Source organism: Mesoplodon bidens (genome assembly GCF_964165515.1).
Source record: "Mesoplodon bidens genome assembly, chromosome: 6".
Lineage (NCBI taxonomy): Eukaryota > Metazoa > Chordata > Mammalia > Artiodactyla > Ziphiidae > Mesoplodon > Mesoplodon bidens.
In genome coordinates, this window is record NC_138162.1 from 16,977,548 (window position 1) to 17,962,522 (window position 984,975).

General features: G+C 44.2%; 3 protein-coding genes across 10 annotated transcripts; 2 read left to right on the forward strand and 1 right to left on the reverse strand.

Moving 5' to 3' along the window:
* Positions 1–14,492: 14,492 nt before the first annotated feature.
* ASTN2 (astrotactin 2) lies at positions 14,493–952,551 on the forward strand (the record flags this gene model as incomplete). Of its 3 annotated transcripts, none has more annotated exons than XM_081237083.1 (23): positions 14,493–14,937; positions 166,144–166,331; positions 238,587–238,971; positions 295,871–296,023; positions 339,685–339,792; positions 390,051–390,197; positions 434,160–434,327; positions 462,493–462,577; positions 463,090–463,164; positions 463,915–464,052; positions 579,285–579,435; positions 612,545–612,711; positions 628,142–628,330; positions 695,884–696,008; positions 699,204–699,308; positions 702,521–702,700; positions 754,036–754,301; positions 785,451–785,584; positions 787,133–787,281; positions 897,253–897,394; positions 935,940–936,040; positions 937,999–938,182; positions 951,829–952,551. In XM_081237083.1, the coding sequence occupies 23 exons, from the start codon at positions 14,508–14,510 to the stop codon at positions 952,064–952,066; spliced, it is 4,008 nt and encodes a 1,335-aa protein (XP_081093209.1). In that variant the 3' UTR covers positions 952,067–952,551. The 3 variants fall into 3 exon arrangements, with proteins under 3 accessions (XP_081093209.1, XP_081093207.1, XP_081093208.1); XM_081237081.1 differs by having other exon boundaries at positions 14,508–14,937; positions 463,927–464,052; XM_081237082.1 differs by lacking the exon at positions 295,871–296,023 and having other exon boundaries at positions 14,508–14,937.
* On the forward strand, positions 551,306–551,766 carry LOC308619021 (small ribosomal subunit protein eS12-like; the record flags this gene model as incomplete). Its single annotated transcript, XM_081237486.1, has 1 exon — positions 551,306–551,766. The coding sequence occupies exon 1, from the start codon at positions 551,401–551,403 to the stop codon at positions 551,764–551,766; it is 366 nt and encodes a 121-aa protein (XP_081093612.1). The 5' UTR covers positions 551,306–551,400.
* On the reverse strand, positions 721,604–732,999 carry TRIM32 (tripartite motif containing 32). 6 transcript variants are annotated; one of them, XM_081237330.1, is made up of 2 exons: positions 732,934–732,999; positions 721,604–724,683 (listed from the first exon to the last, which is right to left on the reverse strand). In XM_081237330.1, the coding sequence occupies exon 2, from the start codon at positions 724,602–724,604 to the stop codon at positions 722,643–722,645; it is 1,962 nt and encodes a 653-aa protein (XP_081093456.1). In that variant the 5' UTR covers positions 724,605–724,683; positions 732,934–732,999; the 3' UTR covers positions 721,604–722,642. The 6 variants fall into 6 exon arrangements, with proteins under 6 accessions (XP_081093456.1, XP_081093457.1, XP_081093459.1 ...); XM_081237331.1 differs by having other exon boundaries at positions 721,604–724,686; positions 732,934–732,993; XM_081237333.1 differs by lacking the exon at positions 732,934–732,999 and adding an exon at positions 732,638–732,724 and having other exon boundaries at positions 721,604–724,686.
* Positions 952,552–984,975: the final 32,424 nt, after the last annotated feature.

The following is a 984,975-nucleotide window of genomic DNA, read 5'->3' on the forward strand; positions in this document are numbered from 1 at the left end:
GGAGCGCTAGAGTAAGATTCCTGAGATCCAATCCTGGCCTCATCACTTATTAGATGTGTGACTCTGGACAAGGAATTTCATATTTCTTAGCTTTAGTTTCTTCATATGACAGATGGCGATCCTTACAGTTCCTAACTCTTAGAATTGTTGAAATGGTTAGCTGCGATGAGACCTTCACAGCATTTAGCACGCTGCCTGGTATACTATAGGGACTCAATCAATGATACTATTATTATTTTTGTTGTTGCTGTCATACGCTAAATAGTGTACTAAATGTCGTAGTGCATTATCATATTTAAATTGCACAGTGATTAGAAAGTAGATCTCTGTTGATATTTGTCTACTTGACCAAAACATTTATTTTCTTATGGCTGCTGTCCCCATTAGGGTCTGCTGGCATATCAAAGTGGCATTTACTGAAGGTAGTAAAAAATTCCAACTTTTTCTTTCAGGCTAAGAGATGCTAGTTTGGGAAATAGCCACGCATTTCTTTTGGCGTGTCATTCTCCAAGCCATGCAAAAGTTGCCTTTTCTCTCACAGTCCATCTGTACTAGCCACCTGCTCTGTCAAAAACATAGACACACACAAAAAGCCTTAGGTGATATTAAAGCACATGCTGGATGAATTTTGCTCCCCAGTGGCTGGCGCCCAAGGCAAGGAAGCTGGACTTAACGCTTGGTTCTGTTGATGCCTTCCATGATTCAGGAATTTTGACACTCTAATCCTCATTCCTAGACTTCCTTGTGTTGCAAAATCGAAGTCATCAGCAATAAGCTACTTTAGCCACACCTTTGGGGTGAGTAGGTGGGGTAGGCAGGAAAGTGTGACAGAAATGCTTAATAATCAGGAAAAGCTCTCAGAAAAGGGCACTGAGGTCACACTGTCAAATCTAGACGTCACGGATCCAGGTTTTTGATTTACAGATGATAACGGCATTTAGGCTCAGCATGCCAAAAGCCTCTCCATAATAGGGGAAAGAGATAGAGGTGTCATTCAGCAATCAGAACATGACCCACCAGTACCGTCCCTATAGATTTCAATTTTACCCTTGGGTCAGCTTCTACGACTCATTTTCTCAAATGGATGCGAATTCCTCCCATCTGTCTGGGGATTTGCTCTTAACCTGAGATAATGGGAATCAGCCGTGAGAGAGGGATCTTCTGCTCTTCTCTATCCATTATCACTTCTCTGATTATTTTGCTGCCCTCGCATACAATTCAAGGATAATCAGAGTTTGCACGTTGACTGCATTATGAATTCCTGATTCTCGAGCCTTCCCAAGCCACCAAGGAGCATCAAGACTCCAAGTCTGGCTTTTTTAGCACTGAATACTGCTCCTCTAGTACAATGCCTGACACAAAATAAGTATTCAGTTAATTCTTGTTGAACTAATGAATACATTAGTGTTACTGATTCTTGAATCTTGAATTTCTCTCTAGAGTCCTTTAATCATTCATTTATTAATCCATTCATTTGTTCAAAAAATATGTATTAGGATTGTGTTTTGGAATTTTGCATGAGTGAAAAAAGATGAATCAAACTGTCCCTAGCTTCAAGCAATTCAGAGTATAGGAAAGGAGTTAAAACTTTGTATCAGTCAGTGATTGGCACAATAATGCTGCGTGATAAAATATTCTAAAACTCAGTGGCTTAAAATGACAATCATTTATTTTCACTCAGATATCCGAAGGTTGGCTGGGAGAGTCTGCTGATTTGGGTTGGCTTGGCTAGGCTTGTCTCCAAACTATGGGTTACGTACAAATCTTCTATCATATCTGTCACCCTACAGGGCCCAGTGAGCTAGACAGGGCATATTACTCTCATGACAATGGCAGAAGCACAAAGAGACGGCATCACTACAAAAGCCTTGGCTCATATCATGACTGCCAGTACCTCCCTAGCCAATGCAAGTCACATGGCCAAGGTCAACATCAACAAGTTCTGGGGAAGACTCTCTACTCACAGAGGAAGAAGGGAATGAATATTTATTGGACAATAATCTAAAGCATCACAGCCTTAAATGCAAATAGGATATGTGATAGAAAATATTAAATGTTATAAATAAGTTATACAAGGAATAAGGACATACAAAGGCAAAAACTATTACACATAAAGGATATGATGAGACTCAGAAATGGCCCTGAAGGATGGATGCTATCTGTGCATGCAGAGTACTAGTTAGGGAAAAATAATCTAGACAGAGGTAACAGGGAATTTGGAGTGTGTGCAGGGAATAGTAAGGACATCTATTTTGATGAGGGCAGAGATTACAGGAAGAAAAAATAGCAAGACAGTAGATCAGAAAGGTTGTTTAAGAACTTGAATATCATGCTAATGGGTTACGTAAGACTTAGAGCAGCAAAAATTAATTAGAGAATAACAGGTGAGAATTAAAGCTAACAACAAAAAAGTGCATGACTCATTGTCAAGGTAGGTGTTAGACAATATATTAGTTCCTAAGAATCTCCATAGATGTCAGGGAGAATGAGCTACCAATAGATCGAGGTGATAAATACTAGACATTACACTTTTTCAAGTATTATTTTTTCCCAGTGAATCTTAGTGGGCATCTCAAACCCCAGGCTTAATGCCACGACTGCAGTATATTTCTCCCCTGTGCAGCTTCCTCTGCTTTCCCGTCCTGTCACCTTGAAGAGAAACCCCTCCTGCTTTCCAAGAAGAGGGTGAGAACCAGCTATTGGCCAGCTGTTCAGACAGAAGCCATGCTACTGAGAGTCCAGAAGACCCAGTGCAGGGCCAAAGGGAGTCCTATCTCTGTGCAGCCTTCCTCGTCCCCCAACCCAACTTCGTTTAAAATGCCACTAACTTTCACAGGAACGTAAAAAGTATAGATTGACCTAGCCATTGTTTTTAAGTTACAAAATAAATTCCATAATTAATAAATGCATGCATTTGTTAATTTTCCATCAAATACTTATTGAGCACCTCCTGTGTGTCAGCCTGTCTCCTAAGGGCTGGATACACAGCAGTGGATGAGAAAGGCAAAATCCCTTTCCTAGTAAAGCTTATATTTGAGTGATGGAGGCAATCCGTCAATCAATCCATGAATCAGCTGTAGTGGAGAAAATATCGACATAGAAGTGATGGTGAATGGGTGGTACTTGTGGAGTAGGGATCGTGAAAGTCCTCTCTCTGGGGATGACATCTCCACTGAGACCTCAACAAGCAGGAGGAAGCAGTAAGTACCCGATCTGTGCCAGCCGTGCAAACTGGGATGCATAATTCAAACCCCCTCTTGCCTCAGTTCCCTGATACACAGAGAATGATAGTACACCTTCCTAGGTTTATGGAAAGATTAAATACATTGTTATTTGTAAAGTGCTTAGAACAGTACCTGGTACATCAAACAGCTCCAGGTTAAAGGTAGAGACAGAGGAGCAGATACTTTTTTTTTTTTTTTTTTGTGGCACGCGGGCCTCTCACTGTTGTGGCCTCTCCCGTTGCGGAGCACAGGCTCCAGACGCGCAGGCTCAGCGGCCATAGCTCACGGGCCTAGCCGCTCCGTGGCATGTGGGGTCTTCCCGGACCGGGGCACGAACCCGTGTCCCCTGCATCGGCAGGCGGACTCTCAACCACTGCGCCACCAGGGAAGACCTGGAGCAGATACTTCTAATGCAGCATATTCTCTTCTCTGCTCCAGGTTGATGCAAGGTGATAGGAGCAAAGAAAGGAGGGTGTCTAACTCAGCCTGTGGCATCAGGGAAGCCTTCCTTGGGGGAATGATGTTAAATCAAAGCAAAGATGAGGGAAATTAACATTTATTGAGTACATAGTTCTTGATGCTAGGTGATCTCTCTTATTAGTTGCAGAATTTACTTTTCACAACAATTTTGTAAGCCAGGTATGCTTATGTCCACTTTATAGATGAAGAACCAGCTCACTGATTATATACCTTATCCATGACACGATGGCAGAGTCAATATTCTAAACCCAGATACCTTATATTAAACCCAAAGCAACTTTTATTTTACCACTATTGCTTTAGACCAAGAAGGTCTAAGATACTATAATAACTAACATCTATTGATTTGGTTTATTGATTATTAATATAGGCTAGACACTCTTTCATTGTTTCATGCTTTTAATCTATTAGCTCATTTAATGTCATCCAACTCCATGAGGTCGTTACTTTTGTTGCTCTCAGATAAAGAAACCAAAGTTCAGAGAGGCTAAATAAATTTTCCAAGGTCACACAGCAAGTATCAGAGTCAGGATTCGAACACAGACAATCAATCTGATACCAGAACAATTGAGCTTATTCTACATCTATGCTGCCTCTCACTCTAGGGTGAAAAGAAGCTTGCACTTGGAGTTGAGGACCTTGATTCAGGACCCAATTCTTCCACTTATTTGTCCAAACTTGGTAAGTCACATCTTTGAATTTTATTCTCACCACTTATAAATTGAGGCTAAAAACTCTTGTCTTGCTGCCTCACAAGGTTATGGAAGTCAAACTTATGGTGATGAATATGGAAGCATTCACTGTAAATGGAAGTTATTGTTAATTTTTGTTGTTTTTATGTTCATACCCATACAGAGAATAGTGGAGGTAGCTGACAGGGACAGTCATTTCTTGAAAGAGAGAAGGAGGTAGATGCCTTCAAATACTTGGAGAATTTTTACTAAACTTGCCCCACATAGCTTCTCAAATGTATACAATTTGAATTCATAGTGGTCGATTAAACAAGGAAAATATGAATCGGTACATTCTATTGGTCAGAACCAACCAAAGATAGAACCAGTTTTCAATGGAGATAATGAGTACCCACTATCAGTGTGTGAAAGCTATAGGACCTCATGGTGGGGGGATATTGGAATGGAAAAGTCTGTGTCCTAGAGAGGTTTCCACCTGGGCAGCTGTGATGGACTCCATGCCAGACTCCTGCTGTTCTCTCTTGTACTATTCAAATCCATGTCTACCTAAAGCCAAAGAAGCATTTTAAAAAATGTATATCTGACTATGCCATCCTCTTACGTAAAATTGCCCATGGCTTTCCATTTAACTTAGAATTAAACCCAAACTCCTTGCCATGGCCTACATAGACCTGAATAGTTAAAGCCACACGAACTTTCTGAGACTCATCTTATCCTTTTCTCGTCTTCCCTCTCAACTGCCTAGCCACGCTGACTTCAAATGTTTGGCTCCTAGAATTTGCCAAGTTCTCTCTCATAGCATTTGGGCCCTGCTGCTCCCTCTGCCTGGCTTTCTCCCCTCACTTCCCTTCCCATAACAATGCTATTCATTCCTCCTTGTTTCTAATTAACTGCCATGTTTTCAGAGATGCATCACCTGGTCCTCAAATATAAAGCAATACATCTCTCATCATTCCACTTCATAGAACTATGTTCTTTTCTCTCACAGAACATTTAAAATCATATATTCTATTTTTTATTGTAACAAGAGTTAACATGAGATCTACCTCCTTCATAATTGTTTATGAATACAGTATCGTATCGTTAACTATACAATATAGTATTGCACAGTGTTATACAGCAGATCACTAGAACTTGACCATCTTGCAAAACTGAAACTATACCAATTTGTTGAATAACATCTCCCCATTTTCTCCTCCCATATATTCATTTTTGATTATTTGTTTTTGTCTGTCTCTTGACTAGACTGTATGCTCTGTAGGGGAGGAAAACCTTTCCCTTCTTCCTTTCTAGTTTGTTTGTCTGGTCTAATAATTAAGTTGACATAAGACCAAAAAAAGGAAAAACTAATTTAATTTCGTATGTATGGAAGCTCATAAAAGTCTGAGACTCCAAGAAGTGACCAAAGCAGGCAGCTTCTATATCTTTTAGACAAAGAAACAATAGATTTCTAAAGAATTGACAAAACAAAGGAGTTTGGGCTTGGGGCAGCTAATTAGTGAAGAAGTAATAAGTTTGTTTATACAGCCTTCTCTGCCCTGAATTCTCTGTCTCTGGTGATAAGGATGTCTCTCTACCTCCCGGTACAGAGAGGGTACTTTTCACATGGAAGATGTATTTCCTATTTTCAGGGTACAAAGCAGGATCAGAGTTCCTGCACCGGCTGTTTCTTAAGTAACTTTAATTCAAAGCAATCAGTATGCCAAGGTGGCATATTTTGGAGTGGCATATTTTGCTTCCCTTTAGCTCTGTGAATGCAGGGACCATTTTAGTTTTGATCATCACTGTATCCACATTCCTGGAGCACAGTATTCCATAGTCCTCCATGAATGAGAGATAAGAGGAAGAAAGGGAGGGAGGAGGGAAAAAGGGAGGGAGGGAGGAAGGAAGAAAGGGCTCTTTTGAGTTTAAATATTTTTTTTCTTTTTCCCTCCATAGACCAGAGTCTCAGTAAAAAAAAAAAATTACATGTATATTATATATAGTACCTATAGCTGAGATGAGGGACTTTCAATAAATTTCGCTGAAAGCCTCTCTAAATGAGATGGAATGCACCTGGACTTTCAGGAGACTTAGGGAGCCTGCAGAGCCCCAGCCTTGCTGAGTCTGCAGATTCTCATACAATAGTCATCAGATATAGCTTGGTAAGTGGGTCAGGAGTCGGGGATGTCCTCCGTATCCCTGAGATACCTCTAAGCAGAGGCCCTTGGAGTTATGTTTACATAAAGCTCCTTAAGATAGTGGGAGAAATAGTGAAAGGAGGCCATGGAGTTGGGAATTCAGGGCAGTGAGATCCCTGGTGTGATAAAATGTGCAGGGGACTTGAAGACAGGCAGTCTTGGGGTTTCACCCCAGATCATCAACCAAACTAGCACTTGTCCTTGAGTATAATAGAGAGACTGCATTATTCTCATTTAATAGATGAAGAAGTGATGCTTGAAGAGATAATTAACTTGCCCAAGGCATCAAAACTGGCAACTGGGAGAGCTGGGATTTGAGCCCTGGTTTGCCTGACTCTAAGGGTTGCTAAATAAGATTACTTAAAAATTTAAAAAACTGTATGCATACAACAGCATGTGTCAACAAACTTAAAGATACAGACTGAAAGATGTCTGCTCTCTCCCTACTGTGTTAAGGTCACATGGGTATTAAATGGCAGAGCTGAAATTCAAAACCAGTGTCATCTTATGCAAGAGATTGTTCTTTTAACATTCATTCATTCATTCATTCATTCATTTAACAAATTATCATTGATGACCTAACACATGCCAGGCAGCAGAGAACAAAACTGACAGGATTTCTGGCCTCGTGGTAACTATAATTTAACAGGGAAGACAAATGTCAAATAACACTCTTGCAAAGTGGTTGTTACCATCCCTGTTACAAAAGTATGGAAACTCTTAACCCTTACACTGTACTGTCTTGTTGGAGGATGTCACGGAGAGGATGTGACTGCCAGTTGACCTGGGAGCTGGACCTGGGTTCCTTACCCCCTCCCGGGTCTTCGAAATGTACATTCCATCCATTGTTCCTGGAACCATGTCAAGAATGCAGCCTTGAGAGAGCAATGTGTTGTTGAGACCATCTGGACGGTGTATGTGACTGAACCCCGTTAAGGCCTCCATACAGAATTTCAAGATTCTGGCAGACAGGTGCAAAGATCTACCTGTCTTGCAGCATCCAAGACAAGCCTTGCATGTAAATTGCTTTCATCTTATTAGCACTGCCACCTGCCAATCTGGAGGGGTCTGTCTCTTTCTTTGGTCTCTCCTTGCCCTCCCCCTACAGGGCTTACTTTTGGAATTTCAACCCAAAGAAGTTAGAAGGACTTCATTAGATGTAAATTGCCTAGTATATTGCAGGCAGCACATTTTCTGTGTTCCCAATTATCTCTATGTAAAGCTGAGATTAACAATTGCAACCTCACAGGTGGTTGTGATAATTGAATAAGAAAATATGTTTTGTGCCTAACTCATAGTAGATACCCAGAAAATGTTGTAGAAATAGTCACTCTATGCTGCCATCACCTTCACCAGTTCAAAACCAGTTCAAAATGTAATAGTACAAATAATGTGCTGCAGAAAGGAAAACGACCTTGTACTCGCTAGCAGAGAATAAAGCTTACACTTTTCATTAGTAAAATACATTCTAATGTACCAGGTTAGAAGTTCAGCTTGAATAAATATAGAGCGGATACTGCAAGGCATTTTTTTTTGTTTGTTTGTTTTGTTTTTTTTAAACTAAAGCAGGGTTCCAGAGAGAAAATATTCCAGACAGGAAGAGCCAATGGAACCCAGACAGAGGGTCCTGAAAAATACACCAGTAGTAAGATTTGGAAGGAAAAAAGATCCAGAGGAATATCACCTATTGCTATGTGCTAAGGATGAAAGATGACAGGAGTAACAAAGGAAGAAGGAAACACGAATAGGTGAAATGATTAAGGAGGCAAAGAGGTACAGAGATTTGGGCACAACCAAATGAATGATGGGGATGAATTAAAGATGAGCGAACTTGAAAAAGAAAATGCAACAGGATGAATGAGGAAAGAGTCTTTCAAGGAGTTTTGCGAGGGTTTTGACTAGATGGTGTAAGAAGGATTTGAAATGACTGCGTAAATCATGGAACAAGAAGGGGTTGATTTAGAGGACCAGGGACAGGGAATGTGGGAGGTAATGAAAGGTATGAGCTGGAGAAAAAAGATAATAAATTTGAAAACTGTTAAGGGAAAAGAGTCAGAGAAGTCCTGGGTTGAAGCAGAAATCAGCTAAACAGATGCAAGTAGAAATGAAGAAAGACAACGGTGATTAAAATATCCTTTCATTTTTCATGAAGGAGAAGTTAGAGACAATGGGAAAAGTTTGCTCTAAATGAGATATAGTGGAAATGTTCTGGAAAGGGAGATGAGAAATGGAGGGAGGAAAGCAAAGAGACAGAAAGGTCACAGAAGGACCAAATAAATAGACATTTGGGGTTGGAAACAAGCTAGTGTTACTGAGGACCTACTATGTGCCAGAGAGTGCTCAGTGCTTCCACTTATACCTGCTGGCTCATCCAACTTTCCCATCACCCAACTTACAAGAAAGATAATTAAGGCTCAGGGAGGTAGTGAATCACTAAAATTAGCCAACTAGTAAGTGATCGAGCAATGAATTTGAGCTTACGTCAAAGAGAGGTCTGAGTCAAAGAAACAGCAGTAATAGAAATACTTACAGTGATCTAATTTGGAGACATCAACAGTAAAAGGAAAAGCTTCAAGATTGACCTTCATCTTGTAATTGCTCCTGTACCAACGGATGGAGTTGGGCTCTGCATGGTTTAAGATGCTGAGGTTGGCAGACCTAAAACGAGAGAGTGTCTGGGGGGGAGGTGGCTGAAGGGAAGAAAAGGAAACAATATGCTGGGTGATAAATGGATTCAACGTGCTGCAGGGAGCGAGGCAGGATTAAAAGAACCAGGTGAATTACAGAGAGGGCCATGATTGAAGCAAGAGAAAACAAACGGTGGACATGTGTGGGTATAAAGAGGACTGATGGAGGACTGAGCTTAGATAGAGATGGAGCAAGAGATAACAGGCTCTTCTCCTGAAGTGGAGTTTGTGTTCTAGACATCATTTTGAAGCTTAAAGAAGAAAGACTGTTAAAAAAAAAATCACTTGAATCATGGAAATCTGGGAAGGGAGAAAAGAAGGAAGGAGGGAAAGAAGGAAAGGAGGAAGGAATAAACGGAGGGAAGGAGGGACAGACAGACAGGGGGAGGATATTGTACTCATTGTGGAAAACCAAAAGGATGGGTCTCTTTTCTTCACTATGGCTAGTGCCTAGTACAATATCTGTCTTAGACTTAAAAGTCAAGAAAGGCGTGATTATTCATTAACAAAATACCGATTTTGTGTCTCTACCCTATGTCAGACACAGAGCTAGCTTGTACGAACAGGGTGGTGAGCAGGACATACATGGCCTTTGATCTCTTTGAGTTCCCAGTCTAGAGGGGAAGACGCATCAAGGAAATACACTAATAAATGGACAATTATTAAAATATGTAATGAGTGCAATTAAAATATATATGAGGAGATATGAAAGGAAATAACAGGGAAGTCAGAGAGGAGCTAGCTTAAACTGGGGGCTTAGTCATCTTAGAGAAAGTGCTTTATGCACTAAGACGTACATGTAAATGAAAGGTAGCAAGGTGAAGTCTGGAGGGAGATCCCTCCAGGCAGAAGGAAGAGGCTTTGGGGAGACACTGGGGACACAAGAGCTTGAAACATTCCAGGAACAAAAAAGAGGTGTATCTGGCCAGAACAGAGTGATGGTGCTGAAGATCTTGTCAAATGGGGCTGGAGAGGAAAACAGGGAGTGAGATACCAGAAGATGTTTGGATTTACTTATAATGTTAATAGAACCCATTATGGGCCAGGCATTTTCACATATGTGATCTCATTAAATTCCCATAATGATCCTGAGAAATGGCTATTACTTTCCTCCTTTCACAAATAAGAAAATGAGGTCTAATAGGGGCATTATTGAGTGATTTGACCCAATAGGTAAATAGCAGAGATGATATCTCAGCCAAGCCTGTCTCTCCCCAATCCTTGCTTCTCCAAATCCACTAGGCTGTCTCAGTCACGTGGTCTGAATAGATGGAATTTTTACAAAACAGAATAGAGTCAGGTGGGGGAAGAAGGAAAGGAGAAAAACGTTACAAAACTACCTAGAAAGGCAAATGTGAAATATTCAAGATGAAGCAAGAGGAAGCATTTGCTGGGGAGCGGGGGAGCTGGAAGGGGTTAGAAAGAATGAAAAGGAATTTCAGATCAGTGGAGTCAGAGATGGGGGGGTATGTGGGGACCCTCTAGGAGAATAAATTACGTCAGTCATGAACTGTAACTAATTAAATCAATAATGAACTGTGACTTAGGAGGAGAGGGGAAGGGTGAGAAGAGTGGTACCACTGGCCACAAGACAGGGTATCAGAGTGTGAATAGGGAAGTCCTAGCATCCTGAGGGTAGGTGGGAAGGGTTGGGGCAGAAAGGTGGCGTGCTGTGGCAGAGGGAGCAAGGACTTAGGGGTCAGGCAGATGTGTGTTCCAGCACTTGGTAACTGCATGATCAAAGTCAAGTTTCTTAGCTTCCCTGAGCCTCAAACTCCACATCTATCAAATGGGGATAACAAGCCTCCCTCCAGATGTTGCCGGAATTAGACATCAAAACAGCAGTTGTAATTTATTGAGCACCTATTGTGTTAAGCACTTTGCATAATGGTTTCTGAAGCCTCACTACCACCAGGAGGCAGGAATTGTTATCATCATTCATTGATGTTCTGCATAAAGTTTTGAAGCTGCAGAGTATGTGTTCAGAAATATGAGTTCTTTTCCTGTGGTTGTTCCCGATTCGACACTGTCTACTAGATAAAGTAGGTCCTCCTTCAAAATGAACAGCAAATTCCTTGCCTGCCTTTTTTTGTCTTGTCTTCAATCTCTCCTCTCCCTCTCAATGAACTTCCTTCATTTCCCTTCATGAGCTTTGCCCTCGCTGCCTTCCATTTGTTTCCACTTTCTGTTCTTGGTCAGGTGTGTTAGTTACAAGCAACAGAGACCAATTCTGCTAATTTAAGCAGTAACAGAATTCAGTAGTGATATTACTCAGAATATCCAGGAGGGCACGGTATCTGGGCTGAAAGTCTGTGAAGTTGAGAGCACCGCTCCAAATCACATCACAGAACTTGGCTGATGGAGCTATTGTTGTAGCTGCAGCCAGGCACCAGGAAGGCATTTCACACTTTTGACACCAATGACACTGGGCTCTGAGCAGCAGTGTTAGAACCATTTCTACTAATGATGAAATCTGGATGTAATTGCCCCACCTGTTACCACTTTGGTCCCCAAGTGGATTCTGCCTAATTCCAGCTTCCTTCCCAGAATCTGGGGTGGGTGAATCTGATTGGTGAATTCTGAGTCATGTGCTCAAGTCCTAGATGCAGTGGAGGCTGAAAGTATCTGGAAATTTTAGCCTCTTCATGGGAGGTGGGCTGTGGCTTAGAGAGTAAAGCCCCCTTTAAGGGATTCATTCAGATGCTGAGCAGTTGGCCAGGAATGCCAAATGGCAGATTTAACCCCATGCTACTAGTCCTACAATGCCACCTCCTCTGGGAAGCTTTCTTTGATTTCTCCAAGCATATGTTTCAGAGCACCTCATAAAAGAAACACGTCTGTCTGTCTGCCTGCCTGCCTGCCTGGTATCTGAGATATTTCTGTGTTCTCTCATCCCCACACCTCCCTCCCCATTGTTATAAACTCTCCAAGGGCAGGAGCTGTGTTTATGCATCTCTGCATCCCCTTATAGTGCCTGGTAGGAGCCCTAGACATTCGGTGGTGAATGAATGAATGAAAGTGTTGGTCTCATTCGACAGGCCTTTGTACCAGGGGTCCATGAAGGACTTGCACAGACTCTGCCTTACATAAGGGAGCCCTTTTTTCCTGGTGTGCACTTCTATAAATGGACTATGTCAGCATATTTGAAGAAAGGGGCATAGAAAATCAGAAAGCCCCATTGCAGAGGATAGTGGCGGATTGTAAGGGTACAAAGGAGAGACTGAGGGAGCCAGGGCGACATATTTTGGAGGAGTAAATGAACTGGAGCAGGCATCGGAGAGGCAGGAGACAATTTAGAATCAGAGGACTTGAAAAGCCAGATTTCCACACCCCCGCCCCCTCCTTGGGTTCACAGATTAGTAAACTGAGACAGGAGAAGCATACCTTACAAACCTCAGAGCTGAAAAAGACCCAAATGCACTCATGCAGATGTGCCTTTCACAACATCTTTGATAGGTGGGCTTTTACAAGGTCACTGAGGACAGTGTGTTTCAGTGGAAACAGCCAAGGCTTTGGAGCTTGGAGTTCAGATCTTAGCTCTTGTGCTCATTAGCTGAGTGACCCTGGGAAGTCCCTTTACCTCCCTGACCTCCTGACCTCAGTTTCCTCATCTGGAAAATGGGAATCATAATACCCATCTCATTGGAGTATGCTTATGTATAAAAGTTAACATAGGTACATGTCTAGCACTTGGAGAGTGCTTAATAAACAGTATAATTAAGTCCAAGTTCACAAAACAGGTTTTGATTTTTCCTTCTTTTAAGTCCTCTTCCTTTATCCAAAGTCATGAAAAAGTAAATAAAATGTGCTGGGAGAGGGAAAAAGGCCTTTCCTATGAAGGGTTAAATATGGAAAGGAGAAAAGAGGCAGAAGAGGGAAGAGCTAAGATGAGAGAAGTTAATGCACGGAGGAGACCACAGCAAAGGTGCAGATGGGCAAGAAATACCGGGAGATGGGAAATGGCTCACAAATAATAGGTAGGAAGCATTTATAAGATTAAAGTCAAGACAAGGTTAAGAATGAAATGAGTGGAGAGATGAAAGAGAGAACAGAGAGAGGAAAGATGAAGAAAAGGAGGGGAGTAGAGAAGGCGGGCCACTCAGGGTCCAGATTCCTGCAGGGTGATGGCTCGCTGGGGGATACCGGCTATGTGGGTCAGAGAGAACCTGCCCAGGGCCAAAAGGCTGCCCTGTGTCCGAGGACCTAGGTTTAGAGCTCAGCTTGAATCCAGGAGAAAAACGACCGGGCTTGGGGGTGGGGTGGGGCGGGGTTGAAGAGTCGGTGAACAGACCTCTCCTCCGGAAGTGGGGGCAGAGGATGTGGGAGCCCGTGGGAGCCAGAAGCAGACAGAGCAGTAGGTCTCTACCTCGCACCCTTTTCAGGAATTTTACACGCAGAGCAGCCAAGTAGTGCTGTCCAGGTTGGGAACAGGATCCAGAAAAAAGCGCTGGCTTGCAGGGCGCCAGCTGGGGGCCAGAGCATCCTCCTGGAGTCAGTGCAGGAGGGTGGGGGCCTTAGAGGGTGGAGTTCGACAACCCTTTGTCCATTAGCTGTTGGTGCAACCTCGGAGGCCTGGGTACATGGGAGAGGTGGGAGAAGGAATGCCTGAGTTGTGGCCAAGTGGGTGGGCAGGGGTCTCTAAGGTCACGAGGAATTATTTCAGGGACTAGGAAAGGGTACAGGACTTGTTATTGGGCTTGAGGGGAGACAAAGTTGTCTTGACCATCCTCAGGCGCCCCTACCCCCCAGAAGGCGGGGTCTGGAGCAAGGCTGGGCTAAGGCGCGCCCCCAGGTGCAGCCTCTGGGTTGGGCCAGGGGTGGGGCAAAGCTGGGCGAGCTGGGTTGAGCCCAGGGGAATAAGGGGAAGCACCTGGAGTCCCTAAGCCTTAGGAATTTGCAGAGGGGTGCTGTGGCTAAAGAATATTGTGAGGGCGGATTGGGGGATCCTGGGAAAGGAGAGGGGGCGACTGGGATTCGCACGAGGCTGGGCGGAGCCTCCGAGAAGCTCGGGGTCTGAGTGGGGAGCCAGAGAAGGGGCGGGCGGCGGGGCCCGGGGAGGCGGCGCGGGGGGGTGGGGCGGGCCAGGGCCGATTGGGAGGCGGAGCCCGGAGCCGGGAGCTGCTAGCGAGCGGCTCCCACGACTCCTTAGCTCCGGCGTCCTGGTTCGCTTCGGCGTCCGCCGCCGCCGCTGTCTCTTCCTCCTCCTTCGCCACCGCCGCTCGCAGCACCGCAGCCCCTCCCGCCATGGCCGCCGCCGGCGCTCGGCGCAGCCCCGGCCCCAGCTCGGTGCTCCGGGGGCAGCTGAGGCTCGGCTTCCATCCGGTGCCGCCGCCGCTGCTGCTGTTCCTGCTCCTGCTGCCGCCGCCGCCGCTTCTGGCCGGCGCCACCGCCGCCGCCTCGCGGGAGCCCGACAGCCCATGCCGGCTCAAGACAGTCACGGTGTCCACGCTGCCTGCCCTGCGGGAGAGCGATATCGGCTGGAGCGGCACCCGCGCCGGGGCCGGGAGTGGGACCGGGGCAGGAGCCGCCGCCGCCGCCGCGTCCTCGGGCTCCGCTGGCTCCGCGGGCACCGCCGCCGAGTCGCGCCTCCTGCTCTTTGTGCGTAACGAGCTGCCGGGGCGCATCGCGGTGCAGGACGACCTGGACAACACAGAGCTGCCCTTCTTCACTCTGGGTAAGGCTGGGCGCCGGCACACGCGGGGTCCCAGGGAACCGGGAGCCCCCAAGTGAAGCCAGACGGGTGGGGGCGCCCTGGGGATTCCCGCCCCGGGCTGCCCCGAACGGGGTTGAGTGAGGGCAGCTGAGGGGCCCGGAGGGCGTACAGGTGGTTGGAATGAGTCCGGGGCAGTATCTGGGCGAGCGCGTGGCGGGAGACCGGGGGCGTGCCAACCTTCCCGCGGTGGGGACCTGTCCGTCCGTCTCTCAGTGCAGACGTTGAGCTCTGCCGCGATCCGTCGCTGACGCCGAAACCCCAACTGCCTGAGTGTGCTTGAGCTGGGGGCCGTGGTAGTTCCCCGCTCGGGAGCCAGGTCTGGGTCCAGCCGTCCACTGCTCCTGGGGCACACGGCCACTGGCCGCCCGCGGTCACCGCCCCCTCGCTCTCGCCTCGGAGTCGTCGGCTCTGCTCTTCCGGTTCGATTTTCTCGAGAATCGGAGCGGAGTCGCTCCATGTAGAATCTCTCAGTCCGCATAAATTCGGCCTCCCGATGGGTTAGGTGACCTTGGCCAAGTCGCTTCCCCTCTCTGGGCCTCAGTTTTAGCCATCTGTGAAATGGGGCTGGGGAGGATTGAGTGATTTCCGAGCACTGGCGTTTGGAACCCAAGGGCTCCCTCCACTTTCAGATTCTCCCTCCATCCCCGTGGTCGCATTCGCCTTCCTACCCCCCTCCCGGCGGAGAGCAGGTTTGACCTCGCAGCTCACTCACTGGGCTAATAATAATAACTTAAAGGCATGAAAAAGGAAGGGGAGAGGAAAAGGATGGGGGTGGGGGCTCAAACGTAAAAGTTAATCAGAAAGTTCGCCCGCAGCTTGCTGCCTGCTGGTTCCCAGCGCGAATCCCGGAGGAGTCGGCCCATCCAGGTAGCTGTGGGAGGCGCAGCTGATTTCCCACCCGGGTAATTGATCGCTTAATTATCTCGGAGAGCGTTTACAAAAATGTTGTTCCCCCTTAGCTCTCCCGCGCTCGCCGGTCTCTCTCCCCCCTCCCCTCTTGGGGGAGCGGGGTGCGATTGGTTGTCGGAGTCTGGCCAACAGCAGCTCCAGCAAGGCGCCGGCGGCTCTTCCCAGAGTCCAGACCTCGGGATCCGGCTCAGGTCCGGCACCGCGGGGGTGATGGGCCTTCGATGTCCGCGCCTTCGGGGCCCCGGCTTGAACCTCTGAGGTTAACTCCTTGCTCGCCCGAGAAGCCCCAGAGAGTAATCAATGGACTAGACTCCTCTCTCCTGGGAGCCATAATATTTTTGATGTATTTTTGTGACGCCGCCCGCCCGCCCCTTCCCTTTCGTGCTGGCCGCCTTCGGAGATTTGAGCGAGTGCCAGGCCCTTTCCTGGTCTGAGCATGTGCCTCGGGTTTCTGGCCCCTGGGCTCTCCCCAGCTGGCTGTAACTTGAGCGTGCTGAGCTTTGTGGGATGCTAGGCGGGAGAGCGCCTTGCAGGTTCCCAGGGGACTTTCCGCGGCGGCACGTCTGGCGTGCCACACACACGTTCAAGCATACACACGCGTGCGGGGGCACACACATACACACACACACCAAGAGCCATTCCCACGTGCACTTGTGAGCTGCCCATTTCCAAGTAAGGGGATGGGGGTGAAGATGGGGTTCCTTAGGGCAAAGAGCTAAGCTTGGGCTCATGGCCAACTCCTGTGACTCCGCCGCAGGGAAGAGTCCTTCCAGAGAAACGGAGGGTGTCCGTCACCACTTCCAATCCCAACCTTCTCCCTCCACCCTCGAGATCTCTCTACTCCGCATGTCCGGAGAGGGAGGGAGTGGGGATCCTTCTAAATGGCTGTTCAAATGAAGGAGAAAGGGTGGGGGGGGGCATCCTTGGGTATGGCATGACTTGGAAGCGAGGACCCCAGAGCGTGCCAGTTTCCCTAGGATGTGGAGGACCTGGTCCAGCCAGCTACAGGAGTCGCTCCAGAATTCCTGGAGCTGGCAATCTCTGTGTTTTTAAACTTTGGCTTTCAAGAGGAAATGGGTACCTGGGAGCCCAGGGCAGGCTGAGTGAGGACCTGAGTGAGGAGCTGGAAGTGTCAAATCCCCCAGGCCTGTGCTTCAGCATCGGAGTCTCCTGGTGCTCTCCACTTGGAGGCTTCTGCCTTCTCTGACGCAGGCGGCTGAGCCTCTGCGGCTGGGGACTGCCTGCTGTGGAGTGGCAGGTGCAGCCCTCCTTGGAAGCCCTGAGCCCTTTGGGGAATCAGGTTCCTCCTCCTCCTTCCCCGGCGCCCTGGACTGGCAGCCCAAGGCACTCCTACCAGGGATTTGGCTAGCGAGGTAGTCGCCAGATGGCCGAGTATAGCAGGATCTGTGTAGGGAGACGTGGGCTTTTTATTTGTGTTGTTCTTCCACTGTTTGTGTGTAAACACAGAGTGCACAGTGAGCTCTGGGAGGGCCAGGCTGGCTGAAAATGAGGGCGGGGGGGTACTATGAGTCATTTATGACCGTATCTCCCCCAGGGTCCTCAAGGAGCCCCATCCCATCATCCCATCTTCAGACCTTCTAAACCTCCTTCCCTAGTGTTTGTCTCTGGCGAGTTGGGTGAGTCTTTCACTACTAGGTCACCAGTTCAAGGGATTTGGAGACGGCATGCGCCACAGATGCACATGCAAAGATGGTAAATGCTGAATCCTGCCAAGAGCAGGGTGTGTGGAGCCACCACTAGGGGGTGATAGTGTCTACCAAAGCCCTCAGGCTATGCTTTGGGTTGTGGGTCTAGAGTTGGTGGTGGTAAAATGTCCCTGGTGTTAAGGGGCGGTGAACAAACAAATAAAAGGTAGAGTTCCCATTCTACTCCAAGTCCAGTTGGGGAAGCTCACAATTATTTTGCACACACTGTCTACCGTCCCTATTCACCAAAGTCACCGACATACCTGGCCTTCCCTCCCTCCATTCTGCCTGCCTCTCTTGTTTGAATTATTGGCTCTATCGTTGGTAATGCCCAGACTTAAAAGACTTTTCTTCAGGTCTTTTCCTCTTCATGTTTCTAATCTTCCCTTCATGTTCCAGCCTGCTTTATGTAGGTGGAAGTTTCCCTCAGAGGTGAAATACCCCCCAAGTTTCTATGTCTGGGCCTCTTCTTTAGAATCTAAGTCAGTGGTCCTGATAAAGTGAATTTCCTTGAAATTGATCAAGGAATAGCAAATAGTTGTGGAATCCTTACTGTGGTGCTCAGAGCTTTCCTCTTGCCTTTTATTATTTACTCACATAAAATATATGAAGTGGGCACTGTTGTAATTTATTCCCATTTTACAGGTAAGGAAACATTCTTCAGAGAGGTCAGGTGCCTAGTCTAATGTCTCACTTTGAGTAAATGCAGACCTGGGACTGGAATCTCAGCCCATCAGACACCTACATTCTTGGTAATTGCTAAACAGCCACCTTGAGCCAAATATGGACTGAGGGGCTGGTTACATTTATGTAGGGCATGGTGCAGGGTCCTGGAGAGGAAACACAACAATCATCAGCACGGCAAGAACCTTTCTCAGGGGAACTTTAGCTACATTGGTGCTGAAGTATGAGAGTGCGAGAGTGAGGCATGAATTAAATGACCTCCGATGACCCTGCCAACTCAAAGTTCCATGACTCATGGGATGTCAAAGGGCATTCTATGTAGTGGTGCCAGGGAGTGATGAATATGACACATTCTGTAACATCAGGGAGGGAGATATCTCTTTAGACTTAGAGAAAGCTGGGGACGTTTCCTGGACAGGAAGAAAACCCAAAAAAACAAAAACTGAGTGAGGTCATGGAGGATGGGCTGGAGGAGAAGTTGAATGCTCCAGTACAGCTGGGGGACTTGATGTTGCTTAGGACCTGGAGCTCTCAGCCGTGGCCCGCTCTGACCTTGAACACGTCATTTCCCCCGGATCTTCAGTTCTTTGTGCTATAATATGAGTGGGTAGCTGAGCCCTAAAATAATCCTTCGGTGCAGAGATTCTATGAACTTGAAGTGTCCTGACCCACTCTGTAACACTGACTAGCTGCTCTTTCTTCTCACTGGCTCCTTTCCTTTGCTGGTGACATGGGGGTGTTGGGGAGGACTGATGGAAAAGAAAGAATTTGAACGGGAGCAACTGTCCATGCAGGGCTTCTGAGGTGAACCCGCACATCACCCAGTGCTCATCTGCCCCCAGGCAGCTCCAGAGTCTGCTTGTGGATTTAGCTTTCATGCCCACCGCTAGGGAAATGGCATCCTTCTTCCTGTGCTTGATAGTGGCCAGGCTGGACTGTTTACCATGAGCCTTGATTCAGCAAAAGGGGGAAAGGAGATAAAACTGAGTAACCACTCATTGTCAACATCCATTACTAATTTACCTCGTCATATAAATCACACAGGTGAGGAATGTGCTCTCTATTTGGGGGAGGGTGTGTGGAGAAAGAAAAACCATCCAGTAGTATGTTTTTAAATGCATCTGCATGAGCAGATCTGGCAGTGTCCTCAGGATCTGTCCTGAAAGGATGCTGTTTGCAGGAAGCTGATTGGCTTGGGTGGAAGACAGAGATGCTCTGAAATGCCCACTTGGTCAGGTCTGCAAAGATTCCTTAAAATACAGGCAAAAATGGACACCAAAAGAGAGAAGCCCCCAGAAGGAGTGAGGGACCAGGCACAAGGTCAGAAAGGTTGCTAGAAGCAGGGAGTTTAGCCTAAGGACAGTCCACAAGGGCTGGAGAAGCTTTCTTCGAACGTCAACAGGGAGTGAGGCACGTGCTTTTTTTTCCTGTCTGGTTCTAAAGAATGTCCTAAAGGTGCAAATACTAAGGGGATGGAGCACAACATGACAGGAGGATGTGTCCCTGGGAGCTGCCCAACAACCAAGCCTTCTCACCTCTAATGATGACAGGGTCCACATGGGAGGAAGTCTTCAAGCAGGGACCACACAGCTATTTGGCAGGCATTTGGAGAAAGGACCAGAGGCATTGAGGCTATCTGCCCCTTTTGGTTTCTGCCTTGATTCTGAAGGTTGATGACAGTTATTAAGTGGGAGAAAAAAAAAAAACAGATACAAATAGTATAAGCTGGGTTTTCTGTAGGGATTTCTGACCACAGAATATTCATTAAAATCAATCCCAGTGTTTTTTCCAGAATGGGTAAGAGGGAGAGATTCCGGGGTGGGTGAGAGGGCGAATTTGATGTCTTCAGACAAAGCTTAAAAAATGTTATTTCCTCATTTGGGCTCCAGGTTCCTTATCACTAAAGCATTTCAGTAGCATTCAGACTCCAAGGTCCCGTCCTGCTCTGATGGTCCAGGTTTCTGAGATATTGTAAACAAGGTGGGGGGGGGCGGTTCAGTGGTCTCTGATCTGAGTTTTTCCCCCTTTTCACTCACTTCCCTTACTCCACCCCCACCCCTTTGCCAGTTCAGATCTGATGAACTCTATTTAATAATTAGGGCAGAGACAGATATATCATCTGCCCTCAGAAAGTACAATTAGCCCTCCGTAGCCGTGGGTTCTACATCCCCAGATTCAATCAGCCGTGGGCCGACTGCACTGTGCCATTTTATATAAGGGACTGGTACATCCTTGGGTCTTGGAAAGGGGTGGGGTCCTGGAATCAATCTCCTGCAGATACCAAGGGACCATTATACTATGTTACCGAGAGGGTGATGGGGCAGGGTGAGAGGAGGATTCGTTTTAGCTGTTAGAGAGGCCCAGGTTGGGTCAAGGCCATCCAGATTTGCTGTTTCTGGGGGTCAGGAACACTAGCCATCAAGATAGCCCAGCTCTGCGAGCTTTTGTGACCCAGAGCTTGATCCTTATCCTGAATGGGGCCCTCAGGCTGCAAGATCATTCAATAATACTAATTTACAGCAGGTCCAACAGTAGGTTTGCCTAGGCCCCCGGCAGGCAAAGCTGCCTGCTTCTTACCTCCTTGCTTGGCTGTAAGCTAGGCGTTGGCTGCCATAGGATGGTGTGGACACGTGGGCTGGGGAGAGAGAAGGACGGAGAGTGACAGTGACTTCTTCGGGTAAAGCCATGAAAGCTGTGACCATGACCATCAACTCTGATGGCCTTACAGCATCACAGACTCTCAGAGCACATTGAATCTACCCCCTTCACTTAAATGGTAACACTGGGTCCCAGACAAGGGAGGTAATCTACCTAAGGACCAGCTGTTCACACTTAAACCCAGTGCTCTTGAATTCCCCTCCACGCTTCTTTTCATCACACTGACTACCAACACGTGGCTCTGGGTTAAATAAGTCTCAGGTGTGCAACTTGGTTGACCATCATAAGGTGCACCAAGTCTCTCCTCCTCTCCCTGCAAAACAAACAAACAAAGAAACAAAAATCTAAGGAGAAAGATATCCCTGGGGAAGTTGAATTTGTTCTCCTGCCCAGGGTATCCTGGAGCTGGTTGGCTCCAGTCTCTGCTGAGAGCCTGAGCCAATGGGTTTTGTGCTGGGGAGGAGGGAGCCTCATTGCTTTTCACTCTAGCTGCCTTGAGGGTGAGCAGAAGCCTGCTCTTTTCCAGAAAAAGAAAGAAAGAGTCAGATTTAACCTTGAGGTGCAGCAGCATTACGGGGATGCTTTCTTTGCAGGGCTGATACTTCCCCAAGTTCTCATACTGACCAGCTAGTGGCAACAGAAGATTAACTATAGCGAGAGAGAGCTGGCTTTTCTTTCCTCCCGGCAGGGCTTGCAGCCTCTCGGCCCCTGAGAAGGCAGGCAGCGGTGCTTGGCAGGACTCACTCTGCTCTCCTCTCACTGGCTCTTCACTGCCGTCTGCAGTTCTTCAGGACAGCAGCCCCCAGGAAGACTTTTCTTTGATTTGGAAGGGGGTGGGGTGGTGACTACCCAATGTAAGCTTCAGGACTGGAAGATTTCTAGCTTCCTTACTGGCATACTGGAGCGTGCAGGCAGCCCCTCTGTGAGTCGAAAATTGACAAGGATGTTGTATGTCATCAACCATTAGGGTTTTCACCTGAGAAGGAACCCTTTCTCCATGCCCGTTGTCACGGCCCCCGGCAGGGTCAGACGTCAACACTTCTCTCGACTACGATTTCAGCTGTCAACCCACTGGTCTATCTTCCTCTGGTCTTAACCTCTCTAGTCCATCGTCTGTACTTGCAGACAGAGGGAGTTCATTAAAAACCCAAATCGGATCCTGGCCATCCTCTCCTAAAGCACTTCACTGACTCCCCATAATTCTTAGTATGAAGTTCAAGCTGCTTATTGAGCTACAAGATCCATGATCAGACTCTGCCCAGACTGTCCTGTGCTAAGAACCCTTCTTTCTTGTTCTGTAACTCTGCCCCAAAGGCCCTGGGAAAATTCCTTCTTACCTTTCAAGGCTGAATTCAACTATGAACTTTACCTTTGAAGCCTTTCCTGACCTCTTGGCACTAAAGTTGGACACTCTGGGCCTTGGTGCCCACTAGCAATATAAAGACTGGTGTAACAGTGGCTGGTCCCTTAGAACTACTGAGCGCCTACAACATGCTAGGCACTGCTCCAGCCACTTAAGATATATGGAGAACAAAAGACATAAATTTCTGTGTTCAGAGAGCTCATATCCAGGAGTACGTGTATATATGCATGTGTGTGTGTGCATGTGTATGTGTGTTGGGGAGAAGATGATAAACATAATAGATAAGAAAATTATGTGGTATGTGAGAAGGTGATAGATTCTATAAAAAAGAAGGGCAAAAAGAAAATGAACGTTATTGAGGTGAGGAAATCAATTTTAATATTAAATAGGGCCAAAGGATTGCTTATTGAGATTATAGGATTGGACCAAGACCTGAAGGCCATGAAGGCGTCACCAAGCAGATATGTGAAAGAGTATTCCGGGCAGAGAACGGCTTCAGCAAAGACCTGACTCCAGAGCACACCTGGATCGTTCAGGGGCCAGCAAGAAGGCCAGTATGGCCGGAGTGGAGTGAGTGGGGGGTGGACAGGACAGGATTTAGGCTTTTACTGTGAGTGCCATGGAGAGCCAGGCAGGACGTTAAGCAGAAGAGTATCCGTAACTGACTTCTGTCTCAAGGGAATTACTCAGGCTGCTCTGCAGAGGAGCAAGGATGGGAGAGGAAGGTCTGCAGGAGTGTGTTCAGGTGAGAGAGGATGGTGACTCGGGGCAGAGTGAGAGCAGAACTTAATGTGTTTCTCTGTCTGTCTTGTGCTACTTGCCTAAGAGCTCCACAGGCAGAGAACATCCCTCCCTCATCTCTGGGGCTGCAGTGATTCACCCTGTGCTTGGCACATCCTAGGTGTTCAGGGCATCTTAGATGACTAGAAACTTAGGTTTGCCAAGTCTCAGCTCAGAATCCATACTGTGCCGAGCTGGAGAGGTGTTGCAATTCCACTCCTCTGTAAAGGCTGAGCTGGAATGCCACCTCTTCAATGAAACCTTCCCTCTTCTGAGCTTCCACAGCTACTGCCTCTACCTTCTCCTGCCTCCTTATTATTCTGGGGTGTTTGTAGGAAGAGGAATGAGACCAGTTTGATTAGAGGAAAAAGAGTTGGGTTTAGGGAAGACCTTTTCTTGAGAATCATGGAAGCCAGATAAGGGATTAGCACCTTTGTATTGTGCCAGACAGAGGGGCACTGAATGTTTGGGGGGAGGTGATCCATCCATGGTGTTGGGATCATCACCTGCTGTAAATGGTAAGAATTTAGGACATTTTCTAAACGAAACCCTTTTATATAAAGATGGAGAAGTCAAGGTCACCATAGCATGTCAGTGGTGGAGCAGGAACCAGATCCAATCTTTTGATTCCTGGTCTGGTGTGCCTTCCTCCCACCTTAGTCCAGGCCACTGGGGGTGGGAGGAGCTGGTATGCTGGACTTCACCCTTCTGGCATGGGGTAGGCTATGAAAAAAGCAACCATTCATTGAACGTTTACTGTGCCCTGGATGCAGGGCTGGCACATCTGTTACTGCATTTCCTTCTTTCCATACTGCTGAAAGACAGCTAGGATTCATCCCATGTTATAGGTGAGCACGGAAGCTCAGGGGAGTTAAGAAACATACCCAAGATCACACAGCTGCCATACAGCTGAGCTGCGTCCTGTCCCAGGTGTGCCTGGTTCCAAACTCCATGCTCTCTCTGCCTTCCACACTGCCCAGAACTAGGAGTGCTCTAGAGTGTTCACCTCTTTAACAACCTCTTGTACTTTTTATCTCTTCCTCCTCTCATTACCAAGCAGTTGCAGACGTTTCTTATAGAGGAACTTCAGGTGTGACAGCCTCACAGGCCTGAGGGACTCAACACCTCACTTCTGGGCTGCCAGGAGCTGACTCAGCATCTCCCCAGGCCCTGTCGCTCCTTGCTCGGCTGCCAGGAGAGCACCGGGCCTTGTCTCATCTTCTCTAGACGTCACGCGTTAGCCCTGGACTCCTTGACAAGCAGATTCCCATGCTGCCGTGCCTTCTTGATGTTCCTCCTTCCCTCCTTCCTCGCTTCCTCCTTCCCCTCTCTCCTTCCTCCTTCCCCTCTCTCCTTCCTCCTTCCCCTTTCTTCTTCCCTTTCCACTTCCTTCTTCTGCCAGTGCTTAGGGAATTCCCACCTTCTGCTGGTCATATACTGTTATACTAGGGAACCTGTTCCCTAGACCTTCCAGGAACTTAGAGAAGCTCTGCATTCCTTTTCTAGAAATTGTCGAGCATCTGTTGTCTGAGATGCAGCCCCTGTTTGACTAGGTCAACGTCCCTGTCACTCCTCCCCTTCCTCCCAAGTTGACTTTTGTCGCCTAGTGCTCCTTAGCAGCATTGTGCAGTTTTTATGCTCCTACCTTGAAAATGGAATTTATATTACATTATCTATACATACGGGATATAGGTAATAATATATAATATATATATATTATAATGCTATAAAAGTCCTAATAAATAGTGTATAGTTCTCCTGGAGTGTTAGAACTGGGTAAAAGAATGCCTTTGAGATCCAGCCCAGCTCCCTCATTTACCTAGCAAAAAGAAGTACATTTGCAAGGTCCCACAGCTAAGCCGTGGCAAAATCCAGTCTGTAGCCCAGCTCCTCTGACTGGGTGTGCCAGCTCGAAAGGCCCAAAGCCCTGGGATAGAATCCCGGCTGCACTACTTCCTAACTGCAGACCTCTGTATGCCCGTGAAGAAAGCGAAGGTAACACAGCAGTCCCTTCTCTGGGTCGCTGCGATCCTTACTTTTGGAGAGGCCTCCATCTTCAGTTGTAGTCAGTGTCCAACACTGTGCTCAGTTTTTACTTACACTAAGCCATATGATCCTTACGGAGATAGTGTGTGCAAAGCACCTAGCACAGTTTGTGCTCCGTGCCTCTTAGCCACCTGGATCCTTGTTGTGGAAGGAGGTGGAGGTATGAATAACTAATGAATGCAATTCCCTCTCCCTCCCCCCTCTTTCCACTCCAGCATGAGGGCTTTGGCCTCTGCCCTCCCTCCCTCTCTCCCCACTAGGAGGAGAAAAAGGATGAAATTGACCATTGATCTCTGCTCCCTCTCCAAGAGCAGGGGGAAGCGGTGGGGAGGGAGGGGGCTCCCGGGGGGCTCCCGGGTTGTCTGAGGACAGTTTGGCCAGAGAAGCTCGGAGAGCCTGAGTCTAAGGCAGGCGGGTCTTGGGGGAGGCAATCAGGGCAGAACCCTCTCCCTTCTGGTGGCTGCTGGCTGACAAAGCCTTGCTCTCAGGCACCGGGGGAAGTCACGAGTGGCTTTGCAGGCAGCCGCAAAGGGAAGGAACATTTCCATTAGCAGAATCAGCAGTAAAGAGATTTCCAGTCACAGTCATAGCTGCATTGGGGGGAATCATTTCGGTGGTGGCTGTGGGCTGAGGAGGGAAGGAGGCAGGGCGGCAAGGAGAGCCATGGGGACGTCTGTCTCCTTGCAGGAGCTGAGGGCTCCAATGAGAACCGGGTACCAGAGGCCTAGGGACTCTTGGGGAGCTGGGTGGGTCCGTGGACAAACATTCTGGACCACCTACTTCCATCCAAATGGACAGAACCCCCTTCTCAGGAGTCCCCTTGGGAGGCTGCGGGCTTGTTCTCTGCTGCCTTTGCTCTGATTTACCTGGGTTACTCTTTTCAAGACTTCACAGCCGGCAGCAACTTCCTAGGCTCCTGGGATTTGTCACTGGGAAAGGTCCCAGATTATTTAGCCCAGTTTTCCCCAAAGTTAGTGACTCCTCAGAATCATCTTAGAGTCCGGGTTTTCCCTTCCAGATCAGTGGAAGCACCTGGGAGGGGCCTGGGAATCTGTACTTTAAGAAGTGTACCGAATCCTTGGTGTGTCCCTGGACACCCTGGGGGCAGTGGTCCCTGGGTATCTCTTCGGCCTCACCTCCTGACATTCCCCATGGCACTTGGGGCACTAGCTTCACTGATGACCGACAGGTTTCTGTGGGGGGTGGGGGGAACCAGGCATATTCCCCCTACCTGAGTCCTGAATAGAAATGCTGTTTTCTCTGCTTATAATGCTTTTCTGGTCTCATTCACCTGGCCATCTCCTAGCCTTAGCTCAGTTATTACCTCTTCTGAGGAACCTTCCTTTCTCCTCCAAGGCTATCCCCCTAGTAGGATTGGCATATTTTGTGAACAAAAAATAAATGCAAAAAATAAAATGCCGGATGCCCAGTCGAATTTCAGACAATGAATACTTGCTTAGTATAACTACGTCCCATATGTCCCATGCAATATTTGGGATGTAGTTATGCTAAAAATGACTCTCTGATGATCAGAAATGCAAATTTAGCTGGACAGCCAGTATTTTATCTGGCAACCTGCAGGGACCCTGTTTCTCTCTCTGCTGTCAGGAATCATATTACCAATGTGTGATTTGTCCCCCCAAACCTGCTCTCCCCACATCCCTTCCGTCTCAGGAAACCAGGCGACCATTCACCCAGTTATTCAAGCAAAGGAATCATCTTTGATATCTCCCTTCCTTTGCCTCTCTCATTCTTTCAGTCAACCAACCTTGTTGGTTTGACTTCTAAAATGACTGTCAAACTTCTTCACTTCTCGTGATGTCCTCCTGCCACCACCTTTGTCCAAGCTCACTTGGGCTATTACCTCAGTCTCCTAACTGGTCGTCTTGCTGCCTCTCCATCCTCCTTATCCTTTCTTGATATTTTTTGATATATAGCACATTGCCAAATCCAGCTTGCTGCCTGCTTTTGTGTGGCCTGTAAGTCTATTTACTTGTTTAAATACTTGAAAAAATCAAAAGAAGAATCATATTTCGTGATATGCGACAATTATATGAAATTCAAATATCAGTGTCCATTAATAAAAAAAGATGTATTGGAACACAGTCACACTCATACCCTTGTGTATGTATTGTCTGTGGTTGCTTTTGCTTTACAACAGCGGAGTTGAATAGTAGCAACAATGAGTATCCGGCCTACCAAACTTAATATATTTCCTAATTGTTCCTGTACAGAACAAGTTTGCCATCCCTGCTGTATACAGTAACCAGAGTGATCTTTTTCAAAAAGCAAATTGGATCTTGCCACTCTCTTGTTTAAAGCCTGTAAATGTTTCTCATTGCTCTTAAGATAAAATCTTAATTCCTTTTCACAGTCTAGAAACTTTAAAAATTTTTGCCTTCTTCTCTGGGTTCATATTTCCTTTTCTCATAGAACTCAAGTCACCTCCTCCAAGAAGTCTTCCCTGACCAAAGCCTTCCCTGGTACACCGTCCCCCTCATAGCTTTCTATCCTGTTTATTTAAAAAAAAAAACAAAAAACAAAACCCAAAAAGCTTTATCTGGCAGCTCCTTGATGGTAGGGAATGTGTCTTGTTCATTTTTTGGCTCCTCTCAACTATATAATGCATTACACAGCACATAGTAGGTGCTGAGTAGATGTTTCCTGAGCAAATGAATGTCACATGGACAGCGGTAGGGGTGGTAGTTTGTGAACACCATCTTACAAGGTAGCCGCCTCATTGGGTTGTTCTGTTGCTTATCAGGAGATTGCTATCAGGATTCCAAGAGCTAAAGTTTGCAGAGCATGTAGACCATTGCCCACCACTCAGCAAATGCCATCTAGGTGTCTGTTAAATAAACAAAGATAAACAGACCTATACTTTAATCCCTAGGACACATCCCCTCCCCACTTTATTTGCAGTTGGAGCATGTTTAGGGCAATTCACAGGAAGTCCTGTGAGTAAAGACCTCATGGAGCCAGGGGGCAGGGTCATCTGGTGCTGGAATTAGGAGCCAGGGTTCCTGGGGTTTGGTCCCAGTTCTGCTGGTGTCTGTGGTCAAGTCCCTTCCACTTTCTGGGCTTCCTACCATTTCTCATGTGATGAGATTAAGATAAGTGATATTTGAGGTTCTTCTCAGCCCCCTCAGCTCAGCAGGAGCCCAGGAGGGAAAGAAAGGTTCCCTTTAGGAGCTTCTGAGGCTGGAAGCTCTGCTGCAGCAGGATAAAGCCGACTCCCTCCCTTCCTTCCTCCATCTCTGTATCCTTTCTCGGGCGTCTGAAGATCAAACCCTCAGCTCTGAACCCAGGTGCAACTCAGATTTTTAAGCCCAGTCTCACACTAATTTGTTCAGGCACCTTCTTCAATTACTTTCTCTCTAGCCTTCCCCAGGGAGGGAGACTGGAAGAAGCTGACCACCCAAAGTAACCAATTACCTGTCTGCCAATAGCAGGACTCCTACCATCCCTCCCTCCCTCCCTTCTTTTCTTTCTCCACTTTATTCTCCTGGCCTGTAAACCATCTCCAAACTGCAGAACCCTCCAGGGAATGGCCCCAGTTCACCTGCTCCCAGCTGGGGAAGAGAAGGCAACCCCTCCCCCGAGAGAGACAACAGGTGGGAAGGCTGGTGGCTGAGAAGGGGCAGCTGCGGATCTTGGAAAGCCAAGCAGGTTTTGCAAGCCTGCTAAATACCAAACTGTGCTAGATTGAGAGGCAAATGCTTTGGGCCCTAGTCCTGTTTCTGCCATCTACTTGCTGTGGCCTCAAATAAATGACAGTTCCTCTTTGGGCCTCAGATAAGATTAAGTGAATATTGTCAGAGCCATGTCTCCTTCAGGTAGGTGGGGAAGATTGGACTGCGTAAGATACTCCATGAGAGAGGAGGAACCTTCCAGTCCTGTCCACTACTGGAATCGCAGGTGTCTAGAGCTGTGCTTGTCACATAGTAGGCACTCAGTAACTATTAGTTGAATGAAGGAATGAATAAATGGAAAATGTGTGTGATTAGACATTGCTAATCAACTTAATCACAGCTTCAGATGCCTCATCAGTCACTAGGATCAACTGGGGTTTGCATGGATGATGAATTCTGTTCACGTTCCCTAGACTCAACCAGTTCACCCAAAACCTGTGGTTCACCTTAAGTTCCCCTTGCTTGGAGCTAAGCCCCTTCCGTCATTATTCAGTCGTTCTTCCATCCCAGACATTGTGCTGAGTCCCTTGGGGGCACAGAAATGCAGGGAGTTCAAACTATTGGGATAATAACACTTGAACTTTTTGATTAAAAAAAAAATCCCTTTCATGGGTATTTTTAGCATCTCCGTATTACGGATGAAGATGTGGCCATTCAAAGAGATCAAGTCAATTGCACAGGGTCACGTAGTAAATGGGATTAGCTGTATTTATTTTTTAAAAGGAATCTTTGTATCACTCTCACAAATGGAACACCAGAATAACTTGCTATAAATGGAAGGTAGCCTGTAAAAGTTAGCGTAGTGTCCACGTGCCGTCTAAACTAATCTCTCATACCACACTTTGGGAAACGTGGATTTAACCCAACTGCTGAGATAAAGATATTCATTTAAAATTAAAATTTTGCCCACTTAATTGTGAGATTTCCTTTAACGTATACATTTAAATAATATCTTTCCTGCCTCATAACTCCTACCCGTGTTTTAAGATCCAGCTTGAATGTGCCTTTGCTGCTTCCAAGATGACTTTCCTGGCTCCCCCGAGAACAGTTATCTCGCAAGCACTTTGTATATTCACTGCAGTCCGTGTTTTCATGAAAATATTGTGATTGTTTAATTGTCTGTCTCTCTTGCTAGTCTTGTAAGCTTCCTGAGTTGAACATCATGTCTCTTTAATATCTGTAACTCCAGCAGTGGGTGCATGCATACTTAGTAAATTTTTAACCTTAATTTTAGGTTTCAACAAAAGGAATGCAAGCTTGTTGTAGTAACAAATTCAGACAATTCAGGAATATTATGTGGGAAAAAGTGAAAGTCTCTCCCCCGCCCAATCTCATTCCCCAGAAGTGATCATGATGAAGAGCTTGCTGGGATCCTAGTGAAATGTAGAGTAAGTATGTGCCTGACCAACCACCTTTGGTGATGCAACAGAGAGGAAGTGACTTGTCCAGGGTCATCCGGAACCATCTTTTGTTAGGGCATTGGTTTTTCAAACTGGGTTGCATGATAGATCTGGGGAGGATGAGTCGCTCTGGGCTTCAGCTAAAGAGACACTCCAATATTAAGCCAGCTCTGGGTCCCAGAATCTACTTGCATACTTGCAGATTCCTTCCAGACCACAGGCAGGGAGTCCTCTTCTTGACTGACCCTATGTGAATGTGTATATACACACATACACATACACACACACACAATGTGTGTTTATATATGTATATATACAAATGTGTGTATGTATACACACACACACATATATACACATATGTGGGTACATACATATAGATACATATGAGAGGCAGAGAATAGGATAATGATTCTTCTCTCTGCAGAACTAAAAGAAGAAACTGAAGCCAGCAGGGGAGGAGCCAGAAAGGAAACAATTATCATGAGTCTGGGGTGGGTGTCTCTTTCTTTCTGGCACAGTATTTGACATGATGGGTAAAGCAGTTCTTCTTTTCTTCCTTAAATTATTTTCTCACTTGAGTGGGGAGACAGACTATTCAGGAGAGGGTTACCTGGGCTTAGGTTGAGTTGCTTCCTTTAGAAGCCCTCGTTTATGAAGCCATGTAGATTGGCAGCTGGTCAGTTAATAGAAAAAGTCTATTAAAGCAAGGAATCATAAAAAAATAATAATGCACATTAAACGTTTCCTTTTTAACTTAAAATTCGTAAATGTATATACATTTGCCAGTGATTTGAGGTAGGCCCAGGGCCTCTTCTTCGAGTCTGGGTCAACTGATTGGAGCTCCATGTCATCTTTCTTGTATAAGCCATGCTCATAATATTCCGAATATGATCTCCAATGTTGGTCTCATTAAAGGGGACTGAGAACTTAAAGATCTTTGCCAAGTAATTCTTCTAGAGTTTTATGATTCCTTTCTAAATTTTTATAGTTGTCACACCTGACCTAACTCAATAGCAATATTTAAGTGATTTTTATCGTAAGATCAGCTCAGTCCTCCTAGAAGCCACTTTCTTTTGATGCTCATAAATTTTTAATCTGCACATTTCATTAAATTTTAGAGTTATGAGAAACACAACAGGCATAAACAGGTTTGGGAAACTGGCTCTGTAAAAATGCAGCTGGCGGTCAGTGCAGAGAAGGCTAGCTGAAAGCTTTTTTAAAAAAAATTAATTAATTTTTGGCTGCGTTGGGTCTTTGTTGCTGTGTGTGGGCTTTCTCTAGTTGCGGCAAGCGGGGGCTACTCTTCATTGCGGTGCGCAGGCTTCTCATTGTGGTGGCTTCTCTTGTTGCAGAGCACGGGCCCTAGGCATGCGGGCTTCAGTAGTTGAGGCTCACGGGCTCTAGAGTGCAGGCTCGGTAGTTGTGGTGCACGGGCTTAGTTGCCCTGTGGCATGTAGGATCTTCCCGGACCAGCACTCAAACCTGTGTCCCTTGCACTGGCAGGTGGATTCTTAACCGCTGTGCCACCAGGGAAGCCCACTGAAAGCTTTTGAAATTTATACGTTTCAGGTTGACAGAGGCATTAATGTCACAGAAATTTTAGTGGTTGAGCCATTAGGTAGCATTTTGCCCAAAACGCTTATTTAAAGAAGAAGAAAAGGGGACCCACTTGCACTTTTGGGGGGAATGTAAATCTTTGCAGCCACTATGGAAAACGGCATGGAAGTTCCTCAGAAAATTAAAAATAGAACTACTATATGATCCAGCAGTTTCACTTTTGGCTATTTATCTGAAGAAAATGAAAAACAGTAATTCGAAAAGGTGTATGCACTCCTATGTTGATTGCAGCATTATTTACAATAGCTGAGATACGAAAGCAACCTAAGTGTTCATCTCAGGATGAATGGATAAAGAAGATGTGGTTTATACATACAATAGAATATTTTTCAGCCATAAGAAAGAACGAAATCATTCCATTTGCAACTATGTTGGATGGACCTCCAGGGCATTATGCTAAGTGAAATAAGTCAGACAGAAAAAGACAGATAGTGTATGATATCACTGATATGTGGAATCTAAAAACGCCAAACTCATAGAAACAGAGACTAGCATGGTGGTTACTGGGGGGTGGGGGAAATGGGGAGATGTTGATCGAAGAGTACGGATTTCCAGTTATAAGATGAATACATTCTGGGGATCTAATGTACAGCTTGGTGGCCACAGTTCACAATACTGTATTATGTTCTTGAAAGTTCCTAAGAGAGTAGCTCTTAAATGTTCTCACCACAAAAACAAAATGGTAATTATGTGACGAGATGAAGGTGTTAGCAAGTGCTCTGGTGGTAATCATTCTGCAATATATAGTTGTATCAAATCAACACATTGTATAGCTTAAACTTACACAGGGTTATGTGTCAGTTGTATCTCAGTAAAACTAGAACCTTTTTTTTTTTTTTTTAAAGATGGGAAAACTGAATCCCAGACCTGTGTCAGGAACTCAGGTCAATTAGACTCTTGGAGTTCATGGCCCCACCTGGGACTCCCCAGCAATTGTCATGATGCCCCCTTCCTTTTGGGTGGCCTCTTAAGGGAGGCACCCCAACACTTCCCATTTTACAGATGAGGAAACTGTGGTTCAAATACTGAAGTGACCTAGCATGGGATGCACAGCGAGCTGGAGCTGCTGTTCAATTCCCAGATCAGGCCAACTTCCTGCATGCCATGCCAAATATCCCTTTGCTCAAGAGTAGTTTTTCAATACCTTTTAAAATAATTAGGTCTTATCAACTATTTTTTTCCACCTATGACCACACCTTATCTTTCCTTCGCTTCAGGAGGGAATGAGGACAGGGATTCCACTTCAAGTCCTCTTTGTCCTCACCCCAGATCTTTCTATAAAGGCACAGCTTTACAGGGGATCTTTGTCCATCCCTGAGCCAACATTGCAGGCCATCCAGATTTAGAACTCTCAGGGCCCTCAGGCCTATCCAGACCAGCCCTCTCATTGCACAGAGGGAGACCCAGGGCCAGAGGAGGCCAGTACCTTACTAACGTCAAGGGGCTGGGGCTGCTTCTGAGTGCAGATCCCAGTCCCTTCACCTCCACTGGGCTGCCTGCATGGCCCTGGGCCTCCCAGCATGCCTACCTGCTGGGGAGGGTTGGTCAGGTAACGAGAGGGCAGTGTGTGTGCGTGCAGGCTGCCAGGAGTTTCCATGCTTTATGAGGTGCACAGTATAATTCAGTATAAAAACCCATTTTGGGGGTGTCTTGCCCCATAAAATCTCCTCCAGCAGGAATAGCTGGAAATTTGTTTTGACTTCCCTAGCACATGTTTTTAAAAATACCTTCTCCATCTCATTTTGCTCTTTGCTTCCTTTTTTCCACCCAATTCTCTTTGGATGATATGCCCGTAGTGGCTTATGAGGGGACATGGTGGGGATGACACTGGGGGAAGGGATCTTTCAGTATAGGTTAATGGGCTGGCAAATCGTTGTGAAAAAGCTCACCTTTCTTGGATGATTCTTCCTCTGCAAAGACTTTGGCTCAGGGCATGACTTCAGGGAACTGCCTTCAAGAATTATAATCAGACTTTTAGATGTCATTCTTTTTTTTTTTTTAATTATTTATTTTAAAAAATTTTGGCTGCGTTGGGTCTTTGTTGCTGCGCACGGGCTTTTCTCTAGTTGTGGCGAGCGGGGGCTACTCTTCGTTGCAGTGCACGGGCTTCTCATTGGGTAGCTTCTCGTTGAGGGGCACTGGTTCTTGGTGCGCAGGCTTCAGAGTTGTGGCACGTGGGCTTCAGTAGTTGTGGCTCACAGGCTCTAGAATGCAGGATCAGTAGTTGTGGCGCACGGGTTTAGTTGCTCCGCGGCATATGGGATCTTCCCGGAGCAGGGCTCGAACCTGTGTCCCCTGCACTGGCAGGCGGATTCTTAACCACTGCGCCACCAGGGAAGCCCCTAGATGTCATTCTTATTTGGGGCAACATAAGGCTTCCGTACAACCCTCTCTCTTGTAATCCAATAGCAGCTACTCCTCCCTCATTTCCCACCTTCTTCATGTCACATCATCTCTTTCCCAGTTTCTTGCAATACTGCTTCAGTTTCTTCCTTTGAGTAGATACTTCATGTGCTGCCTGAAGGCTCATTCCCAAGGTCATTTCTCCCTCACTTAGAATCTTCAGTGGCCCCCTACTGCTTACAGGATTACCAGCAAACTCCTTGGCATCTGAGCTCTCCACCTAAGGACCAAACCCACCTTAATTAGCCTTCTCTCTCACCATTCCTCTGCCTACACTTCAGATAAACTGGGTTTTTTTTTTTTATTGCTCTCAGAAAACAGGCTCTACTAAAGTCGCATTTCAATGACTTGACTCAGGCTGGTCCTCCACCATGGATGCCCTGCTTCTCCTCCATTTCTGTTGGTGGAACCCTATCTACCCTTCTTAAAGTGCTTTCTTTATGGAAACGTCCATCCTTATTCTTTCCTCCTCTTTCCTCTCTCCCCTAATTCAGATTGAATAACTTTATTCAGAAACGTTTTTTTTTTTGGATCTCTTAGGCCACCCACTTCACTTATAATAAAATGTTTATGTCCATGTCTTATCCTCTGCCTGTATAGTACAGTACAGAGTCACTAGCTGCATGTGGCTATTGAGCACTTGAAATGTGGCTGAAGGACTCAATTTTAAATTTTACTTAATGGCAGTTAGTTTGCATTTAAGTATTGATAATAGCCACATGTGGGTAGTGGCTGCCCTATTGAATAGCACCGTATAAAACATGCCCACCATTGCAGAAAATTCTGTTGGACGGAACTGCTTATGAGATCTTTGAGGACAGGCATGGAGCCTTGTCTTTTCTGTACCCTGTTCCTAGTACAGGGCCTGTTATTGAATGAGTGTCAGTAAATGTTGGTAGAACTGACATTCAGGCAAGACTGTGTAAGCACCAACCCCAAAGAGATTCCGTTTTTAAAAATAATTAATTAATTGGCTGTGTTGGGTCCTCATTGCTGCGCACGGGCTTTCTCTAGTTGTGGTGAGCAGGGACTACTGTTTGTTGTGGTGCATGGGCTTCTCATTGCGGTGGCTTCTCTTGCTGTGGAGCATGGGCTCTAGTCACGCAGGCTTCAGTAGTTGTGGCTCGCAGCCTCAGTAGTTGTGGTTCGCGGGCTCTAGAGTGCAGGTTCAGCAGTTGTGGTGCATGGGCTTAGTTGCTCCACGGCATGTGGGATCTTCCTGGATCAGGGCTCGAACCCATGTCCCCTGCATTGGCAGGATTCTTAACCACTGCGCCACCAGGGAAGTCCCGAGGTTCAGTTTTAAAGAAAGAAATTCACAGAAATTTACTTAAGACACACCAAGCTTTGTTAATAAAAATATTGCTTCGTAGGCTTTCCTTTGCAAAGCCTGATACATCTTATAGTCTGGGATGTCTTAGGTTAATCCATTAATGACACTTACTGGTAGGAATTCCAGGTCCTTGATGGGTCATTTCTCAGCCATGCCTTTTCTTCCCATCTTAATCCCCTCCCTCCCTTCCCAGAGCAGGTCCATCCCATAGCTGGGACTTAGAAAGAGCAGTCCAGGAGTTCTCATTTCCTGGGAGACAGGTGTGGACAGACCTGTCTGACACGAATGCACAGGTTTGTGCTTCTATTGTTGCTTCATGGAAGATTTATGAGTGTTTCTTGGAGAGAGACTTCCTGAAAACTCTGCCCTGTGACTGATGGGATGAGAATGGGATACAAGGGTCTCTCCTCTTTTTTCTCCTGCCCCATCCGTTTTCCTTCTTCTCTTTTCCTCCTAAATTTCTCTTCATGTCCACTTTCTCTTTTCTCTCTTTAACCTCTTCTCTTCTCTCTTCTTTGTCTTTCTCTCCTTTTTTCTCTTTACTACTCTTAATGTCTCTTTCCTTCTTTCTCCCTACCTTGCTGTGTGTGTGTGTGTCTTCCTCCTTCTATCTCCATGCCTCTCTTAACCTTTCTGTCTGCTCCCCACAGCCTTGAGTTCTCTTAAGAATTCCTGAGCACAGGTCACTCCTGTCTGCCTACCTTGATCAAGCCCCTTGTTGACCAACATGGAGCCATGCACAGCTCAGAACTGGCTACCTCTGGTCTTTACCTCTGGCCCAGAATGGTATTTGGAGTGAAGGAGACCAGAGGTGCGGGGGGTATTGCAGGGTGCAGGTCTACCTTGCTTCTAGTGTCAGGGCCTCCCTCTTCCTCATAGGGCTGCCTCCTTGTCTGGCCCTGCTGTCAAATGTGATTCCAAATGTCCTGAATGAGTTTAGAGGCCTCGATGACCATTTGGTCCATATTGGACACATTTGACTGTGACCTTGATTTTCAGTGTGAGGTGGGTTTTTGAGAGCAGCTGGTACAAAGCATCTGAGTGTCTTAAAATTTCTGTTTTGCTAAATATTCAAAGCTCTTTTTCTGCAACTCTGGTGGGCTCCTTTTTCTCAACCCCCTCTGCTGCTCTAGCACTATTCATCAGCTCTCTTTTCCCTCAAGGCATTAGAAACATCTGCTGGAGAGTTTCAGAAGAAAAGTTGCAAGAATGATAAACCTTCTTCTTTTTTTTTTTTTTTTTTTTTCCGGTACACGGGCCTCTCACTGTTGTGGCCTCTCCCGTTGCGGAGCACAGGCTCCGGACGCGCAGGCTCAGCGGCCATGGCTCACGGGCCCAGCCACTCCGCGGCATGTGGGATCTTCCCGGACTGGGGCACGAACCCATGTCCCCTGCATCGGCAGGCGGACTCTCAACCACTGCACCACCAGGGAAGCCCATGATAAACCTTCTTAAGAGATCATTTCTTCTGAAATTTCAACTCTTGGCTGTAACTGCCAACAAAAGGCAAAAGAGCCAAGTTACCTTATCCCCCAAATATTATGTGCCCTTTTGAGATTGACCTTAAGGGCATATGCTCAATTATGAAACTTGCAAGAGTTTCTTAACTTTAAAATAGCAGTTGGTCCTGAGTCAACAGGATTTCTTGTTCCAAAAATACAAAACAAACGAAAGAACAAAATAAAGAAAATGGTGAAGGAGAAGGACAGGAAGAGGAAGAAGAAGTGGAGGGAAAGAGAGAAGACAGAAAATAAAGTAGTCTGGTCATCTTATGTGTCTATCCATAGGGTAGACTTAAATTTGCTTCTGGAGCAGGAGTGGAAGTATCTTTTTACAATCCTCGCATTTCTCTTTGTTTCCTCCCAATTCAATATTTAACCTGTAACCATAGCTTATTAGGTTTCCCCCCAACATTCGTTTTGAATGCATCCATTTCTTTCTGCCGTTATCCTGGTACAAGTTCCTTTCATCTCTGACCCGTAATTCAGTGGACTCCTAACCTGTCTCTCAGATTCATTCCTGCTCTTACTCCCCTCCCAGCCCTTCCCAATCCATTCTCAGATGCCACCAGAAGGACTGCGTAAACTTGTGCACCAGATCACACCTCTTCTCTGCTTAAATTCATAATGACTTCCCATTGTGCTTATAATGAAATACATAGTCACCAACCAAGGCCTACCTGATCTTCAACCATAGCTGCACATTAGAATACATGGGAAGCTTTTAAAAATGCCAGGGTCTGGAATCTACCCTAGACTAATTAAAGCAGTATAACTGGGAGTTAGACAGTTCAGGAGTTTCTTACAAAACTAAACATGCTTTTACATATGATCCAGCAATTGCATTCCTTGGTATTTACTCAGATGAGTTGAAAACTTACATCCATGTAAAACCCTGACTGCGAATGTCTATAGCAGCTTTATTCAAAACTGCTAGAACTTAGAAGCAACCAAGATGTCCATCAATAGATGATAGATAAATAAACTATGGTATATCCAGACAGTGGAATATTATTTTGTTTGCTATCTTCCCAGGTGACTTAGGGATTCTAATACACAGCTGGGGTTGACGGCCACGACCCAGGGGGGCCCTGCCAACCTCTGCCTCCACCCATGCTGCTTCTCTTACTTGCCGAACCCCACAGAATCCCTCCCTGCCCACCCGATCTAAACTGTGCTTGGCTATCTGTCCATGTTTATTGTCTGTTGGTTTCTCTAGACTGCAGACGTTTTGAGGACAGGGACTGTGTTTAGTACTGTGCTTCTCAAAACATGTGTTTCATAGTTAGTCCTTAGTAAATGTTACTGAGCAGATGAACAGATGAATGGCTAGGTCTGAAAGTTTAATAGATCCCTCCTTCTTGCCCCCATCATGGCAAGCAGAGGAGACTGTCGGGGAAAGCAGTGATATCTGGAGCTGGGTAAGACGAAATGTACACATACCCTCCTTCCACTCCTGAAGGGACCTACAGAACACGGAATAATTTCTTTCACCACCCATGGGCATTCCCCTCTGCTCTTTCTGCCCTCCAGCTGATGGCCTGGGTCTCCCACGTTTAAGTTAGGGAATGGATGAGTTAAACTTGTCTCTGTCATTTGCGTTTTCTTTCTTTGCAATAAAGTTAGTGATTGCTTGGTCAAACTGCAGTATAATGCAGTTAGGCTCGTGTGTTCCCATCTCCTTCAGGTGCCTTGGGAGTGACTTCTGCTACTGTAGGAAACAGCTCTGTAGTCAGTGAGCAAGCTGAAAGAAGAAAACCTAAAAGCCCTACCCTTGGCCTTCCAATGCCAGCCCCCCTTGCTGCTTCTTTCATATAAGGAAATTAAATTGCCTTTAGATTGTGAGCAAAGGGAAGAGTCATGTAGAAACAGGATATTCACAGGTGCTTTCTGAAGCAGGGATAATTGCAAAGGATTCCTTTAATCCTTGCTTAGTTGGGAGAGAGACACACATACCATTGGAGAAGCAGAGTCAGGAAGCAGTTAAGAACGTTTCTTGTTTCTGTTTGGCTTGAGTTCTAGCTCCCAGCATAATATCTGTACTTGTTTCTCTGCACATTCAGCAAATTATCTTCTAGCCGATGAGGAGTGACTGATGTCAGATTTATGGTGAGGGACCCCGAGGGCAGGATAGCCTGTGAGCTCTGTTGAAGGATATAGAGAGGAAGGTAGGCAACTATATTTTTTATCCTCATGAGACTTAGGAAAAGAGGCTGGGAAGACAAGGCAGAATACTAGGAATTAAGGACCCAGTTAAAGTGGAGCTACAAATAGTTACCAGCCCAGGGAGCCCCAGGCTGTAGTTGAAGAGCTCTGATTTCTAATCTCGGGTAAACTTCTAACTCTTTGAGTGCCCTGAGCAAGTCATCCATACAACCTCCAACTGTATTGGGGGGTGGCAAGCAACGGAAACCAGCTCTGTTTACTTAAGCATAGAGACTTTATGGGATGACTCAGAAGGATGGAAGAGCTGAAGACACAGGCTCAGAAGGGACAGCTCTGGGGATCTTGAGAGCAGTAACCTATCCACAGTCTCATCCGAGCATCCCCATCAGGACAGAGGGGGCTCCAAGCGTTTGTCCATCCTTTCCTCTCTCACTTTGGCATCCATTGCCTCAAAGTGGCCTTGTATGTACCCCTCATCTAGGGAAGAAGAGGACACCTGGATTGATATTCCCTCCAGGCTGCACATGTTGGAGAGAGAGAGCTATATTTTGCAAGTGAGTCTAGGGGCTGATACCAGTATGGTTTCTGGGTAGCAAAAACAGCGCATGTCCTCATCAGGGACCTCGGTATTCTCATCTATAAGATGATTGTGGTTTTTCCAAATCCTCTTTTAGCATCTGAAGCTTTCCTTCAGATAGGATCTTGGGCAACCCACTGTAAACACCAGAGGAAAGCAGTATTGCTCGGTTGAAGTAGGGGTGAGAAGGCCCACAGCCCTACCCTTTAGGCTTTCTCTTCCTCCTCCCCTGAAGTGGTCCTTGAAATATCTATTTAGAACCTAGAGATCCATGAAGTGCAGTTAGGTACCAGTGGACTATGTGATCTCCAGGACCGTTTTCAGCCCTGGCCTTTGCAGCAAAACAGAGCATCTAAGTCAAGGGCTCTATAAAGACTTGTGTAGAGGAGAGGGGGATTCAAGGAAGTAGTAACAGGGCTGAGCAGCCTCTGATTTGCCTGGCATAGATGATGACCTTCGTGTGATGTGCTGCCCTCATGCCCCAGAGCATGCCCAGAAGAGGCAGGACTTAGCATCTCCCTCTAGAGAGAAAGGCTTTGCCTTAGGGAAATGATGCTAGATAGGAGGTGTGTGCACCTTCTGGTTCGAGCCCTGTTTACATCTTGCCAGTCTCCCTGTGTTCTCTGTTTCTCCATCTCTGCTGGGCTTCTTTCAATTCCTCTAATGTAACAATCCCCCTTCTGCCTCTGGGCCTTTGCACAGGCTGTTTCCTTTTCTTCTTTTGTCTGTCTGACTCCTACCAATTTTTCAGATCCTCAATTAATATCACTCCTTCAGAGAAGCCCTTCTGACTTCTCAGGTTAGAGCTGGGCTCCCTGTTTTATATATAAGCTCCTGTTATTGGTAGCACTTAGTCACAGATTTTAATTATACATTTATTTCTTTTTGATGTTTATCTTTCCTACTAAGCTATAAGCTCAGTAAAGGCAGGAATCAAACCTTATTAGATACCAAAAGATGTATGGGGAATGAAGAAATAAATATAGAGCATCATACGATTTTCAGAGTGTTGATTCAGTTCAGTATTTACTGAACTGAACACCTTCTGTATACCAGGTCCTCTCCTAGGTGCTGGAATGGATCTCTAAATAAAGACATAGGGGCTTCCCTGGTGGCGCAGTGGTTGAGAGTCCGCCTGCCGATGCAGGGAACACGGGTTCGTGCCCCGGTACGGGAAGGTCCCACATGCCGCGGAGCGGCTGGGCCCGTGAGCCACGGCCGCTGAGCCTGCGCATCCGGCGCGTCCGGAGCCTGTGCTCTGGCAACGGGAGAGGCCACGACAGTGAGAGGCCCGCGTACCACAAAAAAAAAAAATAAAGACATAGATCCAACCCCTGAGTTGCTCACTTTCTTGGTCAGGAAAATTTTGCTGTTTCTCATGTAATCCCCAGCCTACCCCCAGGAGGTCAAGAGGTATAGACTGTAAGGCCCAGAGAGGTCAAGTGACCTAACCAGTATCACACAGTGAGTTGGTGGCTATGCCAAGATGGAAGCCTGAACTTCCTGACTCCTGGTCTGGTGCTTCTCTGTTTCTCCCATTCTTATGGGGAATAATGTAATTAGTGGAAATGGACTTTTTAAAATTTAATTTTTATTTTATATTGAAATATAGTTGATTTACAATGCTGTGTTTCAGGTGAACAGCTAAGTGATTCAGTTATACAAATACATATATCCATTCTTTTTCAGGTTCTTTTCCCATGTAGATTATTACAGAATGTTGAGTAGAGTTCCCTGTGCTGTACAGTAGGTCCTTGTTTTTTTTGTATTTTTGTTTTTTTTCTTTTTTAAAAAAATTTTATTGGAGTATAGTTGATTCACAGTGTTGTGTCAGTTTCAGGTGTACAGCAAACTGAGTCAGTTTTACATATACATAGATCCACTCTTTAGGAGGTCCTTGTTGATTATCTATTTTATATATAGTAGTGTGTATGTTAATCCCAAATGCCTAATTTATCCCTCCCCGCCATATTTCCCCTTTGGTAACTGTAGTTTGTTTTCAAAGTCTGTGAGTCTGTTTCTGTTTTGTAAATAAGTTCATTTGTATCATTTTTTTTTAGATTCCACACATAAGTGATGTCATACGATATTTGTCTTTGTCTGACTTACTTCACTTAGTATGATAATCTCTAGGCCCATCCATGTTGCTGAAAATGGCATTAATTCATTCTTTTTTATGGCTGAGTGATATTCCATTGTATATATGTACCACATCTTCTTTATCCATACCTCTGTCAGTGCACATCTAGGTTGCTTCCATGTCTTGGCTATTGTAAATAGCACTTCAGTGAACATTGGGGTGCATGTATCTTTTTGAATTATGGTCATCAAAAAGTCTCCAAACAATAAATGCTGGAGAGAGTGTGGAGAAAATGGAACCTTCCTACACTGTTGGTGGGAACGAAAGTTGGTACAACCACGGTGAAGAGCAGTATAGAAGTTCCTTAAAAAACTAAAAATAGAATTACCATATGATCCAGCAATCCCACTCCTGGTCATACATCTGGAGAAAACCATAATTCGGAAATGGACCTCTTAGCACACAACCGAAAGTGCTTTCCCCCAGGGAGAAAGTAGTCTTGGCTAGACAAGGATGAGGTGTGTGGGTGCAGAAAGAGGAAATAAGGGCAGGGGCTTAGCAAAGGAGGGCGCAGCAGCACACGTGGGCTTCTGCAGTCCAGATGCTCCCCGTGGTACCCAAGGCAGCTGAGGAATTGAGCTGGCATCTTAGAGTGCCGTGCCCTCTGCTGTCAGAAAGAGAGAGACGTTCATTCTGTGACCTCAGGGAGCTTGCCTTCTCCTTCGCATCCCAGATCCCTACCTGCTCCGCCTCGCTTCCCATCTCTTTCTCAGCTCTCTCCTCCAGAAATGTACTCTGAAAGCAGCTCATGCGCCATCATGGCCCCAGTAGTGTTGTCCCCCAAAACAGTGGGTCCTGATGTGGTACAAAGGCTGCATCAGTTCATTTTAGCCCTGCTGGTTAAAAAGAGCGCCATGTTTCTGGGTCATTGAGACTCACCAGATCACGGCAGCAAAATGGGTACAAATCCCCCTTCTTCTCGCCTCGCCTCTCTTACACCCCATTTAACCTTGCTGGAGGCTGTCAGCAGCTCCCTATTATTTGGAAATAGCTGCTCATTCTCAGCTCTCTCTAAGCTGGTGACAGAGAGTGGTCCTGGTGAAGGCAGAGTCTTCTTTGACTGCAGGCAGAGTTTCTATGATTGTGGAGCTAGTTGTATTATTTTCTTCTTGTCTAAGTGTATGAAATGTCTGCTTTCATTTCTTCCCCCCTTCCCTCTTGATCTTTGTCAAAGAGTGACAGCTTCTCTAATTAGGCGCTTGAGAAGGTAACCTTAGCAACTCAGAGCTGGCAGTGGAGAAGGAGACAGGGTTCCAGGTGCCTCCCTTGCCCAAGCACTGGGCGCTCTGGGCGAGGCACGATTGCTCCCCTCAGGCATTAGCGAACTCCAGACCTTCCCCACCAGAGCTGGCTCCAAAGCTGCCTGGCCATTCTCTGCTGCCTCTCTGCTGCTGCAGGAAATTCAGCCTCATCCTCATCCTTTTTCAATCGAGGATTAAAACTCCTGGATGCAGGGAATTCCCTATGTTTCCTAGGGCAGGCAGAACACTAGAGATTTATGCACTCTCAGTTGGCACTTCCCTTGCTGAGCTCCTCCCAACACTCCAGGACACTCCTGCCCCCATGGTCTTGATCAAGCAGTTGTCAATATCCCCATCCTCTCACCCTTGCATCTCCCCAGTCTGCTCTGTGCTCATCCCCTGCACAACTGCTTTCCATCTTCCAGAGCTCTTTCCTGGGAAATCTAGTTACCTGCACTCCCCATTCACACACATTTCTCTCTGCCTAAAACTCCTTATTTAATGCTTATCGTCTGAACCACATAATCTAGAAACAGTTTGTTTTCAAAAATTAATTCTTTTATTCTTTGCACGACGTGGTTTTCTGGATCTGAGTTATGCTTTCCCATAGGTGAAGGGCTCACATATTCCCTTATATTCTTTTCACAGTTAGCATATTAATAGGCACCATGTGTGCTTATAATTCATGTGCTTACTGTGGAACAAAAGGAATGTTATGGTCTGTTTCCTGAAGAGGGGGCTTCAGAAAGCTTTGGAAATTACGAGAATTTATATAATGGGATTTATCACAGTGGGTAGGTACTCCGTGTACTGGGACTGAGCTATGGTAGTAAAGGAGGTGCTGAGATATTGTCTGTGGATGTCTATATTCCCATTTCTCTGTTCTCCAATATTCCCCAATTGTCCATCATCCATCTATCCATCTTGTCATCATACCACTGATGAATCCATCGGCCATCTACCCATCCACCCTTCTGCCATCCATCCATACATTCTCTGTGCTAGGAATTATGGGATTAGTATCCTTAGGGAGCTTTCAGGGCAGGAGAGGTTGGGGTGGGAGGGATGACGTATGCTCAACTGTAATCCAAGGTGCAATCTAATGGGAGCAATGAGATAAATGCCCTGAGTCTTCTGAGCAGGCAAGAGCAGAAGACTCCAAATATGGGAGGGTCTTTAGAAATTTGTCACCTCCAGCCCTCTCAGGGTATAATGTGGTTCAGAGGAGGTGACTTGCTCAGCATCACCTGTCAAGTTGGAGAACCAAGGTTGGATGGAAGGAACTGTAGAGCTGAAATAATTGCTGACTTTGCTCTTCCCTTCGCACAGATGGGGAAAACAAGGCTCGGAGGTGGGAAGGGACTGGTACCATATTACTAGTACCATTCATCTGGCAGCAAAACTGACATTGGAGCAGAAATCTCTTATCGTGGTTAGGCTCAGTTGTGTGTTATGCCGAGAAAGGACCAGTGATTTGCTTAGGTGGAGGTTATATTGGGATTCACTTTTGTGCTTTAATCACCAGTCCACTTCAGTACTTTCTCCAATGAACCACACCACTCTATCCCCAGATCTCCCAAGACACCTTGAGTTCTAGGTAAAACTAGACACCGCAATCCATCCCTTTTCATGCAACCCAGCCTTGCCCTGTGTGACCACGCTGTCTGCTCACCTTGCAAGGACCACCATTTTTACCCAGTCCAGCCCTGCCTGGTGGCCCAATTTTACTACCCAGATGTGGACTCCTCTCCAGATATTCCCAGGCTTCCCTGAAGCTGGCAGCTGAAGCCAGGTCCCAGGCGCCGAGGAGACAAGGTTCTTGGCTGTCAACGGGCGGTAAGTGGAGACGTAAAAGGTGATTTTCTGGCCTGTGAGCCCCTGTTTGTGGATTTCATCTTTGAATGGAAGTGCAGTAAATAAAAGCCGTTTTCACAATATGCCAAGCAACAGGTCAGAAACATCTGAGCTGCTGGAATTGATAGAAGGGAGCTGAGCGTAACAAATCTCCCCAAATTGCACCTGGCTCCACTTGTATCAGCTTCCAGACTGCATCCCCCAATTATTGTGCAAGGCAATTATTTCTGAGCTGGAGCTTAAGGCATGTGGATGGGGGTGTACTCTCATTGCTTCTCGCCAAATAGAATTTTTCACCCCATTTTTTGGTTAGTGTTTGAGCCCTGATTGAATCTTATCCCTACTCCCCTTCAACATTTTCTTCCCCACCTTGTAAGCTGAATTCATTCTTCAAGCCTCATTCAAATGGCACCTCTTCCATGCAGCCACTTCCTACCTGCCCCACCCACCCCCCACCCACCCCTGCCCCAGTGTTTCAGTTCAAAGCAATAGTGTTAAATTGAAGCTAAATTTACATACAGTGAAATGCTGAGCTCTCTGTGTACATTTCAATGAGTTTTGACAAAGGTCTACATCCATGTAACTAAGAACATTTCCCTTGGGATTGACATACATATGCTACTATGTATAAAATAGATAACTAATGAGAACATACTGTATAGCACAGGGAACTCTACTCAATGCTTTGTGGTGACCTAAATGGGGAGGAAATGCAAAAAAGAGGGGACATATATATATGTACAGCTTATTCACTTTGTGGTACAGCAGACACTAACACAACATTGTAAAGCAATGATATTCCAATAAAATTTTTTAAAAAATAAAAATAAAGAACATTTCCATCACTCTAGAAAGTTCCCTTGTGATCCCCTCCAGTCAGCCTTCATCCACCCATAGGCAGCTACTGGGCTAATACGTATCATTATTAGTTAATTTTGTCTGTTCTTGATCTCTTATAAATGGATACATATAATACAGGGAACAGAACACTATGGCCTATGGGCCAAATATAGGCCATCACTTATTATTTTATTTTATTTTTTTTGCAGTACACGGGCCTCTCACTGTTGTGGCCTCTCCCGTTGCGGAGCACAGGCTCCGGACGCACAGGCTCAGCAGCCATGGCTCACGGGCCTAGCTGCTCCGCGGCATGTGGGATCTTCCCGGACCGGGGCAAACCTGTGTCCCCTGCATCGGCAGGCGGACTGTCAACCACGGCGCCACCAGGGAAGCCCGATCACTTCCTTTTGTATGACTTATGAGTGATTTTTTTTTTTTTTTTTAGGGAATATAATAAACGCTATCTTTTTTTTTTTTGGCCCACAGCACAATATAATTTATGTAAATTAAAGTTAGTCATAGTAAGCAATTTGTGTTTTGCAAGAGCACAAATAAACGGAAGGAGCTACACTGTGATAGTTTCCTAGGGATGCTAGGAAATATCACAAACTAGGTGATTTAAAACAACAGAAATGTATTCTCTCACAGTTCTGGAGTCCAGAAGTTAAAATCAAAGAGTCAGCAGGGCTGATTTCTTCTGGAGGCTCTGAAGAAGAATCTGTTTCGTGACTCTCCTAGCTTCTGGTGGTTGCTGGCAATCCTTGGTGTTCCTTGGCTTGTAGACACATCACTCCAGACTCTGCCTCTGTCTTCCTTCTCTGTGTATCTGTGTCCAAATTTATTTCTTCTTTTTTTAAAATCCTTTTTAAAATTTATTTTTTATTGAAGTATAGTTGAATTACACTGTTGTGTTAATTACTGTAGTACAGCAAAGTGACTCTGTTATATATATCACTACATTCTTTTTCATATTCTTCTCCATTATGGTTTATCACAGGATATTAAATCTAGTTTCTTGCAAGAATGGTTTTTACATTTTTAAATAGTTGGCAAGAAAATCAAAAGAAGAATGATATTTAATGATACATAAAAAATATATACACAATTCCAATTTCAGTGTTCATATATAGTTTTACTAGCACCAGCCATGCCCGTTGGTTTGTGTATCGTCCATATCTGCTTTCAGGCTGCAAGGCAGCGTTGAGTGGTGGTGACAGATTATCTGGCCAAGGCCTAACCTGTTGATTATCTGACCCTTCACTCAAAAAGTGTCTCCTTGATCTATTATACACTCTTCTTTCTGACACCTTTGCTCAAGTTACTGTTTTTGAGATTCATCTACTGTTGTGTATAAGGGTACTTTACCAGTGGCTATTTCTGATTCTTTTAGCTAGAACGTTGTGTCTTATTCTTTGAACTCCCAGAGTGGTAATGGCAGATATGGTGTGCTTTCGCCTCTTTCTGTGTCCATGGCTTCGATTCCTGATCAGTCATGATCTGTTTTCCTGCTGGCCTGAATTTGGGATCAGAATTCATCTCAAGCCAGTGCTACAGGCAGTCACTGCGAAAAGATCAGAGTTGAGTGTGTGTTGAAGGTCATTTGCCATCCTGCTCTAGGAGCATTATAGTGTTGAGCAAAGATGCAAAGAACTTTGGCATCAGACAAAACTGAATTTGAATTCCTGTGCCGCCACTTACCACTTCTTTGTATTTGGGCAACTTACTTAGCCTCTCTGAGCCTCACCTTTCCTCCCTAAACAGTGGGAGAATAATAAAACCCATCTCATTGGTTTCTTGCAAACATTAAAAGAAGTACAGATATAAAATGCCTTGTTCAGTTCTGACACGTAGTAGATGCTAAGTAAATGTCTCTGTAGAACAGACTTGTTCTACTTGCCCAAACCTGCTACTCCTCCTGGTTGGTGAACTCAGAATCCTCCCTGTCCTCCACTCGCAAAACATCAGACTCATAGCCTGTCCCCTCCATGTACACACGCCCACCCCCATCACCCTCTCTTGACCTGACACCTTCTCTTGCTTTGACCTGTGCAACTGGTCACCCTTTACACCCTCCCTGCGACTCCCTCCAATTTATGCTTCCTCATTCAGGCAAAGTGAATGTGTGACGCACATACAGCTCCCCACCAATAGCCCCTTGTTCTAAGGATAAAGACTAAGCTATTTAAAGTGGCCTAAAAGTACCCATGGTCAACCCCTGCCTACATTTCTAGTCTTAGGTACCATCACTCTCCCTTGCTGCCAACAGCCAGCCACATTGACCTTGACCTCAGTTCTCCTATGAACCACAGGACCACATCTCCCCTCCCACGGTGATCAATATATTTTCTCCCCTCTCTTGGGAATGATAATCACTCCCATCATTTGGGGTGATGAAATGTTCTAAAAGTTCAAAACAGCTGCACCATTTTACAATCCTACCAGCAGTCATGAGGGTTCTGAGTTCTCCACAGTCTTAACAAAACTTTTAAAATATTAATTAATTAATTAATTAATTAATTAATTTATTTTTGGCTGAGTTGCGTCTTTGTTGCTGCGCACGGGCTTTCTCTAGTTGCGGCGAGTGGGGGGCTATTCTTCGTTACAGTGTGTGGGCTTCTCACTGCGGTGGCTTCTCTTGTTGCGGAGCATGGGCTCTAGGCATGCGGGCTTCAGGAGTTGCGGCTCGCCGGCTCTGGAGTGTAGGCTCAGTAGTTGGGGTGCACAGGCTTAGTTGCTCTGCGGCATGTGGGATTTTCCCGGACCAGGGCTCAAACCCGTGTCTGCTACATTGGCAGGCGGATTCTTAACCACTGTGCCACCAGGGAAGCCCCCAAAGCTTCTTATTATTTGTCTTTTTGATTATAGCCATCCTAGTGGGATGAAGGTGGTATTTTATTCACCTAGTTTTTTCTTCCTTATCCTTTAGATCCAAATAAAATAACCCCTTAAGGAAGACTTCCCCCAGTGGCATCACCCCTAACTAGAACAGGTCTTACTGTTCTTTCATAGCTTCCTGTGACCTTTTTCTCCAGAATCCTTATCATGCTTTTTGAATTGTATATGTATTTTTATGATGTTGGATTATTCTGTGACTCCCACAGTCCACGCTGAGCTCAAGGAGGGTAGAACTCATCTGTTGTATTTTGAGGGTCCCGCACACTGCCTTGCATGTAGTAAGTGCCCTACCCCCAAAAAGATCTGTTGGAAAAAAACATGATTCCTTCATCTTCTACTGTATATCTTGTTTTCTAAAATCTTTCACATTAACTTCTCATCTTTTTTTCGGCCCCTAGCCTTGCCATTTTTACCCATCATCCACAGAGCTGTCAGATTGATCTTCATAAAATAGTTTAAAAAATCATGCCACTCGGAAAATATCCATGGCTACCTATTATATTTCAAATAAAGTACAAAATGTTGAGCCATTTTGATGAAAGCCCCCCAAGGTGATATGTACTATAGTTGAGCTCTTGATGAAATATACAGAAGAAAGGGCAGTTATGGAACTTTCTTTTTTACCTTATTTTTGAGTTTTCTCCCTTGTTTTAAGTTTGGTTGGCACACATCTTACTGCTCTAATGAGCTATAAGCTCCTGGAAGACAGGAAGGTATCCTATTCATCTTTGGATGTCCCACTATGCCTCACAAGTGCCTGGTTTAAAGGAACTGTCAGTAAATGCTTGTTCACTTGGATTAAATTTTATTATTCCTCCCAAGAGAAACATTTACATGCTAACAAAGGCCTTGGAAGATTTAACTGGAAGGATTAATGATGGAATTCCAGGCATCTAATGCAGGCTGGTTGGGGAGATATTTTTGGTTGGGGAGATATTTTTGGAGCCAGCCAATCACCACCACCTCATGTTGTCAAGGCCACCTCTTTACATGAACTTGAAGCTAGTTCTCCCTGAGTCAGGTTAGTGACTCTCCTTCTTGCAAGCTGCAGAACCCTGGCTGCCTTTTTTTCCTCCAAAGGGCGTCTAGCCTCACATGCCACATCCTGTGCAGACCCTCTGGCTCCAGACCCCAGAGATGGAGAAGCACATTTGTTCCTGATGACAGCATTCTGACCCGAAGACGTATTTATTTTTTCCTCCTGATAAGTAGGAAGGATCCAAAGGCATTCAGAGAATTGTAGGGTAGAGGGTGGAGATAGGGGTGCACACTAACATATAGAGAATGTTTTAATGCTGGAGAAAAGGGAACCCTCTTACACTGTTGGTGGGAATGTAAATTGATACAGCCACTATGGAGAACAGTATGGAGTTCCTTAAAAAACTAAAAATAGAACTACCATACGACCCAGCAATCCCAATACAAAAAGAGTCATGTACCACAATGTTCATTGCAGCTCTATTTACAATAGCCAGGACATGGAAGCAACCTAAGTGTCCATTGACAGATGAATGGATAAAGAAAATGGCACATATATACAATGGACTATTACTCAGCCATAAAAAGAAACAAAATTGAGTTATTTGTAGTGAGGTAGATGGACCTAGAGTCTGTCATACAGAGTGAAGTAAGTCAGAGAAAAACAAAAACTGTATGCTAACACATATATATGGAATAAAAAAAAAAAAACAATGGTTCTGAAGAACCTAGGGGCAGGACAGGAGTAAACATGCAGGTGTAGAGAATGGACTTGAAGACATGGGGAGGGGGAAGGGTAAGCTGAGACGAAGTGAGAGTGGCGTGGACATATATACACGACCAAGTGTAAAACAGATAGCTAGTGGGAAGCAGCCGCATAGCACAGGGAGATCAGCTCGGTGCTTTGTGACCACCTAGAGGGGTGGGATAGGGAGGGTGGGAGGGAGACGCAAGGGGGAGGAGATATGGGGATATATGTATATGTATAGCTGATTCACTTTGTTATAAAGCAGAAACTAACATACCTTTGTAAAGCAATTATACTCCAATAAAGATGTTTAAAAAAAAAAAAAGAAGGAGAATGTTTTAGGCTTTCTCAGATGCTACCAGATGGGTCTAGCGTGGAGCAGAAATTCAAACCTTGAGTTTTGAGACGGACTCAACCTAATCGTCCCTGACCTTTTCCAGGAGAGAGAGCTCTCTGATAAAAGAAGGGGAGGGGATGAGTGAAACTGCGCACCTTAGATTGGGACTCCAACCCAGCTTAAACCTAGATTGGGACTTGAACCCACAGTCTTTTAATTAGAATCACTCGTCTGGTGTCTGGACTTACTGAGGCTCAGGTACTTTTTGTCTCAGAGCAGAAGGAATTCAGCGAGAGGCAAAGTGATAGGCAAGAAGTAGATTTATTAATATAGGGCACTTGTGAGAGAGGTAAGTGGGCAGGCGAGTAGGCTCTGCCCCGAGGATTAAGTGGGCTACAATTTTGTAATCAAAGGAAAGTGGGGGAGGGGAAAAGACCGCCTTCTTCCAGTAGACGTCAGGCTTACGTCACCAGCTCCTCCTTTGTACCAGGCAGGAGAGTGTCTGATCCTATGAGGTCAAACTGGGACTGTCATAGTGCTTATTCAAATCAGTAGAAGGGTGGTAACATTTTTTTCACCTAATTCTTTCACCTAATGAAGTGGGGCATATGTCGTGCTTTTATTTATGGCCTTATAGTTAAGCAAGGCTGCTTCGTTCCATGATGTTCCAATAGCTTTTTTTTTTTTTCCAGTACGCGGGCCTCTCACTGTTGTGGCCTTTCACTGTTTTGGCCTCTCCCGTTGCAGAGCACAGGCTCTGGACGCGCAGGCTCATGGGCCCAGCCGCTTCGCGGCATGTGGGATCTTCCCGGAGCGGGGCACGAACCCGTGTCCCCTGCATCGGCAGGTGGACTCTCAACCACTGCGCCACCAGGGAAGCCCCATTTTTTAGATTTACACTTTTCTACATTACATAAATAATATATAAAGCCATTCTTTTTGTAAAAATATAAACAAAGTAAAACCCAACGGAGTAAAAAGTAACAGTCTGCCCTTGGCATCCCCCATCTCCCTTCCTACCTAGAGATAATCACCGTTTGTTTGGTATATATCCATCCCAATTACTTTTCTCTTTATTTACATCCACATGTGTGTGTAAGTTCAAGTATATATCTGTGCTTTTACCCATATGCAGGATTATGGCTCTTTTTTTCTGAGACTTGCCTGTGTGTGTTCTTCACTTAGAGATAATAGGAAATTTTTCAATATCAGAACATTTGGATCTACCTCATTATTTCTAATGACCTCATTTGGTCGTATGGATATACTATAATTTATCTAATGCATTTTCCTATTGATGGACATTTATGTTGTTTTTATCTTTCACTATCAAAAGCATGCTACAGTGAACTCTTTGTATAGAAAGGTTTCTACTGTATGTGAGTATTTCTGTAGGTTAGATGCCTAGGACTAGTATTGCTAGGTCAAAGAATATGAGCATTTTCAATTTGAATAGATACTGCTGAATTGTCCTCCAAAATAGCTGTACCAGTTCACACTCAAATTGTCGAAGTGGAATTTTAAGGGCATCTTTGTGGGTCTTTGTGGGTCCAGGATGCTGTCCATCACCTTTCAAAACACCCTCTGCAAGCTATTAGTGATTCCGTTTACAGGTCAGGCGGGTCCTGCCCCGAGTGCCTTCTGCGTCTGGTTTCCTGCAATTCAGCGCTTGCATGGCTTCCAAACAGGGTTTTAGAAAAGGCTTTCCAGAATGGGGAGGTGGCTTGATTAAGCTCCTGCCCAGCTCAGAGCCCTGCGTTTCCTGAGAAGGTCCCAGTGGATCGCCAAGGGCTGGCAAACAGCTGACTAATAGGGGCTGCAGCATCTGGCCTAGTCAGAGATCGGCCAAGTCCAGAGGAGTTCAAAGGACCTCTCCAGCTCCCTCGCCCCTTCCTGACAAAGGCCCACCACCCAACGCCCTGAATCATGCATTGTGTTCATCCTCTCTTGGTCAGATGGATGGCTGCATTCTTCCCTCCACCTGCCTGCTTTTCCTCCTTTGTCTGCCTTGTGTCTCTTAAGCCTTCATCCATGCCTGGAGCTCAGGCAAGAGGAAGGAGTGGCTGTTTTTTTTTAAAGATTACTTGCACAGCTAGCGGTCTTTCTTCAAACAAAGCCTACGTGTCTTTGTTTCTTACTCTGAAGCCTGAGGACAGAGAAAGAGAGAAAATTAAAATGCCCAAGTTTATTCAACTCCTACTCTGTGTTGGATATAACACTGGGGAGGCACATCATCAGCTCTTCCCAAGAAGACCTTGTTGTCCCTATTTTCAAACGAGGAAACTTGAGCCCAGAGCCATGACATAACCTACTTATAGCTAGAGTCAGGAGCTGGGACTTGAATCTACAGCTGTCTGACTGCCTAGCCCAGGTTTTTTTCCCCCACTGTGCGTGACTGCTGAGAAGGAGGACTTTAAAAAAATATATTTATTTTAGTTTGTTTTATTTTATTTATTTTGTTACCTTTAGCTACATGCATCAGCATTCAACTAACCCCCAAACATGTATTTCTTGGTATTTCCAAAGATGCAAAGCATCAGATCCTCCACAGCCATTTCCTGCCAACCCAGAGAATCACTAAGTCTGTCTTGAAACCTTCCCTGATGATTATTCATTTGGATTTGGCTGCTTATCTGTTTGACTGTGCCAAATGGTTTATCTAGCTTTGACATTTTCCTGGAGGCTGTGTCATGGGAAGGGGGAAAAATGGACTTTGAAGTTAGACCGATTTGGGTTCAGACTTCCTTTACCTTTGCCACTTGCGCACACGTCCCAAAAGCCTCGCTTTACCTCTGTGAACTTCGGTGTCTTCTTTAGGACAATGGACTTACTATTTATAATTTCTACAATAGTTATGTGTGCGTCTGCTGTCCTGTGGTGTGCTGAATAACTCCCCCTCCCAAGATGTCTACATCTGAATCTCCTGACCTATGAGTGTGGTATGGCGTATGGCAAAAGGGACTTTATATTAGATTGATTAACTCAAGAACCTTGGGATGGGAAGATTATCCTGGATTATCTAAGTGGGCCCAATAGAATCCTTTTAAGAGTGAAGCACTAGGCTGAGAGTCTGAGAAGGAGACGTGGTGAGAGAGTCAGAGAGAGACTTTTACAGGGGAGGAAGGGGCCAGGAGCCAAGGAGTGCAGCTGTAGGAGCTGGAAAAGGCAAGCAAGTGGCATTTTTCCTAGAGCCTCCAGAAAGGAAGGTACCCCTGCCAACACCTTGATTTTGGCCCAGTGAAACCTATTTTGGACTTCTGACCTCCAGAACTGTAAAATCATAAATTTGTGTTGTTTTATATCACTAAGTTGTATCACTAAGTGGTAATTTGTTACAGCAGTGATAGGAAACTGATACCTATCCTCACTAAATGGTGGGCTTCTTACAGTCTATAAGGCAGACAAGACAAAATGGAGCTTGAATCTCTCACTTCTGCACTTACAAGCCATGGGTGACTTTATGCATCTCGGAGCCTCCCTTTCCTCATGTGCAGCATGAGGTTAGTGATGACTCTTCAGTAGGATTTGTGAAATTTGCATAAGACCACGTGCTAAGCAAGATGCCTGGCACAAAACAGATGCTCAGTCATGAAAATTATTAATTTCCTTGACCTGTAGCCATGAACTGGTGGTACAGATATCGGTGGTGGATGATTGTGGTGAGCTGTGTAGTAGAGTGGAAAATACTTGGGCTTCTGTGCCAAAGAGATTTGAATGCCAGCTCTAGTATTTGCCAACTCTGTGATCTTGGACAATATGCCTAAACCTCTACGAAGGACAATGAATCTTCAGAACATAAATTCAAGCAAGGTTAAATGAATACACTGTGCAAACCCTAGCTCAAACATCCTCGTCCAGCTTGAGCTTCTGGAAGGTGAGGCAAAGACTCCTGCCTTGTCCATCTCTCTATCTTTATGATCTAATGCAGTGTGTGTCACATCATTGTTCATGGAGGTTCTTGTTGTATAAACTGAACTGTGATGGGAGGCAGTTTGGTTTAGTATGATGAGAGTAAATCCCACATCTTACGGATGAGTCTAGGTAAGGACTAGAGCTCAGGGAGATCCGTCAGCAGGAAGAATTGGTTCTAAAGATCAGCCTGCTGGTCAACTGGAAAGGGCAGGGTGGGGACCACACAGTGGTTAGGCAGGACCTGACATAACGGGCCTCCAATTCTGGGTTGATGGTATTTGGTACATCCAGATATTCAGGCTTCTGTCCCGTCTAGTTCCTCCTTTATGCCAGGCCCACAGCTCCTCTTTTGTAGGTGCTCATGGTGAGAAAGGAGACATCCTTATCTGGACCTTACTTCTTCTGTTAACCCCAGGCCTCAGATGAGGCTTCGTTCAACAGGGTTCCTTCACCCAGGCCTGCTGTGCATTACTAACCAGACAGGAGGATTCATAAAATGACATTGTGGGGGGCTCTGAGCTCCCCTGACTTAGTGCCTTCCTTGTATTTGAACTACTTCCACCATTATCCTTTGTTTACTGCCTTTGAGCTAGTTTTTGAGTCTTGCCATTATACAGCCTCTCCCAGTCCATTTGAATTAAATTTGTGAGAAATGTTTTTGAGTTATTGTGGTCCAGATTAAGTCATTTTGTGATCTTTTCATCCACTGTCTTCATAATTCTGTTGAAAAGCTATCAAGTTTATGGGCTGTGATCAGTGCTTTTTTATTTTATTTTTTTATAACCCCGGCCTTATGCAGTCTCATAATTCCTTTGGTTCCCTGGGCTGTGTCCAATTTGTTAATCCTTGGTGTAGAAGGGCAATAAAAATGGTAAGACATGGGCCCTGCCAGAGCAAGGCAGACTGGGGTTGAATTCCAGCTCAGGCAGGGACGAGCGGCTGTCCTTGGGCAATTTGCTTTCGCCTTTTGAGGTCTGGTTTCCTGGTCTGGAAGATAGGAAGACCCCAAGCCTGGCTTGCAAGTGGATGATTGAATGAGATGCTCTGTCTGACAGTGCCTGTCACATACCAGCTGGCGGTATCTCCCTCTTCTCTTAGTTCTTAAAGCTCCTACTTCATGTATTTTTCCCTTCTGTCTAAAAGATCAACATGATATTTGATGTTTTAAAAAACTTAAGTGTATGTTCTGTTGCTCTTCTACAGTGACTTTTCAGAAATAATTGTTAAGTGCTTCACTAACTAACTATATTAGCTCTTCTCTGGAACACCTTAGGATACATGCTGTCCAACCTGCTGATTTGTGTTTTCCCCCAAATCGCTAAGTATCCCCTTAACTGCTTTCTGTCATAGCTGTTTCTGTGAGAACTTAATTACTTCCTAATTGTCCACATTTCTTCTCTTTCCTTTTTTTTTTTTTCTTTCTTTTTCTGGCAAAACACAGATTATCAAAGATGGGTTCAGGATCTTTGCCACCTTAGAGTCATCGTTAATTTCCTTTCTTCCTCATTATGAAGGCAGGAATATGTTCCAGTCCGCTCTCTGATTTCCCACCTGGATTCCTTCTAAGAACTCTTGATAATCTCAGCCTCTCTGAAATCACACTTCCCCTTCAAAAGAGACCTTTCTGAGCAGATGCTTCTCACACTGTAGCAGCACATTTCACTGGTCTGCATCCCATCCTTTGACCTGATGGTTTTTCACTGCAGTGGACAATAATTTACTCATGTCTGTTAAATGCAAGGCACCATGGGAGATACCAGGGAGGCAGAAGTGAAGATAGCTCTGTCCTTGGTTTGAGCACCTCGTGTAGATAAACGCATGCTCAAATAACAAGCAGTAAAATGTTAAAGATCGCATTAGCAGCTAAGGGAATGCAAGCCAGACTGACAGTTTGAGCAAGTGGACATCAGAGAAGACTACAGAAGTGAGATTTTAACCAGGTATTTTATAAGATGTAAATTTCTGCATCTATAAAATGGAATGATTAACACTAACTGTTCAGTTTGCACATAAAACCGGGTGAATTTTTAAATGCATGACTTATGCTTAGCATTCGATAATTATGAATATGCTCCTTCACTAATAATAATAACAATAACAATAACAATAATAACAATACTAGTGACAGCAACAAAAATGTGTATATCACCTTCTCCCACACTCATTTTATGGTGGCAGATCAGGAAATGCCATCATCCCCAGTAGAGAGATGAGGAAACTGAGTCTCAGAGAAGTTCAGTGACTTACCAGACATACTGCTACAACTTAGAAGTGTTAGAACCATGGGAACTGAGTGGAAATCTGTCTCCACATTCAAATTTTCACTTTATGCTTCTACCTTCCAATGTGCTTGCAGACAGGAACCTGCCGGATGAATTTGCAAAGTATTCCTCCAGGCAGCCAACATCAGCCAGGAGATAGCAGGGAAGGGGTGGTGAGCTGCAAAACCTTGGGATTTCGAGCATACATTAGCCAGAATGTATTTTTAAAAAACTATTTTTAATAATAGATAAAACTTATTCAGTACCTACTATATGTCAGGCATTGTGCTGTGTGTTTTGCATTTATCATCTCATGTAATTCTTGCAGTGTTTTGAAGTAGGTACTACTGTTCTTCCCAGTTTTCAGATGGAAAGACTGAGGCTTAGTGAGATAAAGTTAGTTGCCTACATTTCATGGCTAACAAGTGGCAGCACTAAGGATTTGCGCCCTCCAAATCCAGGATCCTAGCTTGCGACTGTGGAAACACCCCTCAACTCTCAAATGTCCATATGAACGGGGTTCGTGTTACAGCCATTGCACTGGAAGCCTTGGTGAGGGTTGCTAACTAGTACCAGTGTTTGATCAGCCACTCAGAAGCTCTCCCCTCCCCTCCTCACCCCCTAGGGGGACAGAGTCAATGAGCCATGGAATGACTATGGGGCATCTGAAAGAGAGAGGAAAAGCCAGGCACATGGCTAATCCACCAAGGAGATAATTAGCCTTCGAGCCATTGCATTGGCTGGAAGTTAATGTGCCCACACTGGCCCTGGGGACTGCAGTCTGGCCTCGCGCAGCTCTTGGATCGAGGGTGTTCAACAAGACGTTGGAAATATCAGTAGCTGCTTTGCCAAGCAGCATTAAGGATTCCCTGAAAACTCTACTTGGCCAAGGCCAGCCCACCACTTCTCAAAAGCAAGAGAGGGAAGCTCTTTGCAGGCGAGCAGTCCTGTGAGAATAGGAGACTGAGAAAAGTGTGCATTTGCAGCAAAAGACCCCCATCTGGGCACAGGAAGCCATCACTGGTTCTCTGAGTGTTCTGGTGCCGAGGTGGGAGGAGGGGCTTCCTCTCTCCAAACCTCAGTTTTCTCCTCTGCAGAATAAGAAAATTAGACTAGATGACTCTGCAAGGGCCTCCCCGACTTTGCATCCTATGATCCATCAGCGCTTTGACATGTAGCAATGATAATAACAAAATTTTATGAAATCCTTTCCATCTTCCAGACACTGTCTAAGTGCTTCAGGTATTATCTCATTAATCCTTACAACTCTGTGGGGTGAGGTGCACTGTGATGCTGGCTTTCCGGATCAAGAAACTGGGGCACAAGGAGGTCATAGGTCTTGCTCAATGTCATACAGCTAGCTATTCAGGGTGAACTGGGATTCGAATTCACATCATCTGGCTACTGAGTTTGCATTTTTAACCACTGTGCCTTGCTGCCTTTCAGTCAGTCCTCCTTGGAAACATGGCTCCCCACCTCCCTGTCTGCAGGTGACAGGACACTTCTACGGGAATGGTACTAAGGGAATTTAAAGCATTGCCATTTTTGTTCAAGTTTTGCTTGGATGGGGCAGGCAAGGCAGGGAGTGACATTACCATATTAAAATATACATAGGCCCTTTTAGCTCCTCTGCTGGGATGAGCTTGCATTGGAATAAATAGAATACCCCCAGCTGGGCATGTGGCACTTCCAGCTGGATTTAGTCTTGGCTCTCCCTCCCATTTGCTAATGTGGAGTTTAAGAGTTTGGCCTACGGGGTTCAAGGGACCTGGGTTCATATCCCAACCACTTGGTAGTTGTTTGATATTGAGCACATGACTTAATTATTCCCATTCCATTTCTTATTTATAAAGTAGGAATTCTAGTAGCACCTACTTCCAAAGGTGTTTGTGAGAATCAAATGACCAAGTGTAGTTAAAGTGGCTTCTAAACTGTAGAGGTACCTTCGGATGATTGAACATGGCCCGGACTGCACTTAACCTTTTGTGGGTCTGTTTCCCATCCTGTTCCTCCTCTCCCCCGCGGCTGCCACCCTGAGGACTGGCCTGCAGCTCAGGGGCCCTGGGCCTTTGGTGTTCACCGAGGCATTGCTGGGGCCCGGGAGAAAGAGTGTGATTGATTTGCTTTGCATTGTATTTGTTGTTGTTGTTTTCTTCCTTCTCCTTTCTTCTTTAGTCCTGGGAATTCTATTTTTCTTAGAGTGTTTTTAATGGAAAGCACTGAACCAAATTCCCTCAAATTGAATTTGGCTGCCTGAAGTGTCAGCTCTCCATCTACTACCCTCCACACCCTCATCCACCCCCAAGCAGGAGCCTCCATGTTCATACCCACAGTCACTCGGGCTTTCAGTCTGGCCTGAGAGAGAGATGGGGGTGTGGAGGGAGGTGGGCAGTATACCTGGGCTTACGGCTGGCCTGAAGCTCCTGCCACTGCTTGTCAACCAATGTGTCATGACACACAGCAAATAGACATGTTTTTGGTGCTATCAGGTGGCAGCCTGGCCCTGCGGATGGCCAGTGACCCCAAGAGTCAGAGGGTTGAGGGTGGGGTCCTGGCACCAAGCACTTAACAGCTCTGTGCCCTTGGGGAAGTCGCTTCACCTCTTAAGAGTTTCAACATCCCTGTTTATTAACAGAGAACATATCAAGTAATCTCCTTGCCTCAGAAGAGATGTAAGAATTCACTCATTTGCTCATGTGTTCATTCATTCTTTTAGCAAATATTCGTCAAGTGCCTACAGTGTTCCAAGCTTTGTGCTAGGTAATGACGTTAGGACTCTGAATAAGATACGTTTCCTGCCTTCCAAGAGTGTTCAGTCTAAAAGGATGACAGATAATAGATAGTTAACAAGTAACTTGAAGGTCATATGAAATGCCATATTTAGAGTGAAAATGGCCTGGATCTTGGGGTCAGGCGGGCAGGAGTTTTAGTCCCATCTCAGCCACTTAGGTATGAGCTGTGTCATCTTAGGCTGGTTATTTGACCTCTAAGGGCCTTGGTTTCCTCCCATGTAGAACTAGTGTTACAACCTCCTTGTAGGGTTATTGTAAAGACTAGAGATATTGTGTTTACTGTTCACTGAACAGTGCCTGGACCCTAAGAAACTCACAATAAATGGTAGCTATTATTAGTAGTAATGATAATACTAATAATGGATGGGAAAGTGCTTTCCAAGCTGCAAAACTGTACACAAATATAATGAATCATTATAATCACGTTACATAGAGACTCATTTCCCAAGAGATTCCAAGAGCAGTCAGGATCACTGGTGCCTAGAAAAATAAAATAATATTATTAACAAGAAGAAGAATGCTTTACGTTTGAATAGCACTCTTCCAGTTTTAACAAATAGCCGTGGCAGGGAAGAACACTTAGAGAATTCATTAATCCCAGCTGGCCTCTACTTTTGTTGGCAAGTATTATCCTGTGTGTGTTGTAAGATGTTCTGTCTTCATGAGCAGCACTTTAGTTTCCCCTAAGTAAACGATGGTTTATATAGATTTGCCCCATTTTACTTGACCTAAATTCAGCCAGGACTATTCCGTGCCGACACCTGCCATCAAGGTTTGGGGCATTTCTTAAGCCTACAACTGATTATGCTTCCTCCTGTGCTAAATGCACAGTAATCCTTGGAGACTTGGCTGACTGTGGCTTTGTGATAATGGGATTTTATATTTATAAACCAACATGTTAAAAATATGCGTTATTTTTATGTACAATTTTTTCAGATCAGAACTCTTAAACAGCACATGACTATCAGATTTATGGTCCCTGGGGAACCAAACAGTTCTATGGATTAGTGTAGACAAAAGAGAGCTGTTTACTTTCCTTTTCAGTAGAGGGTTAGGATACTATCTCCCACCCACTTGTGCCCTTAACCCAGTGATCATTTGAAAACCTTATCAGTTACATACATTGGGAAGATTAATAAGGGAGATGGAAGGTGTAATCATATACTTTCCCTTCCAAAATACGTGGGATTAGTTTAGTCTAAACCCTCGCTCCATAATGGAAACCATGTATGAGAATCTCCTTTGGCAGTTCTCACCACCAGGTGAAAAGAGGTCATTATTTAGTATATTGGCTACTTTTAGCAGGTTTAAAAAAAGACTCCTATGACTTGTTTTGTTTTTGTTTCAATGGATGCCTTCTTTAGTTTGTATTGGGTGTGATATTCATAACTGTGAATGCGTGTGTTTGTGTGTGCATATGCTCATGGTATATTTCCCCAAACCCCTAAGAAGAATTCTAAATCTCTCAGATTTATTCTTGTCAATTCTTGTACTTTTCCAAAGTCAATGAAGAGTTACTACATAAATATTACACTACTTTTGTGAATTTCTGATTCTTAGTTTCTGCTTAAGCCATGTCCATTCCCAGATTGTTAGCTACAGGAAAGCCATTTTTGATTCATTTTTCTTATGGTCAGGTTGCTATCTGTTTTACAAGTGAGAAACTGAAGAACTACAAGTGGAGGTTGTTTGTTAAAAGAGCACATACTGCACGCTGTGTAGAGGGATACTGTACAGAGCTCATGGTATGGAAATAAGACAGGGCATTGCAGAGATGACTTTTGCAAGTGGATGGGGCTGGCTTAGACTCCTTTCTTCCTCAAGGTTTCTGTGATTCTAACTGAACCTAAAAATAACGTTAGGTGGAAGCTAGCCAAGTTCTACGTGTCTGAGAAGCAAGAGTATCGGTGACTTGATAGATAAATATCTATGTGCACTCAATCAAGTCCCATAATAATTTCAAGAGTTGATAAGCAGTGACCATAACCCAGGCACTGTGTTAGATTCTGGGGAATCGGCTGTGAACAAGCAGAGAAGACTTCAGCCTTTAGGAACTTCCCATCTAGAGGGAAGGCAGACGTGAGGAAAGGGTTCATGCACTCATTGTTTATCGTGAGCCGGGCCTCTGCAGGAGCTTCATATGCATCCTCTCATTTATCTTTACAGCAACCCGAAGAGGATGGGGGAAATGCCCCTCCTTTTGCAGAGAAGGAATTTGAGACTTAGAGGTGTCAGTGAGGAGCTGAAGGTCACAGGGCTCGTAAGTGGCAGAGCCAGATCTAGAACCAGATCGAGCTGGCTCGTAGGCCTCAGGCTCACAAATCGTCACCAGACCGCCTTTCCCACTGCTTAATCGCTACAGACCTCACGCTCTTCATCGATGAAATGGGTGGCCCTGCTTCATCGAAAGCACTCTTCCAGGAGATGGGCCAGAGAAGCCTGTACAGCAGTATGACTTGCTTTTATTGTAGGTGGTTTGTGTTTATCATTGTTGCTCTGAAACACACAAAATGGAGAGGTAGTGAAGTCTGTGTAAGCCCGAGCCTCCATTATGCTCTCATAATGCCCCCACTAATTACAGAACTCACGGAAGAAGATGTAGTTGATGTTATTTGTAGTTCAGAGCAGGTGTTCCCAGAGAGCGGGAGTTGCTGGAGCAGGAAGGCAGAGCGGGTGGCTGTGGTGGGGACAGGGAGTTCACACACCAAGATCAAGGCCAAGGTCATAAGCATGGCTCAGGTGTCTATAATCTGCTTGATGCAGGGAAAGACAGTCCACATATTATAGTAACGGCTTATTCCCTTGTTATGGGAGGAGTTAGGGAGAGGAGAAAAATTCTTACGGAAAGACCATGGGCAAAAAGTGCCCCGCTCTAGCTAAACTAGCTAGATGACCTTGGGGAAAGTCCCATTCCCTCTTGGGAACCTCAGTTTCCTCATCTTTAAGATGCTGATGACAGTTTCTGCTCTGCTTTCCGCACAGGGTTAATGAAAACGTCAAAAGAGAGAATAAAGGTGAAAAGGATCTGTAAATTGGAAAGAGCTTCAAACATGTTATTTTCTTCTTAATGTTTATCAATATTATTAGCTGATCACTGACATCGTCAGTGTTATCATTGTATGCATTCATTGGGACATCCACAGAGTTGGCTGGGCTGAGTCCTGGAAGTCATTGTTTTTTGGAAATTTTAATCTGTTCGTTTATTAAACAAACATGTGGTGAGCGCCTCCAGTAGGTAAAGAAGTATGCTAGGTTTTGCAAGATGAGTCAGACAAGGCCTCTGCCCTTGAGGAGTTTACAGGGGAAATGAGCAGAGGCCTGGGATAACTGCAGAACAGGGCTGAGTTATGTAACGCATCAGGAGCACAGAGCAAACAGAATGCTCTGTTAACTTGTCACATCCCGCCCAGGTGACTCTGTGCTGGGAGAGCGCTAAGAAGGAGCTCAGAGAGCATCACACACGCGCAGCAGGGAGCGGATACCCACCGACTCCCAGGCTGGTGCCTTCCGCCACGGATTCAAGCTGCCTTCTCCCTTTGCTAGAAAGCTCAGAGGCTTGCTCACCCTCCCATATCATCAGCACACGGCAGGCTTCCTGGGAGGTTCTGTTGGCCAGACTCTGAGTACTGTCTTGTCAAGTCTTTCTGATGCTTCTCCTTTCTGAGTTCATGCTAGGCTTGCCTGTCCTCCTGGCTGACTATTCTTTGCAAGTCTCTAATAACTACATTGTGAGTAGAAGTGATCGGTGCCACTTAACGGGCCAGAGCATTTTACCTGCCAGGGGAAGGCCCTCCAGAGCTCACTTTCCTTCTCATGTGGAGATTGGCAACGTTTGACCTGATGCCTGCCCCCTCCACCTGGGTCATTGAGAGACTAGTGAGTGGAGGTCCCCTGTTGACATGGGATGGACGTATAGTATAGCATGAGTAGAACATCCACCATGATCCTTTAAGCCCCTGAGGTTTGGGAGTTGTTCCTGAAACAGGCTGTAGCTAATGTTAACTGGTATAGGAGCAATGTCATGACAGAGGTGGGGAGAGTCCAGTGATGCCGGTTTTCTTACTATCGAGCCTCTTCACAGGGTCCTTGATGCTGCGGTGTGGGGACTCAGAGTTCCTGATGCACCTTGTAATCCAAGTTTGAGCCCGGCTCAAACTTTCTGTTAGTCTAGGGTGATTTTCTTGCGCTTCCTCAACTAGCATTTTTTTTTTTTTTTTTTTTTTTTTTTTTTTTTTTTGCGGTATGTGGGCCTCTCACTGTTGTGGCCTCTCCCGTTGCGAAGCACAGGCTCCGGACGCGCAGGCCCAGCAGCCACGGCTCACGGGCCGAGCCGCTCCGCGGCACGTGGGATCCCCCCAGACCGGGGCACGAACCCGCGTCCCCTGCATCGGCAGGCGGACTCCCAACCACTGCGCCACCAGGGAAGCCCCAAACTAGCATTTTTTTTTTTTCTTCTTCGAAGCTGCCAGAACTTCATTCCCTGAGGCTTCACTGCCTCCTGTTCTGCAACCATATTTTACACCCCATTCCCTGGCTGTTTATCTTCTGTAGTCTTTTAGGAGGTACCTCATCAACAGCGTTTGAAAAAACTAAGTAAATCATCCTGCCTTTTATTCCGCACTTGATTAAACTTGTCGGAGAATTCAAACAAGTTTATAAGGCTCGTGTTTTTCTCTGCTCACAGAAAGAAAGACCCACCTGATCTGTTTCTTGGTTTAACCTCCCATGTGTGATAGCAGATAGGAGTCAGCAAACTGTGCCCTGTGGCCTGCAACACAGGCCCTGGGGGATGAATTTTTGGTGGTGGTTGTGATATATTTTTTATTGATTAATTTATTTTTAAATTATATATATATATATATATATTATTGAATGAAAGAGTCTTTAAATTCTGTAGTGCTTTACAATTTTCAAAAGTTTCACACACGTGATTTCATATAATCCTGTAATAACCCTTTTTCTCCCTTATTTTTCTCCCTTATCCCTGTATTGCACCTCCTCCCTTCCCTCTCCTCACTGGTAAACTCTAGTTTGTTCTCTATATATGGAAGTTGGCTCCTTTTTTGTTTTATTCATTAGTTTGTTGTATTCTTTTAGATTCCACATGTAAGTGATATCATACAGTATTTGTCTTTGTGTGACTTATTTCACTTAGCATACTGCCCTCCAAGTCCATTCGTGTTGCTGCAAATGGCAAAATTTGATTCTTTTTTATGACTGAGTAGTATTCCATTGTGTGTGTGTGTGTATATCTATATATGTCTACCTATATCTATATCTATACCACCTCCTCTTTATCCATTCATCTGTTGTTGGTCATTTAGGCAATTATAAATAATGCTGCAGTGAACACTGGGGTGCATGTTTTTTTTTAAAATGAGTGCTTTTGTTTTTTTTGGATATATACCCAGGAGTGGAATCGCTGGTCCACTTCTGGACCAATATATATGGTAACTCAAGTTTTAGTTTTTCGAGAAATCTCCATACTGTTTTCCACAGTGGCTGCTGTAAGGCCATCTGCCCCTCAGACCCAGTGTAATTTGTACAAGTAGGTGATGAACAGATGCTTGATGAATGAACGTGCTCCTGGACCTTCAGTGTTATTTATTTATTTTATTTATTTTTGCTGCATCAGGTCTTAGTTGCGGCATGCAGGATCTTCGTTGAGGCATGCGGGATCTTTCCTTGTGGCACGCGGGCTTCTCTCTAGTTGTGACGTGCAGGCTCCAGAGTGCCTGGGCTCTGTAGTTTGCGTGCAAGCTCAGTAGTTGTGGCAAGTGGGCTTAGTTGCCCTGCAGCATGTGGGATCTTAGTTTCCCGACCAGGGATCGAACCCGTGTCCCCTGCGTTGGAAGGCGGATTCTTTACCACTGGACCACCAGGGAAGTCCCTGGACCTTCAGTGTTCTATCAGTCAGGGCCCAGGAAGGAAACAGACAGCTCCCTTCTGAACACACTCAGAAGAGGGTAGAGAGTTTAATGGAGGGTGTGGCACGGGTAAGGGGACTGACCCAGGGTCATGAGGCATTCTAGATTAGCATCTGGGGTGCCTCGGTCTCCTGGCAAAAGCAGGAGGGATTCCCACCCAAATCTGGTTTAGGTGTTGAGTCCGATGATCTCTCTCTCTCTCTCTCTCTCTCTCTCTCTCTCTCTCTCTCTCTCTCTCTCTCTCTCTCTCTCTCTCTCTCTCTCTCACACACACACACACACACACACACACACACACACTATGAAAGGGTTGATTATTCACATAACTGAAGTCCTTGTGGTGAGCTGGGTAGGCCTCTCAACAGGTCCAAATGGCTTGAGAGCCAGCAAAAGGGACTGGCCTCAGTTTTGACTGTGGTTCAAGGGTGGGGCTGGAGTGAGAGATCCCATGCATGGGCAGAGGCTTGCAGAGTTTGAATCTCCAGCCAGTGCCAAAAGGAGGGAGCATTCAGGCGTTCTTATGAGCTTGTTCAGATATAAAGCACAGAGGCGAGACGGAAAGGTGAGGCTTAAAAACTGTCTGTGGTCAAACATCAAAAATAGGAGCCATACTGCTCATTTCAAGGGGAAACATCCTGCCACCCCAAAGGAGCCAGGAGAGGAAACAGTGATGCCAGGAAGAGGGACCCCGCTTACAGGGACTGGCCATTTGGGATCCGCACTCACTGTGTTGAGAACACAGTTCAACAGGGAGGGAGTGAGGATGATCGGTACTCTGACCTGCTGCTCGCCGATCTCCTGCCCGTGTGTCTCCTGAGCAGAACGCACCTGGAAGCAGAAGGCAAGAGAACCTGGGTGATATGGTCTGGAGAGGTCAGTCAGCATCCTGGGGTTAAGGGCATCACAGAAAATGGATTGGGGTTGGGGCGGAGCACATGGAGGATACCCAGCACATAGGGATCAAATAGAAACCCGTGAGATTCTGAATCTTTGCTAGCCACCATTTACTACGCACACTTCATGTGCCAGGTGTCATACTTGATATGCAGGATCTTTTTGAATCCTCACGACAACCTTAAGTAGGTACTGCTTTTCACAGATGGGGAATCTGAGGCTCAGAGGGGTTAGAGTCTTAAAGATGGGTGGAGCTAAAATTTACACCCAACACTGTGTAATTCCATTGCCAGTGTGCTTTACACTGGACTGTGTTGTCCCTTCTCTTCTTGGGCGCTGGAGAAGTCCCCACGTGAGGTGTCTGGCACCAGAGAGCTGGGAGCCACAGACGCTTCCTGCCAGCTTTCCACAGAGCCCCACCTTGCTTTAGCTTCAGCTACTCTTCATTATGCAGCTTGCTTTTACCCTTACAGTGATTCCTTGAGGAAATGATAGTGGCTTCCCTTTCCAGCAGGGGAAACAAAGTCTCAGAGCAAATGAAATCACACAGATTTGAATGGGGTAGGGCTCCAAGTCAGCTCTGTGTGGCCCCAGGTTTTGGGAATTCCTGCTCTGCCTGGCTTTGCTGGCTCCTTCCTTTTGAGAATGAGAAACAAAGATCCAAAATTCAGTTCCCTCAATATTCTGGGGGTCTTTGAGATGTATCCAGAGGGAAGCTGTTTCTTTTGTCTGTTTACAAATGCCCTACTTTATGTGTCTTTCTTTCTTTTTTTTTTTTTTTTTTTTTTTTGGTTAAGTGTCCTGTTTCCCTCCAGCCTGACTTGGTACAACATTTTCCTCGGGTCCGTGGAGGAGCCAGATCCCTGATGGAGGTCACAGGAGTGGCAGCCCCCGTTTATCTCCATGCCCCTGGGATTGAGAATTTATTTATGATGGCAGGCCTGGGCAAGATTTAGAATAATTCAGGGATTTAAGTCCTGAGGATATGAGAAATAAATAATGTCACCCATTCCACATAAAGGGGCCTAATGTAGAAGAAGAAGAAGAAAAAAAACCAACAACAACTATGATTCTATGAGAAGAACAAATCCTAAAAATCGCTAAGTCATTCTGGTGCATAGAATTTTCAGTGTAGAAAGTTATAGATGATGGTCTGGAATAGTCTCCTCTTTTACAGATGGGGTGAGTGTGGCCAGAGAGGGGAGTCCCTTGTTCATGGTCACACAAAGGCTACTAATAAAGCCAAGCCTTGAAATCAGGTTGGCTGCTTGGTCTCAGTGTCCACTGCATTATACCCTGCCCACCGTGGATGCAGAGTCATGAAGTGGGAAGGAACTTCGTGTGATTCTGGTTGTTTGTACAGCTCAGGCTACACTCTATTCACTAGACTGGCAGTGCCATGAGGGCAGGAATCACATCTTACTTAACTGTGTGTCTCCAGCACGCTTGCTATTTCCTTTCTCTGGTATAGTTTCCACTCTTCTTTAACTTGACTACCTTTTTTTTTTTTGTGTGTGGTATGCGGGCCTCTCACTGTTGTGGCCTCTCCCGTTGCGGAGCACAGGCTCTGGACGCGCAGGCTCAGCGGCCATGGCTCACGGGCCCCACCGCTCCGCGGCATGTGGGATCTTCCCGGAGCTGGGCACGAACCTGTGTCCCCTGCATCGGCAGGCGGACTCTCAACCACTGCGCCACCAGGGAAGCCCTAACTGACTACCTTTGATTCAACCTTCAATTCTAACTTGCACAGTGTTTCCAATGGGAAATGCTCTCTGACTCCTGGCCTGGTTAGATGCCTCCTGTTGTATATTCCCAGGAAATATTTCCTGATTTCTACATTATGCCTCATTTTCATTACCTGTTTAATTCTCTTACCCACTAGACCAGAAGCTTTGTGAGAGCAGGGATTATTTACTCATATTTATTTCAGTAAGTATGCTTAGCACAGGGCCAGACATACTCCATAGATGTTTGACAGATACATGAAGGATGAAATTAAGAGGGTCCTAACCTCAGAGTGTAATCCAAGCATCTCCAAGTGCTGGACAACTACCCACATGTCCTGAGACTCAATGAGTCATAAAGACACTCATCAATTTCTACTACTCCATGTTTAGCAATCAGTAGGAGCCAGTGGGTTTACATCTACTTTCTCTTTTTCCCTGGTTTATCCCTGCTGAGAAAAGCTGCTGTCCACCCTTATTTGACTTCCTAACTCCTGCTTCTATATTTTGTTCTTCATCAAGTAGTCCTTGGTTTATATAGTCATTGCATCCTTCCCTCCTGACTTTCAGGGAAACTGAGGCTCAGAGAAATAAAGTTACTTATACAGGCTCATATCAAGACAGAGAGGCCAGGTCAGAATTGAGTCTGTAATCCCTGAGTTCACTCCTCTCTCCTGCCTCTGATAGTTCTGGTCTAAGTTCCTATCTTTCTTTTCCAACTTATATTGCTCTCATCAGAGAACCTGGCCCAAATCTGTACTGCAGTACTGAAGTTTCTGTTAAATATTCATGCAGTAATTTCACAAATACTGACTACATACTGACACTGTGCTGGCTATTAACCAAAAGTCTCCCACTCTCCAGACAGGGACCCATAGCTTTTAAGAACCATATGATTCAACAGTGTTAAGGCATATAGGCCAATTCTTTGTATGGCGTTTTGATGGCATTCTAACTCTGGAACCTCGATGGGTGTATAGGTATTTAATGGTTATCTTTTAACTCATAGTTGAATGACTAAACCCTTATCTCAGCATATAATAGGTACAACTCGAAGACAGCGTTTGCCTTTCTTGAGTCACAGAAAAGGGAGGAATATCGGCTTTGTTACTTTCTTTAACACACCGGTTGTTCCTTTTGGAGTGGTAGTAATACTCATTCCTGGCATTTATATTGCATTATCATTGCCTGCAATCATATTTTGCTTTCTTTTCAAAACAACCCATCACGGTTTAAGCACTTTCTTCCCATTTTACAGATGGGGAATCTGAGGCTCAGTAGCAGGAAGGGGCTTGACCAAGGGCACAGCATTAGGAAGGGGCAGAACCAGAACAATAACCAAGGGGCCCATAATATAAGATTGATCCTCTTACAGTAGCCAGTGTTTATCATTGAATCTGCGCCTTGCGTTACGTGGCAAAAAGGGCTCTGAATGACATCAGGGACCAGCCAGGGTTTACTCATAGAGAAACTGTATTGGGGTTGAACTCAAACCATGCTTAACTCCCCACTCCCCTCCCAGTTCACAGGTAGTGGAAATGGACTTGTCAGGAGCGGAGGAGTGGGAGGTGAGTTGGAGTAGGCAGGTGCTTGGAGAAAAGTGGGATTTATGAGGGGACGTTCTGAAGGATGGGTAAAACTTCAACAGCAGGTATAGAGAGAGGCATGACAGGATGAGGGAAGCAGAGGAAAGAGATCTGTTTGAGGAATTTGGGGGGAGGCTGTTGAAGTGTTGGATGCAACTGGAGGAGGTTAGGTTTCTCCAGCAGCCCTGAGAGCTTTCTTCATTCCCCAGCTCTTGGGACTACTAGAGAGCAGATGCTGAAAAGTCACTTTCAGGCACTTCCTGTTGTAAATTACATGATAATTTCCACACTCCATGTCAGTGCCACAGGAGGCGGGTGGTCCGCAAGTTTGTGATTAGAGGTGGTGCCCAGGGCGATGTAAAGACAATTGCCCCCAGTTTAATGTTGGCCCCTTTCTCATTCACATGATGGGAAAGGAAGTGAAATTTCTCATTCAGCTGTCATGCCCAGAAGGAGAGTTTTCAACTCCGGGTTGGAAGTATTTGTAATATGACAACTCAAGCAGGGGATATAGCTATGCCCTCACCCCTCTACTGTCCCCAGGTCTTGAACCTTGCATTGCCCCTGATTTACTCTGTGTGTGTGTGTGTGTGTGTGTACATGTGTGTATGTATTTGAGTGTGTGTATGTGTATTACCTAACCTGCCTGACCTTTACTGTCTCTCCGCAAATTCTTAGAAATGATACTGTCTGTGCAGAAACTAACAGGCATATCCTGACTTTTGGACAAGCTAGATAGAAGAAGTCTTCTTAAACACCAAACATGATAGATCCTCACTATAACACTGATTTTACTATAAGTGGATCTGTGATAGGATCATCCATAATATCCTAAATGTTCAATATTAAAAGGTCTTTCAAATTTATGTATGCCTGTAACTCTCCTTTTTCTGATAGGGGAAACCAAGGCCCAGCAGGGGAAGTGACTTGCCCAGGTCACACACACATTTACGACGGAATTGTTACTACTGTCTGTGTCTTTTCACTGCCATTCAAGTGTTCTGCCATCAAGAGGTTATGTACTCAAACTTCCAGAAAGACGTTACTAGAAGGAAATCCTTGCAACAATGCCAGGAAAGCAACACTTGCAGATTTTCACTCTTAAAAAGCAAAATTAAGGACTGTAGCTAGAATAGGCAGGGTTTGGGTTAGGCATCAGAGCAGAGGCCTGCTTAGCCATTGACTGGGTATTGATTTCAATCTCCAGAATCCCATTAGGTTCCAAGGACCCATAATAAGTGTGATTGTTGAAATGGAGAAAATGATAAAGCTAAAGGTAACTTTAATTTAGCCTTCTCTGCTTGGCATAGCCAAAGGGGAAGTGCCAACATGAACCCAGGAGCCTAATTCCAATTCTCTTGATAATGCTAGAACCTCAGCTCTGCCCATGATAATTCCATGCAAGCGTCCATCAGAACATAGCTGAAAACACTCTTCCCCAATCCCCTTAATCCTCATCAGCTCAGTCTGGCTCCACATTCAATGGCCAAGGTTATATAGTAACAAAGTCAGCATACAGGCAGCTTTATGACGTTTGAGGAACTAGGCACTTTTGCCTTTGGGGGCTGTTCCTCTATAACATTTTTAAAAATTATCTTATTATTATCATTTACTTTAAAAATTGTACAATTGTGTTTATATAAAGATGAGGATATTAATATCATAAATGGAAACATTTTCTTTGAACTAAACATCATTTTTGCTTCTGGTTTCAAGAAAAGTTAAAACATTTTTGTTGGTTCCTAAAAGGTCTCTGGGCTCCAGACACAGTGCCTGATGGATAATCCAGCCCTGCCAGGACATGCTTCATATTCAGTTCTTTACCTTTGCTGAGATGATATGAAGAGAGATTTTTTTACCTTCTTTCATCTTTTCTCTAAATGCCCCTTTCCTAACCACTCTTGACATACTTCAACTTTGTTTTATTTTTTAAGCAACCATACTTACATGAAGCCCATAAAAATGGGAAATCAGATTGAACAGACATGGTACCGCCATTTCAATGTACTGTAGAGCCAGTCCCGGCATATTTCTTGAGAAAAGGCAAAGGAGCTGGCTTCCTGCATTGCTGTTGCTTCTCATATTCTCAGAGTGAAATCTAAAGACCTTGGCGTGTTTTAACTGCTGGCCCCGCCTCTTGCAGTAAATGGCTTTGCCTCTGAGAACCTCATCAGTTTCATCATATCAAATATGAAATAATAGTCTCATCCGCACGGGTTGTAAGTGATGGCCCATATGGAGTGCCTGCTGGCACATAGTAGGTATACAAGAGGAATCAGATCCATGATCATCTTCCTGGGAAAATCTAACCCCTCTCAGTATTTAAAAATTTTGACTGTACGTTGGAGACTCTTGCTTTGGATTGATTACAGGGTACTTGGAGACAGACTAGGGCAGACTTGTAACTCTTGTCTCAGCCTTACCTTCATACCCTGTAACTTTGAGCATGACATTTCCCCTCTACCAGCCTAGGTGTGTGCATCTATAAAATGGACATTATAACACTGATTTCAGTAGGGTTTGGGGGACGATCTAACGACACTAGAAGTTATAACACTTCGGAACCTATTGCATGCTCTGCCGTTGTAAGGGGTTGTTTCCATTACTCCTCTGTCTCCTGACCCCCAGGACAAGCTGCTCCCCTTCTCTGGGTTCTTGGGGGAAACATTTTTTATTAGCAAGGCTGTGAATGGGTAAATCTGTCATCCATCACTTTAGCTGTAGCCTGAAACTGAGGTGCTCCTGTGTCCCCCAGCCTGTCCCCCAGCAGCAGGCCAGCCTCTGCCTCCAAATTTCCAATTCCAGCTGCTCAGAGGTAGCCAGAGGGTGTTTGATTGCCCACAGACTCTGGCATTACAGCACAATCCAATCAACTCTCTTTCAGAGAAGAATCCCCCTCAGATTGTAATCAGGGTCCATTTTATCTCTCTCCATCTGGCTCTGGTCCCCAGGAATCAAGAGGGCTCATTTGCTTCTCTATCCTGACAGCTTCTCAGCCTCTGTTCTCACCCTGGGAGCCAGCAGCTGGCATCTGGTTGGCGCCTCACTCACTACATTATACATGGCAGGTCAGGTTCTCTCTGTGAACTCCATTACCCATTTCTAGATGTGGGTTTCTATCACCCAACACCAACATTACTGAAAGAATAAGGTGAGAGAGCATGCTTGAAAAATATTTGGTAAATGAAAAGAACTGTTGTCATCATACTCAGGGCATTATTTTTGCATACACTTGCAGTGGCGTCTTCAGTCAGAAATGCTGAATAGTTTCTACCATGAAGGAATGGAATAATTCATATATGCAAGGATTTCTGAACTTCTCATTCATTCATTCATTGCAACAAATACTGAATTTGGTGACCACTCATTCTGTGTCAGAGACTGTCCTAGACCCTGGAGATAAAAGAAATACAGTCATTTTACAAATAGTTATCACCCACCTGGACCCTAGAGGGGTCTCTGGAGGATAGAGAAATTAATCCATTTATTCACATATATACTGGTAATGTCTGATATGGCAGGAACCATGGGTACAACTGTGGGGGGAAGAAAAAAAAGGACAACGGGGTAAGAAGCTTAAAGCTTGAAGAAGGAGATAAGAATTAAACAAGTATTTTTATAAGTAATTATTGAGACATTTTTAGTAAATGCCTTGAAGGAGAAAGCATTGAATATTTTGAGAATGTATAACTGGGTTATTTATTTTAGGCTGGGAAATCAGGGAAGGCTTCCCCAAGAGGTGGAGTCTGAGGTCAGTTTGCTGAGGTTTAGCTGGGGAGTGGGTTCCAGCAGAGGGAAGAGAGCCAGCAGCCAGAGGAGTTCTGGTATGTTGTTCTAGGACGGTGAGAAAGCCAGTGCTTGGCTGGAGGGAGGGAGGCGTGATGGCGCCTTAAGAGATTGCCTGGGGCCAGGTCATGCAAGATCTGGTGGGGAGGAATAAGACCTACCCTGGAGCAACTGAGAGGTTGTTAAAAGAGAATATCAGTAACAAAACAAGGATAAAAACTGTGATATTTATTCAGTGCATGACGGCAAAGGAAGGGGGTGTTAACTCAGTTTTCATGGCTCAACAAAGTATTCAAAGAGGGGGATTCTGGTTTTTAAAAGATATGAGGGAGTCTACCAAGCAGCTCTAGTAGAGAGATGAGGAGCATTCAACTCTGAGGGAATAGCAGGTGCGAACATGGTCTGTGGGAGAAGCCGCTGGTGAGTTTAGGGAACTGGCACATGGCGTGCATCTCCAGAGCAATGAGAAAGGGACTGAAGGAGAGGCAGGAGCCAGATGATGAGTGAATTTCAACGGTATTTTACCTTTTAGTGGTTTTTTTCTTAATCGACTTTACTTTTTAGAGTAGTTTTAGGTTCATAGCAAAACTGAGCAGAAAGTACAGAGTTCCATTGACGCCCTGCCCCCACTCCCAGGATCTCCCACTAGCAAATTCCCCCACGAGAGCAGTACATTTGCAACTGAGGAAGCTACACTGACACACCATTATCACCCAATGTCCATAGTGTACATTAAGATTCACTCTTGGTCTTGTAAGTTCTGTGGGTTTTGACAAAACATGTATCCACCATTATTATTCATACAGAGTAATTTTACTGCCCTAAAAATCCTCTGTGTTCTATGTATTCATCCCTCCCTCCTTCCCTGAACCCCTGGCAACCACTGATCTTTTTACTGTCTCCATGGTTTTGCCTTTTCCAGAATGTCATGTAGTTGGAATCCTACAGTATATAGTCTTTTCAGATTGGCTTCTTTCACTTAGTATATGTGTTGAAGGTTCCTATTTAGTGGAGATTTTAGAAAGCAGATGACATGATCAGGTCTGCTATTATTAAGGCTGCTTTTCCTGATGGATTGGCGGTAGAGGTGAACCAAAATCAAGGAGACAGGTTGGAGGCTGTGCTGGTTATCTTTGGAGCTTAAGTGGCTATTATTTAAAGTAATTCAATTAAATTAAGTTTTCAGTTGCTCAGGCATATTAGCCACATTCCAAGTACTCAGCAACCATATGTGGTTAGTGAGTACCATATTAGATAGTGCAGATGTAGAACATTTCATTGTGGAAGAAAGTGCTGGATTAAGTGGATTAAAACAACAATGGATTAAATCTTTGAGGACCTCTTTATGGTTTTCTGGAAAGATTACAGACTTCAGAGTCATAGATAGGTTTTGAGTTGTTGTCAAAACATTTAGTAGTGATGCAGTTTTTTAAATCAGGGTATGTATATGTACATATATAACATAAAATTTGCCATTTTAACCATTTTTCAGTGTACAGTTAATTAAGTGGCATTAATTGCATTCACATTGTTATGCAACCATCACCACTATCTGTTTCCAAAATATTTTCATCACCCCAGACACTCTGCAACCATTAAGCAGTAACTCCCCATCTCTCTCTCTCTCTCAACCACCACCCCACCCTGCCAAACCCCTGCGATTCTCAATCCACTTTCTGTCTCTATGAATTTGCCTATTCTGGATAGTTAATATAAGTAGAACCATTCAATATCTGACCTTTCATGTCTGGTTTCTTTAATGTAGCATAATGTCTTTAAACTTCATTCAAGTTGTAGCATGTATGAGAACTTAATACATTTATGGCTGAATGGTGTTCCATTTTATGGATATACCATGTTTTGTTTACCCACTCATCTACTGATGGACATTTGGATTGTTTCCACCTTTTGGTTCAGTGATGCAATTTTGAATAATTACTTAATTTCTGAGCTTCATTTCAATAAAATGGGTACATTAATACTTAAATTCTAGGATTATGCTGAGGATTAGAAGACTCGCCAAAGATAAAGCACTTGGGATAAGGTTTCCTGTTCGGCAGTGTTAATTTTCTTGCCCCTTTTCCTTCATCTCTGTCAACCACCGTCTCAGTGCCCGGATACTTGTGCATTAGAAGCTCAGCAACTGTTTGCCAGTTGTTGATTCTCTCTGGGCCCATTAGCTCAGCTCTGTCTGATTCTTGGACTGTGGAATGTGAGCAGAATATTTTATTTGACCTCTGCCTGTTTAATGTGTGGGAGGTTCCAGGTCGGTGGAGATAATGCCTCTCAAGTGTCGCAACTCCTAGGATGCAGATGACGGCCTGTGTTCCTCATTAAACTAATAATTCCTCTCGGGAAGTGTGGCGAAAATCAGCACTTGACATTTAAAAGTAGATGAAGTCATAAAGAGATTATGACTTGGCCTTGGATAGCATATCTTGGGCCAGATTAGAAATTCACATGAGGAGTAATTGTTTTCTGGGGTCATACTCGGTGTTCCCTCCTTCCAGGGCTGGAGGCATAGATTCAGAGTCGCAAGGGACTGTTTCTCTCTGAAGGAGGTACATTGAAAAGTCCGGGTTTTCCTCTTAAAGGGAATCAAATGATAGGGAATTCTCACATTCAGTTCAATTAAAAAGATATTAGTCAGTGTCTTACTTAGGATACTTTTACCTGTATCCCAGAGGCTTAAACAGTGAAGACATTTAATCATCTCATGTGACAAAAAGTTTGTAGATTGGTGACTTTGCAGCTGAAGACTGCAGTACCCAGGGTTGGAATCTCTCTGGTTGTCGTAGCCTTCTCCTTGGGGTTCCCAGTTCCACGGTGGCTTTAGAGCCCCAAGATTCATGAACTAACATATAATCTAAAGCAGGGATGAAGGCAGGGCAGGCAGAAAGCATCTTTCCTTATGAGCTTTTTCCTTTATTAGAAGAAAAGCCTTTTCCAGAAGTGCCTTCAAAGGTTTCACCTTATGGTTCATTAGCCAAAAGTGAGTCACATGGCCACCTCTATTTGCAGTGAAGTCTGGGAAAGTGAGCTTTTTCATTCTTTATAGAGAGAAGACGTGGCTAGGAATTGAGCACTGGGTAGCCAACCAACACTATTTACCTAAACACCTGTGTGCAAGGTGCAATGGAAATATAGATACTGATAAGGTATGGACATGCATGCTCCCAGCAAACCAAAATCATAGTAAATGGAATACATCCTAAAACAGATACATAAGAAAGCTGGGATGTAGAAAATTGAAGGGAGGAACAGTTTATACTGTCTGTGTGGTCAGGGAAGCCTTCATGGACGCAAGTGACATGTGCATGAAGTATTAGGATCAGGGCTCAAGTCAAGGCAGCTCAGGCTGAGAGAGCAACTTACACAAAGGTACAAGAATTGGAAATTCAAGTTTTTATTTTTATAGGATGTAGAGTTGAAATATCTGTAGTAAAGCAACAAGGAAGAAAGTGAGATATAAAGGTAGTTTATTGCAAATATAATAGGTGTTGAATGCCAGGCTTAGGTGTTTGGACTTTACTCTGGAGACATTAGGTAGCTATTAAGGTTTATTGAGTTGGGTTTGCCATGATCCGTTTCCCCAAAGCCTACTACTTCTTCATTATCTAGTGATAGATTTGCCATCATGACTTTATCTTAATGTTTGTGACTCCATTTCTCAGTTGTATCCAGTTACCCATATCCTTACCCCAATTCTCTGAGTAGCAGTGTAGACACGGGTGTTGCAAGCAGAACAGACAGGCTTCCACGTTCGTGGTCTTTATGCTTTCAAGTCCAAAGCATGAAAAAATTTCACTTTCTCCCATCTACCACTCAACATAGAAGTCACATCAGAGCAGGGCCCACATAGGATGGCTTCATTGTGACTTTATTATACTTGCTGTTTTCCCCATTTTGCTGCTTCCATATTTAAACAGGGCTTGCTGGTTGTCTTTGCCAACTCTTCTGACTTCGAGACTCTTTGTTCCTATTTGACAGGCTTTCTCTGCTCTAAAACATTCATCGACTCACTAACATCCTTCACCTAAATTAGTAGATTCTTTGTGCTGTTGTCTCTGATACTCAGTCTCTTTCCCTCTGCCCAGCAAGCCCTCCTGCCATAGCAGGTACACAAAGTGCTCTGAACACATCATCATGCTGTACACATGTTTCCCTCTGATGGCAGTGTCTTCCTATGTTTTTTATTTCTCCCTCCCCCAGACTGCTTTACAGGAGTAATCTCTCAAAACCCTTCTTAAGCACCGTATCTTTTTATCTTCTTAGATTTTTTTCTTTTTAAATTTTGGAATAGTTTTCTAAATATATAGAAAATGGGCACAGACAGCACAGAGATGTTCCATATACCCTTTACCCAGCTTCCCCTAAAGTTGACATCTTACATTTGTACATGTACAAATGTAAGATGTCAATCTTTGGTATATTTGTCAAAATAAGAAATGAAGACTCCCTCTTGCAAGAGCACCGGAATCGCAACTAACTGCTGAACAGTCATCGACAGGAAGATACTGGAACTCACCAAAAAAGATAGCCCACATCCAAAGACAAAGGAGAAGCCTCCTACCAGTGAGATGGTGGTAGGGGCACAATCACAATAAAATGACGTTGCATAACCACTGGGTGGGTGACTCACAAACTGGAGAACAATTATATCACAGAAGTCCACCCACTGGAGTGGAGGTTCTGAGCTCCATGTCAGGCTTCCCAACCTGGGGGTCCGGCAATGGGAGGAGGAATTCCCAGAGAATCAGACTTTGAAGGCTAGTGAGATTTGATTGCAGGACTTCGACAGGAATGGGGGAAACAGAGACTCCACTCTTGGAGGGCACACACAAAGTAGTGTGTGCACTATGACCCAGGGGAAGGAGCAGTGACCCCATAGGAGACTGAACCAGAGCTACCTGCTAGTGTTGGAGGGTCTCCTGCAGAGGCAGGGGTGTGACTGTGGTTTACTGCAGGGACGAGGACACTGACAGCAGAAGTTCTGGGAAGCACTTCCTGGCGTGAGCCCTCCAGGAGTCTGCCATTAGCCCCACCAAAGAGCCTGTAGGCTCCAGTGCTGGGTTGCCTCAGGCCAAACAACCAAAGAGAGGGAACTCAGCCCCACCCATCAGCAGACAAGTGACTAAAGTTTTAGTGAGCTCTGCCCACCAGAGCAACAGCCACCTCTACCCACCACCAGTTCCTCCCATCAGGAAACTTGCACAAGCTTCTTAGATAGCCTCATCCACCAGAGGACAGACAGAAGAAGCAAAAAGAGCTACAGTCCTGCAGCCTGTGGAATGAAAACCACATTCACAGAAAGATAGACAAAATGAAAAGGCAGAGGACTATGTACCAGATGAAGGAACAAGATGAAACAGCAGAAAAACAACTAGGTGAAGTGGAGACAGGAGACCTTCCAGAAATAGAATTCAGAATAATGATACTGAAAATGATCCAGGACCTTGGAAAAAGAATGGAGGCAAAGATCGAGAAGATGCAAGAAATGTTTAACAAAGACCTAGAAGAATTAAAGAAAAAAAACAGAGATGAACAGTACAATAACTGAAATGAAAAATACACTAGAAAGAATCAATCGCAGAATAACTGAGGAAGAAGAACAGATAAGTGACCTGGAAGACAGAATGGTGGAAATCACTGCCAGGGAACAGAATAAAGAAAAAAAGAATGAAAAGAAATGAAGACAGCCTAAGAGACCTCTGGGACAATGTTAAATGCACCAACCTTCACATTATAGGGGTCCCAGAAGAAGAAGAGAAAAAGAAAGGGTCTGAGAAAATATTTGAAGAGATTATAGTCAAAAACTTCCTTAGGGCTTCCCTGGTGGCGCAGTGGTTGAGAGTCCGCCTGCCAATGCAGGGGACACGGGTTCGTGCCCCAGTCCGGGAAGATCCCACATGCCGCGGAGTGGCTAGGCCCGTGAGCCACGGCTGCTGAGCCTGCGCATCTGGAGCCTGTGCTCCGCAACGGGAGAGGCCACAACAGTGAGAGGCCCACGTACAGAAAAAAACCAAACCAAAACAAAACAAAACAAAAAACCTTCCTTAATATGGGAATGGAAATAGTCAAGGAAGTCCAGGAAGTGCAGAGAATCCCAGGCAGGATAAACCCAAGGAGAAACACGCCAAGACACATAGTAATCAAAGTAACAAAAATTAAAGACAAAGAAAAATTATTAAAAGCAACAAGGGAAAAACGACAAATAACATACAAGAGAACTCCCATAAGGTTAACAGCTGATTTCTCAGCAGAAACTCTACAAGCCAGAAGGGAATGGCATGATATATTTAAAGTGATGAAAGGGAAGAACCTGCAACTAAGATTACTCTACCTGGCAAGGATCTCATTCAGATTTGACGTAGAAATCAAAAGCTTTACAGACAAGCAAAAGCTAAGAGAATTCAGCACCACCAAACCAGCTCTACAACAAATGCTAAAGGAACTTCTCTAAGTGGGAAACACAAAAGAAGAAAACGACCTACAAAAACAAACCCAAGACAATTAAGAAAATGGTGATAGTAATATACATATCGATAATTACCTTAAATGTGAATGGATTAAATGCTCCAAACAATAACACACAGGCTCGCTGAATGGATACAAAAACAAGACCCATATGTATGCTGTCTACAGGAGACCCACTTCAGACCTAGGGACACATTCAGACTGAAAGTGAGGGGATGGAAAAAGATAGGTCATGGGAAAGGAAATCAAAAGAAAGCTGGAGTTTCTTTTAATACTCATATAAGATAAAATAGACTTTAAAATAAAAAATGTTGCAAGAGACAAGGAAGGACACTACATAATGATCAAGGGATCAATCCGAGAAGAAGATACAACCGTTATGTATGTTCAACCAACATAGGAGCACCTCAGTACATAAGGCAAATGCTAACAGCTATGAAAGAGGAAATCGACAATAACACAGTAATAGTGTGGAACTTTAACACCTCACTTACGCCAATGGACAGATCATCCAGACAGAATATTAATAAAGAAACACAAGCTTTAAATGACACAATAGACCAGATAGATTTAATTGATATTTATAGGACATTCCATCTGAAAACAGCAGATTACACTATCTTCTCAAGTGCACACAGAATATTCTCCAGAATAGATCACATCTTGGGTCACAAATCAAGCCTTGGTAAACTTAAAATTAAAATCATATCAAACATCTTTCTAACTACAGTGCTATGATATTAGAAATCAGTTACAGGGAAAAAAAGGTAAAAACACACAAACACGTGGAGGCTAAACAATACATTACTAAATAACCAAGAGATCACTGAAGAAGTCAAAGGGGAAATCAAAAAATACCTAGAGATAAATGACAATGAAAACACGATGATCCAAAACCTATGGGATGCAGCAAAAGCAGTTCTAAAAGGGAAGTTAATAGCAATACAATCCTACCTCAAGAAACAAGAAAAATCTTAAATAAACAATCTAACCTTACACCTAAAGGAATTAGAGAAAGAAGAACAAACAACCCAAAGTTAGTAGAAGGAAAGAAATTGTAAAGATAGAGCAGAAATAAATGAAATAGAAACAAAGAAAACAATAGCAAGATCAATAAAACTAAAAGGTGGTTCTTTAAGAAGATAAACAAAATTGACAAACCTTTAGCTAGACTAATCAAGAAAATGAGGGAGATGACTCAAATCAATAAAATTAGAAATGAAAAAGAAGTTACAGCAGACATCAGAGAAATACAAAGCATCGTAAGAGACTACTGCAAGCAACTCTATGCCAATAAAATGGACAACCTGGAAGAAATGGACACATTCTTAGAAAGGTATAACCTTCCAAGACTGAGCCAGGAAGAAATAGAAAATATGAACAGACCAATCACAAGTAATGAAATTGAAACTGTGATTAAAAATCTTCCAACAAACAAAAGTCCAGGACCAGATGGCTTCACAGGTGAATTCTATCAAACACTTAGAGAAGCGCTAACACCCATCCTTCTCAAACTCTTCCAAAAAATTGCAGAGGAAGGAACACTCCCAAACTCATTCTATGAGGCCACTATCACCCTGATACCAAAACCAGACGAAGATACTACAAAAAAAGAAAATGACACACCAATATCACTGATGAATATAGATGAAAAAATCCTCCACAAAATACTAGCAAACAAAATCCAACAACACATTAAAAGGATCATACACCATGATCAAGTGGGATTTATTCCAGGCATGCAAGGCTTCTTCAGTATAGCAAATCAATCAATGTGATACGCCATATTAACATATTGAAGAATAAAAACCATATTATCATCTCAATAGATGGAGAAAAAGCTTTTGACAAAATTCAACACCACTTTATGATAAAAACTCACCAGAAAGTGGGCATAGAGGAAATGTACCTCAATATAGTAAAAACCATATACGAGAAACCCACAGCAAACATCATTCCCAATGATGAAAAACTGAAAACATTTCCTCTAAGATGAGGAACAAGACAAGCATGTCCACTCTTGCCACTATTATTCAACATAGTTTTGGAAGTCCTAGCCATGGCAATCAGAGAAGAAAAAGAAATAAAAGAAGTACAAAATGGAAAAGAAGAAGCAAAACTGTCCTTGTTTGCAGACGACATGATACTGTACATATATAATCATAAAGATGCCACTAGAAAACTACTAGAACTAATCAATGAATTTGGGAAATTTGCAGGATACAGAATTAATGCACAGAAATATCTTGCATTCCTATACACTAACAATGAAAGATGAGAAAGAGAAATTAAGGAAACAATCCCATTCATCATTGAAACAAAAAGAATAAAATACCTAAGAATAAATCTACCTCAGGAGGTAAAAAAACCTGTATTCAGAAAACTATAAGATGAAAGAAATCAAAGGTGACACAAAGAGTTGGAGAGATATACCATGTTCTCGGATTGGAAGAATCAATATTGTGAAAATGACTATACTACCCAAAGCGATCTACAGATTCAGTGCAATCCCTATCAAGTTACCAATGGCATTTTTTATAGAACTAGAACAAAAAATCTTAAAATTTGTATGAAGCCACAAAAGTCCCTGAATAGCCCAAGCAATCTTGAGAAAGAAAAACGGAGCTGGAGGAATCAGACTCTCTGACTTCAGACTATACTACAAAGCTACAGTAATCAAGACAATGTGGTACTGGCACAAAAACAGAAATATAGATCAGTGGAACAGTATAGAAAGCCCAGAGATAAACCCATGCACCTATGGTCAACTGATCTATGACAAAGGAGCCAAGGACATACAACGGATAAAAGACCAGTCTCTTCAGTAAGTGGTGCTGGGAAAACTGGACAGCTACATGTAAAGGATGAAATTAGAACATTCTCTAACACCATACACAAAAATAAACTCAAAATGGATTGAACCCTAAATGTAAGACCAGACACTGTAAAACTCTTAGAGGAAAACAGAGGAAGAATACTGTTTGACACAAATTGCAGCAAGATCTTTTTTGATCCACCTCCTAGAGTAATGGAAATAAAACCAAAAATAAACAAATGGGACCTAATGAAACTTAAAAGCTTTTGCACAGCAGAGGAAGCTATAGTAAGACGAAAAGGCAGCCCTCAGAATGGGAGAAAATATTTGCAAACGAATCAACGGACAAAGGATTAAAATCCAAAATATATAAATAGCTCATGCAGCTCAATATTAAGAAAATAAACAACCCAATCCAAAAATGAACAGAACGCCTAAATAGACATTTCTCCAAAGAAGACATACAGATGGCAAGAGGCACATGAAAACCTGCTCAACATCACTAATTATTAGAGAAATGCAAATCAAAAGTACAATGAGGTATCACCTCACACCGGTTAGAATGGGCATCATCAGAAAATCTACAAAGTACAACTGTCTGAGAGGGTGTGGAGAAAAGGGGACACTCTTGCACTGTTGGTGGGAATGTAAATTGATGCAGCCACTGTGGGGAACAGTATGGAGGTTCCTTAAAAAGCTAAAAATAGAATTACCATATGACCCAGCAATCCCACTACTGGGCATATACCCAGAGAAAACCATAAGTCAAAGAGACACGTGCACCCCAATGTTCATTGCAACACTATGTACAATAGCCAGGTCATGGAAGCAACCTAAATGCCCATCAACAGACAAGTGGATAAAGAAGTTGTGGTACATATATACAATGGAATACTACTCAGTCATAAAAAAGAACGAAATTGTGTCATTTGTAGAGATGTGGGTGGACCTAGGGACTGTCATACAGAGTGAAGTAAGTCAGAAAGAGAAAAACGAATATCGTATATTAACGCATATATGTGGAACCTAGAAAAATGGTACAGATGAACCAGTTTGCAGGGCAGAAATAGAGACACAGATGTAGAGAACAAACGTATGGACACCAAGGGGGGAGACGGGTTGGGGGGTGGTGGTGGGATGAATTGAGAGATTGGGATCGACATGTATACACTAATATGTATATAATAGATAACTAATAAAAAAATACGTCTCAAAAGAGAAAAAAAACTAAGAAATCAACCCTTGTACATTACGATTAACTAAACTTACAGACATTATTCAGATTTCAGGTGATTTCCACTAATGTCCTTTTTTCACTCCCATGACCCAGTTCATGTTTCTGTGTTGCTTTTAGTCATTGTGTCTCCTTGGTTTCCTCTGATATGTGATAGTTTCTGAGTTTTCCCTCCCTTCCTTCCTTCCTCCCTTCCTCCCTCCCTCCCTCCCTCCCTCTCTTCCTTCCTTTCTTCCTTCTTTCCATTCTTTCATTGTTTCTTCTTCTTCTGTTTTTTTAATTATCTTAACGGTTGTTAAAGAAACTGGTCAAGTATTTTATAGAATGTCCCGCATTTTGGTTTTGGTATGTTTTTTCATGATCAGACAGAGGTCATATGGGTATGGAGAAGCACACTGCAGAGGTCATCGTATCATACCAGAGAGTATATGATCTCAACCTGATGTTACCCTGATCACCTGGTTAAGGTGGTATCCACCAGGTTTCTCCACTGCAAAGTTACTATTTTTCATATTCTTTATTCTGTTGCTTAGAAGCAAGTCATTACGTGCAGTCTACATTGAGGGAGAGGGGAATGAAGCTCTACCTCCTGTAGGGGGGCATAGCCATCTCCTTTTTTGAGCCTTCCTAGCCCCTTAAGAACCAGGGAGCTATTTCCTTTCAGTACTTCTCCTGATCCATTGGCATTCACTTGTCTGCCATCCTTCCCCCCACCCCCTATTAAGCAGTGGAGTGCTGAAGCCAGGGGTCATGTCTCATTTGTGTGTCTCCTCAGAATTTAGTCCATGATAGATGCTCAGCAATAAATATGACCCCAACTTAACTTCTCCCAAATTGGGTGCTTTTACTCTGCTGTGACCTTGGAGACCTCTTCATGGGAGGGGCTAGCGAGGGGGGGACCGAGTCTCTGCCAGTGCCCTTAGCCCCTGTCTGCTGCATCTGTGTTTGAGCTTGCCATTTAGATTTGAGGACAGAAGATAAAATCCTTTTTGACCCATGTACCTGATGATCAATGGACTTCCCGACATGCTTCACCGCCCCCGCCTAGCTCTCTGTGGCACCAGTTGTCACTCGATAAATCCATAAAGAGACAACTCAATTGTTTTGACTTTCGTCCACCTTTTCCACTGATTCTTCTTTTCCAAGTTAATGGGGCAGAGGGAGGGGAGGCAAACGATTAGAAGCTACACACACTTTCCTTTTTGGCAGAGACAAATGCCTCTGTATGCTGACAGGATCATAAAAGATGAATTAAGAAATCAGTTATTAATGAAATACTCCAACCTAATATCATAGCAATGAAGCCCTTGGCTTTACACAAAGTGTCTGGCACTTGTAATGTAAAAGCTTAGAGTTCTTTCCTTGCCTCTCTTTTTTTCCACAGTAGAATACAGCTGGAACAATCGAAACCAGAATTTTCGAGCTCTGGTCTAGAATAAGTGTGGACAAATGGCTCTCTACACCCAAACACACACATATACAGACACATTAGAGATTCATAGTACAAATCAGTGTATCAAGGAAGTCCGCTCTGAGCAGCTTTACAGGAAATAGATGCATTTCTCTTTGCTTGTCTCAGTATTTCCTAAGTTTATTCAACCATAGAAGACTCTATTTCCTATTAATGTCTAAAAAATGTAGGGTTCCACAGAACATATTTTGAGAAACAAGAATGTAACTGACATTGCCCAGCACCTCCTGGATCACATGGACGCAGAAGAGTGGTGAATTGAAGTAATGTGTAGAGTTAAAAGGGAGATACAGCAAATCACCAATATTTTTTGTGCTCAGTTGTGTTGCTTCTTCAGTCAGAGTGAGAAATTTTAGATTGAAGTGGCTGGAAAATTGCCTTGAATCCCTGCTTCATTTTTCCTTTGGCCAAATTGCTTAATCTTCCCCATCCTGGGAGCAGGGTTGACCTGAACTCTTAGGCCCAGCCTGAGCAGGCCCCCCCCAATTACCTACCTACTTATAAATAGATTGTGCTCCTTTCTGATTTTCAGCTCGGTGCAGTGTTGGTTAGAAACATTAAAAATAATGAGAATGTAGGTTAAGTGTAATCTTCTGATCTGGTAATAGACTCTCTGATTAGCATTTTTTCATTTCCTCTAGATTCCAGCTAAGCAGCACACACAGGGCTTTGGAATCTAAATGACTATGACAGCTTAGTTTTCAGAAAGCTGGACATGTAGCACTCAGGTCCCTGGTCCTTCTCTGCCCTTGTCATCTGGTGCTGAGTGCTTTGCCCAAGAGGTGTGAGGTCAGATGCACCTTTTTGTTCCCTTTTAACAATTCACACCTTCTCTGCCCTTGAGAGCCTGCTTCTGTCTTTGTGTGGTTATAGCCATCATCTTCTCACTTTTTGTTTATTACCTTTTTTTTTTTATTTCCAGAAAGACATATGTATATATAAAGGACAGGACATTGAGTGTAGTGGAAAAAGGGAATTGCACTACACAAAGCAGAAGACCTCACTAAATAGCTGTGTGATTCTGAGCAAATTGTTAACCTCTCTGAACCATGGTTTTCTCATTGATACAATCTTGGATAACAGGGACAGCCTCCCAGGGTGGTGGTGAGAGCAAATGAGATACTGAACTAGGAAGTGCCTCTCTGATTACTGAGAGCCATTTACAAGTGAGCTCTCAGTATAATGTGTTCAGGTAGTAATTTCTAAAGTGTCACACTCAAAAAATTTACCTCTCCCTGAAGTCTGTTAGTCATTATAGAGAGTGCTTCCTAACTGGGAACCCCTTAATGATTTTGGAGCCATGTCGCATGTGCCTTTTCTCCTTGACTGCACCTCCATTAAATATTCCACAATTTCCACTCCAAAATCTGCTCCTTGGATGTCCATGGGTACCAGATATACCAGGTCACCCTGCCTCAGGTAACACACACAACTGAAGCAGCAGAATACCCTTCAGGTTGTAGGTTGGTGGTAGACTAGTAAGTGCCGACCAGTTTGATGATACTTACCTGCATCTCTGACTCTGGTCAGTTACCTTGCATTTCATTTTCCCCAAATGTTAAAGGGAATGCATCTGTATTGAGCATGGATTATTTGTCACCATCATGTCCAGTTTTTCTCATGACTCCGTATTTAATCCTCATCCCAACCTTAAATATGTAGGTGTGAGTGTCCCCATTTTACAGACAATGAAAGTTAAGCTCAGAGAAATGAAGTAAATTGGTCAGAGTTGGCAGTGATAGAGCTTGAACCCAGATCTGTGTGATTTCAATACTGATGTAGTATGTACATCCCCTTGAGAATACAGAGATGGCTTTGGGCAGATTCATTCACATCACTGGCAAGAGAAAGAGATGGAGGAGAAAATCTAAGGCACTTATATTCCTCCTTAACATATGAGGGCAATTTAATTGTTTATTTCTGCTTAATGATTTATCAGTAAACTTAGCTTCTATTCTTGGCTTGGTTTCAGTTTCTGTGTCTGCAAAATGAGAGACTTGGGCAACGCTTCCTGCACTAAGATAATAGGATTCTAGAGGGTGAGTGCAGGTGAACGTGTTAGTTTGGTTGATTGGTGGACAAATGCTGTGTAAATAGGCGGTCAAGTTCAGAGCTTGGTAGGATGAGCAGTTTTGGGTTCTACCTGAGAAACTAATAAATGCTATATTGGTCATACTCAGTTTCCTAGTTTTCTGTGCTTTGCCTTGATTTGATATCTGCAAATGCTTTTGAAAAGTAACCAGAACACTGGTGGAATAGCGTTACTGCACTGGACAGAGAATCAGTGCACACAAGTTTAGTCTTGACTAAACTTGACTAAACCCACAGGCCACGTGGCTTTGGGCAAATGTCATAACGCCCCTGAGTCTCCACAGGGGATTAGACAAGATAAAATCTAGAAGAAGCCTGGTGTCATCATGCCCTCTCCTCCTTTCCTTTCTCTGCCCATCAGTTTGCCTAACTGTGAAGTGAAGATTAAAATATAGGCCAGAGTGGGAGCCACAAGAAGACCTGCACAGTGGGTGCAGGGAACTAATTAATGGGACTAGGAAGACGTTGGAGGGGAGAGAGAAAACTACAGAATGGAGAATGTTAGTAATGGAGGAGCCAGGGTACAGGGATAGGGTAGAAGAGAGACAGAAGAAGAGAGAAAAGAGAATGGGCTAAGGAAGGGTGCGTGTTTTCTTGAAATCAGCTGTTCTCCTGCTTTCCTCGTGGCCAGTTTCTTCTCATCTGTCACCTCCTTCGGTTTCAGTGTCACCTCCTCTGAGAAGCCCTCCCTGACTGTCCTGTCTAAAAAAGTCTCTGCCTCAGTTATTCTCTGTTGCTGCAGGCTGTTCATTTCCTCTGGCACTTAACACCGATTGTAACCATGCACTTAAAAAAGTTATTTCTAATGTTTAAATTTTTATTGAAGTATAGTTGATTTACAATATTTCATGTGTACAGCAAAGGGATTCAGTTATACGTATATATGTATATACTTTTTCAGGTTGTTTTTCATTATAGGTTTTGACAAGATATTGAATACAGTTCCAGGTGTTGTACAGTAGGTCCTTGTTTTGTTTTGTTGTGGTTTTTGGATAAAGGCCAGACTGCTTGGGTTTGAAAACCCAGCTCTGCCACGTCCCAGCTGTGTGACCTTAGGCAAGTTCATAGTCTGTGAGTCACAGTTTCCTCATCTCCCATCCAGGGATTTTGTAAGGATGAAATGATTTATGACGTCTTAAGCACTTAGAATTGTGCAAGGTACGTGGAGAGCTCTCACAAAGCAGCTGTGGCTGTGATTCACACTTGGTTATGTTCTACATACATCCATAAGGGCAAGGATGTTGTCTGTTTCTTCTCCACTGAACACCCAGAACCTAGTCTATGTCTGACACATATTAGGTACTCAACATATACTGGTTGCATGACTAAAATGAATGTAAAATATAATAATAACTAAAAAAAAAAAGATAAAAGAGTGAGCATTAAGGGCAAGCCTTGCAGGCTGGAGGATTCACCAGACACAGGCGTGGCTCCAGGCACTCCCTGCCTGGGCTCCTTTGTGCCGCGGCAAACACAGTTCCAAGGCAGAACATTGGGGTGGCTTCTTTTATTCTGATGGACCCTCCCACCTGTCACCCTGGCTCCCTGAGGATCCTGGGTCTCTTCATTCAGCACAACCTGTCGTGCCCTGGGAGGGGAGGTGATGGGGGATGTCCTCCACTCTTGTGCAGGCTGCATGTGTCAGCATTGCTTTCCACATTCTGGAGAAAAATAAGTAAAACTAATTTATGTTTGGATGAAAAATGCATTGGGGCCCCTAGGAGCAGTGAGCGCTGCGAGGGCAGCGCTGGCATTAGTATTGCTCACAACACTTCCGCCGGCTGTTCCCCTCCCCGCCTCTCTTGCCTCGCGCTTTTCATTACTCTTAGGTCTAGAGTTGAAACCCAAGTTCATTCTTCCCTCTTCCCTTAGCTTCAGGCTGGGGGGATGAAGAAATGAAAACAAAATCAATCATCAAGAAATAGGGGGAACTGCAAGAAGGAAACAGGGCTTCAAAGCAGGGAGAGGTGTTACCTGTGTGTCTGTGTCACTCTGCGGGGTGTGTGAGCCTGGGGTGTGTGTACACACAAATTAATATGGCCACCCCTGGGCACTGCTGTCCTCCAGAATCCAGATAGCTTCCCCAGATGTCTGTGGTACTCAGTGTTAACATGGCCCTTTTCCTTTTGGGACTCCCGGGGTCCTGGGGGTGAACGAAGCTGGGGAGGGACAGGGTCTCTGGGGTTCGGGGCTCATTAAGGCTTCGACATCTCCACTCTACCTCTGCTTTCATCACCCTCAGCACAAGGCGTCCTAGCTTCCAGCCCGCCTGAAGGATTCATTTCCGTATGCAGGGGGCTTTGAAGTCTTATTAGCTGTGCCATGGTGTAGGGTTTAATTTTCTCTTGTTAATGTTGCTTTTGGGGATGGGTTTTCCCCTCCCCGTGTTTGTGTAGACGGTTGTGTAGTTTCTCTGGCTTCTTTTCTCAGTCGTGCCTATGCTGGAGCTCTATCTCCTCTCTCTTTCTCTCTCTCTCCCCCTCCTTCTCTTCCTCCCTTTCCCCCTCTTTCTGTATGTCTCTCTGCTAGAACTAATGGTGGGGCCACCTTGGGAATTTGCTTCTCCTGCTTCAGGAATTTTTGGAGTAACATCTAAGTGGCAGGCTCTCCGGGTGGTACTTTCTGAGTAGTTCTAGCCCTTCACCCCTCCTCCTTCCCTTTTCTCTTCTCCTGTTTTCTACTTTCTCCTATTCTCCGTACCTTCCTTTATCTCTTCTTCCTTAATTTTCTCTTTTTATTTATTTTCCTCTTATTCATTTATTCATGGCACCAAGGATTAGGTCCATGGCAGGAGGGGAACAAATCTGCAGAAAGTGCTAGCTCAGCCTTTAAGAAAGGCACATTTTAGGAGGAAAGAGAAAGTTGATAGAGAACTAATTAATGTGGGGTAGAATGGGCTTGAGAGGTGGGCAGTGAGCAGGGAGTAGACAGTATAGGTTGTGTTGAGAGCTGGGATCCTGGAACCATACACAGGGGTGGGGCTGGCATCTCTTTCCACCCCTGGCTGGTTAATCCATCTTGGGCAAGTTAAGTTACTTAACCTCTCCAAGTCTCAGTATTCCCGTCTCTGTAAATGGGGATGGAAATAAGAAGATCTACCTCACAGGGTATTTGTGAGGATGCAATGATGTTATTCATTGAAGCATCAGCCCTATGCCTGAGTTTTAGTGCTACACAGACATCATCTGTCGATACCACTTTTCAATGACATCATGACAGTTCAGCGAATGTTTTCTGTGAGTCTCTCCCAGGAAAAGTGAGTTCAGGCACCGGGGTGATCTGAGACATCGTCTTGGATGAGTTATTTTCATATCAGTTCTTAAGGGTGAGTAGACTCTGTACAAGTGTATTTGTATTTGGTGTGAGAGCTGAGTGTAGTTCTCACACAAGGAACAGATGAGCAAAGTGACAAAGGGGCCCTGGAGGTTTTCTCTTCGCAGGGTTTAAAAAGCTTCCAAGGTGAGTTATCGGGTGTACTCGTTTGCATTCTTAAAGTTTTCATTGTGACTATGAATAAAGAACAACAATATGGTGGGCTGAATAATGCCCTACCACCAAAAAAAAGAAAACCACATCCTAATCCCTGGAACCTGTGAATGTGACCTTATAAGGAAGAAAGGTCTTTGCAGATGTGATTAAGTTGGTGCTCTTGAGATGGAGAGATTATACTGTATTATCCAAGTGGGACCTAAAAGTGATCACAAACATCCTGATAAGAGGGAGGCAGGAGGAGATTTGACTTTAGACAGAAGTGGAAAAGGCAGAGATTGGAGTGACGTGGCCATAAGCCAAGGAATGCCGGCAGCCACCAGAAGCTGGAAGACACGAGGAACAGATTCTCCCCTAGAGCCTCCAGAGGGTGCACAGCCCTCCTGACACCTTGCTTTTTGGCCCAAGTTAAACTGATGTTGGATTTTTTGGCCTCCGGAAATGTGAGAGAAGAAATTCCTGTTGGCTTAAGCCATCAAATTTGTGGTAATGTGTTACAGCAGTCAGAGGAAACAAATACAAACAATAATGATATTTGCGTGTGTTTCCAGCCCAGCACAGGGATGGCCTCTTAGTAGATATGCTGTCCCTGTGTGGGAATGAAATGGCAGTGGACAGGATTCCTTTTGGCTGCCTCTTCTTTCCTAAAGCTTTGCTTGTCTTATCAGCTCTCCCTGTCTTGTTTTTTGTTTGTTTGTTTTGGTGATGAGGGTGAAGGAGCAAGCATGACCAGTAGCCATCTGATCAGAAGCCAGCTTGGAAGCTGAAGTCAGGAAAGAGCTGTCCAGCAAACCAAGCTCCTGAAATTCCCACAGCACCTCTCCTCTGTGGTCTCACAGAATGTCCTTAGGAGCGCAGAGTCACTGAGACACTGTTTTTTCTCATTGTATTCCACAGTGGCCTGGGGTTCTCCAGAGGAGATGCTACTGAAGGCAGTCAGGGGCAGGGGTATAAGTGGGGCTTGTGGCCCCCATGCCCACGAAAATATCCACTCTCATTTGCTAGGCATGTTCTACTTGTACTTCCGTATAAAGCTGTGTTTGAAGAAATGATTCTGTTCTAAAAACGCAGTTTGAAAATTTCTAAATTACATGTCAAGTCCACCCCTCTCACTTTATATGTGAAGAAACAGGGACTCAACCAGGGGAGACAAATGACCAAATGTTCCTGTTGAATCAGTGACAGCGCAAGGAGTTAAACAGGAGGTCCCTGAGCTCCTCTTCCTGGCACTGAAAATCCAACTCTAAGTCCACATAGTGGAGGGGGATCCAGAGATAGCACTCAGTTTGGGAAGCTCCAGTTCACTGCAAACTAGCCTTTCCCAAACTCTCTATGCTTCCCACAGACTTTCTGCCGTCCTTGCCACGTTAAGTCGAGTTATCTCGCCAAGCACGTATCTTTTTGTTTTAGTTTTCACCTGATAATAGTTTCAGCAGGACTAAGTGACTTGCCAGCCTTCATGCAGCTAGAAGTGGCAGGATAGGGGAGTCAAACTCCTGACCATCTGGCACTTTAGCTTATGCATTCTTGCAGCTCTGAACCTGATTGTGCCATTCACGGAATGGAGATGCCTTGGTGGTTGTGGACCCTTTCAGGGATCTGTGTTTGGTTAACGACAGTTAATGAATAGCTCTGTGCTGCTTTGTAATAGATGCCATGAAATGGAGATGTTAAAGATTACCTCTTCAGCCAGGGGGAGAGGTGATGTTTGACCAGGTGTCCACCTAGCCAACCATACCAGAAAATAGCCATGGCTATCACTGCAAACTCGGGTCCAAACTTCCACTTGAGTCAAACAGCTCATGTATTCTTGTTTCCCTAAATGAAAGATGCACTCAAGCAGTTGAAAACAACTTCTGGGACAATCTTGTTCCATTATGTCTAATGGAATTGAGTGTCTGTGGCGCACAGTGTGTGCTGATACTTTGCAGAGACAAGGCGGGATTTTCCCATTACTCTCAGGATGGATGAGACGTGAAATGAACTCCTCAGAGACCTCTCACTTTGTCACAATAGAGCTAGTGAGTCACATTAGGAGATTTGGGGAACAAAATGCATTTTTGGGTTCCTGCTTTGTATCCTCCCCTACATTCTGTGCCTTCTTTCCCATGCATTTCTCTTTCTGCTAATAAATTGGGTGGCAAGAGACCCATATGAAAAAGGCCTATATAAAAGGATTTATCTTGCTGTTTAAAGAAATGTCACTGCTGTTTGGAATACAGAGACCCTGCTCTGAACATGGCATTGTCTATTTCAATGATTGTTTGCTGCTTTACATTTTTTTTCTTTCCTTTTCTTCCTCATTTTGTTTTCTTTATTTCCAGCTCACGAAGATGAAGAAAGTTACTGCCTCTAGCTTGGAGGCTGTGTCTGCCTCTGTCTCTCACCATCTGTCTGTGTATCTCTGTCTCTTGTGTGTAAAAATGTTTTGGCAGATCATTCCTATCTCAGTGAATAAAGTGCCTGTAACAGAGCAAAAGGCAGCGACCAGAAAAGAAACTATTTGATTCATGAACATATACTCTCTCTGGGGTCCATTTCTACCTGGACTATTTCCTTGTTTCTTTCTGTCCTCAATTTTATTAAGTTGTTTTCTCCTCAGAGCATGACATGAGATTTCCTTGCCCAAGGACTTTAAGAGACACAAAATGTCCCATCTCACGAAACGTGAGAGCAACAGTAGTTCTGAAAGACCGTCCGATCCTCCCCCACTCCCTCCCCCCTCCCCCTCCCCCCTCTTCCTCTCTCTCTCTCTCTCTCTCTCTCTCTCTCTCTCTCTCTCTCTCCACCTCTCCACTCCAACCTTAACCAAGGGTAGTCTTGGGTCTGTAGAGAAGCCAGCACCATGGCCAGCCTCCTCCTGAAGTCTCCTCTGGGTTGTCGTAGGCACGAGGCTGTGCAAAGGTCCTGAGGGGTTATCTAGCAGTGGTCCAGGCTGGCTGTGTTGCTGATGGCCAAGCTGAGGCCCAGAGGGATGAAGGTCACATGTGATAGCTGCTCAAGGTCACACGTACTAGCTGGCAGAGCTGGGACTGCTGGCCTGGCTCCCTTTGCTTTTACTTTCCAACTCATCATATAGACATAAAGGGATGGGGATCTCTTCCAAAAACAACATTGTCATGCCTTTTGTGGTACTTTACAGTTTATATTAAGGGTTCCCTGTCGGTAACCTCATTTGACCATGGAGGCAGCGATTCTATGAGATAGGCTAAGACTGCCATTAGCATCTCCTTTTTACAGAGGCAGGAAGTGAGGAGAGCTGTCCAAGGTAGCAGTCAAGAAAGGGGCAGAACCAGACTCTTCCGCTCTATGGCTTGGGACCACACATTTCTGCTGCTGTTTTGGCTTCACTCCCCCAAAGGGCTTAGCATGGAAGAGACTGGTAACCATGAGGCAACTGACTGATTCTTTGGGTGCGGGTATTTAGCAGGGCACACAGGCATTTTTCTTTTACAGCCTCTCTTCCTGCCAGGCTAATATCTCTCGCCACATGGTCACACCTTCCCTCTTTTCCATGTATCCTTCTGTTGGCCTGGAGGGGTATGGGTGAGGGAGGGGGTATGCTGTCTTAGGAGAAGAGACATCTGTCCTTCCCACGCAGGGAATAGAGGTTTCTCTTTGGGCCCTACCTTTTCCTCAACAAGCCTCAGTTCCCATCTCAACAGTGCTTCAGCATCAAGATGCGTCTTCTTTGTCTTTCTTCAAAAAAACTACTTTTTGGTAAGAGTAAACGTTTCCAGACTTAACAGATCAGTGCATTAAAATCCATAAATATTTGATCAGCATGTGGTCTTCAGAGAGGCTCTTGTCAGAATAGCTGAGTGGGTATGTGTGCCTCTCTCTCCCTTTCTCTTTCTTCCTTCACCTTCTTCCTCCCCTCACCTCAAACATTTGGGTAATCTATTTACTAATGAACTCAATATTAATGTATCCATTTTTCTCCATTAGTGTCAGATTTCATTAGGAAACATGGGAGGTCTGACATTAATTGTATGAAAAATGGGTCTCAGGGAAGCTGTTGGGTTCTTGCTTCTTAACAGAGAAAAAAGTTTCTCCAGGAGAAAACATGGTGTTTCTCTGCTGGTCTGATGACATTGGAGATGTGGCGACAACAGCTTATGTGCATGTGTGTGTGTGTGAGGGAGATGTATCTCAGTGGACCTTTGGGATTGGGAGTCTGTTACCATGCCTCCTCTTGCCTCTGCAATATACAAGGATCATCTGCACCTTTCAAATCTCAGCTCCAGTGTGGTAGAAATATCAGTCATTGTGGAGTTAGACTCCTTTACATTCCTATCCTGACCCTATGCCTTGAAAGTTCTGTGACCTGAAACACTCGGAGCCCTGGTTTCCTCATTGGCAAAATGGGAAGTACTAATACCAGTTGCTAAGAGCAAAATGAGGGGATTGGCAGTGTTGTAGCCAGGAACCCAGCAATGTCTGGATCCTGCCATGCCTGTCACCTCTCCTTCTCCTGAGGGATCCAAGATCACCTGGAGGGATACTTTGCAATGCTTGAGGGAAGGCTGGGATGAAACCAGCAGCTTAACAGCAGCCCCAAATGGGGTCTACACGTCCTCCATCATCACCTCTCAGCCAGTCTAGACTGGGAGGTCTAAATATCTCTGGATAGCTGCATGAACTCTCATGGTTGATGAGAGAGAGCCATCAAGGCTGGGTGATTGAATTTATCCATGAATTTATCCACCTGTCTGTGGGGTCAGGAGAGGTAGAAAAGGGAGGGATGTGCTGTTTGATTTCAGTGACCCAGCCTGAAAGTGAAGGTGACCCAAAATTTTTCATAGGTCTCACCAATCCATTTAAGAGCGAAAGCTTGGGAGATTAGTGGTTGTGATGGGGGTGGGGGAGAGAAGACACTCCTCCCTTTATATTTATCTTATATAATTGATTTATCTTATTGTTAAAAGAAAATAAGACGATAAATGAAATGTGCCTAGTGCGATGCCTGACACATACTGGGTGCATAGTAAGTAGAGCGCCCCTCTGCGGTGAGGTCTGTCCTCTCCCCCTCTCCTTTGCCTGCATTTGCACAGAGACAGATCTTCGTCTTTCTTACCCTAGTGCATTTATCACTTTCTTCTATGTCTCAGAGTATGTTACAAATATCATCTATATTTACAATTAGCTGCTAAGCCCTTTAGGGCAAGGACCCTGTCTTATGAGTGCCCTTCACAAGGTACTCCATCTGAAAAAGTTTTCGGACAGATTTTCAGATGCCTGGTTGGATGGATGGATGAACAGATAAATGGAGAAGAGCTTGGGCTTGAGTGCTAGTCTGCTTAAAGAAGGGAGTCTTTAGGTGTAGATCTAGAAGGAATAAGTAGGCATGTTTTATTTGGGGAACTAAAAGATTGGGGGGGAGACACGTCTGTTAAGATTATGTTCAATGTGACTCTCAGGATGTTAGATGTCCTAAAGGCTAACGTGAGTAGAAGATAATAATTTAAAGGGAAAGTCAGCTATTACACAGAGTACTGGTAGCTTCACTTTCTTATTTGCAAAATGGGAATCTTTCCTAACCCTCCTGTGCTCTCCAGGTAGTCTGTGAAGATGAAAGGATGATTAGAAAGTATTACACATTGTAAAATTATAGATAGATAAATGATAGATAGTCAGCGGTTCCGTATTTTTTTTTTCATATGAATAAGAACAGAACTAGATTCAGATTGGTATTTGGCAACACTTGAGCTGCATGAGGGAAAATGAGCTGACTTACTATTTCCACTAGATCGGCTTCCCCAAGGTCATGGGCACTGGTCAGCCCATTGCCCTTGGTCCTCCTTGGATATTAGGTTAGTTGTGTGTGCTTCTGCTTCTCCCCTTGATTCTGAGCTTACTCAGCGTGCCCTACACAGCGTTTTCACTTAAAACAGAGTCTCTACTTGTTGGTTATTTGCGGAGAATTCTCCACTTTTACCCCTGTTGTGATGCCTCATTACCTGAGATCTGCTTCTTTAAGAGGGACTCTCAACAGTGAAAACTACAAGGGTTGGAGTTAGACATATGTACTGACTAGCTTTAAAAGCTGTTCTGTCTCCAGAAAGTCACTTTCTCTCTCTCAATATCCTCAATATCCTCATCTGAAAAATGGGTGTACTGTACTACTTTTACTTCATGGTGTTTTTAAGATAATGGAATGAACTATAGTAATGCTTGCAAACCACTCTGTCTAGTGCCAGGCATGATTGTTCACATGGTCTTGTGCAACATATGGTGCATAATAAACACATGAAAATGACTTATCTTTTCATTGCTCTTTGTTATAACTTCTCTAGGATTGTTAGCTTGAACAAATGTGCAAGGATTTTGATCTCTGGAACCCGGAAGTCACAGATCATTGCCCTGCAGCTAAACAATTTTAATTCCTTGAAGAAGCCATTTAACTTCTGGCTGCCTTTCTCCCATTGTGCCCTGTGGACCCATCTATACAATAGGAACTCATGTAGGAATTCACGGTAATTTGTTGCACGGGGCAGAGGTGCAGGAAGGATGTGTATGATTGCTTGGATGCCTCACATTAAGTGTGATTTGCATATGGTATTTTTAAGATCCATCTTCATTCATTCAATGTTAGCACTCTTTCTTCTTATGTATGTATTTATCTATAATATATTGCTCCTCTTTCCAAAAATAATGTTACATGGCTTATTTATTCATACAAATAGGGGCAACAAACAGATACAGAGGTAAGGGGGAAAATGGAAGGTCTACACTTTTGAGTATGGACCTAGTGTTGTTTTGCATTTCTTTCTTTTTCTTTTAACATCTTTATTGGAGTATAATTGCTTTACAATGGTGTGTTAGTTTCTACTTTATAACAAAGTGAATCAGTTAAACGAATACATACGGCCCCATATTTCTTCCCTCTTGTGTCTCCCTCCCTCCCACCCTCCTTATACCACCCTCCCTATCCCACCCCTCTAGGTGGTCACAAAGCACCGAGCTGATCACCCTGTGCTATGCAGCTGCTTCCCACTAGCTATCTGTTTTACATTTGGTAGTGTATATATGTCCATGCCACTCTCTCACTTTGCCCCAGCTTACCCTTCCCCCTCCCCATATCCTCAAGTCCATTCTCTAGTAGGTCTGCGTCTTTATTCCCATCTTGCCGCCAGGTTCTTCATGACTTTTTTTTTTCTTAGATTCCATATATATGTGTTAGCATACGGTATTTGTTTTTCTCTTTCTGACTTACTTCACTCTGTATGACAGACTCTAGGTTCATCCACCTCAGTACAAATAACTCAATTTCGTTTCTTTTTATGGCTGAGTAATATTCCATTGTATATATGCGCCACATCTTCTTTATCCATTCATCTGTCGATGGACACTTAGGTTGCTTCCATGTCCTGGCTATTGTAAATAGAGCTGCAATGCACATTGTGGTACATGACTCTTTTTGAATTATGGTTTTCTCAGGGTATATGCCCAGTAGTGGGATTGCTGGGTCGTATGGTAGTTCTATTTTTGTTTTTTTAAGGAACCTCCATACTGTTCTCCATAGTGGCTGTATCAGTTTACATTCCCACCAATAGTGCAAGAGGGTTCCATTTTCTCCACACCCTCTCCAGCATTTATTGTTTGTAGATTTTTTGATGATGGCCATTCTGACCGGTGTGAGATGATATCTCATTGTAGTTTTGATTTGCATTTCTCTAATGATTAATGATGTTGAGCATTCTTTCATGTGTTTGTTGGCAATATGTATATCTTCTTTGGAGAAATGTCTGTTTAGGTCTTCTGCCCATTTTTGGATTGGGTTGTTTGTTCTTTTGATGTTGAGCTGCATGAGCTGCTTGTAAATTTTGGAGATTAATCCTCTGTCAGTTTCTTCATTTGCAAATATTTTCTCCCATTCTGAGGGTTGTCTTTTGGTGTTGTTTATGGTTTCCTTTGCTGTGCAAAAGCTTTTAAGTTTCATTAGGTCCCATTTGTTTGTTTTTATTTCCATTTCTCTAGGAGGTGGGTCAAAAAGGATCTTGCTGTGATTTATATCATGGACTGTTCTGCCTATGTTTCCCTCTAAGAGTTTGATAGTGTCTGGCCTTACATTTAGGTCTTTAATCCATTTTGAGTTTATTTTTGTGTATGGTGTTAGGGAGTGTTCTAATTTCATTCTTTTACATGTACCTGTCCAGTTTTCCCAGCACCGCTTAGTGAAGAGGCTGTCTTTTCTCCATTGTATATTCTTGCCTCCTTTATCAAAGATAAGGTGACCATATGTGCATGGGTTTATCTCTGGGCTTTCTATCCTGTTCCACTGATCTATATTTCTGTTTTTCTGCTAGTACCATACTCTCTTGATTACTGTAGCTTTGTAGTATAGTCTGAAGTCAGGGAGCCTGATTCCTCCAGCTCCATTCTTCTCTCTCAAGATTGCTTTGGCTATTCGGGGTCTTTTGTGTTTCCATACAAATTGTGAGATTTTTTTGTTCTAGTTCTGTGAAAAATGCCAGTGGTAGTTTGATAGGGATTGCATTGGATCTGTAGATTGCTTTGGGTAATATAGTCATTTTCACAATGTTGATTTTTCCAATCCAAGAACATGGTATATCTCTCCATCTGTTTGTATCATCTTTAATTTCTTTCATCAGTGTCTTATATTTTTCTGCATACAGGTCTTTTGTCTCCTTAGGTAGGTTTATTCCTAGATATTTTATTCTTTTTGTTGCAGTGGTAAATGGGAGTGTTTTCTTAATTTCACTTTCAGGTTTTTCATCATTAGTGTATAAGAATGCAATAGATTTCTGTGCATTAATTTTGTATCCTGCTACTTTACCAAATTCATTGATTAGCTCTAGTAGTTTTCTGGTAGCATCTTTAGAATTCTCTGTGTATAGTATCATGTCATCTGCAAACAGTGACAGCTTTACTTCTTCTTTTCCCTTTTGAATTCCTTTTATTTCTTTTTCTTCTCTGATTGCTGTGGCTAAAACGTCCAAAACTATGTTGAAGAATAGTGGTGAGAGTGGACAACCTTGTCTTTTTCCTGATCTTAGTGGAAATGGTTTCAGTTTTTCACCATTGAGGATGACGTTGGCTGTGGGTTTGTCATATATGGCCTTTATTATGTTGAGGTAGGTTTCCTCTCTGCCCACTTTTTGGGGAGTTTTCATCATAAATGGGTGTTGAATTCTGTTGAAAGCTTTTTCTGCATCTATTGAGATGATCATATGATTTCTATCCTTCAGTTTGTTAATATGGTATATCACATTGATTGCTTTGCATATATTGAAGAATCCTTGCATTCCTGGGATAAACCCCACTTGATCATGGTGTATGATCCTTTTCATGTGCTGTTGGATTCTGTTTGCTAGTATTTTGTTGAGGATTTTTGCATCTATGTTCATCAGTGATGTTGGTCCCTAGTTTTCTTTTTTTGGGACATCTTTGTCTGGTTTTGGTATCAGGGTGATGGTGGCCTTGCAGAATGAGTTTGGGAGTGTTCTTCCCTCTGCTATATTTTGGAAGAGTTTGAGAAGGATAGGTGTTAGCTCTTCTCTAAATGTTTGATAGAATTCGCCTGTGAAGCCATCTGGTCCTGGACTTTTGTTTGGTGGAAGATTTTTAATCAGTTTTTCAGTGCCTGTATTGGTCTGCTCATATTCTCTGTTTGTTCCTGGTTCAGTCATGGAAGGTTGTGCTTTTCTAAGAATTTGTCCGTTTCTTCCAGATTGTCCATTTTGTTGGCATATAGTTGCTTGTAGTAATCTCTCATGATCTTTTGTATTTCTGCAGTGTCAGTTGTTACTTCTCCTTTTTCATTTCTAATTTTATTAATTTGAGTCTTCTCCCTTTTTTTCTTGATGAGTCTGGCTAATGGTTTATCAATTTTGTTAATCTTCTCAAAGAACCAGGTTTTAGTTTTATTGATCTTTGCTATCATTTCCTTCATTTCTTTTTCATTTATTTCTCATCTGATCTTTATGATTTCTTTCCTTCTGCTGACTTTTGGGATTTTTTGTTCTTCTTTCTCTAATTGCTTTAGGTGTAAGGTTTGGTTGTTTATTTGAGATGTTTCTTATTTCTTAAGGTAGGATTGTATTGCTATAAACTTCCCTCTTAGAACTCCCTTTGCTGCATCCCATAGGTTTTTGGTCTTCGTGCTTTCATTGTCATTTGTTTCTAGGTATTTTTTGATTTCCTCTTTGATTTCTTCAGTGATCTCTTGGTTATTAAGTAGTGTATTGTTTAGCTTCCATGTGTTTTTAGTTTTTACAGATTTTTTTTCCTGTAATTGATATCTAGTCTCATAGCGTTGTGGTTGAAAAGATACTTGATATGATTTCAATTTTCTTAATTTAACCAAGGCTTGATTTGTGACCCAAGATATGATCTGTCCTGGAGAATGTTCCATGAGCACCTGTGAAGAAAGTGTATTCTGTTGTTTTCGGATGGAATGTCCTAAAATATCAATTAAGTCCACCTTGTTTAATGTATCATTTAAAGCTTGTGTTTCCTTATTTATTTTCATTTTGGATGATCTGTCCATTTGTGAAATTGGGGTGTTAAAGTCCCATACTATGATTGTGTTACTGTCAATTTCCCCTTTTATGGCTGTTAGTGTTTGCCTTATGTATTGTGGGGCTCCTGTGTTGGGTGCATAAATATTTACAATTGTTATTTCTTCTTCTTGGAATGATCCCTTGATCCTTATGTAGTGACTTTGTCTCTTGTAATAGTCTTTGTTTTAAAGTGTGTTTTGTCTGATAAGAGAATTGCTACTCCAGCTTTCTTTTGATTTCCATTTGCATGGAATATCTTTTTCCATCCCCTCGCTTTCAGTCTGTATGTGTCCCTAGGTCTGAAGTGGGTCTCTTGTACCCAGCATATATACGGGTCTTGTTCTTCTATCCATTCATCCAGTCTGTGTCTTTTGGTTGGAGCATTTAATCCATTTACATTTAAGGTAATTATCAACATGTATGTTCCTATTCCCTTAATTGTTTTGGGTTTGTTATTGTAGGTCTTTTCTTTCTCTTGTGTTTCCTACCTAGAGAAGTTCCTTTAGCATTTCTTGTAAAGCTGGTTTGGTGGTCCTGAATTCTCTTAGCTTTTGCTTGTCTGTAAAAGTTTTAATTTCTCTATCAAATCTGAATGAAATCCTTACTGGGCAGAGTAATCTTGGTTGTAGGTTTTTCCCTTTCATCACTTTAAATATGTCCTGCCACTCCCTTCTGTCCTGCAGAGTTTCTGCTGAAAGATAAGCTATTAATCTTATGTGGATTCTCTTGTCTGTTGTTTGCTGTTTTTCCCTTGCTGCTTTTAATATTTTTTTTCTTTGTATTTAGTTTTTGATAGTTTGATTACTATGTGTCTTGGTGGTTTCCCCTTGGATTTATCCTATATGGGACTCTCTGTTCTTCCTGGACTTGATTAACTGTTTCCTTTCCCATATTAGGGAAGTTTTCAACTATAATCTCTTCAAATATTTTCTCAGTCCCTTTCTTTTTCTGTTCTTCTTCTGAGACCCCTATAGTTTGAATGTTGGTGCATTTAATGTTGTCCCAGAGGTCTCTGAGACTGTCCTCAATTCTTTTCATTTGTTTTTCTTTATTCTGCTCTGCAGTATTTATTTCCACTATTATATCTTCCAGGTCACTTATCCGTTCTTCTGCCTCATTTATTCTGCTACTGGTCCCTTCTAGAGAATTTTAAATTTCATTTATTGTGTTGTTCATCACTGTTTGCTCTTTAGTTCTTCTAGGTCCTTTTTAAACGTTTCTTGTATTTTCTCCATTCTATTTCCAAGATTTTGGATCATCTTTCGTATCATTACTCTGAATTCTTTTTCAAGTAGACTGCCTATTTCCTCTTCATTTGTTAGGTCTGGTGGGTTTTTACCTTGCTCCTTCATCTGTTGCATATTTCTCTGTCTTCTCATTTTGCTTCACTTACTGTGTTTGGGGTCTCCTTTTTGCAGGCTGCATGTTCACAGTTCCCGTTGTTTTTGGTGTCTGCCCCCAGAAGCTTAGGTTGGTTCAGTGGGTTTTGTAGGCTTCCTAGTGGAGAGGACTAGTGCCTGTGTTCTGGTGGATGAGGCTGGCTCTTGTCTTTCTGGTGGGCAGGTCCACGTCTGGTGGTGTGTATTGGAGTGTCTGTGGCCTTATTATGATTTTAGGAAGCCTCTCTGCTAATGAGTGGTGTTGTGTTCCTGTCTTGCTTGTTGTTTGGCATAGGGTGTCCAGCACTGTAGCTTGCTGGTTGTTGAGTGGAGCTGGGTCTTGGCGTTGAGATGGAGATCTCTGGGAGATTTTAGCCATTTGATATTATGTGGAGCTGTAAGGGCTTTTGTGGACCAGTGTCCTGAAGTTGGCTCTCCCACTTGAGAGGCACAGCACTGATTCCTGGCTGGAGCACCAAGAGCCTGTCATCCACACGGCTCAGAATAAAAGCGAGAAAAAAACAGAAAGAAAGAAAGAAAGAAAGAAAGAAGGTAAAATAAAATAGAATAAAATACAATAAAGTACAATAAAATTAAAAATAAAAATAATTATTAAAAAATTTAAAAAGTAATTAAAAAAAGGAAAGAAGAGATCAAGCAAACCAAGAAAGAAATCCACCAGTGATAACAAGCGCTAAAAGCTATACTAAAAAACCAAACAAACAAATGGACAGACAGAACCGTAGGACACATGGTAAAAGTGAAGCTCTATAGACAAAATCTCACACAGAAGCATACACATACACACTCACAAAAACAGAAAAATGGAAAAAATGTATATATCATTGCTCGCAACATCCACCTCCTCAATTTTGGGATGGTTCATTGTGTATTCATGTATTCCACAGATGCAGGGTACATCACGTTGATTGTGGAGATTTAATCCGCTGCTCCTGAGGCTGCTGGGAGAGATTTCCCTTTCTCTTGTTTGTTCGGACAGCTCCTGGCGTTCAGCTTTGGATTTGGCCCTGCCTCTGCGTGTAGGTCGCCTGAGGGCGTCTGTTCTTCCCTCAGACAGGACGGGGTTAAAGGAGCCGCTGATTCTGGCTCACTCAGGCTGGGGGGAGGGAGGGGCACGGACGCGGGGCGAGCCTGCGGCGGCAGAGGCCGGTGTGACGTTGCACCAGCCTGAGGTGCGCCGTGCATTCTCCCGGGGAAGTAGTCCCTGGATCATGGGACCCTGGCAGTGGTGGGCTGCACAGGCTCCCGGGAGGGGAGGTGTGGAGAGTGACCTGTGCTCGTTCACAGGCTTCTTGGTGGCGGCAGCAGCAGCCTTAGCGTCTCATGCCCGTCTCTGGGGTCCGCGCTGATAGCCACGGCTCGCGCCCGTCTCTGGAGCTCGTTTAGGCGGTGCTCTGAACCCCCTCTCCTTGCACACCCCGAAACAATGGTCTCTTGCCTCTTAGGCAGGTCCAGACTTTTTCCCGGACTCCCTCCCGGCTAGCTGTGGCGCACTAGCCCCTTGAGGCTGTGTTCATGCCACCAACCCCAGTCCTCTCCCTGCGCTCCAACCGAAGCCCAAGCCTCAGCTCCCAGCCCCGCCCGCCCCGGTGGGTGAGCAGACAAGCCTCTCAGGCTGGTGAGTGCCGGTCGGCACCGATCCTCTGTGCGGGAATCTCTCCGCTTTGCCCTCCGCACCCCTGTTGCTGTGCTCTCCTCCGCGGCTCCGCAGCTTCCCCCCTCCACCACCCGCAGTCTCCGCCCGCGAAGTGGCTTCCGAGTGTGTGGAAACCTTTCCTCCTTCACAGCTCCCTCCCACTGGTGCGGGTCCCGTCCCTATTCTTTTGTCTCTGTTTTTTCTTTTGCCTTACCCAGGTACGTGGGGACTTTCTTGCCGTTTGGCAGGTCTGAGGTCTTCTGCCAGTGTTCAGTAGGTGTTCTGTAGGAGTTGTTCCACATGTAGGTGTATTTCTGATGTATTTGTGGGGAGGAAGGTGATCTCCACCTCTTACTCTTCCGCCATTCTGAAGCTCTGTATTTCTTTTTTTTTTTTTTTTTTTTTTTTTGCGGTACGCGGGCCTCTCACTGTTGTGGCCTCTCCCGTTGCGGAGCACAGGCTCCGGACGCGCAGGCTCAGAGGCCATGGCTCACGGGCCCAGCCGCTCCGCGGCATGTGGGATCTTCCCGGACTGGGGCACGAACCCGTGTCCCCTGCATCGGCAGGTTCGCTCTCAACCACTGCGCCACCAGGGGAGCCCTGCATTTCTTTTTAAATTCACCCTTTATAGCAGAACTTGTCACAGCAGCTCAGGCTTCCAGTTGGGGAAAATTGACATGATATGGCCCAGTGAAGGCACAGACACACGGGGGCCTGGAACTTCTGAGTACAGAACAAAGGAATGAGAAACCATTTGGGAAGTGGGAGGAGTGAGGGGGATGGTCCTTTACTACAGGAAGCCACTTGGCTGGAGGGTGAATGATCAGACATCCTCAGTGAGGTCGGGGACACTGTAGAAGACTGAGCTGGCTGGAAGGTGATAGCAGTCAGCTGGTGGGAGTTGGTAAGGTGCTTGCAAATCAGTCAACACACACGAGGCACAGAGTAGATATGAGATAGTGTTATGACTCACCGGGATCTGGAGACAGGATGGAGCAAATAAGGAGGAAGGCAAGCTCCGTCCTTGTCCCCGTGGGGAAGCAGGGCGGCAGGTGCTAATTGCCCGGGCTTCTAGGGCCCCGAAGCCCTGACTTCCCCTTTTCACCTCTTGAAGAACTTTCTTTAATTCTCCTCTGATCTCCCCAGCTGAATGTCAAGGAAACAAAGAGCAAATTAATCCCGGCATGAGGGGAGTGGAGGTTAATTTGTATAACAGATGAGTGACATCTTACGAATGGATTATTACCCATGCAGTCTCTTGGGAGCTCTGTGAGCATGCGTGTGCGCGCGCACGCGCGCACACACACACACACACACACACACACAGGTCATGTATGCAACTCTTTCAAACTCTCACCATACCCCCGTGTCTCTGGTTTCAGTCCTTGTTTTATAGACAGACTTAGAAAAGATCAGAATGGGAAGATTTCCGTGTGCCTTCTGGTCTTTTTTTCTTTTTTTCTTTTTTTCCCCCAGACCTCTTGCCTCCTTAAGCTGCGTACACTGGCTGCCAATTTGTTCAACAAAGCTGTCGTGTATTGTTAATATTGTCAGGAATCATGAGCATTGCTAAATGTGTGCCTGGAATAATTTATTTTCCTTTTCTTTCTTTTCTGTTTCTCTCCAAAGAGCAGCATGGAGGGTGGAACTCTGGGTACAGACAGACATGGGTTCTAGTCTTAATTCTGCCACTGACATGCTGTGTGATCTTGGGCGAGTCCATTTTTCTCTCTTGCCCTGAGTTCTCCGTCTGTATTATCAGATGGGGTGATATTTAAAGGACCTTATGGCACTACAGTTTTATGACTTGACTGATTTAAGTGGTTCCTCATTCAGTGAAGAGGGAGACTATGAGAAAGTCCATTCTCCTTTCTGAGCCTCAGTTTCTCTCTCAGCAAAATGTAAGTAGGGAGGGAGTTCAGGGATGCTTGAAGGTCTAATTTAACATGGAGATTAATGAAATGGCCTTTCTGCAATCTGGGTGCAATGCCAGCTCTTGGCAATTAATGTCATTAGAGACCCAGCTCATTCCATACAGCATATCTGAGTTCCAAGTAAGTCTGTACCTAACTGAGGGGTATATCATTAGATTGACCTTCCTAACATGGAGGTGTTTATATTATATTCAAGCCCAGTTCTCCCCAAACACAGGAGCTTAAGGTGGAGAAGTCAATTCAGAAAATTGTAGCAGTGTGGGGGGAATCATTATTCCTTTTTTTTTCTTTCAACAAATATTTACTGAGTGCCTACTATGTTCCAGCCACCATTTTGATTCTAGGAAACCAGAAGGATCCAGTAAGATCTTTATGGAGCATAGAGAGAAACAGACAATAAACAAGTAAATAAATACATAAGTGTTGGCATTTAAGGTAGCGGGAAGGGCTATGAAGAAAATAAAGCGGGGTGATATGATAAGAGTGCCTGGAGGTACAGGGTAAAATAGGGGTTGTTGATTTAGACAGTGTTATCAGGAAAACTCTGCCAGGAAGTAGCAATTGAGCAGAAATTAGGAAAATGAGAAGAATGAGCTGTAGGAAGGTCTGGGGGAAGGCATTCCAGGGAGAGGCACCTGTGAGCGTAAAGCAGCAGAGTGTGTAAAGGAACTTAGCAAGGTAGGCGCTGTGGCTGGTGCTGGGTGAGTACAGGGAGACAGTCGGGTAGAAGCAGAACCATGAGAGATGAAGGCGGAAAGTGGGGCTGGCTTTGCTGATCATCATTATTCTCCGCACTGTTAAAGGAAGCCCTGACTTAACCGCTTCCGTGTAATCCTTGCAATATCCCCTAGGGCGAACACTGTTGTCGCCATGTTGCAAGTAAAAGAAAGGGCTCAAAGAGGTGGCTGACTTAGTCTCGTCTCAGAGGTAAGGGGCTGGATGTCTGGACTCGAAAATCTGCCTGACTTCAGGTACAGGGCTTTCCACCCAACCACACTGCCACCTGAGGCAGTTCTAACAAAGGCATTAAGGAGGGGCCACTTCCCTCATCATATGCTGCCCCTTTTATCCCTGGGGAGAGACATGAGTGACAGTGAGGGCTCTGTTCAGGGCTGGAGTCAGCAAACGGTGCCCTCCTCCCCATCTGTTTTATTGAAACACAGCCACACCCCTTTTTATGTATTGTCTGTGGCTGCTTTCCTACTACAATGGCCAAGTGAATTGCTAAAGAGACCATGGCAGGCAAAGCCAAAAATATTTACCATCTGGCCCTTTACAGAAAGCTTTGCTGACTTCTGGTTTGGAACATGAGTTGGTGAATAGAACCAAGTTCTCCAACCTCGTCTTCTTGCTCCAGGCCATTATTCTGGGCTAAGAGGAACCTGTGATTTGGAGGGGGAGGAAAACTAGCCCTCTGCCCAGCGCTAATATTAACTCACCACGTGACTCAAAAGAGACCTTTTTTCTCTCCCGTGTAAATTATCTTATGTTTAAAATGAGCAAATTGGACAAGATCCATGGCTTCCAAACTATCTTATCCGTATTTTCCATAAAAATCTTATATGGAAGCCCAGCATGTAAAACAGAATTTGAAAACTGCTCTGTTGAGCCTCCCAGTCCCCCTGCAATCCCCCTGAAGACCTTCATGGGCATCTTTAGGGGATGACACTTTGGGGGCATATGAAAATCACTGGATTAGATCATTTTAGGATCTGTTCTGGCTCTCAGATTCTCTGTTTATAATGAACACCCTATCTCCAATAGGGTACCTCCTATATGGAGATGTTGAGAAAATCAGTTTTCTTTTCTGTAAATTAAAATTGCCTTTGGAAAGAGAACACATTATTTTTCCACTCTGGCTCTCAATTTCCTCATTTATGGAATGAGAACAGTCATCCACACCTCACAGAACCACCCTGAGAATTCAGTGAGGTGGCACATGCCAAGGGCCAGGTGATGAGGTGGAATAGACAGGAATTGGAAACCTTCCAGACATGGTTTCAGGCATCAGCTTAAAAAAAAAAGAAAAGAAAAGAAAAAAAAGGCTTCCCTGGTGGCGCAGTGGTTGAGGGTCCGCCTGCCGATGTGGGGGACGCGGGTTCGTGCCCCGGTCCGGGAGGATCCCACGTGCCGCGGAGCAGCTGAGCCTGCGCGTCCGGAGCCTGTGCTCCGCAACGGGAGAGGCCACAACAGTGAGAGGCCCACGTACCGCAAAAAAAAAAAAAAAAAGGTTTATTGAGCTATGCCACATGCTATAAATCACCCATTTAGCATATACAGTTCAATGGATTTTAGTATATTCACCAGTGCAGCCATCACTAGTCAGTCTTAGAACATTGCATCACTTCAAAAAGAAACCACATGCCCTTTAGTGAATACCTCCCTAAGGAATCACGAATCTACTCCCTGGACACTTCGTATATATGGAATCATATAATGTGTGGTATAATATGTGGTATTTTACGACTGGCTTCTTGCACTTAGCATGATGCTTTCAAGGCTCATCCATGTTGTAACGTGTCAGTAAATTCCTTTTTAAGACCATCTAATATTCCATTGTATGGATATAGCATATTTAGTTGATCATTCATCAGTTGATGGGCATTTGGGTAGCCTTTTGGCCATTGTGAATAATGCGGTTGTAAATATTCCTACACCATTCTGTGTGTGGGCAGGCATCAGCTCTTGCCTTGGGTGAGCAGCTTAAGCTCCCTGAACCTCCATTTTCTCCATTTTTTCATCCATTAAATAGGCTGAGCCTGCATATGTGTGGGCTTGTTGTGAGGGTTATAAGAGAAGCCGTGGTAAGACATCCAGCATAGAGCCTGCCATAGCATAGATGTCTGATAAGTAGTTGTTTACTCTTATTATGAGACAAAGCAAGTTCTCAAAAAACAAAAAGGAGTTTGTCTCTTCGTCTCTTTACTTTTTGTGTTAAGTCTACAGGCTCCTTGGTGGCAGGGAGCTGACCCACTCTCCCATAGTGGGCCTTATATTTTCTAGATTTTGGGGTTCTGTCCCTTTCAGGCAGAAGCCGAGGAGCCTGCCTGGTGAAGTCTGAAAGAAAATTAGCATCTTAGAATATCTGTGAAAATTAAATGGAGCATAAATGGAGCAATTGTTGAGGAGAAATGTTCTTGGAAGGTTGTAGAGAGAGGAAGGTAATTATCCTTCAGCTTTCCAACTTTAAAAGGGCAAAGAGACCCTTCCTAAGTGTTTTTGCAGCAAAACTCAGACATTTAACTCACAGACCAAGCCTTTTTTTTTCCCCGTGTTTGATAGTCTTTTGGTTTACCTTCAAAAGATCCGATGGGGAAGGTATATTAGTACTGTGTTGGTGATTAACAGTGTTCTGAGTGCATCCACGATGGGCCACATGCTTGATGCACCCTGCCCATTTATTCATCAGTTCTTTATCCAGCATTCACTATGTACCAATAACATTTTGCTAGCATTGCTGGATAGATATGCCAGTGATCAAGACAGACACAGCCCTTCCTCCATCGGGGTATAGCTTATCTCATTTAACCCTCAGAGCCCCATTTAATGGATGAGAACATTAAGGCTTGGTAAGTTAAGCTGTCTAATAAGTGGTAGAAACCTATTGGAATTCTAGTCTGTCTCCCAAGACTGTTTTTTCTATTAACCTGCACTGTTTGGGGATAAACACATGACATAGGAAATGTGACTCCTGCAATCAAGACATTCGTAGTCTTCACCATCTAATCCCTTCTCTCTGTGTAAGTATTGATTAAGCTACAAGTAACAGGACATCCAACACTCCAGTGGCTTACACAAGAGAAATGTTTGCCTCTCTCATAGGTGTTTCTGATGTAGGACACTGTGTTCGGTCCTTTTACCTTGTTGCTTTGTTGCACGTGGCCTGCATTCTCAAATTCACCTCCTAGACCAACACTGTTGTCCCAGCAGCATCCACTGTGTCCAAATTTTAGCCATGTGAAGGACAAGAGTCTGGGAGAAGGGCATGTCCTCTTCACTTCATTTCGGGGTTAGGGTTAAACTAATTAGGTCAAGTTCAACTAATTTCCATTTACATCCCTGTAGCCAGGACTCAGATGTATGGTCACAATCAGCTCCAAGGGAAGGTGGAAATTGCCCAGCTAAACTTGGGGGATTCTCTTCCTGCTGAGAGGGGAAGATTGTGTTTTCGGTGTGTGGGGTGGAGCATGAACCGTCTCTGCTGTGTTCTCCGTCCCTACTTGTATTCTTGGAGGCCGACACAGAGGAGGGGCGTGGTGAGGAGGGGGCAGAGACGAGGTTATTTGGGTGGAGGCAGGATCTTGCACCAAAGGTCAAGCTGAAGTGCTGAAGTCCAGACGGGGGGCTGTGAGCTATTGGCTCATTCCTGGAGTCCAAGGTGTGACGCCTTCCTCTCTTCCCTTCTATTCTCTGCATTGGCATCGGTCCCCAAGGAGTCCTCCAGGAACCAACCTAGAGGGGCTTTGGAGAGGGGCTCAGGGTGAAAAGCTCTGCTCTGTGTTTCCATCCGTCCCCAACATCTGGCTAAGCTTTCTTACTCTGTGTCTCAGATGGACTCATTCTTAACCATGTCAGCTGGGTTTCCTGCAGGCTTAGGCAGAGGCTGTAAAAAAAAAAAAAAAAGGTGAAGGAGTTCTTTACCACCTTAGGAGTTCTTTACCACCTTTATTCCCTCTTGGAAACTGGCTGGAGTGACCTAGCGGGAGGGTGTGATGGGGGCAGCCAGGCTCACTTGGGGATCTCTCCTTCAGGGTCTCTGGCCTCATCAGCTTATTTCCCTGGTAACGGAGAAGCTGTAGGTGCAGACAAGTAAGTGCTCAAATGGGTGCATAGAGCTTAGCAGCAGGGGCTGTGGGGTTGCGACGTCCTGGGCTGGAGTCCCTGCTCTGCCAGTCACTGGTGACCTTAGGGAAACTACATAACCCCTCTGAGTCCTAGTTTCTTTGCTTAGATTTAACAGTGATAACAGTTCATACTTCACAGGGCAGATGAAGGATTAAAAGAGCTAGTGTACAAGAAGGGCCAAGTACAGGCGCCCAGGACAGTGTGTGCTTAAAAACGGTCATCATGTCCATTATTATTTAAGTGTCCAGCTCCATTCCTGGAACACAGTAAACAATAAGTGGAAGCTATTATCATTACAGTCTCCTGGCTTTTCTGGGCCCTGCATTTATGACCTCAGCGGCAACCGAGCACAGCCCACTTTACATGGAGTCCTGAGAGCTTGCACCTCTTGCCATGTGATCTTGGAGAAGTAAGTGCACGTGGCCCCTCTTTTCACCTTCACTCCGTGCTCCCCTCCTTCGTCATTTAGTTGATTAAAAACAGCAGGGTTTTCTTTTTCTCTCCCTTTCTGGGTGGTTCTCCTCCCCTCTGTTCCCGTAAAACCCTATCCTAGTTCATCCTCACCCATCAGTGACAGGGACCCTGAATGCATGTTAAAAAATGAGAGACTTGGGAGCAGCGAGTTGGACAAATTAACTGCCTATCCTGAAGAAGGCGGTGCAGCTGCGGCTTGCTCAGAGCTATGACACTAGCTTCCCATGTCTGCTCTTTTTTCTTTTTTTTTTTTGACCTGTAGTTCTTTAAGGGCAATCAACTCAAATACCTCCTCTTTCTGTAAGTCTTCCCTGCCCTCCTATAGAAGGTTACCCATCCCTGGTCCTCCCAACTAGAGGTGAACCTGCTATGATCCTCTTACCAGAGGTTACCTTTCTCTGGGGAGACATCTCCTATAGGCCCAGACTCCTTGGGATGGTACCCAAGCCTTCAGTTTCCCTTTCAGTCTCCAAAGAGCATCCACTCTTCTTTTTCTCTCCAGGAGACTCCGATTCATCACCCACTCTGTGAAGGGTTCGCCATTGCTTTCTTCTTGCAGGGACTCGTTGCTTATTCACTCAATCACTTTGTGCCTCTCTGGCTGCATTAACCCTGGGGCTGGTGATGAATGGCTGTAGAAAAACCCCAGGTTCCAGTCTCGACTCAGCCTCAGCCTGACTGAGTGACCCTTCAGCCCCTTTCTGTGCCCATTTCCCTGGGATGAAAAATGAGGCTGCTCAGCAGTCTCTACCATGCCCAGGGGTGGTGAGGGATTAATTAACAGTCATCAGGAAAGTGCTTTTCTTCAGTGTATAGAATACCTAGAGAAAGACCAATGAACTCAGTAATTACAATAATGCAAGTGATGGGAAACAGCATTGGCCATTCAACCTGAGGTCTTTACAGGAGCAGGTCATGGTAGAGAGGTGATTCTGGAAGTTGGCAGATATCCAGCTCCACAGCTCTGAGTAGCCCCAAAGGCTCCCGAATCTGGCTTTCCTCCCCTTCCTCTTCGTGGCACTCTATTTTCCAGACTCAGAGATTTCGCACATATTATACTCTCTTCCTCCGTCTCAATCTACCCCATTTTACCATGATTTCAATTTCACATATGACTTTTGGGACATAGAAGCTTGGAACTTCCCCAAGCTCCTCACTTTTGTAGATGTGGAAACTGACCCCCCAGGCTGGGAAAGGAATCGTTTAGGGTTGTATAACAATTACAGAGACCCAGGAGAAATCCAGAATCCTGATCTCAGAATCAGAGATCTTTTCTCCCACCATGCATCTTCTCTCTCAACCATGCCTTTGAGCTCTGCTGGAATTACTCAAACTTGGTCCTTCGATTTATCCTTTGGACCTGTCCACTTAGATGGAGCAAATCATCACTGAGCACTTACTCTGTGTCAAGCTCTGTGCTTGGCTGTCAAGTGAATGAGATTGAAACCCTATTCTCAAAGGGTGCTTTGTATATGCTGGGTGTGCAAGACATGTATTGAATGGTTGCTTTCTTCATCACTGGATCACCAGCTCTTAGCATAGTGCCTGGAACATGAGAGTTGTTCAACAAAGAGTCATTGAACGAGGACTTTTGAGTTCTTAGCAACCTTTCAAGAGGCTTCTGCATCAGGTTTTTACCCTCCAGTTCACTCTCTACATGACTCTTCCCCAGACACGAGGCCTATAGTGTCATCACCTCTGGTCTTTGTTCACAAACCTTCAGCAGCTGTCCACTTCCTGCCTAACATATACATACTTCTTTGCTTGGCACACTCGGCCTTGTCAGATGTGGGCTTGACTTCCCTCTTCAGCCCTGCCACTCAAGGCTATCATCTTGAACAAATACTGTAGCTAAAATGACCTCTGCTTCTCAGCTACATATACTCCCCCTGCATTTACATCTCAGGACCATGCTTATATGCTCCCATTCCCTGAAATCCATGCTCTCCACTCAGTTTCAAATGTCCCAATCCTTGAGGGTTAACCTATAAGTCATTGCTCCTATCCGTGGTAAACTCATTATCCTTCAAACTCCATCTTAAGTGTCATTTTATTTTTGAGAATCTTCTTGTCATCATCACTTCCACATAGATTTAGACGCCCCTTTTTTTGGCCCTGTTTCTTTGAAGATTCTTTCTTGGCACTTGCAACGCTTTATCACCCCTATCAATTTATGGGTCTGCTTTCCCCCGCTCCAGTCTACCAGCTGCTTAAAGGGTTGGGATTGTGCCCATGTCCCCAGTCTCAACCCCCTAATACAGAAGTGGGTGCTCCGAGATTCTCATATGGAAGCAATACATGGTTCAGTCTCTTGCTATGAAGCCTTTTGTCTACCCTTCCTCCTTCCTCCACAGCCACCTCCACTGGAAGTGATTTCTTCATTTCCCGCTGTAGAATTTTCTTTGTGCAGTTGGATATCTCTGCTCGCACTCATTAGTAGTATTTACATGCCTGTTTGATGCCTGTGATCTGTGATCAGCCTCCAGTGTTTAGTATTGTGAAAAGCGGGAGGGTGGGACATCAAGAAAGCTTGTTTGAGTCTTGGCCCACCGTAAACTTGCTCCGTGACCATGGGCAAGGCCCTCTTTGACTCTGAATGCCTGTGTAGTCTCCACGTCTGTAAAGAAGTTGTTGGATTAAAATAGCCATCTCAGACTGGCTATCCGCAGGCCACATCTTGCATGCAGATATCATTTTGCTTGGCTCGTAAAATATTTTACTTTAAAAAAAGTGGATAGGTTTCTAGAATGAAAAAAAAATACATGAGAAATTTCACACAACAGCTGGATTTCTAGCTTCTCTGGAAAAATTAGAAGAGCTGCCAAAACTGGGCCCCCTTCCTGCACGGCAATGCGCTGCTGGTGCTCCGTTGTGTTGATTCTTCTGAAAGGGATATGAAGTTCCCTTCCCCCCGCCCCCCCCCACTCTGTAACCCCCTGAGGCCAAGTGTCAGTTGTCATTTATCATCATGTCTGTGCTGCTGATTTTCCCCCATCCATTCTGCACCCCCTCATTTAACTACCAGCCTGGTGTCTGAAAGGCTTTGACGTTGGGACTCCTGAATTGGATGAGAGTTCAGGGCTCCTTTCGTGCATTTCCACCCCCTTCTTCCATTCCATTTCCCTGACTCCCCTTCCAGCTTCTCCATCTCTAAAAATACCCCAATCCTGCTCAGTCATTTGTCAGGGAAGGGGGTGGTGGGAAAGTGGCCTTATCTTGACAGTAGAATATTTTGCCTTCCTGTAATCCCTGCATGTCCATCCTAATTACTTCCTTATCAGTCTCCATGAGGATATACAGCAGGTAATTAGGAGGGGAATTGATAAGCCACTCTTCATCATTAAAGAGTCTGGTAGGAAAGGGAGAAGGGAAAAGGAGCCTCTGAATCCAGGAAGGACAGGGGAGTTCCAGCCCCGAGTGCCCAGCTCTTGGTCATATGATCAGTCTAGGTCAGCCTAGCTCAGACTCGGCACTGGCCGGGCTGGCTGCTCTCACAGACATCAGAGAGGGTGCCTGGAGAGCCCACGGCGACAGAGGAGATGGGAGGAGGGCTGTGCTGTCTGTGTCTGTGTTGTAGGGCCAGGAGGTGAGAGGTGAGCCCCTGCACTCTGACCCAGACCCCTCCTGTGGACAATCTGGAACAGTCTAGTGCCTTCTGGAAGGGCAGGCCAGTCTGTGCTGGACCTGCAAGAGTCTGGCCTGTCATCGGCCTCTCCCTCAGGGACCAGGGCCAAGAATCTCCACTTCAGATGGCGTCTCTTGTCTGCCTGCTTTATTATCAAATAAGTTACATGGGTGATGCCACAGTCTCTTGCCAACCAACTGCTCTAGCAACATCTCACTCCCGCCCTCTCAAGTTTATTGCTCCTGAAACACAACATGCAGTGTGCTCGACCCCTTATTTCCCCTTATGCCCAAGCCACCCTTGCTTCTCCAGCTGTAGGTAACCCAGGACAGGTCCTGCTGCAGTGAGTTTCCCTCAACACCACTCTTTTTTTTTTTTTTTAATTAGTTTCTGCTTTATAACAAAGTGAATCAGTCATACATATACATCTGTTCCCACATCCCTTCCCTCATGCATCTCCCTCCCTCCCACCCTCCCCATCCCACCCCTCCAGGCGGTCACAAAGCACCGAGCTGATCTCCCTGTGCTCTGCGGCTGCTTCCCACTATCTATCTACCTTACGTTTGGTAGTGTATATATGTCCATGCCTCTCTTTCGCTTTGTCACAGCTTACCCTTCCCCCTCCCCATATCCTCAAGTCCATTCTCAAGTAGGTCTGTGTCTTTATTCCCGTTTTACCCCTAGGTTCTTCATGACATTTTTTTTTAAATTCCGTATATATGTGTTAGCATACGGTATTTGTCTTTCTCTTTCTGACTTACTTCACTCTGTATGACAGACTCTAGGTCTATCCACCTCATTACAAATAGCTCAGTTTCGTTTCTTTTTATGGCTGAGTAATATTCCATTGTATATATGTGCCACATCTTCTTTATCCATTCATCCGATGATGGACACTTAGGTTGTTTCCAGCTCCGGGCTATTGTGAATAGAGCTGCAATGAACATTTTGGTACATGTCTCTTTTTGAATTATGGTTTTCTCAGGGTATATGCCTAGTAGTGGGATTGCTGGGTCATATGGTAGTTCTATTTTTAGTTTTTTAAGGAACCTCCATACTGTTCTCCATAGTGGCTGTACCAATTCACATTCCCACCAGCAGTGCAAGAGTGTTCCCTTTTCTCCACACCCTCTCCAGCATTTATTGTTTCTAGATTTCCTGATGATGGCCATTCTGACCGGTGTGAGATGATATCTCATTGTAGTTTTGATTTGCATTTCTCTAATGATTAATGATGTTGAGCATTCTTTCATGTGTTTGTTGGCAGTCTGTATATCTTCTTTGGAGAAATGCCTATTTAAGTCTTCTGCCCATTTTTGGATTGGGTTGTTTGTTTTTTTGCTATTGAGCTGCAAGAGCTGTTTATAAATTTTGGAGATTAATCCTTTGTCAGTTGTTTCATTTGCAAATATTTTCTCCCATTCTGAGGGTTGTCTTTTGGTCTTGTTTATGATTTCCTTTGCTGTGCAAAAGCTTTGAAGTTTCATTAGGTCCCATTTGTTTATCTTTGTTTTTATTTCCATTTCTCTAGGAGGTGGGTCCAAAAGGATCTTGCTGTGATTTATGTCATAGAGTGTTCTACCTATGTTTTCCTCTAAGAGTTTGATAGTTTCTGGCCTTACATTTAAGTCCTTAATCCATTTTGAGCTTATTTTTGTGTATGGTGTTAGGGAATGATCTAATCTCAAACTTTTACATGTCCCTGTCCAGTTTTCCCAGCACCACTTATTGAAGAGGCTGTCCTTTCTCCACTGTACATTCCTGCCTCCTTTATCAAAGATAAGTTGGCCATATGTGCGTGGGTTTATCTCTGGGCTTTCTATCCTGATCCACTGATCTATCTTTCTGTTTTTATGCCAGTACCACACTGTCTTGATTACTGTAGCTTTGTAGTATAGTCTGAAGTCAGGGAGCCTGATTCCTCCAGCTCCGTTTTTCGTTCTCAAGATTGCTTTGGCTATTCGGGGTCTTTTGTTTTTCCAAACAAATTGTGAAATTTTTTGTTCTAGTTCTGTGAAAAATGCCAGTGGTAGTTTGATAGGGATTGCACTGAATCTGTAGATTGCTTTGGGTAGTAGAGTCATTTTCACAATATTGATTCTTCCAATCCAGGAGCATGGTATATCTCTCCATCTATTTGTATCATCTTTAATTTCTTTCATCAGTGTCTTATAATTTTCTGCATACAGGTCTTTTGTCTCCTTAGGTAGGTTTATTCCTAGATATTTTATTCTTTTTGTTGCAGTGGTAAATGGGAGTGTTTTCTTGATTTCATTTTCAGATTTTTCATCATTAGTGTACAGGAATGCCAGAGATTTCTGTACATTAATTTTGTATCCTGCTACTTTACCAAATTCATTGATTAGCTCTAGTAGTTTTTCGGTAGCATCTTTAGGATTCTCTATGTATAGTATCATGCCATCTGCAAACAGTGACAGCTTTACTTCTTCTTTTCCAATTTGGATTCCTTTTATTTCCTTTTCTTCTCTGATTGCTGTGGCTAAAACTTCCAAAACTATGTTGAATAAGAGTGGTGAGAGTGGGCAGCCTTGTCTTGTTCCTGATCTTAGTGGAAATGGTTTCAGTTTTTCACCACTGAGGACAATGTTGGCTGTGGGTTTGTCATATATGGCCTTTATGATGTTGAGGAAAGTTCCCTCTATGCCTACTTTCTGCAGGGTTTTTATCATAAATGGGTGTTGAATTTTGTCGAAAGCTTTCTCTGCATCTATTGAGATGATCATATGGTTTTTCTCCTTCAACTTGTTAATATGGTGTATCACATTGATTGATTTGCGTATATTGAAGAATCCTTGCATTCCTGGAATAAACCCCACTTGATCATGGTGTATGATCCTTTTAATGTGCTGTTGGATTCTGTTTGCTAGTATTTTGTTGAGGATTTTTGCATCTATGTTCATCAGTGATATTGGCCTGTAGTTTTCTTTCTTTGTGACATCCTTGCCTGGTTTTGGTATCAAGGTGATGGTGGCCTTGCAGAATGAGTTTGGGAGTGTTCCTTCCTCTGATATTGTTTGGAAGAGTTTGAGAAGGATGGGTGTTAGCTCTTCTCTAAATGCTTGATAGAATTCGCCTGTGAAGCCATCTGGTCCTGGGCTTTTGTTTGATGGAAGATTTTAAATCACAGTTTCAATTTCAGTGCTTGTGATTGGTCTGTTCATATTTTCTATTTCTTCCTGAGTCAGTCTTGGCAGGTTGTGCATTTCTAAGAATTTGTCCATTTCTTCCAGGTTGTCCATTTTATTGGCATAGAGTTGCTTATAGTAATCTCTCATGATCTTTTGTATTTCTGCAGTGTCAGTTGTTACTTCTCCTTTTTCATTTCTAATTCTGTTGATTTGAGTCTTCTCCCTTCTTTTCTTAATGAGTCTGGCTAATGGTTTGTCAATTTTGTTTATCTTCTCAAAGAACCAGCTTTTAGTTTGGTTGATCTTTGCTATCGTTTCCTTCATTTCTTTTTCATTTATTTCTGATCTGATCTTTATGATTTCTTTCCTTCTGCTAACTTTGGGGTTTTTTTGTTCTTCTTTCTCTAATTGCTTTAGGTGCAGGGTCAGGTTGTTTACTCGAAATGTTTCCTGTTTCTTAAGGTAGGATTGTATTGCTATAAACTTCCCCCTTAGAACTGCTTTTGCTGCGTCCCATAGGTTTTGGGTCCTAGTGTCTCCATTGTCATTTGTTTCTAGGTATTTTTTAATTTCCTCTTTGATTTCTTCAGTGATCACTTCGTTATTGAGTAGTGTATTGTTTAGCCTCCATGTGTTTGTATTTTTTACAGATCTTTTCCTGTAATTGATGTCTAGTCTCATAGCATTGTGGTCGGAAAAGATACTTGATACAATTTCAATTTTCTTAAATTTACCAAGGCTTGATTTGTGACCCAAGATATGATCTATCCTGGAGAATGTTCCATGAGCACTTGAGAAAAATGTATTCTGTTGTTTTTGGATGGAATGTCCTATAACTATCAACTAAGTCCATCTTGTTTAATGTATCATTTAAAGCCTGTGTTTCCTTATTTATTTTCATTTTGGATGATCTGTCCATTGGTGAAAGTGGGGTGTTAAAGTCCCCTACTATGAGTGTGTTACTGTCGATTTCCCCTTTTATGGCTCTTAGTATTTGCCTTATGTACTGAGGTGCTCCTATGTTGGGTGCATAAATATTTACAATTGTTATATCTTCTTCTTGGATCGATCCCTTTATCGTTATGTAGTGTCCTTCTTTGTCTCTTCTAATAGTCTTTATTGTATAGTCTATTTTGTCTGATATAAGAATTGCTACTCCAGCTTTCTTTTGCTTTCTATTTGCATGGAATATCTTTTTCCATCCCCTTACTTTCAATCTGTATGTGTCTCTAGGTCTGAAGTGGGTCTCTTGTAGACAGCATATATATGGGTCTTGTTTTTGTATCCATTCAGCCACTCTGTGTCTTTTGGTGGGAGCATTTAGTCCATTTACATTGAAGGTAATTATTGATATGTATGTTCCTATTCCCATTTCCTTAATTGCTTTGGGTTCGTTATTGTAGGTATATTCCTTCTGTTGTGTTTCTTGCCTAGAGAAGTTCCTTTAGCATTTGTTGTAAAGCTGGTTTGGTGGTGCTGAACTCTCTCAGCTTTTGCTTGTCTGTAAAGGTTTTAATTTCTCCATCAAATCTGAATGAGATCCTTGCTGGGTAGAGTAATCTTGGTTGCAGGTTTCTCTCCTTCATCACTTTAATTATGTCCTGCCACTCCCTTCTGGCTTGTAGAGTTTCTGCTGAGAGATCAGCTGTCCCTCAACACCACTCTTAACCCCTCCAACTGCCTTCAGATCTGATCTCTTCCTTTTGCGGTAGAGTAGTAGGAGGAGGAGGGCCAGCCTACCAGTCTCATCTCTTTTTAAGGTGCTTAAATCTCTGTAGAGGCTCCTTTTGGATATCAGGGGAAATTCCACATCCTGAGCATGGCCTGCAAGGCCTGGCATGATCCAGCCTGCAGTCCATCTCTCCAGCCTCATTACCTACCATGGCCTCGTTCCTGCTTCCTCAAATCTAGATATCAGCTAGGCTGCATTTTTTTTTTCCAGTTTTTTGAAGGATCCATATTCACCATTTTTTTCCTGTATATTCACATGTGCTTCCTCTGGATGGAATGCTTCTGTTCACCTTGTTCTCCTTGAAAGCTCAACTGACCCTATAGCTCTCAATGGAGATGTTACCTCCTCCCATGAGCCTATAAGACCGTGCGAGGGTTGGGTCTCCTCCTTCAACTCCCATAGCCCCGCTGAGCTCAACTCACTGAGTACTTTCCACATGGCTGTGTGCACCATATGGCTAATTGGCACATATTTCTTCCCAGCTAGGAGGGCACATGGCCATGTCTATCTTGTTTCTCTTTGTGTCCCCTGAGTCTAGAATGGTATCCAGCTGATAGTTAGGCAGTTAGTAAATATTGGTTGATTGATTACATGAATTGAGTTAAATGCAAGTAGATTCAACTCAGTTTTACTTTGAGCCTTTATTTCCTCATCTACAAAGTGTGTTATGTCATATATCTACCTTCCTACAATGAAGATGAAAAGCAAAAATGTACAGGAAGAAAGAAAAACAATTAGAATGTCTGCTACATGATTCCATACGAGGGACATAAATAATATTGGGATGAGAGTCAATCCTGGACATAGTTCATGCTAAAAGGATGTTGACTTCTCTCTTTTTTTAAAATTTAATTTATTTTTGGCTGCATTGGGTATTCATTGCCGCACGTGGCCTTTCTCTCGTTGAGGTGAGCAGGGGCTACTCTTCGTTGGGGTGCGCGGGCTTCTCATTGTGGTGGTTTCTCTTGTTGCAGAGCACGGACTGTAGGCGAGTGGGCTTCAGTAGTTGTGGCGCGTGGGCTCAGTAGTTGTGGCTTGTGGGCTCTAGACCGCAGGCTCAGTAGTTGTGGTGAACAGACTTACTTGCTCTGCGGCATGTGGGATCTTCCTGGATCAGGGATTGAACCCATGTCCCCTGCATTGGCAGGTGGATTCTCAACCACTGCGCCACCAGGCAAGTCCCAAAAGCATGTTGACTTCCAATACTGAAGGTTTCTTTGTGGTCATGGAATCTTACCCCACCCCTCCCAACTTCTTTTCATGAATACAGTGTTGGTGATTCAGGATGAAGCAGGGGGTGGGATGGTATTCTGCAGAGTGGGGGCCTGAGTGGGGCCTTTCACCAGGACTTTGGAAGGTCTTTAGTTGGCAAAGCCATAAAGCTTTTCAGAAGATAATGTTCATGTTCCCCAAAGAGACTCTATCTGGGAAGTCCCAGAACCAAGAAGTCAATTACAGACACTGAGTGAAAGCAGGTAGGATCAAATGTGTGGTGCTTGGCCAGAGCGAACGTCTTTTTTTTTTTTTTTTTAGAACCTACAGCTTTTGACATACATACATTTATTTATTTATTTATTTACATCTTTATTGGAGTATAATTGCTTTACAATGCTGTGTTAGCTTCTGCTTTATAACAAAGTGAATCAGAACAAAGGTCTTAATTGATTGCCTGGAATGTCAGTTTACATTTGAGAATGTGCCTTCAGGAATAAGAGATGGGGCAGACAGACTGTGCCCAGATCAGTTTATTGCAGATGATTTTTTGTTTTTGTAAAAGAAGTTGTTCTTTTCAAGCTGTGTGTGTGTGTGTGTGTGTGTGCACGTGCATGCATAAAAATGGCTCACTCTATGTCTGCACCAGACCCGTTATGGGAATGGATAAACTTCAGCCCTCAGGACTGTCAATCTCACATCATGACTAAAACTAAATTAAAAAAACAAGAAACAGGGCTTCCCTGGTGGCGCAGTGGTTGAGAGTCTGCCTGCCAGTGCCGGGGATACGGGTTCGAGCCCTGGTCTGGGAAGATCCCACATGCCGCGGAGCAACTAGGCCCGTGAGCCACAACTACTGAGCCTGCGCGTCTGGAGCCTGTGCTCCGCAACGGGAGAGGCCGCGACAGTGAGAGGCCCGCGCACCGCGATGAAGAGTGGCACCCGCTCGCCGCAGCTAGAGAAAGCCCTCGCACGGAAACGAGGACCCAACACAGCCAAAAATAAATAAATAAATTTATTAAAAAAAAAAAAAAACAAGAAACAAAAATCAGAGAGAGGAGGAATTGGAATACCTTAGTATTTTTATTTATTTATTTATTTTCCCTTTATTAAATTCTGGTCTTGACTCTAGGAGAGGGGGAAAAAATCATTGTTTCTATTCTAGCCCCCGAAGGTTCCCATTACTGTGTAGGTTGAAGGAGTGTAATAACACCACCAGAGACAGGAGAGTGTGTTGAGAATGCCCACATCTTCTGCTCAGGAAGCAGAGCTGGGGAGGAGCCTGACTGCTGAGTTGGATCCCACCTGTGCCTGCGCTGTGCTGGGGGCAGGACCCACCATCGACACCACCCACACTGCCCTGCTTGCTGCTCCACTGCCCAGAGCCAGCAGGGTCAGGAGCCCTGGCGAGAGGAAGCAGTGGGGTGTCCTTGGAGCCCCAGGGCCCTAAGGCAGAGGGCTCTGCCATCCAGCTATGGTAGGAAGCAAGGCAGGTGAGCCCATGAGTGGAAAACCAGGAGGGCAGGCTGGCAGAGCGGGAGCCCACAGACTTAAGTGCACACGACCCATTGTGCCATTTGCTGCCTGTGTGACACTGGTGAGTCCTCCCTGCTCTCTGGGAGTCTATTACTCACTAGAAACATGTGGCGATAACAGCCCATGATGCTCATGGACAGCAGCATGATGACATGCGGACATAAGATGCCTGGTGGGCCTGCCGTGTCCCAGGCAATCATTAAGGGTTAGTGTTCCATTCCTGCATTTATTTACTCAATCCTAGGCCACAGTAGCCACAGTATTAGGAGCTTGGGATTTAAACATGAATAAGGCAGGGACCCTGCCCTCCAAGAATGCAAGGTTTCCTTCAAGGGTGCAGAGAAATAACCACAGTGTGACCAAGCGAGCATAACTTGCTTGTAGACGTGGAAAGCATCTCTCTGCTGTCCCAGTTTCAGGAGGCCCTGGAAGGCTTGGCAGAGGAAATGACCCAGGAGTTGGGGAGCAGTAGAGGCTTGCCAGGTGGTGAGGTGGGGACGGGCAGGGAGAGAAGTTTCTAGACGGAGGGAACAGAATGTGCGGGTGGTAAGAGATACCATGGTGTATTCAAGACCCTGGGATTGATTAGTTCTGTATTACTGGGTTAGTACATCTTTATTATTTTTACTCTAGACCAGTGGTTCTCACCAGGAGGCTCTGTGACCCTGGGCAAGTTACTTAACCTCTCTGGGCCTGTTTCTTAATCGGTTGACTCTAAGAAGTAAATGCTGTCCTATATGCAAAGGTCTTTCCATCTTCTCCTCTGAAAGGCACACAGAACAGTCTTGTTTGATGATTCTTAAACTTAGGCACAAAGTCATCCCAGGCAGAAGCTGATGAAAATGCATATGCCTTGGCTCCTGCCACATTCCTGTATGAGTCCAGTGAATGTGGGCCCTGGGAATATGCATTTCAAGGAGCATCCCAGTCATCCTTATTGGGGATAAATAAGCAGGGGAAACAAACCTTTGTGATCTCTTAAATCAATGCATCTCTCCCCTGCCGGCAAAACAAGCTCACTTGGTGGCTTTATTTGGTTCTCCCTGCTGCCTGGTAAAGTAGATATTTTCACTGTCTTCATTTTGTGGATGAGATAAGAGGACCAAAAGGCTTATTTAAAACAGTTCCTACATTTACATCAGCTTTCAATGTGTCAGTTCCAATGTTATGAACTCAAACCCAGGGCATAGTAGAGAAATTGTGGGGCTGGGAATTGGGCAGCCTGCCTCTCCCACTAAGTGTCTTGTGGGTCTTGGGCATTTTTAGCTCCATGTCCAGATCTCTTGCCCTCAGTTACCTAATATGTGAAATTGGGACCACTGACAGGGCGTGAACTCAGACTCCTCACTTACTCTTTTTTTTTAACCTCTTTATTGGAGTATAATTGCTTTACAATGGTGTGTTACTTTCTGCATTATAACAAAGTGAATCAGCTATACATATACATATATCCCCATATCTCCTCCCTCTTGCGTCTCCCTCCCACCCTCCCTATCCCACCCCTCTAGGTGGTCACAAAGCACGGAGCTGATCTCCCTGTGCTATGCGGCTGCTTCCCACTAGCTATCTATTTTACATTTGGTAGTGTATATATGTCCATGCCACTCTCTCACTTGGTCCCAGCTTACCCTTCCCCCTCCCCGTGTCCTCAAGTCCATTTTGGGATGAATTTCTTATTCCCATTTTACAGGACAGTAAAGCACTTGTCTGAGGTTTTACAGTTACAAAGTGAGAGAATCCAGGTTTTATTTTTTTCCTGCTGGGCTGGAGGCCTCACTGTGCTGCCGGGAGAAAGCACTGGATTAAAATAGAGGTGGAATCGCCTTGAGTATTAGTCTGTCACATGAAGGTGCAACTATAGATCTGCATGAAGCAACTCATTATGGGACCTCACTATATACGTAATAAAAAAGCATGTTCAGAGAGGAGCACGACCCTTAATGATTACTTTGATCTTATCAGAATAAATGGTTCCTTTAGGGCAAAAGGCTCACTCCTTGGAAGAGAAGGGATTATTCCCAGGAGCCTTTGGGAGAAACAGTTTTCTAAGTGGTGCCCTGTACAAAACACATGTGCCTTAATTTGCCTCTCACAGTGACTAGTTGAGTCCCCTCCCGTCAGAGCAGGAGAACCAGCATCGGGTTTTGTCCTTCTTGAGTACTGTATGTTCACAAAGTGCTTTATAACAGTTAGGTCTGGTAACCTGTGTAACCCCAGGCCTTTCTCAGGGCAGCCCTGCTTGGGAAAGGTGGCAGCCAGTGGCTGAGACGCAGGTTATCAGGTGCCCAGCTTGGGCACCTCCTGGGTGACCATGGGCACACCTTTTCCACTGGAGGCCCCGGGTTTCCATCACAAAATGAGGGCATTGCATGCGTGCATTCTGAACCCCCTCCAGAGCCGTGCTCCACGTTTGAGTTAGCTCTCCTATACTTGGAGCCCCAAGCTGGGCCAACAGGAAAGGGCTGACACATCCCTCAGAGAGCACAACACCACAAAATCAGCCCTGACCTTGGATTCCTGGCCTCCCTTATACCAGAGGCTCTTCAATGTCTGCTGATTCTACCAAGTGTCTTCTTCCTTCAGCCAGGAAGAAAGAAAGTCTAAGATGGACCAAGCCTGGAGCAGGGGCCTGGGGAGTTTGGAGTAACCTACACTGTGAGATGGCTGTGTCGCGTTATATTCAGATGCACGATGATAATAATAATAGCTAGCACGTATAAAATGTAGATTCTCCTGCCAAAGTTGTAAGCGTGTTACACATTATAACATATCTAATCCTCACAAAATTCAGGGATAGAGGCATTATTATGTCCCCATTTTATAGATGGGAACACTGAGGCCTAGAGAACATGAGCAACTACTGAAAGGCCCACAGACCAGCGAGTGGCAGAGGAGGGATTTGGACTCAGTCAGGCTGACCCCCAAGACCATGCCCTTACCCTGGACCACACAGCCTCACTACTGAGCATCTTGTAACTTGGCAGGACAGTTCCATTCTGCCTGCACTCCACTGTGGCTCCAACAGGGATCCAAAAGAAAGCAGAGACATTCTGGGCCACCTTGGATCTGGTACCTTGCTGAGCCGCCGGCATCTCTGACCAGGGGTTCAACTACCCTCCGCACACCCAGTCCTGCTGGCTCTCTGCCCTGGCTCCCGGCCCCTCTCTGGAGCGGGCAGCTAGGGGCTGGCACTTGGCCTGCCTTCACCGAGTGTCGGAGCCCTGCCAGTAGCCGGGAGGGCTGCTCCTGTATCCAGGACCCAGCTCTCTGGGGACTCTTCCCTTCAGTTCTCCCAAGGCTGGGGGGTGGTCTCTGCAGTGGTGTTAATAGCTGGCAATGGATGGAATCACAGGGGTACCTTCAGTGCCTGAAATTAAAGGCCTGGGTTTGACAATCCCAGTAGTGCGGGGGTTGGGGGGCTAAGAAATGAGATGTGAGGCAAAAGCTTGGTTCTGCTATTAACTCACAGTGTGATCCTGGGAAGGAGACTCAGCTGTCTTGGAACCTTGGTTTCCCCACCTGTAAAACTGGGGTCAAGAACTTACATTTCATTACTTTATTCATTCAACACATCTGTATTGAGTGCCTGCTATTTCCCAGGCATGTTTTAGGCTCTCCTGACTCAGCAGTGGATAACAGCCGAGTAAAGCCAGCCCCAAGTTCCTTTTCAGTCCTGGCATCCGATGGGCCCGTGAGCTTACGGCGGGTGGGTGTGGAGGCGTATATGAGGCAGAGATGCGGAGGTGCTTCCGGAGGCTCTGAAACCTCATCTAGGGGTGCAAGGCTCCAAAGCTGTTTCATTTCTGCATCCTGAGGGAGAAGAGATTGTGTGTTTGTGAGTGTGTGTGAATGAGAGAGAGAGAGGAGGGGAGGAGAGAGAGAAGAGACAGTGTGGTGACGGATAGAGGAGAGACAATAGACGGAAAAGGAGAAAGCGGAAGGGACGGCGAATAAAGGAGGAGGAGGCAACAAAGGGAAGAGGTGAGAAGAGGGATGAATAAACAGAGCCAGAGGGTTCTCTGTTTATGCTCCTGGAGCCCAGATAGACCCACAGAGTGTACCCTCCTGAGCTCTACTCCGCTTCCCTCTGTCTTTCATGGATTCTGGCATAGCTTCTCATCTCCCTTGGCCTCAGAGGCAAAAGGATCCCGAGACTCTCGAGTCTGCATTACACTAGGATCCCACCAGCTGTCTGTGTGTCTGTCAGGAAGCTGCTGGCCGCACACTGGTCTGTGGTGTGTTCTCCTCCCCACAATGCCCACTCGGAAACCTGAAAGTGGAAGGCCCAGCAGTATTCAGATTTTAGGGAGTCCGAGTCCAGCTATTCTTGGAGGCAGGGATGCAAATCTTGGGGGTGATGCCCTCAGCCAGAGGGCATGTGAAGAGGGAGAGCATCATCCTGTATGTACCCCTCCAGGCAGGGCCCCAGGCTCCTTCCTGACCACTTAGAGTACCATGGCCCAGGGATCAACAGCTTTGTCCCTTTCAGTGCCTCTCCTCCCTCCAGCCCCTCAAGAGGCTCTTGTAAGGGAGAGAGTAAAGATGCTGCCATAGAGAGAAAGTCTACCATACCTCCTTCCTTCCTTTCTTTTTTTCTCTCTCCCTCCCTCCCTCCCTCCCTTCCTTCCCTCCTTCCTTCCCTCCTTCCATCCTCCCTCCCTCCCTCCCTTCCTTCCCTCCTTCCTTCCCTCCTTCCATCCTCCCTCCCTCCCTCCTTCCTTCCTTCCTTCCCTCCTTCCTTCCCTCCTTCCATCCTCCCTCCCTCCCTCACTCACCCTTCCTTCCTTCCTTCCTTCTCCTTCCCCCACCCCCCTTCATTGAATTATCAGTACTGTTTGGCAAGTTATGTTTACTTTTTAATTACCCCTAGTTTATGGATGAGATCCCCAAGCACAGAGAGAGGAACTGGCTTACCCGGAGGTACTCAGGTAATCCGTTTTGGACCCTACACACTTCACAATGCTGCCTGATTCCAAAGCCCACAGTCAGGGAAGCCACCACAGAGGAGTGGTTAATTGCATGAGCTGGATTGCCAGAGAGTGTGTGTTTTGCAATCAGTGATCAAATCTTTCAGCACTTCATGTTTGTCGTTTGTTTTTTCCATCTGCATGATAGGATTGGTATGAATATCTACCTCCTAGTATTGTTGTGAAGGGGACATGAAATAGTTCATTTAGATCACTTAAAGTCCTGGGCACACAGCAAGCCCTCAACTGATATTACGTGTTATTACCATCTGACCACAATGAGTGGGAGATTCAAATTAAGATCCTCCAGCAAAGATGTATCTTAAGAGGTCAGAGTTAGGGAAAGCTGGCTCACTCCATCCTGGACTGAATTTAGGGAACTGAAACTTAACACAATGAAAAGTGCTGCTCAAGTGTTCAAACAAACAACTGCAAAGTTTTGAAGAAAGAAACGAGGGAACAAATATTTGCAGAGAACTTCTGTTTGCCAGATGTTGGATGGATCACAGAAGCCCTGGTGAGGAAGGTGCTATGATCCTATTTTTTTTAGATAAGGAATCTGAGTTTTAGAGAATTAGAAGGATTTGTCTAAGCTCACATGTCTGGTAAGAAGTCCAGGTGGGATTGTAATCCAGGCTGGCTTCAGAGACACATGCTTGTCAGTCTCCCAACTGTGGGCCAAGGTTGGCAATTGCGGGAAAGCTGGTGAAGCAATTGACCTTCAGTGTCTTAGCAACTCAGCTGAGTACATAGACAGTGTCTCTGGATTGTTATTCTTAAAGAAAACTGGAAAACGGGCTCGACCCTTTCACTGCTGAGGATTCTGTAAGGACTTCTTAAATATTGCTGTGCTTATTCTTTGAAATACAAAAAAGGGGAGAAAACTACCCTGTGTAATATTTAAAGTTCATAAAACATTGTGAAGTACCTAGGTCATTTAGGAAGGTGTCATCACTTATGGTTCTAGCAAGGCTAGAGGTTCTAAATTCAGGAGATTTTGATGGAAAACATCAGAGTATATTGGAGTAAATATTTGTTATTCGTGTCATGGATTTGTTTTGAAGGAACCAGTCCAAAGGTACCCTGCTGAGCAGTTCTCTTGTGGTCCTGCTGTAGTATCTCAATTTCAGATCATTCTCGGTTCCTTCTATGTGGAAACACTTCCCAAGGGTTTTCTTTACTGACATAGGTGGCCTTAGGGAACAATCTCGGGTATACTATGAAACACAAGAATCTGAGCATTCACCTATAAAAATATCAAAGGATAGGACACAGCAAGGGCAGATTTTGGTGACCAGTAAAGATCTGAAAGAATTGGTCCTTAAATAATCATACTCAGGTCAGAGCTGGGTAGGGGATGATCCAGAAAACCCTGGAAGCTAAGAGGACAACTGTAGGGCCACAGGGCCTTGTCTTGGAGTTGGTAAAGTGGGGAGCAATATTTAAATCTTGGCAAAAGAGATCTGAATGGTGTTTTGGGAGATGGAAGTGAGCTTCAGGTTTGGCCACTGACGCCTGTTCTCTGAACCCTGTATCTTCATTGCTAGCACAGACCCTGGTTGTCCTGGGATGCTCTTTGTTCAAAATGAAATTAGGCTTCCATCTATATGTCACTTCACTTAAACATTCAGGATGGGGGTAGGCAGACTCACTCTGTGTGTGTCTGCCTGTGAGTGAAACAGACACGTTCTTAGCAGTGTTTTATGAAAACAATAAAATCCAAAGCCCCAATAACTACAGATTCTCTCTCCTTTTCAGCCAGGTGTCCTTTGGGGATTCAAGCCTTAAGGCGTTGTCTTGCAGTGCATTAGAAACCTGTTAAAAGCCTCTGCCTGTTAGTTAGGGAAGTGATACATAGTGTTTTTGCTTTGTTCCTGAGAAGAAAGGGATTTGCAGGAAGAGAGGGGCGGAAGGAACGCTTAGGAAGCAGCGACATCAGTGTCAAAGCACAAAGGAAGAAAAGAAAGTTCCAGAGAACACTTAGAAGGTTGAGACAGGTCTCGTCTGGTGTGGCTTTCAAAGCCTCTATACCCTTTTCCAAATTGCCACGAGACACGGAGGTCCTGGTCTTCAGCGCGCATCCATGACTGTATCCTGAGCCATCCGATCACAGATGGACCACATGTCTCACGTGTGAGATCATCCCCAGTGTCTGACACCTGTCGGGACTGGCTGGTGCTGGAGACCCATGTCTCAGAGAGTTTTGGTGACTTTGCAAGGTCACCCAGCAGGCAGTGGCCCCAAGGTCGTGAGTCAGGGACACCCAAGGCCTTGTTTATCTTCAGCACGGGGTTTTACACTTTCTTGCACAGAAAGCTTTTAGAAAGCTTTTCCCATCTTCACCTGACAAACATTTGACCACTCCTCATGGCTGCACTGGGACACCGTCTGTCCAGGAAACTTTCCATGGTTGCCCCTTAAGGTGAAGTTAATCATTGTCTCCTGTGCATTAGTTCTCTGTCGTGTGCATGTTTCCGGAGCTGCATTTCTCACTCTGGTGCGTTGATGAGCTGAATGCTCATCCCACCAACGTGAAGCCTCACTGAAGCAGGAGGAGACCTGGTCTGATTCCCCCCGTCTCTTGGCAATCTCACGCTCACAGGCTCCTTGGAGCTGGAGCTCAGTAAATATGAAATAATCCAAACAGAAGAGCCAGGTCAGAACCAAAGCCCTGGGTTGCAGTGTCCTAAGGGTCTGCCATAACCACACATGTGTCCTCCCAAAGACCCTTTCCATCAAAGCCCCACACAGAGGACCTCAGTGCAGACAGTGAGGAGCAAAAGAGATAAAGTAGCACCCAGTGCTGTGTGTCAACAAAGGGAGGCTGCAATGAGTCAGGTTTCTAAACAAGGAGTCTTTTTTTTTTTTTTTGCGGTACGCCGGCCTCTCACTGTTGTGGCCTCTCCTGTTGCGGAGCACAGGCTCCGGACGCGCAGGCTCAGCGGCCATGGCTCACAGGCCCAGCCGCTCCGCGGCATGTGGGATCCTCCCGGACCGGGGCACGAACCCGTGTCCCCTGCATCGGTAGGCGGACTCTCAACCACTGCGCCACCAGGGAAGCCCCGACAAGGGGTCTTAATGCTGGCTTTATTGACTTTATCAGGAGTTGGGCAGGGAGGGGGGAAACAACATAAAAAGTGAAACCACGTTAGTAAAGAAAGGGATGCCACCGTCTCTGGAGTCTGTAAACTTTCATCGGGGAGTGAGACATCATGAAGATAGGCGCGGTGGCCACATGGCTTTGATGCATTTTCCACGGGTTTGTTCCAGTTTTTATTGCAATCCTGAAAGGATTTAACACATTTCAAAAATGTTCAGAAGATTTGGACTTCTGAGCCGTTCATTTTAGGGATGGGAGGATGGAGGCTCCAGGAGGGGAATGGGTCTGTTCAAAGTCATAGCACATAAGTGAATGGCAGGGTTGGGTCTGGAGCCCTGGACCCCATGTGCCTGTTCTAGGGAGACTTATGAGCCAAGTCTAGACCGGAACTCCCAAACCTTCATCATTTCAGGGATATCATCATCATTTTGGCCATATCTGCATTTTCTTTTTTACTTCATTTTTCCTTAAAGTAATATATGTGTTATAAATGGAAACTTTAATATCATGATGATAAATGGAAAACTAGCATCACTTACGAAAATTAGAAGGCCACTATAAAAATGAGTACAATGAAAGCAAAGCAGTGCTATGACATTCTAGCCCCTGGTGCTAGCACCCTGGGGGATTTGAGCCTGAGAGCCGCTCCCTCTGGCTTGTTAGGGACCTTGTAGCCCCTCACCGATACTTTCTCCTTGAGGTTAGCGGAAGGGCCATAAGACGCTGGAGAGGATATAGCTTTCTCACATTGTTATTCTCTCTTCATTAATTTGATGAAAATGGACTGCATGCAGTCATCCTCTGCACCAGCATCTGTGCATCTCCCTGCACTTTGGAAAATTTCCCCTAATATATTAGCAGCAAGAGAGAAGCCTTAGGGGCAAGAGGGCTTTTCTTGTTACCTTCATGATAGCTAATCTGTACTAAGTGCTTACTCTGGGGTTCATGTTTTACCTACTCTACTTCCTTTGATAGATACAGTCAACTGCCCTATTTAAAGATGGGGAGACTGAGGGTCAGTAACGTGCCCAAGGTCTCACAGGGGCTAACTCACAGTGGACCCAGGGGTCACCTTGGCCGTCTGGCTCCAGGTCCCTATTTTACCATGCTATTCTGATCATAATGGGGGGACAGCTCAGAGGCCCTTTGGAATTGTTTCTGCCAAGGAAGGCCAGAAAGAGCTTCAGCAGGGATATACTATGGGTACCATTAGAAGAGCATTTGCTCAGTTAATACATACTAATGAGCACTTAATATGTGTCAGGCACTGCACTAGGCTCCTGGGGACACAGCAGTGAACAACACAGGCAAAAATCCTTGCAGCTGTGGAGCTTACTTTCTAGTATGTATGTGTATATGTATAAGGCAATTAAAAAGATAATAAATCATAAATTATGATGTTTATTAGGCAGGCCACCTGATTTCTTCTTTTGAACTTGCCCTTTATGCATTAGTTTGGCATATTTGGGCATATTTCTGTCTGTCAGTTTCTGAATCTGTACAACAAAGGGTAGACAAGATGTTCAGTTTCTAGGCTCTTGAGATTCTGGGTGGGTTTGTGCTTCCCTTTTGTTGCTGAGTCCAGGAAGTGAGTGGATGGTGATTCCTTGAGCTTTCACTTGGGGTTGGGTCCTAGGAGCCAAAATGACTGGCATCTGCCTCTGGTGGGAAGTGGGGCCCTGAAAATCAGTCCTGACTGGCCATGAGCAGGGTCTGCGGACATGATTTCACTAGGAGGATAAATTTAGAAATCAATTATAAACGTTCTGTAGTCTTCCTCATGTCTTCTCATAAAGCAGCTTTTCTTTGGTGGGGGGAGGGTAAGCCTACCATTTAGTGAGAGCTCATGTCTATGCCTGATGCTTTATTAAGCACTTTACATGCATTATCTTAATGAAGCTCGCAGCAGCTCTGTCTTAAATTAGGTTCCTCTAGAAGCAGACCCTGGAACAAGGAGATGAGTGCAAGTAATGTATTTGGCAGTTGGTCCCAATAAGCCCCAATAGGGCAAATGAGGCAGGCCCAGGCAGGGAGCCCGTGAAGGGTGTATAGCTGAGCAGGGGGCTCCTGTGGGCATCAGGGACTCAGTCCCACTGAGGAACTCTGGGCGACAGTCTAGAACATGCCAAGGACCATCCCAAGCTGGGGCATTTATTCCCCACCTCCCATCTGTCATTGGCTAAGGGCTATGACATTGAGGGATGGGGGGAAACAGGCGGAGGACATTAAAACTCCTTGGCATTTCTGGCCTCTTCACGAGGGTTAGGAAGGGCCTGGGTGGAGTGCAGGTACCTACAGGAGAAATCACTATCGCCTGTACAGGGAAGGTGTGTCCCAGGGAGGATGCGGGTAAGGCACAGATGGTGTTGGCTACACACCCTGCCAAGTTAGCACCATCACTAACTCATTCAGAGTTGAGGACACTGAGGCTCAGAAAGGGGAAGCGTCAAAGACAGGACCAGGGATGGAATTGCAGCGCCCATCCAAGAGGAGAACGTGGGGCACCTTGTTCACAAATTATTAACACTTTCAAGATGGTGACAGAAAAGCCTTAACTAAGCTTAACTAAGCCCTGTGTGACCTCACGAGTCATACACCAGGAGCTGTCTCTGGTCAAGGATCTCAGAGGTATAAGTGACACCTCTGAAGCCACTGGTGTGCCTGTCACCACCCGTTGTCTTTTTAACGTCAACACTCAATGGCTTCCAGTGCTGGTCAGAGTAGATTCTATGGGAAAGGAGCCTGGATTTTGTTGGAGAAGCCTGCTCCATTTTTTTTCTCAGGCAAATCCCTTCCTCTCCATGGGCCTCAGTTGGCTCATTTGTTTAAAAAAAAATGGTAATCCTCTTGCTTCTGGGATGGAGGGATTACTTCCCCTGCAGCTCTTTCACCCTCATCTAGGAGAGGAGAGCTCTCTCATATCTGTTCCTGCTTTTGGGTCAGTGACCTCAGGGTCAGGATTTCTCATCTTGAAAATGCATTGACTGCCACAGAGCACATTCAGAAAAGAGCATTGATCTGGGGGTCAGAAGGGCAGGCCCTAGTCCCCGTCCAGACATTTATTGTACAGTGACCTTGGCCAAGACACTTCACCTCTTCCAACCTCAGTGTTGCTAACTCTGTATTACCTCCCAGGGATCATCCAGTGGTGCTTTCCTCTGCTAAATAGCCAATATTATCGAGATTAGCCAGCCACCTCAGGTAGTAGATGCAGCTGCAGGAGGGCCAGTAAGAGGAATGAATACTGTAGGGTGAGGACCATGGACTTAGGTTGTGTGGATCTGAATGCTACCTCTGCTGTTGAAATCCCCTGTGATCTTTGCTTAGCGTCATTTCTCTGACCCAAATGTGTATGTATGTATGTGTGTGTGTATATACAGATATATGCATCCATATGCACACACATACTCAAATATCTATGAATATATAATGGGTTGTAATAACTGTCTTGAAAGGTGGTTGTGAGGATTATGTGGGAAAGTGTGTGTGAAAGCGTTGGTGGGTAGTTAATGCTTCTCATTGTGGCAAGGGGCAGAGGGGTATATTAAGGTCATTTTGCATCTCTCTTTCCTTGCTGCTTTGGAAAGTAGTTGTGCAAATATTTTAAAAACATCTAGTCCAGATCCCAGGGAGAAGACTGGGGTTGGCTGCGTGAACACAGCCTAAAGGGGCTAGAGCTACACAGCTAGCTGGGAAGGAGTCCGGGAAAAAGTCTGGACCTGCCTAAGAGGCAAGAGACCATTGTTTCGGGGTGCGCAATGAGAGGGGATTCAGAGTGCCGCCTAAACAAGCTCCAGAGATAGGCACGAGCCGCGGCTATCAGCGCGGACCCCAGAGACGGGCATGAGATGCTAAAGCTGCTGCTGCAGCCACCAAGAAGCCTGTGTGCAAGCACAGGTCACTCTCCACACCTCCCCTCCCGGGAGCCTGTGCAACCCACCACTGCCAGGGGTCCCGTGATCCAGGGACAATTTCCCCTGGAGAACACATGGCACGCCTCGGGCTGGTGCAATGGCACGCCGGCCTCTGCCGCTGCAGGCTCGCCCCGCACTCTGTACCCCTCCCTCCCTCCGGCCTGAGTGAGCCAGAGCCCCCGAATCAGCTGCTCCTTTAACCCCGTCCTGTCTGAGCGAAGAACAGATGCCCTTAGGCAACCTACATGCAGATGCAGGGCCAAATCCAAAGCTGAACCCTGGGAGCTGTGCGAACAGAAGAGAAAGGGAAATCTCTCCCAGCAGTCTCAGGAGCAGCAGATTAAATCTCCACAATCAACTTGATGTATCCTGCATCTCTGGAATACCTGAATAGGCAACAAATCATCCCAAAATTGACAGGGTGGACTTTGGAAGCAACTGTACACTTGGGGTTTGCTTTCTGCATCTAATTTGTTTCTGGTTTTATGTTTATCTTAGTTTAGTTTTTAGAGCTTATTATCATTGGTAGATTTGTTTAGTGATTTGGTTGCTCTCTTCCTTTTATATATATATATATATATATATTGTTTTCCTCCTTTTTGTGAGTGTATATGTGTATGCTTCTTTGTGTGATATTCTCTGTATAGCTTTGCTTTTACCATTTATCCTAGGGTTCTGTCTGTCCTTTTTCTTTGTTTTTTGTTTTTTGTACAGTTTTTAGTGCTTGTTATCATTGGTGGATTTTTTTGGTTTAGTTGCTCTCTTCATTCTTTCTCTTTTTTTTAAATTACTTTTTATTTTTAATAATATATATATTTATTTTAATAACTTTATTTTATTTATTTTTTCGTTCTTTCTTTTTTTCCCTCCCTTTTCTTCTGAGCTGTGTGGCTGACAGTGTCTTGGTGCTCCATCCGGGTGCCAGGCCTGAGCCTCTGAGGTGGGAGAGCTGAGTTCAGGACATTGGTCCACCAGAGACCTCCTGGCTCTATGTAATAAGAGATGGAAATCTCCCAGAGATTTCCATCTCAATGCTAAGACCCAGATCCACTCAACGACCAGCAAACTACAGTGCTGGACAGCCTATGCCAAACTAGCAAGACAGGAACACAACCCCACCCATTAGCAGAAAGGCTCCTTAAACTCATACTATGATCACAGACACCCCAAAACACACCACCAGACGTGGTCCTGCCCACCAGAAAGACAAGACTCAGCCTCATACACCAGAATACAGGCACCAGTGGCCTTCACCAGGAAGCCTACATGACCCACTGAACCAACCTTACCCACTGGACCTTACCCACTGGCAGCAGACACCAAAAACAATGGGAACTACGAACCTACAGCCTGTGAAAAGGTGACCCCAAACACAGTAAGTGAAGCAAAATGAGAAGACAGAGAAACACACAGCAGATGAAGGAGCAAGCTAGAAACCAAACAGACCAAATAAATGAAGGGGAAATAGGTAGTCTACCTGAAAAAGAATTCAGAGTAATGATAGTAAAGATGATCCAGAATCTTGGAAATACAATGGAGAAAATACAAGAAATGTTTAACAAGGACCTAGAAGAACTAAAGAGTAAACAAACAATGATGAATGACACAATAAATGAAATTTAAAATACTCTAGAAGGAATCAATAGCAGAATAACTGAGGCAGAAGAACGGTTAGTCACCTCGAAGATAAAATAGTGGAAATAACTACTGCAGAGCAGAATAAAGAAAAAAGAATGAAAAGAATTGAAGACAGTCTCAGAGACCTCTGGGACATTAAACACACCAACATTCGAATTATAGGGGTTGCAGAAGAAGAAGAGAAAAAAAAAAGGGACTGAGAAAATATTTGAAGAGATTGTAGTTGAAAACTTCCCTAATATGGGAAAGGAAATAGTTAATCAAGTCCAGGAAGCACAGAGAGTCCCATATACGATAAATCCAAGGAGAAACATACCAAGACACATATTAATCAAACTATAAAAAATTAAATACAAAGAAAAAATATTGAAAGCAGCAAGGGAAAAGCAACAATTAGCATAAAAGGGAATCCCCATAAAGTTAACAGCTGATCTTTCAGCCGAAACTCTGCAAGCCAGAATGGAGTGGCAGGACATATTTAAAGTGATGAAAGGGAAAGACCTACAACCAAGATTACTCTACCCAGCAAGGATCTCATTCAGATTCAACACAGACATTAAAACCTTTACAGACAAGGAAAAGCTAAGAGAATTCAGCACCACGAAACCAGCTTTACAACAAATTCTAAAGGAAGTTCTCTAGGCAGGAAACACGAGAAGGAAAAGACCTACAGTAACAAACCCCAAACAATTAAGAAAATGGTAATAAGAACATAGATATCGATAACTACCTTAAATGTAAATGGATTAATTGCTTCAACCAAAAGACATAGACTGGCTGAATGGATACAGAAACAAGACCCATCTATATGTTGTCTACAAGAGACCCACTTCAGACCTAGGGACACATACAGACTGAAAGTGAGGGGATGGAAAAAGATATTCCATGCAAATGGAAATCAAAAGAAAGCTGAAGTAGCAGTTCTCATAACAGACAAAATAGCCTTTAAAATAAAGACTATTACAAGCGACAAAGAAGGACACTACATAATGATCAAGGGATCAATCCAAGAAGAAGACATAACAATTGTAAATATTTATACACCCAACATAGGAGCACCTCAATACATAAGGCAAATGCTAACAGCCATAAAAGGGGAAGTCGACAGTAATACAATAATAGTAGGGGACTTTAACACCCCACTTTCACCAATGGACAGATCATCCAAAATGAAAATAAGTAAGGAAACACAAGCTTTAAGTGACATATTAAATAAGATGGACCTAATTGATATTTATAGGACATTCCATCCAAAAACAACCGAATACACTTTCTTCTCAAGTGTTCACGGAACATTCTCCAGGATAGATCATATCTTGGGTCACAAATCAAGCCTCGGTAAACTTGAGAACATTGAAGTCGTATCAAGTATCGTTTCCGACCACAATGCTATGAGACTAGACATCAATTACAGGAAAAAAACTGTAAAGAATACAAACACATGTAGGCTAAACCATATACTACTTAATAACCAAGAGATCACTGAAGAAATCAAAGAGGAAATCAAAAATACCTAGAAACAAATGACAATGAAAACACGATGACCCTAAACTTATGGGATGCAGCAAAAGCAGTTCTAGGAAGTAAGTTTATAGCAATACAATCCTACCTGAAGAAACAGGAAACATCTCAAATATACAATCTAACCTTACACCTAAACCAATTAGAGAAAGAACAAAGAAACCCCAAAGTTAGCATAAGGAAAGAAATCATAAAGATTAGATCAGAAATAAATGAAAAAGAAATGAAGGAAACAGTAGCAAAGATCAATAAAACTAAAAGCTGGTTCTTTGAGAAGATAAACAAAATTGATAAACCATTAGCCAGACTCATCAAGAAAAAAAGGGAGAAGACTCAAATTAATAAAATTAGAAATGAAAAAGGAGAAGTAACAGGTGACCCTGCAGAAATACAAAGCATCGTGAGAGATTACTGCAAGCAACTGTATGCCAATAAAATGGACAACCTGGAAGAAATGGACAAATTCTTAGTAAAGCACAACGTTCCAAAACTGAACCAGGAAGAAACAGAAAATATAAACTGAGCAATCACAAGCACTGAAATTGAAACTGATTAAAAATCTTCCAACAAAGAAAAGCCCAGGACCAGATGGATTCACAGGCAAATTCTATCAAACATTTAGAGAAGAGCTAACACCTATCCTTCTCAAACTCTTCCAAAATATAGCAGAGGGAGGAAAACTGTCAATCTCATTCTACGAGGCCACCATCACCCTAATACCAAAACCAGAGGGAAAAACAAACAAACAAACTACAGGCCAGTATCACTGATGAACATAGATGCAAAAATCCTCAACAAAATACTAGGAAACTGAATCCAACAGCACATTAAAAGGATCATACACCATGATCAAGTGGGATTTATCCCATCAATGCAAGGATTTTTCAGTATATGCAAATCAATGTGATAAACCATGTTAACAAATTGAAGGAGAAAAATTATATGATCATCGCAATAGATGCAGAAAAAGCTTTTGACAAAATTCACCAGCCATTTATGGTAAAAACTCTCCAGAAAGTAGGCATAGGGGGAACTTACCTCAACATAATAAAGGGCATATATGACACAGCCACAGCCCACATCGTTCTCAATGGTGAAAACCCGAAACCATTTTCACTAAGATCAGGAACAAGGCAAGGTTGCTCAATCTCCCCACTATTATTGGGGAGATTATTCAACATAGTTTTGGAAGTTTTAGCCACAGCAATGAGAGCAGAAAAAGAAATAAAATGATTACAAATTGGAAAAGAAGAAGTAAAACTGTCACTGTTTGCAGATGACATGATGCTGTACATACAGAATCCTAAAGATGCAACCAGAAAACTACTAGAGCTAATCAATGAATTTGGTAAAGTAGAATGATACAAAATTAATGCACAGAAATCTCTTGCATTCCTATACATTAATGATGAAAAATCTGAAGGAGAAATTAAGGAAACACCCCCATTTACCACTGAAAAAAAAGAAGAAAATACCTAGGAATAAACTTACCTAGGGAGACTAAAGACCTGTATGCAGAAAACTATAAGACACTGATGAAAGAAATTAAAGATGATACAAACAGATGGAGAGATATACCATGTTCGTGGATTGGAATAATCAACATTGTGAAAATGACTATAGTACCCAAAGCAATCTACAGATTCAATGTAATCCCTATCAAATTCCCAATGGCATTTTTCACAGAACTAGAAAAAAAATTTCACTAGTTGTGTGGAAACACAAAAGACCCCAAATAGCCAAAGCAATCTTGAGAAAGAAGAATGGAGCTGGAGGAATCAGGTTCCCTGACTTCAGACTATACTACAAAGCTACAGTAATCAAGACAGTATGGTACTGGCACAACAAGAGCAATATAGATCAGTGGAACAGGATAGAAAGCCCAGAGGTAAACCCACACACATATGGTCACCTTATCTTTCACAAAGGAGGCAAAAATATACAGTGGAGAAAAGACAGCCTCTTCAATAAGTGGTGCTGGGAAAACTGGACAGCTTCTTATAAAAGAATGAAATTAGAACACTCCCTAATACCTCACACAAAAATAAACTCAAAATGGATTAAAGACCTAAATGTAATGCCAGATACTGTAAAACTCATAGAGAAAAATATAGGCAGAACACTCGATGACATAAATCACAGCAAGATCCTTTTTGACCCACCTCCTAGAGAAATGGAAATAAAAACAAAATGAACAAATGGGACCTAATGAAACTTAAAAGCTTTTGCACAGCAAAGGAGACCATAAACGTGACAAAAAGCCAACCCTCAGAATGGGAGAAAATATTTGCAAATGAAGCAACTGACAAAGTATTAATCTCCAAAATATACAAGCAGCTCATGCAGCTCAATATTGTAAAAACAAACAACCCAATCCAAAAATGTTCAGAAGGCCTAAGTAGACATTTGTTCAAAGAAGATAATCCACATTGCCAACAGAAACATGAAAGGATGCTTAACATCACTAATCATTAGAGAAATGCAAATCAAAACTACAATGGGGCTTCCCTGGTGGTGCAGTGGTTGAGAGTCCGCCTGCCGATGCAGGGGACATGGGTTTGTGCCCCGGTCTGGGAAGATCCCACATTCTGCGGAGCAGCTAGGCCTGTGAGCCATAGCTGCTGAGCCTGCGCATCCGGAGCCTGTGCTCCGCAATGGGAGAGGACGCAACAGGGAGAGGCCCACGTACCGCAAAAAAAAAAAAAAAAAAAAAAAACAACCAAAAACTACAATGAAATATTACCTAACACCAGTCAGAATGGCCGTCATCAAAAAATCTACAAACAGTATATGCTGGAGAGGGTGTGGAGAAAAGGGAACCCTCATGAAGTACTGGGGGGAATGTAAATTGATACAGCCACTATGGAGAACAGTATGGAGGTTCCTTAAAAAACTACAAATATGACCCAGCAATCCCACTACTGGCTATATACTCTGAGAAAACCATAATTCAAAAAGTATCATGTACCACAATGTTCATTGCAGCTCTATTTACAATAGCCAGGACATGGAAGCAACCTAAGTGTCCATCGACAGATGAATGGATAAAGAAGATGTGGCACATATATACAATGGAATATTACTCAGCCATTAAAAGAAATGAAACTGAGTTATTTTTAGTGAGGTGGATGGACCTAGAGACTGTCATACAGAGTGAAGTAAGTCAGAAAGAGAAAAACAAAAACCGTATGCTAACACATGTATATGGAATTGAAGAAAAAAGAAAATGGTCATGAAGAACCTAGGGGCAAGATGGGAATAAAGATGCAGATCTACTTGAGAGTAGACTTGTGGACCCGGGGAGGGGGAAGGGTAAGCTGGGACGAAGTGAGAGAGTGACATGGACATATATACACTACCAAACGTAAAATAGATAGCTAGTGGGAAGCAGCCGCATAGCACAGGGAGATCAGCTCGGTGCTTTGTGACCACCTAGACGGGTGGGATAGGGAGGGTGGCAGGGAGACACAAGAGGGAGGGGGTATGGGAATATATGCGTACTTATAGCTGATTCACTTTGTTATACGGTAGCAACTACCAGAAATTGTAAAGCAATTATACTACAATAAAGATTTTTTAAAAATCTGGTCTAGCTTTAAGATGAAACAGACCGTGGCCCCTCTAGTCTGGGAGTTCCGCAGTGGAAAATCCCACCAGCACCTCTGGCGGGACTCAACAGCAAGAAGGGGCTCAGCGCACATTATTCGATGAAAGATGGACTCTACCACCTCTTCAGCTGTTTCCCTTCGTCCCCATCTGCACTTCCTCCCTCTCTTCCCAACACTGTCCTGTTCTCCTTCCTGACTCCTTCCCTTCCTTTATCCCCCCCAAACGTATTCTCCTTGCTCATCTTCTTATTCAGTTCCCTGTTGACTGGGAAAGCACCTCTGCAGTGCACCAAATGCTCTTCTCTGGAAGGAAACACCTGAAGTCGGGAAGATTCTAGAGGCCAGGCAGTAAGCCAGGGCTGGCCAGCATGCTTCCAGATCCCCCTGAGTCCAGAAAGTGCTCTGGGGCAAGAGCAGCCACGTTCCCATTCCCATTCCTCCTCATTAGCTGCCGTAGCACCTTAGCAAGTGCCTTCAGTCTCCTCCCTGTAAAATGGGCTTGCTTATAGCTCCCTGGAGAATGTTCTGAGGATCAACTGAATTCACTGTGTGACGATGCTCAGCATCGTGTGTGGCCATCAGAAGAGCGTGCGGAGGATTAGGAGCGTGTTATTTCTGCTCCGGACTCTCCAGCCCCTGCATCCAGGGCACTGCTCTGGCTTTCCAGCCAAGCTGCCTGCACAGTATATGGAGTCAGAGCCTCAGAGGAATGTCACCAGGGCCGCCGGGGGCCCGGCGTCAGTGGGTCTGTTTCTGCCTCATGTGAGTCTTTCTCTAAGGACATCAGCCTGTGGGCTGAAGTAGGAATTTTTTTTCCCCCATAACAGAATCAGAAGGCATTGAGTGGATGGACAGGCAGGGAACAGAGACTGTTCTGTTCTTCTTTGCTCCACGATAGCCTGTCAGTCATGCTAGGAAAGAGGAAACAGCTTTCAGAGACTGTGGGGGAGCGGATTTGGTCTTCCTCCTTGAGTACAAAACCAGGCCTCTTGGAGGACAGATCCGGAGATATTCCCAGGGCAGAGAGGGGCTTTTCCTGATGTCGGTTATATGAGGACATAAATGAGTGCTTGGGTATATCCTTAGGCTGGATGTAGTCCTAGCTGTAGGTGTGTGCATGCCTGAGCACATCTGTGAATTTCTACCCATGAATGCAGCCATCTGCACCTATGTGTAAAGATACCAGCGCACATACATGTGAGTTTGGATATGCAGGATAGAGCATGCACGGCAGTGTGCAAATGGGGTGAACACATGGTGAGAGTGTGCATGTGTGAGGATCCTGCATACGCCTGTGGTTGCTGTGTTGTCAGTGTCCACATATGTACGTGGATATGTACATGGAGATGCCTGTTTACGTGTGTCGGGGGATGCATGGATGTGCGTGCACGCACAGCTACTCACGATGCTAGTGTGAGGAAGGGAGCAGTTCTGAAAGATGTACGTGTGAGTCTACATGCAACCACACATATTCTGTAGCATTGGTGTCTGTATCATACATAAATGCTTCGATCTGTGTATTCATGCATGTGCATGAGAAAATGACTGCGTGTGAACACGTGTATTTGTGTGTGCAAGGAGATGTGGATGCCTTCCAGGAAGTAATGCAGACATTCGTGAGGAAGTGCACGTGTCTGTGAGCAGACTCATGCTTTGGGAGCACAGACAGGTGAATGTGTATGCTCACCTGCTGGGCGTCTCTGCAGGCACTTTGAGGTTGTGCAGACTTGACTTCCTGCTTACCTGTAACTCCCGTGGGCTAATTCCCTTATATATTCTCTAGAGATGATTTCTCTAACTTTGTCCTCACCTCCAGTGCCAGCACACTGCCTGGTTGCCCCTGTGATGGGCACACCTGCCAATCACAAGAGCATTCTGGTAACATGTTTTTTCCTAGTGTATTCCACATCACTCTGTGGACGAGATCCTGGGTGGTGATGATGGTGGTAGGAGTTAAACCACCAAGTGGTCATTAAAGAGCAAAATTCAGAAAAGATAAAAAGCCTGTCAGGAAGGTGTATGGGGTGAGTGCATGAGACACCATGTTGGGGGGCCCTCTGCTCCCCGTTTCCATTTGTAACTATCATGCGATAGAACTGACGCCTGTGGATGTGAGACCGTGAAGTGGGAGACATGGTCCTCTATGTCCTCCGGTAGCAGTAAGATACAGAATAGGGTCCCAATGTCATTTCCCACTAATGACATTCTCTAGTAAATCCTCTGAACAGCCTCTGAAGATGGCATGGCTGTTCCCATTTTACAGGTGAGAAAAGTGAGGTTCGGAAAGGGAAGCAGGTCATTGGTGGAGCCAGGAGGCCACTTAGAATCTGGCAGATGGAATATAAGAGTCTGTCCTTGAGGTCAAGAGGCTGGATTCTTGCCGACCCAATCCCTGATTTACTAGGTAATCTGGGACCACCCCCTGTCCTCTCTGAGTTTCAGTTTTCTTGACTCTAAATGAGAAGTGGAGATTCAGGAAAATGATGCCTAAAAACTCCAGCACAGGGCCTGGCATGGCAAAGGCTGAGTGGGCTGCATTGGCTCAGTCTAAGTGTAGTTTCTGTGGTTCCGGAAGCGGAGCCTGCAGGTGGTGTGAGGGTGGGGGAGGTGTGACACTTCAGAGATCACGGTTCCTAATCCCATGCCCCGGGGATATTCCAGGTGGTAACCACAGTGTCCTGAAGGGGTAATTGGACAGATGTGATTCTTATTCTCCAGAAATTTACAATCAAAGACAAGCCCCGGAGCCTCAGAGCACACAATCCCCAAACTCCACATTAACTGGCATAAAAACAGTGAATCTGTGTAGCCCAGAAGAGGTGGTGGGAGAAGCACGCTCTGTTACAGACCTCATTGAGCAAGTGCTTGTGCCAGGTCTTGTGCTGACACATGATCTCAGCGCTGCACACATGTGGATTTATTATGATTTGTAAGCCACAGCGATGTTGGGAGGATGACATGAGATGAAACATGCAAACAGCTAGGAACAGAGCTTTAGCACATCGTAAGCACTTAATAAGTGTCAGTCATTCCATTCTTTCAGGGTAAGTGGCTACGTTATAGCAGGTGCTGTTCTAGGCACTGGGACGCAGGGATGAAGAAGACAGTAGAGTCTGTGCCTTCCTGCAACTCACACTCCAGTGATTATTATGACATTATTCCCCCCAGTTTATGAGGAAAATGAGACCTTGGGAAGTTAGGTGACTTCTGCAAGGTTACTCAACAAATCAAGAGAGTGGCAGGGGTGAGAACCCAGGTGGCTGGTTTCAGAGACCAAGCCCTGCCCCTGTGCTGTATTAGGGAAGCTGATAAATAGGGAGCGGTCAGAGCCAGGGAGCTGGGGTATTAACACAGGGGAAGGAATTGTGGCCTTTCTCATTGAGCCTCTGGGTTTCAGTTTTCCAGACATCTTCCATCAGGTTGAATAGTATTAACCATAACTATGAATTTGGCACAGGCAACATTTTAGTCAAAGTATCTTCTCATGAATTTCTCCCTTTACTTATTCCAGTCTTCTCGTGAAGGTGTCGGGGGGAGGGATCAGTCCTCCCATTTGACAGATGAGGAGGCTGAGGTCTCACCTAGGGTCACAGAGGCAAGATGAGAGTGGAATTCGTCTTTCCCGACTGCTAGCCTGGCAATATGGGAACCACATTCTGTCCACTTACCGGGGAGCCTGGAACTTAAATCAAATAAAAAGGTGTCCAGCAACGGTCACAGGAGTCCTTGGGCCTGAGCCTGTCAGAAAAGTCCATGATTTGCCATCATTAAGGCCTCACTGGCCTGGTCCAGAAGGATACTGGACATCCTGAGCCTTTTTCTCCTTCTGCTCTGATGTAGTCAGAAAATCAAGAGGGTCCTTTCACCTGCCCCAGCCCCAGCCTAGCATCCTCTTATCCTCCCTTTCCTGCCACAGGGCACCATCTGTAGCAGGTTTAAATTGGACTGAATGGTGTGGAATTGCAAGTCAAAAGGATCCTGTGATCATTCTGCGGAGGGCCCGGGGCTCTGTGCTCTGCCGCGTTATAAATAAGAGTAATGGCGTAAAGGCTGAATTACAATCAAGGCTGCTATGAACACACCGAACAGGCACAGGGCTTATTTAAGGAATATAGAGGCAGATTATGCTCCCGAAGCTATGCAGTCAGAGCCAGTCAATACCTACTCACTCTTTCAAATCAGGGCCATGGAGATTTTGATTAGGAGGAAGAGAGGCTGGGGGGATACAGTAGGATCCCAAACTCTGGGAAGTTTTCAGAATCCATTTGTTCCGTTCTACACATGCCCACTGAGCACCTATTCTGAGCTAGGTTTTAGGGAGAGAGAAGGCAGTAAGGGAGTCTAAGCCTTCTTAAAGAAGCTGGGAGACTTGGGGAGCAGAGGGTAGGTGAACTGTGAAATAACTAAATTAATAATTACAATACAATGTGATAAGCACAGCAGTGAAAGGAAGCAGAGAGCAGGGGCCCCAACGCAGCTCTGGAGGGAGAGAGGCTTCATGAAGGAGGAGACGTCTGAGTTGTTCTTCCGGTTAGCTATTGCTGTGCAACAATCACCCCCGAAACTTAGTGCTTAGAGCAGTTTTTAAGCACATAATTTTGTGGACTGGTAGTTTAGGCTGAGCTGAGGTGGGCACTTCTTCTGCTGGTATTGGAAGATATCCTCCGGGCTCTCTCATGTTCTTGGGGTCAGCTGGCAGTTCTGCTGGGAGCTGGATGATCCAGGATGGATTCTCTTGCGTGTCTGGTGGTTAGCAGCAGGCTTCGTCTGGGGTGCTATGAGCAAATGGGCCATGTTTCTCATCCTTCAGCAGGCTAGCCTGGGCTTCTTGCCATGGAAGTTTCAGAGTTTTCAAGAGCAGCAGGAGAAAGCAAGACCCTGGTTCACAAACACTTTTCAAGCTTGTGTCATTTTTGGCGTTGCCCCTTTGGCCAAAGAAAGTCACGTAGCCGACTCTGATTCAAAGGGAGAAGAAATAGACTCGTCTCTTGATGGGAGGAGTGGAGATGTGCACTGTCACATTTCACTGGTGTGGAGGTAAGGAGGAGAAGAATTGTTGGTGGTTTAGTTTACTTACAGCTGAATTCTGAAGATTAGGCAAAGCAAAAAACAGTGAGAAGAACAGCCTAGGGAGAGAGAACAGTGTGAACAAGAGCATGGAGGTATGCTTCTAAAGGAATGGAGACAGGGAGGGAGTGACACAACTGGAGACACAGACAAGGCACAGGAGGGTCACTTGTCATGATTTGACCTTCAAATGCCATAGGATCCAGGTTGGTCCTGTTTTGATAGATGCTGCAGAGGCTATAGAGTGTGATGGGGCGAGGGTGGGGGACAGGTGGACCCATATGCTCTTAGGCTAAGAGACTTCACCTGGTTCCTTCTACTTCTGGGTCTCCATCTCTCTAAGTACCTTTGGCACCCACTGTGCCTTAACGTTACCATCTGTAAATTGGACCAGGGAGTCTCACCCTCTTGGACCTCTATTTTAATCTTGTATCAGCCTGTATTTATCAAGCAGCTGTTATTGAAAAAAATGCTGAGCTACCATGAGGGAGTCAGAGAAGATAACAGGGATTCTTGGCTCAAAAGGATCTCATGATCTAGCAAAGGAAATGAGAATCATGGACAGGTGAGGTTGGTGAATCATGAGAGGGAGTAGAAACCTGGCAGAGGAGTTCAGAGCTCAGAGGAGGGAGAGGGCATTTTGGGGAGGGCTCTTCAGAGGGGTCAGTTCAGCTGGGCTTTGCAGGGTAGGTAATGTCTGTGTGCAGAAGAAGAGATTAGAGCGTCCCAGGAAAGAGGCAGCATGAACCAAGATTGGGAGGTAGGGCTGTGCTTGGGGCCTGTGGGCTGTGGCTTGGAGCACAGAGGCAATGGGCTTAGTCCAGAGTATGGCCCTGGAATGAATCCATCATGTGAAGGTATTCCTTCTGGTCCAGCCCCTCACCCCTTGCTACAAATAGCTGGTAGTCAGTGGCACATGTGTTCACTCTCTTCATCTGCTCATTGCTGGGTTTTAAGGTGTCATTTTTCCTGTCTCAGCACCCACAGCACTGCACGGTGCCATGCTGTCCTGACTCACCACATTTTGTGACCTGTCAGGTCGCAATCCAAGCATGTGACGCTCACACGTGGAACTCTGTGGGCTGAGGTGAAGGTGCTGGAGGTTGACAAGTCAGACTCAGCAACAGACATAAGGGGCCTTCCTGGTAGCGTCTTCAGGAGGGGCTGAGGGAGACTTGGAGTTATGAGGGAATTCTATACACTCCCCCATTGCTGCAAAATCCCTTTTAGGCATCAGAGAGGTTCCACATCTCACCTCTGTCCTGGTCCCTGTACATCCGTGTCTCCTCCCCCTCACCCCACCCCTGTGGTAAATCCTTGTTTCTGGCACCCCTGTAATCCGTGAATGGCACTGGATTATGAAGCTGTGTGTCTTTGGGCAAATTGCTATCTCTCTCTGGTCCTCATGTTCCCAGTCAGTACAGTGGCAGATTAGATCATTGATCACCATACCTTTGCACTCTTTTCCTGTTGTGATTTTCCATGATTCCAGGTCAGAGCCAATACGAGTGACTTAAAAAGGGTGGAGGGCACTGGGAACCAGACAGAAGGGTCTTGAAGACTTTCCAAGTGAAATGGGAAGTTTTATCTCTGTGACCTCTGCCTCCTTTTTCTCTATATTTGATACTGTGTCATCCTCCACTGCTCTCAAAACAACCTGATTGTTCTTGTCTTGCCAGTGGCGAGTTAGAAAAAGAGTGAAGAGAAGGCAGACAACTGACAGGGAATGTGCATACGCTAAATGCTGTGCTGGCTCCTCCAAACACTTTATCTCCCTTAATTCTCACAAGATCACAAGGCATTGCTTTCATGATTCCCATTTCCCATGTGAGGCAAGTGAAGCTTAGAGAGATGAACTTAATTTGTGAAAGGTCACCCAGTGAAATATAGGAAGGAGCAAAGTGGTCCTAAAACTTCACTCACTGTAAGACAGAATGCTTCCTATTCTTCTCTCCCAGGGGAGATTTGCATCTTTAAAAAAAAAAAAGGGCACACCACTTAACCCTGGCAAATAACTTTATAAGAAGGGATGTATAGACAGAGCATCTGACTCACGCAGGTGGATGCCTGCCTGGGTACTTTTATCACACCTGCAGTGTGGACTTGAACCCTCAGTCTATTTACTCCTTTTCTCAGCCCTAATCCAGAAAACATTGGATTTGGAATCAGGAAACCAGAGCTTGAATTCATGCTCTGCCACTTACTTAGATGGAAGATCTTGGGAAAGTCCAGTCACCCTTTGGGGCCTCAGATATCTCAGGTGAAAAATGGGCATTCTTCTACCTACTGTATCCATGTGGGTTTCTCATGAGGGCTACCAAGGCAGTGAATGAAAGCTCCGAGCATAGTGCCTGGCACACAAGTAGGCACTGGTGAAAGACCGTGTCTTCCTTCTGCATCAGTTTGTGGAATGGTGGAGAGGGGCGGGGAGAAAAACTCATTGACTGTTTGCATGTAATTTTTTTTTAAAAAAGAAAAGAAAAGAAACAGCAAACCCACAAAGAAACCAAGGGTGCATAACGAAAGCTAAATGACAAAGAAAAACAGGCAAAAAAATGCAACAAGGAGGGAGGAAAACGGTTCAGGAGAGAATAGCTAGGGGTAATGAGAAGCAATTCCATCAACCCTCCATCTGTTTCAAATCTAATCTGAAATGATATGTTCTTCTCTCTAGCCAATATCTTTTTTAAAATTTAATTTCATTTTTTTATACAGCAGGTCCTTCTTAGTCATCAATTTTATACACATCACTGTGTACGTGTCAATCCCAATCGCCCAATTCATCACACCACCCCCCCGCCGCTTTCCACCCTTGGTGTCCATACGTTTTTTCTCTACTTCTGTGTCTCAATTTCTGCTCTGCAAAAAAGTTCATCTGTACCATTTTCTAGGTTCCACATATATGCGTTAATATACAATATTTGTTTTTCTCTTTCTGACTTACTTCACTCTGTATGACAGTCTCTAGATGCATCCACGTCTCTGCAAATGACCCAATTTCGTTCCTTTTTATGGCTGAGTAATATTCCATTGTATATATGTACCACATCTTCTTTTTTTTTTTTTTTTTTTTTTTTTTTGCGGTATGCGGGCCTCTCACTGTTGTGGCCTCTCCCATTGTGGAGCACAGGCTCCGGACGCCCAGGCTCAGCGGCCATGGCTCACGGGCCCAGTCGCTCCACGGCATGTGGGATCCTCCCGGACCGGGGCACGAACCCGTGTCCCCTGCATCGGCAGGCGGACTCTCAACCACTGCGCCACCAGGGAAGCCCCCACATCTTCTTTATCCATTCATCTGTCAATGAGTATTTAGGTTGCTTCCATCTCCTGGCTATTGTAAATAGTGCTGGAATGAACATTGGGGTGCATGTGTCTTTTTAAATTATGGTTTTCTCTGGATATATGCCCAGTAATGGGATTGCTGCGTCATATGGTAATTCTTTTTTTAGTTTTTTAAGGAACCTCCATACTGTTCTCCATAGTGGCTGTATCAATGTACATTCCCACCAACAGTGAAAGAGGGTTCCCTTTTCTCCACACCCTCTGCAGCATTTGTTGTTTGTAGATTTTCTGATGATGTCCATTCTAACTGGTGTGAGGTGATACCTCATTTTAGTTTTGATTTGCATTTCCCTAACAATTAGTGATGTTGAGCAGCTTTTCATATGTCTCTTGGCCATCTGTATGTCTTCTTTGGAGAAATGTCTATTTAGGTCTTCTGCCCATTTTTGGATTGGGTTGTTTGTTTTTTAAATATTGAGCTGCATGAGCCATTTATATATTTTGGAGATTAATCCTTTATCCGTTGATTCATTTGCAAATATTTTCTCGCATTCTGAGGGTTGTCTTTTCATCTTGTTTATGGATTCCTTTGCTGTGCAACAGCTTTTAAGTTTCATGAGGTCCCATTTGTTTATTTTTGTTTTCAGTTCCATTACTCTAGGAGGTGGATCAAAAAAGATCTTGCTGTGATTTATGTCAAAGAGTGTTCTTCCTATGTTTTCCTCAAGAGTGTTATAGTGCCCGGTCTTACATTTAGGTCTCTAATCCATTTTGAGTTTATTTTTGTGTATGGTGTTAGGGAGTGTTCCAATTTTGTTCCTTTACATGTAGCTGTCCAGTTTTCCCAGCACCACTTATTGAAGAGACTGTCTTTTCTTCATTGTATTTCCTTGCCTCCTTTATCATAGATTAGTTGACCATGGGTGCGTGGGTTTATCTCTCGGCTTTCTATCCTGCTCCATTGATCTATATTTCTGTTTTTGTGCCAGTACCATATTGTCTTGACTACTGTAGTTTTGTAGTATAGTCTGAAGTCAGAGAGTCTGATTCCTCCAGCTCCGATTTTTTCCCTCAAGACTGCTTTGGCTATTTGGGGTCTTTTGTGTCTCCATACAAATTTTAAGATTTTTTGTTCTAGTTCTGTAAAAAATACCATTGGTAATTTGATAGAGATTGCATTGAATCTGGAGATTGCTTTGGGTAGTATAGTCATTTTCACAGTATTCATTCTTCCAATCCGAGAACATGGTATATCTCTCCGTCTGTTGGTATCATCTTTAATTTCTTTCATCAGTGTCTAATAGTTTTCTGCATACAGGTCTTTTGTCTCTCTAGGTAGGTTTATTCCTAGGTATTTTATTCTTCTTCTTGCAATGGTAAATGGGCTGTCCATAATTTCTCTTTCAGATTTTTCATCATTAGTGTATAGGAATGCGAGAGATTTCTATGCATTAATTTTGTATCCTGCAACTTTACCAAATTTATTGATTAGCTCTAGTAGTTTTCTGCTGGCGTCTTTACGATTCTCCAAGTATAGCAGCATGTAATCTGCAAACAGTCACAGTTTTACTTCTTCTTTTCCAATCTGTATTCCTTTTATTTCTTTTTCTTCTCTGATCGTCGTGGCTAGGACTCCCAAAACTATGTTGAATAATAGTGGTGAGAGAGGACATCCTTGTCTTCTTCCTGATCTTAGAGGAAATGCTTTCAGTTTTTCACCATTGAGAATGATGTTTGTTGTGGGTTTGTCATATATGGCCTTTATTATGTTGAAGTAGGTTCCCTCTATGCCCACTTTCTTGAGAGTTTTTTTATCATAAATGGGTGTTGAATTTTGTCAAAAGCTTTTTCTGCATCTATTGAGGTGATCATATGTTTTTTATTCTTCAATTTGTTAATATGGTGTATCACATTGGTTTGCATATATTGAAGAATCCTTGCATCCCTGGGATAAATACCACTTGATCATGGTGTATGATCCTTTTAATGTGTTGTTGGATTCTGTTCACTAGTATTTTGTTGAGGATTTTTGCATGTATATTCATCAGTGATATTGGTGTGTAATTTTCATTTTTTGTAGTATCTTTGTCTGGTTTTGGTATCAGGGTGATGGTGGCCTCAAGAATGAGTTTGGGAGTGTTCCTTCCTCTGCAATTTTTTGGAAGAGTTTGAGAAGGATGGGTTTTAGCTCTTTTCTAAATGTTTGATAGAATTCGCCTGTGAAGCCATCTGGTCCTGGACTTTTGTTTGTTGGAAGATTTTAAATCACATTTTCAATTTCATTACTTGTGATTGGTCTGTTCATATTTTCTATTTCTTCCTGGTTCAGTCTTGGAAGGTTATACCTTTCTAAGAATTTGTCCATTTCTTCCAGGTTGTCCATTTTATTGGCATAGAGTTGCTTTTAGTAGTCTCTTAGAATGCTTTGTATTTCTGCAGCGTCTGTTGTAACTTCTCCTTTTTTCTTTCTAATTTTAATGACTTGAGTCCTCTCCCTCGTTTCCTTGATCATTCTGGCTAAGCTTTATCAATTTTGTTTATCTTCTCAAAGAACCACCTTTTAGTTTTATTGATCTTTGTTATTGTTTTCTTTATTTCTATTTCATTTACTTCTGCTCTGACATTGATGATTCCTTTCCTTCTGCTAACTTTGGGTTTTGTTTGTTCTTCTTTCTCTAGTTCCTTTAGCTGTAACGTTAGATTGTTTATTTGAGATTTTTCCTGTTTCTTGAGGTAAGCTTGTATAGTAAACTTCCCTCTTAGAACTGCTTTTGCTTCATCCCATAGGTTTTGGATCGTCGTGTTTTCATCGTCATTTGTCTCTAGGTATTTTTTGATTTCCTCTTTGATTTCTTCAGTGATTTCTTGGTTATTTGGTAACGTGTTATTTAGCCTCCATGTGTTTGTGTTTTTTACATTTTTTTCCCTGTAATTAATTTCTAATCTCATAATGTTGTGGTCAGAAAAGATGCTTGATATGATATCAGTTTTCTTAAGCTTACTGAGGTTTATTTTGTTACCCATGATATGATCTATCCTGGAGACTGTTCCATGCGTACTTGAGAAGAAAGTATAATCTGCTCTTTTGGGATGGAATGCCCTATAAATATCAATTAAATCTATCTGGTCTATTGTGTCTTTTAAAGCTTCTGTTTCCTTATTAATTTTCTGTTTGGATGATCTGTCCATTGGTGTAAGTGAGGTATTAAAGTCCTCCCCTATTATTGTGTTACTGTCAATTTCCTCTTTTATAGCTGTTAGCAGTTGCCTTATGTATTGAGGTGCTCCTGTGTTGGTTGCGTATATATTTATAATTATTATATCTTCTTCTTGGATTGATCCCTTGACCATTATGTAGTGTCCTTCCTTGTCTCTTGTAACATTCTTTATTTTAAAGTCTATTGTATCTGATGTGAGTTTTGCTATTCCAGCTTTCTTTTGATTTCCATTTGCATGGAATATCTTTTTCCATTTTGTCACTTTCAGTCTGTTTGTGTCCCTAGGTATGAAGTGGGTCTCTTGTAGACAGCATATATATGGGTCTTGTTTTTGTATCCATTCAGCAAGCCTGTGTCTTTTGGTTGGAGCATTTAATCCATTCACGTTTTAGGTAATTATCGATATGTATGTTCCTATGACCATTTTCTTAATTGTCTTGGGTTTGTTTTTGTAGGTCCTTTTCTTCTCTTGTGTTTCCCACTTAGAGAAGTTCCTTTAGCATTTGTTGTAGAGCTGGTTTGGTGGTGCTGAATTCTCTTAGCTTTTGCTTGTCTGTAAAACTTTTGATTTCTCCACCGAATCTGAATGAGATCCTTGCTGGGTAGAGTAATCTTGGTTGTAGGTTCTTCCCTTTCATCACTTTAAGTATCTCATGCCACTCCCTTCTGGCTTGTAGAGTTTCTGCTGAGAAATCAGCTGTTAAGCTTATGGGAGTTCCCTTGTATATTATTTGTCTTTTTTCCCTTGCTGCTTTCAATAATTTTCTTTGTCTTTAATTTTTGCTATATTGATTGCTATGTGTCTCATCATGTTTCTCCTTGGGTTTATCCTCTATGGGACTCTCTGCGATTCCTGGACTTCTGTGGCTATTTCCTTTCCCATCTTAGGGAATTTTTCAAGTGTAATCTGTTCGAATATTTTCTCGGGTCATTTCTCTGTCTCTTCTCCTTCTGGGACCCCTATAACACGAATGCTGTTGGGTTTAATGTTGTCCCAGAGGTCTCTTAGGCTGTCTTCATTTCTTTTCATTCTTTTTTCTTTATTCTGTTCCGCAGCAGTGAATTCCACCATTCTGTCTTCCAGGTCACTTATCCATTCTTTTGCCTCAGTTATTCTGCTATTAATTCCTTCTAGTGTAGTTTTCATTTCAGTTATTGTATTGTTCATCTCTGTTTGTTCTTTAATTCTTCTAGATCTTTGTTAAACATTTCTTGTATCTACTTAATCTTTGCCTCCATTGTTTTTCCAAAGTCCTGGATCATCTTCACTATCATTTTTCTCAATTCTCTTTCTGGAAGATTGCCTATCTCCGTTTCATTTAGTCATTTTTCTGGGGTTTTATCTTGTTTCTTCATCTGGTACATAGCCCTCTGCCTTTTCATCTTGTCTGTCTTTCTGTGAATGTGGTTTTTGTTCCACAGGCTGCAGGATTGTAGTTCTTCTTGCTTCTGCTGTCTGCCCTCTTGCCAATATCTCTTAATTCTTCTCCTCCCCTCCCTTATTTAACCAGGCATAACTATATTATTTATCTCCACCATGTGGCTAAGGAAAACAGTTTTGTGTAAAAGATGCATTTCCTAAAGGAGGTGGGAATGGGCAGATTGGAGGCAAAGGCAGAGGTGAACGCTGATAGATGGGGGCTGGGAAGGAGGGGGTCTGAGGTTCTCCTGGGACTTTCTCTTCCCATTGCTGCTGCAGGGCCTGGCTGTGTCACTGTACCTGCCATCTCTCCACCTTCTGTCCCTGACCTCCCCAGGGGGCCTCCTAAACCTAGCACCACCGTGATGCCATCATGCAGGCATTTAACCTCACCAGACATCAAGATCTCGACCTATAAAATGTCCAGCTTATAAACTCTGCCTGCTGGCCTCATCCAAACCTTTGATGAATGAGGAGCATTAACTCAACTCTCTTGCATGTTCTTGTGACATCCTGTGCATACTCTCTTATGGCACCAGATGATGGTCTCTGTTGATTTCCCTTTTCTGCTCTCCTAGATTATGATTTACTTGAGGACAGGAAACTTATAAAATGTGCATCAAGTGATATGTTTATTCAACAAGTATTTATTGAACACCTGCTGTATGCTAAGCACTGAGGATAGCAATTACCTAGACAGACACAGTTCTCTGCCATGAATGAATGAATGAATAAGTGGATGAATGAATGAATGAATGAATGGAAGCAAGAGGAAATGGTGCTGCTGTTGCTTAGTGGGAACCGAGGAAAATTCAGACTAGAATGGAAGGTCTGTGAAGGCAGCAATGAAATGCATCTTTTTCTCCAATATATTCACAAAACCTCACACTGTGCCTGGAACATTTTAGACAGTCAATAAATATTTATGGTAAGGTACATTGTTGAATGACGGTAATCATGATTGTATTTGCTTTCAGGACTAGCCATGGGACTTTGCAGATTTCTAAGCACATTGCTAGGTATGACCTTATTTTCTCTCAGTTCTACATTAGATGTGATGTAAGTAGGACAGATCTTGACCACCCCCCCCCACCGCCGGCCACACACACATTACAAAGAAAGAAAGAAAATCATAGAAGCTTTGTGATTTGTCCTCAGATAAACTGTCCAGTTGGTGCAGTGGTATCACACAAACCTAGGCTTCCAACTCCAAATTCAGTGTTTCTTTCACTAACCCAGGCTGTGTGATTATTGATGAAGTCAGAAACATATGAATATATCCATCCATCCATCCATCCATCCATCCATCCATCCATCCATCCATCTGTCTGTCCATCCATCCATCCATCCATCCACCCACCCATCCATCCACCCACCCATCCATCCACACATCCATATATCCAACCATACATCCATCTGTCCATTCATCTATCCATCTTTGTCTATCCATTCATCTATCCGTCCGTCCATCCATCCATCCATCCATCCACCCACCCATCCATCCACACATCCATATATCCAACCATACATCCATCTGTCCATTCATCTATCCATCTTTGTCTATCCATTCATCTATCCGTCCGTCCATCCATCCATCCATCCATCCTTTCCTTTTCGTTTATAGCATTTGAAGAGATTCATTAACCTCTGAACTAGGACTTGCTCTGATTGCATGAGGGAGTCCCAAGTTGGACCTAACACTTTTTATTCTGCTAGCAGATTGTCCATAGGTATAGCATGGTAACCCCCTTTTTACTTTCCTCTCTACAAAATGCTGTATCAGTCTCTCTGTGCTCCATCTGCAATGATGAGCTTCCGTATTTTCTTCTGGCATCCTCCCACTTCACTCCTCTGCACACGTGCAACCTTCCTGCCTTCTTGTCTTTGTGCCACTCCTCCATCCAAAATATCCTTTACTACATGGGTACCTGTTGAAATTTTGTCCATCCTTTAAGACTCCTCTCTGAATACTTTCTAGATTCAGCCAGATGTTCTCTCCTCTGCTCTAAACTTCCTGTTTTGATTTATAGCTACTTATAGCATGACTTTTTTCCGTTCCTTGGCCTGAGCTCCTGAGGATAGAGTTTCTTTATGCCAGATCTCAGAAAAGGTTGGTTGACTAAGTGAATTTTAAGGTGAGCACATATTTGCATCTGCTACAGAGGTAATATATATTCAGTGTAGAAAATGTAGAGAAAAATGAATCATAACATGATTAAAATCACCTCTGATCCCCCCATTCTTGATGTTCCAGTGTTTTTCTTCCCAGCTGTATATGCATATCCTTATCTCTAAACAGAATCATAGGACCGTGTATTTTCTATATAAACTTCCTTTGCTGCTCCATGAGAATGCAACCTGCTTAAAAGTTAAAGTTCTGTCTTTCTCTTCATTTGCGTTCTTCAGGGTACTTAAACTTGAGCCAGTTGTTGAATAAATTTCTGTAGAGTAGTTATATGGGCATCAAGCCATCATTAGCATCCTGAGTTGCCATCTCCTTTCTCTGTCTTCTGGGGATGCCCATCTGAATTCATATACGAGGACAGCTCAGTTCAACTCACTAAAGATTTATGGAACCTTCTTCTCTGTATTCGGTTACCATGTCAGGCATGAGGGCACACGGATGGCTCTGATGTATCCCTGCACTAGAGCCCAGTGAGAGAGGTCAGCTGTATAAACAGACCATTTTAACATAGATAAATACCATTTTACAATAAGATGCTATCACCTGTGTATATGAAGTAATATGTAACAAATGGAACTGTGGAATGCTCACTGAGGATCAAGATTAATGTTAAAAGCTAATTTGTTTGTATTATCTCATTTAATTCTCACAACAACCCTACTAAGCAGGTGCTGTTAATATTATTCTCATTTGATAGATGGGGAGACTGAAGCATGAAGAAGCCAAAAAGCTTTTCCAAAGGCATACAACTTGAACACAAGGGAACTGGGGTTCAAAATCCAGCAGTTGGTCTCCAGTCTATAATGTTATGCAGCAGGCGGTATTTCCTCTTACTGGAAGCATAAAGAGGGGGTCATATGGGGACAAGGAAGTCTTCCAGAGTGAGGGGTGGGGTTTGGTAGGAAAAGTGTTTCTTCAAAGATGTTGCAGTAAGAAACAGGACAGTGTGTATGGAAGATTACATAAGTATTTGATCAGATTTAACATATAAGTGCAAAGAAAGGAGTGAAATAAGGTAAGGCAGGGGAGAAATGCAGGTGCCGGCTTGGTGAAATTAGGTTTTATCCTAAGGGGAATCAAGAGCCATTGAAAGGTTTTCAGCAAAGGAGTGACATGAGCATATTTATAAGTTAGACATGTAATCGTGGTAGCCCTTTGAAGGATGGCTGGAAGGAAGGAAGCCTTGGGGCAAGGATAAGAGTTGGGGCTACTCGGTAGTCTCCATTTGCCCCTTGAGATCCACTCTCCATGCTTTTCCCCCCTGCTGTGTGCCTTGGGAGGCTGACCCATATGATTTGCTTCACTGGAGCACCCTTGGGTGTTTGGATGGGATTTGCCCATGTTAGGCACCTGCAAGAGATTAGCAGGTCCAAGGAGGGTGAGGTTGAAGCATTTATTACCCCATCACCTCCATGCTTGGTCATGCCTTGTCAGAGTTAGGTTATTCTGCTGGATTATACTGAGGTAGGAGATAGGTGGGCCCCAGGCTGAGCAGCTGCAACCAGTCTCCTGCTGACACTTTGAGATAAGATACTAGCAGGTGCATTGGGCCCTGATTGGGTGGGTTCAAAGAGACCACAGTTTCTTCATTCTTGTGGTCAAGGGGTATTTCCCAGCCTGACACATGTGCAGAGAGTGTCCTCAGTCTAGGGGGGAGCCCAAGGAGCGAGGTGACACCAGCCCTTAATATGTCCTGCCAACCTCCCAGAAACCTTTGCGTTGGAATCCATCTTGGCTGGGAGATGTGCACACCCCCCAGGAAGGACCCTGAGTCAGGCCAAATATGGGCACAAACAAGATGATTGGCCAGAGACCACCTGGAAGACTGCCTCCCCTGTAAGCGACCTTAGTTGCTCCTCTTGGGGGCAACTCACTCTGAGTTCACCTGTGTGCTCTTCCACATGCCCACTGCTTCTAATAAATGCTTTATGTGTTTCACAGTCTTGATCTCTTTGCTAAGTTCTTCAAAGGAGACAAGGACTGAGGTCCTTCTTCCAGCCGCCTCACCCCTGAATTCAATACTACCTGAAAGCCACAGCAGCTGACTAGCAGCCCTTTCCTACAGCTATGGCACTTTCAGGGTGATAGAACCCTCCCTTCCTTTGCCCCTTCAGGCCTAGGATGGTGACAGCTCCTTGCTGTTGCCAGCTTTGAGGTGCTTCATCATTGGTTGGCCTTAACCCTGCCTGTGATGATCAATTTCATATGTCAACTTGACTGGGCTAAGGGATTTCCAGAGAGCTGGCAAAACATTACTTCTGAGCTTGTCTGTGAGGGTGTTTCTGGAAGAGATTAGCATTTGAATGGGTAGACTAAGTAAAGGATAAAGGCCTTTGTCAGTGCAGGTGGACACCATCCAATCCCTCTAGGCCCTGAATAGAACTGAAAGGTGGAGGAAAGGGAGATTTGCTCTCTGCCTGAGCCAGGACATCCATCTGTTCCTGCCCCCTGCCATTAGTCCTCTTGGTTCTCAGGCCTTTGGCTCAGACTGGGACTTACACCATTGGCTCCCCTGGTTCTCAGCCCTTTGGGTTTGGACTGGAACCACACCACTGGCTCTCCTGGGCCTGCAGCTTGAAGATGGCAGACTGTGGGACTTATTAGCCTCCATAATCATGAGAGCGAACCCCTCATAATAAGTCTCTTTCTATATATCTATATATATTCTATCACTTCTGTGTCTCTGAGAACCCTAAGACACTTCCAAAGCCTTTGTAAATGGTCCCATTATTAAGCACTTCTCAGTCACCTTACTGAGTGTCTTCTCTTTTCTCATGAGACACTGACTGGCACAGAGCCATTTGAAAGCAGTCCACAAGAGAGATGATAAAGGTTTGCAGTAAGGTAACCACTTACAGATAACAATGTAGATATTGATATTGTAGAGATGATAAGGAAGGGTGTGTATTTGAGATCGATTTCCCAAGCCCACTCCTCATGACTTACTGCATAGAGGTGACCGCCCATGGAGGCTGGAACAGCTAATGTCAGGGGTACGTGAAGTGAATGTCACTACCTTTCCCAGCTCCTTCTACCTAGGCAGTGAGTTCGTCTCTCAGAACGTCTGCTTTCCCCCTCATGGCAAGGCAAAGACCATTTGCAAACTCATCAGAAGCGCTCTCTGGCCTAAACGTGAATAATCTGCAGGAGGGTCAGCTGGTGCTGTGGAATCTGAAGACGAGTTAGTTAGCCACTTGGGAGACGTTACCAAGATGGCTGGTGATCAGAAGAGCTGCTTATTTTCATAATGACCTTCAGGAATTAAATAAAAATACAATGAGTGCCATAGATTAGGGAGAACAAGCCAATTAAAACCACAACACGCCTTTGGGATTTTTTATTTCTTTTCCAGGAGGCTGAAAGGCATCCGTGGCTGCTGAGGCAGGGTGGAGGTCTTCCTAGAATCACTGATGAAGGCTGATCCTCTTGCTTGGCTTTAGCGGGTGGTGGAGGGGATTTGAGCCTATTGAATATTTCACGAGTTGCAGCCCACGTGGGGAGAACAGTGAAAGGTGAAGAGGCAATCCCTGGGTTTCTTTACGATTCCAATATAAAACTAAGCTCTTCGGGGTGGGAGGGAGGCAGGCATTGGAGTCAGTCTACCGCCGGAAGGCATGGTGCACCAATTCTCCCACTTTAATATCTGCTGTTTCATTTTATATTCATTCATGTCAGCATAATCTGCCTTTATGGGAATCATCTTTGTTGCCAACCAGATGCGTTTAGTCCCCCTTTTGCTTTAAGTTTGATTGTAATATGACTTGAAGACTTCAATGAAATGTTTATATGCAGGGGCTAGGGGAAGAGGAGAGGGAAAATGCAATTGGAAAATCAATCACCAGGGAATTTCAAGAACCTAGCCTTGGTTATGCTACTGTTTCTTTGACCTGTTTTTAGTGGACCCAGGACAGGCTCTCAGAGCAAGTCTACCCGCTGATTCCCTACTGCATGCTGAAAAAAGTATACTCTGTTGCCAGACATCCAAAGCTCTTAACTCTGTGTCTGGACCGTATTCCCCCCCGCCCCGACATTCTACTGCCCTCCTTCTTGTGCATGTGGCTTCACTGCCCTGACATACCCAGCCACCCAGCCCATCTCTCTGCCTCCTTCTCTCCTCCGAGGGCTAACAAGATGCCCATCCTCTGCAACACTCATGTTACCACGTTTTGCGAGTGGTTCTTGGTCTCAAAGCTAGGAAAGTCCTGTCCCACCCTCGAGTTCCCAATGGACCTTTACTTTTTCTTTATTTCCCTAATGAAACTCAACACTGCTTTCATCATCTTATTATGGATATGTATAAACACATGTGTGTATGAGTGTATATGTGTGTGTGTGTGTGTTCATCATTCAGCAATTCAGTATTTTTTTTTTAATTGATCACTTATATGTGCCAAAGTACTTGAAATGTGGCAGGAATAAGACACACGGGGTCCCTGCCATCCTGGAGAGACAGGTATTAAATGCATGTTCAGGAAAGTACATGAAGTAAAATTCTAATAGTGATAAGTTCCATAAAAAGTGTTTGTAAAGGCGGTACAATAGAGAGTGCATGTATATGGAGAGAAGTACTTTATTATTTTTAATCTTTTTTTAAATTGAAGTATAGTTGATTTACAATGTCATGTTCATTTCACATCTGCAGCACAGTGATTCAGTTTTATATATATTTTTCAGATTCTTTTCCCTTATAGGTTATTACAAAACATTGAGTATATTTCCCTGTGCTATACAGTAAGTCCTTGTTGTGTATCTGTTTTATATACAGTCGTGTGTATATGTTAATCCTGAACTCCTAATTTATCCCTCCCCCTCTTCCCCTTTGGTAACCACAGTTTGTTTTCTATATCTATGGATCTATTTCTGTTTTGTAAGTTAATTTGTATCTTTTAAAAATTTTAGATTCCATATATAAGCAATGCTGTATGATATTCGTCTTTGGCTTACTTCACTTAGTATAATAATCGCTATGTCCATCCATGTTGCTGCAAATGGCATTATTTCCTTCTTTTGATGGCTGAGTAATATTCCTTTGTGGATATGTACCACATCTTCTTTATCCATTCATCTATCAATGGGCATTTAGATTTCTTCTATGTCTTGGCTATTGTAAAGAGTGCTGCTATGAACATAGGGGTGCACGGATCTTTTCGAATTATAGTTTTGGAGAGGAGTACTTTACATAAGAGTGGCGTGGCCTCTCTGAGTAGGTGTCAGTTGGACTGAGAGACAAAGGCTGAGAAGAAGCCAGCTTGCAAGCTTTGAGTGGAGAGTTCCAGAGACACTGGAGAGAAAGTGTGTATGTGCTGAGACAAGAGGAAGCCTGGCCTGTGTGAGGAGTAGTTGTAATTCCTGTAGAGCTGGGGCATGCGATGAGCACATGATGTGAGAGGTGGATCAGGATACTGCACGGTGTCCTAAATGGAAAGTGTGCACGTGTGTGGACAGTGACACGGGGCAGGGGTAGAATTTCTGCTGTTAAAGGACTGTGAGCTTCCCGAAGGCAAAGCTATGTCTCATTTCACTCCAGATTCCAAGTTACTAAGCCACCTGCTATGGAGTAAGTCCTCAGGAAGGTGTGTTGAGTGTCTAAACAAAGAAACACAGGAATAAATGAATGAATGAGAGAACAAATGACCAAGACCTTCTGCTTCCTCTGAGGCAGTTTTTCCCTCTGAGTTTTCATGCCCCTTCTCCCCTCCCAGCAATAGTTTTTGTTTTGTTTTTCCTCTTTGTACTAGAGTAAGGCCAGAGCTGTTCTTATGATTCAATATTTACTGTGTTTCACACACTGTTATTATCGTTTAACGTTTACTGTCTGCTGACTGTGCACTCATCGCCGTAGCAAACAAAGAGTGGTTCATGGGCTAATTTAGTCAAGGAAAAGATGTTATAAGAGCAACTGGCATAGTAGAAATTACATAGACTGGAAATCCACTGGGTCCAGCTGGGTACCAGTTCACCAGTGACCTTAAGCAAGTGACTAACCCTGCGTGACCCTCTGTTTTCTAATCTGAACACGGGGATGGTGGCAAGCTCCTCTAACGTGGTGGGGTTGCAGGCACAGGTGGGGAGAATTCCAGAAGTAAGGGGTGCAGATTTCAGGAAGGATTCCTCCGCTTCCTCTGCCTGCTTCTGTACCAGGCTGTGTCAACCAGATGTGGCCTGCCTTGGGGCTCTCTGCCGGTGCCATTTTCAGGGACTCTTTGCACAGTAAGTGCCTGCCTAGCTGACAGCACACAGATCCTCCTTCTTGAGCTGCTTAATGAGACAACAATTTCCAGAGGCAAATCCCAGCGCTCGGTTCCCTGGACATCTGGTTCTGGCTTTGATGCACAGAGAGAGAAATGAGCAAGGCACTGAGCAAGGCCATTCACCATAATGTCTTCACGTTGCCTTGGCCCAGCTGGCCGGCTGCCAGAGAAGCTTCTGCCACATCCTCCGATGCTGAGGCTGGGAGGTTGGGGAGAGAAGGTGCCTGGGAGAGACGTGTTTCATAGACCAGGCTCCCAGCCAGTCTCCTCCCCGGGGCCACACAGTGTGCTCTGGGGGCCCTTTGGGGCCTGAGTTCTAGGAGCCGATGTACTCCTGAGGTGGTCTCCAGCCCTGCTCCACTCTTGTTGCAGCAAGGGAAGCCCAAGCAGGTGTTCACTTGGACTAATAACTTACTATATTCCAGCCACTTTGTCTTTGCCTTGGGATGAGGTGGGAGGCTGTTGGTTTAGAGCAGAGTGGTGACGTGAGCTGACTTATTCTGTGGCCGGATTCTTCTGGCTTCTGGTTGAGCATAGACAGAAGAGGCAAGGGTGGAAGAAAAGAGTCAAGTTAAGGAGCCCTTGCAGGAAGCCAGGCAAGAGAGGAGGGTGTCTTGGCCCAGGTGGCTTGCAGTAGAGGAGCTGAGAAGGGTTGCATTTCGGCTGCCTTTCGAAGGATTTCCTGATGGACTGGATGAAGAGTGGGAGAGAAAGCAGGCAGTCAAGGATGTCTCAAGAGCGTCTGAAGGGTGAATTACATCCTGACCCTATTAATAATAATGATAATAAATGTTAATAGCTAACTTTTTATAGCACTTATTAAGTGCCAGATGCTCTTCCCCTAAGGACTTTTTTTTTTAAAGAACATGAGTAACTTTTTAAAAAAATTAATTAATTAATTAATTAATTAATTATTTTTGGCTGCGTTGGGTCTTCGTTGCTGCACTCAGGCTTTCTCTAGTTGCAGCAAGTGGGGGCCACTCTTCATCGCGGTATGCGGGCCTCTCACTGTTGTGGCCTCTCCTGTTGTGGAGCACAGGCTCCAGACGCGCAGGTTCAGTAGTTGTGGCTCACGGGCCCAGTTGCTCCACGGCATGTGGGATCCTCCCAGACCAGGGCTCAAACCCATGTCCCCTGCATTGGTAGGTGGATTCTCAACCACTGCGCCACCAGGGAAGCCTCCCTAAGGACTTTTGATTGTGAAATTGAAGGAGTTAGAGTCTACTGGGAATGGACCATATAAGAATAATTCAGTAGAATTTGATGAGCAAATATCATCATCTCATCTCAAGGTGACTCTTTTCTTCAGTGTCACCAGGTGTGATGGGGGCTGCCGTGGGCATGGGGTGAGCTGACTAGATAAGAAGTTCTAACTCGTCTTCCTCATCAGTCCTCCTCAAGCTCATGTCTGTGTGCATGTACATGAGGTCTTTGGGGACTGTAGAAATACTGTCTCTAGGTGAGCTCTATAGCTTCATCCAGAGGTCCAAGCGTCAGACACTTTAAGGCTACTTGTCTATTGATGGATTGATTGCCTCTGTTTCTTACAGTAACTCTCACTTGAGGAAAGATTTGATAATTCACCAACCCCATCACCCTTCCCCTTTATTCACAGGACACACTGATAGGCCTTGTCCTTCAAAATATTTTCAGGGACACATCCCTTTAGCAGACAGCACTAGGAAAAGATTGTATGGTCCCACTGCAATGATGCTTTTTGTACTGTATGCTCTCACCCTTCTTAATAAGAAGCTATATTGGTACAATTACATTGACTGGAAGTAGTATTAAAGTGATACTTATTATTTTTAAAGTATTTTCAGAGGGAAAAACAGCATAGAGGCAAGAGCTAGGAAGTTCAAGTCAGGTGACCTTACCATTGACTAGAAAGTTCTAACTTCCCATTGGTTATATGAGAACATTGAAGTAGGAAAGAAGGTTTTCAAGTATTTTTAAGCCATGGAAACCTTTGTGCCAGAACTTCCTTGCTTGAGAGTACAGTATGTACAATATGAGGGAAAAACTGGAGTGGCTCTGACTGAAGCAGGAGAAATGGCTCAGAACAACCCACTTACCAAGCTCCTTTCCCTTAAAGGATGATCCTGAGGCACCTCAGCCGGGCCAGATGTTCTTTTGGGCCTTCCCGGCTCTGAGGTTCTGCATTTCTGCCATGAGCATTTCCAACTCAGCTTCTGAAGAGTTCACACTCTGAACTCCCACTCTTCAGAGATGTCCTTCCTTCACCTTCTTATAGTTCTGTGGCCTCAGAAGAACGTAAGCACATTCACCTCTTGCTTAGTTCGCCTCCACTGTTGGAGTAGAATGAATTACCTTATCATGCATGCTGGTATCAAAAGGGCACCAGGCAGACCTGGGTTCAAATCCTGCCTCTGCCACTCTGTTGCTTGGGGATAACCTTGGCTACAGTTGACTCATCTGTAAATGGGAGTGATGATCTCTGGCTCAGAGATTCCATGTGGGGAGAGGCATCCTGGTACAGGTAGGTGCCTTCAGAGCTCCTGAATACATGTGGCCCCTCTCCTCCCCGGCGCGCCGAGGCCAGGCCTGCCGCTCACCCGGCACCTTGGGTCTTGTCTTGCAGAGATGTCAGGCACAGCAGCGGACATCTCGCTGGTGCACTGGAGACAGCAGTGGCTGGAGAACGGCACCTTGTACTTCCACGTCTCCATGAGCAGCTCCGGGCAGCTGGCCCGGGCCACCGCCCCCACCCTCCAGGAGCCCTCAGAGATTGTAGAGGAACAGATGCACATCCTCCACATTTCTGTGATGGTGAGTGAGTGGGCATTCAGTGGGGGCTTTGGGGGGTGGGTAAAGGGAAGGGCGAGTGGAGAGACCGTGGCAGGAGGCAGGGGATGGCCAGCAGGTGGAGGGAAGGAGCTGGCCAAGTGCGAGAGGTTAGAATGATAAACAGAAGGTCGGATGGATCCCATGGTGTCACTTGGACTGACGCATACTCATCCATCATCTGTCAGCTGTGACAAACTAATTGTGCTTCAGAGGAGAAAATAAAGGGTCTCCAACTCCTTGGCCTTTTGGTCAACCTCTCTGGGAATAGCTGTTTAACATCTGTCATGTGCTTGACCTGCTTTGCCGAGGGCTCAGGTTCAGCGCTCCACAGCCGGCCGTTCCAAGAATGACTGAACAAACAGAATTGGAATGGGGTTGCCCTTCCCCAAGTACCCTTGATGTGCCAGGTGCTTTAACTCTCACAACACCCCCTGCAGTGTAGACCGTGCATGGTGGCCCCTGGAGCTGGACTGGGCATAGCCGGGGCTGTCACACACCAAAGCCCCCTCCATTACCCTCACTTCATAGCTGTGAATACTGAGTCAGAGGGGTAGAGAACCTTACCCAAGGTCACATCGCTAGGAAGAGGTGGAGCTGCTCTTGGGCGTTTGAACCGGTGTGTATCTGGCTACAAACACTGGACTATGTCCTCTACACTCTGCTCTCAATGCAAGAATTTTTTGACTCTCCACCGTGTGTGAAGCACTGCACCAGGCACATTCGTGGACATGATTTCATTGCATTCTCACCAAGAAGTCAGGCACATCACTTCCATGTTAGAGGTGAAGTTATGGACACAGAGAGATCTGTTGTCTGTTGGCCCCAGAACCTGGAACACTCTGAGGCTGTTGCCTTCTCAGAAAAGGATGCTAGGACAGAAATCGCCTGAATGGTAGTCCAAAGTGTATGTAGATTCACATTAATGATGTATTAGAAAAGCTGTAATGAATGGCTTTGCACAGTAGATAGAAAAAAATGCAGTGTGCAGAATGTGCAGGGTCTAACTGGCTCAAGAAGAGATCAGATAATAGCTACGGCTGACATCCCCCTAGTGCTTTTCACTCCTGAAGCCGTTCTTACGTTATTTCCCCCTTTTTACCTTTAGCACAGCTCTGCCAGATGCAAGAGGGTAGGAAAAGTTATTCCCAACCTATGTGTGAGGAAGCTAGGGCTCAGAGAGGTAGAGTGATTGACCTAAGGTCACTCAGCAAAATAGGGCCGTAACCCAGCCCTTCATTTTTTCCTTCCATTCAATAGTCAGCTGTACTTACCAAGAGCCTCCAGTGGAGCAGATCTTGCCTTTTGGTCTCTGTTCTGGTCCCTCTTCAACCTGCACTGTGCATTAGACATTCTCATTAGGGCTGAGCAAGTGCTTGGAAATGTTCTCTTTTTGGAAAAACACACACATACCGCAGCCAGACAGCCACGTTAAATTTGGACCTAACGCATGCTCATCACGTGGAGGAACAAATCAAGGCCTTTGTGTTATTCACGGAATGAGTGTGATAGACTTTTCCCATTTTTATATTTAGCGAGTGATGCAGCCGCACGCCAAGCCAAGTGGATGCCTGCATGCTAAGTTTGGGTTGCAAGTTTGTAAGCACCCTCTCAGGGTACTTGCTGAGTTCCTCAAGGGGCCCAGGGCACCAGCTGATGGGCATGACGGCTCTTCTTTTAATGTCTGAGTGAGACTCGGTTTGCACTAATATTTATTAAGCATTTTCTGTTCGGCATGGCGTTGACTCACCTACGTCCTTCCCATAACCCAGTGACCTAGACAGTATTATCTCAGTGATCAGTGAGTCCTGCATCGGCTTTCTCTGCTTCCATGCCCAGTGTTAGTTAAATCAGACCTCTCCCCAAAGACTAAAGGTGTTTCTCACTTTTTTTCTGCTCAGTGAATTTAGCTTGGAAAGAAGAACTCACTGAGACCCAGATGTCGCTCCAATTCCCTGTAATTCAGGGTGTGGCTGGTGGAGTAGGTGGTGTGGAGGTTGCCAGTCTCTAGACCCTCCCTGCCCACAAGCTGGAGTGGCCCAAGGCTACCACCTTGTGGTCCCACCCATTCTTCCCCCTTCAGTGCTCCCAAGTCTTGATCTTTCCTGTCCTCACCTTACCCTCAGCAGACAGTCCTGTCCAGGAAACACTGGTCCCCTTTTGCATCCGTTGATGGCAGCCCAGCCTCTCAGAGGCGGGACATGCCTCAGAGAACCCTGCCCTCTACATAGAGGTAAGATGACGTGGTTATAAGCATAGACACCTGAGCCCGAGTGCCTGGGTGTAAAGTTTCACTCTGCCACTTAGCACTCTGGGTGATGTTGGGCAAAGTATTTAACCCATCTATGCCATGTTTTGTCATCTATAAAAATGAGGATTATACTAATACTTACTGTGTATGAGAGCACTTGTATCAGAGGGGCTTGGCATACAAGGGCATTAGCTTTTATTATTAGGCACAGTTTTATTATGGAGATGTGCTGATGTATTATACCCATTCATTTCACGGATGGATAAACTGAGGTCCAAATACAGACTAGGACTTGTCCAGAACCCCCAGCCAGACAGTGGGTCTTGGCCTGGAGGACAGACCTCTCCGTGGCTCAGACTCTGTCCTTGCCATTCTGGCCACAGATAATTCAGCAAGAACAAAAAGAGTGTTTGGTTCTCCCCACTTCTGCCTTACCAATCTTTTTAATTTTTCAAACAAATCTTGAATCTTAGATTTTTAAATCCCAAACATTTAAAATGGCATTCATGGTGGCTGGGACCTGCCTTCCCATTTCACAGATGAAATATCTGAGATTCAGTGAGTTTAACTGACTTGCCTAAGGCTGCGTGGCTAACAAGAAAGCACTTCTGGTCCCAGGCTTTTCCAAGATTCCAAACTCATGTCACGGGGCTACTCAGGACACCGTGACTCTCCCTCTGTCAAACTTTGCATTGTTATCATCTTTGGTGAAGATCTGAGATGGTTTTGTGAGAAGACCAAATCATCCAGTCAAATCTCAAAGAAACCTGGAGGTCAGAGTCCATGTTTTCCATCCACTTTCCTCAGCATAAATATCCTGCCCACCCATGCAGGGCAACCAGTTCCAGCTCAGTCACTGGAACCTGCTACAATCCATGCCTACTGGCGTGGAACCAGCATGCCCTTTTGAGCTTGTTAAGCCCTGAGTTGAGCATCTACTTTATCCCAGAAGGTTGCATCATCTGACTATTAATATCCCAAGAGTCAGGCAACAAAGAGGTACTCGGTGAAACCCTGGGTAGAGGAAGAAAGTAGAGGGTCATTCATCTAGTCTGCAGTCCCAACTTCAGCTACTCAGAGCAGTCCCATGCCTGCCTCAGCCATGCAGGGGGCACAGTGGATGCAGAGAACAGAGCAGAGGTTCGGAAGGCATAGTCTTTCTTGCTTCCTGCTTCCTGATGGTTTTACTCTTGGGAGTTCCATCACCTCTTTGAGTCTCAGTTTATCTATGAAACAACTGATCATACCAGTCTCACAGGGTTATTGAGAAGAGTGGAAGAAATATATAAATCGTACCTAATGTCTAGTCTGGCACACTGTGGGTATACGATAAAGGTGGCTATTATTACTACCGGTGCAGCAATTTTAAAGGACTCTGATGTAGGAGTAAGGAGACATTGGATTGAGTCTTCTTTTTGCTGCTATCTTGCTCTCTGATCTAGACAAATATTCACAATAGCTGACATTTACTGAGTATTCACTACATTCCAGCTAGTGTTCCAAATTTTGTTTTACATGCATTATTAAATTTAATCCTTACAACAGATCTTAAGGTAGATACTCTTGTTATGTTTATTTCATAGATGTGGAACCTGAGATGTTAATAATATCAATAGCTATTGGTGTGAGTTGGTCAAGGTTAAATGGTAAAACCAATATTTAGTTCTATAGAGGCAGACTCCAGATCCTCTGCCCTTAATCTGTAAAGCAGACCATCATTTCTCTTCTCCCTGAATTAGTTGCTGACTTAAATTATAAGATGTTATGGACAAATTAATACAAAGACTCTCGCCTTATGTGGAATCTATGGGTGTGTTAAGGGGGGTTATGACTTGGGAGTCAACTCCAAGGTTAAACAGTATCTCTGTTGCTGGCTTTATGACCTTGGCCAAGTCAACCTCATCATCCGTAAAACAGGAATAATGTTTCCTAATTCCCAGATTTTTTTATAAGTACTGAATGAGGTCACACACGCATAATAAAAACAATGGCTACCCTCACTGAGGACTTTCTGTATGCCAGGCACAGTCTAGGTGTGGTACATGCAGCATTCCATTTAATTGTTCTGGTTCCTCTATAAGATAGATACTGCTCCTGTCCCTCATTTACAGATGAGGAACCTGGGAGTTAGTGAGATTTTATAACCTGCTGAAGTTCACATCTCCAGTGAGTACCAAAGCTGGGATTCCAACTCCAGTCTGCACAAATTAACAAGAATCTTTGATCTTGGGCATGATTCTGCATGATGCAGTGCCTGAAATTCAGTAAGTGCTCACAAAGTGGTAGCTGTCATTAAAATGTTAGCTGTAGTGACAACAGTGACGAATATTGTTGCCACAATGTTTTGAGCAAAGGGATGAAAAGAAATGTTTGATTTGATGTGGGAGAAGAGAAGACCTTTGAGGACGTGTTTCTTTCAAAGGGACCATCCCACAGAAAATGCCACAGATTTGTACTGGTGGGCCCCAGTGAGGAGGGCTTACAAAGGACCAAGCTTCCAAAGTGTTTGAGCTCTCCAGAAATGGAGGGGACTGAGTCAGAGGGTAGTGAGGTCCTTGTCTTTGGGGGTATGCAAGCAAAGGCTAGAAACCATATTTGTCAGGATTTTGAGAGGAATAATAGTTAAATTAGATGACTGTTGTAGTTCCTTCAAACTTGAAGATCTATGATTCTGTGGCATAATATATAGAAAAACACTTTGAGGATTATAAACTGCCCCATAAATCTAAGAAATTATTATTACCATTCTCAATCAGTAGCTTTGTTTAAAGGATCTGTATGATATGGGGATAGTACATTTTAAAGCTTTCTGTGAAAAATGGCTTTACATCATTTCCCCAGTCATTGCATTTATTCATTCACAGCATATCATGCATTCCTTAGTTGATTGATTTAATCACTCAATCATGCAATGCTTTACTTGCCCACTAAACCCAACAATGAAAATCCTATCTGGTAGAAAAAAGAAAAAAATAAAAGGCTCTAAAAAATCAACCACAGGCTCAGAACAAGCCAACTCTGTGGGATTTCACCATTAAAAGGGGTCCTACGTTTTAAGTTGTATTCATGAAAAACCAGTTTTCTGAGCAACTAGTTTTTGAAGGTTCTAGGTGAGACTTGAAATATTGTGTTTACTTTTGGGGATCATATGTTAAGGTAAACAATAACTGAGTAGAAAAATGTATGAGAAAATAATCAAGACAGCAAAGAGTCTTAAAATAATAATGCTAACAAGCACTGTTACAATGCTGAGTTAGTGTTATAGTCACTGACAGATTGTTAACTCATTTAATCCTTATGATAATCCTAAATCAATAGATGTCATTATTACTCCTGTTCTACTTTTGAGAACGTGTAGGCGTAGAGAATGTAACTACTGTGCAAGAACTGTGGACCTGGTATCCCAAGGTTTGTAACTGACTTACCGGCCATGTGACTTGGGCATGTTCCTCCCCTCTGCTTCTTCCATTTCCTCATCTACAATGGAGTGAGGGTGGAAATATCTGCCAAAGAATGCTGTTGTGAGGATCACCTAAGATGATACACATAAAGCACATATGCTAGAGCCTGACACAGAGTCAGGTCGTCCTAAGTGCTAAGACTCTGCTATTTACAAGTGTATGTTTCCTAGGGCTGCCATCACAATGTACCATAAACCGAGTGACTTAAACAACAGAAATGTACTGCTTCACCGTCCTGTAGGCTAGAAATCTGAGATCAAGCTGTGGGCAGGCCAAGATGTGGATCTGTTCCAGACCTCTCCCCTAGCTTCTTATAGCACCTGGGCTTGTGGCATGATAACTCTGTTCTTCCTGGCATTCTCCCTGTGTGGGTGTCTATCTCTGTGTCCAAATTTTCTCCTTTTTATAGGACACTGGTTACATTGGATTGAGGCCCACCATAATGAGACCATCATAACTTGATTACCTCTATATGTAAAGATCCAGTCTCCATGTAAGGTCACATTCTGACGTACTGGGGATTTGGAGTCCAACATATCTTTTTTTGGGGGGGCACAATTCAAGAAATAACAATAAGTGCTATTGCTGTGTTATTTATAAGTGATATTAATGAAGAATGCTCAGGGCAACCAAGGTGGGAGAACCCAAAGCCTTTCAGAGTGAAGGCAGAGTAGAAGGGGAAACATCTGGACTAAGAGGAATATTTTTAAAAAGGTGGCAGCAAAAATCCAGTGGTAGGAAAATCATGTGATACACATAGCACAAAGAACTCTGGCCTGGGACTCAGCTGTCCCAGCCCTGCCCCTCATGTGCTCTATGACCTTGAGCAGGTCACATTCCCTTCTTAGCCTTAGTATCCCCATCTGTAAGTTGAGATCCTCAAGCTTATATCTGTTGCCAAGACATGATGAAGTTTGGACGTACAAATATCCCAAGTACATTTTTATATGTGTGCCATACCTCGTGAATCCCATTTACTTTTTTTTTCCCCCAGAAAGTGAAAATTTTTTTTGAAATTTTAAAAATCACAAATGCATTTTTTTTAGTTTTTAAAAATGTAAATCATATGTACCTTGAAGCTTGGCCATGGCTTGCCTCAACAACAAGGATTAACTAAAATCCCACAGGGTCTCTAGCTAGGCTAATGGGAAGATTAGGAGAATAAGCCATGGCTTCTGTCCTAAAGGAAATATGGCTTATCTCCCACAACATTTAGGGATGCAGCTTAGGGAAGTATTGATGGAATGAGGCCGAGGCACTGTCAGGAGGCCTGGTTTCAAGTTAAAGACTGTACCTTGTACCAGCTGCAGAGATTTGGACAAAGCTTTACTTCTCTGAGCTTCTTGATTGGTCATCTTCCAAATGGAAATAAAATTAGAATCATAACATTGAACAGAGATAATGCACATGAAAGCATTTGGCTAGGTTTCCCCCCAAAGCAGTAGAACTATACAGTTTGGTTGGAACATTGGAGCCGAAAACACCTTAGACCTTGCAGAATCCAATTCTTGAGATGTCAGCTTTTGCTTGCTTCTTCTGTGAACAGATCACTCTGAACCTCAGTGACTGACCAAACAATGCTTTATTTCTCATGCACGTTACGTGTCAGCAGCTGCAGTCACGGTGGCCCAGATCTGCCTGTCTTCTCGTGCTGGGACTGTGGCTGAAGGGGGGCCCCAGTCTGAGACATTTGGTTTTCATGGCAGTGAGCAAGACAGCAGGCAGAAATCTAGGATGGCTCTTAAAGCAAATGCTTAGACATGGGTTCTCTCACATTCTGTGGGCCAGGGCATATCGTGTGGCCAAGCCAGTGGCAGGGGTGTACGGTCCTATATGGAGAATGGGCATGTGAACAACTGCAGATAGCAGTTAGATGAGACCACGCCTCATTTTACAAATGGAGAAAAATGAGGCCAGAAAATGGACCTTCTCCATCCCTACTCCATTCTTCTGGGCCAACAATCAAGCCCAGCTGGAGAAGGCTGACAAAGGCATCCTGGATATCCATCTCAGGAAGGGGGCCTGGAGGCAGTTCCTTTGAGCCTTCTGGTCAAAAAGAAATGCAAGATGGGAATGTATGTAAGAAAAAAATCTGCATAATGGGGGGGAGCAAAGAGATAGACAGGAAAAACAGACATCCACCAGTATTTATTGAGCAACTGTTGTATACTAGATGTGTAGAAACTACCAGCGGCAGAGAGAAGTAAAAGGAAACAGAAAAAGGGAGCCAAGGACAATGAGAGAGATGTGGAAAAATAAAGGGAAATTGGCAGGAACAGACAGAAAAGGACTTAGCAATAGAAGCAGAGGTGGGCAAAGAGGAAACAGAGAATAAAAGACATGGAGGAAACCACACAGAGACAAGTAAACAGGGAAAGAGAAACAGCAGAGTGAGAGGGACCAGATAGATTGGGATCCCCAGAAAGAGCCTTGGAGGGTGGACTGACGGGGTGAAGGGTGGGGTGCTAGGAGTGAGGAGGAGGCTGAGGAGGAAGTCCGGAAGATGGGGCAACATCCAGCAGAGACGAGGAGGGTCTGAGGTGGGGCTTCGGGACCAGCGGATCTGAGAAGAGGCAGCGGAGGTTGAGGTGGGTGAGGCTACAGTGTCGAGTCCTGGAGGGTGGGGGGGATCCAGAGACTGCAGAGGGGCAACACGGCGAGGGGCCAGATGGGTTGGCAGAAAAGTCAAGGGGAATGTCCTCTCCATGGCCACACCCCACCTGCTTTCCTCCAGCCTCTTGTCCACATTTCATCTTCCTTCAAGAACCCAGGGCTTTCGTATGGTGTTCTAACAACAGGGAGTGAATGAATGGGGTGTGTGTACAAGTGGGGTGCCATGTTCCCACCGTTTACTCCCCTTCCTGCATGTTCTGAGTCTATCCGCAGTGAAGATCGAGGTGGGCTTCCTTTGGGTTCATTAGTGGGCTTCCACTTCCTGCTTCACTTAACTCCCCTTTGTCCCCTCTCCCCATCTTCAGGAGGCAGCTTGGTTTGGTGGAAGTAGTGTGTGTTTGGAGACAGACAGGTGTGCATTCAAATCGTACTCTTTCCCATATTGCTGTTTGACCTTAGATATATTCCTGAACTTCTCTGATTCTTACTTTCTCCTGAATTTCCAGTGAGGCTGTGAATCTCTCATTCATGGGGCTTAGGGGAGAAATAAATGATAAAAGACACATGAAGTGTCTTAGAACAGTGCTCAGAGAAGATCCCTTTCTTTTCCTTTTTTTTTTTTTTTTTTTTTTTTTTTTTGCTGTACGTGGGCCTCTCACTGTTGTGGCCTCTCCCGTTGCGGAGCACAGGCTCCCGCTGCGCAGGCTCAGCGGCCATGGCTCACGGGGCCAGCCGCTCCGCGGCATGTGGGATCTTCCCAGACCGGGGCACGAACCCGTGTCCCCTGCATCGGCAGGCGGACTCCCAACCACTGCGCCACCAGGGAAGCCCTCTTTTCCTTTTGCCTCCTAAAAACTCCTTTCTAATTCACTGTTGGGCTTGGCCTTGGAAGACATCCTTAGAGCTAAGTTGGGCAGGAGTTATTAAGAATATTGACTCTAAAATACTGATATAAATAATTGACTAATAAATAAATGGGATAGAAGAGAGAGCTCTTCCTTACAGTGGAATTCCAATTAATAAATGTAGAGGAAAGAGGGAACTAGAAAGTCACCATTAGACGGTCACCACTGTAATAATTACTACCAACAAGATCCATCCATGTATACTAAAATTAATGGGTGAAACTTCAAGAAGCATCAGGATATTTGCAGTCTCAAAGAATTACACCACCACCCACCCCCTCGGATATATATTACTTACAAAAAGAAAATGGTGACTTTACAGTGGAACAATCTGGCAGATACCACTTGCATTAACTTCCTAGGGCTGCTATAACAAATTACCAAACACTGAGGGGCTTCAAACAACAGAAATTGATGTTGATGCTTTTACAGTTTTGGAGACCAGAAGTCCAAAATCAAGGTGTCAGCAGGGCTGCATGCTCTCCGGGGCTCTAGGGGATAATCCATTCCTTGCCTCTTCTAGTTTATGGTGGCTCCATGCTTCCTTGGCTTGTGGCTACTTGACTCCAATTTCTGCTTTCATCTGCATCTCACCTTCTCCTCTGTGTCCTTTCTTCTATGTCTCTCGTAAGGACATGTGTCAGTGGATCGAGGATCCACCTGGATAATTCAAGATGATCTCCCCCTTGCAAGATCCCTAGCTTACTTACATCTGCAAAATAAGGTCATATTCACAGGTTCTGGGCACTGGGATATGGATATATCTTTTTGGGGGTCCACCGTTCAACCCACTACATCACCTTAACCAAGTGATCCAAGTTAGCAACACCAGGAACAAGACATATGGACAGCCTGAATCTCCTGATAGGATGCAGTGAGAAGAGCACAATGCCATTTCTCTGGTTTTCTTGCCAAAAAATGGTGTAACTTGATTCTAACCATGAGAAAACATTAGAGATAAACTCAAAGTGAGGGACATGCTACAGAATAGCTGACCAGCGTTCTTCAAAGGTGTTAAGATCATGAAAGACAGGGAAGACTGAGAAATTGTCACAAATAAGAGAAGACAAGGGAGACTTGAAAATTAAATGCCACATAGGATCCTGGGTTAGACCCGGCCCCCACCTCCCCCCCCCAAAAAAAAAAAACCCTAGTGGGAAACCTAGTGAAATCCAAATAGGTCTGTAGTTTAGCTGATGGGATTGTATTGTTAACTTCCAGGTTTTGATTATTCTACGGTTGTCCCTCAGTATCCATGGCAGATTGGTTATAGGACCCCCACAGAGACAAAAATTCATAGATGCTCAAGTTCTTTAGATAAAATAATGTAGTGCAGTTGGTCCTCCATATCCATGCGTTCTGCATATGTGGATTCAACTAACAGAGGATCGGTTGAACCCATGGATACAGAACCTGCAGTATTTTGTTATGAGAAATGTTACCTTTAGGGGGAAGTGAGTGAAGACTATGCAAGAACTCTCTGTAGTAACGTTGCAACCTCTGGTGAGTCTATAATTATTTCAATATAAAAGAGTTAAAAACAGAAAGAGTATTGCGTCTGCAGCAGGACAGTTTGGGTTAGATCCTGGACTCATGGCTGACCTCTCAGTGTGACATGGTTAAGTTACTCCCTCGTGCCTCAGTTTCCTCCACTGTAAAATGTGATAATAATAGTTTCTACCTCCTGGAATTAAAATGAAGTCACACACGTAAACTCTACACAAATGTTGTATCATCAATTTCATTAATATTGCTACTGTCATTGTTCCTCTTTCACCAGTGATAAAACCAAGGCCTCGACAGTTAAAACTACTCTTTTCTAAGATCACACAGCCAGTGCCTGAGCCCAGAATTAAAGTTAAGTTTCTGATTCCAAGTGATCTCTCTCCTCTATAGTATTTCTTCGCTTGCAGGGGCAAGGATGGGTAAAGACCTTTTAGGGACCCATCTTCATAATCATCTAGTTAATACTTGACTCTGTGTGTTGTTAGTGCAGGTCTGCCCTTGGACTGTGGAAGGAGGTAGCGTATCCTCTTTAGAAGTGATGAGAGCAGACATTTCTGACTTAGATTCCCCCCAAAAAACAAAAACAGCTACTTTGAAACTCCTCTAGTCCAACTCCTTCATTTTAGAGTGAAAACAAATACAGAAACTAAGCCTGTTGTTCTCAAAGAGTGACGTGGTCAGTGTCATGTGGCAGGTCAATGACAGAGCTGGCCTTCCCATCTAGATCTCATGACTCTGTGTGTGTGTGTGTGTGTGGCCCCCACTGCACCACACTTTCTAAACCTCCCCCAGCTGTGATCTGCACTCAGTAGATGGCCCCTCACTCTGTGCTGTGGGAGCCGTAAACATACAGGTTCAGCACAACATTTCACTTCATTGTGGTAATCATGCTGTCTGCACATCTACCAACACAGTCAAACAATCACCCAATTCAAACTTCTGCTGCTAATGTTCCCCAGCTCAAGGGTGTCTTTAATAGCAAAATAATACTTGTTTTTTCTTCCTTCCCTCTCTGTTTTTTTCCTAATCTCTCCTGGATGAGACATAACATTAATTACAGCAGTTAACAGAAATTCTGTCTCCATTACTGCCTGCCACCTTCTGCATCTTGACTTCTGCCTCCAAAATTTCTCTCCTGAATGAAGGGAGGGGGGCTTATGCAGATGTGTGATTGTCTGTATTTACCTTTTCTCTGCTACCTCCTTGGTGCTGAATTTTAAGACAAGCAGGATCAATATTTTCACTGGGGGTGGTGGTGCGTGAATGTGAATGTGTATGCATTGTTTGTGTGTGCCTGCTTTGTAATCTAGCTGTCATTTTGAGCTAATTGTGTTGTTTCCTCTTGTGTGGAAGGAAATCTTATCTGTTTTGGATTAAAATTCAATGAAGGTCATAGCGGCTGGAAAACTTAGCAGACTGCTGCAATTAATGTTCATTTGGCTTTGATAAATTGGTACGTTCCCCTCAATAGGACTGGAGTGGATTTCAGAGGCAATAATTCTTCCATTAACTCAATGATTCTGCCTGTGATGGAGGACCTTGTCCTGCTTTTGTTTGTCATCTGTCACTTGGAGGAGCTGGGCATATGTCGGAGATGATTTATCATGATTGCAGTGCCTGCTTGTATCAAAGCATTTAAAACCACAGATTATTTTTGCCCCCCCGTAAATTGCTTGATTAAACAAACGTGAGGTTGGAATTAAGGTAGAAAGAAATTTGTGTGCCTCTGTTCCCACCCCTGGTTTTCCACAGTTATGTGGTTATCGCAAGTTCCTTTCAAGCTCAAGGTGAAAATGTGTTTGTAGAGGAATAATACTGAGCGCTTACTGTATGCCAGGGATTGTGCTGGGAGCTTTATGTGCATTATTTTACTTAATTCTTAAAATAATTCTGTAGGGTAGCTTGTCTTTATTACCTGGGAAGAGGTTGAAATCCATAGATGATAAGCATTTCATCCAATATAAGCAACATAAGATTGGAAACCAAGTGTCTTGATTCTAAAGCCCTTGCATTACCACTCTGTGCATTAGGATTTTTTTTAAATTGCCTAATATTATTAAGTTCTACTGTTTACTCCTGGTATTTCACTAGATGTGGAGCCAGATCTCTTTTCTATACATAAGAATTACCTCAGGTGTTTGTTTCAAAGGCAATTTCCTGGGCCGTGCCCCAGGTCTACCAGAGCTGAACACCTGGTGTGGGGTTCTGGGGAATCTGCATCATGGCAGGCTCTGCCCCTAATGTTTGCTGATAGCAAAGGTGGAGAATCACTCACCTGCAGCTCATTGAGACCAGCAGTGGGAAAACCACAGCCTCAGCCCACTAATTTTTTAAATTATTATTTAGTTCTCACGAAACCCTGCCATGCAGGCATTGGTATCACCATCTTACAGATTGAAATGTTGAAGTACATCAAGTTAAGTGGGTTTGTTCAAGGTCACACAGCTAGGGAGAGGCCAAGCTGGGGTCTAGACCCTGCATTTGCCTCACTGGCTGTAAAGGTCTTAAACAGCATCCCCATCTCACCCTCTCCTGCCCTTGACCCTCTATGTCCCCAGCCCTCCCTCCCTTCTCTCAATTCTGCAGGGGCACCAGCAAGAGTGGCTCTCTGTGCTTTCCCCATGGACACTCTCTTCAGCTCCTGTTTTATTGAAGTCCTTATGTGTCCTGATGTTCCCCTAATGAAGCGTCTAGAGGCTGGCCCTGTCTCCGCCTCCCTTAACAGGGAGTGAAATATGTTGGTGCCTGTGCCAGGGGCTTTGTTGAGATGGTTCAAGAGCCCCCAGGAGGAGATGTGGGGGGAGACGAGACCCCCTCCCCCTCATTGCAGATGATCTCAGGTAAAGGAAACTCATGTAGGGCAGGTCTGTGCCATTACAGTAATTATAGAAGCATGGCTGAGAGGGGAGGCTGATCGGCTGGACCTGGATCTGACAACCTTTTGCTGACTTTGTGATCTTGGGCTAGCTGCTTGCCCTTTCTGAACCTTGATTTCCTCCAATGGAAAATAGGCGTAACAATAGTACCTCCTCTAATAAAAACACTGCCAGATATGGAAGCATCCATGGTAAGTGCAAGCTTGGTATATGATACACAGACATTTCTCAGTCCTTTGTAGCGGTTCTTAAAGCTCTAACACTGTTGACCCATTAATGTTAATAGAACATGCTGTCATTTAACATCTCCTGAAAGCTTGACAATCTATTAAGTAGGTGTCCATTTTAACACCCTTTTATAGCAGGTCAGGCCAAGCCTCAGAGAAGGGGCTTGCTTAGGGTCACACAGTTGGTCAGAACCAGAACGAGAAGTCTCTGGATCCCTGACAGAAGTGGGTAGGTGGGGCCGTTGGTGGATGGTTGCCTGAAGTCCTGTAGCAGGTAATTTAAGGTCCACTGTAAAATCTGGGCTGGATACTCTACCTGCACTTCATTTCTGAGATTGAGTGGCAGGTGTTATGAACTGAATCGCGTCCTCCTCCCCCCCAAAAATCATATGCTGAAGTCCTAACCTCCAATGTGACTGTATTTGGAGATAGGGCCCTTAAGAGGCTAATTAAGGTTAAATGAAGTCATAAGAGTGAGGCCCTAACTTAATAGAACTGGTGTCCTTATAAGGAGAGGATGCCGGAACATAGTGGAAAGACCATGTGAGGACACAGTGAGAAGGTGGCCGTCTACAAGGAACCCTTAGCAGAAACCACCCCTGTCAGTCAGCACCTTATCTCCGATCTCCAGCCTCAGAGCTGTAGGACAATACACTTCTGTTGTTCAGTCCACCCTGTCTGTGGAATGCTGCTATGGCAGCTTGAGCAAACTAATACAGAAGAGAATTGTGGTTAGTGCCTCCCTAGCCGACAATGGCTGAGGGATGACAGGAGCTGGAATACATATTTTCCTTTTCCTCGGCTCTTATTCCTGGGACAAAGGGAAAAAGAAAGAGGGGAGGAAATGATCACAAAGCAGAAAGGGGACAGGATGGAAAGGGGAGAGGAGAGGGGAAAGAGGTTTTTAGAGTGTCTGGCATATACTAGCAGGCTCAGTAAACTGTTAAATGAATGGATTGGGAGATAGATGATTGGATCCTGTCATGTGTTACAGTTGTTAGCTTTTTGCAACATTGTAATACTGGGTGCAGATTCCCAGGTTGCAGGGAGAGGGGCTGATGGTGACAGCTTCCACTTAGTTATTGCAACACTTATTTGAGAGTGCCTTTTATATGCTTGCATGGTCTTCCTCACACACTGCTTCATTAACATTTACAAAACTGCCTGTTAGTGATTATTCATAGGTGAGATGTGTAAGACTATGCCCATTTGATGGATGAGGAAACTGAGATTGCCCAAGGTCACACGCAGCCAGAGACCTGGACTCTTAGTCTCAAGCCCATGCTCTCCCTGTTGGCACGTTGAGGCCAGTGAAACTGGAAGAACAGTTCACTCAGAGGAGAGACCCACACATTGTTAGGTTTCTCTTTACCCAGTTACTACCTGTGTGACCTAGAAAAAGTCGTCTAACCTGACAGAGATCCTCACAGTGCTGGAGCCTCGGAGGCTTCAACGAGGGAGCACAGTGAAGTGCTCGGTGCCTTGTCGGTAGGAAGTGCTCTGTGACGGGCAGCTCTGAAGTTGTGCAAACCTTCCTTCTTATCTCCAATATCCTGTTTCCTGGACCTTAAATCAAGAACAGCAACTCATACCTTAAAAGACTGTGTTGAATGAAATGAGATAACCCAGGTAGAATTCCAGGATAGTGCCTGGCACGTAAAAGATGCTCAGTTCAGGCTTCCCTGGTGGCGCAGTGGTTGAGAGTCCACCTGCCGATGCAGGGGATGCGGGTTCGTGCCCTGGTCCGGGAAGATCCCACGTGCCGCGGAACGGCTGGGCCCGTGAGCCACGGCTGCTGAGCCTGCACCTCCGGAGCCTGTGCCCCGCAGCGAGAGAGGCCACAACAGTGAGAGGCCCGCGTACTGCAAAAAAAAAAAAAAAAAGATGCTCAGTTCATGGTGACTGTGATTATGATTACCTGTAGTCTCCCAGACCGCATGCAGATTAGGGAGTCCTCACCTTGGGAATCTCCTAGATAAAGCAAAGACAAAGATGATGTTTTTCTGGCCTGTTCCACCCCAGGTTGCTAGTGGGAGGCCCCTGAATGGAGGAAGGCCAGCAGCCATGGGAGGTGACAGCTGGGGTCTCGGACCCACCCTGGGGACCACCTCCTGCTCCTTGGGAGGTGGAGACGTGGCTGGCCTGCCCAAGTGGCGTAGAGTGACAAATGAGGTTGTGAAGCAGCAACAACATCTGTGTCATCATTTCTGCACCAGGAGGTCAACTGGCTCCATAAACCGTGTTGTTGCTGGAGCAGTCTTTGTTTAGGAATTAATTAGGAGAAGCGAAGAACTGCTGCCCATGCAGATTTTGGTCTCTGGAAGTCATAAAAAGCAGATGGATTTTAAGCAAATCCGGTTTTCACCCTTTAACATCAGGTGAAAGGGTACATATTAGAGTAGGGGCACCCAGGAAACAGGCATTGAAGAGAACACCTGAGCCTTCTTCCTAATCCACTTCTGTGTGCCCATGCGCATGGCCCCGTTCTTTTGGCTACTGCAGTTTGTGCATTGATACCACTTTGGTGTTAATAATAGCAGAGTCTGCTGAGTCTTTTGTTGTTGTTGTTGTTGCTTTGCGGTACGCGGGCCTCTCACTGTCGTGGCCTCTCCCGTTGCGGAGCACAGGCTCCGGACGTGCAGGCCCAGCGGCCGTGGCTCACGGGCCCAGCCGCTCTGCGGCATGTGGGATCTTCCCGGACCGGGGCACGAACCCGTGTCCCCTGCATCGGCAGGCAGACTCTCAACCACTGCGCCGCCAGGGAAGCCCTGATGAGTCTTTTTATGTGCCAGGAACACTGCTAGATGCTTTCCACACTCTTTTCTAATCTCCATGAGAGTCCAGTGAGGAGGCTTTTGGTTGCTGCCTTTTACATGTGAGAAATCCGAGGCTAAGAGCAGCACATTCTTTTCTTAGAAGTGATGGAGCTCAGGCTTGTACCCAGGCTTGTAGAAGTCCAAGGTCGATGCCTTTAGCTGCTGCGCTATAGTAGAAGCTCCTCACCTTCTCCATGAAATGCTCTGAGTATCTGTTTGTAACAGATATCCTAGTATCTGTTAAAAGCTGAGTGAGGAATTTTGAAGAACAGATCTCGTAAAACACAGGGATTCTCATGTGAGGGCCAGTGAGGACCATGTACACTTTCATGCATCAACTCTATTTGGATTTGGAAGTTAATTATCCTCAAAGAATGCATTTTGGGCTTCCCTGGTGGCACAGTGGTTGGGGGTCCGCCTGCCAATGCAGGGGACACGGGTTCGAGCCCTGGACTGGGAAGATCCCACATGCCGCAGAGCAACTAGGCCCATGAGCCACAACTACTGAGCCTGCACGTCTGGAGCCTGTGCTCCGCAACAAGAGAGGCCGCGACAGTGAGAGGCCCGCGCACGGCGATGAAGAGTGGCCCCCACTTGCCACAACTAGAGAAAGCCCTCACACAGAAACGAAGACCCAACACAGCCAAAAATAAATAAATTAATTAATTAATAAAAAATTTAAAAAAAAAAAAAAAAAAAAAAAAAAAGAATGCATTTTACCCTAGCAATAATAATACTGTTCATGCTAACTGATATTTTGTACAGTGCTTTTGGCAGTTTCAAGGCAATGTTCACAGCATCTACTATTGCATTTTATCTTCAAAAACCATCCTTGGGTATTTAGACATTGATATTGTAGCTATTATTATTATTATTATTAGCTCTGCTTGAAGCTTAGAAGCGTTCATCATGTCGAACATCACACAGTGGCTCCATGGTAAAGACAAATCTCCTTTTACCAAATATCTCAGCATCCCCTGGGGATAATTGGAAGGTTAGGGTTGCCCTGGAGAGGCAAATAGGGAAGAACTCGTGTTGGAGAAGCACATACAATTATGACATATTAGAGGCCCAAGGAACCTTTAAATCTCTGCTTATAAGCATTTCATTTTTAAAAGGAAGTAAACCAATGGCCAGTGAAAGAAATTCACTTCTTCAAACTCACACAGTAAGTTAGTGTGACATCGAGGATAAAAGATGGACACATCTGAGTTTAAACCCCAAACTTTCTATCCCCTCTACTTATGACTTTGGACAAGTTAATTTATTTGAGCCTTAGTTTTCTCTTCTGTAAAACGGAGAAAAAATACTAGCAAAGAGGATAAGGATTCAGTGAGATGATGTATGTGAAATGGGTGGTACGATGCATGTCCACAGAGCATATACCCACTGAGTGAAAGTCTCTGGGATGGTCGATGAGGAAGAAAACACATGGGCTGGGGACCAGTTAGGGCTGAGTGCAACTCTAAGATCCTCCATCATCAGCTCTGTGACCTTGGAATCACTCCAATCCTCTAAACCTCAGTTTTCTTCTAGAAAAATTAGAATGGTGGCTATACCTACACCATTTTGTTTGCTGTGTGTGTTAAAACTAATTTATGACAAAGATCAGCCCAGGGCTTTGCCCACAGTGAACTTGAACTCTCCTGGGTCCCAGTGTGTTCTGCTCTTCCCATCCCACGATTTTCTTTCTCAGCTCCATGCTCCTCAGGTAAACAAAGAAAGCCCATGGCTCCTTCCCTGAAGCACCACTGTCGATATTCTTCCTTTGGACACTGGAGCTGGGAAGCAGTTTTGGATTCCAGCCATTTCTATAAAAATCTTCCCAAATTTGTGGAGTGATGTGTCCCCTCCATGCACAGAGCTAGAGGAAAAAGATAGCATTAAGTGTAATTAAATATGCACTCTTGCATTTGGGGAATGCATTGGGGGGATTTGTCTTCAAAGTGTCATTCTTTTTGCAAAGGCACCTGTTATGCTAATGGTGCTGCGCTCGTCTCTCAACTGGGGGCCTGGATGCTTTCTTAGCAGAGCTACTGTGCATACATTACACCCCATGCTGCGCTCCATGGTCTAGCATGTTTTGCTTTTTCTCAAATGTAAGCACCTTGGATTCCTAATTTGGCCTCCATAACGAAGCACATGGCTGGGAGAAGTGCTTAAGTGAGTCCCTCGCATTGGAGAGAATGCCTGATGGGAAAAGACTAGAGGAGAAACAAACATTTATTGCGCAATTGCCATGCACCAGGCGTTGTGCTGAATGTATGACCATTCTCTGCTATTTAATCCCACCACAGAGATTCCAGGTAGGTATTTGTATCGTTACTTTACAGATAAAGAAACAGAAAGTCAAAGAGGCTACAATTTAGTATGTATACAACTAATATTTCTTGAACAACCACCCACTGGATGTCAAGTACTGTGTCAGACCCCTGGGCTTGTGTGATCTGGTCTGTAGGGTTTAGGACACGGGGAGGGGGAAGGGTAAGCTGGGAAAAAGTGAGAGAGTGGCATGGACATGTATCCACTACCAAACGTAAAATAGATAGCTAGTGGGAAGCAGCCGCATAGCACAGGGAGATCAGCTGGGTGCTTTGTGACCACTTAGAGGGGTGGGAGGGAGGGAGATGCAAGAGGGAAGAGATATGGGGATATATGTATATGTATAGCTCATTCAGTTTGTTGTAAAGCAGAAACTAACACACCATTGTAAACATCCAATAAAGATGTTAAAAAATAAATTAAATAAATATTTATATATTTACATATATATATATATATATATATATATATATATGGCATTTATTAACAGCACTAACCAGAGGCTGACTTGAGATTGAGGCCCCCAAGGACATTAAGCGACTTTTCTAAGGTCACAGTCTAGGAATTGGCAGAGCTGGAATTCAAACCTAGGTCTCCTGGAGTCTTGTTTAGATTCCTGTGAACCAGGAGGCCTGGACCTTGTTCCTTCACTTCTTCAACTTTCATGAAGCATCTCATATGCACAAGGCACTGTGTTAAGCATGGCACTGGGTTCTGAGATGAAGGTTTCATATCTTTGGGAAGGGGTGTTGAGTCAAGTATTCAAGGAAGACAGGGTTGTACCATGTCAGGGGCTAGATCAAAGACAGTGGGAAAACAGAGGAGGAAGAGGTAACTTCTAGCTGAAGGGATCAAGGGAAACTTCCTGGGGAAAGGGAAAATTCATCCAGGTCTTAAACTGTGGCATGGATTTGGACATCAGTCAGTAATTGACAACTTCTGCCTCTTTGTCAAGATCTCTTTGCAGTAGCTGATAATAGCAAGACTTTGGGATCAGGCATGTGTTCCACACTCATTCTCTTTCCCAGAGGTTATTAGATTCTTAGCTTCCTATTCAGCACAGATTCACATGGTATTGACTAGTCTGTCCCAAGACAAGGGCAGGGGACTGATCAAACTAGGTAAACAGACATGGCTTCTCCTATGAAAAACTCACAGACTAGAGAAGGAAGGGGGTGTTTAAGTCCTTTTTAGTTAATTCAGAGAAGTCTTGGCAGGGGAAGGGGAACGTAAGTTTAGAAAAGAACCGTATCAGTGATCGATTCCAGTACTTTTCAACATTTTACACGAGAAACCTTCCATCTAAATGAAATGTTATGTAGATACCTAATATGTAACAGACAAAAATGGATCTATTTTGGCTGGAAATTTGGAAGAGTTAGTGGTAGGTGAGGGTGGACAGGACTTGTGTGGCAGAGCCACACACCACTAAGGCTGTGCCCTGTGAACATGACTTGAGCATGACTAAAGCACCCTCCACTCCCCATCATGTAATAGACGGAGGAGCTGCCCTGAGAGGGGAACTTACTCGAGGCTGGAGTCAGTGAGCAAGCCAGCACCAGGTGCAAACTCTCTAGTGTCCTACCCCAAGGCTTTCTACAACACCATTGAGAGAAGGGATGCTTTTGGTTTTTGGGGTTTTTTTTGGGGGGGTGTTTTTTCACTTCTTATTTTGAAATAACTTTAGATTTACAGAAGAGTTGCAAAGAAAGCACAGATAATTCCCATATACCTTTAAGCCAGCTTCCCCTGATGTCAACATCTTTCATGACCATAGTATATTTGTCAAAACTGAGAAGTTAACATTGATGCCACATTGTTAACTAAAGACTTTATTTCCCCCGTTTTTCCACTGATGTCCTTGTTCTGTTCCAGGACCCAATCCCAGGTACCATCTTACATTTAGTTGTTCTGTCTCCTGAGTCTCCTTCTCCTCAGTCTTTCTTGCTTATAACCTTGACCTTTTTGAAGAGTATTGGGTCAGGTATTTTGCAGGATGTCCCTGCATTTGGGTCTGTCTGACGCTTTCTCATAATTAGACTGGGATTATAGACTTGGAGGAAGAACGCCAGAAAGACCAAGTGGCCTTCTCATCACATCATATCAGCAGGTACATGACATCAACAGGATTTATTACTGATGATGTTACCTTGAACATTTATGTCAGGGGGTGTCTACCAGGTTCCTCCACTGTAAAGTTTATATCTTTCTCTTTCCATACTCAATTATTTGAAGCAAGTTTACAAAGTCCAGCACACACAAGGAGAGGGAGATTAAGGGCCACCTCCTGGAGATAGAGGTGTCAAAGAATGTGTGGGTATTTGTTAAAACCACCGCCGTAATTAATAAATATTTGGGATAGATACCTTGAGACTCTACAAATATCCTGTTTCTCCATAAGGTTTTTTCCCACTAATGTTAGCGTTCATCAGTGGATCTTGCCTGCAGTGATTTATTACTGCAGTGGAAGAAAGGAATTTTAAAGCAAAATAAAAACAAAAATGTAAGGGGAAAAAAAGGAGACAAGAAAGGAAGAAGAAAAAGCGTGCACACTTACTAACGCCAGCCTGTTTCCTAGGTGGTAGACCTGGGTCAGGGCAGGTGTCATGGAGAAAGGAGCTGCGGTGTCCTCACCGGCTTTGCCGACCTCTTCTCAACAAGGAGTGTTCTAATTGGCATCACCATGGCACTGTCAGTAACCATCACACTCTGAGGCTGAGGGAGGCTCTTTTAACTCTGTTAGGAAAAGGCCAGCGTGGAGCAATATAATAGCACCTAACTTGCCTATTTCTTTCTCCAGATTTCATTTTAAAATACACCTGGTTGGGGCCTCCCTGGTGGCGCAGTGGTTGAGAGTCCACCTGCCGATGCAGGGGACACGGGTTCGTGCCCTGGTCTGGGAAGATCCCACATGCCGCGGAGCGGCTGGGCCTGTGAGCCATGGCTGCTGAGCCTGCGTGTCCGGAGCCTGTGCTCCGCAACGGGAGAGGCCACAACAGTGAGAGGCCCACGTACCACACACACAAAAAAATACACCTGGTTGAGGAAGCAGGAACCTGGCGGACACCCCCTCCCATGAGTGTTCAAGGTTAACATCATAAGTAATAAATCCTGTTGATGTCACGTACCTGCTGATATGATATGATGAGATGCCCACTTGGTCTTTCTGGTGTTCTTCCTCCAAGTCTATAATCCCAGTCTAATTATGAGAAAGCATCAGACAGTTTCTATGCTTTTAGCGTGTATGTGTGTGTTGTATGTGTGCTTCTTGTTTTCTCTGTACGTGTGTTTACTACTGGGTTCCCTGGAATTTAGAGAGGAAGGGAACAACAGATCCTTCCTTTGCCCGTATCTTAGCTTTGAGCAGTCACTTAGAGCAGCTTGAATCCTTGGCGAGGTTCCATAAGATCTAGATGATAAAATACAGCTGACTGGAAGCCCAAGGATGGGGAAGCACAGGAATGTATATAAACTGCCCATGCCTGGCACATCTTGGGTGTATCTGGTGCAGGTCACTGAGTTAAGTATGTCAGATCATCTTGTTTAGCCCTTGGAGCAAATCTAATGGAAGAGGTGACCTTTGAGATGGTCCTTGAAGGGATGAGGGTGGCAGGAATTATTCCAAACAGAAAATAGCACACAAGAGCTTAAGGATCTTAGGGAATTCCCTACCCATGAAAATACTGGGGGACTTCCTACTCATTTTGCCTGGAATTATCTCTGATTCTGAGGAACTGTTGTGTAGGGGTGTGGCTACTCACATCAGTAGAGTGATCAACACTTGAATGTTCTCTCTCTAACATCTTGCAGTAGTAACACAGTATTAATGATTGTTTCTTAATTGATTAGTGGGTTGGTCGGCCTGCTGGTTGGTAGCTTTAGGCTCATTCAGAGACTCTGCCTCATTTCCATTTGAACTTTGGAGCAGACACTATTGGTGTCCAGCTCAGATCCCCTCAGCACTAACCCTTTCCATGCACGCTGGCTTGACTTCCAGTTGCCAGCACATGTGCCTCTGGCTAGAGGCTCTCTGGCAGCTCGGTATCCCTCTGCCCAGGTTTGAGGCAGGCTGGAGTGCCAGGGAGCCATCAGCTCTTCTGTGGCAGCCCTTAACTGATGATTGCTGGAGGGTGGTTAATACATACCCCCCTGCCCCTGTCACCCCAGCAGGATAGACCTCCTGTGGTCCACTATGGATCTGGCTTAATAAACCATCCTTTACTGGACTCCTTCCCTTCCCCGCCTCATTTCCCCACTACTCTATGAGCGTTTCCTGGAATCACTTTCCAAATAACCACATGCACTCAGATCCTTTTCTGAATTTCTTCTGGAGGCAGACAGACTTCAGTGGGCTTCCTTTGTGGCCTCTTTGACCAGGATGTTTGGGCCCAGAAGAGAAAAAAAAAAAAAGATGACCTTGACTTCCAGTGACTCTGAAACTGATTTGCTCGTTGAAATAGAGCCAAACACTGTCATTCTCCGAGGCTACATTCCTTACTTGTAAGGGGAGACATTGGCTCAGGTGTTGCCAAAGCCCTTCCTGAAGTTTTTGTTCTGAGGTTTCAACTTCCAGACACTTTCATTTCCCCCTATGTGTGTAATTTCCAGGAATTTATTTGATTTGCTTTAAGGAAATTTGTATGCTTCCTGCCTACCAAGTCCCATTTTCAAAACAAACTCGTTAACACTTTCAGGGACAGGGAAGTTTGGCTATCCTGTCTTCTAGGAGTACTTGTCTTGACTTTGGATGTAAACCCAGAATGTGGGGAAGGATAGTTGTATTTCCTCTTCCCCTCCTCCTCTTTCTCCGTCCCTCTACCTGCACTAACTTCCATTTGCACACATGGAAGAAGACAATCCTGAGCTTGAAAGCTCTGACCTTTTTTTTTTTTTTTTCCTGATTGAATATAATAGTAGGTACCGTTTTTTAAGAGCTTAGTACATGCCAGGCACTATGCCAAGCACTTTCCATACATTATCTTGTTTATTTCTACAATGGCCCTATAAGGAAGGTACTATTATTATTTTATCATTAGGAAGCTAAGTTTGGGAGAGATTATGCAGTTGTTCACGGTCATATAACTGTTAGTGGTAAAGCCAGGGTTTGAATCCAGGCTCATCTTAATTGAAATCCTGTATTTTACCTATTCCCTGCTTCTCTACATGATGCAATTCGATAGGTATAACTCTAAAGACCTCTGTGTACTTCAGAACGTTAATCATAAGAACTGGGTAAATGTAGAGGGAGGAGCAGAGAAATGACCCAGCAGCACCTTGGAAAAACATAGGTAGGTTTTTTTGGACAATAAGCTGAGTGAAATAATAGTGTTCAACAACAAATTTTTTTTTCTTTTTTGTTTTTTGGCGGTACGCGGGCCTCTCACTGTTGTGGCCACTCCCGTTGCGGAGCACAGGCTCCGGACGCGCAGGCTCAGTGGCCATGGCTCACGGGCCCAGCCACTCCGCGGCATGTGGGATCTTCCCAGACCGGGGCACAAACCCATGTCCCCTGCATCGGCAGGCAGACTGCCAACCACTGCTCCACCAGAGAAGCCCCCAAATATTTTTTTTCAATTTAGATTTCATCAGTATAAGTTCTTACCTAGAACAGGGATGTTCTGATCTGCTTAGTCATTTCTTGGAATATTGTGCATAGTTGCGGTATTATCTTTAAGAAAAAAAAAAAGCATAATCAGAATCGAGTGTGTCTGAGGAAGATTAACCACAGGGTAGTGAAAGCATTCAAAACCATATTACCAAAGTTCTGAAGATGCCTGGGAGGATTTAGCCTGGAGAAGAGAAGACTAGGGGATCTTGGTGGGGATTACTATTTTAAATCCTAAATATCTCTCAAGGGGAGGTGGGAGTTAAATTTGTCCTGTGTGGCCTTCAGACATAAGAAGCAGTGGGGGGAAGCCACACGGCAGCCGATTCCAGATCTATTTTAAAAAGAAACAGTAACAAAAGTATCCAAAATTGGAATAGGATATTTCAAGAGGTGGTATTCACTCCACCATGCCTGTGTTAGGATTTTTTTTTTTCTGCAAGTGATATAAATCCAACTCAAACTGACGAAAGGATAAATAAGGTCTTTGCTTCCTCAAGGAACTGAAGTATCTAAGGCTAGCTTTAGTTCAGGGATTGTTAGATCAAAATGTCCATATAGAGTCTTTAGGAATATGTCTCTGTTCCTTCACTCTGGTTTCCTTTGGGTAGGTTTCATTCTTGGGCCAACTCTCCTCAGGTCATGATATAAGATTACTTTATACTTAGCACCAGCAGGAAGGAAAGAAAGTGCTTCTTATTTTTAAGTTAAGTGTCTGGACAAACTATCATTTGCTCATGTGTGTCTCCCTGTGTTAGTTTTCTATTGATGCTGTAACAAATTACCATACATTTAGTGGCTTTAAAACAATACACCTTTAGAGAACAAATGTATGGATACCAAGGGGGAAAGGGGTGGGGTGGGAGGAATTGGGAGACTGGGATTGACACAAATACATTATTGATACTATGTGTAAAATAGACAACTGATGGAAACATACTGTATGTACAGCACAAGGAACTCTACCTAATGCACTGTGGTAACCTGAATGGGAGGGAAGGCCAAAAGGGAGGGGATATAGGTATGTGTATGGCTGATTCATTTTGTTGTACAGTGGAGGCTAACACAACATTGTAAAGCAACCATACTCCAATAAAAATTAATTTAAAAAATACACCTTTGGGCTTCCCTGGTGGCGCAGTGTTTGGGAGTCCGCCTGCCGATGCAGGGGACACGGGTTCGTGCCCCGGTCCGGGAAGATCCCACATGCCGCGGAGTGGCTGGGCCCATGAGCCATGGCCGCTGAGCCTGTGCGTCCGGAGCCTGCGCTCCGCAACGGGAGAGGCCACAGCAGTGAGAGGCCCGCAAACCGCTAAAAAAAATAAAAAAAAATAAAAAATAAAAAATACACCTTTATTACCTTATAGTTCTGCAGTTCATAAATTTGAAATGGTCCTCGCTGAGTTACTTTCATGCTGTTGTTGGCAGGACTGTGTTCCTTCTGAAGGCTCTAGGGGAGAATCTGTTTCCTTCGCCTTCCAGCTTGTAGAGGCTGCACACAGTCTTTGACTTGCACCCCAATTCTTCTGTCTACAAAGCTAACAAAATTGAGTCGAGTTCTTCTCACACCACATCACTCTGACCTCCTCTTTTGCTTCCCTCTTCCATTTATTAGGACCCTTGTGATCATATTGGGCCTGTTTGTATCATCAAGGACACTCTACCCTTCAAAAAGCCAGCTGATTGGCAGCCTTAATTCCATCTGCAACCTTAATTCTCCCTTGCCGTGTAACCTAACATATTCACAGGTTACAGGGATAAAGACGTAGGCCGATTGGGGACATTATTCTGACTACCACAAACCCTAAATAAGTTCCTGTGATGCTCTACTGATCAACTCTGGGTCAGGTGGCCACCCCTAGACTTAGATTCCAGTAAGCCAGAGCCAGACCATGTCGACTGAGAGTTTTGAAGGGGTATCATGTAGTCTCTCAAGGAAAAACTAGGTCCTTGTTACAAAAGAAGAGGAAAGAGATGCTAAGGGGGTTACAAAAATGAACCACAGTGTGGGGTGGGATATTCAGTATTAGGTAGGGGATGAAATTAGTGATTTCAAAGATTTTTTTTTTCATATTCTGATGTTTGAATACCATATCTGATGGCTGTGCTTAACCACAGAGAAAGGGAAATAGCTTATTTCTTTCAATGGATGAGAATTCTATTCTCTATTCCTAGATAAGGCCCTGGGGATTCCTAAGCCCAGACTTACTCTCTTGTTTATATGGTTTCCTGGTTCCTAGATGAGAGAAACAACTAGTGAGAGTCATGGGAGACATTTTAGGAGAAATGGAGTGGTATTAATTAATTTTTTTCATATTTTAGAGTCCCAAATGGTCAAGCAGGATTCTTGACCACTGGAATAATGCTAATCAAAAACGTTTTGGTATCATACATTTCTTGCTCGCCCGAGAAGGATATTTTTAAGGACATATTCTAAAAGATTCGATGCAGGTTTTCAGCAAAATAATTCCAAAGGGACAACAACAACAACAAAAACCTTTCTTTCCAAACTTTGCCTTAAGAAAAGCAAAAAGTATGGCTCTGCCCATAACTGAGCATTTTCCCCTCCATGCCTGATGCTGGCTGAAGTAGGATGGGACCATGAAGTCCTAACCAGTTTCACTCTACCGCAGGTGCCTGAGTGATACATTTCCAGTCATATGCACACTTTAGGGCTACAGATGGTGGGAAATATAGAAAGCAGAGGTAAGAATGAGAAGAGAGTCATCAGAGGTGTTTTAGGAGAAGTGATGTGCTATTAAATTTTTTTCTGACTTTCAAATCTGCAGTGTTTAAGCAGGAAGCTTGGCTGGGGCACTTATTGGGGGAAACCTTTAGTGATATAGACAACTCAGGCATAGCTATGGAAGTGGAATCAGGTCCTGCATACAAAACACATGCACTTTGAGGATCTGTAAGGTCTTCTAAGCCAAAATCAGATTGAACAGATCAGCTGCCCCAGCAATGCCCAAGGCATAGCTACTAGACAGGATGCTGTCCTGGGTGCTGAATAAGCACATGTCCAAACTACTGCTTGGTCTGATTTCTGCTGGACACAGCCTCAACTTGTCTTGGCTTCTATTTGTGACCAAAACCCCACCTCTAATTATACCTCCATAACTGGGTGAAAAAGCCCAGGGCTCCTCCTTTTCCCCCACAGATGTGACATCTTCATCCCTAGAATGTAAGCTTTATGAAAGCAGAGAATGATTATATTCACTGTTCTGTCTGCAGGGTCTCAAATAACTTGATTATGTTCACTGTTCTGTCTGCAGTGTCTCAAATCTCATTCATACAAAACACTTGCTAAGTCTGGGTCAGAGGGATTTACTAATCATGTTGTCCTCACTTTCCACTCACTCACTGGAATAATGCATACCTACATATGTACATGCATACACACACACACAATCAAAAGAGCTACAGTCTTCCTGTAGCACACCTTATAATGTATGGAATTCATCATGTATGGAATACTTCCAAATTCAGTCTTCCTAATCAATTTAAGCTCTATGTTATTTGCCTCTGTATCTGTGTCTAGCTCCATGTCTGGAAGGCACATGGTAGGTATGCAGTATTTTTGTTGAACTGAACTAGGTTAATTTTACAGACTAAAAAACTAAAGTTCAGGGCTTCCCTGGTGGTGCAGTGGTTGAGAGTCCGCCTGCCAATGCAGGGGACATGGGTTCGTGCCCTGGTCTGGGAGGATCCCACATGCCACGGAGTGGCTGGGCCCATGAGCCATGGCCGCTGAGCCTGCGTGTCCGGAGCCTGTGCTCCACAACGGGAGAGGCCACAACAGTGAGAGGCCCACACACCGCAAAAAAAAAAAAACTAAAGTTCAGAGAGAAATGAATGTCCCAAGGTCATACAGTAAATGGAGAACAGTGACATTTCCCTTACCTCCTCCTACACAGTGTCACTCTCCAGACCTTTCAGTTCCCCCACTTTAGTGACTAAATTTAAAGACCACCTTTAAATTTAAATCACCACCTTTAAATCATGATTCCTGACCTTTTAATTCTCTCAAAAATATTCATGTTTTCCTAACACCAGGTATGGTGTGGATCCCTGTCATTTATACACACACACACTTTTATGCATATATATGTGCATATATATATATACACACACACACACACACACATATATATATATAAATATACAGCAGGTTTGGGGGGGAATTTATGTGTAAAAGTTATGAAGTGTGTTACCAAGATGTAAGTTTTGGAACTGAAATCACATTGCTTCAGATCTTCCCTCAATGTTGGCACTTGTTTACTAGGAAGTAGACTGGAATGATGAGGTTTGCATCTAAAGATGGGTCCTCAGTAGAATAGCAGGAATTCTCCATTCCTTTAATTAATAATAACCCTCTCAGCCTCTGTTCACATGGTAGCTTGCTCAGTGGAGCTCACAGCGCAGAGCAGGGGGCAGAACCACTGCCATCTCACTGCTCTGCCTTCATGTGTCCCGCTGAAGTGGTAGAGAGCTTTGAAGTTGTATCACGGTCCTCAGGGATAAAGCTGGGCTGCGCCTAACCCCTTCACCCAAGGCCACGAGAATCCCAAAATCATACTTCGGGGAAAAAGGAAGGTGTGAGGGGCTAGTAAGAGAAGAAGTGAAGGAAGGCAGGAAGAGAGGGAAGGGTAAAAGTAGAAGAGGATATGAGACCATGAGCTAGAAAGCTTTTATTGAGCTTCCACTCTGTACCTCATCCTACGAAAGTCACTTTAGCATTCATCATGTCGATGATTTGCCTCTGACCTACATACTGAAAGCAGGGGTGAATGAATGAATGTGTTTAACCTCCCCAGCCCTCTGGAATTTAGTGCATACACTTCACCTATGAAGAAACTGAGTTGCAGAGAAGTGAAGCGCAGGGCAGCTAAGAGGAGGGTTTTGGAGAACAAGAATCTACGCTGATACTTTCACCCAAGGACAGCTCTGAAAGGCACTGGGAAGGTGGGAGGGCTGAAAAGGCAAGCATCCTTACGAGCAGTCACACTAATATCTGCGAAGGATGTCGTTTTATTTATATCTGAGAAAACAAGAGGACTGGAAACTTGCAATGTCTTGTCCAAAGTTACACTCTCATTCATTCACAGATTCTACTTGTTTTGAGCCACCTACTCTGGACAAAGGGTGAAATAGACAGTCCCTGCCCCTCAAGGCTCTGTTAGTTTGGTGTGTGGCTTTTTCTGTGGCCAGGGTCCTCTGGATTAAAGGAAGGTAGATGGAGGTGAGGTGGCGAATGCAGAGGAGAAAATAAAGGCATTCCATGCAGAGGGCATAGCACATGCAGACACACAGAGGCTTCGGGATGTGACTTTTTCGGGAGCGGAAGTGATTTGTTGGGACTGAGGCACAGCTTGCTGGGGGAAGCATGGTGGGTGGTAAGGCTAGCGCAGTCTGATGGTAGACACTTGAGTTTTGTCCTGCAGGCTGTGGAGAAACAGCAGGTCTTCATAAGCGAGCACAGCATAGACTTCCGAAATGAGAGTACAGAGTGGTGGAGCGGGGGTGTCGGCTTGGGGCTTGGCATGGCCCTGTGTGAATTCCTGCCACTGCAGTCTAGCCACCTCCCCTGCTGCAAGCCGTAGGGTAGACCATGACCAGGCAGGTGCTTCCAAAGGAGCAGGGAAAGGGAACAAATGAGTAACCCAGTTTGAGTCTGAGTTGAGCTGTTGAGAGCCTGAGCTGCGTGGTAACGATTTGCATCATTAAATTGAAATTGGGTCTGATTGGCTGGAAAGCACTTGGCCTACATTAATGCCCGGGGAGACTCTCTGGGTCTGATTAAGCTGCAGATTTGGCTGGGCCCTCTCCTGATGATTCATCATTATTCATGTCAGCACCAGGCCTGTCAGCCTCCCTCCACCACCAGAATTAATGAATTGAACTCCATGACCCACACGTTTGATGGGATGAGACTCTCCAAGTCAGCACAAGGCCGTGGGGATGGACCACAATTGTTCGTTACTTCTTTCCTCCAAAGGAGAGGCTAAGCTACACCCTACTCTTCCCTTCACCTTCTTTAGCTGCTGAGCTGGCCTCATGAGTGGTGACAGGGAACCCAGGAAGAAGGCAACAGGAATACCTAGAACCTGAGGCCAGAAATAGTCCTTGGAGATGTAGTTCAACTGGGTCCCCACTGCGTAGCTGGGAAGGATGAGGCTGTGTCCCACAATGAGAAAAGAACAGAAGAGGGACTAAAACAAATCTCTCCTGTTCTTTGATTTCCTGTAGTCTTTTATACCTTGACTTGCCCCCTAGACTGCTATTTTATTCCTCATTCCCCCTATTTTCTGAGAATGGAGAGAGGTGTGTTAACATTTCCCATTTTGCCAGTGGAACCAAAATTCAGCATCTCTGTTTTTGCTCTGTGTCCTCTCTGACATCAAAGCCAACTTTTCTGTGGTGGCTGCTGCCATAGGGAGAAAAATGAGAAAAACAGACACTAAATTGTATTTTTAGCCTAGAAAGAAACTTGGGGGTCCCCTTCCTTTCTATCTACAGCATCCCTGCCAAGTGATCTTCAAGCTTCATCTTGTATGGCTCTAGTGCCAGGGAGCTCACTACTTCCCAAGGTGATCCTTCTTTTCCAGACAGTGTTACCTATTTAGAAAGACGTCTTTATGTTGACCTAAAATTTGTGTTCATTTTCCACTCTTTGGTCGTAGTTCTGCCATCTCTAGCAGTGAAGCGTGAATCTATTTTTTCTTCCATGTGGGAGTCCTTTGGATCCTTTGAGCTGGTTCATGCTTTCATGCTCTGAAAGTCCGTGGTTCATTCTCAGACACCTGTGTTTGACTCATTAGTAAGCTTTTCAGTCCATTTAATGAGTCAGGACCATCACTGTCTGCAACAAAATAGAATGGAATAGAATAGAACACAATGGAGAATATCAGGATTGATTGTAGAAAGTAAGGACCAGTCTTGTTTCTGAAATTCTGTTGTTTGCATGTGTGTGTGTGTACGTGTGAATATGTTGAGTGGGTCCCCTTGAAAAATGTCTTCTTCCATGTCTTGGCTATTGTGAATAATGCTGCAATGAATATGGGAGTGCAGATACTTCTTCAGCTTAGTGATCTCATTTCCTTCAGATGTATACTTAGAAGGGGGATTGATGGATCATATGGTAGTTATGTTTGTAATTTTTTTGAGAAATTTCCATACTGCTTTCCATAATGGCTGTACCAATTTTCATTCCCACCAACAGGGTATAAGGGTTCTTAAGTTTATACAATATTGCTTCTCAATTATATCTCACTAAAGCTGGAGAAAAATTTTTTTCTTACCATGAGTAGTGCTATAAAAACATTGCAAGGAATATTGCTCAGTCTTCCCTTTTTTAGGCTAAACTTTTTTGAGTTGGGTATCATTCCAGCTTTGTAACTGACTATCTTTCAACAATTATTTAACCTTTCTGAACCCCAGTCTCACCATCTCTTAGATGCAGAGAAAGTGGCGTGCATCTTTCCTCTCATCATTTTTGTGAGGATCAAATATGGAGTTGAACGTGAAACTAACTTAGAAAGTGAGAGGGTCTGAGTTATAATAGTAGTGGTGGCATGGTAGTACTCATGGGAGAAAGAGTAGTGATAATTTCTCTGATTCCTTCTTTTTTTCCCCCTCCTCCTCTTCCTTTTATGCTTTCTCCTCTTTAATGCTAGCTTAGCACAGTCTAGAGTTTCCATTATTGTTTCTTTTTTTCTTTTTTTTTTTTTTTTTGAAGTACGCGGACCTCTCACTGTTGTGGCCTCTTCCGTTGCGGAGCACAGGCTCCGGACGCGCAGGCTCAGCGGCCATGGCTCACGGGCCCAGCCGCTCCGCAGCATGTAGGATCCTCCCGGACCGGGGCACGAACCCATGTCCCCTGAATCGGCAGGCAGACTCTCAACCACTGCGCCACCAGGGAAGCCCCCATTATTGTTTCTTTAATCAAGAGACATCATGATATGGTGAGATGAACTTAGGCTTTGTGAACACACAGACCCAAGCTCCAGCCCAGCCTTTTGCATGGTTGTATGATCTTGACAAGTCTTCTAACCTCTCTAAGCCTCAGTTGCTTTACCTTCAAGGAGGGAATCCCAGCCTGTAAAAACGATAAGGTTTTATGATGGAACAAGTTATCCAATGTGCACGACACATCATAGAACTCAACAAATAATAGGCTCCTTTCTCCTGTCCCACCCACTCCCAAATCCCCACCCTCAGAAAGACTCATATTCTCATAGGTTGAAGTCAGTCTCTTCACCCAGGATTGGGGTGAGCCCAGATCCACTCACAGGGAAGGGAGACGTGTATGAATCTCTCCAAGAGGTTTCTTGGCGATGAAGTTGCTCTCTAATAACCTTCTGGAAATAGTGGCGTTTCTGAGGCTTGTGCCAGAAGCAGATGCCTCAGGATTCCCGGAATCAGTGTTTGTGCTTCCTCACTTTGGTAGCAGCCTCTGCAAAAGGAAAGGAGATGGGGTTCCCTGGAAAGCATGGGAAGAGGAAGCATAGAGCTATAACAGGAGTCCTAGGTGAGGCTACACCAGGCCCTGAGTCTTGACACCTGAGTCTCCATTTCCCCATCATCACGCAGAGAAAATGATCATCTCTGCCTACCGACCTCACAGGCTGGGTGTAAGCATCAAATGAAATTGAAAACGAGGCAGTGGTTTTTAGTGATCCAAATGGGAGAATTTTATTTTTGTCTACATAATTTTAATTCAGACCAAGTCTGTTTTTTCCCCTGGAGAGGTGGCCAGCTCTGGACATGTGCTTCTAAAGAATTAATTTGTTCCTGCCATGAGCTGTGCCCTTCCCACATCAGGGCTGAAGCTTAACCTCTGCCAGAGGCCTGTCAACCCTGCCCTTCAGCCTGGGACTTGCCCTGGAGGGCCCCCAACAGACAGCCCAGCCACCTTGCTTTTCCCCTCCCCCCCCCACTCTGTGTAGCTTCCAAGCACCACTGAAATCCTCTCTCTCTCTCATGCAATCTGTACCGCAGCCAAATTTGGCTTCTCCATGTTCTCCCAACATGCTTTGTAGCTCCAGCCTTCTTCCTGTATTTTGCTCACACTATTCTTTTTTTTTTTTTTTTGAGAGGCAGAGGAAAGGCTTTCCTGTGCCTCTAAAGATAGAGTCATCTCAGAAAGCACCTCCTCTGAGACCCTTTCTTAGATTGCTCTAGCTAGAACTAAAGAATCTGAGATTTAAACAACCTGGGTTTAAATCCCAGCTCTACTATGTATCACTGTATGACCATGGGCTACTTCTGAGCCTGTTTCTTCATCTGTAAAATGGGTACAATGCCAATAGTCTCTCAAGGGAACAGTGGGGGTTTAATGTGAGGCTGTGTGTAAAGTACTTTAGTACTTGGTGGGTATTTGATAAATCCTCATAAGGGTAAGAATCATCTTATTCAAGCCCAGCTCTAGCACTTGGCATGGTACACATAAGCATCTGATAAGTATATACAAATGAACTGAATTAATCAACAATTTAAGTCATCTCCCTCCCATCCTTTCTCTGACAGCCTAGGAGGGGGCTCTTTATAATCAATGTCAGCCCTAAGTCATCCTCACCAATTATTAGGGGTCTAGAAAGTGGAAGTGGCCAGTTAATTCTGGGCCCTCACCCTTTCAGCCAGAGTAACTCCAATTATTTGTTTAATAATTATTAAGATATTCGTATTAGCTAGGATTTAATTTCAAGAGAGTATCTCAGATATAAATAACTGGGACAAACAGCTTCTTTATATTAGTGATTTTTGAAGGATAGGTCAGAACCATTTAATGGGTCATAAAATTTTGAGTGGCTTGCAACAAACATTTTTAAGAGATATCAAAGAGAATATAAAAGCATAGAATGGAACAAAATAGAAAATAATAGAACAGAATGCAATGGAAAGGAATTATACAGATCAGAATAGAATGAAATAGAACAGAAAAGGATAGAAAATGACAGACCAGAATATAAAAGGATAGAGTGGAATGGAATAGAACAGAATGGAATACAATAGAGTAGAATGGAATAGAATAGAACAGGACAGACATTTTGGCATTCATCCATTATACTAAAGGCGAGTAGTTTTTAGTGTGTGAAACTTTTTTTAGGTCAGTTACATACATACATACACATATGTAAAACTATGTATGTCTTATTGCAAGCTTTAATGGAAAATAAGTTAAATTCACTACTTTATGGTTTGGTAGTCAGCTATGCCCTTGTTTTACTGCTTAATTTAAGTTAATGATAAGCTCCCTAACCAGGAACTGTAACTAATCCCCATCTCGGTCTCCCCGTCCTCTAAACCTGGGCCTGGCCATTTATAGCAGCTCAAGATCTATTGGTCAAATTAAATGGCCAAGAAAACATTGAGCTTTGTGGCAGTCATCCCTCCAAAAACATGGAAGCTGAAGTGTATAGTGGGTTTAAGGAAATATATCAATAATAACGATAAGTTCTACTTTGGGATATCAGTCCCTGCTCACATGTTTAGAACAGGGTCTGGCACATAGTAAATGCTCAATGAATGAGCATTATCTTCAGTGTCACCCCTCCTCCTCAACTACCACCATTTATCTCATGCTTACTAGGTGCTTCGATGCCTCTTGTCCTATATTCCTCACACCATCCTTTGGAGGTAGCTATTAATGTCCCCATTTGACAGACGAAAACATTTGAGGCTCGAAGAGACAGAGCAATTTGCCAAAGGAGGTAAATCCCAGTAGAAGCAGAGCTGGCATGAGAACCCCTACCCCACCCTCTCTGTCAGGTTCAAGAGTTCTGTGCTCTCTAAGCACTTGAGAGGCCGCTCAAGGTAGGTGAAGTAGACAGGCCACAACAGTTCAGACTTGGCAAGGCTTCCTGAAGCTGGCCACCCATGCAGATAAAAAACCTCTGGGTATGTGGCTGGCGAGACTGCCAAACAGAAGGCACAGGAGGGGACCAGGCAACTGGGTTTTCCAGGCCAGTTGTCCCCGAGGTGAGTTCAGCCTTATTCTAGAACAGGAGGCTGGCAGGGGGGAGTCGGGAGCATTACAGACCCACTCGCTCCCCCACTGTGCCCTGAATCCCCCTTCCTGGCTCTGAGTCTGCTATTGATAACCACCCAGTGGGCCAGGCAGCAAAGGGGACACAGTATACACCACCTCTTTAAATGTTTGTAATTCTCATTAAACTCTGTGATGCATTAGTGTTCCCATTTCACAGAGGAGGACGCTGTGACTCAGAGGTGAAGTAACTTGCCTATTAGTAATAATAACATCGACATCAGATACCCTCATATAGCACTCACCGAGAGGCAGGTGCTGTTCTAAGCACCTCCAGGGCTGTCTGACTTCAGAGCCCGACTTCTGCAAAGGCATGAGGCTGCCCAGGACCGTGGAAGGGCTTTGGCCAAAAACCTGACATGGGTTTAAATCTGTGCTCCCACATCCCAGGCTGCCTGCTCTCTGGCACATTCCTAAACCTCTCTGAGCTTCCGCTTCCTTGTTTGACAGATGAGAGTGATGCTAGTGGCCTTACAGAGTTGCTGATTAAGTGGTACAAGACATGTCTAGGCCCTGACAAATATAAAACACTCTAACGAGGTAGCGATGATTTGATTTTTGTAATGGCCTTGTGCAAAGAATGTAGTCAGGAAACACTGGGCTATTCACACCAAGTGGACACAGACTAGCTCTGTCCTGCTGCTTGTTTTGTTCTCCATGGCAGTGCTGTGTCTTTGAGGGTATCAGAAGCGTTCGTTGATCATTGACTAAATGAATGAATGAACAAGTAAATGAATGCAGTTGACTTAGATATGTACAGCATCTTCTTGATTTCTTCCCAGGTTTTGTTGGAATGAAAACCATCACCTTTTAGTTCTGCCTCTCCATTCTTGGCTGCAGATGGCCAGGTGTATGCAGAGAGTAGGGAGGCTAGAAGTGCTGTCCAGGGGGTCAGCCTGCTACCCTTCAGGTATCAGGCTCTGCCTTAGGTATCTACCTCACTGACTATTAGGTGAGCCTGGCCTTGACTTCCACACTATTTAGACATTCATCCCCATCATCATTAGGCAGAACAAAAAAATTATTTTTTGCCTTTTCCAAAGACACCTCTCCTCCAACCCATAGACAGTGTAATTTTATCAGAGGCTGTTCTGGAAATATTTAATTTGCGAGACTGTTCTTGCCACTTTTATGTTTAATCTCCAGAAATGGGAATAGCTCTGCCTTCCTAGAGATGTGACCTTCCTTCTCTGGCCTGATCTTTTATTAGTGGGCGGCAAGTCTTGGGCTGACGGTCTGCCTGAGGCTTCAGGTCCTTTGCGGGGGTGGTCTTTCCTCTTCATCCCTCTTACTACTCCCTGGTCTAGACCATCATCTTCCCTGGCAAACAGTAGTGCACTGCCTCTTCTCTGTTCTCCTGGCCCCCAAGTGTGTCTTTGTCGAATTCATCCTCTACATTGCTACCAGCATGGACTTTCTAAAGCCACATCCTGTCATGTTGTTTTCCTGCCAATAGTAACTAAAAGGTCACAGGCTCCCTATCAGTCATGGGAGTGTAATATAGCATTGAGTATCAGAGCAAGGATTTTAAATTGAATGAATGACTGAGTGAATTTCATGCATTCAACATTTATTGCATTCCTTCTGTGTGCTGGGTACTGTTATGACTACCAGGTATATAGCATGAATAGAAACAAGTCCTTATCCTCATGGAGCTTACATTTTTGTGAGGAGAAGGTAATGCACAAACACATACATTTATATTATAATATCAGACTGTAATAAGTGTCATGAGGAAAGATGAAGCGGGGTCATGGCTAGACAATGACAAGTGGTTCTGTTTTACGTAAGGTGACCAGGAGGCCGTTCTCTGAGAAGATTTCATTCGCTTGGTTCTGTGAATGAGGCAAGAGAGTAAACAAGCCACTCAGGCATCTGCGGGAGTCGAGTTTCAGGCAGAGGGACAGACCTGGGTTGACAGTCTACCTCCAGTTGCTTCCTGTTTGCGACCTTGGACAGATCATTTCATCTCTGTTGTTCTCACTTTCTTCTCTAAGATAACTTATCTGGGATAGTTCTGACTTCTTAGTTTTACTTATAGCACCATTCAGGCTTTGACCTGTGCCTATTCCTGACCCAGCCTCATCCCTTACGCCTCCCTGCCTGGTGCAGCCACACTGAACGCCTAGAGCCTCCTTCCACCTGCTCTTCTCTCCATCTGGGTGGTCCTTTGCTTCCCTCTCTCATCTTCATCCCATTCCCTTTTCCTGGATTACTGCAAGTCCACCTTCAGATATCAGCTTAGACATCACTTCTTCCTGGATGCCTTTGGTGACTCTTCCACCCCAAGGCTGGGGTGTGTGCCCCGAAGTGCTTCCATCACTCTGTTTCCTCCATTCCACCACTGCCCACAGGATCACTAGTGTCGGTGCCCCTCATGAGACTGTGAGCTTTGTAAGGCCGACAGAGCCAGTGTTTGCTACATAGCAGGTGCTCCTGAGTGTTTGTTGAATTAATGAATTAATTAATTAATGAACTGTTTGGGTAGAAGTCTGGATTAGAAAGGTCTTGATTAGAAATAATCAAATTAGAAAGGTCTTTTTAAAAAAGAGTTTTTAAAAACTCTTAAATAATGATTAGAAAGGTCTTTTTAAAAAAGAGTCCATTCAAAGGATTAATCTCCAAAATTTACAAGCAGCTCGTGCAGCTCAATATCAAAAAAATAAAAAAACCCAATCCAAAAACAGGCAGAAAACCTAAATAGACATTTCTCCAAAGAAGATATCCAGATTGCCAACAAACACATGAAAGGATGCTCAACAACACTAATCATTAGAGAGATGCAGATCAAAACTACAGTGAGGTATCACCTCACACCAGTCAGAATGGTCATCATCAAAATATCTACAAACAATAAATGCTGGACAGGATGTGGAGAAAAGAGCACCCTCTTGCACTTTTGGTGGGAATGTAAATTGATACAGCCACTATGGAGAACAGTATGGAGGCTCCCTAAAAAACTAAAAATAGAGCTCCCATATGACCCAGCAATCCCACTACTGGGCATATACCCTGAGAAAACCATAATTCAAAAACAGTCATGTACCACAATGTTCATTGCAGCACTATTTACAATAGCCAGGACATGGAAGCAACCTAAGTGTCCATCGGCAGATGAATGGATAAAGAAGATGTGGCACATATATACAATGGAATATTACTCAGCCATAAAAAGAAATGAAATTGAGGTATTTGTAGTGAGGTGGATTTACCTAGAGTCTGTCATACAGAGTGAAGTAAGTCAGAAAGAGAAAAACAAATACTGTATGCTAACACATATATATGGAATCTAAAAAAAAATTTTTTTTTTGAAGAACCTAGGGGCAGGACAGGAATAAAGACACAGACGTAGAGAATGGACTTGAGGACACGGGGAGGGGGAAGGGTAGGCTGTGACGAAGTGAGAGAGTGGCATGGACATATATACACTACCAAATGTAAAATAGATAGCTAGTGGGAAGCAGCCGCATAGCACAGGGAGATCAGCTCGGTGCTCTGTGGCCACCTAGAGGGGTGGGATAGGGAGGGTTGGAGGGTGACGCAAGAGGGAGAGGATATGGGGATATATGTATATGTATAGCTGATTCACTTTGTTATACAGCAGCAACTAACACAACAGGTAAAGCAATTATACTCCAACAAAGATGTTAAAAAAATAGCAAATAACATATATGGTACTTACAAAAAACAAAAAAAGGACTGAAGTAATGCCATTTGCAGCAACATGGATGGACATATAGATTATCATGCTAAGTGAAGTAAGCCAGACAGAGAAAGACAAATACCATATGATATCAGTTATGTGTGGAATCTAAAATATGATACAAATGAACTAATTTACAAACCAGAAACAGACTCACAGATATAGAAAACAAACTTACGGTAATGAAAGGAGAAAGGGGCTAGGGAAGGGATAAATTATGAGTTTGGGATTAGCAAAAACAAACTACTCTATATAAAATAAACAAGGTCCTACTGTATCGCACAGGGAATTATATTCAATATCCTGTAATAAACCATAATGGGAAAAGAATATGTAAAAAATATATATGTATGTATATATATATATTATATATATATATCTGAATCACTTTGCTATACATCAGAAACTAACACAACATTGTAAATCAACTATATTTCAATAAAAAAATAAAGAATATTTTCTCAGAAAGTAAAACTCATTACATACCTGGGGTAGATGCAACCATAGCGAGCTTCTGGTTCCATTGCTCATTGTACAGATGGGAAATGGAGACCTGAGGAGGGAAGAACCTTGCCCAAAGTCACAGCATCAGCAGTGAGGCAGCCGATAGTCTAGCTATAAGGGGTGCAGTCACTGATGGAGGGACACAACACACAGAGTTGTTCAAAGGCACTGTGGGAGTTGCTGAGCTTGAATTTATTTATTTATTTATTTATTTATTTAAATTTTATTTTTTGGCTGCGTTGGGTCTTCTTTGCTGCGCACGGGCTTTCTCCAGTTGCGGCGAGCAGGGGCTACTCTTCGTTGAGGTGCGCAGGCTTCTCCTTGTGGTGTCTTCTCTTGTTGCGGAGCATGGGCTCTCGGGCTTGTGGTCCTCAGTAGTTGTGGCGCGTGGGCCCAGTAGCTGTGGCTCGCAGGCTCTAGAGCACAGGCTCAGTAGTTGTGGCACACAGGCTTAGCTGCTCCGCGGCATGTGGGATCTTCCCAGATCAGGGATCGAACCCTTGTCCCCTGCATTGGCAGGCGGATTCTTAACCATTGTGCCACCAGGGAAGTCCCTGACCTTGAATTTAAATGCAGATTATTGACATTATATCTTTGGGGTCGGTTTGGGGTCTGTACTACATGCTACCTTTCTGCTTTTTGATCAAATACACGATTGTGTAATAATGAAGGAACTACACGTACTCTGCTCCCGTCTCTAGAAAGGTACAGACAACATAGATCTTATTTTGTTGATGTTCAAGGTCGTGGGACAAGGGCCGAGGGCCCAACCCTGTCACTGGACACACATCTTCTCCCCTGCTTGCGATGTTCCCTTGCTCTCATTCCCTTCAGAATTAAGTCCTAGCTCCCTGGCCTTGTATCTAAGGCAACTAGGGCATCCTCTGCCACTCCCAACCTCACATTTATGTCTGGACTAGACATTGTGAAGTTCTTATAGCATCTAAAACGCTCCATGATGTTTTAACCAGAAGGCCTTTGCTCCTACGATTCCCTCCACCTGGAATACTGACTCCTCTTTTTATTTCATTCTACTTAAGTCAGAGTCAATATTCCTCGTTTATAAGTCAGTTCAAGTCTCAGCTTCTCCACGAGACCAGCCTGGCTTTCATCCTCACTCTCTGAAGTGTTTAACTGTCCTAAGTGTGGGCAGATCATCTTAAGCTCACTTCGACCATAACACTTTATTGAATATGGTCAAGGGCCCCTCCTCCTGTCTGAAGTCCTGCAGGACAGGGGACACTGTGAGATCAGAGCCTCCATCCAATTCTCCGGTTAAATGTTAGGTAAATGTGTCTGTTTACCTGAATACACCTGAGCCCCTTTGAATTTAACTTTCTTTGTCTGAGGGATTCAGAGAGTAAGGCTATTGGACAGTGGTCTGTGAGAGGAAAAAATAGACTGTGTGTGTGTATACATATATATATATATATATATATATATATATATATAAAGGGCTTCATAAGCCATGCCTCATATGGATAAGCGAGTTGTCGCTTTAACAGTCACACACGTGGATTGTGTCTCAGGATCTCCTTCTGCACCCAGAGCCTTGTGCCAGGCCCCTGAGAGATCTAGGAAAAGAGGATGCCACAGCCTTCTACCTCTCCTCGTCCTTCAGAAATGAGGCTTTCTTTCTAGAAGGGCAGCTCAGCTAGGTCTTGAGGCCAGTCCTTTAGAGGTGTGGGCAGCTGCTGGCCTGTAACTGCAGCCCTGCCTCCGCTGTGAGGATGGAGCTGCTGCCCTGGGTACGCGCACTGACTTCCTTGCTCTGCATACATCAGAAACCCAGACTAGCTCCAGTACCGTGACAGGACAAACTGTTCCATACCCGAGACCCTCACACATTGCTTTTCTTGCCTTGAAACTTGTCTATTTACCTTTTCATCCAAACAGGCTTTAAAAAAAGGAAAGCATTGTAAATCAACTATACTTCAATGAAAAATAAAATTAAATTGAAAAAGGAAATAAGAATTCAGGGAGTTTAAGGGAGAAGAAGCTAGCTCACCATTTCACCTACACTCAAAACTCCCCAAGGAAGGAGAACATGCACTACAGAGAGGGAAAGTTATTTCATTAGAGACATCCTCTCACTCTTTGGCCAGTATACTTTCATAAATGAAAACAAAACAAAACAAAAGCCTGAGGGACAGAGTATAAGGGTTTTTCCCAAAATCATGCATGAATGTAGGATCAGAGGAAGGACCAGTGCCTGGGACCCTCCAGCCCAGGGTGCATTTCCCTGAGCCACAAGGGTTTTACTGCTTGGCCGCTTATTCACTGTTACCCCCGGACCAGTGCCTCTTCCCATCCCTTTACCTCATGTTCCCTTTCTACAAACTATGGAGTCTATTTACCTTCTCTCTGAGATTCTTTCCAGCCGGGAGGTGTGTGTCTGTATATAGTCGTCCCTTGGTATCCACAGGGGACTGGCTACAGGACCACTGTGAATACCAAAATCCCCAGATGCTTGAGTTCTTTATATAAAATGGTATAATATAGTTGGTCCTCTGTATCTGTAGATGTGGAACCTGCAGTTATGAAGGGATGACTCCACACACATATACTGTATACACTTCATTTCATGATATAATAGTGTTTTGAAGTTAAAATATGTCCCTTTTCATTCATCCATCCATCCATCCATTAATCTATCCATACTTAATTCAGTTCATTCATTCATATCTTATTGATTATCTACTAAATATTAGGCACCTTATTCAAGTTGGAGTCTCTGCTGTCATGAGGCTTAAGCTCTGGCAGACTCCAGCAGGCATTTTAGATCCAAAGAAAATTAAGATGCTCTTAAAAACCTTGACAGTCAAGAGAACAACATTTATTTTATTTTAATTGAAGTATAGTTGATTTACAATGTTGTATTAATTTTTGCTGTACAGCAAAGTGACTCAGTTATACACATATATGCATTCTTTTATTCTTTTTCATTACTGTTTATCCCAGAATATTGGATATAGTTCCCTGTGCTATATAGTAGGACCTTGTTGTTTATTCATTCTGTATGTAATAGTTGGCATCTACTGACCCTGAGCTCCCAGTCCATTCCCTCCCCCACCCCCTTCTCCCCCTTAGCAACCACAAGTCTGTTTAAGAGAACAAAATTTTTTTGTGTTTCTGGTTAAAAGTAGTCTTGCCAAAAGTATCATGTTTGTACACGATGCTTTCACGTATATTCTCATATATGATTTTAATAGTGGCCCCTTGTGAATTCAGCAGGATTAGGGAGGATTTTCCCACTTTGCACATGAGGAAACCAAGGTCTAAAAGGATGAAGTCATTTTCCTTAGGTTCCCACAGACGATTCTTTGCAAAAGAGGCGTAAACATAAATTGCCAGGGTTTTGGTCCAGGTGTAGATGACAGGGCAAGAGAGAGAAACCTTGTAGTGGGCCACCAGGCTTTGGGAAAAGGACTACACAGTAGGACTCTGCTTACATCTGCTCGCACTGGGAAGAGGCTCTTCTGAGACACAGGATCCACCTCTGATCACTGTGCGAGGACCTAGCCGTAACTGGGGTAAAAGAGGTTTGGGTTCGTTCAAAGATCCAAGCTCTGGGCAGGGGTGGTCTCTTCCCTTCGTTTGGCTTCAGGTCCTATGTCTGCACAGTAAGGATGATGCTTACCTATCTACTTCACAGCAATTCTGAGTGCCCAGTGAGACATGGTACATTTCCTTGAGCAAGACCCCAGGCAAGGCATCGTCTTCCTCCATGCCTGGTACATAGTGGGCGCTCAGTGTTGTTTGGTGATCGTGGGTCTGGAGTGAGGCAAAGGTTGGATGAAGGGGAAGGACATGAAGGCACTCCTTTGTTCTAGGAACTATATTGGGTGTCTTTCATGTATCCTTTCCTTTGACCCTCTCATCACTCTGTGATGTAGGTGCTGCAGATGAAGGGACTGCAGATCAGAGAGGTTAAGTAACTTCCCTACCTCACTCAATGCAGGTGGACCAGAACTGGGATCAGAATCCGTGCCTCTGTTTTCCCTCTGTTTCTTGCATCTCCTTCAGTGATAGAGAGTCCATTTGGGTAGGTTTCTGTCCTATAGCCAGGAGTGCAGCCTGAGTGATGAACAGCGTAGGTAGTGGATGGCCTCGGAAAGCCTTAAGATAAGGAGGCAAGCCATTAATCCTTGCTTTTTATGTCTTTGTCTTTACAAGTTTCTTATTAGACATTCTCTCCTCACATTTTCAATTAACATTCCTTTCTGATTCTCTCTTATTTTTCTCTCCCGTTCTGCTACAGTTTTTCTTTCTCCATTTTTCTCTCCGAAGTTCTGAGAAGACTCCTGTCATGGTTTCCTTTATTGGTGCTTTTGCCTCTTTGCCTGTTTCCAGAATGTTCTTTCGACTGCTAAATCTGACCTGGTCATTTTCATGTTCAAAATCCCTCACAGGATAGAATCCAGGCACCTTCACCTATTCCAGAAGTTCCTTCAGGATCAGGTCCGAACAGTTGTGTCAATGTCAATGCCTACCATCCCTCTGTTCCTGCAGCTCACAGCTCTGCAGAGACACGTGCCATATAGTAACCATTTCTTCACCCACCTGTGCACCTCACCCCCACCCACCAGGGTGGAAGGTCCTTGAGGGAAGGGCATGCTTTGCTCACCTCTTATACCCCAGTCTCTAGAATAGCACTTTGCTCAGCACATAGTAGATGCTCAGTGAACTTGGTAAAGAAATGCATCAGACGCCCCACACTCTCCTTTACCTCTGTCCTCTTCCCCAGGATTTAGAGATCAGAAAACCAAATTCCAATATCCACTGTCTGTTTGCTAGAGACACCAGCAGGAAGCTATTAAAGTGACACTTCCATAGCATTTTGCAGACTACAAGCCATTGTATACAGATTAACTGTTTGATTTTCACGACAACCCATGAGCTGGAGGGTGGAGATTTTCATTCCGTCGTGCAGGAGAAGACAGCAAGACCCAAAGCGGCTGCAGGACTTGTCCAGGGCCATGCAGTCGTTGTGCCACGTGCCAGGATTTGCACCCTGCATGATCGCTTGCTGCTGTGGACCTTGGTTTCTCCACTAACAAAGACACTCTGTCTTAATTACAACGAGTGAGGGAAGGAAAAGCCAGGGTAATTATTGGTGACACATTGAGCAAGTGTGAAGCTCTTAAAGAATTGAAATGCTTTCTTTCTGTACCTTCAAGGACTTTTTCATTACTCCTAATTCCTTAACATTTGTATATCAACTTGGAGGTTTGCAAAGTGTTTTTTTTTTCTTTTTTCCCTCAATCCTACATTCCATTTGCTTGCCTCTTACTCTATTCAGCGACATGGGCAGAACAGAGCTTTAACACACACATTTTTGTCTTATCTATGTGCCATGCACTGTGCCAGGCACCAAGGACATAACTGCGGGCCATCAGACGTTGCCTCCTGCCCTCAGGGAGCTCGTAAACACGCAGTTGTGAGGATGCCAGGAACACAGGATGCTATGTAGTATAGAGAGCCCTAGGTAAGTGGTGGCTGGAGAAGGTTTTCCAGAAGGAAGCAGCGATCTAAAGGATAGGAAGAAGCTAACTAGGCAGACAGTGGTGGGAAAGGATGTACCAGGCAGGGAGAGCATGTGCAGATTCCAGAAGGCAAAGTAAGTCTGGTTCAAGATTATTGCAGCCCTGTTCATCATCATGATAGCCGAGATGTAAAAACAACCTAAATTTCCACTGGCAGATGAATGGATTAAAAATATGTGATATATAGATATAGAATGGAATATACATGTGTGTGTGTGTGTGTGTGTGTGTGTAATGGAATATTATTCAGCCTTGAAAAAGAAGGAAATCCTACCATAGGCAACAACATGGATGACCCTTGAGAACCTTATGCTATAAGTGAAATAAGCCAGACACCGAAGGACAAATATTGCATGATTCCACTTACATGCAGTCTCTAAAATTGTCCAACACATAGACGCAGAGAGTAGAATGGTGGTTACCAGTGGCTGGCGGGGAGGGGAAGTGAGGCATTACTATTCAACAGGTATATATTTTTAGTCATGCAAGATGAATAAGTTCTAGAAATCAGCTGCACGGATCTCATTAACAGTACCGCATTGTACACTTAAAAGTTTAAGAGGGTAGATGTCAGGTTAAGTGTTCTTACCTTGATTTCAAAACATGATTGTGAGTCATTCAAATGAGTAAATTGAAAGCCATAGAGAGGAAGGGACTTGCTTGAGTTGCCCAGTGGATTCAGGGAGGATCGGAAGCCATGGCAGAGACCGCCTGCCTCCCGGCCTGTGTCCAGACTCCTTGGACGCCTTTGCCGGCCTCTGCTTTTCAGGAGGCAGAAGGGCAGTGAGGGGGAGAGCCTGGGCCACGTGGATTCAAACACAGATGCCGAGGACTAGCCGGAGCCGGCGCCAGCTGCTGAGACCTTGGTGCCCTGAGCCCCAGCCCTCTGCTGCCCTGCAGACTGGGCCTCCCGCCACTCAAAGATTAGTCACAGACGCTGCAAACACATCCACAACGTTGTGTCAGAAAAAGGCGTGAGGCAGCATTCATACAGCAGGCTCGTTAGCCTGTTAGTATCCATTCACCCAAACATTCCCACTAATCAGTCTTCAGATGGGCAGGATTAATTGGTTACAATCCTAGCACTGGGCACATCTAATTGAAATGGATGCATTTGCCTTTCAGAATGGACAGCTTATCCATTGCCATTACACAGAGCACGCCCTAGCCCACGGGTTTCGCTATGAGGGCCATGACAGCAGAGCCCATGGGGGATGAATGGAGCCCTTTTCTCACCTTTTTTTGGGGCTGGAGCCCCCTTCTTGTATCATGGTGATCAGTTTGCTGCATATCCATCTTCCCTACAGGACTGGGAGCTACTTGAGGGCAGATCTGTATCAATTAACATCAGGCCTGACTACATATAACAAGAAAGCCATAATAATAGTGCCTTAAACTAGGTGAAATTTATTTTTTTTCTCATACAGAACAAGTCTGATGAGAGGATAGTCAGGGCTGACAGAGCAGCTCTGTGATGTCTTCAAGGACTTAGCCCTCCCTCCCTTCCTCCCTCCCTCCCTCCCTCCCTCCCTCCCTCCCTCCCTTCCTCCCTCCCTCCCTTCCTCCCTCCCTTCCTCCCTCCCTCCCTTCCTTCCTCCCTCCCTTCCTTCCTTCCTTCCTCCTTCCCTCCCTCCCTCCCTCCCCTTTCTTCCTTCATCCTTCCCTCTTTCCTTCCTTATTTTCCCATCATCCTAAGGTGTAGCTACATCCTCATGGTCCAAGATGGCTGCAGGAAAGTCAGCCATCATATTTGAGCCTCAAGCAGCAGGAAGGGGAAAAAGGAAAGGGAAAATGAGGCTTCCTAGCTGAAGCAGCTCCCTTTAAGGAGCTTTTGGAAATCCCTCACGACACTTATATTTAATATCTCATTGACCAGAACTTATTCACCTGACAGATGCAGTTGTTAGCTGGAAGTGTACCCATTTAAATAAAATCAGGGTCTGTCACTAAGGGAGAAAGGGAGAATACATATTGGACAGGCACCTTGAAGTCTTTGACAAAGTGTCTGTGTCTGATGAAGAACTCAGGTCAGAAAAACCTTGGTATCAGTGCTGGCTCTGCTCTTTACTAGCTGTGTAGCTTAGGCAAGCATTGTTTACTTTTCTGAGCCCAGTTTCTTTATTATGGTAATAGTCACACTGACTTTATAGGGTGGTCATGAGGATTAAATGAGTCTATTCTATTCAAGTGCTTAGTAGGGCTTCTGGGACACAGTGAAGCATCAATGATTGATAGCTTCCAGGGTTATGAATGATTGTCATTACCACCGTATAGGTGGGGATTATATCCTGTTTTAAAGAATTCTGGGCTTGGAGGGAGAAGACCTATGTTTCAGACCCGCACAATGGCTGTGTGGCTCTGGCAAGTCATTTAACTTGTCTGAGACGCATTCTCATTTCTGGAAAATGAATATAATTCGATCCACTCCCAGTTATGAGAATCAAAGATTTTCATTCCAACGCACTATAAAATGTTATACTATTAACAAAGGTAGTGTTTTGCAATAAGAAAACCACAATTTTAGCAGGGTGGGGGGTCAGACAACTTAGTTTCACAGCCCAGCTCTGTCACTTACTTCATAGATATGTGACTTTGGCATATCACATGACCTGGCTGGCCCTTGGTTTCCTTCCTAGTAAAATGGAATAGCAATACTTTCCTTGCAGATTTCTTATAGAATTGAAGAGAATGATCTATGCAGATGCAAAGTGCCTGAAAAATAGAAGACTCTAAATAGATGACATTGATGTTTCTGGTGATCATGGTGACAGTGATGGTGATGAATCACTCAATATTTATGGAATGAATGAATAAGTGAAAGAATGAATGAGTCAGCAGGCAAACTAGAAGCTTGGAGTTGGTGTCCTCCATCTGCAGGGCCACACAGAGGGGACACACAGAAATCCCTGTGGCATTCTGGCACCAGGTTTTGTTCTGGGCAGCCTCGGCCTTGCATGGCGGGTTCCGCACGCCGACAGGGCCCACATGACATGTGTTGAGGAACCCCACTAGGGACATCTTCTTATCATGTTCCTGGGAGAGCAGGTTTCCCAGCCAAACTTCACCTCCAGTCATCCTTGGGCCCACCTGCCCCCTACTGAGAATCAACTCCTGGCAGCGGCCGAGCCCTCATCCATGTCTCCAGGCCACCTGTATATATGTAGCTGGGCAGGGTAGCATAAAGCCTTGGTTTTGCAGAGAGTGAAATGATAACATTACTTATGCTTTTGTCTTCTAACAAGAGGCGATAAAACCTTTGTGATACCTGCAGCCCACATATCCCTGTTACACTTCCACGTTATTCCTGCTTTTTCAGACTCCTCCTGACTTTCCTCCATTAAGTACGTCAAGTACTAAGAACACGGAGCTCATTTGGTACAGAGAGAAACTCAATTATATCCACCAGCAGAGTGTAAAAGGAATGGAGGTTTAAGATATATTTATAGGTTATAGCCTCTAGGTGGAAACTTGCCAGTTTTCAGTCCAGCCGTCTATAGGAATGCTCAGGAGGATGTCAGCTGAGTCCAGGGAAACCATTCCAGGTAGGAAGCACTCTCTAAGAGGATCTATAGTAACGCGAATGTCAAAGTTAGCTCCAAGTTCAGTGAAACTAATTGGACCCTGTAGAACAGTTTGTAAACTGGGAGCCCAAGACCATCTCTAAGCCACAGATGAGTCTCATTTTGTTCACAGTTAAAAAAAAAAAAATTGGTTGCCCAAATTTGAAAATCAGATTTCAAACGAAAGTATAGATTATGTGTGTGTGCGCGTGCAAAACTGCATGCTCCATGTACAGTGGATCCACATTCTTGGATGGCAACGATTGGCTGGATTTCAGTAGCAGATACCCCTGTGGAAAGATCACATGGGCTGTCGTTTGCCATTGTCCCCACCACTCCCTGTTTGTTGTCTCTTTTATTGTATCCTCTTCCCTTCGCTATGCACGTTCTCTGTAGGTATTTGTGTTTAGGCCCCTTCCTCACAAGATACTCACTGCTTGAAGTGATACAAAAGTCAAAATGACCTCTAGCGTGAACGAAACCAGATGGATCCTTTAGAAGGTACTCCTGGCTTGTAGGAGTGCAGCTGTCAAAGATTCTTCTAGCTGAAAATGTACCCAAACGAATCCATTAGAGAGAACTCGTGAGTCATGCAGGCTCAGAGGAGCTGCAGTGTCAACTCTGAAAAGCATCTTAAGGACAAATTTAACCAGGACTCAGGTAGTCAGGGAGTGGATGTGAGCCTTGTGCTACAGCCTCATGATATGCAGAAAATGAGGCTGAGAGTATGGTGTCGAGGGCTGGAGAGTGTCTACCAGGGAAGCAGAAAGCCTGGGTTCCACCCTGAGTTACATCCCTGTTGTGCTGAGTGAGTGTGTACAAAACCCTTCCATCTCTGGACTTTGGACCCCCATTTGCAAAACTGGGATTGGACTAGATAAGTTCTAGAAACCCTTTCAAAGATTGTTATCCTGGAGAAAGACCTGACACACGTTACAGAAGGGCAAGTCTGTAAGAAGGACCATCTGAGGGCAGCTCGAGCGTCTGCTCTGAATTTACGACGGCTGCCCTCGATTGTTGTCACTGCCTGGTCTCTTGGTCCTCTGCCCTCTGGCTTCATGGTGTGTCCCCACCTCATCTCCTCCTCTCCCCCTCCTCACTCTGCTCCAGCTATAGCAACCTCGCGTTCTGGGAGCATGCCAAGCACAAGCCGTGGAGGACATTGCTTCAGCCTGTAACACCCTTTTCTTTATTCTGGCAGAATCCTGCTGTTCAAGACTCAGTCCCTCCTCCTTGAAACCTTCCCACTCCCCTTCCACTATCACACACACAGTCACGCCCAAAGTCTACCGGCTTTGGGATTCAAAGTCCGGCTCTGCCTCTTGCCAAGAGTGTCACCCAGTTTGCAAGGATGGCAGGGCCGGGAACCCAGCGTCCCCAGTTCTCCCCACCAAGTCCCTGGGCCTTCTACTTGACCAGTGACTCATCTTAGTCGCCACCGTGACCACACGTAGGTTACTTGACCTCACTGTGTCTCAACTTCTGCATCCAAAAAGGAAGGATAAAAATAACATTTATCTCGGGCTTCCCTGGTGGCGCAGTGGTTGAGAGTCCGCCTGCCGACGCAGGGGACACGGGTTCGTGCCCCGGTCTGGGAAGATCCCACATGCCGCAGAGCGGCTGGGCCTGTGAGCCATGGCCTCTGAGCCTGCGCGTCCGGAGCCTGTGCTCTGCAACGGGAGAGGCCACAACAGTGAGAGGCCCGCGTACTGCAAAAAAAAAAAAATAATAATAATAACATTTATCTCATAATGTTGAGAGAATTAACGCGTAAGCATACTAACCACGTGATCCTGTGCCTGGTACACACTCACTTTCTTTAAATATAGAGAGAGGGCTGCATACATTTTTATGCTCACTTGCAGCCCATGCCTGAGCCTAGCACAGAGAAGGAGCACTATTCTAGGAGTCATGGGACCTTATGTTTGGGCCCCAGCTGCCTTATTAGCTCTGTGATTTGGGGCAGGAAGCTTAACTTCTGTGAGCCTCGGTTTTGCCTTCTAAGCAGTGGAAATGGCCCTGTCTGGCTTTCAGACAGCTGCTGTCTGCAGCACTCACCGGGGCTAATGAACGGGAGCAAGAAGGATTGGGGATGTCTCTTGAAACCAGAGAGAACACTCTGCAAACGTGAGCTCTTGATTATCATTCCTCACACCGACGGCGTCTTTTCTCCAATGGGAGCTGAGAGCTACTTGCTGCCTGACAACAGTGGCCCAGATGTTGTCAACATCTGTCTGCTTTGCTGGGCCTTTTACGGAGAGAGGAGGAAAAAAGGAGTGAGGGAGGATCATATTCTGGAAACTGTGGACAGGTTTCCCTAACTCCTCTGCTGTCCCTCCCGCACTTGTAGCCCCTTGGGAGGAGGGGCCACTTCTCATTCCTCTCTGGGCTCCAAGTGTCCTGCCCAGTGTCTGGCTTAGGTAACACCGGCTGACATGATTGTGGGGACTCAGTGCTGCCTTTTGTCTCTGAGGGGATGCTGTTAGCCAAGGATGACAGGGCCTGTTGGTTACCCCAGTAGAGTATATGATGACTTTGGGATTCAGGAATCTTGAGTCTGCTGCTGCCTTGCTGTGTGACCTTGGGCAGGGCAGATACACCCTCTGGGCCTCAGTTTTCACACTGATAAAGTGATGCACCTCAGGTTCTATGAAGAAGCATTCCCTGCCTGATGGATCCTTGAGTATTGTGGACTGTCTTCCAGCAGGGAAAGACTGGAACTTTAGTATCTGCATGTGAATAGACCATTTTTTCCCCCTTTTGTTTGTTTCTACTTGGGAGAGTGGCAGCTTGGCAACTTGGAGAATAATAGCCAGTGCTACTGGGTACCAGGAACTTCACTCACATTAGCTCATTTAATCCTTACAGCGATCCTTCCAGGTGGGCACCAGCATCCTTGTTTCTCTACTGATTAAACTGAGACTCAGAGAAGAGAACTCATTCTCTTATATCACACAGCTCGTCAGAGAAAGAGACATTCAAAATTTCTTCTAGGGTGCTATGCTTTCCAAGAAGTAATGAGTCTCGGTCTTCCCTGGTGGCACAGTGGTTGAGGGTCCACCTGCCGATGCAGGGGACACGGGTTCGTGCCCCGGTCCGGGAAGATCCCACATGCCGCGGAGCATCTGGGCTTGTGAGCCATGGCCGCTGAGCCTGCGCGTCTGGAGCCTGTGCTCCGCAGTGGGAGAGGCCACAGCAGTGAGAGGCCCGCGTACCACAAAAAAAAAAAAAAAAAGAAGTAATGAGTCTCTCATCACTGAAGGGTGTTGTGGAAGAGATTCAGTCACGGGCTGGGCCAGAGCCAGAGATGCTGGTTGTGGCCTCTTCAATTCATACACTCATAAGAAGTTCCGTGCTGGGAGGACCCTTGCAGACCACGTGGTACAATCTCTTTTCATAAGTGAGCCTCTGAGAGGAGCAAGGACTTGACCAGCATCGCTCACCAGCCTCCCAGAGTCAGGCCAGTCTGGGTTTGAACTCTGCCAGCTACATCCCTGACATCCCACTGTCCCTCAGTGAGAGCCTACAAAGGGAGCCCAGCCTCTGTTCCCCGGCCATGGATACACAAGGCTGGGCCAAGGGCCCTGAGGGAATACCTGCAAACCAGTGGGTCCTCTTGCCCAGAGCCTCTGGGGATGCACCTCTTCCCTTCCTTCCTGCACTGGATGGGGGTGGGAGTGTCTTTTATTAAACACCTCTTTCCTCCCTCCAGGGAGTGGGGTGGTAATTGCAGCTCTGTAAGACGGTGGGGTTTCACTTTGCCACCTTCCCAAAACCATGGCCAGTGGCAGCCCTCACCCTGGGCTCCTTGGGAAACATGACTGCATGTCTCCAAGGAGACTGGCTAGCCTGTATCCACCAAGTGTTGGAGGCAGGAGGCCTCGCACCAGCATCTCCTCTCTGACTCCCTGCTTGCAGATGGGTGCACAGAGAGGAAGAGTGAGGTGTGCCAGAGTGTGGCACAGCGGCCATTGGAACTTGACCTTCAGAGCTACTTGGCCTCATTGACCAGCCCTTCTAACAACCTTGAACAAACTACCTCCTCTCTCTCAGGCTCAATCTGGGAAAAGGGGATACCAATAGAACCTACTTCACAAACTTGTAAGGATTAAGTAAAATAATGTTGGTAAAGTGGGGAAGGCAGGGACTGGTGGGTAGAAGGTGCCAGGCAGTGGTTGTCTCCCTCCCTCCATGGTTCAGGCCTTGCTCTGCATTCTCTCATCTGAGGCCAGCAGTGGAGGCTGAACCAGTGTCAGACACAAAAAGAAAATATCAGCTACCTCTATTCTGTTTGCTTTTGGGGGCTAACTTTTCTTATTATTCTTTTTTTTTTTTTTTTTTTTTTTTTTTTGCGGTACGCGGGCCTCTCACTGTTGTGGCCTCTCCCGTTGCGGAGCGCAGGCTCCGGACACGCAGGCTCAGCAGCCATGGCTCACGGGCCCAGCCGCTCCGTGGCATGTGGGACCTTGCCAGACCGGGGCACGAACCCGGGTCCCCTGCATCGGCAGGCGGACTCTCAACCACTGCTCCACCAGGGAAGCCCTCTTATTATCCTTTTGCCTAATTTATGTAGCACTTATGAGGTGCCAGACACTGCACCTAGAGCTTGACCTATATTAACTCACCTTTCTCTTCCAACATACCCATGAGGTACATTGTATTTATTTTGCAGGTGAGGACACTGAGGCAGAGAGAGGCTGCCCCTTACGTGGGGGCAGTGGAAGAACTCAGTGTCTAGGGCTCATTGTACCCAACTGAATCTCAAAGACTGAGATTCGTCCATTATCTTGTCTATTATCAAGCCCCTGCTATGTGTTAGGCATTGTTTCAGGCACCCAAGATACCAAGCATTGAACAGGTAACACCCCTGCTCTCACAGAGCTTACAGCGCAATACAGAGCGAGACTCAAATGTCAGAGCCAGCCCCCGGGATCCCACATCCTGCCCTGAGTACCCTCTCCTTTGCTCATGACATTCTTTGGACAAGTCTCCAACCAACCAACAGGCTGGTGTTTCTTCCACTGCTTGCCCACTGCCCCATTGTCTCCAGCTCACTACCTACAGCCCAGGGCAGCCTCCTTGGCACTTCCCCAGAATGGTAGGAAGCCCAGAGCCCAGTTACCACTGCTTCAGGATGGTGGCCATCTGCGGGCTCTCTCAGAGCCTCCACGTTTCTGCATCTTATTCAGAATAATCCTCATGTTTTGGTAATGATGGAAGGCTGTGTGGACTGCGGGATCCTATCAGAACTGAGTTTATTACTGAGCTCTGCCACACCGTAACCCTGGGATCTTGCACAACTCATTCGGCTACTGTGTGCCTTGGTTTCGGGGTATGTGTAATGGGACTCAGCACTACCCTAGCCCCATCACACCGACATCACCGGATTCCCAGGGCTGAGAGGCCCACAGCTGGCCGAAGAGGAGCTTAAGGCCTGGAGTCAGAAGGACCTGCCTTTAGTTCCCTGGAAATGTTATTTAATCACCTCCCTTAGAGTAAAATAGTACAATAATACATTTCCTCCCCATTTCAGAGATCTTCAGACTGAAGGGCTGGGACTAGAGTAGGGGAATGAATGCTTCACTCATCTTGGGCACGGAATTGAAAGAGTTGTCAAAACACTCAGGAATGCATTCATTTTGATTTTTTAAAGTAGTGTATTAACATATTATTTATCTTGATTACTAAGTTTTTGGCATCCTTTTACGTTTTGCATGCAAGATGAGCACCTCCCTCGCCTCGCCCTGGTCCCAGCCGTGTAATGCAAAGCTAGCTGCTCAAATGAGGGAGTACTGCAGGGAAAAGCTTTTAAACCTAAGTGCTGCGCAAATGATGCTGTTTTGTTGCAGTGGTGGTTGTTTATATTGTTTGCTTGTAGTTACAGTAATACACTTTTAGATGGGAGGAGATTTTTCCCGGAGGGGAGAAGAAACCCTTCCAGATTTTCTACTGATCTTACAGGTCTGGGTTCTGATCATGGGTCTGATACAGACTCATTTTGGGACCTGGAGCAAATGACATAACTTCTTTGAGTTTTCTTACCTGCAAAATGGGTATATTAGCACCAACCTCAGATTCCCTGTGAAGATTGATTCAGTTAGCGCAATTAATTTGTCAGTGCGATGAAGGTCTTGATATTCCCCTTGGCAAAATGAAAGAGTACTTTTTTCTAGTTCTGTTCCATGGAACCCTAGAAATTTCAGGCTCCCAATCTTCACTTGAACTGGAAATTTTTTATGTTTTTTTTTTCCAGAAATGGGTACCCAATTAAGATTTTTTAAAAAGGAAAACGTTCACAAACTAATAATCATAACAGTGTTGGCTAACCTGAAGAACTCTGAGTTCCTTTCTCTTCTGACAGTTGGAAAGGTAGATTTTAGTTTAGAAAGATGAGTGTGTCTGTCTGCTCCTACCAGGTTTCTCTCCAGCCCCTGCCTAGCATGGCATGAGCATGGTATGAGACACGTGGACTGATCAGGAGAGCTTAGCTGGCACTGGAGGGCCGGGAAGAGAAAGAGGAAGCGGGGTCAGGGGGCAGTGGTCTGGATGCCAGGCACGTCTGTATGGCCTCTGCTGAGTTTAACTCGTCTCACTCTGCATCCCAGACACCATCTATCCCTGCCCACAGCTTCCTTTGCAGGCTGGTTGCGGGCAGCTGGGTACCACTGCTGCCTTCTCTGATCTGGGGAGAGAGTGTTGGCTCTGCCTCTAGCCCTCTGCCAGTTACTTCTCCTGTAACTCCCTTCCTGCTGCCCAGCCCTCGTACACAGCATTGCAAAGATGCCCTTCTGTTACAGCGAGAGTCCATCAACATTTTACTGGGGAGTCATTGGTCCAAATGGAATCTTACGGGGGGGGAATCTCCAGTCCATAAGACAGATACAAGAAGCATTTTATAACAGTGGAGTCCTATCATATGCACATTTAATTTGCATGAATTAACCTATATATGTCTTATGACAAGAGATACAGAGACAGAAATTTAAGAAGTTGGGTCATTTTCTCACTGCTACACTCAGTGAGCATTTATAATCCAGAGGGAAGATGGGATGGGAAACATGAAACTACTGTCTTCCTTGGTCAGTCTGAATGTCCACTACTCACAGTTGGTGCTGCTGTGCCCTGTGTGCAGTTCTCTTGTTTAAATATATCCTTTTCTCTCTTGCTTTTTTTTAAAAGTGTGGTTCTAAATTCAAGCCAATTATTTCAGGTGCTGAGTCAAATAAATAGTAACAGGGACATTTCAACTGGATCTTGAAGGGTGAGCAGAAATGTAGGTTTCAGTATTTATAATGCAGTAAGAGTTTTGAGAGTATATTTTAATTTCATGCATGTGTATTGCTTACATACATACACGTGTATGTAAATAGCACTTAGTGATTTTCAAAGCCTCTTCACCTGCATCCTCTCATTTGCTTCTCCCAACCACCCTGGGAATCAGGGAAGGTAAATCATCATTGCCACTTGACTGGTGAGGAAAGAAGCTTGAGTGACTTGCCCAAAAATCTCATTAAGAGAATTAAGTTCTGAACTCCTGACTTCCACTGAGCCTGATACTGATTTAGGTCCAGCAATTTTCCATGATATCCTCCTTTTGAGTGAGGACCGATTGCTTGAGGGAAACTGGAGACAGGGCATCCTTCCAGAATCCGGCCCCTCCCTGATTTCCTCAGGAGTTCCACTGCCAGCCTGCTCTCTGCCTCCTGGAAGGGCATGCGGCCCTGCATCCAGGGAGGCTTCATGAACCGGAGACCCTGGCTAAGCCCCTAGAAAACTCGCTTGTTGACAGCAAAGCGGGAGGAGCCCCAGAAACCAGGCACAGACAATGGGAGGGAGGGAATCATGTCAACATTCCTCCCTGTGCAGAAAAAAGAAACAAGTATTCAAATTGAAAGTGTCCACTGAGAACAAAAAGGGGAGGAAATCCCACACCTAGTTGCATTGTGGTGCAATTTCAGAACAGTATGGATAAAAGGCAGGGGGATGTAAAAGCTTTCAGAAAGAGAGAAAGAGAGAGAGAAATGCAAAAAAAAAAAAAAAAGTTCCCTATAAAGGGAAGAGAGACAATGCAGTTGTGCGTGAATATGATAATAGTAACAGAAAAATTTGCTGAGAACATCTATGGACCAAGTAGTGGGTATTGAGCCACCCAGTTTGTGGTGACTTTTATGGCAGCCTTGGAAATGAATATCCCCAGCTTCCTTGGGGGCTCAGGATTAAGATGAGGATATGGGGAGGGGGAGGGGTAAGCTGGGGCAAAGTGAGAGAGTGGCATGGACTTATATATACACTACCAAACGTAAACTAGATAGCTAGTAGCTAGTGGGAAGCAGCTGCATAGCACAGGGAGATCAGCTTGGTGCTTTGGGACCACCTAGAGGGGTGGGATAGGGAGGGTGGGAGGGAGGGAGACGCAAGAGGGAGGGGATATAGGAACATATGTATATGTATAACTGATTCACTTTGTTATAAAGCAGAAACTAACACACCATTGTAAAGCAATTATACTCCAATAAAGATGTAAAAAAAAAAAAAGGTGAGATTCAGAAACAGGGACTTTCTCTGGGGCAGTCCTATCCCACCTCCACCTGTTCCTCCAGGGTGTTCTGGTTGGCTCAAAATCCACAGGGCTCTGGAGGGGCCAGGAACCCAAGCTAGTTGTTCTGGATTGAGCTCAAACCCGTCACCAACATGGGAAGGAGGTGACTCCATGACATGGTCATTTAGTTGAGCCGCATCTAATTTCTCTTTAATTGACACAGTTCCTGGGCTGTCCCACACCTCATCCTTCCAGCCTCAGGCTCTAGTGGCCCCTGAATGATATGTCTTCTTGGGTGGCTGGTTTGGGGGAGCTATCACTGACCCCTTTAGGCTATGAAGTGCTGAGGTTTGGGGTTCCTGTACTTCACCCTGGACTTGAGCTAAGGACAATGTACAGTCTTGGAAGCCCAGCTGGGGCTGGATCTGAGGGAGGTCCTTGGAAGGATATAGATGCAGAATCTTAGGGATGGAATGGGGAAGCAGAACTCGGAGAGCTGCCTTGGAGCAGCCCAGCTGGTGACAGCAAGGCCTCAGGGGACACGGTCTGAGGTGCTTAGCACTCATGGCGGGGATAGGGGCTTAACCGTGTTTCAGTTGGGATGTTCCCTGAACAAGGAAGGAAAGCATCACCTACCAGCGCCCCCTGCAGCCTGTGCCCTGGGTTGCCAGAGGTGTTCCCCAGGGTGGAGGGTATCACCGAGGTAAGAAGAGTTACTAAGAGTAAGGCAGTAGGTGGCTGGCAGTTCTCTCCGCTAACTTGGGGTACTCAGGAAATGCTGAATTCTGTGTTTTTGAAAACTCAGGAGACAAGGAGCAGGAAGGTAAAGAGGAAAGGCTGAATCGTACCAGGTCAGCCCTGATGGTTGCAAGGAGGGCACTGAGCGATTTTTGCTTCCCGCCTCTGTCATTGCTCACATCTGCCTCCCCTTGAGTCCCCTCTCTTCTCCGTTCTCATTGGTTGTCGTCTTGTGCTTGACCCTCTCTGCCCTTAGTAACTACCTTTCCTGGGGTTTTCCTGATCAGGCTCAGTAGGGGAAACCCTCCAGGCTGTCACAACACGCCTTCCGGACAATTGACAGACAGCTCCATCACCAGTGCTGGGAAATGGCAGCAAAACAGTGCCTCCAAAAGACCCCTAGTGTGTGATTTGTGATACGTTTTGAAGAAACTTGATGGGTAGATTATGAAGGCATTGGAAATATTGGAAAGCCTCTGGGTTTGCAGCTTTGCTTTCTGTGACTTCAGTGACACTCTGCCCGAGTTACTACTGGTATTGTGTTTCTTCTTTCTTTTTCAACACTTATTTTAACTAAACATTGCTCTGCGTAAATCACTTTGCAACAGAGAAAATTCTCTTATAAACATGAGTCTCAAGATGGGTCCTTACATAAAGAGGAGAAGGTACCTGTTATCATGGTCTTTTTAAAGATGGGGAAACTGAGGCTCAGAAAGTTGAAGTGGCTGGCCCAGGGCTGTACGGCTGATCAGTGACAGCCAGGACTTGATGCTACATCATGGATGTAAAGTCCTATTATTTCCATCCAGGCGTAGGACTAGGAATAGCAAATAGATATAGCTATCAGTTTGCTTTCTGTGGAAGGTGATTGTGCATGAATAATTGGGTTGGACATCACCTCACCTCTTTGCTTTCTGGTTCATTGTCTCCTGAGCATTTACAAGTAAGCAAATGATTAAACAGGCTTGGAATGCAGACCAACTTCTCCTCTTTGCCCCCAAAGCAAGGAGAAGTAGCCTGACTGTTGTCCTGTTTGCCTTTGAATTACCCACAGTGCCCCTTCCCTGGCCCTAGGAGGGAATGCACAGCAGTGTGTGTGTGTGTGTGTGTGTGTGGTGTGTGTGTGTGTGTGTATGAATTCACTAAGTATCTTCCAGTCTTCTAGCCCTAGGACAGGACTCAAGGATGCTTCAGACTCAGCCCTTTCCCTTTTGGGACTTCCAGGCCATTTGTAGAGACATCTATCTACCCACTCATTTATCCACTTATCCATCCATCCATCCATCCATCCATCCATCCATCCATCCATCCATCCATCCATCCAAAAGATATTTAGTAAGCACCAACAAAGCACTGAGTGCTACTTTCAGCACTGACAATAAAGTAATGAACAAAATGGAGGTCCTATCTTATGGAAGTTCTATTCAACCATAAACAAAGTTAACACATGAATGTATAATATAACAGCAGGGAGAGGTAAGTCCCCTTTGAAAACAGTTAAATCAAGGAAAAGAGATAGACATGCCGTGATGAACACACGAGTGAGGGGCACCATTCACCAGTGATGCAAACGGAGGTCTTCACTGACGAGGCTGTGTGTTGTTTGCAGACCTGCACCTCCACCAAACCTCCTTTCCCCATCCAAGATTTCTCAAGAAGCCAGCTCACGTGCAAAGCTCCCTGCCTGTATGAAAGTTATTTTGAGTGTATTAAGTGTTGACCAGCTTCTCCGTAGCCTCCGGCTTCCTTGAGAGTCTGAGCTCTCTTTTCTGTCTCAGAAGGCTGGGTTGTTGGCACAGTGGTGTAAGGTTGGCACCGTACTAGGGATCTCTCCATGGACCGTGTGTGTCTGCAACACATTCCCTGAGAATGATGCCCTGAGCAAAGGCCACAGGGTCCAGATACCACCGACTCTAGGGACAAACGAGAGCTTCAGGATTATCACAGACTTTGGATTCTGGAACCAAATGTGTGCCCTGCCTCTAACTGACTCTGCAACCTTGGGCAAAGTCACTTCTAGGAGGCTGTCTTTCCTTGTCTGGTAAATGAAGAACACTTCACTTACAGGGCTGCTACGGCCACCTCGTTAAAAAATTACACATGAGGACCAGTGAACTTTCTGCAAACTTCTTCAGTTTATAAGGGGGTAGGGCCAGGGCTAGGACATAAGTGTTCTGGTTTCTTTCTCAAGGCAGTTTTCCTCTGTCAGAATTTTTTAAACCGCCATTTACTGACCACTGGCTTTGTTCTAAACCTCATCTTGAATGCTTTGTGCATTTACTTGTTTAATTCTCACAATAACCCCATTCTGTGAAGACTGCTCTCCTCAACGTCCCGATGAGAAAACTGAGGCTTAGAGAAGGGCAATGACCCACCCAGAGCACAGCTGGTACGCGATAGCTCAGGTACCGGAACTCGGGGCCATCACCTCCTGCATGGTTAGCCAGGCTGCTTAGTTGGTTATCCAGCCTTTCTGTCACATTTTGGGTATGAGTATACTTGGTAAGTTGGGCCAGCCTACTCCGCTACCTTTGAACTTAACTGTAATTGGAATGACAGGGAAGTCCTTTTTATTCCCACTTCTTCTATGTTTTGCACTTAGAAGCTATCAGAACCTTTGCTTCTTACTGTGTTTCCTTCTGGCATAGAGCTTATCAAACTGGGCAGTACAGTCATCATCTGCTTACTTATCTATTTCCCCAGACTGACTGCAAGTTCTTGAGGCTTTATCTGGGTTTTCCTAAATCTGGGCAGAAGGTTTGGCACAGGGGCGGGGCATGACAGTAATAGCAGTAACAGTCAAGCCAGTAACGGCCATGTAGTGAATGTTTTTTTGTAGGTCAAGGGCTGTAGGACATATTTTACATACATCATCTTATCTAATCCTCACAACAGCCCATTTTGGTGAATGGTTTTATTCCATGTCGGGACTGCAAAAACTGGGCTTCACAGAGAGAAGGCCACACCCCTGGCAAGTGGTAGAGCAAGAACTTGAACTTGGGCCTGCCTGGTTCCAGGCATGCCCTTAATCTGGTGAATGAGTGAATCAGTGAATGAGTGCAAGTCTCCTCCACAGTCACTTGGGTTCATCTGTTTATCTTCATGACTCAAAGAATAGGAAGAAAATCAGTCCTCTCAGAGATGCTCCCCCCCGTCCATCTTCAGAGTGGGATTCCTGACAGAACTTGAGAGGCCACCTGAGGATGTGGAGAAGGATGCTGATTAGTGCTAAGCGCCTCCTGTGAATTGTTTTCAGGTCCCTCTCCCACACACACGGAGAACGGCCAAACAGGTGTAGGTGTACATCAGTCACCCACCCTCAAGGAGGCACTTATAATGGATTCATTCGTTAATTCTTCCAAGAAGTAATTGAGGATCTACTATGTGCCATTCAAATTTATTCAGAAATAAATGAAACCCTGCCCTTCCCTTCACTGCCTCTCACTGTGGAAATACAATCAGTGCCTAGTGAGATCTACTCATTATTGCACCCTGGGCTTGGTCTTGGGTACGTGGAGTTGATTAAGGATGTCCTCCAGGGGCACTCAGGGTGATGAGAGGGTAGTTGGAAGACAGAAGCATGAGTCACTGGGGGTCCTAACAGGTGAGTACTTAACCAGCCAGAGACAGCAGGTTTCACAAAGGCTTGCTGAGAACTCATGACCCAAGAGCTGAGGTTTAAAGGACTAGACAAAGAAGTGGGGGAAGCACATTTCAGGCAGAGCGGGTGGCATGCGCGAAAACACAGCTGTGTGAGACGGTGCGAGGGATACAGGATGTTTCACTGGGGTTGTGAGTTCATGCTTATACAACTGAAATGCGAGGCGGGTGTCATGAAAATATATATATTTCATCTGTTCAAAAATGCTTTCACGTTTGCCTTTGCTTTTCTGATCTGGAATATTGGAGCTGGAAGGACTGTTAGAAACCAGCCAATTTTATCTACTTGCCCTGAAGAGGGGAAGGGCCATGGTCAAGGTCACACAGCTTGGAGAGCAGGAGTAGGAGGAGAGCAGGGTGATCAGGGGAATGTTTTGGGAGACTGTACAGAGAATATCTCATACTTTAATAGAGGCAGTTTGGTGGCTCCACCATTACCTTGTATCTAACTTTTCAGGAAACAAGGCCTTGCATCAATAACAAGGATGCTAACATTTCCTGAGATCTACTACTTGCAAGCCATTACGCTCAGTGTTCTATAATGCAATCTCATTGAATCCTCCCCAGACCCTCTCAGTTAGGTGTTAGTGACCCAGTTTATAAAGGAGAAAACTAAAGAAGCACAAGTGATATACCAGTGACACCCAAAGGAAGGATAGTACAGCCATGACTCAAATCCACGTCTGCCTGACTCAGTGTTCATTAGCTTTCCTCTTGATGAACTGCTATAGCATTCAGAATGATCACCCAGGATTTGGCCCCCATTCTGATCTGATCTAAAGATGGTTAAGAAAGTTTGAGCTGGATGGGGAGTGAGTATGTCTCAACAAATTTCTGCATTTTTACTTTATTCCCTTGACATCATCTTGGGAAATAAAATAGGGTCGCTAAAAGATACATTATAAGTAGATGATTACTTTAAAAGAAAAAAAGTTTCATTTTCTATAATGGGACCTCCTTAAATAGGTCACCCTACATCTGTCTAGTGACAAAGAGATAACTATAGATAAATATAGCCAGCCATATATATCTATATCTGTATCTATATATAAAGATAGTTGAGAATATATTTTTATACACATGAATACATACATACATGTATATAATATATATATTATATACATGCACATCTTTGTTGTTGTGCATTTATCCGCTCCTAATTGTTCATACGTGTAAACTTATCTCTTCATTTGATTCTGTGCTGGGATCTTTCATAACCTTCTGGGAGCTTACCTAGGAAAAAAATTACCACATAGACAGATTCATCTCTAACCCAGTGACAGAATCCACACCTCACTGTCACGTTGGCACTTTCTTTCTGTCCCCCTCCTGCCAATCAAACACCAATTCTTTCCACCCTGTGGTGTGTCTTATTTCTACCCCATTAGCTAACTACTCACTTCAACTGCCCTAATCTCAGATCTCATCTTCTCTCTCTTAGACCAGGGCTTCCTCAACCTCTGCACTATTGAAAGAAATAATTCTTTGTTGTTCCTGGCTATCCTGTGCATGTAGGATGCTTACAGATTTCCTGGCCTCTACCCATTAAATGCCAGTAACACCTTTTCCCTAGTTGTGACGACCAAAAATGTCTCCATTATCAAATGTCTCCTGCGGGGCAAAATTGCCCCCAGTCGAGAAGTGCTGTCCTAGATGACTGTGAATAGCTATCTCACTGGTCTCCCAGTTTCCAGTCTCCTCACCACATACATCCAATGTGATCTCACCACTCTTCTGCTTAAAAAAAAAAAAGTCTTGGATCCTTAATGCCTAAAGAATAGTCATGCCATTTGCACTATGGCTCTGACCTATGTTATCATCTTATTTTCCTGCAGCTCCAGTGGCCATTCCCAGTCTGTGAGAGAGTGGGCCTGCAGTTTTACTGGAAATAGCCCCAGGTGGGAGGTCTTATCCCATATATCTGCCACTGTGTTGTGTATTCTCAAGCAAGTTTATCTTCCGAGCCTCCACTTTTTCATCTGAGCAGTGGGTATAATCATCTAACCAATTGGGGAGCTTGAGCATCAGTAACTCTAATACAAGGTAGAAAATGCTAAAGCTCCTGAAGTAAGGGTTGAGATGAAGTATTCTGGGAATTCAGAGGGTAAAACGATTCCTTCTGGCTGAGGCTGCAGACGGGGAGATCCCAGAGGAGTTCACCAAGGAGATGGCAGTGAAGGTAGCCATGAAGTCTGCCTGATGTTTCAGCTTACAGATGTGGGGTTGAGGAATAACAAGGAGGGCAGTGTTGCAGGCAGAGGAAATCTCAGAACATTAAGTAGGAACAGTGAGTTCCCATGTGGTTGAATACTTGGCATGGTGCCCTATCGTAGGTGCACAGTAGGGTTGGTGGCATGGATGGGGGAAGCATACATTTTGAGAAGATTATCTCAGAGGCATACATTTTGAGATATAAGTTAAGCAATTGATGAACATGAACTGTCAAGCTGCGGGACTTTCCAGCTTACTCAGTGGGGAGGGGCTTTGTTTCCCGCTGTGCATTATTTATGATAGAAGATGGGCTGAGTACAGTGAAGGAGATGGAATAAAGCCTGGGAGATGGTTCAGAGTGTATTCAACTTATCATGGTGAAAGGTAGTTGTGACTGGGACATAGGATGGAGAGAAAGAAAGGTTGGGGAAAGAAACTATTTTGTAGATCCAACTGTCAGGATTCATGATTTCTCAGCAACTTTGGGGAGTGTTGGCTACATAGTCTGCCTCCAAAACCATTTCAGGATGTTCTGTGATCTTGGTCAAGTCACTTCTACTCTCTGTGCCTGTTTCCTTACCTGTAGCACCATGGGTTTGGCCTATTTTCTAATAATCCCTCCAGCTTACACGTAGTCTGAGGCCTGAAAGAAGATGTCCCAGAGAACTTGGAGACCCAGCCCCTTTCCCTGCTAGCTGTCACTCAGCAAACGGCCAGGAGAACACCCAGTGGGTCATCAGGCCTCAGCTGTCCTGGGGCTGGCTGTCGGGACCAGACTCAAGTGACGAGAAGGGAAGGACATTACTTGGGAGAATATGCATGTTCACAGCTCTGAGGATTAAAGGCCCATGTTCTTATCACTGCCTAACAGAGTATTATAAATCCATTCTTAGAATACCAAATCCTTTTGTGGCTTGGCTGTTGTGAGGGAATATTAAAAAGGCCAAAGACAGAAATAATCAGTTTCCGAATGACACGTTGTCACATAAAGCATTTCTCACATTATCCCTTTCTTTCCTTTCTCTGGCTCCTTCTCCTGTGCCTGGATATTTTAACCGGAAAAATAGATTAAAATGGGGCCAGGCTGAATGGAGTTCTAACCTTGACTTTTCAGAAGGCTCTCTCGGTGTGGTGGTTTTGGAGGTGCTTTCTATTTTTCACCTCTGTGTGGTTTTCAGCGTTTGATACTGGGTGTTTAAGCAAACCAGCTGGAGGCACGAGCATTGCGATAAAGGCAGAGCAGCAAAGAGGGGCCATACAGGGTCTGATCAGGTGCCCTCTGGATGCTAGGGTCAGACTTACATTCCTCTGGCAAAGTCTGGGCAAGATTTTAGGCTTCTGGATGTTTACTAAGCACCTTCCTGGGCCAAGCACTATGTTTTAGGCTGGATAAATGAAAGCTCAGAAACTAGAGTGGGAAAATGGTCAACCAGATGGTGAGGTGGTAGCAGTGTAGCCAGATAACCAACAACCATGGGGTTTGTGAGGGAAGAGAGCACAGCCTCATCCCAACATGCAGAGGCAAAGGTGCTCCCTGAGGAAGCGACGTCCAAGCTGAGATGCCTGGGTGAGTTGAGGTGAGCACATGAAGAGGAGTATATTAGCTTCCTACGGCTGCCATAGCAAATTGTCACAAACTGGGCGGGCTTAAAACAGCAGGAGTTTATTCTCTGACAGTTCAGGAGGCCAGAAGCCCCAGATCAAGATGTCAGCGGGGTTTGCTCATTTGGAGGCTCTGAGGGAGAATCTGTCCCATGCCTCCCAATAGCTTTTGATGGTTGCCGGCAATCCTTGGTTTTCCTTAGCTTGTAAATGCATCAGTCTAGTCTCTGTCTTCACGTGATTGTGTGTGTGTGCGCGTGTGTGTCCTCTATTCCTTTTCTTTAAAGTTTTTGTTTTGTTTTGTTTTGTTTTTAGTATCTTTTCTTGCTGTGGGACATGTGGAATCTTAGTTCCCCGACCAGGGATAGAACCCGCGCCCCTTGCGTTGGAAGCGCAGAGTCTTAACCACTGGACCACCAGGGAAGTCCCCTCTATTCTTTTAAGGACACCAGTCCTTGGATTTTGGGCCCACCCAATCCAGTATGACCTCGTCTTAATCAATTACAACTGCAAAGACCCTATTTCCAAGTAAGATCACCTTCTGAGGTTCTGGTTGGACATGATTTGGGGGGTGGGTTTTATTCGAACCACTACGGGAAGGGAATGATTGAGTGCTCTGGGCTGAGGAGGAAGCCACTGGGGAAGTGCTCAGAGCATCACACTTTGGGAAGATGCTAATCACACAGTGCGACTCCAGGACAAGGTATGAGGTAGGACTTGTAGGGAAGGGAGGCATGAGAAGGAAGCAGAGACCTAGGCATGAAGGGGCTTAGGTGCCAGGCTAGAGATCTGGGCATTATTCTGAGGGTGGGGGAAGGGTATGAAAGGATTTGATTTGAGGTAGAGGAATAGAGAGGCTGAAGGACTGAGGCTGGTGGTGTTGACATTTGTGGAGCCAGACTTTTATCTAGATCTTTCATTGTCTTGTTTAATCCTTAGCTTAACCCTTCACATTGGGACCAATCAGCACATTTTATAGGTGAGTCTGTTGTAGCACAAGGAGGTAGAATGTTGCAGCCAACTTGTCATGGCCAACAGCAAGCAGGGACAGGGGCTCCCACGCTGGCCTGTGTGCCCCCAGGATACCTGCTTTACCCCATCACATCACTCTGCCCTTGACATCGCCCACGCTCACCCTTGCCTGGCTCCACGGAGGGATCTGAGACCAGTAATAGAAGGAGTGAGCTTCTATTATTAGAGAGGCTTCTAGTAGGGAAGTTTCCAGGACGGATGGGAACACGTATTCCTTCTCCTGTCTCTTTCCCACTTCCTGCCTGACAGCTCGGTGAAATCCTCAGACCCTTAAGAAGGTAAAACTAATCACCCGAGGCTTGTGCTGCCTGTAGTCTCACAGAAACCTACCCCTAACCAACAGACTGAGGTTTTTATTTCTGCAACTCATGGCCACATCTCCAACCTTGTTTGTCTTGGGCTGCCTAGAGGAAACACAGTCCACATCAGATTTGGCTTTGGGTTGTCCCTGAGGCCAGCAGGACCTCAGCTTGCCACTCCTTGAGCCTTGGCCTCTTCTTAACTTGCTTTCTAAACATTCACAGCCTTCTCCTTACATCCTCTTTTCTCTCCTGGGCTCCCTGCGTGCCCTGCAGCATTTTCTCCTCCGCTGGGGTCTGTGGTTTCCCCTGGCGGGTAGCCTCAGCGGCTGGACACTGCCCTGCTCACCTTTCCAGAGACAGACCTGCTTTTCTGTTTGCTTGCCCTGGTGAAGGAAGGCTGCAGAGAAGGGGGGGCTCAGCTCTGCAGGAGTGGAGCAGCACAGCAGCCTGGACCGACCCAGGTGGACGCAGATCATAGTTTCTTCTTGATTTTGAGTGACTCGTCTGCTTTCTTTGGGTGAAATGTTCCGCTAGGACAGAGGTGGCTATGTGGTTCTCTTGAGCTCCTTTGCTTGTGCACAGCACCCTTCAGTTTGCAAGGACCGTCACATCGGTGTTTAGATTTCATTTGCACAACAACCTTGCGGATACCATGAATGAGTATCATGAGCATCGCGGGTTTACCACGTGCCAGGCACTGAGCACAGCACTCCGTGTCCAGGAACTCACATCTAACCTCCCTCTATAAGGACGCTTTTTACACGGTTTCGTGAATGAAAAAATTGTGATTCAGAGCGGTTCAGCCCTTTGTCCGTGATTGCCCCATTTTTATGTGATAGCATGAGATTTTAAAGACGTCTTTCTGACCCCCAGCCTTTACCCCTAACTATGTGCTATACTATTCCAAGTATTACCAAGTTGATTTTACAGATGAGTGAACTGAGGGTCTCTAGGGCCTCTGGGAAATTCGAGATCACATAGTGAGTCAACTTGAATTCAGAACCTTTTCCTGCATGCTCTGAGCCTACCTCTGAAGATAGGGCTGGTCAGTGGTGCTTGAAACATCACCCGAGCTGCTACTGTGTCTTGGGTGAGGCCCCCTGAGCCCTTTAGGAGCCCAGCCTGGGGACGTCTGTTTCCGTTGGTCAGTGGCACAGTGAGACCTTGATTACTGGAATTCTCTTTTGGCCCAGTTTTCACAATGAAACCCTGATCTGTAATGGAAGCTGTGTGGTCATTGGCTTAGCTGAGCTGGTGGGAGCAGAGGTCAGGGCAGGCTGGGGAGTGAGGGAAGGGAGCATGTGCCCCAGTAGGAGGGCTGGAGCCACTGGCCTGGGGTCCTGTCAAATGAATCAGCAGATCATTGAGCTAAAGGGACTCCCAGGCTCAGCTTCCATCAAAGTGGGGTGAGGGAGGTGGGTGGTCTTCCTCTGCCGCCTCCTTCTGGAAGCTCCCTAGGCTGGGAAATCTGTGCCTGAAGTTGCCGAGGTAATTTGAGGAGGCAGAGGTGAGGCTGGGCAGGGGCTGATTACACCTGGGGTGCGCCTGTCCCTTCCCACCACAAGCAAAACTGTGAAGCCAGGATGCAGTGAGTCTGAATCTCAGCAGCACTACCTGGGTAAACAGCCTCCTGTCTCTGGGCCTCCTTCCTCACGTAACATAGGTTAACGATGCCTTATGTGCACAGGTGTAAAGGTAAATGACAGAGCATATGTAAGTGTTTGGTCCAGACTGAGAAGGATTTAGGGACCCAAGACAAGAATGAACATTCAGGGGCGGAAGGTCAATCATTCATTCATTCATTATTTATTCATTCAACATTAAATATACACTTGTTGAATGCCCTTGGCAACAGCAATAGCGAACAGTCTGTGAGCAGTTACATGTGTCCCACGTGGCACTAAATATTCTGCAGGCATCTCACTTAGCCTCACAATGATCCACTGAGGTGACCCTGAACACTACCCTTATTTAACCAATGAAGAAACCAAGGCTCTGAAAAGTAGTGACCTAGTCAAGGTCACACAGCCTCTTAAGCAGTAGAACCTGGACTAAAACTGTGTCAGTCTGAGGTCAGCTCTTAGCCTCTATGCCAAATATAGCTAGAGGGCTCTGGAAGCAAAGGAGGGGGCTTTCTGCCTTCCAGGAGCTCCCTGGGGGTGCTTTATGAGCTGATCCAGGACTGCATGGGAATCCAGGGAGGCTTGTCGGGATACAGTGGTGGGGAGGGAGGAGTGGTGGTGGTTACCTGTGGACAGATAGGTTAAGCCTCATCTTTCCCAGGTCAGTTTTGGTCCTGGGTCTGACCACAGGGTCAAACACCCATAATCAGGGTGAGCAGAAGGGGCCGGGGATGAAGGACTCTGGAACCAGGCAAGGTCTGCCCCTCACAGCGAGTGAAACAACCAAAGGGGAGAAGATAGAGGGCTGAGTCAGGCAAGGCAATTTCCCAAAGGGTATCCATGGACCCAAATTAAAAGCTTCTCTGAAGAGTTTGCCTCGAGATGTGCCCCCTGAATCCTGGATTTGAAAACAATGTTTTCCTTTTCCTTCTCGGGATTCCCTTTTACTTTGTACGCTCTCACCATCTTTCCCACTTTTCCTTTCCCTTCTTTTGCTCTGTAGAATCACTACGCTGTCAAATAGCCACTGGCTATGCAGTGAAGAACTGGGTTCAAATCCCTGCCTTACCACATCCTGGCCTTTTATTCCCAGTTGGACCTAGGATCAAAACCTGTGTGACTTTAAGCAAGTTACTTAACCTCTCTGAACCACCTTCCCCTCATTTCCTTTATGGAACAGAAACTATTACAGAGGATTGCCTTAAAGATTAAATAAAATAACATTAAGTAAAAGTAGTAAGGACAGGGCCTGCTGCTGTTTTATTGAGTGACAGTGTTCTTCCTGCCTCCTTTTTCTCTTCACTTATCTTTCTTATTATCTCTTCTGTCCACACTCCCCCTTCTGTCTCTTTCCTTTCTTATCTCTGGTGTAAAAAACTGACAAATAATACCACATCACACATGATTTCTAGACGTAGAGCAATCTCTATTGTACGTTCTGTGGAGGGAAAAAAGGGTTTGTTCTTGTTTTTCTAGGGCTCCAGAGGTACTAAACTATGCACACACACACACACACATTTTTTTTTAATTTTAGAATTTTATTTATTTTTCTGTGCAGCAGGTTATTAGTTATCCATTTTATACATATTAGTGTATACATGTCAAGCCCAATCACACACACACATTTTACATACACTTGACAGATCGTACACACACACACACACATATACATAAATATGCATACTTATAGCTTTATTTATTTATTTATTTATTTATTTTAGTATATTTATTTTTGAGTTCTGACATCCAGAGAAACCTTCCTGGGGATCCCACAGTAACTCACCACCAGAGTCAAGACGGGGCTGTCAGCCATACCTGCAACCCTGGTCACCTCTTAGCCCACTTACCACCCACTGCCCATCCCCCGTGGAGGTGATGCATTCTAGCTTAGTGAGTTGAAGGACTTGAAAAAGAAAATCATCCTTTTTTAATGTAGTCAGCAGGACAGCTGAATCATTTTAGTAAATAATGTTCTTCTTGGCCTAAGCAGGTATCCTTTACAGCAGTCACACCCCCACCCAAGATAAGCTATTCAGGGTTAGTTAACATCTGTCACCTTTGCTAGATGTTATACAAGTAGTTTTCAGAAATTGTCCTCGCCTTCAATGCGATCATAATTAAGGAAGAACAATCAGCCACATGGGTGTGGTTGAAAGACTACAGGCTTTAGAGCTAAAACACCAAACCAAACACACACACACACACGCAGTGAGGCTCAGCGCTTGCTCTGCTGTGCACCATCCGAGTTCTAGAGTCTCTTGGTTTATTTGCCTCTCTCCCCCTAAACCACAAGCGTGATCCTCCCCAAGTGCAGGGATTACACATCAGGGACTCAACAAAGTGGCCCCGAATCTCCCAGGCAGAAAGCACAAAGTATAATGAAGTGAAGCAAGATAACTGAAGGGGCTACCCCTGTTCCTTGGAGATGCTTCTGGCACAGGGGAAAGAAGGGAGGCGAGGAGAATATAAACCTTCCACCTCCAGCCCTTGACAGGTTCTGTGGGGAACACAGATGTGCTTTGGAAATACCCCTGCCCTTGAGGAGTTCACAGAGCAGGATATTTCATGAGTCTCATGAATCATGCAAGATCCATTGGTAAACACTTTAGCCTGTTTCAATTTAATGTATGGTGTGCAGACTCAACCAAATATATATATATATATATTTTTTTTTTTGCGGTACGCGGGCCTCTCACTGTTGTGGCCTCTCCCGTTGCGGAGCACAGGCTCCGGACGCGCAGGCTCAGCGGCCACGGCTCACGGGCCCAGCCGCTCCACGGCATGTGGGATCTTCCCGGACCGGGGCACGAACCCGTGTCCCCGGCATCGGCAGGCGGACTCTCAACCACTGCGCCACCAGGGAAGCCCCTCAACCAAATATTTACTGGTTGGATGTGTTAAAGAAAAATAAACTTCAGTATGCCTTAAATTTCTGATTAAGGGAGCCCTAGAACAGTGCATTTGTTCATTCATTCATTCAACAAATACTTATGAAGCGCCTAGTTTGTCCCAGGCCCCCTGTTGGGAATCAGTGTTTTTGATAATAAAAATATACATTATGCAGAAATTGTTTGCCTTGACAACACTATTGTATATTCCCAGCAGGATGGAACAAAGGCTGCTGTCTCTTGAGCCCTCAGTGGACTCATTCTAGACGTGAGGAAGCCAGGCTGACAGGGTGTGAGCAAATGTCCTGGGGTCACTCAGCTGGTGGAAGGCGGATTCAGGACTCAGACGCTCTGTGTGTGAAGCCACAGCCCTGACTCATCCCAGTGTTTAGCAGTCTGCATCACTCTGGCGTGACCGTTATCCATCTCATTTGCTCCTCATGGCGACCTTCTGAAGAAGGAAGGGCAGGGGTTCTTACTCACCCTTATACAAGTGAAAAACAGGGTTCAGAGAGGTGAAGCAGTTTGTCCAAGGTCACACAGCTTGTTGGTGAGAAAACCAGGTTTGGAAACGGTGTCGCTCTGAGGCTCTGAGAGCCAAAGCCAGGGATCTGGGCTGAGTGTGGTGGACGGAAGACCCCCTCTGGCACTCCGGCCCAAAGAACGGTGGCCCATTTGCTTGTCCTTCTTCCCTCCCGCTCCAGGGTGGCCTCATTGCACTGCTGCTGCTGCTGCTGGTGTTCAGTGTGGCACTGTATGCCCAGCGGCGCTGGCAGAAGCGTCGCCGCATCCCCCAGAAGAGCGCCAGCACGGAAGCCACTCACGAGATCCACTACATCCCCTCCGTGCTGCTGGGTCCCCAGGCCCGGGAAAGCTTCCGCTCCTCCCGGCTGCAGGCCCACAATTCTGTCATCGGCGTGCCCATCCGGGAGACCCCCATCCTGGATGACTATGACTACGAGGAGGATGAGGACCCACCCCGGCGGCCCAACCACGACTCCCGTGAGGATGAGTTTGGCAGTCAGGTGACCCACACCCTGGACAGCCTGGGCCGACCAGGGGAAGAGAAAGGGGACTTTGAGAAGAAAGGTGAGTCTTCCTTCTTGCATTTCACCTTCCAGGGGGCATTTTGGGGAGCTGGGAAGAGGTGCAGGAGCTGGGCGGTTGGGGACACAGGAACTGTCTTCTGTACTAAGCCATTTTTGATTTATGGCCAACTTCCAATGGGTTTTCAGAGTTTGTTTTCTCTGATTCTTCAGTGTTGATGGGAGGAAAAAAAGAGTGTCAATGTGCTTGGAACTGGAGTTTTGAGGAGCATCAGAAGTTATGTAGTCCAACATCTCTCCAGTGTCTCTTGATTACCTCCCTTGATGGCCTTCTCACTACTCAGGAAAGCTCTCATATCATTTCCAGACACTACTATTGGAAGGTTTTTCCTTATACTGAGTTTCAGTCTGTTTCCCTGGCCCTCTATGTCAGAAAGTGAATCTGAATTTTTCTTCTCCAAGGCAGCTCTTGGGAAATGTAACAAAAGGAAAAGAAAAAAATAAAAGGCATCCTGTAACTTTTAGAAATCAACCTCAATAAACAATCCCAGTTTCTTCAGCTACTCTGATGTGGCATATTTTGAGACATTTCACCCTTTTGATCACTGTCCTCTAGATGAAGATTGTAATTTGTCATGTTCTGGAGTGTAACACCAGAACTGACAGACGCTCCTCCTCCTCAAGGTGGGAATGCTCCTGTGCTGAGAAAAAAGCAATTTTCACCTCCCTCTTGCTACCTGTTATGCTTCTGTTGATGCAGTTTGAAGATCACATTTGTTTTTTGTTTTTTGTTTTTTTTGCAGTTATTACTGGCCCATAGTTGGCTTTTTGATGACTAAAACCTCTCATTCTTTTTCATGTATGTTGTTGCAAAGACCCATTCCTTTTGTTCTGTTGGAGGGCAATTGATTATTTGGACATAAGTGCAGGTTGTGTTTATATTTGTCTTTATTAAGTGTTATGGCTCCAGCTGGTTTATAGATGGAATTTGGCTATTTTTTCCTTTAGATAAATACTACAAAAGTACTCTTCTGCTTTTTTCCCATATTGTCTTTGTGATGCTGGTGGTGGGTTAAAGGTTTGGCCTTGAGGCCCCAGTGTTAGAACTACTCTTCTTTGTGAGCCATGAGGAGCCATCATCACTGCTTGGCCCAGTCCTGAAGCTGTGAACTCGACATTCTTTCTTCTGCATCTAAGATCTTTCCTCTCAGATCCATGTTTCCGTGATACTCAGTGGGCAAATAGGAACACTGGGGGCTTCTTAAAAAGGAGGCATTTTTGTTAAATTTAGAAACCCAGGGAGGGAAAAGAGTGGTAAACAAGTGAGAGAACAGGTTTTGGAGTTGTCTGGACCTGGGTTCGAATCTCGTCTCCTTTGTTTGCTGGGTGACCTTGGAAAAATGACAATTCAATCCTCCAAGTCTCAGCTTCCTCACTGAAGGATTTTTGGAAGGATTAAATATAAAAATAAAACGTGTGTAAAGTACCTAATGCAGGGCCTAGTATCTAGTATGTGTTGAATCCCTGAAAGCTGTATTTGTAGACCTCAGGCCCTTGGTCTTTCCTGGGCCTCTCAGACGCTCCCTAATCCAGCTCCCTATTCTTCGCCAGTCTCCCTCTAAGTGCCAGCCACCACGGTCTGCTCAGTGCTCTGGAATGTCTGCATCATTTCCCTTCTCCGCCATGATCTCCTCTGCCTTTGAACTGTTGGTTTACTGACAGTCTCCTCAATCTTTGCTTTCTCAAGCATTATTTATCTTTTTTCACGTGACTTCTCATCTTGGCACAGAACAGTCTGCATTTATTTCTTATCTTCACATTTTGTAGTACCTGCCTGGCACAGTGCCTCCCGTGTAAAGAATGTCCAGTGAGTGTTGGACAAGAAAGATGACCATAGAGAGTGAGGTTGTTTGGGAGCAATGCTGTCAGGCCAGAGCATCGTGCCTCTCCTGTCTAATGTGGAAAGTCGCTTGGGTAAGACACAAAGTATCTTCCCTTTTGCTTAGATTTGGACTTCTGCAGCCTAATTGACTGAGCCTCCCTGTGTTTATGTGGGAAATGGGTGAATTAGCAGCCAGTCCGCCCATCTTAGAGCTTTGCTGTGGGGATCAAATGATATACGCACGGCAAGCGCTGAAGAACGTTTCCCAGAAAACTTCTAGGAAAGTTGTGGCATTTGTTTTCCACACCAGAATCTTCCCCAGCCTAGCCAAGAGGAGTGCTCTGTGTCTCCTTCAGTTCCTGGAGCAGGTTGTGATTACTTTGAGCTTCTTACTTATCACTGTTCAATAATAATCTGTTTCTCTTTCTGTTTTCTACACTAACTAGACTTGGAGATATTTATTTATTTTATTGAGATATAATTAACATAGAACGTTGTACTAGTTTCAGGTATACAGTGTAATGATTCAATATTTGTGTATATTGAGAAATGATCACTGCAATGTCTAGTTAACATCCGTGGCTTTACATCATGACGATTTTTTTCTTGTGATGAGAACTTTATGCTCTTAGCAACTTCCAGATACACAATAGGGTATTATTAACTCTAGTCACCATGATGTACATTCCATCCCCATGATTTACTTATAAGACTTGGAGATTTTTTTTTTTTTTTTTTTTTTTTGTGGGGTACGCGTGCCTCTCACTGTTGTGGCCTCTCCCGTCGCGGAGCACAGGCTCCGGACGTGCAGGCTCAACGGCCATGGCTCACGGGCCCAGCTGCTCCGCGGTATGTGGGATCTTCCCGGACCAGGGCACGAACCCGTGTCCCCTGCATCGGCAGGCGGACTCTCAACCACTGCGCCACCAGGGAAGCCCAAGACGTGGAGATTTTTGAGAGCAAGGGCAGTGTTCCTTATCTTTGTTTCACTAGCGTCCAGCGCAGTGGCTAACACTTAATAGATGCTCTGAAAATACTTGTTGACTGGATGATTAACACAACCCCTCAATCATTTGGTCGATCGGATAAATCCAGGCATTGGTTAGACTCCAAAATTCTCAGTTCCAGACCTCGAATTACCTCATTGACCTCACATCTGGGGACCCTGGAAACCAAAGTGTTGGCAGAGGCCATCAGTAGTGATGACCAGAACCCAGAAGAGAGTAGCCACTGGTTGGGGGTGAAAACCCAGGAAGAGTCACTGATGACAGGTGAGCAACCCCCAAGGAGCAGAGCCAAGAAGCCGCCAACAGAGGCAAATTCTTTCCCCCCTGCCCCCATCCCCACGCCCGCTGCCTCCACTGAGCTCCATGTATGGAGAACGGAAAGCATCTTCAAAATGGGGAAGCAGGTCACTGCCCATAATCCTGTCTGACTTGTTTTCCTTCCTCTCTTTCTTCTCTCCCCCCTCCCTCCGCCCTCCCCTCCCTCTCCCTCCTTTCCCCCACAAGCTGGAAGGTGATACAGTGTGGAGATAAACACTCTGCCCTCAGGAGGCGGAACAGTACAGAAATTAAGTTTACCACCCAGCTTACTAGCTCTGTGACCTTGGATAAGTCACCTCCTCCTCTCCCGTCAAAGGGGCACTATACTAGTATTCTACCTCCAGGGTGATTGGGAGACGTACATGAGGTAACACAGGTAGAGGGTCTGGTACAGTAAACATTCAGTACACATTTCTGTCATTGTTATTCATACCATCAGTCCTCAGAGTTGGCCCACTGTGCCAGAGGCCGTGATAGACTCTGGAATAGAGGTGAGGAAAGCAGAACCTTTGCCCTTAAAGAGCATGGCAGTAAACCTCCTTGGAAACCGAAGCTGAAGCTCCAATAGTCCTGGGTCTCTCTGTGCCACACAGCAAGGGGGTGGCAGAGTCGAGGTAAGAGCTCCAGCCTCCTGGCCAGAGAGCACCCTTGCTGTGGATAGCTGCCGTGCTCAGAATGGCCTACAAGGCATCATGATGACGGCCCATTTCATTGGGGTTGGGGCTTGCCAGGTCTTGTGTTCCTTAAAGAGAACCCTCAGGCTTGCCATTCTAGCTGCTGGACATTCCAGTTATTCACGCGCACAAAGCGTAGACCTGAGTCTTGAATGACAGAGACAGCACAGGGGACAGAATGGCGCTGGATCCAGAGGATACAGAGGACTAGCTCCTGAGACGGGGGGAGGGGCTCTGGCCTCCTCTCCCCACAGGATCCTCTAGAGTCTGTGCACTCTCAGGCTTACCACTGCGCCGTGGCTTAAAGATGCCCCCGTCCCTTGCGTTTTCTTTCAAGCAGAACTCTATCTAAACAATAACAAAAGCAGACTCTTATTTTCTGAAATCTCAACTTTAGATGAGAAGCATACAAGAGAAATCTAAAGAGGATGAGTATGAATGCATGAGAAACAAGACCCAGTCCTTGCAAGGCAGCCTGCTGGAGTGGGGGTGAACAGATGGGCTTGGCACCCCGCTCTTGAGTGCACTGGCCGCGTGGCCCTGGCGAACCTCTTAGCCATGCCTTTGTCTCACCTGTTTACACCTGACCACGTTATTTTTTTCCACATTCCTCTGAGCTGGTTTTAAAACGAAGTACGATTTGGAATAAAACCAAGCACTTCATTTAATTCTGTATCCCAGCTGCCCTTAGATCCAATAAGGGTAGGAAAGGAAGAAACCTGGGTGAGAAGAAAGTAGAAGACACACTTTTCCTGAGTCCAGACAGGATACTGGACACCCTAACCATGGGGAGGTGGTAGCTGGGGGCTGTGCTTGCAGCATTGTGGCCCCTGAGCTCCTGTTCCCCCTTTCCTGGACAGAAGAGGGCTGATTCTGCCAGCAGATTGTGGAAGATATAACAGCAGCAGCTCAGACCACATGTGCTTTCTGTTGCCTCAGGTGGCTCCTGGAGAGAACCATGAGACTCTTTCTTTCATGGGGGGACCTGGGGACAGCTATGCATTTTGTCCAGAGTGGGCAGGTGTCAGAGGCTAGGCGACCCCTATAAAAGTAATACCAAAGGCCTTTGAAATTACATTGCCAAGGGCTAGTCCCACCTGCCCCTCTCACACTTAGAATTTGCCCATAGGTTCAAACTGCTTCATCATACTTGAGCACCGTCAGCCTTCTTTGCAGCTTGGACCTGCAAATAATAGAGGGACCATCTGGAGGCAGAGGGAGAAAGTTTCAGTACCAAGAGACAACAGCTTGGGTTCCCAGACCCCAAGGGCACTGTACTGATGGGGCTGACTTGCAGCTGATACACACTCATGTGGACATACATCCCCTTTGTTCAACACTGCAGTTCTTCTGTGCCAGGCAATAAGAAGCGTGCTGCCCTGCGTGCCCCTCCCCATGCCCTCCTGCTGCCTAGCCATCCCACCCCCTCCCAGGGACCCTCCTGAAGCCCCCACTGTCCAGAACAGGGTGGCTTTAGACTGCTTCCCCAGGATTATGGCTGGCATCCCGTCTTGGTGGTTACTGCCTGTGCCTTAGACATTCTCAGGTATTGCGAGCATCACCCTTGATATCACCTTAGCCAGTTGCTAGGAATTTAATCATGTCAGTATGTGACTGCTCAGCACTGCGTTGGGTCCATGACAGAAACTTGATGCATTTTAATTCCAATTCTCCTTATCCATCCTCAAATTTATGTTTCCCTTTCCTGAATATTATGCATGGAAGCTCAAGGAAATTAAAATAACAAATTTATCACTTTATCAAGGGAGAGGGTAGGGGATGGCTGAATGGATATTGGGTTTTCTTAATTTTGTTTTATTATCGTGAAAGAAATACATACTATTTGTAATGGAAGGGTGTGAGAGAGGGTGGGACAGGAGAGAGAGAGGGGAAGGGAGAGAGAAGGAGAGAAAAAGAGAAGGAAAGAAAAGGAAGAAAGAAGACAGGGAGGGAGCAAGGAAGGAATACGTCTGAGCTGTATAGAGCAAGAACTAAAAGCCCTGCCATTGTCTCTCCGTCCCATGCCACTAATGGGACCCAAAGGCTAGTCTTTGATAATAGTTTGATTTATATTCTTCTAGAATATTTTTCCAGTATACACATATATATATATATGGAATGTATGTGTATGTGTTATATATGTATGGTATAGATATAAATATGTGCATTTTGCACCCAGATATACACTAATAGGGCCATCTCAGCCACATTCATCATGCTGCAGCAATTTCACAGTTTACCAAACAATGTATGAAAAGCATCTTTCCGTGTCAGCCCTACACACCTATCTTCTTTTTGAAAGCTCTATAGGATCCCATCATGGGAACACACCAAACACTCCAACATTTGCTTTTCTCCCCCGTTTTGTGGATCATTACCTCAATTTGCTGCACTTACAATGAGTCAGTAAACATCCATGCACACACACACACATGCACACACACACACGTATATATTTTTGACAAGTTTGACTGTTTCTGTAAAACAGATGCCTAAAGGCAGAATCTCTGCCTTAAAGGGTGCACATTACACACTTGTAATTACAAATTACACATTTACAATTTGGGGAAGTACTGCCATATTTATTCACTTTAAAAGTTGTTTTGTACTCTCTTGGGAGCCAGTATATCCTCTCACACACAGATCTGCACAAACCACCCACTACCCCATCACATTGACTATTCATATATTAGCATGGACCCTTCTGGTCTTTATTTATATAGTTGCCATCATTTTAAATGTGCAATTTTCTCTTTTGATTTTTTTTTTTTCCTGATTAACTTTGGTCCAAATTCTTTTTTTTTTTTTTTTTTTTTTTGTCAGAAGTCCGTCCTCATGGTTACCCTGAGCAATGATTCTTTGGTGAAATGATGCCAAATAAAGGCTTTTCTTTGCTGTCCCACTTCAGTTCAGGACTTAGGGTGGAAAAAGGAAAGAGAAATGGCATCGAATACCAGCAGCGGCCCACAGTGATAGATGCGGACGGGTCACTGTCTCTCTGACATGGACCAGTAGGCTAAACCTTACTGTTACTCAAGATGGCAGGCCAGAAAGTTTCAGGGTGAATGGGACCTTTGTTGAGAGGATGGGGAGGGCAGGACTTTACTGAATCCCTATAGGAGCCCAGCTGCTGTCCTATACATTATCTCAGTGAGCCATTTGTAATTAACCCTGAGGGGAAGGCAGATGGAAGAGTTGGCTGGGAAACCAGTACTGCTGCTACTGGTGATAAAGACGACAGCTAACCTGCACTTAGTGATAATCAGTGTCTGGGAACTTTCCAGAAATTATGTCATTTACACCTCACATCAACCCTATGAGTTACTTACTAATATTGCCCCACCTTACAAAGCAGGAGACTGAAGCTAAGAAGGGTTGAATAATATGTCCAAAGTCACACAGGAGAAAGTGGCTGAGCCAGGTTAAAACTTTGGCATGAGAGCTACCGTGCTAAAGGGCCGAGCTGGAATGTGAACACGTGACACCACACTGAATTACATGATCCTTGGGAAGGCACTGAGCTCCTTCAGTCCCAGGGATACAACTGAAGCATAGCGCCCATGCGCTTGCATCACTCACAAATATGGCAAGAAAAATAGGTAACTAACATCTGTTCTCCAAGGCAGGATGCTGCTACAGAGTAATTCTGAGCTACTAAGTCGGCAGAAGGGACTTTGCAACAGGAAGATCCCAGTTTTTTAGAGTGTTTTGAGTGGTCCCCAAGGGTGCAGGGAACTCATGTTTGGTGTCAATAAAGCACTCTAGGGTGACAGAGAACTGAGGAGCTGTTTATTAACTCACCCTTCTGACATCCCTTGCGAATGTCATGTAAATGTCACCCTTGTGCAGCGCTTTCTAAAATTTCAGAGCTCTTTCATAGTCAACACCTGATTCAGTGCCTTATCTTGGTGTTCAGACTTCTTTACACAGAGACTCTAGCCTGTTTCCAGCTCCCTCATCTTCACCTCTACTCATCCATCCCCTCTTCAAGCCACATCAGTCTTCCTGATGTCTCCAAAACACCTCATTCTCACATACCTTCCTGCCTGCATGCCTACCCTCCCCTTCCATTCTCTACACAGCTTTCACTCTGTTGTGACCACAGTTCCATGCTTAAAGTTTTGCAGAGTCCTCACTGTTCTTGATCCTCATCCTCTGTGCTGTAGCCACAGTGACCTCCTTTCTGTTCTTCAAACTTGCTAAGCTTCTTCCACCACAGGCTATTTGCATTTGCCATGATTATCATTGTCTGCAAAAATCCCTCTCTTTCCTTCCCCAATCTGTCGTGGCTGATTCCTTCTCCTCATTCTGGTCTCAGCTTAAATCCTACTTCATCAGACAAAGCTCTTTTCCCTATGAGTTCTCCCCTTTTGTCTTCTGTAACGGCACTTTTAAAAATTATTTTGATTAATTTATTAAATATTTTACTTCTTACTAGACTCAGGGTTCCATGAGATCATGTCCCAGGTCTATTTGCATTGTTCTGTGACTATCAGAGTGACTGGTACGTAATAGATGTTAAAGTATGTGTTGGGTCAATAGATGGAGGAATGGGTATGTGAATGAATGGATAGGGAGATATCTTAGTGTCTTTCCACAAGCTGGTAACCTCTGCATGGACTCTTTATCCTTTTTCTGAACTGTATGAACTGTGTTTAGTATTTTCAAATCAATGATTTGCTGAATCTTTCCATCCATCTCACAAGGGAGAAATTATTCTCATCAAAATTTAGAGATCATCCCAAAGTTATACAGTTAAAAGTAATGGAATTATAATTTGAACCCAGCTTTGTCTAATTCCCAAACCCAACCATGTTCTGAAGATTGCACAGCATAATCCTGTCCATTTATTTGATCAGGAGAGATAAAACATGGGCTTAGATGCTAGCAAGCTAAGTCTCTCAGAGTTGTGTTTCTCAAGTGTTGAATACCAACCACAATGAGAAATATATTTTGCTGTGGCCACACACACATTCTTTTTTAACTTATAGTTGATTTACAATGTTTCAAGTATAGAGCAAAGTGATTCAGTTATATTTACCTATATATGTCTATTCTTTTTTACATTCTTTTCCATTATAGGTTATTACAAGTTATTGAATATAATTCCCTGTGCTATATAGTAGGTGCTTGTTTTTTGTCTCTTTTATATATAGTAGTGTGTATCTGTTAATCCCAAATTCCTAGTTTATCCTCCCCCGCCATCCTTCCCCTTTGGTAACCATAAGTTTGTTTTCTGTGTCTTTGAGTTTTGTAAGTAGGTTCATTTCTATCATTTGTTTTTAGATTCCACCTATAAGTGATATTATTTGATATCTGTCTTTCTCTCACTTACTTCACTTAATATGATAATCTCTAAGTCCATCCATGTTGCTGCAAGTGGGCATTATTTCATTCTTTTTTTATGGCTGAGTAATATTCCATTATATATGTGTGTGTACTCCACATCTTCTTTATCCATTCATCTGTCGATGGACACTTTGGTTGCTTCCATGTCTTGTAAATATTGCTGCTATTGTAAATAGTGCTGCTATGAACATTGGGATGCACGTATCTTTTCAAATTAGAGTTTTCATCTTTTCCAGATATATGCCCAGGAGTGGGATTGCTGGATCATAGGGTAACTCTACTTTTAGTTTTTTAAGGAACCTGCATATTGTTCTCTATAGTGGCTGTACCAATTTACATTCCCACCAACAGTGCAAGAGGGTTCCCTTTTCTCCACACCCCCTCCAGCATTTATTATTCGTAGACTTTTTGATGATGGCCATTCTAACCAGTGGGAGGTGATTCCTTATTGTAGTTTTGATTTGCATTTCTCTAATAATTAGTGATATTGAGCATCTTTTCATGTGCCTGTTGGCCATCTGTAGATGGCCTTCTTGGAGACATGTTCTTGTGAATGTGTGTCTTCTTTGGAGACACGTGTTCTTGTGACTGTGTGTTTGTGTGTCTCTAAAATAAGTTTGGCAAAAGCATCCTTCCCCTGTTACCTGTGGCATGATCTGACATTTTCTACTCTTTTTTGTCATCTTTTTGATGCTGGTGTGAACCACTGAATTGATTTCACAGTTTATGAGGAGGTCACAACCTAAAGTTCAAAGACCTTTCAGCCTCAGAGAGGCTGCATTGTGCTGGGATATCCACAGGGGGACAGATCCCTGATCACTCGGTCTGTGATAGCTTCCTGGAGGTGTTCCTTACCTGGAGAGCTGAAGGATGAAGATAATTAGACTCAGGGTAAGGGGTTGGTAGAGGAACTAGGAATGGTGCCTGAGACAGGCAAGGCCTGCATGATGGCTTTATGTCTTACACCACTGTCCCTGTGGCCAACCCATTGGGGTTTTTCACCCAACCCTCTGGCCCGCTGGTCCCATCATCTCCATACTTTCTCTTGAAACTGCTCAACCTGCCCTCCCAAAGGATCCTTTGTGTCACCTTTATCTTGTTTCCTTGTATATTTTCTCTTCTACCGTCACCCCCCACCCCCGAAGTTCTCCCCTTCTGCTCTCTGCTTAGAAAACTCCACCCATCCATTAAGGTGCAGCTCAACAGCTCCCTCTTCCCAGTTGTCCTGGAGCCCAGAAGGAGCTTCTCAAAGAGCTTGGGGAAACTCCTTCCTAACGGCAACTCCCATTTTGACAGTGCCTTCAGGGTGCTGCCTGGGCTACCTGGGGACAAGAGAAAAGCAGAATGGGCAGCATCGTTTTAAACTGGTTTACACACTGGGATTCCACTTAAGATTATTTTTGAAAGATGGGCAATCCAGCATAAAAAGAAGAAGGGTTTGGATATGACTTTCTTCCACCAAACTCCCCTGACGTCCTTATACCAAACTGCCTTTCCCCTCTCATTATTCAAAACACCTTTTGAAGTCTGCATTGGAAACCGTTCCAGGGGCTGTTTCGTGTGCCTTCTGTTTCCTGTGCACCTTCATCAGCCACCTGAAGAAAGCTGACAATTTAGTCCCTGCATCTTCTCTTTGGGTACACCTCCCCCTCACTACTCAGTCATTCATTTATTTAACAGATCTTTACTGAGCACCTACTATGTGCAAGGCACTGTGTTTAATGCAGAAGATACAAAGCAAAAATGGAAAATAGTTTTCTCCTAGAAGCTCACAGTTTAGAGGGGTATAAAAAAGTAATAGCTGCTTTATTTTATATAGTCCTTTAACATTTATAGAATGGCTTCATAAACATTATATGATAAACCCTGTGTGTTACCAAATCCTTTTGAGAGACAGAGGACCTTACTCGGGCTCAGAGAAATTAAATCACATCCCACAATACTTAAACCTACATCTCTTAATTTCAGGTTCACTACTGTCTTCATTTTGCCACACTGTATTTATCCCTGCAGTATCCTGAATATCAAGTTGCTTAACCTGTTACATCCACATTGCCTTCCCACTCTTAATTTTAAAGATCATAAACTCCTAGTCTTTGGAAGTATTCACACAGGATGGGGTAGCCATTTGTCAAGGATGTTGTAGCAGGGTTGGAGATTTAGACGCAATTTAAGTAATCCCTCTAATTCTCAGGTTGTAAAAGGGGGCTGAGATGTGTTTGAAAATATAGGTTCCTTAAAACTAGTTAGCCTGGAAAGTGTTCAGAATTGAGTCATTTTATTTTCTTTCTCTTCGAACTGCAACTGATCACTTGTAGAATGGTAGAAAGTTCATTTTTGCTCCAGTTAATCATACCACATAGTGGAGTTAACAAGGCTACGGAAGACAGACCCTGACTCTACGACAGAGCTTTTTGACTTGATTTCTAAGCCCCTCCCCCTCCTGGACCTTGGCCCTGGTGCCTAAAAGCCTAGGCTGGCAAAGCGGGAGGGAGCAGTGTCTCCAAAAGACAGGAGCTCAGCATCCCCAGACAGCCATCCTCTGAGCTGTCTCCACACTCTCTAAAAGAAGATATAGACAGAGATTTGTCATGGAATCACAAACAGGAATGTCACCAAAGCTGTCACCAGAGTCCCTTAAAATGTCACTTCCCGGCATTAATTGCCACAATAGCAAAACAAACGGGTGTGCTCTGAACATTTGCTCTCCCCCTCCTACCCCGTGATCCTCTCCCTACCTCCCTGTCTCCCCTCTCTCCAGACTCCCTCAGACCCCGCCCCCTCCTCTTTGTCTCTGGGGACCCTCGGGGCATTCTGACTTGATTAGACTGTGCCCAGGGAGGCAGGGCAGCCCCACCACACACTGACAGATGAGGGTGAAGGAGGTTTGATAAATGTCAGGGGCTGAAGAGACTGTTCCCTGATTGATCAGAGCTGGAGCAATTTCCCAGTAGTCAGGGGACTCTCTGCCTCCCATCCTGGCCTCCCTTGAAATGGCTGGAAATCACCCAGTGGGGGCCTGACTGTCACACAGGGAGTCCAGGCAGCTCAGCTGCAAGTCCCCACGGGGACTCAGCCTGCCTCTGGCTTCCGTATCCTCGTCCACCTTGGGGATGCAATAAAATGCCATCCTTGTCCACAATTACGATTCGTCCTTATTTTTCCTAATACTTCCTGGTTATAAAAGTTATATATGCTTAATTTAGAAAACATAAAGTATAGATTATCACTTTTCAGAATACCTCAGTAAATTGCCACAGTAACTTCTTACCATTTTTTCCTTTTTTCATCTTCTCTTCTTTTACGTATTGAAAGCAAAAACCTATATTATTTTACATGTTATACTTTTATTAAATATCATATTTCAATATGTTTATCATTCCATTGTAAAACTATCTCACAGTTGATTTTTTTTTTTTGCGGTACACGGGCCTCTCACTGTTGTGGCCTCTCCCGTTGCGGAGCACAGGCTCCGGACGCACAGGCTCAGCGGCCGTGGCTCACGGGCCCAGCCGCTCCGCGGCATGTGGGACCTTCCCGGACCGGGGCACGAACCCGTGTCCCCTGCATCGGCAGGTGGACTCTCAACCACTGCGCCACCAGGGAGGCACTCACAGTTGATTTATTGATGAACATTTCAGTTGCTTTTTTTTTCCCCTTGCTATTTTGTCTTCATCAGCAACAAACATTTTTGTACTTAAATTTGTTTTTCACCATTCTTGTTTATTTCCTCAGGGTATATTTCCAGGAATAGAATTACTGGGTAAAATGGTCTGAATGTTTTAAAGTTCTTGATATATCTTTAGCTCAACACCCCTGGTGTTGGGAAGTCTCAGTAAACATTTCTGAAATAGGGAAACATTTGTTCATCTACATTTTCATTCATTCATTCAACAAGCTTTAATGAAGTACCTACTATATGTCAGGCACTAATTAGGGTGAGGATAAAGCAGTGAATAAAATATATACAAACCTATTTCTATTGAGCTTTTTATTGCGTGTGGAAAGACCATAAACAGATGAACAAGAAAAAAAATATAGAATATATAAATAAAAATATAAATATTTTATAAATGTATATTTTGTAAGCATAAATAATATGTAAGTATATAAAATATATATTACATATATAATATCAAATCATGACAGTTACGGTGGGGAAGAAACAAAAGTAGGAAGGAAATTACGACCCTCAGGAAAGGTCTCACTGATGAGGCGATATTTGAGAACTAATCTGTAGTAGATGAAGACGTAAGCACTTTGGATATTTGTGGAAAGAGCTTTTCAGGCAGAGGGAGTAACAAGTGCAAAGACCCTGTGCTAGGAGCACAGCATGCTGGGAGCATTCAGGAATAGGAAGGAGCAGTATGAGGAAGACAGTGGTAGAATACATTGGCTCACAGAGACATTGAAAAGCAGGGCAGAATCTAACCTTATCTGTTCACACTAATTTTGATATCTTGGACCAGTCGCTTCATTTTGCTAACCCAGTGGTTCTCAACCAGGGGTGATTTTTGTCACCTTCCCCCCCCAACCCTTACTGGGGACATTTGACAATGTCTGGAGACATTTTGGTTTGTCATGACTGGGAAAGGGTGGAGAATGCTACCGGCATCTAGTCCTGGACCCCAGGGATGCTGGGAAACACCCTGCCATGCACAGGAAAGCGTCTCACAGTAAAGAGTTGTGCGGCTCAAAACGTCAGGAGTGCCAAAATTGAGAAACCCTGCTCCAAGCTGTAGTTGTCACATTGGTAAAATGGAGAAGCCAGTTTCACAAGAATGTTGGAGAAACAAGCAATTGTAAAGGTGAATCCTTTTTGTAAACTAACACACTACACACACATAGTGCAGTGGTAATGTTGTTGCATTGTTATTTTTTTTTATCATCTTCTATAAGGTTTTGTTTTGAGGGAGCTACCTCAGGGCCTTTGCATCGCTGAACAGTTCTGCCCCCAGGTATCTGCATGGTTTATTCTGCAGGTACCTCCAGGCAAATCTTTCCTTATATCTCACCTTGTCATTGAGGCCATCTCTGGCCACCCTGTGTGAAACAGCACAATATACACAATCACATGTACACATGCCATACTCTCTATTCTCCTGTACTTCCTCTTCATAGCCTTTGTCACCCTTTGATCCATCATAATATTTGTGTGTTTGTTGTCTGCCTCCCCCAGGTATTTTGTCTGTTTTGTTCAATGCTGTTCACTTGTTTAGAACATGGCCTGGCACAGAGCAGACAACAAATAAATAACTTCTCGAATGAATGGATAAATTGAATGAGTAAATGAGTCAATGCATGGCTGACATTGAGCGTTTTCTTCAGCTTGCTTAGGATTCAAAGAATGGACTGTTTGGTTTAGCTAATGCAGGTTTATGTTTAGTTGCAATAGGAGTAATATTAGCTAGCCTGTACAGACCAAGCTCTGTGATCAGCACTCAATAAATATTTATACATTTCATCCTCAAAAAATTTGGTGTGGTCAGTACCTCTAATTGCCCCCTTTTTCAGATGAGCCAGCTGGGATTGGGAAAGCTCAGGTAATTTGCCCCAGATCATGTCCCAGGATTTGTACCTAGGTCTGCGTGACCTTGAAATGCTCATTTCTCACCAGTACTCTGCTGCCTTTACTACTGGGGAGCACAGGGTCCAGGGATAATATAAAACCGTCTCGGGCTTCATGGAGAGGGAGACATTGTTAGGCTATAATAAAAATTGGCACATTGTTTCTGCCATTGTTGAGCTCTGCTAAATTCATGAATGGGTGTCTCTCTCTGTGACCCATTTGCCTCCATCTGGTAATGACCTCTCTCTATCTCCTAGGCTGTGCATGCCCACTGCTTGCTTTTGCTGCCTCACAGCTTCTGCTCCTGGCTCCTCTGTGTTCCTTGTGAGATATACACTGTTTGTCTCTATCTTCTTGGGTTTCCTATTCAAATAGCCCGTGAAAGAATCTGTCACATTCGATATTGAAAGTCCTAATAGGCAAATCCTCACACCAGGCCACACCACCACCCACCTGTGAATCTGGGGCTGTCTGCCTCTGCTCAGATGTGGAGCTCTGGTGCCATCAGCTTTGCCAAGATGGTGGAGTCTCGGAGTCCCCAGCAGGGCACCCTCTGGGTGATGAAGCACCTACATCTACTTTTCACTAAAGCAGGCATCTGTGAGTATGATGCCTCAAAGCATCATATCCTGTGCAGAACAGTGGGGAGTACATCTGCTTAGAGCTGGGCTGGTGTGTTTGCTTCAAAAGAACCTGGTTTGTGAGTAACTCAGCTTAGTGAAGAGATAAATCAGAGAGTGACAGATTATTTCCCTAAATGGTTCTTTATTTTACAAAAACAGTCACCATAGGATCCCTTTCAGTACATAGCACCCCACCAGTGCATGGAAAAGAAGGTGGGATTTAACCAACTTTTTTTTAAAAATTATTTATTTATTTATTTATTTTTGGCTGTGTTGGGTCTTCGTTGCTGCGCGCGGGCTTTCTCTAGTTGCAGTGAGAGGGGGCGACTCTTTGTTGCAGTGCACAGGCTTCTCATTGTGGTGGCTTCTCTTGTTGTGGAGCATGGGCTCAGGCGCGCGGGCTTCAGTAGTTGCGGCACGTGGGCTCAGTAGTTGTGGCTCGTGGGCTCTAGAGCACAGGCTTAGTCGTTGTGGCGCACGGGCTTAGTTGCTCCGCAGCTTGTGGGATCTTCCCGGACCAGGCATCGAACCAGTGTCCCCTGCATTGGCAGGCGGATTCTTAACCACTGCGCCACCAGGGAAGTCCCTTAACCTACTTTTAGCCTACCAAAATGTTGAAATGTTTAAACCAAAGCAAAACCATAACGACATGGCTGTCTAAGAAATAGCAGCAGGGTGATGGGTTTGGAATGGGGCAGATGTGGGTGTGAATCATGTCCCCACATAACACCTCGATCTTGGACAAGTTAACTAACCTCTTTAAGTCTCAGATTCCTCCTCTGTGAAACTGACTTAATCATTGTGTCAGATTCCTAGGGTTGTTTCGAGAATGAAATTCAATAATATATGAATAGCTCTGTGCAGAGGCCACCTGCCGTAAATGTTCATGGTCTTGGAAAAATCTTATTTCCTTCCTGAACCTCAGTCTTGCCATCTGTATAATGAGCAGCTTGGACCTTTGCTGTTCAGTTTGTACCCCTTTTGATACTGACCAGGATTCTTGGTCTTCCCCAGTCAATAGGAATTGATAAGAGGCAAGACAAGAAATTCAGGCCAGGCTTTATTGGGGGGGGCAAAAACAAGTGACACATTCCCTTGCTCACTCCCCGCGAGGGGGCAAGCTGGTTCCTTATATGGGTTGAGGGTAGGGGCGGGTCCAGGGGTCGGGCGGGGGGGGGCTTAGGTGATCTGCCCACCCCCTTGGTGGTGGTGTGTGAAGGGGGCATGCGCAGTACCCTGCTTTTGCTCCCGACCCCCTGTTTTTGCTCCCAGCTCTTCAGAAGTGGCAGTTGGTTTTCAGTCTTTTTGTATCTTGTTGTCCATAATTTGCCCCAACTGTGCATGCATGCAGTTATCTTTAGTCCCTTATAGTTTCTTTGTATTCTGTTGCTGGAGGAGACATTTGTCCAGGTGCAAGCACTGCGGCAAACTGTCCCAGGTCCCAGCCTGTCTCACTTTCACCAGAATTCTGGGGCTGTGGATGCATGGGACCAGTGGAAACTGAGCTAGAACTCAGTGCCACATGCCTCGTTGGCACGACTAATGGTGTGTGAATAGGGGGGAGAGGGTATTAGAAAAACCAGGAGGTCTCTAACAGGAGGAGACGAAGACTTTCCCTCACGCAAACCCTTATCTCCTCATACTTCCTTGGACAGAAATGATGCAGAAAGAAAAGGGGCGCCAGTCACTTGCATTCTCACTGGGCTAATGGGTGGCAGAGGCCAGTCTCAAGCTTCTTTTTATAGCCTCCTGGCTCCAGGACTCTTCCCTAAGTGTCCCAAGGAGGTCGGCAGAGAGAGATATCACTTCCTCATCATTTCCCTTCTGAATGAAGCCTTCCGAGACCAGATGCATCCACTTCATTATAATTATGTTAAGTGCCGCCTGATTGGCGCAGTTCATACCCCTCTGGAAAGCAGCCTCGCCAGTGGACAAAAAGGCAGCCTGCTTGGGCTCAGCACAGCTCCCTCTCATTCAGCTGTGTCCTTGGCAATGACTGCTTGTGGTACCCAAGGATCTCCTCTGGAGAAGAGGAAACAGTGGGGCACAGAGGGGAGGGCACTGACTTTAGCAGGGCGTGTGGCCTGAGTTGAGTCCTCCTCCTCCCTGGGCCGCAGCCTGATGATCATATACACCATGAGACCTCCACACCCCCATCCAGCTCTTAACCTGTCGGTATCTCAGGAGGCAGGGGACCTTGATATCCTTACAGGGGATGCTCCTGGGTACTATAGGTTAATTTGGTCCTGGGGGGTCTGAATGTGTGGGACCCTGTGTCCTCACCTTGTAAGACAATGAGGTCTGCCTCATCCTTCAGAAGGGCCAGAGCATGGTAGAAACTATTCTGATACCAGGGGCTCCATCTTGTAACCTCAGTTTTCTATGCATGGGTTTGTGGAAGGGGGATGTGAGTTTCCAGAATTAAGAGAGTGTGGCTGGCAAGCCAGCAAAGACTCCATGGGAGTATTTAAGGCTGAGAAAGATCCAAGAGGGAAGGTGTAGGGATGGAGCTGAGATCTCCCTACAGCCTGGTGGTTAGGCCTGTGGCTCTGGAGCTAGGCTGCCCCAGTTGACTCCTGATACTTTCTGAGATTTACTAGGTGTGCATAACCTTGACATAGGAGTAAACGTCCCCGTCTCTCACTGTCCTCATCTTTAAAATCGGGGAAGTCAGAGCTGCATCCGTGAGTTTTCAGACTAAATGAGTTAAAACATGTCACAGGGCTTAGAAGAGTACTTTTTACAAAGAGAAGCCTCCACTCATGTTAGTTATTATCGTGTTGAGAATCTTCTGCAAATAGATTAGGCATTTTGTAAAGCTGCTTCATTTAGTTCTCACAACTGCTCAGCAATTCATTTGTTCATTCGTTTACCAAAGACTCATTAGGACCTAGCAGCAAAAGTGACCGGCATGGCCCTGCCCTGAGAGACATTGTCCTTTAATGGGAACCCAGGCTTGAGACCTGAACTGAATTATCGCGGTTACTAATTTCACCAACACGAAGCCGCCAGGAAAAACATGTGCTGAGCGTGCTTGGGGAGGGGAGGGGGTACTTGGCCTCAGTTTGGCTGCTCAGGAAGGCCTCTCTGAGAAAGGAAGAATTAAGGTGAAGTCAGAAGGATGTACAGTGTTTGGCCAGAAGAAGGACTGAAGAACAGCGGAAGAACTTTTGCAAAGAAAAAGCCTGGCCTGTTCCGTGACCTGGTAGGCCAGTGTGACTGGAACACAGTGAGGGACTGGGCCAGACTGCTCTATTACACATAGATGGGGAAACTGAGGCACAGCAAGTTAAGTGTCTTTCCAGAGGTGACCTACCTGGCATGGAAGGGTTGGGCTGTGCCTGAGATGGAAGTTTTCCTTCCTGCTTCATTAGGGAGGACAGCGGGGAGGCTGGTTCTGGCTTGCTTGTACAGGGAATGGAGAGCAGCTGTGTCTGAGCTGAGGGATATTGTGGACAGAGGGCAGTGACTTAGAGGGTGGTGGGGTGGGCCTTGAGTTTCCCAGCTGAGTTTGGACCTTATCTGTTCTAATTCCCTTAGGGTTACAGGCTAGAACTGGATTAATTTCTGAATAACCTTATCCATGCTCCAGGGTTTAATATCTCCTGTGTCCCCCTGGGTCATCCTTGGCATGAGAATCCCCTGCTCCGATCAGTTGTATAAAGTGTTTTCAGTTTTTCATAGTTGTGTGTGTGTGTGTGTGTGTGTGTGTGTGTGTGTGTGTGTGGTTTTCTGCCCCAGAGCTTGCTGACTTCACTGAGGGAAATGCATGGGACGTGGGTGAAATCTGATTTATTTTTTGGGGAAGGCATGCAGTACAAAATCATTTCTCTCCCTGCATAAATATGCCTGAGGCGGGCCTGCACTCTCCTCCTCAGGAAGCATGGGTTGTGTCGGGGCAGAGGGAGAGCCCCATGTGACGGGTGTCTCGGCCCTGCCCATGGCTGCTGGCACCCCATTAATCAGGGGGGAACAGCAGCCTCATGGACTGTGAAATTAGCAGCCCCCTGACAGCTCTGGGGCCAGTGGAGCAGGGACTCTATTTCACAGCTGGAAGGTGGCAGTGTGGAGTGGGCAAGGAGGGTGCCGGGCTTAGTGGGCCAGAGCAGCCATGCTCCCCTCCTGGCCTTCCCAGACCCCAAATGAGCCTTGCTGTTGATTAAGAGGAGACACGGGGAGAAAGAGAGAGAGAGGAGCAGGCAAGTGAAGGAACACCCTGAATGATAATGGCCATCATAACACATGCTTATTGAGTACCTACTGTCTACGGAGGTCCAGGCACTCACTATGCTATGCACTTTTCTTTTTTTTTTCTTTTTGCGGTACTCAATACATATTGGTTAAATGAATAAAATAAATGAGTGAATGGAGTCAGTGTAGACTGTAAAGGGTTGTGCACATGTGAATTAATCTGTTACTCCTCTTACCGGGGAGTCTCCATGTTGTCTACCATGTTGACAAATAGTCAAAGGAGGAGAAGGCTGGAAGGGCTGTGAGAGCACAGGGGGCAGCTCCGCCTGCATCCTCAGCCGTCAGCCTCCCGTCCGGCCAGCCCTGTCTGTGGGTGGCGGCCCAGGAGCAGCCCGGCCGCGGTGGTGTGGATCTAACAACTTAATTAGAGCTGGTGCCACTGGCGCAGCCCAGCTGGGCCCAGCCCCCTCCCCCTGCAGATGACATCTTGTCAGTGTTCAGTGCTCTGATTCCTGTGGGCTCCTTCTCTGGGGCCTTGTTAATTAGATCTAAGGGCAAGGGGTCTGGTGCCAGGCTGGGTGGACCTTGAGGATCCCATTCTTGGGACCCAAGAACCTTACCCTTTCAGAACATAAGTGACGTCACTTTTCTGCTTGCCCCGAGCAGATAGTTATGGGCGTTGGGGAAATTCTGACACTTTTTCTCTGTGATGTCCCCTGGCATTGCACACGCATTTTTTTTTCTTGTCCTTAGGAGCCCAGAGTGAAGCCAGTCTACCCTATGATGCGGTCAAGGTTGGGCACACGGACATGTCTAAAACAGTGTCCAGGAGTCGCAATCATAAATCCCAACTAAGTTCTCTCCCTCCCCTCCTTTTCTTCTGTTCACCAGCACTCACTGAGCGCCTCCTGTATGCCAGGCACGTTTCCGGTGGTGGGGACAGAGCAGTCCTCAAAGTAGACACAAGTCTTTGTGCTCAGGAGCTAACGTTCTAATGGGGCGGTGGGGGGAAAGACAGACATTCATCACAGGAATCCACCTGTAGAAACTTCAATGCAGGGCCGTGGGAAGTGAATGATGGGTGGGGGCATAAAGAGTGAGAAGAGGTGGGGCTCGGCTATTACAGAGAAGACGGCCAATCTGAGAACATAACTCCCAAGGCTACGAGATGGGTTCCAACAGTGGGAGACACAGTGGGGGATGGAGCAGAATGAGAAAGGGGGAGAATGATAGGCTATGAGATTGGAAACTTCACGAGGGGCCAGATCACCCCAGGCCTTAGGGGTGATGACGAAGAGCTGGGATTTTCTAGGTGTGATTTGCAGGCACTGGGGTTGTAGAACAAAGCAGCGGCAAGTTCAAATTCCTGTTGTTGACTCGAGTATAGAGACTGTAGGGCACCAGGAGCGTGGAAGCTGGGAGAACAGTTAGGAGATTGCTGCATATAACAGTAACAGTAGTCACTGCTGTGCACACAACTGGTACTTATTGTGTGCTCTGTGTTCATTGCATTAACAGTCCTCCCAAATTAAGAATACTCAGTGCTGAGAATGTATATCCATGGTTCACTGAATGAGAATATACAGTTTGTTCACTCCTTTCCAAAGTAGGGGGATTTTAATGTTTGAGTTGTTTCCTGTTTGAGTTTTCCCCTAAAATTATTTGCAAAATGGGGGCTATCTTCAATTTTGTGACAAAAAGGATCCACAGCTTTGTCACTCGATGAAAAAGCTCCCAGACATAAGCATGAGTCAGGAGCACTCATTTCAGTTGCTGGAAAAGTCAGACCTTCAGGCAGCTGCACACCCAGACCACTTTGAGATCGTAAAACAACTTTTATGTAACTGGCTTTGCTATAATGACATTAATACAGGGTAATGGAGAGCCAGACTGTCTAAGTTCTCTTCCAGGCTTTTCCACTTCATAGCTATGGGATTGAGGTAAACTGTTTACCTCTTTTCCCCTCAATTTCCTTATACATGAAATGGCGATCATAAAATAAGGCTAGTTTTAAGTATTAAATAAGCTATAAAGCATGAACTGTTTAGAACCGTGGCTTGGCCTACACAGGGACTGCTTTTGTCATTAGCCCTTGCTGCAGTTCACTCTGAGAAGGTCTAGTTGAGGATATTGTTTAATAACTTACACAGGGCAGCAAATAATGAACTTTGATCTCAGGAATCAGAACCCAGATCCCCGTGTTCCCTGGCCAGGTGATTATTTTAATGTTATGGACATTTGAGTCTTGTAACCAGTTTCCCCTCTCTGTGCTGTCCACTGGGATGCTCAGAGTATCATGTGAAACTGAAACTCTAGGAAGTTGTTAATTTTTATGTGTTAATTTTGAGTGCTGCTCTTTCCCTTGGGTTCATCTTTATATCCTTATATCTATTGTTTTTTTTCATGGATTACATCTTTTTTTAAAATCCTCCTAAAATATATTTTATTTTAGAACATGAACTACTTTAACCATGCAGTAAAGTAAGTGTATAATATACAATGCATGTACATACATAATATATATAAATATATATATTATATATACAGTATATATACAGTATACATATTCTTACCACTGAATTAGAATATAAATATTTTGTAGTATACATCAGATATATTTTTATAAATAAAATACTAAATTACACAGCTAAATCATTTTCTCCACTGATTGCATGCCTCACTACCCCAGAGTTCATGTTTCCTTCTATTTGAATGTTTATACTTTGACTTCATGATCATATCTGGGCTGGTCTCCCATGCTTTTAAATTTTCTATTTTATCACACTCCCACCAGCAGTGTATAAAATCTACTGTTTTCCCAAATTCTTAACAACACTTACTATCAGACAGTTTATACTTTGCCTGTCTGTAAGATATGAAATTACGGTTTCAGTGGTGATTTAATTTTCATGTCAGAGATTCCTAGAGTTTAAAGTGTATTTTCTTATATTAAGTTTTATTTTTCTGTCAATTTACTCATTTATATCTACTGTGCATTTTTCTAGTGGGTTGTTTTTTTTTCTTATTGATAATAATAAAATTAACAAAAATAAATAGCCCTTTGTCATTTGAAAATATCTTCTTCCAATTTATGCCTTACATATTGATTTTGTTAGGAGAATCATTTCCTCATTTTGACAATTTTCATTATAATGCTATAAAATTATTAATTTTATTTCTAGTTTATAGTTCTTGTGAATGATGGAAAAATATCTTTCACTCTCTTAATGTCTTAATGGTGTTCCTGTATTTCCTTCTAAATTATTAAGATTTGGCTTGCTACATATGGGTCTTTAGACATGGGTATGTTTGTATATGGTATAATTTAGAGGCCTAATGGCTTTAATTTTCACATGGATAGCTAGTTTTTCCGCCCACTCCCCTAAGAGTCCATCTTTACATCTTTACTCCACTGGTTCATAATATTGCTGTCATGTAATAACAAGTTCATATATGTGGAGGACAGTTTCTGAGCTCTCTCTTCTTTTTCACTGGCTTAGTTACTGATCCGTGCTCTAGTAACATGCTGCTTTTAATTATTAGAGTTCTGTAATGTCTTGGTATCAGATAGGGCAGTGCCCCCTCACTGTTCTCACTTAAGTATCTTGGCTGTTCTTTTCTCTTGACTCTTCTGTGTGAATTTTAAGATAAATTTCTTCTATTTTAGGAAATGTCTTGCTGTGATTAGTATAGTGATTGCATTGAATTTACAGATCGATTTGCAAAATTCATAAAACTCAGACTTCCTATCCATGAAATAATAGGTCTCTTTCTTTAGGTCTTCTTTTATGTCTTTGAATAGAGTTTTAGAAACTTATCTATACACCTATCATACCCTTTTTTATTATATTTAATTTCTAGGAGCATCCCCACTTTCTATTATTATTGCAAATAGTATCTTTTCATTTTTATTACATTTCTTTTTTTTTTTTTTTTTGGCGGTACGTGGGCCTCTCACTGCCGTGGCCTCTCCCGCTGCGGAGCACAGGCTCTGGACGCACAGGCCCAGCGGCCATGGCCCACGGGCCCAGCCGCTCCGCGGCACGTGGGATCTTCCTGGACCGGGGCACGAACCCGTGTCCCCTGCATCGGCAGGCAGACTCCCAACCACTGCGCCACCAGGGAAGCCCTACTTTTTTTTTTTTTTTTTTTTAGTTTCTGCTTTATAACAAAGTGAATCAGTTATACATATACGTATGTTCCCATATCTCTTCCCTCCTGCGTCTCCCTCCCTCCCACCCTCCCTATCCCACCCCTCCAGGTGGTCACAAAGCACCGAGCCCTACATTTCTTAATTGTTGCTTTCTTGTGTATAGATATACTAGGTTTTCATTGATCTTGAATCTGGAAAATATGATTAATTATTTTATTACTTTTTGCCTATAGATTTTTCTGTGTAAAAAAATCGTATAATATACCATTAACAGTCATTTTGCAGATCTGTATGTCTTGTATTTGTTTTCTCTTGTCTTACTGCACTTACAGTCATTTTTGTTCCTGACTTTAAAGGGAAGAATCCTAAAACTCTTCCATTACATATTATGTGTCTGTAGGTTTTCCATAGATAATCAAATAGTAAAAGCTAGTAAGCTTTTAATAATAAGGAAATTTCTCTTCTATTCCTAGTATATTAAGAATTTTAAAAATCATGATTGAAGGTTACATGTTACTAAACAGTCTTTCTGCATCAAGTGAGATGATCATATTTTCTCTTTTAACCTGATTGGGTAGTGTCTGTATATACATACACATTCTACATATATACATATATATTCTATTAGTAAACCATCCTTATATTTTCTAACATCTTTGACAAGTTTCAATATCAACATTATTCTAGCTTCATAAAATATGAGATTAAGCAGCCTTCCCTTTTATTCTATCATGCTGTTATATATAACTATTCAAATGTATAACTACTGTATGAAATGAGGGCTATCTCATTCTAACATTTGTTAGAATTAATGCTTAATTCTATCTGGGCCTGACATTTCTCCGTCTGTATGTTAGATGGTAAATTCTGTCTACTGATTCAAATATTTTTATGGCTATTTCAATTGTCTGTTTCTTCTTAAGTCAGTTTTGATTTTGTATACTATTCCTTAGAGTCATTGGTTTTTGTCTACATTGTCCCATTTATGGACATAATGTTTTGTGGTTTTAGTCTTATGTTAAATATTTAGCAAATAGTATTATGTATGTATATGTGTGTGTGTGTGTGTGTGTGTGTGTGATAAGTATGAGTGCGTATGCATATCTCCCAAATATTTACCATACCTATAATTATATCCTCATTTTAATTCCAGACGTGGGTTTATTTGGGCCTCTTCTCTCAATCTTTTTGGTGTTATATCTATTTTATTAATATTTTTTAAATTAGGCCACAGTTTGTTGAAACTCTATGCTATTTCTTTTCTGTATTATTAATTTCTGCTATCTTAATTATTTTCTTTATATCCTTTATTATTACTCCATTATTCTTTTGTAAACTATTGAATTAAAAGCCTAGGTCAATAATTTTCAAACTTTCACTCACTAATATTTGCATTAGATATTTAACTTTATGTATTGTTTTAATCTCTAGAGGTCAGGTTTTGCTATATAATGTGCCTGCTGTTATCTAGTCCTAAATATTTTTAAAATTTCTTTTTCTTTGAACAATTAATTATATCAAATGTTTTTTGTTTAAATCTCTAAATATACATTTTAAAAGCTTTTTTTGTTATTGACACTAATTTTATTATACTTTGTCAGAAAATATGACCTGGATACTATCCTTGCTTATTTGTTGAGACTTGCTTTGTACCCTGGGACATGGCTACTTTTTATAAATGATTCCTATGTATTTGAGAAACATCATGTATTTTCTAATTATCAGACAAAATATTCATGTATAACCATTAGATCCTGTCTCTTAATTTTATTGACCAAAATGTCCATGTCCAAATTTTTGTCTGCTTTATATATATATATATATATATATACATATATATATATATATATTTATTTATTTATTTCTGAGACAGATGTGCTAAAACCTCCCAATCAAAATCTAGGCTGGTAGGCTGGTTAATTTCACTTATTTCTGACAATTTGTGTTCTTTTATGTTTTAGGACTACATTGATAAGTGAATAAAGTTTGGGATTGCTAATGTTTTGTAGGGAGTTGATCTTTTATCATTAAATCATTAATATCTTTATTGCTGATGGTGCTTATTGATTTTCTTTTAGTTAGTATTTCTCTAGGATATATTCTTTCATCCCTTGTCTTATAAATGAAAGAGCTAGGACTTGGAAAACAAGTAAGTTAGTCAGCTCATAAGAGAATCGGGAATAAAATGTAGGATTATCTGGCAGGAAATAGATAACTGGTAGATGTTTAGCTGAGTCTGATTTTACACGATTTGGTCCGTGGTCAGATCACTTCAGGTCAGAGACTCTGTAATGGTGGCCAGAGTGAGGTGAGCAAGGATTTCTAATGTCAGTTCCAGGAAAGCCAGGACTTATCCCTGCTTTGTCCAAATATGTATTGAGTGAATGAATTGTTGAATGGAATCATCTCAGCAGGTCATTTTGTGATGCCTTTTTCCCATTTGTGAAAGGCTTGGATGGGCTTGCCCCCTACCCTGCCATTTACAAGCTATAGGACCCCTCACAAATCATGACCACCTTTCTGAGCATCAGTGTAGCCACTGCAGAAATGGACACCATAGGGATTGTCCTCCCTACGTTGCTTCAAGCTGCTTGTGAGGACCATATGATGTAATGCAAGTAATAAATTAATAGTCCTAGCTAATGTTTGAAGGATAAAGCAGGTAAAGTCTGTAAACTGCACAAATCTTAAGTATATCCTTGTTACTTTTTTTTTAACATATGCATATATTCATGTTACCACCATCCAGGTTAAGATTTAGATTGTACCTGCCAAAACATGGGCCACTAGCCACATGTAGCCATTTAAATTTAAGGTAGTTAAAACTGACTGAACTCAAGCAACCAGTTCCTTGGTCACACAGACCACATTTCAGATACTGAGCAGTCACCAGTACCTTTGGTTTTATATGGTGCCTACTGCCTTGCACAGCACAGAATGTGAACAACATTATTATCACAGAAAGTTCTAGTGGTCAGCTGTATGACAGGCTCTCAAAAGTAACCAATATTCTGACTTTTACCATCAGTTGGTTTTTCCTATTCTATATGTATATGGGATCCTACACTGTGCGCTCTTTTGTGTCCAGCTTTTTTTTAGTCAACATATCATGTGCAAGATTCATGCAGAGATACTCGTCTCCCTTGTCTTGTAGTTTGGTGTTTACCTCTCTCCTCCCTCCTTTGCTGGGAGCTCCCTCCCTTCCCTGGGAGGTGCATTAGAAACTGCCTAATTCATCTTTGACATCTTTGTCCCCCACTAGGGCTGGCACAGCCCCCATGGGACACATAGCAGGTGTCCTCAGATTATTTGTTAAAATGTGCTTTGCCAAGGGTTGGCTCTATGAGAAAGCATGTGCTGGCAATGCTAAGCCCATCTTTCTGGTGGCTCCCTTCTGCTGCATCATCCTGTCAATGTTTGGGGGAGCAGCCTGGTTGTTTTTTTCTTGTCTGTGTTTTAATAATTAATACCTTCTGCTTGGAAGTGAAGTTCATCCAAGAACAATCACAAGCAAATGAAAGCTAAGCTATGAAATCATGGCGGAGAGGGAAAACAGGGAGTCACTATAAATAACCCCCAAGCCCACATGCCTTTTTTTTTCTTTTTTGACTCTCACACACAACTATAAATGTTTGATGAAGCATTTTACTTATTTATAAATCCTGTCACAGCAAACAGAGGCATTTGGACCAAGGTCCCCTCCCCACAGCAAATAGCTACATTTGGAAGACAGAAAGACCCCCTGGGTAGAAAATGAATGAGATTTTTTTTCTTCTTCTTTTTCCTTTTTCTTCCCCCTGAGACAAAAGGGATTTAGCTATGCTCTAATACTCCCATTAGCAGCCTCTATTTATAATCAGTACCGTTTATTGAACACCTATCCTGTGCCAGGAAGTCTATGTAGTGATTTCCCAGGGTATTACCTTAATTCTCCCAGCTCTTAAAGTAGGCATTATTATCCCCATTTCACAGTTGAGGGAATTGAGGCTCCAAGAGGATGTGTATTGTCCGAGATCACATCAGGAATTAACTGACAGAGGCGAAACTCAGAAGCATGTTTGCCATTCTTTAAACAGTTTTCTAAACTGCAATTAGGTTCAATTTATTGAGTCGTGGTCAGCATTTAAAAATATGGAAAAACAAAACTGCAATGAAATAAGAGAACAGTAGAGTAAGAGAGAATTAAAAAACAGTATAGTATATCATATTAGTATTGCTTCATGCAGCTTTTGTTCAGTTGGGTCACAATTTAAAATGCATGTTTTACTATGGGTTCCAGTCTGACAAGTTAGAAAGGAGCTGCTGCGATGACTGAATGCTTCCTCTGCCCTGAAGGTACTAGCCTGATGTCTAAGGATGGACTTCAGGGCATATGTACCCAGAAACCAGTGCGGTTATAGACCAATGTCTTCCACCGAGTGTTTTTCTAAGGAAAGGACTCTAACTTACACTAGATTCCCCAGGATGTTGCGTTCTCACCTCCAAGTATAAGTTAAGAATCCCCACATGAGCGACTGTGCCCACAGGCTGTCACACTACGCTTTTTCTTGTGGAAATGAAGATATTGATAAAGCAACTTTTATTTCCATTAATTTAACATGCACAAGTTGTGAAGCATTTGCACACTCACCTCTTCTTAGCTTCCCCATCATCCTCAGAGCTCCTCCCACTATCATTTTAGCCCCTCCCTCCCTCTTCTTAGCCCCTCCCACTATCCTCTTAACTCTTCCCTGCAAATCTGAATGTGAGGCAGAAGAAGGTTTGAACCAAGGACCTACTGCATAAAACAGGGAACTGTACTCAGTCTTTTGTTATAACCTATAAGAGAAAATAATCTGAAAAACTATATATATAGTTGGACCCTGAAAAATCCATATATGTGTCCAGCTATATATATAGTTTTTCAGATTATTTTCCTTTATAGGTTATATGTATATATATAGCTGAATCACTTTGCTGTACACCTGAAACTAACACAACATTGTAAATCAACTATACTTCAATAAAATAAAATTTAAAAAAATCTTCCAGTTATAAGATAAATAAGTTCTGGGGATGTAAAGTATAGCATGGTGACTATAGTTAACAATACTGTGTTGTATATTTGATAGTTGCTAGATCTTAAAAGTTCTCATCACAAGGAAAAAAATGTAACTATGTGAGGTGATGGATGTTAATTAGACTGATTGTGATGATCATTTTGTAATACACACATATATCAGAGCATTATGTTGTACACTTTAAACTTATATAGTATATCAGTATCTCAATAAAACTGGAAAAAATATATGAAATAAAAGAAAAATATTCCTAAAAAAAGAAAAAAAGGTTTGTAACCCCCATTTTATTTTTTAAACATCTTTATTGGAGTATAGTTGCTTTACAGTGTTGTGTTTCTGCTGTAAAACAAAGTGAATCAGCTATATGCATACGTATATCCCCATATCCCCTCCCTCTTGTGTCTCCCTCCCACCCTCCTTATCCCACCCCTCTAGGTGGTCAGAAAGCACCGAGCTGATCTCCCTGTGCCATGCAGCTGCTTCCCACTAGCTATCTATTTTACATTTGGTAGTGTATATATGTCCATGCCACTCTCTCACTTGGTCCCAGCTTACCCTTCCCTTACACTACCTTACCCCATGTCCTCAAGTCCATTCTCTACATCTGTGTCTTTATTCCTGTCCTACCGCTAGGTTCATCAGAACCATTTTTTTTTTAGATTCCATATATATGTGTTAGCATACGGTATTTGTTTTTCTCTTTCTGACTTACTTCACTCTGTATGACAGTCTCTAGGTCCATCCACCTCACTACAAATAACTCAATTCCGTTTCTTTTTATAGCTGAGTAATATTCCATTGTATATATGCGCCACATCTTCTTTCTCCATTCATCTGTCGATGGACACTTAGGTTGCTTCTGTGTCCTGGCTATTGTAAATAGTGCTGCAGTGAACATTGTGGTACATGACTCTTTTTGAATTATGGTTTTCTCAGGGTATATGCCCAGTAGTGGGATTGCTGTGTAACCCCCATTTTAGAGGTAAGGAAATTGAGTCTCAAAGAAGCTGACTTGGTTAATGGTCCCTATTAATGTTCTTCCCCCTGCAATACTGCCCACTGCCCTGTGGTCCTTTCTCCTCAAAGCTACTTAGCTAATATTTCTAAAATGTAGATAAGTCCTTATTACTCTCATGACTAAAATCCACTGCTTTTAGGATAAAGGCCAAGTCAGGCACCAGCTAAAATATTCTTTCCTCAGGAGAAAGTTTGCTGACCACCCAGATCACATCAGATTTCCCTGTTGCATGCCCAGACAGCCTCCTATGCAGGACCTGCCACTCATGAAATTACTTGAGTTGACGTCTAGCTCCCTTACCAGAATATAAGTCCCGTCAGAATAGGGTCCATGTCTTCTTTGTTCAGAGCCTAGTATATAATAGGTGCTTAATATTTACTGAATGGATGATTTTGTTTTGCTTTTCTGACTCACAGTCTGTTTTGTCCACTACATACAGGTTCAAGAGAGACAGTAATTTAATATTTCTGCTAAATTTTCAAACTCTCAGAAAGTCTTTCCTTGATATTACGTTCAGCATGTACTGTAAATTGATTTGGGCCATTGTTCCTTTCCTTAGTGTCACGTCGTATTTGGGGGAAAATGGTTAAAATAAAGGGAGGAAAACAGTGGTTTTAAGGAATTTATTTAAGTCACTCCAAAATTTCCAAGACACTAAAATATGTAATTGCTCAATAGTATTTTAATGATTTAATTGCAGATGACTCAGAACTATACGGATTTCATTTCTCTTTAAACTCACAAGAATTTAGCAATTAAGGAAAGGTGTTTTCAGGAAAAAAGCATGTGATCAAAACATAGATAGATAGATAGACAGACAGATATAGAGAAAGATGTAGATAGTATATTGCACTTGTCATGAAATTTGGGGATTTTGCAGGGTCCAGCTGGTAGTACTTTCCTCTATTTGTCAATCCTACCTCTCCAAATCCCTTGTTATATTTTGATTTAGTTTGGTTTTACCTTTTTAGCTTATCTTCCTTTTTTAAAAAACATATTTTGTTTATGGTTTCATTTAATTTTATATAATTTTAAAGGTTACTTTCCACTTACAGTTATTAACAAATATTGGCTATATTCCTCGTGTTGTACAGCACATCCTTGAGCCCATCTTATACCCAGTAGTTTGAGTCCTCACTCTCCCACCCCTGTAATGCCCCCCCCCACACACACACATACTGGCAACTTCTAGTTTGTTCTCTGTATCTGTGAGCCTGCTTCTTTTTTTGCTATATTCACTAGTTTGTTGTATTTTTTAGATCCACATGTAGGTGATATCATACAGTACTTGTCTTTCTCTGACTTCTTTCACTTAACATAATACCCTCCAAGTATGTCCATGTTGCTGCATATGGCATTATTTCATTCTTTGTTTATGGCTGAGTAATAGTCCTGTGTGTGTGTGTGTGTGTGTGTACACACACACACACACACACACACCCCACATCTTCTTTACCTGTTCTTCTGTTGTTGGACACTTAGGTTGCTTCCATATCTTGGCAACTGTAAATAATGCTGCTGTGAACGTTGGGGTGCGTGTATCTTTTTGATAGGTTATCCTTCTAAATTAAAAAGAAAATAAAAGAAGTATCTACTATGTGGACAGTGACTGGAAGTTTTAACAGGACTCTCTCATATGTGACCTTTTATCTTCTCACCAATCCACTGTAGCAGAAAGAATGGATGTTTTCAACATCATTTGGCCTTTGAGGAAAATGAGGCCCAGAGGGGAGGAGTCAAACATCAGACTATGTGCCTGGTACTGGGTTGGGCTTTTAGACTTGGGCTGTCTTCTTTGGTTCTTGGGAAGTTTGCAGTTTGTGGAAAAGATCTTGAACCATAAGCATATACTATGAGAGGAGAATTAGGTGGCGCTCTGCTGTTTAACAGGGGGACCCACCTGGTTCAGAGGGTCAGCAAAGATTTTTCTAAATAGCAGAGAGCTTCCTGAAGAGCTGAAGGACCAGTAGTACTTAGCTAGGGGAAAACAGGGCATGGGAAGATGCTGCAGGAACTTTGGTTTGGCTGGGTGTGGATCACAGAGGAACACATAACAGCGAATGGAGAGGAGGCTGCTGTGGATGAGGTTATAAAGGGCTCTCCCTGCAAACCATGTATGAGCACTTGACTTTGTTCTCAGGTCTTTGGGGGAGCCATGCAAGGTCTTTAAACTGGTGAATCAAAAGATCCCATTTGCATTTTGCAGATCAGATGGACTACAGTGGGGAGGGTGGGTTGGAGAGGGTGTGACTAGGGAGGGAGAGACAGTGGAAGCAGCCAGAGGATTCGCAGGGCAAGAGGAACAGCCCCATAAGCCCTGGGCTCCTCCTCGTGACTTGACCCTTCAGACTCCATATCTGCATCTTTGTCTCCCTGTTTCCAGTCCACTGTTTCTAAATGAACACACTCTAAAGCCGTAGAGTGTTATGCATTTGATATTATCATCAGCACCATTTTTTATTTTATTGATAAGACCCATTGCCTGTGCATTGGGGAACCAGTTACCTGAGTAAGTTAAGAACTATTCGTTATAAGTGCTAAAAAGATGATTTTTAGCCCATGATTATGTTCCCGAGGTTTAGAAACCTCAGATAATCAGTGCTTCCAGTGCAGGTGTTCCTATAATAATAGCTTTTTCTTAAAACAAAAACAAAAACAAAAACTGGATCTTATTTTGTGTTAGGCATCATACTGATGCTTTTACATCTAGTTTCTTATTTCGTCTTCCAACCAATTTTATGGGGAGGTGGTATTATCCCATTTTGATAGACATGGAGAGTAGCGTTCAAGAAGTGTGAAGTGACTTGTTCAGCAAATCACAGCTGAATGTGTGAAGAAAAGGGACAGTGTCTTGCCACTGGAATTTCAAGTATCTGTGGTGAGCAGGGTTTTGGGCAAAGGGTTTGTGGGGAATATAGATTGAACATGCATGGCCCTTGCTCTTGGGAACCCGCAGCCTCATGGCACAAATGGTTCATTCCTGGGAGTAAGTGTGGAACATCCATGCTGTATAAGGCTGTGTTCCATGAGAGAGGTGCAGGCAAGTGCCAGCTGAGAGGTGAGAGAATCTCTTCTTTGAGTTGGGACAGCCAGGCAGAGCTATACTGGGGCACTTGGAAAGGAGCCTAGGCCTCCCACTCAGAATCATAGCCTTGCCTCTTGCTGGCACGGCTGTTATTCCACCTCCCTGAGCCTCTGTTGGCTCATCTGTGAGACAGGGGTAACAATACCTACTTTGCGGAGGTTGAAATAAAGTGTTGAGTGTAATGTACCCAAATCATGTAAGACATGTGGTAGGTGTTCAGCAAATCACACATGCCCTCTGTGTGAGTACAAATGCATATGGCAGGACAGATGTGGAACAGCAGTGCAGCAGAGGGGAGGCACTTGGAGGAGGCGGCCATGACCTCCCCAGGCTATTGCACGGGCACCGTGTAGGCAGTGGGAGTTATGAAGCTTAGTGGTCTTCCTCTGCCCTACGCTGGCCCTGTGACCTTCGGAGACTTAGTGAAACCTTCCTGAATCTCAGTTTCTTCATCTGTAAAATGGCTATAATAAGAAGTTATTTAACTCATAGGATTATCATGGGAAGTAAAAGACAATCCATATATGTGCTGAGTTCAGTGCCAATGTAGGGGAGGCAATGAGTCGACCTTGGCCATCACCATTTGTCCTCCTGAGAATAAGATGCCCAGTGGGGCAAGGGAGAGGATCCCAGCAGAGTTCACCCAAGAGACGTGAGGACAGTTCTACCAAAGCCTGACACCCGATGGCAAAGTCTCATCCCTGTGTCTTGCTCTTGAAGGAACCTCCCCTGCTTGGGCTCAGACCCATGCCTCATAAAGACGTTTCGTTCAAACCCAGCATGAGTAGCACATTTCAGGGCCCACTCTGGCTGCCTAGAAGAGATGGGGGCGGAGGTCTAGGGAGACCTGGAGGCTGAAGATCTGTTTTGACTTGATGGCTATTGATCTTTCCCCACATTTCATGCAGCATTAGCCTGGGATTTTGCGACACGTTCATTAATGCCAGAATGGAAGCTTCCTCCAGGCTTCTGTTCACTTTTCATTTACACCCAGTGACAGTCTCACCGGGTGATGCCATGAAGTGTGAATCCATAAAAACAATCAGCTTCAAAGGGCCAGAAGGTTCTTCAGCCAGCTCGGTGCAGCAGAAAGAGCCCTGGACGAAGAGGTGAACACCTACCTGCCTTCCCATCCTGACCCTGCCTCAGGTGTCATCCCCAATCTCTGGGACCTTCTTCTGCCATCTGTAAATGATATTTTGAAGATCTTATGCACTTCCAAATGGTGATACTTCTAAAACTGATTTTAAAACCTGATCAAGTGATATATTAGTTGGGGAGGTATTTTAAGACAGAACTATATATATTAAACCCATTGTTTTGAAGCCAGTGCTTTGAAACTCAGAATAAAAGTGGTGAGTCCCTGTTAGTTAATCCATTCATTCATTCACTTACCTGACATACACCAAATACCTACTCTGTGATGCACTGTGCACTGGAGAAACACTGGACAAACAGTAGTAAATTATACCAACGTGGTTTTGCCAATGTGGAGCTCATTTCCAACTGGGAGAGATAACAAGCATACATCATTGCAAATATGAGAAGTGTTACAAGAGCTAGGGCTCTATGAAAAGATGGGAAAATATAGAAAAAGTACCTAATCCAATGGAAGAAAGACTTAATGGTTAACCCAATTTGAGCTAAGGAAAAAAGTGCATCATTTAGAACCATAAATTGTATATATCGATTGTCTCCTGGTATGGAGAATGATTCATGAATTGGGAGATACAGTCTCAAGTCAAATTTTCCCACTTCCCTGCTAAGTAATTTTTATCTGGATATGTTTTGATGATTTTATTAAATTAAAAACAAAAAGGAAGTCCTAGTTAGAGTGGAAAAGCTGTATTAAAATAATAAACTAGGGGCTTCCCTGCTGGAGCAGTGGTTGAGAGTCCGCCTGCTGATGCAGGGGACACGGGTTCGTGCCCCGGTCCGGGAGGATCCCACATGCCGCGGAGCGGCTGGGCCCGTGAGCCATGGCCGCTGAGCCTGCGCGTCCGGAGCCTGTGCTCCGCAACGGGAGAGGCCACAGCAGTGAGAGGCCCGCGTACCAACCAACCAACCAACCAACAAATAAATAAATAAATAAATAAAAATAAAATAAAATAAAATAAAATAATGAACTAGTGTGTAACAAAAATAGTACAGTAAGTCCCCTACATATGAACGAGTTCCATTCCGAGAGTGTGTTCGTAAGTCCAGTTTGTTCATAAGTCCAATGAAGTTAACCTAAGTACCCAACTAACACAATCGGCTATACAGTACTGTACTGTAATAGGTTTATAATACTTTTCACACAAATGGTACATAAAAAACAAACAAACAAAAAATAAAGAAAACATTTTTAATCTTACAGTATAGTACCTTGAAAAGTATAGCAGTGCTAGCTACATCACTGCTGCTTTTATGCTTGCTTCCGGACATCCTGGGCTTGAAATAAAGATTCTGTACTACTGTACTCTATACAGTACTATACAGTAAAGTATCAATACATAAAAGCACAACCACTTGTAGAGGATGCACACACATGACAATGTACGCCAGACATGTGAATTAACTTACGTGCTCGGACGTGCAAACGCATATTCGCATCTTTGAAATTTCGCAGCTTGAATGTTCATATGTAGGGGACTACTGTATTAGAGAGTTGTAACCTAGTGTGTTGCCTGGCTATGTCCCATAGAACACAGTCACAAAGCATCTTAGTTTTGTCTTCTATCACTCCTTTGTACTTGTTGGGTAGTATTATGGTATTAGTTTCTTCTCTGCCCCTGAAATAAAAGCACAGTGACTTTTCTGAGGAGCATTAGGTGATAAAAGGCTGACATTTAGTTAACGTAGCAAAACACAGTCTCAATTCAGGGCTGTCCAGTGTCTTGGAATAACCAACCCTTCAGTCTCCACTGAAAGGAAAGTCTCTGCTGCTCCCCCAATTAGGGCCAAAGTTATCTTGGCAGCTGAAGAAGGTCGATGGAACTTGCTTGCTTTCTCTTTCTCACTTACCTCCTCCCCTACTTTTTAGCTGTTGTTTCCAACAACAGTGGGGCTGGGGTGTGGCTGAGGAGGGAGGAAACATAGGAAAGCCGGGGAAGGCATTGTCATAACATGACTTCAACATAACATGACTTCAACTTCAGTGATCCGGGTAGAGTTAGAGCTGGCTCTCTGTCTGAAGGCATTTTCATGATCTGCTCACAGACCAGCCCCCATTCCTAATGATCCCTCCTCTGAGGTCCCTTAATGTGGTTGGATGCATCCCTGTTTCCATGTGTTGGTTCACTCATTCTGTCACTCTCATAATTTCTCCAGCTTCCCTCTGGTGAGATCTGTTCACCCTTCCAGGCAGCCTTGTTCCTCAGAATTTAAGATAATTTCGGTAGCTAACACTTGTATGGCACTTACAATGTGCAAAATATTTTACCTATGTTTACAGTATGTATTATTACGTGATTATCATCCCTATTTTACAGATAAACTGAGCCTTAGAAAGCTTAAGGAATGTGCCTAAGATCTCACAGCTGGAATGTGGAAGGGCCAGGATTTGAGCTCACGTAGTCTATCTTAGAGTCCTTCTTTGAACAGCTATTTTGTACTTCAGCCCCATGCTAGTTTTTCTCTGGCTCATAATCCTGGGCCATGGAGAAACTTTAATTTGAAAAGATACCCACACCCCATTGTTCATAGCAGCACTGTTTACAATAGCTAAGATATGGAAACAACCCAAGTGTCCATAAGAGACGAATGGATTAAGAAGACATGGTATAGATATATCATGGAATACTACTCATTAAAAAGGAATGAAATAATGCCATTTGTAGCAACAAGGATGGACCTAGAGATTATCATACTAAGTGAAGTAAATCAGAAAGAGGAAGACAAATACTATATGATATCACTTATATGTGGAATCTAAAAAAATGATACAAATGAATTTATTCACAAAACATAAATAGACGCACAGACATAAGAAACGAATTTATGGTTACCAAAGGGGAAAGTGGGAGAGGGAATGATAAATTAGGAGTTTGGGATTAACAGACACACATTACTGTATATAAAATAGATAATCAACAAGGACCTACTGTATAGCACAGGGAACTATATTCAATATCTTGTAATAACCTATAACAAAATAATCTGAAAAGAATATATATAAACGTATATACATATATTTATATAGATAAATATAACTTATGTTTTATATATATATATATATATATATATATATATATATATAACTAAATCACTTTGCTGTACACCCGAAACTAACACAACATTGTAAATAAACTATACTTCAATAAGAAACAAAAAACCTTAAAAAAAAGTAATTTGTCATTCCCGTGATGGAAGTGAGGGGTTAAGTAGTTCACTCACTGGTTCCTAGCTACCCAGTTTTCACATGAGTTACTGGGGTGATCTATCTGTAACTCATTTTGATGTCTGATATGTGTCACTTTGGGGTCTCAGCTAAACTTGCCATTTCTCATCCAGCTGCCAAGTTAAATGATGCACTCTCTTTGAGCCTCTGTTTCTTCATCTATAACATAGTGATGATAACTCTTCTGTATATCGTACATGGTTACTATAGAGATCACGTTATATAATAAATCTGGAATTGCTTAGGTAAACCTAAAATTTCTAAAAGAAGTGTGAAAGTTGATTGGACAGTTGTAACTGTTACCTCTGCCCTTTTCTCCCTCTGGACATTTTCTTGTTTTGTTTTCCTTTTCTGGGATTTTGCTCTCCCATCTCTCCATATATGAATGAAATGTGGTCTTTAAGAGTCAGTTCAGGAGCCTCTTGCTCCCTGAAGATTTCTTCAACTTGTAATCCCCATCCCTTTGCTATACCTGTTATGGAGTTTGATTCTACTGGCTTTTTCTACAGTTAGTTTTATATACCTTTTCCAGGAAAAACTACAAGTTAAGAGAATGCTCATCATCATGATGATCACCATCCTCATCTTCATCCTGTTAGCTACCTGGTTTATACCAGACACTTTACTAGATTATCTCAGAGACTTGAGATATTCTGGCAAAGTCTATATATGTAAAACAGTTACATAGATGAGATCACTGTGAATTGCTGATGTTAGGAGGCCTTCCAAAGCAGCACAGCTGGAAAGATATGAAACTGAGTCATCAGTCTTTTTTTTTATTCCAAGCCTAGTGATATTTTAAATATGTATTATTTTAATTTCTGTTATATTTAGTACCAGTATCAAACCACAACCACCACTGTCATCATCATTACCATTCTACTGTACCCCTCAAAAAAACCTTGTCCCCCTTCAGAGCTCAAGATAGTACCTAGACTGGCACAGGTTGAGTTTGTTGTGTCGCGTGCAAAGAGTATTTATAAAGTTGTGTTTATAACACTGTATTTCATTTACCAAAAAAAAAAAAAAATATTGAGTGTGTACTACATTTTAGTCAGTACCTTAGGTGCTGGTGATATGATAGTTAACGAAATAGACAATATCTTTTCATTTATTTAACTTACATTTGGAATGGTTAAGGGGGGAAAATAATAAAATAAATATATAACACAATGTCAGCAGTGGTACGTTTGATGAAGGAAAATAAAGCAGAGCAGTGCAGCAGAACATGAACATATGAAGAAGCATCCTGTTTTTAAAACTCTGTATCTCAGTCACCTTCCAACAGCCTTCTTAGGAAGACTGGCCAATATTACTGCCTTTTTTTTTTTTTTTTTTTTTTTCCATTTTTTTTTTAAGTTTATTTATTTAAAGGATAGTGGGTTTTTTTTTTTTGTTTTTTTTTTTTGTGGTACGCGGGCCTCTCACTGTTGTGGTTTCTCCCGTTGCGGAGCACAGGCTCCGGACGCGCAGGCTCAGCGGCCATGGCTCACGGGCCCAGCCGCTCCGCGGCATGCGGGATCTTCCCGGACCGGGGCACGAACCCGTGTCCCCTGCATTGGCAGGCGGACTCTAAACCACTGCGCCACCAGGGAAGCCCTTTTACTGCCTTTTATACAGATGAGAAAAGCTCCAGGTCATGTACTCACTACCACTTCTGTGTCGCCATGGCCACCTCCCTTTGACATGAGCCCCTACAGTCCAGAAACTTAGACCCTCAGTGGTATGGTTTTCTTGGTGTTATGGAAACTTGACAGATTTTGGGGTGTGCTAGCTTAGATGATTGTTTAGCACATATTCACTTTCCATCTGCCACTATGAGTCGGACATATTTTCTTTTCCTGTTGACATTGAGCTTGGCCATCTGGCCTACTTGACCAGTGAGATGTTAGTAGGTGTAACACAAGCAGAAGCTTGATATGTGCTCTCACAGAGGAGTTTCCTTCTTGTGCTTTCTGAAATGTCCATGGGAATATGTCCCATACAGCCTGCTGGTCCAAAGAGGATGACAGGCAGGTGAAGCAGACCTGAACTCAGCCTGCAGTTTGCAGCCAAGCTAATCCCAGCCTGAATAATCTCATCCTCATGTGGCCCATAGGCACATGAATGAATACTATCTTGAATGAAAAAAAAAAAATTAGAGTGGTTCTTAATGGCAGTAACTGGCTGATACTAGAGTCGAGGGTTAAATCTCACCTCACCCATTCTAGCTCTTCACTTGAGCTAACTTCCCTAACTTATAGACTCTGTTCCTTTGTCTGTAAAATGGTAATAAAAAACAAACTTCGTGGAGTTGACGTGATGAGTAAATCAGATGATATATGTGAAGCACCCAACATAGTAGATGCTTGATATGATTTTTCTCAATGTTCAAAAGTGTTGAGCATGCTTCCTGGTTGCCTTCTAGAAATATCCAAGCAAGCTCAGCTCCCCCAATGTGGACTCTGGCCAGGTTTTCTGGACGACTCTGGCTTGTGCCTACTGACTTCACCAGTCTTCATTCTTCTCACTCCACAGTGACTCCAACCCTTTTTCCATTTTGCTTGAGAAATTTCAATAAGCACGTAGCACCAGCTGGATAGTCCATGCTGGCATTTGAGCTTCCAGTATGTGTTTATAACTATGCTGCATTATCTTAATTACAGTGATACAAGGAAGGGAGTAGCGGGGGAGGATTTGAAAAGAAAATTGTTCAGAAAAACGCTTCAAGAAAAATAACCCACAGTTAGTGGACAACAGGCCCGCGATTGTGGTTGTAACTGAAAATGGCACTATTAATGCAATACTTATTCATTCTGTATCATAAAAAAAGGAAGCTCTTTTCACAGTTACCCAGTGCCAGAAGAAATTAACATCCTGTGGCATTTCCCATAAACGGTGGTTTTGTACACATCGATGGAAACAATTAGGTTGGAAGTGAATGAGAGCTGTGACTGGAGGATAAGGTAGGGAGGGTCAGGTACATCCAGAAGGACAAGGGTGAGAAAGGGAATTCAGACTTTGCTGAGGATGGGAAAACAGTGACGCTCAGAGCAGGCAGTATACTTGGTATCCAGGAGGAACAGTGAGACTTTAAGAATCGGACTTATCTTATGGGTCAGAGCCACAGAGACATTCATGGTAAGTTTGTTGAACAGGTGGGTGTAAGTATTTGCATGAGTTGTGTTTACTTAAGTTTCAAGTTCAGTCATCCACAAACCCTCCTGCTCATGAAACCAGTGCCATCCTTGGCTGTCTGCCTGAACCCTTAGTCCTGCCCAAATTCCAGAGTCCGGTCATGGTCTTGCCCAACGATCTCTGCCCTTCTGCCATCCCTCATTGAGGATGATGGTGAGATGAAGAAATTTTTTCATGCCATGACTTTGTTTTTTTCCTTTTCTGTAATGAATGTTTTAATTTAGTTCTGTAGGCAAGCTGATCATGGTAAGGAAAGCATCAATGACAAGTCATCCTTTTATAATTGAAAAGGGGAACATTCAGGCAACCTTTGGCTGTATTGGGATATAGTTAACCCTGAAACCATATAATTATATATCATTGCCAAGGGGAATACTAGGATGCGTCTCAACTTCTCTTATATGCTCCAATTTAGATCTAAGTCCTATCATTCCTGTCCATTCTAACCCCTAAATATATATGCTTTCAAATATAAACCTTGTTTTCTATTTCCTTTGACATTGTTATAGTCAAGATTTGTATCTTCTTTTGTCTGGACTTATAGAGACTTCTTGAATAAGTGCACAGTCACTAGAATTGGACCTGGGTTAGTATCTTGACTCCATCAACGTTAAGTATTGGGATCTTGAACACCATTTGAGCTCTAAGCTTATTTTTTTTCTTCTACAGAAAGCAGTTTATTGAAGTGCTTACCCCGTGTGATTGTTGTGAGTATTAAATTGGAAAATTCAGGTAAAATGCTTAGCACAGTTACTGGCACATGCTGAATGGCTGAATACATTTCAGCTCTTTTTATCATTATTATCATTATGTGTTATTTTCCCTAGGAACCCTCTTCCTCACTGACATCACATTGATCTTTCTTAAGTACTTCTCTGACGGTGCCACTCTTCTGATCAAAATCCATATATATATATATATATATATATATCTTATAATACATGCCCATATAATCTTCCCTACTGTACAGACTAAAGTTCAGATGCTTAGCTTGGCATTCAAGTCCCTTCCTGACATGGTCACAAGCTCTTTCTCACCTCATCTGTAGCAGCATCCCTCCAGAGACACTGAACTCTAGCCATACTAAGTGGCTCATCAGTTTTTGAACTGAAGATGTCTTTGGACTTGAGCTCTTTCTATATGCCACCCGGGAAAACCCTCTCATCCTTCTTTGATATACCACACCCAGCATCAAAGTGTTGCTTCAGTCCCTGTGCTTTGCAAGGGAGCGCTAAAGTCATCAGACAGGTAGCCATCTCTCCCTACTTGGCCTCTGGATATGAACTCCACATCCTCCTCTTGTCATTTTTTTTTTAAGTGCTTGAGTCGCCAGTTAATTGAACAATTCTTTTTGATGTCCAGTCCAACTTAGTCCAGCTTTAATTTAACTTCATCTTGGTGTAATGTATTGCATCGTCAAGCTCTATGGTAATGGTCTCTAAAATGTCACCTAGATGATTGGCTTCCAGCAGGTTTGCTCCTGACTTAGATCCATGCACCTTTGCTCATACCAGTCTCTAATTGATAGAGATGTGCACGTCTTTCCTCCACTTTCCTCTGTGTTCAAGCACAGCTCAGGAGGTAGATGTCTTGGCCATGAAGAGAGGCAGGTGGGAGGCTGTGGGCTTCCCTCTTGTCAATGTCTTCCTTTCTCAGGCACCATTAATTTATTACACACCAGTGGAGACTTGCCAATTTGCCGCACAGCTGATGACTTGCTATATTGTATCTCAGTTTCTTCTGCTTAGAACCAGATAATGGACCAATTGTTTCTGAGCCCAGATGCATGGGCAAGAGGGTTTGTATCTGTGTGTGTGCTGGAGGGATGAAGAAAGGGAGTTAGGAATGGTATCTTCCCAGTCTCTTAAGTATAAGAGCAAGGCAAATTTCTTTGGGTTTCTACTAAGGATAAGACAATTCAAATTATGATTTGTTTCTTCCTCTGTAATTATTGAAAGGCACTTAAAATTAAAGTGTCAAGTTGTAAATTCACAGAATAATGGATATTTAGGGTTATCATTGATCTGAGCTGTCTTTTAGTCCATCTTTTCTATTTAATACTTGAATCTCCTCTATGTTATTTTTGGAATGTGACACCTTTGCCTACTTACTTACAGTTTCAGAGGACTTAACTAGTCCCATTGGCTCTTCTTTCCATAGTTAGAAAGCTCTGTCATGTACTGTGCTCATAAGTAATCAGTATTACTATCACAATTGTTATTGATATTATTATTCTTTTTTTTTTTTTTGCGGTACGCGGGCCTCTCACTGTTGTGGCCTCTCCCGTTGCGGAGCACAGGCTCCGGACGCACAGGCTCAGTGGCCACGGCTCACGGGACCAGCCGCTCCGTGGCATGTGGGATCTTCCCAGACCGGGGCACGAACCTGTGTCCCCTGCATCGGCAGGCGGACTCTCAACCACTGTGCTACCAGGGAAGCCCCAGTATTATTATTCTTAAGATCATGGTTCTTTGTACCAGACAGATCTGAGTTTGAATCCCAGTCGTCCCACTTACCATCTAGGTTACCTTACTCTAGAGGTTCCCAACCGAGGTGATGTGGCCCCTCAAGGGGTATTGGGAAATATCTGGAGATACTTTTGGTTATCACATCTCAAGGAGGAGGCTAATAGCATCTAATTGGCAGAGGCCAGGGATGCTGCTAAATATCCTACAACACACAGGACCATTCCCACAACAGAGAATTATCCAGGCCCAAATGTCAGTAATGCTAAGATTGAGAAATCTTGCCTTAGTCAAGAACCTGAACTGTCTCAGGGTCAGTTTTCCCATCTGTAACAGAGAGATGAGTAGAGTTTGCTTCACAGCATCATTGAGAATTACATGAACTTATATCTGCAAAGCACTTCAGCAGGTACCTGGCCCAGTATAAGCACTGAAAAAAATAGCTCTTGTAATTATAACATATATAATGCATGTATCATGGTGCGTGGGACATAGTTACAGTAATAAGGATATTAAACATTGGTATTATAAGTATAATAATACTACAGCCCTTCAAATAGTCGAAGGCAGGTGAGTTTACTTTTTATAGTGTCTTTTTTGTTTCTTATGATTCCATTACAAGCTTTCATATTAGTCTATCTTCTCATCTCTGGATCTGCTCTATTTTGCTAATAATATTCTTAATGTGGCACTCAGATCTCAACACAGTTCTCTAGGTATGGTCTGAACAATGCGCAGTAGAGATGTCCCGTTCTTCATTCCAAGACTTTATGCTTCTTTTAATGTAGCCCCAAAATATGTTACCTTCTCAGTGGTCACCTTACTGTTAACTTACATTGAGATCTCTAATGCCTAAATTATTGAATGGAAATGATGGGTAAGGAGAGAGAGGAATGACGCCCAGCTGAACATGTGTTTATAAAATTTATGTTATTGATGAGGACTCCAAACAAACCTACTTGGACACCCACATCTAATCCAGGCATGCAAGGTCCAAATTCTAGACATTTAAATCAGGAAATGAGTGATGAGAGATAAAAGGTGAAGAAGGAGAGGCAGACTCAGAAGAGAAATAGCATGTGTTGTTTATAATCCTGGAATACCCGTTAATCAGAACAGTAGCTGGAGCGTGAGCCCCCTTCCAGGACCATCAGAATCTCCAGTGTTGCTACTGGCTGAGCTGAGTTTGGAGGTTCTATCACAGCCTCTGTGCCTCTCTCTCTGTCTCTCTCTCTCTTTTTTTTTTTTATCACATTTCTCTACTTCATTGTGCACATCTAGCAAAATGAGAGCATTCCTCAAGACCCATCCACCCGTGCACGCAGGCTCCCTGAACAAATGGCTCCCTAGGATGGATCTCTATTATTTCACCAAAAAACATCAGAGGAGGAATTTGTTCTGCTCCACTAAAGACATGATTTCCAGTCCTCTCTCCTGCCTTAGCTCAGTTTTTTTTGGCTGCTCCCTGGGAAAAGGATAGAGAGAAAAAGAGGTATCCATAATACTTAGCTGGGCCAGTTTAACCAGGCTAAATAAGGAAAAAGAAGATAATTCAGGATTATCTAGCTTTGGAATAAAAGTAATTCCTAAGATGCATATGTGAGCCCGGACAGCCCCGCCATTCCCCAGGCTGATCCCTTCTCTGCTTCTCCCACATCCTTCTTTTCTTTCTCCCCCTATTTGCATCATATCAGCAGTGGTTAAGATCAGAGGGTCAGGCCAACTTGGGCTCCAGGTCAGGCTCTGCTCCCATATGGGGATACTAATGTCACCCACTTTCCAGGCTGGTGGTGAGTGGCATATGAAGCAGCAGTGCCTGGCATAGAGTAGATACTCAACAGGTCAACAAACAGGAGTTTATAGTGTAACTGGGGTGCTTTTTTTTTTTTTTTTTTTTTGCGGTACGCGGGCCTCTCACTGTTGTGGCCTCTCCCATTGCGGAGCACAGGCTCTGGATGCACAGGCCCAGCGGCCATGGCTCGCGGGCCCAGCCGCTCCGCGGCATGTGGGATCCTCCCGGACCGGGGCGTGAACCCGTGTCCCCTGCATCGGCAGGTGGACTCTCAACCACTGCGCCACCAGGGAAGCCCCTGGTGTGCTTATTTAAATCTTTCTTATAGATACCCTCATCTCCATTTAGTAAATGAACAGAATAACCAAGGTTCAGAGAGGCACTGATGTTGTACCTTGCCATCTTCAAGGGTGAGCAGATGCTAAGAGGCAGATCCAGGATTTGAACCTCAGTGCAACAATAATATCATTTTGCATCGAGTTTTCACCGTGTAGTTTTGTCTTACCTCTTGGTATGCATGCTGTCTCACATGAATCTCACAGGCATTTTTATTTTCTGTGGCTCAGAGCGGCCTAGTGAGGGGTTCAAAGTCACACAGCAGCTGAGCTGAGACTGAAGATCTGGTCTTCTTTCTCCACATCTGCTGAGTTTTCAGTTCAGGATTCCCTGCTGTCCCCTCCCCCCACTGTTGCTCTCTAGCCTTCTGCTTGCATTTTTGTGTCGTGGTGGCATGTAGTCGCACATGATAAAGCAAGGCTGCTCTGTCATGTGGAAATGGGAAATTGAAATTGTAAGTCATTAAATGGAAAATCCCAAGCCTTATAGTAATGCCAACTCAGCCTCAATCCATTATTGTCTATATATTTAGCCAGTCTATTTTTAAGAGTTTAATATTGAGAAATAGGACATTTTTATAATGCAGCTGCATTCATTTCACTCTAAAATCCCTGCCATTTGCTATAGTTGACTTACATGTGTTTAAATTTATAACCACTTTCTTGTGCTGGGAAGATTTGCCCTTAGTTTAAAGGAACATGGGTGGAAAATCTGCCAGTTGAAGAGGTGAGAACTTTCCAGGTTCCATGTTCTTCTCCCCAACATCAGCATGGGTCAGTAATGCACCTATGTCACCATGTATATTTTTCACACCTCTCCTTTGGTGCCCAGTCATATACAATGTGAAACATTTTTTTTTCATTCATTCAGCAGGCACAGCCCAACCCTGAAAGCTCTGAATAGTTGTGCTTAGCAGTCTTAATGCCACTGAAGAGAGACATCTCGGTTTCAGATGGATGTTATTTCTGGGATTATTCTTATAATTATCATTCATATGGTCTAAAGGGAAGCTGGCTAAGAGGGGTTCCTTCCATCCACTCCAGTGTGGAAGTCAATTCATTAAACCGTGTTTATCGGTCCCATTCCAAAACAAGCCATGGTGAGGTATATGAAGCTATTTGTCTAGCTCTGCTATTTATAGGCTGTATGACCCTTGAAAAATTAATCTTGTTGTGCCTCCCTTACCCAATTGTAAGACGGAAATTTATCAGTCAGTCATTGCCACAATAATGCTACGTAATAAAAAACTATGAAATCTCAGTGGCATCCAGTAATAAACATTGACTTTCCAAGTGTCTGCGGATTAGATGGAGTGTTGTGCTCATCTCAGATGGATTGCTTATCATCTACAGATTGGCTGGTGTCAGTGACCTAGGCTGTAGGATTAGGCTGACTCCGCTCCATGCTGAAGAGCTGAGAGTTCACTATATGTCCATCATCCCCCTTGGACCGGTAGGCTCCTCGTGGTGGCAGGTATAAATGTGTGAGCAGACATATGTGTTGCCTCTTGAAGCCTATGTTCATAACTGGCACACACTGACCTCTACCCACATACCACTGGACAAAACAAGTCACATAGCCAAGAACAAATCAAGGGGCAATGAAGTACACTCCATCCACAGTGAAGTTATAGCAAGAGGTAGGTGCAGGGAGTGGTGAAGAGGCTGAAAGTTCCATGTACTGTAGTCATTATGAGAATTACATTCAACCGTGGCTTGTTTACTTTAAAATACTACCTGTTACATTATAAACACTCCATAAATGGTAAATATTATCATTCTTGTGATTATGTGACTAATGAGGTGTTCTTGGCAAATTGGAATGCTACATTTAGGTGAACCTCAGTAACAGGTCAACCAGAAACATCTAAGCTAACTCTCTGGGGGAAGAAGTGAAACCAGGAGGAGGTGAAATTGCTGGGAAGGAAGAGAGTAGGGATTAGAGAGTAGGATTCTCCCTTCCCTGCCAACCAGATGCCAGAGAAGCAACGTCCTCTGGCTCAGAATGATGGAGCTAGATCTTCATAAGCAACAGATCTCTCTCTCTCTCTCTCTGTCTCTGTCTCTGTCTCTCTCTCTCTCTATATATATATATGTATATATACACGCACATATATATAATCCCACATGTTTGCCACAGTGTGCAGAGGTCACAGCACAAACTTGATGAGAACGAAAGAGGAAGATATGAGAGTGGACGGGGGGCCATGAGCAGAAGATCAATTTCCAGGCTTAGTGTAACAGCCATACCCAGGTCCCAGGTTAGGCTAGATCCAAGGTGTAACCATGGGGCTTGGCTGACGTAGAGTGCAAGCCCTGTGTGTCCCTGCGGTCAGGGAAGATAAGATGTATACATGAGAGCACAACAGGGAGTTAGAGTACTTAGTCAAAGGCACTGAGTTACCCAAAAGGGAAGTGGAGGACCTAGTCTGTATTAAGCTTTGACTCAGTGCAAGGCCTTCTGCAAGCTTATGTCACTTAAACTTACTAACAGGAATGATAATAAAGGCTATTACTTTGTTGAGTGCTTAGCCCATTTTACATACTGTGCTAAGCACTTTGCATATATTACTGCTTTGAATCTTAACCAAACCAAGTAAACAAACAAACAGAACCCCACAATTCTTGAGAGAGATTTATGCTCAAGGTTTTACATGGAGAACTGAGGCTTAGAGAACTTAAGTCCCATAATGAATAAGTGATAGAATGAAGGTTAAACCCAGGTCTGTCAGATTCCTAAACCACATGCCCTTGCTAAACCCAGGGTATCTGAGATAAATATAAAAGGCACAGGAAAAGGTAGTGAGGCTGGATAGCAGGGCTCTCAAAAGAGGTGAACCTTTTGCACTGTGGTCTGGGAAAGGAGGTAGGGGTCCGCAGAAAGAGCCAGACCAGTCTTCATAGCTCAAAAGATGGATTTTCTTTATAATAAAATCATCTCTCATGTCAAGCTCTTGAAAAACCAAACTGTGTGGGATTTTCTCTACAATTCTTGCCCCTTTTCCCTGCTGATGCTACTCTTTATGTCATCCTCTTTACCTGGTTCTGCATTCTTTAAGGGTCGGGCAAGTTCACATCTCCTCTGGGGATTTTCTATCGCTTTTCCACATGCAAAAGGAATTAGAGGATACACTTTCAGCCGTCTCATCACCGGGCATTTAGCACACTGTGTTTTTCTTATCTTTATCTGTCTCTTCCGCTAAGCAGTGTTGTGTTTTAAAGAAGGCTCGATGTTCAGTTCATTGCTGTGTCCCCAGTGCCCATCTCTAGATACAGCACCCAGTAATGGTGTGGGGTGAAGAATTCCAGTTGTAGAATATGGGTGGCCCTCTAGTCACAGGGAGTGCTGAGCCATGTACATAGCCTTCCTGTGCAGTTATAGAAAGGATGAATCTAGGAAAAGAATCTGACTAGTGACTGCGAGTTCCATCAGATTCTGGGCACGCACATGCCACCCGGGGTTGGGTAGAAGACCTGTATTTGCTATGTCTGACGGTTTAATCTCTTTCTGGCAGTAACAGTATTAACTCTCATCTTTAAAATGCTTACTGTGTATCAGCATTTGTGATAAGCATTTTAACATCTCATTTAATCCAAAAACAGCTTTATGAATTTGGAATTGCAAGCCCCATTTTAACACTTGGGGAAGCAGAGGCTCTGAGTGGTTAAGTGATTTGCCCATGTTTTGCAGCTGGTAAGACACATAGCTCACATTCCAAACTATGGCCGATTCCAAAGCCTTTCCATAGCCATGCCTTGCCACCAAGGTGGTAATAAAGTGACCAAGGAGTCTTTGGCCCAGCCTATCTAGTTGCTTGACCCTTTCTTTCTCCCTTGAATAGCACTTGCTGATTTGTGGTATCAACTCCAGCCCACCCTTTGGAAATCTCCTTTGCTTCTGTGGTCTCTATAAAATGGGAGGTGGTATAGACAGCATTAGCTGAGAGAGGTGAAAGTGCTTTGCAGACTGAAGCAAGCGGTGCCTGTGGTTATTGCATTCATCTTGTTGAAAGCACATTTCATTTACATTTATAACTACAAGGCCATGGAGCTGGAAGGAATCTTCAAGACCATCTGTGTCCTGGCTAGGAACTGTGGAACCGGCTCCACAGAACCTGGATAGTATTGTGTTTCTAACAGAGCAGAGGAAAATATCACTACATTTAATTCAGTCATTCAAACTCAATGCAGTTCTCCAGCAGAAATTATGATCAGTCTACAAGTCTGCAGTATTAACTGACAGACCCAAGATAGTGTATATAAGAAAAGGCTAGTCCCAAGTTTTCCAATTTATATTTGTTGCTGTTTGTTCATTTGTCTTCTCTGCTGGCACTTGTTTGAAGATAAGCTGTGCCAGGCACCAAAAGTTTAAGAAAATATATGGAAGAAAAAGCTAAAAAGTAAGAAAATTCTATCCATCAATTTTATCCCTGAGAATTGGGAAGAGCTGGCCATTTTAAAAAAATGCCTACATGGGTTTTAAATTTATTCTAGTCATGGAGCATTCTCATCTGGCTAGGGAACACTGGCTGGCTGTTTTCTTTGCTACTTTTTTCTTCTTTCATGAAAAGATGACTCCTATATGAAATGGAATGTTGGGTTCTGGAACTGGATCCTCACAACTTCCAAATTTGATGGTTCTTTGCATTTATACCAGGTCTTCCTAGATGAGGTGTTCTTTAGGGCTGGGATGTCTTCTCTTATTACCTATCCCCCCACAAACCTGACATTTGAGTGTGCCCAGCCCAAAGCCTGGATATGAAAACTGAGGTCTATATTAGGGTTCTCCAGAGAAACAGTCAATAGGAGATGTAAATATAGACACGTGTAGATACATCATCTTTTGGTTTTATACATCCCATCTGTCTTTCTATCTGTCTATCTATTGATATCTAGAGAGATTTAAAGAATCATCTCATGTGACTGTGGAAACTGACAAGTCCAAAATTTTCAAGGTAGGCTAGGAGGCTAGAAATCCAGGGAAGAGTTGTTGCAGCTCAAGTCTGAAGGTAGCCTGCTAGCAGAGTTCCTTTCTCCTTGGGGGAGGTCAGTCTTTTCTCTGTTAAGGCCTTCATTTGGATGAAGCCCACCCAGATTATGGAGGGTTGTCTTATTCAAAAGCTACTAATTTAAATATTAATGTCATCTAAAAAATACTTTCACAGAAACATCTAGGAAGATGTTTGACTAAACATCTGGGTACCACAGCTTTGCGAAGTTGACACGTAAAATTAATCATCATAAGATCTGAGGTTTAAATGATCCTAGGATTTGGGGAAATGGGGTGGAGAAGTAGAAATAGGAGACTTGAGTGCTGGACCTTGGTCCGCTGCTGACTTTTATCATGACTTTGTCTCATGGTGCCTCTGGTTTCACATCTGTGTAAAAGGGAAAATGTATATTCTCTAAAATAATTTTGAAAGTGAATATCTTAAAATGCAGATGCCTTTCACAATGAATGAATGAATGAATGAATGAATGGATTGAGCAATCATAAAGCTGAAGAGTGAGAGAAAGTTGGGTTGTGACCACTGTTGATCACTTACTGTGTTCCAGAAGCTCTGTTAGACAATTATGTACATAATTATGTTTAATCCTCCCAACAACCCTGCAGACATTCAGGGAAACAGAGAGTTGTAAAAGAGAAGGGAGTGGCTCTAGGTCACACAATGGCAGAGCTGACATTGGAACTCGGGTGGGCTTTCTCACACTTTGCACTAGGCAGTATGGCCAAGTAATACCCACCTGTTGCTTGGTTCTCTGAACATAGTTCTGTAGTGAGACAAAACTGACAACGCGGGGCATGAGCTGAGCCTAGGACCTCCAGGCTGGACAGTCTTGACCATCGACACTGAACAAGGTTCCTTGGCAGAGCAGGTCAGACTCCGTCCAGTCAAGTTGAGCCCCTGGCTCCAGCCAGGACCAGATTGCCAGGGGCTCCTTGCCCAGATGATTTAAGAGGGGCTGAGCTTTTAGAGTCACTTTCCAGGCTCAGAGAAGTCACATCCAAACTCAAAGACTGGGATATCCATGTCCATCCACCAGGAAGGACAGAAAGAGTATGTGTAGGTGGTGCAGTGAATGGAGCCCGGTCATCAGAGTTATCATAACCTGAATCTAAATCCCAGCTCTGCCATTTTTAAGGGTGTGACCCTCGGAGCTTATTTAACTTCTCTGAGCCTCAATTTCCTCATTTTTAAACAGCTAATGACACTTACCTTTCAAAGTTGTTAGGAGGAATAAATGAGAAAACATAAAGAAATGCCAGCTTCCTTGCCTGGCAGAGAATTGGTGAAGTTTTCAAGAATTGTTAATTTTCTTCTTAGGTAGGCTGGGTGAGTCTAGAAAAATTAAAGAGGGTAATGATAAAGGTGTTACAGGAACTTGAACCCAAACCCATACAAGTTACAGTGATAGAACATCCCAGGCTGTGCCGGGGAGAGAACAGCGCGTGAGTGTTTGAATGTGGATTAGGTGAATGCCAGTGTAGACAGGGCATGTACTGCCTGTTCTTCAGGGTCGAGTATCAGGCTGAAGCTTGCCTGGTGGCTGGAAACAAACACAACCCTTATGCCTTTGCAGTGGCACTCGGGGTCTGCCTTCTCCTTTCCCTTCTCCGCTGTCTCTGTCTCCTTTCCTGTCCTTCCTACCCTTCCCTTTCTGTTCCCTCTTTATTATTTTCCAGATCTCTCCACTCTTCTTTGCTCCCCTTTTCACCCTCTGCCCTTGATTACTGAGCCCAGTTTTCCTTCCCATTCTTGTTTTCTCTCCCTCCTCCTCTTTTCTCTCCTCTCTTCTCTCTCTGTCTTGGCTTGGGGGCCGGGGCTTCTCTCCTCAGCCCCCAGTGGTTCATTCCCATTAAGCTTGACAGTCTCTCATATGTCAATTAGAAAGGGCTGCTTCCCCCTCTTCACCCGCCCTTTCCTGGGCCTGCTGTGCTGCTCAGATCAAGCACCATCTGTTGCATTCATCCAGGCGACGGGTGAGCATTTTGCTGCTCTGGGGAGGCACAGCTCAGCGGGTCCCAGGAGGTAACGTGGCTTGTTTGGACAACTTGATGTATTGATATTGATAGAGCTGCCGAATGGGATCGAGAGGGATGGGGGCAGGAGAGAGTGGTACAGAGGCTGAGATAGGCCGCGGAGGGGTTTGCATGAGCACCTCCCCCTCTAAGCTTGTCTGGGTTCTTGGCACTGTCGCCAAGGCGAGAGCAGCCAAACAGATGGAAGGGATTTGCCACAGTCGGGATCAGAAACCCTTGCAGCTCCCTGGCAGCTCAGGGGAGCAAACCTTGCCTCTCGGAGTGTCTTCCTCTCCTCCCAGCTGGTCAAATCTGCATCAGCTTAGGAGAAAGTAAAGCAGAAATAACAGGATGGGAAGAGGCTGACCTTTAGGAATTGCTGAATGTCAGAGCCTCGATGAAAAGGCATGATGTATCAGTCAAGGTTCCAGCTGGGCAAAGAAGGCACCCTCCAGTGGGATTTTTAGGCGAAGTTCAACGAAGCTACTATTTATAGAGGTGTAGACAGAGTGAAGAGAATCAATGGGGAGGGGGTATTGAGGCACCAGGAAAAATAACTATCAGGAAGCCACCACTAATTCCTAGAACTGAAGGTGCAGGGAGAGGACATGGTTTTACTGGAGTCTGGGAAAAATGGATCTGTGGAAAAGGGGCCCTAGCAGAAGCTGTGATTGTTGAGTGTCCCTGTCTCCATCAGAAATACGATGCAGAAACAGGAAAGGAGTAAGGGAAGACATTCCCTCAAATTCCCTCCTCCCATATCCTGCCAGAGCATCTCCCTGGGCAAACTCACCTAGCAGCCAGGTAAGAAGGATCTGTGAAATAGCCCATTGAGGGTCTGCCTCCAGGCCACAGAGTGGGGCAGGATGAACCTGTGGGTGGAAGATGGATCTGGGGGTGCAAAGGGGGATCAGGCAGTGCAGATCAGGAATGGTTACATGTTCCACAGCCTCCACTGTGCCAGAAGCTAACATGCTTCGCCACTACACACACTCCCTCTCTGCCTGTTCCAAAGAACGCATGTGTAGAGCCTCCACGGGTCCAGTTCTCTCTTGTGAGTGCGAGACCCACATAACTTGCTGTCTGCTCAACACCTCTCCATGTAGATATCTGGGAGGCACCAAATGCCCTCACCTAAAACCAGCTCAGTTCACTCCTCTTTCAGAGTCCCTCCTGTCACTGAGAGGTACTGTCGTTCTGCCTCTGTGGATGCCAGAAGGCCAGGCGTCATCCTCTCTCCCTCGCTCTCCCTTATCTCCCTTTTCCAATAAATCACCACATTCTCAGGGAGGGGTACCTACAAAATAACTCGCAAATGTGCTCCCTGCTCTATCTCCACTGCTCTAACATCTCTGCCGCTACTCTCTCTCCTGCTCTATCCCTATCTCCACCTCTACTACCTAGCATCTCCTACACGGACTTCTGTAACACGGTACCGCCTTCCTAGTTGGTCTTCTCACTTCCATTTCTGTCCTTCTCCAATGCATCCTTTCTACTGCCAGAGCGATCTTCTCTAAGTGAAGATCCGATCAAGTCACTTTCCTGTCTAAAACCTTCAGTATGTTCTATTCTTAACAAGGCCCAGAAGAGTTAGGGTCAGGGTGGGGGTTAGGGTGAGGGTCAAGGTTAGCGTTAGTGTTAGGATTTCCTGCCTCTCTAGCATTATCTCACACCGCTTGCTTTCAGCACTTCAGCCGCAGTGGTGATTGCACCCCTTGCATATTCCCTCTTCCCGAGGGGTCTTGGTTTAGACGCTTTCCTCTGACTCCTTTGCTTCCGTCACCTCCCCCCTCCCCCACAGCTTCCTTGTCACCTGATTCTCTCATACTCTTTCCAGATCTTAGTCACACTGCCCACTTCCTTGAAGCAAGTGTCCATGGTTTTCCTAGACAAGGTCATATTCCTCTACTAGAGCCTCTTGTATCATCTTTCACCTCTCCTTGACAGTATACATCAGTTGTAAATTTCACATTTCTCTGTCATCTATTTCATTACTATTTGTTTTCCTGTCTGCATGGTGAGCATCAGGAAGGGGTTTTGTTTGTTGTTGTTTTCACCATCTTACCCTGCTATGGACTGAAAGTAAGCCTTATTAACCCGCAATGTGACTGTGACCGCCTACTAGACCCGCCAGAGCAAAATGCCACAGACTGTGTGGCTTAAACAGCAGACATTTACTTTCTCACAGTTCTGGAGGCTAGAAGACCGAGATCAGGGTGTCAGCATGGTTGGGCTCTAGTGAGGGCTCTCTTTTTGCCTTGTAGATGACTACCTTCTCTTGGTGTCCTCACGGGGAGATCTTTCTGTTCTTCTAAGGCCACAGTGCCTTAAGATTAGGGCCCCGGTCTTATGATCTCATTTAATCTTAATTACCTCCTAAAGATCCCGTCTCCAAATATAGTCTGCTATAGACTGAATTGTGTACTCCAAAGTTCACATGTTGAAACCCTGACCTCCAATGTGACTGTATTTGGAGATGGAGTTTTTGATAGGTAATTAAAATTAAGTGAGAACATACGGGCGGGATCCTAATTTGATAGGATTGGTGTCCTTATAAGAAGAGAAAGACTTCTCTCTCCCTCCCTCCCCCTCTCTCCCTCTCTTTCCCTCTCTCTCCCTCCCTCCCTCCCCCTCTCTCTCCCTCTCTCCCTCTCCTCCCCCAACATGGATGCACCAAGGAAAGGCCACGTGAGCAGACAGTAAGAAGGCAGCCATCTTCAAACCAGAATCTGACCTCTTTATGTTACCGAGTCTATGATTTTTGTTATGCAAGTCCAAGCAGACTAAGACATATTTTCTGAAAATACTGTAGAGTGAATGAATGAGTGAGGAGACAAATGAATGAGTGAATTTTCACAGATGTGTGTGGGTCTCTCCCTTGGAGGATTCCAGACGGTGGCTTGCTCTGGACTTTTGACCACAGTTTAGCCCAGCTCTTAAAATTTTGTGCAAATCGCTCTCCTCTCTGGGTTTAAAGCATCTGGATTGGGCATGACAGTGCTTCTCAGAATTAGACTGTAGCCTCTTGCTGGAGGGTTCTGTATCATAGGCTTGGAGTAGGGGGCCCATGTTTGGGACTTTCTTCTTGGCTCACCTTTAAGTAGACCTAACTGAGATACATGGGGAGACAGCAAGAGAGGCAGGTATGTTACACTACTACAGAGTCATTTGTATTGTCAATTATCTTTTCCTTAGCCAACACAGATGCCCCTCTGTGTCCCTAGAGATGAGGCTTCTGACAGAGCCCAATACCCAAACCAGCCCTCTGGGTATGACCTACCTTGCAGACACATGTGTGTCTAAGCTGATAAACTTGCCTGGGAGAACAGGATCTCCTTAAAATTGGTGTTGGGATGTTCAGAAGCCTTGTTTGTCCACTCTGGGAAAAGCTCATCAGAGAAACAGGAATCTTTAACACATCCCATTCCCTGTCATCAGACAGCCAGTAGCTTAAACTGAAGAACTTTCCCAGCCTCTTGAGACATAGGTGGAGGGAGGGTTGAGTCTGAAGATTTCCAAGTCAGGGCTCTCTTTGGGGATTTCTCAGAACAAAGACACTGAGATCATTCAGCCAATCTTCTTTTCTTCTTTCTCATTTCCTCTCCTTTTATGTTGGCTCTCTCCTTCGTTCTCGAGTTTGTCTGGTTTTTTTTCTTTTTGCTTTTATCTTCTACCTTCCTTCCCTCTGGTCTTCTGCCGTCACGCTCTCCATTCTCTATAACTTTCTACCAGTCTCAATTTTGAAATTTCTGAAAATGTGGCTACCAGCAACTCCTTGGAGGAGACTGAAACAAAAGGAATGTTGGAGTAGGATTCAGAAGGCTTGACTCTACCGCTTGCTAGCTTGGAGCTAGTTGTATGCCTTGTTTGGGGTGGGGGTGTCTTCAGTTTCCCCTAGTACAATGGGGCTCTTGTACCAAGTGATCTGCGTATCACTGCACTGCAGTTTTGTCTCCTGAAATATTGTTTGGCCCGTGTACTGCCGTCTACATTTATTGCCACTGTTCTGGTTCAGGCATTATTGCCTCCGGCTGGCTCCTGCAAAAGCCTCTGTGTACAGGCCTGTGTCCTTGCTTCTGTGTGTGTTCTCCATACTCTGGTTAGTAATTGTTATCACAGGGGCTTAATTGGAACATGCCAGTTTCCGGTTTAAAACCTTTCAGTGATCATCTTTTGCCTTTGGGATAAAATCCGAGCTCCTCAAGGTGGCTTACAAGGTGTTCTGCCCTCTGCAGCCTCATCTGCTCGTCCCAGGCTCCACTGCAGCCACACTGAACTCCTTTCAGTTACTCAAGCACCATGTTCTTTCTGGCTTCAGATCTTTGCACATGCCTCTCCTTCCACCCAGGGCACTCTCTTATCCCAAATCTTTTCAACAACTCCACCCTGATTCTATCTTCTTTGCTAATTCCTACTCCCGTTTAAGGTCTCAGTGGAGGTATTGCCTCCTCCTCCAGGAAGCCTGCCTTGACTCCCAGGATGGGTGAGCTGACCCTTCTTGGTGCTCCGCTGGTACTCTGTACTCCACTGTCACGGAAGTATTGCACAGTGTTGGAAATGCCTGGATATGTGTGCTACCAAGCTATGGATTCCTTGAATCATGGATTGTGTCAAACTTTCACCATCATCTCTCAAGGGCTTGGGGCAGTACCCTTGAGAACACAGTCGGTGTTGAAGAAATAAATGTGTAAGCCAGCAGATTCATCTCTACTGGCCCCTATGGCTTCTGCATCACCCCTGGGTCCGGGAGGGAGCTCCAGACACTCCGGGGGGCCAGGCCCAGTCCTCCAGGGGCTGAGGGTGGGCCGAGCCCTAACCTCAGCCCTGTTGCCCACCCCGTAGCGGCAGCTGAAGCGACGCAGGAGCCAGTGGAGTCCCTGATGCAGAAGTTCAAGGAGAGTTTCCGTGCGAACACACCCATCGAGATCGGTCAGCTGCAGCCAGCACCGCGCAGTGCCTCGGCAGGGAGGCGGAAGAGGAGAAGCAGGTCCCGAGGTAGGTCCTCCCAGAGCCTCTGGCCAGGATGTCCGCCCGCTGTGCCCAGGTTCTTAAGGTGCCAGGAAGAGCTATGCCCTCTTCCCCCTGCTTCCCTGTGCTCACAGAACCCACGCCAATATCCCCCTGATAAGTCATCTCAGCTGAGACCTTGGAGCGAGAGGACCTGTGTCCCTGGGTGTAAAGCTAACCTCTCTGAGCCCCAGCCGCCTCATCTGAGAATGGGAATGAATTGCCCATCTTCCAGAGAGGTTGAGAAGGTAAGCAACGATCTATGGAAAGTGCCCAGCACAGGACCAGGGTACAGCAGATGCTCTTCAAGTTGTAGCTGGTGTCACTTTGGAGAGTGTGAGAAAGCCAGGATGTTCTCGTGAAAACATCCTCAGACTGGGATCACAGCACAGGGTTTGGACCCACTCTTTAATAGCCTGAGTAATCTAGTGGTCAAAGCAGGAGTGCTGTGTATTAGACAGAACTGGATTCAAATGTTGGTTTTGCTGTCACCTAACCCCGTCGCCTTGGGCAGTGCCTCCACTTCCCCAAGTCACTCCTCTCTGCCCAGCTTCCTGTAACATCTCAGCACAGTGCCCAGCCAGCATGCGATCAAAAGTAGATTTTTCCCTCTTCCTCCTTTTCATCGTCCTTCTCCCTGTCTCTCCTCCCCAGCGTTATCATCATCATCATCATCATCATCATCATCATCATCGTCTCCTTTCTCTGACCTTCTCATGACCTTGTGTATGGGATGAACCCCCTCACCATTGCCTGATTTCCCAGTGTCGTCTTTATCCTTCCATACACTCAGTGGTCCCCAGCCAGTCACTCTTCCTCTTGACTTTTACTTCTCTAGTTCCTGTAACTTGATTTTGAGTATGTCATTTCCCTTCTCCTGGAACTTCAGTGGTTGTCCAGGGTCTTCAGAAGTGTTCGTGCTTATGAAAATGGCATTTGAGGCCCCCAAAGGGCTCCAGTCTCTCTGCTGACTCTTCTAAATCCATGTGTCCCCACTTCCACGTTTCTTCCCAGGCCAGTTTCTCTGCGTGAAAACCCCTAGCTAGCCCCTACGAATAGTCATTGGCATTTATTGACACATACTCCAGCCAGCAGGCTAAATGCTGTGCATATCTTATCTCATTTGATCCTCAGCAACCCTATGAAACAGGTACAGTGATGACGCCCATTTTACAGATGGTATCACTAAGGCACAGAAAGCTGCAGCCATCTGCCTGAAGGAACATCCTAGCAATTATCAGAGCCAGAAAGAACTAAGCAGTCTGAGTCCCAGACTTTTTAAATCAACCATTAGGTTCTATCCTGGTGAAGCCCTACCTTTCTTTCCAAGCTTAACGTGTGTGACGTATATTGGCAAACACATCGCTGACTGTCACCATCACAGTTCACCCTGTGTTCTCCCATGTGTGAATTCTCCCATATCTTTATCTATGTGTTAAGCACTGATTTCACTTTTGTGTAATATCATTTGCTTTTGTCTGTCTCTCTCCTTAGCTAGACAGTGTTCTTTGAAGGCAGTAAATATCTTATTTGAATCATCTTTGAATTTCTGGGTCTAAATCAATGTCTGCACACATAGTACACACTTGTTATTTGCTGAGATAATGTCTAGGTCTTAATCCTGTGAATTCCTGTATCTGGTGAAAAACCGAGATCTACACATTTAGGTGAGATCATAAATCGAGGCAGAATTTGATGATGGAGTTCCTTTTTGGAACTCGTGGTAAACCCCAGGTTGAACCATTGTATAATGGTAAAGAATAGTTGTTTTGAGGTCAGCAATGTCTGAGTGCTAATCCAGCCCTGTCAATTTCAACTTGCTTAGCTTTGGAAGAGTCACTGGATGTCTCTGAGCCTCAGTTTCCTCTTCTGTAGAATAGGGATGCCAATCCCTACATCAGAGGATTGCTGTAAGGATCTGATGAAATGATGGATATAGACTACCTTGGAGTGCTGAGCTAATGTGTATTAGGAACTGAATAAATGCTATCTTATATTTGTCATGGCTTGGGCATTCAGGATCACTTGTAATTTCACTCAGCTTTAACTAGCCATCTTTATTGCTCCAATATTCACCAAGAATCTCCTTCCCATATCCTCTCTACAAATACAGCCCCCATAAATACACTTGACTCCAAGTCCATAACCTCCCTCCTCTTCACTATCAATCTGAATTTCTTTCCTTAGAGTCATATCCTAAACTTTTTTTTTTTTTTTTTGCGGTACACGGGGCTCTCACTGTTGTGGCCTCTCCCGTTGCGGAGCACAGGCTCTGGACGCGCAGGCTCAGCGGCCGTGGCTCACAGGCCCAGCCGCTCCGCGGCATGGGGGATCTTCCCGGACCGGGGCACGAACCCGTGTCCCCTGCATCGGCAGGTGGACTCTCAACCACTGCACCACCAGGGAAGCCCCATATCCTAAACATTTTTATGTCAATGAATTCTTCCAAAAACAATCTCTTTTATGTACCATAACTGTCTTAACGAGGCCACTACAGAAAGGCATTTGGGCTGTTTCTAATTATTTGCCCATTATAAACAATGTCATGTAGAACCTTTTTTTTTTTTTTTTTGCAAAAAACTTGACCTTCACCTTGGAGTCTGTCTGTTTTCCCCTCTTGAATTGCAGAATTAGATTATTCATGAAATCTATTGTTTGACAGACTCTAATTGAATATCAAGTTATTTTAATTTATAAGTTAGGTGGGAACTAAGAGAACTGATACAGGAAGAAATTCATTTTGTCCTCCCTTTCTTTGTCACCATTATGACCACTGCCACCTCTTATCTCCTGCTTCTGACTATACCCTCCTTGAGATTCTCCCCAAAGCAAGCCAGAGTAACCTTTTTAGAAACATAAACAAGATAAGGTCACTGTTCAGCTTAAAATTTTTCAGTGGTTTCCTGTTATCTTTAGCACACAGTCCAAAGTCTTTGCCATGGCCTGTAGCTTCTGTTCCATCTGAATCGGTTCCTGCCTTCTTTGCTCACTTGGCATTTCCTTGTGCTCCAGGCACAGTGACTTTCCTCATGTCCCAGGAACACAGCGAATGGAGCCCCAGTGTAGGGTCTGAGAACTTGCTGTACTTCTCCTTGTCATGTCGCTTTTTGTCCCCCAGGTTCTCTCCTGGCTGGCCCCTTCTCACCCTTCAGCTCTTAACTCAAATGTCAGCTCCTCAGAACCATTGTCCACGACTACAGAAACCTGGGTGCCCAAACTTTTACTCCTTTCCATCCCCGACCTGCTACTCTCTGTTACATAACCGTTTTTCGCTCCTTCCCTAATATTAGGGTCTAAAATCACTTTTATTTGTTTGCTTGTTTACTGTTTTCCTCTGTAAAATGTAAGCTTCATATTCATAAACCTAATACATAGAAAGCGCTTAATAAATATTTGTAGAATAAAGGAGTGCATTACCCTCAAAGATTGTGGAAAAGTGGCTTAGTTTTATAACTTTCAAATTGATGGTAGAAGAAGGATCCAGGATAAAATAAAACCTCCCAGTACAGATCTCCAGGGAATCCTGTTTCCCCTAGAGATAGACTCATTGATGGATATTAGCACATGAAATGTGCTCACGTGGATGCTGTAAAAGCAGTTTTCAAAATGGCCTAATAACATTGTTCTCACGGTTTTGCTGCCACTATTGGGTAAGGTTTTTGCAAGAGAAAGGCTAGTACGTGCCAGTCCTAAACTTCCCAACTCACACACTTTCCACCACATGTCCTCAAGATTTTCCTGGACAGAAGAAATCCATGGTCAATAACTGTTTTGGAAATTCCGCACACTCCCTCTTTCTCTTGGAAATTCCCAAATGCATCTTAATCTGTGAAAGACCCTGGGAGATCCTGCAGTTCAGAGAGCTGGGCAGATTTGTTTAGTTCATCATCTGTAAAACCATCTTGACCACAGACTCTGTTTTTCCCCTTGGAACACGTATGAACATCCTGCAGCACAGAAGCATCCATAGAAACACAATTTTGGAAGTGCTCCATGGGCTTCCACTGACCATCAAAAACCCCAGATATCATGGTCAAAATCCCCAGTCTTTCACTGTCTCTTCCCCCTGCCGCTGAAGTGGCCGTGGGCCTTCTGGCCCAGAGTGGGAACACCTGGCCTCTCTCTGCTTCATTAGGCTCTGTGCCCGGCCCATGGTGCTCAGCGGGTCCCAGCAGATGGAATGGTAGCAGAGAACCGGTGTCATGAAACTGAGCACATGCTTGAAATCAGCTCCAATGTGGTTTTGTAGTTAGGGCTTCCTCCTGAAAGACCTGGCAGGTGCTGACGTGAATTGTCCTCAGGCAGACAGAGGAAAGTGGTGGAGGTCCCAATGCTGTCCTCTTGTCTGTGACAGCGTTTTATGAGGCAGCTGTTGGGTAGTCAGGTCCACAGGTAGTGAAGAGGAGGTGTTGGCTCTCAAATAAAGCAGAGGAAGATTTCTGTGGATGTGAGGAAAGGCTGCTGAGTTTCATGCAGTCTAGGTAGTGGTCTTTGAAAAGTGGGACTTTATGTTTGAAATTGAATTCCACCACTGGCTAACTGATTGATCTTAAATAAGCAAAGAAGCTGTTTTTAGCCTCAGTTTTCTTATCTGTAAAATAGTGCTAATAACGCTGAAATCACATGTAGGGTGTGAGATGATACCTGCAAAATGCTTAGTATAGTGTCTGGCTCATGGTTGACCCTTAATAAAGAGTAGCTAAGTTTATCATTGTCATCAGAGTCCCACTAATCTGGCCTCCAGGGGCTCACAAATCCATCCCCTCCTCCCCGGGCTGTTGCCTCTGACTTGGTTAAGGTTTCAGCATCCCTCATCCAGATTCCTGTGACAGCCTCTTCATCCCCCAATCCATCTTCCACCCTGGTGGGTGAAGTGATCTTTTGAAAACACACTAAATCAGACCATGTAACGCTCCTGCCTAGAACATTTTCCTGATATTCTGTCACTTGCACTGGGGGCTTTTGAAGCTTTTGCAGTGAAGTCTTCCTGGAGGCAGACGAAAATCAACACACCCCCAAACAGTCTGCAGCTGTGCTCACAAAACATCAACATAAGCCCCCAATTCCAGATTCTGTCTAAAAAAAAATCCATGCCATTCTATTTTGTAATATGTGCATATTTATTTTAGTTTAGATTATATTACTTGTCAGTTAAATTATTTAACATTTTCTCAAGTCTTTAGGTAATGTCGATGTCCCGAGAAGAAGAATCATAGGTTCGCTGATTATACTAGGATAGTAAGGGACCATCTCTAGGATAGTAAGGTACCATCTTCAATAGGTTTCCATAGGATCCAGTGAGATAATGCCTGTAAAGCACTGAGCACAGAGACAGGCAAGAGGTGCACACTGAACATGTGTTCTATTATTTTATTATTTACCACTCTTATGGCTACTGTTTTATTATTACTTTTACATTTGTCAGTATCACTATCATGACAGTGATAATGTCAACGTCATTATATTTTTCAATGTCCCATTAAGGATACACTTACCCAGTTTTAGAAGGAAGAGTCTGTAGGATTTAGGGCACACTGTTTAATAGGATTAGAAAGTTGCCAGAGCTGGCTACACAGGCTCCTTCCTAGCCTGGACTCCAGCCTACCTCTGAATCCCCCCCAAGCCACTGTATTCTGCAGCCTCCAGCACACTGTCCATTTTCCTCTTCCCCCAAAATGACTTGGTTTCCAAATCCGTGTAATGATCATCCTTTACCTGAAAGCCCCTTCCTCTCTTCTCTAGGCAGCAAATTGCTACTCATGTTTCAAATTCTGGTCTCAAGGTTTTCTCTATGAAGACCCCACCCCCCAGCCCACCCTCAGCCCTAATCCAGGCTGAGTGAGCTGCTCCTTTGGGCACTTGTAGCCCCCGTGCTGCTTTCTATCACAGCCCTCATTACAGGACACATCTGCTTCCCTCATCATCTCTGACAGTCCCATGATGGAAAGGACAGTGATTTATGTCTCTCTGCAGACCAAATGCCTAACATAGAACTGGCATAGAATAGCAATTGGCTGAATGGGAGAATATACGAATAGGTGGATAGATGCATGAATGCATGGATGAATAAAAGAAGATAGTTGCGAGCTTCATGGAATACAAAGGGTTAAGAAGATGTGGTGCAACTAGCACTTACTGAGGATTTAGTGTGTTCTAAATACTATACTCATCATATATTATCTCATTTAAAAGCGCCCCACATCCCATAAGGTAAGGACTATAATTATCCCCATTCTACAAAACAGGAAATTCAAGCTTAGGTAGGTTATGTGACTTGCCCAAGTGTACCCAGCTAATAGACCGTGGAATTGTGAATTCAAAGCCTAGACAGAGCCCGTATTTCAGTTCCCAGATGACTATAGTTTTTGTCTTAGCTAGCCTGGCTAAGATCTTTGAGCTGTGAAATTGTATCAGCCTAGTCTAGATACTGGAAGGAAGAGGTTGTAGTTCTCTTGCATTTGTAGGTGTTTCTGTATCATCAGAGCTTCTGTGAGGGTGATCAGGAGCTACAAGGTACTGGAAAGTGAGGGCTCTCTCTTTCTTAGAGTCAGGACTGCCCCCTACAATCTCCCTCTGGCCCCAGAGAGCCAGTTCTATGACCTGAGGGGCAGCAAACCCAGTGGTTATGCCATTGTCCAGTGTTCTCTGCATTTGAAAGTCACTCACCCACCTTTTTTCGCTAAGTCGTACAAATGTAGGATGTGCCGCCCAGATCCCTGCCAACCAGCACTTCATCATTTAGTGAATGAAGCAGGTGATTAGACATTTGCATCACAAGGAATGCATAGGAAGGTGAGCTGGCCTGGGGTGTTTACAAAACTGGGAGAATAATTAAAGAAGAAGGCTTCACTGTGGAAGTACCCCTTGAAGAATGCATTGGTATCAACTGAGGAGAGAGATTGGGAAGGTATTGCTAGTAGAAGAAAGAAATATGCAGAGGTACATGTGAGTGACACTGTGCAGGGCATTATGGGAATATCTGGGGAAAACTGTGAACAAAGCGAGTGCTGGTGAAGTGGGCAGAAATCAGAATCTCCATCAGAGCCAGGCTCTGGATATCACTCCCACAATCCCCAGCTGCGTCCCCACGCTGGGAAGAGAGGCACATTCTGGCTTCCTTATCCTCCCTGATAGATGAGCCCTGATGTGCTCTTTTATTGGGGGACACTGTCCTTTAGAATGCAGGTTTATGTGATGTGTGTGTGTGTACTCTTTACTAGTAAGTAGCTATGGATTATTCACTTAGTTGGAGAAAAATATTCATAAATATTAAGAGCTTTAAATTATTTGCCTTATTGGATTGTTGCTGTGCTTAAACATTAAAACGACAGCCAACCAGATACGTCTTTATTTCTTTGGTTTCCATCTTTGTTCCCCAGCCCCTGTGCCCCTTAATAGCATCCCCTTCCTACCAGGGAGTTTTGGGTGGAGCTCACTTCCCCTTTTGCCAAAAGTAGGTTTTTTTTTTTTTTTTTTTTTGCGGTACCCGGGCCTCTCATTGTTGTGGCCTCTCCCGCTGCGGAGCACAGGCTCCGGATGCGCAGGCTCAGCGGCCGTGGCTCACGGGCCCAGCCGCTCCGCGGCATGTGGGATCTTCCCGGACCGGGGCACGAACCCATGTCCCCTGCATCGGCAGGCGGACTCTCAACCACTGCGCCACCAGGGAAGCCAAAGGTAGTTTTGAAACTGCGTAATCAAAATGGCATTCAACTTGAAACCATGAGATAGTTACAGGGATAGAACGAAGACTGGATAGAACCCCCAGCTACCTAGAGTCTAGCGCTAAATCTATGATGAAATAACCCCTTGTGTCTCTACCTCTGTGACATTTCTCCTACTTGATTTTCCTCCCCGTCTCCATCGCTGCATGTCCCAAACCCTGCTCTTCCTTCCAAAGAAAACCTTAAAGCTACTTTCTTCGGGAAGTCTTTCAAAATTTTTCCCACGTGAAAGTCATGCACACTTCCTCCAAACTTCGATAACTTCTTCTCTATCTTTCTTATGATATTTGTCACTTATTACCTTTTATGAGAGTAACTTAAGGCCACTTCTCTTCTCCCTTAATTAATCTCCTGAAGCACAGTGACTATGTACAGGTCATGCCTGTGTTTCCAGTGACTAGACTGGTCCTGACAAATAGCAGACCCTCAGTTAATGCCTGATGAATTATTAGACTAGGTTAATCACATGGGCTGTGTGATCTTGGACCCGACTTTCCACTCTCCAGGCATCATTGTCCCCATCTAAGAAGCTGTGTGGCTCTGGAAACGAGCTCAGGTTCTGGAATCAGATAGATGAGGATCGACAGTGCAGTTCTGCCTCTGAGTCCCTCAACTTTTGGAAATAACTTGTGCTAAATTGTCATTACCTAATTTGTAAATCATACACTCGGCCACCTCATAGGAAGGCTGGGAGGATTAGACTTAATGTATGTAAAGTGCTCAGCAGGCCACACTAAACCTAATAAGTACGTAATAAATCTATGTTGTTGTTAATTTGGAAAGCAAAGGTGATGGGCTAGATAGTTTCCACAGGTCTTCTCCACCTCAAATGGTCTTTGACTATAAATCTGATTGGCAGGCATTGTTGTCGAGTGAAAAGTCCAGTATTTGGAGTCAGAAAACCCTGATTTGAACCCCAGCTCTTAAGTGCAGTGGGTCCTCAGAGGAATTAATTAATTTTCTCGGGATTCCATCCACAGCACCTGGAGATGTGGTAATATCTGCTATTCTTGTTCCTTAAGACTGTTGTGAGACTGTGCTAGAATACTTACTGAAATCCTTTTTTAAAACACTATAGATTAGCAGCATCCTGGAATCATAGCCTTGGCACCTTCAAAGACAGGGAATAACATGCAGATTTGAACAGGGAGCCTTTCCTCTGGGGCTCTGGCTTTCCTTTTTGGACCACATGCCCCTTCCAGGAGGTGCTGCCAGGGCCAGTACTACCACAGCCCAGTGATCCCAGGTCAGGTTGGACTGAGGCCCGGGAGAGCTGATTTATAGTCAGAGCACATAGCTGCCTCCATAAATCTTCCCTGATGTGTCTTTCAGAGAAGTTTGCATTCCTAAAAGTGCATGTCTCCTCCAGGCGGTTTTCCTTGTCTGTCTGAAATATGTCACGGGGCCCTCAGTCAATTCTGTCTGGTCTGGCTGGGTGGAGAGGCAAACTGCAGGCAGCCTTAAGAGAAGGCTCTGAACCAGGTCTTGGCGGGGCCTGGGGATATAACTCTAGGATATTTCTTTCATCATCAGAATGGTACAATACCATGTCAGAGTTGTAGTGTAATAAACACCCTGAAACTTGGTGACTTAAAACAGAAGCCACTTATTTGGCTCTTAATTCAAGTCAAGCATTTGGCCCTGGACTCAGCTGGGCAGTTCTTCTGGTCTGGATCGGGCAGGCTCAGCTGACCTCAGTCAGGTACCTGTGGTCAGCCAGCTCTCCAAGGCTGGCTCACATGGGTTCCAAAAGCAGAAAGGACAAGAGCTGCAAGGCCTTTTGAGGCGTAAGCTCAGAAGACACACTTCATCCTTTCCACTTCGTTCACTTGCTCAAAACCAAGTTGTGAGGCCATCTTAGACACAGAGGGTAAAGAAACAGAGTTCATCTCTTGGAGAAGGGTCAAAATATTAGGATGACTTTTGTAACCTACAAGTACTCATATTTTATGAAGCCTCTATTTTATGCTAAAGCCTGAGCTGATCCTCACAACCTCAGCATAATTACTTCTAATTTGCTGATGGAAAAGTTGAGACTCACATATATGAAGGAAACTTTAGGATGTGGCACAGCTGGTCATGGGAGAACCAGATCCCTGATTCTAATCCTTGTAATAGCTGATCTAAAGACTATACTTTTTTTTTTTTTTAACCTCTGCTACTTTGTCCCTCTTTAACAGTGCTAAAGACTTCATATCAAGCCATTGTTATTTCATTTCTTTTTTTTTTCTTTTTTTTTTTTTTTTTTAAAATATGGAACGCTTCACGAATTTGCGTGTCATCCTTGCGCAGGGGCCATGCTAATCTTCTCTGTATCGTTCCAATTTTTAGTATATGTGCTGCCGAAGCGAGCACAAGCCATTGTTAGATACAGCCTGGCTTGTGGTGTATCAAAGGGCAGTAAATTTGCATCCTGGCTCCATCCTTGCAAGGGCTTATGGTCTATTGCAAGGTCAGTAAAATGCTTTAGTAAAGGGCCAGATAGAAAATATTTTAGGCCTTTCTGACCAAGAGGCAAACTTCAAGATAGTATGTAGACACCTATATGATGAGAAAAATTTTTCCACAGATTTTTATTGATGGAATTTAAAATATAATAATAATCAAGTACCATTTTTTGTAACAAAGTTCTAATGAGAAGAATGGAACTTATTTGACACTAAAATGTGAATTTCATATCATTTTCACATCTTAATATATTCTTCTTTTGATTTGTTTTTACCACTTAAAGATGTAAAAGCTATTCTTAACTCCTGGGCCATACAAAAACAGGCAGTGGGCCACATTTGGCCCACAATCCCTGGCATAAGGGAGCATCTCACATTTGGACTCAGAGAATCCTAGGTCCAGCCCCCCCATGACTATCTAATTGCTCTGTGATTTGTGATGTGAGGCGAATCCTTAATGTCCCAGAGCTGCTGTTGCCCCAGGCTCCTAGGCACACAACAGAGGGGAAACAATTCCTTATGTTCTCTTAGTCCACCAAAGATGGAAGTGAATCTCAAGTTCATCTGATCCAGCTTCCTTGTAGATGTGGAAAATGGTGGAGCGGAAGACCTGTCTCTCTGCCGTAGACAGAAACTAGCAGACCCAGAGATGGAATGCCACAAAATTGTCCTTGTTTCATGCCATTTGAACATGTAAAATTATGTAGGCCATATTACATACATAAGGATTGACTACTGGGGAATTTGGATAAAACACATAGTGAGAAGCTGGCAGATTGTTCTCTTTTCTAATTCAACTGCAATCAAATGAGTAAATCATTTAGAAGATTACAAAGAGAAGGCTTTGTGTTTTCCTGTGTTTGAGAAAGACATGGTGAACCACAGTGAGGATATGGGGTAGAGTTCACAAGCCATTAGCAGGAGTTTTTGGGGTTTTTTGTTTTTGTTTTTTATTTAATTTATTTTATTTTTGGCTGCGTTGGGTCTTCGTTGCTGCGTGCAGGCTTTCTCTAGTTGTGGCGAGCGGGGGCTACTCTTTGTTGCGGTGCATAGGCTTCTCATTGTGGTGGCTTCTCTTGTTGCGGAGCATGGGCTCTAGGCACGCGTGTTTCAGTTGTTGTGGCTTGGAGGTTCTAGAGTGCAGGCTCAGTAGTTGTGGCGCACGGGCTTAGTTGCTCCGTGGCATGTGGGATCTTCCCGGCCCAGGGCTTGAACCCGTGTCCCTTGCATTGGCAGGCGGATTCTTAACCACTGCACCACCAGGGAAGCCCAGCAGGAGTTTTTAAGCTGTGCTCCAAATAGGTGCTCAGGGGACGAGCAGGCATAGGGGGATATTGCTGTGCATGCAGGGCTCTTTCATCAATCTCCTATTCTAGATTTATGTATCAGGCTTCAACATTTTTGGAGAAAAGCCCCAATTCTACCATATACGCTTTTAAAAACAAAAGTGTTTTTATGACAGAGGCTCCCATTCCTATATGGAAAGAAAGCCAGCAAGGGCCTTCTTCCTGTTACATACACACACACAGACACACACACACACACACACACACACAGACACACGCACAGGTTGGGTAAAATATAACATTTTTTTTAAACACAAATTTATCTCAAAAATGAAGAAAGGCAACTCCTCAGTTGTAAGGAATGAGGAGGAAATGCAAAACCCTAAGCTTTGAGTTTAGAAGCTGATGTCTTGGTGACTCCAGGTGGGCAGTGGGATGGGATGGGATAAAAATAAAAAGAAAACAGGAGCAAGGAAGAAATGAAAGATAACTTGGTAGAAAAAAGCCCTAAAGCATGAGTAATCATAATAACTATAATTTGCATATTAAAATTCAGAGCTAGATTATACTACACAAAACCTATTTATGTGCTGTTTACCAAAGAACTTCTTAAAACATAAAGACACAAAAAGTTTGACAGTGGAGGAAAAGAAAAATACATACTAGGCAAATACTAATCAAATGAAAGCTTTGGGAGAAGTATAAGTATATGACAAAATAAAATTTACAACAAGAAGAAACAAGAAATCCTTAGGAATAAAGAGTGTCATTAATTAATCATAAAAGGAATGGTTCACCAGGAGACAAATAAAATCTGTACTTACATATGCGAGCAACACAACTTCAAAACATATAGAGAAGAAATTGAAGTAGAACAACAAGTAGATGGATACCTAATCAAAGTGGGAGATTTTTTTATAGAAATCTTCCTATTAGATCAAGTAAGCAGAATGCTACAAATAATATGGACAAATTGAACTGTACTATTAAAAATACAATAAAATGGGCATATATAAAATCCTGTCCCTAAGAATTAGAGTTTAAAGATTTTTCTCAAGAAGTGAGAAATTCTCTTAATGGTCTTGGCATCTTATGACCCGAATGTTCTGGCTTTGGCCCAATTTCCTGAAATTTCATTTTATTTTCAGTGATAACTCTTTGCAACATTTATGACTAAATGTGGATTCATTTTTATGCCTCTGAAAGACATATCTCTCAATCAGGGGTGCGAGCAGGGAGTAGCAATCTATGTGTACTGATTTTGTTTTGGTTTTGCTTTTTGAGGGGGAATAGGGTATAGGGGAGGCTGTGGTTGAAGGAGAACCCTTCCAGAAAAAATAGTCGCTGTCAAAACAAAGCACTATTATTTTGTTTCAATCCATATTCCTCATATTTTTCCTCAGGCCAGAGAAATAGTCCATTTTGTCAGGATAGCTTCTGGAACCAGAAGGGCTTTCTCTAGATTACCTGTATATGATCTAGTTGTGAAGGTTTGCAGGAAATAACTGTAGTGTCTGACCTCCTGTATCTGTGTCAGTCTGGTTACCTTGCACAAGGAGTTTCCTGAGAAGGGTCAGTGTGATCCCCTTCATGGAATCATGTGACATTAGCAGTAACCTTTATAGATTCCAAGATGGTAAAAGGTCTTGATGTCATTTCCCTTTTAAGCAGGACTGCATGGCAGTAACTCTGCAAGATCTTGAGAACTTAAGACTAGATAATTACACTGGTAATTAATATTATAAATAATATCTTATTTATTTTATACGTAATAGTTTGTACCTCATATTTCCCTACCCCTATCTTGCCCCTCCCCCCATCCCTGTCCCCACTGGTAACGACTAGTTTGTTCTCTGTATCTGTGAGTCTGTTTCTTTTTCATTATAGTCACTGGTGTGTTGTCTTTTTTTTAGGTTTCACATATAAGTGATATCATACAGTACTTGTCTTTCTCTGCCTGACTGTCTCTGGCCACATTCTGATGTAGATCGGCTTCTTTGGTCCCAACACAGCCAGAGAAGTCAGATCATCACTATGGCATCATCATTCCTGCCATAGGATGAGACCCTTCCTATTTGCTCCCTAGAGATGCTGCTGCTGATTCCCATTGCTTGGATTCTAGGCCCTCCTGCTATTATCCTGCCCAGGGCCTCCAACCTTACTGTCATCATTCTTTCAACTGAGTGCCTACCAAGTATGAGACACCATGCAGAGTCCTGAGACTTCAGCAGAAAACTGGGTATACGAGGTCCCTACCCCTGTGGGGGTCAAGGTATGTAGGAGGAAACAGACAGGTTATCCATCAAGCAAGAAAGCATACAAGTACAACGATTACAGACTGTTGTAAGTGCACTGGAGGAAATGACCTTGGTGTTGGCCATCACAGTTGTCCACCAAGCCTAAGGTAAAACCAGCCAGGCTTCTTCTTCCTTGCCTTGGCTAGAAACCATCATCCCTGCCTGTGACTTCCCCAGCCAAGCCCAGAGGAGCAGATCCTGAGGCTGTAGTTCGCTTTTATTCTCTTTCCTACTTTAGGACGTATATCTGGTAGGAAACAGTAGCAATAATTGGCCACCTGCCTTGTGCCAGCCACTGTTCCAGGTGCTTTCAAATGTATTCTTGTAACAACCTTTCTTTAACCCTTATTTTGCAAAAGAAGTCGATATTCAGAGACGTGAAGTATGTTGCCCGAGCTCATGTGGTCAAGTCGGTGATGGAGCCTGGCTGTCAACTTAGATCTGTCTGCTTCCAGCACTGATGTCCTTTCACCCACATGGTAGCTCTCGCTCTTTTCAGCGCTGCCTCCAAACCTGCTTTCGCATCACCTGTGTGGGGTCTCTGCACATACACAGGCCTCAGAGGTTGGACTGAAATTTGGCAGAAATAAAGTCAGCCACAAAAACAGACCCTTTTGGGCTTCCCTGGTGGCACAGTGGTTGAGGGTCCGCCTGCCGATGCAGGGGACGCGGGTTCGTGCCCCGGTCCGGGAGGATCCCACATGCCGCAGAGCAGTTGGGCCTGTGAGCCATGGCTGCTGAGCCTGCGCGTCCGGAGCCGGTGCTCCTCAACGGGACAGGCCACAGCAGTGAGAGGCCCGCGTACCGCAAAAAAAAAAAAAAAACAGACCCTTTTGAATCCCCTAATCACCCTAGTGGGATTTGCATTCATTTTCTTGCCTGATTATTATTAAGAATATGCCATCTGTGTCAATTACATTTCATGATTTTGTTGTAAACTTTTGTACAGTGTAACTTAAAAAATCTAGCCTTTTATCTCATTTCAGGATGGAAAATGTTGGTTTGATGTACAAGGTCTAATTGTCCTCACCACGTGTTAGAAATCCAAGTGCAGCTAAACATTAAGGTTAAATGATGATATCACAACTTACTCAGTTTGCATTTTACATCCAATTGAAAACACAAACCCCTTGCCTCATTAATCCTTTGCAATCCAATTCCCCCGCCCCCAAATGAAATGATCCTTTTGGGACACATTTATATCCTTTTAACAGCTGCCTGACAGTTCTGCTGATGGAGTTTGTATCCAACTTTGTTACTGGGTAGTGACAACTTACCCTGATGGCTATGTGTACATAATTATTCTCTCACAGTTAGATTTAATTAATGCTTACCCTCATCATGATCTTGCAGCTAGCAAACTTGCTTTGCTTAATGGCAAAAGGATTTCCTTTTTAGCCAAGAGAGACTCCAAAGGGCTTTGTAAAACTCTTTTTTTTTTAAGAAGAAAAAAAAAATTGCACCTGAGCCTGTTTCATTTCTTCCCGCCCTCACATTAATGCCACATTGTGAATGGATGTGATGCTACATGTGGGGATGGGTTATGAAACTTAATGTTAGACTAAGTATCGCTAATATGAACAGCTCTGACAGACCTACAAAGAAGATGTATAATTTTCAATATCTTAGTTTAGAACTGAAGTGTCCTGGCTTCATTTTGTTTGTCTCTCTACAAAATATGTATATGTGTATTTTTCTAACCACCCCCCCAAATGGGACCCAGAGTTCAGTAATAAATAACTATGAAAGTAAGGAGACATTAAGAAGAAATGATGGGAGAGACAAAGGGAGTTTGAAGATAAGATTTGGAAAGAGATTATTAGAAAGTTCGTAATAAGGAGAGGGTGTGTGTACTTATAAAACCCCATAAGATGGGAATACTTTACAAATAATCTGTCCCAGTCCACGCCTGTGAAATATTCATGTGCTATTTGCTTTTTGTTCCCATAATGGCAATGCCTTGTGTTTGCAGAGAGCTTAACAGTTTACAACAAATTTTCACATCCATTATCTTAGGTGATCTTTTACAACAGCCATGTGATGTGAGCAGAGAAGCATTCATAGATGAGGAGACAAAGGCTCAGGGAGGTTGAGGCATTGGCCCATAGTCACATACCTGCTCAAATAGCAGTCCCTCTTTGCCTTCATTTGTCCTGCTAAAGCATCAGCAGACTCTTAGCTAAAAGATAACATCTGGAGGCAGCAGAAGCAAGAAGAACTACAATCCTACAGCCTGTGGAACAAAAACCACATTCACAGAAAGGTAGACAAGATGGAAAGGCAGAGAGCTATGTACCAGACAAAGGAACAAGATAAAACCCCAGAAAAACAACGAAATGAAGTGGAGATAGGAAACCTTCCAGAAAAAGAATTCAGAATAATGACAGTGAAGATGATCCAAGACCTCAGAAAAAGAATGGAGGCAAAGATCGAGAAGATGCAAGAAATGTTTAACAAAGATCTAGAAGAATTAAAAAACAAACAAACAGATGAACAACACAATAACTGGAAAGAAAAATACACTAGAAGGAACCAATAGCAGAATAACTGAGGCAGAAGAATGGATAAGTGACCTGGAAGACAGAATGGTGGAATTCACTGCTGAGGAACAGAATAAAGAAAAAAGAATGAAAAGAAATGAAGACAGCCTAAGAGACCTCTGGGACAATATTAAATGCAACAGCATTCACATTATAGGGGTCCCAGAAGGAGAAGAGACAGAGAAAGTACCTGAGAAAATATTTGAAGAGATTATAGTCGAAAACTTCCCTAAGATGGGAAAGGAAATAACCACCCAAGTCCAGGAAGTGCAGAGAGTCCCATACAGGATAAACTCAAGGAGAAACACGCCAAGACACATAGTAATCAAATTGGCAAAAATTAAAGACAAAGAAAAATTATTGAAAGCAACAAGGGAAAAACGGCAAATAACATACAAGGGAACTCCCATAAGGTTAACAGCTGATTTCTCAACAGAAACTCTACAAGCCAGAAGGGAGTGGCATGAGATACTTAAAGTGATGAAAGGGAAGAACCTACAACCAAGATTACTCTACCCAGCAAGGATCTCATTCAGATTCGGTGGAGAAATCAAAAGTTTTACAGACAAGCAAAAGCTAAGAGAATTCAGCACCACCAAACCAGCTCTACAACAAATGCTAAAGGAACTTCTCTAAGTGGGAAACACAAGAGAAGTAAAGGACCTACAAAAGCAAACCCAAGACAATTAAGAAAATGGTCATAGGAACATACATATCAATAATTACCTTAAACATGAATGGATTAAATGCTCCAACCAAAAGAAACAGGCTTGCTGAATGGATACAAAAACAAGACCCATCTATATGCTGTCTACAAGAGACCCACTTCAGACCTAGGGACACATACAGACTGAAAGGGGATGGAAAAAGATATTCCATGCAAATGGAAATCAAAAGAAAGCTGGAGTAGCAATACTCATATCAGATAAAATAGACTTTAAAATAAAGAATGTTACAAGAGACAAGGAAGGACACTACATAATGATCAAGGGATAAATCCAAGAAGAAGATATAACAATTATAAATATATATGCACCCAACGTGGGAGCACCTCAATCCATAAGGCAACTGCTAACAGCTCTAAAAGAGGAAATTGACAGTGACACAGTAGTAGTGGGGGACTTTAACACCTTACTTACACCAATGGACAGATCACCCAAACAGAAAATTAATAAGGAAACACAAGCTTTAAATGACACAACATACCAGATAGATTTAATTGATATTTATAGGACACTCCATCCAAAGACAGCAGATTACACTTTCTTCTCAAGTGCGCACAGAACATTCTCCAGGATAGATCACATCTTGGGTCACAAATCAAGCCTCAGTAAATTTAAGAAAATTGAAATCATATCAAGCATCTTTTCTGACCCCAATGCTATGAGATTAGAAATGAATTACTGAGGAAAAAAATGTAAAAAACACAAACACATGGAGGCTAAACAGTACGTTACTAAATAAACGAGATCACTGAAGAAATCAAAGAGGAAATCAAAAAATACCTAGAGACAAATGACAATGAAAACACGACTATCCAAAACCTATGAGATGCAGCAAAAGCTGTTCTAAGAGGGAAGTTTATAGCTATACAAGCCTACCTCAAGAAACAAGAAAAATCTCAAATAACAGCCAATCAAGTCATACATCCACTTGAACCTCACCTTTGTCCCCACAAAGTGGATGGCCAAGTGCACCCCTTGAAGTCTGTCCTTTGTGCAGAAGTGACTTATTTTTGACTTGTATCCATATGTATGAAGCTAATATCTCTCCGTGAAATCAGCTTGGCCTTCCACCCCCATGCCTCCCCCCAACCCCCACCATTTACATAAGCATAAGGAAGGGTGCCAGTGGTGGACGGCATGGGATCTGGGCCATCCACGTGTGTAGTTTTGTTGCAGGAAGGGGGACTCCTTCCAGGGCCCGAGAGTGGGCTCTTGTCTAACACTTGGAAACGAATTGTCCGAGAAGACACACGTGCTGACAAAGCAAGAGACTTTATTGGAAAGGGGCACACGGGTAGAGAGCAGCAGGGTAAGGGAACCCAGGAGAACTGCTCCGCCATGTGGCTTGCAGTCTCGCGTTTTATGGTAATGGCGTTAGCTTCTGGGTTGTCTCTGGCCAGTCACCTTGCTTGGCCCATGGTCTGACATAGGGTCCTTCCCTGCGGTGCGTGCATCTCTCAGGCAGGATGGATTCCAGCAGGAAGGACTCTGGGAGATTGGTTGTGTCCTCCCTCTTTTGGCCCCTCCCAAATTCTCCAGGTTAGTTTTTGGCAGCAGTACCATGTTCCTTATTGGGACCTCCTGTTGTGAGACAGCTCGGGCAAGTGGGCCTGGCCAGGGCGGGTGGTTTCCATCAGCAGTTCCCTAACAGTTTACCTGTGCCCTCTGAACTTGCTTGGGCCTGATTCTGGATGCGCCACTTTCATCTTATGGCATCTCTCCCACATGGCTTGGTGGATCTGACAGAATCCAGCTCATGATAGGCAGCTCTGGCTTCCTAGGCTCTTGATAGGACCTTGTAGCACACCAGGTATAGGCCCCACCAACCTCCTGCAAATGCATAGCTCTGTGCGGCATATGGTATGGCTTTATTCCAGAAGCTTGGGGGGGTTTACATTGTGAGTCTCCTAATTGGCACCTGCTATAAACTCCACAGAGTATTTATTTCCACCAGTGACTCTCATACTATAGGGTCCATTGGATCACATAATGCACATAGCAGGGTTGTTTGTAGCACAGCCTGCCCCACTGCAGATCCTTTTCCTGCTCTGTGATCTACGTAGAGCTGGCAGCCTTCCATGCCACTGGGAAAATGGGTCAGGGTAATATCCCCACGTGTTTCATATGCTGCTTTCAGAACCCAAAGAGGCCTACCCAGCATTCTGCTTCCTTCCTGGAGTTGTGAAGTGTAAGATGCAGGAATTTCTTCTTTATTTTGGAACAGATATATAGCATACCGCAGACCACAGAAACCAGCAATCTTCACTGATGTGGCAAGCCCCCTGTTTCTTCATAGGATTTATCTTGTGCTTTCTCGAGTACATGTATCTCACCAGGCTCTTGAATGTACTTTCCCTCTTTTGTTCTTCTGGTCCAGTTAGCAGGATACATCAACATAGTGGGCCAGTGTGATATTCTACAAAAAGTCCAGGTAGTCCATGTCCCTTCAGCCTGTTATGACAGAGGGTTGGATAGTTAATACAGCCCCGGGGAAGGACTGTAAATGTGTAGTGGTGCCCACCCCATGTGAATGGAAACTGCTTCTGTTCCTTCTTCGAGAGGGATGGGAAAAAACTTATTTTCCAGATAGATGGCTGCAGACTAAATGCCCGAGGCTGTGTTAATTGGCTGTAGCATAGACACCACATCTGGCAGCTGCAATTAAGCCTACAGTTTGTTTGAGTGTGTGATACCTCACTGCCATCCCCCTGGACCCATCTGAGTTGTTAAAGGACAGGGCTGGTGGATTACATGGCGATGTGATGGAGACCACCATCCCTGCATCCTCAGGGTCTTTCAGAGTATCCCTTACCACACCTACTTACCCTCAGGATGTGGTCCTGGTTTTGCTTTCCTCTGTGGGCTGGAGATGGAGATGATTGCACTTGCCTTCCCCACTGTGATGGTTTACAGTAGAGACCAAGGAAACAATGAGACAAGGATTCTCCCATCTACTCCATATGTCCATCTAAATTACCCACTTGGGGACCGGGGACATGATCATCTCATGGTGAAATAGACCTAGGTGAGGACTCCATTTGTTACCTGGCAGTCCATATTTCCCCCACTCTAACTATACCTTGGGTCCCTGGGTATCAATGTCAACTTGTATTCAACTCTCTTTGAATAGTCTGGATATTCCTCTTACCTGGGTATCTGATTACCTAAATAAATGGCCGTCAATCCCCTGGGGAAGACCTGGAGGAACCGTGGCTACGTACACTTGCTGTGCTGTTGGAGCCTTCCTCGTGGGTACCCAGGCTCTTCTTTGGTCAGTGAGTTCAGGTCTGAGAACTGGTTTAGATCCAGAAACAGGAATATAGTAGAAGCTCAGCAAATACTTGCTGTCATAACATGATGACTCACTTTGCCGGAAGTGCTCAGAATGTGCGTGGGAAGGTAGAGTCTTCAGTCCTTCAAAACAGAAATGATAAAATTTTCCTATGAACCACCACCTTCTTCTATTTCAGGGTTTTTCACCTCTCCCCCATACCCAATAGGAGCCAAAATATTGTATAGTCATTCAGCGTTTTACCGTTACATAATCTTTGAATACAAATAATTTCCTTTAATGTGAAATAAGAGTTGGGCTATGTTAAGAAATTACCTTTTCATGTTCCAGTGCTATTTACCTCTTCACCTCCACTCAGCAACATCTACCCATGGAAAAGATTCTAAAGTCAGGCTCCATCACCTTCTGGGAAAATTCGGGGTAACGGACATGTCACAATGGGATCCCCTCATGTGTGTCACTCACAAGGACCTTACCTCAAACAAGAGCTAGTGAGGCAGGAATAAGTGTCCCTGTTTTTCACATTACACGTTTTTAAAAATGCAGAAAAGAGTCAAAGAGGTTAAGTAATTTTCTCAAAACTCACTCAGCAAGGAAGAGGCTGAGCTCACATCATGTGTTCTTTCTAGCACTTCGAAGGGTAGGCTTTGTCATTAACTGTGGAGTGAAAAATTCTGGAACCAGTGGATGAGGGAGTGTGGTGAGGGAGGTGTTGGGAGGGGCGGGGACACTGGAGGCCACTCTGTGCTCTCTCCCCATCCCCTGCCCCCAACACAAGCCCATCTGGTCCTCAGTAGGGGCCTTCCTGTCCCGCTGCACCTCGCCTTGGCACTCTCATCCCCTCAGCCTGAAGGCGTTTCCTGTGAAATCCAGCACAATCTGGGAAATAACACACCATGCCTAGCAAAACAAAATGCGTTTTTCATTTCCCTCATTTCCCCAGACAGTTCCTCACATAACCAAGCAGGCGAGTTGTTCCTGAAACGTCTACATGTTGAAACGTATATGTGTTTACAAGAGATTTCCAAACCTACATATAAGTCTTTTTCTGTTTGGAGTGGGCAGGGACAGCTATAATGTATAATTTTCCCTTCAGCTGTGCAGCTTTGAACTTTTCCACATGTTTTTACATGCATTAGCTATTCATTGGTTCCACAAATATTTTATCGAGTGTCTGCTCTATGCCAGCACTGGACTAGGTGCCGAGTACGGTGATAGAAAAAACAGAGATCCTAATCTCCTGACAGTTCTATTCTGATGGAAGAGAGAGGCAGCAAACAAAGACATGGCATCATTTCAGATATTAATTAATGTTATGAAGAAAAATAAAGCAGGAAAAATAAAGTAGAGCATGTGGGAGTAAAAGAAAACTAGTATCTCAGATAGGGTAGTCAGGGAAGACTTCTCCAAGGAGGTGACATTTGAGGAGAGCCCTACATGAAGTAGAAAAGGAACATTCCAGACGAGGAAAGAGCAGTGTCATGACCCTGGGGCAAGAACAAGGTTAATGTGTTGGATGAAAAAGGCCAGGGCGAATGATTCCCTGTGAGTGACAAGGCGGACAGAAAGAAATGAGGTTGGATTGTCTTTTCTCTAGGAGAGAAAGAAAGGGCCCAGTGATGGCTGCCATGTTTTGGCCTGAGTAAGTAAGTGCATGACTAGAGATCATTTTTTTATTTAAGATGGGGAGCCTGGGAGAGTAGCAGGTTGGGGAAGACCCATCAAGAATTCTGACTTGGCCATTTAAGAGTTTCTCATCTGAACTGAATAGTAACTTTGCAAAATCTATGGGGAAGGAAACCATTATTTTTCTCTTATAAGAAAATAGGGAAGTTAAATGAGTGACCAGAAGCCACATGGCATCTTTGATAGAACCGGGGTGAGGACCCAGGAATCCTAGGTCTTAGTTAATGAGTCTGTGTAACTTGCCAGTGAATCCCTTTTGGAATGACAGTGAAATTCCCTGGTGCTTGTAGCCTTGTAGGAAGTGGAGAGAGGTTGGAAATCATGTGTGTTGTTGTTGGTTTTTTTTTTTTTTTTTTTTTTTGCATAACAGTGCTTTTAAAAAGGGATTTCACCTGCCTTCTGCCCAGCTGTTGTAAGATGCAGGAACCTTTGGGTGGAATCTTACACCCAGAGGGATGCAAAGTGTGCCCGTAGATGGCCATGTCTGAAGAAAGACTCAGTTGTGGTGTCTGCTTTGAAACGATGCTGTCTTCTTCTGGGATGGAAGTGTGGGAGGGCTGAGGGGGGAATGGTAGCAGAGGGAACTGAAAACGCAGACTCTCAGGGCATGGTGGAGTATTTCTGTTTGCGATTGAAAGGCTAATAACTCAGCAAACAGGATTAATCCGGAGAATGTCTCTTCAAAGCATCTGTAGCATCGCACCTTGGGGGTGCTGGTGAGAACAGTTCCTCCTGCTTCATTCTTTCTGGCCAGCCCTTGCTAGCACCTGCTGTGTGCCTGGTTCCACACCAAGAACTAAAGGAGGGGAAAAGCCCCTGCCTACATTTTGAGACATTATGGGAGAACTCTTCCTGCCCCCCAAGAAAGCCCCCAACTCTTTCCTAATAGAGCTGTATTGGCACCCCTCTGGGTATTACAGCTGCTTGGTCTTTCTTTTTCTTCCTCTTTTTCTAACTTTACTTCCCCGCCCACCCAAGCTGTCTAAAAACTGTAAACTTCTGCAAGGGAGGAAAGAAGGAGGGCAAATAGCAAATTGCACTGAGTTCATTTCGCATGGATCTGAGCTCAGTAAATTAGGCATCTGTCCAGAGCCCTTCATGTCTCTGCGGCAGAGAGTACTGGACCTTTCCCAGTGAAGGGGAGACTGAGGTCCCTCGTTCCACACAGGTCCCCTTCTCTCTCCTCTTCACCTGCCTGAGGCCTTGAGTACCCTGAGAAACTCACTGTAGTCACCACACATCACCATTCTGAAGTGCTAAGTTATCATATTGTCCACAAGAGGTATAGGGGAAGAGCCCTGGGTGCAGACACCCAAGAGCTGGTTGTGAATCACTTGTTCTTCTGTCATTTTCTAGACACCTGCCTTACACATTGGTAATCACCATTCTGCTTATTCTGCTTACGTCGTGGAGTTGTTAAATGGACCTACTTAAATGACGAATGGGAAGGTGATGTGTTTTTTTATTTTTGTTTTTGTTTTTTTGCTGATGCTTAGATTCTCCTTGATCCCCCCCTCCCCTACCCGCCCCCCACACTTTCTGAGTATGATCATGGTCATCTGACAATCAAGGAATAACTCTACTTGCTATGGCACAGCCATTAGGCCTAAGGCAGGCCTATCCCTGTGTAACTCTGACTTGGAAACAGGGGTTTTGCAAAGATTTTGGAGCCAGGCTTCCATGGTGGCCTCCTAGTCTTACCATTCTCCATCCTTGCATTGAGCAGAATGAGAAGTTTCTCGTGAAATCTTGTACCCTTAACCTTACCTCCTGCTTTGCTTGTCCAAAGTGACAAAGATTATTTAAGGGTAGCAATTGTGTGAGTCTGTTGTTCTTGATTATTTGTTTGCCTATTTATTGTTTTATTCTTGTGTGCCTAGACAGATGCACGGAAGGCACTACTCTGTCATGCCACATTGTGAAGTCTTCTTTCACCAAGATTTACACAGGTCACAAGAAACCCCCTTCCTCTGTACAACAGTCCACTTTCCTTTTTTAGTTTCAACTCACTGACGATTGAGCTAAGCCGGATGCTCTGCTACTCTTATGCAGTGGTGTCTCCTCCACTCTCATGCCTCCCCGCGCTTCCACACTTCTAATCAGAATCCTGACCATTCTCTGTGCTGCCCCCAGGATGGTAGGAACGAGCCCCTACAATGTGTTCCACAGTTCCTGCACTGACCCACGTGGTGGCCTTTCCACACTTCAGTCCATCTCCTGGTTTCCTGACCACTTCCTCCATCCAGATCTGAGTTATCTGACTGGAGGGACTGTATCCTGTTCATGGTGATACCCTAGCCTACCACACAGGCTTGACATACAGTAAGCATTCAATAAGTGTATTAAGTAAACATATACATAACTAAATAAAATAAAACCACAAGTATTAGCTCAGAACTCCAAGGTTCACAAGATCCTTTTCATCCTTGCAACAGTTCTAACATGATATTCGGTTAGAGATGTAACACTTCAGAGTTTAAAGATGTCAGGTGACTCACCCATGATCACTGTGTGAGTACAGGTATTATTGCTGCATAATAAATTGCCCCACATGTTGTAGCTAAAAGCAACCACCATTTTATTTTACCCAAAATTTTGTGGGTCAGAAATTTGGGAAGGACTTGGCTGGGCAACTCTGGCTTGGAATCTTTCATGTGGTTACAGTCAGACACCAGCTTGGGCTGCAGTCGTCTGAAGAGTCAGCTGGTCAGGACATCCAAAATGGCCCACTTGCATGGCTGGCAGCTAATGCTAGTTGTTGGCGAGGAGCTCAGCTGGGGCTGTTGACTAGTGCTTCTACAGGTGGCCCCTCCAACATGGTAGTCTCTGGAGAGTCAGACTTCTTAGGTGGTGACTGGCTTCTCTCAATGCAACCCTCCCAAGAGAACCAGGAGAAACTTCATGGCCTTTTCTTTCTTTTTCCTTTTTTAAAATTTTTATTGGAGTATAGTTCATTTACAATGTTGTGTTAGTTTCAGGTGTACAGCAAAGTGAATCAGTCATACATATACATATATCCACTCTTTCTTTTCCCATATAGGCCATTACAAAGTATTGAGTAGAGTTCCCTGTGCTATACAGTAGATCCTTATTAGTTATCCATTTTATATATTGTGGGTTGTGTATGTCAATCCCAATCTCCCAATGTATCCCTCCCACCCCTTTCCCCCCGATAACCATAAGTTTGTTTCCTATTGTTACATCTGTGACTCTATTTCTGTTTTGTAAATAGGTTCATTTGTACCACTTTTTTAGATGCCACATATAAGCAATATCATATGATATCTGTCTTTCTCTGTCTGACTTATTGCACTCAGTATGACAATCTCTAGGTCCATCCATGTCGCTGCAAATGGCATTATTTAGTTCTTTTTTATAGCTGAGTAATATTCCATTGTATATATGTACCACATCTTCTTTATCCATTCCTTCATGGCCTTTTCTGACTGAGCCTTGGAAGACATACAGCCTCACCTCTGCCATTCTCTGTTAGTCAGAGCAGGAACAAGCCCCCACAGATTCAAAGGTAGGAGATTGCACTTCTCAATGAGAGGTGTGTTAAACAATCTGGGGGCTGTGTTTAAAACCACCACAGTAAAACAGAATTAATGAACCAAGACTCAAACTCAGGTATCCTGACTCCAAAGCCAAGTGTTTTTGGACCTTCCATGGTGGATGGAGATGTGTGTGTGTGTGTGTGTGTGTGTGTGTGTGTGTATGTGTATAATGAATTTTGAATGCATAATACAGTTCAGAGCTAATGCAGTGTATCAATGAAGGCCTCAATTCTTCAGATAGGTACAGGAAGACTTATTCTGCTAACAACATTATTTATGATAAATTATTGAATTGTCTGTGTTCCAGTTTCATGCCTGAAATGTAGATGAGGAGAACACTTATCCCTCTGGGATTACCTCTTTGCCCTTGATTCTGACCAACAAAAAGAGTATTATTTGGAAATAATATGTCTTAGACAAAAATGCATATCTTAATCATACATGTAACCAGGAACAGGAGGCTGCTCTTAATCTAATCCATGTCATAAACTTGTTTATTTTTTAAAGTTAAACTGATTTGTGTTCATTAAAGCAAGTCTCTAAAATTCCTAAAAGTGCCACCAGAAAAATAAAAACTTCCTGTAACCCCATTATCTAAATATTACCAACATTTAAATTTTGCTGTAGTTAATTTTCAAGCTTGATTTATATTTTTCTATATGCAATTTAAAAATCAACTAAATTAAGGTATATTTTATGTACAATAAACTGCATCCATTTAGAGTACACAATTTATAATACATCACCTTTTATAATACATCCTTTTATATTCATCCTTCTTTCTATCCACAACATCAGGCAACCACAGATCCTCTTTTTGTCACTGTAGATTGAATTTGCCTCATCTAGAATTTCATTTAAATGGAATGAGACAGTATGTATTCTTTGTGTGTGGTATCTTTCATTCTACCTAGTTACCTTGAGATTGATCTGTTTTGCATGTATTGGGAGTTCCTTTTAAAATACTGGCTATTATTCCATTTATATGGATATGCTTTATTTTATGTATTCACCTGTTGATGGACTTTGGGGTTGACTGCACTTTTGTGCTACTGTGAATAAAGCTGCTACAGACATTCATGCACAAGTCTTTGTGTGGCCATATGATTTCATTTCTCTTTAGTAAATAGCTAGGAATGGAATATCTGGGTCATATGGTTGTTGTGGGTTTAACTTTTCGAGAATTTTTTTTTTTCAAAGTAAGTACCTGATGCACATTCTCATCAGCAGTGTATGAGAATTTCGCATGCTTCAAAACTTTGTCAAAATTGGTAAGGCTGATCTTTTTTAAAAAATTAACCATTCTAATGGTTGTGTAGTAGTATCTCATTGTGGTTTAATTTTCATTTTCCTGATGAATAAAGAGTTTAAGCATCTTTTTATGTGCTTGTTGCCATTCTGAGATTTGTTTTTTTGTTGAAGTATTTCTTCAAATAACTTGCCAATTTTTCAACTGAGCTTTTGTTTCCTTTTTATAGAATTATAAGGAGTCTTTATATTTTCTGGATACAAGTCCTTCATCAGATATATGTATTACAGACAATTTCTCCCATTCTATGGCTTGTCTTGTCTTCGTGATCTCTTTAGAAGATTTATTTTCATTTTTATAAAATTCTATTTATATATATATTTTTATTTTATGGTTCATGCATTTGGTTCCCCATCTAAGATCTTTGCCTACCCCAATGTCACAAAGACATTTTTCCTGTTTTCTACTAGAAGGCTAATAGTTTTAGTATTTACTTTTAGTTCTAGGATACATTTTGAGTTAATATATGTATACAGCATGAACTAAGGGTCTGTGCTCATTTCCTCTAGCATATGGCTCTCCAGTTGTTCCAGCAACATTTGTTGAGAAGGTTTTCCTTTGACAACTTTATGAAAAATCCGTTGTGTATATTTCTGAACTCTCTATGCTGTTGCATTAATCTATATGCCTATCCTTTAGCCAAAAATGCACTATAGCAAGCCTTGAAAACAGGCAGTGTTAAGTCCTCCAGTTTAGTCCTGTTTTAAAATTGCTTGGCTATTGGAGGTTATTTGCACTTCCATATAAATTTTAGAATCATCTTGTTGATTTCTACCAAAAAAAAAAAAAAGCTGCTGGGATTATAAGTAGTGTTTCATTTAATCTATAGATACGTCTGGGGGTAAATGGCATCTTAACAATATTGAGTCTTGCAACCCACAAATGTGGTATATTTCTCCATTTTTTAAGGTTTTCTTTCATTTCTCTTAGCAGTTTTATGTTGTTTTCATTGAAGAGATCTTGCATGCCTGTTGTTAAACTTATTATTGTGTAGTTTAGACTTTCTTGTACTGTTGTGTGGAATTGTTTTTTAAATTTTATTTTCCAGTTGTTTGCTGCCTATATATAAAGATACAATTAACTTTCTTATATGAAACTTTCATCTTGCAAGCTAAAGTCACTTATTCTAATAGTTCTGTAGATTTCTTATGATTCTTTTTCTAAACAGTCATGTCATCTGCAAAAAATATGGTTTCATTTCCTTTATACTCTGTGTTTTTTATTTCTTTTTCTTGCCATAGTGAAATGGCTACAGCAAAACTGTTTCTGTATGTTTGATTTTCAGCTGTTTGACTATAAGGATAGGCTTTTTTCCCCCCTCATATTTATTCTGTTCCCTGAGCTTTACAAATTTGCTAGTTTATATCTTACGCTAAATTTGGTGCATTTCAACCATTATTACTTTAATTTTTAAAGTTATTATTCTGTTTTCTCTCTTTGCCTTCTGCAACTCTTTTTATCCATATTTAGAACTTTTGGTATTGTCCTGTAGATCCCTTAAACACTGTTTAATTTTTTTTCAATCTTTCGTTTCTCTCTTCTTCAGATTAGAGAATTTCTATTAATCTGTTTTCAAGGCAATGATTATTTTCTCTGTTATCTCCATTCTATTAAGCCCATACAGTGGTTAAAAAAAAATCACATATATGTTTAATTTTTTTTGCTTTTAAAACTTCATTTGCTGTACGTATGTTTGTGTATAATTTTCCTGCTCATAATTCTTATATTTTTAATTCATTATAATTATCTTCTTCCTTACCCCCATTGAGCACAATTATAGTAGTTGTGTTAAGGTCCTCGTCCATCTGCATCATCTTAGGTTGACCTTTGCTGATTGTCTTTTCCCTTGGGAATGGATGAAACTTTCCTGGTTCACCATATGTTGAATAATTTTGGATTGAATTCTAGAAGTTGTGAATTTATTGTATGAAGATTCTTGGATTCTTTTTCTCCAAAGAATGTTGAATGTTGTTTTGCAGGCAGTGAACTTGGTTAGACTCCAGCTGTCTTGCCTGTGGTGAGCAACATCTTAAATCTCAGTTATTATTATTACTTTTCTCCTCCAGCTGAGCTGGTTGGAGTCTGCCTTAAACATATATAGTTCAGAGGTCAACCAGAGATGTGGACAGAGACTACAGACAGACTACAAAACCCTTCTCTAGGTCTCTCCATTTTTTGGGTCTCTCCCTCACTCCCTGGGAGCATTCGGTTGATCTGGGATCCGTCCACTGGGTCCTCAGTCCAGAAAAAAAATTGGTCTTTGTCCTGTTGTTTCTGTTGCCCTGAGCCATACAGAAACTGTGACCTACCCTCAGGACCAACCCTGAAACATAGGAAATTCACCCAATGCTGCCTGCTTTCTCCAAGTTTCAACTCCTTTCCAAAACATACCTGCTTTTATTTACTTTCCAGAGCCCTCAGGTAGCATTTTTTTTCCTTTTTTTGTCCGAAATTTATTGTTGTTATCTGCAAGAGGGTTGGCCTGCTAATATTTTATTCCTTTATGCCATAAGCAGAATCTCTACTATATTCAATGATTATTATTTTATAATATAGAGTTTATGTTTTTTACCCTCCTTTCTCAAAATGGATATTGGGCAGGCACAAATAATTTCTATAACATCTCATCCTCATCAAGACCCTTTTAATATTCAGCATAATTAATTATTCCCCTCAAGTTGGATATTTCCATTTTTCTATATTATAAATAACATGGCAATGAGTGTAAAGCTGCATAGGCAATGAGTGTAAAGCTGCATAAAGCCTTTCCTATATTTAGGATGGTTTCCTTAGGGTGAATTCCCAGAAGTGGGTCAAAAGGGATGGAGATTTTTTAAGGCTCTTTTTTATATTGCCAAATTGCTTCCCAAAAGGGCTGTGCAAATTTGCACTGCTTGCAGCAATTTAGGAAAGTGATCATTTCATAAAACCCTTGCCAGCGCTGGATATTATTAAACCAAGAAATAACATTTTTCTATTTGAAGAGATGAAAAATTATAACCAAGAATTTATGAACACATATACACATAATATTTTAATGCCAGAAGATAGATTTTTCTGGTTCTATGACCGGAGACTCGAAAATGAAATAAAGGTATTACAGAGAGGAAGACTCTGAAAAATGAAATTCTGAACAAATAATCACAGAGAATTACAATGAAGGAGGAATTTGGGAAGCATAGAGGGGGAAGCTATATTTGCACAGGAAACTAATACATGGAAAAAAGGCCAAAATGTGGAACAGTTTAGCCTAAACTTATGAAAATACTCCCAGAAAGGCTGAGACTTCAAATTTGTCAGTGCCTGGTGGGCAAATTGGAAAGAAGACAAATAAAACAAGCTTTTAAAATTGCTTTTGGAACAGTAAGAACAAGAAGATGATTGTCCCATTGCATGAAACAACTGAAACCTTACAACCAGATGAAAGTATAAAACTAAATTCATTCTAAGTCTGTCAGATCTGTCACTTATATCAAGAAAACAATCTGAAAACTAGTAAAGGGAGAATAAAGATGTTTCGTAAGGAATGGAGTTCTAACACACAGAGGAGGTACTAAGTATTTACTTCGAAGTGTCTTCCTCAAGTTCAGTCTCTCGACCCAAGCAAATTACTTTTCCAGGGCTAAAATAATATGAAGATATGTTTTCAGAACCACAAAGTTACTTACACTCTTGAAGCTAAAAATCCAAAAATCTGAAATGCACAAATCTTATCCTGATTTCAAGTAAGTGGTGAAGCACTTTTGAAACATGATTTTGATCCTCAAGCACCATAAGATGAGTTGGCCAAATTTACATAGTGAGTGTGTGGGATCAGAAGTTGGGAGCGTTAGAAGCCATCTTGGGTTCACTGCAAATAAATCATGCCAGGTGAATTGCAGTTCTACTTTGGATATACTTGTTGCACAGGTAGATCAGGGAGATACCATGAAACAGGATATCTAAGTGTCAGCAAGGTATTTGACAAAGCTTCTCATTAGGTGTATTGCTTTTTACATGTGTTTATCTGAATATTCCATCTTCCCAATTAAGTGCCAATTCTGTGATGGCAGGGAATATTTCTGTTTACTGTCTACTGCATATCCGTTACCTGGTGTATTATAGGCTCTCAACAGATATTTATTGAATGAACAACATTTTTTTGTTGGTTTTCAAAGGAGGAAATTGTAGAGTGCTTGATAGTATAGTCAATTTTATTCAATTATATGTTTCCAAAGAGTTTTCATTAAGGGACTGATGTCAATTTGAAGAGAGTTCTATAGCCATGAGCTATCAAGTTCTATTCTCCATCTAGTTCTCTTCAGCACTGATGTCCTTGCCTTAGGTAAGGGAAGGCCTGGCATGGAACTCTGGGAATAGCAAGGACCACAGTTAGACATCCCAATGCATTCCTTCTCTGTACTGGCTGTGTGGCCTTGCCAAAGACAAATAATCTCTGCACACATCAGTTTCTTAATATTTGAAACAAAGATGCCAGCATCAACTTCATTATACTCTTAAACGTACTATGTGATTTTAAGTTACATAAACATCTAATCTATGACTTGACATGTTGTAGACACTCAGTAACCTTTCATTCCTTTTCGTACCTCCTGTTCCTTTTCATATTTATCCAATTCACAGGGGACATATAGTCAGGGAATAATGAAAACATGAGATCACAAGATTAGGACCAAAAATATCCTGAGATACTAGAAGAAAGGGCTGAAATAGATACAACTTGGTAGTATAAAATGTTTTTTACTTTGGTTTTAGAAAAATCAATTTTATAAATACCTGATGGGAAAGACCAGATTTATTTGCAGTGCATGTGAACAAAGAACTGAGGGCATATTGAACACAAGTCAGCTGCCGGTAAAGCGGAAGCAGTCCTGGATTGCATTATTATAAGTTTTGTGTTCAGAGAAAGGGGGGTGACAGTCCGTTTCTGCTCGGTGTAGGTCAGAGCACACCTGGATTATCATGCCTAGTTCTGGACATCAAAACTCAAAAAGGAGTTGAGCCAATTGGACTATGTTGAAAAGAATCTGACAAAATGAATTTGAAATATGGGATGCACATCAAAATCACAAAGATTGGAAAGCAGTGATGCAATACCCAGTGTTACAGAGGAAATAGTGAAATAATCACTCCTATATACAACTGATCAGGATGAAATTGGTATAACCTTTCTGGAGGACATCTTGACAATATGGATCAAAAGCTTTAACTATGTCAATACCCTTTGACACAGCGATTCATCTTTTTACTCTCAAGAAAATTCTACACATGGATGCATAGGGATGTGCCGAAAGATTTATCTTTAGGAAGAAGAAGGTGTGATGCAATATTACAGTGAAAATTGGAAACAATATAAAATGTAAACAATAGAGAATTGATTTAAAATATACATCGATAGAGTGGAATATATTGCAGGCATTAAATGATATTGGAGTCAGTACTTAATGATATGGGATAATGTGTGTGACATAGTTTATTTAGCTTTGTCTTAATTCCACAAGCCATCTCAATTCATTAAGAAAAAAAAACAAAAACAGGAAGGTGAACAAGAAGAAGAAAATCTCAGTATTCAGAGAAAATCACTATTAACACTTTGGTGGTTTTAGGTATCTAAATATGTATAGATGATTATATTGATATACATATAAATCTAGATATAGATCTAAATGTGTGCATATGCACACACATTTGATATATGTAATTTATGTAATAGCAAAAGTGTGAAGAGTATAGTTGGATCCCAATATGTATTTCTGACATAAGTGAATAAATCAATATATGCTTAGATATTTTTAACAAAACTCACAAGATGTACTCATGTAAAAAGACCATAAAATCTAGTTGTAAAAACGGGCATATAAAAGGTAAAAACCTAGAAGTAAGAAAGGTCAATTGGTAGTGATAGTATTTGACTTGGTTATTATTTTCTTCTTTGTGCTTTCTTATTTTTTTTCTAATTTTCTACAATAAATAGGCATTGACTCTGTAATCCAAAAAATCATAATTTTTGTAAAATGTGTGATATAAGGAATGGCTGAAGGTATTAGTAGGGATATTTTTCTTGGATGGAAAGATTATAAATGGGCACATGAGCAGTCTTCAGACAGCTGAAAGGCCATTGTATGGGGTCATGGGACAGCCTGAGCCCATGATTCTAAAAGGTGGGACAGAATCTAGAGGAGAAATTATTTATTACACAATCTAGAGGGGAAATTATTTATTACAGAATCTAGAGGGGAACTTCATTCTTGGCCAGCCTCACGGACCCGAATCTGCTCTCTTATTCTCTTGTATATACCTTCTGGGCCTGACACTGTATTCTAGTCTTTGCCATTTATGAGCTTTGTGACCTGGAGTAAGTCATTTGTAGTGTCTTTCATTCAGTCTCCTTATCTTTCAAATGAGGATAACAATAGCTCATGCAATTACTGTGAGAGTCAAATGAATTACTATCTTTGGGAAGAAAGTAAAGCATTGTTATGTAATACTGGGTTGGCCAAAAAGTTCATTTGGGTTTTTCCATAACATCAACCTTTTTAGGCCAACCCGGTATTTATTAGATGTTAATGCTTTTTTTTTCAGTCATACAGTATGTTATTAACAGGACAGACTTAGGATGTGGGTCTCTGGACACCCAGTTCATCTTCCCATTGCTCAGGGCTGCCATATGGGGACAGGTTGGAAGGAGTGTGGATGTTTTTGTAGGACTAGACAAAGGGGAGTGTTGTGGTTGCTACTACTTCATAGTATACCACCCCAAACTCAGTGCCTTAAAACAACAGTCTTATTATGCTCATGGATTCTAGAGTCAGGAATTCATAAACAAGAAAGGGAAGATAGACTGTGTCAGCTTTACAATGACTGAGACTCAGCTGGAAATACTCAAACACCTGTGAGTGACTCAGATGTCTGGAGGCTAGCATCAACTAGAAGCTTCTTCTCTCACATTTTTGCCACCTGGACTGAGATATCTTTTTTTTTTTTAACCATCTTTATTGGAGTATAATTGCTTTACAATGTTGTGTTAGTTGCTGCTGTATAACAAAGTGAATCAGCTATATGCACACATATATCCCCATATCCCCTCCCTCTTGCATCTCCCTCCCACTCTCCCTATCCCACCCCTCTAGGTGGTCACAAAGCACCGAGGTGATCTCCCTGTGCTATGCGGCTGCTTCCCACTAGCTATCTATTTTACATTTGGTAATGTATATATGTCCATGCCACTCTCTCACTTCGTCCCAGCTTACCCTTCCACCTCCCCACTGGACTGAGATATCTTGAAAGCTGGGCTCAGCTGTGACTGTTGACTGGACCACTTACACTTGGCCTCTCCTTGTGGTTAAGACTTCTCACAGTGAGGGGCAGGTTTCCAAAAATGGAGTAAGTGTCTAGAGAATCAGCATGTCAAGAGAGCCAAGCAGATGCTGCATCGCCTTTTATGACCCAGCCCAAAGGTTATGCAGAGTCATGCCTCTTTATTAAAAACGCATGCCTAAGGCAGCCCAGATTCAAGGTGAGAGAAATTAGCCTTCACCTTTGACAGGGGAGTGGCAAAAGTCACATTGCAGAAGAGAATGTGGGATGGGAGATTTTGTTATGGCTATCTTTGGAAAATCCAGCCTCCCACAGGAAGCAATGGGATATTCCAGAAGATAAAGCTTTACTGTCATGAGATACTGAGTTAAGCTTGATCGGAGGGCTTCCCCTCCACAGGCAAGCAGTTCTTTGAGCCAAAATCTGGGGATAAATTGAGATTTGTCCTTTCTTGGATAGTGGAATGATTACCTCTGGGATGGCCATATTACACTAAAGGTCAAGTGAGGAATAGCTTAAGCTGGAGCAATAAAGACAATCCATTTTAAAAAAATAAACATAACTTTTATTAAATATGTTTTTTATAGTAACCAAGCATTAGATATTCATTGGAGGAAAATTATAAAATGCAGATGAAGAACAATAAGAAAAAATTTTTTAATACTCCAAATTTTACTACCCATGGGAATAACCACTAGAGCATCTTCATATATTTCTTTCACTATCTTTTTGTGCATGTGCGTGTGTGTATATAAGTATATATATATATATATATATATATATATATATATATATATATATATATATATATGCATACATTTACATACTTTATGTGTGTGTGTATTTTTAAAACAATAGGATCGTTTTGCACTTACCGTTTTGCAATATGCTTTTTTAAGCTTGGTTCATAACCCTAGATCATGAATATCTCAGAATGACTTCTACTTTCCTCTTCTTTATTTTTTAAATTAAAATATATTTAATTTTATTACACGTACTCAGTGGAATTCACACCAAATATCAGCAAATATGTATAAATTTACACAAGTGAAATCCCTCTTTGTATTCTTCTCTGTTTACTTTTCCATTCAACAGTATATCATGGGGAGGTTTGCATGTCAATAAATAGAGATTTATGTCACTGTATTTAATGATATCATAAAAGTCTGTATTAGAGATATGCTACCATTTTTTTAAGCAGTCCCCTATAAATGGGCCTCTAGGTCATATTTTTTTCCCTGAAATTATAAACAATCATGTTTAATTATATTTTACCATAAAGATATTTTTTAACCATAAAGATCAATTTTTAAAAATTCAACATAAATCCCAAGAATGCTGCAGAATCTTCTTCTCTGGCGATCAGATAAACCTGGGTTTGAATCCAGGTCCTACCACTTCCTGGCTTTGTGACTATGGACAAGGAGGGCCATGTCTCCCAGACTCTGTTTCCATGTTGGAGGAATAGGAATATGTGTAGTCACCTCTGGGTGAAGTGCCTGGCCCTGTGCCTGGCCTATAGTGGTACCTGATGACAGGTAGCAGTTGTGGTCAGAGCATCTCCAAATGGTGGATGTGTGTGAACATCTGTGGTTTAGCCCTAGAGCTCAGAGCAGTTGCGAGCTGTGTGGTTTAGGGTGTGGGAAGTTTAGCCACTTTTGTCCTCTTCCCTTGACTGGTACCATTTGTATTCCCTGGACAGTTGGGGGTCAGATGAGTTTTGCATTCCCAAGCTACATATTTCTCTATCTGGCACAGTTCTGGGCAATCTAAAAATGCAGTATTGCTGTCACCAGCTCGAGGAAGACACGGAGTCTGAATAACTTAACATGTCACCACCATCCATCATGATACCAAGAGCACGAGAGATGGAGTGTGGAGGAGTGGGTCAGCTGGGGGCTGCAGAGCAGGTCTGTGGACAGGGCAGCCCAGTAAGAGAAAGTACATTGGCAGTGAGTTAATTCTCAGGCCCAGGATAGACTATACATCCTAACAATTGCTCCAGCTTTTTCCATAATATGGCTTTCAAGTTGTTCGGATGCCCTGATTTGCCTCAGAGCAAACCTGGGGTCAGGTCTCTCCTTGCCACAAAATATCTGTGTCATCTTGGGGGAGTCTCTATAAACTTCTGAATGTCTCCGTTTACTTATCAGCAAAATTGAGATAATTCCCATGTAGAGGGCTCAGCATCATGCCTGGAATATTTTAACTGCTTCCTCACCAGGAAGGAAACTCCAGAACAAACATCAGGAAGTTTTGTCTGTTTTATTCACTGCTTTATCTTCCCTCAGTGCCCAGAAACAATGTTTTGATACAGAGTGGACACTTGGTCAATAATCGTTGAATGAATGAATGAAAAAATGAGTGTTGTGGTTATTTGAGGTGACTACTGGGTCCGGGACAGACTGACTGGTCACCCTCTGTGACCTCAAACACTGGGTCAGGATACCTTGAGCCTGGACGCTTTCAACAGGGCTCTGTGATGTCTCCACTTTGCTCTCACAGTTCCCCATTATACAGTTTTATCATGAGTCTTGCGATGCTGCAAAGCAAACAGAGAGTTTCTCTCTCTTTTTTTAAAACATTTTATTTATTGAGGCAAAATTCGCATAGCATAAAATTAACAATTATCTATTTAAAAGTGTGTAAATTCATTGCCATTTAATACATTCACAAGGTGTGCAATCATCACCTCTGTTTAGTTCCCAGACATTTCCAGTACATCGAGAGGAAACCCCATAACTCATTAGCAATCACTCCCTATTCTTCTCTTCCCTCTGCACAGCCCTGGCAATCACTATTTCTTACTTATTTCAGATGTTTTCTATAAATAGAACCATATAACATATGACTTTTTATGTCTGGCTTCTTTCACTTAGCAAAATGTTTTGCTCAGATCCAAAGTGCTGTTTGCAAGGTCCATCCGTGTTGTAACATGTGTCCAGCATTCGTTTTTATGGCCGGATAATATTCCATTGTATGAATAGACCCCATTTTGTTTATCTGTTCATCAGCTGATGGACATGTGGGTTTCCGCTTTTGGCTATTGTAAGTAGTGCTGCTATGAATATTCATGTACCAGTATTTATTTGAATACCCTCTCCAATTCTTTGGGATATGCCTAGGGGCAGAATTCCTGGGTCATGTGTAATTTTATGTTTAACTTCTTGAGGAACCAACTGTCAAATTGTTTTCCACACTTTCTGCACCATTTTGCATTCCCACCAGCAATGTGTGAGTGTTCCAGTTTCTCTATATCCTTTCCAACACCTGTTATTTTCTTATTACTTTGATTGTGGCCAACCTAGTGCCTAAGAAGTGGTATCTATCTCATTGTGGCTTTGATTTGCATTGCCCTAATGACTAAGGGGTTTGTTTGTTTTTTTTTCTTTTTTGCGGTACGCGGGCCTCTCACTGTTGTGGCCTCTCCCGTCGCGGAGCACAGGCTCCGGACGCGCAGGCTCAGCGGCCATGGCTCACGGGCCCAGCTGCTCCGCGGCATGTGGGATCTTCCCGGACCGGGGCACGAACCCGCGTCCCCTGCGTCGGCAGGCTGACTCTCAACCACTGCGCCACCAGGGAAGCCCTAAGGGGGGGTTTGAATCAGACAAAATCCAGGTTCAAACTGGGGGGCTCCGCGCCTTCTAATTTGTGTGATCTTAGATAAGCAGTACTGAGGTTCCGCAGGTTGGTTTGCCCCTCAGTAAAACTGGGATGATTCTTACCTCTCAGACCCCATGTGAAGTGTGGATGGGATATTGTGTATAAGGTGTCCAGAGCGGTGCTTATCCCACTATGGTATGTGCTTTGCCCGTCTTCTTCGTGCTCCATCCCAGACCACTCAGGACCAGAAGGAACAGAGGCCTATGGAACAAGGGCCAAGGAGCTGCTGCTTCCTCTCCTTCCCTCTTGCCAGCCTCTGCCATTCTCACTTTCTCTCGGCCCCTAAATAGAAATACTTGAGCGGCCCTGTATAATTAATGGCTGTACTTTAGTTCACTGTATCACCAATTTCATATTAAAATGCTAGTAGAGGGGGCCCTTTTCCATTTGTCTGAATCATCTCCAAGTCAGTCTGTGATTGGCCTGTGGCCCCTGCAGATTCTATGGACACTCAGGGGCTGTTCGCCTTGGGTGGCTGTCACCTCCCTACAGTGTCACAGAAGGCAGGGAGTCGCCACTCCCACTCAGTGGCATTTCCATTTCTTCTCCTAAACTCAGACAAGCACTGAATGAACGAGGAGTGTGCCCTCACTCTCACTTCTCTGATCTTTGTGCTGTTTACATACACCGTATCGTTTTCCTCATAGTGACCGTGTGAGCTGAGAGTTACTGTCCTCTTTTCAAAGGTGAATTCAGACAGTTTGGGGGCCTTGCCCAAGCCCACACACCTAATAAGTGGGACCATGGTTAGAACGCATATCTGACTCCAGTACCCTAATTTCTTGTACAGAAGTGCATGACCTTTCATGACTCATGGATTAGACCAATCTAAAAACCTACTAGCCTTTAAGTGCCTGAGGGCAGAGACAATGGCTATTGTCTTTTTTTTTTTTTTTGCGGTACGCGGGCCTCACTGCCGTGGCCTCTCCCGTTGCGGAGCACAGGCTCCCGATGCGCAGGCTCAGCGGCCATGGCTCACGGACCCAGCCGCTCCGCGGCACGTGGGATCCTCCCGGACCGGGGCACGAACCCGTGTCCCCTGCATCGGCAGGCAGACTCTCAACCACTGCTCCACCAGGGAAGCCCGGCTATTGTCTTTTAATGGAATCTGAACGACACCATTTTTCATCCAAGTCACATTTAAAAAATTTAGCACCTTAGTGAGGCCCATGGCTTATACATCTCTCCAGATTCTGGTCCTTAATTATACTCAGGAAATGTGTCATATAAGTGCCTTCAGAACTGTGCTCTCTGGTATGATAGGCAATTGAAATGTGCCTAGTCTGTGCTGAGATGTGCTGTGAGCATAAAATATACACTGGATTTTGAAAACTTGTGAAAAATATATTAAATATTTCAGTAAAAATAATTTTATGTTAATTACAAGTTAAGAGGATAATAGTTTGAATATATTGGTTGAATCCAATATATTCTCAAAATTAATTTTATCTGTTTACTTTTTACCTTTTTAATGTGGCTAGTAACATTTAAAATTGCATCTGTGGCTTGCATTATATTTTGGGTTGATGTAGAGGCAGCCTCTCTGAGCCTCAGTTTCAACTCTGAACATGGTACCTTGGGACTTACAGGAGGGACGTGAGGGCCAGAGTTGTGGGAATGGAGGGGGGACCTGGAGAAGCCAGGGGCTTGGTCTTGGGGTATGGGAACATGTGGGATGCTGGAGGCATCACTAGGATCTAGCTGAGTGTGATGAGAGTTTCCTATCTATAGTAGAATTGCTGAGGTTCCAGGGAGGAGCGGTGAAGAGTGGAAAAGGTGCCCTGGTGCTGGGGACAAGTGACAGACCTGCTGATCCTCAGAGGTCAAGATCATCAAGCTTTTGCTACCGCTGTACCTCTGCTCGCTCTATCTCTCTCTCTGTCTCTCTCTCGCTCTCTCTCTCTCTCTCACACACACACACACACACACACACACACACACACGCAGGCACACACACTTTCCCAGGTTTTCGTAGCCATGAGGCAGGCTTTGCAGGCAGACCTGATTTCAATCCCAGCTCCCTCAGCACGTCTCTTCACCTCTCTCTGAGGCTCGGCTTATTCATCTGTAAAGCAAGGTTCACAATGCCTTCCTTACAAGGATGGCTGTTCCAGGGAGAAGCGGTGAAAAGTGGAAAATGTGCCCTGGTTCTGGGGGCAAGTCACGGACCTGCTGATCCTCAGAAGTCAAGATCATCAAGCTTTTGCTACCGCTCTACCTCCGCTCTCTCTCTCTCTCTCTCTCTCACACACACACACACGTACGCACGCACGCACGCACGCACACACACTTTCCCAGGTTTTCGTAGCCATGAGGCAGGTTTTGCAGGCAGACCTGATTTCAATCCCAGCTCCCTCACTCAGCACCTCTCATCACCTCTCTCTGAGGCACAGCTTATTCATCTGTGAAACAAGGTTCACAATGCCTTCCTTACAAGGACGGCTGTGGGCATTAAATGAAGTCTTTACTCATATTTTATTGTACATCAGCCTCGGGACTAAGGGAATCGAGTGCAGCCACTGTCTGAATTTGAACTGGGTTTATAGCTTATGAGCTGTGTGACCCCGGGCAGGTTACTGACTTTCCTTGTGCCTTCATTTCCTCATCCGTTCAAAGGGGAAGGAAAGTATTAACCTGCTTCTTAGGGTTACTGTGAGGATTAAACAAGGCAATGCAAGTAAAGGGTTTAGAATCATGCCTGGCAGAGGGACAGTGCTATGGAAGGCTTAGCTTTTCTTATTATATCCGAATTGCCTGGTGACTTTTCCATCCCCCACTCCCCCTCACCCGCTGCCACAGCTAGACTGTCCCAGTAGGGAAAGACTCCTGTCTGAATTCTGTCTTCCACGTTCACCATAATAGGCCATTTGTTTGGGAAAGGAAGGAAGATGAGAAAGAGGAGGAGAGGGAGGAAGGAAGGGAGGGTTTAGCTGGAATGTTTAAAAGTACTGCAGTAGCAGTAAAGGGCGTGGAGTAGACTCCTGACAGGCAGATCCCTGCCTTTTCCTCTGCTGCCCAAACACAGCAGGAAGTATGACAGATGCTTCCTGTACCTAAGGCAGCTATTTCATCACATGCCTTCATTTTCCCCTTGGCCAAAAATTATGTGTAGGTGAACGAAAGTCCCTCCCTCGCTCCCTCCCTTCCTTCCTTCCTTCCTTCCTTCTTTCTTCTGTAACAGTAAAATATTTTAATGGAAATGTTAAAAGCCTACTGGTCTCTAAGACCTCTGCTCTTCCACTGCTTCCAGAATCTCCACGGGGCGTCTGCCAACTCCATTTCAAAGGAGAGCCTTTAAATGGGGAATTGCATCCGGTAGAATCTGGAGTCTCCTGCTGTCTCCAGGTCCTGCTTTTAGTTGCTGGGGATTGGGGAGATGAGCACTAAGGGACAGGGACAGGTAGTGGCTGAAGACACATTTGGGGACAGTGATCAGGTATTGTTGTCCCTTGTCCTCTCCCATTCATTACAACATACTGTCTCCAGGAAGGAGGAGGCCAAGTATTCATTTTTTTTCCATTTTACAGAGCATTAAACTGAGAAACAGTGTCATAACGGTTAAAAATTTGAGCTTGGCCGTCGGACACCTTTGGGTACCAAGTCTGACTTCACTCATTGTTCACAAATCACCTTCCTTTCTGAACATTGGTTGCTTCCTCTGTAAAGTTGGCATCATGATACCTCCCTCCCATGAGGACTATGAGTTTGGAATGAGATGATGTATGCAAAGCTCATAACACAGCACTTGACACCTTGATGCTTAAAGGGCAATCTTCTTTCCCCGAGGTTCCCTCTTGAGTTGTTTGCAGGGAAAGCAGTTTACATACTGGAGAGCCCAGATCTGGAGCTGGACAGTGTAGCCCTGAGTCATAACTCTCCTACTCATCAGTTGTGTGACTTTTGGCAAGTAACTTTGCCTATGTGTGTCTTTATATTATTGTCTTGTATGTTAATTATGCTTTCCTTACGAGTATGTCACAATCAGGATTGTATGTAATAATGTATAGACATCTTCTAGATACATAGTAGCTTGCTACATGTGTTGCTGGAATGAATGAATGTGTAATAACTGTTACAGAAAGCATGTCTAAGAGTGGGATTTTTGTGGACTGAACGTCATTTCAAATGCCCACCAGAGGAAGTGACAAAGTAAATCCTTTCACAAATCGAACAACATTTTCCTCTATATTTTTCTTTTCTTCAGGTGGAATTTTTGGAATAGGTAATAGGTTTGCACAGTGCCTGATCCAAAAGATACAAAACATTTACAGGGAGTAGTCTTCCTCCAGCGCCATCCTTCAGCCACTTATGTCTCCACCCAGGACAACCATCTTTACCAGGTCCTTGAGCCTCCTCCCAGATGTAGTCTGTTGATGTAGGTGTCTGAAGCTCCATTCACTAAACAGTCTCCTAAACCAAACTCCCTCTTGTTTCCCACCCCAACATGCTCTGAGGCTCTCCCATCACCATTTCCTCTCTAGGATAAAGAGTTCAGCAGTCCTTTAAGCCCTCTCTTTCCACATCCTGGACTAAAAAGAAATAAATAAATAGAGCACAGAGAAAATAAAAATTACCCATATTTCTCCCTGAAGAATTAACCGTTATTAGCAATTTGGTATATTTCTTCCTAGCCTTTTTTCCTCTATCGGTTTTGTAATCAACCATTCCTAGCGTATGAATGCATCGCCTTTTTCCCCCTCCACGTTCCTCTGAGTTTCTCTCTGAAGCATCCCTTGCACTCATCTCTTCTTCTCCATCCTCACCAGCCCTGGCCTCACCTAGACCCCCATCTCCTCTTACCTGGTGATCCCTGAGACTCCTGGCTGTGCTCCCTCCCTGGCACCCATTCTGAGGTCTGTGAGCCACCATCCTGTCCCTCCTGGCATGCACAGCTGCTGAACTGATTCTCTTGCTTCAGAACCTGCCGTGACATCCAAAATTAAGCCCCCAGTCCTCATTGTGGCACTCGGGGACTTCCCCTGGGTGGCTCCAACAGATCCTTCCCAGTTAGCACTCTGCTCTGGTGCCTCTTCCTGCACGCACTCCCCCTCCCCAGGGATGCTCCAGCTCTTACCTCTCCTCCCAACTCCATTTTCTACCACTGAAGCCCCCCATCCATCCTTCCAGCCCTGACCTAAAATCTACCTTCCTCCATAAAGCCTACCCGGGTCCTCCGTGTTGGGATGGATTGCTCTCTCCCATATTCCCCATGTCTCACTGTGTGGGAAACATGGCCATGATTAAAGGTTCCTTAGGATCCCATTTGTCCTCATGACTAGCTTATGATCCCCTGGCTGTCAAGGACCGGGTGGTATCTATCTTTGCTTGTCCTGTGTCTGGCTCTGGGCCTGGCATAGAGGAAGCACTTGACTGAAACGTGTGTGTGAAATTAAGTCACCTGGAATGTTTTCTCAGAGATAGGTTCATCATTCTAAGCAACAATATACCTAACAATGATCTGGTACCCACCCTGGACCAGGTATTTAAGTATCATATCTCCTTTAATCTTCAGAGCAACCCCACAAGGTTAACAGCTTTTCCCCTATTTTAGAAAGAAAGAACCCAGGACTCAGAAAGGTGAGGCATCTCCTCAAGGTCACACAGCCCCAAGGCTGCCAAGCCATGGTTAGAACCCAGGTCCGAGCCATGGCAGAGCCTGAACGCCTTCTATAAATCATGCCGACTCCTGGGTCACTTGGGATTTACAGAAAGGAGTCTGGGGATGGGGTTGCTGATCTTCGGGTTGGATGAGAGATTTAACAAGCTTCTGGAGGCCTGTGATGACTGATGGATTGTGATTTTTGCACAGGGGGAATCAGCTTTGGGAGAACCAAGGGGACGTCGGGTTCAGAGGCAGACGATGAAACGCAGTTGACATTCTACACGGAGCAGTACCGAAGCCGTCGCCGCAGCAAAGGTAACAGAGTCCTTGAGAAGGTTCCAGAACCAGGGTTTGGAGGAAAATCTGGGAAGCAGCTTTTGTGCTTCGCGACAAACCCTAAATCTTCTTCAGCCTGGTCCCTATCTAGTTAACACTGAACTTGGCGTCTGATACCCTGAATACCCAGTCTCTCTTTGCTTTCCGTCTTACCCCATTCCTCAGCGAATTTAAGTTTATGCAGTTTTTTAGAAATCCATCACAATAGAGAATCGGATTGAAAGGAAAACCGGAGGAAGGAAAATAATTCAAATTCAGCTTAGATGTATTCACGGTAATGCGTGCCATGCTGTGTTGTGTAGTTCTTAGAAGGAGCTGACAGGTTAACTCAGAGATTCTTAGCAACCAAAGTGCAAACGGAAACACACAGCAGTAAAAGGCACAGGGTCTGCAGGATAAAACTAGCGTTTGCTCAGGGAATTCTATTTACCTGACACAGAGACCAGACAGAGAGTTCTCCAGTTGGTTCCAATAAACAGCACTCTGGGAGGGCTTCCTGGAAGTCGAAGCTAGACAATGACCTGGGCCCAGACTTGGCTCTGTCACTGTTCATCCACAGAACAGAAGCAGTAATCCTAACATTCCCATGTTTAAGATGGGGTAACAATACCTCCCTCTCAGGGTAACGGTGGGGACTGATGGAAACGTGAGCATCTCCTGTTTTTTTTTGTTTGTTTGTTTATTAGGTTTTTTTAATTAGTTTATTTTAAAAAAATTTGTATTGGGGTATAATTGATTTACAGTGTTGTGTTAGTTTCACGTGTACAGCAAAGTGAATCTGTTATACAAATACATATGTCCACTCTTGTTTAGATTTTTTCCCATATACACCATTACAGAGTATTGAGTAGAGTTCCCTGTGCTCTACAATAGATAACTAATAAGGGCCTACTGTAGAGCATCTCCCGTTTAACTACAACTCCCGGCAACAACTTTTCCCTTTCTCCACGGCCACCATCCTAATGCCTGTCCTCTGCATCCATTGCTTAAAAACTGTTACAGTCACCTTCTCAATATTCTCACCTACTGTTTCCAACCCATTTTCAACCCTGCAGCCAGAGTGATCATTTTAATAATGGAGATAGGGATCGTGTTGCTTCTTCTCTGCTTAGAAGCTTTAATCCGTCCTTTTGCATTTGGGAGAGAATGTGAAGTTCTTGCCACACCTAGGATCCCCTGAGTGGTCTGGCCCTGCACATCTCTCCAGGGCTCCGTCTGCGCTGCTCCCCAGCTCTCTTCTCCAGCACTTCTCCATCTGTCCCACCAGAAACTTCACAAACATTCTCTCCCAGAACACTTCCCCCGCCCTCTCCTCCTCACTCCTCCCCACTCTGACATCTCCATTTAAATGGCATGTCTTAGCTGAGCCATCCTACATCTGATTTCCTTGTTTCATTCTACACCGGCTCCTGTGCCGTTCCCTCTGCAGACTTCACCCCTGGAATTTTACATTTACCGATATGTTCTCTGGGCAATGTTTGTACCCTCCACTGAACTGGAAGTTCACGAGAATAGGTACATCCATTGTCCCTTGTATCCAGCTTTCCATCCCTGCCCCAAACACAGGGATGGGTCCATATTTTTGGTTCAACTATAGGTTCATATATTGGAACAAATGAAGGATTAACGAATGAATGAAATCAATTCCTAGCCCAGTGTCTGGATTATTACGAGCGCTCAGGGCGAATGGTGGTTTCCATCTGGCCTCTCTTGTTTTCTCTCACTCCATTCCCAGTTACTGGAAAAAGAAAAAAAAAAAAGATCTCCTCTCTTTTCCCCTTCTCTTTTCCGCTCCTGGTGAGTAGAACTAAGGCCTCAGGCCTGCCTGTTCTTCCACCTCAAGCCACCAGGGAAGGATGTGCCTGGTAGTTGGAGGAGGGCCTGAGTACTGATGTCGAAAGCCAGTTCTGCCTGGGTTCTTCAAGCATGGTTGGAGCAAGTGCAACCTGAAGGGATGTAACAAGTCTGGGAGGTTCTCTGGCAGAGGAGGATGCACCCAAGCCTGATGGTAGAGAGAAGACATGAAGTGGGAGGAGAAAAGAGACACCTCCCAGGTGTTTCCTCCCTAGGTCTCTCTCTTTAGCCTGTCCCATGAGAGAAATAGAAGCGGCATTGGATTCAGCCAGTCCTGGCTGTGAATTCTGACTTCGCCTCATCTGCTTTGTGTGGCCATGGATGGGCTTTTCACCTCTGGGTACTTCTCTCTGTATAAAGTCGAGCTATTGATAACTACCTCGCAGAGCTAGCAAGTCTAGAGATGGAAGGTTATGGGACTCCCCCAGAGGTGCTCAGAAAGTTTTGTTCTTTGCCCCTGAAACTCCCCTTCCCTTGAAAACAGTCTGCACCCCACAGTAAATCAGCTAAAATCCCAATTTTGGCAATAGGGTCTACTGGAAAAGAGATTTATGATGTAGTCTGAAAATCAACCCTTTCTCCCCTGAGCCTCAGGTTCTTTGTCAGGGAAATGGGACTGTTATTCCAAGGTGTCTGCTATGGCCAGGTAGAACCCCATCCCAAAGCAAAGAACTGTAGTCATCAATACGGTGAGTGGGTGGAGAGGAAGAAAGACAAAGAGACTGAGAAACAGAGACTGAGAGACATGTGCATCTGGTGGGATTTCCCTAATCAGAAATCAGCAAACTTTCTCTGTAAATGGTTAATTAGTAAACATTTTCAGCTTTGCAGACCTTACAGTCACGATTGGAACTACTCAACTCTGCCATCTTACCTTGAAAGCTGACACAGACAACACATAAAGGAATGAACATAATGCGTCCTCATCAAACTTTATTTCCAAAAGCAGATGCTGGTCCAGATTGCACCGGTGGCTCACAGTTTGATGACCCCTACCCTAAACCATCCATATCATACAGGTCACCTGTAGGACGGATCCAGGAAGCAGGAGTGAAATCTCACAATGCTTTGTGAAATGAATCTGATCTCAGGGCACACATGGTCTTGCTGCTGAAAGGAGTTTTTTGTGAAGCAAAGAGTTTTATGTTTGGTCAAGTGAATACCCGTCTACTCCGTCATTTGTTTGGGGTGTGCCAATTCTGATGGTATTTGACAGAACTAAGTGTTGAGGTAGCTGGATGTGGTAGGTTCCCACTTGGCAGAATTCCACCTTTATCAACTAGAGATGACACCACACACAGCAGAAGACTCTGGACTCATAGTCCGGAGATGTGGAGTGAAGTCTGTAGTCCCAGCACCGACACACTCAGAGACCCTTGGCTAGCGTGTGCCCTCTTGGGGCCTCAGTTTTCCTATCTGTGAAGCAAGAATATTTACATGTCATGTCATCAAGTCTGAAGCTCATTTTAATCTAACCTACATTTAGGGAATGATGCTGGGCAGAGTGGGACGCAGGGCCCGGGCCCCCCAGCCTCAAATCAAGGTGGTTATAACCTCCTTGCAGGGGGAATGCGGCTCACACAGAGAAGCAGTGCTCATCAGGATAAGCTCATGTATAACTGAAGGTCCAGATGAGAACTGCAGATGGCGTGTCCAGCCACAGGCACAGGGCTGAGCAGGAGACAGAGCAGTACAGCTGCTGCTGATTCCAGCAGTGCAAGCACCCAGCATCAACCTCCCAGCCCAGCTCTGCCCGGGTGGCTGTGTGGCCTTGGGCAAGTCTCTCTCGCTCTCTGGACCTCTGTTGGTTGCTCAGCCAGCTCTAGAAACTCAGGTTATCTGATTCCCAATCCCATGCACTTTCCTCTAATCTTTGCTGATGAGTTCCCCAGCAAAGAGAACCAGGGCATGAACGCCCCCTGCTTTTGCTTATTTTTTTTGTTTTAGTTTCTGGTTTTAATGTCATAGTTCTTAAGCTGAGATTTTCTGTAGTAATAAGAACTCTTGAATGTAAGCAAAACTTTGTATGAATGTGTGATTTTTTTTTCTTTTGATTCTCCCCCGCCAACACACACGCGCGCGCGTGCACGCGCGCGCACACGCACAGTTTAATCATGTTTTAGAGGCAGTGGACAGGTGAGGGAAAGTTCAAGCCATATCTGCAGAAAAGGAGGCCTTTTGGGATTGAGGGAAGGAGACTGTTCTGAAATTTAATCCGAGAATGCCTGGATGGAGCAGACGCTCCAGGAAATGGGGATGGAGTGGGGCGAAAGCTGAACGTCAACGGAACAGTACCAGCCATGTATGAGGGCAGAGGTACAAGGTGTTCTGAGGGTGGGGATGGGAGAGATCCCAGAAGATAGGTAGAGTCCAAGGCTGTAGCTTCGGGAATAATGGCAGATGGGCTGGGGAAATAAGCAGGAGCCATGCCTTGACCATTGGGGCACCCATCCCATTCTTTTTTTTTTTTTTAAGGAAGAATTCTTTTTTTTAAATTAATTAATTTATTTATTTTTGGCTGTGTTGGGTCTTCATTTCTGTGCGAGGGCTTTCTCTAGTTGCGGTGAGCGGGGGCCACTCTTCATTGCGGTGCGTGGGCCTCTCACTATCGTGGCCTCTCTTGTTGCGGAGCACGGGCTCCAGACGCGCAGGCTCAGTAGTTGTGGCTCACGGGCCCAGTTGCTCTGCGGCATGTGGGATCTTCCCAGACCAGGGCTTGAACCCATGTCCCCTGCGTTGGCAGGCAGATTCTCAACCACTGCACCACCAGGGAAGCCCCCTATCCCATTCTTTATCCAACATTTCTCATCAAGCCACAGCATTTCTTTCAGCCCTAAAGATAATCCATCCAGTTGTCCATTTTATGCACACACAAAAAAACAAGGCTCAGAGAAGGGAAGCATTTTTCCCAAGGTTAAAGTGTCATCTCTTCAAATGACAAAGCAAATGGGGCAAAAGGTTAACAATAGGTGAATCTGGGCAAAGGATGCATGGCTCTTCTCTGTACTCTTCTTATCCTTACAGCTTTTCCATAAATTTGAGATTATTTCCAGACTAAAACAGTAGGTAAACAGTAGTCCTTCTAGGTTGATTACAGGTTTCGAAATCAGCACCCAGGGGTCCAAATCCTTGCTCTGCTGTTTCCTAGCTGCATGACTTAGGGCAAGGCACTTTCCTTCTCTGAGCCTCAGTTTCCCCTGGGTAAAGAAAGATAAGCCTAGTGTTAGTCCTTGTACTCTTCCTTAGGCTTGTTGCAGGGATTAAAGGGGGGAATGTATGCAAAGGACATGCTTAGTGGAGCGCGCCTGCCATGTGATCAATGTTCACTAAATGGTAACCAGTTAAGTACAGCAAATCAGTGTCTGGGCCAGGCATGACTCCATGGCCTTTTTCCAATGTACTGGTCTGCAAATTGGTCTTGCTTCTAGGGGGAAAGAAATGGCATTTTAGGTAAGAACGTAAACTTGGTGGGCCCGTCCTCTTGGGGACATTGTGATATGGTTTTCATCTTTGCCATCTTGTCCCTTGCTGAGGTCAGCCTCTTTCACAGGAATTCTTATAGAATTCCAAATAATACCATAGGAAGGGATTATTTTACCTCTGTTTTACAACTAAGGAAACTGGGACTTAGGTCACTTACCTGAGACTACCATGAGGTAAGGGGAGCTGAGATTTGGACTTAAGCTCTTTGGTTTCAAAATCTGGTCAGACCATTATATGACTGAGATAATATATGTGCAGTGCATACCACAGTACCTGCATAAGATATATACTAAAGAGACAGGAGGGAGGTACCCGTGTCTTGCTGGTACAAAAGCCTGATCAGATCCCCGAGAATATCCTGGTGCAAACTCTGTAACCCTTCAGAGAGCATCAGCCCTGGAGGAGCTAGAACTGGGAACAGGGATGGTCAGAACTAGCTCAGACACTGAGAAGTTAGTTCAGTGTAGAGGGAAAAAGGCAGCATCCATATGGACCAACCCTCCCAGGGTCCTGGTATTTGGTCAGGGAGGAAAACATATGACAAAGAGATCTTCCAGTGCTGTGCTGGTGCCAACTCATACCAGTTGTGAGAGCCAGTTTTGTTCATCGTTTCCAACTCCGCTGTGAGTGATGTCACAACAGTAGCTTATAAGCAACCACGCTAGAAGTATTTACACCGTGCAAATTGGCAAACAATGCAATGGAAGCTTCCCTTTCCTCCTCAGAGCCCGTTGTTAAATATTTACTAGCACACCACTGAGAAGAACAGTCAGGAAGAAGTAAGAATTAAGCTACAACCCAGAGTGCAAGGGCTTTTTTCTAGAAATAGAACAATCCAGAATCTTTCCCAGAGGACAATGCGCTGGGCCTGGGACAAAGCAAACTACTAAGTCTAAGGCTTTGGACAGAGGATCTCTTTTCAGAAACAGGAGACAAGGTCAGCTGGGGAGGCTGGATATTTAGGGCCTGCGTAGGAGGTTGGAAACTCTGGTGTTACCCGCTTGAAGGAGCGATGAGTCATAGAATCTGGGTCAGGTCAGAGCCAGCAGTGGCTCAGGTGTCCTCAGCTGTGTGGTAAGAGGGGCTGTCAGAGGCTAGCCAGTTCTATGACCTCACCGAACCTCAGAATCACTTGGAAAACTTAAAACAAACAAACAAACAAACAAAAAACCAACCCAATTCCAAATACTTATCTCAGACCCATTATATGGCAGTGTCTGGCCAAGGGGTCTGGTATAAAATTCTTCGCAGGTTCTAATTTTCAACCAGAGTTGAGAAAAACCACTCTACAGTTCCCTTTACATATTAGCTAACAGTGCATCCCTGTTCTTATTCTGGCATTGGCTCCCACTGCGTGTATCCCCCTTTCCCAAGCCAGGAACTCGACTCCCAGTTCTAAGAGGGATAACGACTTAGAGCAACCATTTATTGCCACTTTTGTGCCACATCTATTGCATATTCACCAGTCATCCTGTGTGATCTATTACTGTCCTTGTCTCTGTATGCAAAAGAATGAAACAAAAACACGGCAGGGTCACTTCTCCAAGGTCATAGAATCAGTAAATTGCAAGATTGAGTCTTGAACCCCATTCCAGTTGTTTCCAAAATCTATTGTCACCATACCCCAGCATCAGCCCCTTAGGAGAATCTTACAGGTTTTAACTTCTTCCCTCTTATCATAACTCTTGCCCTGGTCATTAGCTATTTGTTTTAGGTAGATACCTTCCTCCAGAATGTTCCAGCAGCCCCTGCAGGCTTTATAGAGAGATGCTAGTTTCTCTCATGAAGAAATGAGACTGGGAGTTTGGATTTCTCTTACTGAAGGAACAGTAAAATACAGAAACCTAGCTTTGATCTATGCCTGCATTTGGCCCCATTTAACGAGATGTTAGTGAAGAGAAAATTACGTATTCAGAAGTTGTTATAGACTCAAAAACTCCTGTCTGATGTCTCGCTTCTCTCTCCTCCCTCAAACCTCAGAGGAAATAGACATTGTTTTTCTCTCTTAAAGGTCCCTCCCAGACTACCTGTCCCCAGCCTACAAACGTCAAGCAGTCTTGGCAGACAAGGGTTCCCTGAATTCAGTGAGAGAGTCAAACAACTTCAAAAGCTCCCTCCCCAAGCTCGTGATGGTCCCTGAAATATTGCTTAAATTGTTCTTTCTCCTCCTCCTTAGCGATGCCAACCAGCTCAGCACCTGACAGCCCGGCATCCAAGGGAGGGAGAGGGCTGTCAGGAATCAAATGGGAGACCAAAGGCAATAAAGCAAACATGTCGTTTTTAGTTGCTTACACTAGCGAGAAGGAATAATCAGTCTCTCTCACTTCCTTGTTTTTCAACTAGGCTCAGCAGGATTCCTTCACCCCCACCCCTTTTCTTTACACTGAGGGATTGTGACTCTCTGCTTCCCACCCAAGCATTAGCACTCTGTCATCCCTTTTCTTCACAATCCTGTGGGGTGACCAGGATTCTCCTACCCTGCAAAACTCTTTCCCAGGTAAAGAGGTGAAACTACCTGGCATGATTGCCAACTGTGTGCCAAGTGCCCTGTGCGATGCTTGCATGCATGACCTTTTGTAGCCCTGACTCTTAGTTGCTTTCCAGGCTTCAGTTTCCGTTTCTAAAAAATGGAGGTGAGAATCCCAATTTATAGGATTTATGCCACGATCCAGCAGAGTCTTGTGTCACTAGAATACAAGGTATATGAAGGAAGATAATCCAAACAAAGCTGGGAAGGGTGAATTGACCCAGATCGGGAAAGAATTTGATTGTCAAGTTCATTCACCTGTTCATTCATTGAAACAACTAATGTTGCCTAAATATCTAATTCTGTTGAGACTATATGCTAAGGCTCAGGTCTAGAGTGGCAAACAGACCAATCATGGGACTGACCTCATGAATCTTATGGTCTTGTCAGGGAGAAATGGGGAGGGAGAGAGGGTCTCACAAACAAACGTGTAAAGAAATATATCATTTCCGACTGTGAGAAGTGCTGCTAAGGAAGATACAGGGGGAAACTCATATCATGGGGAGAGTCATGAAAGACATCATTCTTTTTTTCTTTAAACAACTTTTTGAGATATCATTTGCATACCGTACAATTCAATGGTTTTTGCTATATTCACAGGGTTGTGCAACCATCACCACAATCTAATTTTAGAACATTTTTGTCTCCCCTAAAAGAAACCCTGTACCAATAGCAGTGCGTCCCGAGTTCCCCTTCCCTCCACCCCCTGGAAACCACTAATCTCCTTTCTGGTTGTACAGCTTGGCTTATTCTATACCTTTCATATAAATAGAATCATACAGTGCTATCTTTAGGGACTGGCTTTCACTTAGCATCATATTTTCAAGGTTCATCCATGTTGGAGCATCTACCTGTGCCACGTCATTCATTTTCTTTGCCAACTATTATTCCTTTGTATGGATATGTCACATTTTGTTTATTGACTCATCAGCTGTTGGACATTTGAGCTGTTTCCACCTTTGAGCTATTATGAGTAATGCTGCTGTGAACGTTGGCACGCTCAACCAAGTAACATCTAAAATTGCAGTTGCACTGATTATCCCACAACTTCAAACCCTGCATATCTTTCTTCTAACCTAACAGTGTATGAAAACACACTATGCTTTTTCCATCTTATCTTTTCCTAAAAAAAAGGCAGTTTTGTGTGAAGGGATTGTGGCAGCCTGTGAGTTGGAATAGTGGAATTTGTGAAGAGACAACACCTGAATGATTTGGAAAAACAAACTTGCTTAGCTAGGCAATGCTTCTTATGTGACAGCTTTGTGATGTGCGTGAATTCGCACATCTGTACGCTTATGAGACAGGCCATATGCAAAAGGTGCAAACCTGGGGCCCAGAGGCCAAATTCATCCCCACAGGCATGCTGTGTTGGATAAAATTATTGTATCCAACATTTTAAAAATAAGATAAAAATCTTGATTTCTGCTTTCTCTTGAAAATGTAGGAGCTCTAGCCTCACAAGTACTTGCCCTTTCAGATGGGGTCACCTTATCGCAGTTGCCAAGACCCCATGGTTCCCCATGAAAGACATCTTTGACGAACCAGCAGTAATGCTGAAATCTGAAGGATGAATGGGGGGTGGCCGGGTACTAAGAACACATCTCCACATGAGCAGGAGAGAGCTTGAACTTGAACCTATGTGAAATGGGGAGTGCGGTTTTTGAAGAAGAGAGTTGCATCACCCTGTGCTTTTTTAAGAAGATCACTCTCTCCAGAGTAGAGGAAGAGCTGGAGGGGGACAGACCGGTTAGGAGGCTGTTGAGGTAGTAGGGGGGCCCTCTGGGAGAGTGTGGGACAGGATGGCTGCTAGGGATATGTTCAAATACAGTTAGAGCTGATGATTGATTGGCTGTGAGGAGGGGAACCCATGAGCATTGCTGAAGATGAGTGTTGGATTCTGGTGGGGGAGCTGGAGAGAAGCACAGAGCCAGGGAAGGGAGTAGCCGCAGGCCTTCAGGAGGGGGAGGGATGAGCCCAGCTGTAGAGCTGCTGCCTTTGGGGTGTCTGTAGGCCATCCAGATGGACACACTGCCAACCAGCTCTGAGCCCAGGAGAGGTCTGACTGGGGAATGGGAGTAAGAGTCAGCACTCCGTGGCCGTGCATTCACTTTTTGTTTCTGCTTAACAAATGGCCACAAACTTAGCAGCTCCAAACAACGTACATTTATTATCTCACAGTATGTCTGTCATTAAAAAGTCCAGTTATGTCATTGCCAAGCTCTCTGTTCAGGGTCTCAAATCAAGGAGTCGGCTGGGGCTTTGATCTCAGCTGAGGCTCAGGGCCTTCTTCCAAGCACTTGTGGTTGCTGGCAGAATTCATTTCCTTGTAGCTGCATGACTGACATGCCTGCTCTGTGGCTGCTGTCAGCCAGGACCACCCCCCAGTTCTTATAGGTTACTCCCTGGCCCTTCTCACAGCCCCCTCCGTGGCAGTTCACAGCATGGCTTCCTCAAGGGCAGCTGGCGAGCACCTCTTACACTTTGACTGTCTTTCTTCAAGGCCCCAGTCTCTCTTAAGACTCATTTGATTTGGCCAGACCTATCCAGGGTAAACTCCTATATGATTAACTCAAAATCAACTGCTTCTGGACCTTAATTTTATCTGAAAAAAAAATCCCTTCACCTTTCTCAGATAACATCATTTAATCACAGAGTGATACCCCATCATATTCACAGACCCAGCCACGTTCAAGAAGAGGGGATGTACAGAGGATATATAGGGTGTGGGAATCTTGGGGGCCGTTTTAGAATTCAGACCCCCCCCCCCACTGGATGGTAAAGAAGGCACAAGAGGAACCGACTCTCCTAGGAGAGAGTGTAGACTGGAAACTGAAGAGTTCCAGGTTGTTCGGCTCAGTCATGGATTCTGGGTTGAAAATGTCCTTCTCTCAGCATCCCAGGTACCGTCAAACCACCTGGTGCACCGTGGGGAGGAAGCAGATGCCACAGCCCAGAGGCATTGGTCATGAGAACAGCTTAGGGGCTGTGGGACATAGGGATTCAGGGGAGATCTGTAACTAAAGTTCACTAGTCAAACCTATTCTGTGTCGGACTGGAGAAGGACTCTTCCTTCATGGCTCCTGTTGAGCAAATTCACTAACCATCTGCCTCTTTTAATTAGAGTAGATTTTGGAAGAAGTGGGGTCAACTCTGGTTCTTTTTTTTTTTTTTTTTTTTTTTTTTTGCGGTACGCGGGCCTCTCACTGTTGTGGCCTCTCCCGTTGCGGAACACAGGCTCCGGATGCGCAGGCTCAGCGGCCATGGCTCACGGGCCCAGCCGCTCTGGGGCATGTGGGATCTTCCTGGACCGGGACACGAACCCGTGTCCCCTGCATCGGCAGGTGGACTCTCAACCACTGTGCCACCAGGGAAGCCCTCAACTCTGGTTCTTGCACTCAAGTGCTGGGGAACATTGGGAAAGTCTCTTTGGCTCTCCATCCATTCAGTTGGGGTGTGGTGTTTGAATAAATTACATCTGAGGCCTCTTCTAGCTCTGAAAGTCTATGCTTTTATTCATTGGACATACATTGTACATTCCAGGAACAGTATGACTTTTTTGGGAATCGGGGGTTAATAAAACATGGTTCCAGGGAATTTCTTGACAGTCCAGTGGTTAAGACTCTGCACTTTCACTGCCGAGGGCATGGGTCAATCCCTGGTTGGGGAACTAAGATCCTGCAGGCCATGCAGCATGGCCAGAAATAAACAATAAGATGTGGTTCCAGCCTTTAAGAAGCTTCTCTTCTGGCTGCTGCCTGTGGAAAAAGTCAAGACCACTGACTATCCCAAGCTCATCTCTCTATGGTGAGAACACTCAGGGAACTGAGATATTTCAACAACATTGGGGATGGCATACTTATTGTTTCTGTCATTTTTCACCAGTCTAAAATCATGTAATTGTACTACTAGAGGAAAATAGAAACAAACAAGAACCTTCTAGACCAAAGAGCTTATTTCATTTTTCCTCGTCCTCATTGACATATATATTTTTCTCATCATTGTAACTGTAATCAACACACACATTTCACTTACTTGTTTTTTTTTTACTAAACATTATATTATGACCATATTTTTTCCATGACACTCTAAACCTGAAGATACTCATTGTAGCATAATCTGTAATAGTGAAAAATTAGAATGAGCCTGAATAGGGAAATGGCTAAGTGAATTACAGTGCGTCAACTTGATGGAACATTATGTAGCCAGATAATTGTTGAGAATGATTTTTTAAGAAGGGCGGAATTCACAAACCACAGTGCTTACTTCCAAGGACAGACAGAACAATTCATTTAAAAAATATACTTGGGTGAATCACAATATGTTATATATGTATGTATTTATTTATCCTTTATCAGTTATACTCTGCTGGTTCTCAAAAGGGATTTCAGGTGAGTGGATTTGCTGCAGGTAATTGCACCAGTGTGCAATGCTTGATTCATGGTCTTTGGAGGTAAACAGGTGGTTGAAGGGACTTTGCTGGTGGTCCAGGGGCTAAGGCTCTGAGCTCCCAATGCAGAGTGCCTGGGTTCGATCCCTGGTCAGGGAACTAGATCCCATATGCTGCAACCAAAAGATCCCACGTGCCGCATCGAAGATCACACGTGCTGCAACTGAGACCCAGTGCAGCCAAATAAATAAATACAGTAAGTCCCCTATATATGAACCTTCAAGTTGAAAACTTTCAAAGATTCAAACATGCATTCCATCAGCGTCAGGCGTGAGTAAAACTGCAGCTTGCCCTCCGTCTCCTGTAGCTGACGATCTCTCAGCTCTACCATCTCCCACCTCCTCTCCCTCCTCCAGTCAGTAACTCTTCTTGCCTGTTCACTCGATGCCAGCCCCTGGATGCCAGCTGTTGGACTGTACTACTGTACTTTTCAAGGCACTGTACTGTAAAATTAAACGTTTTATTTTTTGTTTGCTTGTTTTTTATGTATTATTTGTAAAGTATCATAAACCTATTACAGTACAGTACTATATAGCCGACTGTGTTAGATGGCTACCTGGGCTAACTTTGTTGGACCTAACGAGCAAATTGGACTTACGAACGTGCTCTCGGAATTGACCTTGTACGCATATGTAGGGGACTTACTGTAAATAAATAAATAATAAAACAAAACAAAACAAAACAAAACAAAGGTGGTTGTGAGTCCTAACAGAGTGATCTTGGGAAGACCACTTTAACCCACTGGCTCCTGCTTTCCTCAGCTCTGTAGTACATACTTGTAGTTCCTTCTTCTAAAAGTGGTTTTGAGGTTGAAATGGAATAATACAAGTAAAGCAGTCAGCACAGTTCCTGGCAGATGGTAGGTGATGGATAAATCTGCCCACTTCCCTTTCTACCCTAGGGTACTGTGTCTCAGTAGCTAGGTCAGATGATCTCAAAGGTCTATTCTATCTTTAAATTGATCTGGAATCTTGAAAAACGTTGCCTTTCCCTCTTTCATTATTCATTCAAATCCTTGTGTGTCTGGTCTTGGGATCCCTGGAGACATGAATGCATTTCATCTTTACCTAATGGAAAAAAATATAAAAGAAAGAAGATGAAGAAGAATCAAAACTAAGTGTCCAGGTGGAAAGGGTCCTGAACCACAAGAATGATCTCCTTGTACTCTGTCTTTGAATGATGTTTTGAGTAAAGTTACTTTCCCCTTTAACATGGTTCCCAGCCCTATGTGTATAGGAAGCATGTTCGGGTTTAAAAAACAGATACCTACCTTTGGACTTCAACCCAGAGTTTTATTTAATAAGTTTGGGGTGGGGCCTGAGCATTTCTGAGTTTTTATAAAAAGCTTTCCAGGTGCAGCCGTTGTTGAGAATCACTGCCTTGGGGGAACCACACCAAAGAAGAGTAAGAGTGGTGGTCCATGTGCTCCAGGCATGTTCAGCCTGGTAGAGCGATACAAGATCCATCAAATTCAGTGGCTTCCATTTCTCTCTATTATCTCTCTATAATCAAATAGCTTATAATTCTAGGATGTCCTCTTGGCTCTGCAATTCTGTGATTCTAATTGAAGGGTACCTTTTGTTTTGTTTTTAGCAAATGTAAGAAAATGTAGTATTAGCCACGTGCTGATAGGTGAGGCGGTTTAGAGTGATGCGTTGGGATACATAGGGTCCAAAAATAAAGGATGGCTCTTCAGAAAAGGAAAATCTTGAAACACACATCTAATGAAATAATTTTCTTTCTGTTGGAGAAACTAGAAACAAGGAGAAGAGAGACTCCTCCTATTCCAGAAGAGATCTCCAGCAGGCATTCCACCATTTAAGTCCAAGGTAATTTCAGTTCACAAGACTCGTACTGGAAGCCTGCTGTGTAGGCCCTGGGAATACAGAGACAAGTGAGGCACAGTCTTTGCCCTGTGGGTCACACAGTCTGGTAGGGGCAAGAATCAAATGGGCAATTACAATAGAGTGTGAAAAGGGCTGTGATAGAGGCTGGTGGTGATTTCTGTGCTGGCACAAAAGAAGAGCACCTGACCAGCTTGGTGGGATCCGAGTAGGGATGCTGGCATGGGAAGTATCTAGGCTGAGTTCTGTAGAGCAGGGTGGTGGTGTTGAAGGGAAGAAGGTCAGAGAAGACTATTGCATACAGAGGAGACTGTGAATAGAGTGAGATTGAGCAAAATGCCTGGCATACTATAGGGCCTCAAAATAATTCCTGTTGAAAAAGAAGGAAGAAGAAAAAGGATGGGAAGGAAGGATATGTCTACTTCGTTTCACTGAAATGTAAACTTTGAAGAGCAGAGAGCTAGAGGTGACATTGGCTGAGCGATTTGGACTTTATCATGATGACAATGAGAAGCCATCAAAGGATTTCAACAAAGAAGTGATGTTTTCTGACTTGTGTGGTAGAAAGGTCACTCTGGCTTTTGTAGAAGCTGGGATAGAAGGGGACAAGCATGGGGTGAGAGAGAGCAGGTAGGAGGCTGTTGCAATAATTCAGGTGAAAAATGATACCATCTGGCCTAAGACAGAGATGGTGGGGATGGAGAGCATCTCCTTTATTACAGGATGTAGTCACAAGCCCCACCCACTACCTGCCTCATGTGGTCCAGCCCCATCACCATGGCAACATCCTCTTTAAAATCCCTGACCAGAGAGAGCGGTAACAACTCTTACATCTGTTCCTGGAGGTCCTGCCTCTAAGTTTTTTTCTTTCTTTTTCTTCTTTTTTTCCCCTTTGATTGTATCTGATCCAGCCTCACTGGGTAATTGAGTGTTTGAGAGTGAAAAATTATCTCAGCCGCTTGGCCCTTATCTTGACAGCGAAGCAGTACTTTTAATTTAATTTTGTTCGGAAACGCATGGGTAACAAATTTCACTAATCGCCCGGCTGTCGCCTTCTGCATGGTAACGAGCCGTTTGTTACCAGGCAGCCCAGTGTAAATACATATGGGGGAGCAGTCGGGGGACAGAACAGGGGCTGGGGAAGAAGGAAGGGACAGCTGCATTCAATATTAGCCAGGGGCTTCCCTGGTGGCACCGTGGTTGAGAGTCTGCCTGCCGATGCAAGGGACACGGGTTCGTGCCCCGGTCCGGGAAGATCCCACATGATGCGGAGCGGCTGAGCCCGTGAGCCATGGCCGCTGAGCCTGCGCGTCCGGAGCCTGTGCTCCGCAACGGGAGAGGCCACAGCAGTGAGAGAGGCCCGCGTACCAAAAAAAAAAAAAAAAAAAAAAAATTAGCCAGGCTGGGGCTGGCACCAGGTGTAGAATCAGAGATGGGAATCCGGCCGTGTAACAAAAAGAGGGGCTTGGGAGTTAGGTTCACAGAGCTCCTGGCCTTGCTCTGCGTCCTTCTGTCTGGCTGCACCTTGAGCAAGTGACTTCACTCTCTGCATCTTGAGTTTCCTATCTGAAGGTGGGGGTGGATACTCCCTACCCCACTGGGTTATGAGAGTTAAATGAGAAACAGTACAATCAGTTACTACACCGCTAAGCATTATGCCATGATATTTTCAGTGCTGGTGAGGACCTTAAAGGAAATACTCTGCGCCCCCCCCCCACCATCCAATGTTGAAATTCCTTTCAGAACATCAGCTCGAGACTGTTGGCCAGCTTTTGCCTGCATTCTCCAGAGATGGGGAGCTCACTCACTATTGAGGCCGCCCATAGTTGTGACTCTCAGAATTGTCTTGATACACTGGTGTGAAACATGCATCTTTCAAGATGTCCACCCTACCTCAGCCCCTGCCCTGCCCCTGGACCCCTGCAAGGAGTCAATTTGCAACCTCCTCCCTAAGTAAGCTCCCTCCCGCCCAGATTTGGTTAACTCTTCTTGTATCCAGATAAAAATGCCCAGAGGAAATCAGTGCTAGAAAAGCCCTTATAAGTCATGTGGCACAACTTTGCATTTTACAGATGGGGAAACTAAGGCCAAGAGGGAGGGAAATAAATTTAAAAATAGCTGTTATTTATTGAGCATCTATTACGGGCCAAGCACTTTACCTGTGTTCTCATTTAATCCTTTCAGTACAGGGTCTTCTCCTGATTTTGTAGATGGGGAAACTGAGGCACAGGGAGAAAAAGCAATTTGCTCAAGTCACATTTTAAGTAAGGATCACAGAATAGAGATTTAAGCTCATGTCTAACTCCAAAACCTGCAAGCTTTTGTATTGTGATTTTGGTCTCAAACTGCACAGCAACTCAGGAACTAGAAATGAGGTTCCCTGGCTTCTGGTCATACAGCCACGCTAGAAAAAGGTGCATCCCAGGGATTCCTGTGTAAAAGGTGACACAGATTCCCATCTTCTCTGTAGTGTCTGAACCAGAAAGCAAGGGAGACTTTGAAAAAGCTCAAGAGGTAGCCAGCCAGTCTGTGCCTCCCCCTCCTCCCTGCCCCCTGCCAGACTGCAGCCGATGGATCCTTGGTTCTGGATTTATGAGCCTTCTTGGTGTCTCTCTTTCTTTCCATCCTAGAGGGCTTGACTCTTCCCTCTCTCAGCTAATTAAAAACCCCAGCCTGGGCTGCCAGCCTTGGATCACAGGCTGCTGGGCAGAGGTGCTGATGCTGCTGATAAATCACTCCCTGGGGCCGTGGGAGGCTGGAGCGTTTGTCAGAGGGGCTGAGCTCATCCAGGGCCCCTCTGGGACACTTGGGGACTGCTACAAATGGACCATGTCCACCCCTACTTACCCCAGAAGGGACTTCATTAGGAGTAAGAAAGTAGGAACCACCCAAAGCTGATGGCGTATGTGTGACACCAGAGTCATCTTCTGAAAGCATTTGTTAGATCGTGTCATTCCCTCATACACTTCTAACAGCTCCCTCTTGGCCTTCGTCATAAATTCTCCACTTTTTAGCCTGACGTTGGGTGAGGTGTAGCAGAGCATTGGAAAGCATTGTCTTTGGAGATGGGCAGTCCTGAGTGTAGATCCTGGCTTCGCTGTTTCCTTACTTTGGATGTGTTACTTAACCCCTCTGTGTTTCATGATCTTCACTTATGAAATGGAAATAAAAAACTACATATTGACAGATAGATATACTTATGCATATGTGTGTGTATACATATGTAGGACTCAGTGAGGCATCGTGTACACAGCCCTTAACGTCATCCTCAGCATTCTGCTCCATGATTCTGTCCCTGTGGCTGCAGCCATTCCCACTCGCCATTGCTACTTCCACTGTTCTGACTGCTATTACCTGTGGTTAATTTTAGCCAAACCTGCCTGTCTAGCCTGAAATTCCATTCCCAAACACCCACCAACACACCCTGTACGTCTTCACCTGCTAGTGTTTGCTGGTGTGGTTCCATCAGCCTAGAGTGCATTGTCAAGCCCACTCTAATAAAGCCCGACTGTCCTTCTGGGTCTGGCTGGAATAAATGTCACCACCTTTCTGAAGCTCGCCCTGATGCCTCCAGACAAAATGTCCCCGTGGCATGTCACCTATATCTCTCTTATCATCGAGTCCTTGTCTCTTCTTCAAAATCATGGTTAGTCCTGTATATCTCTACTCCCCTCCTGAGTGGAGACCAGGGGCGGTGACTTTGCGCACCCCTGTATTGCTAGTGTCTGAAATCATGTTTGAGGTGGTAGGTATGCAATAAATGTTCCCAGTTAGAATAAGAATCCCAGATACGCTCATCCCCTATATTAAGGTCTTTTCTTCCTGATCAGGATGCTTTATTGCTCATTCATCCTGTTCTTTCTGGCAGGTGGGGGCTGGTGATAATAGCGGCCTCGCCTGGGCTTGGTGTAAATGGAGTGAGCTGTTGCCCTTCCAGGATGAGTGATTCCCCAAGCCGCAAAGCTAACCAGTTCCACAGACTAGAGTCCCGTGCTTCTGACTTTCATTTTAGTCTTTAATCCACCAGGGCAGGCTCTGTTCCATTCTCAGCCTCACCTGGTGAAGTCTGAAAGGATTCCTCCAGTTTTGAATTACTCTTCTTTTCCTTCTCTGTTTCGCAGAGATGTTTGGTAGCAAGAAATTCTACTCTTGTCTCCTCGCCCAGGGTCCATTGCTGGAGTTACCCAAGAGCGCCTCCCAGTGGTTTTAGAAATAATTTTTCACTCTGAGAGCAGGAGCCCTTTGTGCGATCGTGCATTCATCAGTCAGGCATTCACCAGTCCTGCGTTCTGCGTAATTCATGCTTTACCCTGCGGTAGGTGCTGGAGATATAGGATGGATCGAACCTAGTTCCTGGCCCTGGGAAATTTAGCCTACTGGAGGAAGCAGGGTAACATGAAAACAGAGATGTAAAGTCCATTGTGATAAATAGCACGATGGAGGCTTATGGGGTGTTAACAGGAGAACAGAGAAGAGCCTTCCAGCCCTGTCTGGAATGGAAGGTAGTTAACAGGAAGCGGGGGAGGAGAATTTCCTGAAGGAAAGAAGAGCTTAAAGATTAGGTGAAATGAACCTAGCAATATCTAGGAATGGAATGGAGGAGAAGGCCAATCAAGGCGGAAGGCAGTCCTGGAGGCAGAAAGCTGGGCTGGGGGTTAGGGGTGGGTGGGAGAGGTCAGCCAAACTCAATCACAGAAGGCTGGGGACCTTGGTAAGGAGCAAGGACTTGGTGGATGCAAGCACGGGGAAGTGTTAGAGCATCTTCATCAGACAGTGATGAAACAGTTATCTTACCCCTTATTTTTATTTCTGCCATCTCCCTGTGTTTGAATTTTTCCTGCAGTATATTGTCTTTGGCTTTCGCTGTTTTCTCACGCTTTCTCTGCCCCCGTCCTCACGTTCCTCATCTCTCGTCTTCTCCTCCTGTGTAGATGTCTTCTTGCCTTACTTCCATCTCTCTAATCCTTCTTCCTCTCTTTTCTCCTCAAAAGTCTTAAGGCTGTTTTGTCTTCCCTGCAAAATTCCCTTGGTCTGTACCTCCAGTTTTTGTTTGTTTGTTTGTTTGTTTGTTTGTTTTTTTGGATATCTAACTTCCTGTCTACTACAGAACAGCAGTTAGAAGTCAGAGATCCTGGTTCTACTTTTACCTTGCTGACTAGTTGGAGAAGCCACTTAACTTCTCTCTATCTTGGTTTCATCCACTGTCTAAAAAAATAATGAGTTGCACTGTGTCTCTGCCACCATATTCTACAACTCCAGCAGCCACCTTCAGTTCCTGCGTTCCAGCCCGTAGATTCAGGGGAACTGGGCCCCTGGAACTGTGCTACAAGGGCCTTGAACAAGATGAGCTCTAAGCATCTGTTCAAATTGATGATTGCATTGTATTTTTCCTTCCCCTCAGTGTCCCCCCATCTCCTTCTCTCCCCATGTCCGTTCTCTTTATTTCTTCCCAGTCCTAACTAGCACCAGACTGCAAGATGCCTGTATCCAAAGGGAAGCACTTCCAAATGGGGAGAGTGATCTGTAATTGAAAGATGATGGTTTGGGCCGAAGGCATTTGTTTTCATACTCCCTGCATTACGATTCACAGTGTCTCAAACCAGCTGAGACTCGGAAGACTGCATTAGATACGAATTTAGAGGCCTCCCAAGGAGCCTCAAGACTGAACGAGATAAATTCAAGGATATGTGCTATTTGGGGGAAGCTTCATTCTGGGAAACAATAGAATATTCTTTGTCATGCAGCACATGGATTAGGGGGTCTTGTTGGGGTGGTAGAGAGCCTGGGATTCTGTATAATATGTTGTTCAAGAGCATGGACTTGAATGCTAGTCTGAAGTTCAAGTCATGCAATGTCACTTACTGACTGTGCCACCCTGAACAATTCACTTCTCTTGGATTCAAAGTCTTAATCTGTAAAATGGGGGTGATGATGTTATTGTCTGAGAGGAGTTATTGTCCAGATTAATTGCATTAACCCATTTAATCTTCTACTTACATTTCAGAGATGAGGGCTCTGAAGTCCAGAGAGGTTAAGTTACTTACTAAAGAGTGATAGCCTCAGGGTGTACACCAGGTTGACCCCAAAGCTGGTGCTTGTATTTTGACATTATACTGTCTCATGCCTGGTCCTGAAATTCTCTAAGTTTGTTTGTTTGTTTGTTTATTTGCGGTACGCAGGCCTCTCACTGATATGGCCTCTCCTGTTGTGGAGCACAGGCTCCGGACGTGCAGGCTCAGCAGCCATGGCTCACAGGCCCAGCCTCTCCATGGCATGTGGGATCTTCCCAGACCGGGGCACGAACCCACGTCCCCTGCATCGGCAGGCGGACTCTCAACCACTGCGCCACCAGGGAAGCCCTCTAAGTTTATTTTTAATAGACTTCAGGTAGGGGAGGAGGAAAGGTTAGTAGATGGGCCTGGAGATGCAATAGGTATGGGTTTCTGTAATTGGAAAAGAAGGGAGAGAACACAGATTAAGTCATTCATTTGTGCTCACCTTAATTCTATAGGAATTTCCTAAGTACTTGTTTGAGTATAATTAGTTCTGGGGCCCAAAACTGAATCAGATGTAGCCCATCCTCTCTATGCCCCAGAATTTGGTAGGAGGGAAGGACAAATTACTAAAATGACAAGTTAAAGATGCTGAGATGAACTTTATGGGTATATACACTTAGGGACACCAAGGAAGTTGGGATCTATTCTAATTGGAGGTGCAGTCAGGAAGGCTTACATGTAGGCTGGCAGCAACATTCAAACTTAATCTTAAAAGTAGGTCCTCACTGCATGGAAGAGGTGAGGAAGGACATTCCAGGAGGAGGCCAATATTAGTTTCCTGTGGCTGCCATAACAAATCACCTCAAACTGGGTGGCTTAAAACAACAAAAAAGCATTCTTTTACAGTTCTCAAGGCCAGAAGTCCAAGATCAAGATGTTGTCCGAATGAACTTCTGGAAGCTCTGAGAGAGAATTCATTCCTTGCCTCTCTCCTAGCTTCTGGTGGCTAATGACAATCCTTGACATTTCTTATCTTGTGGCTGCATCATTCCAATCTCTGCCTCCATCTTCACATGGCCTTCTCCTCTGAATGTCTCAAATCCCCCTTTGTCTTTGTCTTAAAAGGACCCTAGTCATTGTATGTAGGGCCCATCCTACATCTAGGATGATGTCATCTTAAGATCCTCAACTTAAATACATCTGCAAACACTTCTTTTTTTTTCTAAATAAGATCACATTCTGAGGTTCCAGATGGACATATCTTTTGGGAGCTACAGTTCAGCCACTACAAGTGGAAATCAGAGAAAAGGTTCATAGGTGTTGGAAAGCAGCCAGATGGGACCCTATGCCAACAAGAGGGGGTTCTTGGGAACATCTCAAAGAGCTTCGATTCTTGATGCTGGCTGAAGCTGGGTCACCCCTTCTCTCTAGACCCCAGTTTCCCCATCTTTAACAACAAGGCTCAGCTGAGATGATCTTTTAACATCTTTCCAGTGTTGATATTCTGGGACCTTGGGACTCAGGCAAAGACTGTTTTGCCCAGTAGACCCCAAAAGAGCAATCTGGACAAGAGCTGGACCACAGCAGGTTGGAGGAAACACCGGCCGTCCCAGCGGCCCTGGCTGGACCGTGATAACAGCTCTCCAATACTGCTGTTAATCTTTAATTGGTATTTGATTTGATTTAACATGATCTTCTGCTTGTAAAACACCCTGAGATGTTTCTGCGTTGCGAGCGTGTCCTGGAAACGCGGGTTTATTGTATTAACAAGTCTCGGCCTGAACATAAAGGGAGATAATTAGAAACAGCAAAGTCCCTTGGCACGCTCAGGGCAGGCAAAAAGCTCTCGGGAAAACAACCCTTTCAGCTGCTTTCATGTATCCGAATGAGAAATCTGCTGGAGCAGCCCCAGTGGATAGGAGAGCTTGTTAGGGTCACTCAGCACACTACTTCTAGCTCTCAGCCTGTGCCGCCTTTATACAGCCCTTGTGGTGCACCCCTCGTAAGTTTTTGCTACAACCCCTAGGAGCTCAACCTAGGAGCCCTCTGGGTGGCCAGCAATTTGTCTGTAAGATCTTTTGGCATGCAGAGTGTGCTTTCTCATATAAAACAAATATATCAACAGTGGCAAAGTTTCCAGGCTAGCCCACAAAAGTTGACTAACCTCCTAGTGGATCAAAAACATTACCATAGGGCTTCCCTGGTGGCGCAATGGTTGAGGGTCTGCCTGCCGATGCAGGAGACACGGGTTCATGCCCCGGTCCGGGAAGATCCCACATGCCGCAGAGCGGCTGGGCCCGTGAGCCATGGCTGCTGAGTCTGCGCATCCGGAGCCTGTGCTCCGCAACGGGAGAGGCCACAACAGTGAGAGGCCCGCGTACCCCCCAAAAAAAAAAAAAATTACCGTATTTTACATTTGGTAGTGTATATATGTCCATGCCTCTCTCTCGCCTTGTCACAGCTCACCCCTCCCTCTCCCCATATCCTCAAGTCCATTCTCTAGATAGCTAGTGGGAAGAAGCAGCCGCATAGCACAGGGAGATCAGCTCCGTGCTTTGTGACCACCTAGAGGGGTGGGATGGGGAGGGTGGGAGGGAGGGAGACGTGAGAGGGAAGAGATATGGGAACATATGTATATGTATAACTGATTCACTTTGTTATAAAGCAGAAGCTAACACACCATTGTAAAGCAGTTATACTCCAATAAAGATGTAAAAACAAAACAAAACAAAAAAAACATTACCGTACTATTGAGATGCCTACCAGGTGCCCAGATGATCCCTAAATGGTTCTTTAACCTGAAAAAAATGTACCTTAAGGGTGGCGAGGTTATAAAGTGTGGTTATATCTAAGAATAGCCCTACTTGGCACTCTACCATGCGATATATTTGAATTAGACTTATGCCTGACATAGCAAGTATATAATAAAAGCCTGTGCAAACTAAGGTGGTTGGGTTCCAAGGCAATTTCATAAAAAGAGTACTTATGTAGAATGCACTTGAAGTAAGAGAGTACACCAGGGTTGGTTAGCTTCTAAGGCTGCACACAGCATTCTGTCTAACCTCTACCCTGGTGTGCCTGAGCTATGGCAATAGTAAAAGTGGCAGTTTGGAGCCAAGGTTGGCCCCTCAAAAGGTTGCATAGTCTTCCTGCAAATTGATAAGATTCTGAATATGGATTAAGTTTCCAGTCTTGTCTCCAAACCTAATTAATCTGTTATGTATGAGAAATATGAATAGTATCACATTCACTACATATAAATATCCTTTATGAAGTTAATTTTAAAGAAATACGTCTTCTGTGTTTCTATACAGTGTGCTGGAAGAGGATTTGTGGGCGTGGGAGCACGCATGCACACACACAGTCAGACACACACCATCACCATTGCTCTGAAGGTATCAGCATCCATGGGCACCCAAGGGCATGGCTTGGGGCTTGGGTGTAGATTCCACTGAATGTACAGCTCATCTCTATATGTTTTGGTTTTTTCTTTTTTTCTTTTTCTTTTTTTTCCTCTGAATATGTGAATTTTAATTTTTAAAAATTTTTTTGCCATAAAAAGGAACAAAATTGGGTCATTTGTAGAGATGTGGGTGGACCTAGAGACTGTCATACAAAGTGAAGTAAGTCAGAAAGAGAAAAATGAATATCGTATAGCAACACATATATGTGGAATCTGAAAAAATTGGTATAGATGATCTTATTTACAAAGAAGAAACAGAAATATAGACATAGAGAACAAACGTATGGAGACCGAAGGGGGAAGGGGGGGTTGGGATGTTTTGGGAGCTTGGAATTGACATATATACACAACTGATACTATGTATAAAATAGATAACTAATGAGAATCTCTATGGGTTTTTTATAGGAATATTTTAAAATTAAGTTTTAGTGGAGTATAGTTGATTTAATAGTACCTTTCTTTGATTTTCCATCTGCAGGAATAATGGTGAACAATTCTAGGAGGAAAAAAAAAAGTTTAAATATCAGATTTCTGGACCTCACCCCAGAGAGTCTTGTTCAGTAGGTCTTATCATGGGGCCAGAGCACTGTATCTACAACAAGCCCTGTAGGGGATTCTGAGCTAGGGAGCAAGCAAAGCTGGATCTGCTCAATAAGGTGAAGATATGATTGAAAGAGAGCTGCTTTCTAGGGTCTAGGTATTGGTTAGTGGTTTAAGAGTGGCTGTGTAGTGGTAGTGGTGGCCCTGTGCTCCTGAAAGGTGAGAAGATGCTCTAATGGTGACTGGATCAGGCAGGTAGGCAGGGGTGGATGACACCTTAAGTCCATGAGAATGGCGTTGGGGGCAGGCTGGGCCACTCAGCAGCCTCACTGTGGGGCCAGTCCTGATGGACTTGGCCCCAAATAGGGTCATGCTCCCTGCTGTGCAGAGTTCAATGTACTGCACAGGGAGGGCTTATCCTTTGAACTTCAACCTGGTGTAAAGTCCCAGCTCCACCCCACTTAGCACCTTCAAGGCTTCGGGCAAGTAACACAGCTTCCTTGATCTGTAGAAGTACTGACAGTGTTGTAATGAGATTGAAGCATAATAATGTGGGTAAAGAAACTATTAGACTAGATGGCTCCTTTCCCAGGGGCAAGAAAGGCTCGTGAGGACTGAATTGAGGACCTTCTCCCCCTTTTCATTCTCCCACTGAAAGTTCAAGGATGACAGTATTTATTTTCATGTTCAGAGAATGTAAACAAGCCGCAGCCTGGACTGGCATCAATAATTTATACAACAAATCACATAATGTACATAATACACAATTTTTAAAAAATTTATTTTATTGATTTACTTTTTCTTGGCTGTGTTGGGTGTTCGTTGCTGTGTGCGGGCTTTCTCTAGTTGCGGCGAGCAGGAGCTACTCTTTGTTACAGTGTGCGGGCTTCTCATTGTGGTGGCTTCTCTTGTTGCAGAGCACAGGCTCTAGGCACGCAGGCTTCGGTAGCTGTGGCACGTGGGCTCAGTAGTTGCGCCTCGCGGGCCCTAGAGCACAGGCTCAGTAGTTGTGGCGCACGGGCTTAGTTGCTCCGCGGCATGTGGGATCTTCCCTGACCAGGGATTGAACCCATTTCCCCTGCATTGGCAGGCGGATTCTTAACCACCATGAGGCATGTTTAGCTTATATTTATCAGATACTTTTGTAAACATGGAAGACATGTTGATTAAGTTGATCTTTGACAAATACCTATAGAGTACGAATATACAAATGAGGATATTAAAGCAAAGAGAGGTTACATAATTTGCCTGAAATCACACAGCTAGTAAATATCAAGCTGGAATTTAAACCCAGGCCTTCTAGTCCCAGAGCCAGTGGTCTCCTTTTACAAGTTCATCAGCAGAGTAGACACAATTTATATTGCACTGTTGGTTGTTTTGGTCTATAGCCTTGGTGCAACTTGAATAATTTAAATGTGGATGTAGCAAATATTTTCATAACACATTATTAGATAAATGAATACTATTGGTAGAAATTACACTGTCTTCTGGTTACAAAATTATCTTTCTTATACTCAGAGCTGACTAGAGATGTAATGGGTTGCAGTGAGAGTTGTGTGATTCCTGCTCCAGGGAGTGTATAAGTTAAGGCTGGATGCTACTAAGGATATCAGGAGTGAAATGGGTTGGGAGAAAAGGCTAGAAAATAATAGGGGGAAAAAAAGAACAATAATAATAATGCATAGCATTCATTGAGTGCTTACTAAATACCAGGCACTATGCAAAGCACAAGCATATAGTATGTATACATTGTCCCCAATTTAAAGGCAGGGGAATGAAAGTCAAAATAGTAAAGTAGACTGCCTGATCTGGATCTTCAGTAAGTGCTCACAGCAGGATACACACCCAGGTCTGTCTGACTCTAGTCTATGATCTGGCCCTGAAATGCTTAGAGTTCTTAAAAAAGATTGGTGTGTACTCTGTACCCGTGACCTAGGCTTCTGCACATATTTCTGAATTCTCTGAACTTGGAAGATGAACCCACAGACTGCCAGCCCCATTGAGGCAACTTGTTCTAACCCAGTGGTATGCTGGCAGGCTGGCTCTCTGAGAAAATGTAAAAAGGCTTATTTACAGCATTTGCTTATTTCTATGGTGTACATTCTCCTACCATGTCATTTCAAGTCATAGATTTAACAAGTACCAAGCAGCATCCCTGAATATTTAACAATTAGCTCTCTTGAGTCAGCTGGAGCCAGTTCCAGTATGCCATTGCTCCAGTCCCACTGACCAACCCGGGATGTATCTCCTAGGAATTGCTATCTTGTCTTTCCCTGCATCTCACATAGTCTGGCCCATAGAGGAAATACAGAAACTCGGTACATATTTGTTGATCAAAGAATAAATAAACAATTGAATGATTCATGAATAATCAAAACTAGAGAGGAGGATGGGAAATACTGTCTTCAGCCCTGAAATAAGAAGAACACAACATCCTCTTACTAGGAGATTCTGTGTGCTTATCTGTACTTCTCTATGACAATGAGATGACCTGTTGAAGAAATTCTGCCTGAAAGTACAGTTTGGGTGGAGATGTCAAAACCCTACTTATCCCTGCTTTCCCTTTCTGACCCATCACAAGCCAGCAACTCTGCCTTCAGACATGCTTTGCATTTGATGACGTTTCTCCAGCCCCAATGTTGCCACCACAGTCAAGTCATGCCACCTCTTTCTCCTCACCACCACTCTGGTCATGACACCACTGTCCCCCAGCAGCCAGACTGAGCAGCATAACCCATAACTTCGTCACGCCCCCTCCTTCTCAGCACCTTTTAGTTGTTCTCCTGTTCCTTAGGGTTAAGAGCAAACCTCTTAACCTGGCCTGCAGAGCTTTGCATGTTCCTGCCCACCTATCCATCCTCATCTCATGTCACACATCACTGTTGCCACTGCATTCCACCCTGGAACATCCATCCTGCTGCTTGGAACACCCCTCCTCCCCCTATCAGGACTGGGCTTAACTGCCCCTTGCTAAAAGAGGTCCCTCATCCCACCCTGTTCTTCTGCGCTCTAGCATGAAGCAGAGTGCACATGATATATTCACATCTGTCAATGCCCACCCTCACCAGATGGAGAAATTCATGAGAGTGGGGGCCACATCTGTTTCTGTGTTGGCTCCATCTGCCCCGCAGTGCTGGAGAGGTAGCTACGTAGGCTTGGGAGGTCTCCTCTCATGGGTCAGAAGGCTGTCACCTGGGAGGCAATGTGACAGAGAGTTTGGGGGGCTTCACTGTGGGGTCAGCCATCTTCAGTTTTAAGTTTTATTAGCTCTGTGATCTCAGGTAGGCAGTTGCATTCATAGGGCTTCCTTTTTTTGCCTCTCTAAAATGGGTGTCTTAACAGTAACTCCATCACAGAGTGTTCTAAAGATTAAATGAAATAACTCCATGTAAAGCCCTTAGTCCAGGACTCAGCACAGAGTTAAGTGCTTAACCATGGTAGCTATTATTATTTTATTGGGAGACAAAGTGATATTTCATGTGAAACTCATGCTTACTTCATTCTCTTCATCAAGGGGGAGGTAATGCCTGGATTTTATTTTTCCTCCTTGGAAAGTACCCGTGAAAGCTGCTCCTTCTCTTTAAAATAAGTCATTGGTTGGAAACTTTTCTGTTCATTGGTTCATCCATTTGTTCATTAACCAAATATTAATTTAGCTGCTACTCAGTACCAGGTCCAGTGGTGGAGAGTATAAGGCAGGGTACATGCCTTTGAGCAAGGTGGAGTCTCATGGGGGGAATGGCAGGTTTATATTCTTCTCTCCCTAGTTATAGGATTTTGCTAAATAACTTTGCAAATAGCCAATTGGATGATTAGTCTATAAAAAACAATGAACTTTCGCTATATCCTATCCTTTGTAGGTTGAAATACGAAGGCAGGGAGAGAAGGAAGGAGGGAGGATCTACTTCCCACACTAAACTTTGAATAGGACCAACCAAGACATTCTTATGCCCATTTTATCATTTGAGGAACCAGACACTACAAAAAAAGAAATGAGCATCCCGAGGTCATGTAGCCAGAAACTGGTGAATCTGGGAATTTGAACTCTGCTGACTTTTGCAATGGTATTTTCTATTCTTTGAGCTGGTGACTACTAGAAAACCAAGAAGAAAGCAGCCTTGCTAATGGTGGCCCTGGTGGATGATTGAAGGAGAAGAAGAAAGTCATACTTACGATTCCCAGGGCTGCTGTTATTTCTCTTCTAAGCATACATACATCCTAACCTCAATTCCTATACACTTGCACATATATTCACATCCTCACATATATTCATAGATTTCTCTGAAATTGAGTAGGGCTTCTATTTTAGCTCTTTAGGATGTTCAGATGTGGACATTGTATAAATAAATATGCGCTAATGTTGTTACTATTATTGCTGTCCCATGAGTTTAGCGGTACATGCAGGAAGCTCCAGGTGTGTGTAGCACCTGAATTACGGTTACTTAGGGAACCACTGCTACTGTGTCCCTGCCATCTCTATCTGAGTGATGCCTCTGCACAGCTCCTGCTGCAGAAGTAATTTGTGTCCTACCATCCCAGCACAAGGAACTAAGTGCCCCTGGGGGTGGGCTAGGGAGCATTTTTATAAATACACAAGGATGGGGCTTCCCTGGTGGCACAGTGTTTGAGAGCCCGCCTGCCGATGCAGCGGGCACGGGTTCGTGCCCCGGTCCGGGAAGATCCCACATACCGCAGAGCGGCTAGGCCCGTGAGCCGTGGACGCTGAGCCTGCGCGTCCGGAGCCTGTGCTCCGCAACGGGAGAGGCCACAACAGTAAGAGGCCTGCGTACCACAAAAAAAAAAATACACAAGGATGTGTGACTTGAATGCACCATTGCTGGCCAGCCCTTAGTCTAGGAGGAAGCCTGACAAGCCATTGGGTCCAAGGCCTCCGCTGGTAACATTAACAGGTAGAGCAGCTAAGAACACGCAGTATGTACCATACAAGGTGCTGAGAACTTTGCAAGCATAAAGACACATAAAAAGTTAAGTAACTTTCCCAGCATTACTCGCTATCATTGCACCTTTCTTATTATCAGCCACTGTGCTGAAAACTTTTTGTTTTCACTCAAGTAATCTTGTGAAGTAGGCATTTTAATTATTCCTATTTTAGAAATGGGGACACTGAAACATAGAAAGATCATATTGAACCAGCAACTTCAAGTAGTAATGGGCGGTGCCAGTGCTTGATCCCAGCTCGGTGTGAAGTTAAGGGCTATGATCTTAATCCTTCTTTTTTATTGACTTCCTAAGTTCACATTGTTGAGAAATTATTGAGTTGGGTTTCAAGCTTAATTGGTCTGACTGCAAAGCTCATAAGCCTTCCATTTCACCAACTTCACTTCTGGGATCAGTGTGTGAACACAGGATCTTGCAGAGAGAAAGAGAGAGAGAGATGCCTTTATACAGATAAAAGGGGCTTCCTCCCCTGTGAAGCCAGCCCTGATTTTGTCAAGCACGCTTCAGCAGCCCCTCCCTCTCAGCTCTTACTAGGGTGTGAAGTGTTTAATAAAACAACCTAGCAGTTATCCAGGTACAGTGCAATTATGTCATCTCCTAACCTTCTCGCGTACCTGACTGTGCCCCTGCAGGTTTGGGCCGTGCCCGGCTCCCTGGCGAGTCCTGAGACTTGCCCAGGGCATAGCACACACAAGTGCTCAGGCACCCTTTGTGCAATGACTGGAGGTCTCTTCTGAACCTCAAGGACCCCGAGTTTCCTGCTAGGGATGCCGACTCTGCAGCCTCTCTCAGTCATTCATTCAAGTAGGCCCCAGGATTAGTTGTCTGTTTCTATGTAACAAATTATCCCAACATTAGCAAGTTAAAACAGCAGATGGGTATCCTCTCATTTCTTATCTCAACCAGCATTTATCTATTAACATTTATTACCTCAACCAACATTTATTCTCTGAGTCAGGGGTCCAGGCACCACGTAACTGGTCCTCCAGCTCAGAGTTTCTCTTGAGGTTACAGTGATGTTGTCAACCAGGGCTGTGGTCTCCTCTCCAGGCTTCGCTGGGGAACGACCTGCTTCCCAGCTTCCTCATGAGGTTGTCGCAGGATCTGTTCCATGAGCCACCCTCAGCTCCTTGTCTTGTGGGCCTCTCTAGGGGGCAGCTCACAACATAACATCTGGCTTCAGCAGAGCAAGAAAGTGAGAAAAGCCAGAGAGTGTAAGAAAAAAGGAAGGCGCAATCTTTTGTACCCACCCTACTGTTGGAAGTGACATACCATAATTTTGCTATAGACCTCCTGAGGGAAGCAAGTCTGTAGGGGAGGGGATTACACCCGGGTGTGAATACCAGGAGGTGGGAACCACTGGGGCCCGGTTTTGTTTTGGTTTTTCTTAATTAATTAATTTATTTTTCGCTGCATTGGGTCTTCGTTGCTATGCGCAGGCTTTCTCTAGTTGCGGCGAGCAGGGGCTTCTCGTTGCGTGCGGGCTTCAGCAGTTGTGGCGCATGGGCTTAGTTGCTCCGCAGCATGTGGGATCTTCCCAGACCAGGGCTCAAACCCGTGTCCTCTGCACTGGCAGGCAGATTCCTAACCACTGCGCCACCAGAGAAGCCCCTGGGAGCCGTTTTAGAAGCTGCCTCCCTTTGTCCACTTGCCCTCTTTCCTTTTCTCCAAACCAGGTCTTTCTTTGATTTCAGGCGACTCATGCTAATTTGCATCCATACACTTGAAGAACGATTTATCACCAAGCTTCAGGTTCTCAAATTCTATCCAGGATGTTCTTCAGCCTCCTCTGGTGTAAACGTCCTCTGGTGTGTTATGGAGTGTCTTTGCAGGATAAGTTTTGTGCCTCTAACCCAGTGCCTCTCCGTCTCCTCCGCTCCAGAGGTACAGTTGTAGATCTCATCCTTTGTCACAAGGTCTTTGGGTCCCACCCCTTGAGATCATGAAGTTCCTGCAGCATCCCCAGCACCCAACACAATGTTTGGCACTTACTAGATACCTAGAACATCTTTGTGGACAAAGTGAATAAATGAGGGCATGCTTTAGCTTTGCACAGTGCCGGGGAGAGCTGGCCTGAAAGGACTGACTACATCGTCTCGATAAAGCCCACTCTCCTGGCAGTGGACCGTGACTTTCTTTGTGTGCCCCTTACTACCTCTCTTGCTTCTTCTGCCTGCATTTTACTACAGGTACCCCCTGCCATTCCAGTTTATGTGCAATGCCCTGTTCACCTTTGCTGTTCCATTCTCCTGGACCACAGGCTCTGTTTTCCTACTTGGCTAAGTCTCACGTTACAAGCCTCGACTCTGAGGAATGATTCTCTGACCTCCAAACCTGCACTGACCTCTGCCACCATGGTGATCCCCTTGCATTACTTTCTCTGTTTGGAGACCTGCTATCCCACTGAACATTGAGGCCCTTGATGACTCTGATCTCTGGATCCCCTACTCACAGAGCTCAGTGAAGAATGGACTCTCAGTAAATATTCATTGAATGGATGGATTTCTCCTGTTACAGGCGGGGAGACGGAAGTCCAGAGAAGGGAGGGATTTTTCCGAAGGTTTCATAGTGAATGGTGGCAGAGTGGTGTTCAAGTTTGGTCTCTAGACTTCCAGAACAGAGCTCTTTGCACAGCACCCTCAGGCCTGCCCTTGTCACTGAAGGATGAGACCGAATGTGGGTCTAGCATGGCCCTTGGGCAAAGACCACTATTGTTCTGTTGGAGGTGGCGTCTTTCAACCAGCAGGTTTGAAAGGTTTAGGCCCAGAATGTCAGCCTGAAATGGGTAGAGGCCTCTGTATGGAAATGTATTTGGGCAGAAACGCTTCACGGGAACACTTTTTCCTCTTTTCTTCTTTTATTCTCTTTTATATTCCCTCCTCAAAGGTCTAAAGGCAAAGGTGTTTATCTCCAGTTGGCTCTTTAAACACAGTGCCGTGTGCTTTTTCTGAAATTTAGTGGTCTGAAGAGGAGACGGCGGAATTGAAAACCAAGGAGGAAAGTGCCCCTCTATGTAAAGAGCTGGAGACGAGTGCGTTTTTCCCAACCAAGTTCCCAGGTGATGAGCAGCCCAACTCCGGCACCCAGGAAAGGGCAGAGTCCTCTAGTCCCCTCATGGGACCCCAATTCCTTCCTTTATAAGAGTGAGGCTTTGGGTGCGGAGCAAGACCCTTGGTTTGAGAATCTGCTTCCTCGGGCCAAAGCTCCTTCTAGTTTCTTAGATTTGCAAGAGTCTTATGGTAAACAAGCCCTGGTATGAAGAATAAGGGTATTTCTTGGGTCAGGTGGACCTAGGTTGAATCCCAACTCTGCCTCTGATTGTTTGTGCAGCTTGGAACAAGGGTCTGATCACTCTGAGCTTCATTTTCCTCATTTATAAATTAGAGATCATGGTACTTAACTCAGAGGGCTGTTTTTGAACAATACAAGTCAAGCTCCGAGCCTTGGTTCACAATGGTTGCTCATGTGGAATATCTTTTTCCTTTCCCTTTTGCTACATTTGTGTGTCTTCCGCAACATCCTCGTTAAGAGGCCCCTCTGCCTGAATCTTCCTTGTTTCCAGGCTAAATATCCTGTATCCTTCCTCTGGTGTCCTCTCCTGACATAATCTCCAGTCTAACCCTGGTTACTGTCTTCAGACCATGGACCACTTGTCTGTGTCTTGCTTAGAGCATCACACAGACCTGAGTTACATTACCAGCTCTGCAGCTTACTAGGCCTGTGACCCTGAGCAAACCATTTCTCCTCCCTAAGCTCCATTTCCCTGCTCCATAAAATGGGGACTCAAGGGTTGTTGTGAAGAGCAAACTGAAGAGTGGATGCAAAGGGCCCAGGAGAGGCTTAGCATGTAGTAGTTACTCTGTATGTGTTTGAACCTTCTCTTAGTAGAAACTCACTGCCCTTTTGACCACATGATCCTTTTCCCACTTCTGACCCATCCTGAATTTATACAGATAGTTTCCTGGATTCAAAGGTCAGTCTCTACATTTATTGGTCTTATATTTAATGATGATGATGATAAAAGTTACTATGTATTGAGCACCTACTATACAATGTATATTTTCCTACCTAATCTTTCTAATGACCCTGTGGAGTAGATGCCATTCACATTTTATGGATTAGGCTAATGAGACTTTTTGAAGGTCAGCCGGAAAATAATGCAGCGAGTTTCTCTAACCTTGAATGTCCCCATTTTTACTTTACTCTTCTGTGCTTTAGACTTTGCCCTTTGGGATCTAGATGTGGATTTGAATTCTTTGGGGCTCAATAACCTTCTAGACTTGGGCTAAACTCAATTTTCTTATTTGTAAAATGAGGAGCTGACAAAACTTTATGATCGATTGACTCAAGTGATATCTGTAAAATATTTTGCACCACATGTCATACATAGTGAGTGCTTTAAAAGAAAAGATTATCATCAGCAGCAGCAATTAAGTGGGTTTTCTTCTGAGCTAATCAGCTCCCCGTTTAGGTGATACTCAAACACAGGTTGGATGACCATGGCGGGGAGCATTGTAGGAAACTACCTGTATTATTGTGTTATATGTTAGGGTCAAAGCCCTTTTAGTCCCCTGTGATCGTGAGTTTCTGTGATTCAGATTAAAACAGATGATACATGTGGCAGGAGTTAAGGGGAATTTGGCGTTCCTGTGAGTTGTGATGCTTAGGGCAGACTTCCAGGAGATGGGAGTTCTCTGGTCTTGACAAGTTGGTCTCCCTTTGACATGTTAAGAAAAGTAGGCAGGACAACACATAGGTGTAGGGAATGCATGCAGCTTGATACAAGGAAAGGGACAGGCAGATTGAACTGTGACAGGGGGTTTATGGAACATCAGGCAGAGCCTTATTTCCCGTTACTTCTCAGGTACAATCCGAGAATCAGGAGAAAGAGGTGGGGAGGAAGGCACACGGAGGTTTGAGGAAGCCCCCTTCCTTTGGAGGCAGTGCGATGCAATGGAGGAAACATTGAGTTTGCGGGTCAGTAGGTCTTGGTTGCTATTCCATCTCTGCCCCTTGCTAGTTCTGAGCCGTTGGGCAAGTCAGTTAAACTCTGAGTTTCCATTTCCACCAGTGTCAAATAACAGCCTCATTGACAGTAGACATGGGAAATAAAAGGGTTTCTGGTGGTAAAAGCCACCACCGCAGACCTCGTAAATATGAAATGCACAATAAACAGCATTCCTCTCCTCCTGCTTTCACAAACCTTGAACCAAAGTTCAGTGACATCTTCTAAGAGAATGGAACAGTGACTTCTTTGGCAAGCTCTGAGAAAAAGCAGCTAGAAATGTGTCTTTCAAGAAGATGGGAGGTGATTGGCCCTGATCTTCCTTGGTAGCCATGGAAACCCGTGGCTGCTTTTTGCTCTGTCCGTTTGCACCCACTGCTTGGTCCCTACTCTTCCTTGCCACTCCCCTTTGCATCAGTGATGTGGGCTGAAGGTGGTGGATGCAGTGAAACAGTCTACAGTCTAAGAGGGTGAACCCAGGGATCAAACACAGGTATCTTAACTTTTTTTTTTCTTTTGGAAGTCAGTACCAGCTGATGATCACCTGTGAATCTGAAACTCATGTGTGACCTTTTCTTCCTCCTTCTTTCCCATTTATTTCTGAGCCTTTCTAGAACTTTATCTCTTTTGAATCATCTCACGGTTTCTCATTCACACACTGCTATTTCACCTAGGGAGTATAGCATCTTTTTCTTTCCCCTAATGCATTCCATCAGCCTGTTAAATTGTTGAATAGTATTTAACTTTCTACACTGGCCTCTTGTACCTGCCTCTTTTCCTTTCTTGCACATATTTTCTTGTGACTCTGAAGTCCATTTTCCTTAAAAAAATTTTTCTAGCTTTGCTGACATATAATTGATGTACATCACAGTATAAGTTTAAGGTGTGCAACAAAATGATTTGACCTACATATTTTATAAAGTGATTACTGCAATAAGTTTACTTAGCATCCATCATCTCAGATACAATAAAAAGAAAAAGCAAAAAAGAAGGGAAAAATATGTTTTCCTTGTGACAAGCACTTTTAGAATTTACCCTCTTCACACTTTCATATGTATTATACCTCAGGGTTAACTGCATGTCATCATGTTGATGTCATCAACCCTAGTACTTATTTATCTTATAACTGGAATTTGTACCTTTTGTTCACCGGTCTTCCAATTCCCCTTCTTCCCACCCACCAGCCATGGTAACCAGAAATCTGATCTCTTTTTGCATAGTTTTGTTTTTTTTTAGATTCCATAGATAAGTGAGATCATACAGTATTTATTTTTCTCTGGCTGACTTATTTCACTTAGCATTATGCCCTCAGGGTCCATCCATGTTTTTGCACACGGCAGGATTTCCTCATTTTTTTATGGCTAACTAATATTCTGGGGTGTGTGTATGTGTATATCTCATAATTTCTTTAGCTGTGGATGGACAGTTAGGTTGTTTCCATGTCTTGGCTATTGTAAATAATGCTACTGTGAACATGGGGGTGCAGGTATCTTTTCATGTTAGTGTAAAACTATACCTAGGAACCAGATGGGTACAGAACTTGTAGTCAGGCAAGACTGACTATGAAACTGTCCTCCATCACTTGCCAGTGGTTAAGGCTTGGTTTTCCCTCTTTTAGACAGAGACAGTCATCTCCGCCTTGCAAGACTGTTGAAAAGTTTAAGTAGGCAAATGTAAGTAAAATCTTTAACCCAGTGTCTGGCATAGCAGCCACAGTTAATTAGTGGGAACTGCTGATATTCCTAACAGTCACCTTTGTATGAACTATTAAAGTAGCTCATTATTCTCCCTACTTTGTTCCATAGAACAATGGTTCTGCAGTATAGCAATACTTTGGGGAAACACTGGGTTAAATTCTGCTAAAGAGAATTTAATGTAGACCTTTTCAGAGAGTTTAATATCAGATATATACTCTTGCACCTTAAGAGTTGATTATAGAATAGAGCATATCCCAGAAATTTTTGAAAACTGATGTCTTTTTTCTTTTAAGATACATTTTGTTTTGTGGGCAATACTGCACTGGCTCTGTGGGACATTTGGATACACTTGTGTGGTCAGTGGTTCTGGAGGTAGGGCTCACAGATTCTAATCCTACCTTCACATTTCACCAATGAGACCTGGGTCAAGTGTCATGGAAAGAGCAGTAGGCTGCAGGTCAGGAGATGTGGCTCTCAGGCCCAGTTATTCCCTTGGTGCCTAAATGTGAGTTCACCATTAAGTCTTGTTCCTCATTTGTATCCTGGAGATAATAGCAACACCCACTGCACTGGGTTTTGGTGCAAAGTGAATGAAATATTTGTGAATAATTTGTAAACTAACAAGAATTGGAAAAATATGGCATGCCATCCTCATCACCAACACCATTGTCACCACACCACTGTCATCGTCTTGAAGTTACCTTCACACTTCCAGGAACAGGTGTCTGCAACTGCCACAGAGAAATCCAAAGAGCCAGCTGTGTGTAGCCCCATTCAGTGTCTGCTGTCAGTGCCTTTCTTGGGTGATCCAAGCCTGCACTACAGACACGCTCCTCATCCACGGGGCAGAGCCAGCCCAAGGGGCTCCCCAGGGGCCTCATGGATAGTGACTGGCCCCAGACAGCTCAACTGAACTATTTTCTCGGGCTCAGAGAGGAAAAGAAACAGCCATCTAGCTTGCCCCTCCCACCATCTGCCCTCCTTGTAAGCCTCTCTCTGGTGATGCAGAGGTCTCCTTAAAGACCTGTGGTCAGTATGAGGTAGGACAGTGAAGCCACCATGCATCCACCCATAGTCACCATAGGTCCACAGGGCAAGCTGAGGTCTGTCAGCAGATTGACACTTAGGGTTGACTCTGCTTGGCTCAGGCCACATATAGCATACTGATGGAGAAATTGTGGAGCATAATGGTTAAGAACTTGGGTTCTGAAGTCAGTTTTTCTTTTGAAATTTCAGCCCTATTACCTTTGAGCTGTACGGCCTTTAGCAAGCAGTGGCCTCAGTTTCCTCTTGCTTCAAATGTGGGGGAGAGTAGACAGCATTTTAGAGGTTTCTGTGAAGATACGTGAGATATTACGTGAAAAATGTTTAATTATATTTTCTGGTACAAAAGTGTTTTTTATAAATGTTAGTTATGATGATGATGATGATATTCTTTGCTAGGAAAGCCACTGTAGAAAAAGCAAATCTATGCAAAGTATAATAAGGAGACTCAAAATACGACTTCAGAGAAATAAAGTAAAACTAGCAATATTTGGTTTGGAGGAAAGAAAGCCCAAGGCAACTGCATGGCCACCTTTAACTAACTAAATAGCCTGAAGGAGGAGGTCTTGGGTACCTCCTATTTGACTTGGACAGCAGAAGTTGGCTCACAGAGTGAGATTCTAGGACTGTTCAGTACAACTGTCTGAATATAGAATTGCTGCTTCGCAGGGGGTGAGTTTGCAGTCTCTGGAAGAATGCAAAGGCTGGATGAGCACTTGCACAGATCTTATAAAGGAAAATCCTAGGGAAGATGGGAGATTGTAAAGGATACTATGGACTTGAGAGCGCCAGGTTCAAAGTGCCAGAGAACACAAGAAACTAGTTCATGGCAGAAATAGAGGGGCAGGGGGTGAGGAGAGACTTGGCCCCTGATGAGCAAGACAGCAAAAAGGATGCCTCAAAAAGGATGCCCCATACTGACACATCACACTGAAGAAGTGTGTGCAGAATGTAGACACGAGGCAGGCTGAGGAAAGGCGGCTGCCTTCCCCAGAGTTCTGAGAAAGCCCCAATTTCAAATATTCTTTCCTTCTGCCTCCAGCGTGACACTTGCACTTGTCCGAGGATATGTCCCAATTTTAGTTTCCAGAAATACACAGAGAAGCACAGAGGCGCTGGAGCTCAGGTGTGGCAGGAATCCCATGAGGTCTTCAGTGAGGTTAATGGGGCACCCCACCAATCTGTGGTGGTCACCCTGATATGCAGGAGGCTGGGTGGCCTCTCAAGGGCTTTTTGTATGATTTCTGGCTGGCCGGGGACCAATCTTTGCTAAAGAAAGTGAATGAATACATTTGACTAGAAAAGTACCAATAGCAATATTCCAATACTGACACCTCTTGGTAGAATGGGGAATAACATTTAAGCATTTATTCATTCACTCATTCTTTCAATAGATGTTTATTGAGCACCTAGTATATGCTTATACTCCAGACATGCTTATAGACACTGGAGCTAATAGGAGGACATAAAAAATGAGGTCTGACACATAGTAGATACACATTAAATAATTACCTATTGAATAAATTAATTCCCAGATAAGGACTGAGACTTAGAGAAGTAAGGTGACTTGTCCATGGGGGCCAGCAGCTAAGGTTAAAAGCCAGAATTCCAGGGCTTCCCTGGTGGCGCAGTGGTTGAGAGTCCGCCTGCCAATGCAGGGGACACGGGTTCATGCCCCGGTTTGGGAAGATCCCACATGACACGGAGCGGCTAGGCCCGTGAGCCATGGCCGCTGAGGCTGCGCGTCCGGAGCCTGTGCTCCGCAGCAGGAGAGGCCACGACAGTGAGAGGCCCGCGTACCGCAGAAAAAAAAAAAAAAAGCCAGAATTCCAGCTTCAACCGGAGTATTACCGGCCTCTTGATATCCATGTAGATGCCAAGTGTTGGGCAGTGGGGTTTTAAGGAATTGAGATAAAAGGAATGACACCAAGAGTGTATATGGATCCCTAAGTATGTGTGCTTGGTGTTATAACTGTGATCTCTCATTTAATCCACACAGTTTGCCTACCAGTTAGGGATTATCACTGTCATTTTATAGATTAGAATACCGAGGCTCTGAGAGTGTAGGTGACTTGCCAAAAGTTAGAAGCTACTAACAGGAGGAGTTTGGATTTAAATCTCTATGTCCAGAACCTGAAGCGAACCTTTCTTTTGTTCTAAGTGGCATGTCTACCGTTTGGTCTCCTTTACCCTAAGGTCCGGGTTCCTAGAATCTCTGTCCCTCACCCCAATTCCATATGCCATTTAAAGAAAGAAATGAATTCTCAGCCTAGGACCCAGCCTCTCATGCCCCGTGATATCAGGAGGAAGCAATCAGTGGGAGTACAGCAGCTTTTAAGTTTTCCACACACAGGGGTCTGATGGGGTTAGATCTGTTTTCTTCATTGTAAAATGTGATTGATTCAATTCCAAATTTAACTTAAATTTGCTTTTCCTCTCTCAACCTGGCATTTCCAAACTGAGAATTAATCAAACCCCAAATTATAGGCAGCATGTGGATCAGCAATGCCGAGTTATTTCCCGTTGAATTTCTCAAGCAGTGAATTTGATGCCGTTCTCTGCTGCCATGAGAGCGGTTGAGGGGTAAGAGGGAGGGGAAATGAAAGGGAAATTAGATTATTAACTTTCTCCAGTTCCAGCAATCAATACGCCCCGGTGAGATTCTATTCCCACAGCACAGCTTGCCCCCTTGCAAGTGATGGGGAGGGAACTGTAAACTGGGATGTCAACCAGGGATAACCATGACCCTAGCCATCCAAGGATGCTCCTGTTATGATACGGAGCTATGATTTATTGTTGTTTTGTTTTGTCTTTTTTACCAATTATGTGCATCATCTCATTTTGTCCTCAAATCAGCCCTGAAAGAAGACCATTGTTCCCATTTATTCAGATGGAGACATTGTGTCTTCTCAGGGTTAGGTCAATGGGCAAGTGTCACATGAGATTTTGTGGTGAGGCAGAATTTGAACAAAGGCATACCTGTCTCCAAAGGCCATGCTCCTTCAGCAACTACATGATACCATCCTGGGACACTTATTCTGTGGGGAAGTGGGAGGTAGTATGACATGGGGGAGAGGATGGAAAGAACTGGTTCTAATCCTGACTCTGCTACGTATGGATTGAGTGACCTTAGAAAAGTCATCTTATCGCTCTGCCCGTCTGTTGCTGTGCAAAACAGAGACGGTAGTAACAGTTTGCTGTAAGAATTAAATGAGATACTTTCCCTCCACTAAAATGTAAGCTTCAAGGACTTTGGCTGTTTTGTTAACTGTCCTTTCCCCTGTGCCTAGAACAGTGTGAGGGAAAAGTTGATGTTCGATAAAAATTTGTTGGATGGATGGCGGGAGGGATGGATGGATATAAGTGTTAGGCATAGTTCCTGGATCGAAGTAAGCAGCCAACAAATGGAGGTTCTCTTCCCTGTCTCTGCTTACTGTGATGCAGTGCAGAGCCTGGGTGAGGAGGGGTTGGGTATCATGGGATAGATAGTTTCTACCTTGCCGCTGTCTACAGCCCCTACTCAGAGCTAAGTGCTGATGATCAGTTCCCTAGGCCAGGAACTCTTAAAAAGTCACCTCTGTTTGAGTCCCACTGTGAAGTTTCTGCCAGGCCTAGTTGCCATGGAAACCCCCAAGCCCTAGTGGCTGCTCCACGGGCATCTGGCCTGAGTGCAGACTTGACCTGCGTGCGTTCTTCTTCCTGGACTTCAGAGACAGCTGTGGTGTTTGAGGCATTCTCTGAGTAAATGGCTACCTCAGGATGCTGTTACTCTGCATTCTCTCTTCCACTCCCTTTGCTTCTTAAAACTCTCCCTGCACTCTCCACTCTGTGTATCTTTAGTTTCTGTAAAGAATAATTCAGTCCCTAGGACGTTCTGATAATGGGTTGGACAAAGAGATAAATAAGTCCTGGTTTCTGCCATCAGCTAGGAGATGAATACCAATGTCTGGCTTGGAAAGATCATTTACCAAGGGCCTATCTATGTGCCAGAAACTGTGCTGGTCATTTGACATTTTCTGTCTCATTTAGGTCTTACAACACTCTTGAAGGAAATGTCATTTTATTCCTATTCTCCAGATAAGAAAACGAAGGGCCAAAAAGCTAATGTGACTTTACTCCCCACCGTATTGACTCTTAAAGACCTTGGATTACCATGGAGATTTAAATATAGGGGATGCAATTAGCCCAGCATGAGCCCAGGGAGCTAGTACAAGCAATCCTACTCCTACCCGTCAACCCTCTTCCCCCAAATAGAAATCAGCCCCATGGAGCCTGGGTGGTATGTCTGGTAGTTGGTTAATTAGTGAAAGGAATGTCTTGGTCACATCTGTTTCTGCTGCTGCATAGGCCAGTCTGAGAGATGCCTTCTTGGACACTCACAGGGCACAATTGTCCTTCCAGGGAGTCCACTCCCCGAGGCCAGGCGCCTCTAACCACCTTTCACTTCTCACGCTCTGGACCTGGTTCACCTTCCCAAGAGTTGGTTCCTGCTGGACTCATGTTTACATGTTCTTTCTCTCAGAACAGCCTCCTTAGAGTCTAGACTGGAAACTCAGTGCTGCTGCTAACTGTTATCTGGGGATGGGGGTCGGGGGGTGGGGTGGGATGTTAAATATCTAGACTAGGAGTCATATGTTGACTTTTTAAGGAAAGACCTATGCGAGGCAACAACGCCTAGTCCATACCCTTTCTGGTAGAAAACATCAACGTTAGCTTGCTTCTGCTACTTAGTTATGAAACTGTTGATATTATCAGAGTTTGAAACAGCTTCTGGTGGCTCCCAGATGAGAGAGAAAATGTGTTCCTTTTTTTATGTGGTCCTTTTAAGTTAAGAGATTTTCTGTCTCCTGACACCACAACCATCTTTTTATCTTAACTGCTCTTCTAGTTAACTAATATTCACCAACTATAGCAACCACAAATATATGAATCGTCCCTACCATAGGCTATGCCTTATTCTAAGACTGGCAATAAAGCCAAAGCCCCGGGCTTCCCTGGTGGCGCAGTGGTTGAGAGTCCGCCTGCCGATGCAGGGGACATGGGTTCGTGCCCCGGTCCGGGAGGATCCCATGTGCCGCGGAGCGGCTGGGCCTGTGAGCCATGACCACTGGGCCTGAGCGTCCGGAGCCTGTGCTCCGCAGCAGGAGAGGCCACAACAGTGAGAGGCCCGCATACTGCAAAAAAAAAAAAAAAAAAAAAAGTAAATAAAGCCAAAGCCCCTATTCTTTTATTTATATATGTATGTATTTAACATCTTTTTGGTTTTTTTACATCTTTATGTAAAAAGATGTATACGCCCATGTCATGCTCTCACTTTGTCCCAGCTTACCCTTGCCGCTCCCCATGACCTCAAGTCCATTTTCTACGTCTGCATCTTTATTCCTTTCCTGCCCCTAGGTTCTTCAGAACCTTTTTTTGTTTTGTTTTTTAGATTCCATATATAGATGTTGGCATATAGTATTTGTTTTTCTCTTTCTGACTTACTTCACTCTGTATGGCAGTCTCTAGGTCCATCCACCTCACTACAAAAAACTCAATATCGTTTCTTTTTATGGCTGAGTAATATTCCATTGTATGTATGTGCCACATCTTCTTTATCCATTCATCTGTTGATGGACACTTAGGTTGCTTCCATGTCCCGGCTATTGTAAATACAGCTGCAGTGAACATTGTGGTACATGACTCTTTTTGAATTATGGTTTTCTCAGGGTATATGCCCAGTAGTGAGATTGCTGGGTTGGATGGTAGTTCCATTTTTAGTTTTTTAAGGAACCTCCATACTGTTCTCCATAGTGGCTGTATCTATTTACATTGCACCAACAGTGCAAGAGGGTTCCCTTTCCTCCACACCCTCTCCAGCATTTATTGTTTGTAGACTTTTGATGACGGCCATTCTGACCGGTGTGACGTGATACCTCATTGTAGTTTTGATTTGCATTTCTCTAATGATTAGTGATATTGAGCATCCTTTCATGTGTTTATTGGCAATCTGGATATCTTCTTTGGAGAAATGTCTATTTAGGTCTTCTGCCCATTTTTGGATTGGGTTGTTTGTTTTTTTTGATATTGAGCTGCATGAACTGATTGTAAATTTTGGAGATTAATCCTTTGTCTGTTGCTTCATTTGCAAAATTTTCTCCCATTCTGGGGCTTGTCTTTTCTTCTTGTTTATGTTTTCCTTTGCTGTGCAAAAGCTTTGAAGTTTCATTAGGTCCCATTTGTTTATTTTTGTTTTTATTTCCATTTCTCTGGGAGGTGGGTCAGAAAGGATCTTGCTGTGATTTATGTCATAGAGTGTTCTGCCTATATTTTCCTCTAAGTTTTATAATGTCTGGCCTTACATTTAGGTCTTTAATTCATTTTGAGTTTATTTTTGTGTATGGTGTGAGGGAGTGTTCTTATCTCATTCTTTTACATGTAGCTGTCCAGTTTCCCAAACACCACTTATTGAAGAGGCTGTCTTTTCTCCACTGTATATCCTTGCCTCCTTTATCAAAGATAAGGTGACCATATATGCGTGGGTTAATCTCTGGGCTTTCTATCCTGTTCCGTTGATCTATATTTCTGTTTTTGTGCCAGTACCATACTGTCTTGATTACTGTAGCTTTGAAATATAGTCTGAAGTCAGGGAGCCTGATTCTTCCAGCTCCGTTTTTCTTTCTCAAGACTGCTTTAGCTATTCGGGGTCTTTTATGTTTCCATACAAATTGTGAAATTTTTGTTCCAGTTCTGTGAAAAATGCCATTGGTAGTTTGATAGGGATTGCACTGAATCTGTAGATTGCTTTGGGTAGTATAGTCCTTTTCACAATGTTGATTCTTCCAATCCAAGAACATGGTCTATCTCTCCATCTGTTTGTATCATCTTTAATTTCTTTTATCAGTGTCTTATAGTTTTCTGCATACAGGTCTTGTGTCTCTGTAGGTAGGTTTATTCCTAGGTATTTTATTCTTTTTGTTGCAGTGGTAAATGGGATTGTTTCCTTAATTTCTCTTTCAGATTTTTCATCATTAGTGTATAGGAATGCCAGAGATTTCTGTGCATTAATTGTGTATCCTGCTACTTTACCAAATTCATTGATTAGCTCTAGCAGTTTTCTGGTAGCATCCTTAGGATTCTATGTATAATATGATGTCATCTGCAAACACTGACAGTTTTACTTCTTCTTTTCCGATTTAGATTCCTTTTATTTCTTTTTCTTCTCTGATTGCTATGGCTAAAACTTCCAAAACTATGTAGAATAATAGTGGTGAGAGTGGGCAACCTTGTCTTGTTCCTGATCGTAGTGGAAATGGTTTCACTTTTTCACCATAGAGAACAATGTTGGCTGTTGGTTTGTCATATATGGCCTTTATTATGTTGAGGTAGGTTCTCTCTATGCCTACTTTCTGGAGGTTTTTTATCATAAATGGGTGTTGAATTTTGTCAAAAGCTTTTTCTGCATCTACTGAGATTATCATATGGTTTTCATCCTTCAGTTTGTTAATATGGTGTATCACATTGATTGATTTGCGTATATTGAAGAATCCTTGCATTCCTGGGATAAACCCCACTTGATCATGGTGTGTGATCCTTTTAATGTGCCGTTGGATTCTGTTTGCTAGTATTTTGTTGAGGATTTTTGCATCTATGTGTATCAGTGATAGTGGCCTGTAGTTTTCTTTTTTTGTGTGACATCTTTGTCAGGTTTTGGTATCAGGGTGATGGTGGCCTCATAGAATGAGTTTGGGAGTGTTCCTCCCTCTGTTATATTTGGAAGAGTTTGAGAAGGATATGGGTTAGCTCTTCTCTAAATGTTTGATAGGATTTACCTGCAAAGTCATGTGGTCCTGGGCTTTTGTTTGTTGGAAGATTTTTAATCGCAGTCTCAATTTCAGTGCTTCTGATTGGTCTGTTTATATTTTCTGTTTCTTCCTGGTTCAGTCTTAGAAGGTTGTGCTTTTCTAAGAATTTGTCCATTTCTTCCAGGTTGTCCATTTTATTGGCATATAGTTGCTTGTAGTAATCTCTCATGATCCTTTGTATTTCTGCAGTGTCAGTTGTTACTTCTCCATTTTCATTTCTAATTCTATTGAATTGACTCTTCTCCCTTTTTATTCTTGATGATTCTGGCTAATGGTTTATCAGTTTTGTTTATCTTCAAAGCACAAGCTTTTAGTTTTATTGATCTTTGCTATCGTTTCCTTCATTTCTTTTTCAGTTATTTCTTATCTGATCTTTATGATTTCTTTCCTTCTGCTAAGTTTGGGGTTCTTTTGTTCTTCTTTCTCTAATTGCTTTAGGTGTAACATTAGGTTGTTTATTTGAGATGTTTCTTGTTTCTTGAGGTAGGATTGTATTGCTATAAACTTCCCTCTTAGAATTGCTTTTGCTGCATCCCATAGGTTTTGGGTTTTGGTGTTTTCATTGTCATTTGTTTCTAGGTATTTTTTGAGTTCCTCTTTGGTTTCTTCAGTGATCTCTTGGTTATTTAGTGGTGTATTGTTTAGCCTCTGTTTGTTTGTATTTTTTACAGACTTTTTCCTGTAATTGATATCTAGTCTCATAGTGTTGTGGTCAGAAAGCATACCTGATACAATTTCAACATTCTTAAATTTACCAAGGCTTGATTTGTGACCCAAGATATGATCTATCCTGGAGAATGTTCCTTGAGCACTTGAGAAGAAAGTGTATTCTGTTGTTTTTGGATGGAATTTCCTATAAGTATCAATTAAATCCATCTTGTTTAATATATCATTTAAAGCTTGTGTTTACTGTTTATTCTCATTTTGGATGATCTGTCCATTGGTGAAAGTGGGGTGTTAAAGTCCCCTACTATGAATGTGTTACTGTCAATTTCCCCTTGTATGGCTGTTAGCATTTGCCTTATGTATTGAGGTGTTCCTATGTTGGGTGCATAAATATTTACAATTGTTATATCTTCTTCTTGGATTGATCCCTTCATCATCATGTAGTGTTCTCCTTGTCTCTTGTAACACTGTCTCTTGTATTTTAAAGTCTATTTTATCTGATATGAGTATTGCTACTCCCAGCTTTCTTTTGATTTCCATCTGCATGGAATATCTTTTTCCATCCCCTCACTTTCAGTATGTATGAGTCCCTAGGTCTGAAGTGGGTCTCTTGTAGACAGCATATATATGCATCTTGTTTTTGTATCCATTCAGCAAGCCTGTGTCTTTTGGTTGGAACATTTAATCCATTCATGTTTAAGGTAATTATTTATATGTATGTTCCTATGACCATTTTCTTAATTGTTTTGCGTTTGTTTTTGTAGTTCCTTTTCTTCTCTTGTGTTTCCCACTTAGAGAAGTTCCTTTAGCATTTGTTGTAGAGCTGGTTTGGTGGTGCTGAATTCTCTTAGCTTTTGCTTGTCTGTAAAGATTTTAATTTCTCCATCAAATCTGAATGAGATCCTTGCTGAGTAGAGTAATCTTGGTTGTAAGTTCTTCCCTTTCATCACTTTAAGTATCTCATGCCACTCCCTTCTGGCTTGTAGAGTTTCTGCTGAGAAATCAGCTGTTAACCTTATGGGAGTTCCCTTGTATGTTATTTGTCGTTTCTCCCTTGCTGCTTTCAATAATTTTTCTTTGTCTTTAATTTTTGCCAATTTGATTACTATGTGTCTTGGTGTGTTTCTCCTTGGGTTTATCCTGTATGGGACTCTCTGCGCTTCCTGGATTTGGGTGGCTATTTCCTTTCCCATGTTAGGGAAGTTTTCACCGATAATATCTTCAAATATTTTATCTGGTCCTTTCTCTCTCTCTTCTCCTTCTGGGACCCCTATAATGTGAATGTTGTTTTGTTTAATGTTGTCCCAGAGGTCTCTTAGGCTGTCTTCTTTTTTTTCATTCTTTTTTCTTTATTCTCTTCTGCAGCAGTGAATTCCACCATTCTGGCTTCCAGGTCACTTATCCGTTCTTCTGCCTCAGTTATTCTGCTATTGATTCCTACCAGAGAATTTTTAATTTCATTTATTGTCTTGTTTATCATTGTTTGTTTGCTCTTTAGTTCTTCTAGTTCCTTGTTAAACATTTCTTATATTTTCTCCATTTTATTTCCAAGATTTTGGATCATCTTTGCTATCATTACTCTGAATTCTTTTGTAGTTAGACTGCCTATTTCCTCTTCATTTGTTTGGTCTGGTGGGTTTTTGCCTTGCTCCTTCATCTGCTGTGTATTTCTCTGTTTTCTCATTTTTCTTAACTTACTGTGCCTGGGGTCTCCTTTTTGAAACCTGCAGGTTCATAGTTCCCGTTGTTTTTGGTTTCTGCCCCCGGTGGCTAAGGTTGGTTCAGTGGGTTGTGTAGGCTTCCTGGTGGAGGGGACTGGAGCCTGTGTCTTGGTGGATGAGGCTGGATCTTGTCTTTCTGGTGGGCAGGTCCACGTCTGGTGGTGTGTTTTGGGGTGTCTGTAGCCTTATTATGATTTTAGGCAGCCCCTCTGCTAATGGATGGGGTTGTGTCCTGTCTTGCTAGTTGTTTGGCATAGGGTGTGCAGCACTGTAGCTTGCTGGTCGTTGAGTGGAGCTGAGTCTTAGCGTTGAGATGGAGATCTCTGGGAAAACTTTCGCCATTTGATATTACATGGGGCTGGGAGGTCTCTGGTTGACGAGTGTCCTCAATTCGGCTCTCCCACCTCAGAAACTCAGGCCTGACACCTGGCTGGAGCACCAAGACCGTGTCAGCCACACGGCCAGACAACGTTCAACCAAAGTTGTGATACTTATTTCCCTTGTAGGAGTCCACATGATTTTAAGAAGCACTGTGGGAGGAGTATGTTAATAGCTACCATGTCTTGGGTCTTGCGATTACCTTTCCCCTTAACGACATCACCTCCCGGCAGGTCCTGAGGAGACCAGGCTCCTGTGAGAGAGAACTGGACCCCCCAGTTTCCCAAAGCTGAAACCCCAATGGGTCCTGAGGAGACCCAGCTTCCGTTAGTGTGGACTCAACCCCACGTTGTCCTGAAGCCCGGGCCGTCAGCATGGACTCAGCCCTGCGTGTTCCAGAAGCCAGAGACCCAGCGGGTCCTGAGGAGATGGGCCTCCTGGCAGCTGTCCAGAAAGCCCTTTTCTTAAATTAAGCAATTTCAACGTTCTGAGCAATGAACCTGGCAGGAGAGACATAAAGATGGTAAAGATGGGATCCCTTCCCTCAAGCAGCTCACTGATTATTAAGAAAAATAGATACCCATACAAAAATCTGAAAGTGGACTGTCAGGGGCTCCTGTTCCATTAGGGTCCATTTATCTGGGAGTGTTGGTTGTCTATAGTTGGTATGATGTTTTTTTGTTTGTTTGTTTGTTTTTTGTGGTACACGGGCCTCTCATTGTTGTGGCCTCTCCCGTTGCGGAGCACAGGCTCCGGACGCGCAGGCTCAGTGGCCATGGCTCATGGGCCCAGCCGCTCCGTGGCATGTGGGATCTTCCCAGACCGGGACATGAACCCGCGTCCCCTGCATCAGCAGGCGGACCCTCAACCACTGCGCCACCAGGGAGGCCTGTTTGGCATGATTTTTGATAGTTCAGTGCCTGTGTCTGGTTGCTAATATAGTTATTATCACTTCTGGAAGATATGATGCATTTACTGAGATGCTACCACATTCCAGACACTGTGGTAGGCATTGCGATACAGTGGTGAGCCGAAGACGCAGTGCCTGCCCTGAAGGAATTTACCATCAAGTTACTAGATTCTAGTGTTTGAATAAGATATTTTAGGAAGCATAACAAATGTAGGCAGTCTTTCTCCCTAGAGGGAGAGGGATTTACACTTATGATTAATCTCAGTGAGTGACGGGAAACAAGGAAACAAGTGGATTTCTATGCAAAAGAAATAGCTCCTATGCTAATATTAACGTGATGAAGAGCACCCACTTTGGCATCACTGCAGGGATGCAGCCCTGCCAGCTCCTGGGCTGGGTAGGAGAGAGCAGCAAGCAGGTATGAATGTAGGGACCCACTGTGAAGGCCTCAGATGCCAGGCTAGTGTGAACCACATTCTGTGGCCAGTTGCTCTATAACAGCTCAAGGGGGTTCCACCAGGGAGTGAGATGGGAAGATGTGCCTACACCTCCCTCATCTCACAAGCAGACAACAGAAGAGATGAGGGGTAAGAGGTGAAAATGCTAAGGACATAGAGTACATAGGACTGCATGCTGTTTAGTTGCTGTAAAGGAGGAAGACAGAAGACTGAAAGTTGACATCTAGGTTTCTGGCCAGTTTAAATGGCAGTGCTTTCAATACTTAGGGGAGCCCAGGAGAAGGAGGAAGAAGATGCTTTAAGGAGACGATAATGCATCCAGTTTTGAACATGTTGTTTTGTCATACTCGTGGGATATTCAGAGAGAGATGTTCGGGAGGTTTAGGCATAAAGGTTTGCTCCAAATAAGAGCAGAGTGGGTAATAGAAATTAGGGAAGCATTGTTCATCAAAGCCTTGAAATTAGATGTGAATAATAAAGCCAAATAACGAGACCCGTTGGGGGCTCAAGATGTAGTCCTTAGAATTTCTTTGCTGGCCCAGCACTCTCCTTGCCAGGCAGATCCAATCTACTCATTGTACTGTGACCGTGAAATTGTCTTTAATTTTCCCAGGCAAAACTCCCCTCCTCATCTTGTGCCCTCTGTACTAGCTCTTAGCACAACTTGCCTTGCATTCTAATTAGCCATGGATAAGCCCGCCTTTGCCCCCTAGCCTGTAAGCTCCTGCAGAGCAAGAACTATTCTTATTCTGCTCTATGTGTGTCTCACCAATAGGTCATCAGTAGATGCTTGGGAAATGAACTTGAACTGATCGGCCTCTAAGTCTGTGAAACCCTTCTAGATGACAGACATTGTATATACACTATGCCACATGATCATCACAACCACCTGTGAGCTGTCTATTATTATCCTCATCATTCACATAAGAAAACTGAGGTTCAGAAATTGAAACAGGTCACACAGCCAGTGAGGGCTGAAGCCCAAATTTGAACCCAAGATGGTCAAACTCCAAAGCCCATGCTCCTTTCCCTAGGCCCTATGAATTCAACAACACAGTATCTTCTCGGTTGCTTCTAAAGTGAGTAGAAAGTTTAGTATCATCTAAATATTATCAAAAATGACCAACCTAATTGAGAAGGGAAGAGTAAGAATTGCCACAATTTTGAGGAAGTTTGTTTCTTTTCATCTATACCAAAAGGGATAATAAGCCTATTTTGCAGAGAGTTAAACAAAGACCCAACAGGGGACAACCGAGCTGTCACTACAAGCACAGAGGTTGGAAAATGTGGTTTCTTTTTCCAGCTTCTCATTTGGAAAACAACAGAATTCCCAAATTCCATGCTATTCCTGTTTCCTCACCTCATGGACCTATGTATCTCTGTGTGTGTTTATGTCACTAGGTTTGCTGAAAAGCCCAGTGAACAAGACGGCCCTGATGCTGATCGCTGTGAGCTCCTGCATCCTGGCCATGGTGTGTGGCAGTCAGATGTCCTGTCCACTCACTGTGAAGGTGACTCTGCATGTGCCCGAGCACTTCATTGCAGACGGTAAGAGCTGAGTGTCGGAGATGCCCCACATCTACTCGGCACCTTGCACCCCTGTGTGCTCCAATGTTCCCCATGCGTGGCCCAACCTCAGAATTATATTACTAAAAAAGAGAGAGAGCATTCAAAGAACTTAAAAGAGGTCCTTATCTTTGAAAATCCTGGATTATTTGAATGGAACTAAAGACTGCTTTTATTCCATGGGCAAGGGTAAGGTTTGTTAATAAAGAAAGAATTCAAATGTGCGTGCAGAAAGATTGAGCTACTTCAGAGAACCTACTGTTTTCTTATCATGCGTGTGCATCCTATGCCTAACTAAAAATACCGCCCTGCCCCCCAAAATAGTTTTCCTATTTAAAAAATACAACAAAGAAGACTGTATGAGCTTTGTTGGAACTTCCTAAGTGTCCTGGATTATACTCCTATCTCATTTGCTGTAAATGTCCTTTACAAGCATGTTATATCCTACCATTTACTCCTCACCCAATTAGTTTGAATTAATGAGACACTATAGTTGCTGTACTCATTCGCAAAGCATGGTCCAAGAAGTTGATTAAGGTGCTTGATATCTATTGCTAAAGTGCCCTCCAGAAAATTGTTCCAGTTTATATACTCCAGCAGAATGCGATGTATTTCCCCAAATTCTTGGCATTATTATTTATTTATTTATTTTTACAATTTACATATATTATAACTTTTCCTTTACATACATTACAAAAAATCATGTTTCTCTATAACAGAAATGTATCCATTTGGGGGAAGAATTTTTTTTTATTGAAGTGTAGTTGATTTACAATGTTGTGCTAATTTCTGCTGTGCAGCAAAGTGATTCGGTTATACATATATATACATTTTTGTATTCTTTTCCATTACGGTTTATCTTAGGATATTGAATTTAGTTTCCTGTGATATATGGTAGGACCTGGTTGTTTATCCATTCTGTGTATAATAGCTTACAACTGCTAACCCCAACCTCCCATTCCATCCCTCCCCTCCCCCCTCTCCCTTGGCAACCACCAGTCTGTTCTCTATGTCCATCAGTCTGTTTATGTTTTGTAGATAGGTTCATTTGTGCCATATTTCAGATTCCACATATAAGTGATAGCATTATGATGTTTGTATTTTTCTTTCTGACTTACTTCACTTAGTGTGATCATCTCTAGTTGCATTCATATTGCTACAAATGGCATTATTTCCTTCTTTTTTATGGCTGGGTAGTATTCCATTGTATATATGTACCGCATCTTCTTTTTTTTTTTTTTTTTTTTTTTTTGGTACGCGGGCCTGTCACTGCTATGGCCTCTCCCTTTGCAGAGCACAGGCTCCGGATGCGCATGCTCAGTGGCCATGGCTCACGGGCCCAGCCGCTCCGCGGCATGTGGGATCTTCCCAGACCGGGGCACGAACCCGTGTCCCCTGCATTGGCAGGCGGACTCTCAACCACTGCGCCACCAGGGAAGCCCCGCATCTTCTTTTTTATTATTAGTTTTTATTGGAGTACAGTTGATTTACAAAGCTGTGTTAGTTTCAGGTGTACAACAAAGTGATACATATATACATTATATATATATACGCACATGCTCATTCTTTTTTCAGATTCTTTTCACATATAGGTTATTACAGAATATTGAGTAGAATTCCCTGTGTTATACAGTAAGTCCTTATTAGTATTATTATTTTTAAATGTATTGAAAGTTATCATAAATATAATAAAGAAGAAATATTAAGTATGCAGCTTAATGAATTTTCACATGAGTTCACCCAGATCAAACATAAAACATTTCCAGCACCTTCAGCTTCCTTATGCCCCCTCCCAGTGAATCCCTTCCCAGGGATAACCACTCTTCTAGCACCATATTAGTACCATTGTTATTTTTTAAAATCTTTTTCCCATTGGATATGTATCAGATGTTTTTCTTTCCTTTTTTTTTTTTTTTTTTGCCGTATGTGAGCCTCTCACTGTTGTGGCCTCTCCTGTTGCGGAGCACAGGCTCCGGACGGGCAGGCTCAGTGGCCACGGCTCACGGGCCCAGCCGCTCCGTGGCATGTAGGATCTTCCCGGACCGGGGCACGGTTCCCCTGCATTGGCAGGCAGACTCTCAACCACTGTGCCACCAGGGAAGCCCTGTATCAGATGTTTTTGAGATCCTTTATATTTGTCAGCCATATTTTATTTTATTTTATTTTATTTTTTTTAGGATGTGTTTTAAATGCTAGGACCAAAATCTAAGTTTTCATGGATTTTAAAGTCTTTTTCAAAAGAAAATTAGATCATAATGGGAAAGTTGGTGATTCTTCATGAACAAGTGATTTGGAAGGCTCCATGCTGTTTCTAAGAATTCAAGATGGTCACAACTTTCTGTGAGAAAATAGATACTGCAGATAGGCGAACCACTGTTGGTGCTTTTGGTTACTGACTTCCAGACTTTGTGTATGGTCCTGCGCCCACATTAAAAAAAAAAAAAATCACAGAAAATATATATGTCAGGTCATGCTCTTAAAAATTCTTTATTCTTAAGCATCTCTAAGAAAAGAAAAAAAAACACCGATACTTCTTAATCCATAAATCCTCTCATTTGTTTTTTTTAATTGGTTTTGTCAGCCATATTTTAATGCAACTCAATTTTATCTCTAATTTTTTAAGTTACAATGTTCACAACTTAGCACCAATCCCTTCAGTATGTTCTGTGCAGAGTGGCACTTCCACCTCCTTTCTCTCCTAGACTTATACTAAAGCATCCTGTGTTTACTCCTACACCATAGTGAACTAGCCCCTACTTTAATTTTTTTTAATTATATTTTTATTGAGGTATAGTTGATGTGCCATATTATGTAAGTTTCAGGTGTACAATATATTTTGCACAAGTTTTAAAGACTATATTCCATTTATAGTTATTATAAAATACTGGCTATATTTCCTGTGTCATACTATATATCCTTGTAGCTTATTTATTTTATATGTAGTAGTTTGTACCTCTTAATCCCCTACCCCAGTGTTGCCCCTCCCACCTTCCCTTTCCCCTCTGGTAAACACAAGTTTGTTCTCTATATCTGTGAGTCTATTTCTTTCCTGTTATAATCACTAGCTAATTTTATATTCTAATTTTTATTTCTATTTTTCAATTGAACTGCAAGTAAGTTTAGTATTTCTCATCTTATATGCACTCAGTTGATTTTTTGACCGAAGCAGAAGACTTTTGGTTCATCCCTATCAAATCGTATGTGCACATAAGACAGGAAAATATGGGAATATGAAATGGCAGAAGCATAGCAGAAGTAGAAGGAACAAAATTTACTGAAGTAGCTAGGCACATAGGCTCATGGAGCTTGGGACTGGAAAAATTGCCAGAACCTGGGTGTGGCTGGAACATGGGATGGGAGAGTAAGAGTGATGAAAACCAATAGGGCAAATTTTGACCATTGTTGGAGGCATGTGAACTTACTTTTTATCACCACCAGTCACTATTCATTAATTGTAGAATGTTAGGTCTTAGAGACATCCACATTTTGAACACTTATTTTCACGCATGTAGAAATGGAGCTCCTAAGAGGCTAAGTAACTTGGTCAGGGTCATGATAAACAGTTTAATGGCTGAGATCAGAGACTATAGAATAATACAAACAAAATTCAAATACTTGCCCTATTACCTGCCACTTCTGTAGCCAAGTGAATTATTTACCTCTCTGAGTCTCAATCTCTGCGTCTATAAAATGGGAATGATAATAATACCTATCTCCTAGGATTATTGTGAAGCCTACAATTCCGTATTTATCAGATTTTTAGATAACATGTAGGTGGGAAATAACAAAATCAAAGGATTACCCAAGAAAACTGTAAAACTACTGTGGTGGCTTCAAAGGATAGACAAAAATGTGGTAAATTAAAAGGTGCCCTTTCCCGATAATTCTTATTCTGATCTCTGTCATAAACTTAAAGCTTTATAACTACATGTAGACTTGTCTGCTTCTGCCTTTAGACTGGAATGTCTGTGAGGCAAGAATATCCCTGGTGACAAACATACTGCATGGCCTGTGATGGATGCTCAATAAATATGTGTTGAATGAATGAATAGGGCCTAAATTAAAGCAGAATTATGAAAAGTTCTGTGGGATTCTTCTACCAGATGTCTAAGCAGAAAGGGGAGACTGAGTGAAGGAAAACTAAGGCAGAGGATTCATAGAAGTAAAAAAAATTGGAAATAACCATGGAATATACAAGATTAGAGACACAATTTAGCAAATATGGTACACATAGTTAGGAGGACCTAACCCAAAGTGTGTCAGTCTCAAGGCATAATGGAACCCTCTTTCCCTACATGCTATAATATCTTTGTAAGGAATGTACCCTCTGAAATGGGACATGTTTGTGTAAGTCTCATTTTTCTCATCTGTAAAATGGGGATTATTTTGAAAAGATTGAATGACATAATATGTATAAAATACTAACAGAATCTAAAACACTGGGATTGCTTAATAAATAACAGCTTTTATTACTCTTATTCCTAAAATGACCCATAAAGGAAGAGACATCAGAAGCTAGACTATGGTCAAACAAGAAAGTATAAGAAATTATATAGATGTGAGTAGCTATTCTCAGGAAAATGGAACAGGGAGTCCATTATATGCCCCCCAACCCCTGGCCCATGGAAGTCTTGTAATGTCTTCCCAATGGAAGACATTAACACTTGAAGGTCCTCCATCTTCTGGGGATCTTCAGGAATCCAGAACGCAACCAACACTTGAAGTCAGGTGGACAGCTCTCTAATAGTTCTAGGCAAGCAGACCTTCCACAGCACAATCCCAGTGCCTCTCGTGGGTGGATAATTTCTGTGCATTGCTCATTCCATTCTCCCAACAGGTCTCCAAAGTGATCTTTATTATCCCTATTTGACAGATAAGGAAACCAGGACTTGAAAAGCAGTAGAGTCTTGCTTTCCATGGGGGTGGAACATGATGTGACAAAGAAAAAATCATATGGGTTGGACTTAGTGGGGTCTCTAGCTCTGATTTCTGGAGATATGAGAGTGCTATGCAGGGAGGCAAGAGGGGAAATGATGACGATGGTGCCTATTTTCTTGAACCCTTATCATCACTTGGCGTTAATATTTATAAATGCATTGAGATATAGAATAAATAAAGAATGCAGATTGCATGTGTGCAATTAATTTTTTTTTTACATATATTATACAGCCAGATCAAAATATAGGCCCCCACCTAAGGCCACTGGCTGAGTTATAAACAGCAGTACCGTCATAATGGGGCTTATCAGGATGAGAGAAACCCCTGTCAAATGGGAGAGAGTCGATTGAGACAAGGCCACCCAAGGACCATGGCCAAGGCAGCTCTCACCTTTCTTACCTTCCCCCATGAAGCTTAAGCTGCTAAGCTGCTAGCCCTTTCTTAGCAGACAGAGCTCTCAGCCAGCCTTGTGCATTGGGCTGTCTGTGGTGCTGAAGTATTGGAGATGGCTGAGTAATGGGTTCGGTCTTCAGGAAGAAAATGAATTTTGCACTTGTGTTACAGCATAGTTGTACTTGATGTGTGCTGCCCATTACAAGAAAAAGGTCAGCATGATATAGTACTTGTCCAGAGCTCAGCTGGTAAGAACAATAAATACTAACAGGGTCACCATCCAAGCCCTTGGCAAATATCATCTCTTCTTTGTCTGTGCCTTCTCAAGGCCACTGGTGGCTTTTTGCTCTGCTAAGCACATAGTGAAGAGATAGACTAGGTTTGTGTCCAAATTTACTGAAGTTGGCACTTGTTTTTCATCTGAGGCCTATAAGTGACCTTCATTTGGGTTATCTGGGCTCATGATCCCCAGAACTAGTGAATCACATTTTCTAGGAGTAGAGCCCAAGTATTAATATTCTCAACAAGAACTTGAGGTGATCCCTTAACAGAAGTTTGAGAGCTGCATCAGTATCTCTTTAAGTGTTACTTTGCTTTCATCTAACACATTATCAACTCCTTGCGATCTCTTGGAGCCCTGATAAGGGGCTTTCGTTTCTTCCATCTTAGACTTGATCAATGCCATATTAATGGAGCTGCCTTATGGTACAATTCCAGTGATGGCCCATAGCACTGAATACCATGTGAATGGTCCAATGTGAGTTTTATAACAAGGCAGCTCTCATCACATGGATTTGGGCTTCACCCAAATTGCCCTATAGGTAGCATTATTGATGAATGGTTATTGGTTAACATCAAAAGCTCATATGAGTTGAGATGTTAGTTTCTTCGTCCCTCGAGGCTCCCATTGTATAATATGTCAGGACATATTCACCAAATATCCTGGCCCTAAAGTAAGCCAGTAGAAGAGACAACATTTAAAGGAATAAGCTGTCTAGATGAAATGGGTGATATGGTTCCACTCCAGTGTAGATAGACAACACTATACCTAGAGTTCTCTGTTCCATTTTGTTCTGGTAGTTGTGCTTTAAGAAGCACAGAAGGTCAGTGATATATTGGAAGGCATCCAAAATAAAGGAATTGCAGCCAAGGGATTGGAAAAACATTGTCAATACCTAATAATCCCTTAAGGAAAGGGTGGAGGAAAATCATTCTATAAGAAGAGTTGAAGGAACTTAGACAAAAAGTGAGCTTAGAATTATTGAGCATATCTGTTATGAATATGGCAGTGTTCAAAACACTTTACATGGAGTTACTAATGTAATTCTCATATCAGAACTCTGAGGCAGGATTTAGCATCCTCTTTTTGCATAAATAGAAGGTAGTTTTTGGAAATGTTAAGTGATTTGGCCAGATTAACACACAGAAGTGAAGCAAGGTATGAAAACCCAAGACTACCTGAACCTCTCATCCAAGTTTTTTCCGTGTCCCATGCTTCCACAAAATTGACCATGATAATTATCATTTGCCTTGAAAAGGGAGCAGGCTTGTTCTGGAAGTCCCCAGGAAGCAAAATTAGAGCTATATGGGTGAGGAGGGTGGTCAGAGATGGGAGAAGATTGAGTCTTAACCTGAAAATGTCTTCACTTTATAAGCTTTAGTCTCATCTATAAAGTGGGGGATTATAGCAGTACGTATCTCCTACAGCTGTTGTGAAGAATAAATGAAATAATGCTCATAAGGCTTTCAGCTCAGTACCTGAGACCTAGTAATGGCTCAATAAATCATATACATGTTAGTAGTTGTGATACTACTTTTTTAATATTGGAAGGGGGTCCTTGCAAGGTAATGAGTTCCCCATCATAGGGAATTTCCTGAAAATAGATGACCACATTTATTTCTGTGAAGCCATAGAAGAAAAGTGAAGGAATGTGTTTGGCTAGGGTACAAAATATTTTGAATCAGAGCCATTTTATCAGACTATAAATTTTTAAAACACTTAAATTTTTAGGACCTTTAGAGTATGTTTGTTTATTCTTTACTTCCTCATCCCTGAGTATCACCCATTCTTTGCCTAGGCTCAGAAATGGAGTGAGACCCAGGAATGGGTTATGGCCAGTGATGTCTCTTGACTAAATACACCCCCCTACCCAATCACAGACTGTGTTCTTTTATGTTGATATGCTCATTGCATAAATATCTATGCCAAAATATCTGTTTGTTACGGTCAAGTTAATGTGTTAGCCTTGACTTTTGGGTTGGACTAAGGTGTATTCAAGTCTTCTCTATTCCCTATGACTGAGGAATTGGGGATTATGGATTCCTTACCAGCCTATGAAATCCTCAAGTGGAAATGTTCATCATTAGGATGGCCTGATTCATTAATATGCCACATGTGTAGCTGCTTTTGAACACAAAATTATATACAATGAATCTTGTTCTACATCTATTTGCTTGCACCCCTACTTTATGTCTTTCAACCCAAGAGAGTGAGCTAGTGTGTGGCTGTGCTGTTAATAAGGAATGAGGTTCATAAGTGACTTCAGAGCAAGTCTGCAGTGATTTGAATACATGGGAGGAGTATTTTCAATTCTTAGAAGTGAAAGTTACACCACACTGAAGGTGACCGCTTAGTCACAAACCACCAGGCAACTTGCCTAAAGCGAGTAGTTTCTTGGACATCTTGCTATCTGGAATCATCCGGAGCTTTGTTTTAAAGTGTTCAGTTTTTATTTCAGACTTCTGAGCACCGTGGAACATGTTCGGGTATAGAAGTGCTCCACAGTATGACCTCTCCCTTTTCCATTCTTAACTCCTTTGCATGCACTTAATACTATTTAGACAGATAGACTGCCTGGCTTTGGATTACCTCATTTCTATGTATTGCAATCCTACCCATGTCTAAGACCTCACTTAATTTTCTCCTTTCTCCAGAAAACCTTCTTCACCAAAAACCCCAAAACTTCTTCAAAGGAAACGCCCAACAGAAATAATCTCTCCTTCCTTGAAAATTACATAGAACTGTATTTGTATCTTTCTAATAACCCCACAGTCTAATTTCCATCACTGTTATTGTTATGTATGTGTCACTGGAACAACTGACATAGTCCGAATAACTGGCCTCCTGCATTAAATCAAGCGCCTCTCCAGGCTTTCCTTGACATTGCAAACAGAGCAATCTTTTAAAATGAAAAATTTCACCATGTTGCATCCTCCCATAAAACTGTTCAAATACTTCTTATTGTACTTATTATAAAGATTGAACTCTTTAACATGGCCTTTAAGTCCCAGCAAGATCAGGCCCCTGCCTGCCTCTCTAACCTCACCTTATACCAGTTTCTCTACATTGTTTTCTTAAATATCCTTGGCTGTCTCCTGCCTCAGGGCCTCTGCACATGTCTTTCTTACTCTCGGAAAATTTCTCCCCATTTCCTCAGTTTCTTCGGTACAAATTCCATTTACCCTACAGTGGCTGACCTCCCTTTTCATTTCCCAATCTCTCTTGGGCCCATAACTATTCTTTCTCCTTGAGCCCTGCTCTATTCCTTGATTGCACTCATTCCTATTTGTAATTATAGTCTTATCTAGTTAATGTGAGCTCTCCCACTAGGTTGCGAGCTCCTTAAGGATAGGCATCATATTTGTTTGTTTGGAACATTATATTCAGCACCTGGGACAGCACCCAAAACCAGAGTGCCCCCAAAGCTTTGGTTGAATGAAAATAAATAAATAAATAAATAAAGCGATTTTAATTGCTAGTCTGAAATTTCCTCAAGAGCAAAGCCACAGTTTATTCATGCCCTAAACAATTGTGAAGCCTAGCGAAGGTTCTGACTCAGTAGACATATAATAAATTATGACTGTGAAATGAATGAAGGGAGAAAGGGCAGGCAGGTGGGTGCAGATGCCCTAAGAAGATACCTTCTGGGGAATGACGGTGCGAGAAATCTGAGGCTGCCTCCTCTTCTTATGACTGACTTCACTTCCCAAGGTTTTTGTTCCCATCCCCAAAGATAATCAAACTCACATCTCTCCCCCTCCAACACCAAAATGAAACAAGCCTTATCCCAGAGCCCAGGAAGAGGGGAAAATATAAATTGAGCTGAGATTCAGTACACCCAGGGGGGAGGTGGCAGTGAAATACCAATAAACCATATTAATATGCTGAAATCAGGAAGAATAGGTTGAACTCCAGCCCAGATTTAATAACTATACGTGAGAGAGTGCAGGAGAAGGCAAGCCTAGGTTTCAGTCAGAATTAAAATGAGATCTGTGATGAAACTGGTAATATAATTATAAACTGTGAAAAGTTTTTCCCTTCTCCCTCTTCTTGTACTTAATGGGCAGCTTGCTAAGCAATGACCTGGAGCTGGTGCTGGGAGCTGTGGAGAGCCCCTAGAGTGGATTCTGTTGTTGTTGTTGTTGTTTTCCCCTCAAATCTCTTCATTAGAAAAGTCTAAGTCCACAAAACCATGGAAGGAAAAAATGCTTCAAGCTTCCTTAGATAGTAACTGATCCCCAGGTTAAAAGTGACAAGGGGCTTGAGGGGAGAACAAACCCTGGAAAACCATTCTAAGCACCTGAACATGTTCAAGCTTTTAAAGATATCACAACAGCCATTTCAGTCGCGATTTTTAATGGCACTTTGTGCTACGATGTTAACTTGGCTTCCTCCCAGGATGAATTGTTACTAATTCCCCTTCTTAACAAAAGGTATAACTGAGTTTGACATCCAAATTTGGAGACTAATTTCTGTGTTTTGATAGCAGATCAAGTCCAAAAATATTTTAGTAGGAACTAGAGGCAGAGGATGGTTGCAGGGGGTAGGGGAGTTTAATTTATTCTTGTTAATAATTCTGCTGTTGTGAGGAGAAGCCCACTTTGACTTTTTGACTAGGAGGAGAGAATGGCAGGTGGGAGCTTTGATGGGATGGAGCTCAGGACTATGGAGTTAGATGTTCCATCATTTGTTGGCTTGTTGTTTGCAGAGTGGTGTAGGGTTGCGGCAGTGGTGCAGTGCTGGGATAGAGAAGGTCACGTGGTACAGAGGTTAGGTGCACTGCTCTGTGACCCAGCGGATGTGAGTTCTACTCCCAGTTCTTCTGATTTCTAGTTTTCTGACCTTGGTAATATTAATTCACCCCCCATTTATCACTTTTCTTTCCAAAAGCAGTGTTGATACTCCTTGCCTCAAGTGAGTGTGAGTGGGGCTGATGAGTGTGCATGCACTCGGCCAGCTGTGAGAATAGCTCTGATGATGAGAACATTGTGCTTTTCCCTTTCTGTTTGTTCAGTGTTTTATTATTTTTGAAGACAAAGAGGTTGAGAAGAGGTCTTAGTGGGTATGGCCAGGTAAGAAGAAGGTACAATTTTAGAGAGGCTTAGCTTGGCCCCAAGGAAGAAATTAAATAGTTAAAAATTCATTAATAATATCACCAGGTTTTTTTGTTTGTTTGTTTGTTTGTTTGCGGTACGTGGGCCTCTCACTGTTGTGGCCTCTCCTGCTGCGGAGCACAGGCTCCGGACGCACAGGCTCAGCGGCCATGGCTCACGGGCCCAGCCGCTCCGCGGCATATGGGATCTTCCCAGACCGGGGCACGAACCCGTGTCCGCTGCATCGGCAGGCGGACTCTCAACCACTGCGCCACCAGGGAAGCCCATCACCACTTCTTGATTCATATATAGTGCCTGTTACTTCCCTTCCTTCCTCCCTCCTTCCTGTGGTCAGCAAAGATAGCACATCGCCTTCTCTGTGGCATGCTTCGTTGCTCAGGGATGCAGAGATGGATAAAACAGTATCTCTGGCCTCCCCCAGTTTGGTGGTAGTAAGACACTACCAAGCAGATGAAATAGGAAACACAGTGTGGTAAGAGTCTTAATGGGGTTTGCAGTGCGTGCTATGGGAAAATAGGGGAGGAGCAGCCAAGTACCCCAAGCTGGAGATGGGGGTGGTGCTAAGGAGAGGATGTCTTAAGGAGGTGCTACCTGAGTTGGGTCTTAGAGCCACTGGTGCTTCCCTGGAGGTGGGTGAGGATGACACAGGCTTTCCAGAGGGGTCATGGACACTTTTCACCACATCCCTATAGACCCTGCTGCTCAAGCCTCCTGGTAATTGTGATAATAACAACGCTGTGAATTGGTAACATTTACAGAATTGGTAACATTTACAGAACATTGCTACGTGCCAGGCCCCGTGCTGAGTGCTTTGCAAAGCATTACCTCATTTAATTCCACATCTATTTGCTTGCACCCCTACTTTATGTCTTTCAACCCAAGAGAGTGAGCTAGTGTGTGGCTGTGCTGTTAATAAGGAATGAGGTTCATAAGTGACTTCAGAGCAAGTCTGCAGTGATTTGAATACATGGGAGGAGTATTTTCAATTCTTAGAAGTGAAAGTTACACCACACTGAAGGTGACCGCTTAGTCACAAACCATATAGACTAAATGTTACTAAATGTAACAGCCCCCTAATAAATTGCTTGCCTTCTGCCTTGGGCCCTCAGACTCACCTTCTACACTGTGGTCAGTCTGTCCACAGATCTGTATTGAACGCTGACTGTGTACTGGAGACTCCACAAGAACAAGACAGCTACAATCTTAGCTCTTAGGGGTTTAAAGTAGCATTATCAGGGGTATTGTTTCCCAAGTCTCAACTATGTGCCGAGTCCTTGTCAAGTGCTTCATATACAATCATTTGACTGCCCTTTGTGGTGGTTTACTGTTATCATCCCCCTTTCAAAGATGAGTAAACAAGGGCTTAGAAATTAAATAACTAGCTCAATGCTTCATGACTAGGAAATATCAGAGCCAGGTATTGAACCCAGGGAGTGTGAATCTACAGCTCAGACTCTTAACCAAATTAGACATCAAATAAGCAATTGTGAATGTGCTAAGTGCAAAAAAGAAAAGTTCAGGATTGTTTAAGAGGGAGACTAACTTAGACTAGGAGAGAGTGATGAAGATGATGATGTCAATAAAAACAAGTATTACCCAGTGTTTAGTGCTTGCCAAACATTCTACTAAATACTAGAGAGATATTATCTCATTTAAATTTCCTAAGAGGGAGCTATTAATATTATGTCCAGGGCTTCCCTTGTGGCGCAGTGGTTGAGAGTCCACCTGCCGATGCAGGGGACACGGGTTTGAGCCCCGGTCCGGGAAGACCCCACATGCCGCGGAGCGGCTGGGCCCGTGAGCCATGGCCACTGAGCCTGCGCGTCCGGAGCCTGTGCTCCGCAACGGGAGAGGCCACAACAGTGAGAGGCCCGCGTACCGCAAAAAACAGAACAAAACAAAACAAAACAGGGCTTCCCTGGTGGCACAGTGGTTGAGAGTCCACCTGCCGATGCAGTGGACATGGGTTCGTGCCATTTATTCAGTCATTCCATTAGCATCCTCAGTCCTCTGCTTTCTGACTCTTGTTTGGGACAGTCTGTGGCTAGGCAGCCCCTGAGCGAGGATCTTGGGAGCAGAGGCAGCTGAGCAAACCTTTCACAGCCCACAAGTTGCCATTTGAAGAATGCTTAGAAGGATCACAGCCAAGCTTGTGCAGGGACCGCAGGCTCCCGGGGCTGCTGGGATGAAACAGAAAGTGGTGGGGAGCTGGGCCATGGTGGGAAAGATGCCTCTCAGTCTTTAACCCCCAGCTTCAGCTGCTGAGGGACCTTGAACATCTCAGATGCCAGCAAGGGCCTGGGAGGGGGAGGATGCATCATATTCAGAAGGAAATGATGAGATGGGAGGAATAATTAAAACCTGTGTATCCCTCCTGCTTCTCTACCTCCCCCTGCTCATTCCTGCCCCCTTCCCCCTCCCCACTCCCGGCCTGTGGTGCCCAGCAGAGCCTTGCTGTTTGGCTTTCCTCCCTAGCCACGCCTCTGAGTTATCTAACCCAAATATATCTGCAGCTGCACATCCTTGTTTTTTTTGTTTTTGGCTGCTGTTGGCAACTTCCTGGAGCTCTGCTAAAGTCCCTGGGCATCTCACCCTTACTTGGAATTATTCCCAGAGCCTGGACCACCCCTGAACTTTCCATGTCGTCCCTCCCCTGCTTTCACCCTGATTCTCATTTGGACTTTATCAGTGAATCCATCCATCAAGACCGTCAGCTGACACTGCTGAGTGTCTGCTCAGTGCCAGGACTCATGCTCTAGGACTCACTCAGATACTTACCTGCACTAAGGGAGTGTGAGGTAGGGGAAAGAACAGGAGATTTAGAAGCAGAAAAACTCCAGTACGAATCTGCACTCCTCCACTTACTAACTATGGATCTTGGATGAGTCACCTCACTTCTCTGAACCATCAATTTCACCATCTATAAAAGTACAGCTCTTTGCCTCTATTTCACAGGGCGTTGATGAGGTTGAAATAGAAAGCGGTATGAAAATAGCCTATAACAGGTGCTCAGTAAATGCTAAGCATGCCCTCAAAGGGATTGCACTTGTTATTTAAAGTGATTGGATAGCTATAAAGCAAAAGACAACACTAGAAGGCAGATCATAATCTGGACCAGGAGGGGCATATAGTTAAGAGTCAGCAAAGGCAGAAATAGAGACACAGTTGTAGATGACAAACGTATGGACACCAAGGGGGGAAAGCCGTGGGGGGTGGGCGGTGGTGGTGGGATGAATTGTGCGATTGGGATTGACGTGTATACACTGATGTGTATAAAATGGATGACTAATAAGAACCCGCTGTATAAAAAATAAATAAAATTCAAAAAAAAAGAAAAAAAGAGTCAGCAAGATTGCCAGGGAAGCCTGGTATTTTCCACTGGACAGATCTGGGTAAAGCTTCAAGGAGCTAGAGGCTTTAATTTGCCTTGGATTTGTCCCATCGGAGGAAGCTGGATGGACAGGGATTGGAAGTGAGACTCTATGCTTTGTTGGAGATGATGAGAGAGAGTGAAGGCAAGAAGGATGACCTTCCAGGCAGAAGGGACACTAAGAGCAAAGGTGTGGCAGGAGCAGATAGCATCCAGAGCGTCTACAGCTCTGGGGGGCTTGAAGGGGACTAAAAGCAGGAGCAGACGAGAAGAGCAAGGGTCTCTGTGTTGGGCTTTTACCGTGGAGGTGGTCGGGGGTCACAGAGCCGCTAAAGGTTTTTTTTTTTTTAAAGAAGATGTTGGGGGTAGGAGTTTATTAATTAATTAATTTATTTTTGCTGTGTTGGGTCTTCGTTTCTGTGTGAGGGCTTTCTCTAGTTGCGGCAAGCGGGGATCACTCTTCATCGTGGGGCGCAGGCCTCTCACTATCGCGGCCTCTCTTGTTGCGGAGCACAGGCTCCAGACGCGCAGGCTCAGTAGTTGTGGCTCACAGGCCTAGTTGCTCCGCAGCATGTGGGATCCTCCCAGACCAGGGCTCGAATCCATGTCCCCTGCATTAGCAGGCAGACTCTCAACCACTGCGCCACCAGGGAAGCCCCCGCTAAAGGGTTTTAAGCAAGGGAGTATAAGTAAGGTAGCTGCTTAAAAGACAATGCAGTATGGCAACTCAGAGTTTGGGCTGTAGAGTCCGATGTATCTGGGCTCAACTGCTGGTTCCATGACTTACTAATAGTAATTTGATATTACAAATGTTACTTAACCCTCCGGTGGAGTGGACATAATTTTTTTTTCTGTTTTTTTGCGGTACGTGGGCCTCTCACTGTTGTGGCCTCTCCCGTTGCGGAGCACAGGCTCCGGACGCGCAGGCCCAGTGGCCATGGCTCACGGGCCCAGCCGCTCCGCGGCATGTGGGGTCTTCCCGGACCGGGGCTCAAACCCGTGTCCCCTGCATCGGCAGGTGGACTCTCAACCACTGCGCCACAAGGGAAGCCCTGGACATAATATTAATAGCTCCCTCTTAGGAAATTTAAATGAGATAATATCTCTCTAGTATTTAGTAGAATGTTTGGCAAGCACTAAACACTGGGTAATACTTGTTTTTATTGACATCATCATCTTCATCACTCTCTCCTAGTCTAAGTTAGTCTCCCTCTTAAACAATCCTGAACTTTTCTTTTTTGCACTTAGCACATTCACAATTGCTTATTTGATGTCTAATTTGGTTAAGAGTCTGAGCTGTAGATTCACACTCCCTGGGTTCAATACCTGGCTCTGATATTTCCTAGTCATGAAGCATTGAGCTAGTTATTTAATTTCTAAGCCCTTGTTTACTCATCTTTGAAAGGGGGATGATAACAGTAAACCACCACAAAGGGCAGTCAAATGATTGTATATGAAGCACTTGACAAGGACTCGGCACATAGTTGAGACTTGGGAAACAATACCCCTGATAATGCTACTTTAAACCCCTAAGAACTAAGATTGTAGCTGTCTTGTTCTTGTGGAGTCTCCAGTACACAGTCAGCGTTCAATACAGATCTGTGGACAGACTGACCACAGTGTAGAAGGTGAGTCTGAGGGCCCAAGGCAGAAGGCAAGCAATTTATTAGGGGGCTGTTACATTTAGTCTATATGGTTATGTCTGAACAAGGGCATTAGAAGTGAGAGTGAAGATAAGGGAGTCCTATGGAACGAGAGCAAGGAAACTTAACAGCTCATTGCAAGGAGAAGCCAAAGAGGGAAAGGAGTCAAAGACTACTTGACATCTGCCTCCTGGGATCCCTAGAGGCTGGTGACCCAGACATCAAAATAAGAGTACTTTTTGCCCAGCTGTGAAGTGCATGAACACCAACAGCAGAGTGCATGGGTTCAAGTCCTAACTCCACCTTCCCTAGGATGCTACTTTGTCTTCGGAAAAACAGGGATGCTAATGCACCGGGAATCAGACTGGGATCCTTGGGATTAAGTGGTTGTTAAATGCAAGAGCCTGGCCGTGGTAAACACGCCCAAAAGCTAGCTATTATTACTATTCTGCTCACGCACCAGCTTTCCTACGTGAGATCAAGAATCAGGTGCCCACCTCATGGTTATGTTTGTAGAAAAAAAGGAAAGAAAAATGCAAGGAACTTTGAAGAACACACGGTCTTAGGACCTTTACAAATCCTACCTGGATGGAAATTATTAGTAAGAGATGTCACTGTGCTCTCTGAGCAAAATTAATTTGCCAGATCTCTGAAGGCTGCGCTCTTGAAGGTTTGAATCATTTGAGTAATATTTCAGGTGAAGTCTCACCACAGTCTTCGGGCCAGGATGGAGAAAGGAGAGAGTGACCAGTCCTGGCCCTCACACAGGTGCTGACATGACCGGTGAGTGTGAAGGCTCCGGGGGTGGCCGTTTCGTGAAGAGACTCCAATGCAACATTAACGTGCCGGGCATGCAGCCTGCCATGGAAGCAGAGGCTGGAAGGGAGGCCCAGGGGCCCAGTGATTAGAGCTGGTGTCACATTTGAAATATGGAAACAATTAACAGTGGCAGTTTCCGCCTCAAGAGAGAATGTAGGTGCAGGGGTGAGGGCACACAGTGGCCATGTGGCACATGGCAAAGCAGCCAGCTTGGCAATTTTCTAAATTGTAGAATGTGAGAGCCAAAAAATATTTTCAGCCTTATCTTTACTCGTTTCCTTTCTCATTAGCACTCCAGCCAAATGAAATGGCTGTTTCCTGAAGGCCCAGTTTCTCTTTTTTTTTCCTTTACAGCCATTCCTTTCCTGTCATCTAAATCCTCTTTTCCCTCCACTCCACCTAGCTGCTGCTTCCTAGTACTTAAATGTTCAGCTCAGATGTGGCCACCTTGACTTTGCAGGGGAGACAAGGGCCCCAGCTCTGTGCCTCCAAAGCTCCCTGTTTCATCTTCATCACAACCTTGATGATGGTCTGTAGTAACTGTCTAGTTATCCTGCAACACTACTTTTAGGCAGGGTCTCTCTCCTCCACCTTGATAGCCTCCAAGTGTTGTCACAGTATCCAACAAGGAGTGGGAACTCTGTAGTTTTATTTTTTTCTTTATTTCTCTGTTTTTAAAAAATTTATTGGAGTATAATTGCATTACTGTGTAGTGTTAGTTTCTGCTGTAGAACAAAGTGAATCAACTATATGTATATATCCCCTCCCTCTTGAGCCTCCCTCCCAACCCACACCTATCTCACCTCTCTAGATCATCACAGAGCACTCAGGTGAGCTCCCTGTGCTATACAGCAGCTTCCCACTAGCTATCTATTTTACACGTGGCAGTGTATATATGTCAGTGCTACTCTCTCAATACATCCCACCCCCCCCTTCCCTCCCTGTGTCCACAAGTTCTCTACATCTGCATCTCTTTTCCTGCCCTGCAAATAGGTTCATCAGTACATTTTTTCTAGATTCCATATATATGCATTAATATACAATATTTATTTTTCTCTTTCTCATTTACTTCACTCTGTATGACAGACTCTCGGTTCATCCATATCACTACAAATGACCCAATTTCTTTCCTTTTTATGGCCGAGTAATATTCCATTATGTATATATATATATTATATCTTCTTTATCCATTCATCTTTCGATGGACATTTAGGTTGCTTCCATGCCCTGGCTATTGTTCTAGTGCTGCAATGAACATTGGAGTACATGAATCTTTTTGAATTATGTTTTTCTCAGGGCATATGCCCAATAGTGGGATTGCTGGGTCATATGGTAGTTCTGTTTTTAGTTTTTTAAGGGACCTCCATACTGTTCTCCAAAGTGGCTGTATCAATTTACATTCCCACCAACAGTGCAAGAGTGTTCCATTTTCTCCACACCCTCTCCAGCATTTCTTGTTTCTAAATTTTTTGATGATGGCCATTCTCACCAGTGTGAGGTGATACCTCATTGTGGTTTTGATTTGCATTTCTCTAATAATTAGTGATGTTGAGCATCTTTTTATGTGTTTCTTGGCCATCTGTATGTCTTCTTTGGAGAAATGTCTATTTAGGTCTTCTGCCCATTTTTTGATTGGGTTTTTTTTTTTGATATTGAGCTGCATGAGCTGCTTGCATATTTTGGAGATTAGTATATATGACAAACCCACAGCAAACATTATTCTCAGTGGTGAAAAACTGAAAGCATTTCCTCTTGATCAGGAACAAGACAAGGGTTCCCACTCTCACCACTATTATTCAACATAGTTTTGGAAGTCCTAGCCATGGCACTCAGAGAAGAAAAAGAAATAAAAGGAATCCAAACTGGAAAAGAATAAGTAAAACCGTCACTGTCTGCAGATGACATGATACTATACATAGAAAGTCCCAAAGATGCCACCAGAAAACTACTAGAGCGAATCAATGAATTTAGTAAAGTTGCAGGATACAAAGTTAATACACAGTAATCTCTTGCATTCCTATACACTAACAACAAAAAATCAGAAAGAGAAATTAAGGAAACAATCCCATTTACCATTGCAACAAAAAGAGTAAAATACCTAGGAATAAAACTACCTAAGTATGCAAAAGACCTATATGCAGAAAACTATAAGACACTGATGAAAGAAATTAAAGACAACACAAACAGATGGAGAGATATACCACATTCTTGGATTGGAAGAATCAACATTGTGAAAATGACTATACTACCCAAAGCAATCTGCAGATTCAGTGCAATCCCTATCAAATTGCCAATGGCATTTTTCACAGAACTAGAACAAAAAATTTTACAATTTGTATGGAAACACAAAAGATCCCAAATAGCCGAAGCAATCTTAAAAAAGAAAAATGGAGCTAGAGGAATCAGGTTCCCTGACTTCAGACTATACTACAAAGCTACAGAAATCAAGACAGTATGGTACTGGCACAAAAACAGAAATACAGATCAATGGAACAGGATAGAAAGCCCAGAGATAAACCCACACACATATGGTCACCTTATCTTTGACAAAGTAAGCAAAAATATACAATGGAGAAAAGGCAGCCTCTTCAATAAGTGGTGCTGGGAAAACTGGACAGCTACATGTAAAAGAATGAAACACTTCCTAACACCATACAAAAAATAAACTCAAAATGGATTAAAGACCTAAATGTAAGGAACTCTGTATTTTTAGATCTATTTCCCATTCAAGACATCAAAACAAAACAAAACAAAACAAACAAAATAAAAACAGGGCTTCCCGGGCTTGCCTGGTGGTGCAGTGGTTGAGAGTCTGCCTGCCGATGCAGGGGACACAGGTTCGTGCCCCGGTCTAGGAGGATCCCACATGCCACGGAGCGGCTGGGCCTGTGAGCCATGGCCGCTGAGCCTGCACGTCCGGAGCCTGTGCTCCGCAACGGGAGGGGCCACAGCAGTGAGAGGCCCGCGTACCGCAAAAAACAAAACAAAACAAATCAAAACAAAACAGGGCTTCCCTGGTGGCACAGTGGTTGAGAGTCCACCTGCCGATGCAGTGGACATGGGTTCGTGCCCTGGTCCAGGAGGATCCCACATGCCGCGGAGCGGCTGGGCCCGTGAGCTATGGCCACTGAGCTTGCGCGTCCAGAGCCTGTGCTCCACAACAGGAGAGGCCACAACAGTGAGAGGCCTGCATACCGCAAAAAAAACCCCAAAAAACAAAAAACAACAACAACAAATCTCAAAAGGCAGTCTGAGACATTTACTATGTTATTTTGATGATGATCCCTATTGCAGTTTTATTTTGAATTCCAGAATTAGATCACATGATCTGACAATGGGATGGCCTCTTTAACACCAACCTCAAACCCAGGAAACATAAGCTGAATGGTTTCCAAAGCTACACCAGAAATAGAATGGGGGCTGGAGAAGAGAATTCTCACTGAGGTTGATCTCAAAGGATTCTTAGAGAAGGGAGGGGTTGAGTTGAACATTAAGGGTAGGTTGGGCTTGGACACATTCATCAACGCCCTCAAAGAATTTGTTTGAGGAGAGGATGAAACTGGTTTATGCAAAAGGAAATTGAGCTCAGCTTTTCCCCCTCCCTTATCAAGCTGCTGAGTCAGCCCTCAGCAGCTCCCAGTCTCACATCTTCCTCATCCTCACACCCTCCCCATCCTCACGCTGCCAGTAAGATCCATCTATACGACAAGCACATACTTATGGCATATCGGGTATTTCAAATATGGTGTGAGACAGCAAATTGGCCTTTGGAGCCCTCCAGTCACCTTTTGAATCTCCATGCTTCTGCCCTCCCAGCATCAAGCTCACTATTAGAATCCAAATTAACGTAATATTGGTTAATTATAAAAATAATCAACTAAAAGTCATCAATGTGCCCCTGATGTGGCAGGCAGTGAACCAGGTGTTTTACCTACTATGTCTTAATCTTTCCAGAACCTATTCACTCGTGGAACAAATATTTATTTCATGTTCCTTATGTGTCCTGGAGCATTAGAGATGCTGTCTTGGAAAACAACAACAACAACACACACACATATTATAAAGAACCTGCCTTCATAATGCTTTCATTCTCAGCAGGAGACACACACCAAAGCAAATTGGCAAAATAATGGAATATGTCGAGGCGATGAAATAAGTGAGAGCTGCTGTGAAAATAATTAAAATGGTGTAAAATAATTAAAACAAAGAGGAGAGTTGGGATGTCATCTCAGATAGGGTGGTCAGAGAGACCTCTCTTAGGAGGCGGCTGTTTTTTTTTTTTTTTTAACAGCTTTATTGGAGTATAATTGCTTTACAATGGTGTGTTAGTTTCTGCTTTATAACAAAGTGAATCAGTTATGCATATACATATGTTCCCATATCTCTTCCCTCTTGCGTCTCCCTCCCCCCCTTCCTATCCCACCCCTCTAGGTGGTCACAGAGCACCAAGCTGATCTCCCTGTGCTATGCGGCTGCTTCCCACTATCTATCTACCTTACGTTTGGTAGTGTATATATGTCCATGCCACTCTCTCGCTTTGTCACAGCTTACCCTTCCTCCTCCCCATATCCTCAAGTCCATTCTCTAGTAGGTCTGTGTCTTTATTCCTATCTTACCCCTAGGTTCTTCATGACATTTTTTTTCTTAAATTCCATATATATGTGTTAGCATATGGTATTTGTCTTTCCCTTTCTGACTTACTTCTGCATGTCTGCATGACAGACTCTAGGCGTTTAAACTGAGATGTGAAGTGAAAAAGGAAGAAAGGGTACTTCAGGTAGAGGGAACAGCAAACCCAAAGCCAGTGACAGAGAAGCTGGGACAGGGTGGGCATGGCTGGGTGGATGGGGTGAGGTAGGGTTGCATAGGTGAGCAGGAACCGGGTCTTCTGTGGCACAGGCATTCTTTTGCCTTTCCATCTGATGCTCAGCAAAGTAGGGCTCTCATGAGCATTCCTTTGTTCAGAGGCACTTCCTGTCTGCCCCAACTTTGTATGTTTAAATTAAGCTGGGCCACCCCATTCCTGGCCTGTCACCATCCATGAAAAGTTTCAGCATCCCTGCTCTGGTCACTTCTCCCCATGACGTATCGTTTCTTCCCTCATCTATTGCCCTCAGTTCAGTTCTGTGTCTGCCTGCCTCCTGACATAGTTTTTGCTTCTTTTCCTCTGCCTGTCTCCATGCTGCCCTGAGAACCAGGGGCGGATTGACCTCTCTTTGGGACATGCCTCCCAGGTCTATCCCAGACACAGCCCCACTGCCCACTCTGACTCCATGCACGATGGCACCCAGAAACCAGCTCATCTGACCATCCTGACACCCAGTTCCCAGTTCCCAGTTGGGAACTTGGAACATCATTACTTGTCACATCATTATTTGAGGTCCATAATTTGAGAGGGATTAGAATTTGACTGAGCAACCTGAGTATTTGAAATTTCAAAGGATAAATGAATTGGTAAGATGGAATTTCAGGCAGTGAATGACGATTATTATTATTTTTTTTTAAAGAATTTGCCCCCATCTCCCACTCATTTAAGTCTGTTTTTCAAAACCCTTCTCCGTTGCCATAGAAGATGCTACTTGGGGAATCTCAGGGCACTTTCCCATAATGGAAATCAGAAAGTAGAAAAGAAACACACCAGCAAATAATGTTCCTTTTTGCCCTGGGATACTGTTTGTGATTATTTCTCAGAAGTGATCTTTAATTGTTTCATCTAAAGAATATGTGTCTTCTTTAATCTGACTCACTTCCTAGAGGCTTGTGAATTAGATCCAGCTATTAGTAGCACTTACTAATTTCCTCTGAGTCTTGCTGGCTGAAGCGCTGGGCTTGAAACAACTTTTAATTTTGTTTTTAATTAAATTTCAGTTGTTTCAAATCACTCACTTTTAATGTCCTTTCTTTGCAGCCCTCAGAAGCAACAGGAGCTGTGTGTTCTTGTTGATACACACACACAGTGTGATGTGCATGTATCCATGGCCTGGCTAATGACTGACTCCTGGCTGAGGTCCAGAGCAAGAGCAGGCAATTAAGAAAATAGAAATGAGTCACAGAATGAGCCTTTGTTTACCCTGTTATATTCAAAGCTTAAGGAGTCTCTGTTATTGTGGGGGTTTTTGCCAAACTGTATTTGAACAAGGCAACATTCCCTTGTATTTCACAATAGGGTTATCAAATATGTGTAAGTAAAATTAGTATAAGAATAGCTAACACTTATTAAGCATTTATTATGTGCTAGGTACTGCTTTAAGGACTTTATGTTGATGACCTCATTTACATTAAAAGTGAGTAATTTAAAACAACGGGAAATTAATTTACATATATTACCTCCCACATTCCTATGAGATTCTTATCCACAGTTTTATAGCTGAGGAACCAAGGCCCATATAACTGGATCATTATCTCTGGGTTAGTTCATGGCTGGGCTGGAACATGAAAACTGGCCGCCTGACTCCATGGTCCTGCTCTTAAACACTGCACTGGACTCTCCATCTATAAAAAAACAGGAAGGGCCTCATCATCTAAATGAACTTAACAACAAAAAATAGAGGAAATTGACTAGTTCTTTGCAAAAGTCAAATTATGTTAATCTCTATTTGGTCTTTTATGTGGCCTCTGGTAAAGCCCCATCCTATTGTGTAAATTGTAAACTGAACTGTGGGGTTGAGTTCATATTCACAGAATCCTAGTTTGGGTATTTAACTGCTCTTTCAGATACTTAGCACTGCAGAAAGGACAATTGAGTTTGAAAGCAAAAAGCATAAATACACGCCAAATCTTACACATCCCCTAGTTTAGCTAACATCATTTGCTTTACTGCTGGTTCCAACCAAAAATATTTAGAACCCAATGATTTTCCATCTTAGAACTTCACGTACTTTATTATTATTATTATTATTTTTTGCAAGAAACATTATTTAACTGATATCACCACTTTCCCTTCTCCTCCCCCAATACACACACACACACACACACACACACACACAGCCTGCTGGGTACTCACAGCAGCTCCTTGCTTTCTCCACAGCACTCCTTATTTGTAGTCCTGTACGTGTTGGTGCATTTGCTTGTTTAATGCTCATTTCCTTGTACATTCGCTACAGCCAAGTGCTGTAGTGCTGTGTCTTTTGTGTTCCCTGCTGAATACCCAGTTCTTCCAACCAGGCCTGGCATATGTATGGCGCTCAGTAAACATTTGTCAACTATGTGAATAAATATGTTCAGACTTAAACTCAGTAACCAGACTGCTGAGAAGTAGTGACAGTTAGATGAAGCGCAGGAATGAGGAAATGAGGAAACCGAGTCCCAAAGAAGGTAATAGGTTTGCCCAAGCTTCCACAGCTGCTGAGCAAGATCTGTCTGACTCCAGGAGCTCTCATATCTCTTGCTGTGAGGATTAAATGAGCTATTGCATGTAAAGGTGTTAGACAGTATCTTAGATGCTGAACAAACACTGCCTGTTACTAAGGCTCATTAGTGAGTCTCGGTGAAATTTGAAGCACTATTGGAGAAGGTAGGGGGGAAACTGTGTGGTCGCCTTCTTTTGTTGCATTTGATAACATCTAAGGTGGTGTTCTCAAGAGAGCTGCAAGCACCATTTGTCACTTCAGCCATCCGAGCAGCCACCCATCCATCCATCCAGAATGTTTACTGATCACCTGCGGAGTGCCAGACACTGTGCTAAGGAACCGTAATTTGAAGGTGAGTTAGATATGGATTGTCCTTCCAAAGCTCAGTCTCTTCCAAGGTAGATAAGACATCAACGTGCCCAAACCTTGCCACGTGGGGGATCCTCGGTAAGTTTGTGCTGAGCTCAAATCCCTTACTAGTGACCATCGTGTAAGGAGAGAGGTTCATATGCAAGGCCACTTCCAGGTGAGAGAACCAGGGAGGACAAGTTGCCTTTGACAGGGACTGGGAGGACAGGTATGGTTAGGAGGATGCTCCAGGATATGGGAACAACCTGAGCAAAGACGAAAGGACGGGTGGGCTAGAAAGGACATGCATGAGAGGGGGGAGCAGAACCATTTAGTCAGTTGCTGCCTTTTTTATCCAGTGCCTCTCCTAGTCCAAGGGAGAGAGAACAATATTCCTTAGTTGCCAGGGACAAAAAAAATAAATAGCAAGCACATTTTGGTCACCAACTATGTGTTTGACTCAATACTATAAATATATGTGTGTGTGTGTGTGTGTGTGTGTGTGTATTCTTTATTCCTCCCCAAACCTTCTGAAGTTGTTGGTATACTAGCAGTAGCAGTAGTAGCAGTAGCAGTAGCAGCAGCAGCAGCAGCAGTAGTAGTAGTAGTAGTAGTGGTGGTAGTAGTAGTAGTAGTAGTAGTGGTGGTAGTAGTAGTAGTAGTAGTCATCGTAGTAATAGTAGTGGTAGCAGTAGTAGTAGTAGTAATAGTGGTGGTGGTAGTAGTAGTAGTAATAATAGTAGTGGTGGTGGTGGTGGTAGTAGTAGTAGTAGTAGTAATAGTAGTGGTAGTGGTGGTGGTAGTAGTAGTAATAGTAATAGTAGTAGTGGTAGTGGTGGTGGTGGTGGTAGTAGTAGTAATAGTAATAGTAGTGGTAGTAGTAGTAGTAGTAGTAGTAGTGGTGGTAGTAGTAGTAGTAGTAATAGTAGCAGCAGCAGCAGCACTCTTATTATTAAAGTAATACAGGAGTGATTGTAGTAAATATTAAATATGCCCTCATTCATATTCCTTGTCCTAGTCTGTTGGGTTGATGACTCTCTCAGTGTATATTCTTCCAGAATTTTTGCTACTCCTACACTGGCACAAATACATACATACACACATGCATGAACACACACACACACACACACACACACCCTGAATTGTTGCTTGTTTGTTTGTTTCAAACCTGAGATAAGATCCTACATATTCTTAGGCAACTTGCTTTCCTTATCAACCATGGACATCTTAGTGTGGTATGTGGAGTATGTGATAGGTGTTATTGTCTCCATTTTATAGAAGAGGAACTAGGAATTTCCTGGTGGCGCAGTGGTTAAGAATCCGCCTGCCAGTGCAGGGGACACGGGTTCGATCCCTGGTCCAGGAAGATCCCACATGCTGAGGCACAACTAAGCCCGAGAGCCACAACTACTGAGCCCACGTGCCACAACTACTGAAGCCTGTGCGCCTAGAGCCTGTGCTCTGCAACAAAGCGAAGCCACCACAGTGAGAAGCCCGTGCACCAAAATGAAGAGTAGCCCCTGCTCACTGCAACTAGAGAAAGCCCATGCACAGCAATGAAAACCCAACGCAGCCTTAAATAAAGAAAGGAGGGAAGGAAGGAAGAAAGAGAAAGAAGGAAGGAAGGAAGGGAGAAAGAAAGAAAAGCCCTCAAAGTCAGATAATGGGCATAAAGTTCATCAGCTGGTAAGTGGCAGGGTTGAGGCACCAACCAGTCCTTTCTGATTTCAGAGCCTGGCTCCCTTAAGCTACAGCCCCTGAGAACAGAATGAAAGAACTCATCCTTCACATGCCATGTACCAGAAATGTGGATCTCAGTCATCCTAAATCCTGCTTGAGCCTCAAGACTTTCATTTGGTCCTCAAATAAAAATCTTACCCTTTCTCTCCTCACCTTTCCCAGAATTCATAGTAGGCTCAGCTGGTGCAGGGCTGGTGGCTGTGGACGCTGCAGTGAGCCTAAGCTGAGCCTCCTTTGTTATGTTGCTCCAGGTACCAGTATTCTGTATTTAAGCAGCTGTTCTCATCTGTGCCAGACGGTGAAATCTGTTTCATCAACATGACTGTTGAAACCTCTGATTTTTGGAAGCCTTGCCCCATGTACTCCTTTGTAGCATCATAAAACAATTAAATTTAGGCTTAGCATTCATTTGAATTATTGTCCGGTTTCCAGAAAATATCTTTTGGAAATGTCAAGAGGAGGTATTACATGTCTTTGGAGATATTAAGTATTGAATTACAGTATTATGTCACTTTCCCCCTGCCATTTCTCTCTCTCGTTCACACACACTCTCAGCATGGTCTGATTTATGTTTCAGGCACCACCGTGAGAAACTCAGTACTTAGGGAAATAACCAGAGATGAATATTGACAGAGGCCAAACACACACACACACACACACACACACACGCACACGCACACACACACACACACATGTTAGTAGTGTGGATTGGTTTTCCTCAAAGTAAGAAGAATGGGAGGCAGCCTGGTGTTAAAGACAGACCTCTAGACTCAGAGACGGGTGGACTGAGCTCTGATTTGGAATCATTAGCTCCTTAGCTGTGCAGTTTAAAACATGTACCTTTGACATCCTTCAGCTTCAATTTCCTTGTCTGTAAAATGGGGGTAAAAATAACATTTGCCCTCCAGAGTTATTTCTAGGATCAATTAGATTAATAGCAGCAGCAGTAATAAAAACTTCCATTTGATAAGTAAGGTACACAGAGTCACATATGATATTCCTTCAAATGCTCCAAGGTAAATATTATTCATCCTCTTTCAGATGAGGAACCTGAGGAAAGGAATATTAAGCAGATCCCAAGGTCATTCAAATACAAAATGGTAAGGACACCTTTTGAATCCAGGTTTGCCAATTCCAAGGTCTGTGCTTTTCCCACTGAATTCAAAAGAGAAGAGAATAGAAGGTAAGAGATCTAGAGAGAAAGGAATGCACACACATGTACATACATGCACTCATGCACGCACGCACGCAGTGACAGACACAAAAAAGCAGGCGGGTGCCTGGACCTAATTTGGTGGGTTGGCATTGAACCCACGGTGTGGCAATGAAACAGATCCGGGAGGAATTGCTAATATGGTTATTCTTAGTGCTCACAGTTGTGAGTTGTCCGTGCCAAACAGGCCCTGGCGTTTGTGCAGATTGCTTAGGAAAGGCAAAAAGAAGCATATTTCATAGAAAAGGGTGGACCAGAAGAAGGGGATGGGGCAAGGAACGTAGTTAAGCTGCTGGACCTGGAAAATCACAGGGCACATTCATGCATTTGTTAACTCAGCCAGCCAGTCATGTCCTAGCCACAAATTTTGTATTTTCATTACAAATTTATTGAACCTAATAGGTGCCAAGCATTTCTCCAGAGCCTCTACAATGTTACCTCACTCCTGTGACATATATTTTTTTAAATTTTTATTGGAGTATAGTTGATTTACAATGTTGTGTTAGTTTCTGCTCAACAAAGTGAATCAGTTATATATATATATATATATATATATATATATATATATATATATATATATATATATACACACACACACTCTTTTTAAGATTCTTCTCCCATATAGGTCATTACAGAGTACTGAGTAGAGTTCCTGCAACATATCTTAAAATAGTATCCCTTGTTCCTGCCCTAGCCAGCTTGCCCCGGGAAATTGCTAAAATCAGAGATGCTGCTGAGATAAGCCATGAATCCACACAGGGAAAATGACCATTCTTGGGTAGACAGGGCAAAGGTTTTCTTCTTTTAAATGAAGCTATTGTCTGACTGTTTCCCAGGCAGGGCCACCATGTTGCACAGCTCCAGGAGCAACATCTAAATAGGGTACAGTTATTCACAGAATTATCTGTTTGTGTATGTACACATACACAAGCATATATACATAGGCACACTCAATTGTCCAATTATATTGTATATATGAAATATACAATAATATATATACCATATATGGTATATATGGATAGACATATGATTATGCATAGCATGATTTTTTTTTTTTTTGCTATGTAAATTTTGTCCCCTGGAATAGTACAACTCAGAGGCCCTAGCCAGGCACAGTCCTGTTCGTAGGCAATTCGAGTGTTTTTCATTTAATGGTCATAGAACCTCTGTGAAATAGCTATTCCCTTTGTACGGATGTGGAAACTGAGGAGAGTTGCCAAGATTAAGTGATTTGTTCCAGGGTCACACAGTTACTCATTGGCTGGGCTAGGATTTAATCCATGCTTGTTTGACTCCAAAATCTAGACCTCTAGCTCCCATTCAAGTTCATGTCTTATGTGAGCAACTGACAGAGAGGGAAGTTTTTCAGTATTAGTCAGACCTAAAGGATCTTTGAGTTTTGGGAGCAACTGTCCGCCACGTTCATTCAAGAAGCACTGATCATATTGGATCAAAAAGAAATCCAACATTGAGATTGGGTTTGATGCATAAATTCCAAATGATTTAATGAAGAAATTTTTTTAAAAGAAAGGAAGAAAAGATAAACAAATTATTAAATTAAAAGTAAATAGCTGCCTTTAATCTTTAACCACAATTCTTCTTTAAAATTTTAAGTAACAAAGAAAAATGGGAAGCGTTTTATGACTTTGTTCTTTTCCCCTGCTGCCTAGCTTGATACCAAATTGTTACATCTCTGGGGAGAAAAATAATTTTTTGAAATTTCAACACTTTAAACCTCTTTTGTTCAGACTGAAACACCCCTAACTCAGCCTTGAAGCAAGAGCAAGGATACATAAAGGCTTGTGGAATTCTGTGGCAATCTGTTTTAGCTAGACTTTGATCACAATTTGAGGTGGGGAAGATAGAAAGCATAGAAACACAATTGCTTGGAGCAAATATGGGTCTGGCACTACAGGGAAACTTCTATGTGGGGAGAGGGAGCAAGGCTTTGAAACAGCTTTATTTGGAAATAACTCTTTTGCTAACCTAGAACACCAGTGGCCTGTCTATAGCCATGCTTCCTTTTCTGGGACATCTAGTGATGGATTCTTCAATGTTTCTTCTATGACATGGACCTCACAAGGGTATTAGCATTTCATCTTTCCTTTGAAGGATCTCTAGCCTCATGACAACTTACTTTCATGGAATCTATTCTTTTTTTATTTTTATTTTTTATTGAAGTGTAGTTAATTTACAATGTTGTGTTAGTTTTAAGTGTACAGCAAAGTGATTCAGATACATATGTAGATCAGAATATATATATATATATATATATATATATATATATATATATTCTTTTACAGATTCTTTTCCATTAAAAGTTATTACAAGATACTGAGTATGTATGGTTCCCTGTGCTATACAGTAGACCCTTGTTTTTGCCTATTTTATATGTAGTAGTGTGTATATGTTAATCCTAAAATGCTAATTTATCTCTCTTCCCCCCCCCCCACTATCCCCTTTGGTAACCATAAGTTTGTTTTCTATGTCTGTTGAATCTATTTCTGTTTTGTAAATAAGCTCATTTGAATCATTTTGTTTTAAATCCCACATATAAGTGATATCATATGATATTTCTCTGTCTGACTTACTTCACTTAGTATGATAATCTCTAGGTCCATCCATGTTGCTGCAAATGGCATTATTTCATTCTTTTTTTATAGACGTTCCTTAAAAAACTAAAAATAGGGTTACCATATGACTCTGCAATCTCATTCCTGCACATATATCCAGAGAAAACTCTAATTCAAAAAGGCACATGCACCCCAATGTTCATAGCAGCACTATTTACAATAGCCAAGACATGGAAGGAACTTAAATGTCCATGGACAGGTGAATGGATAAAGAAGATGTGGTGTATATATACAATATACTACTCAGCAGTGGAATTTATTCTTCATCGTCAGCATGAAATCCTAGAACAAACACTGAGCTAGAAGTCACAGCACTCGGGTTCTGGTCCAGCCTCAACACTTTCCAGCTCTGTTGCCTTGGGAAATTCAGTTCACCTCTTTGACCTTCACCTCCCTCACGGTGCTAAGAGGCTGGGAGTCGTAAAATCTAGGTTTTAGTTATAGACATTTCACTAATCCCAGTGGGATCTGGGGCACATCTCTCTCCTTCCTTAGCCCTCAGTTTCTTTACTTCTAAAAGAAGAGGGTCTCCCTGGAGCATCCATTCTCAGTGAGGACAGTAATACTTCCAAAGGGATGAAATTGATTCTTGGGAAGTACGGGGAGGGGGGCACAAAAAATCTTACTCCTCTTATGTACAACAAAAGCACAGTACATAAACAGATATACAGTATATCTGTGGTATTAAAAGTTTATGGGTGGGGGAGTGATTAGGGGAAAAAAGGTCTAAAAAGGTTGTTTCGTGTGTGATAATAAAAAAAAATTAAAAGTTGAGAGGGACTTCCCTGGCGGTCCAGTGGTTAAGACTCCGTGCTCCCAATGCAGTGGATACAGGTTCGGGTTTGATCCCCGGTCGGGGAACTAAGATCCCACAAGCCGCATGGCATGGCCATACACAGAACAAAAACAAAAACAAAAACAAAAACAAAATTGAGAAACTCTGGAGTAGAGGAACTGAGAGTTTTCTAACACTTTCGAATTAAACCTGTAACTTAGCATCAGACAGTTCTGATCTATTGTATGATTGTTCCAAGAAAATTCTGATCTTAACCAAGTTTCTATCTCCCTTAGACCTTAAAAAACAGTATTTTCGTGTACAATAAACAAAAGGAAAGAGGTAACCCTCTTTCAGTTAGCCACTGGACTATCGTAGTGTTTTCTTAGTGTCTTTCTTCTCCTTGTCATGTGTATCTCATTCACATACTTCAGCAAGATTACGTATTCATTGCAGCCAAGCCGCCATTCCCTCTGCCCATCCAGTGGTGTTGGGAGTACTTGGAACCAGGTCAGGCAGCAGACTGGGCACCGGTGGAATGAATGAAAATAACTTAGTTCGACGAGGGTTTTTATCCTGGACTCTACTAACCCCCAAGGGGTCCATGGATAGAACTCTATTTCAGTTACTGGTTTCCTTTGTAATACTATGCATTATGTTTTATACATTTCAAAACTTTATTCTGAGAAGTGATCCACAGGGACCAATGACACAAAATAGAAGTTAATAAATGGAGCAAATGCCAGGCTTAAGAGATAGTTGCTGTCAAAAAAGAGGTAATATATCAGTTTGCTAGGGCTGCCATAACAAAGTACTGCAGACAATGCGGCTTAAACAACAGACATTTGTTTCCTCACAGTTCTGGAGGCTGGAAGTCTGAGATCAAGGTGTTGGCAGGGTTTCTTTTGAGGACCCCTCTCCTTGGCTTGTCGATAGCTATCTTATGGCCATCTTCTCCTTGGTCTTCACACGGTCTTCCCTCTGTGTGTGCTTGTATCCTAATCCCTTCTTCGTGGAAGGACACCAGCCATATTGGACCCACCCTGATGACTTCATTTAACCGTAATTACCTCTTGAAAGGTCCTTTCAACAAGTACAGTCATATTCTGAGGTACTGAGCATTAGGATTTCAACAAATGAATTTTGGGGTGGACACAAGTCAGCCCATAAGAGATAGAGAGAGTACAGAGAAATAGGTTGAAGTTGATCCAAGGAAAAGAGAAAGAAATGGCAGAAGGGAAAAGAGCTGGAAGGAGAAAGTCAGGTTAAGGCATCGAGGTAAGTGGCAGATTCCTCTCTCAGAGATGTCTGTAAGAGAATCACCCCTCGACCCTGCAACCCTAGAGAGCTGTTGCTCTCTCCCAGAGGCTGAGCACCTCCAGCTACCCACACTGGCTCTGCTCACTCTCCCAAACCCTCAAACTGTTGTTTTTAACCTCATTTTTGCAGAGTTTGATCACTCCTTAAACAGTGTTTAGTCAATGGCTGGTGGTACAATGTATTCATTCTACATTCTTTGGGGCTCTGTGGATTTGGGGGTTGGGGGAAGAGGTAGGAGTGGATGCGTTCTTCAGGGGTCTATGGGGCTGAAGGTAGATGTGCTCCTTATGTCTGCTTCATCACACTTTGTTTTTCCTCCTGTGTCCCGGAAAGACGTTTCTCCCAGGTCCAAGTCAGATGGGATCCTCATGGGGAAACAGGATGTAACAGAAAGAAGGAAGCCTGTAATTATTTTGCACCCAAAGAAAGAGGGAACAGGAAAGAGAGCAGAATACGTTGGGCTAAAACACTTCCCTGAGCTTCCTATGTGAAGACCATCTTTCAGCCATACAATCCTTCCCTCCTGTTCTCCCCATTCACCACTGTGACCAGAGCCTTCTTTTGAAATTTTCTATCCATGGTTTTCAGAGGTCTGCGTCATGATGTGAGGTGTAATGAAAGAGATTTGCACGGCTGTCTGGCTCTCCAGGCGGTTTTGTCTGATGCTACCTTCTTCCGTGGTATTTTTAGTTCTCATCTGTAGCTCTCTGTGTCTTTGGGGGCTGATGTGCCTCTGGCTTTTCCGACTCCACTACGGAGTGTCCTGAGCTCCCCAGCTCACCCCGATCTATGGCACACAGTTAAAGAAACAGGTTTATAATCAATGTAATTGAAGATCAGACTTAATGAGTACCTCCGTGGCCAGGTGGTCCCCTGAGCAACGCCGCACTTCAGATGCAAAATAAGGAAACGATTGGGCTGAACTGAAAATCCATTTGGCTAATTAGATGATGTATATTCCCACAGCCAGTGAGAGAAAAATATGTATATATATTTAAAATAAGGAAACATGACATTTTGAAGTTGAGATTTTGGCAAAGATTCATTTCGGAGTCACTGCACTCTGAGGAAATTGACTTGAGCACAAAAGAAGACTCTCAGAGCACCCAGAAAAGGGGAATGCATTTGATCCAAAGTCAAGAAAATAAAACAGGGGTCCGCTGGAAAACTAGAGATATATGAGACACATGGAATAAGGCATTTTTATTCCTTTCCTGTGTAAATATTTATTCTCGAAGTACTGGTAGAATTTACCCAGGGAGAACTGCTTGCTACTCTTTGGCTTATAACACTTTCTCTCTCCCCTCCCCCACCCTCATTCAACACACACATACACACATACACAACACACACACACATCTTCTGAACCTCCCCTATACTCTGAGCACGTGGTGAAAGCACAGTTACATAAGGCACGGTCTTTGCCTTCAAGAAATAGACAATCTAGATGGGAGAGTAAGAAAAAGGGAATTGAAAACACTCATGCTTTGCCTTAGATTTGCCACTTTGAACTTCCTTCCTTCCTCCCTTCCTGGACTACAAGTTTTCAGTGGACAGACACCATATTTTGCTCATCCAGAGCATAGGAACAGGGCATGGCACATAGTAGGTGCTTTATTTGTTAAATGAATGGATGAATCTATAACAGGGCACATATAGCTGTTACTTAAGTGGAATACCTTGTACGTATTAGAGAGATTAAGAGGCATATCAGTCAGGTCTGAAGCTGAGGCTTAAGGGGCACATTCCGCCTCAGCTTTTGCCTAGTTTGTTGTTCTTTTTTGCATTCTTCAAGGTCTAGCTTAAAGACCGACTCTTTAATGATTCCTCTCCGATCCCCCTTTTTCCTTCCGCTTATATCCAGTTAATGCCCATCTCTTTCAGGCAGTTCTTACAACACTCTACGATGTATGATATCTACCTGTGCATACGTTTGATCTCCCTCGTTATTCTACAGATTTCTTGATGGAGTCAATCTGTTTTTCAATCTTTATGTCTATTTCTTACTCAAGGAGCAGTTCAATAACTGTTGGCTAAATAAACACATAGATTATTAGCCCTTGATTAGATTTTGCAGTTACTTCCTTTCACTCTCTGATGTGGCAACTCCCTGCCACACACCTTTGCCCCTTCACACTGAGTCCCTCTGGCATCTCTAATCATCCACATCACAAGCCCATGGGGTGAACAAGAGCTCAGGAGCCACGATAGCAAAGTTCAAGTTTTGCTTTGGAACTAGGGAGACACTGAAGAGCTAGTCTTGTGTTCTGGCTCCCACAGGCTGAAAAAAACTAAACTTTGGGATCAATGAGGAAGCATTTCTACTTCCCAATTCCATGATAAAGTAAGCTGAACTTTCCTCTAATCAAGCATGGATTTTTTTTTAACATCTTTATTGGAGTATAATTGCTTTACAATGGTGCATTAGTTTCTGCTTTATGACAAAGTGAATAGGTTATACATATACATACGTTCCCATATCTCTTCCCTCTTGCATCTCCCTCTCTCCCACCCTCACCATCCCACCCCTCTAGGTGGTCACAAAGCACTGAGCTGATCTCCCTGTGCCATGCGGCTGCTTCCCACTAGCTATCTATTTTACGTTTGGTAGTGTATATATGTCCATGCCACTCTCTCACTTTGTCACAGCTTACCCTTCCCACTCCCCCATATCCTCAAGTCCATTCTCTAGTAGGTCTGTGTCTTTATTCCCGTCTTACCCCTAGGCTCTTCATAACCCTTTTTTTCCCCCTTAGATTCCATATATATGTCTTAGCATACGGTATTTGTTTTCCTCTTTCTGACTTACTTCACTCTGCATGACAGACTCTAGGTCCATCCACCTCACTACAAATAACTCAATTTCGTTTCTTTTTATGGCTGAGTAATATTCCATTGTATATATGTGCCACATCTTCTTTATCCATTCATCCGATGATGGACGCTTAGGTTGCTTCCATCTCCTGGCTATTAAAAATAGAGCTGCAATGAACATTTTGGTACATGACTCTTTTTGAATTACAGTTTTCTCAGGGTATATGCCCAGTAGTGGGATTGCTGGGTCGTATGGTTGTTCTATTTTTAGTTTTTTAAGGAACCTCCATACTGTTTTCCATAGTGGCTGTATCAATTTACATTCCCACCAGCAGTTCAAGAGGGTTCCCTTATCCCCACACCCTCTCCAGCATTTATTGTTTCTAGATTTTTTGATGATGGCCATTCTGACCGGTGTGAGATGATATCTCATTGTAGTTTTGATTTGCATTTCTCCAATGATTAATGATGTTGAGCATTCTTTCATGTGTTTGTTGGCAATCTGTATATCTTCTTTGGAAAAATGTCTATTTAGGTCTTCTGCCCATTTTCGGATTGGGTTGTTTGTTTTTTTGTTATTGAGCTGCATGAGCTGCTTGTAAATTTTGGAGATGAATCCTTTGTCAGTTGCTTCATTTGCAAATATTTTCTCCCATTCTGAGGGCTGTCTTTTGGTCTTGTTTATGGTTTCCTTTGCTGTGCAAAAGCTTTGAAGTTTCATTAGGTCCCATTTGTTTAGTTTTGTTTTTATTTCCATTTCTTTAGGAGGTGGGTCAAAAAGGATCTTGCTGTGATTTATGTCATAGAGTGTTCTGCCTATGTTTTCCTCTAAGAGTTTGATAGTTTCTAGCCTTACATTTAGATATTTAATCCATTTTGAGCTTATTTTTGTGTATGGTGTTAGGGAGTGTTCTAATCTCATACTTTTACATGTACCTGTCCAGTTTTCCCAGCACCACTTATTGAAGAGGCTGTCTTTTCTCCACTGTATATTCTTGCCTCCTTTATCAAAGGTAAGGTGACCATATGTGCGTGGGTTTATCTCTGGGCTTTCTATTCTGTTCCATTGATTTATATTTCTGTTTTTGTGCCAGTACCATACTGTCTTGATTACTGTAGCTTTAGTATAGTCTGAAGTCAGGGAGCCTGATTCTTCCAGCTCCATTTTTCGTTCTCCAGGTTGCATTGGCTATTTGGGATCTTTTGTGTTTCCATACAAATTTTGAAATTTTTTGTTCTAGTTCTGTGAAAAATGCCAGTGGTAGTTTGATAGGGATTGCATTGAATCTGCAGATTGCTTTGGGTAGTAGAGTCATTTTCACAATGTTGATTCTTCCAATCTAAGATTTGGTATATCTCTCCATCTATTTGTATCATCTTTAATTTCTTTCATCAGTGTCTTATAATTTTCTGCATACAGGTCTTTTGTCTCCTTAGGTATGTTTATTCCTAGATATCTTATTCTTTTTGTTGCAATGGAAATGGGAATGTTTTCTTAATTTCATTTTCAGATTTTTCATCATTAGTGCATTGGAATGCCAGAGATTTCTGTGCATTAATTTTGTATCCTGCTACTTTACCAAATTCATTGATTAGCTCTAATAGTTTTCTGGTAGCATCTTTGGGATTCTCTATGTATAGTATCATATCATCTGCAAACAGTGACAGCTTTACTTCTTCTTTTCCGATTTGGATTCCTTTTATTTCTTTTTCTTCTCTGATTGCTGTGGCTAGAACTCCCAAAACTATGTTGAGTAATAGTGGTGATAGTGGGCAACCTTGTCTTGTTCTTGATCTTAGTGGAAATGGTTTCAGTTTTTCACCATTGAGGACGATGTTGGCTGTGGGTTTGTCATATATGGCCTTTATTATGTTGAGGATAGTTCCCTCTATGCCTACATTCTGGAGGGTTTTTATCAGAAATGGGTGTTGAATTTTGTTGAAGGCTTTCTATGCATCTATTGAGATGATCATATGGTTTTTCTCCTTCAGTTTGCTAATATGGTGTATCACGTTGATTGATTTCGTATACTGAAGTATCCTTCCATTCCTGGAATAAACCCCACTTGCTCATGGTGTATGATCCTTTTAATGTGCTGTTGGATTCTGTTTGCTAGTATTTTGTTGAGGATTTTTGTGTCTGTGTTCATCAGTGATATTGGCCTGTAGTTTTCTTTCTTTGTGACATCCTTGTCTGTTTTGGTATCAGGGTGATGGTGGCCTCATAGAATGAGCTTGGGAGTGTTCCTCCCTCTGCTATATTTTGGAAGAGTTTGAGAAGGATGGGTGTTAGCTCTTCTCTAAATGTTTGATAGAATTCACCTGTGAAGCCATCTGTTCCTGGACTTTTGTTTGTTGGAAGATTTTTAATCACAGACTCAATTTCAGTGCTTGTGATTGGTCTGTTCATATTTTCTATTTCTTCCTGGTTCAGTCTCGGCAGGTTGTGCATTTCTAAGAATTTGTCCATTTCTTCCAGGTTGTCCATTTTATTGGCGTAGAATTGCTTGTAGTAATCTCTCATGATCTTTTGTATTTCTGCAGTGTCAGTTGTTACTTCTTTTTCATTTCTAATTCTATTGATTTGAGTCTTCTCCCTTTTTTTCTTGATGAGTCTGGCTAATGGTTTATCAATTTTGTTTATCTTCTCAAAGAACCAGCTTTTAGTTTTATTGATCATTGCTATTGTTTCCTTCATTTCTTTTTCATTTATTTCGGATCTGATTTTTATGATTTCTTTCCTTCTGCTAACTTTGGGGTTTTTTTTGTTCTTCTTTCTCTAATTGCTTTAGGTGCAAGGTTAGGTTGTTTATTTGAGACATTTCCTGTTTCTTAAGGTAGGATTCTATTGCTATAAACTTCCCTCTTAGAATTGCTTTTGCTGCATCCCATAGGTTTTGGGTCGTCGTGTCTCCATTGTGATTTGTTTCTAGGTGTTTTTTGATTTCCTTTTTGATTTTTCAGTGATCACTTCTTTATTAAGTAGTGTATCGTTTAGCCTCCATGTGTTTGTATTTTTCACAGGGTTTTTCCTGTAATTGATATCTAGTCTCATAGCATTGTTGTCGGAAAAGATACTTGATACAATTTCAACTTTCTTAAATTTACGAAGGCTTGATTTGTGACCCAAGATATGATCTATCTTGGAGAATGTTCCATGAGCACTTGAGAAAAATGTGTACTCTGTTGTTTTTGGATAGAATGTCCTATAAATATCAATTAAGTCCACCTTCTTTAATGTATCATTTAAAGCTTGTGTTTCCTTATTTATTTTCATTTTGGATGATCTGTCCATTGGTGAAAGTGGGGTGTTAAAGTCCCCTACTATGAATGTGTTACTGTCAATTTCCCCTTTTATGGCTGTTGATATTTGCCTTTTGTATTGAGGTGCTCCTATGTTGGGTGCATAAATATTTACAATTGTTATATCTTCTTCTTGGATCGATCCCTTGATCATTATGTAGTGTCCTTCTTTGTCTCTTGTAATAGTTTTTATTTTAAAGTCTATTTTGTCTGATATGAGAATCGCTACTCCAGCTTTCTTTTGATTTCCATTTGCATGGAATATCATTTTCCATCCCCTCACTTTCAGTCTGTATGTGTCCCCAGGTCTGAAGTGGGTCTCTTGTAGACAGCATATATATGGGTCTTGTTTTTGTATCCATTCAGCCAGTCTGTGTCTTTTTGTGGGAGCATTTAATCCATTTACATTTAAGGTAATTATCGATATGTATGTTCCTATTCCCATTTTCTTAATTGTTTTGTGTTTGTTATTGTAGGTCTTTTCCTTCTGTTGTGTTTCTTGCCTAGAGAAGTTCCTTTAGCATTTGTTGTAAAGCTGGTTTGGTGGTGCTGAACTCTCTCAGCTTTTGCTTGTCTGTAAAGGTTTTAATTTCTCCATGAAATCTGAATGAGATCCTTGCTGGGTAGAGTAATCTTGGTTGTAGGTTTTTCTCCTTCATCACTTTAAATATGTCCTGCCACTCCCTTCTGGCTTGCAGAGTTTCTGCTGAAAGATCACCTGTTAACCTTATGGGGATTCCCTTGTGTGTTATTTGTTGTTTTTCCCTTGCTGCTTTTAATATGTTTTCTTTGTAGTTAATTTTTGACAGTTTGATTAATATGTGATTGGCATGTTTCTGCTTGGATTTATCCCGTATGGGACTCTCTGTGCTTCCTGGACTTGATTAACTCTTTCCTTTCCCATATTAGGGAAGTTTTCAACTATAATCTCTTCAAATATTTTCTCAGTCCCTTTCTTTTTCTCTTCTTCTTCTGGGACCCCTATAATTCTAATGTCGGTGTGTTTAATGTTGTCCCAGAGGTCTCTGCAACTGTCCTCAGTTCTTTTCATTGTTTTTTCTTTATTCTGCTCTGTAGTAGTTATTTCTACTGTTTTATCTTCCAGGTCACTTTTCCATTCTTCTGCCTCAGTTATTCTGCTATTGATCCATTCTAGAGTATTTTTAATTTCATTTATCGTGTTGTTCATCGTTGCTTGCTTCCTCTTTAGTTCTTCTAGGTCCTTGTTAACTGTTTCTTGCATTTTGTCTATTCTATTTCCAAGATTTTGGATAATCTTTACTATCATTATTCTGAATTATTTTTCAGGTAGACTGCCTATTTCCTCTTCATTTGTTAGGTCTGGTGTGTTTTTATCTTGCTCCTTCATCTGCTGTGTGTTTTTCTGTCTTCTCATTTTGCTTTTCTTACTGTTTTTGGGGTCTCCTTTTTGCAGGCTGCAGGTTCATAGTTTCCGTTGTTTTTGGTGTCTGTCCCCAGTGGCTAAAGTTGGTTCAGTGGGTTGTGTAGGCTTCCTGGTGGAGGGGACTAGTGCCTGTGTTCTGGTGGATGAGCCTGGACCTTGTCTTTCTGGTGGGCAGGTCCACATCTAGTGGTGTGTTTTGGGGTGTCTGTGGCCTTATTATGATTTTAGGCAGCCTCTCTGCTAATGGGTGGGGTTGTGTTCCTGTCTTGCTAGTTATTTGGCATAGGGTGTCCAGCACTGTAGCTTGCTGGTCATTGAGTGAAGCTGGGTGCTGGTGTTGAGATGGAGATCTCTGGGAGATTTTCGCCGCTTGATATTATGTGGAGCTGGGAGGTCTCTTGTGGACCAGTGTCCTGAACTTGGCTCTCCAACGTCAGAGGCACAGCACTGACTCCTGGCTGCAGCACCAAGAGCCTTTCATCCACACGGCATGTCTGTTGTGAAGCAGTTGTACCTTTATTCTGACGACAATGCAAAAGACTTACTAATGAGTTCCTGCCCTTTGACACTTATAATAACATCACCTCTGGGAGTTGATCCCTACTGTATGGAGCTTGTTGGCTCTCAAATGTCGATTTGTTGCTCCAACTGTCAAGCTCTGGGGAAGCCGGTTCTACTTTGGGGAGTTTTGAAGGGAAAGATCCTCAGGACAAGCTGTCCCGGCAGCTGCTAGGGCCTTACCGCAAAATTCCCCAACCAGGGCTGGCTGGCCACAAGTAGCAAGGCTCCTGGCTGGCTGCCCCAGAATTGTTAAGAGTCCAAGCTCGTGCTGCTCACTACACTACAGGCCAGTAAATCAAGAAATGAGTTGCTGAGATGAGGAATAGTGACTTTATTCAGAAATCCAGCAGACCAAGAAGATGGTGGCCTCACGTCCCAAAGAACCATCTTGCCTGAGTTAAAATTCAGGCTCCTTTTATCAAGCATGGAATTTTGATTTCATTATTTCATTCAGCAGATAGTCACCAAGCTCCTAATATGTGCAAAGCCTTTTTACTGAGAGCTGGATTGAAACAGAGTAATGAACGAATCATGACTTCTTCCCTGCAGGAGATCACAACCTATTAGAGAAAGCAAAAGCCCTTCAACACTCTAGGAACACCCTGAAGGGGGATGCACAGACTCCCAGAGGAGGAGCAGAAAGACCAAGGAAGGCACCTCTGCCTGATACCCAACCAAAGCTCCAATTCTCAAGACAGTCTGGAATAATGGGCAGGTCCCAGCTTTGAATGCTGAAAAACCTGGGTTCAGTTTCCCCTTTGGCCACTTACTAGTTGGGCTAGTTTGACTAAGTCAACATCTCTCTGAACTTCATGTTGTCCTTCTGTAAAAGCGGGGACATGCCTATGCTGCAAGGCTCTTGTAAGGATTAAGTGGAGCATTCATCCCAGGATCTGGACCAGAGGGTGCGTTCAAAGGATAGTAACTTCCTTGTGTCATTAAACCGACAGTATACCTAGGCGTAGTATCTTTTTAAAGAAGCTGAGGATAACCTGCTCTTGAGTGAGTCACTTCCAGTGAGAATCATATTTCTCATGTTTGAAAAGATCTGTTAACCAGTATTGCATTCAGAGCTTCCAAGCTCATAAACAATCCAAATAGTAATCAAAATAGCTCCAGCAAGTTGAGATTCCCCCATGTGCCAGGGACTTCACGTACTATAGTGGATGTTGTAATGCTGCTTCCAAATCTCTCATTAGAACGGGGCACTCATTCCCCCAGCCACCTGGAATGTTGACGGTTGACCACTCTCTCTCAGTCTTCCTTGGACAAATGCCCTCCATTAAAAGGAACCACTTCATCCAAGTTTATGTCCCTTCCCCAGGGATGTCTTACAGCCTATGACTGGCTGTGTGGGGATGTGAAGACCTGACACCCATATCTTGACTTGGAACAACTCAGAAGGACCATCTCAGTTCCAGGGCTTCCCGTGGGATCAGCTGAGGGCTTTGCTGCAATGGCATGGCGAGCTACCTTCTCCCTCTGCCCAACCCTACTTTGCTCATGCCCTCCCAAGAGAACACCCCCCAAAACCTCCTGCATGCCAGTCTCTGCCATTGAGTCTGATTTCTGGTGAACCTGACCTAAGACAAATGCATTGTCTCATTAAATCTTTATCTTTTTTTAACCCTGTGAAGGGGAAATCGGTATTCACAGCTTTCATAGGATATAACTGAGGATTTGTTTTCTTGTCCAAGTTTACAGGACTGGTGGGTAACGGAGTGAAGATCTGAATACATATCTTGCTGACTCTATTCTCTTTATCCCTGTGCTGTGTAGCTTTCCTAAAGTAGTGGGATTAGCCAAACTCAGCCCTGGGACATAATTCAATATCCATCCCTCAGTCTTTCGTGAGAATAAATACAAGAATTATCCACTTAAACAGCATGACTGTGCTTTTTAAAAGAAAAATCTGTAGTTGATACTGACGTTCAGTGCCTTGCACAAGGACCCATGTGACATGTTTCTGCTCAGGCTTAGTTCCAGAGGGGGAAATATGGCTTTGGAGATCGATTTGCATATCTCCCCTTGCCAGAAATGTAAACTATGGAATCCAACAGACTTCTTCTTTTTTTGCTTTAGCTGCCAAGGATTTTAAGGCCAACTTCAAATGTGGTCATTTCCTTTCCTCCCAGCCAGATGCTATCTACTCCCAGTGCTTTTCACATTGAGTCCTCTTTCATCCGCACCAAAACCATATTGTCCACTGTGCTTTTATTTAGGAACTCATTCTATATGATGATATGAATCATAACATGTGTATGACTTAGAGAAGATAACATTGCCTGCCATGCCCATATCCTTTCCAGGGAATCGTCGATCCTCAGGGCAGCCAGGTAGGGTTTGATGTGGCCCTGCCTCTCTGACCATTGCCCATTGGACCACAGCTGGGTACCAGAGGCAAGACGAACCCATCCATTGGTTAGCCAGCAGGGTCTGATGGGACCTGACAAAGAGGTTGCTGCCAAACACACAGGATGTCTATTAATTGAGTCCCTCTTTGGAAAATTTAAATTGCATACATGGAAAGATTTTGTTGCTTGATAGTGAGGTAGAGAGAAGCAGATGTAGGGAGAGAAGCCAAGTCATGCTAATTTTGAAACAATTTAAGATCTCCTTCTGCTGAGGTCTCTAGATCTGCCATAAATCTAGAACCACTCTCCAAGTCCAGCTTTGTGAAACCTGGTCCTATGTGAACTCTTTTTTCCCCCATTTCCCTCTGTGAAATTCTACCTTCACTCTATTGCTACATATATGCCCTCACCATTTACACCTAATATGCAGCCACCCTGAATGGGCTTCTGCTCCTTGACCCCAAAGAATATATGTAATATATGTATGTGTATATATGTATGTAACCCATATATGGCTGTGTAAGTGTGTATGTGTGTGTGTGGGGGGGTCTTTTGTTTGGCCTTCACACGCTTTCAAGAACAAATTTAAACCATCATTTCCAAATTGGTTGATTACAATAAAAATCTCAATTTTCAGCCTCTCCTGATGAAAACCTGAAGTCCTTGCACCACTTACCTTTAGACCCATTTGGCAAGAGCTGGCTAGAGCTGAGTTGCAGCTGCTTCATTTTGATAGAGCCTGTAGTACCCAGTTCACCCCCAAACTCCATCTTTCCTTATTATATCCCAACATTAAAGCATCTTCCATTGCATGAGTGCTGCTTTTCTTTTAGAGGTGCTACAGATTTCTTTGAATCCATCTCTCTCTCTCTCTCTCTTTCTCTCTCTCTTTCTTTCTCACCCTCTCTTTCTCTATCTCTCATACAATAAAACAAAACAAAACACAACCTAGGCCAGGGGGCCAGGATGCTACTTCCCTTATAGTCAGCCAGTGCTTCCGAGGGATATAATCTGCCTTCCCCCTGTGGGGTATTAGTGACCCCTGTTCCAAGGGGGATGCCTGGGTGACAGAAACAAAAGCTTTTTTTATATTTTAAATTTGAATATTTAATCATTCTTTACTAGGACAAATGAGGCACTGGCTAAGCACTTTATCTACATTAATTTATTTCATTTTCACAACAATGAGGTGGGTTCCATTACTATTCTTATTTACAGATGAGGTAGCCAAGGCCCAGAGGCATTGAGTGACTTGTCCAAAGTCCATGGCTGGTAAAGGTGGATCCAGGATTTGAACCCAAGTCTCTCTCAGTCCTAAAGGCCTGACTCTTAAGCACTAGGCTGAATTGCCTCTCATGTCTGACTTGCCTGTCTCCATCGGCTGCTGACACCATGACTGGCACATTGTAAATGCTCTGTGAATGTGTGTAGCTAAGCGAGAACAGAGGACCTGGGGTCGCGGGGCGGGTGGCTTGTATGCACCTGTCTCTGTTCCTGCCCTGCAGCATCAGTGGCAAGACACCTGTACCCTAAAATCATGGAGAAAGTAGCTCTCTCTCTGTTTCCCCACAGGGAGCAGCTTTGTGGTGAGTGAAGGGAGCTACCTGGACATCTCCGACTGGTTAAACCCAGCCAAGCTGTCCCTGTATTACCAGATCAACGCCACCTCCCCATGGGTGAGGGACCTCTGCGGACAGAGGACCACGGATGCCTGTGAGCAGCTCTGCGACCCTGAAACCGGTGAGCCATGAGCAGGGCTGGGGATAGAGGGAGAGAGGGTGTCGGCTGGAAGATGGTCTGCACTCCTTCTGCCTGAAGAATCATGGCTTCCGAGTGATTGACAAGGGGCTTTATGTAAAGGTCCATCAGTCCCACTGGTGGTTAAACTATCTACTGCCATTGCCTGACAACAGAGCAAATTCTTATAAAACCATAGCATCTCAGAAAGGACCACAGAGAACATCTAGTCCAATTTTAGCAAAGCAAAGTGTCTGAATGTCACCAGACATCCCTGAGCTTAGATCCTATCTATCAATACCTTTTACTAGCTGGGTATTCTTTATCATTGTTTCTTCATCTTTATTGAAATATAATTGACATATAACATTGTATAAGTTTAAGGTGTACAATGTGATGATTTAATACACATATAAATGATTGCAGCAATAAGGTTCATTAACACTTCCATCACCTTACTTTTTTTGTGTACGTGGTGATAGCATTTAAGATCTACTCTCTTAGGAGTTTTCCACATATAATACCATATGGTTAACTGTTCACCATTCTGTACATTAGATCCCCAGGACTTTTTCACCTTAAATGGGGAGACGTTGGCTATAGGGTACAAACTAGCTGGGCATTCTTTAGCAAGATACTTTCTCTCTCTGAGTACTAGAGAGGAAAGTAGCATCTAACTCACAAGTCTGTTGTTAGGATTAAATGAGATAATGTATGGAAATCTCCTAGTATACTCAGTTATTCATTCTTTTGGCAGATATTTATTGAGAAGCCAGGCACTTTTCTAGGCATTGGTGACATAGCAGTGAACAAAAAAGGCAAAATCTCTATCCTAATTAAGTTTATATTCTACAGAGACATTAAATTTGCACTGCCTGAGAAGATAGCCACTAGCCACCTGTGGCCGTTTAAATTTAAGTTAATTAAAATTAAATAAAAGTAAACATTTCCTCAGCCATGTTAGCCACATTTCAAGTGCTCCATAGCTAATGTGTCCAGTGGCTACCTCTTGGAGGACTCGGGACATTACCATCATTGTAGAAAGTTCTGTGGGACAGTGCTGCAATAGACAAACAGGTAAATGTGGATATACTGTGTCGGGATGATAAATGCTGGGGGGAGAGCACGAAGCGTAAGGGATGCTGAGCTGGGAGTAGGGGTGGAGTTGTTATTACAGAAAGGGTGGTCAGGGAAGGCTTCTCCAAGGTGGTAACATTTGAGCCGGCACTTTAAGATGGAGGCGGTGGAAGCCATGCTAACATCTGGGGGGAAAGCATTCTAGGCAGAGGGAATAGCAAGCGCCAGCCTCTGCAGCAGGAGCACAGGAAGATCCCATTGATTCAGCACTAGCAGGAAGACCAGTATGGTTGGAGGGGAGAGAGAGAGAAGTTAGGATGCAAACTTGAAAAGAAGCTTGGGAAGGAGGTGGTGATGGGGGGAGGTTGGAAGGCCTTATATGGGAAAAGGACTTTGGATGTTACTCTGAGTGAGATGAGAAGTCATTGGAGAATTCTGAGCAAAGGAGCAACATGATCCGACCTACATTTTAACAGGACCACTCTGACTGCTGTGTGACAAATCAACTTAGAGGGCGTTCAAGGGCACTGTTTTTCCAGTGTAGACAGGAGTTGGTAGTGGCTGGGAACACAGGGATTGGGGGAGAAGATGGTGATAAATGATCAAATTCTGGATATATTTAGAGTGTAGACTTGACAGAACTTGTTATTGGATATGGAAGATGAGAAATAAAGAGGAGTCAAAGATGATTCCAAATCATTCAGTCTGAACAGTGACATGACGGACTTATCATTTAGTGAGTCAGAAGCTGCTGTAGGCGGGTCAGGGCTGAGGTGAAGGGGATCAAGACTGCTGTTTTGGATATTAGTTCAAGAGGACTCCTAAACATCAGGTAGAGATGAGCAATAGGCATTGGAATCCAAAAGTCTTATTCAAAGAAGAGGTCTCAGCTGGAGATAGAAGTTTGTGAGTCAACAGCATATGGATACTATTAACCCAAAAGGCACCATCTTATCTACAGTTATTGCTTAGTAAATGGACAGCATCTTACTCATAGTTGCTGCCCAATAGTTATTAATGTCCACAAACAGGGAAATAGGAGTTAGAGAGGAGAAAAGCTTTCCAAGATCACAAAGCAAGTTAGAAACGAAGCTGGTATTAGAACCCCAGTTCCCCTTCTCTCCATCCTGTGCTCTTCCCTACAACTCATACTGGTATATTTTTCTCTGCAATTTCACCTGCCTCTCCATTAACAAGATCCTGGCCATCTTGCCTGAAAATCTCACTGTAGTGATGCCATGAGGAAGCCTCTGTAGAGCTGAGGAGACTCAGTCGCCCAGGTCAAAGGTTTGCTTTCTCTACCCAAATTCTCTTCCGCTTCTCCATGGGGCAGCAATTCGGGAGTGAGGAGAGGGATTCTCCAGGCTAACCCCTGTGTCTCTGCAGAATCAGGCAGGGATTAGGCTTTCTAACCATCATTTCCTTCTTATCCTTTAGTTGGGAGCCTCTATTCAGACACATTTTTCCAGCCTTTACATAGGCCTACTGGGGAAGCTATTCAGAAAACGTGATGCAACTCTAGTGTACCATTGGACCAGACAGCTGAATCTTCTTTCTCTTAATTAAAACATTTAGACTTTAAGGCGCTGACACCCTGAGCAGTATCCCCTTACCCCCAACACACACACACAGACACACGCACACACACACACGCATACGTACGCACTCAGCCCCTTAGAGTTGAAGGTGTTGCTAGAATCCAGTGGGTTGGCCTCCTCAACTTTATCACTGATGATACTGATACCCAGAGAAGAAAGATAAAAGGAACAAAGTCACACACACAGGTGGCAGAGCCAGGATTCAAACCTAGGATCCTGTGCTCCTAACCAGTGCTTCTCAAGCCCTCAGTAGGTCTGGAGTGAGGCCTAAGATTCTACTTCCCTTAAAGGCTGTCAGCTCTTGCTGATATTTCTGACCCAAGTCCTACCCTTGGTACCGCAAGGTTCTAAACTCTTCTTCCCAAATGGTCCTCCATGTTCTAAACGAACAGCAAGAGGCCCAGTCGCCATATTTGTTCAGTCATTATTTATCTTGACAAAAATCATGCTTACTTTTATCACTTTATCTTCTGCCTCTGTTTGTCACATACCATGGGCTCTAGGTACACTGATACCCGCACTTCCCTGAAGGCACCAGGCCTTTTCATGCCTGCATCCCTTTCACGGGCTGTTTACCTCCCCCTTGAAATGTCTTTCCCCTCCTTTTACTTGGAGACCAGGGACTCTTTTTAGTTCCCTTTCATGAAGCCCAAGCATCCTTCCCCTCAGGCATTCATGACTCGCCACCCCCAGCCCTGACCAAGTTAAGGGGCCCTGCTCTCTGCTCTCATAGCCTCCGTGCCTCCCTGTGTTACAGTCCTTGTCCCTGGGCAGTCATTGTTCTTTCCTTGTCTGGATCTATCACCAGACTGGAAGCTTTGCTAGGGGCTGGAGAGGGGGATGCAAAGCATGTGTCTTGCTCATCTGTGTATCTTTAAAACGTATCATTATACTGACATATAATTCATTCACAAAATAAAAAATGAAAGGGGGAAGGAGGGAGGAAGGAAGGAAATTTCCCTTCCCATGCTCCTTGAAAACATTTTATTCACCAATTTTCAGCTTCTTCCTCCATATCCACTTACATATAAACTCAGATTAAATATTTTCCAGCACTAGAGAAATTGGGTCACCAAGAGCTGTACAGTAGCCAGACCAGCTAGAGAGTCTCACCCTCCCATTCAGCTACATACATTCCCAAGAACATTGCCCTTTGCATTCTCCTCTCTGCTCCCATTCACAATACTCCCACCCCCCAAACACCCTAGGCAGAGTTTTACCTTCTGCCTAGAGTTCAGGCTCTTCCCTCTACCTGAAATTTCTTCTATCCTTTAATTATCTACTTTCCAAAATTCTATTTACTTAATGACCTCTCATTCCCTCTCTGTAGAATGGATGACTTCTACAGTATCACCAGAGTTTTCTGTTGACTAAAAATTTGATTAAAACATGAGTTATTATTTGGAAACTACAACGCTAATATGTAAGCTCCTTCAAGCTTACTACTGTATCTTATTTATCCTTCAGCAGAGCGCCTTGCTCTTACAAATCACAAGACACAAATGGATGGGGTGATCTACAGATAAGGAGTGGAAATAGGAACCTAAGTTCCCCGAATATATTTTCATGGAGCTTGACTCAGACCCACTACGTAAAATGTATTTCAGTTTGTTAAATCCGTTCAAGCAAGATTTTCTTAATTCCACAAATGCATTGTCTTGTGTGTTAAGTGCCATGGGAAATCACAGACAAACTGGACAATGTTCCTGCCTTCGTGGATTTCACATTTTTGCAGGGATAAAAATAATACACTCCTCTACAGCTATTATAAAAGACACAATGTAGAATAAATCAAGAACAGGCATTTATAGCGTACCTCATGCCTGGAGAAAAGGGAGAAATGTATTCTAGATGGGAATTTCAGGAGATCCATCATGGAAAAGATGACCTTTTAGCTGAGCCTTGTAGAATCAGTGGGGAGTATGAATAAAAGGTGCTTGAGGAGAGGAATCTTGATGATGGAGAAAGAGAGAAAGTAAGTCTAGAGTGATTCCCAGAACCAGCGAGCAGCATAGCTGGGCTGGCCTCTGGAGAATGTGCTGCACATGAGGTAGAGGAAGAGAACTAGGGGAGTGGAAGGAGATAAGGTTGGAAAGGTGGGGTGAAGAGAGCTCACAGAAAGATGAGGATCTGAAGATTCTGAGAAGCACCAGGGATTTTAGTAAGGCTACATCGACCACTGAAAAAGGGAAACTTGCCTTCTGTCTATCCAGTTGTTTTGGGGAACATCTAACTGCCCAAGGGAATAGCTGGGTGTTCTCTCCTCAACCTTCCACCAAGAATTAGAATTTGGGGAAGTCATGGAAAAACTAAACCCCCAAGCCCTGTACATATTCAGATCTTAGATCTGACAAGAGTGGCTTAGCTTTCCTTAAATGAGCCCTTCCTTCTGTTGGTGGGATCTATATGGCTGAACCAAGTCATGGAGTCCAAGTACTGATCATCATGCCTTAATGCTTTATTGGATGTGTCAGCAAGAAGGATCATTCTTCCCAACTGACCAGATAGGAGAAGGAAATTGGGGAGATAGTGTTGCTGAAGAATATATAATTGCCGTGATGTGTGAAGGAGCCTGGTCAAGTTTTCCTGACTCTGTGCCATAGCCCAGCTCAGGTGTGTTTTTCCAGGGATTTCAATAATTAGTACCACCTGCAGGGCCAATTATGGAATTGATTCCAGAGTGTGCTGGAGCTGGCTTGTATGGAGTTCAAATCTGAGTTTATATATAGGCAGATATAGAGGAAGAAACTGAAAGTTGGTGAATCCGATCTTTTCAAGGAGCCTAGGGAGGGAAATTTCCTTCCTTTCTCTCTCCCTCCCTTTCTTCCTCCTTTTATTATTTTCTGTGAACTCATGAGAGTCAATTGTTACCATCTCATCCCAGCTCTTTGTTCAGTTCTGTCATGCAGGTAGCTTGGAAATTGGCTGTGATGAGAGTATTTATTATACCCAACAAAATTGGTAAATGTTACAAATCATGGCTTATTTTCTTTGGAAAGTCAATCATTAAACATTTACCATCATAACAGTGGATGGGATGAGAACAAACTAATCAAGGACCAAGGCAAAGAGGAGTCTCAGTGATGGCTCAGAGAAGGCTTGAAAATGTTGCCGGAGGGCGGCATTATGCTCCCTTCCAGAATAAACTACCATTACTCTTCAGCTTTCTGAAGACAGGAAGTGAACATTCAAGGACTACATGCTATGGTCCGATCAAATGCAGCACCACACACGGTCCAAATGATCAGGCCTTGACCTTAAGGATGGGGAGAGTGGGCTTCCCTGGTGGCGCAGTGGTTGGAGAGACTGCCTGCCAATGCAGGGGACGCGGGTTCGTGCCCCGGTCCGGGAAGATCCCACATGCCGCGGAGCCGCTGGGCCCGTGAGCCATGGCCGCTGAGCCTGCGTGTCCGGACCCCCTGTGCTCCGCAATGGGAGAGGCCACAACAGTGAGAGGCCCGCGTACCGAAAAAAAAAAAAAAAAAAAAAAATGGGGAGAGTGCCATGGGTAAAGACGATCAACTCTATGGTGATGGGTGGAAACTAAATTTTTGGTGGTGAGCATGTTGTAGTGTGTACAGAAGTAGAAATACAATGTACAAATGAAATGTATAGTGTTACAAACCAGTTACCTCAGTAAAAGTAATTTAAAAAGTTTCATCATGGGTGAATCTTAGTGTGAAACAGCTTTATTAAATTTCTGCAAATGGGTGGTATCATGTTAAATTCTGTTTACAAAATCATTGACAGTATGGCCCCAAACCACATGAGGCAGGTAACTGCAGAACACTAACTCATTTAGTCACTAATTCTTTCACCTATTCGTTTATTCATTCAAGCCTTTAGTGAACCAGAGTAGAATTGGAATATCCTGTGGAATCCTACAGAACTGGGTTCAAATGCTTGCCTTTCTGTTTACTGACTTTGGCAGGTCATTTAACATATCCAAGCCTCATTTTTATATATACAAAAAGAGGCACATAATTCCCATTCTGCACAGTTGTTGTGAGAAGAAGATGAAAAATCACATTTAAAATGCACTTGGTACAGTACCTAATTTATGGTGGAAACTCAAAACATAGTGTCTACTGCTATTTTATAATCAGTTATTTAGTCCATAGTGTCTTCACTTCATTAATTTAATAAACATTTCAATTAATTTAATAACTATTTTATGAAATACCTTTAGTTCAGCAATGCACAGCTGTGTTAGATTATGTGAGGAGAAAGTAAGATACAGCCTCTGGCCTCTAAGACTTGACCACCTAATGAAGAAACTTGCAGTAACCTGGATGTTTCCATCTGCTGGCTTTTCATTTAGTCCTTGTGTGACTTTTAAATGTGTGCAATGAAAAAAGTCATAGGCTCTCAATCCTCGTGCCAGCTTTGCCACAGATTTGTCATTTGACCTTGGGTATGTCACGTATTGTGAACTTTATATTCCTTCTTTTCAACAAGGAGATTAGTGGAAACATAATTTTAATGCTAGAAATGTCCCTAGCGATCATCTAGACTGATCCATTGAGGGTCACGGAGGCTAAGCAAGTTGCCTGGTGTCACTCAGTCAATTAGTGGCAAGATACAAATTACAACCCTGAATAATTCCTAAGATATTTTCCAGCTTAAAATTCATGTTTCTATGACCTTTTAAGCACTACTAACTTAGAACATAAGTATGATTGAAACAATTTGTAAATGGCATTTAAAGCATATTGAATTTTCTTTTCAAATTGATACAGATGTCAGTCATGTTTGCCATCATATGCAATTTATTTTCATGTCTTCAGCAGCCACTTTTCATTTGCAATTTGATATGAAATGAGAATACAATGTGTGTAGTTATGTCCTATGTATGTCTTATAATGTACTAAATGTTTCCAGTTGTTTATAGATTGTTTCTGTTATTTGCTGATCCCTGTATTATTAGCATTTAAAGGGACACAAGGATTTCATGACGTTGTAAAGACCAAGAATTCACAGAGAATAAGAATGTCTCTGCCTTGAAGGGGATTGTAGCATGGGGGGTTTCTAGGTAATGTAGTAGATAACATAGGGTTTACGTTGGGTGGTGCTTAGTGAGATGTGCAGTTAAATAAGTTGAGATCTATCCAAAGAGAGCCAACTTTATGGCAGACCAGAGAGGAGAAATTTATATATGAGAACGTAAGTTTTATACAGAGTTGACCTTTGCTCATCTTGTTTATTGCCGCATATCAGGTACTGAAACAGTTCCTGCATCAATACATCTTTTCTTGAATGAATAGATGAGTGAGTGAATGAATGAGTGAATGAATGAATGCATGAGAAGCAAGTTTCAGTTGTAGTGGGTTGGGTGTAGGGTTCTGGTGTCAAGACCAGGAGTAGCCCTAAGGGTGCTGACAGTGACATTTTGGCTAAGTGTGTTTTTGCTAAAGATTTTTATCTGGGACAATTAATTCTCTGCTGAAAGTCACCTTTTCTCCCTTGAGCTCAGTATCACTAGTCTTTCTTGAACTCAGAGTAAGCTCTGTCCTTTATCTGGTTAGGATCAGTCCATGTCCAACTATGCTGTCACCCCAGTGGACCTCAGCTGGGGAAATCAGTCCTTCATAAAACAAGGCACCGGTCCTCGGAATCCATAATGCTCTCCACCTCACCATTCCTTGGTCCCGAACTTTACTGGGAGCTGTATTAAACAAAACTCATCTGAACTGACTGTAAATTAATGAACCCGGGCTTCCCTGGTGGCGCAGTGGTTGAGAGTCCGCCTGCCGATGCAGGGGACACGGGTTCGTGCCCCGGTCCGGGAAGATCCCACATGCCGCGGAGCGGCTGGGCCCGTGAGCCATGGCTGCTGAGCCTGCGCGTCCGGAGCCTGTGCTCCGCAACGGGAGAGGCCACAACAATGAGAGGCCCGCGTACCGCGAAAAAAAAAAAAAAAAAATTAATGTACCCAACGCCTTATTTTTCAGACATACAAGATAATGGAAACAAACTATCCAACACCATTTCCAACAAAAGACGTTCAAACAACAACAGACCAAGATTTTTCTGCTTAAATTCTGTGAAATGAATGTTAATCATAAAAGCACATTTATCACATCAGACTGATCCATTTGATACATTCATTATTTATTTATAGCAGATGAGGGTGTTAGACAGTGACCATAATAGCTTACAGTTAAGAGAAGGATGGTAGAATTTGAGTGAAATATCAAGAGGTACATGAATACAGGAACAGCATCTACTGTTTATTATGTACTTGTTGTGTACCAGGTATTATGCTGAGACTGATTTAGTAACTCTCTTGGTCTTCATGACAACGCATCTAGGTGGTTATTATTGCTTCCGTTTTCCATACTAGAAGCTGTGTCTTAAAGTAACTGATTGACATTCTCAGGGTCATATATTTACTAAGTGTCTCAGCTGGGATTTGGACCCAGACTGAGTGAGGAGCCTACTGTATTGAGAGTGAGTGTGTGAGAGGGTCTGCTTAGCACTGAGAAGAGAGAGACATTCTGGCATTCTCCCTCTGGTAGGTGTTAGCTGAGAATTCTCAGAGGCAGGCATAAATCCTCTGGACAAAGAATTTGCAGAATAAGTTGACCTGGAAAAAAATAAAAGGACCCGATTGGGTTGGGGATGAGGGAAACATTCAGAGCCAGAGAGGTGAAACTGGGACAGCACTTATGAGTTGTAGGGAAACCATTTTTTTATCTCTGTTTGAGAGTCTGGCTTTATCTGGTTTAAATGTGTTGTAAAATGTTATGTTGTGGAAGAGGGTTGAGATCCTTGGAAAAGAACAATCTGTGTCAAAGATGAGGTCATAAAATTTCAGAGAGCCCACGACAGCAAGCCACAGGACTGCCTGCTCAAGTGCTGGGAAGGGTGGGAAGGTTAGAATGGGCTGCAAAAGAGACTTTGAAAGCATTTTCTTATTGGGAACATGCCAGTCCCACTGGAAGTTCAAGGCAGCCTTTACTTCTGAACTTGAAAGAAAGAGGTTGTGAGAACCTCATATTGTAAAGTTGCATGGAGGAAGATAACCTGAGATGCATCTCTGGTAATTATCCAGGAGAATTGTACCAACGAGGGAGAGGGCTCTCAGCTTCTAAAACTAGATTTTATCATCCAGAAAATAATCTACTGTCATTTAAATTAGAGTCTGTGTTTAATTTTAGCCAACAAATGTATTACAAACATACATTTGTCCCCCCCCCCAAAATGTTCTATGTCCTACTATTTAAAAAAAAATTCAGGAAGCTTCTAAATATATTTGTAATATCTTATGACCAATGGATTATGAATAAACAAAAGTATGGGCAAAAGTATAGATTGGAGATGGGAGTGTTATTAGGATACAAAACCATGTTGTGAAGTGTCCACACTTGTCAAGGGTGAGGCATTTCCAGTAGCCAGTGTGATAGGTCTTTGCAGGTGTGTTCACTCTGCAGGCTGCAGTCTGCCCTCTACCCACCCCCACTTCGTATAAGCCACTTTCTTCACGCATCCTTGTCCTTCTTGTTTCAGTTTAAATGTCACTTCCTCAAGGAAGTCTTTGCTGACCTTCTAGACTCAGTTATTCCTCCATGTTTTAAGCTCCATTTGTGCACTCTACTTTTTTCTTTATAGTAAATACAATGATAATAATAATAATAATGCACATTATATAGCACAAACTCTGTGTCAGCACTCTTCTAAGCAAGTCACATGTATTATCTCATTTAATCTTCTCAATAACCCTGTGAGGAAGATAGAGTCATACTTTAAACCAAGACACAAACCTATGTATGTACCAATATCTTACGCACTATTAAGGAAAAAATGCTGCCACTAATAACCATAAGATACTAATAATTACCACATAAGTCCTCATTTTCAGGGATATTGAAATGTGGAAAGTTGTGTGTCTTAGAATTAGTGGAATGCCCTATTACTATCACCATTTTACATGTGAGGAATCTAAATTACGTAAGTTAATGGATTTTCCCAAAGTTGCACGTCTAAGAAATGGCAGAGTTTAGACTGGAATTTCAGAAGTCTGGCTTCAGAGTTTATCCTCTTAACTGCTAGCCTATGCTACAATGTATAATTAATATACATTTATATGTGTGGTTCTATATTCAATTCCTTGCTATCTAAGAGATTGTATGCCATAAAAAGACAAGGATTTTGTCTATATTATTCCCTGCTTTATCCCATTGTACTGATGTTTAATGATGAATAATGGAATGAGTGGATGAAAGAAGAAACACTGGATTTGGAGATAAATTCCATGGGCTTCTCCTAGATCTGCAGTTTTTACTCAAGATGTAACTTTTGACATGCCACTTTGTCTCTGGGCCTCAGTTTCTCTATTTAATATAAGAGGAGCTTACATTAGATTTCTCTAAGTGCTCTCCAGCTCTGAAATTCTATGTACTGAAAATCTGCACTGAAAGCTAATGCTGTGTCCAACTCTGGCTCTGGAGGATGTAGAAATAGGATCACTCATGCTTCCTGATTTCTTGAAGGAATGTACAAACAGGAAACTGGGACCACCACACATTTCAGCTCTTAATAAACATCTTGTAATGGTCAAGAACTTGAGCTCTGGGTTCCAGTGCCCTGGGATTCAAATTCCAGGCCCTTTATTTTGGACCTGCACAACTTTGGACACGTTCCCAACCCTTTCTTAACCTCTGTTTTTCTCAGTGGTAAATGGTGGTAGATGATACCAACATAACAATCCTCAGAGGATGATTACATGGATTGAACTAAGTAAAGCATATTAAGCATTTAGCATAATGCCTGGTACACAACACTTAACAAATGTTAGCTATTATTAGAGCTGTGCTCAAAACATGAATTGAATAAAATGAGTATTGTAGGACTGTTTAAAAAAAAAGGCAGTTTACTATGAGCCTGAGCAGTCAGGGAAGGCTTCTTGGAGGGGCAGAGACCAGAGTTGGACCATGAAGCAAAAGCATGTTTGTGATAGACCTACACTGTCCAATATAGTAGCAAATAGCCATATGTGGCTAAATTAAAATGTAAATTAAGCCACAGTCCCCGTGTTCCAAGTACTCAATAGCCACACGTGGTTAGTGGCTGTGTATTGAAGAACATTTCTATGATTGCAGCAAGTTCAATTAGACAGCTGTGACAGAGAGTGAAGAGTGAAATTATGTTTCATATATATTTTATTTCATTTAAAATATTTATGAGTGACAATGCTGTGCTGAGTAATGTGCTAGGAACCAAGATTTAACAGTGAGCAAAACCAGACACATTGCTTGGCCTGGTAGAGCCTGGTCTAGTGCGGGGGTCAGCAAACTACAGCCCACCAGCCAACTGCTGTTTTTCATAAAGTTTTATTGAAACACAGCCATATTCACTAGTTAACATATTGCCTATGACTATTTGTAGCTACAACAGCAGAGTTCAGTAGTCATAACTCTGTGGCTTGCGAAACCTAATATATTTGCCATCTGGCCCTTTAAAGGAAAAAAAAATGCCAACACCTGGTCTAGTAGACTGATTTAATGCTTTGGCATCCGAGTTAAAGAATTGGGTTTGGTATTTATTCTTTCATTCGTGGATTTGTTCGTTTAACATTCAACCGGTATTTATCGAGCACCTAATTTAAGCAGGGTGTCAGGCAGTGACAGAATGAAAAGAACAGATAAAAATTGCTGCCGTGATGGAGCTCATATTCTGGTAGGGGCATGGGACAGACAGATGATTAGAATACAGGTAGTAATTAATAAACTGTATCCTATGTTAGAAGTTGATGTGTTATTGAAAAAAAGACTACAGGAAAGGGAGGCTGTGAATGCGGAAAAGAGGGATGGTTGCACATTTTAGTAGCCTCTTCAAGGTAGACACTGTTGGGGAGGTGAGGGAGAAACACGCTTTGTGGATATCTGGTGAGAGCTGAGTCCAGGCAGAGGAGATAGCCAGTACAGAGGCTCTGTGAGTGGACCTTGCCTCACATATCTGAGGAAGATCACGGGAAAGAATGTGGCTGGGCTACACTGGACACTAGGAGGATATTAGGAGATGGGGGGACCAGAGGGCCAGAGCCTCTGTAGAACTTTTTAAGAACATGGGCTTTCAACCTGAAGGCAAGGGGGAGCCACAGAACATTCTGAGTAGAGGACTGATGTCATCTAACGTATTTTAAGAGCATTACTCTGGCCACTCTGTTGAGAAAACACCTATAGGGATAGAGACAAGAGTGGTGGCAGGGAAGCTACTTGGAAGACTGATGGAATAATCCAGACCACAGATGCTGGTGGCTTGGGCCAGGGTGGTAGCAGTGGACGTGGAAAGAAGTGGTCAGAATCTAGATATTGCATTTCATTCATTGCAGTCAATGGATGCCAATTATATGCCAGGCATCATGCCCAGTACTGGGGATAGTGAGAAAAAGAAGCTGCCATCTCTGTCCCTTTGAAGCTTGCTGTCTAATGAATTGGTTTCAGGCTTTGACGTCAGAGATGAAGAATCCAATATTTAGGTCCCCCACGTGTGTATAAGCTCCAGGACCAGTCTTCACACTGTCTTTAAAGAAAAGACCCAGGAGAGGATGACTCTGTCTTAGTCTGCTTGGGCTGTCATGACAAAATATCACAGACTGGGTGGCTTGAACAATAGAAACTTATTTTTCACCGTTCTAGACACTGGGAGGCCTAACATTGAGGTACACTGAATTAGTTCCTGGTGAGGGTCCGCTTCCTGGATTGCAGATGGCCAATGTCTCAACTTGTCACTGTGTCCTCACCTGGCCTTTCCTAGGTGTGTGCATACAGAGAGAAAGCAAGATCTCTCTTTCCTCCGCTTCTTATGAGACCACTAACCCCGTCGCAAGGGCCTCACTCTCATGACCTCATATAACCCTAATTGCTTCCCAAAGGCCCCATTTCCAAATACCGTCACATTGGGGATTAGGGATCTGACATAGAAATTTGCGGGAGACACAAACATTCAGTCTGTAAAGACACCAATGACCTAGTATGAGAGAAGAAGGAACACCGTGAAACAAATACGTGCTGCAAGTGAGGGGGCTGGACAGAGCTTTCCCGGGCATTCTGCCCCACAGGGCTGGGACGAGAGGACGTGAGCACGGAGCCTCAGCACAGAACCTAAGGTGTCATTCTCAGGTGGCAACTTTGAACTTGCACAACCCTGAGTGCCCCTTTTGGGGGAGGGAAAGTATTAACTCATGACAGTGGCCTCTCCAGACCTTCTTCTGAGAAGCCTTTATAAAGACTCTGCTGCAGGGGCAAGTTTGGAGGCGGGAGTCCAGAACAAAGAAAAGCAGAGCTGGAGGAACCATGCCAATCATCTAATCCACCCCCTCCTTCTACAGCTGCTGAGGGTGGGTCATCACCCTTGACCTTGGGTCAGCGCCTTGCCAGAGTCAAGTCAGCGGCAGAGCAGAGGTCTCCTGACTACCCTGCTAATGCTTGATTTTCCTACCTCTTGAGAACATTTTAAGCAGTCAAAATATTTCATCCTTGGGATGTAGGCCCCTGCCTGCAATTTGACCCAATGCCTTCAGGAGTCTTTTACAATGTGTGCAGGCCATATCGGCTCCCAGCAGTGCTTTTCCAGGCTCACCTTGCATGCCTGTGATCGGATCCACTCATTCATGCAAGGAAGAGTTTCAGTGCTGGGCATCTGGAGCGTGGCGAGTTCCCCATAAGCTTCATTCATGTCTTTCTTCCACAAACAATGACTGAGCCCCAAGACTGAGTCAGTTCCCAGGGAGGGAAGTGGACCAGACCCTGCCACTACCCTCTCTTCGCTCGTAATCAAGCTGCCCTCATAGTACGCTCAGTTTTGTTTTTGGAGAGGCAGTCAGAACAAAATTGCAAGAGTCAAGGCTTTGAAGTCAGGCAGATCTGGGTGAAAATCTTGGCTTTGCCTCTAACTACAGTATTGGTACAGTTTTAAGCAAATTGCTTAATTTTCCCCACACCTCAATTTCCTGCTCTTTTTCATCACAGAAGAAGGTATTCAATCACCTTTGCTAGGTTATTGTTAAGAATTATAATCAGCATAGCAGTATAAAGTACCTGCTACATTATATGGCAAATATACATGTTCAGTAAATGGGAATTATTGAATCAAGGGCAAAAAGAACCCCCAGTGTTGGCAGTGCTCAACCCACAAAAGACTTAATCGTGATGGAATGGAAGGCGTGATGACAGGTTTTGGAGCAGAAGTGGTCTCCATGAAACCGTTTAAAATACTGTGCTTAGCAATAGTACTGGCCTTTTCTGGTTATTCGATGCCATCTTTGGGGAGCTAGCCCACTGCATCACACTATCTTTCTTCTCTTTCTTGACTGAAGGCAGCTTTCATTTCAATGTAGATTATTAAAGATCTCCGAATAGGAGGTGTGTGTGTGTGTGTGTTCCTGCCCCAGCCTTTTGGCTACAGTGTTAAGTGGTCTTTTCATTAAAACTTCTTCACGGGACTTTCCTGGTGGCACAGTGGTTAAGAATCTGCCTGCCAATGCAGGGGACACGGGTTCCATCCCTGGTCTGGGAAGATCCCACATGCTGCGGAGCAACTAAGCCTGTGTGCCACAACTACCGAGCCTGCGCTCTAGAGCCTGCAAGGCACAACTACTGAGCCCACGCGCTACAACTACTGAATCCCGCGTGCCTGGAGCCCGTGCTGTGCAACAAGAGAAGCCACCACAATGAGAGAAGCCTGTGCACCGCAACGAAGAGTAGCGTCCGCTGGACGCAACTAGAGAAAGCCCGCGTGCAGCAACGAACACCCAACACAGCCAAAAATAAATAAATAAATAATTTTTTTTTAAAAGGTGTAAAAAACTTCACTAGTTGAGTGTCTACCGGACCACAGGGAGCGAGGGAGGTGTGTGGATTTTATGCTGAGTGCACCAAGACTGTCCATCAGGACGGGACATCCAGGAATCCGAGCTGCTCCTCTCAAGCCAAGCAAGGTCAGGTGCCTCGCCCTGGGCACCGTGAACGGACGGCTGCAATTTCTCAAATGGCCACAAATGGATGTGACAGGGAAGCCTGACCTCCTAGGGAAGCCTGGAGCAGGCCGCCTGGACGCACGTTGCTTAAGTTTAATGATTCATGATGAGTCTCCATCCTATACCAGCAAAGGTGGCATAAAAAATGTTTTGCAGAACGATGTGCGTCTTAGGAGTGGGAACCGTGCTGTCCTGCAACTAAGTTGTTGCCAGAAAGTGGGAGCTGCCCGGGACAGGGGTGAGGGGGGGCAGAGGCAACCGTGTGTGGGCTTGTGTGAGAGGTGGGCAAAGAGAGCGGGATGGATGGGAAGGGAAGAGAGAAGAGGGGAGGAAGGGAATGAGGAGAATGAGAGAAATCAAGAGAAAGAGCCAGAAAAGGAGGGGACCTGGAGTGAGCAGGATGTGACTGTATTTTTTGTTCTAGGCACCTTTACACACCGTATCTCACATAAGCTTTATCTTTGCATTAACCCTTGAAGCAGACCGACTGTCCTTTATTACCTCTTTTTTTTTTTTTTTTTTGCGGTACGTGGGCCTCTCACTGTTGTGGCCTCTCCCGTTGCGGAGCACAGGCTCCGGACGCGCAGGCTCAGCGGCCATGGCTCACGGGCCCAGCCGCTCCGTGGCATGTGGGATCTTCCCGGACCGGGGCACGAACCCGTGTCCCCTGCGTCGGCAGGCGGACTCTCAACCACTGCGCCACCAGGGAAGCCCCTTTATTACCTCTTATTTGAGGAAGAGGAAATGAAGGTGGGTCTGGGGGTTTAACTTGGGCCTCTAACTCAAGCTCAGTTATTTTCACTGCAGAGTGAAACAAAGGAAATGGGGCAGGCAGACAGACAGTGAGGAATATGAAGACGCATACAGAGGCAAAGGCCAGGACAGGGAAGCAGAGACTGAAGAGAGACACGGAAGCAGTGAAAAAGACACAAAGACTGGAAAACAAAGAGAGACAAAGATGGGGGAAAAGAGTGAACCATAGAACAGAAGAGAGGGAGGAGAAGGGAGAGCAAGAACGTAGATGTGAATTGAATCAGGAATGAGGGTAGCGGAGTGAAAGTGAGCTGGATTCAGCTGAACGTACACATGATGTAAAATGGTACAATATTCCAGGTGGAAGCAACTGGAAATGACAATCCTCCCAGTTCCTGGGAAGCTGGCCTGGCCCTGATCACCTGCCTATAGCTGAGGCTGGGGTTGCTCTGAGGAAGGGACCCCCTCAGAAGCAGAGTGCAGATGTCACATGCCCTCTCCTGGTTCTCTCCTTTTCCCCCAGTACCCAACTAGAGGAAGGCCAAGGTCCATGCTGGTGGGTGTCTGGACCCCCTTGCTTTCTGGCCTGGATGTCATGGGCAGAATGGGCAGGGCACATGAGTGTGGCCCGCTGTACTCTGTGCACATCTGGAAAATCATGACTCTTTGCTTTAATTCTGTAAATGAAATTTGCCTTTAAACTCACAAAGATAGCTGATGCTTGGGGAAAAAAGATCAATGCCTCTTTTTCTGTGGAGTGAAGAACTCTTTTGCAAAATGATTAACTACCCTCTGCTTAATTTATTTTGCATATTTCACTTTGCTGTTTCAGGTTTTGTGCAGGCGGCGGGGACGACAGTGTTATTAATCCTCATGTGTTCTGAATAGGATGAGTCTGAGTCTATATTTTATCCTCACAGCATCCTTGTGAATGGGAGAGGACAGTCGTCTGTTCCCCGTCTTCTAGAAGAGAAGGATGAGGCTCAGAGAGACGAAGGGGCTTGAGCAAGGCCACCTGTTAAATGGTGGGGAAACAGAGCTGTAGGGTCCCTTGGCATGACTACCCCCAGCACAGGTGTGATAGGCGGCCAGGGAGAGCCACCAAGGTGGGTCATTTTGAGTGAGACACAGGGTCCTCCATCTTACCTGGCATCCCGTCGGGGAGCTCTGACTCCCAAAGTCACGCAGGACTGGGTTTGAATCCTGACCCTGTTGCTTTCCCACTGTATCATCTGGAGGCCAGTCACTTAACCCCGGGAGCTTCAGTTTCCTTATCTGTAAAATTAGGACATTAACACCTGATTGATTCACAGAGGGGTTGGGTGGATTAACACATGCTTAATGAGATCCATACACATCTTCTAAACTTGTCCTTTCCCCAAATTATAACCAAGGGGTACAAGATAAAAGCTATGGTCAGGAAAGGACCTGAAGACAACCAACTCCATAAAAATAATCATGGCGATAGCGTGTTATGATTCTGGAGCCCATACTGGGGACAGAGCATTCTTGGTGTTATTCACTGATTAACCTCAGTGTAGAATTGAGGAAACTGAGTCTTGGCCAGAGACAGGAAATTATATTCAATACAAAGTCACAGAGCCACTGGGTGACAAATACAGTTTGAAGCCTGTTCTAACCCCAGTTCCTGTCTTCTTTGCTGTAAACTGACTCTCTCCATGCAGAATGCTTGGATTCAGCATTTGGGAATGACTGTTTTTGAGAGGGGATATGGGGGTTTCCAAGGGTTGTTTCCCCACACCTGTGGAATTAGGGTGGAATTTCTCAGTGCCTGACCCAGCTGATCCAGAGAAACAAAAGGGCCTGTGATTTCCCATTTGTGCCCTGACCTACCTTTGCACCCATCATTTCCTCTGTCTGGAAAACTCCTCCTTCCCCTTGAGAGAGAGGTATTGCAGCCTGGGCACAGCAGCACTGTCTCTGGAACCAGGCCCACTGGATGCCGATCCTCTTAGCTTTGTGACTCTAGGTAAGCAAGTTACTTAACCCCTCTGGGCCTCAGTCTCCTCATTTGTAAGATGGAGTCGAAAATAGAACCTGCCTCATAGGCTTGTAGGGTCACATGAATTAATATAAATAGAGAAATTCCAACACTGCCTGGCAGTTAGGGATCTCGGATTTCCCTCTTATTACTACCCTCCGTCTTCACTGGTGTGAAGGCCACTCAGTCCATAAGTAGTAGACCGAGGATTCAGCCTCAGATTGCTTTGATTCCGGGTTGATGCCATTCACCTTCATAGGTCTATGACCCTTGACTTCCCCCTCAACCCATTCCAGGCTGATCTGAGAAGCTTGGATGAGGCAGGCTCTGGGGTGGAGGTTGGGGAGCGGTGGTGGGAGATGGTAGCCCCTTGCCCAGCAGACACAGCTCTGTGCATCCCTGTTAGGAATCCCGCGTTGCTTAACTGGAACCAGATCCTTCCTGGTTATTGGAGATGTCTGCGTCTGTATCTGTTCCAGGCTGCTAGTGAGATTTCTTCACCCCTCTCCATCTTCAATCAGCCATAACTTTAAGGGAGTCTCTTACCCCCATGCATTCCCCCCAGACACTCATCTGTAGATAACTGTGTGTGGGGTTGCCCTCAGGGATGGAGGAGGCTGGGAAGAGAGGGAATGGAGCTGGCTGAGAGGGGTCACCATGGCTGAGACCTTGAAGTCGGGGTCTGGTGTGGCCTGGCCGATGGCCTTTCAGAGCCCAGGCCATCCCACGTGGGCTGCCCACATGAGCTAAGTCAATAGCCAATTAGTCCCCACGTATCCTTGATTAAGGACTGTGATCTCCATCAGACCCGGTCACCAGCCTGTGCCGCCACAACCTTTTGGCCTCTATTTTTTTTTTTTTTTTCTTCTTGCTCTCAAAGGCCTGATTATGAAAGGCAACGAGGGCCTGGCAACTGAAATGCAGGCATCCAAGTTTGTCTCAAATGCTTTGGGAAAGAACAAGGCCAAAACACCTCACTCCAGCAGCGTAAGGAAAAAGGGGACATCAGAGACACACACACAAGGTTCCTAAAGATGTCATCAAGACCCACCTCCTCACTGTACAGGTAGAGAAACCAAGTCTCAGGGAGGGAGGGGACCTGCCCAGCTCACACAGCACGTTTGGCTGAGTTGACTTCTAAAGTCCTCTTCACTTCATAAAGGTCTGAATTATATCCTCTTGTTATTTCACTCATCATGTTTCTCTGCCTCCCAAGCCTCTATTTTCAAAACCCCCAACCCTTCCATACATACACTGCCTCCCCCTCCAATCCCTAGGGAAATGCTGACTTCAAGACACAAGACCAGAGTATGTTAGGGGTAGAATCAAGGAATCTGAACAAGGTTTGGAAGGCTGTTTGGGGATCTCTGAGTACTAGCTACTCATTTTACAGATGGGAAGACTGGGGCCTAGAAAAGTAGAGTGATTTGCCCAAGTTTGCAGACGGTTCAGCACTGTACAGTGTATTCCCTGATGACACTGCTTACATTCAGAACTGCCCAAATGATCTCATTCCTTCTCTAAATAATTATTTTGGCACTTAACTTTCCCTTCATTTCATATTCCCTCTCAACCCCTGGTCTCTCTTCTGTTGAATACATCCCTCTCCAATTTTCAGGCTCTGCTTTTCTCAAGAATTAGGATCAGGGCAGACCTGCTGCAAGAAGTAGGTCTTGGTCTGCAACTGAGTCTCACACAGCCCTGTTCTCATCAGGAAACTCAAGGGCAGTTAGAGCAGGAAAGGTACAGGGAGGGAGAGTAATTGATAAGGGGGGAGATTGCCTGGGCCAGTCATGAAGGACTTTGAAGGTTAGACTAGGGCATATGAAGTGTATTGTGAAAGCAACTGAAAGCCCCTGGAGAGTTTTTAGGATGAGCCATGGGTGCAACTGTTCTTTGAAAAGGTAACTGGCCACCACTCAGATTGATGGACAGACACTGAAAGCAGGTTTCCAGTGATAAGATTTTTTCAGTAGTGCACATGGACAATGTTCAGAGCCTGCACCAAGGAGAGATGGGAAAAAATGGATCCAAGTGACAAAAAAGAGTAGAATTAGTGGGATTCAGGTGCCATTTGGATACTAAGGGTTAAAAAAAATAGAGTCCAGTCAGAGATTTTTCCAGTTTGGGAAGAGGGAAATAACAGGTTTAAGGTGCATTGGGCAGCTTTCGTTACACTGATGCTGTGTAACAAGAACCACGGTATTTACTGTCCACAGCTCTAAGCAGTTTTCCCCTTTGTTCCACATCCAGGTGGACTGATCCACCTGGGACTCAGCTGCACTTGGCTCCAAGTTCAGGTTGCGTCCACTCTGTTCTCTGTAACCCTCATCCTCCTTGGACCAGCCACTTCTTGGAATGTGGTTTTCTCATGGCAAGAGGAAGGAGTGCAAGAGAGCAAGCCCAGCCACAGCACAGTTCAAACTTTAGTTTGCATCATGTCTGCTACCAACCCACTGGCCAAAGCAAGTCTTAAGCCAGGCCTGAAGACAGGGTAGGGAAGAAATCTCACTCTTCTCACAATCAGGCACGGCAAGGATGTGAATGCATAATACTACTCCAGAGAAATGAGGACTTGACACCAATTATTCAGTCTTCCACGGGACAGATTTTCCTTCAGCACCCCCTGATCTCCTATGCCTATCCAGGCTCTCTGAAAGCATGTCCTCTTAGAGAGCCATCACATGGCTTGGGAAGGAGTCAGAAAGGTCCTGGACTTGGATGTTTTCTCCTCTGTTCACAATTCTCAGCAGCATTCTCACTCTCTCCGAGCCTCAGTTTCCTATCATTTAAAGGAGCCAGTGACATCTTCCTCCCAGTGTTGTCATGGATGTCAAAAATCACTTGGGTAAGGTTGGTACATAGTAGCTGCTCAATTAACAGAAGGTATGTTCTTCCCTTGAGGCTTACCCCTGCTAGCTAGAAATCAGCCCAACAACACTTCAGTATGTGGGTACTATTAATTCAATGCAATCCATATATAAATTATTTACCTTTAGACAGGGCTTATTTGCAAGAGCAATTCTTAACCTTTAGTTATAGTGGAATTTTAGAAATCAGCAGGATGCCAATTTCAATGTGGGTGGGTTGGAGCTGCCTCTTCTCCCCTAACCCCTGTGTCTCGCTCATGAGAATTGTCAAATTAAAGGCAACTCCCCTTGCTCTTGCCCTTGTGGTTATGTTTATTGCTGTGATGTTTGTGAGTGTATGAAAGCAGAAGCTTTGAAGACCTGACTCTACAGCCTTGGGCAAGTGACTAGTTCAGTCTGAGCTTCAGTTTCCTTATTTTACAGTGAGGACAGAGTGCCTTCCTCCTGGTACTAGTCATGGGTATGGCCTGAGATGCAATAACATATGTCAAGCGTCTTCCACCACTCCTAGCACAAAGCACACCCCAGTCATGTTACGACCAACCCATGCCTCCCCCACCGCATGCCTGGCCCTGAGCTGGGCTCCAGCAACACAGAAGTGCAGAGGCGCAAGGGGGCCCAGTCGGAGTCCGAACAGGAAAGGATGCCATGCACACTCACTGTTCTGAGGCCCAGGGTGATGCCTTTTCAAGCTGCAGCGACAAGAAGAGTGAATAGGAAAGTGAACAGCAGCCAGCGTCCCTGGCCTGTGATGATAAGTGACGACTGAGTCGGAAGCAAGTGAAAATGGAATCGTAAGGCGATAACAGGGTGGGAGGAGGGGAGTCAGACAGCCGGGTGGCATTGGGAAGAAGTCTTTGCACTTATCTCATACTCTCACAGGCAGGCGACGAGCTCTTCTGAGCTGTGGAAGACAGAGGAGGCAAGACCCTCTGGCTGACACCCTTCTTCATACTTGTGTGTCCTTTGCTAGAAGAGGCCATAGACCAAGGCAACAGGTGTTTCTGAGAACAGGGGACCAGCCTGGGAGATTATTTCATTCAAGCTGCCCCAAATGAACAGATAAACTGAGGTTCCTTTCGCTTTGCTTTGCACGGGCATACCTTGAAATTGAGACCATTGTTCATCTAGAAAGCACCTTTTCTTTCCAGTAAAACAAGATGCTAAAGTGGCCTCTCCTGTCCAGGAAAAAAAAATAACCAAAAAAGTGACACAGCTAATGATGTTTTCAGCAAGGAGAAATACGCCATAGACTGTGCTGAGGACTTTTCAAATGGATCACCGATCTTCCAGCAAATAGGTAATATCAGCCTCATTGCTGATTAAGAAACAAACTTGGAGAGGTGAAGCAACTTGATGAAGTTCATGCAATTTCTAAATGGCAGATCCAGGACAAAACAAGAGGATTCTAGGGCGCACACTCTAAACTATTTCACCAGTCCACTGGCTTCACATGATTGACACGAAGGCACCGTCTGCTTTGAAGTGGTTTAGGGGAGCCCCACACAAGAGAAACTCAGATTGTTCATAATTGAGGGATTCCATTGTTCTCACCCAAGAGTTTATGGAGTGAGAACACATGTAACATAAAATGAGAACTCGATAAATGGGGCTTGAGAGACGTAAAGAGTGAATATTTGAAAACCAATACAACTTGGGCTTCCCTGGTGGCGCAGTGGTTGAGAATCCGCCTGCCAATGCAGGAGACATGGGTTCGAGCCCTGGTCTGGGAAGATCCCACATGCCACGGAGCAACTAAGCCCGTGAGCTACAACTACTGAGCCTGCACTCTAGAGCCCGCGAGCCACAACTACTGAGCCCATGAGCCACAACTACTGAAGCCCACGCGCCTAGAGCCCGTGCTCTGCAACAAGAGAAGCCACCACAATGAGAAGCCCGCGCACTGCAGCGAAGAGTAGCCCCCGCTCACCACAACTAGAGAAAAGCCCGCATACAGCAACGAAGACCCAACACAGCCAAAAATAAAATAAATAGGGCTTCCCTGGTGGCGCAGTGGTTGAGGGTCTGCCTGCCAATGCAGGGGACGTGGGTTCGTGCCCCGGTCTGGGGGGATCCCGCATGCGGCGGAGCAGCTGGGCCTGTGAGCCATGGCCGCTGGGCCTGCGTGTCCGCAGCCTGTGCTCTGCAATGGGAGAGGCCGCAGCGGTGGGAGACCCGCGTACCGCAAAAAAATAAAATAAAATAAAATAATAAAAAATAAAATAAAATAAATAAATTTATTTAAAAAAAAAAGAAAACCAATACAACTCATCCATAGCTGATAATATAGAGTTCTAGTAACTAGCACAATGAAAATCCACTTAGTTGAATTCCCCTATGGGAGCCACTTTAACGACGAGATTAAACTCTTTGTTAAGGTCTACATTATCAATCACTTATAAATGTATGTTTTTAAGGTGTTAAGTGTATTTAAAAATCATTATATTTAAAAAATAATTTCTGGTTTTAAATGTAATACATTATAGGAAACTCAGAAATGTCAGAGGCGTACAAAGAAAAAACAAATGCAGGAAAATGTTGCTGGGTGTATTAAAGTACTGAGACCACTAGTGTAGTGGAAGGGACACTGAGGTAATGACCAATAGTCTTGGGTGCTCATCCGGACTGGCCAAGAGGCTATTACAGTTATTTGGCTAAATGTCTTCACTTTCTGAGCCAGAGTTTCCCCATCTGAAAAATGAAGCTGGGAAGATTTGAACGAGATGATCTTTATGAGCCTTTTCTTTCTGATGTGAAACAGAAGTTCTGTTTCAGCCATTTCATCAGCATTCACGTTTACACTTTCCATTTCCTTGGCAAATACCTGTCATGGATGTAAGAAAGTTTCTTCCAGTCTTCAGCAGAATCATCATTATTCTAAAGGAAGGAACTCAGCCTGAATTCATGATGATTACCGTATATTTATGTATTCACTAATTCATGTATTCACTCACCCATTCATTCATTCAACAAATGAGTCACCTACCCTTCATCAGGCATGCTACTAACTACTAGGATATGGAGATGATTAAGAAAAGGTTTCTGCAATCAAGAGACTCCCAGTTTAGTGGGGAAAATAGGCAAAACGTCCCTATCCTATCGGCATAGGCATTACTATTGTGAAGGGTACTCCCTCATTTATATATTTATGTACCGGGTAGGGCAGCAGGTGCCGGATGCAGTGGTGAGCAAGATGGAGCCCTTCCGTTTTTCCAGGGAGCATCTGCTGTGGTGAGAGAGTCAGGGAGTGTGGGCATTCACAGTCCGCACAGGGAAAGCGTGTAAACGTATGTCCCAGGAGAGCTGATCTTCAGCAGCCTGGCTGCCCCGGGTGCACCAAGGCAGGACTGAGGATGGGACTCACCCAGGGAAGGGGTTAAATCCTCAGCTCCCACTGTCAGAAGCTTGCATCTTGCAAGAAGTAAATGCTTGGTTGTGAATAGTAGAGAGGTCGCTGAGCCAGCAAAATGGAAAATGGGGGCCAATAAAGCCAACAGTCATGGCATTGAGGGAAAATCCTGCTGGAGGCACCCAACCCAACTGCTAAGAGTGATCAGAGTTAAGGTTAAAACGAAGGGTATTCAGAAAACTAGATGTGAGTGATTCGGAAAGGCAATGGAAATGACTGTCTCTCACTGGGGCCCAGAACTCATGAACATCTATTCCAAGCTTCCATTTTGCAGATGGGCAAACTAAGTCCCAGCAAGGAGGAGGTTACCTATCCAGTGTCCGTAGAGTTAATGTGTCAGCATATGTCAGAACCCAGTTGCCATCTTGGAATGAAAGGGAAAGAGGAGGGAATGAATTTGTTGAGCATCTACTCACTTTCTACATGAGCCATGAGCTTTTACCCTTCAGTACTTCCATTTATTCTTATATCAGCTCTGAGAGACTGGCAGAACTGTCATTCGCATTCTATAGATGAGACAACTGAGACCTCTTCAAAAAATGAAGTAACCTCCTCCCCAAGACCACACATCTTAGGGAGAGAGGAAGGAAGGATTGGAACCCAGTTCTGTGTGTCTCCAGCACTCATGTGCTTTTCCCTCTGCCTCACTTCCTGTGCTCCACGCAGCCTCCAAAGTGGATGCTTCTCATTTGCAAAATACATATTTGTTGTACAGTGAGCGGCAGTAATTAATGACCCGTTCCAAGGCAGGGGAAACTTGCCTAGTCAGCACACACGAAAAGAGAAAAATACAGCAGTGCCCTTTTTCTCATTCTCACTAATATTCGCAAAAGGAGGGAAAGGGGAAAAGATGACCTGTGCCCTGTCCTGAGTCACTGAGAGGAGAGACAGGAACCTCAGCCCTTTCCATGGAGGACAAAGAGCCTCCTTTCCCACCATGCTCCTGGCTCGCCCCAGCCCGACTCCCCATCCCTTTGCCAGAGGTAACCACTTTACCTCTCCCATTATGAATCATGAAAGCTGTGGCTTGTGGCAGATCATAAATCAGTCCTGGGAGTCTAGAGGACAAATCCCAGGACTTTTAATCTTTAATATTAGACGTGTTTAAGGTGGTGAATATTTCATGAAGGGACTGCTGCATTTTAACACATCATTAGTGACAGCTACCCCTCCCACTCTGGTCGATTCTTCTCGTCCAAATCTCAAGGATCTCAGCTCTTTCCGTCCGTTTTCCTTACCTCTGGCAACAGTCAATCAGTCCTTTAGGTTGCACGTACTTACAGCCCAGGCGTCCGGTGGAAGACCCTGGGATGTAATTGGAGAGGAGAATTATAGACAGCATCCCTGCCTGCAAGCAGCCCCCTCTTATATACCAGCTATCCAGACAAGGGGAAAGGTGGATCTCTCTCTTTCTCTTCTCTTTCTCCTTTTAACAGTCTTATCTGAATATTGTGAATATTCTCTCTGACCCATTTTTTTCTCCATATTCTGTCTTACTACTCTTTTAGTTCAACCAACATTTATTAAGCCCAGGCTGTTTGCCAGATACTTGCTGATGCTGGACATACAAAGATTAAGCAGCGTTGGAATGCATAAAACAAATTAAAGTGTTGACACTCGGAATACTTTGTATAAGGTCAAATGTATAGCATTTATAGTGAATCAGTGAAAACAATAAAGCTATTCCATAAATAGAAACACAGAAATCAGGAGTTGTGGGCGATCGTTGTAGAACCAGTGTCACCCTAGCGTCTTATTCACTGCTATGTTTTGTTTTGGTTGCACAAGGTTGAGAAAATCCTGATTCATAAGACTTGAAGTTGTAAAAAGCGTGAGCTTGTTAGCACCTAGACTCACAGTCTCAGGGTCCTCTTCAATGAAACAAAGATGACAGGAGAATTTTTTTTTTTTAATGAGGTCTGCGTAAAATCTGTTTACCTGGCAACCAGACTTAAAGTGACAGTGCTCTTCAGTGTCCTCAATTCTAGCATGTAATATCTGAGTGTTTAGCCATCATTTTTTATTATTAAAGAGATTTTAAAATAAAACTTTTTAAGGAACATGAAAATCTAAAAGGTGCAAAGTCCCTAAATCTCCCCCATTGAGCTAGATGTTTCCATGAAACATCATTTGAAAACGCTTGGGTCAAGCCAACCAGAATCACTGTAGGACTGAAGAATTGCAGGTTCATCTGAGTATGTGCACGAGTGTGATTACCAGAAGATGAGGAAGATGGCAACGTGACAGCAATAGTCTGGAAATTGATCAAAGCCATAGATAGTTAATTATACATTCAACTCACAGTGTTGAGCACCTACACTGTTCTATGCAGTGAGTTCAGCCAGGGCACTTCCTACCAGTGTTTCCCAAAGTATGTTCCACAGGACACTAATCCTATGATTTGTTTCACCAGCAAGCCTTCCAAGGTGAAATAAGTTTAGGGAAAACTGTATACATTATCACCCTCATGAAGAATCATACTCTACTGGCACTACGGAATGGTACAGTATTTCACAAGCTTTTTTTTAATGGAATCTATTTTTGGTTTTTTAATGGAATCTATTTTTGGTAAAGCATCTGGGAACGTTCTACAAATACATCTTAGGAAAATCTAACAACTAATTGAATCAAAAAATATCCCCCAATCTTAAGGAGTGTACAGTGAAGCAAGACTAATAGTAGCAAGGAGGTAGGACCCTTCCAGAATTTTGAACACTGGAGATACACCAGGAAACAAGACATGTGCCCCCAGAATGAGCTTGGCTAATGGGAAAATATACTTAAGGCAGTGTGGGATGCTAGTGAGGATGTGTGCAACCAAGTGTAAGGCATGGCCAGAAAACAATGACACGTGGATACATGGATGGATGGATGGATAGATGGAAGGCAAGGGACAAGAGGGGAAATGAGGGGAGGAGGGAAGAGGAGAGGAGAACCATTAAGACAAACAAACAACAACAAAACAAAACGAAATCTGGAGATGGTAGATGAAAATAATTTTTCCAAAAGGGGAAATCAGAGGTGTTTGGAGGAGGTGGCATTTGTTTTGGGGCTTACAAATGAACATGAATAGTTCATTCAGGTGGAGAGAATTCAATTTCCTGATTACACTTGTGCAAGTGTACTTTATCATAATTTAAATATTTGAAAATAGGACTTCCAAGTGTAGCCACCAGGTCACTTTCTGTTTCCCTCATTAAGCCATGAGCTCCTTCAGCATCTGGGTTGTACCTTTGACCTCTGCATCCCCAGGGCTGAGCAGAGAGCCTGGCAGGGAGTGTGGTCAGGGCTCGCTGAGTGAATAAGTGAGTGAATGAACAAATGAATAAACTCTTTATTAACTACAGTGGCAGGTAGACCAGAACACCCTCTTTCCGTGACCTTTTCTACAGCTAGCCACCTTGCTTTATTTTCTAAGAAAACAAGGAAACCACAAAGAAGGGCAGGCAGTATTTCACAAGATCCTTTTCTCTTTTACAGGAGAGTGCAGCTGTCATGAAGGCTACACCCCTGACCTGGTTCACAGACACCTGTGTGTGCGCAGTGACTGGGGACAGAGTGAAGGGTGAGTGGCCAAGGACATCAGGGCAGAGACAGTGGAGGGCCCAACTTCCCTGTGGCATTACCAGATGCCCCAAACTGCTCCACAAAGAGGACTCTTCCTCTGCAACAGTTGTGTCCCTGCAAAGCCTGATGGAAAGTGAATCCTATTTCCCACTGAATCACATTTTAGTATTACAGGCACATGATTGATGAATCTTCTAGGGAGCAAAGGCTGAAGTTCAGCTCACCCTCCCAAACCATAGGTAATCAAAGACCACTCTCTTGAGTGGACTAATGAAGAATTGGGTTTTTTATACATAATCTCCAAAATGGACAAAGTGGACTTTGAAGTGCTGAGTCCTTCGGTGAAATGGAGCCTTTTATAATATACATAGTCTTACCTAATAATTACCTCTGCAAAGTTTGATTGTTTGTAAAGCTACTCCAAGCATTGTCCACAGATGTATCCCACCTGCTTCTGACTAATAGCATCTTCTATCCCTTCTTCTTTCCCTGTCTCAATTCTTCCCACAGACCCTGGCCTTACACGACACTCGAGAGGGGCTATGATCTGGTGACAGGGGAGCAAGCCCCTGAAAAGATTCTCAGGTGACTTGACCGTCTACTGGGGCTTGACGCTGGGGTATGGAGAAGGGTCTGATGGGAGGTGTAGTTACACACCTCCTTAGTTTATCGAGCCTGTGCACTTCCTGGATGCAATGGCCCAGGTTGCTATGGGACTCTAATTCCCATTTGTCTGATATAGACATAAATTGAGATACTTGAACTGGAGAAGACATTACTGATTGTCTAGTCCAGTGGTTTAAAAATATTCTATAGCCATAGAACCTCTTCCTGCCACTACCACGAAATCTTGTGTGAAACTTCAGTACCTAAGCTGATGAAGACATACAGCAAATTAAGTGGCAGAACTAGGAATCAGATTTTGGTTGAAATTGATTCAGGGTCCGTGCTCTTAACCCTTTGTGCAGATTGCCCCTGCTGACTTAGCAGTCACTTATGGTCCTCCTGCTGGCTATCAGGACTGCTTGGGAAAGCAGAGCTGAAATAGTTCCTGTCCTCACAAAGCCCACTGGTAAATGGGAATCAGGATTTAAACTCAGGAAAATAAAACTAGCAATATAGAACAATGCATGGGCTAAATGATTAATGGAGTGAAGAAGTGACCATCCAAGTCTGGGCAAAGTTGGCCAACATTATGCCTTGGAGAATGCAGGGGACTCAGTTGGGTGGGGGGGGGTGAGAGAAGGTTCTAGAAGGGAAGGGTGGAGGGGCCCCTTTTTTCTATGTCGTCTCTGCTTCCCAGGGAGTCCCCCAATGGAAACTCTTACATTGCAGGTCTACTTTCAGCTTGGGCCAAGGACTCTGGCTTCCTGTCAGCAAAAGCTTCGTGGTCCCACCCGTGGAGCTGTCCATCAACCCCCTGGCCAGCTGCAAGACTGATGTGCTCGTCACAGAAGACCCTGCAGATGTCAGGTAGGGATGCCATCTCCAGCACCTGTACAACGGGCTTCTTAGAGCCCTGGAAGCCCCTCTGTTTCAGGATCTCAGGAACTCCTGTGGAAAAGTACTCTTTGTGTTGTTGAAGTAGGCAGTTGCCTAGTCGATATATAAAACACTGTCCAATATACCATGCTCCACACTCCTGAAAGTGACTTCCATGGTGGGCCTCTGTGCCTTTATATTTCAACATAATTACTTTCCTTTGGGGTTTGTATAAAACATGAGAGAGGCGACCACATTCTCTGGCTCATCCTGGGATCTTTAATGATCTTCTCTTATAAAAGACGATAACTTAATAGTATATTGCAGAGTCATGAAGGTCAAAGATTGGAGAATGAGGTGCTTTCTCTCATGACTCAGATACCAGGAACAGATTTTGGGCTAATCCATAGGTTTGAAACGTCCAGGTCAAATGAATTTGTTTTTTACTCATGAAAGGATGGAGATTACAACTTTCCTTACACGTTTTGTACCTTGTAGTTAACTTCCTTGTAGACTGACTCCGCTGTGTTCTAATTAGTTGCTTGCATATCATTTCTGTCCTGTTATGTGGCGGATCTCTCAAGGTCAAAGCAAATAACTTATTTAGCTTTTTAATCCCCAGTTCCCAGTACATATCGGACAGCTACTAAATGTTTATTGATTTAATTATACCAGTGGTCTTAGATCTGACCCTAGCACTATTCTGGAACTTTCTAATGGAGGTTCTTTTTCTCCCCCCTCCCAACTTGATTAAGGGAAGAATTCTGGAATTTAAATGTTACATAAAACGGACTCTGATTTTACTTTTGGAACTGGCTTGTACACAGCTTATGAGCTCCTGAACTGGAACATGGAAGCGTGGCCCCCATACTTCCAGTGACTGTTATTCTACTGCCTAGCTGTCTTTGGGTCATTTTGAATTTAAGATGCTATCATATATCCATGACATCTTGATAGGAAGCTCCTAGAACCCACGTCTCTTGCTTTACAATTTATTTATTCTCACCTTCTCAACGTTTCGTGGAGGGATGAACACAGCATGATTTTTTATTGGTATTTCTCCAAAGAGGTAATTTTTTAAAGGATAGAAAATTAAAGGGATAGCGCTTAGGAAATGAAGTGGTCATTACTAAGAACTGAGATGGTTTCATGCTCACACAAATTGATTCATGGCAAATTACCATTACTTCTATTTTTGATGGAATTGAGGTCAGTGAGACTTTAGTAAAGCATGTGCTATGGTTTCCCTGCATTACATATTTTAAAGATGGAGAAAAGGCCATCTGGTTGAAGGATTATTCTGAAAGAGACCCTATGACCGTGTCTCAAATCGACTGAACAAAGGTCTCTACTAGCTTTCCTCAGAGTTCTGTACTGTTGCCATTGAATGTGTGATTTCAGTGAAGCTATAAATATCAGACTGGCTGATAGTAACACTCTCTCTGGAGTCAAATAGGTCTGGGTTACAGTCTCATCTCTACCATGGATGAACTATATGATTCTGGCCAAATGTAACTTACTAACTCTCCATTTCTTTGCAAAATGAGGATAATAACAGTGCCTACCTCACAGAATATGATGATAATAATACTTCTACTACTAATAATAACTCATCTCCATTGATCATTCCCAAACCCTTTACTAACTGTATCTTATTACATTCTTACATCAACCCCAAATGTGACGCTAATATTATTTTTATTTTACAAATTAAAAAAAAAATCCGAGGCATAAAGGTGATACCTTCACTAGTAAGTAGTGAAGCCAGGCTTCACCCCATGATCTCTCCACCTCCTGAACCCATGTTCTTAACTATTTCATTGAAACACCTCCCAAGAATTGTTGTAATAATTAAATGTGTAAATGCTGGTACATAATATACTACCAAAGGTACAGGATTACCAATTTTAGATAAATTCAATTCCCGGTACAATAGAGTTCTAGTAGAAACTGGTGATGGTGGGGAAGGCAGAGTCAGGAAGTTTGAGTACTATGTCATACTGCTGAGAATGACCATGGTCTGTAGGATAATTCAGTTGCCTTTTCTGCTCCAATCTGAATTATTACATTAAACAGCAAACCAGACATGGAAAAGAACAGAATATCAACCTACAGAGACTCTAAAACATCTTTGGAAATATTAAAACAAAATTGAGAAAAGTATAGTACTAGAATTTATTTCAGTGACAATATTGTTTGTAGTTGGAAGAAATACTGTAATAAATTGAAAGTGGTGAGACCTTTGAAGGGCATGATTCAGTAACAATTAGATGCTCTAAACTGCTAAAAATGCTGTGCCTGGTTACATGAAGGGTGTGCCTTCACCGAGTCGGGACCAGAGCAGAGTTGCTCAGGATGGGAGAGGGGATGATATTCTGCAATCATGGGTCTTCCTTCTCAACCCTTTGAAGAATATTTGAAATGTATTTCAAATATTTGAAGAATGTTGGTTTGATTAGGTCACTAAATTATCATCCTGCTTGGGGTGCCCACACGTCTTTGTCTGGGCTTGGAGCAATTGCAGACAGCCTTTTAAGTCTTACCTTCATCTTACCTCTCACATACTCATTGGTTTCACTGTAAGGGTAGATAAAAGATTGCAATCATTGCCATTCAAAAGAATGTGTGCTATGTAGGTTGAGTTTTCTAAGCTGCACTAATAAACCTTGTTTGACATGACACCGCTCAGGCAAGCATATCCTGGGCATTCAAAGAATTAATAAGTTTCAGTCAGATGCTATGTTAGAAATTAATAAATAATAGATCATAATTATAGATAGCCAATAATATGCCACAGAATCACAAATGAGAGTTTAAAGGAAAAAGCAACATCAGGAAGGAAGAGATAAGCATTCCAGTAGGATTGGGAAGGAAAATGAAACGGTGCTTTCCCGGTTGTTGTTTGTTTTTGGTTTTGTTTTTAAGTCTGTGACAGATTACTATGAAAGTATGGAATCTCAAATTAGGGAAGGCAGAGCAACTTAGAGTCAAAAGTAAAGGCTCAACCCACCTGGGTGTCTAAATCCAAAACAGTTGATGAGAGTAAATGTTGGTGAGAATATGGAACAACTGAACTACCATACCTTTATAGCAGAAACGTAAGTTAGTGTGACCACTGTGTAAATCTACTGGGCAGTATGTACTAAAGCTAAACATCTATATATCCTACAAATAGGATACCACAAATAATATGTTCGAGAATACTAACGGTGGTGTTCGTTTGTACTGCCAAAAGGCTGGGGGAAAAAACACAGATGCCCATCAATAACAAGATAGTAGATAAATAAAATAAGTAGATAAATAAAACAAAACAGCAGAATGTTATTAATGCTCAGTATTAATGAACACAACCACCACACACGTCACCAATGATGAATTTCACAAATATAAGATTGAATTATTGAAGCCAGATACAAATGAATATGTATGTTTAAATAAAGATCAAAAACAGTAAAAACTAATCTGGGATGTTAGAAAAAAGAAGAGGGATTACCTTTGGGTGATGGAGGGGACAGTGATTCAAGGGAAACCTGCCAGCATGCTGGTAATATTTGATTTCTTGATCTGGGTGGTGGTTATATGGGTGTGTTCATTCTGTAAAAATTCATCAAGCTGTACAGATATGATTTGCACACTTTTCTCTATGCATGCCATATGTTGATTAAACATAAAGTTTATTAGGTAAGGGTGTTCATTTTTTTAAAAATATGATAGGCTATGGAGCCCAACTGAACTGCATCAGTTCAAATCCCAACTCCACCACTTGCTTCCTGCACGAGCTTTCCTGAAGCTCTGTTGGCCCTTGTGGATAACGTGGAGAGAAGACTATCTATGCCCTATAGGGGAGTGCTGAGAATTAAAAGATATAATACCTGTAAAGTACTGAGTTTGGCACATGGTGAACTCACTAGAAGCATCAGTTATTATGTTTGTTGTTATTTTTCTCGCTTTCTTTTGCTGAAAGGACACATCCAATCTATGACATACCTTAAAATCGATAGGGTCTTAGTATTGAGAGTTTGCACTAATCCCTTTGTCATGGGGTTTGAGGAGGACTTAAGTGAATACATAACATCTAGTATGGTGTGGTAGTTCTAGCGGCTTTATGCATATGGAAATATTTGCAGAATGAGTGAAGAGGCACATGTGCGGTACACATAGAGTGCCTTGGGGATGGAAAAGGAAGAACGAATTCCTGACCAAAGGAATTAGAAAAGTATTTGCAGGAGAGAGAACATTGGCAATTAACCTTGAATTGTGCATAGGATTTGTCTGTGTGGAATTTAAGGTGGGAGAGAAGGCTTTCAAGTAGGAAGGGTTGAAGGGCCAAGGAAAAGAACTCTCCCCTGGACAGTTCCCATTCTTCGGCCCGTTCCAGCAGGAAGCTGCTGGAAATGAGATTTTTAGCATTCGAGACACTAATGATGTCAGCTACAAAGGTGGAGGAGCGAACTCTAGTTAAATTGCGTGCGGATTCCTTTCAATTCTGAAAACCTTAGCTGGGCCCCTCCTGTGTGCCAGGCACTGTGCCAGGTACCATAGGAATACTGTGATGAATAAGACCCACCTTGGCTTTCAGGGATCTCATGGTGTAGCAAGGAGCATGGAACAAGGGACTGACTTGAGAGATGAAATAAAAGTTACTCATGGAGAGAGAACATGGCAAACAACACTTATTGCTACACACTGGGCCTTCTTCACAATTTCACCAAGAGCTGATTCTTCTTATAAGAGAGATGCAAGAATCGCTGTTACGGTTGGAATAATAATCATCTGCAAAGCCCAGCTTTTGGAGCCCCTGAGTGATTTTTCTGTGTTCTCAAATCAATGAAAATGAAATGGTGAAACACTGTTAATTCCTACACAACGTTGAAAGAATAATGGGACATCAGGATACAAGCCAGCATCACTCACTTGGTGACAATTTTCACATTGAATTAGTTCTGGATAGAATTAAGAAGAGTTCCTTGTTCTTTTGGCCTCTTGATTCCAAGCACTAAGAATTTATTGAACACCTAGGCTAGGTATCAGAGACAGAGAAATGTTCAGACAAAGATCTTGGGGCATTGAGACAAAATTGCAAACAAAACAGTATTGCACTTTGGGACCTTTGCAAAGGTTAGAGGAAAAGTTCAAGGCAGAGAAGGGACCCAAGGGAGGAAGGAGGTGGTTAAACTCACTTGGGAGGTAAAGGAAAGGCCTCACAGAGGAGAGGACCTCTGAGCAAACGTGCAGGGTATTAGCAGGAAGTCACTAGGTCACTCGTTCTCAAAGTGTGGTCCCTGGACCAGTAGCCTCAGCATCACCGGGAAACTTGTTAGAAAGGCAGATTCTCAGACTCCAACTCTGGTAGACTGACATTGAGCCCCAAGGGTATCAGTTTCCAGTCCCTAGAAGCTGTAAATGTTACCTTATTTGGAAAAAGGGTCTTTGCAGATGGGATTAAGTTAAGAATCTTAAAGTAGGTTGATTTATCCTGGATTATCTGGATGGGCCCTAAATACCATTACAAGTGTCCTTATAAGAGAGAAGCAGAGGGAAATTGAACACACACAGAGGAGTCGGCAACGTGAAGAGGGAACTAGAGATTGGAGTGACACAACTGCAGCCAAGGAATGCCACCAGCCACCAGAACCTGGAAAAGGCAAACAACAGATTCTCCCTCTTGAACCTCATGGAGGCGTGCAGCCTTGCTAACACCTTGATTTTGGCCTCACAATACTGATTTTGGATTTCTGGTGGTTTTAAGCCATCCCAGTTTGTGATGATTTATTCCAGCAGCTGCAGGAAACGCATACATCACCCAAGACCTGAATCAGATATTTTGGAGGTGGGCCCTGTAATCTTGTTTAACCAGTATTCTGGTTTAACTAGTCCTCAGATTATTCTAATGCCCACTAACATATGCATACTAAAGCACTAGGCAGCAAAAGAAAGGAAGGCTCACCTGGCTGCCACAGAAAACAAAGGATGGAAGGGCTTGCAAACTCCAGGGTGGCAACGGCTTTGGGTCCAGCAGGATTTATATGCTCTACAGTGTTGTTGGGACTCAGTATTTCTGTCTCTCTTCATCCCTCTTCTCTGTCTTCCTCTGGGTTAACGTGCTTTTCGGGCACAGTCTCACCAGCAACTCCGAGCTTACAGCCTCAGTGGGGCATTGCCAGGGTAAAGAGATATCCTGTTTCCCCAAGCTTTAAGCAAAAGTCCTGGCACTGAGTGACGGCAGTGAGAGCTCCTCCTTATGTGGCAACTGTCCCAAGTGCTTTGCTGAAATGAACTCGTTTAATCTTTACCCATTATTAGCCGTATTACATGCATGAGGAAACTGAGGCACAGCGAGTTTTATAACTTGCCCAGGGTCACACAACCAGTAAGTGACAGAACCAGGATTTGAATCCTGAGACTCTGACTCCTGACTCCATGCTCCTCATCTCTAAGCTATGATGCTTCTGTTTGGCCTATTTGAGGACATTTGCCAATATCCCAAATCAATGCCTGAAATTAGCCAGACCTGGGTCACTGACCCACTCTCAAACCAGCAAGGATAGGGGTATCTTTACCATGTGGATTGAGATTGCAGGTAGGAGAGGGGGAAAGCAGGGGGGAATCAGGACAGGCAGCAAACGGATGCTGAACAGCAACAACAAAAGAAGGCAAAACCCACGGAGGTCCGCTGCATGGATGAGGCATGGGGTCTTGAAGTGGCATGCCTGATGCGGGAGCTTCCAGGGTCCAGGTCAGTGTGTCTTGTGGGCAGTGCCAAGGGGCACGTGGCAGAGAATACAGTGAGAAGAGGAGAGGAGACGGAACCTCATGCTATTTTCTTCCTCTCCCCCTCTTTCCTCAGTTCTGGGCCACCTGGTCTAGAGACAGCAAAGATTCTGAGGGCACTTGAGGAGAGTGTATTCACCACTCCAGGGCCCCCAGCAGATGCTCCTGTGCAGATGCTACAGATATCAGAATCTGGCTTTTGCCCAGGCAGTACCCCAAGTCAGTTACAGTGTATTCTGGAAACATGGGCCATCCATCTTAAGGTGAAACCCTCAACAAAAGCACTCTAGGTACTTCCCTGTGTGCTGGACACTGTGTAGGCTCTGGAAATGTAAAGACCAGAAAGGGAAGAGGGTGTAGGAAAGCGAGCATAGGCTTGTAATCCTACAGATACGGATATGAATCCTGGCACCACAGTTGCTCCCTGAACTCCTCGGGCCAAGTCAGTTTACCTCTTCCGACCTCCATTTCTGAACCTGGAAGATAGAGATTGTTGTGCTTCCTCCAGCTGGTTGTTAGGATTACGCAATGTAGATAGAGTAACTGGTACAGCACCTTACATGTAACTGGTACCCGATCGCGGGAAGTTTTTGAAGTTTTAGTCGGCATTTTAGTACAAATAAGGAAATAACTGGATGATGCAGTTGGGTTAAGGTGATAAAAGATGTAGTTCAAGGCCCAGAAGTGGACACAGAAGGGATCCCCTGCATTCCTCTTGATCTCCTTAGGCATCAGCAGCAGAAGTAAGGGAGGGTAAGAGCAGCGGGACATCAGGGTGTGTGTGGGGTAGGCAGGGGTGAGGCTCGGCCAAGGCAGGTGATGTGTTGCACTGGGACACCTGGATGGGAGGGCTCAGGGCAGGAGAGCCTCCGGTGGGGGGAGTCCCATAAAGGAGGCCTTGTGCGATTTGACACTCAGGATGCTCCCTCCTCCCTCCTTGACCGCTTTTGCAAATAAGTGACTCTGTGTGTGTGTGTGTGTGTGTGTGTGTGTGTGTGTGTTTGCATGGTAGGCAAACGGGAAGCATACTTCCTTCCCAGGGAGATGCTGAGACAGGGGTGGGCTTCTGCAGCCCTTATTAGACAGTTGCAGCCCCAAGAAGCTTCCCCCACTTTCCCCTGCTTCACCAATTACTCACACAGACGTTCTTTTCCCAAAGGGCAGGAGGACTTCAACAGGCAACCCACTTACCTGCTTGAAACACAGAAGAAGGGAGATTTGGGCAAAGAGAATAGTGAAGGCTCTGGAGTCAAACTACCTGAGTTCAAATCCCATCTCCACCACTTACTAGCTGACCTTGGGCAAGGTATTTAAACTTTCTGAGCCTCAGTTTCCTGTCTGTAAATGGGGATGATAATTGCTCTTGTATCTTTGGATGTTTTTGCAAATTGATGAGATAATACATGTAAACTCATAGCCCTGTAGTCAGATAGAATCATGACTCACATGTACTGACCCTTTACTTTGTATCAGGCCCTGTCTAAGCGCTTTACCTACATTAGTTCTGATTCCTCCCAATGACTCAATGATGGAGTTACTAATGTTTACAGAGGAGGAAACTGAGGCACAAGAAACTTAAATCATTTGCCCAACATGTTCCAGGCAGTGAGTGTCAGAATCAGAATTTGAATTCAACCCATTAGGTGGGAGCTCGGTAAATGTTGGCTACCGTTGATGCAAGGGGTTCTCTGTGAGATTAAGGGGTAGGCGCATTGGACTTTTTGTCTTCATCTTCGTTGACCATTTAGTCCATTGAGTGTGTGTGGAAGTCCATTCCGTGCTCGTGGAAGATTAAATGGGGGTCCGGGGAGACTTTGGGGGCAATAGGGCATCTGTCTGGCGCTCACAGCTGGGCTCATGGGGTTTGGGCATTGGAATGTTCCCTGCACCACTGCACCCCTCCCTTCTTTTAGGAGAATGAAGCCCCTCCGAGAGGCATGAATATAAAGACCTCCACCCTCCCCACCAAATGGATCTGCTCTCTACTCACATCCCTTCACAGCCTTGCTGCCTGTCATTCAGCCCGTGTGCCCAGCGACATATATATTTCCCCTCATTTTGGTTTCGTGATCTTAATAAAAGTGAAGTCTATTAGGATGAGTTTCTGCCCAGGCTCAGTAAATCTCTTCAAACACCGTTCAGCACCAGATTTCTGTTAGTCTTTGCCACTGGGTAGGCTGCAGCAGGCGCTGACTGTCAGCTGGAACAGAGGCCCACAGCACAGCCTCTGCTAAATGAAACTCAAATGGAGACTTTGGAATATAAATATTGAAGTGACCCGAGTTGGATAAAGGGGAACCAGTTAGCTAAGCTTCTCTCTTACGTGCAGGAGATGCTAAATTATTAAAAGTTTAATAAATGTAATAATAAATATTTGATGTTGAATCATGGAAGGCTTTGCAGATACAGTGAAACTGAGAAACGACTTGGTATTTCCGCATTAGAAGTGAAACACTTTTCCAGTGGGACTTCTGATGTTGAAATGGGACTGCAGATCTTTCAGTGAAAAAAGAGAGAGAGAAGGGAGAAAGACACATAAAAGTATGATTTTTTTGGCGAGTACACTGGGCTGAGAGTTGGGATGCCTGAGTTTCAGTCCTGACTCCACACTGAAGACAGCAATAGAAGCAGCATTTGGGGCATGCCTGACTGGGCAGAGGCTTTTATATAGCATCTCATATGTGGTCCTTGCAGTCATCTAACAAGACCAAGGCTATTTTTATACCCACCCCCCCATCTCACAGATGAAGAAGCTGATGTTCTAAGACCCTAAATAGCACAGCTGATAAGAGGATGAATTGGAATTTGAACACAAGGCTTCTGATCTCAAGACCTTTACTCCATCATCATGACACCATGTCTTCCTCCCACTTGTTGCGTGGAAATCCTTTCTGCTCTATATTAGTCAGGATGTTTTTGGTTTCAGGAGAGAGAAACCCAGTTCAAATTAGCTTAATGGCAACTGCACCGGAAGGCTGCCACGGGAGGGTGAAAGATCAGGTTAGCCACAGAGATGAGGATGAATGCTTTTCTTCGTTGAGTTGCAGTTTGAAGAATCCTAAAGAAGGAATCTATTGGCCTGGCGTGAGTTAGGAGCTGGCCTCTCAATCAGTCACCTGTGATTAGGGGACAGGATCTCAGTGTCCAGACACAGCCATAGAAGGAAGTGGGGGGACCATGAGCTGAACATCTGCTCCAACCCATGTCTTCAAGATCCTCCCTGGGCTTCTGTGTATCCATCTGCCTGAGAGGTCGGACTAAATCAGAGATGGCAGATAGCAGACATCTCATGTGCCAACTCAGATAAATGGGCAGGGGCTGCCTAGCATGTTAAGTTGGGAGGATTTCTGAGGCTACAGACTGACTCAGATGGGAAGATTGTTGTGATCAACTCATGGTGCCTGCCTTCAATCTGGGACGGGAGTGGTGACAGATGGGTCGGGTATTTGCCATCTCTGAACTTGGTGGTATTTAGAGGTCCTCCTGTTTTTGCATCTGATGACTTCATGGCCATGTTCCTCGGTAAAATGAAGAGAGATTTTCTGGTTGCTGAGATGCAGGAGAAACACAGCCATGTGGATGGAGATGTTGAGGATGAATTAGAAATGGGGCTGTCTTGCTCCGTCTATCTGTTTCTACCCATCTGTCTGTTATCTCAGGAGGTATATTTGGATCATCTCATCTTGCTGCCAGTTAGTTTCCTGAAATAGATTTCTGGCTTGAGAGAGAGTTGAGGCCTCCATCTAGGTGCTTCCTAGATACAGGCTGGCACTATCACTGTCACTTGTAATGTATTAAAAACAGAACGCTCTAATTTAAGCTGTAAACAAACCACTCATAACATAGAGGCCTTGAACTGTATCTTAGAGTTTCAAAGACAGGTTTAAACAATTATAAACTCACAACCTGGATGGGACCTTCCGAGTCATTTTTTTCCCTTCGCCCTGCCATCACTCAGATGGTTCTAAACTGCTACAGTCCACCTCTGCCTGTAGGTACATCCTAGTCTCTGGGTGTATGGTCACGTTGCTTCCTTAGAAATCCCTGCTCTGGTCTCACCTAAGCAGGCCAGGCTTTAGATTCTGCAAGCAGCAACTCTGGGCAGTGATCATCAAGATAAGCTAAGTTGAGCAATCATTTTCCCTTCTAAGACCACTCATTGGGGGTAGGTAGGACCACCCGTTTCCTTTAGTGTATCTTACTCTGCCCGATAAATACCAATCCCCTCTGTACCCAACACGCACGCACACACACACACACACACACACACACACACACACACACACACACACCATGCAGTCTGGTCAGAAAGATGCTTGGATATTTCAGTGAGTCATGAATTGATCTGGATATTAGGCTTAATTCCTTTTCTTCTCATCAACTAAGGAAACCAATATCAAAGAGTGTCCCAACAGGAAGCAGACGGTATGCTCAAGTGGGAAAGGTTTCAAAGGGGGCTCTGCACAAAGTTGGGGGAAGTCCTAGAAATGGGGTATTGAGTACACTGTGGGTGGTGTCAGTGGGTCCAGGTGAGGGTGAGGTTACCAGAACATGGAGAGGGAATTCCATGGAGACTCCTGCAGGAGCTGTGACGTTTGGTCAAGGGACAGAGACAGGAAAGAAGCCAGAGGAATAAATGTCCCAACCTTACTCACCCACCTCCTGCCAGACCTTCTGCTGGGGCCCCCCACTGGCTGACCCAAGGGAACCCAGGCAAGAGAGCCCATTGAGCTGGTCCATCAAAGTCAGCCTCCTGAGGCACAAAGCTGTGTACAGATGAGCCGAGGGTAGAGGGAGGAAGAGCAAATGGAAGAGATCCAGCAGAAACTCCAGGCCCTTCCATCTTACCTTCAAAATATCCCTCATATGCCCCCACCCCCGTCCATCTTCCCTGGCACTCCCAGGCTCAGACCCTCCTAAAGAGTCCCACTGCTTTCCGTCCTCTACCCCACACCCCCATGCACATGCCCAATCCAGCTCCTACACAGACTGGGCCACGCCTCTCTTCTGCTAGAACCATTCAGAACCCCATCACCTGCCCCGTGTAGCCTCAGGATCCAAACCATTTCACCTGGTACACATTCCCTCCTAGCACTTCAGAATCTGGCCTTCGTGCCCTCTGGGATCTCATTTCCCGCCATGTCCTCATCTGCCATTTCTTCAAAATGCAAAATACACTTTAGTATCTCCTTGCCTTTGGCAGTGCTGTCCCTCTGCCTGAACTGTCCTAATACTCACACAGTCCCCTATGTCCCTGGCAAACTACTCCTCGTCCATCACAGTCTTGCAGAAGTGTCACTTCCTCTGAGCAGCCTTGCCAGAACATTCCCTCCTTCCATCCACCAGAATCGTAGCCTCCTCATTGCTATATTCATGCTGCTAGTATACCTCTTCCTTAATTACAGGACAGCACATTGCCCTTGCATTATGGTTAATTGTAGAAGGGTATCCCCCCCTGCCCTCAGCTGGTGATCTATGTCTTCCTGGAGGTTTAGAATTGAATCTTAACCATCTCTGCATTCCTAGTTCTAGGCAAGTAAATGGCTCAGAGGAAGGATATGGAACATTTTGATGCCCCAATTTGATGTGGCTTTGTTGGCACAGTCATGAGGATATTTTGATATTACCAATAAATTGCTCAAAAAATATATTTATGCAGTCTCCGAGCATTACCCAGTCCCCTTACATGGAAATATTCTTCGTATCAAACAGCCTCATCAAAACTTCCTGCCTCACAGTGTTCATTGTATTGTATTATAAAACTCCGGGGCTTCCCTGGTGGCGCAGTGGTTGAGAGCCCGCCTGCTGATGCAGGGGATGCGGGTTCGTGCCCCGGTCCGGGAGGATCCCACATGCCGCGGAGCGGCTGGGCCCGTGAGCCATGGCCGCTGAGCCTGCGCGTCCGGAGCCTGTGCTCTGCAGTGGGAGGGGCCCCAACAGTGAGAGGCCCGCGTACCGCAAAAAAAAAAAAAAAAAAAAAAAAAATCCGTATTGTCTCAGAGTGGTTCCAAATAAAAGCTGTATTTTGGGAAGAATAAATGTAACAAAATAAAAAAGGAGTGTTCCCTAATTTGAAAGTTTTGAGAAATCCTATGATAAAGGAAGTTGCTATGTTGATTTCCTTGGTGGAAGCTTTTCCAAGGACATTAATATATTAATGAATATCATGAATCCTTAGAAAGTGAAGTCTGCACATTACTGTTTCCCCAAAACTGTTTTACTAGACGCAGGCTCAGGACCCACATTCCTTGACACCCCCTCCAAGTAATACCGTGTTAGCCCAGTGAGGCTCAGAGGCTGCACACATGAAACGAAACATCAGAGAAGGGGGGGTTTGGTTCACATTCTTTGGGAAGAGGGGGAAGCTGGCCTCTATCCTGTTGGCTTATTATTTAGTCCACCCGGCCGCTGAGCTCCACATTCTATCTCCCTGGCCCTGCAGAAGACACAGGGACCTCATGAGGGGTGCAGCGTTGGGATAGGATGGGCATGCTTGGATACTCCAGAGAAGGAACAAATCCTGGCTGAGTAGAACTCAAAGATCACCTAGAACTGGCAGAGGAAGAAAAGGAAGTAGCAAAGAGAAAAAGGTAGTGAGAGAGAGGAAGAACTTTGTGGCCGCCCAGCCTTTTGAAACTCTTAAGCCCAGCCCAGCCTGGTTGTTAGCAGCACCCGCTCTAGTGCTCAAATCCCATTTCAGCCACACACTGTCTGGGGGAGGCTGAGCAAGTTACTAGACCTTCCTCTGCTTCCATGTGCACATTTGCAAAAACAGATAACTGTACCTTCCCTGTAGGGTTGCTGTTGAGAATCAAGTGAATTAATGCATGATGTGTTTGGAACAAAAATAGTGACAATTACTGTTGTTATAATGTTCTAGTTATTTAGCCCAGACTTAATCCACAGTAGGAATTTCTTATTAGGCTCTTTTTAAACTCTTGCCTCTCAGAAGGGATTGGGATTCATGCCCTTTGTAAACTCCACTTTCCCTTCTTAGTGCTTTGCATTCAGTAAGTACTCAGTAAGTGCATGAGGATTGTTGTTGGAATGGGGCTCAATAATGCTTCAAAAAGAAATAAAAGATGCGTAGCAGCATTATTCAGAATAATTAAGATGTGGAAGCAACCCAAGTGTCCATGGGTTTTTATTTTACATTATTCATAATAAGAAAAATGTGGTATATACATACAGTGGACTAGTATTCAGCCTCAAACAGGAAGGGGATTCTGACATGGATCATCCATCCATCCATCCATCCATCCATCCATCCATCCATCCAACATGGATGAACCTTGAGGACATTACACTAAATAAAATAAGCCAGTCACCAAAAGACAAATGCTGTATAATTCTACTTGTATGAGGCACTTAGTCAAAGATCATAGAGACAGAAAGTAGAATGACAGTTGCCAGGGGCTGGGGGGAGGAGAGATGGGGTGTTATTGTTTACTGGGTACAGAGTTTCAGTTTTGCAAGATGAACGGTTCTGGAGATGGGTGGTGGTGACGCTGGTATAACCACATGAATGTACTGACTGTCCCTGATCTGTACCCTTAAAAACGATTAAGACAGTACATTTTATGCTATATATATTTTACCACAAAAAAAAGGGGGTGGAAAGTAAAGTGAAAAAAATAAGGAATAAGAAGTGGAAGGGAATGGTTTAGGGGGAAACATGAATGGCCAGCCTGGTCAGTCACCGCAAGTCATTCCAGACACCTCAAAGTCTATCTAGGTATAGAGTTCCTGGAACAGAGGGTATGGCTCTGTAGTGTCTCTCTCCCCACTCCTCCCTTCCAGGGCACCTTCCAGCCCTGCCGCTGTCCTCCTGTGTGCAACAGGAATGACTTAAATGCACTAAAGAGCCTGACATGGATCTGGATTTGCACACAAGGTGCACAGGTGCTAGGGGATGGTTGAGTTAGCTGTGAGGGTGTCCATTCCAGCAGCGTGAACACAGCCTCTGGAAGGTATGACAGGAAATAGTCATGGAAGTCTATGGTTCCACATATCCCAGAGGAGCTAGTCTTCGGGGAGAGAGTTTGGTTGCCCAGGAAAGCTGAGGTCCAAAGGAAAAGCCTCACTTCCCTCATCTGTAAAATGGGCTTCAAAAGGGATGATTTTGCCCCCCAGGGGACGTTTGGTATTCCCTGCGAACATTTTTGGTGGCCACAACAGGGAAGGTGCTATAGGCATCTAGTGGGTAGAGGCCAGTGATGTTGCTAAACATCCTACAATGCACAGAACAGCCCCGCTAATAAAGAATTATCCAACCCCAAATTTCAGTGGTGCCAAGGTTGAGAAACCCTACCTTAGATGGTTATATTGGCCCCACTGAACATACGAGAAAACTGAGGCTGAAGGGGTATGATTTCACATTCACATTCACTAATAACTTGCACTATACCCCAGCCCCTTCAAGAGACCCAGTTCTAAAGAGGCTGGTTTATAGTGCAAACTACTAAGCCAGAAATTGAAGCATGAAGAGAAAAGGTAGTATGCACAGACTTAGCCCGGGGAGACAGGAGGAAGATTTGGTCTCAGGAATAAGGCAGTGCCCTGGCTCCAGGAGTGAGCATCATCCTCAAGCTTTTGGCACCCTTCTCAGTAGGGTTCAGTGAATTCTGCAGAGCCCAGTTGGGCTGCATAGGTTCAGCGGCCTGGCTCTGGGGCCAGGAGGAGCATCGCAGGCAGGTCTGACAGCAACCGGCACCTCCAAAGTGAGCAGGAGACACCCTGCCCTCCCTTGCTGTGACGGATTTTGCACATTAAAAAAAAGTTTACAATCCCAGCCAGGCAGGCATAAATCACAGCGCCTCTGTGCAGCAGCAGCAGACATGACTTATGGTCCCATCACCATGGCAACGGGAGCGCAGCCGGCACAGGCACAAAAGCACTGCTCCCGCCTGGCAGGCCTGTGAGGGGCCCTGATGGAGAAGCAAGCGTTCCGGAGAAAGGATGCGTTCTCCAGAGCCCACTGCCCATTTGTCTTCATTCTGGACTGGATAGGGCCCCTCGCTCTTTCTCTCTCCTCATCCCCAGCCAACAGGTCGTTTTCCTCCCTCTCTTCTGCTTGGGAAGCGGCTTTCTTCTTTTAATCTGTTCTCCCAAAGGTTTGCAGGAAAGACCCCAATCAGAGCTTGCGAAGACCTGGATGGGTCTGCCTGGTGGTCCTCCCCGAGCTGTGAGTTAGGATGGTAGGTGCAGGTCTGTGCCCACACCTTGAAGATATTTCCTCCACGACGTTGGCAAACCAGCCTCTTAGACCTTCTACCTGCCTCCCAACCCCTGCCCTCCGAGTCATCCTGTGTGTGCAGCTGGAGTGGATGCTTCGAGGTTGCAAACCTGATCTAGACCCCTCCATTGCACCCCTTGCCTGTTGCCAGGAAGGTGAAGACCAAACTTCTAACTGGGACACACAGCCCGTGGTGCTCTAGTCCTGCTTCTCTCTTACGTCGCATCCCCATGCTCCCTGCTAGAGGCTTCAACCTTCGTGAGGACATTTTTGTTCCATGTGTAGTCTTGTTCCTCATGCCCCTTCATCTGGCTGCCTTCCACTCAGCAACAGGGATTAGCATATGCCACCTCTTCCGGGAAGCCTTCTCGGATCCCACAAGCCCAGTGTAGAAGTCCATGTGTGTCTGACACTCACCCTCACACAGTGCTGCTGTGTTTGGTGATCCCTAATCCACCATCCAGGTCACCATTTCCTATCTCTAGACACCATCACCTCCTCACTGCACTTCCTGCCTTCACTCTGGACACCCTCCAATCAATGCCACGCATGGCAGTCAAAAGAATATTTTTTTTCTAACACAAAAACCCAGGTATGTCATTCCTCTGATGAAACCCATTGCATGGTCTCTCCGTGCTCTTGTAAGAAGTTCAGACTCCTTGCGTGTCCCCTACCTGCACCTCCAACCTTCTTCCTACCTTGCAGTCTGTGCCTGGCCAGCTGGCCTTGGTTCATTTCTAGATATCTTCTATGCTTGTTTGTCCCCAGCCTTATTTTGAATGTAGAACATCTGCACCCCCATACACACCAGTTTCCAATGAGTACGGCTATTCCTCTGCATCTTTTAGGCCTCAGTGTAAATATCTCCTCTTTTAGGAGGCCACCTCTTACTTCCTTATATTGGGTTAGGTTGAGCAGCTCTCAAACCTGGCTACATGCATCTAACCTGGTGAGCTTTTAAAATTCATGGATAGAACTAGTGGGTGAATGTTTGAAGAGGGATAGAATATTCACATCATCTCAGAGTACGTCTCCACAAGAACCTCCTGGTGTGATGCACTGAGAAGGCCATAACAGCATCACTTGTGGGGCACTCCTGCCAAAAACCCATTACCCAGATGTAACCATGAAGAAACATGAGACACACCCAGATTGAGGGGCATTCTGTCAAATAGCTGACCTGTATTTTTAAGAACATCAGGGCCACAAAAGACAAAGCCCAGTGAGGAGCTTTCTGGAATAAAAGAGCCCAAAGAGACTGTGGCAACAGGCTACAGCACATAAACTGAGATATTATTTTCTTTATTTTTTTCAGCTTCATTGAGGTATAACTGACAAATAAAATTTTTATTATATTTAAAGTGTACAATGTGATGATTTGCTATGCCTATACATTGTGAGAAGATTCCCACCAAGCTGGGCTTTTCTTTTGTTGTAAAGAACATTCATAAGACGCTTGCAGGAATATGTTGATTAGATGATAGCACTATACTGATGTTAATCTCCTGATGTCAGTAATTGTATTAAAAAGTTATAAAAGGCAATATCTCCGTGTTTAGAAAATGCTCACTGAAGTATTTGAGGGTAAAGGGACATCACACCTTTAACTTATTATCAAACAGTTCAGAAAGAAGTGTATGTTTCTATACCATTTAAATACACACAGTTACACCGTGTGTGTGGTGTGTGTACAGACAGCGAGAAACAATGAGGGAGAGGAGGGAGAAAACAGAAAAAAATTGGGGCATCTGAGTCCTCCAGCTTTGTTCTTCTTTTGTAAGATTGTTTTGACTTTTCTGGGTTCCTTATATTTCCATATGAATAGGATGAGCTTATCAATTTCTGCCAAAAATAATTCAACTGGGATTTTATGGAGACTGCACTGAATCTGTAGATCAGTTTGGGGAGTATTTCCATCTTAACAACATGAAATATTTGAATCCATGAACATAGAATGTCTTTCCATTTATTTAGATCTGCTTTCATTTCTTTCAGCATTGTTTTAGTTTTCAGGGTGCAGGTCTTTCACTTCTTTTGTTACATTTATTTTATTCTTTCAGATGCTATGGAAAATGGAATCATTTTCTGAATTTCATTTTCGAACTGTTCGTTGCTAGTGTGTAGAAATACAATTTATTTTTGGACTCAGACCTTGTATCCTGAAGTCTTACTGAACTCATTTATTAGTTCTAATTGTGTGCGTGTGTGTGTGTGTGTCTGTATGTATGTATGTATGTATTCCTTAGGATTTTCTATATGCAAAATCATGTCAGCTGCAAATAGAGATACTGTTATTTATTATCTAATTTGGATGGCTTTTTTTGTCTTTCCTGATTTCTCTGGCTAGAACCTCCAGTAAAATGTTAAATACAAGCGGCAAGAGTTCATACCTCTTGCAACTGTTCTGTAAGTCTGATATTATATTAACTTAAAAAGTAAAAAACAAAAACAAAACAAAACAAAAACTATAGTTCCTACCTTCAGGAATTCTTGTTGACTTGGTCTAAGGCAGTGGCATTTTTTTTTTGACGTCTTTATTGGAGTATAATTGCTTTACAATGGTATGTTAGTTTCTGCTTTATAACAAAGTGAATCAGCTATACATATACATATAATCCCCATATCTCCTCCCTCTGCGTCTCCCTCCCACCCTCCCTATCCCACCCCTCTAGGTGGTCACAAAGCACCGAGCTGATCTCCCTGTGCTATGTGGCTGCTTCCCACTAGCTATTTTACATTTGATAGGGTATATATGTGGATGCCACTCTCTCACTTGGTCCCAGCTTACCCTTCCACCTCCCCGTGTCCTCAAGTCCATTCTCTACGCCTGTGTCTTTATTCCTGTAATGCCCCTAGGTTCTTCAGAACATTTTTTTTCTTTTAGATTCCATATATATGTGTTGGCATATGGTATTTGTTTTTCTCTTTCTGACTTACTTCACTCTGCATGACAGACTCTAGTTCCATCCACCTCACTGCAAATAACTCAATTTCATTTCTTTTTATGGCTGAGTAATATTCCATTGTATATATGTGCCACATCTTTATCTATTCATCTGTCGATGGACACTTAGGTTGCTTCCATATTCTGGCTATTGTAAATAGAAATGCAAAGAACATTGTGGCACATGACTCTTTTTGAATTATAATTTTCTCAGGGTACATGCCCAGTAGTGGGATTGCTGGGTCATATGGTAGTTCTATTTTTAGCTTTTTAAGGGAACTCCATACTGTTCTTCATAGTGGCTGTATCAATTTACATTCCCACCAACAGTGCAAGAGGGTTCCTTTTTCTCCACACCCTCTCCGGCATTGATTGATTGTAGATTTTTTTTTTTTTTTTTGCCGTACGCGGGCCTGTCACTGTTGTGGCCTCTCCCGTTGCGGAGCACAGGCTCCGGATGCGCAGGCTCAGCGGCCATGGCTCACGGGCCCGACCGCTTCGCGGCATGTGGGATCTTCCCGGACCGGGGCACGAACCCGTGTCCCCTGCATCGGCAGGCGGACTCACAACCACTGCGCCACCAGGGAAGCCCTGATTGTAGATTTTTTGATGATGGCCATTCTGACTGGTGTGAGGTGATACCTCATTGTAGTTTTGATTTGCATTTCTCTAATGATTAGTGACTTTGAGCATCCTTTCATGTGTTTGTTGGCAATCTGTATATCTTCTTTGGAGAAATGTCTATTTAGATCTTCTGCCCATTACTGGATTGAGTTGTTTGACTTTTTGATATTGAGCTGCATGAGCTGCTTCTATATTTTGGAGATGAATCCTTTGTCAGTTGCTTCATTGGCTAATATTTTCTCCCATTCTGAGGGTTGTCTTTTTGTCTTGTTTATGGTTTCCTTTGCTGTGCAAAGGCTTTTAAGTTTCATTAGGTCCCATTTGTTTATTTTTGTTTTTACTTCCATTTCTCTAGGAGGTGGGTCAAAAAGGATCTTGCTGTGATTTATGTCATAGAGTGTTCTGCCTATCACTGCCTCTAAGAGTTTTATAGTGTCTGGCCTTACATTTAGGTCGTAAATCCATTTTCAGTTTATTTTTGTGTATGGTGTTAGGGAGTGTTCTAATTTCATTCTTTTACATGTAGCTGTCCAGTTTTCCCAGCACCACTTATTGAAGAGGCTGTCTTTTCTCCATTGTATATTCTTGCCTCCTTTATCAAAAATAAGGTGACCATATGTGCATGGGTTTACCGCTGGGCTTTCTATCCTGTTCCATTGATTTATATTTCTGTTTTTGTGCCAGTACCATACGGTCTTGATTATTGTAGCTTTGAAATATAGTCTGAAGTCAGGGAGCCTGATTCCTCCAGTTCTGTTTTCCTTTCTCAAGATTGCTTTGGCTATTTGGGGTCATTTATGTTTCCATACAAATTGTGAAATTTTTTGTTCTAGTTCTGTAAAAAATGCCATTGGTAGTTTGATAGGCATTGCATTGAATCTGTAGATTGCTTTGAGTAGTATAGTCATTTTCACAATGTTGATTCTTCCAATCCAAGAACATGGTATATCTCTCCATCAGTTTGTATCATCTTTAATTTCTTTCATCAGTGTCTTATAGTTTTCTGCATACAGGTCTTGTGTCTCCGTAGGTAGGTTTTTTCCTAGGTATTTTATTCTTTTTGTTGCAATGGTAAATGGAAGTGTTTCCTTAATTTCTCTTTCAGATTTTTCATCATTAGTGTATAGGAATGCAAGAAATTTCTGTGCATTAATTTTGTATCACTACATTACCACATTCATTGATTGGCTCTAGTAGTTTTCTGGTAGCATCTTTAGGATTCTCTATGTATCGTATCATGTCATCTGCAAACAGTGACAGCTTTACTTCTTCCTTTTCAGTTTGGATTCCTTTTATTTCTTTTTCTTCTATGATTGCTGTGGCTAAAACTTCCAAAACTATGTTGAATAATAATGGTGAGAGTGGACAACCTTGTCTTGCTCCTGACCTTAGAGGAAATGGTTTCAGTTTTTCACCATTGAGATTGATGTTGGTTGGGTTTGTTATATATGACCTTTATTATGTTGAGGTAGGTTCTCTCTCCGCCTACTTTCTGGATGATTTTTATCATAAATGGGTGTTGAATTTTGTTCAAAGCTTTTTCTGCATCTATTGAGATTACCATACGGTTCTTATCCTTCAATCTGTTAATATGCTGTATCATATTGATTGACTTGCGTATACTGAAGAATCCTTGCATTCCTGGGATAAACACCACTTGCTTATGGTGTATGATCCTTTTAATGTGCTGTTGGCTTCTGCTTGCTAGTATTTTGTTGAGGATTTTTGCATCTGTATTCATCAGTGATATTGGCCTGTAAGTTTTCTTTCTTTGTGGCCTCTTTGTCTGGTTTTGGGATCAGGGTGATTGTGTCCTTGTAGAATGAGTTTTGGAGTGTTCCTCCCTCTGCTATATTTTGGAAGAGTTTGAGAAGGATAAGTGTTAGCTCTTCTCTAAATGTTTGATAGAATTCGTCTGTGAAGCCATCTGGTCCTGGGCTTTCGTCTCTTGGAAGATTTTTAATCACAGTCTCAATTTCAGTGCTTCTGATTGGTCTGTTTATATTTTCTGTTTCTTACTGGTTCAGTCTCAGAAGGTTGTGCTTTTCTAAGAATTTTTCCATTTCTTCTTTGTAGTAATCTCTCATGATCCTTTGTGTTTCTGCAGTGTCAGTTTTTACTTCTCCTTTTTCATTCCTAATTCTATTGATCTGAGTCTTCTCCCTTTTTTTCTTGATGATTCTGCCTAATGGTTTATCAATTTTGTTTATCTTCTCAAAGAACCAGCTTTTAGTTTTATTGATCTTTGCTATCGTTTCCTTCATTTCTTTTTCATTTATTTCTGATCTGATCTTTATGATTTCTTCTGCTAACTTTGGGGTTTTTTGTTCTTCTTTCTCTAATTGCTTCAGGTGTAAGGTTAGGTTGTTTATTTGAGATGTTTCTTGTTTCTTAAGGTAGGATTGTATTGCTATAAACTTCCCTCTTAGAACTGCTTTTGCTGCATCCCATAGGTTTTGGGTCGTCATGTTTTCATTATCACTTGTTTCTAGGTATTTTTTGATTTCCTGTTTAATTTCTTCAGTGATCTCTTGGTTATTAGGTAGTGTATCGTTTAGCCTCCATGTGTTTGTATTTTTTACAGAGTTTTTCCTGTAATTGATATCTGGTCTCATAGCATTGTGGCTGGAAAAGATACTTGATGCAATTTCAATTTTCTTAAATTTACCAGGGCTTGATTTGTGATTCAGTATGTCATCTATCCTGGACAGTGTTCCATGAGCACTTGAGAAGAAAGTGTATTCTGTTGTCTTGGGATGGAATGTCTTATAAATATCAATTAAGTCCATCTTGTTTAATGTATCATTCAAAGCTTGTGTTTCCTTATTTAGTTTCATTTTGGATGATTTTCCCATTGGTGAAAGTGGGGTGTTAAAGTCCCCTCTATGATTGTGTTACTATCTATTTCCCCTTTTATGGCTGTTAGCATTTGCCTTATGTATTGAGGTGCTCCTGTGTTGGGTGCATAATTATTTATAATTGTTATATCTTCTTCTTGGATTGATCCCTTGATCATTATGTAGTGTCCTTCTTTGTCTGTTGTAATAGTCTTTGTTTCAAAGTCTATTTTGTCTGATATGAGAATTGCTACTCCAGCTTTCTTTTGATTTCCTTTTGCATGGAATATCTTTTTCCATTCCCTCACTTTCAGTCTGGATTTGTCCCTAGGTCTGAAGTGGGTCTCTTGTAGACAACATATATACGGCTCTTATTTTTGTATCCATTCAGCCAGTCTATCTTTGGTTGGAGCATTTAATCCATTTACATTTAAGGTAATTATCAATATGTATGTTCCTATTACCATTTTCTTAACTGTTTTGGGTTTGTTATTGTAGATCTTTTCCTTTCTTGTATATCCTGCCTAGAGAAGTTCCTTTAGCATTTGTTGTAAAGCTGGTTTGGTAGTGCTAAATACTCTTAGCTTTTGCTTGTCTGTAAAGGTTTTAATTTCTCCATTGAATCTGAATGAGATCCTTGCTGGGTAGAGTAACCTTGGTTGTAGGGTTTTCCCTTTCATCACTTTAGATATGTCCTGCCACTCCCTTCTGGCTTGCAGAGTTTCTGCTGAAAGATCAGCTGTTAACCTTATGTGGATTCCCTTGTCTGTTGTTTCTTGTTTTTTCCCTTGCTGCTTTTAATATGTTTTCTGTGCATTTAATTTTTGATAGTTTGATTAATATGTGTCTTGGCATGTTTCTCCTTGCGTTTATCCTGTATGGGACTCTCTACGCTTCCTGGACTTGACTATTTCCTTTCCCATATTAGGGAAGTTTCCAAGTATAATCTCTTCAAATATTTTCCCAGTCCCTTTCTTTTTCTCTTCCTCTTCTGGGACCCCTATAATTCGAATGTTGGTGTGTTTAATGTTGTCCCAGAGGTCTCTGAGTCTGTCCTCAATTCTTTTCATTCTTTTTTCTTTATTCTGCTCTGCAGTAGTTATTTCCACTATTTTATCTTCCAGGTCACTTATCCGTTCTTCTGCCTCATTTATTCTGCTTTGATTCCTTCTATAGAATTTTAAATTTCATTTATTGTGTTGTTCATCATTGTTTGTTTCCTCTTTAGTTCTTCTAGGTCTTTGTTAAATGTTTGTTGTATTTTCTCCATTCTAGTTCCAAGATTTTGGATCATCTTTACTATCATTACTCTGAATTCTTTTTCAGGTAGATCACCTATTTCCTCTTCATTTGTTTGGTCTGGTGGGTTTTCATCTTGCTCCTTCATCTGCTGTGAGTTTCTCTGTCTCCTCATTTTGTTTAACTTACTGGGTTTGAGGTCTCCTTTTCACAGGCTGCAGGTTCTTAGTTCCCGTTGTTTTTGGTGTCTGCCCCCAGTGGCTGAAGTTTGTTCGGTGGGTTGTGTAGGCTTCCTGGTGGATGGGACTGGTGCCTGTGTTCTGGTAGATGAGGCTGGATCTTGTCTTTCTGGTGGGCAGGACCACATTTGGTGGTGTGTTTTGGGGTGTCTGTGGCCTTATTATGATTTTAGGCAGCCCCTCTGCTAACGGGTGGGGTTGTGCTCCTGTCTTGATAGTTGTTTGGCATAGGGTGTCCAGCACTGTAGCATGCTCGTCGTTGAGTGGAGCTGGGTCTTGGCGTTGAGCTGGAAATCTCTGGGAGAGCTTTCGCCATTTGATATTATGTGGAGCCAGGAGGTCTCTGGTGGACCAGTGTCCTGAACTCAGCTCTCCCACCTCAGAGGTACAGGCCTGACACCCGACCAGAGCACCAACCCTGTCAGCCACATGGCTCAGAAGAAATGGAGGAAAAAATTAATTAATTAATTAATTAATTAAAGTAAAATAAAGTTATTAAAATAAAAAATAAGAGTATTAAAAATAAAAAAATTGAAAAGTAATAAAAAAAGAAAGAAAGAAGAGAGTAAACCAAACCAAAAAACAAATCCACGAATGATAGCAAGTGCTAAAAAACTATACTAAAAACAAAAATCAAAAAACACAGACAGACACAACCCTAGGACAAATGGTAAAAGCAAAGCTATACAGACGAAATCACACAAAGTCCATCGCCTCAATTTTGGGATGATTCGTTGTCTGTTCAGGTATTCCACAGATGCAAGGTACATCAAGTTGATTGTGGAGATTTAATCCGCTGCTCCTGAGGCTGCTGGGAGAGATTTCCCTTTCTCTTCTTTGTTCGCACAGCTCCTGGGGTTCAGCTTTGGATGTGGCCCCGCCTCTCCATGTAGGTCGTTTGAGGGCGTCTGTTCTTCGCTCAGACAGGACGGGGTTAAAGGAGCAACTGCTTCGGGGGCTCTGGCTCACTCAGACCGGGGGGGGAGGGAGGGGCATGGAGTGTGGGGCGAGCCTGCGGTGGCAGAGGCCGGCGTCACGTTGCACCAGCCTGAGGCGCGCCGTGCGTTCTCCAGGGGAAGTTGTCCCTGGATCCCGGGACTCTGGCAGTGGTGGGCTGCACAGGCTCCCGGGAGGGGAGGTGTGGATAGTGACCTGCGCTCGCACACAGGCTTCTTGGTGGCTGCAGCAGCAGCCTTAGCGACTCGTGCCCGTCTCCAGGGTCCACGCTGTTAGCCGTGGCTCACTCCCGTCTCTGGAGTTCGTTTAGGTGGTGCTCTGAACCCCCTCTCCTTGCGCACCCCGAAACAATGGTCTTTTGCCTCTTCGGCAGCTCCAGACTTTCCCCCGGACTCCCTCCCGGCTAGCCGTGATGCACTAACCCCCTTCAGGCTGTGTTCACGCCGCCAACCCCAGTCCTCTCCCTGCGCTCCAACCGAAGCCCGAGCCTCAGCTCCCCGCCCCCGCCCGCCCCGGCGGCCGAGCAGACAAGCCTCTCGGGCTGGTGAGTGCCGGTCAGCACCGATCCTCTGTGCGGGAATCTCTCCGCTTTGCCCTCTGCACCCCTGTTGCTGCGCTCTCCTCCGCTACTCCGAAGCTTCCCCCTCCACCACCCACAGGCTCCGCCCGCGAAGGGGCTTCCTAGTGTGTGGAAACCTTTCCTCCTTCACGGCTCCCTCCCACTGGTGCAGGTCCCATCCCTATTCTTTTGTCTCTGTTTTTTCTTTTTTCTTTTGCCCTACCCAGGTACGTGAGGACTTTCTTGCTGTTTGGCACGTCTGAGGTCTTCTGCCAGCGTTCAGTAGGTGTTCTGTAGGAGTTGTTCCACATTTAGATGTATTTCTAATGTATTTGTGGGGAGGAAGGTGATGTCCACGTCTAACTCCTCCGCCATCTCGAAGGTCTCGGCCGTGGCATTTTTTAACAGCTCCCAGTTGGTTGGAATGTACTGCAAAGGTTGAGAAGTTCTGGATCAACCTCTCTGGGAAGAAGCCTTTGTCCTCCTCTGCCACAGCATGTGTCACAGTTGACTGTGGTTTCTTATTAAGGTTCCCAATTAAACTGCAAATCCTGCATGAACTGGGATGGTTTCCTTCTTGCTCACCATGATATCCACAACAATAGTGCCTGGTAACAGAGAAGACTGGAAAAAAATAAATGTCAAAGTCTGTAACTCTCTCTCCAACCCCATGGGTATGTAACACTGGCCCATTTTATAGAAGGAAAAATGAGGCTCAGAAAGGTGAAGCAACTCGCCTAGGACCACACCCGTTAGATCAGGGCAGAGGGGAGTTCCCATCTCTGCTCATACAGGTCCACCTCTATCAGGGCCTCAATCATACATGTGGGAGGAAATGTGGCCCACCCAGGCTCACAGTAGGAAGTCGAGAGTGGATTAGCACAAGGGTCCTGGCTCTGAGCCCATTTCATGGCCCGTTCCACTTCACCGGAATTGCCGGAAATACCCAACAGATGGTTGATGGTTCCTCTGCCATGAATGAGCTTAATGACTTTGGACAAGTGTCTTGTCCTCGCTGAGCTTCCATTTCCCCATTCAAAACTGTGAACAATTAACCTCATCGGGTAGTTATAAGGCCCAAATGATGGAGGGTCTTAGCTGGGATCATGCTAAGAGCCCAGCACAGGGCCTGGCACTCAGAACATGCACAATACAGGACGCCAAACATGTTTGTTAAGGGAAAATAACAATAATGATATGACTGGCATTTATTCAGCATCCGTGGGTTCTGCATCTGTGCGTTCCACCAACCATGGTTTCTGCCAACCACGGATCAAAAACGTTTGAAAAAGAAAAAATTCCATGAAGTTTCAGAAAGCAAACTTGAATTGGCTGCATGCGGCAACTATCTGCATAATATTTACATTATATTTACAACTATTTACATATCATTTACTTTGTACTGGGTACTATAAGTAATCTAGAGATGATTTAAAATATGTGGAAGGATGTACATAGGTTATATGCAAATACTATACTATTTTATATAAGGGACTTGAGCATCCTCGGATTTTGGTGTCCGCGGGAGTCATGGAACTAATCCCCCATGGATACCAGGGTTGGCCGTATCCCAGAAACAGCAGCTACCCCAGAGGACACTGAAAAGCCTCTCAACATTCTTGCTGGCCAACCAGCTGGACTCCATAACTCGAGTCCTAACCAGGGGCTTGAAAATTCAAACTGGAAATTGGAGAAGCAAAAATTATTGTCTTATCCTGGGCTCCTCTGGGCCTCTCTGCCTTCCTCTGAGCAGGCATCAGGCCCTAGCAGCACCTGGTACCTGTGGTACTATCAGGAAATTGGCTTGGTTAGAGTGTCTTAATGGCCTGCGCTCGAGCCAATTCGATTCCTAGTAGAAAGGGCAAGGGTTTTTGGAGTCAAGCCGATTTGGATTCAATTCTGATTCTAACCCAGCCTGTCTGTGGTTTGGGGCACCTCACTTAACCTTGCTAGGCCTCAGTTTCCTCATCAATATATGTGATAATTATACCATCTTTACAGCTGTGAAAAGCCAATGAACCAATTCACCGATGCCAAATAATCAGCAGTTAATAAATGTTGTTATTTGCCTCATTGAATGGGAGAGTTAAAATCAAAGAGTGCCCTGCCAATAACAGACATTTGTGGAGGACCTACTGGGTCCGAGATGGCGGAGATCTGAGAAGTCAAGTCCTCCAACCCATCCTTTTAGAATAGAGAAGTGGAACACAGAGATGTCATGCAGCTGTCCCACCATCACACTGTGGGTATTGGAACAGGCCATTTGGGTTCTGTCAAGGCGCCCTCTGCATTTTATTGAGCTGCATCTCTGTGGTCCAGGTCAGCACAGAGGTCCTTTTTTCCAGGGTCATCGGTGACAGAACAGGAATCAGGGCCCTCTTTGGAGGTTGTAATCAAAAGCAGCCTTGAGCCATGAGGATGCAGCTCCAAAGGCTATTGCTTAGCGTGCTGAGGCAGAGGCTTGAGGCCAGTATCAGCGGCCCTGGGATCCTGACAGCAAGTGCGGATGATGAATGAGCAGCTTAAAGTGATGGAGCAAATTGATCATTGCATCACCGACCACAACTTATTCATTTCTGAAAAGAGCACAATTCATTACCCTGCATGTCACACTGCCCATGTCATCGCCAGAGATAAAAGCCCAAAGCCTCACAGCCTGGGTTTCTCATCACATCTCACCTCGACTTAATGGGAGAACAAGGATGCTGAAATACAGCACCATATGCTCGAGGCTGCTCTAGGGTCCTTCCTAGCTTGACCAGAACCTGGGAGCCATTACTTCTTCACCAGGAAATGAATAGGAACAAACCTCAAGGGCTTTTAAGGCAATCAACAATAGAAAATAAGTTGCCACTTTCAGGCCTGTCTTGCACTTTCTGCAGCGTGTTGTTGAGAAGGATTCTGAGGCTGCATGTGAGCTCCGTAAGAGTGAAAGTCAGAATCAATAAGTGATGTCTGCTGTGGGTCAAAAATAAGTAGTCAGACGTATACCATGTATAATTCTCCATCCACTGATGGTGATAGTTGGACTATTCCATACAGCTCTCAAGTCCTGTTGTCAAATGTGCAACAGCATTAAGAATAAAATAAAAGGTAGTTAAAAATAGGGCATGCCATTATAGACAATTAATGAAATGTTTATACCTTACTGTTACTTCAGTCAATGCAGTAGCTCTCAACTACAGTAGCCCTCCCACAGGTTTGTCCAAATAAATTTTGGGGTAAATTACAAAAAATGTAACACTAAAAATAGACAAATTACTCATGTTACTCTGGTTTGTAATATTTGAAAGTGCAAGCTCTCAACCCAGAGTTTAGATACATTGCAAAATAATAATAATAATGATAGTCAAATGATTCAAGTTTGAAAATATTTTCTCTCTGGGAGGGATTTTTTTTTTTAATACAGCATGTTCAAAGTGGTAAGTAAAATAGTAGCCCTCAGAAAAGAATTCTGGAATGCTTTTCTTTGAATAGAAGAGAAAAAAGTGGGATGGTGTATAACTTGCTGGTAACAGCTTGCACACTGACAGAATCTGCGGTACCTCCCTGAGCTTCTGCCACCAAATCAACAACTGGGCTTCACCTATACCTTCCCCGCTTTCACTGACTTCCAGGATATGGCCCTCTCCTGTCTGAGGCAAATTCTTCTGCCTGAGCTCCGGATCCCAAGCACTCTCATGTATTGGGGCACCTTACACTATTCCTTATACCCTCCCCTTCCTGTATCTTTGCAATAGAAACGAGACTGTCTTCACAGTAGGTAACAAAAAACAACTCTAACCAGCCTCACTATAAATGGGAACCCAGTGGTTCTCATGATAGAGATGGGCTTACACATGGAAGTATCTGGTAAAACAGAGCTCATGCTCCTCCCTCCCTCCCTCCCCCTCTCTCTCCTTCTCTCTCTCTTTCCCTCCCCCCACTTATCTCACCTCCTGCCTCTGTGTTGACCACATTATTTCCATATTCTCCATAAGGTATTAAGGTATGGGATGTAGGCACCAGGAGCTCTGGAGACATATTTTTACATCTTGAACATAAACGAAACAAACGTCTCTTTCTCCGTTTGTCATATAAAATCCCAGGGAAGGATTTGTACTGGCCCAGACAAATGCATGTGCCCTTCACTGGGTCAGTTATTACTAAAGGGGTTAAAGTCCTATAATTGGTCGAGTCTGGCATATGCTGTGGCCAGGATGGAAGCGTGCTTATATATCTGTCCCTTTCCTTCCCCACCCCCGCCACCCCATAGCCATGTGAAGTCAGAAAGAGGTAATTCTGGAAAATAAAGGAAAAAGAAAAGGAGAAAGAAAATTGGGTGATGTTATCAGAATAAGGTAGAAGGGATGCTTACCAAATAAAAACAACTGCCATGACAGTCTTCCAGTATTGACCGGTTTTTACCCAGTATTTAAACATGTCCAACCATGTCTCATTAAAAATAAATAATGATAATTTTAAAAAGTAGTAATCATCCTCTCTTAATCATGTTCTTCCTTCTATCTACCACTTATATCTCTCCATCACTGAACAGCCGCATTTATTGAAATTTTGTGTGTGTGTGTGTGTGTGGTATGCGGGCCTCTCACTGTTGCGGCCTCTCCCGTTGTGGAGCACAGGCTCTGGACGCGCAGGCCCAGCGGCCATGGCTCACGGGCCCAGCCGCTCCGCGGCATGTGGGATCTTCCCGGACCGGGGCACGAACCCGTGTCCCCTGCATCGGCAGGCAGACTCTCAACCACTGCGCCACCAGGGAAGCCCTATTGAAAAAAAAATTTTTTTTTTTTTTGGTCATTTCCTAGCCACTTCTCAGCTCACTGGTAAATAGCTTCCTTTAGCCCAGTGGTTCTTAACCAAGGGCACTTTTGCCCCCCGTCCCAACCCCCCAGGACATTTGGCAATGTCCAGGAACAATTTTGGTTGCCACAAATGGGAGGGTGCAACTGGCATCTAGTGGGTGGAGGTCAGGGCTACTGCTAAACATCCTATAATACACAGCACAGTCCCTGACAATGAGGAATTGAATAGCCTGAAGTGCCGGTAGTGCTGAGATTGAGAAATCTTGGACCCTCCTTCTAGAATTAGCTCCTTCGTTCCTGATTGCCTTGCCTGTTCTTTTATAGGCCTCCCTGAGAGACCATGCAAACTCCCAGCTGATGCTGAAATAACTGCCACCACCAAACAAGGAAGAAAGAAAAAGACCCTGCCAATTATTGAGCATTTACCATATGCCAGGCAGTGGGCTAAGTTTCGTGCAACTGCCATTTCTAATCCTCACGAAGGCATTATGAGATAGGTACTATTATTGTATGTAAAGTCTCACATCCTTCTCAGAGGGAAATCCAAGATCCAGACTTAAATCTGGCTGATTCCATAGTCTGTGCCTTTAAGCACTAAGCAATAAAGACTTTGGAACCCTCACTGTATCCACCAAGAAACTGTGAGGGTAGGCTTCCTCCTTCCTCCTCATAGACATTTACACATTCTGGAACTGGGCATGATATGACCCTGCACCCAGCTTCCCTGAGCCTCTAACACCTGCACTGGTTCTGGCACAGTTTCAGTTCATCTTTTCCTCTTCCTCCAGAGGACAAGATTTCAGCATTCTATGAAGCAGACGTGAGAGAGAGAGAGAGAGAGAGAGAGAGAGAGAGAATTAGTATTTCTCTAGTATATTTTCAAACAGTGATGACAAATATGTTATAGAAAACTCAAGTAGAGCATATATATATATATATGTGTATATATATATATATATATATATATATATATATATATATATCAGTTTATATCACTGAGAAGCAATAAAAAATTCTAGACTGGGACTGACATATAAATGGATGCTATGTACTACATGGCCTTTTTGGATGGTCACCAAGCACAGGAGCATATTCAAACCTCAGGGAAGTCCAATGTTTGCCAGACTCAGTTGACCTTAGATCTCTTTTTTCACAGAGTTTTTATTAACAGTTTACTAGAGTATGTTTTGAGACATGCTAATCAAATATGGTTGTTATAGTACAAATAGAAACCAAATACTTCCCTCTCCCTCTCTGTCTCTCTCTGTCTCTCTCTGTCTCTCTGTCTCTCTGTCTCTCTCTGTCTCTCTCTCTCTCTCTCTCTCACACACACACACACACACACACACACACATGTGCGCACATAAGTTAAACTCTGCCTACTGACGGTGAAGGGCCTGGGACCAGCAACCCCTGCTCACCCCCGCCCAACACGCAATAGCAGTGAGCATGCCTAGTGTCAAGATCTTGACTTCTATACACCAATTCCACTGAAAGGAATCCCAGCTCTTTGAAGAAATGGCAGATTTCAGGGCTAAGGCAAGGAAAAGAAAACATCTTGAAGTCAGAATAATGGGGACATGTTCAAGGACACAGGAGCCAGCTTGAAGAAGCTTCCACTGGCCAAATTTGGTGCAATTTGGGCCAAATAAAAACTATATTATTTGGATCAAAATAAATAACTATAGTGAGGTATAATCCAGTCAATAACATCGGAAACCTCCATTCAATACTAATATACATTAACAAATGAATGCATTGAATGATGAGGAAAGATATGTTTACATGGTTTCAAAGTTCCTCTCCACAAAACACTTTATAATTACAGAGGGGAAAGAGTTACTTTACAGTAGAGAAAACTGGCAGACAACACCTTAATCCTCAGATGAATAAAGTGAGGATCACCCTAAATGGGACAAATCAAAATCCTGTGCTACCTGAGAGGATGCCCTGACAAAGAAACATGACTTCTGTCATATTATTTTCCAAAGATGCATTACCTGACTCTGATCATGAAGAAACAGGCAAACACAAATGGAAAGCGTTTGGTATTCAAAAGCTTCAAGGTTACGAAAGATAAGAAGAAAAACCGAGGGCACATTCTAGATTGAAGAAGACTTAAAGACATGACAAATAATGGCAACACAAGATTCTGACTTAGATCATTTGGGGACATTTGGCAAGACTTGAATAGGACTTGAGGAGTCTATGGTAGTAATGCATCAGTGTTAATTTCCTGATTTTTATGATTATACTGTTATGTATGTTTTTGTTTGTAGAAAATACCACTACAGTGTTCAAAGTAATGGGCAATCTGGTCGCAATCTGGTCAGCCCCTTACTCTCCAGTGGTTTCTAGGAAAAGATTCTTTGGTCCGACCAGGAACATAAAAACACTGCCTGAATCAAAATTCCGTTCTCTAAGAATGAGTCTGTTTCTCTGCTGGCTAGATTTGAACCAAAGACATCTCTTTTTGGATATCTTCAAGAGTAATAAAAAAGCTGCAGCCCATCTCTTTAATTTTTTTAACATCTTTATTGGAGTATAATTGCTTTACAATGGTATGTTACTTTCTGCTGTACAACAAAGTGAATCAGCTATACATATACATATATCCCCATATCCCCTCCCTCTTAAGCCTCCCTCCCTCCCTATCCCGCCTCTCTAGGTGGGCACAAAGCACCGAGCTGATCTCCCTGTGCTATGCGGCTGCTTCCCACTAGCTATCTGTTTTACGTTTGGTAGTGTACGTATGTCCATGCCACTCTTTCACTTCGTCTCAGCTTACCCTTCCCCCTCTCCCTGTCCTCAAGTCCATTCTCTACATCTGCGCCTTTATTCCTGTCCTGCCCCTAGGTTCATCAGAACCTTTTTTTTCTTTTAGATTCCATATATACGCGTTAGCGTACGATATTTGTTTTTCTCTTTCTGACTTCCTTCACTCTGTATGACAGACTCTAGGCCCATCCACCTCACTACAAATAACTCAATTTCGTTTCTTTTTATGGCTGAGTAATATTCCATTGTATATATGTGCCACATCTTCTTTATCCATTCATCTGTCGATGGACACTTAGGTTGCTTCCATATCCTGGCTATTGTAACTAGTGCTGAAATGAACATTGCGGTACATGTCTCTTTTTTTTTTTTTAGATGTTGGGGGTAGGAGTTTATTAATTAATTAATTTATTTTTGCTGTGTTGGGTCTTCGTTTCTGTACGAGGGCTTTCTCTAGTTGCGGCGAGCGGGGGCCACTCCTCATCGCGGTGCGCGGGCCTCTCACTGTCGCGGCCTCTCTTGTTGCGGAGCACAAGCTCCAGACGTGCAGGCTCAGTAGTTGTGTCTCACTGGCCTAGTTGCTCCGCGGCATGTGGGATCCTCCCAGACCAGGGCTCAAACCCATGTCCCCTGCATTAGCAGGCAGATTCTCAACCACTGCGCCACCAGGGAAGCCCCACATGTCTCTTTTTGAATTATGGTTTTCTCAGGGTATATGCCCAGTAGTGGGATTGCTGGGTCGTATGGTAGTTCTATTTTTAGGTTTTTAAGGAACCTCCATACTGTTCTCCATAGTGGCAGCCCATCTCTTTAAGGAGAGAGCCTAGAGATCTGGGATACACAGAGAGAGAGAAAGTAATTGAGATGGAAAATCAAAGTTGTTCACACATTAATTTCTCAGTGAGATCTGTTATGTGGTCCCTTTGGGAAGTATCTTCCCAGAAGAAATAACAACCTTGTCAACCTAACTCAGACGTCTCCATGAGACTAACACATTCATTATCCCATTTGTTCCTCAAACAGCCCACAGAGGCAGAATGAACACAGATCAGTCCCATTTCACACAATAAGAAACTAAGTCCCGCAGAAGTTAAGTGACTTACCAACATCACACAGCTGGCAGATAATGGTTCAGTGACTCAAATCCAGAACGATCTGATTCCAAAATTCCTTTAGAGTTCACCCACTGCCTTCCTAGATCACATCAGAGATAATGTCTCCATCAAAGAAACAGCAACAGTTAGTCTATAACTACTAAAGAGATATCATTCCTCTCCATGACGCATATTCTGCATTGGCTTAAGACATGCTGGAGAACTTTGTCCTGCTTTCTCCCATTTGAAATGTAAAGGCAATCCTATTTTGGACAAAATGCATACTTGTGGCCGGTCACTCAGGCCAGTCGAGACTGGGGTCCCAATTTTAGGTACAGAGGTGGGTGTGGGGTGGCAAAAAGTCTTGGCAGATAAAGATGGCACGTGAATCCTCTGGTCTGCGGAGGTCCTGGACCACTTACTACTCTCATGTACCCTCTTCCTGCCCCATAGCCTTTCCACCTCAAGATCTTGGGGTGAGATCCTTGTCCCTTTCTCAAAGGCTCAATTTCCTGATCTTACTCTAGTAGACTGTTTTGATTCCCACCCCCACCCCCCAGGTTGCCTTCCTCTCCTTCCTTGCTTCTGTTTTATTGGCTTCATCCTTCATTCCAGTGCTAACAAATATCATTATTAGATTTCAGGAAAGTTGCGCGCCTGAGGAGTTTATTAATTTTTTCCCTTCAGCTACTAAAAAACCAATAATCATTATCAGAGAATTTAAAAGACAGTGAAAGGAGGAGAGAGGGGTTTAGGTTGGGGGTGAGGGAAATAAACAGACCCTGTCTACTTCTAAGATGCTTTTAAGGTCCAGAATCTCCCAGGGGACATCTTCCCATTTTTCTCACACTAGGTTCCGACTGAATTGGCAAGCAGCCTCAGGGATGGTAAAAACTCTGGATAGAAGAGAGAGATCACTGCGGGCTGCAGTGTTCATAAAAGGCTTCATGCAGGAAGAGGGGGCAGGGGGTAAGCTGAAGGGAGACAAAGACTCATGGTCGTAGCAAATGCAGGAAGGAACTGTGTGTCTTGCTCAGGACCGTGATTCCGGAACTAAGAATAATACTGAACAAATTATCAACCTTGGTAGGTTTGTGTTCAATAGAAGGGAAGTGGAACAGAGGAAGGAAGGAAGGTGAGAAGGTGGGAGGGTGCGAGGGAGGGAGAAAGGGAGCAAAGGGCCATGAATGCAGGCTAGAGTGGTAAAAGGCAGTGGATGTATGAGTAAAAGATTGCTTCTAACCACCTCTTTAGTTGTGTCTTTACTTTGAATGCCCTGCTCTTCCCCACGCCCCACCACCATCACCTTCAGGAAAAAGGCTGTTTTTCTTTCAGAAACACTGGCTGCGAACTTGACATTCAGTCCTCCTTTCTTTACTCCTAAACTGGGTATTTGATAGAAATATCTACCCGGTGATTCAGGGAAAAGTAAGCCCCATCCCTTTCTAAGAGCTAATCATGATCATCTAAACCAATATGATGGATTCGCCTTGCCAGTTTGATCAAGGTTGGCATGTGAACCTCAGTCCTGGCCAGTGAGATGTAGTGGGTGTGGAGAGGTGGTCTGAGATATGCGCCCTTGCTCTTCAGAAGCAGACACCATAAGTGACGGTTACTTTCTGATCTTGGACTTGGCCATGTCTGGCCAGGAAGCCTGAACATGTTCAGCCTTCTGGAGGCCATGAGGCGAGTCCTCATGAGCAATAAGCCAGCACTGAGCTTACTGGAGTGGAGAGATAGACACCTGGGTCCTGATGACACAGTTGAGCTGCTGAATGGAACAACTCTGAAACTCTCCCTATCTCTGAACTTTGTGATATAAGCAACACTTCATGTCCTTATGGATTAAGCCACTTTCAGTCATGCTTTTCTAGTTCTTTGAGACAGAGGCACCAAAAAGAAGGCAGCACCTCCACCTGATGTAATTAAGTCCCTTTCAACATCTCAAACCTCATCTCTGACCAACATTACCCCTTTCTCTCTACATTCTGGCCACATCAAGTTGTTTATGGTTCCCCAAACACATCCCACTCTATACATTCACATCTTTGCACCTGTTTTTCATTTGGTCTCCTCTCCCATGTGTCTGTAGGGCAGATTATATTTCCTCTCCCAAAACTAACTGAATTGTCCCCTCCTCTGATCTGTGAGCCTATAGCATAAAGGTCAAGAGCATGGACCCAGAAGACTGGATGCCTGGATTTGAATTCCACCTCTGCCACCTATGACTTTTGTGACCTTGACCGTTTTGCTTAATCCTTTTTTGCTTTAGTTCCTTCCTTTCTAAAATGGAAATAATAATAGTACCTCCCCTATAGAGTAGTTATGAAAAATGGTATGAGCTCATATATGTAAAAACACTGAGAACAGTGTCCAGCACATAGTAAGCACTGCACAGATTCACTGTTATGGTTCTATCTGTCTGTTTTATATCGGTCTTCACAATGAACAGGTGAGTCTGAATTCTGTGAGGACAGAAATTTGTTTTCTTCATTTCTTTATCCTTAACACCCGTCATAGAGCTGTGCATTGCTAAAGAGAGTGCTTAAAACAAAACAAAACAAACAGAATCTTGTGGGATGGGATGGCATGGGATGAAATATGATGGAAAGGCATGGAATGCACTGGATGAAATGGAACATACACGGCCATGTGCAAGGCCAGTGCATTTAAAGCAAAGGGCGCCATACAGAGCTAAGCCTTTCTGCTGTAGTGTTTGTGTTTGGAATGTCAGGCCAGAGGAATGGATTTTATCTTGAACAAATTAAGGAACCACTGATGATCTTGATCTACAGAACCGCACAGTCACAAGTGTATCCAGAAGATGAATTTGCCTTTTTAAAGAGCTTTTCTGAGATATAAATTACATACCATAATACTCACCCATTTTAAGTGTACATTTCAGCAACTTTTGGTAAATTTACAGAATTGTATAACCATCACCAGAATCCAGTCTTAGCACATTTGAATCAGGCTTCTCTAGCAGTGCGGGTTGAACTGTAAACCCTCACGTAAACAGGCCGCTTAGGGGCCCAGTTGTATAGGTTTGCCCAGAACTGAAGGTGGTGGCGGCAGGAATGAGCATCTCTTTGCTCCTAGCCTTGGCCCTGGAAAGCGTGGACCCTAACCCCCACGTCCCATGAGGTCTGTCCTCTTCAGTCTTTCCCCTCCCTCCTTAGGCTCAACATTTATGCACGATTTATTATGTACCTTTCCGCTTGCGCTGCCCTCTAAGCTGTGAGCTCCTTGATGTTTAGGATCATGGCTGATTTAGCATTTTCTCCCCAGTTCGTACCTACTGGCAGCCAGACCTGGCACACAGTAGGTAGAGATTTGACAGTTAAGAAACTCAAGAACGTCATTAGTTATAGTTCTGACTCTCAACTCCCCTATGGAAATGGGCTGACCTTCCTGTAGTGCGTATCCATCCAGGTGAGGGTATGGGACAATGCAGAGGAGAGTTAACGAATATAGAGACTTTGAATGATTACTGCTTCTTAGGCAATTACAGGTCAAGTGCACCAGCCACCTCTGGTCTCCTGCGGTTGTTGCCTCTGAGCTAAGCCACCTGGCTGTTCCCTGAGTCCTCCTTTGTATTGGGCTGAACTTGACCTCTCATTGCTTCTCTCTGCGAGGCACCTGGAAATGTTCTCTAAACGTCACACCCCTTGTCTCTGTCTAGCTTCTTCGGTGCAGAAAGGGGGCCTGCTCAAGGGGAGCCCTCACAAGCTGTCCCTGATGAACAGAGTGTGTGTGTGCACACGTGCCTCTGGGCAGTAAATCAGTGTCTCAGCTTGTGCAAGAAAGGCAGGGCATTTATTGCAGGCACACATTCCTAAAATAAGCAGTTTGAAGCTGAAAGCAGTGCAGGGCCAGTATCCTGGACCCCAAGGGCTCTCTGGGTCTAGCATCCAAGGGGTCCAGGGCAAAGGAATTCATGAAAGCTGTCAGGGGAATGAGAAGCCACTGACTCCAAAGGGAGGTTGGAGGTCAAAAATCAGAGAAGAGGGGCAAATCCTACAGGAGGCTCTGTCTTGGGAGATTAGAGAGATGAGTTCAGATGGAGTTCAAGTTGAACGGAGAGGATGGTTAGCTGTGACCGGAAAAGGGCCAAGGCGTAGACTGAACTTACCAGCACTGAGGGCTGAGGGCCTGAGTGGTAGTCATTGTACTCCAAGTTGGCACACTCCACTCAGGATCAGGAAGGGACCTCAGAGCAGCGAGACCACATTGGGTCATTTGCGTGTGTGTATGCGCGTGTGTGTGCAGGTGGTGTGTGTCTGCAGGTGGTGTGTTCTCCTCCCTAAATTTTTATAGACTCTCAGAGCCTGATGGGACTTTTGACTTATCTAGTTAGATTTCTTTAATGAAGAATCAGAAAGGTGCTGCAGTGTGCACAGAACCTACAGCCTTTTAGTAGCAAAGCCAGGATTGGAAACCAAGTATTAAGTCTACTGGGCTAGTGTTCTTTCTACTCCTCTGTCTGTGTTGGGTGGCTGAATATCTTGCTCTGTTCTGGCGGCACAGTCCAGTAGTCCCAACTTGGGGGCTTAACTCAGATGCCATTTGATATGCGTGGAGGTTATTCTAATGAAAAGGTAATTGGCTTTCAAATAAAGTCTGTCGTCTGTTAACAGTATTGTTTCAATGTTAATTTCTTAGTTTTGATAAATGTACATGATTTTATGTCTCAACTTAACTGGGCCATGGGGTGCCCAGATATTTGTTCAAACCTTATTCTGGGTGTTTCTATGAGTGTGTTTTTGGATGAGATTAACATTCACGTCGGTAGACTAAGTAAAGCTGATTGCTCTCCTGAATGTGGGTGGTTCTCATTCAATCTGTTGAAGGCCTGAAAAGAGCAAAAGTCTCCCCAAGTAAGAGAATTCTCCTACCTGATAGCCTTTGTTTCTTCTTTTTTTCTTTAATTTCATATTTTATTTTATGTTGGAGTATAGTTGATTTACAATGTTGTGTTAGTTTTAGGTGTACAGCAAAGTGATTCAGTTATGCATACGCATATATCCTGCCTGATGGCCTTTGAACTGGGAATCAGCTCTTCCTGGTTCAAAGACAACCTCCAGCCTTGCAGTTCAAACTGGGCCATTGGCTATGCAGATTTAGGACTTGCCAGCCTCTGTAATCACATGAGCCAATTCTTTATAATAAATCTATATATACATATATGTATGTGTATGAGATTATCTTATATAAGATGTTAACATTAGGGGGAGCTGGGTGAAGTGTATACAGGAATTCTCTGTACTGTCTTTGCAACCCTTCTCTAAATTATTCCAGAATAAAAAGCTTCAAAAAAAAAAAAAAAAAAAAGACCAGAATCTCAGTATCCTAGATCATCATAATTCCCCAATACAGGGACTGCAAAGTCCTGAAAGGGCAAAGGGATAAATATAGTGCTAAACAATGTACTGTAACCAAGGCTTCCAGATCCCACACTAGTGGCCTCAGTTTTCTTCCACATGCTATCATTTTCCATCCGAATCATTAAGAAGAATAAATGCTGTTTTTCTTATTTTGTCCCTTCACCCTGGCACCATGAAGCTATGAGATTTATGAGAGCAGAGATGGTGTTTTATTTGTCTCTCTCTCCAGCCCTCCACACATAGGAGGCTTTCCTGATTTTTTTTTTGATTTAGTCAATTTGACAAAAAATACAAAAGAATAACAGGAATAATTTCATTTCTGTCTGTATGACTAAAATATATTTGGCTAATTTATTTTTATTTCTCTTTTTTACTGAGAGTCAAGTGTGTGATGAGCCTTTTGCTAGATATAAGGGGTAGAGAAGTGACAAAGAAGAAAAACATACAATCCCTGTCCTCAAGGAGTTGACAGTCCTGTGGAAGGCCAGAAAGTACGAAGATAATAATAATAAAACCATTATTTTTATCGAGCATTTACTCTGTGCTATAGCTACTATACAGGATTGTCTGTATAGTACCTCCTGTCATCCTTAAAGAAGACATTGATGCTGGTACTAAAATCAAGACTCTGTGAGGTTAAGTCCCTGGCCCAAAGATGTTTTGCCAATTAAGTGGCAGGACTGGGATTGGAACTCGTGACTAGCCTCCAGCAAAGGAGAAGCTTTTTACTAATGTGCCATCCAGTCTTTTTTTTTTTTTTTTTTTTTGCGGTACGCGGGCCTCTCACCGCTGTGGCCTCTCCCGTTGCGGAGCACAGGCTCCGGACGCGCAGGCTCAGCGGCCATGGCTCATGGGCCCAGCCGCTCCGCGGCATGTGGGATCTTCCCAGACCGGGGCACAAACCCGTGTCCCCTGCATCGGCAGGCGGACTCTCAATCACTGCGCCACCAGGGAAGCCCCCACATCTCTCTTTTTTTAATAGAGTGGGTAACCTGAGAGGAAGGGTTCCAATCATGTTTATCTTTGTTCTTCAAATCTTAACACTGCTGGGCACACAGCAATTAAAAAAAAAAAGTAAATGCTTGTTGAGTTGAATTAAGGAAATAAAACTTCGAGAAACAATGAGGAGCAGAGAGAATCCCTTCCTGGTAATGTTCTTCTTTTTTTTTTTTTTTTTTTTGCGGTACACGGGTCTCTCACTGTTGTGGCCTCTCCCGCTGCGGAGCACAGGCTCCGGACGCGCAGGCTCAACGGCCATGGCTCACGGGCCCAGCCGCTCCGCGGCATGTGGGATCTTTCCAGACCGGGGCACGAACCCGTGTCCCCTGCATCGGTAGGTGGACTCTCAACCACTGCGCCACCAGGGAAGCCCTTCTTTTTCTTTTTTAATAGCAAGAAATATCTCAGAGAGATGATCAGTTCTTCTCTGGAATTATCCCCCTCTGTACTTATAGTAATGAATTGCTATCAGTCCGAAGAACAATATTGTGATAAAATATTGAGACCCAGATAATGTGCTGTGGTTTGGACCAATGTGATGTCCTCAAATGGGGCCAAGAGCTGGCCATGGTCTCCAGAGCCCTTTCATGTATCAGCTGAGGGAGGGAGCAATGGATAAAGGCCTGAAAGCGAACTTAATGTAAGCACTTCTTGGGGACATGGGGAATCGGTAAGGACCCCCGGGGCCTATAAAATGCCATCATCCAGCCATAGGGCAGTGCCATTGATCTACCATGAGAAAGAAATGTTAGTGTTTCTTGTCAACAAATGGAGTCACGTGTCTGGGGTTGAAGGGGCACGATTTCAGAGGTTGTATTTGTCAAGTGACAAAGAATATGCCCCACGACCTAGAAACCTGTATTCTGTACCTGTTTGCGTTAATATGTGACTTAGGAGGTTATCATCCAGCCTCTCAGGGTCTCAGATTTCCTATCTGTAAATGGAGGATTGTGATAGCATCCTTGTCTGCCTCGGAAAGAGTCCTTTGTGAGACTGAAATGAGGCAATATGCCTACAAATGATGGCAAATGTACAAAGTGCTGTTCAAGTGTTTTACAGCAGAATGGAGTATGAATTAAGGGAATATGGCAAGAGAGCACAGGTGTTAAGGAGAGCCAGTCTGTATATCTATCACTGCATTGCATGACTGAACAAAGGGAAGTTACCTAAATTAAGTAACCTGAGTTATGCAAATCTCCCTGCACTTCAGTTTCCTCATCTGTAAAAATGGCATAAATGCTTGTCTCATAGATTGCTAAGAAAATTAGAAACGATTTGTGCCCAAAATTGGCTTGGTACAGGCTCAAACAGCCAAAATATATTTTGTGAGTTTTGTTTTGGTGTATCTGCCGCCCCATTAGACCGTGAGCTTTCTGAGGGCAGAAAAGATATATTTCTCTTTGCAGCTGAGCCTGTCATGTACTTGACGGTTCAGTAAAAAATAACAACTCTTTATAAAACGAATGAAATATAGTACCAGGATCAACTAGGAATCAGAGAACCACACTTGTTCATTTGTCTTTAAATTTCAATTCCATTTGCACCTTTACCTTGTCTTAAACCTTAAATATGTTTCTTTCTACCCAGCCTCCGAAAACAAGGGTAGTTGTTAATCCTTGGCAATGCTTGTTTTTGTATTTATTCAACCAATAAATATTTATGAAGGGCTCACCCATTGTGTCACTGACTTAACAGGGTGGAAAACTCTACCCAGTCCCTGGCCTTGTTGGAGAGATAATAGATAGTTCTCATAAATGAGAGATTAGAGGATGGACAGATTTGAATCATACAGGCTGGCTTCCCAGAGAAAAGTGGAGTCCCCAGCTGACATCCAAAGGAAAAGCTGGGGACAGGAGAAAGCAAAGGGAAAACATTACCTAGACATCCTGGGAAAGGCAAGGTGTTCTGGATTACTGCATGAAGGTTGATGTCAGAGGGTGAGGAAGGATGGGAAAGAAGGAAGTGAGGAGAGAGTGGTTGGTCCAGGGACCAACCATGAAGAACCTCATAGATTATATTCAGGGGTCCTGTCTTTTTTCCTGAGAGCACTTGGGAGCCATGGGAGGATTTTGAGGAAGAGAGAGCATTACTGGATTTCCATTCTAGAACCATTATTCTGGCTCAGCGTGGAAGATGGACAGAGAGGGAAACAAGGTCACTGTCGTAGAATCATCTGAGCCCAACATTCTCCTGCGAAATACTAGGCCTGTAAAATCAAACCAAATTAGATATCAGACACACATGATCCAAACAATGATGGACTATTCACACCTTCTCTTATGTTCTGGTCCCTAGTGTCTTAGACCTGTGTCCTCACATGCAATGCTTTGTCCAGCCCCTAAGGAGTCAGGCAGTGCTCGACCACCCACCTTTGCTGATCAGTCTTCTTTCCAAAGACATAAACAAGGTGCCAGGCCTTGGACAGAGCTGTGCTCAATGAGAGCAAGGTGGAGACGTGTGTGGGTTCATTTGTTATCCGAGATTCACCCTTCAAATCAGACAGGGTGAAAAGATGGATATCAAAGTGCTCAAGGGCTGACCTTTACAGCTTTCTCTTTCCAGGAAATTTCTGGAAGAGAGAAATGCCTTCTGGAGACTGTCAGATATGTGCCTGGTGATGTGCTGGGTGCATTCCCAGTTTCAACAGTTTTGTAAAGTGCCTAGGAGCATGGGCTTTGGGGCCAGAGAGACTTGAATCAGTTGTAAGCACTGGCACTCGCTAACTCAGTGACTTTGGGCAAGTCCCTTAACGCATCCCATAAGGGTTGTGGTGAGAATAAAATGAGGCCGTGCGTGAAAGTGCTTGGTGCCTGTTCAGCACAGGAGAAGTGTGGTTGTGCTAGTGAGTGCAGCAGTGATGGTGGTGGCCCGCAGCTCAGTGATCAGGAGCGTCAACCCCAAAGCCAGAAAATCCCCAAGTCTGCCACTCACTAAGATGTGGTCTTGGGCAAGTTACTCAATGTCTCTTTCTTGGTTTCTCATCTGTAAAATGGGGATAATAATAGTACTTACCTCAAAGGGTTGATATGAAGGTTAACTTTAATGAGTCACAATTGTTAAGTGTGAAGATAGCTTCTGGAACATGATAAGTATAAATAAACGTTAAATAAATATATAAGCTAATTAATGCTCAAAACAATAAGGTGGGACATGTATATCCCCACATAGAGGAAGAATTGCTTCCTTATCTTGCATATGATGACAGTGAAATGACAGGTAATGCTAGTGCCCATGTCACCAGCCAGTAAAGGGTGGAAATGGAATTTGAATCCTGTTTTCCCTGAGGACAAGGTGGTACTTTAGATTGTGGGACGAGAAGCTTTATTCTTTTCCTGGCTCGTCCCCAAATCTAGCTGTGACCCAAGGAGGAACATGCTTCTGGAATGATGGATATCTCTTTAAAAGCTCACATTTACTGAGTGTCTTCTATTTGCTGGGCCCACACGTTACATTATTTAATTCTTACAACAATCCTATGAGCTAGGCAGTATTTATTTCTATATTAAAGATGAAGACAGGGACTTCCCTGGTGGTGCAGTGGTTAAGAATCCACCTGCCAGTGCAGCATACACAGGTTCGAACCCTGGTCCAGGAAGGTCCCACATGCCACGGAGCAAGTAAGCCCGTGCACCACAACTGCTGATCCTGCTCTCTAGAGCCCACGAGCCACAACTACTGAAGCCCGTGAGCCTACAGCCTGTGCCCCAAAACAAAGAGAAGCCACCAAAATGAGAGATCCACGAACCACAATGAAGAGTAACCCCCGCTCGCCACAACTAAGAAAGCCCGAGCGCAGCAATGAAGACCCAACGCAGCCAAAAATAAATAAATAAATCTATTTAAAGAAAAAAAAAAAAAAGATGAAGACAATGAGGCTCAGAGAGCTTAAGTTACTTGCCCAGGATCACATAGCTATTGTAAAACAGCAGGGACAGGACTCAAATTCAGGTATGCAAAACTCTAAAACCCATTCTCTGAAGCCCTGGCCTCTCACAGCCCTAATTCCCCAGCGTAGTGAACAGTGGGATACCCTTCTTGGAATTCAGTGAAGGTCCTGTTTTATTTAAAGTGTGAGATCTAGCAGTATATGTTCGACCAGCAGGGGCCTAAAGACTGCTAAGGGAATTACCATTAACTGACACCTTTTGTAATTACTCTTAACAACCTAGCAGGGTGCGTATTATCCCCCAAACTTCTTTATAAATGAGAAAAATAAAAGCTCAGAGAATTTAAGTAACTTCTTCAAGTTTGCACAGCTAGAACAGGAAAAGAGCTGGAACGTTCATGCATAACAGCCTGACTCTAGAAAACCAAACCTATTTCTCCAACAGTCACCATATAGGGGGGTGCATATAGATGTCAACAGAAAATAATGGACCGACCATCATCTGTCTGCATAATGCCTCAGCCTAGAGAGCTAAATGAATTCAAAAGCCATTTTTTTTTTTTACAAGGCCATCACTTAGGTGCTTACCAGCCTAACACCATTGCGCTCTGAGGCTTACTTGGGGGTATTGCCTTCCTCATAAGGTTGTCTTAATGGCACACTCAGCTCTGTTAATTGCAGAGTGTTTTGTGTGTATTAGCTGCATCTGGCACTGCCTTTGATGGGTACTCCAGGGCCCTTTATGGGGCTTGGAAGAAAACTTGCAGAACACTGGCATCTCTGCAGCTGTTGAGAAAAGAAACCAGGCTTTGGTCCAAGGCATCGAGGCACCTCTTTGGAGCAATAGTTTCTCATTTGTGGAAGTGGGGCTGATCTTCGGCAGGTATGTAACAGTACACAGTGACTGCTGTAAAAATATTGAAATGCATTAGGACCAGTTCTTGAATATCTGCTTCCTGAGCCCCAAGTGCCCCTGATGACTTCAGCCCCTCTGCTGGGACTCCCCAGCTGTCTCCTTGATCCAGAAAACAAAGGACTAACACTTGACAAAACAGAAGGCTCCGGGATCCTGCCATGTTCAGATTGGTTGATTGGCAATGCTTTCTGTGTACCCTCTGTTCCATTCTTTGACTGTTACTCCTGCCTGAAGACATTATTTAACTAGAAGACGGAGCAGTCTAGAACAGGCAGACCATCTCAGTATTATTTTTTTTCTTTTCTAACATCTTGCACAGATTCATGTGGATTCCAGCATAATTGGTATGTTCCACCTATTATGTTTAAATGGTGATATTTTAGTCAATGGTGACTTTTCCTTGGCTTTTTAAAAAATAAAATTCAGGAATGATCTTTGCCAATAAGTCGTAGCTTCCAAAGGGTTGCCATCTCCTGTTAGCTAGGTTCTGTTTTCATCAGGCTTTCCTCCTCCCTTGTGAAATGAATGCTGGTTTAATTGTTGAAGTGCTCTTGTCAGACTTGTCTTGGCCTGCCTGTCTCATAAACAGGGAACAGAATCGCTGGCTTCTCTGCGGGAAGGGACTGCCTCGTGCTCACCTTCACTCTGGCTCCTCTCCTGTCTGCTTGAAATGGGCCTGAGGGTAGGCAAGGAAGCACAAATAAGACCATTGGGAGGTCTCAGAGACAGCTAGTCTTACCCATTCCTGAAGCGCTGAGCTGCAAGGAGTGGAGAGCAGGTAATGAGAAGAAAGTAGGAGGGAAGCTCAGAGTAAATGTGGGCAGTTTGTTTTAAAGGAGCTGGAATTCGCTCCTATCTCTCTGAAGGCCCATGAAAAATCTCTCCCCACCCGTTTATTAGCACATGTAACTCTTAGTCTGCAATAACAGAGGCCCAAGATAAAACCTGCTTCCACATGGGACGGAGGTGTAAATTTCTCTTGGGTAAAAAGTTCAGAGGGAGGAACACAGGGCCGAATGGTAGCTCTTTGCTCCAGGGGTGCTTAGAGATACAAGCTCCCTCCAGCTTTCTGTTCCTCCACCCCTGAGATCTAGCTCTTATCCCATGGGCTCCAAGATGGTAGTGCAGCCGTTGCATCCACACTGCGAGCAATCGGATGGAGACAGTGTAAAGAAAGCAAATTGTACAATGGATTGCTTCCCAAGGAGGAGCTGCTGTAAGCTACATCCACATATATCGTGGTAGCCACGAAAGAACCCAGTGGTCACACCCAGCCTCAAGGAAGGTTGGGAAATGTGATATTTATTCTGGGAAGCCAGAAACCAAACTAAAATGTCTATGACTATAGAAGAAAGGAAGAGCAGCCATGGAGGTCCACCTTCAGTCTGTTTGTCCTTACCTTGAATCAGACACCTGGCTGTGTGTCTGTCTCCACCGTTAGAACTCTAAGAAGGCGGTGACCGAATGTACTTGGTTGTTGTACACCCACCAACCGGATTTCATCTATAAGGTTCTCACCAGGAATCTTTAAAAAGCACCTGAATCCAGGGGGACTTCCCTGGTGACGCAGTGGATAAGACTCCACGCTCCCACTGCAGGGGGCCCGGGTTCGATCCCTGGTCAGGGAACTAGATCCCACATGCATGCCACAACTGAGTTTGCATGCCACAACTAAGGAGCCCACCTGCCACAACTAAGGAATCCTCCTGCCGTAGCTAAGACCCGGCACAACCAAATAAATAAATACATATTTAACATTTAAAAAAAGCACCTGCATCCAGTGGTGTCATTCTACTGCTTAAATCCTACAAAAGGCTTCCCATTGACCCTGGTGCCAAATCCAAGCTTATTACCATGGCCTCTCTAAACTCAAATGCACTATATCCACCTCCCACCCCTCATTATCATGGTTCAGCCAAACCAGCATTATTTCTGTTCCTGCAACTTGCAAGCTATGTTCCTTCTCAGGCCCTTTGTGTGTGCTGTTACCTCTGCCTACGATGCTCTCCCCTGACCACTGTCCATTTAGCTGAATTCTCTTTGCTGAGATCTTGGCTCAGATCTACCTCTTGATATTTCCCTAACTTTGCCCAACCGGACATATGCCTGGCCCACTCTCACTTCCGTGCCATAAGAGATGTGGTCTTCATATCCCTTATCATTATCTGAAATCGTTGTATGGATGGATGGATGGATTTACTTATCTTCTCTTTGCCTCCCAAGTTAGGATATAAGCTCCTGGTAGGTAGAGATCTTGCCTGTTTTGTCATCCATAGTATCCTAGACGCGTAAAACAGTGTCTGGTACCCAACAAGCTGTCAGTAAGCATTTGTGGCCTCAGCCGTTCCATTAGCGAAGTGGCAAGAGATTATCTTTAGAAGTTAAATTCCATTCTTTCTCTTTTTGTTAACTATATTACCACACGCAGTTGCAAAGTAAAATCTAGAAATCAGCCACCATGAATTCACAAACTTCTTGCCCGCTGCCTCTCCCAGGTTAGGAATTTGCCTTCATGCTTTCTCCCATGTGATGGGAGGGGAGCCTCCATTTTAGGGATCAACCCCCCGGCACCTGTTGCCAGGATGTTGTAGCCTTGAGAGGCCAGCCTCCTCATCCTCATCGTCAACCCATATCATCTACATCATCATCAAATGAATAGGATCAGAGGTATAGGCAGATGGACCTACGAGTAAAGATTAAACATCAGGGGCTTCCCTGGTGGCGCAGTGGTTGAGAGTCTGCCTGCCGATGCAGGGGACACGGGTTCGTGCCCCGGTCTGGAAAGATCCCACATGCCGCGGAACGGCTGGGCCCGTGAGCCATGGCCGCTGGGCCTGCGCGTCCGGAGCCTGTGCTCCGCAACGGGAGAGGCCACAACAGTGAGAGGCTTGCGTATAGCAAAAAAAAAAAAAAAAAAAAGATTAAACATCAGTTGGAGTGATGCAGCTTAGGAAAGAGAGGCTCAGGGAGATAGAAACTAGCATGTGTTGACCAGATCCCTTGCCAGATGCCACAGCAAGTCGATGCCCTGTTTCTGAGAGGGTGAAACAAAAGCTCAGAGGGGAGTCAGGAAGCCTGGCTGGTATGTTTGAGGAACAGAGTAACTGGGAGAGGAGCAGGAGATGAGGTCCAAGAGGTCACAGCAGGAGAGGGTGAAAGAGTGCAGACCCAGTAGTAACTAGATGGGACAGTAACCAAGCAAGCCATGGACAAGGGAAGCAGAAATGGGGATGAAGAAGAAAAAGAATCCCTGAAGCATTAGTGAAGGAGAACCAGAGCCTTAGGAAGTGGGACAACGGAGGGGAGGGAGGAGTGGACAGTTGTGAAATAGAAGGAAAGGTCAAGGGTAATTTCCCCAAAATGCCTGCCCTGGGAGTTAGCACAGGGAACTTGTCTTTGTCATGCATACAAAGTACTTAGTAAATATTTTATTGAATCAAATCCAATTTCTTTCCCTTCTTTGTCCTTCTACTGAGCTTCTGCTTTGTTCCAGACTAAATATACAGTTTTGTGATGACCAATCTTGGATGGCATCCCCTCTTTGTCACCCCCAGTTTTGCTGAATGAAACCTGACGTCTTTCAGCGCTGAGGCTAGATCATGCTGAGCCCAGATCACAGTCTTGAGATGTGTACCTTCTCCTGACTGCTCAACAGCTACTTCCTCATCCCCAGCAGCTCCCCCGCAAAACTCCAAACACACAGACGGCCTTGCCAGGCAAGCAGCGATAATTACTGAACACCAACCAAGCCAGCCATCCCAGTGGTGCCCCCCTGGTGCCATGAAGCCATTCTGGCTGTCCTCACCTCTGTTTTATTGTCTCCCCCTTTGTACACTCATCACAAGTTTCCATTAGCTCTAGCAGCAGGAAGTCACCACCCTTTCATGTACGGCCAGTGAAATGGACACCCTGGCCCTCCAGCAAGCATCCTTCCCAGTACATCCCATTGGCCTCCATTAATATTCGGGGACTGACAGCTGAGATTGACTGCCTCATTAGCAGGCGTCGTGTGGAACTCTGACAATAATTAACAACTCAACAGTCTCATTTGCTGGCCTATCAGAGAAGTATTCAATCAAAAATGTAATTTGCCCGATGCCTCCATTTAGCATGGGAAGACTATTCCCTCAAAGTTTTAAATAGTCTAATTAAGAGGGAAGAAATAGAAGGGGGAAAATTATTAACAGTATAAGTTTAATGTGAAATTGCTGGAGCGAATTAATAATGCAATAACCATTTTTAGCAGCTGTCTATCAGTTTGTGGGCCAGAGTAATTCAATTAGTCAGCAAAGGGCTGTTTGGATTAGACGGTGGGGAACAAGTGCCATTTTGTCTCTCAAAGGCTCTGTGGACTTTATTTGCCCAGGTTTGGGAGGGATTTGTACAAAACACTCCAAGTCGCTGCACAGAGCCAATGTCTAGGGAGCATTGTGCCTCCTGGTTGGAGCAAATGGATTTGTTTCCCATGGTCCCTTGAAAATAGTCCCAGTGCCTCTGTTTGGGGTTAAATTCTTGCAGAGGCAACTCCACAGTGTCAACACCCTTAATTCAAAGCAAACCATCTGCCAAAGTCAAGAGTTCTAGCTGGACTCAACAGGATTCTGGCTATGTCCCCTTCCAGCCACCTAATGCCATAGCCACCCCAGCCGGTCGCCTTTTCTTTTCTCTGTTCTGTGTTGTGCTCCCACTTCTCCCTGACTGTGATCATGAAGACTTTTCTCTTGAGGATGCTTTCCTAGTGTCTGTTCACTAAATCCTATCAGTCCTTTCAGGGCCAGCTCACATCTCATCTGCACAAAGCCTTCTTTCTCCCAAACAAGCCTTCTAGTTTCCAGGTCCTTTCCAACTCTGCCCCTTGCTCTTTACCTGTTAACACGGATAATATGGTGGATCCAACTGGAAGGTAATGAGGTTCCAGTGAGAAATGCCAGAATTGCAGGCAGTAGGTCTAGCAGAAAGAATACAGCCTTTGGACCCAGACATACTTGAATTCTAGTTTAGGTTCTGCCACTTCATGGCTGCATATTCTTAGGTACTTTGCTCCACCTCTCTGTGCCTTAATTTCCTCATTTGTAAAATAGTGCTAAGAATAGAGATAGGATTTGCTGGCTTCTTGTAAGGATGATGGAGGAAGTATGAAAAGCCCATAGTACATAGTAGGTGCTTTAAAATGGCCACCATTGTTATTAATGCACTTACTACAGTGTCAGGCTTATAGTAAATATTGTTGTTGTTGTTGTTGTTTTAACCTTCTAACTCATTCCTTTGGACCTCCACAAGTCTTTGTGTGTTTCTTAGAGTATTCTAGTAGTCAATTCTTTTGATATAGTTTTTTTTTTCTTTCTCTTTTTCCCTCATCTCCCTGTTCCTTTGTAAAGTCATCAAGGGTATGATTTATGTCGTATAGAGTTTGTACCAGTCCCCGCCCAGCTCTTGGCCTTACACATGGGAAGCTGGAGTAGCTTCTGCAGAAACTGGATATATGTATAAGGTTAGAAGAGGAAGAGCTGTTGTCATGAAGGTTTGTGAGTAAAAGTGAGTTCAGGGGTATGTGACTACCCATTAGTATTCAAATCAGTATGTGCAATTTTCCTTGAATAGCTAAAAAAATTAATCAGTGTTTCTACATGAAGATAGACTGCTAGACTTCGGTGTCAGTCACAGCTGAGTTTGCATTTCAGTTATTTCTCTTAGGCTTGTGAAGTCCCTTCTCTGAGCCCCAGTTGTTTTACCTGAAAAATAGGTAGTAATCGACCTATTTAATGGACCGTTGCAAGGATCCAGTGAAGTTTTGCATATAAAACATCTGCCGCATAGTAGGTACCCAGCAAATGCTAGCTGTTTTAGCATTATCTGGAAGAGAGAGGTAGTTGGGAGACCTAGGAAAGTGATAGGGAGGGAAGCTGAGACTGGCTGTAGAATGTCATGGGAAATGCTGAACTATAGCCAATTGAAAGCAAGGAAGGGATCTAGCGGGTTGTTGCACAAGCATGAAAGGGTACGTGGAGAGAATTATGGCCAAAGCTAAACTGGTGTGGTTTCCCAGGGAAGGAAAACACACCACAGGGGGTTGTCAGCAGTGAGAGTCCTTTGTATGTAGCAATAGGGCAGTACAGTGGTATTTTCAATCACTCATTCAGTCCAAGAACACTCCCTAAGCATCTCCCACAGGTGCGATCGTGGAATAGGGGCTAAAGATGCTTCAGAAAAGACCCCCACCTTGAAATGCTTCTATCAGAGTGGGAGATAGCACTTGGGTAAACAAGGGAGTTGAACCAGCTGGAGCCCGGGCACCGTTCCTTGGGAGCCCGCAGGCATCAAAGGGAGGATGGTCTGGGACAGATTTCTGTTATAACTATATATTCAATGTGGCCAAGACAATTCTGATAGATGGAGCTGATCAGTCCAAATCAGTACGCTCTATGAATACTCATGAGCATGCTGGTAGGCAAGTGAGTTACCGAAGCTTGCTGAAGAAGGAACCCGAACACAAGCCAGGAAAACAAAACCCATCAGTTTCCCATTGGTAACAATAAATGTAAAGGTAATAAACAGCCCCATGACTGTGGGCTTAACACAGCTCTACATCTATCACTGTAGGACCATGTGAAAGCTACACATGCTAAGGGCTGTGCACGCATTGTGTCCTTTAACTGTAGAAATCAATCTTTGGGGAAGTAGGAAGCATTGTTCCCTAAGGAGAGGTTCTGATGAAGGAAGCAGGGGAGACCTGGCCCAACAAAGGCAAAGGAGCTGATGGAAGGGGACAGAGACACCCTGCCACCTACACTTCCCAGCTAAATGCTCAAGGTTTTCTGAACTATCCACAAACAATAAAAACGAGTCTTTGGTATTCATGTGCAGCCCGCTCGAGGATGGACTGTTCAGGCTGACCTCTTCGCTGTAACACAATTAATTAGTTTACCCCAAACTTGTAAACCACATTTCATTGTTCTCAGACTGCCTGCTCCGACTGTTTCCTCTTTCCTTCCTGGTCTCTTATAAATCCAGGTTTTATTTCTAAATAATGGTCTCGTGGCTGTCTCCCTGTTATATAGTAAACTGCATGTGAATAAATAGCTCTGAGTTATTCTGTGATCCAGAGCTTGGGCTTTGGAGTCAGCTATGCCTGGGTTCACATCTCAGCTCTGTTACTCTGTGGGTGACTTAACTTGCATGAATGACTTGACTTCTCCAAGACTTGGTTTTCTCATCTATAAAATGGAAATTAAAAGAAAATGTGCCAGCTCATCGGTTCTGTGAAAGATTTAAATGAAGCAATCAATAATCAAATGCCTTGTTTAACTTATTATTATCAACATAGTCAGGCATATTGCTACAAGAGTTGATCAAACATTTCTTATAATGCTGATGAAAAATAATAGCAATGCAAAATCACTGCACTTGTTTTTTGAAATGGGACCTAGTAACATGAAGACAGGGAACAAAAAGAAGAAGAGGTGAGTAGAGGTTCCTGTAAAAGCAGATGAAGCTTCCAAGGCTGTAGGTGGTACCAAAGGGAAACGTGCACCAAAAAAAAATCTCTATGTTGGAGGGTGGGGGATGGGCGGTAGCAGTTCAGGCACCTGCATAAATTGTTGGGATCAATATGTATTTTGAGGCAATTTTTGAAAATGATCCTAAGAGCTCTGATGAGAGAGAGATTATTTACAGCAGGAATCCTAGGAACATCACCGCTGGTTTCATGGACATTGTAGTATTTGAACTGGGCCTTGGCGATTGGACAGGGGATGGCATTCCAGCCAGTGGCACCGTCCGAGAAAGGGCTGAGATGGAGTGCACAGGAGACCACTTTGGATGGAGAATGACAAAAAATGGAGGAAGTAAGCCTGGAAGGAAGCAATGAGGCTTAATCATAAAGGACCTTATTTCTAGGCTAGGGTGTTTCAACCTTACGGACAATAAGGGGACATTGGACCCTTTTGAATATGAATGTTCATGCCTGAGTGTGTGGGCGGGAGGTGTGTGTGTGTGTATCCTTGTGTATAGAGGGAGGAAAGAGGGTGGTATAGGGAAGGAGAGATACATATGATCCAAGCTGGGAAGCAGAAACCATGGTCTTCCTTAATCATTAATCATGACCTATAATATGTGCAAAAAGAAAAAAAAAATAGGAGCAGCAGGGCCAGGTTTGGGTCTGTTTGAGAAACTGAAAGAAGTGCTCTGGGACTGTAGATAATTCCACTTGAGAAGGCAGTTCCTGGAGTCAGCCCCGAGCTCCCTTTTATGTATCTGTGTGTCAGGGACCTGTATAAACACGTGTGTGTGTGCATGTACACGGGCATTTCCTTTTCAGCAGAGGAAAAGCAGCCCCACTCTGATACTAGAAGCCCCAGATGATGAGATCTGGCAGGAGGAAGCACATCTTTTCTTCGTTAAGAAGCTACTTGAAAGACAGCTGTCATGATAGGTGGCCATCCCTTCTGATAGTGGGAGATTCCTTGCCCCTCTCCACAAGGTTCTTAAGAAGCAGCCGCTCGATGTAAAACACTGGACGGAATCCCTAAGCACATAGTAGACACTCAGTGTATAATCACTATTACCATGATGGTGGTGGTGGTGATGATTCAGTAGGGGCTGTAGCTCTGAGCAGAGTACTTAAAAAGAAGTGTCTGATATTTTGGTAATTGAGATTGAGGGAATGAGTCCTTATTTCTTTTTATATTTGGAAGCGGAATATTCTTCTAGCATTGAACTGAGGGTCAAGAGGCTTGGATTTTAATAAAATGTCCACTCTCTGGACTTTATTCTTCCCATCTGTGAAATGAGGGATTAGATTCTAAGGAATCTCTCAGGCCTCCTAAGTACCTTCAGTGCCTTATCCTGAGTCATACACTAGGCAGGGCCGAAGATTCTGGTCCCTTTACCTCAGAGCCCTGCGGATGAGGGTTCAGGGGAAGCAAGTCTCAGCACCGCCAGCAAGTGCATTCTCCTAGTGAGACGTGTTCAACAATGGAGCACACTCCTCTGTGAGGTAGTGAGCTCCCCGTCCCTGGAGCAGAGCCAGGCGGTCACTCTGCAGGGAAGATCCAGGGAGGTTCCCTCACAAGGGTCAGAAGTTGGATTGAATCACCTCTGCTAAGGTTCCTCCCAAGTCTGAGTTTTAAGGATTCTAACTTGAATTCTTAATTCCCACCTTCTGACTCCTTCTGAGATGGCCCATCCCCAGTGCAGACCAGCCAGGCATCAAAGACCCTGTCACAATCACCATCCCCAGGAACGAAAGCTGTGGATGTCTCTGCCAAAGCTGATCAATGAATGTTGGGTCTAATCACTAAACAGGAACTGTTTCCTACAGCTCCTTCCTGCTCACTCACTTCTTCTGAAAAAATGCAGATGGTCCCACTCTTCCCTCCTTGGAAGTCTGCTTTGCAAAGACAACTCATCTCCATCTCTAAAGACAAAAGAGCAAACAAAGCCATGTAAGTGCTGACTTGGACCCTCGAGGAGTGACTATCTCATTGTGGAAGTACGATCAGCTCAGACCTGTGGGCAGAGAAACAAAAGGCAAAGCCCTTGCCCTTGCCCTTGCCCTTGCCCTTAAAGAGCAACTTGGCTGGCTGGGATGATGACCTCCAGATGAGAAAAGCAATGAGAGGGAGACACAGCGCAGGAGGGAGCTTCCTGGCTGCTGACCTCCAGCTGGGGGAAACCACAGAGGGCTCCACGTCTCCATCCACAAAACGGACGTTGATTAGAATCTTGGTGTTAAGCTCTTGAAGAGGATGAGCTTGAGATTTAGACAGGCTGTGTTTGAGTCTGAACTTCAGTGTCCTCATCCATAAAGTGGCACTGCTGGTCCTTACCTCTGAGGTTTTGTTATGAGGCGTAAGTGAGGAATACAGGCAAAGACCTCAACCCGTCTCTGGCAGATGACAAATACTCAGTGAGCCTAAGCCCCATCCTGCACTGCCTCTGCCAGTCTTCATGTCCTATGCGTCTGTTGTTTTAGGTCACCATAAAAATCTTAAGACGCATTTTCAGAGGAAAAAAGCAGAAATGTTCACCCATCAAACTTACATCCCACTCCAAAAGTACCCACTGCTTAGCAATTTGAAGTGCAGATTCTAGAACGGTTGACATGCGTTTATATAGGGAAATTTTAACTATATATTTTTCCTGAAACTTGCTTTTTTCTACTTAATACAATGGTTTAAAGATGACTCCATGTCAGTTCACCCAAATCTACAATATTCCTTTTCATAGCTAATTAATATTCCATAGTACAGATGTATCATGAGCTAACCGTCCACCAGTAATAGGCCTTTAAGTTATTGTTGTTGTTTTTACTAGTATAAACAATGCTACAATGAACAGCCTCATGTGTGAATTTTAAGGACTATATTTGTAAGTTGGAATTACATGATAAAAGAAAAGATATTTTAAATTTCGATAGGCAACGCCAAATTGCTCCCTGACACTATGATTCCAAGGCTTAAACTAGTCATTACTGAACATAAATTGATTAAAAACCCATTATGAATCAGGCATTCTTGCAATACACAAAATAAATCATATACAGAGACTTCCTTCAGAAGCTTATAACTTGCTATGGGCACACACTTTGCAAACAATAACAATACCAGGTATCAAGTACTCAGACACTGCTCAGGGTACTCATAAGGGGCCTTCTGGGGAAGGTGGCTTTAGACTTGGGAAAGGATAGGAGGGCTGTGGACTATGTCACTCCTAGGGGAGTCCTACCTTCCAAAGAAGTGATCAAGGAGGACTTCCAGAAGGAGGTGGCCCTGGAGCAGTCACATGAAAGAGGAAGGAGCCTTAAATAGGGAGGTAGAGGGGGGTAGGCATGGTTGATGGGCACAGGGTCTGAAACAAAGCAGGCTTTGAGGCCAGACAGACCTGAATCCTGGGTCTACTTCCTATCAGCTGCATGACCTTAGACAAGTAACTTAATCTCCAGGAACTCCAATTTATGCTTTGTAGAATGGAGGTCGTAATCCTAGTAGCCTCAGAGAGTCATCGTTCAGTGTATCGCCAAATACTTAATGAACACATACAAGGGGCCTTGGTGTTGTCCTAAAAAATGGGGGTACAACAGCAAACATGTCACATAACCCAGCGCTGTCCACATGGAGCTGACATTCTAGTTGAGGGTGAAATGAGGCCATGCATGCTCAAGAGCTTAACTTAGTGCACAGGACATAGTGAAGCATTTTCATTTAAGCTGCTAAGGTAAGCAAACATCATCAGCATGAACAGGGCTTGCAAGAGACCAGTAGGATGTTGACCCAGGATTTCGTAAGGGATCCTGAAGGTTGATTGTTCCCGTTCTTCCCTTTCTTTTTACCTTTCAGTCTTCCTCATTTGCGTTCTCCTCTTTAAATTATTCCCAGTTAATCTTCCTCTTTTAGGAGGAGTTGGGGAACAACTCTTTGGCTTTTATGCCACCAGATTGTTTAGAGCTTTCACGTAGAGCAGAGTCACCTGGTCTGGCTCCTCTGAACATGACATGTCGACTGGGGTGGGGGGCTGGGGTTGAGGGAGAGGGGTTACTTCTGGGACAGAGCCACATGCTCAGGAGAAAGGTCCTCCTTCATCTACTGAAACTGCTGCTGTCCTTGCGAGGAGGAGACTATTGGAGCTCAAAGCCTTTTTTAGAGAAGAATCTGATCCAACCCCCCACCTTCACTGTACAGTGTTGGGAGAAATAGGAGGCAGTATTTGAAACAAGGCTTATCAATTTTAAGAACTGAATTGCAAAGATCAAGGCGGTGTGTGCTTGACGGCAGAGAACTGGGGACTGCCCACCCTAATTCCTAACATATCAACATGGCATTTTTTTCATGATTTGCTTTTTAATTTTATTGAAGTATAGTTGATTTACAATGTTGTGTTAATTTCTGATGTACGGCAAAGTGATTCAATTATATATATATTTCTTTTTTTTTCATATTCTTTTCCATTATGGTTTATCACAGGATGTTGAATATAGTTCCCTATATACAGTGGGACCTTGTTGTTTATCCATTCTATATACAATAGTTTACATCTGCTAATTCCAAACTCCCAATCTTTCCCTCCCCACCGCCCCTCCCCCTTGGCAACCACAAGTCTGTTCTCTGTATCTGTGAGTCTGTTTCTGTTTTGTAGATATATTCATTGGTGTTGTATTTTAGATTCCACATATAAGTGACATCATATGGTATTTGTCTTTCTCTGTCTGACTTACTTTGCCTAGCGTGATAAATCTCTGGGTCCATCCATGTTGCTGCATGTGGCATTATTTCATTCTTTTTTATGGCTGAGTAATATTCCATTGTGTGTGTGTGTGTGTGTGTGTGTGTGTGTGTGTGTGTGTGTACCACATCTTCTTTATCCATTTATCTGTCCATGGACATTTAGGTTGTTTCCATGTCTTGGCTCTTGTGAATAATGCTGCTGTGAACATAGAGGTGCACGTATCTTTTTGAATTATACTTTTGTCTAGACATATACCCAGGAGAAGAGGAGTGGGATTGCTGGATCACATGGCGACTCTAGTTTTAGTTTTTTGAGGCTCCTCCATACTGTTTTCCATAGTGGCTGCACCAGTTTACATTCCCTCCAATAGTGTAGGCGGGTTCCCTTTTCTCCACACCCTCTCCAGCATTTATTATTTGTAGACGTTTTCATGATGGCCATTCTGACTAGTGTGAGGTGATATACCTCGTTGGGGTTTTGATTTGCATTTCTCTAATAATTAGTGATGTTGAGCATCTTTTCATGGGCCTGTTGGCCATCTGTATGTCCTCTTTGGAGAAATGTCTATCTAGATCTTCTGCCCATTTTTTGATTAGGTTGTTTGTTTTTCTGTTATTGAGTTGTATGAGCTGTTTGTATATTTTGGAAATTAAGCCCTTCATAGTAGCATAATTTGCAGATATTTTTCCCCAGTCTGTTGGTTGTCTTTTCATTTTGTTTATGGTTTCCTTTACTCTGCAAAAGCTTATAAGTTTGATTAGGTCCCATTTGTTTATTTTTGCTTTTATTTCTATTGCCTTGGGAGACTGACCTAAGAAAACATTGGTATGATTTATGTCAAAGAATGTTTTGCCTATATTCTCTTCTAGGATTTTTATAATATCATGTCTTATATTTACATCTTTAAGCCATTTTGAGTTTTTTTTGTGTGTGTTTGTGTGTGTGTGTGTGTGTGTATGGTACGAGTGTGTATTCTAACTTCATTGACTTGTGTGTCGCTATTCAACATTCTCAACACTACTTGCTGAAGAGACTGTCTTTTCTCCATTGTATATTCTTGCCTCCTTTGTTGAAGATTAATTGACTGTAGGTGTGTGGGTTTATTTCTGGGCTCTCTGTTCTGTTGCATTTATCCATGTTCTGTTTTTGTGCCAGTACCATGCTGTTTTGATTACAGTAGCTTTGTAGTATTGTCTGACATCTGGGAGGGTTATGCCTCCTGCTTTGTTCTTTTTCCTCAAGATTGCTTTGGCAATTCTGGATCTTTTAAGGTTCTGTACAAATTTATGGATTATTTGTTCTAGGTTCTGTGACAAATGTCATGGGTAATTTGATAGGGATTGCATTAAATCTGTAGATTGCTTGGGGTAGTATGGCCACTTTAACAGTATTAATTCTTCCAATCCACAACAATCCTGTTGTGACCTCTCCCGCTGCGGAGCACAGGCTCCGGACGCGCCCGCTTAGCAGCCATGGCTCACGGGCCCAGCCGCTCCGCGGCATGTGGGATCCTCCCAGACCGGGGCACAAACCGTGTCCCCTGCATCGGCAGGTGGACTCTCAACCACTGCGCCACCAGGGAAGCCCTTAATGTGGCATTTTTTAAAAACAATGGACAGAATCTAAGCAACTCTAAGAACTGCTCTGTGGTTAGCAGGGGAGGAGGGGCCTTGTAGCTCTTTGAAAGCAAATATGAGGCCTCCTGACCTTAACAGAGATGGACCTTTATTCATAGGTCAGCACACCTCAGAGGACTAAGAGACATTTGAAAGAGGTTGCAGTATCTGCCCAATAGAATTTTTAGGACTGTTAAAGCATTCACGGTGTGACTTCCAGGGGAATTGAGATAGTGTCTTTTTGACCTGTAACAGGAAGTTCTGTTGATCATGGAGGCTGTGTTCCTCTTAAACATTTGGGGAAACAGAAGCCCAGAGATGGTACAGAACTTACCCAGGTCATACAGCCAATTAGGAATAAAATTAATTCCAAAGTTCAGGACTCCCAAACAGTGACCTCCTGTCTCCAACCTCTGTCCCTACCTCATCAGACTCATCCTGTTCTCTGATCCCAACCTGCACTGAACAGTTAAGCTGTGAACTGATCACAACAATGATACTGCTATGGTTTTAGTCTTTTCTGTCCTGCCAGGCTCAATGAACACTATCTTAAAACACTCCGTGTGGGGAGCACAATTCTTGGCCCCGTTTTAGAGATGAGAAAACTGAGGCTCAGGGAAATTAACAAACTTGCCCAAAATGACATAATAAATGAATGACAGCAGTTTTTAATTTGTGGTATTTATTTATTTTTTTATTTATAAAAGACATTCCCAAGTCATAAAAAAATGGGAAACAGAAAATTTAAATAAGTATTTTTAAGTCCCCATGCAAACATAAATATTGGTTGATACTTCTTGAGTTTTGCTTTTTTTTAATGATACATAGTGTTTTTATTTTTATAAGACTTGTAATGATATGCCCATATGATTTTTCACCCTACTTCCTGTTATAACCTAAGTGTGTTCCGTGTTATCACACAGTCTTTGTAAACATAATTTCAAACGGCTACATTATAGTCCACATAATGGATATATCAGAGGACTGCTAGGAAAAGCATTGGTGGAAGGGGGAAGAAAACATAGAGGGAGTCAAGAAGAAGGTGGGAAATTGACATTTGGAGGCAGAATGTAAATAAGAAAAGAACAAGGGAGGCTCTCATGGGAGAGAGAGGTCATGGGATTTGGCCATTACTTGATTCACAGGTTTTGTAGAAAGGCTTACAGGAGAGAGTGGAGGAGAGACTCTACAGGGGAATAAAGACCAGCTTGCATTTCTAGCCTGGATTATTGCAAGAACCTCCCAAGCCATCTGTCAGCCTCTAGGCTGGTGACATGTGACAAGAAGCTCCATTGAGTATAAGGTTGCCCTCTCTACCCACCACTCCCAGTCACTACCTGCAGGAAGCCCTCCTGCCCCTAGATCAATAAGCATCTCCTCCCTCTGCTTTGGTAGCTCTAGATGCCTTGCCCATCCAGGCAGGTATAAGGTGTTCTCTAAAGGCAGGCATCATACCCTCTGTGTTCACACCAGAGTCACAGGGCCCAATGTAGTACTAGGCACATAGTTGGTGCTCAGATAATTTGACCAAATTAATTGGTGAACCAGTTAACTGATTTATTACCTTGGGCTACCACAGCCTTCCCTTCTACCTTCCTTTCTCCTTTGCAGTGTTGATCAGTCATTAATATGCATAGGAATCATCTGAGGATCATGTTAAAATGCAGATTCTGATTCAGAAAGGTTTGGGATGGAGCCGGAAATTCTGTATTTCTAACTAGCCACAAAGAGAAAGCTATGCCTCTTTAAAGCACAAGTTAGGAAATTCTCTTGTCTCCAGACCCAGGCATTTTAGCATCCTGTACTTTAATGCATCCATGCATTCATTCAGAAATGCGCATTGAGCATCTACTATCTTTCAAGCCCTGTGATTGGAATTGAGGACTCAATAGTGATCCAAGTAAATGTGCTCTCTGCCCTCTTAGAGCGTATGGTCTAGTGGAAGAGACTGGCATAAACCCAGTAACTCACCAATTAATCAGTACTTGGAAACTGAGCTATGTGCCAGAGAGTAAAGTAGTGCAATGCTCTGAGAGTTCATTGGGATGGGAGGGGGCTGACTTCAACATGGGTTCAGGGCAGCTTCCTGAGAAAGTCACAATAGATCTGAGATTTAAATGGTGAGCAGGGTTAAAGAGGGAAAGCAGTGAGGGAAAAGCATTTCAGACAGAGGGAACAGCATGTGCAAAGACTCTGTGGGTGGCAGGAACATGGTCATCACTGGGGTCTTTGCAATACACAGGAGTCCAAAATTGACATCCTTGTCCCTTAAGCGAAAAATGACCAGGGAAATATCTTCCAAGAGAAATTAGCACTTTTGTTGCCCAAATGGCTGGAACAATGGCATTTCCCAAGGTAGTGAGAAGTCTTGGATCAAGGAGAAAGGTGAGAGTGGAGGTGAGACAGATGAGGGCCAAATCTGTGTTTTCTTAGCATCAGAGGTCATGTGGTACAGCCAAAAAGGCTACAGGTTTTTTTTGTTTGTCTCTTTTTTTGTGGTACACGGGCCTCTCACTGTTGTGGCCTCTCCCATTGCAGAGCACAGGCTCCGGACACGCAGGCTCAGCAGCCATGGCTCACGGGCCCAGCCACTCTGCGGCATGTGGGATCTTCCCGGACTGGGGCACGAACCTGTGTCCCCTGCATCGGCAGGTGGACTCTCAACCACTGTGCCACCAGGGAAGCCCCCTACAGGTTTTTGATGTCAGAAAAACAAAAGACCTGGATTCAAACCTTGCTTCCTTCTATCACTTACCACATGTCTTGGGCAAGTCATTTAATAAACCTTTCTAAATTTAATTTCCTCATCTATGAAATGGGCATAGTAATGCAGTACCTACCTTGCAGGGCTGTGATTGGATATTTTTGAGCTGATTTGTATAAAACAGCTACTCAGTCAACTTTCCCTCCTCCCTCCCAACTTCCAAACTCAGATGCCCTAAAGTGATGTCCAGAGAGCTTCACCAGCTCTTTTCATTGGTGGTGGCCCAACGATAGCGGGGGGAGGTAACAGTATGAAACTCTAGTGTGTAGAAGTAAGGTGACCCTCTGAAGAGTATGGTGAAAAATCATCTTCGAAAGCTTGAGTTGACATGCTGGTCTAGTGGTCAAAAGCCTTTTCCCCAAGGAAGAGGTTGGTCACAGGTACAGGGAATCCTTGGCCTTCTAGCAAGTCTAAGGCTGCGGCAGACTTTTGAAGGTATCAGCCCAGATGTTCCCCTTGTGACAATGGCATTGACGTGTCTGCAGAGAGAATGCTTCCCGGGGCAGGAGAGGGCAGCTTGGAAGTTTGGCAGCATGGGGCCTCCTTGAGAAAAAAGTTTGCAAAGAACATCCCAGACTTTGGGGGAAGAGATTGTGGATCTGCTCCCTAATTCCAGGTTACACCTATGTGAATTTGAGCACAGAAACACCTAAGGTAGCATCCAGAGCCTTTATGCAGGGCCAATGTGAAGCCGAAGCCCTGCTGTGTCACAGGCTGGTTCTATGACATTGGACTAGTGATTTCTTTTTACAGAACCACAGTGTACTCATCTATAGAATAGGGATCCCAGGATCTCCCTTGAAGGGCAGTGGAAAGGATTAAATTATCCAGTGAACATTGAAGATTTCCACAGTGTTCTTTGCTTTTCTTTGGCAATGGGACTGGCGAGAATAGGGCAGCTGCCAAAGGCGGGCCTGACTCTTGGCCCTGCCACTCAGCACTGGGTGACACAAGTACGTCCTCTTACCTCTGAGCTCCAGATGTGAAGGGGTGACAACCTCTGCATGATGGGCTTCTGATGACGGTGATCAAGGTCAAGACACATAATAAAGAATTTTACAGTGCCTGGCACAAGGTAGGCCCTCCGTAACAGGGAGCCTTATTATCATTATTATTATTAATAATAATAATAATAGAACAATAGGGACTGGGATAACCTTAGTTTAAACTTGACCTTCATGGCCAGAAGAGAATAAAGACTCAGGAATTAGTTGTGTCCTGCTGAAGTTCGGAGCTACTGTCCTTCAAGCTACTAAAGACTTTACTTGGATCATCAAAGAATATACTCCCCTTTACAGATGAAGAACTGAGGCCCAAGGAAGATATGTCTTTCCCATGTTCACATAGTTAGTAACAGCCTGAACTGAGCCTGACTCCCAGGCCAGGGCTCTTTGTACCAACCTTAGGGATTCTCGTTCAACACTTCTTGGCATTGAGAACCTCATCACCACGGCCCATGTTCTCCTCCAGCCACATTCCCCACTCCTTCCCTAGAAAGATCTCCACCCCAGCCAGGCTGCTCTTCTAACTAGTAATTGAAAACACCCCCTATTTTCAAGACTCTGCACCTTTGCCCCTGCTGTTCTTCTCCAGAATGCCCACCCCACCTAAGGAAATATTTCCACCAATCTCCTTTTCTTGTCTTCGGGGCCCCGGAGGTAGAGGTGCACCCACAGAGGTATGCCATGAGGGAATGTGGATATTACCAAAGCACGAACCCCCCATAATTTCCCCAAGGAATGGATGTGAAGACACTTGTTCCACGTGGCTCCACTCACCTTCTTGCATATGCCAGAGAGTTACGAGCAGTATAGATTATTTTAATGACAGCATTACTTCCAACTGCATCTCTCCCATCTGTTCTTCCCCAATTACAAATGCAGAAACGCAGCATGTGTCTCCATTCTGGCAGTAGAGAATGAAATATAAGTGCTGTAAAGGGGAGTATATTCGTTGAACAATACAGTTGGCACCTGTGAAGCTTGCCTTGTGTTTCAGACTCCCTTGCGTCTTTGAGAGGGAGCCAGAGCCTCCTTAAGAAAATGCCACAGCATGCTCGAATCGTGTCCCTTCCCCCAAATTTAGGGCAACTGAGAAATGACAAAGCCAGCAGGGTTTTGTCCAAGAAAGAGACTGGGGTTCTCATGGAAATGGCCCAAACCAAAGTGAGAAGAAAAAGGAATAAATGGGGAGTCTGTTTGTCACATCAAATGCACGAGGCAGGGGCTGAGGCTGGGAAAGATTAGGTAAAGCAGGTTCTATGGGTACAGGCAGAATTTGAAGACCCAGAAGCATGCCAGGCAAAGTAACCAAGAGTGTTATCATTCCCATTTTTGTACACGAGAAAACGAAGGCACAGAAAGGTTAGGTTACCTGTATGAGCTCACACAGTAAGGACATGGCAACTCTGAGTTCAAACTCAGCTCTAATAAGAAGTCTATTCATAACCATCACACAGGTCCTAATAAGGTGATCCCACCTGCCAAGCCGCAGCCACAGTTGAAGTGATGCCCCTATCTTTTGCATACCCATGGCTACTTAGCAAAACCCAAACTGGCATCTCTCACCCCTGCCACAGCAATAGACAGGATTCGCTGCAGAAAGGAGAGTAAAGAGAGGGCAGCCAAGTCCTACATTTCAGAAAACGTATCATTCTCCGGGCAAAATACACTTCAGGGAGGGAAGAAATCCCTAAATGTTTTATTAGAGGAATTCAACAACTACAAATATTAACAGCAAGGCTATGAATTATTTAAAATTCTACTACCTAAACCAGCCTATAAATCAAACATGAAAGGTTCTTGTCAGAAAGAAAGAGGCCGGGTTTGCTCTTGGTTCTGAGCTCTTAAGAAAGAAGCCTGACCTCGTGTTTATTCAGCACCTACTGTGTGCCGAGTGGTGTGCTTTTCTCGGTTTCCATTTGGAGTCTGTGAAGCCTGGGTCAGGGAGAGATTATGTATGGGCTGCGGTTTACAGATGCAGGAAACCAGAGGTTTGAGGTGGAAAGTGATTTCTCTACAGACACATGGTTAGTTAATAGGGGAGCTGATGCTGAACCAGCTTTTGCCTGGATTCCAAGCCATCCCTTTGCACTGTACCAGGCTGCCTCTTGGCTGGAGGACACAGGTAGGTGTAAAAGCAGAAAGCAGAGGCCGTAGACACATCATGTTGAAGACAGGATAACTACCTCCAGCTCCCAGCGGCCGGAACATCACAGACAAGCAGAGCTCCTGGAGTCAGAATGCCTGGGAATTAGTCACATCTTTGTTTTTGTTGTTGCTGCTGCTGCTGCTACTACTGCTGTTATTGTTGTTTCTAGGGAAGTTTTTATTTTGAACTCATTTTAGATTTACAGAAAGATTGCAAAGATAATACCAAGAGTGTTCACTGGCACCTCAACTATTTTCCTCTAATGTTAGTATCTTACCGTGACACAGTCGTCAGAACTAAGAAACCAACACCGGTACCTTACTCTTCATGAAGCCCGAGACTTCATTTTACTTTCACCAGTTTTTCCAGTAATACCCTCTTTTTTTTTTATTTTTTGCTTTATAACAAATTTAATCAGTTATACATATACATATGTTTCCATATCCCCTCCCTTTTGCGTCTCCCTCCCACCCTCCCTATCCCACCCCTCCAGGCGGTCACAAAGCACCGAGCTGATCTCCCTGTGCTATGCGGCTGCTTCCCACTAGCTATCTACCTTACGTTTGGTAGTGTATATATGTCCATGCCGCTCTTTCACTTTGTCACAGCTTACCCTTCCCCCTCCCCATATCCTCAAGTCCATTCTCTAGTAGGTCTGTGTCTTTATTCCTGTCTTACCCCTATGTTCTTCATGACATTTTTTTTTCTTAAATTCCATATATATGTGTTAGCATACAGTATTTGTCTTTCTCTTTCTGACTTACTTCACTCTGTATGACAGACTCTAGGTTTATCCACCTCATTACAAATAGCTCAATTTCATTTCTTTTTATGGCTGAGTAATATTCCATTGTATATATGTGCCACATCTTCTTTATCCATTCATCCGATGATGGACACTTAGGTTGTTTCCATCTCCGGGCTATTGTAAATAGGGCTGCTATGAACATTTTGGTACATGTCTCTTTTTTTTTTTTTTTTTAATTTTATTTTTTTTTATTAGTTTCTGCTTTATAACAAAGTGAATCAGTCATACATATACATCTGTTCCCACATCCCTTCCCTCATGCATCTCCCTCCCTCCCACCCTCCCCATCCCACGCATCCAGGTGGTCACAAAGCACCGAGCTGATCTCCCTGTGCTCTGCGGCTGCTTCCCACTATCTATCTACGTTACGTTTGGTAGTGTATATATGTCCATGCCTCTCTTTCGCTTTGTCACAGCTTACCCTTCCCCCTCCCCATATCCACAAGTCCATTCTCAAGTAGGTCTGTGTCTTTATTCCCGTTTTACCCCTAGGTTCTTCATGACATTTTTTTTTTAATTCCGTATATATGTGTTAGCATACGGTATTTGTCTTTCTCTTTCTGACTTACTTCACTCTGTATGACAGACTCTAGGTCTATCCACCTCATTACAAATAGCTCAGTTTCGTTTCTTTTTATGGCTGAGTAATATTCCATTGTATATATGTGCCACATCTTCTTTATCCATTCATCCGATGATGGACACTTAGGTTGTTTCCAGCTTCGGGCTATTGTGAATAGAGCTGCAATGAACATTTTGGTACATGTCTCTTTTCGAATTATGGTTTTCTCAGGGTATATGCCTAGTACTGGGATTGCTGGGTCATATGGTAGTTCTATTTGTAGTTTTTTAAGGAACCTCCATACCGTTCTCCATAGTGGCTGTACCAATTCACATTCCCACCAGCAGTGCAAGAGTGTTCCCTTTTTTCCACACCCTCTCCAGCATTTATTGTTTCTAGATTTTTTGATGATGGCCATTCTGACTGGTGTGAGATGATATCTCATTGTAGTTTTGATTTGCATTTCTCTAATGAGTAAAGATGTTGAGCATCCTTTCATGTGTTTGTTGGCAGTCTGTATATCTTCTGTGGAGAAATGTCTATTTAGGTCTTCTGCCCATTTTTGGATTGGGTTGTTTGTTTTTTTGTTATTGAGCTGCATGAGCTGCTTATAAATTTTGGAGATTAATCCTTTGTCAGTTGCTTCATTTGCAAATATTTTCTCCCATTCTGAGGGTTGTCTTTTGGTCTTGTTTATGGTTTCCTTTGCTGTGCAAAAGCTTTTAAGTTTCATTAGGTCCCATGTGTTTATTTTTGTCTTTATTTCCATTTCTCTAGGAGGTGGGTCAAAAAGGATCTTGCTGTGATTTATGTCATAGAGTGTTCTGCCTATGTTTTCCTCTAAGAGTTTGATAGTTTCTGGCCTTACATTTAGGTCTTTAATCCATTTTGAGCTTATTTTTGTGTATGGTGTTAGGGAGTGATCTAATCTCATACTTTTACATGTCCCTATCCAGTTTTCCCAGCACCACTTATTGAAGAGACTGTCCTTTCTCCACGGTACATTCCTGCCTCCTTTATCAAAGATAAGGTGACCATATGTCCGTGTGTTTAACTCTGGGCTTTCTATCCTGTTCCATTGATCTATCTTTCTGTTTTTGTGCCAGTACCATACTGTCTTGATTACTGTAGCTTTGTAGTATAGTCTGAAGTCAGGGAGCCTGATTCCTCCAGCTCCATTTTTCGTTCTCAAGATTGCTTTGGCTATTCGGGGTCTTTTGTGTTTCCATACAAATTGTGAAATTTTTTGTTCTAGTTCTGTGAAAAATGCCAGTGGTAGTTTGATAGGGATTGCATTGAATCTGTAGATTGCTTTGGGTAGTAGAGTCATTTTCACAATGTTTATTCTTCCAATCCAAGAAAATGGTACATCTCTCCATCTATTTGTATCATCTTTAATTTCTTTCATCAGTGTCTTATAATTTTCTGCATACAGGTCTTTTGTCTCCTTAGGTAGGTTTATTCCTAGATATTTTATTCTTTTTGTTGCAATGGTAAATGGGAGTGTTTCCTTGATTTCACTTTCAGATTTTTCATCATTAGTATATAGGAATGCCAGAGATTTCTGTGCATTAATTTTGTATCCTGCAACTTTACCAAATTCATTGATTCGCTCTAGTAGTTTTCTGGTAGCATCTTTAGGATTCTCTATGTATAGTATCATGTCATCTGCAAACAGTGACAGCTTTACTTCTTCTTTTCCAATTTGGATTCCTTTTATTTCCTTTTCTTCTCTGATTGCTGTGGCTAAAACTTCCAAAACTAGGTTGAATAAGAGTGGTGAGAGTGGGCAACCTTGTCTTGTTCCTGATCTTAGTGGAAATGGTTTCAGTTTTTCACCATTGAGGACGATGCTGGCTGTGGGTTTGTCATATATGGCCTTTATTATGTTGAGGAAAGTTCCCTCTATGCCTACTTTCTAAAGGGTTTTTATCATAAATGGGTGTTGAATTTTGTCAAAAGCTTTCTCTGCATCTATTGAGATGATCATATGGTTTTTCTCCTTCAACTTGTTAATATGGTGTATCACATTGATTGATTTGCGTATATTGAAGAATCCTTGCATTCCTGGAATAAACCCCACTGGATCATGGTGTATGATCCTTTTAATGTGCTGTTGGATTCTGTTTGCTAGTATTTTGTTGAGGATTTTTGCATCTATGTTCATCAGTGAAATTGGCCTGTAGTTTTCTTTCTTTGTGACATCCTTGTCTGGTTTTGGTATCAAGGTGATGGTGGCCTCGTAGAATGAGTTTGGGAGTGTTCCTCCCTCTGCTATATTTTGGAAGAGTTTCAGAAGGATAGGTGTTAGCTCTTCTCTAAATGCTTGATAGAATTCGCCTGTGAAGCCATCTGGTCCTGGGCTTTTGTTTGTTGGAAGATTTTTTATCACAGTTTCAATTTCAGTGCTTGTGATTGGTCTGTTCATATTTTCTATTTCTTCCTGGTTCAGTCTCGGCAGGTTGTGCATTTCTAAGAATTTATCCATTTCTTCCAGGTTGTCCATTTTATTGGCATAGAGTTGCTTATAGTAATCTCTCATGATCTTTTGTATTTCTGCAGGGTCAGTTGTTACTTCTCCTTTTTCATTTCTAATTCTATTGATTTCAGTCTTCTCCCTTTTTTTCTTGATGAGTCTGGCTAATGGTTTATCAATTTTGTTTATCTTCTCAAAGAACCAGCTTTTAGTTTGGTTGATCTTTGCTATCGTTTCCTTCATTTCTTTTTCATTTATTTCTGATCTGATTTTTATGATTTCTTTCCTTCTGCTAACTTTGGGATGTTTTTGTTCTTCTTTCTCTAATTGCTTTAGGTGCAAGGTTAGGTTGTTTATTCGAGATGTTTCCTGTTTCTTAAGGTGGGATTGTATTGCTATAAACTTCCCTCTTAGAACTGCTTTTGCTGCATCCCATAGGTTTTGGGTCGTCGTGTCTCCATTGTCATTTGTTTCTAGGTATTTTTTAATTTCCTCTTTGATTTCTTCAGTGATCACTTCGTTATTGAGTAGTGTATTGTTTAGCCTCCATGTGTTTGTATTTTTTACAGCTCTTTTCCTGTAATTGATATCTAGTCTCATAGCATTGTGGTCGGAAAAGATACTTGATACAATTTCAATTTTCTTAAATTTACCAAGGCTGGATTTGTGACCCAAGATATGATCTATCCTGGAGAATGTTCCATGAGCACTTGAGAAAAATGTGTATTCTGTTGTTTTTGGATGGAATGTCCTATAAATATCAATTAAGTCCATCTTGTTTAATGTATCATTTAAAGCTTGTGTTTCCTTATTTATTTTCATTTTGGAAGATCTGTCCATTGGTGAAAGTGGGGTGTTAAAGTCCCCTACTATGATTGTGTTACTGTCGATTTCTCCTTTTATGGCTGTTAGTATTCGCCTTATGTATTGAGGTGCTCCTATGTTGGGTGCATAAATATTTACAATTGTTATATCTTCTTCTTGGATCGATCCCTTGATCATTATGTAGTGTCCTTCTTTGTCTCTTCTAGTAGTCTTTATTTTAAAGTCTATTTTGTCTGATATGAGAATTGCTACTCCAGCTTTCTTTTGATTTCCATTTGCATGGAATATCTTTTTCCATCCCCTTACTTTCAGTCTGTATGTGTCTCTAGGTCTGAAGTGGGTCTCTTGTAGACAGCATATATATGGGTCTTGTTTTTGTATCCATTCAGCCAATCTGTGTCTTTTGGTGGGAGCATTTAGTCCATTTACATTTAAGGTAATTATCGATATGTATGTTCCTATTCCCATTTTCTTAATTGTTTTGGGTTCGTTATTGTAGGTCTTTTCCTTCTCTTGTATTTCTTGCCTAGAGAAGTTCCTTTAGCATTTGTTGTAAAGCTGGTTTGGTGGTGCTGAACTCTCTCAGCTTTTGCTTGTCTGTAAACATTTTAATTTCTCCATCAAATCTGAATGAGATCCTTGCTGGGTAGAGTAATCTTGGTTGCAGGTTTTTCTCCTTCATCACTTTAATTATGTCCTGCCACTCCCTTCTGGCTTGTAGAGCTTCTGCTGATAGATCAGCTGTTATCCTGATGGGGATTCCCTTGTGTGTTATTTGTTGTTTTTGCCTTGCTGCTTTTAATATGATTTCTTTGTGTTTAATTTTTGACAGTTTGATTAATATGTGTCTTGGCGTATTTCTCCTTGGATTTATTCTGTATGGGACTCTCTGTGCCTCCTGGACTTGATTAACTATTTCCTTTCCCATATTAGGGAAGTTTTCAACTGTAATCTCTTCAAATATTTTCTCAGTCCCTTTCTTTTTCTCTTCTTCTTCTGGAACCCCTATAATTCGAATGTTGGTGCGTTTAATGTTGTCCCAGAGGTCTCTGAGACTGTCCTCTGTTCTTTTCATTCTTTTTTCTTTATTTTGCTCTGCAGCAGTTATTTCCACTATTTTATCTTCCACCTCACTTATCCGTTCTTCTGCCTCAGTTATTCTGCTATTGATCCCATCTAGAGTATTTTTTATTTCATTTATTGTGTTTTTAATCGATGCTTGATTCGTCTTTAGTTCTTCTAGGTCCTTGTTAACTGTTTCTTGCATTTTGTCTATTCTATTTCCAAGATTTTGGATCTGGGAAATAGAATCTTGGATCATCTTTACCATCATTATTCTGAATTCTTTATCAGGTAGACTGCCTATTACCTCTTCATTTGTTAGATCTGGTGGGTTTTCATCTTGCTCCTTCTCCTGCTGTGCGTTTTTCTGTCTTCTCATTTTGCTTATGTTACTGTGTTTGGGGTCTCCTTTTTGCAGGCTGCCGGTTCGTAGTTCCCGTTGTTTTTGGTGTCTGTCCCCAGTGGCTAAGGTTGGTTTAGTGGGTTGTGTAGGCTTCCTGGTGGAGGGGACTAGTGCCTGTGTTCTGGTGAATGAGGCTGGATCTTGTCTTTCTGGTGGGCAGGTCCACGTCTGGTGGTGTGTTTTGGGGTGTCTGCGGACTTTTTATGATTTTAGGCCACCTCTCTGCTAATGGGTGGCGTTGTGTTCCTGTCTTGCTAGTTGTTTGGCATAGGGTGTCCAGCACTGTAGCTTGCTGGTCGTTGAGTGAAGCTGGGTGCTGGTGTTGAGATGGAGATCTCTGGAAGATTTTTGCCGTTTGATATTATGTGGAGCTGGGAGGTCTCTTGTGGACCAGTGTCCTGAAGTTGGCTCTCCCACCTCAGAGGCACAGCACTGACTCCGGGCTCCTCAATTTGGGATGATGTGTTGTCTATTCATGTATTCCACAGATGCAGGGTACATCAAGTTGATTGTGGAGCTTTAATCTGCTGCTTCTGAGGCTGCTGGGAGAGGTTTCCCTTTCTCTTCTTTGTTCTCACAGCTCCTGGGTCTCAGCTTTGGATTTGGCCCCGCCTCTGCGTGTAGGTCGCCGGAGGGCGTCTGTTCTTCGCTCAGACAGGACAGGGTTAAAGGAGCAGCCGCTTCGGGGACTCTTGCTCACTCAGGCCGGGCGGGAGGGAGGGGCACGGAGTGCGGGGCGAGCCTGCAGCGGCAGAGGTCGGCGTGACGTTGCACCAGCCTGAGGCGCGCCGTGCGTTCTCCCAGGGAAGCCGCCCCTGGATCCCGGGACCCCGGCAGTGGCGGGCTGCACAGGCTCCCGGAAGGGCGGTGTGGGCAGTGACCTGCGCTCGCACACAGGCTTCCCGGCGGCGGCAGCAGCAGCCCCAGCGTCCCACACCCGTCACTGGGCTCCGCGCTTTCAGTCGCGACTCGCGCCTGTCTGTGGAGCCCCTTTAAGCAGCGCTCTTAATCCCCTCTCCTCACGCACCAGGAAACCAAGAGGGAAGAAAAAGTCTCTTGCCTCTTCGGCAGCTCCAGAGTTTTCCCGGACTCCCTGCTGGCTAGCTGTGGCACATTAGCCCCCTTCACGCTGAGTTCTCGCCGCCAGCCCCAGTCCTCTGTCTGTGCTCTGACCGAAGCCCGAGCCTCAGCTTCCAGCGCTGCGCGCCCCGGCGGGCGAGCAGACAAGCCTCTCGGGCTGGTGAGTGCCGCTCGGCACCGATCCTCTGTGCGGGAATCTCTCCGCTTTGCCCTACCCAGGTATGTGGGGGGTTTCTTGCCTTTTGGGAGGTCTGGGGTCTTCTGCCAGCGTTCAGTAGGTGTTCTGTAGGGGTTGTTCCACGTGTAGCTGTATTTCTGGTGTATCCGTGGGGAGGAAGGTGATCTCCGCGTCTTACTCTTCCTCCATCTTACCCGGAAGTCTCAGTAATACCCTCTTTCTGTTCCAGAATCCAATCCAAGATATAACATTGCATTGAGTCATCATGTCTCCTCAGTCTCCTCTGCTCTGAGACGGTTTCTCAGTCTTTACTTGTGTTTTGTTTTGTTTTGTTTTGTTTTTTGACCTTGACAGTCATGAGGAATACTGCTCAGGCATTTTGTAGAATGTTCCTCGATTTGGGTCACACCATTTCTACTAGCTGTGTGACAGTGGATACATGACTCACACTTTCTAGAATTCTCTTATCTTGCTGAGAGTATTGAATGAGATGAGGCCTGGAAAGCCCCCACTCAGGACCAGTGTGCTCAGCCATCACAACCGTTATTTATGGGACTGATCTTATGCTTTTGTGAGTGAAGGTGCCGCGGAGTAATTCTGCCTGGTAAAGTCTAGGGCATCAAGTTGCTTCGCTCTGTAATCACAGAGTCCCAGAACTAGAAGGCCTGGTAGGATCATGTGGTCTGACCTGCCATTGCAGCTTGAATGCCTATCACAGGGCAGATTGCTCTGGCGATGAGGCGTGCACTAACTTATAAGGCACCCATCCCATCCTCGAGCTGCCGGGACTGGTCTTCTCTCTCTGTCCCACTTCCAGTCCATTACAAGGCTTACAGGAACCCTAGTCCACTCACTCTGTTACTCTGCAGAGTGACTACTTCATTCCTTCCCTTTTCCTGCAAAACTCTGACACAGCCTCCTGCCATCGCGCTGTTAGTGGAGGCCCTTGCTTTTTATGGCACTGAGAGAACACAAGTAATGAGAAGATTCAAGTCTATCAGTTCACTGGTATCTATACCCTAAACTGTCTTGCCTTCTTTTCTTTTCTTTCTTTATTTTTTTTGCAGATTCAAAATATTTTATTATTAAAATGTAAACATATATAAATTACCAAATACCAAATATTTTATTATTGAACATTAAAGGAAAGAAACTGGCGTTTATTCTTCAAAACTGTCACTGGCATGAAAGACAAACACAAACTGAGATTCCAGATAAAAAGACACTAAAGAAACATGAGAACTACATGTAATATGTGGTCCTGGAACAGGTCCTGTGAAACCGTGCACCTCAGATTGGGACTCGAATCCCTGTGCCGGTACTCGAACCCAGCCTAAACCCAGATTGGGACTTGAACCCATGCAGCCGGGACTTGAATCCTACCAAAACCCACAGTCTTCCAACTGAGATCACACACCTGTTTTCAGGACTTAATGAAGCTCAGGTTCTTGATGTCTCATTGCAGAAAGAATTCAGTGATAGGTAAGAATTGGATTTATTTAGAGAGAAACACACTCCCCAGACAGAGTGTGGGCCATCTCAGAAGATGAGAAAGGCACCAGGGTATGGGGTTGTCAGTTTTTATAGGGGTGGGTAATTTCATAGGCTAATGAGTGGGAGGAGTATTCCAGCTATTTTAGGAAGGGGCGGGGATTTCCAGGGATTGGGCCACCACCCACTTTTTGATCCTTATGGTCAGCCTTGGACCTGTCATGGCGCCTGTGGGTATGTCATTTAGCTTGCTGATGTCAGCTTATACTGAGGCTCAAGGTCTAGTGGAAGTTGACTTGTCTGTCATCTTGGACCCATTTGGTTCTAATCAGTTTATGTCATGTCCTCGGGCTGTGTCATTCTTTCAAAGGTTGTGCCCTGCCCCCATCCCTCCTGTTTCACCTGTACTGGATGGAAAATGGAAAAGACAATTATAAAGGACATAATTGGGTCAGTTGAAAAGCATTAGAGTATGGAAGGTAGATTTGATAAAAGTATCATATCCATGTGCAATTTCCTGAAGTTGACAACTATCCTGAGGATATTCTTGTTTTTAGGAAATACACAGTGAAACATTAAGGGTAAAGAGACATGATGTCTGAAAACTTATGTGATAGCTCAGGAAAATAGATAACAATATGTGTGTGTGGGAGAGAGAGAAAGAGAGAGAGAGAGGAAGAAAACAAATGTGTCAAAATGTTACAAATTGGTGAATCTGGATAAAGGATGTATTTGCCTTCTTTTATGATGGGTGTTCTCCCTGCTCCAATCTAAGTGCAAGCCCTCAACTCGAGCAGAGGTGGGTTTATCAGAAGCAAAGGGAGCCTAAGCTTCAGAGACCTTTATTTGCTTGGCGCCTGTCAGTGCTGGAGGTTTCTAGGGCTTGTAGATATTTGAGGTGGAGATTGTGACCATGTATACATACTGTTGTATGTAAGCATTTCAAATAAATTATCTGAAGCATATGGTTCTCAAGGTGGTGGAGGGCAATGACTCAGACATCGTGAGTTGTCAGAATTGGGGGATGGCTGCTACTGGCATCTAGTGGGTACACACCAGAGATTCTGCTCAACATCCTACAATGCACAGGACAGCCCCCTCCAACAAAGAATTATCTGGCCCCAAATGTCAATCTTATGCAGACTGAGAAATCCCAGCCTAAAGAAATCTCAGAAGAAAGATACATGCATCTTTAAAGTGTTGTTGATTTGCTATGATTTCTCTTCTCGTACTAAGTAAATATTCATTTCCATAACTGATTTTGAATTCATGATTTTGAATTCTTTTTCTCAAAAGAAGCCTCTTTGGATTGCATCAGCGCAGGTCCCACAGACTTTGGACTGTCCCTGAACTCAGGCACTGGGCTCCCTTTCCACCATTGTAGGCTTTGCTTTTGCAGTTTCTCCCCTCTCCTGGATCATGTCCATCAATATAAATGTGTTTTCAGATCTCTCATTTTACAAAACAAAACAAAACCCTTTTCTTAATCCTTCCATAGGAATTGGGTTCCACTCCAATTCTCTGCCCTCTTTTTAGAGCACAACCCCTCTAAAGAGTTACCTGTATTCACCACCTCCAGTGTCTCACCTTCCTTCTCTCTTGAATCCGCTTCCACCGGTCTCTCACCCCACCCCTTCCCTCCCAGCAGCACACTCAAATCTCATTGTCAATGTCCCCAATGACCTTCGTCTTGCCAAATTTCAATGACCAATTCTCAGTCTCTCTTTCCTGGACCCTTTTGTGTAACATAGCTAGTCACTCCTTCCTGCCAGAAACATCTTCTTTATTCTAAGACAACACTCTCTCCTGATTCTTATAGGCAGCTCTGACTCACTGGCCTCTGCTGGATCCTCCCTGCTTCCCGACCTCTAAACGTTAGAGGTCACCCCAGCACACTCCTCACCTTCTCCCTCCCACACTGATTTCATTCAGCGCCCTGGTTTTAAATGCCACATAGCTCAGCCCCAACCTCATAAATGCCTCCATTTGAATGGTTAATGGGCATCTCAAACGTTGAATGTCTGGAACCGAACTCATTATGCCCTCCACCTGCTCCTCCCACAGTCTGTCCCATCCTGGAAAAGGCACCGACACCCACGTGCCCTATCACTCAGGCGCAAACACTTGGAGTTATCCTTGACGAGTTCTGCCTCTCATGTCCACATCCAAACTGTCAGCATATCCTGTTTTGAGAATATACCTTGAAAGTCCATCTACCTTAAAATATATCCACCTTGAAAATATATCCATTATTCAAAAATGTTTCAACACCCTCAAAGGACCTCCGAGTTCAAGCCAGTATCATCCCTCACCTGGGAGACGGCAGAGCCTCAAGACGGGTCTCTGCTCCCCGCCTTGCTCATCCCCACCAAGTCCATTTTCCACATAACAGCTGGAAGTATCATTTAAAATAAAAATCATATCATACCACCCCCTGCTCCAAGGCCACCCCCGCTGACATTAACCATCTAAGCATATTTAGAATGAATCCAGCATCCTTTCCACTATCAACCCTTTCTGAGCTGGCCTCTGCCGACTTCTGCTATTTCCTACCACGCCCTCACTCCCTCCCTCCATCCCTGGCCTGCTTGTTCTCCTTCTAGCACTCCAAGCTTTTGGCCTCACTATTCGCTATGTGTAGAGTACACATCTCCCAGATGTTTGTGTCTGGTTCCATTACTTCACCCAGGTCTCTTGAATCCACTTCGTACATGCATATGTTATTAATGTATAAAGCATGTATGATATTATACATGATATACTTATGTTGTTTTCAGTTCTATATACCCAGCTGCTAAAACAAGAAACAGTGGCTCCTTTGAACAAGCAGAACAGAGTGTGCCAAGTGTGTGCTAGTTATCATGGTGCCTTTTCCCCACGTCCTGTTGATCCTAGCTTCCCTCTGGGGCCACGAAGAACAGGGCTCTCCGTCTGCTCTGCGAGAGCCTTTAGAGAAGTGAAACCACCAAAATAAAAAGAGAAAGCTCCCTTATCCAGGCTGAGGATGGAGATGGTGATGATGATGATGATATTTTAACGGGGAGGAGGAGTATGTAGGTGGTAGCCTCTATTTATCAAGTAATTTATTTTATTTTATTTTTTTAACATTTTTATTGGAGTATAATTGCTTTACAATGGTGTGTTACTTTCTGCTTTATAATGAAGTGAATCAGTTATACGTATACATGTGTCCCCATATCTCTTCCCTCTTGCATCTCCCTCCCTCCCACCCTCCCTATCCCACCCCTCTAGGTGGTCACGAAGCACCGAGCTGATCTCCCTGTGCTATGCGGCTGCTTCCCACTAGCTATCTGTTTTATGTTTGGTAGTGTATATATGTCCATGCCACTCTCTCACTTTGTCCCAGCTTACCCCTCCCCCTCCCTGTATCCTCAAGTCCATTTTCTAGTAGGTCTGTGTCTTTATTCCCGTCTTGCCCCTAGGTTCTTCTTGACCTTTTTTTTTTTTTTTTAGATTCCATATATATGTGTTAGCATATGGTATTTGTTTTTCTCTTTCTGACTCACTTCACTGTGTATGATAGTCTCTAGGTCCATCCACCTCACTCACTACAAATAACTCAATTTTGTTTCTTTTTATGGCTGAGTAATATTCCATTATATATATGTGCCACATCTTCTTTATCCATTTATCTGTCGATGGTCACTTAGGTTGCTTCCATGTCCTGGCTATTGTAAATAGAGCTGCAATGAACATTGTGGTACATGACTCTTTTTGAATTATGGTTTTCTCAGGGTACATGCCCAGTAGTGGGATTGCTGGGTCGTATGGCAGTTTTATTTTTAGTTTTTCAAGGACCCTCCATACTGTTCTCCGTAGTGGCTGTATCAATTTACATTCCCACCAACAATGCAAGAGGGTTCCCTTTTCTCCACACCCTCTCCGGCATTGATTGATTGTAGATTTTTTGATGATGGCCATTCTGACTGGTGTGAGATGATATTGCATTGTAGTTTTGATTTGCATTTCTCCAATGATTAATGATGTTGAGCATTCTTTCATGTGTTTGTTGGCAATCTGTATATCTTCTTTGGAGAAATGTCTATTTAGGTCTTCTGCCCATTTTTGGATTGGGTTGTTTGTTTTTCTGATATTGAGCTGCATGAGCTGCTTGTAAATTTTGGAGATTAATCCTTTGTCAGTTGCTTCATTTGCAAATATTTTCTCCCATTCTGAGAGTTGTCTTTTGGTCTTGTTTATGGTTTCCTTTGCTGTGCAAAAAAAAAAAAAAAAAAAAAAACCTAAGTTTCATTAGGTCCCATTTGTTTATTTTTGTTTTTATTTCCATTTCTCTAAAAATCCTCAACAAAATACTAGCAAACAGAATCCAACAGCACATTAAAAGGATCATACACCATGATCAAGTGGGGTTTATCCCAGGAATGCAAGGATTCTTCAATATACTCAAATCAATCAATGTGATAAACCATATTAGCAAATTGAAGGAGAAAAAACATATGATCATCTCAACAGATGCAGAGAAAGCTTTTGGCAAAATTCAACACCCATTTATGATAAAAACCCTCCAGAATGTAGGCATAGAGGGAACTTACCTCAACATAATAAAGGCCATATACGACAAACCCACAGCCAACATCATCCTCAATGGTGAAAAACTGAAACCATTTCCGCTAAGATCAGGAACAAGACAAGGTTGCCCACTTTCACCACTATTATTCAGCATGGTTTTGGAAGTTTTAGCCACAGCAATCAGAGAAGAAAAGGAAATAAAAGGAATCCAAATCGGAAAGGAAGAAGTAAAGCTGTCACTGTTTTCAGGTGACATGATACTATACACAGAGAATCCTAATGATGCTACCAGAAGACTACTAGAGCTGATCAATGAATTTGGTAAAGTAGCAGGATACAAAATTAATGCACAGAAATCTCTGGCATTCCTATAGACTAATGATGAAAAATCTGAAAGTGAAATTAAGAAAACACTCCCATTTACTACTGCAACAAAAAGTCATTTATTTTTATGCTGGGCTCTGTGCTAAGAATTTACAAACCGTTATTCCATTTAATATTCGTAATAGCTCTGTGGGGTGGTCTTTATCCCCATTTTCCAGACTAGGAAAGAGGAAAAAGGCCAGCTTGGAGAACTGCGACTTTCCTGAGCTTACAAAGCAAACAAGTGTAGGGGTGGGTACCCCCGCCCTAATCCACTTAACTCTAAAGTCTCTTTTTGTCTTATCCTAGTGCCTTTCATCTTTCTTTCCCTTTTTGAAGTTGTTAACTCCAAATTTATTAACCTGGGGAATTCCCTGGTGGTCCAGTGGTTTGGACTCCAGGCTTCCACTGCAGGGGTCACAGGTCTGATCCGTGGTCAGGGAACTAAGACCCGACATGCTGTGAGGCGAGGCCAAAATAAACAAAGAAAGGCAAATTTATTAACCCATGTGATCTATAGAAACACTGGGACGAAGGTCCATCCAGCCCCATAACCAGTGTCCGTTCCCTGATCCTGCACGCCTCAGCCTGCACGCCTCTGCCTGCACACCTTCATGCTGCAGTTTTGAAGTTCCACAGCCAGAGGTCCCTGCCTCTCAAAAAAGGTTGGGAGGGGGGCGGCGGTGCTGATGCCATCATCACGTGGCTAAGTACTCAGTTCCAGTGTCCTCGAGGCTGATCTAGTCTGTCCTTGGGTGTGGTCGCCTCCAAACAGTGCCTCCTCCAGCCTTGGGTATCTGAGCAAGACAAGACTTCTGAGGGGTTTGTTGGGGAAACTGAAGCCAGCGAGGGGGAGGCTTGCCCCAACCTTCTCAGTCAGAACCAATCCTCTGGTTCCAGGGATGAAGCTCCTCCTGCAGCCCAGCATTTTTCTGTAGTGCCTACCTCTTCACCTCAGTATCACCCTCCTTCCCTCCCCTCCCATTCCGCACCACCTCCACCACATTTTGTTTTCTAGTTCAGATGGTAATGATCTTGCTCCTACATAGCTCCTTTCTGCCAAATAGATCCCTGCGCACAGCACAGGTGCTGGTAAAGGATATTGCCCACCATCCGTCTTTCTTAATCACACTCTGCTCCTGAAATGCAGCCATTCCTAGGGTGAAATACGGCCCCTATTTAACCGTGTGTAACACCAGTGGGAAAGCCCATGAAGGCAGGCCTGCTTTTCTAGACGAAGCACACTCCGAAACAGAGGTTGGAAGATTTTCTTGCGTCTGGGCTTTGGCCGTGCTGTCACTACTTGGAGCCTGCCCAGAGACCTTGGTGTGGGGCTGCAGCTCACTCTCTGGTGCCCTTAGGGACCCGGACTAAAGGCTAAGGTATCTTTTGGGCCCCAAAGAAAGCCTGGAACATAGGTAACTCCAACCTCCAGGCTCTAAGCGGCAGTGAGAACAATACATTACCCAGCTCTGTGACCACAGGGCCCAGGAAGAGGGCACTGGTCCTCCAAATTACTGAATTTATCACCTACTCTTGTGAAACAGTCAGTGAATCCATACCCCGGGTTCCAATGCACATTTCTCCACTGCACGGCCGAGTGATCGTGAACAAGCCTCTTAACCTCTCTGAGTTCTCAATTTTCTCATTTATGTAAAGGGAATCATAGTCCAGCTGAAAGGGGTGTTCAGAGTGTTAGATGAGAAAATGCAGGCAATGCTCTTAAAGAACGGAAACGATATTTAATATTTGTTTGGTAATTGTTAGCACTTGTTACTATAAGTCAGTAAGAAGATTCATGAAGAAATGCTAACAGAGAAATGAAATAGAAAAGTACCAAGCAGAGAAATTTTTAGGTTTATAGATATTTTTATATTTATTGATATGATAAGAAAGCTCTCACTTGAAGGTATTTTTAGCTTCTTACCGATCCTTTTTTCTCTCCAGTTTCTGTCTTTCCTGAGAATTCTCACCTATATTTTTTCCTTACTTTTTTTTTTAACATCTTTATTGGAGTATAATTGCTTTAAAATGGTATGTTAGTTTCTGCTTTATAACAAAGTGAATCAGTTATACATATACATATATCCCCATATCTCTTCCCTCTTGCATCTCCCTCCCTCCCACCCTCCCTATCCCACCCCTCTAGGTGGTCACAAAGCACCGAGCTGATCTCCTTGTGCCATGCGGCTGCTTCCCACTAGCTATCTGTTTTATGTTTGGTAGTGTATATATGTGCATGCCACTCTCTCACTTTGTCCCAGCTTGCCCTGCCCCCTCCCCAAGTCCATTCTCTAGTAGGTCTGCGTTTTTATTCCCATCTTGCCCCTAGGTTCTTCATGACCATAGTTTTTGTTTGTTTTTTAGATTCCATATATATGTGTTAGCATACGGTATTTGTTTTTCTCTTTCTGACTTACTTCACTCTGTATGACAGACTCTAGGTTCATCCATATCACTATAAATGACCCAATTTTGTTTCTTTTTATGGCTGAGTAATATTCCATTGTATATATGTGCCACATCTTCTTTATACATTCATCTGTTGATGGACACTTAGGTTGCTTACATATCCTGGCTATTATAAATAGAGCTGCAATGAACATTGTGGTACATGACTCTTTTTGAATTATGATTTTCTCAGGGTATATGGCCAGTAGTGGGATTGCTGGGTCGTATGGTAGTTCTATTTTTAGTTTTTAAGGAACCTCCATACTGTTCTCCATAGTGGCTGTATCAATTCACATTCCCACCAGTAGTGCAAGAGTGTTCCCTTTTCTCCACACCCTCTCCAGCATTTATTGTTTCTAGATTTTTTGATGATGGCCATTCTGACTGGTGTGAGATGATATCTCATTGTAGTTTTGATTTGCATTTCCCTAATGATTAATGATGTTGAGCATTCTTTCATGTGTTTGTTGGCAGTCTTTATATCTTCTTTGGAGAAATGTCTATTTAGTTCTTCTGCCCATTTTTGGATTGGGTTGTTTGTTTTTCTGATATTGAGCTGCATGAGCTGCTTGTAAATTTTGGAGATTAATCCTTTGTCAGTTGCTTCATTTGCAAATATTTTCACCCGTTCTGAGAGTTGTGGTGCAGGGGTGGGGGCATGGGGGAGGGATGGGCATGCAAGCAAATCATTCTTCCTGTAAGTGAAGAGGTTGTACTAGAGCAACAGTATTAAGGATGGGGCTGCCCAGACGCCTGATATTGTAAGGTGGGGAGGCAACTGGGGTCCTCTGCTCATCAGAGGGAAAAGAGAGGGAAGAGTCTGGAGGCATCCATGTCCTGCCCTCACCTGCTTCAATCCAAGAGAGCAGCTCTGCTTTCTTCAGTTTTCTATACCCAGATCCCAGTAAAAGTGTAGCTTGAATAGAATGTTTTGCTGCTAGTTTTTTGTTTTTTTTTTTTAACATTGAACAAAAAGCTTCCTCTTGTCCCTTTATGGGCTGACATCCCAGGATTTGCTCCCAGATGTGTCTGCTTTACACATCATTCACTTTGATCCTTATCATGTGTGTTATTGAGTTAGCTCACGTGGGCCTGGCTGGCTGTCTCCCTGTGTCGCCTGTGAGCTCTGTGGGGGCAGGGTACCTGCAGCCTCCCCTGGTTATCCCCAGCCTCCGAGCAGAACCAGCCATACAGGAGGTGTCCCCTGGACTTTGGCCGACATCTGAGGGTTGGCTGGTCAGTGGAGAGCAGAGATCTGCTTTTTCTGTGTGCCTGTGATGGGCGGGAGTGAAAAGCTGAAAAGGATGAAAGAAAGCTCTAGAGAGACAGGTTTAAGTTCAAGGGCAGATAGTATTTCCTGCATATCTCCTCACGAGGACGTGTGATTCCTATACCCTTAAAGCAAAAAAGACTGGGCACACACTCAGTCCCACGTTCCCTTGCCCATGACTCTGGATGCTCTGGGCATTGTGAATGTTGAGGTACCACCTCCTCTTCCAAGGAAGCTGAATTTGAGCCTCACCTTCCAGGTTGTTATGAAGGCACAGGTCTCCCCTGCTGTCCAAAAGTAGAGCATTCCTATGAAACCTTTCATAAGCTGAAATGGTGTAAAATGAAGAAGCGATCACCTTAGGACACATGTTGCTAACGGATGCAGAGAATAAATCACAGATGCTCACAGACACAGTTCAAAGCTCTGGCGGCTTGATGCTGCGATGCTGAGCGTAGTTCCCAGGTAAGGAGCTTGGTGGTGCCTGTCTCACTGCTCAGGGTGCGAGCTGCTTCTAGAAGGCTCCCTGCAAAACAAACACTGAATGCTGTTTTTGCTTTTTGCCTTTTGCAAAAATGAAAATCCTCTTCGGATTTCTGTCGATTACTGAAAAGAGGTACGAATGTGGGTCTTTCGTAAAAGCGAACTGGCGTAAAGCGAACTTATGAAAAGCGGGGGACATCTGTATCCTTGTCAGTTGAGTGGGATAAAACACATTTATTGAGTGTCTTACTTGAATGTATAACTTTCTAATGCTTCGTCTCATTATGCCCGGATTTTCAGCTCTCCTCTTGAGCGTGGGGGTGAGCAGGTCTGCTTAGGAAGACAAGGCGAGCACCTGAGTGGGAGGCCTGCCCTTGCACACCTGCACTCACACAGAGCTCCCTTCCACGCGAGAGGAGGCAGGGGCCCCCGGGAGAGGAGAAAGACTGTGCTGGGGTTCGTGAGGGGCCGTCCAGCATTCAGGGCGCGTCGCTTGCCTGGTGGATTCGCGGAGGCTTCGTCTCCTTTTATATGCTGTGCACGTCTTGGTAAAGTGCTAAATGTTTTGTGCCGGCACAAACGCCCCTTTTGTGTCACTCCAGCTCCTGCTGGTGGCTCTTCGCAGCCCACAATAAGTTGTACATTTATTTCCGCTAGGACCTTTCAAAAAGGAACTCACGCTCTGCTGTACAAGAAAAATCTGTCTCTCCCACCTACCCACACCCCCTCCCCGAGAAGTGAAGCCCAAAGATTAGCTTCCTGGGTGGTCTTTTTAGTCTCCTGAAATAACCCGTACTCCGAGGAAGGAGGTGGTGTTAGGTGGCTTCCAAGATGGGGAAGGTTTCCGAAGGCTGAGCTTGCTCCCCATTCTTTGCAGAAAGAGGGCATAGAGGGGCCTTTAGAGCACTGGGGGAGAGTTATCTTGGAGGACAGTGCTGGAGACATTTGGCTTGGGCCTCGTAGTCTCACTGCAAACAGAGAGCTCTGACATTACCTCCAAATTGAGTTCTGGAGCCTTTAGTCCCAGAAAAGCACTGGGGGACTGAAAGATGTTCATCACACGGCCTGGATCTCGAGTTTATTTTTATAATCCTGTTTGTTATGTGAATTTTTGAAGAGATGGAAGAGGCCCAGACCTTTCTGCTGTAGAGAACAGATATAGATCCTACTCTGCAGGCAGATTGATAACAGACACTCCTTAGCACTTAAACTATGCCAGACCCTGTTCTGAGTGCTTTACACATGTTAATTGGTAAAATCTCTGCAATTCCAACGCCTGGGGTAGGTGATGCCATTATTCCCATTTTACAGATGAGAAAACTGAGGCCCAGAGAGCTTAAGTAAGTTGTTGGAGGTCCTACAGCTAGTAAGTGACATAGCCAAGATGGAGGAGCAGGCAGTCTGGCCCCCAGGATGAGGTCTCAACCACAGCATGGTCTGGCCTCTTGGAGATGAGCAGTCTCACCCCCTTAACAGTGTCTCAGTAGAGTTATGCTGTCCCACCTATCACCTCTTGGTTATATCCCAGACTCTCAGGGTCCTAAGAAGAAACCATCATACGGCCACATAAGAGTACCTGCCCCTACAACATAGGAGCCTCATACAGCCTTAACCCTTGGTGCTCCTGTGTCCTAGAGAGACACAGATTTCCCCCAGTTATTCACATCATTGTTATGCCAGGCCCTGTGGTAGGCACTGGAGCTTCAGCAAAGGCATGAGAATCTCTGTGCCGGTCCTCACCTCATGCAGGCGAAGGAGAGGGATGGAAGACACTCACCTTCTGGTGTGATGCTGGCCAGGATTGTAGAGGGATGGGTGCCCTGGGGCACGACGCAGCAGAAATCCCACCCATGGGAGGCTGATGGGGGCTTCTAGATGCAATTAATAATTAATTACTGAGACTCAAACAATTAGCAGGCATTAGTGAAGCCAAAAGCAGAGGGAGGGAGGGTGGCGAACAGTGTCCCTGGCAGAGACCCGGAGGCAGGTGAGAGCCTGTCCCTTATTGACTGCCAGCCATGCCCGTCCCCGGTGAGCCCATCCACAGGGGCACCTGCCTGGTCATGCAAGCAGAGAGGCTTTCGAGACTTATTTCCTTTGGGCTCCAGACCTCTGCATGGAAGGAAAAGAATATCAAACTAGTCTTGTGACTGTCACATACCACACCCTGATCTGAACTCTCTAACTGTGTCATCTCATTTAATCCTTCTCACAAGGAACCTGAGGCCCAGAGAGGGAATTTATCTCCTGTCCAGGAAGAGGAAGAGGTGGGCTTGGCATGGAGGTCAGGATATTGCCAAGCCTGGGCCTCTCACACCAGTGCCCTGACATCCGACCTGCCTTTGAGGAGTGATTTCAATGCTACCAGGAAATCCCTGACTGTAGAATTCCAGTTTAGTCCAGTTTAGTGGTCTGGCTGAGGCAACACCATCCTCCTGATCATTTATTTTGTTCATTAACCTATATATAACTGGGCAAGGTTCAGTGCGAGTGATTCAGCCATTCTATGCAAGTCAGCTGGAGGGGTTCACCTAGGGCGAGAGAAGCTCCACTTGCAAGATGGCATTCAGGTTGGTGCTCGCTGCCAGCTGGGAGCTCAGATGGGGCTGCAGGTTGAGGGACCCAGTAACTTTTCCACTGGGCCTCTCCATGGACTGCTTGGGCTACCACACAGTATGGCAGTCAAGTTCCAAGAGAGCAAGGTGCATGGGATGGCATTTTATGACCTAACCCTGGAAGTCACAGAGCATCATTTCTATTGTACTTTATTGGTTGACGCAGTCATACACATCAAGCCAGTTTCAAGGAAAAGAGACAGAGACCCTAGCATTCAATGAAAGGAGTGCCAAGGTCACCTTGGAAGAAGTGCATGTGGGATGGGAGATAGTGTTGTGGCTATCTTTGGAAAATACAATCTATCACAAATATTTACTATTTACTAGGCACCACTCTAGATGCTAAGTATACTCCAGAAAATAAAACAAAGACCCCTGCCATCATGGACCTTATATTCAAGCAGAGAGGGGGGCGGGGAGACAGACAATAACATGACAAATAAATAAAGCATGTAGTAAGTTAGAGGTGATAAGTGCTATTTAAAAAAGAGCAGGATAAGGGGGTCTGGAGTGTGGGGTGAGAGTAGCAATTTTTTTTTATATAGCAAATTCTTATTAGTTACCTATTTTATACACATTAGTGTATATATGTCAATCCCAATCTCCCAATTCATCCCACCACCATCACCCCCCACCCCCCTTGCTGTCCATACCTTTGTTCTCTACGTCTGTGTCTCTATTTCTGCCTTGCAAACCGGTTCATCTGTACCGTTTTCCTAAATTCCATTTATATGTGTTAATACATGGTATTTGTTTTTCTCTTCCTCATTTACATTACACTGTATGACAGACTCTAGGTTCATCCACATCACTATAAATGACCCAATTTCGTTTCTTTTTATGGCTGAGTAATATTCCATTGTATATATGTACCACATGTTCTTTATCCATTCGTCTGTTGATGGACATTTAGGTTGCTTCCATGATGTGGCTATTGTAAATAGTGCTGCAGTGAACACTGGGGTGCATGTGTCTTTCTGAATTATAGTTTTCTCTGGGTATATGCCCAGTAGTGGGATTGCTGGGTCATATGGTAAGAGAGTAGCAATTTTAAATAACATAATCAGAGAGGTTTTCCCAAGAATATGTCATTTGAACAATAAAGTGAAATAAGAAGAGAGAATGAGGGTGTGTATATTTGGGGAAAGAACATTCCGAGAAGAAGGAACTACCAGTGCAAAGGCCCTGAGGCACAGAATGCCTGGGGTATTTGAAGAATGATGAGATCAGTGTTCCTGCGGTAGGAAGTGAGACGACCAGTAAGAGGGGATGTCAAAGGAGCAGTAGGTGGCCAGGTCATAGAAGAGCTTTAGCTTTTACTCTGAAAGAAATGGAAAGCTATTGGAGGATCCTGAAAGAAAGAGAAACATGATCTAACCAAATTTTCAAAAGGAACACTGTGGCTGCTTTGTTGAGAACAGACTGTAGGAGAGGGAGGTCGGAGGTGAGGAGGACAGGTAGAAGGCTACTGCAGTAATCCAGGTGAGAGGTGATGGTGGCCTGGGCCCAGGTGGTGGCAGTGGAGGTCGGGAAAAGGGTTTAGATTCAGGAAGCATTTTGAAGTTCTTATCTCCTTAAAGAGAGAAAAGGCTCTTCCCCTGCCGCCGCGGAGTTGTGCGGAGGCGGAGGCTGGGGTGCACTCAAGATCTGGCTCCACCCGTAACCCACCGCCCTGGCCTAGGAAGGCATTGCTGCCGGAGGTGTAATGGACGTTAATACTGCGCTGCAAGAGGTGCGGAAGACCGCCCTCATCCACGATGGCCTAGCACGTGCGATTCGTGAAGCTGCCAAAGCCTTAGAAAAGCGCCAAGCCCATCTCTGTGTGCTTGCATCCAACTGCGATGAGCCTGTATATGTCAAGTTGGTGGAGGCCCTTTGTGCTGAGCACCAAATCAACCTGATTAAGACTGATGACCACAAGAAACTAGGGGAATGGGTAGGCCTCTGTAAAAGTGACAGAGAGGGGAAACCCCATCAAGTGGTTGGTTGCAGTCGCGTGGTGGTTAAGGACTATGGCAAAGAGGCTCAGGCCGAGGATGTCACTGAGGGGCACTTCCAATGCAAGAAATGATCAACTAATTAAAACTGGGCTCATGTTCCTCAAAAAAAAAAAAAAGAGAGAGAGAGAGAAAGGTAGGTGTCAAGCATAATTCCGTAACACCCCCTTATCTGTCCTGTGACATTGGCTAGTCTTTGCAGAGGGAAGAAGGTGGGCTTCTTGTCTTGGCTCACCCTGAGCCCTCTTTCTTGAGAAATGATTCTTATTCTTTTTTTTTTTTTTTTTTTTGTGGTACGCGGGCCTCTCACTGTTGTGGCCTCTCCCGTTGCGGAGCACAGGCTCCGGACGCGCAGGCTCAGCGGCCATGGCTCACGGGCCCAGCTGCTCCGCGGCACGTGGGATCTTCCCGGACCGGGGCACGAACCCGCGTCCCCTGCATCGGCAGGTGGACTCTCAACCACTGCGCCACCAGGGAAGCCCTCTTATTGTTTCAGATAATTTCATTGGACTCTCTTTTGTTCCCCACAACTTGTGCTTTAAGCAGTTGGGTGCGGTGTCCTACCCATTTCCTGGGGGACGGTAGCCCTATACAATGCTCTGGGCCTGTGGTTTCTGTGGTGTATCAATGGGGAAAAGGCCGCCTTCATTTTTTTCCCCTTCTGAATATTTACAACGTGTGCTTCCTCTGAAAAGTCCTGAAGTAAAGACCTTGTTTAACTTAGTTCAGCACATCATTTCTCAAATATATTTGACTCCAGGAACTTTTTCCATTAGCATACTTCCTCAGAACAATTTGGGAAAGGCTGATCTTATTTCAGTGACCTTCCTCCAAGGAGGAGATCATCAAAGCAGCCAGGTTTCAGTTATCTGCATGATTTGGAGCTGCCTGTCCCAAACCAATTTGCCAGGCTGCTCTGGCCTTTCTGGCCTCCTGCCTGCCGTCTCCTCACCTTTGAGGTCCTGCAGAGGCTGCCCTTTGCTGGGACAATGCTGCCCCATCCACATCGCTGTCTGCACTGAGATGTCCTGTGCAGGAAGGCTTAAGAGTCAGCACACCAGGGTTGTCCCTGACTCCCCCATGTGTTCTTACAGTCATGTATGGGCACTTATTCTATGATGCTGAGCTGTTGGAAGATGCAGAGATCAATCCAAGCTGGGTCCAAGCTCTCAACGTGATTCAGGTACATCAATAGCAGTCATGTAAGGGGAGCTAAAGTAAGAATTGCTATAGGAATAATGCAGCTTTAAGCACAAACACACACACACACAATATCAGTAACCAGAAGAGGGTTTGGGATTCAGAACTTGCAAATTACAGCCACTGCATTTGACCTTGGACACATTTTTTCACACTTCTATCATGGTTTTCAAGAAATCCACACAAAAAACCTTCATTTGGGGCTTCCCTGGTGGCTCAGTGGTTGAGTGTCCACCTGCCGATGCAGGGGACACGGGTTCGTGCCCCGGTCCGGGAAGATCCCACGTGCCGCGGAGCGGCTGGGCCCGTGAGCCACGGCCGCTGAGCCTGTGCTCCGCAGCAGGAGAGGCCGCAACAGTGAGAGGCCCGCGTACCGCAAAAAAAAAAAAAAAAGAAAGAAAGAAAAAAAAAATCTTCATTTGATGTAGTAAATTGTTCTACTGACTGGCAAGCCAGGAGCTAACCTAAGGCAAAGAAACCCTAAAGAATAGAACCAGACTGCTGGTTCCCTCACAGTGTGTAATAAATGTATCGTCCCCTCCCACTTGCTTCCTGTGGAGCCTCAGAACCTAAAGGAGGTGTGGGTGGAGGGGAGAAGAGGAAGGAGAGTTGGGGTAGAGGGAGGAGGGAGCAGGCAAGGAGCACTCAGGCTGGTGGTGAGAGACTTTTCCTACTGGAGACTCACCCTTGGGACTTTGTGAGGGAAACTATTCTGGAAACTGCTGGAGGCTCCTACCCTCCCCAGCTGGGGGTAGCCTTGAGGGGTTGCACTGGTGGCCAGATGTCCCATCCTCTTCCTCAATCATCTTGTAGGATTAGCTAGTATGAGTGGTGAGTCTCCTGCCTTAAAGAATGGATCATTTCACAGGGCTCTATTTTTTTTTTTTTCTCTGATTGTGTTTAAACTTTCTGTTTCTGAGGATTAAGCCCAAGGAATACAGCCCAGGGAAATCTCTGAAAATGAGTTCTCTCTCTATAAATCAATAACAAGAAAACCGTAGACCCTCAGAAGCCAAGAACATGATAAGGGAGAGAGGTGTCAGAAAGCATAGCCGGGCTTCCCTGGTGGCGCAGTGGTTGAGAGCCCACCTGCCGATGCAGGGGACACGGGTTCGTGCCCTGGTCTGGGAAGATCCCACATGCTGCAGAGCGGCTGGGCCCGTGAGCCATGGCCGCTGAGCCTGCTCATCCAGAGCCTGTTCTCCGCAACAGGAGAGGCCACAACAGTGAGAGGCCCGCGTACCGCAAAAAAAAAAAAAAAAAAAGCAGAGCCCCTAGAACATGGTGACCCCCACCCCTCCCTGTTATCATCCTTCCACACTCACTGAGCCTTGGTTTCTTCATCCATAAAATGGGATTATGGATGCTTAGTTCTCAGGGTTGCCATGAGGATTAGATGAAAACCCAGCATGGTCCCTGGTAATTAATGTTGCTCTGTAAATGGTAGCTGTCATCAGCATCATGGTCATTGTTGTGGAGGGAGGAGGTATCCATGAAGACTACATGGAGAAAATGACATCAAGAAAAATAGGATGTAGGCATGTGAACATTGTGGGAAAAGATGGAATTCCAGGCAGAGGACTAGCCTAGTAGAAGCACAAGGTCCTGAAAGCGTAAGGCACTCTTACAGAAGATACTCCCCTGTGCTGACAGCTTCGCCTGTGTAGACTTAACCCCAGCAGTTCTAACTCAAGGTCATTGAATGACACTTTGACTTTGATCCCACTGCTGGTGTTGTCCTTATGAAGTGGCCCCTCTTTAATACTCATTGATACCCACAAAGCAAGGCAAAGGACGTGTTCCAGTTCAGCTGAAACCTTGCTCAGTTAAAACCCTGACACTATGACAATTAGAAAGACTTTTAAAAACTAATTAATTCTGAATCCATTAAATCAGTTTCCTGACTCCATGGAGACTAGGAAGGAACTTCACCTTTTAATTCATTAAAGGAGTGATTTTTTTTTTTAAGTGTAAGAAACAGCAAGAAAATGCATGTCCTATTTTCCAGGGCACAGGGAACAAATAATATGTGAATGCAAATTATGCCCCAGACAGGAGACACTATTGACTACTTTTTGGCGCTTAGCTTTGCAAAGTCCATTTTGCATCTGGGGAGTCAGAGACTCTCAGCAGAGAAGTTATCTGCTAGGATTACTAGGTCTGATTCCATTTTCCAAACTTTTTCCACATTATCGTGTTGTCTTCTGTGATAACGAGACTGTGTACTAGACATTTCTCATTTTTAGAGTTAAAATGTGTGATTCGATTCTGCTTTTGTCAATTAGAACAATATCACTAAAGCTAAAACCACCCTGACTGTCCCACCCACATTCACCATTGCTAGTCCCATCCTTTCTTTATTTCTGAGTTTCTCTCCTCAAAATTAGCCCCTCGTGTAAATGTGGTTTTAATCTTTCCAACATAACTTTAAATGAGTTTGTTGTCGCTTTTCAGTCCTTTAAAAATACTTTTCCATATATGTCACCTACCCAAAGGAAAGCTCTAATGTGTGCATGTTTTCTTAAATGGTGTCATGCTATATATAACATTCTGCATCTTGTTTTTCCCCTCAGAAATATTTTTTGAGCTCTACCCATGTTGACACATATAGAGTCAGTCCATTCCTTTTAACTGCAGGAGAACATTCCAGCACATGAATATACCATTTGTATTCCACAGTGCCGTGATTGAAGGTTATTTAGGTTGTTTCCAGTGCTTTGCTGTTACAAACAGTGCCTCGGTGATCACCTTGTACACATATATCTATATGTGTATGTTTGCGCCCTTGAAAAGCTCACACTTAAAAGCTAACAAGTGGAATGCTCGTTATAGATCATTTTTATCTGTGTGAGAAGCAGTTTCCTGAAGGGCCTCTGATCCTGGGATCTGGGTTGACCATCTGGTTTACAGAGTTACTGACACTCAGTCCTGGAGGGAATGCAAAGATTCAAACCTCTCCTTTTGAAGTTAGATTCCGATGCCCAGAGAGACGAAGGGACTTGACCGTGGTCACAGTATCCAGAGCTCCTTCTTGCATGCCCTCAGCAAGCTTTACTGTTTACCTGTGTCCTTCCCATCTCCTCTTGGCTCTTGGCAGCGGTCACCTGCATCTTCAGGTATGCGCTACACCTGACTCTCTCTGCCTTCGGGCTTTAGAAGAAACTTGGGAGGGGGGCAGTGGTAGGAGTAATACCCTCAAAAAATTGCACAACCCTCAACAAACGACAGACAGGAAGCTGGTGGAAAAATACCCCAGGTTCCTTGCCCCTTTGGTGGAAAGATTCTAGGTGCATCCTATCCAGCCTCTGAGAGACTCCGGCAAGACTGCCACCGTTTCGCACATGGTGACCCACTTATTAACACACTCTTGTTGGCTTTCCTCCCTCCCTTATCTCTCTCACTTCCCAGCCCCTCACCTGCGTCCTGGAATCACCTCCCAAATCAACTACCTGTGCCCAAATCCTTGTCTCAAGGTCTGCTCTTCACGGAACTCAAAGACTGCATCTGTATGCCAGGGTCTGTGCCAGGCAGAAGGGGATACAAGAAATGAATAACATATGATTCGTTGCTCTTAACGGGTCACAAGCCAGTGACCCAGGTCTTCTGACTCTCAGTGCAGTGCTCTTGGTGCTGCATCTATCTGTGCATTTTAATTCAATGACATTGTTTAAAAAAAAAAGGCAATCAGTCTTCCCAGCAATCAGTCTGACTAAATGAAGTTTTATTGTAATAAGTTAATTCCACTGCTTTTTTTTTTTAATAGTAAAGACCTGACTAAAATATTAATCCTTAAACACAGACCTTCACTGGATACCAAGCAGTTGCCCCAACGCGCTGTCGCCATCTCCATTTTTCTGATATATATGTTTCTCCTCCCTCTGTTCTTAGTAAACGTTGATGTTCAGTTCACCCTGATCTGTGTTCAGCTCTTCTGGTCAATTTATCTTATGTATTGACCTGAGCAGAAAACCAATGTAGTCTTCATTTGCCGTCCTGTTTAATTCAGGAGACTTGGATTCTGTGGAAACTGTGCCCACACTACTAGAACCTTGATAGGGTACCACCTACTCCAGAGAGCCTTCCAGGGTCCAGCCTTAATTGACCTCCTCTCATACCCCCTCCCTGCTTCCACTCCCACCCCTTTAAAAACAGAAACAGTCAAGACCAGATTTGCGTGCTTCGTAAGTACAAATGGATATAAAGTTTGCTTTCAGAACGGGCTGGGTCTCCGAGATCTCTGCCCAAAGGCTCCCTTCTCGCAGGGCCGCTTTCATAAATGCACAGGGAGGCAAAATTCCTTTGCCATAAATAAATAACGTGACCAAGAACACTTCTGAAAAGCTGGTTGCTTTCACATTCTAACAACTGCTGGGGAGCCTCAGGTCCAAAACTGCTGCAGGAGTTTTCCTTTCAAACAGACCTCGAATCCTAACCCCAGCTCCTCCCTGATTAACTGAGATTTGGGGCAGATTACCTGCCCCCCTCTGAACTTCTGTTTGCTCACCTGTAAAAGGAGACATGGAGGAGATTGTTGTCAAAATAACAGAAAATACCCCTGACACTCACAGCGGGGCACTGGGCTCCTACTGTTATGTGCTTGCTGCCATTGGGCTTTTTTTTTCCTTTTTTAATTGAAATGGAGTCATTGTATTTTTAAAAAAGAACTTATATTTCTTTTGGTCACCTTCAAATATCAGTGATCATTCAACACATGTTCCTACTTAGCATTTTCTTTTGAAAACCAAGAGTAAAGCCCAATTTAGCCCCAAGTCCTGGGCAGAAAGCGGCCCCACGTGTTTTCTTTCTAGAAACTGGCAAGTAAATGTCTGTCTTGGCATTGGGATCCCCCTTTAGCCTGTGTCTGAGCAGAGCCTACATGGAAGAGGCTTTTGGTCAGTATCTGACTGAAGTAAGGAAGTAGGGATGGCCAGTTGTTGCTGCCCTGGAGTGAAAAGTATGAATTTCTGGAAAACAATGGACAGTTGCAATATTTGGGACACATTATACTTTAAAAAAAAAAAGGCTGTTTATTTGAAATTCAAATTTACCTGATGTCCTGAATTTTTGTTTGCTAAATCTGGCACCCCTAATATGAGGTGGTCATCCAATGACATGAGCTGGTGACATTTGAGCCAAGAGGCTGTCTGGGGAAAGAGCATTTGTGCTTGGATCAAAGATGGCACAATAACAATTGTAGCTCTCTCTAGGCAGTGGGATTAACGGATTTGTTTTTCTTTTTACTTTTCAGTGTTTTCTAAACACCTTAAAACAGCAAAGTATGACTTTTCTGATAAAAAAAAATTGATTGAAAGTCAGTGAGCTGGATAGGGTATAGCCTGGCCTGACCAGGATCGACATTTAGCTTTATCCATCTTCTCTCCTTTGCTTCCTGCAGACCAGGCCCCCAGTCACCCCACCCAGTTTAACCAGCCCCCTCCCCTTTGCCTCTTTAACAAACCATCTACCCTCAGACCACGTAACCGACCGTAAATGTCTGTATATGAGGGCAGCACCTACTCCACAAACTCACCTGACAGAGGAGGCTGTCACCTTGGGTATGGCTTTCTCACACATGAAGGGTATTTTTGCAACTAATTTTTTTTCAACAACAACTGCTTGGGGGACGATACATTAGACTAGATCAGGAATTATAGGTGAAGAGTTGGAATAAAGTAGTTTTGTTCAAAAAGGGTAGGCAAGAGCAGTAATTCTAAATGTATTATTATGTGTAATAGGAGATTTTAAACAGGTAGGGGTGTTACTAAAGTAATACATGAAATACTCTAAGTAGATATATGACTGGGTCATTTACATTTCTAAGTCAAGTTTATATTTTCAGGCAGATCAAATAATACTTAAAATCTTCTCAGGAAGGTGGTGGTGGATTTCCTTATATTCAGTGATACGTGGGGAAGGGCTTGCTAGACACTGAATACCGCAGACTTTTCTATCTTAGCTGTTACAATAAATAACAGCTAAGGGACTTCCAGTGGTTAAGACTAGGCGCTTCCACTACAGGAGGCACGGCTTTGATCACTGGTCTGGGAACTAAGATCCCACAGGCCACATAGTGCAAAAAAAAATTAACAGCTAACATGTCTTGAATACTTACATTGTGACCAGTTCTAAATGCTTTGTCTGTGTTAACGCATTTTATGCTTAGAGCAACCACATGTCCAGGGTGGTATTGTTACTTCTGTTTCACAGTTAAGATCTTAGGCAGTCTGGTTCCAGAGCCTGCACTTTAAAAATATATGTATATATATGTACATGTATATATATATATAATGTATATATATATATATATAATGTACATATATATATAATGTACATATATATATACATATATTTATTTATTTATGGAAAATATCAAACATATACAAAAGTAGCTGGAGTAACCTCACCTCATAGCTCAGAGCCCAGCTGTCAATCAAGTGGTACCATATTGCTCATCCCAGCCTGCATTCAAATTCTAGATCCTCCACTTTCTTGCTGTGGAGCACTGTGCCTGTCCCCAGGCCTCACTATGCCTCAGTTTCCTCATCTATAAAAGGGAGGGTAAGGAACACAGGTGCTGTTTCATGGGTTTGGGGTAAGATAGTACATTTTGCCCTGCTCCCTGTTTGACACATAGGAGACATAGCATTATGGGATTAATATTCATTTCCCGACTCTAACAGAAGCTGCCAGAGGACCAGGCTGACTGAATACCACTGACCACTGAACAGTAGGTATTCAGTAAATGTCTGTCAGGGAAAGTGAAATGTCTTGTCTCAGCCCCAAAGCTCCACCGCATATGGCTCCTTGTTTTTAAGCAGAGAAATTTCCCTTCCCAAGTTAATAGTTAAAACTACTCAGAACCTTTTCAAAAATAAACAGTCTTTAAGAGAAATTGTATACTAATGCAAATATCAAGGTACCTCTGGCTACTGTTAGCAAAATAAACTGAACAGTGAATACAAATACATTAGATGCAGCAACACCAGCCGTGTGGATTCTAGGAACTTTGCTTTGATGACTGGAGCCTGCAGAATTGTTTCTAGAGAGACCGGAATTGCTCTGTGTATGTGAAGGCTAGCAGAGAGCTGAGTTCTTCCTAGGCTAACCTCAAGGCCACTGGCACCAAATGGAATTTTAGGCCAGGCAGAGAGGTAAAATCACTAATAAGATTAATGAGAAGTTGTCTTTCTTTGAGCAGCTGCCTCAGGCAGAACTGGGTTGATCTCATACCTCTGCCACTACCAGCCGGGAAAAGGTCACTTCGCTTCTTGGAGACACGATTTGCTTGCCTGTAAAATGGAGATAGTAGTCATGGGGCTGACTCATTATGAGACTGAATGAGATAATATTACAAGTGTGTCTTCCCTCTTTAAACATACTCTTGTCTTCTTTAGCAACAGCTCCATTCACAATGTATCCACATTTTTCACGCAAGAAAACTGAAGCTCAGAGAGGTTAAGTACCCTACTCAGAGTCACACAGCTTTTACAGGGGACTTAATTTCAAGGTCTGCATGCCAACAAATGATCTTGTAACTAAATGCTTGGGTATCATTTATTTAAAGGTGGGGGGCGGGGTGGGAGGGGAAGCAATAAATGAAATCTTCTTCAGTTCTGTGCACAGAATAGAGATGCCTGAGCCCGGGGAATTGGGCCCTCTTGATTATATAATAAGAAATGGGAAGATTTCCTTTAACTACCATGTTGAGCTATTGCTAGCAATTTGAAATGTTTATGTGCGTCCCAGGCACCCAATCATCTGGGTGGCAGGTGCAGTTAGAAACATGGCATAAGAAGGGAGTTTATTTATAAAGGGCCTGATGAATCCCTAAAATGAACTTGTCAGTCAGCCCAAGAAATGTAACTGTGAAGGAACAGGAAATTAATGATTGTCCCCCTTGGCATAGACAGGCACTCTGCTATCGGGGCTATGATTCGCTGGCTGTCAGCACATTTCTCTCTCCCCCAGCCTAGTTGCTAGTTATTTCTGTCAATAGAAACTCAGTTCAGTACCTCAGAAATGTTGATCAATAATCTCAGCACTTGCTAGTTGAAATGAGCTTTAGCATTGCCTGGAAAAGAAGGAAAGAATTGTATTCCGTTCTCTCCCTCCTCTCCCTTCCTCCCTCTCTTCCTCTCTCCCTTTCTCTCTTCTGTAGATGTTTTTTACACCAGCCGCATCAGAGCCTGTGTTAATCTCTGAGGTTATACAAGTATTGGGTAGGCCAAAATGTTCGCTTGGGTTTTTCTGTAAGATGTTATGGAAAAACCCAAATGGACTTTTTGGCCAACCCAATAGATGAGAAGAATGAACACTGTGAGTAAACATCATACTCATGTGCCCCTCAAGGTGCCTCAGGAGGGATGCATCTGGGATCCAGGAGGGTAGACAGGCAGGGGACAGCAGTTCAGCCCAAGTGGCACGGTGGAGAGAGAGCTCTTGGATCCCAGGGGGCGAAGAGTGAGCTGGGCTCCGGGGACTGTGAATAGGAGTCCACCAGACAGTCAAATGAGAGGACGGTTATATCCGCATATTCAGAGATACGGTGGTGAGAAATGGCACGCCGCTGCTCCCTCGGGCTTAATTCTGCCTCCTCTTGTTGTTTTTTTTTTTTTCTTTTGCTGCTCCCTTGTCCTCAAGAATGAGCCTCTGGTGAATTGTAACACCGTCACTTTGGGGGCAAGAGACATAAAAATACGAATGCTGTGCTATTCATAGTATAATATAATGCAGTGTAATGCAATGTAATATATATTAGTTCATATCAAGTGATGGTAATTTATGAAGTATCTACACTGTGCCAGTAGAACCATCAGAAGGTCCCCAAGGGCAAGAAGTAGTGGCTGTCTCCATCTACACTGCTGTATCTAGCAGCGTACACATAATAGGCATGCAGTGAATACGTTGCTTTTATTTTTTTTTTTTTCGGTACGTGGGCCTCTCACTGTTGCGGCCTCTCCCATTGCAGAGCACAGGCTCCGGACGCTCAGGCTCAGCGGCCATGGCTCACGGGCCCAGCCGCTCCACAGCATGTGGGATCCTCCCAGCATGTGGGATCCTCCCAGACCGGGGCACGAACCCGTGTCCCCTGCATCGGCAGGCGGACTCCCAACCACTGCGCCACCAGGGAAGCCCGAATACGTTGCTTTTAGAATGAGTGTCACATCATCTGCCTGTGCTACCTCTGATCTCATGATACAGCAAGATGAATAAGACGAATAGTATACACTACACACAGAGTGGTCAGAGTTATGCTTTTAAACTATAAATCGGATCATCATGCTCCTTGTACAAAATCCTCCAGCACCTTTGCTTCGTACCCATAGTTCAACCCCAAACCCCTGCTGCCACCTCCAAGATCCACTGGCCCCTGCTGCTCCTTTCAGGGCCAACCCCACCCCTGCCTCTGGGCCTTTGCACCTGCTGTCTCCTCCCGTTGTGACATGCTTTCCCCAGCCCTGTTCTCTCCAGCACTTCCTCCCTGCTTCTGTTCCAAGGTCACCTCCTCAAGCCTTGGAGGTCCTTGGTCTCCCCACACCAGGAATCTCGATCTCGGCCTCTGCCTTCTCTTCTGTTCTTCACTCACCACTCTGACTTTATTTTATTTTATTTTTTTATTTTTTTTATTTTTTTATTTTTTGCTGTACACGGGCCTCTCCCGTTGCGGAGCACAGGCTCCGGACGCGCAGGCTCAGCGGCCATGGCTCACGGGCCCAGCCGCTCCGCGGCATGTGGGATCTTCCCAGACCGGGGCACGAACCCGCGTCCCCTGCATCGGCAGGTGGACTCTCAACCACTGCGCCACCAGGGAAGCCCCAGCACTCTGACTTTATACTATGAATTTATGTGTTTGTTTATGCCAGTCTCCCCTGAAACATGGCTGGCTCTCAATAATCCCTTATTGAATTTGTCATGTAAATTTCTTTTTACATATTTCCGAATTTAATCTACTCAGCAACCCTATGAAATAGGCATTGCTGTCCCCACGTTCAGAGAAGGAATTTAGAACGTAATTAACAATAACACTAACAGCAGTAATTCCTTGAGCACTTGCTCTGTACCAGATGCCGTGCTAGTCACTCTGCATTCATTACCCCATGGATTATCTCCGTGACCCCACAAGACTTCCCTGAGCTCTTAGTAAACCAGCACACCACCCCTCAGCCCACCGCCAACACTCCCTCGCCTCGTTTTGTCACTGTCACTGTCCAACACTTCAGCCATTTAACTCTTTAATCCTTTTTAATTTGTTTGAAGTTTCTCTTCCCAGTAGAATATAAATACCCTGAGGGAAGGGTCTCTTTTTATACACCACAGTCTTTACTATATGTAGAATGATGCCCAACATTTGATATTTGATATTTCTAAAAGAGCAAAGTCTTTCCTCCACCAAAAAAGAAAACACGATTTGCAGAAGAAGTCAGTTCCTCCACGTGCTTGTACACCGGCTGCACTTGAGTGCTTCACGGACCCTGGGACTCGCCCGTAAGCACAGTGTCTCCACCTCCTTCCTCCCCCGCACTCTGTCTTTTCTATCCACCCAGCCCAGCAGGCCAAATAGTGGCCTTGTCTAGAACAAGACAGGCAACGTGGGCCTGTGGGCGGTAATTGCATCTTCCCCTGTGCTGTACGTCTCTCTGTCGGCGAGTCTGTGGCTCTTTGCTGCCTGATGTAGGTCCACCCAGATCCTTAAGAAGTAGAGACAAAAGGATAAACCCAGAAGGGAGGAGCCCACGGCTCCCCCATACTCCCTGAGCAGTACCACCGAGAGCCTCCCCATCCTTTTGACATAAAGAACCAATTTTCCTGCATATGTCTAAATTGGTAGTACATGCTAGTTAGTAGACATTCAATAGATATTTACTGAATGAATGAATGAATGAATGAATTGGTAGTACATGCTAGTTAGACATTCAATAGATATTTGCTGAATGAATGAATGAATGAATGAACATGCTGCCAAATGAATGAGCAAATGATCCTGAGGCTCGGGAAAAGGAAAGTGCCTGTCCAGGATCTTTCACCTGAGCAGCAGAGCAGAGGACTTGAACCTACTGTCCTGGGTTCCAGGCTCAGTGGCTTCCTCTGTACTTCACGGCCTCCTAGGTCCCCAAGCTCAGGCCCCGGATCCATAAGAAACAGGGCCTCTAGATAAAGCCTGCCTGACTGGGTGTGAGACTGAATTTAGAAGCAACTGTATTACCATTGGTCTCAAGGTGCATTCTCTGCTTTTCCTCCTTCCCTCCTCCTCCATGCTCTTCCAGATGGCGGCAGGGCTGTGACTGAGGCCTCCCTTCCCCTGGCTTCTGCCCTCTGCTGGTCTCTTTCCTATGGCACAAGACAGACATCCCTCCTGGTCACGACTGCCTGAAACTCAGTGTCCTCTCTCAATACCCTTCTCCAAAACCCCTGAATCTTCATCTGGGTCTTCTGTTGCCAAAACTCAGGACACACTGAACCAGACTTAGAAGCTCTGAACTGAAGTGTTCCTTAATTATTTGTAGACACATCTCTATTTATGTCATTCCCCTGTTCAGAAACTTAGAATGGCCGGCCATTGCTTATGACAACAGTCAGCTAACCCAAGTAGACCTGCCACAGAGGGGCACCTTGAAGAACTTCCAAAGGTGCGTGATCATGGGTAGTTTACAAGCAATTGATTTCCACATCCTCAGCCTTCATGACATTCTGCTTAAGATTCAGATTCCCAAGAGTGAGCCTCTGCTTGGCCTGGTTATCAATTCCCTCACTCACCTGTAGGCCAGAGGAATGCAAGCACCTTGACTGATGAATCTACAAGGCTCTATCCATGGTGTATGTGTGTATGGGGGAGTGATATACATTTCTACAAAGCTAAGGGGGTGCTTTTACCAGGAGGGGGCATAGATATTGTACGAACAAATCTAAGGGCTGTCTACTGCATAGTTTCACCCCTATTATCACACATCCAACCCAGTGAACTACCACAGCCTCCTTGAAGTGTCTCTTTTTGTTAATTATGTATGCATGTGCATTTGTGTATAGGTAATGTTTTCTTGATTTTTTGGGGAAAAAATAATATCATAAAGTTTTTCCATATAATTAGCTATACCTGGAAAGCATAATTTTAAATTTTCACATAACTTATTATATGAATGGATCGTATTGTCACTGTTAGATATTTAGATTGTTCCCACTTTTAACCCCGTTATGGATGATACTATGATGAACATTTTTGAACATATCTCTTTATCTGGTTGCTCTTTTTTTCCTTTACAAGGTACCACTGTAATCACTAGGCCAAACTGTATGAACACTTCAGAAGTTTGGTAGGTTTTGCCAAATCGCTTCCCATAAATTTTGGCAATTTATACCAGCACAAGTAGAATTGGAAGAATATCATTTCACTCTACCCTCGTCAGTACTGAGAATCATCATTTGACAAACATATTTGCCAACTTGATTGGTGAGAACTGCTACATTCTTGTCATTGCCTTTTGCATTACCACCCATGGTGCAAGCTCAACTCTAATGACCTATTTTCAGTCCATAATATTTCTCTTCCTCTTCCTCCTCTTCTTTCCTCCTCTTCCTCTTTCTCCAGTTCTCACTTATTTTTTAAAATAAAATATCTCCTTATTTTTGAATAAGCATATACATGCACACAGTGCAAAATTCCAAAGATACAAGAAGGTAGAAGTCTTTCTTGATCCACACACCCACCTACCACTCACTCCCCTCATCCCAAACTGGAAGTAATCTCCTCCCCTTCCGACTTCCCATGGACCTTTTTGCTGTGTCTTCTCTGTTCTTCAATACTGCTAGCTTTTTGGAGGGCAGAGACCATGGCTTAGTCTTGTCTGTACTTCTGACTCTTCATAGCACAGGGGAGGGTATAGCAGGTGCTCAGTAAGTATCTTTGTAATGGACGGTTAGGTGGAACGATGGGTATATGAATGGATGGATGGACGGATGGATGGATGCTTATTTTGTTGATCCTAAAGAAATCAGGAATCATTGTTTCAGGCTTTGCATACCTAACAAGTCTTGTAATTATGGATGATCAGCTGGCAATTACCTAGCGATTTCCACCACATAAAAACTCCATTCATTAAATTGTGCTACAGATAACCCTGATGCTTTTCAGTAAATGAATTAACTAGTGTTTAATTACCATAACTCACTATCCACTACTATATGTTTTGGCAAGTAGCTGATAGAGACAGGCTTTTCCTGCGTGGATTTTACATTTTATAGAGTAATTGTTTGTAGGCTGGTAGAGGTGCCTCGTGTTCTACACAAGCTGGAGTCTCTTGAAAAATTGCATGTTCTTTTAACCTGTCACTACCATGCAAGGGTAGTGCAGGGTACCAGCACCCCAGGTGCTGACTGAGAATAGCAGTAAGAGGGATTTTACAGTGGCTGGACTCTTGCTCGGTGCTGGACAACGTGTGGGTGCTTTAGGTGGTTTATCTCATTTCGTTGTCACCTCTGTCCTGAGAGGGAGGTGCTATAATCTCCATCTGACCAATCAGGAAGCCAAGATCAGAGACACCAAGTGACTCTCTTGAAGTCACACAATGAAGCTTCCAGGCAGAGCTGGGTTTCCGGCTCAGAGTCCTCTCACTGGCATCCCGAATGCTTTCTGATGTTTCAGATTATTCTCTTTTCACATTTCTTTTCTTCCTTTGTTCTAACAATGCTTGGAATGTTATTTCCTCCCTGCACCTGTATTTTGAATTGATTTTCTTACTTTATTGGATAGAATTGCATTCTCCAGGCTTCTTTTCCCTTCTCTGGCATGTTGTCTCCCCCACTCCCCACACACATTCCCCTCTAACACCTGTCCTGTCTTTCTTCTCGTTTCCTCCTCCTCCTCCTCATTGTCCTCCTCTTTCTTCAAGAGCCAATGTATTGCTACTCCCTCCAAGAATCCTTCCCCAACCAGCCCAGGAAGAATTCATTGCTTCCTTTTGGAGATCTCATGTTTTTTTGTGGGGTTTTTTTGTTGTTGTTGTTTTTTTGCGGTACGCGGGCCTCTCACTGTTGTGGCCTCTCCCGCTGCAGAGCACAGGCTCCAGACGTGCAGGCTCAGCAGCCATGGCTCACGGGCCCAGCCGCTCCGCGGCATGTGAGCTCTTCCCGGACTGGGGCACGAACCCGTGTCCCCTGCATCGGCAGGCGGACTCTCAACCACTGCGCCACCAGGGAAGCCCGATCTCATGTATTTTTATGCATCTGTGCTGTAAGTATTCACTCCACTTTATAAATCTTGTTGTCTCTGGCCACAGCCTATGCACTTCTTGAGAGTGGGGCTTTGTCTGGACACCTCTGAGTGCTGAATATCTAGCAGATGGCCTGGTACTCAGTGGGTGCCAGTGCATCCCTGTTGTGGTACATTCAGCAGCTCTTAAGTGTGAGTGGCTGCAAAAATCTTGTCTCACCCTAGAAGGTATAGAAGGGGGGCATTGAGGGGTAGCACTTGCCTCTTTGCACAAGGTGCATTGCCTCGTTTATTTCACAGCCCCCCAGGCACTGAGGGAACATTGCAATGATGCATTTGTAGAGGAGGAAGCTGAAGTTCAGAGAGGGAGGTCACTTGGGTGAGGACACGCCCTTAAGAGTTTAAAATTTTCTTTTTCTGGAGGCAAAGTCTGTCCCCCTTTCCCCACACCACATATGCCCCACCAGGAAGGAGTGATTTTCGTGTGATCGTAACTGAGTTTTAATTTCCTGTCTCTCCTTATCTGGACCCAAGCTTCTGGTTATATTCACAGATCGACAGATATTTAGGGAGAAGCTTTCTCTATCAGAGTCTAGGCAGAGGCTCTCAACCCAAGGTCTGGGCTGATGGTCCATGAAATCCCCTAATAATAAATTTTCAGTTTCACCAACTTCTCACTTAAATTTAGCATTTCCTTCTATTGCAGACATGGGTGTGTTAATAGCACCTGTGACTTTTTTGCCAAGATAAATCACATGTAGTTTTATATCATCTTGCGTTTTGTTTCATTTGTTGCAGATGTCTTAAAACATAGTTTATTCTCTTCACTACTTCCAATTTACGGTCATTATTACGTCTGTTCCTAGACCTTTTTATTTAACGTGTCAATAAAGAAGCATATATATCATTATATGCCAGCTGGCTTTTTAAAAAAATGTTTTGATAAATGGTTTCTTATGTAACGCTTTTTGTATTTGATCTTGTGCATTTAAAAACATTATTCTAAGATGTGGCCCATATGCTTCTCTAGACTGACAAAAGGGTTACAGGTTGAGTTAAGAATGCTTGTTTTCCCAGCTTGGAGTAGCTTTCAGGATTTCAGCCCGAAAAGCAGGCTATTGTCAGTAACAACCACGACAATAAAAGCGAGGGTATCCATGGAGTGGTTCACATACATTTTCATCCATTCACTCGCTCATTCGCCCATTCATTCATTCATCTGTCCAACAAAAATCTGGTACAATGTTCCAGGCACTGGACTGCAGTGAGCATGACAGAGCCCCTGCCTTCACGGAGCTTTTATTACCTCATGTCATCCTCACGTAACCTAGGAGTTAGGGGTTATTATCCATGATCCATACACGGGGAAACTGAGCTCAGAGAGACGGAGTGACCTGTCTTCTCAGCTAATAAGTGGCAGGGTCTGGGTTTCAGCCTAGGGCTTCTTCCTGGTAGCACAGTTGTATTTATTTCTCATTTCCCTGCTGACTGTGTACATCCCTTGATTTCCTTAGATGCAAAACAATGGAAATATTGGATATGATGGATACAATGGAAACCATGGCTAGTCTCTCTCCCTCCCTCCCTCCTTCTTACATTTCCACCTATCCTTCTTGGGAAGTCACATAAGGTTCCGAGAAATCTGAGCTGGAGGGACCCTTAGCAATCATCCCATCATTGTATAAATGTGGAAGTAGAGGCCCAGAGAGGGTAGAGGGTTACCTGGGGACACACAGCAGTACAAGGTAGAGCTAGACCCAGACCCCAGTCCTGCGACCTCCAGCCGGAGCCTTTCCTGCTGGAGGATGCAGCCCTGTTTACTCCCTTATGGTGGGCTCTCGTCTGCCCCTCTCAAGCAAGCCCCTCTGCCCTCCCAGGACACCAGGGTCTCCCACCATCGCCGGGCAAGAGGGCTTCTGGAGAACACGGCGCCTTTCTACGTCTCGGAGCCCACCTTAATGAGCTTCCCTATGAGATCAAGCCTCAGCATTGTCACTGAACCTTTTTGATTGCTTTCGAATATAATGATGGGATTTGCAAGGGGCAGGAGAAAGGGAGGGGGGCGGGTTGGCAAGGAGGAGGCTTTCTGTGAGTGAGCGGTCAACGCAGGGAGGAGGAGGTAGCTTTTTGCCAAAGAAGGGTGGCCTCAGAGATCAGATGGACTCCAGGGCCACTGTGTGTGTGCATGGGCCACACATTACCCCGGCACCCCTGGGGAAAGCCCAGATGTGACAGACCTCCTCCAGGCCACTGGCTGCTTTTGCGTCAGGGCCTGACACTCCCCGGGGAAATATGCCCCCCCGACACCCAACTCCCACCCCCAGTTCCCTAGGTTAGACTGTCCCCTCTGCCATATGCTCTCCTGGCATCCTGTATTTGGTAAGCATCTGTCATAATTTGTAATGATAGATATAGACACAGATGTAGATACAGATACAGGTATAGATACAGTGACAGGGACTTGCTGGGTGGCTGTGTTGCATTCACTGAGCTCTAAGTTCCAGGAGCACAAAGCCCATGTCTGTTTCGCTCGTTTCTCTATATTTAACCTCCAACCTCCGTGGTGGTGAGTGCTGGGTAAATATCTGTGACACGAACAAATGCATTTCCAAGATAGAGCAGCCCCTTCTGAAGGTGTCTGTAGGAGCCTGGTGATGGTGAGGGCCTCTCCATCTTCTGTCTCCTTGAGTCCTCACCACGGCCCTGGGAGCTGAATGTTATTGGCCCTATTTCACAGATGGCCAGTGGCCACACAGAATCATTTTCTCTTTGTCCCCAGGACCACACAGCTGATGCGCCGCATTCATCCCTCCTCCTCTTCCTTGCTTATTCAGTGAACAGCTGCCACCTACCCAGCACGCAGGGGGAAGCCAGTGAGGAGGGTCTCTGCACGCAGGAAGCTGGCAGGCTTCTCAAAGACACAGGCGCTCACAAGAAGCTCTGAGACCACTCAGCACAGCAATATGTATTCCTGGCCTAAACTAGTGCAAACCATACTTGCTAAAGGAAGGGGAATGATCAGGGTCCGCTGCAACACCAGTCCCAGCATCTCCAGGTGGGAAGGGATCCTTAGGAGGAAGGCAGGACCCTACTGGGATTGGAGACAAGACACACCAGAGCAGAGCCACGGTGTGTCACAGGGCAAGTCCCCTCACCTCTGTAAGCACCAGGTCCTGACCCGAGTGTGCGCATTTCTGTTTTAATCAACAAGATGGGGATAAGAATGGCACCATCCCATAGGGCTATAGCAAGCCCTACGAAATCAGATAGGGACTTCCCTGGTGGTCCAGCGGTTAAGACTCTGCGCTTCCAATGCAAGGGACACAGGTCCGATCCCTGTTCGGGGAACTAAGATCCCACATGCATGTGGCCAGAAGAAATAAAAATAAAAAGGAAATAATGAGATAACCCATGTTAAGTCAAGTTCTCAGGGTGTAAGTTCTCCATAGATAGTAGCCATTGTTGTGACTCTCACTATGATATTGTACTGCCCTCCCCCAGAAGCTTGACGTTCCTCCACCCCAATCCCAGAAAATGGCCATCCCTCCTCAGTTTGCATTCCTGCAGTGGCCACAGCAGCAGGACCTTGGGAGACAGTGTTCCCATTGCTCAGTAGCTCTGACTTTAAAAAAGCCCAAATCTGCTTCCCTGTGCCATATGCCAGCTCACCCTGGCCCGGAAGCCATCTACCAGCGAATCTTGATAAAGCAGATGCCACATGTCAGCCACTGTCTTAACACTGTTCCTAGCATGATCTTCAGCTGGTCTCGAAACCGCTTAATCCTCAAAACAGCGACTTCCTTCCTTCTTTCCTAAAACAGGGATGATCATATCATTTGCATCAGTGTGTTTTCATGCGGATTAGGAAGGCTGACACATGTCATGCTTGAAACATTTCCTGGCATATTATGAATGTTCAATAATCATGAACTATCATCACTGCTGTTGTTGTCATTGCCATGATGATTCTATAAAATCGTAGTCTGTGTCATTAGTCTAAATCAAAGCAGAATCTGCTTCTAGAACCCTTTGGTGGATGCGTGCAGCTCCCAGGGTGAAGGGAAGAATCGTCGAGCCCTGGCACATGGAACCTTGTCTAGCTTGTCTTCCAGCAGCCTCTGCCATACCCCATCTCCTCCTTGACACTAGCTTCCCTGAATTGCTTGAAGTTCCCCCAATCAGGGTATACCCTCTGCTACTTCTGTCTGGAATACCCTTATCTCATGCCACCCTCCTTCGTGTGGCTAATTCCTGCCCAGCCTTTCTGCCTCAGGTTCAATACTGCCTCCTCCAGAAAGCCTCGTCTGACCCCCCACTACCAAAGTCTGGGTGGATGCGGTGACCTCTTTATTGTCCTGTGGCCCCAGTTATGTCGTGAGGTTCATTGTTTTTGTTTTTCCCTTCCTCCTTAGCACACACTATGTCATATCTATCCCTATATCCCCCCTCCCCGCCAGGAACCAGCCCAGGGACAAATTAGGTATCAATGAAAAACTTAAAGTGAGTAAATGGATACTGTGAGGCCCCAGGTCTTCCTTTTTTCTCCTGCATTGAGCTCCTTACATTCTCAAGTCATGGCCTTTGCAATTTTGCAGGACAGTCAGATGATTCTAACGTTAGCTGGCTGTTGGGCACCTTCTGATAATAGTTTGCATATATTATCTGATTTATTTCCCTCGCTAACTCTGCCAGCTAGGTATTAATATCCCCATTTTTCAGACAAGAAAATGGAAGTTCAGGGTTTAAGGGTCTCACCCCAGGTCCCATGGTGAGTGAAGCTGGGGGACACCCCTGCCGCGTGTCACTGTTCTCCACAGCTGCTCCTGCCGCTGGGGCTGAGGGGCCTCCCTGAGCGCGACGCGGGGATGGGCAGGGTGGGAGGGCAGCTTCATCCCTGACAAGCCGTGTCCTCCGTGCCCTCCTCTCTGGGAGCTCAGGAAACAAGGCTGCCTGTTGTCATCAGAGAGTGATTAGTCTGCACCCGTGGGGGACTTGTCACTGTCTGGGCCCTGAGTCATCCATTAGCACCTGTCTGTGAGTGACACAGACCTTTCCTGGTGTTTATTAACAGGGGGCCGTGTCAGCATCTGTTCCCAGCCCCTCGCATGGGGCTCAGCTGACTTGGCCTGCCAAATGGAACCCAGGTGATGCATTCACACTTAAGGAATCAGCTAGTGAGGGATGGCAGCCTCACTCAGCCTGGTAGGGTCTGGCTGACTCTGTTTTGAAACCAGTATTATCAGAAAAAAAAAAAAAAAAAAAGAATTAGAGTGTCAGAACTGGAGAGATGCTTGGAAGCATCTTAGATGCAGAAATACAGGCAGAGTGAGACCAAAGGAGAGACATGATAATAACCAGTTCAGTACCGGGCATGCAGTCGGTGCTCAAATATTTGTTGAATGAATGAATGATAATGTATTTGCATTGGGTTTTTGAGTTTGTAAAACATGATCCCATGCATCTTGTCATTGCATCCTCACAATAATCCTACGTGGTTGGGAGCTAGAAAGATGCTGTTCCCATTTTGCAGATGAGAAGAGTGAGGTTCAGAAGAAACTTCATGGAGGACAGGGGTCCGCAGCCTGTTAGAAACCAGATCGTACAGCAGGAGGTGAGCGGCGGGCAGGCGAGCTAGCGGGCAAGCGAGCACAGCTTCATCTGCCGCTCCCCACCACTCCCCACCGCTCCCCATTGGTCGCATTATCACCTGAACCATTCCCCCGCCCCCCACCTCCCCGTCTGTGGAAAAATTGTCTTCCACAAAACCGGTCCCTGGTGCCAAAAAGGTTGGGGGGCTTCCCTGGTGGCGCAGTGGTTGAGAATCTGCCTACTAATGCAGGGGACACGGGTTTGAGCCCTGGTCTGGGAGGATCCCACATGCCGCGGAGCAACTAGGCCCGTGAGCCACAACTACTGAGCCTGCGCGTCTGGAGCCTGTGCTCCGCAACAAGAGAGGCCGCGATAGTGAGAGGCCCGCGCACCGCGATGAAGAGTGGGCCCCCGCTTGCTACAACTAGAGAAAGCCCTCGCACAGAAACGAAGACCCAACACAGAAAAATAAATTAATTAATTAATAAACTCCTACCCCCAACATCTTCTTAAAAAAAATAAAAAATAAATATTTATTAAAAAAAAAAAAACACGTTGGGGACTGCTGATGTAGGAGAAAGAATGTGGGTTCTGGAGTTGGACACACCTCAGTTCAAATCTAAACTCCAACACCGACCTGCAGGTTTTCCCATGTGAAACAGGAAATGGCAGTCCAGTCTGCTGTGTCTTTTTGTAAATACAATTTTATTGAAACATAGCCGTGCTCATTCACTGCATTTTGCATATTGTCATTGCATATTTTCTATGGCTGCTTGTGTTCTATAAAAAGCAGAATTGAGTAGTTGGGACAGAGACCATATGGCTTGCAAAGCCTAAGATATTGACTATGGATTTCTGTATAGAAAAGTCTGCCAACCTCTGTTCTGCCTGGGGTGTGTTAGGTACTTAATTAATGTTGGTCTTTTCTCCTCTCAGATGAAGGAGAAATGTCTTTACTGGGATCCTTTTTCTAAGACTTTATAGGCCTTGTAAATACCACAGTGTAACATGCAGAACCTGGAGTTGGAAGGTGTGGTGTGAGGAACTCTGGCGTTAGGAGCCAGAGACCAGGGTGTTAATCTCAGCTCTGTCCTACCGCCCTACTCAGCTTAAGGATGTGTCTCTGAGCCGTGAGTAGAGTGGGTTGAGTAGCATCCTCCCAAAACTCATGTCTACCCAGAACCTCAGAATGTGACCCCATTTGAAGATAGGGTCTTTGCAGATGTAATTAAAATAAGGTCATAATAGATTAGGCTGGGCATTAAATCCAATGGGTTGTGTCATTGTGAGCAGAGGAAAAGACACACAGACACAAGGAAGAAGGAAGAAGGCCATGTGACAATGGAGGCAGAGATTAGAGTGATGCAGCTACACGCCAAGGAACGCCAGGTGTTGCCAGGAGCCACAGGAAGCTGTGAATAGGCAAGGAATGATTCTCTCCTAGAGCCTATAGAGGAATCATGGCCTTGCTGACACCTTGATTTTGGACATCCAACCTTCAGAACTGTGAGAGAATACATTTCTGTTGTTTTAAGTCACCTGGTTTATAGCACTTGTTACGGCAGCTCTAGGAAACCAGTACACTGGTGTCCCCTTTTGTTCCAATTCAGATTGAGGCTACTGTGACATGTACATAGGCCAGGAGGCGGCACTGGGCAGTGTGCAAAGGTGGCACAGGCTCTGTTCTTCCAGTTCTTCCTCCCCTAAGACACAGAGGGATGGGTATAGACTTCTACCAGCTTTACAGTTAGGAGAGCTCTGACTTGCCCAAGGGCACAGAGCAGGTTGGACAAGCTCAGCGGTGGCCTGGAGAAAGCTCAGGACCTGACGTCAGGCAGACTTGCATGCAGACCCTGACCTCAACACTTCACATCCATGCGACCCAGGACAAGTGCCATCTCTCCCCAGTATCCCGTTCTCCAGCTGTACAAGGGGAGTAAAAATGTATACCTTAAGGCTATGGAGACAGCATGGGAAAGGAACCTAGCACAGTTCTCCCGTAGCAGGTGCTCAGGAAGTCATAGATGATGGATATGATGTTGGTGATGATGGTGATTTCTGGCAAAGCTAGGACTCTCACCCGGATCTCCCCATCACCCCAGCCCACCTCCACCTCCAGGGCTGTTCCCTCCATCCCTTTGTGCCCTGCTATTGGGGCAGCTCTGAACTCCAACAGACCCCCAATCCTGCACTCAGCAGCTGGGATGAGGGATTGAGTCCTGAGTTAAGAAAATGCCAGCGTCTGCCTTAGCTCCCTCTGTCACTTCCCAGACTGACACAATCACGGCTCTTAACTCAGTAACAGCCCCTGTGTCAGGGCTTTGTGTTTTAAATAATGTTCCCCTGGTATAACTGATGTTTATGCAGCATCAGTGCTTTCAAGAGCTAACAGCCTCCTTACTTGTATAGCCTGAGCTGTTGCCAGGTTGCCCTGGAAGGTGAAAATGTTGGCTTGTTTTTCTCCCCTCTTCCTTTGTTTCTCTCTGTTGTTCTGTCTCAGCTCTTTCCACTCATACAGTATCTTTCTCTTCACTTTCATTCTCTGTCTTTCTGTGTCTGTCTCCTTCCCCCCTCCCCTCCCTCCCTCCTCTCCACCTTCTCTGTACACTTCCACATTTGTTCTCCTTACCTTGGTATTTTCTCCTTTTTTAATCTCTGGGTCTTGCTCCTGTTTCTCCCTTGCTTTCTCCTGATCTAGCTCTGCATTTTTTCTCTCTTTACACCCTTTGTCTCCATCTTCCTCTCTTTTCATCTCCCTCTTTATGACACTCCTGGGTGTGTCTCTCTAACTCTCTCTCTCTCTCTCTCTCTCTCTCTCTCTCTCGCTCTCTCTGTGTATCTATCCACTTGTCAATTCATCCATCCTTCCATCTATCCATCCATCCACCTTCTTCTGGATGAGGGTGTTTCTGCCTCTCAGTTTCTCTTCTTTCTTTCTAGCACATTCTCTATATGTTTATCTCTTTTCTTGCTCTCACACTCTCTGAGATGGTCTCTCCCTCCGTCTTTATCTCCTTCCCTCACTTAGCACTTCTTCTCAGGGTATTAATATTTTAATAGCCTTAATGTCTTTCCAGGACCCTCAACCCTTTCCATGGTTCAAAAGTGGCGGATCTCCCAAGAGCTTCAGTCCAGGGACTGTTGATTCTCTTCCTCCATCCACCTGTTACCCTGACCTCAGTCTATACAAAGTTAGGAAGTGATGGATAAGCTTGCAGCTCTCTTCCTCACATATTCTTTTTTGTCCCTATACAACAGCCCTGAGCATGAAGAATTTGGGATGGGAACCCAGAGATGGGGGTAGGCAGGGGAGTGTCCTCTTTGGAGATACTCTTGGTAAAATTACTGATTGGTGGTGGTGGCATCCATGCCTTCTGGTGTGTTCTTTGTTTCACTTGAAAAACATTTACTTAACACAAGTTCTTACCAGGCCTTGTGCTGGGGGTTAAAGTGGAATGACTAAGTCATGAGCCTTTCACTCAAGAAGCTTATAGTCTCTTTGGGAAACCATAGAGTTGTTGATGAAGATCAGTAAGATAATAGATTTAAACAATGGACTCAAAGGGAAAAGGAATTAATTCTGCTTGGGGGAAGTAGAGAGGGTTTCACAGAGGAGGTCACAGTAAGCTTGGTGGAGGTAAGGACTTTGTCCAATGTCACTACTGCATCCCTAGTACCTAGAATGGTGCCTGGCACATAGTAAACACTCAATAAACATTTGTAATATATGAATGAATGAATGAATGAATGAATGAATTTGAATATGAACTTGAATTTGAATAATTTTTAAGGATTCTTAGGATTTTGCGGGGGAGAAAAGTTGGAGATGAGCATCCCAGGCAGTAAAGCATGGTTAAGGATTCAGAAAGGTAAAGGTACATACTGTACTCAGATCCCCGCTTCAGGGCTGACCCACCCATCCTCCAGAATGTGGCTGAGGCTCACAGCTCTGTCCCTCACTGGACACTGCCTTCAGCCACAGGGAACTGCCTCTCCCAAGGATACCCCCTTCCAGATGGCAGCCACACCAATGACTGGCTGATGTGGTGTTGCAGAGGCCTGGATCCCTTGCCTCCATTCAGGGTGTCCCTAAAGGGCCATCCGAGCTCCAGAGCTCCCCTCAGGACCAACTGAGGCTTCAGATCTACATGGCATCAACCACGTGCAGGACAGCCTCTCCCCTGCCCAATCCTGCCTTGCTCACTTCCTACAAGTATATCCCAGGAGGGCTCCTTGATAAACCTCGTATATGCAGTGTTCTGTTTCAGAGTCTGTTTTCAGTGAACCTGACCTAAGTGTGTGTGTTTAGGGAATGAGAAGAGACCTGTGGCTATCAAAGGGAGACTATGAAGGCAAGGTAAAATGTAGCCAGGCGGGTAGGCAGGAACCAGATTATGAAGGACCTTGAATGCCAATGAAACTAATTTAGATTTTCTTCTATAAGTAATGGAGAATTATTGACCCATGGGGTATCTAATTAGAGCGGGGACTTACTAAGTTCACTGGCAGTCAGTATGAAAGATGGGACAGAAGGGGGTAAGGCTGGAGTCAGGGAATAAGCTAGGAGACTGAAACCTGGAGCTCCAAGCCTGAGGAGAGAAAGGATGGGGGAAGGGATGAAGGATGGTCCAGAGACATCAGCAATAGTGCTCACTGGCCTCCTCGTACAACATGTACATGTACCAGCATCTCCCTGCTTCTAAAATCCCAGATTCCATGAGGCATACAACATGGAAGAATGTAGTGCCTCTTTTTACTGCCTGTAGTGTCCCTTTAATAATATCTCCTTCAGGGCTTCCCTGGTGGCACAGTGGTTGGGAATCCGCCTGCCGATGCAGGGGACGTGGGTTCGTGCCCCGGTCCGGAAAGATCCCACATGCCACGGAGCGGCCCGGCCCGTGAGCCATGGCCACTGAGCCTGCGCGTCCGGAGCCTGTGCTCTGCAACGGGAGAGGCCACAGCAGTGAGAGGCCCGCGTACCGCAAAAAAAAAAAAAAAAAAAAAAAAAAAAAAATCTCCTGCAAGTGTAGGCATCATAAATAATCCAGTGCTAGGATATTCCTTATTTGGGGCCCTTTTTCCAGAATCTTCCATTTGTATCTCTCATGTAATAGAATGTTGGCAGATCCATGGATTACGGTAGCTAGTCTAGTCTCCTGTGAACGTCATTTGGGAGGAGTCATGCGTTTGCCTAGAATCTTATCACCTTTACAAGAGCTGATGCTACCATTATTGATGGTGTGATTTGTATGCAACAGTCTGAAAACTAAAGTTCTAGGGAACGAGGGTCAGACAGTTCTGTGTTTGTATCTTGGCTCTGCTGTTTATAGGCTGTGTAATAATTTGGGGTAAGCCCCATACCTCCCATAGCTTCAATTTATATACACAACGTTGGAATAATAGGAATTTTGCAGAGTTGTCATGGGGAGGTCTGGACTCTGTAAAAAATGTAGAATGCAAGTTAAGAGTTGTGTAGTGGGAAGAACTTTCTCTTTGGACTCAGATGGAGCTTGGCACGGACTTTAGTTCTGCCACAGTACAGGCTTGGTGACCTTCAACAAAACACTTCACCTTTCTTTTTTTTTATTTTTTAAATGAAGTACAGTTGATTTACAATATTGTGTTAGTTTCAGGTGTACAACAAAGTGATTCAATGATATACATTTTTTTTCAGATTCTTGTCCATTGTATGTTATTACAAGTTATTGAATATAGTCTCCTGTGCTCTACAGTAAATCCTTGTTGTTAATCTGTTTTATATATAGTAGTGTGTATCTGTTAATCCCATTCTGCTAATTTTTCCCTCCCTCCCTTTCCCCTTTGGTAACCGTAAGTTTGTTTTCCATGTCTGTGAGTCTGTTTCAGTTTTGTGAATAAGTTCATTTGTATTTTTTTAGATTCCACATGTAAATGATATCATATACTATTTGTCTTTCTCTGTCTGACTTGCTTCACTTAGTATGATAATCCCTAGGTCCATCTGTGTTGCTGCAAATAGCACTATTTCATTCCTTTTTATGGCTGAGTAATATTCCATTGTATACATGTACCACTTCTTCTTTATCCATTCCTCTGTTGATGGACACTTAGGTTGCTTCCATGTCTTGGCTTTGTAAATGATACTTCACCTTTCTGAGCCACAGTTCACTTATTGGTAAAATGGAAATCTCATGCCTACTTTCCAAAATTATGAGGATTAATGAAATAAAGGGTACCAAGTTCCAAATATATTCCTCTTTATCAAAACTAGACAACCATCGGAAATTCCATGGTGGTCCAGTTGTTAGGACTCGGCACTTTCACTACTGGGGCTGGGGTTCGATCCCTGGTCAAGGAGCTAAGATCCCACAAGCCGTGAGGTGCAGCCAAAAAAAATACAACAACAAAAAACTAGACAACCATCATGTCATATGATGATATACCTATTGAATTTGTTTCTTTTTGTTTTTCTTTACTTCTTATTTTTTAAATATGTATTTCATTTTCTTCATTGTAAGTATAATAAATGATGATCTCAAAAGTAATAAATGCACATTAAAATTATTTTTAACCCAATGATACAGATGTCTCTGAAATTTAACCATCTCCTTTCTCTCCAAGGGAAGAAGCCATGCTGTCCACATACTTTGAAACCATCAATGACCTGCTGTCCTCCTTTGGGCCCGTCCGTGACTGCTCTCGGAACAATGGGGGCTGTACTCGAAACTTCAAGTGTGTGTCTGACCGCCAGGTGGACTCCTCAGGATGTGTGGTAAGTGCCATTGGCCTATGAACATGGTGCTGGCCCAGGTGCCAAGGCTACATGCTGGAGGCCCCTCCCTGTGAGAGGCAGCTGGTCAAGGAAGATCATGCTACTCATAGCACCTACCTCTGTGGCCTTCAGCACACCAGGCTGCCTTGGTTTCCTCATCTGCAAAGCGGGATAATTAAACTTACCTCCTGGAAGTGTTGGAGGAATGAAATGAGATATTAGAGCTTAGTACCCAATAGGAAGGTCCTTGAGAGCTCCTGGCCTCTGGCTCACCAATGTCCCAGGCCCTGCCCCTGCCCTGCCCCACCGGTACAAGATCCACCAATCCGCTGCAAGCTCTTAATTGGATTAAGGGTCTGAGGGTGTGGTCACTCTCAATCCCCAGGTAGAACAATGAACACCTTTGAAGGAATTCTGTTTACAAATCTCCAGAAACACCTCTGGATAGGATCATGTATAAAGATTCTCAGAATGGAAGTGAGTTGGGGCCTTAGCCCTCCCCAGGGTATTCACACTGGGGTTTGGCCCTCCAGGAAGCTTACAGTCCATTTGAGAGTGAGGTAGGGCCTGCCTTATTTCTGTGTGCTCAGTGGGGAGCATGTCACCTGTGCAGAAGAGAAGTTTCAGCTGAGACCTAAGGTTTGTAGAAGGCTTCCTGGAGAAGTTGGTGTCTTAACTGGCTTCAAAAGATGGGTCAACGTACGTTAGGAAAAGAGTGGGGATGGCCAAGGCAAAGCCATGGGGGGGGGTGGCCTTGTTTGCATGGAGCTTTAATATCAAATGTGGGATAAGGACACAGAAGAAGATATGTGAGGATCATTGTTGCTTATAGAAGAGGGTCCTTAACTGGATGATTTGTTTTATAGGAATGACCAAGGGTGCTTGTTTAAAATGCACATTCCAGGTTCCACACTAGAAATTTTGATTCTATAGACAGGTTTCTGTCCCAGGAATCTGAATTTGTAACAATGTAATGAGTGTGTCTATGTGTGAGACATGGGAGTGTGTTGGAAGCACACGTGGGAAACAGTGTCCTACAAGCTGAACACCTTAGCCGGGTATTCAGTGCCTTCTTTTTTTTTTTTTTTTTTTTTTTAAACTCAAAATATGATGCTATAATTAATTAGGAAATGCAAAATAATAAGAGATGCTGAATAACCAGAATTACAAGGATAATATAAAAATAGCATAAGCTGAAACAGATCATATATTCATACATAGCTTGCTCCAACAATTCATTCTGTTTGATTTATTTTTATAAGTCCAAAATCGTTAAAAATTAGCCCACGTATAAACCTTTTTACAGTTATTAAAAGTGACTTTAAATTATTAATACAAATTTAGTGGTTGGGATGGTATAATTGTTTTATTATCTTCTTCTAATTTTTATTATATTGTTTTATATTGCAAAAATCATAGTTAAAAAAGAAAAAACTCAATAGAAATAAGAATTAAAAATAATCTATAGGGGCTTCCCTGGTGGCGCAGTGGTTGAGAGTCCGCCTGCCGGTGCAGGGGACACGGGTTCGTGCCCCGGTCCGGGAGGATCCCGCATGCCGCGGAGCGGCTGGGCCCGTGAGCCACGGCCGCTGAGCCTGCGCGTCCGGAGCCTGTGCTCCGCAATAAGAGAGGCCACGGCATTGAGAGGCCCACGTACCGCAAAAAAAAAAAAAAAAAAAAAAATAATAATAATCTATAGTATCCATGAAAGATAATGAAAAATCCTTTCTTGATCTGGCCCCTTTCCAACCTCGCCCTCACTTTACTTCACTCTCCACTAGAGCCAAATGGAGCTAATTCGTTGTTGTTCCTGAATACACTTGCCACCGATGTGGGAAGCAGAGTGACTTTCCAAGGTCTCACCACAAGGTGGCAGGATGGAGGCCCAAGAACATGTCTCCAATACTCTCAGTTTAGAGCCACTTTGGGCTGCTTTCCTGAGGAGCTGAGAAGAGACGGCAACAGAGAACCTTGGCAAGAAGGCTGGTCTGGGTGAAGTGGGCTTACGCCCTGCCTTGGTCATCGGCGAGCTTTCAAATCTGTGCTGACCTCATTAGCCTCAGTTTCTTAATCTTTCCAAGAGAGCAATAGCTCTTGAACTCACAGGTTTTCTGAAAAACCAAAGAATGTAACTGGAAATTATTTGAGATGTACCCAGTGCCATTTGTGTGTGATATGATGAAAGCCACAGCTACTGATATATTTATGTAGGGGATACGATATGATACTTGGGGCCACAACAATTCAAGAGCACCGTGTATTTCGTTTCCTATGGTGCTTCTACAGCTGAAGTTTATTTATTTTCTGCTCCATCCATTGGCAGTGGAAGCGTAATTCTAGTCAGTTTAGGGGTGCTGGCCTCCTGCCACTTCCTGAATGGCTAAGTTCAAGGGCACTGAGGTACTTGTAAGGCATGGGAGTGAGGGGATGCTGGATGCTGGACCCTCACCTCTCAACTCTAGTACCTGCTATCTCATCTGGCCCTTGTCCATCACTCTCCTTCCTTTTTGGCATAAGCCAGGACCTCCCTGTTCCACCTGATTTACAGGTGCATGGTCCATCCTGGCATCTGCTGCCGGTTCTCTTCATCCCCACCACTTGTCATTGGAAGCCATCTGGTTTTAACCACTAGATAGTTTACCCACCCTTTTGAGGAAATGAGGAATGTCCAGCAGCTCTTCTACACAACCCTCAGGACATGAGGGTCTGAGGGGAGCTGGCCGAAACCCTCTTGATCCAGACAGACTATGAAGGCATTTGTAGATGGCAGCTTTCATGTCAGGACAGAGTACTCGACCACATTTACCATCCACTGGACACTATCTGGCAGGTGAGACACAGACCCCCCTTTGCCTTCAGATCCTTCAAACCCACCTGATTTTCTACAGCCCTCGTCCTTTCCAACCACCCATGTCATTAGCCTGGTGGGAATAGAGACAGGGTCTCTTTAACAAGGTCATCTTGCTTGACTTCCACCATTGCTCTCTTCCCCCCAGATCAAGTAGTCTTTATGGGTGGGAGGGAAGCCACTTCTCTAACAGATCACAGATTCTTCCTATTATTACTATTAGCATTATTCCTTCTAATTAGACCTCAACTTCTGAAACCCAAGATTAAAAAAAAAAAAAATTTCCTTCTCTTGCTTGGTGTTCTGATTCTGCTGTGCTAATCTGCTCCTGGGCTAATGGGTCCTCAGGCCTGCAGCTGCCCAAATTGGGGAGGGTCCTAGGATGTGTGGTAGGCAGAGTAATGGACCCCCAAGGATGTCCACATTCTACTGCCTAGAACCTGTGAATATGTTACCTTCCATGACAAAGGAGAATTCAGTTCACATATGGATTTAGTTGCTAATAAGCTGAATTTTGAAGAGAAAGATTATCTTGAGTTATCAGGATGAGCCCAATGCAACCAAAGTCCTTAAATATGGAAGAGGGAGGAAGCAGAGAAATTCAGAGCGATGCCGCATTGCTGGCTTTGAAGACGGAGGAAGGGGGTTATAAGTTAAGGAAAGTCTCTAGAAGTTGGATGAGGCAAGGAAATGGATTCCCCCCTCCCCGCCCCGTCAACTAGAGCCTCTAGAAAAGGAATGTAGCTTTGTTGAGACCTTGAATTTAGCCCACTAAGCTTTTTTTCTACTTCTAACCTGTAGCACTGCAAGATAAATTTGTGTTTCTTAAACTGCCATGTTCACGGTAATTTGTTACAAGAGCAGTAGAACACTAATGCAGGTGAGCAATAATATGGGAAGGGAGGTTGATCCTGGAGATAATATATAAAAAATTATCCTGGGGCTTCCCTGGTGGCGCAGTGGTTGAGAGTCCGCCTGCCGATGCAGGGGACACGGGTTCGTGCCCCGGTCTGGGAAGATCCCACATGCTGCAGAGCGGCTGGGCCCGTGAGCCATGGCCGCTGAGCCCGTGCGTCCGGAGCCTGTGCTCCGCAACAGGAGAGGCCACAACAATGAGAGGCCCGCGTACCGCAAAAAAAAAAAAAAAAAATTATCCTGTTATTTTGATTTTTAATTATTCCAGGGAGACCCTCACCTCTTGACCAGGGATAGAGAAAGTAAAAGTTAATGAAGCATCAAAAGAGGGAGGGAGGGAGTCTTGTGTTCCCCTTCAATGTGCTAAAGAGTAAAGAATAAAAGTTATCTATTAGAAGTGGTCTAAATGTGACAAGCATAATGATGTCAGCAATGCACAGCTTGAAAAGTAAGCTATGGTTCCATTTATCTGTGTGGCAGTATAAACATTGCAAAATTCTAATCAAGATAGAGGGCAAAACCAAAGAAAACCGTAAGCACTTAATCATGATACCCTGTGGAGGATGTGCCCACCGTCTCTTGAGTAGCTGCTGCCCCCTGAAGCATTTCACTGCCGCTGTTCCCTTGTGTTATCTTGGTTTTCCCAGCTCCAGAAGGAAACTTTTATTGGACTCAACCCCAGACAATCTGGTGATCAAAACGTATCCTCCTCAGCCCCTTTAGAAATGTCAATTCACAGCTCACCGTCAGTGTTCCAATTTTCTGTTATTGTGTAATAAACCTAATTTGCAGCAACAGGGATGGACCTAGAAATCATCATGCTGAGTGAAGTAGGTCAGACAGAGAAAGACAAATATCATATGGTATTATTTATATGTGGAATCTAAAGAAATGATACAAATGAACTTATTTACAAAACAGAAACAGACTCACAGACTTAGCAAAAAAACTTATGGTTACCAGAGGGGAAAGGTGGGGCAGGGGAGGGATAAATTAGGAGTTTGGGATTAACATATACACACCACTATATACAAAATAGATGATCAACAAGGATCTACTGTATAGCACAGGGAACTCTACTCAATATTCTGTAATAAACTAAATGGGAAAAAATCTGGAAAACTATATATATATATCATATATATCACATATATATGTCATATATATATCATATATATGTCATATATCATATATATGCCATATCTATATCATATATATGTCATATATGTATCATATATATGTCATATATATGTGAATATCACTTTGCTGTACACCTGAAGATAACACACTATAAATCAAATATACTCCGATATAAAATAAAAATTAAAAAAAGAAGTTCTATTGAGCAATGGTTATCTAGAACACAGTTTATAGTTCTCATTTTTTAAAAATATGGCTGTATGAAGATCATACCTGATTTTTACAGAATGTTAGTAATTTGAAAAATTAATTACATTAAGAAAAGAATGAGTTAAAAAAAAAAACTCTGGCTTAAAACAACTAGTTTGTTTTGCTCACAGTGTTGTGGGTCAGGAATATACGAAGGGCTCAGCCGGGTGATTTGTCTCTGGTCCATGGCAGGTAGTGTATCTAGCTGGAGGATTTGCTTTCCAGAGGACCCCTTCACTTAGATGTCTGGTTCTGGGGCTAGTGTGGCTTACAGTTGATCCTGACTCTGTTAGACCTCAGCTGGGTCCGTCTCTAGAGCACTAGCCCATGGTGTCTCCATTTGGCTTGGGCTTCTCATGCCGTGGAGGCTGGATTTGCAAAGGAAATATCCCAAGATCAAGTGCTCCAAGAGCCTAGGCAGAAGCTGTACGTCTTCTTGGCACCTAGTCTCAGAAGTTCCAGGACATCATTTCTACCACAATCTATTGGTCAGACAGGTCATTGATTTCAGCTCAGATTCAAGGGAAATGAACTGGACTTCACTTGTCCATGAAAGGAGTAGCCAAGAATGTGTGGCCATCTTTAATCTACCCATTTTCCTGCAGCTTGGACTCACAGACCAGGAAGGGACCCTGGAGATCTTCTAACCAAGCCAGCACCTCTCCCACTATACAGACAGAAAAACAAAGGGCTAGAAAGATGTGGGAGTCGCTCAAGTTCATGTAGGGAAGCAGTGATAGAATCAAGATTTGATCACAGAACTCCTTCCATGCAGTTGTACCTTCCTAGGTCATGGTCTTTTAGCATCATCGTTGCCACTGTAGCAGTCCAAATATTGACTTGGCAACACTGTATCCAGCACTGTGAATGTAACAGAGGATACAAGAACAACAGCCCTGCCTTGTTTTATAAGCTAGTTCAGAAGGCAAGATGGACTTCGGCAGGGCTGCAGCGTGACCTTGAACAGGTCACTTTGTATCTCTGCACAAGAATATGCGTCAGGGCTGATATGAACACCAGAAGGAAGGGAGGAGATGTGGGAGAAAACCAGCACTCATTGAGCACCTACTGTGTGCCATTTCACTTATGTTCATGGCAGTTCAATGCTTATAACCACCCCCCTAGATGGGTATTATTGTATCCATTTTACAAAAGAGAAAAACTAGTACTGTAAGAGCAACCATCCTCACAGTGACTGCGTGCCAGACATGATTCTAAGTGATTTGCTTATTGTAACCAATTTAATTCTCACAGCCATCCTATGAGCTAGGTTTTATGATTATCTTCACTTTACACATGAGAAAAATGAAACTGTCTGGTTGGGAACGGGAGTATGGGGAAGAGCACAAAGGAGTGTGGGGGAAAAAGGGCAGTGCTAGGAGCCTTCACAGAAATTTAGGACTGAAAGAGGTACAGAGATTTATACACTTGCTGGACCCTATAGAGTGATGGTGTCTTTTAGGAGGTGTGTCTAATGTCAGTTTCCAGCCCTGCCTCTGAAGTCCAGACCAGTCCCACTGAACCCCACCCCCTGCAAGTCACCCAGCCACATTCCCACTTCCTCTTTTCCCTCTTTTTTTTTTTTTTTTTTTCCCCACTTTGACCTAAAAAGCCATCTGACCTCCCAGGTATTAGGAAGGACCAGAAGACCCCTGATTGCCCTTGAAATGCTGAGAGGTGACAAAAAAACGCTGCCTTTTAAAAAGCCAAGTTGAGTAAAGTTACAAATTTTCATTTATTATAGATCAGGCCCCTCTTTGGCACCACTCAGAGGGAAGCACAGACTGACATCTGGCTCAGTTAGGGAGAGGGAGGCTGCTTCTTTCCATTCCTCATGTTTTCCCCTTTCAGTGACTCAACTGGACTGTAATGAAAGGAAACAAAACTCCAGAAGAGCGGGGAGCACAAGTAAGGGGAATCAGAAGAGTGAGAAGTCACTTTGAAGCACAGCCCAGGCCCTGCTGACTGGGAAGCCCAGCCCAGTGTGCCTGGCTTCCTGCCCTTCTGTATGGGCAGAGCAGGGCTGAGCCTGGTGGGGTCTGGGCCCTGCCAAGTGGGTCTTCTTCCCCAGAAATGGACTCTCCATCCCTGCAGGTCAGCGACAGGGGGTGTGATGGATTCATGGTGCAAGCAGGATAGTTTTTGCCAGGGTCCAAAATAGGAGGAATGATGCTCGTCACATTTTTCTTATTAAACGTCTTCATAAATATGCAGTCAAGAGGCAAAGCATCTTTATGCAGACTCTTTCAGAGATGCTTGGTCTGGGAAGCAGGATTTAAAGGGTGAAGCATCTTTTATATGGTATCCTCATCAAAGTGCCTTCTGCTCAAACAGGTCCATAGACAGATAATTTTCTTTTCTTTTCTTTTTTTTTGTTTGACAAATCATTTTATTATTGTTTGTCTCAACAATATACACTGCCCAGAAAGTACCACATGTGTATGTGGTTTGGTGCGTGTAAAGAACCTCTTCTTTAATGGCTTCAAGGAGATACTTGCCTTTTTTTTAATCAGTTTTATTAGTTATCTGTTTTATACATATTAGTGTATACATGTCAATCCCACTCTCCCAATTCATCCCACCACCACTGCCTCCCACCGCTTTCCCCCCTTTGTGTCCATATGTTTGTTCTCTACATCTGTGTCTCTATTTCTCCCTTGCAAACTGGTTCATCTGTAACATTTTTCTAGATTCCACATATATGCATTAATATATGATATTTGTTTTTCTCTTTCTGACTTACTTCACTGTGTGTGACAGTCTCTAGGTCCATCCACATCTCTACAAATGACCCAATTTTGTTCCTTTTTATGGCTGAGTAATATTCTGTTGTATATATGTACTACATCTTCTTTATCCAGACAGAGAATTTTCTATATGCACCTTTATCAGTAATACTAGTACCGATGGCATTAATTAATAAAGAAATCATTGCTATCAAATATATCAATAATGGTCTCACTGATGGAGATGCATCTAGAGAGTGTTTGAGTGCTGATTATGGACCAGGCCCTGGGATAAGTGCTTAAAATGCATCATCACAGTGAATCCTCATAGCTGCCTGATGAGATGGGCATGATTACTACTCCTGTCTTGTCCATGGGAAAAGGGATTCAGAAAGCATGAGAAATTTGACCAGAGCATAAATTCAAACCCAGGTCTATCTAAATCCAGAGCTACTCTCTTACCTCATCAGATGCAATTTCCAGAGGCTGAGGATAGTTCCCCAAGGATAAAGCAAATGTCCCCATGTCAGGGACCATACAAGGAGGAGACACTTCCTTCTCCCCACGCTCCGTCAATGTCCAGGGTTCCTTCTTCCTGGTCTGTATGCAGGAGATCTGGAGGGAGAAAAAGGGAGTATTGGGAAAAGGGAGAGTCAGTGAAGGAAATTTCCAAAGAAGGAAATTGGAACTATGCCTCTTGACTCAGTGCCTGTACACAAGGCTCAGACTTTGGGAGGTGAAAAGGAAGGGTGTTCTCTTTCAGTTGGGAGCTGTGCTTTTGCATCTTTTCTTTGTGAACTTCAAATAAAGCCCTCCTCCCTTCTACATATGGGGGTGAGGGGGGTGCAGTTTGGGGTTTCCAAGATTATAATGTGTGGCATTCTCTTAAATCCTATGCACCCTTTTATGACATTAAACATTATTCCTCCCATGACATTTGAAGCTGTCTCTATTTTTTCCCCCTCATTTTATTTATCTGGGACCCAGATTTGCTGGGTCTGATGGTATTTCTGGTAAGCTGGCTTTATTGTGTGGAAGTCATTATCTGTTGAAGTCAAGGAACAGCCCCCGCCCTTCCAAAGTGATGGGTTTTACCCTTTGCTTCCCAGAAGGATGGTGCAGAGGAAAAGAGCCCCAAATTGGAGGCAGGGGATAGAAGCTTCAGTCCTGGTTCTGCCACCTGTTGGCTGCAAGCTGGAATAAAGCCCTCAGGAAGGCGGTGGCCATCTGTGTGGACCGCATGCTGGACCCAGAGAGGAAGCTTGGGACCAGCCTGGGGAGGGCCCGAGGAATTGCTAAGGGCCCTGAAATCTCATGCCATATGTTCCCAGAGGGCAGTGATTCTAGCATTGGAAAGATCTGAGGGCAGGGACAGGCAGCATGGGGTGGAGGCCAGGCTTTAACTCATTGGCTGGTGGGGAAAACAAACATACAGTGAGAGGGATGGTGGCGGGGGTGGGGGATCTCCATCCCTTTGCTTCCCTTTTGTAAGCATCTCTGGAGTCATCATTGACATTTTAATTGTGTTTCATGCACCTGCATCAAACACCTTTTCACCTTAGGAAGGTACCACAAGAGAGAAGGTATTTCCTCCTACCATCACCTCTGCCTTCAGGAGGTCACAGTTTCTGGCATCAGAGAAACCTGGGCCCCAAGCTTGCTCTGTCACTCACTAGCCGTGTGACCTTGGGACAGATTACTTAAGGCCTCTGAGTCTTGGGTTCCTGTTGAGTAAAATGGGATAATAATACCTGGCAAAGCTGCTATTAAGACTCACTGAGATAATGCATACACAGTGGGCCAGCACCTGGCTCTAAGTAGGCATGAAGCATCATCACTATTATTTTTATTATCTGATGTTTCACGCAGGGATGATGAGGGTGGTGGTGGCAGTGATGACGCGAGCTCAAATTGTCTGAGTGCTTGCTACGTCCAGAGCCCCTGACATGGTCTCCTTCTTGTCCCTTTTCTTATAGGTGGGAGCACTGAGGCAGGGAGAACATAAATAGCTCAGGCTCCCACAGCTCTTAAATTCGAGAGCAGAGGATTTCAGCCAGGCATCCTGACGCCAGAACTCTCGTCCTTAACCGAGGCAGATTCTTCATAAACATCATTTGTAGTGGTTGCCTGATTGCTGTGGACAGGAATCTTCCAGCATTTACTTTTGTCTTATTGTTGGACGTTTGGAGTGTTCCAACTTTATTATAAACAATGTGCTCTGAGCATCTTTGGGCAGAAGGCTCCTTCTGTGTTTTATTTTTTTCAAATACATTTCTAGAAGTCTGTAAGGGCGGTTTCAAATTGCGTTCTTGCTCCATGATTTTGGTGAAGGTATGGGATGGATTAAAATAAAGAGGAGGCGCTGTCTTGGGTTTTCCAACCTTTTCCTGTTTTGGGTGCCTGTTTTTGTTCTGTATGCAACTCAAGGGTGTTGGGCCGAATGGGCCCTTGAAGAAGGGAGTGATAGAATAAAAGTAATACTTTAGGAAGTAGAGCCTGGTGAATTGTGCAAAAATGCATGTGGAAGAGTCCCAAAGCAGAGAAATGGTGCAGAGAAGAGTAAATGACGCAGCAGGGCTGTCATCTTGTTGAGGACATAAGGGGGTTCTGAGGCAGTGACTGCAAAGTTCTGAGTGGCCATGCTGAGTGCTTGTGAGGAAGGATTCCATAGCTGTTGGCATGCTGATAATTAGACAGCTTTTTCTTAGCTCTGAAATGGAAACCTTTAATAATTGTGTTTGTCTTAATTATAGTAATAGAATTCAGGCATTTTTCAGGTATTTTACCCCATCCAGTTTTCAATCTTCTTTTTATTTTTTTTAGTTTTCTTTTAAGTAACTCATGCTCATTGTAAAATCAAATAAAACCAATTCAAACACTGATGAAATGTATAAAGAAAAAAAAAAGCAAGGTCCTCTTTATCACTTACTTTAGAGATAACTGTGCCACACTTTGGGCTATATATATATATATATATATCTTCCTATACATTTTCCCCCATGCATATGCAAATATAAATAAGAATTTATACGTGTAAGTTTTTAAATGGAAGTGTAAAAAGTATACAGTCGTGTCCTTTTGAGGTAACTTTATATGTCAGAACTGCATGTCTTTACATATGCTTTTCAAAGAGCATTTCCCTTTCTCCTTTTTAACTGGCTCCCTAACTTGACCTTAACCATATGTAAACCCTTTTCCTTATGTCAAAACTTAATATGAGTGGGCTTCCCTGGTGGCACAGTGGTTGAGAGTCCACCTGCCGATGCAGCGGACGCGGGTTCGTGCCCCGGTCCGGGAAGATCCCACATGCTGCGGAGCAGCTGGGCCCGTGAGCCATGGCCGCTGAGCCTGCGCGTCCGGAGCCTGTGCTCCGCGGAGGCCCGCGTACCGCAAAAAAAAAAAAAAATTAATATGAGCAAACTGAGGCCAGAAAACATAAGAGCAATACTTGGCTTCAACCCAGGTGTCCTGAACTCCAATCTAGGACCCTCTCTTCCACACATGTAGTATCCTTCTTTTATTTTTTTTTTTTTTCTTTCTTTATTTATTTATTTATTTTTCTTTTTGCGGTATGCGGGCCTCTCACTGTTGTGGCCTCTCCCGTTGCGGAGCACAGGCTCCGGATGCGCAGGCCCAGCGGCCATGGCTCACGGGCCCAGCCGCTCCGCGGCATATGGGATCCTCCCAGACCGGGGCACGAACCCGTATCCCCTGCATCGGCAGGCGGACTCTCAACCACTGCGCCACCAGGGAGGCCCACCTTCTTTTATTTTTTATCATCATTCTTTTATCTTTTATCATGGGTCTTGGGATAAGTGGATGAGAAATGATGTCGTCATCATTATTGTTGTTAATTTGAAAAGCTATCTTATTTTTCCTGTATTCTCCAGCTTCTTCCTGAACCCTGCCTTCATAAGTCTTCCCCCACCAGCCCAGATAGTCTTGGAGACCGTAGAAGTTGTCCAGGGATGGCAAACTGTTTGGAGCACAGGAAAAATAATAACTGGACTCCTGCCACCAGCCATGATCCTGAAACCTTTTAACCTTGAGGGAGCAAACAGTGAGAAGGTTTCATAAAACAGTCATTAGCCTTTCTACTCACTGAGAAAATAGCACCCGGATAGAGTTATATATGTTTCTTGGGAAGTGGGCTAGTTCATCAGAATTCCACTCCAGAGGAAAGAGCAGACTTGGCTGTGATACAGACTTGGGTTCAAATCACATCCCTTTCACTGAGAAGTTGAGTGACTTTGGGCAAATTGCCGAATGTATCGGAGCCTTTGTTATCTCGTCTGTCCATAAACTAGGAATGGTCCTTGTGCCTTATAATGTTGTTGGCTGAGCCCAGTTTGAATAGCTGGGTACCAGCCAGACACAGTTATGTAACCTCACTTGCCAGGGCCAGTACCAACTGGTGAGCTAGGGGACCTGGGATCCTCTTCTGGCTTCCATTGAGTCAAGAATTTTTTTTCACCATTATTGAAAGGAAAGGTGATTTCAGGAGCCCACTGTCCTGGGGATGGTATAGACCTAGGTTGTAACATGATCCTCTATCTCAATGTGGCTCTACTTATTGTGCGTTCTTAGCTAAACCCCTTATGCTTTCTACAAACTCAGAGACTTTAACTTGATTCTCTCTGGGGCTCTTTCCTTCCCTGCAGCAGTCTGTAAATCAAAGCTGTGCTTGCGTCCCTAGAGGAGACAACCCAAAGGTCAGCCTATGCCACAGCCACTGGGACTTGTACCCTTCCCCACCCTCCCTTGGAGAGTTGTTCTTTTGTGCACAGTGAACCTTAGGGAGAAGATGGGGTCGTCCACAGGGTGGAATGTCAGGCAGGAGTGTTGTAACCAACCTCCATGCTTCTGTTGTTGCCTCGTTTAGATAATGAGGCATCTCAGTTAAAAACTTATTTGTTTCAATTATAAAATTATTATATGCACATATTAAGAATGGTTAGAATACAGAAGAAGGAAAATGAAGAAAAATATCACCCATAGTTATACCACCTCCAATAATCACCATTAACATTTCAATATTTCCTTTTAGTGGCTTTTCTACATGATAGAAATTTTAGCATAACAGATAGAAATTTTTGCATAACAGAAAATTTTGCATAATGTAATTTAGCAATTTTATTATGAAATGTAATAGACATGTGGAAAAATGGGTAAAACATTGCATGCCGTTTCATCAGTAGTAATTAATACCCATCTACCCATCACCCAGGTCAAGAATTAGAATATCGCCTGCATTCCACAAGCCCTCCTCTAACACACCCACTGTTTCTTTATTTCCCATTTTAGCTCCTCTTCCCCTGTAGACCTTCATGCTAATCAGGCCCTTTATATTTTCTTTATAGTTTTCACACCTATGTATACATAGAACAATTTATTTTATTCTTTTGATTGTTGGTGGTGAATGATTACCTAGCATCCAATACATCTCATTAAGCTAGGTAAAACTGATATTCTTCTTTGGTTGAGGCCAGAATTGGCTAGCAGCTGGTTCACAGTTTTATTCAAACTTTAGCTGCATTTACAATGTAGCCTCCAAGTACCTACTCTATGTAGGACACTCTGTTAGGCTCCAAAGTTACAGCAATGAACTGTCTTGGCAGCAAAAAGCTCACAATCTGTTTACCTGGCTAAAAGATGCTTTGGTCCTACCATCATGAATCACATGTGGATGCTTCCTTACGGCCCAAACATACAATAAACGTTCTCCTAATGATTCCCTCTGGTGTAGACTCTGGCCTAGGCTGTTGCTTCCTATCCTTTGAATCTTTGGCACCCATATGAACATCTTAGTTTTCTTTTTTCCAGCTGGTCCAAAACCTTGCAGACTTTTCCTAGGACAGACTTTAAAATGTTACATCCTGGGTTCATCCTGGGTGAGAGGAAAAGATTTTAGGCAGGGGATGGGGTTAGAGAGAGAAAAAGAACAAATGTCTCTTAAGCTGCTTGTAAGTGTAACTTTGGATCTTGGAATCCTCACAGCACCCCAGCCAAATGCTAGCACCATCCCCATTCTGAGAGTGTGGAAGCCAGCTCAGGAAAAGAGGTGGCATACCCAGTGTCCCTCAGATGGGAATGGGCGGCATTGGGATCAGAGCCTGAATCTCAGGGGCTCTGGTAACCTTGATGGAAAAGTTGAGAGCACTGGTGGGTGGATGGGCGTCCTGGAGCACAGATCCGTGTTGCCGTAGTTGATGACATTGGACAACGAAATGTCAAGTGTGCTCACGTGCACAGCTCTGCACTACAGCGTGGGATGAGGGGATAGTTCAGTGGGATTGGAATGGTGTGTGCTTAGCCCAGGGTCTGGGTGATATTTAGTACTCAGTAAATAGTAGCTAGAGGACAGACCACTGGGGAGGTTGTGAAATTAAAGTCTTGGAGGATGCTGCCGTGGGGCTGGATGCTTAGTGCCTGGCTGTGGGTGGCGGGGATGTAAGAGCATCAGAGCTGACGCTTAGTTCTCAGCGCTTGTAAATTCCCATCCGCCCACCTCCATTCCCGAAACGTTGGATGGGGAACCTCAGGGCCCAACATATATGACATCTGTCTCCATTCCCGAAACGTTGGATGGGGAACCTCAGGGTCCAACATATATGACATCTGTCTCCATTCCCGAAACGTTGGATGGGGAACCTCAGGGTCCAACATATATGACATCTGTCTCCATTCCCGAAACGTTGGATGGGGAACCTCAGGGTCCAACATATATGACATCTGTCTCCATTCTGGGGTGGATTTTTTTCCTCCTTTCTCTTTTTGCTCTCTGCGACACACACAAAAAATAAAATATGCAAACTGCCCAAAATTACACTCAACATACGCTGAATAAATATATACCCACAGAAGCATATGTTCAATGGCTGCTACTCCCTGTGTTTCAAAGCCAACTAGCTTATAAGATCATTCTTCACGTAGAGTCCGGGTGATCAATGAGAAGGTGCAGTGTGAGGATGCAGCCTTAAGCTGCAAATTGAGTTTTTAGTTACAAAGGATGGGGAAGGGAAACCAGCCAGTGAAACCCAGCAGGTACTGAAAACTCCACATTTCCAGCCTGTCCTGTCAACGACCTGGCTGTGGCCCTTAGATGTCTTGCTCTTGACGAGGCATAGGAGTGGATAAGAGGGGGTTCTTTGGAGTCAAGCTGTGTGAGTTTAAATCCTGACTCTGCCACTTACAGTGTAGTATTGGGACAGGTTGCCTTAAACCTCTTTGTTTTAGTCTCTCAGTATCAAAAAAGGGGGTACGTAATAGTACCTGCCTTTCATGGTCATTGTATGAAGAAGTTCAACCAAAGGGTTAAGGAAACAGACCCTGGTGCTAGATGTTCTATCTCTGCCACCCACTTACTGGTGATGTGACCTTGGACAAGTTAACGACCCTCAGGGTGCCTCATTTTTCCTATCTAAGTGTGCATGATAATAGTTTCCACCACCGAGGAAGAGACGAGTTAATGCATATTCACTGCTTAAAATGGGACCTGGCTCCATACTAAGTGCTCAGATCATGTCCAAGGCCATTTTCCTCAGGTGCCCCCTTGCACACAGGTCTGAAGCAGGCATACCTTGTCAGAATGCCCTTTTGCTCTGTGCCACTCACAGAGGAAAGAGGACAGGAGGCTTCTGAAAACTGAAAGAAATCCAAGCATCTATAGTGTAGACCTGGAAAAAGCCATCTCTCTTCTCCAAGCCTGTTTCCCGTTTGTGAGTGGTAAAAATAATAGTACATCCTTTTCTGAGTAGTGATGGAGATTGGATAAGATAATATACCCTAGCAAGGTGTCTGGCACGTGGGGAGAGCATCATCAATGTCCATTTCCCTCCCTGCACCCTGAAACCACAAAGTGCCTAAACCCAGGTGTCAGTGATTACAGCCCCGACCTTGACAAGAGGGGCTTCTTCACAGGTTGGGGGTGGTGGTGTCTCGCTGTCAGCCAAGCAGGCGCAGCGTTGGGATGGTACAGACCTGAGCTCAGTGTATGAGCCTCCGCTCCACCCCACACCCGCTCACCATGTGACCTTGGCAAGTCCTCGGACATCTCACACCTCAGGGTCCTCTCCTTCCACCTGGGATCTGAGTCTCTATCTTGCAGTCCCATGAAGTTAAAACAGTATCATGAATGGAAAAGTACTTTAGAAACCTTAACGCACATGTGAAAGGCAGCATAGCGTGACTCGGTATCTCAGCTCTGCCACTTACTCGCCCTGTGGCCTTGGGACAAGTGACAAAAGTTGTCTGTGCCTCAGTTTCCTTCTCTGAAAAATAAGGAGAGTAGTGTACCTGCACCATCGGGCTGGGGTTAACAGTCTGAATTAATATTCATAACATTGAGAACAGTGCCTGGCACACGGTAAACACTATTAGGTGTTAGCTATTGTTATTATTGATGGGCTATACAAAGGCTATTTATTATCATCACTAGACAGTTATTGAATAGACATTGGTCAGGACTCCTGGCAGATTTCCTTGGGAGGCTGTTCCCTGGCCTCCCTTCTGTGAGTTCTCGGTGCTTCTTTGTACCATATAGAAAACCTCAAGGACCGTAAGAGTGTGCGCACTTAGTTTTCTCCCCATGCCCCCCACCCCACCCTTTGGAATAGCTGCTCCTTGAGAGCTGGGGCTAAGGTTTGATAGACGTGATGGCCTGGAGGACAGCAGGCTTTGAATAAGCATTTGCTGGACTGAACACCCACCCAGTCCATGCAGGGCCCTGGGGGGCTCCAGAGAGTTTGCCGAAGTCTTGAGGACTCCCGCCAGAAGGATGCCCAGGCTGTAGGAGTGAGCTGCAAGCTATGTTCTCGAGCCGCTCCCTCTAGAATAACCTTCTCCATGGTTCCCCAGCTCGGGTGCCACTATCAGAACCTATCACCTGACTTCCCTGGGAATCCCCGTCAGCCGCTTGCAGAGAACCATAGGATGTCCAAGCTGGAAGGGCCCTTGGAGACCAGCGGCCAGCTTTCTCACTGCACAGATGGGAGGACTGAGGGCCAGAGAAGGGAAATGCCCAAAGCAGGGACCGTAACCTGTGTCTTCTAACTCCCTGGGCTCCTCTGATGGGAAAGGAAGGCGACCATAAATCCATACAGCCAACCTTGATCAGCATGTTGTGAACAAACCCAGCCGTGCATTCCACCACTCCCGGCATTCCGCGTTTCATTGCGCTTTGCTTTTTCGCGCTTCGCGGATGCTGCGGTTTTTATGAACTGAAGTGTCGTGGCCCCGCTGCATTGTCAGATGATGGTTAGCATGTTTTAGCAATAAAGTATTTTTAAAGTAAAGTATGTACATTGTTTTTTAGACATAATGCTATGGCACACTTAATAGACTACAATATAGTGTAAACATAACTTTTATATGCACTGGAAAACCAAAAAGTTCATCTGGCTCATGTTAGTGGGATATTCACTTTATTGCATTGTTCTGGAACCGAAGCCGCAATGTCTCTGGGGTCTGCTTGTATTGCTATTTCAGAACTATTCTTTTTTTTTTAATTTTATTGAAGTGTAGCTGATTTACAATGTGTTAATTTCTGCTGACAGTAAAGTGTCTCAGTTATACATGTATATATATTCCTTTTCATATTGTTTTCCATTCTGGTTTATCACAGGATATTGAATATAGTTCCCTGTATTTCAGTACTATTCTTGAGCAAAAACCGAGCATAAGCCTCTCAGGGTTTACCCACTTCCTCTGTTGGTCTGGATGCTTCTTTGTGTCTCCATAGGACAGGGGTGGTGTGGTGAGTGGAGAGAGCGTGGGGTTAGAGTCAGACACACCTGTGTTTGCACCCCCACTCTACTCCTGGAAAGCTGAGTGACCTGGGAAAAACACTTCTGGCCCTAAAACCTGTTTCCTCTTCTGCAAAATTAGGCTAATGATAGCAGGCTCATAGGGCTGTCGGCTTCAGCAAAGTAGACTAGTGAAGATATCTCATGTAGTGCCTGGCCTGCAGTAGGTGCTCAGAGCCTTTGAATTTCCTTTCTCGTGTCTTCAGTAGGAATGTGTTGAACCTGCACAGATGGCTGGCATGTGGGGAGAATGGCCTGTTGGCATTTCACTGGAACTCAAGCCAAAATGAAACAACATAACCAGATATTTTATTACATTCCAAAAATATTTACCAAGCATTGAATATTGAGTGATCATAGTCATAATACCTAAACTTTTATAACAATGGACATTTTACCCTGTACCAGGCACTATGTAACGGACATTAAATGTCTAACTTTTTGTTTCCCCCACAGGCATTCTATTGAGTAGATATAATTAGGCTCACTTCACACTGAGAATATTGACACTCAAAGTGTTAATGAAGTGACTGATACTACACAGCTAGTTCAATGGCAACACCAGGTGGGGTTCCTGCCTGACCCCAAAGTGCACGTGGGGTGTCTCCCTCCCCTGTGCTGGGCACTGGGGCAGTGCTGACAGGTGGAAGCTGTGTGTGTTACATTCTCTGCCCTGAAATAACGCATAGGCTCAGAGGGAGACAGACTGTGAACCAGAAACCATCCCACCTGGCAGGACAAAGTTTGTACTAGAAGAATAATTAATGTGGGAGAGAAGGAAAAATGATTCTTGCTGACTCCAGGCATCAAAAGGAAGTCAGAGGGCTTCCCTGGTGGCTCAGTGGTTGAGAGTCTGCTTGCCGATGCAGGGGACACGGGTTTGTGCCCTGGTCTGGGAGGATCCCACATGCCGTGGAGTGGCTGGGCCCGTGAGCTATGGCCACTGAGCCTGTGCATCCAGAGCCTGTGCTCTGCAACGGGAGAGGCCACAACAGTGAGAGGACCGCGTACCGCAAAAAAAAAATTAAAAAAAGGAAGTCAAAACTTCTACACAGGGACTTCTCATGGCACCAGGTGTTCCTAGCAACACCCAGGAGGCCGTTTTTTATTATCAGGTCCATTGTAAAATGGGGAAACCAAGATCAGAAAGGTGTGGTGACTTGCCCGAAGTCACACAGCTAGGAAGTAGCAGCGTCTGGATTAGACTTCATTTCTTTCTGTCTCCTCAGCATCCGTCTGCTTCTTGAGCTCATGAAGGGATCCACAGAGGGGGGCTGTCTGAGCTGTAACTTAGAGGATACATACGATTCTTTAGAAAGAGGAGGGTAGGCCCGGATGAGGGCAGAGCATGGACAAAGGTACTGAGGTCGGACCCTGCCTACAACAGGCAATGTTGGGCATTGGCCCAGGTGGTTTCCAGATGCGGGTGGAAGGACGGATGAGGCAGGGTGGTGCTTCGGGCAGCGTGTCTGGGAGCTTTCCTCGGGACTGAGGCAGGCGGGCTCTGCCTTCTCCACTCGGGTCCGAGGCCCTCTGGTGGTGCCGGCAGCCGCAGACAGACGCTACGCAGGACTATTATTGATCCCCGGAATCCCTTTTTGCATGCCAGCACCCTCCCTCCGTCTCAGCTTTGCAGCCCAGCACAAACTGAGCGGCAGCTGAATTGACATGAGTTGATTAAAACTTCCAGTAATTATGGGCTCTCGACTGGCCCGGTTGTCCAAATCAATGTCAGCAGTAATAGACAGGCCCTGTTGACAGATTGAGGCTGAGCGGGAGGGGGTGGGGGGCGGGAAGCTTCCCCACTCACTCCCATTCCTGGCGGTACTCCAGAGGCCTCCTGGGATGAGGAGCCTCAGGCTCACTCAGTCTCTAATCAACGGGGCGGTTCTTACTAACGACTCAGTGCATGTGATCGTCACTAACCTCACCAGCAAAATGGGTGTATCTCAGAGGTGCCTCTGAGTTTTGTTGTGGGGATTTGTAGAAATAGCATATGGGAAATATGCAGCCCACGGGAGGTGCTCGATAAATAGCCATTTCATTTCCTTCCTTTGCTTCCTTCCCTTCCTCTTCCTCTTCCCAGGATTCTGTATCTGATCTGTGCATCCAAGACTATCCTGCCAGCATCCTCTCTGAGTCCCCTCCTTAACTCATCATAGGGACCTTCCCATAAGGTTCTCAGAATCCTTGTGTAGCCCAAGCCAGTCTGAACCACTTGTGACATCTCAGGCAGGCCACCTCCATGTAGATCAGGGGAAAGAGCACCTCATTTACACTTAGGGAATCTTCAGTGGTGGGCACAGCCTGCCTCTCCCTTGCTGTGTGACCTTAGGCAAGTCACTTGGCCTCTCTGGGCTTTAGTTTCCTCATCTGAAGAGTGAATAGGATGATGTTGGTCCTACCTTAGTGTCGATGGGAAAAGCAAAAGCTGCCTGTGGCGGTGTTCTGCCTCCTCTCCACATGGAATGGGTCTCCTTCCATTGCTTTCTGAATGTATTTCCTATCTGGGGGAAAGTAACGAGCTATCCACAACAAGAGTTACCGTTTTTTGAGCACCTGCCATTGTGGCAGGTCTGTGGCAGGTACCTGATCTAGTTTGGTTCTCTCACAAGCCCAGACAGGTAGGAGTGACTCTCTCCAGTGGAGAGATGTGGAAACCAAGGCTCAGGGAAGCCAGGGCACACAGCAAGGAAGTGGTTTGGCCGGATTTCACTCGCAGCCGTGGGGATGCTGTGTAGCTGCCAGCGTGCTCAGCCTTTCATTCACACCTAAGCTCACAGTTACCGTTGTCTCATTTAATCTTGACCGCGATCTTATGGGGGCAGTGCTACTGGTAGGAAGCGGCGCTCTTCCCAGGAGGTAGTACTGTCATTCCGCTTGCATTGGCAATGAGAGAGAAAGCAAATGCTTACGGAGCCCTTGGAGGAGGACAAAGCTTTGCCCATGGTTAGGCAGGTTTGGAGGCCTCCTTGCGACTTCTTAAAGTGCGCTCCCTCAATCAAAGGAAATTCTCCATTTTCTTCGGAAATACTTTAGACCTCGTTCTCCCCTTTTCAAGATCCATAGCTGCTTTGGTACAAACCAAGCCGCTCAGAGCTAAAAGGCTTCTCCAACTTCCTATTGCCCAATTCCTTCATTTTATAGCGGAGGAAACAGACTCAGAGGGTGGGATGTGCTTGCCCGAAGCCATCCAGCGAGTCAGAGACCGACGCCCGGCAGAACTGGAACTCAGCGCTCTGGAGAGCCATTCCCATGCATCTATAGCCGGCTCGCTAGGATCTGGCTTCTTACCTCCAGCATCCCATCTGCCTCCCGCTTCCACTTTGAGGATCGGCTCAGAGAAGCCTCGCGATGAGCTCAAGGTGGCAGCCAGTATGAGGCTGGGTCTAAGCTGGAGTGCTTTCCATTATCCCATGCTGCCTGTCAGGTCCCAGGTTGTAGAGGAGAGTGGAGGTGCCACATTGCTGTCCCCCAGGGCCCAGGGAGGGGCAGGGCTCATCCTCCAGCACCACTGGGAAATCCCCCAGGCTTATTTACTCCATGAGTCAATCCAGACCCAGGAAAAGTTATTCTGTTTTGCAAGTTGGTTGTGTTTCCTTCTGCTTAGAACAGCTGGTCCACCTTCTAGACTTGGGGGTGGGGTGGTAGAACAGCTCATTACAAATTTTGCGCTGGGAGCAATTTGCATTCCATAATTAATGAACATTAAAATGCATAATTACAAACAGAAACAAATGGCTTGGTGCTGATGAAGAGTCAGGCTGGGAAGGAGCCAGAGGCACAGGGGATGGAGGAGGAGGCTGGAGAGAGCAGGGCAGGGCCAGCCTGTGCTGGAAACAGCTGGGCATCCCCCAGTTGCCTCTCCTCCACCTGCTAAGATCCTTAAGGCTTTAAGCCTTAGGGACCCAGGCCCAGGGTCTTCCTGTGGGTTCTCTTCTGAGATGGGGCAGAATGGGGGCTGGGAAGCTCTGGAGCCCAGCTGACCTGAGTTAGACCCCAAGCTCTCTCACCTACTTACTATAAAGCGTCAGGCAAAGGAGCAACATTCCAAGGAATGGGGTTATTCTCAGCTGGACCTGCCCCCTTTCTCCTGCCCACTCCTTGTCCCCCAGAGACCACCTCCCCAGGCTCCTTCTGTGAGCTCTAAGAAAGTACTCAGAGATAGCTGAATTCACTTACTTCAGTAATCCCTTCAAAGTAGCAAGTCAAATCACTTATTTCTCTGCCAACAACCCTCCAGTGCCTTCCAGTTATACTCGAATAAACTTGAGACGCCTTCTCATGACAGAAGCCCGGGGTCAGTAACTTTTTTGTATAAAGGACCACATAGTAAATATTTTAGGTTTTGCAAGTCACACGTGGTCCTTTTGTGTGTGTCTCATATTCTTCTTTAAAAATCAAACAAAACAAACAAACAAAACAACTTTAAAAATGTAAAGAAACATTTTTAGCTCTGGGGCTGTGCAAAAATAGGCTGTTGGGGGGGAGTGGAGTTCTTTTCTCTGTTCCACTAAAAACAACTAAAAACCCCGGAGGTTATATATAAAACAAACTGTGAGAAGTGGAGAGAAGAGAAGGCGGCAGACCAGCTAGGGAATTTGAGACACAAGGAAGGACATGGTGGTCATTCCCTGGGTTTTCTTTGTGCCTCATAGGTCCCAAACTTGGAGCTCAAGGAGACAGCAACTCAGAAAGGCTGATAGATAAAGATACAAACAAGCGAACAAAAAGGAAAAAAAAGAAAAAAAAAAAAGCCTGCTTTCTTTTTTTTTTTTTTGCGGTACGCGGGCCTCTCACTGTTGTGGCCTCTCCCGTTGCAGAGCACAGGCTCCGGACGCGCAGGCTCAGCGGCCATGGCTCACGGGCCCAGCCGCTCCACGGCATGTGGGATCTTCCCGGACCGGGGCACGAACCCGTGTCCCCTGCATCGGCAGGCGGATTCTCAACCACTGCGCCACCAGGGAAGCCCAAGCCTGCTTTCTTAAGGCAAAGTATCAGGAAAAGGGCAGCTGATCAAGATAGAAAATTTTAGGTACTAACCATTCTATTCAGGCCAAACATCACAGAAAATTATAATAATACTACCAACGATAACAACATGCCTCGTCCCCCACCCATGCTAATAAAGGCCAAGGAAGGAACTAGATTCCATCCTTGGCAGGCTGTACTGAGACCATCTGCCAACCCGGTTCCCCCTCCCTGCTGGGGTGGTGTCAAACAAGGTCAAGTAAGGAGTGAGGACTTTAATCCCCACTGAGAGGTAATGAGCAACCCCTCCTACCCCCATCCAAGGTCCATCCAGTGTCAGTGGAGACTAAATAAAGAGCCTGGACTTCACCCCGACCTTCAGTAATAGGGTACTCTTACCCTCCCTGCTGAGGTATTGCCAGAGGAGGCCTAGTAGAAAGTCAGGACCATTGACCATTGATCAGAAGTGATGAAACCAACCCCCACCCCACCCAGATGGTGTCAGTGGGGAACAGTAACTCAGCACACCTACCATTCCCATCCAGGAAGCTATCAGTGGAGTCCTAATAGGGAGTCAGCTTCCCACACCCCCCCAGCAGTAATGAGGACCCTTCCCTCTTGGGTATCAGTGGAGGCCAAGTGGGGAAACTGGGATTCTGCCTCCCCCTGACAATAACAAGGTGTGTCTCCCCTTTCACCTGCTGGAGCAGTGTCAGAAAAAGCCAGATTTAAAAATATATATTTAAGGTTCAGAATTTTAAAAATAATATAACATAATATCCCAAATATCTAGGTTTCCATTGGGAATCACTTGTCATACCAAGAACCAGGGAGATCTCAAACAGAATGAAAAGAGACAACCAGTACATGCCACTACCAAGATAACAGAGATATTAGAATTATCTGACAAATATGTTGGAATAGCCATCATAGAAATGCTTAAGCAAACAATTATACGCACAAATGGGAAAAAAAAATCTCAGCAGAGAAGTAAAAGATATAAAGGAGAAGCAAATGGAAATTATGTAACTGAAAAATACAATAATTGATTTACAAAATGCAGTGGATTGACTCACCAGCAGAATGGAGAGGACAAGGAAATAATCAATGAACTGAAAGATAGAACAGTAGAAATTACCCACTCTGAACATCAAGAGAAAATAGATTGGAAAAGAAAATGAACACAGTCTCATGGACCTGTGGGACTGTGAAAAAAGGTCTAACATTTGTGTCATTGGGGGCCCAGAAGAAGAGAAGAAAGAGAGCAGGACTAAAAAAGTACTCAAGGAAATTATGGCTAAAAACTTCTAATTTAGCAAAATGACTCATTCTACGGATTCAAAAAGCTGAGCAAACTCAAGGATAAACACAAAGAAATCCACACCAACACATCATAGTCAAATTTCTGAAAATATCTTTAGTTTTTCAAAAGACAAAAACTTATAAACAAGGAGAGAGAAATGACATCTATAGGGGAAACACAATTTGAATGATGGTGGAATTCTCATAAGAAATCATGGAGGCCAGAAGGAAGTGGCACATTTTTCAAGTGCTAAATAAAAAAGAGCTGTCAATGCAGAATCCTGTGTCCAAGAAAATATCCTTTAGAAATGAAGGAGAAATGAAGACATTCTCAGATGAAGGAAAACTAAGGAAATTTGCCACCTGTAGACTTAGTCTAAATAAATGGCTAATGAAAGTTACCAAACAAAAAGGAAGTCATAAAAGAAGGGATCTTGGAACACTGGGAAGGAAGAAAACACAGTTAGCAAAACTATAGGTAAATGCATTAGACCTTCCCTCTCCTCTTGAGTTATCTTCATTGTGTTTGATGGTTAAAGTCAAAATGGTAGCAGTGTCTGATGTGATTCTGAATACAGTCCACCCAATATCCCCAGGTTTCATATCCATGGATTGCACCAACCTCTGGTGTAAATTTCCCAGCTGGTTGAATTTGTGGATGGGAAACCTGCCGTTGTGGAGGGCTGAGTGTATTTACCACACCAGGCCATATGAGGGACTTGAGCATCGGTGGAGGTTGGTATCTGTGTGGACTCATGGAACCAATCTGCTATGGATACCAAGGGACAACTGTATATTTAGAGGAATATTTAAGAAAATTATGTTATAAATGGGAGAGGATAAAGGGACATAAAGAGAAGTAAGCTTTCTTTTTAAAAAAATTTTATTTATTTTTATTTTTGGCTGCGTTGGGTCTTCGTTGCTGCACGCAAGCTTTCTCTAGTTGCAGTGAGCAGGGGCTACTCTTCGTTGCAGTGCACGGGTTTCTCATTGCGGTGGCTTCTCTTGTTGCGGAGCATGGGCTCTAGGTGCGTGGGCTTCAGCAGTTGTGGCATGCAGGCTCAGTAGTTGTGGCTCACGGGCTCTAGAGTGCAGGCTCGGTAGTTGTGGCACATGGGCTCATTTGCTCTGCGGCATGTGGGATCTTCCCGGACCAGGGCTCGAACCCGTGCCCCCTGCATTGGCAGGCGGATTCTTAACCACTGCACCACCAGGGAAGTCCCAAGAGAAGTAAGCTTTCTACACATCACTTAAACTGGTAAAATAATGGCACCACTACACTATGGTAAGTTATACATACTAGAACAACCACTAAAAACTTTATAGAGAGATGTGCCCCAAAATATTATAGATAAATTAAAAAGAATTTCTAAAAAAATGTTCAAGTAACCCACAGGAAGGTAAGGCAAAGAAAGCAGAGAAATGAAAAGCAGAGATGAGAAAACAGAAAGTAAACCAGTAGACTTAAGTTCTAAACTATCAATAATCACATTAAATGTAAGTGATCTAAATACACAAATTAAAAGACAGAAATTGGCAGAGTGGGTTAAAAATCATGACCCAAATATATGCTCTCTACAAGACATTCACTTCACATATAATGATTTAGGCAGGTTGAAAGTAAACAGATCAGAGAAGACATATACATAGCAAACAAAAGCTGGAGCAGCTATATTAATATCATATAAAGTAGGCCTTAGAGCAAAGAAAGTTTTCAGAGAAGGACACTGTGTAATAATGAAAGGGTTGTCCACCAGGAAGACATAGAAATCATAGATATTTATGCATCAAACAACAGAGCTGCAAAATGTATGAAGCAAAAACTAATTGAACTGAAAGGAAAAATAGACTAATCCACAGTTATAGTTGGATCCTTCCACACCCCTCCCTCAACAACTGATACAACACTTAGACAGAAAGCTAGCAATTTTATAGATTAGGTTAGTAACACCTCCAACCAAAAGGATCTAGTTAACATTTATAGAACACTCTGCGCAGCAACAACAGAATACACATTATTTTTAAGTACCTATGGAGATGGACCATATTCTGGGCCTTGGTAAAAGGCTCAACAAATTTAAAGAATTTAAATCATACAGAGTATGTTCTCCAGCCACCACAGAATCAAACTAGAAAGTAATAACAGATAACAGAAAAATCTCTAAATACTTGGAAACTACACAACACATTTCTAAATAATCCATGGGTTGAGAGGAAGTCTCAAGGGCAATTAAAAATACATTGGGGCTTCCCTGGTGGCGCAGTGGTTGAGAGTCCGCCTGCCGATGCAGGGGACACGGGTTCGTGCCCCAGTCCGGGAAGATCCCACATGCTGTGGAGCGGCTGGACCCGTTAGCCATGGCCGTTGAGCCTGCGCGTCCGGAGCCTGTGCTCCGCAATGGGAGAGGCCACAACAGTGAGAGGCCCACATACCGCAAAAAAAAAAAAAAAAAAAAAAAAAAAAACATTGAACTGAATGAAATAAAAATACAGTATATCAAAATTTGTGGGACACAGCACAGTAATTCATCTTTTCCTTAAAGTAAAAGTTTTTATATTTAATGAGGAGGAAATTTATAGCCATAAATGCATATATTAGATAAAAGTTTCAAATTAATAATCTAAGTTCCCCACCTCAAGGACCTACAAAAAGGAGAACAAAAGAAGCTCAAAGCAAACAGAAGAAAGGAAATCAATAATTGAAAGCAGAAAAATAGATAAAGTCAATGAAACTAAAAAAAAAGATTCTTTGAAAATGTCAAGAAAATTGAAAAAAGGTAAACAAAATAGCAAGACTTTTAAAGAAAAGAAGAGGGAAGACACAAGTTACCAATATCAGGAATGAGATGGATAATATCACTACAGACCCTGCAGATGTCAAAAGGATTAATAAAGGACTGTTACAGGGCTTCCCTGGTGGCGCAGTGGTTGAGAGTCCGCCTGCTGATGCAGGGGACGCAGGTTCCTGCCCCAGTCTGGGAGGATCCCACATGCCGCAGAGGGGCTGGACCCGTGAGCCATGGCCGCTGGGCCTGTGCGTCTGGAGCCTGTACTCCGCAACGGGAGAGGCCACAGCAGTGAGAGGCCCGCATACAGCAAAAAAAAAAAAAAAGGACTGTTACAAATAGCTATACACACATATATTTGACAACCTAGATGAAATGGATCAATTCCTTGAAAAATGCAAAATATCACAACTCACCCAATATGAAATAGATATTTGAATAGCCCTATAACTATTAAGAAAATCGAAATTGTAACTTAGAAACTCCCCCAAAAGAAATCTCTAAGCTTGAGTAGTTTCACTGGAGATGTAAACCTCAGTGTAAGTCTCACGCCTCATACAAAAATTAACTTGAAGTGTATCACAGAATTAACTGTAAAACATAAAGCTATAACACTTCTAGAACACACACATACACACACACGAGAAAATATTTGAGATTTGAGCTTGGCACAGAGTTCTTAGATTCCAAGATATAGATTTTATGATACATAAAAGAGAAAATAACTTGGATTTCATCAAAATTAGAAACATTTGCTCTGTGAAAGCTCAGTTGAAGAAGATGAGAAGACAAATTACAGAGTGGGAGAGAAAATATTTGCAAACTGCATATTTGACAAAAGTCTAGTGTCTAGAATACATAAAGAACTCCCAAACCTTAACAATTAAAAACAAACAGTCTAATTAGAAAATGAACAAAAGACACTGAGAGACATCTCACTGAAAAGGATATAAAGGTGGAAAATAAACACAAAAGATGTTCAGCATCATTAACGATTAGAAACATACAAATTAAAACCACAGTGGATGGGCTTCCCTGATGGCGCATTGGTTAAGAATCCGCCTGCCAATTCAGGGGACACCGGTTCGAGCCCTGGTCTGGGAAGATCCCATATGCCACAGAGCAACTAAGCCCATGCGCCACACCTGCGCTCTAAAGCCTGCACTCTAGAGCCTGCGTGCCACAACTACTGAAGCCCGCGCGCCTAGAGCCTGTGCTCCGCAACAAGAGAAGCCGCCGCAGTGAGAAGTCTGCACACCTCAACGAAGAGTAGCCCCCACTTGACGCAACTAAAGAAAGCCCGTGCACAGCAACGAAGACCCACCGCAGCCAAAAATAAATGAATGAATGAATGAAAAAACACAGTGGAGGTATTATTACACACCTGTCAGGATGTGAAAATAAAATGAAAAATATTGACAACATCAAATGCTGATGAGGATGTGGAGAAACTGGATTGCTCATGTTTTGCTGGTGGGGATTTAAAATAGTACAACCACCCTGGAAAAGTTTGGCAGCTTCCTAAAATTATTAAACATGAAACTACCATACAACCCAGAAATTATACTCCATGGCTTTTTTTCCCCAGAGACATGAAAATGTATGTCCACACAAAAACTTGCACACTAATGTTTATAGCAACATTATTCATAATAGCCAAGAACTGGAAACAACCCACATGTCCTTCATCAGGCAAACAGTTAAACTATAGTCCATCCTTAGCATGGCATCATACTCTGCAATATAAAAGGAACTAAATATTGATACGTGAAGACACCTGGATGAATATGAGAATTATGCTAAGTGAAAAAAAAACCTAAAAGGTCACAAACTATATGGTTTTATTTATGTAACATTCTTGAAATGACAACATTATAGGAATGGAGAGCATATTAGTGGTTGCCAAATATTAAGGAAGGGAGTCAAGTGAGGAGTGGGTATGGCTTTAAAAAGGCAAGAGGAGGAATCTATGTAGTGATGGAAATGTTCTGTATCTTGATTATCAATGTGTATATCCTGGTTGTGATATTTTGATATAGTTTTGCAAGATATTACTATTGAGGAAAACTGGTAATACTCTGGATCTCTCTGTATTGTATTATTTCTTACAGTTGCATGTGAATCTGTTATAAGCATCACAAAATTGTAATCTATATAACTAAAAAAAGAAAAAAAAAAAAGCACAGGCCTCTGACTGGATTTGACCTACAGACCATAGTGTGCCAACTTCTGGCTTAAGTGATTTGGTCACTTTCTACGTCTCACCCCTTGCCTTGTGCTAACATTGCTTCCCCCTGTCTCACGGAGCTTCAGCTGTATTGGCTCCCTCTGTTCCATGGACAGGCCAGCACTATTCCTGCCTCAGGACTTGCATACTTGCTGTTCCTTCTTGGATAACTCTTCCCACTTATACTCACCTGGGAGATTCCACTTATTATTCAGGGTTAGTTCAAGTGCTCAATGTATGCCTCCCTTACTCTATCCCCGTTCACTGTTTTTCATATTGCACTTCTGTTGTACTTTTTTACTCTATGAAATAATCATTTTACTTCTTGTTAATTATTTGTCTTTTCCCTAGAATTTAAGCCCCATGAGAGCAGGGTCTTGCTTGTCTTCTTTACTACTGCATGTCCAGCACCCAGCATCTTTGCTTAGCACCGAGTAGATGTTCAATACACATTTGTTAAATGATCCAAAGAAGGACTCATATGGATGAGAAAGAAAAGATAAACAGATAGTCCCAGTTAGGTTTTATGGGAGGGAATGGGTTCATTCATTTATCATTTGTTCCACTTACCCATTCATTTATCCTTCATTTATTGAGTGCCTATTGTGTGCCAGGTTCTGAGCCAGATTCTTTAGGTTGTTTTCTCATAGAGTCACCAGAAATGCCTCCCAGAGAGGCTTTTTTTTTTTTTGCAGTACGCGGGCCTCTCACTGCTGTGGCCTCTCCCGCCGCGGAGCACAGGCTCCAGACGTGCAGGCCAGCGGCCATGGCCCACAGGCCCAGCCGCTCCGCGGCACGTGGGATCCTCCCAGACCGGGGCACAAACCCATGTCCCCTGCATCGGCAGGCAGACTCTCAACCACTGGGCCACCAGGGAAGCCCCAGAGAGGCATTCTTATTTCCATCTTACAGATGAGGAGCCTGAGGCTGTCTTTTTTTTTTTTTGCGGTACGCGGGCCTCTCACTGTTGTGTCCTCTCCCATTGCGGAGCACAGGCTCCGGATGCGCAGGCTCAGCGGCCATGGCTCACGGGCCTAGCTGCTCCGCAGCATGTGGGATCTTCCCAGACCGGGGCACGAACCCGCGTCCCCTGCATCGGCAAGCGGACTCTCAACCACTGCGCCACCAGGGAAGCCCTGAGGCTGTCTTTGAGGTGAAGCACTTGCCTAGATGCTCAGTGTCAAAGGCCTGTGTGCAATTCAAGACTAACATCAGTCCTACTGGTCCCGTCTTCAAGGTGTTGCCTCCATTTAAGGAAGAAAAGCTGAGGCCCACTTAGGTTCAAGGTCACTGGGCAGGTGAGTGGTGTACCTGAGAAGAGTTCTGATCTTCCTCTCTCTAGTACACCAGAATCTCCCTTTTGCCCCAATGACATTCATCTCTTTCCTCTAAGAAGACATCCCTGACCCAAGCCTCCCCTACTCCAATATTCCCCAGCCAATCACATTTGCAGAATTTCCATTTTCCCATTCAAGTTATACTGTGCTTCTTCATGTTTGCTTTATAACTAGTTTTCTGTCTGACAGATATGTGTATTTCTCATTTCTCAAACTAGATCCTAAGCTTCTTAATCATACTCAGAATGGCAGCTACCATTTGCCAAACACTGCGCCAAGCACTTGTTACATTTATCTCACTGTATTAGTTATCTTTTGCTGTGTAACAGATTATCCCCAAATTGGGCAGCTTAAAACAAAAAGCATTTATTATCTCACGCCATTTTTAAGGATTAGAAATTTAACAGTGGCTTAGCAAACTGAGTGGTTTAAGAAAATAGAAATGTATTTTCTCAAGGTTCTGGAGGCCAGAAATCTGAAATCAAGATTGTCAGCAGCGTCCTCCTCCCTCAAAGGAATCCAGGGGAGAAAGCATCCTTGTCTCTCCAGCTTCTGGTGGCTGCAGCGCTTGGTCACTTGTGGCCACATCGCTCCAATCTGCGCTCTATCCCCACGTGGTCCTTTGCATGTGTGTAAATCTCTCTGTGCCTCTTTTTTATAAGGACATTTGTGACAGCATTTAGAGCTACCTAGATAGATAATCCCAATTAGTCTCCTCATCTCAAGAGCTTTAATATAATTACATCTGCAAAACCACGTTACCATAGAAGGTAACATTCACAGGTTCCGAGGGTTAAGATGGGGACGTATCTTTGGGAGCCATTATTAGCCCTGCCGCACCACCTCATAGGTTTGCCATAAGGATTAACTACGTTAAATTAGATTATGCCTGGAATATAGAACATATTGTTTTAAAGAATAAAAGTGGTAGGGAATCAGTGGGGGGGGTGTGGAAAGAACTGTGAGTAATACCCCGCCCCAGATATCTCCTGTTACCTGGTGAGAAGGTCAGCCCTTGCTTCCAGCACTCACCCCTACATCTCCGCAGACAGACGACCCAGCCCCAGGTACCACCACACAGCTCCCAATGACCCCATGACTAGGTGCCTTTCTGTCTGACAGTGAATGTTCTGAGACAAGCAGGGGCCTCCTCTGAGCTTGTTTTAATACGTACAGCACTTCACTCCCATAGAAAATTGATTTTTCTTTTTAAGCACAAAATGTAGCCAGTTTTATAACCTTTCTGCAGCTTGACAAAGGCCATTTATAACCAACTCTCTCTGCCACCCTTCCTGGCGCCAGTCTCAAAGGTCTTGAAGAACTCTCTCGTGCATCTGTAATTATGAATTCTTCTTAGGCAAAATTTAATTTCTAAGAGAGATGACCTTTTTTTGTTATTGTGGTTTTTGTAAATTACTTTTGAGGGGTGTGTTTTGTTATTGATGTTGTTCAGGATGACGGCCTGGGGAGGGGACGAGGGAGCTGGTTGGGAGGAGAGGGACATTGGGAGGGCATTTTAATCAGCGATGTCCAGTGATAGATGAGGAGGGCCGGGCTCTGGGTGTTAATCTTGGTGGACAGGAAATGCCAGCAGGGTGACTGAAATTAAAACCTAGTACCTCATTGTCTCTCCCAAACGCAGGAGAATTGGAACTTCTTCTACATCTGCTGGACTGGAGATGAGCTCAGCCTCATCAAATGATGGGAAACTAAATTAAATAGATAGGTGGTTTTACCGAGGGTATAAGAGCTTCCATTTACGGAGCACTTAGCAGGTACACCCTTAGCTGGGCACACCAGAAGAGCATTCGACTGAGGTCACTCAAGGTTGGAATTGTTGGGGCTTTTAAGGGACCAGAGGGCAACCCATTTGGTTACCTGGAGGAAAGTGCACATGGCCTGGCAGAGGGTTTGATATCATCTGCAGAGGACCTTGGCTGTCAGCTTTAGGAAGATTCACTTTGTTGTTGTTTAGAATTCATTTATTTATTTAAGCTGGGGAGTGATGCTACTTAGAAAAATCACTCTGGAGACCATTAGGAGGATGGTATACAGCAGGCCAGACTGCAGGCCAGTAGACTGTTTAGGAGGTCTTTGTGAAGATGCAGGAGTCTCATTTAGGACTTCAGGTACTAGGATGGAGAAGAGGTGACACATTCAAGACAGGAAGGAAGAGAACTCACGTTTGATGAGTACCAAATTTCATGCCAAATTCTGAAGTACGTTATGCAGCCCCTGTGGTCCAACTTAAGCTTGACAACAAATCCACAGATGCAGGTGCTAGGCTCGTTTAACAGATAAGGAAGTTGAAGCTCAGAGAGGGCGAGTAACTTGCCCCAGGTCACACAGGGAGAAGGGGAAGATCTGGAACTTAAACTCATATTGGTAAAAGCTCTTTAAAATATATCTGGCTGCCTCCCATGGTGACCCTACTGGACAATAATAATAAACACAATAATGATGATGATCCCAGCAATATCAGTATTCATAGCAGCTCACATTTGCTGTACGGTTGCCGTACGAGCCACAGAGTTCTAAGTACTTTGCACACACTGTCTCCCTTCATTCTCATAATTTTACAAGATAGATATCGACAAAAGCTCCATTTTACAGGTGGGCACACTGAGGTTCAGAGAGGTAAAGGAACTTGTCCAAGGCCACACAGCTATTAGTTGGTCAAATGAGACTTTGAACCTGTCTCTACAGTCCCGACACCTGCCCCTTTTCAGAAGGTGGGAGGAGAGGGCGTGATGAGACCCTCCACTTCTTCAGCTGTAACCACCCTGTTGCTGTCTCTCTGAGCAGTGCCCTGAGGAGCTGAGGCCCATGAAGGACGGCTCCGGCTGCTATGATCACTCCAAAGGCATCGACTGCTCCGATGGCTTCAACGGTGGCTGCGAGCAGCTGTGCTTGCAGCAAACCCTGCCTTTGCCCTACGATGCCACCTCCAGCACCATCTTCATGTTCTGCGGGTGAGTCTCTGTCCCCGAGGCCCAGCCTCTCCCTTCACAGCAGTGGGAGGGATGCAGCAAAAAGATCAGGAACTACAGCCTGGCCCAGCTGGGACTGACCTTCAATGAAATGGCCTTTCTGCCTCTGCTTTTTCAGCCCAAGAGGAAAAAGGCAACAATATAACCTTTTGTTGGGGATTGAAAAGAAGAATGGAAGAAGAAAAATAAATAATTGATTAATGGTTATGACAAATGGAATCCTTGTTCAGGCTGCATCCTAGGGTCAGGATTTTTTTCTGCAAAAGTCTCTTGCCCCTTCTGCATCACCCTGTAGCCACGGTCAGTGTATTTTGGAGACAAAAGCAGGCACCGTGAAGGTGTCCCTGAGAAACCAGCAGGTGTGGTGCTTAAGAACACGGGCTTAGCCCAGGCTTTCAACTTTCTTTCTGCAGGGATTAAGCAGTGCCAAGTTCAGAGGTTACCCCCTCTTTGTCCTAATGCCCCTATCAATAATGATAATTAATTGGGGGAAGTGAGGTGGAAAAGAAACAATGCAGGCAAAGCTCAAAGTTCTCGCTCATGCTAAGAAATCAGCTGAGTTTTAAACTTAGTATGAGACTGAAAGAGGGGGTCACGTTAGGACCAACTTGCTGAGTGACCTGGGACAAGTCACTGTCCCTCTCTGGGCTGCAGTTTGACAACTTGTGAAATGAGATCTTTGGACAACGACGCCTAATAGTTGTTCCAATTTATCTTGTTTTCCTTGTTGAAAAAGTCTGCAGTGGGAGTTACCTCTGCCATGGAGAGCTTCTAGCATAGCATTTGGTCCTCAGCAGTCACTCAAGAAAATGGCAGCCTTTTTTCTTCTCTTCGTTCCCTTTCTGATGATGTCTTCATATTAGAAAATTTGCTCGTTTTTTGACATTCTGTGACTCAGAAAAATAATTCTTTGCTTGTGCAAGATGGTTGGTCATTGAAGGGTGCTCAGTGCTTTACTAAGACAGAAAAGCAGAATAAAGCATAAATAAACTTTTCAGTCCTACGTATTACGAAAGAGGAGGTGGGGGGATGTGTATGGGTTTAATCTCAGTTTAACAGAAAATTAATTTTACCTGCATGGTTCTGGTCCATGGGGTCTGGTTTTCCTTCTGGGACTTATTTCAGGGTCTCCCCACTCCAGCCCCAGTTACACTGTGTGCTGCAGGCGCCCTTGAGCAGTTGTTAAAGCAACTTGCCGGAGGCCCTAGACATGTATCAGTCAGATAAATAAGAAATAAAGTATTGTATGCAGACCTGAATTTATAGGGTCTCTCCTCAGTTTAAGTGACTGCAGGGCAGTGTTGAGCAAATTATGCATGGGCTTAAATCTGAGACTTGAATGGTAAATCAGCTGTGTTCTTATCACTGTTATTGCACTTGGGGGGAGAAATGTCCTTCTGTTGCAAATTATAGAAACAGCAGGGGCAACGGCAGTAATGGATTTTGACTTAGAAACTGTCACCACCGTTCATCCCTAGCACACTGCAGCAGTCCAGGGGAATCAGTAGACTTGGGTTCTAATCCTAACTCTACCTCTAACTTTCTCTTAAACATCAGGCAACTCTCAGGACCCCTGACCTTCAGTTTCTCCATCTCTAAAATTTTAATAATATCTACATTAACATACTGATGTTTGTGAAGATTGCAAAGTACATTTATTACTCTGTTCAGGTTAAGTAATGTGCCCAGGGTCACACGGCTGGTAATGTAGCTTACCACGTCTCGCTGTGTGACCTTAAGCAGGGTACTTAACATCTCTATGCCTCAGTTTTCTCATCTGTAGAAAAGATGATAATAGCATCTCTCTATAGAGTTGCTATGAGGATTAAATGCATTACATTAATTACATCACAGTTTACATTAATATTTCTAAAGTCCTTTGGAACGGTGCCCTGCACAGAGTTAGCACTAGTGTGTATTTGTTAAATAAAATAGCTAAAGTGAATGATAGTAATGACAACAGCCCTCCACTTGCTCAGTGACCTGAGGTGCTCAACCTCTTAGTTTCCAGGTCTGTGAGACACGGACAAACTGACCTTCCCTACCCAGAAAGATCTCTTAAAGTTTTAAGTTAGACTGAATTGGGAGAGGGTGCTATGAGCTGTTGAAGCTCATCCAAATGCTGATAAACAGGACAAAAAATGAGAATAAAACTCAGGTCTCCTAAAACCAGCTGCAATGTCAACATGCTTTGAAAATTGTCTATTAAGGATGCAAATGAGAAGTTAGCCACACTTGTTAGAAGCACTGTAAACAAAACCATTAGCAGGTACTTGTGTGAAAGTTGGTCTAGAGAAGTAGCAGGCGACTGAATTAAACAAGGAAAACAAACCCTCGCTCAAGGGGACCTTGTGGACTTGCTCAGAGCTCTGTGCCTTTTCTGAGAGTTTCCTGGGTAGCACAGGTTTAATATACCTATTTGCGGGCAGGTTAATAATAGCAGCTAACACTTATTAAGCACTTCCTACGTGCCATGACTGTGCTAAGTACTTTGATGACATTAGCCCGTTGAATTCTCATACCAACTCTACAAGGGAGGTACTAGTATTATGATCTCGATTTACTGTCAAGAAAACCAGGCACAGAGGGGCTCAGTGACTTGCTCAAGGTCACACAGCTAAATAAATAGGGGCATCGAGATGGAAACCCAGTCCACGGGGCTCCAGGAGTGGTCAAAACAGATCTGATATCACTCCTGGCCTCTGGTCCCGCCCAGCCGTGTGGTTTTGAGCCAATCACTAAACATCTCTGAGACTCTTGTTTCATGTAGAACCAGACGTGATTGCAGCAGCATTGTGAGGATTAATTGCAATCACACGTGCATAGAGGCCAGCACATGTAAGCACTCACTAAATGGTAGCTATAATTAGTCTGATAGGTATAAAGCCATCTCATTTAATCCTCCAATGACTGAATTGTATGTCCTGTTTACTGTTCTATCTCCGGCACATTAGAACAGTGCCTGACATGTAGTAGGTGCTCAATTAATAATTGTGAAATTAAGTTCCTCAATTGACACGGCTAAGGAACTTGTTTGCAGTCTGGCCTTTTCAGCTGTATTTCCAGTTACGTCCCTATTCCTGAATTAAGCATCTTGGCTTCAGCTTCTGGAGTGTTCAACATGGTTCCCTCTGTTTCTCCTCCTCCTCTCTTCCCCCCACCGCCCCCCATTTGTCCGTGGCCCTTTAGCTTGAATGCTCTGCTTCCTCTTCAAGTCTTGGTATAGATCTTGACCTTTTTCCGCCAGTCTTCTCTGAGTCCCAAGAGAAGTCCAAAAGTGAGATGTGCAGTTACCGTGGAGCTGGGTATATAATGCCTTGCCCTTTCAAATGGATACCATTTAAATGTTGGCTTAATATTTATCAAATCTTAATATTTATAGGAAAGACTGTTTTTCTTGTCTTATATTAGTTTGTTTTTTTTGTTTTTTCTTTTCTACCCATAGGGCCCTCTTACCAGGGAAGGGCCATTGACATTTTGTCTCTAATCCTAATTTATCCCAGTGAAATCTTGACACCTCTTGCAGACTGGACCGCTGGCTGGCTGTTCTGGTTGTCAGCCCTAGTCAGGTCAAGTCCCTCAAAACTGAGTCAAGCATCCTTTCTCTGGAGTCACACAGCCCCCCACGCCATGCTTCTCACTGTCGCAGCCCCATTGCTGTGTTGACTTACCTGTTTTCCTGTCTGGTCCCTGTCACACTGCAAACTCCTCATGAGCAGGGACTGGGTCTTAATCACCTGTGTGTCCCCGTTGTCACTGCTTGCCCAAGGACTTTTTTAAAGCCATAACTGTCGAATTAAAGAATTCATCCACCTAAGATTTGCTGCACCAACTCTGTGCCTGGTCTTTTGTGGGGTGATAAAAATGCAAAGAAGCATTGAGTACAAGTCCTTGCCCACCAGGGGCAAAGTGGACTCTGGGGACAGGTGTTTGAGCCTCACTTGGTCCTGACTGATGTTGATAGACTACAGGTAACAGTATGATAAGAGAAGCAGGTGGATTTGAGATAGGTTGAGAAGGTCATTGTATACTAAGATGAAACATTTAGAATGAGTCTTACGGGTGAGGAAGCATTTCTTCTCTCCAAGACCTACACAAGTTACCTAGCAACCAAGTTTGTTTCATTTGTACATGTGTTTACAGCATATACCGTGCATTCTTCCAAGAGAAGTTAATATTATCCACGTGAATCCAACCTATAAAAAATGGATAATATAAAGGTAGGACAGGACGGATCAGAGCCATTTGTAAGGAGAGAAAGGGAAAGGGAGAAAATGGTTTCAGGAGCCTGAAATGGGAGAATTACTCAATGTGAGATAAATTTAGCACTGTTTGTCTTGGCAACCAAAGTAAGCAGAAAAAAACATGGTGGATTATAGAATTGTCCTTGCTTGAGAAAAGGAAGTTTGCAGTTTTGGGGGTTTTTGCTTTGCTTTGTTTTGTTTACCAGAGGATATACTCCTTTTCCTGACATAATTTGCTAAGAGAGATGTTTCCTATATATACCTATATACGAAGTAGTGAACAATGCCATCAACAGTTTTGAAGTTTCAGTATTTCTCACATCATTTAGAGGAGAAAACTGAGGCCCAGAAGGGCATCACAGCCAGTGAGGAGGTGAAATTGGGATAGGAGATGTCCCAGGCTACTCTATTCTAATCTGAATACATTGAATATACTTAAATATGATTTACTTTAAAGTGCAGTGAAAATGTATGTAAAAATATGGACTCAAAGAGCACATCCAGCCTCAATAGTCCTTGCTAGGCTATCAGTTTAATGTCTTTTTTGTGTGTGTGTGTGGTACGCGGGCCTCTCAGTGTTGTGGCCTCTCCCGTTGCGGAGCACAGGCTCCGGACGCGCAGGCTCAGCGGCCATGGCTCACGGGCCCCGCCGCTCCGCGGCATGCGGGATCTTCCCGGACCGGGGCACGAACCCGCGTCCCCTGCATCGGCAGGTGGACTCTCAACCACTGTGCCACCAGGGAAGCCCTAATGTCATTTTTATGTGATTTTAGGAGGGAGAGGAGATAAATACATGTGTTTAATAGCCATTGTTAACTGGAAGCCTCTGATTTTCATTGCCAAAGCGGAAGTTGGCTCTAATAATGGAAAACACTGACCTGGAGGATGCAGACAGAGATTTTAATTTTCACTGTCAGTAACGAATTGTAGAGGTATGGGGGATATTCATTCACACACTTGTTTTGCTGTAGTTTCAAGTTTTAGGCTAGGCCTGAGCTCTGACCTCCCCGACTGCTGATGGAAAGATGGGGCTTTACCGCTCAGAGTGGACATAGAACGTGCACTTGCCAGCTTTTTGTCACAAAAGTACAACCTTGCACTCTCAGCTGTTTGAAACATTTGCAAGAGCTCAGGCGCGAGACATATTCACAGACAACTGATGGAAGCACACAAAGTCCAGCCATTCATTCAGATAGGTGTTTTCATATGTGGGTCCTGTAAAACATTAGTTCCATGAGATGCTCAAAGACAAAAAAAGGGAAGTTCCAGTGGCCAAGCCCACATGGAAAAGTCTGCACTCTAGAACTGTCTCTTGAAGGTTCACAGGGCACCTGAGGATAATCAAAGCTCTAAGTCCTGCAGTGGTAAAACATATCATATTTTGTTGGTTCTAAAGTGCCCAGATTTTCCACATGTTAACATTTTTGAAATTAGGATGTATTTTACTATCGATGGTTTGACAGAGTTTAATTAAAAATTGTTTTTTCTTTCTTAGTGTTAGGTGAAATGCTAGTGTTTCTTATAGGTGTTGAGGGTCTTAGAGTAGATAAAATATTTTATATAATTTAGCCCAAGGTTCTCCATGGCATTCCCTTCCCTTCCCTTCCTTTTCCTCTCCTTCCTTCTTTTCTGAAGAATACTCTTGAGTATGTTACCTTCAAAACGGCTTTTCTAGAAACTCTAAATTTTTCCCTTGAGTGAAACCTGCAGATGGAGGCCACTCTGACAAGAGTTTTACTAATCTTCATGTTGGTCAATGTTGGGACAATCCTGAGAACCTTCATGAGAAACACTAGTGGGATCCATGTGGCTGAAGGCCTTAACTGCTAGGTCACAGAGGGTCCTGGTCCTGATGACCCCAGAGTGGGATTTCTTACAGGTGTCAGGAACAGCAAAGCTGAGAAAACGCCTGCTTCTCTCTTGCCTTGGTGGTAGGATGCTAAGATTCATCCCTAACATTAGTCCAAGTCCATGTGGTATGCAGTTTCTTGAGCTCTTCTTACCCTTAACTTTGCTCTATTCTTTTTTTTTTTTTCTGGGATTTGATTCCCTTCCCCATTAAAAAAAAAAGTTTCTAGTCTATGCATTTCATTACATAATTTTATTGATTCCATAGCCATTGAGGAATGAATGAATGAATGCACAGGTAAATACGTGAATAAATAAATAAATACCCTGCCTTGAGAATTTGTATAAATGCCATTTCTCTTAGGCCCCAGTTTCTGTTTTTTGAAAAGCAAGCAGATTGGAAGCAGTCATTTGTGCTAAAGTGGAATGAGCCCTAGATTTGGAGGAAGAAGATCCAAGTCCAGGTCCTGGCTTTTCCAAAGTGCTCGTGTGATCTTGGTCAAGGGATTTAAAATGCCAAGCCTCAGGGTCCTTGGTGGCAATGTCAGAATGAAAGTACCCATCTCATGACATTGCTCTAAGGATTAAATAAAACATGCTCTTGGCTAAAAATGTATAAGATTTTGTGGTACAGGCTCTGAATCCCCATCCAATTCTAGTATTCTCTGTAATGTGATGGGTGTGTTCAGGGTAACACATTCACTGCTTTCAGCTAAAATGCCCAGTTTGTATCTCTGTACTTATTTTATTTTATGTTTTTCATTTTGGCATATGTATAAATATAGTTTCATGCAGATCTTGGCTGGTTTCCTGTGAGCCTACACTCTTTAGAATTTCTGTAAGAAAATCTCCCAGACGACAGAATGTTCTAAAGAAGCTGTATAATTATGTTGCATGGTACAAAAATAAGATTAAAAAAAATAGAAACCAACAACTAAATAGACCTTTGCATAAATCATCCTGTGCCCTGAGGTGGCTTGGGGGAAAGAGTTGCTCACGTTTTAAAACTCAAAGGATCATTTGCATTTATGAGTTCTTTCTCTCTCCCTCTCTCTTTCTCTCCCTCTCTCTCCCCCGACATCTCTAAGGGTCTTACTAAGTGAACCCGGCCTTTTATCTCCCTCCCTTCCTCTCCTGCTGAGCCACAGTCTTTTCTCACCCCCAGGCAAAAGAAAATCACCATGCACCTACAGTTGTAATATGGCTAAAGTCATACACACACATACACACACATTCATATACACACTTCTTGAAATAGGAACTCCAGGTTTAATTCCTAGCACCACTATTGCCAAGGTGTATCTCCATGGGCAAGTCACTTCACTTCACTAAAGTTCAGTTTTCTCATCTGAAAATGGGAGCAACAACTCCTTGTGAAGGTTGTATATTAGTTTCCTAGTGCTTCCACAATGCATTACCACAAACTTAGTACTTAAAACAATACAGATTTATTATTTTATGGTTCTGGAGGGCAGAAGTTCTAAAACCTAGGCGTCGGCAGAACTTCAAGGCTGGAGACATAGTCTCTGTGTCTGTGTGTCTGTCTGTCTCTTTCCTCTGCTTCCAAGTTATATCTCCTTCTCTGATCCTGACACTCTTCTCTACCTCATATGCTCCTATAAGGACCCTTTTGATTACATTGAGTCCACCCAGGTAATCCAGAATAATTGTCCCATCTCAAAATTCTTAACTTAATCACATCCACAAAGTTCCTTTTTACCATGTAAGGTAACATTTCATGGGTTCTGGGGATTAGGAGGTGGATGTTTTGGGGGAACCATTATTCTATCCACTACAGATGGCAATAAGGAGAAAAATATATAGAAAAACAAATTTCACTGGACTGTGGAATCTCAAATGCAGAACTGAGTTTTGTGTATACATGTGTGTATGTACATACATATATATGCACATGTATGCACACACACTACATGTATGCATATGCATGTGTATATGTGCGTATATAATGTGTATATTCAACTTATATGTAATCATTACACATGTATAAATATATAAAGTTATATATTTAAAATATATGTGTAATGTATGTTTATATGTACAATGTATTTCCAATGAATGGCACAGATAATTTCCCAGTTACGTAGTTTGAAGCAAAAAAATATATATATATATATCAGAAAAGGGTAACTCTGTTGGCTTTAAGAAATCTGGATCTAGAAAGAGGCCAGCAACTAAGATCTGAGAACCACTGGAAGTAAATGTACATTCTCTGGGAAGTGTAAATTGGCTAATAGATTAAGCAGCAGTCATAGGTAATACTAGCATAATCACAGTCACATTAATCATCATCATCACAGTAGCTGGTGCATTAATTGGCTACTACATCATAGGTACTATTTTATCCTTTATGTAAGTTATCTCTAATTCTCACATCAGCCCTATGATAAGGATTATTATTATCTCCATTTAACAGATAATGACACTGAGGCCTAGGGTAGTTAACAGACTTGATCAGGGTCACACAGCTGGGAAGTGGTACAGCCTCTCTTTGACCACAGCTTTAACTAGATCCAGAATCTGAACTTGACATTTTGTGTCTCCTTTAGGTAAGGGGGCCTGGAACCTCAATAGATTCACCAAAGTAGAAATTATACAAGCTACATTCTCAGGCTAGAATGTGATAATATTAGATATTAACAGCAATCTTTCTGGCCTATGAATCTATATATTTGGGAATTACAAAAAGCAACCTTCTAAATAACACTTGGGTAAGTAAAAAAATGAAACTTAAATGATCACCTCTTTAGCAACGAGCAGGAGCTGGAAAGCTGCATATCAAACTCATGGAATAGAGGCAAAGCAGTAGTCAGAAGCTCCATGGCATTTACTAAGAAGAAAGAAAGACCAAAAATAAACAAATGAAGCATTCAACTCCAGAAGCCAGAAAAAGAGTTATAAAACAAACTCAAAGAAAGCAGCAGGAAGGAATTAATACAAGTGAAAACTGAAATAAATGAAATAAGAAAAAAAAGAAGCCTTGCCAATAAAATGCAAAAGCTTCTTCGAAGGAGAGAGAGAGAACATAAACACATTAGTAATGAGCTAGGGGCATAACCATAGAAGCGTAGAAGATAAAACAAATTTAATGAGAAGACTGTGTGCAAATTTATGCCAGTAAATTTAAAAGTCTTAATAAAATGCATTATTTCCTTAGAAAATATAAATTACCAAGTTTGAGTCATGATGCTGTAGAAAATCTAAATAGCCAAATAAAATAATATGATAAGGGAGCTAGATGTCTACAATTGAAAAGAAGACATCAAGCCCAGGTGATTTTATATGCAGGTCTTACCAAATCATCAAGGAATGGATAACCTCTATCTTATGTAAACTGATCCAGAGAAAGAAAATAAAGGACAGTTTTCTAATTTATTCCATAATCCTAGCATAATCTGAATACCCAAACTGGCCAAATATATACTCATTCATCCAGAAAAATCTGGTTGATGTATTAGAACTGATGGGCTCCTTCTGTGGTAGGATGAAAAATCAACTTTCAAAAATCAAGAATAACTTTCCTCAATATCAGTAATAACTAACTAGAAAACATAAGGGAAAACAAACATGAAAACTGATCATATTCCTCAAGTGGAAAATACTGTAATAATAGAAGCTATCACTCTACTATATCCTTGTGCACGCTGTATTTCAGACACAACTCATTTAATCCTCACAGTGGCTCTGTGTGGTGGGAACTTCTTCATAGATAAGCAAAGGAAGTACAGAGAGGTTAAGCATTTTGTCCAGGGTCACACAGCAAAAAATGGTGGAATCTGGATTTGGACTATTGTGGTCTGGATCCAAAACACCTGCTTGTAACCTCTACCATAGTGCATTGCATAGATACCTATGAATAAACCCCCACCAGATATGTGCAATATTTTTATGACCTAAAGTCTAAAACTTCAGTGAAGGTTTTAAAAGAACACTTGCTAAATGGAGATGCAAACTATGTTTCTGAATTAGAAGACTCCGAACTGTAAAGATGCTGCATCAATCAGCCAGGATAAGATGGGCTATGTTGCTGTAACAAATGAAGCCTCCCAAACCCAGGAGATTGCCCACAAAAGTCGATTTCTGGTTTACACAAGGTCCGTTGTAATTGAGGAAGCATTCTTCCATCCTGCAGTATGAATCTGGAACACATGATCTCCAAGCTTGCCATAGCAAAGGAAGAGAGGGCTTGAGAGTCATGCAACATGTTTGTAAGGGCTGGATCTGCAATGACTTATATCACAGCAACACAGATTCCATCTCTCAGAATCCCTTCACATGGCCCCTTAAACCCAACTGCAAGGGCAGCTTAGATGCGTAGTCTACAGGGTGTCCACAAAGAGGATCCAGTGTGGTGAACATAAGACATCATCTCTGCCTCACTTGTCAACAGTGCTCAGCACAGAGTTGACTCTCAATGCATATGTCTTAAAGGAAAAAAAAATTAACAACTTTCCCCCATTTAGTCTACAAATTCAATTTAGACAACCCAAAATTCCACTAAAGTTTTACATGAAATTTGACAAAACAACTCTAAACTTTATCTGAAGGGAAAAATGAGTAAGAACAGTGAGGAAATTTTGAAATAGGAAATTAGTGTTCTTGACAGGGAGAAGACTTACCTTGCTACATTCAAAACATGCCATAAAACTCTATTAATGAAAATAGTGCAGAATTATTGCAGGAATATACAGATAATTAAATTAAATTTCCAACTATGTATATGTGGTACACATAAGGATTTAATACATGACAAAAAGGCCTTTCAAATTACTTAGGGAAGGGATGGCTCCTTCAGATACTCATCTACCCATTTTAAAAATAATTAAGTTAAAATAACCACTCCCACCATGCACAAAAATAAATGCCACACAGATTAAATAACCAAAGATGAAAAAGCTATATAAATACTACAAGAACATAAAGAAAGATTGGGGTTTTTTTAGCATCTTTTTGGCTTCCTAAGCATCACACAAAATTCAAAAGCAATAAAGGACCAGAATAAAGAGGTTATAAGACATCAAAAGCAATATTAAAATGCAAGTACAGACTGGAAGAAAATTTGGAAGGTGAAAGATAACTACTGAGAAAATATGCAAAACATATACAAACCAATAAGGAAAAAGACAAGTCTCACAAAACATGGATGGATAAAGAGAAATACAGAATGAGAAATACAAATGACCACGGCATGAAAAGATGGTGAACCTCGCCAGTCATCAGGGAAACGCAAATCCAAAAAAAAAATGATTAATTTTTGCCATCCCAGATTGGCAATAATGAACATGACAGATATGGAGAAATGAGTTCTCTCATTCATCAGTGATAGGATTGTAAGCTGGCAGTGCCTCTACAGATAGCCCTTTAGTAGATCTATCAAAATTTAAAAATTCATAAAACATTGATCTAGCAATCCCTCTTTTAAGAATCTGTTTTATAAAAAATAAACTCCAAATGGATTAAAGACCTAAATGTAAGGCCAGACACTATCAAACTCTTAGAGGAAAGCATAGGCAGAACACTTCATGACATAAATCACAACAAGATCCTTTTTGACCCACCACCTAGAGAAATGGAAATAAAGACAAAAATAAACACATGGGACCTATTTCCTTTCACAGCAAAGGAAACCATAAACAAGACGAAAAGACAACCCTCAGAATGGGAGAAAATATTTGCAAATGAAGCAACTGACAAAGGATTAATCTCCAAAATTTACAAGCAGCTCATGCAGCTCAATATCAAAAAAACAAACAACCCAATCCAAAAATGGGCAGAAGACCTAAATAGACATTTCTCCAAAGAAGATATACAGATTGCCAACAAATACATGAAAGGATGCTCAACATCATTAATCATTAGAGAAACGCAAATCAAAACTACAGTGAGGTATCACCTCACACCAGTCAGAATGGCCATCATCAAAAAATCTACAAACAATAAATGCTGAACGGGGTGTGGAGAAAAGGGAACCCTCTTGCACTGTTGGTGAGAATGTAAATTGATACAGCCACTGTGGAGAACAGTATGGAGTTTCCTCAAAAAACTTAAAATAGAACTACCATACAACCCAGCAATCCCACTACTGGGCATATACCCTGAGAAAACCATAATTCAAAAGAGTCTTGTACCACAATGTTCATTGCAGCTCTATTTACAATAGCCAGGACATGGAAGCAACCTAAGTGACCATCGACAGATGAATGGATAAAGAAGATGTGGCACATATATACAATGGCATATTACTCAGCCATAAAAAGAAACTAAATTGAGTTATTTGTAGTGAGGTGGATGGACCTAGAGACTGTCATACAGAGTGAAGTAAGTCAGAAAGAGAAAAACAAATACCATATGCTAACACACATGTATGGAACCTAAAAACAAAATGGTTCTAATGAACCTAGGAGCAGGACAGGAATAAAGACGCAGATGTAGAGAATGGACTTGAGGACACGGGGAGGGGGAAGGGTAAGCTGGGACAAAGTGAGAGAGTGGCGTGGACATATATACACTACCAAACGTAAAATAGATAGCTAGTGGGAAGCAGCTACATAGCACAGGGAGATCAGCTCAGTGCTTTGTGTCCACCTAGAGGGTTGGGATAGGGAGGGTTGGAGGGAGACACAAGAGGGAGGAGATATGGGGATATATGTATATGTATAGTTGATTCACTTTGTTATAAAGCAGAAACTAACACACCATTGTAAAGCAATTATGTTCCACTAAAGATGGTAAAAAAAAATCTGTTTTATAGAAACACACACATGCATAGTGATATATGTACAAAATTCTTCACTGTGGCACCATTTGTAATAACAAACAGCTATAAACAACCAAAATGCCCATCAATAAAGATTAAGTAAAATCGTTATGGTACATTTATACTGCACAATGCCAAACAGTCATTAAAAAGATCGATCTATACGTATACTGATTTGAAAAGATCTCCAAGAATTTAGGTACAAATGCATATCTCACAACAATGTATAGGGTAATTCTGTTTATGAGTTTATTATGAAAATTATAATTTTAAAATATATATGATATAAAAATTAAAATAATATATTGTATATTATAAAAAGTGTAATATGTATATAGTAGATCTCTAAATGCATTGAAAAAATCCTACAAGAATACATAATTATTAACAATGATGACCACTGGAACAGGAAGTAAGGATATGTGTGGAGTGGAGTGAGAAATGAAGAACTTCTGTGTTTTACTCTATAGACTTTGATAATATCAAATCTTTTACAACAACAATGTATACATTCATAGGTGCACATGTGTGTGTGTGTGTGTGTATGTGTATGTGTGAGAGAGGCACGGGTGGGGAGGGAGAGAGAGAAGAGGGTGAGCTCTATCCAGTATATCATTTCCCGTATTTGCTGGGAACCTTTTGGAATAAATGGATGGGACTATACTGAGAACTTACCATATACTCTGCACATTTATATAACTCACATTATCTGTACTGCAGCTTTTTGAAGGGAGAGTTGCATGTATTTAATAGATGCAAAAAGAAGACAGGATAGACTTGACCAAGGTACCAGGGTAGCCCTCCTTCCAAGAGCTTTCCACTGTACTTTGGGCAGGAGCATGTAAACATTGGAAAGACAGTCGGTGCCTCTGTGCAATACACTGGGAGTTAGAGGAAAACAAGGACAGAGTGACAGCTTGCTTCAGACGTAAGGTGTTCCTGAGTTTTCAATAGGAGTGATCTTGGGTCATGTTTTCAGCTCTGCCTGCCTACTTCCTGCCTTCAGTTGGGTTCTATGTCTCTAGCATCAGCTAGTGGTTCCTGCATCCTGGGTATACTTTCTTCCCAAACCATGTCACAGAGCCCCTCCCTTCTCCCACATGAGCCTTTCTGCAGTCAGATTCAGTAGATCTTCACTTCATCCCATGAAAGAAAGGCCGATAAGAGACTGACTACTTTCTACTGACTCCAATTAGCATAGTGTAACCAGGGTCATGTCATGCAAATAAGAACAAATGTATTTGGAAAAGACAAGTGAGGGAAGAGTTACCTTTGTTGCTAGACAGACCTGATTCTGAACGTCAGCTTTGCCACTTACTCGTGGTGTGACATGCTTTATTTCGTGGCTCCTCCTGTTGCTCTCTGTAAAGCAGGAATGATGATACTACCTTTTTCGTGATTAGAAAATAAACATACAAAGTGGCTAGTCAATAGCATATGCTCAATAAGTAAATACCACCATTGCCACCATTACAACCTCTCTATATTTATTGTGTTAAGTACACTGCAATTTCTAACTGTTTGTGCAGTCAGTGTATCATGGAACCTCATAGCAGCCTAGTGGATTAATGTAGGATAGTAGTGTCTACCCCCTTTTACAGATGAGGAAACTGGAGACCAAAGAGGTAAAATGACTTGCCTGGTTCACATATATCACAAGGAACAAAGATGACATTCTACATCTATCTTCAATTGTACAGCCTATTCTCTTGTGTCTTATTTATTACGTGCACCCTACCCTCAGTGCCTAGCAAAGGACCATGAGCAGATAGACATTCACAGAATTTCAGTTTCTGAATTGATTTTTCATAGGCTAGGACCTCTGCTTTCTCTTTTCCCCCCCATGCCTCTCTAAGAGATTTCTTTCCCACTGTAAACATCCCAAATTGCAAATATTTTTTTCCACACCCCATTCAGATGCCTGTTTGGGCCATAGTGGAGCCCATCCCAGTTTCAAAGGCATGTCAAGGGCCCCTCTGCTGTCAGGATTAGGTAGTTAGAGATCAACAGAGGCTGCTAACATTGCTAATTGAACAGAAGCTGTGGCTGCTGCCCCGATGCCCGCCCCCCCCCCCCCGCCACCATGCGCTGTCCATGGTCCTGGAAGGATCACCTCTGAGCTACAAGGGCAATAAAAACCTTGTTTTTGTTACAGTCTTCAACCTTGGCCAGCAGATGCACTGGGAATAGGTTCTGGTTTGAGAAGCTAGTTGATAATTCCCTGTGAATTGGTCTGTCCTGCTTTTTAAAGTTTGTGTGTTCATGGAAAACAGTTTTTAAATTTGCTTTGTGTATGGATGTGCTCTCCGACTTCCCCCTCAACTCCTCCAAAATGTCACAGATGACTTTCCTTGAATTTACCAATTTGCAGGATTAATGTGCTTCTCTCTAGACACCTGTGCCCTAGATAGATTCTAGCCAGAATAGCTGTATCCATTCCTAAATTCTGACCTGTTTTGCAGGCAAAGGAGGCCTCGGTTTTAGGTCAGCCCCAATGGGGGCGTTGAGCATGCGCGCTAACTCTTGGCCCTGTTTTATCGTGCAGTTGTGTGGAGGAGTTCAAGCTGGCTCCTGATGGAAAATCCTGCCTGATGCTCTCCGATGTCTGCGAGGGCCCCAAGTGCCTCAAACCTGATTCCAAGTTCAACAACACCCTCTTTGGAGAGATGCTACATGGTTACAACAACCGGACCCAGCATGTGAACCAAGGCCAAGTCTTCCAGATGACCTTTAGGTATGGGACACACACCTGCACTTCACTCATCAAGTCACTGACCCAAAATCTGGGCAGGGGGAGGAAGCCATGGGCACCATGGGATAGAGAGGTCTATTACACTGATCAACATCTCCCCCAAATTACTAATGCCTGTGCATGAAGTATCAGCAGTCAGCAAAGTCCATTCCCTGAAGTTCCTTTTCCACTGACCTAGCCTTTATTTATTCTACCCTTCCATTTTCTAACTCTATCCACATATTTGCAATTCAATCTTAAATCATCCTGTAAGTACAGTTAATGGAATTTCTAATGTGATTAATCTTTCCGTCTATTAAAAATAAGTATCTTATGTAGGCTATTCAGGCAGTTCAAAAATAAAGACATTTAATGAACGAGAAAATAAAATTCCCATCACCCAGAAATAGCTAGAATTAACATTTTCTTGAACATTCTTAAAACACCTCTCTCTCTCTTTCCCTCTCTATCTGTATATCAGTGTATACACACACACACACACACACACCACACAAACACACAGACATGCCAACTCTCAGTAAAGCTGTTTAGGAATTGCTTTTTTTGCTCATCAGTATGTCAAAGACCTCTTTCACTGTTAATAAATACAGAGGTACATGTGAAATTAAAAGATTGAGACTACTCTCACATAAGAATAAACAGGACAGGGTCTGGGTTGGCCAAATGTTATGAAGATTAGACATGCAGTGTACTTGTGAATGTCTTCTTGGGAGAGTTGAAGAAACTGGGGCTGTTCTATCTGGAGAAGAAAGGCCTTAGGTGGGATTTATTCATGCCTGAAAATCTGAAAACCATAAGATGGTAGCATGAGAAGAACTGTTCCGTGTATAAGAAATGATTATCTTAAAAAAAACCTATACTTTGAGACAGTTTTGCATAAAAATGTAATAGGATATTATTCCAAAGAAGGGTTCTCCCTACCATGTGAGGTCATGTCAACAAAGGTCAGAACTGGTAAGAAACATCACCGTTATAATCATCCTCGTCCTCATCCTGTCATCTAATTAATAATAATTGTAAAAATAATAATAATAATTGTGATTGTAGTAGGAGTGGCTACTCTTTATCAGGAAATACTCTATATGCCAAGCTCTTTGGTAAGTATTTTAAAAATAATAATAATGACTAACGCTAATTTAGCACATGCTGTGGGCATTCGAAGCACTTTCCATTCCTTGATTTAATGTCATCCTCACAATGGCCCCGTGAAGCAGAGGCTGTTGTCATCCCCTTTATACAGATGAGAAGTGGCAGTGTTAAGTGACTTTCCCAAATCCCCCTTATAGGAAGTAAAAGAGCCAGGGTAGTACCATTTTAGCTTCACAATGAAAACCCTTTGAGATACCATGGCCTCCATTTTACAGTTGAAAAGTCAACACCAGAGAGGTAAACTGACTTTCTCCAAGTCACCATCTAGTGAGAGGGGTAGGGAGGATTCAGATGTGTATCTGGCTGACTCCAAAGCCCTGCTCTTATCTTCTAATCCAACATACCTTATCACTTCCCATTTTATAGAACTAGAATGAAAATGTGAATTCCATAAAACTATTCATCTGTGTAGTTATCACATGCTTGTTGAGCACCTGCTATGTCCCAGGTACCATGCTTCAAACCCTGTGGTGCTTAGATATAGTGTGTGTGTGTGTGTGTGTGTGTGTGTAATCTTAGGTACTTAATTTATGGCAGGAATTATGAAGTAAAGATGCAGTGTTCCAGGTAATCAGTTAACAGTGGGATCTAATTTGGTTGGAGTAGAGTGTGTGCGTGGCGGAGGGGGAGTACATCTATTGGATGAGAAAACAGTAAGGCTCACAGTCTACCTTGCAGAGGAAGTGCTCTTTAACTAATTCCTGGAAGATGAGTTGGAGCTAGCATTGTAAAAGGTTTCAAGCAGAGACAGATATTCTAAGAAGGAAAAGAACTTGGTTGGTTTCAGGAGAAGAAGAATGTGATGTGGTTGAAGCTGAGTAAATATGGGATGTGAAGCCAGAGGGGTAAGCAGTGACAGATTATGGGGGTCTTGCAGGCAAAGTCTTTATTCTAATAGCAAAAGGGAGAACTCTTAAATGGTTAAAAGAGGGGACTATGTCATGATTGCATTGTATTTTTTGACTTCATGGTAGCTGTGCGGAAGTACATTGCAATGAGGGTGGAAAGGAAAACAGTGGAATGGGGTCAAGTAGGTGTCTGTTGTGGAAGCTACTTGAGAATGTTAGTGGCTTCAACCAGGATGATAGGAACACAATTGAGAAAGGGGATTGGGGGAGATATTTGCAAGGTATAATGGACAAGGGCCAGGGAACAGTTGCCGGCAAAGGGTAAGGTTGAGGGAGGATTCAAGGGTGATAGAAGTACTGGCAGCCACAGAGCAATTTAATGGCAGAGTCGAGTCCTCCAACTCCCAGATGCTCAAGCCAAGGCTGATGCTACTTCGTTAAAAAACTCTCAGAGAGGGCTTCCCTGGTGGCACAGTGGTTGTGAGTCTGCCTGCCGATGCAGGGGACACGGGTTCGTGCCCCGGTCCGGGAAGATCCCACATGCCGCAGAGCAGCTGGGCCCGTGAGCCATGGCCGCTGAGCCTGCACGTCCGGAGCCTGTGGTCCGCAACGGGAGAGGCCACAACAGTGAGAGGCCCGCGTACCCCCCCGCAAAAAAAAAAAAAAAAAAAACTCTCGGAGAAATTTAAGGGCAATCTGGATGAGCTACTTTTAATTCTGATATTCTACAGTCCTGATTTTCTATAGTTTTAATAGTCTATGAAACCCTGTGTTGAGTACCATGATGGATAGAATAATGCTGCATGGAATCCAAAGGAAAACATGAATTGTCCCTGGCCTTCAAGAGAGGAATTTACACGTCTGCAAGAAGACACACACTCCATTAGAAAACAAATATGTGAACACTTAATTTGCAAAGAAACGTTCCAAATGATGCCAGTGGTTTTCAGAGTTCCCATACGAAGACTTTTGAAAGGAATTAGAAGGAATAACAAAGTGCTTCATAAAGGATGAGGCTTATGAACTGGAGTTTGAAGTGATGGCAAAGAACAGTGCCTCTTGGGAGAGAGAAGAGCTATAAAGGCATTTTCCTGTCCAGGAAGGAGCATGCAGAAGCCCAGATATATTGATAAGCGAGGGGAGTGGGAGGGACAGGAAAAAAAAATCTCCAGATAGAGCCAGCTCCAAATCCTGGCCCCATCCCTGACAAGCATAATCCTACTGCCCCATCTTTCAAAAGGGGTGTTTCATCAGATACCGGTGACTGTAATATGGCAACATTGCTTGCTTTATGTAGTTTGATTTCTCATAGCAACTATCAGAGTGACTGGCATGTGATAAGTGATCAAAGGCACTAGTTCCCATTCTCAAGTGTGAAGATTAGCTTTGTCCAAAAGAAGGATCCAAATTGGGTAGTAAGGTGCTAGATCCGGAAGGGACTTCATGGAATCCCAGGATCTCATTTGCACGTGGGGAAGGGACTTGGCTAAGGTCACAAGGCAAGTCATTGCAGAGCTAGCCCATAAACTCAGATCTCCTGGTTGTCCAGCATCCTTGCCTTCCCCCCACCAACAGACTGGTTGGTAAGGAGAGCCTGGCTCCTCAAAGGCTGACCTGGGACTCTGCAGGCTCAGACAGAATTTTAGCCCCATCAGGAGTCCTCCTTCAGCCTCAAACACTCTATTTAGTGTTCCCAGCCCTTCCATCTTAGGTTGTCTCTGAATAGCTAGGGCCGATCTTCCCTGATTTGCTCAGGAAAAGCAGTATAGTGAAGAGACCACCACACTGTTATCTTTTTTTTTTTTTTTAACACCACATTTGTTTATTTATTTATTTTTGGCTGTGGTGGGTCTTTGTTTCTGTGCGAGGGCCTTCTCTAGTTGTGGCAAGCGGGGGCCACTCTTCATCGCTGTGCACGGGCCTCTCACTGCCACGGCCTCTCTTGTTGCAGAGCACAGGCTCCAGACGCACAGGCTCAGTAGTTGTGGCTCACGGGCCTTGTTGCTCCGCGGCCTGTGGGATCCTCCCAGACCAGGGCTCGAACCAGTGTCCCCTGCATTAGCAGGCAGATTCTCAACCACTGCGCCACCAGGGAAACCCCACACTGTTATCTTTTGACAACAGCCTCCAGATGTAGGAAACTCCCCAGACTACCATTATATTAGAGTAGCCCATTTCACTTCAGCTCGCTCATCCTTGGCTTCAGTTAAACTTTCTTTGCAATTATTTCTGTCCCCAGACCATGTCACCTCTTGGAGCCACACGCTAAGGCAATTGACTTCCCTCTGTGGGAAGGTGAGTGGCTTCTGATGAAACTAAATTTATCTCTTTCAAGTCTCCTTTCCTGAGCCCCAGATAAAGGGGAGTCTGCGGCTCCTTTGTCCTTCAAGTTTCAGAAGGCAGGCCTGTAAGGTTCTCAACATCAAAGGCTGTTGTCATTTCCCGCCTCCTTCTCCTTCCTTGCTCTCCTCCTGCAAGTAAGCTCCGGTCCAGTCCTGCAGAGAAGCCAGCAGGCACCCCACCAGCCCCATATGCTGCATTTCCTGACAACTGCCTGGCCTGGGATTTCAAACTCTCTCCCAGCTAAAGAATCTGCTGTGCGACAGTCACAACTCTGCTTTGTACTCCCCCCTGCCCCTACCTGGATCCCCACACCTAGCAACTGCTGATAGAAGACAGGTCTGCCTCTCATGTCTTCTCTTGAATCTCTGAAAGAGCAACCTGGATTTCTGCTTTCAAAAAGCCTCACGTTTCAAATCTCTGAGCTGGACAAACTCTTAAAAACTAACAAAATTCAGACCTAACCTCTTATCGTATAGCTGGAGAAACTGAGGCCCAGGAAAGGATATTACTTGCCCAGTGCTCACCATGACTTAGGGCCCCACTGAGACTGAAAGTTTGAATTTGTGACTCCCAAACCAGTGTTCTCCTGGTTTCTGGTTCTGTTACAAGGGACGTATGTAACTTCTCCATACTCCATATTAGTGTGTGCTAAGACGAGCCACCTGCTTCATCCCTGCTGTCAGCAGAGAGTGAGGACTCGGGTGTCTTGGGGATGCTAAATTCATAACGAAGGGGGCATCTTAGGCAAAGCCCACTTGCACGTACATGATTCTGCAGGAACTTGACCCCATTCCTGGCTATCTCCTCGGGTTGCCGCACGTAGGCTGCAGCCTGTCTCTGGGAGAGGAACATGTGGAGGCGTTTAGGACCCTGACAAGTCCAGGACTTATCCACTATGTGGGAAGATGAAGTATGGAGCAAGCTCTGAGACACAGAGAAAGATAGCGGCAGGGTGAGAGTGATGAGGAGAAGCAGTCAGAAGGACAAAGCTGAGACGTGCGGAGAGACAAGGATGGAGGAGATATGGAGAGTCAGAGCACAGAAGGAGGGATTGCCAGGCACAGAAAGGGTTAAAGAGATACAGAGTAGTGACAAGGGTTAAAGAGATAAGGAGGTAGATGGTGAAAGGTAGGGGAGCCGGGAAGGAGTGAAAGATGAAAGTCTTGTTCTGTAAATAAGTTCGTTTGTATCATTTTTTTAGATTCCATATATAAGCAATACCATATGATATTTGTCTTTCTCTGTCTGGCTTACTTCACTTAGTATGATAATCTCCATCCATCCATGGTGCTGCAAATGGCATTATTTCATTCTTTTTAATGGCTGAGTAATAGTCCATTGTATATATGTAAAATGAACTTATTTACAAAACAGAAACAGACTCACAGACTTAGAAAACAAATTTATGGTTAACAAAGGGGAAAGGCAGGGGGAAGGGATAAATTGGGAGTTGGGGATTGACATATACACACTACTATATATAAAATAGATAATCAACAAGGTCCTACTGTATAGCACAGGGAACTCTGCCCAATATTCTGTGATAACATAAGTGGGAAAAGAATTTGAAAAAGAATAGATACATATATATATACATATATGTATATATGTACTAAGAAAAAAAAAAGAAACATGAAAGGCTTGAAGGAGGGACCTAAAGTGATAGAGAAAGAAGGACACAGAGTTTACAGTGAAGTCACAATATAATTTATTCCCAGGAGGGAGTAAGGGTTGTTTTAAGAAACTGGGTGGTGCCCGGAGAGAGCTCTGGATTAGGAGTTGTGTTCAGATGGATTATGAATGCACATAAAAGCCTTTGGTAAAATGCCAAGTTCTGTGCAAATGTGAAAAGTCAAAGATCTCACTTCTGAATTGCCCCCAAACGCAGTAAATGATGTCAGGCTTTGCTGTTTCTAATCCCTTCCTGTGAACTGTGTTGGTCTTAATGACCCATGCAGAATCACCATCAGAATTCCCTTCCCTTAACTCTTGATCAAGGAGGGATTGGCACAGACTGTTGGAGTGAGATAAACTCATCAGAGGTTGGTGGTATTTGCTGTTTTGTTTGTTCATTTGTATTTTACTTCCCTCCCTCTCCCATCCTTATCCATCCTACCTCATTTTTATAAGAAAGAAAGGTCAACTTTGCTTATAGATTGCAGAGATTTAGATAAACATCAGTCAAGAACTATTATTGAGCCTGGAGTCTCAGAAACTGCACTGAGAAGTTGCTTGGGAATGGGGGCTGAGTGAATACAATGGTGGATTTTGCAAAAGCCTCATCAAAAAGACTGTTCTACCAGCCACAGACATTTACTCATAGGCCTTCACAAATGACCTACAAAGAATGTAAGGTGCTCATGAAAAATTTACTAGAAAGGCACTTGCCAGCCTGGTTTGTTTATCAGATGTGCGTGTTGTACAGCATAAGAGGACGGTCTTGGGTAAGATGTGGGATTCAGGATGAGGCACCACCAGCCCACGCCTGGTGAGACAGAGGGATTCTCTTTAAAGATTTGAGGAAAGCTGGCTTTCACTTGTGGCACCCACTTGTTCCCCCGCTTGAAGGTCCTGAGTCACATCTTATTAAGTTGCTCCAAAGCTATGGTTTTTCTGCTGCTTTCCTGGGACGTGGTTAATTGTACACGCTGCTTCTGTATCATTCCCTGTTTTCTACACTTTAATCATGTGTGTACGTTTTTGTGTGCCGGGTCCTATACTACATACTTTGTTTTCTCACTTAGTCTTTCCAAGACCTGTTGCAAAGTAGCTCTTAACAACTGGGTTTTACAAAAAAGGAAATGAATGTGTCAACCAGACTGCATTAAGCTTTGTCTTGATGACACACAACTTCAAAACTACAGTGGGTTCACAGGAAAGTGTGTGTGTTGCTCATACCACATGCTGCAGACAGAATCACAGTGGTTCTGCTCACCCTGGTGTTTGGGGATCTGGGCTGACAGAGCATCGTCTTCCATGTGCTTCCGTGAATGCTATCGTAGTGGGGAGGGAACTTGACTCTCATTACTTCCTCCTAGAGGTGACATTCTGCTCACATTGCATTGGTCAAATCAAATCTCATGGTCATGGTGCCCCTCCAAGGGTTGAGCTGAGACGTGAAATCCTGTTATGTGCAGAGAAGCAGAGACCCAGAAATATGTGGGACATCAATACTGTTTACCACACTGAGGCACAGAGATGTTAGGCTAACTAGCCTGACAGTCATACGGCTAAAAACTGACAGCACATGGGTCAAACAACAAAGCCCATTTAGCCGTAGTGCCTCCCAGGCTCCCGGGATACTCCTACTTCATATCACCACCTCTGAGAACTGTAATTAGACTAATGTTCTCTTCTTGTCAGTTTCCTTCATTCAATCCCAAGGAACGATAGACGTTATAGATGGGAGAACCTTGGAGAACAGTTTGTACAACCCCCTCCATTTGTAGATGAGATGCCCAAGGCTCACGGTTTTTAAGTGAATTACCTAAAATCCCATATAACTAGTAAATAAATAAGGCAGGCCTCCAACCCCCAGTCTATTGGTCTTCTCTGTATTCACTTGGAAGACTTAGGGAAATAGCATCCAACTCCCACACTGTACAGATGGTAACACCAAAACCAAGGTTCCATAATTAACAGCAGAGCCAGGCAGGGAAGCTGTTTTTCTAAACTCTTAGGCCTGAGTGTTTTGTAGTATACCACGATCTTATTGTAAAAAAGAAAGCAAAGGAGGCAGGTAGTGGAGAAATTATCAATCAAAAGTAGCATTAGCTTTTGATTTTCAAGGACATTCCCAGCGTCTCTATGTAGTAATATTCCAGCTCTTGGCAAAATCTTCAACTAACGACCTAGAGGCACAGCTGCATGCTACCTTCTCTGGGGGATCAATGGTGAGATCTTTGAAGTGGATTGAGTGACAGAAGTTGGAGGCTGGATCACAGGAGTCAGGGGGCAAGTTTCCCTGGAGTCCTGACTCCTGGGCTGACTGTGAAGAATCTCCTTTCTGTGTGTCCATTTTTCCAAGGTTCCCTAACATCATCCACAGGAGTCAAACCCAATATGTCCAGTGTACCTTAGGTCCTGGAGTCAGAAAGTCTTCATTCCTTTTCTACCACTTCTACCACTCTTGGCCATTCCCCGCCTTCTGACTTCTGTTGTCTCTTCTGTATATTAAAGTGAGGGCAGAGCTCAGACAAAGACTGAGGGCTTCTGACCTAGAATACAGCACTCTTTTTACTCAACTGCCATGGCCAGGGGCCTAGTGAAGCCTTTCCTACCTACCTGATCATAAGAATCATCTAGGGCTATGCCAAGACCCACCAATCTTTCCCCCCCACCCCGCCAGATAAGGGGCCTGGGAAAATGAATTTCCACTGTATTCCCAGGTGGTTCACATTATCCAGCAATTTGGAGATACAGTGGCCTGATGTCTAAGATGCGAGGCTCTAGAGTCCGAGTTCTAACTTGCCACTAACCAGTTTTCTGACCTTGGGCACATTAGCTCATTAAGCTCACTTTCCTCATCTCTAAATTATGAATAATAACAAGACCCACTTCCTGGTGGTGTTGTGGTGATTAAGTGAGATTGGCCCCTGTTTCATCCCTATTCTCAGCAGACAGGGAGGATCCTGGTGCCATAGCGGGCGGCCAAGCCAATAACTAAGGAGGAATCTTAGGCAAAGGCCATCCTTATGTGCGTGATTCTGCGGGAACTTGATCCCATTCTTGGCTGTGACCCAACACAAGGTGTCAGGGTGCCACCATCAGAAGTAACAGGACCCAGATCCCACCTCTGCCATTTTCTAGCTGTATGGGTTTGGACAAATCCTAATCTCTCTGAACCTCAAGATCGTCAACTGTAAAGTGGGTTTTACCCCAAAATATCCTCAGAGAGCTATGGTAAGGATTTAACAGTCTAATAAGCAAGGGTCCTAGATCAGTAGGCTTTCAGTAAACATTGTTTTCTTTTCCTTCAATTGTATTCCTCTCCCCGTAGTTCTAGAAGCCACATGGTTAATGAAGATGTATTCTGTTGCATCCCCCCAGATCTCATCTCTGGACTGGAGTCATGGTCATCCTCCCAACTTCCTCCAACTAACACATGTTTTGGTGCATACATTGCTTTGGTGAAATGCCCAGGGTAGAGACAGAAATGTAGCCCTTCTTGCTCTATGGGTCTGTTGGAGGTGGACAGCTCAGCCAGCAATGTGGGGTGGGGCAGCAGCCAAGGTCACCTTCTTATGGGAGTATTTATCCCAGCCTTTGGAGAGATATAATCTCGCTGATGTGTTGTATCACCTGTGTCCTATAGGGTAGCCTGCTTTGTCTGAATGACCTACAGTGAAATACATCTAATTAGCAATGTGACATTTAGATGCTCATGTGTGCTATGTGGAATTTGATAGCCTGGGCCCAGATCCAAAAGTTTCAGAACTATATTAATCTACCACCTCTAGGGTGATATTAAAAATATTTAATGATCAGCATAGAAGTGGCATTGACCAATCAAAGAGGATGTCCATCCAAACAGAATGAAGGTTTAGCTGTAAGCCCTTCTGGACCTCACATCAGTCTTGCTCACCTTCCACCTTTCCTGATTTCCTCCCCCTCTTATCAACTCATCACATCCTCTGGTACATTTCCTCAACACCTTTAAGCATGACTGATATTGGAAAACTATTTTTTATTTTCTTTTTTATTAAAAAAATTTTTTTTATTATTATTTTTTTTTTGCGGCACGTGGGCCTCTCACTGTTGTGGCCTCTCCCGTTGAGGAGCACAGGCTCCGGATGCGCAGGCCCAATGGCCATGGCTCACGGGCCCAACCGCTCTGCGGCATGTGGGATCCTCCCAGACCGGGGCACGAACCCGTGTCCCCTGCATCGGCAGGTGGACTCTCAACCACTGTGCCACCAGGGAAGCCCTTTTTCTTTTCTTTTTAAAGCCTGTTTCTGAGGGGCATAGGCAGATATTTCTCCCATGACACATGTGGACAGAGCAGATTGCCTATCATACTTCTTACATAAGAAAACTGAAGCTCAGAAAGGTGAGGCGTGGTATCCAAAGCGCCATGTGCATATGGTCTAAAACCATCTGATCCTCAAAGAGCAAGAAAGCAAATAATAGCTCATCATCATCATTATACACAAAACCTCTATCTAAAAGTAGGAATTTTCCATACATCTGCTTATAGCCAGAACTCAATACACATGAAATACACTAGTGCTTCTCAAACTCTCATGTGCATACAGATGGCCGGGGTATCCTGCTAAAATACAGGCCGTGGTTCAGTGGGTTGTGGGTAAGGCCTGAGACTCTGCATTTCAAATGAACTCCTGGGTCTGAGGACCAGTTTGAATAGCAAAGTGTTAAACTGAGCTTTATGCTAGATGTGAGCCCAGGTTAGGCCTGAGAATGGAAAAGGATGGTTTCCCCTCCATGTGCATGTTTGAAAGCAGCAACTGAGTCCCAAGTCCAGTGGCACAAGGGCACCATGGTGTCCCGAAGGAGTCTCCCCTCGGAGTGACCAAGTGCAGAGACGGTTTTGGATTTGCAGCAGCCAGGGCGGACAGTGCTGTCCTGCAATTCAACAGGCCCCTAGTGCATAATGTAGCACAATTCATTCTCTGCATCCATTCGTCTGCTCTGCTCACTGTTGGGTACAAGGACACTGAGCATCAGTACCGATCGGGGAGGCACTTATCCTGACTCCAGTGTCCTGAAGCTGCAGCTGGGTGCCCAGATCATAGCCTCCTCCGTCTGCCCACACTACAATTCCAGCCATCATTGGATGCCGTGGAAGGTGCTTTCCAGTGGAGAGCTGGGCTACAGTCTGCATTAGATCAAAGGTGGAAGGCAGACTCCTAGAAAATCAGTGAGAAATCCGTTTGGGGGGGGACATTGGTCTGGGTGAAGCTTTATTTTTCTTAAGTGCTGAGACCGAAATCTCATACCGTCAAGGCTCATTAGTTTAATTGGGGACAGAGGAAAGTAGTAAAATTAAGACCTAGTGAAAGATGCTTTTTATTTATTTATTTTTGTGAGAAGCAGGGAATTGCGATCCATTTTTAAACAAGGATTCTCTAATCTCCCTCCCTAATTATAGTAAGAGAAGAAAGAAAAATAGCTACTTTATTTTTAAAAACATTTTGTTCTCAATGTTCACATCTCTAAATATTCCAAGCATGGTCATTTTATGAGGAAAACAATTTATACACAGCATATTTTGAATGTTCTCCAACTAACCTAAAGACATAACTGTAATCTGCAAAAGGTACTAAAACAACAAAAGTAACCAACCAGGTCTGTTTCACTTCTCTTCTCAGTTTTCTACCTAACCCCCACTCCTTTTGGTTTTGTTTTTAATATTGTCTTCAAAATCCCTGACTACATTCTTTCTCTCCGAGTCGGGAGCCTATCCGAATCACGGAGGCATCTGAAGCAGAGACATTTTTTTAAGGAACCTCAATTTCATTACATTCAAATGCAGGCAGTAACTCACGCAGGTCGAAGCACTCAGAAGGAAAAGTCTGGAGGGAACCTTCAGAGCAGATAAGGATAGATTGTAATTAGCACAGTAATTGTAATTAGCACAGTGATTGTTTGTTCATAATGGGTGCTTCCAAAGTGACTTCAGGCGGTTTGTTCTCTTAAATATCTTCTGCCATTACCCCCCCCACGGTGATCTTGTTTACACTGCTAATGTAATAATGTGCTTAGCAATCTCTAGTCTGTCATACAGAGTGAAGTTAGTCAGAAAGAGAAAGACAAATACCGTATGCTAACACATATATACGGAATTTAAAAAAAAAATGTCATGAAGAACCTAGGGGCAAAACGGGAATGAAGACGCAGACCTACTTGAGAATGGACTTGAGGATATGGGGAGGGGGAAGGGTGGGCTGTGACAAGGCGAAAGAGAGGCATGGACGTGTATACACTACCAAACGTCAGGTAGATAGATAGTGGGAAGCAGCCGCAGAGCACAGGGAGATCAGCTCGGTGCTTTGTGACCGCCTGGAGGGGTGGGATGGGGAGGGTGGGAGGGAGGGAGATGCATGAGGGAAGGGATGTGGGAACAGATGTATATGTATGACTGATTCACTTTGTTATAAAGCAGAAACTAATTAAAAAAATGAATAAATAAACTTAAAAAAAAAAAAAATAAAAAAAAAATAAACACTCCAAAGGTACAAGCCAGACTAGCCCCTAGCCAAGCATTATACATCCTTAATTAATGGAGTCCACAGCACTGAAATTTACTATATTTGCATTATGCTAAGGCAGTGCCTATATATTACTCTCTGAAGAAATCACACTTCAGAAGTCCTTTGTTGTTATTGTCGTTCTGTTAATTACAAGAGGGAATGGGATGTCACCATAGGACTGCACTTGAGGTCAGAGATTCCAGGCCTGGCTTTACCACTTATTCTCATTTGTTATTTAACAAGTTTTCATTAAATAACCCCTCTGATGTATTAAGCATTGAGGATGAAAAAATGGAGACAGACCAGGTCCCTACTCTGATGTAGATGGACCACTGGTCCAACCTCGGTGTGGTAAGCAGCAGGGAAGACTTTTTGAAAGAGATGCTGGCTGAAACCTGGAGGGTGTGATGACCAGTTAGCTAGGTGGGAGAGTGCACCAGGCAAGTAAGAGCACAGAGCATCTGCAGACATGAACATCAGGGTGGATCATGAGGAAGGTGAGGGGATGGGATTGTAGAGATAAACCATGATGAAGGATAGACCTTCAATCAGGAAGGGTTATTTAAGCACCACAGTAATGGGACCATTGCTGGCTGTAAGACTCTGCACTGTCTTCGAATCTTTCTGAGCCCAGTCTGCTCATCACTAAATCAGGGAACGTAATAGTACCAATCCCATAGGAAAATTATGGTCGGGGGGCGGAGAGGTGATGAGAAAAGTCAGGTTAAAATGCTCTGTAAAGTGTAAAGACATGTGCAAATGTTAGTGACATTTTCCTAACATGAATCTGAGCATCTGTGAGATACCACTTACTCCAAAATTATGTGCTGGAGTGTGCGTCCTGGCACATTTGAGATCATGTGAGATGCAAATTCACCAGCATTACTTTCTTTGTATTCCTTCCAGAGAAATGAAAAAGTAAGTCTATTCTAAGCTCACGTTAATAAGCCTATGCATGTGAATCAAGAAAATTAATTTTTAGGGAAACATTTCCATTTCAGGGAGATGCCCTGAATAGAAATGTATTTAGTAACAATTCTGATGAAAGATATGATCACAGTTTATTAGATGTGAATTAATACAGAAAGCTCCAAGGGCAGTGGCTGGGGTTTTATGTAACATCACCACTGAAAAATTACTATTACTGATAATGTAGTGGAACACCTCAAAGGTGGCTTTTAAGAGTCCAAAATGAGCATTTATTTTTATGTCTCATAAGATGCTCAGAGGTGCCCGTTAAGTGGGCAGTTAATTAGCAGGCACAAGCCAGGGGCCTGTGACGCAGGCATTCAGTGCATCCCTTACCCCTGTGAAAGAGCCTTAATCCCTGAAGCAGCCAGCCGCCTCTCCATCCTCTGCCAGTGTCCTAGTGCTGTGACCTTGAATCTATTTAGCTTGTGTTGAATGCTTTCTAGCGTAAGAGGAAAGAAATAGGATAAAGGGGTTGGTCTTCCTTGCCATCTCATAACTCAGAGAACTAAAGTTACACCAAGGGATACCCTTCCAAGTTTCTGTTAATTAGCAAACTACTTCTAAGGAGTTAGTGAGGACCCAGCCACCGGAAAGATACAAGCCCAGAAGCTATACAGGCATCTTGCAGCCATACTTGCAAAGGAGAAAGAGACCTAGCTTGAAATTAAACTAAATTGCAATTAAATTCTCCTTCAGCCTTGTGATTCAACCAATAAATATATATTGAGTACTTATTATGTGCCAAGTTCTGGAGATGCAAGCTGAACAAGAGTCACAGAGTCAAACATTGGTGTAAAGGCAAAAAGAATGTTCTTCTCCTTGGTATTATCTAAGGCTGTGTTTCTTAATTTTTTCCTTTCTCAAGGACCTGAGAGCCATCTCTTTGAAATGTAATCATCAATGAAGAAAGCAGAGAAATACATTTGCAAGTTCAGACATCACTGCACTGTGTGGGGCATGTCCCCTGGTTCACCTCCCCTTTGAAGTCCTCCAGGACTTTTCTACTTGCTCAGCCCAGCCTTAAAAACCCCTCCTGCTCTCTGTTTCAGTGAAATCGAGTTCAGACCTCTCAACCCTATTGCCATAACCTTGAATAAAATCAGTTATTCACATTAGTTTTTACCCAGTGTCCTTTTTTTCTGTTCCAGGATCTGATCCAGTGCTCTGTTAGAGCAAAATGGCACTGGACAATGTCAAACAGTCAAGCAAGACTTTATTCGAGGCTATTGCAATAAGGGGAGGGAGGTCTGGACTCAATTCCATTGAAACAAAGGATTTTTCATGCTGGGCTATGGGAGTGGAAAGGCCCTGGAGGACTTCAGGGGGAGGTGGACCAGTGGGATGTGCCCACACAGTGTAGTGATGTCTGAATTCAAAGATGTATTTCTCTGCTTTCTTCATTGATGATTACATTCAAAGAGATGGCTCCCAGATCCTTGAGAAAGTCACCCCTGGGTTATAAAACTGGCAAGAGGCTTTTAAAAAGATTAACATGTTACAGGGCAGAGAAGGAATTTACAGTGACAAGTTTTCTAAAGGAAATGCTCTAAGAAAAGGGAGGTCAGGGACCTGGAGTCGGGAAGAAGCTTGCCTGAAGTTTGACCAAGCTGGGCAAACCTTAAGCCAGCTTAGTTATTAGCTTACCTTGAGTTGTTTGTCTCCTTAGGCTCCTCTTGGCTGTGACATTGGGGTAGGCTGATTGTTTTACTTGATTCTTTATAGGCATTCAATTTACGAAGTTCAAGAACAAAAGCAGTTTAAGAGACACCCAGTGAGGAGTGGTTCTCCTTTCCCTGTTTCTCTGTATTCCTTTTCTCCTACCTCCTCTCCAGTTTTATTCATTTACTGGGTATTTTCCAGTGTTTCTTTATATAAATTCAAGCAAATTAAATAGCATTCTCTCCTTTCTCTCACAAAAGGTGCATAAAATATATTGTTTTTCACCACCCTCACTTATTTATATCTCTTAAAGATCTCTCCACAGACAATAAATTTTTCAGTAATGACACAGAACATTCTAGTGCTGGGGTTTGGGATCCCATTGGTAAATGCCATGCCACCATAGAAAAAGTAGGGGCCCCAGGGAAATGGAGTGACCTGGGTTTTGGAGATGGGTGATTCCACCTCTTGGGCCTCACACAGGTGATGTCACTTGTCTTGGCCTAATCTCCTCATAGGTAAAATAAGCATCCTTACATCTCATTATGTTGTTGTGAGAAAACTAAGATAAGAATTTTGAGGAGCCTGATCCCAGTAAAAGTAACAGTAGTGGTAGTCGTAACAATAATAGCAATAACAAACATAGACGGTATTTACCTCCCACCAGGTACCACTGTATCTTCATTCAATCAAAAATAGTTATTAAGTACCTATTACATGCCACTCATGGTTCTAGGGCACCAGGACTACAAAGGTGAACAAAACTCATAAAAACCCTGGCCCCATGAGTTGTATTCTAGTGTGGAAGACAATCAGTCAATAAATATGTACTATGTCAAGTGTGTGCACTATGGAGGAAAGCAGGAGAAGGAGGTTAGGCTGCACAGGGAAGACCTCTTTGCTAAGGTGACATCTGTGCAGAGATCTTAGGCAGTGAGTCTTGCAGATAGATATGCAGCTTCCAAGCAGAGGGCACAGTAAGTTCACAGAACCTTCACATGTTCCATGGACAAAAAGGAGCCCGGAGGTGGATGGAAAATAGTGAAAGAGCAGGCGAATGGTAGGAGAAAAGGTTATCAATACAAAGGTAATGGACGTCAAGAGGGGCAGTGTGACAATTTGTACAGGGTCCTATGAGTCACGTAGGTACAGTACTTTGGACTTTACTCTGAGTGAGAAGAGAAAGAAGCCAGCACATGGATTGAGCAGAAGAGGGCTATAATATCACTCATATTTTTAAAAGACCACTCCATCTGGGGTGTGAAGAATAGACTTCAGCGGGCAGGGTGGGAGCAGGGAAAGCAGTTCTGAGCTTTTGCAGTGGCTCAGGTGAAAGACAACGTAGCCTGGTTGTAGGTGTCCACATGGTGAGAGGTGGACAGGTTCCGGGTGTATCTTCAAGGTAGAGCAACAGAATTTACTGATGGGGGAAAGAAAGGAGGGAGGCAAGGGAGGCTCCCTGCTTCTAGCTTGAGCAGTTGGACAGAAGGAAGCACCATTGGTGGAGACACTAGGGACCACAGTAGAAGCGGGCATAAAGGAGGGGAGTAGAAATAGAAATTTGTTTGTGATCATGTTAAAAAATTAAACTTGATTATGAAAACTTCCCGTCATTTATAGCAATAGACAATAGTGTAATAAAACCCAAGGTACTCATCACCCTGCTTCAGTCACCATCATCTGGTTATGTCTAACATATATATCCTTATGGAGATGTCAGAAAGCCAGTAGGATATACAATCCAGCAGAAGACAGACCAGACTTGAAATGCACATTTCAGATTATTTAGCCTATAGATGGCATAAAAGTAATGAGAAGAGACAACTTCACCAGGCAGGTGCTAGAGAAGGGGAGAACCGAAGTCCCCAGCCCAGGGGCTCCTGTACTGGAGGTCAGAGGGACGAAGAGCCACCAGCACTGGAGGCTGGGGAGGAGCCCCCAGTAGCATAAGAGGAGAAGCCGGGATTAGTCCTGCCCCGTTTAAACCCGCTCAGTTCTTACAGCAGTGTGACATTCACTTTCTTAATGTCATCCAGCTTTTAAATGGTGGAGCCAGGACTGGGATGTAGGCAGTCTGGCTCCAAACCCGTGCTCAAATATCCATCTCCCCCATCCCTCCCACCACAGAGCCACCCACTGCTGTCCCTCCGTAACACTGTGCTAGACTGAGGGACTTGATGGTGGTGGCACTAGGGGACAGGGAGAATGTTATAAAAACATCCACGTTAAAAGTTAGCTAACAATGCAGAACATTCTGTGTGTGATCGACCACCAAATTATCTTAGTCAATAATTCAGCGCTGGGCTTCCCTGGTGGCGCAGTGGTTGAGAGTCCGCCTGCCAATGCAGGGGACACGGGTTCGTGCCCCGGTCTGGGAAGATCCCACATGCCGCGGAGCGGCTGGGCCCGTGAGCCATGGCCGCTGAGCCTGCGCATCCGGAGCCTGTGCTCCGCAACGGGAGAGGCCACAACAGTGAGAGGCCCGCGTACCACAAAAAAAAATAATAAAAATAAAAATAATAATAATAATTCAACGCTGCCTAATATTAACGATGATAATAATTGCTATTTACTGAGCACGTATCTGTGGGTCAGGCACTCTGTGAAGTGCTTCGAATGCTGTATCTTCTTTAATCCTCACAACAAGTTTATGGAGATGAACCAATGTTATATCCATTCTGCATACAAAGACACAGAGGTAACAGAGCTTAGAAAGTGGTGGCAAGGGATCTGCTCTGTTCCACTGATGGGTCTATGATTGCATTATTCAGAAGAAAATGAGGGAAGAAAGGGCAACATAGTGGGTTCAAATCCTAGCTCTCTGCGATGTGGTCTTGGTCATTCAACCACCCAGCCTCAGTTTCCTTATCCGTGAAAATGTAATGAAAAAAAATCCTATGTCCGGTCCTTGTACCCTCTTTCCTCTGTAATACTTGTAGATATCCAAATAAGTTAGTATTTGTGTGATTCTTTATTTAATGTCTACCTTCCCTATTGAAATGAGGCCTGGAACCATTGTTGAATGTTCATGCTAAGTCCCCAAGACCTAGCAAAGTGTCTACATGCCTAAGGTCTCAACAAATGGTAGCTGTAACCTACAAGCTGATTTAGTTTTTAAAGTCTGTGGGTAAAGTATATGAGATTTGTGGGTCAGAGTAGCTTTTACGCCCACCCAAGACTGGGAACTTCGCTCATTCTTTACACCCTGTACTCCTTTATATTTCAGTTTTCCTCTGTGAAGCTGAGGCCGTAGCATAGTTTAATGATGAGACTGTGGCTTCGGACTCAGGCAGACCTGGAATTGAATTCAGCCTCTGTTGCTATTAGCTGTGTGACCTTGGTCAAGTCACCTGACCTCTCTGAACTTCATTGTCCTCATTTGTACAAGGTGATTATATTAGCTACCTCATTGGCCAGGTGGTTAAATAGTATGTGTTGTTTAAATCAGCTGACCCATGGTAGGTGCTTAGTATTGGCTACTTATTTCTCCTCATCCTCAAGGAAGAAACCATGTTTATTTATTGTATGCCCAGTGATAAAAATAAAGAGGCCTTAATGCATAGGAAGTGATTAACAAGTGGGAAGGCAGGAAGAAAGAAAAGAAAGGGAGGGAAAGCAGAGAAGGAGGAAGAGAGGAAAAGAAGTCAGAAAAGGTTCTGTAAGCTTGTCATTAGGACTAGTTTTTAAAAAGAACCTATTTCATTCATTCATTGAACAGATAGCCTGCACTTAATAATCACTGTCCTAAGTGATGGAGATACAGAGAGAGCCAGACAGTGGCCGCATGTACCCATATTTGTAGGGTGACCATACATTCCATTTTGACTAGGACAATTCTCGTTTATACCTGTTGTCCCAGAGTCCTGTCTACTTTAGCATTTATCCCTGGACAAAAGTCACCTGGATTAGAGGATAAATTATATAGTCACTCTACCTACTGAGTTCATAGATAACAAAGGAAAGATGCTTATTCAAATGTAATTCAATCAAGCGAGTTGTGCACTGTGGCGTTTGCAAGTCAGGGAGCTCTCAGAGCAAACATCTGGGACCCACATGGGGGATTAGGAGTCCAGGGAGGTGCTCCTCAGGAAGTAATGTTTATGATGAAAAATGAAGGGTGAGTAAGCGGTTATTAGGTAAAGGGAAAGAAGGGAACAGACTATGGTGAGCTGGTAAGAGTTGGTACACAGAGCATATTGCTCCAAATATAAAGACTAAAGGGAATTCAGCCTGGTGTTCAGAAAGTGGCCAGCATGTGGGTGGGTGGGTGGGGGGCGGTGTCTCTTTCCTGGTCTTCATTCACTTAGTAGGTCCCTAAAGTGGGGAAGCACCTCTCTGCCTGTCTTTGCCATCCTGCTGTGGGTAGCAATCCCCAGAAAGATGGAAGAAGAATGGAAGTTTATGGAACTCGCACTCCTGGCTTGGCCCAAAGGGACCTGTCACGGAGGTGCCACAAAAGGCAAAGAATGCCTGTCTCCCCCAAATTAGCTTTTCTTGGAAAGACAGAGGGGAAGCTTTTGTTCCGACAAAGTTATATTAATATTGTCAAGTTGGTGCACTGGGGCGCTGAACTGGTACTTGGGGACTGTCACAATATTGATGGGGACTTTGGCGAGTTAATTTTAAATCTCACTCTTCCGTGACTTCTGCTCCTTAATGAAACTCCACAGTGATCGTGGGCTCAGCTGACAGCTGGAGAGTGATCGTCGAGTCTGAAACTGGCGTGGAATGATTCTTTCTCCTCTCCCTCTCTCTCCTGCCCCCTCCTTCTTTCCCTTCCCCACATCCTAGGTTGCCAACGGCAAGTGAGAAATCCCTCCTCTTATAAAGGCAATCCCGTTACTGGGGGCAGCATGAAGTCCCGGAAAGGGTGCAGGCTTTGCGGTTAGACCAACTGGGGTGTGAATACTGATTCTGCCACTGACTAGCTGTGTAACCTGTAAAAGCCACTTGAGGTATCTGATCCTCTGGTTCCTCTGGCTGTTGTAATCTAAAATTCTACATGTCAAAACACCTGCTACAATTTACCACCTGCCGGGTCCCTTTCTTCCCTTCAGCAACATGCGGGACGTGAACTGTAGGTATCTGGCCCTGGACTCCAGTGACAAGTGAGCCAGAAGCTATCCCTCTCTACACACCTTTAGTAGATCCAGTGCTCAGGCAGTGTCAAGAAACCCATGGAGGAATCAAAAGGAAGGCAATGATTAAAAATGTGCAGCACTTTTGAGAGCCCCAATGAGTTTCTAATGAGCTTTTTGCACAACAGACTAATAACAGTTCTAATAAAACCCACCCTGCTCGAGCTAAAACCTTCATTTTCTCCATACTTGTAAGACTATTTTTTTTTCTGCTGGGGCTCCTGAACCAATGCAAATTGCCAGGAACTTGTGCAAACACCCAAACATTATAGGCATGTGACATTCGCTCCCTGGCTCTGTTTTCTGTGGCCAGCATCCAGTCTACTCTAAGACAATCCTGTACACCTACTCAAGCCCCCAGCTTTGATCCTGCCCCCTGCTTATACTTGAATTCAATTTTTCCCTGTATTTGAACCTGTACTTTCTTTATCAGTGTTGACTTTGCTTATTTTTCTGGCTATCACAGTCACTCCCTCTGTATCACCAGTCTTCCAAGACCCGACTGGTTAGGCTGACTGCTTGGTGGGCCATCCCACCCAGCTGACCTGCTCTTTCCTCCTCTCTGTAAAGTGCAGTTCTGGGCAATGTGTGAATCCATTGTTGAGCATTTGACATTCATTGTGTAGGTATTAATTTAACAACTGTATTATGGCAAGCCCTATGTGAAGACCTAGCATTTACAGAAGTAAATAGAACAGCTCACAGTCGTGTTGGGGGCAAGAAGAATGAAGTCACCTAAGGGAAGCCAATGGAAGACCCCTGCAGTCATAGCCATGCTTGTCCTGATGAATGAGAGTCTTCTGAGGCTCTGTCTGGCACTCACTTCTCAGCCCCTATTCGGTTATACTCTCCTCTCCTCCCCTTGAAGGACAGACTATCTTAAGTTTGATAGAAACGTATAGCATATAGTCTCCACTTCCTCACTTTCCAGTTGCTTCTGACACTTTTCTAATTTGATGTTTCCCACATCACTCCCCAGAAACGCTAGTCCAAACTAAGGCCACAGATGATATTACTAGTGAATGCAGCAGAGTGGTTAAGAGCCTGGGGAGAGGAAAGAGAATGCCTGCACTCAGCTCTCAGCTGAGTCTGTGTACTAAGTAAATTTCGTTTCATCATCTTTTGAAAGGAAGGGAGCATTTAAACCAGAAAATGCCTGCAGACTAATAGGTACGTAGTTAATAGCCTAGCGTGTTATTACTTTTCTTGTCAACCTCATGCCCTCCTCTGCCTTCCTTGCACCCCCCGGTCACACAGTATTTGCAATTATATGTTTGCTTCTTTGTCTTCTTGACTGGCTTGTGAATTTCTCAAGAGCAGAGGCCACATCTTCTACGAGTCAATGGCTAAGGCAGATCCTGACCATGTGAACACCCAGTGAATTTTGTGGATGATCAGTAATTGAATGAATGAGTGAATGAATGAATGTCTGAATGAGAGAATGGATGTGAATGAAAAATGGAATGAATTAGTGAGTGGATATATACATGAATATATATGAATATATGTTCAAATATGATTAATATATAGATGAATATATGTGAGAATAAATGCATGAATAAACGAACCCATGAATGGATTAGTGAAGTGATGAAAAAAAAATTGCTGGGATAGATGATGGAATGGCTGAGGGCAGAAATGTTATTGAGGGAATGAAAAAATGACTGAATGAAAAGGTAAGCAAATGAATAAATTATTGACCCCAGGTGGATATGGGAGGAACCTGGATTTAATGTTGGCAAAGCAGAGCCATACAAGGCACATGGCTTTGGGGGAAATTTGTGTCATTCTGGGAAGATGGAAAAAAGAGGCTGGGAATTGAGCAAAACTTGTCTTTTCTGGAATTTGAGGAATGTTAAGAAATAAATATTTTAAATTTGCTACTATGCTAGGCATTGTGGTCCGGCCATGGTAGGGAAAACATGAGAAGCAGCTGGGGAGGGCACACAGAGATGATGAGGAGAATGGTAAGAATTAACTGAGGCTGGGAAATTATGTGGGGTGGGGTCTATTTGTTACAAAGTCCTTAAATATCAGGTTTAAAGTGTAATTAGTGTTTAGTGTATAATAATAATCACAACAATAATTAACCATTTCATTCCTATTGTACCTAACAGTCTACAACAGTCCCTTTTGGGTTTCTCTCTTGTGAGCTTCCCAAATGCTTCAAGAGGAGGTTGGGCAAAAGCCCTTTCTCCTGAGGTGTGAATTCACTTAATCAAGAGTTTAGATTGAAGCCCTTTCTGGTCTCCTACAGGACTTTATTTACTTATTTTTTTTATAATTTTATTTTATTAAAAAATTTTTTTAAAATATGTTTATTGGGGTATAATTGCTTTACAATGGTGTGTTAGTTTCTGCTCTATAAAAAAGTGAATCAACTATACATATACCTATATCACCATATCTCTTCCCTCTGGCGTCTCCCTCCCATTCTCCCTATCCCACCCCTCTAGGTGGACACAAAGCACGGAGCTGATCTCCCTGTGCTCTGCGGCTGCTTCCCACTAGCTATCTATTTTACATTTGGTAGTGTATATATGTCCAGGCCACTCTCACTTCGTCCCAGCTTACCCTTCCCCCTCCCTGTGTCCTCAAGTCCATTCTCTACATCTGCATCTTTATTCCTGTCCTGCCCCTAGGTTCTTCAGAACCTTTTTTTTTTTAGATTCCATATATATGTGTTAGCATACAGTATTTGTTTTTCTCTTTCTGACTTACTTCACTCTGTATGACAGACTCTAGGTCCATCTACCTCACTACAAATAACTCAATTTAGTTTGTTTTTATAGCTGAGTAATATTCCATTGTATATATGTGCCACACCTTCTTTATCCATTCATCTGTCGATGGTCACTTAGGTTGCTTCCATGTCCTGGCTATTGTAAATAGAGCTGCAATGAACATTGTGTTACGTGACTCTTTTTGAATTATGGTTTTCTCAGGGTATATGTCCAGTAGTGGGGTTGCTGGGTCGTATGGCAGTTCTATTTTTAGTTTTTTAAGGAACCTCCATACTGTTCTCTATAGCGGCTGTATCAATTTACATTCGCACCCACAGTGCAAGAGGGTTCCCTTTTCTCCACACCCTCTCCAGCATTTATTGTTTGTATATTTTTTGATGATGGCTATTCTGACCTGTATGAGGTGATACCTCACTGTGGTTTTGATTTGCATTTCTCTAATGATTAGTGATGTTGAGCATCCTTTCATGTGTTTGTTGGCAATCTGTATATCTTCTTTGGAGAAATGTCTATTTAGGTCTTCTGCCCATTTTTGGATCGGATTGTTTATTTTTTTGATATTGAGCTGCATGAGCTGCTTGTAAATTTTGGAGATTAATCCTTGGTCAGTTTCTTCGTTTGCAAATATTTTCTCCCATTCTGAGGGTTGTCTTTTCGTCTTGTTTATGGTTTCCTTTGCTGTGCAAAATCCTACAGGAATTTAGACAAGCAGCAATAAATTGCATACCATAGCGAGATACTTAAAGCAGAGGGGTATATGTTATTTTAAGTTTGATAATGGAGTGACTCTAGAACTCTCATAACAGTACCATGAATGAGTCCAGGGAAAATTTCAACATTGGAGAGTATACTGGGTTCTACTTGCAGGTGGAAGGAGGGATAGCCAGTCATCAGGGGAGAGAGAGATGAGTTAACACTGCATCCTGAGAACTGTTTTATCCATGGCTTCTCACACAAGAATATTGGGTAATGCCATGTGGCATGTCTTCCACAATTGTTCTGAGACATCCCCAAATATTTTCCCTATGACCTTTTTTAAATTGACTGTCAGATGAAAGTCTTGGCATTAAAGAATAATAAACATTATAAGAAGATTATTGCTTTAAAAATAAGCAAACTGAAGAAGTTAAAGAAATTCCTCCAATCATAAAGTAAATCAAAGGAAGACAAGGCCAAAATTTAAACTCAGATCTCCCAAATTATGTCCTTCATTTTCCTCTTTGTTCTGTTTCCTCTACCTTGGATTCCAGGGTAGATTCTTAAGTTATGGTGCTGTCTCTAGATTTCTCACTTCCCAACATCATGGCATAGGCGTATACCACTCAAGGTTTGGGTGCAGACTAGCAACGTGGGCATCACCTGGGCTCTTATTAGAAATGCAGAATCCTCCGTCCCCCAAAAGATCCACTGAATCAGAATCTGCATTTTAACAAATCTCCAGGTGAGTCATATGCAAATTAGTATCTGAGAAGAACTGGGTTAGAGCAGTGGTTCTCATAATGTGATCCCTAGACTAATAACCTCAGCATCACCTGGGAACTTGGTGGAAATGCAAACTCTTGGGTCGCACTCCAGACCTACTGAATCAGCAATTCTGGGAGTGGAACCCAGAGGTCTGTGCTTTAGCAACCTTCCCCCAAGCCTCCTTTCACCCCACCACTATCCCTGGTGATTCTGAAGCATGCAAAGTTTGAGAATGACTGAGCATAGAGGAAAGTACACCAGCCATTAGAATCAGACCCACCTGGACTGGAACCTAGGAACCTCCACTTCCTGTCTATGTGGTCAGCCACTCCCTCTCTGACCATATAAGCAAAATTATGTTGATGACAGTTGATGACAATGAAGATGATGATGATAATAACATCTGCCCCATAGGGAGGTTGTGATAATCAAATTATCTATAATACAGCCTTTCTTCCTGATGACCCAGAGTCTTCCACTGCTTTAAATATATCTGCATTTCTGCCTGGGCTCCCAGTGGCTTTTCTGACACTCCCTTCCAGACCACAGGTGGGGATGAGGAGGTCTCTGGCCCTGGCCCTTATAGCAGCACCATCTATCAGCACCTGATGGCTCTGTTCTTCAGCCAGATTCAATAATAGCACTAATCCACACAATGCAGCTTGAATCAGAGGCAATTTGAATTAATTTAGCAAGTTGAATATCACATGTGACGCTATTCAGTATTTTGCTGGAGCTCAGATCCATAACCTTTACTACACTTCCTTCATCTGCTAATTCTGTAATTTTGTCAGGAAAAGCTATCAAGTTGTCCAGGATGATTTGTTCTGCATGAACCCCCAGTGCTCCTTACCACTCACTATTCCATTATCCCTCGAATGCTTACAGATTTTCTCTGGGCACATCTGTCCAATTATTTTACTAAATATTGACACCAGGCTTACTAGACAGTGATTTTCAGGATTACATCTCATTAGCCTCCTTGGAAGTCCAGTTCTGCATTTGGTCAGTTTCACTGCCACCTTTCCCCGACCTCCTGCCTCCTTCTGCACAGACCCACCACTCCTCCTGGGTGGCATTCCCTGTTGCTTGACTTGGAGAATAATAATATTATTCCTCAGTCCCCCACACTCCAGTGCTCCAATAACCAAGGCCATCTTACGTATAGAATCACAGGAAGCTAGAGGTGAAACAGCCTTAAAGAGGAGGTATATTGTGGGGAAAGAGCCCAGCTGTACTTGGACTGCAAGCCTGGCTTCTCCTCCGCTCAAGTGTTTCATTACCTGGGGCAGGTGGCCACCTCTCTCTGAGCCTTGGGTTTTTTTCCCTCCATCTGTAAAATGGGACTAAATAAACCTCAAGAGGGAGTACCGAAAGGATTAAATAAGACAGATGCTTCATACCTTCAAGTGTTGTGCCTGCTGGGAAATTGGTGCCTTGTTAATGGTAGTCCCCTTCACCTGTACTTTATCTAATGCCCTCTCTTTAAGAAGGGAATCAATCTAGGAAAGAGACATACAAAAGATCACATAGACCCCCCCACAGAAGACATGTCTCTGAGTGCTTGTTCGCCGTAAGTCCATACATTTACCTCTGGCTCCTCCCCGTTAATTATCTACAGGTGGATGCAACCCCATGCAGAGATCATGGTTTGTCCAGTAGAGCATGGGCTACATCTCAGTCCCCAATCATCCGTCAGTGGGAACCCTTGCACAGGCACAACCTGCACAAGTGTGTGTAGAGACCCTGCATCTTTCCCTGTGCCACGAGAGATGAGATTTTAAAAACATTTTTTTATAGTTCTGTTTCATTTATTTATGTATTTATTGGCCATGCTGTACGGCATGCAGGATCTTAGTTCCCCGACCAGGGATTGAACCTGTGCCCCCTTCGTTGGAAGCACGGAGTCTTAACCTTTGGACTGCCAGGCAAGTCCCAAGAGATGAGATTTTAAAGCCTCTTCCAGCCTTGAGATTCTGACACCAGGCTTACTAGACAGTGATTTTGTCCCTCTTCTTTGAGGTGTCCCTCTTCTTTGAGATGTCACAGAAAAATATGCCTGAAGTCCTGTTTTGGTTTTGTCTGTTTGTTTGCTGGATAGGACAGTGGGTGGAGGAAAGATAAGCAGGTGTATAGGGGTATCTCATACAACTGCTGCGGCAAAATAAACATTAAAAGTGGGTCCACGTTAAATTAATTTCATTGATTTTATTTTCTTCCTTCCTGTCCTTTGAAACCTCAGAGTGTGGAGGTTATAACTGGGCCATTTATTATCCGCTGCTGAGGGAATCAGCAGAACCAGCATCTTGGGGGCCTGGAGCTCCTTGTTTACATATCACCTTTCAGAAATGGATAACTGATAGTCCTCCTTGCTGGCCTGAGTCGCATTCCATTCCCTTTTATTATGTGTCCCCACAATTCTATTACCTGTTTGTAGTGTCAGTGACTCAGCCACAGTGGCTACAGTAATGACGGCTTTCAGAGCTCAACTAATGACGCAGGCACTGAGGTGTCTCCAGACCCAACAGCCGGCTGAATCTCAGTTTAGCAGGATTTGAGACCGTGGCATCATGCATTATGCATGAGCGCACCAGCCGCCTGTGTGTACAGAGCCTGGGAGTTGGTCGGAGGAAGGGTAGCGGGGGGTGCACATTTATACCCAAGACCCTGCATAGTGGCGGTCATGGGAGGAAAATGAGCTGTCTCATCATGCAGAGCATTTGCTGGGAGACTGGCAGGAGGAGAGAGAAGGAGAGATTGGTAAATATGAACAAATCTAACCTAGGAAGACAGTACAGCAGACTGGTTAAGAGATGGTCCCTGGGGTGAGAAGGCTGGGGATCAAATCCTACCACAGCAGTTTACTGGCTGGGTCACCTAATGCTGAGGAATTAAGACTCACCTTCCTTATCTCCATAATGGGATTGTAATCCACTGAGGGGATGAAATGGAATAATGCAAGCAAAGCTCTTTGTTCTGTGCCTACCAGCATAGAAAGTGCTCAATTAATGTGGGCCACTATTATTAATGATTGCTTCCTCTGCCAGAAGGAAGTTTCTATCTCCAGATCCCATTCCCACACAGCCGGCCTGCATAGACACAGAACACCTTTTCTTCTACTCTGATGGATATGACTTGTCCACTGTATAGAATAGAGAACAGTAGAAACAACATATGGGGACTCTTGTCCCAGTTCTGCCTCAAGGTCATCGAGTAACCTTGGGTGGTCCCCTTCCTGATCTTGGTCCCCAGCCTTCTTAGCCACGAATGAGGGGGCAAAGTGGATCAGATTGCATTTCATGGAGGAGCACAGGGTCTTCAGAAGAGCTTCGAGAGTCCCTTCCAGAAGAGTACAGATGGGGCTGGAGAAGACACAGATACTCTACCTAATATCTGTGTCATGTGTGGGAGTTCCAACATAGGTTCTGCTGCACATAACGAAAATAAATGATTGCAGATGACATGATACTATACATAGAGAATCCTCAAGATGCCACCAGAAAACTACTAGAGCTAATCAATGAATTTGGTAAAGTAGCAGGATACAAAAATAACACACAGAAATCTCTTGCATTCTTATACACTAATGATGAAAAATCTGAAAGAGAAATTAAGGAAGCACTCCTATTTACCACTGCAACAAAAAGAATAAAATACCTAGGAATAAACCTACCTAAGATACAAAAGACCTGTATGCAGAAAACTAGAACACACTGATGAAAGAAATTAAAGATGATACAAACAGATGGAGAGATGTATACCATGTTCTTGGATTAGAAGAATCAACATTGTGAAAATGACTCTACTACCCAAAGCAATCTACAGATTCAGTGCAATCCCTATCAAACTACCAATGGCATTTTTCATAGAACTAGAACAAAAAAAATTTCACAATTTGTATGGAAACAGAAAAGACCCCGAATAGCCAAAGCAATCTTGAGAAAGAAAAACAGAGCTGGAGGAATCAGGCTCCCTGACTTCAGACTATACTACAGAGCTACAGTAATCAAGACAATTTGGTACTGGCACAAGAACAGAAATGGAGATCAATGGAACAGGATAGAAAGCCCAGAGATAAACCCACACATATATGATCACCTTATCTTTGATAAAGGAGGCAAGAATATACAATGGAGAAAAGAAGCCTCTTCAATAAGTGGTGCTGGGAAAACTGTACAGCTACATGTAAAAGAATGAAATTAGAATACTTCCTAACACAAAAATAAACTCAACATGGATTAAAGATGTAAATGTAAGGCCAGACACTATAAAACTCTTAGAGGAAAACATAGGCAGAATACTCTATGACATAAATCACAGCAAGATCCTTTTTGACCCATCTCCTAGAGAAATGGAAATAAAAACAAAAATAAACAATGGGACCTAATGAAACTTAAAAGCTTTTGCACAGCAAAGGAAACCATAAACAAGACGAAAAGACAGCCCTCACAACAGGAGAAAATACTTGCAAATGAAGCAACTGACAAAGGATTAATCTCCAAAATATACAAGCAGCTCATGCAGCTCAATATCAAAAAACAAACAACCCAATCCAAAAGTGGGCAGGAGACCTAAATAGACATTTCTCCAAAGAAGATATACAGATTGCCAACAAACACATGAAAGGATGCTCAACATCACTAATCATTAGAGAAACGCAAATCAAATCTACAGTGAGGTATCACCTCACACCAGTCAGATTGGCCATCATCAAAAGATCTACAAACAATAAATGCTGGAGAAGGTGTGGAGAAAAGGGAATCCTCTCGCACTGTGGGTGGGAATATAAATTGATACAGCCACTATAAAGAACAGTATGGAGGTTACTTAAAAAACTAAAAATAAAACTACCAAACGACTCAGCAGTCCCACTACTGGCCCTGTACCCTGAGAAAACCATAATTCAAAAAGAGACCTGTACCACAATGTTCATTGCAGCTCTATTTACAATAGCCAGGACATGGAAGCAACCTAAGTGTCCATTGACAGATGAATGGATAAAGAAGATGTGGCACATATATACAATGGAATATTACTCAGCCATAAAAATAAATGAAATTGCGTTATTTGTAGTGAGGTGGATGGACCTAGAGTCTGTCATACAGAATGAAGTAAGTCAGAAAGAGAAAAACAAATACCATATGCTAACACACATGTATGGAACCTAAAAACAAAATGGTTCTAATGAACCTAGGAGCAGGACAGGAATAAAGACGCAGATGTAGAGAATGGACCTGAGGACATGGGGAGGGGTAAACTGGGACGAAGTGAGAGAGTAACATTGACATATATATGCACTACAAACTGTAAAATAGCTAGTGGGAAGCAGCTGCCTAGTGTAGGGAGATCAGCTCGGTGCTTTGTGACCACCTAGAGGGGTGGGATAGGGAGGTTGGAGGGAGACGCAAGGAGATATGGGTATATATGTATACATAGAGCTGATTCACTATGTTATACGGCAGAAACTAACACACCATTGTAAAACAATTATACTCCAATAAAGATGTTAAAAAAGAAAAGAAAGAGAAATGAGAAATCCACTGTTCTAGCAGATACTAATGTTCTTATAGTTTTGATGGCCCCTGATTCTACAACTTCTTCATGGAAGGGATGAGGTAAGCAGAGGGAACAGTGGCCACTCTCTTAAACTATGAGATAATTTCCTTGAGGATGTTGAGCTAGTTTGGGACAAGGCATGTCTTAAAAGTGTGGAGACCTCCTGAGTCTGTTTATCTGGACTAGAGATCTGGTTCTTCAGGAGGCAGGAATGGCTTTACAGTTAGAGCTGATTCTGTTCTGGACTTTACCCCTTACCTGCTTGGTGATATTGAGCAAGACTCTTATCCTCTCTGAAGCTGAGTTTTCTCATCTGTAAAATGGAGGCAGTGGCTTCTAATGCAAGGGGGGATGCGGACCGTAAGTGACATCACATACATAATTTCACAGTTCACGGCATGTGGTATGCGCTCAGTGCATGTCTTTTTCTCTCCTCTTCCCCACCTGAATTCTGAATTCTGTTTTATTCCTATACTTCGAGGCCTGCCCTTGGGTCAAGTGCTCTCTTATGAAGAGGACATGGTCCCACCTACCTTTCCTGTCATTAGCTATCTTCACTGTGGCCCCTGTTCTCCTTCATGACATCCCCATTAGGGTACAGCATTTCCTCCTTCAAATCCACAGACCTCTGGGGCAAAACGTTGGCAGAAGACTCCTGGAAAGGAAAAATACTTTACTGTAGCAGGTTGTAACCTTCAGTACAGGCCCCTGTGGACAGTGCAAGTAGATGGTGGCTCAGAGTTGGGGCCCAGAACTTTGCAATGGGAATGAGGTATGTTCCGAAGAATAAAATTTTAGAAATAGAGGTTTAGTTCTTAGAGGGAAAGCATCAAGCATCAAAAGAACATGGCTTGCTGGGCAGGCTATCAAGACAGATATGGGATGGAGGCTCAGTGTCCAAAACTGGTCCCTAAAATGAGAGTAAAACCAGAAGCCAGTCTAATTCTTCCCCTTCCATTCCTTTCTTTATTTCTCCCACCCCCTTTTTAAAACCATGTACTGCTTCTAGGCAAGCCTCAGGCTAGCAGGAAACACATCTGTAAAGAAATAATGACTCTACCACTTGGTGCATGCTTAACAGACATGAGTAGCACGTGCTAATGTGAAGTTAAGCCTCCTGAGCTCTGACCTGGAGGTTCGTAAATTGCCTTTGACTGGAATCAGGTCCTGGTGACGGCAGCCAAGACGAGGCTGCTGGCTGGAGTCAGGTGGCTCTGTTGTCGGAAGAAAAGAGCTGGAGGGATAATGGTTGAGGGGAAGGCAGTCCTGGGAATAGGGCTGATCATTTTAACCCATAGTGAACTGCTGGCTGGTAGAGTCTTCTAAGGGGGAGCTTACGTAGCAGGGCTCAGGTTGCTAATTCATTGACTCAACCCAATGGCTGGCTTTGCCTGGCCTGAACTCTGCTTCTCTGCTCTTAGCTTGTGGCCACCTAAAATCTAGCCTTTGGATCTGCAAACCTCTGATTGAGGTTCTTCGTCACTTACCTGAGTCCTGCTGGGAACCTAGGATCCCTATGTTTCAGAGAAAGGGTAATATCTAATATATTTTGAAAATGTAATGACATGGATACCAAACAATCAGAATGGACCTGGTTGGAGCTCTTGGATTGAGTGTCAGCCATAAACAACGAGGAAGGTTGTGTGTATGAGAACTAGTGGAAAGTTCACCCTGATGCTGAGCCCCCACTGCTCCATGGGACTTGGATCTTCTCTTGTCTGGTTACATGCTTGGCTGCCTGGCCTCTGGACTTTGCCACTTCTAGATGGACGTGACTGTATTCCATTTGGGTATGGCCACCACCACTATCTATGGTCCTGGACAGAGCTTGGCACTCAATGCACAAATCCCCCAGCATCCAGCCAGTTCTTGGGGAGACCTCCTGCCCTGCAAATGAAGAACATATATCTTATCCCTCAACTTCTCTCAAGACATATGGAAATGAAGTAGGTAATTTCAGATAATGTGATTACAAGGACAGTATACAGAGGTGACTTAGATCCATCCATTCATTTGTTCATGAGCCCCTACTGTGCGCTCAACTCTGAATGAGGTGCTAGAGAGGGAAACATGAATTAGATGCTCTCCCTGCCTTCTTGGTACTCATGGGCTGGTGGGGTAGATATAAGCATAAACTAAATACGGTATGTTTGACAAATGTCACTAAGTCACGTGGGGATTAGTTTACCTTAAGGGGATTAGTTTATTTCTTTACAATAACTGTATGAGGTTGGTGTACACTATCCTCAACCTACAGCTCAGAAAATGGAGACACTGAGAGGTTAAGTGACACAGGTAGTAAGTGCCTTGAACCAGCTCTTGCCTAGTCTGACTCATAAGCCCCTCACCCACTTGTTTAATCATTGTCCTCTGCTTGTTCTGTGTTATGAGAGAAGAAGCGTGAAAGCCAGGGGGCACCTGATATAGCCAGGCCACCTGGGAAGGTTTCTAAAAGGCGATGCCCAAGTTGAATCTTGAAGAGTGAGTGGTGGTTAGGAAAGGATATTTCAGGCAGAGAGATCAGCAAGTAAAGAAGCACAAAACTTGAAAAGAAAGCACGTAAGACTCCAAATGGTTTGATCTCTGTGGAGCATGCGGGTCAGTCTTTGGAGAGAGAGGTGGAGAGGTGATCATGGTCATGGAATGCTGGGCTCTATATCCATGGCTCTTTGAAGGACCTCCTAGTTGGCAAATTTGCTTAGGGAGAAAACTAGATAGAAGCATGTGAATGTGTCCTTGGGGAAAACCTTCCAGAGTGTCCTTCTCAAGACCTTTTTACTGAGGAGTCTTGGCTTTCCCATAGGGAACTCATTACCGCCTGGAAAAAAGTGCATGCAGGAACACACGTGTTTGGAAACAGGAAACTAACAAACTGGAAGGGGCCGATGGGAGAGTGAGGGGAATGGAGATGAGGCCCCATAAGGAAGTGTTCCAAGCCTGGAGTTGTTTATCCTAGAGAAGCAAACACTCAGGGTGGGGTGGACGGAAATGGGAACGACACTCACATCTCAAAGAGTACGACAAGCTATGGAGTAAGGGAGAGAACCTGGGCTTTGCAGCCAGACAGGCTTGTACAACCTTAAGAAAATTACATCACTTCTCTGGGAACTGAGTTCCTCAGGGCAAAAGGGGAGAACACGTAATCGTTTTACAGTGCTATCCTGAGAATTAGAGATACTGTATGTAGGGCACCTGGCAACTGACCAACACTCAACAAAGTGGTAACTGCTGTTGCTGTCATTGTTGTCCTGCGGAAGAAGTAAGTGAAGGAAGGACTAGTCTTGCATAGATTCCCCAGCTCTGAATCAACCCCATCACTTATCTTCCTTCCAACTTGGGGACAGCCACATGTAGTTTGTTTTTTATTATTACTTTTTACTGGAGTATAGTTGATTTAGCCACAGGTAGTTTGCATCTTTCACACCAAAATGCAGATTGGCACCAATGCCCATCTATGGTCTCCAGTATCAGCTGGGTCCTCAGCTCTAGTAGACTGTTCTCTTCCCTTCTCTCCATCCCTGCAGTGGCTTTTTTTTTTAAACCTTCAGAGCCCTTGTTTAAGCCTCTAACACAGCCTCAGCCTTCTTCACTCTCCTATTGTTTTAAAGAAAAAGAAAATATGAGACCAGCAGGCAAGAAAGGACGTAACTTCCAAACCTCCTTCACACGTACCCTCATACACACCCACTCCTGTCTTAGGAGAAGTGTTTCTTCTCCTGACTAATACTTATCACATCCCCTCCAATCTTTTCAGAAACGTATATCATCAGTAACCACCCTCTTTCTTCCTTAAATGTCTCCCTCTCTCCTGATCCTTTCCCCTCAGCCCTTAAATGTGTTCATTTCTCCCATCTCATCTGCTCCCCACACTTTGAGTTGCCGTCAGCTACCACCGTATGGCTTCCATTCACAGCCAGCCTTCTAGAAAGAGGAGTCTATGCAAATGGTCTGTACTCCCTCACTTCCCACTTGCTTCCCTGCCTACCACATAGGCGTCTGCTCCTGTCATCCACAGAGACTACATCCCCCAAGGCCACCGGGACACCTGCTCATGGGCCCATCTCATACACCTCTCACTTTTTCCCCCTCACACCAGCTCTTCTCTTGATTTGACCCCAGTGTTCACTGTGTCTTGAAAACTTCTCCCCTGGCTTCTGTGTACTGCACACTCCTGGTTTCCTTCTCACCTCCATAGACACTTCCCAGCCTTTTTGGGCTCGATCCTCTGTACTTTTATCTTCTCTCCCTACACACGCTCCGTGTATGCTCTCTTCCAAGCCTGCACGCCAGTTGGGCCTATCTCCAGCTAAAGTCAGGTATATCCAACCTCCCAAGGAAAACTACTTGATGAGCAAACACACCTCAGAGTTGAGTTCTGAACTAACCCATTGGTAGTCACCAGCATGGAGATTTTTTTTTTTTTTAAGAAGATGTTGGGGGTAGGAGTTTATTAATTAATTTATTTATTTTGGCTGTATTGGGTCTTCGTTTCTGTGCGGGGGCTTTCTCTAGTTGTGGCGAGTGGGGGCCGCTCTTCATCGCGGTACACGGGCCTCTCACTATGGCAGCCTCTCTTGTTGCAGAGCACAGGCTCCAGACGCGCAGGCTCCGTAGTTGTGGCTCACAGGCCTAGTCGCTCTGCGGCATGTGGGATCCTCCCAGACCAGGGCTCGAACCCGTGTCCCCTGCATTAGCAGGCAGATTCTCAACCACTGCGCCACCAGGGAAGCCCAAGATAATTATTTTTTTAAAAGTCCTTTGACATAAGATTTCCTGGAGAGACTACATATAGTGAAAAGAGCCGGAACAGATTAGGGGTGGGGACAAGAGAAGGGGCCATCCAAGGTGACAGAGAAGAAGTGGCTGGGGAGGCAGGAGGGGGAAATATCAAAGGGAGGGAGGTCACGGGGTCCTCAGAACATGCTTCATGAAGAGAGTTTGGTCATCTGTGTCATCTGCTGCTCTGAGGTCCCCTCGATGAGGGTGGAGAGCCAGTGGGCTTGTCAAATTGAAGGCCATCGGTAGCCGTGGTAAGGGTGAGGCATGTGGAATGCATGTGACAAAAGGCTTCTTGGAATGGGCTGAGTGGGGATGAGAGGTGAGAAATCAGAATCAGTGTGATAACTCCTTTACAAGGAGGACTTCTGGTAGAAAGAGAGACGAAACATTGGATTTGGGGAGTTTACAATATATTATCGTATATTGTATCTTTTTTTTTTACCTGTATGACTCCCCTACTAGACTACTACATGCTTGAAGACAGGGTCATTGTTTTTCTGCTTTGTTTTATTTTCATCTTCAATACAGGAGGTCTGACCCAACGTAGGTCTTTAGTAACTTTTGTCTTGAAAAGAGGATTAAAACCATCAGCATTTACTCAGGTTGTTGATGGAAGTAATGAGCTCTCTCTTTTTTTTTTTTTTTTTTTTTTTTGCGGTACGCGGGCCTCTCACTGCCGTGGCCTCTCCCGTTGCGGAGCACAGGCTCCGGACGCGCAGGCTCAGCGGCCATGGCTCACGGGCCCAGCCGCTCCGCGGCACGTGGGATCCTCCCGGACCGGGGCACGAACCCGCGTCCCCTGCATCGGCGCTGGTTATTAGTGCCTCCTCGTTACTGTGCTATGAAGGGCTGTCAGCTCCTCCGTTCTGATGCTCTCTTTGGCTTTGAAATGTTTTGTCAGGCCTGCGTTAGCCTAGAGGACAGGGATTCCGAGTTCGGCAGAATGTCTCTTACAAGGCATCCTCCAAGCCTGTCTCTGGGCGTCATGCTTAATTAAACTGCAGCAATCACCCTCCCCTCTCCCCAGCCACCCTGCCCGCTGTTCGCAGGGAACCGAGCTCTAGGAGCTGGCACAGAAGCAGGCAGCGGGGACACGACACAGCCGGAGGCAGGCTGTCGGGGGCGGCAGGCAGCCCGATCAGTGGTTAGTTCTGCAGGCTTGGTCCTCTCCCACCCCTCACCATGCGTGCCACTGTGGGTGTGCTTGAATATAGATGTGTGTGTGAGTGTGTTTGTGTGTGTTTATATGTGTGTGTATGTCGCCAGGTGCCCTAAGTATACGTGTATGTGCCTAAGTATTTGTTTATGTCTGTGTGTGCCTAAGTGTATGTGGGTGTGTACATTTGTGTCAGCATATGAGTGTGTACCAGTGGGTATAGGAGGGCTGGCGTGTGGCCCAGATGTCAACACATCTCCTGGTCACAGGTCTAGGCCATTTGTCCATGATGTCTGCCCAGTCCCTGCTTCTTTAACTATTACCAGTGATCATTTGAGGCTTGTCTTAGGCTCTGTTTTAAGTGACTTAGGTAAGTTTTAATTGAATATTTAGTAGGTAATATTAGTCTTGTTTTCACTAAAGATTGAAAGGGAAAATTATTTGTCCAACGCCACAGCCTTTATCCTCCACCACCATAAAGTTAATATATATTTCTGTAGAAAATCCAAGCAATATTTGTAGGAAAAAAAGAAGTTAAAAATCACCTGGAGGGGCTTCCCTGGTGGCGCAGTGATTGAGAGTCCACCTGCCGATGCAGGGGACGCGGGTTCGTGCCCCGGTCCAGGAGGATCCCACGTGCCGCGGAGCGGCTGGGCCCGTGAGCCATGGCCGCTGGGCCTGCGTGTCCGGAGCCCGTGCTCCGCAACGGGAGAGGCCACAACAGTGAGAGGCTTGCATACCGCAAAAAAAAAAAAAAAAAAAAAAAAATCACCTGCAGTCTTATCTGCGTGTGACCACCTTCACATTTGTGAACCTCCTGTCAAATGTCCTCTTGTGCTTAGAGTCACATTTTATATATAGAAAAATATATAACTAGGGTGGCACGGTATATGCTTATCATTTTTTTCACTTAAAAATATCCCCTAAAGATCTTTCTCTAATTTATAAAGATCAGCTATACGTTTTTTAAAGCCTGCACATATTCCATTACCCAGACTTATAATTCATTTAATCAATCCCCCATTGATAGACATTTAGATATTTGCCAGCTTTCCACTATCATAAGCTATGTTGTGTTAAGCATCTTTGTAAATACAGCTGTGCACATTTGACTGATTGTCTCTTAGGATGAATCCAGGAAGCAAAACCTCTTGGGCAAGAAGCATGCACATTGAACTGTTGATTCCTGATGCCAGTAGCCTCAAGAAAGGTTGAGCAAGTTTACATTTCAATTCCCAGATGTAGTGGCTTAGCCAGAGGGAAGGCAGCTGGTCCTGATTTAACTCCACTGTTGTGAGGAGGAGGATTTGGACTGCCTCAGGGCTTGGCTGGTCCAGGACTCTGGTTTCCACTGCGGGGTGCCTGGAAGACTAATGCGGGGAAAGCGAAACACGGCTTTCTCTGCAAGGAAAGCTTCATTAGGCTGCCCTGCCACATGGGACAGTGCTCTCAGCTAGAACTTGGTCTCCACTCAGAAGGAACCCTCTTGGGCTGTATTACCCTAATTCAGCCCCATGCTGTCTTGGTCCTCAAATTTGTCATTAGCAAGCGTACTGTAGAGGCATTTGCATTTCACTCAGCGTCTCTCAGAGATAAAGAGGATCCTTACAGAACTGTGAAGGGAAGAGGCAGACAGAGCCGGAGTGGTGGGGCTCAGTATGCAGACACACGCAGATGCCGAGGTACAGAGGGGTCTTTCAGAAGAACTGAGGATCCGATAGATGCCTGCATTAGACCATTATTATATTTTAAATTTGACCCTGCCCTCAACTTCCAATTAAAATAACAGGGGGCAGTTAAAATGCGCAGATGCCAGACCTCACATAAAGGTGGAGAGATAGTGATATCAGAAACAGTAAATGTAAGTTTGTTGTACTCCGAGTTCATGAAGGCAGGGATGAAGAAAGGGATGGCAATTCTTGGAAGATTCAGTGAAGAGTTGAAATGAATGAATGAATGACTTTTGTCTTGAAGTCATCCACCAAAAGAGGTTCCAGTTGAGGACCGAATAGAAGTGGTTCAAATGTTACCTGCATCACTCACTAGCTAGCCTTGCACGTTGGGTTTGCTAAGGATGCAGAATCCAAGTTCAATAAGCAGCATGTTGATGAGGGAGTGGCTTTGGGATTAGTAGGTGTGGAGCAGGACCGGGAAGAAGTCACAGTGCACTGCAGGTTCAACCACAGCCTCAGCGGCCCCCGTGGGGAGCTCTGGGCTGAAATGGCCCTTCAGCTTGGCCCGAGTTGGGCCCGGATGTCTAATCCTTTATACCCTTGCAATGAGCAGTGCTGGGTGCAGGGTACCCAGGTAGGGGCAGGATCTTAGGCAAGGTGACTCTCTGCGGCCAAAGCAGTCCCTGAAAGGGCTGCACGCTGACAGCACACCTAGCATCTGGTTCTAGCGTCTGGGACGACAGTGAAGGGGGACCTGAGTGGAGCATCACAGTGCCTGCCACGCTAACTGTATGACCTTAGACAGCCATGTAAGTTCTCTGATCAGCGTTCTTACCCATGTATAGAGAACCCCCCTTATATAATGGAAAGGCTGGAAGGATTAAAGGTCCTCTAAGGGGTGTGCCCAGCGCTCTATTCTGCCCCAAGGGTCGTTAGTAAAAGTTATATTCTCATTTCCCTTCTTCCGGGCTCCTTGCTTTCCCTCTTGCTTTCCCCGCTGCTTAGTTATCTGGTTGTTTCTCCCCATCACCCCACTCCCAAGGGCCTTGCACAGTGCTTTGCACGTTGTAGAAAGGGAACTATAGTAGCACTTACTGAGAATCTACCATGAGCCTAACACCGCAAGGCACTTTCTCGTCTATCATATCCTGTCCAGTCGTCTCTGTACCCTGACAGCTGGGTTTTTAGCAACCCCACTTTACCTGTAAGGAAACGGAAACTCAGCAGGTGAAGCCTCTTGCTCTGGGCCAGTCATACAGCAACTCACTGCTAGAGTGCGGATGACAGGGCTTCCCTGGTGGCGCAGTGGTTGCGAGTCCACCTGCCGATGCAGGGGACGCGGGTTCGTGCCCCGGTCCAGGAAGATCCCACGTGCCGCGGAGCGGCTGGGCCCGTGAGCCATGGCCGCTGAGCCTGCGCATCCGGAGCCTGTGCTCCACAACGGGAGAGGCCACAGCAGTGAGAGGCCCGTGTACCGCAAAAAAATAAAAATAAAAAAAAATATAGAGTGCGGATGAGATAAGAATTCAGGGCCACCTGCCTGACTCCACAACCCCAAACAAACACAGACGGTGTTTCCTCTCAGCGTTGCACCCTCGGTGGGGATTTTCTTGCCTGTTTTTAGTCGGAGTGATGAGGGTTGCCTGGAGAAGTTGAAGTTCTGGGTATTTGAAGGTGGCTTTCAGGGGCTCCCAGCCACCGTGCAGCTGCAGGAAGAGACAGGTTGGTATGGATCACAGAAGCTGCGTGCAACACAGCATTGCAGACACTGACTGCTGGGCTTCTGTCAAGAGACGGTGAACAGAGCATACGCGGACATCTCCAAATCGCTGCACTCGGGGGCAGATTTATACTCATTTTCGAAAAGGCAAGGGAGAAAAGGAATCTATCTTATAAATTTGCGGCTGGTTCAGTCCTGAATGCTGGGTGTGCGTGTTGGAGTGGCGGTGTGATAGAGCGGAATGGCTACTTCAGCCAGGTGTCCGAAGTGGCAACTCTTATTTATCAGGCACCGACTGTGGGACAGGCACCATGATAGGCGTTGCAGAGAGTGAGAAACACAGTGTCCTCAGCCTTCACCCTCACTTAGTTTGTAGTCTGGTGAAGAAGGCAGCTGCTGGACCTGTGAGTAGTGGGTGTGCCTCCAGGAAAGGAGGAAATTAGCTCCATGGGGGAGGATCAGGATGAGGTAAGAAGAGATTCAGCTTTGAAATAAAGTAGTCATGGAATTGAGGCAGTTTTCATCCTGTGATCCAATTTCCCTGAGCCTCAGTTTCCTCATCTGTGAATGGAGAGAAAAAAAAATCCTTACCTCATAGGATTGCAATAATTAAAGAAAGCAATATAGCTAACCTGGAGGCCAGCAGATTTTTCTATAAAGGGCCAGAGAGTAAATATCTGAGTCCTTTATAGAAAATGAGTTTGGGGAATTCCCTGGCAGTCCAGTGGTTAGGACTCCATGCTCTCACTGCTGAGTGCCTAGGTTCAATCCCTGGTCGAGGAACTAAAATCCCAAATCCCACAAGCTGCTCGGTGCAGCCAAAACAAACAAACGAACAAAAAGAAAAAAGAAAATGAGTTTTGCAGCCACCTGATTATTTTTTTTAAATTGAGGTAACATTGATTTATAACATTATATACGTTTTATGTGTACACTGTTATATTTCTACTTCTGTATACTCTAAGCATACTCACCACCCCAAATTTAGTTTCCATCCATCACCATACAGTTGATCCTCTTTACCCATTTTACCCTCCCCCCACCCCTCCCCTCTGGTGACTACTACTCTGTCATCTGTATCTGTGTGTTTGTTTGTTTTTAATTAATTAATTTATTTATTTATTTATTTATTTTGGCTGCATTGGGTCTTCGTTGCTGTGCACAGGCTTTCTCTAGTTGTGGGGAGCGGGGGCTACTCTTTGTTATGGTGCGCGGGCTTCTCATTGCAGTGGCTTCTCTTGTTGCAGAGCACGGGCTCTAGGCGCACGGGCTTCAGTAGTTGTGGCTCACAGGCTCTAGAGCGCAGGCTCAGTAGCTGTGACGCACGGGCTTAGTTACTCCACGGTATGTGGGATCTTCCCGGACCAGGGCTCAAAGCCATGTCCCCTGCATTGGCAGACGGATTCTTAACCAATGTGCCACCAGGGAAGTCCCCTGTGTGTTTGTTTTGGTTTGGTTTGGTTTGTTCATTTATTTTGTTTTTGTTGTGTTTTTTGTTTATTAGATTTTTTTGTATTCCACATATGTGTGAAATACGTGGTATTTGTCTTTCTCTTCACTTAGCATAATTCCCTCAAAGTCTATGTTGTCACAAATGGCAAGATTTCGTCTTTTTTGTGGCTGAGGACTGTTCCATTGGGGATATATTCCACACCTTCTTTTATCCATCCGTGCACTGATGGGCACTTAGGTTGTTTCCATATCTTGGCTATTGTAAATATATCTTTTCAAATTAGTGGGGGGTTTTTGGTAAGTATCCAGAAGTGGGATAGCTGATTCATGTGGTAGTTCTATGCGTAATTTTTTAGGAATCTCCATTCTGTCTTCCATAGTGGGGGCAGCCATGTGATTTTTGTTACAAATAACCAGCTCTGCTGTTGTAGGGGGAAAGCAGCCATAGACAGTGTGTCAATGACTCCATCTCCCCACTCATCCCCTTAGTGTGTTGTGGGTGTATTCCAATAAAACTTTATTTATAGGCGCTAAGTTTTGAATTTCATGTAATTTTTACATGTCACATGAAATGTGATTTTTTGATTTTTTTTCCCCCAGCCATTTAAGAATGTAAAAACTATTCTTAGCTCGTGGCTTGCACAACAAAACAGGCAGGGGGCTAGATTTGGCCATAGTAGTTTGCCAACCACTAATCTGAAATGTGTAGCCCGTAGAGGTACTCAGTGGATTGGAGTTCACACCCACCCACTTCCCATTCAAGGTGCTAAAGATTCATGTTTTTCAAAGCAAAGCACTTGAATGTCAGCCATCCAGGTTAGCCCTCCTAAGAACCCTGAAAAATAGGCAAAGAGAAGAATGTTATGCCCATTTCAGAGATGCAGAAATGGAAGCACAGAAATTCAGGGAGCTTTCCAAGTTCACAGACAGTAAGTGTCAAAACTGGAGCCTTTGAGGCTCTAATTTTGTGCTATTTTCTGTTTCTGGATGTCAGGGCTGGGAAGAAAGCAGAGTGAAGTAATGATTAGATCTAATAGTACTGCTGTAAGTAAAGTAAATAACGGATAACTAATATTTCTACAGCGTCTTACACCTTGTAGGTCACTGTGACACACTATCTCATTTGCTCTTCACTGAAATTATTATTATTTTTTTATGTATTTTTTATTTTTTTTTTTGCGGTACGCGGGCCTCTCACTGTTGTGGCCTCTCCCATTGCGGAGCACAGGCTCTGGACGCGCAGGCTCAGCGGCCATGGCTCACAGGCCCAGCCGCTCCGCGGCATGTGGGATCCTCCCAGACGGGGCACGAACCCACGTCCCCTGCATCGGCAGGCGGACTCTCAACCACTGCGCCACCAGGGAAGCCCTGAAACTATTATTAATAGCTCTTCATGCTCTGCAAAATCACAGAGGCTGCTAAATGGCAAAGCCATGTCTGTATCTCGGGGGGATCTGCCAGGCCCAAGAGAACAGCCCTCCTCAGTGCTGCACATGAGCCAGGATGCCTCCAGCTGGAATTCTCATCAGCCCCCTTCCTCACCCCCTGGTCTTCCTTCTGAATCCACTCTCCATGCTGCAGCCAAAGTGGTCTTCCAACATGCAGGTATGATCATGCCACTCCTCTGCTCAGAACTTGCCAGCAGTTCCTCACTGTGCCCAGGAGAAAGTCTGGCCTCCTTAGCGTGGTGGACCAGGCTCCACATAATCAGGTTCAAGCCCACCTGTTAGGCTTCCTCTATCACTGCTCCTGGCCCTTGCCTTGCCTGGTCCCATCCATTTCTACTGAGCTACTTGTGGTTCCCCGAGTTCCATGGGGTTCCTCTTGCCTCCCTGACTTTGCACATGCGGTTCCCTCCATCTAGAATGCTCTTCCAGTTTCTGTGCCTGAAATACTTTAATTCATCCTTGATTTACACTGGGGGTCTATCACCTCCTCCTGGTGTCTTCCTGGAACCTTTTTCCTCCAGAAGAGTTAGGTGGTCCCCTACTCTCACCTCTTACCGGAGCCCTCCTTCAACAGGTACCAGTTCACGTATCTGTCTCTCCGACTAGAATGTGAGTGCCCAGCACAGAGTAGGCACTTCACGAATAGACATTTAATAGTTAAGTAAATGAATGAGCTTCTTAAGGGCAAGGGATGTGTATGCCCCTGGAGCCTAGGTTCATTCCTGGCCCCCAGTAGTAAATGTTTGTGGAATAGGTCAGTGGGTGGGTGGGGGACGGATGCAGCTGCCACTGGATGGATCGGGGAGGGTGGAGCACTATGAGCAAAGTCCACCCAGGACTGCACGTCAACCCTGAATGAGCAGCGGCCATAGGTTGTGGTGGATAGTTATCTGTTTCCCACCGTGCCATGTGCAGGAGGCGCCAGCCAGGGCTCCGAGTTCCCCGCCACCCTTCCAGCATCTCAGCACATCTCTTCTTCCCTAAAACTGCTGAGGAGCTGTGTTTCCCCACCTCCGTGTCCTCCCCTCCTCCCCCAACCCCCGAGAGTAGGTTTGGTGTTCCTACAGATGTTTGTATTCTCTGCAGCTGATGAAAATATTCATTATCTTGTTAGCTGTGGCGGGGAAGGAAGTGCAGATTTGCATTTTCCCAGCTAATCAGGGTGGCACAAGCGGTGCCTGTCACCCAGGCCCGTTCCCTGCCAGCCCGACTGCCTTCTGATGCTTGGAAAGGGGATTCCTCACCCTGCAGCCTCTACCTCGCTCTTCCCCGGGCACAGTCTAGAAGGGAAAAAGGCACCTTGGAGGCCCAGCCTGTCTGTACACACTACCAGATTCCCTCCCCAAAGACCACGTCTTAATGCGTCTCTTTCCTGCTCCAAATCCTCCCACGCTCCCAATTCTCAATCAGATCTGAACTGCCCAGCCCGGCTTTTCCCCTTAAGGTTAGGGCCCTACGTCTGTGTGAAGCTTTACACTTGGCCAAGTGCTTTCAAAATCATTAGCTTATTCCATCTTAGCAAGTACCCTCTAAGACTGGTATTACCCTCACTTTGGTTTTGTGTTAAGAGGTCATTGAGACAAAATGACTTCCCCAAAATAATGTTGCCCTGAAACAGCGCTACCAAAAAAGCTGCCCCCTGCTTCCCTGTTCGAAGACAGTCTTAAGTCTACCTAACACCAACTTGTCTTAGTGGAGAGCTTTGTCCCGGGAATGGCCAAAGATGGGACTTTGAGGCTGAGCTGTGCGTCCCAGCCCTGGCAAGGTGAGGAGCCTTTGGCAGTGACCTGGACTTTTACCCTCGGGCAGGGCAAAAGATCTGTGCACACAAGGGCATGCATAGGTGTTTAATGATAGCGATGATGACGATGAGATTGTCTATTTTGGTGAGCTCCGAAGCTTGTCCTGATGCAGCTTCTCATACATTCCAGGAGGTGTCCGGTCTGGTATCTGTATCTTGTCTGACAGGTGAAGAAGCCAGAGCCAGAGAATAAGAATTTGAAAGAGGATGTCAGACGTTAAACAGACATTTAAATAATGGGCCCAAGGTCATCCAGCCATCCTTCCAGTCATTTCATAAATACGTGGCAAGCACTTTTACGTGTCAGGTACCATTCTGGATGTTAGTAACACAGCAGTTAACGAGACAGATAAGGTCCTTGCCCTCATCGAGCTCACCCTTCTGGGAAGGGACGGGGGTGAGGAGGCAGCCACGAGAAAGCCAACATATATTGCTGGTGGTCGTGAGGGATATGGAGGAAAGTAAAGCAGGGTAAGGAACTGGAACGTCTTCCTTCGTGTGAGGTGGTCCTGGCAGGCTTCTCAGAGGAGGCGACAGTAAAGCAGAGGCCTGAATGAAGTGAGGGGGTGAGGACCATGAGCGTGGAGGGAAATAGCGTAGCAGACAGAAGGCACAGGAGGTCTCCTGATACCGCACAGGCCAACTCACCGACTCCGGGGACAAGAGCATGCTGGCTAAAAAGGGCACGAGCGGCAACAGAATACTGGCTCTAGCATCAGCGTTACTCCCTAGGAGCCATGTGACCACAGGCTAATCCCTTAGCCTCCTTAAGCCTCAGGGCCCTGCTGTGTACATAGCACACAGTCAGAGTACCTTCTTCACTAGGCTGTTCTGAGATTTTAGGGGATCATGCAAAAACAGCTCTTTATATTGTGTCTGTATGAAGTCAGTACTCAATAAGTTAGCTCCCATTACTCTATGGGGCTTAAAGTCCAGGGAATCATGGGTTTTCTCTCTCATCCTTCCCCTCCTGCTACTTCAGTGACACGTTTATCCAGCACGCACTGAGCCCACACCCCACAGCAGGGTCTGTGATAGGGATTAAGAACACAATGGCTCATTTATTCTACACGTAATTGCTTGAGTGTCCACCAGTCCGGGCCCCGTCTTAGGTACTAGGGATCGAGAGGTGAGTAAGACAGACACAGGTCCTGCTCTTGTGAACGTCTGCCTGTGTTCTGAGGCTTCAAGTTCTGTCTCCAAGCTGTCCTTGGGCCCCAGAGCAAGCGCCAAGCCCACAGCTGCCAATAGGGCACCCGTGTATGAATCAGAACAGGGAGCCTCCTCTGGGCAGACACCCCCTGCACTGAGCTTGACTTGCAGAGCAAGGCTGGATTTCACCTTCTATTCGCCCTCTCAGCAGTGGCATGATCTATAAGGTCACATGTGGGAGACCTGGAGAGACCCCCTACCACCACCCCACACCAACCCAACAATGGGCAAGACTCTTCTGACCGAACATAGGTCAGAGCATCCCTGGACTCTGTCTTAATTCTTAGCCTGAGTGGTCCCCAAAGGGGGGACACTCTGTCTCCCTCATTATACCAGTGACCCCTGAGAGCTGGAACACGTCTGTCCCATGAGCAAGCCCTGGGACTCTCAGCATGGCACCAGCCCATTGCTGCTCAGGAAGCAGCAGTAGGGGCTGGGAGGAGGAACCTTAAGTTATGGTCCAGGATGTACCACAGACTGCTGTTGTCTGAGCAGAGCCCTTTCCCTCCCTCACAGCAAGTTTCCCCTTTTCATTATCATTCACAACAGCAGCAACAGTATTTACAGAGTGCTTACTACCTTCCAGGAACTCTTCTCAAAGATCTGAGTATGTTATTTCCTTCATGCTCAAGCAAGCCCATAAGGGAGGTGATTTTCTTGTCCCCACTTTACACATGAGGAAGCTGAGGCACAGTGGGAAGACTGGACTTGATTTTGACTTCTCAGGCTTCTTCCAGTACTGACATTTACTGGCTCTGTGATTCTGCTATTCATACATTCATTCATTCAACAACTTATTATTGAACACCTATCATTATGTCAGGGACCATGATAGGTGCTACATGTATTTCTTTTATTCGTTTAATCCTAACAAACTGGTAGAATATAGCTTTTATGATCCATTCTACAGATGAGGAAACAAAGACTCAGAAGGATCTGTTCGTTCATTTGGCCCATCAGCCTTCTTTATTGGACACCTTCTATGACATGGGCCTTGTCCTGTGTTCTGGGGAGACAGAGGTATGTGCTGGCCAGACAGATATTCTGTAGTAACTAAGGATAGAACTGAATGACAGTGGTGACCAGGGGATGAACCCTACATTCTACCATGCAGGAAGGTTAGCCTCCTTTTGAGGAGGCTTGCCAACATACACAGATGGGGGCCTTGTGACGTTATATCCCAGTTTCGATACAACCACCATGAAAGCCCCATCCTCAGCTGGTCAGATGGCCCTCTCCACCCTCTATTTCGCAGACCCTCAGTCACCCACACATCCCACTTCCTGAGCCATGGGCATGCTCTGCGGCCCCCAAGCCCACTGCACTCCCAGTGGGCCAGGAGCCTCCCATGGCTTCAGTAATTAAGTTCACACATGCCAAAAAGAGAAATAGCATCACAGATGCGGTCGCAAATTTCAGCTAATTAACCATATGGTCTGGATTGCTGACAGAGTGGGAAGGCGCTCTCGGTGCCTGCCGATTTCCTGGTTTCCTGGGGGGAGGGAGGACTATTAGATGTGTCACCGCCTTCTCCAATGCAAGGCTTCCTGCCACCCACTGGGAGTCCTCCCATCTGTCTCTTCTCTAGGAGCTGCCCTAGGGAAAGAAGTCCCCACAGGATGGCAGGAGGGAGTCTGGCCTTATTTATGGTCAGGAAACACCTGACCCAGTTCAAGAGGCACTGTAGGTGAGAGCACGCTATCTTTGGGTGTGGAATTAGGAGAGACAGGCTTATCAGGTGAGAGACAGTGTGGTATAGTGGACAACATAGTGAAAACCTGGACTTAAATCCCAAAGTTGTCACTTACTAGCTGTGTGACCTTGGCCAAGTTGCTTAGCCTCTCTGAAGTTAAGCCACTTAGGACTTCTCCTGAGTGTCAGATAGCAGGATTGGGGTCAGTGATGACCACGCTTTTTTTTGATTCTAAGCATCTCATAGATAGTTAGAGATACTAATGGATGAGAGAAGGAAGTAGTTGGTACAAATTAATTTCACTGGTGCCAGAGCTACACCCCACACCATGGTTTACAAAGTCCCTGATTGGCTTTGAGAAAAGGAAACCAGGTACACTCAGAATTACTGCAGAACCTATTACCTATCGAGAACATTAAAAACCGACTTTATTCCAGAAAATGTGTTCTTCATTTTACCTATATCATTTAAAATCCTCACAACAACCCTAGAAGGCTGTCAATTTGATCCCCATACACTGATTAGGAAATTGAAGGATCCCCATACACTGATTAGGAAATTGAAGTTTAAATGGGTTATGTAATATGCCCCAAATCATGTAGATAAGATGTCTTGGAGTGGAGATTCAAGTTTCATCCTGGCGGACAGCAAAGCCTTGGCCCTCAGAGTTCCTACAGGTGTGGTTATATGAACGCGCTGCTCTTATTTGGGTAGCAAAGTGGTTAAGTGGCTGCCTGACTCCTGCTTGCGAGGTAGGTGGCCACGGAGAAGGAGAGTCTGCATACCAAACTAACCCCAAAATCGTATTTATCTGAGAAAGTGCACATATTTGTTTCATATGGCTGCTGTAACAAACTTTATTATGTACTTAGTAGTTAAAACAACGTACATTTATTCCCTCACTGTCTGGAAGCCAGAAGTCCAAATTGAGTCATGTGAAGTTAAAGTCAAAGTGTTAGGAGGTCTTCCTTCTAGAGGCTTTTGGGGGGAATCTGTTGCTTGTCTCTTCCAGCTGCTGGCATTCCTTGGCTTGTGGCCACATCACTCCGATCTCCCCTCCCATTTCTACATCCCCTCCTGCCCCTTCTGTGGGCATATCACTCTGCGTCCCTTTTAAAGGGACGTGTGTGATGATGCTGGGGCACACCCTGATAATCCAGGCTTATCTCCCCATTTTAGGAACTTTAATTTAATGTGGATGGAGAGGTTAGACTAGGGAACTCTTCCTCTCAAAAGTCCCTTTAGCCATATAAGGTGTAGTGGCTTGCTAGAGCTGCCATAACAAAATACCACAGACTGGGTGGCTTAAACAACAGAAATGTATTGCTTGTAGTTCTGGAGGCTGGCAGTCCAAGATCAAGGTGTCAGCAGGTTTGGCTTCCTCTGGGGCCTCTCTCCTTGGCTTTGGATGGCCATTTTCTCACTGTGTCCTCACATGGTCTTCCTCATGTATCTCCAGTGTCTCCATGTGTCCAAAATTCCTCTTCTGATAAGGACACCAATCATATTGGATTAAGCCCGCCCTAATGGCCCCATTTTAACATCATCATGTCTTTAAAGGTTCTATCTTCAAATACAGACATATCCTGAGGTGCTGGAGGATACTGCAAAAATAAATGTTTATGTCAATCCCAATCATCTATATATTGAAGTCACACTACTATATATAAAATAGATAACTAGGGCTTCCCTGGTGGTGCAGTGGTTGAGAGTCCGCCTGCTGATGCAGGGGACACGGGTTCGTGCCCCGGTCTGGGAAGATCCCACATGCCGCGGAGAGGCTGGGCCTGTGAGCCATGGCCACTGAGCCTGCGCGTCCGGAGCCTGTGCCCCGCAACGGGAGAGGCCACAACAGTGAGAGGCCCGCGTACCGCAAAAAAAAAAAAAAAAAATAGATAACTAATAAGGACCTACTGTATAGCACAGGGAACTCTACTCAATACTCTATAATGACCTATATGGGAAAAGCATCTAAAAAGAGTGGATATATGTATATGTATAACTGATTCACTTTGCTGTATACCTGAAACTCACACAACATTGTATATCAACTATACTCCAATAAAAGTATAAAAATTATATATACATATATATATATATATATAGAGAGAGAGAGAGAGAGAGGGGAGATAGTTCAGTCCATAATATAAGGTAACATTCACAGGTTGCAGAAATTAGAACCTGGCTAACTCTGGGGGCCATCATTTAGCCTTCCACAATACTTTTCAATTTAAATGGAGCCAGAGGAGCCAGGGGCATAGCTGGGGCACTGCATCTGGCACTGAAACTAGAAATCAGAAGCCGGGGCCGGATGCACAGGTATGAACAGTAAGGTCCATAACCAGAAAGGTATTGGAAGCAGAAGCGATTGGGTCAGGAAGTGTGGTTCAGAATGAAGACTTGGCTTGATGAGTACATGCCCAAGTTCTGCTCTGACGTGGTATTTCTGGATGGAACGAGTGGGCTTGGTGGGTGGAAGGGACAGCAGAGGGAGGAGGAGAGGCTGACTTCCAATAGCAAGGTTAATGTGCAGTTCACACTAGCTGCAGAGGTTAGAGTAGGGAACTGCTCCTTTAGGGATGATAAGATAGTACAGATACCAGAATTTATTAGGTAATTGAACTCAGCAGCTTCTAAATGTACTTCCTGGCCTGAAAGCCTCTACTTTAAAACAGGAGTCAGCAAACTTCTTTTCTGAAAGAGCCAGATAGCACATATTTTCAGCTTTGTGGGCCGTGTAAGCTCTATGGCAACTACTGAACTCTGCCAGTGTAATATGAAAGCAACAACAGACAATAGATAAATAAATGGATGGGTCTGTGTGCTGGCTAAATGTTACTTACAAAACTAGGTGGGGGCCAGATAGACTAGAAGGCTGCGGTTTGTCAACCTCTACTGTATAAGAATACAGTTCAGTAAACTATCTGCCTATGCTTCTTATCATTATTTTAATGAATAGATTATTTTAGAGCAGTTGTAGATTTATGGAAAAACGAAGTAGGGAGTACTGAGTTCCCATTACCCTCAATAACCCTGACCATACTGTTCCTCCTATTATTAACATCTTACCCTAGTGTGGTTAAATGTTACAACTGATGAGCCGGTATTGATACTATACTGTTAACTACAGCCCATAGTTTGTTTTATGTTATACAGTTCTTGGGTTTTGACAAACGCATAATGTCATGTATTTACCATTACAATATCATACAGAATAGTTTCACTGTTCTAAAATCCCCTGTAGCATCTATTTATCCCTTCATCTCTCTCCCTGAACTCCTGGCAACTACTGATCTTTTTACTGTCTTCAAAGCTTTACCCTTTACAGAATGTCACGTTGTTGAAATCATACAGCATGTAGCCTTTTCAGACTGCCTCCTCTCAGGCAGAAATATGCATTTAAAGTTCTTCCGTATCTTTTTGTGGCTTGATAACTCATTTATTTTGATTGCTGAGAACTACCCCATTATATGGACGTACCACAGTTTGTTTGATTGTCTAGTCATCTGTTGAAGGATAGCTTGGTTACTTCCAAATTTGGCAAATATGAATAAGGTCACCAACATTCATGTGCAGGGTTTTATATAGACATGACTTTTCCACTGATTTTAGTAAATATCAAGAAGCACAGCAGCTTCGTCAGAAACTAACCACCTTTCAAAGTTGCTGTTCCATCTTGCATTCACACCAGCAATGAACTCTTCCTGTTGCTTCATCCACATCTTCAGCAGCATTTGGCGTCATCACTGTTTTTGATTTTAGACATTCTAATGGTTATGTAGTGGTATTTTATTGTTGTTTAATTTGCAATTCCAGAATGACATGTGTTATGCATCTATTCATATGTTTATTTGCTATCTAGATATCTTCTTTGGTGAGGTGTCTATTCAGCTCTTTTGTCATTTCTTAAATCTGGTTGTTTGTTTTCTTATTGTGGAAGTTTAAGTGTTTTCTGTATAATTTGGATACAAGTCTTTTTTTTTTTTTTTGAGGGGGGATACAAGTCTTTTATCAGATACGTGTTTTACAGATTTTTTCTCCCAGTCCATAGATTGTCTTTTCATTCTCTTTAACAGTGTCTTTCACAAAGCAGGAGTTTTTAATTTTAATAAAGTGCAACTTATCATTTTTTTCTTTAATGGATCATACTTGTGATGTTGTATCTAAAAATCCATCACCAAACCCAAGATCACCAAGATTTTCTCCTATGTTGTCTTCTAGAAGTTTTACAATTTGGGGTTTTAAATTTAGGTCTATGATTATTTTGGGGTCAATTTTTGTGAAAAGTGTAAGGTCTGTGTCTAGATTCTTTTTTTTTTTTTTTTTTTTTGCATGTGGATGTCTATCTGTTCCAGCACCATTTTTTGAAAAGACTATCCTTTCTCTGTTGAATTGCTTTTGCTCCTTTATCAAATATCAGTTGATAGTTTTGTGTGGATCTATTTCTTTGCTCTCTGGTCTGTTCCCTGATCTATTATTTATCTACTATTTCACCAAAACCACACTGTCTTGATTACTGTAGCTTTATTAGTAATTTATTTAGTAGTTTATTTAATAAAATGTATTTAATAAATAAATTTATTTAATAAGTTAGTAATTTATTTAGCCTTAGAGTTAGGTAATGTCAGTTCTTTGACTTTGTTTTTCTCCTTCAATTTTGTATTGGCTATTCTGGGTTTTTGGCCTTTCCATATAAGATTTAGAATGAGTTTGTCAATCTCTACAAAATAACTTATTGGGATTTTGATTGGGATTGCATTGAATCTATAGATCAACTTGGGAAGAACTGACGTTTCAACAACATTGAATATGAACATAAATATCTTTCCATTTATTATTCCATTTAGCTCTTTGATTTCTTTCATCAAGATTTTGTAGTTTTCCTCATATAGATCTTACACATATTAGATTTATACCTAAGTATTTCATTTTTTGGTGTCAGTGTAAATGGTGTTGTGTTTTTAATTTCAAATTCCAATTGTTCATTGCTGACATATTAGAAATAATTTGACTTTTATATATTAACTTTGTATCCTGTAATTTTGACATAATCACTTATTAGTTCCAGGAATTTTTTATTGCTGCTCTTGACTCTTTGGGATTTTCTATTGAATATTATTTTAAAAATTACATTCTTATTAATAATGATGATGATGATGGTAGTTAAGAGTGCATAGTAGGAGGTGCCATGTGCATGCCACATGCACCATCTCATTTAGTTCCACGACAATTTAGAATCACCAGTATTGTTATTTAGTCCCTATTACAAATGAGGAAACTGAAATTTAGTAAAGTGTGGCAATCTATCCAAAGTTGAAAAAGGCAGAACAAGACTTAAACCTTGTCCTTCTTACTAGGAAACAAATAATAATCATAGCAACAGTAACCACAACTCAGTTAAAGATATAGCAGGCTGCTTACATTCATTGCCCCTTTTGATCTTTGTAACTGAGTCTATCAAAATTGGTACTATTATGAACCTCACGTAACAAGTGCGGTAACTGAGGCTCCTGAAATGAAGTAACTTTCCCAAGATCACACATCTAGTAAGAGGTGGAGTTTAAGATCCATTCTCAATCCATGTGGATACAGTTATTGTAGGCAAACTTGGGGCTGAGCATGGCCATGTGATTTCATATGACAATGTGGTGTAATTAACAAGGCTGGAAGCTAGATCCAGGGTCTTAGAAACTGAATTAAATTATATTTTGGTGTCAGATTTTGAAAAGGCCAAAAATTGTGTTCATTAATTGGATTTTTGTTTTCCTAGGCCCCTTTAAAGTTTTGACATCCATTGATTTTAAGGAGCACTTAAAAGCCATTTTCAACTGTCCTATAACAGTATGCACACTTCACCTTGGTCATCATGTAAACTGGCTAATATCCACACTAGCTGGGTTCTGGATTTGGCTACAACTGATGTCAGATGTGTTGGAATTGAAAACGAAGGGATGTGAGAGATGGTCAGGGCTCCTCATTAGCACAGTGTTGCAGGAAGTACGTGCAAATAGTGCTGCCTTTTCTACTGCTTTTGGATGTTTTCTTCCTCCATTGTTAATGACTAATAAAAAAAGAGGGAGAGAGAGAGAGCAAACAAGAAAGCAATTGCTATTAGATTTTCTTCTACTGCAGTAGGTTTCTCATTTTGCAAAAGCTCATTAGAGACGGCTCTACAGGAAGACTTCCAAGATGCCCCAGGGGGAATGGGAAAGACCAAAGGGAATTAGAAATTTTCAGAGATGTGACCCCATCCACAAATTCACACCAGAGCCAGCTGTTCTGAGGTCACATGTTCAGATTCTAAAATGTACCTCATGGCTTGGATTTAAAAAAAAAAAAAAGTTTTCCCTCTCTAACTACTAGCAGGAGTAAAGTTATTATAAGTGCATTGATGCTGTGTGGTCAGTTAAAATGTGGCTCTGATTTTTCCTATCTGTTGCTTTAAGTTAGAGTTTTGAAGCATCTTTTTTTTAATTTCTTTTTTTTTACTGAAGTATAGTTGATTTACAATGTGTTATTTTTAGGTGTATAGAAAAGAGATTCAGTTATATATACATATATCTATTCTTTTTGAGGTTCTTTTCCCATACAGGTTATTACAGAGTACCGAGTAGAGTCCCCTGTGCTATAAAGTAGGTCCTTGTTGATTATCTGTTTTATATATAGTAGTGTGTGTGTATGTTAATCCCAACCTCCTACTTTATCCCTCCCCCAACCTTTCCTCTTTGGTAACCATAAGTTTGTTTTCTAAGTCTGTGAGTCTGTTTCTGTTTTGTAAATAAGTTCATTTGTATCATTTTTTAGATTCCATGTATAACTGATATCATATGATGTTTGCGATAATCTCTAGGTCCATCCATGTTGCTGCAAATGGCATTATTTCATTCTTTTTTATGGCTGAGTAGTATTGCGTTGTATATATGTGCCACATCTTTTTTATCCATTCATCTGTAAATGGACATTTAGGTTGCTTCCATGCCTTGGCTATTGTAAATAGTTCTACAATGAACATTGGGGTGCCTGTATCTTTTTGAATTATGGTTTTCTCCAGATATATGCCCAGGAGTAGGATTGCTGTATCATATCATAGCTCTATTTTTAGGTTTTTAAGGAACCTCCATACTGTTCTCCATAGTGGCTGTGTCAATTTACATCCCCACCAACAGTGCAGGAAGGTTTGCTTTTCCCCCCACCCTCTCCCCCATTTATTGTTTGTAGGCTTTTTGATGATGGCCATTCTGACCAGAGTGAACTGATAACCTTATTGTAGTTTTGATTTGCATCTCTCTAATAATTAGCGTTGAAACATCTTTTTATTCTTTTAATTTGGAGTCTAACCTACTAGAGGTTCAATTTCACAAATGTTTTTGAGACTCTTGTATATATCTAAGGCTTTGTTGGGAGCTGGAGAAGGAGAAGGACGACACAGTCTCTGCTCTCAGTGTGGGGGGAACAGGCACCTCACAACAGTTTCTGTGCATGCTGAAGTAGGAAGAGAAGTATTCAACACATGGGGCTGGGGGGCATTGCCTCAAGCATAAATAACTCTCCTAAAAGTCAGGAGTAAGGTATGTGGTTACAAAAAATCCAATCAACCAGCAAAACAAAAACAATAAAACCCATGTTATAAAGAAAAGAATTCCAAATTAGTGGCCACCTGTCCCTGGGTTCTTGTTATAGCTCTGTCATGTGACTTGGACAAGCTGTGTATGCTGTGTGGAAAGGAGTAAAACAAAAGAATCTGAGGTCTGTTCCAGCTCTAAAATCTGCATCTTTCTTATTCGTCATCAAGATAGGCTTTTTGAGGATGTTAAATTAAACTGTGCTGGAACAGTGTTCTCTACAGCAGCAGTAGCTACCATTTATTGAGAGCTTGCTAGTCCCTGGCCTTCTGCTAAGCTATTCAGATTATGGACTCTCTTAATCTTTACAGCAAGTATGTGAGGCAGGGATGACTGTTATTCCCATTTTTCTGATGAACAAACAGAGGCTCAGAAAAATGCAATGTTCTGTCCAACCAGAGCCACACAGGGGATGGGAGGTGGAACCAGGATGCAAATCCAGGTGTGTCTGGCTGCGAGGACTGCTTCAGAAAAGCTAAGAAAGAAGACATACAGTGTCCATGGGAACAGGGCTCCCCCTCTTGGGAACTTCCTCTTAGCCCTCTAGAGCCATTTAGGGACATCCGTGTTAGTCAAGGAAATGGACCCAGGGCTGAAAGGGTCCCCAGAGATGGGAAGCGACTTGCTAAAGGCCACACAGCAAGTTAATGGCACAGCTTCACAGAACTGGTCTCCTCCAGCGCAGGATTGAATGCACATGAGGAACGGTGAGAACACACACTAGGATTCAGGGAGAGTCAGTGCCTCAGCCCTTGGAATCATTTGGCAAGTGCTTTTGTGCCCCTGCTCTACGTCTGCTGTTCTGCTAGATCCTTGAGACAGACATGAATCATGGTGTGGGGTGGAGGGGCCCTGAATACCAGAATGTGAAGATCCTAATTGGACTTGAAATATCTCTAAAGGTTCAGGAATATTGGCTTCTGCCCTTGACTGGGATAGAATTAGCAGCTCGACCTCTCAGGGAGGGAGATACACTGGAACCTGTAGCTCAGGGCATGGAGAGAGAGATCTAGGCTGAGTGGTGCCCCTCCCTCAGCGGGGCAGCTGCCACCTTGGACCAGGAGATTCCGCACGCACACCCTGCAGATCTGTGGGAGGGGGCAGGTTTTAGGCTTGGATCTCATCCGGCTGCATCTGGGCTGTATTTGGGGCAAGGCTAATTTCCCTCTTCAAATCTCATTTATAGTGTCTGAAAAAAAAGAGATAATGATAGCACTTGGTTGGAAAAATGCAGGGGTTGGACCTAGTGATGTCAAACTTTCCCCACCCCCAGCTCTAAAGTTTTAAGCCCGGCTTTCAGGGCCTTGGATTCCTTCTCTTGAGAACTGGAGGGACAGTTCGGGAAGATACTCCGAAGGACCTAGTGACAGCAACTCAGCTTGTTCCCCGTGTTAGGACAGGATGAGGAATCCCGGTGCTGACACACTAGGCGAGGAGATGGAGGGCGAAGCTGCTGAGGAGAAGATAATGTTTCTCTGGCCTGCAATTTCTTTCAATTTCAGGGATCGCAGTTACCAGGACACGAGTTAGTAACAGCCATGCCTGGAATGCTAAAGTGAGTTTGGTGCCACTGGTAGCCGCGGTTTTGCATTTAGAGAGGGAAGGCTTGTGCAACGCGTAACCCGGGCTTCACATTCAGTGTGTGTGTGTGTGTGTGAATACACACCTGTGTATGAATGAGGGTAGGGCAGGAGAGAGAAAGACAGGTGGGAGCATGGTCGGAGAGGCGGGCAGAGGGGTGGAGCTGACAGCCCTGACTCAACTGTACGTGACCCTAGGAAAACGGCCTCACCTCCCTGCACCCCAGTTTTCTCACGTTCATCGTCGAGGTAATGATGCCTACTTTGCAAAATCGTTGAGAAGTGTTTTAGCTTGTTCAGGCTGCTATAACAGAATACTGTAGACCGGGTGGCCTAAACAGCAAACATTTATGTCTCGCTATTCTGGAGGCTGGGTAGTCCAAGATCAAGGCACTGACCGATTCAGTGTCTGGTGAAAGCTCACTTCCTGGCTCTTAGATGGCACTTTCTCCCCATGTCCTCTCATGGCAGAAGGGACAAGTAGCCCTCTGGCGCCTCTTTTGTAAGGATGCTCATCTCATTCATCAGGGATCCACCCTCATGACCTAATTACCTCCTAAAGGCCCCACCTTCAAATACCATCACATTGGGGGTTAAGGTTCAATGTATGAATTTGGAGGGAACACAGACATTCAGTCTGTAATGAGCAGGTTGGAAACAAATCCTCCAGAGCATCTAACACAGGGTGTGCATTCAATAAAGGGCAGCTACTGTTATTAATGTGGGGATCCCTCTGGGACGTTCAACCAGCCCTGGTAGTTTCAGTGACTCAACCTTCATTTCTCAGCATTTCATTTAGGGGGAAAACAAAACATCCCTAGCATATTTTTGCATAGTTTTTAAGAACACCGAGTTAGACTGTTCCACGTCCAGCTTACTAGCTCTGTGAAGTTAATTAACCTCTTTGTACCTCTGTTCTCTCCTTAAAAAAAAAAAAAAATTAGAATAAGGGGCTTCCCTGGTGGCGCAGTGGTTGAGAGTCTGCCTGCCGATGCAGGGGACACGGGTTCATGCCCCGGTCCGGGAAGATCCCACATGCCGCAGAGCGGCTGGGTCCGTGAGCCATGGCCACTGAGCCTGCGCGTCCGGAGCCTGTGCCCTGCAACGGGAGAGGCCACAACAGTGAGAGGCCCGCGTACCGCAAAAAAAAAAAAAAAAGAAAAAAAAGAAAAATAGAATAAGGGTTCTTACCTTTCAGGATTGTTGTGAGAATGAAATGAGATATGTGCAAAGCCCTTAGAATGATGTCTAGCACATTGTAAGCAATCAATAGTTATTAGCTTTACAAATGATCCTGCTATTTTGATACTAGTATCTAGGGAAGAAAGGGCAAGATGGATAGGGAGGCAGCGATGAGTGAGGCAATGATCCAGGCCTCACAGGAGGGAGATTGCAGTCCCACAACGGAATGCATTGTTCGCCCCTCCCCCACCCCGCCATTTCCATTCAGCTAGGAGGCATTCGTTCATTCACTGAATAAGCACTTATTAAGCCCCTAGTGTGCTTCAGCCACTGTGTCAGGGCTGGATGCATAGAAGTGAATAAGACAGACATGGTCCTTGTCCTACAGTGCCCTTGGTCCAGTGAAAGAGACAGCGAATGACCAGGACCACAAGTCCAGTGTGAAAAGGTTAGGATAGGGTACTGTGGAAACTCAGGGAGGGGGCATCGAACCCGCAAATGAAGGGAGAGGCATCGACATAATCCTGGAAAAAAACCCCACAAAACTGGAGTGTGGTAGGCAGAATAACAGCCCCCAATATGTCCACATTTTAATCCGTGGAATAAATTATCTTACATGGAACAGGGAGATGAAGGGTGCAGGTACACATGAGGTTGCCCATAGTTGATCTTGAAACAAAGAGATTATCCTGGATTATCCAGGGGGGCCCAGTGTAATCCCAGGCGTCCTTCAAGTGGAAGAGGAAGGCAAGAGAGGAGCTCAGAGCCATGTGAGTCCAGAAGGATTTGACTTGTCTTGGCTAGCTTTGAAGATGGAGCCAAGGAACATGGGCAGCCTCAGAGAGCTGAAAAAGGCAAGGAGATGGATTCTCATCTAGAGCCTCCAGGCAGTGTGCAACCTGGCTGACACCTTGGCTTTAGCCTAGAAACCCATGTCAGACAGCTGACTTACAGAGCTCTAAGATAATGAGTTTATGTCATTCTAAGGCACTGAGTTTGCAGTGATTTGTTATGGCAGCAACAGAACACCAATACACGGAGCCAGTGATATCTCTGAGTTAGGACTGTCCTTGTAGAAAATCACTCTGGCCGCAGGATGGTGAACAAGTCGGAGGGGCAAGGCCGGATGCAGAGAGCGCAGTTAACAGGCTGTTGCCGTAGGCCCTGGGAGAGGGGGTGATGGCTTAAACCAGAAGAGACAGCTGTTATGTGCTGCGTCTGTACCAGATCCTGGAATCCGAGGGGAATCAGCTGAATAGATCCCTACAACCGAGACCTACAGGGCCTGGGATGGAGACAGACATGCAGAGAACAGCCATCCCTGGCAGCACTACCCGACTTATCCCGTGATTCTTCTTCTACTCCCCACCACATGTAGTTATGATGGAGACCAACAGATTCTACCTCCTGAGTCTCGCTCAAACCCGTGCCTCTCACCTATATTCTGCCATCCAGCTACTCCATGATGTCTTGGCTGGGTTGCTGCAAAACCTCGTACTTGGTCTCCCTCACCCCAGCCTTGTTCCTTTCCCAGCCCATCCTCCACCCTGCATCCAGACCTTCTTTCTAAAGCTCCAATCAGATGGCATCACTGTCTTGCTTCAAACCTATCATGGGTCTCCTTGCCCTCAGAATAAAGCACACATTCCTTAGCATCATTTAGCGCGCGCGCGCGCACACACACACACACACACACACACACACACACACCCCCCACACACACACACACACCACACACACCCCCCCCCTTGGACTTGGCACATGCTATTACTTCTGCCTGGACCTCACCCCCGCCTCCCTTCCTCACTCTCTCCCTGCATAAGCCCTCCCAATCGGTCAAGACTCACCTCCTCCAGGGAGCCTTCCCGACCTCCCCAGTCTGTGTTAAGTGCCCCTCCCTGGGTCTCTGAACCTCCTCTATCAATCTTAAACTACCACATTAACCTATAACCACGTCTTTAAATAGTTAAGGGTTCAAACATTTTTTTCACTGCAACTCAGTTATGCAAAACACTGTAGTCTTCTTAATTTTCTACAGCCGATATAATATTTCCCTCAAGTTCTCATTCCACTGGTAGCAAAAAAAGTAGTTCAACTTGCCAGTTAAGGATACAGAACATACCCTTTAGGGGAACTGTTTAGTCTGTTCAAAGGTGAACTCAACAGCCAACCCTGTCTTTCCCTTACTAGGCAGTCTCCCCGACCTCCGCTTGGCCTCAGGGTGCAGATAGGGGCTGGTAAAAATGTGGCTGCTGGATCCTTGCTGGCGTTCACTATGTGATTTCCTGTTTGAGCTTGGCTCTCAGCCCTTGCACTGGCTTCCATTGTGATATGGATGGTCTTGGGCATTTCTTTTGAGAGGGGCTACATATGGGAATCCACTGCCAAGTCCATAGTCACAATGTCCCCACTCTCTGTGGGACCCTTGTTCTAATCTCAGGCCTCCTTCCCCATCCCCGCTTCCTTGGGAGCAGGAGGCTTATGCCAAGAAGTCTTGTCATCTTTAGTCTCTCTACCCTGCAGGTGCAGGACTTGGGGGGCTGCCTTCTGCTGGCCTCTTGCTCACCTACTGATACCCTCTCATGGGACCTTCTGTTGGCTTTTCAGAGAAAGGGGCTCACAACCCCCCCCCAGATTATACCCTGATCTAGGGGAGCAAAGCCCATTGTTCCCGCTCACCCCCATCCCCCTTGGATTTTCCCCAAATCCTTGTTGGTATTTAAACATTTGTTGGTACCGCCCTCAAGGCTGGGGTGAGTAGGGAGGAGATGTTGACTTCCAAGAAGCCCAGAAAGAGGGTTGGTGACTCTCAAGCCTGAACTCTTGGCCTCTTGGTCTTCTCTCCTGGGCAATTCCTCCCAGAACTAGTGGCAGAAAAAAAGGGTTTTCACCTTCCTTTTTCGGTCCTGTGGGAACTCCCCTGAGGTCATAGGCTGTACCAACTGTACATTAAAATAAGATATTATGATCTGGGTTGGCCAGGCCTGCCTTTGATATATAAGGGACCTTCACTCCCAGCACAGGTTGGCTTTGAAAACTATTGTCTAGCTCAAGACACTACAAAGTCAGCTTTGAGATCTAGCCCAGAGCTGAGTGATGGCTCCCTTTCTTTTCTAGAAAGTATGTGCTCTTCTATCTAAGGACAAATGCCTTTGATTTATGAGACCAATATGACTCATAGGGAATGAAAAAGGCTTCATTTTAACATTTTCAGCACCATCATTCACCTTGCACACATTTTCACACAATTTATAACATGTGTCTTACCCTAGGATGTGAGCACCTTGAGAATGAGGAATGTCTATCTTATCATTGTTTTCCCAGTGCCTGGGACACAGTAGTGAAAATTTGTTGAATGAATCAATGAAAGGTTGAATGAAAGAATGACTAGATTCAGGATGCTTGAACAAAAAACTTGCATGAAGACTCCTAATTAAGAAGCAAATCACATGAGAACAGAGTTAGAAACAGAGTTTCTAACAGTACCCAAGAAGGGCAGAGCTTGCGGCAGGCGTAGACACGAGACCCTATGACTCCAGCACCTACAGAATGGCTACAAAATCTAGCCCAATGCATCTCAGTCTGGGCTTCAGAGAAACAAATATTTTGTACCAGCCGCCCACCCCTCCCGGATCCAGAGGTAGGGAGTGGCTTTCCAAAACCACCCAGAAAGGCACTGACAGAGTCAAGATGAGGACAGGGACCCAACTCCTTGATCACAGAGGAAACCACATCTCAGTCAAAGCTGCCTCTCACTTGGCAGAAAGGCTTAGTTTAGCTGGAGGCGAAGGATGGGTCATGGTTCATACCAGAGGAGGTGTCCTCATTGGTATTGGGCTTTTTTCATGGCACCCTTTCAGGAGGCTGCGGGCAGCCTAGGGAGAGCCAGGGAGAGTGGCCCCCTCCCTGCGGACTCAACAGCGTGCAGGCCAAGACTCCTGGTCTTCTCTTGACTAAGGAAAGGCTGCAGACAGTGCTGGCTGGCTCTGGGATGATTTACTTCTCTGAAATACCTCAATTTAAATGCTAATTTCCCCAGAACTGAGGGGTGATCAGCTCTTGCATGCTGGTGGCTGTGTATTAGTGTATCCAAAACACTCACACGTATTCTTGAATGGGGACAGGCGGGAGGGAGAACCTTGGGAATGGTGGGCGGAGCCCGGATGGCCAAGGAGCCCAGCTTCCCTCGCTTGTCCACAAGTTCCTGTCAGCATGGCTGATGACAGGGAAGCTATGCAAGGTACTTGCTCCAGGGAGAGGCTCCCTATAAGTTTGTGTCGCTTGGAGATTGTATGCAGGGGGCATGGGGGGTGGAAGAAGCCTGCCCCTACTCTGTACACAATTGAACAGATTCTTGGGGGGCTTGTGCTGTAGCAGGCCCCGGGCTGGGCTCTCTGAGGCTCTCAAAGGAATCCAGAATCTGGTATGGGGTTCAGGAAAAGGGACTAGCACTAAAGATAACTTGGGGGCAGTTCCCTGATGGTCCAGCAGTTGCGACTCCGCACTTCACTGCTGAGGGCCCATGTTCAATCCCTGGTCAGGGAACTAAGATCCCGCAAGCCGTGTAGTGTGGCCAGAAAAAAAAAAAAAGCTAACGCTATATGGAATGGATCCTCCTCCTCACCCCTTGAAGTTCAACTCATTACTCCCATTTTACAGATGACATTAGGAAGAATGAATAAAGTATAAGTGACCTCTCTCCAAGGTCACACAGCCAGAATCTGGATCCATATCTGTATGATTTCTGAGCCCATGCCCTTTCCACCACCAGATCCCAAGGTAACTGCTGGAATTTACTCACAAACAAGAGGCATAAGAAAGAAGTGACAAGAAAGATTTATTCCAAGTGGGGAAAACGGACATGGTTTCTTGGAAGGGGTGGTTTTTGGACTGGTCCTCCTAGGCTTCCTCACCCCCCACCCCATCCTCTACACCTCCCCAATGTGAATGCACACGTGTGTTCGTGTGCTCACCAAGAGTGGGAATTCCGGCCAGCCTCTGCTGAGTGAGCTCCCTTTTTCCCATCTGGTGCCCGCTAGCTCTGTGGCCCTGGCCCCTATCTGAGCTCCATGGGAGCCAGGGTGTCTGCATATTAGGAAGTTAGGGGAAGAAAAAGTAGGGTTTTGAAGCTTCTTATGGAAAGGCTGGCATTTTAGACTAAAGTCCCCAATGTCCCTTGGAAACTAAAGCATTTGGGTGCCCTGTAACAAAAGATCAGAAAGTCATACACAGAGAGGTCATACACACATTACTTTTGTCTCTGGGTTTCCTTCCTTTGCTTCCTCAGCAAACATTCATTGAGCACCTACTTTGTATGCAGTTGGCCCCGGGCTAGGCCCTGGGGAAGGCGGCAGCAAATGGGACAGGCATCGTCTTGGCCCCCGTGGAGCTCACAGTCTAGTGGGAGAGTAGATATCCGTCAAGGTCCCGAGGAGCACATCTGGGTTAGGAACTATGAAGCTTTTCCTAGAAGAAAAGAGCAAGACGCTATGAGAGGGTATAACAGGAGAACTGACCTTGGGAAGGTTTCTGAAGGGCAGAGGAATATGATGTGTGGTCTGAGTGACAAGTAGGAGTTGGCCTGCTGCAGGGGGCCGGGGGGCAAGAGCTTTCCAGGGAGAGGGCAAATCCTAAGGCCACCCTTTGTAGGAAGTGAGTATGCCCCACAAGAGGAACTTACGGCCAATCAGTGCAGCTGGACAGCGGGCAGGGGCAGTGGTCCATGAAACAAGGCGGAAGGAGTAGGCAGGGGCTAGATGGTGGAGGCCTTGAGACCTTCACACAGTGCCTGCATCCTCCACCAGGCACCTCCTCTGAATTCCCACTGCCGTACCCCTAGTGTGCATGGGAGAGCCCAAAACACGTTTGTGGAATGAAAGAGACCTCCCACTCCCAGAGTTCTCCTGAGTCCCCGGAACCCAGGATCTGCTATTTTAAAAATCTTATGAATTGTTTCCATATAATGTCAGTTGAGATTGAACTGTTTTCATGGATATTTGCGGGGGAGATGTTTGTCCAAAGAAACAGTAGCCCTGTCGCCGTTGGAGACACAACTTATGCAGACCCGCACACACACGGATATGCACGTACAGTGATACCCCTGGGCTCAGAAGCACACCCCTCTCTGGCCTGGTCTCAGGTCATCCCGGTGGTCAGGAGCACGGGCTCTGGATTGATCCATTGAGTGTGTGCTTCCTGAGTTCCAGGTTCTCAGCTAGGAGCCCCATTACCACTTCCCAACTGTGGTCCTCAGTTGGACAAGTTCCTTAACCTCTCTGAGGATCCATGTCTTCATCCATAAAATGGGAATAATAATAGTAGTTACAGAATTCTCACGTATCTTGGCACACTACCTAGAACATAGCTGATGATCAACAAATAGGATTAATCAATAAATATTACTTACTCTTCTTCCTGTCTTCCTCTTATTAGGATTCATTAGTTGCCTGGTAGTTTTTACTACACGCACACCCACGCACACACGAGCTCTGAGAATCTGGATTTGTTTTCGAGCCAACTGAGTTTCAGCCAGCACCCTGCCATCCTCCCATCACTTTCCCCAGGTGGGTGGATTCTGAAGTTGCTGTCTGGGTTCTGTCTGAGGTTCTCAGCCCAGTGGCACCTTCCTAGCTCTGTTCTTCCTATCCCGTTTTGCCTCCCGGAAGAGCTGACTGATGCAAAGGCCCTGGGCGCCCTCTGCTGGCAGAGGCCATGCAGGACTTGTGGCCATCGCCCAGGCAGCCGTGAAGGGGCCCAGTCCTGAAGGGCCATCATTGGTCCTCGGTCTTTGCTGCAGCTGTCTTGTCATTCCCTGCTCCACCCCTGCCTCCCTCCCTCCCCGCTCTCCGCACTGGCCTGTGAATTCCCACCCTTCCATGGTCTCCCACCTTCTCACGCTCTTCCTTGAGACCCTCCCTGCGTCCTGCGAAAACCTTCCTCCGAGAAGGGGAGTGTGCGCTGGCCCCCTGCCCTCCTGAGGTCGGCCACTGTGCTGCCACTCCCTGAGGTCAGATTTGCCCAGAGTCAAGCCCAGCTTAAATAGAAGGCAGAAGGATCAGAGGAGAGGAACGTGGGGCTGGCGAGGGTGTCATTGTCCCCCCTTCTCTGTGATTATAAACGCGTAGCCAGAGATGTGAAGTCATGACCCTGGGTGGTAAAGTGAAAAATGATGAGCTTGCTTTCAGACCCCTCTTCCCAAATGCACTTGGTGTGTAAGTCCAGGGAAGTCAGTTCACATCTCAGAGCCTCCATTTCCCCATCAGTCAAGAGGGGGTGTAATCACACCCATCTCACAACATTGGAGCGAGGGCCGTGAAGTCACCTGGAGAGCAGAACCCCTCGTGTGTGGTCAAATTACAATGAGTAACAGACCCCTTCTTTAGGCTGCAACCTGTCTGGGCTCAGTGCACCCAGGGGTGCTACGGCTCTTCCAGCTTTGACAGCCTGTGACTGTCACAGGCAGCTTCTTCAGTGCCCCACACCTGTGCAGTGATGTGGAGTGTGGGCTTTGGGGCCAGACCACCTGAGATCTCCCGCTTCCCAGCTGTGTGGTTTTAAGTAGTTACATAACTGCTTTGTGCTTCTGCTTTTCCACCTCCCAACTAGGGGTCTTAAGGGCACCTAATTCATATGGTTGGGTGAGAACTAATGTAAAGTACCTGGAACATCGCCTGGTGCATAGGAGGTACTCAACAAACAGTTATTGCCATCATTGTTATTACTGTGATTTCACTAAGGCAGGCTGAAGAGCGCTTAGGGTCCCCATTTTACAGATGAGAAGACTGAGGTTTGAGTGGTTTGCTCCAGGTTTCACAGCTAGGATGCAGTGTGGGCAGATCAGGAACTCAATCTTCAGAGCCATCTCAGTCTTGCCCTCTCCTATTCATAAAACAAGTGCTTGGGTCTCGTGGGGAAGGGACCCTTGGCCAAAAGCCTCCAGCCCATCAAATCCCTGATAGCTGGCCCTACTGACTGTTCTGCATGGCTGATCCATTGTCTCCCCCACACAGCTGGGAAGATCTAAAGGACTAGGGGAGAAGCCAGTCTATCTCTGGATCCTGAGTACCTAGCTCAGGACTCCACCCCGAGTGTGTGCTCAGCGCATGTTAGTGGAATAACTAAGGCAGGGGGACAGCCTCCACCTCATTGTATGTCTAAGGGAAGGTCTGTATCACAAGAGGCCACCTCATGAGGGGGACAGGAAGAAACTTAGTTCCTTTGGCCCTGGTGGGTGTTACATGCTACTTGGGGGCACTTCCATGACCCCTGGCAGGTTCTCTTTTTCTGTTCACATGGCTGATCCACATGTCCAAGTTTGCAGACAAATCAAAGGCCAGACACAAACACCTAGGTGGAACCCATGACAACAGGCACACGTGTAGACATAAACAAGTACAGCTCTGCAGACAAACATGGACACACCCATGCTGCACACAACAGCATGCTTAACTGTACACGTGTGGGCCTAGAAACTCAACATCGTGCCACATGCATGCCCAGCAGACAGTCCAAGGCCCAGCCGCTTACCTCACCAGATGTGCAGTCAGAGAGACCAGGTTCCAACCCCAAATTTACCACCTCTTAACTCTGAACCTCATTTTTCCTTTCGTGTAAAATGAAGATAATGATAACTCTCTTGTGGGTCACTGTGAAGATTCAATGATTACATGGATGCAAGGTGCTTAGCGAGATCCTAGCAAATTAAGGATTCAATCAGTAATTGTCAAAGATGACAATGATGATGATGACGAAGATGCTGGTGATGTTGGAAGATGGAGACAGTGGGTCCTCCCCTGGATTCTGACCTGCTCAGGGGTCGGACACCGAGAAGGTGTTCACTGAATGACTAGAGGGTGAGCTTTGAAGGTGCCTGGGGTGGAGTGCATGGGGACGTGCAGTACAGAAGGGAAGGTGACCCAGGCCACACAATGCTTGCTTGGCTGCTTTTGAACTGCCCGAGATCCAGGCTTCAAAGGCATTGCTTGGGCGTCACAGATTTTCGTTTGCCTCTTGCTGATTTTCATTTCAAGGTTGCCCGTTCCAGGTGGCAAAATGAAGCGATAAACATCCCCTTCCCTTTGTTCTTCAATTCCCCCTCCTCCTCTCCAGGTTGTAGTTAGTGTCTCTAACTCTGAGGATTTCTGAATAAGAAGGGACCTCAAAAGTCAGATCTGAATACAGAAATGTCCTGGATACCGTCCATGCCAAGTGGCTCTCAAGTTTCCTACTTGCATACTCCCAGCTACAGCAAGCTCACCACCTTGCAGTGGCAGGCTGTTCCATTTTTAGGCAGGTCTATTGTCTGGAAGATTGAAGCCTGCCTCCCTGCAATGCACTATCACCTTAAGACTACCTTTGTTCAGGGTTCAGTGCCCCGAGGGCACCCCGAGGCTTGTCTCCTGTTTCCTGGAGTGGCCCTGCAGAGAAGCAACAGAGGTACCTGAAGAATTTAGGTCAAGAAAGAGCACTAGCCTAGGAGTGGGGAGATCTGGTTTTGAGTCTAACCTGTTGGTTGTCTGTGAGAAATTTGTTCCCCTTCTCCCGGCCTCAGTTTCCCCATATCTAAAAGGAGGAGTTTGATCCAAAAGATCTCTTAGGATCCTTCCACTTTAGCACTCAAACACCCATTCTTTCAAGCCTTCCTTTCTCCAGCTCAGTCTCACCCGCTCTTTCTTCAAGCACTCCACGCTCTCCTCAGTTCCCTCGCATCCTGGCTCACCGCTGTCACCGCTTATGTAAAGGGACATTTAGCAGCCAAATAGACAGTTTATAGAATATCAGACTGTGTCTTAGGCAGTTGGCAGCTTTCTCCCATTCAGTGTTTAAAACTACCCTGAGATCTGACTTTCATAGAAAAGGAAACTGAGGTTCTGAGTGGACCAGGAACTTGCTCAAGATCATGCAGCTAGTACGTGGTGGGCCAGGATTGAAGCCCCAGCCTGCCGGATTCTGGAAACCGTCCTTAGCACCATGGCCCCAGGGCTGGGATTCAGGGAGCCAGAGGCATCCCAGCAAGGCCGTCCACCGGCTCACGAGTCAGTCTCTTCCGCGACTACGAGCTCCCTGCCCTCCTTCCCAGCAGCACCTGCAGCCTCCGCTTCCTCCATGTGGCAGCCTCTCTGCTCCTCTCCACAGGGAGAACAATTTCATCAAGGACTTTCCTCAGCTGGCCGACGGGCTGTCGGTGATCCCGCTGCCGGTGGAGGAGCAGTGCCGGGGGGTCCTCTCCGAGCCCCTCCCAGACCTCCAGCTGCTCACTGGTAAGACACACATGCTGGACCCCTGCCCAGCCTCCCTGACCACACACCTCCTCTCCAGTCCATCTCAGCTCTCAGCACGTCCAGGATGGGCCCTGCCAAGCCTCTGTGTTCGCGAGGGATGGGATGGGAAAGGGACCTACCTACCATTTCTTGGACTCCTATGGACTGTGCCTAGCTAGCGGCTTCCCCGAGACTCCAGGCTCTGAGCTGAGGCCGGATTTACTCTCTTAGCAAACTTCAAGTACACAGTGCAGTGTTATTTAACTATAGTCACCGGGCTGCACGCTAGACCCCAAAACCGCACTCATCTGGCATAACTGAACCTCTGTACCCTTTACCCAACATCTCCTCATTTTTCCTGCCTCCAGCCATCCTACCCTCTGCTTTTATGAGTCCAACGTTTTTCGATTCCACGTAGAAGTGAGATCATGCAGTTCATGTTTAAGTCGTTTTGAAATAAAATGAGTGGACCTCCCCCATCCCCACCCCAACCAGGAGCCTCTCTCAGTTGACAGCATCTCAGTTGCACAAGCTGTTTTTGAATGTGGGCACTGGGCCATCCTGGTGGTGGTGGTGGGGGGCGTATCATTCCTCTCGTGTTATAGGTGAGGAATCTAGACTCAGAGAGGTGAAGGGACCGATCAAGGTCACACAGTAAATCCGCCAGGACTAGAACCGGGTGCCATGGCTCCAGGTCTTCTGCCCTTTTCACTCCACTCTGCAGTCCGTCCCCCAGACCCCAACCTCCGTCGCTCCCCTACTGAGAAGCCATCTTTTGCAGGCTCTCCTGAGGCTTGTATTTTCTGTCCCACTGCGGGAAGCCCATCTGTTCCGCCTCATCTTCTCCCAGTTCCTCTCTCGCCCTTTGGGGGGACTTTCCCAAGATGTAAGGACCCTGGCTCTGCTTTTGTGATACAGTACATTGTGGTTCTGCATTAGTGGTACAAACTCTTAGGATTATTTGTTTTGATTTGGGGATCTTTGGAGGTGTCCTCATAAAGGAACTGTTACATTTTAAGAGTTATTATTATTATTATTATTATTTTTTTTTACTTACCAGAAAAAATACCCCCCCCCAATCCCAGAGCTTCATTTTACGCCTAATCCTTTGGTGGGGATCTAGGATAGAGTCAGGTAAGATGGGGGTCAGAGATTGAGTAGCACCGGGGATGGGTTTTTGGTCAGGAATAGTATGCAAGGAAGTGAGTGAGTCAGTAAGTAGGTATTTATTGAGAACCTGCTCTATGTCAGGCTGTTTTGTCTCTGCAGGAGTGGGAATCATATAGACCATGGCCTTGACCTCGAGGAGCTGACATTTCATGGAAGGGGCTTATATTTCAAGCTGGAATCCAGGAGGGACCAGGGATGGGGAAAGTGAGGGATGGAGCGATGATCACTTCTGGGGGAGGCCCAGGGATGGGGTGAAGGGCAGAGAAGATGGTTTGGTAAATTTCTTGATAATCAAAAGAGGTAGCAGCGTTGTCTCGTTTTGTTTTGTTTCCTTTTGGACACCATTCCACCAAGTGCATAAGCTGCATCAACAGTCTGCATCGAAATATCTGCCTCCCTCTATTGGGGACGGCCCCTCCAAGCCTGCTCTGAATTAGGGCAAGCAATCATAGACGGGGCAGAGGCTGCCTGGCTGCTGGTGTCTAGTCTTCCTGGACAGACTGTTTTCTTTGCCCTGACTCAAACCACGGCCCTCTCCTCCTCTCCCACCCTCTCTCCTTCTCTCCCCGGTGTCTGCAGAGGAAGGAAAGGACAGGCAGAGCAGATAAACAGAGAGGACGTATTTGTAACAAAACAACCTCCCTCCAGTGGACATATCTTGGGGGATCATGAACATTTTACTTTAAAATGAAAGCCTCTAAGAAATTATATTATTCCTGAGGCTGTGGGGGGAAGAAAAAGTTGATAGTAATGGACAGCTTTAATACTGCAGTAATGTCCAGGAACAAATCACTTGTTCCAGTGAGATTCTCATTTGCATCTTGGTATCAAATATCTCTTTAAGTGCCTCCTCACCAGGGGACAAGAGAAAAGGAGAGAAAATGTGCCTGCCATTTGCAGAGGAGACACAACAGTAATAGTAACTGCTGATGTGACTAGCATTTCTTTTTCACGTATTTTTTCCTGATTATAAAAAAGAGAGTCTGCAGTGCTTCGAGTACAAAATTTAGAAAATGGAGATGAATGTAAATCAGAAAACAAGGATCTTTCACACATCCACCACACTAAGTTAACCACTTGCTAACATTTTGTTGTGTTTTTTTTTCTTTGTTTATATTTTGTCTACGCTTGTGTTTCACACAATGCATTCTTTGGAACATGAGTTCCAGTGAAACCTAAAAACGGGGCTCCTTGGTCAAAAAAGTTTGCAAAATGTTGTGCACTTCATGTATCTTCATGTACCTTTAAAACGCATATTAATTTATTCAAGGTGCTGAGAAATTATACAGCTTTTTTTTTTTTTTATCTTTCTTAACTTTGTTTAGCCAGTGTTTCTCGGTCTGGTTTGAAACGGGAACCTTTTATGTGTACGCACAGGTATTTTACGAGATACCAAAGGACATCTTGTGTTTCCATGTTAGGAAACAAACAGTCTGTGGAGGGTGAACAAACATAAATCGTCAGATAGTAAATGTGTGAGGCTTTGCACGTGGTCTCTGTCACAAACTGCTCAGCTCTGCTGTCATCGTGCAAAAGTAGCCTTAGGCCGTATGTGATGAATGGGCTGTGCTTCTCTGGCCCTCAGTCCACACGTAGGACATTTCAAGGTAACCAAAGGACTTCCACTGCTATTAATTTATTTGAGTCTCACAATACGCTTGTGAAATAAGATCAGCCCAGGTAGCCATGGGATCAGATGGGGAAACTGAGGCACCGTGCTCTCTAGCACCCCATGGCAAATCGCCGCCAGAGTGAGTGGAACTGTAAACCCATTCTTGCTTGTAGGGTAAAGGGGGCCGTGTGAGCTGTAGAGCAGAGAGAAAAGGCGGGGTTGGGGCTGAGATCAGAGGCCTGGAGGTGGAGCCCAGATAAAACTGCCAGCCCAGAGAGAGCCCTCACTCTAGGGCCAAGCCTCTGTCCACTTAGAAGAGGTGGCTGTTACCCAGAGCCCAGGGCTGCAGGGTGGGGTTGTAGGGTGAGGCCTCTAAATGCCGGGCTCACATGAGCTTCTTCTTCCCTCCCCAGGAGACGTCAGGTATGATGAGGCCATGGGTTACCCCATGGTGCAGCAGTGGCGGGTCCGCAGCAACTTGTACCGCGTGAAGCTCAGCACCATCACCCTCTCGGCAGGTGAGGACTGCCGCCCGCAGCCAGGGGACTTGGCGTGATTCAGCTCAGGTCCCTCAAGGATGCTGGCCCTGGAGATGCTGAGGGAATGAGGCCACGCCCCCCCGCCATCAACAATCTCACAGGGAGGGCGGATTGACGAGCAGGCAGGACAGTGGGGTCCACACACTGCAGCAGGTCAATGCGGTAATGGGGCCACTGTCCATTCTGGGGAGTCAGAGAGGCTCCTGGAGGAAGGGGTGTCTGAGCAGGGTGTGGGGGATGAATAGGAGAGAGGGGCAAATGATAACCTAGGTCACACTTACATTCTCGAAGCTCTTCAGGCGTGTGGATTGGATGAGTTCTTTCAGGCACTGATTCCTCTGGTTTCTCCTGGCTGATTTCTTTTCCTGCCCATTTCCTACTCAGCAGTAATGCATTCCCTGCTCCTGTCCCCCCACCAACACACACACACACACACACACACGCACACACTGCTCACACTTTGTCCACATGAACCCTGTGCTTCAGCTGATGGGGACGGTTTGTAGTTCTCAAAATGGGACATTTTCTTCCTTGTCTCTGTGACTCTGCGCATGCTGTTTCCTCCGCCTGGATCTCCTTGCACATCCTACAGTACTCGGAGATGCCTCCCCCATTATCTACACCCTTTGGAATAATTCAAGGAATTCCCTGTGCTCAACTGCCTATATTAAAGCACTAACAAGTGCTTGATTCACATCAGAATCCTGTCTCCCCCACTAACCTGAGAACTGTGGGTACTTACTTATTCCTGTACCTTACATTCCTGCACATTACTGGTGCTCCTTTTTGATGAAGGAATAAAAGATAAACGAAAACTGAAAAGTAAGGAAACGAAAACTGAAAAGATGGGGCCTGGCCTTGGGTTTTCTACCCTGACTCTTACTCATAACACTGCCACTGGGTTATTGTCCAAGTATCTTGAAACGGCGGGCGAGCTCTTTTCTTACCTTTTCTCTTTCAATATCGCTTTGTTCGTGAGCAACATGGAACTCTTTTAGCCTGGGTATTGGGAAGTATAAATAGTAATTACGGCTGACATCACCCAAGCGCTTTATAACGTTTCATATCTTAGGGCTTACATCAGTCTCGAGAGGAAGGCATTCTTTATCACTTTTTTTTTTCAGATAAGGAAACTGAGGGTCAGAGAGGTTAAGTAACTTACCCAAGGTCACACAGCTAGTAAGTGGCGGAACAGGAGCAGGGCAGGGATTTGAAGGCAGTGTTGTCTGCCTGGATAAAGAGCCACAGGGCATCTCCATGGTGTTATTTATTACTTAACAGAAACCATCTCATTATTAACTCTGCTGCATTAATTACCCAGCTGCATGGGATAACAGGTTGATGGGGAGGGGTTGTTCTAATCAAGGACCCATTCTTTGAGCCCTGTTTCTGTTTTTACCACCACCCACACCTTTACACCGTGCTTGTGAATAAGACTGCCGTGTTCCTGTTAGAACTACAAAGGTGTATCTGCTTGAATTAATCAATAATGGTGCTCCTGAGAACCCGCTTGTAAATCAAATGTTTGCAAATTGGAGCTCATTTTTAATGTTGAAGAAGAGCTTGCTCTCTTACATTTGACTTTGATGGGGCACAGAATCAGCTGTTCTTATATTAACGGGCGTCGGTGTGTCTGCCGCGTCCGGGATCTGTGCCGTGAACCTGGTTGACTTGGGGGTGGGGAAGGATGCATGTGCAGACTCAGAGACAAATGGGACAGACCTTCTGCTTTCAAGGTGATGCCTGTTGAAGGTGCAAAGGGTAGGTGCTCCATGCCAGGATGGTGGGAAAAGCTTCTTGGGGGAGGGGTGACTTCCTGGGGCCTGAAAGCTTGAGTGTGACTTAGGGAGGGAGTGGGAGTCCATTCCAGGTAGATCGTGGGTGTGTGTGTGGGGGGGGGGGGTGGGTGGGTGGGTGGGTGTGGGTGTGTGTGTGTGTGTGTGTGTGTTGAGAGTGTGGGAGGGATATCCATAAAGAAAGAATGGAGGCTTCCCTGGTGGCGCAGTGGTTGAGAGTCCGCCTGCCGATGCAGGGGACACGGGTTCATGCCCTGGTCCGGGAAGATCCCACATGCCGTGGAGCGGCTGGGCCCGTGAGCCATGGCGTCTGAGCCTGCGCGTCCGGAGCCTGTGCTCCGCAACAGGAGAGGCCACAACGGTGAGAGGCCCGCGTACCGCAAAAAAAAACAAAAAAAAAGAAAGAATGATGGAAATCCCAGATCACACACAGGAGAAATAAGAAAACTGATTTGGCCATAGGTAAAGCCTGATGTATATAGCTCATGGGAGATGACCTTGGAGGCCTGGGATACCCAGGTAAGGTCATTGGGCTTTATCCGTAGCAGGGAGGAGCCCAGAAGGTCTTAAGGCCCCTGGGAAAATAGCTTGGTGACCTGCCTGTAGGAGGAGAAAGAGGGCAGGGGAGCAGTGGTTACTGAGTGGTTGCTGTGCAGGCCCCATGCCAGGGACTGAGGACTCAGGACCCTTTGGCATAGGACTAAAGACAATGAAACAGCAGGGAGGCCCTTGACAATGGCAGGAGAAAGGACATAACTGTGTTTTAGGGAGGCTGAGGCAGGGACAGAAAGGGAAGTGATGTTACAGGAAGCTAAGCCAGGGATCAGATATGAGGACACAGACTGTCTGCTGAGCCTGGGCCAGTGCAGCCCCCAGGCTCCATCCGTGGACAGCTCAGGCCCTGGATAATTGGGTACATGGGAAGTGCGTGCATCCTGGGGTGAGAAGAGAAGTGGGTTGGAATCCTAACTCCTCTGGCTGGAGGACCAAGGCACATCAGCTCCAGTTTCTGACCCTTGACTTGCTCATCCACTCGACAGGGCTTATTATGGTTGGGACTGCAGTGCTGGGCTGAGGTTAAATTAGACAAAGTGTCTGGAACATCTACCCGTGTGCCTGGTACACGCGAGGTGCTCAGTAGATATCAGCTTTGATTTTTCCTGATTGTGATGTTCAAGTCGCCAGCTATAGGCCTTCCTCTGCTGTTGATTCCCTGTCAGTCCTAGTGCCTTGTGTATCCACCAGCGAGAACAGTCTTTGCAAAATAAGTGAGGGAAAGCTGCGCACGTTTGGCTGACACCATGGTGACGGATAAAGCACCAAATCCAGGCTTGTCATTTGCCGGCCACCAGCCTCCCCAGCCTGACCACCTCTGCGTGCTGCTCCTCTGTCCAGGCTTCACCGACGTCCTCAAGATCCTGACCAAGGAGAGCAGTCGGGAGGAGCTCCTGTCCTTCATCCAGCACTACGGCTCGCACTACGTCGCAGAAGCCCTCTATGGCTCCGAGCTCACCTGCGTCATCCACTTCCCCAGCAAGAAAGTCCAGCAGCAGCTGTGGCTCCAGTATCAGAAAGGTAAGCCTGGAGGGCTTGCTGGAGGTGGTGGCCAGATGCAGTACGGAGGTGAGGCTGCTGGGGAGATAACTGAGCTCCCTGGGAGCTAAATCCTGGCTCTGCCCCATGGAAACTGGGTGGCCTTAGGCAAGTCCCTGCCCCTCTCTGGGCTTCTCGTTTACTGTGGATGGAATGAAGGGCCGTGTGATGCTCTCTCAGGAGTCTTTCAGTTCAGGCGTTTCCTGAGAGCCCAGGGTGGTGTCCTGGACTCCAGAACCCTGGCCTTCTACTGCACCCTCCTTGTTTCCCACTCTCTCCCCTCGAAACAACCGCCAGGGTCGGGGGGTGGAGGAGGCTGTGGGGTGGGAGTGGTGTCTCCTTGACACCTTCTTCTCTTCAGGCTCTTGAAAGAACCCAGGAAGAGCTCTGGCTCCTTTGGGAGCGATCACCTCATGTCTGGGGGACAGTTTCAAGTGTCTGGCATGGAGAGACTTTTATCCTCAGGGAGGGTCAGCAGATCTTATTTCCCTCCGATTCTCAGCTATTATCAGAATTGGAATTTCCCAGACGCAGGAGACCAGTCTGTGCCACTCCCCTTGGGAAATCCATTCCCTTCCCACCTCAGTTTTCCCTTCCTGTGAAATGGGTACTTTAGCCATTCCTGTATCCCTCCTACATTAAAGGAAAGTGGTTTATGCAGCAGCATTTTGAGAAAGATGGAACTGTGGCATACATGCCTTATGTATTATAACAGGTCCATGTAGTCACAGCCCCATTTCACAGATGAGAAGATGAATTTCAGATAAGCCAACAAGTCATGTGCCCTGCAGACACACGTAGCAGGGTGAGGATTACTTCCTGTTACCATTGTTACTATTATTATCAATTAATTTGTAAAGAAAATCTCTCGATCAACAGAAAGGGTTTGGAGTAATGTTAAAACATGCTTGCACCTTCTCCATATGGACCAGCCATCCTATCCCCAAGAACCAGATCAACCGTAACTCCTAAAACCACAGAATGTGGAAGCCACAGGGACCTGACAGGTCTCACCGGGCTCAGCACTCCCATTGCACACCTGGGGAAAACTAAGGCTGAAAGGGAAGAGGAATCTTGCTCAGAGTCACACCGCTCCTCTGGATGGAGCCAAGACAGAGCCGGATGCTGCACACTCCCTGTCTAGCTCTTCTCATGCTGCCCCTTATCCCCAGCTGGATGAAGCCCCGGCCTCTGTCTTTTCCCAAACAATCCCCTTTGCGCTCTCCACCGTGTCATCGTCTCATCCCTCCCTTTCTCGTGTGTGCGACTGTTTGGGGCACTGGGGGTAGTTTCCAGGCGCGGGGGAATAATTGAGTTGTGTGGGAATAGCTCCGGTTTATGGCTGTGACAACAACGGTCTTTAAGGAAGTGCATTAAATCAATAGAAGTCTCATTGTGCTACCCTATAAATAAGGTGACACATCATTAAGCAGGGCAATAAGCTTCCGGACTTTGAAGTAATACAATTAGGTGATGTTTATAAAAACCTTCGCTTGCTGTGGCCACTGAACCAGTTTGCCTCATCCGGCATTTGGGGCCTGGGACGCTGCGCTAATGCTGAATCCCACCCCATCTCCACCCTTGGCTGCTTCCAGGCCTTGGACTTTTTCACTCCAGAAAATGCTATTTCTTATATACAATGGATGCATGGAATCTATGGCAAGTAAGATGGGGACGAGGGCAGACAGAATGCTGAAACAGCAGCTGGGGACCCCCTTCAAGACTCAGAGAAACTTCAAGTTTGCCACAAACTTGCTGGGTGAACTTGGTACAGAAGCTTTTCCTTCTGGGTTTCCAGGGCAAAGGCACTTTTCTTTCTTCCCTCGTCCGTGCTCGCTCCCAGAAGAGCATAGGGATACACTGATCTGTGTGTGTTTCTTCCTCTCTGTCTCTACCTGATGTGACCACCTGGATGGTACATCCAACACTGTAGTTTTATTTTTTAAATTTGCAAGTGATGCTGGGGAGGAGGTGGATGAGAAGCTGGGAATTTGCCCATGAGGACAGAAAGAACTCGACTCAGAGATGGTTGGTGTGTGTCCCTTCTCTCCCCAGCCACCTATGTGTCATTGACATCTATATGTCAACTGTGTGTCATTGACATCTGTGAAACCAGGGTTCACTGGGGACCAGGTCAGGATGAATCTAGGTTTGGAAGCTGATCACTCTTGGGGCAGAGCTTGTGGGAAGAAAACGGATTAGAACGGTGTCGAAGTGGGACAGACAGGATTTCAAGTCCCGATACCTCTTCTTACATCCCTGCCAGGAAACCTCAGGCAAAGTCACTTCTAAGTTTCAGTTTCCTTGTTTGGTAAGTGAGGGATAGTAATTTCCTTACAAGGCTTTTGGGAGAACGAAATGAGATAATACAGGTAAAACACATCTCATACAATAAGTACGTAAAAAACAGTAGCTTAATGTGAAGTGACGTTATGGACATCAGCTGAGGATTGTGGTCCCGGCCACAGCTCTTGCTAATGTGTGGCCACAGCCCTCATTTCTCCCTGAAAAGCACCTGTGTCACTAGTCCCTGCAAATATCTTTTCAACCCAGCAAGGGTAGAGGGTGGAGTGCTTCCAGCATTCTTTGAAATCTATGTTTAGACCCAGATGGTCTTCTTGGTAAGAAAGGCCAAGGCTGAAAGAGCAGGCTGTGAAGAGACCAAACAGGCTGTGGATAACAACCACGGACATTGTACAGCCCTTCACAGTTTACACACAGCCTTCCTTGGGTCCTCCCACCTACCCCTTGAGGCAAAGAAGGCACAAATACTCACCCCTTATCTTAGAGAAGGGAAATCTGAACTTAAAAGAGATTGGGGGCTTACCAGGGCCACACAGTTTGTTACTGAATGAGCTGGTGTTTAAATTCCAACCTGAAGCCACATTCAGTGTCCCCAGACATTAGAAACAAATGTCCCAGCCTTTCCAGGTTCACTAATGATGGGGCTCTGGCCACTGTTGTGATCCAGCCACTAGAAGTCATGGAAAGTCAAGGGAGTTGGGGTGAATGTGCCTGATTAAAATATCTCCCACGAGAGTTTTATTTCCCTCTCATTCCCCTAAGTGCTTCTAAGTGTGCATTCCATGGGGGAAAAAAAAGTCACATTTATCGTGCATTAACCTCTGGTTCACTGGTACTTCCTAAGTGCTTCTTCTCTGCAGACCTCGCACCACATGCTGGGGCATTGCGGTAGGCAAGACATGGGTGCTGTCCTCACGTGGGTCCGGCCTGTATTAGCCTTCCAACAGTTTGTCATTCTTGTGATAGACTTTTTTTTTTTTTAACCTACTGATAGACGGCTGGAGAAAGGCAGGTGGCTGGCATGTGGTAGGGAGCCCAGTCACTGTCATACGATGGCCCATAACTTGTTTCATGTACCAGTTCTGATTAGCTGGGGAGTGGCTTTTCTAGACCACTGTATGAAGGTCACTGGGATCACTGGGAAAGAACGCTGTGATCAGTGAACAATATCTGCTCTTTGCAGAAAGGGAGAGTGGTCGTCCATACCTTTGTATTGTTTCCCTGTAATAGGGCAAAATGAAAGCTTGAACAACAGACCCAGCTTCTGATGATGATTCCAGAGAGGCACTGGGCATGCCAACAAGGACTAGAAAGATCCAGGCAGGGAGGCGGGGTTTCCTATCACCAAATGGATATTTTGGGCATTCCACCAGTCTAGAGGGGACCGGAGCACTGGACAGGTCAATTAGATGGTACCAGCCAAAGCCAGGAAGGGCTGGACCTTAGAAGGCAACTAGAATAGCGTAAGTCATCCCCAGAAGCTCCAGCCCAGGTATGATTAGCTTGGAAGCTGTTCAGCCTGTCAGGTTCCTTTAACCATCACCTCTGCTCCCAGGCCGTGCTCCAAGCACCACGTCAAGTTTTTAGTTTCTTGCCGCAGCTTAATATTTTCACTATATGCTACTGTTTTCTTGATGCACCTATATTTTGAAAAGCTACTTTTCTCCCAATTGAGGCTTCACTTCAGTCTTTGAGTTGATATTCACACATTCTTCCTAGCCATGACCTCGACACATGAGTCTTATATCATGACTAAGACTCTCTGTATAAAGTTACCCTTCTTCTGGCTATCTTGGACGAAGACTTCCTCATTTGCAGATAAAACACAGGTTTTGCAGTCAGATGGACCTTGGTTCAGATCCCAGCTGCCCTCTTACAAGCTGTGTGATCTTGGGCAAATCGGTTCACACTCTAAGATCTACTTTCCCATATGCAAGATACGGGATCCGATGACAGCATAGACACATCAGTGATGGACTTATTTATCTACCACTGAGCCAGGCATCTAATTACTATCTTGATCCAGTCCACTCCCTCCACCCATGGCTGCTGCATACACTCAGGTAACCGTGATCCCAGATGTGTGTGTGTGTGTGTGTAGGTACACACGTGTATATGTTGGGGCAGGGGGAGATTTGGCTGCTACTTTACTCCGCACTCTTGTCAGTTGACTCAGCACTAAGGACAGGGTAGACTGGACTCAGGCGGAGAGGGACTGCTGGGGTGGAGCCAGTGAGGGAGGGAGCCTGGGAGCTCTACTAGGGAGGTGTCTGCGACACCTGCACTTTTGTTATCCCTTGTCATTCTCTATTCAGAGGGGATAGTGATGAATGCAGAAATTACGAGTCTGATAGGTTTCCTGAATTTTCACTTGCTTCTTTTTCACGGAGAAAATGACTATGGAAGGTAAAGGATGTGTGCATGTAAAGGAATTGTTCATTCTGTGTGTGTGTGAGAGAGAGAGACAGAGACAGGGACAGAGAGAGACAGAGACAGAGACGGAGAGAGACTGACTGAGGGGAATAGGAGGAGACAGAAAAACAAAGAGAGATAGACACAGGGAAACCAAAATCCACAAAGAGAGTTGGAGAAACAAAAAGTGTAGAAGGGAAAGTGTATGTGATTAATATGCCTTTGCCAAGTTTAGAGACTCGGTGACCCTGATGAAAGGACATTCTCCACGTGAAGGCTGAACTGCTCTTGAGTTTAGATTGGGAGAGCCTATAGCATAGAGATGTCCCCACAGATAAATGCCTGTTGCCACCTTTAAGAGATGTTTTATCTCTATTTTAATTTCCCAAGGCTGTCCAAAGGAATGAACTTCTGCATTTCCATGTGAATTACGATGCCCTTTTGAATGTCACCTGAAACATTCCTAGATTACTCTTGAAAGGCATTTTGGCTGTTTGAAAGGCAGCTCAGGGGTTGGGGAGGGGGGAGGAGAAGGGAAAGGTGGAGTCAAGTGTCACCTCCTTTTGTGAGGACAGGTGTAGCCCAGGGGCTGATGTGAGCTGGAGAACTCCCCTGGGCTTTCCGTTTCCTGAGGGAACTTGCTTCAGAAATGCCAACCAGACATGAAAGGAGTCAATCTCAGAGCTGAGACCTGCTTGGGTACTGGTCTGCTTCCCTGGCAAAATCATCTGGGGGCAGTTTTCAGTTCCCATTTGCTGGACTGTTCATTAGCATTTGATGGCGTTGACCACTTCCTGCTTGAGGCACTGTCTGTGTTTGCTTCCGTGGTACCAGATCTTGCTGGTTGCCCACCTTCCTTCCTGACTGTTCCTTCTCTGTCTCCTTTGCTGGCTTATTCTCCTCTGCCAAACCGGTCAATATGGTTTTGCAGGACTGCCCTTGTCTCTGTGGGAACTCTCAGCCACGCTCTCTGTTGCCATCCCTACCCTGATGACTCCCACTTTGTACTTCAGCCTCCAAGCTTTCCTCTGATATGTGCTATCACGGTAGCTCTCTGCCTGCCCAGACTCTGCCCCACACAGCCTGGAATGTTTCCAGGGCTCTGGTGAACAGCACCTGTATCTGTTTAGAGGCAAAGCCGCAAACCTAGAAATCCTCAACGTTCTCCCTCTCCCTCGCTCCCCCATTTCCAAACCATCCCAAGTCTTATCAGTTTTAATTACCAAATAGCTTTTGAAATTGCCCACTTCTTTCCACCTCACTGCTGCCACCATAATGGCTTGTGTGGACTCTAGCGCTGGCCCCCTACCTGGTCTCCCTGCATCCAGTCTTGTCCCACATCAATCCAGCTGCACAGCCCTGAGGACATGGATCAGTCAGGGTTCTCCGGAGAGAACTAACAGGATAGATGAGTAGATAGATAAAATTCTCTTTAGTGTATATGATATGAACATATATATGATATATATTCATATGATATTTATGGTATGTATAATATATATGAAAGCTATATATATAATGGGTTCTGTATCTCTAGATGTATGTATGTATATATACAGACATATCCAGGTATATATATATATATATATATATATATATATATATATATAGAGAGAGAGAGAGAGAGAGAGAGAGAGAGAGAGGTTTATTATTAGAAATTAGCTCATGTGATTATGGAGGCTGAGAAGGTCCAAGCTAAGATCTCAGCAAACTGGAGATCCAAAAGAGCCAGTGGTATGAGATCCAGTTCCAACGCCAGCAGGCTCTAGAACTAAGAAGAACCGATGCTTCAGTTTGAGTCCAAAGGCAGGAAATGATGGACATTCCAGCTCAAATACTCAGGCAGGAGGAACTCCATCTTACTCATGGGAGGGTCAGCCTTTGTTTCTATTCAGGCCTTCACCTGATTGAATGAGACCCACCACATCAGAAAGAGCCACCTGCCTTACTCAGTCTGCTGATTATCTTGCCGAAAACACCCTCACTGACACCCTCACAGACACATCCAGAATAGTGTTTGGTCAAATATGTGGACACCTCATGGCCCAGTGAAGTCCACATAAAAAATTAAGCATCACGGGTTGTCTCTATGATGGAGATCCCATCATGCGCTTCCTTCCACGAACACTCCTGGGCGCCTTGTCATTGCCCTGAGGCTAATTTCCAAACTCCTCCCCATGGCCTCAGGGCCTTCTCAGATCTGCTGTGTCCCCAGCAACCTCCTTAGCCCCATCTGTCTCCATGCTCTCTGCCTTCCAGTCACATTGAGCCTCGTACTCCTTAACTATCACTTGGGTTAAAGTCTCAGCCTGGACAAGGTCCGAGTGTGCTGATGGGAGGTGGCTGAGTATCCCTTGCCCGCCCCCTGGCCCCTTGGCCTCCGTGCAGCTGTTTGTAGGATAGGTCTAGCTCTGGGCGGGTGTTTTTTCTTGGAGAGGACAGAAAGACGTTAAATACGACCTGGACACTCTCGAGCCTGCAGCATGCCAAAGGAGACAGCCAACTTATTTCTCCTCGGAACCATGCAAAAAGACGATACAGGATGTGGTTCATTAAACACAAATAGGCCCACGAGACTGCTGTTTCTACAGATGAAATTACCAAAAGAAAGCATTTGTTCCCCGGTTTAGATTGAGTCCATCTGGAACGGAACACCCTAGTATTTTTCCTATTGGTATGTCCCAAGAATAATAATCCTCCGCTTGTGCTCAGCACAGTGCATCTCACAAAGCACTTCCACATACATTATTTCATCCAATTTACTCCTCACAACCAGCCTGTAAGGTAGGCATCATTATCTGCGTTTCACACTTGAGGAAACTGAGGCTCAGACGGGGGAGATGATTTACGGGAGTTCACCCCAGGGAACTTGGCAGAGCAGGGGTTTGAACACAGGCCGCTTTCAGCACAAAGACCTTGCTTGTCCACCTCTATCACAGCAGCCTCAGAAACCTCTTCAGATGTTGGCATCAGACCCAGGGGAACTGTTTGCTTTCCTGTTCTGTCTCTCTTATCCACAGTTGAAAGAACCGGGGAAAGCTGAGACTCGGAGTTCAGTCCCTCAGCTCAGGCAGGGGTGGAAGTACTCTCTTTATTCACCCCTCTGCACAACATGCTTCTCTAGCGTAACTTAGGAGCAGTGTTATAAGGTAAAGCCAAACCCTAAAACATCAGGGCTGAGAGAGGCCTTAGCAATCATCTAGCCAGACCTGAGTTTCCCTTATGTATCAGTTATGATCAAATGGTAGTGAAATGCTGCCTGGAATACTTCACTGAAAGAGATTCTGGGTCAGGACCAGGCTTGGTGGGGTCGAATCGCTTAGCGGTATCTGTCGTGAATGTGAGAGTAAGATCTTAATGGTGACTCATGCGTAAGGTGTTTTCCATCCCCGTCTAGGTTAGCTATTCCCACTCTACAGATGGGAAAGTTGAGGTCAGTTTAGGTAATCCATTAGGACCTGCCGCTGCAAAGGGGGAAATTTAATAACCAGCTAGAGGCATAATTAGGTCTTTCTTCACCTGAAAACCTACAGCAAATTCAAAGATTCCTAGTTGCCAAAGCCCCCCCACATGCTCATAGATCACGGAGCCATTCATCTGGCAGCATGCCCATTTTCTTATTTCAGAGTTCCTGCACACACAAGAACACATGCACAAATAACATCATTTCCTGAACCACTGGAGACTGTCCCCATTGTCCTAGTTAGGGGACACATTCAGAGATTGACACTCTTGTAAAGTAGCTACCTTGATTCTCTTCAGACTGGGGCCAGACCACGCTTGTTCCCCTATCACAGTCCCATTCCCAGGAAGGTCTCACAGGGACTCCGGGAGGAGGATTTTAGACAGGACCCTTCGCTCGCATCAGTCTTGCTCTAAGAATGTGGCATTTCCCTGGAGATGAATATGGGGCTTTTGTTTCCTCTCTGCCTTCAGCCCCCTTCTGAGAACGAAATGGTCTGGAGGGAACGCAGATACCCAGATGGAAGCTTTTGCCTTCCCAGGTCATTATTAGCAGGTCGAACTTTCCACCCTGAGGGCAGCCTCCCACACAGATTCACACCACAGGGCGCCTCCCCTCCCCTGTCTCACACGTTCCCTTGGTCCCTTCTCAGCCCCCAACTTTCCACGACAGTGCTCTGAGCCCCTAGTATATGCCAGGGCCTGTGTCCGGTGCTGAGGATGCCCAGGTGAATGAGACATGCTCTCTGCACTCAAAGAGCCCACAGTCAAATGGGAAAGATTTTCAGCAGGTGAACAGATGATTACGACCCTTTGGATACATGCTGTGACAGGGAGGCATAAGGCGTGTGTGTGGGGGGGGGCGTGTAGGGCCAGGGGTGGAGGAGGCAAGGTGGGGAGGTGGGCCCCTAACCACGTGGGATGAGCTGGGAATTTCCCTGGAGAAGATTCTAAGCCGAGCCCTGGGGGGTGAGGGCATTTGCCATCTCGGGAGGTGGAGAGGGATTGCACAGGCAAGACGCAGGCTGGGTGTGTGGGGCAGCCTGGCAGGTGCTGAGTCCTCCCAGAGCAGTTGGGAGCAATAGTGCCTGAATCCCCTCCGGCATTCCTGAGTGTTGCCATTGGCTTCTTTGTTAGAGCTTTGTATGTCTTTGCGCCTCTGCCATTGGCTCTGTCCACAGCAGAGAACTCTCACAAATAGGAGAGGCTGAATCTCCAAATGCCTAAAATTACATGAAAACAAGGGACCGGTAGGGGAGGTACCAGAGGAATCGTTGGAAAAACATCTGGACCTTTGAGGGTTGCTATGAAGATGATACGAGATCACATGATTCATCGGCCCATAGTAGGAACTCAACATGAAATCTGTCATTCTTACCCGCTCCTTATCAGAGGTTACCTTTCAACAAATAACAACATACAAATCAGGCTGTGTGTGAGTCATCCATCCCATGTGCCAGGTGTGACTTAGGGTTTTCTGAGCCTCAGTCCTTTTATCTTTAAAATGGGCCTCATCATGCTTGCCTCATGGTATTCTTATGAGAATTAAAAGCATCAGTGGTTGTAAAGTGATTATCGCTGCACCTGACATATAAGAAGTGCTCAGGAAATGCTAGCTAGTATTATTATCATTTATTACAGTGAGACACAATCAAGCTAGTGATGATGCTTATTACTAAACAAAAGGCAGAATGATGGTAGCTCTTTGCAGCCCTGACCACAGCAGCCTAAGATATAAGCCTTCTTCCTGCCAGGCCTTCTAACACCATGGCTGTTTGTCTCCTGTTGATCTGCCAGCTTGTGAATTTCAGTCCTGCCTGAGCCTGGAGGTGGGAATAGAAGGCAGAGTTATCAAAAAGCACAGCCTGGAGCCCAGCGGTGCAGCACAGGGGAGCGTGTTTGCACAGCCGAACACCAAGCTTATAGTGGTCAAGAATGTGTAGGAGTGTGTTGGGGGGAGGGCGGGGGCCGGGTGACAGAGGAGTGGGCAGCAATGACTGACTTGTTTTCTGTTTCTCCTATGAAACAATTAATCACACGATCTCACACTGTGTTAGTAAAATCCCTGTGAGGTCCAGGTTATTATCCTTATCTTCTAAATGAGAAAACTCATGTGCTCAAGGTCATGTGGCTTGGTAATAGACAGAGGCAGGATTCTATCCCAGGACTGTCTGACTCCAAAGTCCACATACACTACTGCCCCCCTGTAATGACCAAAGCCATGTACTGAGAACCACTATATGGCAGGAGAGTCGCTGGCACTTCACATGCATGATCTCATTTAATCCTCCAAACAGGCCTCTAAAGCTGGTATCTTTATGCCTGGGAAACTGAGACTCAGAGTGGGTAAGATACGGAATCCCAAGGTACATAGGTGGTAAAAGGTACTCTCTCTTGCCGTCTCCTTCTTCCATCCTTTCTCACTCCAGTCCTCTCACCACTTACTTTTTCCTATTATTTAACCACAATGGGCACTCCAGCAAGTGTGTTCTCTCTGAGAGGCCTTTCTCTTCCTCTGAAGCAATTAGAAGTACTTGGTCAGGAAGAGTGAGAAAAGAGGCAGATAGACCAACATGGTTCCAGCCTGCATGATGTCGGCCCGCTGGCTCCAGATTCTTGTTTCCCAGCAACACCTTGGCTCTGGGTCAGGGTGAAGGCTTTGAGGCAGGCCTTAGAGGCGGACTTGACCAGTGATCCATTGGGTTGGAGCTGGCCTTGGCTGTCTTCATCCGACACACCAGCTCTGTGCCCCAGGGGTGCCTCCTTAGGGTCCTTGGGATCCGCACTTCTGGCCCCTCCCATTCCACAGGTGTCCAGGGAGATGGAGGACTCCTTTTGGAGCTCTTGGCTCAAGAAGTCCCTAAGGTCTGGGGCACCAGAATCACTGACATTTACAACGGGAAAAATCCTTAATTTAATAACTCTATTAATATAGATAATGAAATGGAGTCCCAGGGAGAATAAGCAACTTGCTCAAAGGAATTATACGTTAGTGACAGGATTAGGACTCGAACTAGTTCCTTCTTCTCTCTTCCCCATCAAAGAAAGCGTGTTGAGAGGCAATTCAAGGGACCATGTGTTCAAAGGTACATCTTTTTTGTTTGTTAACAGCTTTATTGAGATATCATTTACATACCACACAATCGAAGGTGTCTTTCTGAGCCTTCTTTAGAAGCACTGGTGACTTTGCACCAAGACAAAGCTTGGGTTGAATTTCCAGAAAGGAACACAACTTTTAATTATTTTATAGCTGAGAAGATTCTCTAAGGAAAGTGAAATCTGAGGGAACCACTCCTCCCAGCTTTCAACCACATCCCGTTTTTCTATTGCAACTAACAGTCAGTGATTCAGCGAGGCAGCTGGTGGGAGGAGCAGGTGGCATAATCAGCTGGGGCTATAAATGTGACCCAGAGTGTTCATGTGTATCAACATATGAGCTAAGCTGACCCCCTGCCCTGGTTTCATCCAGCAACTGTTTTAGTGCCGGCTTTGTTTCAGGTACCGCGCTAGATGCTGCAGATGCAGCGGCAAATTAAAAGTCGCTCTGCCTTCACAGAGCTCAGTGTAGCCTTAGAGAGGGGTAGGCAACGAGGAAATCACAGTGCAATGAGTCAGTGCTACAAGGCAGAAACACAAAAGGTGGTGTGGATACCTGACTCAAACCGTGTAGTGGACACCTCAGAAGACCCGGAAGAGGTAGGATTTAGGAGACACTGGTGGGTAGGGAGAGGGAAAGTGTTTTAGGTAGCATAAAAGCAAGGACTGAAATGGCCTAGAGAGGGATGGAAGCAGTGGTGAGATAAATCTAGAAAGATAAATAGGTGGGAATAAAATCCCACTGGATATGTAGACCATGTTAAGGAATTTTTCCTTTCACCAGGAGCATTTTAAAGTCATTTAAATGTTTTATGTAATATTATTAGCACTTACGTTTTAAATCTGACTCTGGCTGGTGTGGGATTGGGCTTGATTTGGGGCGGGAGGAAGTGTAGGAGGTAGGATGCTAGATTAGATTTAAGAAGATCAGTTAGGAAGTTGTAACAGTGTTTCAAGAGCTTAAACTTAAGGTTAGTAGGAGCTTAAATTTTCATAGTTATGAGAATGAAGAAAAGAATAAAGGGATGTGAAAAATATTAAGCTGCTAGTAGGATGAGAACTTAATGCTTGTATAGTGGGAGGTGGGAGGTGAGAGGTGAGGGAAGTGATTAGAAATGGTGCCAAAGTTTCGGGCCTACATGCCCAAGTCGATGCTTGTGTTCCTTAAATGGAACAGTAGCAGAACAGCAGGTGTTGGAGAGCTGAGTTGTCTTAAATATGCTGAGTGTAAGTTTTCTAAGGAATATCTTCATTGAACACACCAGCCCAGTTGGCGTGCCATCCGGCAGTATAAAGTGGGCAACTGCATATATACCAGTCAAAAGGAAGGTAAGAGCTGAAAAATGCAGGTTTGAGACCTAGTTTCATAGGTCATTGAATTCATAGGAAGAAAACAACATCTCCCAGCATAAAAATAAAGTTCCTCTTTTGTAACTTGTTTCCTTAGGGAGCTGCTTTTCCCCCTACCCCACCCAGTATTGTTTCTGATGTTTTATTTAGAGAGGCTTTATCTCATTCAGAGAGAGGCTGTCCAGGCTGCCCATTTTAGGCCACCTTTTACTTGTGTAAGATGTATGGGACATATTTCACCCTATATGACAGTGTCTAGGTCCATCCATGTCTCTACAAATGACCCAATTTCATTCCTTTTTATGGCTAAGTAATATTCCATTGTATATATGTACAACATCTTCTTTGTCCATCCCTCTGTTGATGGACACTTAGGTTGTTTCCGTGTCCTGGCTATTGTCAGTAGTGCTGCAGTGAACATTGGGGTGCATGCATCTTTCTGAATGATGGTTTTCTCTGGGTATATGCCCAGTAGTGGGATTGCTGAGAACCTACTGTACAGCACAGGGAACTCTACTCAGTGCTCTGTGGTGACCTAAATGGGAAGGAAATCCAAAAAAGAGGGGATGTATATGTAGAGCTGATTCACTTTGCTGTACAGTAGAAACTAACACAACATTATAAAGCAACTATACTCCAATACAGATTTTAAAAAGTCTACGGGATATTAAGAATAGTCCTGGTACATATTAAGTAGGCTGGAGTTAATATCCCCATTTCATTGAGGAGAAAAACAGGCATATGTGGCAATGGTCACCAGAGCAGAAGAGAAGAATACATACTTTTAGATTTTTTTCCTTTATCATTTGTACCTTTCATTTAGCTAACAATTAATTAACCTTTTTGGAGGATCCAGGGTATATGTGCCATTTGTATGTGAATTGTACATTTCTTCCAGGGTATCAATCAATGAAAGTTTTATTCTCCTAGATCCAGCCCCAGAGTCATGGATCAGGTGAGGTAACACACATGCCTGCTCCCTCTCTACTCTTTTGAGTATAATGTTTTTAATTTAACTTTATTTCTAACATTTTTTACAGAGTTATTAAATTTGTCAAACAAGTTTCAGATTCTTGGGGCTGAGAGATTTAGAGAGTTATTATTTTTAAGTGTAAATATTCAGTGTCATTTCACAAAAGCACATGGTTTTATTCATGTGGTTGCTCAGAAATTAAAATTATACAAATTTTTTGCTTATCATATTATGACGTTGTTTTTAGTATTTAACTCTAAACATTTGTTGTCACTCTGAAGTAGGGGGATGGACTCCCAGCCATTATTTGGTTCAGATGATGAAACGGATGATGCTACACACACACATCAAGAGGATTTTAAAAGCTTTGTCACTCATGTAATGGAGCTTTCTGGGGAGAGCAAAGATGGCTCTCAAGCAGGTCCAAAAATGGCATGAGAGAGCAAGGAAAAGAGCCTGGCTTGGCTTTTATATAATGGCAAGGGGGGTGGAGTGGGCTTGGAGTGGGTTCCATATGCTGGCTGAGGCTTGCATGGCTTGAACTTCCCTCTGGCACCAAAGGTGGGAACACTTAGGCTTGCCCAGGTGAGGGAGCCGGTGGGGAAGGGAGAGTAGCGGGGTTTGAAAGCTGGCAGAGATCAAGCATCAGATATAGAGTCAGAATTTTTTTTTAATATACAATTTTTTTTAACATAGGGCAATGGCCCGCCCCTTTTTGTGAGTTATTTTGTGAATGTTTGTATGTCCTCAAGGAGCATGTCAAATTAATGTCTTTGGAAGAGGGTGTGATCAGTGTGATGGTATTACCGTGCTCCTGGAGAAAGTTGGTTGCATTAAGATCTTGTCTGTAAAGATTGTGTGTGAAGGCATGGCTGTTGAGGTACCTCATGGGTAGCTAGGTAAAGGGGGATTGTGTCCCTTTGAAGTTGAAGGCAAACTATGTGTGAGAGGCTGTTGAAATAGGCACTGAACATGACATATCAGCCAAGTCTGATATGAGTGCAAAGTATTAAACAGTTATTGATTGGATGGAATTTATTATTTCAGTACTTGGTATGGAAGCATTAATGGGTGGGGGGCCTCAGCATTAAGGTTGCAGTAATCCATTGTGAGGTTTCATTCAGGTTTAAGAACAGGGTAAACTAGGCTGTTAAATAATGAAGCAGTGGGGATAATCACTCTTTTTCTAAATAGGTCTTGTATATGGATTTTAAACCTCAAAGGTTCTGTTTAATGTGGGCCATATTAACTATTTTAACTAATGGGGGAGGGCAGGGTCCATGTGGTCCCATTTTGGTAAGCCAAGTGTAAGTACCAAAACTTCATTCAATTTTACTTTATTACTCATTGGGTCAGAGCATCCATACTCAGTATGGAGTATTTCAAGGTAATGAGTGTTATGGCCATGGGGAATTTAGGCAAGGCATTAGTTCTGATGATTAAGGTGAGGTATACCTATTTGTCTTCCTTACATATCCTGAAATGTCCTTAGTAACTCCCTTTAGATTATGGGGCATACCTTGTTTAAATTTAGGGGAATTCCCACATGTAAATCTAATGTGAGCCCCAGTATTGATTAAAGCCATGAAAGTTTGGTAATTAGTGCATTTCAGCTGATGTTAAAAGCTAGTTCAGAGTTTATAGGTTGTCGAGGCGCCAAAACCAATTAGCCATCTTCGAACTTTTTTGTTTTTTGTATAAATTCTTTTAGTAAATTTTGGAATTCTAATTGGGTCAAATTGTGACCTCTATTTGAGTTTTTTGTTTGTTTCCTCCTCCTGTATTCACTGTTTGTTTGTTTGTTTTTCTTTTGGTGGTTACTGTATGTAGTTTTGTGATGAGGGGCCGGGGAGAATCCTCGCTACCCTACTCATAAGCTTCTTCCTCCAGAGTTGCAAATCTGTGTCATCAGGATTAGGGTCTCCCTCATGGCAATAACCTTCATAGGGTTTAAGGATCCTGGGCTTAAACTGAATTTGAATTAACCCCTCAGCTGTGCCACAAGGGAACCATGGATGCTCTTCTCTATAACCCTGAAGATCAGGATCTTTTGTTTTGGCCAACAGTGACATAGCAGCAGCAAAGACATTTTGTAGAGTCCTAATGAGCCATCTGCTTTTAGAGTGTAGACCACACGTTCCACGTGGTGACTGGTCTTCCTGCACGTGAACCACCACCAATAGACCCATAGATTGCATAAGGTATCGGTATTTCCCTGAGCACTTTATAGAATGGGGGCAATGCCTGGCTGAGACAACCAACCAGTAGTCACAGGGCAAGGGTCATCCCCCTGAAGTCACAGCTTGTGCTGGAATCTAGACACATGATTCCATCTGAGACACAGATAGATCTGGACCAAGACACATGACCCAGGGCCACTTTGCTCCTGCCCCTTAACGCCAATTATCGTATCTTCCAACTCAGTTCAGTTAAACCTATAAGAGAGGCATGGTAGGGCTCAGCAGATGCAGCACAGGCTGCACAGCTTAAAGCACAAGGTTGCCAGCAGGCAGTGCCTCAAAAAAGCTAGCCAGTTAGCAAACCAAAGCAAGAGAATAGAGAGCCCCTGGGATGGTGGTCATTGCCTAACACTGCTTATTGTGCCAGGTGTGTGATGATCCCACAGAGAAGAGGGGGACCCACCCAAAACTTGGCTCAGATGTTGAGATTGATGATGCTATATATCCACCAAGTGGGTATGAAAAGATTTCTAACTCACATGATGAGGGTTTCTGGCGAGAGCAGTGTGGGCTACCAAGCAGGTCCAGAAATAGCTTGAGAGCAGGAAAAGGAGGCCACATTGGTTTTTATGGTGTCTTGAAGCTGGGGCTGGGGTGAGGATTCCCATGCAGGGGCTAGGACTTGTGTGGTTGGGACTTCCCACTGGCACTAAAGGTGGAAGTACTTGAAGTTTCTTAGCAGCATGTCCAGATATAGGGCAGAAGATAAAGAGAGAATGGTGGTTTTGAAAGCTGTCAACACCAAACGTCAAAAAGGCAGTAAGACTCTAGTACAAAGTTATGTCGCTGCAATTGCAGAACTCATTTGGCTTAGGCTTTTGAGGGGGAGCAACTGGATATTATTTCAGGATTTTATTTATTTATTTTTTTCTGAGACAGTGTCATCAGGCATTCCCAGTAAGGAGGTATGTTAGAATATTGGGTGGGGGGGGGCGGGGGCGGGGAGGTGTACTTTCAAACTACACCATCTTCCTCCACCTTGGTCTCCCTCAGGTCTCCAAGGAGATTCTGATTCATACTCTACCAGTTCCCTAAGAATGAAGCCTCCTTGAGCCATGATTACTGACAGGAGTAAATGATACGGCTTAGGACAGGAAAAAGAGAACCACTTGCATTGTTATTTGAAGGGTCATGGAGAAATGGACCACTTTTGACCTTTGAATTGCTTTAATGCCCACTCACTCTTGTGGTCTGAACTTCCTGCTGGTACCAGCTTCTCTCTCTTCCCTGGTATGTTGTACCTGTGTTCATGACACTCCCTCTACTTGCAAGGCCCTTCAGGAACCAGATCCTCTCAACTAGAAGCAGTCTTTTCTTAAACACTTGGCACTCTATTTCCATCTTGCACCGTTTATCTTATTCTTTTGTATATTTGTATTATTTTTTACATTCCTTATCTCTCCAGCCAGACTACAAGCTACCTGACTGCAGGGTTCATGATCGAGTCATCTTTGCATTCATTACTCATATAATTACTGCTATTAATAAAAAAGAGTAGATGTCATATATGTCTAATGAGTAAGTGAATGAATAAATGAAAGAATGAAATCTAAATCTTAATATTCTGTGAAAATACACAGTGGCATTTTAGTTATAGCTAGGTAAACTGAGTAAATCACCAAAAGAAAATCCTGGTTTTATTTTTATAGGAAAGATACGCATTTGACTTGCAGCCACACAAACTCCTTGTGTTTACACTCAGGATTTCAGAAAGTGTTCAGTAGATCTCACGAGTTTTGCAATTGTACACAGGTTAGGTGAGGGGATAAGCTTGTTCTCCAGGCCCACAGGCCTGCTTCAACCAGTGCAGCTGCACTTTGATTTATTACATAATTGACTTGCACGTAAGACTTTATCTGAATAAAGGTATTACTGCTTAAAAAGAGAAAACAACAAAAAAACAAAAAAACTGCTATAATTGAGCAAATCAGTTTCTTGAGGCTATACTCTGTAATTTAGTCAACCTGGTAGATAACTGAAAAATTGACTGTGCTCAGCACAGCCTAAAATATTCACATCAAAGGAACAGAAACATTCAGACCACATTTATTTCCATTCTGAGCCAGCAGATACCTGCTGCATTTGAAGGCCAAGGCATGAGTGTGGTTCAGAGATGGGTTAGACCTAAATGCTGAATGCCAACAGTGACAGCACTTCCTTCCAAAGGCATAGGCAGCTGGAGGTTTCCTGGCATTGTTTATGTCAAGCCAGCCCACAATGTTATATCCATATCTCTGCTGCAAACCTTGTGCCAAAGGCCTCAGCCACCATTATTGCCTCAGCAAGTCCCCCACTGACAGCAAAGATAGATCTCCTGCTTCCAGGTGCTACCACAGATAAAGTGGCTCTAACAACTAGTGGAGTCATTTGTGATGCACTTTTAATTGGATCAATTTCCTCTCAATTACACAATCTTTAGAAATCGGATGCAATTTCATAATCAGAACATGGGGCTTTCTCCAGGTGAAAAGCACCAGACAGACCAGTTCAACATCATTTTAATTAGCTCCTTTCCTATCCTTTGGCAGCTATCACAAGAGAGGCCAAAAAAGCACCACCATCACCACCAAAAAAAACAATTTTGAGTAGCTCGGCTTAGCAGATTTTGCGTCTGTGAAAGCAAGGTAATAGTTTTTTGGCTTGCCATCAGCCCGGCACCCAGAGTACAGGATATGTTGCTTGGTAAACACCAAAGCCTGAGGAACCTTGTCACAAAGTCCCTCACCCACTTCTGGGCTTCCTAAAAGCACAAGTTTCTTCCTTTGTTGAACTGTAATTATAAGGATAAAGCAGATGGTGGAGGCTGAGTTTAGAACAGGGTGCTGGTGACTATAGACCTTGGGGGCTGATTCTATACACGTGTATGTGGAAGTAAGTTTTGGATTATCTTTACATAATAGTGCTTTTTGCTGCATTTTGACCTAGGTAGATTCGTACTAGTCTCAAAGAATGCAGTGTCAGACGTGGAAGCAAAGCAGCAAGGTACAACTTATCCCTCCCCTCACACCCCAAATTCCATATTCAATTAAAAGACATGAATACCAGAGATGAAGAAACAATGATCAATTAGTTAATGCTTGATAGAGGAATGGAAATAAATCCCCAAACCAAATATTATGCACTGACTTGAGGAAAATACAGAATAAGGACCAAACAGTTTTGCTTTAGCAATGAAAATGAGATGTGTCCACCTCCCCACTTTGTTGGCCCTGGCGCGTGTTGTACAATTCCACAGACGACTCCTAGCACAGGTCAGTGGAGAGAGGTAATATGAAAAATGATGCGCTCTAGAGACTATTCAAGAACGTCTGCTGACTATATTAGCATTTATTTTTATTTCCAACTTCCTATGCTTTGGCATAATTCCAATCCACATGCTCCTTTAAGAGGCAAGCGATTTCCAGGCTAAAGGCTTCGGCACCAACGAGGGTCAATCCATTCTCTGTCACATCTGCCAATTACAGACCAATCCAAGATGGCACAAAACCCCCAGAGCCAAGAGGTATTGCTTCCCAAAGGGACTGTATAGCTCCCATGGTGGCACGAAATGAATGGTCTTTCACACTGGTAAAGGTGGTCAGACCTGAGACATCATGCCACAGGAATATGATGTCTGGAGTGTCACTGAAAGGTGGGGTAGATCCCACTAAATGCATGCACACTAAACGCAGCAGAGCTGAAGAGAAAGTGTCACAGATGGAGCATGTTACAACAGGAAGGAAATAGTGGACCAGAGTTATCAAAGCCAAAAGAGAGGAAAATCAACTAGGGTTCAATACACGGGAAAATTTCAAATACAGGGGAAAGAGGCTCTCTGCTGAAGCCTTAGAAGTGCCTAAGTCCTAATGAAACATCAGCTAACCTCATATCGTGTGTCCTATTTGGGGTAATGCATCTGTTAAAGCTCTAAACCTAGGCGAGGAGATAATGCAGATGAAAAACTCTAGAAGACAGAGCTTCTAAACTTCTAGGACTAGCCAGCTGGAATCAGGACACAGGCCAGGTCTACACTACAGTACCACCAACAACCAAGGAATAGGGAAGGGAGGTTGCTCGGGGAGCCGAAGAAACTGCTATTTCCCAGCCCCTAAGGGGTAGAATATCTTCTCAGATGGTAGCTGTAAATCTTGATGCAATGATCCCAACAGTCCAAGACCAGCAGCTGCCCCTTAGGTGTGAGGGCGATGCCCACTGGACAGGTGAGCCCCTCTCGAATCAGGACGCTATAGCCCCCACCCTTAGGAAAGTGGAGAATTTCTTTGCGGCTACTGTCAGCCACGATGAGATCACCACGGGCATCCACACACATGCCAGCAATGCAGCGGAAATCCTCGTTCTCCGAGAAGAAGTGGCTAATCTGGCGGCCCAGCTGCCCGTCAGGGCCCACAGAGCCGATGGAGAAGCCACCCTCCAGGTGGTGCTCGTTCTGGCGATTCTCCAGATTGAGGCCCAAGCCCTGGGTGAAGTAGACAGTGCCTTCGGCGTCACAGGTGACAAACTTGGGCCGCACAGCACTGCAGAGGCAGCTGTATTTGACCACCCCTGCTCCTCGGTCAACAGTGAAGCACCAGAGCTTTCCACCTTCCACATCAGTTACCACAAACTGGCCAGATGGAAGGGCTGTGATGCCCCAGGGTTTGCTCAGCTGGCTCCTGTGACAGGCCACGCAGTGGCCATCCAAGGTGTATACCTTGAGGGAGTTGTCATAGCTGTCAGTCACACCAATCAGCCCATGGCAGTTCATGGCAACTGAGAGAGGAGTGAGATTGGGCAAGTCAGCCCCAAGGAAGCTCAGCACAAAGCTATCAATGCCGCTGGGGCTGCGGCGGATCTCCTTCAAAAAGCCTTTGCGGGTGAAGACTTGTATACGGTAGTTGCCACGGTCAGCAACCAGCACTTCGCCTTGACTGGTCACGTAGAGACTGACTGGAAGGTTGAACATGCCTGGAGTGCTGCCTTTGGCCCCCATCTTCTTGAGAAAGAGGCACTGCTGGATGCTGGCGGCTGTGTCAGAGCCCCGCTGCTTAGCAGGCGAGGCCCTAGGGCTAGCAGCCACTTCCTCGGGGCTCGTGTCCATCTCTCGAAATGTGACGGAGGAAGAGGGAGCAGAGGCTGCAGCCTCCACGGCCCAGGAGTCTTCCATGTTGACCGTCCGGGGCTTCCTAGCTGCCTGCCCGATTTGGAGGGGGCCGACGTGGCCGACCTTGAGCAGCTCCACGTCCTGCAGGGTGAGCTCCCGGGGCAGGCTGGCAGTGAGCGCCGGCTCCTCCTCGTCGGCTGTCTCTTCCAGCAGTGCTACGTCTGCCTGCTTGATCTTGGCCAGGAAGTAGTCACAGCGAGACACAGCCTGCACCTCGGCGACGTTGAGCAGGTCGCTCTGCTCTTCTACCACCTGACTGTTAGACTTCTCAACCTCGGCCAGCGAGCCCGTGAAGAACTTCCGGGAGCGCGCCAGCTCCTCCTGGACCCTGCGCTCCTCGTGCCCGTACTCCTGGAGGACTGCTTTGTACCTCGCCTGAAGGTCCCTGGAGACTCCTTCCAAGGCCACCTTCCGGCGCTGCAGCTCCCCCATGAGCTCCCGCAGACGGGCCAACTTCTCTCCAAAGTCCCGACGCCGCTCCTCAGCTGCTTCTTTGACAGGGAGCGTACAGTGGCCAGGAGGCTGGTGGTCCGCCTCCCGGCAGGGCTCACACAACACCACGCTGCAGCTTCGGCAGAACTGCCGGGGCAGCCGCCGCCCGCACGACCGGCACATGAGCAGCCCCACGGCCTCACTGAGCCCAGCCGTGTCAATGATCTTCAGCACCGTCAGGTTGTCCGTCAGCTGGGTCAGGCTGGTTATGCGGGTAATCTTGCTGCAAAAGGGACAGCGGACGCCATTGATGCTACTGGCCAGTAGCTTCTCCAGGCACTGGCGGCAGATGGTATGGCCGCAGTGCAGGAGCTTGGGCCGCAGCTGCTCCTCCGTGAAGGACTCCATGCAGATGGGGCATTCCAGCACTTCCCGCAGGGCATCCAGGTTCAGGTGAGAAGCTGCCGCCGCAGCCATGGCTGTTGCTTTGAAGGGGCCTCTGCTAGCACAGCCCAGGACCGAACAGCTTAGTGTTCATGCTCCAGAGGGCTGGATCCTGCTAAAGAGAAAAGGAAGCCATTATTCCACTGCCGCTACGAGTTAAATCACTCAAGAAACATTTAGAGAATGGCTACCATCACTCAGTTCAGTCACTGACTGGTTTGGAAAGATAAACTGGGGAATGATTATGAGAAGTCTTCACAGCCCAAACGAGACCTTGGAACTTCATTCCGATGAACACAGAGAAACAATGCATGTTTTGGAGCCGGGAACTAATAGGATCAAGGCTTGAATGCAGCGGGGGAAAAGGCAGAGAAACTAGTGTGGAAGCTACGGCAAAACTGCCTGGCGAAAGTTACAGGGAGCCTGAACTAGGGAGCAGGTGGTGGAAATGGAAGGAAGATGCATGTGAGCAATATTCCATAAGTACGATCACTAAGATTGGTTAGCTGAGGGGATGGGGGTGGGGAAGTGGTAGCGCTAAGACAGCCAAAGACTCAAGCCCGGATGATTGGAGAAATGGCAGTCCCTTATCAGGGACTTAGTTTTGGCCTGAAATACCCCCTCCTACAAGCCGTACCTGCCATGAATCCTCCCACGCTCCTCGATCCACATATGCTCACCAAGTAGAACCACAGAGATCCCAGTGCTCTCTCTGCAGCCTTATGTCAATGTCAGTTTATACCCCAAATAAGAATGAATAGGGGGCCTCCCTGGTGACGCAGTGGTTGAGAGTCCGCCTGCCGATGCAGGGGATACGGGTTCGTGCCTCGGTCTGGGAGGATCCCATATGCCGCGGAGCGGCTGGGCCCGTGAGCCATGGCCGCTGGGCCTGCGCATCCGGAGCCTGTGCTCCGCAACGGGAGAGGCCACAACAGTGAGAGGCCCGCGTACCGCAAAAAGAAAAAAAAAAAAAAAGAATGAATAGGTCTAGCAAGGTGAGGCACAAGGATAAATTCAGCCCTTCTTAAATGCAAATCCTACAGCTGCACCTGTGCAGTCTTGTGATCTGCGGATGGTCAACCTTCGAGAAGAAGGAGGAGGAAGACCAGTTAGCTTGGTTTTCGGGGCCATGCAGCAAGCTGAGAAAAGCTTTGTAAGTGTCATTAATTCTTTCTCCACCCATAGAAAAGAAGGAGAGTCAGCGCGGAGATACGTGTTACAAATTTCCCCATATTTAGCTTCGTATCACAGTCTGACCGATATTCTGGAGCAGACATGCACAGTCTGTCTAAAGTCAATCCAACCTCCCTGAAATCCCACTTTCCTTCTACTGGAAAGGAGAGAGTATACATGTAGTGCTTACTATGTGCTAGATACCATGCTAGACGCTCCACATACTTAATCTCATTTAATACTCATATGACCCTATGATGTAAGTACTATTTTCATTACCCTATTTTACAGATGAGGAAGCTAAGGCTCAGAAAAACTGGCTCAAGGTCACATGGTGCAAACATGGTAGAACCATGCAGTGCAGATATCTTTAACTTTATTTAACCCAACATTACTTCAAGCTTTTTTTTTCCCCGTCATACAACACTTACCATACTCTGAGAAATGCTGCCTAACAGCATAGAATTGTCTCCACAATTAAGAATCATGAGCTTTAGCTGCTCTAGAGTGGGTTAGATTGCTCTATTAGCTGAGTGACCCACTCCCACACACCAGCCTGGCAACCTCTTATGACTCAAATCCATGCCTCAACAAAATAACACATTACCACATACCATGAACCTAAAAGGTCTCATGGGACTATCCATGTGACTAAGCTGTGAACGCTGAATGCTTACATGTCACGGGTCTGGCTGCAGTCATATAGAAACACTGATAGAAACCTCAGCTCAGGACCCATGCAAACCTCCTCAATTCCAAACCAATAGCTTCAGTTCTCTCTTCCATCATCTGGGACAACAGACTGAGGGCAACATTTGGTATCTGGATCCAGAGCATGTTACTTTACAGTGCACAGGGACATCTGTTCTTCTCAGAACTGGCACTGCAGATCAGCTAATTAAACAAGTCTGCCAACTTGTAAAAGTACCAGCAAATTCTTTCTCCAGTTTTCTGGAATATCATACCACCTCCTTCAATTAAAAAGCTTCCTGCCTCCCTGTTTAAGCCATCCACTTTAAAAAATGAATTTACTATGCCCACGTCCATTCCCCAAAATATCTCAGCTGTATGCAGCTTCACTAGGCTCTCTGAGGCAAAAGAGAATGTCAAGGATTCCTTTCCTAAAGCTGCCATGCTTTGCCAGGAAACGTGACGTCCCATCAATAAAGCGTCAGGTGTGGAGGCAGCTGCCTATCAGGCTAGGCTTCCGCTGAAAGTGGTGTTCCCAGGTTGCAGAAATGGGAGACATGGTTCAGGCCTTTTCTAGGTCTGAGGCTGTGGGACCGGCAGATACAGCCCCTCTCTTGCAGAAGGATACAGCTAGCTGGTCGTTACTGTTAACACCGAGAAGGATTCAGGTGGAAAGTCAATTTGAACTCAGTTTCCCTTGAAAAGACGGACGTGTGAAAGGAATTGTCTTATCATCCCAAGTCTTTAAGTTAGCTGCCCATTTTCTGCCAGCTATAAAATCTAAAACCAATCAGAATGAACCCTCAACATGTTATTTACAATTCTGGCTGCCTTCCCGATACTTTGAACATATTTCCTGTTGTGCACTTTGTACCGTCAACTCTTGACCCCTCACCTCAGCTTACTGCCCACCCCCACCAATTTATTTGATCTCATGATTAGTACTGCGCACCCCATACTGATACTAGCCCAGCTCTGATTCAGCTTCAGATGAGAATCTACCCCTTAAGCTGTGTTTGCTCCAGCTGCCGTAAGACTCAGGAAAATACTGTAGTCATACCCTAGCTGATCTAGCTGCTTCTGGCACCACTAGGCTTTCCCCAGTCTATGACATAAATAACAAGGGTAGCACAACAAAAACAAAAACCCATGAACCTTGAAGTCAGAGAGAACTGGGATCAAATCAGCATGGCATTTACAAGTTGTGGGACAGGAAGCAAGTTACTTAATCTCACTAAACCTGTTTTCTTACTTTATAGAAGATAACTAACTTTATAGTTACTGTGATGATAATTTCTTACTGTATAAAACGGTTACTGTGATAATAATCCATATAAAGTGCTTAGTCTGGAAACTGGTAGGTATGCAATGAAAAACTGCTATTTATCATAATTTTAGTAACAATCAGGAACAGTATTAACATTATAACAACTAGTACTAGTATCAACAAAGCATTTAGTTTACAAGCTGCATTTGAAAGGATGAAGAATCTTTCCTTTTATGGCATATAAAGGCACATAAAGATTAATAACCTGTCAGCTTTGAAGGAATTTGATTGAGGACACTAGATATCCATGTTAGAAACTGGCAAATGAATTCACAACTTCTCTTGTTCAGAAAATACCAAGAGGGGCATTAAAGTAATTATGCAATAAAAAATAGATTTTAGTAATAGCAGGAGCAGCAGCAGTGGTTGTGGTGGCGACCACCCAGCCAGTGAGAAGGAATGAACAGGCACTTTTCAAAAGGCAGACAGTATCGAAGATATCAGATAATACACTTCAAAAATTAAAATTCTGAACCTTCCCTGGAGATTGTTTTATCTGTTCTCAAAATCAAAGGATTAGAGATGACCTAAGGTTTCAAATTGCCATCCAGTGGTTGAATCCCCACCATGGGATAGTTCTCTAGATGTCTCTGTTCCCTAAACCTGTTAGCCCCTTGGGGGGCTTAAGCTATGAGCAAAACTGCAGGACTTTAAGAAATTAATTAAACAACCAGTCTTTACTGAGCACCTACTATGAGTCCAGCCCCATGAAAACACTGGAGATATAATTTTGAGCAAAAACAGACAGGAACAGAGTTCACATAAAAACTAGAAAACATGTGAAACAGCACCTGCATTTCCGTTCACAGGACACACAGGTCCATCCTACTTCTTTCACAGTCCCCTGGTTTGACTGGGTTTTTCGCAAGGCTTATCACATTTCCTTTCATGACAGCTTCCTAAACTTTGTTTATTCCTCCAGCATTTGAATGGAATGCGAAGCAAGTGCATAACCATCTCCCTGCCACCAGTGGTCACTCTCCAGGAGTGGCTACAGGGCTGACTTTAAGAAAGTCAGTGAGGTCCTCATCTGACACTCACCCAGTTCTGTGTGTGGGAGAGGATTCCTAATGTTACATTACTCAGGGCATTTAAGGTACCTGCCAACAGCTAAGATAAACTCCGCAAGTAGGGGCTCATCGGGAAATGCAGGCATGACCCCAAAGCTGTACCACTATGGGACACACAAAACAACCCAGAAGGGCATGTCTGTAGTGAAAAAAAACCTTTAGCTAAAACTCTAAATCAATAATAGAGTTTGCTGGAAAAAACCAAAAAAAAACACTTCTCTGTCTTCCCCCAAAACTGCAGGACCTAGAAAGGATCCCCTGAATCTTCCACAAACATGTGCAATGCTGCCAGTGAGACTCAAAGAATATAGGACAAGGGGAAAATCAGCAGTCTTCTCGGGGGACTTCCAACTGATCTCGACCCACCCTACTCTCAGTTTGTTTCTCTGCATACAGCATATGCACATTTAACCGTGAGCTTTTGATTAAAGGATCAGGAAGCAGATCCTGGGAAAGGTACAAGAGGGGATGGGAATTTGGGGGAGACCAGTGGGAGCTGCTTAGGTTCAAGGAAATTTGGCAAAGCAATACTCAGTCCCCTTCCAGCCTCACCATCCTCTCATAATTGCTACCTCTCATAAAACTGCCATTTACTGAACGTCAGGCACCTTTTACACATTACCTCTTCTTCTCATAATAACTACGTGAAGTATGTTTTATTCCTCTTTATAAATAAGGAAACTAGGCTCAAAGAAAAGCAACCTGTCCAAGGTCTCAAAGCTGCAAAGTAGTAGAAGTGAGATTCAAATCCAGGTGTGTCAACGCCCAGCCATAAAACCACAGCCACGCAAAAGATGTATTATGGCTTCCTAGCTGATGAGGCTACCATTAGCTCTAGGCACTCTGGTTGAGAGGCTGGTAAAGGTACCTGGGAATGGATTTCTAATCTGATTGTTCCACTAGAAGAACCTAATGGAGGTCGTAGTGTCAAAGAGGCAGCACATCCGTGTGCATGGACAATGATCCACCTCAAGGGCCTTGTAAACTTTTGACCACCAAGCACTCTCCAGACATGAGTGTATGGGCTCTTAAGTATCGAAAAAGCCTTTCTACTAAAACTAGTATAATGTAACTTATGAGTCAGACAGATCTGGGCTCACATCCCTGCTTTGCAACTTGCTATGGAGACTTGGGTAAATCATTTAACCTACTAGTTTTCTCATCTGTAAAATGTAGAATAGCACCTAGATTATTAGCAGGATCATTGGCAGGATTCACTGAGATAATGCACGCAATAAGCACTCAATAAGTGGTAGCTATTCGTGTTTTCAATAGATTGAAGCTGATAAGGGCAAGTACTTGTCCAAGATCACCTAGTAAATTAGCAGCAGGGGAAAGATTTTGAACTTTAAGCCTCTGATTCCCAGGCTGATTCCATTTCCATTACATATCTTCCTTAGGGCTGTGTGTGGATATTCCAGCTAAGTCTCTGGCCTTCTGATGCAGTCCTACTATGTTTCTGAGCTGGTTTCAGCAATGCTATAGCTAGTCCTGGAGTTGACAGAGCAAATGCTGTCATTCTGTTCTAAGGGAAAGAAGCCCACAAGAGATCATTCAGAACAGGAGTTACTTTCCAGAGTATGGATGCCTTCAGCCTCGGTCCCTGCTATGAAGTGTTTTTTCAAGCCAATGGCCTCCATACCTCACCCTCTAGTCTCCTGCACCTCATCCTGTCTGCTAACCTCAAGGTCCTCTCCTTATCTACCCACTGGTCCTGGCCTAAGAGCAGATCAAGAACAAAGTCCAGGGCTACTCCCTACCTAATCAGATGGATTTATTCCCTTTACAGTTCAATCTGATACTCAGCGATACTCACTGGGCCATCCTGTCATACTCACTGGGCCATCCTTTCATTAGAGGGGAATGAGCTGAGATAGACAGTAAGACCAGGCAGGCCCCAGCAAAGAAGAAGCAAGGGAAGAGAGAATATACAGGATTACAGAGATCTGAATATGAACCTACCTTTGCCATCTCTAGCTGTGGAACCTTAGACAAGTCACTGCCTAAGCCTTAGTCTCCTTATGTGTAAAACTGGACATTGTAGCACCTACTTAGTAGGGCTGTTATGAAAACGAGTAAGAAAGTAGATATGAAAATGAAATATTACTAAATGTTGAGCATTTACTATGCACCAGACATGAAGCACTCTGATTTACTTCACTGAGTCATCACAATAATCTGTGGTGTAGGTCCTGTTATTAACCCCATTTTACAGATGAAGAGCCAGGCACAGGAAGGTTAAGTAACTCATTCAAGACAGAGCGAGATCGGAATCCAGGATATCTGACTCTGGCGCAGAGTTCAACTTTGGCAATACTGACATTCTGGACCCGATACTTCTTTGTTGTGAGGACTGTTCCGTGTGCTGTAGGGTGCTTAACAGCGTCCCTGGTGTCACCTACGAGCGGGCAGTAGTCCTCCCCACCCCAACTATAACAGCCAAAAATGGCTCCAGACATTGCCAGATGTCCCCTGGGGGGCAAAACCACTGCCAGTTAGGAACCATTTCTTTAGAACTTGGCCCAGGACTAAATGCTCAATGCATCTGAGATGCCCTTTTCTTGTCTCTCTCCCAGTTCAAACACCTCATGTGGGATTAACCCAATCTACTTATATCACTGATAAGGAAAATAAGACTTGAGATCATGTTCCACTCATCCCCTGGAAGTCTCACACACTAGCTGTCCCCACAGCTTGAAGGGACAGGCAAAGCGGGGCTTGGACAGATGACCTTGAAGAGTCTCCTGCCTTATGATTCCACTGACCACTCTCTTTCCCCACCCCACCCCCGAAGCCTACCACTTTCAGCAGGTCTGGGGTTCAGAGTGGAGTCAGTGGTCGTACCACGGCTGCCTCATGATAAGGGATCTCTGGCTAATAATTGAGGGAGGTTCTGCCCCTCACAGGCAGTCAGGCTCCTTCAGGAGTCCTGAGCTCAAAGGCTTACGACTTTCTTGCTGGACCCCTGAACTCTGCTCAACTTCATACACTCATATACAGTTTCATACATTACTTCCAGGTCTTTGGATCCCCAGAACTCCCCTTGCTTCCCATGCAGAGACTTCAGGAAAATTCCTTTAGCGGCCCTAGACACCCATCCACGACTCTATTCAGTCTCTTAATTGTACAGTCCAATCAGTACCTCTCCACCCCACCGTTCAACCCTTCCTAAATCCCATTCCCAACTCGCCTACAATACAGAATTCCAGCCTTTCGGGCTCTACCCTGCCAGCCTCACCAGCTGCTCACTCGTGCCCTGAATCCCTCTGACACAGATCCTTTAATCTGTTTCCAAACCTCTGCAGCCTTCAGCCCTGCATCACAGTTGAACACCCCAGTCCCACACCTCAGATGTGTGCCCGCCCTCAAGCGGAGCCTCCACCCCCTGCATGCCATCAGGAATCCTGCCCCGCCCTCAAGCCCTGCTCCTTCCTCTTTTGCCCACCCGTGTCTTCTGTCGCTTCAAACCTTAGGCAGGTCTCTTCTCTTTGCCGACCAGATACTGCTTCCCGCACGAACTCAGCCCCTCATTCTTCCCCAGATTCCACTCGGGAAAACGCTTCCTCCTCAGCCATGAGGATAGCCCCGGACCCTGCTCCCTCTGACCTCAGATCTCGCCCCCCGCCCCAAAGCCTAGTGCCCCCAGACTCCCTCAAGCCTCCTGAGATTCTGCACCCCAAACCTCACCAAGGCTCCACCATTCCTACATATTTCCGAGATTCTGCACCCCTGGTCCCTCGAGGGCCTTCAGATCCCCTCCCGTCTCCCAGATGCTGCACCCGTCTCTCCCCAGGGCCCCACATTACCTCATACCTCCCGAGATGCTGCACCACGACTCTTCTCAGAGTCCCTCTCTCCCCTCCCGGCCGCATTTGCTCCGAGCTCCTCAGCCCCGTCTCGGAGCCCCGCCGCCTCCCGAGCCTGCCCCCGCGCAGCCCCACCCCCACCCCGGTCCCACTCCTCAGATCCGGTCCCCCAGACCCTGCCATTCTGGCGTGGGCCGGCCGCTGCACGCCGGCACAGCCCCCCGCGCCGCTCGTCAGCCACCGCCCGCGACTCCGGCCTCGGTCCCGCGTCCCCCACTGTCCATCCCGCCCCCTACCTGACCGCCCGCGGCTCCGACGCGTCCACCGCTGCCAGCCCACCCGCCCGCCGCGCTCTGCGCACGCGCCAACGCGCGCCCCTTGGCGGGCGCCAATTCGCAGAGCCGCCTGTCCGTCACTGCGCCCCGCCTCCCCCCACGCATGCTGGGGCTTGTAGGCAGCGGGGCCCGAGCTCGCGGCCCAGCGGCCGGGTGGCGGCGAGCCCTCTGGAAAGAACGAGGTGTCTGGGGAACACGTAGTTCAGCTTTCTGTCACCGTTGTACGGTTAAAGAAACTGAGGCCCAAGTTCACTCAGCAAGTCGGGAGCTAAACCAGAACTCACGTGTCTGACCCCAATCTGTGTCAACCCCTTTGCTAAACCATGGCCTCCAGGCCTTCAGGAGTGTTCCTCAGCCAAGCCTTGGCACCCCTCAGAAAGGCCTCGCTCCACCTCAGCTTTGCCGTCTGAGAAATGGGCCAAGGAGACAATACAACATCCACTCTGGGGCAAGCACAGAACCTGGACGCGCTTGAGAAGGTAGCTCTTCGGGCCCCTCAGTTCTCCCTGTGACACACCGCAGCAGCCTAGAGATAAGCTTATCTGATGAACAAATTGCTCTCGTGAAGGATTCTTACTCCTACTCAGCTGGGAGGCCGACAGCAGAGGTAGATAGGAGAGCACACTCTACATCCTCTGTAGAAGCTACCCAGGAGCGCAAAGCCAAGTCTCGTGTGGGGGGAGCCAGGAGGGGTAAGAGTCTTCGCAGGTAAGCCATGGTCTAGCCTGTTGTCTGGCGAGGACCCTGGGTCGTTTGGGGCCAACTACAGGCTCCTGCAGGTGACCATATAGTATAGCTTAGGAGTAGGAAGGAGTTTGAAGGAGGATGGGCTTGGATGTGACATCCCGGGTAGATAATGTGACCCTTCACGAGGATAAAACAACAAACAAAAACAATAACGAAACTGTCTGGCTGCTGCTAAACACTTCACGTGCATAGTTCACTTAGTCTTCATAATCACCCTATGAGATAAGCAACTGATGCCACGGTAATTGAATAACAGGGCCCCAAATTGATAAGATTGGAACCTGATTCTGAGAACCCACACTCTTAACCTCTCGGCCCTTTTTTTTGGCGGGGGGGCTGCACCATGGGGCATGAGAGATCTTAGTTCACCGACAAGGGATAGAACCTGTGCCCCCTGCAGTGGAAGGACGGAGTCTTAACCAAGGGACCGCCAGGGAAGTCCCTCTTTATTTCTAAATGGAGATGAGGTTTGCTATAGGGTTAACCGAGATTATTAATATATAGTGGTTTGCATTTAACTAAGGGTATGCTCACTGCATGCCCAGCAAGTACTTGCAATTTGATGATTTCTCACAAAGCATATACCAGGTTGGATTTTAATTACCCACTTCCCTGCAGTTGTCACCAGTGGGCTGTGAACTCCCTGAAGGACACTGCCTGCTGGTTGTCATCTCTGTTAGCACTGTGCCCAGCATGCAGAAGTTGCTGAGTGAGTCAGACTCAGAAACGTGACCTTAGGCAAATCACATCCCCTGGCTAACCTAGAGTTAGTCCAGCTGCGGAATGACTCAGTGGGGTCAATCGAATAAGAGCGGACCATTTTTTGAACACCAGCAATATACCAGACACTCCATAGATACTGTCCTATGTCACAATGAATCTTTTCAGCAATGATTCAAGTAGGCATCAGTAGCTTTATCTTACAAAAGAGGCAGCCGAGACTCAGCAAGATTAAATGGCTTGCCTACAGTCACCTTTTGGGAAGTGGCAGGGCTGGAGTACAAATCAAGGCCAGTTAGGCTCATGACATGCTCCAAACCACCATCCAAAGACTACCCACATTTTATGACACCAGCTATCTTTCTATTGATACTTTATTAAGTAAGGTTTGTTTTTAAGCCTCAAAAGAGAAGAGAGATGATATTTAGGAATTCAAGGAAAATGAGGCAAATGGTGCCTGTCATTATGACCACAGATCATGATCCTGTCAAGGCAAAGACCCTCAGGTGAGCTGTTCTGAGTAGCATTGCCAGCAAAAAAGAGGGACTGCCGTCTGCCCTGGGTTTCTGCCATGTTGGAGACTTAGTGCAGCCTGTTTCACCAGAATGGCAAGGAGCCTCTCTGGACAGAAGCCTGGGGTTCTTCTACCAACCACTGTGTTGCAGGTTGGGGAGATGGGAGAGTTACTGTCAAACTGTTTATTCCCAGCCTTGAGACCTCACTTATACCCCCTTCTTAGACAAGGTGGGGAGTTAGCACTCTGTTTGATGAAAACCACAGTTACAAGCACAAAGTCTCAATTCAGGACTCATCATATTTTTTTTTACTGACCTTTCCCCTATCATAGAGAGGAGCTAATGGTACCCCTGACAGTCTGGGGATATAGTCCAATCGTGCTTTCAAAAAACAACAACAACAACAAACCGTTTCTTTTCTCTTAAAAAAAATATGTTTGCCTTTAAAAAATGTGTAAATTACTTACCAGTTAATTACCATGCTTCCCACAAAAATCTCAGAGTAAAATAAACACCCTGGGAAAATGCACGTATTTTAATCCTGTGACTTTGCATACCCTTGACACATGATTAGTTTTCCTCATAGACGGAGACATTTAAAAAATACTCTTTGTGGAGTACTTTATTTAGCATTTGACAATAACTTTTGTTTTTCATTTAACATTTAAACCACCTGTATCAGTTTGCTTGGGCTGTAGTAACAAAGTGTCACGGACTGAGTGTTTTAAAACAGAGAAATTTATTCCCTCACAGTTCTGGAGGCTAGAGGTCTGAAATCAAGGTGGCAATGGGGCAAGGCTTTCTCTGAAGTCTCTAGGGAGGATCCTTCCTTCCTTCTTCCAGCTTCTGGGGGCCCCAGGTGTTCCTTGGTTTATGGTAGCATAACTCCAGTCTCTGCTTCGGCTTCACATGGTCATTTTCTCCCTGTATGTCTCTGTCTTTCCATGGCATTCTCCTCTCTTTGTGTGTCTGTGTCGACTGAAAAAAATGCATAACCTAAAAGTTGAGAATTATATTTTATTTGGCGGACAATCTGGGCACTTAAGCCCAGAAGACAGCCTCTCAGATAGCTCTATGGGACTGCTCCCAAGAGGTAAGGGAGGAGCCAGGATATGTAGGAGTTTTGCAACCAAAACCAGGTAATCTGAACATCAAAAGATGACTGTTAGTTAAAGAAAACCAGACTTTTCAAGTTAATGAATTTAGTGCTTTTTTTATTTATGAGAAGATGCAAGAGTCTGGGCTGATTGAAATCATTCCTTTGATATGCACCTTAACTATCTGGGGCCAGTATCCTGCTTTTCTCCATCCTGAAGCCCCTCAGGGTGCACAGGTGGGGGTGGCTTCAGTGGCTGCTGGCTTGATGGCTGCAACATTCTTTGTCTCCTGATATAGGCGACATTTTGCATCCATACCTGTGTCTTCTTATAAGGACACCGGTCCTATTAGATTATGACCTCTATGTTACCCAATTAAAATTCCAGTATGTCTTCATCTTAACTAATTGCATCTGCAACGACCCTATTTTTAAATAGAGTCACGTACTGACATACTGGGGGTTAGGATTTCAGCATATCTTTTGGGGGACACAGTTCAACTGATAACGTCCCCCTATCAGCTAAGCATTGTTTTCTCCATTTACAAATAAGATCTGTAGTTTAACCTCTCTTTCATTCCCTTTAAAATGGCGGTAACAACAGTTAATTCACAGCACCGTTGGGAGCAGAATAAGATACGGGTGTTAAGCACTTACATATTAGGATATTGCCTAACATGCAGTAATGTCCATTGAATTGCATTTATTAAGTTTGCTTATTAAGTCCACCATTGTGTGGTAGAGGGCTTCAGAGTCAGACAAACCTGGGCTGGAACCGCAATTCCACCCACCTGGAAGGTTTGGGGAATAGATTAGAAGATGATTGGAAGTAATGCTTAGTAAATTGTTGCAGCTGACAAGCTGTGTAACCTTGGGCAGCTTACTTAGCCTTTCTGTACTTCACTTTCCACCCCTGCAAGGTGGGAATAATAGTAGTTATCTACCTCATAGTAATGTTGTAAATTTTAGATGATTTAATAGATCTAGTTTTTAGAGCACTTCCTGGAAAAGTGCTCTATGAATGATAGCTATTAGTGTCGTTATTATTATTATTACTATTTTGACAAATTGTTCTCTTTTCCTTCTCACATTAGCAGCTGAATTCTGAGGAGAAAGATAAAGGTCTTGTTTATGGAAAATAGGCTAGAAAATCTAAGGCGTTAAAACTCGAATGCCTCCGAACCAAATTTGTCTGAGTCTGGAGATTTATAACTGCTAGCATTTCCATGAAACAATGGAAAATTATATCTGTCTATCTGTATTACTTATCTATCACGGAATAACAAATTACCCCCAAACTTTGTGGTTTAAAACAACACACATTTCTTATCGCACAGGTTCTGTGAGTCAGGAAGCTGAGCGCACCTTAGCTAGATCTGCTTCATGGTCTCTCACGAGGCTGCAATCAAGTTATTGGCCAGGGCTGGGGTCTCCCCTGAAAGTTTCAGGGAGGCGTGGTTTCCAAGATCATTTAGGTTGTTGTTGGCAGGTTTCAGTTCTTTAAGGGCTGTCGGACTGAAGGCTTCATTTCCCTGCTGGCTTTTGGCTGGAAAGCGCCCTCAGGTCCTTGCCACAGGAGCTATTCCAGGACAGCTTGTTTCAGCAAAACCAGCAAGAGAGAGGTCACAGCCTTTTGTAACCTCATCACAGGAGTGGCATCCCCTCAATGTTGCTGTATTCTGTTGGTTAAAAGCAAGTTACTCAAGTGGAAGAGATGATAACAGACAGTGTGTATCAGGAGGTAAGATTATCACAGGCTGGTTTCGAGGCTCCATCCCTCCCACCCACCTTCCCCCTCTCCCTCTCCCCACTTCCTCCCTCCTTTCTCTTCTCCCTCCCTGGGTCTTTCATTCTGCTTATGTACATATCTATGTACATCTTACATAGATATCTTATCTTACATCTGTCGGTCATTTATCTGCTTTCTGCTGAAACTCTGACTCCAATCTCTGTATGTCATACTCAATCCCTGTGGGTTTCTCAACCTAGCCTATACTTGATACTTAGTAAGTACTCAGTAAATGTTTGAATTCTATTTAAATTTACAGCATAAAAGAGAATTTTTTTTTTTTTTGTGGTACGCGGGCCTCTCACTGTTGTGGCCTCTCCCGTTTCAGAGCACAGGCTCTGGACGCGCAGGCTCAGCGGCCATGGCTCACGGGCCCAGCCGCTCCGTGGCACGTGGGATCTTCCCGGACGGGGGCACAAACCCGAGTCCCCTGCATCGGCAGGCGGACTCTCAACCACTGCGCCACCAGGGAAGCCCAAGAGAATTTTTAAAGTCAGCTTTATCCATCACCTAATATAACCATTATATTGATTATATTTATGTAAATACTTACCAAGTTTCCTTTTAGTCTGTTCATACATACTTGTGACTGTGCTGGGTCTCCAACATTTTTTTTTTAAATATAAGGTTTTATCTTTTATTTACTTTATGGAAAAATGTTTGAAATCATATTTTTCTGGCCTTTATGGTTGTCAAATTGGCTATATAAGAATTTGTCAAGTTGACAAGCTCATCTTTAAACATTTAACCATCACAAGTAAAACTGCATAAATGTCCTTTGTGCTTTCTTTTGTTTGTTTGATTTATTTCCTTGTGCTGATATGGAAACAGCTGGTTTAGGATTTTTTTTTTTTTTTTTTTTTTTTTTGCGGTACGCGGGCCTCTCACTGCTGTGGCCTCTCCCGTTGCGGAGCACAAGCTCCGGACGCGCAGGCTCAGCGACCATGGCTCACGGTCCCAGCCGCTCCGCGGCACGTGGGATCTTCCCGGACCGGGGCACGAACCCCTGTCCCCTGCATCGGCAGGCGGACTCTCAACCACTGCGCCACCAGGGAAGCCCTGGTTTAGGATTTTGAATTTTTATTTCAATATCATCACATTTACGTGCATTGGCCAGATCCAGTTTGTAGTGGTTTGAACTAGTGTGGATAGTCAAACTGTTACTGAACCAGACTTGGGTCCACTTGACCACAGGCAGTAAAGCCAATCTACTGACGCTGGGTTGTGGTGAAGCAAAGTGAAGCGTTTATTTCAGGGCACCAAGCAAAGGGTCCAGGTAGTTAGTGCTCAGAAGGCCCAAACTCCCCAGTGGGTTTCAGGGAAAGGTTTTTAAAGAAAGGGTGAAGGAGGGGGCTATGGGGTGTGTGATCAGCTTGTGGACAGTTTTCTAATTGGTTGGTGGTGAGGTAATCCGGAGTCAACATCATCAGCCTTCTGGTTCCAACCCACCTGGGGTCTCTGTGCTTCTGGGCAGCATATCGTTAACTTGTTCCACCTGGTGGGGGTTTCAGTATCTGCAGAACAGCTCAAAGGATACAGCTCAGAATATTATCTGTAGACCTTGAGGAGGAACTAAAAGTACTGGACTTTGTTTAATGGCTAAATTATTATTATTTTGTCTTGCTTGCTGTTTTCCTTTCTTTCTGCATTTTCTCACTTCTCTGATTAAATTTACTCTTTGGAACTCGGAGAAGGCCTTAGGAGGCTAAAATTTTTATACAAATAAGAGGCAGGTGGAGGACATGGCGGGGTGGGGATGGAGTGGTGTCTGTTCTGGGAAGGCCCCATAGGATCCTGCCTGGTTACAAAAGGTCAGCGGTAATCAAACACTGACTGAGTAGAGACTTGGTAAACGTTAGTGGCATTGAAGGCTTGCTCAGAGAACATTCCCTGTGCGGTGTCACCAACCTCAGCTCGACTCAATGCGAAGTGAGGGCTACTGGAAGCTTTGCCATGTGCTTCATTTCTCCTAAGCCCCACATATCAACCCCAGTCCAGATCTCCTGCCCTCTTGGCTCCAGGATTTCAGCAGCTTTCTCTTTATCGTGGCTACCATTACCCTGTCCATCCATCGGTGTTTTTTTTGTTGTTGTTGTTTTGCCCGCACCACGCACCTTGCAGGATCTTAGTTCCTGGACCAGGGATTGAACCCCGGCCCTCGACAGTGAAAGCACGGAGTCCAAACCGCTGGACCGCCAGGGAATTCCCAGTTGATATCTTTTAGGACTGGATGGCAGCAGACTAAGAGGCAGTCTCCTTTCCCCAACAGGCCTCACCACCTTTACCCACATATTCTTTTCATGTCACTGCTATCCATTATTCTAATTTAGTTTTCCAAAGGTAGGAAAATATTATTGCTTTTTGAAAAAATTGATATATAGTTATTTATAATGCATAAAATTTCATTATATGTTCTAAATTGCATTTAGAGGATACTGAAAATAAAGATGTATTTTTTCCCCATATACAAATTATAGACCATTGAATTCTATCCATGGGCTTAAGAAGCACTGGCTGAAGTATACAGGCTGTCCCATGTACTTCCTATGGCATATATCAAAGGCACTTAATGTCTGATTTTTACTTTTAGTGAAGTTCAAGTTGATCAGCAGTTTCAGGTGCAGCGAGTCTGATCCATTCATTAGAATATCTCCCATCAGCCTTTCTACTAATGGTTTTAGCATTCATCGATGATAGCTGTCTATATCTATTATCTTATTAGAGATTACAAAATGGTAATTTTCTAATTCTGTCATTCTTCCTGCCTGTATTAAATGCAGTACTTCCATAAAGTAAATTGTCGTTACCCTGAAATCCAGTTCATGATAAAATCTTGACTACTACTTGATTCTTTTACCAATTTTCAGAATAATGAGCTGGTCTCTTAGCCATCCCCAGTGATGAGCAATGAGCTTTTGTTTGTTTTTTCCAGTTTGAGTTTTGGCTTTGGTTTTGGGTTTGATTTGAGGAATGTTGTGAATTATAGGAAATTTGTGTATCTGATCTATTTTAACCAATCACAGTCATTGTTCACTTTGTTCAATGTTAGGCCAGCGTGAGCCCCTCTAAACTGGTCTCCTTGTCCTTTTGAAATGACCACATTGGTCTTTGGCAGCTATCTCGCTTTTGGGCACAGCAAGACTTCCCAGGCTCAGCTTGTACCATACCTATCCCAGACTTGGAATAAGGAATTTTTCCAAGAATCTTTTGTTCCTTTTAGGGGAAAATGATATTTAAAAACAAGAGTCTGGGTATTAAGGGTATTTATTTCTGTTAGGTTACCATTACTTCTAGGCTTTTTCAGTGGACAGAGCTATGAAATGTTTATTTTTTTTTAAAGAGAAAAGCAAATCATTCGTGTATATGATTTCCAATAGAAATTTCAGAATTTTTCTCAACTTCTTTGACCTTATAAACATGAGAGACAAACAATTCAGGAATAATCTTAGTTCCTAATGATGGTAACATGTTGGCTTGTCTGCTATAGCCCACAGTATACATGCAATAGTTTCAAAATAACAATACCAGTATTGCAACTAGCAGTGAGTCCATTAAATCTAGTTTAAGATTTATTTGCAGAACATTTTTTTTTCTTTGGACTGTTTCTCCCTAAGCATGTAAAATCAAAATACTGCATTTTAAAGCCTTTCAACATAATTATTTTCTCTGTGTAGTGATGCCAACACTTTGATATATAGCTGGATATATACATTTAAAATTTGCAGAGATTGTATTGTCTTTCTTTTTTTAAAAAAAATAATTTTTTGGCTGCGTTGGGTCTTCGTTGCTGTGCGTGGGCTTTCTCTAGTTGTGGCGAGTGGGGGCTACTCTTCGTTGCGGTGCATGGGCTTCTCATTGCGGCGGCTTCTAGTTGCGGAGCACTGGCTCTAGGCACGCAGGCTTCGGTAGTTGTGTCTCGTGGGCTCAGTAGTTGTGTCACACGGGCTCTAGAGCACAGGCTCAGTAGTCACGGCGCACGGGCTTAGCTGCTCCGTCCGCGGCATGTGGGATCTTCCCGGACCAGGGCTCGAACCCGTGTCCTCTGCATTGGCAGGTGGATTCTTAACCACTGTGCCACCAGAGGATTCCCTGTCTTTCTTTTTTGATTAAAAAATATCCTGTAAAAATTTGATGTGGTTCCAAAGCTAAAACTTATAAAGCAAGATTCACTAAAAAAAATTCTGACTTCAGTTTTTGTTCTCTTGACCCTATCTGCTCAATCCCCTAGTAGGTAACAATTTTTATTAGTTTTGGTTAATTGTTTCAGTGTTTCTTAATAGGTATTATACATATTATATCTAACTCTTTACATATAGGTAGATATGATATAGATAGATATAATATGATTACATATTTTTTGTATGTATGTGTCTATACTCCCTCTTTCTTATACAAAAGAAAGCACTATAAATACTGTTCTGCATTTTCCATTTAATAAAACGTATTCTGATTACTCCATATCACATATAAAGATTGCCCCAATTCCTGTTAAGAATATAGACTCCACTGTGTGGATGAACCTTAGTCTTTTAACTAATTCTCTATTCATTGTCCATAAATTATTATTTAGGGGTCATGCTGTTTATCACTATGATGTAATGGGCAAAAGCAACAGAAATTGTCCATTTGATTTTCAGAATTTATAACCTGAATCTCCAGCAACATAACATAGTGGAGGCAGTTTAAGATAGCGGGAACGTGTTTAGAAGTAGGATAAGTCAAATTAGAAGTCTAATTCTCCCTGATTTCACCTCTCTGAGCTTCCATTTCCTCAACTTTAAAATACGATAATGCAACCAAACTCTCATTGTTATGATTTATATAGAACAAACGAGACAATGTATGCAAGACAAATAACAGTACCTCTGGCCTGGAATATGTGCATGTAAAATCATAGCTATTATTAATATTAATTTTACTGATTTTCTCAGCGATAAGACAGAATCCCATATGGGTCTCAATCCTTTAATTTTTTTAAAATCTTTATTAGAGTATAATTGCTTTACATTTAATTTTTTAATTTTTTATTTTTTTTTTATTTTTGGCTGTGTTGGGTCTGCATTGCTGCGCACAGCCTTTCTCTAGTTGTGGCGAGCAGGGGCTACTCTTCGTCATGGTGTGTGGGCTTCTCACTGCGGTGGCTTCTCTTGTTGCGGAGCACGGGCTCTAGGCGTTTGGGCTTCAGTAGCTGTGGCTCGTGGACTCTAGAGTGCATGCTCAGTAGTTGTGGTGCACGGGCTTAGTTGCTATACGGCATGTGGAATCTTCCCGGACCAGGGATTGAACCCGTGTCCCCTGCATTGGCAGGTGGATTCCTAACCACTCCGCCACCAGGGAAGTCCCTCAGTCTTTATTTTTATTTTATTTCTATTTTCATTTAATTTGATCTTTTGATGGGTAGGCTCATTAGTCCCTTTTCCTGTCCCTGGAAGCACAGCTACGAGGAAGAGGGAAGCTAATGGGAGAAGTAACTCACCCTGGACATGTTCTCCAAAAACATTGCCTATCAGCGTGTTTAAAGGTGACCTTTTAACCTGAGTATTGTTAAGATTTCAGTGAATATGAAGACTTAGAAGTGTGACAGCAAAACCCCTAAGAAAGTGGTCAGAGGGAGGCAGTTTCTTTTCTGATGGCACCAAAGCCTCCAACTGAGCCATCCCAAGTTCATACCCTCCCTGACAGTTTGAACCTGGCAACCTCTCACCAGCCCCAGGTGGCCTGATTTGTCTTGTTGGCCTGCTTTGCTGCCTCAAGGTCCCGTCTAAGCAGGATCTGGGAGTCTTCATCTCAAGCAGGCCATTAGCATCTCAGAGGCCTCTCACTCCCTAAATCCTGTCTAGGAATGATTCCTTCTGGGCATTTCTTCCTTGATCCCTAGTCTAAGAAACTACTGGAAGGAGGGGGAAGGAACTGAGGAGGAACTCATTTTGGAATCCTTCCTCAAGGGGATAAGTTTTGAGTACAGTTTTTAAGAAAGAGGAGGAATGGGATCCCAGGGAAGAGAAAGCAGGCTTCTTTTTAATGATGCTTCTGCGCTTCATCAGACAGAAAAGAGGCTTTGAAGTCAAAGCCCGAATGCCTAATGGCCTTTGGCTGCAGTGTGTCACCTCTCAGAACCTCTGTTTCCTTGGTTGTAAAATACGGTTATAAAAATTGTAATATTCCTAGTCCAAAGCACTGTTGTGAGGATTCAGTGAGATTTACAGTGTCTTGTGTTTGGCAAAGAATAGAAGCTCAGGAAATGTGAATTTCCTTTCTACCCTCTCCCCTTGTCAAGCACTTGTCCCACCACCTCTTAAAAATGAACGAGGTTGTTATAATAATACGAGTAATAGTAAGAACGGAAATCTCTGGAGAGGCACAGGCAGGCGTACATTATCTAAATTCTTACAGTAACTTTTATTATTGGTGATAATAGCCTTATTTTATGCATAAACAAGCAGAGGTTCCAAGAGAGGAAGTAGCCTGTCCATGGTCACACCCAGGGCCTTAGCTAGCCCATAAGTCACATTCTGCATGAATTAGGAAATGGTGCTCCTCTGCTTGGATTCAACCCCGTGGGTACAGACATGGCCAGTGGAGCTGAGACAGGATTCAGCCCCTCACTCACCCCCTTGCCTTGTCACTGTCGTGCAGTACACAGCTCGCATAACTGTACACAGAAGCTCTGGTCAAATGCATAGTTTTAATCAAACTGAAATTCAAACCCAGATCTGACCGACATTCGGACCACATCCTTTCCAACACTACCTGGCAGTTCATCTCTTCCTGTTTCCTTTAAGGTCCTGCTCCATTGTTTATGTCTTCTCTCTGCCTTATCTCCGTCTCTCCCCTTTCCTTCTCTTATGGCTTTTCCTTCCTAGCTGATACACTCCATCAAATCTCTGCACTTAAGTACCGTTAGGATCGAAACAAATCATTATTCATAATATCACCCCCACCCCATACCTAGCTCCAAAGCTGGCACTGGTAGGCCTTCTAAGTAATGCTTGTTCAGAACCCCTGTAGTCATTACGCTAGGCTTCCTTGTATCATAGCTAAGCCTTTACTCTCCTTGTTGCCCTCGGTGCCTAGCAAGTTGCCTTGCCCACAGTAATCACACTTTGGCATAAAAGAACTAAGATTTTTCCCAAGAGCAATTGTCTTAAACAGACACTAGAGGGCAGCAGAAGATCACACATGGCCTTTCGTTCACCTTCCGGTTACTGGCCACAGCCCACCTTGTCTCAAGAGGCAGGAGTCAATGATACACTGCAATGCTGACTGCTCCCTGAACAGCAAGAGCGATGTAAGTCAGGGGGAGGCGGGGGCTGAGCATGCCTTAGTCTGTGGGAAGAACCACTTTTGGGCCCACTGAACTGCACTGGGATTCTTCACTCCGCCCCTTACTTTAGGGCAAATAATACAGCAGGACCACATGGCTATTTTTGTGCTTTTAAAAAATATTTAAATAATTCCAATTAGCAAACAAAAGACATCAGCCACTACTGGGCTGCTGGGCATTAACCAGGGGTCCCTCTCCCTGCCCCACAGAGAATCTGACCTTCCTCAGAGATTGACTGGCTGTCCCTTGAAACAAGTATCCTCTCGTAGGTTATACTCTGTCACTCTGAGCCTCAGTTCCCTCCTCTGTAAATGGAGACAACAATTTCTACTTTGTAGGATGATAGCAAGGTCTATATGAGATGATAGATGCTGCATCTTTCCTTTGATGCTCAGAGCAGTTCAATGGGGAATTAGTGTCCTCATTTTACAAATGGGAAAGCTAAGATTAGAGAGGTGAGGTGACTTACCCAGAATTCAGAATCAGGTAGTCTGACTAAATAGCTTTGGACTTAAGCTTTCAATTCTACCCTTGTCTACTATGTTCCACCAGGTAGGAAGCGGACAGTTTAAGGAGATTCCTGACAGTGTGGTTAAAGCGCCAGCAGGTTACAAGGGAAGCTTTACAGATCCAGACATGCACAAGAGTGAATAATGCTGAGCTGAAGGCCAAGCACTGGAACAAACGACCTCTGATGATGCTTCTGACACCCTAGAATTTATAAATTCTTCATTGAGTTCTGTTTCTCATTTATCCTTGAAATAATCCAAGATTTAGGTACTAGCATTGTTGACATTTTACAGATGAGAAAATGGAGCCTCAGGGAGGTTAAATGACTTGTCCAAGGTCATCCAGCTGGAAATGGAAAAGCTGGGATTTAAACCCAAGCAAGTCACTGTCCTATAGCTTCCCTTCTGCAGTTTGGCATATTACTTGTGTATTTAGGGAAGAAGCTGCAAATCAGGTTAGAACAGGAGATCAGTTGTCCTAGGATTTGGCAGTTTTGTAGACCTGTCCTCTTTTTAGAGTCTGCACTGTTGCTTCCCCTTCCATTCCTCAAACATGCACACAACACACACACACACGCACACACTCAGACATACACACCTTAATCAGAAAGCACTCAGGAACGCCCCACAGTTCCTGAGGGTGGGAGTTCACCTGCCTGAACTGTAGTTTGTTGGTTAATCTCAGCATGACCCCAAGTAGGGGCAGGCTTGAGTCCTGCAGATAGGGTGTCCAAGAAGCACAAAGTGCGTAGCTCTGGGTCTGGGTCTTATGATTAGAATGAGGATTGCAGTTTTTAGATGGCAAGCCAGTCTAGGTTCAACATAGCTGTCCCATAATGGAACTGGAGGCCTAAAAAGGTAATGAGTTCTGTGTCATTAGAAGCATCCAAAAAGCAGTCGGAGGATCATTTGGTGGTGAATGAAACATTAGATGGAATTTCTGACCAGCTGACCTTTAAAGTGCCTTTTACCCATGAGATCCCTTAGCCCATGGAAAGGGGTGGGGAAGCCTAGGGTTGTTGTCTGGGGGGTGGCAGGAACGGGGAAGGCCCAAGTGTTTACAACAGGGATGACTTGTGCAGGAGTACGAATTAGTGCTGAAAATGTTTCGGCGAGAAATATGGACAATGAAAGGAGCAGTAGGACCAGGTGCAAAAAGCTAGACTAGTTATAAGCTCTGTGGTCTTGGGCAAATTGCTTTACCTCTCTGAGTTGTCATTTGTACATTAATAAAGTAAGGTTAAGACTATCTGCCTTTGGGGCTATGGTGATAAGATTCAGATAGTGGATTTGAAGGTCTGATAAGGGTTACAGGAATAGAGGGGATTAAAGGAAAAAAAAGAATCAGAGTACACATTCATCTGTTTATTTATTCAGATAGTCACCTGCAGACTGTCTGCATGACATCAGACATTGAACTCTGTGCTGGGGAGGCAAGCGGTCATTGAAAATGGTCATAGTTCTTGCTCTTATGGAGCTCACAGTTGAGTCGGGGAGGCAGATATTAATTTAACATGAACTAAAATTTAAAATGTGATAAGCACTATAAATGATGATGTAAACGGTTCAGTCGATAGTACAAATTGAGAATGATCCAAATATAGTGTATGAATATATGCATGTTCGAAAGTACATGTCATAGTTGGTTCCCACACTCCTTTTAACATATTCACTGGATAACCTTCCTCTGCTAAGCCACATCTAATCTATTATAACTTTTGTGGAACAGACAGTGCTACAGACATTTTAAATTGATAACACAGTTTCACATCAGGAATTAGGATGTCTAGTCCAAGATTTTAATCAAATCTCTAAGTCTGACAAGTCAGATCTCCTCTACCTCCCCAGTGGGGATGTTAGGAGGTGGGGCCAGGTTGGCCTCCGTTCTGTTTCTCTCCCTTGCTCTTCTTCTTCCTCTCCCTCTACAGTCAAAGCAGGAGAGAGGAAGGGTAAGGATTCAGAAGGTCATACTTGATACCCTTGTATCTGGCTCTGTGTTCTCGGGTCCTGGCAGGTGTTTAAAACCGACCCTCTCTCTTGGCGGGGTTGGGGGGCGTTCTGTGGTTTCTCAGTGGTCCTTGTGGCCAGGGCCTTCTCCCAAGACCTGAGACGATGTAGCATCTCTGTGGCTGGCTACCGCTGATCCCCCTCCACCCTCTGTTTCTCTGGCTGCTCACCTTGTGGAGACTCTCACCGTGGGGACCCCTCAACCTCTGTTATAATTCCTCCTGGGTAAGACTCAGAACAGATCCAGCCCGGCTCTTTCTCTTATGTGACCCACATCTGGTCCGGGGGAAATACTCAAGCATTTTTCCCACTGGCAACCTCTGGGATTTGGGGCTAATCCCTGTGCTGCCTCTTCCTCCCTGCTGCCATAGGCCACTAGAACTTCTGCAGGTGGGCTATGACCCTAGTCCACTATCTTCCCCATTGCTGAGAAAACGTAGCAGTTTCTCCAAGAGGCACTCTTTTGAGGCTCCTTATCACAAAACTTGGGATTAGAAGGTAATGTGCTCTACATGACCCACCTGGGGTGCTGGGGACTCTAAACATGAGGTAATAGCTGTCTCCAAAGCAAATCTCTCCTATATCCTTCCCGTCTACTCTCTGACCTCATTTTATTTCCTTGTTCTGGCTGAGGTTTCTAGAGTTATGAAACTAGCCAGGATTCATCTCCTTTGTAAAGTCTGCGTATAGGGGCCTGGCTCTGGAATTTCAATTCTATTCTGTCTTGGTGTCTCAATAGAAATTTCAGTTCTAACATCTTGTTACAACAACAGCACAGCAATAATTAAAACAAGCACAACAACAACACCGATAACAACTAGTATGGATTGAGTGCTAAACCTTTGCTAGGCACCTTATTTAATCCCTACAAGTAGTCTTTCAGGAGGGTACTATTATCTATAAAGGGCATGCTGATGATGCTGGAGTTTGACTCTCAGGCTGAGAAGTTCAGGTTGCATAGCGCAGAAGTCCAGTCCTTGCCGATGGCATTTCAGCTGGCTACTTTCCCTTTGTTGAGGATATTTCTGTGGGTCCTTGAGTCAGGCTTCAGAGCAATCGCTTTCCTCCAAGAGGAGACAGTAACTCCGCCTAAGAAATGATCCCATTTCGGCAATTCCTGGGAGGCCATTGCTGTAATAAAGGCCATTCTTTATGATATAAAAGTCTCACCCTCTTCCCCCCGCCCCCCCCATCCTTAGCGTTTCTAATTTGAGCCCCTCTGGTCCCTGTGGAGTCTTTAAATGCTTCAAGTGCAAGCCTATTGCCAAAGCAAGCCTGTCTGACTCGGGACGCAGCGCCCTGCACTGTTGCCGAATATTGAACAAACATTCACGCGGCTTTGGCTCTCCCAGAAGCCCTTAGTCTGATGCCTTTGTTTTGTTTTCTGGATGAGGGCAGGCGGTGCCATCACCTCCTGCCGAAAAGCCCTGGCTGCCCTCCCAACAAGGAGTTGTCACTTCAGCTGAGGCTTTTTTTCTTTTTTTTCTTTCTGGTGGCAACAAAATAATACCCAGCAGGAATTTGGGAGGAGAAAAAAGAGAGTTCAGTTGGCAGGTTCTCAAATGAATGGGTTGTAGTGTCATTGGAACTGAATTGGGCTTGAAACCAGACATGATCCTATTTTGGAAGCATTGTTCAGAGGGATGGGAAATGTGAACAGAGGATAAGTCTCTTCAGAAATGTTCTTTATCCTTGGCCTGTTAAAGACAGCCTGTTTTAACTAAACTCTCCCATCCCCTCAATGGCAAGGGCCTATGTGAGAACCTAGAGGAGGTCAGAACAACTGGCAAATTGATCAGCCATTCATCTGTCAACCTTCCACCTGAGAGAGCTAATTTTACTTTGAGAAGAGCTTACCACTTGATGACAAGCCATCAATTAATTGTCAATCCTGAAATTCACCAATCTTCGCTCTTAGACTCATCAATGCTTCGCTGAGATGGCGCAGTGATCAGGGTATATAAATACACGTGTATTCAAATATATCATTGGAGATCGTATTGAAAGCCTGCTGCGTTCCAGGTAATACGTAAAGTGGATGGGAATCGGCAGAACTAACACTGTCTCTGCCCTCATGGATCTTATAGTCTGGAGACATTAACAGGTGACGCATAGAACAGGATGCTGCGAGGATCTTTAGTATGAAACCCTAATAGAGATTGGAGGCGTGGGGATGGAGTTCAGGGAAGGCATTTCTTTTTTTTTTTTTTTTTTTTTTTTTTTTAGTTTCTGCTTTATAACAAACTGAATCAGTCATACATATACATCTGTTCCCACATCCCCTCCCTCATGCATCTCCCTCCCTCCCACCCTCCCCATCCCACCCCTCCAGGCGGTCACAAAGCACCGAGCTGATCTCCCTGTGCTCTGCGGCTGCTTCCCACTATCTATCTACCTTACGTTTGGTAGTGTATATATGTCCATGCCTCTCTTTCGCTTTGTCACAGCTTACCCTTCCCCCTCCCCATATCCTCGAGTCCATTCTCAAGTAGGTCTGTGTCTTAAAAACAAAAAAAGTCATGAAGAACCTAGGGGTAAAACGGGAATAGGGAAGGCATTTCTGAGGACCTGGCCCCTGAACTGAGATCTGAAGGCTGCGTGGGAGTGAGGGCCAGGAGAAGGCGGGGCCAGAGGGTGGGATGGGGAAAGCGTTCTCTGCAGAGAGAAGAGCACGTGCCAAGACCGAGAGAGAAAGGACAGGGTGTAGCCAAGAAACATAAAGGCCAGTGTAGCTGAAAGTAGAATCAGGAGGAACAGGATGACAGATCAGACTGGAGAGGCAGACAGGTGGTCTAGTTCGCATATTACCTATTGTGCCATGGTAAGGATTTTGGTCTTCATCCTAAGAGCAGTGACGTGCCATGGAAGAGTTTTAAGCAGGAGGAGAATATAGAGTTTGCCTTTTGAAAAGATGACTTTAGCCACAGAGTGAAGTTGGATCAGAAGCAATTAGCTTTCGCAATTGTAGTATCTACAGAGGAATAATTAATGGAATGGCTAATGGTCTTCCCTGCTGTAACTCTCCTCCAGATCATAACTTAGGTATGACACAATCTTTATGAAAAGGATCGTTGTTAATGAGTGCATGGGACTTAGAGGTAAATCCCTTTTTCCATTTAGGTCTCAGGTTCCTCACTTGTTAAGCCGTGGGTTTGGACCAGATGATACCCAAGTGCCCTCCTTTTGCAAAACAAGCCCTTAAATTCATCTTGAGTTCTATACTGCTATAGCATTCAGTTTTCAGCCTGGACTATGGGCTTTTAACCCCATTTTTTGAACTGATAGATTGTTTAAAAAAAAAGGATTTATTGGACAAAAGCAGACCAGCAAAGATCAGTAGTTCATTTTGTCATTAAATAGATAGATCTTTAACCCAATGTCTATGAATGTCTGTTTGATCAAGGGAATTCTTACTCCCAGCACCATGTTACATATTTTTCCCGATTAAATTATGGCAAGGTGCTATGAGGGATGGGGCCTCTGTGTTCTAAAAAATGAGATAACAAGAGTAGTTTAGTTTAAGTGATGAATTGGTTAACAGACGGCTGGGGTCATGTGCCGAAAGGATCCCTAAGTCATCATGTGACCTTGGAAAGTCATTTTCCTTCTTTGGGACACAGTTTCCTCTCATTTTAAATGGGAGGGTTTTACCAGATTAGACTCTTCAAAGGTATGCTCTTTCAGTAGTTTTCAAAAGATATTTTATGGAGAAAAGGTGCCCCACTCTATTTTTTCTCCTTGGAGGTTAATAATCCAAGTGTATTGACGGTCTATTGATTCCAAAGTTTTTCCTTCAACTAATCCATCCTACTACCACATTCCTGTGTAACCTCTCTCTGAAACTCAGTTTCCCCATCTATAGCAAGGGCTATAGAGCAGAGGTTTCCAAACCTTTTCTGTAAAGGGTCATATGGTAAATATCTTAGGCTTTGTGGGCCATAGAGTCTTTGTTGCAACTACTCAATTCTGGCATTTTAGCCATACACAATATATACACAAATGAGGGACTGTGTTCCAATAAAACTTTATTTACAAAAACAGGCAGAGGGCTGGATTTGACCCACAGACCATAGTTCAGTGAACTCTGGGTCACAGTGTGGGCTAACTGGTCTCTAATGGCCTCGCAGCTCTGACTTTCCCTGACCTTCTCCCCTGAAGGGTTATTCTCTCCCAAGTTGGAAGCCCCCCTTCTCCAAGATGTATCCCTCTGGCCTGCACTTCCAAAAGTCCTCATCATCATCATCTTCTTTGGACATGTCCGTATATAAGACTGTCTCTGTCTCCCCAGCTGCTGAGATGCCTTCTTCACAGCTTTGTTTTGTTTATCTTAGTAACTGCCCTTCTTTAATCCCTCTGAAGGATTGGTTAGCTGGAATTTGCCTTGTCTTCTTCCCCCAGAGCCTTTGATCTTGTGCTCATAAGTATTTGCTGACAGCCAGACAGAAAAGGTGGAGCCCAGATCCCAAGCCCGAGGGCCCAGAGAGTAATGAATGAAGACTGCGTTTATTTGTATTTCTAATTGGCAAAAGCCTATTTCCAGATCAGCTGCATGTCACTGCACGCCCAGAGCAAAAGCAGGAGACAACCTTCTTTCTCCCAGGCCTTGGTGCCCAGGGCCCCTGTTTTCCACTGAAGCAGGAGCTTGCCCTGATTTCACCAGGCTTGGAAGAAACTGCCATCTGGACCAAGTTTTGTCCCTTAGTACAGGACCACCTTGTTTTGCCACTCAGCCTGTACATTGCACAACTTTGAGGACACCATTTACATCATCCGTGATGTAAATGGAACCCTCTGAGTTGTACAAATCACTTTTTCAAGCTTTGAGCACTTTCTTCTTAGGAAATCTTACATCGAAGGCCAGTCTATAAAAGACATACAAGTGGAACAACTCTACTTGAAGCTGAGATGCAGGTTTAGAGTCCTGCCTGCTCAGTCTCCCTCTTGTCTTCTTTAAGCAGCTGCTGAGATGGCTGTTGGGATCCCTAGAATTCCTCAGCTGAATTTTGGAGCCTCTAGACTAGATCATAAACGTTGTTCTAACCATTCACAGTTATATAATCTCTCTTGATGAAGTCTCAAGTATATCCCTAGCACCATTCTAGGCACTGAATATTGGGGGGACAGGAGTGGGAGACACGGCCCCTGGTCTCCCTGAACTGATTTTATGGTTGGAGGGGTCAACAGAAAATGAGGTGAGAAAGTGAGCTTAACAAGATAGGGTCTTGGGCTTCCCTGATGGTGCAGTGGTTGAGAGACTGCCTGCCAATGCAGGGGACACGGGTTCGTGCCCCGGTCCGGGAAGATCCCACATGCCGCAGAGCGGCTAGGCCTGTGAGCCATGGCCGCTGAGCCTGCGCATCCGGAGCCTGTGCTCCGCAAGGGGAGAGGCCACAACAGTGAGAGGCCCGCGTACCGCAAAAAAAAAAAAAAAAAAAAAAAAAGATAGGGTCTTACAAGCAGAAATACTTATCAGAGAAGAAGGGCTGGGGAAAGGAGGAAAGACTTCCTGAAGAGGGTCACAGCGGAATGGAGTCGCTGATACGTGCTAAAGATTTGGAGAGGCAGAGGGGAAACGTAGGGCAAGGAGAGCAAAGGCACAGAGGTGTGAAATGCCACTCTTAGGGATAAAGAGGGACAGCGCAGAATGGGGCATGCGTCATTCATGCACGTGACAGCACACTGAGGAAAAGAAATTAGAATAAGGAGACAGATGAGCATGGAAAGAAAGGGGAAATAGTGCCTTTTCCAGACAGGTCCATCTCCTTCTGTCTCATTTACCAGTCGTAACTGTTTCAGTTGTTCTTGTTAACCACACATTATAGAATTAATCACTATAGGCTCTCGGACATTCAAAGACTTTCCCAAGGCAGCAGAGCTATTATCCAGCAGAAGTGAGATTGAAACTGAAATTGACTTGACTCCAAAGCTTGTCTCTCACCCATTACATGGAACTGCATGAAAAATACAGGACTGGAAGAAGTTTTGGAAAAAAAGGTAGAATTTATACAAATTAACAGTAAACAAAAGAATGTCTTGTTGGGAAAAATATGCTTGAATATTTACATCTTACAAAGGTCCTTGAAGAATCCTCTACTCCAACCTACTGACTTTAAATATAAAGAAAGTGAGGCCCAGAGAAAACAAAGGGTTATTTAATATAAATGATATAACAAGACACCATTCTGGTCTCTGAGCCCTCAGGTCAGTGCTCTTTCCAAAGCATCATGAAGGAACCCCTCTGTCATCTTTTCTCCCTTTCCAGTGGACGACGGCCTCCTTAGCACATCGTAGTGGGTTCAAGGGTCCGACCTTTTGAACAGTACTGAACAATACTGAACTTATATCTCTTTCTCCAGAGACCACGGAGTTGGGCAGCAAGAAGGAGCTCAAGTCCATGCCCTTCATCACCTACCTCTCAGGCCTGCTGACGGCCCAGATGCTGTCTGATGACCAGCTCATCTCAGGTGTGGAGATCCGCTGTGAGGAGAAAGGCCGCTGTCCCTCTACCTGCCACCTTTGCCGCCGACCGGGCAAGGAACAGCTGAGCCCCACACCAGTGCTCCTGGAAATCAACCGTGTGGTACCACTTTACACTCTCATCCAGGACAATGGCACCAAAGAGGTGAGGTCCCCTGACACAGCCACTGAGTCAAATCTAAGAACCAACCCTCCTACCTCCTGCCCTTGTGGGCCCTTTGTCCATCGGGATTGTCATCATTGTCATCAGTAGCATGGTGAGGGCTAGCATTTATTGATCCCTTACCATGTTGTAAGCACGTATATAACTTGGTAACACTAGCTGCTGTAACTGACAAATTCTCAAATCTCAATGGCTTAGTACAACTGAGGTTATTTCTTGTTGTGCAGAGTCCTAAATAGAAGTTTTTGATTGATGGGTGGCTTTACTCTGAGAAGTAGTTCAGGGTCCCAGCCTGTTCCATCTTGTGCTCCATTAATCTGATGCTTCCACGGCTGCTGTGGAAGAAGAAAGAACATGGAAGATTGCACATGAGAAGTTTAAACGGGCCATGCCTGAAAATGGCAAATTATCATTTCAGCTCCTATTCTGCTAAGCTAGAATTCCACCACTGGGCACACCTGTCTGCAAATGAAGACAGGGAAATGTATTCTATCTGTTTGCCTAGGAGAAGAAGGTATGGGTTTGGTGAAAACCTAGCAGCCTCTGCCTCTGTACTATACTTGGGTTATCTCATTTAATTTACCCTCCAGATCTATGGTTTACTTATAAATATTGAGTTGATTCATACGGAATTTCTGACATTTGACCACTTTTTGTTTATAAAAATGGCAATTCCATATGGTTCATCCTTTTCTCATGCCCACTTTACAAGTGAGGAAATGTAAGATGTTGAGTGATTTGCTCCATGTTGGTCTGCTCCAGAGCCTACATGCTTAATCATGAAATTATATCTCCTCTTTTTTCCTCTTTCTTTCTCTCTGACTTTCAATTATAGCATGTCAGGCCTTGAGAGGACTGTATGAATGATTTAGTTCACTGGTTTGCACACTTGGGTTCATGGAACATTTTTTCTAAATGTAGTGTTCAGGACCCCCAATCCATAAAACCAGGAATAGTGATGCCACTCCTTCTGTAAGGAAGAAGGCAGATAAAGCATCTCTACTTGGTCCCCACTCTTCCCTCTGCAACAACTTCTGGATAGCCCTGGGCCTCCAAAGAAGGTAATCTGGTAGACCACTGACCAAGTCCAATAGGATGCTATGGATTATGTGCCCCTCCCAAAGCATCCTCCTGGGCTGAGTAAGTGCCAGTGCATGGTGAGTGGTCAGGTAGGGTTTCATAGAGGACAGATCAGGGATGAGAGTAAGGAAGTGAGGAGAGTATCATCAGGTAGAAGACCTGAGGCAGAAAAGTGCATGGTCTCTACAAAGACCTATAGAAATTTCCCATGACTAAGACCAAGAGATGGAGAGAGAGCAGATATGAGGCCAGAGGGGACAGAAAGCACCTGATTATTTAGGATACTATAAGCTAGGTCCTGGAGTTTGGACACTATCTGGAGGGCAGTGACATGCTGAAGATACATGGTTAGCAGGAAGCTGATAGGATTAGATTTTGTGTGGCAGAAAGAGCCCTCTGGAAACAACCCAAATGACCATCGATGGGAGAGCAGTTAAATAAGGTGTCGAATATGCATCAGAGGAACACTGTACTACAGCCAAGATGAATGAACTATAGTGACAATATGAGATGGATGAACATAATGTTAAATGAAGGCAAGAAATCTCAAAGATATAGTTTATATAGCATGATACCCTTCCCTCTATTTTAAGTTAAAAGAGACACACAGGGCTTCCCTGGTGGCGCAGTGGTAGAGAGTCCGCCTGCCGATGCAGGGGACACGGGTTCGTGCCCCGGTCCGGGAAGATCCCACATGCAGCGAAGCTGCTGGGCCCGTGAGCCATGGCCGCTGAGCCTGCGCATCCGGAGCCTGTGCTCCGCAACGGAAGAGGCCACAACAGTGAGAGGCCCGCGTACCGCAAAACAAAAACAAAAAACAAAAAAACAGACACACACACACACATACACGCATATCAAATACACTGCCTTTTAAAAATAAATACAGATGCAATAGATAGTTTAATAAAGGAATCAAGGAAATGATGAACGTAGGATTTAGGATGATGGTAATCTTGAGTCAAGCGAGGCAGGGTAACGGCACGAAGGAGCATTAGTTACATGGTGGTAGTCAAGTTTCTAGCTGATGTTTGGCTGCTGGATTTGTGGGGCTTTATGAAAGCGCTAAAAGTAGCTAACCAGCTAACACTAACTGGATGAACACATAAAGCCTAACCATGCATGGTGCAGCAATGAGCCTGAGTCACGAGCCGTGCATCTCAAATCATCTAACTCTGTGCATCAGAGGTCCCCAGACCAACAACAGAAAAGCCAGGAGAGCCAAACGTGTATACATCTCCAAACCTCTGGTTTCAGGGTGAGAGTCAACGGTGGAAACGTAAGAGTGGCAGCAGGGAGACCCCTGAGGAGGCTGTTGAAGCTTCCAGTAAATACCAAGGGTCGTCTGACCAGTGCCGTGTCAGTGCAGACAAAAAAAGCAGCACATCGGTGGCTCTCCAGGGTTTGGTGAGAGAGGCTATGAATATCCCTATTTACGGCTCTTTCTGGGCCACACTTTCCTCATCTTTGAGGTGGTTCGATACTAGCTAAGTCACAGGACTTTTTTTTTTTTTTTGTAATTTATTTTTATTTTTTATTTTTGGCTGCATTTGGTCTTTGTTGCTGTGCGCGGGCTTTCTCTAGTTGTAGCCAGTGGAGGATACTCTCTGTTGCACCGTGCAGGCTTCTCACTTTGGTGGCTTCTCTTGTTATGGAGCACGGGCTCTAGGCACATGGGCTTCAGTAGTTGTGGCTTGCAGGCTCTAGAGCACAGGCTCAGTAGCTGTGGTACACGGGCTTAGTTGCTCTGTGACATGTGGGATCTTTCTGGACCAGATCTCGAACCCATGTTCCCTGTACTGGCAGGCGGATTCTTAACCACTGGGAAGCCCCAAGTCACAGGACTTTTATGATGTGTTCTTGGCACGTGTGGTGGCAAGACGAGCGCTGGTTCCTTTCCTCTTTGCTTAGGAGTCAGGTTCCCCATGTCCAGATGCTACGCCAGCTTCCCTCAGCATCGTCAGTTCTGGAAATGGGTCTTCCTGAGGCTGATTCACGTTCTCTCAGACAGAGAAGCCCAGGAGCGTGAAAGCGGTCACTAGATGTCACTGTTCTCCTTATGTGGCGTCTGCTGCTTTTGAAGCATGAGTCCTTCCTTCGTTAATTCAGTGTTTTTGAGCACCTACTATTTGCCATGTATGGTGTCACGCCCCAAGAAGTGAAGAGTGGGACAAACGGACACAGATGGGCATGGTCTTTATCTTCACGGAATTTACAGACTTGTGGAGAAGACAGATATTATTGGAACACTCCCACCAAAAAAGTGAGAACAAACTGTGCTGAGTACCCAGAGAAGTCCAGGCCTTTGGGTTAAAGTCGGGTGACCGAGGGCTTTGTGGGATCAAGGAAGGCTTCTTTAGGGAAATGACATTGGAATTAGTTCTTGGGGGTCGGGTGCCTAAAGTGCAAGTGGAGGACTGGATTTGGAGGAGAGGAGGGGCCTGAGATCATTCCGGGTCGAAGGCCTAGCTCCTGCAGAGACCTGCAGGGTGTGCAAACGTGGCCCGCTTCCCTGAGGCCGGCATGGGGAGCTCCATGGACAATGCCGAGGAGAGGCGGCGGCCAGGCTGACAGAGCTCTGAAGGCTCTGGTGATGAGGAGTTTGGCCCCTGATAGCAGGGAGCATAGAGGCATTAGAGCAGACAGGTAGGTGCTGTCTTCCCAGCTCCAAGCTCCTCTCCTCTAAGTTATACCTGCAAAGGAACCTTAGAGCTGCTTGATTAGTTCCTTCTCTCCCTCCCCAACCCCCTAAGACAGGCCTGTTTAGGGTTCCACAGCAGCCTAGGGGCTGCTGTGCATTAGGCCTTTTCAAAGGAGCCAGGCTGTGGTAGGAGTGGGCAAGACAGGCCCAGTGCAGGTCTGGAAACGATCCTGGAGGAGGGGAGCGTGGCCCCCGAGAGAGGCTGGTGTGATGAGAATGCAGCCCCTTTCACCTTGGCCATCATTTGTTCCCCTGCCTCTTCCCCAAACCCCCATCACTCCTCCCAAGGCTTCTCCATCTCTCTGCGTTTCTTTGCCGTCAGAGGCAGGGGCCACATGGGTCAAACATAAAAGGGCCTTGGCCTGGACTCTGACACTGAGTCATAGCGAGGCTGGGGCAAGTCCTTTTTCCTCCCTGGGCCTCTCTTTTCCTACCTGGAAAAGCAGAGAGGTTGGGTGAGTTTCTTGCCGAGTTTCCTACGAGAGACTTTGTCAAAGTGGAATCAGCTAGTGCAAGATCTGTGCTCCACTCAGGTTGAGTTGGGATCCTGCCTCAATCCCCTACTCCTGTGGAGTGTTGCTGAATGACCTCTCTAAACCTCAGTTTTTATGTCTATAAAATGGACTCTTGTGATCCCTACTTCATGGGGATCAGATGATAATGAATGTATAGTATCTGGCATGTAGCATGTAATGGGCTTATGTTTCCTATGATGATGATAAAAAGAATGTTTGTCTAAACTGATTCCTTCCTTTTTCTGTGCTTCCTTTGGTTTCTCCTCTTCTAGGTAGCACTCGATAACTTTGCAGATGCCCAAAGTGCTAGGGACGTGACGTTCAGAGTAGGGTCTGCATTTTGTATGCAAGAGATTAACCTAAAAGGGCAGATCACAAATGGAAGGATTTCAGGAGCATTTTTCTCACTTTATAAATATTACTGGAACTTGTACTTTATAGGAAAGGATACCATAGGCGGAATTACACATGAGCCAAAGGATTTCCTTCTGTAGACCTTCCAAAGCAGAATGGAACCATTCTTCTGTGTGAGAACACCTGTCTCCTTGAGTTATTTGAGATGCTAAGTCAACTGCTGAGTCCCATTATATGGCATGGTCAGGAAGTATCAGAGAGGGTGTGTGACTTGCCTGAGGTTTGTGGGGCTGTTCAGGCCTCTGATTCTGGGCAAGGGCCAGGGTGTGCTCTTCATAGCCTTGGGGACCATTGGACACTAGCTCCTTTGGTGGTTGGGATATCCTTGGGTCCATCTCCTTGAATGCATGCAAAAGGATGATGCCTTCTGCCTCAGCTGGAAAGGAGCCTTTCATTACACTTTGTGCTGTGGTTCTGAATAAGCAAAGCAGGAGAAAAGTCTTAATGATGGATAATTTGATTAATGCATCAATCTTTTCCCTCCACCTGTTAAATGACCCGTACACAGCCCAAAGCCACAGAGCTTAGCTAAGCACAACTAGTGCTTACATGTACAAGACTGTGTGTGGCTATTAACTTAGCCTTTGGGTGAATAAGAAGAAGCTCCAAATGTAGGAGAAAACATTGTGTCATGGTGAAGAGCCAGATTGAGCTGGATTTGAGTCCCATCTCTCCCGTTGATCGTCTGGGTGACCTTTCATTTGACTCATTTATAAAGTAGACATTACAGTATCTACCCCTATCCATTTTGGGGTTGGTAGTTTTCTTTGGAAGAGCTGGGACACCTGGAATCTGTACAAGGTTCTGTCCTTGATTGTTAAATGGCACTGGGCATGGATACTTCTACTGTCTTGGTCTGTTTCCTTATCTGTATGACAAAAAGTATGGGCTAACTTTATCCCACAGTCCCTTTTGACAGATCTAGGGTCAGATTTAGGTTCTGCCCTGAAAATAAGGGAAATATTTTGATGTTGGATGAGGCACCTTGTGACCTGCAATTTATTTTCCATCCAAAGATATTACCAATTTTACTCCTTAAGTTAATATTGGGAAGAGAAAGATTCACATATCTTGTACTCCATCCCAATGACACAGCATTTATGAGTAGAGATGGGTATTAAAATCATACCCTCTGTATTTTACAGATAGTAAAACTGAGACCTGGAGACAGGAATGACTTGCTTTAGGGCACACAGCCAAGTCTGAATTTGAAGTAGTCAGCCATGGCTTCTGACCTTGGCGATGTCTTTTGTCTCTCTCAGACTCAGTATCCTCATCTGCGAAATGGTGGTAACTTTCCCCATAGGGCTCTCATGTAGAAAAATTAAGAGACTGTTTGCTGGTGTTTTGAAGACTATAAAGTACTCTGTAGATCTGGATGCTTTTTTTTTTTTTTTTTTTTTCCCTATTGCTCGAGTCCCCTGAATTCCAATAATGTGATTTTTTTTTTTTTCTTTCCATGCTGCCCTAGGAAGAACCATGTGTAATTTTGGTCTTGTTGTGGTTTTCTAATATTCTAGCAGATCCTTTCCCTCTGCCAGAAAGATTTGTTTGCTCAATTTACACTTCTTGGCTCAAACTGAGAAGAGAATTCCAAATGACTGCTCTTTGAAAAGAAATTAACAGCCAAGATCATCCCCCCGCCCCATTATTGCCACCACAGCCATGCCTACCACTGTGACCACTACCCTTATCATAACCACCATCACCACTGCTGCAGCAGCATCGCCACCACAACCTCTCCTCGGGTTTGTGTAGATACTGTGTGAGGAAAGATAATACAGAGGGAGACACGACACAGACTGTACCTTCAAGGACCTCACAGTCTAGGGGATGAGGCAGAAGAGCCCCATAAGTAACTAATTGCTTACACATGCTACATTAATTCATGACTTATTTTCAAACAATACAATAGACATTCCAACAGTGTTAGAAAAGAGGGAGAAAGAAACTCTGGTCGGGGGGAGGTAAATCTGGAAAAGGTTCTTGCAGCAGGGAAGGTGGATGTGTACAGATGGTGGATATAGCTTGAGACTACTCTGTTGATGATGAAGACAGTCCTAGGTACCAGATGTACATTATATGCCAAAAACTGCCAAGGGCTTTCTGTGCTTTATCTCATTCAATCATCCAAGAACTTCTGAGGGGAATATTATTATCATCCCTATTTAATAGATGAGGAGACTGAGGTTCAGAGAAGCTTGAACCCAAGTCTGTGAGATTCTGAAGCTAACCTAGGCCTGAGTTGGAAAACTCTGGCCCACAGGTGACATCCAGCCTGTCATCTGTTTTTATAAAGAAAGTTTGTGAAACACTGCCACACTCATGTGTCTACACATCTCTATGTCTGCTTTCCTGCCATGATGGCTCAGTTGAGCAGTTGCCCCAGAAGACAATAGGACACACAAAGCCAAAAATATTTACTGTAGTCCTCTGAAAAAAAAATTGACAAACCTTGGTCTAGACTAAGATATATTGGAAAAGAAGAGGAAAGAAAGTTATGTCAAATGCTGTGTGACAGACATTTAGAATAGAAGGAAAAAAACCAACAAGCATTGATTGCCAACTCTATGCCTGGCATTTTTAAAGTGCCTTATGTGTATTCGTATGTGTTCTCTCACTCTATCCCCTGGCACATGTGCATTATGATGCCCATTTCACAAATTAAAAAAAAAATCTGAGGCCTTAGGTAAATAATTCATCTAACATCACACAGCTAGTGACTCTGACCCAGGAAGTCTGTGTCCAAAATGTATGTTTAGTCAATCATTCTTACTACAGGTGTGGAAAATTTGGGAGAGATAAAACGAGAAATGATGTGCAGAAAACTGGGTTGCAGAAGCTTTGAACGTTGTGCTGAGGGACTGGGGTACCATGTGAACTATAGGGAACTCTTGAAGATTGGGGGTCAAGGGAAAGCCATAACCAGATGTGCATTTTTGGATAATAACTACATCATCAACAGTGGAAGGGTGAATTGTAGGGACCAGGGCTGGTTTTATGTCAAGGGTTATTAATTTCAGGTCCGCAGATCATTGATTTTGAAGGGTTGTTGGATCTCCATCGCCAGAAAGTTTATGCAGAATTATGTATTATTGCATTTTTCTTCTGGGGGAAAAGATACATGGCATCAGCAAATTTTCTAAATGTTTTTGACCCAAACGTTGTAGAACGCTAAGAGAAGAGGACCAGTTAGTTGGGGTGTCCACTGCAGAAGTCCATATATGGGATGTCTGGGAGGGTGGGGACTCCATTCAAATAATTTTAACAAATATTTATTAAGGGTCTCCCATGGGCTAGGCACTGTTCTGGGCTTTCGGAATACATCAGGGAGAAAAACAGGGATATATTTCAACCATCTGGAGACTTAATTTCTACTGGAGTGTATGTGGGAGATATAAAGTAAACAATAAGAATAGTGAAAAGTATAGTATATTAAAAGGCAAAGGGGAGGGGAAGTAAAGCAGAATAAGATGTCAGGAGTGTGTAGTGGAGTGTGGAGACTTGGATCTCAGAATGTCGCAAAGTCAGTCAGGGTCACTTAGGTTGAGAATGGGGGAAGTGCTATTTAAAAAATGCAGATTCCTGGCTTCCTCCTACTGATTTTGTTTCTCTAGAGGAGTGAGGCTGAGATTTTTATTTTCACAGGCTTCCCAGGTGATTCTGATGCACACTGAGCTTGAGAACCACTACTCAAAACCATGGTTCATATGTCTTTCTCATTCTGATATTCCTTCAGGGAATTCCTTGCTTAGGGATTAAGAAAGTCAAGTACTTATAATCTGGAGTAAATCTCTGCTATTGTGGGCCACTTCCTCTCCATCGGTGCATTATGAGAAGGAGGTGAACTGGCCAGGAACCAGGCTGTCAGGCAGTTCTTGGCAAGAGGGAAGATCAAAGAAAAGAGGGGGATATAATCCACATATTACTCAACACGCTCATGGTCAATTACAAAAGAGGAACTTAATGCTTGGCTTGTCTGCTTGCAAAACTGGAAAACATAGCTATTTCATGAGACCAGAAAACTACCAGGTTCAGTAAGATATGCAAGACAAACAGACTTAGCAAATGCAAGCATTTTTGCGTGTCAGAGTGTAGAGCTTTTTTTTCCCCCATGGGACATTGAATTCAGTTAGCAAATGTAATAAAAAAGAGAATCACAGAATGTCTTTTCCTGGTACTTTTAAGAACAACCACTTACTGAGCACTTCAATTGTGCCAGGAGCTCAGCTCAAACACTTTATGTACTTAGTTCACTGAACTCTCTGATCAACCCCACACGATGGGCGCTATTATTATCTTTCTTTTCCCCTTGGGAAAAATTGAGGCACAGAGAAGTTAGATCACTTGTCCCAAGATCCTATAAATAAGAACTGGTGGAGCCAGGGTGTGATCTGAGCAGTTCTGTTTTTTCTCATTTTGCTGTAGTCTCTCTCTTAGCTACTTTCCTTCAACTTTTTAATCAAGTGTAAAAAAATGCAAGTCTAATGTCTACTGAAGACACTATCATTGCCTAATATTACCTTCTCCTGCCACTGTGTCTTCATTTCTTTCACTCAGTGGCCGAAAGATTTGAAAGAATAGACTACCTCTGCTGTCCACACTGATTCACCCCCATTCATTCCAGGGCTGGCTCCCTCCACCCAGTGGAAATACAGTAGCTTCTCCTCATTTGTGACCCATGCAGACACCACCTTTGCCATCAATGACTTTGCCTTTCTTTTGATAGGCACCTTTTGATTTCCATCTCAGTTCTTGGAGTCTGGAAACCAGCGAGACGTCCTTGATAACTCTTTGTCCTTCCTCCTGCGCTCACTCCCCACCCCACCCCACCCCCCAAACTATAGCTCATTTACAAACCTTGTAGAATTTTCTTCTTAGGCATTTCTCAAATATGTCCACTTTTACCCATTTTGGTCCAAGTCTTGGCTGAATTGTTGCAGGAGCTTCCTAACCGGCTAACAGTGACCCTCACCTGCTCTAATTCATTTTCTTCCTGGTAACCAGAGTGATATTTTCAAAGTTAAAACTTGCTCACATCACTTTTCCAGTGAAAACCCTTAACTGGCCTCCAGCTGCTCTCGGGATCCAGACCCAGGTGCTTACCGTGGCCTACAAGGGGCTGCCCTTCTAACTTCTTAAAACTCCTGATCTTCCACTTTCTGGAACTGTGCTTTGTGATGCCAAAGAGCCTTGGTACATGCTGTTCCCTCTACTTGGAATGTGTTTTACCCTCCCCCTCCTTTCTTCTTTCCACTGACTTGACTGCTATTCATCCAGCAGATTGCTGAGGCTTCTAGATTTGATAAGATCCCCCTGTTTGTTTATTTGTTTACTTTCTTGAGGCTTTTAATCTCTCTTTCATAGCAGTTATCATAATTTCTAATTATACTTTTATGTATGTTTTCTAATTGTTTGATTAATGTCTGTATCTCCTCCTCCTCCACATTTTATTATTTTGTCTTATCATGACAACATTGCTAATGCAGAGGGAAGAGCAGATAAACTCAGGAATGAAGGCGTCTAGTCCAACCCTGGTCTACTTCTTGATTCCTTTCTGCCCCACCTCACAAATGTTACAGAGCCTGTGTTTGAACATTCCCAGTAACAGCTTGCTCAGTGACCCCTAAGCATCCTGTTTCCCTCACTTCTGGAATATCCATTCTGATATTGAGTCCAAATATTTTCCTGTATGTTAAGAGGTAAACTCCATAAGACCAGGGTCTGGACAAACTTTTGTTCGGCATTGCACCAATAGCTTCTACTATAGTGTCTGACTCATAGTAGAAGTTCAATAAATATATTTTTCATGAGAATAACTAAATGAACGTGTGAAAAATGAATGACCACCTTGCATCAGCATGCTTGCGTGGTGCTTTCACATACACTAACTCCCTTAATTCTTTCAATAGTCCTATGAAGGTAGCAGTGTTTATTTTCACTTTACAGATTAGGAAACTGAGGCTCACAAAGAGTGGGTAACACCCTCTGAAGCCCCACAGGGCTACCAAGTGTCAGAGCTGGGGCTGGAATCCCTTTTCCAGCTGTCCCACAAGCACTCATCCGTCATACAACCATCATTTATCTGGGTGGGTGTCGTGCAAAGCAGCCAGGGTAGTGCTGGGTTTGCAGGAACAGAGGAAGCTGCAGGCCCCATCCCTGTTGGAGCTTATCCCTGTTCACAGGGGGCTCTTCTTGGGTCATTAGGCAACTTCAGTCAGCAGTGATGCTAAGGGCGTAGAGAGAATTCACCAACAATTCAACTCTCTCTGCCTATTTCTCTCTAATCTTAGGAGAAAAAAAAAAAAAAGTCATTCCAGATGTGCCTTCCAACTCACCAGGCAGATGCGGTTGAAAGCAGCATGAGTTTGTACCATTACACAGTGGGTAAATCTGTGCAGAGCCTTCTCTGGTCAACAGAGTCATGCCATTCCTTGAGTTTCTGAGCAGAAGGGTCCCAGACCATAAACTTAAGTCTCGAGAAGAGGAGAAACCCTCAAGTAATTAGCTTCTTCTTGAACTACATGTTTCTTTTCTTTTTTAGATTCATCTCCAAATTTTCCCACTTGGGGGAGCATTGTCAAATTCCTGGATTTTCTGCTACCTAACTCCAAACCAATTTAGTTTAGAAAAGTATAGCGTGTACAAAGCTACAGTGACTAGTATAATGAACCTCCTTGTACGTGTCATCTTCTAGTTTCAATAATAATCAACTTACTGCAGGCCTGCATCACCAGCTCTGTCCCCTCAAACACTATATAATTTGATGTGTAAATGTTAAAGTTCGTATTTCTAAAATATAAGGACGCAAAAAATATCAATATCAATGATATTGATGTTTTTGCTTTCCAAACTAACAGTTCCTCCACACCATCAAATATCTAGTCATTGTTCGCGTTTACTATCTTGTCTTATGTTTTTGGTACCCGTTTGTTTGTTCAGACTGGGATCTAAATAAGATTCAAACATTATGATTGGCTGATAATTAAGTCTCCTTTCATCAATAGGTTTCTTCCTCCAACTCTTTTTATCCCTTGTGATATTTTATCAAGAAAACTGGGTATAGTTCCCAGGGGATTTTGCTCATTGCAGCCCCATGGTATTATTTAGCATGTTCCTCTAGCCCTGTACTCCTTGTAAGTTGGTAGTTAGGTCTAGAGGCTCGACCAGGCTTGATTTTTTTGGCAGTCCACCACAGCCAGTATTGATAGACTTGTGGACCAAAGTGATCTAAAAGGACAGTTTTGTCTTTGATGCCAATCAAATCTGTCATCAAGTCCTGGCTGCTCCCTTTCTCCTGTGTGACTTTTGGCAAGGGATTCTGAACCTTAGTTCCCTCAGATGTGTTGTGGGGTTAATAATAATAATACCTAATTTCTGAGGTTATTGTATTAAATGAGATGGGCATCTAACATGCTTAGCCTTGTGCCTGGTGCATAGCAAGTGCTGAGTATAGACAAGCTCTTGTCTTCTCCTCCCTCCCCGTTCTTCCCCTTGTCCCTCCTCCTCCATCTCTCCCACGTTTCATTATTATATTTTATGATCAAAACAGTGTGTGTGAGAAAGAAAGAGAAGACAGACTCAGAATGGAAGAGATTCTCCAGGCATCTAGTCCAGCCCTAGTCTGTTGCTTGATTCTTTTCACCCATACCCTGCAGGAGCCTGTGTTGGATACTCCCAGGAACAGCTTGCTTAGTGATCCCTAAGCAGCCTGTTCTCTCACTACTAGAATATCTTTCTTTATATTGAGTCAAATTATTTTTCTGTACATGCCCTGTCTTGGTTGTTTCCAGTTCCATCCATCAATACTGTACTGAGATGAACTTCCCTATTGACTTACCAGACAGAACATATGTTTTGGAATCAGAGAGATGAGGATTCGAATACCAGCTTTGCTACAAAATTTCTTTGTGCCTTTGGTCACAGTACTTAATTTTTTAAGCTTCTTTTTTTCCTCATGAGTAAAATGGGATTAACAATGTCTACCTTATAGAATTGTTTTGCAGATTAACAAATAATCCGCGTAAGGTGCTTAGCAGCAGTGTTTGGCTTATAGAAGCAGCTCAGTAAAAGTCTGTCCTCTCTCCTTGTTCTAAGTGACAGCCCTTCAGGTGTTTGATGACATCTTTGGTCTCCATTGGACTTTTCTTCCGGTAATCCTGTAATCCCCGGTTCCTGTAATTGTTTTTCATCACGAGTCTGTTTCTTATCTCAGACTCAGTCTTACCCCAGCCATTCTGAGTATTAGCCTCTGAAAGAACTCAGTATGCCTATGTCCTTCTTTTTTTGTGTGTGGTACGCAGGCCTCTCACTGTTGTGGCCTCTCCCGTTGCGGAGCACAGGCTCCGGACGCGCAGGCTCAGCGGCCATGGCTCACGGGCCCAGCCGCTCCGCGGCATGTGGGATCTTCGCCGACTGGGGCACGAACCCGTGTCCCCTGCATCGGCAGGCGGACTCTCAACCACTGCGCCACCAGGGAAGCCCTGCCTGTGTCCTTCTTGTTGTACGCTTTATGAAAAAGAAGTTAGAATACACAGAGACTGCTTTACTTGCCTGCAGAATTAAGGGTAGAATCCAAGTTTCTTGCTTCCAGACTTTTGGATCTGGCCTGGGCCACAGTAGCTTCTATCTTTACTGTCAGGCTCATAGTATTCAAAACATAATTTTTGACTCGCTAAAGGAAACGGGAGCTCAGAGGGAAAATCTCGTATCGGTGTCACAAGCTAGTAGTTATGGGACCAGAATTTAAACCCTTGTCTGTGTGGTCCCATAGCCTGTGATCTCAACACATAAGCTATAGAGACTACCTCATCATTGGTCCTTCCTCTATTCTTGGACATGGACAAGCTATTCCATCATCAAGTAGCTTTTCTTGGAATCTAGAGTCACCTCCTGTCACTATCTTTTTCCTCACCTTTCCTTGATGATAAAACATCTTGCTCCATTCTTACCTTTTGATCACTTCTTAGCCCTTTAGAAGCTGACTTTGGTTACACCATCTGCTTGAAGTTCTTGTCTTAAAACTCAACAAGGACCTGTTTACTCAAGCCAACACCCTCTTCTCAACCCTTTTTTAGAGCATCAATCCATTCTTAAAAGAGCTTGGGCTTGGCTCCTTCGACTTTAGTTTGCCCAACCTGAATCCTTTCCAGAAATTATTGCTTCCCTTCAAAAACTCAGAGGGAATGCCAGGAAATGGAAGCATGGTAGCTGCTTGGGGGTGGGGGATCATACATTAGTGAGGCTCTGTCCATCCCTCCATGGTGCTTCTCCCATAGTTGTTTCTTGAATGTACGGATCCCATTTTGAATGGAACGGGAGAAAATGGGAATTTAGATATATGTCTAAGGTAAGTATATTGGTATAGCTCTATACTTATATATAGATAGATAGATAGATAGCTTTATTTACTAATTTTTTTTCTTTTCAGGGAGTTACATTAGTTACATTCAAAGTAAACAGACTTCTTAGTGAGATTTTGAAATTTTAGGTGCTTTAGTGAGTTGTTATTGAAAGGGCCCAAGTTTTGGAATCAGTCAGATCTAGATTTGAATTCCAAATCTGCTTACCTGTTGGATGTTACCTACTTACCTGTAGGGAACAGGTGACTTAGCCTACCTGAACTTCATTTTCTTATCTGTCAGATGGGGATGATAAGAAGACTCGATGCCTAGGTTGCTTCTGGGTATTCTATCAGATGACAAATGTAAAGAAAGGCAGTATAAGAATCAGATAGGGGCTTCCCTGGTGGCGCAGTGGTTGAGAGTCCGCCTGCCGATGCAGGGGACACGGGTTCGTGCCCCTATCCCGGAAGATCCCGCATGCCGCGGAGCGGCTGGGCCCGCGAGCCATGGCCGCGGAGCCTGTGTGTCCGGAGCCTGTGCTCCGCAACGGGAGAGGCCACAGCAGTGAGAGGCCCGCGTACAGCCAAAAAAAAAAAAAAAAAAAAAAAAAGAATCAGATAGACCTAGGCTTACATTCTCACTTCACCAGACATTCTGGAGCTATAAGTTAAATCCTCAGAATCTCAGTGAGGATGGTAACAGTATTTAACTCACAGAGTTGTTGTTAGGTTGCATAAGATTATATATGCAGAGGACTTACCAATGCCTAGAATGATTAGAAACGCAATCAATATTAGTTGCAGCTTCTTTCCTCTACCTTTGTCTTCTTCATCTTTCTCCTCTTTTTCTTTTCCTCCTTCTCTCTTCTGCTATTGCTTCTGATTAAAGCATCCAGCACAGAGTAGGCATACAATAATTGTAATTGCCTTACCTTCAGGCATCAGCCGATTAAAAAACTGAAAGGGTAGTCAGTTCACAGAGACTAGGAAAGGCATGCTTCCCCAAAGTAAAGGTAATCTTACCGTCTCTGATAGTTGGTTCTAATGACATATTTTTCCCCATTGTAAAAATGTTAAAAAGAGTAAAAATAATTCTGAGCATAGATGTGCCTAGAATCACTGTTGCCTGTAAATGACTTTACTACATTCATAATAAACAATAATAATTCTTAATAACTATCTTGCTTCCATTTAGAGAATATCCAAGTTTAAAAGCTTTGTCAGTACTCTTTAATTATCAAATATATGTATATGTGTGAACATCTATGTGGTTCTGGCATTGTTTTAGGCACTTTATAAATTATTCTTTTGCCATTCTTTATTGAGGTAGGTATTAATACATCCCCATTTTACACATGCGGGAATGAAGCATAGAGAATTGAAGTCACTTCCATCCAGTTTGCTCCGTGATGACACTAAGACTTGAACCCAGGAGTTTGGTTCCAAGGATCGTCTTCTTAACCTCCATGCTCTGCCATCCCTCCAGCATATGTAACATCCTTTGCTAGATTAAGGGATCAAGACTTCTCAGAGTCCAACTTATCAGCATGGAAAGATGGATACAATGAACCTGGTAGAAATCTCCCTTTCCATAATTTTTTAGCCAAATTTCCAAGGCACCTTCTCAAAGGCAAAGATAAACTCAGTATGGGTCTAGACAGCATGTCCCCTCCTCTCCTCCGACCTTTCTTTCCCTGCCCCTACCCACAGGCCCAACCATGGAAGCCCCACCAGCTGGAGAGACTACGTCCCTCAGATGCCTCCTAAGGGAAAATGGGTGTACTGGAAAAATGAGGTCACCAGTAGCCATAGAAGGGAACTTTTGCAGTCCTTTACTCAGGAACTCACCACTAGCTTAAGCTAGCATTTAGCAACATAAACTGCACAGTCTTGGACAGATCCTCCACTTGAAACCTTCCCACCTGCCTCTCATCTCCAGATGTTCTCACCACAGGGGAGAGGAGTTACTGTCTGTCAAAGGACATCAGGCCTTAGAAGACAGGTCTTGTCCATTGGGTGGGGCTGGGATCCTTGGCTAAAGGCTTCCCTTAGGAAAAGTGTGTGAGTTCCATGCAGGTTTCCCCTTCCAGGACTGAGCGGGCCAGGAGCAATGCCTTGTAGGAGACAGGTTGAGAGGAGGAGCCATCTTCTGAAGAACCTGGCTTTGTACAGGACTGAGAAGCCCTTGGCAGTTCAAGGTCACAGGGCGAGATGCCTTGGGAAGATGACTCACGATTAGATGTATGAGGCTACTGATAGGGCCGTGTCTTCTCCCTGGAGTTATGAGTGATGTTTCCTTATTTTGCTCATTCATCACTTTCACAATTGCTATCAGCTCAGTGACAGGCAGGACAAATGGTCTGGAGCCAGTTTGGAACAATGTAAGCACAATCTATTGCCCTGATGACTGAGCAGGTCTACTAGGATAACATAGATTAGACATCCAAAGAGCTCTCAGTCTTCTAGTCCTCAGAATTTACCAGTCATTCATGCAACACTTCCTCATACAACAGACATTTATGGAGTACCTTCTTTGGGCCAGGCCTTGTGCAGGAGCTTCTGATAAAATAAGGCAAAGAACTCAAAGTTCAGTGGAGAGGACAGATACGCAAATAAATAGTTCTATAAAATATTGCGGTTCACTAACAGATGCGTTGTCCAAGGTGCAGTGGAGGCCTTCAGTTCTGTTGGGAAATCAGAAAAGAGTTTCCAGAGAAGATTGCAGTTGTAGTGGGTCTTAAATAATGAGTATGATTTGATCAAAGGTAGAATGGAGTAAAGGCATTATAGGCTGAGGGAAACCATGTGCAAAGACACAGTGGCATCAAAGTGTGTTGCCTATCTGGTCCATGGCAGGCGGTTTAATGTAGATGTTATGTAGGACCAAGGAAGACTATAGTCATGGGAGATGAGCTAAGGGGATTGTGTGTGAAGGGCCCTGTGTGCCAGGCTAGGAAACAGAATCTTTATACTTGTCTCAGCCATAGCTCTTTTATTGGTAAAAAGAGAAACCCACTGAAACAGTCTGAGCAAAAAATGGAGAAATTATTATAATGATACAGTGATTTCTCATGTAAGTCAAGGACAGAGAGCTCAGCTGAGCTACCAGCATCCAGGAAGCCACTGTCAGCAGTAATCCTGGAGCCTGACATTCTGTTTCCCTCTGCAATAGATTGGTGTCTCTCTCTCTCCCTCTCCCTCCCTCCCTCCCTCCCTCCCTCCCTCTCTCTCTCCCCCCCTCCCCCCCCGCCTCCCACCTTTTCTTCTTTCCATCCATGTGGCTCAACATGACAAGCCCAGCCTAGCCAAGTCTAGCCTTGCATCTCATACCAGTTCAAGCACTCAGAGAGACCAATGAACATTCGAATCTACATTCCCAGGGAAAATATGTGATTGTTCCAGTTTGGGCCAGTTTTGGTCCCACTACTCTTGGCCAAAGCAACAGGGTTATTTTTGTTTAGTTCAAATATGCACACTAAACCATCCCTTGTATCTGATAACCTGAAGGGTATCTATTAAAAATCCTGTCTGTTTTTATTCTCAAACTGAAGTACCCTGACTCAGGGGGATACACTGTGATATGCCAGGATATATCTAAAGCCACAGGATAAAGTGATCAGAGATTCTTGAACTTAATAATACCTAAGAATCACTTGGGAGTGTATTCTGTCATGGGTTCTGTAGCACCTCTCCCAAGATTCCGATTCAGTGGGTCTGAGTTTGGCCTGGGAATCTGAATTTCTAATAAGTGTTTCAGGCCATTAATGAGGCAAGAGGACCAGGAATCATACTGTGAGAAACACTTTGGGAAAAACTCCATTGTTTTAATATTAAAAGCAATCGAAGTCTATTGGGGAGTGTAAGTTGCATAAATATTTAAGAAAGAGTCTTCAAAGTAATTTTGCACTTGTTCCTTCTGATCTTTGGGATGCTTTGTACAAAAAGCTCAAAAGCCCTTCCAGGGGGCTTCCCTGGTGGTGCAGTGGTTGGGAGTCCGCCTGCCGATGCAGGGGACATGGGTTCGTGCCCCGGTCCGGGAGGATCCCACATGCCGCAGAGCGGCTGGGCCCGTGAGCCATGGCCGCTGAGCCTGCGCATCCGGAGCCTGTGCTCCGCAGCGGGAGAGGCCACAACAGTGAGAGGCATGCGTACCACAAAAAAAAAAAAAAAAAAAAAGCCCTTCCATATTTTACTGGAGGGTGTGGAAGGTTTTTGGGTCAAGAACTTTGGCTCTTAGATCTCCTGGGCTGGTCTCAGAAGTAAAGTGAGCATCCGGTAGGAGCATGGCAGAGGTTAAGAGCCCAGGATTATCCTGAGGCCCCAGGCAAAGGAGAAATCTTCCAAGCTAAGGCCAAGAGGAGGCAAAGGGACAGAGATGTGACAGGATTAGGGTTCTTAACATTAATTAACTTATGACAGACCAATTGATTAATCAATTACTGGGCCCCTACTCTGTCAGTCACTAGGGATTAAATGGTAAACAAAGTAGACAGGGCTCCAACCTCAATTTGTACAGTCTGTTAGGAGAGACAGACAAGCAATGACACAGACAATAAAATACATCACAGGAAAATAAGTTTTGTGATAGGGGAAGGTGGGAATAGATGTGTTACAAAGGAAGGGGTCTATCCCAGGGACCAGGGACTGCAAGAGGTGGTCTCCAAGCTGAGAGTTGATGGACTGGTCAGTGGGGGAAATTATTAGATGGGGGAAGAGGGTTCCAAGGAGAGAAAAATAGCATGTAAGAGGCGAGAGGTGAGAAAGCATAGCTGGAAAATAGGGTATAAAAAGCATGGTGGCAGGAGGTGATATGTTTGAATCTGAGTCACCCTAGGCTGGTGACATTGTGCAAGTCACCTGATCACATGAGCCCAATTAATTAATTAATTTGGCTGCACTGGGTCTTAGTTTCGGCCTGTGGGATCTTCACTGTGGTGTACGGGGATCTTTAGTTGCGACATGCATGCGGGATCTAGTTCCCCAACCAGGGATTGAACCCAGGCCCCCTGCATTGGGAGCTCAGAGTCTTAAACATTGGACCACCGGGGAAGTCCCCAGATCTTTTTAAAGTTTCAACTTTTTCAAAGATTGCATGGAGACAACGCAACCTAATATACGGGCTTATTATGAGGGTTAACTTAGCTCACAGTGGTAAAACATTCAGGCTTTGGAATTTGACACATTTAAGTTTGAATTTTGCTCTGCCAGATATTGGCTATGTGACATAGGCAAGGACCCCAGACTCCCTGGGGCCTCAGTCTCATGTTCTGTGTAATGGGAGTGATAGAGGTACCGAATCATGGCATTGCTGTGCAAATGAAATAACTCCTCATGGCAGACACTGAGCACTGTGTGTGGCATATAGGTTTGCTCAAAAATGCTCCCTGTTATTTTTAATGCTTTAAAACCCAGCACTTCATCCTCTACGTGAGACGGATGGGAGCTAAAATATGGAGTGAACTGACAAGAAAAATAGCTCCTTGCCTGAGGATCGTATAACCGTATCATCCTGTCTCTGTACATCTTGGGAAACAGACAGCTGACAGAGCCCTGGGTAGGAACGTCTCAGTGGGTTGTATATTTATTTCTCTAATATATTTTCATTAGCAGAGGTAAGTGTGGCAAGAAGGGGTTTGGCTGCCCCTAAACGTCTTCCCCCATCGTCCAGATTAACAAGCTGTTCTGTCGGGCTCTCATCATTCAGGCGAGAATGGCTTGAAAAGCAAACTTTATCCTGACGGGAAATTCGGTGTCTTTCCTGTGATTTATAGAGCTATAGATTGAACTGCACAATTTCTCATAAGGAAATGGGTCCTTGCCTATTAGTGTTGCTTTACTGTGTGGCCTTGTGAGTGAGGGGATCTAACTCAGAGGCTGAAACTGAAGGGTAGGGTAAGGGAGGTCAGGGGGCAAAGCATGGGATTCAGAGTTAGAGGCCCTCTGCTCTGCTGCATTCAGCCTAGGGGACCTGGGCTGGTATCTCTTCTCTGACCCTACATTTGCTCATCTGTACGGATTACTGGGAACAGTAAGAGCTGCCGTATCCACAGGTTGCTACGAGTCTTACAGGAGCTAAGAGACAGATGTCCCAGCACCAGACCTAGAGTAAAGAAATGCATAATAGGTGCCTCTCTTCTTCATCCCACTCCCCCCTTTCCTCAAAAACCATCAATGACCTGCTTATCATCTGTGGGGCCTCTTCTACAGAGAAGATGTGAACTGGCAGTTTTGTTATTTTTTTAACATCTTTATTGGAGTATAATTGCTTTACAATGATCTGTTAGTTTCTGCTGTATAACAAAGTGAATCAGCTATACATATACATATATCCCCATACCCCCTCCTTCTTGCGTCTCCCTCCCACCCTCCCTATCCCACCCCTCTAGGTGGTCACAAAGCACCGAGCTGATCTCCCTGTGCTATGCAGCTGCTTCCCACTAGCTATCCATTTTACATTTGGTAGTGTGTATATATGTCCATGCCACTCTCTCACTTCGTCCCAGCTTACCCTTCCCCCTCCCCGTGTCCTCAGGTCCATTCCCTATATCTGCATCTTTATTCTTGTCCTGCCCCTAGGTTCTTCAGAACTTTTTTTTTTTTTTTTTTTAGATTCCATATATATGTGTTAGTATACGGTGTTTGTTTTTCTCTTTCTGGCTTACTTCACTCTGTATGACAGACTCTATGTCCGTCCACCTCATTACAAATAACTCAATTTTGTTTCTTTTTATGGCTGAGTAATATTCCATTGTATATATGTGCCACATCTTCTTTATCTATTCATCTCTCGATGGACACTTAGGTTGCTTCCATGTCCTGGCTATTGTAAATAGAGCTGTAATGAACATTGTGGTACATGTCTTTTTTTTTTTTTTTTTTTTTTTTTGCGGTACGCGGGCCTCTCACTGTTGTGGCCTCTCCCATTGTGGAGCACAGGCTCTGGACGTGCAGGCTCAGCAGCCATGGCTCACGGGCCTAGCCGCTCCGCAGCAATGTGGGATCTTCCCAGACAGGGGCACAAACCCCTGTCCCCTGCATCGGCAGGTGGACTCTCAACCACTGCGCCACCAGGGAAGCCCTACATGTCTCTTTTTGAATTGGGTTTTCTCAGGGTATATGCCCAGTAGTGGGATTGCTGGGTCGTATGGTAGTTCTATTTTTAGTTTTTTAAGGAACCTCCATACTGTTCTCCATAGTGGCTGTATCAATTTACATTCCCACCAACAGTGCAAGAGGGTTCCCTTTTCTCCACACCCTCTCCAGCATTTATTGTTTGTAGATTTTTTGATGATGGCCATGTTGACTGGTGTGAGGTGATACCTCTTTGCAGTTTTGATTTGCATTTCTCTGATTAGTGATGTTGAGCATCCTTTCATGTGTTTGTTGGCCATCTGTATATCTTCTTTGGAGAAATGTCTATTTAGGTCTTCTGCCCATTTTTGGATTGGGTTGTTTGGTTTTTGATATTGAGCTGCGTGAGCTGCTTGTAAATTTTGGAGATTGATCCTTTGTCAGTTGCTTCATTTGCAAATATTTCCTCCCATTCTGAGGGTTGTCTTTTTGTCTTGTTTATGGTTTCCTTTGCTGTGCAAAAGCTTTTAAGTTTCATTAGGTCCCATTTGTTTATATTTGTTTTTATTTCCATTTCTCTAGGAGGTGGGTCAAAAAGGATCTTGCTGTGATTTATGTCATAGAGTGTTCTGGCAGGAGTTTTAAAAATAGGCTTTATTTTTAAGAGAAGTTTTAGGTTCCCAGCAAAATCCCAGTGTAAAGTGCAAAGAGTCCCCATACACTCCCCGCCCCCCCCACAGAGTCCTCCCCATCATCATCCTCCCACACCACAGTAATGCATTCGTTACAATCAATGAACTGACACTGACACATCATTATCACCCAAAGTCCAAAGTTTACAAGAAGGTCCACTCTTGGTGTGCACTCTGTGAGTTTTGACAAATGTATAATGACGTGTATGCACCGTGATAGTATCATACAGAATAGGTTAACTGCCCTAAACTCCTCTGCACTCCCCCATTCATCCTTCCCTTCCCCCAACCCCTGCCAACCACTGATCCTTCTACTGTCCCCATGGTTTTGCCTACTGGCATGAATTTTTAAGGATCCCAGGCAGTATATCTGGGATGAGAAGTTTTAAAGGGGGTGAGAAAATTGTGGACAGCTTTGAGAAAAAGCAAAATCCAGAACACAAATCAGAAAATGATTAGAACCAGCAATGCTGTGGAATGTATGTCCAAGTTGAAGAGAATGCAGGTGATAATAAGGCCCAGAGAGGGTAAATGACTTACTGAGGTCACACAGCAAGTTAGGCAGAAAATGTTAGCGTTCCCTGGGATTCTTGTGTCTGAACTCTGTAGCCTCTTCCTGTGAGACTTTATTCAATCCCGAGGCTTCTATTACATTGAACTATATAACATTGCTCACGTTTGACTTAAATGTAAATGGCAGTTACCTATAGCATTTTCATTGGCCCATTCCCATAGGTACAGTGAAAAATCTCAGTATATGCTAAAGGTGGGGGGAATCGGGAACATAAATAACATTTTTTTTTAAAATGGATTGTGTGTTTGGAGGCTTTGCATTTCAGAGCACAGGCTCTAGAGCCAGACTCCCTGGGTTCAAATCCTGTCCGTGCCACTCACTAGCTGTAGGATCTTGGGCATAAATGTAAAATGGAACATAATAGTCATGCCTACCTCATAGGTTGTTGGGAGAATTAAATGAGTTAATATGTCTAAAGTACTTAAGGTTGTTGTGAGAAGGAATACATATAAAGTGTTTAGAACAGTGCTTGGCTTGTAGTAAGCACTCAATAAATGTTAAGTGCTGTTACTAATATCCTCTAGTTAGTGAGAATATTGTTCATGATGGTAGGATCAAATGAACTGAGTTTGAATCCTTGTTCTACCACTTTTTAGCTGGGTGACTTTGAATAGGTTGTTTCACCCTTCAGACCTCAGTTTCCTCACCTGTAAAATGGGAATGGTAACAGCAGAATCTGCTTCATAAGGCTATTGACAGGATTGAATGAGGTAATATGTATTAAAATGCTTATGACACTCTCAGTAAATGTTGCTATTATGTTTGTTTCCTATCTAAAAGCATAACAAATTAGTGGCTTGAAGCCAGTTCCAAAGGTAAGCAGCCTTGTATAGTGAATGTTAGTTGATATGAAAAACTTAGTTTATTTTCTGACAGATTCTTGTGGTGTAAACTTGGATAGGTCGCTTTTCCTTTTGGGCCCCTTAGTCTGTGCAAAGTTGTGAAGGCCAGTTTCACCTTTCAGGACTCTTTCAGGTCTGAAATGCCAGGGATCTGGGGCAATGAGTATGTGTGTATGCACTTCAGAGCCCTCTAACTCCGGGGATGAGTATGTAATTTAAGGTGTCTACTTCCCTTTGATCAGCTGCTCCCTAGTTGCTACCTCTTCTAAGTAATCTTTCAGGATTATTCAGAAGTGAATTACCTGCTGTTCTGGTTATCCTACACAATCCCCAAAGTTGGTGGCTTGAAACAATAATCATTTTATTATTGTCTTTAATGGTTCTGGGGGTTGACTGGGCTGAGCTGGGCACTTCTGACTTGGTTCCCTCATGTGGCTGCAGTCAGCAGGTGTCTATGTCTCACCCATCTGGCAGATGACCTTGGCTGTTGGCTGGGTCCTCAGGTGGGTCTGTTGCCTGGAATACCTACATGTGGCCTTTCCCTGTGGTCTGGGCTTCCTCACAGCATGGTGGTTGGGCTCTAAGAGTGAGCATTCCAAGAGACATGATGTGGAAGCTGCCAGTTTCTTAAGGCCTGAGCCCAGAAATGGAAGCAGCCGTACTTATTTTGGTCAAGCAATTGTAGAGCCCAGACTCAAGGGGAGAGAACCTGGATCCCGCCTCAAGGTGAGGGAAATGTCAAAGATATTTAGGGTCATGTTTTAAAGTCACCACACCTGCCTTCCTGCTCTGTTTGGGAATAAGACGTCTTAAGTCAACTAACATTACCCACTTCTCTTCCCAAATGTTCTCACACATGCTGCTTAAGTATGCAGCCATTGATTTGTAACAAGATGACCAGTTAATCTCCTCACTGTCAGGACACACCAGCATTACTTATTTTTTTCCTGAAGAATGGGGGCTCCAGCCCCTGGTCTCCAACTCCTGTAACTACCAGGGCAATGAGTGATTGGCATCTCCTATAACCACTCTGGGGGTGTGCTGGTGTCTGAATGGCAGGTGGCTCAGGTAGGTCCTATCCGAGAGGTCCAGGCCAGGCTCTAAACCACTATTTCTGCCTCTGCACAAGCACTGCTATGATGTCCTCTTCAACCGTTCTATGTTCATCAATCCTAGTCCCTCCTGACCAATCAAATGTGGTCAGCGTGAGCTCAGGAATTAGTCTTCCTACAAAACTAGAATGTCACCCACTTGCCTTCCTCCCATCTCTCTCTAGGAACATAGGAGCATGTTAGACCCAAGTACTTCCTGGGCAAAGAACTATCCACCTACTCTCCTCCAAGCAGTAATCCCAAATGCCTCCAAAAGGGATTCCACTTCCATACACCACCCTGACCCCTTTTCAACGACATCCAGGAATTTAGTCTTTTTAAGGCGACCCATTGCACTTCTGTAATCTCTTTTGCTGGAAACAAAACCCAGCAAGTATGCAAGTTTATTCTTTGGCCGAGCATCCCATTACATATATCTATGGAATTTAACACATATTTGGGGGACCCTACAATGTGTTGACTCTTTTGGTTGGAGCTGGGGAGAGAGAGATGAATCAAATGTATTATCTTGGCCTGGAGGAGTTCCCAGTCTGATAAGCAAGAAGTACACACAAACAAGCAAATTGCGAGGGACTGTGACGTGCAAAAATTGAACGAGAGGAGAGAGAATCTCTCAAGTGACAGGGTCCTGGTGGACAAAAAGTTTCCTGGATTTCAGCAAGGAAACATAAGTGGGGAAAGGGCATTTTAGGCAAAGGCACAGCATGAGCAAAGGCTTGGTATGAAGCAGTGCACTCCTCTAAGATGGTATGTGCTAGAGCACAGAGTAGGAACAGTAAGGAGACGATGGGAGAAAAGCCACAGGCTGAACAACAGAGGACTCTGAAATCAGATTAAGAAGTAGAGGCTTCAATCAGAAGGTGGTGGAGTATTTGAAGGGGTGCAGGCAAGGGGGTGGAATAGGCAGTGATGCTTTAGAAAACTGGGAGAGGATGTGCTAGAAAAGACTGGAGCTGGAAGGCCAGTCCAGGGGCTATGACAATTGCCTAGAGAAGAGGCATTACCTGCACCCAGGAGACAGCCATGGGGCTGGGGGGAGAGAAGTTGGTTTGAAACCTGTTATGAGGTAGAGGGGGGAGCCCAGATAACCCTCAGTTTCTGTCTGGAGGCACCAAATTGGTGGGAGTGTCCTTCACTGATGTGGGAGATACAAGTAATCGTGAGGAAGGAGAGCATCACACACACCCATTTTCCTGGCTTTATGATATCATTTATAAACTTGGTTCATTTCATTCAGCATTGCATGTGAATTTTTAATTCAACTTAACAAATATTGACTGACTTAGGCTATCTGCCAGGTACTGTGTTAGGTGCTAAAAGGAAGCCTGGTGGTAAAAAGGTCATCTGTTTCTTTCTCCAGAGGGCCTTTCATCTCCTCAATTGGTATGGGTTGAGCACCGCCTGACCAAGCTTATTAGTACTGAAGATAACAGATTCATGATGCTTTGAGTGAGGACTTCAGGGCATCTTTTTGGTTATACAAAGCAGAACCATCTCCATATCAAAAATAGCAGACTTGGTGTCAGCCCCCGAGTAAAAGTTTTCAGTGTAAAAAATAGTCATTGTAAGTATAGAGTATGGAATTTAATTCGTAGGCTTAGTGACATTCTGTATAGATGGTCCCACGAATCTATCTTAATCAAATACGGAGTGTTAACTTGAAGTTTAAGATTCCCAAGGCATTGTCAAAATCTTTAGAGCTGGAAAGTCCTCTTCCTTTGTATTCCCATAACCTCCTGCATGTTACTTCACAGCATTTGAACCATATTAATTGTAATTGTGTGCGTCTTCATCACTAGACTGTGAGTCCTTTGAAGTTAGTGACTGGGTCTTGTCCATCGTCTTTCTCAGCATCTAGATGGCATGTAGTATGGAGGAGGAAGTTCAGTTAATTAAACCCTCCAAAATAAAACTTTTGTGTCCTCATTTTACAGATGGACAAATTGAGGCTTAACTAGAGAAATAACTTATGCAAAGTTCAATTAGGGAAGTAACAGTAGAGTCAAGAACAAATCCTAGTTTTGATTGCTTAACATTTTTGTAGCTGTTTTCTCCTCCTGAGGGGCTTGGTTTGCTAGCTAATTAGCCAGAAGTTGGAAGCATTCACTGGTAGTGGAAATGCAAACCTTCATTGTCATGAAAACCAATGACCATGCAAATGTGGCCCTTAGCCCTGTATTAAGCACAGGATTTGTTTCTTAAGTGCCTTCACTTTTTCAAAAGCTAGGAGTCAACAATGCCTCTAGTGTAAGGTTTCATTTTCCTCTGAGAACACACACAGGCACACACACATGCACACAACAAACAACACATAAGCACGTGATACAAGCAGAACAGCTGAAAAGGATGTTTTGAATGAAATCTTGGCATTTATAGTTCCTGTGCGACCTGGGAAAGTCCAGGGTGCCAGAATTCAGACGAATTTCAGTTCAAATTCTACTCCTCCATGTGTCTGTGAATGGGAATAGGACACCCATCTCAAAGGGTAATTCTGAGGATTAAATGGAGGAATAGAGTCATTTCACCACAAAGTTGCTCTATCACCTTGGGCCAGCCAACTAGCATTTCTGGGCCACTGTATGTGCATCTGTAAAACAGATTCACTTAGATGATTTATGGAGTCCCTGGAAGCTGGAACATTCTATGCTGTTCCTCCCTTGGGATCTATTTGGATTCGGGATGAAGTGTTGCAAGGACTGGAGATGTAAGAAAAGAGTGAACCTGAGCTGATGCATGCTGGCTTCTGGTGCCTTGCGAGGGCTCCCTGTTTGATGTAGGCCTTTTATCAGGGTGTGTTTGAGCTCTATCCACGGTTTGCCTGGCCACTGCTGCAGTCCCCGTTCTGTTCCTCAGGGTTTGGGAAAGAGCCAGTGGATGTGGAGACTCACAGGCAATGTTTCTTCCCAAGAGCTGCTTGGATGGTGAAACTCACAAAGTCCAGAGAGATTTCCTGTTTTGTTTTTCACAAGCTCCAGTGACTATTGATTACAAAAACCACACACACACACACACATGCGCACACACACGCAAAAACAAAAACACGTACACAAAACAGGATGTTCTCTCTCCTCCCCTTGCTGGAGTCCAAGGCAATCTCTTACCATCTGTGTCACTTTCATCCATGGCCCTGGATTTCACCATTATGGTAATTAAGCCCTTAGCTCTAGCTGGAGATGTTACAGAATCTTAAACCACGAGCAGTTGTACATGTTAATTTAAATCAGAGGGAACTGGCAAATGGAGGGAGAAGAAAGTCTGTCAGTCAGCATGACCCATCCCATCTGGTTTCTGCCCTCATGAGAGTGCCCCCTCTGGTGCCAGTAGGAGAACCTATGTTGTTCCTAACATAGGTTCTAACTTGTTGTAAGAACAGTGCTATTATTGTGTGCCAGACTCTGGCCCACATAATTTATATGCAAACACTGAATGGGATATATTTATACTAAAAAAAGTTGTTTATTTGGAATGTGAATTTAACTGGGCATCCTGTATTTTTATTTACTGAATCTGGCAATCCTGCCTGAAGTCAACCCCACTGTCCTGAGTGGTTAAATAGAAAAGACCTATGCTTGGGAGTCACAGAGATCTGGGTTGGGATTCTGCTTCCATCATTTGCTTGCTGTGTGATCTTGGGAATATTTCTTCACTGTTCTGGTTCCTAGTTCTCACCTCTAAATGAAGATCACAGTATCTGTTTCTCAGGACTATTGTGAGAATTACACTTTAATGCCCTTAAAGTACCTTCCACTGTGTAATTAGGTGCTTCATGAACATTAGCTCTTATAATTCTTTTTATTTCTTTGGGTCACTATTCTTAATTCAGGAGAAATTAGATCGTTTGTTCGCCCCTCGGAGAGGATATGAGTAAGGACATATGGCAGGAATAATCGGAGCCTTCTCATCAGAGGCACTGAGATGAATGTGTCGGAGGCTTACACAGTAGTGTCCTTGATATACACGTTCTCCTTCTAGATCTGTGTTCTGAGTAGCTAAGGAGGCAGACCCCAGACCCACTTTACACAAACATGCTGTACTTGAGTCTTTTCAACAATGCAAGATGGAGGGCTTCCCTGGTGGTGCAGTGGTTAAGAATCCACCTGCCAATGCAGGGGACACAGGTTCGAGCCCTGATCTGAGAAGATTCCACATGCTGTAGAGCAGCTAAGCCTGTGCACCACAACTACTGAGCCTGTGCTCTAGAGCCCGCGAGTCACAACTACTGAACCTGTGTGCTACAACTACTGAAACCTATGTGCCCAGAGCTCGTACTCTGCAATAAGAGAAGCCACCGCAATGAGAAGCCTGTGCACCACAACGAAGAGTAGCCCCCACTCGCCACAACTAGAGAAAGCCCGCATGAAGCAACAAAGACCCAGTGCAGCCAAAAATAAATAACTAACAAAAAAAATGCAAGATGGAAAAAGTGTCACCTGGGTAATCAAGTCTCCTTGGTAGTAGGTTTTGTGAAGCTTTAGTTTGAAAAGTACACAGAAAGTAAAAAAAAAAAAAAAAAATTAAAAGAAAAAAGAAAGCAAGCAGGTAGTCTGTTACCTGGCAAAGGAGTAAGAGATCAACATCCTCTGGAATCCCCAAGTTTGAAAAAGAGCTGTCAAACATTTTGAATCCCCAGCGCCTTGAAATGTCAGTGTAAATGGAGTGACGAAAGCATAAAGCACATCTGTACCTCAGCCTCATGATCAGTTTTTCAGTGTCTGTTCATTTATTCAGTAAATATTGACTGAATAAGTGTTCTCAGTCCCATGGGAACACTCATGTGAACAAGGCATGGCCTGTGCCCTTGGTGGAATCAAAGTCTGTTGGGTGAGATAGGCAAGGGAATGTGATGATTAGGTGTGGTCTAGTGTGTTGTGGTGTCCAGAAGAGGAGCCTGATTACAGGCTTAAGAAAGTCAAGGTAGGGTTCCCATAGAAAAGAAGGTTTCATCTGAGACCAAAAGAGTGAATTGGATTCGAAGGTGGGGGTGGGGTTGAGTGTTCCAGTAGAGAGGACAGGATGTATTAAAAAAAAAAGAGAGAGAGAGAAAGAGAGAGACAATGAAGCACACTGCAGTTAAATAGAACATAAGGGGACTCCCTGGTGGCACAGTGGTTAAGAATCCGCCTGCCAATGCAGGGGACATGGGTTCGATCCCTGGTCCGGGAAGATCCCATATGCTGTGGAGCAACTAACCCCATGCACCACAACTACTGAGCCTGAGCTATAGAGTTTGCGCACCACAACTACTGAGCCCACGCTCTGCAACTTCTGAAGCCCACGCGCCTAGAGCCCATGCTCCGCAACAAGAGAAGCCACCGCAATGAGAAAACCATGCACCACAACGAAGAGTAGCCCCCGCTCGCCATAGCTAGAGAAAGGCCGCGCAGCAGCAACGAAGACCCAACACAGCCAAAATAATAATAATCAATCAGTCAATCAATCATCATTTAGAGCAAGGGTCAGCAAACAATGTACCTCAGAATAAGTCTAGCCTGTTGTCTGTCTTTATAAATAAAGTTTTATTGGAACACAAACATGCCAGTTTATTTAAAGTATAATCTGTGTCACTTTCATGCTACAAAGGCAGAGTTAAGTTATTGTGGCAGAGACTGCCTGGCCATAAAGTCAAAAATATTTACTGTCTGGTCCTTTGCAGAAACACTTTGCTGTCTCCTGATTTAGAGCACACTTTTCATAAGCAGGAATTCACTGTTGGTGGAAATGTTAATGGTTGCATGAGGGTGGATGGTAGCATGCAAAGGAAACTCAGAGGAGTGGTGAGAGATGAGACTAAGAAGGTGGTCAGGAGCTAGAGCAAGGAGTTTAGACTTTATCCTGAGGGCTATGGGGAGCCTCTGAAGGTTTTGAAGCAGGGTGGTGAGGTGGTCAGATTTCTACAAGAAGCAGTGTGGCAAGGTGTTAAGGAGGGCAGGGTCTGGAGCCAGACTGTCTTGGATCAGATCTCAGTTCCATCACTTAGTAGCTATGAACCTCAGACAAATTACTTACCTTCTATGTGCCCCAGTTTTCTAGTTTGTAGAATGGGAAGTAATGATAATTTTTATTACAGCTATCGTGTGAGGTACTGAAGATAAGTTAATATACTTAGAGTGTCAGGCCCAGGGGAGATTCTCAATGGATGCTATTACTATCCTGTCTCAGTGATCATTCTGGCTGTTGGGTGGAAAATGGCTCAAAACAGAAGAACCCAGTGGTAGAATGCTGGGGCTTTATGCATGAAATGGTGTCCTGTGCCCAGGAGAGCTCCTCTGAAGCTTGGGTCAGTGACTCTCATGGCCACTGGGACCTTCACTCTCCATCTCTCCACCATTGTCATAATCATCTCTTTTTTTTTTTTTTTTTTTTAGTTTCTGCTTTATAACAAAGTAAATCAGTCATACATATACATCTGTTCCCATATCCCTTCCCTCTTGCGTCTCCCTGCCTCCCACCCTCCCTTTCCCACCCCTCCAGGCGGTCACAAAGCACCGAGCTGATCTCCCTGTGCTATGTGGCTGCTTCCCACTAGCTATCTACCTTACGTTTGGTAGTGTATATATGTCCATGCCTCTCTCTCGCTTTGTCCCAGCTTACCCTTCCCCCTCCCCCTATCCTCAAGTCCAGTCTCAAGTAGGTCTGTGTCTTTATTCCTGTTTTACCCCAATACCGTATGCTAACACATATATATGGAATTTAAGAAAATAAGCAAAAAAATAAGAAAGAAAAAAAAATAAGAAAAAAAAATGTCATGAAGAACCTAGGGATAATCATCTTTTGTCCTCCTGTATTCCAGGCCTTCAAGAGCGCACTGATGAGCTCCTACTGGTGCTCAGGGAAAGGGGACGTGATCGATGACTGGTGCAGGTGTGACCTCAGCGCCTTTGACGCCAGCGGGCTCCCCAACTGCAGCCCTCTCCCGCAGCCGGTGTACGTATGTATGGCCCCTCTTCCTCTGGCCACCCCTTTCCATGGACTCATACTCTTGTCCTGCCAGTGCAGGCCATGGCTTGCTTCTGTTCCTAAGGTGCTTCACCAGATGCCTGAAGTCTCTGGGGGCCTACCTCCTTTGAGAAAGCAGGGAGCTTTGGCAGAATGGAATCGTGGCTCGGAGGTAGACACTTACCCTGCAGCGTGTGCTATTTTAATAGCACCAAGCCAGCCATCATTACTTTTCTTCACTCATCCATTTGGCAAAGGTTTACTGGGCACTAACTCCTTCTTTGCCAGTTCCGTGTTGACCACTGGGACTACCGAGATAAAGAAAGTGTAGGACCTTTTCGAAGAAACTTTATATTATTCATTCATTCAACAAATAAGTTTTGAACACCTGCTATGTGTCAGACATTGGGGAATTCATTAATGAGCCAAGACAGGCACAGTCTGCGCACTTAGGGAACTGACCGTTTAGTGAGGGGGACAGATGTCAAAGCAAAAACAGGAAAGCGTGATACCATTTAAACATTTAAATAATAAAAATATGAAAGAAAAACAAAGATGTGCTAATGGACAGAACAAAGAAGGGATGCTTTAGTTGGAGGAGAGGGAGATAGTCTGGGAAGCCTCTCTGAGAAGACCTGAATTAGAGTCCGAGTTCGCCAGGCAGCAAATGGCAACAGACGTGCTTCAGGAAAAAGACAGAGCCCATGGGAAAGCCCTGACTTAGGAAACTCACCATTTGAGGAAGTAAAGGAAGGTCGTCTTGATTGGGGCAGTGTGATTAAGAGAGAGAGGGGTGTGAGGAGTGGAGGAGGTCTGGGCAGGAGCCAATACTGAGGGTCCATTGTAAGATAGTCATTGCAGAGTTAGTGGGTATAGTGGAAAGAGAGAAGGAATCTGGGCTGGGGACAAGCAAAGTCACCATCATGGTTCTGTCCCCAGTTTGCTGTGTGACTTTATGCAGATCATCCCCTTTTCTGGGCTTTGCTTTCGCCTTCTATGAAATGAGGGGATTGCACTTCCCTCTCTCAAAGGACCCTCCCAGTTCTCACTTTCAAACATTCTGTTATTTCCTGCTTTGTGAAAGGATTCCCCAGGATCCCTGCCCTCTGTGAGGGAGTATTGATTTAAGGATATTAAAGCATTGACTGATATACTGGGGGATTGAAGAGAATGGCAGAGAGGTTGGCAGATGACTGTGTTTGAAGGCACTGCCAATTTAATTGACAGTGAAGCATCATTGAGAATATAGTTTAAACAAATGGAAAGCTAATCAACTTGCTGTGAGCACATACTGTGTACTTGGATTAATTTACTGGATTCCACATTGATCCAAAAGGTGGCTCTTTCTTATCCCCATTATGAACGAGGAAACAGAGGCTGAAAGAAGTATAATTAATTGCCTAAGTCTACACAAGGGGTATGGTGGTGGGTTGAAGCCAGACTGAATCCTGTGCTTTTAATCTTGGCCTGTGCAAACTCTTGGGGCCCAGACAGTACTGGCTGGCAAACAAACAACCTTCCCTGTCACCCCCCTAGGCTACGGCTCTCCCCAGCAGTAGAGCCCTCCAGCACCGTGGTCTCCTTGGAGTGGGTAGATGTTCAGCCAGCTATTGGGACCAAGGTCTCTGATTATATTCTGCAGCACAAGAAAGTGGATGAATACACAGATACGGACCTCTACACAGGTAAGTAGAAAGTTCAAGATTTCCTCTTTCGTTGAGATGGTGTGACAGAGGAGGGAAACTGGGATTTTCTAAATACCTTTGGAGACTTGGTGTCCTCTGAACTGGGAAGGCACCGGGAAGTTTCACTGTTTGGCGTTTGTTACCTAGTTCCCACACCTGTGTGCTTTTTCGTATGATTTTCTGGAGGGGAAGGTAGCAAATTGTACTTGTAGAGAATTTCTGATTCTCTAAATTGGATCCACAAAGTCATATACTAAAGTGTTAGTTAATTCAAAAAAGGATTTGACCGTTTCTACTTGGGAAGGCCTACAGGTTACATTTTTGAAGACCTTGATCTGTAAATATATTATCTCTGGGACTGAGATAAAGAAATTCAAGGAATTGCGTTTTCTAGTGAGATGTACTGAGATAGTTGTCTTTCATGCTGGGGAAGAGGATTTGGAAATTATTCAGACATGCAGGAGAAGATGGGGAAAGTGGATCTTAAGGAGTGCTTTAAGTTTACTTAAAGAGTATACATGAGGCTGTGACATCCTGGAGGTGGGTCTGCAGGGCTGGTCTGGCTTATGGCAGGCAGGGAGCCTGGGTCTGAGGGAACTGGCCTTGAGGCTGGGCCATGAGGGCAGGCCTGGAATGCTGGAGTGTCAGGAGCCTGGGAGCCAACCTGGTTCCAAGGTAGGTCAAAAGCCTGAGTTGGTGGTAGTTGGCCTAGTGCTGGGCCCGGCCGGAAAGCCGGGTTCAAGGGTAGATCACCTGAGGGCCTTTGGAGCTGGCAGGCGCCAGGGTGGCTTGGAGACCTGGGTTCGTGGGAGCCCACTGGGAGCCTGGTGCCATGGAAGCTGCTGGGGCCCCTGGAGACAGCAGTTGCTGGGATGAGCCAGAGTCCTGGATGCACACAGAAGTCTTCTGGGAGCCACCTACAGCCGTGGGAGCTGGCTCTGGAGTGCAAAGTGAAGTTGGTATCACTTTTCTCTTTTCTTCCAAAGGGACGGTTTCTCTCTCGGCACTGGGCTGCTCAGGCTTGGGGGAGAGGTTATAAGAGTAATGTGAATCTATCTTTCCTACCCTCCTCAAAGCATCTTTTCTTAGTTTTGTGCTTCACCCAGGTGCAATGATCCCTCACCTAGAAACCTTAGTTCTTGTGAAGTATTTCTGTGCACGGACAGCTGTTCAAATTGATTTTTCGGTTCAGATTTTCCCCACAATGCCATTACTCGGATTGGTTCAAATTGATTTTTTGATGGAGGTTGTTAGAGGGGTGATGGGGGCGATGGGGGTTGGGAGGTGGGGGAGAGACAAGTGCTGAAAATTCTTATGCCGCCATGTTGCTAACATTAGTCTCTGAACGATTACCAGGCGCATTTTTATAGATCAAGTAGTGAATCCCCAGAGAGGTCTGTGACCTTCCCAAAGTTCCACAGCCAGTCTGTCCTACTCCCAGCACAGTGCTTGAATCTTTATTTTGAATCTTTATTTATTTATTATGAATGTTGAATTCTCTGTGTCCATTGAAATGATCATAGTTTATGTTTCTTAGTTTGTTAATGCGGTAAATTATATTGATGCATTTTCAAAGGATTTAAAAAAAAAACCCTTGTATTCCTGGAATAAATTAATGCCACATGGTCATGATGCACTACCTTTTTTTATATATTATTGGATTTATTGTGTTAAAATTTTGTTTAGATTTTTGCATCCTTATTTGTCAGGTATTTTGATCAGTAGTTTTCTGGTAATGCTTGTGTCTGTTTTGCTGTCAGGATAACTCTGGCCTTTCAAAATAAATTGCAGAATATTTTCTCCTTTTTAGTTTTCTGAAAGAGTTTGGGTAGAATTAGTAATGTATTTTTAAAAAATTGTTTGGTAGAATTCACAAGTGAAATAATCTGGGCTTGGAGCTTTTCTTGTAAGAAGGTTTTAATTACTAATTTAATTCTCTGATAGATATAGGGCTATTCAGGTTATGAATTTCTTCTTAAGTGATTTTGGTACCTTGTGTATTTCAAAGAATTTATCCATTTCGTGTAAGTTATAAAATTTACTGGCAAAAAATTGTGATATTCTGTTATTATTTTTTTTAATATTTATGGAATTTATAGTGATATCATTCTCATTCTTGATATCAGTAATTTCTGTCATCTCTCTCTTTTTTTCTGATCAATCTGGAAAGAAGGTTGTGTAATTTATTTATCTTCTCAAAGAATCAGCTTTGATTTCACCTACATTTGCTATTGTTTTCCATTTCATTGATTTCTACTCTGACCTTTGTTATTTCTTTTCTTTGGCTTATTTTAGATTTAATTTGTTCCTCTTTTTTCTAGATTTTTAAGGTGGTAGCTGAAGTTGTTGATTTGAGATTTTTCTTGTAAGACAAGTATTTTCCCTAATTACTGCTTTAGTGGCTTACCACAGATTTTTGATAAATTGTGTTTTCATTTTCATTCAGTTCAAAATACCTTTTAATTTCCCTTTTGTTTTCTTCTTTGACCCATGGATTCTTTAGATGCATGTTACTTAATTTCCAAATATTTGGGGATTTTTCAGATAACTTTCTGTCATTGAATTTTAATTTGATTCCACTATATCAGAGTATACACTTTTTATGACTTTAATCATTTTTTAAAAAATTTTTGTTTTATATTGGAGTATAGTTGATTAACAAAGTTGTGTTAGTTTCAAGTGTACAGCGAAGTGATTCAGTTATACATATTTTCAAGTTCTTTTTCCATTTAGGTTGTTACAGAATATTGAGCAGGGTTCCCTGTGCTGTACAGTAGGGCCTTGTTGGTTATCTATTTTAAATATAGCAGTGTGTATATGTCAATTCCAAACTCCTTATCTATCCCTCCCCATGACCCTTCCCCCATAACCATAAGTTTGTTCTCTAACTCTGTGAATCTGTTTCTGTTTTGTAAATAAGTTCATTTGTATAATTTTTTTTTAGATTCCACATATAAGTGATATCATATGATATTTGTCTTTCTCTGTCTGACTTATTTAGTATGATAATCTCCAGGTCCATTCATGTTGCTGCAAATGCATTATTTCATTCTTTTTAATGGCTGAGTAATATTCCATTGTATATATGTATAACATCTTCTTTATCCATTCATCAGTCGATGGACATTTAGGTTGCTTCCATGTCTTGGCTATTGTAAACAGTGCTGCAATGAACATTGAGGTGCATGTATCTTCTTGAATTATGATTTTCTCTGGATATATGCCCAGGAGTGGGGTTGCTGGATCATTTTAAATTTATTAAGACTGGTTTTATGGCACAGGATATGGTCTATCATTGTTTTCAGTGTCCAGTTTAAAATCATGTATTTTCTTCTATTTATGGATGAGTTTTTCTATGAATGCTAGTTAGATCAAATTGGTTGATTGTGTTGTTCAAGTCTTCTAAAACCTTTCTGATTTTCTGTCTTCTTGTTGTATCAATACTTGAAAGAATGGTACTGAAACCTCTGATGATGATTGTGGATATATCTGTTTCTCCTTATAGTTCTATCAGTTTTTACTTTATACATTTTGAAGCTCTGTTATTAAGTGAATAAACATTTATAATTTTTATATCCTCTTGATGAATCAATCCCTTTATCATTGTGAAATGGTTGTCTGTATCCATGTTACATTTTTTGCCCCAAAATCTACTTTTTTCTGATATTAATATAACTTCCTCAGCTTTCTTCTGATTAGCGTTAGAATGATTTACCATTTTTTTACTCTTACATTACTTGTGCCTTTATATTTAAAATGGGTTTCTTGTAGACAGCATGTATTTAGGTCTTTATTCTTTTCTTTTTCTTCTTTTTTTTTCTTCCCTAATCCAATCTGACATTGTTATCTTTACATTGGGGTGTTTAGACCATTTATGTTTAATATGATATTGTTGTGGTTAGGTTTAAGTTTATCATTGTGCTATTTGTTTTCTATTGTTTCACTTTTCTTTGTTTCCTTTCTTTTTCTATCTTCTTTTAGATTGAGTGTATTTATTATTCCATTTTATTTCTTTTGTTGATTTATTATAACTCTTTTGTTAGTTTAGTGATTACTTCAGGGTTTATATATTCATATTTAACATATCACAGTGTGCCCTCAAGTGCTATTATAATTCTTCATATACAGTAAAAGAACCTTATATAGTATACTTTTATTTCTCTCCTCCAAGTCTTTATCCTATATTGTCATACATTTTACTCATATATATGTTTCATAATTCATTGTTATTTTCCTAAAAGAGTAATCCTTTAAGTATATTTAATTAATAGTTTTATTGTTTACTCATGTAAAAAACCAAAAACTTACATTTTTGGTGTTCTTCATTCTTTTGCATACATCCATATTTTCATCTGATTTCATTATCTTTCTGCCTGAAGGATATATTTTATTATTTCTTATATTTCAGGTTTGTTAATGATGAATTCTTTCTGCTTTTGCTCTTGTAAGCTATTATGGCTGGGTACAGTATTCTAGATTGGCATATTTTTCTTTTAGTAATTTAAAGATGTTGCTCCTGTGTCTTGCTTACATTAGCAGTTTATTGTGTTTGAGGTTTATTAAGCTTCTTGGATCTATGGGTTTACCATTTTAGCCCATCTGGAAAATTGGGGGCCATTAGTTTTCTCTCTCTCCATCTTGTTTCTCCTTCAGTGACTCTAAAAATATATGTATTCAGCCACTTGAAATTGTTCTTTATCTCACTGATGCTCTTTTCATTTTTTAAAATTATTTCTTTTTGTTTGTTTCCTTTTGGATAGTTTCTAGTGCTATGTCTTCATTGCCTTCTGCAGTATCTAATCTACTGTTAATCTATGCAGTGTTTTTTTTTTTAACTCAGACATTGTAATTTTCTATTTATTTATTTATTTATTTTTGGTTGCTTTGGGTCTTTATTGCTGTGTGTGGGCTTTTTCTAGTTGTGTCGAGTGGGGGCTACTCTTTGTTGTGGTGTGCAGACTTCTCATTGCGGTGGCTTCTCTTGTTGAGGAGCACGGGGTCTAGGAGCGCGAGCTTCAGTAGTTGTGGCACGCAGACTCAGTAGTTGTGGCTCGCGGGCTCTAGAGCACAGGCTCAGTAGTTGTGGCACATGGGCTTAGTTGCTCTGGGACATGTGGGATCTTCCTGGACCAGGGATCGAAACTGTGTCCCCTGCATTGGCACATTGGCAGGAGGATTCTTAACCACTGCACCACCAGGGAAGTCTCAGACATTGTGATTTTCATCTTAGGAAGTTCAATTTTCTTGTTGTTTTTTTAAACATTTATTTTAAATTAATTAATTTATTTATTTTTGGCTGCATTTGGTCTTCATTGCTGCACGTGGGCTTTCTCTAGTTGCATTGAGTGGGGGCTACTCTTCATCATGGTGATCAGGCTTCTCACTGCAGTGGCTTCTCTTGTTGTGGAGCACAGGCTCTAAGCGCATGGGCTTCAGTAGTTGTGGCACGTGGGCTAAAGTACTTGTGACTTACGGGCTCTAGAGCGCCGGTTCGGTAGTTGTGGTGCACGGGCTTAGTTACTCCACACAGCATGTGGGATCTTCCCGGACCAGAGCTCAAACCTGTGTCCCCTGCATTCGCAGGTGTATTCTTAACCACTCTACCACCAGGGAAGTCCCAGGAAGTTCAGTTTGGATCTGGCTAGTATATGGCATGTCATAACTTTTTTGATGTATGGAATAGAGTTATAATAATGGTTTTGATGTCCTTGTTTCCTAATTCTAACATCTGTATCAGTTCTGGGTCAGTTTAAATGGATTGATTTCTCTCCTCGGTATGTGTTGAATTTCCTTCTTCTTTGCATGCCAGGTAATTTTTGATTAAAGGCCAGACATTGTGATATTTGCCTTGTTGGGTTCTGGATACTTTTGTATTCCTGTAAATATTTTTGAACTCTATTCTGGGCCACAGTTAAGTTATTTGGAAACAGTTTGATTCTTTTAGGTCTTACTTTTAAGATTTGTTAGATGGAACCAGAGCAGTGTTTAGTCTAGGGCTAATTATTCCCTACTACTGAGGCAAGACCCTTCAGTGTGTTCTACACAGTGGCCCATGAATTATGAGATTTTCCAGTGTGACTGGGAGGAATAGGCACTATTTCTGGCCCCTGTATGAGCAATGGGCATTGTTCTGTCTAATCCTCTTGGGTTGGTAGTCTCCTTACATACATCCATTAACCAGTACTTTGCTGAGTATTGAAAGGGGACCCTACACAGATCTCTTCAATTTTCTCTCTGTACAGCTCTCTCCTCTCCCTTACTCTGTCCTATAAACTCTAGTCACTTTCATCTTCCTGGACTAAGAACTCTGCCTTCTCAATTTAGGGAATCTTTCAGGCATCTCCCTGCAGTGACCTAGAAACTCTCTAAAGGCAGGAAGCTGCAGAAATTTTAGGGCTTACAGAATTTGTTTTCCATATTTCAGGATCTCTGTCCTCTGTTGCCAGATTTCCAGTTTGAAAACTTGTTTTATGTTCTTTTCTTTTTAAAAAATCCTTAATGTTTCAGGTAGTAGGGTAAACAAACCTAGTCTCTGTTTCTCCATCCAGTCCAGAAATGGAAATCCAAGATTCTTCCTTCTGATTATCTAGGAACCAGTGTTCTGATCCAAGAGTTCCTTTTTTTTGATAGAGATAAAACTTTTTTTTAGTTACATGGTCTGGGGACACCCCACAGAGATATTACCCCTTCTTCTTCCTGCTGCCATTCAGAAGTTTGAAGATAATGACATATCTGCCACCATCTTTACAGGTTCTTCTAATTCTTCCTTGTGCTACTTGACTGTAATTCTCTCCACCATCCAATTCTTGAATTTTTCAGTGGATAATTGTCTTTAAAGAAGCAGGATAATGACTCTTATGTCTTTATAATTTGGTATCCTTCCACAGTGCCTGACGTACATAGATGTTCAGTGTTCACTGAATTGAATTGTATGTGGGTAGGCATATACATGTTTTAACTTTTCAACTCTGATGTTAATTCTTTGAGTACTGTGTGGTCTTATGAGGTCTTACGTAGTTCTAGAGACTAGCTGAGTACATAGTAAGCCTTCTAAAAGGTGTTATGATTAATTGATGCTGTAGATGATTGGCAGTGGATATCTGAAGCAGAAACCTCATCTCTTTGCCTCCGTGCCACTTTTACTACGTCTCAACAATCTCAAAAGTGAACTTGGACCAAATTTGAAAATTTCAGTCTACTTGACTGAACTTTATCTTAGAGGTTACAAGCCGAATTAAGGAGCGTGGGCTTTTTTTTTTTTTTTTCCCAGAAACCTGGATTCTGCTTTCAGTTTCTACCACTTCTCACTGAGAAATCTAGGGCCAGTCGACATCCTTTCTGGGTCTCAGTTTCCCTATCTGTGGAATGGGGAAAATAACACCTATTTCGTTAGCTACTTTGAGAGTCAAATGTAGCACAGTTCTTGAGACATAGTAAGTACTGATAAATGCTAGTTGCTTCTAATTTCCATGAATTAAAAAAAGAAAAAGGAAAGTTCAATGTTAGGAAGAAAACAAACAATAAAATAAGGTTTAAGACTTGTTTTGTTAGAGAGTTAGGATTGCTCACACATTTGGCCAGGTGAGACCAGAATAAGGAAATGAGGGCTTTCTCTTTGATCTCTCTGGATTTTTGCTGGCAGCCGAGTGCAGTGCTGTAATTGTTTATTTATTCACAAGCTCACGCATGCGTGTGCACAGATATACATGCATACACACATTCTCTCTCTCTCACACACACATGCTTTATGACTGCCATCTGTTCAACACCCTTTTGAACTAGCTGTTGAAATGCGGACTCTCCCTCCCTGTCTCCTTCTCCTGTCCCCCCCACCCCTGGGTTTGGCGCCCTCTTTGTTTCCTTCAGAGAAGCTATTGCTCTGTCGGTCCTGGGACTCTATTGGGAAAGCCAAGCATAACTAGCCTCCTGTTCCAGTTGTTTTGAGCAGAGACGGGGCTTGTTTTGGGGGGTGGCTGAATTCCCCGCACGCTAATCTGTCATCGATATTAAAAACAGACGTCTGGTTCTCCCCTGTGGCCTCATCAGAGCAATTGGCATGGGTTTCAGCCTCTTGGGCAGGGCTAGATGCAGGGGGGTGGGAATAAGAAGGCGGGGTGAGGCACAGGAAAATTTAATGAATCCAAATACCATGTTTGACCTACGGAGAAAAAGGCTGAGGAAGGCGGGAGGGGGGCTTGTCCCGAGGTTACACACATGAGCTAGTGGGAGAGTCAGTGCTAGAATGGGGGCTCTGGTTTCTTTACCTGCTCTCCCTGCCAAGTCCAAATATCTCTCCACCAGTGATATTACCTCTGGTGTGCTTTGTTCTTGTTGAGAATAAACCAAGAAGCAAATGGAAATTAGCGGATATAGGGTATCTGTGTGTCTGGGCAAGATGGAGTATCTAGACATATGATGGCAGCTGGGGGACTCTTCTAGAGAACGTAGCTCTTCAGACTCATTGCTTCTTTGTCATACATACCAGCTTCTGAGAATCCCAAAACTTTAGAGTAGCAGGACCTCAGCAGTGAGTCCAGCTCCCTCATTGTAAGGATCAGAAAAGGAAAGACAAGGAGTGGAAGGGTCTCACCCAACGTCCTAACCTCCTACCACCCTCCCCTGAATTTTCTTTGGTCAGCTGCTGGAATATTTGTTAACCTTTTAAAAATCAGAGACTTCTCCCTCTCCCCATGGGATTCCCAGCTTCGCTTTGGGTTTTGGTTCAGGACTGGAAGGCCAGCTGGCTCTGTCGGCCCCCGCCCGAGGCAGCGGGCCCTCTCTACCGTCCCCCACATCTCCCCACGAAAGGCAGCAACGTCTAGAGCCGGTCAGTGCCCCTTTCTGTCCTGGCATGTGGAAGCCTGATGGGCTGCTCCCCAGCTTAGCAGCACCAGGCTTCCCTCCTGCCAACTCTCAATTCTTATCTCTGTGTCTTCCTTTCTCTCTCCTCGCTCTCTCCTTCCTCCCTTCCTTCTTTTCCTCTATTTATGTGTGTCCCTCTTGACATCTTTCTGTCTCCCCTTTTTCCTTTTTTTCTTCATGCCACCTTCTGCCTATGTCTCAGTCTATCTTTTCCTGTCTTTATCTCTTCAAGCGGCTTAGGCGTGAGCTGCTTATCTAGATTCATCTAGATCTGGGTCAAGAATAACATCCTGAAGGGTCAGAAGACACCTGTCTCCATCCCCAACGCAGTTCTCTAAACCCTCCCTCCCTGTTTCCATTAAGTCTAATCTACGACTCAAAGGACACCGCCCACTCCCTCTCCCTGCACACACACCATCCCATCTTAGACCTTAGACCGATGACCTTCTCAAGTGAATGGGGAGCAGTTAGGGAGGTGGGTGTGTGGGGGGAATAACTCAAAGCAAAGGACAGCAAGGCCTCACACCCCCCAGTAGCTGACAGGAGGGTGGCGGCAGCGGCTGTGATGGAGTGATTACATCGGAGCTGTTTATGAAATTCCGTGGAAATTACTCATAGCTCCTCAAGCAGTGCAGGCCATGGCTGAGCCCTACTCTTTGTCTGAGAAGCTAGAAGAGCCCTCACCCGCCTGCTGTCTGCCTGCCCTGGACCAACTTGTGAGAGGTGATGTCACTGGAGACTGGGCCCCACTCCCTCAGCTAGAGTGGAGAGGGGTGAAGGAAATATGTTTTACAGGGTGAGGTACAAACTGACATGCCTGCAAACATCTGGAACTGATCTCAGGTCCTCAGAAAATGTTTCTGTCACTCCAGCTGCTCTTTGGGTGAGAGGTTTCTAAAGTCAAGCGCCTCCAAAGGGAAAAGGTACTTGGAGGGTCTTAATTCTCTCCGTTCCCCCATGCCACCCACCTGCCTTCTATATCACTGAGGGTTTTGTTTTATTTTGTTTTTTTAACAGTTCACAAAGCACGCTCATTTGTTTCATTCATGTATATGGAGCCTTTACTGTGGTCCAGACACTGCAGGGTGTGCTGGGCATGGAATAGGAGCAAGGAAGCCATGAATCCTGCCCTCATGGAGTTTATAAGTCTACTAGGAGATAAATACAGTTTAGCAAGAAATTACCCTAAAGCATGGTAGGTGATGAGACAATTCAGATACCGTAAGAGCACAGATTAGAGGCTTCTAACTCAGTCTAGTGGCGTCGGTAAAGGCTATGCAGAGGAAGTGAGGCAATTGTTCAAGATTCTGGTCCCAGTAATTAATCATACTGGTCAAACCTCACTTATGACTATCAGCACCCCCACGTGGAGCTCGCCCTCTGGTGAGAAAGGTTTCCCTTTCTCTCTGCTGCCACCTGTCACCATGCTTGACCTTCGTAGCATTATAGATGCTACGATGCTATAGATGCTATAGATGCTGCCCATTATAGATGCCAAGAGAAGGAAAGCTAGCTTTCCCTCTGTGCTCTCCAGAACCTCCTTCTAGGCCAGGGAAGAATTATGGTAGGTAGGTGCCTACCTCCCATCCGAAGACTTTGTCAGGATTAAATCCGTCCTTCCTTATGACCCTGAAATGCAGTCATTCCCCAAAAGATAAAGTAAAATAGAATCCAGCCTTCATCTTCTTGCTTCAACTGGAACTGATGCTCTAAGTATCAAAGCTGCTGGTTTTGAGTTTTCTCTCCATCTATGCCCTTGTCATCACAGTAGACGTGTTCAGGTCCTCCTGGGTTCCGTGCCCTACCACCCAGTCTCTCACTTCCTTAGCCTGCTCATCTCCAGTGAACTTGCTTCCGGTCTAGCTCAGCCACCCACTCCTAGTTCCCACCCTGGAGTTGTCCTCATGTGATGATGTCCCATCAAAATCATTAGCTCCGATATCCCACTCTCTTTTTTTTTTTTTTTTTGGCTGTAGGCGGGCCTCTCACTGTTGTGGCCTCTCCCGTTGTGGAGCACAGGCTCCGGACGTGCAGGCTCAGTGACCATTGCCCACGGGCCCAGCTGCTCTGCGGCATGTGGGATCTTCCCGGACCAGGGCACGAACCTGCGTCCCCTGCATCGGCAGGCAGACTCTCAACCACTGCGCCACCAGGGAAGCCCTCCCACTCTCTTTTATCCTGTTTGTTTTTTATCTCTCACCCCTACCATATCTGTCTTTTAACTCAATATGATTCCCTGTTCCTAGGTATCACTGCTCTATCTCCATCTCTCAGTTCCAGCTATTTTTCAGTCATCTCCCTATCCATGTGAAATGGACTGAATGTTTGTGTCCCCCTAAAATTCTTATGTTGAAACCCTAACCCCCAAGGTGATGGTATTAACAGGCGGGGCACTTGGTCAGTGATAAGGTCATGAGGACAGGTCTTCATGAATTGGATCAGTGCCCTTTTAAAAGACACCCCAGGGAAATCCCTCACTCTTCTACCTTGTGAAGTTACAGTGAGCAGAAGGCCATCTTCTTCCAGAGGGAGTGGACCCAAAGCCTATTGATGTCTTGATCTTGGACTTTCCAGCCTCCAGAACTGTCAGAAATACATTTCTGTTGCTTATAAGCTACCCACCTATAGTATTTTGTTGTAGCAACCTGGAAGGACTGAGACACCATGGTAGAGTTCATGGCTCATATTTTATTTATTCTTTTTTTTTTAAGACCGTACTTCATTCAGATTTCTTTTGCTTTATTTTTATTTTATTTTATTTTATTTTATTTATTTATTTATGGCTGTGCTGGGTCTTCGTTTCTGTGCTAGGGCTTTCCCCAGTTGCGGCAAGCGGGGGCCACTCCTCATCGCGGTGCGCGGGCCTCTCATTATCACGGCATGGCTCATATTTTAATCACTGTTCTCAACCACCTCCTGATCTCTCTTGCCTTTCTGTTCTTCCGTTGCCCTGCTTGGCCAAACCGCTACACTGGATGCACGCAGCAGCTCTCCGTCCTCTCCTCTGCTAGTCCATACATCACACAGCTAGTGAGAAGCACACAGTTGAGAATGGTTGGCACAAATATATCATCAGTCACCAATGTCAACCGGGCTCTTCACGCTACCAGGCAATCCTACTAGACTTCTCCTATCAATTTACTTTCTCTTTCACCAGCCTTCAATTCATGGCACCTTATTCCTCCCCGTCTCTCAGCAGATAATCTTGGGTCCTCATTTTCAGAGGGAATAGTATAGGGAGTAGGTAAACTTCCCTCCTTGACTATTTTAAATCTTGTATGCTTCTTTCTGCATATTCTTCCCCTTCCCTCCTGTAGCAATGTAGGAGGTGCCCTTCTTCCTCTATAAAGTTAACCCTTCTATTGCACTGTTTCCTGTACCCTACTAAATTTCTAGGAAATTTGACCTATCAAGTATCCCTCTATATTCTATGCTTCCAATCTCTCCTCCTTTAGTAGATTATTTTTACCATCGTTTAAATGTGCTCATATGTTTTTCTTAAAGAAAAAAAAAAGCATTCCATCTTACACTCTCATAACTGTCTCACTCCTCTTCTTTATAAACACACTTTTGAAAGTAGAGTCTGCAGTGGCTGACTCCATTTCTTCACTTTCCACTGGTTCCTTAACTCCCTTCACTCTGTCTCCTGCTACCTCCAAGTTTACTGAAACATTTTTCTCCACAAATATCTGTAACCTCCATGTCATTAAATCCAATGACTTTTTTTGGGGGGGGGCATAGACTTACTTGATGTCTTCAAGCACTCTACAGGATTCATCATTCTCTTCTGAAACCTTTGCTTTTTCGGTTTCTTTGACACCATGCTCTCCCTCCTGGTTTTACACCCGCCTCTTGGACTCCACCTCAGCCTCCCTTGCAGACTGGGTCCTCCCCATCTGCTCTTTAAATCCTAGAGCAGCTTAGATCTTTGTCTTTTATCTTAGTTTTTCAATTTAAACTCTCTCTGGGCTAACATCCACTCCCATAGTTATAATCAGTATAATCACTGCTCTTACATTTGTGTTTCCACCTCATTCTTCTGAACTGTCTGTTCATATCCAGCTGACTAGAAGCATCTGCAACCTGATGTCTCACAAGCAATTCAAACCCAACACATACAAAACTGAACTTGTTAGCATCTCCCCACTAGTGTACTCCTGTCTACGTGCTCATTTACTCTCTCTATAACTGGTACCACTATAAATTCAGTTCCTTGAAGCAAAATCCCAAGGTTTAACTCTTTTCTCTAGTTCATCCTCATATTCAGTTTACAACCAAGTTGTTTTGCTTTGATCTCCATTATCTTTTTTCCCCAGTTTTATTGAAATATAATTGACATACAACATTATCTCTTGAATCTATTCCTTTGTTTCTATTCTCATTGCATGGTCTAAACCACCCATCATCTCTTGCAATGACTTTCTAATTAGTCTTCATATCAGCCACTTTTTATCCCTTTCAGTTGTCAATTCTAAAGCCAGAGTTACCCTTCAAAATGCAGCTTTGGATCCTATCCAGTGCCTAGAACAGTGCCTGGCATATCATAAACACTCAATGAATATTTGATGAATATCTGATTTATAAGTATCATTTTCCTAATTTACACCCTTTAAGAGCCTTCCATAACTCTTCTAACTAAATGGAAAGAAAGTGTTGACATGGCCTTTAAGGTTATGAATAACTGTTCTCGCCTACTTCTCCAGTCTTCTATCTGCTCTTGATAGCACTGATTTTCTTTCCCACTTAGGTCTATACACTCAGGTCTCAGCTTAAATGTCACTTATCAGAATCTTCAGATTATATTTGGCCCTTTCTTTAACTATGTGAACTTTTAGCATTTAATACTCTTCTTGTAGCACTTACTGTAATTATGACGAATGCATTTTGATTTGGGGGGAAGAAAGGTTGAGCATTTTCCCTTCTCGCTAGAATACTAACTCCTCTGAAGTGGAGTTATGTTCATCTTTTTCATGACTGTAGCCCAGTGCCTAGTAAAATGCCGGGCGTATAGGAGGCACCCAATAAAGACCTGAAGTGTGAGCAGGAAGCAATGAGATGAAGTGAAGGTTGAGAAGTACATGAGGATGGAGAGTATTCCAGGTAGAGGGAAAAGCAAGTGCAGTGACCTTAAAGTATAAAAGGGTTGTGTGCTCAAGTTTAAATTTTGAGTGGCAGAAATAAAAGAGAAGAGACTATAGCAGGGGTGAAATTACAGGGAGTTGTTTAAGGCATGCTAAAGAGTGAAAGTTTCATCACCCTGGCTGCTCTGGGAAGATGAATTGAAGGGCCTTTGAATCCATTATCTCATTTTATCTGCAAATTATTCCTTCCAAGTGGCAGGGAATTATTATCTCCATTTACAGGTGAGGGAGTTGAAGATAAGGCTTGTGTACTTGATAGTTGAAGGTCAAACTTCTAGGAGGAGTGGGGTCAGGAATTGAATTTGGGTCTCCTGACTGTTTAATCCACATCTCTTTCTCACTGGCAGTGTAGTACTAGCCAGAGGCAAGGAGCCCCTGGATTGGGGGAGCAAAGAGAAGGGCTGAATGGTCTTTTCCTACAGAACTTTATTGCCCTATAGGAAAGGATTCTGTGTGGCAGTAGGGGTTAGACCGGGTGGCCCAGTCCGTAGGACTAAGACTCAGCTTCCGTTGCCCACCTGGAGAGATGGCCAACATGGAACTGAGAAGAGGCATCAAAGAGATAGCCCTAAGGTGAAAAGAGAGTGTAAGAAAAGGGGTACACCTGTAAGGTATCTCCATCTTCCACCTGACGTGGGGAGGTGGGAGAGAAGTAGATTTTCCTTCTAGGACATTATTGACTGACTTGAAAAATAAAGCTTAGTTAATTACTTTTCCATTATGCCTCAACTCTGTTTTCTTCCCGACTAAGACCACTCTAGGTAATTCCAATATAACTTCCTCACCAGGCTCCCCTGCTTCTAGTCTTGTCCCTATATTCAATCTTCCTCATACTGCCATTCTTATCTGTCCATACCAGTGTTTCCCAAAACACACTCCCCATATGTGACTTTCCTAAGAAAAAAAAAAAAAAATCAGTACTAAACATCAATATTTCTCAGTATCGTTGTGAGCAACCAGTGGAATGATAGATGATGTGTGTGAGATGCTTGGTGCATCGAAGATATACAGTAGTCACTCATCCTCTTTCCTTCGTCCTTACCATCTCTGAAAACATTCATAATGCTCTTACTTATCTGAAACAGTTTGCCTTAAACTAGGTAGCAAACCAGTGGCTACATAGCGTTCTTTTTTAATATTTGAGTACGTTGTCATCATTTGAAATCTGCAAGATTTTTACATAAAACTCTGGATTCCTGGCTTCTGCTGAAAAAGGGTAGCTTTTGTTAATCTTGGGCTCAGATTCCCACGTGGCGGCAGTAGACAGGAGAGTCGAGCTGCCCCCTTTAGAGAATGCGTGTACACTCTAGTTTGCCGTAATCCCCTTCTTCCAGGTTGTCTGACATTCAACCTGCTACATTAACTTGTGTCCTCTGCTTTGCCCCTGTGGATATGCAAATGTGTCACCTCTAACTTAGGTCAGGGACAGAGAACTCTCTTCCCTCGACAGTTTTGTATTTGCCACTTCTTGGAATGTTTTTGCCTGCTATTTGCCATACATGGACAGGGGCTTTGAGCTGATTGTCAAATCATAACAGAAATGTCTTATTAAAATTGCTTCAGGGCCTCCCTGGTGGCGCAGTGGTTGAGAGTCCGCCTGCCGATGCAGGGGATACGGGTTCGTGCCCCGGTCTGGGAGGATCCCATATGCCGCGGAGCGGCTGGGCCCGTGAGCCATGGCCGCTGAGCCTGCGCATCCGGAGCCTGTGCTCCGCAACGGGAGAGGCCACAAGAGTGAGAGGCCCGCATACCGCAAAAAGAAAAAAAAAAAAAAAAAAAAAAATTGCTTCAGTTTTTAAATTTTACTATGTTCCCCACAAGACTTCTAGCTCTGTGAAGGTATCCCTGTAGTTGATCACTGAATTCATTTGTTCATTCTCACCTAGTACAGAGTATGGTTTGCAGTAGAAGCCTAGTGGGTAACCATGAAAGGAATACACTAAATGAACGAAGTAGACATGCTGTGGTAAACTCATTTAATCTTCAAAATAATTCTATGATGAAGTTACTATTGTTATTCTGATTTTCACAAAAGCAGAAACTGAGGCACAAAAGTAGCCCACTGCATCAGATGCTTTCTAGAATCCTAAAATATCATACTTACAAGACCCTTACAGATCAGTTAAGCCAGTCTCCTCAGTTCAGTTGAAGAAGCTGAACTTCCTCTCAGTCTCCTGGTAAGTTCAGGCTAGCACATAGGCAGGATCTCCTGGCCCCCAGCCCAGCATTGGTTCCCATACCATATGCCCTTAGGAGTATCCGGGCTTGGATTTGGCCACCAGTCCCATTTCCAGTCTTTATAAACTTCCTGTGATTGAATTCCCTCTTCCTGAGTCATCCTGTCCTGTCTCTCAAGGGAGAGATTCTGGGTACATCCCTGGAGCCATGTGAGATCAGGTCAAGGAGTTGTGTTCACCTGACCCCAAACTCCCCAGAAAGAACTCAATTACCCTGCCCTAATCCGGCCTCACCCATCTCCGTGGGAGAAGGTGAGGGTGGAGTATCCCGGAAAGAAGGAATTTGGTTATTAACCAACAATGAAGATGGGTTTATAAGAGAGTTATTATGGGCCCTATTGTGATTGTCTTTAATCCATAATTTCCAGGTTTCTCTCCAGGCTTGTGTTTGGAGACTGTTGACCCACTTAAAACCCTCAGGCACAGCTGACATCAGTGATGTAAGAGAGCTTTCAAACACAGAAGAATTCCCTGGGAGTATTCCCTCCATGATTCCAAAGGACCTTTTAGAACCACAGGAGATCTGGAAGGAACCATAAGAGATCACAGATAAACCTCTACCCAGTGTCCACCACGCACCCTTCACCTCTTACTCAGTCATTACAGATGATGAATAAGACTCAGAGAGGAGAAGTGACTTGACTGAGGTCATTCAAAGTTCATGATTTAATTCTGTAAACCTAGAGGACATAACAAGAGTCCAGGAATAATTACTGCCCTCAACACTGACCATACAGGTGCCAAAGAGTTGCATCACAATACCTGTGGATTTGGGTTCACTCACTTATTATTTCAGACCCCAGGCAGCGGTCATCTTTTGGGGGTGTCTGAGTTCTGGATAGAAAACCTCCAAGAAAGGAGCATACCATTTTCAAAGGCCAGAAGAGACAGAAGCCATACATTCTTGTAAGCAAGAACATAGATTCCTTTATATAACCATCCTTGATATATATTTCCTTTATATTTGGAAAAGAGAACAATACATCTCAAACTCTTTCCCTTCTTGAGTTGGCTTTTAGGAAGCTGATGACTAACCTCATGTGTAAGGGCAGAAGTCAACACTCATCTTCTTTCTCATCCTCAGACACATCAAGCTTCACATCTACTTCCCTCTTCCTAGAATTTCTCGCCCCCCGTTGTTTGGACTGTTAGCACCTTCACAGCAACTGGTTTCTTCATCCCCTTGTCATCCTCACTTAGAGGCCTCGGTGACCATCCAAACGTAAGGTTGCTTCTCTGTCACTCCTGTCACATCCCCCAGTATTACTGCTCTCCCATCCCTTATCATTCTCTGAAATCTCACTTATTTATGTTTTTACCCATTTATTTTTGGTTCCCCTGCTCCTTTTTTTTTTTTTTTTTAATAAATTTATTTGACACATGCAGCTTTTTCTTTTTGCTCATTTTGGGGTAGGGCTCATTTTTCTCTTTGTCTTTCCTTTTTCTTTAATTAGTTAATTCATTAATTTATTTACTTTTGGCTGAGCTGGATCTCTTGCTGCGCGCGGGCTTCCTCTAGTTGCGGCGAGCGGGGGCTACTCTTTGTCCTGGTGCGCGGGCTTCTCACTGCGGTGGCTTCTCCTGCTGTGGAGCACGGACTCTAGGTGCACGGGCTTCCGTAGTTGTGGCTCGTGGGCTCTAGAGCGCAGGCTCAGCAGTTGTGGCTCCCGGGCTTAGTTGCTCCGTGGCATGAGGGATCTTCCTGGACCAGGTCTCAAACCTGTGTCCCCTGCCTTGGCAGGAGGATTCGTAACCACTGCGCCACCAGGGAAGCCCGGTTCCCCTGCTCTTGAATGTAAGCTTTACAAGGGTGAGGACCTTGACTGTCTCAATCCATGCTATATCCCTAGCACCGAAATATAAATTATGCTGTTATCAGAGCTCATGAAACCAGGCAGTTAAAACCACCCTGAGTGAAGAAGCAGAAAGTTATCCAATATAAAGAGAGCCAGAGTGAGGATGGAGCAACAGGGGTAGCATTTGTTAAGCACCTGCTCCGCATTAGAACTTCGTAGGCACTATGGAAAGTGTAAAGCTAATTAAAGGGAAAGGGAAGAGGACCAACGTTTCCTGAGCATTTGTATACCAGGTGTCTTTATAATATTTAATCATCAGAGTTATTCTGAAAAGTAGTTATTATTATCTTTATTTGACAGCTGGGAAAACTGAGGTTCAGGGGGCAGAGTCACTTGCCAAGGCACATATAGTTGTCAAGTGACAGTGTTAGGATTTGAACCCAACTCTTTGTCCATACTCTTTGTCCCTACCCTTGATAGCTTCCAAGGAATCCCTGAAGGGGTAACAACTAAAAACAAGTTTTTTAAATGAAAAAAAGGAGAGGATTATGTAATTAAAAAGAAACACAATTTTTAAGAGGTGTGTTTTTGATTGGGGTGTGTAGGAAGGGCTAGGCACTGTTTTCATGGGAGAAATCATGAGGAAACTTAAACTCTGAGTCACTTGGGTCATATCCTGGGTTGGGGCTACAGGTCCCCATGTTTCACGCATTGGTGCAGATGTGCTGTCATCAGGTGCGTGATGAATCACACCTTCGGAAGATCACATCTGGCTCTTCCACAGTGGCTGAGCATCTCAGGGGAGTTCTGGGCCTGTAGCATAAGGAAGCAAGGGGTGAGGAACAGATGCAGGGAGTAGGCGCAACTGGCTGAATCTAAAGTGACAGCAAAATCAAATGTCAGTGAGATTGGATTCTCCTGATGTTTGTCACCTAAAGATAGCTAAATGGACCCCTGTCTTGATGCTTATCTAGTTTATAAGTGGGATTTTCCTCTGTGTGCTAAGGTGATACCAGTGGCTCATATTTTTAAATTCATTTCTAGCTGACACACGATTATGGACTGTCTACCATGTGAAAAGTTGGTTCCAGACACTGGAGAAATGTTAGAAATGGTTAGTTGGGTTATCTAACTGTAATGCAAAGTAGAGGACATCTATTCATCCTGTTTTTGTTTTGTTTTCTTTTGTTTTTCATTTTGGTTAACCTAAAAAGCCTGAGCAAGGATTGGGAGCAGATGGTGTACTTGATAGGAACACACAGGAAACAGTTGTGAGGCAGCTTGGGCAGTGACACCAATACAGGGGTGTGTTCGCAGGTAATTACTGAGTGGTATGGGCTTGATTCCTCTAGTACCTCCTAAGAAAGAGACAGATACCTCCCAGAATTGCTGCCTGAGGATGCAAAGCTGGAGTATGTCTGCTCTGGCTCCCCTACCCATGATGTTTGAAGATTTTTGTTCCTTTCACTTCTGGGCTGTGCTTACCCTTTTGAACTGAGAACTCCCATGGCATCGAGGAAGGTCTCAGGCCAGAAAGCAGAAAGACACACCTGGCGTATCTCAAGGTGGAAGTTATTGGAGCAGGACAAAGTGAGTCTGAACTCACACTGAAACTGTCCACTGCCGTTGAGGCTGCAATCAGAGACTAGGAGTGTGTGGTGACCTCAAGGATGGTCTTATATAGTCATTCAGAAAATGTGTATATTGAATGGCTACACGTTTCAAGCATATTGGAAACCAGTGGGGAGCATGATAAATACTACCCCTTCTCTTTTGGAGCACTCAATCTAGGGAGAGAGAAATGAAAAATAGACAATTGTATGATCATAGAATAAAAATGAAATATGACTAAATATGTACAAAAACTTCCAATGGAAGAAAAATTAGTTTGGGTTGGGGAACTGGTAATCAAGGAGGCCTTCATGAAGAAAGTGGCCTTGACATCAACCTAGAAGGATGAGAAGAGTTTCAATAACAGAGATGAGTAAGAGGCAATTCAGACAGAGAAAAGAGCATAAACCAAAAAAGAAAGACGTGAAGACAGAAAAGAAAGGTGCCTGGAGGAACGTAGTGTGAGAGGCACTGGGGTTTGTGGTCAAGTGGGTGAGTGCCATGAAGGTCAGGCTAAGGTATTTGGACTCCATTCTCTGGGCAGCAGAAAGTGATGGAAGGGGCTAAGTTGTGATTAGAATACACCTCCTCATTCTCAGTTAAGAATGGCTAGAGGCAGGTGAGGTATCATGGGTGGTTGCAGTATAGGGTGAGCCCCTCCAGTCTTGGCTTACATAGGGTCTTGGCAACAGAACAGAGGCTCTAATTTGGACAAGTGGGATCAAGGTAAAGATATAAAGCAGGTTACCTCCCTCCAGACGTTCTCTGCCTTTGATGTCCACATGGAGAATGGCATTAGCATCCCATTCCACCAACCAGGGCAGTTTGATCCTTTTTATTAATGTGTGGCCTAGTGAGTATCCTCAGCCTTCATCCATCAAACACTGCATCATGCCTTCAAGAGCGGCCCACACCCAGTGCCTCGGAAGCCCATAGATCATGCCTCCAGGCAGGGAAGCAGATTCCCTTTTATATCCCTTGCAAAAGCACAAATGTTTGGAATGTCAGTAAATGTACCCAGCCTTCTCTGGGGTTCAGGCACAGCTTCTCCCTGGATGACCTCTTTGGAATCCTCATTCCCAGTGCATTCCAGGCAGACATGTTCTCCTTTTGTTCCTTTAGAGCTGCCTCTGCCTCACCCTTCCAACCCATGTGTCATGGGCAACATATTTGTGTGGCCACATCTGCCTTGTCTCAGCTGCCAAGGCCATTTGCAAGGCAGATACTAATCGACGTCTGAAAAATTTTATATCTGGATACCCAGATTCGTGGCTTATCTTTAGACTTCACCCGCATCTCCTCTTTATCATCTGAAGAAGGAAAGCAACATTAGGAAGGGCTGGGCTGCAGGAGACCTGAGGTGACACTGAGTCCCTGTGTGATCTTGGCACTCTCCTCTGTGGGCCTCATTTTCCCCACCTCTGAAATGAGGTGGCTGAAACGGATCACCTCTGAGGCCTTTCTATCCTTAAGGTTTACGATTTCGAGCCTCTAGAGTATTACAGAAATATACTATCCTCTGTTCTTCTATTCATTTTTGGCAGAGTGCCTTTGTTTTTCGAAATTTCCATGTAGATGTAGCATTCATACACACAATTACACTAATCATAAGTGTATATCTTGACGAATTTTCACAAAGTGAACACAACCCTGAAACCAATACCCAAATCAAGAAACAGGACGTTGCCAGCCTCCCACACGTCCACTCTGTGCTCCCATGCAGGCATAGACCACCCCCCCCTTCAAGGGTAAATCACTATCCTGACTTCTATTAATATAGATTAATTTTGCCTGCTTTTTAAGCTATATGTAAAAGAAAAAAAAATGTACAAATTCATTCTGTTGCATTCTGGGTTCTTTTGCTCACCATATTGTGAGATTCATTCATATTGTTGGAGTTGTACATCATCATCATCATCATCATCATTATTGTTATTATTATCATTTCTCTTGTTCTTAAGGGAAGCTTCCACTTAAACAGAGGGCAGCAGTGTTTATATCTAGAGACAGCAAGTTAGCTTGGAGCTGAGGGTTTTTGTCTGAGAAGGCTCTTGTGAATGGCCTCTCTTAGATATAAATAGAAAGCTAAGGATGGTAGGTAACCTTTAATTGCACTAGGGGAAGGATTTGATGAGGGCATTTGGTGGCCTGAAGAAGGCTACCCTCTCAATGACATTTGATATGCAGAGCTCTATAGGAGAAGCTATGAAAATTTGATTTTAAATTGGGCTGCTGCGACTTCTCTCATGGCACAGTGGTTAAGAATCCGCCTGCCAATGCAGGGGACATGGGTTCGAGCCCCAGTCCAGGGAGATCCCACATGCTGCGGAGCAACTAAGCCCGTGCACCACAACTACTGAGCCTGCACTCTAGAGCCCGTGCGCCACAACTACTGAGCCCGCATGCCACAACTACTGAAGCCCGTGCACCTAGAGCCCGTGCTCTGCAACAAGAGAAGCCACCGCAATGAGAAGCCCGCGCACCACAATGAAGAGCAGCCTCCACTCACTGCAGCTAGAGAAAGCCCGCGTGCAGCAACGAAGACCCAACACAGACAAAAATAAAAATAAATAAATTTATTTAAAAAAAATGAGTTGCCACTGGAAACAAATGGGTGGAAGATCCAATCGCTTTCCCTGGTGAAGTCTAGAAACTCTCAGGTGGGTTAAGATCATCCCCACGTGGAGGGTGTCTCAACATTTGGGAGGAAGAAGTCTGATTGGTGTTTCGGGCTCAAAGCCAAGGCACAGGCACCTTGGCACAGTGGGCATGACCTGGGGATGAGGAATGAAATGTAATCTAAGGAGCTGTATGCTTGGGAGCCTGAGCCTGGGTCTCTTGTGGCCGAGGGACTGGGGCTGTCTTCCCTTGGAGAATGGTTGTGGTCTGTGTAAGGCAACTTTCTAACGCCTCTCCCTTCACCACGACCCGGCATACAGAACTCCTGTTTTCCGAAGTGATGTCACGTGGCAGTGGCAGGGATTACAGGCAAAGAAGGAAAGAGGCACCACTGGAGACCTTGCCACAAGGCACTGGGGAGACTTGACTGAGAAAACCTCTAGAATTCTTTCACAGTTCAAAGGCTGGGGGGGTTAACCTCGAGAGAGACACTGGATTCCTCAGCAATGTGTGCATGTGGAACTAAGGGACACCGTTCCAAACGGTCCAAGTTGACGCAGCTGTCCGCAGAGGATACATTCACTCATTCATTCACTCATTCATTCAGTGATTATTTATGGAGTTTCTGTTAACTGTCTATTCAATATGCTTGGTGCTTTCAGAAGTTATACATCTTCAACTACAATCTGTTCCTCCCTTCAGTATTTTTTCATTCTTCCCATCTTTCTTTTTTTTTTAATTCTCTTTTTTATTGGGGTATTATTTACATGTAGTAAAATGTATGCCTTTTGGTATAGACTTCTACCAGGTTCAACAGAAATGCCCACTGTTGTGTAACCAATGCCATAATCAAGACACAGAACTATTCTGTCACCCCCCAGAATTCCTCTGTGCTGTGCTTCTGTAGTCATCTTTTCTCCCCATCCTGACACTCAGTGATCTGTTTTCTGTTCCTGTAATTTTGTCTTTTCCAGAAGGTCATATAAATAGTATCATACAGTATATAGCCTTGAGGATTTCTTCTTTCACTAACCATAATGCATCTGAGATTTATCCACGTTGTATGTATCAGTGGTTGATTTCTTTTATTTGCTGAGCAAGGTTCTGTTGTTCATCCATTCATCAGCTGAAAGACATTTAGGTTATTTCCCAATGTGGTGATTATGAATTATCCTTTGTAGGTTCTGCTGGATTTGCTTTGATCGTATTTTGCTGAAGCTGTTTGTATTTATTTTCATGAGGAATATTGGACTGTATTTTTTTCTTTTATTCACTCTTCCCATCTTTCTTACTGTAACAGGTATGTTGACCTATGGTTAAAAGGCTCTATGTGTCTGCACCTCTTTCAGTATGGTTGATAAAGAAGCATTTTTGTGGGGAGAGTTATCTTCCGGGACATACTAAACACTGAACAGATATTTGCTATTTGGGGGGATCATTTTGATCACCGTAGAATTATATGACCTTCCCCACATCCACCTCCCCAAGTCAATTCTCTAGACCTCAGTTTTCCCAATGAAAGAAAAAGAAAAAAATGTACCAGTTCATGTATAAGTTTCCTTATAAGTCTGTGTTTCCTAGATGTCAGAGTGATGCCAGAGAACCCAGCCGTTTTCAAAAACATTGAGTTATGTACTTAAAATCTGTGCATTTTATTGTATATAAATGCTATTCCTCAATTTAAAAAGAAATCAGTGTGAGATGTCAGAGAAGAATATCATTTATTGAGCCCTTTGGCATAATACTGTTCAGTAGTAAAAATGAAGCAGGAAGTGTATCGTTACATTTTACTGATGAGGTCACTCATGTTCTGAGATGTTAATATACCCAAGGTCCAGTGGTGTCGTTTTTACCCATCGTTCTAAAGCCTACTGCAGTTATAACTGGCTCTACCTTCTCCATGAAGCCTCTCCTGATTCCCACTCCAAGACCAGAAGTTCATCTTACAATTCTGGGTTCGGAGATATCCTTCCTCTAGAAATTCTGGCTTAGACACCATCTCATCTGTTGCTATTGCTCTCACTGTCTCTACTCAATGAATACACAGAGACTTTCAGTTCCCATGGCTGTCAATCAACTCTATCTTATAAGTCCTAAATTTGCTGCTAAAGTGTTTTACAAGATAAAACCAAACAAAAGCAAGTCTTTGAACAGAAGGTCACAGTTTTGGAAGGGCCTGTTTGGGTTTTAACAACTAATACTGGGCATTAAATTCATCTTAAGCAGAGATGAAATTTCCCTCTGGGTAAGAGGGATGGCTTTTCAATGAGCAGTGTCATTTGGGATCCTGGAAAGCAGAAGGTGGATAGTTTCGGCGTGGTTTATGCCCAGTGCCTCATTCTTTACTTGACTCAGGTTTCTGGGTGGAGTTTCAGTTTTGTAGTAAGACTCTGGACCTATGACAACAGTCTGGCCAGTTTCCCCTCGGTCACTCTAAATAGCAAGAAAAAATACTGGTAACCTTTTCACAGGGCAGAGATGAAACCGGGACCTTGAAATTCTTGTCTACATGGAAGTACAATTACTTTAAGACTGGAAGAATAAGAGGGAGATGCTAGAATATTCTCTAGAAAGACCTGGGTGTAGACATGAACAACTCTTGCTTTTGGGTAATCCTTCTACTTTATAAACCCCCTTTCATACCTTGTCTCCTCAGTTGCTTACGATAGTCCTACAACATAGAGTCTCCTTGGACTCCTTTTCCCGATATGAAAATGGAGACTCACAGAGGGAAAGTGATTTAACCAAGGACACGTAGCTAGTAAGAAGTACAGTTGGGTCTCAGCTATTAAGGACTCTTGCTCTTGTTGCCAGCCAGCTACACTGCAAGGGCTTGGGCTTATCACAGTCAATCCTTTCAGCAACTCTAGAAACTTATATCATTATCCTACTATATATGAGAGAAAACTGAAACCTGGGCATGGTAATGTGGATGGCCTAAAATTAATTACATGGCTTGGTACTCAGCAGAAGTTATCCCAGTTTTTCTACCCTTGAATCCATACCCAAGACATAATAACCCTCCACATGGAAAGAATGATTCCTTCCAAAGCTGGCCTCAGATCTAGATGTTCTGTAACTAGATGTTCTGTATGGCTTTTTAAAATGACCTGTTGGTTTTTGGAAATCAAGTTTCACCAGCTGTGAATTACTGGCCTCTAGGAGACAAGCAGTTGCTTTCCATAGCAGAATCTTTAACTTGAGAACATGGCTTCTTTCTAAACTCAAAGTCTCTGTCAAGATTTTATCTTAAAGGTCTTGTTCTTAAAATCTGTCATTCATTAGCCAAAGCCCAAAGACCTTCTCAGAATGCTTACTACCATTCACTGCATATGTCTGTATGCAGACACTCTGCTTAGGACATCAGATATACTTTCTCAAATCCTTACAGCAATTCTGTAAGCTGTCAATTGTTAGTCCTTTTTATAAGAAGGGAAACCTGGTGCTCAGTCAGGTGAAATCACTTTTCCAATGCAGAACTGGGATTTGATCAAGGTTTTTCAGAGTCCCTGCACTTTCTGGTATGCCAGAGTATCTTTTAACTACTGATCATAGACCATCAATGTTGGGGGACTTTATTATTATTATTATTATTATTTATTTATTTATTTATTTTTGCGGTACGCGGGCCTCTCACTGCTGTGGCCTCTCCTGTTGCGGAACACAGGCTCCGGACGCGCAGGCTCAGCGGCCATGGCTCACGGGCCCAGCCACTCTGCGGCATGTGGGATCTTCCCGGACCGGGGCACGAACCCGTGTTCCCTGCATCGGCAGGCGGACTCTCAACCACTGCGCCACCAGGGAAGCCCAGTGTTGGGAGACTTTAGATATTATCCAAGTCGACGTCTGTCAACGTTCATTCTAAGGATGTGCAAATTAAGACCTGGAGGAGGAAAGGATTATTCCTTAAGAGGAATTTTCCCACACTCCACATTAACCTAATCAAGTAGGTTTTGGAGACTGACACCTGCCTATAGGACTCTCGGAGCTTAGGTTCATCATTGATACCAGGCCAGGCGTCCAGGGAGGAATCAGAACGCACCTGGAGACTACCCAGAGGTCCAGGGCAAGGGGAGGAGAGCCTTCTTCACCTTTATGCCTCTCCTAAAGCCAGGACCTTGCCTTCAGCATTGTTTTGGGGGCTGGAACATTGAAGTTTGGAGGGCCACACCATTCAGATTCCCCTGGAAAATTCCTGTAATGACATAACCACCCATTCTCTCTCTGCTCCTCTCCTTCTTCCTGAATGAGACAGAATCCTAGCAACTGGGTTATGTCACATTTCACTTTGTTTGGAGAGGATAAGATTTTCCCTCCTCTTAATTGAGTGACTGAGCCTTTGTGAGCTCACAGATCTAATCTCGAGATGCGGGTGGGTTAAATTTGGTTTTTGAGACATAATAGGAAATAGTGTTTTGGAGAGTTTGGGTTAGAGGGAGTGATTGAATCTTTTTCTCAGAGGCCTGGTTTGAGGGCAGGCTAGGGTTTCTCCCATGCAGATGGGCTCTTCTAGCTCTGAAACAGTCCACTCAGTGACTCTCTCTGAGATGAATGCATATACAGCAAAGGCTGGGGAGACTGTACCTGCCTCCAGTCATACACTCTTTTTCCCTGGAGGCCATAACTTCCTGACCATTTCAGACTCAAGGCTTGTGAATGGATGTGGTACTCAGGAGTTCTGGACATCAGATTCTCTTTGGTTCTGACTTTAATTGAGCTACCAACTTTCTCTGCAGCCTTTGGAAAGTTGCTTCTCCTTTCAGGCTCTGTTTCCCCATCCTGAAGAAAAAAAAAAAGAGGGAGTGGTGGTAAAAATCTATGTCTGCCACAGTCTCTTTTTGAATTAAGGCTTTAGGGATCAGTAAGGATGATTCAGTGTAACCAGCACATGTTCTGAATGTCAACAGTGTGCCAAGCACTGGGCTAAGTGCTGGATTCCATTGGTGAACAAGACTAGGCAAGACCTCTGCCTTCTTGAAATGTAGAGTTGAGTAGGGGAAATAGACAATAAGCAATTGACTTTAAGCATAGTGACTCCTGTGGAGGGAGGGCATGCCATTGTGTGGTACTGTACACAAGAACTGTTGGAAAACTATCTTGAAACAAACTTTAAAAAATTTTATGGCACCAAGAAAAAAAAAGTCTCTCTTTAGAAGTAGGTATTTCTTTTTGTTGTTGTTGTTCTTTTTCGGTACACGGGCCTCTCACTGTTGTGGCCTCTCCCGTTTTGGAGCACAGGCTCCGGACGCGCAGGCTCAGCGGCCATGGCTCACGGGCCTAGCCACTCCGCGGCATGTGGGATCTTCCCGGACCAGGGCACGAACCCGTGTCCCCTGCATCGGCAGGCGGACTCTCAACCACTGTGCCACCAAGGAAGCCCTAGAAGTAGGTATTTCTGCATGATTAGTAGGACAAGTCACATTGTTAACAGGTCAGCTGATCTTCAAGTGAATCCAACAAGAACTGCATCACTGTAGGCTTCCTGGGCTGGAAGCATCTGATGGGATGAGAGACCCTGCATCTAGAGGGGCTGGACCATGGAGAGCTTAAGGGAATGCCTACTTCTGTATTGATATGATAATTTGATTAATATTTGTGAGCTCCAGGAGAGCAGGGCCCAAGCCTTTGTCAATCAACATTGCATTCCAATACTCTAGAACAGAGTCTGGCACATGGTTAATACTTAACAAATGTTGTTGAATGAATGTGGTTGAGAGGAGATGAGACAGGAGCCAGATCACAGACGGATTAGAAAACAGGCTAAGTTCTTTGGACTTCACCCTGCAGGCAAAGGGAAGCCTTGGATGCCTTTTGAGAAGGATCATAAACATGATCAGAGTGGCACTTTGGAAAGAAATATAACTTTTCTAAACTTCCTGCTCATGATTCTTAGTTTCTTTAGCCCATGTATGAGCTTCCTGGTGGACCTTTTCTCCTGCTTCCTTGTGTTTCGCTCAGTTCCGTGTACAGAGGAAATACTCAGGGGATGTTTGTAGCATGAATGAAGATGCATGAAGAAACAAAGGCACAACAAAAACAGAAATGGCTGCATAGGTGGAGAGTAAGGTGTCCGACACAGGCTTGGAATCAGTCAGGGTGAAGTTTGAAATCTCAGTTAACCTTTTTTTTTTCCTCCCTCTTAGTTTCTTTTTTTTTTTTTCCCATTTGTGGACATTAGTGTGCGGCACATAATGGGTGCTCAATAAATTTCAGCCGTTGTTACTTGTATTCTTCCTTTCGTGGGGAAGATGCATAATTTTCTCGGAAAACTATAAAAGACAATCCCTAGACCCTCTCATTCTCTGCATAGGTCATAAAAAATTCCTGCAGACCTTTGAGCTGCCAGAGCCCATGTCAGTCATCTAGTACAACCCCTTCATTGTATAGACAAGAGGGTAGAGCCCTGGAGAGTAGAAAGGACTGATCCCAGCGAGTCAGAGGCAGAGCCAGGACTGGAGCCCAGCTCCTCTGGTTCATTACTCTTCATTCATTTTATGGACAGAACATTTATCCATGAAACTGGCCTTATGATCGCCGGTATTCTAGAGGTAGAATGGAGCCCTAGGCCCTTAAACATTCTCAAGGTCAAATGAAATTGTTCTTCTAGCTTATGTAGCACATCACTTTGGCCATTCCTTTTACCTAAAAAGTGTTGTGATAGCTTCTGCTTTCTTTTATCCCCCCCCCCACCGCCCCCGCCTTGAGGGATATGAGTCTTCAGAAGGAATGGGGTTAGCAATGAGATTCATACCAGAGGCTGCTTTGCTGGGTCCTGTATTGTCTCAATAACTTAAACTACTCCAAGGGCTTCTGGGCCCAGGCTCTGGATGGATCCAGAAATTGTAATAGACTCTAAGTGAGCTGAGTGAGAGAGTAAGAAGAGGAGAGTGGGTGAAAGAAGATGATCACCAGTGAGTCGTCGCACAATGTCAGAGCCAGGACATGCTCAGAGATCATCTCACTCAACTTTCCCAGTTTGCCCAGAGATGGGGCAAGATTGGCTCAGATCATGCAATGTTAGTGCAAAGATGAAGTCAATGGGGTCTGGTGTTGGATCAGATATAGAAGGTACAGGAGAATGAGGGTCCAGGGTAGATGACACGTGTGTAAGTGGGGATGCTCTTCTTTGGGAAGCAGACGTGATTAAGGTCGAAGATCCTGAGTTCTTTTTTGGGTATGTTGTATCTGAGGGACTTGGAAACACTCAAGTAAAGGCATAGCAACACAGTTGGGTATGAGGACCAACCAAGGGAGAAGATGGGACCATCCAGTGGAACTTTGAGGGTTAATCAGGTGAGAGGTGAAACAATGCATGTGGATACACTGTCCTGATAAAGCCAGTTGACCCAGAGGAGAAGTGGGCTTGGGACTGAGCCTTGAGCAACCCCAAATTCTAGGTAGATAGGGCTGACCCTGCAAAAGAGACTAAACAGGATCAGGCAGATGAGACACTAAGAAGATTGGGAGGATTGAGCAACCAGAAAAAGAGAGCTTCAAGGAGTAAGGGAGTGGTCAGGAGATGGCAGACTCGAGTTGCCCAGAGTCATTCTGGTGGCAAATGGCAGAGGCAAAACTTGAACCCACATCTGTGATTCCAAAAGCCATGTCCCTTCCAAAACACTATATTGCAACCCAGCCATGAGACAAACTGGATGGTAAAATGTCCGTGATTGCAAGCAAAACTGTCCACTCCCTCCCTGACTGGCTCCTAGACCCCAAATGCCCTCAGAAAAGACTGAGGCTTAACGGAAGGAAGGTCAGCTAGAACTTGAAACTCAGTCAGAACACTAAGGCTCCTTTCTGCCAAACTTTCTCCCCACCCCCATCCCTGGGGAAAGGAGTCCAACAAGACTTCAATTCACTTATAATTGCTCCACTCCCAGAATTAGAAGGATTTTCTTTTTTTTTTTTTTTTGTTATTGGTCTCCTTCTAACACCCTCAACTGATGCTTTTACAAAACTGTTATTTTAGGGCTGTTTGGACTTGTTTTCTACATAGCTCTTGTTTTCTATTATTTCTCTCTTTTTCCAGGGTTCAGACTAATTAAAGGAAGTGTAAATCACACCTCGTTTGCACAAAATACCTTTCATGAGGTCTGGAAGCAATTTAGCTTCTGTTTGCCAAAGATCTTTAGGAAAGAAAAAAAAAATCCCCTTGGTTTAAAAAAGATTAATTTCTCGGTGCCAAAAAAACCCATTAAGTGCACCTCCCATTTCTGGGATCTTTTATGGTTTTTATGTGAAAATAAATGGCAGCCAGGGTAAAAAGAAAGGGAAGACCAGGCTGGCTCTGAAATTACGTTTGGCTCTCCCATGCCACCGATCCGGCTGTCCTGCAGCAAAGAGAGGACTTAGAACATAGCCTGGTCTCAGGGCATCCAGAGTGAGTGGAAGACCCGTCTACTGGCTGTCTTCTGCGCCCCCTCCCCAGTCTCAAATTCTGATTGATATTCTTCCCAGGGCCAAGGGGTGAACTTTATCCGTGAGGCTCTAGAGAAGAGGGCAGACCTGTCACCTCGGGATGCCTCTTGCCCCCTCTGTTTAAGACCTGTTCCCTATTTCAGTCTTGTTCCCTCTTCCCCACCCTCCCATCTCTGCCTCTTCTGTCCCGTGTATGTTCACTTTGCTCTGAGAACTGACCCCCTGCATCTCCCCTGAGGTGTTAACATCCTAGAATGTGGAACCATGAAGGGCCTCTTGATACCTTCTAATGTCCTCATCTTTTACGATTGGTGACAATCAGGGCCAGTCAGGGAGATGGTTTGTCTGTGGATCGACACCCATGGCCCAGCAGAGCCAGGGTTAGACCTGAGGGCAGACTGTCAGTCCAATGCCCTTTCCTGTCTTCATAAAGATGACTCTAATAGTCACCGTTTCAGACAGCAAGAGGTGGGGAGAAAAGGTGGTAGGCCTGGAGGGATGGTGTGTGCTCGCTCCTTACATTATACCCTGATGATGCTTGCATTTGCTACATTCTCACAGAGTCAGCCACGGGAAGAGAAAGAGATGAGCTGGGCTCACTATGGAAGCGGACGTGGTAAATTGCAGTAGGAAAAGAAAACCTTTACGACAGATAGATCTTTTATTCGAATCTTAGCCCTTCCATTCTCACCTGGGTGACAGTGGACTGTGCCTTTCTAGGCAACAGTAACCCCATCTATAAAATAGGAATAATAGTACCACTATCCTGCCGTTGTCAGGACAATTAAATGAGCTAGGGCTATAACAGACCCATAGTAGGGGGTTAATAATCAGAGGCTGCGGTTTCTCCAGGTGCCTTCCTTCTTGAGAGGGAATCAAAACCTCTGTATGTGGCTACTTTTTGGCCTCCCCGTCCCCCCAGTGTGGAATCTACTTCCTAAGAAAATAAGTAAATAATAATACAAAAATATTTGGAACTTCTTAAAGCATGAAATTTCCAGACTGCTTTTCTGATGATCTGAACCTTCTATAATTCTTCCAAAGGGAAGAAAGTGCCATGGACAAAAATAACTTTGTCCAAGAACGTATTACATACTATATTTCCTCAGTCAGAATTAAACGAGACAACCATTGTAACTAACCTTGCTCAGCACCAGGCACATACTGAGTGCTTTTCAGAGGGAGTGTCCTCCCTCGTCACTTGCCTCCCGGACATTGCTTCCAACTCAGACTCTGTTCTCCCAGGCTCAGCACACAGCCCTCTCCTGTGTCTTCCTCTTTCACGGCCCTGTGCGTTAGTTCCTGGAGGTTCTGCACGTGGGTTCTGATTTCAATCCCAGTTCTATCGCTTAATGTGTGTCCCTTTGCATAACTTAGTCCGAGCCTCAATGCCTCATCTGTATAACGGGGACAATGACAGCATCTCTCTCACAAGGCTCTTGTTAACGTTAAGTAAGAAAATGCACGTAAAGCACTTAGCAGAGCTCCTGGCTCATAAAAAGAACATGGTAGGTGTTTGCTATCATTGTTGTTGCTTCTGTATACCTAGTGCCTGGCCAGAGAAGATACAATGATTGTTGAAAGGATGAAAGCTCTCTATAAGCAAGGGGGAGCGTGCGATGAGTTTTCTGATGATTTTCAGAGGAGAGTTGGTAACAGGTCCAGTGTGGGGCTTGCTTTGTGCGATTATGGGATCAGGCCAGGGCAGTCCTGTTCCCTGACTGAGCCCTGCTCTCTTGCTCTTTCGTTTGAGAGTTGGGGCTGGGATGATAAGGGGAGAGTGCCCAAATGTTCATCCTGGGGCAGGCACAGGCACAGTCGCAAGAGAACCAACAGCACCTGAGCCAGCAGGACCGTCCTTGCCAAGGTGCCCTAATCCTGTCCTGAAGCATTTCCTGCATTCCCACCCCAGCCCAGAATCCTCTCACGCTCCCTCTGCAGCCATATCTACCAACAGGGCCACCCCTTCTACAGCAGCCCCTGGCGGGGGCTACCTAAAGCATCTTGCCTTTTCTGGGTCTGATTGGAAGCTCCCTTTGAAAAACTAAAATACCATGGACCCTGGGTGGTAGACCATCCCAAGTTTGAATTCCAGCTTTCCTACTTAGCAAGTTTGTAATTCAGTCCAATGACTCAATATCCCTGAGCCCCAGTTTCCTTGCCTGTACAACAGGGGTGTTAATCCCCATTCACAAGCTTGTCATGAGGGTTACCTAGAACAATGTAAGTAGTGCAGCGAGTCAGCTCCTAACATATACTAAGTCTTCTTAGGGAATTAGTCCCCCTTCCTCTTTTCATTGTCTGCACTCGCATCCTGGAAGCAGCTTTGTGCCAGCCTCCTGGATACAGGTTGAGTTAGCTTCCTGTAACTGGGAGTGTTCAAGGCGGGGCCAGATGGCACTCAAATGTGGAGAGAGGGGTCGGGCTCAGGGGCATCAGGCTTTTGGGTTCTTCCAAACTTATGATTCTGCTACTCTGTAAACTACTACCCAGGTTGACATGATCAGTGTGCAGACAAGGGGGCTGTTTGTACTATTCCTCTGCCCCGCCCTGAGCTTCTCTCCTAGCACAGCGCCAGTGTTGCCCTTTAACCGCTTTCTTGGCCTCAGAATTTCACGGTGGACCTTAGCCACTCACATTCTCCTGCCTGGCTTCGGCACACGCGCCAGTATAGAGAGGGTGGCGTTCAGTGAATGTTTGGAGGGGGAAATGATTAAGAAATTAGTTTACAGGACCCTCTGCAGAAGCCAGTCCCCCGGAGCTTTCTACGGCAGACTCTCTCTCTCACCGATGCCTTCCTATGTGAGCAATGTTAGGAAATCCCATTAGAGGTATTTTCTCAGCCTATACCCCAAGACCAACCTTACATTAATGTATAAACATTTATTGATTGCCTACTGTGCGTCAAGCTCGGCACTTGGTGGGGTGATGCCGTCCGTTTTCTTGCTTTTTCTCTGGCAATCTATAAGTTAAGATTCAATGAAACCTACAGAATTTAGGATGCTTTGCCCTTACCATCTCCCCAGCCTCATCTCTCCTCACTCCTCTGTAGGGACCCTTGATTCAGCTACGCCGAAGCGACTACACTTCCTGAAAGACTGTGCCATGTCACCCCTTTCATCTTTTCAGACTTTATCCCCCTTCTGAATTTCTCAGTCTCTCTCTCTCTCTCTCTCTCTCTGTCTCTCGTATTATAATTTCTTCTGGAATGGGTGGGTCTTTTAAAAGTAAGTTTGTGTTTTTTATAATCTTTAAAAAGTTAGTTTCATTTTGGAAAACAAAGAAAAATTAAGCCAAGGAAAGTGATACTGCTCATACGAAACACAGTATCTGGTTGTGGCGATTCAGAGGGGAGAACTGGAGGTCTTCACCAAGCAGGACGAATTCAGAGTCGAGTCGTGAAGGTCACAGTAGGACTTGGATGAAAGGAAGGAAGGAGGAGAGCATTCTATGAGCAAGTGCAAAGGCCTGAAGGTCAGAACTTGTAAATCACCCACAGGGACACAGAGACACATGTGGTTTAGCTAGAGTGGATGCTGAAGTGAATAAGGTTGAGTATTAGACTGGGGTCAGGTGTACAGCGCCTTGAAGGCCAGGCTGGAGCACTTAATTTTGATTCTGTACCAAGTGGAGAGAACTGTAACATCACTGGGCCTGTGCTAGAGATTGAAGCGTGGAGACGCTGCTCTGATATATTACACGTGATGAATGCTGGGACTTCTGCAGATTGGCTTGGCTATCTAGTAGATAGAAACAGGGAAGCATTTCCCTCTTCCAAGAGGGAACTAGGTTTGTTGTCTTTCTCTGCTTCTCCAACAGACTAAATCCAAGTACAAGTTCACAGGCACCTTCCACTTCAGCTTATCTCACATGCAGGGAGCTTGCTCTTTGCAAAGCTGCAGTAAGCTCACCTTCAGGGTTCAGAACACAGTTGGGGTGGGGGCGGAGTGGGAGACAGAAAGGGAACAGTTATGAGCAGGCCTGGGGCCTGGAACTGGCCTTAGAGTCTATTGCTCATTGCACTTGTGTACAGAGGTTCTCCTAGCCCAGAAAGGCTTCACTCCCCTCCCCCCTTGATCTGCCTCAGGGGTTGGCAAACTAGGGCCCATGGACTACCTGCCTATTTTGCAAATAAAGTTTTATTGCAACACAACCATACATCCATTCGTTTACGTATTGTCTATGGCTGTTTTCACACAACAACGGCAATGTCAAGTATTTGCAACAAAGGCTGGAAGGCTCACATGAGGAAAATATTTGCTATCTGGCCCTTGGCATTAAAAAGTTGCTGACACCTGATCTCACTAAAGCTTCTCCACCTTTCAAAGCACAGCTTAAATTCACCTCCTCCAGGAAGCTCTCCCTGACCTTCCCAGTTCTCCCCGAGGGTGCTCACCTCCCATATATGATGCCACTTATTATCCATGAACTTTTACTACCATATTTCCCCTCTTTTTATGTATACTTTGAAAAAGTCTGTCTAAGTACAATGTACAGCTCTTGTGGGCAGGGACCGCATTTGAACCTTTCTGTCAAGTTATGTTCAGTAGTAGTTAGCAAAGTAGAAGTATATGTGTTTTGGAGGGTCAAGTCTTGCTCTGTCCCTGGCCAATGTCATGACTTGGAACAAGGCACCTCACCACCCTGATCCTCTCTTCCCATCTGTAATCTAGTGTGATAACACAAGCACCTACCTATCCAGGTTATTGTCAGATCCAAAGAAACAAAACACACAAAAGCAAAAACAAAGCACATGTTTGCTGTAGTAAGTGGGAATTTAACAGTAGTTGACTTATGCTACTTGGAATTTTGCTTTAGCAATGTGCAAATTTAAAATTTTCTCCCATGGATGTCTGGAAGGAAAAAAAAAAATTCCAAGCACTTCAAGAAACACTGCATGTAGTCATCCCCTTTCTCAGAAATTTATAAAACATATTATCATAGTAAAAGCTGTGAGATAGCCTATGGGAAAGAAATCTGTTTAACTTTATTTAACTCCGTATTTTTCAAATTTATTTGGCCACACCTTGAAATAACTATTAATGTCTCATGAGAGGTAATGTTCTGAAAGACACACTTTAAACTGATTGGGCCAGGTGTTCCTTGGGTCCCCCAGCAACCTTGTCTGAGTTTACAGAAACAGCTACTCCTTATCAGCCTCCTCTTTAATCACCAGCAGAAGGAATGCAACGAAAACCCACATTTTTGTACAAAATAGTGCCATTTAGGTCTGCTTGTTCTATAAGTAGAGAAGCAGTCAATGTGCATGCTCCCAGGCCCCAGGGATATTTGCCAAGAAGGCTGTTTGAGAGTTCTGCATTTGGGGGGGGGGTGTTTGCACTCGTGCCCACATATGAGCACATGACTCCTTCCTCCTCCTGCTGAGGCTCTTAGAATCACATACCTGGGGCATTGCAAGTCCTGGTACATCCACGACTATTCCCTTTTCTTCCACTAAGTAAAACCCTCTCACAAGGGTGCCTTAGACCTCCTTGCGTTCAATCCACTGCAAAAGTTTGTGTTCATTTTGCACAGTTGACCCCTCCCTCTTTCTGGAACTGGAACCCTTAGGTCTCAACCTTGAGTCTCTGTGGAAGGGGGAAATTGAGGCCTTGAGGAATTATTCGGAGGGTTGGGGGGGGTGCATGAAGTCATGGGGTAGGTGTGGGTTTGAGATTCTCAGCTGCATGAATATCAATTGGGAGTAGCTGTCACTTTCACCAGCCAGGGCCAGCACACACTTCGCAGTCTCTTTCTGTGGGGCTGTGACCCGAGTAGGCGGTCAGGGAAGTCTTCCTTACCCTGCACTCAGGACGCCTCTGCTGTGTACCCACTGCCTCAGTGCATTTGATAACACCCTCTTTCTTCTCAAAAGCATCTTGGTTTGAGCGAGAAATTATATGGTCATTTCCCCTTCTAATGAAGGCCCTTTATTAATGAGGCTGGCAGTCTCAGGGATGATCCAGACAGGGAAGAGGAAACCCCCGTCGTGAGTGTGGGCCACACGGCTGGCAGAGGGCGCTCCCACACCACACAACACTGAAGGCCTGGCTCCCGGCAGGCCCAGGGAGAAGGGGGCCAGCTGACCTTTCTCCAGGCAGTTCTCGGGTTGCCAGAGCAGCGGAGGTGTCAGCTGAGACCGGTCACAGCCTAGGGAGGAGAGAGGCGGGAGAGAGACTGGGGCACCCGAAGGGGAGGAAGAGACGGCAGGGGAAACACAGACATGCATTTCACAGAGATGGGGACACGGGAGACACGCAGCGTATGCACAGCACACCTACAAACAACACGTGCAGTATATACCACACAGGCACAGCATACAACCCAGGAATTTTTAAAAAATCATACAGGATGCAGAACCACGTGAATGCAACCCGTTGCACAAAGATGCACGCCACACGGCCCCCTCACCCAGCTAAGCAACAACAAAGACAACACACAGACACACACGTATATAAACACATCACCCCCAGGCAGATTCAGCCATGTGCAGTATACAAAAGGCAGGTAACAAAGACTCACATGGTAAGCACGCAGGCACACACGGTGGACCCACAACACTGACAGAGACACACAGCCTGGGGATAGCCCACCACACACAACAGACACCCCCAGAGACGTATCACAGACAAGCAACAGAAGCACACACGATGGATAAACATAGCCAGCTCCCCACAGGCGTACTGTAAAGACATATGTGATGTACCATATGCCACGTTGATCCACCCAACACAAACCGGCGCGCCTATCACATGAGATGTCATCCACTCGCATAGCACACACCACACGATGCTCACACTCACTGTATGGGCACAGGTCCACGTGCATCAGAAGCACTCGGAGTTCAGTAAATGTTTCTATAAGAGACAAGAGAGGGAAGCCAGATACAGGGTGAGAGAAGAGAAAGAAGGTTGAGAAAGATGGAAATAAAGGATAGGGAGATAAGACAGAGTGAACAGCAGACCCGGGGAGGAGGGCTGGGGACCAGATCTGGTACTCTGCGCGCCTCTCATCCCCAGTCACTGGAGCAGAGAGCAAGCTGTTTTCTGGTGGTGCCCTTGGGGGAGGCCACACAGACTCAGTGGCTACAGCTGGGGCGGACGGTGCCCCCATGAACGTGAGCCACCAGCCTGGGGCCAGAGCTTGGGCCTCATTCTCAGCAGAGTCAGAGGCACCAAACCATAGCTCCATCTCCCTGGGGCCCTGCAGCTCCAGCGAGGCCCCCCCGACCCACTCATCGCATTTAATCCTGATCCGTGAGCTGCTTACAGTCCACAGTCTGGCTGGCCCCAGGCAGCAGTTATCACATAGAAACTATTAACCAGACTCTCAGGGTATATTGCGGTCTCCCTTTTAAAAGTATACTTTTTCAAAATAAAAAGGGAAAACTTGAGTTGATCCTAAGAGGGGTTGTCCCTCCAGAGAAGACAGAACAGCCAGGATGGTAAAGGATTCCTCAACGCTTGCATATTGTGAGGCTGAGTCAATGCAACCCACTTCTTGAAATCTCAAGATTTTCAGTGAAACAGATTCAGATCAGCAAATCTTCTTGAGCAACCATCCTGGTCTAGGCCAATGCAGGGTCCTGGGATATAGAAATAAAAGACTCAAAATCCGCCTTCCAAAATGTACAGCCTAAGGGGGGAAAGAGACACAACGTAAAACTTATAAAACAAGGGCAAAGGGTTAAGTGAATGCATAGAATTTGGTTTCTTTTATATTGTAAGGAAAGAAGAGGGCAAAGAGGTGAACATTAATTGAAAGCCTACTACACGTACGGGGCCTGGCACTGTATATCCATTTTCTTGGTTAAAGCTCGTAAAACGAACTCTGGCAGACAGGGATGAACAGCTCCATGCTACAGATGAAGAAACCAAGGCTGCAGCTGTGAAGCCAACTGCCCAAAGGCAGCACAGTTAGAAGTCCAGATTCATACCGGGCAGTTTGACTTCAAGCACCACCACCCCCGGCCGACTTTTCACTATATGGTACTAATTATTTCCTCTGGCTTTTCAGACCTTGAATGAGAGCCAGCAGAAAGGGGAGAGAGACAATCACAGCAAAGGGACTCTGAGTTAGTTGGCATGAGGGCATACTTTGGACTCTCCCACCAGTCAGAAGGCCTATGTCTTCCAGGTTCTGGGTGTGGCATCAGGTCTCAACTTAGGTGCTGACATGTGGTTACCAAGTTCCGGGTGCTGCCCCCTTTGTCCTTGTGTGCTTCACCCCTCGGCTCCCTCATGACTCTGCCTACCGTGTGATGTGGGCGTGGGGATGGATCTCTGGCTTCTTGGATTTCCCAAAGTGTCTGTAGGTCAAGAAAAGAAGAAATGGCAGGAGAACCAGTGAGCCCAAATGTGGATTGAGGCTGAAGAGACCTGAATTCTATTTTCCAGTCCACGTTGTTGTGGGTTATCAGATAACAGCAGAGGCGGAAGGAACATTTGGAATCATCTAGTCATTTTATAGGTGGGAAAGCTGAGGTCCGATAACATGCCTTAATTGATTGATATTACTGCTGTGCTTTCATTAATAATCAAATTAGCAACTATTTATTAAATACTTACTATTATGCCAGGAACTATGCTTAGCACTTTGCACGTATAGTCTCATCACACGTCCACAGCACTCCTGTAACGCAGGCACTCTATTTGTCGCTTTCACACACAAGCAAATCAAGGCTCAGAGACATGCAGTAGTTTGCCATGGGTTGCACAGCTAGCCAGTGACAGCACTGAGGTGTAAACCAGACATGTCTGACTCTTAGCAATCACTCCTAACTGCTCTGGCCTGTGGCTTCCCTAACCAACCTGGAGACAAGGGCAGAGGCAGTTACCCCCGATTTAGAGAGAAGAGAACACAGGTCAGAGGAGAAAGGGTATCTTGTTCAAGATCACAGAGCCGATTATCAAAACCCAGAGCCCCCGGCTTCCCTGGTGGCGCAGTGGTTGAGAGTCCGCTTGCCGTTGCAGGGGACACGGGTTCATGCCCCGGTCCGGGAGGATCCCACATGCTGCAGAGCAGCTGGGCCCATGAGCCATGGCCGCTGGGCCTGCACATCCGGAGCCTGTGCTCCGCAGCGGGAGAGGCCACAACAGTGAGGGGCCCGTGTACCTCAAAAAAAAAAAAAAAAACACCCCACAGCTCCTCGTCTTTCATCTGCTCCCTGACCCTATCACTTTTCTTGGTGTCAGAGTCATAAAAGGCCTCACTTTGTCTAGAAAGGATCCCTTTGGAATAACTAGAAAGTGGTGTTCTCCCTCTCCTGGGCCCCTTTAGTACATCACACAGTTGTTAACTGTCTTCCAGGTGGTTCCTTTGGGAAGGAGGCCCCTCTACCTCTTGACCCCTTGAATGTTGCCTGGCTCAGTTTGGTCAAGTTCCTGCTCCATCTTAGGTGACTTTAGCTCTCTTCATTAAGGCCTGGCCCTATCCATGTACAAGCGCTACGTGATAGTTGGCCCTGGGTTCAGAGAGGGGCCAGCTTCAGGCTGGTGACATAACCGGCTTCAGGTTTCCTCACCAAGGCCATATGTGTTGAGAATGGAGGGTTAGCTGGTAAAGCCTAGAGGGCATTGTGTTCATATGTTGTTTATTCTGGTGGGATCTGTCTCTTACTCAGCAAGGGGATTTACGCTGGAATTATCCAGCTGTGTCTGCTGAGATTTGACTACAGACTCAGATTCCCAGGATGGAGAGGTCAATGGCGGCCTTTGTCCTCAAATACATTTAATTTTCTCCCCAGCTATTCTTGGTTATCAGTCTACTTAGGATACTAATGACTTAGGATAAAGCATCTCCAGAACTCCTTCTGTGTGATGATTTCACTGTGGGCTGGTCGACTGGTACAATCGCGGGCTGAAATTCCAAGCATCCTTGTCCAACAGGGAAGGCACCGCAGGTTTTCCAGCTGCAAAATGGGTCTCAGTGTCATTCCTTTTTACATTGTGTGTTTCCTAATCTCTGTCCTTATTCGGGAAGGAGAAGTGAAAAAGAGTGTATCCCATTTTTGGGGACTTAATCTGAGTTATTAATGACATCTAGAACAAGATACTTAGACCTCCTTGGTCAAGAGACAAAGTGCTGGGATTATAGTTTCAGCTCTACCATTTGCTAGTAGTTTAATGACATCTTTAAAATGGAACGCTAATAATACCTCATAGGGCCGCTGGGAGGTATCGTATACAGTAAAGGCTCAATGAATTTTAGCTACTATTTTTGCTACCTGTCTCATTTTTGTTATTATTAGAGGCACAGTCTCTGTGAGGCTTAGTTTCCACATCTGTAACATGGGGACAGTAACTCTCTCCTTGGTATTTGGGAGGTGGGGTGTGAAATGAGAAAGTGCTTCGAATAGACTCGGCAGGTAGTAAAGGCTCAGTAACTCGTAACTGTGGTCTTTATCCCTCCCTCTATCCGTCCTCCCCTCGCCTCCTTGATGTCCTTTGTGAAACGCTCTCCACAACACCATCTTTCATTCAGGCTTTGCATCTCTTATTTAAACCGCCTCTTACGGGTCTCGTTGTCTTCTGCCTTCTCTCCTTCAATCCGTCTTCCACGTCACAGCCAGGTAGTTTACACAAGGCCATTTTGGTATCACACGCCCTCTCTAAGAAAACAGCAGATGACTGCTCCCCCTAGCAGAGCCTCCATTTCTAGGGACCTTAGTACCCCCATCCACCTCCTAGACTCGTGCAGAAGCCAGAAGTACACAAGCTCTCCAACCTGGTGATCCGACAGAGACTTCCAGGAACAGACTGGCTGCAGGGCCCTCCTAAGAAGAGCACTCCGGAGTGAAGCAGACCTGGGGAGGGCCGTCCAAAGGTGCCCAACAGAGAGACAGAAACCTAGGCCTGCAGCCGGACAGAGGTGTGCGGAGCCGGTTTGCACAGGGTCCTAAGAACAGCCATGCACATCTCTTCCCAACTCCGTGTTCAGTGATGTCACATTGGCAGTGGTGGAAAATTGTGGAAAAAAAAAAAGTGTAAAACTGGCTATGGTAGAAGTATTTACACCATGGAAATCATCCAATGCCACAAGTCAGTGCCTCACCCTTTTTTTTTTTTTTTTTTTAAATCCAGAGAGCCATTTGTTAAACATTTACCAGCACACCACTGGACCTCAGTCTCATGAATTGTTCACAAGTCATGTGACCTCTCTGACCCTCAGTTCCCTTATATATACGTTGAGGATAGTGTGTTATTTCAGGTCCTCTGAGAAGCAGATGCTGAGATGGGATGAACTATCCAAGGATTGTCTTAGGGGAAACACGTGTTTGGAGATAAGAAGTTGCTATGAAGACCAGGAGTGTCATCAGACTGTGGTGCAAATCTGACCCTGAGTGAAAGAGAGAGAGAAGGAAGGCCTAAGGAATGTTTGGTGAGGCCATCGAGGAGTCCTCAAGGCAGCCTACCATCCAAGGAGGAGTCCTGTGTCTCAGTATCCCTGCCATGTCCAGTCATTGGTTGGGAGCAGCCTGTTAGGAAGCGTGGCCTCTGTGCAAATGCAGTCATGGAATTCAGAACACTCAGACTAGGGCTCTTGGTTAATTGAGCCTCATATAGTTGAATTTCCAAGAAGCATTCTCAAGGCTGCCACAGATATAAACATGTCAAATCCCACTGGATATATCTTATCCAGATCACATCATACAACCTTAAAGATATTTTCTAAGCACCTAAATCTGTGCCAAACACTGTGCCGAGTCTAGAGGAGGAAGAGAGGTTTGAAACATAGTCCTTGACCTTAGGGACCCATACAAGCGTGATTGACAAGTAAACAGGCACATGCAGGAAAGTGTGAGAAATAAGCAGGATGGTGAGGAGGCTTGTCATTAAAGGCTGCATAGAAAAATAAGTGTTTCAGTGACCCTTGAATGAGCCCAGTATTGGGTAGAATGGGGATCCTGGACAGAAAAATCTTCAAAAGCAAAGGCTCAGGGCCTCCCTGGTGGCGCAGTGGTTGAGAGTCCGCCTGCCGATGCAGGGGATACGGGTTCGTGCCCCGGTCTGGGAGGATCCCATATGCCGCGGAGCGGCTGGGCCCGTGAGCCATGGCCGCTGGGCCTGCGCATCCGGAGCCTGTGCTCCGCAACGGGAGAGGCCACAACAGTGAGAGGCCCGCATACCGCAAAAAGAAAAAAAAAAAAAAAAAAAAAAAAAAGCAAAGGCTCAGAGACATGAAAGAACACGGAAGATTCAAGGACTAGCAAGCAAATCAACATGGGTTCAGCGTAAGACACAAGAGTGGAGTGAGTGAGGAATGACCCTGGAGAAGGAATCAAGGCCAGACAAAGCTAAGGAATTGGATACATTTATTCATCTTGTAGACCGTAGATAAGTGAGGAGTATTACAGACTTTTCATCAAATGCATATTTTAGAATAATCACTGGCTGCAGTCTGGAGGATGGACCGGAGGGGTAAGACAGGAGACAGGAAGTCAGGACAGGAGGCGAGGCCCATGTGGGAGGGAGATGGCAGGGGCATGAGTGTCGAGAAGGAAAGTCAATCAAGAGGCATCTAAGAGACAGAGCCTACATGAGTAGATGTAGATGGCTGTTGGATTTGGAAGATTATGAGAGTAGAGAGTCTATGATGGTGTCCAGGTAGCTAGCTTGTATTAAACATACTTGTAACCAAGTCTCTCTCTTGACTTTCTAAACTAGTTTCCGATTATAACCATTAGTGGGCCATGAAATCAACTTACTGTATTGTGGCCAACATTTTAAATAAATATATAATATATTAGATTATACTGCATATAGCAAGGGTAAATATTATTTCATAAAGCTTTGTTTAGAACATGTATAATGCATGTGTATACTAGGTCAGGATGTGGAATATATGAATCACAGTAAAAAAAAGTTTGGAAGACCCTTTTCTAGGTTATGAACTCTTGTAGGGCAAGGGTTGTATCGTACACACTGTAAACTCAAGGAATAATAGAATTGGAGGAGGTCTTTCATTCTAACTGACTTAGAAGTTTTGTATCACTGAGCCCCCCTCACCACCCCCCCACCCTGCCGCTCTACCTCTTTTAGCTGGAAATTGATGTTTGGAGAGGTTAAGTGATTTCTGCAAGATCAGATAATTCTCATAATATCCTATACAATACCTGGTTAAATTAAGAGAATGAGTAGATCGATGTATGCCTTTATGAATGAATACGTGAATGGATATGATTATAGATGAATGCAGTAGTAATTCATGAGTAAATGAATGAAGGAGTAGATGAATTCATGAATGAATGAATAGATAAATATATAATTGTATGAAAAACTGGATGGATGGATTAATGAAGGGAAGGCGGGAGGGGATACGGGGAGGGAGGGAGGGAGGAAGGAAACTCTTGAATCCTCTCACAGACACTGTGAGTCTGTAGATTCCCAGCTAAGAAGTGAAGAATTTCTGAATGACCCCAGGCAGGGGACAGTGGCCAGTTGGAATTAATCATGTGGCCAGCACAGAGATCAGCCAAACTTGATGAAGTGATGACAGCCTTACAGTAGACTTTGTTACGCACCCGTTTATAGGGTGAGCTATTAACTGGCCCAGCATGGGAGTAGTCAGGTGCCTGACACAGAGAATGAATGAGGTGTTTGGGGTGGGGAGAGATGGGCTCCTTTCCGCACCTGTGGTCTGCTGAGTCATCCCCAGCACCAAGGGCTGCTGTGCTATTATTCATCAGTCCCATGACTAGGAGCCAACCAGTTCCATGCACTCTGGGCCACTTCAGAAAGCTGCACATTTAGTTCAGGGGAGAAGTGCCTTAAGGTGAAGAGCAAGAACCCAAAGAGCCACCTGAGATCATTAAAAGTTAACCAAGCCTAAGTCCTTTTAACTATTTGAATCAGGTCTGGGTTTGAATCTGAACTTCTCTACTTATTTGCTGTATGGCACTGGGTAAGTCCTTTACCTTTCTGAGCTTCAGTTGACTCATCTATAAAAAGGACATAACATTGATCTTATAATATTTCTACGATCTATATGCTTTGCAAAGACTTTATGCTAAATAAATGCTTATTATCTCCCTCCTTTCTTTGTCCTTCGAATTTCCTACACTTTTTATTCACTCATTAATTCATTTACTCAACATATGCCTATGGAGTGCTCACTGTGTACCAGGCACCAGGTGCAGGGGATGCATGAGGGAACCAAAGAGACAAAGATGAGGAACCTGGAGGAAAAGTGTCCCTGGCAGAGGGAAAAACATGTGCAAAGGCCTGAGGTGGTATTTGAGGAGTGGTAGAGGAACTGTGCTCTATTTCAAATTCCTTTTCTTGCCTCTCTGCTGGGAGAATTCTTAATTAACCTTCAGGCCCCACCCCCTTTTTCTTGGGCATCTTGTCAGAGGAATTGCTTTCTGTTGGCCTGCTTACATCTATACTCCCACTGCAGAATGCAAGTTTCATGAGGCCAAGGTTCATGACTCTGTTGGCTATCTCTGTATTTTCAACACCAAGAAGTACCCTCTGGCTGAGAATAGGAACTGAATGAATACTTATCAAATACATTATGGAACAAACAAATGAGCCTTCTGACTTTCCCCCTCTCTTCTTTTCTTTCCCCCCATTCTTCATCCTTCAAGGTCCTGCCTAAACCTTGCATTCTCCAAGAAGCATTCTTTAACTTGTCAAGGTCACGCCCACCTCTCCTTGACCTGAACTTCAGAGTCTACACAGGAGAACACTAGTACTATGGGAGTCTAACAAGTGAGCCGTAGAACATAAAAAGAGTCCTGGGATTAGTTAGGGAAATTATTGGTTAATCAAGTCTAAGTGGGTTTCTTTATGCAGTGACTTCTCAGAGACTTGAATATGGTGAAGGTCATTGTGAATCTCAAGGAGAGGGGCTGTTAGGGAATGTATCCTAAATGTATTTGACCATATGACCCTGGTGCATCTCCCAAAGGAGCAATCTTTAGGATCCCACTTTAGGAAGTACTCGGTTGAACCTTACTTGGGACTCTCCCAGCTTCTGCAATGTTGTTTGGTTTAACCTCAGCTGATGTCTGGCACTCAAGCCTCATGGCCCAAGGTAGCCACCTTGGTTTTGGTTTCTACCTCCTGCTTGTCTGCTGAGAGAAAGGCTGCTCAGGATGGCGAAATGACCTCAGACTTTAAAATTTTCCTGGCCAGTAGGGAACCCCTAAGGAAATATAAGGAGTCACAATTATAAGAACTGGGAGAAAGCCAAGGGAATAAGGGAACACCTGTGACCCAGGCCTGTAGAAGAGGATGTCATGGCTTTTTCCTTCTTACCCTCCATAGTGCCTTCTTAAGTAGTCTCAACAATAAAAGTTTGGCAGGTCAGTTCATGCTGTAAAAATTAAATTGGTGGCGGCATGTAATGGATGCAGTGTGATACCCATAGGGATGGGATCTTTACCTTTGCTCCCTGGGGCTTGTGGGAGATGCCAACCAATCCCTTCAAATTTTGACAAGAAGTCTCTTGTTTTTTCTGTCTCATTATGTCTGTGTCTTTCTCAAAGTTATTCTCTGTTTCTTTTTTTCTCTTTGGTGGTCTCCTTTGTCTCATAAACTTGGTTTGGCTTTTTCTGATCTGGAACCTGATGATCCAGCTGAACTTTAAGAAGTAAAAGATGAGAACTGGTACAGTAGAGAGAGAAGAAAAAAGCAACCAATTTTGCCTCAACTTATTTTACTTCAATTCAGTTTAAATCAATAAACACTTCTTGAACTTCTACCAGAGCCTTTATACCAGGCTTTGGGGAAAATAAGATGAATAAATCATAGCTATTGATCACAAGAACTTTCCAGCCTAGTAGGGGAGACATACACAGAAAGGTGACCAAATACATCGTGGTACACACTGGATTAGAGGGTGAAAGATAAGAGGGGACCCGGGGGATGTTTGGAAAATCTGTGCTCTCAGGATGAGTTTGAGTTTGAAGCAGGGACTATTGATTGATTGATTGATTTTTTTTTTTGAGCATTGGTTTTCAGCATGCATGATGTCTCCAGACTTACTTCCCCCAAACTCTCTCACCCTCATTTTTATAAACAACCAGGGTTCATCTGGACACCTCTACATTCAGCCCTGCTAGCACGTACACACACTGTCCTTTGCTCCTGTGGCACCTTTCTCTGTCCCTTTGCCTGTCAAACACCAGTCATGATTCTTTGAAATAACTCACTTTCTCTGAGAAGCTTCCTTACTATCTTCCGTCTCCATCTTCTATCCAGGCCCAAATATGAATACTTGAATTCTGTGCCTCTAAAATAACCTAACCTAAGTGTCCAGCAATGGATAAATGGATAAAGAAAATGTAGAATAATATATTATTCCTTTATAAAAAGAAGGAAATTCTGCCTTTTGTGACAACATGGATGGACTTTCAGGGCATTATGCTAGGTGAAGTAAGTTAGACAGAAAAAGAGAAATAAAGTGTGTTCTCATGTATATGTGGAACCTAAAAACGTTGAACTCAAAGAAATAGAGAGCAGAATGGTGGTCGCCAGGCGCTGGGAGGTGGGGGAAATGGGAAGATGTTGGTCAAAGGATACACACTTTCAGTAATAAATTGAGTAAGTTCTGGGAATCTAATGTATAGCCTGGCATCTATAATTAACAGTGCTGAATTATATATTTGAAAGTTATTAAGAGAGTAGCTCTTAAAAGTTATTATCACAAATTAAAAAACAAGTAATTATGAGAGTGGATGCAACTGTTAACTAACCTTATTGTGGTACTCATTTCACAATATTTATGCATATCAAATCATCACATTGTACACCTTAAACTTACATATGTAATATGTCAATAATTATCTCAATAAATCCCAGGGAACATGAGCAGGAGTTAGCCCCAGGAAACTAAAAATGTTACACAAGAAAATAAATGTCATAATAGTACAGCACTTGGCTCAGCATTAAAAAAAAAAAAAATCTGCGCCTCGAACATAGTATTTCTATCTGTACTTATTAAAAAAAAGTACTACTGAATGCCCTCTGGGTCCCAGAGACGTTTTTCTAGAGGCTGGAGATACATATGTCAACAAGAAAAGGCATATGGCACTTACAGTCTACTGGGAGACAAACACATTAATTGAATTTTTTTAAGTAATGAATGGATAAGGAAATACATTCCTGAAAAGAGAACGTGCATGTGTTAAGGATGTGAGGCTGGAGGGAAGCTGGAATGTTGGACGAACTCACTGATGACTATTGTGAATGGAGGAGAAGTGAGGAGGAGGAAAGGTGGGGAGGGTCAGATCACCTGGGTCTAATGTTACGGCTTTTGGGTTTTATTCTAAATATATTGGAAATATGAGGAAGAGGTTGATGCTCCATAAGGAGCAAGTCTTCATTTTATTCTTCACCGTCTTCTTAGTGATAAGAAAAGTGCCTGGCATGATGGTACTCAGTATGTGTTTATTGAATCAATGAATAAGTGAATTAGTGATAGTACCAGATTTTATTTTACAAATATCACTGTACTTTTATATAGAGAATAAGTTACAAGGAGTGGAGAGAGGGGATGTACATAAACCAAAGGAACGTGTAAAGTTATGTGTAATGGCAGACCATTTTGGACCCCACAGGGCTGTGGCAGTATAATGCAGTCATTAAGAGTAAGCATTGGAGCCAGATGGTCCTGGGTTCAAATCCCAGCCATGCTTCCTATTAAGCAGCATGACCTTAAATATGTTGCTTTGAGCAATTGTTCCTTCACCAACAAAATATGGACAATAATCGTAGCTATATGTTTGATTGTTGTGAGGATTAAATGAAAAAATAAAAGAAGATAAGTTGCCTGGCAACAATAATAGTTCAGCAAGTAAGAAAGGGAGAATAGTATAGAGGCCTGTACGGAGAGTATAGAGAATACACATTCTTAAATTAGACTTCCAAAGTTCAAATCCTGATTCTGTTATTAGAGTGTAACCTTGGACAAATCCCTTAGGTTTCCTGCAGCTCAGCTTCCTTACCTGTAAAATAGAGAAAACAGTACTACAGGCCCACAATCCCTTATCCAAAATCCTTAGTGGTAGGTGTGTTTCTGGACTCAGATGTTCTTTTCTTTTCTTTTCTTTTCTTTTTTAGAATGTAATGAAGTGCATATGCCATATACTTTGTTACATTCTCCTTGGGTTCTCCGTCAACAAGTCCATAATCAAACTTCTTTTTTTCTGCAGCTATACATGTACTTACACAAACACACTAAGTAGAATTAAAGATAAAATACCACAGACAGCTCACAATGAATTCAGATTAGAATTTGCCTCTAAATAAGTTGTGAAAAAAACTGGGATTGTGCTTCATCTTGTTTCTCAGTACCAGTCACATAGGGCCTGGTGTCGAGATGTATTCAGCATGTGTCTATTGAATTTCTCCTCCCTAAGTTATTTTCTTGTGCATCTGGTCTGATGAGATTTCCAAGGTCTCAGCCTTCTGCATTGGTCTATGGGCTGGAGTAAGATTAGGACAAAGGCTTTACGCTGGAACAAAGGCCTAGCATGGAGTTTCCAAAGGTCCCTCTAGGCAACATTTGACACCTGAGAGCAGAGGAGGGGAGGTCTCCTCCAGCCCCATAGGAGGCACTGGCTGGCGAGAAAGAGGGCAGGGAGGGTGGAGTAAGAACTGCTTCCCCTGCTCCCCCGATGTAACCTCTAGAAAGGCAACAAGCTGTCATTTGTTGTTTTGTTTATTTGTTTTGTTGACTGGTCTATTCCAAGCACCTACAAGAATGACTGGCTCACAGTAGATACTCAATAAATATTTACTGAATGTATGAGAAAATGAATAAGAACGAGCATTTATTAAATATCTGCCATGCACCAGGCAATTTTACATGATTTCTTCAACACTCTTATCAGTCTTAGGAAGTAGGTAAAATTCTCATCTCTGTTTTACATCAGAGGAAACGAGGGCTCAGACAAGTGCACATCATCAGGATGTTCACCTCGGCTTCAGTCCTGGCTCTTTCTTCTATGCCCCAACAGTCTGGTACCTTATGAAAGACAGGCTAACCTGGTATCTGTCCGGGGTCTCCCGTCAGCCAGAGCAGACCAGGGCAGGGCACAAAGTCTTCATCTCAGTCCCCATCACATACAGGCTGGCTCCTAGTGAGAGCCCAGAGCTCAGTTGCTGAAAGACTGATCACAGCAAATGGACATGGTCCTCTTATTTCTGTGCTTATAGCTCTGTGATGGGACTCCTATAAGAACAAAAACCCAACAGTGTGTATCCAGTCATAGCCTCTTGGAACATGAACAGTGCTTGAAGCAAGTGCAAGTTCAGAGCTGCTAAGGAAGCAAAGAACAAAATGAGAGGTGTTCGTGTTGGTTTGTTATAGCATTTTGTTTGTCTGTATTATCATGGTGCCTCTTTCTTTCTTTTTCTTTTTTTTTTTTTTTTTTGCGATATGCGGGCCTCTCACTGTTGTGGCCTCTCCCGTTGTGGAGCATAGGCTTCAGACGCGCAGGCTCAGCGGCCATGGCTCACGGGCCCAGCCGCTCCGCGGCATGTGGGATCTTCCCGGACCTGGGCACGAACCCGTGTCCCCTGCATCGGCAGGCGGACTCTCAACCACTGCGCCACCAGGGAAGCCCCACGGTGCCTCTTTCTTCCTCGGGCCTTATAATTGCTCAGAGACATAGAAAATATTACATTTGTTTATATATACTTAGAAGGTAGGGGAAATACACACCAAGATGCCAACAGTGGTTATTTTGAAGTGCAGTGACTGCAGGTAATTCATATTTTTTTCTATCTTTGCTCATATATAGTTTCCATTATTCTATTGGAGGGCCATGCATCACTTAAGTAATTTATGTGGGAATGTGAAGGGACTCAGCCTAAGATCCTCCAAATTACAGTCCTTTAACTTCTGTACCAACCTGTGGTTTCTTTAAGGACAGTTTCCAAGTGGCAGTGTCCCTGTCTGCATTGAGAACAAGAAAGGCACATCAGAAAAATGGTGGCTGTCCATGCCTAGACATATAGGAAGGGGCAAAAAAGGGGAAGAAAATATCACTTATGAACTTGTATTATGTGCTACTCACCATGCTGAGTGCTGTAATCACACTCTCATATTTAATCCACCCAAGAATACTGCAAAGTTAGACATTGTTCTTCCCGTTTCACAGAACAAGAGACTGAGAGACTTGAAGAAGTTAAGTTCCTCCAAATCACATATCCAGAAAGTAGCTGTCATTTAGACTCAAAACACTGGGCTTTTAACCACTACATCACTGAATTGAGCAACACCTAGTCATATGCAGTGGTACATCTATTTACATATCTCTTTACCTACATTTCTCTGTCTATATATATAATGCATATACTTTACCTATAATGTGCATGTGCATATGTGTGGACACATACTCCAGTGACTTCCTAGGTGCTTGCAGGAAAACAAATAAATAAAGTGGGTAGAAAATTACTTCAACGTGTAACTGTGGTCATAGATATATTCTTATCACTCAGAGCTACTGGGTTAAATTTGGGAACATCTGTGTCACCATGGCCCTTGAAAGCCAACCGGGAAGGAATTTGGTGATGACCTAGTTTTCAACCTCCTTCTTGATTTCTTGATTTCCTTCTTTCTTGATTTCTCAGTTTTTCCTTATTCCTTCCTCCCTCCCTCCCTTTCTTTTTCTTACTCCTTCCTTCCTTGACTTCTCTCTTTCTCTCTCCCTCTTCTTCTCCCTTTCCCACCCTCTCTCTGTCCCTCCCTTCCTTTTCTCTGTCTCCTTTCCCTCCTTCCTTTAGTTATCAGCAGAACCCTTTATTCAAACGCAATTTAGAAAGGCCTAACATTCAAAACAAAATAAAAGCAGGTGGCTTAGGGATCTAGGCTGAAGTCTCCTTCTCAGCAGCCCCTGGCTCTTCTAAAGAGCCCTAGGACTTAAAACCCATGGATCTAGACCCCCATGCTTGTCACCACTGAGGAAACTTAAGACCAGGGATGCAAAGACATTTCTCCAAGTGCCTCAGAAACTTCTAAGCAGAGGTGAAGTGTGCCTCAAGCATTCCCTCACCTAAGAGCTCTCTTTACACTTTATGGCAATTATTTATTCAGATTTTCTATTTTCCTGCTGGAAGGTAAAGTATTTTGAGGGCAGAGGCAGCATCTGGACTGTTCTCCACTGCACCTTCAGAACTTAGCTCTGAGCCATGCACCTTGTGGGTGTTAAATACAGTGTTGCTGAATGGACAGTCAGCTGGATGAATGTAGTAGATCCTTTTTGCTCAGCCTGGTGCTGCTGTGCTGTGAGTTGATGACTTGTCCACATGATGGATCAGTATACTCACAGAACAAGCAGCCCCCAACTTGAGATGCTAAGTATCCTAAATAATAATCCGTCCCTCCCTACGCCCTGACGCCTCTCCTCATTCCACAGCCAACAGCTCCTGTCATTCAGCTATCAGCTCCAGGGTTGGGATTTATTCTTTTTAATTTAGCTGACCCCATTTATTGTTCAGTGAATGTTAAATCCATGGAGGAATCCACCTCCATTCCTCCCCTCCTCCCCACTCCAGAGCTGGGGACCTCCTCCTCCCCGGCTCCTAACCTTACCAGTGTCTTCGGAACACTATTTAATAGCTTTCCCTGAGGTCAGCTCCAGTAAGAGGTCTTGGTGAGCTCTGATGGCCTGGGGGACGGTGGAGGAGAGGAGGTGAAGTGTACTAAGTGGGGAGGGAAAAGCCCACCCCCATCCTCCTTAAATCCATCCTCTGCAGTTCTGGGTTGTCCTGGTTTCACCCTCTTGTTCTGCTGTGTTTCAAGCCGAGGTGGCGTGGGGGAGGGTACAGGAGAAGGGCTCTGCATCCAGGCCCCTGACTTGCTTTTGGCTCAGAGATCCCAGCTGCGCACGAGTGGGCTGGCCTGTGCAGCTGGCCTTGCCTCTTTTCTTGGCCAGGGAGCAGAGAGGCCCAGGGTGGGGAGCTCAGAGAAATCATAGGGCCTCAGCCTCTTGCGGTGGTGGCCTCTGGGCAGCTGTAGGCCATTTTCTGTGGCCTCTAAAGTTAAGGGGCACTTCGCTCTTCCAAGGACCTCTGTAGACCTGCTTCTCTCCCTTACAGGCAACTGGTTGAGGAAAATAGATGCTCCGGAATATCCGGGAATCACATTATACAAATTAATTTTCCTGGAAACGAAAACTTGGTTTCCCTGAAAACCAAAGTTCATTTGATCCCCTTAAGAATGTTCTGGCTGGCAGTTTCAGGATTTGAAGAGCACAGATAATCTGAGTTCCCCTCCTCAAAGGACCCTGGAAAATCATCAGGCACAATTTCTCCTGCCCCTCATTTGAGCATCACGTTCCCAATTTTGTCATACCTGGGATATTATTAACTTAATGTGTTCTTCTTAAAATTGACTCATTTTTATTATTTTTATTTTTGGTTAAATCAGTGATTTTTAAATGAAGATTTATATCACTACCAGTAAATGGAAAACCAGGACTACTTGCCATAAATAGAAGATAACTCTAAAAATCAGTACAATGAAAAAAAAACAATTTTTTAAAAATAATTCTAGACAGACGTTGTTGCCTCTGGAAGGTTCTGAACTGCAGCCTTGTTCTGCCTTTTTTAAGAAAGGAAGGCTGGCAAATGTTACAGAATTGTCAAGAGCACATCAGCGCTAAACCAAGCCATTCTCCAAGACTGAATTGGAAGGACTGAAAGAAAATTAGAAAGTTCTTTTATCATTATTAAATGATTTAATTCTGATGTGTCCCACACTTTGGTAAACACCCTGTAACCCAATAGAATGGTTTTTACCAGGGAAGGGACTGGCTCCTAGTCACACAGTAAATCTCTGACAACAGTGGGACTAGACTAGACTGCGGACCCTGGGTTCCAGAGTGGGTTCTCCCCTGCCCCCCAAAACACACACCAAATTGCCTCTTTGAATGGAACAATTCATTTTTCAGGAGTAGGGTCTCTTGGGTAAGGATTTTGTCAAGAAAAAGGTTATATATATATTTTTTCCATCACAGCACTCTGTGTCTATGGTATTGTTAAGAAAGATAATTGGGTTTTTCAGCATTCACTTTGCTTTATTGAGTGAATTCAGTGACTACTATAGTGATAAGGTAATCCGTGCTAAATTATAAAAACTAGAAAATAAATCATCTGAAAGCATGCTGAACTTTGACTATTATTAATAGTTTAATCATTCATTCATTTGGTACTCATTGAGTAACTTATACCTTCAGATACATTTACCTATAGCTGGTAGAAGACCCTTTGGAGCCTGCTGTCCTGTTCCTCCATGGCAATTTTCTAAACTTCAACTTCTGTTCAAGGTCAAGGAGTCAATAGACTAGTTCACCCCGAATTTGATTTCCCCAGGTGTTGTAAGAGAGGGAAGAGAGGCTGTAACTTAGTTGAGTATGCACAGTGCACCAGGGCTGGGCTAGGTAGGCGCTGTTACCACAGCCTTGTACGTAGAGCAGAGACTCAGCTGAAGCATTTTGCCCAAGTAACACCCTCCGGGGCAGATAGAAATTTGACTTGGGCTCAGGTCTCCCTGATTCCAAACCTAGCACTTTTTCTACTGCAGTTCAGAGCTACACACTTATAAACATTTTGAGAGCAGACAGTTTTTCTCACATCTGCTTTCCATTCCATCTCAGGGCCTAACACTGTGCCCTACACTTAGTTGCTGCTCAGTAAATATCTGCTGAGGATAATGGTGATACAACAGATCGGGAAAGTTGAGATCCAGAAGAGAAAAGTGAAGAAAAATGAGCACTGACCCCTGGCTCAGTGTTCTCTGGACTTCATTACCTCACTTAGGGTTCCTTGGAGGTGAAGGCTATAAACATCTGAAGTTGCCTCTTTTTTATTTATTTTTAATTTGGGAACAACAATGAAGTGAAGTAAGACTGGTTATTGATCAGTCTTGTTTTAGAGTCAAAGGTGGACTCTCTGGCCTCTTCCCTTACATGTCTGAAGATTCACAGAATCTTCCTGAAACCAGCAGACCATTAAAAAAGAAAAGAAGAGAAAAGAAAATCAATGAAACAAAAAAGCAAAGGGGAGGAGGGACATTTTGCTCTTCAAAAGGGGATTTGCCTGAGTGGGGCTTAGGTATCTCTTAAGACTCTCAACCGGGGGAAACCTTCAACTCTGTGTCAACTGGCCCGGTCCTTTGACGCTGCCTCTGTCTTCTCTGTACGGGGCTTGTTGCCTACAGCCCAACTGCCTCCTGTCCCCCAGAACCTGTCCCATCCTCTTCCTCACACAAATAATTCCATGGATTTCCAAAGGAAGCTATCAAATCCCACCAACAGCTCATTTCTCATTTGCCGTACCCATGGCGGCTTGGTCCAGAGTGTCCAGGTTCAAACCTGGTCCAAGGTGATGCCGAGTTTCAGGGCACTGGCCCTTGGATCTTCATCTTTCCTTTGACCCCTGAGTTGGGTTTTTCACACAGGCATGTAAGGTAGAGCCATTTAGCTGGAGGGACACTGGTATGAAAGAGTTCAAATCCCAGTTCTACCATGGCCTACTGCATAGTCTCCTTCTCTCTGGTTCTCAAAATAAGGAGCTTAGACAAGATTGACAGTTTCTAAAAATATATTATTAGAAACCTATGTATACTTTGAGACACCCCAAGAGCCACCAAAGAAGGTCAATTAGAGTAGACAGGAGTTTGCACCCACTCACTTTCTGCTCCTATCAGAGTGCCTTACCTTTACCTGTTGGGTTTTCCCCTGAGACTTGATTAGGACTAAGTGGTTCTCTGTTTAAATAAAAGAGCTTAAAACACCCATTTTCTAAACTCACTTTCCGTTTAAAAAAAAAAACACCCACCCCCCCTTATATACATGCATATACACATAACAATACCCCCGAAGAAAATAAATGAAAACAAGCAAAAATGCATTATTTCCCTAGTAATATGCCTATTTTAAATGATAGATTAACTCAGGCATGGGAAGAAAGTTGATTAAGAAAGTGCTTTGCGGACTTCCCTGGTAGCGCAGTGGTTGAGAGTCCGCCTGCCGATGCAGGGGACACAGGTTCATGCCCCGGTCCGGGAAGATCCCACATGCCGTGGAGTGGCTGGGCCTGTGAGCCATGGCCACTGAGCCTGCGCGTCCGGAGCCTGTGCTCCGCAACGGGAGAGGCCACAACAGTGAGAGGCCCGCGTACCACAGGAAAAAAAAAAGAAAAAAAAGAAAGTGCTTTGCTCACTCACCCACACCTTCACACATACATGAGGGAAGACTCTTAGACTCTTTGGCATTACAAGAGTCCAGTGGGCCAACTTTGGCCTCTGGAAACTGCTGGAACAAGGGACCAAATTCTTCATGGACGCTTCCGTTTCTCTGAAGTTTATTGCAATCAAGGACATATGTATATGCATGTGCACGTGTATATATGTGCATGTATGTGTATACATGTACATATACACACGTGCACATACATGTGCACACGTGTGTGTACATATACATATGGCAGGCTGTTTCAAAATCTGTTGGCCATATCCTTATGGATAGAACTACAAACTTGGTTAAACATCACATTCCCTTGCTCTGACTGGCCCTAATTCTCTACAGCTCTTTCTATTTCCTGAGAATCTGAGACAGCGAGGTCCTGCTTCCTTGCTCTCCAGCACGATTTCTTACTCCTCCTGCCCTACCCTTCAGCCTCATTGAACTGCAGTGCTCCAGGGGGAAGTGGGGACTAAACTAGAGTGATAGCAGTGAAGATGGAGGGGGGAGGGATGCTGAGAAGTAACATCCATAGGACAGTGGAGGTGGTGGTGGTGGTGGTGGTGGTGGTGGTGGTGTGTGTGTGTGTGTGTGTGTTGTATGTATGTGGTGTGTGTGTGTGGTGTGTATGTGTGTACATGTGTACATGTGTGTTTTGCTGGAGGATTGCTTCAGGAGAAGGCTGAATGGTCAGAGCGGATATAGACTCTGAGGGTTGAGTCAGGACCACTGACTATATGGATGTTGATGCCAGTTTCCCAGTGGAAGGAAATACAGGAGAAGAAGCAATTCTGGAGAAAGAGAACTGAAGTAGCTGATAGAACTAAGTCCCAAAAAAGTCAGGAAGGGAGGCTTCAGGGACCTGACATTCATGGGCAGGGGCTGCCCTCACAGAGGTGGAGAAGTTCTCTTGCCCTCTCAGATACTCCTCCCCCAGTCTAGGGCCCAGACGAAGCCAGACAGGAGGAAATAGTGGATAATAGCAGAATGGAATGGGGTGTCCACATCGATTTAGTCAGTGTTCTCAGTAAAAGATGAATTCTGATGGAGGGGCAGGCTAGGCGGGGAGGAGACAGAGATGATTTAGATTAGGGTCTGGGCTAAAGTATTTTGCAATGTGTGGTCCATTTATATAAGAATCACCAGGGAGAGCATGCTGATAATGCAAATTACTGCATTGACCCCAAAGCTACTGAATCAGAAATTCTGGGAATCTTTATTTTTTACATGCTCCCCAAGTGATTCCATATCTACTAATGTTTGCGAGTCACCATGATCGAGAAGCTCCTTGGGATGATGAAACCAAATAAATGTTTTCCCAAAGCGTTCTGCAGGCCCTTGGAATGTCCCCTCCCCTCTCCCTGCACCACATCCTGGCTTCTTGTGAAAGGCAGAGCAGGCAGGGCTTCAGTGAGTGTGTTCCGTTTCCTTTAGGCCCAAGGTTAGGTCCCTGTGTGCCCAAAGGCTGACATCTACTGACAATGGGGCCAAGCCTGCTTCTCTTCCTGGCAGGCAGCAGAGCCATGGAGCAAGAGCAAGCAAGGCATCTTAGGGGTCAGGAGAGTCTGAGTTATAATCTGTCCTTGGCCTTGCCCCAAGCTTCCCTACACTGAGTAGGGTATTTTGCCATTTTTAGGGATGGGAACTCCTGCCCATCTCCCAGGACTATTGGGGGGGGGATGAGGTCTTTAGTGTAAAGTTGCTTCAGATCTGCCAGCCTCAGTTTCCTTATCAGTGAAAGAGCATAACAGCGTCTTTATAGCTGCAGCCTTGCAGGGTTCATTCTTGTTTTCTCTTCCTTCTTCTCTGCTGATCTCCTCCTCACACCCATACTTCTGATGGTGCTGCCCACAACTACCCTAGGAGGTAAGAATGGGCAGCCTTGTCTTACAGCCTGCCATACAAAGCACAGGTACAGCAGGTGCCAGGACCTAGACTGAAACCCAGCTCTGTCTGAGTTCACAGCTTATTCTCAGAGACGTTATATGGATGTAAATCTGGTCGCCTAGGAACTTTCAATTTTGTGGTCTGATACAGAAGTCCAGAGTGCTAAGTACTGCAGAGGAGAGACAAGACACTTGATGTAGATTTATAGAAGTTGAAAGGAATGATTCTGACTGTGGATATCTTGGAGGCACACTTCATAGAGCTACCATATGATCCAGCAGTCCCACTCCTGGGCATATATCCATAAAAGAGGAAAGCTCTAATTCGAAAAGATACATGCACCCCAATATTCATTGCAGAACTATTTACAATAGCCAGAACATGGAAACAGCCCAAACGCCCATCAACAGACGATTGGTTTAAGAAGATGTGGTATGTGTGTGTGTACACACACACACACAATGGAATATTACTCAGCCATAAAAAAGAATGAAACACTGCCATTTGTAGCAACATGGATGGACCTAGAGAATATCATACTAAGTGAAGTAAGTCAGAGAAAGACAGATATTATATGATATCACTTACATGGAGGATCTAAAAAATAAAACAACTAAATCTGTGTACAAAACAGAAACAGACTCACAGGCATAGAAAACAAACCTGTGGTTACCAAATGGGAAGGGAGGAGAGATAAATAAGGAGTTTGGGATTAGCAGATACAAACTACTATATATAAAATAGGTCAGCGATAAGGATTTACTGTGTAACATAGGGAACAATATTCAGTATCTTGTAAAAACCTATAATGGAAAATAATCTGAAAAAAATATATATATATATAACTGAATCACTTTGTTATATACCTGAAACTAACACAATATTATAAATCAACTATACTTCAATTTAAAAGAAAGAAGAAAGGCTACCCTCATAGAAACAATAAAAAAAAGAGGGACATTTCATATAGGATTTTTCTGTTTTTTTGTTTTTTTTAGAAAACGTTTACTAAGGACCTACTAGGCACACAAGTAGGAATTAGGAATTCTAAAGGACAAGTAGGAATTAGCCCAATAGAAAAGATACATGTAGCATTCTCTTATTCTTTCAATGTCCCCTCTATCTATGGTTGTCATTTTAATATTAACTCATTTTTGCCTCTCCCTCCCTCCCTCCCTCCCTCCTTCCTTCCCTCTCTCTCTCCCAGTCACACTTGTTGGGGTTTTTCTGTTTTATGGGTGTTTCAAAAATCGTTTTACTCATCCTTTTATACTGGTTTTGCTGTTACTTTTGACATTTTTTTTCCTGTCATAAAATTCATATAGGATTTTTTTAAGCAGGATTTTGAAGGATGCCTATGTGGTCCGTTAGCTAGAAAGTGAGCACATCATAAGCAAAGGTATGGAGGTAGGAAACTTCTACACACATTTGGGGAAGTAAATGGTTTTACAGGTAGTGTAAAAAGCATGGAGGGGCGTGGTGATTAAAGAGATGTTGCAGGACCAGATGTCGAATGCCCTGCTGCATAGGGTGTCTGTGGGGAAGGGCACTCCAGTGGAGGTGGGCATCAGACAGGGTTCTGGAATAGGCCTGTGTCAGAGCCACCCAGCTGTTCAGCAGGGCCGGAGCACAGGGTCTCCTGACTCATCTCTTCCCTATCTCTAGCACACGTCCTTTCCTAAAGGTTGCAGGGCCCTCTCTGCTGGGATCACCTTGCAAAAGAGCATCCATCCCTCCCGCCTGCTGCCTGGATTGAGCAAGAGGCTGGAAGCGGAGTAAGGAAGCAGCAGCTGTGAGTCAGACCGCCCCCATGCAGGCTCCAGCCCGGGCCTGGGGCCCCAGCTGGGATGGAGCTCCTGCCTGGGTTGCGTTTGCCGAATACGCACTGTACAGCCAAGAGTGGCTCAGGGCTGCCCTGACTCACTGGGAACTAACCAAGTGGCTCGTGCCCCTGCTGAGGCTTTTCTTTCTCTTTTTCTTTCTCCTCTGCTCATCCCCGCTTCTCTTCCCTTGCCTCCTTTTCTTTCCCTTTACTTCCTTCTCTTCTTCCTTTTTAAATTTGCCCTCCTCTACTTGCTTTTTCCCTTTATTTTCAGCTTCTTCCTCTCCCTTCTACAAACCCTTTTATTGTCTACATTCTGTTATTTGTGATGTGACTCAGGAGACCCAGGTTTAGACCAGGCTACCAGTGACTCACTAGGAGGCTTTAGACTCATCCCTTTTCTCTGGGCCTCAACTTGCCCATCTGGCCAGTGAGGCAGTTTGATTAGATGGGGTTTTAAAGGCAAAGAGCCATTAGGATTTCTCCTTCTAGAATTCTCTGCTTCTGCGCCCTTGCCTCTTTCATAGATTCCTTAAATGGTAGTGTTCACAGGGCTCTGAGAACTCATGTAGGGTCATGGATCTAGACCCTGGCTGCCCACCGGGATCACCTATTGAGCTTCTAACCATTGCTGTTGCCCAGACCCCATACCAGACCAATTCGATGAGAATTTACGGGGTGGGGCTCAGGCATTCATTTTTTTAAAAGCTCCCCAGCAGTGACAAGTAACTGATTTAGAAGAAGCTACCTTTTGGTAAAGGTGGGAAAACTGAGGCCCAGAGTAGGGAAAAGGACAGGTCCAGGGTCACATGGTGAGTCAGCTTAGAGAGAACCAGAGCCAAGCCTCCTGCCATCTCTGCCCCCTTGGCCCGGACTTTGAGTCACCTTAAGCAAATGCCGCTACCTGCAGGGGGGCCAGGCAGGAGAGCAGGCTTCCGACTCTGCCAGAGCCTGGCTTACAGGCAAGACACAGCCCCGTTAAGCCAGGCGTGCCTTATGGGAATCGCTCCTGGCTCCGGCTTAGAAAACAAACAGAGTGCTTTGGTTTTCTTTGGCTGTGTCCCCCGGTGGGGTAGCTGGGAGAGCACCTGAGGACGCAGGTTTGCTGCTCTTCTCCTGGGCAAAGTGGGGCTGCCAGAGGGGGAGGACAGGAGACAGGTAGTCAGGGCCACTTGCGGGGTGAGCCGGGGAGCACATGCGTCCCCCAGCTGCAAACTGGCTGCCTGAGAACGCACCCCACAAAGACGCTGATGCTTCAGCTTGGGTGGCAGTTGCAGGTAAACCCTGTACCTTGACCTGCCTCCAAGCAGACCCTCTTGAATGTACACAAGCTCCATTCCTCCCCGTGCAAACAGCGTTTATAGTGGATAGAGACCTTGGTTGGGCTCTTCATTATAGCTGCTGTTCATTGAGAACTCCCTGCATGTCAGGCATTATGATAAGTTCTTTATATATAATTCTCATGGGGATTCCTCACAGCTCACTGAGGTAGGAATGATTAATTTGTCCACTTCACAGATGAAGAAACAGGATCAGAGAGAGGAAGTCCACCATTCCAGGCATGCAGCCCTGAAGGTACATAGTAGATGCGCAACTCAATCTCAGGTCTGCCTGATTCCTAAGTCCATAGTCCAGAGCCACTATGTAGCACTGCTTTCATGTGAATCAGCAGAACTGAGTTTGAATCCCCACTCCTCTAGGACGGGTCGTGTGTCTTTAAGCAAGTGAATTGACCTCTCTGGGCCTCAGTTTTCTCCCTGTAAATCGATGCTTTCTCTGTCTACTTCACTTGACTGATGTGAGGGTCAAATGAAAGAGGTTAGTAAACAACAGAGAGATACACAAATAAGAGATTATTGCTGTTATCGCCAAACGCAGCTGTGTCCACACTCAGGGAACCACCGTCACACATACACCTGTCCATACTTGTGACCTTGGCCATTCCTGGCAGCCTCTTTGGTTCCCAAGGACTCAGGTGGAGGAGTGGAAGGGGAGAGAGGCAGTAATAAGAACCTGTTTATAAAACACTTCACATCTCTCAGATGAAAGCCTCCAGATAAATATCATAGCACCATATAAAAGAAATAATATTATTCCTGCCGCCTCCATCCAGCATGCCTGCAGATGCTCTCATCCAAGCTCAGGGCGGCTGAGGGAAAGTGCAAAGAGCAAGGGCTTTGGTGTCAGAGTGACTGGAGTTCAACACCTGCACCTCCCACGTCCTGTTTGCGTGGCCTAGGCGCTGTTCCTTAGCATCTCTGAGCTCAGCTTCCTCATTAGAGAGTTGGGAATAAAACACATCTATCACCTGGTTGCTACAGTTATGCAAGCTCCTGTGTGTATCTCCGGTAAAGGACTCATCACACTAGCTACTATTTACCTCTTGACATGCCTGTCATCCCCATTCTACGGTAAAACTCCACAAGGCAATAACTGGCTTCACTTGCATATGATGGTATATGCTCAATTAATGTCAACTCCCTTCTTTCATTTTCTTAAAGTCACTCCATCTTCATACTCCCAGGCCTATCTCTAACTTAATCTACTACTCGACTAGAACAGGGGCTCGAGGCTCCTTACTTTTTGAGACATTCAGGCTCTGCTACCTACCAGTTGTCTGACCTTGTGCAACTCAGCTCACATCTCTGAGACTCAATTTCTCCATCTGTGAAATGGGGATGATGTCTCTCCTGTGCACCCTAATCCTCAGGAGGAAGATCAAATAGGTTACTACCAGTGAACGTTTGTAAAGTAGAAGGGGATGTTATCTGTAATGGAAACTCAGTGTCTATCAGACTGATAGGATTAGATTTGACAGCGTCATTTCTGCTAGGTTCTGGGCAGCCTACCCATGGAATCCTTTCACACCATCATCTAAGATTCAGTATCTTCAGCCCTTCATTTTGGGGTCGGAAGACTCAGTCATCACTGCCATTCCTGCTGTTCGCAAGTCATTCTCATCAGTGTCTCCTTGCTGTCTTGTCTCGTGCTTTGCAACCAGGGAATCTGAAACACTGCTCAGCTGGAAGCCTGGGGACCAAACGCTGAGTCTGGGCCTTGAATCTGATATCCTACTCTGCAACTCAGCTTCTTTTCGTGGAAAATGAAGAGATTCCAGATGACAGTAATCATCACCTCTCACATTGTTAGCACATTTCTCTTCACAGGGACCTAAAACTACAGGGACTCAGAGAGATGCAAGTGGCTTTCCCTAAGGCCACTCAGCAGTAAGGTCTATCTGGTATTAGAACTGTGTCATATTTATCTCTTCATCCCCACTGCCTAGCACAGTGCCTGGCCTGCACCCTATTCAGAAAATGCTCGTTGAATGAATTCTGACACTGACGACATGTGAATTTGCTTAACATTGTTTTCTGCTAAAAATTAGTGATTTTGAAATTGGATTTTAAGAAAGCTTTAAGTTGTTTCTGAAAATCCTTAAACCATGATTTTCAAATATGTTTCTCTGAGCTTAAGATATCTGTGGCTACACCTCAGGGGACAGCAAGCTGTGTGCTAGAATAGCTGACGGGGATGGGTGTGGGGAGGTATTGGATACAGTCTCTTAGCCCCTCTCTCATCTGTCTTCATATGGGATGTACGTGTAAAGCTTAGGAAAAGTGGATTCTACTGCTTTGAGATGTTTGAAAAATGAGTGATTTACAGTAATGAGAAGTCATTGGCATATCGCAAATTAAGCAGTCCGTATAGAGTGGAGGGGTGTATGTGGAGACTCCAATCCACAGCTCATTCTCCAATTTTGGGAGAAATACTTTCTACATAAATCTTTAGAACACTTCTGCAGGAACACATGTGAAAGTTACAGAACCTCACTGGCATCTGGCCACAGCTAGGGGCTGAAACTCCAGGCCCTCTCAAACCCTCTGTTTTCTTGAGGCTAGCCCATGGCCCCAGGCAGGCGGCCCCCCATGCCAGGTCTGGCATCCCTGGCTGCAAGTTGGTACACCTGGGAGCTTGGCCCAGCTCTGGGCCAGGAGCTGCTGGGGCAATCCAAGAACATCTCTGGGAGGATGGAAGGAACTGTCCCAGAGGCAGCAGAGGAGCAGGGCCCATCCATGTTTGCTCAGGCATCCAGGGAGCAGGTAGCTGGGCCAGGAGCAGATCATAGGCATTCTCACCAAGGGTCTTCTGGCTCAGATTCCAAAACAAGCTAGGGAGAATGTTTCTGCAGCTGGGAAGAAAGATGGGGGAATCCCTCTGAGGCCTTTTTATGCTTCATGACTTTTTATGTCCATAAGACAGCCACAAAAATGTCTCTCGGCTTCATCTTCTTTGCCATGTTTCCCACTGATTTGGCTCCTGGAAAATTGCTGTTGTGTTTGCTCCTGTGGTCTAGAGGCCCGCCCCCCAGTGCCTAAAACAAAGTGTGACCTTTGTTGTCAGAATTATAAGGTCTGTGAACCCTTACTCTGTTCCAGTGTAAGCTTCTGATATACCTAAGAACTAATCAAGCAGACAACCCAGGAACAAAAATGTGAAACTGTCAGAAATGTGATAGAAATGTCAAATGTGCATTGAATCTATGTAAATAGAGGGGTCCAAGTCATCCTCCCTTTTTATCTGGGATGTGTAAACATACTGAATCACCCATAAGAAAAAAAAAAAAAAAGGTGGACCATTTCAGGGAAAGACCTACAACTATCATGTCTAAGTTACCTGTTTCCTTCGTCAAGGATAATTTTTGATGATAAACATTTTTTGGGGGGGATGCTGTCCTAAGGTAACTTGATTAGACATGGAGGGCTTCTGAGTTGCTTCCTGTCTCCTCCGCCTAACTATCTGGGGACATTCCATTTTTTTATGGCAAATATCTTCCTTCTCCCAAGACACTGCATATTCCTTAGTATGACTGCCTCAGTGCAAGTTTCAGGGTTGATTCATCATTGAATACTAGAATGTCAGCCATAAAGTGCCCTTGGAGAGTTTTGAGTGCAACCCCCTTACTTTGTAAATGAGGTCCTTTTTGGCAGCTCCTTCCCAAGTACTTCCTCAGGGAATATGATATTGCTAACCCATTCCCTGTTCTCTGTGTTACAACCAGATTCTGTCATTTTCTAATGGAAAAGACAGTGGAGGGTTCAGTCATCCACCCCAGGTCACATTGGCTTTACAAGGAGCAAGGACAAAATCTAAACTCCAAGTTCTTATTAATGCTTGTCCAGGGGCCCCATGGCTGGCAGAAGGTACCAACAGGAACCTCAGAAGCATCATTCTGATGTCACAGAAAGTTCTGGGGCCAGCGAGTTTGTCAGCAGGTCCCAGCAAGGAGCTGAGAAGCTTCTATCAGGTCCAAATTCACACGAGAGGAAAACAAAATTCCATCATAATGTTGACCATCTGTGGCTGAGGAGGATTTTTCAAGAGAGGCCACTAGAGAGGGGGATGAGGAAAATAAAGACTGTTGTCTTAAGGGAACATGATATGAAAGGGATCACTGATGCAACTAAGCAATATCGGCTATGGCATAGCAATACATTATTCTACCTTCCCAAGCTTCTGTTTTTAAAGTAATTTAAACTTCTTTTTTTTTTCTTAACATCTTTTTGGAGTAAAATTGCTTTACAATGGTGTGTTAGTTTCTGCCTTATAACAAAGTGAATCAGCTACACATGTACATATATCCCCATACCCCCTCCCTCTTGCGTCTCCCTCCCACCCTCCCTATCCCACCCCTCTAGGTGGTCGCAAAGCACCTATCTGATCTCCCTGTGCTATGTGGCTGCTTCCCACTAGCTATCTATTTTACATTTGGTACTATATATAAGTCCATGACACTCTCTCACTTTGTCCCAGCTTACCCTTCCCCCTCCCCATGTCCTCAAGTCCATTCTCTACATCTGTGTCTTTATTCCTGTCCTGCCCCTGGGTTCTTCAGAACCATTTTTTTTTCCGATTCCATATATATGTGTTAGCATACAGTATTTGTTTTTCTCTTTCTGACTTACTTCACTCTGTATGACAATCTCTAGGTCCACCCACCTCATTACAAATAACTCAGTTTTGTTTCTTTTTATGACTGAGTAATATTCCATTGTATATATGTGCCACATCTTCTTTATCCATTCATCTGTCGATGGACACTTAGGTTGCTTCCATGTCCTGGCTATTGTAAATAGAGCTGCAGTGAACATTGCGGTACATGACTCTTTTTGAATTACGGTTTTCTCGGGGTATATGTCCAGTAGCGGGATTGCTGGGTCATATGGTTTTTAGTTTTGTTTTTTGTTTGTTTGTTTGTTTGTTGGCAGTATGCGGGCCTCTCACTGTTGTGACCTCTCCCGTTGCAGAGCACAGGCTCCAGATGTGCAGGCTTAGCGGCTACGGTGCATGGGCCCAGCCACTCCGTGGCATGTGGGATCTTCCCGGACCGGGGCATGAACCCATGTCCCCTGCATCGGCAGGCGGACTCTCAACCACTGCACCACCAGGGAAGCCCTATTTTTAGCTTTTTAAGGAACCTCCGTACTGTTCTCCATAGTGGCTGTATCAATTTACATTCCCACCAACAGTGCAAGAGGGTTCCCTTTTCTCCACACCCTCTCCAGCATTTATTGTTTCTAGATTTTTTGATGATGGCCATTCTGACCGCTGTGAGATGATATCTCATTGTAGTTTTGATTTGCATTTCTCTAATGAGTAAAGATGTTGAGCATCCTTTCATGTGTTTGTTGGCACTCTGTATATCTTCTGTGGAGAAATGTCTATTTAGGTCTTCTGCCCATTTTTGGATTGGGTTGTTTGGTTTTTGATATTGAGCTGCATGAGCTGTTTGTAAATTTTGGAGATTAATCCTTTGTCAGTTGCTTCATTTGCAAATATTTTCTCCCATTCTGAGGGTTGTCTTTTCATCTTGTTTATGGTTTCCTTTGCTGTGCAAAGGCTTTGAAGTTTCATTAGGTCCCATTTGTTTATTTTTGTTTTTATTTCCATTTCTCTAGGAGGTGGGTCAAAAAGGATCTTGCTGTGATTTATATCATAGAGTGTTCTGCCTATGTCTTCCTCTAAGAGTTTTATAATGTCTGGCCTTACATTTAGGTCTTTAATCCATTTTGAGTTTATTTTTGTGTATGGTGTTAGTGAGTGTTCTAATTTCATTCTCTTACATGTAGCTGTCCAGTTTTCCCAGCACCACTTATTGAAGACGCTGTCTTTTCTCCATTGTATGCTCTTGCCTCCTTTATCAAAAATAAGGTGACCATATGTGCGTGGGTTCTTCTCCAGGCTTTCTATCCTGTTCCATTGATCTATATTTCTGTTTTTGTGCCAGTACCATACTGTCTTGATTACTGTAGCTTTGTAGTATAGTCTGAAGTCAGGGACCCTGATTCCTCCCGCTCCATTTTTCTTTCTCAAGATTGCTTTGGCTATTCAGGGTGTTTTGTGTCCATACAAATTGTGAAATTTTTTGTTCTAGTTCTGTGAAAAATGCTGTTGGTAGTTTGAGAGGGATTGCATTGAATCTGTAGATTGCTTTGGGTAATAGAGTCATTTTCACAATGTTGATTCTTCCAATCCAAGAACATGGTATATCTCTTCATCTGTTTGTATCAACTTTAATTTATTTCATCAGTGTCTCATAGTTTTCTGAATACAAGTCTTTTGGCTCCTTAGGTAGATTTATTCCTAGGTATTTTATTCTTTTTGTTGCAGTGGTAAATGGGAGTGTTTCCTTAATTTCTCTTTCTGATTTTTCATTGTTTGTGTATAGGAATGCAAGAGATTTCTGTGCATCAATTTTGTATCCCATTACTTTACCAAGTTCATTGATTAGCTCTAGTAGTTTTCTGGTGGCGTCTTTAGGATTCTCCGTGTATAGTATCATGCTTTACTTCTTTTTCCAATTTGGATTCCTTTTATTTCTTTTTCTTCTCTGATTGCTCCAGCTAAAAGTTCCAAAACTGTGTTGAATGATAGTGGTGAGAGCGGACAACCTTGTCCTGTTCCTGATCTTAGTGGAAATGATTTCAGTTTTTCACCACTGAGAACGATGTTGGCTGTGGGTTTTGTCATACATGGACTTTATTATGTTGAGGTAAGTTCCCACTATGCCTACTTTCTGGAGGGTTTTTATCATAAATGGGTGTTGAATTTTGTCAAATGGTTTTTCTGCATCTATTGAAATAATCATATGGTTTTTCTCCTTCAGTTTGTTAATATGGTTTATCACATTGATTGATTTGCATATATTGAGGAATCCTTGCATTCCTGGAATAAACCCCACTTGATCATGGTGTATGACCCGTTTAATGTGCTGTTGGATTCTGTTTGCTAGTATTTTGTTGAGGATTTTTGCATCTATGTTCATCAGTGATATTGGCCTGTAGTTTTCTTTCTTTGTGACATCTTTGTCTGGTTTTGGTATCGTAGAAGGAGTGTGGGAGTGTTCCTCCCTCTGCTATATTTTGGAAGAGTTTGAGAAGGATAGGTGTTAGCTCTTCTCTAAATGTTTGATAGAATTCGCCTGTGAAGCCATCTGGTCCTGGTCTTTTGTTTGTTGGAAGATTTTTAATCACATTCTCAATTTCAGTGCTTGGGGTTGGTCTGTTTATATTTTCTGTTTCTTCCTGGTTCAGTCTTGGCAGGTTGTGCTTTTCTAAGACTTTGTCCATTTCTTCCTGGTGTCCATTTTACTGGCATATAGTTGCTTGTAGTAACCTCTCATGATCCTTTGTATTTCTGCACTGTCAGTTGTGTCAGTGTCAGAGGAGAAAGTCTTCTCCCTTTTTTCCTTGATGAGTCTGGCTAATGGTTTATCAATTTTGTTTATCTTCTCAAAGAACCAGCTTTTAGTTTTACTGATCTTTGCTATTGTTTCCTTCATTTCTTTTTCATTTATTTCTGATCTGATCTTTATGATTTCTTTCCTTCTGCTAACTTTGGGGTTTTTTGGTTCTTCTTTAATTGCTTTAGGTGTAAGGTTAGGTTGTTTATTTGAGATGTTTCTTGTTTCTTGAGGTAGGATTGTACTACTATACACTTCCCTGTTAGAACTGCTTTTGCTGCATCCCATAGGTTTTGGGTTGTCGTGTTTTCATTGACACTTGTTTCTAGGTATTCTTTGATTTCTTCAGTGATCTCTTAGTTATGTAGTAGTGTCCTATATGTATCAATTAAGTCCACCTTGTTTAATGCATCATTTAAAGCTTGTGTTTCCTTATTTATTTTCATGTTTGATGATCCATCCATTGGTGAAACTGGGGTGTTAAAGTCTCCTACTGTGATTGTGCTACTGTCTATTTACCCTTTTATGGCTGTTAGCATATGCCTTATATATTGATGTGCTCCTGTGTTGGTTGTATAAATATTTACAATTGTTATATCTTCTTCTTGGATTGATCCCTTGATCATTATGTAGTGTCCGTCCTTGTCTCTTGTAGTAGTCTTTATTTTAACGTCTATCTTGTCTGATACGAGAATTGCTACTCCAGCTTTCTTTTGTTTTCCATTTGCTTGGAATATCTTTCTCCATCCCCTCACTTTCAGTCTGTATGTGTCCCCAGGTCTGAAGTGGGCCTCTTGTAGACAGCATATATATGGGTCTTCTTTTTGTATCCATTCAGCCAGTCTGTGTCTTTTGATGGGAGCGTTTAATCCATTTACATTTAAGGTAATTATCAATATGTATGTTCCTATTACCATTTGCTTAATTGTTTTGGGTTTGTTATTGTATGTCTTTTCCTCCTCTTGTGTTTCCTGCCTGGAGAAGTTCCTTTAGCATTTGTTGTAAAGCTGGTTTGGTGGTGCTGAATTCTCTTAGCTTTTGCTTGTCTGTAAAGGTTTTTTGTTTTTTTTGTTTTTTTTTTTTAAACTTTTTGCTTTATAACAAATTTAATCAGTTATACATATACATGTTTCCATATCCCCTCCCTTTTGCGTCTCCCTCCCATCCTCCCCATCCCACCCCTCCAGGCGGTCACAAAGCACCGAGCTGATCTCCCTGTGCTATGCGGCTGCTTCCCACTAGCTATCTACCTTACATTTGGTAGTGTATATATGTCCATGCTGCTCTTTCACTTTGTCACAGCTTACCCTTCCCCCTCCCCATATCCTCAAGTCCATTCTCTAGTAGGTCTGTGTCTGTATTCCTGTCTTACCCCTATGTTCTTCATGACATTTTTTTTTCTTAAATTCCATATATATGTGTTAGCATACAGTATTTGTCTTTCTCTTTCTGACTTACTTCACTCTGTATGACAGACTCTAGGTCAATCCACCTCATTACAAATAGCTCAATTTCATTTCTTTTTGTGGCTGAGTAATATTCCATTGTATATATGTGCCACATCTTCTTTACCCATTCATCCGATGATGGACACTTAGGTTGTTTCCATCTCCGGGCTATTGTAAATAGGGCTGCTATGAACATTTTGGTACATGTCTCTTTTTGAATTATGGTTTTCTCAGGGTATATGCCCAGTAGTGGGATTGCTGGGTCGTATGGTAGTTCTATTTGTAGTTTTTTAAGGAACCTCCATACCGTTCTCCATAGCGGCTGTACCAATTCACATTCCCACCAGCAGTGCAAGAGTGTTCCCTTTTTTCCACACCCTCTCCAGCATTTATTGTTTCTAGATTTTTTGATGATGGCCATTCTGACTGGTGTGAGATGATATCTCATTGTAGTTTTGATTTGCATTTCTCTAATGAGTAAAGATGTTGAGCATCCTTTCATGTGTTTGTTGGCACTCTGTATATCTTCTGTGGAGAAATGTCTATTTAGGTCTTCTGCCCATTTTTGGATTGGGTTGTTTGTTTTTTTGTTATTGAGCTGCATGAGCTGCTTATAAATTTTGGAGATTAATCCTTTGTCAGTTGCTTCATTTGCAAATATTTTCTCCCATTCTGAGGGTTGTCTTTTGGTCTTGTTTATGGTTTCCTTTGCTGTGCAAAAGCTTTGAAGTTTCATTAGGTCCCATGTGTTTATTTTTGTCTTTATTTCCATTTCTCTAGGAGGTGGGTCAAAAAGGATCTTGCTGTGATTTATGTCATAGAGTGTTCTGCCTATGTTTTCCTCTAAGAGTTTTATAATGTCTGGCCTTACATTTAGGTCTTTAATCCATTTTGAGCTTATTTTTGTGTATGGTGTTAGGGAGTGATCTAATCTCATACTTTTACATGTCCCTATCCAGTTTTCCCAGCACCACTTATTGAAGAGACTGTCCTTTCTCCACTGTACATTCCTGCCTCCTTTATCAAAGGTAAGGTGACCATATGTCCGTGGGTTTAACTCTGGGCTTTCTATTGTAAAGGTTTTTATTTCTCTGTTGAATCTGAATGAGATCCTTGCTAGGTAGAGTAATCTTAGTTGTAGGTTTTTCCCTTTCATTGCTTTAAATATGTCCTACCACTCCCTTCTGGCTTGCAGAGTTTCTGCTGAAAGATCAGCTGTTAACCTTATGGGGATTCCCTTTTGTGTTGTTTGTTGTTTTTCCTTTGCTGCTTTTAATAGTTTTTCTTTGTGTTTAATTTTTGTTAGTTTGATTAGTATGTGTCTTGATGGGTTTCTCCTTGGATTTATCCTGTATGGGACTCTCTGTGCTTCCTGGACTTGACTGACTATTTCCTTTCCCATATTAGGGAAGTTTTCAACTATAGTCTCTTCCAGTATTTTTTCAGTCCTTTTCTTTTTCTCTTCTTCTTCTGGGACCCCTATAATTCGAACGTTGGTGCGTTTAATGTTGTCCCAGAGGTCTCTGGGACTGTCGTCAAGTATTTTCATTCTTTTTTCTTTATTCTGCTCTGTGGTAGTTATTTCCACTATTTTATCTTCCAGCTCACTTATCCGTTCTCCCTCCTCGGTTATTCTGCTATTCATTCCTACTAGAGAATTTTTAATTTCATTTATTGTGTTTTTCATCATTGTTTGTTTGATTTTTAGTTCTTCTAGGTCCTTGTTAAACATTTCTTGTATTTTCTCCATTCTCTTTCTAAGATTTTGGATCATCTTTACTATCATTACTCTGAATTCTTTTTCAGGTAGACTGCCTATTTCCTCTTCATTTGTTTGGTCTGCTGGGTTTTTACCTTGCTCCTTCATCCGCTGTGTTTCCCTGTCTTCTCATTTTGCTTAACTTACTGTGTTTGGGGTCTCCTTTCTGCATGCTGCAGCTTTGTAATTCCTGTTGTTTTTGGTGTCTGCCCCCAGTGGCTAAGTTTGGTTTCAGTGGGTTGTGTAGGCTTCCTGGTGGAGGGGACTAGTGCCTGTGTTCTGGTGGTTGAGGCTGGATCTTGTCTTCCTGGTAAGCAGCACCACATCTGGTCGTGTGTTTTGAGGTGTCTGTGACCTTATTATGATTTTAGGCAGCCTCTCTGCTAATGGGTGGGGTTGTGTTCCTGTCTTGCTAGTTGTTTGGCATGGGGCATCCAGCACTGGAGCTTGCTGGTCGTTGAGTGGAGCTGGGTCTTAGCATTGAGGCGGGGATCTCTGGGAGAGCTCTCACCAATTGATATTACATGGGGCCAGGAGGTCTCTGGTGGACCAATGTCCTGAACTCAGCCCTCCCACCTCAGAGGCTCAGGTCTGACACCCGGCTGGAGCACCAAGACCCTGTGAGACACACAGCTCAGAAGAAAAAGGAGAAAAAAAGAAAAAATAATAATAAATTTAAAAATCTTTAAACAGTATTAAAATAATAAAATTATTAAAATAATAATAAAAAAGAGAGCAACCAAACCAATAAATAAATCCACAAATGATAACAAGCACTAAAAACTATATTAAAAAAACCAAAAAACGGACAGACAGGACCCTAGGACAAATGGTATAAGCAAAGTAATGGTAATAGCAAAGTCACAGAAAGAAGCATACACATACTCACAAAAAGAGAAAAAGGAAAATATATATATATCTGTATATTTAAAAAAAAGGAGGAAGACAGCAACCAAATCAGTAAACAAATCTACCAATGATAATAAACTCTAAATACCTAAGCTAAGATAAACATAAAACCAGAAACAAATTAGATGCAGAAAGCAAACACCAAGTCCACTGCCTCAATTTTGGGATGATTCTTTGTCTACTGAGGTATTCCACAGATGCAGCATACATCATGTTGATTGTGGAGATTTAATCCGCTGCTCCTGAGGCTCTGGGAGAGATTTCCCTTTCTCTTGTTTGTTCGCACAGCTCCTGGGGTTCAGCTTTGGATTTGGCCCCGCCTCTGCATGTAGGTCACCCGAGGGCATCTGTTCTTCGCTCAGACAGGACGGGGTTAAAGGAGCAGCTGATTAGGGGGCTCTGGCTCACTCATGCTGGGGGGAGGGAGGGGTACGGAATGCGGGGCGAGCCTGCAGCGGCAGAGGCCAGCGTGACGTTGCACCAGCCTGAGGCGCCGTGTGTTCTCCCGGGGAAGTTGTCCCTGGATCACGGGACCCTGGCAGTGGCAGGCTGCACAAGCTTCCAGGAGGGGAAGTGTGGATAGTGACCTGTGCTCGTACACAGGCTTCTTGGTGGCTGCAGCAGCAGCCTTAGCATCTCATGCCTGTCTCTGGGGTCCACGCTGGTAGCCGCGGCTTGCTCCCGTCTCTGGAGCTCGTTTAGGCGGTACTCTGAACCCCCTCTCTTCGCACCCCATGAAACAATGGTCTCTTGCCTCTTAGGCAGGTCCAGACCTTTTCCCAGAGTCCCTCCCGGCTAGCTGTGGCTCACTAGCCCCCTTCAGGCTGTGTTCACACCACCAACCCCAGTCCTCTCCCTGGGATCCGACCTCCAAAGCCCAAGCCTCAGCTCCCAGTCCCTGCCTGCCCCGGCGGGTGAGCAGACAAGCCTCCTCGGGCTGGTGAGTGCTGGTCGGCACCAACCCTCTGTGCGGGAATCTCTCCGCTTTGCCCTCCGTACCCCTGTTGCTACGCTCTCCTCCGTGGCTCCGAAGCTTCCCCCCAGCCCACCCGCCGTTTCTGCCAGTGAAGGGGCTCCCTAGTGTGTGGAAACTTTTCCTCCTTCATGGCTCCCTCCCACTGGTGCAGGTCCCGTCCCTATGCTTTTGTCTCTGTTTTTTCTTCTTTCTTTTGCCTACCCAGGTACCTGGGGAGTTTCTTCCCTTTTGGGAAGTCTGAGTTCTTCTGCCCGCATTCAGTAGGTGTTCTGTAGGAGCTGTTCCACCTGTAGATGTATTTCTGATGTATTTGTGGGGAGGAAGGTGATCTCCACGTCTTAGTCCTCTGCCATCTTGAAGGTCTGCCTTTTTTAAGCTTCGTTTAAAAAAAAATTTTTTATTGTGGTTCTTACCACTTAACATGTACTCTGTCCTCTTAGCAAGTTTACAAGTTTTTAAGTGTATAATATAGTATTGTTAAATTAGGTACAGCATTGTACAGCGGATCTCTAGAACTTATTCATCCTGCAAAATTGAAACTTCAAACCCATTGATTAGCAACTCCTCATTCCCCTCCCCCACCCCTTGCCAGCCCCTGCAGACTACCACTCTCCACTCTGATTCTATGTGTTTGACTGTTGTAGGTACCTCATATGATTGGAATCATTCATGATTTGTCCTTCTGTGACTGGCTTATTTCACTTAGCATAATGTCCTCAAGGTTCATCCATATCATCACATATTGCACATTTTCTTTTTTAAGACTGATAATATCCCATTGTATGTATATTATACATTTTCTTTGTCCATTCATCTGGTGATAGGCATTTAGGTTCTTTCAACATCTTGGCTATTGTGAATCTAAACCACAATGAGACATCACCTCACACCTGTTTGGATGGCTGTTATCAAAAGAACAGAAGTCAATAAATGTTAACCAGGATGTAGAGAAATCAGAACCCTGTACACTGTTGGTGGAAATGTAAAATGGTACAGCCTCTATGGAAAACAGTATGGAAGCTCCTCAAAAAATTAAAAATAAAACCACCATATTATCCCCAATCCCATTTCTGGGTGTATCTAAAGGAATTGAAATCAGGATCCTGAAGAGATATAACAACTCCTTTGTTCACTAAGCTTCTTTTTTCCTTTTTGACAATCTGTTTCTAAGCTATGTCATAATCAGCAAAAGTGAGTATCAATTTCCCTTTATGAAACTCAAGAGTATGAAGAGCTCCCTCATTTCCTTCAAACATTTTCTATCCATCAAAAAAACAAAACAAAACAAAACTTGCCAGATGGTCCTTAGGATCCATATTTAGTAGAGCGAATATTCAATTTAAAATAGTTCCAAAAAAGCTATATTGCTGTCCAGCACACATACTATATGACTTTTTGTTTGGATTGGACACTTCAAAAGAGGAACATCACGGTTACTCCAAAAATAATACTCTTAAAACAACACTCTGACGAATGGAACTGATGAAGGTCTTTAATAACTCCAAAATGTTACCTGTTTTTCCCAGAATCTATAACTTGGCTTTGTTCAGATTTGCCTAAGTTATTTTTAAATTTCACAATGAACTTACGTTTTGGGGGGAGACACCCTTGCAATGATCTTTGACCAAAAGTAAAATACATATTAACTTGAATTGATCTGATTTTTAAACAACTTATTCAATGGAAGTGACAGGACTTATTTTTACCCCCTTATAAGACAGTGGACATTAGAGGATCTTATAAACCATTAAAAGTTTACATCACCTTTTTATTTCATTAAAAATCATATAATAATGTTCACTGGACTCTATTATAGTTTGCTGATTGTAATATAAATTAAGAAAAGTTTCTTAAAGGAAAATTATCAATATATATCAAAAGACAACATATTTTAGGAAAAAATTTTTCATAAAAGATTTACATGTGAGGATGTTCATGACAATGTTAACTATAAAGGAAAGAAAAGAAAATCATCTAAATATTACCATTGAAGAAAGCCGGTTACAAAATAGTATATGAGATGTCTTAATTAAAACACTTCTGGCTATAGGGTGTGGGTGTATTTACTGAGAGCTGAAGGGGAAATGTTGTAAATCAAGAAGACACAGGAACTAGGGAGTTATTGTGAACCATGGGTGCTATTGTCTTCATCATTTGGAGGCCCATCACAGGCCTCTGCTCACTGTGTAGAGTCTGCCCCAGTCCAGTGTTTCAGCCAACTGCCTCTCTTCCTAGTATCTTGGTATTGCCAGCTTTAATTTCCTGGAGAAAAAAATATTATTGGGCCACCTTGGGTTAAGTTTTTACTCTTGGTTCAATCAGCTATGATAAAAGGGATAGGGTTACCTATGAAAACTATAGCTAAAACAGCCCAGTGTTTTGCCTTTTGGCACCAGTTCTCAGAAAGCAGAGTTCCTGTTTGGGTAGACCTCACAGTGGTTCAAACTATTATGGATCTTCTGTGTGTATGTGTGTGTGTGTGTGTGAGTGTGTGTACGTGTGTGTATGTGGGTACATGTGTGTATGTGTGTGCATGTGTGTACGTGTGTGTGTGTGTTTTGTATATGTATTCAAGCAACAACGACTATAAGAATTTATACTGTTGCTATTGTGCTTTATAAATTGTTTCTTTGTGTTCGGTCTGGCAGATTTATACTTTCCTCTTTTTCCCTTCATTTTCTATAATAATCATATTTTATTTTTTATGATAAGAAAAATGTTTAAAGTTATATAGAATGAACTGTCATGATGGAAAAGGGTATTGCACATTCATTAGAGAATGGCAATGCAGAAGCAGGAACAAATCACTCAGAACTATACCACTCTGGGATGATCAGACTTTTGGCATATTTCCTTTCTAGAGAATGCATAGTCCTTATGTCATGGAGAACAAATATATTTTCAATTTTTTTCTACTTTTTTTGTTAGGTAGTGGAATCCCAACCTTTCCTTATAGTGTTACAAATGTTGCGCAAATATATTAAGGTCTGTATACTGTTTAATAATATGGATATTCCAGATTTTATTTAACATTTCTCCAGTGTTGGACATTTAGGCATTTCCAGTTTCTCACTTATTTTGAAGAGTGCTAAAATAAACATAGGCCTTTGCATTGTAGACAAAAATAATCTTATGCGAAGTCTGATAATTAAAAGGAATCTCAAACCTACTAAAAAAGTTACATTCTCTGATTGAGCTCACAAGCCATTCTCTTCCTCCATTGTGTTTCTATTCTTTTTGAAAGTCCTGTCTCTGTGTGAGCTCCCTCTGGGGTTAGTGCTTCAGAAGTCCTCACTGGTGCCCTGTACACAGAGCATCGGGAAGCTACCTACAGGCTGGACAATTACACACCAAGGAGAACTCATTTAGGGGCCAAAGCTGCCACCCAAGCAGTTGGCTGCTGTGGTGAACACATTTGACCACAGGCCCAGAGTTTCCCCTTTTTTTTTTTTTTTTTTTTTGCGGTACGCAGGCCTCTCACTATTGTGGCCTCTCCCATTGCAGAGCACAGGCTCCGGACTCGCAGGCTCAGCAGCCATGGCTCACAGGCCCAACTGCTCTGCGGCATGTGGGATCTTCCCGGACCGTAGCACGAACCCGTGTCCCCTGCATTGGCAGGCGGACTCTCAACCACTGTGCCACCAGGGAAGCCCCAGAGTTTCCCCTTTTAATGTTTTATTCCATTCACTATCAGATCTCTGAGGATCTGGTGAATGGATAAAGAAGATGTGGCACGTATATACAATGGAATATTACTCAGCCATAAAAAGGAACAAAATTGAGTTATTTGTAATGAGGGGGATGGACCTAGAGTCTGTCATACAGGGTGAAGTAAGTCAGAAAGAGAAAAACAAATACCGTAGGCTAACACATATATATGGAATCTAAAAAAAAAAAAAGGTCATGAAGAACCTAGGGGCAGCATAGGAATAAAGACGCAGACCTACTAGAGAATGGACTTGAGGACACAGGAAGGGGAAAAGGGTAGGCTGGGACAAAGTGAGAGAGTGGCATGGACATATATACACTACCAAATGTAAAATAGATAGCTAGTGGGAAGCAGCCGCATAGCACAGGGAGATCAGCTCAGTGCTTTGTGACTACCTAGAGGGGTGGGATAGGGAGGGTGGGAGGGAGGGAGACACAAGAGAGAAGAGATATGGTGATATATGTATATGTATAGCTGATTCACTTTGTTATAAAGCAGAAACTAACACACCATGGCAAAGCAATTATACTCCATTAAAGATGTTAAAAAAAAAAAGATCTCTAGGGATCTAGGATTCAGAGAGGATTAAGAAATGAAACTACAGATAATCAAGGGAAAAGTACAAGAAATCATTTTACTTTTCTCTTCTAGCATATTCCTTTCAGGAGATAAATTTAAATGGATGTGATATTTTCCTCTCTTCCTTATTTGTCAAGCCTGTGGTCTGGTGCAAGACCTAATGAATGGTGAATTTCCCACCAGGCATGAATAAAAATCTAAATTAGATCTAGAACATCTCAGATCCAAGAGGATCCTTAGAAATAAATCCACTATAGAGATTTATAAGCTTAGGAATGGAGAAGGTAAGGGATATATCCAGTATTTCATAGCTAGTCATTGACTGGAAAAAACAGCCTCAAGTAGCTGAGACTCAAATACTATATTTCATCACTTCGAGATGCCGTTAATTTTAAGAGCCACTTTATTTTAGGTGCTATTAAGAAAGAAAAGAAAATGCTGCCAACTGAGCTATAACCCAATGCTTTCTTATGAATTGAATTTTTAGACTTATTGAAAGAGCTCATTTATTCTGATTCTGTTTTATAATACATCACTCTTGTGATATAAAAGAAAAATAAATGTTCAGATAGTCATAAGACTTTTTTACAGTAAGCTTTCTGCCTTTTCTGAATCACTTTTTGACTCAAGGTCTTTGAATCCCAGGGTCCTCCTTATACTGTCCTGCTCTTTGCCTGCCAGAGGACTGGTTATGCTGTATTTCTTCCCCTCTCTCCAATAGTTTTGTTTTCGTTTTTTTTGTGTTTTTGTTTTTGTTTTTGTTTTTTTGCATTACGCGGGCCTCTCACCATTGTGGCCTCTCCTGTTGCGGAGCACAGGCTCTGGACGTGCAGGCTCAGTGGCCATGGCTCACGGGCCCAGCCGCTTGGCGGCATATGGGATCCTCCCGGACCGGGGCACGAACCTGTGTCCCCTGCATCGGCAGGATGACTCTCAACCACTGTGCCACCAGGGAAGCCCCCCCAATAGTTTTTTTAACTGTTGTATTTAGATATAATTTACATACCATATAATTCACCCATTTAAAGTGTACAATTTAATAGTTTTTAGTACATTCACAGAGTTGTGTAACTATCACCACAGTCAATTTTAGGAGATTTTCAACACCCCCCCCAAATAAAACCATTACCCAATTAGCAGTCACCCCCTTTATTCCTCTCATTTACCTAGTCTTATACAGCCACCAGTCTACTTTCTGCCTCCATGGATGTGCCACTTCTGGAGGCTTCACAGAAATGGAATCTTACAATATATGGTCTTTTGTGACTTGCTTCTTTCACTTAGCATATTGTTTTCAACATTCACCCATGTTGTGGCATGTGTCAGTACATCACTCATTTTTATTACCTTATTTCTTAAAAGAAGACTCCATTATTCTCTCTGGGATTTTCCCTCAAGTTTTATTGCTGGTGCTTTCTCGACCTTAACAGCAGTTGTCAATGAAGCCCATTGAACAACAGTCGGGTTTCATGTTCCTTCCACAATTAGTCCTTAACTAGTTTGTGGCCTGAAATATTGAGGGTTGTCCGCATCCAACTGTACCACTAGGAACGACAGCCAAGTTTACAGGAGCGCAAGCAGTGACATCTGCTGCCAGGCTGACGGAAGCTGTTTGACGTCATCATCACTTGTCAGGCACAGCTCAATTTCAGACATTGAAAGATGAAAAAAGGAACGTATTCTAGAATTAATAAAGCATGGGATATATCTTCAGGACTTTTCCTTAGATCACCATGAAGAGTTTACTCTGAGCACCAACAAACAACAAGACTTGGGACACACAGCCCAGGAACTTGAAGGGATATTAGATGTTCACATGTCACACACACCACCCAGAGCAAGAATCCCCTCCAGATCTGTGGGTCTCTGACCTTGGGAATGAGAGCCACCTGGAGAGAGCTTGTAAATATGATGTCACAGGTCACAGCCATGAAGATCCTTTTTCAGAAGGGCTGGCAAAGAACCAGAATCTTTTCCTCACTCCCTTCATGCCTCCCTCCCTCTTTTTCTTTCTTTCTCTCTTTCTCTTTCTTCCCTCCTTTTTCTTTCTTTCTTTCTTTCTTTCTTTTCTTTTCTTTCTTTCTCTCTCACTTTCTCTTTCTTTCTTTCTCCCTTTCTCCCTTCCATCCCTCCTCCCTCCCTCCCTCCCTCCTTCCTTCCTTCCCCCCTTCCCTCCCTCCCTCCCTCCCTCCTTCCTTCCTTCCCCCCTTCCCTCCCTCCCTCCCTCCTTCCTTCCTTCCTTCCTTTCTTTCCTTTTTCTTTTGTGCTTGCTTGCTTTCCCTCCCTCCCCCCCTTCCCTCCCTCTCTCCCACTTGGTCTTTTACTCCCTTTCTTTCACTCTTTCTCTTTTTTCCTCTTTCTGTCTTTTCTTTCTTTTCCTCTTTCACTCTTTTTTCTCTTCTCTCTCTCAATCCCTCTCTCTTTCCTTCTCTCTGTTTCTTAGAAGCTAGTTCAGAACTAGGAACCACAGCTCAAGCTCATTCCTGACAGATCAGCCAGAGGTATCGTAAGCATCAATGAGAAGGTGTCACTAGTGAATTTGGAACATGCAGATTTGGTTTCTAATCCTGACATGACCACTTAGGAGCAGTGTGACCTTAGGCAATTTATGAAGCCTCTCTGAGCCTCAGTGCCATCCTCTGTAAAATGATAGCAGCCTAGAGGGTTGTTGTGATAACTATGTGAAATCACACATGATAGTGCCTCATGTTTACAGACAATACTTCTTCCAATCCCAGCTGCCCTGGCTCAGGTCTTCTCTGGCTTGAATCGTTACCACCACCCCTCAGTACTGATGACTTGAAATTTGAATTTTTTGATTCTATGCTGGTATCCTATTACCCATGTGTGGCAGCTGTCCCAGCTCTTCTGATTATGTGGTTGTCAATGAAATACTCTGGTTTCACCCATGTGCAGTAGACACTCTTTCCAAAGCCTGTGCTGTCTTTAAAACTTTTCTCCAAAGTACTCTGTTGGGTTTTCTGGCTTTGGAAACTCAAGGTCAGTCAGCTTCCATCAGATCTCAGTTACTCACCTCCCAGGACTTCCCTGTGTGTTTGCAGCTCCCAATGACCCTACCACACATACACATTAAACATGTCACTTCATCTCCTTTATGTCCAGGTCCTAGCTGGACAGAAAATCTGCAGTTGTCAGAAATGTGGTAGAACTGCCAAATGAATGTGAAGTTACCAATGTAAATCGTGGAACCAAAATTTCAGTTCTGTTTGTTCCACCATTGTATAAACCTGGAGACGTTTTGGTGAACAAATAGGCCAAATAGAAGGAAAAAGCAGCTATGAGCAAGCAGAGGGACCTTGAACCACATGTCAAACAGAACTTCATAATTGCAGTTGTGCTCTGTTACTGTGTTTCTGCATACATGGCTGTGCATTTAGGAAATAAAGAAAAATGAAAGGTGGTTCTGTTTTAGAAACCATAGTCTAGTAGGCAAGCAGACAAGGACATGGACAAATGCAATACAGCCTAAGTGTTTCCATGGAGGAAATGGAGAGACAGTGAGAGTAAAGACTGTGCCCTTAACGCAGACTGGGGGATGGGATGAGAACAAGAGGTGTCTCTGCTTACATTAATAAACAGTTATTGAATAAAAAGCTACACTATGACTTCAGCTTTCATCTAGGCATGATTTTCTGTATTTATAAATAAAATTAAAATATCTGTATTTATTCACTTAACAGTTATATATTTAGTGGCTCTTGCATGCCATGTACTGTCCTAGGTACTGGATATTCAGTGGACAAAAAGAAATGGTCCCCATCATTGGAGGGCTTTTCAAATGCAGCTGAGAGATACTAAACCAACATATATATAGATATTTCACACTGTGATAGGTTCTATGAAGGGAACTCTTAGGTGTTATGAAAAGGAATATCAGGGAAACTGTAATTTAGTTGATGGGAAAGGGGTCATTCTCATGTCAAAATAAGTCTTCTGTCCTGTTTCCTGATCCTTGTTTGATTGATTCACTCATTTTTTTCATTTGTTCATTCATCAGACATTGTATTTTCTTTTCCATGATAGTGTATTACAAGGTACTGAATATAGTTCCCTGTGCTATACAGTAGGACATTGTTGTTTATTTTATATATAGTAGTTTGTATCTGCTAATCCCAAACTCCTAATTTATCCCTCCCCACCTTTCTCTTTGGTAACCATAAGTTTGTTTTCTATGTCTGTGAGTCTGTTTCTGTTTTGTAAATAAGTTCATTTGTATGACTGTTTAGATTCCACATACAAGTGACATCATATAATATTTGTCTTTCTCTATCTGACTTACTTCACTTAGTATGATAACCTCTAGGTGCATCCATGTTGCGGCAAATGACATTATTTCATTCTTTTTTATGGCTGATTAATATTCCATGTGTATATGTATACCATTTCTTCTTTATCCATTCACATGTCAGTGGACATTTAGGTTGCTTCCACATTCATCAAACATTTTCTAATCAGTTGCACTATGTTAGAATTGGATCTGATCACTTAGGGTACAGATATCAGTCTGGGCTCACCAGGAAGTTAAAAAACAAAAACCAACTGGGGAGGCATACTGAACAATCACAATGTCATGTTTCCAAAATTAACATTTATTTTTATCTTTCTTGTCGCATTTGGTACTCATACCAACCTCATAAGGCGAGGATTATAAGTATCCCCATACAACAGGTGAGGGAAGAGAAGCTTTTAGAGGTCTCCACCATATGGCACCATGCCTGTAGGAAGGCGCCAGCATGTATGCAAACCTGAGCCTTCTGATGTCTTAGCCTTTGTGCGAATGAAATTAGCCCCAAATAATAGAGGTCAGCTGTGGATTAAAGAAGAAGGAATGGATAGGGCTGTAGAGAGGGTTTTGGACCAGGAGGCACGAGAAGATGGCATTGGAGCTGGGCCTTGGCAATGAGTAGGATTTCCGTGAGAAGGACTACGCCGGCAGCAGGCAAGGGGATGGGATGAAGTGGCCTGCCAAGTTGAGGGAACAGCTCAGGCAAAAACAAAGAGGTACAAGACTGTGAGCTGTTTGGGGATGAATCCAGAAGGGATGGTTTGTGCAGAGCGGGGTCTGGAATGGTGGTTGGGAGTACATTGCTTAGGGTGGCTCTAAAGAACTTGAACTTTCTTCTGAGACCCATGGTGAATAATTAAGGACCTTTCAATAGGGGAACAGTATGGTAAGAGCTTTGTTTAAGGTGGGCACCTGTAGGATAAAGGAGCAAGAAGCCTCCCTTGGCACCTTGGGAATTCTCAGTACTTCTCTCTGCCACAGCTGTTTAGCACAGGTGGCTTGCTTTAATAAATCTCCTGGGCTCCAAACCCAAGGACCAGTGGTAGAGATGAGACAAATAGCTTTTGGATGTGGGTTTTAATCTGTTGCTTGATTTATTAACATGTTACAGTGGCCATAGAGGGCAGAAGCTGTCCATGGTGTTTAGGCTATCAGGCTGGACAACGGTAAACGAGGTGAGGGGACCCCAGCCCCTGCGCTGGGAAGTCTCCTGCACCTGGGCTCGGATGCTTTCTCCTCTGCCACACCTTCCACCCTCCACCCCACGCTCTGCTGGCAGGGCCCCAGGCAGAAGCAAGAGCTACTCCATGTATTGTCCACCAGTGTTGCAATCACCGCTCTCTTTCAGTTCTCTTTATCTCGGGGCTTATGCCTTTTGGAAGTTGGAGCTTTTGGAGCAGAGACACCTGGGCAGCTTAGAGACAGCAGTGGGCACATCTCCACAGAGAGGCCTGGGACCTTGGCCACAGAGCCCCGAGGAGTGAATGCCCACTTTCATGTAGAAGTTGTGTAGGGGGGCTCACATCCTCACAGACTGGAGAGTTACTAACAACTCTTCAAAATTGCACAGGGGCTTTACGGTTTTCAAAGTGATCCTGCAAACGTTATTTTCCTTTAAGCTCAGAAGAACCCAGAGAAGTATGAGTTTTCATGCCTGTTTGACAGATAAAGAAACTGAGATTCAGAGAATGACTCCAAGGGTCATTCAACTAAGAGATCAGGAAAGCTGGGACTGGGACTCATGTCATTTTGCTCTAAATATAGAGCTCTTTCCATTATACCACGCTGCCTCACAAAAATCAGTGAAAGGCTGCAAAGGAAAGGTGTTTCTGGCACCTCAGCATGGAAGGGAACTCTGACCACATTTTCCCATGGAAACATTTTCACCCAAGGTGGTTAAGATCTACAGCTCAAATAGTAAAGCACTGTGTTTCAGCAACTCACTTGCCTTCCCGTCAACTTAGTTACGTTTCACGTAGCACCTACTAGGCAAGACTGTAGAACAAAATTATAGAAGACATTTTCTTACTCTGGTGAAGAATACAGACATTTGCAGAAGCCACTGAAAAATAGGAGCCTCAATATTTATCCCACCGGGCTTCCCTGGTGGCGCAGTGGTTGAGAGTCCGCCTGCCGATGCAGCGGACATGGGTTCGTGCCCTGGTCCGGGAGGATCCTGCATGCCGTGGAGCGGCTGGGTCCATGAGCCATGGTCGCTGAGCCTGCACGTCCGGAGCCTGTGCTCCGCAACGGGAGAGGCCACAACAGTGAGAGGCCCGCGTATCACAAAAAAAAAAAAAAAAAAAAATGTATCCCACCAAGAATCACCTTTCTTCTCCTTCCACCAGGGTGTCCAACCCATGTTAGAAACATCCTGTCAATGAAATGGGAAGGCAGCATCCGTGAGGGTCCGGGTTTTAGAGCAAGACAGACTTCCGTCCAAATCTGAGCATCTAAGCTTTGTGATTTTTTTTTTTTTTAACATTTTGGCCTTTCTCTCCCTGCTAAAAATCCAGTGAGCACTGACCAAAAAAATATATTCCATGCGTCTGCTGCCCCTGAGACAATGCTTTCCTCGTGGAAGTCAGCTCCTACTCTCTGCCTGCTTCATGGAGGACTAGTTCTAGTTATGGGAGGCTCCTGAAACAGGAAAGCAATACTTTGTGAAGTAAGGCCTGTGAACTTCTCGGTTTAGCAAATTACGACTTTAGAAAATAATATATGAAGCTGGCATCAAAGGCCTGCCTAGGGCTTCCCTGGTGGCACAGTGGTTGAGAGTCCGCCTGCCGATGCAGGGGACACGGGTTTGTGCCCCGGTCCGGGAAGATCCCACATATGCTGCGGAGTGGCTGGGCCCATGAGACATGGCTACTGGGCCTGCGCATCTGGAGCCTGTGCTCCGCAACGGGAGAGACCACAACAGTGAGAGGCCCGTGTACGGCAAAAAAAAAAAAAAAAAAAAAAAAAAAAAAGGCCTGGCTAAGTAGGAAGTGCCCATGTCTACACAAGCCAACCCTGCAAGCCATCCCATCTGAACCATTTCCTGTCACCTGCCTCATACATGTTCATTCTTAGAACCTCCCTGAATAAACATCAGTGTCAAAATCACAAGAGCCTCCTGTTATTCAGGGCCTACTTTGGGCCAAGGACTGTTAGGGTCTTTCTATATAATATTGCCAGTCTTCATAGTTCTGCAAGGAAGGCGTTATGACCATGTAAAGCCAAGAAGATGGATGCTCAGAGAAGTTTAGTAACCCACCCAAGGTCAACATACTCTTTTTTCTATACCATGCTGTCCCAGTAGGCTAGGTCTGCTCTGCTGCTAAAGCAAGAAGTTAGCCTTCTTTTGGAAAGTGAGATAGCCCTAGAGTACCTGACTTTTCTTTTCTTATCCACAGTTAATACCTGTGCCAACTCACCAAAAAATATCACGGTTTAGTAGAATACAGAACTTAGGCAGACCTGGCTTTGAGTCTTAGCTCAGGAATTGACTTACTGTATGACAGGGACAAGTCATTCAGCCTCAGTTTCCACATCTGTACAGTGGCAGTCAAGCTCTTCTTTCCCCTCCTCACCCACCTCCTCTTCTCCCTTGTCTTCCTCATCCTTTTTATAATCATCATGATCTTTTTCAAAGTGTTGTTATAAAGGTTAGATGAAATGATGGATGGGAAAGGAATATATCAAGTCTAAATGATGATAGCAGAGATGTGGATAATGACAATAGTTAGTACCTTTTGAGCTCACAAACGTGTTAGCCTTGTGGCAGGGGATGAAGACGAGCATCTTTCTGTGTCATCAGTCACTGCACCTACGTCATAGGCTCTCTGAGTCTGAAGCCATGGGCATCTGGAATCTTGTATCTCAACCCATATTTCCACATGACACATGTGAAGAGTGTAGTCAATGCAAGACACCTTCCCAAGAGGTTTCCAGGAGTTTGACTTCTCGCTCTAGTTCCTCTTCTTTCTTCTCTTGCTGGAGAAATCGTATTTATATGCAAATAAGTGTGAGGGACATTATTACAAAAATTGTCTTATTCACTTGTTCTCAAAATGTGGTTCTTACCAACAGCAACAGCAGTATCTGGGAACTTGTTAGAAACTTAAATCCTCAAGCCCCACTACAGATTTACTGAATTAGTAACTCTGGGGGGTGAGGGCCCAGCAATCTCTGTTTTAAAAAGAATCTCCCATCATAATAAATGATGCATAATAAAGTTTCAGAACCATTGGTCTAGATTTTCTAAAAAAATCATTTTTTTAATTGAAGTATAATTGATTTACAATGTTGTGTTAATTTCTGCTGTACAGCAAAGTGCCTCAGTTACACACATATATACATTCTTTTTCATATTCTTTTCCATTATGGTTTATCCCAGGATATTGAATATAGTGTTCTGTGCTATACAGTAGGACCTTGTTGTTTATCCAAACATTCTTTTTTTTTAATAAATTTATTTATTTATTTTATTTTTTGGGTCTTCGTTGCTACACACGGGCTTTCTCTAGTTGCAGTGAGCAGGGGCTACTCTTCATTGTGGTACGCGGGCTTCCCATTGTGGTGGCTTCTCTTTTGCAGAGCACAGGCTCTAGGTGCGCAGGCTTCAGTAGTTGTGGCACGTGGGCTCAGTAGTTGTGGCTCACGTGCTTACTTGCTCCGAGGCATGTGGGATCTTCCCGGACCAGGGCTCGAACCTGTGACCCCTGCATTGGCAGGCGGATTCTTAACCACTGCACCACCAGGGAAGCCCCAAACATTCCTAAATATTTTATCTTTCTTATTTGTGACTAATAAGTGCTGATGACCTGACTCAATGGGTCACAACCCCATTACTGAGAACAGGCTGCACATAAGAGCCACCAGGAGGAGTCAGGTGACCTTTGGCTTCACGTAACAGTAACTGCGACTCACAGCAAGTTACACAATAAGGAAATGTATTACTTCGTGTTACCAGAAGTCCAGAGGTCGGGTGGATCCAAGTGTGACCTCTGGGAGATCCAGCCCCAGTTCCCTGTAATGCTCTTGTTTCTTCTCCAAGTTTGTAGCAAGATGGCTGCCTGGCACCAATCACAAGATCACCACAGGGCTTTGAAGCATTACATTTGGATATGTTCAAAGGAGGACATGGACTCTCTTTCTGTGTTTCTATCCCAAGAGAGAGAGGAAACCTTTCTCGGGAGCCCTCCAGCACACTTTCCCTACACCTGGCTCACATGCCCACCACCAAAGCAACCATCGACAAATAACAGTTGACTTATGATGTAGGTTTTGCTGTTTTCTGTCTGTGGTGGCGGGGAGGGGGAGGTTGACCCTAATCAAAATCAGCATTCTGTCTCCAGAAGAAGGGAGAAATCAAGATTCATACTGACATCCAAATGGGGACCATTTGAAAATTCAGCTTACCAGGGAATTTGTTTGAAAATTCAGAGATGGGGAGAGGTGCGGGATGGAAAAGATACTGCAAAGGCTGAAACCTCCACCCTCACTGCCACCTGGAAAACTGCACCTGGGAGATCTTCTCAACTCCGTCTTGCTCAGGTCTTCCAAACTACCTCTTCCTTGTCCCATAGCCTTGCCTTGTTTTCTTTCCCGTGCTTCCTTCTGTGGAAGCATTCCCCTCTTTACTCTCTAATCATCCCTTATCTTGTGTGGGGATGCTGAGGAAAGGTCACTTGACAGGAAGTTAGTGGAGCCGCATCCAGCTCCTAGATCCTTCACAACAATTCCACGTCTCACACTTATTGCTGTGACAAGTCAGCTCCCTTTTCTGATCCTCAGCTTTCCTTATCTACAAAGTGAAAGTCAGATCATCTGCTCAGAAGTGTTGCTGTAAGGATCAAAAGAAAGAAAGAAAAGGAAAGTGCCCTGTAAACTGTAAAGTGCTGTGATGCATGTGGGCAAGGGCGTCAGTGATGCCTTCATGGATGAGGACTTCCCAGTGGGTGTCTTTACCTCGCACGTGCACGCGCACTCACACACGCACCCACCCCCCTTACCTCACAGTCTGTTGACTGGTCCTGTTGAAAGGACATGTTGAAAGGGTACTGAAGCTCTAGAAGAGAGAGTGGGGCGAGGTGAAACTCCTGCAGGTTGTAGAGCTGGGTGAGATGATGAAGATGACACCTGTGTCAGTACCGCCACCATGCAGCCACTGTCTAATGCCTCCTCCCTGAACTCATTTGCCTCTGCTTTGATCCTGCTGTGTGACCTCAGGCAACTCACTTTCCTTTCTGTGCCTACTTCTCCATCTGGGAAACGGAAGATTCACTTCAGTGGTCTCTAAGGGACCTGGCTCTGACTCTGAGGCTGTCAAATGACAATACCCCAGCTCTGCATTTGAAGGGGACACCTTATTTAGAGCCTGGATAGCCCTTGGTTCTGATCCCAACGTGGTTGTTCACCATCTGTATGAGTTGTTGATCTTGTACGTCCATTTCTTCAATTGAAAAGTAAGCATAATAATGCCAGCTTCACACGTTTCTGTGAGGATTAAAGCGATCACGTACATAGAGCACCAAGCACAGTGCCAGCCTGTTGCATGGGCACGTGACATGGCACATGTTTTTCTCGACACCATCTCCCCCAAACCAATCCCCAGAGTTCCTCTAGGCCCAAGAATTATTTTAATAGACGAGAGAACTGACATCCAGAGAGGGCAAGTGAGTCACAAAGGAAGTCAAAGCACAGCCCAAGTCCAAGCCCAGGTTCTTTTCCTCTCTAGGGAACTGAGGAGTCCATGAGTCCCTCCATCCCATGTCGGACTTGGCCATCCCCAGGAGGCAAGTGGAAACCTCAGGGCGATGAAGTAAGTCATCACCTCTTTATAGAGTGGACATTTCTCTGAAAGGGTGATTGGCTTTCTCCTGCCTGGCTCTCTGGAGCCTTGGAGAGGCTACAGCAATCCCTGCCTGCCCTCTTCCCACATTCTCCCAACTTGATACCATCCCTTCCTCCACTTGGCTGCTGCTGGCTGGTCTGCAACACGGATGCTTTGCTGCCTGCTCCCAGCGGAGCACCAGTGCTCTGGTTTGTCTACAGGATGGCCCTGGCAAGGCCCATGTCTGGGTGGAGAACACATGGGGAAATCACTCGTCACACCTCCATCTCCTGCGACATCACCTAAGCAGCAGAATCCCAAGTAACACCACTCCCCAGGGTTTACTTGGAGGTGAAGGAGAGCAGTAATGGGAAATACAACTTGGTTGGATAGAAATGACTTTGGATTTAAGTCTGACAGCTCGGCTTGCCAGTCCCTCCTCTGTCATTTACCAGTGGGAGGCCTTTGGAGAAGTTTCTTCACATCCCCAGGCCTCAGTTTATTAATGTGTAAAATGGGAATCAGAATGCCAACTTGGCTAGCCTCTTGGTGTTTTGTGAGGAACCATGAGTTCATTCAATACACACTTGTTGAACACCTACTGTGTGCCAAACACTATTCTAGAAGCTGAGGACGTGGCACTGAACAACAACAACAACAATTGCCTCCCTATGATGAAGTGGGAGAAGGGGGGATGATGATAAAATAATAGATAAAAGAAAGCAGGAGTTGGGGATGCAGGCTGGGGGATGCCATTTTTGTTAAGGTGATCAGGGAATACCTTTCTGATGACATGACTTCAGAGTCATTGAAGTAGAGTCAGCCAATGGAGAGGGCAAGGGGCTGTAGCTGCAGCACTAGTGTGGCCCTGGACAACTTAGGTCTTACAGACCATGGTAAGGAGTTGATGGATATGAGATGACACCTACATTGTAAAGGTCTAGCCCAATATGAGTGCCCCTGGCCGAGAGCCACTTCTCCTTGCCTTGGAAACATATTTTATCCATCAAGGGCAAGCATTGGGCTAGACACTTTACATCACATTAATTCCTTAAAACATTCCATCAAAGTGGGAGTACTTATTCCCATTTATACAAGAGGATGCTGAAGGAAGGAAACCCAGGTCTGTTGGTGTCCAAAGACAATGCTTTCTTTGCCTGTAGCAGCAGACTTCTGCCATTGATTTTTTTTTTTTACAACTTTATTGGAGTATAATCGCTTTACAATGGTGTGTTAGTTTCTGCTTTATAACAAAGTGAATCAGTTATACATATATATCTGTTCCCATATCCCTTCCCTCTTGCGTCTCCCTCCCTCCCACCCTCCCTATCCCACCCCTCCAGGCAGTCACAAAGCACCGAGCTGATCTCCCTGTGCTATGCGGCTGCTTCCCACTAGCTATCTACCCTATGTTTGGTAGTGTATATATGTCCATGCCTCTCTCTCGCTTTGTCACAGCTTACCCTTTCCCCTCCCCATATCCTCAAGTAGGTCTGTGTCTTTATTCCTGTTTTACCCCTAGGTTCTTCATGACATTTTTTTCCTTAAATTCCATATATATGTGTTAGCATATGGTATTTGTCTTTCTCTTTCTGACTTACTTCACTCTGTATGACAGACTCCAGCTATTACAAATAGCTCAATTTCGTTTCTTTTTATAGCTGAGTAATATTCCATTGTATATATGTGCCACATCTTCTTTATCCATTCATCCGATGATGGACACTTAGGTTGTTTCCATCTCTGGGCTATTGTAAATAGAGCTGCAATGAACATTTTGGTACATGACTCTTTTTCAATTATGGTTTTCTCAGGGTATGTGCCCAGTAGTGGGATTGCTGGGTCATATGGTAGTTCTATTTGTAGTTTTTTAAGGAACCTCCATACTGTTCTCCATAGTGGCTGTACCAATTCACATTCCCACCAGCAGTGCAAGAGTGTTCCCTTTTCTCCACACCCTCTCCAGCATTTATTGTTTGTAGATTTTTTGATGATGGCCATTGTGACTGGTGTGAGATGATATCTCATTGTAGTTTTGATTTGCATTTCTCTAATGATTAATGATGTTGAGCATTCTTTCATGTGTTTATTGGCAATCTGTATATCTTCTTTGGAGAAATGTCTGCTTAGGTCTTCTGCCCATTTTTGGATTGGGTTGTTTGTTTTTTTGTTACTGAGCTGCATGAGCTGCTTATAAATTTTGGAGATGAATCCTTTGTCAGTTGCTTCATTTGCAAATATTTTCTCCCATTCTGAGGGTTGTCTTTTGGTCTTGTTTATGGTTTCCTTTGCTGTGCAAAAGCTTTGAAGTTTCATTAGGTCCCATTTGTTTATTTTTGTTTTTATTTCCATTTCTCTAGGAGGTGGGTCAAAAAGGATCTTGCTGTGATTTATGTCATAGAGTGTTCTGCCTGTTTTCCTCTAAGAGTTTGATAACGTCTGGCCTTAAATTTAGGTCTTTAATCCATTTTGAGCTTATTTTTGTGTATGGTGTTAGGGAGTGATCTAATCTCATACTTTTACATGTCCCTGTCCAGTTTTCCCAGCACCACTTATTGAAGAGGCTGTCCTTTCTCCACTGTACATTCCTGCCTCCTTTATCAAAGATAAGGTGACCGTATGTGCTTGGGTTTATCTCTGGGCTTTCTATCCTGTTCCATTGATCTATCTTTCTGTTTTTGTGCCAGTACCATACTGTCTTGATTACTGTAGCTTTGTAGTATAGTCTGAAGTCAGGGACCCTGATTCCTCCAGCTCCGTTTTTCGTTCTCAAGATTGCTTTGGCTATTCGGGGTCTTTTGTTTTTCCAAACAAATTTTGAAATTTTTTGTTCTAGTTCTGTGAAAAATGCCAGTGGTAGTTTGATAGGGATTGCATTGAATCTGTAGATTGCTTTGGGTAGTAGAGTCATTTTCACAATATTGATTCTTCCAATCCAGGAGCATGGTATATCCCTCCATCTATTTGTATCATCTTTAATTTCTTTCATCAGTGTCTTATAATTTTCTGCATACAGGTCTTTTGTCTCCTTAGGTAGGTTTATTCCTAGATATTTTATTCTTTTTGTTGCAATGGTAAATGGGAGTGTTTTCTTGATTTCACTTTCAGATTTTTCATCCTTAGCGTATAGGAATGCCAGAGATTTCTGTGCATTAATTTTGTATCCTGCTACTTTACCAGATTCATTGATTAGCTCTAGTAGTTTTCTGGTAGCATCTTTAGGATTCTCTATGTGTAGTATCATGTCATCTGCAAACAGTGACAGCTTTACTTCTTCTTTTCCGATTTGGATTCCTTTTATTTCCGTTTCTTCTCTGATTCATGTGACTAAAACTTCCAAAACTATGTTGAATAAGAGTGGTGAGAGTGGGCAACCTTTTCTTGTTCCTGATCTTAGTGGAAATGGTTTCAGTTTTTCACCATTGAGGACGATGCTGGCTGTGGGTTTGTCATATATGGCCTTTATTATGTTGAGGAAAGTTTCCTCCGTGCCTACTTTCTGCAGGGTTTTATCATAAATGGGTGTTGAATTTTGTCAAAAGCTTTTTGTGCATCTGTTGAGATGATCATATGGTTTTTCTCCTTCAATTTTTTAATATGGTGTATCACATTGATTGATTTGCGTATATTGAAGAATCCTTGCATTCCTGGAATAAACCCCACTTGATCATGGTGTATGATCCTTTTAATGTGCTGTTGGATTCTGTTTGCTAGTATTTTGTTGAGGATTTTTGCATCTATGTTCATCAGTGATATTGACCTGTAGTTTTCTTTCTTTGTGACATCCTTGTCTGGTTTTGGTATCAAGGTGATGGTGGCCTCGTAGAATGAGTTTGGGAGTGTTCCTCCCTCTGCTATATTTTGGAAGAGTTTGTGAAGTATAGGTGTTAGCTCTTCTCTAAATGTTTGATAGAATTCGCCTGTGAAGCCATCTGGTCCTGGGCTTTTGTTTGTTGGAAGATTTTTTATCACAGTTTCAATTTCAGTGCTTGTCATTTGTCTGTTCATATTTTTTATTTCTTCCTGATTCAGTCTTGGCAGGTTGTGCATTTCTAAGAATTTGTCCATTTCTTCCAGGTTGTCCCATAGAGTTGCTTGTAGTAATCTCTCATGATCTTTTGTATTTCTGCAGTGTCAGTTGTTAACTTCTCCTTTTTCATTTCTAATTCTATTGACTTGAGTCTTCTCCCTTTTTTTCTTGATGAGTCTGGCTAATGGTTTATCAATTTTGTTTATCTTCTCAAAGAACCAGCTTTTAGTTTTATTGATCTTTGCTATCATTTCCTCCATTTCTTTTTCATTTATTTCTGATCTGATTTTTATGATTTCTTTCCTTCTGCTTACTTTGGGGTTTTTTTGTTCTTCTTTCTCTAATTGCTTTAGGTGCAAGGTTAATTTGTTTATTCGAGATGTTTCCTGTTTCTTAAGGTGGGATTGTATTGCTATAAATTCCCTCTTAGAACTGCTTTTGCTGCATCCCATAGGTTTTGGGTCATCGTGTCTCCATTGTCATTTGTTTCTATGTATCTTTTTATTTCCTCTTTGATTTCTTCAGTGATCACTTGGTTATTAAGTAGTGTATTGTTTAGCCTCCATGTGTTTGTATTTTTTACAGATCTTCTGTAATTGATATCTAGTCTCATAGCATTGTGGTCAGAAAAGATACTTGATACAATTTCAATTCTCTTAAATTTACCAAGGCTTGATTTGTGACCCAAGATATGATCTATCCTGGAAAATGTTCCATGAGCACTTGAGAAAAATATGTATTCTGTTGTTTTTGGATGAAATGTCCTAGAAAGATCAATTAAGTCCATCTTGTTTAATGTATCATTTAAAGCTTGTGTTTCCTTATTTATTTTCATTTTGGATGATCTGTCCATTGGTGAAAGTGGGGTGTTAAAGTCCCCTAGTATGAATGTGTTACTGTCGATTTCCCCTTTTATCTTCCATTGATTTTGTTTTGCCTTTCCTCTCCCTCCCTCCCTCCCTCCCTCCCTCCCTTCCTTCCTTCCCTTTTATATTTCTGATGACTCTTCATATCCATTTGCATCATTGGTGAGGGAGAGGTGGAAACAAGGAGGCAAGCTAGGTACCAGGGAAAAGCTGAGTTGGAGCCACTATAGTGTCCGCAGAGCAGAGACTCCGTGAATACATCATCCAGATGGCTCCATTCATCAGCAGCCTCAATGTGATTAAAGGAGTGGGTAGACTGTCGGACACTGGGAAACACACAGAATGAGAAGTCAGAGAGCTGCTTTCATGCTTTTTTTGTTTTTTTTTTTTGCTGCTTTCATTCTTGGCTGCTGCTTCATGTGATATGACTTGAGGCAAATTCCTTCCCTTTGCTGGATATTGATGCCCTATATACAAAGTAGGGTCTGGTGTGCTAGGATGATCAGTAGTGACTGAGTGTGGAAAGCATTTCAGTTATCTTCAGAGGATGCAACATGTGACGATACCTCTACCTCTATCCTTTCCTTATAAAACCCAAATCTCAGCCACACAATTTGCCACGTGACCTTGGCCACCTCTGTGAGTTACTACACCTCTGTGAGTCTTGATATCTTCATCTGAAATGTGGGGAAATAGCTTTGGTTCTTGTGAAGCTGAAATGAGCTGAAGTTCATGAAATATTAAGCATAATACCTAAAAGACTGTGAATAATATGTATTATTAATATTAGTTGAGAAGGCATGGAAGAAATGCAAGCAATGGTTAGACATATGTCCTACTCTCAAGGGTTACTGCAAGCATCCGACATGATTAAGTGCTTAATAAACACTAGTTATTATCATTCTCCTGTTAAGCTTTAAGTGAAATGAGTTGTCTTCTTGGACCCCAGCAATCCCCAGGTTGGCCCCTCCTCATCTGACCTTCCCAACCCTCTCTCCTGCCCTCCTCTCTGCCCTGACCTTGGCCGAGCTCACTCCTAGGAATGCCACATACAGTTGTTCAAGTTTTACACTGCAGAATGCTACCACATGTAAAAGCCCACCATTCCAATTGTAGACCTTGTGGACACGTATTAATGATTGATCAAATGTCTTGTTCTAAGAAATCAGAATGCTAAGGCAATTTTCAGATACATAGAAGGAAGGTGTCTTAAGGAAGGGATGCTTGTTTTTTTCTAATTTGCACAGAGGCACCATATAGGTTAGCTGCGACTCTCTGAGCTTCAGTCCTCCGGTCTGTAAAATGAAGCCCTGAAACAGGTGATGCCTCAGGCTTCCCTTGGCTTTGCGTCCTTTCAGGTCCAGAAGTGGGCACTGCCCGACCTGTGCTCATGAAATCAGTCTGCATGACTGTGGAGAGGGGAACTGTGACCTCTTCGAGACCTGAGGGTCCCTGGAGCCTTTACCTTAACCACAGGTACCAGTAAACTGGGAGCAATAATCCTATCCTGTCTACCTCCCAGGGTTGTTGTAAGGATAAAACAAGAGAAAGAGAGGGCTTTGTAAACCCTAAGGAGCTGTACCAATTTGAGGGATTGTTTATACACACATGCACGTGTATATGTATTTATATGTGTGTGTGTTAATGTGTGTACGTATAAATATATGTGTATTGTGTATATATATGCACACATGCATATATACAGATACATTTTATGTATGCTATATAAATGCAGATGGTATATATGTATAATGTACTTTATATATATTACAATATACTATATATATATGGCTATAAACTTGTAGAGTTAAGTATGAGTTAGTCACTTATAAACTGTGTTTACCCATTCAGTATAACCTAAGGCATGTATTAAACAGTAGGAAAAACTGACCAGCCAAATTTTCCAAGCTTGAAAACCGTCTTATAGCTTTCCTTGTGGATTGAAGAGAGGACTCCTTTCCCCTCTCTATTTAAAGGAAATTTTTAATATAAATGGGGAGGCCAGGGAGTCATTTCAATAGAGTGAAAAAAAATCTGTGTGTGGGAGGGATAGAAGAGAGGATTTAGATGAAGACGGCTATTGCCTACTCGTTCTCCCTTCTTCACCTTCCAGATAATTTCCCCTGGGGTACGTGGAACCAGAGGTCAGTAAAGTTGCCCTGATCAAATGCTCAAGGGTGCCTGTTTCTGGTGGAAGCACTTCTGGCCTCTGAACCTCTTCAGAAAGTCACCTCTCCCTGTGGGGTTTAAGAGGGACCCCAAGGCCCTCCTCCAGTCAGGCTGTGGGAAAATAGTGTCTTTGGCTGACTTGGTTTGGGGTCCAGAGCTGAAGAGGGGAGGGAGCAGCATCCACCCTCTGGGCCAGGGTCTGTCTCCTGTGTCAGGGCGTTGGGTAAGGCCGTGGAGGATGGGAAGAGGAGAAGGGGCACTAGCCAGCCCTGGGGAGAGCCACGCACCCTCGTTCCTCGTCTTGCAGCGCTGGACCCCAACATCCAGCTCTCTGGCTCCCCACATCTCTCTCTGCCTCTGCCCCTGCTGTTTCTTTTATTGTCTTGTCCTGTTCTCTTTTTGGGTAGTTTCCTTCCTGCCTTCCTTTATGCCTTCCTCCCTGTTTCTCTTAATCTTGGCCTCCTCTGTCTCCATTCCTCTCTGTTTTGATCTCTACCTGTATGTCTTGCTCCAACCCTCTCTTCCCGTCTATGACTCTTTCTCCCCTTTTCTCTCTCTCTTCCTTTCTACCACTGTCTGTTTCTATGTCCGTCTCTTTGTCTCTTAGTATTTCCTGGCTGTGGTTCTCTCTGACTGCCCTTCTCTATTCCTCCCTATTTCCTTCTCTCTGTGTGTCTGTCTCTGTCTTGTTCTCTCTGTCTCTGTCTGTCTGTCTGTCTCTCTCATTTGGAAATCTGCCTCTTTCTGCCGCCTCCCAGGTCCCACCTCCTTCTCAGTGATGCACCTCAGCCTAGTGGAATGGTGTTGCTCTCACAACCAGAAAACCTGACTCACCTTTGCTGGCTTTCTCTCCACCCTCCTGGATGCTCCCTGCTGTGGGGCCTGAGCACAGGAATGGGATGAGGAGAGGAGTGAGCACGCGTGAGGGTGGTGAGGAAGTGGGTTGGATAATGGAATGGACTCAGGATCTCATTCAGTCCTCCCTGGTGCCTTGATGGGGTACCCCTGAGGCCACCTTTGGAGGGTCCTGGTCGGACTGGGTTCGAAGCTTACAGTTCCCCGCAGGGGGAAAGAAGAAAGACAAGCAGAGGCTCCCTTATCTACTGAAGATACCCCAACTATCTGCTCACCCCAGGCTTTGAGGCTTATATTTAGAAAAGGGGAGAAGGTTTGGGCATTCAGCAGTTTTTAATCTCTGGGCACATAGTTTGTGCAGTTCTGGTCTGGGAGGAACAAGAGGTACTAAATTCATCAGGATAATTCACTTTCCCTGGATTGTTGAATTTCTCTTCTCTACTTGCCCCATATGAAACGTTCTGTGAATTGGTGTTGTTCATGACAGTAATAACAGTAAAGCTGCCATTTGTTGAATGTTTACCATGTGCCAGGCACTGTGCTAATTGTCTAAATTAATTCTCAATATGATTCCATTGATTCCTTTAATATAGGCATTTTCACATCCATTTTACAGATGAAAAAATGAGGCTTAGAGCAATTAAGTAACTTGCTTGGAAGAGTCGTTTAGCAAAGTCAGTTTTTAAACCCAGGACTGAGCACAATACTGCCTTTTCTGCTACTTTCCCGCCACCCAGTATTTGATACTGGTGTCTCAGTAAATATAATAGTCTAAGTCAGTAACACGGGGAGGGCTCAGTAAGGGTGAGTGCCTCATAAACGTACTTCAGGGCGTGGCTCTGAAGCTGTGTGAGTCGTGGTTGGGCTCACAGTCTGGATGAAGAGACAGGAGCACGTGGTACAGCTGCTAATGTACTGGATCAGGAGTCAGGAAATGTGTGCTTCAGCCCCAGTACCTCATTCCCGAGCTTCAGTGTCCCCTTTTGTAGAATGTGACTTTTCACTTCCATCTTGTCTTGCCCACCTCACCGAGCATTTGTGACGCTTAAATATGATGCGGAGGCCGGGGCATACAATGCAAACTGTAAAGGGCTTTACAAAGGAGAGGGCTGTAGGAAGAGAAAGCCATTTCTCGTTGCAGAGACAAGAACAAAGGGATCATGGACAGCCAGTGTGGATGCTGAGGTGATGCAGCAGAGGGCTTGGCTGCATAGAAATGCCAGGGTTGGGCAGAGATCAAGAGGAATGATATTAATGAGGGAAATTTCCTGAGGTGTGTGTCGGGGGCTGACAACTAGACAAAGAGCTCAGGGAAGCTAAGACTGAGGAAGCAAAGTGATAGGCACGTATAGAGGAAGATAAAAGGGTCACAAGGTTGGGGTTAGATGCAAGATCAGATCAGATAAGGGATGGGAGGGTGCTTGATGCCCTTTGTTTCTATCGTGGCCATTTGCATTGGTAGAGAGAGATGAACTGATTTGTACAGAGTCTCACAGAGAGGCAGGGGTGCAGCCTGTGTCCTCTTACTCTGGATTCAGGGCCTTTTCACACGAGATCTGCTGGCCTCATGGGATTGCTCTTTCTGACACAATTCAAAGGCTGTTGCACAAGGAAGCCCTAGCCCACTGCTCCCCTCGTGGGCCTTCATCCTGCTTGTTCACCAACTTGCTTATTCTGCATGCCCATCACAGGGCTCAGATGGTGAATAAGGCAGGTCCCTTTCCACAGGTCCTCCCAGTCCACAGGGGAGGGAGACACTGAGTAGGTGATCGCAGGACAGGGAGTTAAGGGCCACAATGGTGGGAAGCAAGGCCACCGTGGGAGCCCAGAGTAGGAGTCTGACTCTTGCTGGATGGAGGGGTGACCAAGGGAAGGTTTCAGAAAGATACTGGGTATGAGCGAAAACTTAAGTTGTCTCAACACATTTACAAAGCCTAGCTGAGTCATTAGTTACTTTCTTCTCCAGCCTCACCTGCCCCCAATTCAGTCAGTGGCTCTTTAATGAATGGCTGCTATGTCCCCCCTACTCTGCCAGCCACTGAGGAGACAGTGAACAAGATGGGACAAGGCTCCTGAACTCATGGAGCTAACATTTTAGTAATCAAATGAAAATAAAGAGGAAAGCAAACAACTATAGTAACTAGTTTGTCACTAGTGCTCAGAAGAAAATCACAAGTTCTATGACGAGGCATAACTGAAAATGGGCAGTATCGGTTTCCTTCAGACAGGGTGGTACAGAAGGCTCTGAGGACGTGGAACTTCAGCTGAAATAAAGGAAGAAAAGCCAGTTGTCCAGAGCTGAGCAGAGTTTGGAAGCTCCAATCCCAGGAAGCTAGCCCTAGATTTCCCTGCACTATATCCCCCGACCCCTTTCTTCTTTGCTCTGTGTCACCGGCGGTTATGTTTTTGGGCTTGTAAAGCACCTTTGTCATCACACTTTGTTTTCCCTGGTGTGTCCTTGGGGCTGAACGCCGACGTACCTCACTACCCCCCAAAGGATGGTCTCTTCTCCCTCCTTCTAACTCCAGAAGCACCCACCTGACATTTTTATCATCTTACCTGCACTCTGTGGATTTCCTCTAAAACAGTCTTTTACAGATGCATCACTCTTTGCCGATTATAAGGCACACATATATATATATTTTTAACGGACTTAATTGAATTCACTCCTCATGAGCCCCTTGCAGAGTAGATGCTGACATCCTCCTTTTAGAGACGAGGAGACGGAGGCCCACAGAGATAGAACAATTAGGAAGTGCGTGTTGTGGTGGAAAACCCACAGGCTCTGGCACTGGATCAGCCCAGGTTCAAGTCCCAGACTCGCTGTGTGCTAGCTGTGTGGCTGGGCAGTGTGCCCCAACTCTCTGAGCCTCTCTTCTCCTCTCGACAAAATGTGAATAATAACCCAGCTCTGCCAGATTATATGCTGTTTCATCACAACTGCGGTCAGAGGGGCTATTAGGGCCCACCGTCAGCACACAAGTGTTCTGCCTCTTTGCCCAGAGAGGGAGACGCTGAATGAAGACTGGGGCCTGGAGAAAGTCGGACGTGTTAGAGGAACCAAGAGTCTGATGAGAAGCACGTCGTGTGCAGTTGGTTCTTTCTGCTTCACGACAATGTAATGTTTAGGGATATGATTTAAAAAAGGAAGGAAAGGGCTTCCCTGGTGGCGCAGTGGTTGAGAGTCCGCCTGCCGATGCAGGGGACGTGGGTTCGTGCCCCAGTCCGGGAAGATTCCACATGCCGCGGAGCGGCTGGGCCCGTGAGCCATGGCCGCTGAGCCTACGCGTCCGAAGCCTGTGCTCCGCAACGGGAGAGGCCACAACAGTGAGAGGCCCGCGTACCGCAAAAAAATTTTTTTAAATAAAAATAAAATAAAATAAAAAAGGAAGGAAAGAAAAGAAAGCCCTCCGTGGATGAGTGCTGTGATGGCAGTAAACACACACTGTGGTCCTCAAAGGGTGATGGCGAGCGGGATGAGGGGCCTGGCTCTCCTTCCTCTTCTGCAGTCCGGTCCCCAGACCGGCTCTTCTCACCCATGTTAGCAGCACCCAGTCTAACCAAATGTATTAGCATCATTTGTCCTCAAGATGGTGGGGATGACACGGGCTTCTACGGCCCTATTGAATCCAACTGTAGAAAAGGGCAGGCTCTATTAGCCAACTGCATATTAATGCTGAGGTTAATATTATTAAATTCTGTATTGATAATAAGTTGCAAGACTCTTTGGAGGGTTGCTCACGAAAGCAGCCATTGCCATTCTGCCTTGTTCAGCTGTGAGCACCACGGGGAGGGGGCTTTGCCTGCGTGGCTCAGGACTGTGCCTGCAGTGTCTAGTCCTCTCCCTGGCATGGAGTTGCGCGTTCGGGATCCGTGGACTGTTTCAGCACTGTAGCTCTCAGGTCTATCCTAGACCTCAGTGAGGAAGGCCCATCAGTGGATCTTGCTATCAATTCCTCAAAGGCAGAGATTGGGTCTTTGTAGCAGATGCCACTGGGGCAGTGACATAGCCTCTTGGCCCAGGGCTATTTCAGCTGCAACTGTGGTGCACACCCAGGCTCACCTTGTGCTGCCAGTGACCTCAAATGCACACTTGTACTTTCTGTCCCATGGCCTTGTATGAGACTGAGCTCCCTAGGCCTTGGGGGCAAGTCACATTAAAAAACGTGTGGGGAAATTCACTCTCCCGGGGAGGCTCTCCCCCAGTGGCCATCAGGAGTCATCAGCAGATATGTGCTCCAGCGCCCCAACTTGCGGCCAAACAGCTCTGGGAGACATCCCGTTCGCTCCTCAGAAGGTCGCAGTAGGATCAAGCCCCCATGACTCACAGCAGCACATTTAGTGATGCACCTCTGTGTTGACTGTTCCTCTTCCCTGCCTCATTATTCCCACTTCCCCATGCCTGCTTCTTGGAGTCACCTTCTAAATAAACCATCTGCAGCCAAGCCCTTCTCTTAGGCTCTGCTCTCCAGGGAATGCAAACTAAGACATTCTTCTTTATGTTGCGTTCACAGCCATCACCTCTTTTTAGAGTACACAGTAAATACACTCATTCCCTAGACAAGTGTTTACGGAGAACACGCTGTGTATAGGCAGCTTGCTAACTGAAGAAAGTCTCCTCATCAGGGGGCTTACAGCGGGGGATACAGGCAGTCCAGTAATTCATCAGTATAAGAGAGAACAATATGTTTTATGAAGTGAAATAGGGGATAGAGAGGGATTGGATTAGGCTGAGTAGCTGGAGAAGGCCTTTCTGAGGAAGTGACATTTAAGCCTGGATCTGGCTAAGGAGAGGGAGTGAATCATGCAAAGCGGAGGAACTGTCCAGGCATGGAGACCACAGGTGCAAAGGCCCTGTGTTAGGAGCATGGTCTGCATATTAGAGGAGGAGGGGTACCAGCCTGGCTGGAGGGAGGGAGGGAGCACAGGCAGTGAGGTCAGAAGACAGGGCCAGAGGAAGCAGGACACTGGAGATAACTCGGTGATTTGTTGAATCATAGAATCCTTTTATCCTCTGCCCTAGGCAGTGTTTTATGATGGGAAAGGCTCCGGTGTTGGCGTCTGACAGCTCTGGATTTGAGGTCCAGCCTCGATATTTAGGTGGAGTGTGACCTTGGGCAACGTGCTTAAGACCTGTGACCTTTTTTTGTTTGTTTGTTTTTCATTTATAAAATGGCAATCGTAAAATCTACCTCATAGGATTTGTATCTGGTAGGACTCCTGGTTGCAAGTAACGGAAAACGAATAGAAACTAGCTTTGGCAGAAAAGGGAAAATACTGAGTCATGTATTTGAAATATCCAAGGGTATATCTAGCTTCAGACACAGCTGATCCAAGGCTTCAAGTGATGTCATCAGGACTTGGTCTCTGTCCCAGATGTTAGTCTGATTGATCAGGCCTGGGTCACTTGTTCATCTCTTGCTGGTCTCTGATATGGGATATCATGCCATTGATCACATGCCCGTCTCTGAAGAGGGGAGGAGGCCATAGCTCCACCTAAATCATATAGACTGAAATTGGGGGAGAGCTGGCTCCCCGGTGGAAAACCGGCATGCTCTAAGTGGAAGGAGACAGATTTTAGAGCAGGTCAACCCTACAGATGTAGGTTGTGTGAGGGCTTGTATGAGGATGTGCCAGAAGTCCCTTAGCACAACACAGGCACGTAGGGGCTCTCAGTAGATATTTGCTAGACCGCCATGGCCTTTTTTTGGATCCCTTACGTCTTTGGCAGTCCCTTCTCTCCTGTACCATGGGAGTCCTATGCACTCCTGAAAGAGATCATGCAGGAGGCAGCCTGATTTCCCAAAAGAAAGTTCTAATGACAAGTGCTAGTGTTGGGGAGATGAGTGTGGATCCAGGCTTCAACCTCTGAAGTTTGGTTTCACAGAATTCCACAAATACCTGCATGGCCAGCCCTATGCTCGGTACTGGCGACACAGAGGTAACCAAAATACAACTCTCACCAAAAGCATCTTACAGTCTGTAGGCAAATGTGTAGTAGGAAAACCACAGGCTTTGGATGACAAATGTCCTGGTTCTTGCCTTTTCTCTGCCATTCTTCCTTGGTGGATCTTGTTAGGCAAGGCATTTAACCTTCTTTGAACCTGATCCCTCATTTGTAAACGTACAATTAACCTAATTCATTAGGTTGTATTGAATATTAATCAAGACAGGATTGTTTTGAATGTTTAATCAAGATAATTAAGTAAAAATGTCTAGCACTGCTAATGCCATATAATAAGAGCTAAATAAGCATTTTCTTCCCCTCTCTCCTTGACTGCCTACCTTTCTTCCTTCCTTTTTAAAATTACTTCATTTTGCAAAAAATAGGGAAGGTTTTAGGGAGTTAGGTATTATGTAATGTTTCTAAAAGCAGCTGAATTTGACCACTAAAAATTTTGCCATCAGGCAAACTGATGAGACATGATGGGGATGCGGCCGCAGGGGCGAGGGAGCACTAACATTGGTAAACCATTCAGGTAGCAGGTATACTGCGTATACTACTTACTCCTTGCCCGGTTCTCTGATCATCTACTTTCCAGATGAAGAAGTGGTCTCTCAGAGTTGAATCATCCATCCCTATGTAATATAGTTCATAAGTGGTGGAGCCTGGCTTCAAAACCAGGTGTCATCTGCCCCCCAGACACACTCTCTTTTTCGTATCTCATACTACCTCTCTCAATGAATGTGAGAATCATCACACACTGGTTCTTCCGATTTAAAATAACATTGTTTTGGAAGAAGTGAACCAACTGCAGCTGAAGGGTGTGAGGCCCTCAAAGATGCATTTTGTCACTGACAAGGTCTCAGAATGAATTTCTACATTTGTGCAAGTAAAGGAAAGGTGGGGAAATGCAGAGCCCTGCCTCTCCCTGGGCACTGCAGCAAAGAGCATCTGTAGGTTAGAGAGAGGCCAGGCCCCGAGTAGCTCTAAATCCCCTTGGCGTTTCTTGAAAAGAGTGTGGAGTCCCAAGCAGGGACCTTTCTCCCCACCTGGGCTAAATAACTCACTGCTCTGGCCCCTTCCATTTTGGAATTTCTTTGCTGCTTTTCTCCCAACCTGTTTTCAATTTGCTCTTGTGGCCAGCTTTGACTGTGACCTCAACTCAATCAGAAGCGAGAGAGAGAGAGAGAGAGAGAGGGAGAGAGAAAGAGAGAGGGAGAGAGAGGAGAAGGAGAGGGAAAACAAGGAGGAAGAGGATCGAGGGAGTGATGAAAGGGGAGGGAGAGAGAGAATTGAGACGGGGGGGTGGGGCCTGTAGAAAAATCGCTCTGTGCTTTGTTGGGTTGGTTCTGTAGCTTCAGCAGAATTGTGATTGACCTTTTCTGTGGATGGTAATGAGAGCAAGGCTCGCGTCTGAGTGGATAAAGAAATGTGTGTGAGGGTCTGGCCCAAGCCCACTCGGGTTACAGCCCCAGAAGAGCCATAATGGGGAACAGGCGCATTCCTGTACAGCGACTCCCAACTCCCTATCTGTTTTCAAGGAAAGAAAAACAGAAAAAGAATGTTAGAGTCTTGGACAGGCATGGGCAAGGCGGCAGTAGCAGCCTGGGTCCGGGAGGGTTCTGCCATGTGGCCATAACGACTTCCTAGAGAGGAGGGGACACAAGTGGCCTGGGCACAGTGTCCTAGTGGAAGGCGCATGGCGCTCAGAGGCAGAAGAGCTGGATTGGGGTTCTGGCCTCTGCCTGGGAGTAGCTTCGAAGCCTTGAATGGGGGTGTAACATTCCTGAGCTTCTATATTTCTATCAGGGAATGTGGCAGAGTTTTAGGATTCAAATATTTTAAGTAATAAAACTTTTAAGCCGAGATTTTTAAAACAGTTTTTATTTTCAATCTAAATAAAACATGGACCATTAGTATATAAAATAGATCAAACTGGAATTGATCTGGTTGAAGGTTAGTATAGGTATAGAGGAGACAGACTTCAGCACCCACCATACCCGCCATTTCTTCTTATCCCCAGAGTTCTAAATATTCTAATTCTCAAGCCACTGTTAGAATTTATTACATGTGTGAGACCTGTCAAACATCTTCTGTCTCTCCTGGGCATTCTATCTTTCTCAGAGATTTCAAGTTTAAGAAGATTTTTGTTTGTTTGTTTGTTTTTGGTTTTTTTTACATCTTTATTGGAGTATAACTGCTTTACAATGGTGTGTTAGTTTCTGCTTTATAACAAAGTGAATCAGTTTTACATATACATATGTTCCCATATCTCTTCCCTTTTGCATCTCCCTCCCTCCCACCCTCCCTATCCCATCCCTCTAGGTGGTCACAAAGCACCTAGCTGATCTCCCTGTGCTATGTGGCTGCTTCCCACTAGCTATCTATTTTACATTTGGTAGTATATATATGTCCATGCCACTCTCTCACTTTGTCACAGCTTACCCTTCCCCCTCCCCATATCCTCAAGTCCATTCTCTAGTAGGTCTGTGTCTTTATTCCCATCTTACCCCTAGGTTCTTCATGACATGTTTTTTTTCTTAAATTCCATATATATGTGTTAGCATATGGTATTTATCTTTCTCTTTCTGACTTACTTCACTCTGTATGACAGACTCTAGGTCCATCCACCTCACTACAAATAGCTCAATTTTGTTTCTTTTTATGGCTGAGTAATATTCCATTGTATATATGTGCCACATCTTCTTTATCCATTCATATGTCGATGGACACTTAGGTTGCTTCCATGTCCTGGCTATTGTAAATAGAGCTGCAATGAACATTTTGGTACATGACTCTTTTTGAATTATGGTTTTCTCAGGGTATATGCCCAGTAGTGGGATTGCTGGGTCATATGGTAGTTCTATTTTTAGTTTTTTCAGGAACCTCCAGACTGTTCTCCATAGTGGCTGTACCAATTCACATTCCCACCAGGAGTGCAAGAGTGTTCCCCTTTCTCCACACCCTCTCCAGCATTTATTGTTTGTAGATTTTTTGATGATGGCCATTCTGACTGGTGTGAGATGATATCTCATTGTAGAAGAAGATGACAGGGTGGAGCTGTGTACCATGTACATACAGTGCCCAGCAAATAGAGCTCACATTCGTGTTGAATAAAGTTGGTCACAAATTGAGGAGCACAGGCTCCTGGGGCAGCTTTGGAAGCTCTTCAGTTCTCAGTGACTTTATCTCAATGCGCTGGCTGATATGAATTATCTCACAGGCCATAGGGGTTAAGAGACCAAATTTTGTTCCAAGTCTACCTCCTACTTTGTGTATGGCCACAGACATGCCACTTTCTTTATCTGGGCTTTGGTTTCATCACCTGGAAAAGGAGCAATTTGGATAAAAATAATCTGTAAGCATCCTTATATCTCCTCTGTTATGATGACACAATAATACCAAAAACAATAATGATAGCTGATATGTTTTTTGAGCTCTTACTGTATACCAGACATTGTCCTAATAATTACAAATAGTTATTATTTGTAAACAATATACATTAGATAGCATTATTATACCCATTTAACATATGGTAAAATAGATGTAGAGAGTCAAGGAACCTGTCCAAAGCAAGCTGTAAGTGGGGATGTACCAGGATTTAATTCTAGGCAGTGTAAATGCAGAGCCCAGCCTCTTAACCACTGCACTTTATTATTGTTCATTCAGTTATAATGCTTCCAGACGTGGAACATGGTATACTGTGGAACCACAATACATGTGTTGAATTGCACTGGTTCACCTTTGTACATGGAGAAGCCCCCAGGCCTTTCTTAGTTCCCCCTCCACTAGGAAAGGAAGGACAGTGAGGGTCGCTGCATTCACCTGTCCCCTTCTAGGTTGCGTTTAAACCTTCTGGAATAGAGTGCCAAAACAAGCAATCTTACAATTCACTTTATGGGTCTGTGCTTAACAGCCCTTCCTGTTGTCAGATTACAAGCTGTAGAAGGTCTTTTATTGTTTCATTTCCCAAGCCCATAGAGCTAAGAGAGTGGCATGAATTCCATCTCAAATTGAAAAGAATTGAGAAAGTTCCCTTTCTAACACTGTCTTTTTTTTTTTTACAACATTCTCTAGGAGGCAGCATAACATAAAAGAAGAGGTATGGCTTTGGAATTAGGATGATATGGGTTCAAATCTCAGCTCCGTCTCTTCCTAAATGTGTGAGCTTAACTTCAGCTTTATAACAGAGATACTAGCATTTAACTCATGAAGATTGCATGTTGTGAGGATTAACTGGGGAAAACAAAAGTTGGCACTAAAATATCAGTTTCCTTCCTATTAACTCTTTTCATCTGAAAGTTATTATGTGTATATAGTCCCAAACAGAACTGGACACTAAATATCCTTATAATGTGCTTGATATGACTATTTACATACTCCATATTATCCAGTTTCTTCACTTGAACTAAACCTATAAACCTTAGAACTGTGTGCCAGTCTTACTGACCAGACCTATTTATGGGGCTTTTATCCGTGGTCTAAATTATTCTGAAATGCATGGAAATATCTGGAAAACTATGTCCATTTGAAAACGAATGTCAACCATCTTTTGGCTTGAAGACAGTTAATTAATACAGGCCACAGGCATACTGAATTCCCTCACGAAGGGCCAACTCTTTCAATGGCTATCTGGAAACAAATTGAGAAGCAGACAGACATGTATCCAAGCTCAAAGAAAACAAATGCAAGCAGCCAGACATGGAATCGTGAAAAACCAAGAGAAACAAAGCCCTCACTCCATCCAGTGAATAGTCCCATGTTTTTTCTCCTTTATTTTTCACCCCATACATTACTCTGCTTTGATACCTATTGGAAGACATTGTTGGTTTATGATTTTACTACGGAAGAAGCTTGACATAAGAAGCCTATAGAAGAAATAGGGATGCCAAAATTTGAGATCAAAGAAGCGTTAAATTTACCTCTTCATTTTTTAATAGCAAAACCTCTGGTTCTAGACAGACTTTCTTCCTGGACTCAGCCTTTCTTTCTAGATTCCAGACCCATAAAAGAGTCATTGACCCCTTGCTACAGAAAGGAAAACTGAGACTTGAGAAGTTAAGGGACTTGTAATAAATGGTAGAACTCAAATTCAGTCCCAAGTCTGCCTGGCAAGAGCAGCTGAACTTGTATGTCACTGACATTAGCCTGATTCAGACACTTGTTCTGGCATCTACACATCGAGTCTGTGAACTGTCTTTGTAAAAAGCAGAAAACAAAAAAACACTACTCATCAGATATGCTTTGTTGGACCACGGGGACAAATACATTTTAGAACTGTTGTGCGTCTGAATCCCAGGGCCATCTAGACAGTTCACTGGTGAATAAAGGATGAAATTCTTCTTTGCAAGACCAGAAGGAAGTGATCTGTAAATTCTGTCCCCTCAGTTCCCTGGTAGAGAAGCACCGGGTCTTCTCAGACCCTCGGCCAACATTATTGTTTCATGATGGTACCATCACGTTGCATTGTCCTTAATCCCAAGTAGAGAGAAGATAGTTAACAGATGTCCTCTTCTTGTTTATTACCGAGAATCTAAGCGAGGAGAGACTACAAGGCCCTCCATATCAGGCATGAAGAAGAACAAGGAATCAACAGTTGGGAGGCCTCATATCATTTCATATCGTGTGGTATACAATACCTCACGTGCCTCTAAAATCATCCTGTTTTAGAACTGGAAAGGAACTTAGAGGCCATTTAGTCTGGCTCATTTACGTTATTTTAAAGTAATTTTTATTGATTTTTTTTTCTTGTTACAAAAGCAATACATGTTCCTTGTAGATAATTTTAAAAAGAGAGATAAGCAAAAATAAGAGAGAAAAAATACCCATTAGCTAACTTTCCAGACAAAGCCACTATTATTCATTTGCTATATTTTATGCCTTCTTTTTCTAGATAGATATATGTGTAAAATGTCCACCAAAAATTATTCTGTAATAGTGTAACCTATCTTTTAAAACTTACTGTGCCATGAATATCCTTTCAAGTAACTTCATATTTTTCCACAATATTATTTTAATGGCTATAAAATATTCCATTGTATCATTGAACTATAATTGATATTACTGTTTTGATATCATTGAACATTTAGTTGTTTTAAAATTCTTGCTAGTTTAAATAGTACCGCAGTGTTTATCCTCATAACTTAATCTTTGTGCACATCTATGTTATTTTATTTTTTCAGAAATCCTAACATCTAGCACCTAAATCCTAAATCTAGCACCTTCACTCTACAGAGGAGAAAACTAGAGTACAGAGATGGGAATTTAGGGGCTTCCCTGGTGGCGCAGTGGTTGAGAGCCCGCCTGCCGATGCAGGGGGCGCGGGTTCGTGCCCCGGTCTGGGAAGATCCCGCATGCGCGGCTGGGCCCGTGAGCCGTGGCCGCTGAGCCTGCGCGTCCGGAGCCTGTGCTCCGCAGCGGGAGATGCCACAACAGTGAGAGGCCCGCGTACCGCAAAAAAAAAAAAAAAAAAGAGAGATGGGAATTTAGTTCTCCAAAGCTATACAGCAAATTCTTCACAAAGCTAAGACTAGATCCCAAGATCCCAGATGTTCAGTTATTCTTTCTAGTCTTCATCTTGTCTTCTTTATTAGCCCTATTTCTAGTAAACTTCAGCAGCCTCCTAAAATCCAAAGGCTAGACTGACTTTTAGAAATCATGGGGTTCGGGGCAGTTTCTCTTCTGTTGTCCCTTCCTATCTCATGACCTTCATCACTAATCAGTCATGGAACTCTTTCCCCCTTAGCCGGACCAGTCTCTGTCCATCTCAACATGACACTCCATGAATCCAGTACCAGTGCGTAAGAGTGACCATATGACATGAGACCTATTTTATATCCTTAGTCCAACTCCTTCACCGTACAAGGAAGGAAGCAGCAATTCCAAGGAGGCTTGCTTAAGGAGTTAAGAGGAAGTCAGTGGCAGTGACAAGGCCAGAATAGTTATTCTAGACAGAAAGCCCTGTCCTCCTGTTGCATTTTCATGCATTTTTATTACACAGTAATTTACCTCATTTGAGCTTTGCTACAATCTTATAAAGGTAGGTATTAGTATCTCCACGTCACAGTTGAGAAAATTCAGGCATGAATTTAAAAACGAGTCATCAGGAGTAGACACTGATCTGTGTCATTTTCATATCCTGTGCTTGTTCTGTCCATTAATCCTCTTAATAATGGTATCCAGACATTTGATGGGTTTGGACAACAGCAGGAATGTCTGCTCACCAAGGCCTGAGCTGGGGAGCTCATCATTCTTTGTCTCCCTCCAGGAGAATTCCTGAGTTTTGCCGATGACTTACTCTCTGGCCTGGGTACATCTTGTGTAGCAGCTGGTCGAAGCCATGGAGAGGTCCCTGAAGTCAGTATCTACTCCGTCATCTTCAAGTGTCTGGAGCCCGACGGTCTCTACAAGTAAGACATACTTTGTGTGTGGGGAGTGTGAAGCAGACAGGACAATTTTAAGTCTGGGAGGCAAGGCACGAGTAATCTGTCCAGGTCAGCCGAATGTTTTACAGGCCAGTCTGTGTGTGCACCCTAATATGCTAAGGCTTAGAAGTGTCCATTGGAGAAGTATGGCCACAGTGAGTCACAGAATCATACAAGGTTAGTGATAAAGGGTCCAGGGAGGCCAGTAACGTAAAACCGTCCCTCCTACTGATGAAGAATCTGCAGCCCGAAGAGGGAAAGTGGCAAGTTAGCAAGGAAGGCTGTGACAGGAGTCCCTGCCTGGTGTTCTTTTCTCAATTCCATGATATTTCCTCTGAAAAATGTTAGATTAGCATATCAGAAGTGTATACATATATGTAGTATATATACATATAATATTTTTATTAGTAGATTCATCCAGTCCCTTAGTCATAGTGTCATCATCACTCTTTCACAGAGTAGATTAGAGTCATTGCATCCAAATTTCTGGAGATGCAAAGGAAGTCATTCTGAGACTCATCTGTTCATCTCAGAGGGAAAACGGGCTCATTTTTTCTCTGTTTCCCAACTCAGTGAGTGTTGCCACATTTGGATGCAACCATCATAAGCTATAACATATAGTTCTAGCAACCAGCTCTCTTCATTCTCTAATTATGAAACCATAGGCCGCCTCCCTTACTAATCTAGAAAGCTGCAGTTGTTGACAAGGTGGGCATTGTTTTTTTTTTTTAACATCTTTGCTGGAGTATAATTGCTTTACAATGGTGTGTTAGTTTCTGCTGTATAACAAAGTGAATCAGCTATACATATACATACATCCCCATATATCCTCCCTCTTGCGTCTCCCTCCCAACCTCCCTATCCCACCCCTCTAGGTGGTCACAAAGCACCAAGCTGATCTCCCTGTGCTATGAGGCTGCTTCCCACTAGCTATCTATTTTACGTTTGGTAGTGTGTATATGTCCATGCCACTCTCTCACTTCGTCCCAGCTTACCCTTCCCCCTCCCCGTGTCCTCAAGACCATCTCTACGTCTGCGTCTTTATTCCTGTCCTGCCCCTGGGTTCTTCAGAACCATTTTTTTTTCGATTCCATATATATGTGTTAGCATATGGTATTTGTTTTTCTCTTTCTGACTTACTTCACTCTGTATGACAGACTCTAGGTCCATCCACCTCACTACAAATAACTCAATTTTGTTTCTTTTTATGGCTGAGTAGTATGCCATTGTATATATGTGCTACATCTTCTTTATCCATTCATCTGTTGATGGACACTTAGGTTGCTTCCATCTCCTGGCTATTGTAATAGAGCTGCAATGAACATTGTGGTACATGACTCTTTTTGAATTATGGTTTTCTCAGGGTATAAGGTAGGCATTGTTGACCAATTAATTATTCAACTCATTCATTTTTTCTTTTATTCATTGATTCATTCACTTATCCATCCATCTATCCAACCATTTATCCATCTCTCCATCCATCCATCCATCCATCCATCCATCCATCCATCCATCCATCCATCCATCCATCCATCCATCCCATTCATCTAGTTATTCACTCTTATACTCCATCATTCATTCACTTATTTATTCATCAATTCTTTCATTCATTCACATTTTTATTTACTCATTTTTAACTCATTTACTTATTCAGCAGGCATTGTCTGAAGATTTCCTATGTCTTGGTACTGTGCTAGAATGCAAGTATAAATGTGCCTAAGACAAAGTTTCTATTCTCAGGTAACTTATAACTTAATGGTAGTATGGAAGACCACAGGCTGTGGATTCAAATCTGGCTATGACATATTTAGTTGTGTAGCCTTAGCTAAGTCGCTTTGCCTCTATGAGCCTCAGTAAAAGAGAAATAATATAAACCCAGGTTGCAGAGTTGCATGAGAATTAAACCAGGAGCAACCTAGCATAGTATCTAAGTATGTGCTCAGTAAATATCAGCCCCTTCATAATCTGTAAATCTCCCTCACCTCCAAAACACATCCTATCCCCACTTCCTCTGGAAGACGATGACTTTTCTGAAGACCACGGGGCTCTTTTGAACATGTGACATATTGAGGCTCATTGGTAACGCCCAATGCGTTCATGTACCAAACTCAGGAATATCACCATAAGATGGAAATCAGGGCTTCTGACTCTGGCTTTGCCACTGACTATCTGTCTCATAGATGTTAGGACCCAAGTTTTATTTTATACAGAAGGGCAACATCAATTGGGGACGGTGAGAGCTCTAGGAATGGAATCCCCAAAGTACAATATGCTATCAGGTGTCTTCCAGTGGGACATGTGGGCAGACTTCACAGAGGCAATAGCATTTACCTCAGGCCTTGAGTAATGATTTGGTATTTAGATCTTGGGAGCGAGAGTCTATAGCCTCTCAATAGGTAAGCTCTGACACCAACCCCTTGGGCTTTAGGGTCACTGCATCTATGAAACACGAATATGTGACTAGATTATGAGCTGTATGATCCTCTCCAACCCTAAAGACTATGATGGTATGAAGAAAACAGCATTTTTGGAAGATTGCCTGTGACTGGCTTCTGGATCTTCTGTCCCTCATTGAGGGCATAGACTGCACTGGAGGCAGACAGAGCTGGGTTCAGATCTCCACCCTGCGCTTTATCAGCTTGGCATTGAGTGAGCTTCTCAACCTTCCAGCCTCCGTTTCCTCCTTTGTGAAGGTGTAGGTGATAGGTGTCTGGCTCACTGGGACCCCAAGAGGTTTGATGAGCTCCTAATGCACAGACGTTCTTCACTTTGTCACAAGCCCCCAGCAGGAGAGTGAGAAGTGTTAGCTGTTATCAATGTTGCTCTTGTTGCCCTTGCTGTAGTAATAATTAATTTCAACTCCCTCCGCCTCCGTTCTCCAACTGCTGGGAGAGACAGCATCTAGCAGGGAGGGACCGAGCCCTGGCAGGTGATTCCTATCTGCTGAGACACAAGTAGTAACCCTGTCTCTGGGTGACGTTGTGGGGACTTGGCGTTAGCCAGGCTGGAATCCTACAGGCCCATTATGTAGAAAGCAGTGAAAGGTTTTATGGAACCCTGAAAGCAATTAACACTTAGAGCTGACAAATCAGCTGCCATCCTTTAGATAGAAGTGATGAGTGCTTTCCCTCACCTCTTCTTTTACACACACACACACACACACACACACACACACACACACACACACACACACACACACACACACACACACACACACACACACACACACACACACACACACACACACACACACACACACACACACACACACACACACACACACACACACACACACACACACACACACACACACACACACACACACACACACACACACACACACACACACACACACACACACACACACACACACACACACACCCTGGCCCCCATCTCCTTCCCACCTCGTGAAGCAGGAACATCCTTTCTTCTCCTGTCCTGGAAATGTGCTTGTCATGAACCTGTCATCCCTAACTCTGAACACTTCTTTATTTTATTTTTGAAATTGATTTTATTAATGGCCCTGGGATCTGGACGCTCTGACAAGGAGCCAGGGTGTTGTTTGGACCCGTCTCTTATCCCACTGGCGGCTCTCCTTCCCTGAAGTCTGACCGATTCGGTCTCAAGTTTTAAAATAGTTCCAGTGTCAGTTCTTGGGGGTTTTCATTTTCTGCTTGCTTGTTTCTTACCAAAATTAGTTTTCTTCTTCTTGGGCCAAAAAGGCCATGTGTGGCAGTGGAAGGAGCGCAGGTTTTGGAGACCAGCGGAGCTGGGTGCAAATCCTGATTCTGTTGAGTACTCACGACCTGCCCTGGGACAAGTCATTTTTTCACTGCTCTATGCAACCGTTTCTCCTGCTGGGAAAGGGGGGCTGATAATCTTTCCATTCTCGTAGAGTTATAAGGAAGAGCGTTAAGTAAGAAACTCCACCAACAGGGTTTATCAGAATGCATGGCGTACGGGAGGTCTGCAGGAAATGTTAGTTACTTTGCTTCTTCCTGCTTCATTCTCCTTGACTCAGTTGATGGTTTTCAGTGTCTCTTTTTTCCAAGGACAATCCCAGAAGAGCTATTCTCTATGAGGCAGGTTGGGGTCCCACTAGCCCTGAAAAGAATGAGTACCCAGGATCATGTGGGGAGAAATAGGATGGAAAGAGAGCATGGTCCAGACCCCTGAGTTTTAATTAAGCACAACTGGGCACCACACCTTCCATCCATGCTGCCAGAAGGTGTGATGGAAGCATTCAGGTGACACAGGCATGGAGGCACCGTCTCTCAGGCAGGAAGTCTGGGTTCACATCCCACTACTGCCACTTCTGCCTCTGGGACCTTGGGCAGAATGTTCACATCCTCTCCTTGTTTCACAAGTTCAGGATCTTCAACATGAAGATGCATTAGATCCACCCCAGCTTGAGAGTTCTGGGAATGCATACTTCTGCCCTGGGAATTTTTTCTCATTCTCTCTCTTCTCCTCTAACTTCACCTTTGTTCTACCCTACCGTACCTCTCTGCATCGCTGTCCGTCTCCCCTTTCCTTTTATTCCCTCTCTCCTATGAGTATTCTCTGCATAGCTCACTGTCTGTGTCTGTCTGCCATTCTCCAGTCATTCCTTTTTTGCCTTTCTATCTGTTAATCTCTTAATTTCTGTTTCTCTGTCCTGTTTCTTATTTGAGTTTTGGTTCCTCCTTCTCTCTCTCTGAATCGGGCCTCCCTTTATCCCCACTCCCTCTCTCCACCCGACCTAGGAAGGCAAATTGCTTTTGCAGCCCCTCTATCCATGTAATTTTACACAGCACCGCAGAGTTGAGACCAATTGGAGGAGTGAGAGTCAAGGCTGATCCTCTCGTCCTAAGCTCACCCTGGTGTAACAAAACAGAAACATCAGCACTTGGGCCTGTTTAAATTGAATTTCCTTGTTTGTTTCATTTGTTTTACTTTTGAATGAAAACAAACAAAGAGCAGCAGAGGGAGAGGGTCCCCAGACGTTCTGACAGTGTGACCAGCCCCTGCACCTTTGGGTTGTTGGAGTCCGGGGGTAACCCCGAGCAGGAATCTCCACTCAAGGTGGGAGGGTCAGCCCAGGCTGGGCACTCACCATCCCTGCCCTTGCCTGGCCGGAGGCCTAGACACCCTTTTTGTCGCCACTCCCCAATTTCCTATTGTCCAAGGTAATTAGCCTCTGTCTTGTCTTGGCTGCCTTGCCTTTCTCTGATCGTGGATGACTGCCAAAGTGTCCTGCGCAAACACACAGCAGCAGCCAGGCCTAATTCCTGGGGTGGGAGCTCATTCCCACACATGCAGAGGCTTGCTCCAGGCCTGCCCTCACCTCCTTGGCCTCAGCTCCGTGAAAGGAATGCCAAAGGAGCCTGGGTCCTGCAGCCACGTGCCAACATCCACGGTGGGACCAGAGGCTCAGGGGAAATGTTCCTTCTTATCAGGGGTGGCTGGAGGTGGAGGAGAGGGGTAAAAGGAAAACCAAGGCCCTGGAGGAGGGAAGAGCCTGAGGTCAGGAGTCAGACAGCAGTTCCCACACTTGTTCCAAGCGAGACCTGGGCCCAGTTCCTCCTGCTCCTCGGGCCTTGATGTTCTCATCTGTGAAATGGAAAAGTTAAACTCAGTGAGCTCTATGACTTGCACACTGAGGTAGAGATGGAGACTCCAGACCAGTGTCCTGATTCTCAGTGCCCCCAGTACTTCCTGGATACCAGGAGCGTAGTGATGATAATAGTTTATCCAGTGCTCACTATGTGCCAGGAACAGTGCTTTCAGGATGTTCCATGTGCTATCTCATTTCATCCTCGCCAGAACCCTGTGGATCTGGTATCATCATCATCATCATGTTGCATTTCACAGAGGGAAAAACTAGGACTTAAAGAAGTAAACATTTTGCCCAAAGTCACATGGTACAAAGAGATAGAGCTGAGAGTCATACCCAAGCTGACCCACCCTTCCCTTCCCCCGCATGTTGTCCCTGTGCTTGTCCACTCACACATGGGGAGTTGTCAGAAGTACCTGGTAAGAATAGTGGAAGAGTGGAAGAGGGCCTTCTAACCGCAAGCAAACATTTGCAATGGAAAGAACACTGGGGACAAGAAGACCCAGATCCTCAGGAAAGGTACTTCACACCTCATCTTTCTCATCTGTAAAATGGAGCTAATTAATTCATCCATGAAATGGAGATAATTAATTATACCTCCCCAAGTTTTTGCAAAGATTAAACTCGATAGTATATGAGAAAGTGCTTTGAATTTGTCCTAAGATTGTGTGAACATGAAAAGTTACGATCACTCTGTCAAAAAAAAGCAGCCAAGGGATGGGCAGTAGATATTTTGAATCCACATCCCTTCCCACACCCCACCATGATATACATATTTTTAAGTTAGGCCTTTGAAATCAGACAGAGGTGAGTTTTTACCTTGGCTCCAATACCTGTGCTGTGTGGCCTTGGGCAAATTTCTCAACCTCTCTGAGTTTCAGTTTTGTCATCTTTAAAATGGAATTGTAACAGGACCTATTTCATAGGATTGTGGGGATTCGATGAACTGAAACATGTAAAGAGCACAAGAGAGTGTCTAGCTCATTGTCAGGACTTACTAAATGATGAGAGGGGGAAGGATAACCACTGTTATTACTCTTTGTGATTATATACTTTACCTAAGCATCGTGCCTGGGGTTGCCACTGTTGGCCACTGTGTTCTCAGCATTCCAGTGGGGAGAGCAAGTTAATCCTTCATCTGGCACTGATTCCTTTACTCATCACTCCCTACGCACACTTGCTAGAATGTACAAGAATGTACCTTCCTTAAGGTCTTTGCTTCTACTGTTCTTTCCCCAGGAGAGCCTTCTCCTGGCTCTTCCCATGATCAGTACCTTACTCTCCTTCAGGTCTAGGATTAAATGTAATTTCCTTAGAAAGGCCTTCTTTGACCACATTTTCTACAACAGATAACACCTGCTATACACACGGACGCATAAAGCCATGGTGCTTACCAAAGCTGTAGTGACTCAGTATCTAATTTATTGGTTTGTTGTCTGTCTTTTCACACTAGACTGTCAGCTGCATAGAGCAGAGTCTACGTCGGCCTTTGTCATCCTGTATTCCTGGTGCCTAGAACAGTGTCTGATGCCAGTAACGAATCCAGTAAATAGTTGTTGAATGATTTGAACAAATTTCAAAGTCGGTGCAGAAATCTGGAGATACGGACTTCTCCCCTTCACTCACTCACCATCTCTAACTCACTTTCTCACCAAATATTCAGGAGACAGCCACTGTGTGTCTGGCTGTGGTCTGGTACCATATCTCTATATCTATCTCTAGGTTTCTATGTCTCTATATCTATCTATCTACTTATCTATCCATCTATGTACCTATCTTAAATCTTACCTAATTTAATCCTGAAAACAACTCTCCAAGGCAGTGACTGTTATTCTTGTCCAACAGATTAGGCTATTAAGGCACAGAGAGGTTAGATAAGTTGACCAGAGCCTCAAGGCTAGTAAATGGAGAAGATACAATTTGAATTCAGCCAATTTATTTCCAGAGCTTAAACTTGAAATTACCACACTAGTTTATGAGAATTGGACATGTAGAAGTGGCAAGGTTCAGGGGTGGAAGCTGTTTAAAGGGATCTTTTGTGCAGAGATCCGTACTCAGATGAGCTGGAAACACTATGGAAAACAGATTTTGAGTCCTAACACCAAAAGCTACATGACACCCACTGAACTCCAGACTTCTCCCTGCCTCTGCAATCCCGGCGATGCCACATAAACAGTTGAGCCCTGAGTCTGCACAAGGACTCCTGCTCTTCCTAGGGATGTACTCCCAGTGCCATTCCTGAGATGCCCAGTATCTCCAGCTCTCATCTGCTGAGTTGTTTCCCAACGTCCCCAGACTGCCATGTGTTTCTGCAAACAAGTCCAGGCTCCCTGCCCCAAAATACTATTCCAAAAGCCCAGGGGGCTTGACACCTTGGATGGAGCATTGCTGGGCCCCCCCATCACCTCCAGGACCCCCCCACCCCCTGCCCGGGCACAGCCAGGGCAGCACATCGAAGAAGCAGCCAGGGCCACCGCCATGGATACTATAATTACATATTAGATGGAATCCCAAAGTTTCCTTTTATTTACATTCCTACCCTACCCTCTTCATTTCCTCTCTTTGTGCCAAGAATCAGCACAGAATTTACTGGAAAAAGCATGAAAGTCATCAGGAGCCCCTCAGGTCTGGCATTTATGAATGCTTGCCCAGATGAAGGGAGGCGAGAGACTGGAGGGTCATCCTGCGTCTGGCCCTAAGCAGCTATGAAGCCTTGGACAAGGAGTTTCCATTTTGGAGGCCTGCGTTTCTCCCTTTGTAGAAGAGGGATCGAATGGGGGGGCCATCCCAAAGAATGTTTCATGAATTCAGATGAATTCGGAGGCTGTGTATCTCAGGAGGTAATGGAGGCAAGGATTTGGACTCCAACCCCTGGCGATCAGAGAGGGAAAGGTTGGAGTCCGGGCGGAAGAGTTTCATTCAGCTTAAGGCTCCATGCTTCTTCCCTCTTCCAGCTTCAGTGACCCTGTCTATGTAGTGGGCCTCTTGAGCCAAGTCCCAGCGTGACCGGGCCAGCTTCTCGGGGGACTTTCAGCTCCTGGGAGGAAGGAGATATGCACAGAGGAAGCCTTCCATGCTGACCGGGGCCTGGGCTGTAGCCTCTGAGAGCTGAGGCTGAGGCCCAAGGTTGATCCAGGACACAGAAGGGAAAGAAGCCAGGACGGGCCTGACAATTCCTGCCTTGCTCTTTACTGGCTTTTTCTCCCCACTGTGAAACTTTCTCAGTCCTTTTTTTCTCTTCAACCCTCTCTCTCCCTCCCACAGCCTTCTTCCCTCCCTCCCTCCCTCCCTCCCTCCCTTCCTTCCTTCCTTCCTCTTTTCTTCCCCCCCCTTCCTCTCTCCCTTCCTCTCTCCCTGAGTCCCCTCCTGTTTTTCTAACATCTCTCCTCTCCCCCACCCCCGCCCCGCCGCCCCTTTTTGTCCATTTCTTATTGTTTCTGACTCTTCTTTCCCTCTCTTTCTTCCCGTCCCATCCTTGCTCTCTCTCTGCTCTGGGCAGGGACGCTGCCTCTCTCTCTCAGCACTCTGACTTCTCGTCTGTCTGTCTGTCTCAGTCTTTTCTGTCTGTGTCGTCTTCTCTTATACTTGCTCTCTCTGTATCTGTACATCCTGCCTCTTTCTCCTTTTCTTATCACTTCTTAGTCTCTGTCTTGCTTGGTCCCATGATCTCTCTTCTTCCATGTTCCTGTGCATTATCTACCCGCTCCACCCCTCCTACCACAGCCTAGGAACAAAGGTCTGGACCTATTATATGACACTGGGGTGACCAGCCAGTTGGGTGTGGCCAAGGGTCCCAGAGCTCAGCAGGGGCCGGGCGCCTCTGTAGTCCCATAACCCAGATGGAATGTGAACTTTCTCTGGCTGTGGTGCCCTGTCCTATTGGTCAGGGGGTGGGGTGAGCGGGGGGCAGCCTAGCTACTCAAGACTCAATTGCATCTAGCGTCAGGTCACACTAACCTCTCCAAAGTGTTCAGTTGGGGCCCCAGAGAGGGAAGGAGCTGTCCTCAAGCCAGAAGCAAATACAGCCGTGAGTCCCAAGCCAAGAGAGACTCGTAGAGGAAAAATAACGCTGTTTTTCAGCCGACAGACAGTGAGGCTCCTAAAACCTGCTGGGGACTCTCAGGCAGGCTGTTCTTTCCTCAAGCTGCATCAGGATTTCATCCAGGAATGGGACGCCAGCCAGGCTTTTAGAGGGACAGGGCACAGACTGCTTGTGCAAACTTGTGGAGGGTGGAGAGATGGGACCTGAGGCCGTGCTGGGGAGCTAGGCCTTGAATGCCAGGCATAGGAGCTGGACTTGGTCCTGCAGGCAGTGGGGAACTAAGAAAAGCTGTTGAGCAGGCCCAGGCTGTATTTACACCTGTGTTTTTGGTGACAACCCTGACTGGGGTGTGGAGAACAGGCTGCGTTGAGTTGAGAGACAGTGAGGCCATTTGGTGCAAGTAAACGCGAGGTCCTCACACACTGGGGATCCAGTGAGTGGTGCCCTGAGTAGGGCATGTGCTGGGCCGAAGTGGAGCAGCATGGGCTCAGTTCAGTTCTGGAAACATCCGGAAACAGCTTTTCCTCTTCTTAACAACTGGTGGCTGTGCTGAGCACTCAGGAAAAGGACATATATGTTGGGTATCCACAACGTGCCTTATACTAAGCTAGTCACTTGGGATTCAGAACTAACCAAGCCAAACAAGGTCTCTACCCTCATGGAGCTCAGAGTCATGGTGGGGAGGCAGAGGAGACTAGCTCGATGATGCTTCGCGTCATGCTCTGATGGGAAAGACCGGGGGCTGTGGAAATATCAAGGAAGGGTCGCTAACCCAGACGGGTCTAGTGCAGGGCTATTTTGCAGACCTGCTGTGAAGTCTTCCTGCAGAAGTAAGAGGAGGTGTTGCCCTGGGTTGAATTGCGTCGCCCCAGCATTCATGACTACCTGAAACCTCAGAATGTGACCTTACTTGGAAATAGAGTCTTTGAATGAAAATGTAATGAACTAAGGATCAAGATGAGATTTAACTGTAATTAGGTTGGTTCCTAAGTCCGATATAATATAGTGGCTGGTGTCACTCTAAGAGGAAAAGACACACAGAGAGAAGAAGGCCACGTGAAGATAAAGGTGGGGATTAGAGTTATGTTACCACAAGCCAAAGAACACCTGGGGCCCTCAGAAGCCGGAAGAGGCAAGGAAGGATTCTTCCCAAGAGCCCTCAGGGGGAGCCTGGCCCTGCCGACACCTTGATTTCAGACTCCTGGCCTCCAGAACTGGGAGACAATATGTTTCTGTTGTTTTAAGCCACTATGTTTGTGGTAATATGTTATGGCAGCTACAGGAAACTAATACAGTGGTTTCAGGCAGAGGATAGATTATGAGAAACCTGGAAACTGAGAGACAGCATGATGAGGCAGAGAGTAGATCTGGAGACAGGAGGGCAAGGGGGAGGTAAGAGAGCTGGGGTTACTGAGCAGGTGAGGGCCTCGCCAGCCGTGTTGGAGCCCCAAGGGCAGCGTGGCAAAGATTCAGTGGAGGATGGTATGAACGAGCCTCACGGCTGCAAGGAGAGTTGGCTTGCAAGGGGAAGACTAAACATCTGAACAATGTCCAGAGGAGAGGAAGCAGGTCAGCAGGGGCCCTAGAAATGATGCCCCTGGGGAACATTTCAGGGACCTGGACGATTTGTTCAAGTTAAGAGAGGGCCCGGGAGGATGGCCCACCGTCCTCAGCCCTCTGTAGAGCCACACAGGTGTCAGAGGCACAGATGTGTTCCCTCTGACCCCGGGGAACAGGATGAGGTGAATGGCTGCGAGGAAGACAAATTTCAGGTCATTGTCGAGAAACATTCCAGTGCTGGCCCTCAGTGGGCTGGTAATCTCAGGGGATGGTAAGCCCCATGCTTGGGGAGCAGGAAGCTGAGGGAGATGGAACAAACTCTCGGCAGGGCTTTCTAAGGAGGACCTGGCAAGTGACATTAATGGGCCAGTGTGACCAGATGCGCGATAACGGGGCAGTGGGGACAGCGGTAAACTAGAAATGGAGCAGAGAATTCTTAGCTGCAGCTAGTCATTACTCTGTGAAAACGTCAGCCATAAACCTAGGCTTAAATGAAATCTCTTAATTAGCACTTGCTGGAAACCAATTTAATACTGGTCATATAAACCAATTTTGTAGGTCACAATTAGCCTGCAGGTTATTAATTTAAAATCTCTTAAGTTAACTCTCCCAGTATATAGATAAGGGAGCCGAGGCCCAGAGAGACTCATAGGCTTCACAGTGAAGGCAGAACCAGGATTAGCACACAGGGGTCCTGACACTCAATCCACGGCCCTTACCAGCAGGCCTTGACCCCCTCCCTTTTACCTGGGGGGTGCTTTGGTAGGGGGAAAGCACAGAGACATCTCAGCGTGGAGAGGAGTCCCCAGGATGGGGTCACAAGCCACACTAGGCTCTGTGCCCAGCTCTCCTGCCCATCAACCAGGGGCCTTGGGCAAAGAGCTTCCTGTTTCTGAACTTCAGTCTCTTCCTCATCACAATGAGGGGACTGGATGGCAAAGTCCCTTCCTTCTCTGACCTTTTAGGACTCTAGGAACTCCTGAAATACGAATGGACCCACACTCAAAGCCAGGCCTCTCCCTGCTCCCATTATCTTGGCTGTGGGTCCAACACCACATGCTGAGGGCCTACCCCCCCACCCCCAAGCCACCCACTTCTAAACTCCCACCTCCAGCTGTGAAGGAGGCTGTTGCTATGAGCAGTCTTGAGGTCATCACTGGAAAGGTGTTAACAGACTACAGGAGATCACCATGAATGATGTGCAGAAACTCAGAGGCAAGACAGAATCCAGATTTCTGGCATTTTTCCTTTTGCTTTATTCTCCTTTCCCCCAAGGACAGATTCCCCCATGTACCAACAACCCCATTCTGCTTTCACGTCTGAATCACAGCACAATAGAGCTTGAGGACTCAGACATCATGGACCTGATCCTTCTCTCTTTATAGAAGAAACTGAAGTTCGGGGAGGGCAAAAAGGGCCTGCCCTTGGTCGCTCAGAGAACCAACATCAGAGCTGGGCTGGACCAGGGCTCTAGATTCCACTGTAGACCAGCTGCTGCTCTCTGGTCCTAGACCTGAGCATACACGCCCGCAATCATCTTGGGCATCTGAGAGGCTAAGAGCCTAGGATTTTAAGTTAGACTGTCCTAGTGTCAATTCAAATCTCAGTCACTTTCTGGCTATACAACATATTGTTGTGCAATATACAGACCCCTATTTTCCTGCGTCTCAATTTCCACATCTGTAAGGTGAGCATATTGGTACTCCCTACATTAGAGTTTTGCTGTGATACAAATATAGAGTAGTTAACACATGCAAAGCTCCCAGGCATAGCAGGTCCAGCACACAGTAGGTGCTCAATATCAAGTACATACAAGATGTTTCTTTAGTAGGACTTCATCAGGGATGACCATGAAAGAGAATCATGATTGGCTAATTGTCCTGCCCTCTGTGAAGTTGCTTACATGTCTCTGTTCTCTCTGAGCATCTTCCAGGAGCCCTCTGGACATGATGTGGCAATTTTGGTATCATTTTGCCCACACATTTGACATAACAAGAGATGCCTTCTCTCCGTTTTTTTTTTTTCTTTCCTTCTACTGTTCCTTGAGCCCATCCCTAGCGTAGCTCTCACAATCATAGAGAAATAAGATTGTCAGCAATCCAAGAGTAGGACAGGTTTTAGAAACCACGTTTAGGAGTCTGTGAATCCCTAACACATGGACTGGGATTTAGTAGGTACTCAATTTAGAAAACACCAAAGGTCAGGAAGAGGTATAGCGGGTTGAATGGATAGAGTCAGGCCTTCACGTAAACATCTGCAGCTATTAGCCAAGGACATACATAGCGACGCCACGACCACTTCCTACCGATCACTCTTGTCATCAACCATTTATCAGGCTCTTACTACCTCTACGCAATGTGCCAAGATCTTTATGTCCACTAACTCTCTGAACCTTCACAATATGGTACTTTCTAAGGTAGGTACTCTAATATCCCCACTTTATATGTAAGGAAGCTAAGACCGAAGGACTGAATGACTTGTTCAAGGTCACTTAATTAGTCAATGGCAGAACCGTGAGTCTAACACAAGAGATCTGGCTCCAGAGTCCACACGTGGATATTCTTTCGCACTTCTCTCATAGACAGTGGTGCAGCTGACATTTGAAAACTTATGGCTTAGACTGAAGGAGTTTTGCCCAGAGTTGGGAACAAACCTGTAAGAAGCTGATCATCCTGGGGTAGAGGGTGGTTTGCCTCATAGTTAAGCAGGGGCGTTCCGAGGAGGCTGTGGTCTCTAATCGTCAGTGTACCTTGGAGGTCTGAGAGAGCGGATAGCATTGCCATTGAGATTTAGGGCCATCATTGCATCACCAGCAGAGGGAACAGCTGAAATAAAGACGGGGGTGGGGAATTGAAGGGGCACATAAGGGAACAGCAGAAAGTTCCGGATAGTTGAGATTCGTAGTATAAAAGCTTGGAGAGGCAGGACGCACAGGGCCTTGTTAATGCAGACGCAAGCACCATTGATTCGTTTCGAGCAGCAGTGAGGAGGCCACGTTTGGGTTTTAGAACCATATCTGCGGAGCGTGGGTTAGAGCAGGGAGAGTTAGGGGCCGTGGTAAGAGATACTGAATCTAGAATTAGGATGGCGGCAGAGAGGGGTGAGAGGAGTAAGTGGATGAAGAGAGTCCTAGGATGGGAGACTGTTGTGTTCACACTTTTCTTTGGGAATCTATCAAATGACATAAGCCTCACTGAGGAGACTTGGCACAGGATTTGAAATGTTAAAATCTGGGTTCAAATCCGGACTCTACCGTTTTGTAGTTGGGTAGCCTTACGAAGAAATGCCTAAGTGTTGAGACCAAGCCTTTACCCGCCTCCAAAAAGTGGTAATAATATATTCGACTTCAAAATGTGCACGTGGAATTGAAAATATATGTATTCTATATGTCAGCTTCTGGCACCTAGTAGGCCCTTTATTCCTATCAGTTTCCTCCCGTTCTTTCCGTCTGCTTTAGTCCCGTTGCGGTGAGCATTCATATTCATTCTCTCTCTCACTCCACCCCCTTACTGCCCAGCTTCCCTCTCTCTGTCCCTCTTTCCCCAGGATGCCAGAAATGAAATAACATTCTTTGCATGTTTGTTCTAAAGCTCCTGGCCGCCTTCCCGCAGACCCCTGGCTGGGTCAGGACTCATTTGCATTAGCATGTGTGAGGCCAGCATGAAGGGGAGGGAGAGGCCCTGTTTTCAGGGATTTTCATCAGGCGCCCCTGCCAGAAAAAGGAGAAGTTACTATTTCTTTCTGGGAAACATTCACAGACTCCCAACAGGCAAGGAAGGCCCAGGGAGCTGCCTCACTTGTGGAGAGGTTGATGGGTGGGTGAACTGCCTGCCTGACTCCCCAAACTGTATCCAGCTCCTCTCACCCTTATCGCAGGCCTGCCCCCAGCAGTCTCTCCTTCAACATGTATAGTATAGTAACTGAAGACCATAAGTAGATCTTTCTTAATCCTATCCACAGCCTGTAACAGGGAGAGGAGAGGGAGAGAGAGCACATAGGGGAAAGGAAGACACTCAGAAGCTACAGGATAAATAAACAGCAATTTTGCTGGCTTCTAGAGATGGATGTTAAATCCACAGAAGCATCTTTAAAAAAAAAAAGCAGTGGTAATCCCTGGAGTTTTTTGTTTGTTCTTGCTATAATCCTGTTAATTTTTAAAATAATACAATGTCATGGAGTTATACTTTCTCCCAGGACTCCCAGTAACCTTGTCCAAATCCAGACAACCAATGGCCGGCCAAAGGAAGTCCTTTGGAGTTGTCTCAGGAGTGCCATTGGCACCCTGACACGTGCTGACTCTAGAGGCAAGGATTATACCATTTATAGAGAAGCAGATTGAGTTCCTGGTATGTTACTAGACAGCCTCCCATTATTTCCCATTATTTTTCTCAGTTCCGAGCCTCGTTATGTCTTCTTCAGGCAAGACTTTTGCTTCCTTCTTCATAAGACTATCCATATAAATGCTTCAGTGGAAAAACGAACAAACCAATGATACATAGGGTTATTACTTAGAGTGCTTTCAATATGTCAGGCACTCTTCTAAATGCTTTCCACAAATGAACGTATCCAATCCTCTCAATAACCCAATGAGGCCAGTATTTTGTTATTCCCATTCTTAGAGATGAGAAAACCAAAGCCCAGAAAAGTTACGAAATTTGCTAAAGCCATGCACTAGTCAGTAGCCCAGCCAGGATTTAAATTCAGTCAGGTTGGCTCCAGAGCCCAAGTTCCTAACCATGAACTAACACAGCCTCCCCAGAAGTCACATTAGCATTTAATGAGCCAAGGCACGCCAGATCTTGCGCTCTCACCCATCACAGGGCCTGGGCACATGCTGCACCTCTTATTCAGTTCTCAGCCTAAGTGTTGCTTCCTCAGAATGGCATCCCCAGAACCTGTAATCTCAACTAGGTTCCTCATCCCTTTCCTTTATTGCAATTATTAAACTTTGCAATGACATGCATTCATGTGTGTTAACGTCTGTCCCATACTAGACTTGGCAGTCTATGGAGGTAAAGATGGTGTCTGTTTTGTTTGTCTCCATATACTCAAATGCACACATGCAGAAGGCACTCAGTAAACAGTTATTGGGGGCTTCCCTGGTGGCGCAGTGGTTGAGAGTCCGCCTGCCGATGCAGGGGACACGGGTTCGTGCCCCGGTCTGGGAAGATCCCACATGCCGCAGAGCGGCTGGGCCCGTGAGCCATGGCTGCTGAGCCTGCGCGTCCGGAGCCTGTGCTCTGCAAGGGGAGAGGCCACAACAGTGAGAGGCCCGCCTACCGCAAAAAAAAAAAAAAAAACAGTTATTGGATAAAACATTGAATACATGTAATATTACATTTAATCATAGCTATAATCCTAAGAGACAGACACTTTTCCCCCCTCACTTTAGAGATAAAGAAATAAAGGCTCACAGAGGTTCGATAAATTGGGCAAAGTCACTGAGAGAGTAAATGGCAGAACCAGTATTTGAAAGCAGGTCTTTTCTGACCTCAGAGTCCATGCTCTGAACCTCTGCAGTGTATTCCCTTCTGTGAAGCCCTCTAAGGGACACATAGAGGAATGAGACATAGCGTCAGCCCTAAAGAGCTCCGTGTTCTACTGGGAGGAGCCTACCATACCACAAGCCAATTAAAACTGGTGAAGTGGTTCTACAACATCATGCAAATGATGACCTATGGAAAAAAGATGGAGGACAAGGAAGTTTTTGACAGCCAGGAATGACCTCCTGTAGCCTTTCTTAGACGATGTACACTTACTCTCCATGGGTACGTTCAGGTGTAGCATCCTCCCTATCAGCATTGGTGTTCATTCATTCCATTTGTTTTAGAGTATCTGCTTCTCTGTGGGGCTGTGCACTGTATCCCGAAGACCCAGAGATGAACACAATCGTCCCTGCCACCTTAGAGCTCCTGATAAAATGTGGCCCATGATATGAGAGCTCAGAGGGGAGAATGCCTCCTATTCCAGTGAAAGTTGGCCAGAAAGGGTGACATTTTAGTTGAGTGTTAAAGGATGAACAGGATCAGTAAGATGAAGATAGAAGGGAAAATGGTTTTCCAGGGAGAGGAAATCATATGTACAAAGTTACTGAAGAACAAAGCAACTTAGCCATTTACAAACCCTACTTAAGTCACCATGAGGCAATGGGGCAAATCTGGGTGATGAAGTTGAAGAGGTTGATAAGACTCAAATCATAAAGGGACGTTATTGCCAGGCTAAGGAGTATGGACTTTATCTTGCAGGGAAGGGGAACCGTTAAGGGTTTTAAGCTGCTCAGTAGACATTGTCAGATTTGCATTTTAGGAAGAGTACTCTGGCTAATATACTGGCGGTAGGGTGGAGGTGGGAGATAACTGTTGGAAACAAATAAGGAAGCTGTTCCCAAGGCCTGGGGGAGAAGCAGTGAGGTCTGGTATAGACCAGAATTGGAAGAAACAAGGGTGGTTGAAATCTGCAGTCTCTGATGAACAGGATGAGAGAGGGTGAGTAGTGGGCCAGAAACAACTCATCAGCATGCACCAGTTTATCCTGCCTGATGCTTATTGGTAAGGACTCAACTTCAGTCCCTTGCTTTTTGGGCTAGCCCAAGATAGAAAGCATTTTTCTTTCTTTTTTTTTTTTTTCTTTTCTTTTTAGAAAGCATTTTCTAAGCACCTACTATGGACTATGACTGTCCTCTGGATGATAAAAAATAAGTAAGCCTATGTGAGTTGGCAACAGTCCCCATTATTCTGTTTCTGATTTCTAAGAGTACTTGACTCTCATCTGCTTCTGAAACAGCAAGAAATGATTTAGAGGTGCCATTACCATGTGAGAGGCTGATGGGGTCAAAAGGAGAATGAAATGTGGTTTCTTTCTCCCAGAGAGCTCACATGCCAGGGGGGATGACAGCAAGTAAAGGATAATGAAGACAGTGCTTCCATGGTTTCATGTCCTAGGTACTAAGACACTCAGAGGAAAAAGCAATTAGTCCCATCTGAAGAGGTGTGGGTCTTTCCCAGAGCCTGCAAAAGTGGTTCTGAGCCAGGTAGAGAGAGATATGACCAAAGTCGCATGACCAGGCAGTGATAGAGGTTTTATTTGCTGGTCACTAAGCTGAGCTGCGGAGCCGAGCACAGGGACAGTCCTCCTTCTGGGACAAGAATCCACTACAGTCCTATTAACGATGACGGCTATCTCCCTAGCCGCTGCTTGAGCATGTAGAAATGCATCAGATATTAAGTGTGTGATTAAACAGCATTAGCATGTTTAATCTTCACAATAACTTTCTAAAAGATATTTCAGAACGGTATGTAAGAGTCTGAACCCTTGGATGCAAGTAACAGAAACTCAAATCAAAATTGCTTATGAAAAAATGGAATTTATCCACTTATATCAACTGGGAGGTTCAACAGGTGTGCTGGCTGCAGCCCCAGAGACATCCAGGAGTTCAGATAATGTGATATGGACCTTGTATCTCTGCCCCAACTTTCCTGTGTGTTGGCTGCATTCTGAGGTGGGTTTTCCTTCTGGGGGGACAGAGATGGAGGTGGCAGACCCCGCTCAGGTGCAGCAACCAAACTGACAAACGGAACTAGGCGAGGAGAGCCCTTGGAGAATGGCCTGGTGTGAATGTGAAGCAGGGTGCTGTAGAGAACTGCCAAGAAGCCCCAGCCTCACATCCAGGCTTCAGAAAACATTTGCTGAGCCAATAACATCAGGGCTCATTGTTGGAGAGCATAGTGACATGAAGGTACGTAGACTGGCCGAGAAGCTAGAGATCAGAAGTGTCTTGGTACTGTCTTAGTCCTTGGACCAATCCAAACCTCAGAGATTTCTCTACAAGACAGAACAGTTTTGTCTTCAAAGTCAAGGTGAATGCAGCAGCCCTCACCCAGCAGTTGATTAAGTGCCAGCTCTATCACTCTGCCACTATGTGTCTGTCCTTGATTGAAAAGCCCCCTCCTCACCCTCCCGGAAAACATCAAATTCTCTGAATGTAAAACGCAGGCAATAAACCCTGCTTTGTCTTGCTTTCAAGGTTATTTGTGTAATAAGCTTTGCAAAGTGTAAATTGATAGGTGTCAGGAATGCATTCATTTGTTCGCTTTAATCATGAAAATGAAAATAAAATGCAGAGAGTATGGAGACAGTACAATAAGCCCCCATGTGCCCACCATGCAGGATTAATACATGTCAGGACTCTGTCACATTTGCTTCAGAGCTCTTTTCTCCTGAAAGAAATTAAAATTAAAGATAAACTTGAAGATTATTTTGCCTCCTCATCACCAGTCTTATTCTGTTCCCTCCTTCCCTGCTAAGATGTAACCACCGTCCTAAATTTGTATCCATCTAGTCCAAAGAACAGAGTGAGTTTATGTTTGTTTATTTGTTTGCTTCTTCTTTCACTTTTTAATTTCCACCATCATTCCTAGTCTCATATGTTAGCAAATTAAAACTGCAGCTGCCTCCAACTGACACTTTGCAGCTTTTGTTATTACTTATTATGAATCTTAATTTAATTTCTGTAACAACCATAGTCACAGAAAGTCCCACTGTGTCTTATCTCTCCTGGGAACCTTTTTCCCCCCTTTTTATGTCAATACCTGTAAGAAAATAAATAAATATGTTAATAATGTATTCTTCTAATCTTGTGCTTACGCAAAGGCTTACGTCTCTGAGAGCTTGTCCAGCCGTGGCGAGGTCTTATCAGGGCCGGATGCCCCAACCGTGCCCAGCCAGCCTGTTCCCTTATTCTGGTGGCTCAAGGTTTCCAAGGCCGTCATGTCCAATGGACCAGAGAGGCTTATCTTCATGGGGCAAAGGGAGCCGGATGGGGCTCTGAGTTGGGGCTCTGAGATATTAGACGAAGGCTATGTGGGGTTGCCTGAGTTCACAGCAGGGATCAGACCTGCTGGCTGGAGCAAAGAGGGGCAGCATACTGGGGCGTATGTGGCCCTGGTGGCAGAGAGAGACAGACCTGGGTTTGAATCCGGTACTCTGCCGCGTCACTGCAGGGCCCTGAGCCCCCAGTCTACGTATGGCTGATGGAAAGAAGTTGGGCCCTACTGGCAAGCAAAGAACAGGGCGTGTGGCCCAGAGAGCAATCATCAAAGGAGTAAGAGCAGGAAAAAAGAAAATCAAAACAGCAACAACTGCCCAGTGTAAAGGCTGTCTGGGGACCTCACTGACAGCTCAGGCTAAGTGGGGTGGAGGCAGGTTGATACCTTTGGGGAATGGCACCCCGCTGTCAGCACTGTTCTTAGTCCTCACTGTGAATCTGCTTACCATTGCTAAGTGCCTATACAGCATCCTGCCTTGGAGGCAGGGGACCTGGGTTCAAATTCTGGATTTGCTTTGAACTTACTGTGTGACCTAGGACAAGTTGATTGCCCTCTCTGAGCCTTAGTTAAACAAAGGGTTTAAGTGAACTACTTGATAAGGTGCTATCCTGGTGCTAACAATTGTTCAGCTTATAAGAATGCTTTTGAGTTCTCTTTAGGAACCTAGGGCTGACATAGGCAAGGCTTCCTTCAAGCCTTCTGGGCAGGTGCTTCCAGCCCCTCCGCAGTTCCCACCTCTGTTGAGAATTCTGAGATATCACAAGTCCAAGTCCAGGGTGTTTTCATCATCTTTAACCTTTCTATCAGCATTTGGGATTAGATAGTTGATCTTTAAGTCATACTGTTTGCGCCACCCACCTTTACCCTCTACTGCTTTGGCCTTCCTAAATCGGTGAAGCTAACAGCTTGTAACTCTCGCCTAAGGAAAGGCTTTGTCAACCCCTTTTCACCTCTCTGAGTAGTTTTACCAGTGCTTGACTTTCTGTCCTGTCCTGTTCACCATTGGCGTCTGTGGACATGTCTTATCTGTTCAGGGAGGAGGGTGAGAGCCTTTTGGATTAGGCCTAAACTGTTGTTAGTTCCTGGTGGGGCGCCGTGTAACACAAAGACCACAGATTTGGGGTCAAGTAGCCTCTGGGATGGGACCCTGCTCTGAAACTGGCTACCCATGGGATTCAGGAATCTCATTTCATTCTCTGAGATCTCTGAGTCTCTGGGACTCTGCTGCTTCATCTGAAAATATAGGTAAATATAGATAATATGATCTAGTACTTAAGATTGTTGTAAGGGGTAAATTAGATAACGTACAGCCAATGATTGGCAAAGACGATATGTATGTATGAGATTGTGTGTGTGTGTATGCGCGTATATATATATCGTCTAGTCGAGTATATCGGGAGCCCCTTGAAGGGCAAGGACTGTGTTTTATAGTATTTCTTTTTAATCTCATCTCACATAGTAGCTACTGGCACATAGGATTGCTGGGCTGCACCTGCTGCACTCAAGGCTCTTGGGTGCACATAGGTTTCTAGAAATACTGTGATGTGAGCAAACAAGTGTTACAGCAGCCACAGAGGGAGTAGCCTTCCTGCGTCTTTGAGCTTGCGAAACCGTACTACCTTCTCCTCCTCTCTCTGTACCTCATCCTTTCCCCAGCTTTCCAAAGGCTGAATGTGGGGAAAAAAAGGATCCACATTTGCCCTGAGCATTGCACGTGTGATTTCTCACATTCTACCTCCAGTCCACACACACACACACACACACACACATTTATGTATATACGTTTATTTAATAAACATTTATTGGAGGTCTACCATGTGATCTAGCACAGTTTTTGGCACTGGGGATAGCTCAGTGAATAGAACACATTATATCCTTGTTTTTGTGAATTTGATATTCAAGTGGGAGTGACAAACAAAATCAGTAAATGTAACAAACAAGGAAATTATGTATTAGAAGATCACAAATATTATGAAGAAGAACGGGGAGCTAAGTGAATGATATTCTAATAGACTTCTAGGTGCAGCAGTTGGGATGGAGTTGAAATTTACAAGGGAACCTCATCGAAAAGGAGACATTGACACAAAGCTTGAAGGAGGTGAGGGAAGGAAGTGGGGAGAGAGAATCCCAGGCAGAGAGAGGAGCCAGCGGGCATTGCTGGGAGTGTGCCGGAGGCTCAAGGTGAAGCCCCACTGGATTGAAAACAGGTGTTTATTTTTGTTTATCAAAGAAATAGGAGGGCTTCCCTGGTGGCGCAGTGGTTGAGAGTCCGCCTGCCGATGCAGGGGACACGGGTTCGTGCCCTGGTCCAGGAGGATCCCATATGCCGCAGAGCGGCTGGGCCCATGAGCCATGGCCGCTGAGCCTGCGCGTCCGGAGCCTGTGCTCCGCTCAACGGGAGTGGCCACAACAGTGAGAGGCCCGCGTACCGCAAAAAAAAAAAAAAAAAAAAATTCTAACTATGGATTGAGAATTTGGCTAAGGGCATCTTGTCTCCTCTGAGGACTCCTCCTAACAATCCTGTGAGACAGGTGGAAATGTGTTTGTTTTATTGACAAGAAAACGAAGGTGAGGAAGTAAAGTACTTACCCAGTGTCCCATAGCCTGTGATCAACAGAGAGGATATTTAAACACAGAACTTTCCCTACTTCCAAGTCTATGCCTCTGACCTCGGCATCATACTGAGGTTTTGAACAGTTCTGCTGCAGTCCGCAGGCTCCTACCTTCACAGATAAACCAAAGCCATAACTACCCACTTAAGGTTCCATTGAAGGTCCTGTTTCCCCTTTAAGAAACTCTGGGACAGGGGCTGGGGCGGGAGGTGCTTGCTCAAGTTCAGACCTCAGAAAGCTGCACATATAAGAGACTCAGGCCCCAAATGCCTGCCATGGCCACCATTTGGAGGCAGGTTACTTCTAGATTGACACCACTGGTTTTGTTTGTTTGTTTTTTTTATAGAGTTTTTTTTTTTCTTAACCCCAGTTCTAATCCACATACCATGAACTTCACCCTTTTAAAGTATAGAATTCAGTAGATTTTAGGATATTCACAAATGTGTTCAGCCACCACAGTAATTCCAGGATATTTTAATCATCTCAAAAAGAAACTCAATACCCACTAACAGTCACTCCCATTGCCCCCTCCTCCCAGCCCTGGCGGCCACTAATCTACTTTCTGTCTGTCGGAATTTGCCTGTTGTGGACATTTCATATAAATGGAATCATACAATGTGTGGCCTTTTCAGGCTGGATTCTTTCACTTATCATAATGTTTTCAACTTTCAGTGATATTGTAGTGTGAATAAGGACTTTATTCCTTTTTATGGTTGGATAATATTCAGTTGTATGGATATACAACATTTTGTTTACCCATTCATCAGTTGATGGTTATTTGAATTGCTTTCCACTTTTCGGCAATTAAGAATAATACTGCTCTGAAAATCGGTGTACAAGTTTTTCTGCAGACATATGTTTTCAGTTCTCTTGAGTATATGCCTAGGAATATAACTGCTGGGTCATATGGTAACTCTGTGGATAACTTTGAGAGGGGTTGCCAAACTCTCTTCCAGTATGGCTGCACCATTTGTACATGCCCATCAGTAATATATGAGGGTTCCAATTTCTTCCATCCTTGCCAGCACTTGTTATTTTTGTCGTTTTTATCATAGCCATCTTAATGGATAAGAGGAGATGTCTCATTAGAATTTTGATTTGCATTCCCTAAATGACTAATGATGTTGAGCCTATCTCCATGTGCTTATTGACCATTTGTATATCTTTTCTGGAGAAATGTCTATTCAAATCCTTTGCCCATTTTTCAATTATCGAGTTGTAAGACTTATTTATATATTCTGAATATTAGACCTGTATCAGATAGGTGATTTATAAATATTTTCTCCTATTATTTTGGTTGTCTTTTCACTTTCTTGGTAGTGTCCTTTAAAACACAAATTTTTTTTTTTTTTTTTTTTTTTTGGTGAAGTCTAATAATCTATTTTTTTCTTTGGTTGTGCTTCAGGTGTCATATCTAAAAATCATTGCCTAATCTAAGTTCATGAAGATTTACTCCTATGTTTGTTCCTAAGAGTTTTATAGTTTTTGCTTTTACATTAGGTCTTTGAGCCATTTTGAATTATTATTTTTTATATGGTGTAAGAATAGGGTCCAATTTCATTCACTTGCATGCGGCTATCTGATTGTTCCAACATAATTTGCTGAAGAAACTAATATTAAAGAGACCATTCTTTCCCCATTGAATTGTCTTGGCACTCTTGTTGAAAATCAAATGACCATATTAGTTTATTTCTAGAGTCTCAATTTTATTCCATTGATCGATATCTATCCTTATACTAGTAGTAGACAGTCTTGATTACTGTAATTTTGTAGTAAATTTTGAAATCAGGATGTGTGAGTCTTCCAAGTTTGTCCTCTTTTTCAAGATTATTTGGCTATTCTGGGTACCTTGTATTCCCATATGAATTTTAGGAGTAGTTTGTCAATTTCTGCAAAAAAAAAAAAAAAATCAGCTGGGATTTTTATAGGGATTGTGTTGAATCTATAGATAAATTCAGAAATATTTTCATCTTAACAATGTTAAGTCTTCCCATCCATGAACACAAGGTATCTTTCCACTTATTTAGGTCTTCTTTAATTTATTTCAATGATGTTTTATAGTTCTCAGTGTGTATGTCTTGTACTCCTTTGTTAAATTTATCCCCAAATGTCTTATTCTGTTTGACAGTACTGTAAATGGAATTGTTTCCTAATTTTATTTTCTGATCATTCATTGCTAGTGTATAGGATGCAATTGATTTCTTTATATTAATCTTTTAACCTGTAACCTTAACTGAACTTTTCTTTTAGATCTCAGTGTGTGTGTGTCTGTGTGTGTGTAGATTCCTTTGCTTTTCTATATATAAGATCATGTCATCTGCAAAAGAGATAGGTGTTACATTTTCCTTTGTTATCTGGATGACTTGTCTTCTTTTTTGTTCTAACTGCCCTGTTAGAACAGAACCTTCAGAACAATGTTGAATAGAAATAGTGAAAGTGGACATCCTTGTCTTGTTCCTGACCTTAGGAGGAAAGCTTTCAGTCTTTACCATTAAGTATGATGTTAACTGTGGGTTTTCCACAGATATCCTTTATCAGATTGGCGAAGTTCCCTTCTATTCATAGTTTGCTGAGTGTTTTATCATGGAAGGGTATTGGGTTTTGTGAAAGCTTTTTTCTCTGCCTATTGAGATGATCATGTAATTTTTGTCTTTTATTCTATTAATATGATATATTTATATTGGTTGATTTTCATATGCTGAATCAATCTTCTTTTCATGGGATAAATCCCATTTGGTCATGGTGTATAGTCCCTTTTATACATGTTACTATACTTGGTTAGTATTTTGTCGTGTCTATATTTATAAGGGATATTGGACTCTGTGCATGTGTGTGTGCATGTGTTTTCCTTGTGATGTCTTTGTCTGTTTTTGGTATCAGAGTAATACTGGCTTCATACAGTTAGCTGGTAGTGTTACCTCTACTTATTTTTTTTTTTTGGAAGAGTTTGTGAAGGATTGGTGTTAATTGGCGTTAACATTTGGTAGACTTCACCAGTGAAGACATCTGTTGGCCCATTGTTTCATAGGAAAGGAAAGCAAAGTCCATGGGGAAGGACTTCACCCAAGGTCATAGTGTTGAACAGGACAAAGTTGGAGCAGCCCGAGGTTCAGACCAAAGTTCAGCCAGTAGCTCCCTATATGCACTGTCTCTAATTCTCCTACCGCTATTGAAAGCAGGTATTGTTGTCACTATGTAACTGATGAGGAAACAGGCTCAGAGACATAGTATGACTTAGCTGCACACCCAGTGACTGAGCTAGAGCTCTAACCAAACCTTATGAAAAGCAGTGGTATTATTGCTTACAACCCCCTCTAGGGTGATTTTCTTTGCCCAGGGCGTTGGTTTTCAAAAAAGCAATATTCCCACTTCATCTCACTTGAGTATCATGAATAAGCAAGACAAGCAAGATAACATTTACCTTACCAAGCATTGTTTTAGGTGTTTTTCCATGTTATTTCATTCTTACAACAATCTTGTCAGGCAGATATTATTGACTCCAGTTTACAGGTATGGAAACTGAGGCTCTCAGAGATGACAGGAACAGGAAATAGAGCCATGATCAAATTCAATCCTTCAGACTCCAAGCACAGGGGTTGGTGTCTTCTTCCCACATCCATCCATCCACCCACCCATGGGGAAGCAAAGCTCACACATGTGGTGGAGACTGAGTTCAGCCGGAAGTAGATAAGAACCATCCTGCCTATAGTGTTCCCTAACTCAGTGTCCAAGGGTAAATCCAAGTTGGTGACCTCTACTTGGCCTCCTTTCCTCTGCACTTGGCTTTGGCAAAATGCAATCTCAAAAGGCACCACAGAAGAAGAGAAGGACTCTAGGGTCAGATGTGGAAAGAGGAGCAATGTCAGTGTTGAAAGGGCGTGACGGCAATGGTGTTCCTGTACTAAGATCTCTTCCTTGTCAAAAGTTGGGAACATGGAGTTCATCCTCCTAATAAACTCTAACCTCCTCTGAACTGTGACTCAAGACCAAGTTGGGACCAATGAATACCTAATAATTCTATTTGGAAACAGCACTGGACTTTGAGATAGGAGACCTACACCGGGGCCTGGCTGAACTACTATCTGCACAGCCTTGGGAAAGTCAATTCAAATTGCCATGGTTCACTTGCCTCCTTGTAAATATGAACTTACTAATACATATCCCTTAGACAGTTGTAAAGAGAACAGAAGACAACTGTATAAAAGTTCCCAGCTTTGTGTTTAATACAGAATAGGTGCCCAAGAAAGGTGTGCGGAATCTCTAAGGCACTTTTGCATCCGTAATGACTGCTTGTTCCTCACAGCCTCCCTGTGGAGTTATCAATAGGTACCTGAGGCACAGAGAAGTCAAATCATGTGACCAAAGCCACACAGCTAGTTGACAAGGTTAAACCTACAAAGCATCTCCTCTGTCTCTCAGATCAACATATTTCCAAGTTATGCTTTCCTGTAAAAATTTCTATAATGGAAGTCATTTAAAAATTACTGTTTTTATCTGGGTTTCAGAGAGGCTGTCCAGTATGCAATAAAGATATAAGAAAAAGGCCACAATTTGCTTTAAGGATCCCAGGAATACAAGTTGAAGTGGAATTGGGCATTCCATGCATAATTCATTCCTTCACTTGGAGCCATAAATTTAGACTGTGTCTGCTTTACCTTAAAGCAACCTATTAAAAGATGAGCATCCTCCAACTAAGAGCTGTGGTCAGTCCAACTATGTGTTATCATGTTGTCCACTCCCTGAAAAAAAGAGAAGCAGGAAAAGAGAGGGGGTGAGAAGGGGAAGGGACAGAGAAGAAGAAAAGGAAGGAGTAAGGCAGGAACTGCTGCTAAAGCCGAGTCAAGTGAGGACTAGAATTTTTCTTTCAAGAGAGGTCAGGTTATACCTGATAGGTGAATGAATGAGTTTTTAGACAGGCCACGTGCATAGTACTTGTGTATTAAAATCCACTGGCATAGTCACGCCTCTGAGGCTTTCTGAGTGGGGAAGGTAAGGATTGTCCACCATGGTTTTTTGTAGGAGAAAATGAGATTCTTATAGACGGTTGACATTCCCTGTAGGTTGCAGCTGACAGAGGATTCAGGTGGCCCTTGAATGCATTTCCAAGGCTTAGTTCACTGTTTAAAGAAGGGAGAAGGGACACACCTGAAGCCAACGTAGGGGCAAGAATAAATTTTTATTGACGTGCCACAGCACTGCGTCCCATTTCTTGTCCACTTGACCATCTCCCTGCTCTCCTGTGAGCTCCTTGAGAGCGGGGGCCACGCTCTTCTTATCCATGAGTGGCTCCTGCCTGCTTGGCACCGTGCCAGGTGTCTATCCGGTGTGCCCTCAGGGGACAGGCACACACACAGGGGAGCTGCTGTGATAGTCACTTGTTCCTCAGTTGTGGTTATTGGAGACACTTTTAATCGTAAATCAGTTCACATCTATTTCATTTTAAATGTCAGTACATGAAGCATTTGTTTCTGAGTTCTGGTATTCTTGGCACTGTGGGTTTTAGGGTAATGCTCATAACCCAGTGAATTTGGGGGGTCTTGGCAGTCAGAGCAGCTCATGTCTAGCACGGATTCTAGATTGTTGTTGCTCCTGCCCGAGCTTAGACCCACACTGGTTTCCAAACTTGGCCTTCCCCCAGAGCTCTCTCTGCTGGCTCCCCCCTTCCCCTGATTCTTTACCTGTTAGCTCATGGAGCTGGACGGGTTGAAAGGAGTGCAAGTGTAGAGAGCTGATGTTTGGAGTCCAACTGCAGACTGCCTCACCTTTGTCCCAAGCAGGGCCTCCCAATCACGGCTCAGACTAGGTTGTTTTGAAAGTAGAAACCTGGGCTAGAGTCCTTAATACCATGACAGTGTCTCTGTGCCAGACATTGGAATTAAATATTTATGTTGGCAGAAAGCATGGGTTGTCAGCCTGAGTTAGGAGATAAGAAGGTTGGGTTTTGGTGTTGGGCAGTGTAGGTGGGCTGCATGTGGTATCCATACAGCCCCTGGCTGATCATTCTCTCAAGTCCTACTTTGATATACCTGGACTAATAGAGATATTTTGCCTGGTGGAAAGCACCCAGCTCGGGGAAACTTCAGACATCTGAATTCTGGCAGCCAGTCCATACCATCTTGCCCAATGCCCTCATTTCATGGGCTGGGAAACTGAGGGCAGGGCATGCTCCAAGGTCACACTGCCCATTCAGTGGGCGAAACTGGAGTCCAGATCTTCAGCAGGCTGTTGGAGATCTGGGGTCAGAATAGCTGCAGTCAGAATTAGACCTGGGGCCAGAATAGCTGTGTCACTTTGGACAAGTCACCTGAACTCATTGTGCCTATCTGTAAAATGGGAATGACCATTTTACAGATCAAATGGGATCAAATGAAATAATGTAAGCAACTGATTTTAATGTTAAGTACTGTCAAAGCTCTAATTCAGGGGTCAGCAAACTTTTCTCTAGAGGTCCAGAGAGTAAATATTTCAGGCTTTGTGGGCCATATGTTCTCTGTCGCAGTCACTCAGTGCCATCACTGTAGTGTGAAAGCATCCACGGAAAATAGATTTTAAGAAAACAAGAGTGGCTATGTTCCATTAAAGCTTTATTTACAAAAACAGGCAGCAGACCAGTTTTGGCTAGGCACCATAGTTTGCTGACCCCTGCCCTAGATGCTTGGAAATTGTTCTAGTGACTACTGATGACATAACAAATGACCCCAGAATTTAGTGGCTTAAAACAACCATTTGATTATGCTAATGGATTCTGTGGATCAGGCATTCAGACAGGGCACAGCAGGTTGGACTGTCTTTGCTCCTTTAAGTCTGGGGTCTCAGCTGCAAGGGTTCAAAGGCTGGAGGTGACTCAACTGCTTGAAGGCTCCTTTGTGCATCTTTCTGGAGATTGGCTCGGATGATCTGAACATCATGCTGCTGAGGTGCCTGACATAGCCTCTCTGCATGGCGTGGCTTCCTCACACCAGGGTAGTTGGATGTCCTGCGTGGCGGCTCAGGGCTCCAAGTGAGAATGTTTCAATGAGCAAGGTGGATGTTGTATAGCCCTTTATGACCCAGATTCACAAGTTACACGCTGTCCCTTCTGCTGTGCTCTATTAGTAAAAGCACTCATGAACCTGCCTCATTCAAGGTGAAGGGACATAGGCTCCTGCCTCTCAGTGGGAACAATGTCAAAGAATTGGGGTGGGGCCTCATTTTAAAATCATTATAGAAGAGATTCATAATTTAAACATACACCTTGAAAAATGGTGAAAGCTTATTTAGCACTTACCATGTGCCAGGCGCTCTTTTGAGTTCTTTATTCCTCCAACATCCCTTTGAAGGGGGTAATATATATATATATATTTTTTGTTTGTTTGTTTGTTTGTTTGTTTGTTTTCCCGGTACGCGGGCCTCTCACTGTTGTGGCCTCTCCCATTGCAGAGCACAGGCTCCGGACGCGCAGGCTCAGTGGCCATGGCTCACGGGCCCAGCCGCTCCGCGGCATGTGGGATCTTCCCGGACCGGGGCACAAACCCGTGTCCCCTGCATCGGCAGGCGGACTCTCAACCACTGCGCCACCAGGGAAGCCCTGAAGGGAGTTATATTATCATCCACGCTTTAACAAGATCACTGAAGAACAGAGAGGTTAACTAACTTACCCAAGGTCATAAAGATAGTAGAGTGTAGAACCAACATTTGAGCTCAGGTAGTCAAACTCCAAAGTCTGTTCTAATCATGACCTATCCTGCTTCTTTGTGATCAGGAAAATGAGAATTCTCTTTCTACTATTCAAGCAGAACTGGGTTAAGAACCTGAGTCTTGGGACTGCCAGGTGTCTAGCAGGTCTTCCTGCCAAGAATCAGTTACAAACATTATTGCATACCTGCTCTGGGTTCAGACTGTTCTGAGCACCATGGGTAGACCAAGGAAAGAGGTACGGTGCTCAGTTTCATTCGTAAGAAACCTAAAATTTGAGTGGGGGGATTGAATTCTGATTTAATTCTCACAACCCTGTGAGATGGAACCTTGGTCCCCATTTTAAAGATAAGGAAACCAAGGCCCAATGGTTCAGTTGCTCTTGCCCAGTAGCTGATGGAGTTCAAACTCAAACCCAGAGCCTGATAATGCAAGTCCATGCTCTTTGCCATAGACTCCAATGGAGAAAGATCCGGAATGGATCATTACCAGCTCTTTCGGAGGCAAACATCCTCAGCCCCTAGAAGATCAGATCTAGCCCATCGCTCAGCGCTGATCATCTTGGTTTAGTTCCCTCCTTGCAGAGACGAGAGACTGAGACCCAGAAAAGGGCAGTTAGGTGTCCCTGGCCATCTGACTGCACAGACCCCGAGCTGGAGCCGGGACTCATTGTTTTTCCCACCACCCCTGCCTTCCACGTTGTGCTGGGAATGGCAGGGAGGGGAGTGATGGTAGTTGGTGGAGGGGGGTTGGGGGGGGGGTGAACTAACGGGAAGTTGTTTGCCAAAGCTGTGTGGGGGAAGGAGCGTTTTACAAGACCAGGGCCTCTGGCCTGGAAACATCTGTTTCCCTTCAAATCAGAGAGGAGACTTCTGCCTCCCCAGAATGCCTAAATCACGCGGCGGCTGGGGAAGAGCAGGCGTTGGCCTGGAGACTTCAAACGCATTTTCCCGTCCTCTCGGGGACCTAGTTCTGACGTGGGCCTCTGAGCCCCTGTCCCTGCTCTTACCCCCTGTCAGATCCATGAGAAGCTCTCACCGCCAATTAATGTCCTGGTTTCATTCTCTCACCCCTGCTGGGACGGGGTTCCGGGGGTCTTGGATGGGACCAACAACAGCTTCCTTTCCACCTCCCTTCCTCTAATCTCCACTAGGACAGCTTACTCTGGGTGTGGGGGGAGGGTGTCAGAGCCTTGGGCTGTGGCCTAACAATAATAATAGCAATAATAATATTGGTAATGATACCCACAGCTCTCTCTCATTGACTGCTAACATGCCAGGCATCAGTGGTGAGCAATCTCCTGCCAGATCTCATTCTAACAGCTACCCTGTTTAGTGGGTTTTAATATTACGATTCCTGTTTTACAGGTGAGTTGACTGAGGCAAGGCCTCACACAGCCAATAAATGGAGGGCCAGAATTTAAAACCAAATTGCCTGATTCCAAAGCCATGCGTTGGGCCACTCTGTTATTCTATCTCCTTTAATGGCCTTTTAATCTAATCACCTTTTGTTCATTTTACAGTTGGGGAAACTAATTTCTAGACAAGGGAACTACTACCTTATAGTTGATTGAGTCATTCATTCTGGAAAGTATTTGCTGAGCACCACATGCGTTAGGTGTCTGAGCACCAGATGTAGGTGCCTCGAGATGGGCAGAGCCATAGTCCAGTCCTGAAGACACTCACATACTCATGGGGGCACGAGAGAAGTGTCTGGCCACTGACCTAGCCATGCCCCATGTCCTGTGACAGGGCACCGTGCAGGGAGAATGGCTTCCCCAGAGGAGATGAGGTTTGATTGATGCTCCAAGGACAAGGTGGAGAGGGTCAAGTGGAGAAGGGGTCGGGTGACCCAGATGGAGGGTGCAGCAAGTGTGAAGGCAAAGAGTTGGGATCCATTAGCAGTTGGATGTGGTTCTACTATGAAACAGAGTAGGAAGCAGAGATTGTTAAACAAGGCTGGATCTGTGGCCAGAGTTTGAGACTCAATGACAGAGTCTCAAACTGATAGTGTCCAATGAAGGAACATCAAGGAGTCATGCTGGGGGCCCAGGGTAAGGAGTTTGTGCTTTGTCCTGAAGATGGTGAAGAAATATTGAAAAATACTTGGCATTTGAGTAGTCAATCCCAAGGCACTTCCCCACACATTGAAATCCCAATACACCAAGATCCTATAGCTGTAGGCATCTGAGATCTCACAACCCACAGTCTCTGGAAAAGCCAGGATGCAAACTCAAGTTTTCAACCACCTTGGCCAGTGTTCTTTCCCCTGAAACAAAGAGAAAGGAGTAGCAAGGGTTTGAGCCTGGGATTCCCCCACTTCATCCTTGGAGTCACCTCTTATTATAATTAAATTATCCCATAGGTGCAATTGGAGCGAAGTCAGTCAGTTGCGCAAGAAGCAGGGTGGTGTCTAGAAGGGGCACTGGAGGAGGAGGCGGGAAAGCCAATGTCTTTATTCTGAACTTATTGGCAGCGGGTCCTTGTGCAAGTCTGTTTCCTCTCGGGGCCTTGGTTTTCTCACCTGTAAAGTGAGGTTGTAGAGTTTGGTGATGGCTCAGGAGTTCTAGTCCACATTATCAGTGGATCTCAGCCTGCCTCAGCAGGTAAAGATGAGAGAACTGAGCTGAGGTAGCCAGCACCCTTCCTGACCCCTGAGAAACACAGATCTGACCATGTCCTCTCTCAATCTCTCTCTCTTTCCCCTTTTCACTCTGTTTTGTGGGTGTGTATGCGTATATCTGTTTCTCAGCCTGCCTCTCTCTTCTCATTCTCTTCTCTTTCCCCACATCAGGGGCTGCCACTTTCTGCCCCTCTCAAAGAGCCCCTCCAAGCCCTGCCTGGTCTGCTAACAGCTTTCAGATGTGTCTCTGGAACAGTTCTACAATTACAGCTGAGACAGGCAGAAAGCACATGGCCTTGTGACTTCTGACCCAGGCCCGTAAGGCTGACATCTTCCTCTCTCGGCACCCCTCCACCCCCACTGGCAGGGTGGCCTGAGGACTCCTCTATCCTGGGGCCTCTACTGACATGTTGGGTTACTCTAATAACACAAATAGAAGCTACCTTTGGGGGAGCAAAGATTGAACCAGGCATGCTTCAGTCAGTATATCACTGAGTCTTGATCCCAAACTTGTGAGATATGGTTAATTTCAGCCCGTTTTACAGGTGCAGAGACTGAGGCTCAGAGACAGTGAAGTGACTTCCCAAGAACGCTCAGCCAGCTATTGGGGAAAGCAAGATTCTACCCAGGCTTTATAATTCGAAAACCTAAGACTACTTCTTTCCCAGATGCAGCGACTCAGGCTCAGAGACAGTGAAGTGACTTCCCAAGAACGCTCAGCCAGCAATTGGGGAAAGCAGGATTCTATCCAGGTTTTATAATTGGAAAACCTAAGACTACTTCTTTCCCAGCATGCTGTTTTTCATGCTCCTTGGCTAAGTAGAGAGGTGACCCTGGACCCTCTTGGTGGAGGAAATATATTACAGAAGCATCCTGGAAACATAATTGGCCAGTGGGAAAGCAGTGTTTAAAATTTTTTTCTAACTCCTCATGTTTGGAGAGTCATTCACATATTTACCACAGCCTTCTATGTTCCCCTCAGTTGAAATGCATCTCCTTCTCTTATACTCCAAGAAAGCATTTAAAAAATGTGTACCCTTGTCCAAATAAGTGCTCTTTATATGGCCTTTATTGAAATTTGCAACTTGCAAGCCACTTCTCATGCATCACTCTATGTAATCCTTGAGACAGCCATGCACTGTCTCCACAATTAGCCCCATCTTGCTGATGCAGAAACTGAAATTCAGAAATGCGATGTGATATGCTCAAGTTCATTCATTTACTCAAATATTTAAAGTGCCTGTCATATGCTTAGCACTGTGTTAAGTGCCAGGGATATAGCTGTACCCAAGCTTCAGGCTAGGGTTCGGATTCTGCCTCTGCCACTTCCTAGATGGCGTGTGGGTAGTAAGTGCTTACACAACGTTACCCAATACTCTCCTTACCTCCCTCCTTTGCCACTTACTAATTCTCACATCCTGGAGTTTGACTATGATCTTGCCTCCGACCCTTCTTCCTGGTCATAACTCACCTTGTATAGCACTTACATTTCACATTCATCCACGCTGACCTGTGAAATGGACAACAGCCTCCCTACCCCAGGTGCTTGATGCGGAGAGGTGAAATAAGCACAGAGGGGTAAAGTGACTAGTCCAAGGTCACAGAGCCAGGGAATAGAATGGAAAGTGAACGCAAGCCTGGCCATCTCCAAGACCAGACTTCTTCCTCTGTCACCTACTGCTTCCCTTGACTGAGACAATACTGGATGTAGTACGTGCTAGAACTGAGCTCCGCTTACTGTACTGAGATATGACAGGTGGAGAGAGATAATCCTCACATCGCAATGCTGTTCTTCTCACGCCAAAGGCTGAACCCAAAAGGTCCAGAAAGCAGATGAATAGATAGGCTTGCATCTGAAGATGGGACCAAAATATTCCATATTTAGGTCTCTTAGTCACATCTATTAGGTTTAGACCCACACTTGTTTACTCTTGCCAGCACTCCAAGCCAGCTGATGAAAGATAAAAGGTGAAATTAGATTTGACAAGATAGTGTAGTACAATGTAGTTAAGAGTATAATCTTCGGATTTAGACCTAAGTTCTGGTCCCCCACTGCTACTTACTTAGTATGTAACAATAGGTCAATTACTTGACCTCCTTGGAACCAACATCCTTACTGATAAAATGCAAGCAGTCATGGTACCTGACTCATACATTATGAAGATTAACTGGAATAGTGCATACAAAGGACCCAACACCAATGAGCACTTATTAGATGGCAGCCGTGCCTATCATTAAGTTGAGGAAGTGGGCTAGTTTTCCTGCACTTGGACTGACAATTCTTCAGGGAGGGACTTGTTTCTTTTGTTTCACATTTGGGGAGAGTTAGGATCAGAGAGGCTAATCAATGAGCCCAAGGTCATACAGCTAGTGGACCTCAGAGCCAAGGTTTGAATGGATGCTGATTGTCTGCAAGGCTCCTTCTGCTTCCGGGGCTCTGGGTGACCTGTTCCCTGCTTGACCCCTCACCCCAGTTCCCTTTGCAGCATATTGGTGGGAGAGCTCAGTGCTTACATTCCTGCAGTGCTAGGAGGTGTCTCCATGGGTCTGTCATGGGCCTAGTGGCAGTGACCCATAGCAACAAAGAATGTGGAGCATATATGGTTATGAGGCTTGCTGCCAGCCTGGCTCGTGGCGTCATAAACACAGACCTGGCATGACTGATTGATGAATTCCTATGTGCACCAAAAACACCAGCTTCCTGGTAAAGGCAGGATGGTGCTAAGGTACTGTCTGAGTTACAACAAAACTCAGAATCAATATCAAGGAATAAGATAAAAACACATTCTTGGAATGGCATGAGTACCTCTTACAGTCGTTCAAAAGAGAAATTGAGGGGCTTCCCTGGTGGCGCAGTGGTTGAGAGTCCGCCTGCCGATGCAGGGGACACGGGTTCGTGCCCCTATCCCGGAAGATCCCACATGCCGCGGAGCGGCTGGGCCCGCGAGCCATGGCCGCGGAGCCTGTGTGTCCGGAGCCTGTGCTCCGCAACGGGAGAGGCCACAGCAGTGAGAGGCCCGCGTACAGCAAAAAAAAAAAAAAGAGAAATTGAGTTATTCGTAAAAAGGAGACTTTCACACAAAAAAGACAAATGGTAGTTTCTCCAGAAAGATACTGGCTTCTGCTTACTGTGCCCCTTGTACCAAGAAGTTCTGGTTTATAGTGCCTTTTATAAAAACAACCTCTGGACTATCATGTTATGAGGTATTAAAGCTGAGAGGCCCTCTGAGATTTCCAGGTTCAGACCCTCTGAGCTAGTAGTGGTGGAGCTGGAGCAGCAAAATGGCAGCTGAGAGTTCAGAGTATGGGTTTTAGAGTGAGACAAACCAGGATACAGGTCTTGGTTTTTTCATTGTCTAACTGTGGTTTTGGACAAATTGCCTACTTTTTTGATCTTCAGTTTCCTCTTCTGAAAGATGGAGATAATGAGAGTGATTATTTTAGGAGGTTTTCATAAGATTAGAAAAACATGTGAAATGGCACTGTTTCAACATAGTTGGAGTTTGGCAAGTGTACCTAATGGATTTGTATTTGTACAGAGGTGATATCCACAGACCTTTAGTCAGAGGATAGTAGCTGATAGTGCTTAAATGCATGGGCTTTGGAGTCAGACACACCTAGACTTAATTGCCAGTCTCAGTAATTACTGTGTGGTTCTGGGCAAGCTACTTTCCCTCTCTGAGCCCCATATATAAAAGAAAGAGAGTAATAGTATTTATCTTTTAGGATCATCTGGGGGAATTAATAGCAATAATGCAGATAAAACTGCATAGGTCCCTGCTTGACACATATTAAGGACTCAGCACAAATTAATTAATTTGGACAACCAGCTCATATTTATTAACTACCTAATATGTGCAGTCAATCAGGGTTCATCATTCCACAACTTGCAGTCATAGTGTTATGCCCATTTTATAACATGAGGTAAGTTATGTTTTGGAGAAGGGGGAGAGGAAATAGGGCCCCTGGGACTGTAGTTTCTTCTACCTGACCCAGAAAACCCTATTCCCACTCCACACTACTGCTCTACCCTTGAACGCTGGTGAAAGAGGATGGCATGACAAGGACAGGATGCTGAGACGCTTAGCCCTTCTCCCTTCTATTCAGATTGTCGCTGGCCTCCAAGGATTACCTCTTCTTGAAAGTCTACTCACTCCTTTGACTTTGTTTAAACTTCAGAACTTGGAGATCTGGAGGTGTGAAGGGTCAGAGAGACTTCTCAAAGTAGGCCAGACAACCGTGTCTACTCTAGAAAGAATTCTGTGCCCTGGACTGGACCTGAACCCACCAGGTCTGCAGTTTACCAATTCTCTCCGTCGAATACCACACAGGCTGCCTACTCCCCCCGGTATAGCATGGAGCTGCAGGCAACAATGCTGAAAGCTGGGGACATGCCTTGTACCTAGAATAACTCCCAGACTCTATCATGGCCCACAGGGTCCCCACCCACCCATCTTCCCACTCATCTCTCTTTGCTACAGCCGCACTAACCGTCTACTCCTCCAACAGTCTGGATCCTTCTCGCCTCAGGACCTTTGCACATACTGCTTTTCCTGCCTGGAATGCTTTTCCTCCCATAAGCTAGTTCCTTCTCATTTTCATGTCTCAGATCAAACCTCTCAACAAGAAGGCCTTTGTGGACACACCTGTCTAAAGCAGCCCCATCCTCCTTCACTTCAGTCTATTATCATTCACCATTATCTATTTTTTTGCTTACTTTTTGTTTAGCTTTATGCAAGCAGGGACCTTAACTCTCTTGCTCATCTTTATAATCTTAGCACCTAAACTAATTCCCGGCACACAGTTAATGCTCAACTAAAATTTGTTAAATGAATGAATGAAAGAATATATAAATGAGTACATAAAGCCATACAAGATAGCATTGAGGTTTACTTCTCAAGTCCTGGATTCAGACTGCTCTGCCCCCGAATAACTGTGAGACCATGGAAAGATACACAACTAAGTCTCAGTTTTCTCCTTGGTGAAATGCAGGTGATAATAATTCCTGCCTTCTAGGTTTGCTACTTGTAAATTAAGAGATTATGTACAAAATGCCCAGCAAGGCAGTTGGTGTTCAATACATGCTTAATAATTATCTTTTTTTTTCTTTCCAAATCATTTTCCTGCAGCCTAAGCATCCCTGAGTTCTTTTTTTTTTTTTAGTTTTGCTTGTGGCCTTTTTTCAAGTTTGTTTATTTATTTATTTATTTATTTTTGGCTGTGTTGGGTCTTCATTTCTGTGCGAGGGCTTTCTCTAGTTGCGGCGAGCGGGGGCCACTCTTCATCGCGGTGCGCGGGCCTCTCACTATCGCGGCCTCTCTTGTTGCGGAGCACAGGCTCCAGACACGCAGGCTTCAGTAGTGGTGGCTCACGGGACCTCGTTGCTCCGCGGCATGTGGGATCCTCCCAGACCAGGGCTCGAACCCGTGTCCCCTGCATTGGCAGGCAGATTCTCAACCACTGCGCCACCAGGGAAGCCCCTCATCCCTGAGTTCTTTCAACTATTATTCCTGTGCTATGATTTTGTGTGCCTCTTTGGAACTTCCAGGGCCTTTTCTGAAGTCACAGCTTTGTGCTCTGTTTTCTTGTTGTGCTACAGGTTCACTCTTTATGCAGTGGATACACGAGGGAGGCACTCAGAGCTCAGCACAGTGACCCTGAGGACCGCCTGTCCGCTGGTAGATGACAGTAAGGCAGAAGGTAGGTGACCCATTTCTTCACTCCCGAGGTGACTCCCATATTTTCACTCTCTACATTCTGCACCCAACAGTCACTAACCACCCCTCCTTTCCTGCCTCACACACGTACTGGCCCAGGGAGAAGAAAGCCAAGGGACTAAGGGGGAACACGGAGATAAATTAATCAAAGCCATGAAGGAAATTGATCAGCAGTATCTTTGCCAGTAGAAAGACTTGCTCCCCTTTTATAGAATCTGTGTTCTGACTTAGAGGCAAGGAATGGTGGAGAGTCAGAACCCCGTGACTGTGTTCTGCCCCTTGGCCTAGGCTTTTAGGGACCAATCCCTTTCTTCCACTTCAGGCTGCGCTAGAGCTGGCAAGTCGGTGGCCCCTAGAGGACCACTTGGCTTTGCTGCACTCGTGGCAGATATCATTAGCTGATCACAGCACACCTTCCCATCTAGCCCAGGGGTGACCTCAGAATCCTCAGCATAGAGCTAGAGTCAGTAACTATCAGTCAAAATTAGCATGCAAGATGAAACCTTTTCTGCTGTTCCTTGTCCATGCAGTTGTAAACATTAGGCAAAACACCTGTCAAAAAAAAAAATAGAACCAATAAATCAGATCTACCATATACTTTGTTCTTAGACAATGTGTAGATACAGTTTCTACAAAAACATGATGGTAGCCCACGAGACCTGGTGGTCCACTTCAAGTTGAGCAAATATTTTCTAAGAACCCTGGTACAAGCAATGCAGAAGAGGCATGCTCTTCATCTTCCAGGAGTTCACATTCTAGGGGGAGAGAGAGAGAGACATTTCTTCAAATGGCTCAGTCATAAGCTCGATGATAGATGTTTGTGTGCTACCTACCAGACAAGAGGAGATGGTGAGATATTGAGTCTCAAAAGGGAGGGGATTTGAGATGGTTTCCCGGTACTTTTTTAAAGTATTTTTATTTTAACATAACACATGAACATGGTCTAAAAAAAAAAAAATAAGAACAATAAAGATCAGAGGGCCTCCCTGGTGGCGCAGTGGTTGAGAGTCCGCCTGCCGATGCAGGGGATACGGGTTCGTGCCCCGGTCTGGGAGGATCCCATATGCCGCGGAGCGGCTGGGCCCGTGAGCCATGGCCGCTGGGCCTGTGCGTCCGGAGCCTGTGCTCCGCAACGGGAGAGGCCACAACAGTGAGAGGCCCGCGTACCGCAAAAAAAAAAATAAATAAATAAAAAAATAAAATAAAATAAAATAAAGATCACAGTAGAAAACTTTACAAAGTAAATGTTCCTTCCATCCTGAACCCAAGTCCCCCAGACTGTCCTGAAAGCAATTGCCGTTAGCAGTGATGTGGAAACATACATACATTTTGTTCAGAGTCTTGAAAGATGAAAGAATGTGCCTCCTATTCAAGAGAGCAGCCCATAACGAATTTTAGTTCATCAATTAGTAGGAATGACCGAAAGAGTAGAAATTGCCATGAATGTCAAACAGAAGAGTCTAAATTTTCTTTGCAAGATTTTTGAATGGAGAGCTGTTGGACCTGATCACAGAAATGTGTTGGGAGTATTGCAGAGAGGAGATAGAAGTTGACTATTGAGATGAGCCCAAGACAGTTTATTTAAGCCTCTGCACTTGTTTGGAATTTTCTGTTAAATCATAGGCACAAAACTTATGTTAGTGAGTGCAATTATGAGCACTAACTTTGTGCCAGACCCTGTGTTGAGTGCTTTACACGCATGTTTTAATTTAGTCCTCCCAGTGCCTCTCCAGACTATATATCGTTATCTCCGGTTGACAGATAGGAAAACTGAACACAGCTGGTCAATGACATATTCAGGATGGAATTAAGGTTTGTCTGTCCCCAAAGACCACACTAGTGAACTCCTGCATGAATATGCCTTCCTAGTTGCAAGGCATGCTTTCGTCCTCCCTTTTTCCTACTGTCCGGTGATCTGTGCCTGCAATTCTTCCTCCCCAGAGATAGCTGACAAGATCTACAATCTGTACAATGGGTACACAAGTGGGAAGGAGCAGCAGACTGCCTACAACACACTGATGGAAGTCTCCGCCTCCATGCTGTTTCGAGTCCAGCACCACTACAACTCTCACTATGAGAAGTTCGGTGACTTTGTCTGGAGGAGTGAGGATGAGCTGGGGCCCAGGTACGTGGGCATGTGAGCGCGAGTGGGGTGGTAAATTCTTCTTGCTTCCATTTGACTTTACTGGAGCCTTTCTTCCATAGGCTGGGAATGGGCTTTATGAAATAAATAAGAGTGGCAGTCACCCCAGTCATGTCAGGGTTCGAGAGGGGAAGTGGGTAGGGAGAATGAAAGAATCTTGGAATTTTAGCTTCTTAGACTCCTGGAACATGAGATCAGAGACCTCAGTGTTCTTTCAGTCAATCCTCCCCTTATTCACCTTCCACTTGCAGTTTTAGAGATGGGAAGCATAGCTTCCTTGAAGGGATATGTCCTAACCAACATCGTACGTAGAAGAGCATGGTGACAGGGTCATGGCCCCTAATCTAGGGTTTTTCCTACTCTTTCATAAGAAATCCGAGTTTTTTTTTTTTCTGGAAGAAAGTCCATTGGTAACCAAGACTAAATACATTCATAAATTCAACATGTATTAAGGCATGATTTTTTGTCACCAGCAGTGACTATGCCAACCACTGTGATAGTTGCCATGGAGGATTCAACCATAACTAACACACAGTCACTATCTTCTGAAGCTTCACAAAGTAGTATCTGAAACGGTGGCTGCATTTCATGCCTTGCACCCACCAATGACACCCATTCATTTATTCAACACAAACTTAGTAGCCCCTCTTTTAGGTTGGTAGTTGATAATGCGTTGTTAAAAATGTAGAAACAGTCCCTACCTACGCATAGCTTACTGTTGCAGGTAATTAAACAAGCAGTTGCAAAGAATAGGAATAATAAGGGTCAAAAGAATAGACGAAAGGGGGCCTTTGGGGAGGCAAGGCACAGACACTCGGTCTAGGTAACCCAGTGAAGCCCCCATAAGGGCTGAGACTCTGAGGCCTAAAGGGTGAGTTGGGGTCAGACCAGTGGAGGGAGAGGAGGATTGGAGGGTTTGGGGCCAAGGGAGTAGCCTGTGAAATGTTCAGAGGAGATAATACTACATAAGCAGGGGTTTTCCTCTTAAATTTTGGTCATTTGCCTGCCACCTTTATGATTTTTGTCATTTTGCCATACCATATGCAGTTCATTTATTTTCTATTTCTTCCTTAGGCCCACTTATTGAAAATACATTTGACACGAAAACACTGTATCATTTTGTAAAGGGAAAACTAGCACCATCTACCCTTAATAAAGATTAAACTTAAGCATTCAGTACAATGGAAGAAAAACAAAAACCAGAAAACAATGTAGTTCAAGCCTAGCTGAGCCTGAGGCTTTCCCTTTAAAAAGGGAGATTAGCAAGTGTTAGAGAAGTACTTAAGACACAGTCCTGAACTAAAACTCTCTTTCTTAAAGTAATCTGGAGGAGGGGAAGAGAGTGAAAATGGGAATCGAAATGCTTTTCCTCTGTGTGATTCATTGTTGTTTAATGCTGGATCTGTGATCTTCCTGAGTACCACCTAAAATCCTTTCTCCTGCCCCAGGGGAACTCCTTCTACACTTTGGTAAACACTGTGTGGAGGAACTGAAAGAATTTCTGTGTAGTTGGAGCCAAGTGTGTGTCAGCAGGAGTGGGAAGAGATAAGAAGGGAGAGGTCAGCAAGGGCCAGTTCCGAATGCCCTGTAAGTAGGGTTAAAGAGTTTGGATTATCTCTCTAGGGTAATGGGAAGCTTTTCAAGTGTTTTTCACAGGGGGGAGATGTTATCAGATCTTCAAGGGATAAAGATCCCTCTGACTGCAGTTAGAAGCCTGGACTAGAGGTGTCTAGACCAGAAGGAGGCAGTGAGACCATAGAGGCTGTTGTAACACTAATCCAGGAGAGATGGTGCAGTGCCCTGGGACAGGCTGGTGTCTGTGGCACTGAAGAAGATTGCGTGACTTCCTGGAATACTTCGTAGGGCAGCGTGTTATGCCTTAAATAGCTTTAAAATCACCCTGTCAACTAGGCAAAGTAGGGTATCCTCCCCATTTTATGAATGAAAAGGAATTGGAGGCCCCACAGGGTTAAATGAGCTGCCCAGAGTTGGCTATGGAGTCCGGTTCTGCCCGGAGCTTTCACCCTGAGCCCTTACAACACTTGCAGTAAACCCCAAGAATTCAAGGCTTGGTTGAGGGATAAAAAGGATCTTTGCCTGGGGCGGGCTTATCTGTTTTGCTGGGTCCTGGATTGTAACTTTCTCCCTTTCACATGAAAGAAATGTTCTTTAGATAAAAGCTAAAAGAGAGCAGACAGACAGAAGCACAGAGCCCCAGATGAAAGCCTCTGCATGAGTCATGTCGGCTGCCATCTTGCCTGGGGACAGGGAAAGGCATTCTACTTTATTGGGCTTTCCCACAGGGTTCAGGGATTTTAGGTGGAAGCTAAACCAGAGCTTCACTCCTGACTTTGTCTTTATCATCTTCTGGGGTCCTTCCAGGACATAAATCTTCTGGTAAGGCTTTCTGGTCACCCACAGAGGCAGAACAACCCACTCAGTAATGGACCCATTCACCTCCGACCAGCTAGTCACCAGCCACTATATGCCAACACCCACTGTGCCACCCAGCTCCCTCCTTCTTTGGTCTTTCTAGTCTCTTGAGGGAATCTGAGATTTCTCTGATGTCCCACACTGGCATCAGCAGGAATCAAGGCAGCTGCATCCCAATCCATCCTGGCACTGCTAATAAACTCACTGTGCAACCTTGGCCTGTGGCCCTCTCTGGCACTCAGTCTCTTTATCTATCAAATTGTTGCAGGAAGGGGGTCCCTTTCCAGAGCCCGAGAGTGGGCTCTTGTCTAGCACTCAGAAATGAATTGTCCGAGGAGACACATGTGCTGGCAAAGCAAGAGACTTTATTGAAAAGGGGCGCCTGGTCAGAGAGCAACAGGGTAAGGGAACCCAGGAGAACTGCTCTGCCGTGTGGCTTGCAGTCTCAGGTCTTATGGTAATGGGGTTAGTTTATGAGTTGTCTCTGGCCAATCATTCTCACTCAGGGTCCTTCCTGGTGGCACTTGAGCATCGCTCAGCCAAGATGGATTCCAGCGAGAAGGATTCTGGGAGGTTTGTAGGACATATGGACTGGCTTCTCCTCTCTCCTTTTCACCTTTCCCGAATTCTTCCAGTTGGTGGTAGCTTGTTAGTTCTGAGTTCCTTACCGGGACCTCCTGTTGTAAGATGACTGATGCAAGTGGTTACTATAGGGCTTGGCCAGAGTGGTGGTTTTGGTCAGTGGTTCCCCTAACAAAATGATAGTAGTACTTTTTTTTTTTTTTCTTAGCAGTGTAAAAGCTGTTTTCTAAATAAAGCTTACAAAGAACCCCAGGTCTTAGCTAGAAGTCACCTCCTCAGAGAATCCTCTAAAACTTCTACCCATTTACTTTATCACACCCTCGTGTTTTAATTTTCTGTGTCGTATCTACTAGTTTTAGTATCCTATATTGCTTATGTGTTTACTTCTGAGTTATCTATAAGATATTATCCCCACTACAATGTCAGTTAATGTATAGCTAGTGATCCTTTATGTCCCATTCACTCTTGTAAGTAGGTGCTAAATGATTACTTATTGAATAATTGGATAATGGGATGAGTAGATGTGTGAACCAGATGACTACAGAGTTGTTCTGGTAGAAGCTAGAGTGGGTGACCTGGACCCCCCCTGCTGGGTCTCCTTTTCAACTTCCCCCCTCCAATCCCAAGGGTCCCTGAGGTCTACCTGAGCTATCAAGGATCTATATAGATCACAGTTGGAAACAACTGAATTCTGCAAACTCTAAGGTTTTTCTAGATTAAAAATAACATTCTAAAAAAAATGCATTGTCCTTGCAAATATTGAGACTTGAGAATATCCTCACTTATTAATTTATGGATTCATCGATTAATTTACTGTGCTTACTATGTGCCAGACCCTGTGCTGTGGGCTGGAAACAGATGAGTGAAGAAGACAGCCCCTGCCTTTACCAGGCTCAACATCTAGTGAGAAAAAGACTGGTCAGCAGGCAGATGCAGTGAAATATATCACAAGAAGCACAGTATAAGGAGGGTGAGAAGTGTGCTTTAGAGCGACGTTTATCAAACTTCAGTGTACCGGCGAATCACTCAGGGGACTGGTTAACATTCAGATCAACTCAGTGGTCTAGGATAGGCCTGAGAGTCTGCATTTCTGACAGGCTCTTCAGTGATGCCAATGTGGCTTGCTAAAAAGCACACTTTGAGTGACACGGTTCTGGATGCAGCTGTTGGTGCAGCTAATCCAGACCTGGAGCTCAAGGAAGAATTCCTGGAGAAGAAAGTGAAGTGTATGCTCAGAAGTAAAGGATGAACAGGAGTCCTCCAGGTGGAAGGGGAGGAGTGCTCTCCTTAGAAGGAACAACCAGTGCAAGGGTGAGAGAGGGTGGGGTAAGAGAATATACCTTCGTCAGGAAGGATAAATCTCAGTGGGGCAGAGAGTTCAAGGTGAGAAGGAAAAGGGAGAAAAACAAGGCTGAAGAGGTCAGCAGAGGTCAGATCATAATGGCTCTAACGAGCCCTGTTCATGAGTTGTTCTTTCTTCCAAAAGCTGGGTAAAGGTTTTAAACAGAGGATCACTGTGGGTAAATGTACCATGCTTCTTAAGGGTTAGCAACTATGCAGAACATCAAAGTGTAAAGGAGGGAGGGCAAGACTCTGCCTTGAGTTCATGTCCTAGCTTTGCCACCCACTTGTTGTGTAACCTTGGACAAATTTCATCTCCATTCTGGGCCTCATTTGCAACATGAAAGAACTGGACTCCAAAGTCCCTTCCAGCTGCGAAGCCAAGGAACCAGCAAGCCCTGAAGGTCATAGAGACCAGAGAAGAGGCACACCATGAGTGTCCTTTCACCTCTAGCCCAGCATGGCTTGTTTCTCAGGAACCTAGGATGGCTAGGATAATAAGAGCTTTTCCCAGGACCACTCTGAGGTCTGGTATCATGGGATGAGCTCTATTAGGATTTTGTTGGCCTATAATCACCAAACCCCAAAATGTTCTCTACTCCTCTGTGGATTTGTGGTCATGTACCCCCATAAAATTTAGTGACAAAAAGGGTGACTCTTGCTGCTACCTAATAAATCCATCAGGCCGATGTCCTCCAGAGCCTGGTTCCCATGGCAACCACAGGTTACTGCAAACAGCTGTTCAGAGAAGACCCGCTGACACCCAGCTGTCCCAGCCATACGGTTCCTATTAGGAGAATTGAAAAACTGAACTTATAGGTGGCCAGGGACCAAAATTTGCTCCAGTCAGAATACCCTTGACCACTCTTGAGCTTCTCAGTCCTCTCAGTTATGTCTGATCAAAATGATAGAGTAGGGAGAAGAAAGCAAGCACTTGAAGAGATTTGTTTCAGTGGAATTTATCTGGCTAGATTAGAAATGGTGTATTTCTGATGTCAGCCCCTCTTGCTTCCATGGCAGACATTGCTAATAGCTCACAGAAATCATCCCAGGATTGGTTCATTCTGGGATCTTTCTCAACACAGCCAGACAAGAAGCTTTTCCCATCTGAGAAGGATTAGCACATGCTATGAACTGTCATTGCTTTGTTCTTAGTGAAAATAGTCAAGCCTGGGATGTCAGTGTACCTTTTTCAGTCCAAGATTATGTTAGCTCTTTCCTTAGATATGTTGGATTCACTCTCTTGGAATTTCTAGGACATTGGGAACAAGATCAAATTTAGGCTTCTAGAGCCATATTCCTGTTATCTCGGATGCACTTTTATTTTTTCTGCATATTTTGACGTTTTGGAAATCATGGATTGTGCACAATAGATTTGCACATTAAGTGTTATATTCTTTCTTCTTTTCTTGAAAGGCTGTACTTAAATCAATAGCATCTCTTAAAATTGATGATGTCTTAGAATGGATAAATACAAACAAGACAAACTATGACTTTTAACAAATGTCCCACAGAACATTTTCCCCACTGATGATATAGCAATGTACATAATTATCTTGAAGTTTCCGTCAGTTCAAAATTGAAATACTTTTGGGTTCATTGAGACTCAGTTATTCTTACCATCAGTTTAAGAATGAATTCTTGGAAGGTCTCATGGTTTCTTATGAGAGAACAAGGAGGAGACAAAGCCAAATGTAAATATTTTCACTAGTCACCTTACAAATCATATTTCAAACCTGGTGTTGAGGAAATGTATTTACATGGCAGTACCTGAGCTTCTGGTTTTCTGTTTAGTGGGGGTGGTCTGAGGCCAAACTTGATGTGGATTTATTCTGAAAGTAACCCCAGTGAACCACTGGGAAGCCATAAAACCATGGCTTCATTGCACATACTCATCACACCAGCTTTAAAATACGTATAAGTGTATGCATGTTTTCAAAATGGAAATGCCTTTATTGTATTTTATCCTAAAGTAATTCTTGTTCATTCTGTAACATGTAAATGAGACAGTTATATATAAAATGGCAAGCACAAATGTTGTACCCCTGAACCCCTAATCCCCACCCAGAGATAAAATTAAGTGTGCACGTACTTCTCCAGATATCGATACGGATGTGACATGGATATGCTTATGAGTAGGGAAACGGGTACAGACTTAAGGATACATTGACATCTACAGACCACAGTTCCTTTCCATCAACTCTGCTGTGTTTAAGAAGTACATACATTTTGTTCTGTTTTCTGCCTATTTACACACATGTACAAGTCTTTTCCTATGGATGCATGTGTAAATACATTGTCTTTTTGAAGGGTCTTTTAGCCAGTTAATTATATGAATGCATCACATATTAATTTAGTCCTCTGTTAAAGACCAACTAGATTTCTTCCAACTTCTTTTCTATTATAAACAAATCTGGGTAAACATTTTGCCCACTTGCCCAATTACTTCCTTAGATCCACATGATGCTCCTGTGTTATTTCATTCCCTTTATCAACCTCTGCTAGAAAAAGTGCTGTATTTTGAAAGCTAAGGACTGAAAATTATTAATCCCTTCTCCTTGCACAACCAGGAGGAGCTAGATACCAGGGGAACTATACACTGTCCAAGAAGCAGGTGGGAGATATTAGTTGAACATTTATTTTGGCCCAGTCATTTTTATCTCATTTCATCTCCTGAACAATTAATTTTGAAGATGAAGTAACAGAGAATCAGCGGAGTTAAGTAAATTGTTCAAAGTTACACAACTGGTAAGTGTCAGAGCTCAGATTCAAAGTATTGTCATCTGATGTCAAACTAGTGTCCTATCCAATATAACACATTGCATCCCAAAATATGTGCACAACTAACAGATAATATAGTATGAATCTCAACAGAGAAATGAAATACTTCAGCAACAAAGAGGAACATGTGACTTAGGGTAGCTGGGCAGATCTGGAAGCCCTCCTGAAGATGAAATTTTAGCGTGGCTTTGAAGCATGAATAGAATCTCAGTGAATGTGGTCCTCATCTCAGGAACCCGATGCTATGACAGTTATCACAGCATGTTCTCTTGTGAACTGCTCGTCAGATGGTATTTCTCTGTGACTCAAGCCCCTAATTCCTCTTAGATTAAAAACAAACAAACAAACAAAAGCAACAAAGATCTGCTCCAGCTCCCACTAGTGTTAGATTCTGCTGTGGTCTGAATGTTGGTGCCGTTGCAAAGTTCGCATACAGTATTGCAAACCTGATGCCCAAGGTGATGTAATTAGGAGAAGGGGTCTTGAGGAACTGATTAGGTCATAGGAGTGGTGCCCTAATAAATGGGATTAGTGCTCTCATAAAAGAGGCCTCAGAGAGGTCTTTTGTCCCTTCTGCCATGTGAGGGGACAGTGAAAAAGTGCCTTCTATGAACCAGGAAGTGGTTCACCAACCACCACACCAAATCTGCCGGTGCCGAGATCCCAGATTTCCCAGACTCCAGGATATGAGAAAGATATTTCTGTTGTTTGTAAGCTCCCTAGTCTATGGTATTTTGTTATAGCAGCCCAGACAGACGAAGACAGACTCTCTTCTAAGGCATGCTCGATTTGATCATCTCCAGTGAAGGGGAACCCACTGGAGGTATAGAAAGACCCCACCTACGTTTAGAAGATTTTAGTTTTAAGGGGTTTTGTGTGTGTGTGTGTGTGTGTCTGTGTGCCTTCTGTTAGTTTTTGAGTGGTTCGTTAACACTTAGGTGCTTTGCTGAAGTGATCTGAGATGCTGTTCTTACTCTGTTAACCCTAGTCAAATCGTATGACCAGCCTGAGGCTTACTTTTACCACCTGAAGACTGGGACTGAAGTATGCACTATAGAATTGCAGTGAGGATTACACTTAAGACGATGCTGCATAGGTTTCTGGCACATAGTAGGTCCTCAGGCACCTGTAGTCATTATCATCCCTGACCCTCAGGGTTTTCCCCTCTTGTTTTCAGTTACTAGAAAAACATAACCATCTTCCTAAATCCCCGCTTCAGTGACACTTGATTCCTGCTTTCAGCACTTCCACAGAAGACTTGCTTTTGAGACAACCTTCAGCATCATGATCTGGCTGCAGTTTGCACATATCCCTCTTACCAGAAGTGAGTGGGGCTCTCCAGATGTGGCCTGACAAGGGCAGCGTGAATGGAAGTCATTATTTCCCTTAATCTGCCCTCTCAACTTCCAGAGGTTGTGTTCCAGTTTTTTGCAACTACACCATGCCCTTGACTCTCATTAAGCTTGAGGTCAGCTAACACAGACACGTTTAAGCTCAGCTCAGGAGACAGAGAGGAGAGAGGGAGGCCAATGGGGATGTTTCCTTACTGTCTGTCCTCTTTTTCTCCATTCCAAGGCCCCCTTAGAATTAGGTCTCTGTCCGATACCTGTGTCAACAGTGGATCGGGTAATGGTGATGGGAAGAGAATGGTCACTCCCAGGTTCTACAGTTCCCGAAGAAGCGGCATCTGAGTCTAGCTGCTGACTCCTTCACAAGCCATCCCTGTCTCAATCTTGTCTGCTGGGACCATGATACATTAATGTGTGCTGTCCCTCCTTTACCTCTGACTTCCCATCCCACCAGGCCTGGGTCCTGTCTCCAAGGAGGAAGATTTCATTTCTGGTATTTGAGAAAAGTGGTCATTCTGACCTGCAATTTCCCCCTCCAGGCAAAGCTTGGGGCATGCCTGGCCTTTGATTTATGAATCTCCATTGCCTACAATTTATCACCCAGCGCTCTCACCTTTTGTCTCTCACCCATGTCCCTCTCCTCGGCCTTTGAGCACCTCCAACCCTTCTCTTCATGGCTTCCCCTTCTGAGTTCTTCTGCCTTTGTTGTCTCATTGCAAACCAAGGTGCTGAGGCATAGTGTACAGTGGAGAAAGATCAGGGGACAGTTAGGCAAACTGACGTTGGTTTAGTGCGTATTATACGCAAATTCCTGTGCTAGATGCCTATGGTGGTAATTTCATTCCAGCCTAGCAGCAGCACTACAAAATAATTGTCTCTGTCCCCATTTTACAAATGAGGAAACTGAGGCTCACGGAGAAGAAGTGGCTTGCCCTAATGGGCTCTGGAGCCTATGGCCTTTCTACTATAAAATACTACTTTGAATCTTGGCTAACATTTACTGAGAGCTAAGCAAATTACCCAGGTTATCTCATTTTCCAAAAACACTGTTATTCCCATTTTACTTTGCAGTAACTAAGAGTTAGTATGAAGAACTTGCTCATGATCCACATAGCTAAGTTATAGAACCAGGATTTGAACCTGGGACACCAGAGCCAAATATTTCATCTTAACTCTGTATACTTAGGAGCCCAGATTCTAGCTTTGCCTTTGTTACTAACTTAAGGTGTTCCTTTAGGCAAATTATTTTCTAATTTCAAACCTTAGTTTCCCCATCCATACAAAGGCTTGGTCCAGTTTAGTTCCAAGATTCTCTCTTTGGAGATAGCTGGGCCCTTGGAGACAAAGCATTTGGTCATGTTGGAGGACTTCTCCTTCCCAACCTCATTTTGTATTTATGACAATGACTCTCCATCACCCAAAAAATAGAATACTTTATCATGGCTCAAAAGAGTCTGGATGGTCTGATCTCTACCAAACTGACTTGTCTCTCACCCATTCTTTGCACTTAACCATTTCAAAAAACTGATGCTTTATGCCCTCTTTAGCCCAACTTTGGATGAGCTATCTCCTCTGCCTTCCCACCTACCTGAAAAATTTGTTTCATCATTGAAAACCTAGCTCAGATGTTATGTCCCCTGGCAAGATTTCTCGGAGCCCCCAAACTAATGATTGGGTGCCCACTTTATATATTCCCATAGCACCCAGCATATTTTCCAACCCAGAACTCTCACCCTAAATTAGAGGCTGTTACTATTTCTGTCCGTCTCCTGCCACTAACTTACATAAGTGCTCAGAGCTTAAACCAGTACACAAATCCTGATGGTGGAGGTGGTGGTGATGGTGATGTACTTTCTGACATGTATCAGGGGCTTGGTGTGTGCCAACTACTTTTCTAAGAGAGTTTTACACTTATTAACTTATTTAATCCTCGCTTCAACTCCATGAGGTGGGCAAATGTTATTCCCTTTTTGTAAATAAGGAAATAGAAAGAAAATGTAGCTTTTTAAAAGCAAGAGGAGAAACAAGCCAGCACCCCTAAGTGCAGTGACAGGAAACACGTGACACCAGCTGTGTCTGTTCGTGGTTCTTGCTGCTGGTCTTGACCTCCCCAGGTTTCATTCTCCTCAGTGCAGCTAGAAATGTTTTTAAGCAGTTTGTCTCTGAACCTGCTACTTTGTTGCTTGAAAGTCTTCAATAACCCCCCACTTACCCCTATTGAGGGCTTACTATAGATTCATTAATATTTTGTTTTGTTTTTTTAAACATCTTTATCGGAGTATAATTGCTTTACAGTGGTGTGTTAGTTTCTGCTTTATAACAAAGTGAATCAGCTATACGTACACATATATCCACATATCCCTTCCCTCTTGCGTCTCTCTCCCACCCTCCCTATCCCACCCCTCTAGGTGGTCACAAAGCACCAAGCTGATCTCCCTGTGCTATGTGGCTGCTTCCCACTAGCTATCGATTTTACGTTTGGTAGTGTGTATATGTCCAGGCCACTCTCTCACTTCGTCCCAGCTTACCCTTCCCCCTCCCCATGTCCTCAAGTCCATTCTCTACCTCTGCATCTTTATTCCTGTCCTGCCCCTAGGTTCTTCATAAACACTTTTTTTTCGATTCCATATATATGTGTTAACATAAGGTATTTGTTTTTCTCTTTCTGACTTATTTCACTCTGTATGACAGACTCACTAATGTTTCTTTTTTTTTGATTTTTAAAACAACCTTTGTGGTAGATGTAGTCATTATTCCCATTTTATGGGTAAGGAAACTGAGGCATAGCTGGTTAAACAATTTCCTCAATATCACAGGGCTAGTAAGTGGCTGAGGCAGGATTTGAACCTGAGCAACCAGGCTCTAGAGCCTATGTGGTACACCATTACTCTATACAACAAACGCCCCAGCTTCTAAGCTCCAGTGGGTGGGCTCCTGCCACTTCTCCCGTTTTCCACTGTGAGCCCACTTGCACACCATATTCCACCATGAAATCCCTTCTCTCTGTGCATTTACCTAGGCTTCCTGTTATGCCTGTGCCGTCTTCTTTACCTAAACCTTACTCGTTAATGAGGCTCAGCACAAGTTCCCCTTCTACAGGAAGTCTTCTTGGATTTCCCAATCCTACCTAGGCACTGTCCTCTGTTTCCCACAGCTCCCACACCTTCTTTTATCATTGCTCTTGCCACGGGTGTTGCAATTTTACATCTGTCTGTCTTTTCCTACTGAATCGGGAGCTCTGCCATCTAATAAATGCTCTGTAAAGGAGCCACCAATAACTTTGTCTCCTTTAACTTCTCAACTGCCCCATTTGTCAAGTGAAGAAACAGGTTTGGAGATGTTAAGTAAAGTTCCCAAGGACACCGAGCTGCTAAGGAACAGAGCAGGAACTGAAACAAGGAGGGCTGAGAGTAAGCTCCTTGGGCTCCCCCTGCGGAGGCGCCTGCCAGAGGTGAAAGAGGCCTGTGGGTCGAGTGGTAACTCGAGTGTGATTATGAAGCTATGAATTCTTGGCACCTCAGGAAATATTCCACCCAAGTGGTGAGCTATACAAAGAGGACTTTTTGAAAGGCACCTCATAAATCGTGCCCACAAAAGCTACACGCATAAGCCCGGCCCTTTTCCAGCCGCCACGCAGGTGCCTAAAACAGGCTCCCATTTGTGGGGTCTGTTGTCGTAAAACGCCCTCCCTCCTGGGGCCTCAGAGGGGCATGGAGAGGACAGCAGGAGAGAGCCTCTCATTTAGCCCCTCAGGATCCCTAGGCATCTTGAGGATGCTGAGATGTAGAGAAAAGTGGATTCCACAAGGAGATGGACACCTGGACAGCAAAGCTGACTTATGGTATGACCCACGAAAAGGTCATTTCTTTCCCTCTCCAAGCCTCCTCAGTTTCCACATCTGTAATGAGATTAGGTCAGACAAAGTCTCTCGTTCTCAAATGGGGTGATTTTGGTCCCCAGAGGACATTTGGCAATTCTGGAGGCAATTTTACTGTCATGCCTGGGGCTGTGGGTGCTACTGGTATCTTGTAGGCAGAGGCCTGGGGATGCTGCTAAGTGTCTTGCAAGACTGTCCCCACAGCAGAGAATTATCCAGCCTACCTGTCAGTGGTGCTCCTGTTGAGAAGCCTTGGACTAGGTGATCTCAAAGATGCTTGCTTTAACTTTCTCTGCAGCCATCAGGTCTCCCCGAGGATCTGCTCTCTGGTGCTACCTAAAGAGCTCTAGATAAGTGCCTAATGATGATCCCCACAGTCCAGGCCGATTCTTGCGGAGACTAGTGTCCAGTATGACCTTGATCCTGAGACATCCTCACAACAATTCTCTATAATAGAAGCTATCATTTATTGGGAGCTTACTCAGGGCCAGCCTTTGGGCATTTCTCTTAGTTAATCTCACAACCAGTAAGGCCACCATCACTCTTTTAGAGATAAAAAAAATGAAATAGAGAAGTTCTGATTTGGGTATATACATATAAAGGCTTTCATGAATTTAGAAGCACAGAGGACAAGACTTTATTCTGACTATGAGAAAAGAGTATGAGAGAATTAGAAAAGTAAGAAAGCGGACAGAGAGGGACTTGGTGGGTGTTCAGGCATAGATCCAAATGCCCAACTCCAATGGTCAACCTGATGTTTGACCTTGGTCAAGTAGTATCACCTCTCTGAAACCTGGGCTCCATGGCTATTGAATATGTGTGGAAATAACAATATTTTCAGGACTGTTGTGAAGATTATATACAAATTTTTAAGTGTATGTAAAGTACTTACCCAGCATCTAGCTCATGGCGTTAATACATTTTAGTTTTTGTTCTTGTTCTCATTTATCATTGTTATAATAATTTACACTTACTTGGTCAGAGTCCTCAGGCTGCTTACCTTGTAACGCTTGTATCTCAGAAGTGAAAGTGTTAGGTCGAAGGTTATACCGCACTTTTACTTTTTACACATTGCACAGTTAAAGAGGACAAGTTCCAAGGGAATTTTGAACAGGTGTTCAAAATACCACATTCAAGTCAGGCACGGCTAGGGAATTGTTGGGACAAGGAGTCCTCATCTGTCTACTGACATTTACTCACCCCCCTCAAAGGCCTGATGCTTGCTCTAGGCCCCTTCCTTCATTACCGCCTCCTCTGTCTTCCAGGAAGGCCCACCTGATCCTGCGGCGTCTGGAGAGGGTGAGCAGCCACTGTTCCAGCCTCCTCCGAAGCGCCTACATCCAGAGCCGCGTGGACACCGTGCCCTACCTTTTCTGCCGCAGCGAGGAGGTCCGGCCTGTGGGTATGGTGTGGTACAGCATCCTCAAGGACACCAAAATCACATGCGAGGAGAAGATGGTGTCCATGGCCCGAAACACGTATGGGGAGTCCAAGGGCCGGTGAGGGAGGGTGCTGCCCTCCGTGAGCACAGAGACTCTCCGTGGGAGGGGGAGCGGTGCTCTCGTGGATCCTGGGGCCTGGGTGGGCTGGGGGACAGCTGAGGACGGGCCTGGCAGATGAGGCTTGCCAGCAAGGCCAAAGCAAACTCTTTCTCTTGTGGATAGCCGGCAGAGAACTTTGTAACCACTGGAATTATTCATTTCCCCCTATCTTTTATTTTTTTCTAAGATCTTATTTGACTCTATCAAAGTCTCTCCTTTTTAAACATTTTCTTCTGGATGGTGGTCAATCCCGAGGCAGGAGCTTTCAGGTGGAGACCAAGAGGCCTTTCCCCTTCTTCCTTCCTCCTGCTACACTCAGCTTCCTTCCTGCCATGGACCCCAGGAGGAGACCTACGGAGAGACAACTGGACCTCTTCAGCATCAGGAGGGCATCCCCGAGGATTGTTGCAGTGAGGAAGCTTGGGTCTTTAGGACTTTGTTTTTCGGACGCGTTTGAGTCTGCAGGACCCCTGCCTCTTCCTGCTGCCTGTGGGTCTGCCCAGAGTCCCTGCAGGGCTCTCCATGCATTAAAAATTCCTATTGTCTCTCTTTCTGCTCGGGTGCTGTTTCTTACTGATGGGGGACTTCCGTCTGTTCACTCAACAGGTATTTATTTATTCTCTCCTATACACTAGGCACGCAACTAAAGACGGAGATGCTCCCTGTCCTCAGGGAGTGTATAGTCCAAGGGAAATTATAGAGAGGTGGCCGGTTATTTCAGGCTGTGGTAGAGGAGGAATGGAGGTTCTCTGAGCTCATTGCTGGGTCGTGAGACAACTTGGAGGGGTTCTGAAAAAAGTGATGCCTACGCCCAAAAGATGGGGGGAGGAGAATGGGATTTGCTCCAGGCAGGTGGGACACTGTGAATAAAAGCCCAGAGATAAGAGAAAGCATACTCCTTCGAGGGCTGCAAGCACTTTCATTGAGACTAGAGATCAAAGTAGGAAGAAGCAAGAGGTAAGGCTGGGAGCTAGGCAGAGCACCGGAAGCCGTGGACAAAAAGTTTGACAGTATTTGAAGTCACTGAAAGCCACTGCGGAACGTTAGCAGAGGAGTCAACTTGCTCTTTAAGAAAAATCATTCCAGCGCCAGAATGGAGGTCGGACCGGAAAAGGCTTTGAAGACGGCGGCTACTGTCATTTTCCAGAAGTGATGGCAGTTTGGATCCTGAGGTAACGAGGGAAACCTTCCACCATTAAGTCTCCTTTTAAATGGCAATTGTTTACTTCCGTTGTGTTCCCGGGGAGGGTAGTGAGTACAAAGCGGCTGTATATGTCCTTAACTTCCTGGCGGGAGCTCAGAGATGCTAGCCTGCTGGAGGAAATGGGATGTAGGTCAGGTGTTTCATAACGCGGGGACGACACCTGTTAGAGTGAGGGGCGCAATGGGAATTCAGAGGGGAAAATACTGAATATCAGCAGAATAAAAGCAGTTGAAAATAAGCGTATTTCTCAGTTTTGATGAGTGCTGATGAGATCCACAATCCCCTTCCCGAAAACCTACATGCTGAATTCCCACCAAAGGACCGTAATAATCCACATGGAGAAATAAAGCAGAAGGATATCCTTCCAAACGACTCAGGTGCCTAAAGATCTGCTCAACCTCCAACCGTTTAAGCTCAAAGGTGCTCTTTTAAGAAATGTTACTATTATTGGATTTACATTTCTGTAAGTATGAAGGTGGAATTTAGATGAATCAATTCCCACTACAGTGTTCATGACTACTCTTCCACGTATAGTACAGTCAGAGAAGAATCAACATCTTTCAAAAAAAGGAGGAGGAAAAGAAAAGGCATAGAGTTCTTGCCTATCTTAGTCAGTTATGGTATAAAAGAACATCATAGATTAGGTGATTTATAAACAATACAAATTTGTTTTTCACAGTTCTGGAGGCTGGCAAGTCCAAGATCAAGGCATCAGCAGATTTGGTGTCTGGTGAGAGCTGGTGAGTTCATAGGCAGCCGTCTTCTTGCTGGGTCCTCACGTGGTGGAAGGGGAGAGGGATCTCTCTGGGGTCTCTTTCATAAGAGCACTAATCGCGTTTATGAGGGCTCTTTAGGACTTATGACCTAATGACCTAATCATTGACCTAATGACCTAATCATTTCTTAAAGGCCCCACCTTTAAATACCATCACAATGGGGATTCGGTACACAAACATTCAGTCTGCAGTATTGCCACATGCCAGGCCCTACTCTAAATTGCTGGCATGTGTCCCCTTTCCGGAGCCCTAGGTCCCAGGCCTTTACCAAGTCACCCCATTGCTATAGCTTTCCACTGTCTTGACACAGCCTGAGGAAAAGTTTAGCTCAACAGTTGCATAAAGTTAAATTCCCCAGTGCGCTGGGGCTGTGGTCTGAGCCTGATTAAGTTTGAATCTGCATCTGCCACTCTTCACCAGCTATTGCCCTTGGATGAGTACTTTGATGTCTGAACCCCAGTGTCCCCATCAACAAAATGAGGTAAATGATAGTCTGTCCCCGTGGCGTTATTGTGAGGCTTGAGTGTGATAGCAAGTATAATGCATGCAGCGCAATATATAGTAGGGTTTTTTTTTCCTCCTAATAGACAATATGCATAATGCTATTAATCTTGAAGAGATAAGTAGGAAACCGTCTGCGAAAATCATAGAGAACTCTGATTAAGAGCAGAAATTAATGACTAGCATCCCTGTGAGGTATATGGGTTGTAAATAGTATCCAAAGTTTAACTCAGGGCTTCCCAGGTGGCGCAGTGGTTGAGAGCCCGCCTGCCGATGCAGGGGACGCGGGTTCGTGCCCCGGTCCGGGAAGATCCCACATGCCGCGGAGCGGCTGGGCCCGTGAGCCATGGCCGCTGAGCCTGCACATCCGGAGCCTGTGCTCCGCAACGGGAGAGGCCCCAACAGTGAGAGGCCCGCATACCGCAAAAAAAAAAAAAAAAAAAAAAAAAGTTAGAGAGCAGTGGCCACAGTGGTGGAACTTAACGCAATAGCAAGAGCCCCAAGAAGTATGTGGTTTTCTCTGAGGCTCTCACAGATGGCTGTGGCCTCTGGATAGCTGCCCAGTTTGCCAAAGGTGGCTGGCCCCTGTGAATATCCACCATCAGGCTGTGCCCAGCTCGTTCTCCCGTCCACGCCCCTCCCTGGTTTCAGCCTGCTTTTCCTGGCACTGTGGAGCCTCCTGCCCTTCCCAGCCACCATAGGGCCCTCAGGAGTGGGATTGAGAAGCCTGGAGAGACAGGTGTGTGTGTGTGGGGGGCCTTGCCATCGCAGGCAAGGAGGTTAAACCAGTATTTGTTAAGCTGTTTCATTGGAAAAAGAAAAATTCTTGAGGTACAAATGAAGCTTCTGGGTCCAGCGCCCTGTCCTCTGCACAGACAGATTGATTCATGCACTGCCACAACAAATGCCAGGGAAGCTCATGTCTCACTCTGCTGGCAAAGATGGGACTTTCCTTATGGTTTCCATATGAATAGAGGAGTCGTGAACACATAGAGGTGTGTGTTAGAGGCGCACAGGAAATCGCCTCTACGTGACTCCCATCCTCTGTATGGTCAAGAAGTGTCTTCTCTAGGCAGGTTTCATGATGGCGAGCGCATTTCACAGACAAGTGCTGATAACTACCATTTGGGGAGTTCTCCTCGCAGTGACTCGACATACTTATCACATTTAACCACGTGCAAAACATGCAAAACACTAGCCACGTGCTAGTGTGGTTACCATTTTTCCAATTAAAGAAAGTGAGGTTTAGACAGGTTGAATAACTTGCTTCAAATCCTATAGTTAGCAATCCATGATGTTGAGATCCTGAGATCTAAACTTGGACAGACTTTAAGTATTTCAAACTGGTGAGTGCTGTGCTTACTCCCTGCTAGGGCAAATGGGTGTAATGCCCCTCTGCTCCATCTTAAGTCGGAAACTAAGTCCCTCTAACTTCCAACCAATGCTTGAGTACTAATTTCCAGGTTTGGGATACTAAGATGGTACCAGATCCTGCCCTTAAGAAACTCCCAGAACTTAGCTAACTAAATACAGTGTGATAAAATCAGACATTTTGGAATCAAGGCAATCTGAGTTTAACTATTAGCTGTGCAGTTTATGGTGAGGGAGGGCTGGATCCTGAGAGAAATGTATAAAGCAAACTCAACAGGTCTTGCTAATTAAGAGGCTCCGGTTAGCTGATGTTAACTTAACTTCTCTAAGCCTCACTTTCTTCATCTATAAAGGGGATGAGTGCACTACCTCAAAGTACTGTTGGGAAGATTAAATTAGATAATGTATATAAAGCCTTGAGAATAAGGCTCTCAATAAATAGTTATTACAGTGGCTTATTTACATGAGAAGGGATGGATGAGATTAACTCTGCATCAGGAAGACAGTCACCAGGAAAGCCTTTACAGTCAAAGGATGTATAAGTTCAGTAAGTAGAGTGGAAGAGAAGGGACATTATGGGCAGAGAGACCAGCATATTTCTGAGTGTGCCATGTTTGAGGGATGGTGAGCAATTGGTGTGGGCTGAGAGGGGAGGGTGTGTTTGGAGAAGTTGGCAGTATAGAGCACACCGGCCATTGGAAGGCATTAGATTGAAAGCAGGAGTGTGACATAGGCAGATAAGCATTTTGAGAACACGCTTCTGGTTGCAAAGTAGGAGACTGGGGAGAAGGGAGAGAGCCAGTGGCGTTAGACAGCATAGAGTAGGGTAGGGTAGGGTAGGATAAGGTAGGATAGGGTAGGGTAAGATAGGGTAGGGTAGGATAGGGTAGGGTAGGGTAAGGTAGGGTAGGGTAAGGTAGAGTAAGGTAGGGTAGGATAGGATAGGGTAGGGTAGGGTAGACTAGATAAGTGTTGTTTAGGAGGGAGAAGAGAATGCCTGAGCTAGGGCCATTGCAGTGGTGAGGCTGGATCTGAGGTGACTCAACAAGACATGCTAACTAAGAGTCCCAGGGACTTGAGTCTTGCCTTTCTTCTCTGGTGTCTGAGTGTTAGACTGGGCAGAATGTGGGACATGAAGTGGATGACAAATCCACTTGGGCTCAGTGGACAGTGCATGGATGAGGCAGGATTTGTATCATGCAAATATAGTCATTGGAAGATAAGAGAGCCAAGAATATAATTTAGCTTTATGTGGAAGCCATGCATGGAACTGTGTGTCACTCTGCACAAATGCGTTATGAGTTCCAAACGTCCCCTAGTGAGGGACTGTGTAAAGCCAGCATAGAATCTTGTGGAGAAGTTAAGTACTGAACTTATGAAAAGAGTGCTGGATTCTTCATCATCTCCTCCTCTTCTTCCTCTCTCCTTCCCCCTTCTCTTCCTCTCTCCTTCCCCCTCCCCCTCCCCCATCATCATCATCATCATCATCATCATCATCATCATCACTACTATCCTTATCACCATTCTCATTTAATTGATTGATTGCTTACCATATGCCAGATTCTTTACATATATATTTCATATACTTCTTACAACAACTCTGGGATATATAAATTATCACCCCATTTTATAGATGAAGGAGTTGAACCCTAGAGGATTTAAGAAACTCCCTGGTCTCAGGCAGCTAGTAAGTGGCAGAACCAAAATTTCAATCCAGGTATCATCTGACCCCAGAATTTTAACTGCTGTTAGAACAACTCTGTTGCCTTCTGAGGTGGGGGGTGGCTCTGGGCTCTAGTCTTGCCTGTGTAGTAGAGCGGCCGGGTGACCTTGAGCAAGGCATTCCCTCTCTGTGGGCCTTGGGTTCTCCGTATGCCCCCACCATAGTGGGGAAGATATATGTGCCATGGACATGAGGAAGTATATTAGATGATGACTCATGTATAAAGAACATTTTCACCTCTCTCTCCCTTTAATCTTCACTACCTCCCTTTGAGGTTGACAGTGGCAGAATGAATGGCTCCATTTGGCCAGTCTAGACAGGCTTAAGGTCCCAGCAGGGCTATAGATCCTGGATCCCCAGCCAACTCTAGTGCCCTAGGAACAACCCCAGTCCCACTCGTGGTCATACAACCACTGGTGGCTAAGAGTCCGACAGCCTTGGACAAGTGACAGCCTCTCCATGCCTTGGTTTTCTCCTCTGCCCAATTGGGGGAAATAGTAGCACCCCTCATAAGGTTAGAGTGAGGATTAAATGAGTCCACATATGTCAGATATTTAGAATAGTACTTGGCATGTAACGAGTACTATGTAAGTGTTAGTTGTTGTTGTCATTCTTGTACTCAACACCCTACTCTGCAGCCACATTGAAAAATCCCCAGAAATGCCCTCTCACACCTTCCTTCTTAGCCTTTGCATATGCTGATCCCCCTCTTAGCAATGCCCTTCCAGCTTGGGCATCTCCAGCTGAAATGTCTTTCACTGGCTCCCTGAGACCTTTTGCCTCTGCCAGAGGGAGTTGCTAACTCTTTGCTCTGGGGTCTTATGGCGAGGATTCCCTGCCTCCATTCCAGTGTTTTCCTCACTCAGTGTCACTGTCCCCCATAGGACCATGAGGAATGCAAGTGTGTGGACTGGGCAGGATTCTCTCTGTACCTGAGAGCCTTTCACTGTGCCTAGCTCAGAGCAAAGTATATGTTCATCCAGCAAAATCGAGCTTGATGCCTAGAATGAGGGGATCCTGAGGGAGGATCCTGGGAAGCACATGAATGCCCAGGACCCCTTGAGAACAGTGGCCCTTCCAATCTGCACCATCAGTGCCTCACAGGAAGGTTCTGGAAAGAGGGTCGCAGCCAAACAAAACCCATGGGCTCTGTGTGGGGTGTGCTTTTTAATTGGCGTCTGCCCGTAAACCTGCCAGACCCTGAAAGGCGCTCACTGTCCCTGACTCTCCATATCCCTTTGGAAACTTTGCTGCGTGTATTTGTACACGTTACACCTGAAGCCAAGCTGCTCTGTTTTCCTGTTTTACAGGAGTTGGCAGGAGGGGAGGGCGAGGGGCCGCAGCTGTGCTCTGTTGGACAAGCGTGTGTGAGTGTGAGAGAGAGTGTGAGAGAAAGAGAAGAACGAGGAAGCTGGTGAGGAGGTTGTCAGCAGGTGCCCCAAATGGGAAGTTAAGAATTCAGATTCTGGACCCAGCTCCAATGCTAACAGGCTAGGGGACCCCAGGCTAGTTTCTCCCCAGTCTTGCCTTTGGTGTCTTTGCATAAACACATTGGTAAGAATAGCACTTCACTGACGAATCCTTCGGCTCTAACATTCTAGGTTCTCAAGCCCTCAGGGCCCACACTGGAAATGGAGGGTAAACAATCCTATGTATTTGTAGAAGATGCAGTTGTTTACAAGTCAGACCCCCAGAGGAGAAGTGTTACTTATTCTAAGAAAGCTGCTCTGACCATGACTCCCAAATCCAGAACAGGGGCTCCTCCTTTTGCTTCTCACAATCTCCATACTTCTATGATGTTTCTACTTAGTCCACCGAGTTTTAATTATGCCTCTAGGGTTCTGTTTTCTCCTAACATGTGAACTCCTGGGTCGGACCATGTTTTATGTCTTCTGTGCCCAGAGTGACTGGTCAAACCATAGGGCAGGTGCTCAGAAGATACGTGCTAATGCAGTTCTACATAGTCTTGAAGCCATTTTTACATGAGTCTTCTAGGACAGGGCTAGAAGATCTGTACTTTTTATTTTATTATTTATTTATTTATTTATTGGCCACGGCATGCGGGATCTTAGTCCCCGACCAGGGATCAAACCTGTGCCCCTGCAGTGGAAGCGTGGAGTCTTAACCACTGGACCACCAGGGAAGTCCCGATCTGTACTTCTTAGACAAGGAAACTGAGGCTGGATTTGTGGTCACACAGGATCTCCAGGCCAGCACAGGTCTTTGGGCCTCTTACATCTGACCCGGGAGCCAGCCATCCCCTTTGGGGTATGCCAAGACATCCTGTGGTGGAGTTGCTGAGGAGCCACTGGGTGGCTGGAAGACCTCTGTGTAGGAACTGAAGTCTGTTCAAATGTAAGGCCTCAGCACCCTCCCCCTGGGCCAGAGAGGCTGGCCTCTTGGGGATTCAGATGAGAAATGACAAATTTCGATAACAACAAGAGCAATAATTACCATTTGATGAGCACTTTCCAGGGCCAGGTTCTGTGCAAGCGCATTAGTTGCACTATCTCATTTAGTTGTCACACCCCCCCCATGACATGGCTACCAACATCCCCATTTTACAGAACACGTCCTGAGGTTCAGGGAGGTTAGGGGATGGGCCTGGGTCTTGCCGTTGGTAAGGAGCTGGGATGCATCTAACTTAAGACGTGGTGACTCTGCAGCTCTGTTCTCATAACCACACCAGAGGCCAATGCTCCCATTCTATACATGGGAAGACTGAGGGCCAGAAAGGAAGAAGTACCTGTACCAGGTCATGCAGCTGACAGAATCGAGTGTGGAATATTCTGATTTTATCTCCAGTGCTCTTCTGACGCCTTGGTAACCTCAGGCCCATCCTCTTTCCTGACGTCTGGGCAGGTGGGGAGGGGCAGGGAAGAAAGCCTTACCTCTGTTCAGGAGGCAAGGCCAGTGCCAAGTCAGGCCGGCCTCCCCAGGCAGTTCTGTAGTCCAAATACCAGCCTGGTTGCGGCTCACCAGGTTTTATGATCGGGGATGACGTAGTTTCTTCACTTGCTTGCAAGCTATTCAAACTCCACAGTCAACGCACAGTCTTCCATGGGCTGAGCAAGAGCCGGGCGTTGAGAGGGGCTGTCTGAGGGGATCAGCAAGGCTAGCCCTGCCTGCTTTATGGAAAGTAAAACGTGACTCATTGGCTGCGTGGCCTTGGGCAAATGTCTTCCCCCCTTCACATCTTGATCTCCCACGTAATATAATTTGGAGAATTGGATTAAAACGTCCAAATAGCCTGAGAGCTTAGGAGAAATACAGATTTTTAGTCCCCACTTGTTGAGATTCTAATCGAGTAAACCTTGGGAGAGCCCTGGGAATCTGTATTTTTACGAGCCAGGGTGACTTTGATGCATACCATGTTTAAGAACCACAGGTCTAGATGATTTCCAAGAACGTTTCCAACCACAGCACAAAGAGTCTGTGAGCTTACACAGAGAATTCACAGAGTCCCAGTCTCATCTTTAGATATTGTAATAGTAGGCGTGCAGCTGGAGGAATGGACTCTTCTGTTGGGGCTTAAGAGAATAGAGTAGGGACCAGAGGTTTGCCCAGGGAGGCTGCTTTTGTCTCCGTGTGAGGTGGTTACCTTCCCATGACTAGACAGGTGCAAATTGAGAGTCAACCAGGTTGAGATTCAGGTCTCTGTGGTGAGGGGTAAATAACTACAGAAAGAGGTGTTAAGGGATAGAGTCATTCTGAGGAATGAATAGGGGTCTTTAGAGTCAGACAAACTTGGATTTAAATTCCAGCTTCACCAAGCATGGGAATTGTATAGACCTGAAGCTAGACTTTCTCACCAGAAAAACAGGAATCACCAGATTCACCTACCTCACTGGGACATTGTAGGGAACACATTGTAAATAAGAAAGGGCTTGGCGCACAGTAGGTGCTCAAGAAAGGCCTGTGGTTTGCTTTTGCTTTAGTTTTCACTTGCTCATTCCTTTGGCATCACTATTAGTTCCAGGAAAACCTAACTTCAGGGAGAAAGAGCGTCTCACCCAACCACACGATCTGTTACATAAGCAACTGGGTCTTGTGCTAAAAACAAAATCAACAAACAAAAGCAGAATAAAGGATGATTATTGGACAGCAGAGGTTTCCTTAGTTGGTTGCGGGCATAGGACATGGGCCTCCGATGAGAATTGTTTGCCCTCGTTCCTTTTAAGTGTTCAAGTGAAACTTCCAGCTGGGGACGCGTCAAGCTCAGAGCCCGCTCAGCACATCTGTAATTGGCTTAATGGTATTTGGACTTGTTTAATCTATTTGTCCCAGTATCAGTGGGCTGTAACAGTTACAGAACACGCTGCAGTCCTTGACACTGGGCAAAAACAACGTAGTATTTCCAGGCAGCAGGGACACAGGCAAGAGTGGCATTCCGTAGACTCCTTCATTATCCCAGTCACTCCACGGTGCAATTTCATGTTTAAGCATCACCATGTTGTGCTCCTGTTCATACTATTACTTTTTGTCTCATGCCTTATATGTAAGTAACACAAAGTTGCTTGAAATTCCTTGCCCATTCCTTATTTTTCCAGGCCTCCATAACTTTACTCATCCTGCTTCTGTGAGTGTGCATATACTCTGGCCGTCTTTATTCATCTGCCTGAGTCTGTGAGGTAGTTACAATGTCTTTTTTGGCTGTTCAGCCACAGTTACTCCTTCTCAGCAACACCCTGATTTTTTTGGAAGGAAAGGGTGGGAACCACCCCATTGGGTATGGTCTTGGTGGAACGTAAATTGTGGTGTTATATTCTCCCACTACTGACGATTCCTCTCATAATCCAGGCAGAGGTGCCAGCTAGAGCCTCACTCGCAGGACTCTGAGTCTTGAGCAGAGTGATGCAAGAGAGGAACAGTGGGGGGTTAGCCGTGGAGCCTGGATGAGATTTTTGAGCTCTTCCTGCTACTGAGCCCCTGACCCCACCTGGCTTCCTAGCTCTTTCAAGTCTTGTTCTCCAGCCTTCTTTTCTGCACAGGTGGAAACCTGTGGACCAAGCTCCCCCAAATGCTCATGGTGAGTTCTCCTTGTGTCCAATTCTGTTGCTGCCACTTGCAACCTATGAACCCTGGCATGGATATTCAACCATGACGCAAGAGTGTTTTCCTTGGGAAGCCTTCCTTGAACTCTCAGATATAGGGCTCACGTATTCATTCACGATATTCCTGTGCAGGACCTACTACGTGCTTGGTCCTGTGCTGGGCTCAGGCAACACAAAAGCTAGGTACCTGCCCACTCCTTTGAGATTCCTCAAGTGCCAGGGATCACATCTATGTTAGCCCTGCCACAGCATTTCAGAGAGCTCTGGGTTTTATGACTGTCTCCCCTCCAGGCTGTGTGATCTTCAACAGCCGGGCAGTGCTTCATTCACCTCGGGGCCTCTGAGGCCCCACACGGTGCCTGGAGCATCCTTGATGCTAAATAAATTTGTATTGAACAGAACTGACTTACGCTGGGGGACTCCCTACAAAGCAGTCTCAGCCTTAAATCCAAAACTGCTTTGAGAACTAATCTAGATGGTGTTGTATTTCAGAAAGCAAAGAGGGAAAAAAGGTTGACTCGCAATGGTTGTGTGCTTCAATTCAATGAAGCACTCTTTTGCTGTTGGTCTGTTTTTAAAAAATCACATTCTAGCAGTAGCCATGACCCACTGAGGGCTTTGGTGACTGGATGGAAAGATTTAATCCAGGGGTTCTAGTAAAAATCCCAGTGAAAGGGATCCCCATTCCCCCTCTCTCTCCACACCCTTCTCTCTTCCCATAAGAAGCCTTAATGGACCTTCATTGCAACTCCAACGTGATGGAAATGACAAAGAGATGGAATTTCCACGTTGGGCAGAGAACAGAGGAATGATATTCTTCTTGCTCCAACCCTGGAACTGGCAAGCTGCCCCTGGGTGGGAGAAAGGACTTTGTGAGGGCAGGAACTAGAGCAGGAGGCACAGGCTGAGATGATGGAATACCAGGCCTCCAGATGTTTGCTCCTTGCAGATGTGCCCGTGATGGCGTGGCCCACACATCTGGGAGATAATCATCCCAATGGCTGACATCTGGAGAGCACTTTACAGGTTATGAAGCCCTTTCACTGTTGTCTCTAACCAGACTCCCACAGCAAAGTGGGCAGAACAGATATCACTGTCCCCATGTGACCAATGAAGCTCCTAAAGTTGTCACATGCCCCTGCTTAGGCAGTGATGACAGCAGCAGTGACAATGATAATAATGAAAGACAACACTTAGAAAGCACTTACTATGGGCCAAGCACTGGTCTGTGCATTCTGCATACATAGTATTTGTTATTGAATCTACATGGCATTTCTGCAAAATGGCTTTTTTTTTTTAATCCCCACTTGATAGACAAGGAGAATGAATCACACCAGGTTCTAGCAGTTGACCCAAGATCACACAGAGAGCCAGTGACAGAGCCAAGATTCAAGCCCAGGAAGTTTGCCTCCAAGATCTGTGTTCTAAACCATTATTTCGTGTCCGCCTGCCTGTCAAAGCCGGGCATAGAAACAGGTCTGACTCCTAATTTCACTTCAATGTCAATAGCATTGTGTAAAGATAAAAGTGTGATTCTGGGGGGAGACATTCATTCATTCTCTCAAACATGTGCTGGGCGACTACAACATGCCTGGCCCTGGGTCGGACAACGGGGACAGAGCTGAGGGATAGTGGTGTCACTGCCCCATCCCACTGGTTATAAGTGCCATGAACATCATGACCACTCTGTCTCTAGCTCCTGAAACATGTTGGGTGCTTAATACATAGTGTTGAATGAATGTGTTGTTCCCTTTCTTGAGTGGTTCACAGTCTAGAGAAGAAAGACTTATAAGTGAATATATACTCATTTTTATAATATATCATTATAATTGCAGTATACTTGTGTTTATATATACATATACACACACATAACACATATATATATTTATATATATGGGAATGTTGAGAGCTACAGTGTGTACTGGAGATGGAATGGAGGAACACGAGTGTGGGAGGTTACTGGCGCTGCCAGTAGTTCAACACACCTGAAACACAGAGGTATTGTAGGTGGAGCACCATCAGATAAGTCTGGACAGGTAAGCCGTGATGTGTCCTGAAGAGCTGGGCATTATTTGATAGGGTTGGGTTCAGCAAACTTTCTTTAAAGGGTCCTACAGTAAATATTTTAAGCTTTGTAGACCATATGATCTGTGTTGCAACTACTTATCTCTACTTCAAAAGTAGACATAGACATATGTCAGCGAATGAGCATAGCTGTGTTCCCCAAAAAAATTATTTACAAAAAAAGTTGGCAGGCTGTATTTGTCCTGGGGCTGTTGTTTGCTGATCCCTGTTGCAGGGTGTTGGGTGCTCTGGAGGCAGTATAATCAGATTAGGTGTCCTTCATTCATCCCTTAAGTATTTCTTGAACACCTAATATGTACCAGCTGTAGTAGCAATTCCTTCGCTCTTGTTGCTTACAGACTGGAGGGACAGAAACAGTCAGTCACCACAGCCTAGCAAGTGCTGTGAGGGACTGAAACAGAGGGGGCTGTGAGGTTGCAGAGAGAGGCCCTTAAACCCAAATTTGAAAGGCTGAACACGCACCACACTACTCCAAGGAAATCATATTTGAACTCTGGCCCAAAGGATGAGTAAAAGTAAATGAACTGAAAAAATGTTCCAGATAAATAAGGGCTGGGTAGAGATAGAGGACATTCAAGGCTAGAAGGCCTGGGAGGCGTTCAGTGTACCTGGAGCGTGGACTATGGTAGGAAGAGCAGCAAGAATTGAGGCCAAATATTAAGTATTCGTTAGATCAGTGACACCCAATAGAAATATAGTGTCAGTCATGCACGTGAATTTAAAATTTCTAGTAGCCACATTAAAAAAGCTCAAACGAGTGAAATTAAATTTAATAATGCAGATGGTCCCCGACTTACGATTTTTCGACTTTATGATGGTGCAAAAGTGATAGACATTCAGTAGAAATGATACTTCACGTTTTGAATATTGATCTTCTACTGGGCTAGCAGTATGTGGTCCGATCCTCTCTCGTGATGTTGGGCAGTAGAAGCCGCAGTTCCCAGTCAGCCATACGATCATAAGGGAAAACAACCAATACACTTACAATCATTCTGGACGCAGACAATCATTCTGCTTCCCACTTTCAGTACAGCAGTCAATCAATTACGTGAGATAGTCAACAGTTTATTATAAAATAGGCTGCCTTAGATGATTCTGCCCACCTGTAGGCTAATGTAACTGTTCTAATCACATTTAAGGTAGGCTCGGCTAAGCTGTGATGTTTGGTAGGTTAGGTGTATTAAATGCATCTTCAACTTACGATGACATTTTCAAGTGATGATGGGTTTATAGGACGTAACCACATCATAAGTCAAGGAAGATGTGTATGTTTTATTTAATGCAAAATATTCAAAATATTATCCTTTCAACATGTGATTAATAGAAACAATTACCAAAATTACATATTTTTCTGGTGCAAAGTCACTAAAATCCAATGTGTATGTTCCACTGTGGCACATCTCAATTCAAACTCACCATGTTTCAAATGCTCAGTAGCCACATGTGGCTAGTGGCTACTGTGTTGGACAGTGCCAGGCTAGATCACGCAGAGCGATCTGGGCCATCGATGGAGTCTGGTCTGTGGCATAAGTGCAGTGGGATTTTTATGTATCATTCTGGTAGCAGGATAGCCTGTTATCTTTTGGTTTGCAGCTTCCTTCTGACCAATTGCCTTAGGATAAGGAGCTCAGAAAGAGAAGCAGAAAGCAGAAGAAAGGAAGAGGGGGAGTCTGGCCATCCAGGTGGTAAGGAAAAGGAGAGTGTGTGGCTTTATTAGAATACCTGTGAAAATTGAGAAGAATAGAACCAAATTTCCAACTGACCTAGACAGGTGATGGTCAGGAGGTCAGATGTCTGGGGTATCCTGTTCACACAATGAGGAGTCGAAGCCCACACGTCCAGTCAATCATCAGCTCTGTTAACTACCTGATAACCGGCAACCCTTTCATTCGGAACCTGAGGATGTCAAGAGAGGGAAGGCAGGTCAGTCCAGGAAGCCACCTCATTCCCCTTGCTGCCAGTTGGAGGTCCAGATTGCAGAACCTGCCCCAGCCTGAGGCACAGAAGCTTGGCACTCCCTCACATCTGAGCCTCTGAGGGCTGAGACCCATCTTCCAACTGAAACTCACTAGATGGCATGGGCCGGTGGGCTAGTCTTGGTTATAACAGTCCCTTCTCAGATGCTCAGATGTCCTTCTGTTTGCCCAGTTCCCCACCTGCCATCAACACTTTAAGCATAGGCTTCTGCTTGATTTTCCATACTTGACTGTATTCAAATGCAGGCAATTGGGCTGTGCTAAGTGTTGGAATTCCTGATCATTTAAAAAAATCATGTTTCTGTCTCTAACCACATGCTTGTCTTGGTTAAGTCTGAGCAATTGGAGGTCTTCAGGGCACCTTTTTTAATGAAAAAATGAAAAAGGTTGGTAATATAATTTTTGTGTTAGCACACTTCACCGAAGTGCTGAAATTTTTTGTTTTCTCCATTGGTTTAGTTACAGCCTGGAGTTTGTATCACTAACTGGGTTAACATGTGTTTTCTTCATGAATGGTACCTAACTCAGGCTCTGTCCATATTTATTCATGTCTTCCTCAAACAACCCCAGAAGACCTATGGTGAGCCAGGAGATACAGTTTGAATGGGAAGCAGCTTGTGTGTTTGGAGAAATGGAAGAAGTAAATGGACAATTAGTGTAGTATGGTTGAGGTAGTTTGGGAGGAAATAGGGGCTGGAGGGGACTCACAGTTCTGCCGGGCCGGGTTGAGCTTGGAGAAGGCTTCCAGGAGCATCATCAGGCTTAGTTATGTTGGGGGTTCAAATTCAGATTTCACCCCTAATGGTCTTAAGACCTTGGGAAAGTTATTTAAAAGTTCTTGCCTCAATTTCCTCATGTATAAAATGAGAATACTGATAATTGTATCTATTTCAACGGACTATGTGTGTGCTAAATAAGTGAGTGCATAGTACTTAATTCCATGTCGGGCATGTAGTGAGCCTGCAATCAGTGTAAGCTATAATACTAATTATTAATACACGTGTCTAAGCTGAGACTTAAAGAATGAATAACGGTGAACTCTGTGTAGTTAAGGGAGAGTGTTCCAGGTAAAGAGCAGAGCCTGAGTCCAAAGCTCAGATCTAAGAGGACAGGGCACTTTACAGGAACCAAAGAAGGTTCAGTTTGGCTGGAGCATAAAGTGAGTGGTGGGTAGGTGGTGGCGGAGATGGGAGCAAAAGACAAGCCTTGCAAGGAAGGCAGAATCTAAAACTTTGGGCAGCTGTATCCTTGAGAGGTGAGCCTATTTCCAAATCTCAGGCTCTGAGACAAATTTACAGGTGAATGGAGTCCCAATAACTGATGCTTTGTATGTGTTAACATGAGTTACAGGAGAACTGCAGATGTTTGAGATGAAAGCATTTGGCAGGGAGCTTCATGGAAAATATTTTTAAAGTATCAACACAGAGAAAAATCAGTAATGGCTCGACCGAAAGCTATTCCCCTAGTGGAAGAGAAATATCCAGGTTTCGGGTTTGGGTCTTGGATGGTGCACTAAATGTCTGGAAACTAAGTTTTCTCCTTGGCTCCTTGGGAAGAGGTTTTGAAATTGGTCCTTGGGAATTCTGCCCCCCGGCCTGTGCTTGTAGAGAGAGAGAGAGAGTGTGTGTGTGTGTGTGTGTACAGATGAATGGATGGACGGACACACTGTGTCTGTCCAGGAATTGGAGAAAATGAGATGTCTGGTTACTTCTTGTCCTACACGTGGTCTGTGTTACCTCGGTATGTTTTTAATCCTGGAAAGGAATGTGCTTGTTCAGTGCAAATGTATTGAGGAGAATGAGCTGCTGCTTTTCCTTGCAAAGCCCAGACAGGTTCCTGGTAGGAGCCACAGGGGAGGACCCTGCCTCCTAGACTAACTTTGGTCAAAGGACAACATCTGTGTGCTCCCTCATACATTGAAGAAGGAAGGGGAAAAGCAGGAGACAGTATAGGGTCCCTGAAGTCAGAGGAACCTGAGGTTTTCTCAGCCAGACTACCCTTCCTTCTCTTTTCTAAAGCCTTACTTGTTCTTCAAGGCTCATCTCAAGGCTCCTCGAAGAAGCCTTCTGGCCTCTTCTCCATCCCCGTCTCCTCTGATTGCCCACGTGTTGACAATATTCTGACTTAAATTCCTCAGCATGCGTTCTCCCACCAGCGTTCTCTTATCCAGGCTCCTCCCTCTGCCTGGAACCCCCTTCTCTCCCTCCTTGGTCTTCATGTCCGAAGCTCCATCTCTGATATCACATCACATTCTTATCCTCGAGCCTGAGTCCCTCTCAGTCTTGGCCTTTGACATTAGAAAACATGTGTTTCCGCTCTCATGTCTTTACCAATAGACCGGGAACTCCCTGAGAGCAGGGGCCATGTGGTGTTTATTTTATCCATTTAGAATCCTCGTCACCTAGCACAGTAGGTGTGTGAGTATATGGACGGTTGAGGGATTGGATCTGTGGTTCTCAAAGTGTGGCCCCTTGATCAGTAGCAATGTGTCTCATGGAAAGTTTTCAGAAATGCACATTCTTGGGCCCTACTCCAGCACTACTGAATCAGAAGCCCTGGAGTGGGGCCCAGAAATCTTAACAAGCCTTTCCGGGGATTCTGATGCATGTGAAAGTTTGAGTGCCACGGGTCTAGAAAAAGGGATTGGACCGCTGTGCTGAGAACGCCACAGTTCCTAAGACGTTCTGCTAACAGTAGCTTCAGGAGAACTCAGGGACATCATGAACTATGGACAAAAAGTTCTTTGCTCTGTGAGGAAGCTAATTTAGGGAACTCTCTGGGCAGTTTTCTGTGGATTTAAACTGTTAAAAGAACTCATGCAACCATCCTTGTCTGTCATGACACATATCCCCAGCACTCAGTTCTCCCGTTCTAGGAAAAATGAATTGCTACTGATTTGACCCCTCATGGCCTTTATACCTTTTCTGGCTACATGTGGCCCTGAAAAATACTGGATTATCCAGTTGTCCATGGCAAGTGTGTGCATTCTAAGTAAGTCATACCACGTTTTTTCCCCACTAGCCATCAATATCAAAATAATCACCGACGCTATCCTACTATTTACTACAATTCTCTTGATCCCAGCTGCTTTTTCCCATTATTTCCCATCACAACCAGATCATTTCTCGCCTGGGCCACTGCTTCAGCCTCCCATTTGGTCCCAGCACATCCTGGTTCTCCCCTACAACCCTTGTTCTACGCAAAGCGGTCTACCTCAACATTTAAATTTGTTTCTTACATCCCTTTCCCTGAAAATGCGCATGTCTGTCCATCACCCTCAGAATAATGTTCAAACTCTTTAGTGCTGTACCAGAGCCCAGTGAATTCCTGCCCGTTTCCCTGACCTTTGCCACCCTGGAGTATTCAGGTCCAACTTCCCATGGTCAGTATCCACATCTCTTTGACTGAGAGCCTTTTATGATGGCCTGAATCTGTGCTTCCCACCAGCATGAAGTACAAATGTGCTGAAGGATTAATGTTCCAGGGGAATCCCTTGATGGGAACGACTGGATAAGTACCCCCATTACCTAGCATCTTGGGTGCTCTCCACTGGCTCAGAGTTCCCTAAGGGGATTAAGCTGTAGTTGCTCACAGTAGTAACATGTTGGATGATACATCCTCTCTTGGCTACCTTCCCACGCTTGTTTCACATCTCCTCTCCTCTACTGTAGCTACTGGGATCATTATACAGATAAACTACTTGCACTTAAATACTTGCCTCGGGGTTTGCTTCTGAAGGAACCCAAACTAAGACACACAATTTCAAAGCTCTTGGCAATTTGGTGTCTATATAACTCTGTCATCAGCTGGCACATTTCTTCCCCAGTGTGGTTCTTTGATTATTCTTACACCCAATCCAGATTCCAGTAGCCCGGACACTTGCCATTCCCCATTCAGGCCGTGCCCTATTTCACCCTGTTGGTCTTTGCACATGGTGTTAACTATACCTGCAACATTTACCATTTTCCCTCTGGGATGGATTCCCCCATTTATGACACTGCACACCAATGAGCTAGTTGCTTGTCTCTCTCTGTATTTGGATAGTACACTCTGTGAGGGCTGTGACTATGGCTGTCTGTCTTGGTCATCACTCTTATCTGTACTTAGTCTAATGCATTACACATAGTAGTGCTCAATAAACAGTTGTTCAACATGCAATTGAATAAATGAATATCTTTAAAGGTTAATAAATATATTTTGTGAACTATTAAGTGATGTGCATATGGAAGGATCTATTTATGCTATGATGTCAGCACGGTGACCACCAGAGTTTGTTGAAAGGACTTGGTTACCATCTCTGCAGCCTCTGGGAAGAATTCTGCTTAGCTTGGAGAGCAATGAGTTAAAGAGGGAAGTGAAAGCACTTAGCTAGGCAGGTAGCCTAGGTTGGACGATGCATGGTGCAGCCCCAGGGTGATATGGGGTAAGAAACCTCTCACTCTCAGTGGTGGACCACAGCCGGCTGTGTGTCAAGCAGAGAGAAAACAGAGAGTCTCAAAAAACCATGGGCCTTGACTGCCTCCAGTTCCCCCTTTATTTTATCTCTAGGCATGGAGTCCAGTCTTCCAAGACCCCATAGATCATGCCTCTCATCAAGAGCCCTGTGGGGAGAGCCCAGATACCACATGGCAGCAAGGCAAGTCAGTCAGCAATGTTACCCTGTCCCCTGCTCAGGGGTTCTGGGCAAGTGACAAGTTCAAGTTCCGACTGAACCTTTGTCAATTTCTCCATCTGTTTAAAAAAAAAAAAGTCAAGAAAACAAAAGATCAGATTAGATCAGTTGCTTTTACATCACGTTCTTTAGAATCCCAAAGCTCTAGGGAGTTGTCACTGGGATGATCCTGGTTTTGTTAGAGGAGATAGAAATGGGCTAACTAGGAGGGTCCCTCATCCCCTCTTTGATTAGAGAAGCTCTTTGACTTTTGGTATTTCATATAATATTGCACTTGAAGAATGGATTGCATGGCCAAAGAGTTTGAAAATCATTGACTGACGTGATTACATCTGAGCCAACCTCCCAAGAATATGAAGCCCAGAGAAGTAAAAGGCAGGCATCAAAATCGGATAGTTGGTGGCAGGGGTGCATTATTATTACATGGAAGCTCCTTGGGTAAAGCAGATGAAAAACGGCTCCAGCTCTGTTTGGGGTAGAATGTGGTTCCCCAGGGAATGAGCTCCAGTCTTCTGGCTGCTTCTCCACCCACTTCTCATGGCACTTTTCACAGTTCCATCACAGCACTCGCTCTGAGAGCAAAAGACCCAGATCAGCTCATTTTATCTGCCTCTTGGTCATCATTATCCCCAGTATCCAGAGGAGGAATCAGGAGTCTCAGAGGTGAGATAGCTTGTCCACGGTCCCAGTGCTATAAAGCAGAACTGGAACCCAGGAATCCTAACTTTTCATTCTTCCACAATACCAGCACACATTGCTTCTCTTCCCCACACTTTGGGGAAGAGAAGGGTCAAGCTTTGTTGTATTTTAAAGAATCGTTGCTAATTTGGGGAAAAAATGCGGGTGCCACTTCCTGCTGAAGCGGGGTCTTTTTCCACTTTCAATTCTTTTAGAAAAAAATGTCTTCTTTCTAATGGAGCGTTTTTGCCAATGGATCTTTTAAAAGACTTTTATGTTGACTTATAATATACATACAGAAAAGTATGTGCACTTATGGTAAGTGCTGGATGAATTTTCATAAACTGAGTACACTTGTGTAACCAGTATTCAAATCAAGAAGGACATTACCTGCATCCCCAAAGACCCCTTATTGTCCCCTTCCAGTGACTACCCTTTCTACCCTCTGAAGGGTCCCACTATCCTGATATCTAACAGCATTGAAGTTTTTCTTCATCCTCTTCTTCTTCTCCTCCTCCTCCTCCTCCTCCCCTCCCCTCCCCCTCCCCCTTATTATTATTATTATTAGTGTTGCTATTCATGTTGAGCTTCTTTCATTCCCTTTTTAAAAATAATTTGAGTGAAATTCACGTAACAAAAGGAACCACTTAAAACTGAACAATTCAGTGGTATTTAATATATTTATAATCTTGTGCAATCAGCACCTTTATCTAGTTCCAAAACATTTCCATCACACCAAAGTAAACCCCCTTACCCAGCAATCAGCTTCTCCCCATGTGCCCCTCCCCAAGTCTCTGGCAACCACCAATCTGTGTTATGTCTATATGGATTTATCTGTTGTAGGTATTTCATATGAATAGAATCATATGTAACATTTTGTGTCTGGCTTCTTTCACTTAGCATAATGTTTTGGATGTTCATCCACTTTGTAGTATGTATCAATACTTCATTCTTTTTTATGGGTGAATAATATCATTTGTGTATACCACAATTTGTTTATCCATTCATCTACTGATGGACATTTGGGCTGTTTTGCTTTTTGGCTATTATGAATAGTGCTGCTATAAACATATGTGTACATGTAGTAGTTTGAATATCTGTTTTCAGTTACTTTGGGCATCTATCTTGGAGTGGAATTATGGAATCATAAGGTAATTCTACGTTTAACTTTTTTTTTTTTTTTTTGCTGTACGCGGGCCTCTCACTGCTGTGGCCTCTCCCGTTGCGGAGCACAGGCTCCGGACACACAGGCTCCGCGGCCATGGCTCGCGGGCCCAGCCGCTCCGCGGCACGTGGGATCCTCCGGGATCGGGGCACGAACCCGTGTCCCCTGCATCGGCAGGCGGACTCTCAACCACTGCGCCACCAGGGAAGCCCTACGTTTAACTTTTTGAGGAACCAACAGTCTGTTTTCCACAGCAGCTGAGCCATTTTATGTGACCACCAGCTTATGTACAAGGGTTCAAATTTCTCCACATCTTTTTTTAACTCTCCCATTTTTAAAAATTAAAATTAAATTTTATCCATCCTGTGTCTGCAGTCTTTGGAGAAATGTCTATTCAAGTTAATTGCCCATTCTTAATTGGATTCTCTGTCTTTTTGTAGTAGTTCTTTTGTTGTTGTTGTTGTTGTTTTTTGCGGTACGCAGGCCTCTCACTGTTGTGGCCTCTTCCGTTGCGGAGCACAGGCTCTGGACGCGCAGGCTCAGCAGCCATGACTCACGGGCCCAGCCACTCCGTGGCATGTGGGATCTTCTCGGACCGGGGCACGAACCCGTGTCCCCTGCATAGGCAGGCGGACTCTCAACCACTGCGCCACCAGGGAAGCCCTGTAGTAGTTCTTTACGTATTCTTGATAAATGATTTGGAAATATTTTCTCCGATTCTTTGGTAATGTTTTTTGATGTACAAAACTTTTATTTTTTTTTGGCTTTCAATGAAGTAAATTTATTTTTATCTTTTGTTGCTTATTCTTCTAGTGTCATATCTAAGATCCACTGCCAAATCTAAGGACATGAATATTTACTCCTATGTTTTCTTTTAAGAATTTTATGGTTTTAGCTTTTATATTTAGGTCATTGATACAATTTTAGTTCACTTGTGGATATGGTGTGAGGTAGGGGTCCAACTTCATTGTTTTGCATGCGGATATTCAGTTTTCCCAGTGCCATTAATTGTGCTTTGCTTATTCTTGTACTTCGTAAAATGGAAAGCATATAGTATGTATTTTTTGTGTCTTGCTTCTTTTGTTCAATACCATTTTTGTGGGATTCATTCATAAAAAGTTGTAGATCATTTGTTCTTTTTGCTGTATAGCATTTCAGTGCATTAAGAGGTACCACTTACTTGCCCATGATACTGTTGACGGACATTTGGGGAGTTTCCAACTTTGGTCTATCGTGAAGAGTGCTGCTATAAACATTCTAGGACCTGTCTTTTGGTGAACATACATAAGAATTTCTGTTGGTTGTACTTGTAGAAGTGGAATTCCTGGATTTTAGGACCTGCTTATCTTCAGCATTAGATACTGTCATAGCATCTTTTTAATCAAGAAAATACTAAGAGGTAATTGTTCAAATGTCTCTCTTTATGAATGGGTATTCTACCTATTTTTATTGAATATGGGAAGTAAGGCAATGGGGCAGGTAGATATGTGGAAATTGAGTGAGCTAGAAATAAAGGTAACATTTCCCTACCAAGTGCTTTAATTGCCAGCCCAAAGGTTCCCTTCACTGTGGACTTCCTCAGTTACAAAATGAAAATTCTATAAATCAACATTGATCCTTTCCAAAAATGGCATAAATGATGCTCTCAAAAGCAGCACCTCTGTGGATAAATTGCAATGGTTTAAACACCCTCCTTCCTTTACCTTAGGTAAATTCTGCCTTTATGTCCAGAACTTTTCAGTCTATCCATCACAGAATCACTAACTATAAAAAATGAAGGGCCTCCCTAGTGGCGCAGTGGTTGAGAGTCCGCCTGCCGATGCAGGGGATGCGGGTTCGTGCCCCGGTCTGGGAGGATCCCATATGCCGCGGAGCGGCAGGGCCCGTGAGCCATGGCCGCTGAGCCTGCGCGTCCGGAGCCTGTGCTCCGCAATGGGAGAGGCCACAACAGTGAGAGGCCCGCATACCGCAAAAAAAAAAAAAAAAAAAAATGAAAAGGTTCTTAGAAACCTAAATTTCATACTGTTTTTGCAAATGAGTAAAGGGTGATTTCTCAGTAAATGGAGATTTTTTTTCTTTGTCAATTTTTTAAAATTGAAGTATAGTTGATTTACAATGTTAATTTCTGCTGTACAGCAAAGTGATTCAGTTTTATATATATATATATACACACACACACACACACACACACACACACATGTTCTTTTTTAAAATATTCGTTTCCATTATGGTTTATCATAGAATATTGAATATAGTTCTCTTTGTTAGTAGGACCTCGTTGTTTATCCATTCTATACATAAAAGTTTATATCTGCTAACCCCAACTTCCCACTCCATCTCTCCCCCAAGCCCCCCCACCCCGCAACTTGGCAACCACCAATCTATTCTCTATGTCCGTGATTCTGTTTCATAGATAGGTTCATTTGTGTCATATTTTATATTCCACATATAAGTAATATCGTATGGTATTTGTCTTTCTCTTTTTCTGACTTAGTTTGCTAATCTCTAGTTGCATCCATGTTGCTACAAGTGGCATTATTTTGTTCTTTTTTATGGCCGAGTAGTATTCCATTGTATATATTGGGTGGGCCAAAAGGTTGGTCTGTTTTTTTCCGTAAGATGGCTCTAGTAGCACTTAGTTGTCTTTAACTTCATTTGAAACAGTTTTGTTAGACTGCATGTGACAGTTGTCATATCAGCGTGCATTTAAAAAAAGACTCATCGGGCTTCCCTGGTGGCGCAGTGGTTGAGAGTCCGCCTGCCGATGCAGGGGACGCAGGTTCGTGCCCCGGTCCGGGAGGATCCCACATGCCGTGGAGCGGCTGGGCCCGTGAGCCATGGCCGCTGAGCCTGCGTGTCGTCACAGAGCCTGTGCTCTGCAACGGGAGAGGCCACAACAGTGAGAGGCCCACGTACCACAAAAAAAAAAAAAAAAAAAAAAAAAAAAAAAAAGACTCATCAAAATTGGTGGATTTTTGTGTAGCCATTTTAATATTGAATATGGAAGAAAAAGCAACATTTTTGGCACATTATGCTTTATTATTTCAAGAAAGGTAAAAACACAAGTGAAACACAAAAAAAGATTTGTGCAGCGTACGGAGAAGGTGCTCTGACTAATCGAACATGTCAAAAGTGGTTTGCGAAGTTTCATGCTGGAGGTTTCTTGCTGGACGGTGCTCCACGGTTGGGTAGACCAGTTGAAGTTGATAGCGAGTAAATTGAGACATCAGTTGAGAGCAATCAATGTTATACCATGTGGGAGATAGCTGACCTACTCAAAATATCCAAATCAGGCATTGAAAATCATTTGCACCAGCTTGGTTGTGTTAATCGCTTTGATGTTTGGGTTCCACATAAGTTAAGCGAAAACAACCTTCTTGACCATATTTCCACATGCGATTCTCTACTCAAACGTAATGAAAGTGTTCTGTTTTTAAAATAAATAGTGATGGGCAATGAAAAATGGATACAGTATAATAATGTGGAATGGAAGAGATCGGGGGGCAAGCGAAATGAACCACCAGAACCACACCAAAGGCTGGTCTTCATCCAGAGAAGGTGATGTGTATATAGTGGGATTGGAAGGGAGTCCTCTATTATGAGCTCCTTCTGGAAAACCAAACAATTAATTCCAACAAGTACTGCTCCCAGTTAGACCAACTGAAGTCAGCACTCGAGGAAAAGCATCCGGAATTAGTCAACAGAAAATGCATATTCTCCCATCAGGATAACACAAGACCTCATGTTTCTTTGATGACCAGGCAAAAACTGTCACAGCTTGGCTGAGAAGTTCTGATTCATCCAGTGTATTCACCAGACATTGTACCTTCGGATTTCCATTTATTTTGGTCTTTACAAAATTCTCTTAATGGAAAAAAATTCAATTCCCTGGAAGACTGCAAAAGGCACCTGGAACAGTTCTTTGCTCAAAAAGAAAAAAAGTTTTGGGAAGATGGAATTATGAAGTTGCCCAAGATATGGCAGAAGGCAGTGGAACAAAAGGGTGAATACGTTGTTCAATAGAGTTCTTGGTGAAAATGAAAAGTGTGTCATTTATTTTTACTTAAAAACCAAAGGCACTTTTTGGCCAATCCAATATATATCACATCTTCTTTATCCATTCATCTGTTGATGGACATTTAGGTTGTTTCCATGTCTTGGCTATTGTGAATAGTGCTGCTATGAACATAGGGGAGCCTTGTATCTTCTGAATTATAGTTTTGTCCAGATATATGCCCAGCAGTGGGATTGCTGGATCTTATGGTAACTCTGCTTTTCTGAGGAACCTCCGTACTGTTTTCCACAGTGGCTGCACCAACTTACATTCCCACCAGCAGTGTAGGAGGGTTCCCTTTTCTCCACACCCTCTCCAGCATTTGTTATTTCTGGACTTTTTAATGATGGCCATTCTGACCAGTGTGAGGTGGTACCTCATTGTAGTTTTGATTTTCATTTCTCTAATAATTAGCAATGTTGAGCATCTTTTCATGTGCCTATTGGCCATCTGTATTTCTTCTTTGGAGAAGTGTCTATTTAGGTCTTGGAGCCTTTTTTTTTTTTTTTAAAGATTATCATGAGAGTTGTCTTTCCCACACTAACTGGTCAATAGAAGATAGGGTAGTTAGAGAAGTGGACATATTCCGTTCTCCTCATGGGTTTAGAACATGGCCAGTGCCATGCCCAGAACCAAGATTCTGCTAGTCATGGAAGGCAACTTTTGGCAAAAAATGCTCACTTAGCAGCAGTTATGGTACAAATTGTTAACTTGTTCAAGGGGGTGAGGATAGTACAAAGACGATGATATCTCTAATCAGGTTAGACAAGAGGCATTCTGGACAAGAAGGAGAGTACTGACTGGTTAGGGAGGCAGACCTGGGGCTCTGTGGCTGCGTGATGTGTAGCCCTAGAGGATCTCCTCCCCAACCCAATCTTCAGTTTATTGTTTGACAAATAAACTAAACACAGAAAAGCAAATGTAACATTTATACTGACACTGCCCTTTCCATTTCCATGATGTGCAGCTATGGACGAGGAAAGTTCAGAGAGATGACTTTCCCAAGGTCACATTACCTTTTCTCTGGAGCCTGGATGTGTTATAAAAAACCCTTCTCCTCCCAGCACTGCAATCACTACCAGTCGATATGTGTTGAGATTAAGTTAAAACAATTTCCATCCCTGGAGTATTTAAATAATTGGTTTTGGCTTAAACAAACAAGATAATCATGAGAAGAGAGAATCAGTGTAATGTAGTGTTTACACTTCAAAGAGATTGGGACTTGATTTGGGGCCACTCACTCACTATGAACAGTCACTTAAACACTGAGGCTTAGTTTCTTTCACTTGTAAAAATGAGACTCATGATCCCTAGAACAGTATTTTTGTGAGAATTGAAAAGAGAAACTAATCTGCTTCCATGTCTTAAAGAAAGACATCCCTTCCCTACTCTCACTCCTGTTGTTATCCTTTTGAAGTACAAGCTAGAAAGTAGAATAGTACTGATTTTGTTTTTTAATTTGTCTTCACCCTGGGCCTGTTCAGTTTCATGGGCGAGTAACTGAGATTTGTCATTTCACAGAGATGGAAGCAAGTTTAATACACTGTACAACCTCAGGCCTGGTGGTGTAAAAGTGATGTACATTTTCTCCATGTAAATACTGGAGAACTAGGCTGAGTGTATTGTATCTGTCCCTCTACAACCTCACTTCTCCTGGAGAGTGCTGCCTGCGATGGGAGTCATATTTACCCAAGGATGGGGTGGAGAGGTATACTGAGTGCCTGCTATGTGACAGCCCCCTGCTGGGTTCTTTACTTAAATTATGATATATTTTCCTTAGGACAGCCCTTTTAGGACAGAAATGATGAATCCATTCTATAGACAAGGCTACTGAAATATAAACAGGTAGAGAACTGCCCGGGATAACATAGCATATAAATGGCTGTCATCCCAGATCCCATCTGACTCTATTCTGATGCCTTCCCCAAAGCCACCTTCTTTAATCTTAAGACATCATCACGACAAAACCACTGAGAGGTCATAAGGAATATTACTTGTATTTCCAGACCTACACACCTGATCACATGGTTTAATATTTTCAGATTTCGTGATAGCTGATCCTAGAAAATAGCTAGATTTCCCTGTCCCAATATATCATTATTTAAAGAGAAATCTAATAGGAACTCTACTTTCTACTCAATTCATCTGTAAACACAAAAATTCTCTAAAAAATAAAGTCTATTGATAGAAAAAAAATTTTAAATCAGTGAATAGCAGAGATGTGTAATGACTTACTAGAATCACAGAATGTTAGACACTGAAGATCATTTTGTCTAATTTCACCATTTAATAGAACGGGTAAAATCCTCTGTCCACCTACTGTCACCACTTTCATCCAAACAGCCACCATTTCTTTCCTGGACTACACATTGTCCTCTGACTCCCTATATCTGTTCCTAGCTCCCTCCATTTTCTTCTTCACACTGCCACTTGAGGGGTCTTTCTCTATACAGCAGTTCCTTATTAGTTATCTATTTTATATATAGTAGTCTGTATATATCAATCCCAATCTCCTAATTTATCCCTTCCCCCCCTTATCCCCTAGTAACCATAAGTTTGTTTTCTACCTCTGTGACTCTATTTCTGTTTTGTAAATAAGTTCATTTGTACCATTTTTTTTAGATTCCACGTAAATTGTATCATATGATATTTGTCTTTGTCTGACTTATTTAGTATGATAATCTCTATATCCATCCATGTTGCTGCAAATGGCATTATTCCATTCCTTTTTATGGCTGAGTAATATTCCATTGTATATATGCACCACTTCTTCTTTATCCATTCATCTGTTGATGGATACTTAGGTTGCTTCCATGTCTTGGCAACTGTGAATAGTGCTGCTATGAACATTGGGGTGCATGGATTTTTTGAATTAGAGCTTTTATCTTTTCCACATATACTCCCAAGAATGGGATTGCTGAATCTACTTTTAGTTTTTTAAGGAATCTCCATACTGTTTTCCACGGTAGCTGCACTAATTTATATTCCCACTAACAGAATAGAAGGCTTTCCTTTTCTCCATATACTCTCCAGCATTTATTATTTGTAGACGTTTTGATGATGGTCTTTCTGAGCAGTGTGAGGTGATACCTCATTGTAGTTTTGATTTGCATTTCTCTAATAATTAGCTATGTTGAGCATCTTTTTGTTTTCTTTATTTTTTGTGGTACACGGGTCTCTCACTGTTGTGGCCTCTCCTGTTGCGGAGCACAGGCTCTGGATGCGCAGGCTCAGCGGCCATGGCTCATGGGCCTAGCCGCTCCGTGGCACGTGGGATCTTCCCAGACTGGGGCACGAACCCACGTCCCCTGCATCAGCAGGTGGACTCTCAACCACTGTGCCACCAGGGAAGCCCTGTTGAGCATCTTTTAATGTGCCTTTTGGCCATCTGTTTGTCTTCTTTGGAGAAATGTCTATTTAGGTCTTCTGCCCATTTTTTGATTGGTTTGTTTTTTTGTTATTGAATTGTATGAGCTATTTGTATATATTTTGTAAATTAAGCCCTTGTCTGTCACATTGTTTGCAAATATTTTCTCCCATTCCATAGGTTGTCTTTTCATTTTGTTTACTTTGCTGTGCAAAAGCTTCTAAGTTTGATTAGATCCCATTTCTTTATTTTTGCTTTTATTTCTATTGCCTTGGGAGACCGACCTAAGAAAACATCGCTATGATTTATATCAGGGTATGTTTTCCCTATGTTCTCTTCTAGGAATTTTATGGTAGCATGTCTTGTATTTAAGTCTTTAAGTCATTTTGAGTTTATTTTTGTATATGGTGTGAGGGAGTGTTCTAACTTCATTGATTTACATGTGGCTGTCTAGCTTTCCCAGTACCACTTGCTAAAGAGGCTGTCTTTTCTCCATTGTATATTCTTGCCTCCTTTGTCAGAGATTAATTGACTGTAGGTGGCTGGGTTTATTTCTGGGCTCTATATTCTGTTCCATGGATCTATATGTCTGTTTCTGTGCCAATATCACACTGTTAGACTTAATTGATATCTACAGGACACTACATCCAAAAAAAAAAAAGAAAGAAACTAGAATACACATTCTTTTCATGCGCACATGGAATTTTCTCTAGGATAGACCACATACTAGGATGCAAAACAAACTTTAAGAGGATAGAGATTATTCCAAGCATCTTTTCTGACCACAACAGCATAAAACTAGAAATTAACCACAAAAAGAGAAATGAGAAAAAAGATTATATGGAGACTAAAAAACATGCTACTAAAAAAACAGGTCACAATGAAATCAAAGAGGAAGTAAAAGGTATCTTGAGATAAATGACATTGAAAACACAACCATACAAAATCTATGGGATGCAGCAAAAGCAGTTCTAAAAGGGAAGTTCATAGTGATACAGGCCTTCCTCAAGAAACAACAAAAATCCCAAATAAATAACCTAATATATGACCTAAAAAAATTAGAAAAAGAACAAACAAAATCTAAAGTCAGAAGAAGGAAGGAAATAATAAAGATCAGAAAGGAAATAAATAAAATAGATTAAAAAAATAGAAAAAAATCAATAAAACCAAGAGCTGTTTTTTTGAAAGGATAAACAAAATCAACAAACTTCTGGCCAGGTTCAGCAAGAAAAACGAGAGGACCCAAATAAACAAAATAAGAAATGAAAGAGGAGAAATAACAATTGATACTGCAGAAATACAAAATACTATAAGAAAATATGAACAATTATATGCCAACAAAACAGACAACGTAGAAGAAATGGATGAGTTTCTAGAAACATACAGCCTGCCAAAATGGAATCAAGAACAGATAATTTGAACAGACTAATCACTAGAAGTGAAATAGAATCTGTAATTTAAAAGCTTCCTGAAAGCAAAAATCCAGGACTCGATGGCATCACTGAGGAATTCTAGCAAACTTAAAAGGAAGAACTTGTACAGATCCTTCTCAAACTCTTCCATAAGACTGAAGAGGAGGGAACACTCCCAAAGTCATTCTATGAAGCCACCATCACCCTGACACCAAAACCAAAGACATGAACCAAAAAAGAAAATTACAGGCCAATATCTTTGATGAATAAGGTGAAAAAATCCTCAACAAAATATTAGCAAACCGAACCCAACAACACATAAAAAAGATCATACACCATGATTAAGTTGGATTTATTCCAGGGTCACAAGAATGGTTCAACATATACAAATCAATCAGTGTGATATACCACATCAACCAAAGAAAAGCAAAAAACACATGATTGTCTGAATAGATGCATAAAAAGCATTTGATAAAATTCAGCATCTATTCACGATAAAACTCTTGCTGAAGTGGGAATAGAGGGAACATATCTCAACATATAATAAAAGCCATTTATGACAAACCCACAGCCAACATAATACTAAATGGTGAAAAGCTAAAAGACTTCCCACTTATTTCTGGAATAAGAGAAGGATGCCTACTCTCCCCACTTCTATTAAACATAGTGTTGGAAGAGCTAGCCACAGCAATCAGACCAGAAAAAGAAATAAATGGTATCCAAATCAGAATATGTAAAATTGTCACATGGTGATGAAGACTCCACACAAAAACTATTAGAACTGCTAAACGAATTCAGCAGGGTAGCAGAATACAAGATTAATGTACTGAAATCAGTTGCATTTCTTTACACCAACAGTGAAATATCAGAAAGAGGAAGTAAAAAAAAAAATAATCCTCTTTAAAATTGCATCAAAACAAACCCTGGGAATAAATCTAGCCAAGGATGTGAAAGACTTATGCAATGAGAACTATAAAACATTGATAAAGGAAATAGAAGATGATTGAAGCAAATGGAAGGATATCCCATGCTCTTGGATTGGAAGAATTAATATAGTTAAAATGGCTGTACTACCCAAAGCAATCTACAGATTTAATGTGATCCCTATCAAATTACCCATGACATTTTTTCACAGAACAAATTATCCTAAAATGTATAGGAAACCACAAAAGACCCAGAATTGCCAAAGCAATCCTGAGGAAAAAGAACAAAGCTGGAAGCATCACTCTTCCAGACTTCAGACAATACTACAAAGCTATGGTAATCAAAACAGCGTGGTACTGGCATACACACACACACACAAAAGACTTTCTCTCTTAATCTATTTGGGAAATATTTGTCTCTTTTCATAACTATTCTTTAAATCTTGTTTCAATCTTCACAGTGAATTGAACTGAGTAAAACGTTCTCTTTAATAATTTATCTAACTTTAAAAATGGGCTGTTACCTGGTAGAATTTAGCAATGACTCTTGTTTTATTATTTGGTGCCCTCCCTCATGTCTCCCAGTGGCTTGTGTTTGTAAAGAGTCCAAAAAACCTGCTATGGGTAGTTCTTGACTTCTCTCCCCCTGCCCTTTTATGTAATTCACAATGATGTCCCCAAACTACTCTTTTGTGCAGAATTCAACATTTCAAGTATCAGCAGATAAACCTATATTATGGTGGTACTGCCAGCCCATAGCTCAGTGTACAGTGCATGCAGTGCCTGTGCAAGTACTTGAATGCTTTAGTGAATCTTGTTTTTATGCTTCTAAAAAACAAGTAGATATTAGAAAAATTAGTGCATTATTAATATTTGTCATAAGCAGCTGTATCTCATAATAATCATGAGTTAATATAATCTGTGTCTGGCACAGTTCTAAAATCTTTGCATATCTATCTTAGTTCACTCCAACAACAACTTCATGAGATGGGTACTTTTATTTCCATTTTACAGATAAGAAAACTAAATTTTAAAGCAATTAAATAGCTTTCCAAAGATTGCATAGCTACTAAGTGATCTCATGAAAAATGAGATCCAGTGGGCAGCTCAAAAACAGCAAAACTTTGGTCTCAGCTGCCAGTTCATTTGATAAACTGGATGACTGAGTGTTCAATTATAGTATGAAGAAAATAAATGAAAATAATGAATATAGTGAAGTTTATCATTGGAGAGAGCATCAAAAATATTAGACATGACTGGAAGTGATATTCGTTTTAGCTCCCTGGAAACTGAACTTTCTTATAACATGTAAGAATGTTTTTCAGTTTTTGCATATGCAAAGTGTAGATGCCTTCAGGAATTATTTCTGTAGAAGATTGGGTGTATATTAGATTCAACTTCCTGCTACCATTGATCTTCTAATTCTAGGCCCTGGGATTCTCTTCCATGTTAGTGTGTATATGTGAGAGTCTTTTAGATTTCCACAAGAGACAAAAACCACACCACTACTTTTGAAGCATACAAGCTATTATATATTTTCATAATATAGAACTTTAAGGTATAGTAATCAACAGTGGCAAAATATTTCTGTCTTTGACATTATTTTTTTGTGAGATCTAACCTGTAATTGAGACCAGAGAAAACAGTATGGAAAAACAAATCCATGAGAACAGGATAAAAATATCATGAACAGCAAAATATGTCTGAGTATTTAAAACCGTATAGAAAAAATAAATTAGATGAACAATTGTGTAAATATAAATTAAAAAAGATGACATTCTTAATAAATAAAGTTTACTATTTACATTTTTATATATTGCTGAAAGACTTAACTTAGATCCATAAAAACACATAAACAGGAAAAAATAAAACCCAAAAAAGGAGCAGCAAATTTATGCGCGTGAGGTACA

Bases quoted from the DNA above. Each gene is read 5' to 3' on its own strand.
- TRIM32 (XM_081237330.1), bottom strand. From the start codon at position 724,604: ATGGCTGCGGCGGCAGCTTCTCACCTGAACCTGGATGCCCTGCGGGAA.